The sequence below is a fragment of the Camelus ferus genome, chromosome 7 (genome assembly GCF_009834535.1).
Source record: "Camelus ferus isolate YT-003-E chromosome 7, BCGSAC_Cfer_1.0, whole genome shotgun sequence".
Lineage (NCBI taxonomy): Eukaryota > Metazoa > Chordata > Mammalia > Artiodactyla > Camelidae > Camelus > Camelus ferus.
Genome location: NC_045702.1, coordinates 2788303 through 3941735, shown reverse-complemented (window position 1 = coordinate 3941735; position 1153433 = coordinate 2788303). Strand labels below are relative to the sequence as shown.

At 49.4% G+C, this 1153433-nt stretch overlaps 2 protein-coding genes, 5 long non-coding RNA genes and 1 pseudogene across 13 annotated transcripts; 4 read left to right on the top strand and 4 right to left on the bottom strand.

The window, feature by feature from the left end:
* Positions 1-10259: 10259 nt before the first annotated feature.
* LOC102524105 lies at positions 10260-10812 on the top strand (annotated as a pseudogene).
* Positions 10813-212511: 201699 nt separating this feature from the next.
* On the top strand, positions 212512-1058552 carry DPP6 (dipeptidyl peptidase like 6). 5 transcript variants are annotated; one of them, XM_032483043.1, is made up of 26 exons: positions 212512-213170; positions 758682-758796; positions 776130-776228; positions 824806-824900; positions 834507-834581; positions 891261-891313; positions 913601-913682; positions 943506-943626; positions 970321-970475; positions 972119-972216; positions 989338-989461; positions 990989-991027; positions 995367-995474; positions 997430-997521; positions 998352-998399; positions 1000050-1000168; positions 1025032-1025079; positions 1037674-1037772; positions 1041664-1041733; positions 1043491-1043685; positions 1050828-1050882; positions 1053689-1053800; positions 1055556-1055614; positions 1056590-1056662; positions 1056751-1056824; positions 1057609-1058552. In XM_032483043.1, exons 1-26 carry the CDS (start codon positions 213111-213113, stop codon positions 1057753-1057755), a joined length of 2415 nt encoding a protein of 804 aa, XP_032338934.1. In that variant the 5' UTR covers positions 212512-213110; the 3' UTR covers positions 1057756-1058552. The 5 variants fall into 5 exon arrangements, with proteins under 5 accessions (XP_032338934.1, XP_032338936.1, XP_032338937.1 ...); XM_032483045.1 differs by lacking the exon at positions 212512-213170 and adding an exon at positions 291076-291393; XM_032483041.1 differs by lacking the exon at positions 212512-213170 and adding an exon at positions 430516-431166.
* On the top strand, positions 252978-258240 carry LOC116664771. Its single transcript, XR_004321190.1, has 3 exons — positions 252978-252988; positions 254675-254680; positions 257604-258240. It is a non-coding gene; the product is annotated as an uncharacterized LOC116664771 (long non-coding RNA).
* On the bottom strand, positions 333421-341472 carry LOC116664768. The gene is made up of 3 exons (XR_004321187.1): positions 340856-341472; positions 338146-338149; positions 333421-333432 (listed from the first exon to the last, which is right to left on the bottom strand). It is a non-coding gene; the product is annotated as an uncharacterized LOC116664768 (long non-coding RNA).
* On the top strand, positions 415697-430145 carry LOC116664770. Its single transcript, XR_004321189.1, has 3 exons — positions 415697-415707; positions 421088-421096; positions 429051-430145. It is a non-coding gene; the product is annotated as an uncharacterized LOC116664770 (long non-coding RNA).
* Positions 721006-738187, bottom strand: LOC116664769. The gene is made up of 3 exons (XR_004321188.1): positions 738112-738187; positions 721792-721795; positions 721006-721016 (listed from the first exon to the last, which is right to left on the bottom strand). It is a non-coding gene; the product is annotated as an uncharacterized LOC116664769 (long non-coding RNA).
* On the bottom strand, positions 1007011-1024118 carry LOC116664772. The gene is made up of 3 exons (XR_004321191.1): positions 1024040-1024118; positions 1023683-1023687; positions 1007011-1007022 (listed from the first exon to the last, which is right to left on the bottom strand). It is a non-coding gene; the product is annotated as an uncharacterized LOC116664772 (long non-coding RNA).
* A 25364-nt stretch (positions 1058553-1083916) lies between the features above and the next one.
* On the bottom strand, positions 1083917-1129754 carry PAXIP1 (PAX interacting protein 1). Of its 3 annotated transcripts, XM_032483039.1 has the most exons (21): positions 1129558-1129752; positions 1126725-1126859; positions 1122581-1122624; positions 1120478-1120541; positions 1113708-1113821; positions 1110774-1111409; positions 1105147-1105600; positions 1104570-1104664; positions 1101129-1101224; positions 1100098-1100235; positions 1099468-1099589; positions 1098511-1098695; positions 1097230-1097273; positions 1096011-1096081; positions 1094699-1094801; positions 1093545-1093713; positions 1086388-1086488; positions 1085156-1085290; positions 1084994-1085069; positions 1084858-1084918; positions 1083917-1084323 (listed from the first exon to the last, which is right to left on the bottom strand). In XM_032483039.1, the coding sequence occupies exons 1-21, from the start codon at positions 1129636-1129638 to the stop codon at positions 1084308-1084310; spliced, it is 2940 nt and encodes a 979-aa protein (XP_032338930.1). In that variant the 5' UTR covers positions 1129639-1129752; the 3' UTR covers positions 1083917-1084307. The 3 variants fall into 3 exon arrangements, 2 of the variants coding, with proteins under 2 accessions (XP_032338930.1, XP_032338931.1); XR_004321186.1 differs by lacking the exons at positions 1083917-1084323; positions 1084858-1084918; positions 1084994-1085069 and having other exon boundaries at positions 1085154-1085290; positions 1086106-1086488; positions 1129558-1129753; XM_032483040.1 differs by lacking the exons at positions 1083917-1084323; positions 1084858-1084918; positions 1084994-1085069; positions 1085156-1085290; positions 1086388-1086488 and having other exon boundaries at positions 1093646-1093745; positions 1129558-1129754.
* Positions 1129755-1153433: the final 23679 nt, after the last annotated feature.

Here is a 1153433-nt window from a genome sequence, read left to right as displayed (position 1 = left end):
AATCTAGTGTTACTTTTATTTATTTTATTTTTTTATGTCTGGAGTTGTTCTAACTTTGCCCATTGGGAGACCTTTCAGGTTGACTCTGTTCCTTTTCTATATGTATGCTTTTTTTTTGTTCAGCACTTTCTTATTTTCCAACTCTGCAAGATGCCCCAGGCTCATCTGGTATTTTCTTTGTTTCAGTCCTGGAATCAACCTCTTTACTAAGGAGCCTCAGTTCTGTTGACTGGAAAAAAAAAAAGCACAGCCTGAAACTTGAGAATTATGTTTCATTTGGGGACAGCACTGAGGACAACATAGCCTGGGATGCAGCCTCTCAAACACCTCTGAGGAACTGTTCCCAAAAAGTAAAGGAGGAGCCAGGATATACAGGCATTTTTACTGAAAAAAAAAAATGTAATTGTACATCAAAAGATTACTGCTACTCACAAAAAACAGACACCTCAAGTTAATGATTTTAGTGCTCTTCCAGGTATGGGAAGACGCAAGGGTCTGGGGTTATTGAAATCGTCCCGTTGAAATGCATCTTCACTGTCCAGGGCTAGCAGTCCTAGTTTTCTCCATCATGAATTCCCCTGGGTGTTGGGGGGGGGTGTTGGTGGGTGGCTGCAGTGGCTGATGGCCTAGTGGCAGGCATAATTTATTGCTTACTGGAACGGCAGGCAACATTCTTTGTTTGCTGAAATGACAGGCAACATGTTTTGTCCACAGTTCATTTTTTTGTTTGTTTTGTTTGGGTTTTGTCTTGCTTTGCTTGTTGAGAATGGTATTTAGAAACCAAGTCGTGGGTGATCATCGTGCTCATTGATACTGAGGTGTCACTGCTTCTAGCCGTCCTCCGTGGGTACAGCTGAGGGTGCGTGGACTCACGTATCAGTGCACACACACACCTGTGTTTATGTCTTTGTTTATTTTCAGTACATGTATTAAAAGAAATTCATCAGCCCATATTGATACCTCCAACCCCAATCCAGCACCAGAGAATGTTTTTCTAGACTTTTCCTTTTTCTTACTTGTAAATTCTTTCTCTGGCAGTGAGACACGCAGTTCTCATTATCTGCAATGTGTTTATTTGTTCCACACTAGAGCACAAAGCAAAGTAGTTTCAGAATTCTTAACCCACAGGGAATTTCCTTTACAACCCACAAAGATATTCTTTAGCTTTTCTAAATCTATTTCTTTCTTTGCTTCTTTCTGTCTCTGTGAAGGTTATTTTCAAGTTATAATCTCCAAATGTTGATCATTTATTTCTGCATCTTTTTTTTTTTTAACATGTCCTGCTTTCCTGTGTGCCTCGCTGTGTCTCAATCTTGCCATATTTAGGGATGCTTCTAATAAATGCGTTCACTTTGTCTCTGGGGTGTGTGGAGTTCTTTGTTCATTCCTGTGGACATTGCTTCTTGGAAATTACTTTGTTGTATTTTTCTAGTCATAACTCATTTCTTCTCCCCCGCCCCGAACCCCCAAACTAAGTTCCTTGTTTCTTATCCAGGCTTCTCCCTGCATGTGTCCTATTTTCTTTTCAAGATGAAGTGTGATGAAAATAAAGGGCTTGTTTCAAAGCCCATAATGATGTTTCTAAGAGGCTTTGTGCACTCTTATGCCCTTTAAAATTATGTCTTTAATTCAAATGACCTTGGGAATTTTTAGTACAATATAAATCTAAAGGAATTTGTGCTGATTTAGCATGGGGGAAAAATACGTTTATAATTTCTCCTGCTTTCCCGTCTATGGGAAAATGTCATTTTGGGTTATTCATGTAGGAAGAGGGGCTCTCAATAATCAAAAGTCATTCTGGAGGAAATAATAAACTTCAGGAATATCAAAGTATTTTATGTTTCTTGTTTTATTGTAAATTCCAGAGGGTAATGGCATAAACACCCACACCCATGCCTGCATTGTATACGTACATTAATTAGCATGGTAGCCACAATAATAAAACAGGATTAAAAGAAACATCATTGGGAAGTACAGTATGAACTTGACTTGTTAGTATTTAGAAAATAACCAGTGTTCACTAAAAGCCAATACTGGCAGTCAATTTTTAAAATTTAAAGTCAAAATGGAAAACCATTTAGGCTGTTTCCAAGTGTGGGAATTGGGACCTTCCCGCGCTGACCTGTGGAAGACCCGCATTTACCGAGCTCGCCACCTTGCTGTCCCCCCCCCCCCCCGGTGGGCTGTGTGCTCCTTGTTTTGCCGTCTGGGAGCAGCCTGTCCCCGCGGCTGAGAACTCAGACACTCTTGTAGGGCGCGCTTTCTCCTGAGGCATAAGGGTTTCACGTTTAATTATCAGTCTGTCACTTACCCACCCAGTGACTCTGCTTTGTTTTCGTTTGGGGTTTTGTTCAGCCTAATTATGATCTTTGAGGGGCTCTCTCCACCCGCGGTGTTTGCCTCTGCGGTGCTTATCGATGGACACCTCTGCTGGGGAATTTTCATGCCACCCCGGGGCCCTGTCATGCCTCTCTGGGTTAGTAGTGAGCGCGGAGGCAGGCAAGTTAGAGGAGCCTTGGCGTTTGTGACGCGCAGCTCACCCGCTCCCTCTCCCCCACGTGGGGAACGGGGCAAGCTGTGGCTGACTGCCCACTGCTCTCTCGGGGGCGGTAGCTCGTCTTTGCCTTTCCTCTAGCGGCTGTGAAATATTTATTATCCCTGCAATCTGCATGCCACTCGGTATCCCCTGGAAAGAGACTGTGTATTCCGTTGAGGGACAACGTCAGTGAACGGAAACCTTGAGCTCCTTGGGCGGGCAGGATAGTCATCACGCAGGCTCACCTGCTCAGAAGCCCATGAAAAATAAATGATCCCGAAAGTCTTCAGTTGACTGAGGGTGAGACGTGTACTTTAGCACCGGCACGTTCATCTGCCTTATCACACAGAGCCTCTCAAGCCTTCACCAGTCACTTATTAAGTCTCACTTTATTTTTAAAATTTTTTCAAATGGAGGTACTGGGGATCGAACCCAGGACCTTGTGCATGCTAAGCATGTACTCTACCACTGAGCTAGTCCCACCCCGTTAGTCTCACTTTAGAAACAATTTTAACAAACTTCCTTATTTGGGTTCACAATCTGAATCAGGGATGAGATGAGGAATTGAGGGAACACACTCTCTCAGCTTCATCACTGAGAGCCCGTGTGGATCTGACCCTACAAACCCGTCAGACTGGACTTGGGCCTCTGCTCTCCAAGGGGAGGCTTGGGTTAGGTGACTGCTGGGACCCTCCGGGTCACACATGCTGTTTTTCTGAATGTTGTGAATGCTCTCAGGGCCTAGCCCAGTGCTGGGCTCAGTGGGCCACTTGGTGAGCACTGGTTAGACCCGCTCGAGAGAGTCACTCAACAGTGATCAAAAGAAGCACTTAGTCTTGCTGAGAAAGCTTTCATCAAGGACGGGTTCTGGGCCAATTCTGGTGAAGTAATAGTACAAATCCGAGAACAAGGCTTTGCTCAGAAATTTCAGGAGAGACAAGTCCAAGCCAGGCAGTCAACAGTAGATCCCCACCCTGGGGCTCTTCAAAGGCAAGTTCCAGGATCCAGCACTGACCGTGAAAAGCTGGGTGGGGGGAGGATGGGTGGGGAGCGGACAGGTGACCGAGGCTGACAGCACCAGTGATGAGGGATAGCGTGGCCTCCAGGGTGATGTCCAGAGGTATCTCTGGGCTGTTTTTCCCAGTGACAGGGAACCCCAACCCCATCACAAAGGACACCGGAGAAGCCAGCTGCCGCCTTGCCTTTTTGACTGGGCTTATGACTGAGCTCAACCCCGGTGTGTCAGAGGGCGCAGCACGGTCTCTGAGAATAGCCGGCTATAGGAAATACACGTTTTCATGAAAAACGGTCTTAGACGTGGAGACGCTCCCGACTTTCTCTTCCGAAGCTGACCTTTCTGTTAGCCGGTGACCACACCGGCGACCACACCAAGAGCCTTTGGAAAATGCCCCCAGAGGGATCCGGGGGGACTTTGGTTCTGCTCCAGTGTCACAGAGCTTCATGGCTTTTCTTTACTTACTTCAAAGACTCAGTCTACTTGGAGACTAAATTATTCACATCCACTGCAGAACCCGTCCCCGCGGCCACTGCCGGGGTGTCTGGGGTCGCGGTGAGTCTTGGCTGTTCTTTGTATCCCCTTTGCCTCTCCTCTCCCACGTGCTCTAGGACCCCCGGTGGCTCAGCAGGTGCACAAGCGCCCTTGTCTGTTAGTTGTGAAGGATCACACCGCTTGCTCAGAGCCTAAAGAAAGCAGTGCAGCCAAGTTTCCTGGAGTTCTGTGGGGACAGTGAACAGACAAAACCGTGCTCGAGGAACATAAGGCAGAGCCTGCCTGGAAGCAGTGAGGCAGGCAACTTGAAGAACAAGTGGTCACTGCTGGCCGGTGTGGTCAGAAAGGCTTACAGGGCAGCGGGCCTCACCTGGTCTTGGGGGGTTGGTGGAGCAGAGGGTGCTCCAGGGAAAGGGACAGACCTTAGGCTGGGGCACCCTTTACCCTCTGAGGGCAGCACACCCCTGGAGCGGCCTGGAGGGAGGGATTCTCCCTGGAAGGAAGCTCAGACGGGTAGGTAGGGACCTCTCGCGCCTGAGTAAAGACTTTGGTTTTAATTTACAGATAATAGAGTCTCAGAGATTATTTTTAGGAGGGATCATGCAGTCATAAGGATGGATACACGTCGGAGCCAGGAGAAGTAGAAGTGAAGACGCGAGGACTGTGAGTGTTTCAGACCAGATTTAACTGGTGACAACGGCAACGGGGTGGAAAGGAAAGTCAGAAATGTCACGGTGAAAGCTTGGATGAGACAGATTCACTGAGCCTGGAGAGAAGAATGAACAGCAAGACCTACACCAGCAAGGCGATGGGTAAAGCTGACACACGGGACTGGACATCAGGAGACCAGTGCTGACAGGTAAGGCTTTTCTCCAGTGACCCTAGGAAGTCAAGCTGACTTCTCTGGGCCACCATTCAATCCTGGATGACAGAAGCAATCACAACAGCTTTTTTTTGAGGGGGGGATGCCCAATTTATTTTATTTTTTTAACATTTTTTATTGAGTTATAGTCATTTTACAATGTTGTGTCAAATCCCAGTGTAGAGGAAAATTGTGCAGTTTTACAGGAACATACACATATTCACTGTCACAGTGTTTTCTCGCTGTGAGCCACCACAAGATCTTGTATATATTTCCCTGTGCAATCACAGTATCTTGAGGGGGAAATAAGACTTGAGAAGAAAACATGGTGAAAAGTCAGAACGATCATGCAAATCAGTATTGCCATTAAAATCCCTGTGCAACTGGGATCCTCGTGGCTCATTAATTTTGCAAGCCGTGCCCAGATTAAGGGATCTGGGGGAGGTATGGTTCGCTAGCATATGTGCACTCCTGGAGGGAGATCAGAAGACTGCTCGGCTTCGCTGCAGGAAGGGAGTTTCGTATTTTCAGGCAAAACAATAAAAAAGAGCAATCTCTCCCCAAGAGCTTGTCTCCAAAAGACATGCTTCTCATAAAAATCGTAATTGAGGCGGAACCATATGTGGTACAGGAGCGCTAGCCGCGGCTCCCCCGCTGGGGGAGGAAGCTTCCACCGGCCACGACAAGCAGAAACGCCGGACAAAGTCACAGCCTGTGCGACTCCCCGGCCAAGCACTCTGCTGCCGCCACTGGGTGTTCAGGCACCTACATCCACTGTCATTTCCAAGCCCCAAACCGGTGCTGAGGCAACTGGTACCCACCCCGACCCCGTGGCTCTCAATCGGGCAGACCTGTTAGCCTGTGGGGTTCCATCCGCCTTGCGGCTGCGTGGGCTGCGTGGTCCTGCGACCCTTGCCAGCAGGAGATGTGGGACTGGAGGCTGGAGAGGAGGGCGGAGCAGGCGCTCACTGTAGCCCTGGGGATGATCCACCTTTAAATGACAGATAAGTTCAAAACCCATCAAGTGTTGTGCAGATCCCGGGGTGACCAGTGCTGCCATTCTGCTAGCTCAGCATCAGTCCGAGGAGGTGATGAGAGCTTAGCACGTGTCAGTGGTGGGCGCTACGCCGCTCGCTCCGTGGTGAATGTTTCTTATAAATTACTTTGTTTGATCTCCGCCAGCGCCTTCTGCTGCATGTAGGCGCTCTTATAATCCATACCAAACGCTGCATGGATGGGAAAGCTCAGGCTTGGAGAAGGTAAACACCTTGAACAAAGTCACACAACTAATAAGTGACAGTCCCAGCATCACACCAAAGCCAACACCAAGCCCAGAACTTCACTAACTTTGTCAGCTCTCTGCCATCCTGGGCGTAAAACGCTCTGCCCTCCAGTTCCACCCCTGTGCTTGGCACAAGCCAGCACTCAGTAAGTATTTCCGGATCGATCACAAATGAAACGAGGGTGAAAGTGTGGCATCTGCAGCCCAGCATGAGAAGGAAATTAGCTGGACCAGGTCCTCAGAGATCACGGGGGCCCTGGAGCTGCCGTGGTGAGAGGAAACAGGGACTTGGAAGCAACCAAGAACTAAAGAGACGAGAAAGGGGGAGAAGGTGGCAAGAGGTGAATCAGCGCTAAGAAAGTAGAGACGAAGGGCAGAGGGAACTAACAGAAGCGGATGCTAGGTACTAGAAAAGACCGTACGACCTCACTTACGTGTGGGGTCTGAAAAACCAAGCTCGTGGAAACAGAGTGAAATGGAGGTTCCCGGGGCTGGGGGGGGGGGGCTTAACTTGCAATTAATTACTAGATAAGTAAGTCCTGGAGAGCCAGCGCGCAGTCTAGTGAGTATGAACAAAGAGACAGCATTATTGTATTGTAGTCCTTAAACTTGCTAAGAGACTAGCTCTTTGTTTGCAGCCTAGTTGATTCACGACGTTGGGCGAGCTGCAGGTGTGCAGCAGAGCGGTTCAGTCCTACATACGTGCGTGTGCACGTTCTTCTTCAGATTCTCTTTCATTATAGGTTGTTAGAAGATGTTGAATGTGGCTCCCTGTGCTCCGCAGCAGGCCTCTGTTGTTTATCTACTTTAGATACAGTAGTGTGCATCTATTAATCCCAAACCCTCTCCCCTTTGGTAACCGTAAGTTTGCTTTCTATGCCTGAGAGTCATTTTCTGCTTTGTGAATAAGTCCATTTGTGTCATTTATTTAGATTCCACATATAAGTGATGTCATGTGATATTTGTCTTTCTCTTTCTGGCTTACTTCTATAAGTATGTGATGATCTCCAGGGCCATCCATGTTGCTGCAAATGGCATTATTTCATTCTTTTTTAGGCTGAGTAGTGTTCCATTGTATAAATAGACCAACTGCAACTTCTTTATCCAGTCATCTGTCGATGGAAATTTCAGTTGCTTCCAGGTCTTGGCTATTGTAAATAGTGCTGCTGTGAACATTGGGGTGCAGGTATCTTTTTGAATTAAGGTTCCCTCTGGATACATGCCCAGGAGTGGGATTGCTGGATCACATGGTAAGTCTACTTTCAGTTTGTTGAGGAATCTCCACACTGTTTTCCACGATGGCTGCAGAGACTAGCTTTTAATTAACTCCACCACAAAAAACGAGATGACGACTCTGGGGCAGAGGTGCCAGTGAAGGCTAACACGCCAACCACATTACAACATATACATGGATCAGATCAACACCTTGTGCATCTTAAACGAATCCAATGTCAGAGGTCAAATATACTCCAAAAAAGAAGGAAAAAGAGAAAAGTGGGCTTCATGTAATCATCTTAAGACAGGTAATGGCTTTCTTACATACTCATTTTGAAGGATAGAAAAGGGTCGGTGTAGGTGGTTTGGAATTAGATGTACGCGCTGCAAATCAGAGTCCCACAGCTCTCCCTGAGCAGGCCTCTGGGCACACAGGCTGTCTTTTCAGTTTCATCAGCCCGTGCGTTGATGTCTTTGGCCTTTCCTCGGGGAAAGGAAGTGGCGCTGTGCCGGGGAGGCGCCTGCTTCCTGCAGGCGTCCCTCCTGCGTTAAATGTCTCCCGCGGGTGCGCCGGCCGTTGGTTCTCAGAGGGCTTCCTCAGCCGCTCGCCTTTATTTTATTTATCCCAAAGCTCCCCGGGGGCAGGCTTTGGTCTCCTTCCTCTAACTTATTCCTTCCAGCCACTGTCTCTCACTTTTGGCCCATTACGGAATAACATTCGATATTTTACTGCCCTAGAGCGAGCTCACTACTTTTGTTTCAAACTGTAGAAATTCTTAGAAAAAGACAATAAATAAAAAGCGTTACCTACATCTGCGGAACAATTCTCCGTCCTTTCCCACTGAGGCCTTGTAGTGAAACCCAAAGGGACACACAGGATCCTTGAGACCCAGAGAATATTTCACAGGCAGTTTAATTTTCAGTAAGAGATGTTCCCCACATTTCAGGGGAAAACAAGCCATATTTCACTCAAAAGTCGGAAGGGAAAGGAGGAGACTGGAAATGCAAATGGGGAGAGCAGGAGCAGGGGCTCCTGGGGTTTCAGCCTTTATTCAGCGGTGCGTGTACAGGCGAAGGCTACCACTGTGCAAGCCTTTTCCATGCACATCTACCTCCCCACTCCCAGATCTTCACCCACGTCAGAGTCCCCGGGGGTCTCCTTTTGTCCTTCCCTGCCTCAACTCTGCCGGCTCCAACCCAGAGGCGGGTGGTGACTCAGCGACCTTGTCCTGCAGAGGAAGAGCATGGGAATCTTGGCCAGAGAGGGAGTCGTCAAATCAGCTGTGATCCTCCTGGGTTTGTGTTTCCTGTCCACGGGCTTACAGACCCAGCATCCTGACGGTAGAGAGGAGGGAGCAGGTGGAATAAAGTGTGTTCCCAAGAATAAACTGCTGCACTAGGAAAGGAATTCCTGAGACACCATCCCTTTAGAAGCTTGGGATTGTCTTTGAGCTGATCGCTAAATCATTTCCCCTTCTTTTTGGGCTAGAACATATTTCCGTGTCTCTCCTGCAGTTGTGTGTGTCAAATCACAGGTTTCTGTCAGGTAGGTGTGAGCGCAGGTCAGGAGCAGCACTCCCCAGGCCCCGTCCTCCGTGCTCGCCTGCCTCCGGGCCTGATTCGAAGAGCAGCATCCGTGTTCACAGCTTCAGTTGAACACGGCTGCTTCCCACATGGAAGAGCCTTGGGTTTCCTTCTAGAGAAGGAAAGCTGCCTCAGGGCCAGAACACGCACACGAGTTTCACACGAGCGTGGAATAAATCTAAAAACAAGGAATAGCGCAGCAAAGGGATTTGTTACAGCAACAAATGGAGTTGAGAGAGAGCTCTGTCCCTCAGAAACCATCCTTCCATGGAAATACTGGATTCAGATTAGAAGGAAAAAGTAACACGTTCTGGGGCAGGCCAGATTTCAGAAGGGAAAAAAAAAACATTAGTTTATTCCATAGCAAAAAGTTATTGAGTAGGCAATTATTTATTTTGGAAGCTTGCAAGCAAAGGTGATGTTCTTTTAGAAAAACAGACATAACCCTGTCCTCCTGGGGCTGACAGTCCTGTCGGGAGGCAGACTTACGATAGATAGATTGTTAGTGTGATTTTAATACACTAGAATTATTTAGTGGGGGATGTGCTCTGAGCCAATGAGCAGGGCGGCCCATTCAACCTTTGGATCTCAGAAAGGACTCTCTGGCTGCACAGCTTAAAGTTATTATATATATAAGTTATGTTCTGCCTTAGCATCTGGCTGAGGCAGTAGCCTGTGCAAAGGTCCTGACTCAGAAGAGATCTTTGCTGGACCTGAAAGACTGGTATCACTACAGCATAGTGAGCCAGGGCAGGTGGGGTGTGGACCAGATCACGCAGGGTCTCTTAGACCTTGGTAAGGATTCCGTAGGATATCCTGTTTGTGAATGTAAACCACTGTAAGTTTGGAACAGGAAGAGATACACAAATAAGACTTTGTCGGCTCTGTGTAGAATGGAATAGAATGGATCAGAAATGGATATCCATTGGGAGCCTACAGTTTTAGCTCAGGTGAAAGGTTAGGGCTGCCCCCAACAGGAGCTGGTGGTGAAGATGGCGATAAACTGACCGAGTTCAGACCCACACGGGTGGATCTGGAAGTGACAAGACCTGGTGATGGTGTGAAGGTGAGTGATGGTAAGAATACAAAGGTGAGCCCCAGGTCTTGGGTTTGAGCTTCTGTTTGTAGAGACGATGAAGACGAGAGGACGACCATGTGAGTAAACTGGTGTGAATTCTAGCCCAGGTAATTCACCCTCCTTAGATGAACACAAAACCTGGAATGCGGTTGACTAGCAATTCTATTTGAAAGATAGAACCAAATGGAAAATATGTGGGAGCTACTGAGAATGAGAACTTTAGATGATGATGTATTCATGCCCTCGTATTAAAAAATGTCTTAGAAAACAAAAATCTGGGGCCCTCTTTGTTTTGTCAAAGATAGTTTAGGTCTTTAGTAAAGCTAAGGAAATAATGGTATTTTCTCTAACAAATCTTTAGGAGTTACCGGTGGACGTTTGCATTCCCACGGCTTCTCAGAATTCAGAATATGGGAAAGACAGCATCAAAAAAGGCTAAAATGCAAAATCAATTGTCTCTCCAAACAGTGGTTCATGACTCTAAAAGGAGAAAGAACTATTTCTCAGCTAGAAAACTTCTTTTGATACCTTGTACCCTTGGCAGATGCAATTTTCAGAAATGGTGTTGTGTGCTCTAACGTGGAAGAAAGAAACACAAGGGAAAACATAAAGCACATGGTAACGCTCCTCGCAAGTTTTCACGCTTCGGGCCATGCTGCCTGCTGTAAGTGTCCACAACATGGAAGAATTTAAGCCTTTGAAGGAGAATAGATCTATCAGACTGAAAAGCCTGTTATTTGCTTGAATACCATTCTCAAGCTATACATTTTGTACTTCACAGAGTTTCTTAACCTGTTACATACTGATTCTTGTTTTCATATAAAGAGCATTATTAGATTCGAAAAACCTAGGAGTTTAAAGGGGACTCCCAATCATTTTGCCCTACGAATAAATGAGTTTAATCAGCAATTTTTGTTCCTAGGTGCCACTGAGATCTGCTTGAGAGTGAGCAGAGGAAATATGATGGAAGATGTTGGTAACAGACTCACTGGGTAGTCAGAGGAGAGTCAGCAAAGTCAGTCTGGGCAGAGGGGGAAAAGAATAAAATAAGAGGTTTTTTAAAAATCAGTGAGAATGTCTCCCTTCTACATTGTGAGCCCTGGGAGGGGAAGGTCACGGTCCTCATCTTGGCATCCACACAGAGGACAGCACAGTGCATCCCTGTGTGTAGGAAGTAGTCATTGAATGTAGAATGTAGAAGAGGCCCAAGGAAATACTTTGCCTATTTTAATCCTAATATTGGCCCTAAATTACAGAGACCCAGACCAGTGGACACCTGTGCCGCTCTTTCCATGGCTCCTCCAAACAGTCCGGAAGTTCCTTGAGGCCACTGAAGGCAACATTTTATAAAGGATGGGCATTGACGGAGCCTCACTGAGAAAGACGAGCCTGGTGAAATGACCATGAGATCTGATGACATAGAATTGACCTTGATGAAGGTGATTTTGGTTCTATTGCGGCAATAACAATCTAGCTGGAGTAGTTTCCAAGGATAATGACGGGAAACGATGTGGATTTGTAACTAAGAAGGACCCTGCTGTCATTGGTGACCATCTGACATCTGCAGTGGTGCTTGTCACTGCCTAACTGTATAACAGCTTAAAGGGATTTGTTATGCTCTTGCCACGGTTAGGCTGGAGAGGAGAGAGGCTTGGGTGGTCCGCCCAACGCCCTCATGCTGTGTGCAGGGATCATGCTCAGTGCCCTGCTCTTGCCCCCAATGTCCTCCTCTTGCCCCTGACACCTCAGAAATGGCAGCTCGGTGTTTTGTGCATCTTGTTGTTCATAACTTCCCCCAGTGGCACATGTCTGCAGTTGTTTTTGACCCCTTGTGGTTTCCTTGTATCCTGTTGTTTGAGCTGCAGGCCTCAGTCCGCGCAGGCAGTCCCAGGCCTCAGCCTGCTTAAAAGGCTAAAAGCATTTATCAACCTGACTTTAAACTGCACAAGTTTCTCTCTAGAGCTCTTTTCCATGGAGCCCCTTCCTATGCCTCCTTTGTTCTAGGTATAAGAATATTGAGAGATTCCCAAAGCCAGAGGTGAACTTCATACCCAGCAGAGGGAAGGGGACCACTGCATCTGCAAAACAGGAAAACTTTACAACTTGTTACCCTGTGTGCAATCTCTATGGAAACTAGCTCCACCCCTTGAACTATTGAACTTTTACTGTAAAACTGCTGCTTTCTCTCTCCAGCAGGCTCACAGTCCTAGAGGCATTAGCCCACCGTGACCTCCTTTGCCTGGCAAAGAAATAAAGCTGCCTTTTCTACTTCATCCAAAACTCTGTCCTCAAGTCTCAACTTGGTAAGCAGGTACAGAGGCCATGTTTTGGCAATAGAGTCAGAGATTGTAGGCTCTCTTTGATGAGTCTTGATGTAAAACAAACTGGACAAGTGGAGAAGCCAGAGACACATGTGAGTTCAAGGGAGTTTCTTTTCTTACCATTTTTAAAGATGAGAGCATCTTTGTATGATTAGGGAAACAATCCACAGAAAGGGAAATTTATGACATGAGAGAGGACAGAAAATGGCCCAGTGATATCTTTGAGTAGACTAGAGGGGACTGAATTCAGGACACAAGTGGAGGTGGCTGTGTAATAGGGAAGAACCCAATCTGACTCCATATTAGATCTGTTCCTTTATCTCTAACCCTGTGCTGTTTCCTGCACTGAGTCATGCTGGTTCCCCACCTTTTGTAAAAGAATGTTGCCTACAACCTGAAATATACAGGAGAGCCCATTCTCAAGGCTCTAACCTTTAAGGATACAACACTTTTCCATTCATATACAGATAACAAGTTGCAGAATAGAGAATAACATTCATCTTGTTGGAGGTTTATAGGAACATTGTGAGCCGACCTACATGGACAGCTGCGAGAACAAAGGATTCTGACACCAAGAAGTTTGCAACAATCTGCCACACCCCTTCCCCTTTTTAGTATAAAAGGAGACTGAATTCTGGTTTGGGGAAGATGGTTCTCCAGGACATTAGTCCCCTATCTTCTTGGTCTGCTGGCTTTCTAAATAAAGTCATTATTCCTTGCCCCTCTTCTCCCAATTTACTGGCCTGTCGTGTGGTGAGCAGAATGAATTTGGACTCAGTCACAGTTGTACTTACATTCAGGCAAACAGATCAAAACAATGATCTTTAAGAGAAGAGGGGACTGACCTAGTGGTCCACAGATCACTCTCACAATGACAGGTAGCTAATGATGTTGGCTAACGGCAAGGGTTTCCAAGAACCAGGTTTATTTCATGAGTAAGGAGGGATGCTGGTCTGGAAGCCACAGTGAAGAGTGGGAAACACCTGCTTCACATCCCAGCCCACCTGTTCAAGGGATTTGAAAGAACAGGCTGAAGGGCACGCAGAGTCCTCACTACTGTCAGCCAGGTTCAGCTACGGGAAACAGCGAAGGGAATGTTCAGAGAAGAGGTTGAAATAGAGAAGGTTCTGCTGATGACCTTGAGTTCTGGAAGGATTTCACCTCTAAGGAGGCAGGCGGGCTCAGAGATGTACAAAGCTAAAAGGGGTGAGTTTCCAGCTAATAAGGGATGACTTGTGACGGGCGTGCAAACAGTGAAGTGTATGGTCGGGCTATTTTGTAAACTGTGGTGATGAGGCTATGCACACTGAGAGTACGGAGGAGAAAATTTCTCCGTAAGTAAGCAGGGCTCTGTGTGTCTCCAGCCCCATCATTCTGATGGTGGTATGGAGGCTGGTGGACGGCCAGTGGGATGCAGATCCCGGTGGACATTCCCTGGCAGCTTTGCAGGACATGGCTTCCTCATACAGTCATGCCTGTTGTACACTGCACAACTCCAGGGGGAGCTGTTTACATTTGTTCCATGTGAATAGTACACTGTCCATGGCAGCTCTTTCCTCAGACATCAGTGGCACCAGGAGCACATGGGGCTCATTATTATTTCTCATTTTACTGATGAGGAAACTGAAGAACAGATAAGTTCAGTGACTTTCTCAGTTTCACGTGACTATCTTTAATGGAATCAGATGTTTTTCTAAAATTAAGAGTATTTTTTATACAATTTTTAAATATTACTTCCCATTTACAGTTATTATACAATATTGGCTGCATTCCCTGTGTTGTACAGTACATCGCTGAGCCTCTCTTATACCCAATAATTTGTACCTCCCACTCCCCCACCCCTATATTGCCTCTCCACCCATCTCCCCACTGGTAACCACTCCTTTGTTCTCTATATCTGTGAGTCTGCTTCTTTTTTGTTATATTCACTAATTTGTTGTATTTTTTAGATTCCACATACAAATAATATACAGTATTTGTCTTTCTTTGTCTGACTTACTTTACTTAGCATAGCACAGTGCCCTCCAAGTCCATCCTTGTTGCTGCAAATGGCAAAATGTCATTCTTTTTATGGCTGAGTAGTATTCCCTTGTATACACAGACCACATCTTCTTCATCCAGTCATCTGTTGTTGGACACTTTGGTTGTTTCCACGTCCTGGCTATTGTCAATAATGCTGCTCCGAACATTGGGGTGCATGTATCTTTTTGAATTAGTGTTTTTGTTTTTTCTCAGATATTTGCCCAGGAGTGGGACTGCTGGGTCATTTGGTAGCTCTATTTTTAGTTTTTGGAGCAACTTGCACACTGTTTTCCACAGCAGCTGCACTAATTTACATTAACGGAATCAGATTTGATTCCGGCATTTGCATGCACTCTTAAGCTTAATGCTGCCTCTTGAATGCCAAGATTCTTTTGTCCCTCTGAGGCTGCTGTTAACCGCCAGAGCCAAACAAACATTAAAATGCACTTGAAGGGAAGAGAGTCAATCTATATAAGAGAAAACTTTAAAACGAAAGCTGTCTTTAATGTTGCAGGCTGGCCTCAATTTTCTGGTGCTCTCTTGCTTTCTGTTTTTATTTAAGGGTGAGGGACAAAGGAGGTTGGAAACCGTGTGTGCAGGGTTGAAGCTTGCTGAATGGTAGGATTCCATGCAGGGTTCCTGGGCGGGGACCTGGCCGTTCTGTTGGAGGGACTCTAAAGTACCAGCATTTGTGGGTCTTTATCTTGTGCTAGACTGTCTCTCTTGGGAAGATCCTCTGGTCTCCAGTCTGAGGGTTTAAACACAGCCATGGGTTTCCTGAGACCAAGCAAAGGAGGTGGGCTGGAGAAGTCTCTGTCCAGTGTTTGGGTTTTTAATGAAAGCTGTTGTTTGCAGCCCCTTGCTAAAACCTTCCAATAAAGATTATACTGTATAGCACAGGGAAACATATACAAGATCTCGTGGTAGCTCACAGCGAAAAAAATGTGACCATGAATATATGTCTGTTCGTGTATAACTGAAAAATAGTGCTCTACACTGGAATCTGACACAACACTGTAAAATGACTATAACTCAATAAAAAATGTTAAAAAAAAATCAAGAAACCATTTGAAGAAACAAACAAACAAAAATACCTTCCACCACGCCGGCCACTCCCAAGCCCAGAGCCTCCAGCTCGCAATGGTGTTTGGGACAGTTGTGAACCACGTAACATCCTCCCCGTGGACCTTTACTCCCTTTGCTGCTGCGGAGAGAAACTTCACACAGGGGTGACCAGTCCCACGCAGGTTCACGCTGCCAGCACCTGGCCAGCAACTCTCCATTCTGCCCCTGGGCTGCCCAGGTGCCTTGGAGGGGAAACTCAGTAGGTATCACATGTGTGCAGCCCAGGGGGGTGGGGAAAAGGATGCCACAGCTCACAGTAGGTGGAGGCGATGGAGACGAACTCTGCCCATCCCTTCCCCAGGGCAGGGGGTTCCGGGAGCAGGTTCACAAGCCTTCTCAGAAATCCTGGTGAGATGGAACAACTAGTCACCCACGGTCTGGTCCAGAGAACAATGCACCTGCTCGAGCCTCTCCCTCCTCCTCTTTTTGCTTCTGCTGTCCCTTGGTTCCCGCTTCTTGGGATCAGATTCCTAAATAAACTATTTCCGTGCAAGCCCGTCTCAGCTCTGCCTCTGGGGACAAATATGCAGAGGAGTGTGTTTGTGTCCTTGCGTGGGTGGTGGAGGGTGAGCGGGCCAACTGGCCGAGTGAGGGGCCAGAGGGACCTGGGCCCTAAGGTTCCTTCACAAGCCTCCCGCGGCCCCTGGGCGCGGCCCCGGCGGCCCCCCGGCGCCCCCCCCCCCCTCCCGCGCGCAGTGGTGGCCGCTGCCTGCCCCTCCCTGCCCTTCTCCCTGCTGGGGATTAGGTTGCAGCGCTCTCCACTCCGATATATTATTCATCACCTCGGCAGCTGCTCTGCCTCTTCTAGAATTTTGCTGGCGTCTCTCCGCTGGGACCGGCGCCTCGGGCCGGTCCTCCGCGGCCTTGCGGGCTCCTCCCGTCACGTCCGGCGTTGGCTGTCCTTCCCGCGGGGCGTCCCGAGGGACGGCGGGAGAGAAGACACGCGAGTCCCGGGCCACAGCCGCACGCGGCCCGCGCTTCCCCGCCGCCGGGGGGACATCAGGACAGGCCCCGGGCTCTGCGTCCTGCGAGCCCCGGCTGCCTCCCCTTGAAATCCGCGGCGCGGACCCGTCTCTACGGCCCCCCAGCTCTGAGGGGCGATCCTCAGCTCGGCCGCTGGCCCTCGGGGAGACCCAGAGGCCGCCGGGGCTGCAGGGCTGGGGGCAGAGCTGGGGGCCGCTCCGGGCTCGGGGGCCGCGCTTGCCCTGCGCTCGCCCCCCCCGGGAGCGGCCGCCCTGTGGGCGCCCACCCTCCCGGCCCGGAGCCAGCCTGGACTGACCCCGCGGCGCGCCCCCCGAGCCGTGTCTCTGGGCTCGGTCGCCGTTGTCTCCCCGCTGGGCCTTTGGGGAGCCCCAAAGGACGTCGCCTTCAGTTACACGGGGGTCCTGGGCCCCGTGTTCACGTTTTCCTTCCTTTTCCTAAAGTTACCTGTGCGTTCTGGAATTGATTTGGATAGAGGGGCCAATGAATGGACTATAAACCGATGGCCTGTGTGTGTGTGTGTGTAGGTGGGCGCACACGGCGGGATGTGGATGCTTTCCTTGCCTGAAAGTCCTCCTTCCCACGTGCCAGTGAGGCGGGCGTGCGCGAGGTGGCGGGTAGAGCTGCTCTCTGGCTTCTCTGTTCGGACCCACCCTCATTATTCCTGCCCCCCTGTACTTTCCCACACACGGTTTGACAGGCACTGTGCGTCAGGCTCTGGAAACCATTTCTTCTAGTTCTAGGGACCTCGAGCTGTCACAGAGAGACGTACCGGCGGTGTCAAGGCTGGAGCAGCGCCGCGTCTCCGCTCAGAGCCCGGTATCTGCCACTCGGCCTGCAGACCCGCCCACACGGCGCTTCCTCTGCAAAGACCCTCCGGACCGACCCAGACGAGCTCAGACGCGCCCTCCTTTGTCTGCTCCCCGATTACCTTATGATTCAACCGCAATATAAGCATGTTTCCACTAGAATAAATATCACCTTGAATCACAATTATATTGAGAAACAAGATATTAAAGTGAGATTCTCGTCGGTTTGGGCGGAGGCCCGGAAGGCTAAAAGCGCACAGAGCATCGCTGCGCCTTAGAGAGCTGGGTGGCTGAGGAGCTGCTCGGGAGTGAGCGGAGGCTGGGTCGCCAGTGTCGTTGACTGTCTACCTCCAGCTTCCCCCAGAAGAGATGCGGTTGAAGAGGACGAGGGAGGAAACCCCTTGGGGGAGGGTTGTCAGAGCGGCGGGCGTTCCCCTCCACTCCGGAACTTCACCGCCCCCGTGGGGGTGGGGGGTGGGGTGTTTCCATCAAGAAACCCACAAGGAAACTGTGCCTGGACGCGCGGAACACGCAGCTGGGGGCTGCTATCCCTTAGATGCTTAGAGGCGGGAGGACGTGGCTGGAGCTCCTGACGGAAGGCACAGCCACACATTTCCTGAACGCTCCCCTCCGTGGGAGATGCCCAGGGCTGTCTTATAACAGGTCCATTCCAAGGGGACCACTGGGACGAGGGGGATCCCGAGAGAGAGGTGGTCTACGGAAGCTCAGGGGTCAGGGGAGACTTGTAAGGGGTCCAACTTGAAAAGAGGCATCGCTCTGTTGAAAGAAGAGGGCAGTTGGAGCGCCCAGATGAAGAATCTTGAGGAAGGCACAAAACACAGGCACACACACACACACACACAGGTGTATTTTAGTTGCTTATGCAACCCAGCAGTACCAATGCCGAGTGGTCCACTGCACCTGCCGCGTGGGTGTAAAATCACCTTTGCCCCTGAAGCTCCTTCCCCTACATCCAGTCTTGGAAGGGTCAGAGGTCAGAGCTGGTGTGTTGGGGATGAAATGCTTGGAGAAACAACAAGAGCTGACCAAGCTTTCCTCTCTGGTGTCACTTTGCCTGGTGACATTGCAGCAAGGACCCCTCAGCTCTGCCCTCTCCTTTCCCCAGCCTCCACCCAGACTGCCTCTGTCTCTCCCTTACCATGATCACCCCCAACCTGAACTCCACTCAAGCGCACATCTAAGGTAAATCTTTCCGTGGACAGTTTCCATCTCTGGGATTCCTCATGTACAGTGACTCCTGGCACATCTAGGGATGAGACACCAGGCACTGTGGTCCCAGTAGCACACTGGGCAGAAGAAGGGGTACTTAGGGGAGGGTATGTCTCAGTGGTAGAGTGTGTGCTTAGCATGTATGAGGCCCTGGGTTCAAGCCCCAGTACCTCCATTAAAAAATAAATGAATAAATAAACCTAATTACCTGCCCTCCCCCTTTTTTTTAAAGAAGAGGATGCTTGTGGATGCTGGACAGCGGGGTCTACCTGGTGGGAAGGGCAAACAGTCAAATAGCACGAGCAGTTCTATTTGATCTGGACTGTCATTAGTAGCAGAATGCCCCAGTGAAGGTTGCAGGGTTCTGGTCCAGATCAGGGAATCTGGGAATGAGGAATCTTCAGTGAGGCTGTCTGCTGGGGCCCCACCACCACACAGATGGTCCTGCTGGATGATGGCTGGGATTCAGAAGCAGAGCCCGGTGCCTGAGGAGAGACTCCTGTGCACTGGAATATGACGCTGACTTCTTCATCCATATAGTTTAGTTTCACGTTACCAACTTCAGTGTGGCAGACTTGATTCTAGACAGGTGTTTTCAAACATTGAGCGTGAACAGGGGGGGCTTATGAAAGCGCACATATTCCAGGGGTTGCTCTCATTGTGATCAGAGATTTTGGGGTGAGTCCTGGGAATATGCAGAGTAGTAAGTTTCCCAGATGATACAACACATGGTTCCCCAGACCACTAGGCATGTGACTGCATGCTGACCATTTTATTACAAGACCAACGCAGGCTTCATTTTGCCTTTTCTGTGTTTCTCCCTCCAAGTGTTATGTAATTAAAGCCGAGCCCGTGGGTGAGCAATTCAGGAGGGGCTGGGGGACTAAGGCTGCAATTAGATTTTTCTGCAGCAGCATGACAACGGATTATTTAAGACTGCGGAGAGGCAGGTGGGGACCAATTGTAACAATGTGTAAAATGATCTGTGAGTCACCCTCCCGTCTTGCTGAGAGTTTGCCCACACGGAAGATTTTTTCCATCACTCGGTAATGATGCTAAGAAATTGTGCTTCCTCCTTGGAACTGCCCACTGAGTAATTTATAGGACCTGGAGGATGAGGAGAGTAATTAGGTTTTGTGTTTTGTTATTGCTGGGTGATTCAAATGCTGCTGTTCCCTTGTCAGTCCTGATTTCTGAGAAGCCACATTCACATGTAGAAGCCGGAGGAGGTTGACGGTTTCCCTGCAAAACAATGTCTTCAGAGCTGGTTTCCTTTCTGCACACTGCCTGCTTAAAAATAGAAACCCTGGGTCCCAGAGGGAGGTGGGAGCAGAGTCTCTGGGTGCTGAACAGCTTTGGTAGCTTAGGAAAAACATTCCTTGTTTTCAGTAGAGGAGACACTGCTTCCAACAGGTGGAAGCTGGGTGGGCGGGGTGGGGGGAAACTGTTGTAATTATGTTTCTTACTGGTACAAATTATTCCTAGGACACTCTTTGACTGGATGAGGTGAATGCCAAATTTGCACGTGAAGAAGATGCTCTCAAGGAGATGCTAATGTGGTTTGTGTCGTGTTTTTCAACAAGGAGAGTTTCGAGATGGCCTGGAATGTGTTTTTCTTTCCCTTGGAGATAACAATACTCCTGTGAGCTACAGCCTCAAGAACAGAACAAAGCAGACCAGCCTGGTGTGGGACTGGAATTACGCATTTGGCTGCCTGAGCGCTGTGGCGAGGTGGCCTCATTCATTCCGCGTGCATTTACAAGGAGCTCCGTGCCAGCTACTCTCTCAGCACCGGGCACGCACCGGGGACGGAGCAGCCCACATTCTGCAGCTTACATTCAGATGAGGGGAGAGCTTGACTCCCTGGCCCTTACCCTGCTGGTTTAGGCAGGACTTTGGACAAGCTGATGAAACTCTCTGACTGTGACTTTCCTCACTGTCAAGTGACTTCCCTGCGCTGACTGCACGTCCCCAGTCTTCCCGGGTATCCGAGTCACAGGAATGACTGACAAGCACGAGCCCCTCCCCGTGGACTCTGATTTCAGCATTTCTGGACCAGCCTTGGGCAGCAGAATGTACCTGAGCCACTCGGGGAATTTCAAATGCTCTAGCAGCCGCATTAAAAAAAAGGCATAAAGAAATAAGTCAAATTCTAATCTTTTATTTGATCCCGTATATTCAAAATTATGTCATTTCAAGAAGTAATCAATGTAAAATAGTAATGAGGAGCTTTGTGTTCTTTCTCGGTGCAAAGTCTGCAAAATCTGGTGTGTATTTTACTCTGACACTGCCACTCAATTCGGAATAGCCACGTTTCCAAGTGCTCAGTAGCCACCTGTGGCTGGTGGCCACCATCGGGGACAGCCCAGGCCCACCCCGAGCTTTGGAATCTGGACCTTTGATAAGCGGTTCCGAAGGTTCTTATGGCGGAGCAAGTGTGGACAGACTAGAGCAGACGCTCTCCAAGGGCGCTCCCAAGTCTCATATTCTGTTAGGATGTCAGCGGAGGGGAGGGGTGACATCGGAGCATCTGCCACACAACTGTCACTGTTTCATGTTTTCAGAACATCAGTTTCGTAACTTACTTAGTCTCCTCTGCCTTCCCCTCCCCTCCTCTGTGTGGTTCAGCTGCGAGTCAGGGCTTCTTGGGAATGACACGAGGACGCCAGAGACGCTCCGAAGAGGAAAGCTTGAGATGATCAAGGGGATGAGGAGGCTGACTTGGGAGGACAAACTAAAAAGAACAAAACTCTTCAAGCTAGAAAAAGACAGCTGAAAAGTCAGGGAGATCAAAGTCTGTAAAGTCACGAAGTAAAAGCAAGGCTGAATAGATGCGTTCTGAAATCCCCAATCAGCAGAACAAAGGGGCCGACTGGGCAGCCTGAAATCGTGACCCTTAAGACAGATAATGAGGAAAAAAGTACTTCTTTAGGCAGCAGATTGTAGAATTTAGAAAATTCATTCCCGGGAGCACAGCAAAGGATGTAAAATGAATAGATTCAAGTGATATTTTGGCTTGAGCTATAACCTCTTACAATATCCTAAAACATGCCCTATCTCCTTGGTAAGTAGTTAGGTTTGGTTTTAAGCTTTTTGCAGGGGAGGAGAGATGGGTAATTAAGTTTATTTATTTTATTTCTTTAATGGAGGTACTGGGGCTTGAACCCAGGACCTCATGCAGCTAAGCATATGCTCTACCACTGAGCTATTACTTGCCCTCACAGGTTTGGTTTTATTTAGAACACTTTCCATCTGTCTATCCATCCACCCACGCATACATCTGTTTGTTACACTTTGTAAGGATCTATTCTGTGAAATGGGTTTTGTTAGAGGTTTTAATATGTAGAAGTTCATTGAACATACGTAACAATCCTGCAAGGAAGATACTGCTGTATCTGTTTCACAGATGGCGTAGCGGGCTCAGAGAGGTTACGTGACTTGTCCAAATCCATTTGGCTGACAAGTCGTGTTAGTTCTTGGTTTAAAACTCCAAGCACTTTAGCAAAGTCCAGTGGTCTTTGCAAAGGACAGGAGGTGGGGCCAGATGTCTACGACTAACCCAGAGCGCTCTCATGAGCAGACTGGGAAGGGCCTCCCCTCTCAGAGGGTCTGTCACCAAGGCTGAGTTCAGCACACCTGCCAGGACCTCACAAGACCCAGCCAGCACCCCCGTGCCCCACCCTGCACAGGGTTGTGGACCCCGCTTCTGAGTTGCTATCACATGGTTGTAGATGTGTTCCATCGGTTTGGTTTGTTGAGCTTTCTTGGGGTAACACAGTACGACAAACTTTAGGAGATAGGAACTTTCAGCATCACAATAGTACATAGTATGGCAACCAGCAAAAAGCATTAAGAGCTTCTTCTCCAACCTCCTGCTCACAGTGCCGGCCCTGCTGCTGTGTGTTAGCGGCCTTGGCCAGGGCTGGGGTTCGAACCGACATCCGTACTCCCCATCCAGAGCTCCTTCCGGGCTGGTGAGCTCTGTAAGCCAGGCCCTTTCACTGCTCTCCAGCTTGCAGAGTGACTCGGAATTTGACACTGCTTTTCTTAACATTTGATGGAGATGCATGAAGTATGTCATATTGGACTGAAAATCATTAGGACCAATAACATGGAAGAATGATTTACAGCTGGTAATTGAAGAGTTAGTGTTGGTGAAAGTTATTCTGGGGGCTTCGGAGCAGAGGCTGAAAAGTCTTTCCCGGGCCTTGCTGTCCCTGGTTAGAGCGCCTTGCATGCGCTGTTTTCTCCAACATCCGGAACGCCCTCCTCACTTGCCTCCCTGTTTGGGCCACGTTCCGGACACCTGTTCACAGGACGCAGCAGGAAGGCAGGTGAGAATCTCGGGACTGGAGATGCACGGACCGGCAGCCAGTGATTCACAAGCCACGCAGGTTTACTGGGGCCACTCAGAACACCACACAGGCTTGTCAAAGTCAGGCAGAGGGGGGCGATGATCACTGCAAGGAGATGCCTGGGCGGGAGGCGTCTCAGGCTCAGTAGCAGGTCGCCGACCTGCATGAGTGGGAAGTTGCCGTCTGCTCCCACACAGCCTCCGTCTGCCCGCGTCTCTCTGGAGCCGGCTCACCCAGCAAAGAGCCCTCAAGCCGTCCGGCTCCATGGTCTCTGTTGAAGGTGTAACGTTACCCCAGGGGAGGGGTCTTGGCTCTGTCCGTAGGTCCTTTTGTTCTAGCAACGTACACGACCCACCACTCTTCTTACCTAAAGTAGGTTTCTCAGTTTCCCTCTGCAGGACGCCCGCGGTCCTGCGCAGGCATTTGAAAACCCCTAGCATGGAAGTTCCCACTGGCCACCTTGACTCCATTCTGAACTACTTAACACAGCGTCAAGTGTCACACAAGGTGAGGGGGGCTCATAACGCAAATAAGTCACATCCTAACAACACCCAATGCACATAAGTGTTGTCACAAATGGACCCTGAATCTCAAGCCTTTGACTTGCAGAGACCCTGTTCCTCAGTCAAGGCGCCGTCTGGTGAGGGTTGCTGAGGAGTGGCTCTCCTGCAGGTGTCTCCTGCACAGGGAGCTCCCTCATAAGGCTCCCCTGCATCGCTCTGCTTGTGTCTCTCTTACTGACGTGGGTCCTCTCATTGGCAGTGACTCTGGGATGGAAACTGTTCCCAGGTGGCAGCTACGCCACGAGTCCCTTCCTTCTAGGCACACAGAGAGACGGAGTGGGCGGGAATCTTAAAATTACACCTCAGCAAGGTTGTAACCAGGAAAATAAACGCTTTTAGCTCCTAATGACCTTCCTAGGATTTCCTCCGGAGATCGCACCCATTAGCTCTGGCAGCTGATTGATTTGGAGGAAGGACTGTGACTCAGAGGCAGGCGGCCTTGGGCTCATTACCAAAGCCAGGGAGGTGGTGGTCAGAAGGGTGACGCTGACCGTCAGCCGGGCCCCGGGGCGAGGAGGGGGCGTCTCTGTGAGCGGAGGAGTCACACTGGCCTCCTTCTCTCATTCAGGAAAGGCTTTCACTCTATCCTGAAAAGCATCACCCCGAGACACTCACGGAGGGGACACCATGGGCCAGGATGCGTTCTGGGCTCCCCCACTGCTTCATGAGAAAGGCTTGCCCAGTGGTGTGAGGTCTGATGAGGGGGCTCCACAGTGTGGATCCCAGCAAACCGCGAGGCTGGCGTGGATGGAGTAACTGGCCTCAAGGGCAGAAGAAGAGAATTCCATAAACACGGTCACCATCATCGGGAAAAAAGCACAGGAAAACTCAGAGAATGAGCCTCATGAACAGGATTTCAGCTGCTCAGATGTACTGGGGAAAGGCCAGCCTTGTCCCCTCAGGCCTTAGGGGACAGGGATGGCCGACAGATGAAGGAAAGTCTTAGTCTCCAGCAGGCGGGTCACAGAGGAGCTGGCAGAAGCGGGTGCTCTGCGGGGCCTGCGCTCCACGGATAGGATAGAGCGTCAGCGGAGAAGGTATCTGATCGGCATGGAGACGCTGCCCACCTGACTGAAGCCCCGAAGCTGCGGTCCAGGACTCCTGTGTTTCCCCCTCCAAGGACAGGACTGGACCCGGAGCCTGAGGCTGGCGGTTCGACGCCTCCAGCTGCGAAGATGAATCAGCTGGTGGGGCAGGGAGCCCAGGGCCGCCGCGGAGAAAGTTCGCGGTCATTAAGTGATTCCCCTGGGAACTGGTGGGACGGCGCCACCGCCAGGAAGAATGTCATTGATGTGGGCGGGGCGGTTCCCGGGGCCCTCCCGGCCAAGACCTCCCTGCCTTTGGGATTTCAAACCAGCTGCAAAATCCAGGAGGCAGCCTTGCCTCGCGGGCCCCCTGACACCCCCTTTGCAGCCTAGTCAATGTGCCCATGGTCATAACTGGGATACAGGGGCCCAGGTGCAGCCTCCAGCTGGCCAGCACTCTGCCCCGTGACAGGATCAGGGATGCCAGGGGACTCTGTTCTCCTCTGGTCTTCCGCTGCCTGCCCGCCTGCCCCGCTGCCTGCACGCCCCCACCAGAAAGACGGTTCAGGACCAAGGGTGACACCTAAGAGTCGTAGCTCGTTCACTCTTGACTACCACCCTTGACATTTCTTATCCCCAGATAAGACCCTGCAACCAAGGGGTTCGTGACGGGCGGGGGGTCGACAGCCTGGGAAAGGCAGAGCCAGGATGCCAGCCTCAGTAGAACCAGAATGCGTGCTGTCCAGCCCCACCTCGCTAGGGAAGGCGGACAGTGTGCTGGGGTTAACAATGGCGTACGCAAATACCTTACCTGGGACTCGTAATTCAGCACCTCCCACCTGTAGTCAGGGATTTTACGCGGACGAGCAGGAAAGCACGTGGGCACTGGCTTACATCTCTCAGCGTGGGGCATCCGCGCCCGCTCCACGCTGAGCATTGCACATATTGTATTGCTGTTTCATAGCTTTGCAACGTAGTTATTATGAAAGTGGGAACTGAAGCACCGAGGATGCACATAACTTGCCTGAATTTGCACAGCTGGGGTGAGCCTGGATGGAGGCACGTATACCTCCCAGCTTCCCAGGGACAACTGCCGACATCCGTTTGACCTGGCTGTCCCTGTCACCTTCCCAGCCCTCTGTGTCGTATTCCCAGCCCTCCAGGAAGTCATCAATTTGCTAAAAATAGTTTCTGTGGCTGATGGGTTTTTAATGTAGCTGCTGCCTCTGGCCCCTCCCTAGAAGCCTACGAAGTCCAAGAGGGGCTGGGGGTGGCGCTAATCTTAGCAGCCTCCAGGGCTGAGGCTGTGTCTTATTTTTAATGAGGTCAAGGGCAGCCCCTGGGGAAAGGGAGGGGCTGTCTCTCAGGGCGGTGTCTGGGCGCCTGGAGCTCTCTGCTAATCACCCCTGTTTCTTTTGCTTCTCACACAGTCTGGGTCAGAGGCAGAGACATCACTCCCCCAGGTAATTCTTGGGGGTCACGTCTTTCTGACCTGGCTGCCCCCAAATGGGTGGAGTGAGAGAAGAACCTGTGTATCTCTCAGACACCACCTGCCCTTCGAAGCCCTTCCTTCCACGTCCAACAGGCAGCTTCCTCACTGAGCTCCGGCTGGCAGGCTCTTCACAGGCAGAACCAGCAACCTCGACCCTGGGAAGACAGCGCCAGCAGCCAGAGGCTGTTCCTGTATCTCAGGCTGCATGAAAAGCTGGTTCCAGGGGCAGCCCGAGTTTGGACTGACCCCAAGAGAGGGGGTGGGCAGGGCCGCCCCCACGGAGCACGGGATGGTCTGGTGGAGCGGACACCAGCTTAGAGCCTGGTTCAGGCACGAACTCGCTCCTGCGAGAAGCGCTTCGCCTCTGAGGGCCTCGGTGTTCCCGTCTGTGGTGTGGGGCTATCCCCCGTCTCATCCCCCACGTGGGCAGAAAGTCAGTGCGTGGAACTTGGCTCGTGAAGTCACAGTTCAGAGCACTCTTCTCCATCCTCCGCACGGTCAGTCTGCTCAGCCCGGCTCCCGGGCTCCCCCAGCCCCACCTGCGCCCTTTCTTCAGCCGCCTGTGTCCACGCTGCGCGGGCTGCTGGCTCAGCTCTGCGCTTCCCGGTCCACACAGGCGGGCTCGATGCCTCGGCCACAACTTCTGCAAACCCCCCCACAGGGCACTCGTGGCACTGCTCACCTCTGAAGACGGGGAAGGCAGAAGGCGGAGGGCAAAGGTTTTGCACACTTCTGCTCCGTTATCCTTTGGTTAATGTCAAACGTGTGACTTCGCTGTTAGTTGTCTACACGTTACTAATTTTTATGGATTCCTGAGTATTGACCCTTTTTATTATTACCAGCTGTCCCTCTTCGGCTCTAGCAAAATTTCCCCTCTCTGAATCTATTTTATAAGATATTAATACTGTCACTCAAGGTCTTTCACAGTGGCTGGTTGCAGGGAGCAGCTTTTTTCAAACTTCCATGCTCAAGCTGTGTGTCCCTGAATCTGAAGCGCTCCTCCCGTTGACAACATATACTTGCTTCTTGCTCTTTTACCAAGCTCGAGAACCTGCGTCCTTCGATTAGCCTGTGGAGAACACTCACATCCAATGCAGGTGTCAGCGTGGCTGGCTTTCAGTCTCATCCTGCTGTTTGTTTTCTGCAGGTCTTGTTTATTCTTTGTTCCTCTGCTTTTTCTTTGTGTTCGATTTCTTAGTGTGTGATTTTTCTTCTTCTGTTCATTTTTAGGTATATCTTAAACAGTTTTATTGAAGTAAAATTGGTATCTAATAAACTGTGAATGTTAAGGTGTATAACTTGATGAGTTTTGACATGAACACATCCACAAAAGCACCACTGTACCCCAATACTCCCCACCCCTCCCCGCCCATCAACACAAAATAACTGGCCTTATTTCCATCCACATTCATCAGTTTGTATAACTTGGAATTTTATATGAATGGAAACCTACAGTGTATTCATTTTATCTAAATTTACCCGGCACGATTCTTTTAAAAAAATGATAGGTAAATAAAAACAAGAAGAAACATGGTTGTTTGATGATTCATCCAGGTCGCAGTGTCCCGATAGTTTATTACATTAAATGACTAAGTAATAGCCCGTGCTGGACAGAGAGATACGGCTACAGATTTATAAATATATGCTACATTTTGCTTATCTGTTCACATGTCGATGGGCATTTGGGGTATTTCGTTTTAGGCTGTTGTAGATAATGCTGCTGCAAATATTCACGGCCACGGTTTTGAGTAGATGCTTATTTTTATTTCTTTTGGATATAAAGCTAGTAGTGAAATTGCTGGATTGCACGGTAAGTATATTTTTCTAAGATCTAGGATTTGACAATATTTTGTCCCAGTCTGAGGCTTGTTTTTTGTTTTCTTTATGATGCCTTTTGAAGAGCAAAAGTTTTTCATTTTGATGGAATCCAATTAAGCCAATCTTTCTCTTTTATTTATTCACTCATTTTTTAGTCATTGTGTGCTATATCTTTTTCCATTCCTTTATTTTCAATTCTTTGATGATCTCAGCTTTAGTTCTCTGTGTTGTCACAGAGTCCTTTCATCAGTCTATGGTTTCGCATTCTGTTTTGATCCACTGTGACAATGTGCTGTCCTCCACCCTCACGCCTGGCAGTGGTCGGGGCCATCTGCAAAGACTTCATGTTGAATTCCTCGCGGTGCCTCAGCTGCACCAAGCATGCAGAAAGCCCTGAGGAACAGCGGCTGCGTTAGTTGGTGCGTTGCTCATAGGTGCTGTTTGTAACAGGATTAAGCTTTAGAAGTCTCATTCTTCCTTCAGAAAGACAGAAGGTGACATCTGAAATATAGACCCTCTGCAGTATAACTCGAAGGCTCAGTGCCTTTTAGTCAACCAGACTCAGCCTTGACGTCTATCCATCCCTCCAAATTCAGAAGAACCCGCAGACGTGGGCTTGTCGAGAACTTACACACGCTTTTGCTCTATGACCCTTAGATTAGTGTTAGAAGTGGCCGCAGACACACGCCCCCTCCCCCCTGGAATAACAAGAGGTTACTCCTTGTTAGCAAATGCTCTGCTCGGGCCATCCTGTGTGGGGGAGAGGCCTTCTCGTGCCATCGCATGGGGATTGTGTTCTTACCGAGGCCAGGAGAATGTGCCTGGTCCCACCAAACCACCCAGGTTCCAAAGCAGCGGGTGAACAGCGGCAATCTTGAGACGGCCTTCCCTCACGGGTGTCCTGAGCAGCCCTGCCAGCCCACATCTGTGCTAACAGGTGTCGCAGGTCACATGTCTCACGTTTCCTCCTCGGAGCATCAAGGTGAAGGCTGCCTGAGCAAAGGGCTAAGGTACGTGCAAATGCCCCTGCCGGTGGGTGCACGGTGTGGGGTGCTCTGTTATTCTTGGCATGCTTGAAACAATCTGAGCTTTAAAAAATATAAAGTGTGCATTTCCAGTCACTCTGAAGGGGTGGGAAGAGGACAGTTTCTATAAGCGTCTGCTGTGCGTGTCTTGGGAGCCACCTGTCAACCTTCTGTCCCTTTCCAAGCACCTGTTTCTACTGCTCCTCTGCCTCACCTCTGCATTCCCACCACTAATCTAAGCATCGGTCAGCGAGAAGCAGCTTCACCAACACCAGGAACAGGCGTAGAAACGCAGAAAGCTGCGGTGGGGCCCCCTTTGATGTATTTGGGGTGAGATGCGGCCCTTTCCCTGTGACTGGTGCTGCGGGACATGCTGGAAGGCAGAGGAAGGAAGAGGGCTCAGGGCAGAAGCCCCGGAGGTGAAAACCACCACGCTTTGTCCATCTGACACTCCTGTCCTTGGCTAATCATGACCCTGGGCTTTTAGACAATTTTTGATAATGAATATCAAAGGGGAGTAAAGATACTCATTTCTGAAAATCACCCCTGCCCTTGGTTTGCTAGAACTGAGAGGAAATTCACGTGTCTGGGGCCACACTGATCAGCTTTCGGGGCAGGTGATGGGCTGCTGACCTCGGTGGGCAGAGGAGCTGTTAAAAGGCACCAGTGGGGGCTGCCAGGCTTCTGCGACAACCCAGATGACACCCTCATAGGGACATGAGGTGCTCATTTGTGTGACGCCCTCCCAAGAGCAACCATGCTCTATTGTCTTGGTCCAGGTGTTGGGCCCCCTGGCAATCAATCATTTGGATTCAGAACTGTTTGCTGTGGGTCTTTCGTGCCTTCAGCATCACGGGCGAGGAAAGGTAGCCATCACTGGGGGTGGTGGGTGTTTAGGCTGGCAAGACTGATCGTGAGTGGGAACGATGGGGTCCCTCCTCCTGTGGACAAGCGAGTGACCCTGAAGATGGCTGCATCTCAGGGATTGGGCTGAGGGCTGCAGCACTCTACAGGGGCCGAGAAAAGGAGCAACGAGTGATGGCTCCGCCAGACACAACTCCTGAACGTTGCCCTGTAACTGGACCCAGGAGGAGGCATCGAGCAGATCTTCTGTGTATTCAGCTTCTTCATTTGGGAAGAGGGCATGGGTCAGCGAAGTGGGGGCAGGGCTGGCATGCTAGGAATACATTCTCACTTCACCGGGTTTTAAGTGAGTCAAAGGAGGCGGCCTATGCTGTTTAAGAAGCCAGATGCTTCCAAAGCAAGTTCATCTAAGTCAATTGTCATTGCTTCTCCTCAGAAAGCAAAGACTTTCCTGGAAAATCATTATAAAGTTCAAACGTACCAATCTTACACTCTGCAAAAGGTAATCTTTGCATGATATGAACCAAAAGAAAAAGATGCAAATGAACTTATGTACAAAAGAGAAACAGACACACAGACATAGAAAACAAACTTATGGTGACCAGGAGGGAAGTGGGTGGGAAAGGATAAACTGGGAGATTGAGATTTGCAGAGACTAGCTACCACATATAAAATAGATACACAACAAGTTTCCGCTGTGTAGCACAGGGCACTACATTCAGTATCTTGTAGTAGACTATAATGAAAAAGAGTATGAAAAGGAATGTATGTACATGGATGACTGAAGCATCGTGCTGCACACCAGAAATTGACACAACATTGTAAACTGACTTTACTTCAATTAAAAAAAAGGTAAAATTTGAAAAAAAAAAAGTGATCTCCAAACTGAACTCCATTATATGGTCTAGAGTTTTTTCTTATTAATTTTTCAATTGAATCATTGAGGTTATTAAAAAATAAAAGCAAATTTGAGTATTATCTGTCAGGTATGCCTCCAAGTGTTTCAAGCTATTACCATAAAAATGCTATTTAAGTCATGAAAATTGTAGTTTTTTTGCATCAGAAATGCGTATTTACCATATCCCATGAAAGTTTAATCGGTTAAATATTGTGAGCTTTTCATTCAATTATTGTGCAAATGAATCATGTATAGGGAAGTACCTGGTGCTTATTTCTGCATTTACATTAATGGGAAGATCTACATGCAGACAGCGTGGCTGGTGGAGCTGGAGGGCAGAGGCCAGCTGCACTCAACAGAAGGGACCACTTGAAGCCTGAGCTGGAATAACGGAAGAGTTTCAGAAATATGATGAGACTTAAGGACTCTGGTTCCTGACAAACAATACTGGACACTAATAACACATCTAATTCCAGATAATCACATTGCTACAAAGCAATGCTTGTCTCAGTGTGGAACTCAGCTTAGAAACCAGTCTCTCCAGCCAGCCCGTGGTCGCCAGCATCTTGATGTCACAAATGAGACCAAGATGTACAGTCCCTGGCTTAGGGTCCCAGAGCCTCGTGCAGGTTCCCAGGTCCCTCGTCGCTGCGCCCTCTCACCTGGCAGCAACGTGCGGTTAACACCCCCCCCCCCCCGCCCTGGTCCATCTGAAACCTGGCCTCTGGGATCCATCCCGACCACAGCCTGGAGCAGAGTGTCAAGGGATCCTGACCCCAGGCGTTTCCCAGCTGAACTTTGAGTCAGACCTCAAAGTCAGGCCAGGGTCTTCTCTCCGGGGTCCTAATGCTGGATTCTCACCTTGTGTCCAGCTGTGACCCCAGTTCCCAGATGCTAGCCTCAGACACCTGCTTCCCCAAGTCCCCTGGGAGGCCATGGTTCGGGGGGATGGGGCTGGATCACCTGTTCTGCTCCTGCCAGATTCGAGGCTGCGCTGGCCTCCACTCTGCCTGATGTGCCTCCCCCTGCCCCCCCCCTCCCCCCGCACACTCTTTATTGCACTGACTCCCTGGTTTCAGTTCCTGGAAACCTAACTTCACATCCTTGATCCAAAGCCAATGGTCTGGTGTTACTTACTAATGGTCACCGTGCCTCCTGCTGATTGGCCAGCCGTGTTCACGGTTCTGAATCCCCCCGGGGTCTCCTGCCACTAGGTTGATCCCGCCTCGTGAGCTGGACCCTGTTTGCAGGGAAGGCAGCTGCTGGCTTTCATTCTCACCTAAGCTTGGCTCCTCCTCATCTCCATCGGGGTGTCCAGACTCTCCTCTGCTCGCAGCCCGCAGCGTTCCACTCTGCTCCCCACATGCAAGTCCGTCTACGGCTCTGACCGCCACGCTCCCTTTGCTTTCTGTCCTTTTAGACACCGCGGCTCATCCAAGGGGCTCACCTGCCACAAGACCTAAGAGGGGAGCCACGCCGCAGCTGATGGGATAAAGAAATGGGAGCCTTCCCTCTCCGCCCCGACAGCCTTAGCACCCCCCCCTCACAAGACAGCAGTCTAACAGGGACCATCCAGAGAGCGCTCCCTGCTCTCACCTAACCCAGCCAGTCCAGGCACTCCCTGTTTGCTCATCCTTCCTGTCCTCCAGTTTGTAGGACCCTGTGCTCTGAAAACCAGACCTCGGGCTTTTTTGTCAACTGGTCTCCGTCTTTTTTTTTTTTTTTTTAAATTGAAGTCTAGTCAGTTTACAATGTTGTGTCCATTTCTGGTGGACCGGCTAACTGGTCTCCGTCTTGGTTCAGCCAGCGGGAGACTCGTGCAGGGCCCACCCCCGTTTCTCTGCTTCAGGCAGTGTCTATGGAAGTGCTGTTCTCCCAGCAGGTTTCCGTCCCTGCCAGGCAGCCCCTCGGTCTGCAAACCCAGCTCCGGTCCTCGGCTCCCCCTGAGACGCCACCTCCTGAGGAACCGCACAGCTGGGAAACAGGGCGGGGGGCTCGCTACGACCACCTCCTCCCTTTGCGCCTCAGCCAAGGGCGGTGCTGGCTCCGTGGCGTCTGGTCTCTGGGCGGCCGCACGCTGCCCTCCCGGCCCGGGCTGACTTCGCGACTGCCCGCTGCATCATCAGGCGTACAGCAGCCTTCGGGGATGAGTGACGTCACACTCCACTACGCACATAAACTTTAAAATGGTGCAGCTTGTACTGCATACATCAGCTTTAATATGGCAGTTTCAGAAATATTAAAAATGCAAACAGTGGTGTGTTTTAGAACAGCATCTCCAGTGTGACGATGATTTCCTTTTGTGAAGATCGAATATGATCTGTCAATACTTGCGGGAACCCTCAGAACATTTCACGTGTTTAGTGCTATTCCTATTTTGCCTCTGAAAAATTTCCCACTTCTCAAACTTACCAGAGCACAGCTACCTTTTTTTATACCACATCTATTAACAGCCAGTGGAAAGATGCTTCCTGTAGTGCACACTGAGAAATATTAAGTCAACGTACGAAAAACACGGTTCATAGCAGACCTCACATATCCCCTTGTTTCTTTCCTTCTTTCTTTTCCTTCCTGCCAGTCTGAGGCTGAGTTTTAAACCTTCAGTGGAGACCTGTTTCATCTCTGCTTTTCGATGAATGAAAATTCCATTTTTATTTTTTCATGGAACTATGGACCACCAGGCCCGCGGGGAACAGCGGTAGGGAGAGGCCTGAGGCTGCCCCCTAGGGTACACACGCCGTCTCCCACTGACCGAAGCTCTAATCTACGTGTTGTTTTGAAGGGACTTTGCAGATGTAATTAAGATCCCAGGTGGCCTGCAGGGACTGGAGCATCCCCCACTGACACCCAGCAAGGACATGGGACCTCAGTGCTGTGACCGCCAGGAACTGAGTCTTGTCACAACCGTCTGGGCTCCAGACGAGGGTGCAGACCCCTGAGCAGAGAACCTGACCGTGGCCGGCCTGGGCTGTGACCTGCAGGGCTGTGAGCTGATGGGGGATGTAAGGGATCCAGATACTAAACGCCGGGTCCTGCATCCAGGGTGGCTGTTATCATTTAACCTGCGTTGTTTGGAGCTGCTAACTGTGCAGGTGACTAGTTACGTCACAACAGGAAAGTAACGCAGGGACCACGTTTCCCTTTCTGCAGACGGGGAAGCTGAGGCCATGAGAAGCAATGTGGCGGCTCCTGGTCTCTCAGGTAACACCCGCGGCACCGGCCACTCCCCAGACGTGGGGCCAGGTGCCCACACGGGGCTCTCTTATAAGGGACATTTTTTTCTAAAGAAGAGGAAACACCTGGTTTCCCAGCAGATGAGTGGGATAAACTTGCTCGCCTCCACTGCAAACCCCCTGAGGTGCGGAGTGGGGGCGCTCAGCGGAACCGGGAGCAGGGCCAGCCCTTCATGCTTCATTTATTTCATTCCCAACCTAAAAATCAGTGCAGCTGATGTGACTGCTTGCGCGCTGTCCTTGGCCCGAGCCAGGATGTGGCCGCCGTTTGCCCACAATCCGGCTGCAAGGGCATCCAAGCCGCGGTGCTCCCGGCGGGGTGCCCCCTGTGTCTCCGGGACAGCTGGCTCTGCACCGGCGAGGACGCTCCTTCCCGGCTGCTGCAGCTCCAGCTGCTCGTCCTTCCAAACTCCCCCTTCCTGATCTGGCTTCCGACGAGAGGGTGCGGAGAGGATCTGGGCTCTGGGGGTAAACACCCTCTTCTCCTATTTCACTGTTTCCTGGTACCCCGACGCCAAGGTCGGCCTCAGTAACTGGGCACAAGAAGTTAATAACACCATGTGTCAATTCACATGCACAGTCTGACTCTTTATGTCTAGGTCTGCCTACAGACAACTGGTCAACCCGGTATACATCCAGAAAATCACACGGTGAGGTTTAGAGTTTAAAACCACTAACTCTGACTTGGGCTAAGCCAAATATACAGTTCTTCCTACAGGAAATGTTGCACTCCCATCATTGGTACAATGAGCCTTTCTAAGCATCTGTTACTATGCTATCTCGTCTTTGCTAGGTCCTTTAGAAGATGCCAGAGCAGAAAAATAAGGCATAAATCATCAGAGAAATGCAAATCAAGCCACAACAGATATCCCCTTACACCTGTTACACTGACTGTTACTTAAAAAAAACAAAACAAAACAAAACAAAAGATAAGTGTTGGCAAGGATGTGGAGAGAAGTGAGACATTGTCGAGAAGTGGTCCGCTGTCCATGGGAATGCAAATTGGTAAGGCCATTCTGGAAAACAGTATGGAGATGTCTCAAAAAATTAAAAACAGAACTACCATACGATCCAGCAATCCCACTTCTAGGTATTTATCCAAAAGAAACTAAAACAGGATCTCAAAGACTCATCTGCATTCCTGTTTTACTGCAGCATTACTCACAACGGGTAAGACATGAGAACAACCTAAATGTCCGTCAGTGGACGAATGGATAAAGATGATGTGGTACACACACACAGGAGAACATTGTCTAGCCTTAACAAGAGGGAAATCCTACCATTTGCAATAAGATAGATGGACCTGGAGGACATTATGCTAAGTGAGATAAGCCAGACACAGAAAGACAAAGGCTGAATCGTCTCATTGTATGTGGAATCTAAAAGAGTCAAACTCAGAGAAGCAGTGAGTAGAATGGTGGTTGCCAGGGGCTGGGGGAGAGTTTTTTGAGGAGGTATTGATCAAGGGGTGTACAGTTTCAGTTGTGCAAGAAGAAATTCTGGAGATCTAACGTACAGCATGGGGACTCTTGGTAACAATACTGTACTGTATACTTGACATTTGCAAAGAGGGGAGCTCCTAAGTGTTCTCTGCACACACACACAAACACACACACAAGTAACTATGCACGGTGATGGATGTATGAATTAGCTTGATTGTGTTAAGTCTTTCATAATGTTAATTCTTTCATAATGTATACAGTTGCATACCTAAAATATATACAATTAAAAAAGAAAATAAGATATAATTTCTATTTTTAAATATTCTGTAAAGAATATGATCCAGTAATCCCACTCTTGGGCATATATCTGGAGGAAATGCTAATTCAAAAGGATACATTCACCCCAATGTTCACAGCAGCACTATTTATACAAACCAAGACATGGAAACAACCTTCTATAAACAGATGACCAGATAAAGAAGCTGTGGTATATTTATACAATGGAATACTACTCAGCCATTAAAAAGAGAATGAAATAATGCCATTTGCAGCAACATGGATGGATCTGAAGATTGTCATTCTAAGTGAAGTAAGCTGAAAGAGAAAGAAAAATACCACATGATACCACTCATGTGGAATCTAAAAAAAAAGGGAAAAGAAGAAAGACACTAATGAACTTATCTACAAAATAGAAACAGACTCACAGACATAGTAAACAAATCTATAGTTAACCAGTGGAAAGTGGGTGGGAAGGAATAAATTGGGAGTTCAAGAATTGCAAATATTAACTACTATAAATAAAATAGATAAAAAACCAAATTTCTTCTATATAACACAGGGAACTATATTCAGTATCTTGTAGTAATCTATAATGGAAAAAATATGAAAATGAATATTTTTATGTATATGGATGACTGAAACGTTACGCTGTATACCAGAAATTGACACATTATAACTGACTATACTTCAATAAAAAAAGAATAAAATACAGACTAAAGTTAAGTAACATAATTTGAAACATAGATAAAATCTACTACACAATGTCCCAAGCCAGAAGAATCATTGTCCGTTAAATTTGGGTGTTTTTGTTTTGAAGAATTAATATTCAATTCCAAAAGCCTATCTTTATTTAAGGTAGACACGCAGATAAATATATCCATTGGAGAAAATTTGAAAAGAACAGAAAAGTTTTGAGAAGGGAAAATTTCCGCTAACCCTTCCAGCCTTAGACACCAAAATGTAACAACCAGATCAAGCTTGCAAAACTTCTTTTTGCCCATCACCCTAGTTTATTTCTTGTATCTTGACTACAATTTATACTCCATCTGGTACTAAAACAGTTTTGAGACGTCTTAAAAATTAAGCCCAGCATGGAATACAAAACATTTTAAAATTACAATTCTCTTATTGTCCAGTAAAACTTTTTGGCTTGCTGTTAATTGATTTTATTATTCTTAGCTTTCTTGTTACAAAGGCAAAAGCGAAAAGCATTGATTTATATTTCTGCTACTTTCTGACGGCAAACTTTCTGATTTATTTATCAGGCCTTTTCCTGTCACTGCATTCAGATAGGAGTGAGTTATAGAATACTGGGTAACAGGATAGACAATACATTTAAATACAGCTTTTGAAAACGTGCACACATCTTGTACAAATGCAAGACAGCACACCACGAAACTATCTTAGTTGCCTGCAAAATCGGTTTTACTAGGTTATAATACGGTCTGTGCTCACTGCAATCTAACGTTCTGGCTTCATCTAGCAAAAACACACAAAAAAACTATTAGGCTGTTAGCGAACATGAGTATTAGATAACCTTTCTCAGATATCAGACGTCTCAAGTGGGCCTTCGGCTGGCATGGATTTCCATCTACTCAGATCTGAATTTTTTAGCAGGAGCCTGCAGCACAGAAATTCACTGGGGGCTCATTAACATAAGGGAGTCTTCAGTTTCCCACACCAGGCACACATCTCAAAGGGCTGTCACTCTGATGTGTGGAATTCAAAACCAGGTAGAGACCCAGTGCGCTGCAGGACTGGAAAGTTACAGACTCTCCACTTTTTAGATGAAAACACTTTCTTACGCGATGGGCATCAGAAATCTGACCTTCACACGTGTGGGGAGGATGTCTGCGGGAAAGCGCTAATCAGCTTCTCCTTGTTAACTTATTGACTGACTTTAATGATGCAGTTTGAACAAACTTGCTCCTTGGTAGGTTGCAAGAATGGGGAATTTACAAAACCCTTCACCCAGCAGTCTAATAAATTGGCCTGGGAGTGTGACTATTGATCATTGCCCACTTCAGTGTTACAGCACATCCAGCTCTAACGGTTTAATTTTCACTGTATTTGAGGCTGAGCAGCTTAGTTTACCTGAATCGGCTTAGACTTTTAAGATATTAGGCATTGTTCCCAGAATATTGCTCTGAAGGGGAGAGCAGAGCTGTGGCTTTTATGAAAGCGGCCTTACCCCTCTCCTCACTCTGGAACGCAAGGAACAGAGACTGGGCCTGGAGAGTCTCAGCTCTTGGGAGAAGCTGGGGCCCTTTTTGGAGCTAACTCCCCGGCAGTAATGCTGATGGGGGGCGCCCCTCCTCAGTAAGCTGCGCGGCGCTGCTCTGTGGGGCGGGTTCTTCCTCTCTCAGTTGGTTGCAGACCCGAGGAACGAACTGACTGCCAGAGGCCAGGGATGTAGACTGCTAAATGTTAGACCATTCAGCCAGGGTGGTGGTTAGCCACTTAGTATGTCTCTAGGTCCCCTCTGCCCTCGGCCTCCCTGTGGTCTAGGACTCTTGCCTGTCAGATGTTCCTGCAGCAAGTCAACCCCCCCACCGCCGCCACCACCAAGAAGCCTCAGTGCTGAACTTTACCTCGGAGAAAGCAGAAAGGCCTGTCAATAGAGCGACCCTGGAATGGAGAAAAGGGAACCCTCCTACACTGCTGGTGGGAATGTAAATTAGTGCAGCCTCTATGGAAAACAGCAGAGAGGTTTCTCAAAAACTAAAAATAGAGCTACCATAATACCCAGCAATTCCACTCCTGGGCATATATCTGAAAAAAACAGAAACACTAATTGAAAAGATAGATGCACCCCAATGTTCACAGCAGCGTTATGTACAATAGCCAAGCTCTGGAAGCAACCTGTGTCCATTGACATATGGATGGATCAAGAAGATGTGTGATCAAGAAGATCACACACACAATGGAATACTACTCAGCCATTAAAAAAAGAACATTTTGCTCATTACAACAACATGGATGGACTTAGAGGACATTATGCAAAGTGAAATAATTTAGAGACAAATACTGTATGATATCACTTGTATGTAGAATGTAAAAGACCCCAACAAACTCATGAATATAACAAAAAAAAGATGCAGACTCACAGATACAGAGAACAAAGTAGTGGTTACCAGTGGGGAGAGAGAAGGGGCAAGGGGCAGCACAGGGGTGGGGCGTGGCACAAACTATTAGGTATAAAATAAGCTACAAGGATATGTTGTGCAAATGGGGAATATAGCCAACATTTTATACTAACTCTAAATAGAGTATACCCTTTAAAAATTGTGAATCACTGTATTGTACAACTGTGACTTATATAATATTGTACAGCAACTATACTTTGATTTTAAAAAGTGTTTGATAAATAGACTTTACTGTATAGGTAGATACATAAATTAGCTAAATTCCAAAAGCATTTTCAAACATAAAATAATTTTCAAAATTTAAAATGATATATTAATATCATTGAAGCTAAATAAAATTCTTTATATTATTTTAATAAATACTAAAAACTAACAATGGCAGAATTAGTTGGCTTGGAACACAGACATTTCTTCTTTAGGGGCTGCAGCCCCAGTGATCACAGAACAAACCCTGTGAAATGGAGGATATTCTCGGTTCTATTTCTTTTATTTTAAAATAAGCAAAAATATCAAACCAGATATGTTTTCTGGTGCTTTTCATTGCCTCTATTTTTACTAAATTACTAAATTACTACCATTTTTTATTTTCTCAAAAAATAATTTTTACAAGAAAAACCATATAGAATTATTTGGAATATTGTCAAATTTGGATGCTAAAAATCATTGCCCTCCATTTTGTTCTATTCATTTATCTATTCATTTATCTATTCATTTATCAATCAAAAATGTTGAGATATTCCAAAATGCAATGACAAAGTTTCGAATTAAATTTTTCACACTACTGGAGATTTTTTCACTTAATGTATCCAGCCCTTGCTTTTGAAGGGGTACGTTTCAGTGCGTCCTCCCTGAATGCTTTGTTTTCAAGAATTACGATTCACTAAAAGGTGTAAAATCTAAAGTTATTCTTGTCTTATCTGGTGTTGAAAATTTTTGAATAAAAAGGAGTCCACCTGACTTTGAAAAACATGCAGTCAAAATTTAGAGGATTCCTTTAGTCCTAGAACACGAGTGTAATACCATTACTTAGCTTGATTATATTCAGGTACTTCAAAGGCTCACACAATTCTGCAGTAGGACTGATAGCAGCTTCAAAAAAAAAAAAAAAAAAAAAAACCAAAAAACATGCTGCTACGCTAAAGTATTTTAATTATATCCAATGTCAGATTTTTCTCAGAAATTTTTGTAGTTCAGTTCCCTGACCCCTGACACCCCCACACCCAAATAAGTTGCAGTGTTTTACCAGTCAAAATAGAAGCTGTCCAAACTTTATTAATTTATTAATTTAGCAAAATTACTTTTATGATGTCGCTCTGCTCCACCAAAATTTATACTACCACTGCAAAGCCAAATAATTTTATGTTTAGTGTTTACCTTCAAGTTGAATTTGGAATCGCATTCAAAACAGCACCAGCCATTTCCACTCGGACAGGATGAACGCCCCACAGTTTGTCTTTCATTCCCGAACTGGAGGAGAAAAGTTGACCTACCACTGCAGGTGATGGAGCTGTTTCCTTTTGGACGGGGCTGATGACACTAGTACACAACGGTTGTCGTCCCACTGTCTGAAGAGTTCTTGCGCTGCTTAATGGAGTCCCAACATTGATAGTCACGACCTGCGTTCTTACGCACACGGGAAACTTGGACGGGAAAATGGATGTGGCTCACTTAGAAGAACCGTCCTCTGATGAAGTGAAACTGCTTGGCGGAGTGAAAGGAAAATGCACCTTCTGTCCCTGTGAAGCCACCACCTGGGGCCTCAGTCTTCTTAGGATACCTGCCAGGTGCGAGGTAGGAGCTGATTCCGCTTCGGGAGATTTGCCCGTTCTGGTCTCCCCCGGCCAGGGATCTCATTCCAACCCCAAGACTGGGGCTGGATGTTGCCTCTGAACCCAAATCCAGTCCCAGATCTCTGGCACGGACCATTGGTTTGCCTGCTGGAATTTACCCAGATGACTATTCTCCACTCCTGGCCGGAACACCCCCTCTGTCTGGATTTCCCCCCACTTTTCGCCTTCCTGAAACCACCCCACCTCTGGGGCCTTTCTCTGGGATCTCCCTGTAACTCCCTCCGGGCACCATCCGCTCACCGCTCATGGGCTTGTGGATGCTCTGGCCTCCCTCCTTCCCTCAGCCATCGATCGCCACCTAGATTTTGCCTTTTCCCCCCCGATCAGCCTCAGTCACTGCGGTAAACCTCTGATTCCTGCTCACTTAGTGTGTGAAGAGAAGCTAGTTCAATCTGAGGAAATGGTTGGTAGACAAATAGGTTAATAATTAATTTGAAGGGTTTGAGGTTTTTTTTTTTTTTTTTTTTGGACAATGACAGGCCACTTTTAAAATCTGCTGTTCACAAATGCTGACTGAGTTCCAACAAAATCCTGCTTTCAGTGACCCTGAGATGTGCTGCAGGGGCCTGGCGATGGCTGTCCCTAAATAAGATGGGGATCCAGTGAACAGAACTTGGGCTGAAGAGTATTTCAGTTTACAGAGCACGTTCATAAATGTGCAGAAGCACATTCATTAGAAGCAATAAGTAGGTCAAACTGGGAGCCATGCTGTCCAGACCCTGGGCTCTTAGTCCAAGGCTGATGGATGATCGTCTTGCAGACTTGGGGCTGGTGGGAGAACGGCTTGTTGAGATTACCAGAAAGGAAGACCACCCCTAAAGCCATCCACGTCCACTCGATCCTCCTCTACCAAGTGAAAAAGTGGAGAGGGCACTCAGTGAGGCTGAACAAATGGAAAGGCTGGAGTAGGGCAGCAGAGAAAGGGCCGAGTGAGGAGGACGGGGTGACCAAGACCAAGAAAACCCTGAACTGCCCGCAGGGCTTCAGCAAAGCATATTTAGAGGCCAGGGGGGTGTAGGGTAGGGGGTCACAGGGTGCGTGATCAGCTCGTACACAATCCTCTGATTGGCTGATGCTGAGGGAACAGGGTGGTCAGCACCATCAACCCCGAGGTGCCAGAAGGTCTGGGGGCCACATGTTCTCTATCATCAAGTACTTAATGTCTTCCCTTTGGTGGTGGTTTTAAGCATCTGAAAAATTCAGGAAATATGCTTGAGATGCTATGTATGATCTGGGTCCGTCAGAGAGGGGCTGCCGCAGAGGATACGGGGGAGGGAAGGTCCCACGGACTCCTGCTCAGTTACAGTTCTAGCCTGGGATTTATTGTGGGGGACCAGCCAAAGCCAGGTCGCAGAAGGGAGAAACTTTTCTCTAAAGGGCTGGAACCTCCCCACACCCAGACCCCAAGCCCCATACCTGTTATGTTTAGCAGGAAGACTCTGGAGACCCGAGCATCGGGGAGAAGTCTCTGTGGGAACCCGGGGGAGGAGCAAGGGGAGAGGGGAGGAAGGAGGAGGAAGAGGTCCTCCCAGCAGTTATTTGGAGAGTGAGGATGCTGTTTGGGTTCATCTTGGTGGGAGGGATGGGGCACTCCATGTGCGTAGAAGAGGATGCCGGATGTGAGTTCACAAAGAAATATCAGAATCCTGTGTATCCTTCCTACAATAGAAGACACGCACCCCCTAAAGGAAGTGATTCAAGGGAAAACGGCATTCTAGGATTCTAAGTAATTCTCCAAACGGGAAGGTTCACATTGTACGCAGTAGGCCACAAGACTCAGGAGAAGGACCTGCAGACGGAAGGCCTCAGAGAGACGGACGGAGCAACACTCAGACCCCGATTTAGACAGAAAAGAGGTTCCTGCGCCAGGCCCGTGCTAATCACTACGGTGCGAAAGCCGGGCACCGGCACCGCCCCGTTACAGACTAGGGAAGGCTGACGAGTGAGCACATTCACGCGCCGAGTAAACCTCCGTGCCAGAGCCTTCAAGCAGGTAACGAGGTTCCCGTTTTCATCTCCTTCCCACCGTCTCCTGTCCCGTGCGGGGGTGACTAAGCTCCAACTAGTATTCGCCTTCTAAGGGAGTGAGCTCGGTGGCCTAGAGCTGGTGCTCAAGACGGAGACTGAGCGTTTTCAAATACCAGTTCCTCCACTTACCTCCTGGGTGACCTGGCTACCTGGGTCTCCTCATCTATAAAATGGGTACAAGACCCCTCCAGATTGCTAGATGTAGTAGCGAAAAATACAGACTGCCCTGTTACATTTGTGTTTCGGATAAGCTGGGAATCCTTTTTCAGCACAGCTATGTCTCGAATACTGCCTGGGACATAATTAAACGAAGCATTTATTTGTTGCTAACCTGGTATTTAACTGGGTGTCCTGCATTTCAGCTGGCAATCCTAACAAGGTCACATTTATTATCTATATAGTTCTCGTAAAATATTAGCATGTTGTGTGCACGGTGCAAGCATTAAAATATTAATTACCACAATTTTTATTCCATAAAGATTATCTAGTGCAACCCACTTATATAGCGTATCAGGAAGCTGAAGCTTGGGAAGTTTATGCCGTGTACCCAGGAACGTATACACAGTTTTTTATTTCCCTGGAGACAAAACTCATATCTCCAGATGCCCCACGGCTGATTTTTCTCCATCTCACTGGTTACATCAGCTCCAGGGAGACTGTCCCAGAATGAGTGTAAAAATCCACTCATAGTTGCCCTTCATTCCTTCTCTGATCTGAATGTGGGTCTTTGCTCTGCAAAGTGTGGTCAGAGGATGGACAGCATCAGCATCCCCTGGGAGCCTGTTAGAAACACAGAATCCAAGTCTCCTCCTTCATCAGAATCTGCATCTTCAACAAACTCCCCAAGTGCTCTGTTTGCACATTAACATCTCAGAGAGTCTTTCCCAGCTCAGTCCCCTGTGGGCCACGTTTAACCCTCAGAGCCCTGGTTCTCGTTGCTGGCAGGAACTGAGTCACTGGAACAGGTTTTAGGACCCACTGAACTCCGAGCCCTGCTCAGAGGTTTTCACTTTGCCAGCCTGGGGCAGGACTTGGGAACTGGTGGTCCTCCTGCGCAGTCTTGGCTGAAAACGACTGATTTAAGCAGTGTTTTCTCACCCAAGGCAAAAGATACTGGAGGAAATCAATGCCTCCAATGACAGCTCTTTTCATTGAGCGCTGGGAGGTTGAATACACCCATGGGCAAGGCCAAGGCCATCTATAAAATTAGAACTCCCACCCAGACCTCCAGCGGGCAGCCCAGGAATCCAAGCCTGTTTTCCTAGGAAGCCAGCCTACTGTCCACGCGTCAGACTTGCAGGGGGGCAGAACCCTCTCTCTAGTGACCAGGAAGCCCAACAGTCACCTCTACAACGATTGGCCCCAAGTGGCCAGGACTTGATTAGTAACTGCCAGCTTCTCTAAACCAAACAGAGATCCACACATACACCCCCATTAATCACACAGGCGCCCCACCTCTAGCAGGCCTACCTCCAGCTCCCCATGCCCACAGCCTCCATGAGAGCACACCCGGGGCCCCCCTCTCCCACCGTGAAGCTGTCCTGGTCCCCTGCCTGCCTTTGCATCTCTGCTGAGCACAAGTGATGGTGCCTGGCGCCTGTGCTAAAGCAGCCCCTGAACAGAGAGCCTTTGCTGACGCACTTGGTTGGTCTCGCTGCTGGAGATGCGGTGGAAGTGGGATAAGCAAAAGGGACAGAGAGAACCGACTTTGAGCACACTGGGAAGGAGTGCTCCTCCCAAACCTGTCTCACCAACAGCAGGATCAGAATTAGATGGACTGGGTCATGCATCACCTCGAGTTCCAAAGTCCTGCCCCTCATTTCTCCTCTGATCTCTGACCCTCCCCCTTCTGGTCCCTGCTGCTGAGAGTCACTGAGATACAGGACGATGCCCGAGCTCCGCTACAGATTAACTGTGTGATAATTAGTCGCTCTGTGCCTGAGTTCCTGGTCCCATCTCCTGGGGCTGTGGGGAGAATTAACCAAGCCGACAGAGGCAGGGCACTCAGCCCGGGACCTAGGATGCATGAAGCCCGCTGTCACCAGTGTTCTGCAGGCAGCTACTCTTTCCCTCACTTTGCCACTCAAGCAAATGTCAAGCCATTCATTGAATCCAGGGCTCCCATAAAATACCATGAACTGGATGGCTTAAGCAACAGAAATTGATTTTCTCCGGTTCTGGAGGCTAGAAGTCCAAGATCAAGGTTCTGGCTGGTTTAACTTCTGGCGAGACCCCTCTTTTGAGCTTGCAGGCAGCCTATCCTTGCTGTCCTCGTGTGGCCTTTCCCTCAGTGTGTGCACAGCGGGTGGGGGAAGAGCATGCCAGTGTCCCTTCTTATAAGGACACTGATCTCATCAGACCAGAGCCCCACCCCATGACGTCATTTAATCTTAATTACTTCCCTACTCCAAATACAGCCACACTGGGGAGAGCTGTAGCCCGTGACTGTGGTGGAGACACGTACATTCAGTCCAGAGCAGAGGCGAGTTCCAAACAGAGAGCAGAACAACTTAAAAAAAGTTCACATCATGCAGAAAATAAACTTACGGTTTCCGGGGGAAAGAAGGTGGGAAGGGATAAGTTGGGAGTTCGAGATTTGCAGGCACACACTACTATATATAGAAGAGATAAACAACAAGGTCCTGCTGTGTGTACAGCACAGGAACTACATTCAGTATCGTGTAGTAACTTATGGTGAAAAAGAATATGAAAAGAATATATGTCTTTACATGTATGACTGAAACATGATGCTGTGCATCAGAAACTGACACAACATTGTAAACTGACTGAACTCCAATTAAAACAAAACCATCAGGACTTTCTAGGTTTATTAGTCAAGGTCCCACCAGGGAAACAGAAACCACCTATCATTCTTAACCAGAAGGAACATAATAGAGGAAACTGTCTACTTTAGTGAAGAAAAAGCTAAGAAACCAAATGCAGGGCAGTGAGGCACCGCAGAGATTAGCAACAGCCACCTGCTCTGTCTAAATTTCCAGCTCTTAAAATTAAGTTCTTAAATTCAAGAACTTTTGTACTTCGAAGCACGTCATTAATAAAGTGAAAAGATAAGTGACACACTGTAAGAAAATACTTGCAAATCAGTCCTCTAATAAAGGACTGGTGTGCAGTGTGGATGAAAAATACTGCAACATCAGTAAACAAAGGACGCTGTGGCCATCATGTCATCAGCCGCTACTGCCGCCCCGACAGTGAGTGGAGGGAACTCAGGATGGAGACCAGCAGGCAGCCCAGCCTCTGCAGCCGCCCCCAGTGGTGCCCCTGGGGGGACTCAGGATGTGGAAGAAAAGGACGTTGGCCCTAGACAGCTACGGTGCACATCAGAGGAATGATTTCAATGAGTGCAGACCTTTGCACCTTCCCAGACATAGAAAAGCGCTGAATTCCTTAACGTGAGATGTCTGATTTTCTTTAATTAACAGTAATCTTTTGATGTTCCAACTACCCTGTCTTTGTTGCAAAAACTCCCATATGTCTTGGCTTCTCCCTTGCCTGGACAGAGCAGTCTCAGAGTGATCTGAGAGGCTGCCTCCCAGGCTCGAGTCCTCAGAAAGTCCACCAGACAGAACAGAACTCTCAGCTTCTGGTCTGTGCATCTCATTACAGCCCACAGTAGAATACACAAAGAACACTTAGACGTCAGTGATAACCACAAAGAACCCACCTAAAAAGTGGGCCAAAGACTTGAGCAGACATTTTTCCGGAGAAGAAACATGAATGGCTACAGAGCACATAAAAAGTGAATACCACAAATTGTTCGGGAAGTGAAATTAAAACCACTTCCCAGCCACTAAAATTCCCATAAGACTCCTGGGAATTTACTTGAGAGAAATGAACACGTACATCTTCACAAAGACTTCTGGACGTGAATGTTCACAGCATGTTTCTTCACCACAGCCCCAAGCTGGAAACAACCCAAATGTCCATCAACTGGGGATTCAGAGCTTGGTCTAGTAACACAGTGGACTACCGCTCGGCAGTAAAGAGGAACGAACTGCTGGCACAGAGCACAGCGTGGATGGGCCTCAAAACACGCTCGCTGAAAGAAGCCAGGCGTGACTACTCCTTACTGGATGTACATTTATAGAGCCAGAGCACAGGCTGGTCCTTACCGGGATGAGGGCATTGATTGACTGCCAACAGGCTCCTGGGAAGTTCTTAGGGACCACGGAAATGTTCTCCAACTGAATTGTGGTAATGATGGCTTGTCTCTGCAGATTTACTAAACATTATTGGGTTGCACGCTCGCAGTGGTTAAAGCAGAATTAAACCACACCCCAATAAAACTGTTAGAAACTGCGCATCAGTTCTCTCGCTGCAGTGACTTGGACTCAGCTCCTTCTGTCCGCATGATCACATCCTCCTCCCCCCTTGTATCTGTTGCTCTGGAAGATTTCCTACCCATTTCTGGACAGCCTTGCTGTTCAATTTCTGGTTCAGTTTGTAAGTATCCAATGCTTCATTAGAACATTATGTTCCTCATTCTGAAACTGCTTTCCTTCAAGTAATTATTAACCACTCTCGTCCGAGCCCATCTCTCGTGCCAGCTGGCTACACGTCTGAGCACCCTCGGGCCGTTCATCACCAAGGCGACACATCTCTTGTTCCCGGCTGGCTTCACTGCCTTATAAAGTAGGGGTGCCTCAGCGTCCTGTGCCTGCCTCCCAGTGTCTAGCCCTCAGCCCAGGGCTGCTTCCTCAACTCACAGTTGATATAACCCCGACCTTACTCCTCCTTCTGCTGTTTGGAACAGCAGGGGGAAAATGGCAGGGTAGAAGCTTTTAATGGTTTTCAACTTTTCGACAGGATTCTGCACACAGGCTGCTGTAGACTGAATGTTCGTGTTCCCTCAACATGCGTATGTTGAAAAGCTAATACCCACTGTGATGGTTATCTGAAGGTGGGTCCTTTGGGAAATGATTAGGTTGGGAGAGCAGAGCCTCATAGGGAATCAGGGCCCTTATTAAAGAGCCCAAGAAAGTCCTTTTGCCCCTTCCTCCACGTGAGGATCCCCTGAGAAGGCACCGTCTGTGAACCAGGAGGTGGACTCTCCCCAGACACTACATATGCCGGTGCCTTGGACCAGATCCAGCCTCCAGAGCTGTGAGAAATAACTGTCTGTTGTTCAAAGGCCCGCAGTCCGCAGCATTTTGTTACAGCAGCTCGAAGGGACCAGGGTGCACGGCCCACATGTCATCCAGGAGGAAGGCCAGGGCCAGGGAAGAGTCAAAGGGAAAACTGGACAGATTCTATGTCCAGGCTGCTGCGTGGAAGCAGCTTGCCTTTTCCTTCCCTTTCTTTTCCAGGAGAGAAGGAAGCGGACTGTCCTCCCCACACCCGAGTCTATCAGGGTGAGTCTGCTGTCTTTGGTTCTCCATCATTTATTTTTAAATATTTAACCCCAAACCCACCAACCAACAAACAAAAAGAAAAGACACTGATTGCTTTTGCCTCCCACCCACGCCACCCCCAAGAAAGAAAAATGACTGCTGACCTCTCCCAGAAGTGTGGGAAAGACAAAAATTACAGCTCTGACCTGCTACTTTGTGTCCTAAGACAAAATCCCAAAGATTTTTGAAGGAACCTATTCTCATCCAAGAATCTTCTAAGGAAACGTGGTGTGTCTCCTTGGTCATACAGGATTGACATGGAACTCGACTGCAATAATAGACCTCATGGTATGACACGGAAAGAAAGATAATTTTTAAATATTGTGATTAATGTCATAGCCTGCATTCCTTAACCCACTGAAAAGAAACTGAGTGTTGGTACTGAAAACGTGAGCAGAATGATTTGTTCGTTTTTATCATGAACTTAGTACCGTGACACTCAGGAGCCTGCGTGGGCTCAAGTCTGTAGGAGGACTTCACTGAGTAATTTATCATCCGGACCAGAACAAGGGGTGAAGGCAGACACCATCAGTCATTGCTCCGGGGCCCCAGGAGCAAGACACAACTGTCTTGGGAAAACAGGGTCCTTTCGTGACCTTAACCTTAAGGAGCATTTCCGAACGGCTTCATGGCCCTCCCGGAAATCTCTTTGGTCACAGCGGCTTAGAGAATTTCAAGCAGAGTTTGATTTGCTTCCCAAGCAAGCAGCCTGGATGTTAGGAGACTGTGGGCAGCGGAGGGAGGTGACGGCGTGAGAGCTGGGGCAGAGAAATGGGCACAGAGACCCCGGGGAGACCAGCAGGACCCCTGCCCAGCCCCCTCCCCCTCCTGCTGGAGCCGCCTGGGTCAGGGCCGCAGGGGGAGGCGTCTCACAGCTCTGAGGCCGACGTCCCAGACCAGGGTCTCAGCAGAGCCTCCCTCCTTGGCTTGCGGACGGCTGCCTTCTACCTGCGCCCTCCCCGGGTCAGTGCCTCTGTGTGGTCCATGTTCTCATCACCTCCTCTTAGAAGGACATCAGTCACGTTGGATTAGGGGTGCACCCAGAGAGCCTCCTTCCACCGTAATTACTGCCTTAGAGGCTCTATTCCGAATGCAGTCACTTTCTGAGGCCCTGGGGCTCAGGGCTCCAGCATATGACTTTTGAAAGACAGGGTTCAGCCCGTTCCACTCCCTTTTCCACCCACCTGGGACTCATGACGTGGTCCCTTGCCGTCAGAGATCCCTGATCCCCTCGACTTTGTCCTCCTGGGTTTGTTCCCATCCCAGCACGAGCACAGACTCAGCCACCAGAGGACAGTGGTGACAGCAGGAGAGAGGGGACAGGAGGCGGGCAACCGGCCAGCTTCCGGGTCTCAGTGCGAGACATCAGGAGGGCCCGTGCCTTTGAACTGAGCATCGCTCTCTCCACTGGAAGCCTGTTCCTTGTCCCCCTCCCTCCTGCCCAGGGGGACCCAGGGGCTGAGGCCAGTGGGGACGATGTTATTTCCAGCGACTGTGTTTACGTTCCTGCTCCAGTAGCTGATGGGGCATACGGCTGAGGAGGATTTTGCCTGTGAGGGAGACTGTTTATGCCAGTACCCAGGAAACAGGACAGCCTGCGTGCGACAGTGTCCCTGGGGAGCAAGTAAGGGGCCTGTCAGCTGTGTTTACGGGGCATCTGCTGGGGGGACAGTGGTCACTGGAGCCCGATGGAGCCACGAGGGAGGAGGGGCAGGTCCGACCCGGCTCTTGGTGTGTCCGTAGCCCACCAGCAGTCGCACGGAAACATGAGAAGAAAAAGCATGCGAGTGACAGCAAAGCCAGGGAACGTGACGGTGAACAAGAGGACCAAGCCCCCTCGGGTCACTGGGGTCACCGGGGGGGCTCTTCTTTTGCAGATGGTCCCCCTGGTGCCTTCCGATGGGACCCGCCGCTAATCCGACGGAGCCCACCACTCTGAGGGTCAGGTGATGAAACCGCACGAAGGCTGGCCTCGCAGACCTATAGGGACCTGCCACCTCGGGAAGACCACAGACCTCCCTTAGGGCTCCTGCTCCAGGGCGTCCCACAACCTGAGCTTCTCAGGCAGTTTGCATTTTTGCCCCAGCTGTGCGCTGGGGAGGGGGGGGGGCGGGTGCTGCCCGCGTGTCTGTCTCCCGGCCCCTCGGGGCAAATCGGCGAGGACGCGAGGCCTCTGGTTGTGCGGGGTCCCAGGGCACCAGGCCCTGCGGCTTCAGGACGTGTCCTGGGTAGGACACGGCTTCTGTCCAACGAAGCAGCACAGAACATGATGGAATATGTTGTTTTGAGAATTTGCTGGTCCTTCCGTGGGAGCTAAAGCAGCACGGAGCCCAGGCAGAAGCATCGGCTTTAGGCTGCAACCGGCAAACTCCTTTTTCTTTATACCAGTCAGTCTCTGTCCACTGTTTGCCTCCTGGGTGTGGATTTCAGGGGGGAAGATGGGATGGGAAGCGGGAGGTACAGTGAGACCTGCCCACTGTGGACACACTTTGAATGTCCGAGTAATCCCTACTGTTTCACCAGTGGGACACGGAAACCCTCAACCGTGACCGACCCCAGGTCCCGGAAACCCGTGCCTGCCCGTCAGGAGAGCTCACCCCATTCTTCAGAGTCGTTCTTCACCCGCCTGGAGCACCGGGCACCATGCAGAGTTGCAGCCCCACTCCCGTGGGCGCAGACTGTCAGCAGACGGCGGCAGTGGATGTCCTGAGTGTGGGTGTCGGTCACATGCCGGGTGAGATCCAGCCTTGCAATTACAGTGCTAACTCAGGGGAAGCAGGCAGGTCCTTTAACTGCTCTGATTTTTGGTTTCCTTGTTTGTTAAGTCACCTCTAGGATAATGATGGGGATTCAATGAGATGATGCAGATGAACAGTCCAGTTTCCATGGTCTCTGTGGCAACGACCAGCAAGGAGATGCTACCGGCCGTGGACCACCTGAGACTTAGCGCCTTCCCCCAGCACTTCCTATTTGACAGTAGAGGCGAGACAGCGGCTCTGACAGCAGATCCACAGGCAGGAGCTAAACTGGGGAAGGGAGGGGCCACAGTTGGCATCACAGAAACTCCTAAGTCTTTTGGAGGGAGGTAGGGGACACTTTATGTAAAAGGTGACACCAGGTGTGCCTTGAACACACGTGGGCTTGGGGAAGGGAAGCAGGAAGGTTAAGGACTGCTGCAAGAGGAGCAAGTCCCGGAGATCCCAGAAGCGGATGGCAGGGGGTGGGGCGGGGAGGGCGCCTGCTGGGACAGTGAGACAGGAGTGTGGACGGACACTGTGGGGCCTGGTCTCGGAGGCTCTGCGGAGCCAGCAGGCTGGCTGGGTAAACCTGGCTCGCGGGTTGGAGGCCGTCCACGTCCCCATCGCTGGTTTGTTCTGACCGCCCACGTCTCAGCTTGAGGCCTCCTTTTAAGCTTGTTTTGCAAAATGTTGTGCTGATTGCCACCTGCGAGTCCATCTGTGCGCTCACAAAGGCCGGCCGCCCCTGACACCCGGTCCCCATGCTCCTCGCCACTCACAGGTGTGCGGCCGTGGCCGTGCCAAGGGCTGGAGCCTGGAGACCTCCACCTGTGAGCTGTGAGCCGGGCTGCTCTGGGGCCGGTTGTCCTGGTACCCCACCACCGTGATGTCCGCTTGCACCTCACCCTCCGGGCGTGCCCCATCAGGCACGCACTGTGCATGCACCCTACGCAGGGTCATACACGCTGCACACGTGACATGCAACACACACTACACAGGGCCCTTCATCTTACTTTGTCAGAATCCGTTGCCTCCGCTTCCAGACTCAGCACACATCTTTCAGACTTTAGCTGGTCGGTGGTTGAAGGTATTTGAGGAAATAAGTCCTTTAAAATTATTTATGTGCAAGTCCCATCCATTTGCATTTCTATGGAGGCTTTTTTCAATGTTTCAGTCATCCACATACATACATATATTTCTTTTTGTGTTTGTTTTCTTTATATGTTATTGCAAGGTATTGAATACAGTTCCCTGTGCTGTACAGTAGGTCCTTGTTGTTTATCTATTTTATATCTAGTAATGTATACCTGCTAATCCCAAACTCCCAATTTATCCCTTTCCACCCTCTTCTCCTGCTGGGAACCATGTTTGTTCTCTATGTCTGCAAGTCTGTTTCTGTTTGGTAAATAAGTTCACTTCTGTCTTTTTTTTTTTTAAAGATTCCACATATAAGTGATATCATGTGGTATTTTTCTTTCTCTGTCTGACTTACTTCACTTAGAAAGACAATCTCCAGGTCCATCCATGTTGCTGCAAATGGCATGATTTTATTCTTTTTCATGGCTAAGTAGTATTCCACCGTATACATACCACATCTTTATCCAGTCACCTGTCCGTGGACATTTAGGCATTTCCATGTCTTGGCTGTTGTACACAGCGCTGCCATGCACCCTGGGGTGGGGGCTTTCACGCCATCTTAGTCTCCTGGTTTGTCCTCAGCCTGGATCCTGGGACACAGACATTAACCTTCTGGTGGCACAGTGTCACTTGTGACTCTAGTGTCTGTACCACTGGGGAACTGAGAACAGATAATGAAATGCAGCAGGCACAACGCAGGACTCACCAACCACTCCTGCTGCCCCCGCCCCACCCAGCCTCCCTTCCCTCTGTGAAAACCAGTGTGGGCTTTTTACTCATGTGGAGGTCATTTCCAGCCATTGTTTGAGGGGAAAGTATTAATTCATGAGAGCTCGCCAGCTGCTTGGTAAAGTCATTTGAGTTTATGTTGAATCATTTAATTATAATGGAGATGATAATGACTGCTTCTCTGGGAACCCAGCCCTTCCACAAGTCCTCTCATCTCCACACACAGGTCCGCAGACAGGTCCCCAGCCCGCGGCTCCAGCCGGGCTCCCGGGGGTCTGCCTTCCTCCTGTCTTACCCTTAGCGTCAGCATCCCACAGTCAGCTGGGTGAATTCTCCCGTGAGCGCTGCTCTCTCACGGAACGCGGAGTAGGTCCTCTTCTCGATGTTCAGACGTCTTACGGGGAGGCGGTGGGTGGGGAGCAGGCACCGGGGAACGGCAGGCCCGGCAGCTGACATCTCTAAGTAGGACAGTCAGCCGGGCGCTGGGCTGGACCACAGCCCAGTAGTTCTGAACCCCAGGCTCTGCACAGGTGGTGGAGCCAGAGCCTTCTGGAGACCCAGAAATGTGTTGTTTTCAGAAGATCATTGTAAAAGAATGAACAAAGAGGACAATTAATGCTCAAATGTCACCATTTCTTTGTTTTCCCAATGAATTTTTAATACATAGAGTTTGAGGGTTTCTCCAGTTTGATACCAATTTTTGTGCAATTGCTGTGAACGAACCACACCTCATGCAGGCCTAACATGTGGTAGGGATGCAAAGATTGGCTGAATGAATGAATGAAGAATGAATGAATGAATGAATGGCTGGCTGGCTGGTGTTGAGGAACTTAAATGTCTACATTTTTACAACAGCCCTCTTACCAGCCGCTTTAGGAGGGAAATAGCAAGAAGCGGTCAGTGTCAGTTTGTTATTCCTTCTCTCAGAACTACAATCCAAACATTTCAAAACACCAAGGGATGCAATAGCTAACAAGGGAAAAATGCACATTGAGAGATGTCATTTAATGCAAGTAAAAACTACAACGAGGTGCCACCTCACACCAGTCAGAATGGCCATCATTAAAAATTCCACAAATGACGAAAGCTGGAGAGGGTGTGGAGAAAGGGGAACCCTCCTACACTGCTGGTGGGAATGTAGTTTGGTGCAGCTACTGTGGAAAACAGTACGGAGATTCTTTAAAAAACTGAAAATAGACTTACCATATGATCCAACACTCCCACTCCTGGGCATATATCCAGAGAAAACTCAAATTCAAAAAGATACATGCACCCCAATGTTCACAGCAGCACTATTTACAATAGCCAAGACATGGAAGCAACCTACATGTCCATCAACAGATGACTGGATAAAGACGTGGCATATTTATACAATGGAATACTATTCAGCCATAAAAAACAACGAAATAATCCTATTTGGATCAACATAGATGGACCTGGAGATTATCATGCTAAGTGAAGTAAGCCAGAAAGAGAAGAAATAATACACATGATATCACTTATATAGGGAATCTAAAAAAAGAAAAAGACACAAATGAACTTATTTACAAAACAGAAACAGACTCACAGATATAGAAAACAAACTTATGGTTGCTGGGGGGAAGTAGGGGAGGGGTAAATTAGCAGTTTGAGATTAACAGATACACACTACTACATAAAATAGATAAACAACACGTTTCTACTGTATAGCACAGCGAACTATACTCAGTATCTCACAATAAACCATATCGGAAAAGAATATGAAAAAGAACATGTGTATATATGTGTAACTGAATCATTTTGCTGTACATCAGAAACTAACATAATATTGTAAATCAACTATACTTCATTTTAAAAAATCTAGATTTTCAAATTTTAGAATCAAGTTACAGACAAAGCCTAGAAGCCTTAATTATGCATCCTAAAGAGAAAGTAACTATGACCGACCTTGATGATAAATACAAAGATACTGTAGTCAGAAACACACTGATTGTTTTGAGCGCGGGTTCAAAAGATGATGAAGGCTGACAAAAAAAAAAAAAGCTTAAAATGATCTGGAGTCATTGCCTTTTCTGACGCCTTCTGACCACAATACCTAAAGCCCCTTGCTCTGCCTGCGGGGAAGGGCTCTGGGGACGGCTGGGACCCCGTGTGGTGGCAGAACGGCTGAGTTAAGGAGCATTTGCTCGATGCTCCTGACCCTCGACCCTCTTCCCCAGCACTCACCGTCCTCCCTTGAGTCCTGACCCTGGCTCACTTCTCTTCCATTAATTCTGTGCGTCACGCCTCTCTAACCACGCTCCCCCCGGTATTACCCACCTGCGACTGCTGAGAGGAGGACATTTATCAGGGTCCTCTTTCTGAGTAAATAACAAACTGAGAAATACATCACTCCCAGCTGGTTATGAAGTCAGGAGTCATCCATCATCCCTGAATGTGTGCAATTTAGGAATCTCCAAGAGACAGTGTTTCAAGAAAAAGAAAAAAAAAAAAGCGGCTTCTTGGGTAGAAACGGTATCATCTATGCTTCCAAGAACAAGAGTGATGTGGCATCCGTCCCGCACGGCGAGGGTAGGGAACCAGGGTCTCCAAGCATCCATGAGCCTTCAGCCCCCCTGCACCACGTGGAAGTCAGTCGGACCTAGTCACGTGGCCCCGTAAGCGCTTCATTCTCTGCAGACTGGGGGGTCTCTGCCGTGGGCCCACAGATGGAGTGAGGGGGACACGAGCCGTGGGAAACCGGGGCGCCCTCTCGCCTCTCCGGAGCTGCCTGGTCCGGGGCGCACCTCCTGGACTCTCCCCGCAGCCTGGGCTCCTCAGCGACCCGGCGCCTTTGCCGCGGCCAGGGAGGGGGTGTCTTCCTGGGAGCCTTTGTCTCTGCAGGTGCCCCTTCCTGTTTTGAATTGAGGAGCGAAAACCATCTCTGGGCTGTGCTTTTTCAAGTCTTACTTAGGGAAATCTGGATTCCGCTCAGCAGAACTTGGAGGGGTGTGGAGAGGGTGGGTTCCCCCACCTGCCAGGCTCAGGTGTTTCCAAAGGAGACAAAAGGCAGCAGTGGCTTTGAAGGCGCTCCCTCCACGCACCTTCCGCAGGCCCTGCCTCTGCGGACGGGCACTGCCCTCTTTAGTGACCACAACTCTGAACCAGGGTGTGGGGAGGCCACGGCCTGAGCCAGGAACGCATCCAGAGTCTCCAGGCCACCTCTGTGCTGCAGACCGGTGTCCTTCCAGTCACATGGCAGAGCTCAGACTCAGGTAGCAAGGGCTCACCTTCTGGCCTGCCACCTGCTCCAGGTGCCACCTGCTCGAAGTGCCACCCGCTCTAAGTGCGACCTGCTGTAGGTGCCACCCGCTCTAAGTGCCACCTGCTCTAGGTGCCACCTGCTCTAAGTGCGACCTGCTCTAGGTGCCACCCGCTAAGAGACTCCCTCTCTCCACCTTGAATTCCGTACTTATTTCCCAGCTTCTAACGTGGTCCAGCAGAATGCGTTCTAAAGACCGGCTAGCACCAAGGCCTAACACTCACATGTTCTCCTTTCTGGGTGTGTTACCCGTATTGTCCAGACTTCAGGAGCACTTGATGACTAAATCTCAATAGGTTGTCAAGTTATGTAAGTTTTGTCTTCAAGGTTTGTACTGTTCTAAACAGCGTAGAAAGGTAGCGATCCACGGCATCTCTTGATACTATTCTGCTTTTACTAAACTTAGTTACTGAGTCAGCAACCTAAAAAGAGCTCAATCTCTGGTTTAAATTGTTTTGTTTGTTTGGGAGGGGAGGTAATTAGGTTTGTTTACTCATTTATTTAATGGGGGGACTGGGGATTGAACCCAGGACCTTGTGCATGCTAGGCATGTGCCCTACCGCTGAGCTGTACTCTCCCCCAACTGGCTTAAAGTTGAATGGAATATTTGTGGTGCCAATCTTAATGCCCTCCCTCTGTTTTTAAGCCAACTTCCATTAAAAATAATGCTTTCGTCCATTAATTTCTCTGCTTTGTCCTTAATTACAAGTTGTGATTTTATGCTGATTCAAGCTGTGATTTTCAAGTGAAGAGCAACAGTGCAGAAAGAATTCTTTATTTCAGAAAAAAGGCAAGTTAACAGAATCCTTCCTGGTTCTGGCTTATGGTTAATAAACTCATTCATTCACTGAGCATTTATTTACTGGGGGCCAACTCTGCCCAAAGCACTAAACTAGGGGCGAATGAGTAACAAAGATGAATAAAACAAGACCCCACGTCAAAGAGAAAATGTAATTCTTTTAAGGGTGCAGAAAAGGAAGACATCATTTCTAGACAAGGGGCTTGGGAGAGGAGGCGACTGCATTCAGACTCACTTAAATCCCCAGTTGATGTTACCCCAGCCTTAGGGACCCCAGAAAGGTTCGCCTCATTCTACAAGGGAGAAAGGCAGCAAAGAATAACCAGACAGTGGAGGAAATCCTGTAGCCTGGAAAAGAAAGACTGAAGGAGGTAGACTGACCAGCAGAAACAGAGACCATTTAAGGAAATAAAAGAAATATTTAACATCATCCATAAGAAACTGCAGAAAGACTTAAAAACTTCACAATACAAGACAAAAAACATGGTATGAAAAGGTTCAAAGAGAATTAGCTCTTGAAAGTTAAAACAGGACCGTATTATGGGAGGTGTGTTAATTATTCAAGGTAAGAGTTCAAAGCAAAGTCTGAGAAACCATCCAGAACTTAGAGCACAAAAATAGAGTGAGAAAATATGTGAAGAAAGATAAGAGGGCCAGCGTTTTAATCCAGACGTTCTAATATTTAATTAACAGGTTTTACAGAGAGACCAAAAGAAGTAGAAGGAGCTAATCATCAAAAAAATAACACCAAAAGCTCTCCAGGGCTGAGTGAGGCTTGAGGGTTCAGACTGAAAGAGGCCATCAGATATGAAGCAAAACACATATGCAGAATAGACAAACAAGATTGCACTGCGTAGCACAGGGAAATATATACAAGATCTTGTGGTAGCTCACAGCGAAAAAGAATGTGACAATGAATATACGTATGTTCATGTATAACTGGAAAATTGTGCTCTACACTGGAATTTGACACAACATTGTAAAATGACTATAACTCAAAAAAAAGTTAAAAAATAAAATAAAATGAATTACCTAAAAAAAAAAAGATATGAAGCAAAATGAATGAAAAAACAGCCGTGTGCAGATGTGCATTAGGGTGTCTTAGAACGGCAGGCTAAGGCCGAGCTCAGAAAAGCTTTGAGAGAACAAACAAAACCGGGAACCTGAAAAGAACAGAGGCTCCAGCTGGCATGAATGTCTCATCACCAAGAACACGTGGTAGAAAGCAGAGGCGAAGGGACCTCAGAACGTTTCAGGAAAACTTTTCTGAGCTTAGATTCGGTACCAGAAAAACTCTCGGTCGTGTCTAAGAGCAAAATAAAATCACTTTCATCTAAGAGAGAGAAAAAAATTACCTTCTGAAGTCTTGCTGAGTACGTTTCATGAATTCATATTCCAGCAAAACAAAAACAAATCTTAAAGTGAAGAGAAGGGAGGCGGGTTGTCAGACACAGAGAAACCAAAGCACAAGTTTCCTGAAGGCAAATCCCAGGACGACAGTTTTGTTCCAGGCCTGGCGAGCGAGGCGTTCCGACCAGACCAGGGGGCCTGGGTGGAGGACGGGTTCCACAGCGAGCGTCCTTAAGAGAAGTGGGCTCCAGGGCAAAGGACAAGAAGCAGAACATCGTGAAGACAGTATCAGTCCCCTCCTGGTCCCCCAGAATGAAGCCCGTTTGAAACTCCAGGGGAAAGCTGTGCGAGACAAGCGCAGCACAGCCCAGATGCAGCCCGGGGGCCTCGGCCGCCCCCTGAAATGCAGAGGCTGGAGACTCGTCTTTCATGTTGGTCCTGCAGATGTTGGTTTTATGCAACAAGGATCGTGCCATTGGAATTCCAGAAAAGGCAGTGAACACTATTTAGTGTTGATAAGAACATAAATACACTTTTAGCTTTTCAATCCCATTTAAAATCACATCAAAAGCACCCAGGAACAAACGGAACCCTGGGTGTGAAAGATCTATATGCTGAAAACTATAAAACATTCATAAAGGAAATTGAAGATGATTCAAAGAAGTGGGAAGATATCCCATGCTCTTGGATTGGAAGAATTAATATTGTTAAAATGGCCGCACTACCCAGAGCGATCTACAGATTTAATGCACTCTCTATCAAATTATCCATGACATTTTTCACAGAACTAGAACAGGTAATCCTAAAATTTATATGGAATCACAAAGGCAAAGCAATCCGGAGGAAAAAGATTCTGTTAACTCTCTGTGCTTGTGGATCTGGAATCATTTTTAAAAGTTACTTGCTTTTGAAAAGGTTAAAATAATCATTTTTTTGTTGCTGTGGTTTTCCTACAATTATTATTTATCGTAGAAAAAACGATGACTTCTGCTCATGACTGCTCCCTGATGATTCTTCATTTTGCCTTTTCCAAATTCAGACTTAAATTCAGAATTATAAAACTGTTGTGATTTTTTTTATGTCTAAAGCTATCATTGTGTTTGCTACAATGTCCAAGAGATAACATAAAGATTTGTTTCTTTATCTTACAAAAATAAGGATAATAAAAAGAGTTGATTTGACATTCAAAGTTTATTTATGATTGAGCTATTGAGATAACTGTTTTTTTCTTCACCAAATCAAAACTGGGGAAAAAAACTTGACAAATTAAGAGAGGATTTTAGCCTCTTGTTTAACTTTATAGAAATAAGGTCAATATTGTATTTCAATATAGTTCAAAGCCTGGTACAATAATGGTCTATGAAGTGATTTTTAGTTGTAGATTTCAAAGCCCTGTCCAAGCGGATGCAGTCAAAGATGATCACAGTACTCTGTGTGTAGGTTTGTCAGTGTTCTCACTGCCCTTAATGTGTTCTTATTCCCATTGTCCACCTGCTCATGAACTAATCATGTGCTTTACCTCCAGAACGGATTTCACTCTCCCATGCTGAAAACACTGATTAACACAACACATTCATTATCCAGAGCTATTCAGTCTTCGGCAAGGAAATTTCATTCAAATTCTAAAGCTATTTCTGCCACCTGTCCTACCTGTCAAACTCATTGCCCTGGAAAAACCTGTAAAAGTGGACAAAGACAACTAATCTCTCAAGTTACATTTAAATACCTTTCAGTGGATTATATTCTACTGCTTTCCGCCATGAATTTTGACAACATATTGGCTACTGAATGCCCATTTCCGAGAGGGACAGGTCTTTCTTGGAGAAGCAGCCGCTCTGGCAACAGCAAAATGTTTTTCTAGGCTTTGTATTCCTAATCTGGGGTATTCCAGCTTGCCTCTCCAGTGGTGGGAAAAGTCATTTCATAGCAACTCTTTCTAAGCAACTTGGAATCTCTGCCTTTGACTCAGAAGCTCCTCTGTGCCTTTGCACCACAGTCCTCCGGGAAAACACAGGGGCTCCCAGTCCCTCAGGCTGCGGCCTTATTGGGAAATAGTGTGACTGGAGATGAAATTAGTTAACATGAGACCGTTCTGGAGCAGGGGGGGCCCTAAGCCAGGCGGCGTCCTTGTAAGTAGACATCCAGACACACAGACAGGGGGCCACGTGACAGCAGACGCAGCGGCTGGGGCGAGGCAACTGCAAGCCAAGGAGCACCGAGGACATGGCCACCCCCAGGGGCGGGAAGAGGCAGGGTCGGATTCTACCCGGAGTCTCAGGGCAAGCCTCGCCCCGCTGACCCCTCGATTTCAGACTTCCAGCTTCCAGAGCTGTGAGGAAACGCATTTCTGTTGTTGTAAGCCGTCACGTTTGTGGCACTTTATTACAGCAGCCCTGGGAGACGGATGCCTCCTGCTCACTTGAAAATCAAATGGGAAAAAATTAAATAGTGAAGAAAACTGAAATGGCTAAAGTCTCACCATGGAGAAACCGTTGTTCATATTTTGGTGAACATCCACCCAGGTATCTCTCCAGGCTTGTATGTGCTTTTGTTAATGTTTGTGCAGAGGCCTAAAACTGGGTGAAGGAGATGACACTAGAAAACAGAAAACTTTTCATAGACAGAACGTGATACGGCTAAGTATTTCACTGTGTCATTACCAATGGTCATTTCTCTACTTAGACTAGATCACATGGTAGTTCAATTTTTTGCGGAACCTCCACGCTGTTTTCCACAGTGGCTCCACCAATTTTTATTCCCACTTCTCCACATCCTCATCAGCACCTTGTTGTATCTGTCTTGGTTACTAGCCATCCTGTGACAGGTGCGAGGTGATACCTAGTGGTTTTGATTTGCATTTCCCTGATGATTAGTGACACTGAGCACCTTTTCTGTGTCTGTTGGCCATGAGTATGTCTTCTTCGCAATAACTGTCCAGAGTTCACTTTCATAGAAGAAGGAGGAGGAGGAGGAAGAGGAGGAGGAAGAGGAGGAGAAGGAGACAGCCTTTAAATCAAGAAAAGAATCAAACTGATAGACACAGCTTTGCACCATGCAGGTCACAAAGAAGATACTCAGATGGCCAATAAACATGCCATCTCTGTTACTGAGTCCAAATTGGTCCTGCTCTTTGCAAGACAGGACAATAAATGGGGAGACAACATGTGGGGACAAGGAATAATGACTTTATCTGGAAAGCCGGTAGACCAAGAAGATGGGGGACTAATGTCCTAAAGAAGAACCCTCTTACCCAAGGAACGGACCTAATATGGAATCAGATTTGTTCTCCTCTATTACATTTCTACAAAGTACAAAGTCAGGCAGAACTCATCTCACTGTCGGAAGTCAGCACCATGTTACCCAGTGGGCAGCGCGACCGGGAGAGGTCACAAAGGCGGCTCTGTTGGTGATGTTTCCTGATCTGGATGCTGCTTACAAGGATGTGTTAACACACTTACAGTTCATTTACACTTTCTCACGTGTACATTATACTTTAATAAAAAGTTTAAAAGAACAGACAGCACTTTGCACAGCTAAGAGGAGAGGAGACACATAAATTAGAAAGCAGTGGGCTTCCTGCTTATTCTTTGTAAGCCCAAGGGCACAGCTTGTAAGTCAGGGATAAAGGTAAGGAGCCAACACTGTTTGTAAGATGTGAAATAGATGAGCTGCTTTGGAAGATGGGCTCTCGTCACATGGTGAGGCACAGAAATATATTTCTTCTTTGCGGATCTCTGATAATTAACATTTGACCTTGGGGAGGTTTGAGAGTGTGTCTGTGTGTCTGTATGAACCACTGCATGACCATTCAAAACGTTATTAGCTATTGTATATTTTAGAAAGATTATGTTTATGTTCCCAACCAGTGAAGAGATGTGTTCACCCCGTATCTTCGTCAATGTTGAATTTTGTCTTTTTTTTTTTTAGATATCTGCAAATCAAATAGGCCAACTATTGCAATTTTCAGCCTTGCCACTAATAACAGAAACAAGATATGTTTATCCAGCATTTGTAATTCTAGGAAGCATCGCCCATCTGTGCTTTTTGCTCACTTTCTACTTTGAAAATTCATCTTTTACTTCTTAGTTGATTTATATGAAACAGTACAGTGGTTGAGGGGTTAGGGAATGTAAAATAGGTCGGCATTTGTGTTTAACCTTGCTTATTGTAGTTCCTCCTCTACAGAAAGTTAAAACTTCTTTATGCTCAAATGTATTCATTTTATTTAGTAGTTTCTGACTTTCTGTTTTGAGAGGAAGCTGGATTATTCAATTCAGACTCAATTATACAATCAAGATTGTACCTATATCATCAGTTTTCACACTCTGGTTGTATTTATTTTACTTTTTAACATTTGGCCCTCCCTTGCTTTATTTTTATACAGAACAAGGTAGAAACAGAGATTTATATTTCTTTGTCAATGGCTAGCCAGTTTTTAAGCCTATTTATCAATAATCTGTCTTTCTTCACCCCACTACTCAGAAAACTATCTTTGCCACATGCTAAATACTCTCATAGACCAGGGTCAAGCAGACATAAGTTCTAGTGGTTTTTAAGAGATGAGTTTTGAGAGGACTGATGTTTACAGTAATGTTCCACCTAGTTAGGCATTTGAGATGCCACCTCCAAATACCCTTAACTCCCAGCGACTCGTAGCGGGAGGCGAGCAGTCCTGTCCTGCCGCACGTGGATGGTCCAGCGCCCTCTGTGGCGCTCACTGGGTGCCTGCCACGTACTCGGCTCTGCCTTCGGACTGTTGGACATGTCAGCGTCCCCAGCAGGCACCATCCCTGGGCGTGCAGTGCTCACCTTCTCTTTAAGTTTCTTCTACATCAGAGTCTCCTCGGGTCCAACAGCATCCACAGGTGACCTTGAGTCCTGGTTTAACAGTTCCTAGCTTTCTGGTTTATGCTATTTTCCTATTCATGTGGAAATGCTCCTGGGATGTTCCATCAGCTTCAGGGATTAGATGGGAGAGTCAGCACCTCTTGACCACAGCACTGCCTGGGGGGAATGAAAAAGACGAACGTCTTCTCACGGAAGAAGACTGAGTACTTCTCTCTTCGGGACACATTGTGGGGCTGGGATGGATTTCCGCCACTTGGATGCCTTAGTCACATTTTCTGAAAATTCTTTTGAGGCTTTTCTTTTTTTGTTAATTTTCTTCTTATTTTTATTGAAGTACAGTCAGCTACAATGTGTCAATTCCTGGTGCACAGCACAGTGTCCCAGTCATGCATATACATACAGATACTCATTTTCATTATAGTTATTACAAGATATTGAATATAGTTCCCTGTGCTGTACAGAAGAAATTTGTTTTTTGGTTTTTTTTGAGGTTTTTCTTAAAAAAAAAAAGTCAGTGCTCTCCTCTGGGTGGTTTCTATCCTATCTTCACTACGTGTCTGCTTGGAGATTTTGTTGAACTGCAAAATCCTGTGAAGCTTTTAGTAGTTTTACCTGAGAGGGCATTATGCAGATGGCGAGCAATAAATAATGGATTAAAAGTCCTCTCCATTAATATTTATTAACCGAGGTACGCTGAGTATATGTGTTCTTGCCAGACCTAAGCAAATGGAACTGGACAGCTATCCCAGGCCACTGGCTGTCACTGGGTTCCTCATTACTAATAACGTAATTACTGGCCAAGTTTTCCTCAAATGAAAACTTAGCTGCTGGGATGGTCCATGTGAGTAGAAAGTGAATAACTTCTCGGTAAGAAAAGAAGCTGATTTGTTCCATTTACTTGTCTCCACCTCCTCCGGGCTCACCACTACACCCAGCTTATCACACAGTTATCTACTGCCTTGCTTGATCCATCGGCTGTGTGTTAACGCTCCTTCAGGGACAGTTCAGTCTTGCTTTTCGGGCTTTTCACCATTGCCAAAATGCCCCCGAACAACAAGTCCAGCTGTGGAGTGACAGAGGGCCTCAATAATTGGGTGGAAGTGTGTATCAGTATGTATTAGGGACATAAGTCAGCAGGCCAGCTCAGAATCAAGGGATGGGAAAGTGAATGTCCCTGCCTGATCAACGCATCAGAGGGTGTGGCCACAAAGTGGTTGCTTCCGTTTTGTAATCTACGACATGGTGCGGGTATATTTTTGTCAATGAATTAAGATCTATGAATTATATAGTCATCTAAAAGTCATCCCAGTGACCACTTTTGGTATAAGAAATGTTGATAGCAGAAGCGGAGACAGGGGAGGGTCTAGCTCAGTGATAGAGTGCAGGCTTAGCATGCCATGAGGTCATGGGTTCGATCCCCAGTACCTCTGTTAATTAAAAAAAAAAAAATCATAAATAAATAAACCTAGTTACTCCTCCAAAAAAAAAAAAAAAAAAAAAGTGGAGACAACATAGGTCTCCCAGGGGTGCATCTGATAAAAGCAGGCCCCTCTCCTGCCTCTTTCTACATTTTCAAGTGAAGAACTCGTGGAAACAATGCCATCTTCTTAGAAGAATGATTTTTCCAGTCCTAGGAGGGCTGGGACCCAGGGCAATTCTTACTTCAGTCCTAGAGACTGAGCAGGGATGCCTGTGCAGCCAAGGGTCTGTAAAAGCGAGCACCAGTGACTCCCTGTAAGCAGACGGAAACTTGCCTGAGCTGTTCCCATGCCTTCAAACATCATAAAATGTATGTATTCTTAGAGGTTAGTGATATTGTGGGGGGAAAAATTAGAACCAGCAGAATGAGATCTGAACCCTTGAATAGTTGACCGATCCTGAGCTAGCTAATGAATTTCTCCCAGCCTCAGTTTTCTTATATGTAAAATGTGGGGATGACACTGGCGTTATTTTGAAGACAAATTATACAACATGAACTATACCACTGGCACATATGAGGCATCAGTAAATGCCTAGTAACAGCAAATGTTCAAAACAGAAACAGATTCACAGACGTAGTAAACAAACTTACGGTTACTGGAGAGAAAGAGGGTGGGAAGGGATAAATTGGGAGTTCGAGATTTGCAAATACTAACAACTATATATAAAATAGATAAAAAACAAATTTCTTCTGTATAGCCCAGGGAATTATATTCAATATCTTGCAGTAACCTATAATGAAAAAGAATATGGAAACAAATATATGTATGTATATGAATGACTGAAACATTATTCTGTGCACCAGAAATTGACACATTGTAACTGACTATACTTCAGTTAAAAAACACAGTAAATGTTCATTTTCAATCTTTTCTTTATTGACTTGAATTGTATTGTCTTTATCATGATTGTGAAGTTTTCACTTTTAATTTAGCTTAGTGTTCAGGGGCAGGACTAGTGTTCCTTCATTCAACCTTTGAGGCAGGAGGGACCTCAAGGAGTCTCTGTAGCTCTGAACTAGTTCACTTTGGCGTCAGGTTGTCAATCATTCTGAAATACTCTACAGGTTGTCCTGAGCTGGTTTCTCCCCAGGCCTGGTATTTATCATTTGAGAACATCTCAACATCCATTTCTGGAACAGCTAGTTTTTACTAAGAATTTTTCATAGAAACCAGGCATAATCTCACTTTTTTTTTTGTTGTAAAATAGAGAAATACTCCCAGATCTGGGTTATCTGGAGCTTTAATCGGTGGACACTGCAGGGCAGATGGTAATGTTGGTCTCTTTTGGGGTCAGGTATAAACACAGGAGGAGGAAAAGTGACCTTCACAGTGACCTTCACATTATGATTTAAACATTTCCTGAAAAGCCTCATTTTGTCCCAATCCTTCCCTGACTGCCAGTTACTCAACTCAAAAGCACAAGACGCAGCCTTTATACCTGATTTCTCATACCCAAGAGCGAATCCCCACGTCTGTAGTCTCTACCCCCCACCTCATTCTCCAGGTACCAGTGTGTGCGCACCTGACACACACCCACTGAGGGGTCAGCTCTTCACAAGCCAGTCTCCCCACCTGCACTGCACCCCACGTCTCGAGAGGGCCGGCTTTGAGCTCCTTCTTGTTGGACCCTTAGCCCCTGACTCCTGCAGTCCAGTGCCTAGTTCAAAGCAGCTGCTCGAATTATGTCCATAGAAGAAAATGATTACTTGCAGGCATTTTTCATTAAAACACAAATATGTTCATTGATTGAGGAGGGAGTGTTCTAAATCCGTAGGTATTAACATATCATTCCCGTTCCACCTCCTTCAAGGTATTTCTTATTTCAGCTATACGGAATTGAGATAACAGATTGAAAGTTTTCTCTGATACATGAATAATAATCGTGGCCACAAATGATCTTCACGTGGTGCTTATAAATTAAGAGATGTCCACAACATTTTTCACTTTCAATGCTTTTGTGCATTAGGACAGCTTACCAATCAGCTTCTAATATCCACTGGGGCAAGACAAGTTTGCCCACTGTGGGACCAGTTTTGATCTTGGGGGTAGCTCCTGCCCAAATCTGCCAGGAGAGAAGGGACCCAAAGAAAGGTCAGCTTAATTCCGTTTGTAGCTAAATGAGGGCTGAGGCATTTGGATTATAATTTGTATCTTCTCAATTATTTGCTTTCATGTCAGAAATTATTGAGGAACAGGTTGAACTTTTAAAAAGTTAAGTAAACTCTTACCAACACACACACACATACACATACACACACTAAAAACAACTGTCTGGCCCACTATCTGTTTGCTTAGCACTCGTTTATACAATCCACAGGGGCACTAGAAACATGTAATATTAACGAGAAGGCTCCGAGCATAAAGTCAGCTTGGTTGGAGTCTGGTCCCGGCTCTATGGTTCTTTAACTGTGTCATCTTTGGAAAGCCACAGGCTCTCGGCTTGCCCCTCTCTAACTTGCTGGAGCTGTGATGACCAAGGACTCTGGCTCTCCTTGTGGTTTACATTTCTGCATTCTTAGGAGGAGATGATATTAGGGAATAGTTTCAGATGAGCCAACACCAGGGTTAGAGGCATAAAAAGAGTTTCCTCATGGAGTGTGGAGAAAAGGGGCCCCTCCTACACTGTTGCTGGCAATGTAGTTTTGTGCAGCTACTATGGAGGATGATATGGAGATTCCTCTAAAAACTAAGAACAGACTTACCATATGATCCAGCAAACTCACTCCTGGGCATATATCCAGAGAAAACTCTAATACAAAAAGATACATGCACCCCAATGTTCACAGCACACAATAGCCAAGACATGGAAGCAACCTAAATGTCCACTAACAGATGACTGGATAAAGAAGTTGTGGCATATATACACAATGGAATACTACTCAGCCGTAAAAAAGAATGAAATATCATTTGCAGCAATGTGGATGGACCTAGAGATTATTATGCTAAATGAAGTAAGTCAGACAGAGAAAGACAAATACCATATGATATCATTTACATGTTAAATCTTTAAAAAAGATACAAATGAACTTATTTACAAAACAGAAACAGACTCACAGACATAGAAAATAAACTTATGGTTACCAAAGAAGGAAGAGAGGAAGGGTTAAATTAGGAGTCTGGGATTAGCAGATACACACCACTATACACAAAATAGATGGACAACAAGGTCCTACTGTAGAGCACATATGAGGTCCTACTGTATAGTAGGAACTACATTCAATAGCTTATAATAACCTATAATGAAAAAGAATATATCTATGTATAGTATAACTGAATCACTTTGTGGTACACTGGAAACTACCACAACATTGTAAATCAACTACACTTCAATTAAAAAAAAAAACCAACTTCCTCTTAAAGATGCTAGGATTAATCGGGATTGTTCACATAATTGTGGAGAAATAAAGCTTCCCCAGGTTTCTCAGGGCTCCTGTAAAACCTTCATCTCTTGAAACTCTTAAGTCTCCCTGTGAGTCTAACTCCCCCAGTGAGTGAGATTTGTAGCCATTTGTGTAGTTAATTACTCTGATCCTAAAGGTAACAGAACTTCCCTTTTCTCTCCAGGAGAACCAAATGGTTACAGCCCAACTAGGTCCTGGGGTTAAACCCCACATGCCAGGAGTCTGAGGTGTCTACCTCTTAGGTATTTAATCTCACAAGGTACAAAACCCAGACAACTGCAAGTTGGATATTTGCACACCAAAGGGTTGGAATAAGGGCCATGTTTCCAAGGAGGGACCACACTGCAGGAGGGGCAAACAGCTGCTTCTGCCCCTGCATCAGCATAGAAAAATAACATTTGCTCGCCCTTCATCTATTGGGGTCTGACTATTCACGCAGGAAGGATTCCCAGCAGTTCTCACTGAGCAGCCCAGGGCAGGGCAGGGCAGGGCACGGTGGGGGCCGACACAGTTGTTATTTACTGCAAAGTGTTTCATACGAAATCTGAGTTCAGAGCGCCTCGTTTGTGCATTCAGGATAAAATTAATATAAATGAAAGTTAAAAACCAAGCCAGAAGCAAAGGAACCAGCCTGCCAGGCGGAAGGTACCCAGAGCAGTGCTGGCCGCACTTGGAGCCTTGTCAATATCACTTCCCTCCATCCCTGTCTGTTTCGCCTGTCACAGCACTTGGCACGCAGAAGCCGCTCCGGCGGCTGTGCTCATGCTCTGGGCTTGTCCTTCAGGCCCAGGCCACCTAAGAGTGAGTATCTGAACGACCAGAGGGGCCACAGGCAGAGTCAACACCTCCAGAGGCACCGCTTCCTGCCTGTAAAACGTCGTGTATGGCTCTGATTCATACAACTGCACATATTCTACATGCGGACAGGTACCCTGAGCATCACTGGTTGCATCATGGGCTTGGTTCCTAGGGATCCTGAAGACCACAGTGTAGCACACATTTATCATCTTCCAGATTATGTCCAGACGACCTCCTTTGCTGAGTGCACCCCTCCAAACACGTGCGTAGCCCATGGAAGGTGTGGTGGCAACACCTGCAGCAGCACATGAGACACCAAACTTTTCCTGGAACTCATGGAACCCATTCCCTTCTGAGCAGGGGGTCAGAGTGGACCTCTCACAGATGATGCCTGCACAGGCATGGAGAAGTGTCTGTCAGCGCCAGTCAGGAAGCTCCCTGGGGAGATGGGGGTGGCTTACTGCAATCTAAATCATACCGCAATTTAAACCATACTAATCGGCTCTAAACACAGGAATGAACAGGATTTCTATTCTTTTACCAGTGCCCCAGCCTCTGCTTCCAGGTAAAGATGTCTTCCCATCACTTCCCTTAGGGAATTTCCCTCCTTAAAATCCTCTGTAGGCTCTTTGCTCTTATGGTGTCAGGTATTCAGTCATCTTCTTGACTTCGATGCTCCTCCAATTGCCTCCAGCATCCTCCCTGCTCCTCCTGCCCTAGGGAGGGCTCTCCCTGCTCCTTCTCCACTTCCTCGGCAAGCCTCACTTGTCCAGCATGACCCGGCTCAAGTACCATATCTGCCCTTCCCTCACCAGCCCTCTTCAAAACCTCTATGCCTTTCTAATCTGCACTGCAGAATTTAGTATTTAATTATATTGTGATTTAAATTATGTATTGTTGTTACATGCTATTAGTGGCAAGCCGAATCTGATACCACTGTGACCTCCTTATGCCCCCTCTTCCATGATGCTTTACCCGCACTAAGCATTTAATTAATGCATGTGAGTGGATGGTCAATTGATTGATAGTAAACACTTAACAAATCCTTGGCCTGATGTTTTACAAGCCTTAATAGCGTGCATTTTATTTAGACCCCTGTCAGTGCAGTGAGTGGGGCACTGGCTACATTGCCTTTGGAAAGATTGATAAAAACCATGCTTTTCTTGATACCATTATTCTCTCCTACATTTTATGGATGCCAGCATCTATTTTGAAAATTTCAAAGGGATTTTTTATTATGTTTGTGAGACTTCTATCAATTCAGGGCTTTGCACCTAAAACTGGTACCTTCATAAAACGTCAAAGGAAGAATAATTTCAAACCACATGAGATCTTCTTATAAGCTGGGTAAATTGCATATCATTATGACACTTGGGGTTTTAGATCATTTATTTAGAGTTTGTCTAATTTATTTGGGAACAGTTCCTTAGCATATAGTTTCAAATGTTTTTTTGTTGGCGTTATTCTTTTAACAGCCACTCTTCAATTCCATTTATTTCAAATCAGAAAATATTTCTAGGAGTTAGGCACAGAAATCTAAGTGGTCCCCAGGTGTTCACAGTAACAGGGGAGAAATGTCTCTGAGCTTGCACAGCGCACGCTGCAATGCTCTATGGGGCAGGAGCAAGGTGCCGGGGCAGGGGGGACACCAGCTCTGGCAGACGAATCAGCGCTTAGCGGTGCCTTCTCTGTAGGACCCAGGCTTTGCGGCTGGTAGGGCTCTATCCCCAGTTAACTGGCTGTTAAACAGCATTTATGGAAAAAGCACGACAGATAGAGAGCAAGGTGCTTTCCTTTGAAATGTGGGTTCCTGATTAAAATTTGACGTTGATGGTGAGACAGGAGGGAACAGGGCAGGGCATGACCTTTGAAAGAGTGACCCAGCCATTGGCACCAAGATGGCGGAAGAGTCAACTCCCAGTAGACCTTGAACTTCATTATACGCTCATTGTAACACGGTCTCTGCTAAACGGCACTCCCACAGGGGCCAGGACAGTTTCAAGGTTGGCCATGAAAGGTCAGAGGGTGGGTGGTGGCCCAGTTCCTGGGAATCCCGGCCCCCTCCCCAAAGTAGCTGGAAAAGTCCTCCCACGTGTTAGCCCAGGGAGTCACCGAGCCCGTAAGAACTAGCGATCTCGTGGCTGCTCCCCCTTCTGAGTCAGACGGCCCGCACTCTGTCTATGGAGAGTGTCTCTGAGTAAATCTACCCCCACTCCACTATGGCTCACTCTTGAACTCTTCCCTACGTGAAGACAGGGACCCTCACTTGACGGGGTGTGTCCCAGGGATTCGCCCGGGACCTGGGACACAGCCATCCTCTCCCTCCCCATTTTCCTGTATCAGGTGGGAAATGCCTTAAGTAAAACACACAGGCTTGTCACTGCACCAGAAGAGGACTTAAAAGCTCCTAGGGTCTGTCACACTGTGGCCACAATACCTGGGAGGCCATCACACTGGTGCAACACCCACGTAGGCCTGGGAACTCTTCAGCTAGACGTGCGACGGAGCTGTGCAGGGACGCCGCAGCACAAGGGCACCGCGGGGAGGCCTCCTGCCCGTGCGCGCCCCGCACCCACCTGGTACCGCCCAGCTGTGTGCTTGGGCAGGGGGCAGGGTCACGGTTTGAAAAGAGGGAGAACTACACGGCGTGGGAGCCCGTGAGGCCACGGGGAGGAGCAGGCACAGCCGTGGCAACCATCCCTGGTCTCCATCACCTCCTCCAGTCTCTCCGAGTGGAACAGCCAAGCAAAGCAGCTCCCTCTGTGACTCTGTGCCCTGCCCTCCAGCCTACCCTGTCAGCAGGAAAGGATGTGACGGAATCGCTTTAAAGTGAGGCCTGCGGGACCCTCCCAAGGTCAACACGTAACGGGGAAGAACAAAGCTGACTCCATATTGGATGTATTTCTTTTGTATTCTGTTACTTTTGCTGCAAGTTAAGAGTGTTGCCCACAGCCTGAAATATACAGGAGAGCCCATTCTCAAGCCTCTGACCTTTAAGTGTATAATGCTTTTCCATTCATATAGAGGTAACAAGTTGCAGGACAGAGAATAACATTTATCTTGGAGGTTTATAGGAACACCATGACCTGCCCTACTTGGACAGCTGCAAGAACAAAGGATTCCAACACCAAAATGCTGCAACACTGGTTTGCAACAACCAACAACACTCCCTCTCTTTTTAGTATAAAAGAAGCCTGAATTCTAACTCAGGGAAGATGGTTCTTTGGGACACTAGTCTACTATCTGCTCACTCTGCTGGCTTCCTGAATAAAGTCACTATTCCTCGCTCCAACAACTCATCTCTCAATTTATTAGCCTGTCGCATGGCTGGCAGTATGAGCTTGCACTGGGTAACAAACATAGTTCATTTATAAGAGTGAAATAATATTCGCAGGGCATGTGGCAGTCGAGAAATCATTTAACACCTCTTACGTTTTGTTCACCTTCCTTAACACTGAGAACTAGGAGAATCAGCACAGACATGACCTTCCCCATTACACAGAGGGGGACAGTGGGGATGAGATTCTGAGTCACGGACTGCCAGTCACCCAGCTCGGAATGTTCTCACTGTATTGGCTCTGCTCCCATAGCCCCTGGAGACCCTAATGTTGGCATCAGCCCGTGGCGGGAGGCATGAAGGAAAGGGACAGGGTCGCCTGAACTCAGGACCTTCAGTTCACACCTTGGAGGCAGACGGGCTGAGTGGTGGCTCCAAGAAGCCTGTTCTCTGACCTAACAAAGGCCAGTGTCCATTACATTTCCTGCGTGTGGTTCATAATTTGACCATTTGCTGCGCTTCCAGACAAGCAAACAAAATAGCACAACGAAGGAGAACAAGGCAAGGACCAGCCTGCTCTGCGTGGCGCTGGGCCCCCTCCGAGAAGCCTCCTCCCCTCCCCGCCCAGGGAAGCACCCTCGTGCAGACAGGCGGCCTCTACTCGTCAGACACAGGAACCAGGAGATCAGTCCCCGGCTTCCTCCCCGACGATCGTACCTGCGAGTGAACGATTTCGCACTGACCGAGATTCTCTCAGAAACGACATCTACTCGGCGTTCCTGAGAAGCACTTAGCTCTTGTTTTCTTGTTTCTCTTAAACTGCATCATGGATCATAATATTCCTACAAAACTTAGCAAGCAAAATGATCTCTTTAATAACCTTGGCCCATTCTATTTAATAAACAGTGTTTCTTTTGTTGACGAGTTTGTAAAAGGAATAGTACCAGGCATTTCTTTCAGCGCTTTTACTTAAGGGGAAGTATTTGGACCAAGAGAAGAACATGACTCTGGGAAGCCCCAGTGTGGCTTCAGGCCCGTTCGACCCAGCACACGAGCTGAAGGCCCACTGGACGTAAGCGCCGATGCGGGCACAGGAGGAAGATGAGGGTATACGATTCAGAGTGAATCTGGGGGTAAACACAAGCTGTTTGTGTTGGCCGGGAGCCAACCCCTCCTCCCACAGAGAAGGACTTGCATCCAGTGCCAGGCACTGCGGTGAACATTTCTCTCTTTACAGAAATTCTACCACCCAAGGTACCTTGTTCATTTAAGACAGAAGATACATTCCTTTTAGGCTGAAACACACACACACACACACACACACACACACACACACACACACTTTATTACTAGGAGCAAGGCTCTCTTATATTCCAAGGGTGCTCCCTGTGAGACCCAGTTTCCTCCCTCAGAACTCGCTTCCTAAGGTTGTGTCCTGCCGGGGGGCTAAGTCTACACCGGATGTGCAGATACTGCAGGGATGTGGGCCTCCTGGAGGCAAGGCTGCTAGGGGATCAGGGCTCAGTTTCCCAAGCTAGCTTACCTCTCCCCTGATCTTCTCGTGTGGATCAGCTCAAGGCCAGGAACGGTGAACAGAAACCAGCCACAAAGACATGTAGCCAATGCACAAGTATTCGGCTGACTGCATCATCAAGCCAGAGGCTTTTTCTCCCTAAAACTGAGTTCTGCTTTTTGGGTAGAAGCGCTTCATAAAGCGATAAATAGCAGGCACTGAGATAAAGCCAGTAAACCAGCGTCCTTAGATGCCAGGCCACGTCCTGGGCTCAGCCTTCCTGCAGCACAGTCTCGCCTTCCTCAGCCACCGCTGATTCTGGGCAAGAGGGGACTCGTTTAGGGCAGAGTCCAGTGGTCTGAAGGTCCCTGGATTCGGGCTTTGATGTAGTGACACAGAATAGTGGATTCAGACTCTGTAGACAAAAACCTTTCTCCAAAGACTGAATCAACCCAAATGCTCACTTAACCAGAAGGTCCACCTACTCAAGCCCCCAGTTTTTACACAGAGCTGATGCCTTCAGTTCTGAACAATAGGACCATAGCACCTCCAATAACGTCTTGCTGCTAACTGGAAATTATCGTGTCTCACAGGATAGCGCAATAAAGGAAAAAATGGCATTTTATGTTGACATAATTATTGTGGTTTATTTTCAGAGACATAAATTGTAATGATTCAACTGACTAAATTTAACACCACTTAACATCACACGTAGTCACTCGAGACAGTAGCGTAAGCAAGGATTGTCAGAGAAAATGCAATTCTGTCGTGCTTTCAAACTTTTTTCAAATTTTTTCTTTTCTTTTTCCCTTTTTTTTAAGTCCTAGAAGCATTGTTCAAAATAAATCGTATGTAGAACTTTGCTATTGAAACGTAAAAGAAAGCTGTTTTTCTGTGTGCTGCTTCCGAAAGCCTCAGCTGTCTGTGGCCGTGACCCCACTGCTGGCCCCCATGCTCTCTGGGGGTCTGGGGGCACCGGCCCCGCGGCACCGTTGAGCCCACTGGTCTGGCTTTGGGAGGCAGCAGAAACCTCCACTATGAGGCTGCCTTGGTTCATATCTGGTCCTACCACTTGGTTGTGGGACCTCATCCAAATTACCTCCTCTCTCTGTGCCCTCTTGATAGAAAACAAAATTAACTCACAGGGCTACGCGAGCAGTTCATGCAAAGGGCTAGGGCGGTCCCTGTCACAAGGTGGGTGCTCAGCATGTTCAGTTCTCACTGAAAGCAACTCTCCACTGATGCAAAAGCTCCCAACAGCATGGGTCACTGGGTCAAAACTCTACACGAGACAGAGTAAGAACACAATTCGCTTGAGAGTCAGTCCTCTCTGGCAACTGCTAAGTTTAAAAATCTCTAGGTTTGACATTATTTAAAATAGGAAATTATTACACATTAGTGATAGGTAACCTTTAAATGAATTTTCTTAAAAATTTTATGTGTACATTTTAAGGTGACAAATAGATCATCTAGCTGGATGGTTTTCACTCCTTCTCATGAGGTCAATGAGCTAAAGGAAATAAACATGCTTAAGCGAGACGTACAACTAAGGTGACAATTTGGAAGCTTATTTCAAGGAGCCCTTCTGTTTCAGAAGCACTTAGTGAACTGAGTCTTCAGCCCTTCTGCATTGGGTGCGGTTTCTTTTTGAGTTTGTTTTTCTTTTTCTTTCTTTCTTTTTTTTGCATCTTTTTTTTTTTTTTTAATTGAAGTATAGTCAGTTTACAATGTTGTGTCAATTTCTGGTGAGTTTGTTTTTCCTTAAGTGCTTTTGCAGGAGAGCATAACCTAGTAGCCACTGACTCTCGGAGTGAAACCTCAGAGCAGCCCACTGATGTTCCAAAATGTTAATAAAAAATAACACCAAGATTGAGATGCAAGAGTCCGTCCTTCCTTCCTTCCTTCCTTCCTTCCTTCCTTCCTTCTCCTTCCTTCCTTCTTTTCCAGTTGTATTTCTGTTCTACAACAAAAACAAAAACAATGATGTGATAATGTTCACAGCTGTAAGGAGCTGATGGGGAGAAGACCAACCACAGGACTCCGTTCCTCTTCCATCAGGAACCAGCTTGGTGAACTTGGACATCCTGTTGACCGATTAACCCAAGATTCATGTTTCAGTGGCGTCACATGCCTCCGGGGAAATTTCTCAAGCGCCTGTGAGTCTGGCTTTTCTTCCTGACACCTCCTTTCTGTACAGGAAGGCAGCCTCCCTAGTAAAGCCTCCTGCCCAGAGCCCGTGACAGACGGGCTTGTGTCTTGGTCTCGCGATGGGTCTTACCAGCGAAATTCTTTGAGAATCAGAAGTCACCCCAACCCCACTATATCTCCACCATTTGTACCATTCTCTGTCCCCCTTTTCTGCTCTGTTTTTCTCGACAGCCACGTCACCATCTGCTATTACATTCTAACTATTTGTACGTATATTTGCAGTCTTCCCGGAGGAATTGGGGGGGTTTGTTGCGTTTGCCAACGCCTAGGATGCACGTAGGTAACACACACAATGAGCAGTTCTCAGATGCTCCTTCTGCTTTTCATTCAAAGCCTGATTGTAAGCCATTCATATTCAAAGAGGTCTCCTTTTTTCATTTGTCTGTTTGTTGTTGTTTTGCTGAAATCATAGGAAGTGGCCTTGGATGAGCAAAGAGGGTAGGTAGCCTGAGGGCTTAGGGGTTAAACCAGCGATGAAAAGTGGTGTTTTCTCCCACTCACAGTTTCCTCGGTGGAGAGGAGTCTTTGATTCCCAGGGCCACTCGGATGGGAAGCGCCCCTCCGCCCCGGCGGCCTGGTGGATGGCTGCAGCTGGGGTCGGAGCAGAGATCGAAGCCTCGGCTAAACGCTTGCAAAACAAGAAATTAATTTTTGAATTCTAGGGACATTTTTTCCTTTGTGAGAACTGCAGCTGCCACACATTTTAATCTGCATTTGAATGGACAGTTTTTTAAAAAATCCATTACCCTTTTTTATAGTATGTGTGTAAACAGCCATTTATCAAAACTCCCATTAAAGAGAATGGAATTCAAAATGAACATACACACCAAGTCCTAAACTGGCTATTCAAATGGGTAAATACGCTATGACTGTCAAATTCTGGGTTTGTTTATGGCCATATGGAAAGGTGTAGTGTCAATGCCTGGGAGTGTTATCCGGGGTCCCTCCGGGGCTCCTCTGAAGCATTCCCGCCCATCCCCCCACTCCTCTCTGCCTCCCTTTCTGTAAGTCTGTCTCCCGGAATGTCTTCTGGCAGTTCCTGAGGGTGATTGCTGCCTTGAGGGAGGGAATTCTTCCTCTCAGACGAGAGCCAGAGTCACCCATCACCTCCTGTTGGTCAACCGTCTCTCACCTCTGACAGCGCAGACCCCCTCACTGCCGCAAGGCCTGAAGTCAAACCATATTTCCATGATATTGTTGTCATTGGAGACGTAAAACAGGGTCCTGAAGAGATAGAGGAACAAGGAGACAGACAGCGATTGAGGAGGAAGGTCAAGTCCATGGGTCAGTGACATGGGTCCCCGTGTGTGTGATGGAGACGCAGAAATTCTTCACGATGGCGGGGTGAGATGAAGGCCTGCAGGAGGCCTGCGAACAGAGGAGATGGACCGCCCAAAAAGTGAGGGCCACCGAGGACTTCGCTTCACTAGAAGCAATACGAAGGACTACTGGGATCTGAGTGTCTGGGGCTATTCAGCTATGCTCGAAGTAATGGAACAAAATTCTGCCTTCTGTTCGAGTTACTACAGAAATAGTGTGAATGTATTGTTGTTATAGCTCTGCTGCTAATTAGTTCACAACACTGAGGAAGCTACAGAACCACTCGAGTACCTGGTTTGCTTGTCTGTCATAGAAGGGCATTTACATGCCACATTTTAATTTTATTTCATTATTTTATGGGAGTATAGTTGATTGACAATATTGTGTTAGTGTCAGGTGTACAGCAAGTGATTCAGTTACATATATATATATTTAGATTATTTTCCATTATAGTTGATTACAAAATACTGAACATTGTTCCTTTGCTAGACAGTAAATCCTTGTTACTTATTTATCCTACATATAGTCGTGTGTATCTGTTAACGCCTTAATCACAATTTATACTATCTTCCTCCCTTTCCACTTTGGTAACCGTAAGTTTGTGTTCTATGTCTGTGAGTCTATTTCTGTTTTGTACATGGATTCATTCATAACATTTTTTAGATTCCACAAATAAGTGATGTCATATGATATTTGTCTTTCTCTGTCTGACTTACTTCACTTAGTATGATCATCTCTAGGTCCATCCACATTGCTGCAAATGACTATTTCATTCTTTTTTATGGCTGAGTAATATTCCATAGTGTATATATACACCACATCTTCTTAAACCAGTCAGCTATTGACAGACACTTAGGTTGCTTCCAGGCCTTGACTATTACAAACAGTGCTGGTATGAATATTGGGGTGCATGTATTTTTCTGAGTTAGAATTTTCATCTTTTCTGGATATAAGCCCAGGAGTGGGATTGCTGGATCACATGATAGCTCTAGTTTTAGTTTTTTAAGGAATCTCCATACTGTTTTCCATAGTGGCTACACCAGATTACATTCCCACCAACAATGTAGAGGAGTTCCCCTTTCTCCACATTCTCTCCAGCATTCGTTATTTGTAGACTTCCTGATGACAGCCATTCTGACTGGTGTGAGTTGATACCTTGTGGTTTAGATGTGCGTTTCTCTGATGATTAGCGATGTTGAGCATCTTTTCATGTGCCTGTTGGCCATCTGTATGTCTTCTTTGCAGAAATGTCTATTTAGGTCTTTGTTCATTTTTCGATTGGGTTGTTTGTTGCTGTCTTTTTGATATTGAGTTTTATGACCTGTTTGTATATTTTGGAAATTAAGCCCTTGTTGGTTGCATTGTTTGCAAACGTTTTCTCCCATTCTTAAACTAATCATCTGTCGATAGACACTTAAGTTGCTTCCAGGCCTTGGCTGTCTTTTTGTTTTGTTGATGGTTTCGTTTGCTGTGCAAAAGCTTTTAAGTTTAATTAGGTCCCATATGTTATTTTTGCTCCTTTTTCTTTTGCCTTGGGAAACTGATCTAAGAAAATATTGCTACAATTTATGCCCAAGAATGCCTTGCCTATGTTCTTTTCTAGGAATTTTACGGTGTCATGTCTTACATTTAAGTCTTTAAGCCATTTTGAGTTTATTTTTGTGTATGGAGTGAAGGAGTGTTCTAACTTCATTTATTTACATACACCTGTCCAGCTTTCCCAACACCATTTGCTGAAGACACTGTCTTTTCTCCATTGCATATTCTTGCCTTCTCTGTCAAAAATGAATTGAGCATAGTTGTGTGGGTTTATTTCTGGGCTCTCTATTCCGTTCCATGGATCCACACATCTGTTTCTGTGCCAGTACCATGCTGTTTTGATGACTATAGCTCTGTAGTGTTGTCTGAACTCTGGGAGGGTAATGCCTCTAGCTCTGTTCTTTTTCCTCAGAAGTGCTTTGGCAATTCTGAGTCTTTTGTGGTTCCATATAAATTTTAGGATTTTTTTTTCTAGTTCTGTGAAAAACGTTCTGGGTAACTTGATACTGCCCATTTTAACAATATTAATTCTTCCAATCCAAGAGCATGGGATATCTTTCCACTTTTTTTGAATCATTTTCAATTTCCTTTATCAATGTTTTATAATTCTCAGCATATAGGTCTTTTACCTCCATGGTTCAGTTTATTCCTAGGTAGTTTATTTTTTTCATGCAATTTCAGCAGAATTGGTTTTTTTTTTTTTTTTTTACTTTCTATTTCTGATATTTCATTATTAGTGTAAATAAATTCATGATATTAATCTTGTCTTCTGCTACCTTGCTGAATTCATTTATTAGTTCTAATAGTTTTTGTGTGTAGTCTTTTGGGTTTTCTGTCTAGAGTATACATGACACATTTTAGAGGAATCTCCAACTTTCAAACTTCACAGTAGATTGCATGACCTCAGTTCTTCCCGTCCTTGTCCAGTGTCTTTGTAGCTCTTCCCACTCTTGTAAAGGAGCTGATCTCGTGGCTTCCTGTGACCAGAAGAATGTGGAGAAAGTGACAATGTGCTAGGTCCAAACCTAGACCTCAAGGGAAATTGCATGCTTTTGTTTTTTCTCTTGGCAATCTATCCAGCGTTCATGTAGGTCAGCCTGCTGGAGTATGAAAGACACGACTACATCATATCATGTAAGCCACGGCCATTCTAAGGCAATCAGCTGATCCATTCAATTCACCAGCTGATCACAGATGCATGAGAAACCCTGGCTAGATCAGAACACTCCTCCGCCCCAGGTGGCCCCCTAGCCCTTGAGAAATAATGCACAATGTTCCTTAAGTCATTAAGTTTTAGAGCTGATTGTGTAAGAGTACCTAGCTGATACAGATGGCAGCCTGAGATGCATTGGAATGTATTTTGGGTACATTTTCATTTCACAGAGGGACTTTTTTAAACTGTTGTTTTCACTGTATGTAATTGATATTGATCTTTTCCAGATTGGTATATGTCTCAACTCTATTTGTCAAAAGGAAAGCTCGATATATTTTTTTATTCTTCTAATAAGCTATTAGGTAGTTCCTAACCTTAGTTTGAGCATTTTAAGAAATTGGAATAATGGATGTTTGACTTGTAAATCCCATATTTTAGACTTTTAGCTCAGGTATTAGCCCAAATATCCCAGAAAGTTTCTGGGCATGCAGAGCAATTTTTGGAGAATTGCTTGCAATGCTGCCTATTATTATGAGTACTAGGTGAATTTCTTTAACTCTGAATGAATTTGGGTGAATTTACTTCTTGGATGGGAATTGAGCAAAGATTCACATACCCATGGTGACATCAAAGAGTCTGGTGCCAACAATATTATTTGAATGATGACTTTATTGCATGTATAAAAATGATACATGTTCACTATAAAACATTCAAGTAATTCAGATAAGTATAAAGAAGCAATAAATCATCTCGAATCCTCAAAAACACTAGAGTTGTCATTTTGTGACTATCATTTCAGATATTTCTCCACTCAGGTATATAAACAGAAGGATGAGGCAGAAGATACAGAGGTTTTTAAGTATAGTTTCAGACTGTACATATTATTTTAATTTTAAAACTATTACATTTAATAATCCTTGATTTTATCTAGAAAAAAATAGCTAATGAAGAGTTCAAATTCAGATAAATATTAATTCATTCCTTAGGAACTAGCTCCTCAAAGTTTATTCAAGACCTAAAAAAGATTAGAGAATCAGATGCCTTTCATGCACCACTCAGATCTTTCTGGCTTCACCTCCCCCCTGTTGCAACTCTGCATGGACAAGGATCAATTTTATAACGATTAATATGACAGCATCACTATTTATCATGCTGTGCATTTCAGCTCTGTCTGGGAGTTCCCTGTGAATACCACCACAGGATCCTACTCAGCATATACGTGACCCCAAAGGGCAGGGGTATTGACACCCAGGAGAAGAAATTGTTCCTCTTTCTCCATGATCCCTAAACAGGGGAGGGTCTTGAGATGCAGTTTATACACTTCTCGGGGCCGCATTCCTATGAATCAAGCAGTCACACACACTCGGCCAGCGCCCGCCTGATCACACACTGGTCCGTCCCCTCCTCCTGCCTCGCCTGCCTCACTCATCATCTCCGTTACCCTAGCTCTCTGGAACTGTACTTCTTCAAACAGTCACAGCAGGGTTTTTTTTAGTGTTGAATTTACTCTAAGATGCATTACCAGACGTGGTTCAAGATCCTGTTTTGGTATTTTTGAGCCTGTTGATAGCAATCAGGATCCCCATGCTGGTGGCGAGTGGAGTGGTACCCATAGCCCCAGGCTTGCAGGGAACTCACCTGTAGTCATGGGGATAAGGGATAGGCGGACGATGAGGCACTGGGCTGTGTGGGGACTGTAACACACAGTACTAGGGAAATCATTTTATAAGGATTGGGATGTGGTTCAGCTTCATTAATGACACTGGAAGCATCTTAAATAGTAAATAAAATAGGCTCAGGGTGTCAAAATGCTAACTTAAGACACTCCCTGAAAGCCAGAGGACCTTTGTAGCATTAGACTGGGAAGCTGTCACCCGCTACAGTCTTATGAGGGTCTGTTTGAAAATGAGGTCCAGAAGCCCGTTATGAAGACATCAAATGCACAGCCTTGACAAGTCAGGAAAAGACCTGAAATAGACCTGAAACCTAGGATGGGGCCATTTGGATGGATGAGCCTGGGAAACTTTAAGCCCCCAATTTACTTAAATGTTCAGGATGCAAAAGCAGAATCTTCCCTATTGGCGGAGAAGGGCGGCTTCTCCTTGCCTGAGGAGTAAAGCATGGCTTCACCTGAAGCAAGGTGACACTTGTTTTCATAACATGCCATTGCCCATCTTCCTACACTCCAGAGACATATTTGTCCTTCTCAACTTGGGTCATGCTGAGGACTAAATGCAATTATTGGCCTGGAGGTAAACAGATTATATGATAAAACGGATGACAGGAACCGGCTAGTTTTCCCAGCAGAAACTGAGAAATGTGTGTGGGAGTGGACCTTCAGGACGCTGGACCACGGGAGGCAGGATACAGTCTGACTAATGAGGAAGTGATTGACACGGGGACACTTGCGACATCCATGAGCCACGGCTCTGGCAAGGACATCTGTAGGTCATCTCGTATCTGCTGGGATGGATCCGTGAAGTTTGAATGTGATAATATCCTACAGTAAATGAGGTGGAGATGTTAGATTTTCCTTGACTTGATGTTGAAGAAAGAGTTAGAATGTAACAGGAAATAGGAACAGCAGAATGGATTTGTATGTAAGATCTGAGAACCCACTGCCAAGGATGCTCCCTAAGAGGAATGTCTTCACTAAGGGAAAAAGGAATGCATTTCCAGGCGGGCACTTGGATGTTTTAGAAGCTCTTCCACGTGGTTGCTGTCCTTAAGCCAGACCTTGACGCTGGGCAGCGCGGTCATGCAGCTGGGCTCCGTGGAATGAATGAGGGTGACCCCAGAACTGCAGAGACCTAATGGAAGTACTTGCTGTCAGAGGCCCAGGGGACACAGGTGTCATGATAAGTAAGAAGAGTGTCTCGACCTTCCAAGATCTGTTGGGATGGTAATGGATTCAAATGCCAAGGCAGCATACTATTAGACTGAAATTTTAGATCTTAAATTACATTAGGGGGCCTAGAAGGAGGAGGGCTGGAAGTTAGGGGAAAGTAGGTCTGGAGTATATGCATGGACCTGCGGAACAGACGCAAAGTGTGTGGGTCCCTGTGTCTCAAATTAACGCTCACCAGAGAGCACCCCCTGCAAAGAATGTACTAAACAAGGCCCCCACCCTGCTCTGTGTGTGAGTGTCTGCCTTTCATTTCTTTCGGCCATAGTAACTCTAATGATAATGTTTGCTTTCACTTGTTTGCATACTTAATATGAGTCACTCTGTCCAAAACTTTTTTGGGGCTCTGACATGGTGGGCATGGAAACCCCCTGACAATTTCTACCTTAAATTAAACCAGCTCCTCTTTCCCCTCATAGTTCAAAGCCTGACTATGGCTTTCCAGAAACTCTTCTGTGGCCTAAAGGCTCTGGTGCCGGGGCAGCAGCAGCCCTTTAAAGGGGAACTTAGTCGTTCTCTTTCTCAGTCTCTCTCTCCCTGAGACTGACGACGAATCTCTCTTGGAGCAAACTTCAGACAGACTCCTTTGAGCCCTCTGTTTGGCTATGACTCACCCTTGGGCCCTGTTTGCAGCCTGTGTGGCTCAGTGTAGCAAGAACCCTGCTGAATCAGCTTAGTGAGAGCCCCCAGTGCTGACACCTGATGACCCGCGGTACCTGACCGAGGTCGTCAGCCCCATCTGTGATGTCTAAGTCCTTGACCTGCCTTCAGCAAGAATCTTGTTAAGCCAGTTTAGCAAGAAACCCCCTATTTTGGTGTCTCCTTTTAGTCATTTTCCGCCACCAGCTGTCATCCTGCCCCTCGATTATAAATCTCCACTTGTCCTTGCTGAGCTCAGAACTGAGCCCCATCACCCTCCCTACTGCAATAGTCTTGATTAGCGTCCTAATGATTTAGCAAGTGTCAGAGTAATTCTTTCTTTATTGAGATCCATGACACGGACACAGTATTCTGTCATTTATTATTAGTCTGTGCCTACGCCTCCCACTAGAACGTAAGACGCACGGAGGAAGGGGATTTACTGTACGCTTCTGGGACCCAGAATGGTACCTGAGGCCCAGCAGGCACTCACTTAACAGTCACCGGATTCACATACGAACGAGCGGACGGGAGGCCCCGGGTTCCTTTATTTGCCTGAGCGTGTGGTACCCCTCACTCCTTCCGAACTGAGGAACAGTAGACACTCCACGTGAGTAACTTGAAGTGGTGCTTACAGTCGGTCTTTAATAAAGGCTCAACATACAAATAATAGTGGTCAACAGCCTCGCTCTCCCAACTCAAGACAGGGCTCTGTGTGTAAAGTGACTTCCCGGAGGCCTCTCTCTTCCCTTGTAGCTGCCCCCATGGCAGCCAGAAGCTTCCATTTCCCTCTGAGTTTTTAAAGGGCTGCTCCAAATTGTAAGCACCTGGGAGAACGTTTAGGATTTTATTGACTTTAACCTTTTCTCGTTTTCGCTCTTGGAGTGAGGATGGGGGCAAGACGTGGGGCTACATTGAGCCCCAACATAATCAACCTGTTTCTTTTTCTTTTGCTGGCCCCTCCCTGAGGGAGCTTATTCATAGGTTACACGTTGCGCGTTGTGTTGGAGCTCCTTCCTTGTCTGCTTGTGGCTGTTGAATTTCCATCTGGGTCTTTGTTTATTTACCAGGGACGTTTGGGAGGGAGATGACACGATCTGGCCTCATTCTGCCATCTTCCCCTTGTCTTGTGAGGATCCTCCTTACACGCAAGTTATTATTACTTGATTGTCTCCTAGGGACTCACTGCTTTGCAGTAACTCCACGTTATAGCTGACGAGGTATATACTGACCACTCATCCTGCCCCACGCACTGGGGCAGACACTAGACGTACATAGGAGCGTGCGATAACCTGAGTCAGTCTATCTTGAGAGTCACACAAGGTCAGTGAGCTGGACACTGGGCCCAGAGTCAACATCAGGGCAAAGTCTGCTAAAGGCGGCCGGGAGGGAACGGATGAGGGTTCTGTTTGTCCTTGACGCCAAGTTGCTAGACAGTAAGGCAAGGGCTTGGGCTGTTTAACCTCGTGTTGTTACAATGGCTTGTCTGCTAAGATTGAACGCAATCGGCTTGGAGACAAGGACTCAGAAGAGTACAGTCTTAAGTCTTCCTCTCTGTGTGACACAGAGGAGTTCTTTGTCAAAACAGATAATAATTCCTCTTAAAAATCTCAACAACAGTGAGTTAGAAGAGTGATACTACCCAGCGCCGTCAGGACAGGGGAAAGGGACTTTGTGTTTATGCTGCTGGTAGGGATATGAATTATTTTAATGGTTTTGGAAAATAACTTGGCAGAACCTATTAAAGCAAAAATACACTTGCATTTTGACACAGAAAAGCACCTTTTGGGAATCCATCTTCCTGAAATAATACCATCAGCTTATGAGAATATGTGAACAAAGATGTTTACTGAAGCATTATTTATAGTGATGACAAAACAGAGAAGCCGGAATATCAATTGTCAGCGCATGAACACTTGATACATCTTGGTGCTTCCATCTGTAGGACGTTTTGCATCTGTTAAGGAATACGTATGCGATATGTTAATCGAAAAAAGGCAATTGGCTGAGTGATATGAACTGAAGAGAAGTCTTTCTATTTTGAGTGGGGGTGTATATGTATGTGTTCTTCGTGTTTCTGTTTGCTTGTGTGGCCGTGTGCATTTGTGTGAGTATGGATGTAAGGTTTCCACTTTGATTATTTTGGGGGAGGAACTAGGTAGAGGGAGGGGAGATGGGTAAATAGTTGACTTTGACTTTGTGATTCCCTGTGGTGAATCATTGATTTAATTTGTTGCAACAAGAAGCAGGCATTACTTTTGTAGTTTTAATAAAAAGATGTTAATAAAAAATTAAAAATCAAATAAAATGGTGATAGTCTGTGGCTTAGGGGACAAGGATGGAAGAATCAGGGCATAGGAGTCTCTCTATCTGTCTACCTAACTTCCACGTCACAGGTCCAGACCTCATGCATTTCAGGGGTACCAATGGTGTGACAGCTACTGTGTCCCCCGGGGAGAGAGATCTGTCGGCCAGAGTTCTTACACCATCCACCCAGTCGGGGAGACGCATTGCTGTTATCTGCATGTGCATGTTACCTGAGAGTCATTCCGCCTCCTGTGAACCCATCATCCCTCTGTGTCAGCATAACTGTGTGCATCAGAGAAACTGAGGACGGCAGGTGGGGCACCAGAGGTCAGGGGAAGATGAGCAGTTTCATCACAACGAGTCTTCGTGACTGCCGTCACTCGTTTGGCTTGAATGCAGGGCTGCACAAAACCCAGCAAACAATTTCCATTTCTAAAGCACGTGAGTGTGACTCTGTGTGATCCTGGACCACACCTGTCCAGAAGAAGGTGTGTTTGCCCAACAAGTACAAGGCATTAAGTAACGAGTGATACACAACGTTGTCAATCAACTGTACTTCAGTAAAAAAAGACAGGTAATTCTCCTCCCTGTTTAAAAGTCTTGTACCCACAAAAAAGAAAAAAAAAAAAAAAAGGAAAGAAAAAGAAAAAAGTAGATTGTTACAGCAACTCAATTCAACACAATCAATATGATCGATATGTACGGAGAACTTTCTATGGAGAAAAACATCTAGTGCTGTACTAATCAATGTAGAGGAGAATTAAGAAATGAGGGCAAATTCCTTCATTCTCCTTTTTATAGGACTTGTCCTTGACAAGTGCTGTGTCTAAGCTCATTGCCAAATGACTGAATAACCATAGCAAATTTTTTCTCTTGAAAAACAAAAAGAATGCACATGTCTAAATAATTTACAAGGGTCTATTATAAACACTCTTTGAAAATATAAGCACCAGGCATCATTGGTGGCTGACTCGGCGGCGCCAAGCTAGACCTGGGAATACAGTGCTGGTGAAGGGAGTGGGAACCAGTCTGAACTCTGGACTGTTCTGTACACAAGTCTTGACGCTATTTCATTCTACAAGAACCTTTGAAGATCCCTGAGCAAAAATTCTAAGAATCTCCCACAAACCTCCAGGTTTATGGTTTCTGTTTCACACCAGGAAGAATTACAAGGCAAGTGAAGTATCTCCTTCAGGGGGGTCTCAGTTTATGTCATGGTCTGCCCCACTTTAAAAAAATAATTTTTTTGCTCATACATAGTAAAAGGGAAGTAATACAGGTGATGACGTGCTTAAAAAAGGAGAAGCCCTGCCTCTCACCTCCTAATGCAATACACACTTTTGAACAAAGCATAATTTTTTTCTTAAATCTTGATTTATAAAATGAGTATAACAAAGGCATCACTTAAATTGGACATCAAAAAGCTAGGTCTATTTTTTTTAAAGATAATTGATTTAAATGTCTTTAGGAAAAACTATGGTGAGCTTATTAAAGCCATAAAAAAGAATAAAATAATGCCATTTGCAGCAACATGGATGGAACTAGAGATCATCATACTTAGTGAACTAAGCCACAAACAGAAAGAAAAATGCCATATGAGATCACTTACATATGGAATCTAAAAAAAAAAGACACAAATGAACTTATTTACAAAACAGAGACAGACTCACAGACATAGAAGACAAACTTATGGTTGCCGGGGGCGGAAGAGGGTAGGGAGGGTTAAACTGGCTAAATTCATAGACACTAACTATTATATATAAAATAGATAAACAGCAAGGTCCTACTGTACAGCACAGGGAACTCTATTCAATACCTTGTAATGGCCTATAGTGCAAAAGAATATGAAAAAGAATGTATGTATGTGTCACTTAATCACTATGCTGCACGGCAGAAACTAGCACAAGGTTGTAAATCACTAGACTTCAATTTAAAAAAAAAGACTTCTTGTTAAAAATGAGTAAGTAAGTAAACAAATAAAGTGCCCAGAATGACCTAGTCCTTCCCAAGGGCCGCAGCTCAGGCCGCCCTCTCCAGTCTGGAGCTGCACAGCGCTGGGTCTTTGCCCCACACAATTAAGCACTTAATGAAATGCTTTTTCCAAACTTTTCAGACAGGTTCCCGTGTGCAGGTTACGTGGGATGTCACTGGCCTGTGCTTTTGGAATCACAGTACCTCAAGGGTCTCAGGACGTGCTGCAGCGGGTACGCAGTTGCCAGGTCCTTGAAACGACGCCTAAATAGCAAGACTGGGTGGGGCCCCAGTCAGGGCCACCTCGGGGTTCCAACCATCGAGCCGTCCCTCCCAGCAGCAAGGCCGGGAAAAGCCTCCAGGAGGGTCTCAGGCTCGGTTAGTTCTTGAAATGTGTGTAGGGCTCAGAAGTGCGGAGTTCTTAGTGATCAGAGCAGCTTCAGCAAAGGGCCAGGAGCTGGCCGTCCCCCCGCAGACTGACTTCCTGTAACACTTTGGACTGCGAGAGAGAGAACAGCTGGATCTGCCCAGTGAGAAAAGCAAAACGAAGGCACAACAGCCCGTCCGGGCGACGTGACACCTCAGGGACACGTCACCACCGTAATGGCCTGGAAGGGCTGATGCTGGCAATTCAGGCTTGTAGTTGGCCGTCCTGAATCTGGGGTCAGACTTTACGATCAGGGTTGTTGTCGGCAAAGGTGTAGGAAGAATGAAAAGTCCACGGTCTCATGACCTCTTCTGCTGTCTTGAATTTAAATCTCCTCATCTTGAGTCAGGGAGATTTGTTCCCGAAGCGGAATGAAAAAGACACTGGATTTCTGAGCCAAGAGCAAATTGTGTTCCTGGCTCTGACTGGCAAGGCAAACCCTCGCTGTCTGTCTCCTTTCCTCCCAAGTGGGGAGAAAGCCTCCCCTTGACACCGTACAGAGAGGATATGAGGACAGAATGAGATAATAGATGCAAAAAAGCACCTTGAAGGAAATTACAAGGGCCCCAGGTATGAGGTTGTTACAATGCTCTCTGTGCTATGGAAACTGAGCCTTTCCCAGAGTGAAAATTGTGGATGTTCAATCTCATGGGGGATTCAGACTTCACTGGAAAGCATACCATGAAGTTGCGTTCTGGAAACTTCCCTGGAAAATCCGCCAAAGGATCAGTGACTATGCCCGGAGGCCATTGGGCAGGACCTGGGTTCACTGGGGCGACGGTGACATTTCCCTGAGATACGGCATCACCCAGAGTGTCTGCACTTTGCTTTTCTCACTGGGCAGATGTAATTTTTCTCTCTGTTGCAGTCAAGGTGTTAAAGCAAATCAGGTGGACTCTGTAAGCCAGAAAAACTCAAACATAACGTCAAGTCAAGTCGCATAAGCCAACCGGTTTTCTTCAGTTCAAGATGGAGTTAAGCCAATGCAGAGTCTCAAGAAGGTGACAGATCCCAGGAGGAGTTAGCTGGGGGGCTCGGTGTCTCCCAGAAACCTCTCTGACACTGAATCACGCTGTCCTTCCTGGCAGCCATAGGTGAGGGGGACATGAGACTGCCAAGCGAATAGCTAGTTAATAGATTTGCCCAATGGGTGCAATTTTATTTGTCACAAAGTGTTGGCCTTTATCTGAAGAGACATGTAAGAAGATGATTTTGTGCTTTTATGCGTATGGAGCTGAGAAAAAAGCTCGCGTTTTCTATCCCTCTGACTCAGCACTTACCTCACCCCGCAGGGCTGACCTCAGGGTCCCGGGCCGCCTTTGCGCACGTCAGTTTCCCTCTCCGTGTGGAGAAGGTCACCGGTCAGTCTGGGGCATTCTTTTGTGTAAAGGCTCTGTCAGTAACGGTCTGCTCCCTCCCTCTTCCGCAGTGAAAACAACCGCTTTTGTCTCCACATATTACACCCCCGGGAGAGCGGAATCATGCCTGAAGCTCCTCTTGGCTCTTTTGAACTACAGCAAGGCCTCTGGTACCCCCACCCCCACCCCCGGGTCTCTCAGGCCTCAGAGCAAGAGGAAAGCAGCGGCAGGACCACGGCATCCACAGAGATCTCCCGCCTAGTCTCGGGGGGAACGTTCTCAGCCCCACCTTAACGTTTTTGTTCATTTACAAGAGTGTGCGCGTGTTGGTGGGAGGGAGGTTTAGCAGAGCTCTCAAGGACGCTGTGCGTTTTTTCCTTGGGTAACGTTTACTGTTAATATGGAAAAGCGAGCTCGGTTTTAAAGGAGGAAGATAGTTAGTGCTGAGTGTCCACCCTCGTCCCCCGGGGCGCACTGTGCACGGGGAGCTGGGCAGCCCCGAGCAGATGCACCCCTGCTGCGCTGTCCCCGCGGTCGCCGCCCTGATGCCCGTCCCCGCGCCAGCCCGGACGGGGCCTTATTTCATCTTCCTCCGCATCATTCACTTGTTCCGTATCCTTGTGGAACCCGGGGACCCTGCCCGCACCTCTCCGGACGGCTGTAGACGCAGCCCCCTCGGCCCACCGCGCCGGGTTTCCAGGGATTCTTGGGGACCGCGTGACCTCCGCGCACCGGCTTCACTCCGGCGCCGGCGAGGCTCAGGGCACCAGCGGCTTCTCACGGGCGGTACCACCCGCTGATAAGCGCAGACACAGCCTGCGCCGCCAGCTTGTTATCTGCTGTCAGAGTGTCCCATGTCCCCTCCTCCTCCGTGGTCACAGCTCCCTGGGAGTGGTGGCCGCATCGTCCCCCCGCTTGACCTGGGGCTGTCGTCACCCGGCCTCTGACTTCTGCCCGCGCCTGACCGAGGTCCCCCGGGGCCCTACTTGGCTCACTTTTCAGGCTGCTGTCCCTCAGACACCCGGGGCCTCCAAAGGTGGGAGGAAAAGAAGCAGAAGGAAGCCAGAAGCTGGAAAAGAGGCGGGTCTTACACTCTGCAAAGGCAGGGAAACGAATGGACTCTCCTTGGGAGGGCGCGGGGACCCCGGCCCTTCCTCAGTTTATCTTAGGCTTCATTGCAGGGGGAAGGGGGGTCAATGAATATTTGTGGAAGGAAGAAAGGCCAGCAAGCAGGCAGCGGGCCCATGTCCAAACAAGAAACACTATCGACACCTACTAAGACCCTAGCCAGGCGCCCAGAATCACGCAGGCTACAGAGCCCTTCGGGGTTTACAGTTGTCCCCAGCCTGCAAACCCAGAGTCTTCAACACAACAGGAAACCCACGCAGAATATTATGGAAGCCCAGGCTAAACTACGCCTCACAGGAATTCAAAAAAGGGAGCAGCCTGTGTGACAAGGAGCAGGGGAAACACTGTGAAAAAGGAGAGGTTTCGGGTGGAACGCTGAGGGACCATCAAAGCTGGATTGATGGACAAACTCTGCTGGGAGCCAGAAGTAGGAGCAGGATGAGAAGGAAAGAAGGAGGCGTCTTTCTCTCTCTCTCCTGTATCCTGTGTCAGCTCTGCAAGTTTCTGTTCACAGTGCAAGTTTGGAGCCCTGAGAAGTCCTCCCACTGATGAAGTTTAATTCTATCAATGAGAGTCTTCTTATCACTGCCAAGTGGAAAGCTTTCAGCAACAAAAATTAAACCAACATCTGATTTTCCTGCGAGCTCTCCCTTTGCCAGAATTCATGAAAAAGGGCAGGTAAAACTGAGGATTCGATGCAGGGTCAGCTGGGGTTTGTGAACACACCCCTGTGTTTGTTTCCCCATCCTCCAGGTCAGTCCGCCGTAGAAGATAAGTCTAGCTATCATTTTTAAGACACTTTGTTTCTTTCCGGAGTTTTCAAAGATTTATTTTCTTTGTCCCTAACAACTCAGTTGTTAATCATAATAGCACATCTACTAAGCTGCGTGATATCCAACAGGTGTTTTACAAGTATGCGTTGACTAGACTGGCCCCACTACTGAGACAGGAAAGCCTCCACCGCAGGGCGTTTTCATGTGAATGTACAATATTTTGGATCTTTGGCCTCGTCACCTCAGTAATGGAACGTGCTTTGTCGTCTTTCACTTTGGCATGATTGGAATTAAATGTCCTCTCCATCCTTCCTTTATCCCCCAAGCCCTAAGTATTAAATGAGATTAATATATATTAATGTAATATATGGTAGACACTTAATGTGTATTTAATGCGAGTCATGAATAAAAAATACTTGGTCCAGGCCAGTGGCATCGGAACTGTAATTGTCTTCCTCCAGCGGAGACCCATCCTTCCCGTCTCCGTTGTGGGGGGTGGAAGGAATTTCTGAGACCACGTGTGAAGTGGGTGGAGGGCAGTGGGGCCTGCTTTTGATGACAACAGGGTTGGGGGGCTCACTTGGCACTTCCTGTAAAGTCTACCACGGGTCACGTTTGAAACAGAGGCGCTGCATCAGAGGTGCCCTGGACTGGCATCGGCAGTGGACCGTTGTCCGAAGCAGGAGGAGCCAAGTGTGTTCAGAGAGCTTCAGCGCAGACCCGAGGGAGTCAGAGGCTGCACTGCTGAGAACGGGGCTGCATCCCTAGAAAAAAGGAGGGGGGTTATTTTCCCTTACGGCCCTAGAGATGAAGAAGGTTTAAATTGTGAATGGTATGCCCGAAAGAGCCTTTTGGACACACACGGCATGGGACGGCCCTCTCCGTGGGGTAACGGTCGGCCCACAGCTGATGACGTTGCTCCCAGTCTTCCTCCATCTCTCTGGAACCTGAGGGAGAGCGGCGGGCGCTCCCCTGGCTCTACTCCACGTGCCTGGGATCGCGGGAGGTAGTGGCGGCGGTACTGGAGGGGGATACACGTCCAGGAAGAAGACCCCTTCGCAGCAGGCATCTCGTCTCCCCCCGGCAGTCATCGTGCCCAGGAACTCGGCAGCAGATGGCTCAGAACTGGGGGGGGGGCGTGCGGCAGGGCGAGCCCTCCTACTTCCTGCTGGCCTGGGTTGTTTGTAAGCACCCTTTGTTTTTCTTATTCTCTGATCTTCCCAAGCCAGTCTGCATTTGGGAGTGGACAGAATCAGGCATCCTAGACTCCTCCAGACACCAGATTCTTAAAGCAGGAGGGTTATTCCAGGCTTCTGGGGAGGCTTTGAAAAACTGAATTCTGACGAGCCTGCTGTACATGTATTTTCAACCACACCCTACCCATGTTGGACAACTCTGAGCTGAGTCAAGGCAAAAAAAAAAAAAAAAAAAAAAAAAAAAAAGTTTGAATATATTTTCAGGATTCAAATGAACAGCCCAGATAATTCACTCTTTCATATATCAAAACCAATTGCTTACTCCAGCTTTTGTACCAGAATTCAGAAAATTCTTTTGACTTTCTGTCCATGGTCCTTTCTACATCATCTTGGCTGAACCTGATGTCAGCCTCCCTCCTATAAGAGTGATGAATTACGGTGATGAGGACGGTCTTCCTGTCCCCTCAGCCTGACTAAACTCTCCTGGGCTCTTCCCAACTCCTGGCCCCTGCCCTCCCTTTCCTGAGGGCATTTTCTCTAGAAAACTTGTAAGTTCCTTTTGTCTCTTTGAGATGTCAATCCTTCTAAAGGCCTCCTGCCAGTTTCATAACCCAGGGCAGTCTTTCTCCAGCCCTCCCTTTAATGTGCAGTTGTCCAGGGAGATTTCTGGTCCCCGGGGGCAGGAGCCTAACTTTGGTGGATATCTTGGTCCAAGATTTAAAGCTACCTCCAGGTACAAAGACAGAAGAAAGCATGTATTTCCTCTGGGAAAAGCCAATCTGCAGACACAGATGTCCTGTGTTCCCTTCCCCCAGACCAGCTCCTAAAAACTCTCCCACCCTTGGTCAGCAGCGCTGAGTTCATGCCGTTCTGGTCTCCCCATCCTGTGGCAGTAGCCTTGAATAAAGTCTTCCTTGCCTGATGAACTGTGGGCAGTTTTGCTTTGACAATGGTGTAATCAAAAGAAACTAATGTAACACTGTAGGTCAACTACACTTCAATTAAAAATGACAACAGCTGTAACACTGGAGGCTTGTCTCTGTGTTTTCTCCAGATCCCAGTGCCCTATATGTTCCCAGATGAACAAAGTGGCCTAGGATTCTGGAAGCTTTTGAGCACAGCACCCTATATTTTTAGGGGGCTTCTCATTGTAAACCACAGTGTTGTGGCAGTTTCTGGTCTTCAATATTTCAACAAATGCCAGACTTCATGGTGCTTGTATCTTGCAGCTACCTAAGCCGAAGGGAAGTTTCAAGGCTAAGAAACTACATAATAAATACAACTGTAGGAAGGAATGAAAACAAGAATGACAGCTCTGGATTGCCTGCAGCTCCCAACACTTTCATGTCCCTTTTGGGGAAGCTGACCCTTGGACTGGGTGCAGATAAACGATCCCCAAGAACTGGATGAACGTTTCCTCTCCCCGACCCCTGCACAGGTTTCCTGAGGCTCAGGTTTCCTTCAGCAACACGATGGAGGAAGCACTTGGTGGGTAACACCCACCTCCTGCAGCTTCTCCTCCAGCTGGTGTCCTGCTGAGATCACACAAGCTTGCTTGGCTGTTTCACTCTGCCTTGTCATGCTTCTCTCGCTCCCTTTTCCCGAAAGGATGCCTTCAATAAATCACACAGAGAAGAACCCTTGTCTCCAGCCTTGCTCTAGGGAGCCCTTTAGAAAAATTCAACTTGGCCTCGATCCTAGAGAATGAACAGACTTACTAAGGGAAAAAACAAAACAAAAAATAATGGTCATATTCACTGCAGGAGGGAGGACTTGAGGTGGGGAGGTATGGGCTCAGTAGGTGGGAATTTCAATCAAAATTGTATTTATTCCTGTTATTTCCTCCCGCTGGAATGTTCACTTGCCCTGTAAGCTTGTTTCCACATTAGAGTCCAGGAGATAAAGGCATAGAACTCAATGTGAAAACCCTTTAAAAAGGTATGAACTCTCACAATGATCAAACGATAGATCTCTGCTTACTTGTGGATTAATTGGAAACAGCAATAAAAACATTTTTATTTTTATAAAAGTGTAATTTTTTATAAAAACTACGTTATCATATGGCAAGGACACCAGTGTATTATCTAGGTAACACCTTCTGATCTGCTTTTGCTTTGAATGAGCCATTTTGTAAAAGCTGCTTAAAATTAAAGAAATTTAGCCAGGGGAGTCTACATTTTCAATCATAGTGACACTTGTCTTCAAGTTTTTTGCTATTTTCCCTCCTTAATGTAGTTCACCCAACCTCACGTTTCTGGATCTATCAGAGTCCTGTCTCAGCCCTGATGCAAACTCTCCAGTGGGGTCTGGATAATGTACTGCCATTTAACCTCTGGAAAATGACTGGATCTCAGACACTAGGACATGGAGTTCAAGGGTGTGTATTTATCCTTTTGCTTCATCTGAAATGCCTGGTTCTATTCCATAGGACAAATGCCATTCTTATTAAAACAAACAGAAGGAAGAAGAGTGCTTCATTTTAAGAGAGTTTTATAAGGGAACCTTCTTCAAAATATACGAACTTTAAAACAGAAAGATTCAAGTCCTGAAATAGATCTAACGTGTCGGGTTTAATCCCCCACTGTTTTTGGGATCAAAAGCAGTAAACTATCATCATACAAACAAATGAGGCGGTGCACATTTGCTGCTTCTAAAAGGAACACGTTCTTTTGGTGGAGAATGCTTCAAATACACAAAATATGTAAGAGAAAAGAAAAGGTAGGTATCACCTACAATTCTTTCCCCAGGAAATAACCACTCGGTATATGGTTGATTTTATTACAATCTTTGTTTCCCTACATAGCATCTGTACAGCATAGGGAGCTATATTCAATATCTTGTAATAACCTTCAATGAAAAAGAGTATGACAATGAATACATGTGTGTACGTGCATGAGTGGGATGTGACATCGTATACCAGAAATCGACACATTGTAACTGACTGTACTTCAATAACAAACACATTCTAACAGTGAAAAAAAAAAAAGAATTGCAATTACAAAGTGTATATAAGGGGGAAGGATATAGCTCAGTGGTAGAGCACATGCTTAGCATACACAGGGTCCTGGGTTCAATCCCCAGTACCCCCTCTAAAAATAAATAAATAAGTAAATCTAATGACCTCCCCCCAAAAATTAAAAAATAAGTAAACAAAAAGTGTATATAGCTTTACATTAATTTTTAACATGTTATTGTTTAATCAACATTTTAAAAAAGTATTATTTCCTTTCATCCCATAGTGCCATCTTTAAGAGTATTTCCTTCCAGTTTACTGAGATGCAATTGACCTGTATAACTTGAGGGTGGGCAGCATAATGATTTGACTTACATACATCATGAAATGATTCCCATGATACATTTAGTGATGTGAACGAAAAACACTGCAAACCATATCAATAAACAAATGTTGAAGCCATCAAGTCATCAGCGGCTTCCGCCACCCCCCAGTGAAGACAAGCCTGCCACCCGCCCGGCTTCTGCAGCCACTCACAGCGGTGCCCTCTGAGGGGACTCAGAATAAGAAAGGACAGGACATTGGCCCTAGACAGCTAGGTGCTTGTCAAAGGAATGAATTCACTGAGGCCAAATATTTGCTTCTTCCCATACATAGAGAAGCACTAAATCCTTTAACTAGAGATGCCTGGTTTTCTTTAGATAACAAGTAATCTTTTATTGTTCCAATGACCTGTTCCTTTGTTGTAAAGCTCCTGTATATCCTAGCTCCTCCCCTGCCTCTTCAGAGCCATCTGAGAGGCTGTCAGCACGGCTCAAATCCTCCTGGAGAATAAAACAGAACTCTCAACTTCTAGGCTGAGCATTTATTTCAGTCGGCAGTGAACATTCATCATCTCATATAGACAGAAAAGAAAAGAAAAACACTTTTTCTTGCAATGAGCACTCTTAGGATTTACTCGGTTAACGCATTTCACACGTAACAAACAGCAGTGTTGGTGCTATGTGTCATGTTGTACACGAAGTACCTGGTACTTACTTCTCTTCTAACAGGAAGTTTGTACCTGTTGACCATCTTCATCCAGTTCCTCCTCCCTGTACCCTGCTTCCGGTAACCACAAACCTGATCTCTTTTTCCATGAGTTTGTGTGTTTGTTTTGATGTCTAATGGACCTGCAATAGCATGTTAGTTCCTGGTGCACACATAGTGATTCGCTGTTTCTAAACAATTCAAAATGATCACTGCGATAAATCTAGTATCTGTCTACATATAAACATATCACATTATCACTGACTACGTTCCCCACACTGTACCTTTCATACCTGTGACTCATTTATTTGTACCTGTGCATCTCCCTCACCTATTTCTCTTACCCCGGCACCCATCCTCCACGCCTGGCAACCACCACCTCTGTCTGGCCTGACCCTAGGGGATGCTGTGTTCTGTTAACCATGTCCACAGCCCTTTTGGTACCGGGACCCTGACTGTTACTCTTGAGACAGGATGGAAGCGGGCAGGGCACAGCCGTTCAAGGAAGGCCACAGCAATTAACATCAAAATGGTGAAAGGGTCAACCCCCAGGAGGCCTTGAGGCTCAGGAAGATGAGGGATTTAACTTCTAGTAGATCTTGAGCTTCATTGTATGCTTATTGTAATATATTAACATGGTGAATGACACGCCCCCGCAGGCACCATGGCAGTCCCAGGGCTGGTCACAGAAGGTCAAAGGGTGGGAAATGGCCAACTTCCTGGGAATCCCAGCCCCTTCCCGAGGCTGCTTAGACTGGTCCTTCCACTTATTGGCTTATGAAGCCACTGAGCCCATAAAAACCAGCAACACAGCGCCTCGCGGCAGCCCCTCTCTCCCTCTTTGGAGACGGCCCGCACTCTGTCTGTGGAGTGTGTACCTGCTTTTAATCTGAGCACCCAACCCCCACACCTCGTGGCCCTTCTCTTGCCTTCTATTGTATCTATCTGAATAAATCTACCTTTACTCAACTGTGGCTTGTTCTTGAATTCTTTCCTGCGCGAAGCCAAGGAGCCACACTTGGCGGGGCACGTCCCAGGGGCTCGTCCCAGGGGCTCAGCCGAAGCCCAGGACATGGCCCTCCTCACGCCCCCATCTGTTTTCCTGCATCACTCTGACCTTGCTACTCATTAGATCATTGACCCACTTCGCTCCTGATGGCTAAGCACGGTCACCCTGTTCCTATTATTTAGGAATCCTATCATTAAAAATCCCACTAGTGGTTCTAGTTCTATCAAAGCATCTCCCACCAGGAGCTGTGGCTGTCAGGAGACGACCACCACGGGGCTTCTCGGCAGTGCTGGTGTCACCACTGCGCGCCTCGCCACTTGGCCCTTCATGGCACATATCCGCTCTGAAACAGCAGCTCCTCTGAGTCTCTGATCCTTTCTCCCATCCTCTGCCGTGGAAGTCCTGGCACTGGTACCTCGTGTGGGCCACTACTTTATCAAGCTTCCAAGAGCTCTTATTAATACATTAGCACCCACTCTTTGAGGTGCTAACAGGATGCTAAACGGTGCGTCATGGTAGAATCCTGCCTCATAAATAAACCCCCACCATCTAGGACTACGTTCTGGGCTTTGAGTCGGCATTCTCAGGATCCCGCTGGCACTTGCCAGCACCTGCTGACTGATCTCTACAGCTCATTCAGAATATAGTGCCTTTTTTCCTATGCAGATCCAGAACTTCTCACAGGAGGGTACAGCTCAGTGGTAAAGCACATGCTTAGCATGCAAGAGGTTCTGGGTTCAATCCCTGGTACCTCCATTAAAATAAACGTAAATATATAAACCTAATTACCTTCCCCCGCAAAACAAAAACAAAGAGTAAAATAAATAAAATTAAAAAAAAAAAAGATCCAGAACTTCTCCATCCAGGTGATGTTTTGATCTATGCCTCATTGTTGGTCTAGCGGCCAGGAGGTGAAGTGTGCGTCAACCCAGGAGTGGAGGCGGGGTGGTGGACGGGACACAGAGAGCTCGTGCATGTTCACAAGGCAAAATCCTTTAAGCAAATAAAGAACATTAGTCTTAGCCGGGAGGATTTGACTCCATCTATAGACCCAGAGGGTGTAGAAGTCAAGCTTCTCCGTTGCACACCCCCAGATTTCCCCATCCCAAGTCTCAGGGCCCCACACTTCTCAGTCGTGGCCTTGACCTTGGCCATGCATTCCTGCTGGAGCTGAGAATTCACCTTCTCTGGAGCTCCACTTATAACTAAGTTTCGGGCCTAATACACAGATTCATTTTCTATCCTTTGGCTGCAGAAGATGAGAGCATTTTACTACCAAAGAAGCCCTCTGGTTTTCACACTGAGTCTCCAATGGATGATTAATAACCCTCAGCCTTTTATTGCTTTTCTCCCGCACGTCCATCATCTGATTTGATGGTCTCTGTAACCGCTGTCCTTCCCCATCCTCTCCCACAACCGAGAGGCTGCACACAGCACCAGCTGGTGCTCTTCCTCTGGTGTCTCATCCCATTTCATCAGCCATCAAAGTCCTAGCCATTGCATGGCTGCTGCAAAGCACAGCTCCCCGTCCTCCATCTAGCATCAGTGTAATGCTTCTGGCCAGCCCGCCAGCAGGTGAGCAGCTCCCAAGCTTCATTTTAGAGTCTGCTTCCTCAGACCACTCCTGGCATTAAATGTCACAGATCAGGTTATCCTGATCCATGCGACAAACCGTGAGACAGAGGTTGTTATGAAAGAAATTCATTGGGTTGTGCCCCTGAGATCAGCACTCATGGGGGAGTGGCAGATGTAGGAGTGGCAGAGGCCTCATTGTCCTTGGATGTGGCTTGTCCCCAGAGAGAGGCGTGACCTCGGGTGAGGAGAAGACCTTCATCTGAGAGACGTTTCCAGAGAGAGAGAGCCGGGTGAGAGCTGTCATCAGCCAATAGCTTCAGAGTCAGGGTAAGTTAATTCTTCAGTCCCAAAGGGGAGAGGACCTGGGGATTACACCTCCGAATCCAGTGTGGAATTTTAGGGGAAAGGCTTTCAAAGAAGACCAGTGGGTTATAACCAGGTTCTTAACCAGTGGAAGAAGTAAAGGGGCAAAGATTCTAAGGGTTGATTGATTCCAAGTTGGGGAGCTCTGGTTTAAACATTGTGACTCTGACATGAGAGCACATATGAGACCGGGTAGTGCTTCTGCCTCCTGCAGAATAAAAAGTGTTAAAGGAAGTTCTTCAGATGGAAGCAAACTGATGTCAGATGGAGTAGTGGATCTATAAAGAAATGAAGAACACCAGATGCTGTAAATACGCTAGTAAATGACAAAATTTTTTAAACTCTTTTTCTTTTTAAAAGACTTTTTGAAAGATAACTGAATATTTCAAGAAAAATAATAGTGTTTTGTGCAGTTTACACAGAAATAAAATGTATAAAAAAAGTACAAAAGATGGGTGGGAGGAAATTAAAGTATTCTGTTATAAGGTATTTATACTACATGTGAAATGATATATTATTATTTTAAGGTGCACTACGATGAGTGGAAAATGCCTGTTTTAAACTATAGGCCAACCACTAAAAAAAAGAAGTACGGCGAGTGGCAATAAAACAGACTTGTAAAACACATGTAATCCAAGATGAGACAAGAAAAAGAGGAGCAGTGGGAAAATGAACACACAGGTGGCAGCTTCAAATCTAACATCATTTGCATTGCATATGCTTGGCCTCAACACTCCATTTAAAAGGCAAAAGGCAGAGAAGTTAGGTTAATAAAGAAGCATGACCAATAGTAGGTCTTCTACAAGGTATGCTTTCAATACAAAGATACAGATAAGTTAGAAGTCAAAAAAGGTGGAAAATACACCATGCAAACACTAATTATAAGACAGACGGAGTGGTAATAATTATGTCACAGAAAGGAGCCTTCAGAATAAGGGCTGTAACCACGGGGTAAGAGCATCTCATAGCGATATATGGGGCAATCCTTTAAGAAGACATAACAATCCTAAATACATACGAACATAACAGAGCTTCAAAATACACAAAGCGGAAACTGAGAGACGTGAAAACAGAAACATACAAACCTACCCCCGTAGCTGGACATTCCATCACCTGCCTCTCAGTAAGTGACAGAACAGACACACAGAAGATCCCGAAGAGTACAGAACACACACACAACACGGTCACCAAGCTGATCGAAATGACATTTGTGTTAGGTCGATACACCCATCTAACAGAGGCAAAATGCAAGTCATTTCAACTGTACCGGAAATACTCATCAGAAAAGACCCCACTCTAGGGCATAAAACACTTCTCGGTAACCTTTAAATAGATTAAATCAAACAAAAATATAACCTCTGAATCAAATGGAATTAAAATAGACTAAGACTATATTTGGCAAATTCCTCCAATGTTCAGAAATTAAACAAGATACTTTAAAATGACACAAGAAAATAGTTGAGAATGCACCATAGGAAAACTTGGGGATGCAGGTAAAACAGTGTTTATGAAAAAATTTATAATGCATAAGTCGAAAGGTCTAAAAATAAATGGTTGAACATTTCAACTTATAAAAGGTTAAAAAAAAAAAAAAAAGGCAGAAGAGAAGCTTAAGCAAAGGCAAGTGCAACTAAGAAAACAGTAAATGATGCCTGGGCAGCTGAAGACAAGGGAAACAGTCTAGGTCCTCACCGCTCCCCCTCCTCAGTGTTTCTCCAGGTCTAGTGGGCACATCACGAGAGGGGAAAAGTACACAAAAACCGCACTCCCAGCCAAACAGAAAATGCCCAGACTTCAAAAAAGCTACATGAAAAGTGGGAGGATGCTGTGATCTGAGTTCAGCCTCTCACAGTCCTTTCCCACACACTCTGCTGCAGGCTTTGGGAGAAGCAAACAGACCAGCGACACGGGTGGGGCAAGAAAAGAAGGGAGTAGGCCCTGGACCAAGGCTGGCCCACCACCGCTGCCAGAGAGCCTTGCCCCCCGGACCGGGAACTCCCAAAAAGTGTCTGGGTGACCAGAAGGGACCAAATGCACACAACGAAGGGGAAATCTTCAAAATGAATAACCCCTGGGGGAGGGAAGAAAATGCAAAAAAGAGGTGAGATGTGCATTGGTGATGCAGTGGTGGAGGGGAAATTCCAAGATCCTGCACAAAATCGGAAGAAACACAACCCTTCTTCCCTGCTACACACACTCACACCAAAAAATAAACTAAATTAAATTTAAAAATCCACTGGAGCGCCCAAACTTTGCTTTACCAAAAGAAGAAAGCACTGTTAAACTAGGAACTTCGTAACCTTTCCAATCCCACAAAAACAAACAATAAAAGTTCAACATATACCCATTCGTTATCGCCAAAAAACCCACTAAAATTAAAGTCAACATTTATCCCCCACCCTGGCAAATAATCACAAAGGAGAAAACTGTGAGACAGCTGTCCGAGTGGCGTCACATACACCCAAGCAAGCATTTGCACGTGTAAAAAAGAACCTTGATGAGAAATCCAAAAACTGAATAGAAATGAACAAACAAACAAAAATCACCAGCAAGAAACAAAAAGAGAGTTTACTGAGCTTAGGAAAGAAACAAAAGAAAAGACAAAATTATCTCAGATGTTAATAATAAATTCCATGATGTAGACTCAAATGAAAATTAAGTTAAGAATCACTGAAGGAAGGCAAATAATCAAAATAAATTTAAAATGAGGTTAAAAAAATAAAAGAATCAGAAAAAAGTAGTGGAAATGGAAGACAAGCAAAGTAGGAAAAGCATTTGTAGTTTTGGGGTCCCCAAGGAAGAAAACAGAACAATAGGACTAATTTTTAAAACTATAAACCCAAGAAAATCTTCCAGAAAAAAAAGATTCCTTTAACCTGTACCTTGGTAGGACTTACGAGGTGTCTGGGAGCATGAACTCGGAATAATCAACTCTGAGACACAACCTAGGAAAACTTTTAGATTTCAAAGATGAAAAAAATTTCTCAAAGCCTCAAGCCAAGATCAAATAATTTACAAAGATAAAAGAAATTAGACTGCCAACAGCTTCTTCAAAAAGGAGCATAAAGGAAGATAAAAATAAAGCAGCATTTTAAAAAAGCATCAAGACTATTGGAAAACAGTTGTCAACATAGAAGAGGTAAAGGAATTCTGTACCTTTTTCAAGGCCTTTTGAAGAATTTATTACAGAATGAGCTCCAATATCATAGCAACCAAATCCGAAACAATTTGAGGGAGAAAGTAAATAATGATAGTAAAGGGCAAAAAGCTACAGACTGAAACAGGTATCTGTGTTAATATAAATGCAGGGAAAGGGCCGGCTTTTTCTTATCCTGGAATTCTAATTAATACATGGAGAATGATGGAAAAGACAGTCAGTAGCAGACAAACACCACAGCAGAAATTGTTACAGTCAAGAGGGGCGGGTAGATGTCAAAATGAGTACACAAAAGTGCGAGAAGAAACTGCAGAGATTTACTATGGTTACCAGGGGTAAGGGGGTGGGAAGGGACACATTTGAGAGTTTGAGATTTGCAAATGGTAACCACTGTATATAAAAATAGATAAAAAAACAAATGTCTTGTGTACAGCACAGGGAACCATATTCAGTATCTTGTGATAACCTTTAATGAAAAAGAATATGAAAATGAATATATGTATGTACATGCATGACAGGGACGTTGTGCTGTGCACCAGAAGTTGACACATTGTACCTGACTGCACTTCAATTAAAAAAAAAAGAAGTTGTATGCCTTAAATATGTATAACTTTTCATATGTCAGTTACACCTCCAGAAAGTGATATTTTTAAGGTCAAAAGATTTACACAAACACTTCACAAAAGAAGACATATACAGTATTAAATATCATGTGTTATGTATCATATTTTATACGCATGTGGCCAGTGAGCACATCCATAGAAGGGGACGCTGAACGTTATTAGACTTCAGAATAAGGAACATTAAAACCACTAGGATAATCAAAATGTAAAAGGCTGACAGCACCGAGTGGTGACAGAGATGTGGAGCACGTGAGAACAGAGACGTGCGGCAACCAGAGGAGACGGGAATGGTAGATCCACCTTGGAAAACACTTCAGCAGTTTCCTTGACAGCTTCTCTACACTGAAGTGTATGCTGCGTCACCCGGGAATTCCACCCCTGGGCCCTTACCCACATAAATAAAAACACATCTCCACTCAAAGACTTGAGCCATTGCTCTATTCACAGCAACTGAAAATGAGCCACCACCAAACGTCCACAACGTGGGAGATGGTGGACAGACCAGGTTACACCTGCTCAATGGAATATGGAATTCCTGCTCAGCAACAAAAAGAAACGAACTTCTAATGTGTGTACATGACAAAATGAAGGTCCTCAAATCAAAACTGTGATGAAGTATCACCTCACACCAGTCAGAATGGCCATCATTCAGAAGTCCACAAACAATAAATGCTGGAGAGGCTGTGGAGAAAAGGGAACCCTCCTATACTGCTGGTGGGAATGCAGTTTGGTGCAGCCACTGTGGAAAACAGTGTGGAGGTTCCTTAAAAGACAAAAAATAGACTTGCCATATGATCCAGCAATCCCACTCCTGGGCATATATCCAGGGGGAACCTTAATTCAAAAAGATACATGCACCCCAATGTTTACAGCAGCACTATTTACAATAGCCAAGACATGGAAACAATCTAAATGTCCACTGACAGATGACTGCATAAAGAAGCAGTGGTATATTTACACAATGGAATACTACTCAGCCATAAAAAGAATAAAATAATGCCATTTGCAGCAACATGGATGGACCTGGAGATCATCATTCTAAGTGAAGTAAGCTATAAAGAGAAATACCATATAATATCACTCATATGTGGAATATGAAAAAAAAAAGGCAAACAAACTTATTTGCAAAACAGAAACAGACTCTCAGACATAGAGAACAAACTTGTGGCTACTGGGGAGGGGATAAATTGTGAGTTAGAGATTTTCAGATACCAACTGATCTGTGTGTGTATATATATATATATATATATAGAATATATAAACAAGTTTCTACTGTATAGCACAGGGAACTGTATTCAATACCTTGTAATAACCTCTAACGAAAAAGAATATGAAAAGGAATATATGTATGTACATGTATGACTGAAGCATTATGCTGAACACCAGAAATGGACATATTGTAAATTGACTATACTTCAATTAAAAAATACATATCAAAGAAAAAAAAATCATGATGCTGAGAAGAAGAGGGGCTAACACAGAAAAGGACATTGTGCATGATTTAATTTCTTTGAACTTCTAGAAGAGGTGACAGTAACCTGTCGTGACAGGAAGCACGTTGGCTTTTGCCCACTCTGAGACGTGTCGGGGGAGTGACCGTGAAGGGGTCTCAGTGATTCCAGGTCACTTTATTTCAGAAAGGACACCTTGTTTTACTGAACCCTCCTTTGATTCTTAAATGTGTTGAAATGTGATGACCCTGCATTTCCCCTCATTGTGTACACAGTGAAGGTAAATGAGGTCACCAAAATGTCTGGCTTTTCTTCTCGGTTCAACTCCCCACAAAGTGCCCAGTCTAACCCTGAGACTGAGGGTGGGGGGCAGAGAACAGGTGAATGTAGATTTCATGGCCTCAGACAATACCCTCTAAACCAGGAGACGCATAGGGCATTCAAGCAGACGCGAGGGAAACACTTCCATCCAGCTCAAGACCCATCCACTAAACACACCTCGGGAGAATCTCATAGACTAACTTAGGGCAAAAGTCCATCCATAAGGCCCATGACATCCCACATGCCAGTCCTGTACCATCCATAACCCAGTAGCAGGTGTACATTTATTTGCATGTCCTATAGGATATGCAGAAGGCCCGGGGGTGCTGCTGGAATATTAAAGAATTTACATGAGTGATCATGACCATACATCACATGGCATCTACAAACTCCTTACTATGTGCTGGGTACCGCAGTTAGAGCTCAGGTGCACCCCCTCAGAGGGAAAGGGATTAAGTTCAAGGTTACTAAGCTATTAAGCTGCACAGGTGCAGCTGGTTCTAGCTGTGCCCTTAGCATAATCACAGCGGTGTTACAGGAGGGACGTGCAGAGCCTGGGCCTGGCGAGACCACAGTGGCCTGTCTCTCATGGCTGTGCGCTCGTTCTGCTCTTCTCGGAGCGGGGTGCTTATTATCAGACCACCAGCTGATGCTGTGGGTCACTCCTGGTGGATGACAGCTGGCGTGGTGAGCGCCCCCTTCACACCGCTCCTGTCTTGAGACCCGGCCCCTTATCCTGTGTCCCAGGGGATTGCTCAGCTATTCTGAGAAACGCGAGTCAAAGAGAAATGTCCCCAGTGCTCGCTGGTGAGGACTGAGGATGTCTGCTGGCACTGAATCCCTAAACCCTAGCAGCCTGTGCCCCAAAACACAACGTAAAGCGCAGAGAAGCACGTTCCTGCCTCGACCACACGCCGGATTTGAGATTGCCATTACCAAACCATGCAACCAAGCAAAGTAACGCGGATGAAAGGTGCTCGTGCAGAGCGCGAGGCCCGCTGCGGGCGGAAGCTTGCGCCGCGGATTTGCTCACACGGTTCCGCAGCGTTTCCTCTCGTTTCCCTCTGTGTATTGTACAGGTGAGCCTGTGGTCGCTTTGGGTCCTACTAGGTAAGGTGTTCTTCCTCCTTGGACACATTTAAGGCATTGCTTTTTATACAGAGCTCATACAGAGTGGTTATTTTTGTGCAGAGGATGGTACAGAGCTTGCTCCTGCTCGTCATTTAGCGATAAAGACAATGTTGCCATTTTCCTTGCCACTGTCGTCGGCGCCAACTTAACCCCTACCATGACCAGCTCGTCCCATACGTGCGGACGCCCTGAGAAAGCCACCGGTTACCTCTGACACGCTGGTGAGTAAGGACAATCGTTAAGGAACCATGCTTGTGCTCGGCGAGAGCTTTGATTGATTGGCTGAAACAAGGAGTTTCTCGCTGAAGAATAAAAATAAATACTACAAATGGCTTTACCATGTAAGATTCCACAAGAGCCCGAGATGTACACAGGAAGTTGATCAGTATCCAGAGCTCTTTGTTTCAGCCGCGATCGCGTGGAAGCGTCAGTGAACCACAGACCATCCACCCGGGAAGCTCTCACGGACAGCAGACTGGCTCCGTTAAAATTTGCAGACTTTCTTCCCTCGGAAGTTTGCAAGAGCATTCTGTGTTCTCAACATTTTAGAATAGGATGGCTTTTCGATTACTTTATACCTTCTATACTGAATAGTTCTGCGTTTCTTAGCCACAGCCAACATTGCTAAGGTACCGTTTTGCTTCCGACAGCCCTAGGGCTGCTCTGACCGATTGCCTAGGCAACGTGTGAGCAGCAGAAAATTAACCGTCAGGAGCAAAATGAAAGATTAACTTCATTACTCACCAGAGGTGACACACCATCAGCATTTTCTTGATTTAATGTATTTGTCTGGGTCTTCTGCCTACAAATTAAAAAAAAATGAACATACAGTAACATATTACCTGGCCTCATGAAATGAGTTGTTATTAGCAATAATACATTATTTTTTCCTAATTACGAAAATAACCTATAATCATTTTTAAAAGTGGAAAATGCAAAAAAGAACAAATTTGAAAATAAAAATCATCCATAATACTGTACTAATATATAATTCTAGCTACTGAGGCAACAGCCTCTAACCACCCTAATATAAATTGTTTCAGTCTTTTGTTCCCATGCAGGCTACTTTTATGCACATCTGTGCATATAATTTACACAAGTGAAGAGTTACTCTGCATTCTGTTTTACAAGATACTCTGTGATTTAATAAAACCATAATAATTTTTCTATGTCATTCAGTTTTTTCCCTACCTCAAACCTTTTAAGGAATGCATACAATTCTCATCTCTGGAGCTATCCTAACTTATTTAATCAATAACAAATTGTTAAATATTCAGGTTGTTTTCAATTTTAGATTATTTTTAATCATACAATTAAATCTACACGCTGAGCAGTATCTTGGCATATTTGTACACGTGTATCTGATTATTTCTTTGGATAAATTTTTTAAGTAGAATTGCTGTGTTAAAGAGCAAGTGTATTTTAAGTGCTTTAATACTTACTGCAGCATTTCTTTCCAAAAGACTGTACCGACTGACACTCACACTAACAGTGTCATTTCCTCAAGCCCCCTCCAAAGTGAGTTACCTGGCTTACCATGCCTTTCCTGACAAATTATAATGTATCTTTGTGTCTTAATATTAGTTTAATTTCTACTTTTGTTACTCGTGATATGAATTCTATCTATAATGTGTATTCCCTTTGCTTTTAGACCTTTTTGGAGGGAGCCTTCCTAAAAAGTATTGTCTATGTGTTTTTACGTATTTTTGCATAATAAATGACCACAAGCTCAATGGCTTAAAATGCCATGCATTCTTAAACTCAGAGTTTCTGTGGGTCAGGGATTTTGTATGGCTTAGCCAGGTCCTCCACTTCAGAGTGTCTCAAGGTTTGCAGTAAAGGTGTGAGCCAGGGCTGAGGTCTCATCTGGTGGCTCAGCTGGGAAAGGGTCAGCTTCCAACCCATTTACCTGGGTTTTGACAGGATCCAGTTCCTTTCAGGCTGCTGGACTAGAGGCCTCAGTTTCTAGCTGACTGTTACCCAGAGCCCACCCTCAGGTGGCTTTCTCCAGATGACAGCTTGCTTTGCCAGAGTCAGTAAAGGGCAGAGTCTACTAGCAAGATGGATTCCACTGATCACAGGGTGATATCCCCTCAACGTGGACTCACCCTACTGGTTGGAAGAAAGTTATTCTGGGGGAAGAGGCAGCTTAAGGCCATGACTATCAGAGGCCATCTGGTACCATCATAGAATTTACCTTCCACAACACTCTCCTGTTTTCTTGGAGGTCTATATAAAAACATGTGACCTTTATTTGATGACTCATACCTCTACGTCTCAGCTTGCTAATAAGCAAAATAAGGATAAAATATTAATCAACTCATGGAGTTGTTGTGAAGATTAAATGAAATATTTTTTTTTAAATGCTTAGAATAATCTCTGGTACATAGCAAGTACCACATCAGTATCTGTAGTTATCTTCATCTTCTCCATCATCATCATTACATTATCATCATCACCAAAACCATCACATCATCTCATCATCATTAGAACCATCATCATCATCATCATCACATCATCTCATCATCATTACTGTCATCACCATCATTCCGTCATCTCCATTGTGTTATAACACCCTCAAGAACAAAACCTTTTGTAGGGTTGTGAACTTCCTCAGAAATGTGTTAGATGTATGAAATAATGAGTGAAGTGGATATAAACAAACGTCATTGTCATTTGGGATTATCTGGTCAGTCCAATGTTTGTATTTTCTAGTTTTTCAAGATCTTTTCTGCCTTCTGGTCATTTGTCCATGGTAGTCTCTTGGTAGTCAGTCTTGTTTCCCCTACTAGTGATTTCCCTTTCCTCTCTGGGAGACCATCACCTGACTAACTGAGAGGCAAACTACCAAAACTTGGTTATGCAATAATTATAAGGAATTAATTACTTAATTTGGAAGGTTTTCTGAACAAGAAATTAAATTTTGTCTCATTTCCTGCTGCTAGACTCCTCAGAAAATAACCAAGAGTAACTGTTTTCCTTTCTCTTCCTTCTGCTCTCGAGGATACCTATGCCTCTATTCTCAAGGTCTAAACTGTCCTTGTCGCTTAGGAGAAGCTGATGTGTGTGTGTGTGTGTGTGTGTGTGTGTGTGTGTGTGTGTGTGTGTTAGTACTTTATAAAAGAAGTTGCCAAGAGTCTTCACAAACAATATTTAAGGGGTCTTTTAGTAGCAACTTCATAATACATATACAAGAGCAGCTTAAGGGATGAGTAAATCTTGTTGAAAAAGGGAATAAGAGTTTGTCTTATTTCCTGTCTGCAGCTGGCTTTATCTAGGAAGTGCATTATATAGATTGTATATTTACCTGCACTGGCCTTGTTGAGAAGGCTGATGGAAATTATGTGGAGGATAAAGGCTCCTGCAGTCTATGCCTTGGTATCTCCATTTACAGGTACAAACTTGCAGTCAAAAGGATAAATGACATAACCAAGATCACACCACAGGGTTGTGGCCTTGGGGTTTGAAGCAGACCTTCTGCCGTTAAACTCAGGCTGCTTTCCAGGGAATAACACCTGAATGCCACTGGACTAGCCACTGGGAGAGCAGAAAGAGGAGATTCATCATCTCTGAGTTTACGCTAACAATATCCAATAAGGATTTTTACATTCAAGAATTCTCAATTTTTCTGTCATAGAAAGAATTGCTATTTAAGAACCCTCAGTTTTAATTTTGCCATTAATTGGTTCTGTGGGAAAAAAAATTAATTCCTTGCCTAATATCAAATTTTCCCTCATTTTTATTAACAAAACTCTCCTGTTCAGTGACTCTTTCTGGGTTGTTTGTTTTGTTGTGTACGTGTGGGGAAGTATGTGCATGCACACATGTGTGTGTTTGTGTGTGCATGTGTGTGTTTACAGCACCAAATGCATTCAGCTAAAAGATGACATTTCTCAGCCCAGGTTGAACTATGAATGGTCATACGGCTGTTGTGACCAGTGAGATGTTCTTGGCTGGAAATTTGAGAAGGGCTCCTTTGAGACGGGACAGAATTGTCTGAATGTCCTTTTGCTCTTCCATCTTTCAGGTTTTTGCTGCCTGGCAGGTGGATGAGATGCTGCAGTCCCTGCCTGGGGCTCATGGGAGAACCCAGAAAACGGAAGCTGCAAAGAGCCTAGATGATTTTATTGACGTATAGTAGGTTTACAATGTTGTGTTAATTTCTGGTGTACAGCTTAGTGGTTCATTATATATACATATTCCTTTTCATATTCTTTTTCATTATAGCCCATTACGAGGTATTGAATAGAGTTCCCTGTGCTGTACAGTAGGACCTTGCTGTTTATCCAGTTTCACAATGATTTTCTGTGTAGTCCCACTTGTACGAGATCTTCTGCCAGAATTCAGTGGGTGCTCTGTGAGAGATAATCCACACGCTGACGTGTTTCTGATGTGTTTGTGGGAGAGGGTGAGCTCTGCATCCTTCTGTTCCACCATCTTGAAGACTAAGTCTATATTTTTAAGGGGCATGGGACCATAGCACCAGCCTAGACCGCCCACCTTGAATTTATTTTATGTGGGAGAAAATATGTCCTTACATGTCTAAGCCACTGTTAATTGGAGTTTTGCCTTACATGCAGCCAAATCTTAACTAATAAATTGGGTGATCTTGAGAGTAAATTCACATTTCTGTCTCTAAGTTTTCATATCTGCAGAATGGGCTCCTGTGAGAGATGGGGAGTGGAACTTGGCCTTATGATTAGGTGGTTTTAAGGGTTCCTCTAGCCCATTATTAAATGGTTCTTTTTAGGTTTTGGGTATCCTACTATTCTATAGTCTCAGAATGTCGATTCCAAGCCTTTCATTAACCCCCTAAAATTCCAAGTTTTAGTATGAGTCACAACGCTGAAAAAAAAATGAGATGAGAGATGTTCTGCTCCTTCAAAGAATTCTTTTGTTAGGTGTCTGTTCATGGATGTATATGTCGGTGTTTGTGCATATGTGTATGTGTGTGTGTCCTTTTACAATTTATCTTTCTGAGCCAATTTAATTCTCAGCATAATAAAGGCTCATTCAATTAGATTCTACTGGTTAAATTGTGTGATAATTTGGTAAGAGGCTGGACCAAAGATTACTTCAATTTTTTTGTGAGAAAAAAAGACTCTCCAAATAAATGCACACTGTAAATAAGGCAATTTATCTCTGTTTAGGAGAACAAACTGTTTTCACTTACTACAGAAAAAAAATCTATTTACATAAAGATTAATTAATGTACTAAGTAGAAGTCATTCTTACCCAGCTCATTAAATTTTGCTCACTGGCAAAATTTTGCTAGAGCTTCTCCATTTACTGTTGGAACGGAGCTGAAAGCACTATGACTTCCTGACTTTGAAGTGTTGGGGGATTCAGACCTATTGCCCAACTTGTCTAAATCAATGACGTCTGCTGTTGGTTCATTTATACCTCTCCCTGATACAGATGCAGAAAGATTAAATGCCATTCCTTTTTCCTAAATTATTACCATTTCAACGTCTTTATTTTCTACAGGTTAGGACACTCTAAGGGTCTCCTGCAAGATGGTTTGGGGATAAGAAACCAATAGTTATACTAAAAAGATACTAGAGGCCTTGGCTTTTTAAGAGAAATGATTTTCTTTCCCAGTTTCCGCTGCAGCCAGGAGGCTGTAAAAATTGATGGGAAACTGACATGCCAAAGGGCTCACGAGCAACGTAAGTCTCTTCTCAGACACGGGAGTCCACCTGGGACAAGAAACACCAAGGTTTCTCTGTTGCTCACCACCAGTCCCTGGGGTATGCATGGCGCCGAGCATCTCCCCAAGAGTGGAAACAAGCTTCCAATTTACCTGAAAAGCACCACACAAATGTGGGTTATCTTTTGCAGTCAACTCTATAAACTGAATAGATAACATTCAGTAGAAGCTGGTGGGGTGATGGTGGGGCAGTTTGGTGGATCCCTTGGTCCATCTGCGTGTTCTCTGGAGCACACACCCGCTCTGGCCCTGGGCACCCCCACGGGTGCTGCTGCAGAAGTTCTGCCATGAGAGGTTCCCAGGGGCACGGAACCAGAGCCAGGAATGCCCCTTCCCGCCTCAGCTGTGTTCTAGGTCTTTGGGGGAGTAAAGCTTAAAGCCATGTCTCAATTTCTCTCTGTTTCTATTCGCCCATGTACTCTAGCTCCCTGCCCCAGCCCATTCTTACCCTCCTAAGACTTTACGTGATTGGTGACTCCATCCTTGTAGGTCACATGTAGGTTTAACCCTTCTCATCGCCTTTCCTCTCAACAACGCCTTCATCCCTTTGGTGATTGGTGCCTTTTCCCCTCATCACAATTCCCAGTTAGGTCCATCTACCCATCTATGAGGTCGGCATTTTCCACCCCTTATCCAAATTGTCCAGTTCTGTGTCCCACCTATGGAGACAAATGTAACAAATTCTTACTATGACATGAATGGCAGACAAGGCTCTATCTACTTTTCTCAGACAACCCATGAGTATTTTAACAAGACCCTCCAGTGCTTCAGTGGAATGACTGGTTAGGAAATTGTAGGCAGATGGGACAGATGTGTTTCCGTGTGAGAGAGGATGGGGACGCCTCTTTGCTTCTCAGCCCTCAGCTGTCAGATGACTGTCTGCACTTTGTCTGATATTTCCCAGGGCTGATGATAGAGCAAAACTGCCAGCATGAGTTTGGGGCCAATGGGTGTTGGGGTGAACGGTGCCTTTGATCATTTCATCCCACGTTCTCATCCTTGAAGTGAGGCTTGTGGGGGTGGGGTGGAGAGGGCTACTGGTCGCCATGAGCGACGGCCCCGTGAGGACAGCAGCGCCCTGTTCCTTCAGCTCCCCTCTCTTGCCCGTCTTGTGACATTCCTGCCCCACAGAGAAGGCACTGGGGTCACTCTGTTTTAACTTTTTTTTTGCTGCACTGGAAAAAAAATCTATAAACCCAAGGTGGGCCTTGAATATTCAGAAATCTACATACAACCCGTTGTTTCAGGCCCAGTTTTCTGTCTCCCTGCCTCCCAAGCACACTCCCTAATTACTCCAGGCTTCAGTGAACTTAATCTCTCTGGAGCATCTTTGGAATGCATACCATCACCTGCATGTACAAAACAACATAAGAATATAAAGTGCTCAACTAGTCGTTAGTCTGGTCTCGTCAGTCAGATGCTAACCCTCCTGAGGGCAGACTGCTGCATGGTCAGGCCTTCCCGGCTGCGGCTGTGCTGAGCTTGGGGCTGGGCTGCCAAGCGGGGCTCCAGGTGGCACCAGCTGCTGCTCTTCCAGGAGGGAGCCATGCTAAGTACTGAGTTCTCAGAATACGGCTGTCTGTAGTTCTCATTCTTTGACTGGTTATTGGAGTTACTTAGCAGAGAAACAAGGATGCTTTAGGAGCTGCTACAGAAGTTGTGGTATTTTTATACAGTGGAATACTACCCAGTCATAAAAAAGAATAAAATAATGCCATTTGCAGCAACATGGATGGACCTGGAGACTGTCATTCTAAGTGAAGTAAGCCAGAAAGAGAAAGAAAAATACCATATGATATCACTCATATGTGGAATCAAAAAAAAAAAAAAAAAAAGGAAGAAAAGAAAAAAGAGGACACTAATGAACTCATCTACAAAACAGAAACAGACTCACAGACACAGTAAACAATCTTATGGCTACTGGGGGAAAGGGGGTGGGAAGGGATAAATCTGGGAGTTTGAGATTTACAGATATTAACACTATATATAAAAATAGATAAAAAGTCAAATTTTTTTGAATAGCACAGGGAACTATATTCAATATCTTGTAATAACCTTTAATGAAAAAGAATATGAAAACAAATATGTGTATATATATGCATGATTGTACACCAGAAATTGACACACTGTAACTGACCATACTTCAATTAAAAAAGAAAGAAAGAAAAGAACACGTGGCAGAGGAAGGACCCAAGCGGCCTCTGGAGGTGGGGAAGGAGGAAGCCAACGAGCTCCTTCCTCAAGCTCAGCTTTGAGGGCGCGGAGAAGCATTGTGAGCTAGTGCAATTCCAGGGAGCGGGCTGAACAAGTGAAGTGAATCACTGACCATCTGAAATAATTTAAACCACTGGTTCTTAATCTCTATGGAATACTGGGCCCCTTTGAGAATTTGATGGAAGTGACAGACCCTGTCTTGAAATAAACACATAGATGCACACACTTTTGCAAATAAATCCAGGACTTTCAATGGCCCACTGAGTGAACACCCACAGGCGCCAGGCATCAGAAAGAGGCTCATTTTCACCCTTGACAGCATTCCCAGCAGCAGATTTAGAATTAAGCCTCTCAAACCAATGGGCAGAGTTAATGCGTGAATAGACGCACTGATGCAAAGCCTCACGGGCAGTTTCTCACGTGGGAGTGTCCGTGGTCTTTAGTGGAGAGGGTGGTCGGGGGACGTAGCTGGAAATTTCCAGGCTCTGAAGTCCCACAGGGTGGTCTGAATCGGGCACTCCTTTCTCTCAAAGGCTCTAGTAAGTCAAATAAAATAAATTTAAGCCAATTTGGAACCCATTTTTGTGTGTTCATGCCTGGACAGGCTTTACTCCCCCAGAGAATCCACACAAATGATGTGATTTCAGCCACAAAATCCCACATCACCCTCTCCCCTGCATATCTCTGGTTTCTAGCTAACAAAGGAATGAGAGTCTATTTTCTCACCATGGGGAATGAAAAAAGCCCAGAAAACAAGCTCAAGGACATCCCAGGCTTGAGGACTGGGAGAGAGACAGGGACATCCTTCCTGTGGAGTAAATGATCTTCCGACTCCATGGAAGCCTTTAGGGGGATTCCACTTCAGGACCTAGGACAGCGGATGCTACAGCAAGAACTGCCCTCCCACCAGGGCCAGGAAAACCCCTTCTCATCTCTAAAGGCTTTCCCCGAGTGGACCTTGGATGGGAGCGGTTCTTTAACAGGTGCGTTGTGTAAACTCAGCAGCGCTGAAAGTTCCCCGTATGACAATGTATCTTGATCGGAAGCCCTAACTCTTAAAGATGTATTATTGCTGAAATTTAGGAGGCTGTGGATTACCACAGTGAAGGACTGACACTAAACTCTGTCACCAGAGTCCTAGAGATGTGCCTTGTGTCCCCGTGTGAAGCGCAGTTAAAGATGGCTCACGATTTGATGCTGGCTCTCGAAGGTGCTGGGTGTAGCCTCACTGCCCCTCATGTAGCGAGGGCCGGGGTAAATGAAGTTCACGGCGTGTGAACATTAGAGGGTGGATGTTACTAGCAGCAGAGGAAAAGGAAACGGAAAGGCAACCGGGTGCTGAGGTCACGTTCCGTGCGCTTCGTTACTGACAGGCTGCCTTTCAGCTCATCCATCCATTTATCCACTGAAAAATATCAGTCACCTGTTTTGTCCAAGTCACATTAATTTGTACCGGAATTGCCGTCTTTAACAAGAGCGATTTCCTGTTTTATAGACACCACATTCTAGCAGGGGAGAAAGATATTAAGCAATCAATTGCATAGTTACTCTTATCCCGCAGAGATTCTGAATTCTCTCCTCCATAAAAGCATTGAGGAAACTGGCAAAAAGTGTCAGAATCAACTTGTAGAAATTAACCAGAGGCTTGCAGCAAGCCTGGGAGCATTTATTAAGAAAAACAGCCCAATCTCAGTAAAATCAGCAGGTTTTGTGGCATCTTAATACACTCTGTTCCAACTTCCCTGCCTGCAGCTCTGCGGTAGCCTGGGGCACTGCTGGCTGTCATCACGGAGGGAGCTGGCAGGGGTACCTCGGCCGCACCGGGGGCAGGACGGCGCTGCAGTGTGCTCACAGCCTCACGCCCTGAGAACCCTCATTATTTGACGCACTGGGTGGTTTTTTGGAAGACACCACTAGGGTGGCTGCTTTTATTTTACCTCATTCAGAGCCTGCCCTGAGCTCAAAGCCTTTCCCAGGGGCACTTGTCAAAAATATTTAGAGGCCATTGTCCAGCTCTGCGGCTGACTGAGGCTGGACAGGCAAATAAATCATCAGTGGGTAGCAGTCGGGCAAACAGTAGGCTACCAAAATCTCCAGAGGGAAAGCCGGAGAAGAAGGTGTCCAGATTTTGATTCTTAATGTCTTTATTGTGGTGCAGTTCCTATGCAGTGAACTACGCATATTTCAGATGTACAATTTGATGAATTTTGATAGGTCTAGACACCCATGAAACCAGCAGCACAATCAAGGCAGCTAGCAGAAATCTTCCTCAGATTCCCCAGGGATCGTGTTGCTGTTCATGGTTGCTTTCTTTTTATTAATTAATTTATTTTTAAAACTTATTTTGTTGTTTTTTTGGGGGGGTAGGTAATTAGGTTTATTTATTTAATGGAGGCACTGGGGACTGAACCCAGGACCCCCTGCGTGCTAAGCACACACTACCACTGAGCTGTACCCTTCCCCCATAGTTGCTTTGTTGTTTGTTTGCTTGCTTAGTGACTTTTCCCTGAAGTCTGTGTTGTTTTTTGTTTTTCTTTTCAAAATTTATTTATTTATTTATTATTTTTTAATGGCGGTGCTGAGGATTGAAGCCAGGACCTCATGCATGCTAAGCACACACCCTGCCACTGAGCTATCCCTCCCCCCACGTCTGTGTTCTTTTTCGTGGGTAGGCGCTGGAGTCTCTGCTCGGCCATCTAAGGACTGCACAGAGATTTCCTCAAGTGGCTGGAATCAGCAAGACTCCAGGCTCTGCGGAGCGTCTCCGTGTGGGTGCTGCGGCAGCTGACAACTCTGCCTCACCCTTCTCTTCCTGCTGAGAGAGGCCGGCACAAAGACCACGTGTTGTGTGGATCCGTTTACCTGCACGGCCCCGACAGGCAAGTCCCTAGAGACGGGAAGCAGATCCGCGGGGGAGGCACTGTGGGAGGGCTGCTAGCAGGCATCGGGATTCTTTTCATGCTGATGAAAAGGTTCTGGAATTAAATAATGGTAATAGGGAATATACTAACCATTACCTGTGAATGTGCTGAAAACCACTGAATTGTACTTCGTTAAGGGCGAATTTGATGGCTTGTAAAATTATACGTCAGCTTTAAAAAGGCTTTACGGGGTAGCCTGGACTCGGTCAATGAGATGCCTGCGAACGGCCAAGACGGTTGAACAGAGACTGGACTTACCCTCCCGACTAGGAGACTGACAGAAGCCCAGGAGACAGTGGCTTTGCGGCTTGGGGCATCAGGCAGTGGGGGACAGAGACCCCCGAGGCGTGGGAAGTAGACGGGGGCCCTGTCACCCCCGGAGCCCCGCCCTGAGGGAGTGGGCTGCGGCAAACGGCGGACCTCCCGGGCTGGGCGGACGCAGCCGGGAGTTTGGGGGGCGACGGTGCTTACCGTTCGCATGCAGATTACCAGAGACGGCGGAGCTGCACGAGGGAAACCCAGACACCTGACGGGACCCCCCCAAATACTCAGCAAAGACTTAATCAGCGTGTGAGGGAGCCACCAGACCCGGGACTAGAAACCCCACGAAATGACGGGCAGTAGCCACACCCAGTGCTCACACGGGACCCGGCCTCGTTCCTGTTCCCACCAACCAGGCTGGAAAGCTTCAAAATGTGTAGGGTATCGGGTACAGCTCTCAGACGGGTGTCCTCCAGGAGTATGGAATAACTAGCCCTACATCGCGCCTCACAAATTCTCAAAACGAGACCTAAAAAAGATCAGACTGATTCCAAGAAACTTAGCTGTATTCCAGCAAGGAGGGAAGGAAGCTCAAAATACTTATAAGAAGGGTGGGGGTACAGCTCAGTAGTAGAGTGCGTGCTTGGTGTGCACGAGGTCCTGGTTCAATCCCCAGCACCTCTGTTAAGGGGGGGAATATATATATATAAGAATGAATATATAAGAAAATATATATATATATTTATAAGAATACAAAAATATTCACAAAGTCTGGCATCCAGTCAAAGATGACTAATCATAAAAAGAAGCAGAAAATCACAGCCCATAATAGGGATAACAATTAATTGACACTAACCGAGAAAAAACATTAAAGTTAGAATTAGCAGAAATATTAAAATCATTTTTATAATTGTATTCCATGCATTCAAAAAGCTGAACACAGGCATGGAAGTTATATAAGAACACCGAAAACAAATTTCCAGAGTTGAAAACTACAATGTCTAAAATGAAAAATATACGTAATGGCAGATGAGGCACTGCAGAAAAGGATTCAAGAAAATGAGAACAAAGCACCTCCACTCACCCAAAATGAACCTTAGAGAAAGAAAAAACTCGAAAGAGAAAAGTCAACAAGGCTTCAGTGAGCAGGGGGGCACTTTTATGTTGTGTAATATTATGAAATCAGAGTGCCTGGGAGGACGTGGGGGACGATAGAAAAATGCATGAAGAAACCCAGACAGACAGTTTCATGGTGGTCAAGGAGTCAGTCGGCGTAGTCAGCCTGGGGCCGGGCAAGTCCAGGGGCTCGGGGTTTCCCCAGGAGGGGAGCTCAGACTCAACCAGCTTCTGTGCAGAGGCTCCCTTCCCGGGACAGCAGTGGTTCTCTCATCTCTCAGTTGCTGGCTCACAGGGGCTCTGCCCAGCTCCCCCCAGCACCCACCAGCCTCCTGCAGTTTAGCAGTAAAGCACTGAGGGTTTTCCACATTTGCTTTCTTTCTGGGGATGCTTGTCCTTGTGCTGAGTTCTCGGCTTCTGCTCCCTCAGCCTGGTCTGCCCTCGCAAAGGGGCCCCACTCCGCCGAGTTCCAGACCGGCTCCAGACAGCAGACACACCGTCTCCACAGCACTTACTTCCTCCCCCCTCTCCCTCCTCCTTCCGCCAGGCCCTGGGTTGACGGCCTAGTTTTAAGAGAGGTTGCACCTTCCACCCTCCAGCTGCCTTCTCTGCCTCCTCTGGGTCTTACAGCAGGTGCCAGCCAGGTTTCCCCCAGTACCATCCAGCTACACACTGCTCAGGGGATGGACCCTCCAGGGGCTTCCTCAGCCTGAGCCCCTCCCCAGTTCCCTCCCCACCACTCTTAATCCTCACGGATTTGTTCCTGCCAACTGGCTCTCCAGCCTTGGCTTCCATGGGATGATAGTGAAACAGCACATGAAGCATCGATCACCGCTTTTGCTTCCTTAGAATAGGTTGCTGATTAATCAGACATGGGGTTAGTTTACAGACACAGCACTGTGCACACGCAAGATGAGAACCCACATGTCCAGGATGGCCCAGAACTGAGAGTCTTCAGCCTACTGTACTCAAAGAATAAAACTGTTGCCATCAGAGCCCTCTATGAAGCGAGAAGTCCTTCAATAAGGAAAATCTGGCTTCCAGCAGCAAGAGGGGCATATATGGACTTATTTGAGACTAGTCAATCAGCTTCAACATTTGAAATTCCCCTAACCTCTTACATTTCCACCGAACCCTGGGTCTGGGAGACAGATATGAGGCCTGCCTCCTGTCTCCTCGCTGGTCGACCTTGCAATAAAGCTCTTTCTTTTCTCAAAACCTGGTGCCATGGAATTGGCTTCTGTGTGCATCAGTCAGTGGGCCCTTGCTTGGTAACAACTACAGGATAGGACTCACAGCATGCCAGCTCCCACTTTGGTTGCCATTCCCTCTGCTTGGGAACATGGCAGCTCCTCTCCTGAGCACTTGATCAATAGCAGGAATAGATTATCAATAAGTAATCACTCAAGCACAGTTCTGATCTGTGAGAAGAAGGACAAGGTGCAGACAGAGCTTGTAACAGAGAGATCTGACCTCTCCTGAGGGATCACAAAGGTTTCCCAGGGACGTGCTATTGATGATAAAACATCCAGGATTATTGGAATAAGGCAATGACAGGGGGCATTAGGAAAGGGAAAATTTTAGACAGAGGGAATCAAAGAGTGAGAAGCTTGGCTTTCCTGAGGGACTGAAGGAGGCTTGCGTGGCTGGAGGGGAAAGTTAGCGGGGTGATAATGAGAGGTGCAGGCCCCCTACAGTGCAGACCAGAAGGCTTGGATTGTGTCCTAAGATTGGTGAGCTGAACCTTTGAAAAGTTTTAATCAGGGGCATAAAATGGAAAAAAAAAAAAAAAAAGAGGACAAATTTTGAAGCTAATTAGGGTACCATCAACAAGGTGGCCCCACGTTCTTTCACCCTCATGATCGGGAATTTAATTCCACAGGTAAGGACGGAGGACGACTAATGAGATGGGGGAGGCGTGTGAGCACAAGGACCGGGGTTTCGAAGATGAAACTATTTCCAGATTATCCGTCTGTTTGGAATTACTAACACGTGAGGGAAACTGGAGAAACAAAGACCTTTATGGTCACATGTCAAGGTGAAAGGCGCAGACCACGAGTTCCAGAACCTTCATTGCTGGTTGTGAGGAGGCTTCCTGGGAGACCTGAAATTGGCCTTGAGGGAGGGACGTGTTTAGGTCATCTTAGGGAAGTAAGCCCACAGGATTCAGTGTTTTATAGGACTACTGCCTTCATCCAGCCCCAGGAAATCAGTAGAGACAGACGAGTTTCTCATTAAAACAAACATAATGTCTTACGCATGAAGCGTGATTCGACTCTGGAGGTGGGTGAAACCAGAGCCTAATGAAGCAGCAAGTGTTCAAAATCTCAGAAAACAACCACTTCCTCTTTCCTCTTCTTGGGTTCGCTCACCAGGTGGACGCATGATCACCAGGCTCCAGTCAGGGTCCAGAAGTCACAGTAAGCAGGTCTGCACCCCTCCTGCCCCCGGGGCTTTGGGTGGGAATCCGGGAGTCCTTTCCAGGGGTGTGACAGTTTTTCTCACGTAAGCATCATACAATAACAGTAATTACTTTTCCTTTCTTCCCCCCCGTGTAAAATCTGTACATAGAGCTAGGAGGATGGGAAATTAAACTCTCACTCTAAGGGGTCCACTCACCTAACTCTATTTTAGAATATGTGGTCAGTACCCATAACCCCAAAACATCTGTGATGGCTAATTTCATGTCAACTTGACTGGGCCCTGGGGTGCCCCGACATTTGGTCAGATATTAATCTGAGTGTGTCTGGGAGGGCGTGTTTGCATGAGATTAACATTTGAGTTGGTGGACTGGGTACAGCCGATTGCTCTCCTAATGTGGGTGGGCCTTGCCCAATCAGTTCTGAGGCCTGAATAGAACAAAAAGGCTGAAATCTTTTCATCCCCTCTGTGCTGTCAAGTAAGAGAGAATTCCTCCTGCCTGACTGCCTTTGAATGGGGACTCGAGATTTTTCCTGCCTTTAGACAACAAACTGAAACATCTACTCTCCCTGCACCTTGAGTCTATCAGCCTCTGGATCAAAGCTACACCATCTGCAGTCCTGGTCTCCAGCTTGCAGACTCGCCCTGAAGATCTTGAGACTTGTCAGCCTCCATAATCCTTTAAGCTAATTCCTTAAAATATCTATTTCTCTGTCTGTCTGTCTGTCTGTCTGTCTGTCTATCTATCTATCTATCTATCTATCTATCTATCTATCTATCTATCTACCTATCTACCTACCTATCTGTCCGTCCGTCCGTCCATCCATCCATCCATCCATCCTATTAGTTCTCTTTCTCTGGGAAACCCTAACTAATTCAGCATCCTATCTTTGCCTTAAGGATTGCATTGACTAGCTTTTGAAAAGCCAGAAATAGCATTTTCAGCTTTTCTCTCCTTTCTGCTGTTCTATCTTACTTGATAGTTGGACCCTCGGTAAACCCTCCACATCTGCCTTCTCTTCTTATCTTAGTACATGGTCCCCCTCCCACCTTCCAGACTCCCTACACTGCCTCTTGGTGACTTCAAACCCACCAAGAAAACCAAAGCCAACTTTATCTTCCCTCAGCTGACGTTCCCTAGTGATGACTCTGGAATGTATAAGGATGCATTTTCCTCTCCATCTGTTTGTATTACATGTTTTTATTTTTAAAATACTTTTAATTTGTCCTCAAATCACAAAGCCAAGGCAGCTTTCTTCTGGCCCCAGAGTGAGAATAGTCCTGCCTTTAATGAAATAGCCTGATCGAGGGCATAGTCAAGACCGCATACCGTCTACAGCTCAGCACAAGAAACAGAACCCGGGTTGGGGTTCCTCTACTTTAATTGCTCTTTTGCATCTTTCCTTATTTCATTACTCCCCTGGAGAGAGTTTTTGGAGCTGGTGTAGCCTGTGTCCTCTGAGAAACAAGGATTTTATGAAGGGAAGCATGTATAAAAGAAAACGGGGGACTCGCGCTCACGGCTGCCAGACAGCTACTGAAAAGTTACATTCATGAAGATGATTGGATGGACTCAGTACTGCGCTGGAATTGAAAGCATCCAGAGAAATTTGCACACCTGCCTGTTGCACCTCGCTCTTCCTTTCCTCATCCTTCCTTGAAGATGCTGTGTTCTTTCTCACGACCGCCTTCTTTCATGCTGAAGGTTCCACTGGGAATTCACTTCTTTCTCTGTTTGTTCCACGTTGACCACCTCCGCATCTTGGTCGGCCACACGTATGTGGGTCTGTTCCTGGTCTCGGTGTTCTGTTTCATTGATCTGTGTGCTTGCCCTTCACCACCAGGTCTTGACAGCAGATCTCCCTAGTGAGCTGACACATCAGACAGTGTTCTCCAACTTTCTTTTTTTTCTTCAAAATTATTTTAGCTATTCTAGGTCCTTTTATTTCAAAATAAATTTTAGAAAGAGCTTGCCAATTTCTACAAATAAGCCTGCTGGGATTTGGAGTGGAATTGCATTGTATCTATAGATCAGTCTGGCTAGAATCGACGTCTTAACAATGTTGAGTCTTTCAATTCACGAATAGTGTATTTCTCTTCATTAATTCAGGTCTTCTTGAATACTTCTCAGCAGGGTTTTGTAATTTAGATGTACAGATTTTGCACTTCCTTTGTTACATTTATCTCCAGTTATTTCGTGTTTTTAATGCTATTGTAAGTAGCATTTATGTCATCCAATTGTTTGTTATTATAAAAATACCATTGATTTTTGAATATTGACATTGTACTCTACAATCTTAACTAAATGCATCTGTTTGTAAATCCTGAGCTGCAAAGAATGATAATTTTACTTCTTTGTATCCAGCCTGTATGACTTATTTCTTCAGCTGCCCTTAAAAACAAATCATGTAAATGAAAGACTCGTCATTCAAAACTTAAACTTAGAAATATTAGTGGAACTGCTCAGAGTTAGACTACTGGTTGACCACGTCCCTGGCCAGGCCTGATCTCAGATCACGTTTACGTTGGATGCTGCAGGTACCAGGAACAGGGCAGCTGCATCCTGACCTCACTGCAGACATGTCAGGTGGCTGAGATGCGTCTTCATAAATCAGCCCTTATTTTTGCTGCAGTGAGGATATTATTAACTTTTATAAAGTGGGTAGGGGCAGCTTGGCAACGTGATTGGTCAGTAATATTCAGCCTGCAGTGAGAATCGCTATGCGCGCGCAGGCATAAAGCCTATTTGTCGCTTTACGCTCCTTCATACCGCTTCCCACAAAACAGACAGAAAAGGCACTTGGGGAAAAGCTTGAATGCTATTCCTCGAACCTTTTTTCCTCTCCTTTAACTCAATATAAATATACCACAGGCGGTCAGATGCCTATTGGAAAAATAGTTTTAACAGCAAGCGCAACTTCAGGAAAAATGAAGGGCTGTATTTCAGACTTTAATGTCACCATCTCTTTGAAGACAAAATTAGGAAAGGAATTGGTGTCAGGCCAATCTGAAACCTTTAGCTGCAAGAATGGTTCAGAAATAAACAAAAGTTTATTAAGAAGTTAATCTCTTTGAGCAAAAATATCTTTTATGTACATAAAATGATACGGAACTAGCATTGCATTGACTACTGGGGAGAGGGGTGAATAGAGTTATTGCTAAAAAACAGAAGAAGGAGCAGTCTTCCTCAGAAGCTCCCATTCTCTTCAAAGCTCTAATTCTCTCCTGGAAACATTACAGAAACAATGTAAGAGAATAAATGCACAGTTGGTTGTTAGCTGCTGTGTTGTATACGATATAGTAAACAAAACTGAGAGAATTGAGAGATGATTGAAAATCCATCTGAACAAAACTAACCTGGCAGAATTGAGTTTTAGATTAGAGTTTATTCATAAAACAGTAGAATTTAGGTAGATAGGGGGGAAAGAAGCCTGAGATTTACGAGGTAGTTAAAGAGAAAAGACAGAAACAAAACTCTGTCACTTACGAGCTGAGTACCAAGGGGGAAATTACTTTAACATTCTAAGTCTCAGTCTCCTCATCTGTAAAATAAATGGAGGTAATAATATGACGTAGTGATGGAGGGCATTACTTAGGATAGGCAAGAATGCTGCAGAAAAAACCTGAAATTCTCATTGGGTTAAAATGTAGCTTTATTCTTCATTCATGCTGTACCCCTGTTGTGGGTCAGGTGGGGAGACTGCTCATCGTAGTCACTCAGGGACCCGTGGGGAAGGAGCAGCCACCATCTTGAACACTTTCGTCTCTGGACCATGAGGACAAGAGAGTCTTGGAGGAGAATTAGTAATTAAATGGTTCAGCCTGTACTCAAATGTTTCAGTGCTGCCGCCAGAAGTCATTGAGCAGGACATGTCACACCTACAGCAATGGGGTCAGAATAGGATCCTACCATAGGGCTGGAATTTGGGAAAATAAAAACCATCTTAAGAACACTCGTGTTCACAGCAGAGAGGTTCTACGAGGACTGAGGAAAACAATGCACATCGCGGGCTTAGCAGGAGGCCTGAGCCACCCTGGGTCCTCGGTGAATATTAGCTTTGTTTAGGAGCGAGCCCATGACTTTTTCTGGCAAATACTAAATTAGATGTCCTCTAACCGCTGTTCTACCGCGCTGCTCCTAATCCCTGTGGCTCTTAATTGTATTATCACCATATTACAAGTAAGGACCCAGACTGATGGCTCAGGCAACTTTCTTCCTACCATGTGGCTATTAACTGACTCAATGTGGACTGGTACCCAGGTAAGTCGGAGTCCAAATGCTCCTTTCATGATGCAACATTGTGTTTATTAAAGAGCCTTCTCATTACTATGGTTTGTATGAAATGTAAGTGTGAGAGTTCGGCAAACTCCCTTCGTGGAGAAATGCGTACTCACTAAGTACCTGTTCTGCGCTGCTAGGCGTCCTGAGGGGTTCTGAGGATTCAGAGACAAGAGATCTCTGCCCACACGTTATCCAGATATCAATGGAGAAGATAACAAAGTCAGGTGACAGTCACGGGACTATGTGAAAGGTACTAGGCTCTATCGGGAGATGTTATCCGATGCAATGGAAACACAGAGGAGAAACAATCAGCCTGGAATGAAGCTGTGTCGGGGAAAGCTTCCTAGGCTAGATGGGCTGAGTCTGCAAAGTCTAGGAGAAGGTAGCTGTGTTGGAGGCTTATGTTTCAGGGTAAGGAAGCCATGTGTACCAAGGCACAGTAATTCAGAAAGCATGGTACCAACCAGGACTGTGCATGGTTGCCTACAGGCTGTAGTATAGAGGAGGAGGTTGGTGGGGGAAAGATACGATTTAAATCTACATAGACAGACACTGGCTACATCTTGCAGGGCGTTCTATGCTGTGCTGAGAATTGCTGGATTCTGTTCTTAAGGCAAAGGGGAACCATTAAATGATTCCAAACAGAAAGGTGACCTGATTAGACATGCATTTTAGAAAAGATCATTTCAGCAAAAGAGATGAATTTGGATTAGAAGGGGCTGGACCTCGATACAACGAGATGAGCTAGAAGGCTTTTTAGATTAATCTCGGTGAGAGCTGATTGAGGGTTGAACTAAAGCAGTAGAAGCACAGATGGAAGAAAAGGTATGTGTGCGTGTATGTGTGTATGTATGTGTGTTTCTATACATATGACGGGTGAGCTGTAGAGATGAGATGCCTGTTAAGAGATGTCCCAAATAAAGGCAAGCTAGCCAGATCTTGTACCCCTACTTGGACCAGTCACTGGGTGTGGGCTGCGCTCCTGGCAGTACAGTCCCCCGGGGGAGGCAGCTTCCTTCAATCAAGGGCAGTTGCTGAGAGGTTTTAGTTCCTTCACTTTGCAAGCAGTCCTCCTGGCAGCTGAAGGGATGAGGTGGAGGCACTAGGTTCTGTGGAGCACAACGCAGCCACCATCACAGCCACGGAATAATCTAGATCTTGCTTTATATGCATTACATGCAGTGATTCATTTAGTCCTTACAACAGTTCTACGAGGTAGGTACTATGGTTATTCTTACAGATGAAGAAACTGAAGCATCGGGAGTTGACATTACTTGCTCAAAGTTACAGAAGTAGGATGAATAAGAACCAGTACCCACAAGCAGGTACCCCGGCTCCAAAGCCTACATTCTTTCCTCTGTTCTGTCCTGAGACCAAGGATGCAACTCTGTCACGCAACAGTTCATGCAGTAAAGACATTACACGTGTCACAATTTTGAAGCAAGTCTCCCAGATCTTACTATGAATTCTGCTCCTCTTGGGTATCATGCCCCACTTCTAGGTTTTGTATTTAATTCTTCATGGCAGTTCTTATGGCATTTTTCAAAAGGTCTAGTTAATCACGAGTTTGTCATTATAAAACCTTTTCTTCTGAAGAAAACAATTGGGTAATAAAATAACTTAAAATGAAACAACAAAAATTTGAAATTATGGGCACATGTGGAAATGTGGACTTTCTAGACACTGTATTAGTCTGGTAATTGATTCCAGGCATTTTAGAAGGTAAAGGACACACCCACCAGAGTGGCTAAAATAAAAAATCTGACAATACTAAGTGCTGACAAGACTATGGAGCAACTGGAATTCCTAACCACTGTTGGTGAGAACAAAAATGGTATGATCACTTTGAAAAAGTCTGACAGTTTCTCATATATTTAAACATATACCTATCCTAAACACAGAAATCCCTAGGTACTTCCTGAAAAGAGATAAACCTTTTATTTACTAAAAGACTTGTGAAACAATCTTCACAGCATCTTTATTCATATCATCCAGAGCCTGGAAACAGCCCAGCTGTCCATCAGTAGGAGAATAGACAGCAGCCTGAGTGGCAGTCGCATGATGGACCACTGCTGACAAATCAAGGGGGACAGACAGCCGAAACACCAGCCCGATGGAGGAATCCCAGGAACACTGTGCTGAGTGGAAAGAGCCACACACACATAAGAACATACCGTATGACTTCATTTATGTGAAGTCCCGTAACAGAGAAAACTAATATATGATGGGAAAAAAATCAGAATAGTGGTTGCCTCAGATGGAAGGGGCAGACATGACTGGGAGGGACACAAAGGAAATTTATGGGGTGACGGTAACGTGTCACAGTGTATGTATTTTTGGAAACAGAGAGGGCACCGTTAATATGTATACATGTTAGTGTATGTACACTTCTTAATGGGAATACGGAATCCTAGTTAGTAATACGCATGCTAAAGTATTCAGGGGGAAGTTGCTGATGTCTGCACTTTATTTTGAATGCATCAGTAAAATAAGATGAATTGACGGACAGATACAGGTGAGATTGGATAGATGTGTGGCAAGATGAGGAAAACAATACCTTAGTGGCAGAATCTAGGTTATGGGTTAATGTAGAATTCCTTGAACTTTATTCTAAGTTCAATATTTTAATAAGAAAACATTACCATTTGCACCAACATGGATGGACCTAGAGATGATCATACTGAGTGAAGTAAGTCAGAGAAAGATAAATGTCATATGCTATCACTTATATGTGGAATCTAAAAAATGATATAAATGAACTCATTCACAAAACAGAAACAGACTCACAGACGTAGAAAACACACTTATGGTTACCAAAGGGAAGGGAGGGATAAATTAGGAGTTTGGGCTTAGCAGCTACACACTACTATGTATAAAATAGATGAACAACAAGGACCTAATGTACAGCACAGGGAACTATATTCAATATCTTGTAATAATCTATAATGGGGAATAATCTGAAAAAGTATATATATATACATATATATATGCGTGTTTGTGTGTGTGTGTATACACACACATATAAGTGAATCACTATGCTGCACACCTAAAACTAACACAATATTGTAAATCAACTATACTTCAATACAAAAATAAAAAGAAAATATTTCAGAACAGGCATGAAGACACCAATGGCTTAGGTACCTGATATGGAATTTTATAACTTCTTCTGGGTAAAATGTTGTCCCGGAAAAGCCCCCAGCACTACTTGTTAATAATCTGGGTGTGAGAAGAACACAAGCATCCGCCGCGTGCCTTCCAGGTGCTGGGTCTTCAGTCTTGTGTGTAGAACTGAAAATTATGGCCCAAATGGGGCAGGAGTGCCGGCTGTGAGGGGCTTCCTGGCAGGCAGGTCAATGGTGACAAGGAAGGGTCACAGTTTCTGGAAGGGAGGCATGGACTGGGCACTCCAGTGACAAAGAGGACGGCACTGTAACCAAACCCACAAATTTTACTTTAGGGCTGAGGCTGGAAGAATAAAGGAAAGTTAAACTGGATGGGGGAGGAGGCAGGAGGTGATCAGGAAGGAAAAGGCACCCCAGAGGAACAGCAAGCAGGGAGGCATGAATGCGGTAAGGACTGGAAGATCTGGGACAAGTGCTGAGAGATGGGGGTTGGACGGGAGGGAATGACCACACACAGAGAGGCACGTTGTTTCATTTCAGGAGGCTGCAGCCTGATCAACGCCGGGAAAGATCATGTACAGACGCCCTTTAGCTTGAAGGTCGGCACTTATCCGGCAGGGCAAGGTAGATGAGCTCTCTCTTCGATAAACAGCTCAGGAAATTCTTATATTTTGGAAGAGAAAGGTTTTTAAAAGTGAAAAAAATGCCTCCCACACGCGAAATTTATTGTCAAGAATTTCAAAAGAGTGGGTTGCCTTGCACCCCAGGCACAAGGCATCATTCTGAGGTGTGTGTGATGATTCACTGATAGAGAGTCATTGCTTCAAAGATGAAAAATAATAATGAATTGAGCTGTGTTTCTGAAGTCTCATAGATCCAAACCTCCCGTTTGAAAAACAAGAGGTATTTGTTGCATTACGTCCGGGTCAGATTTGCAGAACTGAGCGACCGGACGTTTTCTTTGAATAAACGTTCTGATACAGCACACATGACCAAGCTTAAATAAATCAGAGACAAAGAGAAAACACTTGATACTAAGATTATAGGCACATTTTTTCCTTGATGCATTCTACTCACGAACATCGAAGTCCGTAACGAGACAAGCGATGAACTCGTGTTTTATTTTCCTTTTGTTTCTGTTGTGGTTGGTGCGACAGAGGCACTAAACGACCAGTAAACAGGCTTCCATTTGATAGAACGCCCCGTAAACTAGAGCTCACTGTATTCAGAAAACATGAATAAAAATCACTACCAATGAGTTTTATGTTGGAGAATTTAAATATCTTTTTAACGTTTCTGAGGAAGAGTGAGGTGACGTTAGACACGTCTGCCCTGCCAAGACGCTCTCACTTCTCTAATGCGGGGACAGAAAACATTCTGAAAAATATATGAGCCGATACGGTTTTCTGCATATTTAAGAGGAAATTGCTCAATCCATCACGGTCTTCTCCCCGGGAGAGTCTCCTGGCAGGCCCCGCCCGTGTCTCCTGCTCTTGCCTTTTGAGAAGCCAGCCTGGAACTGTAAACGGACGCTGACTTTGTGAGCCGTCTCTGCAGAAGGGAGCTTTGATCACTCTTCTTCGGGGACGTCCGGTGGCTTGACCTGCCGCCCTGTGCTCTTTCCTCCGCTCGTCTGCTCATCTCGAAGTGTAACCTCACCAGGGCAAAAAGGTTTGCTTGGTGTCCTTCCCCGATCACCCTTCCCTCCTCTTCTGTGAGGCTGTCACCTCGGCATCACTGCCGCTTCAGCAGTGAAACTCTACCGTCAAAGTGACCGCAAGGTGACCCCTGGCAACCTCCCTCCCACCAGCCACCCCATCTTGAGAGGCACCAACTTCCATTCTGAAGGGAAACCTTGAAGGAAGAGACCAGAAGGCTCAAGTGTGGCGCATTTCCATACCCTTCATACCATTCTGTTTGTCACCATCTGAAAATCTCAAAAGAACGCCAGATTCCTCCTACGATGCGGAATTGAGAACCGGAACGCCAGTGTCCATGTGAGATACCAACATTAAAATGTCTGCTAAAAGGTACAGGAGACGCCTGACTGCCCTGTCAAGCCGGAAGGCAAGAGCGGAAAGACACAAAAGGAGCGGTGCCTGCCTGAAGGACCCACAAAGGGCTCCTGAGGTCAAAGCGGAAACAATTTGAGAAACAAAATAAACACTGACAGCATTTGATTATAATGGAAAGTATAAAATAAACGTTGGTGAGTCCATGCTGACACCGATAAGTGACTGACAAACACATGAAGAAGAATGAATGACCGAGTGAATAAACGAGGAAGGAAGGAGAGCTCTTCCCCACGGCAGAATTCCAACTAACCCGGCAGGAAGGAGGGAAGCAGAAAACCGTCACTGGAACAGTAGCATAATGATTACTGCAAGCAAGTTTCCCCGACGGATGCTAAAATTCGTGAGCAGGGTGTCCACACAGTTTTAAAGTAGCTTCCCCCCAAATAATTATTAATTATGAAGGGAAAAATACTGCCTTTCCAGTGGAGTAACATGGAGTCACACATCACCACGTGCTCACCTTAGTCACTTACTTAGTAATAAGGCTTAGTGACATCATGCAGCCCTAATGGGATGCGCGCATTAAGCAGGTCACTATAATGACACTTCACCCTCGTGACATATCCCCCAAAACCTAGAGCCTCAATCTAATCACGAAGCAAATCCGACAAACCCCAATTCAGGGACATTCCACAAATAATGGGCCGTTATTCTTTCGAAGCATCAGGTGCAATGAAAGACAAGACAAGGCTGAGAACTACCACAGATTGGAGGGGATTACGGAGACAGGACAACTAAAGGCAAAGTGAAATCCTGCATTAGAATAAAAACAGTGGAAAAGCTGATTAAACAGAACCAAGTCCCTAGTTTGGTCAATAATACACCAAAGTTAATTTCTTAGTTTTGATAGTTGTACCACGACCATGGCAGACGCTGAACAGAGGAGCTGGGTGAAGGGTACACACGAACGCAGCACAGTCACTGAAACTTTTCTGTAAATTCAGAATTATTTCAAAATAAAAAGTTAAAAAAATATTTAAAGCTCTGCCTAAGATTAGGGTTCTGTTCTTAAGATCCATGTAACATGGGTGGGTCATACTGAGCTTAAAATTAGCCACATCCGCCAGGTGCTTCTCAAATGAACTAAGACCCAGTTCTAGATACATGCAATCGATTTTTTTTTAACTTAAGGTGAAAAGCTTTTATTAATTCTTAATTTGCAAAATATCGCTATTGGTTTAGTCCACTATTTCACGAAATGAGCTCTTTTAAAATTCTAAGTCTCTCCTCCGATATATTTATTATTACTACTAGGATATAAAATAACGGAGATTTCGAATTTCACAACTGAATTTTTATATTATAAACATCATAAATGAATGGATATTATTTGTAATAATACATTATTTATATTATAAATATATTGTATTATAAGCGTCACATTCAGAACTTAAACTCGGTGCTTTGGGCTGCTTTTAGAACATAGCACGAAGGGTTACCTTGTAGCCACCAGGAAGAACCTTGCCATTTGCAGCGTTTTCACACACCCTGTCGTCTGGGATTCACAAGCGCAAGCACACTGCGGAGTCACACATCTCAACACAGAACTGTGATGGCGCGAGAGAAGCAGGACGAAGTCCGGGCTGGGGGGTGATTCACGCGACGACGCTGACCTGAGGCTGTGACGGGGAGCGTGCGCCCCGCTCCGCCTCCTTGCAGGGCCCCACCCGGTCCAGACGTCCCTGCCTTTTCGCCCAGGAACGCCCAAGACGCCACGCAGCCACCAGGGAGCTTTCTGCCTCTGATTTCTAGACACCAGACTACAAACTGGGGGTTGGGGAGGGGCATCAAAGTGGGATGCAAATTCCCAGTCAAGAAAAAACAGAGTCCCCTGCACCGCGTTGCCGGTGGGCAGTCACTTCCATCAGAGCATCTCCCCTCAGGACCGCGCTCTGCTCCAGGAGGGAGGCCGGCCATTGTCGACCTGTCCAGCCACTGACCCAAAATGTGCCTTCCTATCGATATTGCCCAGCAGGTTTAGTTCCCCTGCTGGAGCGCTAGAGTGTGTTACGTTCCTCCTCTGTGTTCAGCCTTTAAAGAGATGAAGACAGTGAAAGACCCAGGCTGCAAAGTGAAAGGTGTCCTGTGGAGTGGGAGGAAGTATGTGCAAACCGTCCACCTGATACGGGGTTAAAATTCAAAATACCCGAGGCTCTCCTGCAACCCAGTGGTCAATAACTGGGCAAAGGACTTGGATGGCTGTTTCTCCAAAGAAGGCATGCAAGTGGCTACCAGGCGCACGAAAAGGTGTCAGCATCGCGGATCACCAGGGAAATGCAGATCAGAACCTCAGTGGGAAACCATTCCCTCCTGTCCGTTACATTGGGTAATACAGAAAATAAATAAATAAATAAATAACAAGTATTGGCGAGGATGTGGAGAAACTGGAACACATACACCATTGGTGGGTGTGCAGAATGGTGCAGTCTATACTGTTTAGAGTTCCCTCAAAAAATTAAAAATAGAACTACCCTATGATCCAGCGATCTCCCGTCTCGGTACATATTCCAAAAGAATTGAAATCAGGATGTCAAAGAGATCTCTGCACTCCCCTGTTCACTGCAGCACTATTCACAACAGCCAAGACACGGAAACCACCTAAGTGTCCACCATCAGATGACTGGATAAAGAAGATGTATGCATACATACAATGGAATAGCATGCAGCCTTAAAAAAGAAAGAAATTCCTGTCATTACAACAGCATGAATGAACCCAGAGGCGTTATGCTCAGTGAAATAAGCCTGTCACAGAGGACAAATACTGCGTGATTCCACTTCTAGGAGAAATCTCACATAATCAGAGCAGCAGAGAGCAGAACGGTGCTTTCCAGGGGCTGGAGAGAGGCGGGAGTGGGGGGTGGTTTGCAACAGCTATGAAGAGTCCATTATGCAAGATAAATATGTTCTAGAGATCTGCTGGGCAACACGGCTCCTCTGGTTAACAACACAGTGCTGAGCACTTTAAAATATGATGAGGCTAGATCTCATGTTAAGTGTCCTTGCCACCCTCGAAAAAGCAAAAAAGCAAGCAAGCAAACAAGCAATCCACAAAGAACTCAAGGAAATGTTCAGAGGTGATGGGTACGTGCAGCGGTCGTGATAGTGTGTGCTCATATGTCCAGGTTAGTCAATATGCATGTGTTAAGTGTGTGCATTTTTTGTATATCAATTATACTTTTAGCTCAAAAATACCCCCAAACACATTTGATTAAAGGGACATCATGTAAAAATTCACTCGAAAACCACTTTTGTTAAATGTTGCAAAAATACCAAGGCAGATGCGGACCAAGTACAAAGTGTAGAAACACATTTCAGATGAGTTTCATTCAGGCTGATCCTGATTCTCAATTTTCTATCAATGCTTTATTCACATTTATATTGTTAGGAGCTTTTCCCTATATCATAACGTATTTGAATTTTAACAATAGTTTGAGAGAACATGGGCTTAACTAAAACTCCCATGTGTGCTATGTGAACTTTTATGTTGTCTTCAGCAATGACTTCACCGCATCTTGAGCGTGTCTGTCTGTATAATGGAGGCAGTGACAATTATTCTACCTAAATATATGTCACCTAATTTTCTCATAAACCCCGTGAAGTAACTTGCACAGTTCCTGGCCCAGAACACATGAACGTCCTTCTCCACAGGCCGTTCCTTTGAGATAGCGGGTCTTCACGGTTCTGGGGTCTTGGATTCCTTTCAGAATTTCACTGAAGGTGCTGGACTTCCTTCCGAAAAATGCATGTATGCACATGCAAAATATTGTGTTGTTTTAGAGAGCTCATGAGCCAAGTTAAATCTGTGCTAGGAAATCCACTGTGTGTGTGTGTGTGTGTGTGTGTGTGTGTGTGTGTGTGTATCACAGTATAATGAGCAGGACCCTATGGGCCTTCCCAGGACAGACCACCTCCCCATACCCTCTGCTGTAGCTCCTCTCTGAAGGACCCAGATCATAGTATCTCATGCCTATTTCCTGAGTTTTTTAGAGGCTAAAACCACCACCAAAGGGAAGAAATTAACTACTTGATAATCATGAGCACGTGGCCCAGAGAACTTCCAGTGCCTAAGGATTGATCACCATCAACCAGTCAGAATTGTGCACAGCTGGTCACAGACCCAGGCCTTTAAAAATGCTCAGCTGAAACCCATTGGGGAGTTCTGGGGTTTTAGGGGCGATGTGGCAGGTCGTTTGTCTGACTCCAATGATTCAAACTTTTTTAAGGCAACCAGGCGCTTTCCCACTGGCACCTCATTTGTGTTTGATCTCTAACTGTTCACTCTACCATTTCAGCTGGAAACCTTAACACAGATGGAAAAGCCACGCGAGAACTGAGAAATTCTGTGTGGATGTCATTCGTCAACATTACAGGATGTCAGGCACATTTCTTTTCTTTGAATTCCAAGCTTTGCCAAATATCCCCCCGTGTTGCCCGCACTGTGTTCACACGTGTCGCTCGGTGCAGGTCCAGGGCTGGGGAGGGGTGGGTGGGGCCGAGGGGTCTCAGGGTCGGGTGAAGTGGGTAGAACAGTGAGCGCAGGGTCGGGGTTGGCTGCCTCCTCACATTACAGTTCTTGTGACCCTTTGATAGTCCTTGGGTTCCATCTTGTAGCTATGTGATCTCATTGGAAAAACACTCAAAAAAGGAGACTGTTAATACCAAAAACCCCTTACTATTTAGCTTTATACACAGAGTCAGTCTCCCAGAGCCAGCATCCCAGACGACAAACAGAGCCTCATAGGCGGTGAGCCCCCCTTTCCCTGGCTTTCAGATCTGAACCCCCCCCCCCAAACCAAGATAACTTGTCAGCATCCCAGAGTGTTCACATGTGTTTATTCAGCCAGTAGGGCCCCCAATGCCCACCTTACACTCCTGCCTTTCACCCCAATCCCGGTCTTCTCTGTCTCAGAAGCTTGAGTGACTCACCGTGGACCCGCTGAGCTGCCCACTCTGTTGAATAGAGTTCCTTGCGCTACACAGGAGGACCTTGTTGTTTACCTATTTTATATATAGTAGTGTGTGTCTGCAAATCTCAGATTCCTAATTTATTCCTCCAACCCATCCTTTCCCTCCTGGTAACTGTAAGTTTCTTTTCTACGTCTGTCTGTTTCTGTTTTGTAAATAAGTTCATTTTCGTCTTTTTTTAAGATTCTACACGTAAGTGATGTCTCACGGTATTTGTCTTTCTCTCTCTGGTTGACGTTGCTACCTCCAGGTCCACCCATAAGCAAGCTATACGTTGAAAAGGCATTGGTCGTATAGGGGAATATTTCTAAGAATGTCCTGAAAACAGTTCTGAGAGCATATGAAGTTTTCACGGATGGAAACTATGAAATTGCAAATTTCAGCAGATGTAAACCAGCAGGTGGTTCCCTCTGAGACCTCGCGCCTTGCCCCACAGATGGTCTTCTCCCTGTGTCTTCCCATGGTCATCCTTCTGTGTGTGTCTGTGTCTGAACATCCTCTTACAGGGACAACAGTCGGATTAGATTACAGCCCACCAGAAAGAAGTCATTTACCTTAATTTCCTCTCTAAACTCCCATCTCCAAAGAGTCACATTCTGAGGTCCTAGGGGTCAGGACTTCAGCCTATGAAGTTGGTGGGGGACATAATTCAGTCCATCACTTATGTAGTTGATTTGTTTGCCTTTGGGTTTTAGGAAACACCAATGCAATGTATTTGTTTTGTTTTTTAAGTATATAACAAAAATTAATTTTTTAAAACTTTACAATATTTGTTATTGTGTTGAGATAAATAGACCCAATATTTCAGACATTCATGGCTTTATCTAAGGATTTTGTAATTCATCAGAACCTAGGAAACAATGAGGGTAGCATGTCATAGGGAAGAACAAATCTGACTCCACAGGAGATTTGTTCCTATAGCTCCAACCCTGTGCTCTGTTTCCTGTGCTGAGTCCTGCTGGTTCTGCACCTTTTGTAAAAGACTGTTGCCCAGAGCCTGAAACAGACAGGACAGCCCATTCTCTAGGCTCTGACCTTTAAGGGTAGAACACTTTTCCATTCATATGGATGTAAGAAGTTACAGAAGAGGGAATAACATTTGTCTAGTCGGAGGTTTACAGGAACAGCATGACCTGACCTATGGTGGACAGCTGCAAGAACAAAGGACTCTGATACCAGGAAGCTTAGAACAACCAACCACAACCCTCTGCCTTTTTAGTATGAGGGGAGCCTGAATTCTGACTTGGCGAAGACGGTTCCCTCGTCCCCCATCTTCTCGTCTGCCGGCTTTCTGAATACAGTCGCTATTCCTAGCCCCAAGGCCTCATCTCCCGATTTATTGGTCTGTTGTGTGGCGAGCAGAATGAGCTTGGACTCAGTAACAGTATTCTTGAGGTCAGCTTTTGTGAGCAGCAGTGACACGAGCTGCAGAACCTCTCCAAAGTGGAGAGTCTGGTGCTAGATCTTGGATGAAGGAGCAGCTCCTTGAGAAAAGGCCACATAAGGTGAGGGGAAGTGTCGGGACAGACTGCTTTCAGCACGCCCCCTGACGCTGGCAGACTCCTCCTGTACACGCTCTGGCAGTTTCTGGGCCATTTTCTTCAATGCTATAAGCGGTGCCCACCACCCTTGCTCCCACCCTCCCTGCCTACAAAATTTTTCAGGGCATTAGTTAAGTTATTAAATCACAAAAGCAAACTAAAAAATTACGTGTTTTTAACAACAAAAGCCAGTGTTTTCAAGAAATCGGGCACGCATCAGAGCATTCCATCCATCTGTGGAGCTCAGTCCTCAGAGACTCATTCCACCCCAGACCACAGTAGCAGGTGGTGCTACAACCAAGGGAGGGAAGCCAGGCCACGGTGGAGTTGAAGCCGACTTTCCAAGGACAACTAGGAAACTGGCCCAGGCATCTGAGAGGAAGCCAGCTGCCTGCCTGGCGCCCAGCATCTGCTTACAGGAGTTGTTCCTCAACACGGGGGCTGGCGATTAGGAGGCACGAAAACAACACAGCTGCAAGGATTCCAAAGGCAACCAGTCATACGGTGTTTCACCCGCCAGTGACTGCCATCCACCCGCCAGTGACTGTGATCCACCCGCCAGTGACTGCGATCCACCCGCCAGTGACTACAATCTACCCACCAGTGACTATGACCCACCTGCCAGTGACTGTGATTAAAGCTCAAAACTGTAGCCATTTTTTTCCTCAATGGCAAATCCAATTTTCAAAAGCAGCACTCCGATGGCTGTTTGAAGGGATTTCCACCATATGCTCACTCTGTACAAGTTCAAATGTCATTAGCTATTCATCCAGCCCTTGACTGGGCATAACACCGTGAACTCCATGGAAAATTCACATAATTTCTGAATCTGACACAACAAATGATGTTAAAAAGTTACGGTTCTATGTATCACAAACTGATGTTATTTCATATGTTTAAGATGTAAATTCAGCACTGAGGGAATTAATTTCCTCCCATATATATATTTAGCCATTCGGACGGGGTTGCAGACATATGGTCACATATATATATATATATATAATATTATAAATATATTTGTTACATATTTAAATTAAGGGATCAACATGTTTAATAAACACTAGTTAGATGGAGAGATATTACGAATGACCACCAATCGAATAATCAGTAGCTGTGTATTTGGAGTCTGCTATGTATTTGCCAGGACACTGTAGATATAATAAGAATGTATAAAATTCTTGATCAAGAAAACGTAAACATCTAGTTCAGGTGGACACACACACAAACACAGATGCACAGAGATACAGAAACACACACACGTAACATACACACAGACACATACACAGAGAGAGGCACATATTGAGGCAAACATATGCAGAAATAACACATACACACACAGACACACATGCAAACACAGATGCACAGAGACACAAAGAGATACACAGAGACATACGCAGTCCCACACCAAACAGGGACACACACAGACACACAGGTAGACACAGAGACACACATCCATTTTTTCTATAATAATCCATTTCTAAAGCATCAGCCAATTAATCAACGAGGTGAATTCTTTAGGGGTTTCAGAAGATATGGGCCATAGCCAGGTGACCCTAAAAGAGAAACTGGATGATGGGACGGGATTCTCTGGGATGCAATTTCAGCCAGAATGATTTTCTGTAGGGAGGGTTTTAATGCGCAGCATTAAAGTGTGGAATTTCTCAAGGAGGAACTGGTTCCCAGCTCTGGGCGTGCTGGCTGGTGTCGACCTCTTCCTTTAACTCTGTCAGGGCAGCCCATTGTTAGATGCAAGAAGTTATTACCTACTGATGGTTTTAAGGAGAAAGTCCTTCAGGAAAGAAATGGAAACCGTTTTCATTATGCTTTGGCCAGAGCCTGAATAGAGTAGTTGGCGTCTGTGGTTAAAAAAGAAAGTGGAGAGAGGATTATGCTGGGGAGGAGAGGAAGGAGGGGGGAAGAAGGGGGGGGGAGGTGGAAGAGGAGAAGGAGAAGAAGAGAAAGGGTGGAGGACTCTCCTTAAAAAGCCACAACGTGGCTCCAGTTTTCTAAACTCCAGTGACCACCTTGTACAGCTTCCAAAATTAGACCCCAGTGCAGCCTGCGGCTGGATTCCTTATTCTTCAGTCTACACAGGTCATAACGGTTAATTAAGCAGGTTTAGGTAAATTAATGAATATCATAAAAGGCAATAAAGTGTCACGGGGGCCGCCCCTTGAGACCAGAACCCCAGTGTTTGTCTCCATCTCTGATCAGAGGACTAAGAACTAACGAAGACAGAGGCGACCATCATTCCTGCGTCTAGAAGCACTGACACCACCTTTCTTCTCATTCATGCAGAGACCTCTCCGGGCCATGGTGTCAGGCTGTGGGAGACCCTTGATGCCGTCACGCCACTGCTACAGTTCCTGCTTCCCGGAGTACTTGTGTTCTGCCCCGAACATCCGGGAGCCTCCCTGCAGGACAGCACCCAAACCCATCTCTTTGGCAGGATCCATTTTTAGGTATCTGCTCCTCCCCCAGCCCCCTGCCACATTACATCTCTGAGAAGCCCAAAGCACACCACTGTCTAGATGCCAAAATGAGGAACTGCATCAAATTAAGTCTTGGGGGACAGAAAGTAAAATTAATATAGTCATTAGAAATTAGAACATTGAATCACAACAACAACAATAGCTGGCTTATTATAAAGTATTTACTAATCTCTTTTCATATATTCGTTATTTAACATTCAGGAAAGGCTGCTTGATGTAGGTGCCATTTTCATTTGCTTCAGACATGAGGCAACTGAGACATAATTAAGTACTGAAGTGAATATTCTCAATCATGTGCTTCAAACACATATCCCCGGGGTCAGAACTCCTCATTAAAGAGACCTGAAGTCAAGAGTTAAATGTAGAAATTGATACATCTTCCTAGAAGGGAATCCTCCTCCTTGTCCCAATCAGGAGTTCCCGGCTAGAAAACTGACCCAGCTGTGAAGGAAGTCACATGAAGACTGCAACGGAGCATGTAAAGTTCAAGTGCAGTGGTTGTCTGTGAAAAGAATGTTGACATAGAGACCACAAGTTACTGTTTCAACATTGAATGACTGATGTGAATTTGAGGGCTTGGACAGATCTTATTTTTAGCAATTTCCATACACTTTTGAATCACACCCCAAACCTCTGCTCACACAGCAACAGCTCTGAAAGCCGGGGTCTGTGACACCACAGAACTCAGAGGGGACGACAGGCACAACTGAATTTGCTTCCAAAGCCTAACACATGAACCCCGTTCCCTCTCTCACCCACCCACGGAGGGGAGCTTTCCAGACATTCCTGCTGGAATAATATTACTCTCCCCTTTCATTAGAGTTGAGAAAGTAGAGCCCACATTGCAAAGAGATGCCAGCCGTCTGCTGCAGAGGCGTAATTTAGGTTTCAAAATAACAATACAACTTTAAGGAGGTCTTGGAAGGAGGCTTTGGCTCCGGTGCAGGCAGTCTGATGACTGGTCAGCTCCCTCAAAGAATATCAATCTCATAATTTGCCTAACTGCAGCATAATTAAATCAAATGACAAAAAATAACAAATGCCAGCGGGCTGCGGCAATAGCCAGGAAGGCTACGTAAGAGCTAGCAGGAACGCATGCTTGTGCACTTAGTGAAAAAACTGGATACACGTGTTCCTGTACGTGGACGAGTTTACAACCGAGACGGAGCAGGACCGCCTGGGCTCGAGTCCTGCTTCCGCCCCGTACTCGTCATACACCTGGGTAGTTCCTTAGCCCAGGTGAGCCTGAGTTGCATCATCTATAAAATGAGAGTGATAATAATAATGACGCTAATCATTGATGTGAGAATTAAATGAGTACGTAATAGTAGTACATAGTATATAAATGACTTTGAGCAGCGGCTGGTGCAGAATGAGCTCTACAGAATTTGAGCAATTACCACAACTTTATTCTATGTAATTATATAACACAGTTACAATTAAGAATGGGTTTTTAACAGTTATAATAATTGCTTTACATATGATGAATTTTAATATATTAATTAATATATCATATATCAAAATTTTTACGATGATTTTTAAAATTCCATCCCACTTCTTCTATGCCAGGCACTGCACAGAATATATATAATACACTTAAATATATAATATATATTTAAATATGTATTAAATATACTTTCTGCCCCCAAGACTTAAATAAATATTTTTAAATAATATATATATTTTATTTATACATATATTTAAATACACATGAAAGCAGAGATTTTTAAAGGATGGATTAAACCTAAATAGAAGTGTAACCTCTATGGTTTTTTTCCAGCACCCCAATGGGTCACTTGTGTGCTCATTAGCAGGTGCCCACTCTAGTCTGGAAACCATGTCTGTATCAGGGACCTGCAGGTGTTTTCCGGAAAGGGCAGGACGGTCACATCTAGGCTTTCCAGGCCACATGGTCTCTGTAGCAAATGCTCCCCCCGCCCTTGCAGCACAAGACCTGCCACGTGCAGTTGGTAAATGAGCGGACTCAGATGTGTGCCAACAACACTTTATTTACAAAAACAGGTTCTGAGCCAAGTTTGGCCCAAGGGCCATGGTTAGCCCATCTCTATCCAGGGAAACGCAGTAGGATGAATATACAAAAATTTCAGGGGCTCAGTTTTCAGCTCATCAAGAACAAGTCTGTCCCAGCATCGTCAGCCCTCTTGTCAAGCAACTTCCCGGCACTGAAATTCCTTAAACAGAAGCTGGAGTCATACCTGCCACAGATGACTTTGGAGGGGCTCTAAGTTCTATAGGTAAAGTTAGACACACAAACTTCTGCAGACCTTTCTAAATCTAGGATTAATCACACTTATTCCAAATAATGGTTGCCTTCTCATAAACCAATGGGACAGAACAGAGAGCCCAGAAATAAATCCAAGCATATACGGTAGAATTGTTTTCCACCAGGGCACCAAGAATACACAAGGAGGGGAAAGATGGTGTCTTCTTCTCAGCGGTGTTGAGAAGACTGGATATGCCGAGGCAAAGGAATCAAATTGGACCCTGACCTGTAATGCACCATAGAAAGTCAACACAAAATAGATCAAGGATTTAAATGTGAGACCTGAAACTGTAGAACTCTTAGAAGAACGCACATCGGGCAAGAGCTCCCGGCCGTGGGCCTTGGCAGTGATTTCTTTTGTTAAGGCTTCAAAAGCTCGGGCAGCAGAAGCAGGTGGACAGGAGGGACCGCATCAAACGCGAAGGCCTCCGCGCAGCCGCGGGCGTGGGCAGCCGAGGCTCGTGAGCGTACGCCTGTCTCCGCCCTTTCCTCAGTGGGCATCTACTGAGGCTGCACGCTCCTATCTGCCTCCCGATCTGTGCTTTTTCTATGAGGGAAAAACTGCCGCATTTCATCGGGGCTTCAGAAACAGCCCTCCCTCTCCCCGCGCGGCCGAGGCGGGCGCAGGCGCCCTGGCGCGGTGTCCACGTTTGCTCTCTTGCCTGTGCCTCTTCTCTCTCCATTCCTCTCTCGGGGCAGGAAGCAGTTCAGTCTCCAAGGATGTAACCATGGCAATAAGACTGCGGGCTTGACGGCTCCGAACCTCGCGAAGCCCTCTCTAATCCTCCGTCTGGCTCTCTGGGGGTCGTTCAGCCTGGTCTGAGGACGTCTGGAGCCGAGTCCACGGAGGCTGGCGACGTCCCGCGTGATGGAGTGGGGTTTTCCGCCGCTATCGGCGCCGGGTGCCTTTCAAGCTACATGTCTCCTCTCCCCAAACCTCCATCTCAGATACAACTATCGACAAAGACCGTGTTCATTTCCCTCGCAGCCTCTAACTGAATGCCTGTGCTGCGAACGTTAAGTTGGCAAACTGTTTGTTCCCCTTCTGATGGTAATTTTCGTATTATCGAGGCAAAGTAAAATGACAACACAGATGTCCTTTGGTAACTATTCACCACCAAAATTCCATTCTTCTCCCACTGAAAACATTATTTGCAATTTATTAACTGCCAAGTGTCTGCCAGACATTCACTGGTTTTTTTTTTTTTTTTTTTCTGCCCAATAATATATTTTTTCGAATGGAGGTACTGGGGATCAAACCCAGGACCTCACACGTGCTAAGCATGTGCTCTACAACTGAGCTATTCCCACCCCTCTGATAATATTTCAAAGAATGTTTGAATCCCTGACTTCCTGACGAGGAAACTGAGGTTTAGGAGATTAAGGTTCCACGGCTGGTAAAGGGAAGAGCTGAATTTTTTTATACCATCATGCCTAAAAGCTGTCTTAGTAAATTTTCAATTCAGAGGGAAGGAAGAAACAGAAAATAGGAAGATGGAAAGCAGGTGGGCAAACGAAATCCATTATCTGTGATGTAGGGGTAAAGGCGCGGTGTTCGGTGTGAGAAATTCTTTTCCTCCTTTATGTCGAGGGCTGGGCGTGTGGCCTTAGACATGTGACATACAGCATCTACCCTCTGATTTAAATGACAATTATAGTACCAATTGTACCGCTAAGAAAATGGGTTTTTAAAGAGATTAATCCAAACTCACAATACTTGTAAATCACAGAGCCAGGATTAGAAACTGATGCTATACACCTAGGTGAGCTCAGTGGGTTTCAACTTGCTTCAATGGTAATAATTCTTCAAAAGACTATGAGTTTAGAGGCCCTGAGCCCTGAAAAGATCGTGACATGCCATCCCCCATCTGTATTAATTAAAAATAAAAATGCTGCTAAAATATAGAGAGACCAGTTAAGTTCTCATCTGACATTCATTTTCTTGAAACATCAGATATTAAATTATTTTTGATCCTTTTTTCTCTGTTTTACTGATTCCTTCAGTTTTTGCATAATCAGTCTCTTCAGAAATTCACTGTATCCCTGAAGTCCTGAAGCAACAGAGCCCATCTCGCCCAGCCTCTCGCTCCTACAGCAGGATGGTCTTGTGGGTGTTTGTACCTGGTGTCCCTCTTTCTGCCTTTGGGAACCCTGACACGCTTTTCAGTCCCTGTAGGTCCCACGTCTGCCTCTTCAAACAAACCTACCAGCCCCTCACACCCCTCTTCCCCATCCTCTCTTCGTGAGAAAAGAAAATTGAATATGTTAATACAGCAACTTGGATTTAGTTTCCAGAATAAACCTTTGTTACCCCTTCCAGGAACTACAACGCCTGAATCCCTCTCATGGGCGAAACACCAGGCAGCACGGCCAGGCTGTGAGGGTGCGCCCCTCGGCGGAGAAGCCCCCAGTCACAGCTTATAACTGGCTTCACCCTTAACGCTTCCTCACGAAGAGTCACCAACCCATGCGCACAGAACACACCGTCAGCATCTGGCAACGGCCAACATGCCACGTGGACAGACACCCCCAAACCCCTGCCGCGTGGGCACAGTCTCCCTCTAACTGGAACCGGAAAGGGAAGAGCAGCATGGCAACACAGAACCCTCTGTTATCATCCGCGTCCCTCCCTCCGCGATCACACCAGCATGTTAGGAAGCCCAGTTCGTAAATACATGGTCTACGAGACGTTAGGGCGGCCAGCGGCAGGACTTTGGCGAAAGACTAATTTGCTCTTTATTTAGACCATTTTGGGGAAAACCGTGTCTTTGACTTGGAGAGAGGACAGAGGTGAAGGCGGTGGTGCCAGGCTATTTTCTTAGCCTTTACATTAAAATAGGTTTTGATACCAGTTACTAATCAGTCTTTGGAGAAAAGACAATGAATTCTGGAAGCCTCATTTCAACAAGCAGTGTGATTTCATGAAGAAAGGGTTATGCTTCACCAGCTTGTTAAGAATTCTTTGAATTTGACTGTCACTTAATCAAAGCAGCGGTGATGAGGGTGCAGACCACATGCAGTGGGGCAGCCAGGCTCTTTGCAACGAAGTTTCTCTGTGTCCAATTAAACTTCAGTCAAAGGATGGAAGCAGGCTGAGTTTGCCAACTGGGGGAAATTTGAATAATGTTGCAAACAGCATGGAGTCATAGAAACAAGAAGCAAATCTTCCCGAATTCCTAATTTGTGAAAGATCTTCAGGACACCATCCCCAGGCCCCTAACTCAATAGTAAAAAAAAAAAAAAAAAAAAAAAATCTAGAAAGTTTGCTTCGAATTCTTAGGACACACAGCCAGGACTAGACAAGGCGCCTAACCCCAAGGGCTCTCCCTACTGCCCGAGGTGTGCTGTCCCTGTTCTAAATAAGAGCCGGTTTCCCCACAGGCTCTGCTGGAAGCTTGGGACAGAAGGTCACCCCAATATTGTTTATGTTAATGAGGAGGATAAAACTGAAAGCAAGATGTGTAGGTTGGTAAATTACACTGAATAGTGTAAACTCAGCAAAGAACGAGAAGGGAAGGGACCCAGAAGCAGTCACTTCAAGGCAGTAGAAGTCATGCAGCAAAGTGATGTGGGGGACAGTTTGCTACCGAACAAAGAAGAAAAATAAAATGCCAAACATGGAAGTGACTTGCAGGATACCCAGAAAAAACACCGCCACTGAGAGCCAGCGCATTTCAGATTCGTTCTTTCTGCAGCACAGAGCTGCTCTGAAAATGGACAATTCTGACAGTTCGTAGGATTTATATATTTATATATTTATATATTTATATATTATATATATATATATTTATATGCATTCAGCAAAGCAATGGACGGTATTTTCACCGAGAGTTCTGTTAGCATGAGACGTCATTTGAAATCCTTTCTGCCTCAAATGTTCAATCACTTTATCTTTCCATTGCAAATCATGGTAAGGACTATGTGATCAAAACCCCTTGTTTTACAGATGACACCTGGGGCCTTGCTGGCTGTGACTCACCCAAGGTCTCATGGATGTTACCAGGTGTGGCTGAGCAGGTCACACATTTAGATTTGACAGGGACGTAAATAAACAGATACAGGACAGACATTTTTGAAAAAGCGCCAGCTTCTCAGGGGCTGGCTTCGATCACTAGCCCCATAAATCTGTCATCTCCTGGGGACTCACTGTTACACCACCCAGTTGACCAGTCTTTATCCAGCCTCAAGCTTGGTGGGTTGTTTTTTTTTTTTTTTTGCATATCAGAAATGCATTTTTATTTGGAAACAACTTAAAATTTTAGACACATGATTTTAGTATATAAATTTGATTTTGTTTTTGTACAGAATATAAAGGTTTCCCTCACTGCTCTTCCATGTGAAGGGAGACACTTTCCGCACACAAGTGTGTACCTTACACGTAGGTATGGGAAACCAGTATGTAGTGCTCCCACACCTAAATCAGGCCCAGTGCCCCGATTGCTTAAACAACATGTACTAACAGGGTTACTCCTGCTATCAGGTCAGACCAGCCCCCTCCAGAAAGAGGGGCGGGATATTATTTTTCTGAAACCCAGCCCCCCAGCCCGGTGGTCTCCCTACCAGGACAAGCTCTCTGAGACCCGGCACCTCCCAATGCCTGCACGGCTTCCCAGGGCTGCCATGACAACAAGCCACAAACGGGGCGGCTTAAACCAACATCAATGCCTTGTCTCTGAAATCGAGGTATCATCTGGCCCCCCCACCCCGAAGCCTGGAAGGGAGGATGCGTCCTGCCTGCTCTAACTTTGGTGTTTGCCAGCCATCCCCTGGCTTTCCTGGATCTGAGATGCATCCCCTGCCTGCCTCCTCCCGTCTCGCGAGTCTCCCCGTTTTAGAAGCACACGGGCTGTACGGGCTGAAGCCCTGCCCTGATCCAGTATGACCCCATCTTAGCCTAACTGATGACACATGCAAGACCCTGTTTCCAAATTAAGCCCCATACCGAGGCATCGGAGGCGAGCACTTCAGCGCATCTCTGGCTGGGGGGACCCCGTTCAACCCATGACAACGCCACACCTCTCCGGGAAGCCCTTCACCCTTGCCTGGGTCTGTCCTCGTGGAACTACTCCACCCCCACGTGTCCCTGTCTCCTTAAGATAGTCCGTTTTCCAGCTCCTCTAACAGCCTTTTTTTGTTATTCCTTTGCAACCCTTTGTCTTGAAAAATTGGTATATTCTGGAAGTATCACCTCAAGAGGGCAGCACAGAGAAGGGTCCAGGCAGTTTCTTAAACACAAACGTGTGCAAATCTGCAACATATCAAACAGTTGCTCTTTTAAGAAATATGTGTATGACTGAAAGGATGCTCTGCACCAGAAACTGACACACTGTAAACTGACTATACTTCAATTTAAAAAAAATTTAAAAAAAAGAAATATGTTCAAGTCTGCTAGTCACATGAGAGAGGGGACAGAGCCACACTTCCTCTGCAGCTGTGGCTGGCCCTGCCCCTCGGTTTCTCCCCACAGTGCAGGGCATGTGCCCAGTGACCCCCTTCACTTCAGCCAAGCATCACTCAGCTTACATTATGGGCCCTGGGACTGTGCCAGGGAGGGGACGTGGAAAGAGAGATTTGACTCAGGGGGTCAGTATCCAGCATCCTTAGGGAGGTCACGGTCTGGAAGAGCAGTTACAGAACCTTACGTGATGTGCTATATTTACACATTACCTGTAGAACAGTGTTTATAAATAATATGCAGTGTGACCCAGACTGTCAAAAGACTAATCCTGCATTCAGGGATAAGGAAGAAAAATAGAGAAATGCCATTGCATCTGGATCCTAAAGGCAGGAGTCCACAGAGGAACGTCCAGTTCTGGCCATGATGGAGAAGCCAGGGTCTGACTGGACGAAATGTGTAAAAGAGTTCTTCTTAGGACCTGGTCAAAACCTGGTGCAGGGCTACAGCTCCTGGAAGTGTCGGCTGAAAAAAAATGTACAACCTAACAGTTGAGAGTTGTTTTACTTGGTGGACTTTCTGAGGACTTAAGCCTGGGATGACAGCCTCTCAGATGGCTCTGGGCGACTGCTCTGAAGAGGTAGGGGAGGAGCCAGTATATATAGGAGGTTTTGAAACAAAGACCAAGTAGTCAGAACAGTAAAAGATAACTGTTATTAAAGATAACCAGATCTCCCAAGTTGAGGAATTTAGTGCTTCACTACGTACAGGAAGATGCAAAGGTCTGGGCTCAGTGAAATCATTCCTTTGATCTGCGTCTTAGCTGTCTAGGGCCAGCACCCTGGGCTTTCCCAGCCTGAGTCCCCTCGGGGGCACCACCACTGAGGGCGGCTGCAGAGGCTGGGCTGCCCGCTTGTCTGCATCCTGAGTTCCCTCTGCTCACTGTTGGGGTGGTAGCGGCTGATGACTTGATGGCCACAGCGTCCTTTGTTTACTGATATGGCTGCAGTATTTTTCACTCACAAAAGGAAGCTCACAAGTTGAGTCCACACTCACTCCAGCTCCCTGGTGTCGGGGAGGAGGGCCTGAGATGGAAAGAATGGTTTCCCTGGGTGGAGGAGGCATCAGGGTTTGAGGCTGCGAAGAGGGCTGGACTAGGCGGAAAGTGCAGTGGCCAGGAGGGAATACTGCAGAGAGGGGACCCCATGCAGCTGCAGACGCGTTCCCTGAGAGCCTTGGTGGTGCTTACGCACAGGGCGACCTGTAGGAAGAACAGCAAGGAACGGCCACATGGAGCTTAAGTGCAGAGCAGAAGGTAGAGGCCACACTACGTGGGGAGAAGCTGGAACTTGGGCTTGTCCGGAGAGCACAGACCTTGGTGAATCACACAACCGTGCCTCTACAAAGGCCACTCCACAGGCGAAAGGGGGAAACTGAATTAAATACGCCTCAACTAAGCCTAAAACTCAACCCTAATGATGGAAAACTGAGCCACTTTTAAGTAATGTAACAGCCTGCCAGAGTCAACTTCAACACTCTTCAGAGGAAGATAACTTCATACAGACACTCTGCAATGCACACCCGCAGATCTCCAGCTGACAGTAAAAAGCTGATGGAAATGATAATAAGCAAGAAAAGCGACTGATTATCAAAATCTGAGTTACTAGCAATAGGCCAAGATTTGGCAGCTTCCACAATTTTTATCAACATGCCTTTGATTTACTGACTTTTCTTCTGCTATTAAACCCATCCATTAATTCGTCATTTCAGATATTTTGCAATTTAATTCTAGGTTTTTACATTTGGTGTAGCAACTCCCTTTTCTTTTTCTTTCTTCCTTTCTTTCTTCCTTTCTTTTTCCTTGTGGAAATATACCATCTTTTTGCCTAATTTGATCATTCTTTCACTGAGTTCTTTAACATTGTTAAATTAGGTATTATAAGTCCTTGTCTGCTAACTCCAGAATCTGGGTCATTTTTGACTCTGCTTCTATTGTGAAGTTTATTCTTTTGATTATGTGTCACATTTTTCTTCTTCTTCATATCAAATCATTATTTTTCATTGTATGCTGGATATTGTGCAAAAAAGATCAGTAGAAAGTGAAGTGGAGAGTATTTTGCCCTAGTAAAGGCTCCCCGTTTGCTCCGTCAGGCAACTAGGGTGATGAGGCGCTGACGAGGGTTGGGGCTGGGCAGTCTCTAATGATTGCCGTTCACCTCCTGTGTCTTGAGAGTGGGGTCAGACATCAGGTGACTCCTTCCATCAGCACTTTTGCATTTGTTGTACATGACGTGGTCGTGAACCCTTTCTCTCTGTTCCAATCCAGCCCCCAGCTCCCTGCATCATGATTTGTTCAGTAAAAACCTCATGTTGTAGCATGATCAAGTCATCATGCTGCTTCTGTGTTGTGACGCCTTCTCATACAGGCCCACTAAGATACAGCCCTAGACAATATTATACTCAGTGAAATAAGTCAGACAGGGAAAGACAAATGCTATATGATGTCACATGTGGAATCTAAAAGATAATGCAAATAAATATACATGCAAAACAGAAGCAGACTTGCAGGCATAGAAAATAAACTTGCGGTTACCAAATGGGAGAGGGGCGGTGGGAGGGACAAATTAGGGGGATGGGATTAACAGACAGAAACTACTTTATTGAAAACAGGCAAGCGATAAGGATATACTGCATAGCACAGGGAATTATACCCATTGCTTACAATGACCTATAATAGAATATAATCTGCAAAAATACTGAATCACTATGCTCTACACCTGAAACTAACACAATGTTGTAAGTCAACTATACTTTAATTTAAAAATTCAGCTACTTTTTCTTTGACCTGCAATATTCCAGTGCCTCCTCAACGCTCCTCTGTTACTGAGTCCAAGCTCTTACTCCTCACTGGATGACGGGCCAATAAATTGAGAGACAAGCTGCTGAGACAAAGAATAGTGACTTTATTCAGAAAGCCAGCAGACTGAGAAGATGGAGGACTAGTGTCCCAAAGTGTCCCATGTTGCCCGAGTTAGAATTCAGGCTTCTTGTATACTAAAAGGGGAGGGAGGAGAGTCAAACATTTCCCCTCTCCGGTCAACCTCTGGAGGGGATGTGTTAATCCCTTCCTGCAGCCACTCACAGGTGGGCCTGGTCACGATGCTTCCTGTGAGCTAAACAAAGGTGTTTAGCTTAATGCTCATAATCTGGGAGGCAGGGTTCCCAGAGATGAGCCATTATGTATAATTTAAGCTTAAAGGCAGCATCCCTTTAGTGATTAACTCGTAGCAAGAGCAACAGAATAGGAAGGTTAATGTAAAAGGAACAGACCCACTACGGAGTCAGGTTTGTTCTTTCCCACTGCACCTCTCAGCTTGTGGAAGGACAATGGGGTGGAGTAGCTACTTGTCTCTGCTCACCGAGCAAAGAAGGCTTTGGTCCTGCCTGGAAGTCAGTGTATTCTGCTTCTGCGCATCCAACACTCACTTATATAAAGCTTGACAGCTTAACGTATGTTTTCTCAATGTTACAACAAGACCTGTGGTCGTTCCTGGCTTCCCACACCTTCGCTGGCTGCCATACTCACCTGGTCATGTCTTAACTCAAGAATGTTCAAGATCATAAAATTTCCTGCAATTTTTAGCAGACACAATGTATCACCTATGGAAAATTAGCTAAAATTGTATTCTCAGAGATGCTCTCCCTTTGTCCTCATTATATGATTAGCAGATTTGGGATTGAATGACTGAACTATATCAGATTTTCTGTTTCTCCCACCCCTGGGACCCCTGCCGCTTGCTTTACCAGTTAACCTGGAGCCACTGTTGCATCACAGAACATGAGCAAATGAAAATCCTCTCCACCCACCATCTTCTGGTGACTGCCCCCAGGGCGGGCTAGGTGACCAGTAAGACAGCTTTCTCCCACTGCCAGCAGCTCTTTACGGGCCCAGAGAGTTCTGCCATGTGAGGCTGACCCACAGTATGCCCGAAGGTCCAGAACAGGGATATGGAATTCCTCAGTGCTGCTGAAATGGTGAGGTTAAGCCACCTGGAAGTACAGGGGAATAAACTCCCATTTAGGAGACTTTCAGGCAACCACAGGGAGCAGGTAATTATACACATTCTCACATCTTCTGATGGACTCTTCCAAAGCCTGGTTTTCCGTGCTCCTTTGATAGACGTGCCAGACTTCTGCGTGAGTCCACCCGCAAAATCACTGGCACGGTCCTGCCAGGAACAGCGGTGAGCATGTCAGTGTCCCACCTACGTGGGTCTCCACCTTTTCTTCCTCACCTCCCCTCTCTTCGATTACTTCTTCAGAGGAAAACTTTTCCAGCTATTTTCCCCTGCAGCTCTGGTTTCTGAGAAGCTGGGTTAAAACAATCTGAATCACACATCTTAAAATCACGCAACAGGAGAGAAGGGAGTAAAAACCAATTGCATTGCTCTGGGTATTGGTGGCAAATGTCTCGTCAAATGAGTGAGGTACAGTTTACCTGCCAAGTGTTGTTTCAACCCATTCATAGATAGCGAGAGAGTGCCTCCCATCTCCAGGAGCATACGCAAACCTTCCATTGCCTGACATCACATTGGTAAGCTTCAGAATCATAACAGTGTGTGAACATCCAAACATTGTACCCCATCAGAGACTAGCACTGGTTTCTTTTACTTTGATTTTTTTTTTTTTTATCCACTGACTTTCTGGATTTCTAGCTTCATCCATCGACAAATTAGCAAAAAGGAACCAGAGCAACATCCTAACAGCTGGCTCCGGAAGAAAGGCTCTGAAGCGTGAAACGGCCGTTGAGTAGCTGTCTTACTGCATGACTTGCATGACCTTCTGAGCCTCAACTTCCTCACCAGATGAAATAAAGATCACATGAGATGAGCACATGAACACCCCTCCTTGCCCAGCGCACCTCCTGCCAACAGCACAGGCAGTCAGCAACGGCGCCCTAATCAGAATCTCCCTGTTTATTTCAAACAAATTGCTTTGCTTTATGTTGCTTTTAGAAGTGTGTCCTCTTGCACCTCTGGATGCGAGCTGCCTTTTCAGATCCCAGGTCTCATTAAGAAGCTCTGCGCATCATCTCGAGCGCCCGTGGTAATTGGGCGCTCAGTCATTGTTATATTCGCTATCCTGACAACGTTTATTAAAATGAAGCAATTAACTATTGTCTGAGATGGAGTTTAGAGGTAAGGCTCATTAGACGGAGGCTCATTACAATTAACGTAAGTGATAAATGCAGAATTATTTTACCCCCGCTCTACCCTGAAGATTGGTTCAACTGTATCCCTCTAGAGCTGGCATTCCTTCCTCACAGAGGAGCGAAACTGGTGAAACTCAATATTCATTAATAGGGTACTATTTTAAAAAATGTAAAGCCCTGAGTTGGCTCACATGGGGTCCTGTCCTGTTAACATCTGAACCCTGCTGTACCTGACTTCCCTGGAGCCACATCATTGGACTCCAGCCTCCCTTAAGTGGAGGTACAGAAGCAGACAGACCAGCTGTCAGCGGCTCAGCCACGTCTCTGCATCAGCTGCACAGCAGGTGAGTTTCCTTTACACGTGGCGGTAAGAATGACAGTGCAGAAGAGAGATCCCTCTTCCCATGAGTTTGCTTCGGGGAACTCAGGGCTGTCAGTGCTAAGTGTTCTCTACTGGGTCAACCAGTCATTGTAGAAAATCGCACCGCCCCTGGGTCTCTTGCCAGACTCCAGGCACTAGGCAGACTCTTGAGGCAATTTCATTCTTTTTGAACAGTCTTGTGAAAAGGGAATAGAAGGAAAGAGGAATCCCATCAGGCTGCATCCAAACCGTCTTCCCCATCCCAAGGCAGCGGATGCATTATTTCTGGAAAGACATCGTTTCAAAGTGGCAACGCGTGGCCTTTATGGGCAGACAGGGCTGTTTTCACTCCTGGCTATACCGATGGTTCCCAGGGTGAGCTTCCACACATTCATAGCGTCACAGAATCTCACCTCGTGCTCTGAAAGCAGGAATGATGTTTAATATTTCCAACTGTGGGGTTAGGTGATTAATGAGCGAAAACCCTTGACATATACAAAGTATGTGTTAATCAGCTGTTTATGTTATTGGTAAGGCTTCCAGCCAACAGCCGGCTATTAGTAATCGCCCTATTGTTAATTAGTAAGTTTTAAGGGAATGAACAGCTGTGTGTGGATTTTTGGCCACACGGGGGCTCGGCGCCCCGGCCCCCGCACTGTCCGAGGGGCAGGTGCATGTTGTTGCGTGGTGCTGGCCTCCGTGCGCCCGCCTCCATCTCTGGCAGTGTTCATTCTCCTTCTGGCTGTTTCTGATGTGGTTTCCTTTCACTTAATAACGGTCTACTGCTTTCTCTAATTTCTTCAGCACATGATACACACTGGATAAATGTTTCTTCCGGCCTTGGCTTCCATGGGCTGTGCCAACCACTTGTTATGGTTCGGAAGATACAATATAGAGGGTGAAACCCTGCTCTAGAGTGCCTGGCATACGTGAATAGTGTTTACAGGGTTCACACTTGCCTTTCTCATTTGGATGGCCATGTGCTCCAGCTTTAGATTCGAACGATAAGGCCTCCTCAGCATGGTCTCTGACACCTCTCTAATAATCAGATGGCAAAGTAAAGCATGTAATAGGACAGTCCTCTCAGTGGCCACGATCTGATTGTGACCTCAGGGAAAGAACCAAGACAAAAGGAGAAACAACGAAGGAAGTTTTGCTTTCCGACAACAAAGCTGAACATGAAACGTGCTGGAGGGACATTGGGAAGTGGGGGGAGAATGTGTCAAGTAACAGAAAACCAGCTAGAAAGTGGCTTCGGGGGTAACGGGAACACTCGGGGACAGGTCAGGTACAAAGCCGTAGGCTTGAAGGACTGTGAGTGTGCTGTGACTCCACAGAGAAACAAAGAACTAAATGCCTAAAGCAAGTACCATTCGACTCCGGATCTGAAACCTTCATCAACATTCAGCTGAGCGTTGCCATGAAAGAGCCACTAACTGAAAGTGGAGGAACAACGTTCTCAAAACGTGAGGCCGGAAGCAGGAAGTACATCCAGAAGCTGGAGTAAGGACCTCTGAAAATCCGCTCCTCCATAAAAGGAGCAAGAACACTGGCAAAAATCGTCAAACTCTGATGGTTGCCTCGCAACAATACAAGCGTTATTCAAGGAAAATGGTGGCATCTCAGTAAGAACAGTGGTGTTTTAACTTGCACTGTCCCATCTCCCCCCACCAGCCCACAATCACAGAAACTGGAAACTAGCAGCTCCTCAAGACGCCAGTTTCTCAAGAATTGTCATTACCTGACCTGACTGGCAGCTCCCTGAATATGCCTGAATGGTGGACTTGTCTTGATTTGACCTGATTCAGAGTTCGCTCAGTACAAAGAATGTTTTCTCTGGGGACGTTTGTTGAAAACAATTACCAGCAATTGTTTTACTATCACAGATGCCAAGGCAGTGATGAGTTAGAACACACAAGAGGCTGACCAAAAACGGAAAGAAAGCTTCAGAGTGAGATGTCCCTGGCAGGCTTTGAAAAGCTCCAGTATACCCTGGGGATCTAGAAGGCCACACGCGTGCCCCAGAAGGGTCTGAGGGACTCTGACCTCTCACTGTTGGCTGACCTTGAGCGTGTGTGCAAGCAGGAAGCGAAGGCAAAGGCAGAGCTGCAAGGGCCTGAGTGCTGTGGGCGTTGAGGTAAAGGTGGGGAGACATACGGGTTCAATATGTTCAAGGACATGTTGGTATTTAGGGAAACCTCTGCCAATCATTAGCTGACCACCACGTTAACAGCAGAGACATCAGTGACCACACAGGACAAAGGCTGCAGATTCTATGGAATTAGTTCAAGAAAGTCACTAAACAAACAAATGGTGGCAGCAGCAGCAACAATGAACAAGGACTACACACCCTTGGATGAGGGAAATATGATCTCCAGAGTCACTATATTACAATGCTTAAATTGGTCAGCATTCAATGAACAATTATGAGAAAGGGGGAAAAAATACAAGAAAGTATGGTCCTTACCAGGGGAAAGAAGCAGACAATAGAAACTGTCCCTGAGGAAGCTCAGACATTGGGCTTCTTGGACAAAAACTTCAACGACCTATTTAAAATTTTTTCAAAGAACTAAAGGAAATCATATCTAAAGAACTAAAGGAAAGTATGACGACAATAACCCACCAGATAATGACATATAGAGATGTATTTCCAAATAGAAATTCTAGAGTAGAAAAGCACAATAACTGTGATGAAAAAGCGACCACAGGGGCTCAGCAGTACACACTGCTGGTGACAATGGAAAATAGCGCAGTTGCTTTTGAAAACAGTCTGGTAGTTCCTCAAAATGTTAAACATGGAGTTACCACATGACCCGGAAATTCTGCTACTAGGTCTACACTTGTTTTGGCCACTGTAACAAACCACCATACACCTAATGGCACAGAACAGTCCAAATGTGTTATCCGTCAGCACTGTAAGTTAGAAGCCCAGTACAGGTCTCAGTGGGCTGCGATCCAGGAGGCATCGGGGCTCTGCTCTCTGGAGGGTCTGGTGGAGAGTCCACTTCTTTGCCTTTTCCACCCGCATTCTTGGGCTCTTGGCACATTTCCTTCATCTTCAAAGTCAGTCGCAGCAGGTCAGTCTGACCTGCTGTTTCCTCCCTCTTCCACTTTTAGAGGTTCTTGTGATTTCATTGCACCTGCACAGATAATCCACAAGAATTCCACTATCTTATGATCAGCTGCTTGCCAACATTAAATCCCCTTTGCCGTGTATCAAAACATATTCCTAGGTTCTGCAGATGTGAGCCTGGATGTTTTTGGTGGGGTGTGTTGTTCTGTCTGCCATAGTACTCAAGAGACTTGGACATATATATTCACACAAAACTCTGTACAAGAACATTCATAGCAGAATTAATCATAATAGCTGAAAATTGGAAACAACCCAAATGTCCATCAACTAAACAAAATGTGGAATATTAGTCAGATATAGAAAGGAATTCAGTACTTACTGGTACTACAGCATGACTCTATCTTGAAAACTAAGAAGTCAGTCATATATTGTATAATTCAAATTATATGAATCGCTCGGAAAAGACAAATCCTTTGAAAGAGGAAGTGTAGTCGTGGTCGTCAGGTATTGAGGAGAAGGCAGCGTTGGGGAGTGACTGTTCATGAATACAGAGTTTCTTTCAGGCTGATGAAAATGTTCTGAAATTAGTCAGTGTTCAGAGAGTTCACTACTCAGTGAATACACTAAAAGGTCCTGAATTGTACTTGTTAAATGAGTCAGTTTCTACCATACATTAATTGTATCTCAATAAAGCTATTATTTAAAAATATGAAATCTTTGTGAGAACTCACAGACTAGATTAAATTCTGAATGAGTTCCCCAGACAGATTTTTGCAGATTAACTGAAAATCCTCATTAAGCATTTGCTTTGCACACGTCCACTGCAATTTGTCATTTGTGACTTGCTTCTTACACTCGAGGCCACACTGCATAGAGTTCGAGAGCATAATGTTTTTTTTTAAGTCAAACAAGCCTTGGTTGACATCCTAGCTCAGCTATCACTGACTCTGTAACTCCAGCAAGTTATTTCACTTTCATATTTTTCCCTCATTGTGAAATCTAAATCACTGCAAAACCTCCTCCACGAAGCTGCTGTGTGGATTACGTAAAAGGGGGTGTTTAGAACATACGTTCTCCATGGAGGTGGCACTGCCCCCAGGGAGTGAAAACTGGTTCTTGGAAGGACAACAAGCATCTCAGATATTACAGTGGTTTTTGCTCCTCTGAGACTCAGCGCCCCCTGGCAAATTTTAACCCCTTAGTAATGTCATGAGGTTGGAAAGGGCAATTCAGGGGGAAGATGTCTAAAAATGCCCCCTTGGTGGATGATTTTTTTAAAGGTTAAAAAACAACTTTAGGGCTTTTATCTCATTATCGGATTGGCTCAATAGAAACTCTCAAAATCCACGAGTATTTTCCCGTAGAGTGGAGTCTTCTCCTGCCGCATTCTTGGGTCGAAACAGACCCCTGTGTCCTAAGTTACAGTTTGCCGAGCCATCTGGAGAATAAAGAGGTTTCTGCCAGCAGGTCAAATCCTCTACTTCCAAGGAAGCGCCATTTGGCTTGAAATATAGAAAAAGAAACCAAGGAAGCAGATGCTGTCCAATGTGTCTGACTCTCCCAGATTTCCACCAGTCAGTGAGCCTGCAGAGGCCTCTGCTGAATGTGCTGATTGTGAAACCTAGACCCACTGCCTGACCCGAGCAAGACGAGAGGAGTGGCTGCAGACGGAACACGGCTCCACTTCATCATAGCCGGAGGCTGGACGTGAGGTGGAGGTGAGCTGGTTGGTGTCCCGATTCCCCCTCCACGCCTTCAGGAGACCCCCTCCTGCTGCCTTCAGGTCCACTCTCGTCTCTGTCCAAGGTCCTGAGGTCCTGCCACTCTCTCACCATCCCACTCAGCTCCCACTCCCAACTCAGCAAAGTTTGTCCTAAAGGTTGTGACCCCTAAAGATGGAAGTATGTACCAAACATAAAGTTAACTATTTTACATTGGATAAAGATACACACACACACACACACACACACACACACACACACACACACACACACAATGGAGTATTACTCAGTCATAGAAAAGAATGAAATAATGCTGTTTGCAGCAACATGGATGGACCTGGTGATGATCATACTAAGTGAAGTAAGTCAGATAGAGAATCTAAAAAAATGATGCAAATGAGTTTATTTAAAAAACAGGAAGAGGCTCACAGACATAGAAAACAAGCTTATGATTACCAAAGGGGAAAGCGGGGGTTGCTGGTGGGGCGAGATAAATTAGGAGTTTGGGATTAACAGATACAAACTACTATATACAAATAGATAAACACCAAGGGCCTACTGTAGAGCACAGGGAATTATATTCAATAGTTTGTAATAACCTATAATGAAAAAGAATATATATATAACTGAATCACAATGTTGTACACCAGAAACTAACACAACATTGTAAATCAACTATACTTCAATTGAAACAAAGATAAAGTTAACTATTTTAACAGGAATTGGTTTGTGCCTCGTAGGCAGTCACATGTACAAAGCTCAATCTACGGATGTTTATAGAGTCAAAATCTTTACTATCCATTGATTATTTCACTTCTTTAACAACTTACCTCCAAGAACCCTAGAGATTTGTTTAAAAAAAATTGAGAGCAGTAAAAGATGCATGCTTTAATGATGTTGTGTTTTATTCAACAAACGTTTATCGAGCCCTAGCTGTGTCCTAGGCACTAGGGTTACAGGGATTACAGGCTTAACGGGACTTACATTCCAGCATGTGTGTGTGGAGGGGAAGGGAGGTCATACAGATGAATAAACAAGTATCACTGTATCATGGCGTCATGACAGAGACTGTGAAGAAAAATAAAACAAGTTAAGGAGACAGAGAATTACCCTGGGCTCTGTTTATCTATGATGTTCATAGAAGGTATCTCTGAAAAGGTAACATTTGAGCAGGGACCTAAAAGCAGCAAGGGGAATACTGAAGGAAGTGGTGTTCCAAGAAGAGAGAAGTAGGTGTAAAATGCCCCTGGGAGGAGCCGTGATGTGCCTGGTGCACCGGCAGAACTTCATGAAGGCCAGTGTGTGGCTACAGCTCAACATGTATGCAAATCACACACACACACACACACACACACACACATCCCACATCACATAATTTCAGCTAATGTGAAATTAACTATTGTATTGCACTGAATGGAGTCTATCACTTGGAGTCTTTTAAACCTCTCCTTCCTTTTTGTGTCTCACGTAGGGATTCTCCCAGACCACTGCAAGGACTCCTTATTCATACATTGGAGATGACATGTAAATTTAATGCCAGGTGATATGTACACATGAATTTCCATCTATCCACTTATAACATACACACCCACCCACTTTTTAAAATCCTGTATTTGTCTTGGGAAATCTCTTTCCCTTCCCTCAATTACTTAGTTACAGAATTTATGATTTTTTCCATTAGCTACCTGGTTCCCCATCTCATTAAAGGTAATCTGATGTGTGATCATAAATACTTATGTGTGAGTACACATATATACCTTAGTTATTCATGTCCCTTCTGGAAAGAGACAGAATATTTTCTGAGATGATAGCAACCCATTATTTTAAATCTGTTATTTTATTAATTAGGATAATAATTCAAATCCTAGGCATATAGTTTTATTATTTATTATTATTACTTTAATGTTTATATATTTTATTACTTACATTACAGTCACCAAAATATTTAACTAACTCACCAGGGTTAAGGACCAAGTAGGTGGCAGTACAGATTGTGAATATCCTCATCTGTTTCCTGTGCACTCTCTGAACTTCCAAAGCATGAAGCCTTCACGAGATATTAAGAAACGAAATGAGGGAAGACAAGCTTCAGATCCACCACCACGCCCACAGCCTCCTCCCACGCCATCAACAGCGGGGGTCTACTTATCTCAGGCATTTTCTCAACAGCTGAGAAAGAACAAGATTTTCCCAGAGAGATGAACGTAGAGGTTGTGCCTGCTGGACCCCAGAAAGGCCAGATGCTCCACGGTGCACACCGTCTGCTTGTACAGCTATGCAAACACATTTTCTTTGACGTTAATTGTGCCTGACAGACAGGAAAAAATACACTTGCTTTTGCTTTCAACAATACTTCAGTGGTATGTGGAGCATGTCTGAACATGGTAGCTTGTTTTGTTTTGTTTGTTTTGTTAAATGACTCTGTCTCACTGCTCTGAAAAGGAAGCTGTTCTCTCTTCTCTCTATATATACCTATCTATATATCTCCTCTCATCATCTCTAAGAGGAGTCGCTTTTTATTATTTTTATTGTGGTGCAATTGAAATACAACAGATACTAGTTAAGTTCAAGAGTTCCACGTGCTTTGCATGTGGCTGTGTAATCCCCGTCAAAACAACATGTGAAACACTCCATCACCCCAGGGAGTTCCTTCATCACCCTTTCCAGTCAATCTTCCTCCACTCCTGGAGCAACTGCTTTCTGATGTCTCTCATCATAAATGGTTTTACTGGTTCTTAGGACTCAGGATCAATAGAATCACGATATTTTGGGTCTGGCTTCCTTGGCTCAGTACAACGTTTCCAAGATTCACCTCTAGTCAACTTTGTTCCTTTTACTTGTTGTGATGTATTTTATTGTATAAAGATTTAACACTTTTTATCCATTTTCCTGTTAATGAGCATTTGACTTGTGTTTGTTTTGTTTTGAGCTCTTGTGACTAAAACTACTATGAGCATTTTTATACAAGTGACATATGAGGATGTATGTTCTTAACAGCTTTATTTAGAAACAATTGACATATAATGAAATGCAGTATTTAAGGTATATAATTAGATTGGTTTTGGACAAAGGAAACCATCACTGCTGCAATCAAAATAATGAACACACCCATCCCCTCAAAAATTCCCTGTGGTCCTTTTTAATTCCAGCTCCTTCTTTTGCTCCATTTACAGGCAACCATTGAATGATTTTCTGCCAATCCTTCTATAGATTAGTTTGAACTTTATAAAAATATAAAGAGAAAATACAAGGGGAATTATAGACTGTTCTTTTATCAGCTTTCTTTGGGCAGAATTATGCTAAAATTCATCAATGTTATTGTATTTATAACCTTGCATTCCTTTTTATCATGAAGTACTATTCCATTTTTGGGATCTAGTGAAAATTGTGCATGTTGATGCACATTTCAGTGTAACCCATTTTTGGCTATTAAAAGTAGAACTTCAATCAATGTTCATGTGTAAGTCTCTGAATGGACATACACTTTAGTGGGGGTTAGTTTCTGCACTTTTTTTGGACATATACTTTTACTTCTTAGGGTAAATACCTAGGGGCCTGTGAATTGGATCATATGGTAGGTTGTTTAACATTATTTTCAAAAACTTATTTATTTATTTTGTTTTTTGGGGGGTGGGGGGTAATTAAGTTTATTTATTAACATTATTTTTTAACAGAGGTACTGGGGATTGAACCCACGACTTGGTGTATGCTAAGCATGTGCTCTACCACTAAGCTATACCCTTTCCCCCTTGTTTAACATTTTTAAAAACTTCTGAATTGTTTTCTAAAGAAGTTGTACCATTTTCCATTTCCACCAGCATTGTATAAAAGCTTTCCAGTTGCCCCATATCCTTATCAACACTTGGTGTGTTGGTCAGTCTTTGCTTTTGGGCATTAATAGGTGTGTAGTGGAGTTTTACTGCAGCTCCAGATCGAATCTCTCCTAGTGGCCAATGACGTTGCACACTTCTCCTGTGCTCAGCAGATACCTCCTTGCTCACAGTGTATCATCTGTGTACCTCTTTTGTTGAGATGCCCTGTTCAAATCTTTTGACTTTTTAAAACAAGTCATTTATTTTCTTGTCATTGACCTTTGTGAGTACCTTATAAATATATTGTAGAAACAAGTGCTTTATCAGATATGTCATTCTCAAATACTTTGCCCAGTCTCAGGCTTGCCTTTTTATTTTCTTAATACTATCTTTCAAAAAGAAGATTTAAAAAAAAATTTTTAATGCGGTCCTATTTATTTGTTATTTTATGGGTTGTGCTTTTGGTGCTGTATTTAAGAAAACTTTGTCTAACCCACAATCACAAAGATGTCACCTATGTTTACTTCTAAGTGTTTTATAGATTTATGCTTCATTTAGAACTACAATACACTTTGAGTTACTTTTGCACGTGGTGAAGGTATGGATTGAAGTCCTTTTCTTTTTCTTTTTTTTTTTTTTTTTTTTGTATTTGGATATTTTGTATTTGGTCCTTTTTAATTCCAATCATTGTTTCCCAGCCATTTATTGAGAACATGGTATCTACTGAATTGCCTTTGTATCTTCATCAAAAATCAATTGATTGTATGTTAGTCAGTCCTAGTTTTTTTACTCTATTTTGTTCCCTTTTTTTCTATTTATCTTTACAATGGTTTTAAAATGTCTTGGCTAGAATAGCTTTATAATAAATCAAGAAACCAGCTAGTCTTAGTCCAAAAACTGCTCTTCTTCAAAGATGTTTTGGATATATTAGGCCATTTTTCATTTCATATTAATTTTGGAAAACAGCTTGTCAATTTCTACAAGCAAAGTTGCACCAGAGCCTTAATTTAGATCACAAAACAATCTGTAGAACAATTTAGGGGAGAATTGACATCTAAACAATACTAAATTTTTAATCCACAAACACGGTGTAACTAATTTAGGTCTTTAACTTCTCTCAGTAAAGATTTGTAGTTGTCAATGCAGTATTTTGTAGCTTCCAGGGAGCTTGAACATATAAGTAGTTCATTTTTTTTTCTGGCATTTTAAATGGTATTTTTAAAATAAATTTTTTAAATCTTAGAATGGCTTTAGATTTACAAAAGGTTGAGAAGTTAGTATATAGAGGGTTCCCATCCACTCCAGCTACCATTATTATTTGCATCTTACATCAGTATGGTGTATTAATGCACCAATGTGAATATATTATTATTAAATAAAGTCCGTATTTCACTTAGATTTTCTATTTTTACCTAATGTCCTTTTTCTGTCCAGGATTCCATCCAGGATAAGACATTACATTTAGTCTTCATGTCTCTTTGGGCTTCTCTTAGCTGTGACAGTTTCTCAACCTTCCCTTGATTTTTGATAACTTTGACAGTATTAAGGAATACTGATTAGGACCATTGTAGATGGTCCTTCAACTGGGATCTGTCTGATATTTTTCTCAGTTTAGAGGAAGATAAAGTGTCATTCTCATCACAGCACATCAAGGATACACGCTTATCCACATGATGTCTCATTGTTGATGGAAGACTTGACCACCTGGCTTGAGACAGTGTTTGTCAGGTTTCCCCATGGCCATCCTTTCCCCCTCTTTTCCATATCTGCAATCTTGGCAAGGAAGTCACTATGTGCAATTCACATAACAGGGGTAGGAGTCACATGCCATCTCCTTGTGGATGGCGTGGCCACAAAACTTACTTAGAATTCTGGTGCATGGTAGATTTTTCTCTTCTTATTTATTATTTATTTATTTATCCAATAATGTACTCACATCCGTGTGGACTCATGGATACTTACTGTACTTGGGGTGATAATCCAATATTACTTTATGTTTGTTGTTGTTGTTGTTGTTCAAATTGTTCCAGCTCTGGCCATTGGGAGCTCTTTTAGTTTGTTCCTGTGTCCCTTTGACATACTCCTGGCACTGTGGAATTACTGTGTTTCCCATTTCCTTACTTTCTGGCACTAAAAGATGCTTCAGTTTCATGTTTATTTCCTACCTCATCTCTCCAAGGGGCCTGCTTTCTCATATTGGAAAATGATATTAGAAACCCAAATCTGGCTGTTCGATGTACTTGCTTGTTGCTACTGGGGAGCAGGGGCTCAGCTAACAGAGCAAGGAGTCTTTTGTATATATATGTGTGTGTATATACGCACGCATCTATGAATACTGCTCTATGTTAAACTAAACATGACATCACACTGACATTTCCAGCTCTAATCAACTGCCACATGGATAATCCCAACTTGGGGAGAGGGCTTTTAAAATGGAACAGCCAGGTTAGCGCTCTCAGGGGCCCAGAGAAATTATTTCTCATGGTTATAGGGCCTGATCAGTCTGCAACACAAATCTCTCAACAGCCAGCATAATATACTTTTTCTAAGTTATACCAGTTTGTCTTGGTTGGGACAGGCTAGGTTTACTGTGTAAAAAAAAATCTAAAAATCTCAATGGCTTCATGCATCAAACATTCATCACTCTTACCACACGCCCAGTGAGGGCCGGGGGAGGGGTCTCGGCAGGGAGGAGACTGCATCTTGACATCTGTTTCCACAATCAGGGAGAAAACATGGCTGTTAGAGCGCTGGGACCTAGGGTGTACACCTAGTGTATCACTAGTGGGTAAGCTGTCACTTCCACTGAGAGATCACTGGCCAAAGCAAAACAAGTAAATGGTCTTGACTAAGTTCAAGGAGAGTTGTGAAGTACAGTCCCACCACGATGCCCAGAAACAGCAAAACCAGAATCTCTGTAAACTGCCTGAATAATTACCAATAAGGGTTAAGGCTCTATCTTTTTTAAAGCCCCACGTCTGATTATTCCAAAGTAGTTACCTTCTCAACCAGCCTAAGAGACTGGACTTCTGTGAATGCCCTGCACATGGGTTAACTGAATCTAGACACGGAGATGTTCAACCTTCTACCGCTGATTTGTCTCAGTAGAAAGAGAAGAGAATGAAGGTTTGCTCTTGCTCTCTTGGTACTTCCTGGCCAAACATTAAAAATGCAAAATGAAGTTGCTAGAGTCAGGTTACTCCCCTACACGTCACTTACGAAATGGATTTTAGAATGAATGAGACAACAGGAGGCATTCATCTCCTGGCAATTGTTTGAAAATGCTTCCTCTCTCCTCCCTCCATCCTCTCCCTAGTCCATGGCATTTGTAGCTTGAGGGGTGCCTCCGACTTTCCTGCTGCATAGCCTCGCTGTGGTCATTCCACCGATGCTTCTCAGGGAGCACGTGGTGTCTTGACACAGCAGGTGGTGAGCAGGGCATGGAGAAGAGGAGCGCAGTGCAGAAGGGATTCATCCTGGAGATGCCCACCTCTACCTCTGTTAAGGTTCCACTCTTCAGCTCCCTCCCCACAGGGCTCAAGGCTCCTCCAACTCACCTGTCAACTAGCCCCTGGTAATCAGTGGTTATCTACTAATGGTCTAGTTCCTACAAGTTTTTGCACATTGAAAGGGAACATCAGGAGAACTGAAACAAAGCAGAATGCCTCTCTGACTTAGTTTCAGACTTCATGAGGAGGGGCACGCACAGTGCAGAGGCGGTACTTGCCACAGCAGCAGAAACACAGAGAGGTGACCTCAGGGTCCCACAGGGCGGAGCATGGGAGTTAGATGAGAACGCAGTGGTGACTGTGGTCCTGGGGATTTTATGACCCCAAATTAAATTTGATAAAATACCCAGAGATCATGGAATTGCAGGTGACTGACCAACACTATGCAAATTCAAAGATGTAGAAAACTCAGAATAATACTTATGACGTTATAACATCTCCAGCAGGCTGGGAGTTCCAGCTTCACAGATTAGGGCGTTGTTCCTTATAGGCAAATCGACATGGAGGACCAACGTGTAACACACCCAGGAGGAATAAAGAGAAGTGTGAGTGGCTGACGTCCTCACTGATATAATAGGGAGGAACCAGTCTGACTCCATGTTAGATCTGTGTCTTTGGCTCCAACCCTGTGCTCTGGTTCCTGTGCTGAGTCATGCTGGTTCTGCACCTTTTGTAAAAGAATGTTGCCTACAGCCCTGAAACAGACAGTCAGGGCTCTGACCCTTAAGGGTACAACACCTTCCCATTCATACAGAGATAAAAAGTTGCAGAATACAAAGCAACACTTGGCTTGTTGGAGGTTTACAGGGATGCCATGCCCTGACCCTCTGGACAGCTGCAAGAACAAAGGGTTCTGACACCAAGAAGCCTGCAGCGACAAACCACACCCTTTTTAGAATAAAGGGAGTCTAAATTCTGACTTGGGGAAGATGGTTCTCTCGGACATCAGCCCCCATCTTCTCGGTCTGCTGGCTTTCCAAATAAAGTTGTTAACCTTGCTCCGACACCTCATCTCCTGATTTATTGGCCTGTCATGCAGTGAGCAGGGGAGTTTGGACTTGGTAACACTGAAGGCTATGCACTATGGTCAGAACTGCTCTTCTGACCTGTGTGCATCAACTGGGGCGTGGTCTGCCCTGGTCAGTGTCCAGCTAGACCCTTGAACGGCTGTCCTAGGACACTTTCGTATTTGTGTAGATGATTCCTACATGACTATAGTTGTTTCTCAAGAAAAAAATGTATTGGTTAAAATAATAATGGTAGTAAATAAGAGACTGTATTTATAAAACATTTATGATATCAGATATTATTCTAAGTGCTTTACGTATATTGACTCATATAATTTTCATAACAACCTTTTGAGGAAACACAAGCACAGAGAACAGAGAACAGAGTGTGACACTCACTACATATCCATCAGACTGTAGTTTGAATCTGGGCCTCGAAGCCTTTGACGGTAACGTTGCACTTTTCTAATTGATTGTAAATTGATTTTCTGGTTGGGCTCCCAGGAGTGATCCTCAGCTTCACGGGAGGTATTTATAGTTGCCATCATATATTCCCAGACCCTGAATGTGGTTTCCGTACTAAAAGAGACTAATTCTAAATTGATTCTGACTTTATTATATAGCAGATTTTTTAGCTTCTAGTCATTTTCTCTCTTTCCTTTTAGCTTTTAGTCTTGATTCTACTTAACCACTGAGGACTTAGCCACTCCTAAATTTCCTCTGCCTGGAAAGAGATCCCAGGAACATTTAACAAAGGGTCTGGAGGCATAGCTGGAGTAATAAAACTGGCTTCCCATAGGACCGAGGAGCAGGGGCTTACTTGAGAATCAAGTCCATAAAAATGTCTCCAAGAAGGATGACCAATTTTCAGGGAAATAAAAGCTCATGCTTCTTTGAGGATGGTTTATAAGCCCCTGTACCACCGCTTAAAGGAGTTTGGAAACTTCCCTTCTGAAAAACTGTGCAAGAGGCCATGCTTATCCTTGTAGGCTGGAAAGCAACTGGGAAAAGACTTGATTTAGGCTGAACTTCCCAGGGTCCATGTGGCAGGGCCATCATGCAGTCGACAGCTGGAGGACAGTGTCTGTCCCAGGTAGAAGTGTCTGCCACGTTGGTCCTGCTGCTTTGTGTATGGTGCTCGCATTGAGAGAGGTGTTTTTTTAACCTTTTCAGGATGATGGATCCCCTGAGAATTTGGTGAAAGTTACAGACTGTACCCTTATAAAATGCTCATGTGCACAGACCTAAAGTCACACATGCACATGGCTCTGCATACAAATCCAGGAGCTGGCACCCCAAGTCATGCTCTGTCTCTTCCTTTTTTTTTTCCCAAGTGCTATTACACATGGTCCTTTTATTCTCTGCAGCAAAAATGATTCCTCCCTCAGAACCAGGTGGGGATATTTTCCTTAGGTTAAGCTCTTACTGTTTCCAGAAACAGGCTTCTAAAACGTAACCCCTGCAATGAGTAATACACAACAGAATTTATATGCACGCCTTTATCAGTGATCAGCAAACCAGGCGCTGCTTGATTCTGATGGAGGGAGTCACTTTTGTGGGGGAAAAGGCCTTCAAGAAAGAAGAAGAGATCACAGGAAAGGAGATGTCAGCCCCACGATGGTCTTTGGTGCGGGGAGAGGTCGTGGCAGATGGTCTTGGGCCGTCAGAGGGGGAGCATCTAAACCACATCCTCTCACTTCACTGTCTGCTGTCTTTCCTACTAACCTTCGAATTCACCGAAGGCAGAAGCTGTGTTTCTGCAGTTCCTAAAACCAGAGTTTGATTCTGTGCCCTAAACACTGATAATCCTTACAACATTTCTGGGAGACATCATTCCCCTTTTACAGGTCAATAAACTGAGGCCCAAAGTTTAAGTGGCTTGTCCAAAGTCACCTAACTAGTAAATTGGGAAGCTGCCATCCAGTCTTGGTCCTTCTTATAACCAGCCTCAGGTGTGCTCTGCAGATCTTCAAGATTCAAGAACTGTTAACATTAGCAAAACCGCCATAACAGAACTGAGTGTAACACACAGGCTACGGAATATACAGACTTAGAGTGGTGACTTTCAGACTGTGATCTCTGACTTCCAGATATGCCTTGAAAAAAAATCTCAAAACTATGTAAATATTATCTTGAATTACCAGTAAAACATATGCAACTCCGGACACTTTATTTTCACATAATGACTAAAAGCTTTTTGTGTATCACCTTATAAGTGAATTGTTAAGGGTTATTGAAATTAACATCCATAAATGAAAATGAGAAAGGGGCAGAGTTCCTGGCATTCCTACCCAGTATTCTGTGAAGAAGTCTGGTTGCCATGAAAGGTCTAGCAATGTTGGCAAAGCTTCTAGAAAACAGGTTCACCAACAGGTAGCGACTTTTTCTTTTCACTGAAGTTTAGTTGCTTTACAACATTGTGTTAGTTTCCGGTATGTAGCACAGTGATTCAGTTATACATGTATAAAAAGAATATATATGTTCTTTTTCAGATTCTTTTCCATTATAGGTTATTACAAGATATTAAATATAGTTCCCTGTGCTGTACAGTAGGACTTTGCTGTTTATCTAATATATATATATAGTAGTTTGTGTCTGATAATCTCAAACTTCTAATTTATCCCTCCCCCTCTTTCCCTTTTGGTAACCATAAGTTTATTTTCTATGTCTGTGCGTCTCTTTCTGTTTTGTAAATAAGTTCACTTGTGTCATATTTTTAGATTCAACATATCTGTCTTTCTGTCTGACTTACTTCACTTAGTGTCACTATTTCCAGGTCCATTCAAGTTGCTGCAAATGGCATTTCATTCTTTTTCATAGCTGAGTAGTATTCCATTGTACATGTATATCACATCTTCTTTTAGATAGTTACATTTTCTCTACTTTCAGGAAGGATTCTGTAACCATCGTAACATCCATGTTGAGTTAATCATGATATTCCACTGCTGTTATGTTCACATTTGAATTACAAAGTTCGATTAGTTTATATTTATGATCAGTTCTGTTGTTTAGGAGTGTTTGATTAACATAAAACGAGTCAAGATAAATATGTGCATTAGTAATATATATGCTTAGGATTTTACCATAAATAGACCTTAAGTGTGTCCACATTATAACTCAAATATTATTCACCATCCCCATATTACCAAAAGTAAAGAATCCACTGAAAAATCAGGTTCAGCGGCTTGTCATTAGGTTTATAATTTGCCTATTTGAAGTTGAATCTGGACTGGTTAGTCAACTGCAAGTTCCTCTTTGCCCCCACTTTACTGTAATTGGACCATAAGTAAAATGTATTTGATAACTATTGCACTACAAAATATAAGACAATGCATGTATGTGTATTACATGTTAGACTAAATGTCTTTGTGGTGATGAGATCAACATGGACCAGATTTGTCTGAGATAGTTTCACTGAGGCAGGAAAATTCAAATTTTACTCTAAATTTGTAAACGGGCTATTGGATTGACAGACTGATGATTGGTTAACTGGCCTGGGCTGGACTTTGCTAGAGGGTTAGATATGACCCAAGTTCAGTGGAGACAAAGCCCCTTCAGCTGAGGCAGTGGCAGGTGCAACGGCTTTGGGTGGAAATGTGAGCTGTCTACAGAACGGTGAGAAGATGACCCCACAGGGGACAGAATGGGGGATGGAGAACGTGCAGGTAACATCAGTTGAGCAGACGCCATGATATAAACAAAGTGTTTCGAAGGCTAGAAGGAGCAATCTGAAAGAGCTGTGGTCACAACCAGACTCCCCTTTAAACAGCACTTTGTGTCATTCCTGGTTCCCTCTCTGGTCCATCAGAGCCCTTCCTGGGGCTGCGTTTATGGAAGGAGCTGCTATCAGCACACTCCGTGTCTCCAGGTACCATGGGTTTGCTTGGGAAGAAGATGATTCTGGATAAAGTGAGCAGGCACATCACAGCTAATCTAAGAACTCAGCAGAAGCTCAGCAGAGTTCCCGGGTGAGAGAGAGCTGACGCTCCAGCTGTCAGTCTGCCACGGTTCTCCCTTCCGGTGTGGAACTCAGTCAGAAAAGAGCCACTCTCCTGGGGAAACTACGGAATTTTCCATCTTCACTGGAATCGGGTTTTGGAAATTACTTTCTCTGTGGATTCCAAATTCCAGAGTGGATTTAATTGTGTCATGTTTAATTAATTAGAATGAACAAATTGCTAATAAGGCTGAGAACCATTTATTTTTATGAGTTACTTTTGAACTTTTTTGGAGGGCAGGAGGTAATTAGATTTATTTATTTTTTATGGAGGTACTGGGGATCAAACCCAGAACCTCATGCATGCTAGGCATGCACTCTACCACTGAGCTCTACCCTCCCCCCATGAACTTTTATAATATAAAAAATATAAGATAATAAAAGGTAAAAAGCTCATGCATAAACCATTGAGCTGAAGAAATGGCCTATTATTCACAAAACCATGGAACAACCATCTGAGCCTCTCTTCAACTGGCACTCTTTCTCCTTCAAAATTAAGCATTATTATAAGTTTCATTGTTATTTTTTCCTTGTTTTTCTTTGTAGTTTTACTAAATATATACATCTCCCCAAAATGCATCAATTAGCTTTGTTTGTTTTGGAGCTTTCAAAATGACTTCATACTATATGATGAAATCATGTTACTTGCTTTTATTCTAAAAAGAATTAATATGCAGGAGAATCACACATGTTAGTACAGATCACTCAAGTGTATCTGCTGTCACTGTTCCACATCGCCCTTTCACATGGATATGACTATAATATGGTATAGTTCTTCATTTTATTGTTGATGGACATTTGGGTTTTTCCAGTTTGGGGGTTTGTGTGTGCGTATGTGTTGAAGTTGCCATTACAGCTCCTGCTGCTTGTCTCCTGGGCAATGGGAGAGTCTTTCTAGGGTAATAACTAAGAATCTCACTGCTCAGGAGAGACCCTGTCGATTTTGTCCTCTTCTGCCAAGAACAATCTCTTAGGCCTCAATGTGAACGAGGGAAACCACTTGAAAGAGCATTGGGAACGCCCAGTGTGAAGTCCTGAAGACCCAAGTTAAAAGGGGTATAGTGGTGACAAGCAGCAGCCTCTCTCCAGAGGCTGAAACAGGAGGCTGTGAGCTGGTGCCAGGCAGCCCCCCTGGCCTCCCATGGAGTCTCATTCTGAAAGGGCCACTCCTCCTTGTTAGCAGCACCTCCTCCATGGCTCCTCCCTGGAGGACAGGAGCCCCTCGCATCTGAGCGGGGTGAGCACTGCACAAGAGACGCCAGGCTAGCAGGAGGAGTTCTGCATCTCAGAAAGGGAGGGAGGGGACAGGGAACAGAAACATGGGGAAAAGGCTTCAGGGTGAAATGCACTTCAGCTAGACTTTAAATAATTAGTAGGAGTTCATTATACAGGATGATTATCATGGGTGGATAGAACCTCACCAGCCAAGACACAGACACACACAAATATTTGAAGCTAGACTGCACGCTGTCAGGAGAGACGCCAATTTTTCAACAATTGCAATGCCTGTGAGTCTGGAACATGAGACTATGGGTCCTCCAACTTTTAGTGGGGATGGGATCACACGGACAAGGAAGAGAAAGAATAGGTTTAGAGTTTGAGGGACGGGGACTGAGAGGAGGGACAAGAAAGGCTGTGATTTACGTCACAGCTGAGATAATATTTTTTCACTATGCAAATGGAAACGATGTCAGATTATTGTACATTCTATGTAGGGTTTCCTGATTTCTGAATAAGAATTACAGATTTAAAAATTCCTGATTCCTACATGTTTTGAGTAACACCTATACGTTGAAGGAAAATGATTCTAAACTTAAGATCTCCAGTTTTCCACGGATGATTCCTTCTCAGCCTTGAGGTCCACCGTGAATGTCTCTTCCTCCTCAAGGTTTCCTCCTCCCACCGCCCGGCCACACTCACTCCCACTCATTCCATCACCCAGCAGACTTCCGCCACAGAACTGCACACGGAAAGTAATTATCCTGTTAAGTTACTACGTCTTTGTGCCTTGTCTCCTTCTGCCTTTGCCTGTTCTCCAGTCGTAGGAATTTTTACTCTGTTGCTGTCTGTTCCATCATGAACACCATCCCCACGTTAGGTACTCAGTAAATATGTGTTGAATAAATGAATAAATTTTAAAATTCTGGCTGCAGGAAGACTCACAGATAAGAGACCTCTATTCTCAAATTATTATTATACTATGTCCTCGGGCAGGAGACCATATCTACTGTATCCCAACTGACCACTGTGGTTTACCCAAAACGTGGAAATCAGATTGCGGAAAAGAGGCGGAAAGTGGGGTTGCTCTTGTTTTCCAGAAAACTGTGGATAGTGGTACAATGCATTACTCTGCGCTGTACTTGGTATTATTTTTAGCCTCAACTTTTATAACATGCAGATAAAGTTGACATTGTAGCAGTGAAGAGAATTTTGTTTTCTTCCAATTCCTCAGGAAGGATTTAGATACTAATGGGGACAAAAGCTGCAAGTAGGTGCCCAGGGTCCACTGCCAAGAGAGGCTCTTCCTAAGGCCATCGGCAGTGTCATTAAGGGAACTGCTGAAATATTGATGTGGTTTCTTATTCTTAACAGAGGCAAAAAGAATCCACAGTCACCAAGACCATTTCCCTTTTTCAATGTGGATAGATTTGTGGGCTTCTGTATCAGAGTAACATAGAATCACCCTTCTCTGATTGTCTTGTTCGTGTAAGGCTCATGTGTATCCATATTTGCCCAGCTTCTAGAAATGACTCTATCGTGTGTGTCCTCGGAACAGCTTGGTTTGGAGACTCTGCCTGGCTCTGACGGGGCCCAGGGACGGATTCTCCCTCGGGCCAGTCTTAGGCGTGAACCATGGGGTGACCACCTCGTGGTCCTAAACAGCGATGTCCCAGATATCGTTCCACCAGACAAGCCTCTTTCCTGACATCTTTGTAGTTTCCACCCTGTGATACAGGATAGGTAACTTCATGATAAAATAATTCCATATACCCATTACAGGTCAATGAATGTAATGTTTAAGGGATGAAAAGGAGATGGAACTAGAGAAGTGGGTTCGGGCAATATTTTGAAGAATTTTAGAAGCTGAACTCCAGAGTTCACATTTCCTCCCTAAGCCACAGTTTCATGGGGGCAAAAATGGTCCTGCCACACGAGAGAAGAGCCCAGAATTTAGCCCATCCATGGAATCACCAAAATCAGGCTAACAGAGAATGAGAAGAACAAACAAACAAAAAAATCACCCTTCACAACTATTTATCTTCCCCAAAGCACTGCTTCCAGTAGCAGCAGTGGAAGTTTCTGACCTCCAGCTCTCCGAGAATAAATTTGGATAAATGATTTGTCTTTTAGCATCTTCTCTCTGTGTTTCCTTCAGAAGAGTTTGATGGGTGAGAATGTGTTGTGCTTCTTGTTTTTAACGTGTCAAAGCAAAATGAGTTATTTTTCATCTGATTCACTTGTCTTTGGCTCAGAATTATGCTCATTCAATGTCGAAAAAAGAAACATTGAAATGAAGAGCAATTGGGTGATATTCGTATGCACTATTCTGTGTTATTATTTCTCACTCTCACTAATTCTACGTAAGGGAATCCTCTGTTTGGCACCAAATCTCAAGCAGCCAAAAATTGACATTAATTTCTCTTTGTAACTTTCCTCCAGTTACTTCCGTTTTCCGGAGAGAGTGAGGTTTTGTGAGATAACGTGCAAGAGCGTTAGCAACTTCATGATGATGATGTTGTTCCATAAAAACTTGAGGCCGAGGTGCCACACCGGAAGGAGTGGGCTTTATTCAATGGCCAGCGAAAGCGCCTGGAGATAAAAGCTCGCGTTGCAGAGTCTGTCCACCGTCTCGTTGGCCAACTATTCATTCAAAGTGGCGGAACGTCCTTTTGGGAGCCGGATCAGGGAGGCGGGCTTCTGGCGGGAAGTGCTCTCACACTGGTTTTTAGCAGGCACCCCAGGAAGACCACAATGGTAAACATACACCAGAACACCATCTTTCATACTCAGGTAGACACATCCTCACACAAGGAGCCAAATAACTATTAAATACTCTGCAAATAGTTGAGCAAATAAAGGAAGGAAAATACAAAGTCTTACCCCCAAATGTCCATAACAGCATAATTGATAACAGACAAAAAGTGGAAACAACCCAAATGTCCATCCACTGATGAATGGATAAAAAAGTGGACTATTCACAACATGGAATATTATCTAGTCATAAAAAGGAATAAAGCCCTGATACATACTACATCATGAATGAGCACCGAAAATGCTACAGTAAGTCTCAAAAAGGCACATATGGTAAGACTCCATTTATATGCAACGTCCAGAACAGGCAAGTCCATAAAGTCAAAAATAAATTTGTGGTTGTCGAGGCCTGGGGGGAGGAGGGACTGGGAGACGACTGCTGATGGGTACAGGATTTCCTCGTGCGCAGGTGGAAATGTTCCAGAGTTAGACAGTGGTGATGGCCGCACAACTCTGTGGATACACCAGATACCACTGAACTGCACACTTGAAAACGATGAATTTGTCCTATATTGATGAAAGGGTTATCACCTGGCCCCGCGTTAGGCACGTTGTTGCTTGGTGACTGGCTCCTGTGCTGAGGGCCTGCGCCTGCTAATCCCAGCCTGCAACCCAGCACCTGGCAAAGCGCCTGCCACACACACACAAGCCCTCGGTACATGTTTGTCAAATGAAGATGAGATTGTTGAAGGTTTAACCCCCTCCAAGAATGCTGCCAGGGGAGCAGGGAGGAAGACCCAGGACTTGGGTCTGATATAGTAAACTCAGTTGGGTCCAATAAGTTGAGCAACATCCTTAGGCAAACTCTCCCTGCAGCTGAGCCAGGCTGTTCTATTTCTCCCCACCTCCGCTCCTCCTAAACTTGCATCTGGAGGAGCTGGGGATGTGCTGGTTATTCCGTGACTCCCCCACTCAAATCCATTCTCCACCCTTTCCCTCGGGCCTGGGCCCGGGGAGGGGGCTGACTGCGCACACCCTTCGCCTGGGCTGCCCTGCGCTCTGGCTTCCGGTTGGGGTTGGCCGGTGGAGGTCACAGGCAGGGGACAGGAGGCTGGGAGAAGTGATAAGTCTGGGTATTTTGCTCCCATCTCCTCCTTGTTCACCTGCGTGGATCTTCTGACAGCAGCTGTGTCTACCTCTTCACTTCTCTGGGGGCAGCCCCTCTCCTACGGGGCGCCCATGACACGGTGTCATCCCCTTACCCCTTCTGGCCTGGGCTTGGGAACCAGTTCCTGCTCTTGTTGCTCTGAGGGTGATTGTGTGTGTGGTTGAACCCCTTCGTGCAGCTCCCCCTCTGAAAGAGCCACAGCTGGAGATTCTCTTCACGTTCCGAGCTTCCTGCACCTTCTGTTTCATCCCGGGCCCCAGAGTGGGGCAAGGAGCCCCCGCGTCTTCACGGCACGAGGGAGTGTGTGTGCCTGGCCCACCTCGTCTCTGAGCATCAGTGTCTGCAGAGCAGCCCCAGGATGCGCCGCTGAACCTCTCCGTCCCCGGCTGTCAGCACGGGCCTCCTCCCTGCTGCTCAGCCTCACTTGGCGCTGCCACCTAGTCACGGCTCCGTCTTCCATCCAACCCCAAGCTGGATGCGGAGCCATCAACCCAGCCCCTCTTGAAGGTCCACAAAATCTCCGAGTCCTCCCCATCTGCTGCCATACAAAATCATATTTTCTTAAACATTTACTTTTTAATTTTTTAATCTTAATGCTTTTTTTGGTTTGTGGGATTTTGGGGGGGACATAATTAAGTTTATCCATCTATCTATCTATTTATTTTAATGGAGGTACTGGGGATTGAACCCAGGACCTTGTGCATGCTAAGCACACACCTGACCACTGAGCTATACCCTCCCCACCCCAGATTTTGTTTTGCTCTGCCCTCTCCCCACTCCTGAATCCTGTGAGTCTGTCTCCTCTCGGGTTCTCAGATGGACAGCTGAGCAAAGGCTCTTCACAGCTGCAGATACTTTTCAATCCTCTGAGTACAGTGTAAGTTTCCAAGTCTTCTGCTGGGTCAGTGAGATCTTGCTTGCTTTCCTGACTGCCTCATCCTCTCGGGGCAGAAAATAAAGGATGTATCCTTCCCGTGCCTACCTGGTCAGGATGGCTCCGGGTCCTACACCTTACTCTGCTTTCCTGAAGCTCCAATCCCACCAGCCTCCTTCCTTTGAGAAATCTTCTCACACAACTGTGTGAGTTGGCACATCTAGAATCTCTAGGGCAGGCTGGAAACTCAGGCCGAGCTTCTTTACTGAAGTCTTGAGAATTCCTTCCTCAGGAAACCTTAGTGTTTGCTTGGAAGGCCGTCTACTGATTGGATGAGGCCCACCCACCTCATGGAGGGTAACCTGCTTTACTCAAAGTCTGCTAACGTTAGTTCAACTAAGCAGAGAAGCAGACACCAAGACGACATTGGGTTTGCAGAGGTGGGGGGGGAGGGTGCAGGAGTCGGGGGAGAGCCGGTCTGACACCTGGTAAGGGGAGGGGGAGAAGGACGTCTGGACCCTACGAGCAAAGCTCCAAGGACTGCTTGGCTAGGCTGACGTCGAGTCCTCCAGCCAAAGGCCCCTAAGGAGAATGCCCATTTTTTGCCCAAACCGGCCTGCCTTTTTACCCCACCGTGCTCAGTAACGGGTGGGACTAGGGTGCGGGAAGTGCGGCTTCAGAGCACGGGGGGGGGGGGGGGGGGGGGGGGGGCAAGAGGGGCACCGCGCGTCCTCAGTCAGTTACGCTCCCCACCGCAGGGGGCGCTGTGCTCTAGGGCGGCCTCTCCTCGCGTTAACACCGCTCCCTCCGGCAGGCTGGCGTCACGTCCGCGCACCCTCCGCGATACACGCGTTAGAGGAATTCCCCACCCAGAGATCGGTCGAGCGTAAGTGGAACCAGAAAATGCCGACCACAATGAGGCTCCACAAAGACTTTTTTAGTTAAGAAGATTTTTTTTTTTTTTTAAGTTGAAAGTCAAAGAGAAAATCACTTCCGAATCGATGCTTGTAGCTGTACGTCTGAGGACATCCCAGCTGTGAAGAAAGACCAAAAGGCAAAAGATTTCACACTGTTGGTGTTCTGTCTTTTTTATTGGTTAAATTTATGTGTGAGATACAGAAAGGAGATGAATATTTTCTTATTCATTTTTTGGAGACGGGTGTTACTTAAGTACACAGATGAAATGAGGAGTTTATTGTCATGGAAGAGGGAGGTGTGTATTTAGATCTAACTCTTCGCCGTGATTTTTCCTCGTCATTGTCTGATCAGCATAACAAAGTTGTGCAGCTGGGTAATGAGAAGAAATGGACTTGTCAGAAAGTATATTGGGTTTATGCAAATAACAAGTAAATATTCCCTTAGAACTCAAGAGATCTTAGTCTGGGAAGCAGTTATGTAATGGATTCTAGGCTGCATACATTCATTTGTGTATACTTTCTGGAGCGTTTATATAGGTTACAAAATGGTCTAGGATTTTATTGTGATCACTCTTCTGATGAGCATTAGAAACTAAAGCATAAAACCTGGAGAGAACATTCAAAATGCCCATATCCTGCCAATATCACAGACATGTAAGAACCATATGTCTTCTGGGGTCAGTTCCACTTTGATTTCCTGACCGCCCTTGAGGGAGAAGATGGGTTTGATTGGGACGTATAAAAGCACTCAGCAACGACTGGAGGCCAAGACATCTGTCAACACCGATGTGCATGTGAACTCATGTGTACACATACGTGTGATGGTGGGGACAAGGGACAGATGGGAGGGGGAGGGCTGGGTATCAGCTCCCCACGGTCTTCGTCAATCACTTCCCTCATTCTTTCACTGTAGACAGTTGACATGCTCTTGGTCTTATGTGAAGTCCCAACAGTACTGATACATCTAAACCCGGGATGTCTTAGGGTCACTTGAGAAGAGGTTTCTCAAACAGATAGACTTAGGTACCCTTGAGATTATGTTGATGTGATCACTAAACTCAATTTTCCAATCTTCAGGTCCCTGAACCCAGTTACTCGGCTGGTACCCAAGATGTCTAGACAATGCTGACATGAGAACCTCGAAAATATATAATCACTGGGAAGTCCAAGCCACATTTGAGTTGCAAACAACAACTGTGACAACAAAGGGGAAACATGTTCTACCCAGATCATGCGAGAAATGAATGACCTCAAGGAATGCACCCCACTTCTCATCAGCTCGCTTTGCCATTTCCACCGGGAAAACTCCCCAGGCGGTTAAATGCCAGCCACCGATGAGACAGCCTAGGGTCCCCTTGCTGTACTTAGATGCACTTTCCCCTCGTGTAGGTGAAAATGTGGATTTCACACAAAACAGAAAAACAGGGAGGATATTCAATTGTGTGTGCTCTGTAATTATGACCAAGATCACTGTGAAACTGCTCATGGTGCTGCCTGCATGACCATTCTTGCGATGACTGTGGGACCTTTTGCTGAACAGATACACCATTCTCACTCAGTTTGGTTACTGGAGAAAATCTACACTGATTTTTAATGACGTCAGCTGACATCGTAAATTTTCTATATTAAATACATAGTCATTAGCATCCATTTATGCTGCGTGTGAAGCCTGTCTGTCGTGGTGCCCCATCTCCCTACACGAGTACTAGTAAGTTCTCATTAATACTGAAGTTAGTAGGAATTTAACAAACAGTAAACGTAAACAGCTTGCTTTTCCATATCGTCTACACCAACTCATGTCTATATTTCTCTGTACTTCTGCAGTCATTACGCTCTTCCGAGAAACACTGAAATAAGTCACATGACTTCAAGACGACTCTTTTTTTAACCTCTTAAATTCATTTTCACCCCCCAGCCCCCACACACGTGCTCTTCCGAGGCTCCCAGAATCCATTTGGCCCCATTTGTCCTCATTGATGAAACATATGCTGTCTCTCCCAACAGCCTCCTGTGTTTCAAAAGAATCTAAGCAACAAATATTAAGCTTATTATTACTGTACTGAAGATTGTTGTTTCTGGAAGAGACCACACTCATCCCGCAGACACTGAGAAGAACAATCCCAGAGGACGCGCGCGGTTTTCTCTCTCGGCTCAGCTCACTGGACAGTTGACGGCACAGGATCCAACACGGGATCCTGAGGCCTCGGAGCCAGGGCGCCACAAGAGCGAGGAGCGTCTCGCTCTCCCACGTTGAGTCGCCCCATGAAGGAACGTCTACACTGGAGTTTGCGTGAACGGGAGACGCACGGTTACTGCACTGAGCCGCTGAGACTTCAGATGGTCGGTCACAGCAGCCATCCTACCCTAATACGTACATTTAAGCCAGGAGGGGGGTTTTGCGGAAGGAAAGCAAGGGAGGAAAGGACAACATCAGAATCTAAAACAACAACTTCACAGTGGGTGCCTGGAGGAAAAGGACTGATGTAGGACACGCTGCACTGGGATGAACGTTTTATTAAAATCGTTGCGCACAGTATCCTCGGAAGCCAGCCGCTGCGGGGTCAGTGGTTGGGAAGGACGAGAGCCTGATGCGTGGGGTTATTACTGGATACATTTATCAGGGTGTTACCAGGGAAGTTTAATTTAGATAATTCTGGGTACAGTTACCTGTTCAAAGAACTGAGTGGAGCAAACAGATCTGGAGTCTAAGTGTGATTGAACCGCAGTGTAAAAGAGACTGAACAGTGAAGGGTTCTGACAGTTAAGCCAGAAAACACACAGCTGCTTCCCCAACTTTGCAGGAGCAGAAAGCAGGGCAAGAAATTACTCAGCATCCTACAAGGTCGTAAGCACTCCTTCCCAGGACTTCAGGCGTGGCCAAGGTAGACAAGGGAGAGGAAAGACCTCTCTGGAGGATAGACAGGAAGCCTGGAGGACGCCGGACAAGGGCTGCTCGGGGAGAGAGTTGGACCAAGGTCTAATCCTGGGGGACTCCCGCCCTCGGGACAGGTGGCCCCAACAGCACTGCCCTCAGTATCCCAGCATCCCTGGACCAGTGTCTGCCCATGAAGAGACTCCTCGTCCATCCACCCCCACTAAAGCCATTAACAATGCCTGAAGACGGCGATATTCAACTCGAAATAAGGAATTATGAAATTTCAGACTCCCTGTGACCCGTGCAAAGGCATCACGTCTCACGTGCTGCACTTACCAATGACCAGATGCTCGCGCCAGGCGGGTCCGCACAGCAGCTCTGCTGCATGCTCATCTCCAAACAAGAGCATCGGATTTGGAAAACGTCCCATCAGAGTCCTGAGAAATTCCCCGAGGAAGGACATTGTGGGGCTGAGGACCTGGAAGAGTAAAGCACAAGTTGTTTGAACAACGAAGGAGAGTCAACACCAGGAGTGTCAGAAAGAAGGGGTAAGATAAAGGGTTTAGGCGTTGGTGTTTCCAGAAGCAATTCTCAATTCGGTCTGACTCCTCCCCTGCCCAGGCCACGCCCGCCTCCCAGGGGAGAACGTGGCCCTCGGCGCAGCCTGTTTCTCTCCTGCTTGGGTGTAGATGACTGTGTGTCTGATGCTGTCCCTAGGCACTCGAGATATGGTTTTAGATTCTGTGTTGTAGTTTGGTTTAAAACATTTCAATATCAACGTATTTGTGGGTACATGTTAGTTCTGATTTACTCCTAGGAGAGCTTCCCCGGCACCTGAAGTCTCTTAATCAGGAACCACCTCTCTGCAGTGCTTTCTCCTGGGCCCTGCAGGCTGCCTTTGGTCTGGAGTAATGGTGCCGGTCACGTTGTCAGGCAGAGGCCCTTGGTATGAAAAAACAGAGCTTTGCAACTCTGAATTATTTGTTTCTCTCTCCACAAAAGCTGGCTTTGAAAACTATTTTCTCAGCTATGAACAAAACAAGTCAGCCCGGAGACTCTCAAATCCCATTCTGAATGTCAGAAGCTGAACACTGTTTCTTTTTCTCTCTCTCTGCATCTGAAATTTCTTTGAGGCAAATGTATTCCCCTGGCCCAGCAGAGGAGGTTTACAAACCGGGCGATGCAGAAGACAAAGTGCACAGATTTCTTCCAACACGTGCTCCCCCTGGTGCACAGCTGCCAGCCAAGCTTTCCTGTCCTCCGCTGCTTCCGGAGTCAAGCTTCTCGAGTTGGTTTTTCTAATTTCTCGACCTCCAGTTCTGTCTTCATCAGGAAATGGCTACCACCAAATGCCACCAGAGGTGACACTGCTCATGGCTAAATCCAGCGTGCACTGTGTCAGTCAGAGTGCGTCCACTTCTGTACAGACAATCCCCAGATCCCAGTGGCTTAAGGCAACGGAAGACCTTTTCGTTTTCTTACAACACAGTCCAGTGGGGGGCAGGGGCTCTGCTCCACCTGCTCAGGGACCCAGGCCCCTTCCGTCTCATGAAGCCACCATCTCCCCTGCTTGCCCTCCAACGCTGTCAACTGAAAAAAAATGCTCAGCATAAAAGTTGAGAGTAATTTTTATTTGGAAGATTTTCTGAGGACTTCAAGCCCAGGAGGCAGGCTCTCAGACAGCTCTGAGGGACTGCCCCGAAGAGGTAAAGGACAAGCCAGGACGTATAGGAGTCTTTGCAGCAAAGATGAAGTAGTCAGAACATCAAAAGATGACTGTTAATTTAAGAAAGCCAGACATCTCAGGCTAAGGAATTTTGCACTTTTCTGTGGGCTCAGTGAAATCCTTCCTTTGATCTGCACCTAGCTGTCTAGGGCCATGTCCTGTGCTTTCCATCCTGAGTCCCCTAAGGGGGCACCGCTGGGGGTGGCGGCAGTGGCTGAGGGCTGGGCAGCAGGCAGCCTGCTGGTCTCCCTCCGGAGTTCCCTCTGCTCACTGTCAGGAGGTGAGTGGCGGCTGGTGGCTGCTGGCCACAGCATCCCCTGTTTGCTGATATGGCTGCAGTAGTTTTCATTAACAAAGGTCGTCCCAGGTTGGGAAGCAGAGAGTGGAGGGTGACTCCTGGGAGAATGGTGCGGGGCCAGGTGTCTCAGAGGGGCGCGTCGCCCAGAGAGCCAGATGGCTACTGTCTAACGCAGCGGGCTGACCCTGCAGCCACAGGGATGGGCCTGGAGGACCGTCCTGCCACATGAAGTGAGCCAGCCAGAGAAAGACACACACCACGTGACATCACTTATATGAGGAATCTAAAAAAATAATGAGACGAATGAACTTATTTACAAAACAGAAATAGACTCACAGACACCTACAATGAAAACGAATATGAAAAAGAATGTATCTGTATCTGTATAACTGAATCACTATGCTGTGGACCAGAAATTAGCACAACATTGTAAACTGACTAGACTTCAATTAAAAATGTTTTAAAAACAAATGCAGCGGGCTGAGAACGCAGTCTGACGAGCCCGGGAGGAAGAGCGGATGGAGCGCAGGTGCTGGGAGCAGCCGCCGCCAGCCCCTCGACCTCGCGCAGTCCCGTCCTCTCACTGGGCTGACCCGGCCGCCGCTCTCTTCTCTTGGATTCAAAGGCTCCGACACTCTTGGCTTCCCCGCCTCACCTCCAGCCCGTTTCTGAGGTTCTTCCTCGTGGTCCAGTACCTGATTGATGCCAGTTCTCCTGTGTTCTCACTCGGTCTCCCTGGGCAACCAGGCCCACTCACAGGGCATCAGTGATCTACAAGGAGTCCTGAATACGACCCCATCTCGGCTCAGGCCCCTTTCAGCGCCCTGGTGGGCATTTCCTCTTCGAGATCCTAGGAGCAGCTCCAAGCTGCCTCCCCCACACTTACACCCCTCACGGCCTTGTCGCTTTTCCTGCCCCGGGGACTGGCCTCGTGGTCTGTGCCAGCCCCCAGTCGTCTTCGATTACTTTTGCCTCCTCTGTTCTGCTTCTGATCACTAAGTCCTGCTGACTCTGCCATCTTTCTGCTTCTCTGATTCATGTATTCATGTTTTAGCCCCATCCTCCAGCATCCTGACTCTCCGCCTTGGCGCTTCAGTTCCTCCCGGGGATCTTGGCTTCGGTCTCCTCCTCCACTCACTCTTCCCCAACGCAGACAGGCCCTCCTGTACTTTGTATTTTAACACAAAAGCAGCCCCTCCCTCGACCCCCAGCCTGTTGTTCTCAGGCTAAAATCCCGCACACTAATCGGGTCTCTGGTATGACTCCGCTTCTGTCTCCGACCTCTGCAGGATTCTCCTGGTGATCTCCGTGCAGCTGAGTGGGACTACACGCGGGCCAGGATATTCCTTCTTTGCCAGATCTTGGCTGTGCTTGAGGCCACAGTGCCCACTGGCCCTCATCCTTGCTCTCAGAGCCTCTCCTTGATTCCTGCTCATACTTCCTGGAGCGCTCCTGACCTCCCAGTGACACAGGAGGGAAGGGGGCAGGACACAGCCACTAAAAGAGTGACCCAGCCATTAGTACCAAGATGGCAGAAGAGTCAGCTCCCAGCGGACCTTGGGCTTCGTTATACGCTCGTTGTAACACAGGTATCTGCTAAACGGCGCTCCCACAGGGGCCAGGAGAGTTTCAAGGCTGACCATCAAAGGTCAGAGGGTGGGTGGTGGCCCAGTTCCTGGGAATCCCGGCTCCCTCCCCAAAGTAGCTGGAGTAATCCTCCCACTTGTTAGCACAGGAAGTTACCGAGCCCCAAAATCTAACAACCCTGCACCTCGGGCTGCTCCCTCCTGAGCGAGACGCCCACACTCCGTCTCTGCTTTTCTTTAAACTCAGCACACAACCCCCACACCTCGTGGCCTTTCCTGGCCTGCTGAGACAGCCTGCAGTCTATGGAGTGTGTATCTCTGTGAATAAATCTGCCTTCATTCAGCTGTGGCTCACTCTTGAATTCTTTCTGGTGTGAAGCCAAGAACTCACACTTCAGCCGAGACCTGGGACAGGGTCTCCCTTCTCCTGTATCACCAGGACTGGGCTCCTTGCCTCCTCTCCCTCCCCAAGGTGCTCACGGAGCGTTGTAATTCTCCTTGTACCTCTCAGAACACTGTCCTGAGGTTACAGGGTCCTCCAGTTACGGCAGGTCCACCGCAGTGCTCACTAACATTTACCTGAATGAACGAACAAATCAGAGCAAAACAGGAAGGAAGGGAATTCAGGTATTTAATAACCTGGGATGCATCCTGGGAGAGCAGAGCCTGCTGATTCTAAAACTCAGCAAAGTGCTGAACTGCAAATCCTCCAGTGGGTAAACTTACAAATAAATTACATGTAATTAGCATTAAAGAGCCTTGTCAAATAGTCATGGGAAAGTTCTTAAAGTGCATCTGAGCTCTAAATTCATTATTTCTGGATTATCTTTAAACGAAGAGACCCTCTAAAACCCGGGAACAAAGCCCCGTAATAATGGCCGCCCCAGACCGGAGCTGAACTCTTCCACTGCAAGCTGCTTTCCTGACACACTGATTATCTGCCTCATTAGCATTTCAACAGCTTCCTTATTTTTTTATCATCGTGGTGGCGCCAGTAAACAAATGTTAGTTTTTTCATCCTAAGAAATGATCTAGAATAAAAACAAATTTAAAGACTCATTTTCTTTTTTCCTTCAAATGAGCTCAGTGGTAACAGTCTGTCTCTTCTGTCGGAACTGACACTGTTCGGTACGCCTGCATCGCTAGAGAAAGGCCAGCGGCACAGGCTGCATGTCCATCACCAAATGCGTCAGAATCGGCAGTCATAGGTTTGAGACTGCTAGATTTTTCTTTCACGCGTAGGTCAGTGGGCACCTGGGACTGTTGCTGGTGAGTGAGACAGTGTCACCTTTACCGTCATCATCGGATCTCACCTGCGGTACAGGTAATGATGGGGCCGAACCCAAGGGGTAGCTGATACTCAGGGTGGGAAGAGGGAAGAGCAGCAGGCACACAGGGAGCCGCTCAGGACGGGAGGGGAATGCCTGCTGCCCGGGACCCGAAGCACACACGGAGCCAGGAGAGGAGACGCCAAGAGACAGGGCGAGTGAGGTGAATACAGAGTCTGGACTCATGGTATAAAGGAGTAACAGCATACAAGTGTGTGTGTGTGCATGTGTGTGTGAGAGAGAGAGAGACAGAGACAGAGACAGAGACAGAGACAGAGAGTTGCAGGACGCCTGTGCTCCTCGTCCTGGGAATCACCCTGCCTGGCTCTGCGACCTGCCCTCTGAAGGCTCTGCCCAAGGTGTGCGTTTGTATCACACGTCACGGGTGCAAGGCTTAGTCTCTTGTAGAATTAACTTGATGCGTTAGCCCTGTGAGTTAGAGGAGTGATTGTTAGCCCATTTTACAGATAAGAAAACTAGGTTAGCCAACTTTACAGATGAGAACTAGGAACAATAGTAGGTGATCGTTAGCCCATTTTACAGATGAGAAAACTAAGAACTAGGAACGATAAAAGTGAGTTATTTACTTGATGAGGCTCACAGTCAAGACTAGAGCCCAGAGATTTGGGCATTTTGCCTGGGGCCTTGCCCTGTTTCCCCTCTAGCACTCCCCTGTGTACAAAGGTGGGGGGCTTCAGCACAGACAGACCCAAGGGTCGTCTCTGGGGTGCAGGGGGACGGAGTGGAGGAAAGACCCCATCACCCACCCAGTAACACCTCCAGCAGCTGAGAACTGTCGTATCAAGTCAAACGAGGACTTCCGACAGTCACCCCTTTCCAGATTTGAGAATGAAGAGGACAGAAGCACAAGATGCTCCTTTATCTTCCTCCTCCTTTCCCAAATGAGTGGCATCATAACAGGGTAGCCCCTGTGCATGGATATATACGCCTGGATGCTATCATTAGATACATGACAAGATGGATGGACGGATGGATGGATGGATGGTGGATGGACGGATGGATGGATGGATGGACAGATACAGATAGGAAGCTGCTGGTGAGGATGTAGCTGGTGCTGCCGGTAGACTGGGTCCTGGACCACTGTGCGTAGCTAACCCGAAGGTCAAAGGCATAACTGACTAAGAAGTGGTTGGGCATCTGAGAGGCCAAGGGCCACGTGAGACACTAGCACTGGGAGCAGCGAAGAGAAGCTAAGTGGGCGCTGAAACGATTTTATCATATTCACATAGAGCTACCCGTGTGCTCTTAAAGAGGCTGATCTAAGTCTGGGGTTCTTTTTCTCCAGGTGTTTCCTTCAAACAAGATTTCAGGGTGGCTGGGATGTCACTGTCATTCTGCGTGTCGGCAGGTGCCGATGAGTTCATCTGTGTTTTGCTGCAGTGGTATCTGTGAAGCTCTATTAGGCTGCAGCGAAAAGCCATTTTTCTTATTGTTTGTTCCTTCCCTTCATGTAATTGACATACTGTATTTTGTTCTGTATTATCCTTCGGTGCTTTATGGCAAAGTGTCCACATTCCTCATTCAGCTCTCCCAAGGTATTTCTTGTGAGCCACAGACAAAGATAATGAATGATCCTCTTATGAAAGGAGAAAAAGTTTCCCCAAGTCTTTCCAAATCTGCCTTCATTACATTATGCCTGGATCACTTGACAGAAGGGGACTTTCAAAGCTGATTGTGATGATGATTTACAAAACTAAGAAGCTGGGAGGACTGGGAACAAATCTTTTCTTACGAAGTTAATAATGGATCTTACCTGGTTGGGGTGCCGATGTGCACTATTTTCACAGAGACTGAAACACCGTGTAACTCAGCAGATTGGGGTTGAAGAAAGACCTATAGAATTAAATGATTTCAAAATCAATTTCAAAATTCGCCTTTTTGAAATTCAGATCTCTTGTCATAAAATCATTGAATCTCCAAGCTACAAGAATCCAAGAAATGTGATCTCATTCATTTTGCTGTCTCCCTCAATACAGCAGTGAATCAGTCAGCCAGCACCTTTCCCTGTGGCTGATGTAAGGGAAGTGTTAAACACAAGTCCTGTCCTGAAACTTGAACCCACAACGAAAGCTTAGGGAAGTAGGACGGGAGACCATAACACAGTGTGTGCACGTGTTGAGGGCTGTGAATGCTGGCTCAACTCAGCAAAGGGAGAGCTCTGTTTGAGCTGGAGGGCTACACGGAAGAAGGGGAATTTGACTTCGGCTGTGAAAATTGCATAACATTTGAAAACGTAGAAAGAATGTGGGTGAGGATTTAAGACCCTGTGGTCTTCCTGAGTGAGCCACGGAGGCAGGAGTAAGTGCAGCTAATGGTCAGAGGGGAATACACGGCAGCCACGTGCAAGATGGTCCTCACTCTTGACTTCAGATTATCTGGTACATGATCATAATAAACATTACTGAACAGCCTAGTATTGGCAAAAGGCTTGATTAAAGAAGGAATCTAAGGGAAATAAAAATTGCCTCTAAGAATTACTCATAAAACATAAGGGACACTCGAGTGACCATGAGTGGCTCCCTGATTTCAAGGAGTTGGCCATACTTGGATTCCCTCTTCTTCCTTCTTTCTGTCCTGATGGCTGGAACTCTGGGTGTGCTTCCCTCAGCAAGTTCACGTATACAAGCAAATGTATTGATGGCTGACAACTTCTTGATCCATAACCATTCCCAGTAGTAGCTGGCGTTTAATTTGGGAGAGCACCTTAGACATTCAGACAGGAGCACAGCGGTGCAGGTCAGGAAGTTTGGAGGCATGAAAGCTACCTCCCCGGCTCTACGGGACATTCACATGAGATGGCCACGCTCTAAGGTGAAGCCCTAGGATGACAGGAAAGAAGCTTTCATTTCTGCACTTCAAACTCTTTATCCTTTTCCGAACAGGGAAGAGCAGCTGCTCCTTTTTTCTCCCCTTGTGCTTCCTTTCCCGAGAAGACTCTCTCTGCATTTGGTTTATACCCACGACCGACATACAGGCACATGAGCTGGTGTCCTTGGTCCATTACCAGTTGCGAGCATAGCTTGGTTTTATGATGGATTTGTCATTAATTTCTATTGTTTTGAAATTTTATATCTGTATATATTTATTTTTTTATATTTTGAAGTTATAGAATTAGGTAGATACACTTTTAAAACTGCTGAATCTTCTTGGTGAAGCAAACCATGAACATATAATTAATATCTTTATTTTTAAGATGTTTTCCACCCTCTTAGAGTATGTATTTCTCTGATGTCAATGTACTTTTACCTGTTGTATATATTATTATTTTATTAGCTTTTCCTAAACAGAAGTAAATTAGTGCTTGGTACAACTTTTCCCCTCCTTTGGCTTCAGGTTTCCTGCATTCTTATGTTTACGGCTTTAACTAGACAGTTTGGTTCAATATTGAGATCACTGAAAGTTTGAATTCATTTTTTCCAAATTGTTTTTTTCTTTTTATTTGTCTTGCTTTTTTCTGCATTTCTCAATTTTCTCCTGTTTTGTTTAATTTGGAGTGATTGAGATCTGTTTTTTGGTGTCTGTATTTCTTCATTCAGTTTTCTCTTCTAGTAGTTTGGATGTTATTTTTTCTATATCTTTCTGTAGCGCGAAGACTTTTAACACGCATACTTACCTTGAAAAGCCTTAAAGGGCAACCAGCATAGTTAGACATCAAGCCAATTATAATGCTTTTGGTCTGATTGCCCATTTGTGACTATTGTCCTGTCAAGTTCCTAACTTCAAAGGTCAGTTTTTTTTTCGAAATATACTTATTGTTCTTTTTAGATTTGGTTATTTGTCTGCCATTTTCTTTCCTGATGATTACTTTTACTTGGTGAACTTTTTTAGATGTTTTTTCTTTTTTCCTGGAGTACATCCTTTGAACACCATCGTTCAACATGTGGTGCACGTGTCAGCACTGGCCTTGAAACAGTTAGTTCACAACCTACAAGAAGCTTGATCCAGAATGCAAATCAGCTACATCACCAAGAACCCCATGCAGGGCAACCAGTGTATTTATCCCAGCAAGATTCCCAGAGGAAGATGCAGTCTGTTGACTTACATCCTGGAGAAAACTCCTTATCTTGTCCCAGACCCACCTGTATTTTAGGAACCCCGCTCGTAAGTTTCTCTTAGTGTAAGTTTTTTGTCGGTTAGTGAGTGTTTTTATTTTGTCCTCATTCTGGAAAAATAGTTCTGTTGTACAAAGAGTTATCAACTGAGAAATTCTCTCTATTGGCTGGTTAAGCTGTTGACAAGTCAGCTGTCAGTCTACTTACTTTTCTTTTGTAGAAAATCTATTTTCTCTCTGCAGGGTGGACTTCTGGTCTACATCGCTCCGCATGCTCGCTGTGGCGTACCGAGTTGTATGTTCCTTCTGCTTATTTCTCCTGCTCAAGGTTTCTTGGGCTTCCTGTTCCTGGAGATTGACCTTCAGTGGTTACAGAGAATTTTCCTCTCTTCCATGATCTCTCCAAATACTGTCTCTTTTCCATATTCCTCATTGTCTCTTTCCAATGCTTTGACGGGGTGAATTTTAGGCCTCTCTGTCCCTTACCCTGGCTGACATTTTGATGCAGCTCTCACAGAACCACGGGGCACTTTCTCTAGATCCAGCTTCAGGGTCAGTAATTCTCTGTTAATATCACTTAGCACCATGCAGTTGTTAAATTCGCAGGTAAACAGATGGGGGCAAGGGAAAGGGAGACTGATTGATTGATTAGTTGATTGGTTGATTCTGAGAGGAAGCAGGTCTCTGGTTGGGAGAACAGTGTTTGTTGTGCACAGAGCCCCTTAACTCAGTTCCCCGTGGTGTAATATGACGGGAGACAGATGGGAGGGGTGCCTTCCAGTTCACTGTATCTCCTTCAGGTACCATATGCTCTAGGAAGCCTTCTGTAAACTTCCTCTTTGCTGCTTTAGCCCTCTGTGCTTATCTCTCTCAAAGCACTCAACACACACTCTTCCAACATACAGATTACTGTTTGCCTATCTCACTGCGCTCTGATCTCACTGAGGGCAGGAGATGACTTCTCCACCTTTGCATCCCTAATGCCTGTTGAAAGCCTGGCACATAGTAATTCCCAGGGTTTCTGCTGCTCTCAACAATCATTGCAATCCAACCTTCTATTTTCCATTATTGTTCTGTAAGATTGTATTAGAATCCTATAATGTTAGATGTGAAGACTACCCGTGCTGCAGGGTTCGTTTGGCTTTGGCTTTACGGACTGGTATTAGTCAGGATACTCTCAGCCCCCCATCCTCTTCACATCAAGGACCAGCACAAGTTTAAGTGCCTATGATCTCATTTCTTGGGAGGAAGGAAAGGTATCTGCCAGGCAGAAAGAGAAGGGAGGAAAATGGCCACCGGGTAAGTGATACACAGGGTTTGTAAATTTATTAGTAATTATGCTCTCCCAGAAATGGCTCAGTCTGGAGAAGGAAAATATTATAGACACTTCTTTATATTTTAAATATTTTCCTTAATGTCCATTCCTGAGTTCCACGAGCTGTGTCTAAACTGAAAGAACAGCAGCGTTCGCTCATCTTGTCAAGCGTCCTGCGATCTGCACAGCTGCGTAACCCGTTAGCATCTCCTCGCTGCTCATTCTGAGCTCGCGCTCTCCTGCTGATTTTTCACTGCAGAGGTGGAAAAGCACTAAATGGCAATTTGTTCCTTTAATTTGCCTGTGCAAACAAAGTCAGGGGACAAAGAAAGATGCATAGTGACTGCAAAAGATCATTATTATTTTATCAACAATAACAATACGATGCTCCATTAGAACAACTCCTTAGTAATAAGTGCACCTAAAAGCAAGAGACTGAGGCAATGCAGAAGACAAATGCCCATGATGCTACACGAATTATTTTGCAAAGGGGCGACTGTAGCCTGCGACTGCCTGACACAATCACTGCAAATTTTACAATTCTGTACCTATCTCACCAGCTTTCAGAATGTGTGCTGGCTACGGGCAAATTGACTAATGCAAATCCAGGCAACTTGCGGGCATAAAGGGACTCTCCAGCACACACTGCTAAGATTTCAGGGACTGCCACAGAAATTTCTTTAAAAAGAACATAAAACCTCCCTTATGATTGAGAGATACAATTTAAATGGTACCTCTCTTTGGGTGATAAGCTGTGTGGGTTTAAACTCACCCTAAGCTTAAATCAGGTATACTTTCTATGGGAAAGAGCAGCCCTGAGAATGCCCAGGAAGCTTCACTGGCGTGGAAAAGGGGGGCCTGTGAAATAATCTGGGGGTAAAATTGCATCTTTATTTCTTCCACCACTAACTGAAATTTAGCATCTCCTTCAGTTGCGAATGCAGGCGACAGCCCTGCTGCAGAAGCAGCTCTGTGACGTCACTACCCTGAGAAGTCACCGATTGTTGACCGTCACGTTGTGGAATATTGACCCCAACATCCTGGAATATTATTTACTCTTAGCATGACTTTGAAAGTATTATCCGCAACTTCGTAATTTAAAAATCATGTTACTGTATCAACATTTCTTTTCTTGAAGTTTTGATAACTGCACCTTCGACAAAGTAACTCCTTTCCTTTGTAACCTCGTGGTTTCCTTCTTCTTTTTGCATTTAAGGACGTCATTCTTAGGAGGGTCTAGAGGCTCTACCAGTGTGTCCAAGGGTCCCAATCTCAACAAGGGGGTAAGAGCCCTGCCTTAAAGATCAAAGAAGAAAGGGGAAAAGCAGGGACTCTGTTGATAAAGTTCTCCAACTTCACAATTTTGCCTTTGGCAAAAAAAAGCAGATGCTCCCTGCTGAATAGACTAATGCACAATTTAAAAATCGATTTCGGGGTAATGATGGAGAACGAACTCCAAACAGCAAGTCCTCATCCAGATTCCAAATCTTAGCAGAGGTGGGGGGCCTGAATCCCGGTACAGGGAAATCCACCTTGTACAGAGCAATAAAAGAACCCCATTTTCTAAGTAGGGAGAATTCTTTTGATTGGCATTGAGACTTGAAAACGAGCACGAAAATGAAGTGGGCAACAGAAGGAGGCAGTGACCCCACCCTCTTCCCCATCTCTTCCCTTTCCTTCCGAGAAAAGCATGCAGGTAAAGACACCTAGGCCTCTGCTTGCAACCCCAGGAAACGGCTCACCATCCTTGTGCCTGAATGTTTTACTCCGCAAACTACTAGGGATCTGGTGCTCTGATCTGGCCACACTCACTTCCAATCAAGCCAAATATAAATAGCACCCCTGGGAGCACCAATTTTGTGCTAGGCACACTGTCGCACACCCGAGTGACTATTTACTGAGCGGATACTACCTGCCAGGTACTTTTGTGTGCCAAGGGCCAGCCAAGTTTTCTCTAAAGGACGAGACAGGATATTTTAGGTTTTGCCAGTCCTGGGACGGTCTCTGTAGCAGCTGAATACAGCACAAAACGCCACGGACAACATGTGAGCAAACGGGTGGCCGCGCTCCAAAGAGCCGGACTCATAAAACCAGACATGGGGCCGTATGGAGCCCACGTGCTGTCGTTGGCTGACTTCTGTTCTCCGGATGAACAAGGGGCCCACAGTCCCCATGGCTTACATTCTGGCAGAGGGAGGCGCACATGAAGCCACTGTTAGGACCACTCAGGTTCGTCCATGTCCTCTGAGCATCACCCACTGAGACAGGATGAAACAGGTAAGAAATGCATTAGGGGAAATGCCCAGGAGAGAAAATGTGGAGGGACTGAGGAGAGGGTGGGCAGGCTCTCAGAGGGGACCCCCTCTCCCTGCCCCTCCTCCAGGGAAAGAAACAGGAGAAAGGAAGGTGAGAGTGTCTTAGGTTGCGGTGAAGCCCTAAGGAGAGTTTGGTGAGGCCAGTGGGGAGTCCTCCAGCCAAAGTCATCCATCAGAGGGGTCCCACGTCTCCAGGAAGGGGCCCGTCTCAGTGTCCCTTCCGTGCTCGCAGGGGCAGCACTGGACGTCACCCCAGCAGAGGGGATCCTGGGGCACTGAAGGGTCCTCAGTCAGAGACCCCAGAGGAGTGCTCTCCCGGCTGCCTCACGCCTCCTCAGCCCCGCCCTCCCCAGGCATCCGGATGCCTTGGAGTTGCTCCGTATCTGAGCCGTTGCTCTTAACCATGCTGACTGACTTCAGCTGCACCCGTGGACGTCGTTTATCCCCTGCCAGGAGCAGCCCGGATGCTGTTCTTTGTGAATCTGGTTCTGTTCCTGGGCAGGGATCTTTGTTCCTCTGTTGGAGTGGGTGATGGGGATCTGTTTCATGCTCTGTCACTACTGATTCCACCGTTTCTACGTTTATCTGCCCTAGAATATTGACAATTTCTTTTTTTAAACTTTATTGAGGTATAACTTATATACAAAAGTTGCACACATTTCATCTATACAACTTGATGAGTTTGGACATACGCACAGCCCTGTGCTGCTATCATTACTACCACGGTGCTGAATATTTCTACCACCTCCCCCAATTTCCTTGTGTTCTTGACTGTGTGTGTGTTCTGTGGTGAGAGCCCTAACATGAGATGTACCCTCTTAACATCTTATTTCTGATGTCTGAACATATGCTCCCACTTCCAAAGGCACATATCTCTGCACATTTCCACCCACAGTGGGACCATGTGTGGCAAGATTATGTCTTGATGTGGTTGAATTTTTTACGCATTACCTTTCTTTCTTTCTCTTACAGGAGCCTCCAGGGCAAATTTTTTTTTTTTTTACCCCACTCCCACCTCCACTCACTCCGAAACAGAAACAAGGACGCAGAAAACTAGGTCCAGTGAAACTCTTGACTCCAGTGTCACGTGAGGAGCAGCAGTGACCTCGTCCCCATACTGAGGAGACTGGTCTAGGCGAGGATGCGAGGGTGCAGGGGAGGTTCCAGGGGACATCAGAGTGAGGCAGAGACGAAGGACTCCCGTCAGAAACCCGGACAAGGACTCGGGGGAGGACCCAGTCGGGGAGAACGTCTGCGGGGATCAAGCACCGAGGGAGAGGCTCGGCCCCCAAGGAGGGGAACTGAACACAACCTGTTGCCTCTTCTCTGGAGCAGCAGAAACCACTGACCCTTCTGTTTCAAAGCATGTGATATCTTTTTGGGTGAGTTCCTACAGTATTCTTTTCCTGGTCAAATAAACTTCATAAAAGCCCAAGATGTACATGTTTTAGAGAACTTGCAACAATTTTGATCAATAAGTAAACTTGAGGTTTACACACACACGCACGAAAGCACACACACACACACACACATGCACATGCCCTTAGTAAGACTGGAGGTTTTGGGGTCCTGGGTAAGTCACACTACAGAGTTGAGACTGCTTCTCTCCTGGGCTGGTCAGCGGTTGCCTCCGATATCCACACCTGCAGGCGGCTTCCCTTGTTTGCCCTGAACTGCCCACCCATGCAGTCATCTCCTCACTGTCCACCTCTGGGGAGACAAGGGACCCCACCCCGGGGTCCCTGCTCTGCCGGGTAGCAGGTGTGCGACCAAGGCTGACAGTCGCCGTTCAGCTGACCAGGTGGGGGTACTGAGCCCAGGTGTTCACAGCGGCCCCCACAGAGGGTCCCTAAGTCTAGACTCAGAGAAGGAAGGTGGGAGCTCTGCCGTGTTCAGGTCAAAGTCCGACTCAGCCTCGAGAAATGGTGTAGGTCAGGTATGGCTGGGCGGCTGTCTGGTTAGTCACAGGCTGAAAACTTTCTGCTGCTTCACACACCCGGGGGAGGGTGGGGAAGGCAAAAGCAAGAAATGCCCACAAAACTCTGGGCAGGTTTCCAGCTGCCCTAGGAAACCTTCACCCCAGCAAGGCGCATCCCCTTCCATTAAACACACGATCTCCGGGGAGTTAGGGCGTGTTTGGGGGCTACGACCTCTGCGGGACTTTTTCTTTTTTCTAGTTGTTTGAAATTTCCCTGAGAGATGATGAAGTGAAACCCAGGTACACACGTATTCTCTAATCATGAGATTTTGTTTAGAGAGTCCTGTGGGCAGTTCGGCTTAGACGTTCCCCTAAGTGTCATTGAAGTCAGTCAAGCTGCAGAGCCCCTTTCCAGCTCGATGCCCTGTTACAGAAAGGCAGGGAAGCTCCTGGAAGAAACCTACACCCTCTGGGAAACAGTCTCATCTCCAAGGACCACAAACATCGCGATGAGTTCCTTATAATGGATGGTGGAATTTATCATCACGTGGGACAGTTTCAATGTTGGACGAAGCTGGAGATGCCACCCCAACCCTCCCCCACCCCCGGTTCTGACGGTCATTCCCAAGGACGTTGCTCTCCTCATGATGGGGTGTCCCCGAGGAAGAGTGACTCCTCTCTCTCCCAGGCCCCACACCCCGCCTGTGTGCTCAAGTCTGTGGGAGGGGACGGCTGACTCTTCATCATGAACGTGCTGGCTCCCTGTAGCTTAGCTGGGACGTTCCTGGTGTGAACCGCAGAGCGGGGACACCAGTGGGGAATATTCAAGCGTGCACTGGCGTGAACTTCAAGCCTGCAAGCTCAGACTTCTGTGGTCCCTACTGACTCCAGATCTAGAGACAAAGATGCTGAGAGAGAAGCTCTGTGCCTGGCGATGCGGCGGCAGCAAGTCAGGGAACGTCGGGCGGTAACTTCCACCTGGCAGGCGCCTGCTTCAGTACACCTGGAGAGGCCCAGGCAACTGCAGGGCATGTTGTTTCAATTATGATTAATAGCCGATCCTGATGGACCATTTGCCTCTAAAAAGTATCAACATATAATTCAGAAAAACAGCACAGCCTTTAAGTAAAACTTTATACTATTTATTACTGCCCCCAAATTACTGATTTCCACTTTTGGAGATTTATACTTGCTATTTGGTACCTTCAAGTTACTTGGTACCAAGGACGAAATCGTGCCCTGACCCCCATTCATTTTTTTTTTAATTGAAGTGTAGTTGATTGACAGTGTTAGTGTCAGGTGTACAGCAAAGCGATTCAGTTATACATATGCATACATGTATATCTTCTTTTCCGATTCTTTTCCATTATAGGTTATGACAAGAAACTGAATACAGTTCCCTGTGCTGCACAGTAGGTCCTTGTTGTTTCTCTCTTTTATACACAGCAGTGTGTATCTGTCTGACCCCCAGGGCAGTGGTATTTGCAGACAGGGCCCTTGAGGGGTAATTCAGGTTAGATGAGCTAATGAGGAGAGAGCCCCGGGGACAGGATTAGTGCTCTTATAAGAAGAGACACCAGAGAGCTTCTTCCTCTTCCTCTCCCAGGTGAGGACACAGCGAGAAAGCGGTCACCTGAAAGACAGGAGGACAGCTCCCACCAGGCAGCTGTGCCGGTCGGCACCTAGATCTTGGACTTGCAGCCCCTGGAAATGCGAGAAGTCTGTTTTTCTGCTGTTTAAGCCACCCGGTCCATGGCATTTCGTTACGGCAACAAACACACTTGGAATAAAAAATGCCCTCTGAGAGTTAACTATAAAATCCGTCTAGAAAGGACCCCAGATGCATTATGCAAAGTCCTGTGGGGAGAAAGGAGACCTCGGGTTACAACAGGACTTGACTGCAATTGGATTCAAGGAATTAATGCAGTAAAAGAAGCCAGAGGCCCTGAGCTCTGCCTGGACCAGAGGAAAACAGTGGAATAAAGTACAAAAGATGTACTTTATTCAGGAGCCCGGGAGGCCAGTCTCGCCTCTGAGTCTAAAAAGCTCTGCCAACTTAGGAAGGAAACTTGAAATTTGATCTTAGAGCTCAAGGAAGTAGAAAACAGCTCGCTGCATTCCTGCAGAAGTGCCGGGTTTGCACATGTCAGACCAGCCAGAGGCGAGCAGCCTGCCCTCCCTGCGCAGAGCCAGGGGCTGGGCGGTCGGTCCACCACCGCCTCCACACCGCGTGGCCAGTTTGCACACCCGCCGTCCCCCGGCTGCCGCCGGCACACGCGGGTCCGCTGGGTGACATTCTGTAAGCAGCACTTGCCTCCACAACAGAAGGGCTCCCTGCCCCCCAGGATCCACAGAATTTTATTTTTTTAATAAGTTTGCTCTTCTATAAACATCACTGCAATTGAGACAGCTGCTCCATCCAGCTATCGCAGGATATGTCCTATTAATAAAAACGATAAACACACAGGCATTGTCTTACCTAAACACAACTCAGAACCCCTTCAGCTCCAGGGCTCACCTTGCTCCTAGGGCTTTATTTTAAAGATACTATTCAATGTCCATAGCAGTTATAATAGAGAGGTGTTTCCGCTGAACTATTACCTTTGAAGATTCCAGATACTGTTTTATGTAAAGCTCTTAAATCACAATAAAATGGATATGAAATGGCAATAACGTAGCAGACTTTTCCCATCAGCTTTAAATCGCGTCATATTGCTCTAAAATATTTCTTATACTAGTGTAAGTCCACTGTCTCCTTACTTCCTTTCTGTAGGGTTTCCGGCACACCTGTTACATGTTCTTCCTGAAATAAACCGCCTCCTTCTGCACCTGTCCAAACCCCAGCCGTTTTCAGCCTCCACATCCTCCAGGCATCCTCTTTGTTTGACCCTGTTGGTCCTCAAAGCAGGGACAGGCCAGTAAATTTCTGTAGCCCTTCTCAGCTCTATTTCAGTATGCTATTCCTTGGAGTTCTGTGTGCATTTGTGCTGTGTTAGAATGCACTTTTCGGAGCCAGGGTGATGAAGACTTCCCATATCCACATTCTCCAAAGGACTTAAGAAAATGTTGAGGCAAAGGAAGAGCTTCAGAAACGCGTGTCGATTAAATAGCCCCTGGCAATTTGGGAGAAGAGTACAGCTCTTTTCTGGAAACACTCACACACGCACGTACACACATGAAGGCAACCAGCTCTTCATGCCAATCTGAAATGCAGATTTTAAACCACTCTAAGAGGTACAGTTAATTCTTACTATTTGTAACAGTTATATTCCATAATGTCTCCATGAACTCTGAATTAGCGAATGCTGAACCATTTTTCCAATGGAAAATACAGGCTAGGTTCCTGTGGGCCTCTGGTCACATTTTTTGCCTTCTATCAATACGTGACCATATTTTCTGCGTGTTTCTGTTTGAAGGAAACTATTTAATATATATTTTGGATGCATGACCACTGAACTCATGGCCAACAGCACCACGAGCCAGCCTGAACGAAGCTCACCCAACACAGGCAGGTGTTTGCTCCATAAGGCACGTCGCTGCTGCCTTGTGCCTAGCAGCACAAGAAACCACCTCATCACTACAGTTAGGGCCCACTTTTAACAACAAAATCACCAACAAAAAGCACAAAAGGCGGAAAACATGTCACTAAATAGACCGTGAGAAGGATGCTTCTTTACAGTGTGAGGGGCGGACACCAGAGGCAGAGGGTCTCCCTGCTCGACCTCAGTGAGGAACTACACCTCCAGCAACTCAGGTTTCTGGGGCTTTGTGTGTGTCTGCAAATGTCCACAAAGGTGCTGGGAGCATTGATTTGGTTATAAGCAAATTTTAGTAAGTAGGTGATTTCGCATATATGGAATCAGCAAATAAGGAAGACTGACTCTGCGAACCTCCCTGTTGGAGGCGGCACGTGGGAGTCAAGGGGGCTCTTCCTTTTGCAACATTTCCCTAAAAACCATCTACACCCTCTGAAGGACACGCAAGGGAAAAACGTGGACTTCAAGCCATGAGACTTCCCTTCCAGCCCAAGCTCCACCAGCGATGCCTCGTCTCAGACAGACGGCAACAGGCACATGAAAAGACGCTCAATATCGCTGATTATCAGGGAAACGCACAGCACAGCTGCAGGGACGTGTCCCCTCACGCCGGTCAGAATGGCCATCCTTCAGAAGCCCACAAAGGATACATGCTGGAGAGGGTGTGGAGAGAAGGGAGCCCTCCTACACTGCTGGTGGGAACGTAGTTTGATGCGGCCGTTGTGAAAACAGTAGGGAGATTTCCCTCCTGCCTGCATCGCAGAAGCCAGGCTCTGTGTGCTCAGAAACCCGAAAGGCCCTGGGGCAGCCGCAGACCGTGCCCTCCACACGGCCTTCCCTGGTGGCAGGTGGGCCCTCGGTCCTTCCCAGGCCTGTCCCATGGCAGCTCAGCTGGCAGGTGCTCTCGCACAGATTTTCCCGTGAATACTTGACACCTGTACTTTTCAATTTGGGGGGCTGGTCTGAAATACCCAAGCAGTCATCTTTCATAAAAACCACGTGATAGATGAAGCCTCTGGAATCATTTCTTTTCCTGGGAGCAACTTTCTATCTCCCTAGGAGCCCCGTTTCCACCCACTGTTGGGAAACCAGCTACCCACATTTTTTCCTGGCCCTTAACGTGTTTATGTATTTTCTATTTGAGTGGAACAGTCAGTGACGTCACGAGATGTGCACACATCGTGATAAGGTGATACCCTTCCTGGAGAATTTTCCTTTAGGCTTGGTCACCTTCCAGACTGCAAAGGAAACATTTCGAATGCAGACGCGTCAGCCAGGGGGGTGAACCATTCAGGAGCAGGGAGCTCCAGGCCTTCACATCTGACCTTCAAGGAAAGTTCTAGCACTGTCTGCTCGTAAGGCTCCCCGCCCACTTCACTTCGGCCACACAGAACTTCCTCCTTCCCACAGACCCCGGGGATGATGCCCACAGGACACGCCTCCACAGCAAAGCCCACTGCCCTGGTGTCCCCTGCCAGAGAGCAACTAATTCACACACCGACGGGTCCACCTAAGTGTCTACTCTCTCCAAGGCAAGCGAAGTGGCAGAGTGGGGTTCGCTGGAAAAATCTCCCATCTTTATAGGTTCCTCCCCCACCACCCAAAAAAAGACAATGGGAAAGAGTGAGAGTCCCAGAACCACTCGGGGACGTGGGGGAGAGACGTGAAGAGGATGCTTCTCGCTTAGACGGAGGAAAGCCAAACGAGGCTGAGAAGCCAGTTTTATGCGCTGGTATTTTAGTGACGGTAACTCACCTGCGGGAGAAAAGTGTTCCTCCGCGTCAGTGCTGAGAACACGATCCAGTTGGATTTAAGATAATCCTAAGTCTAACTGAACCCATATTTAAGAAAATACACATTATATTATGAATTCGTTCCTTAAACCTACTATTCCTTTTTTATTATAAAATTTTTCAGACACAAACCACGATGAATCTTTATGACTTTTCCAGGCTTTTAAACGTCTGACGTAGCATGTAATCTCTGGTGATGTAGAGAAAATCAGCAACAATCAGATTTTTAAAGGGCTGAATATTGTAATGATTCAATGAAATGGGTAAATAGCATTATTATTAAATTAAAACATTCTTACTCTCCCTTTAAAAAATTCGATTCATCAAGAAAATTATTTCATGCCCTCACAGTTTTTAAAATAGAATAAAAAAGCAGTTAAATTTAGTTTTAAAAGCATCGTTAAGAGTAAGACAAAATTTGTTTAAAAATAACAACTTGGCCAAGCTGCCATGGAATAAAGAAATTAGGATAGAAATGTAAAATACATTCGTGTTTATTGTGATTAAATAATGAGAACTAAATCTGGGGGGGAGAGTGAAGGACAGTAGCAGAACTTTGGGCTAGAAATTAGGATAATTTCTTTTTTTGTTTTTTTAAGTTTTTTTTTTTTTATTGGTGTATAGTCCGTTTACAGCGTTGTGTTAATTTCTGGTGTAGAGCAGAGCGTTCAGCTTTATATCTATATCGATATATATTCCTTTTCATATTCTTTTTCATTATAGGCTATTGAAAGTAGTTTGCTGTCTATACAGGAGAACCTTGTTGTTTATCTACTTTATATATAGTAGTTAGTATCCGCAAAGGATATTTCAATTCTTGAACAACGACCAGGTCGTGGTGGACGAGTCTTGTAAATCACTGCTCAGCCAGGAATTGTTACTGAGCACCTACTCCATGCCAGGGGATGTGAGCAGACCTGGGGTGCAGCTGTGCTCACATTCCAGCTGCCCCTCCCCGGTTTACACTTCACAGCTCCATACGTGAGGCTGAGGCTCGCTCCCTAGGTCGTGTCCAGTCTCGCAGCTCCGAGCAGCACCCACGTGAGTGACTGTCTCCAGTTTGTTATCTCCAAGTCTGTCACTCTCCCCTGAAGTGTGCACTTACACATCCCACTGCTTGTTTGTTTAATAGGCATCTCAAACCTGGCCAGACTTTAGATCTACCAGCCCCATCCTGCTCCTCCCATAAGAACCTGGGAGTCATCCTTGATTCCTCTGCCCAGCCCCAGCCTCAGGGTTTCTGGCAGAAAGTCCTTCAGTTCTGAGTTTAAAAGGCTGTGCCTTCAGAATCCACTGATTTCTCCCCACCCCCACCCCTGGGACCCCAAGGGCTTTGCCTGAGTTCTGGAACAGCCTCGTTATAGGTCATAAGGAGACTGCTCTCAAACCCCTACACTGAAATCTCAGCACAGTAGCCAAACGAATTTTTTAAAATGTAAGTAAGATTGAATCACTCTCTGCCCAAAACCTCTGATAACACAGCATCTCATTCAGAGAAAAACCTACTAACTTTGCAGAGGCCTCCATGGCCATATCTAACACACCCAGTCACCTCTCTACCCCACCACTCTCTGCACACCCTCTGTGCCAGCTCCACCATCCCCCTCACTCCTCTAGGACACACAGTGCACAGTGCTGCCTCAGGGCCTTTGCACCTGCTGCCGCCGCTGCCGTGAGCAGCACTCTGCCCACAGACGGCCATGTGGCTCACTCTCCTCTCTCATCCTTCAGGTCTTTGCTCAACTACCATTTTCTCATGAGGCTTCCCCCACCCAACCCCCTTCACACTCCATACGCCTTCTCTGCAAATTTTTTTTTGTCTCAGCATTTATCATGATCTAATATACAAAATATTAGATTTATTTTATTCTCTCTTTCTCTACTAACATAAAACTATATGAAAACAGAGACTTTTTGTCTGTTTTTTCACTGCTGTATCTCTAATGCCTGACACATCGTAAACTCAGTAATTATTTATTGAATTAGCAGGTGACAATGAATGCCTGGAAAAACAACTGGTGTAATTACATACTATCTTCACGTACTGTGAGTCTCTGTGTACCAGACAGAGAGAAATAAAAAGAGAGAGAGGAGGGCTCCGACTTCTGTGCTTTCAAATCACTGAACAGCCAACGTGCATTACTGAACACTTGTTTTGTGCAAGAAAATTTTAGATACTGTGATGATAGAAACAGTTAATAACCAAACAGGAGAGAAAACTGAACAGATCTGTGGTATTGGGTCAGGTGTGGCCGTTCCTAGGAAGCTGGGATGAGTGTGGTCTAGTGTGTCTTCCACGCCTTCGTGGAGGCGAGAATTCACCTGTTTTGGAAGCAAGTATAAAGTTCAGAGACGTGCATGAAGGCAGGCTAGGCAGGGGGACTAAAGGTGCACTGCTGTCTTTAGTTTTATCCTTTGTTGGTGTGCGGTTGATTCACAATGTTGGTTTCAGGTGTACAGCGAAGCAGTTCAGTTATACACAAGCGTACGTATTTTTTCATATCCTTTTCCATTATGGCTCCTTACAAGACATTGAATAGAGTTCCCTGTGCTCTGCACGGGGTCCTTGTTGTTGATCTGTTTTACAGAGAGCAGTGTGTATCTGTTAATCCCAAACTCCTAATTTATCCCTCCCCCATTTCTCAGAGGTGCAGTGTTTTAACCACAGGTCCTCTAGACACGGAATCAATCCATCTGTCAGGGAAGGAGAGTGACTTCAGGAAACAGAGGGGACAACTGGTCAGGTCATTTGGGCCACTCTGTGGAAGACTCTGAAAGCCAAACTAGGTTGTTTGAAAACTGCTGGGCAACTGGATTACCATCTGAATTCTCCAGTCAGGAAAACCTCTTGTCAAAACACGTTATGAGGCCTACATCTGCAGAACAGCTACCCGACCGGCCGCGGCTCTGAGGCCTCATGGAAGCCAGGCTCTTCAGACCAGCTTTGCAAACTGCTGCTGCAGGGGACTGGCCTTTCTGTCCCTCCACGTGGAGGTGACACGTATCTGCAGTCATCCGGAAATCTGGCTAATGCCACGGAGCCGCAGCTGGCCCTGCCTGCACAGCTCTCCCGCGCTGGCAACCAGGAGATAACCTGTTGCCTGACCCTGGGCCTGGCGTGGCCACCTTAAGCGTTCTTCATCCCATCACTCATTCGACAAACACGCCTGGAGATCCGTGCGCCAGGCGCCGTCGCCGTCGCAGGCGGTCTGCGCAGCACAGCACCCAGAGAGGAGGTGACAGAGTTAGCTGCTGCCAAGGAGGCAATGGAGCAGCGTGCCGGAGCTTAACTGGGTTCCTGAGGTTGGCCAGAGGAGGCTCTCTGAGCACATAGCGCTAAGGTGAGGAAGGGCCGGTGAGCGGGAGAGGATCCCAGATGGAGGCTACACGAAGTCCTCATGGGGTGTCACACACGTGCAAGGAACTGAGAGATGGGCCCTGCGCTTGGAGACCATTTAGTCTTTGTCTTTAGACCAGGGGAGGACTTTGCTATTAAACGTGGCAAAGACTGCAAGATGCTGGCATGTCCCAGACGCTTCTGCTTTGCACGTCTGATATGTTCACACCCACACCTGCAGCTACAACTACACACACACACACACACACACACACACACACAGGCTACTTCCAGAGGTACGAGGCTGGAGCTGTTTTTGCCAAATACAGTCTCATACTTCATGGTTTACAGACTCTGTTTCTGTGAATTCACCTGCTTGCTAAAATCCATTTGTAGCCCCCAAATCAATACTCACACCACCTCTGCAGTCCTTCACAAACGTGCGCACGAGGTGGTGACAATTCTGAGTTGCTGTCACGCACGTTCCCAGCCGAGGTCAGACAGGGCCAGGCTCTGCCTCCTTGTTTCAGACCATAAACCAGAGTCCCTTTCACTGTTATTCAGTGCCACGTTTTCACATTTTGTGCTTTTTTCTTGGTGATTTCACTGCTGAAAAAGGCCCCCATGCAGAGTGCAGAAGGGCTGCCCAGGGTTCCTGAGCGCAGCAAGGCGGGGCTGGGCCTCACAGACAGACCACGTGTGTTGGGTGAGCTTTGTTCAGGCGTGAGTTGCCCGGCTGCTGGCCACGAGTTCAATGTGGCTGAATCCACAATACGTATTCAATAAGGCGTCTTTACACAGAAACACACATCAAAGGTTTGTATCGGTTGGGTAACAAAAATGTGGTGACCAGAGGCTTGCAGAAACCAGCCCTGTATTTCCTCCCAGAGCAGTGGTTCCATGTTGGCCAATTCAGTGTTCACGAGACTTTATAGAACGTACCGCCATGAAGGACAAGAGTTGGGCTGGGGGAGAACCGGCCTTGCTGTGAAGAGTGGTGTGCAGCTGGTCAGAGAGAAACAGGCAAGCAGGAAGGGGAGGGGCCTATTTACGTCACTGATTTTCAGATTTCTGTGCCATTTTTCATACTTTCCCAAGATTCGGAAGTAGTCCCTAGATCTGTAGCTAAGGCGAGCTAGGTTCAGTCTCTCTTCAGTGAGCTGACCAGTGACGGTGGTTCTCCGCACACCTGCCCACCCTGCTGGACTGTGACGATCGCAGCCACCAATAAAGACCAGAAAATGAACTACGAACTGTCCTTAGACTTAGGAACAACTCTCCGTGGGACTGGTTGTAAGGAATTTGAGTAATACCATTTTGAACAAACTATCCCTTAAGTTTAAATTTTTCTGTGCAGTTGCTTAAAAATACGATTTCTCATCAAAGACTACCTACTCCCCCTGAAGCCATATTATTACCTTGCTCGTTCAACTGCATTTAAATAAATCAAAACAGCTGATCTAAGACTGTGTGATTTAATCACGGCTTTATTTTATAACTCTACTTAATTGTAAATTATTTCAAACAAATGGAGGGGTTTGCATGACACTGGGCAGCCTACCTGTTTTTCTCCAATGTTAACATTTTGTCATGTTTGCTTCAGTCCTTTTCAGGAGACGCTGTTGTACAGACGAACCTGAACCCCGCCTTCTCCGACTGCTCTGACCTGCCCGCCACCTCCCCCAGGCTCCCAGGTGCACGTCCTCAGGGCGGCGTCCACCTCGCCCCTCTTGCTCTGTACCTTTACTACTTCCGTATGGAAGCATGAAGAACATAGAAGTTTTGCAGGGAAAAAGGAGCTCTGAGATCACCTAAATGAAAATTATTTCACTCTTTCCTTTAGGACTAGCCTAGGTGGCGATGATAAAAATTGCTTGCTCTTTGAGAACTTAATGACGAGCCTATTAGGTTACGAACAATGTCAGTGCGAAACAGCAAATTTTATGGTGTCCTCGCCGCCCAAGCAACATGCTTTAACTTAACGTCTTCCCATTTCTAGGAGCTCTGTTTTCATTCCCACCCCAAGTAAACGCAGGATAACTCAACAATGATTCTTGGTGTCCTGTTAATTTACTTGCGTTTACAAAGCATGCATTTTGTGTTGAAAGATCAAGCTCCTTCAAAAATATTGTATTCAGTGAACGCTCAACTTTATTCTATATGTTTTCATGGGCAGTGTAAGTGGAGCTGATAGCCCACCGTTACAAATCAAAGTGGCGGCGGCAAATCTTCCACGCCACACAGAAAGAGCCTGGGCAGCTCGGGCGACAGGCGTCGCCAAGCCCTATCCTATTAATAATGTTTTATCTCCCTGCCAGGGCCTTCAGCTCCGCCATCACTCACAGGCGCTGTGCCGGTGCTTTCCTGGGCCCTCCTCCTTGACAGAGCACTGCAGAACTCACTGGGCGGTGAGTCTTGGAAAACTCAAGACGGCAACACACAGCCGCTACCTCCTGAGTGACTGCTGAACATAAGAAATGGTGTTGAAGCCGAATCTGCAGATACAAGTGGAGAGTGAAATTGTCTCTGTTGAATCCCAGCAGCACACTCGTCCTTCCCACTAAGAACGCAGGCCTAGCCAGCCACTTTCTGCCTGTTAGCCATGAGGCCAAGTCCAAGCGCAGGAGTCCAGCTTTCAAAGCTCCAACCTGCTTTTTCTCTACAGAACCATTTTGCTGGAATTAGACTGACCTGCCCGGTTTACCAAGAGAGACTGTGAAAATTCCTCCTTCCCACCTTTACTTACATGATGCCCATGGCTCGGGATGACCTGAACCCCTATCTTCTGAAATCCCGCTGCGTCCTCAAGGGGAAAGCCACGCGCTCTTCCTGCACGCAGCCTTCCCTGCGCCCTCCACAGGGCCACTCCCGGTCACCTGCACGGACAGGTCCGAAGGGCCACACCACCTACAGTACAGTGAACGGACGCACTGACATCTAACCCGAACGTGCCATCATCAAGCAGGAGTCTGGACTAAAGATCCCTGCTGCGGGAGCTGTTGCTCACACGCATGGTCGCCTGCCGGCTTCCTGCCTGAGCACACAAAGAATGTGGTTCCCGACTCTCACGCAGGCAGTTAGCACCATGGGGCTGACTCCAGCCGGCGGTCTCGGAACAGAGATGAACATTCCTCTCCAAGGAAGCAAGAGCCCGGGTGCAGCTCTGTTCCCGGCCGTGGGGCCTGCTCGCTGCACTCTGAGAGGACAGCGCAGCACGGTGACAACCGCTGAATGTGAGTCACCGCCCGGCCCACGGGAGACTTCGAGGAAATCAGAACAAAAACCTTGGTTGTGCCACACCGCTCCTTTGGCAATAATCCGTAGCCGTCGCAAAGCTTCAGGATCTGATCCCGCCCCAGCCGGGAGCTGGGGGCAGCGTGGGCGGGTGACCTCTGCAGCCTCCGCTTGGGAACGAGTGTCTGACGACCCCGCAGAGGTCCAGCGTCGGTGTACCCGCCGAGCAGCGTCTCCAGGGCACCCACACACTTCCCCTGTTCACTCTCCTAACAGAGGCCACCGAGCGGGCTCCCAGCCCCCGCCACTGCTAAAAGCGCTGCAGTGAGCACGCATGCAGATTTCCAGGACAGTCTTTACAGCGAGAATGGGGTTTCCACTTGGGGCGATGAAACAGTTCTGGAACTAGATGGTAGCAATGTTTGCACACCGTTGTGAGGGCACTTAACGCCAATGAATTGCATGTTTTAAAAGGGTTAAGACAGCAAATTTTATGTTTTGTGTATTTTCCCACAATAATAAAGGCAACTGATATGGTAAGTTGCTTGAAACATTTGTTTCTCTTAAGGAGCTTGGTTTCGTTTGCGCTATCGATTTGCCTAGTGAACCTCATCACAGAGAATACAGGAGTAAATCAGCCCAGACTGTTGCCAAATTAGTAAGGCTCCAACTACTGAAGCTGTAGACGCAATTCAAAAATCATTAACTGGACGGGGAGCCCAGCCAGATCCACCAATGTCAACAGAAAGGGCCTTGACGACTATTTTTTTCAAAATGGAATAATTCATTTATTTCTCTAAAAAGTACGCATCACCTAGAGCAATTTTTTATGCCTCTGCTCTGAAATATTTCAGTTCTTCCAGTGGGTATAGTGACAACTGCTTGAAGAGATGCAAATTTAAGGTCATAATTGAGCTGTACATGTATCTATGTATCTCTGTGCATATCTATACACACACACACACACCCCATTAATATCATAATTTGATGTAAATTCCTGGGGAATTAATGTATTGGAGTCAATAGAACCGACGGTCCTAAGTGTGCAGGCCCCACTGAGGAACTGAGCATGTGTCCAAGTTTTATGGAAGAGGGGACAGAGAGTGAAACACTGCAACTCAGGAAAGCAAAGGTGTGCGGGGCGGTCAGGAAGAACGCAGGAGTCGGCAGATCTAAGGGCCGGAGAAGGATGGTAGATGATGAAAAACCACTACAGAAAAACAAGGTGGCAACCCTCCACGTCCCTCTGCCAGATTCAACTGGCTTGATGACAGCATCTAATTAAAATAGTAAGACCTAGAGAATGGGCTTTGTCATACGAATATTTTACAAAAGTTCATAGGTAATAATTTGGTACACTGAACTCACTACCCCCAGTCAATTCATAAGGCACCCATTCATTTTCAGTAGTGCCTCCGAATCAGCTCAATAGAAGTGAATTATGATTTGGGATTTATTCATCAGGGAAAGAGGCAGAAGGAGGCGGTTCGCTTAGTCACAATTGCATGGTGTATTTGGGGCAAGGAAGTGGAAGAGATCATTACTCCACAAATTTTCCTAACAGTACGTCACCTCAGCAAATGTCAAAACCGTTCACATGACCTTACTGGCTAGCAGGTGAACCAGTGGCATGTAGTGACTGAGAAGTGACACTGACTCCTTCAACAACGTTAGTCACACCAGCTTCCACAGACATTTGGAGGGCAGTTGTGCACAGGTGAGTGAACGGCTTTCCCCACCCAGGCTCCAGGCTCTGACCTCACATTGTAAGGAATCCACCAATCCTTGGCTCTCTGTGCCCTGGGGTTGCCAGTATTGGTACTGGTGTAGGAGAGCTGCCAATTCAACGTATTTTGTATCAGTTGTGTGGGATGATTCCTCCAGTAACACAGAACGCCCGTCTGTAACACTCAAGTTCACGATAATTATCTGCAGCATCTTCTTGCTATTCCTGCCTGTGCCTCGCCGGAGGGGAACGGGTTCCTCTCCTTCATGTGAAACATGGGTGTTCTGGGCTACATCCCTGCTGAAACCTCTTCTGGTTCTATTACGTGATTTTATAATAAAACTAAACTAAGGCTATGGTTGGGAGGTCGTACTTCCTAATGTGTCTTAGATTGGGGCCCCCTAGAAATAGACTCTAAATCAAGGCTTATCATGCACAAGTAGTTAAATTGGAAGGTGATTCCAGAAACACCACTAGGAGAGTGGGGACGTGGGGTGTATTGGCCCCATTCGTCAAGAAACAGACTCCACGTTGGTAGTAAACACGAAAAACCTTCATTAGGGAAAAGACCGAAGTGAAGGAAAGTGGAGAGGGTGCCCTGGGAGCGACCAGACCACAGCGCAAGTCTGACCCCAGTGCAGGAGTGAGGGAGAGAAGCTTGGGTGCCTTTTAGGGTCTAAGGATGTTCTTGGGGAGCCTTTGAATGAAAGCTGCCCATCAGCAAGGTCCCCCATCTTCCAAGAGATGTGACTACCCCGCCACACTCTATCACTGGCTGGGAGAGGGGGGCTTGACGTCACCAAATGCCCCGATGGGTTCTTCAGCTCCCTGGAGCTGGAGATCGGCCAGGGCTTTCTCGAGGCTCCCACCGCTGTAGGGAGGACGCCACAGGGCTTCGACATGGGCACTGGGAACTCCGGAAGACGGAGTTATCTCATCCTAGCTTGAGGGCTGGGGCATTCATCTGCCACGCCCCACTGTTGAGTGAGTTAGGATTGCCGGCAGGGGCACCGTCCAGCCCACCACACACCAAGCAGAGTGCCAAGAAAGCCCTTGGACAATCAATACAGGCACTGACAATTGGAAGTCGAGCTGTGAGGGACAGAAATGGCCAAGAGGCTACGGGCAGGATGCCCACCAAGCCTGTGTCACTGCTGGGGGAGATCCAGCAGCCCCACCCTGGAGCCCTCCCTTCAGCATCCGGCCACTGCAGAGGACCTTCTAAAGACGGAGCACAGTCAGCACTTGCTACGTGTGGAAGTTTTAGCAAAGCAAAAATACCATGGACTTCACCTCCCCCTAGGTGCTGCTGACTTGTGCAACGAGATCCAGAATTCCTGGGACAGGTGACTTTATTTGCAGCCAAGCAGTGTCTTTAGTCCCATCACCACTCACCACAAGATTTTAATAGCTATCCTTCTTTCTTTATGAAATACACTGAGAGGACTATTTAAAAGTTAAATAATCAGGCTGTCAGGTGGGAAGACCCAAGAGATCTGAAGCAAGGGAACAAGGTGCAGGACAGTTAAGTGTCGAACAAGAACAGAGCCAGCACTGCAACAAGCCCCAGCGAGCCAGCGGAGCCGGAGCCAGCGTGGGACCCACACTAGGGACAGGTAACAGGTAACAGGTATTATGATGTGAGCCTCTCCCTGAAGAACAGACCCTGGAGAAGAGGGCATTTACCATAGACTTCTAACTGGTGGTCACTGTTTGCAAAAAGCAAACTTGGACTAACCCCCAGTTGGCTGGGTTATACAATTGACTGGTTTTTAACAATGGCTGAAAATGGCAAAGCAATCAAGATGGCAAGTTCTCCTGGATTGTTGCTCAAGGAGTCTGCGATGTACCTGCAAACGTGAACAGCCTTCCCAGCTCCTAGGAGGAGAGAGCTTTCACGCTACGTGCCTCGGGCTGCTGGAAATGTTCTCAGTGGGTGACAGAATCTAGGAGCATTCCAGAAGCACCCCAGATGCCCAGGTGACAGCTATGTGCTTGGTACGAGCGAGCTGCAGAGACAGCAGCTCCACAGAGCGCCCTCTGACGCGCGTAGGTATCCAGTAACCACTGATGAACGCTGATGCTAAACTAATCACGGGGCAGTAGGGGTTCGCTATAGGAAAACTCCCTCTATGCTGAGTGTGTTGTTCTCAGTCCTGCTCCTAGACTGGTGAGAAAGAATGACTCCCAGTAAATGCAGTTCTCTCTTCTCTCAGACCCAGCGCTGACGGTGAGACAGCCAGCATGGAGTCACCGTGAGAACTGTCCCTGGCCTTTGCCTCTGCTTGCCTTTGCTGTGAAGGCTGGATGCCAGTTCGCATCGCAGGTGGCTGACCTAAAACTACCCCACTTTTCTGAAAGAGATTATGATGGATAGAGATTTTAATCAATAAAAATGCAAAGCACCAAGTGCGGCTTCAGTTTTGGTTGCTGTTCTGCAGCCTGCTGGCTTAGCACGGCGTGGAGCGTGAACACAGGAAGACGGACTGGTAAACTTCAGCAATCTCACCATCAGAAACATGGAGTGGCCCCCAAAATTCGAAAAGCCTCACAGGGTGGTGGCCTGCCTGTGACATTACAGCTTCTCCCCAGGAGCAAGTCAGCAGAAAGCCACCTTCCAGGCTCTGGTTATCCCTCTTACCTCAGATACTAGACATCAGCGCTTGTCTGTTTTTACATGTCTAATTAGTTAAATTAAAAAGCAAAATGCATTATTGTTAAGCAAGGAAACAGCGGCTGAAGGAGGCCAGAGACGCGAGGCTGTGTTTACCTTTGTAAAGTCTATGTCCTATCTTAATTATTCTGTGTACCGATTCCTTAATTCCTGGTAGGAAGGCCATTAGGAAACGGAGATTAATGGTCCGGATTTTACCTTTGAGAACGCCTCTATGGGTGGTCGGTGTTTGCTCCAACTTGAGGCCACGGAGAAGACGCCTGTGGGTCTTGGGAGGCGGTAAGCACACAGCAGAGTAGCGGGTACCAGCTCCCGGGGCCCGGGAAGGAAGCAGCGGTGGGGGCGGGGCTGGGAAGTGGGCGGCGGCGGGGGAAAGGGAGGCAGTAGGAGACTTCTGCTCAGGCCCCTTCTGTGCTTTTTCAAGCCTGACACAGTGTAACTCCTCTGTGGGGTTTTGCTTATTCAGGACTGGACAAGGGGCCGCTACCGAGCACTACCAGTTCTGTAAGCTCCGCATCTCCCCCTCAGAAAAGGGGACTTACTAGTAAAGCTGGCCACATTGCAGCGACTCTTCCAGCCTTCATACGAATCATTAGAACATAGTGATTGCGTTCTGGAAGGCTGCTGGGAGACAGCTCCCAGGGACCCCGCTGGAGGCACAGTGCCTGTTATGAAGGGGCAGAATGCTCGGCAATAGAGCCGTCTGCACGCATGCTGGGAACAGAAGAGGGTTTCTGATATTCCCTAATAAGCTTGGTTATTTAGCTAAAGGGATTTTTGACTGCTGTGAGTTACCACCGGGGTGTTTCTTGCTGCTCATAGTATCATAGGAGAGAAGAGACATAAATTGAGGTGAGAATTATTAAGCAAAACGAAAACAGGAGACCCCAAAACTAAAAAGGTACAGTCATTGCAGCCCCGACATACAGAGCTCAGAAGCCATCACTCTCACCCTTACAAGAAAAACCTGAAAAACTGAACACTGAGGATGTTTCTCGCACCCAGAGGAGAACGGAGGTGGCAGGGCACCGGGCTTCCCGGCCTCTGCAGAGATGAGTGAATCCAGGGAGTCAGGGCTGAGATCTGCTTCCCGGAGACACAAGGCCGGCGGACGCTGCAGTGGGAATTTTGATGAATTGCTGGCGGCTGAGAGTGGAGCCGTGTGGGGTGAGAAATTTCATGTGGCCACTCTCAGGGCGCCACCCACTTGTGGATTTTACCTCCAGAAAAGAGTGGACTTGAACACCAGGGTAAGTTAGTGTGAGGGGCTTGCAGTCGCTCCAGGCAGTCGGTCACAACGACTCGCCACTCGAAGCACGTCTGCTGCTATGTTAAGCACCTTCCACACATCAGTATCTCGCAGCCAGTTTCTTTGCCTGGAATACAGCACGATGACACCTGCTTCCAAGCCATAAACTAAATGAGAGAAATAATTTGCCCAACGATGTACACTGGGAAGAGCAAAGCCAAGACTCTAACTGACACCCATCTTCACAGCCACACACTGTCCACTGCGTGACTCCAGTGCCCAAAACGCCCCCCCCCCACTTGCACAACAAAAATGTCACGGGTCGCTTTTGAACTTTGTCAGTGGGCAAAAGCAGCCATATATGATTAACTTATTTTACAAGATGGAGACTCTTCCTATTTGATTTTGGGACTGTTAACGCGATAACAACGGACAACAGCAAACACCTGAGAAGATCTTCTCACTCTTCACGGGGCACCATATGCAATGTGCTCTGTCAGCAGCCCAGTGGGCCACGCGGGTTCTCACAGGTGAAGCCAGTTCCTTCCTCCACTTTATAGATGATGAAGCTAAGGATGTGGAGGGATTGGGAAATAGAAACCAAATTATGTGGCTTGATTTTCCATTCAGAATATTCAGACTCAACCATCACTACCTGGATAAATCTAGACCAAACTTAACATCTGGCTCAATAATATGGCTGTGTCCTAGGGGGGCTGCTGGTCCACTGCTCAGACTTGTGATTCTAAAATGTTGCAATGCAGTCTGCATGGAGCGGTTGCTCTGCCTTGATTTGTTTTTTTCTTAGTTCTCAATTTTTCACCTCTATCCGAATGCGGCCTAATTAGATCATGACTTCACAGGCACCAAAAGAAAAAAGGCAGAGAAGAAAAGGAAAAGAAAAAAAGCCTTGGGGGCCTGCCAATACTTCCACTGCAAAAAGTAGAGGCACTCTGCTGCCCTCCCCCAAATACGGCCCCGGTCACGCAGACTGGACCCCGTAGACCGCCCCCCGCCCCCGCAGCGCCGACCCTGGGAGCAGGGTGCCTACATCCTCAGCTGTAGCTGGTGGGGGCGCTGCCAAGAGCCCGGGGACCGTCCCAGCTCCTCCTCCGCCCCCTCCACTTCCTCGCCTTCCCTGTGCAGCGGCGCCTGGCAGAGCCTCGCGTGCCACCTCCCGACCATCCCGGGAAGATTTGGCGACGGGAGCCCGGGCCGGAGCAGCAGGGAGAGCGGGCGCCCGCCCCTCCGAGTTGCCCTTCTCGGTTCACCCCCGAAGAGCGGGCGGGGCGCCTGGTCCGCCGGCGCTGGAGGGTGGGGAGAGGTCGGCGCACGAGCGGAACGCGAGCACGCGCGCCCCGCAGCCGCGCCTCTGCCCGGGGGGCGGAGGGGCGCCGGTTCCCGAGCTGCCGCGGGTTTCCCCACCCCCTGCTCCGGGAAAAGCCTAGCCCTGCAGCCCCCGCCCTCCCCGCACGCGTACCTCCTCGCCCCTCCTCGGAGCTCCTTTTGGATCTGCTCGCGCTTCTGGTCTGGAGAGTCCTGGACTGTTTCCCAGGAAGGCAGCCCTGTGCAGAGCGCCCTCGGAGCCGCCGGCGCCGGCCCGGCTCCCTCTGGGGTCCCAGCAGCTGCTTCTCCTTCCTCGGCTGGGCTGCAGGGCTTAGCGTCCCTGGACGAGGAGCCGCACGGACACCTGCCGCTCGGAGAGACGTCGCCCAGACTTGGCCGGGGAGGGAGCACCCACCTCGCCTCCGGGAGACTCGCACTTCGCCACCTTCCACGCGCTAAGGAAGTTTTGAAGGTAGAAAACCGAGCCCCCCCAACTTCCTCTGGACATGAATCAAACAGCAGGAGCCTCCAATAACGTCAGGTGTCCCCCAGGGAAAAGCCACAAGGTAAGGGACCCGCGACAGAGAGGCTGGTGCGGGACCTGGCGAGCAGGCGGAGGCGGCAGTTTGCGGGCAAGTGGACCTTGCTGGTTCGTGGATTCCGAGACGCCGGCCCCTCCACGGCGGGTGGAGGGGGTCCCTGAGTCCAGACGGTTAATGGGGCGCTGGGGTTTGTGAGAATAGGTGGTGTTCAGTAGCCGGAGAGCCAACGGCAGGCTCTGCAGTGCACTCGCTCTGGGCCACTCGGGGCTCGGCCGGCTCGCGGGCAGGTGCGGCGGTTCCCCGGATTGCTGAGCTTCCGGGGAGGGGGAGAGGTCCGCGGTGGGAGGCAGGGCCCCTTGGAATCAGAACGCGACCCCTGGGTCAAAGCGTGCAGAAGGGTCTTACCGGGAAGCATTCTAGGCTCTGCCAGGGCGCACGCTCTTGTCAGTGTCGTGGACACGTGCTTAATTAACTTTAATGGGCCCCATGCGTGCCTGGGATGATTTCCAGGAAATTACTGGTGTTCGGAGAAAAGAGTGGGGGCAGCGGCCTGAGGAGCCGGCCCAGAACCTCTCTAGTGGCCCAGAGTGAGGGGGGCGAGCCTAGGGGAGCGTCTTTTCCCGCGCGCTGAGCAGCGGACTCCACGGAGGTCTGGGTTCCCCGGCGATCACCTGCGCGCACAGCCGTGCTTGGCCCTGGCCAGTCGGCTTCTGTGCCCGCGGGTCTGTGCTCGCCTTAGGCTGTGTTTTGTTTACAAGGAATTTCCTTACCTGGGTTACACAGGGAAGCTGTACAGCCGTGTACGCATCAGTGTACTTTAAAAATATTTCAGAGTATTTTAATTTTTTTTAACTGAAAGAAGGCGGGGATTTTTGGGTCTTAGCTTTGATGTGTATCCTGAATCTGTGCTCTAAGCTTTTGCGTTGTGCTTGCTAAACTTATTTTTGCCTCTACGTTTTTATATGCAGAGGCATGTGTGTTGATGAGTATGTTATTGGAAGACTGTTGCCTCTAATATCTATTTGCTGGGGGTTGGACACGTTTGGAGTTGGAGTTAATAATGATATTGAATTCATTTGGTGGATCAAGCAACTCCTGGTCTGTTGAGTTATGTAAGATTAGGATTTAGGATGGAATATTTTTATTTCGATTAAATGATATCCAGCATTATCTGCTTCAGTCAGATCTGGGTGAGATAGTTGAATCAGCAAATCATATCTTGATCTCTGTTCTGATTAACTATGATTCGAGCAGTTACACTTTTCACGTATACTTTATTTAATATCCATAGGAAATGTCTAGTATGTAGTACCTGAATTATAAGACTTTAAATTAAAAATAAGAAAGTTGCTCTCACCAGTGAGTATATAGTGGAGGCAGGCGTTCAGAAGACCGTTCAGTAATTTCTTTTAAAAAATGCCTTCGGTTCCAATGGTAAAGTGACTTCTTGGCAATACTGCAGCGTATTGATACCAACAAAACTTTCCGGGAAGACTTCAAACACACAGCAAGCACTTAGAAGGTCCTAGAGAACCTTTGGTCATGAGTTAGGGATCACCCTGTGCCGGTGGCAGGTGTCCAACTCATGCTTAGACCACTGAATCGTAATAATCCAATAAGCCGTCATCACCAATCATGCATATCAATCAGAGCAAACACTGTGAACTCCTAAGTTCCAAGAACCCAAATGCAAGTTTAGAGGTTGCCTTCACTCTCTGGAACACAGCTCTAGTCACACCTGCCCTTCATGCTTTAAAATCCTGGATGGTCCCCGTGGCCTAACATGAGATTATGATTAGCCATCTGCTGGAAGAAAAAATAAAAATCCAACCCCTTTCCTCAAGGAAGAACCCAGGCACGTTGTAGTGCGTCCTTGCGGTCTGTAGACTATCTTCGGTGGTTTGCCGCGGCGGCGGCTGCGGCGAGGTGGCAGTGCCGGCAGGGAGTCTCAGTGGATGTTCTGGAGAGAACGAGGGGCAGGTCAGTCTGCCCTGGAAAGCTCTGGACACACCACATGATACCTAGGTTTCCATAGTCTTAATGAAACATAAACTCAGTAACATCAGTTTATTTTACTAGAAGTTTGAAAAAGGTGTGTTTCTATTTTGCATGATGTTCTAAGGGTTCATCTCGGGGGATTTCTGGAAAATGCTTCAGTTGGACCTACTGTTGTGTTACCTGGTTCACTCCCTGGTTACTGTTAGAGATTTCTGTTGGCAGCTTCCTGTGGTTTGTTCTCATGCAGACCTTCCTTGGGAGACACTGATTGTCTTTCCCTTTTAGGGGGCTACTCAGTGGTTGAGTTCAGCCATCTTTAGATGTGTTCTTTACCCCTGCATCACTCTCAAACATGGAACCCCAGAATTAGGAAAAGAAAGTTCCTTTTTGTAGCTCCCTTGCTCCTGACTGTGGAGGTAACTGACCATCTGCTAACAGCTACCAAGGACCACAGAGGGTACCAGCCCCACGGTCATCCCCAGGTCTGGGCAGGAGCCACTGGTCTGAGAAGATCGCTCCAGGAGGGACAGTCCCCTGGGACTGGGAGGGTGAAATGTCCCCCTGGGACCATGCAGCCTTACCTGCCCCATGTTGGTCTGGCGCTGGGCACAGTGAACGGGACTCATCAGGTGCTGGTCAAGCACTAGTCGACAGCCAGGGCTGTTCTACCATAGTTGTGGGAGGTCTGACCAACAGTTGGGTGCAGCCTACCTGGGGCAGCCCCACAGGGGTGGGCTCTGCATCCACAGGGCTCGCCAACCTCTGCCAGCTCTGGGATGATAACCCTCTAGAAACTCATTAAGCGTCTTTTCTTTCTTTTTTAAAAAGATACAAAATGCTACACACTTTATGATACCAATTTCACAGAAATAGACATGTGAAGAAAATAGACAAAAAGACAGTCAGAAAATACACCAAACTATTAACTCTGCTGAGCTCAGAATCAGGAGACAGGTGTCTACATTTTCACTGTATTTTCCACTTAAGTCTTCCATAGTTGTAACGGGTCGTGGGTTTTTTCTTTTTGAGTGCTTAGTGAATATATTAGGCAAGGATATTACTAAAAAATATAAAAGTTTAAAATTTTGGGTATGAAACTTCCATACCATTGTACAAGGACTTTTTCAAAATCCAATATAACCTTTATGGAAAGATGAGCCGGCAGTTTTATTATTTACACAAAATGTGTGCATTTCTTTGTCATCCTCTAAAAGATACACAAGTCTTCCGGGGTGAAAGGTGTGGGTTACTGATGCTTCTCAGTATTGCGAAAGGGATGACTTAAACTTCAATATGCAGTCATTCAAATGTATTTCAAAATTATTCTTTAATGTATTGTCTTTAAATTTTTTTTGCTTAAAATTTTTTCCATAGTTGTCAGTTTCTTACTTCACCAGCACTAATTCCTAATCCTTGTCTTCACTGCTTTTTTAAACCTGGGAGTCATTGCACATGGAAGTGACTGCCACTGATGTGGGACGAGCATCTTCAGGTCTGCGGGACAGGCTCTCATTCTGTTTTTGACCTTCTGGCTGGAGAATTAAATTTCCAGTGTCATGCATATTTAGAGGAAAATAACCTTTCTATCTAAAATATTTTGTTTACCGAGAAACTAGATGCAATACGGTATTTCAAGCTCATTTTGATTGTTTTCTCAATCAAACAGTTTCCACCTGATTATTTGATCAACATTTCAAGTGGCTTCTGTGCTGTGTGCTGTGCTAAGTGGCTTGTCTATTTAATTTAGGCCTGAATTGGTGGATGGAGATAAAATCATTTCATAAGGAAGGCAGTTGGCTCAGACAAATTGGGCCAGCGCTTTTCAAACTTCAGTGTGGACATGAATCTCCCGTAGATGTTAAAACGCGGACCTGAATCTGTCGGTCTGAAGCGGAGCTTCAGATACGGCTTCAAATCAAACGCTGGGCATTTTTTTCGTTGGTGGAGGTCATCCAGAGGACGTGACAGCTGGTTGACCTGTGAGCTGGACCCAGGCAATCGGCAGCTCTTCCCCACCCCGAGTCCTTGGGAGGTACATCTGCGCACGATGGGAGCCGTTCCAAGCGCACAGCCTTGGGAGAGGAGGGTGCTGTTGAGACCCTCTGGACAGAATAGGCGACTGAACCCAGTTAGGTCTTCTCTACGAACTTAAAGATGCTCAGGCAGGTGCGAAGATGTAAGTTCCCCTGCCTGTTAAAACTGCTGCCTGACGATCTGGGTGGATCTGCCTCTTTCTTTGATCTCTCCTGGCCCTGCTTATATGGGGACAGGTTTCAGATTACGCCCCCCGAGGTCCTGAACCAACAGTAACCCACGTGTTATGAGTTCTTTCCGGATGAACTTAGCCTCTTACTTCCTGCTCATTTCTACTTTCTGTTTCTCCCGCTTATGTCACAAGGACAGAGATGGCAAAGACATGCCAGTGGGTTCAGTTAGGCAAGGTCTCTGTCGTTTTCCCTTTAAAGCATTGGGGAAAAAAAAAAAAAAAAAGACCTGTCAACTGAAACCATTTAGGTTAATTGGGAATGCATTTTGCAAAACAGTGTTGGCTAGACCCACCTGCATTTTCACTCTGCCTTTATTCTTAGAGGCATTTTTTCCTTTAATGGAATTCCGGGTTGACAAGATGGTTTCTCTTTCAGCATTCCACTGAATTCTGGTCTCCATTTTTCCCACTGAGACGCGAAGAGTCTTTTGACTCATTGGTCCCTGTATGCTATGTGCCATTTCTCTCTGTCTGATCTCAAGCTTTCCTCTTTGTCTTTGGTTTTCAGTATCTGAGAGTCACCAGCCTGGGCGTGGACCCCTTCCTGTGTGTCTGCTGGGGCTTCGTAGAACATCTTGAATCTTTAAATTCACTGCTTTGGGGAATTTTACGGCCATTATCTCTTCCAGGTTTTTTTCCCTGTCCCATTCTTAATTTGTTGAGATGACAGTTGTTCATATGCTGGGCACTTTATGCCCCTGCAGGTCTCTGACTCTGTTCACTTTTTCTCTCTTTCCTTCAGATACCATCCTTGCTGTCACTCAGTTTTTGCGTTCGATACTCCTCTCCCTCACTGTCCCCATGTTCCTGTCCACACGTCAGCGGTTTACTTCCAATGCTGCTCCTTAGTTCTGGAATTCCCGCTTTGTCCTGTTTCCCCTGCTCAGGCTGTAGGCAGCTGTCCTTCCATTCGCTGTGGGAGTCCCGTTTTCCTGTCATCGTTGTCACAGCCACGTAGACCCTCCCCTCCTGACGCCGGGGTCATCTGGGACTGGTCCATGTTGCTCGTGCTCCTTTTCTGAGGATGGGTCGCATTTTCCTGTTCCGCTGTTTGCTGACTAATTTTGAATTTTATCCTTGACCTTGTGAACGTTGAGTGAGGACCCTGGCTTCTGTCATGACTGTCACTAAAGTGGGCAAGCAAGTGGTGGGGCAGCTGACATGCAGCTGTGCTCTTCCATCCTTACCTAGCCCACCTCGATCCTCGCCCGTGTGTGCGCGAGCCCTCAGGGCCTTGGGCAGCTTTTATACACAGATTTTGAAGCCCCGCTACTGGTTTTCTTCATTCTAGAATTCCCTCTCACTTTCTAGCTGTGGCAGTTGCCTCGAACTCTGTCCTCTGCAAAGTCTGCTAGCTTTGGGCTGCTTTCCAGCGCCCTCACACTGTCTGTTCTGTGTTTTGCAGGGAGATGGCTGTGTGTGTGGAGCTGGCTTGTGGTGACCTTCACTCAGCCCTTGTTGGGACTGGGACGCTCCCTGTCTTTCTCACCAATAAATTCAATGCCCAGACTCGAGAATCAGGGTTTTGGGGGAACCTCCCCTACTGGGGCCCTCAAATTAGTGACGTCACGTTTCTATGGTAACTCAGCAGCTCGCTAGACTTACTCCAACTTTATTTTTCTAAATCTTCAGTACGAAACGTAATGTTCCTTTGCACTTTGAGGTCAAAGCATGGTCAGCTGATGTCATTCCTCCCAATGTGACTTTACTCTCCCATCTTCTCCTCACCAAGACTGTTTAATTCTTTGGGAGCCTTCTTGTTGCTTCTCATCCTTTTTCATCTCCTCTTCTGTTAGTTTTTCCTTGCCTCTCTTATTTTCCCAATGTGTTTTGTTCTCCAAAATTCACATTTTGATAAATTACAGCTGCTGAATCAAAAGGCTCTCATGGGTTCCTTTTTTTCCCCTTTCATAAGAGACAAAGCGCGATGTCACGACTGCGCCTCTCCAGGAGAGCCCCTCTTTCCCCACACTTTCCTGCCCTCTCCCGTTGAGATCTGCAGAGCCTCCCCCTCCTTTCACCCACTTTCCAAGCTGTCCCCCCGTCTCCACTTCTTTGGGCTTGAGCAGCCTCTCCTCCTTTTCATGGGTAAAAGGTTGTCCCTCCTGGATTTGGGGACACAGCAGCATCACTGACTTCCTCTGTAGGCAGCCGTAACGATGACCAGGGCAGCCGTGGCTCACAGGCCAGTACGGGTGGAGCGAGGCCTGAGAGGCTTGTGAATTGCAGTTTACCGCTGTCACCACAAGGTTCACGTCCTATCTGGCTCCTTCCTCACGTCTTCCGCTTCACGGCCGGCATCCCTGCGGCGGGCGTGAGCACAGCGCGGGGCCAGAGTGCAGCTGCGAGGGTGCCCGGCGTGACTCTGGCTGCAGGCCTCTCTCCAGCTTGCCTTTGGCTTGAATTTCCGACCTTTCTGCCTGTTCTCATCCCTGTGCCTACCGGTCTTCAGCCTCTGCCTCTGACAGAGTCTGGACCTCCCTGCTCCAGACCACTGACCTCTGTCCTCTTTGTGGCTAGTGCCTGGGTCCTCCTCTCATAGAGAATCCTCTGTTCCGAATCTGGAGTGTTTTAAAAGCCAGTATTTTGTAATCACGTAAATGGAGTGTAACCTTTAAAAACTATATCAAAAAATTAAAGAAACAGGATCAAGTTTCACAGATAATTATTCTCAATCCCTTCATTTCATAAAAACTGAAGTGCAGCAAAATACAAGTAGTTAATGAGGGAGCCAGACCCAAGCTCTCACTGCCAGGTTCCCAGGTCTCGGCACGTGCCGCTGTTTCTCATATCTTGTCCGTGTGAGCACAAAGTCGGGGGTCACGTGCTATGCACGTCTGCATCATGCAGGTTAGTGCATTCGCCTAAGGATGCTGCGCTGGTGCCCAGAGTCCCCAAGGGCATGTCCTGGTCAGAGCTTGTCCAGCCTCTCATAGCCTTCCATGCTAAACAAGAGGCTTCCTTCTGTGGCTGGTAATTTCAGAACGAAGTAGGAAAGGAAACCCATATAAATTAAAAGAAAAAATAAATTCTTTTTACTACCCAGAATCTAAATCATCCTGAAGAATTTTAGAAAGTTTAATGTAATGCATAAAACATAAATTGCTTTAATGACTTCCAGGAAATCAGTGAAAATCTATTTGTGTAATTTTGGTTTTACATTTTATTGATTTTTAAACTTTTAATTGTCATCGTCTTCTCAGTAAAATGCATAAACCAAACATAAGCTCATGCATAAGTTAAATTTCCAGGAATAGAAGGTGGTAAATGAGCAGTAATTGTTTTCCTGGTTTCACATGTTGGATTGTTTTATGTAAGTCAAAAGCTGTACCTCAAGTGCAGTATTTTATTTTTTTAAATTTAAAAATTTTTTCATTGAAGTATAGTTGATTAATACTGTGTTAGTTTTAGGTGTATAGCAAAGACTAGAGTTTTATAGACCCCAAACCTGACATTATTTTCCACAAAGAGCCTGGAAATCTGAGTTTAGTCACAGAGGTGGAGGCAAGTTATCTGATTCCTCCCTCATCCTCTCCCCATATTTTTAGGGCCTTAGAAAATTTGCCTTATTTTCATGCAGCAAGGTTACAATGCTCTTTGAGTCTCTGTCTTCCTTTTTTTAAATGAAATTTTCAAATGCAATATTCAGAGGTCATGAGAAATTTAGACATGGTGAGGTAATTAAATAAATATATCTGGCAAAATGTGGACCCAACAGAACAGGTTCATAATTTTTTATTTTATTTTTCATAAAATAAGAGAGGAAGATACCCTGGGCCTTGTTAAAGTAATCTTACATGTGCGAGTTCAGGGGTGGAAAAACTCATTCAGTGGAGGATTTCTTACGGAGGAAAAGTGGACAAAAGGGGAAAGGAGGCAGGAGGCTAGGTCTCAGAGTGAACTGAGCTGTGCCTCCTGTTTGGACTGAGTCTCAGGGAGGTGGCTGCCATCCTCTGGAATTTTTTTTCTTTTCTTTTCATTATTTGAAAACCAAGGAAATCAGCTAGGCTTCAGAACCTCTTCAAGCTCTTGCTTGCTGATATTCCAACCCTAGAAAGAGCCATAGGGAGGTGATTACCATTATTAAGCCATCTTTGGGCACAGGTAGCAAAGGCGTCTGTAGTAAAGTATACTCAGTGGAAACTCTGAGCCAGCGGGAGTCCTTCACACTTAAGTATAAAAACAAACACAGACTTCGCATATCTGACATCAACTTGAGGCCTGAAGATGGGAAGGTCTTGAATGAAATGAAGATGTGAGGAGCGGTCTGAGATGCCTTTTTCCATCCTCCACTTTGCATAACTTTTTCCTGAATGTTCTCTTACTTCATCTGCATAATAGTCACTAAGGTAGATACCAGAGTTTTTATTTCTTCTTTTATCTTTTACCTGAGGAAACTGAGTGCCATGATTATATGCAAGTCACCATGGTCACAGGGCTAGTAAAATCAGTTTTCAAGCTGAAAATGTAGAAAGAGGGGATAGTATTGAATTTTTTATTCCATCATCTTCAATCTGTGCTTCTTTCAATCGATAATGCTACCGAGCCCAAGCTCATACTGCTCGCCACATGACAGGCCAATAAATCAGGAGAGAAGCTGTTGGGACGAGGAATAGCAACTTTACTCAGAAAGCCAGCAGACTGAGAAGTTGGAGGACTAGTGTCCCAAAGAACCACCTTCCCTGAGTTAGAATTCCAGCTTCTTGTATACTAAAAGGGGAGGGAGGAGAGTCAAACACTTCCTGGCTCCTGTTGGCCTCTGGAGGGGATGTGTTCATTCCTTCCTGGTCGTTCATGGGGGGCCCTGGTCAGGATATTTGCTGTGAGTTAAATAAAGGTGCTTTAGCTTAACACTCATTACCTGGGAGGCAGGGTTCCCAGAGATGGGTGATTCTGTATAATTTAAGCTTATAGGCAGCATCCCTTTAGGGGTTAACTTGTAGCAAAGCAGTAGAATAGAAACATTGCAGTAAGAGAAACAGACCCAGAAGGGAGTCAGGTTCGCTCTTCCCGATGACTATAGTAAGTCCGTCTGTTAAGCTCCTCAGTGCTGGGGAGGGTGATGTATCTCACAGGCATGGGACTGCTCGCTTACTGTTCTTTAAAAAAAGAAAAAGAAGCTGCTACTTTTATTAGTGAGCCAGGATCATTCCAGATGAGACAGGAAACAATAGAATAAAACACCCAGGTGTGTTAAAAAGGAATACAGCCCACACGCAGGTTGCAGCTGGTCAGGGAAAAGGGCGGTCAGTAGAGTTTAGCCGGGGAAGGGCTCACCATGCACCCTGCGGTCGTAGGAAGAGCACGCAGACTAAAGGCTTGGTGTAGTGAGCTTTTCCTGCTTCCCCACTTGGTGGCGGTCGTCTTTGGCAAGTAAGGGGCCCACAGAGTGTTAATAGGCAGTCATTATGTAGCTTGTCTTTTTTGTATTTGCTTCTGGCGCTTTTTATTTGTGCCCCCCAGGAATAGCTTCTCACCCCTCCCAGCGTAGGAACCCTGCAGGTTAGTTTCCTCTGTATGACAGTGAGAAGCCTGAGAAGTCAGGACGAGGGATGTGGCGTGAAAAAAGACAAACGGTAAAGCAACATGTGCCACCTCCCCCACCGTATCGGCAGTGGGGCCACGCTTCTTTCCTAATTCACCCATCAACTGCCAGCTGGGCATCTGGGTAACAGACCTGCTATTCATTGCCTGGTGGGCGCTTGTCTTCCGTTGAGAGTAGAAGCCTGCTCGGGGTTCTCAAGGATGCAAGACTCGGCCTCTTCCTGGATGCAGCTGGTTAGACCAGGGCTGGCCACATGCTCCCAGGGGCGTAAATCCACAGGGTGAGCTGAGCCAATCCAACACTGTTGGAAATTGGAGCTCAGAGATCCAGAGATGCCCATCGGAGGACAGAGGGCTCTATGCGTAAGATCCTGTAGACTCTGACAGCCGTGTATGGCCCTGGGAGGCTGAGAAATGACTGCTGGGGGAAAGGGAAGCTGAGGTGACGGTGACAGAAATGTGGCCCCAGAGACTCAGAAGATGTGGCCTCCCTTTCAGAGCTTCTGGTTGTGGTTCACGTGAAGCCTGCCTCTACTCCGCCGTCTTTCCTTTCAGGCTCCTGGATTCTGAGATGTACCGCGATGTAAAATGGATAGGAACTAAAGAAAAAGCTTTTATGACTAGCAAGGTTTCCTGTGTGCACTCGCTCTCCACACTATTACCAAACAGAACTGTTTGTGTTGAACAGACCTTCGGGTAAGCTTCCTAGCGCACTGGCTGTGAGTCTGAAGAGGCACAAGCGAGGGGGAAGAAGAAGTCGCCGCCTGGCTTTCTAAGCAGGAGTGGGAGTGATGGCTACGCTCCAGGTTCTTACTGGACAGAGCTCGCCAGAGCTGAATTTATCAGAAAATAGAGGGCATCCGTGAGGCTTTTGTGGCAGGAGATAAAAGGGAAGAAGACAAAAAGTGATGGCGTTGCTGGCAGCCAGGAGATGTGCTTTGGGGAACAGAATAGAAATGTGTGTTGTATCTCGCTCTTCAGAGAAGTGTCAGTAAAACCTTGGGGCTCGCTGATGTGCTATTTGGCAAGACTTGGGTTTTCTGCGGCAAATGGAGTTCGGTTGTTGGACGTAACATGGAATCTAGGTTCAAGATGGGGGTGGGACAAGGTCCACACTGTCCAAAGGGGCCCAGAAAAATCTGGATTACATCCACAATACATTTGTTTGTTATTGGGCTTTTTTTTTTTTTGAGCTACTTTTTTTGGATTTCCTTTTTTTTTTTGCCATCAAATGGACTCTAATAAAAGTATGTGTAAGGCACCCGGAGGCTTCAATAAGCATTAGTCACGATCTCCTTCTTCAGTGAGTTCCCAGTGTAGACTCATGGGGCCATCATGAAACAGCCTTATTTTTTTTTCCAGCTGTGCCTTTGAGATCTTTTGCTAGCTTGTACCCAGATTTGTGAAGCTTGTTTACTTTTTCTAGTCCTTTTTCCTGACAAATAGTGTGATTCCAGGAGTGAAAAATGCCCTTTCCAGTCCAATATGAGAAGATTAGCTCCAAAATGCATGCAGAATTCTGGCTTCTCTCTCCCAGCCTGGTCCTGCTGCAGGTCTGGAAGCCTGCATCAGTGGGGAAGGCGGGGGGTGGAGCTTCTCCTGGCACTTTTTTTTTTTAATTAAAAAAATTTTTTTGGAGGGCGGAGGTAATTAGGTTATTTAATTACTTTTTTGATGGAGGTACTGGGGATTGAACCCAGGACCTGGTGCGTGCTAAGCACGCACTCTGCCACTGAGCTCTGCCTCCTCAGCCCCTGGCACGTTTCTCACTCCACCTCTGCACCCGCCAGTCTCCATTTCTCAATTCTCCAATGCTGGGTTCAGGCAGAGAAGAAATGAGGGGAAAGGTGGAGAGAATATGTCACTTTGGATGCAGCAAATGCATAAAATGGACCTTTTTCTCCTGGGGAGCTTTCAGGGAGTTTTCTGTAGATGCCCTCACACGGGGGGTTGACCGCTGACTGCAGCATCTTCCCAGCGGTGATGCCGTCCCTTGCCTTCAAGCTGCCTGGTGTCACCCTCTGCTCGGTACTCTGCCCTGCTGGGTGGGGCTCCTGGCTTCCTTCTCCCCCGTGATCCGTTTCTGGTTTTCATGTGCTTTTCCATTATAGGTTATTACAAGATATTGAATATCCTTTCCTGTGCTGTACAGTAGGTCCTTGTTGTTTACACAGAGTAATATGTATCTGCTAATCCTAAACTCCCAATTTATCCCTCCCCTACTTTCCCCCTGGTAACCATAAGTTTGTTTTCTATGTCTGTGAGTCTGTTTCTGTTTTGTATGTAAGTTCATTTGTATCACTTTTTTTAGATTCCACATATAAGTGATATTAACAGTATTTTTCTTTGTCTTTCTGGCTTACTTCACTTTGACAATCTCCAGGTCTATCCATGTTTTTGCAAATGGCATCACTTCTTTCTTTTTTATGGCTGAGTAGTATTCCATTATATATATACAAACACACACACATACACACACACACACACACCACATCTTCTTTATCCAGTCGTCTGTCGATGAACATTTAGATTGCTTCCATGTCTTGGCTATTGTAAATAATGCTTTTATGAGCATTGGGGAGCACACTTCTTTTCAAATTGGAGTTTTCCTGGGATATGTGCCCTGGAGTGGGATTGCTGGATCATATGATAAGTCTGTTTTTATTTTTTTAAGGAATCTCCATACTGTCCTCCACAGTGGCTGCACCAGGTTACGTTCCCACAAGCAGTGTGGGAGGGTTCCCTTTTCTCCACACCCTCTCCAGCATTTATTGTTTGTGGACTTTTTCATGATGGCCATTCTGACCAGTGTGAGGTGATACCTCATTGTAGTTTTGATTTGCATTTCTCTAATAATATCAGCTTCTCTATTTAAAATTTTCCCAGATGGGGTCTAGATACCACCACACATGTTTCCAGGGCCCCCATTTCAGGGAGCACTGTGACCTCCCCCACCTCGCTTGGTCCATGCTGAGGAGCCCCCTGCATCTTTCTCTTCCTCGTCTTGTTGTCCTTCCTCCTCCACTGGGAAGATGGAGCTTCCAGAGAATTCCACCACCTCTCTGTGTTGGAAGCGTCCTCATAGGTGGGTGACCACTGTTGTGTGCTGCTGATTTCAAACCCTTGTGTCAACTCCCTTTTTCATGCTCTAGCAGACCCCAGGCTGTGGGGACGGCGGCGGCTGTCCTTACGGTCCCTAACTCCTGGTGCCTTGGTTTTCCCTCTAGGTGGGTGATCGTACGCCTTTAAGAACACTGGGCAGCTGGTGACTTGTGTGAATAGTGAGCACCGCCTAGCTCGGTGTGTGTACTGGGAGAATGGGTCTTAGCTTACGTGGGTTGAAAAGGATTCACGGAAGTGCTGGGTTTCTGCTGGCAGTAGAGGACACAGCACTTTACTGGAGACGGTGCCTGACTGAAAGCACACAGGCAGCCTCGCCCAGGTGGGAAGTCTCCGTTGTCTTGCACATTATGTGTCACGTGTCCCAGGGAAAGCGGGAGCTCTTGGCTGACTCCCTCGGCTGCCACGCTGAAATCCCCTGTGTCTTCTCAACCTTGGCTGTGCATACCAGTCACCCAGGAGTTCTTGTTAGAACATATTCTGATTGAGTAGTTCTGGGGTAGAGCCCAGAATTCTAGGGGCTCCTTTCTATTAATGGAGGTGCTGGAGGCTGAACCCAGGACCTCGTGCATGCTAAGCACGTGCTCTACCACTGAGCTGTGCCCGCCCCCAAGATTCTGCATTTCTTAAAAAGTTCCCCGTGATGCTATTGCTGCTTGTCCTCGGAGCAGACTTTGAGCAGCAAGGCCCATTGCTTTCCTGAGTAACAGAGAGCAGAGCACACAATGCATTTTGTTATATGATTGACAAATCACTGGACGCCTTTCATTTGTGGAAATGGTCTTAGCTGTCGTTTGCACATAATGGTCCTCGTTCCTTTGATCTGTGATTAGACGTTTTGGTGCCACTCACTTGGAAAGGAGGAGTGAAATGGGAGAGAAGAGACTGGGCTTCCCGTTGTCAGCTGTGCTGTCCGCCGGCTTTGTGGCCATTTGCAAGGGGCCCGCATCTCCGGAGTGTAGCCATGTTTATTCGAGTTTATTGTGTTGGGTGTTCTCCAGGGGTCTAGCAAACCCTAATACTGTATTTCCATAGGTATTTCATGCTTATCTACTCAACTGCATTGTTTAAAAAAAAACTTCGTAGCCAACTCTGCAATTTGACGTGTATTTTTGTTCCTGGAGCCGGAGCTGGAACCGTGCTCTTGGTTCATCCTTACTAGACACTTGTGAGTGATGTTGATGTAGGTGCAGGAGAGCTGTGGTGGTTTGAGAGTGGATCCAAGTCGTGAGGAATCCACCAGCATTTCCAAAGTGTCTTTAGCAAGTCTTGATTGCTGAACAATGTTGACTTCCTAAAGTGAAAGTACTAAATTCAGTTGCGTTCATATGCAGAGTCTCTCATCTGACTTGGACCAGAGGCAACCCTCCCAGAATCCAGTAGGATCAGTAGAGCAGAAGAGTTATAAACTTTTTCATTATAAAAACAATAAAGTTTTTTGAAGGAACAGGCAAAGAAATGTAGGCAAAGAAGACGTGTGCTCCCTTGCTCCCACATTTTAGTGGTCTACATCCATGAAGCTTCCTGTTCATAACTTTCTGTTATGGTTCACAGGGACGTTATCAAAGTCACTGAATCTCTCCAGATAGTTCCTACAGTTTAACTTCTTAAAGTATCTGCTTAATTCTATCCACAGCGGAAGCCACTTAATAAAACTTGCAGAGTCCTTGGACGGGCTCTGAGAGGTCACTTCACGTGCCCTCCTCAGCTGTAGAGACTTAAATTGAAGAGAGTCAAGAAAAAGGTGGATGAAAAAGGCAAACTGACCCAGTCGCTGTCTTTAAATGATGTGTTATTACAAACAAGGAAATGTCACTATGACACTTCCCAGCTGGAAGAGAGGAAGGGGGCAGGGAGGAGGAGTTGTAAGCAGGCTTCTGACATCCAGAAACCCCTCCTTGATCCATCCGAGGGCTGCGGTGAGCGAGGCAAATGCTTCCGTTTATTGAGGAGAGCAGGGAAATACCCAGTTGTCATCTGCCCGGTGAATTACGGCTTTTATCTTAAGGGGTAGATTGAGTAAATGGCTGTACTGAGGGTAACTTTGAGGCTGAAACATTCCAATGTAAAAAGTTTGTCTCCCTCAGCTTTCAAAAAAGTGAGAAAAGCTCTACATAAAGGTGTCAGGTACCACAGGGGCTGCGAAGGCGTGTGCTGGACAGCTCAGTCAGCCGCGACGGGGGCTCACGTTGCTCCCCTCCGGCCGGAGTCCCGCTGCCATGCTGCCGTATGGGTGCTCTCCGTGTGTCCACTTCTGTTGTGTTTTTTTGTGAGATGGGTACTGGAAGCAGCTGTGGCTCGGAGGGATGGAAAGGCAGCTCCTGTGGGGTCAAGAGTGTGGGGTGAGTAAAAATTGAGGCAGCATGAGACCTTTTAACATCATCTAAATATTTTTTCAATATCTGAAGTAGAAGATTCAAAGTTAGAAAATTGGCGGAGAAGGTATGTCTCAGTGGCAGAGCACGTGCTTAACATGCACGAGGTCCTGGGTTCAATCCCCAGTGCCGCCATTAAAAAAATTAAAATAAATGAACCTAATTACCTTCCCCTCCCAAAACAAAACAAAATACTAAAAAAAAAAAAAAAAAAAAGAAAAAGAAAAAGAAAATTGGCAATGGAATTAGGGTTGCAGGAGAAAAACAATTATTTGGATCTGGGTATGTTCTTAGGGGAAATCAACTAGAAAGTTAATACAGGGTCAGCAAGGCAGGATCTAGACCGCGGTGAACATCAGTTTGAGATAAGTGATGTCCACTTATTGTGGAACGGGAATTTTTAACTTCCTTCAGTAAAGCGCAGCTGTCTGGAAGAGGAGGAAGTGTTCCTTGTGATTAGGCAGTGACTAGGGCAGAGAAAGAAGATGGTTTCTCTGTGGATTAAAGGATTAAAGGTTTGTGTGCCAGGAGGCTGTTCCTTGCACTTACCCCCGTGGTGGTCCCTCGAGTTCCTCTTGTAAAGAGGACTCAGAGATGTTATGTAACTTGCCTGTGGTCCAATGTGCATTAAGATGCAGCTCTGGGCTTCAGAGCTAGACTCAGAATCTCACTGCTTAATTCTAAACCCCGTACTGGGCAGTCCATGGTGGAAAGGAGGTAAACTTACCAAAGTCGTCATTTAGCAATTTGGTCATTAGTCAAATTGGACATCAAATACATAAGGTGCTTTTACATTAGAAGAACATCACCGTTCAGCAGCAGCGCCCTGAGACTGTAGACACGATGGGCTCTAATTTATCTGCTGAAGAAGCGTTTATTTTCACAACCTGATCTTGTATCCATTAATCTCACAACTCTCTCATTAGTTCTGATAATGAGTTTTTGTTGATTCTGTATATTTGAGCATACTTTCCACAAATAATGGCATCTGTATCTCTTCCTTTCCATCCCTTATTGTTCCTATTTATTTACCTTTTCTTAGGTTCTTGGTCGGGACCTCTGTTCCTGTTAAACGGTATTGTTTCTAGTGAGAATTGCTCAATATTCTAGCACGACTGGGGTGTGTAACGGTGTAATGTACAGAGATGGGGAAGAATGAGAGAGAAACAGTTTGGAGGCAAATAAAATTCTCCCTGTGGCATATCCAAGTCTCCATTCATGTCTCTTGCTTTGGAAAGAGGTGATTTTAGGAGAGTTAGAGTTGAGTGTCATCAGCTCACAGGTATTAATTTAAACTGTGAGATGACTTTCTGTCTTCTGCTCGGGGATGTTAAGAGCTGGAGAGAGCATGATGCCACCGTTACAACAAGACAAAAGTCAGCCAGTGTGTAGGGTCATCCCTCAGAGAGATGAGAGTTCAGGACAGGCAACCAATCCAGCTCTAGGGAGGGATGGGAGGCTGGGGGCAAGGCAGGCTGTGAGCACTCGCTCACTTGATTCATACACCTCAACCGGTGGGAGGGACTCAGCTGGAAGAGCTGGTGCCTTGGTGGAGGTTAGGTGCTGGCAGGCGGGAGCAGGCGGGAGCAGGCGGGAGCAGGCGGGGGCAGGCGGGAGCAGGTGCGGGCAGGTGGGGGGCAGGCGGGGGCAGGCGGGGCAAGGCGGGAGCAGGTGCGGGCAGGCGGGGGCAGGAGGGAGCAGGTGCGGGCAGGTGGGGGCGAGGCGGGGGGCAGGCGGGGGCAGGCTGCGGCAAGGCAGGGGCAGGCGCGGGCAGGCGGGGGCAGGCGGCAGGCGGGGGCAGGCGGGGGCAGGTGCGGGCAGGCGGGGGCAGGCGGGGGCAGGTGCGGGCAGGTGGGGGCAGGCGGGGGCAGGTGCGGGCAGGCGGGGGCAGGCGGGAGCAGGTGCAGGCAGGTGCGGGCAGGTGGGAGCAATGAAGCCCCTGGGGCTGCTTATTGGGGGAGGGGGTGGTTCACACTCCTGAACAGGAGGAGGTTATCTCATGAGTGGTAACTCACACAACTTGGGGTCCAACATTGGCTCCTGGAACGGAAGGAGGCCCTTCAGGGAAGAGCTGAGGAAATCCAGCGCTTTTTAGTTTCGTGAAGAGTCACTTCCTGACTTTGCTGTGTGGCCTGGTGTCGGACAGATGACACTGGGGGACACAGGTCTCCTATGTTTGCAGCTTTTTAAACAAGACTAAAATGATTTAAAAGTGAAGTTTTAAAGACAGGACAAGAAGGATTACAGGGAGAGGGGTATGCAGAAAGGTGTGAAACTGGGCTGGTGGATCTTCCTGAAACTAACAGCATACAAGCGCACACTCATGAGTTTGAGAAAGGCTTCACTACGCAACTCTCTTTATTAAAAGACAAATTCAATGTTTCCCCAAATTCTGTAGCTATTAGGATGTTTTTATTTGCCAATAGCCCTTTGATACCAACTTCATGAAGTCAGGAATGCGGTCCACTTGGGGCCAGTTATACAAACACAATTCGCAGCACATAATGGCATTTATTCATTAAAGGAGTATTTATCACACACCCGCTAACATCCCTTAGATCTTGGGTTCTGAGGACTCCACTTGGGCAAAGCTCAAAAGGACACAAGAGTGACCAGAAGGTAATGGCCTTGGGGCAAGTGAGAGTGAGATTGTGGGGGCAGAGAAATAGGGACAGCTCTCTCCCAACCTGCTGCTAGGAGGGCTGAGGTGAGAATCTGGCTTGGAGGCAAAGCCAGGATAGGATCTTAAGGCTGATTAATTCTGCCTGCTGGTCCTCGGGGTTTCCGTTTGGATTTTGATACAAAGAGGTGGACTTTCAACAGAGATGTTTCCCCAGGGGATGGATCATGCCCTGATGTCTCCTCATGCTCTGGGATTTGGAGGAAAGGAGATAAATACGGTTCCTAAGGCCAGAGGAGGATCCCAGAGAGCAGAATGAGCAACGATCACCAGGATAAACCTCCCTGTCGTTTTATCTCTGTTCTCTCTGGAGACACATGGGAGGGAGTCACTGCGAGGCCTGGACCGTTTTCTGCACTTAGATGCACTCTCTGCATTGTGTCAGGAGAGGGCGTTTTCAGTGCGGATGAATGCATTCCCTGTGCAGGTGAGGACAGTGACGCACCGTGACCATTTGGGCCCATTTCTCAGCTTGTCCGTGCAGACGCGTCTTCCCCGGGCTCTTGAGCGCCCGTTGCTGGAGTCCTGAGGCTTCAGTCCAGGATCAGAAAGAGCCCAGCAACCAGCCTGGGTCCCTTGTGAATCCCGAGCCCCAAGCCCCCAGGGCTGCGGGCAGGCGGGCTGCTCAGGCAGAGCAGAGGCACACGTGGGTGGTAGGTGGTCTGATTGGGGCTCAGGGCCTGCCCGCCACCGGCTGACCGCTGGGGATGGGAGGGAGGACGTGGTCCCTGCGCGCGGCTCCCAGCACTGCCCCTCCTTCTAGTCCGACCGCTGGAGGAAGTCAGGCCCTGCAGCCTCTCCCGCCTCCCTGGGCATCTCTCAGGGAAGGAGGGAGAAGGCAGGTTCCACCGGGCTTCATGGGAGAGTCGCCCTTGGGTCAGTGTGGGAGGGGATTTGAGGCCCCAGGTGAGGCCGTGCAGGTGTAGGTCCCTCCCCCTGAGGTCTGCCTCTGCGAAGACAGAGATGACACTCGTTGAAGGTACCTGAGCTAACTCGGTTGTCTTAGGGCTGTTTGAATTTTAGCCTAACATACAAGACGTTATTGGTGTTTTTTTTCATGTATCAAGGTACCTAACTGGGTGATAAGGCAGTAATCCTTAACTATCTCAGGGCCGCAAACTACTCTAATAGTCTGAGGAAAGCGATGTACCCTCGACGTACCCCAGAGACGTGCACGTGTACGTTTCACACACATCTCACGTCAAGCGCCGGCTCTGCAGTCGAGGAGGAACCTTCAGGACCACTGTGGCCGACGCCAGTTTTCTCCCCAGTGTCTGTGCCACCCTTCCTTTTTCCTGGACACTGTGCTGTTTGGGGGGGTTCAGTCCATCCCCACTTATTGGGTGGACCAGGATCCATCTAAACCAGCAAGAACAACCCTCAGTCACCCCAGAGTGACCAGCTCCTGCGACTCAGGCGCAGCCACCCAGCCCGTGACACTGCCCGCCCGAGGCAGGTGGCCGTGGTCCCGCCGTCCCAGCTGGAAGGACTTCGGGGGAGTCTAACACAGCGCCGCGGTCTGCTGGGCAGGGCAGGCGGGGGACCGGGAATAACTCAACCCACGTTGCTACCACAGAGGAAGGCGCCAGGCACCAGGGGATAAGGCGCCAGCCCCAGGCAGGCAGAAGAAGAGCGTCGCAGGGAGACAAAACGGCAGCCTTGAGCACAACGTGGAGAAGCTCACCGCTCGGGGGATTCCAGCCGCTGGCTGAGGGCGCACGCTCCCTTTAGTATTTACCCTCCCCCTTTTCTGTGTGTTTTTTTTTATTGCCGTACAGTCAGTTTACAGCGCTGTGCCAGTTTCTGGTGTGCAGCATAATGCTTCAGTCACTCATGAACATACATATATGCATTTTTATATTCTTTCCACCATAAGTCACTACAAGATACTGAATGTAGTTCCTGTGCTCTACAGTATGAACTTGTTGTTTATCTATTATATATATATTAGTATCTGCAAATCTCAAACTCCCAATTTGTCTCTTCCCACCCCCTTCCCCCTGGTAACCGTAAGTTTGTTTTCTGTCTGGGAGTCTGTTTCTGCTTTTAGTTGTGTGTACTGTTATTGGCAAAATGAGTTCTAAATGATGCAGTCATCCAGTGCTGGTCTTCAAGTTCAAGAGTGCTGGAGAGGGAGGGTGGGTGGGGAAGCCAGGATGGCTCAGGAAGGAGAGGGTTCTTGTATCTTTCTAGCATAACACCCTCCTTGTGCGAAGGCGGAGCCATTCACCTGTGCCGCTGGTGTGTGAGCACAGGCAGAGTCCTCGCTGGCCATGTGCGTTTCTCCGCCCAGTCTGTCTCTAACCTTGGTCCGTGGTCCTGGCCATCAGGTCAAGGTCCTAAGACAGAGAAGAGAGAAATAACACCTGGAGGAGGGAACTGAGCCTGGCATCTTCAACACCACGTAGACGCCTGTGTAGACAGCCCCACCGAAACAAAAATATGCAGTTCTATATTTAGCATTAATTTAATTGTAGAAGATGATGGTTCTGAATTTGAAATGACATGATCATAGAAATGATAAAGATTATTTTTTTTGATTCTGAGGATTGAGTCTACCTTATTGATTGATATTTAGCTAGCATTCATCCTGTAATCTTTTATATCATTGAGAAGAACCAAATTGTTTCAGAGGTAGATATTTGATAATCCTGAATGTTTTAGTTCTTCTTGTTTTTGAAGAGAATGAGTTTGGGGATGATATATTGTGATAAGAATACTTAATTTCAGGTGAAGATATGCCTTATGACTTCCAGTTAAATCTTGAACACCCACAGAGTTAAACTGCAGTGAAGCTCATAAAAATCCCTGACAATAATTGATGGGACCTTGGAGTGCTAATGATGTGCTTCGGGAGTCTGAGAGGAGCCGGCGGTCCATTATTAATTAGGGCCCCCCAAAACGTCTGTGCTTTTAGCCCTGAAATTCTGAATTTCACAGGGAATAGGCAGATGCAGAATAGTGGAAAGGTGATACATGTTACACTTATATTTTTAGTAGATTTGAATAAAATAATTGAAAGTTAACCCCTAAAATACCAGACCAAAATTGAAGGCTGAATAAGCATCCTTAATTACTGAAAGATAAAATCTTTTGCAGCATTTGGCTAATTCTCAGTCACCCAGAGGACTGGGAGGAGAATGCAGCTATCACTGCCTCTAATTCAGGTACTCCAGAGAGCTAAGTAATAAACCCCCACAATAGTCAAAAGTAGAATTTAGGGCTTTCTGGTCACCTCCTGACGCCACTGTTGCTCTTGGTTTTTGTTCGTTTTTTTTAACTTGTGGTAATTGGAATGAGTTTAGACCCCCAGGAGGGGGAGAGGGAGGCTTGGTGAAGAGGAAAGAGCTGGTTTTCATGGGTTATCGCAGCCCCGCTTCTCTCTGTAGGGGTCTGTCTGTACCTTCTCAGCTCCTTCGTCTGTCCGATCTAACACTGTTAGCACACGGCGTGGTCGGCTGCTAGACTGTACGCTCCGTGAGGGCGGCGCTCTGATCATTGCCTAGAGCAGGGTCTGGCTTATGGAGATTCAGTGTATACTTGTTGACTGAATTGATTATACACAATTTTAGTACTTTGTATGGACAGTTTTCCCCCCATTTCCCATCTTTTCTATTTATTAATCTTTTCCAATCATTCACCAGGTGTCTTCCCATTTTTTTTTTCATTTTTCCCAAATTTGCTATGCTACATTTAAAAATTTTTTTGAAAAAAATTTTTTTCACAGTTATGGTGGTTGTGCCCTGCAGATTGATCTGTAATTCCAATGCTTTTCTGATTTTGAGTTTTCTCATTGAGAAATGGGTGCTGTATCTCTTGAATTCAAAGTGCTTTTTCAATCTTTAGTAGAATTTGATTGTTCTCTTCATGAAGGAATAAAAAATAAATACGTAGGATTAAGTGTCTAAATATTTATTATTTGTCATGTAAACTTGTATCCATTTCACGTTCTAACTGAATGTATCTGCTAAGACCACACTGACTTGTGTACATGTATTTTGTTATCCGCCGTCTCCTGGACCTTGACTTGTGAGTTTCCAGTTGGTCCACTTGAATGTTCTTGCTGGACATTTATGATTTGTACTTCTTCTTTTGCAAAATTCATACTTGTCTTTTTATATTAACTCCTTCTTTGGTAGTATTAATGGCATGTGACTAGAAATACCAGTTGGAAGTATTCATCTAAGTGTATGAGCAATTACACATCAGTGTAAATGTGAACACAGTGAAAATATGTGAATAATGTTACCAGTTCACAAAATAACATTTCAGATAACAAAAGCACCTCAGAGACCTCCGCATCTCTGGTACTTAAAATATATGTAAATTGAAATGAGACTGCTGTTTTGGCCTATGGGCTTGAGAAGATCATCCTTTTAAATCCACACCAGTGTTCTTTTCAGCCGAGGAATAGAGTCTCACCACTGCTTGGGGAAGTAAAAATGGGCATAAACACGCTTGATATGAATTTGGCACTATATGTTAAAAAAAAAACTCGGTAGGGGGGATGTTTCCTTTTAGAAGTGTGTCTTGAAAGAATAATGGGAGAAAAACACAAAAATATTTGTAAAGAGCTGTTCGTTATAATAGGAAAAAACCCAAATAGTATAATACCCAAACCCGCTCAGCCCCCCTCCAGAGACGGCCCCCTTTATACAGGCAGCCTAGTCAGTTGAGAAAAGTGTTCCATTTCTGTTTTCAAAACACTTTACATTAATTTGTACAAATTTCATCAGAAAAAAGTCTGTTCACTGTGGTTGTATTTAGACACTGAGGTTGGGGGTGGTTTACACTTTCTGTTTTCCTATGTGCTTCTCAGTTTTGTCTCATTTTCTGTGAGGATGATGTGAGTTGTAAAGGTGTTCCTTCCGGGAACCTGCAGCCCACATCTCAGAGGCAGAGCAGGGAGAAAAGAAAAATATTATTGACAGTTGATGGCTCAGTGCTGGTCCTCCGCACGCTGGCTGGACTCAAGCAGCAGCCCAAGCCTACCTTCATCAGATTGTCTTTCATGGCAGGAAAAAGAAATGCTAAATTCTTTAAGACTTAATTTCATAAAATCAATTTCATAGGCACTAAATCTGAAAACCACGGAACTGTGTTACTATATTAAAGCCCGAGAGTGTGGTTCGGGGGAGTGTTTCCCTTTTGCAGTGTGGCTCCGTGAGCCTCTTGGCAGCATTACGGGAGCTCTGTTCTGTAGCTGCTGACGAACGGCCTGTTCAGAATCAGGACTGGGTAGCCTTTTCACCCGGCGTGGTGGTCTGTGGACTTTCCTGCGCCAGTTATTTGTAAGGGCAACGGTGGAGAGAGAGCCGAGTGAGACGGACCCGGCAGCTGGGCGATTCTGCAAGCTGCCCGCCTCCACGCCTGCGTCCTACCCTCACCCCGTGCCTCCCAGCTTAACATCCCGCAGTCACGTGTCCTTTGCGGCCACGGCGTCTCACAGCCAGCGTGGCCCGAGTGACAAGTCATCACTGCCTGCACGTGTATGCACCTGGCCAGGGGAGTTCCGGCTTCATACCTTTGTGTTCTGTGGGTTGTCGTAGCTACCTGTCTTGGGTTCAGTTCACATCAAAAATTCCTTCCTGTCATTTCCTGAAAATCTTCAGTTGACACCTCAGCTAAGAAAGTGCCAGTGTTGTTACAGGTGCTGAGAAGAAAATCTAGCTCTCAGTAGTGGAGAAATCTCTCACGAAATACTGATCATTAATGCTCTGATGCTGTGGGAGACGCCAGTCTGTCTAAAACCGCGGGTAATGATGAGGCATTGTGTCACAGTGCACCTGCACTGTGTTTACTGTGTTAACAAGAAATAATGTAGCGTCTCACAGACACTGGTGTCTGAGTCAATCTAACACGGAACATATTTTGTGATGTCCCCCTTACTACCCTGAAATAGAATTCATAGACAGTGAAGCTACCTACATACATAATTTTCAAAAATCAATATAATCATCCATCTCCAATGTGACAGACAAATAAAAGGATATTAACAGGTATTCTCTAAGAGAATGATTTTGCACAGCCGTCCCCGAGTACATGATGGAGTAGCCGGGTGTCTGTATCTACCTGTGATGGATGACTCTGGATTTGAGAGAAATGAGACAATCAAAAGCTAGTCTTTACAAGAAGCAGTTGAAAATAAAGTGCCTGGGTCCAGATGAACGCTGGAGTGAAAAGTGATGCCACAGCAAACAGAACAAGTGAGCGTTATTTGTACTAAGGAGACAAAGAAGAGAATAACCTTAATTGAGGTGGAGATAATGCATCTTAGAAAATTATAAACTGCTGACGTGGGAATAACGAGGAAGAGTTTTCACAAAGAGCTGGGACTTACAAGCGTAACGTCAACATAATTGCCTTTGCTATGACGTGGAGGGGACAGTGACAACCATCACTGAAAGTATATTTACTGGTAAGAAATTCCTCTAAAAGTCCAGGTGTGCATTCAGTGGTCTGGCACTTAACAAGGCTGGGAGACAATATACAGCATTCCTCAGAGGTCAACCGGGAAAAATTATGATACAGGCACCTGCAGGGAATGTGTGTGTAGACCTCTGGGGATATTTAACAGCTCATCCCAAAGCAAATACATCCTTTCGGTGGCTAATTTTCATAAAATAAGTTTATATCCTTGTGCTGTATAATTTTAAGATGTGTAAGTTGGCAATAAAATGAAATATTTTAAAAAATCACGTTTGTTAATTCAGTGAGATCCCTGCCTTCCATGTGACTTCATTGATGTCATTGTATTTGATTTCAAGTCTCCCAGAAAGAGTGCCAACTCTCCTCTATTCCATCATTACAACTGGGTCCATATGCTTTTATATAGCATTTGAAATTACACTTTTCTCCTAAATATGACATTGAAAATTTTACAATACATCGAGTAGATGTATGAATGAATAAATTATCCCATTGCTCCAGACAGTATCTTTAATCCATTTAAGCATCACTCGCCACTAATATTCTCTCAAATGTTTGTACTTTTACGTAACTTCTTATAAAACATCTCCATGTTAACTGTGCTCTCATCTCAGTGTATTCAGGCTGCTATAGCCAGAATGCCACAGGCTGGGTGCATTTAAGCAACAGAAATTTATTTCTCACAGTCTGGAAGCTGGGAAGCACAAGATCAAGACCACAGGAGGCCAGGTGTCTGGTGAGGACCGCTTCCTGGCTCATAGAAGCCTGCTTAGCACTGTGTCCTCGCGTGGGGGGAAGGGAAGGGGACCCTCTCTGGAGTCTCCTTTGTAAGGGCACGAATCCCACCCATGAGGGCTCCACCCTCCTGACCTGACCACCTCCCAGAGGCTCTACCTCCAAATACCATCACCCTGGGGGTTGGGTTTCAGCATGTGAATTTGGGGGGACACGAACATTCGGTTCACAGCGGTACTAAGGTATTGGCAGGATACTACCCACCGTAGATTTTATCAACTGGGGCATTTGCATTTGAAATTCACAAGGGATGTGGGACAACTTTGTTTTGTAGAATTGACCTGTGTATGGAGGAATAGTTAGCATAATTCTCACCCATTTATTCAAAGCCAGTAGCATCCCTAATCAAAAACACTCACAGATTTTCAGGACACTCCAGCTGAGGGGAGGTTATGGCCCCCATGGAGACACCCTGCAGCCACTAACTTGGGGAGCACAGAGCAGGAGGTGGGAACCCGGGACTCTGCTCCCCAGTCCACACGTGCTACCACCTGGGGTACTGCTGGGTGTCACTTGAGCGTATTTCAATGGGGGAGGAGATGGCGACCCAGGATGGACCTTTCGGTTAATTAAGTAGTGAAGCTTAGTAGATTGGAAACCAAAACAAACCTTGAACCCAGGACCTCCCTCGCTATAAATTACGACCTGCAGCTTTATCAGAGACTTAAGTTGGTCCCAAATGGCGTGCTGCTCTTCCTGGGAAATCTGGACAAAATGTGAAGGGACACACCGCACAGCCTTCTCGCTGTACCTGGAGAATGTCCCTTGGGATCAGCAGGTGGAAGTGGCTTCTCATTATTTTGAAACTGCAGCATTTTAATCAGACCAGGACTGCACAGCCGAGTTTGTGTGATTTGTTTTGGATGGAAACACAGCCAAGTACCCGCTAATCCCAACAGGCAGAATGAGGGACTGTTCCCAGGAATAGCCAATGTTTCCTTAGATAGAACAAGGACTCATGGAAACACACACACACAATGGACACAGTGCATGAGGGTCTCCTGTAACCTGCCCCGAAAGAATGTGAGTCAAATACAAACAGATGGGAAACAGACACAGAGGGAAGGTTCTAGAAGTCTCACTTTTAGCCTTATCAGAACTAACACAAAAATGATTCATTGCTAAAGTAAAACCAAGAGCACTGTGTTAAAGCTCCTTTTTTAAATGGAAATAAATTTGAAACACTAGCATTATTAGGAAAAATTTATAATACAAATATACACGGTTGAATTTATCTAATTTAGCTACTGTTAGATTTAGGCATGCTTCATTTGTTTTACAGAGAAAGCAAGCGTTCTTCAGTAAGTGATGTTGGAACAGTTAGCTTTCTGGAAGAAAATTTAAAAGCTGTGTAGCAAAAACATATAGTATTAAATTCCAGATATATTAGGAAAAAAAAGTCATACAAAATTATAATGAAAATAGTGGATGGGAAATATATCCAAGGCTTGAGAGGAAAGAAAAATATCTCAAAGAACACTGAAAGCTTTGACTTTATGTATTTTTTTTAATTCATGAGAATGGAAGACAAAGTATGAAAACTATTTAGAGAAAATACAACGAATTTCATCAAACTAATAACTGAAGAAATGAAATTTTAATTGATACCTGTTTAACAAAAATCTTTGGAATTATATCCGCCATTTGGCAGCACTGCGCACATATATAATATATATATTGAGTACACGTACACACGGAGTATACATATATAATATATATGTGTGTGTCTTATATATACATATATGGCAAAATCTTAAATGAGAGTATATTCAATGAACAAAAGACTGAAATAGTGTATATTGTGATATATGTAGTGTATATATATTTCACATACATGTGACGAAATTGTGAATAATCTCCTCCACGTCCATTTTCATTCTTCTTAAGGCATCAGACGCACATGGTAACATCGGCACCTCAGTCAGTGAGTGGCAGTCTCCTCTAGAGAACTCTAGCATGAGCAAGATAGGTGGGAATATTCTGCAAAGACACTTGACATCACTGCATTCGTAAGGATGCCTGTGAAGGCGTTCTCCTCTGCATGTACCTATTCATGGTGATGAGAACATGACAAGAGCTCAGAAATATTTGTAATTATCTATGTATTTCTCAACTTTACTTGATGTACTTGCAATATTGGTGCTTAATCTAATCTTACTTGAGATCTTACTTTAGCTTAATACTTTGGACCCGGTTTTCACCTTTTTTTTTATCCTTGTGCTCTCCTCAAAGTGAAGAGCAGTGGTGGCCGTCTAGTTACAATGTGTCCATTTATCATGGCTTTTGGAAGATGACCTTCCTCACTGTCACACTGGGAAACAGTTCTGGGCTGGCAGCGGGGTATTCTGCCGCACTCTGTTCTGTTTCTCACTTCCCCTGAAGCTTGAGACCTGTGATCTAAATCCGTGTTCTCACACCAGCGGGAAAGTGAAATGTGAGTGCTGTTAGGTTTTCTTCATAAACATCCTGGAGAACCTCAGGAAACCTCAGGGCAACCAACGTTTATGCCCACTGTTGGCTGTTTCTGTGGTGAGATACCTCAGCAGGGGACTTCCCTCAGGCCTTCCCAGAGCTTTCTACTCTTGGGGAGAAAAGACAGACAGGAATCAGTGGGCGAAACATTCAACGGAACGTCTAGTCAGTGAGCAGGAGAGGATGGAAAACATGACCTGTTGTGTAAATTTTTATAAAAGGCAGGTCCATGAACAGAAAAATGTCTAGTAAATTCAGAGAACCCTTGAGTCAGCTTCTGTCCTCGGGCTGGCCATGAAGGTTATCCAACTTTTTTTCCCAAGACTTTTTTTTTTTCTCTTACTTTCTAAGGTTTTCACACATCTAGCATGTTGCTTTATTTAAAAAAAAAAAATCTGGTAGGAAGGAAGGGCAGATATTGATCTCATCTCTAAAACAGAGGGAGAAATGCATGGAAAATCTAAGCGACTTGCCTGAGGTCAAACAGTTTTGAGGCAGCAACACCAAGATGTTGAATTACTCACTGAGCTGGAGTTCCAGAAGCTTCCATCTGCAGCAGGCGACTTGGTGGCCCCAGAGTCCAGGGTCGGAACTGGGGAGGCCTGAATCCGAATGCACTTCTGCTCAAACCCAAGCCAGCGGCACCTCACCTGTGGCCGGTGGGGTGGTGGGGGGAGAACCCCCAGCACAGAGGCCCCAGCCAGCGTTCAGGGAGGTCAAAGTTACAACGGAAACTCCAGGCCCACGTTCAGGGCCCCCTGTGCCTCCTGCTGGACAATTCTTCAGGGAATGAGTCACCTTGGGCTTCATTTAGGGGTTCCACTGTTGAAATGCCAACATGGTGCTGACACTCTGATACAGTTAGTGTTTCCACAGAAGAATTCTGTCAGATGCTGAGAAAGAAAAGGCAGACAAACAAAAATATTGACTTCTGGCCGATCTGTGAAATCAGCTCCTACACTGGCCTAAAGCTTGACCCCTGGTTCTGCCTCTTTCAGCACAAGTGACCGCCTGCCTTCACTCAATTATTGATGCTTTAAAACGCACTACAATTTTCTCTCTGTGATGGTGCTGCCTGTAAATTCCCTGCCTGCTCAGAAAATGCATAGGGGAAGGAAATTTTAATTCCGATTTCTGAAGATGAAGTTAGATTCTTTTTTAAGTTTAGTCAGTTTACATGCTGTGTTAATTTCTGGTGTACAGCATAATGTTTCAGTTGTACATATATATTCCTTTCCATACTCTTTTTCATTATAGGCTATTTCTAGGTATTGAACACAATGGGACCTTGCTGTTTATCTGGTTTTGTGAAGATTTTCCTTGTTGCCCCAATTGTACAACATCTTCTGCTGAAGTTCAGTAGGTGTCCTGTGAGGATGTCCACGTATATTCTTGATGTGGTCATGGGAGAGGGTGAACTTTGCATCCTTCTGTTCTGCCATCTTGAAGCCCCTCCCCCTGAAATTAGGTTTCAAAGTTTGAAAACTGCTAATCATTGAATAAGAAGCCCCGCCATTTTTATTCTGTATAATTGGAAAGAAGTATTTCAGTGGGTTGGGAAATCCTACTGGCTCTACGTTCAAAATGCATCCAGAATGGGACCCCTTCTCATCACCACAGCTGCCATCAGTCCAGCTCTGGGCCAGCACCACTCACCCCGTAACTGCAGCCATCACCACAGCTGCCGTCGTCCAGCTCTGGGCCAGCACCGCTCGCCCCATCACTGCAGCACCTTGTCACTGGCCTGCTTCTCTCTCTGTCCCTCCAACACACTCAGCACAGCAGGCAGAGCAGTCCTGGAAAGACGTAAGTTGGATCCTATCACTGCTTGGCTCAAAGTCCTACAAGGACAAGGGACAGGGTCTCAGTAAAGCCAATCCCAACCGCAGCGTCCGAGCCCTCCTGGCCACCTCGGCCTTCATCTCTCCTCACTGGCTTGTCCGTTCCGGATACATCGGCCTGTGATGCTCCTCCCCTGCCCAGGGCCTCGTCCTGGGGTATCTGTCCCCTGGTTCCCGCCACAGGCAAACTCTTCATTGAGAAGTCTGCGTGCCTTCCTCCCCAGCAAGTTCAAGTCTTTGCTCAGATGTTAGCTTCCCGAGGAAGCCTCCCCCCTCCTCTCGACTGAAAACGCCCTCCGCTCCCTCCCTCCCTGGTCGCTTTTACCTGGCCCTGTTTGTTCTGGTTCCCAGAGTACCATAGTTCAGCATGTCTGGTGCGGGGATCACGCCACACGGTGCGATAGCTCCAAAGCTGGGGTGCGTCTTCACCATCTCCAGTGTCAGGGAAAGGCAGTGACGCTGTGGCCATTTCTTACCCACATACAGCAAAACTTAGAGCACAGGTGTCACAGGCTTTTAAGAAAGTCCCGTCAAGGGCAGTGAGACACTAAAAATGGCCCAGAGGATGGTATGGTTCAGGGGAAAACGATATCAATTTGACTTGCATTGAAAAGTGATTCAGAACAGTAAATCCTGAATGTGAAGACGTTTTAGAAATGTCTTAACCGATTTAGTTCATTTTTTTTTACTGAAGTTTATTTGATTCACAATGTTGTGCTAATTTCAGGTGTACAGCACAGTGATTCAGTTATAACATATGTATGTTCTTTTTCTAATTCTTTTCCACTATAAGTCATTATAAGGTAATGAACGTAGTTCCCAGTCCTATACAGTAGGTCCTTGTTGTTTATCTGTTTTATATATAGTAGTGTGTGTCTGTTATACCCTACTCCTAATTTATCCCTCCCCCTCCCTTCCCCTTTGGTAACCATAAATTTGTTTTCTATGTCTCTGAGTCTATTTCTGTTTTGTAAATAAGTTCAGTTGTATCATATTTTTTAGATTCCACATATACGATATCATATGATATTTGTCTTTCTCTGTCTGACTTACTTCACTTAGTATGATCATCTCGAGGTCCATCCACGTTGCTGCAGATGGCATGATTCCATTCTTTTTTATGGCTGAGTAGTATTCCATTGTATAAATATATCACATCTTCTTTATCCCATCATCTGTTGATGGACATTTAGGTTGCTTCTATGTCTTGGCTATTGTACATAGTGCCACTGTCCATATAAGGGTGCATGCATCTTTTCAAATTAGAGTTTTAATCTTTTCCAGATATATGCCTAGGAGAGGGACTTCTGGATCATATGGTAACTCTATTTTTAGTCTTTTAAAGGAACCTCCATACTGTTCTCCATGATGGCTGCACCAATTTGCATTCCCACTAACAATGCAGGAGGGTTCCCTTTTCTCTACACCATCTCCAACATGTATTATTTGTAGACTTTTTGATGATGGCCATTTTGACCAGTGTGAAGTGATACCTTATTCTTGTTTTGATTTACATTTCTCTAATAATTAGCAATGTTGAGCATCTTTCCATGTGCCTGTTGGCCATCTGTATGTCTTCTTTGGAAAAACATCTGTTACATTATTTCATTCTTAATTATTGGCAAGAATGATATATGATAAATAATAATACCTAAATCAATCTACAGTATTATTTTAATAAAGACAAATGAAAATTAGTGTTTCAGATTTTACATCTCAAAATGGTGTTTCTCGGTGGTATATAAAGTAATGGTCCATCTCATAATCAATGACATTTTTGACTTGATAAAATATAGTATATAATTGCCTTATATTCTTGTTTATAATCTATCACCTGTATTCATTTTTAGGTTTTAGTTTTAGAGTCTCTTGTATCATTACGTATTTTTTCATTGAGAAGTAGACATATAACATTGTATTAGTTTTGGGTGGACAACATAATGATTCATTGTAGACATTGCAAAATGATCACCACAGTAAGTTTAGTTACTATCCATCACCGCACATAGTTACAAGTTTTTTTTTCATGAGATGAGAATGTTTAAGACCACCTCTCTCAGCAACTTTCCAGTATACACTACAGTATCATTAACTGTAGTTGCCATGGTGCGCATCACATCCCCAGGGCTTATTTACCTCATAACTAGGAAGTTTGCATCTTTTGACCCCTTCACTCACTTTGCTCCCGGCCCCACACCCCCGCCTGCCTCTGGCGGCAACAACCTATCTGTTCTATGTATCTATGAACTTTTTTTCTTTTAAATCTTCTTTTCCTTATAAAATATGCTTTCTAGTTCTGGTCTTTTTTTGTACTGCTCTGGGTTTTACTCTTATGGTCCTTTAAGAACTTATGGTCCTTTAAGAATGACCATTTCTCTTTGTTATAGTGGTGTTCTGTGGGCAGGAACTGACCTAGCCTCAGGGTGAAGATGGGAGAAGCAAGAAAATGAATAAACAGAAATGGGAGATAGTTTTCTTTGAATATAAGTAAATACTACGATGGAATTCTCAAAATGTGCTAGAAATGAGACTTACGATTATTAAATATGATTTGACTGATGACCCCTACACAGCCTTTTTATTTCCATCTTTTATACTAGAAATCTCTGTAAAATCACTAGAATCCTTTTTCTCCTGTCTCGGTAAGCAAGAATTGATATGTCACAGGTTACATTTATAAAATTCTTTTAGAAGTTAGAATGTACCAACATCCCTCACCTTAAGAGACAATGGAAATAGAGTTGAAAGGTGCAGGAGATTAGATGTCCACTCTAGGAACATGCACTGATGGATGCAGGAAGACAGTGCCTGATTTAAGTCCTAAAACCAGCTTGCTTTCTGGAGATTTGCCACTTTTTCCTGAAAGTCTACCACCGAGGAAACGTTACTGATTTGCGGTTTTAGCTGTGTGTAGGTGGAAAGCATGTGATGAATTATTCCTTAAATGCGCCGAGCCTGAGCCGGCCTGCTAATCTGGACGCCGCAGGCTCAGCAGCAGGAGGAAGGGAAATTCGCACGCCGACCGCTAGCTGAGCACCTCAGCGCCCGGCCGCTCCGCATTTCCAAATACCTGCATCGATTCCTTCCAGGACTGAGATCGATCCTGCTGCTGGACGGCTGCCTCTGCCTGGGAGCTGTGGGGGAAGGACAAAGCGTGAGAGAAAAATCCGTTCCCTGGGACAGCAGGCAGGTGGCCTGAAACAGGAGAAACACACCCCACGTAGGAAGCCAGCTCCAGCAGGCAGCTGCACAGGGAGCAGGTGTGTTCTGAGCAGCAGCCGCTTGCCCCCTCTTCCCTTTGGTGGGATCTCTCTGCTTTCTAGGGGCTCCAAGGCTGGGTCCCCACCCCACCACGTGTGAGCGTTCACTTGGATCTCTGTCATGTCCGTGTACCCCTGTCACCTCGCGGACAGCCCAGCATGGAGCAGAGGTTCAGAGAGTGGTGATGAACCGGTGGGTAGATGAGTGTGACCTGATGCTGGTGCCTCCTCTGGTCCACAGTCCTGTGGCCTCTCGGTGGTCTCCCTCCCCTCCCGCCCCTTTTCCACTGGCTCCTGCTTGGAGCGTCCGAGCTGAAAGATCCTCCAGTCCCTCACTGGACAAGGGGACGGCAGGGAGCCTTCCTGCTCAGGGGATTATAGTTCCTGGTGACGGCGTGATAACTAACCTACGATGAGAGCAGGGACAACCCCAGAGGACCTCCGTGCCGGTCTCGGGTCCGTTTCCCGCGGGGCATGCGTTCTTTGCCGAGTCGGGTCATCTCTCTGAGCTGCACTGTCTCCTCTCCTGCGGGTGGCTGCTGGTCTCCCCTCTGTCCTCTCCTCACTGTCCTTGTAGGAGTCAGATGAGTTCGTTGATGTGAGAGCTTTCAGGTACAGCCCTCGGGCTCTGTCCACGTGTTCGCGATTAGAATTACTCGCGTCTTCTCTCCCAGGGAACATGTTCGCATCCTAGTAGACCTGCAGGGCCTTCCAGGAGTCGCTGATAGAAGGAATCCCACTGGACTGATGAGGGAAATGCCTGGGTGTCCCGGGGGGTCCCAGGTCACCTCTTCGGCCACCTCATGCTGAAGTTTTAAGGCAAAGTTCACTGACTTGAGGCCCTAAAAGCAGTTCTGCATCATGTCAGCTAGACATGTGCCACACTTGTCACCTCATGGCTGCGACGCTGCATCTGCACTGTACTTTTATTTCAGCAAACACTTGAAACCTCACTGTTGTTCGCAGCAGCCCGCTTCTGGTGTGACGGGTGACTCAGGATTTCAGAGCTGGAAGAGGAATCCGAGATGGAAAGACTATGGGGAGGGGAGTAGGACTAACCAGTTAGTAGGACTAACCACCGGTGGGCCAGGCAGTTTTAATAAATCAGGTACAATTCTAGATGGAATAAATGCATTTTTGTGTACTTACTTTGTTTCAGCGCTAACAATGGTTCTGCTACACAGCAGAGAAAAAGGGCCAAAACGATGCCATTGGAGCAAGAGGTGAGAAGAGCAAAGAGCGGGACGTGCACACCGTTACTCACTGTGCTGTCGGAGGGGGGTGGAGCCATTGTTCTAACTAGTGCTCATCCCAGAAACATTCAGTGGACATTCGAGTGGAATTATCTGCCTTTTTCTCAGAATCCTTTTTCTTCTACCTGTTTTTCTCCACAACAATCCAGATGTCTGCCCCTCCCTCTTTGCAAGCCCGGGGACACCTCTCCTGCAGCACGTTCTTGGTCTTCTGACTTAGATATTAAGTCCCCAGTCCCAGCAACTCTCATCTTTATTCCATTGAGAGTTTAAAAAACAATTAAGTGATAATGAGAGCATGGCGGGGAGGGGGAGGAACTGGCCTGGTGGTCCAGGACAGATCGCACAATGCAGACAGGCCGAGGGTGTTGGATGAGGTCCCCACCCAAGTCCCAGCCTGCCTGGGGAGGCTTTCCCAGACCGGCAGGGGCTTCTCGGACGCCAGCGGGTGTCTGAGAGTTCAGCTCAATTCTGACACTGTCTACCCAGAGGTGGGCTCAGACTCCACAGGTGAAGGGCTCAGTCCCACGAGACCGCCCTCTGCTTCAAAGTCCCGTCACCTGCCCAGGTCGTCACCTGTGCTTCTGACTAGCTGGTCCCATGACCACCTCCTCGAGTTCGATGAATTTGCTGAATGGTTCGCAGAACTCGGGAAAACCTGTTTGCTCACGAGATCACCAATTGATTTTATAAGGATGTTAAAGGGTGCAAATCAATGGCCAGATGGAGAGATACACAGGGCAGGGTGTGGGGGAGGGATGCAGAACGTCCATGCTCTCTCTGAATTTCCTCCACCTGTTCACTGCCCCCGAAGCTCTCTGAACCCTGTCCTTTGGGAGTTCGTGGAGACTTCATCACACAGGCATAACTGGTCAACTTGTTGGCCGTTGGCAGTGGAGTCAACCCCCAGGCCCTCCCCCACCCCAGGTCAGAGGATGGGATTGAAAGTTCCAGCCCTCTAGTCCTGTGTTTGGGTCTTCTGGCCATCAGCCCCCACCCTTGAGTGGAATCCAAAAGTCACCTTCCCTGAAGCGTTTTCAGGGTCTACACCAAGAGACCAAATATTATTCCATCACTCTTACTGCTCAGGAAATTCTAAGGTTTGAGAAGCTGTGAGCCAAAAGCTGGAAGAGGACCAAATATGTATTTTTCCTATAAATCACAATATTGCAAATATCCGAGATGCTCTTCTTTTGATGAACTGTTCTGTTAGAACATGATTTAAACACACAGCCAATCTGCACCTTAACCAGCAGTGGACTGTAATACGCGGCTCCAAATAGGAGTCTTATTTAACCCGGTAGCAGGGAGACAGGAATCCAGAGCTGAAAAGATCCCCAAGCGCAAACAGCTTCTGCTGACGAGTCAGGATGCTGGGCAGTGAAACGTCTCGAACAGTAAACAGTTACCACAAGAACGAAGCAGATTGCCGGTACCCGACCTGACCCACCTGAAAGGCTTGAGTTAAAAGATGCGCAACCATCTCCTCAGAAAGTGACATTTCACTCTGAACAGTGACATCTTACCAGGTTGAGCTTGGCCCTCTCAAATGCCCTGTTTAAAATACAAAAATATACGTGGATGCCACGTGTGAAGCGGCTTACGTGGGCAGAGGCATTCTTTCCTGAGTCGGAGAGCCCGGACGCCCCAGGAGTCAGGTGTCTGGGAGAACGCAGCGTGGGAGTGGGGAGCAGAGAGGTGGGCAGGCACAGCTGGCGGCCGGGCACCTGCTTCATGCTTTTCCACGTGGGCTTCCTGGTCATTCCTTCCAGGTCCCTCTGCTGCCGGGAGGCGGCGTGTCCATCCTTTGGGGGAGGCTGTCTGCTGAGCGATGGAAGGAAATGGGACCACAGAGGCGTGGATGTTTGAAGTCGGAGGAACCTTTGAGACGATTTGTCTGAGTCCCTCAGTTCACAGGTGCAGATGTGAGAGCTCTTCCCTTAAAACCACAGACCTGTTTTGTAAATTTCATCATGTCTATTGACAAACGTAAAAGGCCATTTTGATGCCAGCATAACTGCTGTGTGTTTGCTGGACCGTCTTCCCAGTTCCAGCCTCAGATTGTTCACGTGTGTTCTTGAATTTCCTGAGTGAGGACAGACTGCAGCATCCATTGGGGCTGGGTTCTCTTCGGCTTGTGTCTGTCGTTGTTTTGAGTGAGTGTGCTCACTGCGGGAAGTACATGACCTCCAGAAGCAGCCAAGGGCAGAGGGACACTGAACGCACAGCCACGTGGATGCAACCCTGCCTTGGTGGGGTCTCTCCTACCCCCGGATGCACAGCCGCACCCCAGTGCATTGACATCATTCGTCCCGCCTCTTCGTCCCTGGACTCTCCACCGACACCTTCTCCTCTCCCTGTACATCTCCTCCTCCTACCGAGCAAAACGCTGGTAAAAGAGCAACGCCTGTATTGATTCTCTTTGTCTCCCGGAAGGAACTGTCTGGTTAGTCCCAATTCTCTTCGATTTTCCAGCCAGGTCGATTCGTCCCAGGGCTGGTTCACCTTGTAGATCTGTAGGTTCGAACTACTGTATATAAAACAGGTAAACAGCAAGGTCCTGCTGTGCAGCACAGGGAACTCTATTCAGTGCCTTGTAGTGACCTGTAATGGAGAGAAGGTGAAACAAATGTCTGTATGTCCATGTACGACTGAAGCATTATGCTGTCCACCAGAAATTGACACAACATTGTAAACTGACTATATTCCAATTGAAAAAAAAGAAATTAGGCCAAGGAGGGAAGAGGATCCTAAAATACTCTACCCAGTCCCCTGTCTGAGGAAGTTAGACAGGTTTTTGTAGGTTTGGTTAGTGCTGCTTCCATCCCAGCCGCTCAGCCAGCCAACTCACTAACCCTGGGCTCCAGCCGGGCGGTGGGCACGTGTCTGGCACCCGCAGACGGTCCTCCATGGACACTGGCCGTGGCTGAGCTGCTAACCCCCAGAAGCAGTCTGGGACAGAGGAGTCCCCCGAGCGCTGACTTAGGGAACGCGTAAGCCCCAAGCTCTGAAACGAGCCAGGAGAGCCCCTGGAAAAACTGTTTCTCAGAATGAACGAGCCGCAGCTCGGTTATTCTTTTCTGGAAGCCAGACCGAGAAGCCCAACTCCACAGGGAAAGTGATGGGTCAAGACTGGGAGGACTGGTGTGGGATCGGGACGTGTGGCATCAGGTGGCCTCAGCTTTCAGGGAGCTGACGCACTGCAGAAACCCCTTGGATTCTGTGACTCCTCCTGGACCAACAAAGCACCCTATGTCATCAGCCGGCAGCGAGCTCCAGGAAAGCCGTGTGCACATGGAAACACTCAATGCACTGCAACAAAGACCAAGATTTTTAAAAAAGAGAAAAAAGCAGGGAAGACACCTTCACTGGCATCAGTGACTGTTAATGGTGATGAAGACGAGTCATCGGAGGTTATAGGATACAGAACCCTAAGTCAGAACGCCTAGTGAAGATGTGTTTTAAATCAACATTACTGCTGTCACTACCACGGGTGGCCGTGCTGCCATAAGAATCCCACAGCATCCTAGTGACATGGCACTTCGGCAGAAGAGGCTGCCAAAATTCCCGGTAAGTTAATTTTCAGTCAAAACAAGGGAAAGGTGAGGTTACGTGGCGAGCTTTCCCAGGGCAAAGCAGGCCAGTCAGAACTCGTGTTTAAACTTGCAAATCTGTCATCTCTCTGGATTTCAGGTGTAACTAGAGTTCATCTTCACAAACGGGCATTCTAAATTATTACTTGTTATTCTACATGTTTTATTAACAAATATTTATGGAAAGAAATTAATATTCATTAAGAGAACATCACAAATTTAGTGGAGTAAGGAATGGCCCATTTTTTCAAGGACCTAGCGAACTTCCTCAATGTCACTTATTATATAAAGCAATATTCTCACCACATATCATCCCCCAGACTTAATTCCAGCTAGGTGTAAGTAGCTAAATATAAAAACAGAAGGAAGGATAATATTGCACCATAAAAACTAAGAAAAATGGGGATAATGACTTATTACCTCAATAAAGAACAACGTTCTCAGAATAAAAGCAATAGAGTGATCACAAGGAGAAAATAATCTTACATTTTAATTATCTAATAAACAAGTTATATGTACAAATATTATACATTTAAAGTATACAGCAGAAATAAGAGGAAACCCAAAATCTGGTAAGATATTTACAACAAGTTTCATACATAATATATTTAATACAATAAGAGCTCAGATACATTCATTAGAAAAATTGTGCAAAATACATGGTCAAGATGTTCTGGAAAATGGAAGAAAGTTCGAACTCATTAGTAATGATTGCTGTGTCATTTATAATCCTGGAAAATTGAGAATGAGCATTTCTCCCATGAAGAAACAGTGGTGACAGCACCAAATTATGACACAGTCACATAATATTTAAGGTTCTGTTTCAAGAGGGTGGACTCAGCTTGTATAATTACGTGCCCTCTCTTCCCTCAAAGCTTGATGTAAGAGGAGAGAAATGCAAAAGGGACGACGGTTATAAGACACTGAAAAGGCCAGAGGGAAGCAGGTTAGGATCTTGAGAAATTCCTGTGAGACAGAAGGAAGGTGGGACCCTGATACATCCTGGTAGAGGAAGTCATGGTCGGAGCACCTGCAGGGAAACTTTCAGCCCCCGAGACCCGATTATTAGGGATGCTCTAGTCCCTCGCTTCCTGGCGGTGGAGCAGCTGCAGAGAGAAAGAGCAGATGAATGAAGTGACCGATTTGTGGAAGGGACACAAGGCAATTGCTATCAAGCCCGCTCTCCTGTCTTCCACCTGTAGAGCTGAGGATGTCGCCTCCGTCTGAGACAGTGGCCCTGCAGACCACGGGAGAGAAGGAACCAGTGTGGATACCAAGATCAAAAAATGGACAGAAGACCTAGACAGACATTTCTCCAATGAAGACATACAGATGGTCACTAGGCATATGAAAAGTGCTCAATATTGCTAATTTTCAGAGAAATGCAAATCAAAACTACAATGAGGTATCACCTCACACCAGTCAGAATGGCCATCATTCAAAAGTCCACAAATGACAAATGCTGGAGAGGCTGTGGAGAAAAGGGAGCCCTCCCGCACTGCTGGTGGGTGTGTAAATTGGTGCAGCCACTACGGAAAACAGTATGGAGATTCCTTAAAAAAACTGAAAATAGACTTATCTTGTGATCCTGCAATCCCACTCCTGGGCATATGTGTCATGAAACAACCTAAATGTCCATTGACAGATGACTGGATAAAGGAGATGTAGTATATTTATACAATGGAATACTTCTCAGCCATAAAAAGGATTAAGTAATGCCATTTGCAGCAACATGGATGCACCTGGAGATCATCATTCTAAGTGAGGTAAACCAGAAAGAGAAAGAGAACTAGCACATGATATAACTTATATCTGGAATCTAAAAAAAAAAAAAAAAAAAAGAAGACACCAATGAATTCATTTACAAAACAGAAAAAGACTCAGACACAGAAAACGAACTTACGGTTACCAAAGGGGATGAGGGGTGAATTAGGAGCCGTGTGTAACAGAGACTAACTACTACATATAAAACAGGTAAGCAACAGGTTTCTGCTGTACAGCGCAGGGGACTACATGCAATATCTTGCAGTAACCTGTAATGAAGAAGAACATAAAAATGAATACCTGTATGTACATGAATGACGGAAACATTATGCTGTGCACTAGAAACTCGCACAACATTGTAAACTGACTATACGTCAATTAAAAAAGAGATACATACACCCAAGGTCCTAGGTTTTTATCCCAGATACATTGCTCATTAAGTACACGACCCTGTGTAGGTCACCTTACCAGTGCCTCAGGTTCTCATTTGCCACATAATGTGTGTGTTTTCAGTGCCTACAACCTGAACATTCCCGTGCAGCCACACTTGTGCTGCTGGTGGATGTAAAGGCAGACTCAGGGCCGCAAAGCCCTGTCCACCTTTGGGGATGAGGTGCCTGCAAGATGAGGAAAGCCTTTCTGTAACTCAGCTAGACACTGTTTCCTGTGACTTTCATCAGTTGGCCTTGTTTATGTAGCTGGAGGGTCTGCAGAGCCGCCTCGACAGGGGAGCACCCTGCTGTCCTCTGACTAGTCCTGATTCACTGTCCCTGCGCCTTTCTGCTGCTTCCTCTTTCCAGGTTGGTTTATGACCCACCTTGTGCACTTACAATATTCCACGTCATTTGTCCTCAAACCCCCATCTTCTGCTCAGTTATTTGGCTAGGTAAACTGTTTGTAGGGCGAAATGAGAGAAAAAGAATCTTGTTTCTTTCGTTGCAAAGAAATCTCAGGTGTGATACAGCACCCCTGCGAAGGGCCGGATGTTTATGTTAATTTGCTGGCATCCTGGCCTCCATGTGATGACCTCAGGGTGTGAGCCTTTGGGGGTTAATTAGGTCTCAGAGGTACAGTCCTGATGATGGGAATCTTGTCCTTACAAAAGGGACCCTTGAGAGCTCGCTTCCCCTTTCCCTGCCACCTGGGGACACAGTGGAAAGTCCTCAGTCTGCAGCCTCCCCAGAACCCAGCTGTGTGGTCACCCTGACTGCTGAACCCCAGCCTCCCAGGACTGAGAAATACGTCTGTGTCATGGATAAGCCACCCAATCTGCGGTACTGGGTTTTCCAGCCCAGACCAAGACAGCTCCTTTCCACACCCCTGAACACACCTCAGTTCCCCGTTTTTATATCAAAGTGGGTGGCGCCTTGCCTATTTCTAAATATTAATCAGCTAATATGTAGAAAGCATTCTGGAAATAAAATCAGTATGTAAATACTCAGTGTCATGAGGACAATTAAATGATCCTCATTTAATGTTTCCTTGTTTGGGTGCACTTAGCTGATCCGACAAGAATATGTTTGTAAGATCGCAGCCAGAAATATTCCTAGTAATGAAATATAAATCCTTTCTGGATTACCTCCTTTTTCCCCTTTCTTAACATTTCAAAAAAAATTACCTGTTACGTATAACTTAAATAATAGCAGACTTTCTAAGAAGCTTACCACACTCTTAGCAGCACTGAGTGAAAATATATGTTTGACTTCAAAATTTTTCTGGTCTTTAGGAAAGCTTCACCCAAGTGCTTTTTCAAAGGCTTTTGAAAATGAAATATTCCGAGAGGGCCTCATGCATTGCTGCTGAATTTAGTAATTCTGAAGCAATCACACTAAAATCCATCCTCTTTGGAGTCCACCTCCTTTCCTGCACATCTATCATGTAACAACCCTCTTCCTCAAAGCCTGCTTATCACCTTTGCGAAAATGGCAACTCAGATTTCAGTGAGTGTGCATAGACTTAATTTGCTGACCCTGTGGTCTCTGCTGTGCTCCGTGGAATTCTTGGTGGAGGTGAGAAACCAAATTGGTAGCCTTCAGAAGTCCTGCCTGATGACTAAGGTGGTTTATGTCTCCCCCTATAACTTGCCCAGGCTCCACCCCTCCCCCATCCCTCCACAGTGGACCTTGGAGTTGCACCAGCTTCCGGTTGAGTTAGGCCAGTGGAAGTCACTGATGGGAGCCAGAGGGAAGGGATGAGGGAGGTGGGGGTCCCCAGGTAGGGAACGTCGACCTTCCTGTGCCTGATGCGCCCATCAGGCCGGGCTGTCCTGCAGCTGCAGGGAAATTTACACACAGCAAAATCCCCTGCCCCGGTCCTGGCAACCACGGATTTATTTCTTCTTAACAGTTTGTCTCTTCCAGAATGTCCTGCAGTGGGGTCACAGAGAACATACCCATCAGTGGGGTCGGAAGAGGGCTGGCTGCAGAGGAGCATGAGGGAAATTTGAGGAGTGACATCTTTTTTTTTGTTTTTTTATTGAACTACAGTTGGTTTACAATGTGCTAGTTTTAGGTGTACAGCACAGAGATTCAGTTGTGTGTGTATATACATATATATATATATTTAAACTCTTTAAACTGTACCCTTTAAAGGGTGAATCTTATTGAATGTAAATGATGCTTCTAAAAAAGCCAACTTTGAAAAGTGAGAAATGACTTAAGTAATAATGATGTCTTTTGTCACCGCAATAAATTCCCCTCCTACAACAGAGGGACTTTCAGAAGATGCTTCCATACCGCTACCATATCATGCAGTTTTGTGACAGCTATTCATATTTATAGGCCGAATAACTTAACCCTTCTTTATTTTGATTAGTCAAGGAGATATGAGCACAAAACGTGCTCAGGGAGAAACTCACGTCCATGTTTTGCCATGACATCATCCAGTCTCTGGGCAGTTCTTCCTTCCCGAGGTTCCTCTTCAGTCACATCTGAGGCAGGGGTTGGGGTTTGTGTCCTCCTTTGGTGCTGGAGAGCTTTCAGGACCACATTCCTGCTCATTCTTTGTTCTAAGGCTCAAGAAGTCAAAGGCTTGCAATTTCCTTGTCAACAGAATTCCTCAAAACTGTGGCAGACGTCTGCCCTGTTGGTTTGCTGTCAGTTCTGGTCACCAGGATCCACACCCAAGTCTGTCTCCATGTTCTCCAGCCCCCTTCATTTCATTCCTTGGTCATCCCCTGGTATTCTCCCCATCGATGGCAGTGGGGTTGAGATGCTTTAGAACGAGAAGTGGGGAGACAGCCCCTCACATCAGACCTTTGGCTTAAGTGCTGGTGTTCACTGAGCAGCCTCTGGGCCTTTGCAGTGTGAGGCCTTTAAAGACCCCGCCTCTTCCTGTTGGGCTCCGGACCTCAGGGCCCCCAGTTTCTTAATACTCTTGTCTTCTTTGCATGTTGTTTGCATGCTGTCCAGCTCTTTCCTGCACTCGTCTGTGTCTTGTATTAATTTGCACTGCTTTGTGTTGGAAAAATGAGCCCACATTTTCGCATTAAGGGGACCCTTTTAAGGACACTGTTCATGTCTTACGTCAGAAGGCTCCACCGTAGACGCAAAGGCTGCCGCCTCCTCCGTCCGGCTCGCGTCCTCTGCCGTGTCCCCTCTGGTCCCTCCCACGTGCTCAGGAAGCGCAGCGGGTGAGCTCATTAGTGCAGAATCTGCACACAAATCACCGCATTGGACAAAATCGGCTTTCCTCCCTCGATTCTGCCAGACAACACCCCTTAGGAACTCACATGTTTATCCTGTTCTATCCCCTTGTGTCTAATTTACTGTCAGGACCACAGCAGGCACCCAGGCAATGTCTGTTGAATGATAGTGTCTTCATTTTTTTAAAAAAAGACTGCCGACGTGTGTGAGTTGTTAGGCGTGCGCGCCTAGCTCTGTGAGCACGCACCGCGCGGCCTCGCCAGTCTTGCCGCGAAGCTGTGCGCCTGCAAAGGCGGCCCGTGGAAGACGGGGCACCTGCAGGGCTGCGGCGTGCGCGTTGGGCCGCGCACCTGGAGGTGGGGAAGTGGAACCGCGAGGGCATCTTCAGCAAGGGGCAAAGCCTCAGGACGTGTACCGGATGTGAGGAGGTGGGGGTTTGGATGCACAGCGCTTCCAGCTGAAGTTAACACCAGAGAGAAGCCAGCTTTGGGAATGAGTCTGGCAGGCTGGGGTGACACGGCAAGCTGCCCAGCCGGAGTGGATGTGCACTTGCCATAGGATTTAGTTACTGAATGGCTCTGGGGTTTTCTAGGACGGAGAACACGGCTCTCTCTTCTGCATGGCCCCGATTCCAGCTGAAACTACGCCCATGGACGCATGATCTCTCTCTCTGATTGTGGGCTTCTCCTGTTTGCTCAGTTTGGTCTCACACTTCTTATCGCCTGCATCGAGGTTCTGGAAAACTGCACTGCTGTCAGTGATTTAGATATAAAAGATTTCCACTCATTTACTTTACCTGCTATGAAATTAATTTGTTTTTATTTTTCTGGAAAGGGTCTAAGTATTATGACCTTCATTAAAAATTCATCTAAAAGCTCCTGTGTATCTATTCTGCATATAAAAGCATCAATTTGGCTTCTGTATGCCACATAAAATGGGAGGGAAAAACAGATTAAGAAATCCATTATGTTAATTATAGGCATGCAATTTATGATCTCTGTTGATCTGTGTTTAAAAATTACACTTAGCATGTATAAGTATATAATATCTATATGCATACACGTAGTAACTACAAAATGTGAACTTTGACATCTATGTATGTTAAAATGAGAATGTAATTCATCAGTTGTTCAAGTATGTAAATTATAGGTATTTGAATAAATAAATAGAATACTAAAAACAGAATTAAAATCACCAACTCTTATGATGTTTACCAGGAAATTTATGACCGCCAAGTGCTGAAGACCAAGTCTGAACATAAAAAAACAGGAGGCATAAACGGAAAAGTTAAAATCATTAACAGGTAAAATGCTATGAGGAAATTTCCAAGATACTGACAGGATCTAAGCGTGGCAACTTTCTTATCTCTTAGGAAAAAAACCCAGAAGTTATGTCGATTTGTAATTTTAACAGTTTTCAGAAGAACATTCAACTGTCTATGAAAATATCCAAGGTTCCAGAGAGAAACATACACACACAATGAAAAGAATTTAAAACTGTGTTTCATACTTTGGACCTCTGCTCTGGGAAGGATGGAGTAGACGTACTTTTCTGTATTCCTCCACTAAGTCCAGCTAAAACCCTGGACATTTATGTGAAATGAACATAAGGAGACTGAAGTGAGGAGAGAAGGCAGCAGACCCGCCAGGGGCCTTGAGACCCGGGAACAACCCAGTGTGAGTTCCCTGGTCTTCTTTTTCCTCCTGTCTCCAAGACCAGGTCATGGAGAGGTTGGCCACCTGGAGACAAACCAAAATTGTCCCACGGAAAGCCTGCTCTCTCTAGCAGGGCAAGGAAAGGGGCGGCCTGGCCGGGCAGAACCCTTCTAGACGGGGACCACTCTCCTCCAACACCACTCCACAAGTGAAGCCAGAGGAGCGAGTGAAGGAGAGCCATGCCAAGCTGTCCCACGCCCTCTGTGGCGCTGTCAGAGGAGCCCGTGGGGAACCAGGCCCCTCCCGCTACCCAGGCAGTAAGGGGCTCCCCTGCCATGGTGCCCATGGAGACCACCTGGAGGTCTGGACGTCCACCTTCACCTGCTGTAGCGAGGTGTCCTCTCACTCCCCACCAGAGGGTCAGGACTCTCGCCAGTGCCCAGCGAGAAGGCGGACACCACCCCAGAGTGTCAGGCCGCATGGGGAGCAGTAGGGAGGTGCCCCCCACCCAGGGTGTCGCGGTGGAGAGCCTGGATTCCCACATCTGCCCCTGGTGTCCGCGGAGGCCCAGTGCAGAGCCTGGACTCCCACTCCCACCAGAGCCCTCACGTCCTCTGCCCGCAAAACACAACATCAAATAAGACCCAGAGTCTTGGAACCTAATTCCCAGGGGTTAGGGATGGTCGGGGGGAGGGTCTGACTACACAGGTGCAGCAGGAGGCAGGTGGAGGTGTCTGTATCTTGATCACAGTGCTGGTTACAGAAATCTACCCATGGGCTAAAAGGGCGTAGAAGAGTGCACACACCTTGCCCAGGTGACAAGTTCCAGATTTGGACAGTGTGCTGTAGTTATTTAAGAGGTGTTATTGGGAGAAACTGAGTGAAGGGTATGTGGACTTCTCTGGGCTGCATTATGATTTCCTGTAACTCTAGTTATTTTAAAACAAAATTTTTTTAAAAATTTAAGGCATATGCCACATATAAATAAATAAATAGAAAACGCAACCAGAGATAGCGTATTATCTTTACCTCTTTTATGTCACTTAATGTGACCAGGATAAAGATTTCCAATTAGGAAAGGAATTCCTGTATATCCACTTTGAGAATACAGTCACGTGCAAGAAGATTATAGGAGTACATGTTTGTGTATGTGTGGGGAATTCTGGAAGGATACGCAGAAACTCTGGGTGGTGGGGTTGACAGCTGGGGAAAAGGCTGGGAATTTGCTTTTCATTCCTGCCTTTCTGTTTGCAGATTTTTCTGTGTGAACTTATCACTTTGGTAACGGTATCACCTAAAGGCTATAAAGAAAGAAATGATTCTGCAAACATAGAATATTTAAAAGACCTGGTTTGAAATCATATTAAAGTCAAGTTGAATTAAGACCATAGAAATCTGCATTCGGGGGCAATTCTGATGCAAGTTCTCTAGAGCAGTTAAGTACAGTTTTTCCAAAATGTATGGTTTCTTGGACTTCTTCCGGGTCGCCCACAGTGTGCGGTGCAGTTGTGTGGACTTGTCGTGACTGTGCATTTGTCTTCTTGTTATCTCCATGACGACGTGATTAGTTCTGCAAAAATGCAGGACTGTGAGCAGTAATATGAATAACATTTTGCAACTTGGGAGCCAGGAGAACCTCAAGCAAAGTGTTGTAACGACTCAAAGCCACATTCCGAGACTTTGCTCAATATAATAGCTTCTCCTCTTTGTTTATTGCCTTCTCTTCCCAATGTCCTCCTTCCTTCCTTTGAAACTTGATATGTCCACACTTCTGTCCCCATTCATTCTACTACACATGCGGCCCACCAAGCATTTAAGGACTGTCCACCCGTGACAGGTAGTGTTCTGGGCACTGAGAACACCACTTCGGGGTAACCAGCATCACTACTAGGGGGAGTGCACTCACCTGTGCTGCAAACTGGGCTTTGTGGGTGCCCCTTCCCATGTCACCAGACCTCGTTGTCATGGACTCAGCATGTGTGGAGAAGGGAGCAGGAACTGGGTAAATCAAACACGTTGACTAATTGCTCAGGGCTGTCTTTACGTGCAGCCTTAAATATGGACAGTGGAAAGACCTTCTTACAGTTTCCAAGAGCACATGTCCCTTGTCCAGTGTGGTCACCTGCTACTCAGCCATCCTGTGCGCTCTGCCATCAGGCGTCCACAGGCGGGGAAGCAAGTGCTTCATCTTGGAAAGGAATTTGGACCAGATTTGTGTCTTGGAACCTGCACTCCATTTCATTATGTGTTTACAGGAAGCTGAAGTAGAACAAGGGAAAGTAGATCTGGGCTCAGTGATAATCCACTTGTCTTCTGGTTACAGCTGTAATCGTCTATTAAATTGTAGAAGTCCTTTCCAATTGTGTTAATGTCACTCCCCATCCATGGCAGTGGGTTGACATCAGAAACCAGCTGTCAGCCAGGAGCCCCCAGTGCAGTCAACAAGTTAGAAAGAAATATCTAACCCTTCTCTGAGGTGAGCTTGGAAGGATTTCAAAGTTTCAGCTGGACTTTTGCTTCTAACCACAGCCACACCTGCTAAAAACAATCTCATATTTTTCTCTCTCCTAAAACTAATCAGCGTGCACAACATTTAAAAAAAAAAGAAAGAAAAAGAAACAGTGATTGGCTTGCACCGACGCTGGACTTTGATCAATGTTCTTGAGAATTTCACAAGTTTTCTTGAATTTCCAAGAGCAGTTAGACCCCTAAAAGCCAGCCTTTGGAAGACTGTTTGCCCTGGCAAATCTTCCATCAGAAGTTGGGAAGAAGGCAACTGAGAGGAAGAATTAGCTCAGAAGTGCAGGACCAAGGGTGGGGGCAGCATCTCGTCTCTCCGAGTTGATTTCCAACTTGGCCACCCCCGGTTGTGCTGTGCGTATCTTGGGGACAATGGTTTGGAGGATCTGGAATGTGTTGTATTAAACGTGTCCATCAGAGGTAGCTTTTCATCTCATTCTGAATTTAATATCCTTATGACTTAGGAAATAGTTCTGCACTAGGAAAGAACAATAGCTCAGGATACAGTTCACATATTTTGGCCAAAGAGAAAATACGTCATTTTATTAAATATGGACTGTTCTACCTCCATGAAATAAAGGGTTGATTCGTGTCTTTGAAGCAAGCTGTTCTGCGTTTATTTGATTCACTTAGTGTCCATAAATACAACGAAATTAGATTTAACATTCTTTCTACATTTTTGCAGACCTCGTTAGAGAAAAAGGAAATTGTCATGGAATGAATTAACTTAAACTAAAAATCAGCTCAACATAGAAACGTTATCATGGAGCAGGGCCCAGGGACACAGAAGTCAGTCGTGAATGAGTAACTGTGAGTGAAATATTAAATGTGACCGATGGGGATACCCAAGAAATGTCTGGCCAGGTGTTGCAGTGTCCCAGATTGAGCATGATTGACTGTTTTCTGTAAACTGTTTATAGAATGGTAACATACACTTAAGCATAAATGACTTAATTTCAATTTACAGCCTTTTTGAATAACTTTTACTCTTCCATTTCCAAGAGACATGTTGTATTGGGAGAGGGGGACAGTTACAATCCCAAAGCTCGTCCGGCTCATGGCAGATGTGCGATGGAATTAGGGGAGAAATTTGCTCCCAACGTGGCATGGCCAGGGAGTGTTTAACTTTCCCTCGCCTTGTATGGAAAGCTGAGAGCTCTTCGTCAATGCTTGGACAGAGGTTCGGGCTAGAGGGTTTCTCTGGCGAAAGCCTGGTGGCTCTCAAGGCCACATTAGAAGTGGGATTAACGATCTCCTAAAGCACTCATCTCTCACAGACGCTCTAGTGGACGTGCATGCATGTTGCCGAAGGGATTCCCCAGAAATCAGCAGAGCGGCTGATGGAAATCGCCTCCTCACTGGAGCCCTGTCTCCAGTCCCTCGTCAGCCGACTCTCCCCACGTCAATTACACACGGTCTAGAATTGAGCTTCCTTCTGTACAGGCTTGAGCGCAACTTACCTGAGCTCAAGATGTTGGCTGGAATGCATCTGATGGGGAGAGGGGGGTGAGACGCACTGGTCTGGCTTTGGAATCTCTCTGTGTCTCACGCTTGGGTTCGCTCTGCCTTATACACAGTGGTCCTTCGTCATAAGAAGATGGAAGTACTCCACTCCGGAAGTCCCACTCACTTTAGAACATGCCTGCGGCCTTCCCGTCCCATGTCTTGCTCATGTGTTTCCCGCCCATCGGACCACAGGGACGTAGCCCTCTTTCCTTTCTGCCTCCTTGAGTCCCCGTGGACCCCTTCCGACCTCAGCGATTTCTAAGCCACACCTTGTCTTAGGACACCTAGTGCACTTGGTCTTGTATTTTAAACTCAGTTTGTTGCTTAAGAATATGGGTATGTCCCATCTCCTGGGGCAGAGTGAAAGGGCATGGAGGAAGGGGTGGTCAGTTAACTCCTCTCCAAGGTGACAGCATTAACAGCGCCGCAGGTCTTCAGCCGCATGCTTAATCCTTCCGGGGCTCACGTTCCGGAGCAAACAGTCCCTGAGTCACGGTTTCTTTGTACGTAAAGTGAGGATGTCCACTTTACCTGGTTATTCTAAAGATTAAATCATAAAATAAAGAGCCTACAGCCTGTCTCGCCTAAGGACGGACTGTGGTCACCCATCTCCTTTCAGTTCACAGAGCATTTTACCAATGTTATCTCGTCAGAGTCTTGAGACGGTATTATGGGATGGCTGGAACAGGCATTTTTATCTCCACTTGTCAGATGAGTAAACTGAAGTTGAGGGTGATTTTTAGAGTGACCTGTTAGCAAGCTGGATCTGCTGACACTTTGGAATGTTCACCACGCGTTGGCTCCTTGGCCTGTTGAGTAATTGTTGAATAAGTAAACAGCGGGAGGCAAGAGGGAGGAGTGTGTCTTTTCGTGCAGAGGTGACGTGGTAAACAAGTGAACATCAGTCCAGTTAGGGTCAGTAGCTACATTTTAATACAGGAATTTCAGTTTTGGTTGTTTAGGTGAGTGAAGGCAGAACGTTTGTATTTTCATCCTGCAGCGTCATTAGCACGCGCTCAGCAGCCCAGCGCAGCGCTACGCCCGACACGGCCCCGCTGGCAGGGACGTGCGGGTCAGGAGACGCTGATAGAGCAAGAACTTGCTTCCCTTGGCTGAAGGGACTTGAAGGTGCCCCCCATCCTTATTCTATACGCGGAAAACAGACTAAATAGGTGTGATGTTAACGCGTCCAGAGGGAAACTAATGGAAGAAAACTGAATTTATTTCTAACGTATTGTTCCTTGTCAGTTTCCTTCCTTTGTAATATAATTTTTAGCGGAACGCCTGACAAGTAATTTAGTGACGGGTGTGATTCATGCTGCTGTGGCTTCTGAGGTGTGCGAACAGTTACAGGAAACACTGTTTTGGGCATGAGCTGTCTTCCTGGTGGAGTACAGAGACTTAGAAAACTGAAAGACTAAGCTTGCCCTCTGCTGGAATTCACAGTTCCACCACTGGCAGTTCTGTGAGTGCGGGGAAGGAAAGAGCTCTTTATTTTTTGGCTTCGTCCATTTAAACTTCCATCCTCCTTTTACCAAAATGGTTAATCCACTTTAGTGTCTGCTCTAAACATAGATCCAATTACATGAACCAAATGCTCTCACGGTGGAACTTCCCAGTTCCCGTGGGAGACGGCATCGGACAGCAAGCGATCAGGCGGTCTGCAAAGCAAACACAGCGGTGCTTCCTGTTCTCTTATTCATTTTGCAACATAGGAGCAATCAACTAACAGACAGCTGGGAGGCCTGCTTGGTGTGCCGTGGTGTCGGGTATTCAACATAAGCCCAGGAATAAAGTCATGCCGGAGTCTAAAATGCCATCAATCAAGTGCAGACCTGAGAGTTGGGGGAAAGGTGGTGTGAGGGGCAGGGTGCTGGCCACTGGCCGTTGGGAGAAACTGTTCTCCCAGCTCACTGGCTCTGAGCATCACCAGGACGGTCGTCCAGGTCGTGATGTTATCGTAGCACCTGCTGCTGGACCGCTCCATGACGTGAGGGCTGCAGCCTGGGAGACTCGGGGTGGATGCAGGTAAAGGTAAAACATACGGCTCAGCTGGGAGGTAAGACGCTGACTGCTGACTTGAGGCACAGGAAAGTGCAGTCCTGATCTGTCCTCTCCTTCCAGCTAAACGTGGTTTCGTCCTCTTCCTGACGTGACCTCCAGCATCCGCCAGCTGCTGCCTGTCTTGTGCTATAATGTGAGCATTTATATCTGCACACTCAGTAGTGCGCAGACTTCAGAATCCGGAAAACAGGAAGTTTTCCAGGCCAAAAGCTAATGCAAATCAACAAATCAAATCGCTGCCTAGGTCTTCGGGCTCAAGTCTTTCTCAGCTTTTATTGCATTTGGCCAAAGGTTCAGCAAGAAAATAGTGTCGTGTTATGTATCAGAGCTAGAAGAGTAAGCATTTGAGGGACGAACACAGAGCAGCACCTCCCAGACCTGCACCTCACCTTGGTTTTTAGGCTTTAGTGTCTGAAATAGCAGTTTGCTCTGATTTCAGAGGAGCCAGGGTGAAGTGGGTCTGAAAGTTCCATTTGCCACCATGGAGGACATTATGCAACGTGACTTTCCTGGTTTTAAGAGTGGAAACTGGCCCGTGTTCTCCAGACCACGGCGTTCTACTACAAATACGGGATAATGGCACTTCCCCTGTTGACAGAAAATAGTCAGGGGATTACAGGTTGTAGATTTTTCGAGTCTTTCTCTCAATACTTTTCATAAAACTTCGGTGCCTCCCGGGACTCACCCTCACCGAAAGGGAACCTGTTGGTCTGGATGAGGCGTGATGCATGTTTAGATGGAGATATTTTTAAGTTTAATGCATCTTGGTGTTTTGTAGCCAGGTCGTGAAGTCCTGAGCCCTTCCGGGGGAACAAATCTCAGATTCACTCTGAATGCCAGTTAAAATTATTCTCAAGGTTCAGATAGATTGTGAAAATAAAAGATGTCTGGGCTGTGCTCTTTCTGGGTGCCCCTAAGACAGAGGCTGCTGGGTAGCCTCGGGTCCACCCAGAGGTCCAGCAGCTCCTGTTCCGGGCACGGCCACACCTGCACACCCGGCAGAGACACGGTGTGGCTGTTGCATGGTAACTCTGGACCTCCAGGGGTCTGCTGATGATCAGTGAGGTCACTGGGCAAGAGTCCACAGGGCTTCTCTTGGAGCATCATCACTTCTCAGCACCGGGAGGTTACACGGGATTCTGGCTCAAGGAAAATGGGAATGTGTGAGTAATTTTCTTTTCCCGAATATGGAAGCTGTCAGTTCTAATAGAATGTTGTGCAATTTTAAATCTACCAAAAAGGAGGGTGGTTGTTCTTCATCTGGTATTCACAGGAACAGCTGTGAGTTGCTGGCTGTCAGCCCCGTGCCCCTCGTGTTACAGAGGGTGATTAAGTGTTGCTGCAAACCTGCACAGCAGATACTGCTACCTCGAGGGTTACTTTTAAAAAAGATGGAGGCTCGGCCAACTTAAAGTGTGTCACCCAATTCGCCCAGCTGGAAAATAGCCGAGGCAGGGTCGGGGCTCGGATTTGTCTGGGACTGAAGCTCACATTGTGCCCCGTCACCGCTCCAGGAAGCGTGCTAATTAAAAAACCCTTTATCTTCGCAGAATAAATGCATTTTGGCACCAACACAGAACCAGTTTTCTACCGTCTGACTGAACATGTAAAGAGCCGGTGATCGCCTTTCCAAAGATCGTGCACTTTTACAGCTCTTTGCAGCTCTTGTCAGAGGCCACTGTGTGCATCGCAGGGGAGTGTTAAGGAAGGGAGCTTTGGGGGCAGCTACGTGGGAGGGGAAGCACGAGTAATCCTGGGTGAAGTAAGTGGGACCAGTATGCGCGTTCCCAAGCAGCGGGAGGCACGTGCGTTCACATTACGCTGCAGTCCTCACACGGTCATCCTAGAGACAAAAAAGGGACTTCGGGCAGAACGGGACCAGGCATCTCACCGGGCCCGGGGTTCTCCCGACACCGCGGTCCAGGCCCCAGACTGACTGCTGAGTCAGCGTCCCGGAGATCCGAGCCTGCACTCCCTCACCCGGCGCAGAACTCCGCCTGCGGGCAGGGCGGCTTTCTCTCAGCCCTGTGCGGCCTCGGCTCTGCGTTTCAGTGACTCCGGACCTCAGATGTTGGTGGAAGTTACCAAGCACTGACAAAGCTGGAGGTTAACTCTGCCCCGACTGAGTCAGGTAGAAAGACACGAGGACTGTGTTATTAGATCACTGCTGCTGAAAGGAGAGAGGGAGAAAATAAAGAGAAACAAAGATGAAGGGGAGGACAGGACGGGGTGCTGAGCAGCCGGGAACGCCGGGGAGTTGCTGAGAGGATGCGCTGACTGAAATGACGGAGACCAAGCTCAGGGCAAAGAGCTCACATCGAGTGCCACATGTCACCTGTCGCAGCTCCAGTTCTTGGTGTAGGAAGTGGGAGACCTTCCTCACACTCGAACAAGAAAGCAGCCAGTGTGACCTCAAACACGGAAGTACCTTTTGCCTGAAGCTGATGTAGCTGGAAGATGGCGTTTGCTTTCGCTTAAACTAAAACAATGCAATAATATCTCTCTGATGGTTTGAGTTGTAACTGAAATTCTTCCCCATTAAAAACTGAGAAGTTAGGAGCACCGTAGCTTTTGGGTAACATTCAGTGCTCAAAACCAGTGGTCCTCAACTTGCCACCGGAATCACCCGCGGGGCTTGTTCAACCAGATTGTCGGCCCCTCCCCCGGAGTTTCTGACTCCAGGGATCGGGGCAGAGCCCAGGAATTCGTGTTTCTAACAAGTTCCCAGGTGGTGGTGTTGCTGCTGGTCCGAGGTCCACACTGGGGAACCCTGCTCCACGGCGATGCCTTAAAAGCCGTGATGAACTTGCCTTGCAACATACTCTTCTGTTTTTAAGTCCCTTTGGAGAAGATGATCTAAGACAAAGAGCTGTACTTCAATTAAAAAAAAAAAGCTATGAATTCTTATAGTGGTCCCACTGAATAGAAGAAAACAAAGGGTAATCTGCCATCATATTTCATCTGGCAGGTTAAACCCAACATAAATACACAGGCAGCGGGACACGACTCACCTCTCGGGGCTCCTCAGGTGTACATGTTGTCTCTTTGCTGAGGCCTCGAGGGCTTGACTCCCAGGCAGAGGTTTCGCAGTGGGACGACGAGGAGGTAGGACGCTCAGGTGAGTCTGGGGGCCTGGAGACCTGCACCTTGGGAGGCGACTTGGCCCACGCCAAGCTCTGCAGCCCCTCCCGGGCAGGTTCACCCCATCGCAGAAGATCACAGCAGAGGGACACTTCCTCCGGTATAGGCCCTTTCTCCCCTTTCAGGTCACAGCTGCGTATGCAGAGTTCCCTCCTTCACTTACCCCCAGGGGGGAGACACATTTTCACAGTGGACACAACTGAAATCTTCCCAGGTGATTGCATCCAGATACCTGCTAGTGAGGGGAGGATGGAGCCGTGGTTCTCAACCCGAAGCACCAAGATGACTTGGGGGCTGACTCATTAGTGAGCAGATTGCTGGGACCCCACCCCGAGCTTCTGACTCAAGTCTGGCCCTGGTGCTGGGGCTCTGAGATCTGCGCTTCTGATTTCTGAGTGAGGGGGTTGCCGCTGGTCTGTACTTTGAGAACCAGGGCCTGGATCAAACACACGTGGAAAAATTCGACACTGACCAAGTGAAGATGATTATTCAGAGCAGCACAGACACGTGCCTTGTGGCGTCCAGCAGTGACATCTTCCATCACCGTCAGGTCCCTGCGTCTGTGCGAGAAAGAAAATTTTACCGTATGTTTCAGTTTGCTCCTTTGATGTTGTACAAGGGCAAAATTTAAGATGCTGGTTTTAATGAAGACCACCTCTAACATATAGAATAGTACGCCATTCCAGCTTGATTGGTCCAATTTGTTGGAGACACAGGGGATTGTCGAAATTTTGATTACTGCTCTGAGTTACGAAGTGCATAAGAATCCCAGAGAAAAAGGACACACTGCCCGGGTATTCCCAGTTCAGGAAAGAGTGCGTGCACGTGAAGACTCTTCATGTGGCTTCCAGTGTTAGATCATAGACATTGCAGTACTGAGTTTAAATTTATTTAATCCTCTAGTAACAGTTCTTACCCTTTTCTTAAAGCGACTCATGCATTTTACCCTGTAATTTGATTGTATTACTTGCATTAATTTGATATTATGTAGGAAATTTCCTGGGGACAGGATAAAATTTAAAAAGAATTCTCCTAATGTTTAGGTATTTAGCCAGAGCCTCACACATAATGGGTAGTTAACACTTAACTCATTAAATCAAAGTTTTAGCCCCAGTCTCTTAGTATGGGAAAGTGACTTGGAAATGAACAACCAGAGCTGGAAATGAGAGGCTCTGTGAGATGCAGTGCAAAGGAGACTAGGGGGGAGAGGACATCGAGCAGGGTCTGCTGCAAAAGCATCTCACGTCCCAAACAGAAGGGATTCCGAAGGAGACTGCATCTTTGTACCCAAACAGTTCATGGGCAAAGACAGCAGATGTTTCTGCCTGGGATTCAGTAAGTGGCATCAAGGGCCCTTGATGCGGGTGGTGTTTCCTCCAGCAGTAACAGTCCCTGCCCCTGCGTCCTCACTTCGTGGACTGAGGAGTTCAAGAGAACTTTTCTTACTGAGCTGAGCCGATGAACCGAGAGGCAGAGGTGTGTCCGAGAAACAGAGAACTCTGCAGAGCCCTGATCCATCCCGGAAGTGACGCCCAGTGAGAAATCAGGTGGAAAACTCTTCCTCTCGTAAGAGAGACAAGTAAGGACTAGAAGGAGAGCAGCAGCCCGCCCACAGCACCTCCTCCGCAGGCCACCGTCTGCACCGCAAAGAGGACAGAAGACCCCTGCAATACAGTGAAATTAACACCAGCCGAACTCACCAGCAGATCACCAGTAACCCAAACGTCTTCATCAATATTGCAGAATGATGGAGGCTACTTAAGCAGGGTGGGACATATTTTGGAGAAAATGAATTCCCAGTCTTGAAACACTTTTGATTTTATTGCTTATAGACAGAGATGCTCCTGTGACTCTGAAAGTCAGAGTATCACTTATTTTATCACCTAAGTCCATAACCTCCAGCATGTGTCGTGGTGGAAGCCTCAGTTCATGTAGGACGAGTGATGGGAAGACCGGAGCCACCTTGTCTTGTTCACTTCCCACTCCGCACTCCCCCTGCCCCATTTCAAGTGCTAAGTTCAGCCTGCTCCAGCATATTTTTCTTGCGCTGAATGAGGCATCGCATTAAATTTTCTAAATACAAGTTAAAGAGGATCTCTGTATTACCGGGAAGATTTGTGTCTTGTTAAACAATATAGTGGTTTGAGTCCAGTGAGTCTGCAAGAAATGCTCCAACCAAATTGGTTTTGCCTATATTTTAAAATCCTTTTGCATTTTGCTTGTGCATTCCACACAAATGCATAAATCTTAAAGCAACTAGAGTCAGCTGAAAAAAGAAATGAGCTAAGCATTTACCATGAATAAAAGATATCTGAGGAAACAGGCCGAGGAGCATTGGGAAGAGACTCAGATGAGTAGCAGTAACTGATGAGCTGATATAACATTTCAAGAAAAGAGAAGTTTGGGATTAACAGATACACACTACTGTATATAAAATAGATAAACAACAAGGACCTACTGTACAGCACAGGGAACTATATTCAATACCTTGTAATAACATAATGGAAAGAGTCTGAAAAAAGTATGTATCTGTATAACGGAATTGCTTGGCTGTACACCTGAAACTAACATCATAAATCAACTGTACTTCAATAAAAAACAAAATTTAAAAAGTAAAAGTACTGGAAAAAAGAAACGAGGAGTCTGGCAGTCACTGCACATCGTGTTTTTCCTTTCTATGTAAAATACTTATCTTCCCAAAGAAACTTCCAAATACAAAGGAACTGTCAGTGTATGTTTTTAAGTGTTACACTGCTCCTGTACGATTCACTAATTGAATGTGAGTCTGTGTTCTTGGCTTCTCCTTGACGGCCAAATGGAAATGAAGAACAAATGATTCTGAGGTGGAGGGAGTTACCGTGAAACATAAATAGATGAAAACAAGAGCTTTTGGTACTAACAGGTGTTTCCCGTAACTGAACGTCAAGTGCGCACATGTAAGCCTTCCGATCACTACTGCGAATATGCCCTCCAGAAAGGTCACACAAGTTTGCAGTCCGAGGAGCAGCAGACAGAGGTGCTACCAAACTTGCCCCACGAGAAGCCAGCTTAGGGTTACATGGAGAAGTATCTCAGCGCTGGCTTAATTTGCATTATTTTCATTGTATGCTGTCAGTTGTGTTTCTTCTTTCTAACTTACTGTTCTTACTCTTTGCCAATCATTTTGACTAAGATATTTGATCAATAATTAATATATCAGCTCCTCTAAATCAATATTCTTGTGGTTAGTATTTTTATTATTTGCCTTTTAGTTTTCTCCCTTTTTTGAAATATTTTATCTTTGTATTTTGCATTCCATCTTCTCCTTTATGGTTTCTGCCTATTCATATTTAGAACTGCTTCTCTCTTCCAATATTGTATAAATTTTTCTCTTAATTTTCTTGTAGTCCTTTTATGAAGGAGAGTTATTCTCTTATTTATGGGCAATGTAATTTGAATTGTGTGTAATTTTCACAAAAATATTAATTTCCACAAAAAAGAAAATACTCTTCTTCTGTTTTTTTCCCCAACAATTCAAAGACGTAAACAACAATCTTATCTCACAGGCTATACTTGGAGCTCTGAAGTTTGCTCTGTAGTCTGATCCCCTCTCGGGATGCCAGGCAGGGCAGTGAGCGCAGCCTCCAGGCAGCTCCGCGATCACGAGGGGAAACCACGATGCTCTGACCACCGTTCCAGACCCAGACAGACGTGCTGCTTTCCACTGTCAGTACAGCATCCAGTAAATTCCACGAGATGCTCAACCCTTATTATAGAATAGGCTTTGTGCTAGAGGGTTTTGCCCACCTGTAGGCTAATGGGAGAGTTCTGAGCACAGGTAAGGTGGGCTGGGCTAAGCTGTGATGTGCGGTTGGGGAGGTGTAGTAAATGCATTTTTCACTTAGGATATTTTCAGTTCAACAGTGGGCTTATGGGGAAGTAACTCCACTGTAAGTCAGGAGAGATCTGTACTTTGTTTAAATTATTATCATTCACTTATTTACTCTTTTCTTTCTCTTGAATAAGTACATATGAGTGGGATCCTTCCTCACAGGACGGGGGCATGTTTCACTCTATAACGCACCACCTAGAGGCTTTGCAGATTCATTGCCTGTAGTTTCTCCCCCCAGCCCAGTGATGTAGGAGCCTTTCAGGGGCTTCACATCCACCTCAGCACTTGGTCAGTTTTATTTCAGCCATTCTAATTCATTTTTAATTTTTTTCCCTGATAATGTAAAATATTGAACAACTTCCGTTTTCCCTGTGCTTATGGGCTTCTGAAATTGATTCTCTTTTTGTGCAGATCCTTTTACACCTTGTTACTGGGTGGTTTATCTTTCTGCTGTTGATTTGTAGGGACTCTTTATATATTCTGGATACAAGTCTTTTGTCAGATGTATGCATGCAAGTGTATTCTCCTAGTCTACCTTTCATTCTCCTAATGGTGTCTTTTGATGAGTAAAAGCTGTTCGTATTGATGAAGTCCAGTTTATCCGTGTGTGTGTGTGTGTGTGTGTGTGTGTGTGTGTGTTAACTTCTTTATGTGTCTTTTCTGAAAAACATATTTAGACCTGTTTTAGGGTCCAGCGTGTGCGCTCCCTCAGTGGAAGTTCACATGTCTCAGCCATCTCTCCTCTCCCTCCGGAGCTCCAGTTATACATGTGTTTGACCACGTGATGTCTCGGACTTCAACCAGGCTCTGTTCTCTTTGTTTAATCTTTTCTTTTCTCCTCTCTGTTCTTCAGATTGGACAAAAACTGTTAATCTAATAAAAAAGACTATTTCTCCAGCCATCTCCAATCTGGTGCTAAGAACATCCAGTGATTTTTTAAAACTTCAGGTATTTTTTCAGTTCTCCGATCCCCACTTATTTTTCATACTGCACATTTCTCTGCTGGGACTGCTCATCTCTTCACTCCTTAGGACAATTTTTCCCTTTAAGCCCTTGGACTTACTCATAATAGCTGTGCTTGATTTACTGTCTGAGCATCCCAGGATGGTGATGCTCTCTTGGACTCTGTCCTCCCGAGGATGCCCAGTGCTGGCTGTCCCTGCGCTCATCTAGCCTTCCAGCCGCTGCTTTCCCCTGGCTGCTTGGTGTCTTCCATATGCACCTGTGCATAACGTCACAAGTCAGTTAACATTTGTGGGACTTTTATAGGCAGACCTTGGCCCCCTCCCACTGTGGCTCCTTCATTTCTGAGATTTCCCACCTCAGTGTCCAGCCGTGCTGGCTGCCTCGAGCTCTCTCCTCTGCACCTGCAGCCCATAAGCCTGGGGCTTTCTGCTTTCTTTCTAATCACGCTGCACCCACAACCCGGAGAGGCTCATTAGGGGAAGGATGGGTCTAACTTAGCGAAGTTCTCTCCTTTCAAGGGCTCAGCTTATCCCTGCTTTTAGGAAATCTCTAGAAGTTGTGTTACTGTAAAAAATTTTCCCCAGAGTTTACAAGGTTAGTCTGAGACACACTACTTAACCACGACTAAAGTCACAACTATTCACATCCGTGTTTTAGCCTGTGAGCACCTTCTCTCGGGCTGTGTGTTAGATGCTGTCTACCTGTCCTTTAACAGTCTTTGTGTTTGTACTTTTATTTCTATACGTTCTCTGAATATTTTTCTAATTCGGCCTGTTACTTTTGAGTCTCTTGTTCGGTTGTCAAGCTTTCATGGCTTCTTTAAACACATTAAGCCTACGCATTGTATTTGCTGGCTTCTGTATCTTGGGGTCTGACGTAGAGGGAGAGGCTTTTTTCTTTTCATTTTGATTTACGATGGCTTATTTTTTCACATTTATTTGAGCTGGTTTTTATTGTAAGCTTTTCCCCCTTTGGAACTTCCGCTGGAGGAGTTCTTTGAGCGTGGACATGACAGTGCGTTCCTGCAGACAAGAATTTGTTGTCTTTTCTTCAGTCAAAATGTGGAGGACGTTTCCAAAGTTGGATTGCCTTAAACTCATGTTTTGGCTTGATCTTTCCTGGGCCACAGAACTCATGTGAATCTGGAAGTGGTCGGGAATAATTTTTTTTTCTTTTTTTGAATGTTCCATGGAGAATTAAGGCTGCACCAGGTGATTTTTCCCTCAGGACCCCTGCAGAGGTATGCTTTCTCTGTCACCACCAGTGTCACCCTGAGACACTGTAACTCAGGCTCCAGCCTTCCACCCCATTCCCGGGCTGCTTGGGACCAGAACTTGTCTCCTTTCCTGATGCCCCATAAAAACCATAAATATTCTCCCACTTTGACTCCTATTAAACCACACATTAAAAAAAAAGAAAGAAAGAACAATTTAACATTTTAGCCATCATTTCTTTTGGAATGCCTTGAAAGCCGTCTTTTCCAAAGGTCTACTTAGCAATTTTGCTGGAAATGGAAGTTCTCCTATCAGCTTTTGCTTCAGTGTATTTCAAAGCTGCACCTTTAATACATAAAGGCTCCTGACTGGTTTTGATGTTGTTGGAGAATTTTCTCCAAGAACCGTCCCTCCTTGCACGTCCCACTGACCCTGCCTTTGTGTTCTGTTTTGTCTCATGCAAGCATCACCACACCTCTCTTTGTCAGCATTTGCTTGGTATTTTCTTTATAAATCTTTATTTTTTTTCCCGTTTTTATTTAGTGCCTTATACTGAGTGAAAAATCAAAATTAACTTGCCCTCTGTTTGCAAGAACACCCCTGCTATTTAACAGATAAATGTGGTCTCACTGGTAATTACTGGGAGTGTGAACATTTTGGGTCATATTCCTGCTGGATTACTCGGTGCCTTCTTCTCTTAATGCTCTCCAGCCTCTTCTCTTTTCCCTGCATGTATTATTATCTATCACTGTATGCAAGTGTCACCGAGCTCAAGAGCTTAAACAACACACATTTACTGTCTCAGTGCCCCTGGCTCAGGCGTTGGGACACAGCCTACTGGTTCCTCTGCTCACGTCTCACAAGCCTGCAGCCCAGAGGTCCACTGTGGCCGCAGTCTCATCTGAGGCTTCCCAGGAGAAGGGCCCACTTCCTATTCACGTGGGCAGGGGCCGCATTCAGCTCCTGGGGGGTGGCTGGAGGGAGGGGCTGCGTTGCTTGCTGGTTGCCGGCAGGACGCCACCGTCCTTGCCAATGCGGAACTCACAGCAGGGCAGGCGGCGTCTTCAAAGCCAGCAGGGAGCGGACCTGCCCGGAGGGCGAGCGGGCGGGCCCGCGGAGTTGGCCGCGTTCCCCGGTTGGACGGCGATCCCGGGCCCCCGGGCCCCCGCCCCCCCCCACCGCACCGCGCCCAAGGAGGGGCGGCCGCGCAGGCGCATGGACGGGGGGGGGGGGGGCCGGGCGGCCCCGAGGGGGGTCTGTCCGCCGCGCCGCGCAGGCTCGTTCTGCATCGAGGGCATTTTCTTCGTTGCTTTTTTTAATGCTTTCGGTTATTTATATTTTAACCTTCCTGCACAGCCACACGTCCTCAACTGCATCTTGAGTTGATCAGAGTATATATTCTTCACCAAATATTTAATTCATCATACTATGTATTAAAAATATTAGTGCAAATTGGATATGATCACTAGGAGAGCGAACCCTAAGCATAATTACGATTTAGGAGGAATTCCTCACTCTGGACACATGTGCGATGCTACACTCGGGCCACGTACGGTGCTTTTGCCACTCACCTCTGAGCCCAGGGTGTAAACACGCCTGCCCTGGGTCTCATTTTCAAGGGACCTCTGTTTGCTAGCTTATTAGAATAATGAATGTAGCTTCAAGTGTTAATCACTAATAATGTCCTTTTATGTAATCATCCAAATCACATTTTCAAGATAACCAAGGCGTGTGTGCCTTAATCCAAGGGAGCGGGCAGCGTGGGGACCGTGGCCTCTGGGAGAGGATCAGTCACACACGCGCGCTCTGGCAGGACAGTCAGCCCGGACAAGTCAAGGGCACGCGTGGAGTCTGAACGTCCTTCTACATCAGTGTGTACCTCTGGCATTTGAAAATGCCAGAACGCAACTCTATTTAAAACATCCAAATAGTGTTAGACTTCCTGTCACCTAATTCACTCACTCTCTTTACTTTGCAAGTAGAGAAAATATTGATGGAAATTAAAATATGTGCTCCAAGTTAATTCCTTTTCTGTTATGGAGAAGATTTTAAAAATAGAAATAATGTGTTTCCTTACAAGACCACATTTTAGGTCACAAAGTAGACTAAAGCATTCATCTCAAATTTTTTTATCATTTCCCTTTTTTTTCACATATTAAGGGCAAAATCCTTAGTAGTTATTTAGAAAAGATTGGACTTCAGTCCAATGTATGCTTATTAGTATGTGCGTCCTTAGGACTCAGACATTCTGTGTGTGTGTATAAAATTGCTGGCGTGAGTTGCTGTAGTCAGTATTTAAAGTGCTAAGCTCAACACAAAATCTAAAAGTCTATCAGAAAGGAGCTATTTCTACTGCTTGAAAAATGTCCTCTCTCCCCAGCCCCTGCTCGCAGCTTTCTGGCTGTGACTTTGGAACAAAGCCATGATTCTGCCCCTGGAGAATGTTTGGGGATAGACTTTGAATATTAAGTCATTTGGGGATGATGTTTTTTCATTTGATGCTAGCATCCACTGCTCATGCAGCGTTAAGACATCAGTTGAACTAAAGAGAATGCAGAATTGATCTTGCGCTTAGACCGGTTACGATGCTTAGCATACACGCCCGCGTCCAGAGTGCCGTCTGACCCAGGCGTGGCTGTGGGGGCTTTGGTGATGTTCGGTTTGCCTGGTAGGACTCAGATCACTTCTGCAGAATCCTAAAGCCTCACTGAGACAACGCCACGTGGTTGAAATCTGTGATAATTTGGATGTGGTCAAGGTCGGCTGTCCTTTGTATCTGTGAGGAACAAATTCACAAAGTAAATTAAATTGTATAAAAATATCATAAGCTGCGTTCTCGGTTGACTCCAGGTTTCTCTCTGGCTCTAAACTGGGGGTGGTGTGACTGTCCTCAAGCCCCATCTACACACCGATGTGTGGCTCCCTCTCATTCTAATTAGTCGTTAACATACGTCCACCCCTAAGGATGGTGTGGGGCGCTCCCTCCCTCAGCCTGGTTCGAGTTGTGGGTTCTTCACTTTTCGTTGTTTCTTCTTCCCCTTCCGCTTCTTGCTTGAAAACAAGGTAATCTCTACGCGATCAGCTGGAAGAGGGACTCACTGGAATCAGTGAACGGACGCCCTGTAGATGCGTCGTTACAATAATTGTGAGAAGGACACGGCACAGGTGAATGTAGCCACCAGGAACAAGGTTCTTCTTCCGGGGTTTGGGACAGTCACCCCAGGATTGGTCCTGCTGCGGGGACGTGATGGGAACAGTTCTCAGTGTCGAGGGAGGCAGGGGTGCTGGTAGGACCATAAGCATGGTTTTCTCCAGGGAAGGTCTGGCCTGGCCAGGACCAGATGCTTGCTCTCTGTCCCCCTCCCTCCACATATTCCTCTATGACGCCGCCTCCCACCCCTGCCTCCCCCATCACAGAAAAGGCTCCAGGTAATTGCGTAATTCACGTGTCAGTATTTCTGAGAATCGTTTACTTCCTTTGAAAGCTTATCAGCTGCCACGTGTCCAGCTTGCTGTGTGGAGTTAAATCCACTGCCCTGGTCCCCAGTCTCTCCCGACGCAGCTTCGGGGACGTTCTTTGTTCCCTTCAGCTTTACACAGCAATGTTTCATGAAGATGAGAGTTTTATTTCCGTTTCCACGTGCAGGAGTTGCTGAATGGGAGGGGGAGAGCCCATGGCTGGGTTTGGTGGAGTTAAGGGAGACTGTAGGTGATTATTTTTATCTGGAACGATTGAGGCAGCACCAGGCTACGCGGTGACAGTGTATTGTGGTGTGTGGTGTGTGATGACATGACAAAGTGAGGTCTATACCCTCTCGCCACCTGCTCTGCCATTCAGACACTCCCGACTATCCAGGGCGACCTGCGGGTTGAGCATGTGTCTTCGGCCTTTCCTCGGTGGGCTGGATCTTTAAACTGGGAACACAGCCCACAGATGAGAATAAATGCATAGAACTGATCACAAAATAACAAGCTGTGCTACTACAAGCAGCATCCCTGTGCCACGGGAGCGTTAGAGCCTCTCAGTACAGGGTCTGAGGCTGTTGTGGGAGGCGGGTCAGACACACTGAGGCCGGGCCGGGAAGAGATGAGATGACCATCTCCAGGTCCATCCATGTTGCTGCAAGTGGCATGATTTCATTCTTTTTTATGGATGAGTAGTATTCCACTGTGTGTGTATGTGTGTGTGTGTGTTTACGTACACATCTTCTTTATCCAGTCACCTATGATAGACGTGTAGGTTGTTTCCAGGTCTCGGCTATTGTAAACAGTGCTGCTGTGAACATTGGGGTGCACGTATCTTTTCGAATTAGAGTTTCCTCTGGATATATGCCCTAGATCTTAAAAAGTGGACCACTATTTCAGCCTCAAGGAATGACTCACAGAGAATTAAGTTTCAAGTTCTCTGGCACCTGGGGGGATCTCCACCGTGTTGGGGGACGAGGCTCTACAAGGCACCTCCGACCCTCCAGGTGCCCCATCACCCTTCTCCACCTTCTCAGTGCCGTGGGGACCTCATCCTTGCTCCATGGCTTCTGATTGGGTTGGGCCAGAGGGAGGCACTGGCAGGAGGCTCAGGGCAGGCCAAAGGGAGCAACTTAGACATTTCTTCCCCAACTCTCTCCCCACCGATTCCCAGCCTCTGCATGCACCTACTCTTCCTGGGGTCTAGCCCCCACCTCCTGCCTCCAGTCCCTTCAAGCCTAGGGTGGGGGGTGGCTCCCCAGTTCCTAGCCCCAGGTACTGCACTACCTGGGGTTGGCTTCCCCCAATCTTGCCGACCGCTTAAAATAGCCCTTTGTCACACCGCCCTCCATTCCCGGTGTGAGTGTGCCCTGTGCCTCCTGCCGTGGGCACGCCTGCTGCCCTTTAAACCACAGCCTTCCCATGTTTCCATGGCTTCTGAGCCATTTAGAGAATGTTCCCCCGCATTTCCTTTTATCATCACTTGAAACAGCTGACATTTTGACCTTTGGCCTAGAGATGCTCACAGGCCCGTCTGATGTGCCAGCAAAGCCGGGAAGAGGTAAATGAGCGCTCCTCGCCTGCATATTCCTGTTTTAATTATGGAGAATATGGTAATTCTTAAAAGCCTTACCGAGATGCTTAGCAAAGTAGCAGGTGTTACAGAATTGCATTTTTATTATCCTTCCCCGTATCAGATGTGGAAATCATGGTGTCTCCAGCTATTTTACCACTTGCTAAGTGTTCCTAGTCAGTTATCACAGATAACGCTTCTTTTTACATCATATGTAGGCAATTAGAGACTTTCAGGTTAATTAATTTTCTATATTGGAAGACAAGACTTTCTAGAAATTTAAGACAGCAGGATTAATAACAATAATAGTGATCATAAACTGTGAACTTGTTATAATTTATGTGTATGAAAATGGAGTCCCTGCTGGAAAAATATTTAAAATTGTAGTTAAAATGTAGAGTCTCAAAATGCAAACTCTCTGCGTACCTGTGCTTGCTACGTAGGACGTACCTGGCCAAGGACTTAACGTAAAGCAATGGTCGTTGATTGTCCCACACGTACCATTTTCTCTAATGCATCTTTCTATCCAGAAGGTGCAAATCATCCCCAAAATGGCACTGCCAATGAGATGAGGAAGGCAGGTGGGGTGAAGGGTAAACCGGAGGTGGAAAACTAAGAAGCCAGGAGTTGGGCTTGAAGATAAAGCGTGTGCCCTGGAACTTCTACCATGAGCTGTGCACCCAACCCAGCGGAGAGAAAAGCCATGAGCTGTGTGCCGCGCACACTGTCCCCAGGACACACCACCCAGTCAGGTGGGGCTAATCTTGTTCTAGCATCACGAAGAAGAGAAGTTTACTCATTGAAAGGGACATTGTGGCAGCGGGAGGGCAGTTCTCTTGTTGACATCACTGGACTGGTTTCACGGGACTACTTCTCAATGAATTCTTCACTCTAGACAGATAACATAGCCCAAAGGACAACTTGGTGGTAGCAGTTCTTCAGGGTAAAAGCCCTAAAAGGAAATACCGTTTTCCTTCTCTGTGCACGAGCACTTCTGATGCCACATGTGCGGGGGTTTTCCCACACCAGTCACTCCTCCAAGTCTCCAGACGCCGACTGCACGGCGCCGTCTCTCTGGGCTTAGCACACACCGCACGGGTTAAGGACTCAGTCCACAAGACTGCCGCCAATTCAGATGCCAACCACAGGTAGTGGGTCCCCAGATTACCCACCTTCTGTCCAACTTGATTACAAATTAGGGGTCCGTGAACCCCTTTTCGGATTCAATAATTTGATATAATGTCTCACTGAACTCAGAGAACCACACTGCTTACATTCACTTGTTTCCTATGAAGGGTGTGATGAAGGAGACGGACGGATCACCAGATGAAGAGGTGCTTAGGGCGAGGTCTGGGGAAGGGGCTCAGAGCTTCCATGCCTTCCCCGGGCTTGCCTCCTCCCCGGAACTCCCTGTGTTCATCAGCCCAGAAGCTCTCTGAACCCCTTTGCATAGAGATTTTTATGGAGACTACACTATGCAGGCGTGATTGATTTCGACCTCGTCCCCTCTACTCTCCCCAGAGGGTGGGCAGATGGAACTGAAAGTTCTCATCTGATTTGGGCTTTCTGGTGACCAGCCCCCATCTCAAGCTACCCAGGAATCCACCCAGAGTCGACATTAGAACAAAAGACTCTCCTATCACCCAGGACATCCTCAGGGATTTAGAAGCCCTGAGTCAGGAACGGGGGTCAAAGAACAAATACTGGAGCAAAAGATGCTCCTAGTACCCCTTCACTTAGGAACCTACAAGGGTTTAGGAGCCCAGTGTCAGGAGCTGGGGGCAGAGGCCCAATATCTGCTTCTTATTACGCCAAAGACCCAGAATGGCACATCGAGGAAGAACCATCTGATGATGGCTTCATCACAGCTGTCAGTCCATTCATCTTCCCAAAGTTCCGCTCTGGTATCAGAGATCTCCTAGGAGAGTCACAGGGACAAAAACAACAAGCAGCTGGCGGGAATTTACAAGTGAAACAGGTGAGGGGAGAAGTGCGGACCTGCTTCCAGGCGGGACTTGCTTCACCTCCATCCCCCCAGACCCTGTCACCAAGCTAGAGCGAGGCTTCAGCAACCAGCCACCCAGTCTGGACTCGAGAAAGACAGAGGAGGGGAAAGATGAGAAGAGGCAGAACAAGTGTCAAATAACCAGGATGGAGTTATAGACGCAGTTGGAAGGGAAGAAGTTAAGATTTGAAAAAGAGAAAGGAGAGAAAGAAACGAAAAGCAGTCACCGGCGGTGACTGAAGTACAAGGCACAGCCTGCAAGCTGAGAGCTGCTTTACTGTGGGGGCATTTCCGAGGACGTAAGACTGACGCCTGGGGGAACCCGCTCAGGCAGCTCTGAGGGACTGCGCTGAAGGGCAGGGGAGGGGCCAGGATATGATACTAGGAGTTTTTACAACCAAGACCAGGGGGTAGGAACCTTACCAGATGACTGTTAATTAAAGAAAACCAGGCATCTCAAGTTAAGGAATTCAGCGCTCTTCTATGCAGGGGAAGGTACAAAGGTCTGGGCTCGCTCGAATCATTCCTCTGATAAACACCTTAGCTCTCTAGGGCCAGTGTCCTGCTCATCCCCACCCTGAGCCCCCCCAGGGGGCACCGCCGGGGTGGCCGCAGAGGCCGGGCTGCCTGCTGATCTGCACCCTGAGTTCCCCTAGTCATTGTGGGTGGGATGGGGACGGCGGGGGGGCGGTAGCAGCTGGTGACTTGATGGCCACAGCACCTTTATTTACTGCTCTGGCTGCAATGTTTTTCGTTTACGCCTGTAATGACTCCTGCTGAGGCCCCAGAGCTCTGCCAATGCCAAGGGCTCGATCCTTTGCTCCCAGACCTTGGCCCGCCAGCGTCAGAGTCAGACCTGATCCGGGTCCTACTTCAGCATCTCAGATCTACGTTCTGAATTAAGTGCCTTTCAGCTTTGACAACACTACTGCCAAGTGAACTGGCCCCTTCAGTTGACTCTGAGTGGGCTGATCTCACAAAGCAACCCCAACTAATTCCTAGCTTTAACTCCGGGGTTTTGTTCTGTTTTTAGAAGTGGTACCTAAAGAGTGTCTAAAATGTTTTCTCCTAGCAGACAGGTTTTTTTTTCCCCCTAAGTGAAATTACAGTGGCCAAGGGGAAACAAGCTGGATTTGGTGGCATCAGTTCTGTTTTTTTATATTTTAGTTTTCTCCAAACATCTTAACAATCTTAATGCATTCAAAATATTGGAAATGTATTTACAAAAATTATACACTTAAGGAGGTTTAGAGCTGGACAACAAATGGGTAACATGTTACTTAAAATACATATCATGAAAGGTCAATTTTCTTAATGCAAAAAAAGTCATACAGGTCAACTTGAGGAAAAATAAATAGCCCAACAGGGAAAAATAGGCAAATATAATCAAACAATTTATAGGGGAAAAAAACATATAAGGAGATGGGTTTATCTTAAATATAGTATTTTAAATGGTATTATCTTAAATAATATTAAACAGTAAGTAAGATTTATCTAAAATGTTTTATTTCTTCTTAAAGAAATACACCTGTTAACCCATCTCTTGACATGCTTGGCATTTCATGTTTCCTTTATTAATTAACTATGCCTGTGACGCATTGCCTTTTATTTCCAATTTTAGTTTCTTTAAAATTTAAAAATCTTCTAAGTGCAGAATCCTTCTAGGGTTTTCCTTTTTCCCTCTCACTGTCTTTTTAAAAAGCTTTATAGAGATAAATTTTTCATACAGAAAATTTCACCCATTCAGAGTGTACCTCAAATAACTTTTAGTATGTTCATAGAGTTGCGCAGCCATCAACTTCATCTAATTTTAGACTAAAAAGAATCCTTATACCCATTTGCCGTCTTTCCTGGTCTACACTCATCACAAACTCCGCTCCTTCCATCCCAGCCCTCTCCCCTGTGTCCAGCTGTAGGCAACCACAGCCATCTGTCTGCAGATTTCCCTGTTCTGGACATTTCATGCAGATGGAACCACAGACAATACGTAGTCTTCCGTGACCGGTTTCTTTCACGCAGCATGAAATGTTTATAAGGTCCCTCTGTGTTGTAACATAAACCAGCACCTCATTCCTTTTATGGCTGAATAATATTCCATTGTGAGTGTACATCCCACTTTGTTTAGCCATTCATCGATTGTGGACATTTGGGTTATTTCCCCCTCTTGCCTATTACAAATCCTGCTGCTGTGAACTTTTGTATACAGGTTTTTGGTGGGCACATGTTTTCAGTTCTCTTGAGAATGTGCCCAGGATTGTAACTGCTGGGTCAGATGGTAACCTTACACCAGACATTTGGAGGAACAGCCAGAGAGTTTTTTGTTAATTTTGCTTTTTTATAGACGTGTAGTTGATTTACAGTGTTAGTTTCAGGTGTATAGCAAAGTGATTCAGTTATACATATACTTTCTTTTTTTTTCAGATTCTTTTCCATTATATTTTATTACAAGACATTGAATATAGTTCCCTGTGCTCTACAATAGGACCTTGTTGTTTATCTCTTTTATAGACAGTAATGTGTGTCTGTTATTCCCAAACGCCTAATTTATCCCTCCGCTGCACTTTCCCCTTCGGTAACCACAGTTTGTTTTCTATGTCTGTGCGGCCAGACTGTTTTATAGCAGCTGCACCATTTTACGCTCCCACCAGCAACGTACAACGGTTCCAGTTTCTCGGCACCGTCACCAACAGGTGTTATCATCCGACACTTTTGTTACAGCAGTTTTAGTGGCTGTGAAATGATGACCTGTTGTGCCTTTGAGTTTATATTACTTTCGTAGAGAAAGAGAAGAGTCAAAGTTTTATTTTTAAAAATGTGTGCCCCTGACCTTTTGAGCAGGCAAGAAACAACGTGGCGTGTGTGTGAGCTTCAGCCATAGACTTGGGGTGGGCAAAAGCCCCAGGACTGATTCTCCTTGATCACTGAGACAGATGACAGTGTCCTGACAACTGTTCGGATTTTCCTTCCTTTCTGGACATTTAGAATCTCAGGCTCAGAGAAAAGAACTCTGGCAAAAGTCAAGAGATCTGCATGTTCCCTGCTCGCTGCGCAAACTGAATGCATAATCTTAGAAGCAAATTAAAATCCCTCTTTTTACCTCCAGACATTTTCTTTGTCCATCACGCTCAGTCTGTAAGTGTTGGGCTATTTCTCTTCTACAGAAGATTCCATGGGAACCCTCAAATGTGTATTCTGCTCTCCTGGTTCTGTTAAATAGATGTTATCTACAGGAAGTTTACATCGCCGATGAGAATAGGATTCTCCTACCCTCAACAGCTTAGATTTTCAAATAATTTGCTTATTTACGAAGCTTCTTTATACAGCAATCCTTAATGTATACAGAGCTGTCAATAGGTAATGCTCCTTATAATTCATTAAGAAAGTGTTTAATACCAACAAAATTCTGCAGGGTTCAGGAGATCTTTGTTGGGATAAGGAGGCAGAGTTAGCTGAGGGGGGGAAATAGCCGTGGATTTAGCCTGGAATGTTACAGAAGTGTGGTTTGGCCAGAGATACGTGACCCAGGCTCCTCAGCCCTTCGTTCGTCCACTTGTGACCTGGGTTATGGAGTGGAATACACTCATTATGGTTCAGAGACACATGTGAGGAGAGAAGAGAAACCCTGACCCACAGGTGTTAGGGTCCACAGAAGCCTGTTACCCGAAATGGAAGACCACTCCGGCCAATCTAATGTGGAGAACTGGGTCAGAATCACCTCATTCCTGAGAACTTCATGATTTCAGTGGATCAAGAAAAATAACCCTGTTAAACTGAACGAGGCCAGAGGCAGAGATTAACTTAAACAGTTTCATTGACTCTTGGTCTGCTCTCCCACAGGAAAACACGGCCCAAGATAAAGTTCTTCTGATTACATCTGGGAGGTCCTTTACGTATACCCTTGGGGTTTCCCTGACACATTTTATCAGTCCAGCAATGTAGGTTTAAAAAGAGATTTATCAAAAAACTGTATGATGTCAATTCTTGCTTGAGCGGCACAAATGTCCCTTCACCCATTGTTTCTTCTGTTCGGGAAACTCATATCGAACACCTGCTGTTTATCAGTCACAGTTTGAGAGCTCGAGGACCTGAAGAGAAGCAGGGTGGCACACGCCACCCATCTGGTACAGAGGAGCCCACGTGTGAATAAATACGTGTGATCAGTTCTGACGAGAGCTCTTCCAGCAGAAGAAAGATGAGTGCTTAAGTGACCAACACAGCACTTTTAATGTTACATTATCACCGAGGTGACGCTACGTTTAGTCTCCACCTCTTGGTACTGTGCGGGATGCGCAGCTGTGAAGGAGCAGTTGAGAAATGTGTCAGCTGTGAGCAGAGGTGACATTGGTCTTACGCGTTTTACACCATTGATTCATAAATGACTCTCATCCATCCTCCCTACCACCATGTCTGTGTCCTGGGTGTTCCTGCTCAGGACTCGTGCAGGGGCTTCCCCATGGCCTGGCCTCTTTGCCTTTGGAGAGCAGCTTAGGAGAAGGCATTCATTTTTAAAACACGAATCTGAGTGTGTCATTCTCTCCTCGGGGACCACGGGCCACCCTCACTCCATTTCCCATAGGAGACGGCTCACAGAGCTGTCACTGCGGATCTCAGTGTGTCCTTCTGCCCTCATCTCCATCACCCACCCCTGCGTCTGTGTGTTAGCGGTCTGGACCAGTCATGAAATTCCTCTGCTGGCCCTCCCTTCCCCCAGCTCCATGATTCCCTAGTTGCTAAATTTATGTTGATCCTTTGAGATGTGTTTCAGCTGTCACCAGCTTTCTCTGATATTGGCCCTGAACTCTCTACAAGCCTTATTTATTTTTCCACATCATGTTTGTTTTCTTAATATTGTTGTTGTCGGTACTGTCCATTTTGATGTCTCCCCCAAGACCCTGTGAAATCCTTGAAGATGAAGACTCTTTCCCAGAAAAAAATCCCTGTGTTGGGTGTATTAGTAGTGTTGCTACATACTTTAATTTGTTTAATTCCTAAAGGTTTTCTCTAAACCATTGTTATCATACCTGTGCCAATTTTAAAATAAATACTGACAGATTACATTTTTTTTCTCAGAAGATATCTTCCTGAAAAATTTATGGGTAAATCAAATTACATAGGATGAATGATGTTGTCAGTGCAATAAGAAAGCTCACATTTTAAAGAATGTCAATAATGAACTGATCTGTGAGTACAAGAATAGTTGGTGATGAGAAAAATCACTCTCTTTTCCCATGCACTGTGATGGTTAGTTTTGAGTCAAGTTGAGTGGGCCACAGGGTGCCCAGATACGTGCTCACACACTTTTCTGGGTGTTTCTGTGAGGGTGTTTTTTGGCTGAGATAAACATTTGAATCAGTAGACTGAGTAAAGCAGATGGTCCTCCTTAATGTGGTGGGCCTCGTCTAATAAGTTGAAGGCATGAATAGAACAAAAAGGCTGAGTACAGGGGAACCCCTACCTGACTGCTTTGAGCTGGGAAACATCAGTTTTTCCTGCCTTCAGACTGAAACTGAAATGTTTTAATTTTTCTTGGGTCTTGAGTCTGTTAACTTTTGGACTGAAACTTACAGACTGGCTCTCCCCTGGGTCTATATATATATCTTCTGTTTCCTGGAGAACCCTAATAAAGCCCACTTTGACTTCCACTTTTATAAGTTAGGAATCTCCCGTGTTGCATTTCCTTAGACAGTGGCGTTCACCTAGGTGAAGTTAAACTTTTCGTAGTAAGTAACAAGAAAAGAACGCTGATGAAATGACATGATGAATCTATTCTTCTGTTGTAAACATTCCCTGAGGTCAAATGTGAAACTGAACATACTGCCAAAAGTCTTAACTTAAATCAAAGTCACTTGAGTCAAAGCAGTCGCTAATGCCAACGACACAGAAATTAAGGATGGAGCAGAAGGAGGGACAAAACCATGTCTCTGTTACAGCAGGTTTGGAGAGAGCCCATCGGAGTTAAAGAATGTCCATGAGGCCACACTGAGCAAAGGCAGGTGGGATAGAGGTGCCTCAAAGCATGGCAGGTCCTATCTGCTCAAACCTCACAGAAATGCAATGATGAAAACCATGGGATAAGCATGCTCTTCTTGTAGGGAAAAAAGAAAGCTGGACATACAACTAGAGAGATGAGCCAACACTTATTGCTAAATATAGGACCACATTTGCATCCCATGTTCATAAATGCAGCACAGGCAAAAAAAAAAAAGCATTTTGAGCATGGGAGTGAGGAGAGGGGATCTGATGTCTGTGCCGTCTTACAATATTTCCTAATCTAATTTTCTCATAAAATGTAATATTCAAAAATAATATGGCACGTGAGTCTTCTTATTTTAAGCATTTCCTCCCAGACTCTGGGCATCTTTCTTTCCCCTGGACCCTTCTTTTTCTGTCCCCATTCTTTTTCTCCCCACAATGCCCCAAGTCAATGGCTGAACGCAGATAAGGTGCAAAGACTGAAAGGTTAGGACTGGATATTCAGAGTTGCTTTGCTCTTTTTTTTCTATGCAATGTTCCCACTTTATGCCAGCTTTTAGTCTTATCTTTCCTGTAGGACTTTTTGCCAGAGGCCAGGCAGGAATAGGTCCCAGGAGTGCCAGGCAGTTTTGGCTGATAGCTGTCCTGTAAGTGTTGGGAAAAACATTGTCTCCTGGCAGAATTATTTACTTATTAATTAATGTAAAGTTTAATCCGTAGCATTCTGCTTTTCACTTCTAGAGATAATTAAAAGGAAACTATCAAAATGACAGGTTAAAAAAATTTTGTCCTATATCTAGGAATACATTTAACCCAGGAGGTGAAACACTTATACACTGAAAACTATAAGACATTAATAAAAGAAACTGAAGGCACAAATAGATGGAAAGATATTCCTGTCCAAGGGTTAGAAGAATTCATACTGTTAAAATGTCCATACTACCCAAAGCAAGCTATAGATCTGGTGCAATCACTGTCAAAATTCCAATGATACTTTTTACTGAAATGGAGCCATCTTAAAATTTGTATGGAACCAAAAAAGGCCCTGAATAGCCGAAACAATCGTGAGAAAGAAGAACAAAGCTGGAGGCTTCATAGCCTCTGATTTCAAACTGTATTACCAAGTTATAGTAATTAAAACAATATAGTATTGGATTCAAAACAGACACCTAGATCAATGGAACAGAACGGCCAGCCCAGTCTCTTCAATAAATCATGGTGGGAAAACTGGACTGCCACACACAAAAGAATGAAAGTGGACCACTATCGTATACCATATGTAACAACTCAAAATGGATTAAAGACTTGAATGTAAAACCTGAAACCATAAAACTCCTACAAGAAAACACAGGGGGTCAGCTCTTTGGCATTGGTCTTGACAATGGTTTTTTGGATTTAACACCAAAAACAAAGGCAACAAAAATAAAAATAAACAAGTGGGATTACATCAGACTAAAAAGCTTCTGCACAGCAAGGGAAACAATCAACAAAATGAAAAGGCAGCCTACCTAATGGGGAGAAATATTTCCAAATCATATATCTGATAAAGGGTTAATATCCAAAATATGTAAAGAACTCATACAGCTCAATAGCAAAAAAACAAACAAACAAACAAAAAACAACAGTCTGATTTAATATGGGCAGAGGATCTAGATATTTTCCTGAAGAATACATACAGATGGCCAACAGGTACACGGAAGGATGCTCAACATTACTGATCATCAGGTAAATGCAAATCAAAATCACATTGTGGGAGGGGAGTGCAGGGTATAGTTCAGTGGTAGAACACATGCTTAGCATGAATGAGGTCCTGGGTTCAATCCCCAGTACCTCCACTAAAAATAAACAACAAACCTAATTACCCCCCCCAAAAGAACCTCACAGTGAGCCATCCCTTCACCTGTTAGAATGGCTATTATGGAAAAGATAAGGAAAAACAAATATTGGTGTGGATGTGGAGAAAAGGGAACCTTGTGCACTATTGCTGGGAATGGAAATTGGTGTGGCAACTATGGAAAACAGTATGGAGGTTTCTCAAAAAATTAACTACCATATGATCCAGCAATTTCACTTCTGGGTATTTGTTCAAAGAAAATGAAAATACTAACTTGAAAAGATATATGCACCCTCATGTTCATTGCAGCATTATTTACAATAGTCAAGATACGGAAACAACATAAGTGTTGGTTGATGGATCGATATACACAGAATGGAATATTATTCAGCCATTAAAAAGAATGAAATCTTGCTATTTTTGATGACATATATGGACCTTGAGGGCATTATACTAACTGAAATAAGTCAGACAAAAAAACAAATACCATATGCACTCACTTATAGGTGGAATTTAAACAAAACAAAAACCAAGCTCAGAAAACAGATTGATTGCAGGGGCAGAGGTGCAGGGAGAAATGGGTTGAAGGTGGTCAAAAAGTACAAATTTCCAATTATAAGATAAATAAGTCATGGGAATGTAATATATAGCATGGTGACAGTGGTAAATAATAGTGTATTGCATATTTGAAAGTTGCTAAGAGAGTAGATCTTAAAAGTTCTCATCACAAGAAAAAAAATTTTTAATTACATATGGTGACAGATGCTAACTAGACTTACTGTGATGGTGATCATTTCTCAGTGTTTACAAATATGGAATCATGTTGTACACCTGAAACTAACATAATGTTATATGTCAACTACACCTCCATTAAAAATATTTTTGTCATGTTTCCTCAGTTTTTCCTCATTACTCCATCATGTGGGATGGGCGAAGCCAGGTTTGTGAGAGAGCAGTTCCAACTGGCCCATTTTGGTGGGAAAGAGGGAAGAGCCCCAGTGAATTAATGCCCCTTAAGATAAAGAAGAGAAAGAATCACCTTAATGCTGCTTAAAAACAGAATTTAGATTGGCAATCTTTTTTGTCCACATCAAGCTGGGTTTAGTGTAGAAGCCAACAGTACACGGATGATCTGTGCCTGTATTCATTTCTAGAGAAAAGCTGTCATTAAAACTCACATAGGAAAGTGCTTCTTAAACCTAAAGGAACGAATAGTGTTACACCTACCACTTTCTGGGCAAATCCTAATCCACGTTCCTTTAAAAGCTGCTTTTCTTTTTTTTTAAATTGAAGTATAGTCAATTACAATCTGTCAGTCTCTGGTGTACAGCACAATGTCCCAGTCATGCATATAATGCATATATTCGTTTTCATATTAAAAGCTGCTTTTCAATTCAGCTTTGGTTTACCTGTTTCTTCCACTTACCTCTTAAACCAAATCACTAGTTACAAGTATTTTTCACCTGTAACCCAAATGCTTGCATGAGCTTATATATACATATTATATATGCACGTGTAATGCTTATATACAATGTTTAATATATGCGGGCATTGTGGGTAATTTACATAGAATTGTAATTGCTCAGAATTTTCTGCTTGAGTGTGGGCTGGAAACTGACCTCTTACTCATTCTTGCAGGCGATTTTTTTGTGAATGCAAAAAAAAACAAATCCCTCCCAGCCTCATTCCCGCCACTGCCCCACAGGCGAGAACGCGCGCGCGCGCACACACACACACACACACACACACACACAGGACAGTGAGTTCGACCCTGTGATGTCGATTTAGGTCGGTTGAAATAGCTCCAGTCCCGATTTTGCCGCGGCCTGGTCCTTGGTGGAGGAAAGCCTCGGCGTGGGGAGACAGCCTCCCGGCCCTCTTCCCAGCGGCTTGGGCTGGGCAGCATTTGAATTTGACCACCCTCTGCGTGCGCGCTCTCGGGTGCGCAAGTCTGTGTGTGGCCGGGGGAGCTACCTCGTGCGTGTGAAAGATTCATCCGCCCAAGAGCGCCCAGGGGTCGTGATGAGCGAACCCAGTGCGCCGTCAATGGGCAGCCCGCCCCTGGGGGTGGCGGTTGGGTGGAGGAGCGGAGCTGGGGTTTGGGCTCCGGGGCCAGACAGACCCCTTGGCGCGGCGATGGGCAGTAGGAAGCAGTAAGGATCAGGTCCAAAGAAACAAAGACGCCGGAGGGGCCATGGCTGGGGCGGAGGCCGGAGGGCGGAAGCGGCGCCTGGGCAGCCAGGTGTGCGGACAGGGGAGCCGGCGACGAGAGCTGCCGCTGCCCAGCAAGGTGCCCCGCGCCGTGGACCTGCCGCGGTGGCAGATTCGGCTGCAGACCCGGAGTGCAACCATGGAGACGCAACGTGTGTCCCATGGTAACCCGAAACAACGTTATTTATGAGCCCTCTGCTTACCCCTCCTTTGCTTCGCCACACTTGCAGCCGGCGTGCAAGGCGGCGCCCGCTCTGCCCGGCCTCTCCCTCCCCTCCCGGGGCCGCAGCCACGAGGTAGCCGCAGCCGAGCCAGGGTTAACGCCGGGCGGGAGGCGGCGGCTCCACCCGCGGAAATCGCGGTAGTGCCTGTTTGTAAAAACCACGCGTGCGTGCGCCGCACGCACACCCGGCCGGCGGGGAGGGAGGGGGCGTCTACCCCAGGAGGGGATGCTTGGAGGGGCTCCCAGTTCTACCGAGACAGTTCGGCTCGCTTAACCTTGGTGCAGCCCGAGACTCCCTGGTCCAGTGGGGTTCAGGGAGAGCAGCCGGTGTGTGTACGCGCGCGCGCGCGCGTACACACACAGATACACACACACACACACACACACACACACACACACGCCCGCCCGCTCCTGTCGTCGCCGCCGCCCTGCCAGGGTCCCTGCCTTTGGGGACAAGTGGGGCGCCAGCGGCACCCCACACTGCCTGCCGAGCAGCCCCCGAGCCGGCCGCGCCGCCCGGTGTCCCCGCGTGCGCCCCGCGCGTCGGCGCCGCTGTCGCTGGCAGAGCGCTGCCCGCCCGCCCGCCCGCCGGACACGCACGCTGTCGGAGCTGGCCCCGCGGCTCGCAGCCTCTTCTCCGCGCCCCTGCTCCCTGCTCTCGGCTTTTGTTTAAAGCAGCAGCAACCCCACGCCGTCCTCTCCGGCTTATTTTTCTTTCTCCGCGGCGGCCAAAAAGAGTTGATTGTCATTGTGACCCGCCGGAGACAGGAGAGGGACAGGGGTGGCAGAGGGAGAAACCGAAGAGCCGACAGAATTTTTTTTTTCTTCAAAAGCCAACTCCACCCAGTCTTAGTTCGGTCCAGTCTCTACTTTGATCATCACAAGACAATGGATTAAGTTACTCTTCTCTGGGCCAGAAGTCGGGTTCAGACTTGGGAAACATGAAGGAAAAGGCGATGATTAAGACCGCTAAAATGCAAGGGAACGTGATGGTGAGTGCTGGCGGGCGAGGCGCGCGCGGGGGCCGGGGAACCCGCAGTGAGGAGCGGCGATGAGGGCAGAGTCCCGACCCCCAACCCCACCCCCACCCCGGGAGTGACCGCGACCCCCGGGCGGAGCGCAGCGGCGCCTCCATCACTTGGCACTTGGCACCCTACCCCCCACCCCCAACCAAGCAGCGGCCGCCGCCGGTGTGCGGCGGGCCAGAGGTGTATTTGCAAATTGCAACTTTGCGGCTCAGCAGCCCCTCTCCTTTGGGTGGGTGGCTTGGTGTCTTGGGCTAGGGGTGGGTTGCGCGAGGTGAGGACGGGGCCGCGGACCAGCCCCCGCCGGCCGCAGCGTCTGCCCGAGTTTGCAGCGGCCCCCCGAGTGGCGGTACCGGGGGACCCGCGCAGAGCGAGGTTGCCGAGGCCAAGGGAGGGCCGCTGGGCCCGATGCCCGCGCCGGCCTCGGGGCTGCGAGTCCCCGCGCTCGAGACCTGTTGGCGTCCGCCGAGCCTGCGGTTCACTCGGAGCGGACACCAGGCGCTCTGCTCCGGCTGCTGCCACCGCGGCCGCCAGCCAGGCGGAGCCCTGCTCTCGGGTGTGACCACGATGACTCCCCGGAAAGGGTGACTGTGCCAGCGAGCGTAATCATGGCACATGGTCCCCAGAGGAGGACCGTGCGCCGGGGACACCTCCGATCGGTGGGAGCTCCGGGGCTGCAGGCCAGGGGAGCAGCTTCCCCTCGGTAACTTTGCTAACTCGAGGACCCCGGCGTCCCGCCTCCCGCGCCGACCCTCGCCTGCTCCCGGGGACCGCGCCGCCCTCTGCGCCGCTGCTGTCGGCTTCCTGGAGCGCGGGCAGGGGGTCGAGGGGTCAGGGCGCTGGCACCTCCCGGGGAGGACGAGGAGGTTGCCATCTTGTTCTCTGGAAACGGCGCGCCTGTGAGTGTTTATTTGGCTGATGTTTTAACCCTTTAGGGGTTGGTGTGAGACGCTTGGGAAGAGGGGCTCTGCTCTCACACTACTCGCCCTCCCCCGTACTTGGATATGGGGGAGGGACCGCGAGGTGGGGACTGCCCTGTTACTTTGAAGGGACAGAAGGAAATGCAGGAATTCCTTCAGGTGCAAGGCCTAGAGTCGCTTACGAGGTGGGGGCGGGTGGGGGAGCGGAGGTGTGTTTGAAAGAACCAGGTCAGTGGTCCATCTTGAGGTCTTACTTTCAACAAAAAGAAACAAGAAATTAAAAAATGTATTAAAATTGGACAAATACCCAGAAGGCTTAACCACACCCACAGCAGGACACCTGTTGCCTGGCGGAGGAGGGAGCATCAGCTTTGTGGCAGTTGACCCCTGGCCCGAGGTGTGCATGGGCCCTTAAGAGCACAGTGTCTGTATCCAAGGGGCTATTTTGTAGAACCACCCCCCTCCACCCCCCACCCCCTCCGGCGACAGGCCCCTCATTCAGGGGCCTTCATAGTCTGGTTTTCTGGCTAGCTGACCTAGTTGTTTGTGAAAATACATGTGTCCCTAATTTTCCCACACCCTTTTTAGCCATTGTGTTGTTCAGCATCATTTCTTGTATAAACAGGGCAGAAACGTGCGTGGCCTCATGTTTTCCCATTAAGTTCCCACCCACATCTGTATTTCCTCTTTTATATTCTGCTCCAGTGCACTAGCAAAACCTGCCTAGTTAGGACTGAGGCAAAGAGAGGCTTCACTTTAGTTCTGTGGATAATAATGATGATGCTTTATTGATTCCTCACCTAAATCTGTTGTCCAAGGAGTGTTTCTCCTCATCATGTGGATGGTAATTGTGACATAGCGACATCTTTCTATTACATCCTTGTTAAAAACTTTTAAGGTCTTCCCTCCCACTCCCCCCTCTCTGCAGTGACTTCGGAAGATAAAGACTGAGAGGAATATGAATCTCATTTTCGCTCCAGCTCTGAGTCAGGCAGTTCCAGGGGTGCACACTCAGGCCGCTCGTAAGTGCAGTCAGGGCAGGCTGAACTGCTCCTAGGAAAGTCCACAGCAGCAGCCATGTCTTTAGGACCATCCGTTTGTCCGCCTCAGAGAAAAATGAGACACAAGTCGCACTCAACTTTTAAAGGTTCTGTCAGTCCTTAAATTGATCATTCTGACTCTGCAGTCTGCTTTGTCCCTCTTTTGAAATGTCATGTTCCAAACTAAATCCACGCAGCTTTAAGCGAGTGATCACGCTGCCCCCAAGTCATCGCTCTGAGACTTAGTGATCCCCGATTTTCCATCAGTTGTTTTGGAAGACTGGCTAATCACAGCCTCCCTTCGGTTAGATGACTGGCAGATTCTGCGCGCTTGCAGCTTGATTGGAACTGAGGTGGTATCTTGCATCCCCGATGAGGATGGGGTGATTTACTGCCATTGCTGACAGCCGCGTTGCTGCACATCTGAGCGCTGTGAAAGCGGCAGAGGCTGCCACGTTGTGCAGTGCTGGTGCGTGGACACGCACCCGGAGGTGCGGGCACAGACTCCGTCTCCGCGCAGGGCACTCAGGGCTGACGGAGCTGTCTGGACCACGCCTGAGGTTTGCTAAGTTAAAGGAAGCACTTGATGCCGCCAGAGCCATCAGAGAGGGCCACATCCCTGCACAGCCGGCGATGGACATGCTCCTGATCCCGGTGTCTTCTCACGCCCGTTCCCACGTGCAGCCGTCCTGGATCTGTGGTCTGTGGTCCCCAAGAACTGCCATGCCATCGTCCTTAATAGAAAGTCTGTTTTTTATATAAAATCTTAGCGAACGTTTTATTCCTCACACGTTGGTGTAGAAGTTTAGCACGGGTGACAGACGATTAAGAGAAAGCAAACTTCCTAGCATAGTATCTCGTCTCGCTTTGGGTGAATAAATGAGTAAAAGAAATAACATGGGCGGAACCACTCACAACTCCTATTTTAATTCCTGAGAAGAGTCTCTTTCACAAAATTTATTTCTAACATTGCGAGAAGGGAGCCTGCCACATGCCATCTGCAATTTAATACACCCAGAAAGAGACTGAGGTTTTTCCACTCTCTCCAAGCAAAAATTATTTTTTAAAATAACTGTTTTCATAAAATGCACATTTGAGAATTCATGGGGGGGGGGTGACTGGCATGTTTTCTCGGCCCTCTTTCCTCGATGTCCTGCTCGCTGAGCTGCTGTTTGCGTTGAGTGGCCATTCGTGACAGGCGCATCCTCTAGCAGGAGGCTCTAGGGTCAAGGGAAACTTTATTATGCAGAGGATGTTACTTCATGCTGAATTCCCTTACTCTGCCCGTAACAGCTTTTCCCAGACGTCGAGTTGCTTACTGGAGACTGAGTAAAGGTTGGTTCGAACGTAAAAGTCCCCAGGACTGCCCTCTGCCCTTTGGGGACAGTCTCCCCCTTCCTTGGTGTGTGCTGTTGACTCTGCAAGTAGATGGCGGGCGAGTGAGGTTGGGCAGGCCCGTGGTGACCAGAGGAGGTTCAGAAAAAGGCGGTAAGGGTCAAAGGCCTGTGAGCCACAGGGCTGCCTGAGAGTGTCATGGGTGCTTGGTGCTGGTTTTAAGCGAAAGTTGCAGTTCGGGAATGAAGTTCTTGTGTCAGGAAAGCTGACGTTTGTCCAAGGGCCGCTGGAGCTGGTGGCGGGGCTCTGGTCCCTGAGTGGATGCGTCTGTGGTATCTTCCCAGGTCCTGCCTTCCCATCCTCTGTTGGATAGAAGCCCCCAGCCCAACCGCCCTCTGTGAGAGCTGCTGCCTCCCAGGCCGTTTGGGTGCTGCACTGATTCAGTTCCATGAAACAGGATGACCTTCCGCGTTGATGCCCAGTGAGCAGAGGAAGGGCTTTGAGGTTTATCGATGAGTTATGGGAAGACATAGACCCCCACTGTCAACCCTACATGGGACCAGTGACACTTGTGGGATGGCTTCTAGGGGCGCCGCCCTTAGAGGTGCGGTAGTCCCCCCGTCTGAGGCACCACTCCTGCTCCCCCGTGTAGGGGTGGGCACGCTGGCGACAAAAAAGGCGTGGGGCTGGTTCTAACTGTGAGCTTGGTCGCTTGTATATTGGGCAGAATTTGCCTTCTTGAAATGGGTCCCCAAATTACTTCTGAGGTCCCCAGCTTTTGAGAGTTTATCCCTGGGCTTCCCAGTGGTACGATATCTACCTAGATATTTCTCTGCTTCCTGGTTGTTCAGTGTCTGTTCATGGAATCGTCAACCTCATAACCAGACTCCTCCCAAAATATTGATTAATTCCACCTGGGCAGAAAAAAGAAAGCACGAAGCGGGTGTCATTTCACACGCCTCTCTGAGAAGGTTTGCAGGGCTGGGGAGACTTCCAACACTAACTTCCAACAACAGATGCACAGAGGTGCTGAGATCTCCGGGAAGAAGTTCCTGTTATAGGGGTGGTCAGTTCAGGATGCTTGGTAAATTGTCTTGAGTAGAACCGTCACCCGTAGGTCGGGCTGTCCTGCTTTTACAGAGCCCCATGCAGGTCCTTCCTTCGCGGGTCGCTGAGTGTTCACGTTGGGATGTAAAGTTCCCCTTCCCTGTGCCGCAGTTACTGCCCTCCTTTCTCTGATGTGTCCTGGCTGCTGATTGTATTACTCCAGACGTGTTCATCACTTGGACTTTGAACTCCCTGTGTTGTTGCTAAGACGTGTGGTGTGTTTCCAGAACATCAGCATCTTTGTTCACCCGTGGTCAGGTGCCGTGCAGGGGATTCCCCAAGTGGATGTGTGAATGGACAGGTGTGGATTTCCACACTCAGCGTAAATGGCTTTGGTGGGAAGGGTCCATGGTTCCACTCGTACTTTTCTTTCTTTTATTTAAAGAACTTCTTCAAATCCTAAAGCGTCAGATCACAGGAGAGATTAATCCGACACCCGGTGTATGTTCCACTTACAGCTACAATGAACTTGAAACTTTTGCTCACTTGAGGGGTCACCATGTGTGGTTTTTTTCTAGCACCACCAGGCAATTCTTCAACACCAGCTGGATGTCCTGTAATGCAACTCAGTTCCAACACGGTCCGTCTGGAGATAGCGTCAGATCCCACAGGTTAGGGGCTCAGCCGCAAAAGACTGTCCCCACTGTAGACGCCAAGCTCAAGTCCAGGTGCTTCTGACAAGGGCTGGAGGTCACAGGTCCCCAGGACCCCTGCTCAGCTTCCATTAACGCTAGAGTGACTCACCGAACTCAGGAAGTCAGTTTTCTTGCTAGATTGCTGGTTTATGACTAAGGATATTAAAACACAAATGAGCAGCCATGTGAAGAGATTCAGAGGGTCTTGGAGGGTCGCAAACACAGGAGCTTCTGTCCCTGGGGAGTTTGGGGTGTGTGTCACCTTTGATGGTTCTGGCTCACCAACCTGGAAGCTCTACAAACCCCGTCTTTTTGGGGTTTTTTTGGAGGCTCCATTACACAGGCAGCAATGATCAAATCACTGGCCACTGACCACTGATTCAACCTCTAGCTTCTGTCCCCTCCGCGGCGGTCAGAGGGTGGGACGGAGGGTGCCAGCGCTCTAATCATGGTTGGTTCTCCTGGAAGCCAGCCCCCATCCTTCGGGGATTCCCTGCGGGCACCTTGTTCACCAAAACCCTGTTCTTGTTGAAAGGGGCTTATTATGAACAACACGACTCTCATTTCACGTTAAGGCTCTGAAGCAGTTTCAGGGACTGAGACAAAAGACCAAACGTGATGACGGAAGACGTCCCCATGGCTCTTAACGCTCAGGAGAGGAGAGTCAAAGGCTCTGGAAGCTGGGAATGTGGCTGCAGACCAAACTACGCAACATCACAGTTCAGTAACTGCTCCCTCAGTATACCGCTTCTATGTGGGGAGGGAAATCAGTCTACCCCAGACCATTGCTTTCTTTTCCCTTCATTAATTCAAAAATAAATTCAATGAGGAGTGTTTTGTGAGCTCTTTTGTTCCCGGGAGCCAGTTCTGCTTGGCTAGCAGGGCCACATTGCAGACCTCAGGAAGGGGCACGTCCCAGACCGTGGAGGACACACGCACCGGCTGAGCCCGGAGTCGGGAGCTGGGCAGACCTGGTCAGAACTCCCCTTCGTCCTGTGCTTCCTGCGACGTGGGAACAGGTTCCATTCAAGACGTGGAGGGTCTGCAAGTCCATCCCGGGCAGTGAGGCTCAGCAGTGGCTGGATGCCACCGTCATCAGGGAGGTTTTGGAGAGTCCAGAGGCTTCCGGTGACCCTGTGAGCAGGCGGAGGTGAGAATGCTTGGTTGAGGACAGAGGTTCCCAGCCTTGCTGCCTGTTGAAATCACCAGAGGAACTTTCTTGAGGGTCACTTCAGGCTAGCCACACCATACCCCCAACACTCACACACACATGCACACACACACAGCCAACATACACCCTCCAACACACACACACATATACACATGCGTGCACACACCCAGCACACACATGCACATCCCCAATAACTACACATACACGCCCCTCAACACACATGCACATCCAACACACACTCCTTCAACACACATATATACACACATGCATACACACACCCAACACACACATGCTGCACACGCGCAGACACCCTCCAATACCCACACACGCATGCACCTCAACACACACACGCATCCACACACACCGAACATCCACACACACAGTCACCATCACACGTGTACACAGCACCCACAGACCCACATGCACACACAGTCAACATACACACCTCTCACACACACACACACAGGCATACACACACCAGCACACAGATGCCACATGTACTCTGCAATACCCACCCATGCACGCACCTCAACACACACATGCATCCACATACACACACACAGCCCCCATCACACACATGCACCTGCACACACATGCACACACGAGCGCGCAGCGCTCTGCCGTGGCTCCGCGTTGCAGCCGGGGCGTTAGCATGCCTAATAGTGCTTCTGTTGGCAGCCGAGATGGAGAACCCCTGGCTTAGAGGCGACTTCTTAAACAAACATCATCATCAGAGCCTCCAGAAATCACACTGTCGTTTATCAGAAGCCCCCTCGGTTAGTGGAAATCGCAGTCAAGGCTGGTTTCCCGGGTGGTGGAGGAAGCAAATGTCCGGAAAGCTGGGAAGAGATCCCAGGAGAGAGAAGAGGAGTCCTGGGGAGAGCTGAGCTCTGTGCCTCTGGTGCAAGGCTCTCGCCTTGTCCTGGGCTGGGGAGGGGACACCGGCATGTGGGCAGTCAGCTACCCTCTTCTTCTTCTTCACGCCCAGAGGTGAGCGATCCTTCTGACTGCAGGACACTCTAGTACTTGTCTGTGACCCACTTGAAAATTTATTTCAAACCAGTGGGGCAAGTGGAACAGGGCGGGTCAAACAGAGACTGTAGCTTCTGGAGCAGCAGGAGAGATTCTGGAAGTTGCCGTCAGCTCTGGGAGTGGCCTCTGCAGGCAGCCCCCAGGACCGCTGCTTCCTCCTGGGGCCACCAGGGAGTTCAAAAGCGGGTTCCTCCCCAGGGATCTTTCAGCTCTACCCCCTCCCCAGCCCCCCGGCCGCCGTAGCCTTGCCTCCTCGGTGCTGACCTCGGACATGCTGGAGAAGGTGCGACCTTCGTGCGGAACGAATATTCTGTGGGCGTGACAGGTCCCTGTGCGCTGACTTACACTGGGCGCCATCGCTTTGGTCGCTTGGCTTTCTTAGCTCTTAAGGGAAAGCAACCAGGCTGCACTAGCAGCGCTGCCAAGGGTGCTCCGGTGTCCAGTCTGGCATTCCTCCCCTGAGACAACAGAAAGGAGCCGCTGGCCAGCCAGTCCAGCCACCAGACCTGGCTGTCAGCGCACCAGCTGTGGGTGGGCTGGGGCTGGGGCTGGCCAGGGGAAGAAGCCGAGGGCTGACCCCTTTTCTCCATGATAAAGGTGTTTGAAGAATGAGGTCTTCCTCTGTTTTTCCCAGCCTGCCAGACCAACGCCCCTCTTCGGCAACATTTAGCTTTGCTTCAAACAATTCTCCTTGTGTGATTTTGGTTATGTACACGCGAGTAGGAAATCCTCTCCTAGTAGGAGCCCAGCTACGAGCTTCAACTTCCCATGCCTTCTAATTCTCCAGTTTTTGCAAAATGAGACTTAACGATCTTCAAGCCAAAATTCTCTCTTGCTTACAAAAGGATTCCATCAGGGACTAGCCTCTCTATGCTCAGGCCAAAAACGAATTCACACATTGGATGGAAACTATAATTATTTGTAACAGAAAACCGAGGATTTCCTGGTTAAATACTAGTTTCCCAGAAATATCTGTTTATTAGACCAAACCAAACCCTGGTCAACTTCCCATAATAGAAATCTGGGGGCTGCTCTTCGTCCTGTGACTCTGTAAGTCGTGCACATACTTTTAAGATCCCCCACTCCTTCACTTCAAACCGAATTATACTAGTAAATTCCTGTTCGCACAGCACCTGTGGAGATTATGAAGCAACGTTGCATCCACGCCGTGTGATGCGAGAACAGCCCGTTGTGGTGACGGGGCAAGAAGCATTTCTTTTTAATGGTTGAAGGAGCTGAGACCGGGGCGGGGGTTGTTCAGCGGGACGGTCGAGCTCAGCTGCCACACTCCGGGGCCAGGGCCTTTGCAGCCCACGAAGTACTCTTCCAGAAATCCCCCCCTTTCCAGCCACGGCTGGAATGAAGCAGAGCCCGAGCGTGGGAAGGGAGTCTCAGGTCGCCTGGACCAAGGTCTCGCCTGACCCTCGCCCTCGTCGGACTTCTGGCCTTCCGTGCAGCCGGTGCCGGGAACTCTGCCGCTGGTGGCAGGTTCTCTCCCGTTCGCGTGAACCCTGCCTGCAGTGAACTTCCCGCGGTCCCAGCTCTCAGCCTCTGACCTGCGGAAAGTTAGTCCCATCCCTGCTGTAAGTGGCAGTCTGACCTGTCGTGGACGGCCGTCACGTGTCGTCTTTGCGGTCTCTTTCCCAGGAGAAGCGTCTCTGTGTCCTGCAGTCTCTGTACATTTGATGGGAGTGACTGTGCGTTTAACGACTAGGGGCACCTCCCTCCCATCCAGCCGTTGCCCTTCTTCAGCGTCTCCGCTTCCCCAAGTTTCTTCCCATTTTATTGTTGTTGTTGTTGGTTTTTCGCCTGTTTAAAACCAACTTCCAGAGCCAGGACTCAGTTCGGGTGGACCCAGCCCAGGCCATGTTTTAGGAAAGGGCCTCGTCTTTTATGAAGCTCTCCGCAGAGGGTGAGGCTGAGACGTGGGGACGGAGAGTCACGACGTGCACAGCTGGCTGAGGTTTGCTTACAGAAACGGTAGAAGCAGCCCCGCCAAACCTTCAGCCGCGAGGCGCCTTCTGCAAAGCAGGGGTTGTTTCAGCCTGGCTGACCGAAGGTGACTCTGCCTCAGGTCTCTCTTGCTGTTTGCTGTGTGTGAAGCAGTTCAGCCTCACCTGCAAACGGGAAACTCCAGTAATTTAAAATGAACCTTCCTGTCCCCTTGAAAGACACACAGTCCCCTGCCGGGAGCTCTCTGCCCTCCTAGTGAGCGGAGGAAGGCCCAGGAGGCATCAGCGCAACCTCAGGAGGGGGCAGGCACGGGCGCTGGATAATGCCGCCCGCAGACACGCCCGGCTGCCCGAGGAACCTGCAGTTCAGCCCTCACCCGACGCCGCCGGTGTCAGCTCTCCATCTGTGGGGCGACGCTTCTCTTTAAGTGCCCCCAGCACCTCAGCTGCATGAGCTTAACCAGGGCAAGGCGATGAAAATAACAGCGAGAAGACACCCGGCAAAAAGTCGAATTTTCCCCCAAGATTTGTAATACTAGGTTTTGGCAAAGATATGGAGCAGTGGGAACCCTAATCGCAGGTCGAAGGCGCAGCTGAAACTTTGCAAAGGATTTCACATTAGCTGCTCACGTTGGTGATGTACACAGCCCTGTGCCTCCCTGTCTCACTCCTGGGTTGTACCCACGAGAAGCTCCTGCAGGTGTGCACCAGGGACAGGTACGAGAATGCTTATGGCAGAAGTGCTTGTAATAGCCTCAAACTGGAAGCCAGTCACATCCTTGTCTCCAGGGGGATGCATGACTGTTAGTGTGTGATGCAGTGGAGTCCCAGATGGGGCATCAGCAGAGTACCGGGGGGGCATCCGTGGGGTACCAGGCGGGGCGTCAGTGGAGTACCAGGCGGGGCATTGATTGAGTACCAGACAGGGTGCGAGTGAGGAGCGCGTGCTCAGAAACACGGGCTTTCTCACCCAGTGCTGAGCAAAAGAAGTCGAGTCTGAAGGAATACGTGCTGTGTGGTTACGTTTATATAAAGGTCACAACAGGTGAAGCTAAATGCCCTGTTAAGGGACGCTGACGTGGAATCCCTGACAGATGTGGTAACAGTTTTAGAAAAATTAGGGGAATTATTTTTCTTTTTAAATTTTTTTATGATTATCTTTTTTCATGTCTTATTTGCCTTTTTTTTAAACATTTTTTATTGAGTTACAGTCTGTTCACAATGTTGTGTTAATTTCTGGTGCACAGCATCATGTTTCGGTCACACAGGTGCACACATATATTCGTCTTCGTATTTTTTAGCATAGGTCACGACAAGTAATTGAATAGAGTTCCCTGCGCTACACAGTAGGACCTTGTTGTTTACCTATTTTATATAGAGTAGTTAGTATCTGCAAACCTCCAACTCCCTAAAATCAGGGGAATCCTGACCATGCAAATCACAGAACCGTTGCCTGTGGCGGGGGTGACGGTGGCTCGGAGGACGCAGGGGACTGTTATTGACATGTTGGAGGTGCTGAGGCTTAAGCAGGGCTCACGCAGTCTGCTTCTTACTAACTCCTGTCTGTGCAGTGACGTTGGGTGTGTTTTTCTCTGCCTGTGCTGTGTTTTATGATGTGAAGAGACAGATCTTAAAATGTGTTTGGCATCCCCTGGGTGAATGGGCAGTCCCCACGTGCGGGACATAGACCCCCTTTACCTGCAGATGAAAACCATAGCCCTTAGAGGTCGAAGTGGCCGTGGGGTTCAGCGTCCCTTCATCTGGGAGGCATGGTGAGGCCCAGAGGCCAAGGGAGGTCTCAGTGCTGCTCTGTGGGGGGCCCCAGTCTGGGATAGAAACCAGCCATGTGGAGGGAGATGGGAATGGTCTCCAGACACCGGGTGGACCAGGGACAATGCGAAGGAAGAAGCCCGGGTAACCCCTGGAGGGGAAGACGTCAGGACTAGCAGATAGAAGGATCTATCAGGAGAGTTGAGATGGGCTGGAAGATACTGAGAGACCTCGGGGGCTGCTTACCTCTGACCCTGGGAACTGTCCCCAGTTGTGGGGATCGGAGGTTTTCCAACAAGAGCAGTGTGGATGGGCAGACGGGAGAAAACACAAATGGTGAACACCACCCGTGTCCACTGGAACCCAAGGCCTTGCCTGCCGCGCCTGCCGTCTGAGTCTGCGCGGCCCCTTGGACGGTGACCAGACCTCGTGCTGGCTGACTCGTATGAGCACTGTACTCTGCTGTGCTCCCTCCAGCTGCGTCCTGAGCAGTGGGCTCTGTGCAGTCTTGCTGATGATCCCCTCCTGGAGAAGAAAGGAGACAGAAACAAGGCAGGGCTTCCATTCCGGTAACAGCCGCGCGGGCGATCGGAGGCGAAGGGGCGGACACGCCCTCTCCCACTGCCGCTGCTGCTTTCAGCACTTCCCTGGACCAAACTTATACCCTCCCCCGAGGTTGTGACGCACCATCTCGTTTCTCCCGTGGGACGTGCACGCCCAGCTCCTAGGCTGGGATGGTTTCCCCAGCCCCACCAGTCTGCCGTGATCTCAGCCTAAAAGAAAGAATTCCTTGACACTAAAGACAGTCTGGTTGGCTGACCAAGGAATGGGGAGAGTCTTTTCTCTCATCCCCTTTTGTTTCTGTGTTTGTTTGTTCTGTTTTCTCCTGAATTATGTTTCCCTCTGAAAGTACAAGTCTGGGTTAACAAGCCTGCTGAAGAAGGGGTGACCAGGGACTTACCGGTTTCTGGAAGGAAGAGGAGGCTGAGTTGGTCAGTTTGCCCAGACCAGGTGGCAAATGCTGTTTGTTTTTTTGTTTGTTTTTTAATGTAGACTCACTTGAAAAATTGATCCACTTTCGTCTTGGGTTTTGACTATCATTTAAGTTCTCCAGGAAACTACAAGTAGCTACTCTGCAAAACACAGCAGTTTAACATCATTTGATCTCTCAGCTGCTGCCCTGCTCCTGAGAAGGGTGTTAATGTCAGAGCGCACAAGCAGCCATGCAAACCCAGCCATGATTTCAGTGCACACTGATTCTGCTTGAGTTGTGTGCACGTAGGTGTGAGAGTGTGTGCACGGGCAGGCGCCTGTGTGCTCACACATATACAAACATAGGAAGCTGAACTTTGCATCCTTCTCATGATGATACTTTAAGACCGTCCATTATAACCTAACATGAATGAGGGAATTAACCCAATGTAGACGCCATGTTGGCTTCTGTAGGTGAACCAGTCATCCCCACTGTCGACTTGGGGGAAAACACTCAACATGGGAGGTGCGAGTTTAAGTCTTATTCAGGAACTCACTGAGGACAGTGGTGGGGAGACAGCCTCTCAGTAGCTCTGAGAAAACTGTTCCAAAGTGAAACAGGAACCAGTTGATGGATGGTTTTTGGCTAGGAACTACATGCAGTCAAGCACACATCTTATAAAAGATTCATCACAAAGAACAGACATCTCAAGTGAATGATGTGAGTGCTTTTCTATGTGTGGGAAGGTACAGGAATCTGGGGTTGTTGAAATTCTTCCTGAGTTTCGCCTCTCACTCTCCGAGGACCTGCGTGTCCACAGCACTTGGTGCCTCGTCCTGTTCTCTCCTGAATTCCTCCCAGGTACCTGTTGGTCAGCACGTAGTGGGTGAGAACTTAACCCTTTAGAGTTGGGTGCTAAGCACTGCACTTTGTTCTTTGTTCACACTGTTCGGAAGTACATTCTGGAGAGTGGTTCTTAAAGTGTGGGGCCTGGACCAGTGTTACCTGGGAACTCTTGAAATGCAAGTTCTCATGCTCACCCAGATCAACCCAAAGGGAAGCTCGGAGGGTGGACACCTCATGAGTACTTTAACCGGTGATGCTGGTGCACACTAAAATTTAGTTCTGAAGTTACTAGTTCTCAAACTTTCTGTGGTGAAGGGCCCTTGACTTTCTTCTTCTTCTTCTTCTTCTTCTTCTTCTTCTTCTTCTTTTTTTTTTTTAATTTCCATTCCATCATGGAGCAGTACTTTTGTAAACACAGTAAAAATGAAAAAAAGTTAAATAAATGATATGTAAAGTACAAACCCAAAGTTGGTTTTATTAGATCTGAAGACATAAAATTGCTGTCAAATCACTCTGAACTTTTCTGAAAGGCAGGCTATCAATTTCTGTACTTGTTTCTTAGAGAACCAGGGACAAGGGTTGCCCTCGGGCTCTGGCCTGCAGACCACACTCAGCGTGGCCATTGCTGGTGGGGCTTGGAAAGCCTTCCTCCCCGATTGGTAGCCTGGCTTGTTACATGTCCAGGCCCCTGGTGGGAAATACGATTAAAAACAAAATCTCCTCCCAACACAGAAAATGTCTGCACAAATTCAGAAGAGAAAGAAGCCAGTCTGATTATCGCATAAGGATTGACCAGTACTGCAAAGGCAGGCAGAAACCTCGCTTTCCTCAAGCCAAGGGGCTCTCAGCAGTTATGTCAGGCAGTTTTGCAACGTGGAGTCTGGAGACAAGTCCGGCCCATCTCTCCCCATGAACCTGGGAGGTGAGGCTTTCTCTGCTGTGGTGATTACTTTTTACAGATGGCTCCTGGGTCCTTGAGAAAACAATTCAGAGTCATGAGACTGGCCAGAGGTTTAGTTAACTATTGAAAAGATTTCCATACAAACAAGATGTGAAAAGAACAGAGGAAGAGGTTATGAAAAAAAGTGGGGAAGGGTCAGTGTGTCTTCCCTGATTTGCAACAGGGAGAATTAAGCCACTTATTAAATTTATATTTGTATTTACCCTTATATCCCCAAATTCTGAGGGTGTCATGTCTTTTTTTTTTTTTTTTTTTTTTTTTACTTTCAGCCTTATCAGTGGCATGTGTTTTGGTAGCGAGCAGGTCTGTGAGTTATGAACCCCAAACTACCTTCTTAGTGTGACCATTTCATTTTGAGACTCATTTATGGTGAGGGGCTGACATGGGACAAGCAGGGTCGGAAAGATGGCTTTCATTTTTTGAGTTTTGTTCTCAAGGAAGAATTGGGTTTTTCCTACTTGTCTCTAGAGTTTATTTTTGGCTGTGACTATTTTAATTGATTCATTTTTTTAGACATCTAGGTAATGTTAATTACTGCGGGTAAGACTCTATTCTGAAGCCTACCACGAAGGCTTTTTTTCCTTCTTCTTCAATACATAGAATGGGGAGCCTTTGAAAATGCTCTTATGCAAATTTGAAAATTCCCTGTTACATTAACAATGTTAATGACAGCTAATGCATTCCCGAAGCTTCTGTGTGGTCCACAGCACTCAGAGTGCTTAGAAATGCTCCGGGACACCCAGCAAGTATCAGAGAACTGGAATTTTTCATGGAGATCAGTTCCTTGAAAAATGGATTCAGTGCGAATTTCAAGGGCTGAGAAGAGCTGCAAGGCCAGTCTCCATGGACCCTCTTTTCCCAGATCACGGTGGCGGCTTGGCTGACGAATCTGGGAGGAAGGGTCACTGCAGGAGAGTTAGAAGTGAGGGTGCCCTTCACGCGGCAAAGTAGAGGAAGGGAAGGAAAGGGCTGTCACAGGTGCGAGGAAAGGACGAAACCAAACGGAGATCAAGTGCTAACAAAGAACTCATCTTGCTACAGAAACGACAGGCCAGCCAAGAAACAAGCACCACTTGGAGGGTTGGAGTACTCAGATGTATTACGCCGGCGGGCTCAGAGGGGCTTCTGCTCCAAAGCTCTGAGCACCTTCAAGATGTGCACATGAGGTTTTATAGGGTAAAGTACAAGCTTAGGGTATTCGGCCAATAGGCATGGAACAACTTTAGCAGCATTATCATCACAAAAGTGGAGGCAGGGAGGCAGCAAACCAACATTCCAAAGCCAGATATGTATCTTTGAAAATCCAGTTGGCTAGCAAAAAAACATAAACAGCAATCCAACACTAATTAACTTAGATTTACAAGTTAGTCCAGCAGAACTCAGATCAGTATTCTAATACTTAGATTTGTGAGTTATCTTGTTAGACCAGCCCAGCCTCTCCTTCACATTCCTAGACTTGTGAGTTATCTTGTTAGACCAGCCCAGCTTTTCCTTCACAGCCTCCTGAGAATAACGTCACATCCCGTTTCTGCTGGGACAAACTGGAGTGATGGCAGCAAGGACATTGTCCGTTTGGGTTGTGCTTTCAGCCCCAATAAGGGAAGACAGGCCCCTGTCGTGTCTCTGCTGACCCAGCGAGTTCTCCCTGCAGTGGTGGAGAGGAGAGATTCAGACTCTTTGCCCATCGCTCTCCTTAGCTTGACTCTGGTTGCCGCAGGTTCTTGGCATAAATGAATCTTATTCTAGAAGATTTTCTCACTGCCTCAACCCATTCGCCTTCCCTCCTTTCTTCCCGAGACTCCTTAGTATTAACCGCAAGTGAGGAGAGGTGGTTGGAACTTGCACCACAGCGAAGTAGCAGGAGCCACGCTCGTGTGCCTCCTGGAAGCTCCCAGGTGGAATCCCGCGAGGAGAGCCTTTTGGGGAAATATCATTGAAAACAAAGTCTCCCAACCCAGAAATCCTCTCCACCAGGTAGGAGAGAAAGAAAACACTCTTAGTCTTTAAGCAAGCGTTCAGCCAAACGTGATGCACATCGCAGGCGATCCACCAAGGAAAATGCAAACCGGAAGGGAACTCACCCCTTAGATCGCCAAGGCCCCTTCCATACTTTTCCTTTTTATTGAAGTAGAGTCGATTTACAATGTTGTGGTAATTTCTGGTGTACAGCATAGTGATTTAGTTTTATATGTGTGTGTGTAGAGATATATGTATCTACACACACACATATATATATATTCCTTTTCATATTCTTTTCATTATAGGCTGTTACAAGGTATTGAATACAGTTCCCTGTGCTCTATAGCAGGTCCTTGTTGTTTGTCTATTTTATATACAGTAGCATCTACAAATCCCAAAGTCCCAATTTATCCCTCCCCTCCCCCTTTGCCCCCTGGTAACCATAAGTTTGTTTCCAATGTCTGTAAGTCTGGACCTGGAGATCATCATTCTAAGTGAAGTAAACCAGAAAGAGAAAGAGAAATTCCATATGATGTCACTTACGTGTGGAATCTAAAGAAGGATACGAATGAACTTATTTACAAAACAGACGCAGGCACCATACGTGTTTTTCTGCTAAGCAGTGACTAGTCCTCAGGTGAAACGCCTTGCGGCACCACTGGTGGACATAGCTCACCCCAGTGTCACCTGGGCATCGGGCGACCATCCGTGTCAGCTAATTGGCTGCATCCAGAGGGCAAGCAAACTCGTGTCTTTATGACAGGAAGCTTTGCATATCGGACGGAGCAAGGGGTCCACCAGTTAATGTGCAGCTCCCGCCCCTTCGGGAACTGGGAGATGGGGGCGCCCTACCCCCCTCCGATGCTGGCATTTTACAGAGATGGCTCCCAGGTCCTGGGAAAGGCGTCCTGGGAATAAGCTGACGAAAGGCCTCTCTAGTCTTCAAAAGGGCACATTGCAAAGAGAAGAGAAAGTGCTTACAGTGACAAGTTCTCTAAGATAAACGCTTTAAGAAAAAGGAGAGGAGGGACTTTTTCCCCCCTTATTTTTAACCAGGAGAATCAGCCTCTCATTTGTCATTTGTATTTGTCTTTGGAGTCAAAACATTCCAGTGTGAAACCTGGACAGCAGCCAGCAAAGCCCCAGACCCCACCGGCAGTGAGCGGACGGGGGCTGAGCGCCGGAGATGTCAGTGCAATTTTAGGCAAAAGTGGGGCTCCAGTGACTGCCAGGGAGCCCAGTGCCTGATGGAACCATCCCCTCTTCCAAGAATTTAGGAGCAAGAAACACGCGCAGCCGTGGACCTGGAGCAGGGTCCTGCCTGCTGTGGGCTGGCAGCGGCAGGGTCTTGGTGCCGTGGGTGGGGGCGCTCCCTGCCTGGGGTTCAGGCAAGGGAGGCTGCCGAGGTGCACCAGCCTTACTTCTGAAAGCACTTGTTTTTTCAGTGCTTGGCACGTGGTCAGCAGTGAGGTAGGCACCTTGCAGGCGTCGTGCCACCAAACTCTCCAAACGGCCCTCCATTTATCAAATGAGCCTCAGAGATGTTCACTCGGAAATTTGCCTGCGGTCCCCTGGGTACAAGGGAGAAATCCAGGCTCATCCAACTCAGAGGGTGGGGCTCACTCCGGAGTCTTCAGAGAAGGGATCAAGCTTTCCCAGGCAAAGAGGAAACTCAGTAACACAAAATACTAATTAATTAATATAAAATGAATTTAAAAATTCACTCAGTGAGGCCACATGAAGGGCGTTTGGAAGTTTATCCAGCAATTCAGTTTGTTGGCTTCAACGAGACCTTGACTTTTCATTTTATCTTCTTACTTTCATTACATCATCATTTGCTGATTTACTTGTTCAGTTTAGGTTCCACGATGAAGGGTGTGTGTGACTGTGAATTACGCCCGGTACGTGCGTGATGCTCTTCCTGGATCACGGGAGTTCGCCTGCTGTGCCCCGCCTGCTGCTTAGGCCGGGGAGAGCTTTGGTTAGCGGGGCTTCCTGCTGTTTTTAGAAGTTGTCTGTCACCGGATCCATGACAAGCGAAGGGTTCCCGGTGTACAAAGGCAGGTGGGCAGAAATCTTGCTAAGCAGGGAACAAAAATGCTGTTACTCCTGGACCTTGTTTCTCTTCTGCCTTCTTTCAGTTCCTTACCCTTGGGGTCATCTGCCTATTCCCAGCATCCTCCTCAGTGTAGAGTAGGGCAGGGGAGGGGGTAAAATCGACCTCCTCCGATGCTAATGAGCTCATTAGGAGGCTGGCGGTGCAGCAGCGGGATGTGGTGGCGGCAGTGTGCCTGCGGATCTCACTGACCCTGATCACCGCTCGCACGCTTGGTGGGTAACGGGCACATGCTCGCATCTAGTGAGCGTCTCCTAGGCAGGCGTCATGCGGGTTACCAAGGGGATCCTTCAGTGAAAAATACAGTCCTGCCTTTCCCTCTTAGGGCTTCCATTCTAGTGGCCGAAGTAACATGTAACTGAGTACACAGCTAACGATCTAATTACAAGTCTGATGCATTCTGCCAAAAATGTAGATTGACGTTCCTTTCTTTCCTATATATGTAAAAAACTCAATCACTATGCTGTACACCAGAAACTAACACAACATTGTAAACCAACTACACTTCAGTTAGAAAAAAAAAGGAAAAAAAAAGGAAATTGAGATTCTTAATGTTCCAGCATAGGCATTGTAGCCCAGGTTTGGATGATTTTACAAATAAGAAAGGGGTTTTGAAGCTGGTATCTGTGTGAGAGGTATGCTAGATGAGAAAGATGGTTCTCCCAAATTGCCAATCCAAGGCAAAATTAAAATGTTGTAATTACAAATATTTCCTAAAGGGGATTAAATGACTGTTTCATGGCAATTTGTTGTTACAGCGAGGAGCTTAGAAAGAGAAGAAGTTGGGTGCCTGTATTTGTGAGCGTAGTGAGCGAACTCTAAGGTACGCAGCTGAGGAGAGGCGTGGAGACTCATTTGACGCGGTGCACAGACGGGCTTCTAAGCTGTCAGGAAACAGGGAAGAACCTGCAAGGAGTGACACATGGGCAGAACCAGTTTGGAAAAGTGAAGGTTGAATTGCGATATGATCCTGGAACCAAATGCCAGAGCACTCAGTGGGATAATAGTGACTCTGTGGAAAGAAAAGCTGTAGTGAGGCTTGGGTGGGGACCTCACCATTCACAAAGCTGAGACAAAAAATAAACGGAGAAGATGAATAGAAGGGTTATACACGTATTTTTGTTTATAAATGGGATACGTTTTAAGAGCATTAAAGGACCCTCAAACCCAACTTTTATGAAGAAATACGCATCCAAGTAGAAGAAAAAGACTGCATGCTTCTCTTAAATGAATATCAAATCTCATGAGCTAATGTTTATGAGCTAAGCATTCTGATGCCTTCTATGCTGATTGAATCACAGCTGGATTTTCAGTTTGGAGTACTTAGATAAAGATGAACAAAGTGCACACATCCAGAAGAGACCCATCACGATCATGACAGGTGAGACGTCATGTTGGCAAAAGAAAGTTAAAGTGAATGGTGTTTAACCTGGATGTGATGATTAATTTTATGTGCCAACTTGACTGAGTCACTGTGCCCAGTATTTGGGCAGACATTATTCTGGATGTTTCTGTGAGGGTGATTTTGGATGAAATCAATATTTAAGTTAGTGGACTTTGAGGAGGGCAGACTGCCCTCCATAATGCAGGTGAGCCTCACACAATCAGTTGAAGGCCTTGACAGAACAGAAGGCACACCTCCCCTGAGCAGGAGGAATTTTGCAGCAGACAGCCATTAGACTTGAACCCCAACATGGGCCCCTTCTTGGGTCTCCTTCCTTCTGACCCACCCTGGAGATTTTGGACCTGCCAGCCTCCATAATTGAGTGACCAATTAAAAAAATCTCTTTCTATATATGTGCACATCTGTTGGGTCTGTTTTTTTCCAGAATGCTGACTGATTGCCTAGGAGAGCAGAGATACGGGGTGAGGGGCATGACAGCTGTTCATACATTTCTGGAGGGCTTTCAGGGAAATAGGTTCAGATTTATTTTGTGTGATTTTTGAGATTCAGACCCTAGGGTTGAAATTAGAGGCTGGCAATGTTTAACTTAATAGAAGGAAGACAACAAAAATTGACACATTGATCTAAAAATTTTTTTGAATATGCATTGACATGTCAGGTGGCATCATTGAGAACATTCTGCTGTTTATAAAGTTAGGGGATAACCAGCTGCACAAGGTATTGTAGAAAGGACTAAGTGTCCATTAGGAGTTGGAATTGTAAAGGATGCTGAAGTTGCCAGTCCAACAGTCTGCATTTCTGGTAACACACATTGGGAGGTGCTGAGAAACATTTGTTGGCTCCAGAAAGGATGACACGGCGGAGTGGGGTGGGGGAAGGGTATAGCTCAGTGGTAAAGTGCATGCTTAGCATGCATGAGATCCTGGGTTCAGTCCCCAGTGCTTCCATTAAAAGATAAAATACATAAAATAAATAAACCCAATTGCCTAACCCCTACCCCCCCCCCCAAAAAAAAGGAGAAAAAAGAAAAAAGGTCAAAGAAAATTTTTAAGGGATGAAACAATAGACACTAAAAAGCTGAAGTGTATAGTTATGGATTTTAAATGGAAAATTCAGACCACTATATTGTGTGAAATTGTTAAGCACAGCTAGGTAAGAGCAAAATGGTGGAAATAGTGACAGGTTCAGGTTCCAGTTATTTTAACACTACTGACTATAGATATGGATAGAAAGATGCGGATGGCGCAGTGTCAGTAAAGGTCTGTTTCCTTTACAGGGAGTGGGAATCAGACACAATTTTTGTGTGACTGCAGTTACACAGTGAGGGAGCGGAGCTTACTACTGAGAGACCCCATTGATACAGCTCTTTTTCTAAGAACGTTGTGTGTGTTTTTTAAAGCAATTCAACACATTTCAAATGAACTGAAAAACAGCCCATCTTCAAGGATTTGAGTATAAGATTCCATCTGCCTACTGTCGTAAAATAAATGGTTAAGTTGTCCACATTTTTTTTTTTTTTTTTTGCCCATGAAAATAGGAATGGTCACATATTGAATTTACTCTAAAAGGATTATATATGCGCTGGTGAAAAGCATAAAGAAATGCATTGTTTTCATTCATTGGGGACTGGCATTTGGTAGGAGTGTTGCTTTGTTTTTCTTCCCGAGTGGTTTATGGACACATCTTAGATGGTCACAGGTCTTGAAAGGACCTGGTGAGGTTCTGCCTCTGGGTAGGAGAACAGGTGCTCAGTGACCTCTGAGAGCTCCTGCAGGAAGTCAGGTCCGTGGTCGTTCTGGGGTAGCCTCCGTGCCAAGGAGGGGGTCCCTGTGGTCATGAAGGGGTGCCACTCCCCATCCACCCATCCTCTCTGCTGAATTGTTCCCATCAGGGGGACAGACATGCTCTTTTATTTTTCTGTCTTAAAGACCAAAACAGCTTGAAACCATGGACCCTCCAGCGATCAGTCCTTCCCTGGCAGGACTTAGTAATGATACCCAAACGTGGCTATTTCCACTCCTCTCACTCCCTCTCAGAATCTTCTCTGGTCAGGCTTCGGTCCTTGTTGCTCCGGAGAAGTCTTGCCTGTCAGCATCACAAGTGACCTTCCTGCAGCCAGACCCAAAGGTCAGGTCCCGCTCAGGTTCGCCCTGGGCAGCTCCCTACCCCCCAGGATGGGGTCCTCCTTTTTTTAACATATTATATATATTCTTTTTCATTATGGGTTATTGCAAGATATTGAATGTAGTTCCCTGGGCTGTACAGTAGGACCTTGTTGTTTATCTATTTTACATATAGTAGTGTGTATCTGTTAATCCCAAACTCCTAATTTATGCCTCCCTCTCTCCCCCTTTCCCCTTTGGATGCAGCAAAAGCCGTCCTAAGAGGAGAATTCATGGTGCCTCCTTTTTGACCCTTTTCTTATCTTGGCTTCTGGGTCGCGGCTCCCTCCATCTCAGACCTGCTCATGTTTATCTCCTGGCCTGACCATGCGCCCCTCCACCCCCGAGCTCAGGTATCTGTCTTCTGCCCTTTCTAGGTGACCTCATCCAGGTCACATGGATTTATGTTCTGAAGGTTCCCAGATTTATGTCTCAGCCTCCAAGCTCCGTTCTCTGTAGCGGACTCCTTCTCCCGTACTTAGTGGGCTTATGAAAACCAGCATAGCCAAAACAGAGCTCCTGACTCTCTCCTTCCAAACCTCCCTTTCCCTTAGGCTCCCTGAGCCTGGCGGGATGATGGAAGCATCACTCACTCAGAGGTTCCAGCTCGAACACTCGGAATCACCCTTGGTTCCCCGCTGCCTTCACGCGTCACAGCTAGTTACTCCATCAATCCACCGCTCGGCCTTCGGATGCCTCCTGAGTCTGACAGCTTCTCTTCTCAAGGACTCTCCTCAGGCACCGCCACCATCCTCTCTTTCCTGGGCCAGAAATAGCATCCTGCCTGGCCTCCCTGCCTCCGCTTTGGTTCAGGCACAGATTGTTTTCTTTATAGCCTCCAGAGTGATCTTTTTAGACACAGGTCAGGTTGCTTCCCTTAATAGCTTCTCACTCAGCTGGGATAAACCCATCTTCTCACCCCGGCACTGCCTGTTCACTTCCGATCCCTGCTGCCTCGTCTGCTCCCTGCACCTCCTTGACGCCGCTCTAACCAGCTGGCCTCACTGGGGCACCTGCAGCACGTCAGCCTTCTTCAGCCTCGGTTCCCTTCACTGCTCTCCCTCCACTTGGGGTCTCTGCCCGAGATGTTGGCTCCCTCTTTCTGGGATGTCTCTTCCTCTAGGCCTTCACACTAAAATCATTCTCCACTCTCCACCCCCGGCCCGATGTCATGACTCCTGAGTAGGCCGTCACTAGCCAGGACCGGTGCTTTTCTTGAAACCATATTGTCTAGGTACTGGCTGGATCGACTGCGGTGTTGTCACCACTGGGCTGGAGGCTCCCCGAGGAGGGTCTTGGCCTTGTTCACGTTCTGCATCCCCAGAGCCTGGCGTGTAGCTGAATGGGAGGCATTCATGTTTAGTCTGAACATGATCATTTGAAAAAGCGTTTGGGTCTCTTTCTCTCTAGAGTTTGCAATTGAAAGGAGTTTAAGGCAAAAAAAACCCCAAACAAACAAACAAAAAAAAAACAAGACAAACTGGTAATGAATTTGAACTGAGGGAGGGGAGAGCAGGCAGCAGGGTTGTTGGAAAGTCCTGTGGGGATTGTCACGGTGTAAACAAAATGATTCCTGTGTCAGTCCCTGCTCGCAGTGGCAACACTGTAACGTGCAGAGGCATAAATTGAGGTCAAAAGAAGTTTCTTCTGCATGCGCGGGGTACAGAGAGAGAGATGCACGTCCTGTCACTCTCCTGTCACCAGTGCAGGGTCGATGCTGCCGTAGCTGGTGCTGAGCAGTCTTCCTGCTGTGGCTCCTCTTTGGCTCGAGCACCACCGAGCACACTCAGCGCGTCTGTTAGGCACGTATTAGGGCGACAGCGCCCGCTCAGGGCTGGGCAGCTGATACTGGGGCGAGTCCACAACCACCGGTCTGAGAACCTGGGGTTCAGTCAGGATTCAGAACTTTTCAGAGTTTTAGAAACTAACCCAGCACTTTTATTTTATATTAGGTGACACCCTCAGTGGTATCTGGGGCACCACCCTGTGAATGAAATGATGACAATTTCTGCAAAAAAAAAAAAAAAATATATATATGTATCTCCACACAAAATGGGATAAATACAATGATCAATTACTTCATAGTGGTTCTGGTAAATTTTGCCACTGAATGGGTTCAAGTCAGATAAGATTTTGGGGCCAACTGAGTTTTAGAGAGCTTGATGGATTTTGAAACTGTGGCCTGTATAAGGGGAAATCATTGCAAAGTCGAGATACACACACACTCAAGTGAAATGAATAGTGTCAGGGCGTCGGACGCAGGTGGGAGGTGGCTGGTGCCACTTGGAGGGGGGGCCGTGAGGACCCAGGGAGCGAGGGCTTCAGGAGGGAGGTGTCCCTGCAGCTGCCCCCACGCCCAGGGCTCCCACAAACAGCCGGGTCCTCCCGGCCGGGGCCCGCACTCCCTTTCCGGTCTCACTTCGGCTGCCAAAATAGCTCTTTGACTTCGGCGCTTAGAAGGATTTAGAGCTGCTAAAAATGGCAGCATTTCCTACAGAGCTGTTTGTAAGAAGAAAGCAACGGAGGTAGAGAAGCGGGTTGTTGAAAAGATTAGGGTGAACTTGAAAAAAATGAGGATTAAAATGAGGGCGAGCTTCCTCATACTGAAATTTCTCAAACTCTGTATTCACCACGCTGTTTTTCTTTCATTTTTCTTAAGGGGTAGAAAATTAACTTAAAATTATATGTATATAAACACTCATATATATAAATATACTTATATATAATATATAAATGCATGTTAATTTATTAAATATAAATGCACTTATATATAATATATAAATACATTTTATATAATATACAAAATACATTTATATAGAATGTATACACCTACATGTATATACAATTTATATGTTATATGTATATTATATACATGTAAATTTTACGGGAAAGGACAGGTGAGCTGTTGAACTGTTAGCGTTCCGTCCCCCAGGCCACCTCTGTGGCTTCTGCATTAAGACTCTAGTCAGGCCCTTTATGCTTATTCTACCTTGAGAAAAACAGTAAACCTGTGGTGTAGCCCAAAAAAGGTGAGTGTAAGCATCTCCAGTCTAGCTTTCGAACATCATGGTGTCTGTTGAAACCCAGCTGTTCTGTTCCCTGGGAACCAGGGACTGGGGTCTCCTTCCCAGCAGTAACTTGGTTCATAAACATTTTCTATGCGGAACTCTGGGAGTCGTAGTCCAATTTCTCATCTGCAAATAGGGTTTCATTTAAACCCTCAGGTTCTTCCCAGTTCTTAACATACCGGTTCTTTGATTTTATCTGGAATTTGTCAAAGTAACTCTTAGATCAGAGCCATTGTTTCTTCACATCTCTGTAAGCTGCCTTTCAGCGTCATAGCCTCAAAACTGAGATGCCTGCCAGGCAGAGGGTATCTGATGTTGCTTCCCTGGACTATGAAAATACTTCTGTTGACCTTAATTCCTTTTCTTTTTTTCTTGTTTATGGAGTTTGAGATTTGCAAATGTTGACCTCAGTTTCTACCTGCCTGTAACTTCCGACTCACTTGGAGGAGAGCTGTGGTTTGGACCCACACCACGAGGTCTCAGCCGTGCTCATTCGGTGCATATTCAGTACCTGGGGAACCTATCGCGTCTCCCTTCTGCATCCTTTTTGCAAAGTGCAAGGCTGTGCAATGGATCCTGGGGGCCACTGTTACGTTTCCTAGACCTTGGAAACACTTTAAACCTTTGCAGGGGAGCCCTTCATTATTGCCCGCCTGGGCGTTAGTGCTCCAAACTGCAGAACACAGTGAGTATTGCGGGTGGGGCCCTGTCTGAGGAACAAACGGAAGAGCGTTCAGCCAGTTCTGGAGGCTCCTTGTTTGCAATGCGTGACCACAAAGTTCACATTTGAGAGGCATATACTAGAAATATGGGGTTTGTCATGAATGCCAAGGATCTGACCGCATATCTTATTTTCTGGACTAGCCAGAGGGAAAGCCTGCTTTCAGCGGTCACTGACAACGGACCGACTTACTAGCTAAGCCAGCCCCTGAGCCCAGGTACCCCCATGCCCTTCCCCTCACCTGCCAGCTGGATGGGTACTAGGGTTGTTCCAGCAGGACGGGGCCCTCTCAAGTTTCAGGAGTACCTTCGACCACAGGAAGAATTTTTCTGAAGAGCTCTGTTGAGTTATAATTTGCACAGCATATTTCATTGTCCAAGTCAGTGAATTTAGTCCATGTGCAGACTTACCCTGCCATCCTCAAATCGAATTTATAATGTTTTCTTGACTCTAAAGGAAGCCTTATCTCATTTCACAGGCTTGTTGTGTGGATCTTGGCAAAGCCACTCATTCCTGCTCAGTGCAGATGAAGATGTGAAGGCTCAGGAGCCACCTTTGTTCTCAGGGCACAGGCTCAGCAGGGGCGACGTTTGGGAAAGCTCTGCCGGTTCACTGTCAGGCAGAAAGCACCGTGCGACTGCGGAGTTATTATTAGGTTACTTTCTCCGTGCTTGGCCCTCTCGCTTCTCCCCCCCGGCTCGTCAGTAATGGGGCCTGAACTCTTGCTTTTTTATTTATAAGTGAAAGTTTCACATTGTTTTTGATAGTGTCTAGGTAAAATTGCTAACACTCCTTTTTCGTTTTTTTTCCCCTAGAGTTTATGTAACTCTGACTATATACTCCTATGTTATCTCCTTTTTAAAAACTTATTTTTTAATTGAAGGACAGTGGGTTTAAAATGTTGTGTTAATTTCTAGGGTACAGCATAGTGATTCAGATAGATAGATATGTATATTCCTTTTCCTATTCTTTTTCATTACAGGCTGTTACAAGGTATTCAGTATGGTTCCCTGTGCTGTGCAGTAGGACCCTGTTGTTTATCTATTTTTATATAGTATTTAGTATCTTCAAATCCCAAACTCCCAATTTATGCCTCTCCCAGACTGATGACCATAAGTTTGTTTTCTGTGCCTGTGAGTCTGTTTCTATTTTGTAAATAAGTTCATTTGTCTCATTTTTTTAGATTCTATCTATAAGTGAAATCATATGGTGTGTGCAGCAACATGGGTGGACCTGGAGGTTGTCACACTAACTGCAGTAAGCCAGGCAGAGGGAGAAAAATAACTTTTAGTTTTAATTAGTCAAGTGATTGACCTGTCCAACAGCAGAACCTCTTCTGTTTTACATACGTGCTCTCTTGGAGGGGTGGCATTTGTTCTTTACCCTTCCTGGTAAATGTATTGAGGGAAAGCACAAAAATTGGGCTCAAAGCTTAAGTCGAGACCCCAGAATTTCAGTTCCACAGAATGCAGAAACCCACCTTCCCAGGTGTAATAGGAACCTGCCACGCGTACTCCAGGCGTGTCCAGATAATTCCGTTGTGTAAGAGATTGGAGAAAGAAGTCAAGTTTGTGGCTGATTTTCTGGCATCCTTAGGGATGTCCAGGAACAGGGCCCCCCATGTGATGCCCCATCCCCCTTCCTGGCACTGAATGACTCTCCCACCTGTCTCACCTGTTGGACATCAGCACAGCTGGACTCTCCTGGCAGCTGTTCGATTATGTGGCATCCTACTCTTCTTTGATTGGCCAATAGTTTTAGCAAGATTTTTTTTTTAAAGAAATCCACTTCTTTCTAACACCAAAGTTAGGTATGTGGAAACTGTGGGAAGGGATAAATTGGAAGTTGAGGTTTGCAGATACTAATTACTATCTATAAGATAGATAATCAGCAAGGTACTACTGTAGAGCACAGGGAGCTACATTCAATGTCTTGTAGTGACCTATAATGAGAAAGAACATGAAAAGGAACATATGTCTGTATGTGTATGACTGAAACATTGTTCTGTACACCAGAAATTGACACATAGTAACTGACTATACTTTAATAATAATAATAATAAAAGAATCAATCTTGAAGGTAGAGATACAGTCTGTCTGGAGCACTTGGAAGAGGGTCAGTCCACAAGGGTAAAACTTAGGCGTGGGCTGAACACAGATGAGCAAGGTCCCTGGGCACCGGTGCCAGGGACACAGCTGCGGGGTGTAGAGAACTGCTTCCAGCCGCCCGGAGCTGCTGATTCCTGTGCTGCGTGGTGTGTGGGGGTCCCTGTGCTGCTTTCTGTATTTTTGGTAAAAAGACAGTAAGTAACAGTGTTTAAAATGACAAGACAATAATATCCTGAGACATGTCTTTAAAGGATTAATACATCAGAATTTGAAAAAGCAAAATTAGTAAACATGAGTCGGCCCCTTCCCTGGGCCGGGAGCTGTCACTCTCAGATAAATGGTTCCTCTCTTTATGGTTAAAAAAGAAACATGTTCTTGGAGCAAGTGGGGCCCGAGCAGTCTGCCTCATTCTCTTGCCTTGTACCTCTTCTCCGGTATTTTCAAATATTCATCAGGGTTAGGAGGCAGCCTTCCGCTCACAGTGGCGCTTACTTTCAAGGCAGTACAAAGGAACCAACGTATCTGCCTTTTATTCCATCAACATTATTACCACGTGAGCATGCACGTGTGTGAGTGTGTCTGTTTGTGTGTGAAAGGCAAATTTCTGGGGACGTTATACCCTTTGCGGTCTCCAGTGGCATGTTGTGCCATGACTCTTGTCTCTAAAGGAATTCACGGACGTGGCATTGCTGACTCTGCCCCAGCTGAGCCAGTGGTTCTGTTTTCAAACCGGAATATGCATCTGGATCATCTGAAAATCCTGCCAAAATGTGGATTCTGTTCAGTTGGCCTGGCGTGGGGCCTGGGTGTCTGCATTTCTCACAAACCCAAGAGCAAGGCTGTGGTGGCGTCTTTGAGCCGTGCTGGGAGTCGGGAGGTCTCCTAGGGTGGGGGCGGGGGCGGTGAACCAGCAGGACCAGTGAAAGAATGCAAGTCTCCCCCAAACTTGTGCACCTCGGAGCCCGCAGATCAGGGCACCTGCCCGTCGGCGCTGGGTCGGGGGGAGTATACTCTGGGAGGAAGGACCTGCTTGGATAAAAGATGCTCTCGTCCTGCGGTTACTGATGTTTAGGTCGATTCAGTGTGTGATTGCACGTATGCTGAGGAGTCTCTGCAGGACGTGTAAAGCCCTGGGTATCTTACAGATCGGGGGCTGCTGGGCAGTGCTTTTCCCGCCCGCAGCTCCCGGGCACTGACAGTTGCTGGACTCCAGAGGCGTGGGCGCCGTCAGGAAGTGGCTGCCACGTCTCCCTCCCACATACCCGGGCTCCCTCCAGGTGCCTAAAGGCGCTGAGGAAGTAGGAATTAAGCACAGCCATTCAAAAAAAAAAAAAAAAAGAAAAGCTTATGAAACCTTCTTGCAGACTCAGCACCCTCCTGTGGCTTATATGTGGCTGTTCCGGGCCAGTGTGCTAAGAGCCAGCTGAGCCTCCCATTTAAAACCAGGACTTTTATTTTCACCTCTGCTATTTCCATCATTTCAAGTTGCATCAGGGTCAGGTCTCAGGGAGCACAGCCATTGCTTTAATTGTCTCCTGATGGGAAAATAAAATACAAATTTCCAAGACCTTCCATAATGACTTGCTCTCCTCAATTGCAGGGTCCTTCGTCCCACTATTCAGAATACGGCACGTTTCTCTATGAACAGCTTAGTTGATTGCGCGTGATGTTTTCTGTCGTCCTGGGAGAGCTGCTGAAGGCTGCAGGGTGTGCGTCTGATGTACTGGTCGCTAGTTTTGAGCCACTGAGAACTCGCTGTCTCCGGCCCCCTGGACCTTGTAAACTGACCCATTGCATCAGATACCACGTTGTGTTCACTCCCCGTGTGGCTGTGGCTGATACCGTTTCCTGGAAGTAGCGTGATCATGAATTATAGGGACTTGCTGGTCTCCACAGCCTGATCCCAGGGCACTCCGACTGCTGTGGAGACCGACACCTAGAGTGAAATATAACTTTAAATTGCTTGTTTTAAGATTTCTTCATTATTCCTTGTGATAAAACTGGGAAGATAATCTATCAGTAAAGACACCTTTCAGCTGCATTATCTCTTGCTGCCTTAAAACTGATCACATTAGTGGGTCATTTCTACCAAGGCAGAAGGAAGAGGTGACTTTTTAAACACTGTGCAGTGATGTCATCTCTCTATAACCAAGCAAAGCATTGCAGGTCATTATCTTCTCCAAGAAGTTTTGAGGGATGAAGTCAGGACGTGTGTGTGTCCCTGGGGATGGGCTCATGCTGCCCCCACCGTGGGGCAGCTGCAGAATTCATGGACGGACAGTACATTCTGGACCACGGGTGGGTTTCCTTGGCCTTAAGCCACGAGCTGTGTGTAATCGTGAGGAGCTGTGGGCCTGATGTCGGGGAAGTTGCCGCACCGTCCGTGGGCCGCGTGATCTGGTCTCATGTCTCTCTTCCATCCGTGGAGGGTTGGGCCACGCGTTTCCCCAGCAGCTCCTCGCGCGGTCTCTAGGGGAACCCCGGGCAACCGTTTGCAGGATGCCCGGCTGGGATGAAGAGACGAGAGAGCGTTCGCGCCGGCCGGCCCCAGGAGGAGCCCCAGACGCGTTCCTGGCCGCCACGCGGATTCTTAACTGCCCTTTTCTGTGTGTTCAGTTCCATGTAAACGCTTGCCTCCTCTTAAGCTGTGCGGTCTCTCTTTTGATGAAAAAACATGTGTCTAATGTAAGGTTTTCTGATTTAGCAAGTTATGAGTGATAATTGTCAGAGGATCGGAACGGTGAAGTCTACTTTAATGAAGGAAATACAAACTCAGGTGGATGGGCTGTAAAAGCCACCAGCCCGACTCCTTTCACTTCCGGGAGGGAACGTCTGTTCCCGGTGCACGAGTCAGGGCTCTGCGGAGCAGCAGGACCGGGAGGGTGTGGGGGGGGACGTGCGGCAGCAGCAGGGGATTCATGAGCGGCTGTTGGGCGTGTTTCAGGTCGGAGGAGTCACACGGGGGCATCGACGCTGCAGCAGTCTTTATTTGTGGGTCACTTCTTCGTGCAGGTGACTGTAAAGCTGGCCAGAAAAGGGACAGGCTTTCTAAGCTCTGGATACGTCGGTGCAGAAGATAATCTGGCTGGCAGAGGAGACAGTCCCTCATAGTAACAGTATCTGGAGGGAACATGGTCTTATACATGGTTATTGACTGTTGTCTGAGGCAGAACTGCCCACAAAATGCCTCACGGAAGTAATGACTCAGATGGATCTCACGGGGAGTCAGGTGAGGTCACACGAAGAAGAGAAATCTGCAATCTTTGCTGCCGTGGGTGGAGCCCCGTTCCCCACCAGGTGTACAGCCAGTAAGCCGTTCTGTTATGGCCGATAATTAGCTTCTCTGAAGGAGGCTGAGGAGGATGAGGGACTGCAGACACATCACTGGGTTGACAGTTTCTGTTGTCATTGTTGCTGTTGTTTTTAAACCTCCTTTGAAACAAAGTTCTTTCACACGTGGGGCCTTCACACTATTGGCTGAGGGAGCGGGGATGCAGTCATGGACTTGCTCCTCTGAGTGCTGAGGAAGGTCCGGTGCCCCTTGGGGATAATCCTGTCGTCGTCCAGTTCCTAGCAGAACTGATTTAAAAGGAAGAAAGAAGGGAAAGATGGAGGAAGAGCGAGAAGAAAAGGAGGAGAGAGAAGGGAGGAGATCAGGAAGGGAGGAGGAGGGAGGGGAGGGGGACGACCTGTGTTCTGGGCAGCGGGCTGTGCTTCCCAGGTCCTGACTCGCCGAGGGCAGGCCCTCCTCAGCCCGCATTCACGTTGTCAGTCCTTCTTAGCCGTTACTAATAGTGTGACAAATGGTATCACCAATTTCGTGACTAAATGAAATGGACTAAGAAAAGTCTCATCATAGATTGGAAAATTGAGGTTTCAGAGGCTTAAATAAAGGTGCTTACTCCCGGGATCTTGAAGGAGCAGTGGTAGCTGCCTTTGTCCTGTACACTGACTTGGTTCTTTGCTCCGTGGATTTGGCAACGCGGCTTCTATCAGCCAAGGAAACATAGGAGAAGGCGGTGGCTTCACTTCCCATGAGGCGTGTTCAGAACCTGCCCCGGTCCCTGTGTCTCTCTTCTCCCAGGAGACCAGCCTGTGCTTGGGGTGGGGGCTGTGCGGTCAGCCTGCGTCCCAGGGTAGACATAACATGGAGCAGAGTCACTGCTGGCCTGTGGTGGGCATGTAGCAGGAGTGAGAAGCAGACCTCGTCCCATGAGCCTCTGGGGGCTGGAGCTGTTTGTTACTGCAGCATAACCCAGCTGATCCTGACTGATACCAGACACCTTATGCACTAACATTATGGGATCTCAACTTTATGTAAACATGTATAGTGTCCCATTGTTCCAAAAATTAAATGCAGCTTAAAAAACATACCCAACCCAATGGAATTAAAATGCATCAATCACTTAACACACACATTTATTTGAGTAAAAGAAATGAGGGCAGAAAAGTAAATTAAGGGCGAGCGCGACCCCATTTGACGGAACGTGAGCTTTGAGGCGTCTACCCAAGGCGAACAGCGTGCAGCTTGCCTCCTTCTGGGAGTCACCGTGGAGAAGGAGCTTCAGGACACCAGTTGATTTCATCTCAGGTGAGCTGTGCACGCCATGAGCCATAGCAGAGTGGGGATTAAGGTGTGTCACTTTGTTAATAGCTGAGCAGGTGCAGCCGGTGACATCGAGTGCTGGCTTCCGGCCCGTCACACAGGTCCGCGCGCTCGGGAGACCCTCCTGGCTCCCTCTGGTCCTTCCCGGCTCCCAACTCTCAGTCTTGATGCCAGCAGCGCCGGCATACCTGCCTGGGGCGAAGGACACGTGAGGATCAGGCTTGGCCACGCTTGCACACCCAGCTGTGTCCCCAGGGAGTGGACATGAAAAAGCAAAGTCGTGTCAGGACCTGCCAAGGGCTCTGCTCACACTTTGAGCAGAGGCTGGGAGGTGGTGCCGGTGGCTCTGCCTTCTGGTCCAGCCATGCGGGAACCATTAATCTGGGGCAAGTAATATCCTGGTTTCCGGCAGGAATCCAGAGGTGGGAGCACGAAGCATAAGGTCATTACTTACCCTGATGAGTAAGGCGCTTCCGACCCCCACGCAAACTGCAGACCCAGGTGGGCTGACGTCTCTTGGTTGAAAATAAAAGCAGCCGTCCCGGCCACATGTCACTGATTTCATACCGTAGCTCTTCAAGTCTAAGATGCAAATTATTAACCTGTTTTTATATCTTTAATTTCTTTTATATCTTTAATGGCGTGTCTCAGAATAATGATATGTCCTATTTTAATTGGGAGTAATTTTTCTTTCTAAGTGATCCAAAAAATGACATCCACATGACAGAGCACATTCAACCAGTGATCTCTGAGATTGGATGAAATGTGTCAAAAGGACATTTGTCATAGCAGAAATATCACGTCGTGTCAGAGAAGAAAGGATTCTGCAGGGTTTGAGCGGGGGGTGGGCTTCACAGGACCAGACGCTCCTGGTGCCGGGTGTCCTGCCTTTGGAGGACAGCCAGGAGCAGGAGGTCCACAGCTGGTGCCCTGCAAATGAGGCCCAGAATTCCACAGTCCTGACATCAGTGATTCCAAAGGGTTTGGGACTAGAAGGCTCCCTCTCAGAATGGCCAAAGCCACTTACTTGTAGGAGCTGTTGCTACAAATGGTCCTTGAATGGACCCCAGCAAGCAACGAAGGAATGAAGGATGAACTCGGATGCTGCCAACCAGGCAGGGAAGTCAGGGCATCCCCAGTAGCAAGGGGCCATAAATGGACTTGAGATTACCAGGCAATCTAGGGGACCAGTGCTCAGAAGCCTGAGACTTCTCTCTCGTTTTTTGTATTTTATGTGTTTTTTGTATTTCTTTTATGTGTGTGTGTGTGTGTGTGTGTGTGTGTGTGTGTGTGTATGTTTTATTGAAGGACAGTCAGTTTACAATGTTGTGTCAATTTCTGGTGTACAGCACAATACTTCAGTCATACGTGAACATACATATCTTTGTTTTCATATACTTTTGCACCGTAAGTTCCTACAAGATATGGAATATAGTTCCCTGTGCTATACAGTATGAACTTGTTATTGATCTATTTTATATACATTAGTTAGTATCTGAAAATCTTGAACTCCCAATTTATCCTTTCCCACCTGCTTCCCCCTCAGGATCCCAAGATCTCTTGATGGTGAAAATCATTGCCTGTTAGAAAGACTTGCCTCCTAAGACAAAGGGCCAGGGGAAGTAACACCCTGAAACCTCAGAATGGCAAATGCCACTTCCGTTATGGGTGCCTGAGTGTATGTTTGATCTTGCATGCTGAGCATTTGAAATATAACTTGAAGACAACCGCATGAGGCTGAGGGTTAACACTTTGTTTGGAAGTGCAGAAGCCTCGGGGTGGGCATGTTCACGAACAGAGGTCTCCTTCACCTCCACCAGCGGGGAGGGAGCTGAGCAACTAACCAGTGTGTCTCCCTCTTCCAATGCTCATAGAATCATCCGTGACTCTAAGATCTCCAGAGCGGAAGGCATGGGGTGCAGAAGGGTAGAGCTTGAACAGAAGCACTAAGTTGATCATGCCATGGTTTAAAGATCACCAGACTCGTTGGGTCTGTGAATAGGGTTGTACGCAGTTATTTGCTAGCTGGACAACCTGGGCTGGTTAGTTAATTTCTCTGTGCTTTAGTTTTCTCATGTGTAACATGCAGTATTAATTGTATCACCATTTAGGTTTTTGAGGAGGTTTTAATGAATATTTTATGTATAATATGTGTGTGTGTGTATTCACTGGTGCAGATTAAAGTTGTTCTGAGTCTAAAAGCATATTAAGCTGTCTCTCTCCCTGTAGCCAACTTTTCCTCCTTGGAGACCTTATTTAAACTCTCAGCTCTCTGGGCCCTTTTTATTTTATTTTATTTTGGTTTATTTATTTATTTTACTTTTTAATTGAAGTATAGTCAGTTTACAATGTTGTATTAATTTCTGGTGTACAGCATGGTGATTCATTTATGCATATATATGTATATTCCTTTCCATATTTTTTTCATTATAGGCTATTACAAGCTATTGAATATAGCTCCCTGTGCTGTACAGTAGGACCTTGTTGTTTATCTATTTTATATATAGTAGTGTGTGTCTGCTAATCCCAAACTCCCAGGTTATCCGTCCACCCACCTTTACCACCTGGTAACCATAAATTTGTTTTCTATATCTGTGAGTCTGACTCAGTTTTATAAATTAGCTCATTAGTGTCATCTTTTTCTCTTTTTTAGATTCCAGATATAAGTGATATCCTATGGTATTTTTCCTTCTCTTTCTGACTTACTTCACTTAGTACAACAATCTTCAGGTCCATCCATGTTGCTGTAAATGGCATGATTCCATTCTTTTTTTATGGCTGAGTAGTATTCCATTGTATAAATATACCACAGCTTCTTTATCCATCCATCTGTTGATGGACATTTAGGTTGTTTCCATGTCTTGGCTGTTGTAAATAGTGCTGCTGTGGACTTTGGGGTGCATGTGTCTTGTCGAATTGGTCTCTGGGCCCCTTTTAGGGCTTTCCTCCTCTTTAGAGATCACTGCATCAGACACGTGGTCCTGATTCTGAATTTGTGCTTGGAGAAGTGAGAGAACTACTGTTGCCATGACTACTTGGTCACAGACTGATGAGCAGGGCACCGCCCGCCTGGCTGTTGGTCTAAGCTGTCAAGGGCTGGATGCAGGGAGCCCAGGGCCCTGTGGTGGGTGTTCCAGGGAACTCTGTGCACCTATGAGCAGGTTGCATGCAAAGACAGAACTGCAGAGTGTGCCGAGTGTCCTCTGTCTGCTGAGGGAGCACCGAGGGATCCTTTGGGAGCTCAGGATCCTGGTGGGGTGGTTTCCACTAGCTTGTGGCAAGGCAGTCAAGAAAGATTGGGGCTTGAAGACATGACCATAATTTTCACCCGCTTAGCTCCACTTGGTCTGATCCTTGGCACTGCACTTCCAGGGCTGTGGGTCTTCCAGGGGTCGCACGGAGCCTGCTGGCCGGTCCGCAGGTGGATGGTGGAACCTGCAGGGCAGGGCTGTGGTGCGGAGTGGAGCCTATCAGCTCAGAGAGAGCTTGGAGCCCCTGACCCAGCTGGCCCAAGACCCACTGGATTAAAGCCTAGGTTCTCATTAAGGGTGGCTGTCCAGCGTGGTGAAGACGTGTGACCTGGCAGTGTGACCTAAGGCAGGTTCCTTAACCCTTCTGAGCTCTGTTCCTCCAAACTCTAAAATGTCTCCTTGTGAGGATTAACTGAATAGTTACATCTGCTCCATGGTGTAAGTGTCTGGTATATTTCCTGGTACATCATAGGTGTTCCCAGTGTGATGTGAGGGAGGGTGACAGTGATGGAATTCCTAAACAGCCCACTGCTGACCGCAGCAGGTACCTGAAATCACTGCGACGTCTCAGGGGTAAACGCTGGACACCCGTGCCAGACATTCACTACTGAATCCACCTCCTTGTAGTCTCTCTGGTTGAACTCGGTAATTCGTTCACTCAACAAAAAAGTGATCGAGCCCCTGGGAGGCACCAGCCACGCTTGTAAGGTGTTTGGCATCCACAGTCCTGATTCAGAGCTGCTCTGTCCCTGCGTGATCTGTCCCTGATCACGTTCACGCCTTTATCCGTGAGCCTCTCCTGCTCATGTGTACAAATAAATCACAGCGGAGCAAGAATCAACCATTTTGTGAGATTCTATTACAAATTACTCGAAATCACATTTGTATCCAAATAGGAAAGGAAAAGAGAGAGAGAAAAACACCTGGTGCTTGATTTCTATGTAGGAAAATTGGTGTATTAAGAGGGGAAGTGTGCTATGAATTCAGCAGGAGGAGAATGCGGACCCTACCTGCCTTTATGCCCTGAGGGCTGGGTTTTTCTCCATCATGTTAGTGGACAGTGTTTTTGGAAGATGGGTGTGTTTTATTTAGGTGGTTCAGATGTCTGAAGTGGGGAGGTTTGATGAAAGTTGACAAGTTATTGTTACTGGATCAAAGGGCAAACAAAGTGTAAAAAGATAGCTACACAGTTTCCTCTTCTGTCTGTTCCTTTCCTGTGGTGCACAGAACCTCAGAGTCTGCCTTTGTTACAGGAATTGGTGGTTTATCTGGACAGGGATTGGAGAAATGATTTGCTGTTTAGAATTTCTCCTTATATAGCATTCAACCAAAATAAACAGATAGTTGTTCCGAGGTCCACTGGAAAAATACAGACTAAAAATAAAATATTTGTTATAAAAACGTTTCCTGGCTATGCGTTTTTATTTTATAAGAAAAATTCGTGTTTTACCTACAGCTCTTATTGCAAACAATGGATACATTCCTGTGCTCATTGTAGGAGATTCCAAAGTAAAAATTTACCCGGAATTCTGTCTTGCGGATGGACACCACGTTTACTATTTCGGTGGCCAACTTCATCTCTGTTACACATACATGTAAATAGTGTGGAATTCTGCTTATCATGAATGAGATCGTGAATTCTTTAATTGTATTCTTTATAACATCTGCTGAGAATCTCAGGTGCCCAAAGGGCACGGTTGAGAGACAGGCCAGCCTAGGGTGTGAGTCCATGCAGGGGGACCCTGCGCAGGAAGGTGCCTGTTGGATTGAAGGTCAGCGAGGGGAGAGGTGGGGATTCTGGAGATGCCGGGAGGGGAGGTCAGAGAAAGTCTGAAGGGCCGGATCACTAGGGCCTGGCACCCTGTAAAGACCGGCTTTTCCTCTCATGAGCTGGGGTGGTGGGAAGGCTTTCAGCAGGAAAGTGAGGTGATCTGACACCTTGTGCAGGATCACACTGTCTGCTGTTTTGGGAAGAGACTGCGGAGGTGAGAATGGAAACAGGGGATGTCTCAGGAGGCTGCTTCTGTAATTCAGAATTGAATGGTGGCCAAGAAATGATGGTGGCCCAGACTAGGAAGATTCTTAGGTATGGAAAATAGGATTTGGGGTCACATGAGATAAGGGGCATAAGATACCAAGAGGGCCCAAGGATGACACTGAGATTGGGGCTGGAATGATTTACAGGAGCCAAGTCATGGAAGCAACCCACGCCCATCGGCAGACGAATGGATAAGAAGATGCAATATGTACACACGGTGGAATACTACTCAGCCACAAAAAAGAATGAAGTCTTGCCATTTGTGACATGAATGGACTTTGAGGGAATCATGCTAAGTAAAATAAGTCAGACACAGAAAGACCAATACAAAGATTTCATCCATATGAGGAACATAAAAACCAAAAGAAAAATAAATGAACAAATCAAACAAAAGCAAACACATATACCCCCCTCAGGAGCCATCAGCCCATGGACGATGATACAGCCTTGAGATGGATGAGCCGATGGAAGGACTGGGTGTGGGTAAAGAAGAGAAAGGCCTTAGAGAAAAGAGGAAGACTTGTCAGGTTATTGGTGATGTTTGTAAGTGGTTTTCAGGAACCAAGGTGCTTGCCCGCCAGCAGCAGGTGGGGCTGATCACCTCACAACATCCTGGTCTGGTCTCTCTGTGACTAATTTTTCAATCCTGACCAATTTGAAAGACCCTTTTTTTTTTCTTGCTGAATTACTGCTTGTATTGTAATGTATTGGATGGTCAGATGGGGTGAATTTCCACAGATGTATGAGTCATTTCCATTGCTTATTCTGAAGTGAATTATCTGTTCATTTCCCGTCATGCTACGTCAAGGAGACTGTGTCTTATTCTGTCACCGTGGAAACCACTGAACCTGGGTACGAGCACAGCAGGCTGAGGGCGGCTCTTTGGGAACGTTCACAGGGGAGTGCCTGTCCCGGCACCTTCCCGGATACCTCACCGGTGAGTGATTCAGAGTCCAGAGCTTCAGCGTTTTTGAGAAGTTTGGAGAACCTGGTTTTGGAGAACTGCGCCAGCTGTGAGGGAGTCCGCTGTCTGTCAGCGGGACGAAGCCCGACAGCTCTTCGTGGGCCCCACAGTGGGCCGGCCGCTTGGGGTCACCTGTCAGCTCTGAAGTCCAGGCATGAGGGCGGGAGAAGGAGCCCCCGGCTCCCTACGTGCCTTGTTCTGGGAGCCGGCCGCCCTCTCGGCCCCCTGCCGTGGCACAGCAGGGGGTGCGGCTCCGTTCACCTGCAGCTGGCGCCGCAGGCAGTCAGGGCAGCCCCCTAGGGGTCGCTGTTCTGCGGTCCCGGCGGACTTCAGAAGCCTGAACCGGGGTGGGCCTCCCTGCCGCCTCTCGCCGAACCCAGTGATGCGATCGGCTCGGAAGCCGTGCGGCGGGCAGCCCGTCGGGGGGGAGGGGGGCTCCCGCTCGTGGGATCGTCTTTAGAGCCAGGGCTACATTCTAGGGGTGCGTTCTGTTGAAGGTCTTGATTCTGCAAAAAACAACCAACCTGAGGATCATTCAGGAGTGGCCGTTGGGGCGAGTCTGACTCGGGGAAAGGTTTACTACACTTGGCTTCGAAGAAGCAGCAGGGGCTCCCAGCTTCCCAGGCACAGCTGGTTTTAGAACAGCATGACTAGCTTTCCGAAAGGAATTCCAAAACTATTGTGAACAGAGGCAGCGTTTCGAGGAGGAGCTGTGCTGCACCCCAAGGTGACTCTTCCCCGGGAGATCGTGCTCACTCGCGTGTGCGGGCCTTGGTCGGCCTTAAAAACCAGCCTCGTGAGGTTGTAGGTCACACCTGGGGGCCTAGGGCATCCCTAGTGAGTTGGCAACACTGACAAATTACCCGGAACTGCGTTTGAAACCACCGTGGTAAGAGTCCCCGTGAACTACAGGCTTGTGTTAACCACTTTCTAAGCGAAGGTGGAATTCAGCACTTAAGATCACAAGGGAGGTGCTTGGGAGATTTTCCATTTTAAGGGAGAAAGTCTCCCTTTCATCAAAGCACGCGGCAGGAAGAGGCAGTAGCATTAATCCAGCTCAGTGCCTGCAGAAGTTCCCACAGTCTTTCTATGATGCTGAATGAGGCAGGTATGGCCGTCATTTCAGGCTGGTGGCAATAACTGTAGCTTTTCTTTCTTGGGGTGAATGTCCTAGGAAGAAAAATATTGTTCTTTGCTGAACAAACTAGTTAACGGGTTTCATGAGGAAGGAAAAAAAAAAACCAATTTGAATCCATTATTCTGTCAGCTTTGGCTGAGGTCCTCTGAGGCCGTCAGCATCAACCTTTTCTCCTAGCCCTGATTTCTCTCACACCCTGAGTACACAAGTTCTTTTCACAAATGATTTTTCTTCAGACGACAGTTGAATTTTAATACGTTAACCTTGAACTTGCTTTATGGCTCGTGGCCTTAGCATCGTATTTTAGCAACATTCCAGATGGATGTGGGAAATCAAGGAGCCACCTATCCCGTGATTTTTCAGCCTTTTGTGCCTCAGTTTGCGTCACCCATCGGCTGGTCTTCTGCCAAAAGCAGCCTTCCTGTGCTGGGTTTATGGCGCGCTGGAGTTGCTGATCTCCCCGGAGGTGTAGGACAGCCGTCCCTTCTCCTTTGTTTTCCGCACAGAACCGCAGAAGGAAGCCTGTGGGTCATTTACAGATGGCAAGGTTGGGAGCTGGAAGAGGCGAGAGGACATCTTCTGTTTCTTCTGTTTTCCTTTCCTTTTGTGCCGTTTGCCTGTGATTGATCATTTTGTTCATATAAATCATAGGCCACCAGCATCCACAAAGTGGACACGTGTCCCAGCAGAGACAGCTTTCTTCCCTTCCTCAAAAGACCACTCAGAGAGAAGGACCTCAGGCTGCGCGGTGTCCCCAGCTCTCCTGCAGGATGAGGACAAGCGAGGTGGAATCTGGCTGCAGGGAGTCATAGTCTTTCTCCAAAAGTGAGGAGAGGTGACTCACCCCATCATTCTGCGCGGGCTCGAGATTGTTGTGGTTGGAGGAACGCTGGGCGGGACCCCAGGAGCCTGGCGTCCACCCGGGGCCGCCATCGCTGTCCTCGTCCCCTGACGACGGTCCGCCTGTGGACGCCCCCGTTTCCTCACCTGGAAGTGAGAACACACGTTTCTGACCCGGTGACCTGCACAACCCCACCTAGATGCAGTGTTCCTCTTCAGCTCCGTGACTGTCGCTGCTTCTCAGTTTGCCATGCAGTGTGCTCAGCATCTCGCCCTGCTTCTGCCTGGAGCCGGGGCGCCCCCTCCCCCGGTGCTGCTGAGAAGGGGAGCCTGCCCGGCTCCCGCCCTGGCTGATTCGGATAAACCTTTGTCTGGGCTGAAAAGATAGTTACCTTTCTCCTAGCGAGGAGGAAAGCAGTGCATGGATCCGTGCTGTGTTTATCAACACCAGGGACACTTCTACCTGCTTACGTAAGGTAATTTCTTCCGATGCTTCACTGAGTCCCTGGCTTGGCACCAGCCGCGCGGCGGCAGGTTAATAGGCAAAGAGGAAATGAGGATATGGTTCCTCTGATTATGCAGACGAGTCTTTGTCTCCACCCTGTTCTTTCCCTTTTGTTGGGGTGTTTCTGTTACCCCACATTCTCTGTCTCTCTGTCTCTGTCTCTCTCTCTCACGTGCGCGCACACACACATACACACACACAGTCTCACAGACCCTGGTTTGCTGCAAACCCCTCTGTTAATAAGGAAGCCAGCACATCCCAGGTGCTTTAGGGAGGCAGGGAGGCAGGGTGGACACTGGTTAGCAGGCCAGGTGGCCGGTGCGTGGTGACAGCGCCCAGGTACCTGGAGGAAGATGAGAACAGGCCCAGGAAGTTCTGCTGTCCTGGCCGAGGTGCGTGGCTGAGAGGAGGCAGCTGGGCCATCCCGGGAGCAGCGGGGATGGTGGGTGGGTGGGTTGCTCCGCCGCCAAGCCAGCCCTGCAGGGTGGAGCCCCGCCTTAAAAAACATCTTGTCTCAAATTCTAGAGCCACTGTTAGGACAGACGGAGGAGTCTAGAAGGTCCCCAGGCTCTTGGCTACCCCCCAGTGAGGGGATGGGGGATGAGGGCCTCTTGCCAACACGGCTGCCTGAACGATGACACTGACCGCAGAGAAGCGGCCCAGCCCCGCCTGGTGATCCCTGAGCCTGAGGGGTGGCGCCACCCTCTTCTCCAGGGCGCCTCCTTTCTCCAGTGTGCTCTTTTATGTCTTCTTCTTCCTTCAGCGTCCCCCTGGATGCTCGTTTTGGCTCAATCCATCCTGATGTAGGAGGAGCTGGGGCCGGGGGGCATTCCTGGGGAAGAGGCCTGAGCTGCGCTTGGAGCAGCAACGCACACCCTTTGCTTAAGACGCATGAGGCTGCACAAGCTGAGTCCACGCCACTTAGGAAAGCGGGCGTGTGTTCAAAAGGCTGTGCCGGGGCGGCAAGGGCCATCCTGGTTCTCGTGTCTGGAATGAGAGCTTGCGTGTTCCACCCAGGCCGCCCCCCTCTCTGAAGAGGGTGGTGGGGCGGCCTTTCCCCGATTCTCACCTCCCTGGCTGGGGGCGTATGTGGACCCTGAGTGTCTGGTGCCTGCGAGCGCACCCTTCCCCACCTTCTCTGAGCTTCCTTCTGCTCGTGCGTTGGCCTCAGACGGGCAGGGGAGCTTCCCAGATCCGGGGCCCAGGGACTGGCCGTCTCGTGCTGCAGCCTGCGTGTGGGTTGGCGTGAGGAGGCAGGCAGACTGACCACCCAGGAGTCAGAGCAGGCGTTCAGACCCTTTTGGGAGAAATGAGGGTTTCTGGGGTAGAGAACCAAGCCTCTACGTCTCAAGAGGGCAAAGCAGGGAGAAGGACGTGTGATCTCTCAGAAAACCGTGAAGCGGCGCTGCTTGCGGGGGCCCAGGTGCTGGGAAGAGTCTGACGGATGAGCTGAGAGGAAACAGCCCGAGTCCACATCGTCCACCGCAGGGCAGCACGCAGCTGTGGTCGTCCCACGCGCGCGGCGCACGCTCTGCTTTCTGAGGGTGCTGACGTTCAGCCCTGTGAGCCCAGCGCTGTCCCCGCAGAGGGCGACACCCCACACCGCCCCCCCCTTCACTGCAACTTCACTCGTTTGTTTTCAATTCTTCAAGTCCTATCGCTCGGAGTAGGAAAGCAAAGAATGGCGGAGAAAAGTCTGTAAACCCCAAGACGACGGTTTTTAAGCACAGGGCGCTCTGCTGGGTCGTCTGACTTGTCACACTGCCGCGCGCACGGGGTGCCTCGCTGAGCCCCATCCGTGTGATGCTGCTCGGTTAGAGATGCTCGGTTTGCCCATCCAGGTCCTTTAATTAAAACCTCGCAGGCTGTGGACCCCAAAGCACTTTTCAGTGCACATCAGTGCCAGCGTGGAAGGAGGCTTTAATCCATTGGTGTGCTCTTATAATAGAAAAGCTTCCCCTCCTTTTCCTAAGTAAAATGCTTTTTTTCCCTAGGCCAGGACTGTAATTCGCTCCCATCAGAATAAAAATACCCAGTAAGAGGTAGAATGATGTCATTTTTGATAATATTTTTATTTTTCGGTGCCCAGAAAAGGGTACAGGAGGCCCATCAGCCACTGAATTAGAAGCGGTGCTCCTACTCACACACTTTATATAGAGTACAAACGCATCGCTGTGGGTTAACACTGACTCAGCACTAGGTGTGCCGGGTTCCACTCAGAGCGTACGGGACCGCGCTATGTCGTAGCAGCGCACGCCTCTCCTCTGACGGCCAAGAATTGGTCTCTTATTTATTCAACAAATATTTATTAAGTGCCTGCTCAGTGCCACAGCTGAGAGCCAGACAGATACAGGGCTTGGAGAGCGTGCAAGTTCGCAGTCCAGCAAGGAAGACAGATATTCCACAGTCATTACACTTACAACAGCCAAGACATGGAAACACCCTAAATGTCCATTGACAGATGACTGGATAAAGAAGACGTGGTACATTTATGCAATGGAATACCATTCAACCATAAAAAAGAGTAAAATAATGCCATTTGCAGCAACATGAATGGACCTGGAGATCATCAGATCATCATTCTAAGTGCAGTAAGCCAGAAAGAGAAAGAAAAAAACCATATGATGTCACGCATATGTGGAATCTAAAAAAAAAAAAGACAAATGAACTTATTTACAAAACAAAAATAGACTCACAGACATAGGAAACAAACTTGCGGTTACCGGCGGGGAGGGGTGGGGAGGGGTAAACTGGGAGTTTGAGATTTGCAGATGCACACTACTAATATAAAATAGAGAAACAGGTTTATACTGTAGGGCACAGGGAACCATATTCAATATCTTGTAGTGACCTTTAATAAAAAAGAATATGAAGATGAATATATGTGTGTACATGTATGACTGAAGCACTACGCTGCACACCAGAAATTGACACGACATTGTAAACTGACTTGACTTCAATAAAAAAATGAACGAAGTCATCGAAATCAGTCTTGCTATAATAGTTGTGACGGGATCTCAAAGAGGAGTGTCGGTGCTGAAGAGACAGTGACGAGGGGCTGAGCTCAGGCTGTGGTTAGGAATCTAATCCAAGGACCGGTTTCTTTGAACGACTTCATTCTTTCCTTGGCATTTATGTGCCTGCGATAAGCCTTGTACTAGATTCAGGGAGAGAAAAAGATGAAAAAGGAGAAGTTAATTCTTATTCTCAGGGAGCTCCACGCCCCGGGAAGGAGGACATACGTAATAAACGCGTAAGCGCCCGGACTTCTGTGTCGCCACTTGAACATGCTGTTCCGAAAGGCGGCTTCCGGCGCTCCCCTCCGGGAAGCGGCACCGAGTGACGGCTGCACAAAGGGCGAGGGAAAGCGGTGGGTCTCGGAGGGCGAGCGGGCGGTGCGGTGGGGCAGCATGAAGCCTTCGCTCACAAAGATACAGGAAGATTCCTGATCCTCCTGAAACGAGGGGCGTCAGCGAAGCAGCGGGAAGTGGAGAAGGCTGATCAGGACGAGCCCCTGCTGGCGGCGTGACGAGGACGAGACATGGAACGTCTCCCCACCAAGGAAACCATGCTTCCAGGGAGTAACGGCCCCCCGCTTCTTCCTGCTTCTGTTGGCTCGGTTTCCGGGGAAGAGGTGTGGCCAGCTCCCGCAGGGAGAAAGCAGAAAGCACGCAGAACGGGGGAAACCCATTCAGGGTCACCGCTGAAAAGCTGACACCAACCTGTCCCCCACACCAGCGTCAGAGTATTGGCAGAGGACCGAGGATGTGAAATCCCCTCATCAGACCCCTTTCTTGTGGCTTCGGTAGGACTGAAACAAACTACATGGACAGGAACTCAAGCATCCAGGACTAGCAGCCGATGAATTGAGTTGTTTTGCACTAAAATCGCCTTTATGAGATTATACTAGAAGACCCAGTTTACAGCTGGGGACACTAGGGTCCCAGAGAGGTGAAGTGGCTTATTCCATATTTAATTTGTCAGAACAGGGATGATGGCCCCGGTCCACTCACTCCCACTGCAGCATCTGCTGTACTGCACCCACTTCCTCCGACGCCCCCCAAAACGGCTCTGCTGATTAGTGTTGAGACATCTGTGAGTGCCCTGGGTGACCCCAACCCTCACGAGAGGAGAGAGCCCACGTGGCGCGAGTGGGTCGCCACCCCATTGCCGCTGGGGACAGTGTGCATCTCTGCCCCAGCACCCCCCCAGTCCATGGATGATCTCAGGAAAAGCCAGGTCTCTTCTACACATGTTGCTTCAGGACAAGTCATCTCGCCTCTTCTTTCAACCAGATCACTGCCCCTAAATCTGCCCCCACAGAGAAACCCTGGAACTTCCGTAGTCATTGCCGGGCAGGAGTTCTGCACGTGGAAGGGACGTCCGGAGGGCCCTGAGCAGTATCGTCTGTTTCCCCGAGTGACCAAGATGCCTCGAGAACCTTCCCGTGGCGGCCCAGGAGATTAACCGCGGGCGGAGTAGCTGTCCTGCGCGGATTCCATCCAGGGAGGCCTTGCGCAGTCTCAGAAGAGCGCCCTGTGCAACAGGTGTCTTATGAAGGCGAAATGAGCTAGTGCGTGTTAGGCGTGAAACACACACACCAGTGGCGACACGGAATAAGCCCGTGAGGCGTAAGGGCACGTGACCATCGTGGACCAGCTGCTCTCGGTGCCAGGTGGGGTCAGCTGCCGAAGTACCCGTGACCTGTGGGTGCAGGTGAACACATCCAGACGGCAGAGCTGTTTTCTTTAAAGCAGGTGCATCCGCCCGTCGGCTCCTGGACCTTCCACGTCTGGGTGGGGGGAAGGGATGGCGGGCAGAGATTTCCAGGCTCCTCTGAGGCGGGGGGTTGAGTATCTCTCTCCATCACCGAGGTCACAGACGTGGAATGAGCCCCGGGCTGGACGCAGCTGGACAGAGCCCCGACCAAGAGTCACTTGGGTGACTTTTTGCATAAAATAAAAGAAGAAAGGAGGCAATTGTGAATCTGCCACCTTCACCTGCAGCGGTCTGAGTGCATCTCCCAGCGTCTGTTGTCCACACTGGCAGTGCTGCGTCTTTTCCAGAAACGTGGATTCAAAGGGTAAGGTTTACACGTATCACTGGCCGTGGTGCTAAAGAAGCATGAGGCACAGAAGGCAAGACGAGAAACACAGTCCTGTTCAGAAAGGATGCACTTTTGTCCCTGAAGCTTCTGCATGAAACATCAGAGGAGTTTCCAGAATGTGCTAAATAAGAATCTGTCTCTGTCCCTTTTTCTGTTTCTCTCCTCACCTCCAACTCTTTTGGAGGAAAGTTCAATTTCTGCAAGAACTTGGAGCTGAGCATGTCGCCCTCGGCCGAGGAGGAAGGGGAGTGTGGGAACCCAGAACCTCTCAAGACGGTCCTGGAGGGAAGACATCGGGCAGAGGGGACACTGTGTTAGTGGTTTCAGTGTCAAACGATGCCTGAGGGGCTGCCCATCCCCCAGCCTCCACCCAATTTGGTGCCACCAAGGTGCACGTTTCTGTTGAGAAGGGGACTGGACGGCTGCCCTCTGGTCCACCCCCAGACACCCCTTTATTAAATGTCTTCGAGGAGCTGGATCTGGCCCCATCTTCTGACCTCCTTAAACCTCAGTCCCTCCAGGTTGCATTTTGCATTTTCTGGCTCTAGAACTTTCAGAAATTCTCTCTGGACCCCAGGGCTGCTGATGCTTCACTGAGAGCTGCGTGATTTAGGAGTGAGCATAAAGGGACACAGCCGCCCAGGGCGAGAGGGGGATGCTGGGGCCCCCAGAGTCAGTGTGCCAATGCCGCCTGTGTGATAGGAGGTGGCCCTGCTCTAAAGCCCTCAGACGGGCAGCCTGCTGGACTCGGGGACCCCTCCTCATGGGGCACCTGAAGGAGGGATCCCCGGGCATCCCTGTACCTCGGGGGCCCAGCTCTGGTCACCCACCCCTGCATGTCCTCCCTCCCAGCGCACAGAGCTGCACCTTTTACCCGCTCGTTTAGGCTCCGTGTCCGGTCATCACAGAGAACAGGGTGGATGAACTCCATGTGGCTGTCGAAAGGCCACCTCGCTCAGAGCTGAGCTTTCTAAGCAGCCAGCAAGGACTCCGCTCAGAGGCAGGGCTGTTCTGATGCTGACTGTGAACCAGCCTGCATGAGACTGTGGCCCTGCTTCACCCCTACTTTCTCATATTTGCCGCCCTGGACCCTTACCGATGATTCTGATTTTTTAAGAGCCTTGTCCGTTGTTCGGTATCCCCAATAAAGTTTTATTCAAAAGGGCCCAAAGGTAATTGCTTTGTTAATTAGGGCACTCCTAAATACTGAAATCTAAAGATCCAAAGGAATGAATCTCTAATGGCCAACACCTGTGAACTCGGGACATAAGTTGTGGCAAAGAGACCATCCTTTGTCTCTCAAATTCTATACATACACGTCTGCTGATTTTGTGAGTATGATCTGTTCAAAAGAATGACAAACCATGGGCATTTCAGACATTGGGTTTAGACCTGTGTCGGGGACCTTGAGGGGCTATCAACCCAGCCCCCTCCATCCCGCCCGGCCCCCTCCTTTCCGCAGCCCTGGATGGAGCTTGGGGGCCGGACTGGAGCATCCTCAGGGTTCCTGGGGGCGCACGAGCTCTGGTTCCAGATCTTCATTTGCTTTCTAATGACTTGCTCTGTTCTCATTCCCTTCCTGGTGTCGATCTCAACGGCAAACAGCCCCAGGAGGCCTCGCACTCGCTCCATTCAGCTCCCGCCGTGGTGTGAATGAACAAGGAGCCCAGGGGAGTTTTTCATAGATTATCGCCAGCAAAAAAATGCCTGCCAGCTTCCGTGTTTATAAAACGCAAGTCTGCTTCCCGCAAAGCCAGCAGTGTTTATTAAACATGTAATAGAGAATTTATACTTAATACTGAGCACCTCTCTACCTCTCATCTGACTGAGGCTCTGCTGCATTTGCTGAGAACGAGAATTTGGGAGAATAATGGGCCCCAGCACCAGCCTGAAACAGCGGCCGTTCCAGCAGGGGCTGCAGCTCCCACTCCTCCCCCTCCCTCCTCCCCTCTCCTTCCCCTCCTCCCTCCCCCCTCCCTCCTTCCTCTGACAGCAGCTCCCACTTAGGCAAATGAGCATCTGCTGTTTATGTAGAAGATGGTCCAAGGGAAGTAAGGAGGATGCTGCTCCTGGCATGTGAAATAATCCCTCGAATTATCAACTGAAATAATATCACATAAGAAGCCCTGGTTACTGCATTGATTCCCCAGCACCCAGGCTCTGATCTGTCTCGCCTGGCCGTTCACCTGGCAGTGAGCCCTGCTCCTGCCCGCCGGTGAATGTGTGTGTGCGTGCTCGCATGCGTGCGTGCTCGCGTGCCTCTGCTCCCTCACCACTGGAGTGAGACCTTTTCCAGCCACTGGTTTGAGCCTAGACATGCGTCTGGATCTGTCGGCAGAGGAATGTTGAAGTTGACATGGCCCCTGCCCAGCTCCTGAGATGTGGAGGCTGAGTGACAAGCAGAGAGATGGAGGGGGGCTGTTCCGGGCAGAGAGGGAAGAGCATGTGTGGTTGGGGGAGGGGGTCGCTGTCCTAAGAAGGTCTGTGGGCATCTCGGAGGAGCAGAGGGGAGGCTGGTGCAGACATAGGCAGAAATCAGCAGCAGTGCAGAGCTGTGGGTGGGAGGCCCCACACTGCGTGGGTCTTGAAAACCATGACTGTCAGTTTCTCGTTTTTGGAAGATGACATCCCATGAGGCTGCAGACCCAGGTCCTGAACAAACCAAGGTGTTTCCCGCCTCAGGTCCCTTGTGCTGGCTCTGCCTGCTGCCCCGGGCAAGACCCTCACCCTGCTCTGCCCGGGACCAGTCCTGACTTCCAGGTGTCAGCCTCAGGGCTTCTCCCACAGTCTCCAAGGGGCATCCCACTGCGTTCACAGGACAGCTCGTCCCCGCCCGTGACAGCCGAGCATCGCTCTCTGCTGGGCTTCTTTCAGAATCCCGCGAAGCTGCCATCACTGCCTTCCTCCATCCACTTGTGTGTCGCGGGCCCATCTCTTTCCTTATTCTGCCCCTTCTGCGCGAGGACAGGCGTCTTCCTAGTCGTCCCCTCCCTCCGTACCCGGCCTGACACAGAGCGTCCATCAATAGACGTAGGTATCTTTTATAGTTCTTATTTTTTATTGAAGTGTAGTTGATTTACAATGTTAGTTTCAGGTGTACAGCAAAGCGATTCAGTTGTACATATACATACGTACGTGTTTTATTGAGTTATGGTCTGTTTACAATGTGCCAATTTCTGGTGTACAGCACAGTTTTTCATTCATACGTGAATGCACATGTATTCGTTTTCATATTCTTTTTCACTGTGAGCTACTACGAGATCTTGAATGTACATATATATTTTTCAGTCTCTTTTCCATTATGGCTCATTACAAGAAATTAAATACAGTTCCCTGTGCTGTACAGTAGGTCCTTGCTGTTTATCTATTTTATGTATACTAATGTGTATCTGTTAATCCCAAACTCCTCATCTATCCCTCCCCCCCTTCTTCCTTGGTAACCGTAAGTTTGTTTTCTATGTTTGTGAATCTATTTCTGGTTTGTAAATAAGATATGTATCCTTTTTTCATAGATTCCACATATAAGCGACATCATGTGGTGTTTGTCTTTCTCTGCCTGACTTACTTCACTTATGTGATTGTCTCTAGGCCCATCCCTGTTGCTGCAGATACACTATTTCTTTCTTTTTCATGGCTGAGTAATACCCACACACACACACACACACACACACACACACACACACACACACACACACACACATCCTCTTCATCCAGTCATCTGTCGATGAACAGTTAGGTTGTAGGCACACTGAATGAACGATGTGAGCCAGAGCTGGGAGTCTGACTGGAAGGCACTCGAGTGCCACAGGTGTATGGCAGTGGCTCAGGCTACAGCAGAGGTGGTGGAAGTGGGGTGAGAATGGACCTGTTCTGAGGGACAAGAGGAGGTGCTGGCGATGCAGTGTTTGTGTCCCCAACATTCACCTGTTGAGGTCCACACCCCTTGTGTGACGGTGTTGGGAGGGGGTCCTTTGGGAGATGCCCAGGTCATGAGGGTGGATCCTCAGGGATATAAAGAGACCCAGGAGAGCCCCCTCGCCCCTTCCGCCAAGTGAGGGCTGCAGGAAGGTGGGCCCACCCTCACCAGACCCGGACCACATGGCACCTGATCACGGACGTCCAGCCTCTGCAACTGTAAGAAATAAAGGTCTGCAGTTTAAGTCGCCCAGGACTTCGTTACAGCAGCTCAAACGGACTCAGATGCCTTGTGAAATAGGGACTTAGAAACATAGAGTGATGGAGGAAGGGATCTTGAGATCTCCTTGTCTGATACAAGAGGTGCTGGACTCGGGGCGCAGAAACCCATGGGGGTGCCAGCCGGACTCCCTTTCTGCTTTTTTCTTATTCGTTGTAACCCTCCTCTGAGGATGCGTTTGAGGGTATCAGTCCTGCTGCTGAAATCGCCAAACCAAAGTGGCTTCTGAAGAGCGGCTTTAGCGTCCCTAAGCGGGAAGGAAGCAGCCTGAGTACCCGGGGGAGGCTGGAGAGTCTGCCGCTGGGAAGGTACGCTGTCCTGTGTTCCTCCCACCTGCGCGTCCTGTGGGCCAAGCATTGCATTTTTCTCGAATCCTTGTTTTTATTGAAGTGTAAAAGTATTGATTTTTAATCAGCTCACCAAATTCCCCAGTGGAGCACAGGTGGGTGTACACGGTCGACTTCTGAGGGCCCATGAGAGAGATTTCCACATCCAAGACCAGGTTTTTGCCTCCAGAGAGCCAGCGGCCTCACGCGAGGGGACACGGACGTGGGTGAGCAGCTCGGAGCCGCGGCCGGCGTGTGAGCAGAGTGCAGTGACGTATCGTAGGAGTGAGCACGCGCGGGAGGTGATTGATAAGGGAGCACCCGTGCGGGGAAGCTTCTGGAAGGGGGCAGTAACTCAGGGTGGTTAAGACTTGGCAACCACAAGGAGCAAGGGGGAATTTTAGGCAGAGAAGTGAGCAATTTGGGTGGTCTGGAGGGGACCTCGGAGCAAAATGCCAGGTTCCAAACACAGGACCGGTGAAAAGCAAAGCCAGCCAGGCCAGTTCCGCCCTGAGTGTGTTTCGGGCCGTCCCTGCTGGAGGCGGGGTCTCTCTCCAGGTCGGGGTAGCTCACATGACACGCGGTGATTCTCTTTCCCAGAAGCTGCTTTAAAATCTAATCTCTCTCTAGCTTCCTTTTAGCTGAAGGAAGCCTAGGGAGTCCCTGACTGCCTCGACTTGATGTAGAAATGTGTCGTTGGTAGGTTGTGCCTTCCAGACCCAGATCCCTCACTGTGCTGATCCCTCACGAGAGCCCCCTCACAGAGCAACCCCAGGCCGGGCGGCTTGAACAACGTAAGGCCTCACAGGTCCAGAGCCCAGAAGTCTGGATGGAAGGCAGCGGCGGGGATCCCCAGGGCGGGAGGGAGGGACCCGGGCCAGCCTGTGTCCTGGGCCCGTGAGGTCTGCCTTCATGCCCACACGGCGTCCTCCGTCCACGCATGTCTCTGAGTCCAGATCTGCCTTCTGGATCAGGACACAGGTTACAGTGCAGACCGCAACACCTCTCTCAAGACCCTGCCTCCGCATTCTGAGGTTCTGGTGTTCAGAGCGCACCGTGTGAACTGGGGAGACACAGTTTAGCCCATAAAACTCACCACGATTTTTTTTCAAATAAGCTGCTATTTAACACGAGAACAGACCAGCCCCCATCCAGCGACTCTGCTGTTTCCTGTCCCCAGCAGGAGCACCTCTGTAGTCTACAGGTGACAAAGGAGAAGGATTAAGGGCAGGATGTGGTTTCTTCTTGTTTTATTTGGAAACTGAGGTAGTATGTTGGTGCCTGTTTGAGAGAGGGCGGGAAAGAGTGCGTGTGCTTGTGTGTGTGTGTGCACATATGTGTGTGCGTGTGTGCGTGCGTGTGTATGTGTGGAAGGGGACTAGAGTTTGGCAGTAAGCATGACAGGGCGTGATGATGCATGAATATTTTTGCCATGAATTTTGGACATATTACAAGAAAACCAGCAGACCTAGAGCAGTTGTTGTTTGTAAATCAGAAATCACTTTGGGGGCTGAGCTTGGCCTGATCAATAACTCGCTTCATGGCTTTAAAAAGCCACTTTGAAACTCAGAGAACTAACTATATCCAATAGCTTGTAATAAACTATAATGAAAAAGAATATATATGTATATATAACTGAATCAGAATGCTGTACACTAGAAACCAACACAGCATTGTAAATGAACTGTCCTTCAGTTATATAAATAAATAAATATGTGCCGCTTTTAATATATTCCAAAAAAGCCACTTTGAAATATGAAGATTAAAATTGTGGTGGATAGATGTGGCCTAGAGAGATTTTTCTATTCTGCCTTCCTTACTGGGCTTTTTAAGGGTAAAATATGCAAACTTATTAAAGAATATATAAAGTGTAATGTGAGTTAAAAGACTGTCCCCTGTGGTGTGGGGCCACCCCCCACCCCCCGGCCACAAGCCCTCCCCGAGAGCGGTGACTGGCCTCACCTGGGAGCGGGCGGCTTCCCACTCAAGCAGGAGTCCAGACTGTCCCATGTGAGACGTTAAACAGGGTTCAATAAAGACAGCTGAAGAAGTTAAATTTGATTCCCATCTAGGACGTGTCCTTACGTCGGGAGAGACTATGAAAGAGGAAGCACGTGTGGTCCCTGCTCTCAGAAAGCTCGCTGTTAAATCTGCCTTGGTTTTAAAGACACATTGAAAACGTGCAGCATGGACTGGTGTGTGACTGGGTGTGATCCGGAAGCAGCAGCCGAGGCTCCGTGGTGCCCTGATGCGGTCCTGGGAGGCTGGTGCTCGGCTTCAGGGGTGCTGTTCCGATGCCCGGTCCCCAGGCACCTGGCGCCGTCTGAGCCCCGCGTGCTTGCACGAGGAGCGCCCGGCAGGGACGGGCTCAGACACCCTGCCTTCCTTGCGCACATTGATGGGAAATGTAGCTGTGAAGTGTCCCTGCAGAGGTTTAATACATCCGACCCCACTTGGGAGGGGGAGATGCATTCCAAGACCCCCCATAGACACCTGAAACCACAGACCGTTCCGAACGCTATATTCTGTTTTTTCCTATGTATGTATGTACCTGTGATAAAGTTTAATGTATAAATTAGGCGCGGTAAGGGATTAACGACAATAACTGAGTATAAAGTAGAACAATTGTTACAATGTACTGTAATAAAAGGGACATAAATGCGGTCTCTCTTCTCAGAATACCTCACTGGATGCACTTCATGCCTTTTGCATCTTAACTAAGCCCTTATCACCAGCTGTGGCTGTAAATGTCGCAGTTTGAGGAAGCAAAACTGGTCCAGGTTTCTTTTTCCTTCTTCGCAATGTCACAGACAGAAGATCCGTTCTTACCTCAGACCTTAGCAGCCTCGGCGTAGTTTTCCTTTCCTTGTTAAGTCAGCAGCTTTGACCTTCTCACTTAAAGGAAGCACCTTTCCTTGGCAGATCCGAACTGCCAGCATCTCTCGTCTTGCACTTTGGGGCCACTGTTAAGGAAAATAAGGGTCACTTGCACCCAGGCTCTGCGGTCCCCAGTCCCCCACAGTCAGTCTGATCATCCAGGGGGCTGCTGAGTGATGAAGGGGCACGGCATGGTGGCCAAAGGGGTGAGTCATATCCCGGAAGATGGAGCCTTATGGCAGGAGATTTCATCATTGTTACTCAGAACAGCACAGATTTAAAAGTTACGGATTCTTTATTTCTGAAATTTTCCATTTAGCATTTTCAGACCGAGATTGACTGTGGGGAACTGACACCTTGGATAAGGGGCCGGGGGCAGGCTGCTGTGCAACAGCCCGGGACCCTGTACCCTGAGGGAGGGGCGGGGCAGTGATGCCTCCAGGCACGGATCCTGTACCCCGTTTCCCGAAGCTGCTGCTGCCACAGACCCGGGAACGCTGTTCTCACGGCTCTGCCAAGGGCTCGCATGATGCCAGCTCTTCTTCCACGCGGGCTCGAGAGAGGTGCTGCCGAGACCCCTGGGCTAGCGTCCCATCCCTCATGTGAGAGAACGCGCCTCAGTGAGGACGCCTGCAGGTTGTGAACGTGGGGGAGGAGGACTCTGTCAAGGGAGTCATGAAACGGGTCTGTGTCTTTTCTACACAAAGGGCGAGTTGATCCCCACTCACCTGCTGGGGAGAGAGTTCTCCTTTTGTAAGTTAAGCTCTGGACTTAAAACACCCCAAACTCTGTATGTACCTTATAAACCTTATTCTCTTCTAATCATTTGGGAGAAGAACTCAGCTCCTTCTGTGTAATCCTAGGAGGGAACAGACACGCTTGTGTGGAGGGTGGCCCCCTCCTCCTGCACGAAGCTGACGCTGTCTGAACACAGGGGCCGCTGGGGAGAGGAAACTAAGCGTGACTTGAAAGGCTCCCACGGGGTTTGGAGGACGAGTAGCAGAAACCCTGGCCCTGGGAGAGGCTAACCTGAGACTGTCCAGTGAGTAAGTCCTTTGTGTCCCCTCCCTTGGCCGGCGCTGGGGAACCTCTGGTTACCAGGAGTGAAAGGGGGCTTGGAGTCCTGAGGGGACACAGACAGGGAAGTGGTAATCAGTCTAAAATTCACCATAAAGAGTGATAATCAGGCTGAGGCTCAGGGTGGGCCAGGTGCCTACTAGAAAGAGCATCTGACTTTACCTGGAGCAGGACAGGTGAGGTTTGATGACTGAGAGAGAATTTAAGAGGTTGAAATTAAGAAATTGTGAGGCAGGGTATAGCTCAGTGGTAGAGTGTGTGCTTAGCATGCATGAGGTCCTGGGTTCAAACCCCTGTACCTCCATTAAATAAATAAATAAGTAAAACAAATTACCTCCCCACAAAAAAAAGCAAAAAAAAAAAAAAGAAGAAGAAGAAGAAGTTAAGAAAAGGAAAAGATGAGGCTGAAAGCTGCTAGGAGCAGTTGGGGAGATGTGGTGGGGAGGAGTTTAAGGCAGAGGCGACAGCCTGCATGGAGACAGGAAGCCCACGGGGGCCACCTAGGCTTCACTGGCTGGACGTAAACGTGTCGGCCAGCGGGCAGCTTGGAGCTGACCTGGAGTCAGACACCTGGTGATGAAGACCCACCTGCATCACACAGAGGGACTGCATAGGTGGTGGGGAGCTGTGAATTGGCCCAAGGGAGCAGGTACCACGATCGCACCTGCTTGTCGGGATGGTGCTGAGGATGGAGAGAAGGAAGCTGGGGAAAGAGGCTGCTGGAGGCCAGGAAAGCACGTCTGGGGTGGAAATGGACGAGGGGACAGAACAGTACTTTCGTGGTAGAATTAGACCTAATAGGACTTTATAATCCGTACAGACAGAGGGATCTTGGGGGATTCTGGGTACTTTGACAGTGGGCTGGGCACTGGCCTCGTTCACCGAGAGTGGTGATGGAGAAGAGGCAGGGGACCTAGAAGGAAAATTCACAGAGGAGGCTGAAAGGAACACGTTCGTGGCATAGCATCCACAGAGTGCCCCGTTAGATGGCAGGTCTGGAACCTGCATAGAGGCTGGACCTGCAGGTCAAGTTGGGGTTACCGACGTGTCTGTGATGACGAGGCTGCGGGCACACTGGTGACTTTGCCTGGAGAGTGGGGAGGACTTTGCAAGGGGACACAGGACACAGCCAGCCTTCGGGAGGTGAGCAGATGAACGGGCTCCACTCAAACCCCTGGCAGGAGGCAGCAGGGAAAGAAATGGGAAGACATGAAAATTCAAGGAGGAGGGAAAGATCAAAAATGCCAAAGGTCAAGGAGAGAGCAAAGAAGATGCCCGTTGTCTGTCTGGAGCCGTTCTGAGGACCAGTGAGGATGGACAGACACAGGACTTTGGGTTGCAGAGTGAACAGGAGGCCAGAAAAGGCTGAGATCCTGAGTGTAGATGACTTCACCTATAAAGACAGCTCCTGATTTCAGCTCCAAGTATATTTATATATTACATATAGAAGTATATACATATATAACAATATATAAAAGCAAGGTGGATAATGGGAGTTGTTTTTTCTTCATAATCAAGAGGGATCTGAAAATACTCCTATTTGAAGACACGATGCTAATGAACTAGAAGAGCTTTGAGAGGGACGCGGTGGGCGAGGCAGAGATGCGGGACACGGCGAGGCGGGGCCGTGGGTCTCAGGAGAGCTGCTTCTCTCACCTACAGAATGTGGCTCGTCTCAGGGTTCCCTGATGGGCTGTCCCCTCTCTGCATCTCGACTGGCTGACCCAGGCTGCAGGCAATTGCTTTGCTTCGTCCAGATCCCTTCCCTTGTCGACCATCACTCAAGATGTGATGTTGTTAAAAGAATGTACAGATAATTGCCACTGAGGCACTGACAGTCAGGTGGATGAGACTTACTTTACTTTATTTGGGGGAGACATTCTCCTCCCTCTTCGAGCACCAAACATAAGAAATGTGCACTTGTATGTTTTCCCCTGGAAAACAATGCGATCAAAAAACCTTCCCGAATTCCTCTCATGTCCAGGTGAGCCGTCCTGTGCTTTTGGGAGGTCTGTGTGGATGGACTATGGTGGCGTCATGCATCCGAAATGCAAGCCCTGTTGCTGACTGTTCTTTGTATTGAGACGGATGCTCTGATGGTTCACACAGTATGTTACATGCCCATTCACGGGAAATAAACTTTTCTACCATTGGCATTATTTCTTTGTAGCTACCATTCATGAGTAACTGGCAACCACGTTGTGAAAGAGACCTTATCATCCGCACCTTCCAGGGGATTACACTGGGGCCCAGAAAGATTAAGCAACGGTTTCCATGTAATATGGGCAGTTGGTGTATCATTGGGTGAATCTGGTTGAGATTCAAATCCAGATTCTAATCCTCTAAAGTATATGGAATTCAAATAAGTTGTTTAATTCATTGTTTTTCCTTAAGAGGATTCCATCTAGAAGGGCAGTTTGGTTTTGCCAGGTACGGACTGTGACGTGCTCTGAGTTTATTACAGAGGTGCCACCCTCAGAAGGACTGAGATGTGGGGAACCAGGGTTTGTGTCCATCTGAGGACGGGTGCATCTTGACCTTTCTGGGGAAGAAAGCACGTCTTGAAAGGCATATTTATTCCTTTACTATACTCCGTACTTATTTTATTAATAGTTTATGAGTCTCAGCTAAATCCCCAGGGCATGATAAATGACACGCTTCACCAGGAGAACTTGAGAGGAAAACAGGCACTCAGTTACAACAATTTATGGCAAATGCTTAAAATTAGTAGACCCCACCATCTTTCAAGGTCTTGTCAAGTGCAGAAGTCTGTCGGATACAATTTAAAAGGGCTTACCATAGAAAGCTCTAAATCTTTGCACTGTCTGTCCAGTGTATCTTAATACGGGAGAAAATTATTTTTGTAAATCTTTCTCTAGAAGAAATTTCACGTCCTCTTCTATAATCTCATGCGGTGGCGAGGTGAGGGAAAGACAGAAGCCCGTGTTTATCTCCAGCCTGCAGCAGGGAAATGAAATCGTTCAGAAAGTATTCCTTGAAGGAGCACTGAGAATAAATATGAATACGACCATTATCTTTTTTTTTTTTTTATTTGGTAGTCTCACCCACTTCTCAAAACATCTTTTATCTTCCTTTAAATGTCCAGAGTGCCCTCAAGTCTGTATTTCATTTTATCCTCAAACCCACAAAAATTAAATCCGGGTTTGTATTATCACTGCCACTTTACAGATAAGGAGACTGGAGATGAGGAATTGGGGATAATCTCCGAAGGTCACACAGCCGATTAGAAACAGAACCAGAGCCATGATCCAGATCTTCCCCCATTTTTTTTCTAAGTAAAAAAATGCCTAATGTCTTCTATACTTACCCTCAAAATACTGTGTGTTTTCACTGAAGCTTTCAGGGGACTCTGTGGTTCAGGAGACAGATGATGTCTGGGAGGCGAGTCACGAGCGACCTCACCCTCCACCTCCGCTCACTCGCTGCATCTTCCGGGCAAGTCTTTGCCTTTCCAGTGTCCCGCTTTCCTCCTCTGTGAAATGATGGAGCTGGGAAAGGAGTGGCTGCCTGATCACCTGGACTAGACTCTGGGATTTGAGGGGTTTTGTTATGTTGTTCTATCTACACATCCAGAAAAGAAATTTAACTTTTGTTAGTTTTACAATTCGATTTTCAAGAAAGGAAATTCTTTCTTGAGAAGAAAGATTTATTTCAAGGAGCTGGCTCACACTGCTGTGGGACCAGGAGGTCTGAAATCTGTAGGTCAAGCTGGTAGGCCGGACACTCAGGAATGACTTCAGTGTTACAGTCTTGAGACCGAATTTCTTTTTCCCCTGGAAACACGCGTTTTTGCGCTTGAGGCCTTCGGCTAACAGGATGAGGCTCATTCACACCACAGAGAGTGATCTCCTTTACTTGAAAGTCAGTTGATTGTAGACGTTAATCTCGTCTCTACGTTCGTAACCTGTAGGCTCTCTCGGATACAGCCATTAAATCTGAGGACAACGTAAAGAAGGAAGAAGTCGCAAAAATAAAAATTAAAAAATGTTTAAAAAAGAAGGACGGAGTCGTGATTGTGTGGATGACAGATTCCATCCTTCACTGCATCCTGCCCGGATTCCTGGCGCTTGTGGTCCTCAGGGTGGCCGTGAGGCCAGCAGGTGCCCCGTCCTCCCGGGGCCTCAGGTCACAGTGGCAGAAGTGCAGTGTGAGATGGATGCCGACCGAGAGTGTTGCTCCCAAACCAGGGTCGACCCAGCAGGACCTGGACCGGGGAGCCCAGGGAGTGAAGCCTCCTCGTCCGGGAGCCGGGCGGCCTGGGCGGGGGCTCCCTCGTTTCCCTGCTGCTCAGACCCCCGCCGTGGTGGTCAGTACAGAATACAGGTCGGGGGCGGGGGGAGCTGGACTGCTCAAGAGAAGGGCTTCGGGGAGGGTGGAGCGGAAGCCTTGTGAAAACAGCCATGTCAGTCTCCTTCCCTCCGGACCGCAGATCTGGGAGACGGAGAGCCGGGCGGACTTCCTCCTTCACAGGAGGCGGACCCCGGTTTGCAGGGGAAGAGGGAGGCCTGCGTCAGGGCGATGCCCTGGCCCCTCCCCTGCTGTGAAGGTCCCTCGTCAGCTCTAATCTGCTGGGTCTCCTCCGACTCCCTGTGTTTTCTGGTGTTTGGCAATAAAAAGTTCTGACCCACCTCCCTCTGTGCCTGTTTCGTCTGGTGAAGTGGGTTAATTTCCTCCCTCACCAAGGTCATGTGCTCCTGGGTGAATGACTGAGGACTGGCTCTAGGACGCTCTGTGGTTAATTAAGGCAGGCAAACTGCAGTAGCAAAACAACAAAACAAAACAAACAAACAAACAAAACACACACACAAAGCAAAACAAAAGCAGAAAACAAAAAACCCAAAAAAACTCAGAATAAATAAAGGCTTGAGCACAGGCAACGTCTGTTTTGTGCCAGTGTAATAAGCTAGTGGGGCGGGAGCAGGGCGCTGAGTGGGCTCAGCCTTCCCTGCTGTTTCGTCCGAGGTAGGGGGCAGGGAGGACCCCACGTGGAGGCACTGACGGTCCCCACGGGCACCCCATTCTGCTGGGCTGATGTCAGTGAGGTGACCAGGCCCAGCTGCAAGGCAGGCTGGGAAGTGCAGGCGAGGTGGGTGAGCAGAGAAGGAAGGGGCAGCCTGACTTGCCGCAGACACACCTGCAGTCGGGCCGGGAGCCCAGGTTTCGCATTGTGCTGGGTCTGTTTCTTTTGAGTCTGACTCTTTTTAAACCACAGGATTGTCAGAGGGGACTTGCATCCTCGGCCTGGTCCGCTTTCTCTCTCCCGGGTGCACAGGGCTCCTCCCCTCCCCGGCCTCGGCCCCATCTCTGGGGTGGGAGTGGGCAGGGGGAGGAGCGGGCACAGGTAACAGCTGAAATCAGCTCTCGGGGCTCTGCCCCCGCAAAAGCCCGTGGCCAATTCTGCCTGCACATCTGGCTCCCAACCTGACGTGTGGAGGGAGAGGCCCTCTGTTCCTTCAGGGCCTCCGCCCAGCTCCTGGGAACATGGACAAACTGCAAAAATAAAACCCCAAACCGCTTTCCAAGCTCTCGGGCGCCAAGCTGCTCCGTCCGCACCTGCCCCTCCCTCGGCCTGGGGTCCTGCTTCCCTGCCTGGCGGAGAAGACACTGAGGGTCGCAGGGGTCCGCGTCCTGCGATGAATTCAGAGATTCTCCAGTGAAAGGCATTTGGTGGCAGAAATTAGTGATGGCATATTTCAAAGGCAAGCCAAGAACCTGGCCTCCTCTCCGCTCTGCTCGGGGGCAGTGCTGGTCACTCAGGTAAGAGAGGGACGTTCGCAATAAGCCGTGGCTTTTTTCCCTGGAGTATGAATAGCAGGTGTCTGACATCGGCTGCACGGTCCCGTGCGCTCGGGGCCACCCGGGACCCAGCTGTCCTGGTGCTCAGCACAGTGTGGGATGTGGAGTCAGATTCGGGGGGACTCAACTTGTTGCCTTTTTTTTTTTTTTTCACTGCTACCTCCTGAGGGAAAGGGTGCAATTCGTTGAGACAGTGAAAACACACACATTACCTGCAGGCACTTGAGGTGGAAAGCCAAATTGTTCACTTTTTTCCCTAATTAATTCCCACTCTGAAAGAATTACCTGGAGTTCATTTTCAGCTCTGTTTTGGTGTCAGGAGAGCTGATTGCAGTGAGATTTATGCCAACTCCTGTGACAAGTCACACTTCTGGGCGTAATTACTATGCGACGGGGGCTTATTCCTCTACTGTCTTCTTTTTCCTTGCCATCCTCTATTTTACTTCCCCCTCCCTCCCCCTCCTCCCCTCCCTCCCTCTCTCTCTCTCTCTCTCTCTCTCTCTCTCTCTCTCTATCTCGGCAGGTGTTTGTGGTCTCACATTCCTGTGTGGCTCAGTCACCCGCTGGCTCCGCTGGTGTTGGATGAGTTACAGGAGTGCCTGGCGAGAAGGTTGTGGGGGGCCCAGATCACACGGGAATAGACTGGACCCCCTTTGGGGTGGCTTGTGTCCCTGAGTCCTCTGTGCTGGACTCCAGGGTGTGTCTGTGTGTGCAGGAGGCTGGATATGTGCACAGTGGACAGATGTAGTTCTGTATACTTTAAATTTAAATTCAAAATGACAAATCATATTTCAAATTTTAAAATATAATCACTCCCTGATGTTTAGACTCACTGTATTTGGCCGTGGTGTCTCAGTGCCTCCTGCAGGGGTGGGCGTCAAACTGTGCGACACGTGGCCACTCTTGGTACAGTCTTATTTCTAGCTCCTCACAGGTGCCATGACTTGAGTTTAACTGTACAAGACACATACTCATGCGTTGTCCTGATAACATGTTAGCAAATCACACGTAAATCTCACATCTGCTCTCGTCATCCCCACAGCCTTTAACCCGAGAATTCCCCGGAGGAGTTGCTGTCATTACTTCGATACGGAAACGTCTCATCTTTATGTACAATGATTATGTAATATTAATATAACATTGGAATACACATTAATGTTAAGTAATACCAATATATTTAAATAACTTTTTATGTATAAAGTATAAAATGTGTATCTGTATGTCCATAAATACTCATACACATACACACACACATATATGTTCCTATTACATGTGTAGGCACATTGGGATACTTGAATATATAGATATAATTTTATATTTTTTTTACATAAATAGCATTACACTGAGGTTTTTTCCCTCACCTTATGCATCAACATCCGTTTATCTACTTAGATATTTTTTAATGGTTTTTGGGGGGGGGCAGTAGATAATTAGGTTTATTTATTTATTTATTTTTAGAGGAGGTTCTGGGGGTTGAACCCACGACCTCGGGCGTGCTAAGCATGTGCTGTACCGCTGAGCTACAGCCTCCCTCCCTTATCTGCTTAGATTTGAACGTACTCACGCACATCATTCACACAAGCCTCTGCAGGACAGGCTGTGCTGTGGGGACACCGCAGCCTCTAAAACTGTGCCCTTATTAAGCGTTACAAACTATTATGTACGAAATAAACTACAAGGATGCACTGTACAACACAGGGGATGTAACCAATATTTTATTATAACTGTAAGTGGAGCATAACCTTTAAAAATTGTGAATCACTACACTGCACACCTGTAACTTATATTTACAGCAACTATACTTAAGTTAAAAAAAACCTCTTCCCCTGCTGCAGGCGTGCAGTGCTTTCCGCATTTTTGCTGAGCAGTGAGCGCACAGTGCCCGGCTGCTGTACTCCTCCTGCGCAGGCGCGTTGGCGCCGCTCCCGCGGACTGTACTGAGAAACGCAGCAGCTGGGGTGTAAGTTACGCATATTTTAAATTTAAGTTGAAAATGACGATCAGATTCCCAAGTGGCGGCACCAGCTTATAGCTCCGCCATCAGTGTATGAAAATGCGTTATTTTCCCCTGCCTTCTCTGATAGAATAAAATTGCATAGGTTCTTCTTTTAATTTACTTTTTTTAATGGAGGTAGTGGGGATTGAACCCAGGACCTCAAGCTTGCTGAGCACACGCTAAGCACCACTGAACTCTATCCACCTCCCCCCAGCCCGCCCCCGACAGAATAACATTTTGAAGCACAAAATGTGTTCAGGTGGAATCCGGGAAGACGCGTCCGCAGTCGTGCTTTTTCCGGCTTTCTCTTTTTTTGAGTCCGTATACGCTCCTCTGTAACGTCACAGAGGTGAGACGACACAGTGATGACACGGACTTGCGTCTGTCAAGTTTACCGTAAACGACGGTCCGCGTGCGCACTGCTCCCTGGGCGAGTGGCGCCGTGCGGTCACCGTGTGTGCACACTGGTACGTCTTCTCTGGGGTTCTTTGACAAACTCTCTTGAATCTCTTCAGCAGCTGGGGGCTGGGGGCAGCAGCGGACCCCTGGAGGACAGTTGCTAGGTTTTGAACACAGGCAAAAGCCATCTGGAGCCACGTCTGGCAAATGAGTTTTGTGATGCAGACCTAGTGGTTTGTGCAAAGCCAGGCTGGCTTCCCCGGCAGACATAGTCCTGTCACAGGAATAATTTTAGTTTGTCAGAACCGATGGCCGCATGCTTTATAGCCACATGCCATCTGGGTCAGGAAAAGTCCTTGTGGGGAGAAGCTGTGGCATGTGCTCTTCATGTTATTGTGAACGATCCGTGGTGGCTGACCTCAGGGGAAGTGGAAACGGACGCGTGTGAGCAAATACCAAATTTCATTTGGTCACAGGGAAAAAATGAGTGTTTTCCTTCACTGAGCTTGCTGATCATTTGCTGGTACTTGAAGCGAATGCCACACAGACCAGCCTGCTCAGAACTTTGAGTTTTCATCTCTAGGGGAGGGACGTGCCCTCTCTCCAGGTGCCAGGCTGCCAGGTGGGGGTCCCCAGGCCGATTACCTACCTCCAGTGTGTCACTGGGTGATCTGAGGGCGCATCCTTGCCTGAGGACCCTTCGGGGAAAAGGCCAGCCTTTGATGGGTACTTACTTTCCAGGGGCGATCTGTTCCAAAGCTTCCCGCCAGGTCGGTGTGTCGGGAGCCTTCCTGTGCCTCCCCTCCCGGCATGTTAATGAGGTCGCTGGAAAATCCTGCTGTGCTTTGAGTTTCCACAGACGTGATTATTTTGAACATTCCTTTAATGACGATTAGTCTTTGAAAATTGTTCCGAGCTATTTTTAAGGCAGCGCAGAATAAAAAGCTTCTCCAGGAAGGTGAGAGAAGCAGGCGCCCCATGGCTGCTGAGAATGATGATCTCTGGTATTTATCCAGGCCCCTCTGTCCTCCCGAGTTTGGGCATCCACTCAGCAAACTGGGCTAAATCTGCGTAATCTGCATCGGGAATCCAAAAGCTGTGAGTTTAAACCTCATCTCATTGGCTTATCTTCTCAGGAGAGTCCGTAGATGGCCAACTCCCCTTCTCCTCGCCATTTGTCCTCCAGGGCACCAGGGCTGGTTTACCGAGAGCCCCACTGGCTGCAGCACAACCAGCGTGGCTCCAGGATGAAGGAGACTGTGCCTTCCAGAGGGGGTGATGCTCACGGTTGTCTGAGTCTGCCCCCCCTGTGCTCAGAGCACCCGGCAGCCACCCTGCCGCCTACCTCGGGCTGGTCAGCGTTCCGCAGCAGCGCCAGTTATACGGAAGAGATGTGCGCAGCTGGGGAGAGAAAAGTAGATGCCGTGCTCTGTCTCCGGGAAAGCCTTCTGTCCTGGCAGCTGGACTCCAAAGGCAGCTCAGCTGGGTCTTCAGTTAAGAGCCCGAATGGATGACTGTTTCGGAAGGGGCAGTGGGTGCCCTGAGAATAAACATGTTTTCCACATGATGATGGTGGATGTAGTGGATAGCCGTGTGCAAGTGTTTTTTTGTTTGTTTGTTTGTTTTTTAATCCAATGGTTTACTTTAAATCCTTATCCTATCTGGTTTTTTCCTACAGAATTGGACACCAGTGACCTTGTGTGTCTCTGAGGTGTGGTTGTCCCTTTGTTCCCGTGATGACATGCCCTCTTGCCTTTTCTGAGAATGGTTACAGTTCTCTTTTTTTGTACCCCTCTGTGTTCCTGAACTTTAAACACTGGTGCTCCTGGCCTTCCTGTCCTCAGTCCTATTAACTGTATAATGCCATACAGTCCCCGGGACTCAATCTGCTCCTTTGGTCACAAGTGCCACGGTCATGCCGTGAGTTCAGCCCCGGCCCCTTCTGTGAGCTCGGTTTTCACTTGGGAACTTCCTAACAAACGTTTCTAAATGGAAGCCCCACGGATCCCTCGTGCTCCACACGTCACGAGGGAAACTCATCATCTCCCCTTTGACACTTTCTCTCCTTCCTGTAATTTCCTATCTTGGTGAATGAACAATCTAGAAACCTAAGAATCATCTTCACACACCACCTTCTCAACCCGCAAATACTCTGCATTTAAGCAACTTGAGACTACCCGCCACGTCTTGAGTTTAACATGACGTTTCTCATCCCCATGCCTTTGTGCAGGTGCTTTCTTCTTGGGATGCTCTTCCTTCATTCCTGTGCTTCACAGACTCCTACTCATCCTTCAAGACCCCATTCCAACATGCTTTCACTTTTGGAGACTTTAGGCCCTCCTACCCACAGTGAATGACACTGCCCTTTCATTCATTTTCTCTGAAGGGTTTGCACTATTTTCATCACACTTCTTGAAGGCTCTCAGGGGCTGTCATTATTTTAAGGAATACACCATACTGAAGAATGGAGAGTGAGAGGAAAAGGGGTGTGAGGCTAAGAAAGAAGTGAGAAGGGCTGGGTAAAAAGAAAGAATGCAGTGAGTTTGTAGACGAGCGAGGAAGCACCGGCGTGGAGGGCGGGGAGCAGCCCGGTTCGCGCGTGGGGCTCAGGGTCTGAGCTGGAGGATGCTCCAGAAGGCCACTTCCTGGGACACGGGCCACCTTGCTCCTTCATCAGTGCTCTCTGAAAGCGCAGAAGGGGCACAGCCCTCGCTGAGCCCACACAGCGCAGCCGCTGACGGGAGGTTACTGCTTGTGAACCTGAGCTAATTTTCAGATTCCCCAACAGAAGATCCGCGTGGTCTGGAGGTGCTGAAATGTGACGAGGTTGTTCTGCAAAGTGCCCGCTGCGCTCCTCCGTTACTGGCATTTCTGAAACATGGCAGGAGGCACTGGAGAGAACCCGGCCCAGGGTCACCGAGCAGCCCAGCTCCCCACCCGGCACGCGAGGCTCTGGGAACTGTGTGCCCTGGACGCTGGTGATTCCACCGGGACCTGGGAGGCCAGGTCCCAGAACCCGAGCCTGGACCCGCTCCCTCCAGACTTTGGGGGCCCCCGCTCTCACGCGCGGGGACCAGGTGGGCTTCCAGCTCCAACATTTGGTGGCTTTTTCCTCCTTCAAGGACATCATTTCCGTGAGGTGCCTGGCCAGGCAGGCTGTGTGAGGGCTGCCTTTGCTCTGAAAACGCCTCCTCGTTCTTCTTTTCTCTGTGTTTATTTTTTTGGAAAGAGTTAGCATTTGGGTTAATCGCCCAGTGTGCTAACAGCTCCTGCTCCGTTTGCTTCCTGGTAGGACAGGGCTCTGCGTGTCGGCCAGGGCTGTCTTAGCCCGCAACCACGGGCCTGATCCAGTGCATCTCATAGTATTTCTTTTCTAAAATAATCTGGGGCATGCGCTCAGGCGACGCTTTCGTCAGCTTGCACTTTAGGACTCGCTGCCAGTTTTTAATCTTGGCAATGGTGTGGTGTCTCCGTGTCTACACCTCTCAGCTGTTTAACGTTTGGTTATTTCTCTGGTTTTCCCCCTTAGCTTTTGCTGACCTGGTTCAGTCCACACCACACAGCCGCTCAGACGGAAGCCCTGGTTCCTGTGGGAACGTCCTCTGTGGGCAAAGGTGGAAATAGCTTACTTTCATCGGTCTGTGGAAAACCAAGCCAGTGCCCTGCTTCTGTGTTACTGTTATAGAACCTTCAGCTGCGGTTTCACCTGGGTACACGCATGTTTTTGCACAAAAGGGTTCGCCCCCTTTCCTATTGAGCTGGTGTTAATTTGATTTTTCCTGTGATGCAGACTTGACGAGCGTTCAGTTTCCCACGGAGCAACATCAGACCAGAGAGATGTATGAACGTCCAGCCCCTGGGGCTCGGATGGGCCTGTAAAGACGAGGTGGACGTGCGAGAGGCTTTGTGAAAGGAGCCTCCCGGCGTGGTGCCAGGCGAGGTGACATAGGAACGAAAGCAGAATCAAAGGAGCATCATAAAGCCTCCTCTCTGGGGCTGGCGGAAAGCTGCTCGGGTTTTGGAAAAAATCTGTGTTGTGAGGTGATGAGATGGAAAATACACACGTATGCAGGTCTCTGGCATAAACCGCATTCAGGCTTATGCACAGTCGGTTCCCGTGTGTGTGTGAAGGGGTCTGGTGCTTACGATGCGGTCAGTTTTCCTGCGAGATTCTGTAGAGAAAACGCCTCCAGCCGCCCTCCCCAGCCCCCACGGCCTCCATCCTCCCCTCTCGCCTCGGCCCCGTCGCCCCGCCCGTGGCCCCTCATTCGTCTCCCCATCCCGACCCACGCTGGCCTCCGCATCTTAGCGCCCTCCTGTTCCGGGGAAGGACAGTCATGAAGCGGATGGTTCAGAACAGACGTCTTAGGGATGTGGGGCTTCCGTGAAGTCCAGCTTCTCGTAGCAGAGGCACCAGACAGCACGAGGCAAACCTCCTTCATCTCAAAGCAGGCGACACCTGGGTCAGGAGCGGACTTGAGGGAGGTCCCGTCCTCCCAGGCGAGGGGAGGAGTCAGCCACCCGCATGACCTGGCCCGTCTCGCGCTGGCTGAGGATGCTCCTGGCTTAGGGTTGAGCGTTCCAGACCCCACGCACTTCTCCTTCCCCGAGAAACACAGCATGTGATGTGCTTTAGCTCTCAGTGTCCCTTAGGGAGGTTTCCTGGCATTTTGAATCAGGACATTACTAGGAACCCACAAGAGGCCTGAGCGCTGACGAGGAGCATGTGATCTCGGCTGGACCAGCCCACAGCCACAGCGCAGTGGTCATCGCGAGCCCCTGGGGGCCTCCTGGAGTTCCTTGCAGCAGTGGGCCAGTGCAGGGGAGTGGAGGACACAGGGAGGAGGGCAGGGGCGGGGGCACCGGGGGTGAGGTGGGTGCCCCCTGCACACCTCCACAGCGGGAACGTTTCTGGGGCGGGTTGAATGCAGCACTGTCCTTCCGCGGAGCATCAGTCACGTGCACCCTGGCCCCCAGCTCCCTCCCGGATGGATTTCCCACCGCAAAGCCGGGGGCGCCTCTGTGGTACTTTTTGGGGATGTCAGTGTGTGGAGAGAGTTTTAATTCTCTAACAAACTACACGTGGATGCAACTCCAGGGTTGTTGAAGCTCGGGAAGGGGAATCAGAGGAGGAATAGTTAACTGAGTTACAGAAATAGAGGATGGAGGATAAATGGCCATGTTAGTGAGTCCACCCATGGTCAGGGGCCCCTGTCATTGAGGGGAGATCGGCCCCTTGAAGCCAAGCGCCTGGTCCTCAGAGAGAACAGCAGTGAGTTTTGTTCGGGCTCTGATGATTGATGATCGATGATCGATGATCTCCAGGAATCTTGTGGGGTCCCAGCCAGGGGGACTGGCCTGGTGGTACAGTCTGCCCCGGGTCCCACAGCTCCGGGCGCCCCGGCGCCTCCAGATGTGTGTTCACAGCCTGAACCTAAACCTGCCCGGGGGAGCTCACGTGAAAGCAAGTCTTCATGTTATGTTTTTCATTTTAAACACCTAGTGCAGAACTCTGACTTAATTCTGATCAAGAATCAAGGTGTGGGCAAGGCCCCCTTCGTCCCCCGTCCTGGTCTCCTTTTCCCCCAAAGCGTTCTTTCTGATGTTTTTTACTGTGTGTCCTTTTCCTTAAATAGGTTACTATAAGAATATATTCCATTGAACTTACGAGGATACTTATTTTAATGATGAGGTTTTTATTGATCTGTAATTCACAAACCATAAAATTGACACCTTTAAATTGTCCTATTAAACTGGTTTTTAGTATATTCTGAGTTATGCAACCCACACCGTGATCTAAGTTTAGAATGTTTTCTCGTCTGGAGGAAGAAACCTGGTACCTGCTGGTTAGAAGTCATTCATCACCCCCCGCTGCGCCCAGCCCCTGGCCACCATGAGTCTTTCGGTTTCCAACAATTTGCTTATTCTGGACATTTCCTGTAAATGGAATCATACAGTGCATGGTCTTTTGTGACCAGCTCTTCTCATCGGGTGTCACGCTCCCTGGGTTCATCCGGGCTGCATTTTGGATCAGAACCACGTGCTTTTTCATGAGTGAATAGCACCCCAGTGGGTGGACCTGCCACATTTGAGTATCCATGCACCGGTCGTGGACTTTGGGGTTCTCTCCACTTCGTGGCTCTTACAAGTAACTGTCTGTGTGCAGGCTTCGCATGGGTATGCGTCTTCCTTTCTCTGGAGTATGTAGCTAGGAGTAGGGTAGCTGGGCGATCTGGTACCTGTGTAGACCCTGCCTGCCTGGAGGGCGTACGGTCACAGGACAAGTTACGATGACACAACACCCTCTGTCCTTACAGAGATTCAACCATTTTCCTTGAATGAACAGGAGTTGTTTAGTTTGTTCATTGTTGGTTAATTTCCAGAGCTCTGAAGAAGCGGGTTTTGAGAATTTTTCCTGTTCCCCTTGATTTGGGGGAAGAGCAGCTCCTTTCCACCAGGCCCACCAGGTCAGGATGATGGGGACGAAGCTCAGTGAGTTAGGCACTGCACCATGGCTCCTGCTCCTGGTCCTTATTTTTCCTTCATTTCTTTGCTTTTGAGCTCCACTAGTGTCACTTTTTGAATTTTGCATCCAACTGATGCATAACATTCCAGAGATGAACTCGTTAAATTCCGTGATGCTCCCCAGCTCTGACAGAAGGATGCCCTCGCCAGGGCACTGCAGTGAAGAGGGGTTCCCACTCAAGCACTCTCCCTTTGCTGTGCAGTCAGCTCACACTCCACTCCTTTTTTGTTTTCTTTCATTCGCTTTTTTTGGGCCGTCTTTATTGAGGCAAAATCTGCATTTGTTAAACTTTCCCAGTTTTAGAATATGATTTGGTGGCTTTTGAAAAATGTATCAAATCAGGTAAGCATCATCACAATCATGGAAAGCAGCTCCCAGCGGTGGAGGGTAGAGCTCAGCGGTAGAGCACGTGCTTAGCATACACGAGGTCCTGGGTTCAATCCCCAGCACCTCCATCAAATAAATAAATAAACAAATAAATACACATAAATAAACCTAATTACCTCCCTCCAAGCCAACCAACCAACCAATAACCAACCAAAAAAGCCAAAGCAGCTCCCTTTTGCTCCTTCACAGCCAGTTCCTTTCCCTACCCTGGACCTTGAAATCACCAGTCTGCTCTCTGTCACAACAGGTGGGTCTTTTCTAGAATTTCATGTGAACGGAGCCATGGTTATGTGTCCTTTCGTGTCTGGGCGCTTTCTCTTAGGAAAAAGATTCTGAGATCCAGCAGTGCTGTTGAATGTGTCAGTAGTTCCTTCCTTTTTATTCTTATGTGGAACTCTGCTGTGTGGACGTAGCTCTGTTTATATTTCCTGCTCAGGGCTACTTTGAATACAGCTGTAGATATTTGCGTACAGGTAAATTTGTGAACATAAGTTTTCATTTCTTTGGGGAAAATACCTAGTAATAGAACTGCTGGTCATTCCATAAGTGCATGTTTGACTTTATGAGAATCTGGCACGTGGTGATGAGTGATTTTGTGAATTTATCTGCCATCTGTAACTTCCTTGGCAAAGGGACTGTGCAGATCCTTTGCTAATTTGTTATTAGGCTGTTTGCTTTCATGTTATTGAATTGTAAGATTTTTAAATATGTATCTTTAAATAAACATTTCACAGATTGTTTCTTCCAGCATGTGGCCTGGTTTAATTTCCTTAACAGCCTTAGTGGTGTCTTTTGAAGAGCAAAGTCTTTTAATTTTGGTGATGTCTAACTTGTCAACTTTTTAGAACTGAATTTGCTTGACATGCCCTATGTAGGAAACTTTTGTCTCGTTCAAGATCAGTAAGTTTATTTCTTATATCTGTTTCTGGAAATTTTTAGTTTTCTTAGATGTCTTCCATCCTGTAATCCAGTTCATGTTAAATTTTATAAATGGTGTGAAGTTCTAGGATTTTTTTTTTTTTTGGTGTATGGATATCCAGTTGTTTTAACGCAATATATTGAAGTGATGATCATTTCCCCATCAAGCTGCCTTTACCTGCACGTTTGTTGAAGAGCAATAGGCTGTACGTATGCAGGTCTATGTTTAGACTCGATTCTGCTCTGTTGGTCTGTTTGACGACCTTCTCACCATTATTGCAATCTTAATTACTGTAGCTTTCGTAAAAAGTCTTGAAATCAGGTAGTTGAAGCCCTTGGAGGATTCTCCTCCAATTCTTTCCTAGAATTGTTTCGGCTATTCTAGGTTCTTTGCATTTCAATGTGCATTTTAGAATGAGGTTTTCAATTTGTATAGAAAATCCATCTGGATATTGACTGGGATTTCACTGCCTCTGCTGGTCAGTTTTGGGAGAATCGTCATGTTAGTAATGGCGAGTCTATTAATGCACATGCACATACATCTCTCCCCTAATTTTGGCCTTTTAAATTCCTCTCTACCGTGTTTATAGCTTTCAGTTTAAAAGCATTACACATTTTTAAAGTTTATTCCTTTATTTATATTTTTAGCAATATTGAATTTGTTTTAATTTTTAAAATTAAATTTCAGTTCCAATTGTTCACCATTATTATATAGAAATATAATTTATTTTTGTACATTGACCTTTTATCAAACAACTTTGCTAAAGTGACTCACTAATTTTAGTAGCTTTTCCATATTGTTTTGTTTTGTTTTGTTAGGATTTTTCTGCATAGATGGCCATGTCATCTACAGATAAAGCCTCTTTGACTCCGACTTTCCAATTTGTATGGCTTTTGTTTCTTTTTCCTGCCTTATTACAGTGGCTAGCATTGCCAGTGAAATGGTGAATAAAAATGTGAGACATGAAATCCTTGCTTGGTTCTTGATCGTAGGGGGGACAGTGTTCAGTCTTTAACTATTAAGTGTAAGGTTACCTGTAGACTTTTCATAGATTTTTTTTATCAGGTTATGGAAATTCCCAGATTATGGGAGATGCCATAAGTCTCCTCTTAGCACTTCTTTACCTGCGCTCCCTATATCTTGATATGTGATATGTGTTCAGTTCCTGCTCACACCTGGAAGCAGATAAACATTGAGCTACCAGCTCCAGGGGACACAGCCGCAGGCCTCCAGGGTCTCATCTCACTCCTCCCTCTGTAGCCTTCTGCTCCCAAAGTCCCAGCTCCACGCACCTCCTGGAGCTCCAGACTCTGTGTCCTCAGCTCATGAAACGGCCAGGTTTTATGTCAGCCTGCCTTCTTATGTGATGGCCTGGGAGCTTTTCCCAGGCAGCGATCTGGGGCGTTTTAAGTTCATCTGTTTGTTCCCCGTCTTTCAGGGGTTAGTCTCTTCTACTGCCTATTGTCTGAAGTCTAAAAACACATGATTTCTTGTGCTTCTCCAATTTTATAGCTGTAGGATGGACAGTGAATCCAGTCCTTGTTTCTCCATTATGGTCAGAAGCAGTCATCTATAAGCTTGCTTGTGACACCCCTAACATCTGGGTCTGATCTTGAGTCTGTGATTTCAAGTAGGAAGCCTGAGTGAGACAGAAACGTGCAGAGGAAGACTTTCTCTAAAAGATGTAGAGAACAGAAATGGCAGGCGCGTTTGTGGTGTTCACTTTGTCGCTGTGGTCCCGGACCAAACCCGCAACACCTCTGAGGTCTGCCTGTAAGGTGGGCAGCATGATATGGAAATGCATGACCCTTAATATCTTCTGGTTGTTGCAATGACTCCATGGAGCTGGGGGGCAGTAGGGACTGACCTCAGCCTGCGATGCAGATGCTCACTCTGGAGCATCCCTGAGTATGTGCTGGATGTGGTCAGGATCGTGGACCAGCACCCCGCGATCTCACCCTGGATGATGAAGGCACTCAGTTGCTACTTTGTAAACGGCGACTGGCCTCTTGTATGAATTTGATCAGGACGTTTAATATCTCTGATCCTCAGTACTGTTGCAATATTTCCATGTATAAAATGATCTACTTTTGTTATCCATCAAGATTTAATGAAGCTTAGATAAAATAAATGCTCCAGATCTCTGCCTCAAGTGAAAGCATTTAGGAATTGAGTTTTTGCAGAAAAGGGAGGAAACTACAAATCTATTTAATATGTTATATATTTTTAATAAAGGATTATAATTTATTGCAAAAAGGGAGAGATGTCATGGTGCCTTCAGAAATTAGGCCTTGCACAAATTTCAAAAACAATTTTACTGAAAAAGCTGTAAAGAAAAACAGTGGACAGTAAGATGGGTAGGCTTTTCTGCTTTACAGTTATATGCGTTTCATTCCTTCAGTCCTTTCTGTGGGGCTGAATCTCCTTGGCTTTTCCCCTTCAATCAGATAAAAAGCAATATTAGTCACATGCAGAACGACATTCTGCAGTGGGATTCTGTCGTGTGGCCGGAGATATTTACAGCTCACGGAGAGCTGAGAAAGATTAAGCCATTGCTCTGACCTGCATCAGGCAATCCTTTTTAGACATTCAATAAAATGTGGCCGAGGAGACGTCACCTGCAGTGAACTGTATGAGTCCCATGGGCATGAATGGGAGGAAACGCGCACGCAGCCCCTGTCATTTTCAGTTTCTTGTTATATTACAGGGAAGTTACCGACTGCGAGGAGCGATGTGTCCTGACGGTCCATCCCCAGTCATGGACTGGGCCGCAGACCTGCAAGTCCTGGAGGAAGTCGAGCACTTGTCACAGTGTCATCAGGATGGCTCCAGGGGGAGGGGGAGGCGGGCCTCAGGCCCTGACGGGTCACCCAGACAAGTCCCAGGGCTGGCAGCTGTGCTGCGGTTGTGTGTGTGCGTGTTTGCATTGCACACGTGTGTCGACGTGTGTGCGCACGTGCACAGCGGCAGGGCGGGCCGATCCCTCCTCTTAGTGTCCAGATGGAGTGACAGTGCTCGTCCGCGTTCTCTGAGACTCCGTCCTGGTGGTTCACGTCAGCACACAGGCTGTGAAGCATTTATTGTCTCCGTGAAAAATTGCGGCTTGAACTCGGGGCCATGTTCGTTTGTTACTCGTCAGCTTTACAGCTGGTCTTGCTCTGCATGTGGTCCTAGAGGACAGGGCTGGCCGGGCAGAAGCTGGTGTGTCTTCATTTCGGTAACTGTGACAGCTTCATCCCTCTGGGCCCCTTCCCGCCCAGGTAGCCCTGCCCGAGACCATCAGGTGAGGGTCCCAGGCACAAAGTCCTCGGAGGGCGGGTTTGCCTGTGCTGGTTCAACAGTCTGGAAAGGATGGGGCTCACCTGAGCTTGATCTGCCTGGGGACAGTCGGCCTGCCTTCCAGCAATGCCACGGGCTTTTCTCTTCAGGGCCAAGGGCCAGGCCCTGGCTGGACCGTCAGCCGCAGCGTCACCTGGGTGTCCCAGGTGAGTCACCGCACCTTTCATAATAGGCGTCCTCATGAGAGCGGTTAATTCAAGGTGGAAGCTGACGGCAGGAGTGTTCACATCGCACTGCGGCGGCTCCCCGGTTTGCTCATGCTCACGCAGGAGCGTAGGGCTGAGTACTTTCAGTGATTCAGTTTCCAGCAGAGGAAGTAAATTAACCTGCCTGTTTCCTCCTTGGTGACCCCCCCACACCCCAAAATAAAAGAGAAGGATCAGATGGCTTCTGAGACCCCCTCCAGCTTTCAGAGTTGACAGAACATTTCCTGGTTCAGAACCCTAAGTGCGTGGGAGTGTGGAAATGTGTAAGAGGAAGAGAGGCCCAGAACACACACACACACACATACACACACATGCACGCACGCACGTGCGCACACGATCATTCCACTGTGTGGAAGCAAGAAAGTACTCCTCCATGCCTCCTCTCTTGTCTTCCTTCCTGTCTCCAGGGCTCACTAACCCAGGCCTGTGCCCTGAGGGTTGGTTGCAAAGAGCCTGAACATCCTGGTTCTTTGTTTTACATCTGGTCTCACTTAGTGGCTGTTTGTTGACGCTTGAAGGCAAGGCCCAGGTGGTCAGAGAGGCTGTGGTCTGAAGCACAGGCTGTGGCCCCGCCCCGTTCAGCAGAGAGAGCGGCGTGCTCGGAGCCGCAGCGCGGCCCAGAGCCCTCGGCAGGGCTCGCCAGGTGTCCCTCTCAGCGTCTTTACTGCTGAGGTGAGCTAACCCTTCCTCAGGCCCCGTCAGCCACGTGCACTGCGGGCGCACACTTGGATTAATACATCTGAATCGTATTTCCGGGAATTTAATTCAATTAGTCCAATGCTCCTTTTGATTTAGCAAATGCCTACTGTATGCCAGACACAGAGGAGGCACGGGGTGACCCGGGGCGCCGCCCCCAGGTCCTCAGTGAGAAGAGTAAACACGCCAGGACTCGGGAATTCAGGTGCGCGTCCAAGTGAAGAACGCGGAGCAGAAGAAACAGCAAATGTGGAAAAGCAAGGATTCTTAGATTTACAGAAGAATTATTTCACTTATGAGAGGAGTCACCCGTGAGACCACCCTTAGGCAGGAATTTGGAGGACAGATCATTGGAAATAGGACCCGAAAAAGCCCCACAAAGCGCCTGGGGACTTCAGCCGGTGGAGAAGTTGTAAACCCTCTGTTAGAGAAATTTCACCAATAGGTTGTCTTTCAGGGAAATCGGGCTCATTTTACCCAGAGGCCTTGCAAGTTTCAGAGCAAAGTCTCCTTGTTACAGGTCTGCAGGGAATTAAGGCAGCTTGAACTGAAGGAGGAAATACAGTACATTTTCTAAAGAATGCCATGATGACAGTTCTATTTCTTTACTTGGCAAAGTAAGTCATACTTAAAATTTCCCTCTGAGGCCTCGGTTACAATAAGAGTTTTTTTTTTTTAATTTATAACTTTGTCTCAACATCAGAATGGTGAGAGCAAGACACAGAAGCGAAGGTAATAGTATTCTTTAAATCTTCATCGTGTATCCTTTTAAAGTGATGTAAGCAGTACAGGCGTAGAAATGAATAAGAACAGAAATGAAGTCAGAATTCCCAAAGTCAAGTAATGGCTCTGCCGCTCACTTAGATGTCTGATCTGGGGCAATTAACCAGCCGCTCTTAGCCTCAGTTTTCTCATCTATAAAATGGGGACATAGTAGAATCTACTTCAATAAGATGTATGAGAATTAAGTGAGTTAATATTTGAAAAGCTCTGAGTACCCAGTGCATAGAAGATTTTCAGTAAATCTCCATGACTGCTATTCTTGATTTTATTATTGTTATGACAACCTACAACGTGCAGGGTGTTGGGAGGTGCTTGGACGTGGAGTGGAGCCCTGGGGGCAGGTGTGCTACAGACATGAACAAACCAAGACCCGGAGCCAATCTTCACCAAGGTCAGAGAAGTCCAGATCCTGAGGTTGAGGAGAAGCGTGTAGGAGAGGAAGGATGCTCAGGGCTGCAGGTTCTCAAGTCCTAGATATTAAGGTACTTGAACCAGCCATGTTCATCTTCTAAAAGACAATAATGAGGAAATCTAATCTCACCAACAGCAACATCAAAAATTTCCTTCCACTTTGCCGACAGCCAACCATGGTTTAAACGAGGTCTCCTGTGTTGTTCAAGTCTCATCATCCCCTCTGGGATTCAGGAGGAATCACGAAGACCCTTCGGTAAAAGTGCACCAATACATTTCAACACTAATAGTGGGAAATATAATTCATTAGAAACAGCAAGAACTTCAAGTTCAATCAGGATATATCTTAGAAATCATTTCATAGTGAAAGTAGAAGATCTGATGTTTACCCAGGTTGGGAGGGCAAGAAACGATTTTCATAGAAAACGAAAAAACAGAAACAAAAACAAAAACAAAAACATTGGTACCATTTTCAAAAGCTCAGCTGCCTGGAAAGAAAACATGACGATGCACGAGGAGCATCGTCCGCCGGGGAGAAGTGTTCTACAGCCGGAGGGTGTCCATGACGGCTCTGCTGCTGCTGCACCGAGGAGGGGAGTGTCAGGTGAGATGTGCTCGCAGCATCACAAGGCGATGGAAGGGGCTTCCAGCCGTTCACCTCCCCTGCATTCCTGCCCAGCCTGGGTGGCTTCTGGTTCTTTTCCATGCCACCAGTGTGCCTTCAGTACAGAAATCTTCCAGCTTCCTTTCTTTGTCCTCGCTGCCGCCTGTCCTGCCCAAGCCCGAAGCCCAAGTGGTAGCACCACATGCTCCCCAGGCAGCCCCCCGCTCTCGGCCAGGCTGGGCCTCGGGCACGCCTGTGCGCAGGGTCTGCTGGGGAACACAGTCCTGTGCTGGGAAGGAGCAGACTCTGTAGGGACGAGGAGACCATCACTTGAGGTTGACAGCCAGCCATCTCTGCCACGACGGGGCTGTCCTTTCCTCTGACCTGTGTTATAACAGCTCCTGTGCGCCTCCATCTCTAGGTTATCAGCTCCTTGAGACACATGCTATTGCTTGTTTATCTTTGCTTTTCCAGCATCGTTTCTTGCACATGTATTTTATACACACACACACACACACACACACACACACACACACACGGAGTTTACAGATGAAATTTTGGGCAAGACATTCGATCCCTCTGAGCATCATTTTGCACGGCAGGTTTATGGCTGTGCCGGGATTAAAACCTGGGTCTCCTCATTCTTAGGTCAGAGCCATTTCTTCTTCTGTCTGGGGTTACCATCTGATCTATAGAGTCATTTAAGAGTTCAAGAAATTATATAGTGATTTAAGAATTCAAGAAATCTTTATAACAAACTGCTTCTTTCTACATTTTCAAAGGAGAGCTTAGGGAAAAGTCTACAACCACATTCTAGGTAGTTGCAGCAGAAGTCAAACCGAAAAGGCAAGGCAGGTGGGAGCACAGGGAGGGAGGTGGCCCTGAGCTCTGTGGTGCTGCCCCTGCAAGCCCCGAGCCCCTGAGAAGCGGTCTGCACTCTGGGCGCAGGCGGCCTCTGGGCAGGGGCAGCTGCGGGGAAACCGTCCTCCTCTTCTTTCTGCTGCAGCGAAGTGAACATTCTGGAAATACAGACTGCGGTTCCACTGACGTCCACATTTGCATCCCGAATCAGGAAAGGCTCTGACGGGCAGGAGTGCAGCGTACCAACACATCCACTGTATCTGTCTTGTTCTTTCTTCCATGAGTCTCCCCGTGAGGACTTCAAAAAACATTCAGGCTTTCTTAACATAAACTTGTTAGCTGTATCTGTGAGTTCTGATCTTATTTTTGGCTTCTGTGACACTCTACCCTGAAGAGCAAAGTTGTGATGGGTGGTGAGGGAGTCTGAGTGGTTACTGATACAAATGAACTTCTGTATAAAACAGAAAGAGACTCACAGACAGAGAAAAAACCTTACTGTTCTCATAGGGGAAACGGAGGTGGGGAGGGAAGGATAAATTAGGAGATTGGGATTAACAGGTACACAGTACTATGTGTAAAATGATAAACAAGGACCTACTGTATAGCACAGGGAACTGTATTCAATATCTCGTGGTGACCTTTGATGGAAAAGAATCTGAAAAAGAATACATATATGTAGAACCGAATCACTGTGCTGTATACCAGAGACCTACACAACATTGTAAATCAACTATACTTCCGTTTAAAAAGAAGTTTGAGCGGTACGTCTCCGAGACTCCTTTCTGCCATCGATTCTGGCAGCTGCGAGGACTGAACACTTGAAGTGCGCACTCGGAGCCATGGGAAGATTTTCATCAGTTTAAAGTGATTTCTGGTCTGCGTTCATTCTGTGGACCTTTACGGAACACCCACTTCCTGCCACTCACGTATCACGTGCGGGAGGACTCGGGGACCCCTCCACAGCCGTGGCTGGAGTGCTCTCGGCGCCCCTTCCCTCCAGGAGGGTGGAAACCCCACGTTCAGAGCCCAAGATACCTTCCCCGGGGGACCTCGCGCTTGGGCTGGAGCCTTGAAGGGAACAACGTGGACCCGAGGAGGGAGTGGGACTGTGAGGGGCCGGCCCGGGTGTGAGTGTGGTGGCCTCCCCGCCTCGGTCTCCGGCTCCCACTCCCGGGGAAGCGGGAGCCAGCAGCCTCAGCTTCCCCCTTTTCAGCTTTACACCTGGTGTGGCTTGTCTGTCCCACTGGGTGGGAAGGGACTAAAGCCACTGCTCCCCCTGGGGCCCAGGGTGTCCCTGAACTGAACACATGACTAATGGCTGCGGCGACATCCGTGTTCACAACTGTCCAGCCCCACTGCTCCAGCCACAGAGGGAGTGACGTTGCTTTTATCCTGGGCTGGAGCTGGGCTGAGGACAGGAGTGGCTGGGGTCACAGCACACTGGTTTTTTATTTACTTCTGCACTCAGGAGATGATTCTGAGTCCCAAAAGCCAGTGGGAGAACTGAACGTTCTGGATTCCAGTAGAGATGGAATAATTGAGCAGAACAGCAGAGGAAAAAAGAAAAGAGACAGTATAACTTTTCAGAGAATAAATTAAATTTCATCGAGGTGGCTTTTGACAATTTGGGGTGGATGGAAAAGGAATTTTCTGTATTGCTCTGATGTGGGTGAGATTGGGATTCTGGAACAATATATATCATTGCAGGTATTTGTGAAAATTCTTTATTTCAAGTCAATAACTGTTTTTTGAGGAAAAATCTTCAGAGAAGGGGGAAAAAAAAAGACCTTGGTGCAGCCACTATCGGCAACAGTATGGAGATTCCTCAGAAAACTAAAGGTAGACTTACCCTATGGTCCAGCAATCCCGCTTCTGGGCATATATCCCAAGGGGACTCTAATTTGAAAAGATACCTGCACCCCAGTGTTCATAGTAGCACTATATACAACAGCCAAGACATGAAACAAGCTAAATGTCCATTGACAGATGACTGGATAAAGAAGTTGTGGTATATTTTACAATGGAATACTACTCAGCCATAAAAAAGAATAAAGTAATGCCATTTGCAACAACATGGATGGACCTGGAGATAATCATTCTAAGTGAAGCAAGCCAGAAAGAGAAAGAAAAATAACATATGCTATCACTCATATGTGGAATCTAAAAAAAGAGAGAGACAAATAAACTTGCAAAACAGACTCACAGACATAGAAAACAAATTTGTGGTTATTGGGGGGGAAGGGGGTGGGAAGGGATAAATTGAGGGTTTGAGATTTGCAGACACTAACTACTATATATAAAATAGATGAACAACAAGTTTATACTGTACAGCACAGGGAACTATATTCAATATCTTATAGTAGCCTATAATGAAAAAGAATATGAAAATGAGTATATGAATGTATATGCATGACTGAAACTTCATGCTGTGCACCAGAAATTGACACAGCATTGGAAATTGACTATACTTCAGCTAAAAAAAAAAAAAAAGGACCTTAACAACAACCTAAACTAACTTTCTCTTACTTCTAGGCATCTGATTAAGCACAAAGGTAAATACTAACTTCTCTTTCAAAACAAAGAGCACCTTGTTTAGAAACTCTCCAGAGAGAGAGAAGGAGGGAGAAAGATTCCCGGCCCCACCGGAGGCCCGTTCTGGTGTCTGACAGCAGCCTATCTGCTGAAACTCAAATTGAGCTCTTTTCTTTCTCATTCCCCACTGGAAACGGGAAATGCATAGCCATTTGTCACTCTTTAAAGATGTCTTCATGTAGAAATATTGCTTTTAAACTGATTCCATGCAATTGTGTCTTCCTCAGGAATTCTCAGTGCCTTTGGTCTATTTGTCTAAGTAGAGAAATAAGTAATTTTACTGATTTCTTATGGCTTCCTCTGAACTCCTTCCAAGATCTGTTCATCTTACTTCTGCAGACCCCAAGCTGGACATGACATTTTTAATTAAGATGTGGTCCAGCCAGGCATTTGCTTAGATCTTGCAGATCTGAAAAAGTGCCCTTAAGAAAAGACTGGGCAGAAAGAAAGAATTTAACCCCCTGGTCTCAGTCCACACTTGAAAGGACTCATTAGATGGACAGCCAGAGCCAGGAGTGGAGAAACATAGAAATCAGACCAGAATTGACTGTCATCTTTGTCCAGGTGAATTCAGCGTTCAGCAAGAATCACTGGTGAGCTGTCCTTTAAATCCTGCAAGTTCTTGATTTTTCAGGCATAGATAAATTTATACTAAAAATGTCATGGATGATTTAAATTTCGGCAAGAAACACCATTGATTTCTTACAAGGAAAACTGGTCGGGTGGTTTGTTAAGTTTTGGGGACACGTGGCATTCATGGCTCATTTTTCTCTTTAGGCTATAAAACACCTGGCACAGGGATGGGCTCCTAAAAGTGGGTGTTCAAAAAGTTTAAATTGAATCATTTAATTTGGCTAAAACTTTAGAAAAAAGAAGGAAAGAAAAAAGACTTATACATTTGTAGTAAAGTCACATTGTCCCCAGAGTAAGGTTGGTTTGGTTTGGTTTGGTTAATATTTAGGCAGGCAAGTTTATTTTAAAAATAAGCATATTTTTAGATTTGTTTAGATGTCATTTATTGATGAACACTGTGATGCACTGAGATGGGAGATTTCATACCTTGGAGTCTCGTGGCATCTTCCCTGCCAATTCATTCATGACAGAAAACTCTCAGAGACAAGCAGCCGATTGTAATAATCGTTGCTGTTTTCAAAAGCTTTCCATTAATGCATCGCTCAACCCGAGAAGACTCCTGGTCTAGACACTGTGGCTTAACGGCCTTTTCCTTACGTTGAATCGCTAGCTACTGGTCTCCCTTTGTGAACTGAGCAGATTTAAAAAATCATCCCAAACTCGGTGTGTTAGAACAAACTCCTCTTGGAAGTGTACTCCACCTGGGGGAGGAGACGAGGAAGGAGTCCCAGTCCAGAATGCAGAGAAGTATCTTCTTGGTAATTGCCACGTATAATTAACGGACATGAGAAGGAATGAAGTCAGACCATCTTTTTTCTTTTTTTTTTTTAACCCTTGGAAAACTAAACTAGATGTCTGTCACATTCCATCTCCGTTGGACCTCATAGCGTAATCTCCTGACCCCAGGACAGTGCAGCTGGTCCAGGAGCACCGGCTCAGTGGAGTGGTGCCTGGTTCTGAGCACTGACCTTCCTTCCAGGGGTGAGTTGTTGTCCCAGCGCTGGCGCTGAGTCCTGAAGCTCTGCCTGGGGAGGGCAGGCAGGGCTTCCTTCATCTGCCTCCCCTCCGTACTATTGATTTGTTGTCTGATTTAAATATAGAGTTCAATATGCAGGTGTGTAAGTGCAGCATAAATAAAACAGCATCCTGCTCCAGAACCAAGGGGCTTCCGTCTGGGGAGCTGGAATGATTTACGAGGACAGAGGCAGCGGCATGTACATGTGGGGAGCTTTGTCACTGGCCAGTAGGGAATTCTCAGAGGGATGAGTTTCGAGGGGAGTAGAGGGAGGGAGGAGATTGGATGCCAGACAGAACTAAACTGGGGGCACGGGGATATGAACCCTGGAAGCCAATCTCAAAACACATGGAGAGACGCACCACAACGTCTTCCTAACGACCCTTTGTCCCAGAAGAACCCCATACAGCGTGGGTGGGATTTTCTTAGTGAACGTCATCTTAGGTGGGTGTTTTTCTTCCCCCTTCTTGTCCCTTAATGGAGGCGGGAGGGAGGCATGGAAGGGTGATGTATCAAGCCAGGGGTGACAAGAAGCTGGCGGCTTTGCTCCACTCAGCGGCCAGGAGGCTGACGGTGCTGGATGCTGGATGGGGCTCATAGGGGCAGCCCCTGGGGTCGGGATGCTGGCGAGGTGAGCGGATGGGCATGGTCACCATGTCCCCTCTGATCGCAACCCATCAGAAAGTGGATACCACTGTGTCCTCCGGGCTCCCTGGCGTGCTGGTAAGGGAAGGGGTGTGTCTGTGGCTGTGTGTGCATGAGTGCTTGTGTGTGAGGAGAAGAGATGGACAGTTTTACCTTTGCTCAGTTGGAATGAGGATTGACGTTTACACTTTTTGCTGTCTTCCAAATTCTCATCTCAGCCACCCTTTCTCCAAACTCAGTGTCACCTGGACTGCTGAGAAAGCGGAGAGGGAGAGAGGTCAGGCACGGAGATCGTCCCCCCCTGCCCTGCAAGGCGGGCGCAGGGATGCCCCCGGCCAGGAAGCCCAGGGTGGCCGGGGAGGCGGGGGAGCTGGGAGTGCGTGGCCTGATCACTCGCTTGTAGGGACATGCAGGCGCGGAGGCCTGAATTACGGAGATGCCAGCAATAAGTCGGAGGAATAAATGAATCCCGGAAATGCAGTTTCTGTGAACTCAAAATTACTGTGGAGATTGCATTGCTTTCCCGAGACATAAAAACGAGGAGTCAGCGGAAGGTGTGGAGAGTGTGCGGCGAGGCGGCAGAGCGGGTGGGCTGCGGGCGGCGTGGCGGGGATGGATTACTCAATCCATTAAACAGGGGTTTCTTTGCGCAGAAAACCGAAATCAGCGTTTTAAGCTGGTGAGGGAATTGATGTGTGTTTCCCGCGATAACCCCGCTTCCCTTGCGCAGACAGCGCCCCCTGCAGGGTTACCGCGGCCCAGGGGCGGGAAGCGGCGCCGAGCTGCGGGGCGAGCACGGGGTGCTCCGGGGCCCAGCGCTGTGTGAGCGTGTGTGTGTGTGGGGGGGGTGCGTGAGAGTGTGCTTATAAGTGGGGGGGGGGGTGAGAGCACATGCTAGAGAAGTCTGAGCAAGTGTGCATGTGGGAGAGGGAGTCTGAGTGTGTAAGTGTGAGAGCTCGTGTGGGCGTATGTGTGTGCGCGCAGGGCCCCGTGGGCATTTGAGGCGGTGGGATGCAGAAGCCCCCGGCCTCGCGCCTCTCCGCAGGGAGCAGGGTCGGGTCAGCATGGTCTTCCCCTGGCCCAGGGTGCGGGAGGAGGGGCGGGGCGAGGATCAGCAGGCAAGGGGGCTCACAGCTAGGGCCCCTCCCATTGCCCCCCACAGCCCCACCCACAGAGAGCCCCGCCCATGTAAGTCCCCGCCCACCTGCACCTCCCTCCCTGTCACCCCTGCCCACTGTCCCCTCCCTCCCTATCAGCCCTGCCCATCGCCCGGCCAGCGGCACCAGCCCACGTTGCCCCCGACTGCATGGGTGACCCCTCCACCCCCGAGGAGGTATCCTTCCCAAAGGAGTCACGAGAGCTAAGAGAAGAGGAACGATTTAAACTCTGAAAAGGACGTTTCCTTCTTCTTTTTCCTTTGCCCAGAGAATTGCAGTCTCTTCCAGTACGCAGTTGAAAAAGCGGGAGGCATTTCGTGTGAGGCAGTGTGTGGGGGCAGAGGGCTCAAACTGGCGTGGCATTCTTTTGTTTCTAGTACCACTTCTTATTGCTTAGGAAACGTGGGGTGACTTTCAGGAACAGGCCGCATTCTCCACCTGGCTTTGCGCGGCCTCTCCGGGAGCGGAGCCGCCCACCAGCTCAAAGACAGGAAAATTCCCGCTGTCTTAAATCACGCGGGGTCGCAGGTGGGGGCCTCTCCCTCCAGTGACTGGCTCTGGTGGGTGCCTTAGAGTCACAGCACTGGAGCCTCAGAGGGGAGTGGGCAACATTTAACACAGACGTTATTTTATTTATTTTCGAGGGGAAATCTTCTGTTTTCTTTTTTCCAGCTTTATTGAGATGCAACTGACAACACTGCGTAAGTTTAAGGTGTACAGCGTGATGATTAGACATGCTTGTTTAGTGCCGAATGACTGCCACGGGAGGGTTGATTAAGACCCCCATCACAGCACGTAATTGCCATTTCTTGTTCCCCACATAATTTAAAGCTCACCGAGGCAAAGAGGAAGGAGCGGCTTCCAAGTGTATTAAGCTCTGGAAAGATGGTGTCTGGGTCCCACTTTAGGCTTTCCATTGTTTGCTGGAGGTAAATTCAAACTTTATGTCCCCTCTGGGTTGTTAAATGTGGAGAATGTCTAGGGGCCAACGTATCAGGCTTCTAAGCCCGCAGAGAATATGTGACAGTCCTTACCGGGACAGGAAAACGTGGTCCCTGGGACTCTGGAGAAGGAGGCAGGAAGGGAAGTGTAAAAGCAGGGCGACTGTGCTCAGCACCAGGGGGAGTGGACGGCGGGAGGGAAGAAAGTGCACATGTGGATGCCGGGGGAGGGATGCAGCCCATGGCTTTTTGAGGAGGGCATTGTGATAGCTCATATCTGTCTCTTCCATCGGGGAGTCACATATTTTAAAATAGCTGTGTTGATTTTGGGGTGGTCTTTTTGGTGTTGTTTTAGTCCTTAAAAGGGAATCTAGGGAGGGAACCTTCACGTTCCTACTTGTGTTCTGAATTCGATAGCTTGCATTTTTAAAGGAAAATAAACATTCAGGGAAAGCTACCAAAAATTCCTCTGTTAAGTTTTTAGTAGCCATTCTGATAAAAAAAAATAATTTATTTGCAATTAAAATGAATGTCAAATGCTTTTTTTTTTTTTTTTTTTTTTTTTAAGAGATTTGGTTTTCTGCAGCAGTGATATTTACAGCCTTCTTTCCTGGTTGAAGCTAATGTACATGTAGAGCCTTGAGCTCAGGCTGCACCTGCCTTTGCCTCATTATTTCACCCAAGCCTGTAAGTGCTCATTCAGTGCCCAAGGGACCTATTTTGAGGGCACAGCCCCACTGAGTCATCCGTTGCCCATCAGACAGCAGTCTGTGCAGGACACGCTGACTCCACCAACTCCTGCTGCAGGTGCTACACCTCCCAGTCTGAGAGCGCCAGCATTCTGCCCTCAGGCCATCTCCTTCCAGCTCGCTCTCCCTCTTTCATTTCATGCATGTGTATGTGGGAAGGGTTTCAAAGGTGTTGATTCAATGGATGGATGAATCAATGTTTGCTGAAAGGAGGGATGTAGTGCCAGGGTTGCACCTGTCATCTTCCAGACACACCTTTAGGCTGTCTTTCTTTGACTTCTTCAAGGCCAACACCAATATTTATTTAAATTTTATGTCACCCGAATAGAAAATAGTCTGGGAGTGATCTGCGCAGAGCCCAGTGCACCTTAGAAAACTCTGCCTGGAAGATTCTTAGGCTTCTGTTCCTGATTAATGTATCTTTTGTGCTGTAGCAGCTTGGCGGCACATCACAGCCAAGCACAGCTGGTAACTGTGTAGCCCCACACTGTAACTCCGAAGAGTGTGTGTGCGCGTGCTCCTCTTCCCCCGCCGCCCCCCGCCCCCCATGCCCCTCACTTCGTTCTAGTGCGTGTGGAGGTGGCAGGACAAGTGCGGCTGGAAAAAAATTGTGTGTGTGAGAGTTCTGGCCCGAGAGTCACATCACCTCAGTGATCTCATTCATCCATTGCGTTCTTCTCCCCTTGCTTGAGTAGGGCTGGTCTTTTTTTTTTTTTTTTTTTTTTTTTTTTTTTAAGTTTTAAGTTTTTCCTCTTGTTGGGGGAGGTAATTAGGTTTACTTACTTTTTAATGGAAGCACTGGGGATTGAACCCAGGGCCTCACACGTACTGAGCACATGCTCTACCACTGAGCTGCTATTTCCCCATGGTTGAGCTTTTTCTTTTTCTTTTTTAATTTCCCCAGGATCCCTTTGGGGCAGGTCCTAAACCACACTGAAAAATAGACAGCAGTCAGTACCCCAGCTTTCTCAGTCACCCAGGGCATCTCCTGCCTGTGCTCAGGGAAGCACCTCTAGGTCCCAGTTCCAGCCAGTCTTTGCTAAGGGACTAACTGCAGCCATCAGCAGCTAGTGGGTGGGTGCGACGCCCAGGTCCTTTTAGGGGATTCTTGAAGAAACTTCTGCCAGAGCTGGTGGCTCAGTGATCTAACATTCTAGATTTCCACTCTACCAGTTAGATCTGGAAAGAGATCTTTCTTCTTATAGGTGAAGGGAGACCCCCGCTTTTGGTTGAGTGATATGAATTGTAATCCAGACAGTGTCACTCCCCCAGGTCAGCGTGCGTCACTACCGCGTGCCGCCTCTTCCCTAAAAGACTCACAGGAGCAAAGTTATAAGGAGGGAATAAAAAGCATGGCGGCTGTTTTGGGGGAGCTAGTCCTTCTCTCAGATCAGACCATGTAATAGCGACTTCTCCGTCTAGCCATGGCGCCAGCCCCATCGATTTTCAGTAAAACTTCAGCGGTAATAGTCAGGGGAAATGGGGTGTGTGAGTGCACTGGGCGGCTACTTCAGAGCTCATTTTTAAGTCACTTTTGTTCCCACAGTAAATTTTCAGTTAGCTGTTCTGGGGGTCTATAAGATAACTTCTGTACCCTGTTGACTGGAGTCTAGAGTGAACCATCCATCTGGTCAAGAATGACCATAAATTTAGACGTGGAAACGCAGAGCTTGGGCGATGTGACTGCACCTTTAGTGATTCCCAAACATCTGGTGGAAGTCACCCATAAACGCATTTTTCTGGGCTTATGTTCCTTTTCATTTAAAGCTCTCTCTGAAAATTCTAATTTCATGTGAGGAAGTAATTTTTTTTTTCCTAATTGAAATACAAGTCAAAAGAAATACTAACTTCAGGTATGAATTAAATTTCACTTCCTGTCATGCCCATGACAAAATACAATTGTCCTGTTCACAAAATGTGCCTGCAGAGAAGTTCCAGTTGACCGTTTTTAGAAGACGCTTAGAGGCATTTAATTTGTCCTAAGCAGGTACCTGGCATCCCTCAGGGAGGTGCAAGCCGGCATCAGATCTCTCTGTTTACTTGGAATCTGCCTTTTCTCTATGAGATTTTCAGAAGCTTCAAAAAGACAGCATCCTTTAAATTAGCAAGTAAATAATGGCAGGAATGCACTGAAGGGAGCATAGGACTCAGAAGCCAGCAGTCTGTTTCAGAGCAGTTGCCGGATGTGAGGCGTGGCTGGAACGCTCGACTTTCTCACCGCGTCCGCAGGGAGGGGAGCAGGGATGCTGCGTCCACAGAACTCCCCCGTGGGAGCAAACTGGCCGCCCACCAGGCATTTCCTGCTCATGAAACCCAAGGGTGAGGTCTCTCCAGGCTTCTCTTCAGAAGGGATGAAGGCAGATGGCGTGTGGCACAGCGATTTAGTGGACGACATGGTTGGTAACATCCCTCAAAAAGAAATTTCATACAGAGGTCCTAGAACATGCCGTCAGCACGTATTGGCTCACGGCGGTTCAGTGTAACTCAGAAAAGGCCGTTCTAAGAGGAAACTAAAGTGCCAGATAGAAGGTGTGGTCCTGCTCACCTTCAAGATCCAGGTAAAGCATCATTTCCTCCAAGAAACCCTCCTTGAGGGACTCAGGCCGCCGTAACCGCTGTTCTTCCAAGCCTCCGTGGCGTTCGTTAGCGGTGCCCTTCCCTTGAGGGCCAGAAGGAGCTTTGACCAGAGCCTCCAGGGCTGTGTGTCTGTGAGGCGCTCTTCCTCGAGGGCTGGGGGTGTGTCATGTGCTGTTGTGAAGCCAACATCGAGTGCGTTTCCGGGCACACAGTAGGCCCTCGGTTTTGCTGCCGTTGGTAACACACACTCCAGGCCCAGGGTGGCTTTGGGGGCGAGTGTCAGGGTTCAGGAGACGCCCTGGCTGTGACTACGTGGCATGAAGACAGGGGAAACAGGCCGACTGCAAAGTAGCAAATGTCTATTTTCATCCTGTTTGGTATTGGTTTGAAGAGATAAGTTATTTGAGATAAAAATAGTGTTCTGTGATTAATTTTTTTTTAATTACTATTTTAAAATATTTTCATTAGCTAAACAATTCCTCCTGTCTTAAAAAGAGAAGGAGAGAAAACGTGAAAGTTCATCCTTACCCTTCAAGGCTCCACCTCACAGTCTTTTTCTCAAGAAAACCTCCGGCCGTTGCGGTGCAGACATGGCTCCCCCGGCCCCCCACATTTGGCCTCAGCCACTTAGGATTAAGTGAAATAAGCCGTCGTCTTGCGTATCAATGTTTACAGCTACAATGTATTGTGAACTGTTTGTGGGGCAATGAAACAGAACAGAAGAATGCACACCAGAATGTGTCCTTTCCTTCAAACGCGTTACTTCGTGTAGCTGTCCTGGGAATTTTCCTTCCAAGCTTTTTGAATAACTTTTAGGTTTTCAATTTTCTGAAATCTTCCCCAATGGATAATTTTTGCAAACAATAAAAAATAAAAACCCAATCCGATGCCAAGAATAATAAATAAAACAGATACTCAGAATGGATGACAGGTTTGGTTTCCCAAAAAAATAGTTGTCCTAAAAGTACGGGAACTGATCGCGTCTATGTATGTTTCACAAACGTCGAGTCCCTCTTGGAATTACCTACATCCCTCAGCCATGGCAGAGTCACTGGAGTAAAAGACAAGGCAACTTGGGGGGACACAATACTCCCTTTGAATTAAAGATACATATATGTGCCCATCTCTCTCTCATGCCTGTAATCACACCAGGTTCTCCTTTCAGCTGCGCTGATGACCCCTTCAGGGTGCCCGGCTGGCACACTTCGGTATACGTTACATTGCAACCCGCAGGGCAGTGCAGGCCAGCAGCCCTTGTAGTGGACATCATGGCTTGGTCCTCCACGGCTGAGCTGGAGGGAAGCCTTGCGCTGGGTGCTGCAGCTGCAGGAAGGGTGGGACCGCCCACTCTGGAGAGTCACCTTCCCCTTGGGGTGCTCCCTAAGCGCCCCTCTCCCACCTGGCTGGTTTGGGATTGCCGCCCCCTCTCTGACTTTCCTGCCCAGGTGTTGATCCCAGATGTGCTGACCTGACCACCTCAGGGCTGAGACCAAGCTGGGAACCTTGCTGCTCTTCTGTATTTAAACACCCATTTCTCACGCTCTCTTAATCTGGTGTGTGAGTGCGTAATGTGTCATTTATAAGTCAGTTTCCTTCAACACGTGTTTATTGCATGCACTATTGCTCTAAGCTGGGCATTCACGGGGCCATCACTGAAGGCTTGTTTCCAGGCTCCCCGCGTGCTTACCTAAGGTAGAGGCCGTCTTCTGCACACACGCACGCCCGCACTCACACGTGCCAGTTTTATATTCAAATGAGCTGACCATGCTTATTTAAATACAACACTTCCCTCGCTTTTGATGCGATCAGAATTCAGATAGCTGACAATCAGGTCAGGCAAATGCATTTATCAAACATTCAGCAGGTGCTCACGGGGCATTCACAGCACACAGCGCTGTTCAGGCGTGGGGAGGTGCCCGCGTACCAAAGACACGACTCTGCATTCAGGCCACTGGCATTTTAATGAGAGAAAACAGAGGAAAGAAACACTTGTCAAGTAGTGACGGGTGCTAAGCAGAAAAATAAAGAAGGGACAGGGAGTGTTGGGGAAGGTCTATTTCAGAAAGAAAGGTCATGGAAGGTGAGAGAGAACTGGGCCGGGGGAGGGTATCCCCGGGAACACAGCAGCCTCCCGTGTCCGGCTCCCGCAGGCTTCTCCCCTGCCCTCGGGTCACAGCAGGTGAGGGTTGGCGGGACTGTCAGTGTTGTCCACTCCAGCATCCTTCATCTTACAGTTTAGCAAAGTGAGACCAAGGAAAGGTTACAGTTCCAAGCTGAGCCTCACAAAGGCATACTGCTCGTTAGGAGGGGGAAAAAGAGAGAAAGAAAATGTCAAACGTTGACAATGCAGAGACTCCGCCAAAACACGTAACGCAGGGTGCAAGGAACCAGCTGAAGATCAGCTCCTGAAGGTTCGATCAGATACTTTCGTATTGGTTCTTCCCTGTTACAAGTTGTCTTCATTCACGAAACAAAGGTAATAATACTTTACTCATAAGGTTGTTGTGAAAAGTAGACAGCAAATGAGTGTAATAAAATACCTGGTTCAATAAATAATAGTGAGATTCTCTGTACATATAATTTCAACAATAATTTTCTTTCATGACCTAATGAAATGTTTTACATGCAAAAAACCCCACAAATATTCTATATTTGATTTCGTACTATAAGAATGCAGTGGTATGGTAAATATTTGCTCTGAGTTCTCAGCGACCATGGTCATTATTTTATAAAGTTAGATAATGTGTTGGTCCATATCCTATCCTTAGGCTGTAAAAAAAAAAAAAAAAAAAAAAAAAAAAAGTCACTGGAAATAGCATCCCAAACCCTTCAATGCAATTAGTGCCCTGGTACTAAGACTCAGAAATTGTTGGATGTCTGGTTCTACCACCTATTCTAGACCTTAGTGTCCTGGGAGACTGTCAGAGGAGTTGTGGTCGTGGGTCTGAGAGAGTGTCACAGAAAACCAACGAACAAACTAGCTGCTTGCAGGGGGACAGGAGGTGACCACGTAAACCTCCTTAGGAGAACTTGTGGTATTGAAGACCCTCTCGAGCTCATTTCCCGACTAGTAAAATGTTCCCACTGACTTCCATCTTCCTATCAAACCTTTCAGAACATTTGGTGTTTGTAGAATTGTCCGTCCTGTCTCTGAGACTCTTAGCTCCGTGAAGACTGCAGTCAGGACAGAAACGTGACAGGCAGGACACTGCTGACTCCCCCAGGAAGCGTGTTTCTAGTACCTTGTTCACTCGTTCTGCCTTCTCCCACCAAATCCACAAAGCCTGGCTTCACCTCACGGGTGCTCACTGACTCCCGGCTTCTCTGAATCCATTTAGCATTTACTGTTTAAACCTTGAAGTTGATTCTTTTTTTAAAATTAAAATATAGTTGATTTACAATGTGTTAATTTCTGGTGTGCAGCACAGTGATTCAGTTACACATACATACATTTCTTGTCATATTCTTTTTCACTACAGGCTATTACAAGGCATTGAATACAGCTCCCTGTGCTGTACAGTAGGACCTTGTTGTTTATCTGTTTTATATGTAGTAGTTTGCATCTGCAAATCCTGAGCTCCCAATTTATCCCTCCCCACATGTCCTGTGTGTGTCCTGTGTTCCATGTAACGGAAATAGAGGCGCCATCAAGGGCAGTCAGCTCCTTGAAATGGCCATTTTTAATAGTCAGTTTCTGTCCTACATAATATCATTCTGTAATTTCAGTTTGGCTGGAGAAACACAATTAAATTACATTCTTCAAGAGACTCCTCAAAGGTGAAAAATTTATATTCAAAGATTTGGGAAAGTAAGTCTAAGGAACTTTGCCGGGTAATGTTTACAGCGCGTCGTGCGTTCAGCGTCGGTACCTCACAGTGATGGGACGTGAATGGGTTCCGGGCGTCGTGCTGCTTCCGTTGGCTTCCCAGAGCCAGTGGGGAGGATCACTAAAGCACCAAAACATTGTTTCACCAGAGCGAAATATTTTGACATTTTCACTTCAGATCAAGAGGCTGGAATACGACTCCCCTGAAGACCATGAAACGTGGTGCAGGCACCAGCAAGTAGATGGAATTCCAATTCCTCGTTAGCTTCCTGCTGACTGTGGGCATCTAGAGAGGCCGTGCTTTCCTGTCTGCTGGTGGAAGGAGAAGTCAGTGGCCCTGCGCCCCGGACTCGGCTTTGCTCATGCAGAGATGTCTGGCTGGCAGCCCCGCCCGGGGCCCCCTGTGCTCCGAAGCAGGGAAAGGACGCCCTTCCTGTGTGCCCAGGGCCTGGGACCTGGCCTCTGGCTTTGCACCAGAAGGGCTTGGCGCCAAGGTTCTGGCCTTTCCATCAGAAGAGCTGAGTTTCCTGACCTTGGGAAGCTGTTTTGGCATCAGTATTTTCATCTTTAAAAAGAAAGGCTTGGAATAAGAGATAAAAAACAAACATCAACAGCAGTTAACATTGCCTGGGTACTTAGAATCTTCTGCGTGTTTTAGTTCATCCAGTGCAAACAGCTCTGTGACCAGGTATATTACTGCCACCTCCCTTCCCTAGAGGGGAGCCTGAGTGACTCATCAGGTCACACAGCTGGGGGCCCAGGCGCTGACCTCTCCAGCCGTACCCCGCTCATGCTGTCTGTGACCTCTGGCCCAGCCCTGCGGATGAGGAGACGCAGAGAAAAGAGAGGACAGGCAGGTTACAGGGAGGAGACAGCGTTCCCGAAGGCACTTCTGTTGGCCTGCCTCCTCCTTCATCTCTGCCTTCTTTTCCCTCACTCATCCCTCAGAGACCAGCCCCGCCCTGAGACACAGCCTAGCATTGGGTATCCTGCCAACAAATCATCAGGGAAGCTCTGAAGCATTGCACACTGCATCTCAGAGGCCCCCGTCCATCAGGATGGTGAGGAGGTGCCACGCCCCTGCTTGGAGATGTTTCTCAATACAGCACAGATCTCAGGGCCTCCGTTAATCAGAAAGCCATCAATTACAGTCATCGCTGCCCCTTGCTGAGATTCTGTGGGGAGGGTAGGACTCAGTGATGTTCCACTGCTAAGCTCTTCCTTCCGACAGAGCCAGTAAGGCCGCGTGGCATAGAGAACGATCCTGGTGAGCCGGCGGTGGCTGGTGGAGGTACAGATGGATTCTGAAGCTACGTCCCCGCTCTGCCTCGCCAGCTCCAGGCACCTCTGTGGTGCCCAAGGGCTCCCTGGACGGCAGAACTTACAGAGTGTTTCACAGTCACTGGGCTACATGACCTCCAAGGCTTTGCCACCTCTAAACCCTGCTTTACTCTCTTCTTCCTGCTGATGAAGAGACAGTCAGACATTCCTGCAGGGGAGGCTTCACCATGAAATGTTATTATTATAGAGCATTAACATGCAAAATGCTGTGTTTAAAATTTCAAGATGAAATGAGGGAAGGCAAAAAAATGAAAAATAGACTTACCATATGATCTAGCAATCCCACTCCTGGGCATATATACAGAGGGAACTCTAATTCAAATAGATACACACACCCCAATGTTCGTAGCAGCACTGTTTACTATAGCCAAGACATAGCAACAACCTAAATGTCCATCAACAGATGACTGGATAAAGAAGCTGTGGTATATTTATATAATGGAATACTACTCAGCCATAAAAAAGAATGGAATAATGCATTTGCTGCAACATGGGTGGACCTGGAGATCGTCATTCTAAGTGGAGTAAGCCAGAAAGAGAAAGACAAATACCATATATGACTTCTATGTAGAATCTTTTTAAAAAAGGACACAAATGAACTTATTTATGAAACAGAGACAGACTCACAGACATATAAAATAAGCTTAAGGTTACCAGGGGAGAAAGGGGCTGGGAAGAGATAAATTGGGAGTTTGAGGTTTGCAGATACTAACTAATATATATAAAATAGATAAACAACAAAGTCCTGTACAGCACAGGGAACTGTATTCAATAACTTGTAATGGCTTATAGTGAAAAAGAATATGAAAAGGAATATATACATATATAAATGAAGAAAATGTGCAATGAGAGAAGGGAATCTGTCTGATTTCCTTTCACCCCTCCAGGGGAGTAAAGACACTGAGACACCGGGAGGCCACACTTCCCAGGGAGTGGCAGGGACAGCCTGGTGTGCGCGGCGGGGACAGCCCGGCGCCCGCCGGGCTCTGCAGGCGTTGCCACCGGAGCCCTGGGTTTTCCCAACTCCCGCAGGTTTTGTCGTCTGTGCTGCTCTTTGTGTTGTATTGTTTCCCAGGTGTATGATTTCAACGTTGCAGCTTTACCAACTTCTTCATATATTTAAAAGTTAAAAAAAAACACTTTAACATACACCGTACTATACATAAAATAGATAAACAACAAGGTCCTACTGTGCAGCACAGGGAACTATGTTCAATATCTTGTAATAACCTCTAATGAAAAAGAATAGAAAAAGGAATATATATGTGTATGTGTAACTGAATCACTGTGCTGTACACCAGAAACTAACGTAGCATTGTAAACTGACTAGACTTCAACAGAAAAAAACACTTTAAGCTAAAAAGGGCAGTTTAGATACAAAGTTTAGCTGTGCGACAGAGCAGAAGCAGGTAAATGGGTCCCACGGGACTTGGGTGACCAGCCAGCCAGCCCAGGTCGTGGCTGTTTGTATATTCTGGGAAGAATGAGTCTTGGCTGACTTTTCATACCTCTGACCACCTCACTCCCAGTAGTCGGTGCCTGCCATTGTAATAGGATTTGTGGATCACTAAAAGCAAGACTTGCCCCAAGTATTTCTTTTATAGACCCGCAACAGTGCCAGAAAGGTCTGCATGGCTCAGCCTGACGCCTCACGGCTAAAGGCTTCCTAAAACACAGGAAGACTTGGCTGTGTCTCATTCATCATTGTACGGCTAGTTCCACATTTCCGGGGATATAGTAGGTGTCCTGAAGCTACTGGATAACCTCTAATCGTTCAGTGCACTCACACGGGAGTAGGGGTGTGGATGGATCTGGATGAACAGAGTTGGCTGGTGTAATGATGGGAACTGTGTTGAGAAGGATTCTGAGGATGCATCCATTGGCTCCAGAGGAAGGTCTGTCGTGGGTGAATGAGGGAGGAACGGCGCCACATGTGTCTCAAGCCCTTGTCTTGGCTTTAGAAATTACAACAGGCAGCAGAAGGCGGCCTGAGCCCAGAGCAGAGAACCAGGAGGTGGGTCTGACTGAGAGATCTGGTGGCAACTGGGGCAGTGCTGCCTCAGTCCGCCCCTGTCTTTCTGTTCTACAGATGTCAGGATGGCTACTGTCATGGCATTTCAGAGCTGTGAGTTCAGAGTAAAACAGGAGATTTCGAGGGGAAGGAATAAAGGAAATGGGGAAAAAAAAGAATAAAGAATGACTTAAGGAAAAGAGAAAAGGGCTTTGGCTCATTTCTGAGGCGTCCAGAAGGTTCGGTCGTAACCACAGGGAGAAGGGCAGTTGCTGCTGATTTTACAGGATCTGTTTAGCTCTGTCGGACACCGAGAGCAGGCGTCTTCTGGGGTGTGGAGGAACCACAGAAGCCCTCACGAAGCCGTCCAATGGCTGTGGGGTAGCCTCCGAAATGCGCCACTCGGAGCTTACCATCCTGTGCTCGTGTGTCCCAGGGAACAAGATTGAAAGGAAAAAATTAAACATTTACGGTGCTTGGGGGATATGAGTGTTGAACAATGACAAGTGCTTTCAGAGACAAGTCAGCCCTCCACTGGCTCATTCTTGCCCCAAATCCACAGCCACTCCGTAAGAGCTGCGTGTGCCGGACACTGTCCTGACACAGGACTTTCTGGTTCTGGTGGGCAGGGATGCCTTTGCGGGGTGTATCAGCGAGCTGCTGGTATTGAAGCACCCCAAACTCAGCGGGCTTAACACATCAGTCACTGAGTTGCTAGCATCAGGCGTCGGGCTTGGCTGACCTTGGCTGACCTTGGCTGTGCTCTGTTGTCTGCTGCTTGGCCGGCTGTTTCGTGCTGACGCTGCATCCTCATCTCCAGCCCCAGTCTGTGGGGTGTCCTGGCCAGGCAGCCCTGCTGCAGGGGTCTCTCCTCCTCCTCCTGCACAAGGGGGTATGGTCTCCACATGGCCGCAGCAGAAATGCAAGAAAGCAAGTGGACACAGGCAAGATCTCTGGAGGCAGAGGCTCAGAGCAGGTGCCCTGTCGTGGCCCCCTCATTCTATTGCTCCACACAAGTCCACGGCCAAGGGACAGGGAAGCACATCCCACCCCTTTTGCAGAAGGCACTGCAGGGTATGTGGACTCTGGGCCCAGAAAGGGCAGAGGATGAGGCCGTTAGTGCAGCTGACCACCTGAGAGCCAGCTGATACCCTAATGACCACTCCATGCAGTTTGGGGCAGCCGCTGTGGCAGACAGTATGGAGATTCCTTTAAAAAACTAAAAACAGACTTGCCCTATGATCCAACAGTCCCACCCCTGGGCATATATGCAGAGAAAACTAATTCAGAAAGCTACATGCACCCCAGTGTTCACAGCAGCACTATTTACAACGGCCAAGACATGGAAGCAACCTAAATGTCCATTGACAGATGACTGGATAAAGAAGCTGTGGTGTATTTATACAATGGAATACTACTCAGCCATAAAAAGGATGAAATAATGCCATTTGCAGCAACATGGATGGACCTGGAGATCGTCATTCTAAGTGAAGTTAGCCAGAAAGAGAAATAAAAATCACATACGTGATACCACTTCTATGTGAAATCTTTAGAAAGAAAAGACACAAATGAACTTATTTACAAAACAGAGTCAGACTCACAGACATAGAAGACAAACGTATGGTTACCAAAGGGGAAATAGTGGGGTGGAGGGATAAATGGGGAGTTCTGGATTTGCAGATACTAACTGCTAAATATAAAATAGGTAAACATCAAGGTCCTACTGTACAGCACAGGGAACTATATTCAATACCTTGTAATGGCCTATAGTGAAAAAGAATATGAAAAAGAATATATGTGTGTGTTTATATGACTGAATCACTATGCTATACACCAGAAACTAACACAACATTGGAAATCGACCATACTTCAATTAAAAAAATGACCGTTCCAGACCCTGAACGTGTCCAGGCAGCCCCGGGGAGACCGCGGGAAGCACGTGGGTGGGTGGTCATGACGGACGCTCACCCTTGGGTTCCATATTGCTTTTTGTGGACGTGCTGAGTTTTAGATCCCTGAACTGGTACAGAAGTTTGGTTCTTGGATTTCTTTTCCTTCATCAGCTCATGAATCAACCGCATTTACCAGGTAGCTGCTAGATGAGATATCTCTGCAAAGTCCCGGTTCATGGAGCCAGAGGGGGAGAAGGGCTAACGTTTACTGGGTAACCACCTCACATCAGGAGCTGCGGTACGAACTGTGTCATCTCCAGATTAAGTGGGACACGCGTTTTGGTGGGGGGACACTACAGGCTTTCCTTTGTTCAGGCATGTTTCCGAGGTCGAGCACTCTTGGAGACATTGCTGCTGAGTTTCCAGGGTTTGAGCTCGAATGCAGAAAATAAAAATCTGTGAGGGATAATTTCCTGTGGCTTCGGAGATGGCTGTATTTGTGATACCTAGGAAACAGTGATAAACAGAAGCCCTCCCAACTCTGAATTGATGTTTAAAGGATATCTGTGGGCACAGTTTGAAGCCACAAAGATTCCCCTCAGAGCAGGAGCAAACATTTCCTCTGCGTCTCTGAAGATTTTCTGGAATTTTGCCAGCAGCTTCGCAGGGCTTATGCTGTTTATATGGAGAATTGTGTACAACTTTTGACTTGTTCAAGATATTATAATTTTGCTTCTTATTGGATATACCTATATAACTACTGCCTCAATGCAGTGCCTTGCCCTTCCTGTGGGCTCTCTGCACATTTGCCTCCTGTTACGGTTGTCAGGTTTTAAAGACGGTCATTATGGTTGGTTAGGTCAAAAGATATCATTTCCTTCTGCTCTTTTCTGTGTTTTCATCTTTTTCAAAATAGGGGTACAATCAGACCTGAAAAAAATAACTTTATTTGATGACCTACCAAAAGCCCCGTTAGGCTTGATACGAATTCTTATTCTCCAAGTGTCTGCGTTGGCAAACAATGCGAAGGAGTTGAGATTGTAAGAAAAGGACTGCTTTTCAGATTGCAGTTGGAGATCTTTAATCCTAATTCTTTGTTTTAATTGAAGTCCAGTCTAATTACAATGTTGTGTTAGTTTCTGGTGTGCAGCATAGTGATTCAGTCATATATAAATATATAGTCTTTTTCAGATTCTTTTTCATCATAGGTTATTACAAACTATCGACTATAGTTCCCTGTGCCGTGCAGGGGGACCTTGTTGTTTATATTTTCTGTATATAGTAGTTTGTATCTGCTAATCCCAAACTCTTCATTCATGCCTCCTCCTCCTTCCCCCTTTGGTAACCATACGTTTGTTTTCTGTGTCTGTGAGTCTGACTCTGTTTTGTAAATAAATTCACTTGTGTCGTTTTTTCAAGATTCCATGTATAAGTGATACTTATCTGACTTTCTCTGTCTGACTTCACTCAGTATGATCATCTCTAGGTCCATCCATGTTGCTGCAAATGGCTTGATTTCATTTCTTTTTACGGCTGAGTAGTGTTCCATTGTATGTATACGCCGTGTCTCCTTTACCCAGTCATCTGCTGACGGACGTTTAGATCACTTCCAGGTCTTGGCTGTTGTAAATAGTGCTGCTGTGAACAGTGGGGTGCAGGTATGTTTTCCCAGTGGTGTTTTCTCATATGCCCAGGAGTGGGACTGCTGGATCATATAGTAACTGCATTTTTAGTTTTTAAGGACTCTCCATACTGTTTTTAATCACAATTCTTACCCCTAGAAGACACCCAGTCTGACTAGACTCTGGTAGAGCTCTGCTCTGCCCTGTGGGATCATCTGAAGCAGCCACCCGGGCCATCAGGGGAGCAGGCCAGCTCTGCCCGGGGCCCCGGCCCTGCCTGGGTCTGCACGGGCAGGGATGGGGCTCACTCTGGCTGGCTCTGCTTGTTCCCACGGGTGCACAGCAGCTGAGAGGCAGGAGGGTTAGTGGTTGGTCTTGTGGTCAGGGCCTGGGATCCGACCTTTGATTCTTTTCATTCAAAGTTAATTTTCTGGGAAGGAGGTATATGACGCAATCAACATTACTAAGTAGAATCCGGCTTGGGGCCTGGGAGATGCTGGAAACAGGCCTGAAGACTGGGACTTAGGAGAGAAAGCTCGGTGGGGGGGAGCCGCAGGGGGCGGGGTGGTGGGGGAGCCCCGCTGGGGCAGCTGTCACCCAGGAGGCCAGGCCTGCAGCGGGGCTCATTTCGGGCGAGGTGTGGCCTGCCGCTTCCCCAGAGGGGAGGACAAGAGGGGACAAGGGTGAAGATTTCCTTCCACTCCCACTTGACCTTCATGTTGAACAGCAGTGCGGTGTGTTTTCCAAGAGGGGCGGAGTTCCCTCTGCCACCTTGGCAATGTGGCTGGTGTGTGCATTTGTCCAGCATTGCATGGGTACCCGGCTCGAGGGAGACTGTATCTCAGCGAAGTGGGCAGGTCTGGAGGCTCCGGGGCCCGGGGCAGGGCTGGTCCTGGGGGGACATGAGCAGCTGCAGGGCTGGGGGAAGCCAGACCTCAGCGACCCGTCCAAGGAGTTAGTGCCAAGGGGTCCAGCCAGTGGGTGAGGTTCAATGATGGGGACACGGCGTGCAGGAGGGCGGAGGGTCTGTACCGTCCTTGTTCTGTAATAACACACACATTGTTGAGGACAAACCATCATCAGTAGTGGGCTCACACCTCAGGTGTTTCCCCTCGATGCCGGGTAGCCCCCGGGATGCTGGAGGCTCAAGGTTGCTCATTCTGTCTGGTCAGAGTCAGAATCTGTCCTGTCTGCAGCCCTCAGGATGGCCTTTGTTGTAGCAAGAGATGGCATTAAAGGGCCAGAGGCAGAAATAGGTTTTCTTCCAGGTTCTGTTATCTGCGCCTCTGGTTTCTTGCTGAATGTCCACAGGTGTGCACAAATGCTAAATTCAGCTGCCTTTGAAGTCACAAGAAAGGTGCCTCCAGTGGTGCCCGCTCCCACCAGCCAAGCCGAGGATTGTGTAAGTCAGCCCTGCAGCCTCGAGGCCTGAGTGGGACGTCCAGTTCCACCACGACCCGCTGGCGGGACGTTGCCGAGTTAATTGCCTCTCTGTGCTTCAGTCCCTCACCGGAATTAGTGACATCGAGCATCTTTTCATGTACCTACTGGCCATCTGCATGTCTTCATTGGAGAAATGTCTGTTCAGGTCTTCTGCCCATTTTCTTATTGGGTTGTGTTGTGTGTTGTTGTGGTTGTTATCGAGTTGTACGACTCATCCATAAAAAAAAAAAAAAGAAATCATGCCATTTGCAGCAACATGATGGACCTGGAGATCATCACACTAAGTGAAGTAAGCCAGAAAGAGAAAGAAAAATACCACATGAGATCATTTGTCTGTGGAATCTAAAAAAAAAAAAAAATGACACAAGTGAACTTCTTTACCAAACAGAAACACTTACAGACATAGAAAACAAACTTACGGTTACCAGGAAGGAAAGGGGAGAGGGAAGGGATAAACTGGGAGTTTGGGATTTACTATATATAAAATAGATAAACAACAGGGTCCTGATGCATAGCACAGGGAACTATGTTCAATATGTTGTAACAACCTATAATGAAAGAGAATATGAAAAGGAATATACATATGTGAATCACTGTGCTGTACGCCAAAAACTTACATAACATTGTAAACCTACTATACTTCGAAAAAGCCCCACAAATAACAAATATTGGCAAGGATGTGGAGAAACAGGAACCCTCCCACACTGTTGGTGGGAATGTAAATTGGTGCAGCCACTGTGGAAAATAGTATGGAAGTTTCTCAAAAAACTAAAAATAGAACTACCATATGATCAAGCAGTTCCACACCTGGTTATTTATCTGAAAAAAAATGAAAGCACTTACTCAAAAATATACATCTACCCAAATGTTCACAGCAGCGTTATTTACAACTGCCAAGACATGGAAGCAACCTAAGTGTCCATCAACAGATGACTGGATAAGGAAGATATGATGTGTGTGTATGTATATATACATACATACATACACACACACACACATATATACACAATGGAATACTACTCAGCCATAAAAAGAATGCTATTTTGCCATTTGCAGCAACATGAATGGGCTTGGAGGGTATTAGGCTAAGTGAAATAAGTCAGAGAAAGACAAATATTGTATGATATCACTTATATGTGGAATCTAAAAAAATACAACAAACTAGTGAATATAACAGAGAAGAAACAGACTCATAGATACAGGGAACAAACTAGTGGTGACGAGTGGGGAGAGGGAAGCAGGGGGGGCCAGTAAAGTGGCAGAGGGTTAAGAGGTACAGACTACTACGTATAAAATAAATATGCTGCAAGGATATTTGTACAGCACAGGGAAATTAGCCAGTATTTTATAATAACTATAAATGGAATATAATCTCTAAAAACTATGAATTTCGGCTTTGTACACCTGAAACTTACATCATATTGCACATCAGCTATGCCTCTGTTTAAAAGCTCCCCAGATGAGCAGTCAGGGGTAATAGCTTCTGACTGATTCTCTTGCTTTCACCCTCATGACAGCCCTGAGAGAACTGGACAGGGGTCATTGTGCCCGTTCTATAGATGAGGAAGGCAGCACCTGGCAGGTAAGATGTGCGTAAGGTCCCATGACGAGTCGGTGTGTTGCTCGGGATAATCACAGCTCAGTTCATTAGGGGGCGCTGCCTAGATCTCAGCGGCTTAGCCCAGGGAACAGCACTGTAACCGCCAGTGGGTGGCTCCCTGGGTCGCCCTCTGATGAGGGTCTGGGGTCCTCCTTCCATCCAAGCCCGTTTCCTCCCCTCTGCGGTCGCCCAACTCAGGGCCCCTCACTCCCAGGTGTGTGGGCGGAAGGTAGAGCTTGGTGGTGCTCACGGCCAGCCTGGCGCTGACGACCAAGCCCTCAGCCCGCGTTGCACTGGCCCACCTGGACCCAGGGCGTTCTGGGAGGTGGAGTCTCCCTGTGCGTTTGGGAGAACCAGTCCACTCTGGGGCACATGGAGTAGTTTCCACCGCGGCTAACGACCTGAAGGAGATGAAATCTAAGTAGTGGGGTCTTCTTTGAGTCTGTGTTCCCACCGACATTTTCTTTCATCAGCACGACAATCCAAAGAGGTCGTTATCATCTCCCCACTTCTAAAGGATGAAAAACAGATTCGAGAAACCTCAGCGACTTGGAGAAGGCCTCACTCAAGGAAGCAGGGAGTCAGGCAGCTCGCGGTCACCACCGCCTCTAAGTCCAGGGCGGCTCTGACTGCGGGCTCGGGCTGACACAAGTCTGCACTGACTAGGAGGGGAAACAAAGACAACGTAAGTAAAACTTTCTGGAGTGTTTCCCTGTTTCCAAGTGGAAATGTGGAATTTTTCTGCCTCCTTAAACCTGTTCCTACCTCTCCTGGGGGCCTTCTCTCTGAAAGCCTCACGGAAGATACCGTCTTTCCTGGGTCAGCAGCTGCAGGACGTGCAGTAATTAGGAGTGTTATTTGTAACGCCCAGAGGACTGCTGCACAGTATAAACCATCATTAGCATGTCAGCTGCCTTCCAGAGGAAACACCCTCCACAGCTGGTTTCTGCTCCACAGACACCAGGTCTGTTTCCAAGCAAGAAGTTTCTTGAAAGCCAGTGGCCTGAGAAGAGTGTCTACGTTGCCTTTCTCCTCACTTTAGCTGCCTCTCCCCAGTGGTCATGTTTGCTGGAGTCCAGCTGAAGCCAGTTCCTCAGGGAGCCCAGAGCCCCCAGCCAGCTCAGGGAGCCGCCACCTGTCCGCAGCATATGGTCTGAGGGCGTCTCAGCGCCAGCCTGCCCAGCCGGCCCAGGGCTTCCGACTGTGAGCTCATCCTCTTTGGAAGACAGATCGGGCTTGGCCAGCGCCGGGCCCGGTGACCTTCGAGCACTAAGGCTCTGGGAGGACTCAGCAGGCTTCCAGGCCCCTGTGAGTCACCCCTGACCCTTGGCCCTGGCTCCGTGGGAGGGACCCAGAGCCCCTCCTGGCTGGCTCCTGCTGAGACGGACAGCAGGCGTCATGACCACTCCGCATCCTTCACAAGGGTCTCCTCTCTCCTCCCAGCCTCAGTTCACGGTCAGGGGTTCCAGGCCAACACCCTCATACACCTTCTGTGCTTTCCGATGGGCAGGGACCCTGCGGGTCTTTCCTGCTCTGCTGGCCCTGAGCCCTCGTGGCATCAGGTGCCCCTCCTGCCTCACCCCAGAGGTGGCTGCCACTGTCTCGCCCCAGAATTGACTCCTCAGCCATGAAAAGATTTAAGGATGCAGCTAGATTGCACAGTGTGAGCATGAAGACCCCTCAGCCGTGTTCTCAGGCATTTGTAGAAAACCAGAACTTAGTCCTTAGGCCCTTGCATCCAGCTCACCTGTCTTACAGCAGGAAATTGACATCTCATGTGCCGAAGGTCAAGAGGTAATTAAAGACAGACGTCCTGGGACCAGAGGAATCTCCACTGCTGTCACTCCCAGCGAGGAGGGACGTCGTGGCAGAGGGACGAAGGTCATCTCCTTTCCTTCCAAGGTGGTTCAGCATGTGGCTCTTCCTGTCCCAGGACTGCTGGCCGCTGACATCAGATGCAATTTGGCTGTGCATCCAACCAGCGCTGGACTTTTGCCTTCAGTCACATGCCTCTCAACAAAGAATATAAATCAGCTTCATGCCTTCTCCTGTGTTGCTGCATCCACCGTTCAGAAAAAGAGCACAGCAAATCCGCCTCAGCAAACACACACGCGCCACTGTCATCTGCGCCATCGGGAGGGCCATTTATAGACAGTTACTGACGGGTGCTCAAAGGGCCTGGCAGGTGCAACCTCGGGGTCCCAGAGAACTCACATCAGACAGTCCACAGTGGAGACCACTCCTCAGGGGTCCCAGGATGATGGAAGTCAGAGCTGAGCTCATCAATTAAACCAGAGTTGCTTATTTATCATAGTCTCTGCTGCCTGCTGCCGGGATGATTTCTCAGGAATTAATGAGCCTCTGTACTTGCATATCGATATCTTGTTTGATTTCAAACCAGAAAATGAAACGCAGGCCTGGGTTTTGTTCTCGGTGTCTGTTTTTTTATGTTATCGATCCGGATTGAACCACAGGATGGATTCTCTCTCCAATTCATTTTTTCAAAAGAGCTTTGATTTTCATCTGCGACGAATGAAAGGGAGTTGGGCCTCCGGAGGTGCAGCCTGAAGCCACTGAAGTGGCCCAGGCTTCGGAAACCCTGTGAACCCTGACTGTGCCACTGGATTGACGTTGTGCTGAGACCGCGCCCTCCTGCCAGACTCGTGCCCAAGTCCATTTGGTCCCTGGCACGCAGCCCTTGAGCGATGGTGTTTGGTCTTGTTGCCTTGGCATTTCAAATGCTGCTGCATCTGGCTCCCATCCGGGTCCGAGGGAGTCAGGACTGGACGTGGGCGGCACTTCAGCAAAGTGGAGTCGTAGGAGGGGCAGCGTGTAGAGCGCTCCCCGCTGTGCATCAAGGATGAGGCTGAGCGCCAGGTGACCCCGCCTGCAGCTCGTCTGTGTCCCCTCACATCGCCTGGTCGGCCAACACAATCCCCTTCCCCAGGGCCACAGATTGCCCCTCCAGCCCCCAGAGAGGAAAGGGTGGACCCTTCCTTGATTCAACACAAGTCCCCAGGGCTTGCAAGCTGCATCACAGAACTTCCACGTGGGAGGCGGAGTCAGGGTGGGTATGACGCCCGCCCTACTTTCAAGCAATGAGAAATGGACGCACGGAGCCTCACGTCCTGATGGGAACGAGAACTCGCCTCTTCAGCTGGTGTTTCCGTCAGGAGACCCCACTGCTTGATTTGTGGTGTTTGGGACTCACACTCTGGGTTCTGTCTTTGGATCATTCCGCAGCTCAGCAGGCAGCTGAACTCTAAGCTAATCTCAATAGGGAGGCAAAAAAAAAAAAAAAAAAAAAAAAAGAATTGTTTGTTTTTACATGGGCTGCGAGACTTATAAAGTAAACTTAGTTCATGAAAAAGAAATGAGAAAGATTGTATTTGTCTTCTCTCTATGAAAATAATGTCCAAGGCAAGAGATACTGCTGCTCCGTATTGTTATTTCTACCTAGAGCATTCTTTCTTCCCTAAGGCAACTGTTTCTTTGAAAGTAGTAGTTGGTGCCAGGTCGCCAAGCCCATCAAACAGAAAAGCAGTTTTTCTAACAAAATGTAATTCCCTGAGGGTGCTTTTAAAGAATTTTCCAAATGCGTTCTTGAGATCAGTAACAGGAAGTTTAGTGCTGGGAAGGACCTGAGTGATGACCTTACTCACCTTCCCATGAGGAAACTGAGGTTACAGAGAGTCAAACACTATGTCACAAATCTAGGAAATTGGAACGCTCGTCTTCAGACCCATGAACAGCTATTGTCACATGAACGTCCTTGTGATGAAACTGTACAGCATGAGGGAAAGGGGGATAATGGTGGCCAGACCAGCTACAGACCAGGTAGGTGCCATTAATCTCTGTTTTCCCTGATGGTAAAACTCAAAGACGTTAAATAACCCACCTGGGGTCACAAAGAGAAGAATGTCAGACCTGGATTTAGCACCTGGGCTGGACTAACCGGAGAGCTAATTCCTTTGTTTATTTTCTTCCCATTATAGGAGAGTGATTTTTGGTTATCTTTTTTTTAGGCAGAAAATTTCCTTCCAAAGAAACTAACTATCAAAGACGTATGTGTAAAAGAGCTAAAACTATTAAACTCTTAGAAGAAAACATAGGCACCATCTACTGTAAAATAAAACCAAATAGAAATTCTAGAACTGAAAAATACAGTGTCTGGAAAGGAAAAAAAATCATTAAATGTGACCTTGGATTAAGCGATGGTTTCTAAGATGTGACACCAAAAGCATAAACAACAAAGAAAAAAATAGATGAATTGGAATTGATCAAAATTAAACATTTTTGTGCATCCATGAAGACTGTCAAGGACGTGGGCAGACAGTTCACAGGAGAGGAGACGATTTTTGCACATCCTGCATCTGACAAGAGGTTTGTATCTAGAGCATATAAAGACTATAGTTCAATAGTAAAAAGGCAAATGACCCAGTGACAAAGGCGCACACATTACGCTTCCCTTTTTCAGTCATTGAGCAGTTGACGACAACTGCTGCAAAGTTCCTGCGCCGTCCTTCCGTCCCTAGTCCCTTAGTCCATTCCTACGGGATTCTTACCTCTGGTTACGGGCCAGCTTCCTGGTCCTCTGCGGGTCCGATAACTTTTCACTGAATGTAGTGCAAGGTGGGTTCTATGCAGTTGAGGATCTGCATTTTTTGAAATTTCTCTGAAGAGTTTGAGTTTTGTTCCTGGAGGTGGTTGGTTTCCGGGCTGGTCAGAGCAGGTCTAGTCAGAGGTCTGGCCACGGCCCCCACATGCCAGCTGCTTCAGCAGACTCGGTCCCCGGTCCCTGCTTCCTCCCCCAGTGCGGCCACTGCCCCCCCAGGGTGCCCGCTTCTCTGCGCGGAAGGGTGGCCGTGACGCTCAGCGCCCGCCTGTGCTCGCCCCGCTCACGGGCGCCGCCCTGGCGCTGTCTGCTTGCCAGCGCCCAAAAGCGTTTGCTTTACATATTGTGTCCAGTTTTATAATTGCTTAGAGTGGGAAGGCGAGTCCGATCTCTCATGCCTCTATCACAACCTGGCCCACCGGTCCCTCCTACCTGATTTTTAATCATTCCTTTGTAGATACATTTAAGTGGTTTGCCATGTTTAAAGTCTCTTAGGTAGAGAGAAGTTCAAGATAAATAATGAAATCAACAGAACTTTCAGTGCACTGTGTATTCCTTAGAGAAATCTCAGGTTTAGTGAAACAGTCTTTACATTTTTTTTAGATGTTAAAAATTAAGTAAAACCACATGTGTTCAACAAGGGATATATATTTTGAGTTCACCTCACAGCAGTCTACTAAATCAGATGGTAATGTTCAGAAAAATACTGTAAAAATGCTGTAAACATTTGGAGGCAGCCCCCATGGGTGACAGGGTCGCACAGGGACATGGTTCAGAGCACATCGTACCGTCTTTATTTCTCACCTCTGGACGCACTAGTCTGTATTCTGGTGTCAGTTTCCCACCCTGATTGGCTTGTAATTTGCCTGCTTCCTCATACTTCCATTCTTCTAGAAAATTTACTGGGGCCATAAAAGGGACAGGGTATAAGCTCTTTTCAAGTCCCTTGCAAGTAACCGCACCATCCTTTGGCTTCAAACAAGGGAAGTCTTCGTCTGGTCCTAGTCAAACTGGGAGGGAAAAGAGATTTAGGGCCGCCTGTTCACATCCTTTTCTGAGCTCCCTTTGCCATCAGTCTCTCACCATCATTATTCTCAGGTTCACTCTGGCCTATGCATCTCCACTCAGGTTCTAGAACGAATCAACACATTCCAGGAAGGCGTTAATGACTGAAGTTAATCATCTCACTGCCTCGTTGTTCTTGTCAAAGAACTAGCTCTTATGCTTCCATTGTCTAATTCCCCACATCCTCTTCCTGTCCATCCCTCAATAAACTAAAAATGAACCCTCCCTTCTGATGTCTCATGCATCTCCGAAGGAAAATGAAGCAGGGTAAGTACCAGGATGCAGTGCCAGGGTGGGATCACTAAGGATGCCATCGAAGGTCAAACCCCCCAGTTCATAATCTCATGATACCTGCATGATAACAATGGGTATTTATTACACTCATTCTGTAGAGGGCTCAGAATATGCTTTTGGAATGACCCAGTTTTTCATTCAGACACTTGAACTTTACTAAATGAAATTTTGGAGAAATGGCTTCCCTGTTGCTTACTTGCCTCAGTGGAGTGAGAAATGGAGTGGTCATTCTTCTCAAACCCAACACGTTCCAGGGTTCAGAGCGATCCGCAGTCTTCTCTGCCCTCGGCATCTTTTCTGCCTTCGTTTCATTCTCCTTCCAGCAATGTCTGACCTCCGTCTTGAAACCCTCTCCTGCGATTCCCGCTTTTATGGCGCTGGCCACTCCTTTCCGATTTCCTTGGCTGGTTTCTCTCCTCTGCTTAATGTGGACAGACCCTAGAGCCCAAGTGTGGTCTGTCTTCTCTTTTCTGATGTGTCTGACTCGTGGATGAGCTCAGCCAAGTCTGGTCTTAGACACTGTACCATCGTTTCCCATCTCAGCAAGGGGGCCCAGCAACCACCCAGTTGCTCAGATCAAAACCCTTAGAGCTATAATTCATTCTTCTTTTTTTGCTCCTGACCATTTGACAACTCCTGCCAATCCCAGCTTCAAAACATATCCCCAATCAATTCGTTCTGCCACGGCCACCGTACCATCCTAGGCACCATCAGCTCTGCCTGCATCACTGAGGTCACTCCCGGAAGGTCCCCCACTCCCTCTTCTAACCCAGTCTCTGTAAGGAAGCCAGAGTGACCCTGTTAACATGGAAATCAGACCAGATCACTCTCCTGCACATGTTAACACGAATCTCCTCACCAGGACCCAGGGGTGCACACTTCCTGCTTGCCTGGCCCTGCAGGACCCCCGTCTCTGCATCTCCATGCTCCAGCCATGCTGGCCCACTTCCTCGTCCTCAAACAGCCACGTTCTTTGTGCACTAGAGCCTTTGTCTCTGCTGTGTGCTCCACCTGCAGTGTCCTGTCACAGACGGCTACGTGGCCGCCTCCTCGTCATTCAAGTCAACCCAATGCCACCTCACAGAGGCTTTGAACCCACCCCTCCACCTAAAACCTTTCCCCCACCCCTCAGTCACACTGTTTCCAAATTCGGTTTTATTTTCTCCTAGGCATGTATCACTACTGAGACATTAAGCAGAGACATAATTACAGATGATCCTTTCAGTTTCCCTGTTAAACTAGGGAAGGATCTTGTCTGTTCCCTTTTTTGCTCTATTTCCCATGTGCTCAATAGATATTTGTTTTTGTGTGTAAGTGTTTTTAATTTTTTTAAACATTTTTAAAATTGAACGTTTAAAGTTTATTTATTTTTATTTTTATTTTTTTATTCTGGGGGGAGGTAATTCGGTTTTTATTTATTTATTTTAATAGAGGCGCTGGGGGCTGACCCCAGGACCTCATGAATGCTCAGCACACGCCCTGCCACTGAGCTGTGCCCTCCCCACTGCTCAGTAAGTATTTGTGAAGTCAACACGTATAAATTATAAATTTGAAACATTCAGCTTTAAAAGTGAGTTTGTTTTTCTCACTGATGCCACGGAACTGGTGTGCATAGTGATACAACATCTGAATTCAGAACCAGGGGCCTTGGAAGCCAGCCCAAGCGTTGACGTTCCCTGGGGTGACCCTGAGCTCGTCTGCTCGGTTCTCCAGGACCTGCCCCGTCTTCTCCAAAGGGAAGTGCGAAGACAGGATGAAACAGGGCATCGGCAAATACCAGCACGGAGAGAATCACAAAGCGCCACGGAAGTGTCAGGTGTTGGTCTGTGTCACGTCGAAGCAGCTGCACAGTGCCCTCTGGCCTCCTGTGGAACAGGGAGGGATTCGCACGATCAGGCTGCGCTCGGGGCACATCAGGCCCCGCGGCCTCACCCCCGCGGGCCGGCGGGGCGCCTGGGCTGCAGGTGGCGCCATCCAGACGCCACCACCGAGGTGCCCCCCACCCCCACCCCCGTCGCCCCCGTCCCACCAGAGGCGGCGACCTTGTGCGCTGACCGTGGCGCCTGCGTCGTCCACCAGGGGCCCCGCGCGGCGCCGGCTCAGGCTGGGGGCTCAGCGGGGGCAGCTCCCCGAGGGAGGGGCGGTGGTGCTGGGGCAGGAAACGGCAGGGGGCGCGGACGGGGACCGAGGGCCGCCACCCGAGGCCTTTCTGCCCAGTGGGCAGTGCTTCCTTCGCTCCGCGACTGGTCTCAAAGGTCCAGTTTGACCTTCCTGCAGGCGAGCGGAAGCCAGCGCTCCGCGGACCCGGGGAACAGGCGCCTGTCCCTGTGCTTGGGGGAGAAGGGGCAGCTCCCCGCGTTCCCAGCTCCCGGTGGGCTTGTTCGGGCTTTTCCGTGGAGCGGTTGCCGTGACGTTCCGTAACTCGGGCACTTCCCACGCCAAGGGCACAAGGTGACGGTGGAGTGGAAACAAGGACCTGTTGCTCTGTATCCGCAGAGGGCAGCAGGGTGAAGCCACGCCCACTAAACGCAGGCTGAGCACTTTTACACCAGCAGAAGGCGAGTCACCTGCGGCTTCTCACCTGCGGGACCGGCAGAGCCCCGCCGCCGCCTGCTTGTTCTTCCTGAAAGCGGAACCTTTGAGGACCAAAAAAGGGGTCACCGTGGCATTTCTGCCACCATTTTGCAGCCTCTCCGGTGTCCTCAGGTGACGCACCTTCCCCAGTCTCCCCAGAGCTTCACACACAGCCTTCAAGCAACTTTGAAGGGAGGAGTTGGGCAAAATGCAAACCAAATGCTGTCAACAGAGAACACAATTTTAAAAGATTCCAACAGATGAATAATGCAAACCTCCATCATGTTTGTTATGGAAACAAACATGCAATATTAATCATTTGCAAAGAAAGTGGCCGTCACCAGCGGGGAACAACGCTAGTGTCTTCTGGCTAGAAACCTAACCTGCCCCATCTTATTATGAGTTTCTTATCTTTCTTAAAAATTTAATTTTGTGAATACTGTAATGTTTATCAGAGGAAAACAAATATCCTGTCTCAAGCCAGACTTTCTTCATCCCCTCCCACTGCAGCAAATATCTATCTGCCTCTGGCATTTTCTCTTCTTTTTTTTTTTTTTTAACTTAATTTTCAACACGAGGCTACATATTTAATATACACAGTGTAACTCTCTTCAGTAGCTGACCGTTCGCCCTCCAGAGATGTTTATTACAAGACAAGGAGCATGCAAAGCCGGGGCACTGTTTTGCAAATTCCCTCTTCAGTGAACATGGTCATGAAAGAATTGTATCAAGAAGAAACACTCGTATCATGTGGCTGTCACCACGTTCTGCGGATGGTGTTCATACTGACTTAGTAGCTGACAAATAATGACCCTTCTGAGCTTTGGGTTACCCCTTTCACCACTGCCAAGCATAGCAGGTGATGCTCTATTCCATTCAGCTTCTGGGTCCCAGGGGGCTCCCACAAGAGTCCAGGGATGCTTTGGTTCCTGCAGGAACCACTTTCATTGTGGACTTTGGGTCATCACGGGCCATCCCACCCAGTCCGTCCGTCCATAGAATGCGTGAATTGTCCGTCTTTGTGTCTCTTGTTGACCTGGTCACGTAGTGGAACTGACACCCCCAGGTTCCAAATGAGGCTTCGTGACCTTTTACACATGCACACACATGCAAACACATACAAATCTGTGCGCACACGCACACAGATCTGTGCACACACAGACACACACTGTACTCTCATGCACCAGCTCTGCTGCCTCAGATGTCAACGTGCAGGGTCTGCTTTCTTTATATTCTGAATTCTGTGTCCATGTATGTTTGTTTGGGGGAGAGGTAATTGGGTTTTTTAATTAGTTTTTTAATGGACGTATGGGGATCGAACCCAGGACCTCGTGCATGCTAAGCACGCGTCCTACCAGCCCTACCACTGAGCTACACCCTCCCCGCCTTGTGTCCGTATGTTTTGAATTGTTTCCTTCAGGCAAAAATACAGCGAAGCTTCTCCGCAAACAGTGTGAGAACCCGCACTGCTGACTGTGGCTCAGGGCGAGGGAACGGGCCGGGAGGAGGAACGTGCAGGGGAAGGGGCAGGAAGGCCGGAGAGGAGAAACAGGTGGGGACACTCACCGGGGGCGGAGCCAGCCCTGCGCATCACGAGGTCTGCGCCTCCCGTTTGGATCGGAGTCTCGGGATCATGAAGTAATACGCCTGGAATTGTTCTGGTAGACGGTCAGAGTTGGGGCAGGTCTTGTCCGTTCTTTTTTTTTTTACATATATGAAATTTTTTTTCAGATTCTTTTCCGTTACAGCTCATTACAAGAACTTGCTGTTTGGTTCAACAGAATTGGGACATTTGAAGGGCCGCCTTAATGGTTCTTAAATAACAGGGTGTGGTACCACCCGAAACAGCTCCACTTCTCCAGAAATACTTCAAAGGGCTTTGTTAAAGTACTCGGAAGCCGGGAAAATTATTATCAAAGATTCGTCTGCCCCTGTTAAAATTACATCCAAATGGTCGTTAGAAGTGAGGGCTGTCAAAACATCCCACCTCTAGGAACTTTCAGTGGAGTTTCTGTTACTTTCCAGTGCTTCCCTGTGACCTTTGATGCTCTGATTGTTCTGGGACTCGTGGTGCTTGTATTCACTCAATCTGCCAAGAGAGGAAAGTTATACTACCAGGCTGCATAATTTCCTTCTCAGCTGTAAAATATTTCTTTTAAAAAAGTGTGGAGGAGAAGGAATTATGGGAGCAAATATAGTATTTATCATTGGAATTAAAAGACGAGACCAGGCAAATAGTCCAGCCATCCATCCTCAAATAGTGTCTGTTGTTTGGGGCCCGATTCAGAGAATCTGATTAGCTGATGTATTTATATGGGAGCATCACAGGCATCAACACCACTTTCCCATGTATTATTTTTCTTGTCATCCACAAATCATGTTGTGGAGAGATTGATGGTAATTGAATAAATCGCTGTGTGTAGTTAAAGACCGGGCTTGTTGGAGGCGGTGCAGATTTATTCGATGATCAGTTTCACTTTTTCTCTGACGCCAGTGCTCATCGGAGCACGTCTCTCCAAGCACGGGGAACTAGCACAGACAGACGGAGCTTCTCAGACTTTTACCTATGTGGGCGTGAACTGGGGTCTCCAGGGTCAAATCGCCACCTAGGAGCTCTTTGTGGGGATTTTGAGGAACCTTTAAACCACATTGTCTAAAACTATCACCCACAGGCTACCAGATTCCAAAGGTGATGATCTGGGGGGCAGGGGGGCAGACATTAAAGCAGCGTTACTCCTAGGACACCTCCGTTAAATATTAACACCCCCAACTTTTTTTTAATTAAAAAGATATGAATACCCAAGAGCAGTAACTATTGATGTATGGTCTTTAAGTTTGTGCTAATCGGGTCTTCTGACCTGTATTTGCTCCATTGAGAACGGATATGAGAAGTGAAAATCTTGAGGCGTGGACCGCATTTATACGGTTTAGCCACATCTCTCATCCTGCGGCGCCATTTCATCTATGCAGCAACCTTCCCGTCAGCTGTCACAACTCACTGTCTCCAGTCCCACCCGGTGTGAATGTGGTTGCCTTTTCTTAAAATAACGGCTTTGGGCTCCTTAGCACGTAGGCAATTTCAGTTCCCTTGCACATTCTTTTTTTTTTTTTAAATGTAAGTTACAATACATTAGGAGGTCGTGAAATGATTTAGTGGGTCGTGATCAGCTTAGAAAGATAAAATGCAATTAAAACAAACAATACCCAGTGCATCGTAGGTAGGAGAGTGAACTATTGTGGAATTTTCTGGGTTATGGATGGATTTAGTACATGTTTACTGTGTTGCAATACACAGACCTCATAATAGACGTTAGTCTCAAAAGTTTGAAAAGCTCAGAACCCTTTTTTTTTTAAACAGCAGACATTTATTTCTGTTAGTTCCAGAAGCTGGGAAGTCCAAGATCGAGGTGCCTGGTGAGATTCTATGTGTCCTCATGGGGAAGGGGGAGAGAAGGAGTGAGTGAGCAAGCTCTGGTCTTCCTTCCTCTTACAAGGACATCAGTTCCATCACCGAGGTGCTCCCTCAGGTCTTCATCTAAATCTAATTACCTCGCAAAGGCCCCATCTTGGAGGTTAGGGGAACCCTTTTTTTTGGACCATGGAAAAGAAGAGGGATGCTGAGCAGGGAAGGGTTAACCTATGTCGACGTAAGTAAAACGCACGACCTGAAAGCTAAGAGTTATGTTGTTTTTGGAAGACTCTCTGAGGACTCGGACCCGGGAGGTGGCTTCTAAGATCGCTCAAAGAGACTATTGCACCGAGGCCAAGGAGGGGCCGGGATATATAAGGGATTTTGCAACAAAGACCGCATAGTTGAAACATCAAAAGAGGACTGTCAATTAAAGAAAGCAAGATCTCTCAGGTTAAGGAATTTAGTGCCTCCTCTGTCTGGAAAAGTGTAGAGGTCTGGGCTCATTGAAATCATTCCTTTGATCGGCACCGTGGCTGTCTAGGGCCAGGGTCATGTGCTTCCACGTCCTGAGTCCCTCAAGGGGCATCACTGGGGGCGGCTGCAGAAGCCGGGCTGCCTGCTTGTCTGCATCCTGGGTCCCCTCCGCTCACTGTCTAGGGTGGTGGTAGCAGCTGAAGACTTAATGGCCGCAGCATCCTCTGTTTACTGATATGGCCGCAGTATTTTTCATTCACACCTGGGACTGAGCAAACACTGCGCATTCCCTAGAAAGGCCTGTCTTCAGGCCTGGCCCTTGGCTGCTCTGGGGAAGGTAGTTCCCAGTCCTCCCCGACATTCTGCCCCCACCCGTGAGAGAGCAGTTGTAGGCCTGAGGCCTGGGCCACGTGGTGCCAGCAGTGTGATTATGGTGAAGCCTGACTCGGCCCTGAGGCACGCTGAGTGGCTGAAGCCAGTTACGTGGCTGGTACTTAGGTGCCTACGTGACCAACCCTTAAAAAAGCCCTGGCACCAAGCCTGGGGCGCTTCCTTGGTTAGTAACACAGTTCTGGGGGAATTAAGTCTGTCCGTGCGATCCCATTCGCAAAGGGCATCGTGAGCTTGCACCGGGCTCCTCCTGGATTCAGCCTCAGGTACCTTTTTAAAAATTTTTTTTATTGAAGTGTAGTTGATTTACAATGTTAGTTTCAGGTGTACAGCAAAGTGATTCAGTTTTACGTATACATACATATATAGTTTTTCTTTTCAGATTCTTTTCCATTATGTTATTATAAGAAATTGAATACAGTTCCCTGTGCTGTACAGTAGGTCCTTGTTGTTTATCTATTTTATATACAGTAATGTGTGTCTGTTAATCCCCAGCCCCTAATTTATCCCTCCCCACCCTTTCCACTTTGGTAACCATAGTTCGTTTTCTATGTCTGTGAGTCTATTTTTGGTTTGTAAATAGAATTTGTATCATTTTTTAAAGATTCCACATATAAGTGATATCGTATGATATTTGTCTTTCTCTGTCTGATTTACTTCACTCAATATGATCATCTCTAGGTCTATCCATGTTGCTGCATTAGTTGGCATTAGTTCATTCCTTTTTGTGGCTGTGTAGTATTCCATTATATATATACGTGTGTGTGTGTGTGTGTGTGTGTGTGTGTATGTATCTACTACATCAGGTACCTTTTCCTCTTTTTGATTTTAACCTGTGTCCTTTTGCTGTAATAAATTATAGCTGAATAGGCCAGTTATTCTGAGTCCTGTGAATCCTAGTGAATCATTGAGCTTTGGGCTGGTCTGGGAACCCCTAACCCAGAGGCAGGCATCAGACTACTGAGACTTGGAGGAGTTGAGGAATCTGTCTGTAAACACCAAATCTGAGCCTGGACTATGGCTAGACTGAGGGCTTTCAGACTCCAGTAGAGGGCCACAGTAAATGATTCCTTTTGTGGTGAGGTGGTGGGAAGGCCATTTGTAACAACAGTGGTTCCTGGACACTCCTTGTTCAAGTGTCACTGGGTGGGTTTCCTTACTGAGAGCAATAGGGAATACAGACCAGGAACATTTTACCCCCGTCTCTGTGGAGGGCGTGACCTGGTACAGACACCAGGGCTCATCTCCAGCTTATCGCCAAAGGTAGCTCCAGCTTTTCTGAGATCTGCCCTCTGGACCTATTCTGCCGTTTAAGTAATGACCTCAGTGATATTTGGTTTTTAAAATTATGTTTAATTACAGTATATTGCAAGCCAATGAGCTATCTCTGCAGAGTCCACGTGAATTAAAATCAGTATAAAATTCGAACCCAAGGCTCCAAGAGGAAGTTAGCAACGGCAGCTCCGTTCTCCAATTCTCAGTCGGGCTTACTCTTGTGTTCCCCTTTTGTGTCAGAGAAAATAACACGAAGAGATTAGTAGTAAAATCTTTGAGATCTAATTATGATCAGGGAGTTCCAAAGGAAATTAAACATAGCATGATTACTTTTTTAAAATATAAATGTAATAGAGCATCTGAGCAAATAATCCTTCCCATATGGCTAGCTCATTTCCCATCAGGAGGTAGAAAAGAATTTTTGAGAACTCTTATTAATGAATAATAGTGTCTGAATTTTTATGACACTTTTTCTAAACATTTTCTTGCGTCGTTAACTTGCTTGATGCTCCCAGGTTTCACTAGTCATGGCAGTCATTTTCAAACAAAGCATAGTTTAAACCACTGTGCACCCTGATCTTCTGCATCCTGAGAGCCCTGGGTTTTTGGTGAAGGATTCTGGCTGAGATGGCTCTGAGGGGAGGAAGACAGGAGAGACATCAGATGGTCAAGGCTGTGTTCCCCTCCCTCCTGCAATGACCAGAGTAGCCAGGAGATCCCATAGCACGAATGTGGGAGACCATGGCTGGGGGAGAGGGAGGGCCCAGATGGACATTTCTGGGCCTCAGTTCTCCAAGGGACACTCTTGCTCCCAGAAAACCTCTCCTGCTCGCAGACGGCTTTGGCGTTTCTCCTTCTCACTGGACTTTTCACTGTTTTTCATGCCAATGGGATGTTCTTGTCTTCTGCACGCCATGCTAAATTCCTTGGCCTTTGATTGATTTGTTTTGGCTCTCACCACAGCACAATCAGAAAAGACAGCGCCTCCCTCTGGGTGTCCTCATGCTCTGGTCTTTCTTGGCTATAACTCTTGTTAACTCCGCTCGCCCACTTCCCTCCTCTAAACCGACATTCCACCCAGTTTACTTTCCGATTGGAATGAGTGCATCTCCATCCTGCATTCTTATGGGCTGAAATCTCAGTATTTGGTCTCCATAGGTCACTTTTTATCCATTCTCCACCCCTCATTAAATTTCTTCCCCAGCACACCCTTCCTGTTGGAAAGCTCTATGCCTTTTTTTAAATTGAAGTATGGTTGATTTACAGTATTTCAGGCGTACAGCACAGTGATTCAGTGATACATATATATGCTCTTTTTCAGGTTTTCCATTATAGGTTATGGAAAGATATTGAATACAGTTCCCTGTGCTATACAGCAGGACCTTGTTGTTTATCTCTTTTATACACAGTAGTGTGTATCTGCTCATCCCAAACTCCTAATACATCCCTCCCCTCCATTTCCCCTTTGGTAACCATCAGCTTCTTTCCCATGTCTGGGAGTCTGTTTCTGAAAGCTGTTTACTTTTAAATGATCACGTCATCACTTATTCAGAGTACAAAGGATTTTCTACATGCCATCTTTCACCCTCCCAACCAGATACCTTTCAATCTGAGGACAAAACACTTGTGTATTTCACTTGTTCAACACAAATCCCTTCCGTGTTGACCCTGCCTTCCTGTCCTAAGTGTCCTGACCTGCTGCTCAGCACGCTTCCTCTTTCCTGTCAGGCTCTGCCTCCAGTTCGGAGATCACATCAGGTCTCTGGTCTCCCCAGAGTCCGTGGGTGATAGTATTTCGTAGCTCCCTGCCTTCTGTGCCGCTTACGCCCTCGCTTCTGGTTCAGCTGGGCTCCGCTTTCTGGCGGCGTTGTTTAACCCTCTGAGGACTCCCACTTTCCCGTTTTGTCTTCCTGTCCTCTCCTTTTCTGCTCGGAGGCCCTCGCTTCTCTCTGCTGCCCTCCCTCCTCCGCCTGGGGTTGCATCCGTCTGCTGGTCTCTTACTTTCTCTCCCCTCTGGTTCTCCCGGGCCTGGGAGGTGGCTTCCCCCTGCTTTCTTTAAATCACAATTCTCAGTTCCACTCCATCCCCCTCCTCCGGAAACTCCCGCTCTCAGCCTCCTGCTCCCTCTAGCTCTAGGACATCAGGCTGCATTTTTTGGACTGATGATGCTGCTCAAGCCTTCTTCCCGCATCCTTGGACCCCAGAGCAGGGGGAGCCGCTGTCTCAGGTGTCCCGCTCTCTTGATGATGCATGACCTTTGATTCTGCCAGGTGGGGCAGACTGTGTGTGTGGTCATCGTGCCTCCTCGCCCACACCCAGGGCTCCCTGTGCTGTGCCCACGTGCCCTTGCATCCACTCCTCCCCAGGTCAGCCAGGACACTTGTTTGTTTGTAATACATTGAATGAGAAGCTCCCAATACATCACATTCACCTCCTTCCCTCCAGTAGAATTCAGCTGCGTCACAGTTCACCCCTAAACCCTGACATGTTTGCCTCCTTCACTGAAACTCTCAATTTACTACTTTTGGTGTCTCGGCAAGGTCCCACTCCATTCCATTGGCCATTTGACTCCAGAGTGTATGGGACTGGCTCCTCCTGGCCCTCTCGGGGCTCCCAGCCCTCTTGCAAGTGATGCTCTTTCTCAGAGTAACTCCAGTGTTTCTGCTCTGTGAGGTGCACATCCAGCCCCTCATTTCCTGGGCTGGGAATATGCAGCTGTACCCCCCCTCCACACACACACACATATGGACGGCTCGTCCATTACACCTTTCCCCTGCGCCCCCCTCCTGCAGTTCACCATCCGGGGCGCCGCCACATGTGCTCATCTGCAGTGGACCCTCAGGACAGACCTCCCCTCCTCTCACCCCTGCATCTTCCTCTGACTCTCTCTTGAGGAAGGAGATGGGGAAGCAGGCACAGGTTCCCGAGTCTCTGCCCCTCCTGAGCGCATCTTCCACTCCGTCCCCCCAACCCCACACACACATACGTGCAGACAATCAACACATGCACACACATGTGCGCACTTATCACACATGCACACACACCGCCTCCATCCCCCAGTCCCACCCATTCTGAAGCCCAGTGTGTGTCTAGGGGAGGGTCTGGCTCAGGGCGTGCACGGCGGTGCCCATGCTAACCTCAGAGCTTGTCTCTAAAATACCCCAAGTATCGTTTTCCACCACATTTTCTAAGTAAAATTTAACTGAGAAGCATGACCATTTTTATTTGACTTCATGTCCGTCTCTTCCTTGGGGACAATGCACTGGTGAATTAGAAACTGTCTCCATCAAAAAATAGCAATTTGGGCCCCCGGCTATTTCTCTGCTCCACAACCAGTTCCTCTGAAATGTTACTGACACCTTCCCAACCAAATCAACCAAAATGTCAGAAATCTCTCATTTTGTGTCCTTCATCACACAGAGCCCTGACGGACAGCGGGACCGGGCCTTTGTAGGGGGAGGGGCTGCGGGAGCGCCAGCGAGTCGGGGGGAGCCGACCGGAGCCTGGTCCTGGAGGCCCAGTCACGATGCTGATGCCGAGGGGTCCCTCTGGGGGCGGTGCAGGCTGACACACTTGGGGACACGCCCCAGGAAGGCCTGGGCGGAGCCAAGATTTCGAAAGCTGTTTCCATTGTGCAGAGGTTCCGTCACCTGCCGCCTCTGGACTCACGCGGGTTGGGGGTCTCGGTCCCTGCGCTGCCCTGCACACCGCACGCAGGTCTTTGCGGTGTTCAGGCTCCTTCTCAGGGTCCCTCTGGGTCTGGTTCTCCCTCCCCAGGACGCAGCCTCGCCTGAATGCCCGGGAGACTGTCTACATCAGCGTCCCCTCCGCCGCTCCTCTCCCGGGAAGCTGCCCTCCAGGGGCCCCTGTGACCGTCCACCCACCGCCTCCTCTGTTCACGTTTCCTCTCTGATGGCAGTTGTCACTGTTTCCAACTTGCCCCCTTGGAGATGTTTCAGAGGGTCTCAGTGTCCACGAGCTGTTTATACACAAGCAGCTGAACTCAAGCCCCCTCCCCGCTGGCCTCCCCAGGGGGCTCCGACTGTCCACTAGAAGCCCCCCCACACCCGACTCAGCCTACTGCCCCCTCCCAGCCTTGGCGGCAATCTTGCGGAGAGCGAATCTCTTTTATTTTTCTAGGGCAACCACTAAAAAAATGTTTTTTTAATAAATACAATTGATATCCTAAGGGAGGAGAGAAGATGGAATCATGTAAAATGCTCAGTTAAAACCAAAAAGGGCAGAAAAAGTGGAACACAAGAGTCAAAGAACAAAGGGAATGAATAGGGAAGAGTTACAAATATGGTAGAAATTAATCCAACTGTAAAAGTAACCTCTGTAAATGTGAACAGTCTTGATACCAGCCTTTTGTTAAGTGTAAAATCATGTCAAGGCTCACCATTTTATATATATATGGGAGATTCTCTGTTCACCCCCAAGGCACCACCAGCTCAAGGACAATGTGTGCACTAGGTTTTACCAACTGAAATTTTAAAGAAAAATTTTTGGTAGAAAAATCGTAACTTGAGTCCCGGGCGTCTCTGTTGCAGAGTTTCTGGGTCTCCCTCATCCCGGAAAAGCCTTCTCTCAAACCTTAGACCCAGACCTCTCCTCATCTCAGACTCTAAAACACGATTTCTTAGCCTTGGGTTTCAGGGGTCCATGAACTTGGGATGAAAGAAGAAACGGTCATAATTACTTTTACCAACGTCTGCCTGAAACAGAGCTTCCCTTTAATCTGTCTGTTTTCAAAAAACCACAGTAGTTTTGACGGTATCTGTGATCAGTAGAAACCACAGCATTTTCATATCACGACAGTTGAAGGTATCTCAAAATATATAGTCTACTCTCGCCATTAATTGAAAATCGGAGTCACTTCAGCCCTGCCCCCACGTCCTAGGCTCTGGGACCGCAGGCGGGTTCTCCGGGGGCAGCTCTGGGCAGGCGCGGAGACGCCTGGGGCAGCCGTCTTGCTGCCGTGAAACCTCCAGCCGCCTGCTCCCACGACTGGCATTTAATTCAGGAGCCTTTGGAGAACCTAGTGTTTCTGGAGACCAGAATATCTTTTCCTTATAAAGCAAGTTATGAAAAGTTTCATTCTATTTATGATCGTATCTCTTGGCAAAAATAAAATATAAAAGTTCCATTCCTGTGATCATCAAAACGAGTAAGAACGGTGTCTCCAAGTTGATGGGGATGTTTCCTTGTCAGAGACGTCCCACGGTTAAGTGCTATTAATGTATCTCAGCCAAAACAGCTGTTATGCTAATTTAGTGGGTCGTTAAAAACAAAAATTTACTTTAACTGCCTGTTTTAGTTGTATTATACGGCGAATCGTCAATAAATCAGAGTAAATATGGTTTTTTTTTTATATTTTTGAAACAGAATCTCAAAATAATGGGTTTTCTTTGTCATTTGATATATTCTGTTTTATGTATTTAAATACAAGATTCTGAGAAAAGAAACACAGGCTCCATGAGACTGCCCCAGGGGCTCGGTTTTTGGTCTCATTTATGTTTCAAGAGACAAAAAGATCTAGAATCTCTGTGCAGAAGAGGCAAGTTCCTTATCTTCTCTCTTCACTAAATGTTAGGGCTTCAATCCCTTTTGTCTTCAAAATTTACGCCCACCCTCTTCCCTGAAGGTTACTTTGTTACATAGGACAATTCACTCTTCTTTGCCTCGTGGGCTCCTGTGTCTCTGAGGCTGTCCCAGGCGAACCAGTAACACTGCTCATCACTGCTCACTTGGCAAGGGGCCTGTGTGGGAAGTGACTTGCCTTTACTACCTTCATGAAGTCGTGAAGTCATTTGCCCAAGACCCTGCAAGTGAGGGAGACAGAATCTGGATCTCGAGCTTCTGCCCTAGGACTCGGGGGAGTTTGAGTCTGACCACTGTATTATGTGCAGCGGACTCGTTAAAATACCTTTCAGAGTAGACACACCTAGCACACTTGTCTTCCTTCTGCTTTGTCGCTAGGGCATACATGCACCTGCAGTTAAGAAAGAAGAAAGTGTTTGTTCTCTCTTTGTCACTGTCTCTCTTTTCTCTTTCTTGTTTTTGTTATTTTTATTTTTATTTCGTTGGTCCCTGTGCGATGAGATTTGACTCTGCAGAGAAGTCTCTCTCATTCGGAGGCTGTTTCCTGGGCTCCAAACGAAGAAGGTCCAACTGAGTCCTCTCCAAAGCGTCTCCCAGCATCAACGTTCCTATTTAAGTTCAGCGTGAGAAAGAACCCCGGGCGGCGGGGGCCTCACAGGCTGGCTGAGGACGCTCATTCTTTATATCGACCACAGGGCCAGGGGTGTCCTGCAAGGCCCCCAGCGCCTCCCAGGAGGAGGTGACCTTGTGTCTGCGTTCCCTTCATTTCCACGTGGCTTTGGTGCAGTTGCATGTGTCACCTCGAGTGACTCCAGAAGCTGAACCAGCAGTTGCCTGTATTTCTTGGTTGATTAATTTTCTAGGGGAAAAAAAAAAAAAAGAGCCCATTGAAGATCATGCTTCATTTTGGAAAACAACAGGGTAGCATGTATCCTGCACTGTGTTCCAAACGCCTTTTCTTACGTGGCGCCCATTCCCATACAAACAAGAGCAAGCAATATTTATCACAAATGGCTGCTTTTTCAGTTTCCTCTAGTATGACATGGTTTCTAGACCCCTTTGCCATGTAGCTTATTAATCAGAGCTCATTGATAGGCATCAGACATCACATGTTTATAGACACACAGTGGACTGTTTCTGCCCCTGGCAATGTTGGTAGAAAGGTCACTGAGATGATTTGAAGGACCTGAAGGATGAAGGATGTGAACGCTGCAATTCTCGTGGTAGTATTTACAGTTGTACCGAATTATGACTTAGGAAGTGTGGGGCCAACTAAGTCCACCACTTTTTTCTATAGTGTTGTTGGCAAGCTGCATTTGTTCCTTCCCAGAAACAATGCAAACAATTTCGTGTAAAAACAGATGCACCTGGTCAGATCCTTTCAAAGCAAAAATAGATAAAATAGACGAACAACAAGGACCTACTGTATAACAGAGGGAACTATATTCAATGTCTGGTAATAAGCTGTAATGAAAAAGAATGTATATGTATATCCGAATCACTTTGCTGTGCACCTGAAATATAGTAAATCAACTATACTTCAATTAAAAAAAGAAAGGAGTTTCTGTTGCTGGATAGTGTGGTCTGTAAAGCTTACAGCAGGAAAGAACCTCAGGCAGGCCCTTGTTCCAACCCTTTGAATTAATAGTCGAGGCAGCTGAGATTCAGGGAAAGACAGGAGACTTGTCTGAGGTCATGCTGAGGAGTGACATGCGTCACTCAGCTGTCCAGCGCTTCCCTTCCCGTTTTACTAGTGCGGGCTATCCATCCATTCTCCCACCGACCGTCAGGACACAGGGCGCTCTCTTCAGACGGTCGATGGCGTGAAAGCAGCCCAGGACGGATAAGTCGTCCTTGCAGGTGTCTGGGCGTCGCTCGCGTCTCCCTTCACGCATCTGGGCACGCGGGATTCATCTCAGTTTCACTTTTGTTTTTATTCTCCTTTTCCTTCTGTCATTGACTTACCTGAAGGCTGCTTTTGTCTCATAGAGGCTCAACCAGTAGAAAACTGAGAAGGTTACTCCGTCAGTCTCTTTGATCAGTCCTCGTCACTGGCTGCATTCAGAGCCCCACGCCCACCCAATCCAAACTGAGAGAACCGACCTTTTCTGAGGCTAAAACATATACAAAGTGTCCAGAGCCCACAGCTTCATCTTGACCTGTTCCTACGTCTTGGTTTCTTGCTGGGGCATCCTTCCCACCCAATCCTGCGTTCCCCGGGACCAGCAAACTCTTTGTGCTATAAGATTTTCAGTCTTAAGGGTCCTTCCTGGGGTTTACATTTGCACAGTCTATACCCTTTCTTTGTGGAAAACCCCTCAGTAGTTGGTTGTCAGGCTTCAATGGACAAAATACTTTCTACACCATCTCTGAATGACAGAATGAAAAGGCCCCAGGAGAGAAGATTTATGGTCAAGTAATGGACTTACTTTAAGATTTGAAAATAAGCAAGTAAAGTGAACAAGTTAAACTCTAGGACTCATTGCCTTTCACACATAAGTGATGATACAATAATACAATAATCACGTGTTAAATTATGTGACTCATTTCATTTACTACAGATAACGAACCAGAAACGCAAGTCTGAATGATGTCTCCCTTACACTGCTAATTTATTTCCTTTCTGCCCCTCATCAGAGTACCAAAAAAAAAAAAAAAAAGCCACCCATTTTATTTTCCTTGCAGGAATGACTTGGGATGGTGGTCGTAGTACTAGGGCGTTGAGACGTCCAGCTTCTGATGTACAGATTCCGTCTGTACGTTCTGATATTCCAGCATTATGCTTCTATCCAGAGAGCCGTTTGTCAACTTAAACACACCTAGGAAGACTATATGGAAGACGTAAAAGCATCAAGAAGCTTAAAATTATAGCAGAGGCACAGACTGAGTGTTTTTTCATCTTGTCTCCTCCACAGATATCTGCAAAGATTATTCCCACAGATCATTTTGGCACCATTTGCCCTTTTTTATGTGTTTGGTACAATGTATTTATTAACTATATTGATGAAAATAGGAGAGCAACTGTCCTTGCTGTTGGAGACCTTGACAAAAATAAAGTCTTTAAAAAGTGAACAGACTGTCTTATAAATGTGAACTCACTGGCTGAACCACCCAGTGAAAAGCTAGAATGGTGTAGAGCCAGGAAGACTTCATCATGAAAAGCCTACAGATGTGTTTGTGTGTGTGTGTGTGTGTGTGTGTGTGCGCGCTAAAATCAATGTTGTATAACAAATTTATTTAATCTATTTAACAATCCTTTGAAAGCGCGTTAATCTCCACTTTCTCCAGGGAGACACCTGCAGGAACTGAGTTTCATTATTCAAAACTATAATATGGTCTTGCTGCGTCTTGCTTAGCCTCCCGGTTCAAGGCTGCTGCAGACCTGTGCGTCTTGATGCAGACATTTGGAAGTCCCTGGGCTCACTGGGAAATCATGTTAATTGCCGTGTCAGGGCATCCTGGGTCCAAGCACTTTGAGCTCGGTAGGAAGACGGATTTCACAGGCACCAGAGAGGAGACGGGTAGTTGACTGTGATCAGCTTTGACCCTGGCAGGTACCTCAGAGGAAGGATTTCAGTCTGTTTACATTCTGTGAATTCATTTTCCCTGCTAGTGTGCTGAGTGTTCACTGAGACAGAATCATTGTTTGAAACCGACAGTACAGGTCTCCCAGGGCCACCCAGCAGGCTTGTGGCTCTGGCCTGGCGCCATATGTATTTTTCCAAGGTTCACAGGTAGCCCTTGAAGCAAATGTTTATAGAGGTGTTTTTTTTTTTTTTTAAAGAATCACTGTTGCTATAATTAACAACACTGACTCAGTAGATGAATAAATATGTGAAGAACTAATTTAAGTATTCGACACAACTAGTATATGTAAGAAATCAATTTCATAACCTGGAACTATTACATTGGCTTCTTCTCAATGGCATTAATTTCATTTTGGATAGATAAGTCACACCGGGGGGATTTAATATCTATTCTACATAGCATTGTGCAATAGTAGGTTCTCTGGGGTGCACTTTTATTAGCTTCTTGGAGATAAACGGCCATGTCACTAAAACAAAATAAAAATCTCAACTGAAAGCCCTTTCCGTTTTCACCCAGTTAAGCCTCCTCTGGATGGAAGATCTGCTCTTTCCTGAGGGATACTGGGAGGTAAACTGGGGCTCAGTGGCCGCCCAGCCCCTGGAGCACCAAGTGCATTTCCTCTGTGAACTATGACAAAACCCGTCTTGATAACGCCTGTACCCAGAAGTTTTGTTTGCATACCATAAAACTGTTTGTCTTTCTATACTTGGCTTGGGAGTCTAGGATGTTAGAGGGCAATAAATCCTGCCCCCCCCCCCCATGCATATTGGTAAACTCGGGGAAAGGGTTTCTAAACTTGCATCAGTGAGTCTCTGAGATGATACGCAACCAAGACTCGCCTACCATGATTTTCTTGTTGTTGTTGTTTCAGCCTCATTTTATTCACTTGACAAATTATTTCTTGCTCACGTCCAAGGTCCCAGGCACTGTGATAGACACGGGTATGAACAGTGGAAGAGATGGAAGCAGTCCCGCCTCTCAGGGAGCTTGCACTCTGGGGGAGGAGACCCAAGGGAGGCGTCCAGCACTGGGAGGAGCCCCATGTGCGTGTAGGAGGAATACACACACAGCGCAGCAGGGTCTTCAAATTCTTCTTTCAAATCATACACTAATTTCATCACTAACATGGTTGACCAATGGGTTATGGCCCTTAGTTTCTGAAAGGCGCTCTTGTGAACGACACGGCACCTTCACCATTAGAGCACCTCCCGACAGACGCCAACATGGTACCTTGGAGCAGTCCACCTCTGCGAAGACTGTGTGTAGATAAGTGGGGCTTAAATGAACTTTCCTCTAACTCGAGCACCTTCTCTGTATACCCCAGAGTTCCTCGCATGAGCCTTAGTCAGACGTGTATTTTCTTCTTAAGGAACAGTCTGATAGGGGGAGCTAAGACAGGAATGGCCATATTAACGCCCAGTCATGAGCGTTGCTTGAGTACACGAACGAACAGCACAGGACAGAGAGTGGTGTGTTTTATGAGGCAGGTACTTAGGGACATTTTGAGGATTCAGCAAGACAATTACTGACTTCTAAAAAAAGTCGTGGAAGACCTCTCAGATGGAGTGGCTTGTGAGCTGGGCTTTGGAGTGGCTTGTGAGCTGGGCTTTGAAGTAAGGCTAGGATTGTGCCATCTGGAAATACAGTTTCACGACTTCCTGAGATGTGCTCTAGTGCATGACTCATCAAAATGACACAAGTAAGTGGACGGAAGTCTAGCAGGATGTTCTTGGATAACGTGGCACTGGGACAGACTAGGGTTAAAATCCAGCTCTGTGATTCCTACACCACAGGGCTTCTGACATTGCTAAATACAGTGATGTGTGTAACACATATGACTGTGAAGCCCCCTTCAGTGGAATCTATTAGTGTTCGTCAACAAAGCCCTTCATGGGCTGAAAGTTGGCAAATAAATTCAGAGCTCATTGGTGGGTGTCAGCGGACTTACTGACGTCCTAGCTTCCAAGATCCCTTGTGAGTTTGTATGAAAACATGCATGTTTTAAAATCTGACTGAAAATAGATTGTAAAGCTATGTTTTCCAAATTAACAAGTAACTTTTCACAGATCCTACAATTCACACTCTCCCAGACTTGTGCAGACATGACCCTTGTAAGTTCTCCAAGGTCCTCCATCTATTTCATTTTTTTTGGGGGGGGGGGAATGAGTGTCAGCTATCATTGCATAGACTCCTCTCTATGGATTTCTTTTTATCTGGAAGAAGGAAGGGGGAGGAGGAGGAGGAGCAGGAAGAGGAGAGGAGAGAAGAAGAAAGTGGTAGGTGGAATGAGCCAGTCTAGTTCAAACAGCGCCTGGTTACAATCCAGCCCATCACCCCCTCTCAATAGCTCCCTGGCTGGCCTCCCACGCCATTAATGCCAATTCTGTATCCCATACACTGAGGGCCCAGTGGATAAAAAAGACCAAAGATGATCCAGGATCCCTTGTGAACCATGAAATCCTTGGCACACAATCCCATCTAGGTCACATGCCTGTCCTCCATGATAGATGGGAATTTAGCTCATTATTGTGCACCCCTCACCCCCACTCCAGAATATCTGAATCTTCAACAAATGAGAAAACAGAGTTATGGGTCATTTTGACTTTAGTTTTCTGGGAGTGTCTTTCAAACATTGAAAGCACGAGCATAAGACAGCAGTCTTCCTTTTCACAGGAAACAAAAGTCTTCCTAAAGGCTGCCTCACTTCCCATGCGATCAGTTGAATGCAAAAATGGTGTGATCAGAATGAAGAGCTGCCCTTTGTCGCCGGGGCTGAGCCAAGCTGGCACTTCCGCACTCCCACAGCACCCCCGAGTGGCCGCGTCGTGCTCCGAGCTGCTCTCCGCGTGCCCAAAACCAGCATGTTCACAGGACTGTTGGTTTTGTCTCGTGTTGTCTTTTCTGTTGCTTGTTGTGTTGCTTTCGTTTGGCAGGTAATTGAATTCACCCAAGGGTTGTCCAAATAAAAAGCTGTATGCAAATAGGATCTGCCACGTTGTTGTGGGGTGGCAGGGGTGCCAGCCCAAGGGCGCCGCTGGTGCAGAATGACGGGGACAGGGAAGCAGTAAGAAGAAGTGAGCATAAAGGAGCCCTGAGACCCTAAGGAATGCATGTGTCTGTTTTCCTCGTGTTCTTTCCTTCCCCTGAATCGAGACAAAGAACCAACAGCACACGAGGTCCGGACAAGCAAAGCAAGCTGCAAGACAAAGGGAGCGCACTATGAGCCTATTTTTCTTGCTTGCTTCTCTCAACTCCAAGTTCTGTAAAAATAAAATAAAATAAAATAATCTGCCTTTGCCTTTGATAGACAGGAGGCTCGTAAACATGGAGCAAAATTCATATTCAACCAACGTTCAGGGAGCACCCCCACTGCCGCCTGGATTCATAAGGCGCAGAGGGGACGCCCCTCCGGTTCCAAAGGGCAGCTCCGGAGCTCAGTGCTGCAGGGACACATGCATAAAGGCGTGCTGACAGCAAGGTTCTTCCCAGGTCTTCTTGTTTTTTTTTTTTTTTTTTTACTTGTTAATGCACGTTTGAGGTTTTGGTTTTTGTTTTTTCTGTTCTGTGCTATGACAGACAAAGCTGCTGGGAGCGTCTGTGTGCTGGAGAGGACGTGGCGGGCATCCCCCTGGAGAACGCAGATGATGGGGAGGTGGGCGCGTACTGGTCCTGCGCTCTTCCCAGGTGCTCTGAGCGCACAGTTCGATGAGTTCATCAGAGCTGGGATACACTGACGTGCACTTGCCACCCTTACTCTGATTCTGGTGCCCTGGACACGCGCCCAGCCTGCGGCTACACAGCCTGCCCTGCTCCGCCTGGGGGCTGGAGGATTCCAGGCCTGTCACCCCGCAGCTCAGAGCAGCCCTGGTTGAGTGGGTTCCAAACTGGCTCTTCTGACACCAAATCAAGGTGTATCTTCTTCGGAGCCTCCCTGAGGCGGTGAGATGGCGTATTTGACAACACTTTCCATATAAAGTGCTGGGCGACGTTAGAGTTTCGGTACTATTATTTAACTTGGTAAAGCCCTGACTCCCCCTTTCCCCTACCCCTCCCTGTTTTGGACCCACACTGCTTCCCTGCGGCTTTATCAGCCCTGGAGAGAGACTAGCTCACAGAGCATATGTCTTCACGTCGCATGTATAATGAGGCTTTCCAGAGTTGACATACATTGTCCTCCAAATACTCCAGTTGGAAGAATGTGTCGAAATCAACAAGAAGTCCAAATGCAGAATCGGAGACAAGGACAAGGAAGAATCAGGTGGAAAACTTAGTGTGCGTTTTGTAGCACATTAGCTGGAGGCAGCCCCAGTTTTCCCCAAGGTTAGGTCTATATATGAACTTTGGTTTCCCTGTAATAACAACACACTGGAAGCTCTCAGGAGCCCTGTGTTGTAGGTAAAGCTGATGGGAAAGACCTCTCTTGACATCTTCGTGTTGTAGATGAGAAAACTGATGCTTCGTGACTTCTCCCCGTGCAAAGAGCTCACTGAGGAAGAGCCAGGGGTCATGCTGTGTCTGTTGGGAGCACTTTGGGCTACGTAACTATTCCTAACGGAAAGGGGCTAAAACAGGGGTTCCTACCTGGGAGGATGCTCTGAGTTTAGTTACTGGCTCTGAGCTGTCTGGGTTCTGGGGTTACATCAGTGCAAGCGTTTGCCCCTTCTTCTTGTGGTCACAGAAAGGCTGCAGTGGCTCCGTGCTCTCGTGTCCTCACACAACTTTGCTCAGAGATAGAAGATCGGAGGGGAAATGCTGGGGAAGAGAGAAGAGGTCCCTCCTCTTACTACTGCCTTGTATCCGGAAGGAGAAACTCTTTCCAATGGCACCCAGAAGACCTTCTACATTTCTTTAGCCAAGCAGACATCTTTAACTTGAGGGCAGAAATTCTATATTGATGAGCAGAAATTAAGAAGGAATAGGTGCATAATTTTTGGTAACCAAGGAGCAATCAGTCACATGGGTGATTTCTCGCCACTGAGGATAAAGAACGTGTGTGTTGGAAGACGCCCACAGAAAAATTTCATGTAATTTCCTCTGGAAAACAAACTAAAAAAAACTTTGGCTTTCTCCAAAGCACTAATTCAATGCCTAATATCCAGCTTTCCCCAGTGTGAAGTGTAGTACAAATCTAGGGGTTTTTTTAAGTCAGTGAACAATAGTGAACAGTATCTTTGTAGAAGTCTTCCATCGTGTCCTGAGCAGTTAAATCTGACCAACACCATACAGGGAGATGATGAGAAGATGTGGTCCAGGAGCTAAAAGTCACAGAATCGGGGAATACGTGAGGGTTTCTCCAACCTCCTTCCCAAAAGGATTTTTGAAAAATCCAGAATTGTGTTAATCTTGATGACGATGGTTTTTTCTCAGAGATCACGGGTATCGAGGGGAGATGGAAGAGTCTGCGGATCACTTGCTTGCATTCTCTTCCTGTAGCTGTGCGGGCTGGTCCAGGAAATCCCCCTTATCCCACTTGATCCAGAGTCGAGACCAAGGGCTGGGGGGCTTAGCCCCTGAGATGTTCTGTGTCTGAGATACCATCACTTCAAGGGGAAGTTTTTCATTGGGTGGATAAATCCAAGAGGACAGCCGGCTTCGCCCAGGAACCAGTGGCAATCTTAGCTCAGGTCCTGAAGTTCAGGTTATTTGACTGGAAGACAGTGAAACACAGATGTTACCAGTGGGTGTGACGTTAGACTAGTACCTATTCCAAGGTTTTCCGTGACAGTGCCCGTCATGGTGCAGGGATTCCGCTGAGGGTCTGGGGTCCGCGGGCAGCTTCTGTGAAGTTGTATGCTCTGTCTTAGCACAGTCATGAATTTTGTATTCTAATCCATGGTAGGTTTGGGTTTAATCATTGTAAATTATTTTTCTTTGAGTAAATTAGATACTCAAGAAAGATATTTATCTAATGACTTTGAATATCTCAATTTGGAAACTCAGCATTCATTTCAATCACAGCTAACCATTTACATCTCATTTGCAGTTGAGTTGAGGTTGTGTGCAATCCGGGAGCTCAGAGAGAAAGAAAGGAAGGGACCCCGAAACCCAGATGGAAACAGATTCCTCTACTGCTGCTGCTTTTATCATAGGATGCCTAAGAAATCCTTCCACGTCCTTTGAAAGCATTAATTTATCCATTCTTCCTCATGAAGACTGGAAAGGTCCCGGGTACATAATGCAATCTGGGGGTTGTTGGGTTAGAAATGAAGAAACAGTGGTGATTACGGGTCGTCGGGGATGAGGTGAGGGAACCTGTCAGGGGCTCCAAGCGCGATCTGAGGAGCGAATGGGCCCCGCCTCATCCTATTATAGCAGCGAGCCAATTTTGTTTTTGCTGTGAGTGAGGAAAAACTCTGTTCAAATTGCAGGCTTATGTGACTAATGGATTTCTTTAGCCAACGGGCAATTTCTGTTTACCTGTCAAGCAAAATATAAATACAAGCAATTGTTTGGAGAATTACTCTTTTGAGTTCCAGATTACAGTGATTGGAAATGCAGTTAGGAGGATAGACAAACCTGTTTTTTCCCCTTTATGAGAAGGAAATTGTTCAGAGACGGGTCCAGGGGAGCTGATGGAGTTACAGTGCACAGTGAATTGAGTTACCCGCGTGAAGCAAATGAGAAGCTTCGTTTCCATTTCATTGCCCCTAATATAATCTGTTTTCATTAACGAGAACCCTCTGCATCTCATATCTGACATACCCATACACGCATGGGCCAGGGTTTTGCGTTGACGTCTGTTGTACTTGCTTGAGGCAGTGTGAAGGAACAGAGTCAGGCTTGCAGTTTATTTTCTTTCTCAAGGTTATGTCTTGCACTTGACAGTCAGGATCTATTGTGTATATACACTGGTAGTTACCCGTAACTATTAACCCCCTGCATGTGGTTCAGAGAATGTGTTAAATTCAAGAAAACCACTGAGCCACTGAAAGTATCAGTGGCCCATTTTTAAATTCACAGGTTTTTTTCCATGGAGGTCTGGAGAAGATCTGAAGTGATTGTGGAAAAAAAAAAAAAAAAAAGGGATTTTATCTGAAACATTTTAAGGTGCCTTAAAGAAGTAGATTCAGGAAAATTAAGTCCATAAAAGTTGGTTTTCAACTCGAATATGTTTATTAACTTCATTGATTTTTAATTCATGACAAGATTTTTTTTCTTGCGTTAAAAAAGCAATGAGTCTAAACCAGAGGCACTGGGGGTTTTAAAGAAATCAATTTCTGAAAGTAAGATTTATTTTTCTTGCAGTTCTCCAGAGCTCATCTGCCAAGTTGCATCTGTTCTGGCAAGATGGGAGAGGCTCTCTGCTAAGGTGCAAAATCAAAGATTTTCTGAGATAAGCCCCAGCAGGAGTGGTCCCTTAGCTTTGACCATATCTTTGATGTCTGCTTTGTTAATTCCTTTTGGCCTCTACCTTCCTGCTGAGATGAGCCTTAAACATCTCAGTTTAAGGGTGAAACAGCATTCTGAAAGTGCCCCCCAAAAGACCACCTGGCCTCCATTCTATTTTGACTTTGAGTGAACTGCTAAGGTAACCCCCATTTAAATGAGGCAGACTGGCCTTTGCACATTCTGGAAAAATCCCTACCCTCTGGACAGTCCTTGTTAACTATGCTAAACAGGTAAGCTGTTTCCCGGGAATGAGCTAACGTTCTGGGAGTCTTCCAGCTCGCCTTGGTGCCATTCAGAAGTATGCTGTAGTGGTTATTCTAGTGCAGCGTTTGCTTCTTAAACTTGAGTGTCCATCAGACTCACCGGATGCCGGGCCTGTCCCCGAGTTTCTGACTCAGTAGGTTTGGGATGGGGCCCAGAATCTTCACTCTAACAAATTCCTAGGTGACCCTTACGCTCCTGGTCCAGAGACAACCCTTGGAGAGCCACTGCGCTTTCGGGTTGAAAAGGCTCTTTTGTGCTCCTGTAATAAACAACCAGGATGTTATTCTGAACACGTTTGTGATCTGGTGGTTTCTAATGGTCTCTTTCTAATAGAACTAGCAGGGCTGGCTGGGGATGTACCCAATGAGTAAGAAATTGAGAAAACCACATCTATTCCTAAAAGGAAGGCCTTATCAGTTTATAGCACCAGTCCTGAGTCACTGAGAGGAGGCCTGACTGCAGTCTGTATGAAAGCAAGGACTGTGCTCATTTCAGTTACCTGTGTCGTCCCTCGAACGCAGCTAGAACAGAACAATGACTGGTACAATATTTACTGAATAAACAAGTGAAATGCTTCAATTTGATTTTATGCATAGATTTCATGCATACAATTAGATTTATTGTCTAAAAATCTATTTTCCTAGGTTCTAGGCATGTATTTGATTTTAGTTTTAGCGAGCTAGATCCCGATTCATAGCATGACGCAAGCGTGCTATGTAACGAATCGTCCCAAGTGCAATGGCTTTAACTCAGGATTCACGTTGCTGCTGGTCTAATGTGACACAGCTGGTCTGCATGGGCTCAGTTGGGTGCTTATGCCTTGTGTCCCCTGATCTCTGGGTTAAATCCAAGTTATGGGTTGGGTTCAAGTCTCCCCGAGTGTGTTCTCATACGAGAGCCGTGTTCCTGAGGCCATGCTCGCACAGGATGCGTTGTCTGAGTGCAGGAGGCCCGCCAGGCTCTGCTGGTACCTGGAGGGCCTCTGCCTGCATCATGTCCATTCATCCTCTGTTGGTCAGAGCGAGCCGTTTGGTCCTGCTGGAAGTTGAGCTGAAAGGCAGGTGGGCGAGTGCGGATTGGCCGAACAAAACTCCAGCCCATCACAGTTATGAATATGGAAATAATGACTCACCTCAAAGGTGAACTAGAAGCCCCTGGTGTGGACTGCGTTGTGCTCTTGGAAGAGGAGGCAGGGACCCAGACTGCCTCTCCCCTGGGGAGGGTGGCTTGTCCCTGTGGTACTCGTGCCATCGAGGGTGGCTGTTTGCTTTTCTTCTCACTCGGGCCTTGGCTGTTCGCTGTTTTTCACTGGTGCTATTTCGGACAGTGCCTTAACTCGAAGGAATGGTGTTGGTTCTGGCAACGGTTGACACTGGGTGAGATAGGGTGGGAAACGGCATTTTAAGAGACTTTTCCGAATTCCACCCAGGAGCTGTCCAGGAAGCAGGTGGCCCTTCTCCCTGCCTGGCCTGCCTCAGGGTGGCGTCTGGCCCTGCCTGTCTAAGGCATCTCATCCTCAGCCAGATTCAGCAATGCATCCTGCCTGGGCATCCCAGCGCGGGACACGTGGTGCCTGGCCCCAGGGGCCAATTCGCTGGGCTTAGCTCATCTTCTTGTGCTATTTCTGGCTGCTGATGAAATCAGCCTTGCACCTGGCCTTCCCTGAATGTCAGTCCTGCCGGACATCATGCCCTCGGCCCTTCTGTACGACTGGATTGGTTTCCAGTGGAGCCGGGTTTTTCACTTTCTGTGGCAATTTCCCTTGGCCTGCAGTGGAGCAGAATTTACATGGAGAAGCCAATGAACCAGCGCTAGCTCTGTTTCCTACTGTCTAAAGAAGACCCTGCATTCGAGTGACCCCGATTCTGTCTGTCCTTTTCTGTTTCATTGCTCCTTTCCAGTGAACGCCTAGGAACCCCTCTGGGTGACGTGATTGAAAAAAAAAAAACCCAGTCTGAGGCCTGCGCCGCGGAGCCTGCTTCCCGTTGTGTCACAGCCAGCCAGACTCGGCCCTTCAAATGCCCACCGTCCGTCACAGGAGAGAGCGGATAAGAGCTTTCTCTTCTTCCAGAACACAGCCACCACCTCTGCTGGTTAGAAAAGTGAAGCCCGGAATTGCAGAGGCTCATTAATGTCACTGCAACATTAAAGGGAAGCAGATTCAACTTAATTCACTGGACTTGGGAAGCGCGTGGTTTGAAAGGCAAGGAGCTCTGGGGGCGTTTCGGAGCGGAAGTCGCTTCCCTTTTAATCTAATAATGCGTGATGTATGAATTAAGACATCTTGGACGACAACTTGGTTGTGCTCAAACGATCACCAGGGACAGACAGAAACAACAGACTCTCTTCTGTATCTCACATTCTAGAAATCTTAGGAGCCTTGGAAAGCACTGTGGAAGCTGTCACTGAATAATCGGAACACGTGAAAAGACAGAGGTCGATGCCTCCTCTAGGAGGTAAAGTGACTATTTAGATAATTTCTGAGGCCATGATGGTAGTGAAAGGCGAGGCTTTGTAAGTATTCAGAGAGCAGCAAGACATTTTTAGAGGAAAAAATTAGATAATTGACTGCTGTTGCTCCAGAGCAAGGGGGGATGGAAGACAAGAAAGAGGAAGGGGAGGAAGGAGGGTGCCAAGTGGGAGCAGAGAGGAAGCAAGTCACGGTCCAGTGTCCACGGGCAGAGGTCACGTGTGTTCGGGGCCCCGCGGGGAAGGAAGAGCGGGTTACCGCCGCCCACCGGGCTGAGAACAAGAGTATGTGCCCTGGGCTTGGCTGAATCCGTGGTTGCTTTACTCACTCGGCCATCAGCTTTACCACGTGTGTTGATAACCACGTCCGCGTGCACGGGTGCTGCTGGGACGGGCAGTTGTGCGCATGTTTCAAACTGTGTGTAAGAGCCAGGCAGAGGCACGGTGTCACGACTAACAGGCAGGGAAGTGCTGGGAAATAAACATCGAACTGTCTTAATTCTAGCAGAAGCCTTTTTGCTGGGTTAAAATCAATGTTCTTCTTTAAAACATGTTAATCTTTTAAGTATGAATTTGAAAAGCTCAAAGTTAACTTAGTTGCTACTTTCACCTTGCGTTAAAGCCAGGATTTAGCAATTCCTTTTTCTTGTGCTGGATGTTTCCTATTTGTAAAGGTTTTAAAGATGTCGTACCAGCCAGACCCACATTGGTAGTCATCTTGCAAAAAAAACATTCTAAAGAAAGAGAGGAGAGGAGTTGGTGCCTACTATTTATGTACTTATACTGTATTCTCTCAAGCTACTGAAATACTTGTTTATTTCTCCCCATTTATACGAGTACTGTGTAATGATTTTTTAAAACACTGATGCTCAGGTTTTTAGGGAAGTCTTCTGTCAAAGTATGTCCGTTCATTGCTCCAAATATCAGTGTTGGAAAAGAATAAAAGTCTTAAACAGGGATCTGCCCTCTTCCTTCTCCTCAAAGAGAAAGGGGAAGAGAACTACAGGATATAATTCTCTCCTAGAAATAAGAAAACCTCTTAGGTAATAAAAAATCATGCTTAGGCTGCTGATCTCAGTATAGTTTTGGGATTTTTACAATGCTTAGCTTGCATGTAGACCAAAAAGTTCCCTTACTGTCATTATAAAAAATGACTATCCACTGTATTTTGCAACAGCCGCCTAATTCCAATGACTTATCATATGTATTCTGCAAATTGGTACCAGGAAAAATGAACACACACTCACTTTTATGTAATAAAGAAGGAAGAAATAATCACATGAAACTAGACAGAAAAACGGGTCTGTGAACAGGATTTTAAGCAATATTGAGGAATTAAAATCTTGACGTGAAACAATTCACCAAGTATTTTCAAAAGTGGTTTCCCAGGCTTAGCTGATAAGCAGGATTGGAAGCCTACTTCAGCAGAGCGCATTTGAGGTGTTTGGGAATTCAAGGTTGAGTGGAGGCAGTGATTGACAAGCTTCCTGTGGAAACGCTCCACCTCAATTTTCATGCCCGCTGGGAGGTTCTGCTACTTTTCATAATCTTTCTCCTTGTTTAGAGGATGGAGTTGGGAAAGGGTTACTGAAGGCAATAAGTGAATTAATTATGCACCACAAAGTGCCACAGCTTGCTAGTCTCTGCAGTTGCATCACTTCATTCATCATAAAATATTAGCAGTTTCCTCTTTGCATGAGGGACTTCCGAGTCCTGACAATATATCCTAAGAGACACTGCAATATATGTATCAGTGTTCAAGGCAAATTTGGATGTGTGAGTGCACATATGCTCACAAACATGCACGCACAGACTCAACGCTCCAAGTCCAGATCATTCTTTAAAATGAGTTGTGTTCCATGTGCAAGGGGAGAAAAGCAGCCAAATCCTTCTTAAGTTAGCTGATGAGCCCTGGGTCTAGGTGGTACCTGAGAAACTGCACCATGTGCAGGTCATGCGTTTACTAGTGTTCTGCCTCCGTCCCTCCACACTGGCCCCTGGGGGGCTCCTGACCCTCCCCATTTGTATCCTGTTTACTTTTCAGACATGCCTCTTTAAACAGTTTTGTGCCTCAACTGTGCCCCCAATTGTTTATGAGATTTATAGCTTTTTTTCATTTTACAGATAATGTTAAATCAAACCTGCTTATCCTATTGTCTGAATCAGTTAGGATTTTTAACTTTGACCAAATTGTAATTTGAAGCCCTACCAGCTCCCTTGGGGGTATGATTTTAAAAGTGAGGGACCTGTGTGCCTTCCTCATCTCCCTGTCAATCTCTTCTTGTTGACTGGCACCCGTCTATGAAGTATGGTGTATGAGATCTAAACTGTGTCCATGTAAGTACTGTATTTGGTATGTATTGTTTTAGGGCAGGAAATATTTGTCATGCTTCTTGTTACGATTTCAAGTTTCATATATATGTGTGTATGTATATTACATAAGTAAGACCCTCACAGCTTCTGTATTTAGCGAAATGTCAGCTCCATATGCTGCAGGGAGCAGCGAGGAGCGTTCCTTTTAAGTCGGTTTGGAAAGGCAGCTTCAAGGATCTAAAGCACAGCTGGGCGGGGGAGGGGGATGAGAGCAAGGTTTCCTAGTTATCTAAATGTGATGACTTTTAAAGTTTAGCTTTATGGCTCTGGTAATTGTTGCCTCTGTCTTCAAAGTCAAATGGGGCAGAAATACTCCGGCACCCCCAGATCTGTGGGCAGGATATCTGCCCCTGCAACATCCTTTTGGTGGTACAGGGAGCCTCCCAGCTACCTGGGATACTGGTTTTACTTGCTTTTGTAGTTTCTGTAAAGGGAATGTGTTTTCCAACTACCTTAAGATTGCACTTTTCTTTTTAGTGGAGGGAAACCACAGTGGATGCATGTGTTATAAATTTTATTTAAAACAAGACTACCTGCTAGGTTGAGAGCTTGAGAAGAAGGGAAGAAGGATGGGAAGGGGTCCTCTCCCAGGAGACTTACTCACCTGCATTCGGCTCCCCCACCCACCCACCCAAGTTAAAGACACAGAGGGAGGAGGCAATTTCAGGACCAGGAACCAGGGTCTGTCTTTCCCTCTGGGATTTCTGGACTTGAGCCGTGGTGCCAGGAGATGGCCTTGGACTCAGATCCAACAAAGGCTGGCGAGCCTGCAGGAGGGCCTGCTGAGTGGCCGAGGCCTCACCTGTTTTTCTGAAAACCTAAGTGGAGATGTTCACGGAAACCATAGGGGAGCAGGCAGCACCGCCGGAAGGTGAAGGTGAAGCTGCCCTCTTGGACCTGGAGTGGAAGGCGCAGCAAAGTGTCTGCGCAGGTGCGAGCTCTCCACCCGCCTCCTCCCTCCGGAGCCTGGGGTCCTGGTCCGCTCAGGGTGGGACGGATCATCCTAGCTGGAAGGGCCGCAAACAAGAGGAAGAGGGTTGCGCAAGGAGGGCTGTTCCAGGCCTGAAGGAAGAGCGCCTAGACCCTCCAGGAAGACGATGGAGCGGATTCCAGCAGGAGAGAGAGGATCCCGGAGGCCAGGAAGGAGGAATCCACCCCGGGAAAGGGAGGGGGAGAAACCAGACAGCCTGCGGTCTGGAGTCGGAGCCCAGCACCGAGGCACAGTTTGTGTCTTTCCACACAGGGGCGCTGGAGCACGTTTTAATGCAGCAAGAGTTACTGCGCACCCTGACCCTGGCACCCTCTTTGGGGTCGTTTTTCCCCTCCCACTTCCTCTCAGTGGGGGGCTGGGGGGGGGCGCAGCGAGCTTTGGAAAAGTTACCGGCATCACAGATGCTTCAGCCTCCGCTTGTGTTCATTGAAATCGAAAATGGAGTTCGCGAAACGCACAAATAAGTGGGGTGTGCGGGGAGGAACGTTTAACCGAGTTGCTCTAAAGGCTTCCAGCGGGCACCCCTCGCTTGCCTCCCGTGACCTTTTCCTTTCTTTTTTGAAACCCGACGAAGGAAAAGGGATCTGGATTTGAAGAGCTTGGCTTGGTTAGGAAAGGGACTCGAGACAGCGCCCCCTGAGTCTCCTCCCAGCCCCGCAGTTCGCTCTTCCACACACCCGCATTCGCACCCCCAGGCCCGGGGGTCTCTGCTGGTGTTGTTTCAAGTTAGGCAAGAAAAGCTGGGAGGAAAACACGAGGGGGAGCGCCTTGTTGGGCGCCGGGGCTGCAGCTGCGAGCAATGCGAGCGCGTGGACGCGGAGCGCAGACCCGCGCCGAGCCGAGGACGGGCGTCTCGGGGTGCCGCCCCCTCCCTCCGTGCCCCCGACGCCCCCTCCCCAGCGCCCGCCTCTTCTCCCGCGCGCTCTCCCTGTGAGCCTCCCGGGGGCGCGGAGCCCCAGAGCCCCCCGCGCGACCCCGCCTCTCGCCCCCGCACCCACGACCTACGCGCCCCTGCCGCCTCCTGGCTGCCAGCCCCCGGCCACCCGGCGCCATCAACGGCGGGTGGAGGGCCGCGTGGGGAGGGCGAGGGGAGGAGGAGCCGCGCGGGGGGCCTGGGGCGGGGGAGCGCGGAGATTCGCTCTGGATGCTCGCCCGTCTCTAGGTGGTGCCAAATTCCGGGGCCTAGGCATTTTCCCTCCCTTTACGTGTTTTTTTTTTCTTCTTCTTCTTCTTCAATGGCTTTGATTAGGCCGTACGTGGCCGTGGCAAGGAGTTAAAAAAAAAAAAACAGAAAAGAGAACACACCCCCAGACCCCCGCTTCGCCGAGCCGCCAGGGGAGGGAGCGGAGGAGGCTGAGCCAGGCAGTCGCCCAGCGGCGACTTGAGAGTGGAGCGCGGGAGGAGCGGCCGCGCTGCCGCCGTCCTTTCTTCTCCTTCTTCTTCCCCTTTTCCCCCTGGAGGGGGTGGGGAGCGGGAGCCCGAGAGGGAGAAAGCCGAGATAAAAACACCCCGAAGACAGCCAGCCAGGGCGCGCAGAGACCGATGGCTTCGCTGTACCAGAGGTTCACAGGCAAGATCAACACCTCGCGGTCCTTCCCGGCGCCCCCGGAGGCGAGCCACCTCCTGGGCGGCCAGGGGCCGGAGGAAGACGGCACGGGGCCCAAGCCCCTCGGAGCCCAGGCGCCGGCGGCGGCGCCCCGGGAGCGCGGCGGCGGCGCGGGCGGCCGGCCCCGGTTCCAGTACCAGGCGCGGAGCGACTGTGACGACGAGGACGTAAGAGCACTTTGGTGGGTGGGGGGCGGTGCGGGGCTCGGGCCGAGAGCAGGGGACACGCGCCCGCGCCGCGTCTGCGATGGTCTTGGGGCGCCCTCATCCCTCCCCTCCCCCACCTCTCTCGGGAGCGCCCACAAATACACTCCTTGCGCGGATCTCGGTCACCGCCGTCCTGGAGCCGGTCCCTGTCTGCAGCGGCGGCCAGGAGTTGGTGGCTTTGAGGGAGCAGCGTTGGCCGAGCTGCGCTGCTGGGATGTGGAATCGGCTGGATGTCTGTGTGGATGTCTGTTGTTAATTGCATGGTGCTATGGATCTTAAGGAAAGAATTCGATCTGTCTGTGTTTACAAGTTGGTTTCTCTTTGCTTTTGCTTTTTCTTTGTTTCCTTTCGGTCTCCTTTAAGACTCGGGGAAGATACTGTTCCAGGCTCTTTTTCTCCCCCTCCTACCTGTCCCTGGAATCTACATTGTGGCCGCCTGAGGGGTCCCTTCACTCACGTGCCTCCACTCCTCACTTCTCCAGCGCTCCCCACCAGCGCTGGGAGTGGTGGTGGTGGTGATTTACTTTTCAGAAAAATAAAATAAAATAAACGCACTAGCATCCGAGGCCCAATCCCCTGTCCCAGGGCCCAGCACAGTTTTTGCTGATGGGGGTCAGGCCCCGCTTCCCCCACACCTAGCCTTGGACTGGCAACAACATTAGACAGCCTTGGCTGAAAACTTCTCCTGGAGCATGTTTCCTACTCTTCTCAGGGCTGGAAGCCTGGGTTTCAAAGGTTGGCTTTGCATATCACCTTAGTAACCAATGACTCAAGCAGGAGGGGGGCGGGCTGCTTGGATGGATGAGGTCAGCCACCTGTGTTGATCCCTTTCAGCTATTCAGAGGGCCAGGGAGGACCAGGAGGAGAGGAAACTGATGTGACTGAAACCTTCTCTTCCCAGAAAAAAAAGAGAAAAATTCCAGACAGGCTCTCAGACAGGCAGGCAGGGCCTGCCCCTGGAGTTATGTTGGCTGTGTTGGGTTGTAGAGCTCACTGCGTGTACCTTTGAGAGTTTCCCACCTGGGGACACCTGGGCACAGGTATTTACACGGCCTCTCAGATAGTCTACCTTGATGTACTTAAGGCTGTACATGTCCCTGCACCGAGCAGAAGGTCGTGGTTATTCAATATGTCCTGCATGTACTGCACCGAGCAGAAAGTCATGGTTATTCAGCATGTCCTGCCTTGGGTTTTGTTTTGTTGTATTGATGCAGGGTGTGGAGACTGTGACAAAGATGACAAAAGTTTGTGAGAGATGTAGTTTGTGTGTGCATGTGTGTGTGTGAGCTCGCGTGCGCGCACACACACACACACACACACACACCCTGTTAATCAGATCTTGTGTGAGATTTTCTTCTTTTGGATTATTTCCAGACTCCTCTGGTTACACGGAGAAATATCAGAGAGATGTCCCTCACTGCAGTGGGTCAGGTCCTGAGGGAAAGGCATGAATTCTCAGGCTCAAGAAATTAGAATCTTTGAGGAGGGGTTTCATTGGGACTGCTGAAAAATTCTTGAGAATTGAAACTACTGAGAATCTCAGGGAGGACAATTGAGCTGCAGTGCAGACAGAAATGATGCACTTTTTGCCTTAAATCTGACTTAAAACCGTTGGATTGTGTTATGCTTGGAGAGAGAACAATAAGCAGTTTCTTCTTAACAGGCTCTAGGTGTCGCTAGGAGAAAGGAAAGGAAAGGCGAGAGTTCCTGAATTTTGTTTCAGATGATCTCCACCCATCTTTTTTGTTTTTATTTTTTTCATCTTAAGCTTAGAGCATATTTTCCTTCTTTTCAGTTTGACATACATCTGAACTGTTTCTCAGATAAGCAAAAGGATTGTACTGAGAAACGAATTGTGAATTTAACATTTGCAAATGATTTCTGTTGAAATGACTCTGAACAGTTTATCTATCTTAAATTCGTAAACTCTTGACATCAATGTTTTTTTCCCAGAAAATACAGAAAATGTGTGTGTGTATAGGTATAAATATAGTGTATATGTCCATAGTACCCTTATGAAAAAAAATATATATATATTTAAAATGTATGATTAAACCAATGAGACAGGGCTAAATACAGCATCAGTTTCTTGAAAACTTTTGCTTCTCTCAGAAAAAATATTCAACATTGAAAAAGTTATAACCAAAAATTTACTAAAAGATAGATGTATGTATTAAACAGATTACTTTTCCTCCCAGAGCAGGGGCTACAATTTGCTTAAGATAGGAGTTTAGTACTAGCTCAAGAAAGTAGATATGAAAACTGCTTTTCTGATACCAGTCCTTGTCAAGATTAAAGAATTCCGCTACCCGAATTTAAACCCGAAGATATACAACTAATTAGAACACACTGCATATTATTCTAATTGCATATTATTCTGTGTACCTTGGTGCAACCAGGTAAGCACTTACTTAAACAGTTGGACGTCCCCTGGGCACAGCGGGAGCTGTCCGAGGTCCTGAAGTGTCTTCTGCAGTAGCACACAGGAAATCTCCAGCACTTCTTTCTAGAGTTCCAACACTAAGGTTGGTGGTGTTATGGCTCTTCTGTGGCTTGTCGGTCAGGGAAAGCTGCTCCATGGAACAGAAGAAGCTTTCCCACCTTAGTCACTGAGATGATGGTAAGGAGCATACCTTTAAAATCCAGTGAGCTTTGTGCCTCGTCCTTCCGTCTGGAAAGGGGGAAGTAAAGTGTTGTTCTTGACCGCTGTATGTGTGTACACACACATGCCTGAATGTGACCGAGAATGGGTAGTTCTTCACAACGCAAAACTGAAAGTAGTCACCAGGTCTAGAAGAGACGAGTCAAATGCCGAGGTTGCGTGGCGGGTGACAGGGAATACATTGCCTGTCTGCACCAAAGGCACGTGTAAGGACCTCTCTGCTGTGTAGCACCACAGAAAAGCCTATTTGGGGTGGGTCAATTTTAAGATGTGAAGTTTAACTTTGAAATAGAAATAAAGCCAGAGTGCTTTTTCTATTGAAATTTTCTCATCAATCTTAGATTTATTAAAATATAACGTCGATGACTTGGAAAACCCCTCTGAGGAATCAATAGCCATTCTGATTTAAAATTCACTGTGTAGGTTTAAAAATAAGTTGACTCTTAAAGAAAGCTTTGCTGGAAGCGACTTTTAATGGAATTTAGTAACTTCCAATAGGAATTAACTTCCACTAATTTTAAAATATTGAACTTCGTCATGCCCCTGCTGGAGCGTTTCCTTTTGATTTCTTGAAGGACTTCGGAGGCCTTGGATAACTGCCAGGGCAGTTGTCTTGTTGGGGCCATGTCAGCATGTTCCTATATTCTTCATTTTTGGTGACACATGATTTCCTAACAATGCAAATGTGATGACAACAGGATTTTGAAACAGCAAAATTAACCAAAACAGGGTTAGAGCCAAAAAGCACTGCCTGTGATGTCTGTCAGCTTATGAAGTATTTCATCTTCCTGTAGGTCTGCAGCAACCAGCCTTTCTACTTTCTCTCCACCTTGATATTTCACTGGTATGATGTCAGCATTCTGTTAATTCCTCCTGGAAATTTACCAACTTTAATCTTTTTTTAAGTTTTTTAATCTTTACTTTCTTCTGCTCCAATTTTAAATGCTTCTTAAAGTATTTAATATCACTTTCTCTTCCTAATATAGGAAAAAAAATCTACAACTTTCAACTGTCGTCTTGATGCCATTGCTCTCAGGACTAATTTGATGCTGGTCAGTGTAACTCACCTACAGAGGAGCTATGGGGTGTCACGGGGTCGTTCAGAGCTTTCAGCTTCTCAGTCAAGTCGTCTAAAACTGATTCCACCAACTTGTTACAACGAACCCCTTTTCCTTATTCAGCTTGGTAGCAAATGTGCATTCCTACTGTCTTCACTGCAGACGCCGCGCACACAGTGTCATCAGCGTCCTCTTAATTACTCAGTATAAAGTGTCTGGTTCCTCTTTAGTCTTTGTTGTCTTAGCTTTCACTCTTGATGGCTACTGCCCTGCCCGTCACACCTTGGCAGCGCGTGTCTTTCATGCTGCCACGTGAATTCGCGCCCTGTCTCTCTCTGACCTTGGCCTTTGAATCCTTTGGTAAATCATTTTTCCTTCCCCCTTTCAATGCAGGAGGCTGGGAGAACCTACACTCGCAAGGTTTGGGTCTCTACTGTTCTATTCTTTCCCTTTCGTGCTCTCCTCCTAAGATAAATTAGAGATTGGATACATTAGAATGAAGATAAAGGAGGCTGGGTGTATTTTGCAGCGTCTGTATTTGAAGATGGCTAACGTAGCTTTATTACTCTGATATACATCTCCCAGCATTGCTTCTGAAGATCGTTTCCTTTTCTATTTTATAGAATTAGAAAGTTGTAGAACTGGAAGGACCCTGGCGATCACCACCGTGATCTCTCTTCCCAGCTCTTGTTCCACATGCCAAGCATCTGGGCACTAGGTCATTGCTGGGGTGGTGACAAGATATTCACATGGAATATATCCCTAACTTTCCCCTTCTCTTCACATCTGCTTATTCTAGATAACTTTCTCCCAAATCTCCTTGTATCTACTTCTAGGATTGCTGTTTCTTCCATCCCCTAGCACTGCATACAGTATGTGAGCACGTACTGTTACATTTTCTCAGTATCTTGTAACGTTTCACTAGATAAGCTTTGAGGTATCCTTATGGGTGTACTGCCCTATAAGACTGTATCATCGTTCCCTGCTGGGTACAATGTCTTCCTCCTGAAAAGTTTATTTTCTGCACTTCAGAACATGTGTTAAACACGTAAGAACTGTTTACCATCTAAAAGTCACTCTCTCAGTGTTTTCGTAAAGTATTGTTAACAGAATGATACAAAATGTTGCTTACTGTCTCAGCACAGAGCATGGAGTCATCATTGGGAAGCTGTCTATGTCACAAGGAAGTAAGGCTGGTGACATAAACAAAGATTCAGTGCTAGCTGACTGATGGGTGGAGCCAAATACAGCATCAGAAAGACCTTGTCCGTGCCTTGCACCTGTATCTTTTTAAAGCACCACTACACGTATCCCATGTCACCTTCATGGTGACCTTGGCTAGGGAGGAAACCCATAACAAAGAGCTACTCTGTTGGCTTGAAAAATTAACAAGGGGAAGCCTAATTTTTTTCATTTGGATGAGTCAGCTGTCAACTGTGAATCATAGCAAACAAACGTCAATGTGTTAACAAGCCTCCATTCTCTAGAGTCAGCCCCAAAAGGACATGTTTGCTTAAAGCCAAATTTGTTTGTGGAAGGTGACTATTATGCCTGCTCAGTGGATTTGCGTGCTGGGTGGCCGTAAGACATTTTGAAGTGGGAATGACAGCCTACTTTATATGGCACGCTTTTTTTAATTCCTGCCAGTGTACACTTTCAAATAATTTACTTGTGTATGTTACCTGTAGATTTAAGGAGGTCTGAAGCATTAGGATAACATAGTATCCATTTATATTTTTGACAATGGAATCAACTCAGTTTTCCCACGGGAGATTAATATTCTAGTATCACTAGGTCTACAGGAATTTCTCTAGATGTTGACTTTGGACATTTTTTTCTTCATAAAATAGAGCTTTTTATATCATACCCCAGGCTTTTTCTCCTTTAGAGTCAGAATGATTAATGAGTTTAATTTTTGCAAGCAACTGGCAGGACTTGCTGAGTAAGATGTAGATGCTGATTGTATACAACCCTGTTCCTTTTAATCACTCTGATGATAACAGTGCATTTATCGAGTGCATACGGAATGCTTCTGTGCAGTATACCATATTGATCTCTTTCCTAGAGGATTGCCTATAAAAAATAATGCGTACAGTAATCCTTTTAAAATTAAATTCTGTCTAATAAATTTAGTGTTAAGGGCATTGAGTGCCCATGTGCCATCTTATGATTTGCTTCTATTTTAAGCACATTGGTTTGATTTTATGTACATGTTAAAAAAAAAAAAACACTCAGCCTTTCTGGTTAATGACTTTGGAACATTTATCTTCAGAATGATCTAGCACTGTGAAATTATCTGAAATAGAACATTTAAAAATTCGATAGCATCTAATTTTACAAATGAGAAGGCTACAAGGCATTACGTGAATAATATTCGGCAAATCACCGGTGTTCTCTGTACCTCAGAGAAACTCAGCCTTCTCTTCTGTCCTGTGTTCTTCTCAGTATACACTGTGGTACAGTTATTAACTGGAGGAATTAATTATATCACAGAATTTTAAAAGTATGAACATTATGAAGTAAAACAGTCTAAATTATTCTGGGTTCTAAATGGCTTTGCTAATTGCCAAGGGGAAGAACAGACGATTCTGCCCTGTGTTGGTTTCCCTGATAGTTTTACTTCTCTTTCTTCTATATATGTATTTTTTTCTGTATTTTCCACCGGCATTCAGATCCATGAGAAGCACAGGAAATGTTCAGTTTTGTCCCATGATTGAGGAACAGATATGGCTAATTTTGCAGAAAGCCTAGAAGCCAGTAAGGCCCACAAGGTCCAGATGGTAGAATTCCAGGTGGTGAACGCCCTGCTTCCTAGACCCTGCTTCGTACCCCATTCCTGTTCCCCTTCTGCTCACCCTGCTTCAGTTGACAGCAGTAGGCATGGGGGATGGACGCTGTAGATGAGCCCCTGGTGGGGACTGGGATCTGGTAGCAATGCAGGGAAGAGAGAGACTCCTGTGGCTACAAAGAGAATGGTTCTCTTCTTTATCCAGTCATCTGTCAGTGGACATTCAGGTTGTTTCCATGTCTTGGTCGTTGTAAACAGTGCTGCTGTGAACCTTGGGGTGCTTGTATCTTTTAATTAGAGTTCTCTCTGGGTATATGCCCAGGATTGGGATTGCTGGATCATATGGTAACTCTTTTTTAGTTTTTACAAGGAATCTCCATCCTGTTTTCCACAGTGGCTGCACCAAACTGCATTCCCACCGGCAGTGTAGAAGGGTCCCCTTTGCTCCACACCCTGTCCACCATTTACTATGTGCAGACTTTTCAATGATGGCTGTCCTGACTGGTGTGAGGTCATTATATGCTATATATTGTGCACCGAATATATTTTAAGGCGGCGTCAGCCGGAAGGGGAGCAGGAATGGAGTACAGGAGCACTGAAGATCTAGGAATAAAACAAGTTGTACAAGGGGAGAGGGGGGAGGATAAAGCAGAAATTAGAGGTGGAAGAATGCAAGCGAGAGCTGTGGGCCCCCAGTTCCCCTAATCATTTTCTCCAAAACGTTTTAATTTCTAAACTATATTCAGATCTTTCCTATGCCTCATGCAGAACGCCATCCAATAATTTCAAAATGTAAAACAAAAATGAGAAACCTCTTAAAAAGTCCTGAGAGGTGAAGTTATCTCATCTCTTTTTGAAAACTTTTTGAGTTTCGTGACGTTTACAACCACGAGAGGTCGCCGACCCCAGTGTGCAGGGCTCTACGCAGCAGAGATGCGCTGCCTGTTCTGGGCTTTTTGTAGCTTCTGCGTGTCCATCCTCAGCTCTGCTTGGCTTCTGAGGAGATCAGCTCAAGACCTGAAGAGGATGGGTCATGTGGTCCCTTGCCCCTTTCTTTGTATTCCTCGTGCTGCCTCCAGGGTTAGACTGGCTCCCCACCCACCTTCACAGGTCTTCCCGGGAGTGTTCCTGGGGGGAATCGACCATGCTTTCAGGACACTTGCTCTGTAGTGGGACACACAGCTGCTTTCCCAGGTGAAATGTTAGGTCTCCTCCATCGTGTTCATTCTGTCTTTTCCAACTTGCAAATGTGTGTTCCCACGCCAGGCTTGAGGGACGTGTACTGCAGGTGAATTGCTGAGTTCAGAGTGAACCATCTGTTAGCAGCTCCGTGCTCCCGTCCCCTCGCTGCAGCGTGCGCTGCTGGCGAGAACAGCCCTTCGGAAGGAATAGAGCCTCAGCTGAAACTTCCATGAGGACGGTGGTTGGGTGGGTGGGTGGGGGGTGCCTGGGGGCCACCGACCCACCAGTGCAAGCAGAGCAACGGAACAGGGCGTCAGGGTGGCTCAGAGCTCTCACGACGGACCTCGGACTGACTGATCGCGTGGGTCTGTGTGGGTCGTTGGTGCCACTTTGAGCATCTTGTGGGCATCTCTCCCTTAGAGTTCCACGTGGCCTTGCCATTGACTTTGGCTGGTGGGGTGGAGTGGAACTGAGGGTAGCTCTCCTGAAATGAAGCTTTGCGTGCGTGCATGCGTGTGTGTGTGTGTGGCTTTATTATTTAAGGAAATTTTTCCATTACACGGACAGTTGTAAATCATTTACAAATATATGTAAAGATCATGTAATCTTTTTTTAACCAATTTTTAACCTTTTTTTAATTGAAGTCCAGTCAGTTCACAATGATGTGTCAATTTCTGGTGCACAGCACCATGTTTCAGCCATCCATATACAGACATACATTCCTTTTCATATTCTTTTTCATCATAGGTTACTACAAGGCATTGAGTCCAGCTCCCTGTGCTGGACAGTAGGACCTTGTGGTTAAGATGCCGTAAGGGCCGGCACATGAGCTGCTGTTCTCTCTTTCCTTTTGCCATGGAAACTGGCAACAGTTCAGGTGGCCAGTGTTCAATGGCCAAGGTGTAAGCTTAGATTGTAAACCGCTGAGACTATGCCGTGACAGCATCGCCAAGCCTGAGCTGTGGGATGCAGTTCACGTGGGTGAGTCACCGTTCATTGTCTTGGGGCCTCAATTGCATCATCATCTCTGGGCAAAATCAGCATTTTCTAAACGGCTGTGGGAAGTTTCATTCTGCCTCCCTGCATCTCACTTAAAACTTCTCTGGTTCTCAAAAAGGCTGACCCAGAAATTCCCCTGGGAGGGCAACAGATGTTGGAGCACGTGAGCCTTATCAGTTCCGTCTCTCCCGTCTTTGGGGAGCGTGTGTGTTGGGTAACTGGAAAGGTTAAGATGGGACCCACTTCCCGAAAGACAAGTGCGTGCTCATGGTGGGGGCGGGCGGAGGGAGGGGCTGGGCGGTAGGAGGAGTGGACAGATGGATAGTAACGACGGAATGATGGAAGCCAACGTGGCGGCCTTCCGAGCGTTAAGGGTCGGCCTTAGAGACGGGCTTTCTGGGCTTCTGACTGGAGACCTTACAAGTCAGAAAAGTAGAGCGTCAGAGGGTCGCACGGGGGAAAAGCTCAGGTCCTGAGTCTGTGTCCTGAGTGTACACCCTGCTCTTGTTTCACGTGGATGCAGGACCCTCCTTCCGCGTGGAATCTGCCTGCACGGGGGTGTGGGACTGAAGAGTCCGTGTCCCCGTCCCAATCACAGGGAGGGTCGGGAGCACCCGCTGTGGCCCCGAACTCTCTCCCTCCGGCAGCGTCCGGCCCACAACCGGCTCATCTCCGCTGCGTATGTGGAAGGGTGTCTCGGATTTTTTCTTCTGTTTTCCCGGATTTTTACTTGCTCTGAATGGACAGAAAATCCAGCCTGCGTGGCTGCTTGTCTGTTCCGGGGGAGGGGGCGCCACTGTTTCTGCAGGAACCGGAGCCGACTGTGCCGGGAGGGGCGTCTGGTCCCCGGTCAGGTGCCGCCTCGGGGGCGCGCCTTCATCCGTGCGCTTCCTCCGCTGTCCTGCGGCTCCGCCGAGGTCCTGTCCTGCGGAGGCTCTCCTCTCCGCAGGTGCGGGGGGCGGGCTGGCGCAGAATCCTAGAGTCCTGGGTAGCCTCCCGTGATCTGTAAACCTGCTGCCTCCGCGCCAGCGGGTCCTTCATTCCATCGCAATGGCAGGGAAAGCTCCGTCTCGCCTTCACCGCTCTCGGGGTTAATCGCAGCGTCTCTGAAGCAGAAGAGGACTTGGATGGCCCTTTTCTGGCCGCTGGCGCCTACCACGTCCTCGTACAGACACCTGAGACGCGTTCTCCTGCTCTGACAGACACCCGGGAACAGTTGCCGCCATTGTCCTCTTGCCCCGTCCAATCTGTCCTGTTGTAAGGCCAGTCCAGTGTCCTTGTGTTCTGACCTCACTACTGCCAGTGGCTCTCCAAGGTGTCCCTGCCCCAGGTCAGGGCCCCCTGGGCTACTCCTACGCAGGGAACTGTGCGAGGGCCCCTCTCTTCCCTTGGAAAACGCCGGGGTTCCTGTAATGACCTGAAGGCCCTGCACAAACTGCCTTTGCATTGGCTGTTCCCTCTGCCCAAACACCCTTCCCTCATGCCCTTCGAGTCTTTGCGCTATCTCAGTGTTCCACCTGCCCACCCTGTTCAGAGTTGCAGTTTACCCCACCCATCATCCCGATGTTCCCTGCCCTGCTCTGCTCTCTCTCTTACCACGACCTTCATCACTTCCAGTATATTGTACAGTTTTCTGATTATGCTTGTTTCATATTTGTCCCTCCCTTAGCATATCCGCTGACTAGTGTCAGGATCTTTGGCTGATTGGCGCTCTGACGTACGCAGGTGCCCAGTACAGTGCCTGAAGCAGCCAAGGTGCTTAATAAGGACTTGTTGAAGGAAAGGGCGAAAGATTGGTGTCCCCCCCAAAAAATCTCTGCTCGCCTCTATCTGAACAATCACAGTGTCCTTAACTCAGCTCTCCGGACTTGCTTTTTAAAATGGAAAGAGCTCTGAAATCAGAACTCTGACACTTGCAAGTGTCTGCGTTGGAGTCTTTTCTTTTCAGGATTTCGTTTATTGTTTGATTCTGAGCAGGCCCTTCCTGATGGTCTAATGTGAGTCCACAGCTGAGAAGAAAAGCTAGTTATTAGGGAAACAGTGGAATTTACTTTTGCAGGACCTGCTTCAAATGTGGAATATTTAGCATTTATAATATTTTATCTGAGTTAGGACATAAATCTGACTTGAATTTTCTGTGTATGACTGTTTCCGCTGACTTGTGTGTGTGTGTGTGTGTCTGTGTGTGTGTGTGTGTGTGTGTGTGTTTATCGGCGAAAGCAATCCCATTAGGGAAAATACAAATGTGTGAGAAGATGCGGTTTCTGTAAACACAGCAATAGGTTTAAGTTGTGTGGGATTAGTTGCATTACGTGATTCTCAATTTAAATGGAAGGAGAAGGTCACAGCTTCGTTCTCCACGGTACTGCGGTCATCGTATTATCTGCCAGGTAGAAAGTCATCAGAGTGTTTTTGATCATTAGAGGAAAACTAAAGTTCTCAGACCAAAGTGCACAGATTCTGATGGGGGAAAAAGGGTCCTGGACTCTGTAATCCACCTGAAGCTGCCCGCGGCCCCGGAGCTCCCTCCGGCAGACATTTTTCTGCTGCCACAGTCAGAGCTGTCTGGTGCTGAGGATGGTGCTGGCCCGGGAGGCGGCACCTCTGGGTGGGATCCCGACGTACCTGTCTCTGCGCATCTGCGACACGGCCCGGCCACGCTCCCCCCCGGAGGCTGTCTCAAGGCTGGAATAAGGCTTTGATTCAAGACTCCTTAAATAAATTATGCAAAATAAATACTTGCCGTTCTGTCCTCTGTGGCCAGCCGGAGTTGGAGTGCAGACGTGTGTTGTGGGCCCTCTTACACCCGCACCAGACCTGTTTGACAAGGCTGGAGGAGACGCGCCAGACCCTCCCTTTTGGATGTGGTCCGTGTCACGGGCAGCACTTGGAACGGGTCATCAGGGACCCGCAGCAGGCTCCATCCTTCATCTGAAGGCTTGCTAATGAGCATGTGTAGTTCCAGATCTGTCGAATTATGCCAGAGTGCATGCAATTAGATAAAGATAATGCGACAGATAATAGGGAGGTGCGTAGCCCTGGACTGTCCGCTTTCTGACCACTGGATTTAAAGAGCGAAGTGCATCAGAACCCTTAAGGCCCGGAGACTCACAAAAGCCTATTTTCTGCTGTCATTACATACAGAGTATCAATGTATTAGTGTTGCAGAGTTTCAAAGCTCAGCACCCTGGTTCAAGTCCAGGGGTAGAGAGGTGGATGGTGCACCATGAAAGCCGGCTCACACATACTGCACCTGGCTCCCAGCACTGGAGGGGACCCAGTGAGCCCCAGACCCCTGCAGAGCTACCCGCAGAGCAGCCTGGGCCCCCTTGGGTCCGCCACCCTCCCTTTCTGTCTCTGAGCATCAGGCCGTGAGATTGCAGGGCACAGGGATGGTCCCAGAGCCATCACATCAGCCTCTCACCATCGGGGCATGGTCACATGCTGATGGTCCAGGACACACAGACGGCCCGAGGAGGAGGAAGGAGGCCATGGGGTATGTGGGCAGGGGTCCAGAGAGCAAAAGCGCAGAGAAGACAGCAGAGCTCAGCCCAGCATGCGGAAACGGGTTCTGGGAGCTTGCGGTGAACGGGATCCAGCCAGGAAAGTCAGACGTCTCCGTGGGAGAGCATGACTTCAGTCCCCTGTCAGCCGGAGCATCCACTTTAACTGGCTCCTGGGAACCAGGCCCCAGGCCTTAGGTGGGATTTCTTGTGATTTTCAAACTCTGCTTCTCTGAGTTGTGTGTTCCTGATCGGGGCCACCAAGGGTGGGGGTGGGGCGGGGCCACAGAACTGGGGTCCCCTCCCTAAAGCAACTGTGCCTTTAGAATATTTCACTTGTATGTGCAACTTCACGTGAAAAGGGGATGCAGGTGTAACTGAGCCCTTGGGTAACGGCCTAATTATTCGATAAGCTCAAGCACGATTTCGTAATGACTGGCGTCCACCCAGCGTCATTGTCACAGGATGCAGGCCTGGGCCTCTGTCTGACGGGCCCGCTGTGGGCAGGGCGTCATGGTGGGCGGTGTGCCGGCCGCGGGCTCAGACCACCTGAGCTCGAAAACTGACTCTGCTTACTGTTCACTCCTCGTCTGGCCTTGAAAAGTTACTGAGCTCTTTTGGGGCCTGTTTCCTCGTTTGTAAAATTAGGGGGGAAATTACGATGTTGCTGTCATTGGTTTATTGGGAAGATGGAGTTAACACCGTGCAGCACTTAGACAGGGCCCCACACGCCCTGAAGTGGTGCAGTCTTGTCATAAAGTCCTTGTTACAAGATCTCACTGTTCTTGGAAGGAAGGGGGGCTCCCGTGGGCCCTTAGGCAAAGCGTCTTGGGGCTGGAACTGGGGAAGGGGAGGTGGTAAACCCCCCGCGATCACGTAGGCACTGACATTCAGTCATAATCCCACGTGCTGGTAACTTAACGGCCATCCCGATCCGCGGGTTAGATTGAGTGCTCGGTGATGAGCCCGCTGCACGGACGGGGTCCCCGGCTTTAGGAGGTCCCCGGAGTTAATCCAGATTCCTCGGGAGGGCCTTGTGCCCCGTCAATCCCTGCTCCGGCTTTCCTGCAGCGAACGTGGAGGCTTGGCGCAGTCGGTTCTGGGCCACGGTCCCCTCCTGAGAGGAAGACAAACGAGGACGTGCAGTCTGATCTGAGATGAATTCCTGGGACCCTGTCATCGCGACAAGAGCAGACACCCACCACCGTGGCTCGGGGGACACCCTGGGACTTGACGCCTTAACGTGAAACTAGGAAACAGTGGTTGAAAAACTGCTTCTCTTGGAGTCCATTTTATGGTTGAGAACTTGAAATGTGACGCACGGTAAGGGATCCGTAAATAATGTCTCCCCGGCAGTGGGCAGAGCAGGTCCGACTAGAAGCCTGTGGAGGTGATCCTGGGGAGCTGGGTGCTAGGGAGGGGACAGAGACACAGGGGCGCTGACTTGAGGATTGTTCATAAAGGGACACACGAGCGAGCGCTGCCGTGTGAAACTCGGAGTGGGATCGGTGGAACCATTTAGGACAACGTGGGAAATTGACCAGACACGGATTTGACTGCGGTCATTAAGATCAAAAAGCCTTCTCACTGTAAACAGAAGGGTGGACCCCACTTCTCATGCTTCTCGTACAGGTTCACTGTAAAGGCCCGGACTTCTCATTTCTTACCTCTCTATTAGCAATTACGTTGGCAGATTTTCTTCTCGCTGAAAACGTTCCAGAAGCCTCTTCAGGCGGGCTCAGGACAGGTGGATGGGGACTGGGGTGTATGATGGCGTTAAGGCAGGTGTGCCTGTGAAGTGGTTTCTGTAGCTTTATGAGGTCGGAGAAGTCTCTCCGTCACCCCCAGCAAGGGAGGTGTCGTGAAGGTCCGCAGTGAGAAGGGTGTTTCACGATTCGGAGGCTCTGTGGTGACGCTGCTTCTCGCAGAACGAGCCAAGGAAGCCAGTGTATTTCTGCTTCTTCCGCTCACTGGGCTCATCTAGTCGGTTTCAGGTTGCCCGTCTCCCTCCCTCCCTCCCTCTCTCTCTCACACACACTCACAGACACACACACTCACAGACACACACACACTCACAGACACACACACTCACAGACACACACACACACTCACAGACACAGCAAGCACACAGACAGGCATATCCAGCCCAACAACTAGCCCAAAGCAACAGATGCGCCCCCTCCCTTGAACCCAGGGCCTGTCAAGGCCTTCCTCTGAGATGGTCTTCTCAGAGGCAGGAAGGCTGTTCAGGCTCCTGGACTCTGGCTGGTCCCTGCTGTAGCCTAGCGCTCACCATGCCTGCGGGATTTTCCAGGACCCAACCTGTGATGTGAAGGCGGGGCATGGGCTGAATGTCAGGGCGCTGAACCTCCCTCTGACGTGGGCAGCCGTCCCCTGAGTGCGCTCTGTAATCTCAGCTCGCCAGGTCATGCGCCAGAGTCTGCAACACCAGCCTGGACAGAGAGAGAGAGGATGTGTAAGCTTTCCCAAAATGAAACAGAGCCAGCATTGTATTGAAGGAGTCCTCGGAGAGTTTTCAACATACCCAAGACCCTTCAGGATCTAAATACTCCAGATTACACTCGTGAACCAGCGAGAGCCATGGAAAGTGTCCTGTATCCTGAAGCACCAGCGGTCCACCCTTTTGCCTCAAACATCTTGAGGTTGGCTTGTGGGCATCAGTGGTTCCAAGTCTGCCTGCTTGACCGCTCACCTCCCCGGGGTCCACACGCGGGGGAGGTGTGACTTAGTGTGTCGGGAAGACCCCGTCACAGCTCTGGGCCCCTGACCTGCTGTCTGAGTCAGTGTCACTCAGAGCTCAGTGCCTTCCACGCGCTGGTGTTTACAAAGCAGGGCCTTCAAAGGAGGCAGACATCAAAATACTTCGAGAGCAGAAATGCACCTAGGGAAATGCTGCAGGAAGATCTCCAGCGGGCCCAGCGCAGCCGAGAGGCCAGAGGTAAATCTCAGCGAAGCCAGGCCACGTGAGAAGGGGAAAGCTGTGTGCGATTTTGGAGAAGCTCCCAGGAGCTCTGAAAGCCGTGTTCTTCACAATGAGCTTACCCCACATTTCCTTTTATGGCCTGATTCTAGTTCAGTGTTGAAAAGTTGGAGCATGCCTGAGTGTTTGGAATAATCAGCAGCTCCTGGCATTTTTCCTGGTCTTTATGGCTCCAGGACTGGCCTGGTCTCACGTTCATCAAGTTCAAATGACATCTGTTGACTAGTAAGATGTAAAATTTCACTTAAAAATGCAATGATGAAGAATCTAATTTAACCTAATTCTTTTAACATCGGTAAGTGTGTATATATTTACCTGTCAGCTTTGCAGTTCCTTTGAAATAAGATTGGGTCCTTGTTAACACAGATGAAGGGGAAGCCATGCAGGAGCTTTTTTCCAAGCTGTCTTTTTTAAAATGTCTCCTTGTGCAGGAAAGGAGTTCTTGGTCAAAAGGTTTGGGAAACACTGAATTCTTTTTTTTCTTAATTGAAGTCTAGTTGATTTACAATATTGTGTTAGTTTCTGGTGTACAGCACAGTGATTCAGTTATACATACATATGTATGTATCTTCTTTTTCAGATTCTTTTCCATTATGGGTTATTATAAGATGTTGAATATAGTCCTATACAGTAGGATCTTACAGTATATTTTATATATAGTAGTGTTAATCCCAAACTCCTAATTTATCAGCCCTCGCCCCGGCTTTCCCCTTTGGTAGCCATAGTTTGTTTTCTATGTCTTTGAGTCTGTTTCTGTTTTGTAAATAAGTTCACTTGTATCATTTTTTTAGATTCTGCAGATAAGTGATGTCATGTGATATTTATCTTTCTCTTTCTGACTTACTTCACTTAGTATGACAACCTCCAGGTTCATCCATGGTGCTGTAAATGGCACTATTTCATTCTTTTTTTATGGCTGAGTAGTATTCCATTGTAGAAATAGACCACACCTTCTTTATCCAGTCATCTGTTGATGGACATTTAGGTTGTTTCCATGTCTTGGCTGTTGTAAATAGTGCTGCTATGAACATTGGGGGTTCATGTATCTTTTCAAATTATAGTTTCCTCCAGGTATATGCCCAGGAGTGGGATTGCTGGATCGTATGGTAACTCTATTTTTAGTTCTTTAAGGAACCTCCATAGTGGCTGCACCAAATTACATTCCTAGTAATATGTGGGTTCCCTTTTCTCCACACCCTCTCTGGCCATTATTTGTAGACTTTTTTGATGATGGCCATTCTGACCGGTGTGAGGTGATACCTCATTGTAGTTTTGATGTGCATTTCTCTGATGATTAGTGTTGCTGAGCATCTTTTCGTGTGCCTGCTGGCCGTCTGTAAAACACTGAATTCTTAAAGGTCGTCTTAGTCTTATTTGCTGTAAATAAGGGCTTCACAGTGAACGTGAGCACAGTAAGTAGATGTATTTATGAAGATTCCTCCTTGTTTCGGTCAGTCTGTGGAACTGCAGGATTCTGGGGGCAGACCATGCGTCTCCCTCCCTCTTCAGCAGGAGGAGGAACCTTTTCTGCTTACTTTACATCACATCCAGGTTGCAAGGGCAGCTTTTCTCTGACTCTGTTCCTTTTCCCGGGGCCACCACAAACCACCGGGTGGCTTAGACCAGCAGAGACTTATTGAATCGGTCTGGAGGCCTGAAGTCCAAGATCAGGGTGTCGGTAGGGGCTCCCTCCTCTGAAACCTGTAGGGGAAGATCCTTCCTCGCCTCTTCCAGCTTCTGGGGGCCCCGGGCGTCCTGGCTGTGGCTGCTCCTCTTTAATCTCTGCATCCTTGTCACATGACTGTCTTGTCTCTGTGTCCCTTTCTTTCTTCTAAGGACGTCAGTCATACTGGATCTAGGGCCGCTCCACCCCAGCGCAGCTTCGCCTTGACTAATCACATCTGTGACAAACCTAGTTTTAAATGGGGCCACAGTGTGAAATCCTGGCGGTTAGCACAGTGTGTTTTTTGTGGGGAAAAACCAATTCAATTCATAACACTGACGTACGTGATATTTTTCTCAAAGCCGGTATCTTTTTGGTTATTTTAAACTATTTGGAGGGTTACTGCCTGTCTTGTTGGATTTTAAGGAACAGTGTATTTGTCACTCAGTCTGACTCGTCTGCTCTGGGTCGTGGATCCACTGTTCGATCATTATTGCCGGTTTACTGGTGCTTACTGTTTGGGGTGACTCTTCCTTTGGGGGAAGCAATTGAGGGAGGAAGAGAGGAAGCTGACTTTGATGTGAATAGTCTGGGAAGCTGAAATGATAAGACGCTGAAGGGTCGTGCACTGTGCTTTGGGGGATGTATGGTCAAGCAGGGTCACACGACAGCTGGATGCATTAAATGGGAAAGGGGTTCATCTCGGGTTGGTTAGTGCCACCGGACTCCAGAGAATGGCGGCAGGACACTCCAAACCCAGAGGTGCCTAAACTGTTCTCTTTTCTGCGGATGACAGCTCACTTCACTCCACAAATCCACAAGGATTTATTTCCCTTTTTAGTGTAGTACAGTTGATTTACAGCGCCGTGTTAGTTTCTGGGGTGCAGCACAGTGATGCAGTTATATAAAGACTTCTGATCGGGCCTGCCCTAGGATGCTGCATGCCCTCTTTGTCTGGGAGCCAAGGCACGGCTACTTCTGTGACCGCGAAACCCCAGGACATACACAACTGTGTCTGTCATCCTGTTCCAAGAGCCGGCCAGCAAGCCTCGGGCAGGGTCACTGCTGGCGGAAGACACTTGGGTTTATTTGTATTCCTTATTTCTTTCTTCCTGCCCAGAATAGATTGCAAACATGAGTAGTGGGGAAAGTAGACAATAAAAGGTGAGAGTCAGCAGACTGCAAGTCGAAAACCCTGTGTGTTCTGTGCTGTCAGAACACGGTGTCTGGAGCCGGATGCTCTGAGGCGTCCTGAGACCTCATAGATGCTGAGAACCAGGGTTGACGTCCTTGGGGACCATGTTGTTGGCCTCGTGATTTCTCCTCCTGCACCTCCAGCCTCGGGCACGGGCTCCCGGGAGGCAGAGGAGGGCAGGGCAGGTGGGTGCTGACCACTCATGTGAGCGGTGGAGGTCCCTAGGAAGCCATTCCTAACCTACCTGGTCCAAACCTGCATTCGGAGGAGTGGCGGGTGATGTCAGACGCTACCCCTGGTTTAGCCCGGATGCAGCGCTGAAGCAGGGGGGACTCCGGTGAGGACCACCATGAGAGGAGGCTCTCGGAGCTGCAGGGAGATGCTGTGTCTGCTCCCACCGGCCCGCGCACGCCCCCTCCATGGCCCTGCCCCTGTGTCACTGCCGTCCTGTGCCAGCAATGGCAGTGTCCCTGTCAGCGTTCTCAGCGCGGCAGATACACAGTTGCAGGGAGTTTTGCTGAACTACGCTTTGCTCTCTTCCCTTGCGTCCTGGGTGGCAGCTCAGACCGCAGTTTCGGCAGAATCTTTAGGGAAGGGAACCTCATTGTACAGCCCCTCCCCTTCAAAGCCGCCCTAATCCCCACCTGGGGTTAGCGTCACGGTGACAGGCTCCCAGAAGACACAGCTGTGGGAGCCCTTATCACACCCCAGGGGAAACTGCCAGTTTTTCTCTCTTTTCTATGGGAATCCATGCTTCTGGAGGTCAGGGGCCCAGCCTCGAGCCCCAGGCCTCTTCGGGGCCCAGCCCTGTGCCGGTGATGTGGTCGTGACTCAGGATTCGTGTTCCCTGCCCTGCCTGTCATGCTGTGTATCGATTAGTGCACCAGCAAAGAGTCCGGGATGGGCAAGGAGGACCTAAAGGACGGATTCCCGAGGCCGGACATGAGGAAGAGGCAGGAAGCCCTCCAGCAGCCTCTTCCACAGGCGCCCCGCCGTGGAGATTCCTCCATTATTTATAATTTCCTTCCCAGTCCCCCCAGCATGCTGTGCCCACTTGAAAAGAAATGGTTATTTTTCAGATGTGTCCTTTGCAGAAGCAGCTGCCTCACCTCCCTCGGGGTTTCCGGTTCCTTCCCGGGCAGTGGGTAGGATCCCTGTTTGAGACGGATGATCCCAGGGGAGGGTTCAGCTGGGAAGGAAGGAAACGCAAATGTCACAAGCCGCTCAGAGCGGCGCTGCCTCTGCAATCCGTCAAGCGACTTAGTGCCCACTCAAGGGACGTTTCGCTGCCACAAGCCTGCTTTCCAAGACAACTTATTTCTGCCCTTGGTGGCACCTCGAGTTGCATCTCTGTGCCCTGGCTCAGAGTTGGCACCCTTCCCAGGCAGCCCCCTGCCCGACACCTCCTTCTCTGGGCTCTGCATCTCTCCTGCCTGACCCCTGACCCTTCCTCCCACAACCCGTGCTCTGTCCTGTCTCCATGCCTCGGTACTCAGGTTCACGCACCGTCCCTCTGCTCCTTCCATTTTCTGGAAGATGCCAGGTCATCCTTTGAAGTCAGCTCAAGTGTCACACTCTGTGGAGGTGGGGGTAGGACCATCTGAGGTTCCCTCCTCTCTGCCCCGAGGACACCGCTCCATACAAAAGCACAGAACAGCAAGTATCCTCACCTGGGTGATTTCTTCACACATCCAGCACTGCTACTAGGTCAGAGCACTCTTTTTTATGGCTGAGTAGTATTCCATTATATATATATATATACCACAACTTCTTTGTCCAGTCATCTGTTGGTGGACATTTAGGTTGCTTCCATATCTTGGCTGTTGTAAACAGTGCTGCTGTGAACACTGCGGTGCGTGTATCTTTTTCAATTAGAGCTTCCTCTGGGTTTATGGCCAAGAGTGGGATTGCTGGGGCATAGAGTAAGTCTTTTTTTAGTTTTTTTTAAGGAACCTCCATACTGTTTTCCATAGTGGTTGCACCAAATTACACTGGGACTGGCAAACCTTTTATAGAAGAGCCAGATGATACTTTTGGCTTTATGGGCCATTTGGTCTCTACCACAACTGCTCAGCTCGACACAGCGGGAAAGCAGCCACAGACAACACGTAGACAGACAGACATGACTGTGTGCCAATAAAACTTTATGGACAAAAACAGTCAAGGGCCAGGGTTTATCCCTTGGAAGTAGTTTGCAGACTCCTCACTTAGAGGAATGAGAACTGTGAAATGGGGGACCAACACAGAAGTGGGGGGACATCTGTCTATAGACCAAAGATGAGTTTTGAGGTGGCTCCCGGGTCAGACTGGTGACCCGGACAGTAAAGAAGCTCACAGGGATGGATGTGTAATAGCCGGAGGCCGATCGGCCCGGACGCTGCTTTGCCGGGGGCTGCAGGAGGGGCGGTGTCCCTTTCTTGTCACGTGAGCAGGACGCCAGCGTGAAGCCGCAACACGGAACATGCGGGGAGCAGTTGAGTCAGGGGGCAAAAGCACCCTGTCCAGGGGAGACCCCGGCTCGGATCCCAGAGCCAGAGTGTCCAGGAGGAAAGAGAAGGACCTAGAGGAAACAGAAGACCCGGGGAGAGGGGCTCTGTTTCAGAAAAAACTCCAAACTTTGTCATGACCAGCCGCTCGTCGGAGCCTGGGCTTGAGCTGACGAGGTGGTCCCAGCAGAATAAACAGACTGTGTTCTGTACACTGGAGCTCAGTCTTATGGAAATCAGAGTTTTGTTTTATTTCTGTCGCTCATGTGTGGCATCAACTTTAAGAGACGGGGAAGGGGGAGATTTGCCACTGAGGGCGTTGCTTTTCCAAGGGCGTGTTAATCCAGTGCTAATAAGGCGACTGTCACGCCTGTTTCAGTAACGAACCAGGAATGTTCCCTCTGGGCTACGTTCAAAAGCTCTGTGAAGACAGACACGCAGAGGCGTGGCTGGGTGTCCCAGGGCTTGCCGGGCCATGCCGCCAGGTTGAAGACCAGGCGCGTTTTCCATCATCTCTGCTTTAGAGTCTCCCTGGCCTGTCACAGGCCAGCTTGTGTCTTCCTCCCTCTGGGGCCTCCCTGAGTTTCATCTGGCCTTCTGTTGCGACAAGGACGTTTGAAGGCTGCGGTGCACCGAGGTCTTAGTTTTCACGTGGCAGGGTTCCACCTCCCCTGGCTCTGCGTGGTTAGCGCCTGCATCTCAAATCCTGTCGACCTCTCTGTGCCTGGACCAGGGCGGGGCCCCTCGCTAACGCTCTGGGGTGCACTCGTGGAGCCGGGTGACGGTGGAGCTGAGGGAGCACTGTCTTTGGGGGCCGGTGATCCAGTCTGGCCCCCTGGGTGACTGCTGCTGCCACCCGCCCCGTTCAGAGGCCCCGCGTGCCCCTCCCGTGGTGGGGGGCTCCTAGCCCGGCCGTGCGTGTCTCCCGCAGCCGTCTCCCCTACCCGCTGCATGTTCTCATCGCAGCACCCCTGTTTCACCTCCGGTGACCCCTTAGCAAGCTGGGCCGCATGAAGGCCCCCGAGCCCACAACGTCTCTTCCTGCCTGTGTCACGCGCTCTTTTGTTCATCGCCCTGTGGGCTCACTCCCGTTCAGTTGTGAGGGGCAGACGCAGCCCAGAGCGACCCACACCGACCAGCAACAAGCTGTGCGGCAGGCCGCCAGCACCGCTGCCGCGCAGGCAGCCTGGTGCTGCTTCAGAGCCCAGGACCAGGGGGTCACGACTCCGGCCATGCCTGGAGCCAGGGGTTCCCAGGGCTCAATCTCCCAGCTCACAGGCCTGCTCCCCCCTGTGTCAGCGTTCACCCGGGGCTGACGGCGGAGGTTTAGTTCATAATAGGAGAGGCGGTCAGAGGCGCGCTCTCTCCTGGTGACTACCTGTGAGGTCCCTGCACGGGTTCCGGTGGACGGAGCCCTGGTCACGGGCCCCAGGAGCTGGGACTGGGTCACGCTGTAGACAGCAGGGGGCCTGGCCGGGGTGGACCTCCTTCAGGACAAACGGTTCTCCAGAACGTCTTGCCTCCATGGATGCCGTTTCATTACAATGTCTTGCTCTCAAAATCCCCCATCCTCTCAGGTCCCGCTCTAGAGCTGTCGGCTCCACGCAGATGATCCACTGGCCTGTCTTGAGTCCCGAATATGTGATGGTTCCTGTGTCTGGGTCCCCCCAGCTCCGTGAGGACCGGGTCACACTCACTCTCCTACCATTTTGCCTCCAGCCGCAGCTCCTGTGTGAGGTGTCGGCTGTGAGGGCGGTCACCACTGCCACTTAACAACAAACTCCAGCGAAGGCGGTGATGAATTAGAAGAAAGAACGGGAGAAAGGCTGAGAGGGCACTGGGTTGGGGGGGCTCATGTCCCCGTCATAGTACAGAGTGAAAGCGAAATACAGAGTCCCCAGAGACCCATCCCCGTGACATTCCCTGAGTGAGGAGAAGCCAGGAATGGCCCGCGGGGAACATAGCCGGCAGTAAGGTGCGGCCCCTCGCGAGCCCTCCACGGCCCTCGCTGCCGCGGGAAGCCCAGGGTGGGCCCCGCTGTGCACCAGGAATCAGGACGGCCGCGCTCCGGCCCCAGCACCCTCTCCAGACTCAGCTCCGCAAGCGTGTCAGCGTTGGAGGCGGGAGGAGAAAGGGTGTGAATTAGGACCAGGTCAGCGGGGCAAACAGAGTAAGCCTGCCTGGCACCCTCAGCCCCTGCCCTGCTGCCCCGGGGACATCAGGTGGGGCTGAGTCCCAGGTGGGGCCGGTCCCGCTCAGGGCGCGGCAGGAGCCGGGCGCTGAGGCCCTCTCCTGAGCCGCTTCCCGTGACGCCTGTGCAGGTGCTTCGGAGCGGGGCTGTGCGTCCTCCTCCTGCGCAGCCCTCCCGTGTCCCGCGGGAACGCTGGGGCCCTCATCCTCTTCTGAACCTCATCTTAGTGTTTCCCTAGTTACTGAGACGTGTGTCAGCCATAAGGGGGCCCCCGTGTCCTGGCCTCAGCCTCGGAGCAGAGCCCTCTGCTAGTCTGTTCTGGGGCCAGGGTGCACGTTCGTGTCTGATGCCCTGCCGGGCGCTGACCCGGCCCAGGATCGCTGGACTCTCAGCTGGAAAGAGGCGGCGGCAGCTCAGGAGACGGGGTGGGGGTCCTTGAGCGAGTCCCTGGAGGATGTTAGAGCTGGCCTCTGCAGAGGCAAGGGTGGGAGCAAAGAAAGTGAGCGTTGTGTGCCCAGGGTGCGGAAACCTGCCCGAGCTGGGCAGGTAATAAATGCACAGCAGAAATTGTGCGGGAGAGAGTCCATCTATTCATGTAACGGACTTTCACTGAATACGGCTGCAGCCCAGCGCGGGGCTGATGCCCTGGGATGCGCACGTGCGTGGGCGCCTTGTTCTGGTGGACCTGCTGGCGGGTCGGGACACCCCCCCCCCCGGGCAGCCTCAAGCAGCACCTTCCCGTGGCGCGTGCTGTGTTGGTGGAAGTCGTGTACACCTGTGCTGCCCAGGCCAGGAGCCGGTGGCCCCTGGCCGCGAGCTCGTGCCCCTGGATTTTACATTTTATGTAATTGTTAACACATTTAAGTTTCAATAGCACAGTGGCTGGTGGCCACCCTGTTGGGCAGCGCAGGTCCGTGGGGTCAGGACCGAGAAATTTGCATTCAGGTGAACGACAGGGAGATGTGCTGGTGTGTTCACTTGCTTGGAAACCCCCATGTTCATCTCTTTACAAGTAGAAGGAACTCAGAACATGGCACTCTCGCAGGAAAACGGTCCTCGCTGTCAAGCAGAACACGTCACCTTACCTTATAATTATCTGATGGAGTATGCGAAGACCCTACGGGGGCAAGAGGAGAGACACTTAACTCCCTCTCAAGGGTCTCGGGGAGAGTTTCCTGGGAGACACGAGTGCTTATGATGGTTCTTGATGGATTAATAAGAGATCACCCCGGGGAGAAGGAGGAAGATATTTCAGGCTGAGGGAACACCCCCTTCAAAGCCCGGCGACACGCAGGGAGCTCCCAGCATTCAAGTGCCTAGGGGAGCCTGTAGCATCGTGTCTGTGGGACAAAGACCAGCACAGAGATGGGTGGGGTGTCATGGGGTCCTGCCTGGAGCTCAGAGCTTAGATGATCTTTTTCAAGGTGATAGGAAGTCATGGGAAATTTTGAAGTAGACACATGGCCAAGTCCTCTTCGGGTTTTTTTGTTTGTTTTAATTATTCTTAGTTCAGCCTGGAGAATGGACCAGGGATGTTTGGTTGAGGGAGAGAGGACGTTTGGGGAGAAACAGCCACGAGATCTGGCCAAGGTGGCTGCAGCTGCCTCCTGCAGAGGTGACGGAGCCGAGCGGCAGTGGGGGGAGGGACACATGCAGGTTGCCTCTGGTTGTGACATTGCATGGGTTTCTATTTTTCCATTTCCATTTCAGTATTTTCCAAATAGCAGAAGGGACACTGGAAAGATGGGGGAAAAGTGTAAGAGATTTTTAAGAGACAAAGTGCAACTGCCAGGACTTGGTGATGGATCAGGTGTGAAAGGTGAGGTTGGTCAGCGTTATGGACTGAATGTTTGGGTCCCCCCCAGATCTATGGGCTGGAGCCCTACCCCCTCCCATGTGATGGCATTTGGAGATGGGCCATTGGGGGGTAGTCAGGGTTAGATGAGGCCATGAGGGTGGGGCCCTCATGACGAGATTAGTGCCCTGATAGGAAGAGACACCAGAGAGCAGTGGTTGTGCCCTCTGTGCCTCTCGAGGGCACTGGAAGGAGGAGGCGGTCTGCAACCCAGGAGGAGGGTTCCCACCAGACCCCAACCCTGCTGGTACCCTGATCTTGGACTTCCAGCCTCCAGAACTGTGAGGAAGTTCTGTTCAAGCCGCTCGGCCTGTGCCGTTTTGTGGCAGCAGCGTCAGCGCACTGAGACCGTCAGGGAAAGGGAGACGGTAGAGTGGCTTCCGGGTGTGGCCTCTGTGTGCTGGAGCAGGGGTTGTGCGGGCAGAGCCAGAGGAGAGACGAGGGTAGCTGGCTTGGGGTATGAAGAGCCCGAGGTGCTGAAAGACCTGGGCCGGAGAGGTCTGATGTTGGAGACATTGGTCTGCTGGTGACACCTGAAGCTTTGGGGACTAAGGAGATGGCCCAGGAGAATGGGTGCGGAAGACAGCTGGTGAGCAAACTCAGATGCTGGAAGGGTTCAGAGGCGCCAGGCTGCTGGGCGGAAGCAGCCTGGGGAGGAGGAAAGGAAGGAGAATGTTGTCACGGAACCCAGGTGGAAGATAGCCTCTTAAATCAGCAGGCAGCTCCATCAAAACAGGAAATGCCCAGTGAATTCAGGCACGTGGGCATCATTGGTGTCCACAGCCAGACTGGTTTTAGGAGCACAGGTGTGGGGACGTCACCATGACTCAAACAAGGAGGCGACATCACTACCTGGAAAATAAAGGCGTTTAATAAAACCCCAAGGCATGGGGGGAGCCGAACTGGGGAGACAGGAGTGCGCTCTGGAGTTTCTTGGGACATCCTGGGAGGGACAAGGAGCAGCTCCTGCGAGAGTCTGTGGATGCAGGGAGTGAGGAGACTGGAAGGGGGAGATGCCTTTAATAAAGGGATGTGTTCAAATCCGGGGCACAGACGAGTCGTCCAAGGGGGCACTCTGGGTCCAAACTGTTGACTGTTGGAAATTTAGTAAATTAGTCCCCTGGGGACTGAATTCACTGCTTTACAGTCTCTTAGTTGGAAATTAACCAATGAGAATTGTAAAGTCCTAGAGAATCTGGGGCTCCGCTGCACTTACACAAGCGAGCACCGTGCGCGTGTATGTGCGCACAGCCCTCTTTTAAGGGATGGAACAAAAATGAGTCAGAGAAAACACGCAGAGCCTAAGCATCTCGTCCTCTAAGTAAGCCCTGTGCCGCCGTCCACGTGCTGGGGAGGATCGAGAATTAGGCCTCGGGATGGTGAAGGTAGGGGCTGCGTGTAACAGACGGTTACCTCACGTCGGATTCCAGAGCATTTCCGTAGTCTGCCCTGCAGACATGGTTCACTTCTGACATCTCTCGAAATAGAAATAAAGCTATAAAAACAGAGAACTCAGTGAAGGTGGCTAACTTACTTGGGTTTTCCTGTCTTATGACACTTTTTTAAGGGTTAGTATCTAGACCCCGGGGTCTGAGCAAAAAAGCACAATTTTTGGAAATATTCCAGTGATATTTGTGAAAGTATCTGGCCCATTGTTTATATTTTAATAGTTGCTGGGAACTCAGGGTAATATTTTTTTTTAAAAAAATTTAAACCAGGTTAACAGCTGGATTGTCACAGACCACTGGTTGTTTTCTTTTAATAATACTTGATTTAGTAATAAACAAATGTTCCTGGGTTTAATAGCGTCAGATGAATTAATCACTTCAGCATTGGCTTTATTCCTCCTTAAAGAGGACTTAAAAAAAAAAATAGAAATGTAGCTTTGCCAAATGCCCAATAATTTGGAGGACTTAAAAAAAAATCTGGTTTTCTCACATGTAGTGCATCTGTAGATTCTCATAATACTTCAGCTAAGCTGATATCAGGAATTTAGGTGAAGTGGCAAAAAAAAAAGTCCCCAGCATCCGTTGCCAAGGGAACAGGTGACGATTACCTGCCTGTGATTCATTGTGCTTCTCTGCAGGTCGGCAGGTGAGGCGGGAAAAGAGCTGCTCAGACAGTTCCAGTCCCAGGTTCAGATCCTGGCTCTACCACAGACTTATTATAGGGAAGAAAATCTTTCAGCCTCACTTCACTTCTCTCGTTATAAAATGAGACCAATTACTATGTGTATTCCTCAGAGGAAAGTTGGGATCTATCTATTAACTTATGAAATTTCTATTAACTTATGAAAAGGTCCTGGAAAACTTCCGGTTGTTTCACGAGTGATCCGGCTGTATGCCATGCCCGTGAGTAGATGTCTTAGCTCTAACGCACGTGCCCGCAGCTTCCCCTTCAACGTTTGCACTTGCTTTTCTAAGACTGATTTTTCCTGAGTGGCATATTTAATCATGGAGGCCCTGCAAAATTCTTCAAGAAAATAACCAAGTCAGTTTTCTTCATTAAAATCCATTTTGAACAAGAATGGCTCCCTGCTTAACAGAAAATGAAACCTGGAAGCACCGAGCATCCTTCAGATAGTTTGGTTAATTGACGTCACGGGAAACTGTGTTCGTAACGTTCACTCAAATCATATCCATGGACCAATCTCTGAAAATTGGCAAATGAAGTGCAGTTTATTAAGGTAATGTCATGGTATTAATCAATGGCCGTTATTCTTTCATCCTACCTTGAAACCGTCCTCTCTGAGATAACAGAGGCTGGAGATAAATGCATGGTATCAAATAAGTATGCTTTAATGTCAAGCTAATCAAGAACAGCGCGGTATAAAACAGCAGCTCGTCTTCTCCATGCGTGTGTGTGCACACTTGTCGCTTTTTGCTGACATAGGTTCAGCGATCATATGATGAATTGCAACTCGAGAGGCTGTAATAGAGCTAACTGTCCCAATCAGGGTTCACAAGGGTGACCCCTAACGAGTGAGTTACGTATACAGATTGTATTTACAGACCACTGAGATTTCCCTGGGGAGGGGGCGGTGCTGGCAGGAGAAAGGAAAAGACCTGTCATTTGCCTACTGTGGGCCTGCACTTTATTAGTAATTTTTAACTTTTTAAAATTAAAGTTACAATGTGTCAATTTCTGGTGTGCAGCATAATGTCCCAGTTATGCATATACATATATGTAGTCCTTTTCATATTCTTTTTCATTAAAGGTTATTACAAGACACTGAGCATAGGTCCCTGTTCTATACAGAAGAAATTTGGTTTTTTATCTGTTCATATATATATAAAACTCCCAAATTTACCCCTTCCCATCCTGTTTCCCCCAGTAACCATAAGATGTTTATTATGTCTGTGAGTCTGTTTCTGTTTTGTAGATGAATTCATTAATGTGCTCTTTTTTCTTTTTTCTTTTTTGATTCCACATATGAGTGATCTCATATGGTATTTTTCTATCTCTTTCTGGCTTACTTCACTTAGAATGGTGATCTCCAGGGACATTTGTGTTGCTGCAAATGGAGTTATTTCATTCCTTTTTTATAGCTGAGTAGTATTCCACTGTATAAATATACCACTAAGCTATACCCTCCCTCTGCCCACATCTTAATACATTCTCTTCCTCTGGCCTCATCATAAACCTGTGGGTAGGGCTTCTTACTCTCATTTTACAAACATGGAAACTGAGTCTTAGACTGTGACCTGCCCAAGGCCTCGCAGTTAGCTCGAGGCAGAAGCACAGTGAGAACGCAGAGCTTTCTGACATTAAAACCTGTGTTTCTCCCCCTCCCCTGGTTCCCCTGTCAGGACGCTGTGTTTCTGTCCTTCAGTTCCAGCTGCTCAGTCTTCATCAAAGTAAGATGTGGACACTAAATTTATGGAAATTTACCAACATAGATAAAGTAGAGGGACTTAGATAATAAACTCGTTACATTATTTTCCAGCTTTATGTGGTTATCAGCACTTGGTCAGTCTCCCTTCAAACATTTCACTATCACTGGTATCTTGAGACAAATCCAAGATATCATGTAGTTTCCACTAAAAATATTTCATGACTCGATGTCCCTGGTCCCGTATGTGTCCCGTTTTATGCTAGTAGGTTCTAGAACATCTTCACGGGAGAGTGTAAAACGGTCCCTCCCTCTTGTTAATGAAAAACAGATTATTGGGGAAAGGGGTGGGAGATGTTCTTCTTTCTTCAACTTCCCTAGGTATTGCAAGGAAAAACCCAGCCAAGGAAATTAGCCGGGAAGTCTCAATCCCTCAAAAACAGAAAAATCAGCAGTTTTAAGGAGACCCGTATAATTCTCTTGGTAGGTTAAAGTTTGCATCCACACACCCAACAGAGATGCATGCTAATTTTAGAGGGGAAAAAAAAAAAGGATTATGTACTTTTGAAGTGTGGACAGCAGAGGGCAGAGTTTACTGATTGGATTCTGTTTTCCGGCAATGAGGCTTGGGGAAGAAAAGCTGCCGTGCACCTGAAATTCTTGCTCAGGCCAATCGAGAGAAATGATTACGTAAAGGAAAACTGGCGAGGTGGCCGGGCCTACATCAGGTTCCAGTGCTGCTGGTTCCCATAAATTCTGTTCATCGTTTCAGGATTTTCCTGGGAGGGGCTCTGCTTTGGAGAATCAAATGCTTCTCACTGATGTTTGTTTATTTCGTGATAAATAAAATCCCATCCAGAGGCCTGGCCCCCACGACCCCCACAGCATCCGTGGAGCAGGTGGGATGCTCCACTGAGCTGAGCGAAATATTCTGGGAAACCTCCTGGGCTTCACTGCAAACCTGCAGAACAGTCACAAACAACAGGCCGTGAGAGAGCTCCCTGGCTGTGCATTTGCAGTGTGCGGGTCTGCCCTGGCTCCGGGCTTCCGGCGCAGAGTTGTGTCGTTACTGCCAACACCCTTCCTGCAGCACGGCGGGAAGAGGGCGGGTAGGTGCCCGCCTCCCTGTTACTGGTTCTCACAGGCTCTTGCTGGTAAGTGTAGTTCTTCCCACTATCCTCCAGGGGTTAGGCGGTCCTGAGTCCAAGGTGGGGAAGAATAGCCTGGAACCCGCACTCTCTCACCTGGGGACTTGTCCAGCGCCAGGACTCATGAGCTCAGAAGCATGGGTTTGATGCACAGGTGGGCTGATCAGTGCGGCATGGACGGACACGTCCGTCAGAAGCTGGATGAGCCCTGACTCTGGTCATGTGAACCTAGGCTTGGAGGGGACAGACCTGGACCCCCAACCTCTGTCCATACAGGCCCCGCCTGTCAGAGCTGGTGATCGCGAGGAGCACATGGGGTGTCCATCACCCTTCCTGACCATCCTCCCGCCTCCCACTTGTCACCATCTCTGGCCCATGTCTGCTGACCCTGGGACCATGGTGTGGCCGCCCCTCGGCTTCCTCCTGTCTGCCACGTCCCTCAGTTCCAGAGAAGGGAGATCTCGGACCTGCACGTGCTGAGTACGGCCAGCTGGTCCTTCCTGGCCCGGGCGCTCAGCACCCCCTGGCTCATGCCTCTGTTCTGGTACCTTCCACGGCCCCCTGTCCCTCTGCCTGTGGCCTCTTCCCTCTGCCCAGGATGTCCTCCCTTTGAGGAGCTCCTGCTGGTCCACCTCCTCCTTCCCTAAGTCTGGGTCCCGTGGGAGGAATTCTCAGAGCCTCCGCTTCTCCTGTCGCCCCACGGTCTCTGGGTTATTTCCTGATGACCTGTATTGTTTGTGTGGAGAGTGATTTTCTTAAATATCAGTCATGCCCACCAGCCCTTGAGAATCTCAAGGAGTAAGACTGTCTCACATTTGTTGTTGCACAAAACCTTGTGAAGAATAGCTGAGTGGATGCAGTAAAAGCCCTAACACGTGGAGGGCAGTGTGAGGAAGAAGGCCTTTAGTTCTCGGCTTCAGATTCCCCAGCATCCGTTAGATCTGAGCTCCTGGCACTAGATGAGGATTCTAAGGAGACACCGGTATTCATGGATGGGAGAATTTGTCAGTATTTAATTCATTAAGAATGTTATTATTTTTAAAATAATGCCAGTTTTATACCAATTGGATCAATTCAAATTTTCTCCATAAAAATTTCAATTGGTATTTTTTCTCTCATGAAACTTAAGCTGATTCTAAATCAACGTAGCAAGTCCCAGAAAAAAAAAAATTACATGAGTAAACAACAACAACAAAAAAGGCACATACGTGCCTGTATTTTGGAAAAGAATGCACATAAATAGACCGGGGGCAAATGTGCCCAACGGCAACCAGTGGTAGGTGGTCTTCAGGGAAACAGAATGGGAAGGAGGAAGATTGTATTTAGTTATGATCTGTGCTGTGTGAGTTGTGGCTTTTTGCGCATTAATGATGAAACAGAGTGAGCACAAACACTGTGGAAGCACAGAAGACCCAGACTGACCACACAGGCAGGAGCACGCTTCCGTCTGACTAGGAGCCGGGGCCTTGGCGGTTGTGCCTACGGGGCCCAGGGTGCGGGGCGGGCGCTGCGGGCCGCGGGCAGCGACGGCTCTTTCTTACTGCGGGCTGGGCGCGTTTCAGACAGTTTTCAAACATAAATTCACCGAATCCTTACAGCCACCCTTGAATGCTTTAGGAGAACTAGGGAAAGAAAGGTTAAAAGGCCAACTTATGTGTGAGTAACAGGCCTAGAAGAGTAGTTGTCACAATCGGTGGGAACGCTTTACTATTTAGTAAATATAAATTGTTTACCAATATAGAAAAGTATATAATTGGTTTTCTTCTTCCTTCTATGCTAAAAAATAATCCATAGGAATTAAAGACTATTTTTTTTTAATTTTTAGGAGAAAATACGGAACATCTTTATAGAAACTGGGGCATGGAATGATTTCTCAGACAACACAAATGTGCAAGTGACAAAGGAAAAAAAATGAATATTTTTCTGTATGACAGGAGACAGGAGATCGACAAACCACAGACCAGATGAACATACAGCTGCACATATAACTGATCCAGAATTAGCATCCATCACGTATAAATTCTTAGGAATCAGTAATTAATAGATAAACAACCGAATCGGGATGCTGTCAATGGGCACAGATTTGGAAACCAGAGTGGCTAATAAACTTCTCAAAAGAGCCCCAGTCTCACTGGCAGTCAGAAAAGTGCAAATAAAAATAATGAGGCACAGACTAGGTTTCAAAGATGTAAAACATCTAAAATTTTGATGATATGGTGGAAAATGAATTCATACATGGTGTTGGCAGTAGGAGAAGCTGGCACAACTACTCCTGAAGGCAGTTCCCAGTTCTCGCTGACGGGAGCTCTGTCTAATGAGGAGTGGGGTTGTTCACGTGCCACACCCAGCACTTCTCCCTCCAGGCAGACTCCTGGAGTGAAGCGACAGGCTCAGGCAGGAATCACGGCAGAGAAATATTTATTCGTAATCACAGAAGACAAAACAATTCAACGCTTGTAAATAGGGAATGCGTACATCAGGGTATTCACAAAATGGAATACCATGCAACGATCAAGTGCAGGCACCGGATGTTTTGGTTCACCATGGATAAATCTCAGAAACAACCCTCTGCATAATGATAAAGATGACGTACATGGTATGACACCATCTAGGTCAAAACTGAGTCACACGAAGCAGTTACTGTTCATTGGTGCCGACGTACGAAGGGAAATGAGCACAGGATGCGATGATGTGCTCCAACTGCAGGCCACGGGGTATTTGGGGAGGGAGAGGGGATGAGCAGTAGTGACCTATAGTGGGCTTTCAGCTGTTTCATAAGGTCTTATTTAAACAGTATTATTGTAAATACAACCAGGTGGCGGCATGTTAACCCGTGAGTGTGAGTTGTATTGCTCTGCGTAGGAAATACAATTTCCTATTTCACAAGTTTAAAAGAGTGAGGGCGAGTTTTAAAAGAAATGCAGTAACTGTCATGTCAGATACCACTGGTTTCAGTGAGGAGAGGGAAGGTCCCGCCTCCAGAGCGGTGCATGCAGAGGGCTGGGCGGGGCGTGAGGGGGTGCCTTGGCCAGAAAGGGCCCCCCCGAAGCAGCCTTGGTACTGGAGACACTGACCAGACACCCCCGGCTCCGTCAGCCCTGCCAGGACATCATTTTCCCCTTCAGGTTACTGGGGACCACCTTGCTGTGAGTTTCGGGGCCTATGCAGTGGCTCCTCCGAGGGCCTGATGCTGAAAAGAAACCAGCCAAGCAGGAGGGGAGGGTCGAGGACTCAGGACTGGGGCTGGCTCGCCCGCCTCCTATAATTAGAGGGTTGCTCTGAGTAAATAGATCTACTTTCTTGAAAAGAAATACAAGCCGGGAGAGATGCATGTGTTGGAGTGGACAGCCATGTCTGAGCCTACAGTCCCCTTACTGTGGCAGATGATTTTAATGCCCCTTTCCTAACTTAGGTCCACAGAGAGTAAAATTATGTCCATATACCATTTTTTCAAAAATTCAATATAAGTGAAATCAAATAAAAATTCAATAATAACCCGTGCTTCGGCATCTAAGCGTTCAGGCCCCGAGTGCCGGCGGTGCCCTGCTGCAGCGCGACGGCTGTGCTGGGGAGTCAGGGCTCGTTCCTGCGTGTGAAGAATACACCTGGTAGAAGAGAAAGAGGGAGACTGGAAATCATGAGAAATTGGGAAAAGGAAAGACCAGATAATATAGGTGAACCCTGGGGTAAAAGGGTGTTAGGGTAAGTGAGGATAGACTTGTTTTGTGTGCAAAAGGGAAGAGATGCGGTGAGGGCTGCACCCCCAGACAGGGCGCAGGTCGCCAGGTGGAGAAAGTGGGGGCGGGGGAGACTCTGGCTGATGAGTCAGGTCCTGTTTTCCAGTGTGATGTCAAACCAGTGTCTCCTGTGCCTGTGAGATGGCGGGTTGAGGAGCCGCCTCCCGGCGATCCCACCACCTGTCAAGGCGTACATCCTGTCTCTGTACTTAATAAGGCCTTGGAGATGGCATCCTGGGTGCGCAGTGCGGGAAAGAACCAGAAATAACAGAGAAGCTGTGTGGTAGGCCCCAAGGACCCTGTCAGAGAAAGACTGAGAAGCGAGACGACCCGCCCGCCCCAAGAATTAATTTCAGTGCGTAATTGTTACAACGTAGATTTACCGTTGTGCTACAGTTTTTAGATATATAGGAAACACTAGGAAATACTTTTGAACAACCTTCCTGACAAAATTTATGGACACCTCTACGTTTCGTGTGCTTCCGTTGAAAATAATATTTGGTTCTAAGGATGCGCACGTGCAACCAAGGTGATTTAAAATCCCTTTGGGCTGTCCCGCTGTGTGGTAACTGGGCCTCTGAGCCAAAAGCCCCCACTTTGTAGTTGGAACTGCCACGAAGCCCTCACTAGACAGAACGTGTAGGAGGAAGAAACCAGTTCCGTCTCTGTAACTAGCTTGTTCCGTCCCTGGGCCCTTCGTTTGTTACCCTGTAAGACCCCTCAGGGTCATCATACACCGCGGGACCCCTGGCGGGCCTTCTGCGGGCTGAGCCGGCCTGCCGGGCCCCACGCAGCCGCCACGCGGCCTCCCCCCTTGCGGGACGGGGCCTCGGCCACTCCTCGGCGCCCCGGCGGACTCCTGCCCTCCTTGTGATGACTTTGCTCTTCATCCCAAAAATGCCTTTTCGTTTGCTGAGCACTTTCTAATTTTCTCCCAAGAGCTGCTTTTATTCATCACCTGGGCAGTAACCACATGAGAGTGAAGGCCGTGTGATGTATTTCCTTTAAAAGCACCTGGTGAACAGGTAGCAGGTGTGCAGAAAACATTTGCTGCGGAGGTCTGCTGCCCCCACCGCGAGCCCCGAATCGACCACAGCTCTCGTCCTCCTTTTCCTCCACGGCCTGGCAGTGACCGCGTCCTCCCTCAGTCCTCTGCTCTTCCTGCGACGTCCGTACCCACGGGCCCCTGACCTTGCTGTGTAGCTCATCTCTCTATGTTGCGAACATATATTTTGATTCACTTTTCCCAGCCGGATATTAACTGTGCCAAAGACACGAGATGATGTCACCTGCTTCTCTTGAATCCTTTAGAGATTCTAGCATCGCACTGAGAATAGGATAAATGCTCTGAAAAACAGTATGTAAGTAGATTGATTAAAAATGAAGTCTTTCTTCCTTAATTTATGTTGCAGTTCTTTGAAAACTGAAGTGGATATGTGGATACACACACACACACACACTCTCTCTCTCTCTCCCCACACCTTTTAGGCTTCATTAAACCTACATACATCTTCCACCCTAAGGACAGAGCAAGACTCTAAAATATAAGAAAGATTTAAAATTCTCTTAGATGATGAGAAATATAGAGGAAAAGTCAAGCTGCTGAATTATTCCCCAAAGCACATTTAGTGACAAAGCTGTGGGTTGGTTAGGCTTGTTAAAGCTGCGGCCAAGTGCTTAGTTAAGGAACTGTAAAAATTAGAAACCGGTGTGGGGTATAAATTAAGACTATCTGGAGGCTAGAAAGATTGGGGTGTGTGTGTGTGTGTGTGTGTGTGGTTAACACATCCAGCCAAGTCCTGAAAAATAATGAGTGGTTGCCATGGCAACCGTGCTTTCACATGACACACGGAAGAACATGAAAAGGGTTGGAATCAAAGGCAGCCACCTGGTTTTAGACTTCAATTTTGGAGAAAGAAATTCGCCCCAAATGATTTCTAAAACAAATTCAATTTTGTTTTCCTTTCAGAATTCTTATAGGTGGGAAAAATGATTTTCTTTCTCTTTTAAAATTCAAAACACTGGCTGGAATTCCGAAGGAAATGAAAACAATTTCTCTCCATGTCAAAGGGCCCTGCTCTCCCTCCGCACCCTCATTTGCATCCCCACACAGCGGCTCTGGAAGCCGTCTTGAGGGTAGCTGTCCTTAAATGGCCACCAATAGATTTTCACTGAGCGCCTGTTCCCTCTTCAGTGATTCCTTTTAAAGGAGATGCAGCACGTGACCTTGCTCTCGGGGGTTACTGTCCAGTTGGCTGAACAGCTCTTAGGAGCCCTTGGACAAAATGTAAAGGCACCAGATGGAGAGAGCAGGAGCTGCTGAAGGAGAGAGAGAGCCTCAGAAAAGGAGGCTCAAGATGAGCAGCCGGGTGGCGCCTGGATTCCCCACTGACAGGAGCCTGGAGAAGGAGGAGTGGGTGATTCCGGGATGGGGATGGGGCTGCCCAGTGAAATATACAAGCATGGTCCGTGCGAGGTGGGCTGGGAGCCCTGCACGGCGGGGGTGCAGAGTGAGGACTGGGAAATGTGGGCAAGAGACAGAAGGGAAGGTCGGGGGCGGGAGTGACTTCAGGGTCCGGGGACTGGCACTGGGATCAGTGACAGCGGCAGCTTCTCGGAGGACGGGGTCCAGAGCCTCCTTGCCCCTCCGAGCTGTCTCCTGTTGCCCCGATTGGTCCCTCAGTGCTGCCCCACCCCTGTGCTCCCACTGCACCCTTCTCTGGACCACACGGCCTCATCCAACACCGCTCAGTGCAGTTTGGTTGCTGGGAGTTAACCGAGCCGGAACACTTCTCCACCTTTCTTAGCTTTCACGACCTTTACATTTTTGAGTTGTTCTGTACGGTGCCTGTTGACACGATTTGTCTGATGTTTCTTCATAATTAGAATTTCGGCCAGGTAGTCCAAGGCGTGCTGGGAAGATGGGGACTGAGGTTCTCTCTGGGGTGTGTGTTCTGCACGGGTCCCCCTCCGTGCGCAGCTCCTGCCGTCTCCTCCTGTCTTCTCATCACTCAGCTTCTGCTGAAACCAGATGCTTAGCAGGCTGGCTGGAGGGTCTGCAGACAGCGGTGGCTTGTTCTGTCTTTTTTTAAAAAATATTTTATTTATTTATTATTGTATTGTTTAATTATTTTGGTGGAGGGCGGAGCCATTAGGTTTCTTTACTTTTAGAGGAGGCCCTGGGGAGTGAACCCAGCACCTCGTTCACGCTGAGCACGCGCTCTGCCACTTGGGCTACAGCCTCCCTGGTTTGTTCGGTCTTGGTGCTACTGTGGATCCCGCTTCTTAGCTTCGCAAAAGCTCAGCTTCGCCTTCCACTCCTGGCAGCTCTCCCCGCAGTGCACGTGGGGCTTCCCGCTTGATTTCTCAGGAGCCGCTCTTCTCTTTCTGTCCCTTCCAAATACCTGTAGTGTCTTCAGGCTACACGCTCAGGACCAGCCAACAGGGTGGCTCTCTTTTGCTGAGGACACCCCCAGAGGCTAATTCTGGACAGCCTTCCTGTTTCTGGTGCTCCAGAGCCCACCTGACGCCCCCTGTTCTCTCTCTCTCTCTCTCCCCTTGGGCCCCTTGGATTGGCAGCAGAGTGTGAATGCATTCAGAGAGATTGTTCCCCATTCTGGTCCTGCTGTGGGCGGCCCCCAGGCCAGGCGGTTGCTGGGGCAAAGGAGAGGGGATGTATGTGGAACAGGGGAGGGGGTTGCCCTTGCAACGTCAGCCACAGACTGAGGTTTCTCTTAGGACACAGGTGATACCTCTTCTCTGCATTTCACAAGGACCCCGGCAGAGCTGCTCTCATCATCATCACCACCACCAACTTCATGAGATTCACAGCTTGCTGACCTAAAGTGAACAGACTGCCAGTTACTTCTCCAGCAAAGACGGGTCTATTTGGGATCAGCAGAGTTGCAACTCAGGGTCTGCAACCGTGGCGAGTCACACGCTCGTCCCCACAGGTCCGGGGAAGGAGGATGCTTTTATAAAGGGGAAGTGGAAGTGGGGAGGGCGCAGGAAACAAAGTCCATGGCTTTTCATTGGCTGAGTCCTGCCTGGAGAGAAGAGGCTGCGCTACCTTCGCGGGTGTGAGAGCTCCCCCTGCTGGCCGCCAGCTCCATTTCCTTCAGGTTTCGGTGGACTAGTCCCCCCCCCCACCATCTGAGTGTTTCAAGGATTGTTCTGTCATAGACTTTAATGACAATCCTATGAATTAGCTACAACTCTCTACATTTTACAGATGGAGAAACTGAGGTGCAGACTGACATTTAATCTCCTTTATTTTAGAGACAAGGAAATTTAGCTCAGGTTGTTTATGTCATTTGCCAAGGTTCACACAGCTGGGTAGTGTGAGACCCTGCCAACCTAGCTCAGTTTTTCCCATCTCACTGTGTTTCATATCAAAGTGCCCTTCGTGCTTTGGCAAAGGTCATTTCCTTTCATCCCTCTTGGTGTGAAAGAATGAGTATTTCCCAAGCGATTTCTAAGTCTGGAAAGCGTGATTCTGGGGGCGAGGATGTAGAAAAGACAGAATAATTACATACATGCATATATATAGTATCTGCATACTGTGCCATGTAAGCGTGTGTGCTTTATGTATCTGCACCTCGTCCCCTCAGAGGGGTCTCCGTGAGGACTGAGCCATCTGCATTATAACAGGTGCCGGATCATTCTCATGCCTGTTAGTGGGCAGCTTCCTGAGATGCTCTGAATGCAAATCCATAAATGTTGATTAAAGACGGGGGTGTCCCTAACAACACGCAGCCCCGCCGGACGGCCGCCACGCAGGCAGGTGACTCCCACGGCGGAGGTGTCGCCCAGCTGAGTTTTCTGCTCGGACGGGACTTCTCCGGACTTACTGTGTGTCGCAGTCAGTGGGGCTCAGTTCAGTTCTCCGAAAACCTGAGTGTTTCTGCTCACGCTCTCTGGAAAGAGGATTTGGGCTCCATGTTGTGAGTGATTTATGTAAGGATGTCAGGGATGTGGATGAGGTGGGAGGCGGAAAGGACTTGGCAGAGCTGGGTGGGGTGCGGGATTCTGCTGCCGTCCCTCCTCTTCGGGGGAGCAGACAAACTGGTGGATCTCTGTCCAGGTCATCTTCTGGGGTCGGCAGTGTCCCTGTGTGTTCACAGGTGAGGGAGCCATGGCCTTCTTGTGAGGGGCTCCTGGTTGAGGGTGAGATGGTGGCAGGACCCATGACTGACGCTCCCACGGCCTCACCCACAGGGACCTTCTCTGTTCCATGGGGTGGCCTTTCCCCCTCACGCCTCACTCGTCACTTCTCTCGACCTGTCTGAATCTGCCCGGACTTCAGGGTCAGCTCCCTTCCGATATCCTCTCTGAAGGAAGCTCGGCTCCAGGGAGACGGAGCTGGCACAGGACCGCACTGGCCTCTGTCCGTCATCACCATGTGTGGGGAACAGATCTGGCGTGTCAGGTGTCAGGCGTGGCACAAAGTGATTTAGACACTCATTCACGTCTCCAAGGCTATGAGACCGCTCCCAGGATCCAAATCTGGGGGTGAGGAAACCAAGACGCGCAATGCTTAAATCAGACCTCCAAGACCAGGGTGAGGAAGGGGGCTTCCGGGTCTAAAGTCCACGCCTTCCCAAGGTATGGGAAACGCCTTAGCTACCTGAGCGTACGGCAGAATGTAGGCTGCCCCATCCACGAGAAGCCTTTCTGGTAACATCTCGCCGGGAGTGAGGGCGCAGCCCAGACTGAAACGTGTCCTGAGTGAGGGAGGCTGGCCCGTCTTTTCAGTCTGGACTCTCCACTTGGAGACTCAAAACAGAGAACAACCTCTTTGCCCTTAAGTAGTGTTTTCCCCTAAGTGCTAGGCGATCCTTATTAAATAATAGCACAGAAAAGTGGTAGGAAGGGGACCCTGGGCACCCAGATGGTCACCTGTCCTCTGAAGAAGCCCCCAGCTTGACAAGAGCCAAAGCAAGAGACACTATTTTGAGGGGAAATCTAGAGTTCCTCACAGGCTTTGCCTGGAAGGCAGTCCTCGCATGTCCCCGAGCCTCTCCGATGAGGCACAGCTCTGATGCTGTGTTTGGTGCCATCCAGTTGAGGGTGGTCTGTGTTCAGCAGCATAGAAGAGAGCTGGTTGGAGAGCAGCACGTGGAAGCAGATATACCGGGAGGATGGAGCGTCAGTGAGTGATTCACCCCAGGTGCATGCAGGCAGGTGGAACCCCAGACCAAGGATGCTGCGTGTAGCTGCCCTTGCTGGCTACGGCTGGAGTTGTCCTGAAGTCAGAGGTGACAGTTAAGCCTCCTCAAAGACCTTTAATGACTTGTGGATTCATCAGAACAAGGAGGCAGGGATGTGGTGGAAAGAGGAGGGGATTTGAGTCAAGTCCTTTCTGTACCATTTTATGTGCACAGAAACGTATACACCATGATATCAATTCAGTGTACATATTTGAGTGAAAAGTTATAATTTCATACCCCCTTTTACAGAAAAGGAAAATCCCCAGAGACCTGAATGACTTGATAAAGTTCTCTAATTATCGACCCAGTACTTGCGGTTCTAGAAAACAAGACTTGAATACCAACACTGGGTGTTTATGTAAGAGTATCTGTGTGTCAGCGAAGCAAGTTGACCAAATGAAATCACTGATGTGGGTGAGATACTGGGAGGCTGTCTTTGTGCTTGTTGGATTTCAAAGTAAAATATTGTAACTCTTGGTGTTTGCACTGTGTCGAAACAATAAAATATTATGTCATCTTTAGAATCACATTCTGGAAGAATTTTTCATTATAGAAGAAAATCTCTCTATTACAACAGTAAGCGAAAACTGTGGGAAAATAAAACCTGAGACTAGATTCAGAGTGCAAATATTGTAAAACTGCTGGGAAAAAATAACACAGTAGGTCTATGACGCTGGCTCTCTCTGAGGATGAGATGGGGATTAAATAGCTTCTGTTTCATTCTGTGCTCGTCCAGATATTTTATAATTAGCATTCAATTACATTTAGAACCCCACCCCCCAGAAAAACACACAACATCCCTAATTTTTAAAAAAAGAATAAACAAGTATTTAGTATTTGTGGTTACGTGGCAAGACTGGCTTGGGAAGCAGGTCAGCTCAGAGAGGAGAGAGTGACGGGGAGTGAGGGTTTTACCGTGTGCTGCTCTCGTTAGGCGGAAATGATGGGATGGGCTCAGATTGCTTTTTGGTTCTTTTATTGGCACTTATTTTATTTTCTTTTTCATTTTTTTAATTGATGCTAGCGGTGACATTGATGCTAAGCTTCCCTCTAGCAACTGTGCTCTTTTCTCTTTTAATTGACGTGTAGTTGATTTATGATGTTGCGTTAATTTCTGCTGTGCAGCATGGTGGCTCACTTATACTACATGTATATTCCTTTTCATCTTCATTTTCATTAGAGACCCTCCCAAGGTATCGCATGCAGTTGCCTGTGCCGTACAGCAGTTTATGGTGCTGCCACAGCTGCCGGCCTCTGTGCCCGTGGCTCGCTCTGGGGAACACCAGGCCTGCCCCTTAGGCTCTTAGGAGTCTTGTCGGTTTCCACTCCCCTCCGTGGCTCCAGGCCTGCTCACCGCACTTCCCGCCTGCTGGGGCCCAGGTGCGCCTGGACCGGCCAGCCATCCCCACTTCCTCACAGCTGCTGAGGCTCCTTGCAGACCTGCCGTCTCCTCCTGCCACTCAGACACCTGCGGAGGCGGGCGCACTCTGCTGTCCCGCGGGAGAAGAGGCGGTGTCTGACGACAGCAAGAGGAAAGCAGCAGCAGCTGAGTCGCTTGTCCAGAAACCCCTGTGAGTGAGGCCCGTCTCCAGCCTCCCGCTCTGTTGTAAGAGCTGTGAGGACAGGACCACGGGCAAGTCAGCCCTGTAGGTCCTGGGTGCCTAGCACGAGGCTTCCGACGCAGGCTGCACTCAGTAAACTTTGAAATATAAACCTTCATCTGTTGCAGCCAATTCCTCCGTAAACTGGATGATTGTGCTTAGCAGAATCATTGTATCTTTAAAACATGGCATTATCCCTATCTGAAGATTGAGTTGGGCATTTATGGATCTGGAACCAATGGCCCCAATACGTAGTTACTTAAAGGAGCAAGCATTCATTGTTTCACAATATCTGGAGAACAGGAATTTGAAAGTGTTTAGCTGGGAGGTCTGGCTCAGGTGTCTCGGGACTGAACAGCCTGGACGCTGGGGGGGGCTGCGTGATCTGAAGGCCCGACTGGGGTGCCAGGACCCGCTTGTAAGCCCACCCACGTGGCTGTTGTCAGGGGCCTCGTTTGGGGTCACGTGAGCCCTGCCTCAAGGCGTGGCGTCTGGCTTCTCCCAGAAGAGGTGAGAGAGGAGGGGGAGGGGAGAGGCTGGCCAAGCTGGAGGTGCGGTGCCTCTTTGTGATCTCGTCCCCAAAGCTGCACTCGGCCACTTCTCTTTGCTTGTTAGAAGCAAGTCACAAAGTCCAGCCCACACACATCACCACCTCTTTTTTTTTTTTTTTTTTCAGTTGAGAAAATATTAGAGTTTTATTTAAGTCACTTACTCTCTCTGGGTCTTGGCTGCTTCTTTTGTAGAATGCCAAGGGTGGCTGGACCGAATGACCTTGAAGTCCCCTTCAGCTATTAAAATTATGCCATTTTGGGGGACTCTAAAGTTGAACAAAGACAAATACAAATTAGTCTGGGATTGTACATGTACCATCTTCCTGTGTTCACGCATATGATCAAGAGTTGACACTATAGATTTTCTTTTTAATGACATATTAGATCACCACTGTGATTCCAAAATTCAAAATTGTTTTGCTGTCCTAGAATTTTGATGCATAGATAAATGCATGCAGATTTAGACATGACGCAAGCTGACGTCTAGTCTCTCTGTGTTGAATTAATAAGGGAAGTATTCTGAGCAGAGTAAGAGGGAGAGGTCTCAGAGAGTTTGTGGTCAGACCTTTAAAATCGCCAGAAAGTTTCAGGAGGTTCAGTTAAGCGGGACTGAAGTTCGGGTGGGTCATCAGAGGTGCCGGCGTCCGGGGGGGTGGGGGGGCTCTGAGGGGTAGCAGAGACGTGGCCGTGCTGCTGTGCTGCGGTCTGCAGGCAGACCCCTGGGGGCCCTCCTGCCTCTTGCCCAGGGCGCTCAGCTCCAGAGTGGGTGGCTCAGCTTGCCCCGCAGGAGGGCAGCGGGTGTCTGGGTTCACCTGCATCTCACCACCCAGCTCGAGAAGGTCGCTCCTGTTACGGGGACCACCCTTATTGCTGCTCATCGGGCGGAGATACTTAGTTCCTCAGGCTTTCCTTGCAGGGAACTGGCAACAGCACTTGGACCCGTAAACTCCCGTTTCTGAACACATGTGTCGACAAGCCTCTGAACTCTTAACGCTGAACTCTAACATTCCTGTCCTCCGAAAGTGAGTCCTGCCGGGCTGGCTCTGCACACGGGAATTGTGAACAGCCCTTAGGTTTGCTTTGTGAACAGTCGCGTCAGCACTTGTTCTGAGGGACGGATGCGAGCGAAAGGTTTACGATCATTAGGGAGGACGGCAAAGCAGAAGCACGTGGTTTGCACGGAGTAAAACTGAATCCAATGAAATACAATGTAAGTGTGCTGCAGTTCAGGGAGGGGCTCATGTGCCTCAGAGGCGAGTGGAAGGTAATCTAGCCCGTCCCCTGCCTCTCTGTGAATTATAGCAACACCAGCTTATTTGGGAATAAAATAAGCCGTTCATTCATCAGTAAATACTGGGCACCAAATATGCACCAGGGTCCAGACACTGTGGTAACCACTTTGGGTCCAGCAGTGACCACAAAAATCCTTGTCTTCATTGGGTTTATATTCTAACAGGTAGAAACCAGAAACACAAACAAAAGAGAATCAGTAAAAATTATTGCATATTATCTGGTGATGAATTCTAAGGAAAAAATAAGGAAAGAATATAGAGAGTTTGGGGGAATGGCTTACCAGGATAGAAAGTGTGGCCAAGGAAGTCACACTGAGACATTGACGTTTGCTCAAATAGCTGCATAAAGTAAGGGAGGGAACCATGGGCTGTCTGAGGAAAGATCACTGCAAGAACAGAGCAGAGCAAGTGCAAAGGTCCTGGGGCAGGTGGTGCCCATTGTGCTACAGGGACATCAGGCCACTGTGGTGTGAAGAAGATCCCGGACACAAAGAGGACTGATCAGGTCATGCCTTGTTAGCTGTTATTTAAGGAATTTGGCTTTAACCAGAGTGAGTTGGACACCTGCTGGCGGGCTGGAGGAAAGAGGCATCTAACCTGACAAATGTTGACTAGGCTCCCTCTGGTACCCTGGGAGAAGAGTGATGGTTAGGAATCCAGGCAAGACTTGGTGGTGACTTTACCAGGATTTTGGCATTGGACATATTGAGGATACATTCTATAACTTGCCAAGATCTGATGCCAGACTCCATGTGGGATACAAGGGAAGACAAACGTCAAGTTTTTGGCTGGGGCCCTGGAAGTAGGGAACTGCCACTTTTTAGAGGGGCACTGGGAGGACCAGGCGTGGGGTTAGGTTTTGGATCGTAACGTTTGAGATACTACTGAGTATTCACGTGAATGGATGAGTCTGCATTTCAGGAGAACCTTGAACTAAATTAGACTGGCCTTTCAGTGGTTTCTCCTTGGGGATGAATGGCCTTCACATGCCCTAGAGTGGCTTAGTGGCCCTTCTCTCTGCTCCCAGCATCCCTTCACAGCCTCACCACCCACCACCCCCAGCGGTTAACCGGTGAGCGCTCAGTGGGATTCCAAGGCAGCATAGACAAGACCAGCCTTTGTTTCTCTGCTAATGACCATCTGCCTTCTCTGAAGTGGACTTACCCTCCCGTCTCCACTCACTGGTTGACAGAAAGCCTGCTGGGTCTTCAAGACACATTGCCTCTGTTCTGTGAAGCTCACCGCAGACGGCCCTGATTACCGTCCCGCCTCATGCTCGACCCCATCAGGCCCACGGCGAGTTCACCCATGTGTGGTTGTGCAGCCTGGTGGCCATCCTTGTGGCAGCGTGCCTGGCTGTGTTGTGGCTGGTTGTCTGCTCACCTCACTGCCCTGCTCACCTTCAGCCGTCTCTGGTTGCTGGGTCTCTGTGTCCTCCGACTGCTTGGCTGAATCCCCCCCACCCTTCCCCCAGCACTGGGACCCCCTGCCCATCATTCAGGTCTTAGCCTGAATGTCCTTGCTGCAAACCTTCCTCCGGCGCCTCAGATTCGGACTAGTTCTTCATTCCCGAGTGCTCCAGTAGCACCTGTGCCGGTTTCTATGGCAGCACATCAGTCTGTATCCAGAAGTGTCTGCACAGTGTTCTGTGTGGTCCAGAAGGATCAAAAGAGAATGGTCTGCCTTACTGACGTTTTTGTGCCTAGCTGGATCTCAGTAAGAATTTGTGATTCCGTTCTCTCTCCTTCTCTCCCTTTCTCCGTTCCTTCCTTCTTTCCTTTTCCTTGCTTTGGACACGCACGTGTTTGATCCCAAAGATGGAAGGAGAGGAGTTACGCAAAGCAGGATGTCTAGAAGGGAGGACGTGAGAGGAAGAGCAGGCGATCGGAGCAGGTGAGACAGGGCTCAGCGATGCTCCCCGCGCAGCGAAGGCCGGAAGTGCGTGGTCAGAGCATGCCGCTAGATTTTGTAATGAGGACACGGCCTGGGAGCTTGTGTAAGGAATATTTTTTTCAATTGGAGCGTAGTCGGTTTACAGTGCTGTGTGAACTTCTGGTGCACAGCGTGGCGACTCAGTTACACACATGCATATTCCTTCTCATGTTCTTCTTCATCAGAGGCTGTTACAAGGTATCGGATGTAGTTGCCCGTGCTGCACAGCAGGCCCTTGCTGTTTAGCTGTTTTATGTGTAGTAGTTGTGTCTGCAAATCTCAAACTGCCAGTTTATCCCTCCACCCCCACTTCCCCCAGAAACCACTACTTTGTTCACTATGTCTGTGAGTCTGTTTCGTTTTGTAGATAAGTCCTTGCGTCTCATCTGTTTTAGGATCCGCACATAAGTGACATCACTTGCTGTTGCCACCCTACACCTCCCCGTTCATCCATTCCTTCACTGCACGAGGGCCTGGCTGACCAGGTGAGGGACAGCAGCTGTGGTCCCCAGGGTCTGGGCACCTTGCACCACTTTCTTGGGCTTGCAGGGCCCCTGGCAGCCGGACTCCTTCGCCTCCGACTTTCAGAGGGTTGATTGCCCTGCCTCCAGACCCTCTGGTTTGCACCCCCCATTGGCACGCACACAACCGCGTGACCTTGGGGATCACTTAGGGCCTTGCTTTCCTCAGTCACCTCCTCCTCATGCTGGGTCTGCCCTCGGCCTGGAGATGCCCCCGTGGCAGCTGATGGGTGACCGTTAGGAAAGGCACCCGGCTGGAAGGGCAGGGGCTGGTGCTTCCTTGATGTTTTTTTGGCTAGACCTTGAGAAATGTTGCTTCCTGGACAATTTCGTCATATTTTATGAAGATCATTTGTCAGTGGCTAGAAAACTGGGCACGCGTGATGTGCGGCTGGGCAGGACTAACGAGCTCTTCCTGCTTCACTCTGTCAAAGTCAGGCGTGGTGCCCGGAGTGGGACGCGCTTTGGTGACGTCAGTGAGGGTGTTCTGATGACCAGGAAGGCACACGTTCCTGCTCCAAAGCTCCTGTGACTTCGGAAAACAGGCCGCAGCCTCGGATTGATTTGGTGGTGTGGACGTGAGACACATTTGGGATGTTCCTCAGGGATCTTTCGGCCTTCCCACACCTCTGGGTCCCTGCTGCACATCTCTCTGCTCCTACGTGTGGTAGCTCTTAGCAGGTGAATAATTCATTCCAAACATAACCAAGAATAGGGAGAAACACTCAAAGTGAGAGCGAATTCCAGTCCACCTGCTTCTGCGACAGATGCTCCAAGGAGGCAGGAGTGCTTGTGGCAGAGAAGGCAGGCGGGAGGGGCCAGGCCGGCGGTGGCTCCCGGCCGCCCGTGTTTGATGGGTGACGTGGAGAGAGCTGGCTGCTGGGAAATCCAAAGTGAGAAGCGGTCAATCCAAGAGCTGGTCACAGGAGCACCTGGCCCTGAGCTTCCGGGCCGGCCAGCCCCTGGGTTCCTCTACCCCTGATTCTGTGCGACAGAGGTGTGGCCACGACCGTTGCCCAGCCCTTCTTCCTAACAACCCGGCGAGCGCCATGTCCACATTTGAGGTCTTCTGAGCTCATAGCCCCTGGCTCTTCAGGGTCCGTCCTCCTTGCTTATCACACCTCAGTGGCTCCTCCCTCTTTCCAGTCCTCCCTCCACTCCTTTCCCACGTGCATCTTAAGATCCAGCCGCAACCCGTCGGTTGCAGAAGCCCCCGAACCTCCCGAGCTCCTGTAGGTCTGGGCCTTTGCATGGCCTGTTCCTGCTGCCCCGTGAGGCAGGAGAAGAGAGTGTCTCACCCCGTGGCTGCCCATCCTCGGGGCTCACTCAGAGATCACTTCAGAAAACATAGTGGGCTCCCCAGGCTCAGTGGGTCACCTGCTTCTTTGCTCCCAGAGCATCACCTTTTAAAGACTGTCTCTATTGTAAAAGCCACGTTTTTGTGTAGGTCTGTTTTCCCTGCTGGGGGCTTGGTCCCTTCAGAATAGGAACGGGAAGACAGAGTCGGCTCTCTGTCTCCAGCCGCTCCCAAATACCATTAAACATACGTTAAAAATTGTAGTAATTTTAACCAAGGGAAAGACGAAAACCCAGAATCGTGAACACGTGCTCTGGCTGCCCCATCGCACCGGTCACGAGGGTCACACCAGTCGTGAGGGTCACACCAGGTCATGAGGGTCACGCCGGTCATGAGGGTCACGCCCTGAGCGACATCTTCGTCCTCTGCCGAGCCCTCTCCTTGGAGCACTTACACGGTGGGTAGGTGGGGACAGGTTCCCTGTGCGTCCTGTCCTGGGCTGGGTGCTGACGACTCCATAGCCATCCCTGCAGTTTGTGTTCTGGGGCGGGAAGAGGCGATGGGTACGTGAGAAGCAGGTAACAGCCAAGTGATGGTGACTTCGGGGGGTGCGTGAGGGGTGTCGGGTCAGGGAGCCCAGAGAGTCTGTGAGCAGCACGCAGACTGAACACGGAAGCAGGGGAGCCCTGGAACTGGACCAACAATACAAGTGGGGGTGGGGCTGGGGGCAGTGACCTTTACAGTGTGTGTGAGGGAGTGGGGGCTGTGGCTCTCTCGGGGACATTCGACCTGGGGGCGGGCAGCCTGACCTCGTGCTGGGCCGTGGTTCGGAGACGCTCTGGGTCTGGGTCTCGGAGACACTGATGCCGACCGGGGTCGTCCGTGCCTGGTGACGTCCAGGTTCGGCCCCAGAAGCCCCACTGTAAGGTCCTTCACAAAAGCAGCCCGCGTGTCTGTCCCTGGAGCTCCGAGGGATCATTAGATTTCATTTGAACTCCAGCAGTTTTCATTGTCTTTGAAATCTCATTCCGTTGAATCTAATAACAAATAAATAATGCATGAGGGCTGGGAAATGAAAGGAAAAGGGAAGTAAAGAGACGTATTCAGCCAGACGTACAGGGGGCACCTTGCGCCCCAGCCCCACCTCTGGGCTCCGCTGCCCGCTTGCTTCGGGGCAGATTCACAAGACCACAGGGAGGTGCCTGCACCCTTTCAGGGCACTGGGGCCACTCAGGACAGACATCACAGGACTCCCCTGGGCCCGGGACGGAGCCAGGTGGGCCAGTTCCCCCCAGCACCAGCACCCCAGCCTGCCCCCTGCCTTTCCTGCTCTCCTCCCCCAGTTCTCCAAGTCATCCTGTAATCCCCGCTGAGCCCGTGTTTCCTCGCATGTAAAATGCAGGCGCCTTTACTGAAGCAGCTGATTTAGACAAATGTCCCTTCTGGATGTAAAAGCGATTAGATCAGGGCATTTACGTGGAGCTGAAGCATCACTCCAGGAGTCACATGCTGGTTGCAAGGGGAGAAAGGTGCCTTTATACTGGAGGGGGCTGGAGGCCACCACCTTACCCCGGTCATCAGTCCCCACATTCCCAGCAGCAGGACTACACGTTCCGCGGCGCTGTGCGAGGCGGCCAGCGCCACGCGCAGAGCCATGGCAGAGGTCAAGCTGAGGGCAGTCAGGCTGCCAGGTCTCACTTTCAGCTCCTGGGAGCAACCGGGCGCACCGGGAGGGCGCCGCCAGGAAAGTCCGCAGGTGCGATGAGACACCGGCCCATTGGTTAAGTCCTTACCGATACGAACCACCCACAAGCCATTCTCCAACAGCTAGGGAAGGTCTTGGATGAGAGTTAGACGATGCTCAGAAACTATATTCTTTTTTTTCCAAGTGTGAGATGTTTTGCATTTGTTCTATAGGAAAATACCCAGGGCTTGGGGTCTTCATTCTTAAGAGTTGCCCAACACAGACTTCTTTTTTTTTTTAAGATGCATACTAAATTGTTTACAGGCAAGATGTCTTAATGTTTGTATTCACTTGAAATAATTGTTTTTAAAGTAGGTGAAGAGTGAGTGTGGAAGATGCGTAGCAATTGTCAGGATCTGGGTGAAGGCAATGGGGCAGTGATTCTGTTCATCGACACTGGCTGCTTTTCTAAATGTTTTTAACTAACATGATTCTTTTGAAGTTGCCTGCAAAGATCTATTGTGGTATGTGCATTTTATCTCTGGTAGAACATTGTTCTTCACAGAGGGTAAACATGGCAGGAATTAATTGATTTGATTAATGATCCGTTACCCACCCACCATCACCGTCAGGACAGTGGACCCCTGGAGGAGCAGGGCCCTGACGGGGGTGTTTTGATGGCAGAACCAGGAGCGGGGACCCTTCAGAGCTGAGGGTCGTCATGGGGGTGGCACGTCTGTAAGACCAGTAACCCAGATCCCTGGAGGGTCTACACCAAGGGAAGGCGAGAAAGTGAGTTGAAACTGAGAGAGGGAGGAGAAGGGGGCCTGGAAAATGTAAACTCAGCACTTAATACTCTGACTGCCTATTCGTTGCTACTTTAAAAAAAATGACCAGAGGGTTTCACAGGGCTCTGAAGAGAAGCGTGGGTAATCAGGTAAGTCCAGGCAGGGGGAGGCTGTGCTTTGCTGGCCTCCTGACGCGGCGCGCTCAGCAAGCGTGGCTTTCGGGCCACGGGGGGTGGGGAGTTGTGTGTGGGAGGGGTCCAGGCTCGCCTCCTCTTGCTTGCCCGTTGGCGTTGCTCGCCCACTGGGCTTTCCAATGCAGAGACATTCATTTCGGTGAGTTGTTCAGTTCAGTCCAACTCAAGCGTTTGTGATGTTGGACACCAACTCAGCTCGTCTCAGTGGGGCTGTGGGAAGCGTGGAGGCGTGGTACCTGTGTCGCGTGTCACTGAGGGGCCTGAGTCACGTGGAGCAGACGACTCCGTGGGTGAATCTCTCCGCTCTGATTGGGCGGTCGGGGAAGGACCTGCTGGCCCTTGAATCTGGCTCTTACTCCAAAGTGGATGTGCCGTGACAGCCAGACACTGGCAAGTGGACAAGGACAGAAAGGGGAGGGAAAACCACAGAGGGGGTCAGGCCCTCGTGGCAGACGTGCACGACCTGATGGAAGAGATGCCGTCCACGTCCATCGTATCCAAGAGGGCCAAGAGCGGCGGGGGCTGCCACCGGGACAGCCGGCCGTGGCCTGCAGGCAAGGGGTTCTTAGAGGGTTCAGCTTGAAAATCCCATCCCACCGAGAGGGGACGGGCAGGGATGGCTCCATGGTCTAGAGACTGTAGAGCAGACAGACCTTGACCCCAGGATCTGGAGACTGCTGTTCTGTTCAGAGTGGGAAAACCTTTCAGGGTCTGGGGAACCCGACAGTCGGGACAGATCGGTGTGGGCCAGAGGGCTGGGCGTGAGCGGTCTGGGGATAAAGGAGAGATGAGTGGGGGGGGGGGGGGAAAGGAGGGGCCGTTTGAGGGAGCTGTTGTCTGGGGACTAGAAGGAGGTCCAGCCTGTTCAGAACGGGGGTTCCAAGTTCACGTATAGAAACAGAACTGGGATGGGCAGAGAAGAAGGGGCGGCAAGCACCGTGCACGAGGTGCGGCTGGAGGGGCAGGCGCTTCCTCCTGTTGTGATTTGTGATTATTTTCAGCTCCATCACCGCTGGAGTGGAGCATGATTTTGAGGGCAGGGCTCTCCCGTCAGACGGGCAGGGTCCTGGGGTAGCGGAGAGCCGACCCTCCGCAGCACAGCTGAGCTGAGTTGCTAGGAGACCTCACTGCGTCACCCTGCTGTGTCTCCGCGCCCGCACCCGTGACGCCGGGCCCCGGGTGCGTCTGCCGCGTGAGGACGTGCTGAGCCTCACACAGGGACACCTGTGCCAAGCGCTCCTAACCGTGCCTGGCGCACGGCAGGCACTCAGTACACACTAGCCAGCATTGTTATCACCAGTGCTTCTACCTGTCGGGGCCCCTGTCAGAGTGAATCATGATTCCTGCCGGCAGCTGACGAGAAGATACTGATTTCAGTTACTTTCTTGTCTGGGTAGTGCCAGAGGGGTACAATAAAAATGAAAACAAGCAGGTATTTTTTTTTCTTTGTTTGCAAGCATGGTTTAGTTGATGAAATTAGATGTCTCTTCTGATCTATTCTTTGGCTTACGCTGCACCATAAAATCTCCTCGAAACAGAACTAAAGGAAACCCCTGTGCCGCGTCGCCGTGGGAGCACGAGGCTCGCCCCAGACGGACACTGCTGCTGGGAGGCAGGTTGGATCATTAAGGGTAATTTTCTCGCATCATTAAAATACTTTAAGGCATGAGTCAGGGCCCTTTTCATTAGCAAAAAAAAAAAAAAAAAAAAAAAAATGGTGGAACGTACGTATTTCTAAAATTTTTTAAACATCTAAATTTTATTTAGGCCAAAATAGGCAGGTACTGCGTGAAAGAATCATGTTTTCCAATCTACCCGCCTCTGCTCCCAAGTCTCCTTGCGTGTCGGTCGTCATGCATCGTGGACGCTGGGAAGGCTGCTCAAAGACGGAGTCATTAGACATGTCCAGCATCCTGGAACTCGGGTGCACTCGGTCGGGTGACGTGACGGTACATCTCCGTCAAGTGTGACGGTGAAACTGCCGCCAACCTTTAGTCGCAGTTCCCCTCAGACACCAGGGAACGTGCCGTGGAAGAGAGACCACCCAGCTGGTGAATTTAAATCAAGGATTACACTGTCAACAAAGGAGAAGTGAAGAAATCCATGAAGCTTTCCAGCAAGGGGTGCGCTGACAATAAATAAAAGGAATCCTTTAATAAGGGTTGGGGGAATTTGCCACGAACTTCCTGATCTCCACAGAATACTTCGTAAGAGTACCTTGCGAGACGTGCACTCCTGGAAGGGGAGCTCAGATCACTTCTCTCTGGCTGGTAAGAAGGTTCTCCTACCAGCCCTGGGCTCACTGCCAGGTCTCAGCAAATGCCAGACCATTTCCAGCTCCATGGCAAAGTCTCAGCCCTGGCAGAGCCGTCCCTTTCAGATGCTCGTGACCCTGTCCAGTACTTGCTGAGTTAACCTGAGTGAGTTACTTAAGCTTTCAGAGTCTCAGTTTTGTCATCTGCACAATGGGGCTAATGATGCCCCAGGCGTACTTGGAAGATCAAATGAGATCGTGGGCCTGACACATGATGATAAAAGTTACCTTTTATTCAGTTACTGAGGAAGAGGAAGGAGAAGAAAGAGGAGGGCCGCAGCACAGCGGTTATTTTCCAGTGGGCGTCACAAGCTCCCCACGAGTTTTATCTTCCTAAGAAGGAGGCCCTGAAGTGCACGGCCTCACGCCCTCTGCAGTGGCCCCAGCGCCGCGTCAGACTCCCAGGCCCCACAGCAGATCGGGGAGTCACGTCAGGGACAGTGCTTTCCGTGTTAATGATGCAATTCATCTTTCATCTCGGTGCACCCGTCTCATGGCGTTTCCCCTTTCTAAACGTCCCCACCTGTGCCCGGGAGGCTGCTGCTGTCTTCCCCGCTGCCGGAGTGTCTGCCCTGATGTCCTCAAACTTTCTGGGACACCGAGTGTTGAAGTTTGTGCTGAACGCTAGGCCACAGCCTCAGGTCTGATTCTGACACGGGCTTGCCTGGAAATACAAGGGCTGAGGCGGGAGTGGTTGGCGGGGAGAGAAGTTAAGAAATGACCCACCGGTCCTGGTCCTCCTCTGCTGGCTGCCTCCACCCCGCTCATTGGCATGCTGGAGTCACGAGCATGAGGTGCAAACCAGGATTCGGGTCCTCCAGGCAAAGGTTACCTTACTGGAGAGTTCAAGTTCTAATCGGAAGAAAAGGGTCTCCCTCCAGTTACTAACAACTTAGTTAGAAAGTCAAATATAAAGCTGGACGTGTGTTCATGTGACAAATGGTCAAATTCTTACCCTTTACAAAACAGTGGTCATAATTCCTTTGCATGCCCGCTCTACGGGCATGTGCTGTGCACGCTAGCGGAGACGGGCACACTCTAGTTAGTTTCTCAAGCAGATTATGAGCTTGTAAAACCTGGGAGTGTCTTTTGCTTCGTTTAAATTTTCTCCTGCAGAAAAGGGAAGCCTCCCACACCGTCGGCAGGAAGATAAATTGGTGAAGCCACTGTGGAAAACAGTATGGAAGTTCCTTAAGAAGCAAAAAATAGAGTTGCCTTATGATCCAGCAATCCCACTCCTGGGCATGTATCCAGAAAAGACAAAAGCACTACTTGGAAAAGATACATGCACCCCAGTGTTCACAGCAGCACTATTTACAATAGCCGAGACATGGAAGTGACCTACATGTCCATCAACAACAGATGAGTGGATTTAAAGAAGATGTGATACACACACACACACACACACACACATATATATATATATACACACAATGGAATATTACTCAGCCATAAAAAAGAATGGAATAATGCCATTTTCTGCAACATGGATGGACCTAAAGATGGTCCTACTAAGTGAAGTAAGTCAGACAGAGAAGGACAAATATTATAGGATATCACTTATATGTGGAATCTAAAAAATAATATAAATCTATTTATTTGCAAAACAGAAACAGACTCACAGACATAGAAAACAAACTTGTGGTTACTGAAGGGGAAAGAGGAGGGGGGCGGGGTAAATTAGGAATTTGAGATTAACAGGTACATACTGCTATACATGAAACAGGTAAACAACAACGATTCACTAGCACGAGGAACTATATTCAGTATCTTGTAATAACCTATCATGGAAAGGAATCTGAAGCTGTACATTTGAAACTAATGCATTATTTTAATCAATTATAGTTAAATTTAAAAATTTCTCCTCCAAATAACTCAGTAAATAATGGTTGAATGAATGGATGCATGGATGTATGGATGGCTGGCTGGATGGATATTTGCTCTCTTGAATACAACCTTTATATTCAACTTTGTTTTGCAAAAGGATACATGAAAAACTTGATTCAAACTACTTATTTCTGATTGGCCTTTAGAAATCAGGGTCTCTCCTGAATATTCTGCTGTTGAGGGGACAGGACGCATCCAGGTTCTGGCCTCTACTGCTCCACCGAGGCCTCCCAGTAAATTAATTTATGGTTAGATTTGCTAATTCTCCCAGAAGTCACTGAGAAGCATTAAATTGTACTTTTCCCGATAAAACAAAACGTATGGCATTTTTTTCTTCAGCAGATGTCTGGGAATCATCTTCTCAGTGTCTGAGATTCAAGCGTTCCTTCATCTCAATCTCCCTTGAACTGTGTGATCAATCCACAATTTATAAAGCAGTGGTTTCTTCTTGCATCGTTTCTGATCCACCTCTCTTGACTTTTTCTTTATGTACTTATTAATCCTGTCAAACTTTGGTGTAACCAGACATCACCATTATTCAAGACATGTCTTTTTTCTTAGAAGGTGAACTTGGAGAACAATGCTATGAAAATAAGATAATCTGATTTTAAAAAAGAAAAAAATAACCAAATTCCAAGCTCTGAGCCCAGAGCAAATTCAGTTCTCAGATTTCTTCAGCTCCATCCAAGATGGCACAGTGGCTGCCTTAGAATGGGGACCTCAAGGCTCCCCAAGATCCTCAGGCATCAAAAAGACCTCTCTTGAAATGCAAATCAAAAGTACAACGAGGTATCACCTCACATCAGTCAGAATGGCCATCATTAAAAAGTCCACAAACAATAAGTGCTGGAGAGGCTGTGGAGAAAAGGAAACCCTCCTACACTGCTGGTGGGAATGCAGTTTGGTGCAGCCACTGTGGAAAACAGTATGGAGATTCCTCAAAAAACTAAAAATAAGTTTACCATATAATCCAGTAAACCCACTCCTGGGCATATACCTAGAGGGAACTCTAATTTGAAAAGAAACCTGCACCACAATGTTCATAGGATTACTATCTACAATAGCCAAGACATGGAAACAGCCTACATGTCCATCAACAGATGGCTGGATAAAGAAGCTGTGGTATATTTATACAACGGAGTACTACTCAGCCATAAAAAAGAATAAAATAATGCCATTTGCAGCAATGGATGGACCTAGAGATCCTCATTCCAAGTGAAGTAAGCCAGAAAGAGAAAGAAGGGTGCCATGTGATATCACTTTTATGTGGAATTTGGAGAAGGAAAAAAAAGGACACTAACGTACTCATCTGGAGGAGACTGAGCTTGCCACAGATAATGGGACTAAACAGGAGATGCTCGCATCTAGATGCTGGGGGTGTTGTATGGATGCTGAGAGTCAGGAGGAGAAGAAGACCCGTGAATGACTAGAAGGCGAGTGAGTCTGGTGTCACCCGTGTCACATACACACAGCTCTTCTTAGAGACTTGGCAAGTTCAGAATAAGCAACAAGAAAACACAAGTAGTTTGTTCAGGCAGCTGTAAATCTCGCCCTTCCTCACCTGTGATACAGCGTATCCATGAAATGTCTTCAACTTCACATCTGAGACGGCAGGAAGATGACAAGGCATTGATTTCTGGCAGAGAATGGAAAGTCTCAGCCAAGAGACGCTGTGAAATCTGGGTGTCTTGTTTCTGGGGGTTCACTGGCAGTTTTGTAAAACATGAAGACCTTCCGGAAGGTTAGTGGTCCACAGGTAATAGGGAGGGGCCTGTGGAGGTCACAAACTTTTCTTAGAGGGGGTCACGTGCCTTTTGACAGTTTCATAGGCACGTGGACACAGTGCTGCATACAGTGGGGGCCCCAGTAACACCTGCCCTGGGTGAAGGCAGGTACCTCCGTCACGGGGCAGTCACGGCCAGTAGTGGCCAGCCAGCCGAGGCTTGGTCCCCTCCGACGATGGTCATGCAGACCAGACCAAACGTGTGAGTCACTGATGGGGACTGGTGGAAGTGCGGTGGGTGGGGCTTCCGTAGGCTAGCGAGGAAGACAAAACCCTTGCAAGGTGTGTTCCACACGTGCTTCGGAGAGAAACCCCACATCAGGCAGGAAGCCTTCATGGCGCCCTCCGAGGGAAGGCAGGTCTGCTCCAGTTCCTCGTCTGATCCCGGAACACATCCATCAGAACGTGCACACTGGTTCTGATCTAGCTTCTCTAGGATAAATACCGACAGTAAGCACTTACAGTTTGATATCATCTCGTGCGACACCGCAAAGGTATGGAGGGGGTGGTATCAGTCACCCTCTGCACGGGGGGGAGCTCAGAAAGACCAGGCAGTCCCCCTGCGCTGACTGCTCCAGCGGCAGCCTGTGACGTGGAGGCGCCCCGCTCCCCCTCCCGGCACACGTGGGTCTGGCTCAGAGTTGGCGGGAAGTGGAGCTGGAAGAGCTTGGGAGACAGAGTGAAGCAGCGGTTAGAGGCGGGGGGCAGACGCGGAGCTTCCAGGCGGCTCCAGTCTGCCTGCTCTGCGCGGCCCCAAGCCCGGTTCTCTTTTTAAACCGCCAGCCCCGCTGACCAACACTGACCGCCGCGCCCCCACCACAGACCCTGACCTCCCCCCCTCTGCCCGCTTCCACAGTGTGGATGGTCCAATTCCTATGGTGGTGTTGCTCCAGGTACTCAGAGCCCTGCTCCCAGACGTGAGCTCCGACACGTTTCCCAGGGCCAGCCAGGTGACAGGTGCCACATTCTCTGCTGCATACACTTTTGACCTGTACCTTCTGTCACTGCATTCTATTGTGTTAAGACTTCTCCTTTCTTCAGCGTCCTCCCTACATTATACGTATTCATCTATAAAGGAGTTTCCCTAAGACTTAGTGCCTTGAACTCATCATGGACGAGCTTGCAATGGTGGAAATGCAGCATCTATAGAAAGCCGTGGGCTTCAAACGAATGACAGAAATGGTTCCTTATCAGATTACTTTCTAAAGACTAGTGTACCGTTGATTACAATCAGTACGCATGAGAAACACTGACTTGATGGCGAGCTGCATGGAGTTGTCCTGGAATTAAAAATTCACCCTGAATAACTCATAGTGGACAGTCTAGCTAAAGGCCTGTCAACTTTGGATTTTCAGAGAACCGCCTTTTGATTGCATGAAGTTACAGTTCTGCTCTTCTCTGTCTCACTTATTCTCTGTTCTTCACGTGCTCACTTCCGACCGCGTGGGGTTTACTTCGCTCCTCCTCGGTGAGCTTCTCAAGGTGGCTTGCTCGGTTGTTGGTTTGAGATGCTTTTTCTTACTAGAGGTTACAGCTGTAATTTTCCTTCTAAGCACTGTGTTCACTGCATCCCACGGGTTTTGGTAAGTTGCGTTTTCATTTTCGTTCAGCTTGAGGTGTTTCTTACTTTCCCTTGTGGCTTCTCCTTTCATATATTGGTTGTTTACGAGCGTGCTGCTTAATTCCCACATTCTGTGGGAATTTTCCAGTCTTCCATCTGTCGTTGAATTCTAGGCTCCTTCCATTGTGATCAGAAAAGATACTTTGTCTGCTTTTAATCTTTCGGATTTTATTTTAAGACTTGTTTTGTGGCCTAACGTGTGGTCTGTCCTGGATAACGTTCCACGGGCCCTTGAGGGGAATGTGTAGTCTGTCGCTGTGGGGAGGAGAGCTCTGTAGAAGTTCGTTCGTAATTCATAGAGGGCCTCAGTTTCTACCACAGGCATTCCAGCCCAGACATGCCTGTGCTGTGTCAGCCCAACTCAGCACACACGCACACACGCGCACACACACGCACACACACACACGCACACACACACACGCACACACTTCAAAATTCAGTTCTTCTTTTTCTGTCTCTAAAGCCACACTGTAGATTCCAAATTCAAATATAAACATGCATTATTTTGCCTGTCTGCTGTTTCAAGTGGCCTGTCATCCCAGAGACCACTCAGCTGACTGTGTTCCTCACAATTCTAATAATTCCTGAAAATGACCTGCATATGACTGTTCTCAACTGAAATAGCGTTTTATCTTCTTTTCCATTTAACTCATTTTCGAACTTGGCACATAGAGCTAAGGACAGACGCAGCCTCAGAACCCCGGGCCCGCTTCTCTCAGGGCATCAGAAGCGCTCGCCGTCTGGGAGCCCCGAGGCGCAGCGCCATGACTAGGATGGTGGCCCTCACCGCAGAGCCCGTCGCCGCGGCCCTCGGGTGCCGGTGGCTGGTCACACGCGCGTTTGCTCGCTGCCCTGAGGCAGCGTGGCGGGGAGGACGGGGCGCGTCGCGGGAACAGCGTTCCGCGAACTTAGGACCCAGAGCCTCTCTGCAAACTGCAGTGGAAACCACGTACCACCATAGCCAACAAATCCAGAGGCGGCCGACACACTTACGCCGCGATCCCGAAACGGCCCCTCTCGCCACACACGCCTGCCGCGTCCCGCAGCTTGTTGGGAGGGGGTGCGGGGTTAAAGCGCCGATCGCTTTATGTCTCCTACACTCTGCGCGCCTTCGTGTCTTCGTGCGTGCGCGGGGCTGATGGCAACGCCCGCTTCAGCCGTTTGCTGCAGTCATGGCAGCAGTGTCTTAAAGCACGCTTATTGTGCTGGCACGTGGTGCTCCTTTAGCACAGAGCGGTGTCGTCACCGCTGTTAAACGTTTGTCTTTTAGGTTGCGGTACTTACTCATGAACTTTGGGCCCCGACTCTCAGACCCTCCTCCCTCTGCCCGTCACACCCTCCTTGCTCCCCCCGACTGCCACCAGCAGCCATCGAGTGGGTCTAAATAAGCAAGCAGCCCACCGCACTCAGGGACGGATCCTTGGGTGCTGCTTTTCTGTCCAATCAGCACTGCATCCAAGTGCTTGAATCCTGAGCTGATAAGACACGTGGGTTACTGCTAACGAGGAAAAAGGATTCTCACGGGAAACCAACTGTAACAAAGAACAGGAAGTCCCACTGACCGCCCTGCCTTCCGCCAGCCCCGGCGCCGCCTGCGTGTGCCCACGTCAAGTAGCCGCGTGAGCAGTGACCGTCTGCCCCTGGTGCTTCTGCGCCCCCCCCCCCCCCCCCGCCACAGCCAGACTGCCTTCTTCCTTCAAAGTGAATTTCGGGGCTTTCTTTGAGGCAGTCCTGTGCATCTGTCATATTTAGTCTCAATTCAACAGAAGCTCGATCTGACAGCTCTTCCTTATGCATTTAATCCACATTTACACGGAGGCATTCGCTCTCAGGATCGTTAGGGACAGAGCTGATTCTTCCCCAGCAAGAACGGCTGGCATTTTACACCACAGGGGGGCGGTCCGTCCCCCCTCCTCTCTGAGAGTTGCCTTGTTTCAGACCCGACGCTCTGCTTCCCTTACGGCCCACGGCCCCGGGCAGCGCTGGGCGCCTCGGGGTCGGAGTGCAGAGTGACCTTCCCCAGCAGACGCTGCTGGGCGCCGCCCGCGTGCTGGGCCTGGAGCTCGGGGCCTGGCCTCGCCGGCGCAGCCTCTCGCTCGCTGGCTTGTTGCTGTTTGTCTGTGGAGATGTAACTGTGCAGGGATGAGCTGGGAGAGAGGCTCTCTCGCAGGGTCAGTGGGGAAGACGCCTCTTGGGCTGGTGCTTCCACTGAGATTTCAGGATGGGAAGGAACCTGCCCTTGTGGGGAGCGGGGCACAGGACGGGGGAGAGAGTGACAGATGAGAGGGAGGCTGAGCCTCCAGGAGAGAGGCATCGCCAAGGGGCCTGAGGAGGCTGGTTAGGCGACACCTGAGAGGGACAGCGTGGCTGCAACAGAAGGAGTGATGGACGGCGACACATCGTCCCTGGAAGGCCAGGCAGGTCCAAAGCAGGGCAAGGAGTTGGCATTTGATCCTGAATGGGAAGCTGTGTTTGAAGCAGGGTGCTGGCAGTGCGGGCAGGAAGAGTAAATGGTTCCAAAACATGCTCGCAGCCAGCAAAAATAAATACAGAATTCGCTGATGGATTTGATTCGCAGGCAGGGTGGTAGGAAAAAAATGTATGGTGATGCCTGTGCTTTCTGCCTCTTGAGCCATCAGTTTAATACAGACATTGGACTCGCTGGAGAAAGAGCTATTTTGTAATATAGATAAATACTTGGTGTCCGGGTCCTTGAACTTGAGGGTGAGTCATTAAGTCGATCAATTAGAACTTTGCAACATCTCTGAAATTCTCTTTGGCTCCAGGAAAGGTAGCAAATCCGGAAACTGTCCATTTACAGACACACACTGTAAACAGAATCTGCATTTTAGTTGACTGTGCAACAGGGAAATAGAGTTAAGCTGAATTGGTGTAAGGGGAAACTGACCTACAGGTCAGGTGACCATACCGTGAATCATCCAAACGGGGTGGCTCAGAGAGGAGGAAGGGGAGCTCTGAGTATTCGCGTCAAGACAGCCGACATCCACTTGGTCGGCGCTGGATGTATTGTCGCCCTGCAGAGGGTTCTCATTTTCCGGGAACGTTCTGGTCGTAGACGTCCCTGGCGTGAAAGAGGAGAGACCAGGAGATGGTCCACCTGGCAGACCAGCTGAACATGCTCTTGGAGTTTTGTCCCCCAGACCGTCACCAGTGCAGTTTTCAGGAGCTTGCTTTGCAACTTCATGCACAAATTTTAAGACGTTCTGCTGTTTCTTTTCACCACTCCTGTTGCTACGTGCTCCAGCATCTGCCTGACGTTATACCTGGAAATGTGGCTGAAATAAAGTGGTTCAGAACTATATTTCAAAGCTGGCTAAAAAAAATTGAAGATACGTTTTTAAAAAAGAGTTGATATGCCCTAGCTTGTGAGCCACCTCCGCTTTGCCTTCTGAACACACGGATTTTGCTATCGTTGAAGACTTTCCTCATCTGAACTTTTAAAAATCCCTATTTTGATTCTCTACTCATACTCATTTTCTTCACGTTGAAACCCCACGCTGCCTGAAATGATTTTCCCCAGAGTCCTTTGCTCTTCCCGCCCTTCCACCAGCTCCCTGGGGGATCCCAAGACCAAGATCATGGACTTAGATTTACAATAATTTCCCCTTGTCGGTTGTGGCCCTTTCCTATTTCCCCTTGCGATCTCACTACTTTTTAAAAGAAAAATGCTTTCTATGTTGCTGAAAAATCACAGATAATTTTTACATCAGGTCAGCTATAATTAATACGATTTGGGCATTTGGTACGAACTGAGTTATGTTGTTTTAAAGCAACTCAGTTAATATCTCAAAGCCAAAACCAGAAGCTAATTCCAGTGATCACTGTGGACATTTTAGGAAAACCCTCACTGAGAGAAAAGATCTCAAATACAGCAATTTTTTCCTTAGGTCAGAAATGTGTTACATTTATTTCAGGTACAGATCCAAAAAAAAAAAAAAAAAAAAAAAAGAATTACAGTCTTTGATGAGGAACCTGCACCCTGAAAAGGGGCTTTACTTCTCCCGGGCGGAGCCCCAGCGCATTGCTGCGCACCAGGGCGGGGACCGGCGACCCCTGGCGGCCAAGCTGTGTCCCGGGCCGGCTGCTCACAGCTGCTGCTGGCCGCACTGATGGCGGGGGCGCAGGCGGGGGAGGAGAGTGGGGCAGATGGGGCCACGTCCCAAGGAATGTCTGTTTCTGAGAGTAGGGAGACGTCGTTCCTTCCATTGGCACGGTCGCCCACCGAGGGGTAGACTGGGATCTACTTGTCCAAGAACAGAGATGGACATTCCCTTCTGAGGCTGTTCTGCATTGAACCCTCACTCTCCAAGGGGCTCTTGCTCTGGTCTCTGGACATCCGAGCAGTGTCTTGTGGCCGGGCCCCAGCTCAGTTCTACTTCATAGGAAGAGGCTGAAGACTTTGTTCCTATTAACACAAAGGTAACGGCTCAGAAGTGTGCATGATGGAGTGAGGAGCGGAGAGAGGTGGGGAGAGAGGGGGGCAGCCGAGATGGTGGAGGAACGGGGCCAGAGAGCTGATCCCGAGAGGCACATGGGCAGTGGGTGGGCAGAGCCACTGGGGCACCTTGCAGCGTGTTTGTCTTCACTGCCCCTGGTCCCCTGGCCAGCTGACATACTCCATGCCTGATTCACTGCGTCCCTGAAATTTGTCTTAAGCGGTGAGCTTTGCCTCCTGGAAGAGGCTCTGCAGCTGTGTCCTCAGTGACCTGTCAACCATGTGTCCTGTAGGCTGTGGCTGCTGGAGGGAACTGGAACTCTAATACGAAAAGACACAGGCACCCAGTGTTCACAGCAGCACTATTTACAATAGCTGAGACATGGAAGCAATCTAAATGTCCATTGACAGATGACTGGATAAAGAAGTTGTAGTACATTTATACAGTGGAATACTACTCAGCCAGAAAAAAGAGTAAAATAATGCCATGTGCAGAAACATGGATGGACCTAGAGATTGTCCTACTAAGTGAAGTAGGTCAGACAGAGAAAGATAAATACAATATCACTTATTTGTGCTACCTAAAACAATGATACTAATAAACTTATTTACAAAACAGAGACAGACTCACAGACATAGAAACAAACTGATGGTTCCAGGGTGGGGGAAGGGAGTGGGAGGGATAAGTTGGGAGTTCGGGATTTGCAGATACACACTGCTATATATAAAACAGATAAACAACAAGGACCTACTGTACAGCACAGGGAACTGTATTCAAAACCTTATAATGGCCTATAATGAAAAAGAATATGAAAGGGAATATGTATATATTTACATATATATACATATAGCTAACTGAATCACTTATGTCATACAGCAGAAATGAACACAACATTGTAAAGCAACTATACTGCAATTTAAAAGAGAAAGCAAAAATGAGAAAAAGAATACAAAATAAAGTGAGTTGGTACACCTGACGGCAGTCGTGCCTCCAGGCATTTAGCCAAAGGCAACCCTAGCGGGGGCCCAAATCAGGTTATCACCGCCTGGTCTCCCTGAGCCTGGGACGCGTACCTGCAGAATTGTTCATGCCGTGCTCAGCCGTTTGCCAGATGATAACCTCCTAGCGCGCCGGCTTTAGCTGAGGGACCCAGGACGCAGCGTATTCCTTTCAGGGGGTGGTGAGCACGGCAGTTGGGTTCTGCTGCTTCTCCGCCTTGCTGAAAACATCGTGTCTTCATCACAGGTCTTTAAACCTCCCCCTGTTACCCCCATCCCCCCACAACCCGGAGGGTGCCTCCTCCCAACGTGCTGTCTTTAGACACTCGGGCTTGGCGAGTGGTGGCCATGTCACCTGGGACACACCTGAGACAAGAAAGAGTGTAGAAGCTTGAGGGCTCTGAGTCAGCATTTCCTCCATTCTGTTCACTGGAGGTGCAGTAACTAAGATGCCCCACAGGATGGTGACGTCAACAGGAAGACATCCCTGGCCAGCCACAGCCAGGTCCGCGTGTCACCTGAGAGCTGTTCCTAGTCCTGCTTAGCTGTTCTCAGTGGTTCCTCCCATATAAGCCGGGATGGTTACTGCCCAAATTCTGGACTAGACTTCCGGTGTGTTTCAGTTGCTTGTTTGCTTTGAGGCCAAAACCGGGATCTAGAGTTCTTTTCTGAAGACAGGGCTGCCAGACCAAAAGTGACAGATGGCCAAACCTCGGCCCTCCCGTCCTCGCTCCTTCTCCCTCTCCACTACCCTGAAATCAGAGCAGTGTTCAAGGACGGCGTCGTCTGGACGCCCACGGGAGACACAGGCAGACCACGTTCCATCGCACTGTGCTTAGTTGAGCTTTGCAGATGCCGTGTTTCTTTACCAGCTGAAGGTCTGTGGCAACCCTGCCTCGAGCAAGTCTGCTGGCGCCTCTCCTCCAGGAGCAGTTGCTCACGTCATGTCTCTGTGTCACGTTTTGTTAATCCTCACGGTCGTTCCCCTTTTTCATTACTATCCTAGTCTCGGTGGTCGGTGATCGGTGATCCTTTGACGTTACTGCTACCACTTGCTGAAGGAGTAGGTGAAGGTTAACATTTTTCACCAATTAAGTATTTTTTAATTCAAAGCGTGTGCTGTGTTTTCCTAGACAATGCTGTTGCACACTTGCTAGGCACATAACTTTTATCTGCCCCGGGAAACCAAAATATTCGCCTGACTTGCTTTATGGCTGTGTTCACTTTATTGCGGTGGTCTGGAACCGAACCCACGGTACCGCCGAGGTGTTCCTGTAGGAGTACAAATACGACCTCACAGTACTAATGAGGTGGGGCAAGAATTGTCTCCAGAGATGTGGCAGAGACAGCTACCGTGGGAGGTGCCCGGGACAGAGGTTCTCGAGTCTTCCTGGAACCCTCTGCCAGTGGGGGAGCGGTGCGTCTCATCAAGTGTGGCGCTGGTCAGCGTGAACGTAAATGAGGCCGCGTGTTTTTAATAGACGAATGAGCTGGGAGGCGGCGGGTAGCAGGTTCAGAACCGGGAGCCAGAGCCGTGACTGAGGGAACGTGGGCCAACACCTGACTTCCTGGGTCTTGGCTTTAAGCTGGGAGGAAGCTGGTGGATTAGATCTCAATTTACTATCTGACCAAAGGATGGTCAACAGTTTTATGAGGGGAACAGATGATCAAATAAGTTTGAGGAATGTATTTATTTCTGGTGAGACTTAGAACCTACTTTAAGCCGACATGAAGCACAAAGCTTCCAGGAGGAAGAGCGGTGAGCAGCAGGCGAACTTACGCGGCCACAACACCTTTTCCTCAAGGAGGATCCATCGTGACCCACGGTCTGCTGGACCCAGTGGGGACACTGAGCAGGTGATCTGAAAGGCTCCTCCCTTCTGCTGCTCTCTGGCATGGCCTCACGGAGGAGGCGAACATGACAGGTGGTGTCAGAGGTCCTGAGCGCCCCCTCAAGGAGAAGCTCCGGGCGGTTGGTAGAGCCCACGTGGAAACAGGTGGCCTCCTTCTGCTGCCGCCTGCCCCGCTCTGCAGTACAGTGTGCGCCAGGGGGCGACCACAGCCCTATTCGGGGAATACTGGGTTGGCAGGTGTTTGATTAAATCAGTCGCTGGGATGGGAAGGGACTTGGCCCACACTAATTCCAGTCTAGAACTAAGGCCGTCTGTGGGGGTAAAATGTGAAGCTTGGTTCCTTAAGTAAATGAAGCTAACTTAAGGGAAAAAAAATTTTTGAAAATGTAGGTGTCCTTCGGATTCTGGCTTAGATATGTCTGATGTGGGGGTGCTCAAGGAGAAGTAATAAATAGTCTCTTGAAACTTTACTGTGAGTTCTAATTATAATAGAAATGAGTTCACTTCGTAAATTGTGTACTCCTCTGAAAAGAAAAGTTAAATATTAGCCTGAAAATGGAAAAATAAATTGGATCTTTCATTCCTACCTACACACACTTTTTTTTTTGGTTCCAATAAATAAAACATACTATCCTTGAAGGGAAAAGACGGCAAGCTCGAAGTGCTTTGCGGATTGCTCACTTCTTCCCACATTTAAGCTGGACGGGAGGCATCTTCGCAGTTTGTCTACGCTGAACTCAGTCTCGGCGACCTGCTGGTCACAGTGCGCAGTGAGACAGAGACCACTGCCCTCAAGCCTCCGGCAGCCGCATTGTCGGACGCGGGCTGAGGAGCTGATGGAGCTGCTGGTCCGCCAGCTGCTCGTCACTGATCTGACTAAGTGCTCCCCTCGGCTGGCTGAGTAGATTCCGTCCACATCAAGCCAGGTTTTTGGTGTCTTAAAAGGGAATGAGACTGTGGATGCTGCCAGAGAGCCAGCGCTCAACTCGGCTTCACCCACTGACGAGACACGGAGGCCACCACCCTCCCCACGCCTCAAACCACCCGCTGCAGGTGCACTTCTCACCCCCCTACCCGGCCCCCATCGCAGGGCTCCACCGGCCCCTCACCCCCGCCCCTCCTGGTTCCCCCAGCCTGCCCCGGCCTGCTCGCCTCTGTGGCCGCGCTCCTGCCACAGCTCTCACTTCCTTTCCGGCGTCTCGTTAAGAGGTCTCTTTCCACTCCTTCTGCCAGTGAGGTTTGTATTTTGTAGCAAAAAAGGGTTTTCCATGTCTTCAGTGGATTTCCATTGCCTTAATGAGAAAGACTGCACTCCTCAGTCAAGAGCAGGGAGGGGTTCGTCGCCTCCCACTGTGCCCCCGTGCCACCTGTGCTCAGGACGCACGAACTCCACGTGACACCGCTCGCCACTCCGGGCATGCACCGTGCGGCTGCGCGCATCTGCCCTTCGCTGCACGTTGTCCTCCTTCCCCACGGTGATTTTCCCACGCTTCTCTGTCAGCACCGTTCACGTCCAGCCCACGTCCGCTCCTCCAGATGCTGTCCTGCTCCGTGTGCAGCGATTGTCCCGTCTTCTGTGACCCACGCCCTACTGTGTGCAGCACTAGGCACTGGACCCCGGCATCTTCTGTCTTCCCCTGGTTTATGAACCCTGGGGAGAGAGACAGACAGAGACAGAGAATAGTCATTAATCATAGTGAGTTTCTTATCAGTGATATAAATATACCAAAAAAAAAAAAGAAAAACGTAACTCTAGGCCAGAACTGTATTGGGTGCCTTAAAAATGGTGTCTTATTTCATCTTTAAAATATGTCCCTGGGGGAGGGTGTAGATCAGTAGTAGGGTGCGTGCCTAGCATGCATGAGGTCCTGGGTTCAATCCCCAGTCCCTCCACTGAAATCAATAAATAAACAACCTAATCCTCCGCCCCCCCCAAAAGGAAGTCTGCCCATTTAGGGGGAGGGTATAGCTCAGTGGAAGATGTGTGCTTGGCATGCGTGAGGTCGTGGGTTCAAGCCCTAGTACCTCCGTAAAAAAAGTAAATGAATAAATAAAACCTAATTACCCCCCCCCAAAAGCATTAAAAAATAGACTATGTCATTTTATCACACCTCACAGATACGGAAGTGGATTCGGGGAGGGGAACCTCGCCCCCGGCTCCCACGGGGTCAGCGCGAGCTCTGGGCCCCCCTCCTCGGGGTCGCTCCTTCCCCGGGGCGCCCTGCCCGAGCCCGTGCGTCCTCGCAGGCACTGGCCCGCGCGCTTCGTGGCTCCAAAAGTGTTTCTGACGAGAGCTGAGGAGCTTCCTGCCGGGAGAAGGGTCGGTCAGGAGGGGGAAGGACACGCCAGGGAGGGAGCCGAGGGGATGCCGGTCCCCACGGGCTCGCGCGCCGGGAGAGGAGCTGAGGGGGAAGGTCCTCCCAGGAGACAGAGGACGCCAGGCAGGCGGGAGGCCAACGTGGCGGGAAAGCGCAGAAGCGTCCTCCTCCAGCTGCCTGGCGCCATCGTTTTTATACAGTTTGGAGTCGAAGAACAGATCAAGTGAGAAGAATGTGGGTCTTCAAGGGGAAAAACGACAGGGCGGGGCTGTGCTAAACCCGGGGTGGCGGGTTTCCCTCCGTATCTGCACGGAGCCCGTTGTACCGTCAGAGGTGGCGCTGGAATCTGCGGGGCACGCTTGGCCTCTCAGTCGCGGAAGCTCGGCGACGCGCCCTCCCGGCCTCTTCCCCCCGGAGGCAGCGAGCCCGTCTGCGGGGCCCAGGTCCGGACGAGCCCGCCACGGGCTCCCTCCGCCCCGGCCCTGCTCGTGAGGTCCCCGCCCCGCTCAGCGGGCGGCGGGGGACGAGACGCACCCCACCCGGAAGAGCTGCCGGAGCCACAGGGATGGGGGCGCACGCCTGCAGGTCCCAGAAGCCTAATTCAGTCTCCCACCGGGCAGTGTCGCAGCTCAGTCGGATCTTTGTATTTAGAACATGTCCTCCCTCCCTGGGCAGTGGGGCTGTGACGCAGTGGACGTGTAGTTCCCAGAGGGCGCCCGGGGGACACCCGGGGTGCAACGAAACAGGCTGATTCTTCCCTGGCTGCTTGTACTCTGGACACTCTCTCCCCCGGGGCTGAGAGTAGCCTTTCTGGCCTAGAAGCCCAGGGAGGAATCAGAATTTGGGAGATAAGTCTGGGACTGTGGCCGCGTGCCCACTCCCTTGCCCCCGTTATAGTGACGTTATTAGATCTGTGCGTGGATCCTGTCGCGGAGACGGGGTCGAGCCGGCAGAGCCTCAGCGTGGGGTCTGGGAGATGGGGAGGTGCTGCCAGGAGGTGGACAGATTCCCAGACGAGCTCCCCCGTCCCGGCGCTGCCCTCCTGGTGGCCTGATGCCACGCACTCCCGGGTCCCACTGGCTCCTCCCTGCCCACACTCTCCTGCTCAGTTGTCTGTAGGGCCCGCGTGGCATCTGGACCTGGTCCTGCTTCTCTTCTTCAGTCCTCTTGTGTCATCGGGTCCCTGCCTGTATCGCCAGTTTCCGCCTCCTGCGACCAGGTGTACATTTCACTTCCTGTGCACACACTTCCTGTGAGCATGCACTTCCTCTGTGCGCATCCACTTCTTGTGTGCAGTCTCACCTCGCACTCACCCCCGACACACAGGGCTCCTTACCACCCAGAACCTGGGACGTGCTGCATTCTCAGACATGTGTCTCTCCAGTACCCTCCAAGCTCCAGTCCATCCTTCACGCCTCTCCTTAAATACCGTTGCTCTCCCCGTGGTGTGCTTGTGTTGAGACCTGCCTTTTTTTCTTTTTCTTTGTGACGTTTATTTAGAAGGATCATTATTTAATGACAGCTGATGTCTGCCTGCCAACCCCAGACAGTGAGTTCCAAGGTGGCAGGAAGAAGTCGGCCTTGCTCTTTGCAGCACCTCCAGGGTCAGCCTTCCCTGATGCTCACCAAAGGTTTCCTGGCTGCGTGGATGTATCACAGCCGGGGGTTTCTCCCCTTAGGAGACATAATTACATGTAAATTATGGGGTTGGGTATTTTTAGTCTGCATCTTATACAAGTGAGATTTGTGTAAAGACATATGACCCATCGATTTCTCTGCAGTCTGACCTGCTTCTAAGCACGTTATGGAATCTTCAGTCCAGCTTTTTGGGAAGGTGGAGAGTAGGTTTCATGGAGTTTCATTTAGACCAGTAGCAAGCAGTATTTTGTACCCTTTTGTCAGCACATTTTCAGACACACATCACTTGCGAATCTCCTAGATCCTTTCAGAGTGCGCTCACAGGCTCTTAAACACGCTGCTCTTCCTCTGTTGCCCAGACCTTTCAGACCCAGAGGACTGCTTTTGGAAATCTTGACTCATAATTCCTCAAAGGTAAAGTACAGTAAGATGTTGTTACTGGAACCCTGGAACCTTATGCAAAGAAGATAGTAATTTAGGCAGACCCCTGAAAAACAGTGACTCACTAATACGCCCAATAGCAGAAGATTTGCAGAAATGACAGCAAACATAACGTTATTCCAGCTGGGGAGCGTGGTCCATAGAAATCTGCTCCCTAACAATTAGACCACAGTCCAACTGCAGACCTGTGATCACTGAAAACGCAGTTTGCCTGTGGACAGAGGTGGCGAGCTGCTCTGCCTTGGCCGAGAGTCCATCCATTCAAGTCATTGCAGGGACCCTCGGAGACAAGCTGCAGAACCCCAAGTGTCTCCTTACGCCCTCCTGAGGAGAGTCCTCTAAGTTGTCTCTGTGCCCTTGAGCACTGCTTCCTTAGCCTGCTTTCCTGGGGACCCTTTGAACTCAGATGCACCTGCCTCTGGCCTGTCCAGTCTGGGGGCTCCCTCATCCCGTCTCCCTGAGTAACCCTTCGATGAGTGAAGTCCCTGCAGGAAATCAGCCCCCTTCCCGCTGCCACACAGCTCTCCCTCTCCAAGCCTGTGCGGTCTTCCTCTTTAAAATGCAGCCATGCCACCCGCGTCTCCGGCTCTCAGGCTCTCTGCCACACAAAAGCAGAGCCGTAGAAGGCTGTGATCTTGGAATTTGGAGGGGTCTTAGTGATGTGTGAGTCCAGTCAATGCCTCCTCCCCAAACTCCATTCCAGTGATGAAATATGGTATTTCTGCAGACGACTGAAATCTCTGAAGGACGAGGTTACAGTGAGAAATTCATCCATCACAGAGCAGGGCAGAGCCAGTCGGCTGGTGTCGGATTTGTTGCCAAGGGTCCGTGGTGCCTTTGACGCAGGGGGAACGGTGTGGAGGGAGGGGACGCAGCAGGGGCGGTCCGTGGGTAGAATGTGATCATCCGTACTGGAAAGGGCCCAAGCCCCTGGACTAGCACGTCCCTTCCCTGTTGAATGGGGTGCTCAGGGGGTGATCATGGCCACTGGCGGTGTGATCTCCATTTCTCCTTTCACGGGGCACTGAGCCAACACACACCACGTGCAATGTGGTCAGTGAGTTAAATTGAAAGTGACTGGTCTGCAGGGGTGATCAAGGTAGCTTCCTTTTCCAAACGTACTGGCCCTTTTTTTTTGCCTCCTTGCCTCAACTTAGAAGGCACTGTGGTTCTGATGTAATTCTGGGATCTGAGGTTAGTCTATCCAAGTTTAGGGCCCTCTGAAGAAGAGAAATAGACCGATTTTCATAAGTCCCCAAGCTGGCTTCTGCTCCCTGTCCGTTCCCTTTGAATCCGTACCTCTCCTTTGCAAATGTGGTGTTTTATGCACAGAAAACACGTGGACTTGACAGCTTCACCTTCTCCCTCAGAAGTTCCTTAAAAGCTCGCATACCCACCAATCAAGGCTTTTTTATGAGACACAACCGAGATGTTTCATGTGTATGATGCCAATGAACACACTTCTCCAGAAGGAACCAGTCCTGTTTATGTAAAGACATTTCATTTGAGTGAATGGAAATAGCAAATTAGGGAACACGCGATGGTGGCACTGAAGGTGCTTTTTGGAATGAAGATACTATTTGGAAAACCTCAAGATGCTCAGGGCTTGAGGAAAGCCTGCATCTGGCAGGTAACTCCCTGTAACAGACACGGATGGAGACCCTCGTTCTGCGCCACACGGCTCAGCTGGAGTGCAGATCCGCAGGAGGGAGGCCAAGCCCATCCCTTTAACCTGTTGACCGTGAACCATGACTGTTTAGCTGGGCCCTTCCGTCGTGGGGTCGTTGCCGATCCTCCTCCGGCACCAGCTCATCGGACCGGCCACGAAGCCAGTGTTGTCGCAGCCGGGACCCGTGACTGCGAGGAGAAATAACAAAGGCTGGAAAGAGACAAACGTCACCATGAGTTTGGTTGGGAGGACGGGGTATCTGCTGCCAAGCAATGTGTGTGAGCAATGATTTTTCTAAACTCATTTTTTTTTTTTTTTTTTACTATTAATTGAACAAGGCCACCATGGATGTGAACCCAGTTCAACACGAAGAGCGTCAGGCCTGTCGAGAGACTGAAGCAAATGGACAGCACCACTTAGCAAATAAATGCCGTCCCAGCTTGGGGCTGACAAGGAAACGTGTCAGTTACCCGAGAAACACCTGGACCCGAACGCCTCCTGTCACAGCCGTGGCAGCCAGATTACGGTGACCCCATCTCCGGGCGCCCTCCTCGTGTAACAGAAGGAGCCTCTCCGTCCCCCTAAGAGCAGAGGACGCGGGCCTGGCCAGGCTCAGATGAGAGTCTCGGGCCGTGGGACCGCGTGGGAGGGAGCACCCCGTGCTTCCATGTGTCCCGCGTATCCGGAGGAGTCCAGGGAGAGGCAGCGGGCCCGTCGACTGTCCGTCTGCCTGCTGTTTGCCCGTTTTATGTCCGTCGTTCCAGCTGCAGTTTCGTCTGGACCACAGCCACTAAGAAGTCTGCTTTTCATTCCCTTCTTCCCTCCAACAATACATCACCCTCCGTGCAGGTCCCACGGCCAGTCGGCTTGAGGGACAGAGAGATAGCATCATTGCGTGTGGGTAAAAAGGAGACAGAGGGGGAGGCGCCTTGGCTCACACACGTGACCTCCCAGCCACAGCCCCGTCTCAGCCTGCAGACCAAGGGCACTCGGTATGTCTACACCAGTCCCCAGTCCTGCTTCTGGCCCCAGTCGTCCCTGAGTTCTGGGAGTGTGCAGTGACACAGAGCCCTCCGAAGTGCAGGGAGCAAGAGGGCCGTGGGAAGAGACCGTCGGGTTCCCCGACACGTGCAGGGGCTCCGATGGGAGTGGCCCGGCGCTGGCCGCCACGCCTGGCTTCTTACCCTCGACGGCCCTCTCCTCTGATCTTCAGTGCACCCCCGAGCAGCTCACGCCGAGGCTGAGGCCTGTGCGTCCACCTTCTCTACCCAACTAGAGATCTCTTTGTCGATACTCCAATTTTTAAGAGAAGGGCCAGCTTAATTCTGCTAGCACACATGAACCCACATGTCACAAGAGAGGCCAGCCAGCCCACGGTAATTAATTTTATTCACCCCACATCTGCGCTGCAGGATTACATAGGGTAATCTCATAACCGCTACTCAGTGCAGTCTCTCAGGCTCCGCGCCCCGTGCAAACGCAGGGAGCTGATCTTAGGAATCCTGTGAAATACCGGGAGGGCTCAGATTCTTAGTGGCTTTCAGAATGCCGGCCTGGACACAGTAACCTGAATTACTGACCTCGCGCTTTCTAAAACCGTGGAATTTTAGAAACGTAATTTAAAAGGAAAGGCTCACTTCTAATAATAACACAGCGATTGACCACAGCGCTTGGAGAATCGCCTCGAAACCTTTTTGGAAGAGCGTGTAAATCAGCTAGTACATAAATAAGACGCCCAGAGCGTGGGGACCTTGTGGCCCCGGGTTTCTGTACGTCAGATGAGAGACTGAGCACTGAGTTCGCTCTAAGGCCCCTTTGATGCAGAAGTGATGAATTTTCCGTAAACTCCATGTTCAGCTGGAGGCCATTTGGCTTTTGCCTTTGGTGATAGTCTTTGGTAAAAGTGGAGCCCACTTTCCCGCCAAGTTCATGCCCCAGCCTCAGAGGGCTCTGGGGTCGTCTGCAGACAAGCCCTCAGATCTGGGGGGTTAGGAGGTGGGGGCTCAGCACCTGCGCCCTGAGACCAAGATGCTCAATTTTAGAAAAGCCATAATGAATCCTTTATTTTCTTCCTCTACTGAAGAGGTGAGCTTGGTGCCTCCTGGCAAATTGGAATTTCAGGAAATGCGTCTGTGCAGGAAGTGCTGCCCGTCGTAAAAGCGCCAAATGTGCTTCATGACCCTTCCTTCCTCCCGAGCCCCCGTGGCGAGCCCCTCGTTCTGCAGATGGAGACACTGAGGGTCCTGCCCTGCTGACCTGGGTTCCTGGAAACATCAGGGAATTATGACCTTGCACTGTGCCTTGGCACGCGGTAGCTACTCAGCAGATAGTCTTTAAATGAATGAACGAGTCAATGAACACAAACGGGGTGCCTGTTCCGAAACCGCTCTGGGCCCCATCTGTGTTTCACAGCATTTGCGCTGCTTCTGTTCCGGGAGCCTTTATAACCTGAGGGCCAAGGCCGCCTGCACGGCACTTGCGTTTGCACCAAATTAGCCTTTCTGCCCAGGCTCATGTAAAGAAGGCAGATTATCCCTCATGTCGTGGAAAGAAATCCTCATTATATTTCTCAGTGGTCCTAGAATAAACAGTAAATGGAATGCCCCACATCCATGGCGGTCGGGAAAAAGGAGAAGCCGGAGATGAGGAGGGATGGAGACTTAGTGACCGTGGATTTAACGTCTCAATGGGCTCGTGCTGGACATGGATGCGGATGTCAGGGGCTGTCCTGCAGGCAATGCCGACTGCTTGCTTGCATCGGAGCAAATCAAAATGCTTCACCTGATGCAGAGAGAGATGTCAGCTGAAGTCTACGCCATTAATTCAGTATCAGCTACTCAGAATACTCTTTTTTAAATTGAAGTACAGTCAGTTACAATGTGTCACTGTCTGCTGTACAGAGTCATGTCCCAGTCATGCATATCCATACATATACTCATTTTCATACTTTTTCATTAAAGGTTATTACAAGATACTGACTATAGTTCCCTGTGCTCTACAGAAGAAATTTGGCTTTTATCTATTTTTATATATAGCGGTTAACATTTGTGGCTTAGAATTGAAAGATACCGTACTCCCAAGAAAGGTGCAAAGATGACAAGATAAATTGGTAGCGACCTCTTCCATAGTTCATTCTCTACATACTCAGCTGAGTGGCTTAAACACGTGACAGAGGCTGTCATTTACAGGTGTGTCAGGAGAGGAATATTTGAATTTAAGTGAGATTAACACAATGTGCTTAACGATGGGAAAGAAACTGCTGTTGGGTTGGCATGAGATAATTCACTTGGTTTCAGATGTGGGTTTCTCAACTGAGTATAGAAATAAATGGGCAGAGAAAACAGTGAACACAAATGCAAAGACAGCCCTCTGTTCATTGTTTATAACATTCCCCCAAATACGTACAAAAGTGGAATGTGAAAACATTAAAATAATAAGTTTCTATGTTATGAGATTAGGGGGTGGTTCTGAAAGCTACAGAGTATTTAAAAGCTCCCTCATTCCATCTCATCTTCAAGGTGAAATATTCATCAGTTTTGTAGTATTGTAGTGCTGTAAATCGTAGTGTTGTACTATTGTATTTGTAGTATTGTAGAATGTATTGTAATATTTACACATGATTTAGTTTGGTTCTTTTCCTCCTCAAATGAGCATACAGTCAACTAAATTTGGTTGGACCTCCTTTGTGATCCACCGCTTGAGCAATATTCATGTAATAGAGAAAACTATGCAAATTCAGTTAATGTGATCTGTGGCTTCTAATTATTGGAGTCACTGCTATTATTTTGCATTTTCCTAGTCCTTTTTTTTTTTTTTTAAAAAGAGCAAAATGTGAAAATAAACCTCCCACACTTACGTGGGGCGGGGGAAGGAACCCAGAGACGTTGCTGAAACGGACCTGCTGTCAGGCATACAGCATCACAGCAAATGCTCATTTGTCAGCAGTGAACACAGTTCCGAGTGTGACCCTTAGACAGCCTTCCACATGTCAGCACGTGAAGCTCAATGAGCAGACTGTTCCGAGGTCGAATGAACCCTGCAGAATGGATTCTTTTCTAGCATCTTTTGCTGAATAGCAGTCGTGAGACAGCGGAAGGTGTAAGAAGCTGTGGACAGTGGCCCAGGACTGTGGCCCCTGTGGCGTGGTGCCTGTCGGCGGTTAGGATCACAGGGCATTCTGACGCCGGCTCCCTGTGTGGAGAGCTCCGTGTGCAGGGGCCTGGGGCCAGAAGAGGCAGAACCTGCTGCATCCAGAAGTAAACAGGCAGCCAGAGCAGAACGGGTTGTGGGAGTCGGGTGCCTCTCCCCCACTGACTGATCACGGTTCCTTGTTTTAAAATTTAAAGTCTAGTCGATTTACAGCGCTGTGTCAGTTTCTGGTGTGCAGCTCAGTGATCCAGTTACACACACACGTGTATTCCTTTTCATAATCTTTCTCACCATAGGCTATTACGAGGTATTGAACATAGTTCCCTGGGCTGTGCAGTAGGATCCTGTGGTTTCTGGTCACAGTTCTTGAAAGTTCTAAATCGAGACTCCTCGGTATTGAGTCTCTGAGGCGATGGAACACTCGCAACCAGTCACGAATGGCGGTGCTGTCGGTGGCTTCAGAGTCCGAGCGACGGGACCAGGGACTGCAAGTTTAGCTCTCCGATAAGCTTCAAGTCAGGTCACATTTTGTTTTTGAATAAGCAATCGAAGTTTCAGGAAGACAAACTGAAAAGCAGATAATCAAGTAAATGGAAAACAAGCAGAGAAAGAAATGCAGAAGTGGACCCGTAGTCTCATCAGTCAAAGGGAATCACCGTGAACAGTTCAGCAGACGCTGCTCCCGTGGCTTCCTGGGTGTCTGTGGTTCTGTTTAGATCCACGTCTGTCTGTGCTACATCTGTGTATGCATGTAAGTGCGTTTACTTGACAAAAATGGTGTCCCTTTGTTCTGTGACCTGTCTTCTTGCATAGAAACTAGTAAGGGGCAGGTTTCCGTGCCACTGGCCACTCCTTGTCCTTTCAGTGGCCACCTGCCATCCCTTTCCTGGGCTGCCCCTTGGACGACGTAAGCACTGGGCAGGGCTCGCCTCGCTGCTGCTGCGGCACGGCCAGCCTTCCGGTAACACACCTCTGCGCGTTTGTTAAATCCTTCCCTTGGGAAGAGATTTTCAGGAATAGAATTGCCAGGTCAGAGCTATGTTTTTCATGCATTTGATACGCGGTGGAAGTTTTTCTTCTAGAAAAGTTCTGTTGATTTATATTCTCACAGCTGCATAGAGAAGAGCCTTTCTAATCAGGCACTTCTCAGCACGAGGTGTTACCATTCTTTTTCATTGTTGCCAGCCTGATAGGTGGCGGCTGTTAATTGGCATTTTGTTGACTAATAAGTAAGGCTGAGTTTTTTCATGTTTATTGTGTTTATCGGCCATTGTCTTTCTGCGCCCGTTCACGTGCACTGTTCCTCCGCTCGACGTGGTTTCCTGTCACCCCTGCAGGTGGCTTGTTTGTAAGCTTGCTCATCTGCTTGGCACATCACTTTTTTTTATAGATGTTGCTGTCACATCCCACCCCGCCTTCAGTTTATTATATGTCTTCTAGTTTGATTTATATTTTGTGATGTACAGAAACCTAATTTTTATGTAGCCGAATTTACTGATCTTTCCCATTATGATTATAGTTGTGGGCATCGTGTTAGAATTCCACTTGCCGCAATTGGAAACTGCATTGTTGTGTGGAACTCAGCTTCACCTTCCTCCTCAAATAATTCAATTCTGCAAATCAAAAGGCTATCCCCATATTTCACAGGCTCTCACTGCAAATGACATCGTCATGGCTTCAGGAGGGGCGAAGTCTAACCCACTGCCGTAACTGAGCTCGAGTATCCTGGTTAACCAAGTGAACTCAGAGATTTCCAAATATTTAATGAAGATCTGGTGCCTGGTGAGAGTCTCTGCAGGGTTTGCAGAAGGTCCTTCTGCCCCTCTGTGTCCTCACTCGGCAGAGAGAGGGTGCACTGGTCTCTCCTTCTTCTTATAAGGGCACTAATCCTGTGGTGGGGGCCCCACCCTCATGGCCTCATCTTAACCTGATCATTCCCCAAAGGCCCGTCTCCAGATACTTTCCCTTTAGGGGTTAGGGCTCTGATGTACGTATCTTATGGGGACACAAGCATTCAGTCCACAACAGGCTGCCTGTTGGGGCTGTCCCATCTCTGGCCACCAGCAGTGACCTACGAACTAAGACTGGACCAAGTGACTCAGTTCTGACTCACTGTTGACCTCTGCTGACCAGTGCTCCCAGCTGGTGTCCTGGGCCTGGGGTGGGGGGTGGGGGCTGTCCTTGGGGGAATGTATGTGAGGAAATAGTGACCTGGTTGTAAGCACGGGGTTCTGGACCAGGCTCTGCTCCCTACTGGACACATGATTTGTCCTCAGTCAGTCTTGTCTCAGCTGGAAAATGCAGTCATATTAGCAACCACAGGAAGTCTGTGAATCCAATGAGTTAAGACAGTAAGAGCTCCCACGTGCCGGCTCCCACAGCAAGTGCTGTGCGGCCTCACTGTATCAGTCACTGATGATGCTAAGTGCTTGTTCATTACTGTGACAGCTCTAATTTTTTGAAGCAATGATATTTAATTTCTTTTGAAATTTCAAATCTCATTAAAGGAGACATGCTATTTTTAGGGCGTGCATTTAAAATGCCTCCAAAACACCTCACCCCCCTCCTCCTCACTGAGACCACGTGGTTCCAATGACTTTCTGAAGCTCCGTGGTGGGACGTGCCCTGGGACACGATCAGGAAGTCAGTCGTGGCTCTGTCTGTGATGCCTGGGCACGCACCGTTATCCCAGCCTCCGTGCGTGTGCACGTGGACATCCTGTGACTGTGAGGAAACAGGAGCTGGCCACAAGATGGAGGATTTAGCTAGAAAGAAAGAGGCATTGTGGAGTGAGTTTGGAAAGTGAGTTACAGAGGAAATGGTGCAGCTTCTCCAGCGGAATTCCAGCCGGCAGGAATGCCACGGGGCTGTCCAACGGCAGGTCAGTGGCCTGGTGGCCCTCCCTGTGTCCCACTGGCCTCCAGCCCCTCCCATGGCCAACGCCTGCAGCCTCTACACCCCCAGAGCAGCAGCCCTGTATCAGTGGAACATCCGTTGTGCCTTTTGCAATACGGCAACATTAATCCTGCTGTCAGCTCTGTCTAGAACCCTGCACGTCCCAGCTCAGCCGGCAGCTCCCCGGTGCCCCTGGCCCAGGGCAGTGAGGAGTTCCGAGGGCTCCTGGAAATCCAGCAGAGGCCTGCCAGGCAGCTTGGCTCTCTGCCCGGCCTTTCGAGCCTCGCCTGCCTCCTGGCTGCTCGATGGGCAATTGCAGCGAGATTCTTGCCTGCAAAGCGCTGTCCGCTGAAACATCCGGAGCTGGTCCTCCAGCTCCAGGGCCACGTGGTGGAGTGACTGATGACGGTGGCATCCAGGAGGGCTGACCTGTTTGCAAGCAGACGGCGGGTCGTCCGCGCTCCAGCAGTTCCCAGCTGCTCCTCCCCAAAGCCCCACAGAGAGCATTTCAGCCCCACGCGGAGCTGGGTTATAAGAAAAGCTTATTTAAGTCTTGATCATGCCTCAGGCATTCGGAAGGAAATGTAGGGGGAGCAGAAACAGAAAAGATTATAGAGAAATGGAAAACTGGTTTTTTAGCTGCTGGGCCGGTTATCCCAAGTGTTATGGGGAAGAGAGGACAGAGTGAGAGTCCCACTGAGCCAGTGATGTAGGGGACACCAGGGGAGGTGGCATTCCGGGTCCCTGAACTTCTAGGCAGGCAGATACCCCTGCTCTCCCCAAGAACAAGTCGGGGAGCTTTGATTTGTATTGTTACAATTATTAACAAAGGAAAACTAGTAAACATTTGGGGGAAAAATGCTGCCATTTACACCAACACGGATGGACCTGGAGATCATCATTCTAAGTGAAGTAAGCCAGAAAGAGAAAGAAAAATGCCACATGAGATCACTCATATGTGGAATCTAAAAAAAAAAAAAAAAAAAAAAAAAGACGACACAAATGAACTTATTTACAAAACAGAGACAGACTCACAGACATGGAAAACAAACTTATGGTTACCAGGATGGAAGGGGTGGGAGGGGGAGGGAAAAACTGGGAGTTCAGGATTTGAGATATTAACTGCTATATATAAAATAGATGAACAGCGAGGTCCTGCTGCACAGCGCTGGGAAATATATTCAATGCCTTGCAATGGCCTATAATGAAAAAGAACATGGAAAAGAATATATATGTGTAACCGAGTCACTGTGCTGTGCACCAGCAATTAACACAACACGCAAACCACCTAGACTTCAATACAACAAAACACAGCAGCGTGCTGCATTGGGGGGCGGCGGAGCTCTGTTTGGGAGCTGATCTTTATGTGGCTCCGCGTTGTTTTTACAGGTGGCAGAGAACAAGTCAGCTTTGTAATTCTGGGAGAAGAATTTAATTTGAGGTATACTTTCATTGGGGTAATTAAGTCTTGATATGTGTGGTTCTTTCTTTTCCTCAGGTAGAAGAAGGTCTATTTTAGGCATTCACATTTTGGTTACTCTGAACATTTTTACTTAATAACACACAGAGTTGCAAGACTTCAGGGCGTACGTATTTTTGCATATGTATGAAATAGCCTTATCTGAATTTCCTGAGCCAGAAGACCAGAAGGGTTCGGGTAATGCCACCTCAGTGGTTTGCTCTGTCAGTCTCCCCGCCCGGCTTGTGTGGGAACGTGTGGAGGAGTTTAAAGCCAGTCGCCCTGCGCGGAGGGAGCTCCTCACCCAGCTCCCGCTTCTACAAAGCCTGAGAGACCTGCAAACCTCCGAGAAGGGAGGCTCTCCGAGTGGGGAGTGATTGTCTTCTGCCTTGTGTTTGTTTTGCTTTTAAAACCAGTTTTTGTTTTTCTCTTTTTCAAAGTAATGTACGCACGGAGTTGGCACAACTCTGTAGTTCCTCGAGGCTCATGTTGACTAAAAGAAGAGTTCTGCCCCCAGCCCCCCTCACCCCAAGTCTTGTCCCCAAAGACTAACATTTTCAGTTCTTTTCTGCTATTTTTTCCAGCATCTACTTTACTGTTTCTCAATAATGTACTTAATTTTTTTTTATTCATTTAGACACTATCTATGACTCCTCTGTGCTAATAGATGAAGATGAACCCTTCTGTTTTACTTTGCCCAATTTCGCCATCCTCCACACTCCCATTTAGGTATCTCACTGTCGTGCTTAAACCATACGTGACGATTGCTTTGTTGCTAAATAAGAGGTGTCATATTTCTACGTTTCCTTTTTTTTAAGTTTTTATTTATTTCTTACTGAAATACAGTCAGCTACAATGTGTCAACCTCTGGTGTACAGCAGCAATATCCTAAGGTTGCATATACGTACATATATTTGTTTTCATATTTTTTTCCATTAAAGATTATTACAAGATATTGAGCATAGTTCCCTATGCTCTACAAAAAAGACTTTTTTAACATCTATTTTTATATACAGTGGTTGACATACGTCTCCTTTTTACATAACTCCCCTCCCCGCACGAGCGGTCTTCCGGCGGCTCAGCTCTCCTCCTGCATCGAGCCCCCTGCAGCCTCCGTCCCCAGCTCCAGGCGGTCCGGCGCCCTGTGAGCAGGAGGACAGCTCTGGCTGGGGATCACCGGGCCATCGCCTCTCTCCCGTGTCAGAAACAAAACCCAGAACGTTGACGTGGCCGGCTTTCATCCGTTCTGCCTTTTCAGATCAAATGAGTAAGATGACTTAAAAGGCAATATTTGTGAAATACTGAGACCTACCCTCCCCCCAAAAATAATAGAGTAAAATCTCTACTCCTTTCCTTACTCAGTCTACTTGACAAACATGAACTTGGTCACAAAGAAGCCAGGGAGAGACTGTGCGCATCACAACCTCTTCAACAGCTCTACCTGATCTCAAGAACGGGTGAAGTCCACGAGCAGTGGGCTCTCTGTACACACGGTTTGTGCTGATTGTCAGCCCTGGCCTCGGTCGGTCGTATCGCGCGGCGGACGGCACACGGAGCGGTTAAGCGGCCCCGCGGTCCGGAGGTCTACGCAGCACAGAGGGACTTGAGCCCGGGTTCCTCACTCCGGGTTCAGTGTTCTTTACTCGGTCCTGAGCCACGAGTCGGCTGACCACCCGTAAATGATGCCACGCCCCTCAGAGACACATTAACTTCTTTGAGGCTGTTCTGTGTTATTTGGTGTCTTATTTTGCTTGGAAAGGTAGCCTGTTTCTGCAACCCCTTCCCCACCTTAGACTCAGTGAAGAGTCATGGATTTTTCTCTGACAAACTGTCTTTAAAGGAGCGAGGAGTTCCCACCTGGCCTGAGCTGTCATGGGAAGGTCACTGTACAGGTGCCTTGGTTTATCTGGGGTATAAATAGTCAGGGCAGAACTTAGTAAAGGCCTCCTAGGCACTGCATCCATCCCCTGGCTGGCTGTCACTGACGGACGGTGGTAGAGAATAGGGGTGCATTTACGGAGGCCGTTCCCCAGATCCAGCGGGCCCCACACCTGGGTGTGGACCCAGGCGCTGGCATTTCTGACATGAGTGAGTTAGACTCATTCCCAGGAGGGAGAGAGAGAGAGATGATTTGGAAAATAGCTTAAAGGTAGACAGTGAATTAATCGTAAACCCACCTCTTTATCATCTTGGCAATGAAACGACTCTCCTAATGCAGTCCAGCCGAGGATGGGCTAATGCTTAGCCCCGCAAGTGGTGGCGGGGGAATGCCACCAATGTGGGAGTCGTCTGGCCTCGGGAAGTTCCTGTTCTTTTGCAAGTGATCGTAAATAGTTAAGTGCCTGCAGTTCCCCAAATTAAAAAACTCCTTGCTCTAAAACCAGTGGAGGCCAGTCTGCCAGGGGCCGGTGAAGAGCCAGCTAAAAATGCCACGGCCCCGCCCTGCCCCTCATCTGTCAGTGGACCGTTGTTCCCTGCTGGTTCTTCTGTGTGGCCTTCTTGAGATCAGAGCTGCCATGATGCTCCTTTAACTCTAGTTGTCCTTTCTGTCCAGGCCTTGGTGGCCTTGCTCTTTACGAAATACGCGACCTTCTTTTTCTAGAAGATGCCTTTGTTCCTGTGTGAGACCCTGGAACCCAGGGCACCCCCTTTCCCGGTCCCAGGCCGTCCTGGGTGCACGGTGATCTGTGAGTACCTGGGGGAGGAGACCAACTGGGGGTTTACTGAGTCTCCACGCCCGCCTTTCCCCCAGTGGTATCAGTTAGGAGCCAAGGATAAGTCACAGAGGGTGTGTCCCTGGGAGGTGGAGCCTAGACGAGGCGCTCGTGTCCCCAGCACGGAGGGAGGCCACGCCACTGTGTCCTGCAGTACAGCGTCCCGGGGGCGGCTGTGGCTCTGGTGTGGGCGCCTGCGCGGGGCCGGTCTTGGCCTCAGGGCCTTACGTCAATGAGCAGGGTTCCTTGGCCCCACCTCCTTCACCTCCCTTCTGAAAGCAGATGAAATGCTCTAACTGCCCGCAGCGTGGCTTCCTGGGAACACCGAAGGGCATGTTTTTATTCACAAAAAGACAGGGAGTATTTGATGGCTCTTCTGGAACAAACGCTGCACAGCAAACGCAGAGCTGTCTTCCCTGAGTGGGAATCGGGCACCATTGCAATCACCTGTGAGTGGGTCTGTGGTGACGGTGACGTGTGATGGTGAGCGCAGGACGAGGCGGATGACACCTAGCACCAACCAAAATCCCGGCCTTCTTGAGTTTTCCTCTGAAAGAATTTTTTTTTTTTTATTACAAGAGACACATTCTAAACATTCAGAGGAGATGAACAAAAGCAGTAGCTAAAGCCACATCCCTGCTGGGTTTATTCCGTTGCTTTAGCGTTGGGCGAAGATCGCCGCTGCTATAAGAACACAATGTGCTTGTGGAGCAGGTGCGCCCAGCCCCCGCGCGCACCCCCGGCCCGGCCCCCCCGCACATCCCCGGCCCGGCCCTGAGGGTTTGGAGAGGGGCCCCTCCTCCCCCACGGGACACCGAGGAAGTGGAGGCTCAGAAGCTCCAGGCACACATTTTGCTCCTGGAGACGGATAATTAGGTGGGACATCTTTAGGCTTCAGACTTTTTTTTTTTTTTTAAGGAGAGGGACATTTTACTTGATGCTCTAGGTCAAAGGCCAGAGCCAGAGTTGATGTAAACCTTCCCAGAGAAGTCATCTGGTGGGGAAGTTGTCTGTCCTCTTGGTCCCCTCTGAAAAGCTCAGGAAGAGAGTGTTAGAGAGTATGGACTGGTCCATATGAAGAAAGAGAACTGAACAGATCCATTTAAATCTCAGTTGAGTTAATCTGCTCAAGGGACAAAATAATCTGAAAATTTAAAATATATGATTTTCTCTCTAAACACTTATCCTGAGCATTAGCAAACATACTCTGGTTTAAAATATATTCTAAAGAAGGTTTCATTTCATATTAACGAATTATAAAAAATATAATTTTTTCTCTGTCTCTTCAAAAAATACACAGGGGTTAACCTCCAAACTCGGAGCCAGTGTAGTCATGGCACAGAAGGGGAGAGACCTGGGTGGGCGTTCGGTCTTGCTGGCGTAAAGTGAAGCTTTGCTCAAGGCCTGAGGTTCACCGGATCCGGTCCTCCGTCTGCTTGTGGACTGTGGGTGACCTGGCGGTGGGAGACTCACCCAAAGAGGGGGTCCCGCCCTGTGGTTCTTACGGAATGAATGACCTACAACTCCATAGGGGTTTATTTCTGTATACACTTGAGGGTTACAAAGTGAGTTATTAGAGGCGATTGAACTCGTGAACACGGGGGCTAACGTGAGCGTGCCGCTGCTGCGTGCGAGGGCCACCTCCGGCCGCCGCCGCGTCTCCCCGCTGAGTGCTGGCCGCGCCCCAGCGGCGCAGGTGCGGGCCGGGCCACAAGCTCGACAGCTGGGCTCCCGGGGCTGCCAGCCTTTTGAGTTGGTCATGGCTTTTTTGTTGCAGTTATTTTTGGTTTTAATCTTTGTTTCCTTTCAGTTTAAAATCACCCTTTCTTTCTTTGGCTTCACCAAATCATCCTGAATGATGTATTTGAGATACAGATCTGTTCCAAAAAATACTTTGCATCTCAAGTCTTCCCTAAACTACTTCATCGGATTTGTGTGCACTGTCCTTCAGATGTAAATCTTGAATGTTTCCTTTGGTAAAGCAGACGTATTTCTGAAGTCTCCAAATGAGCTAGCACAGTGAGCCTTTCTGATCACAGTATTTTGGTTTTTTTTTTTTTTCTGATGGGATTGGTTGCTAGGTTATTTGTCCTGTGAGAGCATCAGTGTCCGCTGTGGGCAGAGAGGTCACCGGAAGAGATCTGTGGATTTCAAACGGCTCCATGGAGCTGCAGGAAGTGCAGGCGGGAGGCGTCTGGTCCACAGAAGTGCAGAGAGGAGGGCAGTACGCTGGCTCCCTCCTGCTTTCGCCAGCGCTGGCTTCTCCCTCCTGCACCAGGGTCCATCTCCTGCCAGCGGTCCTCAGAGACAGGCGTCTCCCCTGGGCTTCAGCCTGGGGCTGGGAGGTGACCCTTACACCTGGACTTCCAGGTGGGAGGACTTCCCAGTGAGAGTAGCCCCAGGGTGCCTCATCACGTTCCCGATCCACCTGCCGGCCTGGCTCCCACCTCTGAGCATCCTGTTCTGTCTGGCTGAACCAAACCCCTCCCGGCACCCGTGGTCTGGCCTCTGTCACCACCCAGACTGGCAGGCTGACCGGTCCTGGACCATCCACGGAGTTCCCTTTCCAATGCAGGTTATAGGTACCTGGGTTTTCCTGACTGTCTTCTAATATAAGGCCTTTAATAGTTTCTATCTCTCCCTCCCCCTTTCTCTTTTCCTCCAGGAATTAAAACCTTGAACGTTTTATCTCACATCCATGACTTTTCTCTGCCAGGAAACCAACAAATCACCATGTAGCTCCCTCCGCAGCCCTGTTTACAGCATTGCCTTTGCGTCTGTCGCAGTCTGGCACTTCGAACTGACCGTTACACTTGTTTCACGGCTTCACTGAGGTATAACTGGCGTGCCGTAAAACCCACCCTTTTAGAGAGAACAATTCAGTGGGTGTTAGCGTGTGCACAGGATTGTGCAGTAGTCGCCGTAATCTAATTTTAGTGCAACTTCATCACCCACAAAACAACCCCTGTGTCCATTAGCAGTCATGTCTCACTCATCCCTGACCCAGCCTCCAGCAACTCTAATTTGGTTTTTTTTTTTTTTTTGGTCTCTATTTGCCTGTTCCGGTCATGTCATATCAGTGGAATTATGTAACATGTGCCCTGATGTAAATGGCCTGTTTCACTTAAGATGATGTTTTATAAAGATTTATCCGTGTTTAGCACGATCAGAACTTCATTGTTCCTTATGGTGTGGACTTAACACTGCATCTATCCATGCGTCATTTGGTGAGTGTCTGGGTGATTCCTGTGTGTTACCTGTTATGAATAAGGCTGCCATGATCAGGCGTGGACAAGTCTTTGCGAGGACATGACCATCACATTTTACAATGGGAGGTCTGCAGACCCAGAGCTCAAGAAGACTTGGCGAGAGAGTTAAGCACGTAGCTTACACTTACAGGAGCGTTCTCTCTACTCAAGAGGCTGTGAAACATCCTGTTTCTTCAGTGTCTTCTTTCTCCCTGTCCAATTCCTCCATTAAATAAACAGTGAGCACTATTTTCCAGGCACTCTGCTGGGTCCCAGTGATCTTCGACTAAACTTTTGAAATTATAAAAGTAAATTGTTTGGGAGTTTGAGACTTGCAGATATTAGCCACTATATATAACAATGGATGAAAAGAAAACAAATTTCTTCTGTATAGCACAGGGAGCTGTATTTGGTAGCTTTTAAAAAACTTTAATGAAAAAGAATCTGAATGTGAATATATGTATGTATATGCATGATGGGGACACTGTGCTGTGCACCAGAGATCGACACATTGTAGCTGACTATATTTCAGTTTTTTTAGAAAGTATATTGTGTTTGAAAATATTGGAGCCTCCTCCTCCAGGCATCAAACACTCAATTAAAAAAAGCAGGTTCAAAGGGGGAGGGTACAGCTCAGTGGTAGAGCGAGTGCTTAGCATGTACGAGGTTCTGGGTCCAACCGCACGTCCCTCCATTAAACAAACAAACAAACAGACAGACAAACCTAATTACCTCTCATCCCCCGCAAATAAAATAAAAAATGGACTTTGATCCATACACCACATCAAAAAAAAAAGGAAAGAAAAGAAGTTTTTTAAAAAGCAATTTCAAGATTTTTGGTTTTTCTCTAACCGATGCCTTTCCTCTAGATTTTTTCTTTTTTGGTCAGTTTATTTTTTTGTGTCTTAAAATTTCTCCTGCCCTTGGCATCCCCAGAGCAAGATATTCTGATATATTTTAAAGCTTTGTTTCCTAGCTGAGGTTTGGCCCCTTCTTCCCGCCTTGATCGCAGTTTAAGCCCACAGCCGTGTTACACTCCTCCAGCCGGAGATTCCTTTCATTCTAGACTTTGGATTGTCAGCTGAGGAGCTCTCCTAAGCAGCGGCCCTGTGCTGGGAGCTGAGGGAAACGCAAAGCCGGGTGCGAATCACTGCATCGCAGCTCACATCCTCCCCAAGAGCTGCGTGTGCTTGGGGAGGGAGGCTGTGCTGAGGTCCCCTTGGAGGGGCTGCCCCTGGATCTCATCACAGGGGGGTCAGCGGAGCAGGGGCGAAGCAAGTGGAGTGGAAGTGCAGGAGCTGGAAGGGAACATTCAGGCATCCTCGGGGAAAAGAGAAGCAGTTCCACGGGGCAGGTGGCCGGGAGTTCTGGTATACGAGGAGTGGCCTGTGGCACCAGGCATCACCCGAAGCACTCTTGAGAGTGCAGCCCCAGGACCCCTTCCCTGACCTGCCGAGTCCACGGCCCCCGGGGTGCGTCACAGGATGTGTGTTTGTAAGAAGCTTCACAGGTTGCCAGGTTTGGTTGGGGGCGTCGTTTCTTGAGCGCGGGAGCTGTTCGGGATTGTGAGTCTGAGGGGTAAGCGTCTACCATTTACAAAAGCCCTGGACACCCGTCCCCACCCGAGCCCCCAGCTCGACGTCAGAAGTGAGGCTCTGTGTGAGAAAGGAGAGTGCTTCGGCAGTGAGCAGCCGCCCCACACTGCACGCAGCCTCGCTGGCGGGGAAGAGCGTAAACCAGTTAGAGACACAAGGCTCTGCGTGGGGAGTGTCAAAGGACAGGGCGGACATTCAGTTCTGCAGGTGGCTGTAGGACGGAGAGGGCTGTCTGGAGATCCAGCCGTCAGGAAGGCTTGGTGCGGGAGGCTGGCTGTGAGCTTGCTCTTAAAGGATTGCTCTCTGTAATGAAGATTCTGCGCACCATCCTCTTTCTTCTCCGTTTTCCTCTTCCATGTCCTGCTCATTCATTCATTCACTCAGCAAGTCAGCATCCATGGACCACTGCCTGTGTGCCAGGCCCTGGACTCGGTCCCAGCGGTACGTGATCCCTTCAGGGCTCCCACAGCCTGATGAGGGGGCAGGAATAAGTGTCCTATTCCTTGTTTACTTGGCTGTCACAGACGTCACCACAAGGAGCTGTGTGTGCGTGAAGGAAGGGTCCTCTGCCGGCTTCTCCAGGGAAGGTTTATATTTTCAGTGTGAATTTGAACAACGGGCGAAGGCTTTCAGACCACCAGGGGCCTTGCCTTTCCGATTTTTCTCTTTATTCCCCTTTCCATTGCATGCTCTGCTTTGAGGCTCGCTTCCTGGTCCCGTCTAGGTCTTTCCATTTGTCAGCCAGTATCCGTCCTGTATGTCTCTCCTCTTCTCTTCCGTGTTTGTCAGTGTAACTTGGAGTGGGACTAGCCAGGAATGATTTCAAAAGAACAGATGCAAGCATGGAGTGATCTGTGGGTTGTTGCACTTGGAGAGAGAGGAAACCGGAAGGCGCTCCGCGGGCAAACATGTGACTCTGGCCCCTGTCAAGGCAGTGAAGTGGTCTCCAGCATCTTTCCTTCTCTGCCTCACTTCTTCCCCTGCCAAGACCCAGTGACACCTGAGATTCTCTCTCATTAAGTATTTTTTAGGGAGGAGATAATTAGGTTTATTTATTTATTAAATGGAGGTACTGACAGTTGAACCCAGGACCTCGTGCCTGCTAAGCACGTGCTCCAGCACTGAGCTACAGCCTCCCTCTGGAGGTTCTATCTCAGACACCAGGAACATCACCAGGTTATTTGGCCGTAGACTCTGACACGTTGGCCTTATGGGGAAGAACACTGGGGTCCTGGAAGAATTATAGTCCCTTGGAGGTTCTAGGATTTTTCTCAGGATTCACTCCCACTGGTTCAGCTGGGCAGCGCACACATGCAGGTGCAAACACGTGAAAAATGTTTTCTCCTTTCAAGTCCCCAATTTGCATTACATAAAATAAATACTTCTTTATTTCCTAACTGAAGGTAATTACTCACCCGTCTGTCTTTGAAGGCAGCCTTGCCTGTTCCTACACTCGTCAGCAAGGGTCTGTTACCTGTTCAGAGTCCAGCCCTTTTCTGGATGTTTGGGGCATGGAAGCAAAGGGGGAGGTATCTTCCACCCAAGAGTAAAAAGGTAAATTGCAAGCCTGTGTGTGCCATGTGCACATTTTTGTGGGGGTCATCTCTTTCAGCGCACCCCTGTGTCTGTCCACACGGTGGGCGTGGTCTTCAGTAAAACCATGGACTAGGAGACCACCCTTTGCCCACAGCTGGTCCTGGCGTCCGCCCTGCCTTCACCTCGGGTGGTGAGCAACCAGAAGCCACCACTGTCCTTCTGAGGGTCAGGAATGGCATACAAGGCGTTGAGGGGAGAGCGAGCAGATGAATAAAAAGTAAGCACCGTAAAGGAGATCACCCCCAGACTTCAGAGCCTAGTGCGTGGCGCTTTCTAGGGAGCCCCGCAAATTAGTACCAAGCTCCCGCGGGAAGGCGGGGCTGCAGGTGCCCGGTGAGTTCTGAGCAAAGCCCCGTTCAGGCTGTTTTCAGCTGATGTTTCCATTTCTCAGCAAGGGCTTACTTGCTGAGGTCATGCATTTTGCCTAAGGCAAGTGATCACTTGGAAATGCTTTCATATTTTAAGCCACATCTTGAGATTTGAGGAGCTAAACTCTTTGCATAAGCATTTTGCAGCTTCTGAAAGTAACTGTGGTCCAGAGAGGTCTCACCGGCTGCTGGCGCCTGGTGCCTCCCCGGACAGCCTTTTTACTGAGGGGAGATCCCGGTAAACACAGACCCTTTCTGGGGCTGTGCCCCGAGGAGCGCTTGGTGGCTGTGTTCAAGGGGCATTTGAGCTCCACACTCAGGCCCTACAGCATTAGCTCTGTGCTGACTTAGCAAGAATCCAGATTTTTGTCCGTTCGGTGCCTCTGTCACGTTTCTTGGCGCCCCTCGTGTGTAAACTGCTCAGCGCACAGCGCTTCCTTTTCCCTCTACAAAATGCCCACAAGGCAGTTATTATTAGCCCTGTTTGTCAGGAGAGTAAACTGAGGCTCGGGTGGGATGAGCTGTGCGCTGGAAGCCAGAGGAGCCCGGAACGCGGAGCGCAGACTTCGTGCCGCATGCCGCCGCCTTGCCTCTCCGAAGCTGCCGGCCTCGGGCCTGGAGGCGCAGGGTCTGCTTGGAGCGGCTGCTGCTGCGGTTCGCGGGGCAGGCTGGCCCGTCTCACACCTGTCAGGCGGCTCTCCTCTCGATGCCTGCCTTCTGTTTCTGGGCCCCCGTCCAAGCTCATTTGGAGCCTTTATCCGTGAGCGAATCTGTTTCTTCCTATTAGATTCAACTGAGACAGAGGCAGACACTGGAGACAGATGGATGGCTGCGGATAACACCAGGGAAGGCAGCCTCCGAGGAGGGGTCAGAGTCACTGCAGTGAAAACTTTCGCTCTCCCTGGAGGTTGTGGGGTCAACAGAAAATCAGCCCAGGGTCCCGAGACTCCGAGACTGACAGCCCAGACAGAGGGGAGGCGGGAGCAGCCCAGGAGGCCCTGTTATCCCTGCTCCAGGTGGTGACCCAGGATCGATAAAATAAATGAGCTGTTTCATCCAGGCCAGCCTTTCTGATCCAGGGACCCAGAGACAGACACATAAACACGCTTGAGCAATTACTGCAGTAAAACCTGCTGGTCGACCCTCCGTGGACAATGCGGGCAGTAAAGAGAACACGCTGTATGTAGTTGCGGGCCATCATTCCCCACCTTCCTCCGAGGAAGCGCCACGTGCACTGTGATCCGACCTTCAGAACAAAGGCAGAGGCAGTGACTGGAACCAAGGCTGGTGTGTCATCAGCAAACGGTGGGTCTCCAGGCAAGGCTGTGCCTTCGTCGGCCAACAGAGATGCTGACGCGGGCCTGCGTGCAGGTCGTGAGAGTCCATAGTCTCTCTTTTTTTTTTATCGAAGTGTAGTTGATTTACAATGTTGTGTTATTTCTGGTGTACAGCACAGGGATTCAGTGTTACACATATGTATATTCTTTTCCGTGATAGGTTATTCCAAGACATTGAATGTAGTTCCCTGTGCTCTACAGTAGGTCCTTGTTATTCATCTCTCTTATACATAGTAGTTTGTATCTGCAAATTCCAAACTCACAATTTATCCCTCCCCCCCTTTCCCCTTTGGTAACCATAAGCTTGTTTTCTGTGTCTGTGAGTCCGTCTCTGTTTTGCAAATAAGTTCATTTGTGTCTTTTTTTAGATTCCACGTGTAAGTGACACTATATGGTGTTTGTCTTTCTCTTTCTGGCTTCACTCAGTGTGATCATCTCTAGGTCCAGCTATGTTGATGCAAATGGCATGATTTCATTCTTTTTTTTTTTTATGGCTGCGTTTAGAGTCAGTAGTCTCTTAATCATTGAATCTGACTTTTCGCATGTCCCCCCGACACCAGGACTGGTCAGATGTTAGGGGTTCATGGTGACAGGGAGAGGGACGTGAGTGTATTTCTCTAATAATACAGACAGTAGTGGTGGGAAGCCTCACTGAGCCCACACCACGGACCAGGAACCACCAAGCACTCTCTACACATTAGCTATTAAAACCTCACCCCTACCCAATGATGTCAGCGTTACTGTCCCCATGTTTAGGTGAGGAAATTAACATTTAGATGCGGGAGTGGAGGGGTGTTTCTGTAGCTAGTGATGACTCACAACTGGAGGGAAGGCAAACGCTGTGGACTGGAGAGGGGGCAGGCTGGACGGGGTGGCTGGTCAGGGACTCGGGTGCAGCCAAGACCCCCCCAATCACTCTCCTGCTCCTTCCGCTGGCTGCTCCCTTAGGGAGTGAGAGGAGATGACCACCTGCTATTCTGGAATCACTTCCTCAGGTCTCTTTGTAAAGAGGGAAGGAGGCTTCTCTTCTCTACTCCAATTTGGAGAATCTCAGGCAAGAATCCTGCTGGCCTGGCATCCCCCACCCACCCCTTAAAACAGTCCTGTGGTAGGTAGGTGAAGTCCTCCGATGAGTCCAGGTGGCGGACCGCCCTCTGGCAGGGGTGCGACGGGGTGGAATCCTTCACCAGGAGAGAGAAGGCCGGACACGTGAGCACCGAGGGAGCTGGTACGGGTCATGCGGTCACTCGGGTCTCCACTTCTACAGGAGACAGAACCGGGTAGTTGCTAAGCCTGATTCGGGGCACTGAGTTCCACTCCCGGCACCAATGCCCATTAGCTATTTGACTGTAGAAAGACGGCATTTTTCTCTCTGTGCCCCAATCTCCTTAACTTTAAGATGGTGATGGCGCCTACCACATGGGATCATTGGGTGGATTAATGAATGAGTGCACTGGAGCAGTGCTGAGCACAAAGCAGCTCTTCATTAATGTCAGCTAATACCATCGTCATCGGCACTGGCACTGTGAGGAGCTGAATGCCTTGTCCACGGTCCCTCCAACAGCTAATGAGGAAACGTTAGAGCCGGGATTTTTATCCGGGTTAAGAGGGGCATGCTGTCCCGTGGTCTCCTCCTCCTCAGAATGCCCTTGGCCCTTAATTCCCACAGCCCTCCACTTCGTAGGGGGCACTCACATGCTCAGTGCAGCCACACTCAGCGGCTGTCATCGGAGGCTCTGCTCAAAGCCGTCTTTGTCCCAGCTGAGCCGCTCCGCCCAGGCCACGGCAGGGCCGGAGCCCAGCCCGAAAGCGTCCACCTCTGTGAGCCGTTGCCCGACTCCCAAGTCTTGTCTGTTGTCCTTTACCCCGGGCTCTGCATCCTGGCTTCCCCCTCTGCCCGTGCCCTGGGCAGGGTGTTTTAGGCTGGCCCTGGCTTCTGGAGCGCAGCTCTTCTATGCTTCCGTTGTGCTCTGTGCGTGAAGATTTTGTCCATTAACTTGATCAGGCTCTTGCTCATCGCAGGGTTCGGACGTGGCCTTTGTCCCCAGGGAGAGGTCCTCATTGATTGGAATTTATTACCCCAGGCCTCTTCCAAGGTGTTTGACGAGACCCGGATGCCCATGGCCGGCCTTTGCCTGAAACCTCTCCATTTCCACGATGGCCGACACCAACAAAGTGACCTTGGTCCAGGAAGGGAACGTGCAAATGAGCGAGCCACAGATCTAGAGCCCACCGAAACGTGTCCTCCTCAGCTGGACTCTGGCGCTGGCTGAGCACCTTTCTTTCCCAGCGACTGGATTCCCATGGCCAAAAGCCTCTTTCTACTTGGAGAACTGACTTAGCAACGTGGCAGCACTGTAACAGCCCGTCAGTGGTGGTTTTAGGCCCAGTGGGAATGGTAGCACCTTTGGAGTCCAGCGCGGCCCTCTCGGCACCTCCTTCCCTCCCTGCTGCTGGCTGGTGTGTGTGCAGAAAGCAGCTCCGTGTGTTTACCGGCCTGAAGCGAGAGCCGCCTGCCCTGAGTTTGCTGGTGAGTTTCTAACTGAGCCTTTGTCCTTGTGACCTGGGTTCTGTGACCTGGGGCTCGTTGCCCGGAACCTTTGGGCTTCTGATTCTCTACGGTCAAATAAAGGGTTGGACTAGATGGTCTTTCATGGCACAAGCATCCAGTACGCTCTGAGACAACTCTGCTGCCAAATGCACATCCCGACACAGCTCAGCACTTTGCATGATTTCCTGTCTTTGGAAACTCTGAGAGCAGGGCCGGTCCTCCCTTGGGCACTGCTGCACCTCCATTGTCCATCCCAGCACCTGGCACATGGCGGTATTTAATACACATATATTGGATGACTGTAGAGCCATGACCCTCCACGCCCTGAGCCAACAGAGTAAGCTACCTACAGTCAGAGCTCAGGAAACACCCAGAGAGAACCGGCTTTTGTGCTCTGTGTATCTCAGGGCTGCTTCTTCCATGAGACCCTGCTCGATGCGGAGGGGGCTAGCTGAGTTTGAGGTTCCACAACTCATCTATGTATCAGTTTCAAGAACTCATATACAAATCAGGCCTCTGGCTGAAGCCCATGACCATCTTCCCAGGGCTAAGAGGCACATAAGATACCAGCAGAGCAAAGGCAGGCCTTAGCTGAGAACTGTGTGATGGTCCAGATCCAAGGGGAGGGGGCGCTGGAATATTCTCCAGCCTCTCTGTTCACCTTTATAATCCCCCAAAGAGCCCACGAGTCCCCACCAAACCCTGTGACAGCCCCCGTACTCCCTGTTCCCCTCGCCTGCCCCGGCTGCGTGTGTGTGGTGGAGACAGAGGTGGTCCCCGCCAGCTTAAAGCACAGCGCCTCTAGGATGCTGACTTTCCTCTTGCACTGGTGAATTATTTTCTATTTTCCTCACTAATATAATGAATGAAACAGGGCCAGCTCTCTTACTCTCGTCTGACAGAGGCACACAGTGTAATTCAGAGAGGTTTTATGACCCAAAGAGAGCCCAAGGTCAGGTCTCCTTTGGCTTTTGTCTCCCATTAAAAAGGATGTGCCTCCCTCCAAATGAGCCATGTTCCAGTATTTTGTGCAGACATCCACCTTCCTTGCCTCCTTCCCTCCCTCCTCTTCTTCATTTGTTTATGCCACCGACATTTAATGAGCACCAACTATGTGCCAGGGACTGTGGAGGGTTTGGAAGTGATGCGAGGAAAGAGCAAATAAACAAATATGTAAATAAGAAAATACCAAGGAATGCTAGGAATTCCAATTTTAAAAAAACGTTGACGATGCTGTTGCAAATGACCTCATGAGCGAGAGGTGAAGAAAGTAGGTGTGATTTGAGCGGCTCACTGTGTGAAGAAACAGATACAGAACATTCCAGGGAGAGGAACTGTGCCGTTTGAGTCTTTGCATGTCATTACCAGCTTCACAGATCTGCACATGAGGGTGTCTAACTGTACTTGCACCCTTGACCGCCTTGCCGTGGATAAAGGGTGTCTCTGAGTCTCGGACCGCAGCCTAGGATATCAGCATAGGCCCCTGTGATTGGCTCCGCCGAAGTCTGAGACTGCTGTGGTCGGAGGCTTTAACAGAAGACGTTATTTGCAAGTGTGCCTTCATCAAGAAATCTATTTTGTTTGTTAAAAATCCATACTGGGAGAGGAACTGTAGCAAAGAACGGGCTATTTTTACATTAAAACCAGTGTCTGGAGTAAATAGATTTCCTGGTGGGTGATGTGAGAATGATCCTAACTACTTCAACTGCTTTCAGAGGGATTTTGGCAGAGTTTGCTTCTTGGCCTAATTGATGTCCTGGTTAATTTACCCCAACAGCGATGGCATTACCAGTATTTGTAGAACAAAAATTGCTTCCGACTGTGCCCGCATGGATGAAAAAGTCATCATAATTTGTTTGAAAGAATGGAGATTTAGAAGAATGAGTAAAAAATGATAAATGAAGTACCCACACAGGACTTTTGTTCTTAGTTCTTGAGCTTCACTTACATCTAGGTGATTGAGGGAACAGAAACGGAATTCACATTTTAGTGAATAGAGGCTCGCCCCTTCCTTCGGCTCCCTGAGGACCACCCCCACCCCCCAGGTCGAGGGGGCTGCTTCAGAGTGGCTGGGAAAAGCTGCTCATCTTGTGCAGATCTAATTTTAAACCTCAGGTGTACATCCGTTTCGATGAAGACCTCTTACTCTGTCTTTCTAGAGACAGGGGTTTGTTGCCTAAAACGCCGTTTCCTACACGTGTGGATTGCTTTTTAAATACACTTTTATATTCCTTTCTCACTTAATTTTTTTCCGAGTGGGAGAAGAGTAAAGTGGTTACAGCCAAGGGCCTTGAATCCCACTGTGTTGGGTTTTTTTGTTTATTTGTTTTGTTGAAGTATAGTCAGTGTCAACTTCCGGTGTACAGCATAATGTCCCAGTCATGCATATATATATATACATACATGTATTTGTTTTCATATTCTTTTTCATTTAAGGTTATTATAAGACACTGAATACAGTTCCCTGTGCTGTACAGAAGAAATTTGGTTTTTATCTATTTTTTTATACATAGTGGTTAACATTTGTAAATCTCAAACTCCCAAATTTATCCCTTCCCACCCCACTGCCCCTGATAACCTTACGTTTGTTTACTGTGTCTGTGAGTCTGTTTCTGTTTTGTAGGTGAGTTCATTAGTGTCCTCTGTCTTCCTTTTTCTCTATTTTTAGATTCCACATATGAGTGATCTCATATGACATTTTTCTTTCTCTTTCTGGCTTGCTTCACCTAGAATGACGATCTCCGGGTCCATCCATGTTGCTGCAAATGGCATTAATTTATTCTTTTTTTTTTTTTTTTAATCACTGAGTAGTATCCCCCTTTATAAACATACCACAGCTTCTTTTTGTTTTGAGTGCCAGCTCCACCACCCACAGGCTGCATGAGTTTGGACAAGTCTCTTACTTTCTTTAAGTTTTAGTTTCCCAACTGGAAAAAAAGGAAATAATGAGATTGATTACCAGCCTTACACAGTTGGGGAGAATTAGATGAGTGAATCCGTTTGTAGTGAATGGTACATTTTTTTTTAAATTGTGGTAAAATAAACACGACATAAAATTAACCATCTTAAGCATTGTACGTGTACTGTCTGGTGGTGTTGAGTATACTCACACCGCTGTGAAACAGATCTCCAGTGTGTGGCACATTTTTCTAGTGGGAAGACCTATGTTAGAAATTCATCTTTGGTACTGAAACATGTTGAGGAACAGTCTCATCACTAACTGTGAAACTGAGACCAAAAGACTTGTTAGCATCTAAGAGTGAGCCTGCTCATGTTCACAGACCTCCCTGGAAATGTTTCGTTTTGCTTAGAATTTTTTTTATCATTTCTCCACTGCTATAAACCTGGCTCTTTGCAGATGAATCAGTATCTCCAAGGTCAGGTAACTTATTTTTGTATGTTTCACTGGAGATTTTGGTCTCTGTGATGAGTACAAGTTGTTAATTTGCAGCTTCCCAAGACCTGTCTTCCACTTCCCTCCCTTCCCTGCTTCTCTCACCGCTCCCCTCTCCTCCCATCTTCGTTATCTCATCGTAACTTCTTCCCTTGACTTCTTTTGTGTAATTTTTCTTCTCCCTCCTCCGTGCTCCTCTCACTTCTTCTAGCAACCCTTCTTCAACCCCCTGCTCCACGTTTAATTCAATGAGGCTGAAACTGATGGTGATTTGGCGAGTCGGACATGCCCAGGGGGATGCTCAGCCGTGGGAGCTGAGAAGCAAAGGAAGCTGCCAGGCGTGGCGCAGGTGTGCCTTTGTCTACACAGCTACATCTCTGAGCCTCCTTTTGCCAAAATCAACTGCAGAAATAAATTATTCAAGAAAGTTTCAGAGGATTCTTGCTGGCTCCCAACCTCTGAAACTATAACCAAACAGTATGTTTGAGTCATTTATTTGCCTGTGGAAAGACTTCTGGATGACGTGATGTTCAATAGGGCAAAACCTTATCAATTTAATTTTTATTTATTTTGAATATTGCATAACCTGGAGTCATTTTCTGGTTAAAATTTCCTATGCTTTAATTATACCCCCTTAATATTTAATACTGCCTTCCATACAACAGATGATGCTACTGACTCACTGTCGTAGGCAGAACCTTGGCCCCCATCATCCCTGTCCCCTGGTGTCACGCCTATGGTTGTGTTACCTGCAGTGCATGCCAAGAGGGACCTTGCGGATGGAATTGTTCACTAACCAGTGGACCTTAAGACATGGAGGTGATCACGGATTCTCTGGGTGGGCACAGTGCAGTCAGACGAGCCCTTAAAGGCAAAGCAGGACCCTGCCAGCAGGGTGAGCTTGGAAGTGCACTTTTCCCCAGAGCCTCCAAAAGAAATGTCCTGCTGATATTTTAATTTCCAACTTGTCAAACCCTAAACAGAAGACCCAGCCACGCTGCTGGACTCCTGCCCTGCAGAGCCATGTGGTGATAGATGAGTGTTGCTTTAAGCCACTAAGTTTGTGCCAGCTTGTTACAGCAGCAACAGAAGACTGATACACACAGCGTTCCCTGGCAGGTCGCCAGCTCTCCCTTCTGCCCGTTTTCCCTTGTGGAGGGTGGCTTGTGCTGACCTCACCACAGCTCTCGGCCTCAGCCTCTTTCTGACCAACACCACCCATGGACAGGGCCCCAGCCCAGGTGAATGTGTGTTCTGCTTCCATGGAACAGGATGAAGTGAACTGACACTTCAGAAATATGTGACACTGTGCCTCCTTAGAATTATGCTCTGACCAGAGAACTGAGTGGAAGTGTAGGTTCTGCTAGCTACTGTGTATAAAATGGATAAACAACAAGTTCGTCCTGGGCAGCACAGGGAACTGTATTCACTGTCTTGTAGTAACTTTTGGTGAAAAAGAACATGAAAACGAATATACGTGTGTCCACATATGACTGCGGCATTGTGCTGCACACCAGAAACTGACACACTGTAAGCTGAGTACGATTCAATTATGTGTGTATGTATATAATTATATATATGACAGTGCAGGCTCTGATTCAGTACGTAAACCAAAGGACTACCTGGAAGCCAATTGCAATCCCTGTGAAGGAAGGTCAAAGAGCAGAATTTGGTGGATCACCTCACATTTCCTGACTCAGAATCTCCCGAGGCTTGGGCAGGGAATGTGCAGGTTGGGGGGGCTCTTTTGGTGTTCTGGTGGATTTTCAGGGGAAAGGTCAGTTTTGAAGAGCACTCCAGCAATTCTTCTGTTACCAACAGCTGAAAACCAGAGCTGTGCTCTGTGATCTGAGTAGCTGGCTGAGACTCCATGGGTCATGAGATCAGTGTAGTGCGACCACATTTTTTAAAAAATAGACATGAATGGAAAAGAAAAGACGGTATCAGAATGCCTTGCAGAGTGATATGTATGTTCGGTGAAACCTTTGTTTCTGTGCGTGTGTTTGAGCATGTGTCCGTGTGCACACGTGTGTGTACAGGGTCACCGTGGAAAAGGATCACCAAGATGACAAACATTTGAGAAACGCTGCTCTAATCGGATCCTGTGGACCCTAGACCTTTGTCTGGTCCTCTCGCGTTGACTGGGGCTCCTCACTGATACCCAATGCCTGCTCGCCTGGCCTGCCTGTTCCAGGCTGTTCTGTGAAGAACTTTGCAGGCAGGCCTGGAAGGGACTTTCTCAGCTGCTGTAGAGGCCCTCGGGGACACACTTCTTTCCATTCGGGGACCTGCTGAACATGTCAGTGGGAAATACTTCCTGTGTTCAGTGGAGAGTTAAGATTCTTTGAGCACTTCCCAGAGATGCAGCCACATGAAGCGTAGGCAGCTGGCTGGCTGTGGACACGCAGAAGCGGGGCCTTCCTTCTAGGATAAGCTGCTGACGAATGCAGAGCAACAAACCCTGTAAGCAACGAAGTCCCTCCAAAGCGGGCCTCGGCGCAGGGCGTGCTGACGGGGGCGGCTTCGTCAGCGGAGGCGACGTGAGCTGCTACTGCACGTGCAGGTTTCAGAGAAAGATGGTCATAAAAGCCAACACGCCTGCTTAGTTCTTAAGAAAATGGAAGGAGTGAGAAAGTGATAGAATGGATGAAAGGATGCTAAGGAAAGGCGCGGAGGGGTCAAGCTGAAGGCCGTTCGCAGGCGCACCTAAGCCCCTCCCCGGGGCCCTGCGTCCCGGCGAGCACACTGGAATCACTGGGATACATGTGCTAACGGCTGTCCCCGGAAAATGGGACATTTGTTTATTTATACTTTTTAAAAAGACTCTTGTCTGGTAGGAATAATTTCGATTGATTCTGAAGTGAGGAGCCTCACCTTGCCCAGCTTGACCTGCAGCCCCAGCCGTGGTGGGAGTAACAATGGTGCTCAAGTACTGGGGAGGGTACTTAGAGTGCCCAGCGTAACCCACGGACAATACGGAACATGTTACCTTTGCCGTTTGGCCGTGGAGGAGAGTGAGGCTCGGAGAGGTCAGGTTAGCGCATCGTAACCCTGCCCGTCAGAGCCGAGGCAGGAGCATGGAAGCCCCGAGTCCCAGGCTGCCTGTGTCCGAGCGCCCCGTGCCTCTGGCCAACCCTGGCACTCTGCAGAGCACTGAGGGGTAAACACGGCCCCGGCCCAGATCCTGAGAGTCAATTTTAAGTCTTGGTGATACTTAATCCCTGCAGAAGGCGGAATTTGCTCATTTCTGTTCAATGAGCTTTGAAGAACGAAAGGTCATTGCTAATTTGAAGATAAAACCTCTACAGAGACAACATCCTGCCATTACTACGGAGAGGTTAGCCTCCACCACGCGGTCAGGAAGCAGAGAAGTCACTGTTGAGCAAACTCTGAAATACCCGAGGCCTCAAGGATCCCCACGCCTCTTTTAAAGTGCTTTCATGCTGACCAGCAGTATTATTTTTTTTCTTTGGCTCATAGCTTCAGTCCCTGACCACAAAGCCAAAAGCCACAGGAAGGCAGAAAAGTACAATAAGTGGGCTTTCTCCACCTGTCCCTAGCAGACACATCGTAGTTTTAATAAGTCATGGGCACTTGCAGAAAGGAACAGTAACTCCAGGTGAAGGCCCTGCCTTGGAGGAGGCACGGCGAGGAAGCGGTGCCTTGCTGGGTGCAGGACCTCATGGGCAGACCTCTGTAGGCTTGGAGGGAGCCACCAGCTATGGCTCTATCCCGAAATACACAGCTAACGTTCATGTAGATTTCCGCAGTTTGAAAAGATCCCTGTCTTATTCTGTGACAGCCCTTTTCAGTTTGTGTCCGGGGTTCCAGATTGGGAGGGGAGGTTGGAGAGCCTTTGGAAGCAATAAGGGAAGAAGTCGCCCCAGACCAGCAAGATGGTGGCATGACCGCCTGGAGCAGGTCTTTGCTGCTTCAAGATGGAACCTGAGAGAAGAGGCAGGACCCCAAGGGAGGGCTTCATGGAGGCTGTGTCCTGGGATACTTGGCTCCCAGCCCCTCCAAAGGGTCTTGTGTCCCAAGGCAGCACAAAAGTGGCGGGACTGCCACACCTGGAGGAACGATGCAGATGAAATTAGCGTCCCGTCACCAGTGACGAGTGGTCACGCGGCCCCTCCCCGGCTTTGGCGCTGCACAAACCCGCAGACCTGGACCAGCCCCTGGGGACGCCCCGCTGGTGGCCGACACTGAGCTGCCTGACATCCTGCCAGGCAGAACGTCGGACATTGTAAAGGCACTGAGGGAATGCGATCTTCTCGTGGACCTGCATTTGTAGATTACATACAGAACAAAGAGGACAAAATCAGAGTCCAAGATGGCAGCTCAGTGTGTTTACATAAAGTCTCGGCAAAGAGTGTCTCAGTGGCCACTGGAGTCAGATTCGAAACTGTGAGTCTTGAAATGGTTAACTTACATGAGAAGCCACTGGGCCGGGTGTCGATATTCCGGAGCTGAATTCTTGACCACCTGAAGGTCAGCTCTTATAAACTTGTGGTTGTTACTTCATGGATGCCGTCCCTGGAAGTCAAATAATAAATTATCTGTAGTTACCTGTCACTCGGGGGCCTACGGAGCTTTTAACCATGACCTGCCGCCTCCCTCCCACCAAACCAGCACCAGTAGTGGCTGCTGCTTCCCTTCCCGTAAATCGGAGCCTGGTTTCGCTGTAAGGCGCTGCGTCTTGCTTGTGCTGGGAGCCCCTAACTCGGCTGGGAAGCTGGCCCGACTTGGTGTCACTTCCATCTCTGTAAAGCACGAAGCTGCACTCATGGTTGTTAATTCTCTGTATGCACTTTCATCCCGTGCTGTTTCGTCGCACTTTGCGGTCGCGTTCAGGATATTCACTTTATGCCATTTTAATAAGGCAAAAATTTAAGTGAAGGCAAACATTTACTTTAAAAAATCAATAAATCATTAATGTTATGTTTGACAAGATTTATGCTAAAAGTGACATTGAAATTCTTGGTTTGCCACCCATGTCATAAGGATTTGGAATCTCACAGGATTGTGATTTGAAACATTGAAAAAACCTTTTTATATAGAAATGTAAGGGAGTGCAAGGTATAATTAGAAATATGGCTTATTAACAAAATACTTGAGTTCATGTCAGCTTTTTAAAAACCTCAACTGTCCCTTTTACTCCAAATCCTGAGGTCCATGAATACCTTTTTATAAAAGTGACACGGATAACAAAGTTACAAGTGACTTGAAAAATATACGATAAACATGACAGAATCTAATTTTTTGAAGCTTTGCGTAGTGAAGACGTGTCGGAACCCTACGTTTTCTTACCCATAGTTTTCAGGGATTAAACGTTTTTCTGATGCTAAGGTTCTCCACGGTCTGTTTCCAGAGTTAACAAATCCATCATACCTACCTTTCCAACATCATATACATTCAAGTTCACATTATTTTATCAGCCATGAATTAAATATTGATAAGCTTTTCTTGGTCCTTAGTCCACAGATCTTACTTAAAAGATTCTTTAAAGGGGAAACATGAGAAGTCCCACCAGGTCAGCTCCCCTGGCTTGGGATAATTTTGCCAGCATCACTGACCCTGTAGCTAAGTGTGATGCTCAATTTACGGCTTCCTTTGAGTGGGAAGTCGAAGAGCCCTCAGTGTGGACTTGCTCCGTTTCCATGTTGACGTGATCTGTAGACAAACAGACCTCCTGCACTGCAGTTCCCAGACAGAGGCAGACAGCCCTTGACAATGGCTCGTGAGAGGTTCTGAATTCCGGTAAACCTTTAAGCTCATAAGATTATGACCATGTCTTTGCCTTGGTTTTCCATCCGAATAAAATAACGTACTGCTGCCTTTCAGATCGGGAGGGACTGCCGCCTTCCAGGCGGCGGTGACTTGGCACAATCTGAGAGGCACTGGAAGTGCCCCCACCCCACCCCAGCCCTCCGGTAACTCTTGGCACTCGCCCACTGTGGTGCCGGAAACTTCCCCGTGTGGGTGCTGAGCGAGGGGCATCACCGTTCAAATGTGAATGGTCTGGATAGTGAGAGCCCACCGGCAGCAGCCGACAGTGCAGATTCTGAGTGCTCCGTCCTGTCCCCTCAAAGGTTCGGGGCCGCCGAGCTCACCAAACCTAGGCGTTCCTGTACATCCACCGCAGACACTGCACAGCGTGTCTGTGGCTCTGTTTGGTATGTAAGGTGCTGGAGTGTTAGTGTAGAAGCACTCACTTGGACCCCTTGCATCCGTATGTGGACTTAAATCATGCCTTTTGCCGTTTTAAGAACATTGAAGTGTGGGGAGTTCATGAACATGTACTTTCTGATGGTCTCTGGACTCAGCCACGTGGCTGTCAGTCTAGCTGTTGACGTGTGACCCCGCCTGGCTTTAGGAGGATGAACAAGCCCATCTTCTCACTTCAAAAAGTGTGAAACACCATCCCCCACTTAACCCTTAAAAGTTCATTTTGGGGTAGTTGCTGATTGCTTCGGGACAAGACCAACTAAGGAAATAACTTGCGAGTTGTAGTGGGCAGGAGAGGCTAAGTTCTGCCCAGCAACACGCACAGCCCAGAGCGCCGAGGCTCCAAGGAGAAAGGGCTCTCACTCCCGCCGCGTGTCCGTCGCCGGCCCCGCCTCCTCGCGCCCTCGCCATGCCGGCCTGCGGGAGAGCCCTGGGGGAGCTCTGCAGCGGCAGTTGGAGGTGCTGATGCCGAAGTGCCACGTTGCTTCTTTCCAGAACTCCTCGAACAGAGCTGTCACATGGTTCCTTCCAATCCCAAGGGGGCAGGGATGAGCACAGAACGTGTGCCCAGAGGTGGTGAGCCAAAAGGATTCTGGCAACCAGCACCTCTCCCACACAATGGACATCACATCATTTCGTGGGAAAAACAAGCCTTCAGCCACCTTCCAGGAGCGAGGCCTCCGGGTCGTGCTCTGTGATGACAGGGAGGTTTCACGCTGTGTCTCTCTGTGCCCCTGGCCCAGTGGATTTCCCTGGCTATCAGCAAAATCCTGCCTCCCCATGAAGAGAAAACGCACAGCCGGGTGCTTCGGGACGAAGAGGAAGAACCCAGACGGAGGAAGCGCTGGCTTTCTCCTGCCCTTGCAGCCTGGCCCCTGGGTGTTCCCTCAGAACCAGACCCCGCATTCTCATTTGGCCTTCTCCAGAGTCTTCCTTCCTCACTTCTCTTTCTTTCTTTCTTCTTTATTGAAGTCTAGTTGATTTACAATATTGTGTTAGTTTCTGGTGTACAGCACAGTGATTCAGTCATACATATATGTGTGTTTTCTTTTTCATATTCTTTTTCATTATAGGTTATTATAAGGTATTGAATAGAGCTCCCTGTGCTGTACAGTAGGACCTTGTGTATCTATTTTATATATAATAGTGTGTGTCTGCTAATCTTGAACTCCCAGTTTATCCCTCCCCACTCCCCCGGTAACCGTAAGTTTGTTTCCTATGTCTGTGAATCTGTTTGTGTTTTGTAAACAAGTTCATTTGTGTCATTTTTTTAGATTGCACATATAAGTGATGTCATATGATATTTGTCTTTCTCTGTCTGACTTACTTCACTTAGTATGATTGTCTTAGGTCCATCCATGTTGCTGCAAATGGCATGATTCCATTCTTCCTGTGGCTGCATAGTGTGCCGTTGTATTAATAGACCACAGCTTCTTTATCCAGTCGTCTGTCGATGGACATGTAGGTTGCTTCCATGTCTTGCCTACTGTAAATAGTGCTGCCTGTGAACATTGGGGTGCGTGTATTTTTTTTTTTTTTAATTAGAGTTTTCTCCAGATAAGTGCCCAGGAGTGGGATTGCTGGATCATATGGTAACTGTAGTTTTAGTTTTTTAAGGAATCTCCATACTGTTTTCCTTAGTGGCTTAAAGCCTTAAACATAAGCCAGGACAACGTAAGCCTCCTAGAAGGGAACACAGGCAAGACATTCTCTGACGTACATCGCAGCCATGTTCTCCTAGGACCGTCTCCCAAGGCGGTAGAAATGAAAGCAAAAATAAACAAATGGGACCTAATTAAACTTAGAACCTTTTGCACAGCAAAGGAAACCATCAACAAAATGAAAAGACAACCTGCTGAATGGGAGAAGATATTTGTCGACAATGTGCCTGATGAGGTAAACAGCTCATACAGCTCAGTAACAAAAATACAAACAAGCTAACTTAAAAATGGGCCGAAGACCTACGCAGACATTTCCCAGTTCTCTTTCCTTCTGTGCCGAGAGCGCCTTCCTTGAGCTCAGAGGTGGTGTTCCTCCTGGTGACTGCTTCTGGGGGTGGAGATGAGGCTGGCTAAACGGCGAGCGCCACCAGTGACTGAGTCCCCTCCCAGGCACAAGCCTGATAGCTGTGTCCGTATTCTTCCCTTCGCCCGTTTGAGTCCCAACACCCTGGCTCCCCTGCTCCTTTTCGGCTTTCTCCTCCTCCTCCCTTTCTTGCTCTTATTTGTTTCTTTAGGCTGATTTTCTCAAGCTCTTTGGTTTGTTCCTTCTACCCCTGCCTCCAAACCACCTCTCGAGTGCATTACGTCCTCGATGCTGAAATAGCCTGTAACAAGAAAGTCCCCGAAGCTGGGTGTTCGTTCACTGCTTCTGTGTGACGATCACGTCCCCTCAGTGCTGACCTGCCTTTGTCCTCGTCTACCAGGTAAAGCGAGGTGTGTAGGGGATCGAAGGAGCTGTCTACAGGCAGCTCCTCATCTCATCAGTGTCTGAGTGTGAATGACCTCAATGTGTTCAGTCCTTCCGGCTACATTTCTGTAAAAGTCACCTGGGAGGAGTCGCTCTGCCAGGTGGGTGATGGGAGCACCTGAGCGCAGCCTCACGGTTCAGCAATGTACGTCTCCTCCCTCCCCAGCGCCCTCCCCTCCTCACTCCCCGAGAGGCTGCGAGGTCCGCATGCTGTACTGGGCACTGGGGCGGGTACTAAGGGCCTGCAGACCAGCCTCTGCCCTCGAGAAGCTCCTGGTCTCGGTGGTGAGGTGGTCTGTTCAGGGGAGAGGTCACCACCGCTCGGGGCCGTGAGCATCACACGCACATGCTTTCAGACCCAGGACCTGCGCAGAGGAGGGGTCAGAACACACGCCGTGAGTGAGTCTTTTCCAGGACCACGGTGGCAGTGAGGGCGATGAGCCCAGGGTCTGTCCGTCTGCACATTGCTTTCCTCCGACAGGGGCACTGAGATGTCTGGGGAGGCATCTGGGGATGTAATTAATCCTCAGGGTCCTGAACATTGCTTAATGCCACTCAGCATAAGATTAAGTGGATAGTGGCCAAGTCTATTTCTCTGAGATGCAGCCAAGCTTACCAGTCGTCATGTACCCTTTATTAGGAATCCCGGATGGAAAGCCCTGTCCCCCGGTGTTCCACACGCCTGCCCGTGGTCAGAACCCAAAACAAGAAGCGAGGACCAGCCAGACACAGGGGGGACCCTCAGCCTTAGACAGGCTGATCATTTTGAGCCGAGACAAACAAGAGTGTCTGTCTTTCTCAGAGCAGAATAACATCTTTGATGGAGCCCCTGTGAAGTAGGAAGAGGCAAACAGGATCCTTTGGAAAACACCTCGGTTTTCAGCAGGGAGGCTGCTTTGGGGGCACCTGTCTTGCCTCTGCACACCCCCCACCGCCGTCAGTGGTTTGCTGTGGGGCCTCTCGGCTCCCCTCGGCTCCCCAGAGGCTGAGAACGTCGTGTGTAGCTATTGGTTGCTTTGTGCTGCGCGGCGAACTCTGTGGTTGTTGGAAAGAAGCGTTAAAAGCCAGGGAGTGTCTCTGATCGCAAGAGGCCCCAGGCATCAGCCTTTGCTCTCCTTCCGATCCGCCCGTGGGGGGTCCCACCGACTTCCTGGCACCTCCAAAGGATCCGCTTGCAACCTGCGACTGGCAGGGATGAACGCTTCCAGACTGCCCGGAGTGAGCAGATTAAAACAGTTCTGGAGGGTGAGTAAAAAGACACAAATCAGAAAAGTTTAATTTCTGGGGGGAGAAAAAAAAGCTAACCCTCTGTGGGAGATGTGCTGTGAGAGACTTGCGTTGCCCTACAGAACTCACGCTGCGAGATTCAGCTGTGCCTGTTTGATGTCTCGCCAGAGGTTTAGAATTTAATTTTAACTAATCTGCAGCAGATAGAATCAGAGCCCGTTCGGCTGTGGGGATTTACTCACAGCAGAAGTTTTCTAGAAAAGGCAGCCTAGCGTCTGAGCCGCGGTGCGGTTGTTGAGTGCATTCACTGCCACCTGTGTGTCAACCAGCATCTTCTGATCTTCGCCTCTGGGAATAGCATTGAGTGTGATGGTGGACAGACAAAAGCCTGAAAATAGGGTCTCTGTGCGTTTCCCTTTGGACTGCAGAGCCTGTTGGAAGCCCTGGGTGACTAGAAAGAGAAAAGCTGAGACAGTTTCAAGCTTTGCATTGTGCTATTAAACCATTAGAAGGCAAAAGGCAGCTGTAGTCACAAATCAGTCAAACGTGTGATGCGCACTGTGCACGGCGACCGGATGCCCCTCTGCGATGAGGAGGTCAGTGCCAAGCCGCCGTCACAGCAGGCGGCTTCTGGAATGTCCAGTTTTGCCTCTCCTCCCAGAATGATATAACACCTATGGAAATCATTGCCTTTTTTTTCAGTTGTCAGAATCTGGATTCAGAACAGCAGGTAAAGAATTCTGTCCTGAATGTTACGTGGGATTCAGGGAGATGGGAAATGTTCACGGCTCAAGTCCATCCGTCAAAACTCTTGAGTGTTTAGCACCTAGGAAGGGACAAATGACCCTGATGGTGATTTTCAGCGACCCCTTAATACAAAAGGCAGAGCTGGAGTGAAATTGTAAGTTTCCGTCTTACTCGAGCGTTATTTGATTCTGTGATTTATGTGTGTATGTGCTGGTACCAGTGCCCTGCTCATCAGCAGTTGCTTCCTTAGACGAGTAAATGACAGGTAATTAGTGCATCAAATGCGTCTCTGACGGAGGTGAGGTGCTTTTTGTTCTGTGGATACTCTGAGTCATTTAAGAAGGGCCTGGGGTTATGGATGTGCTTGGTCCGTTAGACTCATGGTATCTCTTTATTTGAACTTGTAAAATGATCAGATAACATGAGTTGCCGGTCATCGTGAGATGACTTCTTAAGCAAGGATCTGTATTCACCTGGGCGGAACCGAAACAATGACCCCCCACTGGAATCCTGTGTATTGTACGTATATATGTGTGTATTTGATCTGAGTAAACAAGAGCATGTTAAACACTTTTAAATGATGAAACCACAGAAGCACCGTGTGCAGCTGGCAGCGCCCTGGGTTGAAGGTCCAATGACCAACTTGTCTTTTCTGAGATTAGTCTCTTGATCTTGGACAAAACTGCTTAAGGCCTTTCACGGTCCGTCTGCAGAGAGAGGGGTTCCTCCAGCTCTGGGATATAATCTGAGCACGTGGAAAACAGATTACTCTGTGCTCCAGATTCCCCAAATATCTGTCTCGATTGTGTCTGAGAGAGTCTGATTGGATCTGCTGAGTATCATTTACTCTTTCACAGACTAGAAACAGACACATACAAGCACCCCAAAGCTCCAGATGTACCCCTCGACGAGCGGGGTCTGGAAAGGGGACTGCCTGGCCCCTCGGCATCCTCTGTATGAAGCACACAGACTCCGAAACTAACAGCACGATGCTGGCCCTGGTCCCTGGAAGGGGGCTCGGATCAGTATAAAGAGACAGCAGAATGTCACTAACCGACAGCCCAGTCCGCACAGGGAAGCACATTCTAAATAATCTAAGGACTTCCTTCATTATTCAGGGATGGGAGTGTAAGTGGGTGTTGTCATTACTCTGTAGTCTCAATTCTGAATTATTCATTCCCTTTTTCATGGTGGTTTTATGCCAATAACTCCAGACTCTTGTTAATAAAATTTTTAAAGATCAGAGGTAGACAACAGTTTCAGAGAAAGGATTTAGAAGCCCCTTCGTGGAGGAGGGACTTTGCAACATCCCGTGCAAACAGCAAAGCCAGCTGGCCAGTGTCTTCCCCACGTCTGCCTGACTCTCTTCGCGAGTCGGCTCCCTCTCAGGCCACCAGCTGGATGGAGCCCCGAGTCCTGTCACTTGCTCCCGAAAACTCCTGCAGGCGATCAGGGCGGCTTTGAAGGAGGTGCGCCTGCGTAGCCTGCCGGCAGTGGCAGTGGCAGTGGCAGTGGCCGTCTTCCCATGATTGTGGTCGCTTCTGACGTTTGTATTTTGTTACTGGCAGCAAATGGAAATAAGAGAGCGGTTGTGTCAACAAACCCAGGGCGGGTCCGCCTGTGGTCGTCGGCAGCAGAGAGTTTTGGAATCGCTGCTTTAAATGGCCTGCTGTCTGGACTGCATGCATATGACAGTCACAGGACTATTTGGTTTTGCCAGAAAAATCTGTAAATCCAGTTATTGGGTGCTGAGTGAAGTCACTGCATTCAACAGAAGTTTGATGATAGAAATCTTTGTTCCAGAAAGGCTGGTCCAAGTGTCCTAGAGGAGGGTGCTTGTTTTTCCCCCAGTGGCCTTTCTACTGCTGACCACAGTGACATGCAGCCCCCCGAATGTGACACTGCGGAGTAGCCGACTCGGGAAGGGCAGTGTGACGTCGCAGAGCAACGAGCAGCGCGCAGCAGGCCCCGCTGCAGCTCCGGGCTCCCCGCGGTGCTGACCCGCGGGGTCGCTTTCTCCCTGTGTGTTGGTTTCTCTCCTGTGAAACTGGGGAGGCGGCTGTGGATCCAGTTCTGTGGTTCTGTATCCAGGCAGCGTAATAAAACCCCCCAGGAAGTTGTTGTTTTTTTTTTTAACTGTCTGTACCCAGGCTCTGCCCCACCCCAGGTAAGTCAGTCACACTGGGTGGGTCCCTGATGTTACCATATTTCTTTTACAGCTCTCGGGTCATTCTAATGGGCAGCCAGAATCCAGACCAGTTCGACCATCTAAAGGCCCTTCCAGCACTCACATTCTACTTACTAGGATTCTAATGGTTTTTGTCAAGGTGAGAGCACTGCACCGTGGTTGTGGTGGTTCTCCTTAATATTCTGGTCGTTTCGAGAGATGAGGCATTGAAGCGCAGAGCAAAGGAGCCAAAGGACTTCGCTCCTCCAAAGTGGCTTTTCGGGCTCAAGGCTTTGAATATCCTTGGTGTGGACAGAGCATCTAATGACCACCTGAATTTTTAATTCCCTAATGGGATATTTTGGGTCCTAAGAGCAGAGAATTCTAGTTTCAAGGAAATAAAAACAGAGAAAATCATATTTTCCCCCAAGAAGTTGTCACTGAGGTCTAATCAGGTGTTAGGTATGCAGAGGTTAAGAAGACAGCCCTTGCTTTAATTAGTTTATGATCCAGTGGAGATGAGAGAACAAGAAATAGTGCTGTGTGGTTTGGAGGCATCTAACCCTGACGTTGTTTGGCTGTGCAATCTCCCGGTCTCGAAACCTTTATGAAGGCATTCAGAGCTAGAAGGAAGACCCCCCACCCCTATCATTTGCCTGTTTTAAGGTGGTTGAGTTTGAGGGTAAACATAGTTTTCATTCTGTTTCTCTGGGACACAAAGGTACACATGCCCAGATACTTGAAAGCACGAAGTATTTATACTGATGTTCAACAAACATATTTATGCATTACAGTACACAAACCTAGGTGGGGACGGTATAGCTCAGTGGTAGAGTGCAAGCTTAGCATGCATGAGGTCCTGGGTTCAATCCCCAGCACCTTCATTAAAAAAATAAATAAGACTCACAGACTTAGTAAACAAACATACGGTTACCTGGGGGGAGTGGGTGGGAAAACTGAGAGTTTGAGATTTGCAGATATTAACTACTGTATATAAAATAGATAAGTTTCTTCTGTCCAGCACAGGGAATTACATTCAATACCTTGTAGTGACCTATAATGAAAAAGAACATGAAAACGAATATACGTATGTACATGTATGACTGAAACGTTATGCTGTGCACCAGAAACTGACACGTGGTAACTGACTAGACTTCAAATAAATAAATAAATAAATACCTAATTATCTCCTGCCCCCCCCCCAAAATTAAAATACAATTTTTCAAGAAAGGAGTTCGTAACTCTTAAAATACGCAAACCTACACATATGCATTTCAGTAGAAGAAGAAAATGCAGTGGGGTATTTCGTGAGTGATGACACAAGGAGGAAAAGCAATGGAAAACGCCTGCTAACGTTTAGGTTGTTTCCCTGAACAGTTCAAGGCAGCTCCCGTGTCACGATCGTGCCTCCCTGCCCAGGGCTGGCTTGGTGACTGCTCCCAGTCGGGCTTTCCCCGGGCCTCAGAGGGGCGTCTGCGTACGTGGGGTCCAGCCGCCGCTCTGCGCCCAGGAGCTGGTGAAGCAGGAGAAGCCACCTGCTCTCTGCGGACCTCTGTGTCTTACCGGCGCTGGGACAGGTTGGACGGGACCCCGTGGGTCTTTCCCTGATGTCCTGTGGTTCTTCCTCAACCATTTTCTTCAGGTTGTCAGGAGGTGGGAAAGACTATTTTGAAGCTGTTAATCCAGAGAGTAAGACGGGATAGAGATTCCTTCTGAAGGGACGGCCCACCCCACTGACCCCCCCAGTGTGACTTAGTGGAAAAGGCGTCAGCACTGCAGACAGATCGGAATCGGAGTTTGGGTTCTTCCACAACCCATCAGGTTTCCACCTGTCAGAGCCCAGGTTTCCTCCTCTGGAAGATGGAGCTGGTGATACTGGTAGCATGCCCTTAGCGGGTGGAGATCTGTCCAGCATCTGTGGAGACACTGGCGCATCGTGGGTGCTCAGTGCGGGACGTCCCGGGCACGGCTCACTGACTGGCGAGGGAGGCTGGGTGCACGCATCTCACTTGGCAGGATGTCTGTTCCTCCGACTTGGAGTCTCTGCTTAGTGGCTCCGTGATGTGGGAGAGGCCCTAGGGCTGCAGGGGTGCCTTTGGGGAAGGAAAACACTACAGCCTGGCAAGACAGTGGAGTAAATGACATGGTTACATAGGTCTCCATCAGCCAGCCCCCCTCTCCGCCTCCTCCCGCCCCTCCCTGGGCTGAGACCAGTGAGGCTGCCCTTGTGTTTGAATTTCTCTGTGTGGTCTTGCCACACAGACCAGATCAACTGCTTTCAGCTCTTGGAGGAAAACAAAATAGAATACATTTGAACAATTCTGTGTCTCAGTCTCTCTGGTTCAAATAACCAATGCTGTCTCGCAGCCAGGCATCTTGGTGTCAGGTGGGCCCAGGCATGGCTTTGGCCTTGAATACTGTCCCTTTGGAGAAAGTCCTTAGTTTCTTTTTAACCAACACTCAAAAATTATTAATTTGGCTCTTTATTCGTGAACATTAAAAGCTGAAAGTTAATAAATATTTTACGATCCCAGAGCTAAAATGCATATCTGATTGACATTGAGGAGCGAAGAATTGAGGGCAGGGGAAAGGCCTCCTCTTTCCAGAATCGCAAAATCGATGCAAAGCGGGCTTTTGCTCACCTGCCGAGTGTGCAACAAACATTGGCTGGAGCAGGAGGGCTCTGGTGGGACGGGCTGCCTGGAAATCCTGGCCTCGCCCCTGGGTGGTCTCCAGCTAGTTAGACCATCACACCTCTTCCTGCTTTTCCGGGTGAAATTGGCTGGAATTCCCAGGGGAGGAAAGTAGAGTTGACAGTAACACCATCAGTTCATCAAATAATGTCAAGACTTTCAAAGAAATACAGAGCAGCTCTTCCTTCTCAAAATGTGATGGGTTCCTGGGCTCAAATGTATCTTTGAAAATCAGGTGTCAATCTTGAAATAATGAGCAGGCACTTCTTTCTGTCTTGTGGTCGTTGCCAGTACGAAAAGGGCTTAAGTATACACTTAGCTCATACTGTGTAATTTTTTCTGCAAATACGTTCAGGAACTCAGCCGCAGTGTTGGTTTTCTTTTAAAGATTTTTCTCCCTCCCCTAGTGAACCGGAACAGATTATTCGGGCTTGCTATCGATTAAACAGATGGATGCGCCTTTCTGATGAGCTAGAAGAACGGAACTGGGATAAATAGGGCCAGTTTTTCCCAAAGGTTTAAAAAGCACGTGAATTCACCTTGTGTGCTGGCAGGAGCTGTTACTTCTTAAAGAAGCAAAGAGCACCCAATAGGGTTTTCAAGGGATGGTCTTTCAAAGAACTGTTCCTGAGCAGTGTAATCTTTAAGAAGTCTGCACTGCCGTGTGCTCATGTAGGAACCGAGAAAATCTTTATTATCAGGTATTTTGAAAGAAGATATGCTGAATATTTATAAGGAGGAGAATTCGTACATGAAATGTGAACTGTCAGATAATTTGCTTGATAGCTAATAACCAAAAAGCAACTGATTTGGTGGCAAAGAAACCCAGTGAACAAACTTGGCGACTGGGGAGTCTGCTGTTTTTTTCATTATTAGGGAGTAGTTTACTAACTGGAGATTCTCTGCCTTGATTGTTGGTGCCATTTTCTGTAAATGTTGCTTGAGTCAAGTCACTGATTAGAAAGACGAGTATGTTAAAGACAAACATACTTGCAAGACTGTAAAGTGTTACCATTTGAACCTGGTTACTAGCATCTTCAGGAAGAAAAGACTGAGAATTATCCTTGACAATGAGTATGCGCAGAGCCCACTTCTGTAGGCAGATGGGTTTACTAGGGTCAATTGAGTGGTTCTTTAATCACCTCATCTCAGTCGTCTTATCTGTGAATTAGGGATAAGTTACTTATCCTGGAAGAGTTTGTGAGAAATGAAAGTGATCACAGTCGTAAACGGGCAAGTATCAGGCCTGTCCCTCATCAACGGGTGCCCTCTCCTCCCGTGGGCAAGAGCCCACATTTCACCCATAGCTGCAGCTTGTAGGCTGAGGGTGTGTGTACCACTTACGCCTTGAATGGAGGGATGGATGGAGGGAGGGATGGATGCATGGATGGATGGGTGGAGGGAGGAAGCCAGCTCACATCCACTTTACGTCTACATCAAAATTTATGATTGACTATGAATGACTTAGTAATTCACCAAGCCTATTTTTAATCAATTTGCATGAACTTCAGCCTCACTGCTGATAGTAACATTACCATGTTATCTGAAAACATCAGAAAAGATTCCTTTCCTCTGTTGTTCTTCTTGTAGCCTAGCCCTCTGGGAATCTTGACATTAGTAGGTGATTTGGCTGTTAGCCCTTATATGTAGACAATATCCATGCATTGTTTAACGTTCACCTTTGAATCTGGGATAGCCTTTGGTTTAGGAAGTAGAGTTTTTCTACTCTACATTTATCAGTTAGGAAAAGATGTCAGAAAAAAAAATCCAGCTGTTTAACTGAAGCCTTTTTAGGGGCAAATGTTGATGGATTTCTGTCTCTTGATGCTTGAGTATCTTATTCTGTCTTAAGCTTAAGGGATGTGGAGAGTGAGGTAAAGACAGACTTAAAGGGGCCGCCTTCCAGCTCATGATACCTTGTCTTTCCAAAGATTTCAAAAACAAAATCTCCATCTGAGTAGACAGAGATCATTGAGTTTCTTTTTTTTTTTCCTCCTTTCCATTGAGCTGGTCGGCAGCATCATCTGTTTGTTTACTAAAACTCTTGGTTCTTATTTGATGTCCCTGCCTACAAACACACTTCTCTGACCTCTAAAACAGCCAACTTTGATTCCTGCAAAAGTTAGCTAATATCGACTTACCCATTAATTGGATAGACATTTCCAGTCCCAGACTGTTTCTAGGTAGCCGGCTCCGTACAGGCCTGTGGGGCAGATTCGGGCAGGGGCGGGAATGAAGGCAGGGGAATTTAGCGTAAGGAATTTAGCACAGGGTGTGACCTGCCATAGAGACCAGGAGGAAGGGCCCTTAAAGTGCCCAAACAGGGCGATTCATTTTGTCTAGAAGGCGGGGGCTTGGAGGAAGACCCCCAAGAGAAGACATTTCAATTAGATGTTTAAAAATAGGTAAACAAGTATGACTGAAACATGATGCTGTGTGCCGGAAACTGACACGGCATTGTAAACTGACTGTACTTCAATTTAAAAAAATAAATAAAGATGGAAAACAAAGAAAAAAGAACTGAACAGGGAAACAAATTTAAAAAAAGTAATAGTAAACGCTGTCTTTGGATTGGAACCAAAAAAAAAAAATTAGTATGTGACAGTGAATGTACGTATGTTCATGTATAACTGAAAAATTGTGCTCTACACTGGAATTTGACACAACATTGTAAAATGACTATAACTCAATTAAAAAAGTTTAAAAAAAATTAGTAAAGAAAAATTCTCACATGGACTAACGAGTCCAAGCAGAGAAGACAGTGTGATCTAAGGCATCAAAACACAAACTTTTCTAGAAACTCACGCAAATAAAACTGTTCTGCTCCAGCTGCTGAGGTGGGTGTCCGGGGTGGGAGCTGGACCTGGGGGTTGAGGGGTGGCCGAGATGACCTGAGGCCAGGTGGTCACACATCCGTATCTGGGAGCTGGAGGAAGTCCAGAGTCACTGACCTGAGGCACAGGAATTATCTCCAGTAGTAAAGCTAGAAGCGCATGGCTTTTCTGTTCAGGGTGTTCAGGAAATACCACCTGGAGAGAATTTTTCCTCTAGTTTACATACATTTAGGGGAGCAAACTAGAGATTCTTGGGCATTTTTACCTTTCGTTGCCATGGAAAGCCTAACCAACTACACGGATGGCTTGCAGAAGTTGTCGTTTGTGGCTATTTGCATGCAAATTTCAATACCAGATTGAAAATGTTGGAATGATCTTGCTATAAATAAAAAGCCTATTAGACTTTTAGATTCCCCTCAGGCCTGCTACTGAGCATTACCTGTGTGTGCAGACATGTGCTAGAGATCTTGAGGGTGAGGGAAGAAATGGGAAGAAGCAGCATTCCCATGTGCGATGAGCAGATTCCCATTTTGCGTACCGTTTTTTATATATTTGCCATTTGATATTATGCTCTTTTGTATTTTTTTCACAAAGAGGCAAGAGTTGGATATTTGTTGGAACCCTATTTGGGTAAAATTTAAATAGAGGGGCTAAGTTTTGATTGAAGCCCTGAATGATGGGTAACATTTTTTAACACTTTTATTGTGGTTTGATTCCTACACAGTAAACTACACACGTTTCAGATGTACCGTTTGATGAATTCTGGTAGATGTAGACACCCATGAAACCACCACCACAATCAGGATGGCTAACATTTCCATCCCTCCCCAGGAGGTGCATATTTCAAAATCCTGATTTAACAAACAGGGGAGTTGGGTTGAGGGGATGCGAGGACACAGACGGGAATGCGTAGCTCTGGGAATGAGCAACAGAAGCAGAGGCTGGAGGTTACACATCAGTAAAAAGGGGCAACACATTTGAAATGGACTGGGACATGAGTATGGGGGTCGGGAAATCCTTTCTTCTTCTCAGCGGGGCTCTCGCGTATTTGATGTCTCCCTTTCCGTGGGAGGCGAGCCTCCATCACTGGCGATAACTAGGCTCTGGGAAAGAAGGGGGCAAGAAATACTTGACTGCAGTCACATTCTCAAGTTCAGGCAGAAATATTCAAATAGGAGGAGAGGAAAGTGATTCTTCCCCCTGCCGGGCAGGTGATGAGAAATCCGGCACCCCTAACACACACTGCTGTGTGCGGATGAACCACAGGGGTACGGACTGACCTCAGGGCAACAGCCAAAGCGGGAGCCTTCTAGCCTCTGAAGTGTGAGTGTTGTAAATACGCAAACTCACAGCTTTTCTCTGGAGGAAGACTGTGCCTAATTTGAGCTGGCGGTGATGAGGTCTAAAGATTCCTCATCAGAGAGGATGCTTCACTTCAGAGAAAAGCTGTCTGTATCCCCAGTTTTTCTGTTTACCTTTGTGGAAGAAGAATGTTGCCTGCAGTACCAGTCAGCAAAGGACGTTGCAGCTGCAGCCGCAGCCGCTGCCGCCATCTCCCAGCGGCGCCCTCCAGGGGACTCAGGATGACAAAGCCCAGGACACCGGCCCTGGATGGCCAGGTGCCTGTCAGAGAGGAAGGATCTCACTGAGCCCAGACTCTTGCGTCTTCCTGTACACAGAAAAGCTCTAAATTCCTTAACTTGAGATGTCTGATTTTCTTTAATTAATAGTAATCTTTTTTTCTAAGTTGAAGTGTAGTCAGTGACAGTGTGTCAGTTTCTGGTGTACAGCATGAAACAGTAATCTTTTGATGTTCCAACTACCTGGTCTCTGTTGCAAAGACACCTGCATGTCCTGGCCCCTCCCTTACCTCTTTGGAGCAGTCCCGCAGAGCAATCTGAGATCAGACTGTCTCCCAGGCTTGAAGTCCTCAGAAAATCCACTAAATAAAACATAATTCTCAACTTTTAGGTTGTGCTTTTTTTTTTTTTTTCAGACAACACCTTGCTGAGATTCTTTTTTTTTTTCCTTAAATGTTTTTCATTATGAAACTAAGAAATGCATCCTATTTCCAGGTGGATCGCTGCTGGTGCTGTTTGAAAAATCAATGTCATGTTCTATGATAAAGGCAGCTTATGTATTTTTGTAGGTACAAGGTAAGTGACAGGGAAACCAAGACGACAGTAGAATACAATGAGAGGGTGAAATAGAAGGGAATTATCATAAAAGTCAAGATGAAAGGAAGGGATTGTATCCACATAATTCCGATTATCTTTTTGAACAGCTTTATTGACATAAAGGAGATTCAACACGCTTCACACATCTAAAGTGTACAATTTGATAAGCTTTGGCCTAGGTGTACAGCCTGGAACCAACCCCACAATCAAGATAGGCAGTGAATAGGTCGTCACCCCAAGGGAAGCCTCGTGTTCCTCATTCTTGTTCCTTTAATGGAGCAGTAAATGAAGTTGGCCAATTTTTGTGTTATTCATACTCATCTGAATTTCTTGGAATGCCTTTATTTCTCTTTTGAATGTTGATTTTTATGAAGATAATTACCTTTCAGCTGTGGAGAGTTTCACCCTGTCTGCTTTCAGGGAGCATCTGGGCCCTGTGGCCAAGAGCCAGACCCCCCAAAGGCCTCTGACTTAGATTAACCTGAAGACGTTGCTTTCAGGACACCTCTGCCCCGCAGAAAGCTGCAGGGTACCTCACTCTGGCAGGGGTCCAGGCCCACGTCCCCGCAGGCTCTGGAAGTCCCCCTAACCGGGGGTCTCCAGCCCCATTCCCGCTGAATCTGCTCCTCCCTGTGGGTTACAGCACCTCATTGAGATCCAGCTGCTCCCCAGATAACTCTGTAGATGCCCCCTCCATGACTTGAGGGTGATTATTTATTCGAAGAAATAACAGAATCCCCAGGGAGTAACCAGATCACAGCCTCCTTTTGGACAAGAAGCCTTCATGCACGTTTGTGTGCGGCCTCTTCCGCCCCAAGCCCCTGCCCCAGCCCGGCTCAGTCTTAAATGCCCCCGGCGGGTGCAGTGGAAATGGCTGCAGAAAAGCCTTCCTCCTCATTGGTATTCTGGTGGAAGCCTTCCCTCCGAATTCTCCATCATCAGAGGACAGTCCTGCTCTGTGCGTTTGCAAGCAGGAGGTAGCCCAGATGGGAAAGGAAATGAAGCATTCCCTGAAATCTGCCCCTTTTCCTCCACGTTTGACTCTGTGTTGTCTTATGAAAAAGAGAGTTGGAGGCGGTTCCCCCCCTGACCCTACTCCATCAGCTGTATCCTGTGGACGCCGAGGCGCTATAATGCAGCCTTATGACATATCAGGACGCCCGGGCCAAGGTGCCCGTTTGTTCTGAATAAGAATCAGTAATGTTCAATTAATAGAGACTGTGTCACCAAGCAGTTCATTTAGAATGTCATTGCTCTGCACTTCATATCCTGACCTAACTGAGCCCTAATTACGTCCTCACAGAGGACCGCACCACTAGGATGCAAGAGGGCAGAGGACCTAGCCTTTCCTTCTCCCAGACCTAGCATTTTATTCCAGCAGGAGGGGCATGCCCACCGTGTGGCCTCCCTCCCCCCCCGGCAGAAGAGAGATGAACGCCTCTCCTTGAGGACATCATTGGCACCCCGGGCAGGGGGCAGAGCCACTTGGGGTTTTACAGCTGGCATCAGCGCTCACACCGTGGGCTTCTAACATGGACCAGGCAGCTATAGGTGTTCGACATTAGGAACATCCAGAGCGTGAGTCCCGGTGTGAGGTGTGGTGCATCGTGTCTCCGTGTTGCACTGTGGGTCTTTCTGAGCGCCTTCCTTTTCTTTACATACAGACAGGGTGTTTCTGTGGTCTAATGTCATCTTTGCCTGTTCTCTCTTACTCATGAAGAAGGCGGGAGAGTGGGCAGAAGGGTTCTTTGTGTAATTTCCACTGCCTTATTTTAAAATTAATTATGAAGTATTTTTAAATTACTCCAGCATTTATACAAGTTTGATTATATAACAGAGATAATTCTGCATCCAAATGGTTACAGATCTTAAGGCCATCATTCGTGGTTATGCAGATGTCAGAGGCCTGCCTGTATTAGGGTTCTCCAGAGGGAAGGGACCAATAGGACACGTATTTATACATATTCATTATAAGGAGTTGGCCCACATGTTTGTGGAGACGGATAGGTCCCAGGTAGGTTGGCAGGCTGCAGACTCTGGAGAGCTGAGAGGTAGCTCCAGTCTGAATTTCAATCTGAAGGCCTGAGAACCAGGAGCACTGATGGTATAAGTTCTCATCCAAAGGCCCAAAAAGACTGATGTCCCAGCTGAAAGCAGTCAGGCAGGAGGGGTCTCCTCTTACCTGTGGGACAGTCAGCTTTTTTATTCTACCCAGGCCTTCAACTGATTGGATGAGGCCCACCCACATTAGGAAGGGCAATCTGCTGTACTCAGAGTACCAACTCCAGTGCTAACCTCATCCAGAAACACCTTCACAGACACACCCAGAATAATGTTTGTTTGCTTGTTTGTTTGTTTTTATTGAAGTATAGTTGATTGACAATGTTGTATGGGTTTCAGGTATACAGCACAGTGATTCAGTTATACATAGATATTCCTTTTCATATTCTTTTCTGTTATAGGTTATTACAAAATATTGAATACAGTTCCCTGTGCTCTACAGTGGGACCTTGTAATAATAAACAAAGAAGATTTTAAAACAAGTAGAACCTAGTGGTTTCTGTCTCCTGTAAGAACTCTTAAGAGAAACTTATTAGCTCTCCTGGGTTAGGTTGCAAGAAGTATCATTTATTCTTTCACTTGAGTTTTCTTTGGAAGAATGATGAGAGATTAAAAGAAAGACAAAATAGTGCTATTATTATTTAGTATCTGGAAAATGCAAGGTTGCAAAATGTTTATCACTTGGAACATTAGTCCCACCTTGACACAGGCTGTGAAGCTCTGTGTTAACTGAACAAACGCTGTCCAACGTACAAACCGTCCTAATCTCCTTTGGACCATCCTGATATAGGACATTTGCAGGATCTTCTTAGAATTGGCTTCTTTTGTAAGTTTTATGACTTTCCCTTCCCCCAGCAGAGGGCAGCCCTTTGAGATTCCTGAAGGATGCCCAGACAGGGCCCCACAGTTCCAGCTGCATCTTCTGATGTATTCGGATTTCCTAATCAGCAGTAGAAAGAAAAACTTGAGTCATAGTTGCAGGTGGTGGGGAGAGGACTTCAGTTTTAAGAACGCGTGTTTCCAGGCACTCGAAGTCTGTTGAATGTGGGTCTAGGCTGATGCCTACCTAGAACGTCCATTGAGACCAGGGCCCCATCCACATTAGATTCTGAAAACCCTTCAGATACTTTTCTGGGACCCTCATATAATCAGGAAGGCACTGGGACAGCAGGTCACAAGAGGGAACTTTGAGGCTGGCTCCATGCAGCAATTATTAATGATTTCTATCCTCTCCAGACTCCGTGCAAGACACGGCTGTAGGTGAGTCCACTGCTTATGGTGGCTCCAGGAATGGCACTTAGCAAATTCATGCATCACGGTTCTAGTGAAGAGGGAAAGTTGAAACAACGTAAGTGAAAGGACACACAATGGAAAAGAGCTTTTTTTAAAAATTTTTTTCACTTTTTTATTGAAGTATAATTGAGTTGCAGTGTTTCAGGTGTACAGCAAAGTGATTCAGATATAGATATAGACATAGATACATGATCTTTTTTAGATTCTTTTCCATAGATTACAAGGTATTACAAGGTACTGAATATAGCTCCATGGGCTGTGCAGTAGGTCCCTGTTGTTTATCTGTTGTATGTACAGTAGTGTGTATCTGTCAGTCCCAAACTCCTAATTTATCCCTCCCAGCCTTTCCCCTTTGTTTTCTATGTCTGTGAGTCTGTTTCTGTTTTGTAAATAAGTTCATTTGTGTCACTTTTTAAGATTCCACAGATAAGTGATATCATGTGATACTTGTCATTCTCTGTCTGACTTACTTCCCTTGGTCTGATCATCTCTAGGTGTGTCTGTGTTGCTGCAAACGCCATTATGAAAAGAGCTTTTAAAATGAGAAAAAACTCACATCCTAAAGCCATCACTGAACTTTGAGATCTTAATCTAGTTACTTACACTTTTGGGGTCTATGTTTTTCTTTAAGTAGTTGTAATAATACTTCCCTCACAGAGCTGCTGTCAAAATTATATAGCAACCCATAGCAAACACGTGGTAAGTACCAGGTTCTTAAAAATCAGAGCGTTTTCCCTTTGCTGTAGCTGCTATTATGTGAAAGGGGGGGTTAGATAGTTCTCTTGGAGCGAGTTTGGAAGATTTAAGTAGGTTAATGTTTTGATAGAAGCTTGGACGTTCTAAAGCACCCTATAAAATGTTCACGCATCCCTCAGATGGTCAGGGGTGAGTGCTGTGCCCCAGCCCGCTGAGGTCTCCCGGGAATGGGCAGGGCACTGCTCCCAACCTCAGAGAGTGTGCATTCAGCTGAGGACAGCAGAGTCAGAAATGGATTGATTGAAACAGAGAACGCTGCAGTCCAAGCACAAAGAACGTGATGTCACACTGTGTTGTGTGCTTGGGAGCCGCGGGAGAGGAGGTCTTCAGTGGTCTCAGACGTACGCACAGTGGTGCCTGTCGGAGGTGACACTGTGTCGACTGATCTTGTGAAATCACCTCGCCATCTATACGTGTATCAGATCATCACACACACCTTAACCTTCCACAGTGTCATAGGTCAATTATATCTCAATAGCCTTAGAAAAAATATTAAATCAAGTGATGATGCAGGATGTAGAAGAAAACAACCGCCTGTGAGCCTCATGGGAACAGTGAGCGTTGACACGTTCGCGTATTTCCGTGTGTTTGGCAAGCGTTTTAATTTCATTATGCTCAGTGACAATGGTGCCCCTCCCCCACTTCCTGCCACCCTGCACTCAAACCTCGCCCCACATCTACGCCCTCTCATTGCCCTGTTCTGGACACCTTTTGTGCTGGTCCCTCCAGGACGCCCTGACCTCTGTTCCATCTCCGCATGGACTCCCACGTTGCCCCCATGCCCCCTCCCTCTGTTCCCTGGAATCTCCCTCCATCAGAGACCCCTCCCGCAGAAGGGCTCGGCTGTTTGTTTGTTCACCAATACCGGCTAGCACACATACACACAGACACACAAACCAGTTTCTTTCTTTCTTGCTCTGGACACAGGGCAGGGTTGTAACTCTAGCAGCAGACCATGAAGACTGGGAATAGGACACTAAAGTCAGATAAACCTGGGTTGAGGTTCTGATGTTACCATTTACTTGCTGACAAACTTGACTAAATTGCTAAAATGTTGATATGTTTCCTTCTTCTTGAAAATAGAAATAATAATAGTGTGTTCACAATAGAGTTACTGAGAGCATTAAATATAGAAATGAGATCAAATTAGCTCAGGCTGAATGTGTGAAATTTGCAGTTAGCATTTAGAGTATATGTTTTTGCTGCTGTGCGGGTCCTGGAGTCGCCCAAACACGAGTAGACAGTGGAGCCTGGAGATGGTTATTGCGATAACGGAGCGCATGCCCCATCACACTTTCCTCTGCGCACCACGGGCGGGACCGCTGCCCAAAGCTGAGGCTGTTTTCAGGTGGCATGGTGTGGCCTGGCCATTTCCTGACCCCAGGTCAGAAGTACACGTGTCCTGGGCTCTGTGTGGCCGTCACAACACCATCCCTGTCTGCAAGGATTTGCAGGTGTCCCAGCAGGGACGCGGCGTGAGGAGGACCGGGGCATCTGGGTGAGTAATGGACGAGAAAATCCACGTCGGCAGGTGCCGGGGTGCCGGGCGCAGAGGGGACCAGGAGGAAGGACCTAAGAAGTAGTGAGGTGATGATGACCTGATCTGTGAGGCCCCTGCCACGGGGGCAGCCCCTGCCCGGAGACAGGTCCAGCGGCCTGTGCCCCGTGCTCCCGCGCAGAGTCCGGCGGGGAAGTAGGGGCGGCCGCAGCCCCCTCAGCGCGCCCTGACGAAAGCAACGCGGGATCCGCGAAAGGCCTGTTGTTGCCGCGGAACCGGCCTCTGTACCCCGAAGACCGGGCCGAGACTCGGGGGCGGAGTTTTTGGGGAATTCTGGAGAGAACAGCTTTGTTGCTTTGCCTGGCAGAGGGGAGTCGCCGCGGGCTAACGCCTCAGGGACTCTGAATCTGTCTCGGGCTTGCGGTCTTGAGGTTTTGTAGGAAAACTGGATGGAACAGAAAAGGTGAAACAATCAGGGCGTTTTACAGGGTGTTACGTTCCTCTTAACCTCGGTGAGTTTTCCTGGCCGCAGGGAGGGAACTGCAGAGGGTCTGTCCATTCCTCTGAGATTATCAGCCCTCACCTCCTTCCTGGAGCACGGCCTCTGGGTTAAGCTGTTGACTGTCAGGGGAACGTCAGCTAGAAGTGCTGAGTAAAAAGTTGCTCTGACTTTGAGTTAGCTGCTGTTGGAGGAGCAGTTAATATGCCCGAGGGACGTGGTCCCTTCTAGAGCCTAGATCCCGAAAATGAGCCCTGAAACGATGCTCATGTGCCTCAATGAGCCTCTCGCCTCCCCAGCTGCAGAGCTGTGGGCCCTCGTGTGTTATCACCTGTCTGACGGCCCCGCGGGCCCTACCACCGGGGCCTGCAGAGCCCTTCCATAGCCCCTTCCACGGAGATCGCTTTAAACGGGCCAGCCAGGCGTTACCCAGGAACTACGCGGCCTCAACAGGGCACGCCCCTCCGTGGTGCGACCTGCGGGAGGGTCCTGGGAGCTTTTACCCTGTTTCTCACACAAGAGCCTGGCTTCTCTGTCCAGCCTGTAACAGTGGGGAGCCTCTCGTCCTGCCCAGAATGAGGCTGAGGGCTGATTACTCACTGACCTCCAGGGGCTGTTAATGTAAGGAGAGCTGATTATCGCCATTAGCGTCCCCTCCCCAGATGTGAACGTGAGAGAAACCCTGATGAGTCTTATTTGAAAGGATGCTGTTCACACGTGCCGGCCCTGATTTCCTTGGACAGACACAAGTCACAGTGGTTGTCAGCACCCTTGGGGCAGGTCATCGTCAGGGTTAAGTTGGGGAAGGTGCATCTCTCGTCTGCGGCGTGACTGACTGTGTAGGAGAGCTTTGTCTGGAAGCAGCGGTAACCCAGGGCTGTGCCGTTCCTTTCTTCTTTTTAACTGAAGCATAGTCGACTTACCATGTTGTTCGCTTCTGCTCTATTTCTGTTAGTAACAGGCTTAGTGACCTTGTGCACATGCGTGTGTGGAGGTGCGTCTGTGCAGGTTTGATATGTACATGTTCATTCCCTGGAGTTCTTTATGTACATATAAAGAATGCATATATATATATAAAATATATAAAGGGCATGTGTATTTAAACAATTTAATCACAAGTTGCATTTGAGCAACTCTCTCCTGCGCCGAACTCCACATTCCCTGTCACAGGCGTTCAGTGATGGCTCGGATCAGGTGCCTGTTCTAATACTTATTTTAATGAGCACACTTCTGCAGTGCCGCCTTGAGACAGCACACGGTCCTCCACTAATCATTACTGACACTTTTTTCTCCAAGAGTTTGCTCTTCCTTTATTAAGAACGATCTCGATGTTTTTGTCCCTTTGCTTTAATTAAGCTTTTTATTTTGAGATAATTGTAGATTCTCATGCACATGTACGAAATAATGGGAAAGATCTCCAGTACCATTTGGCCGGTCCCCCCAGGGGTGCCATCCTGCAGAATCAGAGCACGTCACAACCAGGACGTTGATGCTGATGAGACACGATACAGGGCTTTCCATCCCCACAAGGGCCACTCAGAGCGCCCGTTCACGGCCACTCCCACACCCTCCCGCCCCGCCCCTCCCTAACCCTGGCATCCACTTATCTGCTCTCCAGCTCTGTGATTTTTTTTTCATTTCCAGAATGTTATATAAATGAAATCACACAGTACCTAACCTTTGGGATTGGCTTTTTCCACTCAGCATATTTCTCTGAAGATTATTTATGTATACTCATGTGGTTTCATCTTGAAAGCCTCTCGAGTCTCTGAAATCCTAGAGTCAGAATCTGAGGACATGCCCCTCCCTGGGTGACAGAAGCTCAGAGAGAGGTCTTCTGTCTTGGATGGACTGCTTACAGCTGAGCACAAACCTCTAATTTTGCCAAAGCTAGAATTGTAAGAAGAGGCATGCAGATTCCCTGTTACTGCCCCCCCCAGGGGATTCCAGGCCACCCCACCTTCCGGGTCAGCAGCACGGTTGTGTCTCTGTTGCACAACCTGCAGGAGCTGGTGCTGGCGTCACCTGGGCCATCCTCGGCCTCCTCTCCCTCGCTGGATGATTGCAGTCAAAAGAAATGCATGTCCTCTATTGCTTTGTCAAGTTTGATTTGTAAACATTTTGGAACGAAGGTCCTTAAAGAGGCAGAAAAGGGCACGACATTCCACAGAAAGTAAACCTTCGTCCTTGCCTGTTCTCCGGCTAAAGCCTAGTCCGCCCCCAGCGGGGGGGTATTCTCTTCTTTCCTAAGAACTCCCTCCCCGCAGGGCTCTCATGCCTCTGTTCCTTGACCCTTTCAGACCAAGACCACGAAGGACCTCTCTCCACCCCACCTCTCTCTCCACTCCGTTCTCTGAGTACCCTAGGGCTTTCCGCAGCCCTCCTGGAGCCCCTCGGCCTCCTTGACCCCCGCCCCCTGTCTGGTAGCACAGAGCGGCACAGAGGGGAGCTCTGCCAGGCCGTGAGGAAGGGAGAAGCCCGAAATACGGATCCTTGCCTATACTCTTGTCCCAGATGCGTTGCTAATCTGGGGTCTTGGCAGCTTACAGAGCTACCCTTTAATATATATTAGAAACTTCCCACACGTGTTTGAACTAACAGGACCCAGTCAGCTGACCTCTGTCCTGACTGAGCTCCTCACGCACCCCACGGCCCCAGCAATCCATCCGAACACGACGGGGAGACTACACAGCTCACCGTCACTCCAGTTCATTCTGTGCTCATCCATGTATCAGGAACCACTGGGATGTCCTAGGAAAATGTATGTGATAAGGGTTTTATTTTAGCGTGACAGACATATTTCACAAAATGGGGTGGTGGTGCGCAACGTTGTGCACGTGCTAAACGCCACTGAGTCATTTACTCTAAAATGGTTAATTTCACGTTATGTGGATTCCACTTGAGTAAATTATTCTTCTAAATGTGTCGGATGTCACTTCAAAGGAGAAGCACCCAGTCTTCTCTCAGTAGACAGTCCTGTTATCTGCCGGGGTGTAGATAGAGCGTCCTTGAATATATTCAGGCAAAAGCCTGCGGGAGCCACAGAGTGAGAAAAAGGGACCAAAGATGCTCTTCTTCTCCTTAAGGCGTGTCAGCTCCTTCAAATAGCATATCATTAAAGACTCAAAGATGGGGGCTTTGTAGATTCAGATTGGAAGAAGTTTGTGGAGGAAGTATCAAGATGAAAATGTGAAATATATTGTTGGCAAAGCAACATTAACACACCCACGTGGTACATATGTAACAGTTGCCAAGGACTAGCTCATACTTTAAAATCCAGGCCTTAATACCAGCAACTCCAGTTAATCATTGTAACTGTGAAAACCTAATCACAGGCATTTCCTGACATTTTGAATTTGCAAGTGTAATGTCATTTGTTTCTATGTAGGAAAACAGTTGCAGAGTTTAGAAGGATGTACATTTTACTTTAAGATTTTATATGGTGTATTTATCAATTTGCATGATTTTGAAAAGACAATATAAAACATTAGCACCAAATGTATACAAATGTTGTATTTATGTCAATGTGGCTAAATCAGACAGTTTCCCTGCCCCCTTCCCCACAGCCTGTTCATAGTTAAATCCAGACACATGAGGATAAAAGGCCATCTCCAAGGAACAGAGCCCCGAAACTCTGGATCACAGTGATTTGCAATTTGCAGGTAATCGGGTTTGCCTGGAGTAAGATGGCTTTCAGTCTAACTACAAAACAAGTTTGCTTTTAAACAAACCTGGAGCCATGTGCAAAGTAAGACCAGAGTAGACCCTCTCTCATTTGATAAATGACGAAACAGAACCCAGAGAATCTCTTTTTTTTTTTTTTTGGGTAGGAATTTTGAAAACAAGATACTTTTTTAAAGTAGCATCTATTTTTAGAGCATTTGTAAGCTGATTTTTACACTTAACTGAATTCTCCTAATCACACATCACTGTTTTGTTTTGCCAGTGGTCTGACACAGAGAACCGGCATTGGTTAATAGCTCCTCATTATTTGAAAATGAGGAGAAAATAAATCATCAGCCTCTCTAAGTGGTTCCTAACATGTCCAACAAAGCCTCCATTTCTGGTGGTTACGTAGGGAGAAAAGAGGCCTCACAATAGCAAAAACTCGCACTAGAGGAGCTCCCCGCAGTGTTTGCAGGGACCTGGAAATGGAGGCTGAAAAACTGACGAGGAGGTAAGAATTGGCTGGAGAAAGTGAAGCATTGCCTTGGACAAAAATAGAGCTGAACTCTGCTTATTACAGTCAGCAGCATCTCACTGCATATTTATGTCCCCTCAGTATTTGAAGAGCCCCGGATAACCAAAGATACCCTGCACTTTGCAGAATCCACACAGCCCCGGCTGATTCATCCCATCTGGAACGTGTGACGTGCTGTTTATCACTACTCTAGTCATATTCCACTCTGCCCAGCATAATAAATATCAAGCAAGTGCTGTGTCCTTATATAATTTGCAGGATTGATCGGCTGACTTAAAAGCTTGATTCCCTAACAAAAGAAAATGGAGTGCTTTGTGCAAAGGTTAAATGCACAGTTTAATTGGCAATTGTGCATTAGAAACCTATTGTAAAACGATTACAGTTTGAGGGGACAGTCCAGATAGCACAGTCAGGGAAATAAGTTTTCGTTTTTGGCCATTAAAACATCAGGTTCTGAAACTGAAGTGAAAAAAAAAATAAATGGGACAGCCTCAGTCTGGATAACTGCCTCACCAGAATGTCATTTTCTTCCTCCTCCACTCTGCCTCCTGACTCACAATTTAGAACATGTTCAATATGCAGATTATAAAGGTTCTTTCTTTGCCTAAATAATTTATTCAAGTCTAGGAAATTGTTAATTTCAGAGAAATACACACATCTCACACACACACACACACACACACACACACACACTATCTTGGTTATGTTGGGTATCTACCATTTAACTTGAAGGAAATTTGGAAATCTAACAAAGTCCCCTGAAACTAATTTGGAGTAAGAGTATTTTACAGCAGTGATTTCCCAAAAATATTAAAAGAATGCTTAGCCGGAAGTTAAGTCTTTCACAGCCCCTCCAATGGACAGAGGGTGAAGTGCCCTGCCTGTGCTCCAGTTGAGACAGCAGAGAAGGGGTAAAAGAATGACACAGCCATTGAGGGTAGGTTAACTGGTTAGAACCAACTAAGTCCAAGATGGCAGCAGATTCAACTTCCAGTGGACTTTGAGCCTCGTTCTAGGCTCATGGCCGTACATTAGCTGCTGAATGACACACCCACAGGTGCCATGACGGCTCCCACGCTGACCATCAAAGGCCTAAAGTGGGTGCAGCTCGGGTCCTGGGAATCCCTCCCCCTCCCCCCAAACACTTGGGATAGTGCTTTTACTTGTTAGCGGCTAAAACTACCCAGCGCATAGAAACCAGCCACCCTACACCCTGGGGCCACCTCCCTCGCCCTCTGAGATGACCCGCACTCTGTCTGTGGAGTGTGCATCTCCCGGAATAAACCTAGCTTCACTCTGCTCTGGCTCACTCTTCACTTGAGACCAAAACCTGTTCTCCAGCAACACAGTGAGGAAGTGCATGGTGAGCTCCGGGCAGTGGGTGGGAGTCACAGATAAATCTGGCTCCCAAAGAGCACTGTCAGGTTTCAGAGGCGCACTGCCAGGGCACCGCCCACTGGAGTGTTTACCCTCCTTGTCTTTCCGTCAGGCACCTGTCTTTACAGAAGGCTGCCCAAGGGTCTAAGACACTTCTGATCTGCGGGCGTCAGCCTCAGTGGGTGTGTCTTTCTGAGGCTTTCCTTTCTGCTTCTGACCATCACCGGCCAGTTACAGAAGGAGTAGTGGTGCCTGGTGGGAAATTCAGATCCCCCAGTAATTCCCAGGTATTGTGAGCACATGCAAGTTGAAACCTAAAAACCCTTCTCCAGATCTGATTGAAAAGGATCCAGGGGTCCAAACTGTACCGAGTTTTCTATTCACATGAAACAGTGTTATAAACATAGAGCAGCCACCGGGCTTATGACCGTTGCTTCTAACTGTGAGTTCAGAAAGGGCCCTTTGCCTCTTGTCTGCCATGCAGGCCCGCTCAGGACTCCGCACTGTGCCCCAGGCGTCATCGTGATGGTGCTGGGATGGGGACATTCAGATTGGACTTCTCACTTCTGTCTTGTCAGAGGGAGGAGCTGGACAGTCAGACGGCAGGACCTTTGGCCATTGACTGACAGCATTAAAAGGATGTGCGTTTTGACCTCAGGGCACAGACCTCTGATGCAGCCAGACTCCAGGAGGCTGGGGAGCACTGCCCAGGAAACCGCCACGGCTTCAGGCTTGAGCTCTGGTTTAACTGAGAAAACCTCACAGCAAGGAACCAGATGATGGTGAAGAGGAATTGAAGAGATCGATAATCACATTCAATTAGCTCTCTCTTTCCCTGTAAACTTCCATCTCCCCAATTGGTGGAACAGAGGCCATCATACCACGGCAACAGACCTGGAGGCTCTATGACGATGAACACCTCGTTGGTCCGCCTGATGCTCGGTTGCTCAGAAGTCTGTCCTCCCTTCAGTCTTGCACGTCCGCACTGTCATCAGGACGGGGCGTGCAGGTGACGGCAGGGGACATTGCGTCCAGGGTCTTCTCTGAGCAAATCCGCCTGCTGGTGGCCTGCCGTGGTGCCTGAAGGCCTGTAGCCCTCACCACGCTGGCGAGCAACCTGAGCCCTGGGCGAGGCTGCAGAGCTGCCTTCTGATTTTACTTATTCTTTCGAATTGTATTTCTTTTCTTTTATTATTATTGAAGCATAGTGGATTTACGTGTTGCGTTAATTTCTGCTGTACTGGCTTTACCTCTTAGTCGCCCCGTGAGTGATTTAGAGGAAAATGTAAAATGATGACCATGATGGTACCCACCTGTGCAGCGTGGGGAGGACGGCAGGAGTTCAGTGCTGGTAAACAGCGCCGAGTAGCGCCTGGCATGTTCCAAGCACGCAGTGAAATCAGTTACTTCTATGACGTGACCTCAGTGCCGTCTGACATCGGGAAGACTCGGAAAAACAAAAACATAACAACAAAAAAAAACAACTCACAGGAGTTAGTTACTTATGCTTCCTTCAGACACCTGGACTGTGGGTGTGGGGAGAGGCATTTTGGGAGAAGAAGGGGTAAGAGAGGCCTGAAGGCTGTCGACAACAACAACAAAAATCAGTTGATCTAAGAAAAAAATGGAAAATTTTTACTCGAGCCAAATTTGAGGATGATAACCCCTGGAAGAGCACCTCAGAAATCTCTGGGAGCCGTTCTGCCTGTTAGAAACCAAGGCACAGTTTTATAAGGTTTTTGAGCCAGAGGGCTGGACATCCAATGACGTGTCACTGACAGTTTACGTCATCCGGATCTAAGCGTCATCCTGGGGCGCCGTGTGACCCCTTGCAAGGTCAAGGAAGGATGGTGTCTTTTAAGGAGCTGTCTTGTTGATGCTTAGACAGTGTTGCTCTTTGCGGTGGAGCAGGTGTTCCTGCCGGTGGGGGAGGCTTGGTCGATGCAGGACGCAGACACACAGTGCCCAGTGCGGGGAGAGAGGACGCAGAAGGGCCCCCCAGCGCCTAGAAAGAGCAGGACCGGCAGCGAGGGAGAAGGGGGCCGTTGCCGACGTGATTGTGCGGACGGGGGGCCATAAGGCCTAGGTGCCTCAGCTCTAACCTCAAACACTCCATGAGGGGGATCCTAATATGCTCCCTTGACAGGTAAAGAATCAGGCCGAGAGTGTGTCACTGCCTGACAGTGATGGCTCTGGGATCTGAACCAGGTTACTGCCCAAGCCTGGATTCACTCACATTTCCACTGAGTCCCCCTGAGGGGCAGGGGGGGCACAGCACCCTGGGCCCCCCAGACGCTCCAGCTAGTGCCTCTTCTCCTGGGAACCCAGGTTGTCCTAGGGAAGCAGGGTCCCAGGGAAGCCAGCTCCCCTCTCCTGGTGCAGAACCAGCATTAGACTCACTGGGAGGGGCAGTCAGTACGTGCAGAGGTGGCCGGGGTGGGATGGCAGGGGAGCAGGTGTGTGAAGAGAAAGGCTGCCCCTCGGCTTTCCCGCCTGAGTCGGGGAAGCATCGGACTTCTGATGGGAGGGTCCTCACATCCACCTCTGAGCCTCTCTTCTGACCCCTGCTCGGGAGGTGAGGACAGGGAAGGGTCACCCCTGGTGGAGTTTCTGCAGTTCCAGGGTCAGCCAGAGTGAAAACCCAGGTCTTGGGGTAAGGGGGCAGGAAGAGAGGGGCTGGGAGTTTGAGATTTGCAGATACACACAGATATGTGAAACAATAAACAGCAGCTTTCTTCTGTATAGCACAGGGGACTTTATTCAGTACCTTGTAATGTTTACATGACTGGATAAAGAAGCTGTGGTATATTTATACAATGGAATACTACTCAGCCATAAAAAATAAAATAATGCCATTTGCAGCAACATGGATGGACCTGGAGATTGTCATTCTAAGTGAAGTAAGCCAGATAAATACCATATGGTATCACTTATATGAGGAATATAAAAAAAAAAAACACACAAAGGAACTTATTTATTTGCAAAGCAGGAACAGACTCACAGACATAGAGAACAAACTTGTGGTTACCACAAGGAGGTGGGAAGGGATAAACTGGGAGTCCAAGATTGGCAGATCCTAACTACTAGATATAACATAGATACACAAGGTCCTACTGTACAGCACAGGGAACCTCTGTTCAGTACCTTGCAGTGACCTGTAATGTAAAATATGGAGATGAATGTGTGTATGTGTGTGTGGCCGAAGTGTGATGCTGTGCACCAGAAACAGACACAACATTGTGAACTGACTACACTTCAACATAAGGAAAAAAATGTAAAGACAAAAGCAAACGAGCAAAAGGCCCGCTGTGAGCTGTGCGGCTTTTGCTGACCTCTTCCCCCCGCGGGGAGGAAAAGCAGGTGCGTGGTCTCCTTTCAGACTCTCAGCTGGATCGTCCCAGGGCCCGACTTTCTCCTCTCCCGCCTCCGGAAGCAGGAGGGCTTGGCGGCTGTCGCCTTTATCCAAGGGCCTGGGACTCTCTGTGATGACCACGGTCACCAAAGCCCTTCCAGAGCTGTAGCCGCCCTCCATCTCCTCTGTGTTTGTTCTGAAACCTTCCTCAGGATCTGCTCTGGGGGCCGAGGCGGCCTTGTACGAGGCCCCCCCCATCTATGAACTTGCGTGGGGTTAACGGGAAGGCGCAGTATTGGTGGAGCCCCTCCCGGGGGCTCCGCACAGCACTCTGCCCCCTTCGTGCACCGCCCGGGTGGGGAGGTCCTTCTTCATCTTACACGTGGAGAAGCAGGTGCAGACAGTCACGTGGCCTGCACAGTGGTGGGCCTCCTAGGCTCCAACTGCCACTAATCCTTTTCTTCACAGAGAGAACTTCAATTTAAGAAAACTTTAATGAGACTTGCATTCCCACAGACACGTTTTTCAGAGGACACTGGTTCCCATTTCAGGACAGTTTCCCCAGGCTTTTCATTTATATTTTGTAATATTAGTTTGTAAGACTTCAGAAGAAATGCCGAGGGCAAGCCCAGCACCACTGCAGCATCCCCAAGAAAGCCATAACATCTAACTCGTGGGGATTCTGGGGCGCAGCCTGCAGTCTCAGGCCCGGGGCATCAGTCACCCAGCAGGTGTTTCTCGAGCACCTAGGTGTGTAGAGGTGTTCGATTCATTCATTCACTGGGAGGATTATTTGTCGAGGATGTGCCCTGTGCCATCCTGAGTCATTACTCAGGATAAAATCCTGGTCCTTGGAAATCACAGCCAACTGGGAGAAGGCCCGTGAGAGTGGCCGTCACGTACAAAGGCGGGTGCAGAGATGGGGGAGGAGGGAAGGTGCGCAGAGCACAAGGGGAGGGGTGCTCCCGCGGGCCGCTGGTGGGGCGCCAGAGGACGTCCTCCAGGAGGGCTCCCTGAACCAGCTTCCCAAGGACACACCAGCCCCGGGACAGGAAGGAGATTTGAGAAGGCATTCTACAAACATGCAGAGTGAACAGAGGGACTGGGGCGCGTCACCTTGGAAGGCAAGCTAGCCTCCTTCCTTAGAAGGAGTCCCCACAACTCTTCAGGAGTGGGCCCTCCCTCACAGGTGAGAGGCTGGACCACTCTCTGACCATCAAAGTGTGGCTCCAGGAACAGAGCTTTGCTTCGTCCGGGCTCCCATCTGAAGCTGCGTATTATTTCACAGCCCAGACCAGCAGGTGTGAGAGAAACCCCTCTGTTAGAGGCAGAGAATCCAATTCTCATATTCCAGAGTGACCAAGTGGAAACGGTTCAACATGCAGATGATCTTACATCACAGACTTGCCGTAGGTGTGTCAGGTCATGATGGCTGCAGACTGTTGCTTCTCTGCCCTGGACCCAAGGCGGGTGTTTCCCTGTCCACGCCCATCCTTTCATTTCCTACCACCGCAGTGAGAGCTCAGCGAGGCGTTTCTGCAGGAAGGGGCGAGCCAGGCGCACGGGGGATGTGAGAGAGCCCAGCAACTCCGCACCCCCCCCCCCCCGTCCCGGGCAGTGTGCAGGCAAGCTCTCCACACGCAGGGCCGAAAGGGACCCTCGCGGTCTGGCTGCCGGAGTACACACGCCCCATGCCACATGCCTGAGGTCAGGACCCCTTTCCCACTCATGAGATGCTCCTATCTCTCCGTCACGACTGAGAGCAGAGGGGAATAAGGACACTGCCACCAGCCTCCAGTCACAGGGACAGCTGCCAAGACTTCACGGAGGCCGGCTGTGGCTCTCCGGCTGCCCTGCCCAGCAGAAGCCGGGCGTTCTGTGAGTCTGCATCGCTGTGTGTTCCGTGTGGCCCTGTCAGAAGTTAGGAACGGAACATCTCCGCCTGGCTGATTCCCGTGCCTCCCCGCTAGTCCCATGAACCTGTGAAGGTCACTGGCGTGGCTGCCGGCGTCCCTTCAGGCCCTCTGAGGACGCTGATGCCGTCAGTGCTGGACGACGCCATGAGCACGGGCCGGGGGGGAGGCCCTTGGGAAAAGCAGAGAGACAGACAGAGGCCTCAGCTTCCCAGCGAGCAGGCTGCAATTCCGGGCGGAAGCGGACCTTCCCGCTCGCAGGTCGAACACCGGGAGTGGGCACAGTGGCGGATGGTCGTGAGGGTGGCTGACACCCTCATCTTCCTGGAACTGAAATGTGTCTCAAAGTGGCAGTTAGTGGCACACTGAAGCCCCCGAGCACAGGCCACGGCAAACCCTCAAAGCTTCGCGGGCACGGGCAGCTAATGAGGAACCAAGTCTCTATTTATTTGAAATGGTGTCACGGCCCCCGGAAGCTATCGGCACACTTAACACATTTCAAATATGTGTTTAGGTTCTAAATGACAGGGATTTCAAGACCAAAGGCTTTCGGAAAAATTCCAGCACCCAATTTATCCAGCAAAGCATTAAGCCAGCATCTATTTTACATCAGACTGTTTGAAATGGAGATTTGAGAAATGTGCTCTCGGCGCAGGGCCCCCGAGAAGGACTTCACATGCTCGCTGAGTCTCACGGTCTCTGAGGCCTCTTCTGTAGAGTATTAACCCGCCCTCACGCGGTGCCTGGGACGTCGGGGCACTCAGCAGGTACTGTGAATGGGAAATAATGAGTAATGGAATGAACAAATGGCCACTTGGATGCTTGAATGTGCAGAGGAAAGAGGGCAGGCTTTTGAGTCAGATTCTCGGGTGCCACGTCTTCCTCCGACTTCGCTAGCAAATTCCCTACAGGCTGAGCCTGTCTCCTTGTCTGGGAGCTGGGGTGAAGCCTGTATCTCGCCGTGCTGTTGAAGGCTCCAGGGAGCTATTTCCGGGTATACAGAGCAGTTCAATCAACGTTAGCCCCAGCGGTGGCCTTGACATTTGAAGGGGCCCAGGAGGCGTGGGTGATTTCGGGGAGACCCGCAGAAATGAGAGAGTGTGGCTCATGGACGCGCCTCGAGGTGAAAGGAAAGAAGCAGTGGTATCCGGAACCCCTTTCCTGAAGCCAGTCGAGGTCTGTTCTTCACTGTCGAGGCCTGTCTCCCCCAGGAGGCTGGTCAGGGCTGGAGGGCAGGGGCCCCGCCTGCTTTGCCAGCAGCCTTGTTCCTCACAGGTGTGGTCTGTGGACCAGCGTCTCGGCGCCGCCCGAGAGCCTTCTAGAAGCGCAGCAGCGCGGCCCGAGCCCTGGCAGGCTGAGCGGGAACCTGCGCTTAACGAGACCCCGGGTGACTCACGTGCACTTAGAAAGGGGCCGCTGGCCGGTGCCTCCAGCCCTCTCGGGTTCCTGGGCTCCGAGACGGATTCCGCCTCTGCAGCTGAGGGATGCGGGGGGCGGGCACCTGCAGAAGTTTCCTGCCTATTAGACTGAATTGCTCAACCTGCCAGTAAAACAGCGGGGCCGATGCATCTCCTACTCGTGTCCCTGCTGTCCCAGGGTCCAGGGAGATGATGCGTTTTCTGGGTCCCTTTGTTCCTCCTCCTGTTACCAAACTCCAGCTGCTCGCCGCTCAGAAAGTCAATACTCAAGAGAGGCAACTGTTGGCAGAAAGGAAAGTTGCTTTTAATCAAAATGCCAGCAATCTGGGGAGAAGGTGGACTCATGTCCCCAGAAATCAACTCCGAAGATTCCGCTCGGCCATGAACGTTTTAAAGGGAACAGGGGAAGTCACCTCAGGTAATCCTTGAGATGGGGTCAGCGTGTGGCCACCCCCACTGTGTGAGGGCTTGCCGGCGTCTCGTGATCGTTTCTTTGCATCCTGTCTTGTTCACACGGTTTGCTCGCGAGGTTACTGAAGGATTACATGGGGGAAGCTATCTGGTCGTCTGTCACTTACTTACTCTTCGTTCCTACCTCTTTGATCTATGGAAAGAACCGACAGGTTAGGCAAGGTAGTGTGTGATCACAGGTCTGAAAGGTGTGCTTGGATAGGGGGCGTGCGTGGGGGCGCCTGGTTTAAGGTTAGTGACGAGACTGAACGGTCCTGTGGAGGCCCCTCCCCTGCCCGACGCTGCTTACCTCCTGCCGGAAGTGACCGCAGTGTTGCGGTCCCGTAAGGACACGCCCACTGGCAGCCCCCTCGTCTCCAAGCATCTGGTGGGCAGAACATGACGTTACTTGGCACCAGGGGTGCAGCTAACTGAGTGAGGAGGGGCACGGAAATGTGGAAGCTCTGGGGCGTAAGGGAGAGGGCGAGCCCGCAGGACTCCTTCCCCACACATGCCACCCGACCGTCTCTGCCCACAGCTCTTGGCAGCCGCACGTCCTCCTGTAGAGTTCCCCCAAACCCCTTTCCAGAAAAGCAAGGGACGGTGACGCTTCTACGAGAATGTGGAGGAGTCAAGCTTGTTGCATGTGAAGGTCATGAGATTGTGTTTGGGAAGGTCTGAGGTATTCAGAAGAGCCAGTTTCCAAGGACAAAGGTCACACACAGGACAAAGGACAAAGGGAAGGGGCTGCAGACGTGCCTGGCTTTGGGGAGGGTTGAAGGGGAGAACGTGTGTCAACGCCCAGAGATTCTTACAAATCCATTTTCATCCAGAGGAAGGAGGAAGGGTTTGTGGTGACCTTTCTAAGAAGGTAGGTGCTTTTCCAGAACAGCTGGGAGTGGTTTTTTCTCTCATTACCAGTAAAGCAGCACCAGGTCCCCACGGGCGCGGCTCCCGGAGCGAGACGTGTCCGCGTTCTCATGAAGCTGCCCTCGGGCCGCGCCATCCTGTCCCCGGCAGCGTGGCTGGGACGACGTTTCAGCCAAGGTCACGTTTTTGTGTGACTGTTCTTTTCGGCACGTGACAGACGTCACCTGTGTTAAGGCTTCGCACTGCAGCTCAGCTCAGTCTGACTTAGCGATTTAACCACGGAAGCGGAGCCCCGTTAGGAAGGGAGACAGGACAGAGGCCCGAGGAGGCGTCTGCGCGCAGAGGAGCCCCGCACGGCGCCGGTCCGGGTCCCGTGTTTGGGCAGATCCTCTTCCCACAAATGGGAATAAAAATGCTCACCTGGTAAAGATGTAAACACCAGTCCACCCTAAGGAAAATGAATGAAAACAAACAAACTCTCAAACTGCCTTTTGGTAAATACTCCAGCTTTTTTATTTTTCCTCTTGGCCAGAGCACAACGTAAACAGCTAGAGGAGGGCAGTGGTCCCCAGGCCTAACAGGTGGCTGGGGGGTGAGTGCCTGTTCCCATTGGCCTGTCTTCCCAGTTACCTCATCCAGCAAACACTTTGTCAGCACCCTTAGGTGAGACTGGTCCTGGGAGCTCCCGCACGTCCCGGACTTTCAAGGGGCCTGGGTTCCCACCTCGTCCCTTCCGTCCTCGGACCGGGAGTCGGTGAAGTCCTGCATCGTCTCCCGCCCAGGAGACACGCTAGGAAGCACCGATGGGACCGCAGAGGAAGGGGACGGGGCGGGACACAGGCCGCCCGCAGGCTGCCCGCTGGGAAGCCCGGCTCGGAGCTGGGGGCTGGCGAACCGCAGACCCTGGGCTGCAAGGGCGTCTGGAGAGGCCGGGCGGGAGGGGGCCGGTGGCGCTTCGTTACATGTTCACGCCCTGCTGCAGCTTCCTGGGTACTACAGTTGATTTCTCTGAGCGCTCGGAATGTAATTAATAGGAAAAAAGAAGCAGCAGCAAAATAAATCAAGGCATGAGGAAGCACTTCACATTTAAAATCCATCCGACGTCGGTTTTTCCTGCTTTATCAACAGAAAACAAATTACCCTGGGCCGCGTGCGGAGATGGAGTTACACTTCTGCTGCCTTTGGGTGGAAGGCCCGCTGGTTCCCCGGCAGGCCAGCCACTTGCTCTTATCAAAGGGAGCAGGAGAGACGCAGGTGACTTAGGGAACTGGGGCCCTAGGTGATCCCTTTATCACGGGGCCCTAGTCCCCTAACTCACATCCTCCCCGCCCACCCCACCCAAGTCAAACAGCCTCACAGCACTGTCAGTCGCCCTGAGCTGCCCAGGCTTACAGATCCCCTTCAGAGAGAGGTGAGGGCAACTTTATCTTCCAAGGTAACTGAAATAGCATGTTAATATCAAATCAGGGCGCTTCAGCTAACTCATTCGTTTCCTTCCCAGTTGAGGCCACCGCGTGGTATCCACCTTTCGGTGGCCTGCGTGCACGGCAACGTGGATTACTCCTGGGTTTTCTCTGGGTTACGGGAAGCTTAGCCTTCATGTCCAGATGTGCCTGGCGGGCTGCTTGTGTACGATCGCATTACTTGGGCATGGCTGGGAGTAAGTTTTAAATGATATAGTCTGCAGTTTTGCACTAAGAGATCGTGGAAGATGATTCATCATCCCCCTTGTCTTCCTGTTTACATGCGGGCATATAATTCACGCTCAGAAACCATCTTTCAACTCATCTGGAAGCGCTCCACTGCGCCACACGGAGTCCGTCTCTGCCATCCGGCGATATAAATCACTTTTCTATTAAACAGCAGGGCCAAGAAATGCAAACATACGTACTTTAAATGTGTGTGGCCATCTCTAATTCCCAGCAGGTGAGCCAGAATTAAAGGGTTGTCCAAAAAAAGAAAGTGCTAGGACTGAATGAGTGAATGCTTTGACTTTAGGGCATCAGAAATTGGCATCTCCGTACACACAGCAAAGAGATGGCCGTGTACGGATTCCCCAGATGGGTCTGTACGTGGGGACCGGATCTGCAGGATTCTTGGTGTACTCAATCTTTATTGTTCTGAAATTTTACTTCATAGGGTTTTTTGCTGTTGGAACACAGTTGACAGGCAGGAAGATAAACGATCTGCTGAAACTCTGAGCTCAGTGTGCTGTGCAGCCAGCTGTTCCCCACATCCCCACCTGCACCCCCGGACCAGGAAGGTGAAGCCGTCAGATGATGGCCCCGTATATATATTTTTCATATATATATATTTTTTATTGAAGTACAGTCAGTTTACAACACTGTGTCAGTCTCTGGTGTGCAGCACACTGCTTCAGTCATACACGAACATATATATTTGTTTTCAAATTCTTTTTCGCCATACGTTACTCCAAGATATTGAATACATTTCCCTGTGCTCTACAGTACAAACTTGCTGTTTATCTACTTTATATATATTAGTATCTGCAAGTCTCGAACTCCCATTTTATCCCTTCCCACCCACCTTCCCCACCCCCTGTAACTGTAAGTTTGTTTTCTATGTCTGTGAGTCTGTTTCTGTTTTGTAAATAAATTCACTTGTGTCATTTTTTAAAGATTCCATGTATAAGTGATACGTTATTTCTCTTTCTCTGTCTGACTTCACTTCGTATGACGATCTCCAGGTCCATCCATGTTGCTGCAAATGGCATTATTTTATTCTCTTTTTATGGCCGAGTAGTATTCTATTGTATAAATACGCCACATCTTCTTTATCCAGTGCTCAGTCGGTGGCCATTTAGGCTGTTCCCATGTCTTGGCCCTCTGGTGCCACCGGCTCTCGATGAGGCCGTGGACAACACGCAGACTCGCTCGTACGCACACGGACACTCCCTTCATCTGGCGTCCCCGGGAGGGGAAGCGTCCCGGTTCACGGGTGCTCACCCACTTACAGGGTTTTTGTTCCTGTTGTTCAGTGTCACCACTGTTTTATTGAAGTCTTTTGAAACTATATTGTTTGCTTGCCTATTTTCTTAAGCAAAGGGCACCCAACACAGTGCAGTCTCATTCTTTAGTTCTGCTGGGAACCGTTACAACTGCGTGGGTCTCACTGTAGACGGTCAGGTGCCTGCATCAAAGCTTGTATGTGGGTCTTGCATGGGTGCATGGGATATGTTCCAAGAGCTGGTTTGCCCGGCTTGTTTTATAAATTAAGAGCTGGTAAGTCCTGAGGAAATGCCTGAGTCCCTTCCTGCAGAGTCAAGGGTGAAGGCTTCCATGAATAAGTCTTGCCTTGGCTCCTTGAGAGCAGAGGCTTCTTTTTTGGGTTGAGTAGGTGCCTCCGTCCTTACTCATGGTTGGTCTTGAATTCATGATCTCCGGGTCGGTAGGGTCTTAGCTTATGTGTGGACAGCACGTGCAGGTCTCAGCTGAGACTTGATTTTGCAGCGCATTGACCAGACGCCCAGCACAGACATGAGAGTCCCTGCTAGCTCCCAGGCTCCCGCCCCAGCCCAGCCAGCCGTCCTCTCTTTCTTCCTTATTTCTCTTGTTAAACAGCCTGTTCTCTGACCTTTTCAAGCCTCTGACTCAGTGGCTTAGTTTCTTTTTAACAATAGATCACCAAAAGGTGGCTTAACTATTGAAAATTTTATTAAAATCATTATCATAATGACTTCATTACTCTCTGAGATTTCCACATCTTCTGTTCATTCCAGGGAAGCCGGCCATGCGAAGGCATCTGTGAATTGCTATTAACCTCTGCTGAATTAAAATAGAGGTGGATGAACAGTCTTGGAGGCAGGCCAAGCCCTTTTCAGAGATAATGGTTGTATTATAGCATCCCCAGTTTAAATGTAACTCTTTTGCATTATTAAGAAAGGCATGTGAATTCACAGTAAACTGAGAATTTAATTCAATTTTCCCTAAATCAGTTAGAAGAAAATGAAGAATCTTTACTAGGCTTAATTCGGTGACCACAGGGACAGAAAATCTTTGCAGGAAAGTCTCTGCGACAAGTCACATGGCCCCCTCATCCTCCCTAGACGCCCAGATCTGTTTTCTCCGTCTTCTCGGTGAATCCATCCACGCTGCTCAGCCTTTTCTCCGACCCGCCTTCGTTCTCTACACATTTTCCTCTAAGGCTTCGCCCCTGATCTGTCACCGTTGACCCTCCACTTCCTCCCACAGACCAAACTGGGCACATTTCCAGAGCCCAGCTCAAACCCCACCTTCTCCGTGTTTCTCCAGCTCAACGGGCCATCATCCAGCTTGCTTCCCGGGGGTCTCCGGCTCTTCACAGCCGAGTTGGGGATGGAAGGGCTGAGAGCCCTGAAATAAAATAGAACCACGTACCCTGCAACAGAGGGGAGTCCTTCAATAGAGTTCCCGCGCTCAGGAAGACCACTTCCTGCCTTTTTTTAATCTGCCACGTACTCAGCTGCCTCACTTACTCTGGGTCTCTGTGGCCCAGCTCTGGGCTGGGGTCACGGGCACGAGGGCCGAGCTGGGGGCCTTTGACGCTCGGCTGGCGGGAGCTCCGCCGCTCCGCCCTTGACAGGTCTCAGGAAGGCTTTTGTTTGCTGCTGGTCACCGTCTCGGGTTTTACGCCCCTTCCATAAATACTGTATTATGTAATTATGCATCAAACGGTAATCCTTGAGAAAACCGGAGGCAACCCAGTGAGGCTGTGGAGCCCGGGGGGAAAGCTGTGGAGCTTGGGTTGAGTGCTCATGAGAACAGTCTTCACTTCTACTCGGATAGGCTGTGCACGCATTTGCATAATCCAAGCCCGCTCCTCCCATGACAGACCCCTGACCTCCAGCTAACGATGCTTAAAGCGATGCTTCTCTTGGTCAACGAGAGGGGATGACCGAGGACAGGCAGAGCACGCACTGACCTTCTCCACTCGCAGAAGATGCTTCATCACGACTCACTGGGTGTAGCCGGCAAACAGGTGTGCTTTCTACCCCTTCCTTCAGCCAGGCCTACATTTTACAAATACGTCTTGAGCATCCACTTGGGCTGAGAACCGGGGTTCGGTGGTGAGCACACACAGAGCTAATGAGGTAGAGTCAGAGAGACAGAGCGTCAAACATGACTGCGCCAACAAATGTGAAACTACAGCTGTGACCGGTGTCCCGAGAGTGACGAGATGCCGGGAAGCTGGTCACAGATTTCAGCTGACCTTCCCGAGGAGCCGAGCTGAAACTGACACCTGAGGGGCGAGTGACAGAGGAGCGCAAAGGGTGAGAAGAACGGTGCAGGCAGAAGGAAGGGGCGGAGCCCCATGCTGGGTGGGATCCGGTTGAGTGTTGCCGGGGGAGAGAAGACGGGAGGGCCTGGGAGGGGCCCCGGGAGCCATGTTACAGAGCCTGACATTATCCTAAGAGGAGTGGAGACCCGTGACAAGAGCTTCGGAGGTCAGAGTAGGGTAGGGATGATGTCACTTCTGCAAATAGAAAAAAATAACACCCTTTCTCTTGGGAGTGGAGAATAGTTGGGAGGGAAGCCTGCGTGGAGGCAATGGAACCACTCAGAGGTCACTTCAGTACCCAGGCCAGGAACCCAGACAGCCTGGACCACGAAGGGGATGGCTGAGGTGGAGAGAAACAGACAGGGCTAGGAGATGCTGCGTTGTAAAATTCATGGGAGGAGGTGTTGGGGGTTAGAAAAAGGAAGGTTTCCAGGATGACTATGCCCCAAGGTAACAATATAACCAAACTCTGATGAAACTGTACACTTGAAATGGTTTTGAATTGGTCCCCAGGCAACTCCGATTGCCTGCAGACCTTCACCTTTCATAAACATGACATGAAATTAAGACCTAACTAACTTTTAAAATTTGCCTTGTACATTGAACAATGTAATAAGCAATCTGAAAATGAACATTTCCAGATTTCTTGTTTAACTATGACAACCAACTTCAATAGTTTTCTTTTTCAAAATGGAAATCACATCTCTCCCCGATGCACAGGGTTGATTTCCCAATTTACTGAAATTAATCAACTACAAAAAAGATTCCTAGGAGCAGCCAGAGGAAATGAACATGAGCAGCACAATTTGATGACATAAGAGGCCTTTTGCAGTGTCTGATCAGTTCCGTACTTATTAGCATTTTTTAAAGATTTTAATTTCAGAGTAAGTGTATCATGAACAAGAAATGACTCAAAACTTTCATCCTCTTTTTGGTGTTTAGAAAAATGTGTTCATATGTGCAGTGTTCTGAAAATAGTCTGCAAAGAAATGAAGAAAATCAGCGTTTCTTTCCAGAGAATATCTACATTATACATATATTAATGTTTCTTTCATATATATGCGTATATACTAGGTACACAGTTTTGAGCAAATCACATTACTTTTCTAGACCTCATTTGCTTTCATAACGGAGTACTTGGATTGTCTGTTATCTAAGTTTTCTTCAGCTTTCCAGATTTTTTAAAATTTTATTTTTTATTAAAGTGTCGTTGATTTATAATGTTAGTTTCAGGTGTACAGCAAAGCAATTCAGTTGTACATATACAAACATATATATTTTTTCTTTTCAGATTTTTTAATTCTGCTGTTTTAGCATTGCCACTTCTACCCAGCAATAAGATAAGTGACCTGTTTTTGTATTTATCTTTTTTTATTGAAGTACAGCCAGCTACAGTGTGTTAATTTCTGGTGTACAGCATCATGTCCCAGTCATACATATATACCTATGTTTATTTTCATTAAAAGTTATTACAAGATACTGAGTTTAGTTCCCTGTGCTATATGGAAGAAATCTGTTTTTTATCTATTTTTATATATAGTAGTTAATATTTGCAAATCTCAAATGCCCAAATTTATCCCTTCCCACATTTCTTCCCCCTGGTAACCATAATACTGTTTATTATGTCTGCCAGTCTGTTTCTATTTTGTAAATGAGTTCACTAGTGTCTTCTTTTTTCTTTTTTTAGATTCTGTATATGAGTGATATCATATTGTATTTTTCTTTCTCTTTCTAGCTTACTTCACTTAGAATGATGATCTCCAGGTCCATCCATATTGCTGCAAATGGCATTATTTTATCATTTTTTTGGCTGAGTAGTATTCCACTGTATAAATATACCACAACTTCTTTATCCAGCATCTGTTGATGGACATTAAGGTTGTTTCCGTATCTTGGCTATTGTAAATATTGCTGCTATGAACATTGAGGTGCATGTATCTTTTCAAATTAGAGTTCCCTCTGGATATATGCCCAGGAGTGGGATTACTGGATCATATGGTAAATCTATTTTTAGTTTTTTGAGGACTCTCCAGACTGTTCTCCATAATGGCTGCGCCAAACTGCATTCCCACCAGCAGTGTAGGAGGGTTCCCCTTTCTCCACAGCCTCTCCAGCATTTGTCATTTGTGGACTTTTGAATGATGGCCATTCTGACTGGTGTGAGGTGATACCTTGCTGTAGTTTTGATTTGCATTTCTCTGATAATTAGTGATATTGGGCATTTTTTCATGTGCTTATTGGCTATTTGTAAGTCTTCAATGGAGAATTGCTTGCTTAGGTCTTCTGCCCATTTTTGGATTGGGTTGTTTGTTTCTTGTTATTAAGTTGTATGAGCTATTTATATATTCTGGAAATTAAACATTTGTTAGTTGCATCATTTGCAAATATTTTCTCCCATTCCGTAGATGGTCTTTTTGTCTTGCTTATGGTTTCCTTTGCTGTGCAAAAGCTTGTAAGTTTAATTAGGTCCAATTTATTTATTTTTGCTTAAAATAAAAGAATATTGATTGATGTTTTTATTTATAAGCAATATTAGGGAGAAAAAGAAAAATCTTATTGGTTTGAGAATCACTGTGTGACAGACTGCGTGTGTGTGTGTATAAAATCTCATTAGCAATCACAGCACCAGGAGCATCTGTGTGTGGAAGGGTTCATTTTGCCCAGCCTGTGAATAAAGAAACTGATAGTGAAGAAACAAAGCTATTTATTCTCTAATGTTACTGGAGGCAGAATTGAAACATAGGATTGTCTGGCTTCAAAGACAGACTCTCTCCCCAGGCCACGAGCACCCCTCATTTCCCAGGAGCCCCCCCACACCAGTGGAGACGGGAACACTTCAACTTTGACTGGCAAATAGTGTTGTAAAGCAACCTCACAATTTTGGCCCCAGTAAACCTGGAAGACAGTGGTTATCACCCACTTCTCATGAATGAGCAAATGCGATGATCCCGCAGCAGCTGCTGAGGGACAGACACAGCAGGAGTCCTGTCGCGTGTCCCAGCTGCACAGTGGACACCTGAGATCCTCAGGAGATGGTCCCCAGGGGTGGCAAGATGGGGACCTGGGGAGGAGAGACGGGCGCCGGAGGCTGACGGAATCTGGGGCTGGAGAGAGGCGAGAGGGAAGACAAGAGCCTTTCACCAAACTGCGTTATGTGTCGCAAGATACTCTTCAAGGAGCTCTCAGAAGATCCGAAGGTATCTTGCCAGTGAAACTGGAAATCACTTGAAATATTGAATCTGGGGAAATTCTGTCTTGTGTAGAACATGAGTTGATGAATATAAAATGACAATTCAAGGATTAAACATCACAGTTGCAGACGCAGAAGAACAGGGAGAAGGGAGGACCGTGTCAGTTCACAGACAAAGACACAGCGGGGGACGGGCACTGGTGCTCATCCCTGCTAGTGACCTGCTCAGAGACACAGTGATTCGGCTGGAAGACCTTTCTTATGTCTTCACATTTGTGGAAAATTTAGATAAAAACCACATTCCTTCTGTATAGCACAGGGAACTATATTCAGTATCTTGTAATAACCTTTAATGAAAAAGAATATGAAAACGAAGGTATGTATGTATATACGCACAGCTGAGACATTGTGCTGCGCACCAGAAATGGATACACTGTAACTGACTATACTTAAATTTAAAAAAAGAAAGAAAATTGAAGCATCTCTTTTTGGACCTCACTCTCATTGGCATAGGAACTTGGCGAAGTTCCTATGTGACAGAAAATATAGGTTCCTATTTTAAATTATGGCAGGATTGACCCCACATGGACTTCCTCATTAGTCTCTGCTACCAAAAATCCATAATTAATGTTGTCTTGACATATATCAAGGTGCATGTAGCAACTTGTTGAGAGGAATTATAGTTGGACTCCTTTTGTTTATTCTTGGTGGTGTGTGATCTCTAGGGCCAAAGAATGGTAAGTCTTGGGTTTAGTTGTCATCTGTCCATAATTTGCCCTTGACTTTCAGAAGGTCACTTAATCTCCCTGAATCTCTCTTTTGCACCCAAAGGATGGGGTTTTGATAAAGCCCTTCAACCGATTTTAGGGAACCAGTAAGATAACAGATGAAAAAGCAAACACTTGGGCACCTGTTGGTGAAAATGTACATTTTCATTTGCAGCTGCAGTGGAAACCAATATAGAGGTTCCTTAAAAAAATAAAAAATAGAACTACCATATGACTCACCAATTCTACTTGTCTGAGTATTTATCCAAAAGAATTAAAAACAGGATTGCAAAGAGATATTTACCCACTCATGCTCACAGCAGCCTTACTCACAATGACCAAGAGGTGGAAGCGATCCAGGTGTCCCTTGATGGGTGATGGATAAAGAAAATGTGGTCCATCCGTGCAGTGGAATGTGATTCAGCCTTAAAAAGGAAGGAAATTCTGACACCTGCTATAATACGGATGAACCAGGAGAACATTATGCTCAGCGAAATAACCCGGTCACAGGACAAGCTTTTGTGATTGTCCATTTATATGAGAAATCTCAGAGTCAAATTCATAGAATTAGAAAATATTCTGGTGGTTGCCAGGGGCTGGAGGCGGGGAAAATGAGGCGTGGCCCTTTAGTGGGTATAAGGTTTCAGTTAGGCGAGATGAGTAACTTTTAGGGATCGGTTGTCCGCCACTGTGCATGTAGCTCACAGTTCTGTACTGAACACTTGGAATTTTGTTGAAGGGGTAGATCTGTTATCTGATTTTACCATGATAAAAATTAAAGTTTAAGGCGCCATTCCCTATGCATTCCAGATGTCCCTGAGAGGTGTCCTTCCTCCCCAGTGTTACTCAGCATCCTCCAGAACTCTTCATCAGGCGGGTGGGGCTGTGTGGCTGAGTGTGGGTGGGGCTGTCATTCAGAACCGCATCAGGAGGACTTGCCAGGCACTGTCATCCTTGTGATCAGGTGGCGGAAACCGCTGTCATTTACTGAACCGACCATCAGGCAAAACAAAGAAGTTCTGAGTATCGTTTGACGTCTGTCTCTTGTCATGTTCTCTACCGTCTCTCCTTCACTATAGCTATGGTTTATTTAACCTGCTGAGAAATTTCAAGGAGGAAGCTAAGTGGATGAGACATCAGTAAAAATGAACGCTCTCCATTCGGAAATAGCATTATTTTCCCTTATCCCGCGAGTAACAGCAAGGGTAAAAGGGTGGTGTCACTATCAACTCCAGAGCCCAAGCTTGATAGAATTAATAATCAAATGGGGTCTTCAGATCAATAATTCTCAAACTGTTTTGTGTAGCCCAGTAATTCCCAGTGAATACTTCAAACTGAATCTGACAGTGTTATTTTAAAAACAAGTTGGAGTGACTTTTATGCCCATGGAAGATGCCAAATTGGTAGTGTAAAAAATTGATAGTTTCAACCCAGCCCTGAAGAGCAGTGTGTACTCGGTCAGATGGTTGGTTCTTTTTCTGCGTTTCACGGGGGTCCTTGACTCATCAGACCACTTTGAAGTCCTTATTTTATGTCCACTACAGAGGAGACCTGTAAAAAGCTGCTGTGGCTTCCATTCTCAGTTGGGAACAAACGTAGTAGACACAACTTTTGTTTCAAGTAAGTCATTGTTCTGTTTTGATGTTTAAACCAAGGAAGCATCTAAATAGAATCAGAAGGTAGAGAGTTCGGCAGGCTGAGAAAAATTAAGAGAAAAATGGAAATTGCAAAGGAACCTTTTTCCCTTAATTTTAGTAAGACCTTCAAGATACGGTCCTAGGGTCACAAGGGAGAGAAGAATTTGAATCAGCTTTAACAATGACTTTTTAAAATAACGTATATTGCTTTGGAAGAGTGCTTTATATTTTTTAAAAGATGTTTTAGCATTATAAAGAGATTGGAGTAAAGAGATTTCTGGTTTGGGGAATTGAAGGGCATAAAGGAAGGTTTAAGAGTGACAAGATCTGAATGGAAACCCGAGAAGCCTTTCAACTGCGAGCATCCCCTGCCTCCCCACCTCTCCCTTCTCCTCCCCCTCCCGCACGTGCTCGCGCGTGTGCATACACACACACACACACACACACACACACACACACACACACATTAAGCTGGCATCACGCACTAAACACATGCAAGAGGGATGAGAGACACGGTCCCCACCTTAGTAAGTTATCCCAGGTGAAGGTTTACTTGTGAAGAATGTCAATCAACAACGTGTGCCCCACATTTACAAAGACAGAGCGGGGAACAAGGGCCTTGATTAGATGAGGCCGGTGGACACTGGAGATGGTTTTCTCTTACCACTTTTCTCCCCACGGCTGTGACCTCCTCTTCCTTGAAGGGGTTCAAGCACCTCTTTCCCACCTGGGTCCTGTTCCTTCAGATCCTAGTGGAAAGTTCTTCCCGAGCTGTGCTTGGGAAAAATGTCTATTCAAGCCCCTTGCCCACTTTTAAATCTGGTTATTAGCTTGCTTCTTGTCTTGTTCCGTTTCCTGTTGAGTTGTTGGAGCAGCTCGTGGACTTCGGATGTGAAGCCCCTGTTAGAGTCACGGGCTCCCGTCCTGTCGGCTGTCCCTTCACTCTTGACTGTTTCCTTAACTTGCGTTCCTGGAATAAACCTCTCCCGGTCATGGTGTGCTACCCTTCTCATACGGCATGGGGTTCAACCTGCAAATCGTTTATTTACAATTTCTGCATGTTCTTGAAAGTTAATAGCTTGTATTTTTCTTTCCTTGTAGCTTTTTTTGTCAGATTTTGGTGTGAGGGTAAATCTGACCTCATAACACAATTTGCACAAACTGGGGCCTGCAGCGCAGCAACAGGCCTTGAATGTCTTCGGTCCGACCACCTCATGGTACAGCTGAGGCGTCTGAGGCTCTGGCTGATACAGGGACTTGCCCGGCCTCTGTCTCGGAGTTAGATGCACAGATTGGGAACATCCCAGAAGTGCCTCTCAGTCGTCTCTCGGTTCCTAGTTCTCCTCTGTCTCCTCCCCAGAACACGAAGACCATGGGCTGCGGTTTTCCAAAGACTCAGTGCGAGGTCCTGGTAGACTTCTGGTTTGTACCACCTTTGCCACGCCGTAACACGTATGGAGTGAGTGCTGAGTGTCCACACCGTGCTGGTCTCTAGAACTCAGCCTCAGAGGTTGAGTTCCAGCCAGATCGTCCACGCAGGGACTCGGGTCCAGGAGGACGAAGGGAGGCAGAGGCAGGCTGAGCAGCAGCACTGATGCAAGGACGTGGCCAGAGGCTGGACCGGCACCCCGGGGCCTCTCTGACCCGCTCAGGGGTGCACCTAGAGATGGGGCTGCACTCGGAGGCCAGGGGCCTCAGCGCAGGGGAGAGCAGGTCGCAGAGGCCGGAGCAAGCAGGGCTCGCCCCCGATGATACCCCAGGCTGGTGGAGACCTTGAAACGAGATTGTGCCTGTGGAAATAATCCGTAGAATTCTTCTCATTTGCGGAAGTCGCTGCTACTGTGGCATTGTAGGGTCCCGCGAGTTTCCCAAACTGGGTATGTCCGTGGCTCGCTGAAGAGCGCGAAGGGCAGGACGGAGGTCACTAGTGGGTTCAGTTAACACCAAGTAGCATGCGTCCAGGGGTCTGCCTCACACCGGCAGGCTACACAGGTTAGCCTTGCGGTGACAGAGGGTCTTCTTCGGGGCTCTCTCTGTGGTGGGGCCGTGCTGTTCTGTGGGGGATGGGGAGGCCGGGAGGGCATCCAGCTCGTCCTGGGTCACCCAGATTAGCTCGGCCACCTCCGGCCACCTCAGCAGCACCAAACTACCAGCACCCCAGGTGGCCCCGAACTTGTCTGTAACAAGCACTCACTGGGCGCTTTCTGTGCACGATTCTCCTCAAGCCTCACAGTAGCACCTGGAGGATGCCCATCTGACAGATGAGGAAGCTGAGGCTCAGGGAAATCACCAAGGTCCGAACACTAAGGTGAGGGATGCAGACACCCCCTGGTTCCGTTCCCACTGGTCCACTGGTCCTCCCCGAGCTCCTGCCTCTTCCCTCCCCCGGCTCCTCCCACTCCATCCCTTCTGTCCCATGAAGCCCCCTCACCTCCCACCCACCCGCAGGCCCCTTTCCACGTGAAGCCTCCCCCAGGGCAGGGGCCTTGCTCTCGGTGTTCCAGGGGTATGTCGTTGCCCTGGTGCACATGCAGCCGGATTAAAAGTTCATGTTGTGCCTCACGCTTATAGACAATAACGTGGCGCGACTGTTTCCTGAATATCACGCCCACTGATGGGTTGGCCTTGGCTTCTCTGAGTTGTGAACTTACGGTGCACAGAAAAGTCTACATGAGCCACTCGTGACCTTGAAAGAGGTGACTTCAGCCTCCATGCAAAAGGAGGACCCAGCCTGAGGGAGGAGGCTGGCGGTCTGAGATCGGCTGGGGGAGGGGCAGGGAGCTGGACAGACTCCATGAGCGCGAGCATCCTTACAGCAGGTGCGGGGCGGGGCCGGGGCGGATGCCGACATGCACTGAGCGATGCTGGTGGCTCTCTCACTTGGGTTGCCTCCTTGCCTCCTGTCCCTGACGTGACAAGCCTCTGCTCCCGACCCCAGTGAGACTTCTGGTCCTCCCTCGTCTCGCTCCGGCCCCGGGCCCCTTCTGTGCGTCCCCGTTCCCCTCTCTCCTTTACTTTTGCCAGACCACCTGGTCTCCTTTCGTCTAGATCATTTTCCAGCCCCTGACGGGAGATGGTGTTTCAGTGACTAACCACAACCCAAAAGGCACCGACAGTCACCCTCACTGAGGGCTGTCCATGTGTCTGCCCCTGATAGGCCGTCAATAGCTAGTTTACAAGCTTGGAATATTTGAGCACATTCATGGTCTCCGAGGTCAGTGACATCCTTGAAGGTGGCCGTCCTCCCGTTCCGCCCGCCAGCGAGGAGCACAGCATTGCCCCAGCGTCACAGTTTCCGTTTTTCTTACAGAGACAGATGAAGCTACAGGTGTGCACTGAAAGACCTAAACAGTGTGGTCTTTCAGTGGGGTCTTTTCACCCCAGGGGCAGACACCTATCTCAGCACCAGTGGAAGGAGATCAGGACCTGAGCGGGTAGGACAGGATGGTGGGGTGGGCAGGGTCAGGTGAGGTGGGGAGGGCCAGGTACCAAAACAAACTCTCTAACAAGCGTGCTCTTCAGTGGGTCAGATGATATCCAGTCAGGTGCAGGCAAAGAACCAGCAATCAGTGGTCACTGGCAGCAGATGCCAGAGCCCAGAAACAGGACCTGAGGCTAGACACACCCGGGCATTCAGGCAGGTAGTCTCCTGATGTGGAACCCGGTGACAGCAAAACCCCAGACACCCAGCAGGGGTCAGGGCCCCAGGCCCCGGGAAGAAGGTGAGCACGTCAGATCTAGAACGTTATGTCCAGACTGGACCAGTGCTGAGTGACTGGATGATGGTCCCTGCTTTGTGTCTTTCATATTTAGTAAAATCCCTTTGTGCGGTCGCGTAGCGGTCTTCACACGGCATCCCTGCACAGCTCAGAGCAGGATATTTATGTCCGTTTCTCCAGCTATGTCTGTGTTTGTATCTCGGTGCTGCCACGCGAGCGGGAGGCAGGCAGAAGCCAGGCGTCAGCAGAAAACAGCTCAGATGCACTACGCAGAACGCGGGAGGAGGGCAGATGGAGAGAGATGGCTTACGCGTTTGAGAAGCAAGGCCCCGCGATGTGCTAAAATCTGCGGGGGGCTCCCAGACTCATCTCACGATTTATGTTGCCGACTAAGATGTTTCCTGCTGGTGTCACAAATAAGTAACTGCTGGTTTGCGTGTTCTGGAGTTGATTGAATGCTAATTTATTCATCACTGCGGTGACAGGAAATATTTTTAAATCTTTTTAATGGGGGGAGGTAATTTCAGGTTTATTTATTGGTTTTTTTTTTTTAAACAGAGGTACTGGGTATTGAACCCAGGACCTTGTGCATGCTAGGCATGCACTCTACCACTGAGCTACACCCTCCTCCTGATAAAAAATATTTAGATAACACAGCGCCTGTGGTGAAGGAACTCCTCTGACCCTAATGACATGCCGAGCCAGCTTGTTATGGTTGAGCTGCATCCGCCCCAGATCCATGTGTTGAAGTCCTAACTGCTACACCTCAGAGTGTGGCCTTGTTGGGAAAGAGGGTCATTAGCGGATGTAACTAGTTAAGACGGGGTCTCGCCGGAGCAGGTGGGCCTTTAATCCGACATGACTGGTGTCCTTGTGAAAAGGGGACATTTGAGCCCAGGCCCCCAGGGGGCAGCGGCACGTGAAGGCGAGGGCAGAGGGCAGGCTGGTGTGTGACAAGCGCAGCTTCATCGGAGATTTCCAGGAAACCACCGGAAGCCTGGAGAGAGGCCGGGACGGCTTCTCTCTCGCAGCCGCAGAGGGAACCAACCCTGTTGCCACTTTGATTTGAGACTTTTGGTCTCCAGGGTGAAGAAAATGACTTTCTGTTGTCTCAAGCACCCAGTTTGTTACAGCACCTCCAAAAAGCTAATGCAGTACTTGAGAAAAATGAAAAAGCAAGGCAGAGTAGAACTTGTGCATTGAACAAATATTAGGATATTCATAAATATAAAGAGTAGGAAAGGCTAAGGGTTGGCATGACTCTGGAAAAGCCTGAGAAAAACTGAGCAGAATTTGTAAGGGAGAATGGGGTGGGTCTGGGAAGGTAATGGCGAGAAACAGAGAATCAATTCTCTTAGGACTTACTTCGGGTGGCGGGGGCGCCACGTGCCCTCCTAGGTGATGGGACCGCGATCCAATTTTGCACAACACAGAAATGTAGCCTTTCGCCAGGAGGGGATTGAGGATTTGGAAACAAGCCCCCTCTGAAGGGGGTTCCAGCGAGGAGGTCACCTGACTGCTCCGGCCAGCGGTTCGATAGGGTCTCTTGGCAGCCAGCTCCCCGCGGTATTTCTCGTCTCGGGTGTGGGAGGGGGTCAGATCTCTGTGACTGTAAAACTGCCATCATGTGAAAACAAATCCAGCCCTGAGCCGGGTGCTCGGCAGAGAACCCCACCCACACCTGCTCACCTGGGGCAGCTTCCGTGCCTTTAACCTCCCGAGCACGCGCCCCAGCACAGCCGGGACCGCGTTTCCTCCGGGCCCATCTTTCTCTCCGGAGATGCCCCCCGACCCGCTGTCCTGCGTCCTGACCCACCCCCCGGCGTGCTCCAGAGGGGCTTACGTGTTATGACTTAGACGGACAAGCCATCCAGTTCCACCCCGGGTCCCACGAGTGAAAAGAGCCAGTTCCCTGGAGACTTACCTTCCCAGGGGGCATCACCTCAACTCCTTGATTTCCTACAGGATGGAATTATAAACAATTTATTGAAAGGATCATTTCAGAAGCCTGATAGAGTCAAACAAAATGACACATTTAAGCCTAGAGAACCAGTAATTTGGAACCACACAGCACTTTGGAGAATACCTAATTCATCACTGAGCTGCCCTGGGTCAGGGGGTCCCCACGGGTCAGCTGATCTTCCCTGGGTCAGGAGGTCCCCATGGGTCAGTTGAGCTGCCTGGGGTCAGGAAGGGGTGTGTGGAAGGAGTGGATCACAGGGAACAGATCACTTTTTAAATTAGACAAACCTGGGTTGGGATCCTGTTTCCTAAACTAACTGATTGGGAAAAAAAAAATCTAACTTTTTAAAATTTCAATTTCCTCATTTATGAAATGAGACTACTGAGAGCTGCCATGAGATTCAAACGCTGTGTCCACACGGGGTGTGAGTGACTGTCCTCCAGGCCTGTCCCCGGGCCCCCTGGCCTCTGCCCTCCCACCCCACCGCCTCGTTGCACCAGGAGCAGGCCTGGCCCGCGGAAGCCCGGGTGTCCCAGGGCCTCTGTCACCTCCTGCGCCGGAACCTCGACAGGAGACGGGGGAAGGGCAGTCTCGGGCCACCACTAGGTGGTTCGGCGATGTTTTGTTTCTGCTTTGCTCTGGTAACACCTTTATTGAAATATAGTTTACATGTCAGACAACTCAACCTTTAAAAAAAAAAAAAAGAGCTCAGATTTAGGTCCAGACAAGCTGGTTCACATCCTGGCCTTGCTACTTCATTGCATCATTTGGGGCAAATGACTCACCCTCAGCTCACTTTCTTCACTCCGCCTCGGTTTCCTCGGCCGTAAACGGGCACCATCCTGGGGTACCTACCTTGCGGGGTGGTCGTGAGGACGGCAGGAGACTGTTCAGGTAAAAGGCTTAGGGAACTATTTGCGATACAGCTGTTATCCATTGTGATTGTGAAGGATGTTACTTGCAGATGATGGAAGACTCTGGCCAAGAAGTTTACTAAACAGGTGGTGGTGGGGCTCCCAGAAAGAGAGGAGCCAAGTGTGTAACGCGGTGCCTTTCAGCACGTGCCGACTGTGCAGCCACCACCACCATCCGCTTTAGAGCACCTTCATCACCCCCCAAAGACTCTGCCCATTAATAGCCACTCTCCAGCCCCTGGCAACCACTCACCTCCTCTCTGTCTCTGCAGACTTGCCAGTTCCGGGCACCTCATGTAAACTGAGTCATACAGCACGGCCTCCGTGTCTGCTCCTCTCGCTCAGCGAGAGGTTTCCAGGGCTCACCCACGTCCCAGCCCACGCGGTGCTTCCTTCCTCGCTGCTGCTGAGGGACAACACAAGGTTTTAAACTCCCCTTTCCATGCGGTTACTTCCCCCAGTGTGCTTTGCCCTGGTTGCTGGGCCAAGAGCTAGGAAATTCTTTTCCTGCTTTTTTTTTCTTTGCTTCACATGGAGACCAACCCTAAGTGGGGACTCTGGAGCCAGGCTGCCTGGGTTTGCATTTGCTGCTTACAGGGCGCACGACTGGGTGACTGCTGTCTCCTCCTCTCAGTCTTCTTATCTTTAAAATGGGTTCAGGGGGTTGGGTAGTAGCTCCTTTTAAGGGATGAGAAGGACCTGGAGGGAGAGACGGCCTTTCTTCTCGCTGAGCCATCGCGCTGGCCAGCGGGGTCGCGCACAATCAGCCTGCGTGTTCTCCGCGCCCATCCTTCCTGTGGGTTCAGGAGGGACTCGGCGTGTCCCCGGAGGAGGGAGACTTCCGGCCGTGGGCGTCTCCCTGACGTCCGTGCTGGTGGACGGTACTGGTGTGGTTGGCATCGCTGATTTCCACAAAGGCCTCACAGCCGAGAAGATGGAAGGAGCTCGGCCTTCAAGAGAGGAAGCCAGCACAGGGCCACGCTCCTCCAGGACGGAGAGCTCCTCGGCCCCGCCCCAGCCCAGAGTGGGGTCCCCACTGCTCAGACCCCAGTGCTCCCGATACCTGCCCGGCCTCATCCATTTACAGACCTCCAGATTCGTTCCCACTGAGGTTCAGATGACTGGCGATGACTTAAAATATTACAGCTGGGCGGGAGTGGGGGGCGGCAGGGCTGTCCCTGACACAAAGCTACGTGTGACACTGGGGCAGAATTTCAGGTGGCAGCTGGGAGTTGGGAGGGGTCTGGCTTGGAGGCAGGTTTCTCCCTGCAGCCCTTGTCACCTGCCCTTCACACAGTTGGCTTTTAGAGTGCACCCCTGTGTTGACTGGAAAAAAAAAGCACAACCTGAAAGTTGAGAATTGTGCTTTATTTGGCAGATTTTCTGAGGACTTAGTTAGGCCTGGGAGGCAGTGTCTCAGATCGCTCTGAGCGACTGCTCCGAAGAGGCAGGGGAGGAGCCAGGATATATAGGCGCTTTTGCAACAGAGACCAGGTAGTCGAAACATCAAAAGATGACTGTTAACTAACGAAAACCAGACATCTCAGGTTAAGGAATTTAGCGCTTTCCTGTGTACGGGGAGATGCCAAAACCTGGGCTCATTGAAATCACTCCTTTGATCTGCACCTAGCTGTCTAGGGCCATGTCCTGTGCTTTCCATCCTGAGTCCCCTTCGGGGGTGCCACTGGGTGGCTGCAGTGGCTGAGGGCTGGGCAATGGCAGCCCGTTTGTCTGCATCCTGAGTTCCCTCTGGCTCACCGTCGGGAGCGGCTGCAGTGGGATGACTTGATGGTTGCGACATCCTTTGTTTACCGATAGGACAGGCAGTGTTTTTCATTCACACCCGGGAGTTGTCAGGACATCTTGAACGCTTCCCTGCTCCGTGTCTTAGTTTACATGGTGGAACACAGACAGGTTCATCGGGAGTAGAATGAAGGGGAAAATTAACCAAACCACCTCAAGGTAACATCGTTGACAGTTTTCAGTGGCCAGTTCAACTCTTGATAGAAAAAGCCCTTGACACGAAATCCCAGATATGGGGAAGGAGGGTGTGCCTTCACCCTTTGTGTCTGTCTCCTTGGCATCAGATTTGTGCTGCAAGTGGTCCATCCTGGCTCTGCTGGGCTTGGAAAGGGGCCGCGTTAGTGACGGCAGATCTACAGCCAGGCACCCAGTCACTTTCTGACCTGAACTTGGACCCAATTTACTGCCCTGTCTGGACTCAGCCTCTCCTGCCCCTTCATCACCCAGGAGTCAGACAGGTCATAGTTCTCCTAAAACCCCCATCTTCATTCTTCTTTTCTCTGTTCTCTCTTCTCCTTGTGGCCAAGTGGCTGTGGTCAAACTTCACATCGTACAATAGGGGTCAGTGTGGTCCTGGCCCAGCAGACACCTCAGGGCTCCGTCCTCCCACGAGGGAATCACAAGAGAAATAAAAGCCCTGGGTTGAGCGGAAAGGGGACAGTGGAGGGATAAAGTAGGAGTTTGGGATTTGTAGATACAACACTACTGTATATAAAAGAGATAAACAACACAGTCCTACTGTACAGCACAGGGAACCCTATTCAATACCTTGAAATGACCTATAATGAAAAAGAATATGAAAAGGAATATATATACATAGATATTTACATATATATATGCACAGCCTGAAAGTTGAGAATGATTTTATATATATATAGCTAAGTCACTGTGCTGTGCACCAGAAATTGACACAACATTGTAAATCAACTATACTTCAGGTGAAGCAAAGGCATTGGGTTGGTGGCAGAGGACCCTCACTATGCACTGAAATGGTGCCTTGTAGCAAAGCAGCCGGATCCATGCTTAGGGAAGCCCCTGGGAGCCCACAGGCTCAGTGAAGGGCAGGGAGGCTGGTCAGAGATGTAACTGTTAAAACAGAGGGGACAGGGGCTTGTCTGAGGGGTCTTCTAGTGCAGGGTAGATGGTGAGCAGCCACCACCCTCGGAAGCTCCTGTCTGAAAATCCCAGGGACACTCTCGATGGCCTTTCCACTCTAAGTGGGAGCTAAACCTTCACACGGACACGAATGCTGTCTGCAAGATCCATTTTCTCACCAAGAGATGTGTGACTTGGTGATTTTAATAGCACCATCTGTCAGGGAGGGAGAGTGCTGAGTTACCATATTGATCTTGGCACTTTGGGGAACAGTTTGATATTTGGGATTATAAATAACATTTTTCATTTGCTCTGTTACTGCATTCAGGTTGTGCATGACGGCTCAGCCCCAGAATATCATTTCATGTCAAGTGTGAAAATGTGTACTTTTCCTGAGGTCTGAGTCCTGAATTCTGAAATACTATTGACACATATTAAAGAGTATAATTTACTCTGAAACCATAACAATTCAAAGGAGGTGTAAAAAATGTCTCTTTCTGAATGAAGCGGAGGGAAATAGGAATTGACAATAGCAAAACTGGGTGACATTTATGAAGCCCTACCTTTATGTCAGGTTAGAGCATCTGATTTAAGCCTCATGGCAGCCCAGTAAGGAAGCACCACTATTGTCACCTGAACACTGCCAAAGCAAAGCAAGGAGCCTGCTGCCCTGTGACTGCTGAAAGCAGAGCTGGGGCTTGAACCCAGGCACACTGGCTCGAGAACCCATACTGTGAGCCACTGCTCTCTGTTTACACCTAACATGTATATGGACATTATTATGCTTTCAGTATCTTCAGTATTTCATTTCACATTTGCTTTTTTTTTTCCATCTCCCTTGATTTTTACAAAAATCCTTTGAAATGCACAGGGTAAATATTATCCTCATCTTCCAAGTTAAAAACCTGCGGCCCAGAGATAGCAAAGGAGATAGTAAAGGATTTTTCCAATGCCGTATTGTAGTTAACAGCAGACTGGGATGCCAATGTAGATTATGTCACTCGAATTCATGTATCTCTTTGATCTGAGCAATGCAAGATGGTTGCCATTATTGCCATTCCTGGAAGTGATGAGGGTTGCATTTCAAAGATATGTTGTGCATTTCTCTGGATGATGGGGCTGCTGGGGGAAATAAGTATGGGAGGTCTTTGCTCACAAGCTCTGGATGAGCGTGTTAATTGAGCTCCTTTTGGGGGGGCAGGGGGAGGGGGTGTGGGCAGGGTAACTGAAGCCCCTTCACCTGCCTCTTCCCAAGCATGATGCTCAGACTCACCACCTCGTGGGACTGAGCCTGAGGTCTGTTCCCTGGACCAACTGTTTTCCCCTGGGGAGTATCTCGTTCCACACAGTGGAATCGAGGCTCTGTGTTTTCAAGAGAAACCACAAAGCCACCCCACACACTTGCCTTTCTGGTGTCATGGTGCCTCATCTCTTCTTCATATATGCATTTTTGTTGTGGTGCCAAATATTCCAAAACTCCATTTAGTGTTCATTTATCTCATAGATTTTAAAAGAGGAAAGATCAGCGCTGGTATTTTCATCCCTATATTTAGCTGAGTTTATGTCCAATGATGTAATTCTAGTAATATTTTAAGACCTGCCCTGCAAAGATGCTCGTTGTCATCACTGAACGCCACTCTTTAGAAGGCGTTTGTTCCATACATCAAGCAGCGAGGATGAAATAATCTGCGCTTTCTTTAGCTGGGCAGGCCTGCTAGCTATGCATGCTGGTTTCATCTTGTCAACTGAAATAAAATGCACAGCCTAAAAGTTGAGAGTTATGTTTTAGTCAGCAGACATTTCTGAGGACTCAAGCCCGGGACGACAGCCTCGCAGATCACTCTGAGGGATGGCGCCAAAGAGGTAGGGGAGGGGCCAGGACATAGAGGAGTTTTTACAACAAAAACCAGGTAGTCAGAACATCAAAAGATTGCTGTCAGTGAAAGAAAACCAGATAGCTCAAGCTGAGGAATTTAGAACTTTCCTATGTTTGGGAAGGTGCAAAGGTCTGGGCTCACTGAAGTCATTCCTTTGATGTGCACCTTAACTCTCCAGGGCCAGTGTCCTGTTCTCTCCCATCCTGAGTCCCCTCAGGGGGCACCACTGGGGTGGCAGCAGAGGCTAGGCTGCCTGCTTGTCTCCATCCTGAGGTCACCCCTGCTCACTGTCGGGAGCTAGCGGCTGATGACTTACTGGCCGCAGCATTCTTTGTTTACTGATACGGCTGCGGTACTTTCCGTTCACAATCTGAATACAATCCACAGGCATTTACGTGTAGTGAGTTTTCCTTCTGCATTAAGAACAGGAACAGAAAATGACCAATAAGATCTCCAGCTTCCAACCTGTGCTTCCCCCAAGGCAAGATGGCGTAGAGTGAAATATTTGCTAGAATATTAGAAAATTCTGTCTCCTGTAAAATCATTCAGTGTTGAAGCGTAAGCTAGAGGTGTTCACATCCTGTGTCCCTCATGTTGACTGTGGATACTGTTTGGTATGAGCGTTCCCTCTGTGTCCTGAGTCTCAGGTGACAGCCACGTGGGGTGAGGATCCAACCTGATATTCATGTTCAATTTTCCACCTGATTTCTTTAGGGACTAATTCTATTTCCTCAAGTGCTGCTAATTTGTGTAATGATTATTCCAATATTTTCTCACTAGCAAATCAACAATGACAGTTGTTTAATTGCTGTCAGTGGATTTTATGCATGATGGACAGTGAGTTCCAACCATTCAATTAATTTGAAATGGGCAATATTTCCATCTTGGAAAGATGTCACATAGTTGGTATTTCCACATTGTACTGGGCCTTGACCAATATATCTTTGGGTAAAAGGCTGTGACTTGAACAAATTCTGCCTAAGAACCACAGGCCAGCTCATTCTCAGGTCATTACTGAAATTGTTGGTAGTGTACTGGGAAGTTTCATAGATAAAGATGTGAATTAAAATTTCCTTTTTTATAGTTTAAGCACATACTGCTTTGCACCACTGGTGGGACACAAAGAGAACATATTACAACAGGGCAGGTAATTCAATGAGCTTATTTATATATACAAGTTGTCTTTGTGTCCATTGGAGAAAACATTCATATTCATAATTCTATTTTCTTTTAAAATGTGATTAATACATGTGCCTCCCTGCCTTTCCCTATTTTATCACAAACATCTGTGTTTTTAAGTATCCCAAAAAAGCCTTCCCATTCATCCTTATCCATTAATTCATTCCTCCTCAACATTCTATTACTTTTAACTCAATATTACATTCCTGGCACGTGATTATCACATATTCTACTTTATTTTCCTCAGGAGGAAACATTATGTTCGACCTGCTTCTAATGCTAGGTTTCAAGTTAAAAAAAAATCTGATGACTGAAAAAGTCTGTCTCAAAACTACAGAAAGGAGCCCTTTGTCCCATTTCTCTATAACATAACATTGGACCCTCCGTGCATTCCTGCCGCACACACGTTCGACACTATTTATCTTCCAGAATTTACAGAGAACTGGGTTTCTGATAGATATTCATTAAATTCTTTTTGCTTGATCTCTTGCTTTTTTAACCTTGAAAAGGGGAAGACAGTCAGCTGAACAAAGGAAGCCGCTCTTCTGAGGCTCAGAAGTCTCTCTTCACTCTTCAGTCTTTGTACTTCATCCCTTAGAACCTGCTACCTTTTCCCTCTTTGAGAAGTTCTCTGAATCACCGAAGGGGCGCATCATTTCGGCACCCCCTCCAGACTGAAACCTTTGAGATATGATCCAGCCCTGTCACCTGCTCTGTCTGACTTGGATGACAGGGCCATGTAAGCACCCTGGAGCACGCGTCTTGACTTCACTCAGGTTTTGTGAAGTTCCCAGTACATCCATAGAGCCACGAATAACAAATAGTGTGACACGGAGACCGAGCTGAGTGCTGACTTTGTAGCATCTAGTCTCTGGTGACACTAGCTTTAAGAAGCATGTGTGCCTATGCCTGTTCACTTGGGCTAGCGCATAAAAGCAGCCAGTGATCCTTCCTTCTAGCTGCGATAGGGCAACTTGCATCTAACATTCTTTGCTGGCATAAATGACTATAAAACCAGTAAAATGTGTAAGGCAGCTGTTCTAAGGAACTGAACCACAGGCGGCACAGAGCCAAGACCCTTGAGGGAAAGGAAGCATAAGGGGTGAGCCTCACGGCTGCCCTAGCTCGCTGCCCGGAGCACCTTCCTGCAGAGGCACAGGAAGGTGGGCCTCCAGCAGAACTGCGGCCTCACTGCCCTGAGAAGGAGAAGGAGATTGGGCTTCCTGCCCGAGAAGCAGCTGGAATTTGTGGAGCAGGGTAACAGAGAGGAGGAAGCTGTGCAGAGGGTTTGCCAGAAGTCTTGGTGAGGACTCACCACGGGCTCTTGGCTGAAGGCTGGGATGCCTATACCCGTGGCCTGGCCGTGATCACCTGCTGCAAGTTTGGGAACGAGTGAAGGTATAAGAGGTCATGATTGTGGCAGACATTTGACCTCCAGCCCAGCCAGAATGAGGAGACCTCACTGAGCATCACAGGCTTTGGTGGAAAGCTCAGAAAGTCCACACCTGAAAAGTAAAAATCATAGCTTAGAATAAGGGCCTCACCATGGACTACGTTCTTGTCTAACAAAGAAAATATGAAACCTGCTAGGACCAAAATAACCCACTGGTAGTTCTCCTGCTGCCTGCACAAAGCTCAACACACTTGTAAGTTAAGATGACGCGACTTAGAGTCCCTGAGACATTTCATCCATAGTATCCAGCATAGAAATTTTAGAACAATTAGCAGAGTTGTAAAGAACTACAAATAGCTGACTCATGAGCACGGAAAACAGCTGTCAATAGAAACAAACCCTGAGAGGACCTCGATGTTGGAATTTTCAGACAAGGACTTTAAAATAGGTGTTACAAATATATTCAAGAAGTTAAAGGAAAACATGGTCATAATGGGTGACAAATCTTCAAAGCATCATTATATGTAGGGACATAATGATCCGATTAACAGTTAATTTCTTTTCAGAAGATGATATAATAACATTTGAGAGTGTTGAAAGGAAAAAAACAAACAAAAACCTTCTTAACCCTAAATTCTATCTCAAGCAAAAATATCCTTCGACACTGAGTGTAAACTAGAAATGAAAACAGAGAGCTGGGAGCCAACAGACTCACACTACGTGGTATATCACAGGAAGTTTTCAGGTTCACGGAAAGTGAGGTCAGAAAACTATTTGCAGGATGAAGCGAAGACATCAAAAATAGTAAATATGTGAGAAAATGTACAACATAATATGTGGTTTGTCTCTTGATTTCCTCAAAAGGTAACTGACTATAAAATGTATGGCAATTATAGCATAAAGGATATGGAATTGAATGGAGTTAAATTGTTAAAAAAGAATTATAATGTGAATTGGTGTAATATTGACTTTATACAGACTGGTAAAATGAGGATGCACATCATAATCCCTAAAGGAACAAACAAAAAATAATACGAAGAGGTATGCCCACAAAGCCAACAGGGCGTTAGAAATGGAATACCAGAAACATGTGATCAACTCCAAAGAAAGCAGAAAAGAAGGAACAGAGAAACAAACAGTAAACAGAACACAGGGATATATCCAGATGGTAAACTTACAACTAAACTTACCAAAAATTACATTAAATGCAGATGCATTAAACACCCCAATGGAAAGAGATATTATCATATTGGATTTTTAAAAAATCAAGACCTAATGATACACTGTCAACAAGGGATTCACTTTGAACAGGGAAGAATGGCAAAAGATACGCCTTGAAAACAGTAAACATAAAAAAGTGGCTGTGTCTTTATTAATATCAGACAAGGTCGAGTTCAGGACAAAGAATATTACCGAAGACCAAGACAGATATTTGATAATAATAAAACTGTTACTTAACAGAAAGGCATAAGAATAATAAACATGCATGTATCTAGCAACAAAGTTTTAAAATACATGAAGTAAAGAGCTGATAGAATTAAAAGGATCAGTGGATAAATCCACAAATTGTTGGAGATTTTAACATCCCTTCTTCAGTAGTGGATAGAATAATTAGGCATACTTTAAGTAAATATATAGATTTAAAGTACATTATTAGTTACCTAGCTCTAATTGGCATTTATAGAACATAGCCCAACAACCACAGAATAAACATTCTTTTAAAGTACAAGTAGAATTCACATTGTGTGGAGCCATCATATGTCTTTAAAGAAATCAAAAGATTAAATCTTCCAGAGCATATTCTTTGACCGCAAGACAATTAAATTAGAAATCAAAACCAATAAGATTTCTTAAAAGTGCAAAATGTTTAGAAAATAAATAATACTCTCTTAACCCATGGGTCAAAGAAAGTACAGGGTTAAGTTATTAAATATTTTAAGCTAAATGACAGTAAAAACATATATATCAAAGCTTTAGGTATGTAGCTAAAGTAGTGCTTGGTGGGAAATTTATAGCTTTAAAGGTTTATATTAGAAAAAATGTTGATAAAATCAATCATCTAAATCTCCTTCAAGAAATCAGAAAAAGTGCAAATGAACCTCAAGTAAGTAGAAAGATGGAAATAATACATTAAAAAATAATAAAATAGAAAACTGACAAATAATAGGGACAACTTTACATAAATGAGAAGAATCAATAATGCTAAAATGTCAGTTATCCCAGACTGATTCATGGATTTAACAAAAGCTCAATGAAAATTTCAACCAGAGAGTAGAAGCTGACAAGTGTAGGCATTCCAAGGACCTAGAATAGCTGAGACAAGTGGGAAAAAGAAGTACATATTTTAAAAATTCCTATTAGCTGTTTTCAAGATTAGCTTAGAGTTACAGCAATAGAGTGTGGTGTTAGCGCAAAGAAAGTGGAACTTATCTGTGGAGAATCCAAGATTAGACACGTGCGTGTACAACCAGTTATGACCAAAGGTGGCTTTAACCCCTACGTCTCATCACAAACAGCAGTCAGTTCTAGGTGTGCCATATGCCTAACCGTGAAAGTTAAAATGACGATGAGTATAGAATCACGGGAAACGCCGTAACTTTGGAGGTAGTAAAGCCTTCAGAGGTAGGAATAAAAAAAAAAAAAAAACCCATAAAAATCAATCAATTGGATTTCATCAAAATAAAAATTTCTGCTCAGCAAAGACATTGTTAAGAAAGAGAGCAGTCCAGTAACAGACTGGGAAAGTGGTGTTCAGTGCCGTGTGTCTGGCAAAGGGTGTGCCTCTGCAGTGTATAAAAATGCCTACAAATCAATCATTAAAAGTGGACAGGAGATTTGCATAGGCACTTTACAAAAGAAGGGACATGAATGGTTAATAAGCACATGGAATGATGTTCATTATCATTAGTTATTAAGAAGTGGCTGTTAAAACCATGTTGAGATACCATTTCACTACCCACTGGAGTTCCCATAATCATGAGTGACGACAGCAGAAGTTAGCAATACGTGAAGTGACGCAGACTCTGGTGCATTGTTGGTGGAAGTATACAAATGGTGTGGCTTCTTGGGGACCAGTCTGCGAGTTTCTTGTAAAGCGAAGTGTGTAGCTCCCACCTGCAGTCTGCAGCACTCCTAGGTGTTGACCCAGCAGCACTGAAAACACAGGTCCTTCAAAAGACTTGTATGGGAATGTCTAGAGCAGTCTTATTCATAGTACCCTCCAACTGGAAAGAACTCACATATCTTTCCAGAAGATAGTGGAAGCATAAATTGTGCTGTATTCATACAATGAACTATTTGTGAACAATATTCAAGATTGCGCATCCAGTGCATACTGCAGTGAGGGTGAGCATCAGAAATGAATCTCATGTCTGACATGCATGAAGCCACACAAAAAGGTATATGCCCCTAATTCAGTGTCTGTGAAGGCCAAGAACAGTGAGAGACAGCCTAAATGTCCATTGACAGATGACTGGATAAAGAAGATGTGGTGTATTTATACAGTGAAATATTACTCAGCCATTAAAAAGAGAATGAAATCATGCCATTTGCAGCAACATGGATGGACCTAGAGATGATCATGCTAAGTGAAGTAAGTCAGATAGAGAAAGACAAATATATGATATCACTTATATGTGGAATCTAAAAAAATGATACAAATGAACTTATTTACAAAACAGAAACAGACTCACTCACAGACATAGAAAACAAACCTGGTTACCAAAGGGGAAAGGGGGCAGGAAGGGATAAATTGGGAGTTGGGGATTAATAGATACACACTACTATACATAAAATAGATAAACAACAAGGCCCTACTGTACAGCACAGGGAGCTATATTCAGTATCTTGTAATAGCCTATAAGGAAAAAGTATATAACTGAGTAACTGAATCACTGTGTACAGCTGAATCACTCTGCTATACACCAGAAATGAACACACCGTTGTAAGAGAGTTAGCGTGGAACTGACTTGGCAGGAGAAACAAAAGAAATTTGGGGGATGATGAAAATGTCCTACGTTTTGATTCGATTGTATACATTGGACTATATATACCCAAATAAATTATACATTTGTCAAAACTCAATGACATGTGTACTTAAGAGCTGTGCGTTTTGCTGTATCTAACTTTCATCTCAGTGGAAAACAGGGGGCATGTCTTGATTTGAGCCTTCACTCTGTGAGCACATTAATGACAAAGCTGGGTCACTCCGATGCTAGAGCAGAACCACGCAGGCACCTTTGCTGAAGAATCCATTCACATCTTTCACTGTCTTGTGACTGGGTTGTCTGCAATTGGGTCGTTTCTTTTTGTTTGTGTTTGAGTCCAGGAAAATTCAACACCTTCCACACTGACTTCGTTTTGTTGCTTTGAGATGTGTCCCCTCCATCGTTCATTGTCGTCAAAGACACTCTGATTCAACGATGGGCATCTGGGGTCCCCAAGGGTGCTGAAAACCCGTGGTGAAGGCCGTAAGGATGGTAAGCTGTGGTCTGTTACTCTCTCGGATTATAACGTTCATCCAGAACAGAGCGTGAGCACAGAAATGAGACTTTCTCTCCTCAGCCCTGTCAGAAGGGGCCATTTTCTGGTTTGGGGCATCAAAGACAAGCACACTGTTCATTTTTGGAAACCAAAGCAAACTTTTCTGTAGGAAAGCAGCCTAGAGACTGGAAAATAGCAATTAACCTATTAATTAGCCCAGAGAGACTGTTAGCCAGGGAGATCATCAGGTTGCTCTTCCAAAGATTACCCGACAACGGAGAAGCTGCACAAGTAATTGCTTCTGCCAGCACCCGGGGCGCCTCCCTCCCTCTGAGACAGTTGAGAAAATTTAAGTATCAGAGAATCCTGATTCCTTCCTGAGTATCTTCTTCAGCTTGTATAAGATCCTATGTCTGTGGTCCAAGGGTTTGCTTTGTGTCTGCCTTAGCAGAGGAGGAGGAGCTTCCGTGTGACCCAGGCCTGGGTCCGTTCTTCCAGACCCATGGGAGATGCGTCGCAGCTACTGGAGAATCTCAGGAATGCCAAGGCACTGTCCACAGATGCTTTCTGAGCACACGCGCACACACGGAAGTCTGCATGTGGTTTCAGAAAGTTTGTGGACCCCCAGAATTTTACCTGGTGTCCTCCAGGGGGCAGTCTGGAGTAAGAGCCCTAGTTCTCGTGTCTCGGGCGATCGCCTCTAAAGAAACCGAGCCAGCTGCTGTGTTGACGGCTGGAGCCTGGGTCGCGATGGGGAGGGCATGGGCTGTGCTTGCTGGCTCAGGGCAGGCTAACGGGGTTGCCCGGAGAGTGTATATCACAGGCTTTTGACAAGGGCTCTGTTGGCTTCCTTCTCTGCCTGTGAATTCAGGTTGGAGACAAATGGATCTCTTCCCTCTTTCCGATCCTGTGTGGGAGCTCCAGAAAAACGGCCGTTTCTCCCCAGTTAGAAAGAAATGCCTTTCCCGAAGATGAACTCAGACAGCTTTATTTAATGGAAAACACGTCTGTCTCTAACTGCAGTCTTCCCTGGTGGCTTCCACCCTGCAGAAAGGAAAAATGAGTCTCTTGACTGGAAGAGGTCTTTGCCAAGACGAAGGAAGGGACAGGAGGTGAAGGAGGGAAAAGGCAGGGAGAGGCAGCGTGAAAGAGGGTGAGGGCGGCGGCGGGCGGTGAGCGCCTGAGGTCCGCCAGCCAGCACATCCGTCCTGCAGCTCTGAAGCCTGGACGCTGGAAGAACTGCTCCAGGAGCCTCTGTGACCCAGCAGGACCCCGGGGGGCCTCCCGGGACAGCCCCCCCCCACCACGTCCTCTGCTGCAGCTCCTCTCTGAGGGACCCAGGTCATAGTATCTCGTGTATATTTCCTAGGTGTTTCAGACGCTGAAAACCACCAGTAAAGGGAAAAAATTAACTACTTGATGATCCCAGAGCACGTGGCCCCAGACCTTCTGGCTCCTCAGGGTTGATGGTGTCCAACCCCCTGTTCCCTCAACATCAACCAACCAGAGGTTGTGCACGAGCTGATCACGTACCTGACACCCCCTCCCTTACCTGGCCTCTAAATCCGCTTTGCGGAAGCCCCTCGGGGTTTTCTTGGGCAAGAGCCATCCTGTCCTCCTTGCTTGGCCCCAAAATAAACCTTCCTCTGCTCCAAACTCTGACGTCTCAGTTCCTTTGGCCTCACACTGTGTCAGTCACACGAACTTGCCCTGATAGCACATGGAGAGGCAGCTTTGGGGGTGCTCAGACTCCGACCAGGCTCACAGAGTGGGTGGACTGAAGGACGTGCGTTACCAGTCTGAGCCTCCGTCTCTCCGTTTGTCGGTGGGCATAATTACACGAGGTGTTTTTCGGAGTAAGTGAGAGTAACTTGTGAGAACCTGCCTTTCTGCAGAAAGGCTGCAACTACTTGTCTGTCCCTCTTCCCTTCGTCTAAAGTTGAGCTGCAGGAAGCCTGCCGGCAGCAAAGGAGGAAGACCTAGAGAGCGGGAGAGGTTTCTGCCCAGATTATCAGGCAGATGTTTCACAAGAGCTGTTTATTTCATAGGGAAACCTACAGATGGTTCGGGAGGTGGTGCTCTGGGGGTGATGGAGGAAGGGGCGGGTGAAGGAAGAGCCAGGCTCCAGGCAGTTCCGAGATGACCCCTGATCAGGCTGGGAGCTCGGCAGGGCTCCCGGACACAGGAGGTGGAGATCGTGTGGTTCCAGTAAGAACGAGAATGCTTGTGATGTAAAATGTACATAAGCCGCTGCTTCCAGTGTCCAGCCTGGCATTGGCCCATCGCTCCAGGGGGGCTTATTCCTGGGTAAAAGTGGATTAAAAAAAACTGGGCATTAGTGGCAGCTAACAGGTTTTATTGGATTTGGTCCGTACCAGGGCGAGCAGATTTATCTACCCCAGTTAAATTGAAAGTCAAGGTCCTTGTATTTCACAGTCTCGTGTGTGTGTGTGTGTGTGTGTGTGTTGGGAATGGAGTAAGGATGTCCGAGATGAAGTTACGCTTTGGTAAAATTCCTTCCATCTGGTGGTGAAGCAGGCCTGGGGATAGAGGGGAGCAGCCTGCCCAGACGGAGAGGGGCATTTGAGCCCTCCTGTTGCTTAGAATTGCTGGTCTGCGGTCTGTGCAAGTCCCACCAACCCTTCGTCGGGTCTGTTATGCTTGAACTTCTCTATAGACAACGTCCGTTCCTATTTCCCACTCCCAGAGAGTCCTCTTCCCACAAACCCCATTCTGCCAACAACCCCCCAACACACACACACCCCGCCGTCCTGTCCGTGGCGTGTGAACAGACTTCACTGAAACCACTCCTGGCCCATTGTTGCCATCTCGTCAAAGCAGGAGACTTTTTCTTCTTCTTCTTTTTAGCATTGAGGAGTTATAACAGATTTTTTTTAAAAACTGCATGAAAGGAAGACTTAGATGCATGCCCTGAGACTATCCAAGCCAGTTGGAGAGGTAAGGGTCCCCCACCTGGAACCAATCCCACTTGCCAAGCCAGCTCCGCGTCCAGCTGGGCAGAGGCACTGCAGCCCCCATCAGAGCTGCTCTTGAAGCCCGCCTGTCCGCAGACGTAATTATAAAAGCCTCAGCTCCTGGGGAAAGGCCACCTGAAAGCTCATTGAAAACCCTTTCCATTTTGGGCAGGTTTTAATCTGCCAGAATCAAAATAACCTGGCAATATGATAAAAATTTAGGAAATCTCTAGCAGGAAGCCGGATTGAAAGCTGATGTGGGAGTAACTGGAAGAGGATGGGGTGAGGGGTCTTTCGGGAGAAACTGGTGAGATAGCCTCAAACATTCTGTGCAGAGTGAGCCCATGCATGTGCCATAAGCTCCAGGGACGGCGGGAGTGACGAGGCAGGACCAGCGGGTTTCCAGAGCAACCATTTTCTGCCAAGAAAAAAAAGTAATAGTTGCATTTTTCTTTGCAGATGAGTTAGTTGACTGTGAAAAGAAAGGGAAGCGGTTTTTCAGGGCTTCCTGGGAGAGACTGCTCTGAGGGCGGGATGTCACTGATGTAACGCTTCATGCTTCCTCTCTGATAAATAACTGGCTGGGAGGAAACACACACACAGGCGAGGGGAGACGGTATGGCGCAGCCACCCAGCACCCCCCTCCCACCGCCACCTGCAGGGGAGGGCAAGTAAAGGAAGTCCCAGAAGCAGGAAGGGGATGCAAACTAACCAGGTGAGACTCCATGCCGGCTACCAACACACTAGCCTAAAACGGCGATAAACCTCGCCTTGGCACACTCTTCTAGAGTTAGAAATGATTTGATGTTTATCATTATTTGAAAAGATTTTTGCCCCTTTCTAGAAATGTATACGACTCGAATACCCATTTGTAAGCCATGCTGATAATAAAAATCGATGCCATTGATGGCACGATGACAACAGTGTTGACTGCACAGAGAACGCAGAGAACGACGCCCCAGGTGTGTTCGTCTCTCATCGCCGTCATTCCTTACAACAGCCCTTCCCAGCAGCTCTCACGATCCCCATTCTACGGGGAGAAACGGGGTTGGGGAGGTTGAGGAACCTGCCCAGGTGACAGAGCTTTGCCCGTGGCTGAGTCATCTCAGCATCGCGCCGTGGAGGCTGTATCTGTGCCCTGACCTCAGCTGGGGCTGAAGAGTCCTTTTAAATTTTGGTTTGCTTTTTTTTATTTTTGCTGTCACAAGGCCAAATGTGTGTGTGGTAGGTGTAATGAGAGGTGGGTTTAATCAGAGGCTTAGTTTATCCTTTGAAACCTACAAAGTGATGGCAAGTGTCAGCGCCTGTCCTGAATGAAGCCAACAGTGGCTGCACTCAGGTTCTAAGAAAAATCAAAGAGGGGAAAATGACGTGGAACTAATTACATAAGATGCTGCCTTTGGCTGTGTTGTCAGGGATGGGGTAGATTCTTAGTTTAACAAGTGAGTCCGAGGACGGACGCAGGGCTTGCCTGATGTGTGTGTTAGTGCTGACGGCCCGCTTAGGAGACCTAAGAACAGGGAGGAGAGGGGAAATGGTCACATTTTCACTGGATTAGGAATTAAAACAAACAACAAAAGCTTCAAGGAGTGAGGGAACATAACTCGCACATTTCATCGAGTGTGGGCTGGAGTGCGTCTGAGGCCAGGTTCTGCAGAAAGATTCAAAGGCAGGAGAGTGGGGATGCTGAAAGCAAAAGGGAGCGGGGAGTGCGGGGGAGGAATGCATCATTAAGGAAAAGGAAACTGGTCCCTGCAAATCTATAGACAAGGAGAATGATTCAGAGAACGATGTGGACCGAAAAACGATGGATGCATGACAATTCCTGACGATGCCAGCACAGGAAGGAAGATCTGTACTCGCGGTTCGCTCCCGACAACGCGTCTGTGCCAGTGGCGGAGTGAGAGGCGTGTGGGGTGCCAGGCGCAGGAGGGGCTGCCGGATGGACCAGGTGGTGCCGCTGGTGCCTGAGTGACCTCCCGCCTCCGAGTCACAAAGGAGGAGCTGAGGTCAGATTCTGGAAGCTGAAGTCCATCTTCCCGGGGCCGTGTGAAATGCGCTGAGGTCTTATGATTACACCAGAGAAGAGAGTCAGACAGTTAGAACTATTTGAAGGTTGACTTAGATGAAATATCCCAAGGTGGGGAAAGAAAGAGCCAGTGAAATGTGAGTTTCGGGAGGTGGAGCCACTCCCCAGACCTGCAGGAAGTAGGGAGAGGACAGGGCAGCTGTCTGAGCGCTGGGACAGGCCTGCATCCCGCGTCCGCTGGGGCTGGGGACACCTCATCTCCCACCTTCCACGTCCTCTGGGAAGAAAGCTGGCCTCTCACCCTTTCCTTTCTTTTTATCTCCCCCCTGCCCTCCCTGACTAGAGCGTGCCTGTTCCATCCCGCCACAGAGCAAAAACCAGATGTTTCCAGAATTTGTGCAGCACGGTACTTGAACATTCTGTCTCCTGATGCTTTCACTTAAGAGACAACATGATAGGGTTTTTTTTACACTTACAATAATACCCAAAAAATAGATCATCACATGAATCAGAACACCTGGTTTCTCTCCCTGACAAAAGCTTGCGGGATGATGCTACTCCTCTTAACTTCTCCGTGTTTGCTTCACCACCTGCAAAATCGGGATGGTCTTATCAGCTCTCTTTACCAGTTTCCCTGAGGAGCACGTGACATAAATACATGAAAGCATATCGTGGAAAGCACCAAATGCTTTATGACCTACCGTGTTATCTTGTAAGGCTCCAGCAAACCTGTCATTGTGCCTGAGATCTAAGAATTGATAAAGGAAAGACATATTCTGCCCTGGACTCCAACATAGTGTAATTAAAGTCTGACTACAGGAAGAGAAATCACTTCCTGATGAATTACGAGGCCCAATTTATGGAGTAAATGATCGGACTAGTTTTTAAAAAGTCCAAGAGTGGTAATAATTTATCTTGATTAGCAGGAAGCTTTCATTACCTTCCTGTATGTATGTACAACATCGATCCTCTCCGCAAGGGCGCCGGGCCACGCGCTGGCACAAGCCGGGCATCCTTGGCTCAGCGGAGGGCGACTCCGCGCTGGGTGTGTTACATCGCGGCCGTGGGGCAGGCGGGCGCTGGGCGCTGGGCGCTGTGATGGGAAATGACCAGTCTGCCTGCCTGGTGCAGGGGTGGCGACCTTGAGGACACGTTTCCTCCCAAGGTCTTGAACCCGAGCTCACCCACGTATCTTCATGCCAGACTCCGAAGGAGTCCGTGCAGAGTTGGGGTTCGGCCCTGTGGCTTTGCCTCCCCTTCGCTCCTGCATTTACTTTTTCTATCAGCTCAGATGACAGACATGTAAAGAAACAGAACGACAGAAAGAGTGAGGCTGTGGCTCCGTGGTAAACCCCGTTAGAGTCATCGGGGTGGAGAGGAGAGAAATTAGAAGCGGGATTCTCAGTGGTTTTCCCCTAATGAGTACTTGCTACCCCCCAGTCAGCCACTCCATGTAGCAAGGTTTTGTGAGGTTCTGGTGGGACGTTAGGGTGGGTTCCAGCCCAGAATTGCCACCATGTTTCCTTTCCGGCCTCACTTGAGGGAGGCCAGGTGTATTTAGGAAACGCCAGGCTTTACAGTGAGGCATGAAATGTTCCTATGTTCCTCTTATTTCTTCAACAGAATATACCTGAAGATACTCTCACACCTGCTGATGAGTCTTCTCTATTGGCACCTGGCCAGGCCCCCAGCCACGCCCCTCCCCTGGCCACACCCCTCCCTCCGGCCACACCCCTCCCCTCCAGCATCATGTCCTCCGCCCAAGGTGGCATGCACTCACCCTGTCTGTCCTCACAAAGCACATCTCCCGTTCGGAACACTCACAGTCAACGCCTAGCACAAATGGGGAAGGCGGCGAGTCAGGTACGAGGTGGTAATTCCCGCCACTCGAGTAAGGAAGTCGAGCATGGCTGGATGGCTCTTGTAGTTTAGCGGTGTAAATGGCAAAGCGGTAGTGACCTTGTTTGGTTGCCCTTGGTTTGCAGAGATCCTCAACAGCAACCCGATCCATTTGTTTTCTTGAGTCTTAGCTTTTTCTCTCCTTTGTTCCCAAGAACAAATATTAAAGGGCAAACCCCTTGACAACATGTCTCACTGTGGCTGGCTTTATTCCTTTGATAACTACATAAATTTAAAAAGCTAAAGCTCCAAACTGTTCTTAGAAACAATGAACGGTACATGTATGTAAACTTTTTTAAATGCACAGTATATTGCATATAGGCATCTATTCTTTATTGTATGTATGTGTTATTCCTAATGCAGCTGTTTTAAAGGCTGAGAAGCCAAGACATCGCTGGAAATTACACATGTGACTGGGCAAAAGTGGAACTCAGAACAACGGGGGGTTGGAAAGGGGTTAAGGGCCGAGACAGACCGTGGTCGGGGACTGGCCCCTCTAGCCAGGCCACTCCTCCAGCTTCCATGTAAGCGCAGATCATGTTGCGGGGAAACGCAGTGAAATGATCAATTCGATGTTCAATCGCTGTAATATAAATCCTGTTTTATTTTCCCAACGATGCAGTCTCCGTCTTTAACACGCCCGCTCAAGAAAGGGGGGAACAGAGACTGAGCAAGGGGTAGGCCACCCACCCAAATCGCAAAGCTGGGCCGTCCCAGAGCCTGAGTGCAGCCGAGGCCCAGCAGCGGGCGGGCAGCTCAGGGGGCAGGCTTGGATGCGGGGACATGGGCGTGCTGCCTATTATTTCAAAGGTTTTTTGTATCATGCGTTGCAAGAAATAGCAAAGGCCACAGATGCGTGGTACGGGACAGTGTGAGTGAACAGAATCACCTCCGAGTGTGTTTTTGACCTAAACTAGTAAGTGTTCAGTCACAAGTGTCTGATGATGCTCTTTCCCTCAAAGCACAGGGGACGCGAGTACGTGGTCAAGAAATGCGCAGACGTTGCACCCTAACAAATAATGCGCATCCCTAAACGTCAGCGCATTATGCAAAACCCACAATAAAAGCCCCATGGTTTATGGGGCAAACGGGGTTGTGGACAGAGCGCTCAAATGCCCCGCTGGTGACATGTAAGGAAAGGACAGGAGCCCGGCGAAGGCGGCAGCACAGGTGACGCGTGTGCCATGGTGAAGGGCTGCCGACACACCGGGACCCACGGTACTGCGCCCCGGGGAGGAGCTGGAGCTGGTCTGGGGACGTGGGCGCTGGAAGGGTGGTAGTTTGTGCGTCATGGTGGAGGTGTGGAAGGGGCGTTATCTGAAGTCAGAGGGACAGCTGGACACAAGTTACGGGTGGGAGGGCCTCCCGGCCCATGACCGGCAGTAGATGGGGCAATGGCGCCGTTCGAGGGCGGGTGTGGGCGTTTTGTGTGCCCTGCAGCCTCGATTCAGCCGCGTGCTGTCCTCGCCGCTCACCCAGTGCTGCTCATAGACGAGTCACACGTAAGCAGACGTGAAATCAGCATTAGGGTCCGATGGTTCCCTGACACATCAATTACACGGAAACAAAGTCACATTTTCCAAACAAGCATCTTAACAGAACTGATCGCACGTGGGTGCTCCGTCTGAGGAGTTTACAGTCTCCTTCAGAATGAAATATGGGTAAAGAAGAAATCCTGAATTACCAAGTACCAAACTGAATGCGTGGGTGCTCACCGGGGAGGGGGGGCGGACAGGGAGGTCAGTCCGGGAAGTTTTCTTGCAGGAGGCGGTTCTGGAAGAAATGCTGTAAGCAAAGTGACAGGAGTGGTGGCCCGTGCGGTTGGGAAGAGGAGGAAGGACGGAAGAGGGAGCCTCCCTGGGGACAAATAGGAAATGAGGTCGAACAGGTCGATTTGAGCAGAGCTGGAGTGCCCACTGGTAGCACTGAGGGGCGTCACAGTAGAGGAGGGTGTTCAGAAGTGTGGGCATCTATGGAGTCTGCACCCCAGGGGTGTGTATTTCCAGACTTCATGCCATCACGCTGTCTCTTCCAGCCCATCCTGTCCGTGTCCCATTCAACAGGATGTATTGAGTTCCTGCTGAGTGCCAGACACTGTCCACAGCTGAGGACGTGGCCATGAACATGGAGGGCAAAGTGCCCACCCTGAGGAGTTGATATCTTGGCAGAGGAAACAGACAACCACAAAGCAAGGAAATAAACCACGTAACTTCAAGTGGGAATACAGGGCGCGTCAACAGGAAAGAGGAAGCAGAGTGAGGGGGGACGGAAGCGTGGCTGGTGGGGGAAGGGGCTCTTTTGGAGCTGGCGGCCGGGGACCCTTCTCTACGGAACCAACATTCGAATGTGATGTGGCCCACGTGGAGTGGGGAACAGGTCTGGGAACTGGTCCAGGCCGAGGAAGCATCAAATGTGAAGATTCTGGGATGTCTGGGGGCAGCCCAAAGGTCTGTGAAGTGGAGTGGAGCAGAGGAGGGGAGACTGTGTGAGGCGACGTGGACGAGCAGGGGCCGCACCTCGCGGGGGCCGGGGTGCATGGTGAGCGTCGGGGTTTCAGTCTAAGTGCCACCGGGTCGTTCTGAGCCAGGGTTTGTCATGATCTGATTCATGTTTAAAAAGGCCGTTTTGCTTGTGTGTGGAGAGCAGTCTACAGGCGGCGACCAGGGAGGGGCGCGGTGATGGCGGCTTGGACCACGTGGTAGATGTGAGCGAGGTTAAAGGGGGCACGGAGCGAAGGAAGGAGAGGGAGCCGGACTCAGGACATGTTTTGACATAGGAGGCTGCAGAATGTACTCGCAGGTTGGGTGTGAAATGTGAAGAGAGTGTAAATCCAGGGTGGCTAGGCTTCCCCTGCAGCCAGCAGCTAAGTGGATGGAGCCCCAGTTTTCCTCCATGTGGATGGCTGTGAGAGAAATGGTGGTGTGGGCTCAATTGTGTCCCTCAGCCTGTGGCTGTAATCTGAGATAGGGCCTGTAAAGGGGGGACTACATTCAAATCAGGCCATTAAATTGGGCCATGATCCAATGGGGCGATGTCCTTACAGAAGAAGAAATTAGACAGCCAGTGGGACGCTGGCAGCGCTAGGACCACGTGAGGACACAGCGAGAAGGTGGCCGCCTGCAAGCCAGGGAGGGGGCCCTCGGGGGGACGCAGGCCTGCTGACGCCTGGACCTTGGGCTCCAGCGCCCAGAGCTGTGAGAAGGTAAACTTCCGCCCCGCCTGTGGTATGTTGTTATGTACGGCAGCTCCCGCAAACTGATACGACTAGTTTGGGGCCATGAAGAGGGAAAGCCAATGCTCTGTTTAAAATATGTTAAAAAGATAACAAGTGAAGCTCAAGAAGACAACAACAAAAAAACCCTACAGGTTAAGCTGACACAGGGCCCAGTCAGAGAAGTCGCTTTCCTGGGGTCCAACGCCACGGTTGCAGGTGGTGATGCCGTCTTTCTGATTTTGGACTAAATATCTTCAGTTGCTTTCCTGGAGCCCTGCTTATGTTCTCAGCATGTCCTTGTGGTTTAACTACTTTTCATCCATTCACACGGCTAAGGTCTGGGGAGCAACGGGGAAATAGTCATTTATGAGAGTTTCTGTTTGGCTCGGTTACAACAGTGGGAAACCCCACCTTGACTCGCCGGGCCCAGCAGCCTGCTTGCGCGGCGGGAGGCACCGCCAGGAGCCCTGCAGCGCGGCCCGCAGCACGGCTCTTCCAGAAGCTCCTTCCAGCCGGGGAAGGAGTCAGGCAGACACAGGAAGCAGCTTACAGAAAGGTGTCATGATGTTGGTTGGTCTAGAAGCAACCGGCCCCTGCGCCTTCCTAGTGGCTGCTGTCTGTTGCAGGAGGAAGGCTACTGGAAAGGCAAGGGTGCCTGGAACAGAGGCTGTCACGTGACAGAGCGGGTCGACTGGAGGGAAAGGGGTCGGTCCGCTCATAAGTAAAGCAGCGTGTTTTCCTCTTACCAGGATGACATCCTCACCTTCAAGGTCATGAGGAGGAAGCCGATCAGAGCAGGTTTAATTCTTTTTATATACGAGCAATTTCTCCTTCCATAGCTGTTTGGGGGGGAAAAATCTGAGTAATCATCCCCTCAAAGACAGAAGCTGGATCATCCTCCCACGAGCTTGCAGCTTTGGAAGATCGGATGGTAGGAAACATAGTGAGACGTGAGCCCACGTGGCAGTGGGGCTGATCGGTTTCCAGTGCACGTGGGTGTGTCATTAATTCCTGACGGCACATCTATTTCTGCACCCCTCCCACAGCCCCGCCCCGTGCCAGCCGCAGGCCTAGTGCTTGTGACTCTCCACACAAGCCGTGACACTCTGATTTTGGAGGTCTGTGGGGACTGTTAGGAAGGCACGTGCTGTAAGAATAAAGAAAACAACTTGCATGACCAGCTAGAGGCCCTGCTCTTTGACATAATTAAGGCTTATTAAAGTTATGTTGTGCTGAAAACTGTTTTTTTTCCGAGGAGGCTGAGCTTGTTATTAACAGGCAGACCTCAAGAGATACCATGTTTTCAGTTCCATCTCAATAAAAAGTCAGCAGAAAAACTAGTCACACCAACTCCATGGCTTCTCAGTGCACACAGAAGTGATGTTTGCCCTAGACTGTCACCTGCTGAGCATCAACAGCATTGTATCTAAAAAATACTTACTTTAATTTAAGATACTTTATTGCTGAAAAATGCTAACCATCACCTGAGCCTTCAGTGAGTTGTGGTCGTTACATCAGAGATCACTGATTACAGGTCACTGTAACACGTATAGTAGTAATGAAAAAGTTAGAAATACTACAAGAATTACCAAAATGTGACACAGAGACATGAAATGAGTGAATGCTGTTGGAAAAATGGCTCCAACAGACGTGCTCGATGCAAGATTGCCACAGACTTTTCATTTGTTAAAAATGCAACATCTGCAAAGTGCAAGAAAGCAAACCAAGCTCTGTCTGTGGGTGTATTTGCACTGAGTTCAAGCATCCCCAAGTCTCATTATGTATGATGCATTTACTAATGAAGAAACCCAAACATGCCCTGCAGAAAAGCCACAGTTTTCAAACTCTAGAGTCTTACTTTGTGGTAGGACAGAGAAGCCCCCTTTAAGCCAGAACACTGTTCTCTGGTGTCACATGGTGGTTAAGAACATCAGCTTCAAAGTCACAAAGATCTGGGTTTAATCCTTGTTCAACCTCTAATTAGCTGTTACTTTGGGCAAGTTAACTACCTCCTTAAGCCTATTTCCATTAGAAAATCAGAAAAAACAAAATTTGTCTAGTAGGGTTATTGTGAAGATGCAAATTGTATTATCCAAAGTTTACCATGCTGCCTGGCATAGAGTGAAGAGGGCCCGAGTTGGTTTCTGTGATGGTGGTGGTGACGATGGTGATCATGATGAAGATGACAGTGGTGATGGTGGTGAAGATGGTGAAGATGATGGGGGTGATGGTGAAGATGATGTGATGGTGGTGCTGTGATGTTGGCTGTGCTGATACGATGATGGCAGTGGTGGGGATCACTGGTTATGACGATGATGTGATGTTGGTGATAGGGTGATGTCTAACTGAACAGACCTTCTCTGACACGAAACTGCTCTAAAAGATACTTTGTATGACTTATCGATACAATTCTCAAAAACACCCTCTAAGGTAACACTGTGATCCTCGTTCTACAAATAGGGAAAGTGAAGATAAGAGAATTAAATAATGGCTAAAACCACACAATCAGTGAGTGGTGAGGACAGCATTTCAAGCCAAGCTGTCTGATGCCAAAGCTTGTGACTTTTTTTTCCCTACGCTGCAGTCATTTCAATGAGCGCCTTTTAGAGTTCCTGGGATAACTGAATAAAGCAAAGCTTGCCAAGTGCCCAGCACAACACTGGGCACATAGTAGGTGCTCATCGGTCTTAGTTCCCCTTGCCCTGCCCGCCTCCTGGGTCTCACCACTTTGTAGAATCACATTGTGTCATCCGAGTAGGTTTAGCCACGTGGAACCCAAGAAAACAATTCATCACGTCGGTTCCTACTGCCTCGTAATGTTTATGCACATTCACTGATTAATTTGCAGTTATGGTGTTGCTTTTAACCATCCTGCAGTCAGGGGCAGCTTCCTCAATTTCTCTGGGCTTTGATTTTCTTTTCTGTAAAAGTATGCATTTGGACAAATTTACCTTAAGATCTATACAGACCTGTACAATCTATCCAAATCTCTGTGGTACTATTGCTCAATTTTTTAAAAATAAATAGATAGTAGTTCCCAGAAATAATAGACTCTTAGTATTTGAATGCATTCCCCAAATCCCAGTGGTGAAAACTGGAAACTTGCGCTGCAGTTAGGGAAATGGGTGTTATTCATGCAGTAAGAGCTATGGTCTCTCACAATCCCCAGGCATCTGATAAAAACATTTGATGCTGTAAAAACGACTTTCTTCTTCCAGTGTCAAACCCTGAACAATGAGAAATAATCCAAGGGAAGTACGTTCCCAGTTAGTCAGGAGAGGAATGACTGTTCTCAGCCGTTACTCGGGGATGTTATAAACTGCGAGGTCACCACAAAGGGTTTCATTTCATGCATCTTTTCATGATGATCTAATTCTCATTTTTCCTTCAAATTAAAGAGGGAAGATTAAATTCCACATGTTGAAAGAGGAAGACGGTTTTGGTCTGACATTATTAGCTTTCCACATTCCCTGTGTTACGTAACCATTCTGTGTATTTAATCGAGTTGTTACCGGGCTAACGGCAGAGTGCTATTGTCCAGTTTTGCAGCCTGAGCTATTGCCGTGAGTCTGATCACGCCAGGTTGCCGTGCAGGACGATATCGTACGTCAGCTTAGAAAGTCTGATCACTACTGTTTACGAACTGGTGATTCAGGAAAAACCACTGTGAATGGATGGAAGGGAAAAAAATCACTTTCTTTAAAAAAAAAAAAAAAGTGAAATACACTAAGTGTAGGCTGTGGGGTAAGAACTCAGAAGCCTGGACTCTAGAAGCTGGTGAGGCCTGACAACCGTCCTCCACAGGTCTTCCAAGTACCAGGAGGCTGACGGCTTGTCCAGTCGCCCAGCCCCCGGAGCTGCTCGCGCTAGACCGAAACGTCCAGTACGTTCAGGGCCGGAGGCACATGAGGCTTTTGCCGGAGAGAAGAAAGAGGCTGAGACCAGCCTGGATGTGGGGAAGTTTGCACTGAGACACAAAAAGGGAAGTCAGGGCCAAGGCGTGGGGATGCAGCCCAGGGGACGGTTTTGCGGCGTGTAAACAAGGATGCTGGTGTCGCCACTCCAAGTGTGCCCATCGAGGAATTCCCGCCCGGGCTTCGGAGCCCAGCCCAGCCCCGAGGCACGGCCCGGGAGAAGGGGTCTCTGCACCCTTCAGCACGTGGGTCTCCTTTGCCCTCGACACTGCCCTGCGGCCGTGCGGCCGTGTGGCCCAGCTCTCCTTTACTGGAAACCTCCATTTCCAAAACAAAGGGGGGTTATTAAATTAAGTGGACAGGATGCACTGCAGTGATCATGAGCTGTGATTAAGGACTGGGTTCAAGTTCTGCCTTACAAGCCCTTCCGTGGGAAGTTTCCAGGGTCCCAGGATGTCTGTTTTTGTTACCCCAGCTTGGAAGGTGCATCTTCGCTGATCAGAGGGAAGACAGACAGCTCAAAGCTTTGAGCCCCAGTCTATGTAAATTGCCTGTCGTCAGTTTATTTCGGGTCTGTTGAGTTTAAGGATTCAACACCACCCCTCTTACTTGTCAGTCCAGTGGGACAGGTGCTGGGGCAGCCTCTCTCTGGGGTGGCAAATGGGAGGGGGGAAAGTGGTACCCCGGTCGTGGCAGGCAGGAAACGTGTTGAAACTGGACTGGGCTGGGGTTGTTGGATGGGGTTCCCTTTAGTCAGGATACAGAACAAGGTAGGAGGGCGAGAAGCAGGGCACATGGAGCCAGCGGTGGTCAGGAGGCCTCGAGAGGAGGACGGGGGACAGGGGACCCGGGACCCTCATGGTTTCAACTGCCCAGCTCCCGCCACTTACCCTGGGTGCTGGAGACCAGTCAGGGAGGCCGACTGCCCCTGCTCAGCGGGGCCCCATGTTCTGCGGCCACCACTGAGACAGGGCATCCTCCTTCCTGAGGGTCTCAGTGGTCGGCACAGGACGTCAGGCTCAGTTCCCGTAAAATGACACAAAACCGTCTCGAACGTTGGATCTGAAAGTCAAGTCGGCATCTCCGAAGGAGAAGAACCACATGAAGGAGCAGGAGTGACCCAGCGACACCTGGTCGCTGACACAGACCTGCCTTCCGGAAAGGCTGGCTCATTAACGCGATGCTTTGGGTGAAGTCTGGACCAAAACCCGCAGGGACATCAAAGGACCACTGCAGAAGCCCCGGTCCGTCCGGCATCTTGATGTGTCTTCTCATCTGTCTCCCTGGACAGACGCTTCCTGAGAACGAGCAGCCGGGTTCATTGAGCTGCGAACCCCCAGCCGCCAGCGCAGAGCCTTGAACTGGACGGCACGACAGCACAAGTGTCCCATATCTTCCTGCTAAAACAGGCCTGCATGCACCATCATTTTGACAGGGCTCTCTCCTAATGTTTACTTGTAATTAAATGAGGCGTTCATCAAAGTGGAGAAGCATGCTTCGCTTAGCACATTACCTCGGACGGCAGAGAGCCCACCCCCCTTGCTTCCTGTGGCCCCTTTGGGACAGGGGTCTCGCTTCACAGGCTTCATCAGTATCACTGAAACGGGCACTAACCCAAAGGGAAGAACTTTGTCCACTGCCTGGGCCAAATTACATGAAGGCGTCTTATCAGCAGTGCGCTGGCTGCTTAAACTTCACCCCAAGGTTCATTCACGGCTGAGCACGCAGCCAGATTCCCCTTTTCTTGTTTGGAATTGGATTTCGGGAATTTGGGGATCTCCAGAATTTCACTGACGGTTATTTCAAGACTGTCACTGTGGGCAAGCAGTGCGGGGGTCGGGGCGTGTCACTGAAGGGAAACATACACGGGCGTTTACAGGCTTGGTGGGGGGAGGGCGGGGAAGCGGCCGCGGAGGAGAGGCGGCCACGCCAGTGCCCACCCCTGGGCCCACGTCCGTGACGGGGCGGGGAGCTGGCGGGTGTTCCCACAGGGGCCCCTGCTGCCCCCACGCCCGGCCCTGGAACCCCCCGCGCTCATGAGCCTCTGCTGTGCGAGACCCTCTCTCCAAACCAGAAACTCAGATCATGTTTCACTCTGTTACCACCAGGTATTCTCCTACCTTCTTCCCCACGAAGGACCTCGGGTACATTTAACCTCACTTATCCCCCACTTCCTGTGTCCCTGGGGTCTTTTTTTTTTCCTTTTCTTTTCTTTCTTTTTTTTTTTTAAGGGGGAGATAATTAGGTTTATGTATTTATTTTTAATGGAGGGTCTGGGGACTGAACCCAGGACCTCAAGCATGCTAAGCATGTGCTCTGCCCCTGAGCTATACCCCCCCTTGTCCCCAGGGTCTTTTGACCTGTATCATTCTGAGTCCAATCGACTTGAAATTCCCGGGTCTGGAGGGTCCCCCCCTTTGTTCAGCTCAGCCTCTCTGCCGTGAGCAGGGCGATGTGCAACAACACAGTGAGGGAAGCAGAACGGAGAAAGGGGGGCTCCTCCAGACGTGCGGGGGAGGGCTTGGGGGTGAGGACCAGGGCAGAGGCGCCACCCCCCCCCTGGAGACGGCAGAAGATAATGACAAGGCGCGGCTGGTGTCCCAGCCAGCTCTGCCAGGGAGCGTCCAGGCTGTGCAGCGAGGCAGGTGTTTCTCTCGCCTTTGCGACGGCCGTTAGCGTCACAAGTGTCACGTGGCCACCACCCATACTTGGGACAGTGCACTTTCCATACTGAAGCAGAACACAGTCTTATAGAGGGTAACTGCCTGTGTAACAGCGCACCTCATCCTGTAAGATTACAAAAGGAGAGAGGACAAATGTCCTCACGTTCTGTGGGCTCTTAGATTACATCCACTTTCCTAGCAAGCAGCGTATCTTAGACGACAGCCTGAAAGCACTGTGTGAACTCTGGGCTTTTCTATGTGGACGAGATCGGGGAGGGGGGTGGCTTGTTCTGCAGAGTGATTTCTCTGAAGACGTAGCCAGGACGGCACAGTGCAGCTGTCACCAGTGGAAAGACGCAGTCACACCAGCACCGACAACGGGGAGAAAACTGCACCCCCTGTGGAGCAGCGCTGGGTGTTTCTCTGTAAATGTCCGTCCCCGCCTTTGCTGCCCCTTTCAGAGTCCGGGCAGTGAAGCAGCAAGGGAGTCTGGCTCGCTGGTGTCGGAAGCCCTGCGAACTCGGGGTCCTCAGGCAGGAAACGTACAAGCTGGTGTTGCCTCCGCTCCCAGGACCTTTCAGGCTGTGGGATCCTGTGGTCCTGGCTCAGTCCCTTCCCTCCATCCACAGCTCCTCATTGTTGCATGGAAACCTTAATGCCAGGTTCCTAAGTTCCGGTCAGCATTTCGATGGGATTCCACGGTTCCCGGGTCACAACACTCTTCCCAGGTCCTGGTAACACCAGTAAGACTGACTGACACGCGCAGTCCCGGCGGCTGGTTCCCCACAGCAGGGGTGCGGGAGCTGGTCCATGTGCGGGAGGTCCGTCCACTCACCCCCTGGCCGTCCGCACGGCCGCTGACAACCCCAGCCTGCTGACGAGGGGCCGCTTGGTCCCGGGGCACCTGAGCATATGCTGAACTGGGGTTCTCCCGTACCCGGGAGGGGAGGGTCTAATTCTTCAGTAAGTTAAATGCGAGTGGAGGGGGTAGGTAGAGCTCAGTGGTAGAGTGTGTGCTTAGCGTGCATGAGGCCCTGGGTTCAATCCCCAGTCCCTCCATTAAAAAAAAACAATAATAACTTCAATGCAGACACAAGGACTAAAACTTTGTTTTCACGTCCTCAGACACTAGTTACCAAAATCTGCCAGTCGGTCTTGATTTTTAACTTAACATCATTGTCCAAGAATCTCAGTGCCTATGTGTGCATTGGACTCCGAACTTAGCTTGGGGAAATCATGACTGTCATTTTAACTGTAATGAGTTCTGAAGTCATACATGAAGATACATATATTCGTTTTCATGTTCTTTTTCACCATAAGTTACTACAAGATACCGAATATAGTTTCCTGTGCTGTACAGTATAAACTTGTTTCTCTATTTTATATTTACCAGCCAGTATCTACAAATCTTGAACTCCCAGTTTATCCCTTCCAACCCCTTCCCCTCTGGCAACCATCAGTTTGTTTTCTGTGTCTATGAGTCTGTTTCTGTTTAATGTATAAGTTCATTTTTTTATTAAGATTCCACATATGAGTCACATGGTATTTTTTTTTTCTCTTTCTGGCTTACTTCACTTAGAATGACATTCTCCAGGGACATCCGTGTTGGTGCAAATGACATTATTTTATTCTTTTTTGTGGCTGACTAGTATTCAATTGTATAAATATACCACAGCTTCCTTATCCAGTCATCTGTCGATGGACATCACCTCACACCAGTCAGAATGGCCATCATTCAAAACTCCACAAACAATAAATGCTGGTGAGGCTGTGGAGAAAAGGGAACCCTTCCTACACTGCTGGTGAGAATGTAGTTTAATGCAGCCATTATGGAAAACAGTGTGGAAATTCCTCAAAAGACTAGGAATAGACTTACCATATGACCCAGGAATCCCACTCCTGGGCTTATATCCAGAAGGAACCTTAATTCAAAAAGACACCTGCACCCCAATGTTCACAGCAGCACTACTTACAATAGCCAGGACATGTAAGCCAAGAAACAGCTTAAATGTCCATCAAAACTCCTTTAGTTTTAAATACACAACTCTGTCTCCATCGCTGTGACCATGCTCCAGATAATCCCAGATGCCGAGGCACGTTTCTGGCAGGCATGGGTATCCGAGGATTGTGGGAGCCGGACGTCGACCACGCTCTCCCCCCGGGCCTCCGGTTCCCTTGATGGCCGCTCGGTGCACCTGCCCCAGGTGCACGTTCGCACGAGGGCCAGCAGCTGTGTCTCCAGAAGTGAGACCTCAGAGGACACAGTCTGCTGTGGTTCCCACACAGATAAATCTCCTGAATTTTTTTTTTTTTTGTAGAAAGTGTGTTGATTTGGACCTTTCTTCCCTGACACACGTGTTTGGAAATCGTTGCATCGTAACTAAATTAATTGCTCATTCACAGTCAGTGGTAAAATTTTAAGAAGGCTCAGACCAGGGAGGCTGCTGCACACCCTCCTCGGCGTGACTCGGGCTGGGGTCCTGGTCCTCCCACCTTCCCGTCTCACCGCCCCAGTCCTGCCTGCTCCAGGCCTGGTGGCTCTGAATTCAGAATGCAGGTGGAAATCCACGTCTTCTCCTGTCGCTCTCACACCTGGATCTGCACGCCCTCGCTGGTGTCCGGGAGGTCTCACCCAGAAGGGGGGTCGACACGGAGATGTGGGAGGAACTCCCCCAGGATGACCTGTTGTTGGTAACTTTCCCCCCAACTTGGGGATGTTTTCCTAGAAATACAGACCGAAATCCCCAGGGCCGTTTGTTGTGATTCCCTTTTTATTTTTATTTTTATTTTTATTTTTATTTCATGGAACTTTATTGTATTTTATTTTTAACACCTTTTTTGTGGTATGATCCCTGTTCAGTACATTACACGTATTTTGGAGGTAAAATTTGATGAGTTTTGATAGACACAGACAACAGTAAAGCCGCCACTACAACCAAGGTAGCGAGCGTTTCCGTGTGACACCCATTTTAGAAACAAGGCGGCTTTGAGTCCGAATTGCTAACTGATTGTTCCCAGGGTCACCCAGATAATTCAAATTTGGGTCTCCCTGAGAGTAATGTCCCCTGGCGTGCCGTCCCCGTTCTCAGTAATGACGTGTCGCAGTGAGGACGGGCAGGTGAGGGAGAGGAAAGGAGGGTCCCTTTGCACAGCCGGACGAGTGCTGGTCAGGCGGTGGCGCTGATGAGGTCAGTAATTAAACCGGACACGGCGGTGCGGCCCTGACCTCCGGGGCGGAGAGCGCCGGCGTGCCGCGGGGCCTCCGCCCAGCTCTGGGTGCGCAGGGGCAGAGCCACAGGGCGGTGACCGAGGCCTGGGGACAGTCTTTTCCTGCAGCGAGCGGTACTTCTCCACAGCCGTCAAGAACGCAGAACCCTTGCTCGTAGTGGAAGCAGGCCTAGGTTCCTGTGACCCTTGGTCACAACATCTTCATCAGCTGAACAACACGTAACCTTCTCTTATGTGTGTTTCTGTGTAAAGACACCTTACTGAACGTCTCTTGTTCACTGGGTGACGTTGACCTCAGCTCGCGGCCAGCGGCGCCGTGACGCGCGCCTGAGTGAAGCTCAGCGGACACAGGACGCTCTGGTCCTTGCTCTCGGCAGCACCAGGGAGCTCTTCAGGGTGATGCTTAGGGCCCATTTTCAGCAGCGAAATCGTCCCCCAAAGCACACAAACGTGGGGGGTGGGGCCCTCAGCGGGCCGCAGGGCAGCGCCCTCCTTTCAGCAGGAGCTGGCGCAGAAGGCAGCGTGCGGTCTTGTCGGACCTCGGCTGGGAACGCACGCATCGGGCAGCAGACTTGCTTCCACCCCGTGCCTGTCCGCCCATGACTGCAGGGGTGCCGCGGCTGTGACTGGGGTCACAGATGGATGTCAGGGCAGGTGGATTGCCAGTAAGCGGGCTGAGTGATGAGGATCAACCGGTTACATCAGCACGTTGTCCATCCTGCGGACCCTCAGAACCCGGAACCATAAAGAAATCAGTCTATAAAAAAGACCTCTAACTCGGGATACTTTGAGAAACAGTTCTCACACTCCAGAAAATTCTAAATGGCTTTCGTTTGCTGGTGGACGGGGTGCCCTCCTTGAGGAATCTGCTTACCGCCTTGTTTCCACAAGCAGCGTGGGGGGAGCTCAGGCAGGACAGCGGGATGGAACTGCTGCCACCGCCTGCGTCTGCACTGACGTGAGCGCGCGGTCAGGCGTGGCCCTGTCGGGAAGGGAGCACGGTTCGCCTGTGTCCTCGTGTGAAACGTAAGGACGAGGAGACGCTGGGCTGGGAGGTGACGGGACCTCGGAGCAGTCGCTGTGGCACTTACTACAGCAGGTAAGTGCTTCCGCCTTCAGACGGCCCGCGAGCTGAGGGCCCGTGAGCTGAGGGCCCTGGTGCTGCGAACGCATCTGCGTCTGAACATCTTCATCACGTCTTTTGAAAATGTTTAATGATACTAAATCACAGTCCTTTAAGGAAAGAAATGTGTGTGCCTCTTTGTGTGTGTGTATATTGTGTGTGTGTTTATGGTGTGTGTATGTGTGTGTATATTGTGTGTGATGTGTATATTGTGTGTTTATGGTGTATGTATATGGGTGTGTATATTGTGTGTGTGTATGTATGTGGTGTGTTGTGTGATGTGTACATCGTGTGTGTGTGTTTGTGGAGATCTAATCACTGTGAGGCAGGCATGGAGAATACCATGGTTGATCAATCTAGATAGTTTTGTCTAAGTTTAAAAAATGATTTTAAAATGTCGTGATTGATTTTCATTTGTGGTCCCCAAACTGACCCTGGTCAGCATGTCCCTAGGTTGCCCTCAGCAAAGGATCGTGGGGGTGAGACTCTGGCTGTCTGAGGTGGCAGCGTTGTCCCTTATTGGGACACAGATAAGTAAATACAGCTAGATTTAGAGTCATGCTCTGTGCGTCCATGTGGGTTTAAAATTGTGTCTTTTTTTTTATTATAGTCTGCTTACAGTGTTGTGTTACTTTCTGGTGTACAGCACAGTGATTCAGTTATGCCCACATATATATTCCTTTTCATGTTCTTTTTCTCTATAGGCTATTACAAGATAGTGAATACAGTTCCCTGTGCTGTACAGTAGGACCTTGTTGTCTATCTATTTTATAGTAGTTTGTATCTGCTAATCCCAAACTCCAAATTTATCCCTCCCCCACCACCATTCTCCTTTAGTGACCATAAGTTTGTTTCCTATGTCTGTGAGTCTGTTTCTCTTTTGTAAATAAGTTCATTTGTGTCCTTTTTTAAGATTCCACAGATAAGTGATATCACATTTTTCCTTTCTCTGTCTGACTTACTTCACTTAGCATGATCATCTCCAGGTCCATCCATGTTGCTGCAAATGGCATTATTTCATTCTTTTTTATGGCTGAGTAGTGTTCCGGTGTGTGTGTGTGTGTGTGTGTGTGTGTGTGTGTGTGTGTGTGTACACCACATCTTCTTTATCCAGTCATCTAAAATACAGCCATGTTGACTCAAGCCTTTCTCACTGTGGTCCTGGTGATAATTGTGTTCAGATTGCAGGGTCTCATTAGATTTTTAAATTCAGATAAACTCCTAGAAAATGATATCAGCGTATCCCTGGGCGGCGAGAAGGTGCTGAATGAAACGTGACCTTGAATCACGCTGGGGGTGGGACACGCCATGTTTTAAGGGTCTTCCTTGTTGAAGAAAGTCCATGTTGGCAAGTCCGAGGTTTGCTCTGGTTCTTAGACCATTTGTCCTCAGAAGGATTTAGCTTTAAATAAAAAACCCACTTGCAGTAACTTCACTGGGGAGGATCCTTTGGAAAAACAGTTCTAAAAAGCTCTGGAAAGGATCCTGTTTCTTCCTTTGGGGGTAATAAGCAGATTAGGCCTTGTTTTGAATAATGATGCTTATGTCCTATTCAAAGCCTAGAACATTTTTATGACTTTCAATAGATGTTAAGAATAGTCAGCAGGATATTTTGAAATAAAAGCTCCATTTAGCATAGATAAAACTAAAATAACTGTTTATCTCTAGAGCTGCATGCGGATGGGCCAACAGCGGGAGAAATCACTCTGCAATCCAGGGGCGCGCAGCTGGCCTGTCATTCCAGCGACCCAGTGCTCGCCCTTCCTCTTCTCTTAGTATTAGTGGGGTTTTTAAAGTTTCCGTCACAGAACGCTTGAGGGTTAGACTGAATGCCGATGCAAACTGTGAATTTATTCCTTGGAGCCTCACAAGTGGGAGCTGAGGACCCAAGAAGTGAATCTTTCAGGGAAGCATCTCTTAAAACTCACCCCACTTCCGAGGCTGGAGTACAGGCTCGCGGGCGGGGTGAGCGCAGGTGGCCCCCAGCTGCAGGGACAGCGGGCCCTGGGCTGGAGCTGCCCTCCGCTTGCTGTCTCTGGCCTGAGACACGTCACGTCCCCACTGAGCCTCGGTCCCTTTGTGCGGACACCGTGCCAGCACCTGGGCAGCGCTGCCGTGGGGACTGGAGGCAGCGCACCCCACGCTGGGCGCCGTCTCCTATAGCTGCTCGGTGCACAATGGCTGCGATACGCCTACTGATAATTAGCTACTAATTCATTTACGTTGGGATTTGATTAATAATACTAATGAGTAGGTTCCTTACCACTCCAAAAACAACGTACCTGCAGGCTGGGAATCATTCCTGGGAAAATCACGGCGTGGACACTGTTCTGTTTGCTTGCATCTCCTTGTTCCGGTCACGCAGTGTGAGGCCGGCAGGAGTTGGTAACTCGCTCGTGTCGAGCCCTGTGTTAAGCCCTTTCTGTGTATTAATGTGCGTCCTCACAGTCACCCTGTGAGGTTAGGACGGTTACCGTCTCGCCTTTACAGGTGAGGAGACTGAGGCGGTTCAGACACTCGACCAAGGCACACGGCTTGGAAGTGGTGCTTGTGTAACTGTTATGTGATGAGCATAGTCTTAAACACCAGGATTTATGCTGGAAACGAGATGACGAGAGCTGGTACAGGACCAGGCACGGGGCAGCCTCCCCCTCCGCTGGGGCCCTTCTGCCCTGGGAACTGGGTTCAGAATCATCTATGAGTCACCCTTGAATCTCTTGTCCTCCTCGACGTAACTGAGTGACAGACCCCAAGAGAATTACACAACTTAACACAAGCGTTGTCTGTTGTCAAGATGCATAACTCGTGGTAATTTGTTAAAAGTCAAAGTAGCCACAAGTCCAAAGATGAGCCACCGTGTGTCCTTAGGAGAATGTTCTAGGAGATGTCAGGATATCATGCTGTGTGGGGTTTCAGATGCATCTTGTGTCTGGGTGTAAGGTCTCTGGAATAAGTGTGCCGTTCGGACAGGACCTTCTTGAAATTGGCGCACAGGTGGATTTTAGCGCCAGAACGTGTTTCTGTCAGTGGCCCCTCTTTTATAGTCATACCACGTATTGGGGAACTTGAACTTTCTCTGATGCTGTGGCCTTGGCCTGCATCCTGCCACCTGAGAAAAACGCGAACCACCCTCATCCTGCCTGAGAGCATCCCCAGGTCCTCGGGGCCGGGCGCCACAAAGACGGAGAGATACAGGGTTTGGAGTCAAAAACCGGTTTGAGACGTGGGTCTCTGTGACTTTGTCTCAATGACATAACCTTTCTACAACTGGTTTCCTCACTGTCAGAGGAGCAGTCAGCCCACCCAAGAGAGGACTCATCGAGGACACTGTGTAGCCAGAGTGTCGGCACAGGCTTGGACGAGGTCTGGTGGATTCCAAGCAGGCCGATGACCGCCTTGTCCCTCCGTGTCCCACTCTGCCTGTGGCCCCATCAGCCAGGCGCGGGTACGTAGCGTGCATTTGATGGTGCTGCTTCGCCAGGTGATCTTGCGTGTCCACTGCAGCTGACCTTAGGGTTCTCCCACCTGTGCAGGTACCCGCAGCGGTGCCCACGTCTTCAAACAGCACGTGGGCAACAAGGCAGAGGCTGCAGCCCTCAGGTAAAGGTTGGCTTCCCCCGTGGGTAATTTTTACGCCGTCTCCTGCTCCTGGGCCTTCCCTCCTCTGTGTTCCCCACACCCCTCGGGAGGGGAAGGTGCAGGCTGTGAAGAGTGTGCCCCTCCCTGGGGGCACAGCTCTGGCTTCAGACTCAAACTGGAACTGGGGGAGCAGCCGTGTGCTGCGGAGGAAGACTGCGCCTTGCCTTCTCTTAGGGGCGGCTTCCTTGGAGTTGTTACCAAGTTGAACGCTCACTGGGAAGAACTCACACGCAATGGCTTGTTTATAGTCGCTAGACATGCAGACACTTCTCCCGCCTTTCACGAGAAAACAGAACCAAACAAACAGAAGACTCTCCCGTGTGCTTGGGCAGGTGACTGTGGGTGGTTTCTACGGGGGTTGGAAGCTATCATAATTGATCCTTGTAGAACAGGAGGTTAAATGGTGACTCTGAAGCCACGCCCAAAGGCCAGAGCATCCCCAGACATCTGCCCAGGCCAGAGTCGGAGCACCGGACACCTTGCTCTGGTCCCAGGGGCAATACCCGTCCACATCTGAAGGGTCAGCACGCACAGCCTGTCTCCAGTTCCCACCCCGTCAGGATGCGGGCGGTGGGGTCCACCGTAAGCCCTCTTTGAGCTGGGACCGGACTCACCTCCGCCCACCCCGGGGGCCCCCCCAGCGTGGCCTGCTTGGCTGCTGAGTCCTAGAAGCCCTCCCGCGCCGCCCGAGACCTCTCACCTGAGAGGAGACTAGCGTCGACATTCCAGCCGGCTCGGAATCCTGGACTTGACAACGATTGTGTCATCTGGAACAAGTGGTGTCAACTCTCTCTGCCTGGGCTTCCCCGTCTGTGAGATGAGGATGGAAATTGCCTACATTGTGCGGTTCAAGAATATCTGAGCTCAATGGAATACCACTCAGCCATAAAAATAATAAAATAATGCCATTTGCAGCAACATGGACGCTCCTGGAGATGGTCATTCTAAGTGAAGTAGGCCAGAAAGAGAAAGAAAAATACCATATGAGATCGCTCATATGTGGAATCTAAAAGAAAAAAAACAGACACAAATGAACTTATTTACAACACAGAAACGGACTCATAGACACAGGAAACAAACCTATGGTTACCAGTGGGGAGAGGGGATGGGAAGAGATAAATTGAGAGTTTGAGATTTGCAGATACAAACTACTGTATATAAAATCGATAAACAACAAGTTTCTACTGAATAGCACAGGGAGCTATATTCAATATCTTGTAGTGACCTATAATGAAAAAGAGTATGTACGTATATGTATGACTGAACTGTCATGCTGTACACCAGAAACTGACACAACGTTGTAAACTGATTATACTTAAAAATTTTTTAAAAAGGATTAAAATTTTTTTTAAATTAAAAAAAGAAGAGTTAATACACAGGAACTGTACGTATGCTTGGAACTTGGTGTTTGTCAGTAAACATCAGCCCTGATCATCACCTTCATCATCATCTTCGTCATCGCCTTCATCACCACCGTCGTCACCACTATCGGCAGCAGCATCGCCAGCAGGAACGTAGTGAGCGTTTGTAAAGGCGAAGCAGCACGCGGGGTTCCCTGGAGCACACACAGCGGGCAAGGTGTTCTTCAAGGAACTTACTCTCCATTCGAGGCCAACAACAATAACAATAACAGCAAAGCACAAACAGTCGTTCTGTGAAGCTCACGTAGCACAGGTCACTGTGGGAATGCCAAGCACAAAGAGGATGCCTGGGGGGCAGGCCTGTGTAGACAGACCTTGAGCACCCTTGACGATCCTGGGATCTTCCCAGACAGAAGCTTGGAGGGTCAAGCAGGACTCCGAGTGCGCCCCATGCAACCCCAGGCATGAGAGCACACGATGAGCAGACGTCAGCCTGCCACCCACCCAGGGTGCACCGGACAGTGTGCTGTCCCAGAGATATTGGCGGCTGGCTTGTTCTTCTGACACAGGGAGGTCAAGGGAACAGGTGCTTCTGGACCCAGATCATTCCAGTCATCTTTGCAGATGCACAAAAACAGCTGTTTCCAAATTTGAAAGTAATACATTGTGCTAATATAGAGCTTTTTTGCCTTTCAACGTTTTCCCAAACATTGGCTCATTTGATCCTCCTGACTTTCACATTAGATACGCAAGGCAGTTAGTATCTGCTCTGTTTGACAATTGAGGAAGTGGAGTCACTAGAAGACACCTGATCATGCTCATCAGAGAGTGGGGGAGTGAGTCCCGGATCCCCCTCCGGTCAGCTTGTGGACTGAGAGGTGCCTGTTGTAGGTGGGTCTTAGCTGACTTATAGACCAATGGGGTCATTGTTACCAGATTCTGCCAGGACTTTGAGACGATTTGCAGAACGTAAGAAATGGGGAAGTCATGCAAATTTCAACCAACTGATTGTGTTTCTGAAATATAAACAGCCAAAGTCCCCCACAGTACTGAACACAGGGGCGTGGATACTGAGGACTCAGTGCCCCGGTAATGAGGAGGCAGCATTCGTTCAGCCTTATTCACAGCAGCCAAGAGGCAGAAACAACCCAAGTGTCCATCAGCTGCTGAATAGATACATAAAGTGTGGTCTGTACATGCCATGGAGTGTCACGCAGACATAAAAGAGTGAAGGTCTGATGTGTCCTACAGCATGGATAAGCTTGAAAAAATTATACTCAGTGAACAGACAGTAAGGACAGACATTGTGTGATTCCACCTACATGAAATATCTGGAATAGGCAAATCCATCGAGGGAGAGAGTCGTCAGAGGTCACCACGGGCTGAGGAGAGGAAAGGGGACTTACTGCTTCGTGGTTACGGAGTCTCACTTTGAAGTGATGGAAAACTTCTGGCTGTAGATAGTAGCGATGGTTGCACAACCTTGTGAGTATACTTAACTGCTACTGATTATAGACTGAAAGCTGGTTAACTGGCAAATTTCATTATATATAGCACACCTCATTTTATTGCACTTTGCTTTATTGTACTTCACAGACATTGCTTTTTTTTTTTTTTTAACAAACTGAAGGCTTGTGGCAACTCTGCATTGAGCAAGTCTATTGGCACCATTTTTCCAACAGCATTTGCTCACTTAGTGTCTCTGTGTCACATTTTGGTAAATGTGTCAGACCCTCTACTAGCAAAAAGATTTCAGTTCATTGAAGGCTCAGTTGATGGTTAATCCAAATCCATAAAATCATAAATGAAAAAGAAGTGACAACTGACACCAGAGAAATACAACGGATCATAAGAGACTACTATGAACAACTATGTGCCAACAAAATGGACATCCTAGAAGAAATGGACAAATTCTTAGAATGGTACAATCTCCCAAGACTGAATGAGGAAGAAACAGAAAATATGAACCAAACAATTACCAGTCATGAAACTGAATCAGCAATTTAAAAACTCCCTACAAACAAAAGGCCAGGACCAGATGGCTTCATGGGTGAATTCTATCAAACATGTAGAGAAGAGTTAACATCCATCCTTCTCAAACTATTCCAAAAATTTTCAGAGGAAAGAACACTTCTAAACTCACTCTATGAGGCCAGCATCAGCCTGATACCCAAACCAGACGAAGATATCACAGTAAAAGAAAATTAAGGGCCCGTATCACTGATGAACATAGATGCAAAAACCCTCAACAAAACATTAGCAAACTGAATCCAACAACACATTAGAAAGATCATACACCATGATCAAATGGGATTTATCCCAGGGGTGCAGAAATTTTTCAATATCCACAAATCAATGTGATACATCACATTGACAATCTGAAGAATAAAAACTATATGATCATCTCAATAGATGCAGAAAAAACTTTTGATATTCAACATCCATTTATGATAAAAACTCTCCAGAAAGTGGGCATAGAGGGAACATAACTCAACATGACAAAGGCCATTTATGACAAACCCACAGCTAACATCACACTCAATGGTGAAAAGCTGAAAGCATTTTCTCCAAGATCAGGAACAAGACAAGGATGCCCACTCTCACCATTTTTATTGAACATAATATGGGAAGTCCTAGCCACAGCAATCAGACAAGAAAAAGAAATAAAAGGAATCCAAATGGGAAAGGGAGAAGTAAAACTGTCACTGTTTGCAGATGATGTAATACTGCACATAGAAAATCCTCAAGATGCCACCAGAAAAGTAGCAATAAAGTATTTTTAAGTTAAGGTATGTATCTTGTTGTTTTTAGGCATAACACTATTGCACTCTTAATAGACAACAGTAGGGTGTAAACATAACTTTTACATGCGCTGGGAAACCAAAGGTTGCGTGTGATTTGCTTTATTGCAATGCTCTCTTTATTGTAGAGGTCTGAAACTAAACCCACAGTGTCTCAAAGGTATGCTTCTGTGTGTGTGTGTGTGTGTGTTTAAAAACACAGCTATACTAAGTTTCTGTGAGGAAGTATTTTTAAAAAGTGAAGAGATGGTGACATAATGAATATTATAATTTTTGAGAAGCGTGGTAGGTTCTTATATTTCCCATGAGAAAAAGCATTACTGTCCCAACGCAGAGGTGATCTCCATTTCACCTGAGGACGGATGGTCACTGCTGTGCATTTTATGAAATATATGCCGAGCACTGTGTGTTTAGAAAATAGAAAAGGCAAAGTCTGTGAAGAGATAACAGTTTAACTTTTTGCAAGAAAACTTGGGTGTATTTTTCATTCTGACAAACGGACAACAAGCAAGATGAGGGTCTACTTTGTAAACCTGTTTCACCTTACATTCTCAAGAACCATTTGTCGTCTGTCTTCCCCAATCGTGCTGAAATATACCTCCAAGAAAATACAGCTAATTCCTCAATACCGTTTTTTTTTTTTTAATATGTGTGCTCTGGATGTGTGTGCTAAATATTTCAGAGTTTGTATGCCCTATGTGGGAAAAGAATCAATTCAGTTTTCCAAAACCGCGGAACTGAAAAGAGCGCCTACGTTTTACAGAAAGGGCAGGAGGAGTCGCTGAGGCGGGAGATGGTTTTGTGCAATGACGGGGATAAGAGGACGTGGTCCCCCACCCAGGCCCTGAGTCAGCCTCCATCACCGACAGCCCTGGGCAATTTCATCCTCCTTTTTTTTTCAGTTGAAGCGTAGTTGATCTGCAGTGTTGCGCTGGCTTCCAGGGGAGGAAGACAGAGATCATACGTGTCACTTACATGTGAAATCTGCAACAGGGCGGTTCATCATCTTCACGCGCCCGAAGCAGCAGGAGTGACTGTGATGCTTAACCTCCAGCTGCGTGTTCAGGGCAGACACTGAGCCTCGGGGTCCTTGGGGCCATGCAGGTCACAGGTGCCTCGGGCCATCGTGGGAAGTGGACCAGACAGGGCAGTGGTGCTCCCTTAGATAAAGGCAGCAGGGCCGTGTGTCCATCTGACGGCCCGGCAAGGAGACAGCTTCCCCTGTGGAGTGACTGTGAGGAGCACGTTCTCCTCCAGGCAAGGGGATTATGGACAAGATTTTCATTTTGAGGCACAGCTCCCCGAATGTCCAGAGTCAGTGGCCAGCTGGCCTTCAAGCGCAGACCTCACGCGGCCCTGTCCCTGTCCTGAGCCGTCTGTGTCTTCCCAGTGGAGCTTCTCTGTGGCCTTGGGGACCATCTCCATGGTGCCGAGGAAACAGCTCTCCTGCCCTGATGCTCCCTGGCCCCCGAGGCCGCTGCCTCGTCGTCCACACCCCCGACCAGCTCCGCTCCGGGGATGTCCGTGCTTCAGGGAGGCTTGTCTCCTGAGGGCGCTGGAGGCTCACGGGGGGAGGGAGGACAGAAATCCACCTTCCCAGACACTTGGGGGTGTTCGGTTTCAGCGCGGCTGATCTTGCGTCTGTAAATGGAGGGGGGGGGGTCCCTCCTCCTGGTGGGGTTGGCTGTCTCAGGTTTGGACAAATCCTACTTGGTGCAAAAAAATAACCTCCCAAGTTAGTGTTGGCTGTCATCTGGTTTAGGTAAGTGTCATGCCATCATGCAGCTGGACAAACCTCATGTGGACGTACCCTCTGCCATTGCCATCATTTCCCAAGAACCCTGTCCTCAAGAGAAGAAGAGAGAATTAATAGCAGAGCTGCCGTGTAGACAGGAGCTGGGAGCAGCAGAGGGACAGGGCGCATGGCCGGCCTCCCGCCAGGCCCATCTGCGTGGCAGGCCGACGCCGGCAAGCTCAGTCACGCTTCTGGAACTAGACTCCCCGCAGGGCCGGCAGAAGGGGCTCTTGTCACTTTCCACCTTCCCTCATTAAACAGCAGCGTCTGGTAGAGCAGGAGGTGGCGGTGGGGGGCTGCCCGGAGAAGGTCCTGCTATTTTTGTCCCTGAATCACTGAGGGTATAAAAGGTGAGGGGGCAGCGTCCATCTTGAAGGTGACTGCGTCATTTTAGAGGATTTGGCCATCACCCCAGGACAGACCTTCTTCTACAGAAAATGAGGCTGATAAAAATGGGCTGAGGCCACTGCCACCCAGGGGAGTGTGAGGGCTTCCCCCGATGCCCCAGCCCCCGGGCATCTCAAACCTGGCCCCCCGATGCCCCAGCCCCCGGGCATCTCAAACCTGGCCCAACGATGCCCCGGCCCCTGGGCATCTCAAACCTGGCCCCCCGATGCCCCGGCCCCCGGGCATCTCAAACCTGGCCCAACGATGCCCCGGCCCCCGGGCATCTCAAACCTGGCCCCCCGATGCCCCGGCCCCCGGGCATCTCAAACCTGGCCCCCCGATGCCCCGGCCCCCGGGCATCTCAAATCTGGCCCCCTGATGCCCCGGCCCCTGGGCATCTCAAACCTGGCCCCCCGATGCCCCGGCCACACCCCTCCCTGAGCTCGGGATCTCTGGAGTCATGAGAGCCTTCCTCTGACTTCTGGAGTCTGCTTGTCTGAGACTTACCGAGGGCTGTGATGGTGGCGGGTGGCGGGGGAGGGGACTCACTCGTCATTGATGTGACACGATGCAGTCCCGCAGCCGAGCCTGGGGAGCTCTGCTGGGCGAACCTCCTGCCCAGAGATGGGGGAGGGGTGTGAGGAGAGGGGGCGGCAGGGCAGGGGTGAGACCTTGGAAGTCACGACACACAAGGCAGGACTGATAGGTGAAGGACTGGAACTGGACGTGGGACCGGGGAGCCACGGTGCCCACATGGCAGAGTGAAGCCACCACTGACCCCACATCACCCCTCCACACATGAGGAGGACGTGTGAGAGCAGGACAGGGTCCCCCGGATGCACCCCTTACTGGTTTCCTATTGTAGGGCCGGCAGCCACGTCCAGGGGACTCGGGGTGAGAGGACTGGGCCGCCTGCACTCCGCGGCCGACTCGCTGAGGGACCCCAGACCGGTAGCACACCTGCCGTCTGCAACAACTATTCCTCTCTCGAGAGGGGAGACAATGTATGCCTTGCCCGCTTTTTAAGGCAGGCTTGAATAATATGACATCATATGTAAGGGCGCAGGTTGTCCTCCCCGTAGAAGCCATGACTCACATAAAGCAGTTTCATCCCCGAGATGACTCCCTCTGAGCTTTGCTCCCTGCAAGTGGCAGAGGAAGAAGCCGGTGTGACCGTGAATGCTTCAGCCATTATCTATCAAGCACCTGCTCCACGCCGGGCGCTGGTTTAAGGCCTTGTAATGTGCTGATGAATAAAGCAGATTGTAAATTTCTGCCCCTGGGACTTGGTATCCTCATGGACACTTGAAGAAACCTGATTCTAGTTAAAGTGAATGCACAGAGGCAGTTACATGCAGAACGTGACAATCATGGGTGACACAAAAATAAATTTCAGGAGAGATTGATTTTGAAATTAGTGTAGTGCTCGCAGGCTCTGCCACTCCGAGACTGACAGCCTGTCACCTGTCTGTCTGTACTTGGGAAGTGCAATGAGTAATGTGTGTCAGGAGTGAGGACCGGGTTGAACAAAGAGGAAGGCTTGCAGTGGCAGAAAAAGGCGGTTCCGGGCAGAAGAGGATGCCGATGAAAGAAGAGAAAAGCCGGCCATGAGAGTTAGTGGAGTCTCAAAGGAGAGGAGAGAGAGAAACGGGTGGCAGGAGGCACATCCAGGTAAGAAACAAGAAGCCACCCTCAGCCGAGGCAGAGAAGCATTTGAGACTCAGTAAATGACCCAGACGCCGCTCTCCACTCTCAGCGGCAGGACCAAGCTCTCCGTGCGGCACAGCAAATGCAGGCCAACGGCCACCAAGCCCACGACCGAGAGTCCTTCCTGTCTGAGTCCCGTCGCTGGACCAGTGGCTTGCGGGGCACTGGTGGCACCTGATTCAGAGTCAGAGTCACCGGCACTGTGCCCCATTGGGCTGGTTCAATCCTCTCATTTCCACAATGGACACCCTCATTTAGGGAGCACCTACTGTGTGCAAAGCACGAGGTGGGCGGGGCACAAATGAGCAAGGCTGGCAGGCACCTGCCCCAGCAGGACCCCGGCTGGGTAACAAAACCAGAGGGGGCGGTGACCTGCTCCGAGTCACACAGCCTGTGTGTGTGGCAGATCCTGCGCTGACACCAGGGAGCACACCTTCCTCCTCCAGGGGGCAGGACTGACATCACATTTGTGTGGACTTACTTTTGCTCAGCGAGCCCCCTCCAGAGTCCAGGGAACAAACACCAAGTGAACTGGGAGCCGGATGTGGACAGCGTGCAGGGTGTCAGTCTGCTGGGGAGTCTACAACAAAATGCTGTAGCCGGGGGCGGGGGGTGCTTGTAAGTAACTGACATTTATTTCTCATTGTTCTGGAAGCTGGAGCCCAAGATCAAGGCGCCGGCAAGTTCAGTGGCTGGTGGGGTTGTTCTTGGTTCATGTCTTCTCACCGTGTCCTCACGTGGCGGGAGGCACGAGGCAGCCCTCAGGGCCTCCTTCCCCAGGACACTGATCCCACTCGTGAGGCTCTGCCCGCAGGACCTGGTCACCTCCTGGTCGTCCCATCTCCAAATACCATCACACGGGAGTTTGGTTTTAACATATGAATTCGGGATGGGGGTGGGGCGGACGCGAATATTTATTCTAAAGCCAGCACTGAAGCTAAACGTCCTGAACCCGGAGTTACTCTTGCCCCATGAGCCACACGGACCAGATTAATCAAAATAAGGAACCCAGAGCCCTCGGGTTGAAATACAATAGTTGGAGGGACCAGAACGCTTGGCAGAACAGTCGATGGAGAGGCTGTTGAAAAGAAATGGGGTGTGATCAGTACGGTGTATCCCCACCGTCACAGAATTGCTGGGCAGTGAGTTCCATGTGGGCCCAGCGAGCGCCAGGGAAAGAGGACGAGTGAAAGGCGGAAGTGAGGGACACGTGTCTGACGTTGACAGCCCCTCGCTCCGGGCTTTCCAGGGGGTTATCTGTGTACTGCAGCTAAATTTAGCCAAAGAAAATGGATCCACTCTTAATTGGTCAACAGGTTCTTTGAGGTCAACCCAGATACGCACTTTTAATTTTTCTTTTTTATCCGTCCGCACTGTTTCACTGCGGGCACTTCCTATTTCTCGCTTGGACGACTCCCGAAACTTTCTAAGCTGGTATCTGCCCTGGTTCATTCTCCACCCGCTGAAAAGAGACCTTCCTAAATGGCAGATCTGCTCATATGCCAGTTTATTGCCTACATCATCTCATCTGTTGTCTGCAGGGTAGAGTTTGTTCCGTTAACAAACAGGACGCCTCATAATCTGAACTTGGCCAGCTCCACACCCCCCCCCCCCGCCCACTGTGCGCCCCAGCACCCGAGATGCCCTGCAGCCCCTCAAAGGGCCTTCCTGGCCATCGCCACCCTTCCTCTGTACCCGATGTCCCACTGCCCAGTCCTCTCTGCACTAGTCACCCTGGCCCTGTGACTCCACTGGGACTTCTTACAACAGCCGTCAAGAACCACGGGTCCGTTGATCTTGCTCAGAACACACTTGCCTTCGCGTTTATCTAGAGATACTGTCTGTCTGTCTGCCTTCCCACTAGACTGGGAGCCCTTCAAAGCCAAGGTTGATTTTTTTAAATAGAATTCATTTTTTGGTGGGGAGGGGTGGTTAGATTTATTTGTTTGTTTACTTATTTATTTATTATTTCTTTAATTAAAGTATAGTCAGCTTATAATGCTGTGTCAATTTCTGGTGTGCAGGCTAACTTCAGTCGTACGTGTGTATACATTCCTTTTCATACTCTTTTTCATTAGAGGTCACTGCAAGATACTGAACAGAGTGCCCTGTGCCCTAGAGAAGAGCCCTGTTGTTTGTCTGTTTTGCGTCTAGCGGCGTGTGTCTGCGCATCTCGACCTCCCTAGGAACTGACCACACGGACCGCGCTCTTTCCCGCCGGGCGTCCTGCTCAGGACGGGCTTTGAGAACCTGTCAGTCATCCCGGTTTCCATCTCGCGTCCTTCTGAGGCGCGGCTCAAGCACGGCTGCCGTCCTGGGCTCCGCGCTCAGCACAGGCCAGTCTTTCCGTCCCAGCGCGGCCGGGCGTCTTGGTGAGAGACGCGGTCGGTCACGAGCCCTCGTCCGCTTCAGGCGCGCTCTCCCCGCCGCGGCGGGGCCCTCGGTCGGCCTGGCACGGCGGCCTGCGGGTGTGTTGGAAAGGGGGCCTTGCTGGGTGCTGGAGGCTGAGGCTCCCGCGTCGGCGTCTGAAAGCGTCCAGGAGCAGCTGTGGGGCCGGGGCGCCCTCAGAAAGGGCGAGAAAGGCCTGGAATGAACAGGAGCCCTAGGCCCACGGGCAGGCGCAGTGGCCCCCCCCCAGAACCTGGAGAAGAGCTTTCTCGTCTGTCACACGTGCCCCCACTTCCCCAAAGCTTCGCAAAACCACACCCTTGCTGAGAGCTGTGTCCGCTTCTATTTTCTGTTTTATTCTGCTTTCTCTCCTTTAATGCTGGTTGGCACTGATAAATGGCAGAATCAACTTCATGACATGAACCTTGTTTTTCTTAATTTTCCTGGGAGGGTCGTTGTCTTCCCCGGTTGCCCCTGAGCTCTGCCCCCCGGGGGGCCGGGGGGGCCTCCCACTCAACACTCAAGAGCAGACACACGCTCTCTTTTCGTTGTGATTGGACAGGCCGGGCTCTGGTTCTTAAGGATTTTAACCTAGTTCTCATTTCAGCCAAAGATGCACTGAGGGGCTCGGAACCTTCCATGCTTGTCTGACGAGGTGAAGACCCGTCCCTTCCTCGTGCGGGTGTCATCTCTGATTTCTGAAGTGTTCGAAGTGTTCCCCCTCGGTGGGCATTGTTCATCCTCTCTTCTTTCTTCCTTTGAGAAGCCGTCTCGGGTGGGGAGCCGGGTGTACCCGAAGGGGGCAGATGCTGAGGCGCGGGTGGGGTGGTGTGGACGGGGTCCCAAGTTCCAGGCAAGCCCCGTCTCCCACCCTTGTCCTCTTGGCGGCGTGAGGGACAGTCCCTGCAGCACGGTTTGAAAGCATCTGGCTGGGCCAGTCCAGCCTTCGTCCTCTGGACGCTGTCCCGCCCTCCCAGGGCGACCTACATGCTGGCTTCCACCTCGCAGCCCCTGTGACCATCCTGCGCTGCGCAGCTCCGCGTGGGATGTCGCGTGTTGTGAGTCTGCCTGGATTTATTTTCTGGTCCTGAGTTCCTGCAGTGAACAGTCTGGTGTTCCCTCTCCTGGAGCATCGTGAGGAGGGAGGCAACTTCCTCCTAATTTCTGTCGAGGCAACACTCACGTTTTCCAAAAGTTCTCTCCCGAACACATCCATTTTTCTGTTGTTTTCTGTGTACTAAGCACAGGAGATACAAAGAGGAAGACGTGGCCTTAAGGTGATGTCAGTCCAGCAGTGGGAAGCACCACTGAGCATCCCCAATTCACCCAGTGGGTCTGATTTTGCTCTGACGACATTCTACGAGCCGTCTGCTGCTGCGGGGGTTTAGCAGTGGAAGTCTGGACGTGGTGGCTTACACGTGGCCAGCACGTGAACGGACCTGGGGTGTGCAAATAAGAAATTATTAAAACTCATTCCTTTGACTGACAGGCAACGCATCATTTTATGTGGGCCTTGCCCTGGAAAAACCCACAGTGGGGCTAGGAGGCCAGGCAGGGAAGTGGGCCACGATGCTGTGATGTGACAAGGACTTCACATAAGTATGGGACATAAAAAGTGTGATGGGAGAACAATGAGGCAAGGGATGAAGTCTAGGGGCCAGAGGAGGTGATATTTGAACTGGGCATTGAAGGACGAATAGGAGCTCATGAGCGAGGAGGGGCTGGGGCGAAGCCAGTGCTAGTGCTTTGATGTTTTCTTTGACGCTCCTTTGTCAGTGCCCTTGCTTTGTTGTTACCTCCCAAGAGGAAACACCAGGTGTCTTAGATTGACGCTGTTTATATGTGTCTCCAATATAAGGGGACCGTTTACTCTGTCATTTACACTCATCCCCAAAGCCAAATCAGATGTGTTTTGCAAAGTTGGATGAGAGTGACTTCATTAGCTGCTCCTTCTCTGGGAATGTCCCGCACGAAGCTGCTTATTTACTGATTCAGTGTTGAAAACGAAGCAGGAGAACTTAAAGGCTTGGTGGGACCTGTCACGTAAGACGTGTTCCCACGGGGGTGTGAAAACTCTACCGGACCCCGATCTGCTTGCTACACAGCCCCGCCCCGACAAGAAGGCAGGAGGTGAGCAGAGGTTCTGGGAAACCAGACAGGATGCAAAACACAAGCCAGGAGGGTGACCCGGGGGCTCCTTTGAGGACATCTGCCCTGAAACACCATTGATGACAGTGTGACAGCAGGAGTGTCTGAGTTCCCCACTGCGCCGAGAGTTACCCAAATAACAGGAGAGCTTGTGCACAGCTGGCCTCGTGAACAGCCCCAGAAACTTCAGCTGGGGCCACTGGAGACCATAAACAAGGCATCTGCCGAGCGGCTGCTGCCAAGGTCACCCTGGCGGTGTGAGGCGCCCGTGGGGGAGCGGGCGTTGCCAGCCGTCACCCATGAGTGGCCAGCTCGGGAGTCCCCCTGCCTGGGTGCCAGGGTGCCCTTTCTCTTTGCCTGGGTTTAAAGGTACGAGATGGGTCAGGCGGAGACAGCAAAGGCAAAGCGATGTGAATGGAATCAAGCTGCTTCGGATGAAACATGAAACATCTGCAACAAGGTTTTCAAAATGTCACACTGTTAGCCTTGCGTCTGGTCCCCCTGCCAGCTGAACAGGGGCTGCCGTCCACCAGCCAGGGCATGAACAGAGCTGGGAGATGGTTTAAGAGGTTTTTGCATAATGGCAGTTTTGAGAAATTTGATTATCATCCTTGGAACGTCTACCTGGACTCACAAAACAGACCTTTCCAGCTGGAAGGCATTTGGGGAACTTGCTGCTTCTGCGCAGAGAGCGGAGAGCTGGCCTTAGATGTGGATTCACGCCAGGCCCGTCAATCAGAGCACCCTCCGTGTGACCTTGGGCAAATGATCCGGTCTCTCGAAGCCTCCGTTGCCTCATCTGTAAATTAAGAATTGAACAGCTATTGCCGGCATTGTTGTGAAGATTAAGTAAGATGGTGCAAATGACAGTGCAGGGCTCCGTACGCTTTATTTTGACTTTCTCCACCGTTACTGACAGAGGTGCAGTTTACATCACGCTGGCACCAGGGGTCCAAGCAAAGCCCACGCCTGCCTTCCTCCTCCCCTTTGTCCTGGGCGCCCTCCCTGCCTGTCGTCCTCCCTCCCCCCGTCCTTCTCCTTACTCAGCTCATAATCTATTCCCTTTTCATCAGCACTTGTTATGTTTGGTGGGTAGCTTCGTGTTTGCATGTGCTTTAGCAAAACACATATTTTATATGAATGCATTTTTATTTGTTAAATGGTTTGGGTTTATGTATACATGCATATATGTGATTCATGTAAATATATATTTACACATATATACATATGTTTAAATATGTCTATATTTCTCTCTTTTTTTGCCCTAAGCACTGTGTTTATAATCTATCCATGCTGCTCTGTGTACACATTAACTTGCTTTTTGTCACTGCTTAGCTCTGCATGGTGTGTATCCAGAGCATTCTGCACATCCCTGCTCAAGGATGGGTACCCAGGTTGATTCCAAAGCCCCTCCCCACCGCCACCATCACATCTTTCTCCCTGGACTTCCTAAGGCATTTACGTGTTACAAGCTTCCCTCTCCTGTTAGACTGTGGCTGTGGGAGCACATTTTCTGACTTATGTACAGAGTACATAATAGTTTCTCAGTAAACATGGGGCCATTGGCTTCTTGGGCAGCTGGCACACTGGCTTACAAGCCTCCTGTGGCCTCTTCGCCAGGAAGAGTGGTTAGTACCACCTTACCTTGTAAAAGTTTCTTATGAGCAACGGAAGCATCTTTTAGAAAAAGATGAAAATCATTCAAATGTGACTTGTAATTGAATTCCTCTGAATAAACCACATTATTCATTTCTCCAAACAAAGAATTATGAACACTTACTCTAAGTGATGGAGGCATGGATTCTGCAAACCATTTGAATGCTCTCAGGATTCCCAAATCCATGGGAGGTTCCTGCTTCCCGGGCACTGAACCCCATTCCATGGAACCGGTGTGGCACTGGGAGAGGATGCGCAGTGGAGGGTGTGTGGAGGCTCCGGGGTCGAGCCCCAGGCTCCCAACAGGAAGTGAGACACTCTGACAGCAGTGGGGGGGTGGGGGGACCGCCGCCAGGAGAGGAGACAGTTGCGTTCCTGTGGGATGTGTCTTCTAGGCTGTTGGTAGGAAGCGCTAGGCCTTCTCCCTGTGGTCTTCCCATTTGGAGGGTGGGAGGGATGGTCGGCCCTGAAACAAGGTTTGTTTCTGTTGAATGCGTGACTCTGAGCGAGCCGATGTAACTTTGATGGCTGTGTAACCAGGTCACTCTCGACCTGGGGTCTGCAAACCTTCCCTGTAAAGGACCAGAGGGAAAACATTTTACACTTCACAGGTCACGTGGTCTTTGCTTCAGCGTATACTCTGCCCTCGTAGCACAGGAGCTGCCCCTGGACCGCACGTGAATGGACAGGCTCAGCCGTGTCCCCGCAAAACTGCGTTTGAAATGACAAGCAGTGGGCTGGCTCTGGCCCGGGGCCCAGTGCGTGCAACCCGAGCTGGAAGCTCACACGTTTGCTGCATCTAGAGATCCACACACGTTTAGCAGGTCTCCTAAGACAGACTGGCTCCCGCGTCTTCCTGACTTGATTGGCTATAGTTTCAGGGGACAGTTTTTTTAATTGAAGTATAGTCGATTGACAATGTTGTGTTAATGGCTGGTGTGCAGCAGAGTGATTCCTTTTCAGATTCTTTTTCATCATAGGCCATTACAAGGTATTGAATAGTGTTCCCTGTGCTATCCAGCAGGACCTTGCTGTTTATCTATTTGTATATAGTGGTGTGTATCTGCTAGTCCCAAACTCCTCATTTATCCCTCCCCACCCACCTTCCCCTTCGGTAACCGTAAGTTTGTTCTCTATGACTGTGAGTCTATCTCTGTTTTGTAAATAAATTCATTTGTGTCTTTTTGTTTTAGATTCCACATACGTGTGATATATGATATTTTTCTCTCTCTCTCTCTGGCTTACTTCACTTAATATGATGATCTCTATGTCCTTCCATGTTGCTGCAAATGGCATTATTCCTTTTTATGGCTGAGTAGTATGTATATTTATATACACCACAGCTTCTTCATCCAGTCATCTGTCACTGGACATTTAGGTTGCTTCCATGTCTTAGCTGTTCTAAACAGTGCTGCTGTGAACATTGGGGTGCCTGTATCTTTTCTAATTAGAGTTCCCTCCAGATACATGCCCAGGAGTGGGATTGCTGTATCACATGGTAAGTCTATTTTTAGTTTTTTGAGGAATCTCCATACTGTGTTCTGTAACGGCTGCACCAATTTACATTCCCCCCAGCAGTGTAGGAGGGCTCCCTTTTCTCCACACCCTCTCCGGCATTTATTGTTTGTGGACTTTTTAGAGATGGACATTCTGACTGGTGTGAGGTGATACCTCATTGTAGTTGTGATTTGCATCTCTCTGATAATTAGCAATACTGAGCATCTCTCATGTGTCTGTTGGCCATTTGTATGTCTTCAATGGAGAAATGTTTGTTTAGGTCTTCTGCCCATTTTTGGACTGGGTTTTTTGTTTTTCTGTTATTGTATTGAGCTGTTTGTATATTCTGGAAACTAAGCCCTGGTCAGTTGCATCATCTGCAAATATTCTCCCCCATTCTGTAGGTTGTCTTTTCATTTTATTTATGGTTTCCTTTGCTGTGCAAAAGCTTGTAAGTTTAATTAGGTTCCACTTGTTTACTTTTGCTTTTATTTCGATCGCCTGGGTAGACTGCCCTAGGAGAGCACTGCTGAGATTTATGTCAGGGAACGTTTTGCCTGTGTTTTCTTCTAGGAGGTTCATGGTGTCTTATCTTATGTTTAAGTCTTTAAGCCACTTTGAGTTGGTTTTTGTGTGTGGTGTGAGGGAGTGTTCTAACTTCTTTGATTTACAGGCATGGGGGGTAGAACATTCAACAACACTGTTAGCAGTAACATGAAGAGAAGACAGAGAGGAACTTGTACTGTATTAATTTGAGCCCAGGTAAGAGAGAAGTTTCTTTCTCTCTTTTGTGTATAGAATTTGGAGTTTAGCAGCCCAAGAATGTGACAGCTACTTCTTCTCACAAGACCCTTCTGTTTTCTCCCATGAATGGTCTTGATTTCATGGTTTAAGATGGTAGCAAGCATTCGAGGTAGAAAGATGGGAAAAGGTAGGGGTGGTGGGGGAGGGGCAGTGGAGAAGAAGAGTAAGTTAAGAACATTCACCCTGACAGATGCATTACTAGTCATTTCTACTCATCACCTGTCATAGCTATTTTTATGTGTCAGTGTGGTCAAACAGGATGTTGCTGTGGAGGATTTGGGCTTTTTAATGTGATTAACCTTAAATCAGTAGACTTTTCAGTAAAGCAGATTACCCTCCGTGATGTGGTGGGCTTTGTCCAATCAGTTGAAGGATTTAAGAGGAAAGAGACTGATCACTCCAAGAAAGGAAATTCTGCTGCCAGAGGGCCTTTTCCCTGGGTTTCCAGCCTTCTGGTCTACCCTACCCTGTAGATTTCAGATTTGCAAGCACGCACAATGGAGTGAGCTAATTCCTTAAATTCTTTAAACTAAACCAATCTCTCTCTCTCTCTCTCTCTCTCTCTTTCTCTCTCTCTCTCTCGGTTCTGTTTCCCTAGAGAAACCCAGTCTTCAGGACACATCCATGTTCTCCTCCCCCCTGGTCATTTTCAGCATGTGTATATATATAAACTCTTTTTTTTTTAAATTTGCTTCTTTGGATCCTGGCCTGACTCTCCAGGGAATCTTACCTAGCTACCCATATTTGCTTTTGTTTTCAGGAAACTGTAAGCTAGAATAGGCTTCTTGCAGATGGTTCATGCTTAAAAAAAAAAACTTCCCGTATCTCACTCTAAGGGCCTTCTGATCCAACCTTACAGCAGCAAGGCAGCCAGCGTAGGTGGTTTCTTGTAGGTGGCTTCGCTGTCTGCACCTAGTAGCTGCTTGATGAAGACTCGCTGATGGAGAGATTCTTGCAGCAAAGCTGTTTAGCTGATTGGCTATTCAGGGCCAGGTGAGTGGAAATCAGAGGGGTGAGAAATTGTGTGGAGCTGCAGAGGGATCCAGGCCTCCCTGTCCCCAAATAAACCTAATGAGCTGAACCTGTGCCAGCCGCCCTTGTCAGACATGCCTTGGGGGGAGAGACAGGATGGAGGCCGGCTCGTGGCCATGGGACAAGCCCCTGTCCAGGTGCCCCTGCCCCAGACTGCTGTGCCTCGGGTCCACGCAAGGGAGCTGATGGCCGGACCTGAGAGGTTTCTAGTAGAGCTGGGCAACGGTGCCAGCTGCGATGGGAGGTGAGTAACATGGCAAGACAGGCAGCTGGTGGCGTCTTCCTTGGCAGGCGGGCTGCCGCGCTCTGCCAGGCTCAGCTGCCTGTGTCCGGCAAATGCAGGGAAGAGCGGGCGGGGCCGAGAAGCGGGCTTCGGTGGAGAGCCCGCTCGGTGCTCCAGGAAGGTGCTCAGCTACAGGATGAAGCTGCTTGGCTTGCACTAGCTTCTCTCCCACCCCCTTGGCACAGGGAGCCACTCACCGGGGAAGGGCTGAGTCCCTCCTGCGCTCCTTCAAATGCGCTCCTTCCTAGGTCCACACAGGGACTTGCCCGGAGGGAGGACTTGGCAGGACACTTTAAGCTGCCTGCCACCTTGCAGGAGCTGAGGGGTCGGGACCCCTACTGTCCTTTGGAGAATCCAGGGAACGGGTTCCTGCCCAGGCGCTTGGCCAGGGTCTAAAGGGAGCCTGCATGTGCGCCTGTCGGGTAGCAAGGGTTCTGACAGAGCAGAACAGGACCTAAATGCCGGCTCTGCCATTTCCTACTGACTGTGTGACTTTGGAGGAGCTACTTAATCATTTTAAGCCTCAATTTTCTCATTAGTAAAGTGAGGCTAACATGTGTTAGGGGCTGAATTGTGCCCCCCACCATTTATTTATATATTTATTTTGAAGTATAGTCAGTTTACTATGTTTTGTCAATTTCTGGTGGACAGTGTAATGCCTCAGTCACACATGTACATACATGTATTCCTTTTCAGATTCTTTTTCATTATAGGCCATTACAAGGTATTCAGTATAGTTCCCTGTTCTAAACAGTAGGCCCTTGTTGTTTATCTATGTTATATATAGTAGTGTGTGTGTGCAATTCCAAGCTCCCAATTTATCCCTCCCCACCCCGTTTCCCCACTCCTGGTAACTGTAAGTTTGTTTTCTATGTATGTGAGTCTGTTTCTGTTTTACAAATAAGTTCATTTGTGTCTTTTCTTTTTTTTTTTAGATTCCACCTATAAGTGATATCATATGGTATTTTTCTCTCTTTCTGGCTTACTTTACTTAGAATGACCATCTCCAGGTCCATCTATGTTGCTGCAAATGGCATTATTTTATTCTTTTTTTATGTCTGAGTAGTATTCCATTGTATAAATATACCACACCTTTATCCAGCTGTCTGTCGGTGGACATTTAGATTACTTCCATGTCTTGGCTATTGTAAATAGTGCTGCTATGAATATTGGGGTGAATGTATTTTTTCAAATTAGAGTTCCCTCCAGATATATGCTCAGGAGTAGCATTGCTGGATCACATGGTTAAGTCTATTTTTAGTTTTTTGAGGAATCTCCTTGTTATGGCAAACTGCTGCACCAAACTACATTCCCACCAACAGGGTAGGAGGGTTCTGTTCATTTATTTCTGCTTGTTTGTTATACTCCGCATATGACTGAAATCATATTTGTTTTCCTGTCTGACTTATTTCACATAACAGATTTATAAATGTCCAATGCAGTGTTGTTAACTAGAGAGCCGTGTTTGAAGCAAAGCTCTAGAACTTTCTCATCTGGCATAACAGAAATTTTATACACGTAGAACAGCCAGCCACTCCCCATGCCCCCTTCCCCCTCTGCCAGCCCCTGGCAGAGCCATTCTGTTCTCTGCTTCCTTCCGTGAGTGTGACTGTTTTAGATTTGTCATGTAAGTGGAATCACGCAGTATTTGTCCTTCTGTGACTGGCTTACTTCACTCCCTGTAATGTCCTCTGGGTTCATCCTTGTTGTCTGATTTGGCAGGAAGTCCTACCTTTTCTCTTTGAAAAGCAGTCAAAGTCAAAATATGCAGTAAAGTTGGCTACTGGGCACCTGGTGCCAGAAAGACCCACAGAAAGGTTCCGAGTGGCACAACCTGGCCTCCATCAACCCACCATTCGAGAGCCTTTCCACCGGATATAGTTGAAGGAGGGGTGTGAGACCTGGGAGGGGCTGGGCCAGGCAAGTGCCCCGAGAGATCTGCTGATCTGAAGCCAGCAGGAGACTCCTTTGAAGTATCAGGTATAATCTTGCAAATGTGCATAAACTTTGCATTCTACCCATATTCATTTTCGATGTAGAGTAACACTTAAGGTCTTTACTGAGAAGTCAAATAGAAGTGCCCGAAGGGTTTCAGATCACTCCCCACCGGACACAGCTGAGCACCCTGGGGCCCCGCCGACTTGGTTGGACCCAGGGAGCCAGCTGAGCAGGCGGGTCCTGTTTCCCTTTGCTTCTCTCCCTTTCCCGCTGGTGTCTTTGCCCTTGGGTATCAGTCCTGGGCGGTGTTCATGGACCCCGTGAGTTAGCAGTGGGTCCTTCCGGAGATGTTAACAGATGTTAAAATGGGTTTTAATTGAAGAGGGAACTCTGAAGGACAGACCAGTTCTAGGTGCTCAGGAATGAATCATTTTGCTGCAGGGGCTACTGGTCTTACCCATCACCAAAGTCCCCGGGGGCTGCTGTGGTCCAGGTGTACCAGGGGAGGGGTGCTGCTCATCTCACTGCCCAGGTCTCCTTTCTGAGTCTTTGCTGCGGGGGCCTGGATGGCAGCTTTGCTTGGGGACCTCTTGCTGCAGTGGCTGCATCTTTCCCTCAGGAGCAACACTGCACAGCGACTCCCCTGGGGGTCTGTGTGGCCTGGCGCACTCAGTCCAGCCCACCCAGGTGGTAACCCTTGCTTTAGACTCTCCCGTAGCAGGCCACAGATGCAGGGAGCCACCCCGGAAACTCCCCACCCAGCGGGGAAGTCTGAATACCAGGCGGACGCAGCAGGAGCCAGAGCCTGAGCCGGTGGCGGGGATTTCGCACGGGTTTTTTGTTTTTGTTTTTGGTTTTTTTTTTTTTTTCTGCACTCTCGGCCAAGCCAGGCAGGCTCCCAGATGCCCGTCCTGAGCTTTGGGAATCTGCGCCAGATAGATACTTAGAATTTGGTTCAGGCTGCCGTCAAGGTGACCAGGCAACACTGTCTGGACTCAACTGTCAACGCCAGGAAGGGACACGATGCCTTGGCTTTTGCTGGTGTGTGTTTGTTCTTGTAAGATGACGGGGGTCGGGGGGGCCCTGGGAAGGAGCGGAACAAAGGGAAGTCTTCTGTTAAACACTGGTAACTGGAAGCGTATCTCCTCTGCCTCCTCTCCACGAGGAAGTGCACTGGCAACGCAGAGGGGCCGCAGAAGGCCTCTGCGCCCGGAGCGCCCCGGGTTCTGGAAGGCACAGGTGTTCCCACCTGCAAGCTACCAGCTGGTCAAGCCGGACGCAGTCTCCACACTGCGTTTCTCCTCCGCCTATAACTCGTGTCCAGCCAGGGGCAGCGGCAGGGCGGGAGCAGCGGTGCTCGGGTCCCAGCAAGGCAGCAGGGACATCCGGCAGGGAGGGCAGGAGGCCACCTCTGTCCCTGCGTTCTCCTTGTGCCCAGGACTCGGCGGGAGCCCTTGAGTTCCTGTAAGGTCAGTCCATGGGCTTCTCTCTCTCTTTCTCTTTTTTTTCTCTTAACCAACAGACACCCTTGAGGTCCTGGTTGATTTTCAAAAAGAAAAAGAAGCTTCTTTGAGTGAAAGGATGGAACATAATAAGTTCTCTCAATTTATTTAAAATAAAGGCCAAGGTTTCGATGGCTAGCGTTCCTGCAAACCCCGCACCCCGGGCAAACAGAAGGGAAGCCATTCTTTGGTGCGCATGGAGCACCTTCCTCCTCAAACGCCGCCGGGCACTTGGCAGAGGAGAGGAACAAAGCCCCTCGCCCTGTGGCCCCCGTAGCGGCCCCCTGCCCGGGCGCGCCTGCTGGCAGCACTGCTGCGGGGGCGCAGCTCCGGCCCCCTGCGCAGGTTGGCGTCCGGTTCCCGGGGCTGTAGCCACGCCCCGCCCGCGTCCCCGCCGCTCCCGGCGCCCCCTCCCGCCGGCGCCCCCTCCCCAGTCCCCTCCCCTGCCCGCCGGCCGAGCATGCGCCGTGCGCCGCGGGAGGCGGGCGGGAGCGGCGCGCATCGCTCGGGTCCCCTTCCTGCACCGCGCCGCCACTTGCAGGTTGCTAAGCAGTTATCATTGTTTCTGTGGCGATTGCAGAGGCCGTTGCTAATTGGAGAAGCCCCGCTGAGCCGCAGCATCTCCCCTCTTCGGATCCGCGCTCCGCTCTTTGCATTGAAAGAGAAAACTAGGCTGGCCTCCCCCGCGCCCTCCCCCATCCTCCCCCAGTAGCCGTGTGATTTCGGAAGTATGGACTAAATCCTAGTCCTCCCGCCGACTAGACCCTGGTGGCCCCAAACTGCCCGGCAGATCGCACCGGCCCCCGGGCCGCTGTGCACCCCGGACAGGAGATCATGACTACAGCCAAGGAGCCAAATGCTTCAGGGAAATCCGTGCAGCAGCAGGAGCAGGTAATGCTGCTTTAGGGAGTGTTCCCGGGTCTCGGTGTGCGTGTGTGTGCGTGCGCGCCCGCGGGTGTGTGTGTGTGTGTGTGTTGAGTGATTTAGTATTCGCATGACTGTGGCCACCTGAGCCACGGAGCTGGCCCGAGAAATGAAGTGCTGAGTGTGTGCTGGGGTCTGCCTTTGTCCTCTCCCCCACTTCTATTTTTGAAAGACCCTTGGTCCATCAGTAATGCACAGCCACAGGGAGCATCTGCCGAGGTGAACTTGAAGTAAAGGGACCTCCGGACAAAGGCCTCTCTCAGAGCTGCAGAATTCAGCCCGTCTGCTGTGGAGGTTTCAACTACTTTGTAATTTGGGGGAGGGGGATGGAGGAGGTGGCTAAACCCCACCCCCCAAAATGTTCCATTTAATATTCCGTTTATTCTGACTTTCCAGCAGGACTTTGCTCTGGTCCTAACACAAGTCGAAAGAAGACTTATGAGCTGTGCTGAAAGGACTTTTTTTGGATACCTGTGTCCCTTTTCCTCCTTTTAAAACTATTTCTGAAGGTATTACCAGGTCGCTGCTGTTCATCCTGGCATTTGGAGAGTACACACTCTCCCAGCTAGAAAAGCCAGAGGAGGCACCGTGGGGACCCAGTGGGGCCCCAGCTGAGCAGTAGCAGGCCTTGGAGGTCTGGCAAGGGTGGCAAGGATTGCATTGGTGTCCCCATATGACAGCAGGTGGCCTGAAGGGCCCAGTGTCTGCAGACTCGGGAGTTGAGGGAAACCAGCAGGCTGTTATACTGTAATTCCCTTCTCAGAAGATCTTGAGGGTTCTTATCTTTTTTAATCGCTGCTTAGTTCTCCTCGGCAGATCATTAAAATAGACCCTGGGAGACACCAGTGGATTCACAGAGCAGCCTCCTCAGGCCTCGTGAATCAGCAGCGGGGGCTGACCTTCCCTGCTTATTTTAGGGGTGTTGTGAGCAGTCCCTTGCTGGGATTGGGGCAAAGATAGGGGGCCCCTCTAGAGTTCAGGAAGGCAGAGAGCCTCTCTAGGGACATTGCGTGACATCCCATCCTCAACTATTCAGAGACCTTATGAAGACAACTTTGGATCTGTTTTTCTTGCAAGCTGCCTTTTTGGGGTCATTTCCTTGAAGTCCATTTTCCCATTAAAAAATGAGACCATCTTATTAGCTGTATCATCATCATTTAAAGAACTTAGATACAGTTTCACGTCTTCTGGGAAGAAGATTCTGTAAATGTGGAAATGCAGGGGTTCTTCTGTGCAGTGGGCAGGCTCGTGTGAGGGCTCATGCTCTGGGCAGCATGAACACGGGGGTTCTCGGTGGGCAAGGCAAGCCCTCCTCCTTTAAAATATTCTACAGGATATTTGTTCACGAAAGCAAAGTGTCCATGCCGAGTTAGCATCCTGTAACTGCCTGGGCTTCCTTGTAATACAGATCTCCTCCTCACTAGCTAGGAAATAGACCTGCCCTGGGCTTCCAGGCTCCGGCGAGGACTCAGGTGGCAGTTCCGACCATGGGACAGGAGCAGTGACTGGGGAGAGAGCACAGTGCTAAGCCCAAGGGCAGGCACGCAGAAGCCGGGTCTGTGTTACGTGGAAGGAGGTCCGTGGCTCTGCTCAGCTTGCTCTCATTTTGCCTGATACCCTCACCTGCCAGGAGAGTGGAAATGGTTAACCAGGGTGTGGGTTTGGGAGGACGTATACAGGCTCTCATTTGATTTTATACCTTTTGATCATGGGAAGCGCCTTACGCTTGAACCTGCTGAAATCGTGGAAGACTTCAGCTGGCCTGACACTGAAGACCAGGGGTGCGTGGTCTCAGGGAGCAGGTGGGACGTCCAGAAGCCGCTGTCCCGTCCCATGCAGCTGGGAGGGCCCTTTCCCCTGCTCCCAGAGGGACGTGAGAATTGCGGTCCCTGGCAGAGGGCCTCAGAGCCTGCCCTGTGACGTCCAGCAAAGAGGAGGCCAGCAGCAGGGCCGGGAGCAGAGGCAGAGTGGGACGGAGGTCGGAGACGGCACATCTAAAGCCGACACGCCTGTAGGGGGCGCTGGCCGTGGTCTTAGCAAACTGCTCCAAGCACAGAGCGGCGGGTAACACAGCTCATGTAGACTGCTTCTTCCTCCTCCCTTATCGGTCAGTTTTCAAGAGACACAAACTCTCTCTGTGCGTAGGCTGCTGAGCTCTGAACACATCCTCCAATTCTACACATATTGCTCCCTTGTTTCTAATGAAGCTTTGGGGATGGCCCCTTTCCTAGGCTGGTAGCAACATGCTTCCTTTTTTTTCTTTTTTTTTTTTTTTTAACGAGAGAGAAAGAGACACATGCTGGTTTGTGGTTTGCTTTGGTTTTTAAGTTGGGGATCATTTGATTGTGCTAATAACTTAATGGCTGCCGCCAACTCACCAGACCTTGTTCCTTGGTTGAAACTCTTAGCATTACCGAGGATTTCCATTTAATGTAGCCTGAGACTTGTTTTGAACAGTCTTTAAAATTCTTTGGTTCCTGCAGACTACCCCTTAGTTCTTAGCAAGCTAACACAGGCGTAGTACAGTTTCTTACCTGCCTTGGTAGTTGGGAACCAGGCACGTGGGTGGTGGCTGGAAATAACTTTTACATGCTGAGGATTACTGCAGATTAATGAAAAAAAATCAAACGATTTTTACCTATGAATTAGAGATTGCCAAGTTTTTCCAATTTGTTTTCTAAAATATGTACTAAAAATAGATGACTCTGTAGAAAGAATTTTTTTAAATGATACTGTATGAACATTGAAATAAAATGGAGAAGAGACATCTAAAGGCCTTACTCCCTCTCTTTGGAGATGCTAAGAATTATTTTTAAATGAAATATGAAAACTCAAAGATGTTTGGACACAGTATCTCTTTTAAGCGGAATGAATTAAATCCCTCCTTTGGCTCTGAGGCCCATCAGATGTTACAGAGGCTTGTCGGTCGTGGAGTCCACACTGGCCTGCCCCCAGCTTCGCCATGTGCCCAGAGGTCAGCCTGTGAGGTGAAGTTGAAAAGGCTGAGGCCAATTTGGTTTAAATTTAGTGTATTCTCACAAACAAACTAGATCTTTCCTTAGAGAAACAAAGGAAGGGATTTTTTTTTCCCCCTGAAAATACATTAAAGCATAAATTTATTTTAAAATATACTGTCCTCGTTTCAAATGCCAAAATGGAAAAGTGGTGATCAGGGATGCCGTGGGGAGTAAGAGGAGACAGAAAGCATTCTCCTTGCTTCTGTCAGCCGTGACCATTTTTTTCCTCAAATATTGAGCAGGGAGGAGTTTTTAGTGGCAGATTCTGTATCTGTATGTGTTGGTGGGGGGTTTGTTCACACACACACAGACACACACAGAGGCAGACCCCATGCATCAAAATCATGGTTGGAAAAGACTTCGTAAGTGCATCACGTGACCTAGTCCACCCTCTTTGGCTGGGGGATCTCGCAGTTAAATAAGAATATGCCTTTTCTTAAAAGGTCTTCAAAAAAGCCTCTTCCCATTCAGAAATATTCTGTGTTCTGTGGGCCGACTTGGGTCTTCTGCTGAATGTCAAGTTCACCGCCTCTATGACTTCCTAGATCTGAATGCCAGTGGGTCTGACGGTCCTTCTATATGTAACAATTACTTTTTGTTGCTTCTCTGTTTTCTCCAAGCTACACAAGTCCTAATACATAAGGACTTAAGATTGCCCCAGTGTGTCTATTCTCCTGTTAAATTATGGGCCCCAGGACCTGCTGCTGACTGGTAGGTTGGATTATTTACCTGGACCTTTGTAATAACCATGCCTTTGCAGAAGAGTTTTCTGAAGTGAATAAAATTTTATAAACAGCTATGAAGTGAACATTAAAACGCATGGAGCTTAGAATTTGGAACGAGGGTAGGATACAAAGGTGATGACTGCTGACTTTCCCAGGCCAGTCCTCTTTGCGTTAGACCGTGTTGCTTCTTTCAGTGGTAAAATTACATATTGAGGCAGAGGATCTGGCTTTGATCATCATGGGAGTTAAATTTTTTATGTAACCGCGTCAAAGGAAAAGGCAATGAGAGGTACCTGCGGTGGAGGCAGCGGTGGTGTTAAGAAGAGAAGGGGGGCTGAGAGGAGGAGGAAGGGGAAGAAGAAGAACCAGAAGACAAATTCAGTGTTAGGAAGCGCAAACATGACGTCTTCATGAGCCTTTCAGCAGGAGCCGTGGTCCTTTCATGACTCAGAAAGTCTCACGATGTGCTGCGTTAGTTCCCACGATGGATGCAGAAATTGTCCGGGTGTAAATTAAATCATGTTCTGCCCACGGGCTGACTTAGCCAAGACTCTGGATAAAAAGGAGACTCGAAGGAACTGGGCGAAGAAGAGGGATGATGGCTTCTTAAGATTGTCTTGAAATTCATCTCGGACTCCTCGACTTCCAGAGCAGGGAGAGGGAGAGAAGCTCCTTGCCTGCAGAAGGGGTTGGTGTGCGAAGGGTCTGAGGGGAGATCTGTCCTGTAGAGGGAGCAGGTTCAGAGCCAGAGCTCAGTGCCTGGAGCTGCCGGGTGGAGCCGGCAGCTGAGGGGCGCGGGGGAGAGCTGTGCGACGTCTTTGAGGAGAGGAAGGAGGGGGCTGGCGTGATGCTTTTCTTAGATGAGGCTGTGTAGCCTCGTCACCAGAGAGAACAGCACAGCCATGAAGCAGACACTGGCCTGAAGCCATCATCTGTGTGCTCGGGTGTCCACAGGTAGTTCCCACTCTTCTGGGATGCAAGTCACGGGATGTGTTAAAAGCAGTCAGTTAGCAAGTGTCACTTGACGAAACAAAAACCCAGACAACCCCAGACTGGCTGTATACACAGCCCAAATTCGAAACAAGTGGAAAGCAGCTGAGTTTTCTTCCTGAAAGATGCCTTCTCTGTGCATTGAACATGTTTTGTTGTGTTGCATCAACATTCCACTGAATTTCATCCAGCCCTTCATTTCTAGGACTTGGAGTTACCGTAGAAGGCTTAGCCAGGACCTTCAAATGCTCCGCAGAGGAAACCCGGGGGACCTAGAGGGTTGGAGAATGCTTTCTATTAACCATCACCAAAACACCTTCAGCTCCAGCATGTCTGTGGGGGAGGCTCAGATGCTGAGCACTTGCAGGGATGAGCAGTCCCCGTGTTCCCGCCTTATTGGCAGTTGTAGCTTTGTTATCTTTTATGGAAATGAGCCATGCCGGCATTTGGCATTAACTGATTTGGTTTTGCCGTAGACATTTTTCACCCTCTCTCGTTGAGAGAGAGAGAAGACAGAATGAGTCTGTCGATCGAGTTCTAAAAATCGAGGAAAAGAGTATAACTTGGGGAAGAAGCGATTCTCTGTAAGCTTTTAGAGATCAGTGCTGGGTGGAGGTCCTTGCTTTGAAAATACCAGATGAGTGGAGGTTGTGCGTTCTTGATTCGAACATTGTTTGGAAAGGCAGGATGAGCTAAAAGGTTTTTATTTCACATGTGGGTTTGGTTACTTTGTGGCCTTAAAGCGTGGGAGTGGATAACCATGTAATTGAGTGGAATTTCAGCCTAAATCCTGTTTGTTGTAATTCTTCATGAGAGACATTCCCGGGTCCTTCCTGACTTGGGCATCCTGTGTTCCTTGAAGTGGGGAAATGAATGAAAGAGGGGAGGGGTGGAAAGGAATTTTTAAAATAGCCCAGATAAAGTGATCAGTCCAGAAAGTTTGTTCTCAGTCCTTCCCCCATCTGCCGTTTACTCTCCAGAACTCTTTACCGCCATGTCCCTAATGGGCCTTTTTTAAAAAATTCAGAATATGGGGTCATTTATCCTTTTTTAAAATTAAAAATTTTTTCCCTTTTTTCATTGAAATATAATCAGTTTACAATGTTGTGTCAATTCCTGGTGTACAGCGTAATAGTTCAGTCATATGTATATATACGTATATTCATTTTCATAGTCTTCTTCATTATAGGTTACTACAAGATATGAAATGCAGTACCCTGAGCTATACACTATAAACTTGTTTATCTATTCTATATGTAGTAGTTTGTATCTGCAAATCTCAAACTCCCAGTTTATCCCTTCCCAGCCCATTTCCCCCTGGTAACCATAAGTTTGTTTTCTATGCCTGTGAGTCTGTTTCTGTTTTGTAAATAAGTTCATTTGTATCTTTTTTTTTTTAGATTCCACATATAAATGATATCATGTGGTATTTTTCTTTCTCTTTCTGGCTTACTTCACTTAGAAAGACGATCTCCAGGTGCATCCATGTTGTAGCAAATGGCCTTCTTTTATTTTTGTTTTATGGCTGAGTAGTGTTCCCTTGCATAAACATACCACAACTCCTTTATCCAGTCATCTGTCAATCCCGATTGGCCTTTAGTTGTCACTGGTACCTATAAGGTACCAATATTTGTCCATAGTTGACTTTTTATCAAACCTTCTCAATGTGATTCCACCTGGCCTTGCTCAATGACTGAGACAAATCCAACCACTGAAAAATGTATAAAGTCAGTGTAATGCATCACTTTCCTTGAGAGCATCTGCAATTTTAACAACAGCAGTTGGTGATGAGACCCAGTGGAATTACTAATGGTTGAAATTTCTGGCACAAACTTCCGACAGAGTTGATCAAAGAAAAAAAACCTGTGGTGTTTAGTCACAATCATGAATGGAAACTTAAGGAGCGGTCACAGTGAGCACAGTCATGGCACCCCTTAAACCACTGCTGGTTCGTGGTATCTGGTCAGTTCTGTGAATTCTGCATTTACATGGAGCAGGTCCTGCGACTGGCGAGGACCAGAGAGCAGCTGCTGTTCTGTGTTCAGCTTCCAGTCCCAGGAGGATTTAGTGGTGATGGAATTGAAGCTTGCAGCAGTCCCCTCCTAGGAAGCGTTGCCTCGGCACAGGCGTTGAGCCAGTGCCGTGGGCCCTCGTCCACAGTGCTGCCTGTCTATTTTTAGCAGTGGTGGCTGGGATGCCCTTGGATTTGGGATGCAGTCCTCTGCTAGCGACTTTACGAAACACCTTAGTGATATAATAAAGTCTTGATAAGAGAATTTTCTGTTATTTTGTGTTATTGTGTTATTCCCTTACTAGGATCTGGTCAATTGTTAGAGAGATTTAGTTTCTCCTGCCAGAACTAGAAACTGCTTTCCCATCAGAAAGCACATGAGACTCGGAGCATCATCTCAGGCTGTTCCATTGTTAATCTGGAACACAGGCTTCTGAAAAATGTCAGCGTGCACGCCTGTGTGTGGAGGTGGGAGACGGGACCGCGAGGCCCCCGCATGGTCTGCTGATTGAAATGGGAAACCATGGTGGGTGGGGCTCTTTCAGAATGTTTTCAAAGTTCAGAGTCTGTCTTCCGACCTACTCCTGTGGTTCCTCTTGACAGTGATGGGAGTCTGTGTCCTTGGAAGGTTAGACTCAACCCAGACTGACATGAGCATCAGACCAAAGAATTTGAAATCTATCCCCTTTGTTTTCTTTTCTTTTTTTTGTATATGTGTATTTTTATTGCAGTACAATCAGTTTACCATGTTGTGTCAATTCCGGGCGTACAGCACATTGCTTCAGTCATACATGAACATACGTATATTCATTTTCATATTCTTTTTCACTATAAGTTACTGTAAGGTATTGAATTTAGTTCCCTGTGCTATATAGTGGGACCTTGTCGTTCACCTATTTTATGTATATTAGTTAGTATCTGCAAATATCAAATTCCCAATTTATCCCTTCCCACCCTTTTCCCCCCTCGGTAGCCATAAGTTTGTTTTCTATGTCTGTGAGTCTGCTTCTGTTTTGTAAATAAGTTCATTTGTCTTTCTTTTTTTTCAGATTCCACATATACATGATATCATATGGCATTTTTCTTTCTCTTCCTGGCTTACTTCACTTAAAGTGATGGTCTCCAGGTCCATCCATGTTGCTGCAAATGGCATTATTTCATTCTTTTTTATGACCGAGTAGTATTCCATTGTATAAATCTACCACAGCTTCTTTATCCAGTCATCTGTCGATGCACATTTAGGTTGTTTCCATGTCTTGGCTATTATAAGTAGTGCTGCTATGAGCATTGCAGTGCATGTATCTTTTTGAATTAGGGTTCCTTCTGGATATGTCCCCAGGAGTGGGATTGCTGGATGGTAAGTCTATTTTTAGTCTTTTGAGGAATCTCCATACTGTTTTCTATAACAGCTACACCAAAGTACATCCCCACTAGCAGTGCAGGAGGGCTGCCTTTTCTCCACACCCCTTCCAGCATTTATCGTTTGTGGACTTTTGAATAATGGCCATCCATTTCGTTTCTCTTGTAGAAATAGACAACAGAGATGTCCTTGAATGATGGTGATGTCTGTTTTAAAATTAATGAGAGAAATTTTACTTCTCTGTTTTTGAAGAGGCGATTTTTATTCTTCTTGTTAGAATATTTGAGGTTGTTACTGTGTTCACTCAGGGAACTCTTAGAATTATAGCACGTACTTTGTATCTTAAATTGGATCCCTGGATAGGAGAGGCAAGTAAACATATTTTTAAATTTTAATAGCTACCTAATACCCCCTGTGCTTTGTGGACAGATGCTGGCTCAGAGGAAGGTTTCTCTTTGATTAGCAGGCGCACTGTCAGGGGAGAGGCATCGCCGGCGAGGAGGGCTGGGTGGAGCAGCTGGAGGTGGGGAGACCTTCCCAGCTGTGCCATCCAGACCTGGGGGTCGGCTGAGCGCTCTGTGCTGGGAGGCGACTTGGGGAAACCGGGCGTGCTGACACGGTGGCGTGGGAAGGGTTGCAGGGGGAAGCAGAGCAGGGTCAGGCCAATTCTCGAAGAAAGGGAGGAAAACGGAACTTCACAGAATGGAATCCTGCTCAGTAGAAGGGGGTTTGGGGAGGAATGTGTGCAACTGGGAGAATGACTTGGACATCAGGATAACACTTTGTGGGGGGAGGGATTCTGTCATCCAGGCGTGTCTGATGGGCTGGAAAGGGCGCTGCGAGCTAAAGGGGTTTGTGATGTCCCCAGTAAAGTTCAAGTTTACTTAGAAGCAACAAAATATTTTAGGGCTTAATGGTTACACTCACACACGCACACACACACAAATATGTGTGTACATAGATAGATAGATATAGATAGATAGATAGATAGATAGATAGATAGATGTAGAGATACGTACATGCACTATTTCTTGAAATAGCCTGAGATATTTTTAAGACTCAGGACAATTGGAATTTTTGGCTATGATTTTGAAAAGCAGAATAAACACTGGCTTCCACCAGTACCAGGTCACATGGTACACAGGTAGAGAATGAGATTAACCAGTAAGAGAACTTCGGCAGGTAAGCGCTGTTTTATTATTAAAAATCCTAGCGCCTTAATGCCTCAGAGCTCCCTTAATGCATTCCATTAATTTGACCTGCTCATTACAAAGGCAGGGTGGGGCAAGGGGTGGGGTATTCTGCCTTGACCTCGCCAGTCGCTCTTTTTCCCGGGGGTTGGAAGAGCACACGTGGGCGTGGGCATGGATGCCTCTGACTTCTGATCCCAGGTCCCCGCTCCTAGCTGAGGGACCTTGGGCCAATCTGGTCTGTGTCCACATCTGGAGAGAATGCCCATTACACTGTATTTGTGAAGCACAGAACACTGTTCCTAGCGTGGAGATTTCAAACTGCTGTCGAGTGAGCACTTCCTTTGTGTGCTGGCATGGCGTTGACATGTGAACGGCTCTTGTTGCTTTCAGCATTTGGCGGAGGCTTGTGTGTCCATTCTAACAGTGGCTGTTTTATGAAATCATAGAATGTTGGACTTTTAAGGCGTTTCATAGACCATCCTGCCCAGAGATTTTTGGACTTTTGTTTTCTTAACAGAAACCTATTCCCCAAATTAAATAAGCCAAACCCAACATGTGAAAGAGGTGACAGCACTTCCTTAGGGACACCCAGGGACATCCCAGCAGAGCCCCAGAGCAGCTGGGAGCACGGCTTTCAAACCAGACATCTAATTCAGCAGTAGAATGTTACACAGGAGGCAGTAAGGCTCAGAGAGGTTAAGTAAATTACCAAAATCACACAGCAGACAAACTGCAGATTCAGGACTGCAAACCCCCCCCCTTTTTTTTTTTTGCTCCAAAGCAAGCAATCCCAGGTGAGATGTGGTAAAAGTTATATACTGAAGAGATTAACACAAAAACTGACATTAACTGGAAATGGCACAGGAAATAAAAGAAATAAGTATTATATATGCACTGAAAAACTCTTGTCTGCAGATCAGCTGACAAAGGTACAGGCTTGGGGCAGTGAGGGGTTGACCGCTGTTCTCTGTCTTCACATCGTGCAGGAGTTGTAGCTCTTTCTTCGTTTGGTGGCACCATCCCAGGAGGCATTTGGTTTTTCATAGCAACTTTTCTTATTTAATTAGTTATTTAATGAGTTGCTTTGGAAACAAGAGAAAAAAATGAAGATATAATAAATGTTTTTCTCCACCATTTTTTCCAAGTAAGCAACAATGAATAAATTCTGCTTGCGCTGGAAGTGTGCAGTGGGTAATTTCCATCTCCTCTTACCCTTAAATAGCTTCAAAGGTGGTAGTTACACAACAGGTGTGGGGAGATGAGTGTGAAAGAGGAGGAGCCCCAGCCTAACGCCTGTGCGTGCGGGGACTTGGACCCGCAGGCGTTCGGACGTTGAAACATTTGGAAATTTCATTAGTTCACGAGCTTAAAGTGAACCGACAGTGTCGATCACTACCCTTGGATTTCAGATCCGTCTTTTTTTCTGTGATTTTTTTTTAATTGAAGTATAGTTGATTTACAGTGTTGTGTTAGCTTCTGGTGTACAACGTAATGATTCAGTTATGTATGTGTGTGTATACATATATATATGTGTGTTCTCTTTCCAGTTCTTTTCCATTATAGGTTATCACAAAATATTGAATGTAGTTCCCTGTGCTGTATGGTAAATCCTTGTTGTATATCTGTTTTATATATAGTAATATTAATCTGCAAATCCTAAACTTCTAATTTATCCCTTTCCCCCTTTCCCTCTTTTTAACCATAGTTTGTTTTCTATGTCTGTGAGTCTCTTTCTGGTTTATAATAAGTTCATTCATGTCATTTTTTAGATTCCACATATAAGTGATATCATGATACTTGTCTCTGTCTGACTTACTTCACTTAGCATGATAATCTCCAGGTCCATCCCTGTTACAGCCAATGGCATTATTTCATTCTTTTTTCATGGCTGAGTAGTATTCCGTTGTATATAGGTACCACAACTTCTTCATCCAGTTGCACAGACCCCTTCTGAGGGTCTGATGAAAGCCGTGGAGCGGCTCACCAGGAAAAATCCGACCGTCTCTTGATCACGTGAGGCTCACAGAAGCCCCCGGGTTTGCAAGTAGACTGCAGGTTGCGTGTCTGTCCCTTTAATGGGGTCTTGCAGAAACCAGCAGGGTCTGAAGATCATTGGCAGATACGATGCTCACTGCTCAGTCCTTGTGCAGATACTGACTGAGTAGCGGTCCCGTCTGGGTGCAGTCAAAGCGCTCACTGCATAGGGGAGGGGCTGGGGTGGGGCTGGGCGTGGAGGGTCAGGGAAAAATGGGTCTGGTACCCCAGAAGTGGTGGCTGAAGGGTCTGTGAGCCATGTCGGGTGAGGAAAGTGGAAAGGGAAGTTGAAGGAAGTGTGTCTTTCATTTGAGGAACTGTCAAATATTAGGAGAAGTGGTAGGATTTCGATCTTTTCATTTTCTGGGCTACTCTAGAAGGCAAAACTAGGGGGTGTGGACCGAGGTCCCTCGACAGCAGCTCTAGCTGAGAGCCAGCCCGCACGCCTCGGGGCAGGGGTCGCTTCTCGCCCCCAGAGCTGCCCCGGGCCCAGCGGGATGACCCCGGGCCTGTGCTCGTCCCCCATTGGGGCAGGCTCGACTCAGGCTCCTTCCACGTGAGGATCTCGGGACTTCAGCGTGGAGCCTTTTGGAGTTTCCCTGACACGCAGCACGGGCCTGCGCCTTGCGTGTCTCCCGCACCGAGCGCGGCGCCCGCGTGGGCCTGTGTGCGGAGTGAGGCGGTGAAGGAAGGGCGCGCGCCCTCCCCGCCAGCCTCCTCCCGGGAGCGAGCCCCAGGTCGGGGGTCCGTGGTTTTATTCACTCAGCAAGTGCATTTCCTAGAGGAAAGTAAACCCCAGTCCCCTGGACGAACACGTCACCCTCCTTCCCTGACGCTCCGAGTCTCGTTACTGCTTTTCCTTTCCCCAAATTCCACCCCACCTGACCTGCCTGGACCCATTTCTCAGCCTCAGAAGCGGCGTCCCTGCCGCGGCTGCGGGTCACGCGCGGGCGTCCTGTCTTGCCGTGGCTCCTCCGCGCAGTGAGTGAACAGCCTGCATTTACCAGCTGGGTCGGTAAACAGGAAGGCCAGCTGGTGAGAGACTGGGGCCCGGCTGGAGAGGGGCCTGTGCGCGGCACCGCGGGCCCTTCTTGCTGAGTCAGAAGCACCGAGCCTCTTTCAACCACAGAAGCGACTTGCTGTGATGAAAAGACGGTAAGATCCCAATTGCGCCCCTTCCCCCGGATGCAGGGGAAGTGGACTCGGACCTTTGAGCTGCAGCTCTGAGACTCAGGTGGGAGAAGTGCTTTCAGGAAACAAGGAAGAAGGTGGATCAACCAATCGCAAAGTGGGCGGAAGACGTGAGGAGACGTTTCTCCAAAGAAGACATCCAGACGGCCAGCAGGCACGTGGAGAGATGCTCAGTGTTGCTGATTACAAGGGAAATGCAATTAAAGCCATAGTGAGGCATCGCCTCACACCGGTCAAAATAGCCATCATTAAAATGGCCATAAAGAGTAAATGCTGCAGAGGGTGTGGAGAGAAGGGGACCCTCCTACACGCTTGGTGGGAGTGTAATTTGGTGCAGCCGTTATGGAAAACTGGAGATTCCTTAAAAAACTGAGAATAGAGTTACTATATGATCCAGCAACCCTACTCCTGGGCATCTGTCTGGAGTGAAGTAAGTCAGAGAAAGACACATACCATATAACATCACTCATGGTTGGAATCTAAAAACAATGACACAAATGAAATTATTTACAAAACAGAAAGAGACTCACAGACACAGATAACAAACTCACAGTCATCAAAGAGGGAAGGAGGGGAGGGGTAAATTAGGAGTTCGGGATTAGCAGCTGCAAACTGCTATATACAAAATGGATAAACAACAAGCTCCTCCCGTACAGCACAGGGAACTGCATTCAGTACCTTGTGACAACCTACAATGGAAAGGAATATATGTGTGTAACTGAATCGCTGAGGCTAGCACAGTACTGTGTGTAGATCAACCACACTTCAGTAAGAAAAGGGCCCGTGCATCACGGTCCGCAGGCCGGGAGGCCTGGGCAGGGCGCGCACCTGCCAGCCTCGTTGCCCCTGGGGCCGTGCAGGGTTGAGGGTGATTTCCAGTGCGGGGACAGGATGCAGCACCTCTGAAGAAGACACGATGAAGCTGTGAACCTTTGGTTTATGGAGCCAAGGAGGTTGTGGGGAGGGGGCTTAGGGGAAGGAGCCTTGGATTCCTGTAGGCCTGAGCTTAAAGTGCAGCCCTGGCACTCACCCGCAGGCGGCTTGGACCCTTTGGGCGACCTCAGTTCCCGCACTGACCGAGTGTCTGACAGATGACAGATGTGAATATTGCTGCTGTGTGGTTGTGGTACGTGCCACGTAGAGGGGTGGAGACATGATGCAGTCATGAGAGTTGGGTCCACGTTTTCATGGTCTCCGCGGCCCCGGAACAGGCCAGCTGGAGGGGAGAAGCCGCCGAATGGATGCAGAGGTTTACATCCTGTGAGGTGTGTTTGCTGCGTTGAGTGAAGTGCTTTACTTTTCCTTACCTGCTGTTGTGCTTGAAGTTGCATAGCTAATAAGATGCATTGCAAGCAGTTAGTCTGCAGTTTCTGACACTGTCAAATTCACGCGGGCGTGTGGCTTGAATAGTTACATTAAGGTGCTTGACGCTAAGTTGTGGTTTATTAGTTGTCAGACATGTGCTTGCAGCTCGGATGCTTATCCAGCTTAGTTCCCTGGTGACACTGCCATGAACGTGAATGTGATAGCAACTCATGGGTGCAATTTTACCTGCAAAGTAGACTCTGCTTTAAAGTTACTAAAATCTTGCAGTGTCGCCAGGTTTTAAGATGACTGAACTTGGTTTCTGAAGAATTACGGTCCTTGTAATGAGTGGATATATGATTTGAATTTTTTTTATTAGTTTACTTCTGTGGTGAAATATCCCTGTTGAAACTTTTAGATTTGTATAATTGTGTTGTCATTGCTTGAACGAGGAGGAAATTATACTTAAAGTAACAGACAGTAATTGAATTTAAGAAAAACACTGCAGAAAATAAAGATCACTGCACGAAAGGCTGGCCTGTGCTTTTTCTGCAGACTGCACAAGATGTTCTCATCAAAGGAGTACCAACGAAAGGAAATACTAAACTTGTGTGTGTTTTTCACTGAGATCTTAATGTCGTGAAAGAAACTTCCAATTCTTTTTTTTTTTTCAAATTGAAGTCTCGCTGGTTTACAGTGTTGTGTTAATTTCTCGTGCACAGAATAGTGATTCAGTTACACATACATCCCCTCTCATGTTCTTTGGGTGGAGGGACACATTGGAAGTTCGGGACTTAGCAATACTTTTTAATTCTGGAGGAGTTTCCGAGCTAATCCGGTGTCTTGAATTTTAGGAGAAAAATTGTATGAATTCTCCTTTGTTAGAGAGCCCTTACTTCTAGCCACAAATCACCCGTTAACTGGATTTGAAAACATTCCCAGACTGTAATTATGTAGTTTTATTTAGAAACATGTGAAGAGTTTTTAATAATATGGGACTCAGTATTTATCCTTGTTTTGCACGCCCTTTCCATGTATAGGAATGTCAATTGATTTTCTTATATTACCCTATAAAAAGGTGCAGTGAATTTAAGAATAATGAGAGAGATTTGGGGGAAAATTATTAAGCCGCAAATCAATTAGATACTTTTTAACCACACTCTTTCCTGGACTCCTTATGTCTCCCCGCCCCCCTAGACCTCCTGGCCACCAGACCAGAAAGCTAGGGGTCACGTCCCTGGAGGCCCGTGGACAAAGTTTGTTCACTTACTGGAAGAATAAATCCCTTGACTGATTTTTGTTGGGTGGGTGGAAGCACCCCAGTTAAGACTGATTGCGGCAGAACTGGAAATCACCCACGGACGGTAAGTTATAACCTGCAAGTTGGGGGAGGAGAGATGTGGTTCTGGCCCCTCGTTCATCAGGGGCTATTATTTCCTTTCTTTGGGGGCTGATTAAGTTAACAATCTGCTATCACTTTTTCCTAGCCAGACGCATGGGCTTATATGTTGGAGAGAAGAGAGAAGGCTTGCGTGCAGTGGACTGTCTCAGAGACGTGGGGTCTCTTCTCTGTTGACAGCTGCAGTCACTGCTGTGGGAGACGCGAGCATATGCACGCACGTCAGTCCTGCCACCCCCAAGCTGCCCCCGCTGCCCCCGCCCCTTCGGTTGGGATGGATGCTGGTTGGTGCTGTGGGCTGATCTGTGCTTGGTTCCTAAGCCTTGCAGCCAGGCAGGGAGGCTAGTCGTGTCAGAGGAAAGTAATCAAGTATAAACAGCCCAGAATCGCCCGGGTGCAGTCTCTCTGGAGCACTTGTCATCATGAATTCCCTCAACAAGCTCCCTGATTCCTTTTTAAAAACAAAAATTATAGCTGATGATTGTTTCATGTAAAAAGACAAAGCCTATTTTGAGGTAAGGATTAAAATAAAGCACTTTTTTGCCCTCAAATTGTTTTTGCTCTCAGTCAGGTGGAATTTTTATTTCCAAAGACAAAGATAAAACTCCTACTTTCCCTCTGTATGTTGTAATGTCTGGAATAGAGTAATAATTCTCCTGTGTATTCGTGCAACAGGCAAACACCAGTGCTTTAATAAGGAGGCAGTGCAAGCCATGTGTACAATTTAAAAAAAATTTAGTAGCCACATACGATTACAAGAAATAGATGGAATTAATTTTATAGTATGTTTTATTTAACCCAGCATTTTATTATTCCAACATGAAACCAACAGACAAAATTATTAACGAAAAATCTTTTACATTTTTTGTTCATACCAACTCTTTGAAGTTGGGTGTGTGTTTTACACCGACAGCACATGTCCGTTTGGACTGGCCACGTTTAAGTGCCAAAGCTCCATCTGTGGCTCGTGTCTGGCGTTTGGGCAGCAGCTCTGTACGGCACTTGCTTTCTGTAAATTGCCCCATATCCTCTAATATCTTTAATTCTACAGTAAAATGAAAGGATTCACCCCCAAGTAACAAACTGTATCTAAGGTCCATATCGTGAAGAGAAACGTTGGCTCATTGTGTTTGCGTTTCGCACTTACATTGGCAGATGTGGTCATTTTCTAAAGCTTCAGGAAAAGTGATGTTCTCCCTGTATCAGTATTTACGGAGGACTAGCAGAAAAGAAGTAGTGCTCACCCAGCGTGTGCACCTGCTGGGCGTCCGCTAGGTGTCAGGCTCACTTCCGGACACAGCGGACCAAGAGGAAGTATAAGAACATTGAATTCAGCAAGTTCTGATCGTGTGCTAGGCATTGTTCTCTGCGTTGAGAGAATTTACAACTTGCAGCCTGAATTAACTTTCACCAAAAAACAGCGTTACGATTGCACAGAACCCTGCTTTCTACCCTCCTTAAGATGAGCCCTGGCCCCGGGGTAAGGCGCAGCCTCAGTCAGTTGAGGAGGGGTTGAGAGAGGGAGTTGGGCAGGTGAAGGTCTTGTTTTGTTTTGTTCTTCCATTGCTTCATTATCGCTGCTCACCAGGCACTGTTGAAGGTTGCAAGTGGGAGATGTCCGTGTGCAGGGGGTTTAGTCATCGTTCTTGCCTCCTCTGCAGACGGCAGCCTGTGGACCTTGTTTGCTTTAAGCAGAAGTGAAGTTTATTGGAAAGCTCCCAGGGTTGATGATACGGGGATGCAGAGGGTGAGGAATCAGCAGCTGCTCTTCTGTAGACCCTCTTGCCCCTCATCTGCCGACAGTTTCCCCCACCGCACCTCCTGGCTCAGCCCCTAGGAGAGAGCTGTCCCCTCCCCATCGTCCCCAGCCAGGGAGGTGCATGGAAGGTCTCCGCCTGGCCTGGCTAACGCCACATGTCCATCTGCAGACCTGTCCCCTTGTCTTGGGACAGAGGTGCTGGGGTCCCGCACCCTCAACTGTGATACAGAACTGTCAGCACGTGGACGTCAGACGCTCCCGTACATTAGGGTGCAGTGCGTCTGTGTGTCAATTGAAGGACAAGCATTTGAGGTGCGGAGGAGCCGAACAGCTGGTCCCCTCCTCCTGCCAGTTCTTCTTTGGGCAGAATAAGCACGATCTGATAAATCTCTATTTCTGTCCCCACCCCCTCCCTGTTCTGACACGTTAACAAGACACCTACAAAGCAGAAGGGCCCGCAACAGAAGGAAAGCGATTTTCATTTGTTCTGAAACTTTGTACCTGTTATGTTCTGTGTCTTGAAGAGAATCTCGCTTAATAATTCATTTTCCAGCTGTGACAGGCGACGTGGCAGAGTCCAAACCGTGGGAAGCCTAGGCCCCGCCTGCAGGAGGGTAGCAGTTTCCTGCGGCAGGGGAATCAAAGTAGAGTCACGAAGCCACAGCAGCACAGGGTGGAACAGAGACTTCCTAGTCCGGGGGCGCCCAGGGCGGGGGCGGCGTTCACTGGGTATCTGCTGTGAGGAGGGAAGTGCAGAGAGGGGTTTTCATAGGCAATAAACATCACACACACGGTGGCTTAATATGCTTACTTCAAATGCCTGTCCTTAACGTCACACGACTGTGACGTTAGCAGCCTGGTTTCAGAGCCATGCAAAAATCCAGTCAGGTGACATGTGGAAACGTTCATTCCACACAAACCAAGATGGTGTCACTGTGATCAGAGCTCCTGGTGTGTAGCTCATCGTGGAAGCCAGCCTGCTTGCGGGGAAGAATGAGGCCGTTAGCCCTGTTTGGGGAAAAGGAATAATGAAGAAGATGCCATTCCAGACACATCTTGAAAAAGCTGATGAAGTAGCTTAAGCGTGGGGCTTGCTGTGAGCATGGCAGTAAACCCAAAGGGTGTTGTTTCCTTTCCAGGATTCCCTTTCTCAAGATGACTCTGCTGCGAACGTCTCTCTTGGAGTGTTGTGGACTGTTCTTTAAACTGGCACAGTTAGCCTAAAGCTAAAACTCCGTAGTTTGTATTAAAAAGGAAGGAAGGGAAGGAAGCTATTTTGCACAAAAGGCTGTAGAAATGAGGGCTTGGTAAAAAGAGTGTTCGGCTGGATGATGGCGTGTGGCGGGTCCAGCTGCCACCAGGCTTTTGACCCGTGTCTGTGGCGCGCTCCGAGCTTGGTGACGGATGCTTTTGTCAAGCTCTACACAAAAGGTACATGTCCGTTTTCATCATCATCTGATTTCTGCCGAGCCCTCGCTGCCTTTGGTCCCCCAGCCGCGCAGGCCTGCTGGCCCGTTTGCCGTCCCTCGTGGAGGTGGGCGGCTCCTCTCTCCCTCCGGGTGGAGGGCGCCCGGAGTGATGCGACGCGTGTCCCCGAGCTCCTGCGCCCGCGTGCTCACAGGGGTGAGCGTCCGCATCGTCGTCTGTGAGCCATAGGCCGCTGGGAGGAGGGCGAAGGCCGCTGTCTCTAGTGTTGCTGTTATTTCCGTGACAGTTCTGGGCTTCCCTCTTAGCTGGCACCTGCGGGCTAGTGATGTTTGGGTGATCTGAGCGAGGTGAAGCTGGGAACAGATAAAGCCGGTTTGATTTCATTGTGTCGGAGGTTTGATGGGTTTGCTGCGGGTGAAGGCTATTGAGAGGTACGAGCGAGGTACTTACCGGTTAAAACTTCACACAAACCGTGTATAACAAATGCACAGAAGCTGTATACACACGTCCTCGTATTTTCCACTTACAGTTAAGAGGACAGTGAGGGCAGGAGGACAGAATAAATACACTGTGTCATTTCTTCAGTCAGTTCAGAGCCTTGAACGGAGGGTTAAGTGGGCCGGGCTCCATGAAAGAAATGGGACATGTTCTCTCCCATTTGGAAACGTCCTAGGGGTTGGTTAAGGCAGGCTTTGCTGCAACACGTCCTGCGTCCCTTCTCATTCACAGGCACCTTCCACCTACGTAGCCGGTGGCTTGGGGATCTGTCTGTCCCTACGCTAGACATTGCAATCCCTCTTTGCTTGGTTAACTACGTTTCAAATATGTTATAAAAATTGTGTTTGCTATTGTGTGTGTGTGTGTATACTGTTGTGTGCGTGTGTACACACAGACACACACACACAATATATACCACCTCTTTACCCAGTCATCCGTTGACAGGCGCTCAGGTTGCTTCCATGTCTTGGCTATTGTGCATAATGCTGCTGTGAACACTGGGGCACGTGTGTCTTTTCACATTCGTGTTTTTGTTTTCTTCAGATACACACCCAGGAGTGGAATTATTGGATCAGACAGTGGTTCTATTTTTAGTTTTTTGAGGAGCTTCCATACAGTTTTCCAAAGTGGTTGCACTAAATTGCATCCCTGCCAACAGTGTGCAAAGGCTCTCTTTTCCACGCATCCTCGCCAACACTGGCTATTTGTGATCTTTTTGCTGATCGCCGCTCTGACAGGTGTGCGTGGCACCTCATGTTGGATTTGATGTGCGTTTCTCTGATGATTAGTGATGTTGAGCATCTTTTCCTGTGCCTGTTGACCCTCTGTATGTCTTCTTTGGAAAAAATGTCTATTCAGATCTGCCGATTTTTTAATAAGGGTTTTTTTTTATATTAACTTGTAGGAGCTGCTAATATATTTTAGATATTAACCCCTATATCGGTCTCATCATTTGCAAACATTTTCTCTCATTCAGTGGGTTGTCTTTTCATTTTGTTGATGGTTTCCTTTGCCTTGGAAAAGCTTTTAAGTTTAATTAGTTTCCATTTGTTTATTTTTACTTTTGTTTCCTTTGCCTTAGGAGACAGATCCAAAAAAATACTGCTACAATTTATGTCAAAGTGTTCTGCCTGTGTTTTCTGCTGGGAGTTTTATGATTTCTGGTCTTACATTTAGGTCTTTAATCAGTTTGGAGTTTATTTTTGTACATGGTGTGAGAAAATGGTCTATTTTCATGGAATACTACTCAGCCATAAAAAGGAATGAAATTCTGCCATTTGCAACAACATGGATAGACCTGGAGGGTATTAGGCTCAGTGAAATAAGTCAGACAGAGAAAGATAAATACCATATGTTACCACTTATATGTAGAATCTAAAAAATAAATGAATGAACATAACAAAACATAAACAGAGTCACAAATGTAGAGAACAAACTAGTGGTGACCAGTGGGGAGAGGGAAGGTGGGGGCAAGACAGGGATAGAGGATTAAGAGGTACAAACTACTGTGTATAAAATAAATAAACTACAAGGATATATTGTGCAGAATCGAGAATATAGTCAACATTTTATAATAACTTTAAATGAAGTATAATCTAAAAATTTTGAATGACTATGTTGTACACCTGAAACTAACATGATACTGTGCATCAGCGGTCCCTCAGTTAGAAAAACTTACGTTTCCCAATGAGTTCTTCTCCCCTTTTGCCCCGTCAGTGCAGGCTCAGCTTAATGCTGGCGTACTTCTGTGTGCCTTTCCCTTTGCTTTTCACTGTCTCTGTCAGAACTAAGCTGCAGCTTTGTCATCCCCTCTGACCATGGGTATCCCAGGGTGTGCCCTTCCCTTCCAGGTTCTTCCGAATAGAACCCGTCTGTCTCCCATCTCTCCCTGCGTCATGGTCGTTACCCCAGGCTCCGGACTCCGTAGCAGCCGTGTGAGTGTTTTCTGGCCCAGCAGGCCCTTTTCTCAGCCAGGCAGGAGGTTGTGTCTTCGATGAATGTTCTGAGTTTTAACAGATGTGGACACCATGCTGCTAAGTGACGTTGTGGGGAACCTTTTAGGGTCACTCAGCTCTCACAGGCGGCTGGTCCTCCCAGGCTCCTGGGATGGCATCTGCTGTCTCCATTTTCCACAAGAGGAAATGCAAGCGCAGTGAGAGGATGTGCCCGAGACCACGCGGCTGGCGCGCGGGGGAGGCGGGGCTGCGGCCCGGCCCCCTCTGTCCACGTCCATCCCATGGAGGAGGGACTTAGGGTCTATCTAGCAGATGACATCTTCCAGGGAACCTCTTTGCAGCAAAAAGAAAGCCATGCCTGGCCTTGATGACCGTGAGCCCCCAAGCTCAGTGTTGCACCTGGGACTCACTGTTCAGCTTTATTTCAGATACAAACTGCGTTCTCATTGCTCACAGTTGATGTCTGCACGTTGCCCTGGGGGTCACTTTTAAAATCGACGTTAAGTCTAGCTGGAGCCTCTCTTCTGTGATGGAAATTCCCTTCCCAAAGAGAGAGAGCAGTGTTTCTTAATTAGGTATTTACTCTAATGACTCAGAAACAGAGTCAGTTGGTCCTGTTTGCTTTGTTTTCATTATAAACTAAAGAGTTGGATTTTGTGATTTATTCAGAACTGCACCAAGATGGTTGGTATTCAGTAAATATTAACAATCAGAGGAGAGATGCTTAATTTTCTGTCATACACACATCTCTAAATGTTTAGGCCAGGGGCACGTTTTTAATGGATTCAAATAACAAATATAAATTGTGCCTGAATATCTGCTACCTGGACATCTTACCTGTCTGGAGGCTCCGTTGCCGGGAACTGCCAAATTACTTGCATGCGTCACTTTAATTGAACCTTCAACCTGACACTTTTATTGAAAAAAAAAAAAAAAGGATTCCAAGTTACTTTTCATACGTAAAGGCTGCTAAACCCATGCTTCATCGGTGAAGTCTCTGTCAGATATGGATGACCGCACCACCACGTTTCAAGGGAAAAAATGAAACCTCGCTATCTCATATGCTTGAGATTTGGTAAAGAGTGATCATTTAACTCTGCAAAGATCTGTAATTAAAGGACTGCAGGGAATGAAACAAACTGAATTATGTTCAGTTCAGCTCATGAAAATGTCATCTTTGGGCCAGAGACGTCTCTGGCATTTAAGCTTTGGGTTCTATTCGTGGTGACGGTGTAACCCTTGTGTGGCTCTGCTCCCTGTCCAGAAACATGCTGTGGTCATACCTTCGATGGTCCCCAATTCAGGGGAGACTACTGTTTCCTATTCTTAAGTCATCCCTGGAGAGCACAAGTCAGAGTTCAAAATGTATATTTCATTCAAACAAGGGTGCAGATGTAATTGTGATAAAACTGACCCCGTGACCCAGAAACCTGAATTAAAAGGTCTGAAAACTCTACCTGACACCAGTGAATGCACTGGTATTCCCTTGTCGTCATAACAGACTTGGTCCAGATCTGGAGAGGCTCCTGTGTGCTCAGTGTCCCGTGTTTATCCAGAGGGCATAGCTCTGGCATTCTCTTGTCTTGCTGACTTCGGCCTGTGAGTGTGGACATGCTGTGCAGTGGGTGCAGGCTGCTGCGACCTTCGTCCTGTCATTAGTGCGTTTGCTGCATAGAAATAATACCACTTTGTTTTCCCGCCATGATCTTCTCTAGAGAGCCAGTTGTGCAGCGCTGGATGGCTCTTATATCTCTTCCTGCGGTGGATGGCAAATGAAATAGTCCGACTTCCCACGAGGACGGAGTGAGGACAGGGAGGTGCTTGGTGCCCCTGGTCTGCAGACAGTATCCAGGGGTCCTGGGAGGGCAGGCACAGCTAAGGGTCCAGAAGAATGGTCATGACGGAGTTGCTGCTCCAAGTTCACAGTATTTTTAGAGAGATAAGAAATACACAGCTTTGGTTTGATCTTAATGTTTTGTTCGAGGTTGGGTTACCGCACATCACTGTTGGGGTCTGTATGGAGACGGATGATTCTGGAAAAAAAGTTTAGGTTTCTAGGCAAAGCTGAGAATTAAGAGCAGAAACTTGGAATGGGTATCAGGAGAAAATGGAAGAATTCATACTTATGAGCATTATGAGGATAAAAAGCAGTTTATAGGTTTTTAAAAAGCGCTCTATAGGTAGGGTGACCAGATACCCAGTTTGCTTAGGCCAGCCCTGGTTTATGCCAATGTCATGGCTTACCACCCCCTTTTACTCCTAGTGGTGTCCTTGTCTGGGCCATAAGCGTGTGGTCAACACAGGCATCGGTGAGGAATTGGTATCTGGAAGCAGCAGCAGGTTGGAAGGGAAGACGTTGGTGAAACTGATTTTGCGGCCGCCTTTCACTGCACCGCTGTTTGATATTTGTGTCTCCTTCTATTTTATTTCATTTTTAAAAAATTACTTGTTTATTTTACTGTTTTTTAAATATATATGTTATATATGTATTTTTTTAATTTGAAGAGTCGTGTTGACTTCATTGCTTAGAAGAAAAGTGAAGGTAAGAAAAGTTAACAGAACTTTGTTCCAGCTGTTGTGAAGTCCTCTTTCCACGGTGGAGCTGGAACCTGGGGCTCAGAGGCTTCATTGCCCGCACTAGCTTCCACCCTCTGTGGTGGAGAAAATAGAAGAGAGCAAGGAAATAACAGGGTATGAAATGTATGCCCTGCCCCCCTCTGTTACGAGTGCGCCGCGCCACTACCACTGTCTGTGCTGGTTGCGTGACTTGGTTAGCCAGGACAGAGAAGACAAAACACAGATGTCGTAAGACCTGTGATAATTTGCAGAAGAAATCTCATTTGTCTGGGCTGTTACGTTTCTGTTCCGCCTTCAGTGGAAATGTGCATTACGGTGAGTAACGCCCGACATGAGCGCCTTTAAAGCAGGAGAGCCTTCTGGGTTTGTTCCCTGGGACTCCGCTGAGGGAGTGGTGATTATGCACACTTGCTGGAACAGGCTTCGTGAGGTCCAGTGGCGCAGGGAGGTCACGGTCTCAGACCCACAGCGCCGGCTGTCAGAGACTGGAAGAAAAGGGAACAACGATCAGGTCTCAGATCTCCACGTGCCCCTGCCCTCACGCAGGCTTCACGTGGTCAAGGTCCGGGAGCGGTCTGCCGGAGCGGGTGTAGCCTTCGGGGGGTGAGAGCTGATGGGGCCACAGGCGGTGAGAAGAGGCAGGACCAAAACAGTAACAGGCACAGGAAGAGCTGGGACCTGGAGTCATCATGATGCTCCCCCCCAGGGTGGAGGGAAGCTCTCACCGCAGCGAAGGGCATGGGAGGGATCCCCATTCACTTGGCGAACTGTTGTCGCTGAAGTGTTTGCCTGAGGATGGATTTCACTGATGATGTCGGATGAAGGGAGAAGCAGGGATAGGAAGCAATTTGATACGAATGTGGCCCTGAAAATGCTTTTTGCTGACCCACCTGGAATGGTCTACACTAGCAGGGGAAGCCTTGGGGATCCTTCCCGTTTAGCACCAGGAAACCACAGACTGAAAGCAGAAGGAAGCCTAGGAGATCATTGCGTTTGTTCTGAAATGAGAGGAAGTCAAGCCCAGAGAAGTAAAGGGTTTATGTAGCTCCCAAGGTTATGTGCTGATTAGTGGTGGGACCCAGGTTTACAGCACACCCATGCCCTGCCCGACGTCAGCCCCCACTTTTCCGGAGAGCAGAAGGGGACCCTGTGGTCCCACAGTGACGGAGACGCAGCGTGGGCAAGGCCAGACCCGAAACCCTGGAGGGAGTCTCACGGACACAGGTGCCAAGTCTGCGAGCGTCCGTTACGCTGTTTCCCTAGTTCTCATCAGCGAGGTTTCCTAACTTCTGTGGCAGCACAGCCGGGGTTACTTAGAAACTCGGAGAGTAAGTATTTCCAAATGTGGGCAGCCCTGAGAGTATGGCCTTGCGTCTTTCTAACGCCTGTTACAGCTTTTTCTAGCAACAATTTCGAATGAGAAGTTGAAGCCACTGGCTCTAAGCTTCGGCATTTCTAAGAGAAGCAGGGACGGTAGGACACAGCTTTGTTTCTGGATTTACTCGGGTGCCCCCCGCTAACGCTTTGCTGTGCACTTTTTTGTTCTTCATTTCAACACATCTTCACTGTGCACCAGACAGTCTTTTCCAGAGCAGTGTGGCGCAGTGGCACTTCGTGTGATGACAGAGCTGTTGTGTGTCCGCCTCGTCCAGTATGGTGGCCACTAGGGCACGTTGCTGTTGAGTCCTTGAAGTGCGGTTAGTGTGACTGAGGAACAGAAGTTTTAATTTCAGTTAGTCCTACTTATGTGGAATTGAAATAACCCTGTAGCTGGGGGCTATCGTATTGTGTAGCACAGGTCTGGACACTGGGATCCTAGTTCTAGACAAGGCGACGGCGGAGGGGACAGAGGGGTAAGCGAACGCTCTTCCCTGGAGAGAGATCGGTGTCCCGTACGTGTTGGAATGAGGTCCTGTGGGAGCACAGAAGAGAGAGCAGGGCTCTTCCCTGGGGTGGGGAGCACTAGGGCTGCTTCGACAAGGAATGGATATTCGAATCTGGATGGATAACCTGGGTCTGTCTGTTCCGTCCATCCGACATGAATGAGAGAGGAAGGAAGTGTCCACAGTGGGGGAAATGTGTCCAAACTCACAGTGGCATGAGGAGCAGAGGCACCCGGAGCGAAGCTGAGAGTTTTGGGCGCCTGTCCTCTCACGCCCCTCTGAATTGTGCGTGCCTTCCCCATTGTTGCAGATTCCTTCTCAACATATAAACGCAGAGGTGCAGCAGCAGGTGGCTCAGTGAGAAGGCAGCCTGCAGTGTTCTGCACGGTTTAGCCCCGTGACCACAGACAGATCAGTCTGCCACCTGGCCCTGAGACTCCTCTTCCGGAAGCGAGGAGCTCCCACTCCAAGCCCGAGTCGGAGCCGGGGATGCAGCGGTTTGGTGACTCCGTCCCACTTTGCAGCAATGATTAGCTTCAGGGTAACTGGCTGTAAGTGGCTCCTCGTCCACAGGCTCCTGCGACGGTCTCCCCTCGAGACCACAGAAACCCCCTGTGTCGTCTCTGACGCTGGTCGGTGTTCCCGGAGGACCCCGGAGACGCCCGAGAGGTGCACGCTCTGGCCCCATCGTTGGTGCTGGCTGACCTCTTCCAGCGAACATAACAGTTTCATGCTTTGAATGCATGTCTTGTAGCTGCGTTTTTCCTCCCGTTTCAGGTACTGGATCCCACAGACAAATGCTTTCTCTGCAGCTTAGTGTGACGAGCGGGTGGCCTTTGGAACTGGCAGCTGGGGGGGTGACTTGGGGAAGCGTTCATCTGTCATCACCTCAGTGGCTGTACTCAGTGTGCGGGGGCTGCCTGCGTGGCTTTTTTTCTGAGATGCATAGAAGATTTATTTTTTTCCATGACTTACCTGCAGGCAAGGTACAAAAGGCCTCTGCCAATCCCTGAGCAGTCTCACTTGAGCTGCAGTGCAGGCGGACGGCTGACTGGTGGGCCCACAGAGCCTCCACGAGAAGAAAGGACTCACTTTTGTAAATGAACCTCTCAGGCTTTTGATTTCAAGGCCCTTGAATTCTCTCTTTATCCACGAGGGTCTCGCTCACCTGCAGGGAAGCCAGTTTTACAACAAATGGAACAGGAGGGCGTTGCTGTGGGCTGGGGAGGACCCAGCTTTGGAAGATGTCCGTGGGGGAGAGGACCCACTCGTCTGCCATTCTCGTGGGCTCGCCCCATCGGCGGCACACCCAGAGCGCTCCGTACCTGTATCCCGCCAGGTGGGCAGAGTGTCCCACGCGATGGACCCTTAACTCAGCAGGTGCGGGTGAAATATAGAGATCTCGTGTGAAACGAATAGCCTCCTGAGAACAGGGCTCCTTTCTCAGGGTCCATAAAGGCACACTCTGAATTTCCCCAAATAGAGTTACTACACATGTGCCTGGAAAGTCCGGGGTTTTGTTTTTATTACGGCGTGTGCATCTGCGCTCACACTTAACACGTGTTTATTTGGGAGTGGGCTAAACATATCATACCTTTCTGAGTTTCACCTGTTTGTGTGTGATGGAGTCTGTGGCCAAGGAGCACAGAAAGTGCCCAGTGCAGGGATCCAAACTGTGCCCTCCACTACGTCTGAACCCAGTGTGCTTCAAGCTTTCACGGCAAGCAGATCACCTGGAGAGTGTGTCTAAATGCAGATTATGATTCAGTGGGTTTGACACAGGTCCTGAGATGCTGTGTTTCTGACAAACTCGCCTGTGCTGAGCCTGCTTCTGGCCCGTGGCTAAGCCTTTGGGTCTCTGTGTGTGTGTCCACTGTGAAGAGATTGAATCTAGATGGGAGCCCCTTCGAGTCTGAAGCTCTAGGACCCATGGAATCTGAGAAATAAGATCCAGGTGTTTTTTTAGTTGAAGTGCAGTCAGTCACAATGTGTCAGTTTCTGGTGCACAGCACAGTGTCCCCGTCATGCATATACACACATACATTCGTTTTCATATTCTTTCCCATTATAGGTTATTACAAGATATTGAACATAGTTCCCTGCTATACAGAAGAAATTTGTTCTTTATCTATTTTTATATATAGCGGTTAACATTTTCAAATCTTAAACTCCCAGATTTATCCCTTCTCACCCCATTTCCCCTGGTAACCATAAAATCATTTACTGTGTCTGAGTCTGTTTCTGTTTTGTAGACGAGTTCATTAGTGTCCTCTTTCTTCTTTTTTTATTTATTTTTATTTAGATTCCGCATATGAGTGACATCATATGGAATTTTTCTTTCTCTTTCTGGCTTACTTCACTTAGAATGACACAGATCCAGGTTTTGAGAGTGTGCACACATTTTGCGATTCTGAGGTTTTCCCCAAAGGGAAGCAAAATGAAGCCTTCCGTGATCAAGTTCTATAAATAATTCGTTTATCTCAAATGCATTTTTGAGGATGCATTTGGCCCTTTCGCACTGAAGTTGCCTTCCTGATGTCCCTGTCGGCACAGTGGCCGCACCGTCATTGGAAATAGTGGAAAACTCTGGCCTTGGAGGTGAGATGCTTGTCTGGGTCTGGGGGGCTGGAGAGCTGCTGGAGCGGCTGGAGGCTAGCTGTGCATCCCAGGAACAGCTGCTCTGTTTCTGCAGGAGGAAATGCCGCCATCACGAAGCTCATGACGGACGCTGTTACCCCACCCGCTGTCTCCTTAGAGCAGAGAGCTTTATGCCTTCGCGTAACAATCACAAACATTCGCTTTTGGCTGTTTTAATAGTTCTGCTTCCAGCATATTTGTTTTTCCTTATTTTCTAGTGTCTTTGGGGAAACTCTAATTCTGTATAACCCAGTTTGGAAGAGAGATGACATGCTGGACTCTGTAAGGAAATATACATATTTCTCAGGTTTTTTTTTAATTGAGACTTTGATGTTTGACTTCTAGGCAGTCTTTAGTGTGAAAGACAAACACACTTATTTTCTATCATTCCTGGAAAACATTCCCAGTTTGAAAACCTCCAGAACATCCTTGTCTGCAGCACTGTGGCAGGTGCTCCTACGTATTTCTAGGGCTTAGCTCCGCCAGTCTTACAGAGTAATGCTTTGTGGACAGTGCCCAGGCTGAGCTCCCGTGCCACACTGACATGGGTTAAACATCAACTTCTCTCTGACAGCTCATGGTGTTGGATGCCCCAAGTGGGGGAAGGTTGGTTGATCCCTATAGCGCATAAATACTGGTGAAGCTCATAGTTTTCCTTTATTATAAGATTCACCATGGATATGAAGAGTGCTTTAAATCATTGTGAACATTGCAATCAGAAAAAAACAAACTTCCTCATGATACTCAAGAATTATGGGTCCAAAACAACATTCAGTTTGATATTTGGCCACCCAATCAACATGTGACTTCATATAATTTTAGTTAGTGAGGTCTGTCATTAGATTTAGAATATATTTTATAATGATGTCTATCAAGTTTTTTTTAAAAATGTTTAATCTTGTGGATAAACTTATAGAATGGAGGAGGAAGTAAGAATTCAAATTCCTTAACACCATTCTTTGTAGTTAGAAATGAGATTTTAGTAGATTGCACCCATGATACATCCCCAGATCACTTCTGTAACTTACTAAGGTAGGTGCAAGCTGACTGCAGCGGGCGGCGCGGCATCGGCTTGCCGTCGTGTTAGTGTTCCTTCATGCTGTTCTGGTCCCAGGCGTAGTATCCACACATCCCCTTCAGAGAGAGTTGTACAGATGCACTGACCGAATTTGTGTAGAGTTTGTGTTTTGTTCCTTATTTTAAAAAGGGGGATGGAGGAGGAGAAAACCCTTCTCAAAGACTCTCTTATGAGGGCCAGCTCTTCCCGAGCCTTGGTACCCTGATTCCTCTTGCGGGGTGTGTCCCTCACACTGTGCCCTCTAGGACGGAAAGTTTGGGAGGGAAGAAGTGGGTGCAAAGGTGAGAGGAAATGTGATGTCAGCGCCCAGAATAGCTGACACTGTTCCTGTCATTGTGATGCAGGGACGAGCACACCTCGTACCAGACGCTGCCACTTCTGGAAGTCCCCAGGGCCACCCTCCCTGCTGCATCACCTGCGGGCTCAGGGCTCCCCTCGGGCTCCATAATTCAGTAGAAGGACTCACAGGTCTCAGAAAGCCTTACACCCACGGCTGTGGTGTATTACAGCGAGACGACATAGAGTCAAATCGGCCAAGAAAGAGACACATGGACAGAGTCCAGGAGGGTTCTTGGCGTGGGGCTGCCAGCTGCCTCGTCCCAGTGAGGTGGTGGGCAGTGCCAGCTGCTCCCGGCAACAAACACGGAGAGAGTGTTGCCAGCCGGGGAAGCTCGCCGGAGCCTCGGTGTCAGAGTTTTTATCGGGCGTGGTCGTGTAGACCTGGTTGACCACCTGCCTGCCGACCTTGGTCTCTGGACCCTCCAGAGGGCAAACTGATACCACGTGACCTGAAGGCCCACCCTCGATGGCGTTGTTAACGTAGACAGTCTGGCAGCCCAGCATCGCCAGATAAACAGCGATGTTCTTACCAGGCGGGACATCCCGGGGGCTTGAAGACTATCCCGGGAGCCGAGGCAGACACCAGACTTCTCTTTGGGCAGGTGGCAGATGAGATGGGGGCATGATTGGGAAGTCTGAGAAGCAGGACCTGTCAGAGCTGAGAGCAGGTTCCCTCGTCACAGGCGTGAGGAAGGTGACGCCCCCCAGTGAGGGACCCATGACGCAGGCACCTCCTTAGAGGCAGCCCTGCAGTCAGGCCGAGTGGAAGATCTACAGATAATCCAGAGTATTATCAAGATAACCCCGCATTCAGGTGCAGATGCCAGGTTGTTTAACAAGAGCAGCAGAGATGGCGTCTTCACTCTCTCCCGCGCTCTTTCCGCCTCTAAACTGGAAGTCACAGAAATGTTTGATGGTTGTTTGGTCTTTGATAAAGGCTTTGATTCAAGCTTTATTTTCAGGGACTCTATAATTTAAATTGCTGAAATTGCTTACTGGCTAACAAATGCTTTTCAGCCCATCTTCGTAAGCCTGGAGTAAAATATTACAAAACTGGGGAGCCTTCTCTAAATCTTCCTCATAGCTGTTCTTCCATAATGGTGATGGTGGGCCTTGCTGGGGGACTCTGTATCTGCCAAAAAAAGTCCACTGAAGTCGATCCAGAACCTCGCTGTGCACCGTGGACTTCTCATCCACCATGCTAATGTTAAGATTCCACTGACCAGCAATTCCATTTCTAGTCATCTAAGCTTTGGGAATAATCACACGTGTGCCAAATTTTAGACACAAGCAAGCGTGTTCATCACAGCATCATTTATATGTACAAGGACCCTATAGAAAGGGCAGCGTTCTACCTGTGTTTGAGAAACGTGAACATCCCTGGTGGACGTTACATTTATGTTTAAGAATTAGACACGATTAAGCTAATCATGTGCAGCCGTGAAAAATTATGTCCAAAAAAGTACTTAGGGAAATATGGAAATGCTGCTTCTATATTTAGGAAATATTACAGCCCAAGTGTAGACAGCTTTGTGCAAATTGTGTGTGCACGTGTGGGTACGTCATGGGCTGAAAAGTAATATTAGAAATTAAACTCTTGTTCCAGACGTCTGCTGGGGTTAGGTTTGTAGAGTGGAGCAGAGAAGGAAATACAGTGGCTTCATTCTTCCTGGTTCTCACTTTTTCTGTGGGGTGGGGGCTGCTGAGCTGGTGCCCCTGTGCTGGTTAAGGGTAAGCCCCAAAGCGTGGAAACGCAAGGTGGGCTGCGAGCCGAGGAGTTTCGGGAGCTACATTTCTTTTGACAATAAGGTGAAGAGAGTTGAGTTTCTTGGAGCCTCCAAAAGGAGGGGTCCAAAGATGAGAGGGGCAGTGACTAGATGCTGAGTGCATGAGGGGCCAGAGAATGAAGATGAGGAGCAGGAAAGACAGGCCAGGGAAAGCTCTGCTGAGCAGACAGCCAAGGACGTTGCTTTTTTATTGTGGTTGATACACAGTGTCATGTTAGCGTCCGGTATAGAGCAAAGTGATTCAGTTACACACACACACACACATATGTATTCTTTTTTATTTTCTTTTTCATTATAGAGTATTACAAGACACTGGGTATAGTTCCCTGTGCTCTACAGTAGGACCTTGTTGTTTACTTTATTTATAGCAGTTAGTATCTGCTAGTCCCGAACTCCTGATTTATCCCTCCCCCTGCCCACTTTCCCCTTTGGTAACTATAGTTTGTTTTCTACATCTATCAGTCTCTTTCTGTTTTGTATATAAGTTCGTATGTATCATTTTTTTAGATTCCACATGTAAGTGATATATGATATTTGTTTTTCTCTTTCTGGCTTACTTCACTTACTATGATAATCTCTAGGTCCATCCATGTTCCTGCAAATGGCATTATTTCATTCTTTTTTATGGCTGAGTAGTATTCCATTGTATAAATAAATATACCACAGCTTCTTTATCCAGTCATCTGTCAATGGATATTTGGGTTGTTTCCATGTCTTGGCTGTTGTTAATAGTGCTGCTGTGAACACTGAGGCGCGTGTATCTTTTCAAATTACTTTTAAGTGGAGGCCGACTGACGTTGAATTTTAAGTTTGTGTCTTCAGGATAAACTTTTCTAAGGACTCAGCCTTCGGTGACGTGCTCTCTCCCCATTAACCTTGTTGAGAAATTTCGGGGGCGTCAAGGAGAGAGCAGCATTCTGCCTCATGTTTGAAGGAAGTGACCATCCATGCTCAATGAGTTGTGGGGACATGGGCACTGAGCCTGAAGGGGCCCCGAAAAACTGGGAATTTGGCTGTAAGCGTGTCAGACTTCCTGCGGAGCTGGGCCAGGTGGCAAACTCCTGCTTTACATCTGAGAAGGGAGGGTGGCCTCACCTAGTATGTAGGTAATACAATTAACGTAACACATGCACACAGCACCTCTGAAAAAGACTCGAGCGATATATCCATTTTTGTCAGTGTCTGTCTCTCAGTGTTAAAAGAAGCAGTGTTTAATTGTTTTCCTGTGACTTTTCCTTCCTTTTGAAATTGGGGGGGCGGCCACCTCAGGGCTCTTTCTCCAGGTGGTGGAGGCTTTTCACTGAGGCCTTCCTCATGTTATGCAGACGACTTCTGTTCCTGGGTTTATAGACTTGAATAGAGCATTTGCAGATCCAGGATCTTACAAATTTGCAACAGCTCAGTTCCCCTTTGCTGACACACGCTGTGCACACAGCATCCTCTCTCACAATTCAGTGGAAAGGGGGGGCGGTGAACGCAGGAAAGAGGGGCGGAGGCTGTGTTCGATGCTCCTCTGATGTGGTTCTGGAAATCTCATCGGAGCCTGGGTGGGGGGCATGCGCTACTGTTGATAACTTCGCTCAGATGAAACTGGAATCGCTCGTGGCAGTTCGGGGACAGAAGAGAACAACTCCAGTGTCACTCAGCAAACCTCAAGCCAAAGCAGACAGTTTCCTTACCTTAGAGACTGGAGATGTGAGGAAGTAGGTGACATCTCGGAGGAAAAAAGAACAAGCTTCGTCGGTATCTAGGTAGGAGAAACCGTCCATCAGACTGGACCACAAACAGCTGCCCAGCGTGTGTCCGAACACACTGCTGGGGGGCCATCCAGACGGCATTATTCCTGCCTCCTCGTATGGCCCCGGGCTCTGCTCTGGCTCTCAATGTCCCCGGGCTTCCTGCATCCGCACACGCATCCCTGTCTGCTCTCATCGCCTGTCTGCTCTGCGCCCTTCCTGCTGGACCAGAAGTGATGTCGGGGTGAAGGGCGCCTGGCCGCCCGTAATCCATAGCACGTCTCACAGTAGGGTTCACAGAAGAGCGCCAGCCAGTGCACCTGTGAGGAGGAATGGCTGAAGCCACGTACATTAAGTGGCCAAGTGAAGAATGTTTTGTTTTCACGTATCATGGGGCGAGGGAGAGCAGAGCCCAGTGGAGACAGAAGCCGTAGCTAATTCTCCACCCCTTTGACTTGGGAAATATTCGGGGGAGGCGAGATTTATGAGCTTATGCTGAGGTCTGGAGGATAGCGGAGTTACCCTTTCTGTAGCTTTTTGGAGGATGGATGTTTTCATCAGAGATACTAATTCAGGCCCCTTGGTCCCAGATGGAAACCTTGTGTCTGTCGTTTGAAATATAGTCTCATCAAATATACTCTCATGTATATACACTCATGTATATATTCTCATGAAATGCACTCTCATCAAAGTGAATAATGGAAAGCCCCTAGACCTAGATTCTGACCGTGATTCAGCCCCCAGCTTGGATGCTCACCAGCTGAGGGAGGAGCTGAGATGTCTGGAGCACAGTAGCTGCTCAGGAAATGCCCATAGAAATAGCTCGCACCATGCGGGGACATTGTGCAGAATCACAGAGTTATATATGGTCCTACGTTCACTCCAAGCTTATTTCTGCCCCTAATTGTTTCTTTAAACTTGTGTTTGTTACTTCAGGTTTCCCATGCTAGGAAATCCTATTCTTGAAGTTGAATGATTATTTCATCTTTTTTTCAATACTTAAACATAGAAAATATGCAGGAATCTGTGATGCAGAAAGGAGGTGTGAGAACTGCACGAGGGGACAGTGGTGGCACCAGGGACGACGCCACGCACGGGCTGTGGAGCACGGCCACGCTCAGCGCCTGGGGGAGATGCTCTAGGTGTTGGTTGTGACGCTTCTGTTCCGGCGTCTCCCCGCAGAGGCGGGTGCAAGACACGTGCTCCTCCCGCCAGTGCGGGGAGATCCTACACTGCGGCTCAGCGTATCAAATGAGAGTGTCCCTTAGGGAAAAAATCTCCCAGCGCCACCCACCTGACTGTGACTGGTTATCATTTCACCCAGCAGACAGCGATACTTTGCCACTTACGGGGTGTATAAATGACCACTGAGATGGTTTGTGGGACACAGCACGTGTCGTTAACCTGTCAACAGTGTGTGGATACAGGGTGTGAACCATGACACTCAGAATCCACGCAGCACCCGCGGTGGGAAATGTTCCACGTCTTAGATAAACAATTACTGTAGTCGATTAAGGATCCAAAGTCAATCCAGGAGGCTGCGGAGCTGGAATTAGGTCCCGTAACCCAAGTGCAGCATGCTGACACTTGCAGTAGACTAGGCACTCCGGCCACACTGCAGCTTGAAGGTTGCAGGCTACCCTGAAAGCGGTCTGTGTTTTGTATTCTGATTGGCAATTTTGTAAGTATTTGTGGAAAAGGACCAATCAGCCTGTTAATGAGATGCATGCAGTTTATGGTGCTGATGGCTCTTAGTTAGGTGCTGTGTGGGGTGTAATAAAACATAACGTGGGACTTTTTCCCCTCAGATGGCTTAGACAGAGAGCTCATACGTGTGTGTCCATGTAAGGGAGCCAGTGGTACAAAACGGCAGTAGTGTCGGGCCTCGGAGTCCCCTCCGGCCCAGCCCCGTCCGTGGTAGGAGTCAGAGTGGCACCTGGCAGATGAGAAGTGTCTTGAGATGACAGAGCAGCAGAGCTGGGCTGGGAGCCTTTCTGGTTCTGCCCCTGTAGCTTTGGCGTCAAGTGTGGGGAGTGGGGAGAGCACCAGACCCACCGCCGCCCAGGGGCAGGAGCGCCGCTGAGGGCGCTGGCCGTCTGGGCTCCTCGGCGCAGCGTGGGGTCCCCTGCCCAGAAACACAGGCTCATGGGGGTGACAGGGATCTCCGAGGGCTGCTGAGCGCAGCGCCCACCCCACCCTTTGGAGTACAGTTCAAGATGGAGTGTATAGTTAATTCCAACTTGTGTGTGAGTCGAAGTGGATGCCACGTTCGTCAGAGGGCTGGAAAACACAGGAGAGTCAGGGACTGTGGCCCCAGAGAGCCCGGAGAGGATTCTGAGAGGTGGAAAGGAGGTGGGAGGCTGGTGACTGAAGATGCAGGTGCTGTCGGAGGCAGCAGGCAGGACCACCCTGCAGAGGGCCAGGCGCTTTCTGCCCACCGGGTCTGACCTCCTTTAGGGAAGTCGCAGCTGGAAGGGGTACCGGAAGGCGGGGAGTGCCCGGCGGGCACCCGGCGGTGTTAACTGGGGAGTCGGGACCAGAGGAACCAGGGTAGAGGAGCAGCAGCACTGAAGTGTGAGTGCCTCAAATGTCTTTTCCCAACGTCCTAGGTGTAAACAGATCGATCACTCCTGATCCCTGGTTCCTCAACTGTCCTTGTTTCAAAGTCGAACCTGAGCGACCTCTCGCAGGGGCAGAGGAGGGGCAGTTGGCTGTCAGTGATGTCAGACTGTGCAGCCGAGTCCCTGATTCTAGCCTCCCATCAATGGGATCCTGGTTCATGCAGATTGGACTCACACAGGTCTGCACATCCTTCCTCAGTCCTCTCCCAAAGCATTCCTGCTCTTTTTGCAAACATAAGGTAAACCCAGACGTTTTCATGTCAAACCATTGAGGTGTTTTCAGTATTGTAAGAAGAGGAAAAACAAGTGTCAACTCTTTAATGATGATGGCATGTGTCCCAAATCTGAGCTTTTAGAAAGAATCGTCTGGAATCTAGACTTGTTGCTGGGGTGCTGGCCACACAGCAGCCCAGTCTCAGGGGCTTATGATGACATAGATCGGGATCTGGCTCTGCCTGGGGCTGGGGGTGCCCTCTCTGTACCTCCTACCCACGAAGACACCCAGGACCCACCAGATTTCTTCCCAGGCAGGGCTCATCAAAACCTGCGCTCAGGAAGGGATCCAATGAAACCATCCCCCCAAAAGCTAAAAGATGGAGGAAGCCCCCTTTCAGCAGCGCTAGCATTTCCGTGGGGACAGAGGCAACGCCCGGGGAGGAAGGAGGTGCGTGTAGTGTTAAGCACCAGCGGCAAGGTGGCTCTCTGGGAGCCCTGGCAGGATCTGCTGTCTGGGGACTCTCGTCTGGGACCCCTGAGATGGCGCCCCAGTGAACCCAGACCCCTCGCTCTGGACCAGGAGTCAGGCTGGCCGCGGTGGGGGAGTCTGGGCGGCTCTTCATTGACAAATTTCTAAGTGCATGTTTGTCTTGCTTTCTGCAAGATATTTTCCAAGTGGCATTTTGCTTCTTTTTAGCCTGGACTCAAATTATCTTCTTCAGCAGATGAGATTGTTTGCCAAGATGTCACAGAGAGAGGCGGATGACAAGCTAGAGGTCACTTAGATTTTCTCAAAGGGCTCTAGAAGCGCCGTTCCTTCAGACGGAACTAGCACCCCAAACCTGGCTCCCCAGCAGGCGGGAGAAGCTGGTTTCTGAGAACCCTGACGTCCCCGCGCCCCTCTGATGCGTTACCTGACCCTGGCCTGTCTCAAACACGCGGAGGATGCCGTGGTCCGAGAGGCGGCTTCTTGTTACGAAGGCGAATCTCTGTGGGATAAAGAAAACTCTGCGAAGCACCAGGGAAGAAGAAGTGGACTCAGAACAGCCTGCATGCGACTCATGCTTCTGAGAAGTGAACTTCTGAACGAACACAGCGCACTGAAAGTGGCAACCCCCTACAGCAGCTCCGGGCGGAAGAGAAAAGGCGTGAGGGACCGGGCTGAGTGCAAGAGGCGGGGGCCCCGCGGGGCCAGGGCGGCGCCGTGCCGCGTGCGAGGACGCCGTCTGGAGCGCGTGCGCCCGGCCCCGCCGCGTGGCTTCCCGCTCGGCGTCAGACCGGGGCCCGCGGGGCCCCTGCGGCCGCCCCTGCGCCCTCACCCCCCTCCCCCGCCCCCGGCGCCCGAGCCCTTCGGGAGCCGCCGCGCCCCGCACCGCGTCCTCCTTCACGCCCTTCGTCCGGCCTCGCGCCTGAACGTGATCTGAAAGCAGACGCTCGGGCCTGTCCGGCCGCAGCAGCGCGCCGGCGCCGCCTCCCGGGCTTGCCGCTTCCTCCCCGAGCGCCGCCGCGCTGCCCCCGCGAAGGGCCGCGCCGGCTCGCCCCGCCCCGCCCAGGTCACCGGGCGTCAGCGCGCCGTTAAAACCCCGGGGCCCTAACCTTGCCCCGCCTGGGCGCGGACGGGCGCCTGCTGGTCGCGCGGCGGGGTCGGCGCTCGGCGGCCCCTGCCCACGGGGTGGGAAAACGCGATTCGGTCACACAGGCTGCCGCCTCTTCTCCTTCGACACGTGTCCAGCAGCACGCGTTGCGCACTGAAGATGCTCTGAATTCAGGATTTACAGGGAAAGAAGGGACGGTCGGGCGACACAGATGGCAGGCACCTGGGGCAGTAGGGCAGGGGTGCCGGCTGATTTATTTTAATACAGTGGTTTGGTTGGTGGGAACGCGGAGTGGGGAAGGTGATGGCTGCCTGCCTGTCCCGTGGGGCGGGGGCTTTGCAGCTCTGCGTGGGACTGATGTTTACTGAGTGGCTTCTCACAGAGCTCCCACAGGCTAGAAAAACCTCACTTCCCAAGTTCCCAAGAAGCTTCTTGCAGTCAGTGGGCATGTTCTGCATAACAGTCCATTTGAATTCAGCAACAGTTTGTTAAGAAATTAATATGAATAGATCATTGAAAACTCAGTCCCCGTCCAATGAATGGTTGCTTAGACACACCTTTCTTTGGGTGTATTTTTCACCGCAGTAGGATTAGGACCTTTGCATCTGGTGAGTGACAATGGAGTAGCCGATCGTGTACAAAGGAGGTGTGCTTTAGTTCCTTGGATGCACCTGGTCCAACTGCCCAACCTGAATGTGGTCAGCGACTTAATGTGGTTGCCTGAGGTTGGGAAGCACCACGTCAGAGTTAATTTAGAACACAACCTTGTGGCTGCCAAGGGGTGGGGGGTGTGAAGGGATAGACTGGGAGCTCAAAATGTGTAGTGCTCTACACTGGAATCTGACACAACATTGTAAAATGACTATAACCCAATTAAAAAAAAGATTGATATGCAGAGATCCCATGCTACGTCTGGCATTTTTAAAAGGACGTACTATAGATTTTAATTCATCGGTTTTAAATAGAGAGTTGCAAAAGGAAAGCCTTAAAGCCTTGATGAGACAGCACTGATACTCCGTAATCACTAACGTTATTTGTATACTGTGAACGATTGCAGTGAGCAGTTGAACAAGGAAATGAATCAGGAACCCCCAACACTTCCCAGCCAGCTCCGCCCGCAGATGCCTGCTTGGCCACTTCAGTTCTCTCCTTCTCTGGCTCCTGACATGCTGTCATAGAGCCAGCTTGCAGAGATGTCCTCAGTTCTCTCGACCTTCCTCCAGGTCTCCTGGCTGTGATGAAAAATTTGTCCCTCTGACTTTAATGCAGTATATTTTCTGGTATTTTAAACATTGGAGATCCAAACTGCTGATCGTGGAATCTCTTTGTTTAAAACTGTGTTTAAAAAATATTTCCTTTGATGGTCCTGGTGTATCACATAGCAGATGCCGGCTAGTTCACAAAGTGTTCTACCTGCATCATCTCAGTGAATCCCACAACCATCTTCATCACTGTGATCACACCCACTTCACCATGGAGAATAGTGGTGCTTAAGCAGTTTACATTTCTTGCTCGGGGTGGCAGACGTGGTACCGAAACCTCCCCTGCAGAGGTGGTTCTGCTCTGCGTAGCTGAGGGCACGTGGCTAACTTTTTGAAGAACACTTTCCTTGAGGCCTCCTCTCCTTCTGATGTTTGGACTCCTCTCAACGTCTTCTTACATGAACATGCCGGTCTCATTCTCTGATGAACTAATCTATGGCTGTCAGCCTAGACACTCATGTTTTAAGCAATGTTATTACTCATAATAAATGACACTAAAATATCATTCAGTCCAATGCTAGTACATTACTCCATCTTCCTTTTGGTATTTAGAAGACACACAAAAAGCATGTTTATAAAATACATTTAAGTCTTTAAGCCATTTTGAGTTTGTTTTTGTGTCTGGTGTGAGGCAGTGTTGCAGCCTCACTGATTTACATGCACCTGGCAGCCTTCCCAACACCACACGCTGAAGAGACTGTCTTTTCTCCGCTGTATATTCTTGCCTCCTCTGTCGAAGAATAATTGACTGTAAGGCTCTCTATTCTGTTCCATTGAATCATGTCTGTTTTTGTGCCAATACCTCACTGTTTTGATGACTGTAGCTCCGTAGCATTGTCTGAAGTCTGGGAGGGTTATTCCTCCAGCTTCATTCTTTTTCTTCAGTAATGCTTTGGCAATTCTGAGTCTTTTGTGATTCCATATAAATTTTGGGTTTATTTGTTCTAGTTCTGTGAGAAATGTCCTGGGTAATTTGATAGGGATCACACTGAATCTGTAGATTGCTTTGGGTGGTGTGGCCATTTTAACAGTATTAATTCTTCCAATCCAAGAACATGGGATGTCGTTCCATTTCTTTGAATCACCTTTAATTTCCTTAATCAGTGTTTTATAGTTCTCTGCATGTAAGTCTTTCCCCTCCTTGATTGGGTTTATTCTTGAGTATTTTTTTTTGATGTGATTTTAAAAGGGATTGCTTTTTTACTTTCCTCTTCTGATATTTCATTGTTAGTGTAACAAAACACAACAGATTTCTGTCTGTTCGTCTTGTATCCAGCTACCTTGCCGAATTTGTCAGGGCTCGTAGTTTTAAGGTGGAGCCTTTAGGGTTTTCTATATATAGTCATCTGCATATTTGTCATATAGAGGTTTTAAATGATGGGCTTACACAGTGAAGGTGTTCAAGAGTCTTTACCCAGCTTTCGTTGGAGGCCGGACGCCCCCATCAGTTCAGAGGATGGTCTCTGGCTCTGTCCAGAGACCTTGTGGGTGGCTGCGGTCCAGACGGAGGAGGGAGTGATCTAGGACGCAGGGGAATGAACCGTTGTGAGCTTCCATTTCTTTAGGTTTTAGAAATGAAACCCATAATTGAAAGTGCCTTGCTGACACTCTCTTTCAAAGATCTGATGGGAAAAGCCAGAGGCAAGTAGACTAGAAAGAAGCCATTCACCCCGGGGCCAGGATTCACTTCTTGCCTTCTGCCAAAAAAAAAAAAAGAAAGAAAGAAAGAAACGACTGATGTGAGTTCTCTGTTCTTTCCTGGAAACAGTGTTGTCCCTTTGAAGTAGCAAAAAGTCCTATGTCTTATTCCATTTCTTGTACCTTATGTTTAGTCTTGAAGCGTGTATGTTTGACTTTTCCCCTCAATGACACGTAATTGCCTTCATTTCCATCTTCCAGGTGTGGCTGCTCCTCGGTTGCCTTCTCCTACAGTCTAAATGTATGAGAACAGTTTTGAATTAAAAAGGCAATGACTTTAGAACCAATTACAGAAAACATTTCGGTACAACGAGCCGCACTTACTCGAGTCCCTGGGAGCAGAGTTTGTTGCATGGGAAATGGGGGGCGGGGGCTGCTCACCTACATTGGGGGTGTGCCTTGGGTCCTTTGGGGTTGGAGTCGTATCAGAACCTGAATCCTCTGCATTCTTGTTAGCATCTAGAAACACAGAGTTAAGAATTGGTTCATCCTTAGAAATGATGAAGAAAGACATTACAGCGGGATGGGCGGAGGCAGGTTCTTCACGTGGGGAATGGCCCGGGTCCGGCACCAGGACCAGGTGGCTGGTCAGCAGAGCCTGAGAGGCAGCTTGGTCAGCAACCCCAGAAGATCCAAAGGACCTGGACAGTATCAAGAGAAGGTGTGGAGAGGGAGGCCCCTGAGTCCACGCCCGCGCGAGCCTGTGATTAGGAGGAGGAGGGCGGGCCCCAGGGTTGCTTCGGGGCTGGGATGGGGCCAGATGGAGGGGCAGCACTGAGGTCCTCACGCTTCCAGAGGATCTAGGAGGGAGGACGTGATGTCGGTGGATTCTCCAAGCCTGCCTGTCTCAGGGCAGAGCAGCCGGTTTGCAAAAGCAGCATCAGAAGGTCCTCCTGAGACTTGGCCTTGTCTGCCCTGAGGTGGCTCTGACCCTCGGTGGATCCCCCACCACAGACACAGGAAGGGCTTTAGGAACAGCCGGAAGATTCATCACTCTAAGGACTGTTTTCCTGGAGGCAAGTCAGTCGATCTGGCATTGACAGAACAGTCGATGTCTCTTAGAGGAAGTGATGTGGACGCCCGACGGCTTCTGTTCCTTTCAGTCGAGGGCCACGTGCTGAGCGCTTTGACTGGAGGGGACGTACAGGAGTGAGTCACTTCTTTCCTTCCGATGTGAGACCAAGAGGACAGCAGAGCCACCATCCACTTCTTAAGCGTTGAAGGCTTTAGTGTTGCTGCTGGTGCAGAAATGGCAACCGATCATTGCTGGAGTCTCAGGCAAGCTGGGCACTGGAATGACCACTGTGCTGGTAATAGGGCAGCAGCGATTCATTGGTGATGGGGCAGAGGGCGCTGAGCGGCAGCGCAGGAGGGCTGTACTTGGGGTGTTCAGAACGCCCCTTGCTGCCGAGACACACTGGATGGCGGGCTTTGCTGAAAGAGACTTAAGGCACGTTTGCATCGGGGTGAAGGGAATGTCAGTTGTCCAAGTGAAACAGGCGGGATGCCCTGGCGGGAGGAAGGGGCCTCCTGCTCCAGTGCTGCCTGAGCGCGAGGCCTCGTGTCCCGGCTCTGTTAGGGCATCACCACCCACGCACTTGCAGCGCAGACGGCGCGTGCAGGTTCCCCGAGGGCTCGGAGCCCATCTCCCGGCACAGGCATCTTCAGGGGCGTCTTCCGTCCACGGCCCTGAAACTGACAGCCGATCGTGCGTTGCTTTTGAGACAATGCGAGTCTCAACCAGCTCTGTCACTCACTGTCAAGTCTGAGTCACACCAACGTACGTGTGAGGTTGTCTCCCGTGCCGGTGGACCTGACCCCGCTGGGAAAGGGTTGATAAATGAGTCACCCGGCTTCACTTTTCTAACGTCTTTGAAGGCATCATGATGTGGGAGGAGACGAGACTGATGGCAGGCAGGCGGGAGGGACACTGCTCTGTCCGTGGCCCCATCGGCCCTTCTTCGTTAACGCCAGTTACACGAAGGCGCCTTCCCTTGCAAACTAGGCTTCTCCAGCCACGGCCCCGCGTCAGTTTTCTGACGTCCACCTTTGATGTGCTTTGTCTCAACAACACACGGAGTTCATAAATGCCTCAGGTTCATCTCCTGGGAGTGAAAGGTTTTGAGAGGAGCGCTGCTACCGGCTAGACTGTGTGGCATACGGGTCAAGGATTCTTGAGAGAATCATCTGCGGTCACACCCAGCTTGGGGACCGAGTGTCTGCATGCCTTTGCCTGATTATTGGCACCTCTGTATCGCTTTTTCCTCTTTGTAAAAGATGAGTAATAACCCCAAAGGGCTCTTGTAGGGATTCAAGGAGAGAATGTGGTTCAAGTGCTTAGTAATAATCTTGGCCCCTCCAGAAACGTGTGGGAGAAATCCTGTAAGGGAGCCACTGGGCCGATGGTGCGTTTCGGATTTCGCCACTTCAGTGGCGCCTGGGGGAGGCCCCCCCAGCATGTCCTGGGAACTGTCACCATTTCCCCAGCCTGCTCGGGTTTGCTGTTACTCCTTCCCCGTGGAGGTGTTTTCTTGTCCCTTCTGCCCCGTGTGGACTCCACAGTGTGCATCCACAGAAGCTCATCTGTGATCCCTCAGTCAGGGGTTCAGTGTGTCCTGCCCCGGCTTCCTTTTCCCGCTGTTTCTTTCTTTTCTTTTCTTTTTCTAATTGAAGTACAGTCAGTTACAGTGTGTTGATTTCTGGTGCACAGCACCATGTCCCAGCCATGCATGTACATATGTATATTCTTTTTCATTAAAGGTTATAACAAGATATTGAATATAGTTCCCTGTGCTGTACAGAAGAAACTTGTTTATCTATTTTTATATACAGTGGCTAACATTTGCAAATCTCAAACTCCCAGATTTATCCCTTCCCATCCGCTTGCCCCCAGTAACCATAAGATTGTTCACTATGTCCGCAAGTCTGTTTCTGTTCTTTAGAATGAGTTCATTAGTGTCCTCTTTTTCCTTTCCTTTTCTTTTTTGAATCTACATATGAGTGGTGTCATATGGTATTTTTCTTTTTCTTCCTGGCTGACTTAGAATGATGATCTCCAGGTCCATCCGTGTTGCTGCAGTAGTATTTTATGGCTGAGTAGGATTCCATTGTATAAACCCACCACAACTTCTTTATCCAGTCGTCTGCTGATGGACACTTAGATTGCTTCCATGTCTTGGCTATCGTATGTAGTTCTGCTGTGAACATCGGGGTGCATGTATCTTTTCAAATTAGAGTTCCCTCTGCATATATGGCCAGGAGCAGGGCTGCTGGCTATGTGGTGAGTCCATTTTCATGCTGTTTCTGACTGCTGAAGGAGGCGGTACGCTCTGGTCCTCTGGTCGCCAGAATAAGTCCTACCCCCTGCCCCTCTGTACGTCATTTCTTTGTACGCAAAGTACCTTCTCAACGTCATGAGAAACTTCTTTAAGTTGAAACAGTCGTACTCTTTGATGGTGATAGAAGTACTCTGACCAGGAGCGGGCAGGACCCCTTTCCGCTGTCTGCCGCCAGGGCGGACCTTCTCAGCTGAAAGCACCCCCCCCCCCCCACCGGCTTTCCTGTGCGTCGGAAAGTGCGCTGCGCTCGAGAATCAGGATTCCAGTCATTTCCTACTTAACAGCCGCTGTGAGTTTCCTAATGGTGGAACTGTTTGCATGTAGAGCCTACCTCCTTCCCAGACAGGGGCTCAGATGCCCAGGATGAAGGAGGGACCACTCGGCACCTACATACACTGAGTGGAGACCAAACGAAGGACTTTTCTAGCATCTCAAAGCCACTCTGCGTGTGTTCTGCTCACTCATTTCTAACTGGAACCCCCCCCCCGTGTCCCGCGGGACCCCGAGTGGCATCAGAGCTGAGGTGCTTTGTCATGAATCACGTCACCTGGAGCATTGAGTTCACGCTCAGGTTTACAGAAAGTCACTGTTAAGGCCTGGAATGCACCACTGTGCCTCGTGGTCATTTTTTAAAATGCAAAACAGCGCATATCTTGGGACTACATTAAAGCAGCGGCGTGTTCCGTGTTGCCTCTGGAGTTTCCAGTAACTGAAAATCCAGGCATGTCAGTGAACTTTCACCTGCAGTAAGATGTTTTCCACTCCTTCCCCTTCCCTGGAGCTCTTCTCTTGAGATTGATACAAAAGAGATAAAGCAAGAAGCACCCTTCACTTAAGCAAAGCCACTTAAAGCGCAATGCGCATCATTTATACACTCAGGAACACTCGCAGCATGACCTTTGGTCAATTTGTTGCCTTTGACCAAACCCAGTGGATTTGAATGATTGCTCCAGTTCAAGTTATAGCAAACAGAAGCCTTACTCTGTGAGGTTAACATTATCCTTCCAGACTTAACTTGGGTTGAGGACACATTCACGGAGACTGTAAACTCTTGATCTGGGGTTTTCAAAATCTGCATGGTTGTGTATTAAATGAAAAAGATCTGAAAGATAATTCTAGCCTTGGATAAAACTGTTTGTTTAAAGAGTGAAGTTTTAGGCAGAAATTAGTTTTCGGAACATTAAAAGATTCCAGTGATAATATTTGCAAATCCTTTCATTTGCATGAAAAATTAGCAACTAAATCTGGCCATTAAATGCATAATCTTTATTTGACCAAAGCATGATAGACAAATGGAATAAACTGTAATTTATCTTGGCTGACAGCTAATTACCTGGAAGTCTGATTAAAGAGAAAGCTAAATTTACTTAATTAGTGTTTTGGTGTTTAGTCTGTATACATATAAATATGCCCAGCTCCTCTTCCACAGGAACATTGCTAGAAATAAATTACCATTTGTATTTTGTCCCATTCAAATGTTGCCAAACCGAGAACAACATAGGAAGAATGGGTGTTTTACTGACAATGGTAACAGGTGTTCGTAGACTATGAGCCTAACAGGGGAGCGCCTGTTAGCAGGAGAATAGGGTGTTGATGACGAAGTCGTTTCTTTCTGTTCTCAACGGCTTGTCCTTCAGTTGTCAGCCGGAGGACGGCCAACTCGTGGGGGAGCCACCCAGCCAATAAATCCTGGTCCAGGGTGGAGATGGCTGCATACGGCACAGCCGCTGCAGTAGACGGGCTCCCTCAGCCTCTGAGATTCCTTTGGGACCCTCAGAATCACATGCTCATTGTTAGGCATGTATTTGGGGGTGTCGCCTTTTTGGGGTTTGAGGAACCGTGCGGTAAGTACAGCCAGAGACAGAGAACGTGTGTCTCAGTTCTCACCCGTGTGTTCCGATGCCGCCGAGTTCCCCCGCCAGGTGCACTTCAAACAGGAGGCATAAGTAACCACCGAAGGCGGTGTCATGAGACCGTCGTCCTCTGTGAGCTGCTGGAAGTGAAAGGAGTTGGCAGTAATTTTTGAAAGCAATCAGTAAGCCATGCAATGCTCTTCATGAGCCAGAGAGGTTTTCCTTATTTGAAGGGCAGACCTACCAATAGTTCAGTTATAGGCATATAAGTCACTGTGCCAAAAGGTTATTCTAAAAAAGCATTGCGGGTTTTAATCAAAAGCCCTAAAGAAATGAAAGTCTTAATTAAATCGGAAAACTCTGCTTCCCAGGCCTCCGGTTGCTAATGCTGTTTTTCGTCCTCGCTGAACATCCTCTACGATTACCGTGGACTCTGAGTGGTGAGCCGGCCGGCTGGGGAAAGGGCAGCATCACTGAAACAAACCCAGAGAAAATGAGAAGTCACTTCTGACTCCGGGCCCCTGGAAGATGAAAGAGGCTCCATTCCCGAGGACCTCGGCGCCACCGTCGCCTGCGTTCGTTACGCTCGGCCTTCTCCTTTGAGAATCGCCTGGCATAATTGGATGTGCACCAAATAACTACTTCTGACAATGGTTCTAAAACTTGCCAAGTGGAGCTTTAAAAAGAAAAAAATGCTCTGACTGGCCCGCTGGAGACTGCGATGGCGGCTCCTGGAGGCACGCCCTCTGCCCGCTGCTCCGTTGTCTCCCTCTGCTCTCTGGCAGTTGACACAGTCACCCTCTGGAACCCTCGGTCTTGATTATTTCACCATGGATTGCAGGGCCCTAAGGTCACTCGGAGGAAAGGGGATGCTTTAAAGTTCACAAATGCAACTTACGATGCCATGGGCAACACAGGTTACCTGGTCTCTGCCAGACCGTTTCAGGGTTTTAGGAAAATGTCATTGTCCAGTGGATGTTAGGGACGGTGGTGAGAGTGTTAGTGGTTTCGATCAGGTATTCAGTACAAGAGTAGCTACCTCGTGGATCCCATCCTCTAAGTCCGCAAGGGATGGGAGAACCGAGGGGCTAGAAGTCGGTGGAAGTATCTGGAAACCTGCTGTGAAACCCAGGCCACAGGGGAGGAGATGACTTGTGGTTTCTATGTGTGTAACTTTTTTTTTAATTGAAATACAGTCAGTTACAGCGTGTTGATTTCTGATGCACAGCACGTCTCAGCCATGCATATACATATATATATTCATTTCATATTCTTTTTCATTCACGGTTATTACAAGATATTGAACATAGTTCCCTGTGCTGTACAGAAGATGTTTGTTTTTTGTCTATTTTTATATATAGTGGTTAACATTTTCAAATCTCAAACTCCCAAATTTTTCCCTTCCCATCCCCTTTCACCCGGTAACCATAAGATTGTTTACTGTGTCTGTGAGTCTGTTTCTGTTTTGTAGATGAGTTCATTAGTGTCCTCTTTTTCCTTTCCTTCTTTCTTTCCCTCTTTCTTTCTTTCTTTCTTCCTTCCTTCCTTCCTAGCTTCCTTCCTTCTTTCTTTCCTTCCTTCCTTTCTTTTTATTCTTTGCAACTTTTTTGGTGTCAGGTAAAAAGAGGCTGCAGTTTTCAGGTAAACCCACAAACTGTTGATTCATGGATGCACTTGTCTCAGTAGGGCTCTGTATGCTAGGCTGTGTGAGTTGTCAGTGCCGTGGTAAAAATGGAGTCATGTTTACGGATTGTCTCCAGGACTTCAGGACTGTCGTGAAAGATACGGTTTGTAGGAAGTGATAAACTTCTCATAATATGTCCAGCATGTGTGACAGCAGCTGTGTTGGGGACAGTCACTGCGCCCGTCCGTGGAAGTGGTACCTTCTGTGGCTTTACTGCTTCAGAGGCCTCTGCAGAGTTTCCTTCCTCTCCCAGTGCAAGTGCTGAAAAAACATGTGTATTAGGAAAGGTCAGAATTACAATTTCAGCCATTTATTCTGAAGTAGAGTAGAGCAAAATGTTTGAAGGCTGCTTTATGGATTTTTCACAGCCCTTTGAGTCAGGGAGCTGGCGAGAACTGCACTGGTTCCTCTTGCCACGCAGGCACTGAATACTTGCCGTGAGTAAGACGCTGTTGCAAGGATGCCGGGGTCAGCAGGACATCACCTCTGCCGTTGGCAGGTGTACAGGCAGACCTGCAGGGTAAATGGTGGGTAAAATGCGAGGCAGACAGACGAACCCTGTGACACAGCTGATCAGCAGGGCTGCAGGGTACAGATGAGACCCCCAGCCCGGGACTTCCCGTAGAGAGTGTGGAGCAGGCTTCCCCAAGTAAGTCAGAGTTGCGGGGGTCCCTGCTCTGCCGTCCAAGGGGCCAGGCCTGAGCAGGCGCAGTCCGGCAGAGAGCAGGCTTGGACCTTATACCTTCTTCCTGGACCTGCATCTCCATGCCTTCTTCCACCCCAGACCCTCCCTGGGGAAGTCTGCTCCAGGGGCCGGCCCTGCCTTTAGAAGGGGCTACTGAAGTTATTAGCAAGTCTTTTCAAGAAGAATTGGGGCTCACTGGCAGACCCCTCTTCTCGGGGGCGCCTGGCCTCCAGTTCAGAGCCTTGGAGAAGCACCCTGTTTATTAGCACCTGGGGGTGAATTTTCATCCACAGATCCCTGCCAATAGCAGGAAAACAGAGGCTCTTTATAATTTGTAACAATTATTAATATCAATATAATTTATATAATATTATGCAATACATTCTTATATAATAATTCATATATTACTGTATTGTAGTATATAATTATATATTTATTAATACATTGTATTATATAAATTATACATTCATTAATGTAATCATATTATATTTATTAATTATATTAATTACAAACAATACAATATAAATGATATATTTATCCATATAATTTATATAATAATATTAATAACAGAATTGATCGTAATCAGCCTGCCCCACCCTGTCCAGGCCAGTCCCGTCCCGCACCGGAGGGCCGGTGCCCGCCCGCTCGCACCCAGGACAGTGGCAGTGTGCGGGCAGACGAGCCCTGGGCCTGTGCCGTCCGTGCTCAGCCGGCCTGTGAGGCTACCACGTTATTGCGGCCGCCACAAGGCTGGGAGGGCTCAGTAAGGAGGCGCGCTTTCGCCCCCACGGGTGCTGAAGTGGCAGCGTTGGGGTTGGAACCCACTGGGGCTGCAGCGCCTGCTGTAGCCCCGGGCGCACCGTCTTTGCTCAAGCTGAGCGCGGCTGTCCGAGCAGGGAGGGTGCCCGGAGCCTGGCAGGGTGCCCTGGTCCGCGGCGGCCTGGGCCACACCTGCTGGCGAGGCCGGTGGTGATGCCTCAGCGCATGCGCACCTGCCGACCACCTGCTTCCCGCACCCCCCCCCCCCGCCCCCGGATCCCGCAGGGCTGCTCTGGGGGCCTGACCGGGTTGACCGCAGGAGGAGGGAAAATAAGCATTTATGGAGCAGCTGCTGCGAGCTGCCTTCATTTGTTCTTAAAAATGTGGACGTTTATGGTCTGATGTAGGGGGTTAACTATCGGCAGTGCTTTTGTTTGTGTTTCAAGAACCAGAGGACTGAACAGCCTCCTTCTGTCTCTGAGAATTTTCTCTTTAAAATTAGAAACTGCAAGCATGCGTCAGCGGCACGAGGCCCGGAAGACGCGCTCAGACTTGTGCCCCGAGCCCTGGTCCCCGGACCAGGACCAGCAAGCCTGGCTGGGCCTCGGAACTTCAGGCCTGGGCGCCTCCGCCCCTCCCCCACGCCCACCGAGTGAGTCAGAATCTGCATCTCACAGGGTCCCACACATTAGGTTTGGAGACACATTAAGTCTGAGGAGCACTGTTTAAAGAAAACAGGAGCGGATTTGCCTAATAGTCTATTTGGTGGACCTTTCAGTATAATTTCTTTCTGGGTGAATGGTATTTATATTCTTGTAACAAGAGTTTGGACTAGACTTATTCTGAATTTTTTAAATTGCTGTAGAAAGGAAGATACACCTGCATTCGAGTGGGTGTACCAGTGTTTCAGGAGCAGGGCAATGCTGCTCTGGGAAACGGAAGGGCATTTCGAGGCTGTGTACACGCTGAGTTCAGCTCCCACATAGGGGAGGTGGCAGCCAGGTCTCCTAGTCTGATTCAGGAATTCTCCGTGACAATTGAGTGATGGAGTAATTTTAGATTTTTCCTGTGTGTTTCTTCTGGCAGGTGGACAGGCCTTTTGATGAACCCTAGATCTGATTACAAGGTCTTTAATGTAAAAGACAAAAGCATCCCAGACATCTAACCTATTAGAATTGAGCTCTAGTCAAATAAGAGATGATTCTCTCCTGCAGCAAATTCAGTGCACCTGCAAACGGAAGACATCTCTGATTCACACTGATTTAGGGGCAGGAAGCCTGCAATTAAAATTAAGCTGGAGGACTGCTGGCTTTACATGAAAATGACAGGCAAATCCCTGTGGTTCATGGAACAAACGTAATGCAGTCCCGTCGCAAGGCCCTTCCAAAGGAAAAACTTTCTCTGGAAAATAAATTCCATTGCCACGTTTTCCTTCCCATTCTGTTATGCCCGTTGGTGTCCACGGGGAATTTCCACCAAAGTCCGTGACGATGGGGGTTATTTTACTCATCGTATATTTGTTAAGTCTTACCAGAAATTGACATATTGTAAACTGACTATACATCAATTAAAAAAAAAAAAGTCTTAGGCATGCGTCCAGCACTGTGGGAGGCAGAGGGCATTAGAAGCAGTGAGTGAGTCCCCGTCATGCGTCTCTGTTCACCAGCCCTGGCTCAGTGAGGTCAACAGAGCAGGAGCAACTCCCCTGGACCAAGTTCCCGCCTGTCGAAGTTTCATCCCCTCCGTACCCTGCAGGCAGCGCCCCAGCTGTCTTCCGCATCCAGTCTCTCTGAACGTCCACTTTTCCATCAAAACCTCTTCCCTGGTTGCTCTTCCCTTTTCATTTCCACAGTTCCCAGTCTAATAATCATTGTAACAGCTGACACTTCTTGACGATGTCATGGGACAGGTGCTGTAGGTGTTTCATGTGTATTTTGCCGTTTAATCCCACAGCCCTGGGATGTTTAATCCGCAGTGCTGTCCTTGCCCCCATCCAGACGCTCCTCATCCTGGGCCACTGCAACTGCTTGAGAACTTACCCTCCGAGTCCCAAGGTGCCCCGTCCAGTGCGCCCTGCAGGCCGCCTCTCTGGGAATATCCCTAAGTCAGGATTTCACTGGTGTCTCCTCTTCTCCCAAAGACAAACGCCATTCTGACGTCTTTCACGATCCATGTGTTTTGCTTGCTTTTGATGCTTCTATGAACGAGACTGTGCAGCGCATGTTCTTTTGTGTCAGATTTAATTTGCTCATACTCATGGCCGAGAGGATCCTCTGGCGCATGGCAGAAGGCCCCTCTTGCATTTCTGTAAAGCATCCCATTGTATGAGCACAGCACCATCTCTTCTTTTGTGGATGGGCACTCGTGTTGTTCCCCGACTTGGTGCTTTTGCCGGTGCTGACAATGTCATTGTGTGTTTTCAGTGCATAAATGAAATCGAGGATTGTAAGCTGTGGATATAATCCTGCCAGAGCTGTCCAAAGTGGACGTTCTATCTTATACTCCCATCAGCAGCATGGAGACCACCTTCTCTCCTCACCACTCTCAGAGTGGCTCAGGTTGTGTTTGTGGCGGTGACTGTTTTTGACATATTGGTGAGTGTGCAGTGGGATCTCATTGCCCTTTTAATCTCCATTTCTCTGATGGCTAATGAGCTGGAGCACCTGTTCATGTGCTTATTGTCTATTTTGGATAGCTTTCCTCTAGTGCCTATTCAAGACTTTTGTCTTTTTTTTTATTACATTGGGTTACCTGACTCCCCCCTCCCACTTGTTGATTTGTAAAAGCTTTTTATATATTCTGGATATGAGACCATATTATAGATATCTTCTCTCTATTCATAGCTTGCCTTCTCACACAGTGGCTTTCACAGTAGTGCCTTCTGAAGAACGCTATTTTAAATTTTTGGTGAAGCCTAATATGTTCACTTTTGCTTTTTGTTTCCCCCTTTTTAAAAATCATGTAACGAAATGTTTGCCCTGTTCAAGGACATGGAATGTTTTCCTTTGTTACTGTCTGGAAGCTTTATTATTTTATCTTCAGTGTTTAAGTCTTATGATTGATCCAGGATGGGTTTTTTGAATATGGTGTGAGGTAGGGATCATAATTCATTATTTCCATATGGATATTGAATTACTTCATCATGATGTTTTAAAAACATCATCCTTTCTCCACAGTAGAGCTGTGTCACCTTTATTAAAAAGTAGATGACATGTGGATCTATTCCTGGATGGCTTATGCTCCACTGGTTTATTTATCCTTACATTGAAATCACATTGTTTAAATTCCTCTACCTTTAAATAAGTCTTGTTAACTGGTGGTTTAAGTGCTTCAGATAGCAAGATCGTCTTTACTATTCTCTACCCTGTACATTTTCATAAAACTTTCAGAATCAGCTTGTCAAATTACACACATGGACATGTGTGCATGGGCACACACACAGCAGCTGGGATTTTTGATTGAGATTGCTTTCTGTCTCCAGAAGATGAAATTGATGAGAATTTACGTATTTACAGTATGAAATATTCCAATCCATGAATGTGGTATACCTCTCCATTTATTTAGATCTGAAATTTCTCTTAATAACATCCTAAAGTTTTCTGTGTAGAGATCTTGCACATTTTTATGAGATTGATCCCTAAGTATTTGGGGGTTGTTGATGCTAATATAAATCCTTTTATTTCCTTATTCTTTTCTGTTTTTTCTGTTTCATTTCTATTCTACTCACTGCTTATAAGTTTATCTTAGTAAAATGGAAATACAGTTAAGACTGATATACTGACCCTGCACTTCTTGGTCCTCATTTAAAACAATGTTTTGCTTTATATGGTTTTGTAATTTTACTTTTCACTGGGGTAAGAGAACACTTTGGATTTTTTTAGGCCTTGTTCTCACAGTGCTTAGCTGAATATTGACCAAATAAATGCTGCACCCGTTGTTGACTTGCCAATTGATGATTTGTGAAGGAACTTTGGTATTTTCTTGTTACTCTAAAAGTGATAACTCATTGGACCAGTTCTTCAATGGTCAGACTATTTTGGCTAAATCTAAGAAGGTAAATGTAACTAAATTCCACAGGCATTTCAATCATCTTGTAAATTACAATTTTTAAAACAAATCACCTCCTCTAAAGTTCAGATGTGCACATGCTCCTGCAGGTGCGGTTGTACTGTATCTCGTCTCGCTAAAGGTCATTTTGGTTGAATTAATGTAAAACTGAGAGTGCATAAAATAAAGAATAAAATAATGAAAAATATAAAGGATACAAAACTGGAAGATGATTAACAAATTTTCTTGAAATTTGATGCTACTACATAAGCAATGCAAATTTCATGAAGCACCAAGTCTCACCATCTAAACAGTATTACCTTGTATTTGAAGAGTTAAAAAGGAAAAGCTTATTGGACAAAAGTTTCATTCAAAACTATCATTTAATGGAAAAGTCGTTGTTAAAATGAAAGAATTCTAAATACTGCATTTTACCATCCTCATGATATGTTTTAAATGAACAATGAACAATGAACATCTGACCTTAATACGTGAAGCAAGAGATTCAAGTAAAAAGACATTCATCTAAAATGAAACTTAAAAAGCCACACAGTTTTCTCTGATCTTATACCAAACAAGCACAGTGCCTCTTTCATTAATGCATTATCTTTAGAAAATAGTCCAGGTTTGTCGGAACTGAAATAAGATTCATTTAATCAGCTCTCGCAGCTCATCTGTTAAATTACAGCACTTTGCTCTCCATTTGTAAAATAATCTTCAAACTAATGAAGTAAGGTCAATTGCATACAGTTTTATTCTAGCCAAATTGCTATTAATTGCATCAAAGGCTTCCATAAGGTCAGTAAATGTTGCCTTTTTATATCCTCTCTTGAAAATGGTAGAAAATCAACTCCTTTTCTCTGTGATGCATTCAGGCTTGGGGAGAGCTCACGGCAGGCGGACTCTTACCTGATCAGGACTCTCAGTACCTGATTGGAAAGTGTTCCATTTCCATTTGGAGTTACCAGAGCAGCTTTAGAAAGGACACTTTCGTCACAAGTTCTCCGTGTTATTTTGTAATGGCAGTGGTGCCTCTCAAATAGACAGGCTTCTCTTGAACACCTTAATACAGATTATGGACTTTGACTTCTTTTAATGAGTCAGTCTGGACCATGGCACCCCTTTTCGCTTAACTTCCCTTGCAACAAACAGTAAATGTTGGCAACTGCTCCACCGCCTTCACAGTGTGAGGTGTGCAAGCTGGCTAGCTTGGTGAGCCCGGCAGCCTGAGCCATGTGATCAAAGGAAAGGGACCTGGACCCCACGGGGGAGCAGGGTTCCCCTGGTCTCATTGGTTCTGAAGACCTGCTGTAAAGTGCTTAGGGACTTGAATAAAACTTTAGTAAGGGTTAGCCCTCAAAGTGTGTATTTTTCTAGCTGGCTCATTGGTAAGTCAGCACTGGGTGGGTATTGGTGTGTCTGGAACTGTGGAGACACGTGATGTGAGGCACGTGGCAGGGAAAGTCAGAAAACTACAAGGATGGCAAGTCAAAGATGCAATGGAAGGGGGCACAATAGTGGTGTTACCCAGTCCAAGCTTGTTCTGCTCGCCACACCACAAGCCAGTAAATCAGGAGATGAGGTGTTGGGGCAAGGAGTGATGACTTTATTGGGAAAGCCTGCAGACCGAGAAGATGGGGGACTCATGTCCTGGAGAACCATCTTCCCCAAGTCAGAATTCAGGCTCCTTTTATACTAAAAGGAGAAAAGATGTGGTTGGTTGTTGCAAACTTCCTGGTGTCGGAATCCTTTGTTCTTGCAACTGTCCACATAGGTCAGATCATGGCGTCTCTGTAAACCTCCAACAAAATAAATGTTATTCTCTGTTCTGCAACTTTTTACCTTTATATGAATCAGAAAGTGTTATACCCTTAAAGGTCAGAGCCTTGAGAATGGGCTGTCCTGTCTGTTTCAGGCTGTAGGCAACATCCTTTTACAAAAGGTGCAGAACCAGCAGGACTCAGCACAGGAACCAGAGCACAGGGTTGGAGCCAAAGACACAGATCTGATATGGAGTCAGATATGTTCTTTCCCACGACAGCAGGGGTGGGAGGGTGTGACACCGGCCATGCCCGGCACTTGCCTGGGGCTCCTTGACGAATGGCACTTTCTCTTATGTGCCTCCACTTGAGGCCACAATTACTATTAGTCTATGTTTGACATACTGGTGACTAACATTGATGCTACTCCGGTTCAAGAAACAGTGTATTTTTTAGCACAGAGCTGAGCAGGAAGGCCTTCGGTAGCCAGCTGAACTCACGAATGTGCTGCACATCCTGGTAGATGTGACCAGCAAAACCGTGGACCACGCGGGAGGCAGGCAGTGGGGGAGGGGCAGGAGGGAGAGTCGGTGCTTTCGTGGAGGAGCCTTGGAGCAGCGCTGGGCGCTGTAGGTGTCTGTCTCCATGTGTGACATAAACAGTGTCAACCCCTAAACAAGGCGTTCATCCTTAACACATCCTGTTTGCTGAGCCCGTGGGCCCTGCACTCGGTGCTGGTGACATGGAGAGAGGCCACTGTTGGTGCCCCGAGGGCTCACAGCCTAGTGAGAGTGGCAGGCGAGGGGAAGCCGCATGTGGCGGCGAGCGCTCACCCCTTCGGGACTTTGCTCACGTGTTTCTTCCCCAGGAGCCCCGCCCGACCTCCACTTACTGCTGTTTTTACAGGAGGCAATTTCATGTACCCGCTGCACCATGAGGCCAGACCAACCAGAATGTTGGCGTTCGGAGCAGAGAAAGGTGTATTGCAGGGCCAAGCAAGGAGGACGGGGTGACTCATGCCCGAGAAAACCCCAAACTCCTCAAAGGGCTTCAGCAAAGCAATTTAAAGTCCAGGTGAGGTGGGGCGTTGCAGGGTTCATGATCAGCTCGTGCACAATCCTTTGATTGGCTGATGATGAGGGACAAGGTGGTCAACACCATCAACCTCGAGGTGCCAGAAAGTCTGGGGGTCACGCACTCTCGAATCATCAAGTAGTTAATTTCTTCCCTTTGGTGGTGGTTTTAGCATCTGAAACACTCAGGAAATAGGCATGAGATACTACGGTCTGGCCCTTCAGAGAGGGGCTGCAGCAGCGGGTGTGGGAAAGGCCTGTCCTGGGAAGGCCCCCAGGGTCCTGCTGGGTTGCTAGGTGTCCTCCCTTCCTCCTGCTCCCCAGCCTCCTCCTCCCCCCACCCCTCACTGCCTCTAACTTACGTGTGAGGGTGGCGTGCACAGTCTGTCTCCCTCTCCAACCCACAAGCTCCTGAGCAGGGAGTTTTGTCTTTTCCTGTCTCCTGTTTCCAAGGAAGTATTTCAGGAACCTAGAACAGTACCTGGATGCTAAGCCCTCCAAAGTGTCTGCTGAGGGGATGAGCAAATCCATGAACGAACACGCACGTGAGGTCCTGAAGGTGTAGGTGCAGACAGAGCTCTGTGGGAGGCACTTCCCCAAACACGGGGTTGCGGAGGGGCATGCTGGGGTAAGTTCAAAGAAAGGTTCCTACACATGGTAATGCTGGGTAATCGTGCATGCATGGGTGAGTAAAACGTGGTGCAGACGGTGCCTCTGCAGGCATGGATCAATCAGCAGGGGCACGTGCACCTCCTGCACACTTACATCCCACGTTCTTAAAATGATGGACTGTTTCTTGAAATCAACAAAAGATTTGTTTGCAAACATAGATTCTACTTTGGTTATTGGTCATCATAATGGCGGGTAACATTTAGCGAGCACTTATTTTTAGGAACCGTCTTACAGAGTATCAATCAGTACCTAGTAAGTGGTAGAGCCTGGACTTGACCCTGGGAAATCTGGTGTCGGAGCCGGCATCCCCACCTTGACAAACGAATCCACCCAAATGTAACCAAAATAAATAAATAGGCCCTACAGCGCCTGTGGGAGCCAGGTGTTCCGGTTAATCAGGGAGGCCCTCCTGGAGGACGTACACGTTGGCCTTAAACCTGGGAAGTCTGGAAAGCTGCAGGGAGGTACAGGGTGGGAGTGCTTCCTGTGAGCAGGTGGAAATGACATAGTGGCCGATTTAGGACTGAGCACAGAGGAAGATGGTTTTCTTCTGAATGGCACTTGGCGCTGAGATGTAAGATTTAGATGCTGGACGCTTCCTGGCTCATTTTACTATGCCATGATGATCTTCTTTTTCTTATTTCATTAAGAAATGAAGCTGGCATGAGTCTCCTTTCGAGCTGCCATTTAGTGGTTGAAACTCTTGAAATATTATCTGAGTGCCCTGGATGCCAGCCTGAATAGGCAGCTTTCGGGGGCTGCTGTCTATGGGATTCTTAGGGCAATTGGCTGTCTCCAGACCCCTGGCTCCACGCCCTCTTTGTCTCCTCTACACTTTGATCCAAAATCCTAAGTGACTTCCCTTAGTTTCTTCTTGTTACAGCGCCAGGGTCAGGCCCAGGATTTCTCTCTTTCTGCGATCCACGGCCCCAAACCAGTATAAGATGACCTTTCAAAGACAGAGACTCGTAAGACGTGAAAACTAACCTAGGACGGACCTAACTGTGCGCTCAACGTGTGAAGACCTCCGCAAGCGCCTGCGTTCGGCGCTTCGCAGCGGAAGTCTTCACGTGACCTGTCACTCGGTTCAGGTATAAAAAGAAGCTGAAAGCACAGTGGAAAACGATTGCCTCGTTTAGAGTTAGCTCGGCACAAGCCTGGCAGCTAGTGAGCTGTCTGGGTGGCCAGCCTGCGTGATGGTGACTGTACTCCAGAAAAATTAAGTGATGTGACATCAGTAAGTAGGGAGTCAGTACGGGGCTTCAGGACACCAGGAAGCAGGACAGTTACTGTCCCCGCCCGTGTGGGCTCAGCACGGATGGCCTGCGCGGGTTCTGCCTTCTGTTTGGGTGGGATGTATTGAGCTGGTGGCTCACTGAGGCCCTTGGACAGTGCGTCTGGTACGGAGTTATCTGATGGGCTCCACGTTGCCACGGAGGAGCTGATGTTTACTGTTAATAATGATAACCTGCTAACGGTGCACTGCCGTTCCGTGCGCTTCAAGGCACCACATGAAGTGTCTTAGTTCCTCACTGTTTCCGGAGGGGCTCTGCCTGAAGGTCACGGTGAGAGGAAGGGCTTTTCAGGTTTCTTCCCGCTTGTGTTTGGGAGGACGCGACGAAACTAGGTTGCTCGTCTTGTATAATAACTTGCATGTGGGGTGGAGATCAGAATCAACAGGGTAAAACCTACCAGGGTTAATGGTCATCTTCCAGGTAGGTTTAAAAAGAAAGCAATTCGGACACTGCCGGAGCAGAGAGCTGTCGAGGGTGCATGCGAGCAGAACAACACAGGATGCCTGGAGTCTGGCTTGGCCTCCTGCCTCACGTGGGCCCATCTGGAGACGTTGCTGCAGAAGCTGCCATAAATAAGTATTTTACTTAGCTGCCTGAAATTAATGAATATTAATTAATATTTGCTTAACTAGCTGATATTAAATTATGGCTAATTGAGCACCTGCGTGGCGGGCCCTGGATGTGTGCGTCCGGCGCTGACTCAGTGACTCCACACACAGTCCTGTGAAGCAGCTGCTCTTGGGACGCACCAGCCTCGCGGATGAGAAAACTGAGCGCAAGGCATCCGGTGGCGCGCCCCGTCCTGCAATGTGGGACTTTGAACCGAGTTCACCTCTGGGGTCCCCCGCCTTGCTGTCCTCTGCAGTGACTGCCCCACACCTGGAACGTGGGGCCCGCCTTGGCAGCCACTTTGTTCATGGGGAGCACTGGCCACCTGGAACCCACTGGGTCCACCCCGGCTCCGACAGCCAGGGTCGAAGAGCAGAGTCACAGAGGTGGCCGGGTGGCCTTCCAAAAGCACGGAAACAGACTCAACGGCGTCCTTCCTCGCTTCCGTGGCAAGACCTCACGGAATGGCTGGTCCTGAGCAGAGTGATCTCAACTGGAGAAACGTGGGCTGTGAGACCTCGGAACAGCACCTGAGGCTTAACTCGGGGAGGAGCCAGGCCACACCGGCAGGAACCCGGGGGCGGGGGGCTCCATGCGGGACATGCCCTCCCTGGACCTCCCTCCCCGCTCCCTCCCCCGAGCGCGGTCACGGCAGGCCAGCTGCAGTTCCCTGCTTCTGGAAGGACGGGCGGACGAGGCAGCACCACAGGCCTTCTTCTATCACGTTCCCCCGAGCGAGGCGTCCTCACTCCGGGGCCGTGTGCTGGGACTGCCTGTGCCGTCCGCTCACGAGGATGGAAACAGGGACGTTCTGACCGTGAGTGTGTGACACCAAACCACGGTGTTGCCTGAACAAGTGAACGGCCTGCTCGTCTGGCCCAGTGTCAGCCTGAGACAGAGCAACTGGGCTCACCGTTCTTGCAGGAAACGGATTCCCCAGGACTTAATGACGCCCTAGACCCCTGTTGAACCACGTGGATTAGAGGGTGTGCCAGTCCCCGAGCATTACTGGGTTTTGCCAGCTAGAGAGCCAGGTGCTCCCAGAAACAAAAACAGGAACAAGACAAAAATAAACTTTGTGGGGCCAGAACCGATGTGAAAGAACGGAATCATGACTCAGAGGTTTGGCAGAGAATATAAAATTCACGGGGCAAAGTGTGAGCCGCAGGCGTTTGATCGAAGCTAAGAGACAAAGAGCCTCGAGGCCTCCCCTCCTGTGGCCTGTTTTCTGGGGAGATAAACCCCCTTTGCGTGGACCTGGGTCCGGGAGAAGGGGACGTGCAGCTGTGAGGCTCACATCGAGGGGAGCGGAGCCTGGCCCTCTCACCCTCCGCGTCTCTGACTGGATCAGAGTTCACAGCACAGACCCCCCCCCATTGCCGTGCCCAGCCCCGCTGTTCACGTCACTGCCCCCCCGAGGTGGGGGCGGGGCCGCTTCTCTGCCTTCGGGGAGGCCTGTCCCCCAGGCGCCCGGCGGCTGTTGTAGACTCCTGTCCCAGCACCCGGGGCGGCCGTCCTGTCTCAGGACCTGGCTCTGAGCGGCGCTGCTGAGACTGGAGGAGAGTGGTGCTGCTGCGCAGGCCGGGAGTGTGTCCTCGCCGAGGGGACCTCGGAGCAGGAAGAGAAGGGAAGGGAGCTGGTGGTGCGAGGGGTCTTGACCAGCTAGTGGCCCGTCTGTGCAAGTGAACAGGATCTGGGGACGCCAGAGAGCTCTCTGCACCTCTGGCCATGCACCCCTCCCACCACCTCCCCGCTGGGAGAACTCTTTCTACAGATGGAGGCTGACGCGGTGCCTTAGCTTTTCTGCTAGAATCTCTTACATCGGGGGCGGGGGTGGGGGTGGGGATGGCCGCATCAGGGGCAGTGCAAAAGGCTGTTGCCTTTGCATGCACAGCAAAGCCCTGGAGAGAGCTTTTGAAATGCAGGCTCCCGTCGTAAAGATTCGTACCCAGTTGGTCTGGGCAGGATGCGCGCACTGGTCGTTTAAACACTCCGCCAGGTGCTTCTGCTGTGCAGCCAGCGTGGGGGCCAGTCTTAGGTGAGTGACCGCATCAGAATTTTTTAAGCCAGCAGGTTTCATGAGTGTGAGATTGAGGGGCTGGGTGGGGGAGAATGCACTAAGAATAATGAAAAGGGTAAAAAAAAAATCAAAATTGAAAGAACTAAGGCAGATATTTCTTCCTAATCATCAAAATACCCAGTTTGTCCAAGTCGTAATGTAATTTACTCCCTGTGAAGCCTGAAAAATGTCTCAGAACTGTCTTTAGTAACAGAGTTGTCTGATGAGATTGTCAGATTAATTGACAAGGAGAGAGGGCACGCGTGAGCAACTTTCCAATTCTGTTATTTTTGCCTTTGAGACACGTTTCTGTGTAACGTGAGGACACGTGACAGCAATACTGTCCTGTTCCAAGGGTGGACGCTTCCTGTCCTGCGGAGGACACGGGGGAGGACCCGAGAGGGAGCGGTTCCCCGAGGTCCATGGGAGTAACTGACGGAGTCAACGACCATTTCACACCCAGGAGCCCATCAGCGGCTCCCCAGGGTTCCTGCCAAGGGGACGGACAGTGGCAGAGGTGGACGGGGACCTGGACAGCTCCTCACTGGTGGGGGGGACCCGCGCACATCTCGTGACCCCAGCGTCAGCCACGGCTCCACGGTGGCTCAGTCTTTATTGCCCCAGTGTTGAACCACATCATGCTGAAAAGAGAAAGCACACTGTGTCGGTGGTTAGTGCCACGTGGGAGACCATAACATACTCAGTTGGAAAAACCCTCCTTTCTTATTTCAGGTCTACCAGTCGGTCTTTCTCAAGTGGCTCTGACAAATTGCCTCTGCAGTCTCACATTCCTGGCATTTCTAATTTGACTGTTTCCGACAACTTGAAAAGCCATGAACTTGTAAAAAGCAGGACCAACCGCTGTTGCGTACTCATATGCTTCTTGAACATTAATTTCCTGTTGGGCCTGAGCCACAGGTGTGTTATTTTTACAATATAGTTTTGTTTTCTTGACTTTTTCCCAAAATTATTGCCAGCATCCCAAGAAAATGAAAGTCAAAGAGGAGCGTGTCTGACGTTTCCTTTTAATGAAATTGAGTAGAAATGGAAGCAATTAGAAAATAGCAGAGCACAGAGCGGGAGTGAGGGTGAACATTGTCTCCTGAAACCTTTGTTTCTCCTTTTTCCTTCCATCTTTTAAATTGGAGTACAGTCAGCTTTCAGTGTTGTGTCAATTTTCAGCATGGAGCGTGAAAAACAATTGTATTAAAAAGCTACTGGGTGATGGTATTGGCTGCAGTAATCTCCCTGCCCAGACCACAGACAGCGGGTCGGTAGACGCTCTCCTATCTTCTGGTAAACACGGGTGTCCCGTCTGACTCCGTGTTGAGGGGCTGGACCACTGGTTCTCAAAGTGCAGTCCCTGGACCAGAAGCATCAGCGTCACTGGCAACTTGTTGGAGAAGCCGGATCTCAGGGGGCCCGTCCTGTGTGTGCTGCATCGGAAGCTCCGGGTGTGGGGCGCAGCAGACTTTCGTAACACGCGGTGCAGGTGATGCTCTTCTGATGAGCGGCTGCGCTGGGAACATCTGGCCAGCCAGGTGCGCGTTTGGCACCTCGAGCCCTGACAAAGGACCCGTGTCTACACAACGTCACTCAGCTCCGTGGGCATTTGAGTCTATGAAGTAATCTATTGGTGGATTTTTTTTTTCTTTTTTGTAGCTAACATTTGTCATTGCTTTTTGTCCTCACCGTTCCTTGAGATGGCCCTTGACAACATTGGAACGTTCTGAGCGGCCGATGGTGCCCCCGTCCTCCTGCTGGCCGGTCGGCCTCTGCTCTCAGCCCAGCACTGAGCCTCCAGAGGAGGCCCTCTGCCTCTCATAGACTCTTCACTCTGCCTGACTTTCCTGGCCTAATTTCAGGAGCCACATCTCCTGGCTCCCCTGACTCCCCAGGTGCTCCCCGAGGTGCTGAACTGCTGTGGTCCGGTACGCACACCCCCGGCAGGGCTTTAATGAGGGGGCAGGTGCCTGCGGTCTCGGGGTCTTTCATGCCGGAAGGCGCACGCCAGCAACATCAGACACGCGGGCAGGCGACCAGGAGGTCCCCGGCTTCCTCGTAGGGGTGGGGAGCTGAAGGGGGGTGCGAGATGGTCCCGCCAATGCATTCGTGGAAGTGGCCAACGTTTCCTTTATGGAGAAGAGCCCAAAGGGGGTGAATTTGCACTTGACCGCAGAGTCACGTGGAGCTGCTTTCTCACTCATGGGGCGCCGTGGGGCCTCTGGCAGCGTCAGGCGCTTCGCTGGACACGTGCAGGGCGGGGCTGCCGGCTGCGGACTAGAGCAGATGGTGGTCGTTACTGGTGCCAACGTGCGGCCACGCCTAATTGCACTGGAGGGCCGGAGGCTGTTGATAGCTGTTCTGTATTTAGGCGCTACTTAAAAAATACTTTTAGCAGAAAATGATTAAATATACAAAACAGCACTAACCTATACAGTGTTGGACGGTCAATAAATGCCATTTCACCACCCCCGTATTTTAACAACCATTTCTGGTACTTAGAAATACATAATCTCCTGTTAGTCATCAGGCCGTTAAAAGTGAAATGGGTTATCCTTCTCGGTGGATAAACACGCAACATTATGAGACTTAAAATTTTGCAACTCTGCTAAAACTGCATGGAGCCAGGCCCGTGAATACGTGAGGCACGTGAGAAATACTTTGCATCCTGTAGAAGAGGCCTCAGTCAGCTCTGTGCGCGTGCACTGAGCCCTTGGGGTCAACTGGCTCACAGCAGGTGCTTTCAGGGACGCAGGCCGTCCGGCTCCAGCCTCATGCCTCTCACTGGAGCTGGTCTGTCTGCCCGCCAGCCCGAAAAACTAATCTCTGTGGTTAATAACTTGCAGCGTGGACCTCATTAATTCAAGGATTCATGCTCTAATCCTCTGTATTTGGATGTTGTAATTTGGCCCTTAACCGGAGGATTTTCTTCCCTTACTGTGTGGCACACTTGGAACAGCGTTGTTTTTCTGCATTGTGCTTTTTGAGAAAGGCAGTAATTCAGTGTACGTGTTCCTCACCTCGGGGCGGAGGGCTCCCCAGTTGTTCTGGGGAGTCTTACTGTGTCTTCTACCAAATCTTTCTTTTTAACAAAGAAGTCCAGTTAATATGGATACTCATAATCATCATTATAAGAACAACTAATAGTAGCTGAACACGTATTATGTAGCAAGGACATTTGTAAGCAGACTTACTGCATTAACTCACAGTTCTCCTAACCAGCTTATGGGACAGGTGTCCTTACCCGCTTTATGCATTTGAAGAACTGAGGTCCTGAGTCATTAAGTTTCATTCAAACAGTGAGTGACTGAGCTGAGACAAAGCCCAGGCATTCTGACTGAGAGTCCAGACTCTTAACTACTCTGCGGTGTAACTTCTAGAACATACGTTTGAGCGAGCTACTTGTATCCCTAACCATCCAAGCCGCTTGGGCACCTGCACTGGATTTCCAGGTGAGCCAGAGGAGCCGTGAAAGTCTGGCGCAGATGCCAGCCCTGCTGTTGGGTGGTGTGAAAGGGGAGCTTCATCTTCCCTTTAGGTCGAGATCTTAGAGGCATATCTTCTGGACATAAAAGAAGTGCCCCTTAATAATTTTAAGTAAATTATTAGTGTGTAGGAATAGGTCGTGGTAAGGTCTCTCTGAGGGTAGAAACTGTGTCTGTGTCATTTTCCTTCCTGGGATGCAGCAAAATGATGAGGCCACTCAAGTATTTTTGAGTGAATGTTAGCCTTCATTTCTAAGCTGCAGGATTTTATACATCTTTTCCCACCAATCACCACACGTTTCTCTCCATATATTTTATTCAGCCTGCAAAGGCAGCAAAGTAGAATTGCCTGCTGTATCATCTCAGAGGGGTAAGTAAGGAAATTGGAGGTCGTTATGCAAAAATGGATGGGCTATCAAATTACTATCAAAAAGTAAGAGACGGATTTAAGGCTCTAGTGAAAACCATGCTGGTGTTGACAGCCTGGTTCCAAGCCGCGCCCAGTCAGCGGCTCTGCAGACCAGCAGAGCAGAGAGCTCCCTGGATGGCAACCAGGAATTTTTAGGTCTAAAATTTTGCTTTAAGGGTTTACCTTAAAAATGTGGATATTGTAAAGAGAATGAAAAGCTCTCTCTCTCAGAAGAATGTTTTCTAATAAATAGAGAAAACATTAAGGATTTAGACAATTAGGATTTTGTAGTTCCCAGTATCATAATTGATCCAGGCAGAAGTCGTGAATGAATGTTGACATCATTAAGTGACATGTTGTTGGGGAATAAGGTAGCCACAAAACCTTCGAGTATCAACCCGCAGATCCTTGCTCACTAAAAATGGAAAAATGAAACTCCCTTTCTGATGGAGAGATCTGATGAACACCAGTTAACCACATGGTCAAACTCAGTCTTGCCAACGTTGGAACAAAATATGTGCTTCTTAATGTGATGCGACCAGCAGCTCACAGCTTTCCTGACGGAATATTCCTGCCAAAAATTTTCCCGTGAACCTGATCATGAGAAAATAATCAGATGAATCCAGATTGCAGGACTTTCAAGAAGACGACTAGCCAGGATCCATGAAAACAAAACAAAGCAAAACAAAAAGCAATGTCACCATGAAAAAACAAAACAAACAAGCTGAAAAGCAGTGAGACAGAGGGGGAGGACATATTAAATTAAAGGAGATAAAATTGAAATAACAACAAATGCAAAACATTAACCTTGACTGGTTCCTTGATAAAAAGAAATAGATATAAAAGATGTTTTGGAAAAATTAGGGAATCTGATTAGGGCTCTATATTTTTTCTGCCTTTTTAAATTGAAGTATCATTGATTTACAGTGTGGTGTTAATTTCTGGTGCACAGCATAGTGATTCAGTTACACACATATATATTCCTTCTCATATTCTTTTTCATTGTAGGCCATTAGAAGGTACTGAATATAGCTCCCTGTGCCAGACCTTGTTTATCTGTTTTGTATGTAGTAGCTAGTATCTGCAAAACCTGAACTCCCGATTTATACCTTCACCCCCTTTCCCCCCAGTAACCGTAAGTTTGTTTTCTATGTCTGTGAGTCTGTCTCTGTTTTGTAAATAAGTTCATTTAAGTCTTCTTTTTTTTTTGATTCCATATATAAGTGATATCACATGGTATTTGTCTCTCTCTGACTTACTTCACTTAGTGTGGCAAGCTCCATCTGGGTCCATCTATGTTGCTGCAGATGACATTATTTCGTTCTCTTTTATGACTTGAGTTGTACTCCATTGTGTGTATACATATATATCTATGCCACGTCTTCTTTATCCAGTCAGCTATCCATAGACATTTAGGTTGCTTCTGTGTCTGGGCTATTGTATACAGTGCTGCTATGAACATTGAGGTGCATGTATCTTTTCAAATTATAGTTTCCTCCAGGTATATGCCCAGGAGTGGGACTGCTGGGTCATAAGGTTTATTTTTAGTCTTTTAAGGAACCTCCATACTGTTTTCCATAATGGCGGCTCCAAACTGCACTCCCCCTAGCAGGGTAGGAGGGCTCCCTTTTCTCCACACCTTCTCCAGCATTTATTGTTCATGGACTTTTGAATGATGGCCATTCTGACTGGTGTGAGGTGATACCTCATTGTAGTTTTGATTCTCGTTTCTCTGATAATTAGTGATATTGAGCATCTTTCCATGTGCCTGTTGGCCATCTGTATGTCTTCACTGGAGAAATGTTTCTGTAGGTCTTCTGCCATTTTTTGACTGGGTTGTTTGGTTGTTTGTTACTGAGTTACATGAGCTGCTTGAATATTCTGGAAATTACGCCCTTGTCGGTCACATTGTTTGCAAGTATCTTCTCCCCTTCCCTAGGTCGTCTGTTCATTTTACTTATGGTTTCCTTTGCTGTGAAAAACCGTCTAAGTTTCATTAGGTCCCATTTGTTTACTGTTGCTTTTATTTCTGGTGCCTCAGCGTACTGTAGGGGTCTGTATTATGGTTAAAAACGTAGGTGTATGACACAGGGATGTCGGTGTGGGTTGTGGTAGTGTAGGGTGACGCCCTCCGTAGGAAATTCATGCTGAAGTACCCGGCGGTGTTGTTAGTAAGTGACTTTCGAATGGTTTAGCAGGGGGAGTTGGTATGTGGGTATGTACCCACGCATGTGTACAGATGTGTGTGTGTGTGTGTGTGTGTGTTTGTGTGGAGAGAGAGCAGGGGCATACACACAGACACATGGCGACAGGTGGTGATGTCTCTGTGAGGATATCCTGGGTTCACTGTACCATTTGCTCACCTTTCCCCTAGCTTTGTGATTCTTTAAAATAAGAAGGGTCTGGCAGGTGGGAGGAGATGACGTCTGTGCACAGCAGGAGAGGCCGACTGAGGCGAGGCCGGGTCCTGGTAAGATCACCTGTCTCCTCTAAAACACCCTTTTCTCCAGTGATGGATGTATTTTGCTGCTTTGGGGGGGATGCCGAGGGAGCATCCGTTTGTGATTTTTCTTTTCTCAGAACCATAGATCTCCAGTTGGCGGAGGAGGGGTTTGGCGGGGCAGGGAGCGCATTTTGTGTAACTTCCTCTTGCATCCTGCGTGGGGCGCGTGCCTGGGGCTGTTGCCCTGGGTCAGTCCTGCCCGGTGCCGGCATCTCTAACTGCCGGGCACACCTGGCCCTGGGTTTTCTCGGAAAGCCCGTTTTACCTTCGCCTCCTCCCTGGGTGAGTGGGCGGGGCAGGTATGGCGGCCGCACATTTCAGAGGTGGGCGTGGGTGGAGGGGGTGAAGGCGCCCAGAAATCACACGGCCGTGCAGGGTCTGCAGCAGAGGGTTCTCCACCCGCTCATCCCGGGGTCCAGCCCCCCATCGCAGTGGTGGAGCCGCTGTGCCTGTGAGGGACATCGGAGAGGAGCACTGCGGGTGCGTCACAGGTGACGTGTTCAAGGTGGGCGCGGCCACCAACGTGAGTGTTTCTGGAGGCGTTTGCACCTTACATCTTATGTTCCGATCCAGTGTTTCCACTCTCTTGGTGTTAAATGCTGCTCAGCAAACCTGAGAACCCTTCCTCCCCAGCAGCATCCGGCATCCTGTCCGCCGCCCACCTCTCCTCCTGGTGCCTCCCTGCCTTTAAAGGAGGGAGGGAGCTAACAGTTAGTGTTGTTGGTGTCTCAGAATTTTGACAGTGACCTGCATCACAGATATGTTCTTGTCTAACAACCGTGCATGTGTGTGGGTTTGTGTGTGTGTATGTGCATGTATCTGTGTGCAGGGGCCGTAGCTGGGTGTGTGTCAGTGCGTGTGTATCACTACATGTAAAGCATGTGACACAAAAGCTTCATCAGACAAGCCTTGCCCTTATTCTTCCATGTTTATTAATCTGATCCATTCTTCAAAGAGATGTGGCTGGTTGAGGCCTCACTGATTTCACAACCTACAGTTTGAAAAATGGATTCAGTAACAGGGATAACACAAAAAACCTAACAAACAGTGGAACAGGTGTCTGAAGCCAATCCTGCCTGCACAGTGTGTGTGTGTCCCTCTATGGGTGCACTCACAGTCTTTGCACGTGTTCACGCGCATGTGTACACGCAGGCTCGGGTGTGTGCGTCCATGGGCACTCGCAGTGAATGCAGAGCAGCCGCTGGCCCCCGCCCTTGCGACCTGTCTCTCTCCTCCTCTGGGGTGAAGCCCTGCGAAAGCTGTGGGTGAACTCGTCCGCGGGGCCTGGGCTGCTGTTTGCTCCCTAATATGACTTCCCGGAGCGGCCTGTGCTTCACCCTAGATGGGCAGCTGTGCACTGAGCCGGGAAGGGGATCTGGAGGGCACTCGCGTCCCAGAGAAATGACAAGCGAAGCAGGTTTTACATCCTCCTGAGGGCTCTTTCCGTGGCGAAGCCCCCTTGGCCAGGCCCTGATGTTTGCTGAAACAGCAGCGCTGGGTGCATGTTTAAAGTGCGCCCGGACCGCAGATCGCTCACAGGTGGGCCCCTCTGCAGAGCGTGGGGGCTGCGGCCAGCGCCCGGGGCTCGGGAGATGCGCTCCGGGTCTGCGTCTGCGTCTGGGTCTGCGTCTGGTCCTGGTGCCGCACTGCGTCCTCAGGCAAAGGATGGCCGACTTGTGTTTCGTTTCTTACTTTGAGCTGAGGGTAAGTGCCTGGTGATGTGGGAAGTTCAGAGTGCCACGCTCTAGGTGTCGGCGGAACTTTGAGTAGCTATGGAGGCCGCGCAGCAGACATGCCCGCTTTGGGAGGAATTTTCATCCCCCAAGTGCATGGTCTCCTTCCCGTCAGCAGGATGACAGTAGCCGCGGTGCTAACAGCCAACAGGCTCCTGCTGTGAGCCCAGCTCGCGTGCTGGGTGTGCGTTTCCACCACTGCTCGGTGGTGGAGAGTAAACCCCGCAGCCACCTGCTTTCCATCATTTCCCCTTCCTTTTCCACACAAGGTTGGTGGCAGGTATTTCAATATTCCTCTTGAAAACCTCCTACCTGCCAAACCACCAAGGAGGGAGAACGATTAGCTCATCGGATTCGGTGTATCAAAGTGAACTCGGTGACAAATGGAACATAGCTCACAGACTACAGCGGTCATTAACGTGTGACGGCTTCTGGCAAAGGCCGGAGTGAACAATCGGGAAACCGTTAATCCGTTCTCGGGCTGAAGCTGGAAAGGTAAATGAGCAAACACTTGGAATCCGCGTGCTGCTTCTCCGCACCGTTCCGTCGCCTGTCTGAACTGAATACTCACAGACTCATAAAATACCCTCATTTCCCACCTTTCACTTTGCAGCCTCATTTTTTTTGATTCTCCGGTTAATAGAAACATTCACGTTTTTATTTGTGTCTACTTTTAAAGCATTATTAGATACGGAAGTATGTCCTTGGGATTGGTAATCAGGACATGCTGATTTATCTCCATGTGCAAAACAGAGTGACTGCTAATCAGCGTTTATATATGGAAGTTACGTGCACTGTTGATAATTACTTAAAAAATACAGTAGAGTGTTTTGCCTCCAGCTGGTTTGTGACTCGACAGTTTAAAAAACCTCAGTGAATTATTTAAAATAATGCCCATGTCTTAGATCAGCAAGAGGATTCTTAACCCTCCGTGCTGAGGGCCTAGGTGCCCCCAGCATCCCTGGCCCGCGGACCTCCGGCCAGTCTCAGCCCACACGCGTTGAGCGGATGTTTCACAGAGACTTTCACCTTGGGGCTTGTGTATGTAAGTCATTTAACCCTCGCGGTGTCATAATTGTCTCAAATGTTGCAGTTTAGGCCAGAGAACTGAATAAAGGTGCGTGTTACGGGGGGTCAAGTCCAGTCCCTGTGGAGGCAAGGCCTGTGCCCTCTGGCGACGAAGAGGTGGCACCCCCTGCTCTACGGGAAGATTCTCAGTTATGGCAGGGAACGAGGCATGAAGACCCGAGCAGGAGAGGCAATCTGAGGCATTCTAATATTAAACCGCCGTGTGTGACCCTCGGTGGAGAAGGAGGAGGTCCCTGGGATCTGCAAGCATTCAAAACAGACCTGCAGAGAAACGTGAACTTGGGCAGACACCTGAAGGCCGGGAAGGATCGGGGAGAGCTGGGGGTCCTGAATGTGGAGGTGAGGGAGGGAGCGGTGGTGCCCGGAGGAGGACACCAGCTCACAGGGCCAGTGAGAACGAGACGCAGAATCTTCTCAGGCTCTGGTTGGCCCTTGAACAACGCGGCTTTGAACTGTGTGGGTCCATTTATATTTGGGTGTTTTTGATGGAAGAGATCACAGCAGTACATGGTCGGTAGTTGGTTAAATTTGAGGATTTGGAGGAAAGACAGATACAGGGGGTTGACTCTAAATTATACTTGGATTACCCCCCCCCCCAGCTTTTTCAAGGGTCAGCTGTGTATCACTCTCTTGCTCTAAATTGTCATCCACTTTTAGGGAAAACTGGAATCAGGTGAGCATGTTAATTGAATTTTATTTCTAAGAAATAAGGTTGATACTTTTTTTTTAATTGACGTAGAATCAGTTTACATTTTGTCAATTTCTGTTACACAGACAATGTTTCAGTCATACACATAAATACAAATATTCCTTTTCGTATTGCTTTTCATTATAGGTCACTAGACGACATTGAACATAGCTCCCTGTGCTCTACAGTAGGACCTTGTTGTTTATCTGTTTTATATATGGTATTTAGTATCTGCAAATCTCAAACTCCCAATTTATCCCTTCTCACTCTTTTCCCCCCCGGTAGCCATAAGGGTCATTACTTTTTCAACCAGGCATTTTCCATCAAACCCTGAACTCCATGCCTTCTACGGTGAAGACCCCACCCAACACATGTGTGGCCTGCCCACCCCCCACGTTCCCAGCCCCCTCAGGGAGAGGAGGCCACATGCACAGGACTTGAGTTCCAGATGGAATTCGACCACCCATTGTTGCCTGTTTGAGAAAGTCATTTAATCTCGGAGACAGAATTCCCTCCTCTGTCAGTTGGGATGTAAGTATGACATCACGGGTTGGTGTGCAGTTGGGATGAGACGCTGGCTGGCTCAGGCAGAGACGCGCCCAGAATTGTAACTCTTCCCAGCTAGGATTAATCAGCAGCGGTTCCCTCCCCGCCAATGGCACCGCTGTACAGATGGATTCTTCGGGAACAATAACAGAATCTTACGTATACATTGGTGTCAGGGAGCATTCCCAGAGGAAGCTGAAAGGATGGTGTGTGGGGCGGGCCCTGGTGGCGAGGCTGGCAGAGGGGTCCCTGGGCCATGTGCTGCTCTGTTTATATTCTCAGGATAGCTCTTTGGAGACTTATTTTAATCATATTTTTTATTGAAGTGTAATTGGTTTACAGTGTCAGTTTCAGGTGTGCAGCAAAGCGATTCAGTTATATATATACATACACATATTTTTTTTCAGATTCTTTTCCATTATATGTTATTACAAGGAATTGAATGTAGTTCCCTGTGCTGTACAGTAGGTCCTTGTTGTTTATCTGTTTTATATACAGTAATGTGTATTTTTAAAGACAATGGTAATCTTCAGAGGCAATTGTTTCCAAACTGAGATGATCATCCGATTCCTGGGAGCACTTAAATGTGTCTGGACCTCCCCCAAGACACCTGGAGTTACTACTTCTGGAGGTGGGACCCAGGGTGGGTTATTTTTTTCCCCTCAACAGAGGCACTGGGGATCGAACCCAGGACCTCGTGCACGCCAAGCACGTGCTCCACCACAGAGCTATTCCCTCCCACCCTCAGGGGGTTTCATTTTTGACTCAGATGCTAACCCAGGCTGAGTCTACCTTCCCATTTTACAAGGGAGAGAGTAGGTCAGGAGGCAGAAGACACGTCTGCCCTCCCTGCCAGGTGCTGTCTGAGGAGGCCTCCCCCACAGCAGCCCGGTCACCCCTCTGCAAACTGGTCCAGGTCTAACACAAGCCTGGAGCGAGCAGTCGCCCCAACAGGTGACTTGGGGTGGAGTTCTGAATAGGCTCTTGAGGGAAACGCAGGCTCGTGACTAGTGACGGTAGCAGGAAGTTGACTCCAGGGGAAGAAAGCGCGCATGTGGTGCTGTTTAAGCCGAGCTGGGGTCACAGGACCAACGATCTACTGTAGTTTTCCGCTTGTCGAGGGCGTACGTCTCACTTCTTGGTGGTGCGCTTGCTTCTCAAACATGCCTCCTGCTGCGCTGACGTCCTCAGAGCCCGTTTTGGCCCCGGGGTGCTTGACCCCCCAGGCAGTGAGCCCGCTGTCCTCTGAGTGGTGTGAAAAACCGCCATTTCGGTGGATGGGTTTTCATCCCTTTTGTGAGCACGCAGCCTCCAGAGTTCACAGCACCCTCACCTGAAGTACCTCATTTATGCACAAACGGCGATGCCTTACTCAGGAGGGCGTTCTTGCTGACTTGGGCAATTCCAGAGCAGCTGGGGGAGAACAGGGGAGGACTTTGAAAGTCGTGGGCGATGCTGGCTACTCACCTGTTACCCGGGACCTCACACAGCGGTCAGACAGGGAGGTTAGGTGGGTGAGTCACCTGCTCACATGGTGATCATGCCGTGGAATTTAGCTGTTTCAGTGTAAACAGTAGGCTAGAAATTAATAAAACGGAGATGATTTCACCTACTCAAGATGGGCTTATGATTTCAAGAAACTTTAAATTCTCTTTCACTGAGGAGATCAGTGTTCTAAGAATTTAATGAAGCAGCTGTAATTTCCCTGTGCCTTTGCAGTGGACGGTTAGCCTTCTGTGTCCTGGAATTAGTGTCAAGCAGCAATATATTTCACGGTGCTTGTAGGATGGTTTATTTCAGTGCCTAACTATTTAGAAAACTAAGTCAGAAAATGAGGGGGGTTTTATTTTCAATGTTTTGAGCTAGATAGTATCTTGAAGGTGCATGACATAACGTATTGATTTTTCCTTGCATTCTCACGTCCCCCAAAATATAACGGGCAGGTTTATTCTTAGACAAAATCCATTTCATCAAAATTCTCATGGTAGCTTTCATATGTGGCAAATGAACTTTTTCTGAAAGGATTAAATATCTAAGCTTTTGAAGCCAGAAGGGTGATTATTACAAAAGCTAGATTAATGCAATTTGACCTAATTTCAAGACAGTGACATTGTAAGCAGCCTTATAAGAATGGCTTGTATTGCAAATATATGTGTTTAAGTGCATGATTCTGAAATAGTTTTTTTTTTACTGTATACTGGAAGATACATTCAGATAAATGCATACCCTCTGTGAGAACTTTTATCTTTAGTCAAATGATGTCATTGTGGAAAGAAGTTGGAGTCTTTGATTTCTTTATTCATCTGTTTATTAATTCAGATAATTTGATGAGCAGCTGCTGTGCACCAGTTACCCTATAGTTGCTTCGGTCCAGTGTGGGTTCTTAAAAACGGTGAGGGTGGAGCTGGGTGCTGCAGAGGGCAGGCTGGTGCCTGGATTTGGGGGTTCTCTGAATGAAATCTGCATTTAACATCACCCCCCAGCAGAGGCCACCTTGGTATGACCGGGGTCTTAGTGGCCAGTGTTCGAGGAGGAGCCAGCAGTGTCTCCCCCTCGTGACCGCGGGCCTGGTATGGTTGTTTTCACAGGAGAAGGAAGACTGGGTTTCTGTTACAGCAGTTGAGATGCTGTCTCAAAAAAAAAAATGTACTTTTTCAATAGATATTCAGCTAAGAAGTAGACGTGTGTGAGTAATTTAACTAAGCAGAAACCTCCATTGATTAACTTCTTCTTTCCTTTGTTAAGTTCGCTTCTAAGAAGAAGCGAGGGGACAGTAAGCCGCCCTGCGAGCTGTTTTGCGCGGCCGGGGGTGGCTTCGCGGCTGGCCCTCACGCCTTTTCCGGCTCGGCGCCACGTGGTCTTGGGCTCCGGGGAGGCGGGGTTCTTCAGCCATCCAAGATGGGTTTTTATTTGACTTCGCTAAGGTCAAGGTTGGGCTAATATTCCACAGGGAAGCTTTCAACGGAGAGTTGAAATTAAACAGTGTTTCTTGTCAGTCCTCAGTTAGGAAATTCAATGAACCCTCATTCCCAGCGCTGTCTGGGGAATTGATGTTTTCCTGTGTTGGGGTTAGAGACCCCGAGGCGCAGGGGTTATGACTGTGGAGAATCCGAGAACGGACAGCAGCAGGAACTGCAGATGGCTTGCAGAATCCCCAGTGTGTGACACAGGGGTTGCTCTGTGAGGATTTGGGGCCGAGCCTGAGTCCTCAGGGGACTCCAGCTGGGGATCAGGAGCCATCTGAAGAAGTCAGAAGGTGAGAGTGTGGTCCTCCACTCTGCACCAGGAGAAAAGAAGTCTACACTGCAAACCCTAAATTAGAGTCGTTTCCACACTTTTAATTTGCATGTAAAATTTAACATTTGTATTCCCTCAGATGCCTGTCATTTCCTTTAGCCTCCCCATATGTGGACCAGACTTATTTATAAATAAAAGCGGAGGGCAGTCTAGACTCTTGAGGGGCCAGAAATCTAAATAGCCGAGGGATTCGGTGGGACATTTTCGGTCTTAAGATAAAGTTTTAACTGTCCCAATGGGAGAACTTTCTCAGGAAACAGACTGCAGTCTGGGTAATTCTGGCTGATGCTTCAAGCCATCAGTGGGAACAGTTAGAGTTTGTGTCCTGGCCCAGCGTTGGAAGGCTCTGGTTCCAGCTGTGGCTGGTGCATGGACTGGGCCCTGCTGATGGCCCACTAAAACCACATGCAGGCTTCTGATTGTCATCCAGCCTCTCATATCCTCGCCTGTGGGACTTGGGCCCGGGGAGGGAGCAGGGCCATGGGGACGTGGCCGGCACCCAAGAAACTTGCATTTTTGTTTCTCCTTTTGACCCCAATCACTTTAGCTTTTACACTGATGGCTTTTTGAAAGGTTCTCATAACTTTTAGGTGAGAATATACTTTGCTGATTTTTTTAATTGACCGATTAACTCTCCGGGCACTGAAACAACCACAGTGATAATGGCTGCGGTCGTGCGCGCTGGCTGTGTGCACGGCGCTCTGCTGGACCATCGTCTGCATCAGATTCCCGGTACTCAGAGCACCTTCTGGGTGGGAGTTATCACCACCCCTGCTACCCTCAGAGGCTCAGGTCTGATAACATGCTCGAGGTGGCACCCAGCAAGGGCAGGTGGGATTGAAAGTCTGTCCTTCTAACCTCCAGCCCGTGCGTGACTGCCGGGCTAGGACTGTGGGAGAGACCCTGATCCAGAAGCTCCAGGGTGGTTCTGCGCCGTGGGGCTGGGGCGGGGGTGGGCGGGGAGGAAAGAATGAGAACAGGTGATGCCGTCACTGTGTCGGCTCTCAGTGCACGCTGGTGTCGCCCTCTTCCCCCGGTGCTGTCGGGGAGAAAGCGCTCCAGCCCGTGCCTCCCTGGGCACAAAGGGGTGCTTGTCTGACGCTCACATTAGAACAGGGACAACAGTGCAGCCCTCAACGGATGGTAGTGACGATTAACCGACAACATGTGCACCGAAGAGCCTGGAGCCTAAACAACCCTGATTTCCCGGATGTTCACAACACAGCTTCCGCTTGGCAGTAGGGGCAGGACATTATAATAAATGACTAAATGCGCAGGAAATACAGATGAAATGGGACCTGCTTTTAGAATCATCTAATCATTTCAGAACAAAATGAAGGTGCTTCTGATGATTTTTTTCCACGACTGTCTAGCAATAAGCGTCAACTGAACAGTGGTCCAGTGGTCCCCAGAATGACGAAAAATGCACATGCTGGTTGGGTGTAGCCTGCATCTTATGAAGATGGTAACGGAGAGGACAGTCTGCTGAGGAAGGAATAAAAGAAGCATATTTTAATTCCTCATTTGTAACCTTCATTAGAGAAGGAGAGAGGATTCTAGAATCAGCAAACTAACGAAAAACGATGTTTTCTCCCCCCCCCCCAAAATTAACGTCTTTGTCATGAAGCTGCACCTGCATTATTGAGTAAAACATCGCCCGTGTTGTATGCGGTGTGATTTCCGTGGGAGAAATTATAAGCGGATGACCCCTGATAAATCATACGCCGCGGCTGCAGGCTGCGCACACCGAGATTAATTGTCTTCTGCGGGGGAGGCTGCGCGCTGTGTGATGGAAATCTGCAGCAGCTGGGTTGGGGATGAGTTCTAATATATGTGTTTACTTTTAAACACTCCTGAGCTGCAGGTGGAAAAGCTGATCAGCAGGTGCACAGTATGTGCATTCGTTTTGTGCTGTCTTTTGTTGGGAGGAGGGTGATGAAGGCATCTTTGCTAGTGAACGATCTGCTTTCTCTGTCTGGGTCCCTGAACATTTCTGGGTCTGGTGCCTGGGGCTTTAGAGCCAGTCTTTGAAAGAGAACCGTTCGTGGAGGGTGGAGGGTAGAGGGTAGGTGCGCATCCATTTCGACTTAGTCTTCGCCTGAATGTGCATTTCTAGATTTGTGCCCAGCAGCCGTGATGCTACAGACATCTGGTGATCCTGGCGTGGCAGAATTGCTGGTAGTGGTCAGCGCCCTCTCCGCGGGTGTGCGTAGCGTGCAAGGGCGAGAGTTGAGGGTGACGATGACCGTGTATTGAGACGCTGTGCTGAACGCCTGTGTGCACGTCACATGTGTAACTTACTCATCTTCCCAGTACCTCCATGAAGTATTCGTTATTAACCCCAGTTTACAAGCTGAGGAAACTGAGGTGCACACCATTTACACAGTTTGCCTAAGATCGTTTGACTCGTTAGTAACGGAACCTGGATTCCGTCCCAGGAGAGCTTAACTCGCATTTAGCACGCTGCGCCATCACCCCTCCAAACTTCGCTTGTAGATGCGTTTGTAAGTTGATACAGTGATGGGATCGCCTGTTTTCATTTGCCCTCATGACCCATCCAAACACCCTTGTCTGTCGGCACCAAAGTGATCATAGGGACAAAGTATCTCAGGTCATCCTGTTTCTTTTTCCACCTTATGATCATAATTTTTTCTCCCTCCCGAGTGAGTGGGCAACCTTCGCTTCTCTCATTCTTTTGCATCCATTTTGCAAAGTGAAACGCCCACAGGAGGCGGAGAATCAGGTGCATCTGTGCGACCACGTCACTCATCCACCGGGAGAGCAGACAGAGGCGTCATTTCCTTGGGGGGAAAATTGCATCTTGCAGACCTTACTCATTTCTCACTTCTGTGTCAGAAGTTCCTTTCCTAAAAACAGCAAGTCTCGGGCATACGAAGGTCATTTTTACATGGCCCACTGATTGCTTAGGAAAACAAAATTTAAATGCACTCTCTTAAGAAGGAAAGATACTGTTTCTCCAGGGTAAGGATTTTCAACAAGATTCTGGGGAAATCTTGTCTCTAAACAACCCTGGGCTGATGTGGGCTGTGCAGCGTGGCTTTGTTAATTGGATTGTAGCTGCTTGGATAATTAACAGGGGACAGAATATTTGAACTGCAACCCAACGAGGGTCCTCTCAGGTTTGCACCAGGTGGTGGGTGAGGGCCAAGGCGATGGGGATAATGAAACTTTGGGTTCTGGAAATTCAAGAGAAGCCGTACAATGTCATCTTTCTGTTTTTGTTGAAGAAGGAGGAGGAGGAATCCTCCCTCCTAAGGAAAGCTGACTTGCCAGGCACTCGTGCCCACTGTGACTGCGTCACGTGGATTTGGCTTAAACCCGGCACTCATTTCAGACACAGCCGTGCGGCAAAACGTTCCAGGATCCGACATCTCGGTTCCTGCTGTAGCGCTTCCCTTGTTTCTATAGTTACGCTGAACAAGTCATGGAGGTTTTCAAGGCTCCGTGATCATTTCTGTAAAATGGGGATAATCAGATCTTCCCCGCTAACTTCCCAGAACTGTCGGAAAGATGAAACAAAGCGGTACCCATATCGGAACGTGGAACCCCCAGACTCAGTCCCGGGTGTCAGTCTGTTTACACTTTGGCTGCAGTCGAAATACTGAGTGAGTGTTTTGAGCGTTTCTATTGAGGGCTTCCTCTCGGCAGACAACTATGTTCATCTGGTCATAGAAAATGAGTCTGTCTTTGCACACAAACAGCCTGGTAGGATGTGACAGGTGCTGGCGGGGGTGAGGGGGCTGACACTCTGGGAGGCTCAGGGGATGCAGGAAGGAGGCCATCAGGTGCTTCTGTCCCGCCAAGCTTTGGGGTGTGCACTTCCTTAAAGAAGAGAATGACTTCTATCCCAGTGGAGGGTGGGAGAGCTTCACGGAGGAGACTGAACTTTAACTCAACCTTGGGGGAGAGATGCTATTTAATGTTACTGCGTGTGCACCATATGGTATATAATGTCTGTGTGCTATAATGTGTAATTAATATGATAAGATATAATGTGTATGACATCTGGTCATCATGTGATAAGACTGCATACAACACATGACTGTGCAGGGAGTGGTCCGCCCATGCTACACTTCTGGAAAAACCAAAGCCCAGCGTCCTCACTGGGGGAAACGCCATCTGGTTCTCCCTGGCTCTCCCCCGCCGAGGCAGAGAGGAAGGTTTGATGAAGAGAAGTATCAGAGACACAGCTCTGATGTCTGGAACTCTTCCTGGAGGTGACAGAGAAGTGTCTTGAGAGAGGGCATGGCTCCGAGCATAAGCAAGGCAGCCACTTCAAAGGGATGCTGGGGGGAAAACTCAGGCTTTGGGAGTGTGTTTGGGATGAACTTGGAGTGTGTCTGGGCCAGAGAGTCTTGTTATGTAATTGCTGCAGTGATGAGCCTGAATGAGATCACGCAGGAAAAGAATTTGAAAGAGAAGAAGGGCTGAAAACAGACGGTCAGAGCCAGCAAGGGAAGGGGGGAAGGTCCAGCCAACCCACTCCCGGGCAGGTGAGAGTTTCAGCCGCACGGTGGGCAAGGGGAGTGAGGAGGGGAAAGCTGCCCAGCTTTCACGTAGGCGCCGTGGGCTTCCATCGATGGAGATGCATTTGCACCGATCTTAGTGCAATTTTGATCCCTCCGTTTCATCGAACTTGATTTCTCTCCTTCTGAGCATATCTTCATTGCAAAAAGCTCCCTGACCTCTTGGCTCCTACATACTGATAGAACTCTGCTGGAGAGAGGTGCCCTCGGGCTGCTGAGCAGCTGCGTGGGGCGGACGCAGAGGTTGATGGAACGGGGGTGGGAGGGCCCCTGCTGATGCCGCGGCTGCTGGCCCTCGGAGGGTGTGCTCCCCGCGGGCCCCGGCAGCCGCGGGGCCAGGGAGCCAAGACCAGCGCTGGGTAAGTGGTAGAAGAGAGGGGCTCTTTACTTTGTTTATTGATTGATCTGAGTGGGCAAATAAATATTCATTTTGCCTCCTGTTGACTCTGTTTTACAAAATCAGAGTAGAAAAGAGAGGCTTCTCTAAAGGAGCACACTCCGTGCGGGCCTGCCTGTGAGTCTTCCGGGCGCACGTCCCTGAGAGAATGTCTTCCCATCACCACGTTCCACAGGAAGACGGGGTTGCCTTAATCACCAGTATCTGCAGAAAGCAGGTCTCATCGACTCGCAGGCTGTTGGAACGGGGGAGGGTTTTCCCCGTCGTCTGGCACGTTTGTTCGGTTTAAAGATCGGAAGCAGGCTCAGAGAGGGGCGGGGGCTGCCAGCCCTGCGTCTCCCGGGGAGACACGTGTGCTGAAGGGAGGATGCAGTGCCTCCCGGGGGAAGGAGGGGACGAGATGGAAGCCTCACGTGCCTGAGACACACAGCTCCCAGCACTGCCTGAGAGTCGTCCTTTATGTTCCATAATAATTACCTGCTCACCCCCAAGGACACCGCATAAGCAGCCTGGTAATTACGGCGCCCGGTTAGTATTCACCGCTGAGGAGGCGGATTAAACTGGAACGTTAAAGAAACGCACCACTAACTCCCAACGCTAACCACTTACGGAAACAACCGCCAGCCAACACACGAAACTCAAATCTTTATGAGATTAAAAATGAGTGCTGGGCAATTCACGTCGGCACGTGGTGGGACTTTGTCATGACTGAACTTTGCCAATTTGTTTGATTAAAGTAGCCAGTCGTGTCTGAGGGTCTTCGCGAGGCACTTCGTCCCTAATTGCCCTTGACTGATGACTTGAAATCTAAAGCATACTGTTTTCCCAGAGAAGACACTTCTAAACTGGAAATCTCTGCTTGGTCAGATTCTGGAAACATTAGCCCCCGTGTATTTGTTGTCCGTTACTGCCTAACGGGTTACCCTGAAGCTCAGCAACTTGGAAGGACACACGTGCGCCTCCCACCCATGAGGGTCACGTGTTCAGGCTCATTCATAAGGTTGGCTTCCCTCAGAGGGAATATCCGCCTAGAACAGAAGCCGCAGTCTTATCATTTAATCTTGAAGTTGGTCTACCGTCTTGTGTTGGTCACACAAGCCAGTGTCACAGGTACCCTACGGGGAGCACTGCAGGTGCGAATGCCAGCGGCGGGGGGACTGGGGACATCTTCAAAGCTGCTCGCCACACCCCTTGTCTGACTACATTGCTCTTTTCCTTGGAGCCGTCCGAAGAATCATTGTATCCAATTTAAGTCTTCCATTAGTAAGTATCATGGGTTCTATTTAGAATAAAAATCCAACTCTCAGCCAGATGGACGAGCAGGGAATCACACGCACTACACAAAACACATCTTCAGAGAGACAGATGTACGGGTGCAGTTAATAGTTTTGAAGTAAAAACTTTCTATTTTGTGCATTTTTATTTTTAATAGTATGATGTTTTAGGTAGGAAAGAACCGTGAATTTCACTTGCTGTTGATTCAGCCCTTTTCCTAAACTTGCCATTATTATTCTAGTTAAAAATATTCATTAAACATTGAATATTGTGTGAAATGTATTGCAGAACCAATTCCAAGGTGGTGCCAGTCGCCCCCTTAAAAACAGTAGACTAAATTATAGTATGTATGATTCTAAGGGGAGGAAATTTGAGGATGCCTTCAAGAAGAAAAGGAAACATTTAAAAATAATTACAGTTTGAGGGGAGGGTGTAGCTCAGTGGTAGAGCACATGCTTAGCATGCATGAGGTCCTGGGTTCAATCCCCAGTGCCTCCATTAATAAACAAACAAATAAATAAATAAAAATTTCAAAAATAATGAAAATAAAATAAAATAATTGCAGCTTTGGAAACTAATGTCCAGGGTTGCGCTGCTTAGCTCCGTTCACTGCACGCCAGCATTATGGATGATGAGTCTTTTCCATCTTGAGAAGCTGCAGACACAGCGTCCTTACCCTGTTTTGCCCATCCTGGAGGCAGGGGTCCTGTCTGTTGAATCAGTACTTGTCCTTTAAAATCTGAGATTAAAAAGACAGAATCCAAGGTACCGTCACTGGGAAGGGAACAGACTGGATGGAAGGAAAGAGCCTTCAGGAGAAGCAGGTAAGATTTCCATGTGACCCAAGTGAAAAGGGTAGAAACTTAAAGGCACGTGCGGCTTATTCAGATAACAGCTCTGGTTCTTCTGCTGCAAAGGTCGAGGCGTCGCCCGCGGCTACAAAGTTCCTGAGTTTTCTTTGTCTGAAGCAGTGATGCTGACGGTTACCTCTCAGGGCGTATGGGGTTGAGTCAGATGCCCTCCTGAATGTGCCGTGTGCTGTCCGTGCGCAGAGCAAGAGTGCCCTGAAAGTGGCCTTCCCTGTCCTCACCGTCACAGCAGTGCTGGCTCTGCGTGACTCAGGTCACCTGCCCTGCTTTTCCAGATGAACATGCAAATGTTTTCCCTTTACCTACTGGAGAAATTCTGGAAAGTAAAGTGGAAGTTTTGTTTGGTGGTTGGACTCATCTTCCTGGACGCAGAGGAACTCAGTGGATGAAGGAAGCCGCTGGTGAAGACTGCAACACAGAAGGAAGAAACCTTTGAAATATGATGCATGATGTGAAGATAACTTAGCTACTGGTACCTTGAGTTTTCTAAGAAATGGGTGCAAGTAAATCTTACATTAATAGTGACTAGTGGGAAACCAGGAGGCGGGCTGTGGAGTCTGTGCAACACACACAGACGCCCTCGGAGAAGATGCTTGCTGAATGTCACACGTCGTTAGTCTGGGCGTCCTCACTCTTCTGAGAAAGGAAACCAGAAGCTCTCCAGTCAGCCTTCACATTTACATTTTGAAAAGACAAGTCCACAGTGGAATTTCCACATCGTCCGAAAGGCAGAGAAACATTTTCTTTTATTAAACACACTTCACAGTTTTGTTTGTGGCCAATCTTTTCTTCAATTACTTCAGTTTCACAAGCTCTGAGAACTGGCTCTCAGGACCCTGGTGGGGAAGATGAAGAGTAGATGGACAGTGGAGACACACACAGACACACACAGACATAAACACACATAGGCACAGACACACACACACACACACACACACACACACACACACACACACTCTTTGCCTTGACATTGAACACCAGCTCTTAAACCAGGCAGTCCCACCCATGGGGTCACACGTCAGCAGCAGACCTCCAGGCCAGTGGTTCCCGAAGTGTGGGCTTCAGACCAGCACCATCAGCATCACTTGGGATCTTGTTAGGAAGGTGGCCTCTCAGGTCCCATCCCAGATCTGCTGGGTCAGCATAGGTCATCCCTGAGTCTCTTTGAGCTCCCAGCAGTCAGAGAAAGAGCAAGATGGACTTCAGGATCGAGTGACTATGAGTGAGTATTGGGCAATTCGTGTCGGCATATGGTGAGACTTGATCACGCTGACTGAGTGTCTAGAACAACTGGTACGGCTTCTTCAGGCCTGGGCAGTGTGTCTGTTCCTGGGAGAAAGAAGGGACTGTGCAAACATAATGCATCCATGCACGCCTAGTTAGTGTCACGTGATCACCCACTAACAGCTCAGGTAATTAGGTTTATTTATTATTTTTTTTGATGGAGGGACTGGGGATTGAACCCAGGACCTCGCAGCACGCTAAGCACACGCTCTACCACTGAGCTCTGTCCTGCCCCCGCACTGAGTCTTCCTCTGATATCATATGTCCCACTAACCTTCTCCACGCGCTCACCCAGGCAGGTGGCAGACTCTGTAGAGCAGACACCATTTCAGGCCTCTGATATTTATGGTTTTGCTGCCAACCTTTTCCTCCAACCAGAATTCCTACCCACAGCTAAATTTCCAATATAAGTTAAGATCCTTTGAGATTTCTCCAAGGGTTCCTGTTTCCAAATGGCATATAACTCTTTTCTATGGCATTTCTTTGGTCCCTCACTTGTCATTTTAAAAAAATCACTCTGTGCACATTATATTGTGACTGCCTCAGTCCGACTGAAGAAAGTTCGGAGAGGAAGACTCACATCTGACATTTCTTTGTATCATTCCAGTGTCCAAGCAGGTCCCTACACATCATCATTCACGCTGTTCAGTTAGATGCCCTTTAGGTAAATAGAGCTTTCCCTACCATGGACGTGCCCGGGTGTGCTTAGGGACACTCACTCTTGGTCCCTCTCCACCGTCTGCGTTTCCGTGGCGGTGCTGCTCTCACCAGCGGCCGCAGGTGGGTGGTGGCTCATGGGGGGTGTTTTGGTTTGGTTGTCCTGCGTGGTTGGCTTTCCTTTTGAACCTCAATTTAAAACTTGGGAAACTTCATGTACAAAGTAAAACTCATGGCTTCCTCTGAGATAAAAGGAGACGTAGAGCCTGCATCCGCATTCCCACAGGAGGCGATGTGGGGTCATGCCCCTTGAGGAGGGTGTGGATTCCAGGGCGCCACCGCGCCCAGCACCCCCTCCTGAACTGGGTCCAGTTCACCACCACATGATGTGAAACCTCAAGCGTGTTAGTCGTCCCAGCGCCGTGACTGTCTCAGGTTGGAGACAGTCCTCTGTGAGGAACGCCTGGTTCCAGCTGTTGGCTCTGCCGCTTACCAGCTGTATCTAAGCACTCTTGTACGAGACATTTTCCCTCTGTCTCTCTTTGCCTTCTGTAAACCGGGGATAGTGATGGTACCTAACTCGAAGGTCATGAGGGTTGAGTGAGCTAATGTCTACGCAGAGCTCAGAACGAACCTGGCACACACTCAGTGCTCGGGCAGTGTCTGCTCTCACTGTTCTCAGGGCCAGCAGTCCTAGCAGCATTTACCACTGTTTCTCTTCTAAGCAGAAAAGCAAAAGATGGGCTGAGAAAGTCATGTTCTTTGTCCCACCTTTCAGTAAAAATCGGACAAAGCACATTTCTTTTTAAAAGCAAAGGATTTTCCTGAACAGTTAATGTGAGCTTTAGTGTTTTGGTGTAAAGGAGGCTATAAACCAATTTCACCAATTACCTGCTTGGGCCTTTGTTAGATTAAGGTCCAAAACGCAGGTTGGTTTTGCATTTTCCCAAGTCAAATTCTAGTACTGGGTTTGTGTGGTTTGGAGTTTGAGCTTTTTAATGCAATCTTTTTTATTTGGGGATGATTTTAGGTTTTCAGAAAAGTTGTGAAGATAGTACAGAGAGTTCTTGTATACCCCTCCCCCAACATCCACGTTGTTAACATTACTTCTCCATACACACTAGTCAGCACCAAGGAGCTGAGACTGGTGAATTACTATTAATTAAACTCTAGATTTTACTTGGGTTTCACCAGCTTTCCTACTGATGGACTCTTTCTGTTCCAGGGTCTGGTCCTGAACCACATTGCATTCATTTGGTTGTGATGTCTCCCCAGTGTTCTCTGATTTGTGACAGTTTCTCAGTCTTCCCTTGTTTTTCCTGACCTTGAGTCATTTATTTATACTAGGAATGTTAGAGGCTGAGTTGCGCCTCCCCAGGTTAATAGGTTGGGATCCTAAACTCATATACTCCAGAATGTGACTGTATTTGGAGACAGGGTCCTTACAGAGGACCTTAAGTTAAAATGAGCTCTCTCGGGTTGGTTCCTGTGTCCCTTTGATACGTCCCGTACATCTGGTATTTGAATTTTCCTTACCCTGGCCCTAGAATTGGCCATTTCTCCAAAGAATGCAGATCCCTTTTATTTGAAAATGGCATTTAGAAACCAAGGTCTATGGTACCAGGTTTTGGTTCTTGACCCGTGGCACCAGCTGGTTCTGTAACGGTATCGTCTAACAGCCTTACTCCTGCCTGTCAAACCGTTTCTCCCTGTTGGAAGCCTGTCGCTGTCCATGGTACTGATGGTGAAAGGCTTTTCTTATGCTGGGAAGAGAGAAAAATATATGAGAGTATCACATTTCAACACACAGTTACAGTCATTCTCTGCTCACATTTGTGATGCTAATAAAGGGAGAAAGCTATATCACTTGACTGAAGTAAATTCAGAATTTTAGAATTTAATGAGAATACCTGTCTCTTTGTGAATTCATCCCTTGAAGAAGACAAGAGAGCCTCTTTAAAGAGAAAACATGATAAGACACTGTCCAAAATGGTATGTGTGAACAAAGATCACACAGTTTTAGATTTGCCTAACACCATGTCTTAGTGATGACAGTTCAAGTGGACACGTGCTTAAGCTGTGGCTGGAAGGGTTCAGTTTAGATGTGTGCATTTCCTGACAGGTAAGATTAGTGGATTTTGGAGAAAGCAGTAAGGAGGTTTACAGAATTTTCTTCTAAGTCTGCTAATAAACAGGTGCAGACTGCCTTCAATGTCTACTTGGTTTAAAATGTTTCAGATTCAATATTTCATTGGATATAAATGATCCCCCCTGCCAACCATGATTGAAGCATACGAAACCCTGAGGTTCTTCCTGTTCTGTGCACGTGTGTTGGAGGGTAAACAGACTTGTGACATACTATACTTTTTTTTCTTACATCTTCCTAATATGTTGATCTCCGGAGATAGAGGTTAAGAGGCAGTGCTGGTTATAATTAAATAACCAAACATTACTTTTCACTTAAGGGTCTTTAATCAATGCATGTTAAGTGCAAATATATTCTGCATTATTACTGCAGTGGATTTTTTATTTTACTGCTAATAAGCATTAAAGTCCCAGAGTGTGAGATATTTTGTCTCTTTCCTTTTAAAAATTTACATTTGGTGTTTTCTCTTAGAGCCTGATTTTTAAAAGCATTTAAAAACATTGTTTAACACATGGGAAAACACACTGCCACAATTCTTTCTTTATATGAAGAAATAAGTGCACATTTGGTTCCCTGAGAAAATAAGAACTTTTAGAGTTAACTGTTAGGAATTAAAACATGTGTCTACAAGATTTGCCTGAAGTAGTTTGGACCTGAGGCTGTCTTCTGCCTCAGCCCTGTGAAAGATTCCCACCAAATCAGATACTTCTAGGACTAGGAGTAGGTCCTTGAACGGTCAGAGAAGACACCCCTCTCTACCTTTGGTGGAAACCAGCCCTGGATAACCTTTATAAAGAGGACACTCGCTGATATTCAGCAGAAATGTCACAGAGACAGACTGCAATGCCATCCTGAAAGTCCCTGTTTTTAAAGACAGTCACACTGGGAGTTAGGGCTTCAACATGAATTTTGGGGGACACAATTCAGCCATATTCATGGATTTTGAGTCATTTGAGTAAAAGCTTTATCTGTCAATTTCCAGCAGCTCCAGAGAAAGAGGAGCAACATTTTTTTTTAACCTAAGAAATCTTCTGAAAGCTCTGCATTTCTGTGCTCCACTTTCTCAGCGCTGCCTAGTCGGAATGGCTTCATCTCTCCACCTCGTGGCTTTACCTAGCTCTTCCCTAGCTCCTGCGCTGCCCGGGGTACTGGTCTGAGCAGGTGCTGCCTCCCACGTGCTCTCAGGTGTAGCTGCTCAGTGTTCCTGCTCTGCTTTCTGCCCTGAAACCCTACAGAACTTGATCCCGAACTTGGCCTCACGGATTCCCCCTCATTATAAACACTGTCTGAGTAACCAGGTTGGAACATTCGGAGTGGGTGTAAGAAGCATTGGTATCACCTGGGAGCTTGTTTGAGCTACAGGCTCTCCAGCCCCACCCAGATCTCCTGAATATTGATATTCCTCATGAATATTAGAGTTTGAGAAGTAGTGCTCTAGGTGTAGGTCAGAAGCAGCCGCCACCCCATCCTCCAGCCACCGAGCCGTCACCCAGTCCCCCTTGGGTCTCTACGTGTTTAAGTAAACCTAGTCATACCAGCTTCTCCTCAGGGGACTCACTTTCCTAAACAATGTGTCGGTGCCTACTAGCTTTTTACTCAGTTATTCAGAGATCACAGATCCGTTTCTGTGGAGCCTGTTACGTATTGTAGGACTCTTTTTGATAGGAAGGTGATCATGAGATGGAAGACAGATACATATATATATATACATATATATACCATTTTGATTTTCTAGAGAAAAAAATAGGGGATATTATTTGAATCCATTTACCCAAAGCCAATTGTAAGTATTTTTAGTTCTACACGTTTGTTTTGTATTATATACACAAAAGGCTTTCTAAATAAGGGATTCAAATAGTAATCCCTTTTCTATTTAAATTTTTTCGTTGTTTATCATTGGACTTTAGATGTATGAGTAAGGTTAAGTGAGTCAAATGCTTTCCTTGCAACTGCTTGAAAAATTCAATAACCAATTATTTTAAATAATTGAAAATTAAGTGAAAATCAACATGAGTATAAAGCAAGATTTCTTTTTTCACCACTAGTAATGCTTGCTAGTGAGCCAAATAAAAATCACCTGCTTTCTCATGAAAAGTAATGACCTGACAATCACAAAGTGCTTTGCAGAAAGTGTCCTTTCAGCATGACTATAGTATAGAGTTTTTTAAAAAAGAGGCCAATGAGAATAAATGAAACACACAATTGTAAATTGCCTAGGTTTTTAAGCCATTGTGTCCGTTATTTTCATTGAGAGGAAAAGGTTCTGATATTTCTGCTTGACATCTTCAAACTCTGTAGTGTTATAGCATCTCACAACTTGCTAAAGAACCACTTTAAAGCTTTGCCCTTTGATTTTCCATCATTAATAGTGGCTTCCATTTTTTTAAGTGGATAATTCAGGCTAATACGAACTTAGCTTAGGAATGTTACTACTCAGACTGATAAAACTCAGGTATACCTGAAAAAAATAGAAGTAAGAGCTTTTCTATCAGAAAGAAATTATTTTCAACCTATGAGTTTCCTCTGCCATGTTGGTTATGCGGTATAACTTAATTAAAAATAAAAAGGAAATGTTTCCTTGTAAGGTATGTAATTTGGATCAGTCTTCTCAAAGCCCTCCCTGAATTAATCACCGTTATAAACCCTTTAATGGTTCTCAGTTTCCTGTGAGGTGAAACAGAAATTTCCTGTCTTGATTTTCAAGGCACCTTCAGCTGAATTTCGTTTCCCCTACATTTCTTTCCACCATTTTTCTCTGCAAATACTCTGTTCCTACATAACCTCCGTGGTCTATACCAAGCCCTACTGTGTCGTTCCTCGGAGCCTGCTTTAGTTAGTTATCTGTTGCTGTAGGACAGATCACCCCTAAACTCAGTGGCTTAAGACAGTATTAGTCCTGGGGGGACGAGGTGTAGCCTAGGGGTGAAGTGTGTGCCTAGCATGCACGAGGTCCTGGGTTCAGTCCCCAGACCTCCATTTAAATAAATACATACATACATACATACCTAATTACCCCCCAAAATAACAATAACAATAACAATAATAATAATAAAACATTAGTCCTTTATTATCTCTCGTATTTTCTGTGGGTCCAAAAATGGGGAATAGCTTGGCTACTTGGTCTGACTTGACCTCTCTCTCTCTGAGGTTGCAGGCAGATGTTGGCTGGGGCTGCAGTCACATCTGAGGGCTGGGCTGGGGCTGGAGGCTGTACCCTCAGCTCCTTTACGTGACTGGCAAATGAGTACTGGCTGTTGGCTGCTTGGGGGTCCTTCCGCTCAAGTTATGATGCATCCAAATCACTGGAAGCTTATCTAAGTGACCTGTTATATGGGTGTCTTCAGAATGGAGGCCAAGGGTGTGATGGAGCAAGGCCACCGTTTCCAGACTCTTGGACTTAAGGATGATCTCAGAGAGCCCCTCCCCCCCAGTCATCTTCCAGACTGGCTCAGTGACACCTGAAATTCCTGAAGTAGAATTTTTTTCTGCCTTTGTGGTTCTTTTCCTTTTCCAATTTTTGTCTGCTTATCACTCACCTGGAGATCTTAAAATGTAGATTCTGTTTCCGTAGATCTGGGGTGAAGGCCCCAGATACTGCTTGTCCAGACCGAGACGTGGAGGCATTAGAGTGACTAAACCTCTCGGAAGATAACACCTGACCCATTGCTGATTGAAAATCGTATCTGCAGCACAGGCCGTTCCCACAGGCTGCTCCCAGGGAACTGCCCCAGGCATCTTGAGTTTGAGGTGCTTCCACCTGAACTGATGATTTCCTTCTCTGGTTGGTTCCCCTGCACAAAAAAAAAAAAAAAAGAAGAAGGGAAAGGTGGGTTCCCCCTTCTTTGCTCCCTGTCCTGGGCAGCGGCCCCTCCCACGTGAGAGATTGCACCGTTCCACTCACTTCCTCTCCTGCCCGTGCCCGCGGCCCTGTGACGACAGCTGTTGGGCGTCCCCCCCCCCCCGCGCCTCCTCCCGTCTTCAGGTCCACTCCGGGCACCCTCCTCACCTCTTGCCTAAGCTCTTTAAACCAGAGCAAAAGCCATCTGTTTGGTTTTCTCCTTCACGCTTCACCCTCCGCCTAGGGTGTTACTAATGCGTCCGTGGAACAGTATCACTTAGGCGCCTTCAGCGGTCCCCGCGGCCCAGAGCCGGGCTCACGAGGTCGGTGTGATGACCGGTGACCGCCGCCGTCCCAGTCTGTGCTCCCGCTACGCCAGGACACATGCTCTCCAGTAAACGGCGTACTTTCCAGCCAGTAACGATCCTCCCCTGCAGCGTGGCGTGGCGGAGCCTGCAGAAACCTGCTCACCTTCCAGGCTCGGGTCAAGTTCCCGCTTTCTGCAGGACGCCTTCCCCAAGCCCGCCACCCGTGGAGGTGCAGGTGCAGGTCAGAAGAGCCCGCCCCGCCTCGCCTGCCCTGACGTCCTGCTTTTGTAGCGTCTTCTGCTTCTGTTAGTGTCGTTCTTTTGGTTCTTCTTACTGCGTCGTGAGTTTCAGATGACAAAGGCTGGGGTTTATTCATCTTTTTGTCTCTTAAATCAGCCGGCACAGAAGCCTGTTTACAATAGGTGTTTAATGGATGTTTAGTCCGTTGATCAATTCAATGAATGTTTCTTGGACTCTTCTGAAAGGAGATTTTGTGGAAGGAGAGAGGAGAAGATGAAAGGACACTACGTACCGAGAGAATGAGTGGCTGGAGAGAGGGAGGGAGGGAGGCATGATGTCAAACGTGCCTGAAGCCCAGCCTCATCCCGGAGCGCTGAGGGCGTTAGGGAATGACCCCGCCGCGCCGCTCCCTGCTCCTTCCTTCTCGTGCTCTGCCACCAGCTTATTTCTCTTCTGCCTCTCTTGGGAAACTGTATAGTCAGTGTTATTTTATATTCAATTTTTGTTGTTTTTTGGGAGGGAGTTATTCGGTTTATTTATTTATTTATTTATTTTTATTTAAGGGAGGTACTGGGGATTGAACCCACGACGTCGGGTGTGCTAAGCATGCGCTCTACCACTGAGCTGTCCCCTCCCTCCTATTTTTCTGTGATTTTTGATCACCTTTATACCTGAGAGACGACTCCCGTAGGAACGTGAGGTTGAGAATCTGCGAGACAAGCAGCTGGGCCATCAGTGTATTAGCAAGCAAGCCCTAGAAACGTGAGGGGCTAATGTTTGCGGCCAGGGGTGTGCAGACGCCTCCAGCCAGGAAGGTGAGTCGTGGCGGAACCTGTGGGTCTCCCGCCCCGGGGTCTGCCGTGTCCGAGCGTCAGCTGGGTTTCACGCTCCCTGTGGATTCATGGACACAGTGTCAGGGACCGCAGGCTACCACCAGCATGTCATCTGTAGCGCGGCTGCAACAGTGGCGGCTAGAATGGAATGTAAGAACTAGAGTTGCAAAGAATAATAGCCTTCAGGAAAATATGGCTCTGTCCACAGACTTTCATCACGATTGTTTCAAAGAAAAACAGTTGAGATGCAATACTGTGTCCTTGCATGGACGCTGGGCTTGTGGACATCCACAGACGGGAAGGTGAGATGCCGGCTCACCGTGTGTGAGAATGGCCACGTGCTGGGAGTAAACAAAGAGCCCAGGCTTGTGTTTCCGACACAGTGCGTGTCCTCTGCTTACAGACATGTTATCCCGCCAGGAGTTACACTCAGGCTTGAGTCACGTTAAAAAATGCGTGTGGCTCCTAGGTTAGTTCTGATGTGTTTGCATTACTTTCCACACCTCTCTTGGCTTCTTGGTAGCCAGGTGGCCTTGAGGGAGACCAAGTCCTGGAGAAGACGTTCTCCCTGCTCTCGGAGCTGTGTGAAGGGTCTCAGGTGGGGGGGGGGGTGCTGCTGCTGGGCGCCCCTCCCACAGCCCTGGCTCCGCTCTGGGCTCATCTGCCTTTTCTCTTCTTCTCTTGGAAGTGGTAGAACCAGAGCTAAGAGGAAGCTATGGTCTGGAAAATGGGCACATGTTGCCCTGGTATTGAGGGAAGAGGCGAAAACCAGGATCTGAAGAATGATCTTACTGGTGACTTAGTGTGTGACGTCCGGCACCTTACTTAGCGACTCTCATCCTCAGTTCCCACAGTGAAGTGGGCATAACAGTGTCTCGTTTCCAGCCTGGCTGTAAGAATTGCAGGCGCTCCATTTAAATCTGTACCCTCTTCCGGAACCTGTGTCAAAGATAAACAGAAGCAGACACTAGATGAAGAGGTAAGGGCAGGTTTGAATCAGCAATAGCTGTTGCAGCAGGAAGAGGGACCAGTGCGAGCCGGTCTCAGCTCCGATGTGTGCAGGTGTGACTGGGCGTTTCAGAGGGAGGGGGAGCGGGGAGGAGGAGCCGGGACGATGTGGGGGGCGAGGCCTTAGAAGACTCAGGAAGTGAGAAATTACAAGGGGAGGGGGTCAGCGCCAATGCCTTGAGGCCAGCTGTGTCTGCAGCTGGAGACCGTAGCAGTTGGGCACTGGGAGACGGGGGCTGGGCACAAACAGTACATTCTTTGTGGCGGCCTCGAATTTCCTTAGCGGACACCTGGGGGGGCGGGGCCAGGGCCAGCCTAAAGATGCAGCCGTGAGCTGTCAGAAGCTCTGGTTGGGTGGGTCCCAGGGCTGACACACTGAGGATGAGGATTACTGGGGGAGGGGCTCAGAGCCCGGTGGGGGATGGGTGGGGAGCGGTCCTTGTCACAGGTGCTGCTAGCCTGGGAAAGCACTTGGCCATCTCTGAGCTCCTGAGTAGGGAGTGTGGAAAAACAAACACAACAAAACTGTGTTGTCAGTGGACGATTTTATTGGCAAAATGCATCTCAGTGATGATTGATGAAATGGAAAGTTGCGAGCTGCCTCCGTTAGTCACTCTTGCAAGTTAGTTGCATTTCACACCACAGCAAGGCTTCTGATTACATTGTATAACGCCAGGAATGGAGAGAACTATTGAGTGTGAGTTTATTTGCTCTTCAGGCAGCAAATTAGGCAGGTTATTCAGAGGTGCTGATGAAAGCTGCCAAACTTCACACACATACCTTCACTGATAGAAAAAAAAAAAAGCTGTGTTTTGACAGAGCGAAGAAATGTAGAGAGTGATCTCCCCCGGCTGCCGGAGACTCTTCACGGACTTGGTTCTGTGGTCTTTTGTTTTCAGTTTTCTTTTTATGGAGAGAAGACAGGGCCACACTTCCCAGCGATGTGGACACGTGTATGAGTATCTTCAGACTTCTCTCGACCAGCCTGTAAAGATGCTGATGTCCTCCACCGTGACCTCCCGTCATTGCACTCCCGTGGGGAGACATTGCACTCCCGTGGGGAGACATTGCACTCCCAGGGGCCTAGAGAGCCCTCCACCCTAGAGCTGGGGGTTTATCTCGGCTCATGCACGCAGGTGCCGTCCCCAGGGCAGACCTGTGGTCCATTCAAAGAGGAAATTGTCCAAAGAAAACAAGGCACGATGCATCAGCTTCCTATTGCTCCTCTGACAAGTTACCACAAATTTAGTGGCTTAAAATAACGCAGATTTATGATCTTACACCCTGAAGCTCAGAAGTCTGGAGTGGGTTTCGTTTGGCTCAAATCGTGGCGTGGGCAGGGAGGGCAGGGTTCCCTCCAGAGGCTCCAGGGAGCATCCATTTCCTTGCCTTCTTCAGCTTTGAGAGGCCACATTCCTCGGCTCCTGGCCCCTTCCGCTCCCCCAGCAACGGCCAATGGGGAGGCTTTCTAACATCACATCACTCGACACCAGCTCTTCCCCCGCCCTCTTCCGCACTGAAGGACCCCTGTGATCACACTGGGCCCCCATGAATAATCCAGGATAATCGCACAGTTTCAGGTCAGTTGACTGGGAACATTAATTCCGTCTGCTGCCCTAACTCCCTTTGGTTGTATAACCTATTCACAGGTCCTGGGCATAAGAGGTAGACGTCTTTGGGAAGCCAGCATTCTGCCTCCTAAAGGGGAAAACGTCGATTACAGTGAAGTACGTTTCAGCCAGTGCAGTTCCGCGCTGGCCGAGGGAGGCACGCATCTCCCACGGTGCCCTGCTCTGCCATCGCGATACGTGATAGTGAGTGCTTCTCAGCGACCACAGAACTGGATGAGGGGTCAGGATGGATTCCAGGTCCATCAGGTGCCACTTGACAGCTGTGCGCCCTCAGGGAAATCTGGCTCTTCAGCAGACATGTCGGCCCTTGGTCTTCTCGCCTGGGAAATGAAGGGTCTGCGTTAGGCTCTCCGTAATCTCCTCCAGAGCCCCCCAGGTGTGGAGGAACCCTCCTGGTCTGAGGTGAAGGTCGTGAGCACTCGTTTGCTTTCAAGTGGTTATTGTGTTCTTGATGTATTTTTATCTCAGATGCTCATAAAGTTTTCTGCACATTTAAAGATAATGATTTCCTCGTGGTGCAGTTAAGGTAGATGAATCCAGCTTAACGTGTCGGATGGACAGTTTATTCCTTCCTTAGGAAGATGAACGGACTAATTCAGTGGTTTTATACATCGTTCCAGCCCTTCCCTTCTCGGTGACCAAGTTCCCTTTCTTGGTCCGTCTGGAAACCAGTCACTGAGTTTTCTCAGCGTTGACACATGGTCTTACCAGAGGGTCAGGCGTGGGCTTTAAAGGATTGCAGTGAGGATTGCAATCTGGGTGCCTTCCAGAAATAGACTGAAAACAGTTCTTATTTTTCATGTTGTAAACCCCTTGGAGACAACACTGAAGAGAAACTCGTCAGTGGATTTGAACTGGTAAAAATAGCTGGGAGGGTCAAGACGTAACCATTTCAGGCTTCGTGTCTTCTGTGTGTGGGCAGGTGGTGTGGCCCTGACTTACGTCCCTTGTGAGGCTCGGCCACGCACCTGGCGACACTGCCCCGGTCTGGATCGGACAAGAGATGGGTTGAAGAAACGTTAGCTTTGTCCCGAGGTGGTCTTCCTAGCCACCTGCGGGAGCGTGGTGGCCTCGGCGTGGCTGGGACCTCTTTCTCCCCTTTATTTCCAGGTTTGCTTGGAAACAGTGGTGTGTATTTGTAGGCACTGATCGACCATAAGTTTGGATGTTACAGAGCTGAGACACCAGATGAGATGTTACTACAAACAAATTCAGATGTTGTTTTAGAATTAGATTCAACCTCCTTGTCACGGAAGAACATGGAGGGCTGGATTCTCAGGAGAGATTGGGTTTTTCAAGTCATTGTTCTAAGATGGTCATGAGCATTGTCTTGTTACTTCAGCTCTTCGCCCAGAATCAAGTTCACCGGGAGAAGACTATTCAAGCCAGAGTCTTGGCCAATAAAACCTATGTAAGAATTGCACATACTGTGTGTTTATTGTAGTATTGAGCAGGAGATGGAAAATTGGCCAGTTGTAGGACTACTGGCGTCTACATTCAAAAGAAAATGTTACAGCACAAACTTAGTTATGTGTTTGATGGAGAGCCTATTCAATGCACATGATTTTGTGGGAATTGGGTGAGTTATGGCGATGACATGATGTGGCCTCGGAGGAGTTCACAGTTCTGTGGTGGAGACAGACGTGTACAAAACCCTGTGAGTCTGAGTCCACGTTGGCCATGGTGCTTTTGATGGGTGCATACCTCAGCCCTTTGGAAGATGATGACAAGGACGTATGGTTGGAAGGTTTCGGCAAGGTAGGGTCCCTAGACAGCCTTCACTCTCCTGGTCGAGAGGCACACAGAGGAAGCGTGTCATAGGATTAAGGACTTGCTGCTCTGGCTTCTTGGTCACTGAGAGGAGAGGTGTTGGAATGACCTGTAAAACCACTGACAGATGATGACTTTGGAAAGACATCAGCCAAGTGGGTTATTTGATATTTTTTGGAAAAATAGAGCCATAAATACTCCAAAAATGTTTGTACAACTAGATCATTGAACACAAAATTCCAAGAGAATCATTTGTTTCCTATACAAGGAGCTGAATATGTTTGTGAAGAGTAACAGGTGGGATTTTCTAACCCAAAAAACGTCACTTCCTCTGGGAGTGCTGTTTATTCATGGTTCAACAGGAGGTGGTTTATTTTCACCAGAAATTATTCTGGTAAAGGTCTCTATGCACATAAAAATAGCAACCAATATCATGACTATTTTAATGGTGAAAGCAGTTTTATTTTATAATCCCATTTTCATCACTTTTTTTCTCTCCCCACCTCCCCTAAGTGGATTGTGTAGAGATAGACGTTATTGCCTTTGCTATTAATGTCCTAAAATTAGGGGTAAGTGCATTCTTGTCTTGTTTTGTATTCATGAAGTCGTTTTGAAAAAATTTGAGATTAAGTGAAAATCACATGGTTTTGACTGTAGTTTTGGGGAGATCTCTTGGTTTGTGTGTAGTTGACATTCATGTATGTATTCATGTATGTATCCTCTGTATTCTTTATTGCTCACCAGTCCAGTGATTGGAAAACTAAGCTTGGTGGAAACACGCTGACATGTTAACAAGACGTTGCATGTTAATCTTAGTGGAAGTGTTGTAAACGTCTAAGTATTTTTGGTTGGGACTTAGACATTGTCTTCCACCAGTGACAGAAGAGACACAAAGTCTGCTCTTCCTCTTTATCTCACATTAACGTCAGGGCTGGATTTACCTCTTGTGTCTTCTGGGGGGTTCTGCGTGTATATGTCTTGTGTCTTCAATTGCCTAAGCTGCTCCAGGAAGGAAGCCACCTGTCTGTTGCTTCTGTAGCCACTGCAGGACGTTACACAGCAACCTGCAGGCCTCCAGGCGTTCATTCAGCATTGAATAAATGGGACACCCAGGGGCAGCTCATTCTTTCAGTTCAAATATTAGTTTCCGGTACAACACAGGCAATATCATTCCACATTATGCACCACGCAAAGTTCTCACGATCATATTGACTCTGTTCCCTAAGCTGTTCATTGCGTCCTTGTGACTTACTAATTTTATAACTGGAAGTCTGTGCCTCTTAATCCACTTCACCTGTTTGCCCATCCCCTCACCCCCTGCCCCTCCAGCAACCACTCGTTTGTGTCCTATATCCGTGAGTCTGTTTCTGCTTACTTGTTCGTTTTGAAGTTAACTCCTAAAAAGTTGATTTTGTTGCCTTGCCCAAGGTCAAACCAGGAGAATATTTGTTTATAAAACAAGCCATTGGCGTGAGTGGTATGGAAGCTGTAGATCAGTAGCCGTGCCTTTTAATCCAAATCATCAGCATTTTGTAGTTTATATTAATACTGCAGCCAAGTGGCTTCATTTCAAAGAAATGTGTAGCTCGATAAATGTATAGCTCTGTGTTTCACAGTTTGAATAAGATGAGAGTGATGTGGTAGATGGAAGAGGTGGCTGAGAGTTTGGCATAACCTCGGTAGAGCGGTTTTGGTTGAAAATCGAGAGTTATGGGTTCTTCAGAGATTTTGTAAAAAACTTCAGTATTGCGAAGAAACTTTGAAAAGCTGAAAACCAGCTGCCACTAGTGGAGAAAGAAAAATTGGCCTAAGGTTTTATTTTTTCTGAATGTTTGCTTTTTAGCACAGCACTCCTAAAACAAACAAGACATTTCACTAATGTGGAGTATTCAGAGGACAAATGCATTTTAAAGCTGGAAAGAATTCTCCTGGGTGTCCAGCCTGTGTGCCTGGATGATGTAGTCAAATCACGTCTAATTTCGAATCTGAAGACCTGGCTTCAGGGCCCATTCTGCTACTTCACATCTGTGTGGCCTCGCCAGCTGGGGCCCGCCCCTGGCTCCCGCAAGTGGAGCATGTGGCAAGGCACCACTCTTTGGAGAAGGTCTGTGTTTCTCTCTGGTGAGGCAGGCAGCCCGCGGGTCAGCACCTGCTGTGAACAGTTCAGCTGGCGTTGTGCATGCGACCGCAGACCTGGCCTGTATGTCTGTCCCCGCCAGCACAGAAGGGACTCTGGGGCGCTGCTGTCTGCCTGGTTCCTGGAATGCAGGCCGTCCGCCCTGACAGTTCTGAAGCGGAGGGTCCGCAGGCCTGCCGCACGTCACCGGAGTCAGAGACAAGTTTCCAGCCACCTTCCCAGTAGTCCGGGGGCTGGAAGTTTCTTCTCTTTTCCTGGGGCTGCTGCCTCCCCTCTCCCCCAGGCCGGGCCCCTCTGAGGGCCCGAGACCCTCACACAGGCTGCTGCCTCTTGTCTCGGGAGGGACGTGTTTCTCGTGAGCGGCCAGCACCCTGGCCCGGGCTGGCTTCACACTGCAGGTCACCCAGGAAGCCCCAGGGCTGTGGCAATGCCATTTGGATGTTCAGTCTCACCTCCAGGACGGTACCACGGCAGCGCGGGAGTATGATTTTCACGGGGTAACAAATACCAACAGGCGCTGCCCGTTGCGCCTGCTCTGTGCCAAGTTTCTCCTGGATTCTCAACACGTACCTGTCACCTTCACTTCAGTGTTTCAAGGTCTGTGATGTCCCCAAACTCAGAGGAAAACACACAGCATCACTTCAATGCATGGTCACTGGCAGGGCTGGCTGTTTGGGGCGCTGAAACCTCACCCCCATGGTGACGGCATTTGGAGGTGGGGCCTCTAGGCGGAATGTGCCCTCGTAAGGAGAGGCCAGGGTGCTGGCTGGCTCCCTTCCCGCTGCGTGAGGACACAGCCGCCTGTGCTGTCTGCAAGCAGGAGGAGGGCCCTGACCTAGGACCCGACCACGTGGCCCCCTGCTCTGGGACTCCCAGCCCCCAACTGTGAGACGTACGTGTCTGTTGTTGAAGCGGGTATTTTGTTACAGCAGCTCAAACAGACTGAGACAGTCAGTTAGGAAGCCGAGTGGGAGGGAAGGCCAGCTGAGTCTGGGCGTCCCAGGCGCTGGGGCCTTTGACTGCATCCTTCCCCACGTGGAGTTAACGCTTTGCCATTGAGCAAACCAGCCTTGTGCGTCAGACATCAGCGTTCCTAGGCCCCGATCCTCTGATGATGGGTTGCGATGAGGACCTGCCCCCAAGGTGCTCCCTGCTAGGAGGGCTCCGTGGAGACAAGACGGCAACCACGTGGGAGATGAACCGAAGATGAGGTGCTGATGAAGTCCTGCAAGAGGCGAGAGGCGAGAAGGATGGCGTCAGACCAGGGACGGGGACGGGTGGGCTGGGGAGGGCCAGGGAGGTCTGGACCGCGCTGGGGAGAGTCAGTGGGACTTGGCCCCACGGCGATGTGCAAGAGGTTTGGAGGAGGGCGGGGGCAGGATCGGTGCTGAGAAGAGCGTGGGGCTCTGAGAACAGCGTCCGGGAGGTATGCAAGGCGACACGGGCAGTCAGGCAGGAGGTGCTCTGAAGATGCACTGGTGCCCCCTGCACAGATGGTGCAGGGATGACAGGGGGCCCGAGGTTTCACTGGGGTCTGCTGCACGAGCCTGAGCCCCCAGCTGCCCTCCTCCCTCTTCAAGGGCCCGCAGGCAGCAGCCCTGTCCTGCCCCTCAAGGCCACCAGCTCCAGCCTTCGTCTCTAGTCAGCTCGTGATGCCAGGCTCTGTTTTTTTCTCCTTTTTTAGACCCGACTCCTTGGAATTGATGTTTGGGTCTTCCCACTTCTCCCAGAGCCTCCCCAGTGGTCCAGGGCAGCCCCAGCGCCCCTCAGCCCTGCCCTGCAGGTGCAGGCTGGGCCCCCCACCTCCACGGCCTGGTCTCAGTCAGGGCTGGAGATCGGATCTCATCCGGTCCAGACCCTTGGCCTGGCCACCCCTCCACCTCCCTGGGCAGGAAAACGGAGGTGGTGATGGCAGGTGCTCTCCATGAGGTAGTTTCAGAGACGCGAATGGCTGAAATGACAGTCAAGTCGTTCATCTTCCTTCGGCTAATCTGTAATTGTGTGAAATAAGGCTAGTTTAAGTAGTCAGGTGCTAATGAACCCATGTACCAAGCTGACCTGGTTTTGTGGTAGGCGTTATTTTGATGATTGTCTTGAAAATTGGGCTGTAGTCACGGGAGGAAGCCACCCCCACCAGGCAACCTGGGCGGAGCAGGGAGAGCTCAGGTAGCCAGTCCCCGGACCTCTCTTCATCCTGGACGTCCCCCACCGGTCCTTCCTGTTGGCCAGTCTGCAGCCACCAGAGATGATGAGCAGAGGCTGCAGCTCGTAGGGTCAGAGGCCAGCCTCCGGGGACACACAGCAGGGTGGAGAAGGGGCAGGATGAAGTTGGGAAGGACCCCCCAGTGCAGGCACCTTTGTACTCTCCCTTTGGAGGACGAGAAGGATAGTGTCCCCAGTCCAGTGGGATTGGGGGTTGGGGACCCCGTATGGAACATTCAGCTCCAGTCCCTGCCTCATGGCAGCCGCAGTCTTGCTCTGTTGGCCCGAACATTCCATTCTTAACCCTGTTTTGAGAGAATTTGCTAAACCGATTTACCTGGGCACAGGTGAGAGAGCCGATTTACCTGAGCACAGGTACACGCTGAGAGGTCCCTCTGGATAGCGGGCCCCATGCTTTCATCATTACGAACATCACCTGCGGGCATTGGGATATGAACAGTCTCTGCTCCAACCCCCAGAGGCTTTGGTTCAAGGCAGTTTCAGAGCAGGGGCCCAGGAATCTGCATTTAACATCGCACCCAGGGGTGCTGTGCAATTCTGTAGCAGCATTTTGAGAAATACACTAGGTTATTTCAAATATTCTTCCTCGCCATGTCAGTTTCTCTCCTAGGGACGAGATGATTATGATTTCTTTTGTCCAAAAATCGTTGGATGGCTATATTTGGAGACAGCAAGTTCTGGTCTGGGCTGTTTTTCTTCAGATAAGTAGACTAATTGCATTGACATTTCCTTGTAGATCCAATTTTCCAACAAAATGTTCACAATTTGCTTTCCTTTGAGCTCCCCGCAAGTTATGTTTGTTACATAATATCCAAAGTGAAACAAATGCTTCTGTTTTTCCTTTCATGCTGTACATGTGACGGTTAGACCCACGCCTCCCATCCCCTGAATACATCAGAAACTGCGGTTATTTTTTTTTACAAATCAGTTTTACCCGTAATGACAGTAATGATGTCCTTAAGTTTAACCACAATATTTAAAAACACTGCATCATGAAATAGAGGCTTAAACTGGACTGACAACACTGAGGTGAAAACTCACCCGCCTGAACTCAGTTGGGAGCTCACCTGGCCTGTTCCTGGCAGGTGCCACTTGCAGCTGCCTGAAATCTTGCCACTTGAAGAGCAGAATTTGTTTTAATGGTTTCAGGTAGAAATTACAAATGTGCCACGTAAGCTGCTGCTATAAAAACAACAACAACAAAAACACACCATAGCCTGCATTTTCCCTTTTCTTACTAATGCAGAGACATAATTCTGCACGCAGACGCAGCAGGACCTGCAGGTCCGTGGATGTGCTGGCTCTTTGCGCCCCACCCCCGAGGATCCGGACTGGGGCCCCTCCAGCTGGTTCTCCCTGTCTTTGGCGTCAGCAGGTGCTTCTCGCCCTCCCGTGTCTGATGTTCTCTTCCGTTTTCCCCTTAGTGCACTTTGAATTCTTTTCTTCGTATTTCTTGTCTCCTCCTTTTGTTCTGAGCTGCCCCCTGTGCCGTGCTGGGTGTTATTTAGATCATTAGCGCTTTCTTACCGGGTGCTTTAGCTTCTTCTTTTTTTAACTGACTTACAACGTGTCAGTCTCTGGTGCACAGCCTCATGTCCCCGTCATGCACATACATACATATATTCCTTTCCATGTGCTTTTTCATTAAAGGTTATGACAAGATACTGAATATCGTTCCCGTGCTGTACGGAAGGAATCTGCTTTTTGTCTATTTCTACATGTTGTGGGTAACCTTTGCGAATCTTGCAGTCGGTGGGAGGGGGTGCGTGAGGATGCGTCACCTTCTGGTCTGCAGGACGGACTGAGCTCCTCTCTGACTCTTTGCGTCTCTTCAGTGCATTTGATCTGTGCTTCTCAGACTCTGAAACTTCTGGTTTGTTGTTGTTGCTTTTGTGCTCATGGCTGTTCCAAAGGGGAAGGGGTTTCACTGAAATCCCAGATTCAGGGGGCACTGACTGTGTGTGCGCGGGAGTGGTAGAGGGGCCCGGGGGCAGAGAGGAGGGGTCCTGCCAGTCCTGTGAGCGGTCCTGTGACTCACCCCCGCCCGCTGTGCCGGGCAGCCCCGTCCCGCTAATGTCCCCAGTGGGGATTGGCCCCATTGCCATCCCCATGACGTGGGGACCACGCAGAGTCGTGCTTTCTGCTTTGGTCCACTCAGGTTCCTTGGACAATTACTGACCAATTACTATCTTTGTTGTGCGTTTAGCCCCTTTATGAAAGATAAGAGCCACCAGTAACAAAGATTAAATAAATGAGCCAGTGAAACAGAACTGGGGCTGTGCATCCAACAGGCCGACGCTATGGATGGATGGACATGTGTCCGTGGCTAAATGATATTTAAAACCTGTTCTTGTCGTCTCAGAGGCATGTGTTGTCCTCCTGAACAGGGAAATGCGATGATCAGGAAGCCGCCTTGCTGGCCTGAGGTCCGCACACCGTTGGTTTTGTAATTTGTTGCTACTTCTACTTACAGTCAATGGTCCGTGACACATAAAAGAAATTCATGTCAGTGCTTTTCATGGCGAATAAATATTAGAAAGGAAATATATTTAGACAATAGACCGGGGCCGTGGAATGCAAGATCCTGTGGTCAAGTTTGCGTGGTTTATTTTCTCTCAATAATTTTAATAGTTGCTGTGTGAATATTTCACTTTGCAGGTGTTTGATTCCACCTTGGCCTGATATTTGACGCATTTTAAGGTTCAGTGGGAGAGGTAACCAGTCCTGGTCCTTCTCTGTGTGCTTTTTCTGCTGTTGGTAAACAAACTGACTGGTTAATTAATGCCCGCCGCCTTCTAGACGTTATTACAAGCAGCTTGCAGCATCCTTCACTGGCTTCACATTGCATTTTGGGTTAAACACAAAATACATGGCATTGTCTACAAAACTGGCCTGGTTTTATTTTTTATTTTTATTTTTTTTAACATTTTTTATTGATTTATAATCATTTTACAATGTTGTGTCAAATTCCAGTGTTCAGCACAATTTTTCAGTTATTCATGGACATATACACACTCATTGTCACATTTTTTTCTCTGTGAGTTATCATAACATTTTGTGTATATTTCCCTGTGTTATACAGTGTAGTCTATTCTACAATTTTGAAATCCCAGTCTATCCCTTCCCACCCTCCACCCCCCTGGTAACCACAAGTCTGTATTCTCTGTCTGTGAGTCTATTTCTGTCCTTTATTTACGCTTTGTTTTTGTTTGTTTGTTTGTTTTTGTTTTTGTTTTTTAGATTCCACATATGAGCGATCTCATATGGTATTTTTCTTTCTCTTTCTGGCTTACTTCACTTAGAATGACATTCTCCGGGAGCATCCATGTTGCTGCAAATGGCATTATGTTGTCGGTTTTTATGGCTGAGTAGTATTCCATTGTATAAATATACCACAGCTTCTTTATCCAGTCATCTGTTGATGGACATTTAGGCTGTTTCCATGTTTTGGCTATTGTAAATAGTGCTGCTATGAACATTGGGGTGCAGGTGTCATCCTGAAGTAGATTTCCTTCTGGATACAAGCCCAGGAGTGGGATTCCTGGGTCATATGGTAAGTCTATTCCTAGTCTTTTGAGGAATCTCCACACTGTTTTCCATAGTGGCTGCACCAAACTGCATTCCCACCAGCAGTGCAGGAGGGTTCCCTTTCTCCACAGCCTCTCCAGCATTTGTCATTTGTGGATTTTTGAATGACGGCCATTCTGACTGGTGTGAGGTGATACCTCATTGTAGTTTTGATTTGCATTTCTCTGATAATTAGTGATATTGAGCATTTTTTCATGTGCTTTTTGATCATTTGTATGTCTTCCTTGGAGAATTGCTTGTTTAGGTCTTCTGCCCATTTTTGGATTGGGTTGTTTAATTTTTTCTCACTGAGTCGTATGAGCTGCTTATATATTCTGGAGATCAAGCCTTTGTCGGTTTCACTTGCAAAAATTTTCTCCCATTCCATAGGTTTTCTTCTTGTTTTACTTCTGGTTTCCTTTGCTGTGCAGAAGCTAAAACTGGCCTGGTTTTATCTGTGCCCTCCCTCCGGCTCCATCCTGCAAGGCTGTGCACTGGATCAGGGGGCCACACTGAGCACTGGGCTCTGTGCTCTGAGTCCTCTACGGGAACATCCCAGCTGATCATGCGACTGGTTCCTGCACATCCGTCAACTTTCAAATTGCCTCAGGGAGCCCTTGCCTGCCCCCGGGCACCCTCCCACCCTCAGACACCCTCATCGCGCCTTGCCTCTCTGTCCATCACACTTTGCTCGTGGTGTCACTTCCTCGGCTTGATGCTTCGTCCCACCAGGAGTGAGCGCAGCGAAGCAGCTCCTCACTCGTGGCCAGTGCTTCTGTCCCAGAGCCATTACACACCACACACGCTCACCCTTTGCACTGTGAGATATGCCAGCTGAACAAGTGGGTGTGGCCTGAAACAGCCCTGTAACCTCCATCCGGGTCAGGAAGGGGTCCTGCCACCACCCCCAGACCCCCCACACCTTGTCTACCCTCCTCCAGCTGCAAGTCCTCTCTCCCCGCTAAGTTACACAGCATCCTGAATTTTATGGAAGTTCCTTTCTTGCCTGTCTTTGCAGACTCGTGTGAGCTCTGTGCTCGTGGAGGTTTGCCCAGGGTTGAACTTCGTGTGCGTGGAATTATTTAGCGCCTGTTCTGTCGCATCTGACCCATTTCCCTTAGAACTGAGTCTGTGACCTTCACCCGCGCCGGGCGTGTCGTAGGCTGGTTCTTTCTGTTGATGTGTAACGTTTCGTTCCGTGGACTCCACCACCGTGGCTGGCAAGATAAGGACCTCACCCCACCCCGAAGGTGTCCATGTCCCAGACTCACGAGCCCGTGAACATGTTCGGTCGCGCAGCAAAGGGGATGAGGGTGCCGGTGGAGTTAAGGTGTCCGTCAGTTGCATCCCCGTGGCTGGTAGTTTCTCGGACGCTGTAGGTCGTTCTATTAGACTGAGCTGTATGCAGACGCGGCTAGTAGACCACTGATTGTAGAATAGCCGTTCAGTGTGGCCCTACTGAGCAGAGCCGCTCCCGGCACCTGGGGCGCAGGGACGCTAGAGCCTCCTCAGAGTGGCTGGGGTCTAAGACGGTGACCGCCTCCGGAACATCCCACCCTCGCAAGGCCCTCGTGGGCGCTCCGTGGTGCCAGTGGTCTTGGCTGGCGTTTGCTCTAGCTTGAATCAGCCCCGTCCGGTGCCAGAGGGGGCTATACTCCAGCTTAAAAATAAAATACTCAAATTAAATAGTATGATTTAATTTGCTGGCTGCTGAATCCTGAATCCTCTTAAGTTAAAAAAAAAAGTTATTAACTGTGAATGTTAATGAATTTTACCCTTCCAGAAAGCATGAATCTGTAGAAAAATAACGATACCTAATTATGGAAACTCTTCCTTTCAAAGAAAATTATCCATCAAATTAGCAAATTAATTACTTTGGAATTATAAACCAAGCACATCGTTAAACTTTTCAGCTTGTTGTCAAGTGTAGATTTGGGCATAATAGGCCACAAACAGTGGAGCGTGTAACTTCATTCTTGGACACGGGGTGCCTCCTGGAAGTGAGGTGCCCGTGGGGTACCGGGCACGGGGTGCCTCCTGGAAGTGGGGTGCCCGTGGGGTACCGGGCACGGGGTGCCTCCTGGAAGTGGGGTGCCCTGGGGTACCGGGCACGGGGTGCCTCCTGGAAGTGGGGTGCCCATGGGGTACTGGGCTACTGGGCTGGGTGTCCTTAAGTGGCATGTGTTCTGCTTCTTTGTTCTCAAGTTTCAGAAATCAGCTCACACTAGTTTGAGTAAAATGGGAAATAAAATATTTCATGAAGAAAGAGGGGTGTGCTGTTACATCTGAGGGAAAAATTTATTCAGGCCTCAGGAGAAAAGTTAGGTCACGAAATGGAAAGCCAGCAGGGACGCTTTTCTCTCTCTGCTTCTTGTCTCTCTGGGTCTCCATCTAATTCGTTCCTCATATTCCGGAAGCCTGCTCTGCTTCCTTCTGAATCCGTGTGCCGTAGGAAGGGGACACTCCCCGCCACCTGCCTCCTTCCTTCTCGTGTTCATGGCAGTAGGCGAGAATACACTGGAATATTTTAACCGCACACCTAAAACCCTGGAGCCGACGTCTGCCCCAGGCTGAGCCAGTCGCCCGAGGCAGAGGTGGGGGGCGGTCGGGCACCCGCGGCTGAGGGGAGCGCACTTGGGACCGTTTGTCAAGAGGTGTCTGTGTTCCATGACACAAGAGTGTATCAGGGTGGCAAGCCCTTTGGGAAAACTGAGCTGCATGATTTTAGTCTCTGTCCTTAAATGGCTGGTGATTCTTGCCTTTGAGACTTGTTTGTTTGTTACCTAATATTTATTGAGCACCTGCGGGGGGTTTTGACATCGGGAAGTGACGCGATGAGCTTGCTAAATGGCTGCCCAGTAAACTGGTCTCAGAATTGCCTGTGGGTTTCCGTGAGGCAAGGCAAAGATGGCCGTTATCTAAAGATGCTTTTAAGATGTCATTATCTTGCACAGCAATGTGAGAACAAATGCTCAACTTAAAATTCTGCAGCTCACTTTCATAGCCATATTGTTACTGAAAGGGATTTCTCTTGGGCATGGTATATTGTGAAATTTCTCCTGACCATGGTCAGGTCACAGTGCCTTTGCTTTTGTGATTTATGGAAACACATGATACCTTCAAACCATCACATCAAAATAGATCCAAGTTTATGCATGACTGGGACATTGTGCTGTACGCCAGAAATTGATACATTGTAACCGTTAAAAAATAAATTGAAAAAAAAACTAAGATCGAACAAACACAAAAATAGATCCATGTTAGGCAGAACTGCGAAGGTAAGAATAACTTACGTTTTGAATTAATTTCATAAAGAAGCTATCAGACACGGTCAGTTACACTGAAGCACCTAACGGTTTCAGTGCTGGCGTTGAGCTTGCAGGTAAACAATAATGAAGAAGACATTTTAGAAGATGGAAAATTGCAGTCAATATTTTGCCCCTTTGGTTTTTTCTTCTTCTTTTTCTAGAAGAGCTGACAGAGCAGGAGCTCACTTTCCAGGCAGGTTTGTGACCTGCAGGCAGAGGGCGGCTGCCGCCGTAGTCATGGCGGCGGGAGTGGTTTCAGAGCTGGACGCTCAGGCGGTAACAGGAAGTCCTGTATGTAACAGTCAGCTTCAGAAGTTTCCAGATGCATAGGAGGAAAGGAGAGTGGATCCCAGATCAGTCCATAAGGCACAGAACGGGTGGTGGAGGGCCCAGGACAAGCTGAGGAGTGGGACATCTTGCAAACCTGGAGGAACATGGTGGGACATGCCCGGGGAAGAGGGGCCCCCTGAGCCTGGCTCTGCTAGCACGGGGCGTCTCTGCGCCTCTCTGTCACCGAGACAGGCCTGTCAACTGATGTTAATTTCTTTTTGTTCTGTTTTGTTTTTGCTTTTATCTTTTATTTTTTAACATTTTTTACTGAGTTATAGTCATTTTACAATGTTGTGTCAAATTCCACTGTAGAGCACAGTTTTTCAGTTATCCATGAACACACGTATATTCATTGTCACTTTTTTTTCACTGTGAGCTACCACAACATCTTGTATATATTTCCCTGTGCTACACAGTATATAATCTTGTTTATCTATTCTGCATACACCTGTCAGTATCTACAAATTTCAAACTCTCAGTCTGTCCCTTCCCACCTCCTGCCCCTTTGGCAACCACAAGTTTGTATTCTGTGTCTATGAGTCTATTTCTGTTTTGTATTTATGGTTTTTTTTAGATTCCACATATGAGCTATCTCATATGGTATTTTTCTTTCTCTTTCTGGCTTACTGCACTTAGAATGACATTCTCCAGGAACATCCATGTTGCTGCAAATGGTGTTATGTTGTTGGTTTTAATGGCTGAATAGTATTCCATTGTATAAATATACCACATCTTCTTTATCCAGTCATCTGTTGGGCATTTAGGCTGTCTCCATGTCTTGGCTGTTGTAAATAGTGCTGCTATGGACACTGGGGTGCAGGTGTCATTTTGAAGTAGGCTTCCTTCTGGATATATGCCCAGGAGCGGGATTCCTGGGTCATATGGTAAGTCTATTCCTAGTCTTTTGAGGAATCTCCATACTGTCCTCCACAGTGGCTGCACCAAACTGCCTTCCCACCAGCAGTGCAGGAGGTTCCCTTTTCTCCACAGCCTCTGCAGCATTTGTCATTTGTAGACTTTTGAATGAAGGCCATTCTGACTGGTGTGAGGTGATACCTCATTGTAGTTTTGATTTGCATTTCTCTGATAATTAGTGACACTGAGCATTTTTTCATGTGCCTATTGGTCATTTGTATGTCTTCCTTGGAGAATGGCTTGTTTAGGTCTTCTGCCCATTTTTGGATTGGGTTGTTTGTGATTAGTGGAATCAGCAGAAGCTTTCAAAGGGTAAGACTTCGCCCTCCAGCCCCAGCATCAGTTGCTTCCATCTTTCAGGGGTGCTGTCTGGCCCAGACCAGCCCTGCAGTCAGTTACAGAGTCCTTGACACGGAGTCAGCATGAGTGAGTGTCCTGTGGCCACAGCTCTCGTCTGTCCCTCACACTCACCACCGGCAAAAGCACCCACAGCACTTAGAAGACACAGAACAGCAGTCGCGGGAGAGCCTCAGGGGGCCTCCTGCTTTCTCTCGGACAGCAGTGAGGAAAGTTCCGTCCTCTCAGGGGCACTGGCTCCTGTCTACACTTCCAGCCTAAACTGCGAAGCTGTGGGTTCACAGTTATCCCCTGCAAATATTTTAAACTCTCAATGACCTAAACTTGGCTCCAATTATATCTCCGAGAAGGCCTCTCTCAATTTTGAGAGCCAGAAACAGTCTTCTGGTCTTAATATCCTTCCAAACGCTGCCTGAGAGAAGAGGAGACTGATTGGCTCAAAGAAGGATTATTGTGAGAACAATAATTGAATTCACTTCCTCCTTCCCTAGTGAGTGGGCCATCTGGTTGACCCCTCTGCCTTCAGTGAAGGGAAATAAAATGCGAAATTGCCAGCTGTCCCCATCACGACTGGCAGGGCCTGGACCTTGGCCGTCAGGGCAGGCCCCCGCCCCTCCCACCACCCGCGTTCCTCCTGCACACGCGGCTCCCCGGGCTCCCATCCCCTAGGACGGGCAGCTTCGTAGGGGGAGGCCTTAGTGCACTGCAAAGATCGTCCTCCATCCTCGCTTCTGCCGCCCGCTGGCCCCCTAGCGACGTGAGGCTGTGCGTGCAGCGCGCTGAGCCAGCGGGCCCGTGATGCGCGCCGGGAACACTCAAGGCCGCTGTTCGCTATCTGACGATGCACCGCTTTATTGTGGAGTCTCCCAGCGGCAGCTCGCATCACCCGACTTCGAGGACCCAACAAGAGTTAAAATCTGATTTCCCCTCGTTAGGGTTTAGGGTGCAATGCGAGTGGGCAAAAGGAGTGCGATGTCTGTATTCTTTCCTTTCTCTGTCAAGGACAGGAAGTTTAATGTGCTCTTGGGTTTCCCCTTACGGTATGTCAGATGGCGCTGAGACGTGGCTTGCCAGTGACAGCAGTGAACAGGAAAGCGTTGTTTATTTAGGCTTCTAGAAATCTTGCAAGTTATTGTCGGCTTGCACACACATTCGCATTTATCCAATGATACCCACGCTGTGGACTCCTCTTGCCTCCCAGCCTCTTTCCTCCACCTTTGCAGCCTCAGTTTCTCTAATTTTTAAAATAAGTGACCCCGGATTTTCATTTAAATCTCCACTCTACATTGCAAGGCACAAGGCGGGATCAAGCTGGCAGGGAAGGCCTGTAGAGAGCTGAAGCCCAGGTCATGACAAGATGCGTCAGATTTTTGCACAGAGAGAAGAGGGCCTGGATGCAGGACTGAAGTAAGTGCAGGGGTGGTGCTTGCGGGAAGGCCACGTGCAAGGAAGTCGTGCTGCTGCCTTTTTTTTTTAATGGAGGGACGGGGGGTGGAACCCAGGACCTCGTGCATGCTGAGCGCGCGCTCTACCGCCGAGCTCCTTCCCTCTCCCCCACCTCGGGAGTCATTCTGGAATCAGTTCACAGGACATCACGGGGTCTGTAATTACTGTTCTAGTCTGTATTCCTTCCCTTTCAGTTGTAAAATTGACACAAAAACTATCAAGTTCTAATCACAGGTGGCTAAGATGGTAGCGGTTTAAAAAAGTTAATTTTGCATTTAAAACCAGCAAACAACCTAGGAAAGGGTTCAGTTTGGTTTTAGTTCCTTGTTTGTTTTCTTTCTGCCTGAGCTAAAAATAAGTATGAGCAACAATTACGTCACCCGGACGAGGGGCTTGCCAGCTACAGATGTCGGTTTGCATTATGTCTTTTAGGACCCATCGGGATTCATGGCGCAGTTAATGCAATTGGGCTCGTATTAACGCTTTACTTTCTGCATCAGTCAACAATTGCTTCACAGACAGATGTGCCGGCACGTAACAAAGTTCCTTCTTATAACAGCATCCACAGATTCATCCGTCCATTCAGCACACAGTCCCTGGACGCTGTGGGGTCCCAGGCTTCGTGTTAGGCACTGGGAACAGGAACGTATGGAGGCAACTGCCTTAAGTAGCTTGACACAAGCACTAGATACATGATTTAATAGTGCAGTACTGTCACAGAAAAGCGTTTACAAAGTGTTACAATTGTGTCCAGATGGAAGAATAATGAATTCTACCTGTGCAACCAGGCAAGGCTTCGTAAAGTGTCAGAAATGATATTTTAGCTGACAACTAAAGAATGGGAAAGGATTTGCCCGTTGAAATGAAGCCGGAGAGGATTGCAAGGAAACAGAAATAATATATGCAGAGTTGTGGGGGCGTGGGGACATGGGAGGGAAGGGCTTCCTCCAGGAGCAGTAAGCTGTGGGCAGGGATTGGGGAGAATTTAGGATTGGCTCAGAGGTAGACGGAAGAGGGTAGACTGGCTTTGTAGTGATGTGCAAAGCACTTTTTTCTTTTCTTTATTTTTTTGAAAAAGCAATTTGGTTGTTTATGATTACAAAAATAATGCAGATGTATTATGTAAAATTTATTTTTTATTGAAGTTTAGTTGATTTACAATGTGGTGTTAGTTTCTGGTGTACAGCGTAATGTTTAAGTTATATGTGTGTATATATATATATATATATTCTTTTTCAGATTCTTTTCCATTATAGGTTATTACAAGCTATAGAATGTAGTTCCTTGTGCTCTACAGTATCACCTTATCGTTTATTTTATATATACTAGTGTGTATCTGCTAATCCCAAACTCCTAATTTATCCCTCTCCTTGCTTCCCCCTTTGGTGTAACCATAAGTTTTCTATGTTTGTGAATCTTTCTGTTTTGTAAATGAGTTCATTTGTATCACTTTTCATGTTCCACATATAAGTAACATCACATGATATTTGTCTTTCTCTGTCTGACTTTCTAGTATGATGATCTCTAGGTCCATTCATGTGGCTGCAAATGGCATTATTTCATTCTTTTTTATGGCTGAATAATATTCTATCATAAATATATACCACAGCTTCTTTACCCCGTCATCTGTCGATGGACATGTGGGTTGCTCCCATGTCTTGGCTGTTGTAAATAGTGCTGCTGTGAACACTGGGTGCATGTATCTTCTCAAATTATAGTTTTCTCTGGATATATGCCCAGGAGTGGGTTGCTGGATCATAGGGTAAGTTTATTTTCCGTTTTTTAAGGAACCTCCATACTGTTTTCCATCACGGCTATACCAAACTGCATTCCCACCAGCAGTGTAGGAGGGCTCCCTTTTCTCCACAGCCTCTCCAGCATTTGTCATTTGTGGACTTTTGAATGACGGCCATTCTGACTGGTGTGAGGTGATACCTCATCGTAGTTTTGATTTGCTTTTCTCTGATAATTAGCAACGCTGAGCATTCTTCCATGTGCCTGTTGGTGATCTGTATGTCTTCTTTGGAGAACTGTCTCTTTGGTCTCCTGCCCATCTATGGATTGGGGCGTTTGTTTTCCTGTTACTAAAAATTAAGCCCTTTTGTCAGTCACATCATTTGTAAATATTTTCTCCCATTTGCTAGGTTGTCTCTTCATTTTGTTTATGGTTTCCTTCACTGTGCAGAAGCTTATGTTTCATTAGGTCCTATTTGTTTATTTTTGCTTTTATTCTGTTACCTCGGGAGACTGCCCAAGGAGAGCATCGCTGAGATTTATGTCACAGAATGTTTTGCCTGTGTTTTCTTCTAGAAGGTTGGTGTCTAGATGGTGTCTTGTCTTATATTTAATTCTTCAAGCCATTTTGAGTTTATTTTTGTGTATGGAGGGAGGGAGTGTTCCAACTTCATGGATTTACATGCACCTGTCCAGCTTTCCCAGCACCACTTGCTGAAGAGACTGTCTTTTCTCTATTGAATAGTCTTGCCTCCTTTGTTGAAGAGTAATTGGCTGTAGGTGTATGGGTTCATTTCTGGGCTCTCTGTTCTGTTCTGTTGATCCATATGTCTGTTTTTGTGCCAACACCACGCTGTTTTGATGACTGTAGCAAAGTGCTTTTTCCTTGAGAACAGAGCCAAGAGCCTCAGAGAGGGCTCTAAGTGAGGAAGGGACGCCTGAACGTGTCCTGACCCCGAGGTGTGCACGCTCTGCTCTGAACAGCACTGCTGACTGACACCTTCTGTCACATGCCCAGAACCCACCCCTTCTCACCAGCTCCACTGCTACCACCTGGTACAGAGCTCCGTCCCTCTGGCCTCCTAGTGGGTCCCTCCGGTTCCCACCTTTGCTTCCCTATTTTTCACTCTCATTTTAGCAGCTCCCCTGATGGTCTTTCTAAATGGGAATCTGGTCCATGCACGGTGGTGCTCACACACCTTGCACTCAGAGGAAAAGCCACAACCGGCACTGTGACCTCCAGGCCCTGCTCTCCCGAGTCCCCCACTCCCACCCTCCTTGCTCAGCGTGGTCGCCTCACTCACACCCCTGGGGCCACGCTGGCCCCTGTCCCTCTGCTGTCCTCCACACCTGAGCACACGCCGTCTCACAGCGTCCCTGCCTCTCCCTCCCCCTGGACTGTTTGCCCTCAGACACTGGCTGCTGCCCTGCTCGGCCTGGGGCTTCTGTAACAGCACCACAGGCTAGACGTTGTCATCTCACACTTACTTCTCACAGTTCTGGACACTGCAGGTCCAAGATGGAGGTGCCGCTGTGCTGTCTGGTGAGGGCTCTCTCCTTAGGCGCACACGGCCGCCTTCTCTGTCCTTACACCGTGTTTCCTACACGTGTGCAGATGGAGAGAGAGAGGGCAGGCAAGCTTTCTGGGGTCTCTTCTTGTAAGGGCACTAACCCAATCACAAGGGCCCCACCCTCATGACCTCATCTAATCCCAGTTACCTCCCAAGGGCCCCACCTTCATAAACCACCACTGTGAGGGTCAGGGGGTCAGCATGTGCACCTGAGGGGGCCCAGGCCTGTCCCAGCAGCCTGGTTTGCTTCTTCCCAGCTGCACTTCTTTTGGTTTCTGTTCAAATGCCACATTATTAGGAAATCTCTCTGTGCTCATTATGTAAACCTCCTTGTCCCACTTGTTTCTTCTCCTCTCAGTGTCATGTGTCCTCTGTCCCTGCACTAGAACACGAGGAAGGTATATGCAAAAAATGAAAGCCACTGGACTTACCAGGTTGATAACAGGATCATTGATTTTTCACAGCTGTACCCGGGGTTCTCACAGCAGGGCCTGGCAGAGTAAGCCCTGGATGAATATCCGATGGACGGATGGATGGTGGGTGGATGGATGGATGATGGATGGTGGATGGTGGGTGGTGGATGGTGGGTGGATGGTGGATGGATGGATGGTGGGTGGATGGTGGATAGATGGATGGACAAATAGATGGGAGAGTTGTCACCTTCTTAAGCCAGTGTTTAATTGTCAACATGCTTTTCCATTTTACTGGATCTCCAAGGTATTCATGTGGCACCAAACAGAACAGAGAATATCTTACAGCCTTGTTCTCATCATTCTAGGTAAAAATATACAATTCTATTGAGAAATGCACTGTGGAAGCTCAACATTTCAGGGGATAATTTATTAACTCCTCTTGGCCTTCAAGGGAAGCAGAAACAGGTCTACTCAAGTATTTGATAATTCAAGTCCTGCAAGATAAGATGAGGAAGCCTAAATCTGGGATGCCAAATGAGATGTTCAAGTTAGATGTTCCCTGATAACCTGCATTCTAACTCAAAACCCTTACCTCTGTCCTGGTTACACCTGTGTAGAAATTAAATATGCATGTAGACCAGGGCGGGAGAGGAAGACGGAAAAATGAAAGCTTCTGTTTTCTTGGGTTAGCAAGATTGTTCATGGTTTTTTTCTTTTTTCTCTTTGTGTCCTATTATTATTGTAACAATATTGTGTAGTTAAAAAAATTACCTACACTCTGAAAATGAAATTTGACAAATGAAAATGGACTTAATAAAGACTGTCTGCTTTTCTGTGGGTGAAATTACCTTGCTTTTTACATGTGCGACGTTGCCCGGAAGACAGCCTGGCGCGTCTGTGCTTAGGAAGTGGCAGCAGTCATCCGAGGTCACCTCGCTTAAGTGGGCTCTGCTGTCAGCACCTGCTTAGTTATCTTACTGTGCGTTCTGCCACCAGCAGTATATACTGAATTGGTCTTCCATGCAAAGTCTTTTCTTAGGCCAGTGAGCAGGAGGAAGCAGTCTTTGTCCCCTTTCTGAACTGCCCTGGTTTCCTGCACTCCCCGCCTTCCGTGGCGGTGCCACAGCCCTGCATCTTTCTTTCCACGCCCCATGTGTCCGTGGAACGTGCCCTGTGTTAGGCACCACTGAGATCCCTGACTTCCACCTTCCTCCTCAGCAAGAGCTGATCACTTCCTGTCATTAGCCGGCGATTTCCCTGCACAGAAAACCCTTTCCCAAAGGGAACGAGGTTGGCTCAGTGCAACTTTTTGTCATGATTTCAGGCTTATGTTTAGTCTTATTTTTAAGTGCTGAAAAGCCACTTTTAATAGACAAATTAAGTCCTGGATGGCACATAAGAATACTGGCAGAAATTTCTAAAAACTGTAGACCCCCTTCCTGCTAAGGCTATAACGGTCCTCAGAATTTTTCTTAATTTAATAACCAATTAACCAACTAGATAGCCAATATTAATCGTTTAGAGTCAAGTTTTCCTCATTTGTATAACCTAGATGGCCAGCGTGAACTGTCTGGATGTCAGATGGTAATGACTTGCCGTCCTGTGACTGAGTATTGCCTTACTTTGCAACAATCTGATACGTTCTCGCGAGCCTGCAGCCTTGGGTACACATGCGTTTGTGTGTTGCGTTACCTGCTTTTGGAGGCCGACTCCATTCTGTTGCATTTTGACTTGGAGTTGATATGAGTTGCAGTTGTGGGCACGATAAGAATATGTTGTGATCTGTGTATGGGCAGAAGGGATGGTAGGCCGTTTGCGGTGTGACCATACGCTTTTATTTGCCCTGGAGAGTCCCAGTTGCTCTTGTACAATTAGTAATCATTAATAGTAGTATATATAACCATTATATTTATGACTTAATTGTTCATATTATCCCCTTTGTCTCTCAAAAGATCCTAGTTTGGACTGTAAATTATATGATCATCCTAATTTGAAAGGAACTGAAAGTTTGGTCTCAGCCCGATTAATTTTCTAGACTTATTCAACGTTTAGCATTCTTTAGCGATGTCTCCAGGTCCCCCCCTCACACCCCCAACACCTGCTGTAATGCAAATACGGTTCCCGGAGGGGACTGAAACCTAGAACCGCGATAGGTGTGTTCGCAGTGAAGAGAGATCTGGGAAGCCTTGAAGCTTCGTGTGAGCAGCTATGGAAGGAAGAAGAGGCTCCAGACGGTGGGAAGTGGGCAGACGTTGACTGAAACTGGCACATAGTATGTGCTAAACAAAACTTGGATTTAATAGCCTGCAATAGAAATTAATGGTGTGGATGTCGAAGAAGAGGCAGATTAAAGAGTTCTTGGGGCTGGAAAATTCATCATCCTTGAGTCTGACTTGATGAGACTTAATAGGTTGGCTGTAACGAGAAACTCCACAATCACCCTATGCTGGAGAAGCACTAAGTTACAGAAAAGCGGTAAACGTATGATAGTATCAGCTTCTTTCCTGAGATAAGGCCTTGCCGTGGGGCAGAGAGGAGAGCCTGGGGCTCTCGGACACCGAGGCAGAGGGCAGAGAAAGGAGTTCCTCGTAGCTTCCAGGATGGGACTACGCCTGGGCTCTTGATTTAAATGAAGTGTGTCTACTCGGCTTATTTTAGTTCTTTATTTTGCTCACAGAGTTCCTCTCTTCTGCTGTTCTTTTAGGAGCTGGTGGGGAGTAACCCTCCACAAAGAAACTGGAAGGGAATAGCGATCGCACTGCTGGTCATCCTGGTCATCTGCTCCTTGATCGTCACCTCGGTGATCCTGCTGACTCCAGGTACTTACATTTATTCTTGGGAAAGCAAGTCGCTGTAAGGGAGGAAGAGCACACTTTTACCTGCCAGGTTTTTCTAAGTAACTACCTGTTATGTAATTTATTTTTCCCAGGTTCTGAGTCTCATGGCGCCATATGGTAAAATGAAGTAATATGCTTTCAGTGAAAAAGATCCATTTTATATGCTTTGAATTTATTTAGACCATTGTTGACTGGGTGGAAATGCTTGGCATATGTTAAAATTCACAGGTACTTCCTTATGCGTGATGAGCTTAAAGGTGGTGTTGTTATAAATATAATAACTTTATACATCTCATGGCATTCCTGGGTGTTATATCAAGGGTGAATTAAGGAAATTATTAAAGCAACATGTATTGATTGTGAACTAGGGATAAAGTCTTATGAGATACTACTGATGAAGTAAAAGAATATAAATCAAATCTTTCAGAGAAGAAAACACACACAAACGTTATCATTTATAGATGTGGACTGTTGAATGTTTTAAAAATAAATTCTCTAGAAGCTTAGAGGAGAGAGAGGGAGTGATCCTTTATGAGAAAGTTCGTGGAGAAGGCAGCGTGTGAAGTGGGCTTTCGTGGAGCAGTAAGGATTTAGTCGCCAGAGAGTGATGAGATTGGGGAGGAAAGAAAGCCTTTGCCTGTAGTAGATGTCAATTTTGTTTGGACAAAAAAAAAAAAAAAAAAAAAAGAATTCCTAGCCTCAATAAATGGACTACACGGATATTAATTAGATCTTAAGATGGAAAAAAATGCATTGTAAAAATTTTTTGTTAGGTACAAAAAGTGCAGGCAGATTTTGAGGTCTATTTAAACTAAAATCACAAAATTTAAAAGAAAAAAGGGTGATCTGGACCATGAAACCAAAAGCCAATAAAGATATCACAAGAAAAAAAAAAAAACTACAGACCAACATTTCCTATGAATATAGATGCAGAAATCTCAACAAAAACCCAGCAAACTGAACCAAAATACCAGCAACATGTAAGAAGGACTGTGCACTGCAACCAAACGGGACTCATCCCAGGACGGAAAATTGGATTTAACTTATGACAAATCAGTGTAACACATCCGTGTTAATATACTAGAGGGGGGATGATCATCTCAATAGACACAGAATAAGCATTTGACAAAATTCAGAACAGGTGGTTTTAAATTTAAATGAGTAGATTAGATTCGAGAGAGTTGGAGCAGGGAATTGGTAAAGACCAGTGCCCTTCTGTCTCACCGTTTTGCTCATGTTTTTATTAATTTAAAATTAACTCATAAGCGCTGGGGACTTTGGCAACCACATGTTTTTAGTGAGTGGAAGGGAAAGCGGGTCCCCCCGGGACGTGGGGAGCACGCGCTCCTACCTTGGCTTTGCTCTGAGCAACGCCGTGCTCTGTGTGAGAGGTGGTTGGAGATGTGCCACGCGGTTGTCCAGCACCCACGCTGGGACCTAGGGAGCAAGGGTGTTTGGGGTAGTTTGCAGTCGCCCCCCCACAAGGTACGTGAGCGTTGGTGTCACCGGAACCGAGGGCTCCTGCAGTCGGCACTCCGGGGGTAGAATGGCTGCCCCAGGCTCCTCCCAGCGAAGTGCGGGGCAGCACGCAGGGTGGGAGACGTCTGGGCCGAGTGGCTTGAGGCTAAGAACCAGTCTGGGACCTTTCCTTCCACGTGCGCAGCACGGCGCTGGGCAGCGCGCCGTCCCGGCTCTTCCCGGCTGGGCAGCGAAACCTGTCAACCCCTGTCCTCTCAAATGCAGCCGCCGGTCCTGAGTGTTTGGCATTCGGTTCCTGCGCAGCGGGGCGGCCACGGCAGCATCCCCGCTGCAACAAGCAGAGAGCGCCGTCACCGCAACCCGCTGTGTCTCCGGATGCAGGTGGCCGGTTGTCAGGGGCGACCGCGAGGAGGCTGAGGCTCCGGTGAACCCCTCGGTTCCAGAAAAGGCTTTGAAGAGCGGAATTTCTTCTATTCTTCTGCTAAAATAAACATGTGGCTGCACCTGCCTGTCTCTGGCTCTGTCGGGCTTCCGTCACCGGTGCTCCTTCCTCCGGGTGGTGCTGCTCCGCTCCGGGGCTGTGTGTCCCGGGTTTAGGACGGACAGACAAGCCGGTTCAGCGCTGAATGCCTCCCATCACGGGCTTTCTGCATCCACTCTCCTGGGACACAGCAGCGGCTTCTGTTCCAGATTCGAAAATCTGCCAGACAGAAGAGGATGTCGAATCATTCAGAGCTTTCTCGAATTCACCAACACACAGGGCGTCCTCACACCAACCACTGGTGCATCTGCACTCATCAAACATTAATGATCCCTGTGGGTGGGGGACTGAGGGCCTTGAACTGAGTCCTGGGCAAGATGTCAGAAAAGAAGACGCATGTGTTCTCCACGAGAGCTTAGAGCCCATCTAGAAACAGAACGTGCGCAGGGGGCATCTCACAGCAGGGTCACCACGAAGCAGAAGTAAAACGGGTCACAGCGGAGCTCGGCTCAGCGCCTGCTGGGTAGCGCAGAGCTGCCTCGCTGACGTGACACGCGGCGAGCACAGGCCGGAGGGCATCCGCTGCACGAGGGAGGAGGGTTAGTCTCGAAGAGCAGAGGGTCCTGGGAGCAACAGCGCCCTGGACAGAGGTGCACCGTCCTGGCTGCGTCCCCACCAGCCTTGCTTCTGTTTGACAGGCCGACTTTGAACCCAAAGCGTGTGCTTTTTAAAAAACGATCTTTTCAAGTGCTACCTGTTTCCAGTCTTGTATTCTGGTTTGTGGAAACTCAGATTGCAGTATCTGCTTTCTGCTTACCCCCAAACCCCATTCTGAGCTCACTGGATTCAGTCGTTGGGTGAAAATGCTTCCGAGTACATGTGGGCCCCTTTCCAGCCTGGGAGGGAGAGATGTGATGGGTGTCCTCTTGATGCCCCAGGATCTCGAAGGGCCCCCTGGTAACCCTTCTGAGCGACATGTTCCTTTGTTCGTAGTGCAGCCTAATTATCACCAGTTACGCACAATTTATGTTTTGGAAATCACATTAAAAGCGTTTAAGGCAATCTTCGTTCCAAAGGGATTAGCCCAGTGAGAATGTGTCCTTTTCGATTTTGTCATTCATTTCTCCCTTGCTGGTCTGTGCTCTTTTCTAAATTTCTTGTTGGAATAATAGACTCAAAGTTACCTTTTTTATTTTCAGATATTAACTATGTGGCTGAGTAGGTCCCACGCAGCGCACGCCTCTCTGTGGGGCAGCTGCAGTCTGACATCCTCCGGTGCCACAGCCATTGACGGGGGCTGCAGCGTCCAGTAGCGTCACATTTGCATGAAAACATCCGTGACATTTGACTCTTACGGATTTTCACTTCAGAGAAGCTGGACAGTGGTTTGGGATGGAAAACTCTAGGACACATTCAGGTGGTACATGAATGGAAAGCCTTGGGCATTTCAAAGTCACACTGAAGGTCGTAGACTTTGGGTTAAAGCAAGCAGAGCTTATCAGAATTCGACTCATTAACGTCTCGGGAGGGAACACAACACAGAGATTACCCTTACGGAACTGGAATCCCCTGACTGTTGGGTTAGGGTCTCATGTCTGTACCTGCATGGCCGGTACTCAGCTCATCTTCTTCCTGTTGGACTCAACAGGCTTTGATGAAAGGGAGAGAAATCCAGCGAATTGACAGTTACAGCTCATAAATCGGATTCTCTTACAGGAGACGGCAAGCGCGTGCAAGTCAGAAAGTCAGTCAGGTGTTCTGAATTTACACCAGAGTCGAAATAAAATGAAAGGGGCTTACGTGGGGAGAAGCTATATACTGAAACTACAGTTGAGAGAATCCTTCCACTTAAAAGTTGTTACGAAGGAAGATCTGTAGTAAGATTTCCGTGGAGATTTTAGTAGACTTGACCTTTTTAGAGCAACAACATTGAGAGGAAGGTCAGTTTCCCCAGTACCCCCGCTGGAAATGCGTGGCATCCCCGTCATTTCCATCCCTCACCGGATGCTACTTTGTGACAGTTCATGAACCTAGGCTGATACGTCATTATCGCTCGAAAGCCCGCGGTTTACATTAGGGTTCACTCTGGGTCTCGTACAGTCTGTGGACTTGGACAAATTTATAACGGCCCGTATCCCTACCTTTGCAGAATCTTACGGAGTTGTCTCGCTGTCCTGAAAATCCTCTGTGCCCATAACGTGTGGCAAACAATGATTCTTCTTTCATTGTCGCCATAGTTGGACATTTCCCCGAATGCCACCTGCAGCCTTTTCGGATTGGCTTCTTTCGCTTACCAACAAGCAGTGAGGGCGCCTCTTTGTCTTTTCATGGTTTGGTAGTTTATTTCCTTTTGACACTAAATAAAATGCCATTGTCTGGACACACCACAGTTTATTTATCCGTTTACCTACTAAAGAACATCTTGGTTGCTTCCAAGTTTTAGAAGTTATGAGTAAAGCTGCTATAAACATTCATGGAAAGGATTTTGTAAGAAATAAAGTTTCAACTCCTTTGGTAAATGCCAAGGAGCATGACTGCTGAATTGTAGCATAAGAGTATGTTTAGTTTTTAAGAAACCACCAAACTGTCTGCAAAAGTGGCTGCAGCATTTTTCGCTCCCCTGTGTCCCCAGCAGTGAATGACAGTTCCTGTTACTCCCCGTCCTCACCAGCATTTGGGGGTGTGGGTGTCCCCGATGTTTTCACTGGTCGTTCTAATAGGTGTGTCACGGTATCGTAGTGTTTTCAGCTTATCTTTTAAAAATTCTGGAACAAATAATTTTTAAAACATTGTATATAAATATATATATATAGGCATTTTATATAAATATATATAGGCATTTTATATATATATATTATATATATATATATAGCTAAGTGAAAGAAGCCAGTCTGAAAAGGCTACGTATATATATAATATTATATTGTCTGATTAATTTTCAAACTGAACAAACTACGTAGTCTGTACCCAGATCAAAAAAAAAAAAAAAAAAAACCAAAAAAAACCCAGAATGCGCCAGGACCCCAAAACCACCCCGCATGCCCTTTTTCATATTTAATCTCCCCAAGGGCAACCTAATATGTAACATCATAGATTTTTAAAAGGGCACCTGTGCACTCATGAGAATTTGGATATGTTTCAAGAAGCTCACGGACCCGGTCAGCCTACCTGTTGACCATCTTGGGGATCAGCTTGAGCATTTATCCAAGCCCAGATGTGACAATTTAACTAAAATACTATTTTACTAAAATACTTCCACCCATAGCTCTAGACCCAGCCAGTCCCAGGATGATTCAGTGGCTTGAGGACCATCTTTCTCTGCCACCATCATCATCGTGTTGGCAAAGTGGCTGCAGGGGCTTCACACATCTCATCTCACACCCTCCCAGGAAGGGAGGGAAAATCAGAACTCGCCTCAGGTATTTCTGTCTTTCCCTGAAACCAGCCAGGAGTTGGTTTATTTGCTGTAACTCTGTTGCATGGTCACCCTTCCCTGTGAGGGCTGAGAAGCAAGTATTTCTGCTGAGCTGGAAGTGTGCGAGGCCCTTGGGGAGGCAGTGTGGTGCCTGCCACAGTAAGCGAGACCCCCTGAGTTATGAAATCCTTGAGGCACGAGGTCTACATCCCTTGAACTTCAGCGGTGAGTTCGCACCATTCTTTAAATTGAAACAAACCTGGAAGAGGAAGTTCTGACAGATTCTCATAAAAGGAAGAATGAATTGACACTGCTCCTAACCTCGGAGTTAGTCGCAGACTTCCAAGTACTGAGAAGTGGGTCCCTGGGAGAAGCTTGACAGCCTCTCTGTAGACGTTTCATCATTAGCCCTAGAAGGGGTGTTTGGCGCATCCTGCGTATTTATTGAATCCTCCCGCTAAAGAGCCGTTTTATCTAAAGGGTGGTGGTGGCTCATTATTCATGCTTGCGTTAAGGCGCTAAGTTACGGCAAATGTGCCTGCATATTTATCCATAAAGAAGCCCTTTTCAAAGCACTGTTACATTAGCGTCCTATTTTAAAGGCAGAGGTGTATATAAACCATGAAAAGGAGTACTTCTAAGCCTGTCCCTCTGGTTTTTTCTGGAGTCTATTGCCTGGTTTAGATGCGAGCCTGTTGGTAAACGTCAGGTGGGATTGGGGAGCCTTTGGGAGCGTAAGTTACAAGCAGCCGGCTGACCCAGGGGTTGCTATTTTCGGGAAGACTCAAGCCAGTCGGGACCCACAGGCAGCCATTCGGAAGTCTGAGCTGAGTTACCAGGTCTAGGTCACAAAGACAGCAGTGGGTGATACAATAAGATCAGGGAACTAGAGAGAAATTGTCCACAGCGAACTCGACAGGTCAGGGGGCTGAAACAGATCAAGGTCCAGGCTTACGCCACCTGCCTTCTCTTGGAGGCAGAACTCTCTCCTGAAACGCTGGCTGAAGAACCATGTATCACTTCAGCAGAAACAACATGGCTTCACTTTCTCAGATTGTTATTTCATATTCCTGAAATCCCACCTTACTGCACAGTTAACTCTGCGCTTTTCTGTGAGGCACTTGAATCACCAGAAATTAAGTTAGGTGATAACAGAACCCAGATTTAATCAGTCTTTCTTCCTCCTAGCTCTTCCCTTATCTAGATTCTTTTTAAAAAAATGTCTCTTTAAAAAAAAGAGCAGTGTAAGTGTATGATTATTGCATTTTCAGAGGATGCCTTCTGAAGTGGCTCGGTGCTTGGAAACGGGAGGAAAGGCTTTGAGGGATGTGGTGGGCAAAAAAGGGGTTCCCCCAAAGATGTGCATGTCCCAGTCCCTGGAACCTGTCATTCTAGCTGTGGGATCTTGAGATGGAGGGGCTGCCTGCGTTGTCCAGTGGGTCCTAAATGCAAATCACATGCGTCTCTATAAAAGGAGGCAGAGGGCGATGTGCAGAGACAGGAGGGAAGGCAACGTGAGAAGGGAGGCAGAGATGGGAGTGATGCAGTCACAAGCCAAGGAGCGCCCGGAGCACCAGAAGAGGAAAGAGGCAAAGAAGAGATTCTCCCGTGGGGCAGCCAAAGAACCCGGCTGACACCTGGATTTCGGGCCATCGAAACTGACCTCGACTTCTGGCCTCCAGAACCATGAGAGAGTACGTTTCTGTTTTAAGCAACCACGTTTGTGTCAGTTTGTTGCAGCATCCCCCAGGAAACTGGTGCTTCGTGAAGACACACACTCGCCTGACACTAAATGCAGCTGTGAATATTTGCTTATGCTCAGAACGTGACTTTAGCAATAATTTGCTGCCTGAGTAACATGTAAAAAGAGAAAAAATAGTGAAGATATTAAATGAACAATCAAAATCAAAATAGTAATAATACTTTTCTCATATGATCCATTCTGCAACCAGTCCCTACATACCATTACTTTGGACCATTTCTTTTTTTTCCTTTTTAAATTTTATTTATGTATTTATTTTCCAATATCATGTTTTTAAAATTGAAGTACAGTTGATGTGCAATGTTACATGTTACAGGTATGTAAGATAGCGATTCACAGTTTGTAAGGGTTATACTCCGTTTACAGCTGTTACAAAGCACTGGCCACGTTCCCCGTGCTGCGCAGCACGTCCGTGCAGCTTATTTTACCTGAGAGTTTGCACCTCTTACTACCCCCCCGCCTTGCCCCTCCCCCTCCCCTCTCCCCGCTGGTACCACGGGTTCCTTCTCTGCCTCTGTGAGCCGGTTTCTTTTCTGCTATATTCGCTAGTTTGTTGTATTATTTCAGATTCCACACGTAAGTGGTATCTTACAGTATTTGTCTTTCTCTGTCTGACTTATTTCACTCGGCATGATGCCCTCCAAGTCCATCCATGCTGCACATCAGAAACTCGTACAACATTGTAAGCCAACTGTACTTCAGTTTAAAAGCAAACAACCCATTTAAAATAGGGCAGAAGAACTGAACAGACGTTCTTCCAAGAGAGGAAATGCAGATGCCAACAGGAGCATGAAAAGTTGCTCAACGTCACCAATATCAGGGAAATGCAGATCAAAACCACAATGGGACACCATCTCACACCTGTCAGAACGGCCAGCATCAAAAAGAACAAAAGAACAAGTCTTGGCAAGGATGGTGGAGAAAAGGGAACCCCGTGCACTGCTGGTGGGGGTGCCAACCTGTGCAGCCACCGTGGAAAACAGCATGGAGGTGGACCATTTCTGACTTTAGTTCTTCCGTTATTTATTCCTGTAATTCTTAATGTTACGCTCATGTGTCAATATTTACAGACCACCTCCCATCACAGTACAACATCTAGCTCATTTATGTTTCTTCTCACTTCCCTTCCTTAATTCTGGGTTATAGAAACTGTCGAATTATTTTTAATTCCTCTGTAGATCTTTTATAAATTCATATGAAAATGTCTTTATTATACATTTCTTGTTCCACTGACCTTAAATGATGTGTCCTGGCTTCTCACTGGAGAAGAGGGAGAAGCTGGCATGTCTGGCCTCAGTCCCAGCACGGTACCTGCGGCTCTTCCTTGCAGCTTTGGGTAGCATCTGCAGCCACTGACTTAATACAGTCCCCCACTCAGTAATAACAGGATAATTTTAAAGTGGAAAATTCATTTAGAACATTCACAATTTTTTGCTTAGACATATATTTCTCCTGCAAAGTCTGACAGTGTGGACACGGCCACAGAGAGAGAGAGCGACTGTAGTCCTATGGCACCGAGCAATTTGCCTGGAGGCACTCAGGGCAAGTAGACTCGTTTCCTAAAATCCATCAGTAGCCACAACTAGTTTGCTGTTATCTGGACCTTGACTTTTCTTTTCAATTCTTCCTGAAGTGTGGCTGATTTGCAGTGTTGGTTTCAGGGGTGCAGCACAATGATCCAGTTATGCATACACGTACACACGTATCTTTTCTTTTCAGATTCTTTTCCGTTATGTTATTAAAAGAAATTGAATACAGCTCCCTGTGCAGACCTTGACTTTCTTAAACCAGTTTTCCTATCGACTCTGACGGATTGTTTCTATTTAAAATGAATAAAGAGGAGCTGCCCTGATTGCAGGCAAGATGAACACATAGTAGGCTCAGAAAGGCCACGGAATGCGAGGTCTAGGTCCAGTAGTCACGGTGTTTGTGAGGACTAGCGGCGGGCGTTTGGAAGTCGGAAACTTGAAACCGCCAGTTGTGTCATTCTGCCTGGGCTGGCCCGGCAAAGCCCCACGCAGGCTGACACAGCAGCGTTTGTCTGGTCGCAGCTCCCGAGTCTTCAAGCCCAAGACCAAGCGCCAGCAGGCTTGGTGCCTAGTGGGGCCTCTCTTCCTGGCTTGCAGGCGGCACCTTCGCACTACGCCTCCCGTTACTTTTTCTCTATTCCTCTCTTTTTACAAGAGCCCTAATCCAGTCCACTTCTGGGGCCTGATTTAACTGTCTTCTGTAAGGTTCTGTCTCCAAATATTTTCATGTTGGGGACTTAAGGCTTCAACGTCTGAATTGAGGAGGGAGGAGACAGGACCTGTGGACGTCTTTGGTGGGCGTTATTGTGCCTGCACAGTCTGACCTCTGGCCCCCAGAGATTTACACCCATCCCGCATACGAAGGACATCCGCTCCATCCGAAGGCCCCCGGAAGTCTCAGACTGTCACAGGATCATTTCAAAGTACAAAACCTCATCAGCTCAGACATCTCAAGTACATCATCTAAACCATCTGAGTGAGTTAGGGGTAAGACTCCGGGCATGCCCCGTCCTGGGGCACAGTTCATCCTGGGTGAACTGGACCTGCGATGCTGAAGAGACAAGTGTCACTCCTGAATGCAGTGGTGAGACAGGCATAGGAGAACCCATACAGGCGTTTCTGTTCAAAGGAGGAGGAAACTGAAGGAAAAAAGGAATTGCCAGTTGCAAACAACTTCTAAAGCCAACTGGGCAAACTCCTTTAGGGTGAAGCCTGGGAGCAGTTCCCTGTGGCTTTCCTCTCTGCTCTCTGGGGCCACCTGCTTCTTCATGAAGGGTAGCATGAGTCTGCAGATGAGTGGTCTTATCAGCATGTTTCCTGTCTGGGATTTTGGAAATCCGACAGCCTTCTCTTATTTCATCTTCTCTTTGTCCTTTTTGGCCCAAGCTGGCAGTGCTCCTGCAGAGGTAAAATTCTTAAGAACCTGTGGGTCTCCTGTGTGTGTCACGGGGACTCATTCCATGAGACAAGAGGCTTCTCCACAGGATGCGCCTAGAAGCTCCCATCTCTGTGCTCGGCTTCTGCCAAGATGTCAGGGGGATCGGGGTTACACACTTGGGTCTTCCAGGAGCCTTTTGTGCGACTGCATCCTCTGCGCTTTGCATCTTTCAGACGCTTTGGCAAAAGTTTGTTGAGTTGCATCTCTGACTTTTTCTCTCCTGAGAGTGAATTTCTGAATTGTAGCAGGCTGGGTGAGGGGAGACATTTCTCCAAAGAAGATAGAGAAATAGCCAAGAAGCATATGAAAGGACACTCAACACCATTAGCTTTGGGATCTCATTCATCCGTAAAAAGGGATGAAGTACTGACAACGCAGTATTACATACTGTCACTGAACGGACCTTGCAAACGTTTTGCAGAGTGAGATATGCCAGCCACAAAAGACCAAGATAGTGTATGATTCTCTATGAAATACCCAAGCTAATCAAATGTGTACAGACAGAAAATGCATTTTTCGTTGCTTAGGACTGGGAAGAGAGGGGTGGGAATGGGAGTGACCACTAATGGTTGCAGAGTTTGTGGGGAGGGGGGTAATGAAAACGTTCTAAACTTGGATCGTGGTGATAACTGCACAGCTCTGCTGACATGTTATAACCATTGAGCTGTGTACTTTCCATGGGTGAGTTTTACGGTAGGTGCATTTTATTTGAATAAAAATGTCCAAAAGAAGGAGAAAATTAGGAAGATAAACATATCGACCTGCGTGCATATTATTATGTGAGGTCACAGGTACCCAATGGTTATCGCTCACTAAAGGAAACAGGCGGATAAATAGCTTTTAAGGTTTCCAATTTATTTTCTAGATCTAAAAATATAGGGTAGGGGCATAAAGAAGAGATGGATACCTTTGATATTTTTTACTGAGAAATTCTTTTTAAAAAGCACAGTTTGTCGAACGTCTTAGTTTACGGGGTGTGTTGAATGATGCTGATGACTTAGTCTCCCACGTTAGCGTGAACTGTACAACGTGACGAGCTTTGATATTTCGCTGCTAGTTTCCTCAGGTGGTTCTGAAGGCAATTGAACTTGTAAGAAAGAGCCTTTAAGATGAGTCAATATCCGTGGGACTCTTTGTAGGCTTAAATTTGGGTTATAATCATAAATAATGTATTTCAATAATGAAAAGATTTTATTACAAAAAATGAGCAAGAAGTTAAAGCAAAGATGTAGATTTTTTAAACGCTCGTTCAACAGAAATTGGTTGAATGTGAATGTGCGGCAGCCTCCTTCCAGAGCTGAAGTCACAATTCCCGTCTTAAAAAGAAAAAGGGAAAGCTAATGTGGAAAACAGACTTGAAACAAATAATCAATTCTGTGCTGACTTCTGGTAGCAGGAAGGGAAGCGTGACCAGTTTTGTTTGGACGAGTCAGAAAGAAGCAGATCCCCGTGTGGCCTGCAGCCCTGACTGTAGAGGGAGGGAGGGAGGGAGAAAGGACAGAGAAGGAAGGGAGAAAGAGAGAGAGGCAGGGAGGGAAGAGGAAAGGGAAAAAGAAATCTAGGCAGAGGGTAGAGCTCAGGGGTAGAGCACAGGCTTGGCATGCATGATGTCCCGTGGGGAGGGGGGTAATGATCCCTAGTACATTCTCTAAAAATAAATAAACCTAATTACCTCCGCTCCCCACCAAAATAAAATAGTTAAATAAATAAAGTATTAAAAAGTAAGATGTGAAGAAAAGAAAACGATAAAGGTAACTGGAAGCGTTGGACCCAGCCTCTGACGTGCTGGCAGAGTAAAGGGAAGAGCTTCCGGTGTGTTCACTGAGTGCCTTCCTTTTAGCCCTCTGCCTTAGGAAAGTCACTAGTGGAACAGGACGCAGTGATCTGCTTTTAAGCAAACGCTGTGTCATTGGAACTTGTGAATTAACGGTGCCGACGCTGAGAAATGAAAAATTGATTTCCACGTGTTCTTCTGAATGCTGGTAGGGAAACAAGCAAATATTATCCCCTTCTCTAGAAATACCATACGCATGTGCCCCGTGACTTACTCTAAAGAGAAGAGTCCTTTTACTCGACTCGGAGCCTCAGGTTGGGGACCGGCTCTCTGTGAAGCCGCATCTGACTCACCGCCCACAGTCTTCGTCAGATTTTGTGGGACTGCGTCTTGAAGGCACTTGGCACTCGCGTGGGCCACGTGGCCCCGCGGGGCACCCCCCGCTGGTCTGGCTTGGAGGCTACGTTTTCTCTAATCAAGGAAATGTGTGCATTAAAAGGTGTTTTTCAACCTTTTCTCATTTACGGAAAACTTTTTTTACCTGGAGAGCGTAGTGTTTTACCAGGATCAACATTAGCATTACCTGCGTTTTGTGACTTTGTTAGCATCCCAGTTGTGGAATAGGCTGTGAACACGCCGGGTTCCGCGGCTAACGCCGGTATTTCGGTTCTCCTGCAAGTGCGGTTGGTGTTAGCTGTGACCTTCCTGCCTGTCTCTGGAGAAGCCACTTACCCTCTTGGGAGCTCAGGTTTACTTTCCATAAAATGGCTTTCCTTCCTTGTCCTTCCTGTAGGACCAAGAGGTAATTACTGTCAGAGTCTTCCGAAGACCGCAAAGCTTTGTAGAGTCGTCTGTCATTCCAGTGTCTAGCAAAGCAGGACTTACGCGAGACTTCTGACTAATCTGGAAGGGGTTCTCTGTTACCAGATTGGGGTTGCCAGTAGCCAACCCTCTCTGGCAGTGACCAAACCCCTCAGAAGGGTATGCTGCAGAAGAACCCATTGTGGAGCCATGGGATTTATTTCTGATTTAAAAAACCTCTGGAGAAGTGGTTCCAGCATGTTCCCCAGGAGTTGTGCTACTTAGCAGCACGACTATTTCACAAGCATCAGGAAAGGAGCGGAGTCTTAGCCGCTTGCATTCTACCGTGACCCACACGAAGCATAACGACATCACTGCAGGTTGCAGCACACCTTTGCATCTCATGAACTTAACCAGGATGCCAAGTTCATTACAAGCGCCCTGTGGTTACCCAGCTAAAGGGCTGAAGGAAACCTTACTTTTCACTCCTCATCCCCGAATGACCTTCAGGATAAAGTCCAAACTCTTAAGAGCCACTGGCCACTTCTTCTGTCTCCATCTGGATGTTGACTTTCAGTTTAAGGTGACAGACTGAGCACAGACAGTTTTCCTTTTGGTTCCAAGCATGTAGAAAGGAGAGGAAATATATAATAAAAACACAGCTGCATCCAAAAACAAGGACGGGGGCTCTTCCTCGACCTGCCATGGAATGATGCCTTGAAAGAAGGACCAGGTAAAAATCTACCGCAGCAGGTGAGGCCAAGTCCCTGCCACCCTCAAGGGACCAAGAGTGAAGTCAGACCCAGCAGGAGGGGCTGGGATCTTGCCGTCCATGAGAGAGCAGAGGCTGGACGGGTGACCCCTGCCTTTAAACAGGGTTCTTGTTCAGAGGTTCTTGAGTGATATCACCCATGAAGGGCAAAGAACTCCAGCCCGAATGGCCACACAAGGCCTGGTGAGAGCTATTTCCCAGAGGGACCCTCAAGCTGCCCTGGACAGTCTTGTGCCCAGACCCCCAGGAGTCACTTAGGACCCAGAGCTCTTGTCTCTCATGTCCCAGGACCTTTCAGGAGCAAAGCTTACAACCAAGAGTCACAAGGACCCACAGAAACCATCCCCTCAGAGCAGGACACCAGCTTAACACATATGAGAACTTAACTCCAAAGAAACAGAAATCGATTGGAGAAAGCAGAAAATGACACTTTAGGGTTTTTAAAAAATTTTAAATTATCAGTATAATAAAGGAGCTTGAATTGTAAGAAGAGATGATCTTGAAAAGGAGCTAGTTGGGAATATGAGAAATTAAAATATAATTATTTGAAGTTGTAAAACTCAGTGGCAGAATGAGAGAGCTGTCTAGACACGCTAAAGGAGAAATGGAGAAAGTGGAAGACTGGGCTGCAGAAATGATGCCAATGCTCCCGAGGACATAAAAACGTGGGAGACATGAGAGAGAAAGCTAATTGTGAGGGTTGGACCCAGGGGTTGGACCCAGAGGCTCCCGTGCGGGTCCAGCTGGTGATCTGGAAGGAGGGCACAGAACAATGGAGAAGCAGTGTTGAATGAGACAGTTACTGGTAAAATTCCTGATTCAGAGAAAGATAGTATCACTGGAAATATCACTGACTGGTAAGCAGCACGTTTAAGGAAAACCCACAAGTGGACATTTTCTGCTGGAATTCCCGAGCTGCAGATATAATGAGAGAACCCACCTTCATCTCTAGACACATTTTTAGCTCACGCTTCCCGCTGCGCCAGCGCCAATGCGCTCACAGGTCCCTGCAAATTCTGCCTTCATGCCCTTGCAGTCCTCTTAGCCTGGGTGTTCTTCTTTTATGTCTTCTGTCTTGGCAGCAGGTTCTTTTCTCAAGGAATTCTTTCTGGAATTCCTTCTCCTTTTTTTATTCTGCAGCCTCCTTAAGTATTAGCGTGCTGCCCTCAGTCCTGTCACCGTGGCCATGTGGTTGTCCTTTCGGCTTTGGCTCCATCGCTGTGTGAGCTCCTTTGGGTCAGTTGGAAGGTCTTTCAGTTGTGATTCTTCAGGGCTCAGCATGGCTCCTGAATGTGTGAGTCACTCATGCTTGTCACCATCTCCAAGGATTTTTGGAACGCATCAAACTGTAAGTCAGTAAGTTAGTTAGAGAGCACTTGACCATGTGAGTGAGCCCTCGAGCTTCAGAGAGGCCAGCAGAGAGTGCCTTAAGGAGGCAGAGCTGATTATTGACAGAATCAAATGTCCTGGCTCGAACAGAGAGCACTGCTTATAGTGCAGGTCATGACGCCTTCCCCACAAGCCGTCCCTACTGAAGTCATACATTTTCAAAAAATGTTTTGAAAACAAAGGAGGTAATCATTTATTTAAAAATGAAGCTGACTTTGGGATGAAAAGAACAGTCATTTGTGAAAAGAAAAATTTCCAGAAAGTGAATAAACTGGCTTTTCATATTTTACCCAAAGTTTGTTTAAATAGCAGCCTTTCACTCTTTTCTTATTAGACACATGGGTACCAAAATGTGGGTCTACAATCATCCCTGATGAATGAGGTTTTCTTAGATAAAATTTAAGTTTTAATATGATTATTTTCTGGCCGTGTACTTGAGTATCTCTGAAATTTTTATTCTTTGTTTTTGCATTATTTTATTTATTGTATTTTTAATTGAAATATATTTGGTATATAACATTGTGTAAGTTTAAGATGTACAACATGTTGACTTGATACATTTATACATTGCAATATGGTTGCCTTTGTAGGGTTAGCTAACACTGCTATAAGGTTACTTAATTATCTTTTTTTGGTGGGAATAATTAAGGTCTGCCTCTTAGCAAGTTTGATTTTTATAATATAATATTGTTGTCTGTAATTACTATACTGTGCATTAGATCTCCAGAACTTATTTCTCAACTACTTGCAAGTATACATACTTCTTAATTACCAGATCACAGTATAACTTTATTAGATCAATGTCTAGAAATCTTTAAATTTTTCATTTACTGTCTGTTTTCCATACTGAAATGCACTGTGTTTGAAGCTGTGGGTCTTGCGGGGGCTACTTCAGTTGCACACAGAAAGATCCCAGAGGGAAGAACTTAGTTTGGTTTTAACATGTTTTGATCAGCACCTGGGAGAGGTCCACATACACTCGGGTCTAAAAGGAAGGCCACATTGAACGTCATTCTGTAAATTTCAACAGACTTTTACACACTTTAATCTTATTTGATATTCAAGAAATCAATCAGTGCACTAAGTTTTTGAGAACTTCAGTAACCTGTAATGTCCAGAGAGGCCAAAAGAAAGAAACCACAGGAGATGTGGCAAAAGCTACACACCAGAATCCTAGAAGAAGCCGTGGGGGTTTCATTCAGAGATTATTTGTTCTTATTTCATTAAGTAGTATAACAGAAATTCTTCTTGTCTTCCGAACCTGCCACAGATTTTGAAACAGGAAATTAAAAGAGGCAAAGAGTATTGTTGAGGGCAAACACCATGACAGCCCAAGAAGTACAGGCTGATCAACAGTCAGAAACTGAAAAGAGAAACAAACATAAAAAGTAAGGACACACGGATCTGAAGCCACCGACATAGGATGCACACAGACATACGCACCTTAATTAGCGCGAGGATGCCCCCCCACAGCAGCACAGCACAAAACAGACGAGAAGAGGACTGGGATTTTCGGGAAAAGTGCAGCAACCAGTTGGCATCTTTCATTTAAGAGGATGGGGTGGCGAACAAGCATTCTAGATAAGGATGCACTGCAGACATGGCTCAGACAGAGTTTCCTATTGGTACAACAGAGGTGAAGGTGATTTGATGTTCTGCCCTGGGTGGTGCATCTGCTGCGGCTCACAGGTCAGAGGCCAGGACAGCCCTTTGTCTTTTCAAAGTAGATGAATGGATTTTTGTGCCTCTAATGGAAGGAGCCTCTGTGGATGCAGATCTAAAACCCCAGAAGCTTCATCCTCAAGAAAGAGGATAAAAGCTGCCAGATTCCTGAAGTCTCCCCACCGGTGCCATTAACTAAACATCTCCTCTTGGGATGGATGTTTAGTGCCTTCAAGTCCCATCCCAGGTGCTTACTCTGAAGCATGGTGAGGTGAGCAGGGCAGAACCTGAGCGTTTGCACACAGACTAGGGGCATAAGTCTATCTGAAGAGCTAATCCCCCACCTGAAGGCGGCCAGGGGCAAGGGAGGCACCTGGAGAATAAATACGTAAAGAATGCGTTAGTTGTCTTTGAATTTCTAGCACCCAACACGGTGTCTGCGTTTGGCACGATAAATGTTTAATGAATGACTGATAATGTTATATAGCTGAGATCCATTCTGAGCATGTGTTCCTTCCTTTCTGGACTATTCCACCTTATTGCTCACAAGTCACTCTTGAAACAGTCATTTATGTTTATACCTAAGAAATATGATCGTTTAATGATGCCATTTCACCAAATCGTGACTCCCCGTACCGTAGTTTCTGGTAGTTCAATAACAAACGAAAAGCGTGACTGGCTTTTGTCCAGCATTTATTTGTAGACGTCATGTTTACCGTATATACTGTTTCTGAAAGGCAGTCACAGTGTTTAGTGGTCCTCCCTTCTTATCAAAAGATAAAATTTTTGACTATTTGCCTCATTCTTTTCCAGCGGAAGATAACAGTTTGTCTCAAAAGAAGAAGGTCACCGTGGAAGATCTCTTCAGTGAAGATTTCAAAATTCATGACCCCGAGGCGAAGTGGATAAGTGGTGAGTCCTGAGTCCTGTGCACGTGAGAAGCCGCTTTCCCATTCCCTGCCACTTTTTGAGAGTTTGGGTTTTATACGTTTGCCTGTCACATCCTCTTGCTGGCTCTGGGAGCGGCTCCCCAGAACTCTCGCTGTCATCCTCATCCTCTCACCATTCCAAGAAAGTGTGTGAAAATCAGGCTGCTCCTTCGTGAGAGACGGGTCGTCTGTGTCACCTCCCTGAGCCATTATCTCTCAGACGGAGATGTGAGATGTTGCTAAGCAACGGAACAGTGAGAGACACAGCCGAGCCTTCCTCCCGTGTCCACGTTCCTCATTCCCTTCGGTACTTCTCTTGCTTTCATTCCCAGCTGGATACAGGGGCCAAAAGGAACTGAAAGGATTCTTCTAGAATGCTGTCTAATGAAGGAAACAGCCCAGGGCACTGATGCTGATCAATTAATTTTCCTCTTGAAGTTGGATCTGGATGAAACTTTGTTTTCTTGTTGGGGGGATTTTTTTAAACAACAAAGCAAAATAGAACCGGAGGCAAAAGGCAGTATGTTCACAATATTTTTTTTTTTTTTTTTGGTTCGGAACGTCATCTGTTTCCTTTAGTTGGGTCAGAAATGATGCTGGAGTGCAGTCGTGGGAGGAAAGATGTGCATGACCACACTCCCATCCTCTGCAGGCTTCGCTGCATCCCTCCTGCGTCGTTTGGTCCTCGAACGTCTCCTGTGATCTCCAGGGATATTGCTTGCGTTTAGTCTTAGCCTCAGTGGGATGCACCTGAGACTTAGCCCCCAGGTCAGAGAACCTTACAGTGGAAGGTGGAGGTCTGGTTCCCGTCCTGGCTTTTATAGTGAGTGAGGCCCAGCGAGGGCAGGCGACTTTCCTGAGGGCACAGGGCTGAGCAGTGGCAGCGGTGGCTGGAAGCCGCCTCCTGACCTCCCAGTTGGTGCTCTCTCCCCTGCTGGTTTGTTGAGTGACGCCGTGTCGTCATGTCTTCTTGCCGTCAGATCCTCTGCACTGCTTGTCACGCGCCACAGGCTCAAAAATCACCCGTGACTCGCCGCGCTCAGTCTCCTGCCAGCGCGGCGGCTTCCCCGCCGCCCTCTGCCGTGGCTTCGGTGTTCATTTCTGATCTTTAGATGAGCTAATTTAGAAATAAGAGAGGTAGCTGGATCTCGGAGGGGATGTATTTTGTCAAGGGAGTTGGGTAGGAGTGAGAGCGGGGCAGCGTGGACAGCAGTGGGGCACACGGAAGCCCACGGCGCAGATAGGGCCCAGGCCTCTGTTGTTTGAGGAAGGAATTTTACCTTTTGTTTTGAGGGGGCTTAGCATTTGCCTCCTATTGTGTTTACCCACCGCAGAGGGAGGATGCAAGCGCTGCTCGTGTGCTCTGGGCCTGATCTTGGGAGTAAAAGATGATTACTGTCTCCTTAAGGAGCACAGAGTCCTTGTTCTGGAGACAAATCAGGGAGCGACGGACGGACGGCGATCATAACACAGAGCGCACGGAGGAAGACACGGCCTTCTCCTTCCTCCTGAGAAGCAGTTTCAAAGGCATGCATAAACTTGGTTTCAAAGGTATAGGGTTCAGAGTAGGTCAGCGGAGGCCCGGCAAAGACTCCACGAGATGCTAATACAGTGAAATGTTTATATTAGGGCGCCCCTGGTTTCAGACTTGGCCTAAATCAGCATCCCTAATTTAAAAAGTACAAGCCGAGCTCTGGGGTCCAAGAGCACCACATGTCTGCAGGAAGCCGTGTTGGTTGCTATCGTAACATGTTTGTATCACATGAACTAATGTGTGCGGCAGACGTGTGGTCCTGAGATGTGCCAGCTTTCTGGCCAGAGGACAAGAGCCAGAATTTCCTTATATCCACAGAGTTGGGCAGTTGAGGGGCGGCCTTGCACCCAACAGAAAGGGCCCAGCCCGCCTGTTCCAGGAGGTCAACTCTATTCACAAACACACCTGCGGTTCAAACAAACAGGCTTTGGTTTCCAGGAGTTTCCTTAAGAGGATTTGTCCTTTGTAAATGTACACAGTGTGAAGTTTTGCTGCCAAGTAGGCAGGTGGTCAGGTCTCCCCAAAGACCAGGCACCATCAGGAATGCAGGGAACAGCACTGCTCTCCCCCGCACGCTGCAGGGAGCGGCACTGCTCCCCCGCCCGCTGCTTTGAGCTGCCTTCCCACTTTCCCTTACTCCTCTGCCTGGCCACCCCCTTCCTCCCGGCTCCCTAAAGACGCACTAGCTTACAGTGAATGAAATAACTGCAGTGATCAACTGTGCATTTGTAATTGATTTTTATAAATACCATAAAGAATTCATTCATTTTTTACCTTACAAGTCTAAATGTTAAGACCCAGGGAAAGATTATACTCATGGGATTCCACAAGTTGTCAAATGCTGAGATGAGCTTTAGAAATTATCAGAACATTAATTCATTCAATTAGTGTTTCTTGAGTGTCTGCAATGTAGCAGGCAAGCTGCTGGGCCCAGAAAAGGCACGCAGTCTTCCCATGGAAGAGTTTCCCTGTGGTAGGCTGGGAGTCACCCCCACCACCATCGTCACTACCACAGCCCCCTCCTTCCCCTCTTCCTCCTCCTTTCTCCTGCCCATGCCTCTTCTTATCATCATTGTCATCACCATCATCATCACAACCACCACCAGCCCCATCACCATCATTATCACCATCTCCATCCCCATCATCACCATCATCATCATCACATCACCACCGTCACCACTGCCACCACCGCCACGTACTGGAGGTCTCCCACATCTTAAGCTCTAGGCCAAGTGCTTTACATTTAATTCTCACAACTATCATCATTCACATTTTACAGATGAGGGAACTGAGCTTGGGGTATTTAAATGACTGGATCAATATCACACAGTTAATAAGCAGCAGAATTCAGACTTGAACCTAGGTCTCTCTGGTTTCTATAAGCTGCTACATTGGATAGAATGTCTCCAGCCCTGGATAGAATGTCTTGCCTGTCTCCAGCCAGTTTCTTTCAGAACCGTTCTGGCTACTCTGTGTGTTTTAAACAAGACTACACAGGCTGTGACTATTTCAGAATGACTGCTATTTCTTAAATTCTGTATTCTAGTATCCTCTTTTCCCATGGGGCTATGTTAAACTAACACAATACCCAAGTGATCAAGAAAAATGGGGTAATTCCCCACAGACAAAGAGACTGACTCTCGTAAGTGCACATTAAACACTGAAGTTAACAAATATATCTTGGGTTTAATATAGGAGTTAATCATCTAGAGCTAATACACTTTATCAGGAGGAAATGGGTTGGTGGGAGTTCAATTTCTCCTCATCCATTTTTATACTAGAGATGACTTTTTAATCTACCCTTTTCTGAAATTGATTGGTAAAACAGTTTTCAAATAGTCAAACAGTCTTCAAATAGACTTCCCGTGTTTGTTGACGCCGTGGGGGCAAGCCAGACGGGGCGTGCAGAGCAACAGCGCTGATAGCATCTGAACTCACCCTGAGCTCTCTGATAAAGGAGGAGGCACGTGCCTCCTGAAATTGGCCAGGGCGTAGTGTCTCCATGCATTTGCTTAGTCAGGTAAATTCTTACGTGATTTATAGAACCCACACTGCACTTTTCAACCTTTTGGGTCCCATCGTGTGCTGTGCTGGGACTGCATGACAGGAGGTGGCCACTGTGATGAGGTCTTCTGGTTGCTTCAGACCTTTAAGTCTGTTTATGTCCATGGACCACTCTTCCTGAGCTTTCCTTGTCTATTCACTCTTTCAGACTCCTAGATGATGGATAATTACAAACCTTCTCTCTCCACATCTTCTTCCCAGCCTACGTCTCATCTAAACCTACTGGAAGAAAGCTTGAGAATACTCTCGCCCTCACATCTCCTTACCTACCAGCGTCGACACCCGCCCCGCGCTCTGCCCCTCCCCCACGCCTGTAACCACAGATGTCCTGTCTGTGCTCAATCTACCCACATCAGAGGCCAACTTGCCTCACTTACTTGAGCAATAATGGCAGCAAATATCGCCTTTCTTCTCTAATTGTTAATTTTTTGGTCTCTGTGGCAGGTGATTCCCATCAGCAAACAGATACGCTCTTACTTCTCACACCGAAACACACACACACAAAACTTAGCTTGACTCCACGTTCCCCGCCAGGCACTGCCCACTTTCTCGCTCCTCTTCGCATTTGCAAACGGTTGTCCCTCTGTGACGTCTCCAGTTCCTCTTCTCCTGTTGTCTCCAAACGCACTCCCTGACACTCCTCCTTGTCAAGGTCCCCAGTATCTCCAGGTTGCTAAATTCCACGGGCACATCACAGACCTCATCTGAGTCTGCCGATCGGCAGCATTTGGCACAACTGAGTACCCACTCTGCCTGCACAAACTTTCTACTTGACTGTAGGTTCTCCTGGTTTTATTTCTGCCTCATGGGCAGCTCCTTCTGGGGCGCCTGTGCTGGTGCTCGCTCTGTTCTCTGACGTGTAACGTTGGGGTCCTGGGGCTCTGTCCTTGTCCCCCTTTCGATATCTTCACGCACTCCCTCGGTGTTCTCCCCTAGTCTCATGACGTAAAGTAGTCCCCACTGCCTGATGATGGCTAACTTACTCTCCAGACCAGACCTCGCTTCTGAAGTCCTGAGATGTCTTACAGACATCACGACCCGAACTTCAGCATCTCCAAATCTGACTTCCTGACCTACACCCTCCCACCCTCTCAAAAAATTTAAAAATCCACCAAAACACAAAACACTGCCCCATCCACAGCCTCTCCCAATTCAGTTGATGAGAGGTTCGTTCTTTTGGCAGAACAGGCTGAAGCCCTCGAGGCCGCGCTTTGCTCTGCTCGCTCTTGTACCTCGTACCTAACACGTCAAGCCCTCCTGCCAGCTCTGCCTTCAGCGCGCTCAGCGCCCAGCTTAGACTCGGGCTGCGGCTCCTAACTGCGGGCACAGCTGCCAGCAGTCCAGCTAAAGGGTGAGGGACTGGAGACTGGGAGCAGGACCAGGAGCAGCGCTCAGGAGGAGGGATCATGACGTGGCCGGAGGGAGCTTTATGTCTCCAGCCTCTAGGTGGCCGCGGTCCTCAGGCCTCTGGGTACTCCCCGTAGAAGGAACCATTCCCTCCACAACTTTAATCACAGTCTCTGTGCCGCTGAGGTTCAGTTCTGTGTCTGCTGCTCAAGTGCCCTCCTGAGTGCGCTGCGTCCACCTGCACAGGTTGCCCGATGCCATAGCACCTGGTGGGACTCCTGGGCCGCACACGTGTCAGGAAGCTTATTTGCTTTTGCAGATTCCCTCTCAGGAAGGCAGCTGAAACTTGGCAATGGTCTGATGAGTCCCTTGCCCTGTGCTCCGAGCAGGCCAGGGCCACCAGCACCCTTCAGGGACCAGTTCTCCCCTCCTGCTATCTTTAGGATGCAGGTGGGCCCAGGGCTGGCGTAGGAGCTGCACAAAGGGCTGGATTAGCTTGTCTGCCAGCTCGAGGCAACGCCTGGCCTCACAGCCTGCTCCTCCTCAACGGCTGTGGGACGCGGGAGGGACCACTGCGGCTGGCTGGCTCCAGAATCTCTCCACTGTGTTTGTTTACACTCATTCCCATTAATCCAGCCTCTTGTGCGCGGAGCCCTTTCTGTCTCTCAGATGCAACACTAGAGAGAGACTGTAAAATTGGGGAAAATTGCTTCTTTCGACTGTAGGAAAATATCAGCTGGCTGGCTGATCCTGGGAAAGTATATGTTTTAGGAGATAAAATTGGAGATAGAGCGCAGGGCTCCAGCAGCTTGATTTCCATATTTGTTGTATCTTTTCTCTATTGTTATTCTGTAAAACCAGATGGATTTTTTTTTTTTTTTTATGAAGCTCAGGGGGTTGGATAGAGGGGGAATTCAAGTTTAAAAAGGTTTGGGTATTCCTCCTGCTTTTTGAAGGCCGCATTTTTCAATCAGAGCCATTAAGTCTTAGAATTGCAGAGAGTGAACAGTTCCCTGGGGGTCCTCTGGTGCAGCCTGTACCCACAGGCCAGAGTCACTTCAGGAGAATGCCCAGAAGGACATTTTGAAGACTGAAGATCTTCCTCCGCGGCTCGGTGTGCCGATGGAGATAATAACAGTAATCATTTGAAGTCATTACCTAAAATGCACGTTGAGAAGCATCATTGTGCCTTATTAAAGCCCTTGAGAAGCAGATGAAATTAGAGTCCACGTTTGGGGAAACCACCAGTTTATCTTCTCTTTTGAGGTAGTTCTCGAGACTCCCTCTTCCTCGGGAGAAGAGGCGCCCGGTTGTCTGGCGCTCGGCCGAGAACGCCGTGGGCTGCCTCAGCGCGGCGGGGCCTGGCCGTCTCCCACGGCGCTCCCGCGAGCTCAGACCAAGGCCGAGTGGCCAGCCAGCCACCTGTCTGCACTGTTCCAGCTCCTTCTTAATGCATCTCCCACATTCCCAGTATCTGAGCTAAAACTACGACCTGCTAACTGTCCCTCCGAAGTTTCCCCTCAGAGTCACCCGCGGGAAACGTTCAAAGACAGGAGCCCTCGGTGCCGGTGGCCGCGGAAGCAGTAATAGCGACGTAGCAGAAACAGTGCCGGTAGCTGCTCGAGACAGCCTGGTGCCCTGGCCTCCGTTCTGTGTGTGAGACGCTTCTGTTCAGCTCGTCTCTGCTTCAGAAACTCACCTTCCTTCTTGAGCCAAAATACAGTATCTCTGGTTTTGCCCGAGTAGAATGAGTGGCTCACTTCCCCAGGTTTCCACAGAACCCCGTGCAGCCTCCAGCAGGGCATCATCGCAGGGTCCCCAGGCGCGGGGACGCCGCCCGCTCTGCAAGGCGGGACCGGGGCAGCCGCCAACGGAGGAGGGCCTGGCGCAGAGGCGGCGGCCGCCGCTTCCCCTTTCGAGGGCACAGAGCTCCCTGCGCCACGCGCGGTGCCACCCGTTTCCTCGCTGGGCTCTTGGGCCCGTAAATGACTGCGGGACCCAGGGCCCTGCTGCTGCTGTCAATCCGCACGCGTGTCAGGGAGCCGCATCTCTGCGGGCGCAGCCGGGCGGCGCTGCCCCCCGCGAAGCGAGGCGCGTCCCGAGTCTCGGACACTTCACAGGCGGCAAGCGCGCCTCCCTGGGAAATTTAGGTTCAGCCTCCGTCTCTGGGGACCCAAACGCAGGCCTCTGGCGAGAGCGCGGAGTGAGAGCCTGTCTCAGCTGTGTCTGCAGGACAAAGGGGAGGCTTTTGGGGGCGGGGGGATCTCTTCTTGAGAGAAGGGATGTCAAGTGAGACGTACACACTGTGTTCCGTCCTCAGGGAGGCGGCCGGACGTTCTCCGGAGCGCACGTGGCCGCCTCGGGCTCGGGGCTGCCCGGGGCTTTGGCGAGGCCGCCGCCGCACCCGGAGCCGGAGCAGGACGCGTTCCTGCGGCAGGTCCGCCCTCCAGACTAGACGAGGCGCGGGCAGGGGGTCGCCGACAGTGGGCACAGTGGGACGCCGACGAGACTCTCACCCCAACAGGCCACAGACCAGGGCGCACGGGTCTTGCTTTATTTTACCTTCCTCCAAATTAAGGGAGCCTGTGAAGGTGCAGACGTCCAGATTTACTGCAGCCTGGGGGGTGGGGAGAGATTCCTCTGTGTCTAGAATGGTCTTTTTAAAGCAAATCAGGAGGTGCTGTTCATTAGAGACCCGGCAGCCTTGATCGCAGTGACCCTCCTGCCAGCACTGACATTTCCATTTAGTTTCCTTCAAATCATCCCACCGCGTCCTTAGCCACGGCGGCCTGCTGCAGGCTAATTAATTATCATCGGCATCTTCTCCAGCATGGATCACCTTCTTAATTAATAAAAAATGAATCACTTGATCTCCTCCATAATTGAGCGTAGTCCCCGACGACCCTTCGGTCCTGTGCCCAGAGCGCGTCTAACTTTGCGCTCAGGTGTTTGTTTACACCTCTGCCGTGCCCTTGATGGCGGGCTCCTTGGGGCTGTGAGTCTGTTGTAGTGACGCTCTAGTTCCCTGATGGGAACAGCGTGTCTGGCATGTAATAAAGTTTCTGTAAATATTACTTGGCTGAATGACTCAGCAAATCGAGTGTCATGGGAAAGGACTCTGGGTAAGTGAGTTTCTGGTTGATTGAAGGATAACCAGGTTCTTTACCTGCTGTAAGTCTTGGCATTGTAAAAAATCGTACTTATGTGTGTAAGGGAAAAGATGTATCCGATTCTATTTTCCTGCTTTCATGGGGAGAGCCTACTAGACGGGGTACCGGGCTCCTGAGACGAGCCCTGCCCCCCCTCCCCCGTGATTATTTCACTTGCCATTGATGGATTCTATGCAAAGTGCAGCGGATGCTGGGCTCCGTCCTCTAATGCACAGTTTCCAAGAATCACTCAAAGCCACCCCGGGAGGGACGTGGGATGTCATGATCTCCACATGACCCAAGTACCCACAGATCTCTCACTGCCTGGGGTCACCCCTCAGCATAAGCATGAACCCAGGTCCCACGGAAAGCCTGGTGGCCTTCTCAATGCTTTATGTTTCCTGAGCTCTTCTCAGACTGACCCCCACCGCCCGCTCTGTCCTGTGCACCAGGGTGGCTCCCGTGCAGACAGTCCTCTCTCCTCTCTGCTTTGTCCCTTGCACCCCTCTCTTCTCCCAAATTCAGTGACATGAAACTACTTAAGTACAGACTTCTATGCAGGGTTAAGAGTCAGAGAACACTTACACACCCAGAGATGGAGCGACTGAGAGATGACTGTCACACGCCCCTCTTCTGACCGCCCCTGGGCATTCCTGCCTCAGAGAATCTTCGCTGGCTCTCCCTGCCTCTTGGTTGCTTCCTTAGGCGTCTTCCCCAAGCCGAGGGGCCTCGCTTTGCTGCTGCTGCTTCCGTCACAGAACCTCTGACCTTGACCTCACGCCCCGCACCGATGCCGACGGGGACGGGGTCCGGGCAGAGGGATGCGACGTGAACCAGAGTCGCCTGCAAACTTAGCATGAATTTCATGTTCACCTTTTAAATGTTTCAGGGGCCTTCGGGGCGAACCAAATAGCCAGTGCCCTGTGGTCTTTTTGCAAGTGGGAATCTTCCAGAAGGAGGCGTCCTGAGTACCAGGGTGGATCCTTCATAAATGGTCGATATGGAATTCACCTTTTTGTGTGTCTCGCCTCTGTCTTCCTGGAGCAGAAGGAGGGGAAGGCTACAGGCCTAGACATGCTGGTGTCTGGACTTTTTGGATGCTGAGCAGCTCTGGGCTTTTCTGAAGATGCAGATTCCCAACTTAAGGGCCAACCTCACACCTGCTGCTTCTGGATCAGCACCCTCCCGTCCCAGCGGGGACTGTCTCTCGGGTCACAGTCTTCTCTGCCCAGACCTTTACTTCTCTGAATATTCTGGGCTCCTACACAATCTCCTACTCCAGAGGGGGGAAAAAAACAGGAGGCAGCTCATTTAAGCAGCTTCACTATGCAGATGACTTTAGCTTGGCAACCCTCCCTCTGAGCTTCTGCCTTGGGTGCCACTCAGACCTTCTCAACAACAACCAAAAAGCCAAATTAAGGAGTTTTTCCAATCGACAAGCCACTTCATTTTGTTCACTTCTCCCAGGTCGGATCCTTAGACGGGGTGTCAGCCGAGTGGGCTGAAGAGGGGTTCCAGGAGGTGAGCTACCCAACCGGAAACGCGCGGGGAGCCGACCTGGAGCGGAACAGCAAGGTGGCGCGCGGCGCGGCGCACCCATCCTGCCCGCACATGCGCAGTGTGCGTGTCTTTGTTCGCGGGGCTGACATAACACCACTGACGCACGCGTACTTCTGCTTTCTTGGTTCCAAGGCTTATATAACTGGCGCATGCGTACACTTACTGTTTACCTCAAATACAGGCGAGTTGTTGTGACCTTTGCCCTGGGTCCCAGCCTTCTCGGTCAAGGCCGCCGACACAGGGCTTTCATCCCACCAAAAGCAAGGGGGAAACAGAGCAAACCTCAGAAACCACAGAGTAGCAGAGTGCTTCCCAGTGACACCGGCTGTGCACACGCGGGCACCTAGAATCAGAGAGGCTGAGTGACCTGCCCTGGGCCACCCAGCGAGCAAGTGGAGGAGCGCGCTCATTTTCTAAGGGTCCCATCTGACTTAACACTGAAAGTACCTTCGAAGGGCTCCGAGAACCTGCCCAGGGTTCGCGGCAAGTTTATGCTGACTGAATACAGGGGCATTAACCGAGTTATTGTGAAGTTGGCCCCTCATTGCTGCGGGAATCTGGACGTGTCTGGGAAGGACAAGACAGTGTCCCCGGGCAGTATCTTCTCCCCTCGTGGTCTCTAAGGATCACGCAGCTCCTTAGGTGGCCCGTGACCTCGTCCAGTGCACATCACCCCCCCCCCTCACCGCTGGTCTCACGTCCTGGCACCCCAGGGGTCACGGCAGAAGTGTGGTCCCACGCGCCCCCCGAGGCTCCACAGGGCAGCCAGGTGAAGTGTGAGCTTTGCTTCCTCCACCGGAAGTTAGTTACTTTTTGCTGTTTGACTCGTGTTTTCTGTTAGCCCCTCACCCCGTCTCCACCACCTCTGGGCACCAAGTACTTCCCTTCACACAGTTGTGATCTGCAAATACACATGCCTAAGAACTACAGGGATCGACCTGAAAGGAGACTGCTGCCGGATGATTACTTTTAGGACTTCAGTGAGTTTGTTTTCTGTTTGCAGTCTGACACTCTGCTGGCAGATTGGCAGTAAATGCGGACTAGCTCCCAGGGGGGTTGATGCGTCCAAGTCAGGAATTCTAACGGGCAGAACGGTACAGACCCTGCCTGACGGCTGCCGAGTTCTCACCTCCGGTGGTGTGGGTGGTAGATCCACAACCAGAGAGCGGGGCTGCACCTTGGAATTCACTTCAGCTCTGTGATACGTGTTCACGTTGCCTCAGAGACCAGAGCCAGCATTTTATCGTTTGTGGACTTTTTAATGATGGCCGTTCTGACTGGTGTGAGGTCACCATGCTGGACACTGGAAATTAACACATTGTAAACCGACTCGACTTCAATTAAAAAAGAAAAGAAATGAGACACATCTTACTACACGTACTATAAACCCCTGCATGCAGTCTGCCTGTGAATGAGCACAGGGAATATGTGAGAGAGAGGACGGATGTGCTGCGGTCAGCGAGTGAGAGGGCACCTTTTGGGCTGAAATCAGAGGGGTAAGTGGCAACGTAATGTGATTCCAACCTTTCACGGGATGTTTTCTTTTCCTACTTTCTTCTCCACGACTCCTCTCGTTGAGATAGGTTTCGTACTGAACACAAGATGCCGAGGTTGAGTGCTCACCCGTAAGCTGAATTGCTGGATTTCTCAAACTGAATTTGGGGATCAGATCTCCAAGGAAGTTGAGTGAAACAAGCAAATGGGTTGCACATAAGAGTCTGTTAATTACCAGCTGATGGACGTGAGAAACAACGACCACAGCAGCGCCCCTAATGTGTCTCCATGGCTTCTTTCTGGGTAGTAACTTCATGTCTTGAAGTTACTAGCTCGCACTAGCTCGGGGACGCCATTCCGGCACCAAAGCAAGACTGAGTCTCTGGGGATCAAGCTACGTAAACAACGTAAACAAGTCAAGCAGTGTCCCTGGAGCGTCACCGTGAATGAAGTGTCTGCCGGATCCAGGAGCGCTGCTCAGGTGGCTGAGTTGGGTCATAAAGAAAAGCTGTGGTTTGTCCCTTGTGTGTAGAATGTAAGGCGTATTGTACATGTGAACTCTTAAAGCATCGGTGGTTTTTATTTGCTTGCCCTCCGACACCTGGTGCAGTGCCCAGGAAGTGTTAGGGAAATGAACGCATAGAGGGAAGTAGCTGAACTCACGCCGCTTTGTTCCGGAAAGGATTCGGAGGAGGCCAGTGCGCTCATCAGGTAGCAGTGGAGGAGCCCGATGAGAGGGCAATCCTGGGGAGGAAGAGATCGCTGTGTGTCGGCTTCCTAGGAATTTCTAAGGAATAAGAGAACTCTGTGGCCTGGGGACCCCCAGGGGGCCTCTCCTTCTTGCCTCCACCTCTGCCCTCATTCTCGTCCTGGCCCTTCTCCTCCCCTGTGCCTGCACCGTGTGTTATATGCACATGAGCTCATCTGATATTCACAGCAGTCCTTTGTGGATGGTGGTGTCTCCACCTTACATGTGAGGACACTGAGGCTTGGAGAGTTATTAATAAATCATCTGGGTCCCAGGGTTAGTGTCACAGCAGAGGAGAGGCCACTTTTGACGGTTTGTCTCCAAACACTACGGCGTGGACCCCACGCCGCACTCCAGGGGTGGTCCTCTAAGCTGGGTGAGGGTCATGTCCCCATTTTTCCTTTTCCTTCTGCATCCGAGGCTTTGTTCACAAGACCAGCTGTAAAACCCCACTTGGGGTCGAGGCTCATTTGAGGCTGTCCCATAAGATGTGGCCCAGAGTAGGGAAGTGGCCTTTCACCAGTCAGTTAAAATCCATGCAGCGTGCATGTCTGTCCGCTTAGCCACGGCCCAGTGACCTCAGTTTGCAGGTTAACCTGAGGTTCCTTTAGAAGACGGTGCTTCTTGTGTCCCTGGGATGAGAGGGAGCCGTCAGTGCCGTTTAACGTGGGTCTTTCAGAGAAGTCATCCTACATGCGGACGATGACCCCAGGACTGCGGCGGGGGCCAGCTCTGAGCTAGAACCAGGTCCTTCTGAGGCTCAGCTTGAATAGCTTTCTCAAGCCTTTAAGGTGCTTTTGGGTCAAGTGCGACTTCAGTGAGTGAACTACAGTTGGGTGAGGTCATCGTACAGGGGGACAAAATGACGACATCCGTCTAGTTCTCAGTCCACTCTTGTGCCATCTGTCAGCCCAGACGTGGGACTTCCCACACCTCGGGGACCTGGGCCCCCGGCGCAGGCCCACCCACCCAGGGTCTCCGCAGAGACTTGATCCAGCTTGCCATGAAAGAGCCGAGGCCTGGTGCCCACAGCTTCACTGAAGGGTGTAGAAGGCAGGACTGACGTACTCGGGTTTTGCAGAGTCCGTCTGCAGTGGAGTCCCTTTATCTTTTGGATGCCGAGAGAGATTAAGATAGTTATAATAAGATGGCAGTCATCCTACAGAAATGAGAATTCTGTTAATGATACGGAATCTTACAAGTTGTGAGAGACAAAAGGCCTGGGGTAGTTCACTGACACTATTGGCTTTCTTGAGCTGGGTGGTGATTTTCAGTGTTTAGGAGAATTCAGGATGTGAAGTCCTGTTTCTGGAACTGCACATGGGTCAGACGGTGATGGCCGAGGCCTCTGCGTAGATGCAGGCAAGGAGCTGCTCTATGTGCGGGCAGGACACCTCCTGGCTCTGTGAAAACCATCCCTCGCTTTGTAGGTCCCTTCCAATGTGGACCTGCTAGTCTTCGCCAAGAAACTGTAGGCTCTGAGACGAGGGAAGAAACAGGAGCACCGTCTGACAGGGCGCCTACATCCTGAAATGGGAAGAGCGGAGCCCACGGAGGCCGGGTAATTTACCCAAGCTTGTGCACCTGGCCTCCTGGGTCCCATCCGCTGTCTTTCCATCGTTTCACCTCCGTCAAGTCAGGCGGTTTTACTCCATCTGTTCCTTCATTTGGTCAGTAACCGAAAAAGTGGCATAAAGAGAAATGAGACGGAGTCCTTGCCCTCAGGCAGGTTGGGGGAAATTGAGATGGACAGTTAAATGACACAGGTGCCTCCCGAGGCGCAGACAGTGGAGTGAGGGGTGTAGAAAGTGCAGAGAGGGGGGGACATTGGGGCTTCTTGTCACGGGGGCTCAGAGTCCCCCGGGGGTGACACTTGGACCAAAGGGACATTTGAACATACCTGGGACCTTGTCAAGGAAGAATGCTTGATAGTAGTAAAAGGGGAGGAGGGAGTTTTGTTAACATCACAAAGGATGGGAGGATGAGACTGGCACGTGGGGAACTGATCCGGGAACGCTGGGGAGGCTGGTGGGCGCTGAGGCGTAAGCGGGGGTCGGGGTCAGACCGTGGGGGCCTCTCCGCTCCTGCTCCTATGAGCAGAGGGACCCGTGCTGGTCTCTGAGTGGTGACACCTGCCCCGTCTCAGAGTGTGGATGCAGGCTAGGAAAGGATGTGTATGTGTGTTTCTGTGAATCACTGTCCTCATTCAGAGTCCTGGACGATGGAGGGGGGTGGCCTAATCACAGCCGCCCCCTTTAATAAGCTCAGAATCCAGGCGGCGATGGCGGGTCACATATGTAAGCAGCTGCGCGCGCACCTGGATGCAGGGAGAGGAAGACGAGATAGGAGTCCCTGGGCGCCAGGCCGACGGTTCATTAAGCGAGCATCACGGGAGCTGTGTCCTGCAGACCCTTGTTCGTGACCAGAGGACCAATTTCTGCTGGCGCGAAGCACCCCTTGCCCGCCGCGGCTCAGCAGTAGGGAATACCCCGTCCCGAGTGCGTGTCTGCAACAGACAACGTGCCAGGCAAAGGCGTAACTTTTCATAAGGGCGAGTCTCTTAAGATTTGTGGATTTCACACATACTGTGTATCTTGATTTTTAATGCTACGCCCGTGATGTGTTTAAAATTTTTTTTTCTCCCAGAACAAACACTGGCAAACAATTTATTTCAGGAGAAATACAAATGTAAGTGGACCTCTTGAATGCATTAAAGAGAATCCTTTTTCTCAGAGTCTGAGCCGACAAATTTCCTGTCTAGAAGGAATGAATTCATTTCTGAAGAGCAGCATGAAGATGTTATGAACATTAAAGCTATGAGAATTCACTTAATATAATTAACTTGACCCAAAAGGGGAATACGGGAGCCCAGAGATTCAAGGTTTTTACTAGATGAGAATATCCCATTACCAGGTGTCATCTATTTATCCCATAATTTTCAACGTCTTTACCGGCAAGTGTCAAAGCCCCTGAGCCCCGAGAAGGAAACGCACACGCGGAGAGGCCAGGAGAGCCAGGCTCCCTGTGTCCTCGGCAGGAGCGGAACTTTGACTCTGCTCTCCGCCTTGTGAGGGGGCCTCTCTCACAGAAAGGGGGGGCGGTTAGACCTGTGTCCAGCAGGGCCGCTGAGCCGGCCGGGCCTCCCTCCTGCTCTTATGGGAACTTGGAGGGCACGCTGGGAAGGGGCTAGAAGTCCGCCTCGGTGTCCCTTCAAAAACCAGGAGTGTACACCTGACACCTTGTTTTCTTTCTTTTTTTGTTTTAAGTTGAAGTCTAGTCAGTTTACAACATTGGATCAATCTCTGGTGCGCAGCATCATGTTTTAGTCATACATGTACATGCGTATATTCCTTTCCATATTCTTTTAAAAAATTTTTTTTAATTTTTTAAATCTACCTAATTTTCTTTCAATGCCCAAGGTAGGTTATCCCTCCACGATCGTAAAGAATTCTGGATTTGCTTTCGCTGTTAAGTCTGTGTTGTTTTTAAAGAAAGCGCATCCCCGCCTTCGAGGCAGCTGCCTTCTGGTTCATTCGGTCGTTGATCACTCGACCCACACCGTGTGGAGGACCTACGACGTGTCAGGCACGACGCTGGGCGCCAGAGGGGGCGGTGAAGCCAGCTGCCCCGCCGCGGGCTTACCTGGCAGGTCCGCGCCGTGGCGCCTCTCAGCGCTCCAGGCCTCGGTCATCTCGTGGTCCAGCCTGTCCTCTCACAGATTAAGCAGCCGGAGGCGCCGGGCTGGCCCGCCCGGTCGGCGCGCCTTCCGCCTGGAGCGGTCCCTCCCGGGGCACTTTCCGAAGCTGGAGCTGCGGCCGAGGGCGGGCGGGCTCCGGCCTGCCGAGCGGGGAGGGCCGGGAGCCGCCCAGATCAGGCCCCACCGCGGAGAGACGGCCCCCCCCGCGGCGCTGAACGAAGAAAGCGGAAACTGGCATAAAACGGGCCCTTCTTCCTTACAAGGGATGTGCATTCTCTGCGCGTACTTAGCGGAGCAGCTCTGGAGGAGCGCGCAGCACAGCGCGGCGGCGCCCCCTCCGGCCTCGGGCTCGTGCGCGCCCCCTCCTGCTGCCTCCGCGGGTCGTCCCGGCCGCCGGCCCCCGTCCTGCCTCCCGCCCCGACGGCTAGTCCGCCCCACGGGACCGCAGCAGGCCTTCCCGCGCGCTGGGCGGGGAGGAGCGGGGGCTGTGGCGCCCTCGTGGGGACGATGAGGAGACAGGCAGCGCTCTGGAAGGAGCTCTGAGGCCAGGGAACGGTGTGACAGGAACGTGGAAGAGAACAGTGGCACAGGGAACCATTCTCAGTCCGCCTCCGTCTTCCGACTCGGAGCTGCCCAGCCTTTCCCTCCGGGCTTTGAACGGCAGAGGCCCTGCGGGGATTGCTAGAGGAACGCGAGTCAATTAGGGAGCCAGAACCGATGGGTCTGAAAGCCGCCGGGCGACCGGGGAGGACCCAGAGCTTGAGCGGGCGGGACACCAGTCGCACACGGGCATGAACATGCCGCAGTGGCCACAGGCGAGGAGGCCCCGCGCTTCTCTCCTAGGGACGTGGGAACCCGTCTCTGACGGTAGATCGTTAGCCCGACGTACTTTCCTAACTGCATACCCTTAGACAGCGTATCGGGCTTTGCCGTGCCTCAGTGTTCCCATCTGAGAAAAGATGGGGACGTGCCTGACACCTGGGGAGCACCCAAGGCCATCCGAGCACGGCTGAGGACCAGGACTTTGCAGCAGGAAAGGGAACGGGGCAAACGCAGATGGAGGCGCAGGCTCGCGTAGCGTTGTCATTAACATCTTTGGAGTTTGCAGGGCGCTGAGGCTTCAGGGCTCGTAACTGGAAACCTGGACTTGTCTCCTGAGGTTTCTGTCTGGTCAACCGCACAGTGACGGTCACCATGGGTTATTCCACGCCCAGGGGACTCCAGACTCCCCGAGAACTCCACTCATCCTCTGTTTCTTCTCTCCCAGGGAAGACGGAGAGTCAGGCGGTGGAGCTGCAGGTGCACTTCTCGGTCCTGTGCCGTCTGTAATCGCAGCCTTCCCCGGCCAGGCCGGCAGAGCCCCAGGCTTACCCGTGTGGGTGTCTGCCTGGTACGCGTTTATGTGTTCAGCAGACGGTCACCGAGCCTCTCTGCAGGCCGGGCCGCTCGGTCACCGAGCCTCTCTGCAGGCCGGGCCGCTCGGTCTACCGAGCCTCTTCTGCAGGCTGGGCCGCTCGGTGAGGCGGGAACAGCCCCACCGTGAACTACAAACGCCTGGAGACCGCAGCGCGGGCTCACACTCGGCTCCCCCGCCTCCCGTCACCAGTTTCCCCGCCTGTTGTTAGCTGTGCCTTCAGTCACGCTTCTCTCAGGTCTCCGTGTCGTGAACACACGGCCTTGGCCGCCGTTCTCAGCGATGATAAAGGAGCGCGGCTCTTGCGTTGGAGTCTCACGTGACTTCGATTCCAGCTAACTCGGTCAAACCCCACGACAGAAACTTCTCAGTAAGGGAGCGTCTCGAGAACCCGGTGAGGCCAACAGCCACACCGCTGAAGACCAGAGCCACGCACCTTGTGAAGATATTCCAGACGTGCTATGAAGCTTCCACAAACGTCTGGTCTGGGAGAAGGACACTAAGGCTGACGGATTTCTGAGACTTGCTGAGCGTTCGCATCTGTCCCCGGGTGGGCGGGGACTAAAGCCCCACGCTCCTGACAAATGTGGACAAAATAATACGAACAATAACGTATTCGTTTTTTCTGAATTATCCCTGTTTACCAACGTGGATAGATCCAGAAATAATGTCTTCTTTCCACCTATATTCAGTTATTTTTAATTAGCTCTAAAAGCCAAACAGTGCTTAGCGCGGTTTATGAAACAGTGCCCCCCGGTGGCTGAGAACACACATGACAGCCATAATGACGGCGCTATTTTTAGCCTCGCTAGAGCACTGCCTGCAAGGCTGGCATTTAAGGAGATTTATGATCTCGCTGCAGATGTGTAGCAAACAAGCATGAAGACAGATGCTATCTGGCTTGTTAACTGGGTGTATGGTTTCTTGATGACTGACCTATTAATTCTCTTATTAATATATAATGTTACCTTGAGTGTAAATTTAGCTGCCTGTCATTTATAATAACATTAGCGATGTGACAGATGATCATTTGAACGAGAGCACTGCTTTCTGCCAAAGCCAAGAGCCTCAATAATTATTTTCTTAAATGTAGTTAGGTGTGATTTGGAAGAGTTCTGAGTCCAGGAATACGTAAGTCAATGGATCAGCATTTGGGACTTAATTTTTGTGAAATATTACCCTTGTCTCATCTTTCTTTCTCTGCCCAACAGATCATTACAACCCAAAGGCTCGGTGCCATATTTCTGAGAATGAAAATTAAATACTGCCTCTAAAAATAGCCTTTCTGAACTAAAAATAGCCTTTTAAAACTGAAAATACCCAAGTTTCTGTAGGCAGCTTTCAGTTAGACAAAATAGGAAATGGCAAATATACAGTATCAGTTTCTTTTTTGGGCTGTGGAACTTTATTAAAATCAGATGAAATTTTGCAACTTAGTTTGTGGTTTTAAATCCTCAATCACACGTCACCTGGGACATGGGACGTGCATTTCTGGGACCATGTAGAATTAGCATACTGAAGGGGACTTTGTAGTTTGGGGAACTAAGGGCCAGAAAGAAATGTTTGGTAAATTGAAAACTTGCTCTTTGCTGGGTTAGAACCAGAGGACTTTTTCTGACCAACTGGGAATGTGTTCTTTTCACTGCGTTCTGGTTGTAGCCTCTGAAAAGTCTAAACGTCCAAGTCAAATATTTTAAGGAATATTTGTCAGGCCTCTTGTGTGATGTTTTTAACGACAGTTTTTCTGTTTTTTCTATCACTAGACTGGGGGCATAGGGTTTTGAGAGGGAGAGCGCAGGAGTTAAGCACTGTTCTTACTACTCCCCCTCGGGGGGCCGTGCCGTCAGCAGGATACGTGCCTGTCGACGGTCCCCTCCAGCACCTGACTGAGGCCGTGGCCGTCAGGTGTCTGTAAAGGTCCCCTTTCCCCAGTGCTTTTTGGAAGGGGTCTCTATGCACAGGAATGGAAGGCATGTTTGCCTTACTGACAGCGGAGCATCTGTGTGAATTATTTAGAATTCTTCCACGCGACAGATCTGTCTATTCTCTGCCATTTATTTATTTATTGGACCATTTAATTATATTAATATCAACTCATAGGTATTTATTTTATCCTTTGTGTTGTAATTCAGTGCGGCTTTTTCTCAAGTGGTTCTCGCTTTGACCATTGGATGCTCTTTCCAGTAGACTCACATGCATCTCACCATCGTGGCGGTTCTCTTTCCCTTTCTTTTCCTCCCTCCCTCCCTTCCTTACTTTTTTTCTTTCTTTCTTACTTTCTAATACTACAAGATGCTCCCAACGTACCTCACATTTTCCCTTCCAGACCCTAGAATTAGCCATTTCTCCAAGGAGCCCTGGTTCCTTCTGCTGAGTAATGGTGTTAGAAACCAAGATCTGTGGTCATTGCTTCAAGGACGTCATTGCTTCCAGAGTGAGTAAATACATGTGTACATGCTAACCTGCGTACATCCACAAGTCTCCCTGTATCTGTGTATCCAGCCATCCGTCATCGCCATCTATGTCTGTATTAAGCTAAACATAGTTCATACAGATGTCTCTACGCGGAATGTTCTAGTTGTCACTTGTTGCTTCTCGGTCATTTCCCTCATTCACAGTAAAACACTTGACCTCCGCCATCTGCCGTTGGTGAGCCGATCTGTTCAGCCCCTGCAGGCACGTGCAGGACCTTCAGAGCGGTCCAGCCGTGCCCGCAGGAGGACAGCACTCACCACCCTGAGTACCGTGTTCACGTGCAGTTTCTTTCTCATTAGCCTTCCCTCTAACTTTCACTTTTTATTTTTAAAAGCTCATATTTTAAAATTTCTCCCCGATGTTTTTGCCCTTTTAAAAGTGAGTTGTTGTTGTTTTCTTTACAAGACACTTTTGTATTGTGGTAAGATACACGTAATAGAAGTTCACCATCCTGGCTGCTTTTAACGTTCAGGTCAATGGTATTAAGTATTTTCAGAGTGCTGTGTAGCCATCACCCTTTTTTTCAATCACCCCAAACAGAAAGTCTGTCCCCATTAAAATACTAACCCCCAGGTGCCCCTGCCCTAGCCTCTCTATTTTCCACTCTCTGTTTGTTGACTATTTTAGGCGCCTTATGTAAGTGGAACTGAGCAGTGTCTGTCCTTTTGTGTCTGGCTTGTTTAACTTAACACACTGTTCTCAGGATTCGTCCGTGTTGTAGCACATATCAGAATTTCACTCTTCTTATGGCTAAGTGTTATTCTGTTATGTGCATACTGCATTTTGTTTATCCATCCTCAGCTGATGGACATTTTGGTGGCTTCCACGTGTTGGCCACTGTGAATAAAAAACTGCCATAACCATTGGTGTACAAGCCTGTGTTTGAGTAATGTGTTTAAATATATAAATCAGTGGAGTTTAGTATATTCATATCATCTACAACAAGAAGTTCCTCTCCAGTCTGGCTTCCTTTCATTTCTTTTCTTGTCTGCTTGCCCTGGCGAGCACCTCCAGCGCGGTGCTGAGCGGGTGAGAGGGTGCGCACCCCTGCCTTGCTCCTGATCCTAGGGCAAGAGCTGCCACCCCTTCAGCATTATTGATGACGCTAGCCATGGGGTTCCCACAGACGCCCTTTCTGAGGCTGAAGAAATTCCCTGTTGTTCCCGGTGTGTTCAGTGTCACGGTGTCGCATAGGGGACGGACTTTGTCGGCGGCCGTCTCTGCGCATGCTGAAATGGTCACGCGGCCTTCGTCCCCTGTCTCTGTCACTGCGTGCGTCACATGGGCTGGTTTCCTGTGTTGAGCCAGTTGCATTTTGGGGATAAATCCCGCTCTGTCGTGGCGTATGATGTCCTTTATGTTGCTAGGTTTGGTTTGCCATTTGTGGCAAGTTTTGCGTCTGTGTTCATGAGAGAGCGGTCTGCAGGTTTCTTGGGATCTCGTTGTTTTTATTGTTTCAAGGTATTACTGGCCTCACAGAATGAGCTGAGAAGTGTTCCCTTCTCTTCTATGTTTTTGCCATTATTTCCTAAAATACTATTTCTGCTCCTTTCTCTTTCACATCTCCTTTTATTTTATTTATTTTATTTTATTTTATTTTTCATTGAGTTACAGTCAGTTTACAATGTTGTGTCTGTTTCTGGTGTGCAGCACAATTTTTCAGTCATACATGAATGTACATAGATACATTTTCATATTCTTTTTCACCATGAGCTATCACAAGGCCTTGTATATATTTCCCTGTGCTACACAGTGTGAACTTCTGTATCTATTCTATATCTACCTGTCAGTGTGTACAAATCTCGACTCCCAGTCAGTCCCTTCCCACCCCTCTCCCCCCTTGGCAACCACAAGTCTGTATTCTGTGTCTGTGAGTCTGTTTTATATTTAAGTTCATTTGTCTTCTTCTTTTTTTTTTTAAGATTCCACATATGAGTGACATCATATGGCATTTTTCTTTATCTCAACACAATCACATCTCTTTTTAGACTCCCATTAAGCATATGATGTCCCACAGGTCTCTGAAACTCTGTTGATTTTTCTTCATTCTTTTTTTCTTTTCTGTTCCTCAGACTAGATGATCTCAGTTATCATCAAGTTCACTGCTTCTTTCTTCTGTCAGATCAAATGTTACTTCACACCCTTCTAGTGAATTTTATTATTTCAGTCATTGTACTTGTCAATTCCAGAATTTCTAGCTAGTTCATTTTAGATAATTTCTATCTCTTTATTTATAGTCTCTGTTTATGAGACATAGTTCTCATCCTTTTCCAGAGTTCCTTAGACACGGTTCCCTTCAGCTCTTTGAACATACTTATAATAGCTAATTAAATAGTTTTTTAAGTACGTCTAAAGTCTGGTCCTCCTCAGGGACAGTTTTTATTAGCTGCTGTTCTCCCTGTGTATGTGCCATACTTTCCTGTTTCTCCATGTCTCGTGATTTTTTTGTTCTATAGTGGACATAATAAATAATAGAGTGTAGCAACTCTGGAAGGCAAACCACCCTTCTCCCGGGTCTTACTGATACTTGTGGTTGTTGATGTTTATATGTTTAGTGGCTTTCAGTGAAGCCTGCATTCAGTTTCACATGTGGCCGCTGAAGTCTCTGCTGGGTTGGCTTGGTGTTCACACGATGACTGGACAGAGATTTCCCTAAACATCTTAAACCATGAATCTCCCGGGTTTTACCAGCAAGCTCCGTGTGTGCTGGGGCACAGCTTCCGTACTCAGGCAGGCAGCTTACACCCTGCCAGTCTCGGGGCTCAGGGTCGCCAGAGGTGAGAGGCTGGGGCACTCTTAGCCATTTCCTGGGCGTGCCTATGGTCCTGCGCATGGACGTAGCCTTCTAGGTTCCCAGCAGTGTGTTGGAGGTTTTCAAAGCCCTCATGGACATCTCACCCCTAGCTTTTCCTTTTAGGTTTTATCGGTCAGCTTCTTCCTTTACTCCAGCTGGTATCATGACCTCAGGCAGCTGCCATTGCTTAATAGTTGTCACTGAGTGTTTCTGATAAATGCCCCAAGAGAAAGGCTTTTGCAGTGAGCAAGTCTGAGTCAGATCAAATGAAGACAAACCCTGTGAGTGCAGGTTTCCAAGAACCAGCTAGGCAGATGAAATAATGACCGTCCTCTAGGAATGGGGATTTTGAAGAGCTGTAAAGCTGTGCCTCCCCCTCCAGCAGCTTCTAAGCTGATGATTTTAATGGCAACTCTGATCATGAAGCTGTTGGGTTTCAAGACTACCATGCAGATGGGGAGAAGAAGATGGGAACAGAGCAAGTTAAAAGGCCACAAAGATCAGTATTCTGACAAGATTTCAGCCCTTTTACTTGAATAAATGCATCTCAGACTGTTGACAGCCACTGGTTAATTGCCAGAGTTTTGGAAAACTGATTTTGACAATGTTTGCGATCTCACTGCTTTTATAAAGGAGGAGCTCTTCAGAGGTCCTTACTCCTCGGTTCTGTAAGTGGCTCCTCCTTCTAAAGGATTTTGCATGTAATCCTTTCTTCTTTGTATTCAGAATGGCCTGATTCATCTCTGACACATGTAACGTATTGGATAATACTCAAAAGGATACTTGTTCCCTATCAATGCTTTCAAGAGTTTTCAAGAAAGACTTTAAAATATTCACAATTTTCTATGCTACCAGGAGCAGTGTGTTTCTGTGGGGATGAGAGTTGAGTAGATTGAAACCCATATTTGCTGACATTTTTAGTGTTTAAGAATATACGTTATAACAATACAATTATCTGAAAAAGATTCCCATTGGCATATTTACTCTGAAGTGCTCAAATAGCTAATGCTTTGAGAGGGAACATCCTTTGAATAATAAAAAATACATACTGTCTTGTTTTCTTATTTAATGCGATACTCAGTATTTAGCTAAACTCTTCCAAATAACGTATTTAAAAGCGATTTTTCTTTCATTCTTCTCTGTATAGAAGGCTAAAAGCATGTAACAGCTGATGACCCATAACACCTGAAAGAGATAAATGTTTTTCTTTTCTCTCTTGAAATTGAGATCCGTATTTAGGATAAAAGAAGTTCCCTGCCTCGCCCAGCCTCCCGTGCTGCTTGGTGTGGTCACAGGATTAGCAAGAAGCATTACCAGACACCTCTTTCTGTGCTCTCAGTGAGGAAGAGAATTACTGTGTACTCACACATGTTCCCTTTCTGATAGTAATTGGTTAACAGGGATCAGGACAGTTTTCCTAAAAATTGCTCTCACAGCCTGAAAGTTTTATACCACACTTCCCAGGCCTGCCTAGACCACTCTGGGTTTGCCAAAGTCTCCAGCAGATACAGAAACTGGCTTTCAAGTGAATGAAATATATTATCTAATTTCCTAAGGCACTTTTTCCTTTGATGACCATTCAGTGTATTAAGTACCAACTGTATGCCCTTTATAATCAAAAGCACTTTTGGTTGTGTTATTAAAGGCCCTTAGTACTTATGGAATTACGGGGAAATTTAAAAACAAAATGAACCTTTGTGCATCTGGGGAATATTTAGAATGTGTAATCAAGTTAAGAGGTTTGCAAGAAAAATACATTTAAGCCCACAGTGAAGATGGTGCGTGCAGAGAAGTGCTCATCTTCAGAGGCTCTGTAGAGGAGGTGATTCTTAAGTCAAATCTTAACGGAATGCGGGAGCATGGGATTTAGCAGGGGTCTTCGGGCATTCTGAACCTAGACCCTGCTGTGGGCATCAGTCACCTGTGCAGAGGGCCAGCAGGCAGAAGCAGGACTGGAAGGGGTTTAGTTTCATGTCAACAACCCGGACAGCAAAGGAATCTCTGCAACCCCTGGTCCGCGCTCAGCCAGCCCGGGTCTGAACCTGTCCGTTCAGCACAGCTCAGTGCTCCTACTGGGGAAGCCAGCGGCGGTTGGCACGTGCCTCTCCATGGTATTGATCTAAGACTCCTCCCTAGAATTGTCTGTCCTTAGCTCTGATTAGTTCTCTTGCAGCAACTCAGAATCAATCTAGTTTTTTTGACAGATCCTGGCATCTGCCCCCGCCCACCCCCCGCCTGCCTCGGCTTGATTGAATGAGCCTCAGGTGCCCAGTCAGGAGAGCGCGCCGCCGCGGCCCTGCTGTTTGCTAGCTTTGTAAGGAAAGGCCCTGTCTGAGCAGCTGCTCTTTATGCTAAGTGCCCATCTGCCTCTGCTCCCTCCCTGCCCAGGACTCGGGTCCGGGAAAAGCACCTCTAACTCTCGCTCTGCAGCTTGGGGTGTTTCTCAGGCCCCCGCGCTCTGGGCCTCGCTGCCATCTCAGGAGTCCGCTTCCATCTGATGCCTCCTTGTACCTGAACTGCCCTTCTCTGCCTCGGCACTTTGGTAGTTTGCACGGTTTTATTTCTCCCTCACGCTGCAGTTAATGTGGGTTGGGCTGGCCCTGAGGGTCACTCCATGCCACTTTTCAGGGACCAAGGCGCCTTCCTGTCAGTGGCCATGGTGTCTGTAAGAGCACAGATTCCTCCATGGGATACTCTGTGTCTCGGTGACAGACTCAGGAAGACGATGGGAAGTTTCTCACAGGGGTTTCAGGGGCTGGGCCTGCAGAAGGCCTACGCCGCCCCTTCCTGTAGTCCTCATCGGTCGGGAGTCAGCCACGCGGCCCCGTCCAGCTGCCGCAGAGGCTGAGAAGTTCAGTCGGGTTGGGTGACTGGGGAGGAAAAGGCCAAACCTAGGAGCGGTGTGCACCACTTCCGCCTCGACTTGTGCTGGAGGTCGGGCATGCCGCCCCAGCCCACCTCGCTTCAGACGACTCTGGGAGCTGCAGGCTGACTGAAGGTGCAGGAGAAAAAGGCGGCAATTGTGCTTTCCAAGCCTGTCAACCTCAGAGCGGGCTGATCGCCTCAGTGTTCTGTTACGGAGTAAAACTGCATAACCTCACACCTGTGAAAATGCTCAAGCTATGACAAAAAGCAGCATGAAAATGAGAGGTAACATCTTTTTAACAAATGGTCCTGGGACAAGTAGACGGCACTATACAAAAGAATGATACTGGACCCTTACCTCACACCGTATACAAAAACTATCTCAAAATGGATCAAAGACTGTTAAATAAACCACAGAGTCCTGCTGTACAGCACAGGGAACCATGTTCAATGCCTTATAATAACCTATAGTGAAAAAATATGAAAAAGAACAGATGTATGACTGAATCACTGTGCTGTACACCAGAAACTAACACAGCATTGTAAATCAAAAATACTTCAATAAAAAAGAAAAAAATTAAATTATAAACTGGGTCAAAGACGTAAATATAAGAGCTAAAACTATTAAACTCAGGAGAAAACAGGGGTAAATCTTCATGGCACTGGATTTGGCAAAGGATTCTTAAATGTGGCACCAAAGTATGAGCAACCAAAGAAAAAAATAGATAAATTAGATTTCATCAAAATTAAAAGCTTTTGTGCTTCAAAGGACACCATCAGGAAAGTGAAAAGGCAGCCCACAGAATGAGAGAAAATGTTTGCAAATCATACATTTGATAATGAACTTGTCTGCAGAGTATACAGGAACTGTTGCAATGGCCAGTGAAGGAGGTAAAAAGGCTGAGTAACTTACTGAGTATCACACGTACAGCCGGGTTCACAGCCAGTTTAAAAACACCATTTCTGGTTCTGGAGGCCAAGCAGAGGGGCCGTCCATGTGTCTGAGGATTCAGAGGTAAAGGAGCCTCAAGCTTGCATTTCTGATGCTTTGTTCAGAGTTAAATATGCTTTTCCTAACTCACACTAACCAGCTTGCCAAGGAAATTGCAGAATCATGGTCAGTAACCTGCAAGACGGTGCGGGCAAATGAGGGAGGAGCTGAAAGACTGGAGCGGGGTGGGACCCAGAAATGATTGTATTAATTTTCAAAAAAGGTAAAATTTAGCACAATTCTAGAACAGATTGGTAAACATATGATGTATCCTATAAAGTATATTGTATCCTGATGTAACTTGTAGGCCATACAAATATTCCAGTTTCCTAACTTTTATAGCGAATATATTATAATCCTTTGGTGGTGGTGTTTTAATAGCTTTTATATTTTCAAATAAAGTTGATTTAATCAAACGTTAGTGATGTAATTCTCTTCATGCTGTGAGTGATCTTAATGGAATTTGTTAAAACATTTAAATAATTATGCAACGCCGCCCTCTGGATGTGTGCTAGACCAACACCTGCCATAAACTGTCGCATAAACAGTTCTGCAATTTTTGATAGAACTGGAATCCACTTGCACAAAATTCGTCCAGTGATTAATGGCAAAAGTTAAAAGTCACTGAGGTCATTGACAGAAAGCTGTTTTTTTTTTAAATTTAAAATCATGGCACCCATTTCATAAACATTATACATTTTTTCTTTAAATGGTGTACACTTTTAAACATAATCGTGTTTTAACTTTGCCCAGTTAATATGAAAAAGCTTTAAATCTCTGAGACAGATTCTTCATAATCGCATTGTGAGCTCGGTATTGGCTTACAGATAATCCTGTCACAGAAGTGACTATTTTTTTCCTCTCTTCCTGGTAACCAAAGTGTCCCCATGTATTTCTATTTGGGGACTGTTCTATAAAGTGCTTTAAAGGTGTTATGTTATTTTTTTCGTGACAGAACCATTGATAATTCTAATGGTAATTTCTCCTTCAAACTTACCAAGCATGGTGCCACATCCCTGAAGCTTTGAATGTTAAAGCACCTGGCTTTCAGGTGAAGAAAAGAGGATTGTGAGCAAAAAAGTAACATTTCATTCTCTTCTCGTTTACATTGCAATGAGTAACTCCCATTTGTGGAAGAGAATCGTCTTTGTGGAGAAGATGATGGGTGTAAGGGTAGCTCTTTCTACAGAAGATGGTCACCATCGAACTTCAGTGCCCAGGCACCCTGCCTTACAGATAAAATCTCTGACCCTGTGTTACAAAACGGAGATCATGTGTGATGGGACGGGGGTGAGGTCATCTTCCCTGGCAATGACACATTCTCGCTGACAGTGAGTGACTTGCGCTGAGCACTCCGTGCTTGGCCAACTGCTGGCTGAACACCGTCTCGTCTGGTGATTGATAGATTTTGTGAGGATAGAAACAGTCGTGGACCGAGATGCCAGTCACTGGATTTTACACAGGGCGGTGGACTTTAATGGCCGTGTGAGACTCCAGAACACGGGATGAATTCATGACCTGAAGGAGCAGGAACAAGCACTCTCTGCTCGGAAGGCTGGGGTGGGCTGGACCCAAACAGCTAGCACAAAAATACGATGAGTTGTATGAAAAATATCCTCAGGGTGTCCTTCCAGCACCCTAAACGTGTGGACCCCCACGACAGAGCATAAAGAAATGATCGCTCATCATTTGCTTTCTCTTGGGCCTGAACACCCTAAATCCATCCAATTACAGAATTCCTTTAAGTGTCCTCTGGAGCCACGTCTGCTGTAAATAGAGTGATTTTCTCTGTGTTCTAGTCATGCTTCTGAACTTTTGTTTCATTCACACTTAATGCTCCCTGTTAATAATTCATGCCAGAGTCGCCTTGGTGCCCCGCAGTCAAGTCTGCCCCCCGGCAGTGCTGCCCCCAGTCCGGTTCCAGGTGGTGAGGCTGTGGGGTGGAGGGGACGGGGCTGGAGTGTCTCCTCGTGGTGTCAGGAGACCCCCGCCCCGCACCTGGGGCAAGCCAGCCCGTGCACGCTCTTCACAAGTGGAGTCCGGGCTCCCGCTGCCCTGCCCTGAGTCCCAGTGGTCCTCCAGCCAGCCGAGGGGGCTTGTCTCCCCAGCAGAGGATCCCAGGACTGGGATGTCCAGTCTGTGGCTTGAACCACTCGCTCCCCAGAGCAGATCTTCCCCCAGATAAGCTCCCTTTCCTGCCGAGTCTCTTCCCAGGGGCACAGGCCTCAGCCTGAAAGCTTCTCCTCCCTTCCTGCCCAGTTACCTGTGCGTCTTTCTAACAACCTTGGTTGTACAGGAGTCCTCCTGCCAGTTTCCAGTTAGTTTTCAGTGAGAATTGCTCCACGTGTAGATGCATCTTTGATGTGTTCGTGGTGGGAGGTGAGCTCCACCATCTTGGTTGGTCCTCGACAGTTTCCTTTCTGTCTGCCCCTCAGAGTCATCCAGGAACAAGCGACGGGTCCAGGCATGTGGCACCCAGCAGTGACTCAGAGCAGCACGCTGGAGAGAGGTGGTGTAGGGGTCAAATAAATGCTTCCCTGACCCACAGATCTTTCCTACATTCGCATAAGTAATTGCATGCTGATTTTTTTTTTCAGAACCCATGATTTCCAAAGCCACAAACTTGGAACTGAATGAAAGTAAAAAGAGGTTAATATACAGCTGTACACTTTCTCCGACCCTCTTTCTTTTCCCCATATTCTACATTAAACCCATTTTCCTGTCCCAGCAATTCTTTTTTTTCAATTGTTGTAAAGTGTATATAATGTAAAATTTACCGTTTTAACCATCTTACGTGCACAGTTTAGCAGCATTTAGTCCTTCTGCTACTGATTCAGGTTCTTGGACTCTGTCACCAGTGGAAGTTGGTCAGAGGCTAACTGAGAAACTCAGACGAGGCTCTGCTGGGTCTCTTGCTGCAGCAGGATGGAGTGAAACAAGTAATAGGTTCTCTGGCTCACTCCCTGAGGGAGGACGAACTGGTCACTGAAACGGGGTAAGAGTAGGGGTGGATCCATGCGTGGGGCCGGAGGGGCGGTGTAGGTGGTCTGCCCGCCCCCTTGGTGGTGCTGTGTGCAGGGAACGTGCACAGGGCTCTGCTTTTGCTCCAGACACCTCAGAAGTGGCAGTTGGGTTTTTGGTCTTTTTGTATCTTGTTCATGACTTGCTCCAGCTGCATGTGTGTGCAGTTATTTTCAGTCCCTTCTAGTTTCTTTGTACTCTGTTGCTCAAGGAGACGTTTGTCTAGGTGTGAGCACTGCAGCAAAGGGTCCCAGGTCCCAGCCTGTCTCACATGCACACTGTTGTGCAGCCATCCCCACCGTCCATCTCCAGAAATTTTTCATCTTCCCAACCTGAAACTCCATCCCCATTAAACATTGACTCTCCACCCGCCTCCCCTCAGACCCTGGCACCCACCATCCTACTTTCCTTCTCTATGAATTTGACTACTCCGGGTGCCACATATAAGTGGAACCACACAGTCAGTATTTTTCCTTTTGCATCTGGCCTATTGCACTGAGCATCATGTCCTCAGGGTTCATCCATGTTGTAGCAGGTGTCAGAGTTTCCTTCCCTTTTAAGGCTGGATCATACTCCAGTGTGTGTGTGTGTCTGTGTGTGTGTGTGTGTCTGTGTGTGTGTGTGTCTGTGTGTGTGTGTGTGTCTGTGTGTGTGTGTCTGTCTGGCCTGCATTTTGGTTAGCCATGCACCTCTTGATAGAAACTGGGTTGCTCTCACCTTTTGGCTATTGTGAGTGTATTGAGTGTCCTGCTGTGAATACGAGTGTACAGTTGTGTGTGAGCCCTTTCTTTCGCTTCTTTTGTGTATATTCCCAGAAATGGAATTGCTGGAACATGTGGTAATTCTGTTTAGTGTTTTACGGTATTGCCACGTGCACCTCAGTAATTCTTAATGTTTCCAGAAATCACCCCAAATAGCAGGCGACCTAAGGACACGATGCTGTTTTAGTGCCATTTTGACAACCCCACCCAGGAAATCAGGCCTAAACTAAAAAATACTCTTTATGTTTGAATCAACAAATCATGCCCAATTATCCTTCTTCAATTCAAATAGAATGTTTCTCTTTGTCAATCTGTCACTACATTATGTAAAAGTGGCCGCAGAGGTGGTCTGGCTTAGAAAGTCTTTTTAGGCTGGTCCAATATAAAATTTACTTTTTGCAGTCTTGTGTGGCACTTTCAAGAGGTTGGCTGCTACCCCCCCAGAATACCACATGATTGAAGGTTTGTGTTCCACTTCCTCATTGAATAATTCCGTCTTGTCCTCCTTTTTCACATTCCACAACCATCAGGCCACAGAAGGAAAGTGAGAGGCAAGACGATTCAGAAGCAGAATGACTAGACCCTATTCCTTAAATAAATAAACTGAACATGTGGAGAGAGCACCACCGTTTCTTCCGGCTCTAACATTCCGCGGTGCAGATTTCCCCGCAACACAGTGAATTTTACCAGCCTTGGTCCCTGGTACACATTAGACCTACTAGCTTTTCCACTTTCCTTTCTCTTTTTTCTGTAGAAATAGTGACTCTTTCTTGGGTCTGGCGATGCTGCAGTGAACTTTGGACTGCGTCTCAAGAGATTTTTGTCCAAGCTCTCTTGCGTCACCAGCTTTGTTTAATTTATGCCATAAGACTTTTCCAAAAGTACTTCTTCAACACCTGCACAAAGCTCTGGTGGTTGTTGGTTCAGACAGACACACGAGAGCATCCAAGATGCATGGAATCCAAAAGACTAGAGGTGAAGGCTGTGCTTATCAGTCTGAGAAGGCACTGAGAAAATGGCGCCAAAAGGAAAACAATGAATTAGAGTTAAGAGCCAGGGAGGGCACTGATGGTCTGGGAGAAACGGACCATGGAAACCGATTCAAGAAAATGACTCACAGTCATGAAGGGTTTGTGTGGTGAATGCTATGGCCGATTTCCATAAGAAGGAGCAGCAACCAGGCGAATCTCTTTGGGGAAGAACAATTATTTATTCACTTGACAAGACCCTGTACTATTTTTTTAGAGTCGATAAATGTTTATTGAGCACTTGCTGTGATCCAAGTAAGTTCACAGATTATTTATTACTCAGAGTAATCCTTTATCACTTATTACAAGAAACTGAATACAGCTCCCTGTGCTGTACAGTAGGTCCTCGTTGTTTATCTATTTTATATACAGTAATGTGTGTCTGTTAATCCCCAGCCCCTAATTTATCCCTCCCCACCCTTTCCACTTTGGTAACCATAGTTCGTTTTCTATGTCTGTGAGTCTATTTCTGGTTTGTAAATACAATTTGTATCTATTTTTAGATTCCTCATATAAGTGATAGCATATGATATTTAAGACCCAATACTTTGATGTGGCACATGGAGTAATGATTAAAACTGGGACTATTATAGGAAATAGAACATGCATGAAATTCAAAAATGAAAATAAAATTGAAGTATTTATTTGCTGATGGTTTAAGTAGATAGCAGAATAGGCTAGAAACATGAGCAGAAATCAAATTGTCAAACTTGCAGAATCTGCTCTCCTATCTGAGCGACAGTTGCTGGCATTGCTAAAAGGGCACAGGGCTCAGCTGTGTCTTTGGTGTAGCTCACTGGAGCACTTTGGTGGGTTTTTGTTATGACAAGAGGTCTTCAGTTGTTCCAGAGCACCAAAACGCCATACATAATTTTCCAGTTTCACTCAGAGGCTTCCAGTCTTTTCTCTACCATGCTTTTAAATTTTGTTTTCTTTTAAAATACCCATTATGTGTTGACTGTATGAAAACACATCAAAATGTACCATAACATGGCCTCTCCCTTCGGAGGAGAATGACAGATGAAGCAGCAACAGGGAAGGAGAAGCCTGAACCAAGCAAGGGGCGGGCAATGGGGGAGAAGGTGCTGAGCTGGGCCAATGGCGTGCCGCGGCTTCCCTAGCAACACCCAGCTCAAGGGAGCTCCCGCGTGGTCAAGGATTATTTGATGTTCTAAGTTGGAATTAGAGTGTGGTTCCGCTAAAGGGAGAGGAGAATGAATCATGTCCCGTGTCTAGCAGGCACCCTAGAGTGTCTTCTTGAGTCTGGCGGTGGGCACGTTCACCCATGCTGCTGGGGGTGGGGGCGAGCACACAGTAAGAGATTAGCATGTGTGCAGGGTCCAGCACAGAGAGCACCTCTGGAATACTTGGTGGATGAAATGAATTGAAAAAGTCCACCCCGGACAGGAATTTGGAAGGCTAGTCCACTGCTCATAAACTCAGATACATTGGCCCTAGTTGGGTTGATGTGGGTGTGGGTGTGTGTGTGTGCCCACAGGAAAGTTACTGATGTTCATCTAGTTGACCTTATTTCATTCTGTAGAATAAATAAGGTGTAAAATATCGTTTGTGGGAGGAAATTTTGCTTTGTTATTCCATGCTGTTGATAGTAGAGGGAAGGAAACGTTGCCTTTTCAGTCGTGCCGAGGAGATTGTGGCACCACGCCTGTTATTAATACATGACAGTGCACATGTGTAAATCACAGCTGCTGCACATGCTGAAAACAAAAACAAACAGAAACAGGAAAAAAAAAAGGAAAGCAATAGAACTTGGGCACTTAAAAAAAATCCATTCCCTAATAGAGTAAACAGCTATTCTGCTGCAGGTTACAACTTCAATATCGTTTACCCTGTACCTCCACTGTTTAGAAAGGCAGCTCTAATAAATGAGATGCAGTCATGACCTTTGTCTGCTCTACCAATAGCTATAAATTGAGCCGAACGCTCCCATCGGCTAAGAGGACAGAACTCATTACTACCCAAAGATTGCGACGTTGTCTTTGACTGCGATGTGTACCATTAAAATGAGTGCTACTTCACCACGCATAAAAACAATGTCTTTCACTGCCAACTTGAAACGCCATTCATTGATTTTGTGGATGACAAGACACTGTAACCGAAAGATTAGCTGAGCCTTATTCTGTGTTTGTTAAATTACAGTGCAGTCAGTTTTCTGAGCAAGTTGTTCTGTTGCTTTTTCAATTGGAGCCTTTATCAATGGCACACATGGAATGTAATTGTCAGATTTATAGTCCTGATGATTCCAGTTTAATTATCCTCTTATTGCAAATGCATCAGAGTGAAACTTATATCCATTAAATTAAGTCAGGATTTTTAATTTTGAAAATTTTGGGTAAATATGAAAATTTATTTCTGCCAATGCTAGCTGTATTAATTCGTAAACAACACCTGAACTCTGCTGAACTGGGGAATAAACCAGTGTTCATACAACTCGGACATCCAGGTCACGTCACTTGCCCTGATGTGATTATTAAAGCACCTCCCACATGCACTTTTAGGTATCCTGGTTGAGACGATAGAACACACAGTCCTGCTGGGCACGCATGAAGTAGAAGGACTACACAGCAATGCTTGACCCTCAGGTTACAATCATTTCAGGTCCCACATGGACAGCATTCCTGTGAAGTCCTGTGAACGCCCATAGCACTACCCAGGTGTTGACTGTCTGCTGCTAACAGCATTCGTAGGACTTAATACTTCGTAGTACTCAATAGCTGGATGTAGACGTTATCTAATGTCATATAAGAGAGATGTCAGTCATGTCCGCATTGTTTCTCGGATGGGAACACTGAGGCACAGCAAAGTCCGAAACCCTGTCTAAGGGTACGCAGTTAGGAAAGGGGGGGATTTTCTAGTATGTCGGGTTAATGATCTACCGTCAGAGACGGGTTCCCACGTCCCTAGGAGAGAAGCGCGGGGCCTCCTCGCCTGTGGCCACTGCGGCATGTTCATGCCCGTGTGCGACTGGTGTCCCGCCCGCTCAAGCTCTGGGTCCTCCCCGGTCGCCCGGCGGCTTTCAGACCCATCGGTTCTGGCTCCCTAATTGACTCGCGTTCCTCTAGCAATCCCCGCAGGGCCTCTGCCGTTCAAAGCCCGGAGGGAAAGGCTGGGCAGCGCCGAGTCAGAAGACAGGGGACGGATTTAGAATAGTGACGTCATTTGGTAATCTTCCAAAGCCCGTCCCCTGGAGGGGGGGCTGGGCAGGTGGGCGTAATTCGGAGGGCTGCGCCTGCTTTATAGGACCGCCCCCAGACAGACAGGACCGCCCCCAGACAGACAGGACCTCCCTCAGACAGACAGGACCTCCCTCAGACAGGACCGCCCCCCAGACAGACAGGACCGCCCCCCAGACAGACAGGACCTCTCCCAGACAGACAGGACCGCCCCCAGACAGACAGAACCTCCCCCTAGACCGTGCAATCAGGCTTCACCTTCTACTGAGCAGACAGACCCAGGCAGCCACTTACCGTGGCACTGACGTCTCATACGTGTTACACAAGACAGATCGTCTCCGAAAGAAACAGCCCGCCGGTGTCCACTATATAATCAGGCACTTGGAGGCTTGACAGTCGCAACTGAGCAGGTCTGCAGGAGTGAATGTTTCCTCCAAAGGGTACCAGCCCATTTCCCCCGGGACAGTGGAAGAACCTCTAATCATCTGTTTTTCTGCTTTTCCACCCCAATGAATAGACAGGATGGCTTCGTGTAATGATTGTCTTCATTCTGTGTGGGACATCAGCCTGCCTCCTCCTTACATTTTGAATTATTTTGTCTGCTTTTAAGTCAGAAGGACGAGAATTGTGCAGAGGTGGGCTTTTTCTCCCCCCAAAGATTCTATCCCAAATTCTTCTGCAACATGGTTCATAATATTTCTTTCCTTTACAAATAAAATAATAGGTGAATGGTTAGTAGAAAGTCATAACTGTTCTCTGCAGAGATCTGAGTGTTGCAGGTGGTGATAGCAGCTTAGATTTATACAAATTATTCTTTCTTTCTTTTTTCTTTCTTTCAAAATGCCTCCATATGGCTGAACTCACCAGTTACCTTTTCTGAAAAATAAGGCCTTTTAGTAGTACTGAAAATGAAAGATTGAGAGAGGAGGTAACCTGAGTCAGGATAACACCACCGTGGGATTAGAACTCATCTTCTGACTCCAAACCCAAGATTAGATCTGATCTCTTTCTTAGGATTCGATTCATCTCTGACCAACATAAAAATGAAAACAATACTGGTTTAAACAAGACAGAAATGTATTTGTCAAATTTACTTCTCTCTCACATCAAAGTCAAGAGGTAGGACCAATGCTTTATTTGGCTCTTAGATTCCATTTCCAAGATCACCAAAAGGCCCAAGATGGCTGCTCTAGCTCCAACCATCATAAAAGCATTCCTGCTGGCAGGTATGAAAAACGAAAGGAGAATAGCATGCTGTGTCCCTTAAGGACACTGCTTCAAGTTTGACTGCATGCTTCCAGTATATCCTGTCTGTGGCAGAGACTGAAATAGAAGCCTGGTTCCCAGACTCCTTTACCAAGCTTTTCCCAACAGGCCGTCTACTACCTTTGGCACTTTTCATCAGAGTTCTTTTTGAAGGAAAACACTGTCAAATTTCTATCTTTCAGCCCATTTATTAGTCTTTGTCAGCAGAAAGTGGTTTCTTTCACAGAAGCCTGAAGTAAGGTGATTTGACCTCTAGGTACCTGTATTTGCTAATTTGTTCCATAATAATCATTTAGGGTGAACAATATGGACATAAAATTTGAGATAACTTTCTGCAGTAGTCTGCTGCCTTACCATAATGCCTGCTGACAGTGAGGTTATTTTAAGAATATGTCTTCTGCACTTGTAGTGGAAATACCTGTTGGCATCAAACCCCTGTTGATGAAAGTATGCAGAGAGGTTAGCATTCATTCAGCTCTTAGCACTGTGATTAAAATGATAGCCCACAAAACCGTGAATGATATTGGAGGGGATGGGGTTTGAGAAGTAATTACTGATTTACTAATAAGTTATGGTGCTGGAATGATGTGAGCAACATTTTTCACTGACCAGTAAATTTCAGAGTCCACTAATGGTTCAGGACATTTGAAGAATAACTGATTTTGATAAAAATTGGTATTCTAAAAAATAGTAGGTTTTATTTGTAAGTTGATTCATTATTAAACAAATTGTTAGCCAAATTTACATTTCAAGTGGTTTAGCGATGTTTTTCGTAGCCCATCTGTGAAATTTTGTCCGTATCTTGCACGTAATGAACTTGTGTTGAAGAAGAATTCTTTGAAGGTAAGAATCACGAGGCTCAAGACATTACGTTCGTATGAAATTAACGTATGTCAAAGGTTATATTTAGCTCATGAATTAAGGAGAGAACCAGTGAGATCTGAAGAGAAGGGAGAGAAAGCATACACATACGTGGGCGATCAGAAATGCGGAAGTGAATTTGCTGGAAAGTTGGCTTTTTCCATGGCGGTGCTGTCGGGCCGAGGGCTCAGTTGCATCTCCACCAGGCAAAATCCATCTGCAGCTCATCAGCAAGAATCCTGTGCACCACTGCCAGCTTTCTACAACTTTCAGACTCATAAAATGCACCAGGACAAGGACAGGAGTGGACGTCTGAAGAACCAAGGAGCCCAGAAGGGTCCAGCGTACAATGGCTCATAGTCTGAGGACAGGCTACCCAGGGGTCTTTTGGCCCATCTCACGGTCTTTTGAAATTTTGCGCGCCTTCATAATACTTGATTTGTTCTAAGTCAGGTTTACTAAATAATAGAACCATTATGGTATAACCACTTTAAAGTCCCTTCAAGGACTCAGATTTTTATACCAACTAATCATAAATATTTTTAAAAATACATTATTAACAAAGGACTTTTTCCCTGATCTTTCTTTTTTTTCACTCCCCTCAATCTTTTTATTTGAAAGCCTCCTTACCTGTGTATTTTCTTTCATGATCATGTCAGATGAAAAAATAAGTTGAAAAAACAAATCCCAATTCTGCTGGCAAATTGTTTTTCCTTTCTTTAGCCACATAAGCGTATGTTTGACAGTGTTTAATACAGGAAGAAGCGTTTTGTTGCTTTTTGGTGGGGTTTTGGTAGAATAAGCTATTTAGAAATCTAAGCAGGGCTCTGTTGTGGCACATAAAAGTTGTTCCCTATAGGAAGAATGGAAATTTAAAAGATTTTAAAAGCGATTTGGGCAGTCCATTAATCAAAGGTGCAATCGGGCAGTCTCAGATCCCGTGATGAAAACTAAGTGAAATTTAAAGCCACTCATGTCATCTTTGAAATGTAGCTACTCTCCGAGTGATTTCCAGGCTGAGGCCATTATTTGTTGGGAAGTACTTGTCGATGTAATTACCCAAGTTGTAAAAGTGGATATTGTGGTGTCATTTTATCATAATTTGAAGCCCACGGAATTTAATCACCCACTGCCCTCCATCTGTGCACACGCACTTACGCATCTCAGCCCCAGACCATCCAGCTCTTTGTTGCCAAGAATTTAGATTTTCCCAGAGCAGATCCGTCTTCATTGCCTCAGACTTAAAGAACACAGTAACCCTGGTTGCGTTCATGAAAGGGGGAAGGGATTGCTTGCCATGTTTGTAATTTATTCTCATTCTCAAGATTCTGCAGGAAAGTGAGACATATTTGACGTCCCAGTCAGACTGTCCTGCCACAGACGTAGAGTCGCTGGCACAAGTGTGAACCAAGAGTCCGTGAGAGGCCCTCGAGCCGGAGGGAGCGAATGACCCAGATGATGGTGCCTGCGTCTGCTTCTCGCTCGGTGGTGCTGGTGGAGTGAAGCTGGGAGCCCCGAGGTCTCAGGATCTCGTCTGGGAATCTTGGTTCCATGTGGGCTAGTGGGGCCAGGCAGTGACTTAGCACTTAAGGAGTGTAATTAGAAAAGCTTGCTCTTTGAAAGGCATTTTTGAGCCAACATCGCCTCCCTCTGACATTTTTGTGATACCAAAAAGAAAACCCAGAGTACAAAAATTTTTTTTTTTTTTTAATTTTGGAACCCTTTGGCTACTTCAGACCTTAACACACATGTTCAACTGCAGCCTTGCTCCAGAGTTGCTGGACATCGGACCCAGAACCCACCAAAGCATCTCCATCTTTCAAAATCAGCACGCGAGGGCTGCGCCGCGTGGCCTTCCGCGCGGGCGTCTCCCTTGTCCTGCCCGCACGCTCAGAGCCTCTGCTTGCGTCCCACTTTCTGCCTAAAAGCATCTCAGTTCATGCTCCATAGGGAAGAGCACTTATGTCCGCCTGACCCTGCTGTGTGTTCCTAGGAATCGGGGGCCATGTTGTTTTATTTTCTGCCTCCTTTTCTACCGTTTTTATTGAAGTATAGCTGATGCACAATGCTGTATTATGGGTGCGCAGCACAGGGAGTCAGTTGTAAAGGTCATACTCCATTTACAGTTGTTATAAACTACGGGCCCCGCTCCCTGTGCCGTGCAGGGCGCCCTCGTAGCTTGTTTCACACGTAGCGGTTTGCACCTCTGACCCCTCTGCCCCTTCTTAGCCCTTCCCCACCCTCTCCCCACTCGTCTCCACGAGTTTGTTCTCTGTATCTGTGCGTCTGATTCTTTTTTTGTTATATTCGCTAGTTTTGGTTTTTTAGATGCCACATGTAAGTGCCATCATACAGTATTTTTCTTTCTCTGACTTATTTCTCTGAGCATAATACCCTCCAAGTCCATCCACGTTGCTGCAAGCGGCCAAATTTCCTTCTTTTTATGGCTGAGTCGTACTCCAGTGTGTACAGGCTGCACCTTCTTTATCCAGTCCTCCCTCTGCTGGTGGACACTTACGTTGCCCCCATGTCTGGGCAGTTGTGAGTAACGCGGCTGTGACATGAGGGTGCAGTGTCTTTTCTACTTAGTGTTCAGTTTGGGGGGCGCATGCCCAGGAGTGGGATTGCTGCATCATGTGGTCTGCTTCCTTTTTTATGAAACATTTTTCCCTTAGAGGGGAGTAGACAGACAGTGCTGTGAACACCCATAAAACCAGTTAATTTCAGCACTTTTATCATTTTAACACTTTTATCACTCTATCATTTTTTTTGCTGAAAATATTTAAACATGAATTGTAATGTCATTTTCTTCCACCCTTGAAGACTGAAGCATGTATCTCCAAAAGCATGTCCTCCCACAGACCGGCAACGTTATCAGCTGTAAGAAAAAATGATAATAAATCCCTAAGATCACCAGATTCCCAGGCCATATTCAGTTTTCCTCATTCCTTCTCAAAATATCTTCTGTGGCTTTTTTCTCCCAGTTTGGATCAAATTAAGGAGGTGTTAAGTCTCCTTGATTATGCCTCTAAAGTTCTGTTACTGCAAGGCAAGTCCTCTTTCTTCTCTGATGTGGTGTTTCCCCATCAGGCCGGCGTGCAGTGGAACCTCCCACGTCCTGGGTTTGCCTGATTCTTTCCTCACAGAGTAATTTCACGTGTTTGTCTCCACTGCTGTTTGCCCCACTGTTAGGGACCCTGAGGTTGATTCGTGGGAGGGTGGTGACCACCAAGCCCCTCCACGATGAGTCTGAGTTTTCCCCGTTGACACCGGCGTGTTTCCTCTGGGGTAACATTTTGGCACCACCAGGAGAACCTCCCATCGCCTCTTCTCTGAGTGCGTGTAGCGCCTGCTGAGGGTCCTCACCTGAATCAGGCGTTTCACCAGGGGCTGCGAAGTGGAGATTTTCTAAATTCATCATTTCTTCTGAAAATGGTGATTTTCTAAGTTCGTCCTTCCTTTTTTACTTAAGAGTGGGTAGTTTTCTGGGAGGAGGCGCTCTCCCTCATGAACGGGCTGTTTGGGTCCCCAAACTACTGAAAAAGCAGGATTCACCCTAGTTATTGACTTTTAATGACCAGTTTTCAGAGTAAGGAGTTGGTGTAATAGTTACCTCCAGCTGTGGAAAGTACCATTATGTGAGGAGCATTGAGGACTTGTGAGTTTTTTTCATATATTCAAACCAGAAATAGACTCACAGACGTAGAAAACTGTGGTTACCGGGGGGAAAGGGGGGGAGGTGTAAACTAGGAGCGTGGGATACACAGACGCACATTACTGCACATAAAATAGATAAACAGCAAGGACCTACTGTAGAGCACAGGGAACTACATTCAGTTTCTTGTAATGAGCTGTAATGGGAAAGAAACTGAAAAAATACATATATTTATATTTGTATGTGTATGGATAACTGAATCTCTTTGCTGTACACCTGAAACTAACATTGTAAACCAACTACACTTCAATAAAAAATAAGAATAAAAAAATTTTATATTAGTAAGACTACGTGGCTAGTGGCCATAGTTCTAGATTATAAATGTGGTCCAACTGAAAATATTTGCATTCGGCTTATGTTTCCTAAAGTAAGGTAAATCCTAGTACCAGCTTTCTAATTACTGTCGTCTCTTCCTATGACTCTCCACCCAAGCCTTGCTGTTTGGAAGCTGAAGGAGCAGTCGCCCGTGGCCGGAGGCTGTGGGTCTGCGTCGGGGCTGAAGGGCACCACTGGTTACGGCGCATTCTCCCTGGCCCCTGACCTCGGAGGGAGAGAGTGCAGAACTTTTATTCTATGGCCTAGTGGGCACTGGAGAAACATGATGAAAACACAACCACGAGCTGCCTGCAACCAAAACATCACATGAGTTTTTGTTAACTACAAATTTCTGCCAACGCCCAAGAAAGGACAAAATGTGGGAATGAGCCAGCGTAGCTTTAGTCTCGTGATAGCTGCATGATCGTTTTTAACTACTTGAAGTTTAGAATCAATTTTAACTTTTAATTATAGAGGCATTTAAACTTAAACAAAAGGAAAAAGAATAGTAAGTAAACTCCTGTGTGCCCACAGCGCACCTTCGGCCGTATCTCCTGTTGGCCAGGCCCCTCCCTGCTGTGTGCTGCCCTCCTGTCCCCCCACGCCTGTCAGCCAGAAGCAGATCCCCGACGCCGTTTCATTTCATCCTCCGCGTCGCACCACGGACAGCTCTCAAAGATACGAACTTGTTACCTTATAGAAGAACATAAAGGACCGTGTCACACCAAGAGAAAAAATAAACCCCAACCAAAAGCAATAGTTTCTCATCAGCATTAATTATCCTACTAATTGTGTTAATAACATTAGTAATCTTACTAGTGGTTACATTTCCCATTGTCATATAAGTGTCATTACGATTTGAAGAAACCAGGTCATTTTCCCTGTAGTTTCTCAGAGTCTCCTGCTCGTGTCCTTGTGGCAGTGGTCAGAATGCTCCTCTGTCCCCTGCTTCCTGTGAGCTCCAGTTGGGTCTAGCAGCTTGACTGGATTTGCGGGGTTCTGTTCTGGTTTTGGTAGCGCGTGATCAGCAGTGTCGCCTTCTTCCTTCAGGAGGCAGTGGATGCTAATTGTCCCTCCTTCTGTGGTGCAGCAGCCCTGCTGGTCGGAACCTTAAAGCGTTAGACGCTGCAGTATGGCGATGTTCTAGTGCCATCAGTCTTTCCCACTGGTAACTGGAATACTCCCACAGGGTGGCACTTGCCCTTGTCTGTGACTGGGTTACCCAAGGATACAGTCTGTATGGGAAAGAAGGGAAATCTTGATGCTTTTCTGTTTCTTTACCACTTTTTAAACAGCATGCTAATGTATGAGTGTTCTGTGATGATGGTGAATCGAGCTGGTTGTCTCTCTGTCATCATTCTAAGTTCTTGAATTTATCCATCGCTCATGAGTTTTAATCCACTGCAGCTATCCTTACTGATGCTTCAGACATCCAGTCTTTGGCAGGTGGGAGCCTCCTCCAGGTGGCTCCTGAGTCATTGTGACCTGGTCCTAATAGACTTGGATAGTTTCCTTGGTCTTCCGTGTCGTTCCTGTCCAGACTTGGAATCAACTGTTCACAGAAGGAACCCTAACTTCATTCGAGGGGCAGTGGTATCTCTAGACTGTAGTGGGGGTGTTTGGGGTTTATATTTTATAACCATCATATGGGTATTGACTGTCTTAGGAAATACATGCTCTTACATTTTTTAGGAAATACATGCTCTGTGTTATCAGAACATATATAAATACAGATAAATTATATCAGAAAAATAAAGTAAGCAGTAAATGGGAAGAACATTGTTTCTATTGGCAGCTATTTATAATTAAAAGAAGACAGCCAAGGGGAAAATCAAATCTACTGCATTGACCATGTGCACTATTTGTTTCAGAAATTAAAATCTATTTCTGCACATCGATTCTTTGTAACATTTACGTAACCAAGGACTAATATGCTCTTCAAAGCCAACCAGCATATACAGATTATACTTGGCAATGAGAACTAGATCATGTCAATTTTTACGAAATCTTGTAGTGCCATGAAATAGCATTCATTTTTAAAATTTTCACGGTGGGTAAGACTTTTGGAAGCTGTCTGAAAAATACATTATTGTTCAGCAAAAATAAGCAAAACATAAAGTGAGCTGATATGGTCCTCAGAGTAAATGACTGGAATTTTATCTTCTTTTTCGGAAGAGTAAGCATAATAGTTTGTTGCGTTGCTGTGTATTGTTGTGTCACAACTTGGGGAAACAAAATGCAAAGAAAAGAAATCACACTCTTTGTGCGACCAAGGCAACCTGTTCCTCTTCCTTTAACTTTCTGAGCTTTGAAGAATTACTATAGTATACAGAACAATTAAGTTAATGATATATTTTAAATGCAGAGCCCTGGCTACTTGATGTATGAAAAACAACTAGCCAATGGGTGTGCAGGCATTTCTTTGGGCAGCTCTTGCTGAGAACCTCACTCTCTCTGTTCCCTAGAATCCCCACTGAGCTCCCTCCCTGGCCTCAGCACTCAGGGGCGCTCCCCTGTGACACCTTTGGCACCGCGGTGACGGGGATAAAAAAACAGCTATAACAGACTCTCACACGGAGGCGCAAAAGGTGCAATCTGAGAAAACCGCCGCGTTCCTCCCGACGTCCTTTCACGTCGCCTCTGATGGGACCCCCTTTGGCAGAGCGCCCGCGCTTTCCAAGGAGCTCTGCCTGTTGTTTCTCAAGGAGGTGGGATATTTGGTGAATCAGACTCAGGAGAGTATGAATTGGTTAATTCATTTTTTAAAAGATAATCTTTATTCTAAAAAAAATTGGGGGGTATGTTCATTCATCATACATCATTTTAGCACCTACGTACGTATCAGTCATTTTGCTAAGTGTTAGGAAATCAAAGAGCAGTGGCCTCCTCCCTTGGGAATCGTGACTCTGGTGGGAGAGACAGACAGAGAGTTGTAGTGACAAGTGACCAGCCCCCTGTGGTGGCATGAAGCAGGATGAATGAACACCCGGCGTCAGCAGAGAGGGGTTGATTCCACCTGGCAGGGGCGTGAAAACCTTCACAGAGGAGAGCCCTTTTATGCTGAGCCCAGGAAGATTTCACCTGGTGGGAGTGGGGAGTGGGCATCGCAGGGAAGGGCGGTGGCAGGAGGCTTCGGGGAGGCAGGAGAGGCTGCCGTTGTTGGGGTGCTCGGTGGGGGAGGACAGATTAACAGGGGAGAAAAGCCCCGGCCAGAGCATGCCAGGCCTTGGGTATCAGACTAAGGAGTCTGGCCCATGTGGTCTCTGCCAAGGAGGCAGAAAAAAACTTTTTTTAAAGAAGTGTGGCTTAGAGGATGGGACAGAGTCCCACTGGGAGGCCCTGGAGCGGTGAGGGCGAGGGTGACGGCACGAACACTGGACATGAGCAGTAAGCGATGGTTCGAGAAGTCTTCCAGAGGAAGGATGAGCAGGCGAGGGTCAGATGCGGGAGATGGGAGACAGAAGGGAGGCAGGGGTGAGTCCAGCTCCTCTGCTGGGTGGTGACGGCAGCGCGGTGAGCCCTGGAGCCGGGACGGTTGTGGGCACGTCATGTGTCTCAGGAATATCACCTCCTTGACTTTCCACGTGGGCAAGATGAGGCTGTATATACTATTATTTCACCTGTTCTGCAAAAGACTTGTCCTTTTTTAAAAAGCATTACGAGAGAGAGAAAATGTAGTTAGAAAAGTTGCAAAACTCCAGGAAGAGAGGAAAATTCTACACTTGCATTAATCTAACAAAATAGTCACAAAATATGTGAAACAAAATGTGGGAGCTCTCCAGGAGAGAGTCACTCAAAACATCATTATCCTAGAAATTTTCCATCCAACGGTCTTACTTAATGAAAGGTCAGACACACAAAATAGTAGCTAAGTGAGAGTCAGTGTGAAGCTACAGCTGACCTGGTTACTTCACGTGCCACACGGGGAGCTCAGTTTACAATTAGAGGACACACATTCTCTCAAGAAACCTTTGCAAAAATAGACACCCTCAGGCCGTAAACCAGTCTCGGCAAATCTCAAAGAATTAATACTGCAGACTTTTCTGGCTGCATGTAGGCAATCACAAGTCAGTAACAAAATGATAGTAGATGAGAATGTTTCCCACACATTTGCAAACTGGAACTTCTAGATAACTCACAGGTTGAAGAGGAGATTATGAGACACCAAAAATGCACAGAACTAAGCAGTACTGAAAACACCACCCATTAAAACTTATGGACTCAAATAAAGAGGTCATTAAGAAAATTTACAGCACCAGCTGAGATTGTATTAGAAAAGAAGAAATGCTGAAATTGATAAGCTAAGTGTCAAACTTAAAAGTTAAGGAACGGGGGATGATGAGCTAAGGTAGAACAGGAATTAATAAAACTGAAAGGTGCAGCAGTATCTGACTGACCGTGAACCAAACCTCCGTGACGAGAACCCCAGCAGTTCATCCAGATACACTATCTGAGCTGATGGTGCAGACGCTGCCCAGAAAGACAGAGGTGGCCATCCAGGCCTAGCAAAAAAAAATGGCCTGCTATCGCAAAGCAGTGGAGGATACTAACAAAACCTAGAATGTCTGGAAGGTAACCCATAACGTCTAGAATATACTGTGAAATTACCTTATGTACAAAGAATTCTTTTTTAAGAATGGAACATACTCTCAACGTAAAAAAAAATTAATTGAGTCTGACTCTGAAATGAAACAGATTTTGGAACTGACAGACGAGGATTTTAAAAGAACTATTGTAAATATCCTCGGTGAGTTAACACGAGCATGAGTTCCACAGAGGAAACGCTCAGCAGAGAAATCTCAGCAGAAAAACAGAAACGAGGAAAAGAACCAAGTGGAAATTCCTAAACAGAAGAATACCGATTCTGAAGTTTAAGAAAATCACTGTGTGTATTTGTTAGTCAAAGAGTCATGACAAAGGAAGGGCAAAGTGGCTTGGAAGGCAGTCAACAGAAATGACTCAGGGTCAAAAGAGAGAAATCCGTTTTTAATGAACAGAGCCTCAGAGACTTAGATGACGTCAGGCTGCCCAATCCATGGGAAACGGGAATCCCAGGAAGCGAGGAGACAGATGAAGGAGGACAAAAGGTATTTGGCAAATTAATGGCTGAAGGTTTGATGAAGACATAAGTCTGCAGATACTAGATGCTCAGCAAACATCAAAGAGACAGAAGAAGCCCCTCCTGAATTGCACTGCAGTCAGACTGCTGCAAACCAAAGACAGCAAGTAACTCTTGGAAGCAGCAAAAGAAAAATGCACAGAAACGACATGCAGGGAAATAATTGAATTAATAGCTGGCTTCTCGTTAGAAGCCATGGTGACCGGACGAGAGTGAAACAGAACCTCAAAATGCTAAGAGGAAAACGAAAACAGATTAACCTAGAAATCTATATTAAGAGAAATAGCTCTCAAGAATGAAGATTAAGTAAAAAGACTTTCAGATAAAACAAAGTTAGAAGAGTTGGTTGTCAGCCAATTCATATAATCAGAAACCCTAAAGGAAGTTCTTCAAGGAGGAAAATGCAAGCCCATGGGACACATATTTCTGATAAAGAATTAAAAAGCATCAGAAATGGTAAATCGTGGATAGTAGTGCAAAAGGCAATTTTTGTCTTGACTTTTTCTTCTTAATTTCTTTGTAAATAATAATATTGTTATAAAGAATAATTATAGTGTTGTGGAATACATACAGGCTGTCACTGTAATGCACAGCACTGCTATCCCAGCATGGGCCTGGGTGTGGACCCGAAAACTTGACAGGTCTCCGTATTTCATGAGAAGTGGTACATTAGTAACTCTCTGTGGATGCTGAAAGTATACAGTGAATGTATGTTATAATCCCTGAGACAGCCACTAAAAGGCAGGCAAAGAACACAGCTGAGAATAGGGAAATCAAAATGCTAAAAAACACTCCAACACAACATGGAAGTCAAGAGACAAGAAAGAAGGAAGTAGGAAGTAGAGGAGGAAAGTAGAAACAAACTAAAAATAAAAACAGGAAAAGATGATAAACCAAACGCATCCGTATCAATAATGTCACTGAATGTGCGTCCAGAGCTTTACCAGGACAGACCACACTGTGGGCCACAAAGTGTCTTAGTGAGTTTTAAGAGACTGAAACCATGTACAGGGTATTCTTTAATCTAGCGAATTTGAATTGAAGATCAGTAAAAATAAGAGGGCCAGAATAACTTTACATATTTGGAAATTGAACATGTTTCTGAATAGTCATTGGGCCAAGCAGACTTCACAAGGAAAATCAGAAATAACTTGAACTGAAAAATACCATGATCCGGCCCATCAGGATCTGTGAGACGCAGCCAACACCATCCACAGAGGGACGTTTTTGGCTTTAATAGTTCTAGTAAAAAGGTGGAGAGTCAAACCAAAGGTCTGAATTTTCACCTTAACAAACTAGAAAGAGAAAATCAAAGCCAAAGCAAGTAGAAGAAAGAAAGAAAACAGAAACGAATGTAATTCTGTGAAGAAGATTAAAGACAGAAGAGGAGTGTTCTAGCTTCATTGCTTTACATGCTGCTGTCCAGTTTTCCCAGCACCATTTGCTGAAGAGACTGTCTTTATTCCATTGTATATTCTTGCCTCCTTTGTCGAAGATGAGTTGACCAAAAGTTTGTGGCTTCATTTCTGGGCTCTCTATTCTGTTCCACTGGTCCATATGTCTGTTTTTGTACCAATACCATGCTGTCTTGATGACTGTAGCTCTATAGTATTGTCTGAAGTCTGGGAGAGTTATTCCTCCAGCCTCTTTCTTTCTCTTCAGTAATGCTTTGGCAATTCTAGGTCTTTGATGGTTCCATATAAATTTTATTATGATTTGTTCTAGTTCTGTGAAATATGTCCTGGGTAATTTGATAGGGATTGCATTAAATCTGTAGACTGCCTTGGGCTGTGTGACCATTTTAACAATATTGATTCTTCCAATCCAAGAGCATGGGATATCTTTCCATTTCTTAACGTCTTCTTTAATTTCCTTCATCAGTGGGTTATAGTTTTCAGTGTATAATTCTTTCACCTCCTTGGTTAGATTTATTCCTAGGTATTTTATCACTTCGGGTCCTATTTTAAAAGGGATTGTTTCTTTACTTTCTTTTTCTGTTGATTCATTGTTAGTGTAAAGAAATGCAACTGATTTTTGAATGTTGGTCTTGTAACCTGCTACCTTGCTGAATTCTTCAATCAGCTCTAGAAGTTTTTATGTGGACCTTTCAAGGTTTTCTATATATAGTAACATGTCATCGGCATAAAGTGACACTTTAACCTCTTCTTTTTGTGCTCTACACTGGAATTTGACACAACATTGTAAAATGATTATAAATCAATAAAAAATGTTAAAAAAAAAAAAAAGAGGAGGAATGATGATACCATTAGAATCAATCCAGTCTGCACAGTGTTTTTCACTGATCGACTGATTATAGTGAGAAATGCCTTTACCTTCACACTGGCTCAATGTTACCACCTTCACTCAGAAAGGTAGTATTTTTTCTCCTCCCTATTGTGTGCCCTGCCTCCCCACCTACAGTCCTTTCAGAGAGTTTACCCTTTGGCTTGTAGGAAGTGTACACACTACACACGCACACACACACACACACATGCACGCACACACACACACGCGCGCACACACACACACAGACATGCCTCCATGCCTGTACACGCGTGCCGTTCAGTGGAAGCGCTCCATTAACTTTCCACGGGGATCTTTGACATCTCAGTTGATTAAACAAAGGACCTGTGTCACTGAGGATATGAGGTACTGATTCAAAGACATGCATGACAGCAAAACTGCCAGTTCCTCTGGGATTAGCAAAGGACACTGGGGACAGAGTGACAACGGTTCTGCAGGATGCGGGTGTAGGTTTCTGTGTGTGTACTTACCCAGAGTTTCAGATGCAGCAAATCAGGCCCTTTAGTACCAACCGTCTTCTACCCCTGTGGTAGCAGGTTTCTTACTCTGCTCTGTGAGCCCACTCTGCGTGTCCCACTCAAGGACATTCTAGAATGTTCCAAACTTTTATGTGTGTGCTTGTGCGTGACGTGTCGCTGTGTAGAGGAGAAGAGGTTCAGAGAGAAGCTTCCCATGACGTTAAATTGAAAGGCGCTGAATCTATTTCACCGTATTTAAAGGACCCTTGGATGAAACACGGGGTACATTTCTGTTGGAACTAGTCAGTTCTTTTCACATAAGTGTCCATCCAAAGCCAGTGAGCTCCTTGATATTTCATGTTTCTCTTTTATTTCCTCTCTTGTAGATAAAGAATTCATCTACAGAGAACAGAAGGGAAATGTGATACTGCGGAATGTTGAAACAAATATTTCTACAGTGTTAATAGAAGGCAAAAAAATTGTAAGTACTCTCTTTAATGACCGGGGTAATTTCATTTTTCCCTCCTGCAAGTCAATAAAGCAGAAAATGACTTTAGGTTTCAACTTTTAGTATAGCCAAGCAGAAGCAATAAACTGGTAATTCTAAAGGCTGAGCGGCTAAAGATAATGTGAAATTGAAGCCCCACTAATTTAAGAAGATGAAAGCACAGTTTCTCTGAGTATACGGGAAATTTCTCTGCAGGTGTTGGGAGCGAGTGTTGCATATCATACATAATTGAAAGATGAAGTCCTAAGGCTTTGCACATTTACAGCACAATTGCAGTAATGCAGAGAATACTTCAGGAGGATGTGTTCCATCTCATTAAAAAAAAAAAACTCATCTTCTCATGCACAGGGAGTATTGATCTGGGTACCGACTGCACTTACTCTGATGACAGTAAGTGATGTTTATGCTTAGAGCAGGTACCAGTCGATGTGAATGCTACTGCTTTATAACCTGGGAAAACCTGTTTTCCCAAAGATAATGACACTAAGATTTGGAGTTCACATGCAATTAAAGATCTTTATTAAAGAACTGACTGAATTTACATACCAAAAATCAATTTAAAGAGAATTGACTCTTTTCTCATATGGTCATGCTCATCCTTAGAAAGAATAAACCTTCAGCTTTCCGGAGTTGAACATTTTCTTGTCCAATGCTCTGAGGGAATCAAAGGAGAGCGGTAGGGCCAAGTCTGTGTTACAGGCGAGAATTGAAATGGGCCATAAATTCTAAATCAGATCAGTCAGGATGAGCTTCTGGTGAGAGGCAGAAACACAGGAATCCTAGAATCCTACGCTCTGGGGTTTAGAGGAGACCAGAGGAAACATTAGCTGGCTGGTGTTACAGATACGGACCCTGTGCCGGTCAGTGAGCGAGGGGCTCAGAGTCCCCTGGGTGAGGACTCGGGCAGGTCCCAGGAGCCTCTGTCCCAGGGACAAGAGAGATGTCTCCATCTTTGCCACCCCCTCCCCTGACCGGTGCACATGCCATCTGGTCCCCTCTCGCCTCAAGAACATGTAACCTGCTGTTTAAATTCTCTTCATTTCTTTTTGGTGTAACGATACCTTTTTCTTTAAAAAATAAACATTTTATTGAGCTTTAGTGTGGAATAGATCCCACCGTTTACAGAGACTGTTTGCTGAGGTAAGGGAGGCCGAGCTAGGCTGTAGGATGCTGCGGTTCCCAAAATGACAAGTTTATTGAATTAAATAGTATTCTGCAAAATAGGACCCGATCCGGAAAGAACGGACGCGCCTGCATTTTTGCATTAAAAACCATCTTTGGTAGAATTACTCCCCTAAGAAAATCTGATTCAACCCACTTAAAAATACTGAAGATGCAGAAAAGGTTTTCTAATATTAATCGAGGGGAGAAAATGTGCAGACTGTTGCTGAGGAGAAGTACATTTTAATGTCAGAACCATTGGTGTTTCCCGGGAGGATGTCCGTTCAGGGAAAGCGGGTGCTTTGCGTACGGACGGCTGCACCTCAAGGAAACACAGGGACAGGAGCGGACTTCTCCTTCCCAGACCAGCAGCTCATGACGGCTCGTGTATCTCAACTGAAGCTGTTTCAGCCAAGTAGTAAGGCGACTTCAGAAACCACCTTCGGTAACGAAAAATGCAAGAATTCCTCTTGAAGATCGGAAGGCTTCTTCCATACAATGAGGTTTCTTCTTAAAATGCCACGTCTTCACTCACAGTACAGACATTTGTTGAGCCTCCAGTGTGTACGGCCTGAGGGATACCGTTCACGGTCGTGCCGGGTTATTCTTGTCTCAAAGCTCCGTGTCAATGCGCCTTTAAGTAAACAGACCTCGGATGCAGGGAAGAGGAGAAGTCACCGCAGGGCGGCGCCGCCGTTTGGAACACGGAGCCCCGGGCTTGCGTCTGTGCGCCGGTTAAGCTGCTTGGGCTTCGGTTCCGCCGAGGTCCAGCTGCTGCCTCCTCCGCCCGCCCGCCCGCAGTGCCCCAGCCGCGGGGGCTGCCCCCTCTCTGCGGCCCGGCGCGCAGCACCGTGCGTCAGTCATGCACATGCACGTGCCCAGGGCCAGCAGCGCCCCTGCTCGGGGAGGGCGCGGGAGCTGGGGCAGCGGGCGGCCCGGGCGGGGAGCGGCTCTGGTCCGTCCGTCTGTCCTCCGGCCTTTCCAGGGACGGCTCCCCCGCTGTTCTCTTCTGGTTGGAAACCCAGACGCTTTGAGATTATTTAAATGATAGGAGGAAGCTGAGGAAGAGAGCGGGGCGACGTCTGAGCAACGATCTGAGACTAGAGAAGCGGCCCTGAAGCAGTGAATGCCCACGTCCGCGGGAGTTTAAGGTCCCAACCCACAACCTGATCTCAACCCTGTTCCCTCTCCCCTGCCGCCGCCGAGAGGGGCCCTTCACCCGCAAGGCCACGTCAGGGCGTCCCAGCCAGCCTTGCCGTGACCCTCCTCTGGCTCCGTGACTTCCCTGACCGGCTCTTTCCCCGATGGAAAGGGATGCAAGTGAATGCGCACACTAGCCGTCGGGCCCTTCAGGTAGTTCATGAATATGCAAATATGCAAATGCGAGCGGCGCTGTGCTGGGCTCCTTGCAGGTGTCTCACCTGCCCCTGAACAGGTTCCTCCGACCAGAAGGCGTCCCCTCTTGCACCTCCAAATGGTAGAAATCAAATCATGACCAATTTCAGAATACCGCAGACCTTTACATTGTGAGCTCCCCGATACACTTAGCATTCCATGGTGGTTGTCACCCGGTTCACACCTTTACTTGCATTCTTTTGGAGTTTTTTTTCTTTTCATCATTGTTGAAGTCTAGCCAGTTTTCAGTGCTGTGTCATTTCTGGCACACAGCATCATGTTTCAGTCATACACGTACATATATTCCTTTTCATGTTCTTTTTCGTTATAGATCACTACAAGGTATTAATGTAGTTTCCTCTGCTACGCAGTGGAAACTTGTTTATCTACTTCATATGCAGTAGTTAGTGTCTGCAGATCTCAGATCTTTTGGTTTTTATATTGGTCTTTTTGGTAGTGAGATATTTTCTGTGCACCCTGGGCTGCTCCCATGTAAGATGGTGACCTTAATTGATAAATGTTGTGTGTGTTCGGACTGCTTCACCAACCAGCCGCCTCCCCGTCTCTCTCCCTTCCCATGGGCCTCCCTGGTCCCTGAAACACAACAGAACTAAGTTAGGCCGGTGAGTACCCCTACAACGACCTCTGAGTGTTCAAGGGAAAGGAAGCATCACATGTCTCTCAGTTTAAATCAAAAGCTAGAAGTGATTCTTGTGGTGGCTCACAGAGAAAAAGATGCGACAATGAACATACGTATGTTCATGTATAACTGAGAAATCGTGCTCTACACTGGAAGCTGACACAACATTGTAAACTGACTACAACTCAATAAAAAAAATGTTAAAAAAAAAAAAAAGCTAGAAGTGATGAAACTGAGTGAGGAAGGTTTGTCAAAAGCTGAGAGAGGCTGAAAGGTAGGTCTCGTGCCAAACAGTCAGCCAAGTTGTGAATGCCAAGGAGAAGCTCCTGAAGGAATTAGAAGTGCTGCTGCAGTGAACACACAAACGACAAGGAAGAGAAGCGCCTTACGGCTGACACGGGAAGCAGTTAGCGGTCTGGGTGGAAGCTCAGTCCAGCCTCAGCCTTCCCTTTAGCCAGAGCCTCATCCAGAGCAAGGCCCTCACTCTCCTCAGTTCTGTGAGGGCTGGGGGAGGCGAGGAAGCTGCAGGAAAAAGGATCCGAGCAGCAGAAGCTGCTTGATGAGGTTTAAGGGGAAAAGCCATCTTCATAACATCCAAGTGCAGGGGAAGCAGCAGGTGATGCGGAAGCTGCAGCGAGTTCTCCAGAAGATCCAGCTCAGATCATTCACGTGGGTGGCTGTGCTGAACTGCGGATTTTGAATACAGATGAAACAGCCCTCCATTGGCAGAAGCTGCCGTCTAGGACTTTCATAGCTGGAGAGGAGAAGTCAATGCCTGGCTTCAAAGCTTTGAAGGACAGGCTGATTCTTGCTCGGGGCTAATGCAGCCAGTGATTTTCAGTTGAAGCCAACACTGATTTGTCTTTCCTAAAATCCTTTAAAACAATGCTAAGTCTTCTCTGCCTGTGCTCTGTAAATGGAACAACGTCCTGCGTGACAGCATACCTGTTTACAACATGGTTTACTTAATATTTTAAACCCACTATTGAGACCCACTGCTGAGAAAAAAATGATTCCTTTCAAAATATGGCTGCTCGTTGGCAGTGCACGTGGTCACCCAGGAGCTCTGGTGGAGATGGACAACGGGATTCACGTCGTTTTCATGCCTAAGAACACAACTATCAGTCTGCAGCCCATGAATCAAGGAGTAATTTTGACTTTCAAGAATTATTATTTAAGAAATACATTTCATAAGGCTGTAGCTACCATAGACTGATTCCTCGGATGGGTCTGGGAGAAGGAACTGAAAGCCTTCTGGAAGGGATTCACCATTCCAGATGCAATTAAGAACACTCAAGACTCATGAGACGAGGGCAAAGCATCGACACTAACAGGAGTCGGGAGAAGTGGACTCTAACCCTCGCGGACTTCGGGGGGTTCAAGACCTCAGTGCAGGGAGGAACTGCGGACGTGGTGGAAACAGCGGCAGAACTGGGATTAGACGTGGGGCCTGAAGCTGGGGCTGAACTGCTGCAGCCTCACGGTAAACGTGCACGGAAAAGGGTGAGCAGAGCAGGTGGTTTCCTGAGACGGAATCCTCTCCTGGTGAAGGCGCTGTGACGGTGTCCTGATGACAATGAAGCGTTTAGGGTGTGACACAACCTTAGCTGATAGGGCAGCGGCAAGGTCCGAGAGGATTGAGTCCAATTCTGAAAAGTTCTACTGTGGCTGAAAGGCTGTCACACAGCACTGCCTGCTACAGAGAAGTTGTTCCCAAAAGGAAGAGTCTATTAATGCGGCAAACTTCATGGTGTCTTACTTTAAGAAATTGCCACAGCCACCCAGCCTTCAGCAACCGCCACCCTGATCAGTCAGCAGCCATCAACACTGAGGCGAGGCTCTCGCCAGCACAAAGACGCCACCTCACTGAAGGCTCAGACGATGGTTAGCGTTTTTAGCAATAAAGTATTATTTAATTAAGATATGCACATTGTTTTTTAGACATGGTGATATTGCACACTTAAAATACTACAGTACAGTGTAAACATAACTTTTACCTTTATTTTAAAAATAGTTTGGGGGCAGGGTATAGCTCAGTGGTAGAACACATGCTTAGCATACATGAGGTCCTGGGTTCAATCACCAGTACTTCTATTTAAAAAATAAATAAAATGAAAAACAATACTTTAAATATCAAATTTAGTGTATCTTTATGCCCCTCTAAGACTCTTTTTGTCAACAAGTTAAAAAAATATAAAAAGGCCTTTGTTATATTATGTATCTCATTTTTTCCCTGAAAAATGAGACATGAAATATATCTGATGGCCCAAACTGGATCTTTGGATATTAAGACAATAGGTGTCTGGTTCCTGAAGAATCTCATGGATCTTTTTTCTACTGAGTACACACTGACTTCTTCCTTCTGTCTCTCTCTGTCACTCTCTTCAGTAGAAGTGCACTTAAAATGGACTTAATACATTTTGTTGAGCTTAATGACATAGATTTCCCAGGATCTGTAATTCTTATAGAAACTTAGCATCGTCTCTCCAATTCCTCTAAAACATCATAGAGCAAAAGTTCTCAGAAGGGTGAAGTGTTAGTCTTTGCTTGAGACTTAGATATTTAAAGCTGGAGTAGTCTTTGCAGATTACGTCATTCAAACCCTTCTGTTCTTAGAGGAGGAAACCAAGACGTCCCATAAGCAACTGCGGCTTGACCTCCACTTTGCGTGCTTTTGACCCACAGGGGCCCTCCAGCACACCCATCGTGTTACCTGTAACACGCATCCTTTTTACACCCTCTTTACTGATAATACCAGCAGTCACCAGGGGTGGTGCAAAGGATACGGTCATTCACTGTATTATTTAAATTGTTCCAGGTGCTTGGGAAACCAACTTGGCAGTACATTCAAGATGAATAAAAATACTTATGCATTTTGACTCATTCCAGGGAATTTTGCATAAGGAAATAATCTGAAAACTTCAAAAAGTAGTGAAAATACCTGAAAGTACAGAAATGAGATAAGTAATAAAAATAAAATATGATGTAGCAGTTAAAATAATAGTTATGAAGGCTGTAGAGTAACATGAAGAATATTTATGATGCTGTGTTAAGGAAGCACAGACTAACACACCATCACACACTTCAGTTAACAGCTGTCAGCATCGTCCACGTGCACTGAGAAGGCTGGGAGGCCAGCAGGAGGTCTGACAACAGCTCGCCTTGTCGGGTGGGGAAATTCTGTACATCATTTTCCAGTGTGGTGATTTACATAATTGCTGTCTCGGTGCCATTTATTCAATAATTTTAATCAGATTTCTAAAAATTCAGCCTCACATTTCAAAGACATTAGACTTCCGCCACTGATGAATATGTAAGAGCTATCGATGGTTCCTGGAAATACTTAGAAGGAAAAACAATGTAAAAACATTTTTTTTTGTTGTTATGTTTACGTCAGGATTTCTCACTTTTTATGTCTTTACTTGCTGATTAATCTCCTTGTGTTAATTACTTACTTAAATTACAAAATTAACGTTTGAATAAAAAGCCTTTTTGTTTCTCTATTTCCCTTTGATTTTATGTAATTGCTAGTCTGTAGAATCTGAATTTTCATCTCGCTCTCCAGCAGTTAATGAATTCTGACCCCTCGCAGAGTGGGACGTACTTACAGGTACTATCAGAGCCACTGCAGGATCCGGGGAGAAACAGCAGGGGAACTCCAGAATGTGGCTGAGATTAGAACGTGAGACGACTTTTTTTTTTTTTTTTTTCCACTTCCTCCAGTAAGTTTGACTTCCCACGTGGTAAATTTTCACTCCCTCCTATTGCACTTAATTTCCATCAAGCGCTTCACGCCTGCGGGTTCTCAGCCCTGGAGAAGCAGGAAGCCCCCCTCCCGGCTGGGCTCCCCAGAGGCGCATGCGCGATGGCTCCGCACAGCGGCTCCCTCTGCAGGTGCCCCCAACGCGTCCCGCCCACCAGGTGGGAAAGAGCCCAGGCCCCAACCTGAAAAATAACGGGAAAATACTTACGATTATATCTCAGGATGCTGTAAGGGCATCTGATGAAGTTTCTCAACCACTTCTAATAAAAATTCCACATAAGAATAAAAACTACTTAAATATGATAGGCTGTTTACCATGAACCAACTAGCAGTGAAAACCATTCTAAGTGGCAAACAATAAAGGCATCTGCATTGTAGACAGGAACGGTCGACATCGCCGTGAATATTTAATGTGCTCCTGGAGGTAGTGGGAAGTGCAGTGTGCAAGCCAACTGGATGACTGGGAAAGGAACCAGGGAAAAACTCTCTTTTCCTGATAACGTAATTCTACCTTAGAAAGCCTAAAAGGAATTAGTTCTAAAACTACTATAGTAAATAAGAATATTTATTAATATGGCTGAATATAGAAATACATAAATAAATCAATAGCTTCTCTCTTCATTAACAGTGTGTAGAGGTGGAAATGGAGAAAATCTTCCATTTACAACAAGAATAAAGACAATAAAAGGACCTAGAATAAATCTAAGGACGACATAAGAGTTAGAATAAAGCAAACTATAAAATCTTGTTGAAGATCTGAAAAAAAATACAATGTAACCGTAGGCAAGACTGTAATGCGAAGTGAACAGGGTCTTGTGGGGGAAGGCAGCGACCAGCTGTGCTGAGTTGAGAGCTGAGAAATTATCACGACACTTAGGAGGTGAGTCTCTGGTAACCTGGAGAAGAGTTTTGGTTGAGTTGGGGTGAAAACGTGATGGAAGTGAGCTTAAGAAAGAACCGGAGAAAAATCAAGGCAGAGAATGTATATTCAAGAAGATAAGGCTAGACAGTTCTCCAAAGATGAAACCCACCCAGCGAGTGGTGCCTCAAACCCACCCAACTGGGTTCAGATGTACCCATGGGCAGGGAAGTGTGATCAGTGAGGCACTACTTTCTCCCATCAGGGGGTCAAAACGGAAGAAAACAGGGTAACTTACCGCTGCCAAGGAGGGGAAGAAAGGATGCTCTCCTGTGTTGGTAGTGGGGTGTCAATTCCAAAAACATTTTTGAAAAGAAATTGGAAGCTATCTTTTTAAATGCTTTAAAAACTTGTAAAGCGTTGATCCTACCCTTAGAAATCTATTCTGTAAAATGCTTAAAACCACCGCACACCCACCAGTAAAGATGCATGGAGGTGGGTCCTTAGCACATTATGCGTAAAAGCCGGAGACTGGAGACACATCACAGTCTACCTGCGTCTTTCACAGCTTCCGAGTCTGCAGATTCGCCTTGTGCTAAAGTTTATTTGTCAACAATATAGATCCCATACGATGTCTTCAAAAAGAAACACACCTGCGACAAGGTTATGTGCTGACTGGTTGACAGTAATGCTGTGACCAGAGACTCACAGGAACCTAACCCTGAGGTTCCCCTAAGAACAGTGTTTATGGAGACTTCCTGGAACATAAGTACCGTGAATGACAGTACTCTCCTGTGAGGACTCAGTGAGTGGGGGCTGACTGAGCAAATTAAGATATATCCACAGCATAGAAGAGTATGGAAGCTGCAAAGATCACCAGTTCAGGCTAAGCCAATTGCTGTAGAGTCATTTCCTTAAATTATCGTTGCATGAAAAAACCAAGGGAGAGTTGTGTAAGGTGACGTCATTTTTAGCTGTGGTTATACAGCTGTATGTTTGCACGTTGTTGTACCAACATTTAGAGAGTGATGCCCACCAAGGTGACAACATAGGGCTCTTTTGAGTGGGTCGGAGGGTCTGCACAGCAGTGTGAGTGCATCAGAGAAGACGGGGTAAGCGGAAGGGAAACTTAGCAATTTTTTTTAATTGAAGTGCGGTCAGTTACAGTGTGTCCCTTTCTGGCGTACAGCACAATGTCCCAGGCATGCGTATATGAAACACAGCATTTTTGATGGTTTCGTTTGTGTAAAATTACCTGTGTACTATGAAGAAATTTGAGAGAAAAAAATGCTAGTTAGCCCTCTGTACACTGACTGACCTGGGAGTCAGTAGCCACCACCGATGGTGAAAAAGCAAGTTGCAAACATATGTGCAGAATGTGATTCTATTTTAGGAACAGATCTGCTTAATAAAAGCTTCTAAGTATAGGGATGAGCAATGGAAAGTATATTTAAAGATACAGAGAGTTTGGGAGTCTTGTGGGAAAAGGTTACTTGTTTTTATGTTTATGTATTGATTTGTTTCAGTAAATACTGTATGTTTTGACTTGTTGAAATTGGAGAAAAATACAAATAAATGTAAAGTAGCATTAATTAGCTGAACATTATTCAGTTAACAAGAAAAGAACATTACTATGTTTAAGAGACTGTAGCAAGTTTGCTACATACTAACTTCATTAGCAAATTTTGAACATTTTGCTTCAAGATGTTGAGTTATATTATGTAATACTTAAAAAATCCTTTGTTCTTTTTTTTCTTTTAGGAATCATTAAGAGCCATCAGATATGAAATATCTCCAGATAAAGAGTATGCTCTTTTTTCATATAATGTGGAACCAGTAAGTACTACTCTTTTCTGTTTATTAAAAAAAAATCGCTTTATTCTGGTGCCTTATTAAGTATTTTCCCTTGAATCTTCATTCTTCATGATCTTTGAATCCTGGAGTAGTTGATGGCTCCTGGGGTGGTTTCTTTTTATCCCACACTGCCACCTAGGAGAGCGGAAAGGCATGGAAACCTTTTTGGCAGAGAAAAAAAAATCATCACTACTTTTAGGGCCTATTTCACAGGATTTTGTTGGTGAGATGGTGAGAAGTTGTCTTTTTGTAGAGATTTATTTTACCTTTTTGTGCCATTATTTTTCCGGCCATTTTCTCAATCACGCCATAAACTTTATCCTGAGAACAAAAAGCAACTGCCAGGTTCTCCCTAAATTAAAACCAGGTGTAAATTCCCTTCCTCCCAGCCATCACAATATTCTAGAGAAGAGTCAAATTATCGCTTTCATTATGTGCGTTCCTGTTTTTAGCATTTCAGATATGCGTCTCATAAAATTTCACCAGAATTTTCTATAAAATCTCACCCTGGGCTTTAGTGGCAGCCTTAAAAAAAAAAAAAAAAAGTGGGTCTTTATTTTTTTGCCTTTAACATCCTCGTGTTGTGGAGCTCATAGTGGCTGTTCAGGGCAGGAAGGTGAGATGTCTTTGTGTAAGTGAAACAGATGTTCAGCTTGTAAGAGATTAGCAACTTTCTCAATGTGCATCGGCGGAACTTTCTTCCCTGGCAAATAAAATACAGAATTCCACTGCCTTTCTAGTTCTTTTGAGACGATTCTAATTAGAGTTTCGTGCGGCTTCTGTGAGAGATAATGGCACCTGCATCATAATTCAGGTCTGAATAGCTTCTTGGTGAGTCTGAGAGAATGTTTCGTGCCGCGAGGCACGCGAGCTGGTGGAGTTACAGCCCCCCCGGGAAGCTGGGCTGTATGTGGAAATGCAACTCCAACTGCAGAATTGTTAGAACTTCTCTTAAAAGTTACGCGATGACCATGTAATTTATTGGCGATTCCAGTTTCAACTCACATTTCCGTTGGAGGTTCACTCCTCCAAGTGTAAATCTTTTTAAGTTCTCTGTCTTCGATTTTCTGTTTACTAGTTTTTTTTTTCTTTGAATGTGCTTTATATAGACATTTTCATTTTGTCCATCCAAATCCTTGGAACACCTGGTCATGTTTCTCTTTTGGATGGGGGCACAACAGTGAACTTGACCTACTGAAAGGTGGCTTTAGCCTTGGGACTCTGCGTGTCCGACACCCGGCCCTGTACGTGCCTCTAAGCTTCCGGCACGTGAGCGCGGTGTCCTTGGTCAGAGCATTTCAGGTCCTTTCACGACGCTTGGAAACGACCACAAGTGTAACCTCAACACCTGAACGAGGGGAAATGCCGGCAGGTACTTGAAGGGCTTTCATAGGATGGGAAATGGGTCAGTTCTCGTTGCTCTGGGAGACACGACCAACACCTGAGTGGGGAGAACGTGAAAAGGCAGGTTTCAGGTCATCTTATCAGACAATCTTGGAACGACGGGGGCACCCCAGTGGCGGGAGGGGTTACCTCGTTCAGTAAGGAGCTCCCTGCGCCTAGAAGCCTTCCAGACACGGTTTTATATTTGTCCTTCAGAACCGTTTAGGAGAGATTCTCACATCTGCTCACTCGGGCTCCTTGGCCCTGGGGCTCTGTGCCTGGCAGGCTTAACCACCGTCCTCCTCTCGCCAGTGCTCCTCGTCAGACAGTGCCTGGCATCCCAGTGCCACTCATGGCCGTTTTGGTAAAGAATATTTTGCTAAATCTGAGCCTTCACCTTGTAAAGCACTGGCTATAAACAGGAACCTTGAACTAACCCTTTCTCCCTCCGCAGCCTCCTGGCCTTTGGAGTAGAACTGTGTTTAGTTTATTTTCTCAACAGAGGGAAAATGTTAAAAAAAAAAAAAAGGAGTAAATTTAGCTAAAAATGACTAAAAATATTGAAAATGCATGCTTTATAAACAATTTATAGAAATGGATACTTTTTTTCTCTTGAGAGAGGTAATTTGGTTTGTTTGTTTGTTTTTTAATGGAGGCACTGGGGGTTGAACCCAGGACCTCGTGCATTCTAAGCACACCCTCTACCACTGAGCTGTGCCCACCGCCCAGAAATGGATACTTTTAACTTAAGCCAAAAGAGTAATCCTTCATAGTTTTCAAGTACTGAGCAGTGACTGCACGCATGATGGTCCAAGCCAGTAGTCTGTTCCTTTGGAGGAAAGATGAGAAGGGAAAGAGCCTAGGATTCTGCGGGAGAACTTGGAGTGAGGCAGACATTAGGAAGAACTTCCTAACTAGATAAACTAAGATGTGGATACTTTTAGAGTGTCCCTCTTCAAGGGAGGAATCTAGGTCTGTAGTTCTGGAAGGAGTGGAATAAAGCAGGACTTCCCAGGCTCTCTTTCGCGTCAGCGCAATTATCCTTGGTACTCTTTGAGAAAAGTTCCATCCTCAGATAAATTTGAGAACTATGGTTAAACAAGTTGAGTAAGCTGCTGTCCTGCAGGGTTTGGTTTTGAAGCCTTTTTATAGCCTCGTAAGGGCTTTAGGTTTTTCCGAATGGGTTTTGCAACATGTGATTCTATCTAATTGTGAGGAGACTGGAATTATTTCCTTGGATCCGTGCCTGTCACGTCCTTACCTATATGTCCCCAAGGCATCTAGGAGATCTTATTTATATGAACTAACTCAACTTTTCATTAAAAAGACTGTCATAAAATATTTTTATATAAACCAACTGTCCAGTTACTGGGCACCTCTCATTTATTAGAATAAATGTTTCATGTGCAATAAAATTTTAGTGTATCGGGCTACAAATCTACACCAAAGACTCCAGATATGCCACGTTGCATCAGGATAATTTCCACCCTCCCAGCCCCTGCCTCTCTGCTGCCCAAAGGCAGTGGACTTTGCTGTCAAATGGGGCTCAAGTTCTTACCAGTATCATTGACTTGAGCATGAGCAGTTAGTCGACTCTTCTGAGCCAGGATTCCCGTCTTTAAAAAGAGGTCAGCGTGCATGAAGCCGTGATTCTGCAAAGACTGAAGGCACACGTAAAGCACTTAGCACAGCGCCTGGCAACCCGCAGACGCTCAGTGATCCTGGTCCCTGTTTCTTCCCAGGCTTCCTCTCCAAGACACAGATGCAGGGCTCACTCCCCAGGAAGATGTCAAGCGTATTCTAGGCCACAGCGATATCTCCGTTTATTCCTTTGTTCGAAAACATTTTTAGGCACTGATTTGCGCCAACGAGATACCTCACCTTACCTCGCGGATGTACAGTAAATCAAAGAAGTGCGACCGAGCAGGAGAGCCAAGCGCCTGGAACAGGGGCCTGGCGCAGCTTGGTAAATCCGGGGCTCTGAGGAAGTGAATCAGCAGCTGGGATCTGCCAGTCCTTCTGGCAGGAGTGTGCACGGTGCCTAGGCTGTAGAGAGAAATCCAGCCTTACAGAGAGGAGGGGACGCCCATCAGGAGGGGCCTGAGGGGTCTTGAGTTGTTCATGGGTTTGGTTTTGGAATTGCTGAGTTCCAGGCAACTCTGCGACATTTAACAGGAGATTCCAAGTAAGAAGCTGGAAAGGTGGTTGTGACTCTCCCGAGCAATGCCTGGAAAGGAGAAAATCTTAATTGTCTTAAAGGCGGAAAGTAAAGCTATGGGTGGAGATGAAGTCACCTGCGGTGAGAGTTATACAAATGATTTGAGAAGTGAAGAAGGCATGAGACTGAGTCTTGAGGGAAAGTGATGTGTTATAAAGGTGCTAAAGGGAAAATCTTCTGAAGAGTAAGAAAAGGGAGGCTCAACAGATCAGAGAAAACCCAATAAAGCACCTTATTATGTATAAAAAGGAGAGGAAAGGCTCCTAAGGGAGGACGCGGCCCCGAGGTTGGAGCGCCCAGGCTCAGCCCTTCAGTCTGTTTTCAATCTCACTTTCTCTCCAGGTCATCTTTTATCTTTCTTGTTGCTTGAAATACCATCATATGATGTTGAAGTCCTAGTCTGTTTTCCTGTCTGAGGCCCTTCCTCTGAGCTCCAGGGCGGACATGCAGGGTGTGCTGTTGGGCTGGTCACATCACGGCTGGCTTGCTCTGGATGCTTCGTGGACCTGCTGTCGAGGCGTTTACACCCCAGAGCTCTGTGCCCAGCGACTAAGAGAGGAGCTCTGATGCCTTGGCTTCTGTCCTGCGCTGGTGAAGGTGGCCTCGCCGAGCCCCGTACTTCTAGGTTGTCTCCGTTCGAGCACAGAGTGGCTCTGTGGACGTGCCCGGGGCCAGGTGTAGGGCCCGGTCCAGGCGCCCCGGCATGACGCTGGCTGAAGCCCGCGTGACGTCGCCCACCTCAGCGGTGGCTTGAGAAGCAGTGGTGTTTAGGGCTGTCTGTGCTGAATGGGCGGTGATAGCGTCCGTGGACAAGGGCAGGAAGGTGAGGACTCTGGGTACAAACAGTAAGGCAACACCTTGAGGACAGCAGGGGCTGAAAGAGAGATTTTTAAGTGTAATTTCTGTAACACGTATTGGGTATTTCTGCCTCTCGTTTATTCAGGATGGTTGCGGTGTTGCAGTATTCCCCAGTTGTTTGACATTAACTGGTTTTATTTGTGCATTTTCACATTGTCAGCTGCTCAAAGAGAAGGGAGATCTATCTCCTGTCCACCCCCACCCCTCGGGACCTAGCCCAGGACCCTCTGTGCATCTTTTGATGCTGAAGACATATCTTTGTGGCACTCTTTTCTCTCTGAACTTCATAGCTTTGGATCAAGATTCAAAGTGACATTATTTGAAAGTCACTCAAATTTGAAATTTTAGCAAATCCACAAAAACATAAAATTATGTCACGGAAGGAGGAGACCCCGTTTGTGAAACATCTTGGTAACATTCCGTGTTTATTCTGAAAGTGTGGGTCCGTGCTAATTAGCATACATTTTTCCTACTAAACTCTTCTAATATTAAGAAACCTGTAACTTAGCTAGTGTCCCTGAACATCCTCAGATTATCCTCACTTTTATTTGTTTTTTATTAAGTTATAGTCAGTTTACAACGTTGTGTCAATTTCTGGTTTACAGCACAATTTTTCATTCATACGTGAATATACGTGTATTCATTTTCCTATTCTTTTTCACCAAGATTAGCTCATTTTAACGGTGTCAGCCCTATGTTTTCTTAATGATCTCAAAAGTACCCTTTTATAAAAGGGGTAAAAAGGTATCAATTAGATTTGAGAAAGGATGAACCCAAGCACTGGTTTCCATTTTTGCAGCCGTTGGTACCTGTACGTCCAGAAGTGTTGTGTCTGGAATTGGAAAATAATAAACAATGTCGTGTTTTGTTTGTCTGGTACCTGTTGTTGGTAAAACGTGCTTATTTACGTCATCTCATTCCTCGCAAGAGAGCATTCCTGCCCCCGGGAGTGTTCCTGAGTGTTACTTTGTTTGTTTTGTGTGACGAACTTCGTAACATTTCTTGGTGTACAGCTTCTGAAGGGCTCTCTTGAAGCTAAGCCAAACAGTGGGAGGAGATAGTAATTTTTTATTTTTAATTTGGAAACTAGGTTAACTATACTAACTAAACTGTACTAATGGAGGTGAATTTCCTTGAAAATTATCTAATGAGAGCAGCTATGTTCCTTCATATTGAGTCCTATTTAGCAAATATGAAAAGTGTCCTGAATTCTTTATAAAGGAGGGAAAAAATGGAAACTGTGATGTCTTAGATCATTTAAAAACATTCATATATTTTGTGACTTTCAAAGAGGAAGGAGAAACTGTGTCTGGAAAATGCTCCTCCTGAGAGATTGTTTTCTGAAAGAACCAGTGTGTGTTTGTGAAGTACCTCATCTCGGAGTTTAGAGGAGTTAATTGGGTGGCTGTTCTTCGAGCCAGGGGAACGTTGTTCCGCTCCAGATAAAATCTTGTCCAAAACCTGGTGTAAACAAAGCCCCAGCCGGGCCCACAGCCGTGGCGTGAGCATGCTGAGCTCATGTATACCCGCTTACCTGCTTTGGTTATCTGTTGCTGCACAGCAAACCACCCCAAAACATAGCGGCTTACAGCAAGCAGCACTAGCCGTCTCACGGCTTCTGTGGGTCAGGAATCTGGGCTCAGTTAACTGGACCTCTGGAGGCCGGGTCTTTCACAGGCCGGAACCCCGGTGCCACCTGCACTGCGGTCTCACCTCGAGGCCGGCTGGGGACGAGCCTGCTGCCCTGCTTCCCCCGTGCGGTCACCGACGGGCTCCGTTCCTCGAGGCTGTGGGGTTTCTCCCTGGCTGTTGGCTGGAGCCCGTCCCCAGGCCTTTGTACCCCGGGGCTCGCCTGGGGGACTGCACCACACATGGCAGTTTGATGTCTTCAGAGCGGCGAAGAAGAGCCCAGACAGTGTCAGCAGGGTGGAGTTCTCAGTGTTTGTGCCCTCATGTCCCCTCACTGTCACCAGAGTCCATTGTGAGAAACAAGCCTCTAGGTCTAACTCACATGTAAGGGGAGGGGTCACGGGAGAGTGAGCGCCAGGCAGGGGGACAGTCGTTTCAGAGGCTCCCATGACACCACCAGTGCCGGATGAGGAAGTATGCTTCCTCGGATTTATACGGCCCTTAGCGAGCCTGCAGTCTGCTGACAGGACCGAGTGTGTCTGCTTCCTTCCTCCCTTCCGTGTTCCCCAGGGTGCCAAGAAGTCAGAGGCCAGGAGGTGTGCTTGGTTATAGCAAGTCCCTAGGGAGGCCTGTGTTGGGGGCAGGAAAGCCACGTTCTCATCAGTCCCCTGTAGGTGACTTGCTGAAGACCCTGGGTGACCCAAACGTCTGCAGTTCTCCCGTCTGCGAAAGGCAGGTGCTGTGTTGTTCATTAGGGACTTAGGGATACCGTGAAGCCAGTGTGGACGGCCACTTAGCTGTCTGGCACCTGTGTTCGTTAAATTCACGGTATAAGAAGATGCCTAACTCAGATCTTGAGTATAGTGGGTTCTTTTTATGTAATTTCTTGTTATTATTTTATTTTTCATTATAATATTTTAAGCTTGGTAAAATAAAGATGCTATATAAATCCAGGGGGCTGCAGATTGCAACGATCTCTTAGGAATCCAAGTAGAAACTTACTCTTTTTTTGTTACACTGACTACTAGAACCTCAAATTTAGCGGTAAAATTAGAATACAGTGAGAAAGCATTAGGCCACTCACTGTGGATCTGTTTCTCCTGGTTTACTGGTACGTATCCTAAAGGGATTTTGTAAGTTTTGTACTGAAAAGGGAAAGTGTACAAAGAAATGTTGTTCTTTGTCTGCTAAGGATTGCGTATTAGTAGTGAACAGTAATACCGCTTACTAGTGGGGAGGTTAACCGAAGCATTTGCTATTCTAAGTGCAGAAGGTGGTTCCTCACGGTGACGTTCGAATTTACATCCAGGTGTCACTGTGAAGTTTTGTGGACCATGCCTGTGGTCCATGGCTCCCAGGCTCTGGAAATCCATGTGTGGGGCTTGACCAGACTTGGGCATTTTTTTTAAATTGAAGCGCCGTCAGTTACAGCGGGTCAGTGTCTGGCGCACAGCACAACGTCCCAGTCTTGCATTTGCACACGTACATTCATTTTCATATTCTTTTTCATTCAAGATTATTATAAGATATTGAATGTAGTTCCCTGTGCTCTACAGAAGACTTTTTTAAAACCTGTTTTATATATAGTGGCTAAATCCTGCCTACCGAGGCAGAGGGTGGCGTTTCCCTTGGGTCTCTCGCACTTAAAATGTTTAACCAAGTCACAGACCTGCTCTGTCTGTGTTTCTCTCAGAGGCGGAGGGCAGCTGCTGGGCACACAGAAGGGGTGGTCCCCTGCCCCCAGCGGCTGTCTTCCCGGGGAGCGGCGGGGAGCGCGTGGCCCCCGGTGCCGAGTCCCGTCCCCGCCCCGACACAGCGTCCCGCTCATACCTGACAGGACGTGACTTGATGCTGCGCTCGTCGTGGGAGGAGTGCAAGCAGGTTTCACATCCAAAAAACTGCCCTCCTTTCCTGCCCTCGTGAGTTGACGCAGCCCATTTTGCCAAGTGAGGGGCTGTGAACTTTATATAATTCATGCAAAGCTTGAAAAATGGCCAAACACAGGTAGGCCTGGTCAAGCTTGTTTGGTCGGTGACTCTCGGCAGAATTCCAGAACCTCCAAGGCAGCTGTCAGTCACTTTGCCCCGTCGTGTCTAAGGGAAATGAGTTTCTTAATTCTTCAGCTGTTGAACTTGATCTTTCTGCACTGTCTGCTGAGCATCCTGGGCCCGCCTCCAGGAACCATCCGGTGCCAGTGGTTCTGGTTCTGGCTCTGGCTGGCGGGAACCCTGGCACACCTCCCCGTAGCAGTGCCGACGTCAGCATTGCAGGCGGGTCTCCGTCTCTGTCTGCAGCCCCTCAGGTCAGGCTCTGAAGAGCGGGGGCTCGGTCACGGGCATTTCTGCAGCTGGTTGCTGCTGTTCCTGAAGCTGTCCTGATGCGAGGAGGCAGGATTCCTGGTCCTCAGTGTGGAAACCATCCCAGGACTGCCCGGAATTGCGCCGCCCACGCCGCCCACATTTCTCAGAAGCCCCTTTGTTGTGGTTGAACCTCCTGCAGCAGGACTTAGAAGAGAAGGTGCTCACGCAGACTCCTCGGCCCCTCCGGGTTTTGCTCCTTGACTCGTTAGGGCCCGGCTGTCTGTGACTCTTCCTTGATTCGATTGTTGAAAACTGGCATTTGACTTTTGAAGTGTGAGTTCTCCCAGCGCTCGTGACGTGCCGTCCGTGGCTGCACAAGGCTGTGAGAGGCCAGCACGTGGTCAGGGTTCTGGGGACGCTGTGACAGGCGGGCCGTGCGGGGGCGGCGTGGCCCCTGCTCCCAGCGGGCACTCTGCCCCAGTCAGGGGAGGTTTGGGGGTGCTGGGGGTTGGGGGTTCGTTTTTGAAAGTGTAGCTTCCCAGCAATTTGGGGTTTGGTGTTTGTTGTTGTTGTGTTAACACAAAACTGGTTCAAAACTCCCACGCACAGCACTTTGGTTTTGTGTGTTGCTGTGGTTTGTTTTCATGGGTCTTTTTCTCTTCAGGTTTGAGAGAGAAATTCAACAGCATGAAACCGGATGTAGGGAAAATGTGGCCCAAACAACGGTTCTTTTCTCAATGAAATGCAGACTGTTGTTAAAATAATTGTGTGTGTGTGTGTAGTGCTGCTCTGGCAAGAGGAGAGAACTAGAGAACTGGACTGGCCCAAGCACTGCAGGGATCCGGAAGCGCAGTGATTAATATTTTGAAGTCCCTTTTCTGCAAGTGCTTGAAATATTTATGTGTGTCCCGGAGTGTTGCCAAGAGAGGCTTCTGGGGCGTACCTGCCGCAGGAGGAGGGTCCTAACGAGGCTGGGCTCGCAGGACTGTGACTGCAGGTTGAGTGTCTGTCACGAGCAATAGCCTGTGTGCTGTGACCTGAGGCCTGCCCTCTGACCTGAGGCCTGCCCTCTGACCTATGGCGTGTTCTCTGACCTGTGGCCTGTCAGACCAGCCCTCTGACCTGGCACGCTTCCCCGGTAGCCTCTCACCTGGCCTCTACTGCCCCTCTCTCCTGCTCCCCGGCTCCCTCCCCAGGGTGGCCAGGCGACCTCACAGACATGTAGTAAGACCACGTGGGTCTCCTCTCCCCATGGCCTCGGGAACAGACCGGTGGCCTGCAGCTTCTCGTGGAGGCCCCGAGCCCCACGCCACACATGCCCCCACCTGCTCTCCAGCCACGGTCGCCTGCTCTGTGGCTCCATCCTGCCAGGCCCTGTCTGACCTCAGGGCCTTTGCACTCCCCCTGCCTCTCTGGACCGTTCCGACACCGGGAAGGGATGCTTCCTCTGGGCGGAGAAAGGAGGAGATACTCTGTCGTAGGCAGAGTGGAGGAAGGACTGTTGAGTTTCTTTTGATGCATTCCTTTACTTTGCCCCACGGCTGATGAGACAGGGCACTTGCTGAGAGTGACGACAGGGGAGAGGGAGCCTGAAGAGGGGAAAGGTAGGAGCCAGCGTCTCAGCCGCTGGAAAGGCGGCTCCCCTGTGCCCCTGGGCAGTGAGCAGGCTCGCTGGGGTTTGTGCTGAGGGGGGTGCATGGAAGGCAGCCAGCCGGGTGGTGCTTGTCCCCAGTCCCCAGTCCAGTGTTTGATGGCATCCGGGGCTGGAATTGGGCAGGTGAGTAAAATCAGGAGTTAGGGCCCTTTCAGAGGACTGATTATTGTGAGGGGCTGTGGCATCTCAGCTGGTCATGGAGGGAAGTGAAGCTGGGGGGGGGGTGCCTGTAGGTGGAGCGTGTCCAGAATCTGAGGCCTGGCGTCAGTACAGACAGGAGGTGGAAGGCACAGCTCAGGAAGACACGGCGAGCCAGTGGCATGGGTTTCGGAGGAGGTCTGAGAAGCGGGGGACAGGGAGGGGGCCGCTCAGACAAGCGGATGCTGACCTGTGAAGAGACGACGTGGACCAGGGGATGCCGCAGCCTCTGGGCGGCGGAGACGGTGTCACACTGGTAATTCTTAAAGACCACCGGCTTGAGGAGGGTCTCGGAGTAATCGAAATTAGCCAGGGAAGTGGTGTCATTGGCAATGAAAGGGAGAAACGGCAGTGAGAGGACACACTTGCAGAGTGACATGGCCAGGTCTGAAACAGAGAACACGTAATTGCTTTTGTTATGAATGGTCATCACTGTCACGTAGTGAGGGGAAAAAACGACTCCAGTTCTCATGAAAGATCTGTTCCTCAGCTCCAGTCTAGCAGGGTCAGCTGCTGTGGGGAGCCCAGGGGCGCTCACCTGCAGAGACTCACCGCTGCGGAGCACGGACCCGGCTGCCCGGCCTTCTGAACGGCAGTCAGGGCACAGAGACTTCCCGGATCATCATCTCTGCTGGGCTGTCAGAGCATCTGTACTAAAAACTTGAAGGAATTAATCATGGCTGTACGTTAGGACCAGTTCCATTTGTGACTTTCCGCTCCGACCGCCGTCGAAGAAAATGATTGAACAAAATGTCATGAAGACGCCGTCCAGAGTGTCACCGGAGTCACACGATGCCCCACCTGGTGCAGCAGTAAAACGAGACACTGCGCTTCTCGGAGCAGTTAGGACAGGCTTTTGCTGCTCTTCTGGGCAACTGGGCTTATTTTTTATGATAACAGAGAGACGTCCTTGGATATAATTTTCAAGAGTTTATTGTGTTCCCACTTCTTTTTTCCATAGTGTCTCCCACAATACGTAAGCTGTCTCATTGGGAAAACCCCATGCTGAGCTCTGTGCGTGATCCAGCAAGTGCCTTGGAAATGTGCGGTTTTGTTAAACACATGGTATTAATATTCTACAGTCTTGTTACGGAATAAGTCTCGGAGGGTCTCGGAGGGTCTCGGAGTAATCGAAATTAACCACTGGAACAAGTCTTGTTCCATAACAAGGCTGAAGAATATTAAATAAATATTAACTATAGAAAATTAATTTCTACGAATATAGGATATTTGTTGTAACAAAAAGCCTGAAAATGAGGGAGGAAGGCTCCAGGGTTGCTCTGTCGTGTGACAAGGCACAGGGACCTCCAGACTCGGGTTTTACTGGTGCCTCTGCCTTGGCGGGACTTCCAGCCAAGTCAGTAACCACGGTTTTTGAAGCTGCAGAAATTAACGAGCAGGAGCGGTGGGCGGCTGAATGACCCCTACGCTGGGCGCTGCCCTGGGCTTTTCCGTGGCTTGCCCCTCCTGGACAGTGGTTCCAGCTTAACAGACGGAAAGTGTCTGCGTTTGCAGGACTGCCGTGTGTGTGCACACGTGCGCACTTGTGCGTGCGTGCGTGTGAAGGGCAGTAAATAGTTCCCGCTGGAGGTGAGAGAGGAGAGGGGACAGCGCGGCGTTCCTCTCCCAACGGCACAGCTGCTGTATGAGGGAGAAGTTACAAACCAGAAAGAGGGCCATCCTTGAAGCAGAAGGGTGTGAGCTAGGCATCCTTGTTCCGTAATCTGATCTCCACGTGACCCCCGCACCCTGAGCTTCCAGAGGTTCCGAGGGTTTTCTTTTTTTGGCTTCCATAAAGCCACCAGAGATGATTAACTATCAAAAGGCGGGAAACCTGTTCATTTGTTAACACTGCGATGAAGAAATGTGAAGCGACTGAGATTCACGAGGCGATTTGGTACTTAGCTCTGACTGCGTGGTTTCTTGGATGAGGATATGAGAGGACTGGTGAAGGCGCCCAACAGTCTGAGCCACACAATGTCACAGTGATCGTTTTTACTTGATTGCCCGTGGCCTGAATTAACCAGTAGTTTTGACAACCTCAGAGGCCGCAGGGTGTTCCTAAAGGCCAGGTAAGAGGATGCTGCTGGCAAACGTGCCTTCGAGTTGGTGTGACTTAAGCGCCAGTCACAGGAGCCCAAGGAGGACGAGGCGTGTGGTCCAGCCTGACCAGAGGCCCAGACGGGAGCCGAGAGGAAGGAAGGAGATGGGTCCTCGGTGCCAGTCCATTTATTCACAAGTATTCAGCTGCGCATTCCCTCTGGACCCCTGAGGAAAAAGAGATCTTGACTGAAAACTCAGAAAAGGTTAGGAAGGCAAGAATGTGAGAACCGCTTCTAAACCACAAGTGTCCCTCTGGGCCCAGCGGCGGGAGGAGAGTCATCGCCGTGACCCTGGGGTACCCAGGGGACAAGGAGGATAAGCTCCCTGTGTCTCCTGGCACAAAATTCTCAGACGAGAGAACGCATTCCCAGGGACGAGCCCCGCTGCAGATGCCAAGGTTCTCCAACCAGCGGGGCCCTTGATTCTCCCTGTAGGAGAAGGTTCCAGCCTGTGCACTGAAGGGGGTGGAGCCGGGCGGTGGGTGGGGTTTGTAGGGCCCCAAATCGAGTCTGTGAGTCTGGCAGTTGCTCTGTCTCTCTCTCACACACACTCACACACTCAAGAACTGTTCATTCATTGCACTTAGTGTATGTATTTAGTATATTTCCTCTCCAGCTTTAACCATTGATAGATTTCTTCCTTCTTAAGCAAAGACTTGGGGCACCCCAGTTGGACAGAGTTCATGGTGGTGCGTCCATGTCTTCGTGAATGATGAAGAGAGAAATGGAGACTGCAGTCACCCACTTGTTAGCAATTCTGAGGGGCAAGCATTATGGCCTGAAAGTGTCTCCACCTCCCCCGACGGGTCAGCCTCCCGTCCACGGTGCACTCCTGCCATCTTTTTGCTCTTCTGGGTTTTCAGCTAGAGGGTGAGGGTCCGGGGGGTGTGGTCTGCCAAACAAGGCCCATGAGTGACCAGTGTGGGATCAAACGCCTTCTTCTATTTGACCTGCGCTAGGCTTTTAAGTGTCTAGGAGCCAGGTTGGGAGGGAGCGAAAGCACACAAAGAAAATGAAGAACAAAACCTGCACAGCTGAGACCCTGAGGGTCGAAGGCAGGGTGTGCAGCAGAAACACAGCCGAGGAGGCCTGGATGGAAACAACGGGGCGGCGGGAAGGAGCGTCAGGAAGTCATGGCTGGTTCAGTTCTGACCATTGCATTTGGAGGAAGATGGGGGATCGGGGCAGTGAGGAGATGGAACTGCCTGGAAGACGAGGTTGGGAAGCCACGAGGAAGAGGGGACACGCGGGGGCAGAGGGGAACACCAGGCGGGTCGGTGCCCACCTCGCCCGCCGGGCTCCCCGTCCTGTGCACCTGCCGCCCCAGCGCGTCGGCCCTCAGCCCTCGGGTGCCCGGGGACAGGCGAAGGAGGAGCCAGGCTTCACAGGAGGAGCCAGGGAGGGCCCAGGTCGCCAGGGGCCCTCGTGGATCCCCGACCTTCCCCCAGGGCCCGACGCGGAGGGCGGGAGCGCGTTGGCTCCAGCGCGCACTGCCGGCAGCTCTCCGAGCCTCTCCAGCCCTTTGGAAACGGCGTGTCTTCTCAGCGGCCAGCGTTTATCAGAGTGAAGCCGACAGTGAGGACAGCCTGTCACCAGACAGTGCAGGAAGGACTCAACTGACACCAGCTCAGAGATGGCTGCTCCACGGGGAGGCTGGCTGCTCGCATCCTGTGGCCAGAAACGGCACCTCCTTTGAGAATCGCCTGGATCCCGGAACGTGCCTGAGCAGACTGCGGCCGCCAAGGCCCCCCTGCCGGCTGCCTTTCCGAGCTCTGTCAGAAACCCGGCTCTGGGACGGTGTCTTCCCTGGGTGCCCGGGCACACCTGACACCAGGTAGGATCGGGTGCCCGCGCCTACTGCCCCGGAGGCAGACGGGTGGGCCCAGGGGCTGCCACGGCCTTGCCTTCCTCCAGGACGGCTGCCCGCTCGGGGTCTCCTTCCTCTGGACAAGCACAGTGTGCAGGCTTGTTCCTCCTCCTCCCCCGTCTTGCTCAGCCCCTCCTCGCCACTGTGCTTGGACCTCAGGCTCCTGCATCTTCACCTTCTCCATCTCAGCTGCCGCCACGCAGGCAGCACTCACGCTTCCTCAGCTCTTTCCTGTCTCAAAACGAAACAAAGATGAAAAAAATCCCTGCCAGTCCGCATCTGCCTCCTCCTCTTCCTTCCCTTCTTAGCCAAACTGCTACGAGAGAAGCGTCCGATCACCCTCTCTGCTCGCTCTCCTGGCACAGTGCCGTCCTCCATCACCCGACAGCTAGGGAAGGCACTCGGCTCCCCGGGTCCAGCTTGGGGAGCTGGGGCTCGGGGAGCCTGCACGGTGTCTCCACAAGGTCTCTGCCGTAGGGGCGCTGCGACTGACTCCGTCTCCGCTCTGCGAGGCACCTGCTCTAACTCTGTGCTCTGGGCCCGAGCCCATCTCTGAAGTCACCCCCCCCACCCCCACCGCCGCCCTGCACCTGAGCGCTCACCATGTCACCAGAGTCGCCTTCTTGCCGTCACTGAACCCGGTGCCCACCTGTGTCAGCCCGGGCTGCCCTAACAAGATCCCGGGCGGGGTGGCTTAACAGCAGAAATGTGTTGTCTGGTAGTTCTGGAAGCCGGAAGTCCAAGACCAGGGTTCCAGCCCATTCTGTTTCTGGTGAGACCGCCCCCCTGGCTTGTAGACAGCCACCTTCCTCTGTGTGCTCACATGCCTTTCCTGGGCGCACGTGTGCCCAGAGACAGAGAGAGAGAGACAGGGAGACAGAGACAGAGAGGGTTCTGATGTCTCTTCGTGTCACCAGGGACCACCCTTAGGACCTCACTTAACCTGAATTACTTCCTTCCAGGCCCTTCTCCAAATGCAGTCACAGTTGGATCAGGGCTTCACTGTATGAATTTTGAGGGAACACAGTTTATTCCATCTCATTCTACCCTCGACCCCTCAAAATTCATGTTCATCTCATGTGCAAAATCCATTCACCCCATGCAAACAGCCCCCAAAATCTTAACGCATTCCAGCATCAGCTGTAAGTCTGGGTCTGAAGTCTCACGTAAACACCGCCTCAATCAGACGTGGGTGAGGCTCCCAGTGTGACTCACCCCGAGGCAGAACTCCCCTCCAGCTGCGAGCTTGTACAAACCAGACAAGTTACGTGTTTCCAAAACACAGCAGTGGGACAGACGTAGGACAACATTTCCATTCTAGCCGAGAGGAGCCAGGAGGCAGAGAGGGGCCCCCGGCTCTGCCAACACCCAGAACCGGCAGGTTCCTTTGTGTCTCAAGGCTCGAGAGCAATGGCTCCAAGCCCCTCCCCCTGGGCCCAGTGGGGTGGCAGTGTCACCCCCACAGCTCTCAGTAAGGGGGCCCAGCCTCTGAGGGCATCCAGGCCACCCCCACTGGAGAGGTGGGCCCAGCCCTGAAGATCTCAGAATTGCCTTCAGGGTCTTTCTTCCGCTTTCCTGAGGGGTGGAGCGCGTTTGCAGCCGGATGGCTCTGCGGTCCCGTCCTGTAGGGTCTAAGCCTGGCATTCCCTCGCATTCTGGCCCCATTTTTTCTGTCCCTTTAGTGTTTCTACTGGGTCGGCCCACCTCTGTTTTTACCCACCATTGAAGTGGCTGATTCATCCGTGGTCCACACCCACACCAGCCTCCTTGTCAGTGGTCCTTCAGAACAAGCCTGCCTCACTTTTCAAAATGTGGACCGGCTGGGAATTTTCCAGATCTTTCCATCTGGTCCCTTTTTGCTCAACCGTTCCTTCTTCAGTTCACCGGTCCTCTCACATTTTCCTAAGAGCGTCAGGAGGACCTAGGCCACACCGTCCACATTCTGCTTAGAAATCTCCTCAGCAGAATATCCAATTTCATGGCTCACAAGCTCTGTCTTCCACAAAAGACCAGCACAACAGCTCAGCCCCAAGTCCTGGCCACTTTGTAACAAGAGTTGCTTTTCTTCCAGGTTCCAGCAGCATCTGAGGCCGCATCAGAAGGGCCTTTAAGTCCACGTTTCGACCAACAGTCCCCTCCCTGCTGTCCAAGCTCCTCCCAGCCCGCACCTCAGACCTCCTGCAGCCTCCACCCCTCGCCCAGTCCCAGAGCTGCGTCCACATTTAGGGGGTTTGTTACAGTGGGCCTGCTTCACGGGACCAAAATCTGGCCCGGTCAGCCCGGGCTGCGATGACCGAATACCACAGACTGGTGGCTCAAACGTCAGAAGCGTGTTTCCTGTCAGCTGGGGGTGCTGGAGGGTCCGGGCTGCTCTGGTTTCTGGCGAGAGCTCTCTTCCCGGCACGAAGGCGGCCACCATCCTGCCCTGTCCTCACGCGCCTGGTGTGAGCGTGGGGGGTGAGGGCAGGGACCGAGGGGGAGCTCTCGGGTGCCCCTCCCTAGGGGAGCACCAGGCCTATCAAATCAAGGGCCACCCCTACGCCCCCGTTTACCCTTTTTTACGTCCTGGGAGATCCGTCTCTAAGTGCAGTCACATTGGGGGTTAGGGCATCGGCGTTTTAACTTGCTGGGGACACAAGACTTTCAGTCTAAAACACCCCTCCTCCGGCCTCACCTCCTCCTCGGGCCTCACCTGGCTGGCCCTCTGGGCAGAACTTGACTTTGCTCCGCACGCCCTCTTCCTTCGACTTTCTTGGTCCCAAATCCCCAGAGGCTCTGTGGGTTTTCTCCCTCGCCTGCCCAGCGAGGGTTTGCCCAGTGCCCAGGTGTAACTGGTTTTCCTCTGAGTCCCGACCTGGGTGGTCCTTCTTACTCACGTGACTTTCTCTCCCTGGGCAACTTCATCTTTGCAATTCCTGTGCAGGCCGTTGCCACCCCCCAGAATGTGACCCACTGAGTGGCCCCAGAAGTGTCACCAGGAGGCTTGCCAGACAGCCTGAAGCGCAGGCCACTGCCCAGACCTTGGTGAACCGGAGCCTCTGAGCAGGTCCGGACGCGGCTGGTGCGTGCGTGGGAGCTTGAGGTGTGCTCTTCTAGGCGACGGTGACCCCCTGGCACATGTGTGGTCCAGACCTCTCACCTGGGCTCCGGGCCGTGGGCTCTCCTGCCTCCTGGGGCCCCTGGGGACTCAGACGCGGCACGTGCAAGCTGAACTCATCACCTTCTCCCCAGGGTGGTCGCACTGTCTGTGCCCCACACGTCAGCGTGTTAAGATAAGGACCACCATCCACCCCGTATTTCCAGGGCCCTGGGCGTCTCCCCCCCCGCCCCCCCCCACACACACCAGGCATCATCGCCACGCCTTTCGCCCTTGAATGTACCCACCTCACTCTTCTCCCATGGCCACCATCCTGGGGCCGCTCACCTCCACTTACTTCCTAAGAACCACACTCGCCTCCCAAAGGGGCTCTTTGCGCCGGCCTCCCTCCCCACCGCACACAGCTCTAACCTGTCCCCCCCCTTGCCTTCAGGTGACCTCTCTAACGTGCCAGTCGGGTCACCCGTTCCCCGGCTCACAGCCCTTGGGCTCCTCTCTCATCTTCCTGCCAGCACCCTTCATAGCGCCTTCAGGAAGCCGTCCTTCCTGGTCTGACACGTCTCCATCTGTGGTGCCCAGGCCTGTGTCAGCCCCTTACACAGACCTCTCTTGCCTTTGGGCCTTTGCTCCTGGAGCTCTCTCTGCCAGCGGCACTGCCTCCGCCATCACCTCTGCGTCCTTCCACGCCCTCCAGATCTCTTCCGTAGGAACGGCGCGCAAGAGTCAGGCAGTGACCCCTCGCAGACCACAGGGTCCACAGCCCTTTACAGTTCTCCAGGCCCGGGCTGATCAATCCCCACCCCCACTGGATGGTAAGGGCCTCAGAGACAGCCTTGCGCGCTGGCCGTCCCATAGCGGGTCCCCCATTCATGCTCAGTTCACAAAGGGAAGGGCCCGCCCTCCACCTCCACGTGGTTGCTCGTGACGAGCCTTCCGGGGCTGTGAGCCCTGGTGTGGATGGGCCGTCCGCCCACGTCACACCAGCGAGCAATTTCAGCTTCCACGATTTCAGTTTCGGATGAAATGCACTGTAGTTAAGCCGAGCATGCCCGAGGGGTGTTCTCCTGGAACACCTCTTAAAGCCTTTCCTCCTCAGGAGGCTCTGACGGCATGAGTATTTAAGGATGCTTTGCAGCCCGTCTCTGTGATTGTTCAGCTCAGAGCGCGTGCGGCCGCCGTCGGTGGGCTCGGGTCACGCTGTTCCTCCACCCATCCTGAGTGTCTCCCCTGATTCCCGTTTATATGTAACGGGATGAAAACTTGAATTTTTCCTTCCCATTATTTCTGTGTATGGCTCTTAGGGGTGGGGGTGTGCAGCCCTGTGAGGTTTTAAACCTGCGTAGACTTGCTGTCACCATCGGCACGAATCAGGACCCTGAACAGCCCCGCCCCCCCCACCCCCTTCCTGCTGCCGCCCCTCTGGGGTCAGGCCCTCCTCCTGCCCCACCCCTGGCAACCACCGATCTGTTTTCTGTCCCTGTGGTTTGACCTTTTCTAGAATGTCATATAAGTGGCGACAAATGGCATGTAGCCTCTCGAGAGTAGATTTAAAGAGGAGAGTGTTTTATTTATGTCCAAATGTGGACAAAATCTGAGGCTTCTTGGGACATTACTGCTTTCCGCGTCCCAGGTGCGTGGAGTGTTTTTGCTGGAACTTACTTGCTGTTCTGGTGAATCACGTGGTGCCAAGTTACGGAGCATGGGGTCACCGCATCCTTAACTTTGCCTTAAAAAATTCAACAGACCTTAATAGGCTGCACCGTCTGCTCGGTGGTGGGGTCTCTGCCTGCAGAACGTCTGATGAGAGTGAGAAAAAGAACCAGAGAGAGTGAACAAGACGGGGCCGAGGGCAGAGGACCGTGTCTCTGAGCAGTGATTCTGGGGGTGGAGGGGGCAGTGGGGGTTCTGCCGGGAGCTGAGGCGGGTGGGGGACTGGAGCAGGGGTCTGACTTCAGCTGTCGGGTACAGAAAGGGGAGGAGGATGAGGCATTCCAGAGGGGAGGACCCCGCGAGCAGAGGATCAGGGTGGGATGTGCTCAGCGGGCACGGGAGTGAGATTTGTCCCCATCGCCCGCCGGGAGCAGCCAGTGGTGAGGGAGTCTTTGGAGCTGGGTCATTTAAGGCAGCAGGTTACGGCCGGACTGACCTGCCTGGGCCGATCCTTTGTGCTGCCATCTTGGAGCGAGGACCACCACGTGGTCCCTAAGTGGGGGAACCAGGGGAAGTCACGGGGAACTTTGGGAGATGAACCCTTTCTGTAATGTCAGGCACGTGGACAAGCGAAGACCAGGCCCGGGGGAAGATGTCAGAACAAGTGCAACGCCCGGGGCCCGGGCGGCACCAGTCCATCCGATGCCGTCGGCCGTCGTCGTCCAGGCTCATTATGCCAGAAAAATGAACTGCTGGTCTGAGCCGCTCCCTGCAGGGTTCTGTCACTTGCAGTTGAATGAGCCCCACGTGACCACACGTCCTAACCCCCCTCTGGACCTCCTTCTTGGCCTTGTCCCGCTGGTGACCTCTTCTGTGCAGAAACTGAACTTCCTTGTGGGTGCGTCCGCAGTGCCCCGGCATCGCGTGAAACTCAGTGAACAGTTTGAGACACCTGTCTCCCCGCCCCAGAGCTGCGCGCTCCCCCGGGGCGTGGACCACGGGCGGGTTCCCTTGGCACCTGGCAGCTAGTGAAGGATCAGCAAGTTTGGGTTGATGAAATGGAAGAATGAACAAATGCCCCAGGGTCAAGGAAGGGGGAGATGGGGAACGGACGGTCCTGTGAGCTCTTGAGAAATCATGGTCCGTGTTCCGTCCTCCATAAAGGCCGGGAGGTTGGTTGAGAATTTGACTCTGACAACTGGTGGTGACGCTTGTGTTTATTATCAGGGCAGGCACCACTCACCCCCGCAGAGTCAGCGAGCACGTCACGTCCTGACTGATGTCCGTTCTGCCTCGTCTGATGGCCTCTCCCTGTAAATCATAGGCCATCTGCTCACATGGTCCTGCCTGACCAACGGGTCACGTGGTCTCTTTGTGCCTGAAACGAATTGAATTGCATGACTGGCCCTGTGACTTGAACCCCTGTTTCTCTCCCTCCATTTCCAGGGCTGTTGCCCTTTCTAGAGTCCTGTTACCTCCGGCCGAGACCAGTGCCACAACCCCACCACAGTGTACCCCCGCAGGCTGTTGGGGACACTGCCCTACCTGGCTCTAATCATGACCCTCATCCACACAGAATGTCACGCCTGTGCCTAAACGCCCAGGAGGGAGGGGACACTCAGCGTGGGGAGGGCGCTGGTTTTATGTCTCCATCACCAGCCTCCCATCCCCTTAGCCAGACTAGCGTCGTAGAGTCATGGAGCTGAAATGGACTTTTCTAAGACGGGCCGGCCATTCCCCAGGAGAGGAGGTTTCACAGGAGAAGGGAGTGCCGTCTGCACCCCTGAAGGCGCCTCGCCCCAAGTCCTGGGACTCAGTGGGGTGAAGTCAGACCGTGACCCATCTGTCCACCCCGGCCGTTGTTTCCTCTCCGTCTCTGTGTCCCTCCCTCTTCGCTGCTTCGTGTGCACCCCGTCTCAGCAGCCGGCAGAGACTGCCCACTGGCACGTGCACAGGCTGACCTGTTTCAGATACTCCGCGCAAGGAAGCGGCTGGAGGCCTGAAGCAGAGTCCAAGGGGCAGAACTGCGGGCAGCATCAGCTGCCACCCACCGGGCAGCGCTCGTCGGCCGTGCTGTGTGTGCAGGAGGGACGCGGCTCTGGTCAGGAATTTTCCCAGCCCCGTCAGTGTCCCCAGATGATGACAGCTGCAGACGGATCTCAGGCCGCGGAAGCTCAGAGCCAGACCCCCTGCAGCCTCCTCTCCCGCGCTGGCTCCCTCCTTAGACACGGCTGGAGAGGGGTCGCCCCCGTGGAGCTCAGACACGCGGCTTCTCTTTACCCGACCCCTGGTCGCTGTTGTCCCCGGAACGGTCCCACCCAGGAAGGAGGCATCCTTCACTGCTTAAAATGGAAATGTTAGCCACTTATATAAAAATAGAGTTTAAAAACTCAAATTTTTTTTTTACAGCACAGAGAACTATATTCAATATCTTGTAATAACCTTTAATGAAAAAGAATATGGAAATGAATATATATATGTACATGCATGACGGGGACACTGTGCTGTGCACCAGAAACTGACACATTGTAAATGACTGTACATTGATTGAAAAAAAAAAAGGAATGTAAAAAAGTGGCTTCTCTGAAAGATGCTGGCGGCAGAGCTCCTGTGACTGTTCCCATTCGAAATCAGAGGCTGGTTCTCCTGGATTCCTTCGTGATTCCTCCGAGGGGCAGGGGATGTCAGTTTACCGCGTCTTCCTTCAGAGTATGATGTACACCTTGGGTCTCCACGGCCCTCAGATGAACTTTTTCCTCCGCGAGTGCAGTGAGAAGTCCTTCTCACCCTGGGTTTCTCGTTCCTGAGACTCTTCTGGCCTCCTTATTAGCTTGTGACCTGTTCTGGGACAGCAGCCCGACAGGCTCCGCCTAACTGTCTACCTCAGACTCAGACCGTTCAGCTCAATAAAACAGCTAGCTTTTCTGTTGAAACCGAATATCCCGGCACCTCACCGAATTAGTAACGCACGTATTCCTAGAACAAAAGGGCTTTATAAATTAAATCAAATTGTCATTGTAATTTAAAAATCATAGTTCGGACCTGTCTTTGTGTTTGCAGCTGTCATCACCCCTGATTTATTGTCCCCTGGGCCCTGACACACGCTCAGGTACCTGGTCGCTTGGTGGACAAACGCCTTCTCCATTCAGGAGCCGGCGGCTTGTTAAACGGTGATGCATCAGTCTCTCCTCTCAGAGCCGTTTATCGACGGAAACAGACGCTGGATGCAAACAGCTGCCGGCGGTGTCCCCTTCCTCCCGCCTTCCTCTGGCGCCACCGGGGCACTCTTGCTCCTGGGTCGATTGGTTATTGTGGCTGCATTTTCATTCGACGTTCGTTGAGCGGTGCGAGTGGGTGGGATCAAGACAGCAGCTTTGGTCGCTGTTTGGGAACTCGTTTCAGAGCTTTGCCTGGTCCCAGGACGTCTTCTACTTGGATTAGGATGATCAACTGATGCCTATTAAGCAGCCGCCTTCTAACTGTCCCTTCCTTGCCTTTCTCAGCATGAATGTGTCCTGCTGCTGTGCTGATTTTAACATATTCTAGGTTCACAGAATCACAGGATTTTTTAATTGAAGTATAGTTGATGTACAGTATCATATAAGCTACGTAAGGTGTACGCTATAGCAATTCACAATTTTTAAAGGTTATACTCCAGTTATAGTTACTATAAAATATTGGCCTCATTCCCTGTGTTGTACAGCACATCTCTGCGGCTTATCTTGTGCAGAACAGTTTGTACCTCTTAATCCCCGACCTGTTTTGCCCCCCCCCCACACTGGTCACCACTAGTTTGTTCTCTACATCTGTGCCTGTTTCTTTTCTTGTTATATTCACTCGTTCGTTGTATTTTTTTAGATTCTACATATAAGTGATATTGCACAGAATTCATCTTTCTCTGACTTATTTCACTGAGCATAATATCCTCCAAGTCCATCCTCGTTGTTGCAAATGGCAGATTCCCTCTTTCTCACGGCTGGACAGCACGCCATTGCACGTACGGCGCGTCTTCGTCATCCAGTCAGCCTCTCATAGACGCTTAAGCTGCTTCCATGCCTTGGCAACTGTGAGTGATGCTGCTGTGAACACTGGGGCGCAGGTGTCTTTTCGAATTGTTTTTGCTTCCTTCGGATAATCCCAGGGGTGGAATTGCTGGGACATGGGGCCGTTCTGTTTTCAGTTTTCTGAGGACCCTTCATACCGTTCTCCACAACGGCTGCACCAATTTACGCTCCTACCCACAGTGCAGGAGGCTCCCTTCCTCTGTGTCCTCCCCAGTGTTTGCTATTTGTGTTCTTTTTGGTGACAGCCATTCTGACAGGCGTGAGGTGGTATCTCGTGGGTTTGGCTTGCATTTCCCTGATAATTAGTGATGTTGAACATTCCTTCACGTGCTTGTTGGCCATCTGCATGGCCTCCTTGGAAAAATGTCTGTTCAGGTCTTCTGCCCATTTTTTAATTGGGTTGTATGGAATTTTTTGATATTGAGTTGTATGAGCTGTTTGTATTTTGGAGATCAGTCATACCATTTGCAAATATTTTCTCCCATCCAAGGTTGTCTTTTCATTTTGCTGATGGTTCCCTTTGCTGTGCAAAAGCTTTTAAGTTTAATTAGGTCACATTTGTTTGTTTTTGCTTTGGTTTCCTTCGCCTTAGGAGACAGATCCGAAACATATGGCTACCATTACGTCCCAGAGTGCTCTGCCTGCAGTTCCCTCTAGGAGTCTTATGGTTTTGAGACTGAAGGGACGTTGTCAGGTGTCGGAGTCACTGTCTAGTACAGATTCTCTGCAAGGGAACTTTCTTATCTCTCGTTACTTAGTTCTTTCCTTATAGGCCCCCCTCTCCTCGGGCTGGACAGTTCTGATTTTTGCAAAGTTGTTTCATAGAGGATTTAAGTCTCCTTTGTAGAATTTCCCATCTGCTGAATCTTGTTCCACCTTTAACACAGCAGTGGCCAGGAGCACTTTCCCAGTGATAGAAATGAGCTGTATTTGCACTATCCAAGATGGTAGCCGCTGCCCGCACATGGCCGTGGAGCACATGAAATGTGGCTGGTGTGACCGAGGAGCTCAATTCGTGATTTTATTTAACTGTAATTACCAGTTGGCCACATGTACTTAGGTGCTACCATCAGACAGTCCAGTTTCAGAGCAACACTGAATACAGTTTCTTCTCCGTCATCACTAGATGACCCTCAGACATTTGAAGACGGCTCTCAAACATCCTTCAACCTTCCCTTGGCCAGCTGAGCGAGTGTCCAGACTCCTAGCAGCTCAGTCATCCTTGATCCGCCTTACTAAGCATCCAAATTAACGACTGCAGTCACTCACTAGTGAGTGAGCGACCATACGAGCGAGCTTTCATCCTGGCTTAAGTCTCATCCTACCCGGTCGTCTTGTCATCTCATGTAAACTGAGGCCCGAGGGTGGGAGGGTGTGCAGAGGAGGAGGGCAGGACCGAGGAGGGTCATGCTTCCTGCAGCTTCCCCTGCCCCACGATTGGGATAAACACAGCCTTTTCGGCTCTCAGGTGCCATGGGCTTGTGAAAGTAAGATGTGCAAAGCAGTGCAGTTGGTCCCCAGTGACAGCTGGGGCTGCCACTTGTTTGGCAGGACGGTTCACATTGTGCAGTGGTGTCCCAGCAACCAGGCCGCTTCCAAGAAAGCGCATGGGGTAGAGACGTGGCGAAGCCGACATGAAGCAAACCTTCCCGCAAGGAGCACGTTCCCTGGGAACAGAATACCAGGTTCAGTTCTGTTTTTATTGATCAAACATTACATCTTTATCATTTTCTAAGGCCGCGCGCGCGCGTGTGTGTGTGTGTGTGTGTGTGTGTGTGTTTGCACCTAATGCAAGTTTGAACATCATTCAAGTTCCTTTTTAGAACCTACGGGTAACGCAACATTCAAATGTATGGTAAACAAAGGGTATATTTCATGGTATGTTTTCATCTAAAACGGAAAAGCCAAGTTTGGCAAGTAGGCCTTTATTTACTAATGAGGCAGACACTTTTTTTTTTTAACTCAAACCAAAAATTCCATTCTGTTAGTAAGTATTTATCGACTGCCTGCCACGTCCCAGGCCGACACGACAGCTTCCACACGGAGGATAACCATAGTCAGTGTCACTCGTCACACAACAGTGACAGGTGCAGGACCCAAGAAATGAGCACAAAACAAAGCAAACACAGGCACGGTAATGCACACACAGCTGCCTCCCCACCTGTCTTCACCCCACCAACCACCCTGAACACAGTTTCAGGGGCAGGGGCTGCTCCTGGCTTCCCGGTCGGTGCCCCCCAGACAGGCTGACGGGCAGGCGCTGAAATAAGAGACGAAAGGCACCCCTCACCCTCAGGGGTGTTCTTCAGGCTCCAGCAAAGAGTCGAGCGGGGAGGGCGGGCGAGGGCGCTGCAGACGCAATTAGCTTTTCCAGTGCTCTGAGCCGATTGCGTGACACTGTGTCAGCGGGGTGGTGACTGCGGGGCGCCTGACTGCAGAGTAACCCCCGTTCCTCTGCCCGCGGCTGCGTTTCCCTCCGGCGCGAGCGTGGGGTCCCGCGCTCTGTGGGCCTTGCGGGCGGTAGCTCGGTCCGGCTAGGTCCTGCTTTGCGTGGCAGAGCGGCGCTCGTCCTGGCTGACCGATGGTGCGTTCGGCATTGTCGTCACTCCTGCTGCAGGAAGGCTGCCTTCCTGAGGTCACGGGGCGTATTGTCTTTGCTCTGAACCCTTGAAAAGCCAAACGTATGAGACTTCACTTTAAAAATTAGGTTGTGCGCATTCACTGTGCTGCTAGAATTGTGAATCGACCTCACTTAGATGCTGGATGAGCGACTGTCAGCTTTGGCAAGCTGTTTGTTCAGAATCTTAGGACATGACATTTTAAAAAAAAGTCACACAACCCCTCTTGGACCCTGGTGGCCGCAGATATACGTCTAAATGGAAAACAAACAAAAAATGGACCCCTTGCTCGGAAGAAGGGGCTTTTGCCTCCGAGCCCCAGGCTTTGCGCCTGCTCTGGAGTTGGAGGGGTGCTCCTGGCTGCACCTCAGGTGTCAGTCAACCAGAGCTCGAGCGCCCTCCCGGTGTGCAGCTCTGCCCTCGGTCCTGGGGGGCCGGGGGCCTCAAGCAGAGGAAGAGCAACCCCCTCACCGTCATTTGATCATGGACTCAAGCCCCACACACCCTGACTGAGCCAGCGAGTTAGCGGCAGTGTTCACAGCCGTATTGTGCTCTGGAATTGTGGTGAGAACAGTTCAGTGGCTGCTAACACCCTGATTGTATGATGTGTGTGTGAGCTGCACCTTAAAGCAGCCTCCACGCAGGCAGGAGGGCCGTGAGGAGCTCTCAGCAAGGAAACGTGCCCTGTACGAAGTCAGGCACCTCGGGGAAGCGCAGGATGGAGACGGAGCCCCAGCCTTCCAAGGCAAAGGATTCCGATCCTCTGTTTAACCGAAGGATTACTCCAGGAGTCACGTTATTCCCGTGGCTCCCCTAGTCTAGGTGGTCCTTTTGCGTGGGAAGCGCATACATCAGGAAGGACAGCTCGGTGGATTATGGGTGGAGATTTTCCATGCTGTGACAGCATTGGACCAGAGCTCAGCCGTCACGTGTCACGTGCCCACATACGCATCTGTTTCTAGAGCTGCATGACTGATTACTCGTGTGTCTGTGCGTCTGTCTGTCTGTACCCCCTGCTAGACTCAGGCTGAAGGTAGGCAGTGTGTCTTACTCACCGTGTGTCCTTGGTCTCCTGCCCCGCCGTGTCCGCCGTGTAAACACTGAATGAATGGATGACCGGAAGCCGGTCAGTTCCCTTGAGGCAGCAGCCGTTTCCTGCTCACCCGGGGCATCTCTGGCTGATGCTGCTTGTGACGCTGGCTTCCCACAGCGTCTGCTGCCTCTGACTCTTTGACATGTTACTGATACCCACCCTTTTTTAATTTTACTATATCAGAGTATGGGTTTATTGCTTGAAAATTCACTGTATGAAACAGTCAACATTCTGATTGTCTTGGCCAGGTCCCCCTGTTCACTTATGGCCGACTTTTTTTATGATACCCACTCCTGCATTTTATTTCCTTAATTTGCATATCTGGTTCCTCATTTGAAGTATCCTAAAGGAGCAAAATGTATCGTCGTGGCTACCCGCCCTGCCTTCACCCCACGGCACCTACCACAGTACGGAACGTAGAGGGAACTAGCAATGGGGGGTCTCAGACTAAGAAAACGGGGCGAGGTGGCTCTGTGGATTTCACGTGGGATTCCACGTCTGACCTAGACCAGGTCGGCACCCTGCCCGGACGTCAGATCGTTCCCCTCTCTCTGAATAGGCGTCGTGGCATAGAGGCCCCACGCCCTGTGGGTGCTCAGACTGGGCTCCCAGACATGCTTGTAAGAGAACGGTGTTCATGCTTTCAACCCCCAGTGGTGTAACTGATGCCTTGTGGCATGGTGTTCAAGCTTTGGCTTGGTGTTGATGACTCGTAAAACAGATGTGTAATCGGGGACGTTGCTCCCACGCAGGTGAGCGCAGGGTGCTGGGCGGGGTCGCGCCCTCCTTGGCTCTCTGCTCGCCCCTGCCCGCCCCACCCTCTCGCTCAGCTTCACTTCTTTCCCTGCTGCCTCTTCCTTCCTCCTCCGCACTCCGCTCTGCCCCGTCTTCTTTTGCTTCCTCCTGGCATTCCCCACCCCCACCTGTGCTATAAGGACAGTCCTGGACCTGAAACCCAGTGTCCCCCCACCAAACACTGTTACTTTTGACTTTGGGAGATTGCTGGAACTCTCCCTCCCTGATCCACCTGTATAGAGAGGAATTAGATCGTTTATTAAAGACCGCCCAGTCTAGGATTCTCAACCATACCCGACTTCTATAAAGTTAATCATAATGATTGTGATGCTGGCTGAAGAGACCCTCTGCCCGCCGCTGCGGCGAGGCGGCGCTCTCCGGGATGGCGCAGAGGAGACGGGCGGCAGCTCCTCTCACTTGCTGAGCGAGAAAGCTCTCGTCTCCCCCGGGTCCCTCAGCAGAGGGAGCGCGAGGCAGGCAGGGGCAAGGATGGCCTGTATCTCCCGTTCAGAATGACCGGACTTACTTCTCCCAGGATCAGGTATCCACTTAAGTCACGAAAAGGAAAAGGGCATTTGACCCAAATTACAAAAAGCCTTGAAGTAAAACTGCTCCAATCTTTTTCATGCCATCAGTGAAAAACACCTCGAGTCTCTCCTCCGCGCTGAGCGCTGCGCAGGGCGCTCTGAAGAGCAATGGGGGAGGGGGGCAGTCCTGCGCGCGGAGGGTGTGCATTCCAGCCGGCGGCCTGGGCCCTGTGCGCCTGGCCCCGGCACTGACTGGAAATTGTAGCAACGTGCAGGCACCGTGCAGGGACCTCGAAGGAGGCCCACGGTGCCTGTGGCCACAGCGTATAAAGGTATTAAGGAAGTGGAAGGCAAGAGAAGGCCTGGCATGGTGTAGATTAGTATGGGAGAAACTTCTGGAAAGACAATGGATATTGAGGTGGTCCTTGAAAGGAAGAGTTGGGGAGACACAGGCCGGCGCCCAAGCAGGAGAACACTGAACACAGCATCAATACTGGGGGTTCGCTGCCTTGTGAGAGAGCCCATGAGCACCCCCCGGTGAGTCTGCACAACAGACAAGGCAGGAGGGGGCAGAGCTCGGGGTGGAGCACTGTGCTCAGCATGCACGGGGTCCTGGGCCCAATCCCCGGTGCCGCCGTTACACAGATGAATAAATAAACCTAATCACACCCTCCTCAAAAAAAAAAAATTTAAAGAAATAGCAAAAAATTTTAAAAACCAAACAGACAAGAAGGCAAACCTGGAGAACGTCAGGAACTTAGCAGCATCCAGCTTTATTTAAGATGAAATCCATTTCTTCAGATTTTTGAAAGCGCAAGAGATTATTTTATTGGTCCATCTCTCACTTTAGGATAGCTAAAAATATGAGGTAGGAAAAAAGCTATGAATAAAGTTCTTAGCTGGTAATTGGATCGTGTTTCTAGGAGGTGCTGATGCAATGCACTTGGTCACTACACTAAATTCTAAAAGAGGTGAAGAAGCAGCTGAGAACTTGGAGTACTACTCAGCCATAAAAAAGAATGAAATAATGCCATCTGCAGCAACATGGGTGGACCTGGAGATCATCAAACTAAGTGAAGTAAGCCAGAAAGAGAAAGACAAACACTATATGCTCTCACTCATACGTGGAATCTTTAAAAAAAAAAAAAAAAGGACAGAAATGAGCTTGTTTATAAAACCAAGACAGACTCACAGATATAAAAAACAAACTTATGGTTACCAGGAGGGGAAAGAGGGAAGAGGATGGGGTGCAATAAATTAGGAATTAGCAGATACACACTTCTGTATATAAAATAGACAAACAACAAGGTCCTACTGTATAACATAGGATGCTATGCTCAATGTCTTGTAATAACCTATACTGGAAGAGAATATGAAAAGGAATATATGTGTGTGCGTGTGTAGAACTGAATCGCTCTGCTGTACGCCAGAAACTAACACAACGTTGTAAACAGACTGGGCCACGGTAAGTGAACAAGTAAATAACGGTCGTAAAGAAGCGGCAAGAACTTCGGGGCACTGGCGGCAGAGGGAAGAGACTGTGCGGAGGCCGGGAGGCAGCGCAGGCCCGCGCTCGGCGGCGAGGCGGGGAGGCAGCAGAGAGGGGGTGCGCCTCCCACGGGCTCTCCTGGGAGAGGCCGGGCCCGGCTGGGGCGTTCGCTGACCTGGGCCGCCGTAACGGAGCACCGCAGCCCAGGGGCCCCAGCGGCAGAAACGCACGGCCCGCCCCGGGAGGCTGGAGGTCCCAGGTCACGGGTCGGCAGGGCTGGCTCCCGAGGAGGGCTGTCGGGGGGGCTGCTCCAGGCTCTCCCTAGCTCTGGGGCTTTGCTGGCATCTCTGGTATTCTTTGGCTCCCAGAAGCCTCAGCTAGTCTCTGCCTTCCTCTTCACATGACCTTTCCCCGGTGTCCCGAATCTCTGTGTCCAAGTCCGCCTTTTTTGTAAGGACACCAGTCGCGTTGTATCAGGGCCCGCCCTACCGGCCTCGTTTTAACTCGCACTTCTGTGGGCTCCTTGTCTCCAGGTAAAGTCCCACTCCGCGGTACTGGGGCCAGGACTCTGACGTACAGGTTTTTTTGGCGGGGACACAATTCAACCTGTAGCCTGTGGTGGAGGAAAAACAGCCATATCGGTAATTGTCTTCTGTTTGGAATTCTATTAAAACAGGGGGATGTTTGTTTACCAAAATCAGGACCAAATTACAGGCCAACAGTGTTGCTGGGCAATTTCACAACTTCACTTAAATTTCAAGTCCTGAATTTTATACCAAGAAACACAGCTGAGTCAACGCTTCATAGGGTGAAAACCACTTCATGAGGTGAAAAAGGAAATGCTCTGATTGAGACCGTCTAACGTCAAACTTGTAGCCACGTGCTCTGCGGAGCTCACACCCCTCGGTCACGACGCAGCCTGAGCGCAGCGGCACGGGCACCCGAATCACCACCCCGTTTCCCACTGGCCACCCGAGTGCGACCGGGTGTTTCTGGTGTCGCAGATTCCAGCCGCGAAACGCTGGTGCGTGAAATTAACAGCTTTATAAAGAGATTATGGCAGCTCTGACAGACGCAAGGCTGAAGTTGTCCCGGGAAACAATCGAACACAACTGCAGTAAAGCCTGGCCAACCCCCCTGTGTAATTCGGGAGAGGAACCTGACAACAGATCGGATGATGCCTGCTCCCGCTTTAATGCTCTGGAACTCAGCTCCGTGCTGTCACTGGCAGGAGGCTGGCAGGATCTGTGTGCGTCTCTAAGTGACAAGGATGCGCGGAGAATTCCAGAGCGCGTCCTTGTGCTCCCTAATTTTATAGAGTGCTCTTGGGCGTGGCAGCGCTCCGGCGTCGCACCGTGAGCCCAGCGCGTGGTGCTCGCAGCTAGCATCCCCGTGGACCCCGGACCGGAGGCGCTCAGGGCTGTAGACGCCCTGGGGACAGCTCATTCTGCGTGAGAAGAGACCCTGTGGACAGGCTCCCCGAGAGGCAGGGCTGCGACAGCTGCTCCTTACGCAAGGGGCGGTACCGTCCCCGCAAAGCTGCGCGGAGCTCATCTTGCTGCTGACGTGTGTTTGTAGCCCTGCGCGCTTGCACAGAGGTGCGAGTGAGATGGCTTGTAGGGAACTCAGCTGTCGGCACGCTCTGTGCTGCAGGATCAGGGGAACGAAGCCCCCCCCACCGGGTGTATGGAGGGCAGGCCCACAGGTCCCTCTAAGGACTGTCCTTCTGTTTGGAAGTTACAGTGTTTTCATATTGTTTATCTCTTTTATGTCACAAAAAACTCACATGAGGTCGACAAGGTTGAAGATATCCTCATTTTATGTGTGAAGAGAGTGGGGGTCCATCTGGACCATGGAATATTTTGGAACCTTAGAAAGAAATGAGCCATTGAGCCTGTGAGAAGACATGGAGGGAATTCAGGGGCACGTGACTGAGTGGGAGAAGCTGACCCAAAAGGCTCCGTGCTGGGTGCTCCCAGCTGCACAACATTCTGAAGCAGGCAAAGCTGTGGCACCAACAGAAGGATGGTGGTTCCCGGGGCAATAGGGGAGGGAGGGATGAAGAGGCGGAACACAGGATTTTTAGGGCAGTGAAACTAATCTGTTTGGTACTGTAATGGTGGACCCATGTCATTATAAATCCATCCAAATCCACAGACTGTAAGAGTGAATCACAAGGTTAGCTGTGGGCTCTGGGTGACAAAACGTGTCAGTGTGGGGTCACCAGTTGTAGCAAATGTGCCAGTGCTGGTGGCGGATGCTGATAAGGGGGGAGGCTGTGCCTGTGGGGCGGGGGCAGCAGGTACATGGGAGATCTCTGTGCTTTCCACTCAATTTTGCTATGAATCTAAGATTGCTCTAAAAAATAAAGTAAATCTATTTTTAAAAAGAAGATGTGGTATATTTATACAATGGAATACTACTCAGTCATAAAAACCAACAACATAATGCCATTTGCAGCAACAAGGATGCTCCTGGAGAATGTCATCCTAAGTGAAGTAAGCCAGAAAGAGATAGAAAAATACCATATGAGATCGCTCATATGTGGAATCTAAAAAAAAAAAAAAGCATAAATACAGAAGAGAAATAGACTTATAGACATAGAATACAAACTTGTGGTTGCCAAGGGGGCAGAGGGTGGGAAGGGATAGACAGGATTTCAAAATTGTAGAATAGATAAACAAGATTATACTGTATAGCACAGGGAAATATATACAAGATCTTATGGTAGCTCACAGAGAAAGGAATGTGACAATGAATATATATATGTTCATGTATAACTGAAAAATTGTGCTCTACACTGGAATTTGACACAACATTGTAAAATGATTATAAATCAATAAAAAATGTTTAAAAAAAAAAAAGAAAGAAAGGAAGAAAGAAAGAAAAAGGAAATGTGCTCGGGTGGTTAAGTAAACCCTCGTGCTGAGCTGGGGCAAGAGTCCAGCCGTTCCCTCCCCTCAGCAGGGACCCCCGCTGGACCCCAGTGCTTCCACCTCACGGCACATCCATGCAGCGTGAAAGGCTTCAATCCAGGCTCAACATGTTCCCTTCCGTCCCCAGCTCTGGCAGCATTTCAGTCCTGCCCTTTTCCATTTTCTTTGCAAAATTGTGTCATGGTTCATTAGTGTCCTCTTTTTTCCTTTCTTTCTATTTTTTAATTCCACATATGAGTGATATCACATGGTATTTTTCTTTCTCTTTCTGGCTTACTACTTACTTCACTTAGAATGACTGTCTCCAGGTCCATCCATGTTGCTGCAGATGGCGTTATTTTATTGGTGTTTATGGCTGAATAGTATTCCATTGTATAAATACACCACAACTTGTTTATCCAGTCCTTTGTCGGTGGACACTTTGGTTGCTTCCATGTCTTGGCTGTTGTAAATAGTGCTCCTACCAGAAACTGACACATTGTAACCGACTATACTTCAATTAAAAAAAACAAAAAACTGTTTTTTTGACCCAATGGAAGCTGTCCTGTGGCTCACGACCAACTCTGATCTGCCAGCTCTCTGGGGAAATGTGAACTTTGGTGACTCATATCCCCTTTGGCTTAATTTTTCATCCTGTCCCAAAGACTATTTCATAAACTAATAATTAGTGTTTTCAAGTGCTTAATGTGTCCCAGGCACTGTGTTAAAACTTTATAGACACGATCATCATTTCATCTTCACAAGAAATCCACGTGGTAGCTCTTACAATTTATCCCCTTTTCGAGATGAGGCAGGCAAGGTAAGAGAAAGTCTGTGAAATGTCCAGGCTCCTCAGCCGGTCACTTGGGAGACCAAGTCACTGACCCAGGTCTCTCCATTTCCAAACCTTGTTTGTTGTCGTTTAATCATGAAACATTTCAAAGGGACGGAAAAGCAGGCAGTGTTGCTGATCAACACCCACACCCAGAACCCTCAGATGCAGCAGCGACGGGCGGTTGTGGTTGTTTCCCTGTCTTGTGCTGGGCTCTTGAGGAAGATGTGTCCCACTGCTGTTGGTGGCCTGTGGGAAGTGTGTCTGTCTTTATGAAATACCAGACTTTTCACTTGCCGTAGCTTGATGATCAGCCTTTGTACCTGGTGTGGCCTAATTCTTTCTAATTCTTCTCTTTAAAAATTGCTTTGGCGTTACTTGCTTATTGCTCTTTTCTGTGATCAGGAATTCATTCAGAACTCTTCCATATGAACTACAGATCAGCTTGGAAATTTCCATCAGAATCCCTACTGGTATTTTTATTGAAATCATACTGAACTGAGATACTAATTCGGAGAGAACGGACAACATACAATGTTGAATTATATCCCATCCTGGAAAGTGGCATCGAGCAGCACAGGCGGGTCTTCCTTGTGTCTTCCAATACGTGTTTATCATATTCACCAAAAACGCCTTAAAGGTTTTGCAGAATAATTATTTGTATATAATTTTTAAATTATGGAAGTTAGTTTTCTTTTTAATCATGCTTTGCACTGATTGTTACCAATGAATAGAAATGTTAATGACTCTTTAATGTGGAGCTTGCATGTAGTCACGTGACCCATTTTATTAAGTCCAGTTTGTTGGGTTCTCGTGGATAATTCTGTACAGACTTCTGCAGACAGTGACAAGGCTGGTTCTCTCCTCACGCACGTTCTTTGTTTGCTGTTTGCCTTGCTGCGTGGGCCACGCCTTCCAGTCCAGTGTTCGTCTAGAAACCATGAGGGCAGACTGCAGTCTTCTTAACTTAGAGTGAATAGTTCTGTCTTCTCAAGTATAAGTGTGATTGCCGTGTGCCTTTGGTAGCTGCCCTCTGGACGATTAACAAACTCTCTTCCATCCCTAGTTTTAATTTCTTTATTTTTTATTAAGAATTAGGTGTTGGGTTTTCAAAGGAGTTAAGATTTTATACATAGAGATGTGATCCCATTTCTTTCTTTTCGTTTAACCTGTCACTAAATAAAGTTCCCAATGGTAAACTAGCCAGTATCGCCTTCCTGACACACCTTGTTTGGATATGAAGTATTTTTAAAATATTCACTGCTCGTTATGCTTTGAGGGGCTCGCTCTCTCTTTATTTTATTTTTCATCAGTTATAGAAGCGAGAGGGTGTTTATCGCATCCGGCTGATGCTGTCAGGGGTCATTAATTCCTTTGAAACTAGTGTTTCAGTTCCTTTAATGGCTGCTTTTTTCAGGTACGTTTTTTTCTTGACTCGACTCTACTATTTGTTTAGAAAATCACCAGTTACCTCTAAGTTTTCAAGATTACTGTAATAAAGTTGTCCATGTCTTTTCATCTGCTCTTCCTCTGATGCAGCGATGCGTGTGTTTCCTGCCGAGTATTGTTCGCCCCTCTTCTGCTTTGGTCCCGATGGACTGGGACACAATTTTGCATATTTGTGTCGTTCTCAAAGCCTCGTGACTTGGTTTTTATTTTTCTCTTTTCAGCTTTGTTTTCTCTCTCATTAATTTCTGCTCCTGCTGCGCTGTTTATTCCTCTCCTCTACCTTTGCACTTACGCTGTGCTGAAAGTTTCTGAGATGGAACCTTGGCCCTGATTTCGGTCTTCCCTCCTTCTATGGGAGAGCAGGTGTGAGCTTCCCTCTGTTGTTTCAGGGGCATCCGCAAGCCCTGATGCGGAATGTTTATTGCCATTCCATTCTAAATATTTCACATTTTACAGTATAACTTTTTTTACTCATGCATTATTTAGTTTCCAAATCTGTGCTTGTTTTACCCTTAGCTTTTGTGACCAGGTCCGAAGTTCCTGCAACACAGAGTGTGCTCTGCTTGAGATGAATTTCAGGAATAAGCACTCAAGACTTCGTGGGTCTGCTCCTCCATCGAGCTTCCCAACCGTGAAGCATTTCTGACGGTTGAGACTGGGCTCTAGAATCGTTCCCCCGCTCGCTTACCTGAGCCTGATAAATGCTGACGGTTCCTGAAACCGCGTGTTTCCCTACGTGCCGTGCTTTTTCTTTGTTTCCCTCTTTGCCCTTCACTACGTTTTTTTACGGTCGCCAGTGCCCATCACCCTGCTTCCACGTCACGTTATTGCCACCTCGTGTTCAATCGCACCTGTGTAACCTCCTCCAGGAGCCGGAACCGTCACCACCGATTATTTCCACAGCCCACTCGGCTTGACCTGCGAGTTGCGCGCCTTCTGCTCACCGCCGACGGCAGCGCCCGCCCTCCTTCCCGGGTCAGGCTCCCCGCACCGGCATTGCGGTGAACATCCCTGGCTGATAACCTGCTTCGGTGGTTTGTCTGGCCATCACATAAGTGATAATTTAGCTAAAATTTTAGGTTGGTGTTCTCTTCCATTATTGAAAATGATAATCCATCTTCTTCCAGCCCCTGTGTTGCTGGTGGTGAATCTGGGTACAACCCACCTGCGTTCTTCTGCAGGAAACCTTTCCCCCCGGTTGCTTGGCCATCCATCCTGCATCCTCACCGTGATCTGTGTACTTGGGGATTTATTTTTATTTATCCTGCTCCTGACTGGTTGTGTTTCTCCACGTTGAGGAACCATGCTTTAAGTCTCAACAAACTCTCACTACATTCTTTATATTCAAAGAAAATGCCTTTCTTGACTCCTTTCTTTCTTTCTAGAATGGCTTCTGTGTGTATTGAACCTTCTTACTTTATCTTTTCATGTTTCTGGCTGTCTCATTATCTCTCTCTGCTGTATTGTGCATGCTTTGCTTTAATCTATATTCCAGTTCATTAATTTTGTCTCAATTATGTTTAATCTGTTGCCTAATAGGTCCATTAAGTTTTTTTTTTTCAGTGGTTGTATGTTTTGTAATATCTTGAAATACTGCTGGTTCTTTAAAAACTTTTTAGGTGGAGGGTACAGATTCCTTCATTTACTCTGCTCTCCTTCAGGGCGGTATTTTTATGATTTATAATTTTTTATCGCAAGCTCTTCTTAAGGGAGAATGTGTGACTGTGTGGTCCTCATTGTCAAGGTGACCCTGTAGCAGTGATGCACCTGTCACTTTGCTGGTGCTACAAGCATTTTAATGTTCTTGGACTGAGTTTATGTTCATTTCTCCCTGGAGATTTCCTGACAACCAGATGGTGCAAATATGGACTGCATCCATGCACAGGGCAAAGGCTTATGGTTTCCGATTCTCATAGGGAAACCCGCAGCCCTCCCCGTCCCATCCCACCCAGAGCCCTGGCTTAACAGAGTCTTGGCAGCGCCGGTAGATAGAATTTTCTAGTCCTGCTTTCAGGGAAGGTTAATCCAGGTGCAGGTACTAGCTTTATTAAGGGGTCTGCAGTTTCAGCTCATGGCCACATCAAGGCCCAGAACCCTCAGACCCCAGCCCTTAGCCTGACACCCCCGTCAGCTGAACAGGCCGAAGCTAGAACTCGGTGTTCTCATCGCGAATTCTATCTTCACTTCTGGCAGCTAGAAATTTCCCTTATTTCAAGCCGTATGTATTTTCAGAAAATTTCCTGCTGTGGATCTCTGTGTGCTTATTTAATGGGGGCTGTTCCCTGTCCGCGGGGTCCTCCGCACGGCCGGACCCCAGAGCCATCTTCCTTCTCTGAGCTGTCCCTGCAGCCAGCCCCCCACAGTGACTCTCCTGTCCCTGTAACCAGCCCCCGACGTGACTCTCCTGTCCCTGCAGCCAGCCCCCCCACGTGACTCTCCTGTCCCTGTAGCCAGCCCCCCCACGTGACTCTCCTGTCCCTGTAGCCAGCCCCCCGACATGACTCTCCTGTCCCTGTAGCCAGCCCCCCCACGTGACTCTCCTGTCCCTGTAGCCAGCCCCCCACGTGACTCTCCTGTCCCTGTAGCCAGCCCCCCACGTGACTCTCCTGTCCCTGCAGCCAGCCCCCCCACGTGACTCTCCTGTCCCTGCAGCCAGCCCCCCACGTGACTCTCCTGTCCCTGTAACCAGTCCCCCCAACTTCAGACAATGAACCTGTCATTTCTTGCAGCAAATGTCTCCCATTTAACTGAGAGTCTCTTTTTTGGATCCTGCGAAGGCGTACTGCTTCCGTAGCCAACACATACTCTTAGACGTTAAGGTCTCACATCAGCGTTGCATTAAGTTTTATATTGAAACCCAGGTCAAATCTATTCCAGATTTATCTGTTTCACATTGTTGGCACGTGTGTTAGTGTGCTGGCGTGATGTGTGTGCTTCCAGAAAATTTCCCCCCCGAGGTCACTCTTACTCAGTCTCATTCACCGTCTGACACGGCCTTCCTTAGCCTGACGCCCGCAGCTCTCACGCGCGGAGCTGTTTCTCACTGGTGTAATTTTACCTCCCAGCCTCTCACCTCTGTAAGAAGCTGACGCTGAAGCATCTTCTCTTCAATTCTTTCACACTCTGAATCCAAATGCGATTTTAAACCCTTGCTGGCTGCAGGGTAAACCCAGACCCTGTGCTCCAGCCTATTTGGTAAGTTGCCTGAGGTGAATTTGCATTCATCGTTCTGTTGTAGACGGTTTCAGGCAGTTACTTGTGCAGAGGCCTAAGGACAACTGTGGTGGCCGAAACTGTTACTCCCTGACTTCTGACTCACACGTGTCGGGTAAATGTTGTTACAATGAACCGTTCTTCCTCCGCCGTGGCTTGATAAAGTAGCATCTTGATAGAAGACCTGTGTTAGCTCAGATAAATGATGCTGCCTTTTACACACAGACACACACACACACACACACACACACACACACACACGGCTCTTTTCTAACCATGGTCAAACTCTGTCTAGAACCCTCTATTCCTGCCTCGTTGCTTTGTGTTATTCCTATAAAATTAAGTTCCTAATAATAAAATCTACAATTCCTAAAATTGTAAACACTGGGCAGCCCCCCCCCCAAACTTTCTACCATAATCTAATGTCAGTGTGTGCTGAGACTGAGGCTGTCCATTAGCAGAGGGAAGGGAGCAGGAGGCCAGTCACCCCGCATGCAGGCTCCAGGCACAGGGGCTTTGGGGGGAGACCATTTCTGCTCTCTACACACCCTTTCTTTTAATGCGGACTCTTCAAAGTCACTGTCCAGCTGCACGTACCCTCTCTGCCTCCCTCTCCACCCCGCTGCCCATCCCTCACTTCTCCATCCCCCGCTCATCCCCCCCCTGCCTCCCTCCCTGCCCATCCCCCTCTGCCTCCCTCCCTGCCCATCCCCCACCTCTACATCCTCACTGCTTTCCTCCTCTTCTGTTCTCTCTCTGCCTACCACCTCTCCTGTCTGCTGGTTCCCCTTCCTCGTCCACATGGTCCCTCCATCTTCACGCTCCTCCCTCGTTCCTCCCCCTTCTTTCCTCAGATAAATAGGCTGACCTGAGGTTGGCTTGTACCTCAGGTGGGAGTGAGACACGCTTATACTCAGGACAGGTGACTGTGCCTTGTTCTGAATGCTTTGTTGGGTTTCATGGCTCTGTTTTCTTTTCTCTGACGCAGTTGCCCTACCTTCCCTTGAAAACCCTGTTGTTCTGAACTATCTGGGGCTCCTTTATTGAGTGCACGTAAGTTAGTGTCAGCAGCAAAGCCATCAGCAGAAACCTCGAGTTAAATTCTCCTGCGAGGGAACATAAAATGTTACTGTTTCACTTAATTGAAGCGTCCTGGGGTATCAGCATTAACCGTCGAGAGCACTTTTATTGGCCAGCAGGCCCAGGAAGCGCAGGCGGGAGAGGGCCCGGAGGACAGTGAGCCATTTCTGTGAGATGTTTACTGGGGACTCGCCCTTGACCAAAAGTCACAAGATGCGTGGCGCGTCCAGCGTTCCTGCCTCCCAGTTCCCATTTCCATGAGCAAACTTTTGCAAGTCACACCCCTTGGGAGCCGGCGCCCTCCTCTGTGACGTGGAGGTGGTCACTGACCCCCCTCCGGGGCTGTTGTGCAGCTCACCGGGGCAGGCGCGGGGGCGCCTGCGGGGGCAGGGCTCGGGCACCGCGGCCAGCTGGGGGCCCCGAGTGGACGGGGGGGTCGCGGGTCACAGTTGAAAGTGTGCATTTCCCCGGGGCCTTTGGGTCTCCTGTGCAGGAGGGGTTGGAGAGGGACTCTCACCAAGGGCACCAGAGTCACTTCCTCCAAACACAAGACGGTTCTTTGATCTAGAAGTAGGCTCACCTACGTACACAGAGTAAATTCAAATTGGAGAAAATAAGCTGACAGACAGAAGCTAGCCCCTCCCTACCCGAGGAGCAGTCCCTGTTCACCTTGCAGTAACCGCGGTGTCAGAGCACATTCTGGAATGGACACTACACTGGGATCCCATCTGGTTAGACGGAGGCAAACCCACAAATTCTCCAATTTTATCTTCTTAAGAATATTATTTCATCAAGGTAAAAAATCTGTGTCTTTTAGCAAAGAAGACGCCCAGCTGCAAGTTGGAGGTCACGGGGTGGTTGGTCTTCCAGACGTACCTCCCAGTGGCTTCTGACGCCAGCCCGTCGGTCCCGACACCAGACGCGTGCTCTCTCTCTGCCGTGCACTGGTGTGCCTCTGACAGCACGTGTCTGGTCTGGTTTCTGAGACGCCCTCTGACCTGGCGCCGCCACGAAGCGCGCACTTACCCAGTGGGGGCGGGCTGGGGGTGGCCCCGAGGACCCAGCCTTTGTACTTGGAACAGAGAGCAAAGCCAGTGTGAGGACGGGAGGGGCAGGGGCCGGGGCTTTATCACTCTGTGGGGACCTCAGTCCCACGGCGCACGTGGGAGCAGAGGTGTTTCCTTGGGGAACACGCGGGGTCTCATTGGAAGTTGTTGCCTGTGTGGCCGAGGAGCCTAGAATCGTGTCGTCTGTTCTGACCCTGCAACATCTACTTCTGATGAATAGCGAGGAGCCTTAGGGTCACACGATCTTGTTACCCCAAAAGGGGAAGGGAACAGATCCCAGTTCTTGTCATAAGATTTCAGGCGGGAGACAGAGTGTTGTGTAGTGAAAAATCTTAAAGGATTTATCAGCAAAGGGGAAGTGCACCTCCAGGAGCGGGAGGCGGGCTGATCCGGGCCGGGGAGCGTGGTCTCTGTCTGCCCCTCCTCTTACCCGCGCTGAGAGGTGCTCTCGTGGATGATGGCGGCTCTTGATGGCGGAGCGCTCAGTCAGGCTCATCCCCTTTGCACATGTCCTCACCCATGATGCACACAGAAGACTCCATGGAGGTGGGGTGCTTAAACCGCAAAGCGATTACATTACAGTGAGCCCTGGGTCATGTCTGGTTAGGTCCTCGTTGCTCGCGCTCCGTCGCGGCCATCAGGTTCTGAACGGTTTCTTGCCAGCATCATTTAGAGGAAGTAGAGCCCCTTTATGCTGGGGGCGGGCATAATGCCATCTTCCGGACCATCCTCCCTCTCCTCCACCGTCTGCCCCGTGCCCCCGCCTACCTAACTACCTAACAGGCCGACTGTGGAACGTGTTGTATCGGGGGTCAGGGGCGGCAGGTGCCCTCAGGTGAGGCTCGCTGATCTGCACTGAACCCCGTCTCCGGGCTCTGTTTTCTCTCCGCCCGTCTGTGCTGGTCTCAGTGGCCTCCAGCACCCCCACACCTCCTGCCTGCCGTATCGCAGACAAATAACTGGGCAAACACGAGGAGTTTGGCTTCTTGTATATTTATGAGCGTGTGGAGAAGTGAGGGCCCTCCCCACAGCCTTCCTCTCGGGAGCCCGTGAGCTGTTCTCAGTCACGAGACCAAGGAGTCCGGAGTCCAGGCTAGCGGGAGACGGTCTGAGGGAGGAGAGAAAGTTTGGGAGTGCTTGAAAACGAGGCGGCCAAAGGCTTTTCTGTCTAATTGGCACCTGTCATGCTTTTTAAGCAAACTTGACCCAAGAGGCCTAAGTACGGAAGGGGGAGGGACGGGCATCCTGACCGTGGGTCGGGGCTGCAGACCCAGGGCCCAGGGGGCAGGGCTGGCTTCTTTCCATGTCTGGGCCTGGCGCCAGCGTGCTCTCAGCTCTTCCCCGCGTGTGGCTGCAGGACGGCAGCTGGAAGGTTCCAGGGCTGGATCGTTCTGGACCCGCACCCCGCGGGAAACGGCACAGTCACTCTTCCTGCAGATTCAGAAGGCCAGCACTGCTCATTTGGCCCCTCCAGGCTTTCCCAGGGCTGGTGCCCTTTCCCTGAGGGCGCTCGGCAGAGGTTCTTTGGGATGAGAAGCGGCTTCGCTGAGGGAGGGGCTGAATGCAGGCGTTGGGGCCAAGGCCTCAGGGAGACCAGCCCCCTGGCAGGGACCTGCATCCTGCGGACGCATAACGTTTCCTTCTCATGTGTGGTTCTCCCCTTTATGTGGTTGCCCCACCGATACCTTTAGAGTTTCAAAGTCACAGTGCAGAAAGGGACTTTAGACATCACATTAGTTTGGTTCTCATATTTTTACAGAACGTCTATATTTTGCTGATGTGGAAAACAAAACCCAAAATTTACGTGTGCTCAGAGCCACGCTGTCACTTAAAGGCAAGGCTCCAGCCCAGCCTCCAGGCTCCCCGATGGGGCAATGTCCACCGCTGACCTTACGTGTACTGAGAACCCACCCCAGCCCTGCTCCTTAATACGTCTTCCTATCTGCTCTCTCATTTTCTAGTGCACTTCAGTCATGTAAGTGCTGTTGGCATCCCCATTTCATAGATGAGGAAACTGAGGCTCAGAGCACGTTTATAACTCCTCCAAGTTTGCACAACCGTGAGTGACACGGCTGAGCAGCTAACCTTTGTCATCGCCCCAGTGTTTCTCACACCCGGGGCATTGACTCCGTGGTCACGATCTGGAACGTATCATCCACCACCTGCTCACTGGCATCTCCAAGTCAGCCTAAGCCTAACACTGTCACCCTGGGCTGCTCTGTCCTACACGGTAGGTTCCGTGAAACCCAGGTTCCAGGCACTACGTTTATCCTTTGACAAGGTATTGAGTTAGGATAATGGAAAGGATGTTTGCTCAGCACCTCACTTGCCACCAGTGACGCGTGCACTGGAAGCCCTGACCTACGCTGGCTGGGACAGCAGATTCGTTTCGTGGTTGATGAGGGGCTGAGGAGTCCATAGCCTGTGGGTGGAAACTCTTGAAAGAGCCTTAGTAACCTTCAGGAGTGAAATTGCCAGCAGCAAGCCCACGTGGACCGAGGCGCACCCTTTGTCGGGGGTGTGTGTGTGGATGTGTAGACGTGCGACGACGTGGACAGGTGTACGTGGGAGAATGGGCCACACCTCCCAGTCCCCTGACAGCAACCTAGTAAGTCAGAGTCCCTGCTGCTGGGGCCTGAGCCTCAGCACCTCTTCAGAGGCCCAGGCAGCTCTGCGTGGGGCCAGGCTTGCCAGCCAGGCACCTTGGACAGAAGCTCTCAGCCGGCGCTGTGCCCGCCTGGGACCGCCGCTTAGTCTCTGTACGGTTTGGTCAAAATGCAGATTCAAAGGCCCACCGACTGATGCAGTGAATCTGGGGTGGACGCGGGAATCTGCACTTTTAGCGAGCACACTGGAGGATTCTGGTGCAAGTAAGTGGTCTGTGGACCACAGCTCGCAAAGCCCTGCCCCAGCACCGAGCTCGGAGGACGGCCTTGAGTTGCCATCTGGCAAGTCCTGAACAGCCTGCAAACTAATTAGCATCAGTATTTTTAGCTCAGGGAGCAGCTATACAGAACTCAGCAACCCGGCCCAAATATGGAAGGAGTCTTCCTTAGCTGCTCATTAGAGGCCCTTAAACATATGGCAGACGTATCGTCAGCATCAACGGATCACTTTTTGATGTCAGTTTCATCATACTCGTGTGGGGTCTGAACACTGTGCACCTTTCCTCCTAACCCTGATTTAAAACTCGTACCAAAGGCAAAATATCCTGTGATTCCTCAGATGTTTTTGGAATTGTCAAACCAGGAGATACGTCTAGAGCCCTCTTGTGTGGAGTGCAAAATTTCACTACACACAGAACTGCCGTTTAGGAGGGGCGGTGCAGAATGAGCGTCACGACCCAGGTGGGCTGCAGTTTTTCCCTCCAAACTACCAGGACGCGTTCACTCCGGATGAGTTTTTCTTCTTGTGACGCTGCCCACAGGATCTGCTACGAGCCATTGTCCTTGGCCTTCAGCGTCAGAGAGAGCACTGCCCTCCCTCTCAGTCCCCTGCCCTCGGGGCACAGCTTTGTCCTCGCGAGCAGACAGTACTTTCCCGTATCATTTTGGTGGATTTCTCTTCATCCACGGTGACAGACAACTCACGTTGAATCAAAGACATGCCGTTTAAGATCACCTGTACTTTTCTTTGGGACGCCTACCTACACTTTGAAGTCTTTTAAGACTGAGAAATATAGGGACATTCAGAGGTGACAATAATATCTACCCTTAGAACCGAAAATTGAAACCCCACCCCTCCTATTACCCACATGTTTTCAAGAGAAATTTTTTTCCCAAAGGTAGTCAACTCTGGACCTTTTTTTTTTTTTTTTTTTGCTGTTTCCATCTACTTTCCCTCCTAATCTGGGGTGCTGTATATTTGATCTTTTTAGCTTCTCCTAGCAAGCATGGTCTGGGGAGCTGCTGAGAATGTGCTACAATGTGTTTATGGTGTGTATTGACCCTCCAAGGTGGTTAAAACTTGGTGTAACCCTGCGTGTACATAGCCAGGTGATTATAGGGGCTTTTCAACATTGTTTCAATATGCACTTTCTAAACCTTTATTTTTCCTCTTCTGACTCAATGACAAATGGTCCTTCCAGCCTCTTGTCCCCAAGTTTTCTTCTCCTGCCCTGTGTTCACTGTTCATCTCTCAGCACCTTCGGGCTCAGCCCCAGTGCTCTCTCCCCTCCCCTCAAGCTGGACGCGTAACACCTGCCCCTAGACGGTGGCCTCGGCTCTGGCACGCGCGTCCACCTCGAGGCGTGGAAAAGGCGCGCGCCCTGCGGGGAAGGAGCGGACCTGCGCACCTTCAGGTGCCCCGTGAGCCCTTCCTGGAGCCCGGCTCAGCACAGCCCCCTCCCTGTGCTCATTTTGTCTGTTTTTAGACCCATTTGCCAGTTCCTTGTTGAATTTCTTTTAATAACTGCCTGCTTCTAGTTAAACTGAGAAAATAATTTCTTATTCTGCCAGCAGTAAGGCCACTCACACAGCAGCAGTGATGAGGAAAACAGTATATCCTGGTTTGTCTGGAACAGGTGGTGTCCAGACGAACAATTTATGCCTGTCTTTCCAGCACAATTAGTGGTCACTCCACTTTCTCTGTGTCTGTTTGGGTGGCCAATTATATCGTTAACAATGGCATTATATTTGGTTACTCCAGCTCAAGAAGACATCAGAGAGGCTGGTTATGGTGATAAGCATGCATGACAGATTTCACTTTTCTGGAAACATAGTGGGGACCCTGGTGGCACCTGATGACCCCCGTTTACCTGTATGGCATCTGGGTGAATGAGACCCACTAAGTTCTCTGCAGTTACTCCGGGTGTGGGATACAGGTGCCAGCCTGTTGCTCTCCCAGGTCGATTCTTCCAGAAGGAGGGAGCCCGCGGGGATGGAAAGCAAGCTGGAATCGAGAGGCTAGGAGAACTGGCGGAGTTCACGTGAAGGTGGAAGGAAGTGATGTATGAGGGTGTGCAGGACAGACGGCAACGTATTAGGAGGTTCCTGAGAGACAGGGGTCTGTGCTGGATTCAGGGAGGAGAGGGGATGGGAAGAAGAGAGAACGGTGACCGAGTGACCAGTGGTGAGTGATCCACCCCGGGACCAAGCCTCACGCCTCCACGTGACCGAGGAGAGTTCCTGCTGCACAGAAACGGGCAAGTGGGGAGAAGGCAGAGGGCAGACAGGTGCTGACCTTAGATGCAGATAAATGGGGCACGTATCCACGTGGGGATGTTGAGCAGGCGATGAAAAATGAAGACTTGGAAATGGAATCTGAAGGTTGGTGGAGTGGAACCAGCCCAGAAACCAACCGGCCAGCTGTTTCACATCATAAAGACACACACAGAAATACGGAGACTGGTTTTAACCCTTACTTTTTATTGAAGTGTAGTCGATTTACAACGTCAGTTTTAGGGGCACAGCGGAGTGACTCAGTCATGCGTACACATGCATGCATTGTTTTCAGATTCTTTTCTGTTGCAGCTCATTACAAGACATTGAACATAGTTCCCTGTGCTGTATGGTAGGTCTTACCCACGTACAGAGATTCAAAGAATAAAACAGAAGCAGGAGGAGGAGGAAGAAGAAAGAGGAGGAGGGAGGACGGGCTGGCTTCTCATCACTGGCCTTGGTGGAGACCCGGCTGAGAGCCCCGGGGCCCCTGGAGGCATGTAGGAGTTTCCAGCTTGTGACAGAGGATCTTGCAGGTGTTCGTCTTTATGTGATGGTAATTGTCATCCCCTCCATGCCCGTCTACCGGAGAAGAGGGCCAGAGGTTCACACACGTCCTCCTCACCTGTCCTTGGAAGCGAGTCCAGTGCACTTGACCGTCAGTGTCCTGGGAGACCACGGGTCAGGATGAAATGTACTCGGAGAGGCTGCAGAGAGGCCGGGAGCTGCCCCGCCTGCCGCTGGTGCAGACGGCTCAGCCCTGGGCTTGCTGAAGGGTGAGCGCACCACCTCCCTGCTGGGCCCCTCCGTCTGGCCTGGGTCCTCCTGCCCCTCCTGTCTCACTCTGCACCCCCAGGACCGCGTGGACCCTGGGCCGTTCTCTGAGGCCGACAGCCGGTCTCATGCAGTGTGCGAGCTAGCTGTGGCTCCAGTGTTACTCTCCTCAGAGGCACTTTCTTCTTAGCATTGTTCTCTTGAAACGGATCTGTCCTTTCTGGCTGGGAAGGAAAGGGGGGTTTAGGGTGGGAGAAGCTTTCTCGCCAGCGAGTTAGAGTGGAAGCAACTTCAAGCCACACATTCAAAGACATTCTCTTCTCTTCCTTCGGTGCTATGTGACCTTGGAGCGATGGGTTTGCATCTCTGAGCCTCAGTTTCTTAATGTAAAAGACAAAGGGAGAAGAAAGCACACTCCAGCCGCAGGAGCAGGTGTTATGAGGGTCAAGTTAAAGGATGGAGAAAAATGGGGTGTGAAGTCTAAAGATGTAAGGAAGGCTTATTTATTTTTGTCTGCATCTCCACAAGGCTGGTCCTATGGGCAGTACATGCAGTGAGAAGAGACAGTAAACAGAGCAAGAAAAGAGAAGTGTTCTCCAGCAAAATCAGGAAAGCTTCAGCAGAAAGGCTGGCAGGACAACAGAACAGCGGAGGCAGTGAAGGAGGGCTTGGCTGCCAGGGCAAGTGGAAACTGGGCATCACTTCCTAGTGCCTGGACCCGCGGAGGACAGGGAGTGACGGAGCCCGGAGGACATCAGGGCACGCTGGTGTGTGTCCTCGAAAATCAGTTAGGAAGGAAGTCCGCATGGATCGCTTCCTTCGAATTTATTCCCAGCAGCGCTATGACTGATTTCATTTGTTTCCGGGAGATGAGCCTATGACACATGGGCGTGCTGCTTGAATTGAAATGTCCAAGTGGAGACTGCAGGAAATGATTTAAAAAAAAAAAAAAACCTTACTCGGCTGTGTCTGGATGTCAGACATGCTCCTGAAATGGATATTTGGAAACATGATCCAAATCACAGCTGGAGAGTTTTACTGTTCGCCTCTGGAATACAGTATTGACTCAGATGCCTCCTCGTTTTTAATCATATCGTTTTTATACCATGTTCTCACAGTCACTGATTGTCTGGGGGCTTTATGTGTGAAGGACACAGAGGAGGAAAGAAACTTGCTCTATTAGTAAGTTAGATGAATGGGTCACAAAAGGCTGGATTAGGGTGTATCAGGGGTGAGCCCGGGATGGAGAGCAGAAGTAGACATTTGAAGAGAATATTGGTTCAGAGGAAGTCACCGTCCCTACTCTCGCAAATTTAGGAAGTTTGGTGGAAGACCGGTTCTTCCGGGAGGAAACGAGGTGAAATACAGGTACTAAATCTTAAGGGTTTTAGTTACTTTTTGAAACTGACAGCTGTGTGTCTGCTGTGTTTCACTCACGCTGGGTTCTTACGCTGAGCTGTGCACTCCGTATGGCAGGGAAGGGAAGGTGTGTGCAGCCGGGGAAAGCACAGGACCCTGTGTTTATATGGAGTCGTTCCCTGACATCTGTCCTACATCACTGCGGCAGAACGTCTCTTTTTTTTAACTAAATATTTCCATTTGTTTCTAGTTATTTGGGGGCCTCTAGAAAATTTTTCTTTATAAATCATTACAGCAAGAAGTTTAACTTCATGCAGTGACATAAAATAAATCGGCAGAGTGTGAGGAGATGTGTACCACATGCAGTCATTAGAACAGAGGGGTCATTTCATCCTTTTCTATGGCTGAAAAGTATTCCATTGTGTATATTTGTATGTGTGTGTATATATATATGTCTCACATCTACTTTATCTAATGTCTATTGATGGACCTCGAGATGATCATACTAAGTGAAGTAAGTTAGACAGAGAAAGACAAATATCCCATGATATCACTTAATATATGGAATCTAAAAAAAATGAGAACTTATTTACAAAACAAAAACTCACAGACATAAAAAACAAACTTGTGGTTACCAAAGGGGAGAGGAGGGAGGGGTAAATTAGGAGTTCGGGATCAGCAGATACACACTACTGTATATGAAAGAGATAAACAACGATGACCTACTGTAGAGCACAGGGAACTACATTCAATGTCTTGTCATAACCTATGATGAAAAATAATATGAAAATGAATATATATGTATGACTGAATCACTGTGTCATACACCAGAAACTAACACAACATTGTAAGTCAAGTAAATTTCAATTAAAAAAAACACACACAAGGTGATCATGACCTTCTGTTTGACAGAGGGATGGAAGGAGCAGCTTCTCTGGAAGGACTGATGCCTTCAGGAGACTTTCCATCACCCTCAACTCCAACATCAGGACTTGAAACTCACAGAGACCAGGCAGGAGGTCGGATACGCTGGCACGATGCTGGGTCACAGGGTGTCCAATGAAAGACGTGAACTAAACAGGAGATTAAAAACCAAATAGAGGGGAGGAGAGTATAGCTCAGTGGTAGAGTTACCTTAAAAAAAAGAAAACAAATAGACTGACTTTGCCATAAGATGGGATTTCTGCAGAACCCTGGAAGGGACGGAAACAACCGTCACAGTCAGCAGCTTGTCAGGTGTGACATGCTAAGGCTTGAACTCATAGATCCAGGCTCCGGCGGGTACTGCCCACAGCGCGGGGGAGGGCGGGGCGGCGGCCGCGCGGGGGCGGGCACGGCCGTGGACCGTGATAATGGATGGAATCAATTACGGAAACGGGGATGCAGGGTTTTCAGAAGGATGTGTCAGGGTTCACCGTGTCAGCGCGGCGATTCCAGAGCTGTTTTCGGAGCAACGGAGGGGGTGCTTCCTCGCCTCCCTTCTCCCCACAGCGACTGAGAGAGGGGGCACCGGGGCTTCAGGCTTGATTGTTCGACCTTCACCGCCTGCCTGAAAGGCTGTCAGGGAAGCAGGGGACTCGGGGAGGTGATGGGTACGTCTGCCACCTTGTTGGGGGCAATGCCGCCGCGGGTGTCTGCGTACGTCCAAACTCGTCAGATTGTACACACAAAATATGTGCCGTTCTTTGAATATCAGTTATTCCTGCATAAAGCTTTTTTTGGAAAGATTCTTGGGGAACAAAAGGCGCATTTCAGCGCATTACTCCCGTGAGGTGTCCGTCGTGGCCCACGGCGCGCGTGCTTGGGTTGGGAGGCAGACTGTTTGCTGCCTCCTGGGGGGCGGGCTGTTGTGTTGATCCGCCCTAGAACTGAGTGTGGCCGCGCCAGCTGGAACCTACCAGAGTTTTCTTCTCTTTTGGTAATAAACCCTTCAAAATTGTGAGGAGATGGACCCTAAGGGTAAACGCTTAATTTTCTCCAGTTTGAAAGCCAAGAAATCTCACATTTTCCAGCTTCTTTTTAGAGTTTTTATTTTTTCCCTTCAGGTTTTTTTTCTTCTGTCACTTACGCAGACGATTTTTCTTCTTTTTTTTTTTTTTTTGCCACCCAGTTTCCAGATGCATTTCCCCCCTGCCCAAACTGTCTTTTTCCTGCTACTCTTTCCCTGTAACTCTTCACATCACATAACTGTATCTTATTTCTTTAACCACGTGTTCCATCCATGGTGCCCTGATGCAGCTCTGGAGAATCTTACTGTGAGCTCACCTTTAGCCTCTTCTATGTTTAATTTCCTCTGTAAATAGAACACAGGATCAAACAAGAAAGGGGTAGTGATGTCCAGCGGAGCAATCTGCTTGGCTGTGCACACACCCATTCTTCAGTACCCCTCGCACTGCCCCAGCTCTGCTTGAATTCCACCTGTGCTGGGGAGCTCACCACTCCATTATTGGAACGCTAATGAATGGAGTAAGTGTGCGCCCAGTCCCCAGGGCAGCCGTCTCCGCTGTTTCCTCACCTCTCCCGTCTCATGAACTAGAACATTGCACTTCTCAGTGGGATTCCCGTTTTCTTACAGCTCAAAAGAGTAGAGAAAAAAAGAGTGTGGCGGATTCTGTGCAATGCTCGTAGCTAGATCATTTAATTCTCCTTAAACTTTAGGCAAGAGCATTCTTTATTCCTTTCTCGTGGTTTAAATTTCCTGCGTGCAATACTCACAGCTCTGACCTCTCTGAGGCTCAGAGGCTCAGCCATTTGCCTGACTTCCTTCATCAGGTGATTAGCAGGCTGAGAACTGAACCTGTGTCTCGCTCTAAAGCTGTGTCACAGCGGTCGTGGCTACACAGGGGTGGCTGCGTCCCACTACAAACCTGTTCCAAGCCGTCCCCACCGCCCCGTCCCCAGCCGCGCTGCTCCGGACTGGGGCGTTGGTGAGAAATGAGCTCTCCGGGCAGTGGGAGCGCGGGGGGGAAAGCTGGCAGGCCCGCTGGAGGGTCGTTGCAGTTACTCAGGTCTCCCAAACGAGGGCAGTGTTCCTGGGGTATGAATGTGGTGTAAAGGCGAGGGGCCAGCCACAGTTACAAAGTCTAGTGAGACTTGAAACCAACTGCACATGGACAGTAAGGAAAGTAAGGAAAAGGAGTGGCTGAAGCTAATTCCAGTAAATGGAAGAACAGAACGTAGAAGAGAACTCTTTAGTAGGAAAAGAATTTGTTCGGTTTTCAAAATATTGAATTTGGTGTAAGAGTTTTGGGTAAAAACATCTATGCAGAAAGGCCCAATAGGAGCTTAAAAATGAGTCTGTAACTCAAGAGAAGAGATCCAGCAGAAAAGCATGAATTCAGTAGGAAGCCGCATAAGAAAGCAGAAGTGAGTGAATGGGATCTTCCAGACCAAGGGTGTCAGACCAACAAGGGGGAACCCCCAAGGGCGGCAGGCTGCTGCGTCCCTTCCCAGGGTCTGCAGCAGCAGCCAGGAAGGACACAAGCTGGAAGGAGGAAGGAAGGAAGGAAGAGAAGGAAGGCAGGGACCTGTCATGGAACGAGGAAGGGAAAAGGACCCCTAACTGCTTTATCACCGCAGAGGCTGAGCACACTGGAAGTTACAAAGGCGCCATTGTGTGTGGCGGCGGGACAGCCACTTGGAGGCCTCAGTTGGAGAACCCTCGGGGTGTAACGCAGTGGGTTCAAAGTGACAGGAAGTGAAGCAGTGTAGACTGTCCTATGCAGTGCCATCACGGTTCAAGAGAAGGAGAAATGCAGCAGGAATATGACCAGGGATTTTTTTTTTTTTAATGTAGGAGATTTGAATTACAGTCTACAAATTTTTGAGAAGGAACAATGGAGAGGGAGTGGTGAAAAAATACAAGACAAGGTATTTCATGGCAGAGGAGTTGATAGAATTCAACAGGCAGCAAAAGGAATGGGGTCAAGATCTCAGAGGTTAGTCTCAGAAAAGAACATGGCAGCTTCCGTCTGTGGGAAAGGAAGGATGGAGGGAGGTAGGTCTGAAGTAAGGCAGTTGGCCATGAGGATGAGGAGTGGGTGATGGATTTGGGAAGGGCTTAAGAAGTTAATTTGGTGCAACTGGGGCATAGACTGAATTGAGCCAGACAAGGAAGGAGGCAAAGAATGGAGTCAAGAAGAACCAGGTTTTCAGGTCAGTTTACTGAATGGATGAGGGAGCCACTGGCTGAGATAAGAAGTGTCAAAGGACAGCTAGGTTTTGAAGTTTGCTGAAGAGTTTATTTTGGAGAATATTGAGTTTTTCTGATGCCTGTGAGGCAGAAGATGGAGATGTCTGGGTGGAAATCTGGTACCTCGGTCTAGAGTTGAGGAGACAGAGCTGTGAAGTTACCAATATTTAGGTAATGACTGTTTAAATCTACAAGAGTGGGTGATTTCATAGAAGAAGATCTAAAGTGAGTCTGCATCCGTGTGCGTGGTGGGGCTGCGGCAGGGAAGACCACAGAGAACTCAAAAGTACAGCTTGGGGGGTGAGGGAGGAGAGAGGGCGAGAAAGAAAGCCACAGGGCAGAGGGATGTTTCAGAAGTATAAGAAGTAGACCAAACATGCAGTCACCCCAAGACTTGTTAATTGACTGGTTATTTTTTCCCAATTAGTGAACGCCACCATCAACTCTTTTGCATGGTCTGTTAAAAATAATATACTGAAATTGTTTTCCCATCTTGTGAATGGTGTTTTGGGTAACAAGGTTTCATGCATTCATTTGCCAAGAGACATTCGATGGCGCAGAGAGAAACCAAAGTAACATATTCACGAACTCACGGCGCACTCACCGGAAAGTAACTGGACGCACTCTTACTGACTTCCAGCTCTTTGTGCTTTTTCCCGTGATGGGAAGTCTTTAGAATCTGTTTTAAAGAAGGAAACATAAGTACAATAAAGAAATAGAGACCACAGGAAAAGAAAAAACAAATAAACAAAAAGGTTTTCTCTGGAATAGATTCTTTCAGTGAGATACTGTTTTTTAATGCCTTTGGAGGTAAGGCCTGGTGCAAATGAGAACTCTTGGAGTGTGTGCTCTTTCCGAGTTGTCTGCCTTGTGCCTGTGGTTCTTTTGGCTCCGGGCTGTGGGGCTGCCTCGTGGAAGAGAATGGCATGTGATCGCTTCATCCTGGAGCAGTGAGAGGACCGCGCCGTCTTCCTCCCGCTCCCCCGTCTTCTGAGAGGAGCACCTGAGTCACAACTGCACCTTCACCTCTGAGGCCTTCCATTTGCGTTCGCCGTTCACCCTGGAACGCTGCTTTCTCTGCTGCCCTCGGCAGATCCAGCGTCTCCAGTCTTCTCGGTCTCCCCTTGACCCTCTCCCCTTTTGTTTGAATCTTTCTAATTAGCGATTCAGTTTTCCAGATGCTCTGTTGCAGTTCCCACCCGCACACGCTCTTGCTTTCCTGGTTGCCTGACGGTGCGGACGCAGGGTTGTGCGTGGGTGGCTCTTCCGTCATCTTCTTCTTCCCATCGCTCTTAGAAGGTGATTTTAACTTGGTTCTCCCTTTGCTCATCGGTTCCACTCAGAAGGTGTCCACAGAGCTGCTTCTGAGGGCCATTTACGGGAGTATGTAAAGAGGTGTGCAAAGGTGTGAGTCTCCGTGTCTGTTTGGAATGTCACAGCTTGGGAATGAACCGAAATCACCGCTTCCAGGTGGAGTAAAGAAATAAACCTTCAACCGGGAGAGACAGCACGGGTCCTTACTGTGTATATTTGTTATATCTGTTGGTATCCTGGGCTTTTCAGGGGACCGCAGTCAACCTGGACTTGTAAGACTTGAGCATTAAGAGCCGGCCCCTTTGTTGAGGCAGTTTCCAATGTGTGTTTAGAGAGAAATAGACCTCGGATCAAGTCTTGCTTGGGTTTGACTCACTTTTCCTCTCTTAAAAATGGAGTAGTAATAAATGCCTCACGGAGATTGAATGAAATCATGCCTGGAGTTCCCAAAATGCTGGCCAGTCTCACCCCCCACCCCCCAGTGCTGTGGACTCTTCTCTGTGGTGATTTCAAAGGCTTCCTCCAAGTATTGTGGTTTCTAATGTCTCTCCCTGCCCCCACCTCTTATGCACTGAAACTCAATTTTTTTTAATTGAAGCATACTTGCTGTGCAATATTATATAAGTCACAGATGTACAATATGGCGGTTCACATGTTTAAAGGTTATGCTCCACTTACAGCTGCTACAAAACACTGGCCGTGTGCCCCGTGCTGTACAGCACGTCCGTGTAGCTCATTTTATACCTGAGAGGTTGGACTCCTACTCACCCCCCACTGCGCTGCCCTCCCACCACACTCTCCCACTGGTGACCACTAGTCTGCTCTCTGTATCTGTGAGTCTGCTCCTTTTTTGTTATATTCGTTAGTTTGTTATATTTTTTAGATTCCACATGTAAGTGACATCTTACAGTATTTGTCTTTCTCTGACTTACTTCACATAGCATAATGCCCTCCAAGTCCATCCATGCTGCTCAGGTGGAAAATTTCATTCTTTTTCTGGCTGAATAGTATTCCATTCCACTCCACCACATCTTATTTACCCAGTCATCTCTTGATGGACACTCAGGTTGCTTCCACATCTTGGCTTCTGTAAATAATGCTACTGTGAGCATTGGGGTGCATGTGTCTTGTTGAATTAGTTTTCTCTAGACATGTACTCAGGGGTGGAATTGCTGGGTCATGTGGTTGTTCTGTTTTAGTTTGGGGGGTTTTTCGAGAAACCTCCATACTGTTTTCCATGGTGGCTGCAGCAATTTACATTCCCATCAGCAGTGCAGGGGGGTTCCTTTTTCTCCACATCCTCACCAACATCTGTCATTTGTGTTCTTTTTGGTGATAGCCATTCCGACAGGTGTGAGGTGATGTCTCATGATGTGTCCTGACAGTCTCTTGATAAGGAATTGTCTGTCTGTTAGTTTTAGAAGTTGCTGCAAGTTTATAGGGAGGGAACCCAGCAACTCATAAATCTACCCACATCTGCCTTAATAATTATCTTTTTTCTTTGGATTTAAACTAGATATATTATTTACCTATTGCCTTGTAAGAAGCTCCCCAATGCTTAGTAACTGTCCCCTGGTCACTGCGGGTCAGGCATTCAGGACCGTCCTGTCCACGTGGCCGTGACCTGCGTTCTCTCATGGGGCTGCCGTCCTGTCCATGTGGCTATGACCCACATTCTCTCATGGGGCTGCTGTCAGGTGTCCCCAGGGCTGCTTCATCTGAAGGCTGACTTGGGGTGAAGACTCCACTTCCAGGCTGCCCAGTTCCTTGCTGGCTCTGGGTGATCTAATGGCCCCTTGCCACATGGACCTGTCCTGTCTGTGGGGCTGCTGGAGCGTCCTCACAACATGGCGGCCGTGCTCCCCCAGAGCCAGTGATCCGAAAGGCAGCAAGAAGGTGACCGCAGGGCCTTTTACAGCCTGGCCTCAGAGCCTGACACCGTCACCGCTGCCACATTCTACTTGTGTGAGTCACTGAGTCCGCCGATACTGAAGGATACAGAACAAGGCTCCACCCACCCTCTCTCCTCTCCGCCCGCTTCGTGGTGCCCCCTCCCTCCCCTCCCCTCTCCCTCCCCCCATCCTCCTCTGCCCTTGCTGGACCTGGTTTTCCCATCTTAATGAGCAGCGGTAGTCTTCTGCCTTCCCGGGGCTCCTATGAAAACAGAGTGAGGTAAACCCTACGGAAAGTCCCTTCTGGAGGGGGAGTTGGAGGCGCTCCCACCCAGCACCGTGTGCCGCAGCTGGAGAAGTAAGACGGTTCACCCAGCGTCTGCGCTGGCACCCGGGGCAGTGTCCAGCTCCCAGGGGCACCGTCCGGTCAGAGCACGGGGTCTTCTGCGGGGCTCTCTCTGAGCGGCCACCTGCGTGGGTCGTGGGAGCTGGACACAGGCCCCTCTCCTCCTGGGGAAGCAGCTGCAGGCCTCACGCGGGGACAGCAGCGAGGCTCCGGTGCTCCTGGGTGGTCGCTGTGGCTGCCCTGCCGGGCTCTTCGTCACGGTCTTGTTCCTTAGAGGCTGTTTCTGCAAAACCAAAGCAGTGCTCAGACTAATTTCCCGTCAGACGCCCGTCTAACGCCCCCAGCAGGCCGCCCCGGCCCCGCGTGTCCGGTGCAGGAGTCTCAGGGTCACTGGCAGCAAAAGATCATTGGGCCTGAAGTGCTGTCAACTCATTTCCATGTCTGAGTCCTTTTTCTCCCCAAAACTTTGATCCACTGTGATTTCCTAGAAGGCAATTTGGGGGCCCAGGGAGGTGAGGAGTCAGGGGTGTCGGCAGATCCTACCCGCTTCCTCCTGCAGGCTCACCTCCACCATCGGGCCCACGCGCGTCCCGGGTTGCCCACGCTCTGCGACAGCTCTGCCTTCCTCGGCCTGCATGTCCCTCAGCTGCCACCTTTACAAAGGTGCTTTTCAAGTGCTAGTCACTGGACAGTTGCCCACACAGGGTGCCGACTCGCAGAGGTTCCACAGGTGGAGGAAAAGGAAGTGAGATGTGGGCTCCCCTCGACCTGCAGGGTGACCCAGTCCCTGGGAGGGTCTCTATCCAGAAAGCTTGAGAGGATGGGGGACATGTTACCCTTCTTTTGGCTTATCCTTTGCACTCCAGTCATCGAGTTTATATAGTTGGGGAGTAATCTCCTGGCTCAAGAGTTTAAGGGGGACGTCTGAGATTCGGGGGTTACAGGAGTTTGGAAATACTGTTTTTGTTGTTACTTTAGTTTTGAAAGCTCCCCTTGCAGTGAGTTCTTAGTTTATTGACCACTCCCTGAAGCTAAAACATGCACATCAAATTGTACAGGGGGACGGGGTTTGCCCCAGGAAGCCTATCGTGGCAGTCAGTATCGCACCTCACCGGGGATACACAGTGGACTCTGCCCTGGTTTACAGGGACCCCCATAGCACGTGGGTCTTACCGTCTCGGGGCCAGCCGGCTGTCTCACAGCCCCCGCGACCAGTGTCCTCGCTGGTCTGTGCTGCATGTAGTTGAGCTGGAAATCTGCGGCCCTGATTTAATCACCGACCAGGTCGCCATAGAGATGACATCAAGCCTCTGGCTGCCAGTAAACCACCCACAAATGATGAAAATAAAATAAACGACATATGCAAGTTAACGTCCTAAGTAAATAAAAGACTTTGCCTCCAGGTCTCCTGATTAACTGCTTTTGGTCTGGTGATGTTTATTAAGATTCACAGTGATTTGAAAAAATATCACAATCACAACCTTTGTCTCAATGATTTTTCTTCTTTTTTTTTTTTGTCTGTTTCAGATCTATCAGCACTCCTATACTGGATATTACGTCCTGAGCAAAATTCCTCATGGGTAAGAGTCTTCATTCATGTTCTTTTCATGAGAAATCTACGGAACAGAACGCAGGGTGGAGCACTGAGTGGTTGCTTAATTCTTAAGGCAGGAAACGGGGCGCCTTCACTTTTGACAGCAAAGTGTCCTGATCTTGTGGGACCTCTGTGATGCCTCCCTAGGTGACCATGCCTCGGGTCGAGGGGGCCCCTTGAGTCCAGTTACGTGCCCATCTGTGACGCCTCCTTCCTGAACAGCTCCACCACCCCCTGCTCTGGTTTCCGGGCTTACGCTCCAGGTCCTGCACAGCAAGATGTGTCCCGTGCTTCGTAATCAGCTGTGCCCCATCCAGGGGCCAGTGCATCAGCCCCAGGACACCCCTAAGCTCATCTAGTCCCTCAAAACTGCATGATTTGGGACCCAGAAGTATGAGTGGGAAGGAAAGACATGAGCGCGAGCGTGATTTTGTGGCGTTTTCAGTTCCACGTGGCCCGAGTCCCACACAACACGGGGTGTGTTATTGGGAGTGCATCTTTGGCGTGCAGAGGTGTTCAGATTCGGTTCGAGTTTGGTGGAGCCATGTGTTGAGTCACCACACGGAATACATTTGTGGAGCAAGGAGTGCGAGGCAGGGATGGCGTTTTGTTGCTTTCGTTTCTGTTCTTTCTTTCTCTCCCCTCATCCTTCTTCCTCTGTCTTCCTCCTCTCCCACTCCCCCCAGCTCTTCTTGTCCCACCTCCTCCTTCTCCTTCATACCCTCTCTGGTTTCTCTCACTTTTTTTTTTTTTTAAAGATGAGCTGTTCGGGAAACGTACGAAGAAATTGGGTTGTGCTGCTGGCGATGTGTGGATTTCTGTGAATATTTAGGGCGAAGCATCCTCATGTTCCCAGGCAAATTTAAACAAGCGGCAGGAGCTGCTACAAAACATGGTTCTGCAGGAGCGTGTTCGTCACAGCGCGGCGTGTACGGCTGCTGCTGTCTGTTTGCTGCTCTGTGTATGTAGAATATGGGCGCATCCTTGGAAGACAAACATGGAGAAAATAACTTCATTTGGACTTAAGATAAATCAAAGATGCATGGAAATATGCAGCAAAATGTGATTAATCGTTTCTGTTAGACTATTAGAAAAATCAAGCCCCGAGAAACTGAAGATGACCCACTGTAGTAAAAACGAAGTATCCATAGGCATTGTTCATTTCAAGCATATTTCAGATAGAAACTCCCCTGTTTTTCACCAGGGAGAAATGACTATTATTTTTCAAGCAGATAATGCATCGTCCAAGGTCTCGGCAGGCAGGAGTATAATTATGCCTTGAGATTTGTCTACCCCTTCTGGGAACAATGGAATTTTTTGTAGATGATGGATATTTCATTACATCTTATAGAAATTTGTAAAGCATTTTGTGCTTGACACATGGTGTTAATATTTTACTGCATCAGTTAGAATTCGGGAAAAATGGGTTCTGAAAACCTGGCACGAGAGTTTGCCAGACCAGCTTCGAATCTAAGGATGAGGTGGTCTGTGCCGTGGGCTTGGTTTCAGGGCTCATGATGAGGCTGTTCCCCCCACCCCACCCCCCTGCAGTGGATGCTGACATCGAGTGAGCTGCTTTCAGTATTTTTAAAGTAACCATAGTAATAATCATTGCCATTATCTATTGAGTTTCATGCGCATTTACCCCGGCACAACAGCCCTGCAAGTAAAGCGTCCTTCTCCCCCATTCACGGTGAGAACTCCAAGAGGTAGAGGAACTCTCCATCTTCTCACAGCTGGTGTCCAGAAGAGCTGGAATCCAGCTTGGCCTGGTTCCGTCTCAACCCCATGCTCTCAAAACAGCTCCCTTGGGTTACATTGTAACCGTAAATACCAGATTTTTAGTGGGGCTAATGTCTTTCTGTTCTAAGGACTCATACGAATGAAAGATGTAGCAGAGTACTCATCACACTTACGGGACACAACCTCTGGTGGATGAGGATGTCTGTGGCCCATCTCATCACCCTGGAAACTGACAGCAGCTCCAAAAATGGCATTGCTCAACCACCCAAACTCTTCCTCTTTGTCATAAGACCGTTTATGGAAAATAAATGAAGTAGTTAGTTTCAAATATTGTCAAAATCTTATATGTATTAAGGAGAGGGCAGATTTCCATACTGGATGGGCCTTTAGGCCTCCAGCCTTTGCAACTTCAACCGCCTGAATTAGGGGCTGGTGGAGCCCTCCGTCAGTTGTGTACGTGTTCCACCAGGTGGCAGGAGGACACAGCCCCGGAGGTGGGTTTGGGGCAGAGAGGGAAGCACAGCTGTCTTTTTAAAACAAAAGTATCTCTATTAAAATATTTAAATTTATGTGACTCAAAGGACCAAAAACCTGAAAGCCTGTCTTGATAATTCTGGAGACATCGAGATCTGTACCTTTTCCTCAAATGCTCACCTCGCCTTTCCTCCCTCACTCCCCACTATTCTTCACTGCAAGCCAGAGACCATTTGGTCTCTGCAGGATGGGATTTTTGTCCTTTATAACATGGGTTTTTTTTTTTTTTTTCCCCATTAGCTTCAGTCTTTCCAACAAGTCACAGAGAAGGATTGGATTCATTTTTCAGTGCCTGATAAATTCTGGTTTCCTTCCTTTTTGCCAAGGGAGGAAGAATCTTGTGGGGGGGGGGCTCCTTTCCGTCTCTTTCACGAGCCAGAAAGTGACCTCCCGGTCCCGTGCTCAGCCTCCTCCTCCTCCAGCTGTGACCTCCCAGCTGGAGCCTGGAAGGACCCCGTGTGCATGTATCCCAGGCCAACTGAGTTTTCATCTGTTTAAAGATGGAGACGCTCAGGGCAGACCTGCTTGATGGTCGCATACTAAATTTTCAAAAATTGTATTCTTAAAGGACATGTGTCTTTTACACAGATTTGTTTACTAAGCCAAAATTGAAGCTAGTTATTTTTAACATAAAGTGTTCCACTGAATATATCGAATTTCAACAAAATAAGGCGATCTTTCATAATCGCGATCAGAGCCAGCTGAACGTTCCCTGGCGGGGGTCCGCGCTGCGTGTCCGTGGCGTTTCTGGTCGACCTGGCTGGGTCTTGACACCTTCCTGACATGACTCCTTCTTCTTGGGTTAGTTTTCCTTTTGGCTTGAGTGCTTTTTAAAATATACTTATTTCTGTATAATTATGATTTCTCGCATGTATTAGGGTCATTCTGAAAATCTTATGGACCAGAGAAAAATCAGTCCTTCCGTAACGGAAATCAATTTTTTAAAAATTGGGCAGAGTCCTCGGGTAGGTAGCACTGGCATTTTGGGCTTTGGCAGACTGGAGCAACATAGGGCAGAAACGGGGACGTCGTTGACGGTATTTTTGTTTATGTGTCAGGCCCCCTTCTGTGGGTATTGTCGCCCGAGCCTTGCTTGTTCACCTGTGCCCAGCAGGCAGACTTGTACAAAAGCTGCTTTCCTCTGGAATTCTGGTTGGCTTGTGAAGTCACATTCTATGTCTGTGAAAATAATCAACTGAGACGTGGTTTCCTTCCCCCCAGGATTCCTCTCTAACTTTACAGACTGAGACACAGAAGAACGTTCCTTTTATCTAGAAAATAGGTGTGTAGGTTGAGCACATATCACAGTGCCCCACACCGGCCTAACATCGTGACGCAGGAGTTAAGAACTGAAGCCCCGCAGGCACATAGACCTGAATGTGGATCCCAGCCTGCAGCTGACTCTTGGCCGTGTGATCGCGAGAGTTATTGTGCTTCCACAGATCTTAGTCTCCATATTTTAAGAAAGATGCTAATAAGAGCTCGAACCTTGCAGGCACATTATAAGAATTAAAGGGACTGATATTTGCAAAATGCACAGCAGAGCATTTTGCTTCTAGTGACTGCCTGGGAATGCGATTTCTTAACACTGTACTACGTCCCCAATATGTATTTGTAGTCTCATAATTGAATGCTACCAGACTTTACTTTCTAGCTAGCTCAGATCCTTTCTGTTACAAGGAGAGGAATGACATACCCCGACAGTAATAGAACTCCCTTTAATAATTTTTCAAAGCTAGGACTTGTTCCGTGACACTCAGGTAATTACAGTGCCCATGTGATTTTAATTTCTCTCTTTAAAAAGATGTCTGTGGCCTCGACTATCTACAATTCTCAACGCCCAGTGAGTTCTGCTTTAATCTCATCTCTATTTGACTTACTACAGTTCATTTTTAAGACATTCTTTTTTTCCCTCCAGTGGAAGCAGAAAAGACAATATATGTCAACAAATGTTTATTGAATTGAGCAACAAAAAGCACGGTTGTGAGCCTTACAAAGTTCAAAATCTTGTTGAAAAGGAAAGACACAGACTTTTATAACAATATTAAGTGCCTCAAATGGGTATTTTAAAGACTGAACACAGAAGAAGAGAAGGCTGTAGGCATCGGGGATCTCGTAAAGGATCTCACAGGGGAAGTCTGGCTTGAGCTGAGCCTTACAGTTGAGTAAGTTTTGATTTGTTCCATTTAATAGGTGGAGACAGAGAGGAGATATTCCATGTCAGATAAATCATTAAACAGGCTTGACCTTTGCAATGAGCCAGGCATCTTCCTGGAATTAGTGGGGTGCCAGGCCAGGCCAGAGGAGGGCTGTTCTCATGGGACTCTGCATGGGGAGAGATAGGCTTGGGTGGGTTTAGGAGGAGCCTGGAGTGAGGAAGACCTAAACTAAACCCCACCCCAGCGAGATGGGTCTTCACAATAAGAACACATTGAACACCGAGCAGAGGGAGACATGGAGAAGAAGGCAGACTTAGATTAGTTTTATGCGTGTTTGTAGAGGGAAGGAAAGGGATGGTTAGGAGCCTGGATTCAATTAGGAGGTCTAGCGGGGGAGCACTGAGGCGTGGATGGGGGAGCGTTCAGTGTGGAGACCACACTGATGTGATTAGGGTGTCTGGTGCTCTCTTGGAAAATGAAGACAGATTTCAAGGGTTTATATGCCATGTCCCTCTAATTAAATCTGTGGCTGTTGCAAGTTGAGCCTGGTGTGTGAGAAGATTCAAGGCAGCCAGTTCATGAGGGCAGCGGTGAGAATTCCCGGCACAGTGGCAGTGCCTCCACATTTCCTTCCCAGCCGTTTCTTTCCACCTGAACCCCCGGGACCCTGCTGCTGGACCTTTCGCTCAGACCTACTTTGCTCTGCAGATCTGCCGAAAGTTGCAGGAACAGAGCTATTTGCATACATCAAGGAAGTGCCAACTTGAAGCCAAAATATAGGAGAAAGAGAGTTCTTAGAATGGCACCTTCCATGTCTCTGCCGTGGCATCAGGCAGGGAGAAGCCTACATTACTGGCTTTCACAACATTTCAGGACTATGGACAGCTCTGAGATCTCCTGTAGGACTCGGTCTCAGCTGCTTCCCCCTCCCGCTCCCTTCCACTCCAGCCTCTTTCCTTCCCTCCCTCCCTCCCCTGAAGTCCAGACTCTTAGCAAGCATTACCAAAAGAACATGAACTTTAAAGTCAAATCGATCTGGGACTGCATCCCCAGTCAGCCTCTCTACTGTGTAATCATGGAAAAGTTAACTTTGCTTCCCTGGGCACAATTACTCCCTATATATATTGGAAATAAAATGCCTGACTCATAGGGTTCATGTAACGGTTTTATGAAATACTGCAGAATAAGGAGATGGTGCATTTAAGTGCCTACTTTGGTGTGCAGAATGCACTACAGGCTCTCTTCATGGTGGAACCAAGAGCTTTCATTATGCAGCCAAATCTAATTCATCACCCTCCCCACAATTTCCCTACATTTGGACAGAAAATAAATTTCATACTCAATGCTAGCTCTGATCAATTCTAACAGCTTCCTGCAGCTCTGGGTTTAAAGGCAGTCTAGAGCTATGCCTGGGCTCTGTGGGGAAGAATGCCGTGATCGATGGGTCTTGCCTGCAGTTAGAGGGAGAAAGACACATGTAATGCCCCCTACGTGCCAGACCTGCTTCCATGAAAGACCACATCGGTGATGAGTGCAATCACCGCTCCCAACAGAAGGTGCGTCCCTCCTCTGCTCACCCCATCCTCTGCCCCACCCCACACACAGACGCCAGGGACTTCCTGCTGTGGTGCATCTTGTGTCCACATCCTTCTGATGCTTCAAGTCCCAACGTCAAAATCCCCTCCAGCTCTGAGCTCCTCGAGTGAGCTTGCTTCTCATTTTACACTGTGATGTATCCTTGCATTAAATTGCTACCTTGTTGTGTAGATAGATGATTTTTTCTGAACAGCAGATTTAGATCCTATTGTAAGATGAATTTACTGCCTGACACTGTTCTCTCCTGAATTCTAAGGTGTCAGAAAGAGGGGTTTTGCTGGAAGGAGCTTGGCCTGTGTCAGTGGCCCCAGAGGCTGTTGCCCAGGACGGGAGCAGGGCTGCCCAAGAATAGCACAGGGGAGGCTGCACCTGCAGATCTGAGCTACCAGGCTCCCTCAGCCACGTGCAAAGGGCGTCTGTTTCAACCATTCTTTCCCATTGAATCATTTGCTGTTCTCAATAACTCGCCTGCCACATCTAAAGATTTTCAAGCAAACAAACCCACTTGGAAATGAGGTGAAAACACGCATGGTGCATCATTTTGTCAGGTGCCTTGTGGACCCGAGCGTTCATATCCTCGAATTGTTCCCCACACAGGAGGGAGTCCATAGATGTTGGCTGACAGTTGGAGGAAATGGGTTCATTAATAAAGCAGTATTATCTAGTAAGAAGATACAAGCGTGGGCCCCCACATCCATTAGACCAGCGACTCGGAGGATGAGACCTCAGGAGGGTTTTTGAAGTTACTCAGGTGTCTCTGGGTTGGATCTGGGGTCAACCGGCCCTGCCCCTCTTCACTTGCTGCCGTCACTAAGTGACCCTCCGGGATTATATCTGGAACTGAGAAATAACGCTTCTGGCTCTGGGAACACGTGACGGAAGTTTCCCCTGAAACGGTCATTTCCTTGTCATCTTGACAGATGCAGAGAAGTAGCGGCAGGTCTTAGATGAGCACGTGTTTGATGATACTCAGTAAACGCACTGTGCACTGAAGTCTGCACCACGGCGGTGAGATGGGGCCTGCGGTTCTGTTTTCTGAATTTGTCCCCAGAAAGGGGCAGTGATGCGTCCGCTCAGCCAGCGTCTGGGCTGGGGCTTGACAGGAGCGCCACCTAGTGGGCTCAGCGGGGAAGTTGCCTCTTTGGATTCCTGCATTTTGGAGCTGGGCTATGCGCAGTATGCACACGGCCTTGGACTTCCCGAGGAACTTCGGGGCCAATCCCAAGCCACGCAGAGTTAGAGGCATGTAGGCCGAACCCTTTCAACGGGGCCTGAGAGTCAGTCACCTGAGAAGGATCTGCCCACATCCCTGAGGTCAGCTCTGTTGTCGTTCACAGACCTTTTCCTAAAGAGAGACGCCGGGTGCCTCTGGCTGACTCCCCAGGGTGGCTGAGCCGGCCAGACGTTTGCAGCATGTGCTGTGCACCTGCGGGACCATGCTGGTCACGGGTTGGTCAGTGGAAAGGCACACTTCTCCCCTGCTGTCTCGTCTGGTCGGTTCTGTTTTTACATCACCTTCCTCTCTTCTCTGTGCTCCAGACTGTCCCTCCAGGGCGCTGGACGTTGGTGACCCCAGCGTAGATGAAACATCATGGCAGCCTAGACCAGGAAAGCAGCACTCAAGGGCCGCAGGAGGGGTGGTCATCTGGACCTTAGAAAGACAAGCCTGCCCTGGTCACATCTGTGTGATCACAGCCTCATTGCAGCATGACTTACTTACAGTGAAACTCACACTTTTTAAATGACAAGTTTTCATTAGGTTTTGCCCAACGGGAGCAATCACAGAAACACCTGCGCAACAAGCTAGGGCGCGTCCCCATCCCCCCGAAACAGTCCCCCGTGCCCATCCCCTGCCCCCTGTGGTTGCCCCTGGCATCCATCTCTATAGTGCTGCCTTCTCTAGAGTGTCTTCTGTACGGAGCCATACACGGGGACCTGCGTGCCTGGCCTCTTCGTCAGCATCGTTGCTTCCGGGATTCACCCACGTCATTGCCAGCGTCCGTGGGTCATATGTTCTGTTGCCGAGAAGTGGTCCAGTACATGGATAGCCCGTAATTAGTCTGTGCCTTCACCATGTGACATTTGAGTAGTTTCCAACCCGGGGCTATTACGAGTAAAGCTGCTGGGAACGCCTGCATACAGAACGTCTCACAGGCTCATGCTTTCTCTTTTCTTGGGTAAACAGCTAGGAGGGAAATCGCTGGGTCGTACAGATGTATGTGTTAGCTGGTAAGAAGCTACCACATTGTTATCCAAGGTGGCTCTGCTGTTTAGACCCCTCTCTTTTAGATTCACTACCCTGTAGGGCTGGGGGTTTTGACCCCCATCCTCCATCTGGTGCCCGAGGGAGGCGCCACCGTGCCTGCCTGGTTTCCCTCCCAGGGCAGAGCCTGTGCCCAGTGCCTCTCCTATCCTGACGCAGGCACTCGGGGAGCCCTTCCAACCTGGTCCCCACAGCTGTTCCCTTTGGAGTGCTCTGTAGGTGGCAGGGCAGTGGGGAAGTAGGCATCTGGCAGGACAGGAAGTGAGCGGGGGTGGGGGCAGGTTGGAAACTTCCGAAGAGGCTGTTCACACGCAGCCCCCGGCACAAGCCTCAGGGCCGGTTGAGGGGCTCCGGCCTGAGCATCGCTCACTTTCTGGGCAGATTTGGGGGAAGGGATATTTTTTTTTTTTTTTTTTGAGAACCTCCCCTCTTGGAGGTGAGACCAGATCCAAACAGGTGCACATCCCAGTGACATGTCCTGACTGTCCTGCGTGTCCTGGGTGTGTCTGCTCCTTGGCAGCTGAAAGGAAGAGGCCCCACACCTGGACCTCCAGCGTCTGTGCAGCAGCATCCTGCCTTCTGCCCCGGGGCTGCCTGTCTAGGCGGTCAGAAGGGGAGGGTGCGGTGGGCTTTTGTGACTTTGGTCTCCATTTTTCTGTTGAACCCTGATGACAGCACCATGAAGACACCAGGCAGGCAGTGCTGCCCCCCCCCCCGGGAGGGGGGGGCGATTGGTTTGCAAAGTACAGCCAACCATGCTGTGTGTTGGACTAGTAAGTATTTATGGAGCTGCTAACAATGGACAGAAGAATGTGAGCTGGGGCATTTCCCCGCTGAGGATGCTGCTTCCCAGGCCTGGGAAGCACAGAAATTTAGAGGCGCATTTAGGAGCCAACTGGATGTAGTTTTTAAGCTGCTGTGTCCACCAGCTGAGCATCTGCTCAGCTTTCGTCCAGTTGAAGTTCACTCCCAGTCCAACACCACGTCTCACGACGTCCTGCCATGGACTAAGCTCGTCCCCGCCGGGCTGGCTGCTGACGGACGGACGGCGGAGCACAGCTCGCCAGCCGGGGCCAGTCGAGCGCAAAACTCAGGGCGGCACCGCGCGGGCCTCAGGGCGCCAGGCGCCGCCCCGACGGCCTGGCCGTGCGCAGGCTGCTGGGCTCCTGTCCAGGGCCGAGCCTTCTCTCCGAAAGCGCAGCGGCACGACCCGTGTCAGCGCGCCCGGCCCTCACGGTCTGCAGACGGGCAGCTCAGGGGGGCGGGCGGGGGGCGCAGCAGGCCGAGCGTCTCGGGCCGGGACTGCCTCGGACCACGAGGAGCCTTGAAGGAGCCCCCGGCTTGGCTCTGCGCCTGCCGGAAGCCCCGGGGCCGGACGAGTGTCTGAGGCGGAAACCGCTTCCCAGAGCCTCGTCACGCAAGACGCGACTTTGAGCAACGAGAGTGTTTCAGGCCTGGTTCTGTAAAGACCCCCGCGGGTGAGCTGAAAGGTCCGCCATGCCTTCGGCCTTGGGAGGGGTGACAGGCAGGCCTGCGGTCGGCGGAAGCGGGCGAGGAGCGGCGCGCGGGGCGGCCCTGGAGCCAGCAGCGCGTCTGCGGGGCAGAGAGCGGTTTCTGCAGGCCTCCCGCCCGGGCTGGGCTCTCCACCCGGGACCGGGGGCCCGGGGGGCCGGGGGGGCCGAGGCGCTGGGGCCTGTCGCCCTCGCCTTGCTGTTAGCTGATCGGAATCGTTTCCGCTCCGAAGATAATTTCCCGTCTGTGCTGGTCCGCGCTTTGTGCCTCCTGGTTTATTGCTTTTCATTCCCTGCCGGAGCTGTTGGGGGTTTGATATTGGCTGGCTTCTCGCGGTTGTGCTCTTATGGTTATTGTTACTATTTATTATTATTTCATAATAAATAGAAAACATATTAAATGTTTTAACATTTTTAAATATTTAAAAAATATTTTAAATATAAAATAAAATATTAAAATAAAATAAAAATATATAAAATATTTTATGTATTTTATTTAAATATATTAAGTATAAAAATAAAATAAAAACAAAAGATATTTTATATATTTTATTAAAAATATATTAAAGATAAAAATATATAAAATATTCCTTTTTATTTTTATTTTTATCAATATACACAGTTAAATTGGTTTAAAATAATTCCGTGAAGGGCTTTATCAGTGTCTTCAGGTAACAGACCCAGCTGTCAGACAGAAGGAGCAGGGATCATCAGGTCCGCAGGGCACAGAGCCCGGGAGCCCCGCCCCTCCATGCATGTAGAACGTGTGTGGTCAGGTCCTCGGGGCTGCATGGAGGTGCTGTGACCTCCCAGCCTTCCCGGGTGTTCATTCCAAGAGCCACGAGCAGCCCACATCATCAGAGTGCAATTCATTGAGATGCAGATGCTGGGTATTTAGCTGGACCGGTTCTCAAGCTTTGGTTTATTTTGAAAACATCTGGAGAGCTTACCAAAAAATGCATGTTTCTAGGATATATCCAGAACAAAGTATATTAGATATGATTCAGTTAGGTTGGGGGGGACAGAAAACCCAATATAACAAAGGCTTTTACGGGGAAGAACGTGCTCTCTTGTGTGGGAAAGTGCAGAGAGGAATGCCCAGCTGGTGCCCACAGAGTCAGGCACCCAGGCCACCGTGTTGCTTCCCCACCCGGCAGCCTCCACCTCGCGCCCCTCGGTGGCTGCTGCAGGCCCAGCCATCACACAGAATTCTCAGCTAGCAGGAGACGACAAAGCGAAGAAGGGCACACCTCCTCCATGATCGGGCACTTCCTAGCAGTGAATTTAGAGCAAGGTCTCACCCACCTTTAAGGGAGGTTGTGGAACAGAGTCCTTGTGCCAGGAGAAGGGCAGCTACTAGGGGCCCAGGAGGGGTGTTTTGGAGAACAGAAAAGGGGAAAGCGTGACAGCCCACTCTCTTTAGTACACCGGGGGTGGAGACCAGGAATCTGCCTCTTTTAAGCAGCTCGCTCAGTAATCGTGAAGCGTGTGGTCTCTGGACTAGTCAGAGAAGCCCCAGCCGGCTCGCCCCGCACCTGTGGCTCGTTCCCACATGCCAGCCATCAGCCGTGTGGCTGAACAAAACGCTGACCTCACATGAGCCATCCAGTTTATCCTCAGCGCCACCCGAGAGGGCCATTTTATCGTCCCCGCTCCAAATGATTCCAACACCTTCTCCCAAATACTTGACAGTGCAGATATCAGCGCCCAACATGTAGGGAGAGAAGGTAAGAAAAAGTGAAAAGAGGGGCTTACAGACAGTGTGAGGCGGGTGCAGGAGAGGGGGAGAGAAACACACGGGGGGGAGCAGTGAAGGGCCGGGACGGGAGAGGCGCCGTTTGAGAGCGTCGGTGGGCGCCCCCCCCCCCCACCGCGGGAGGCTGCTGCCGTCCCACCTCCCGAGCAGGACACTGGCTCATCCGTGTGGGGAGAGAAGCTTGGGGTGTGGGGGGCTCCTGCCTTTCCTAACCGTCTCTGCCTGTGGAGAAGGGCTGGCGGGGCCAGTGGGACTGTGGAGAACGCGGGGAGGGGCTCTCCTTTTGTATACGTAACTAAGACATCTGCGCCTCCGATGACACCGTGAAGATCCCCTTGTCCCAACTGCCTCGCACCAGCCCCCAGTGTTCTCTTCTTCTTTTCCACGTACTCGGGCCGGATGTTCCAGCTACTTGACTGGATGTCAAACTACCCCAAAACTGGGTGGCTCACATCTCACATTTCGTTTGTTCATCAGTTTGCCATTTGCATGGGGCTCACGGGGACAGCGCGTCTCTGCTCCAGACGGTGTCAGCGGGGGCCGCCCGGGGCCGGGGGCGGGACTCATCATAAGGCTGCCCCTGCGCGAGCCGGGCGGTTGACGGCTGTCAGCTGAGCTCTCAGCAGCTCTGTTGGCTGCGATACCTGTGTGCAGTCTCTCCACGTGGCCTGGGCCCCCAGGAAAGAGGACCCAGGTGCGCGCTGCTACCTTTGGGTCTCATCGGAGCAGTATCACAGCGGCTCTTCCGCCGCCTTCTGGTCATCGATGCAGTCAAAGCCCTGCCAGGTTTCCTGGAAATAAACTCTGTCTTTGGATGGAAAGCACCAAGGTTTTGAAAAAGCATTTTGGGACCTGAAATAGTGTTGTGGCCATGCTTGGAAAACCCCATTTACCGCACAGGCCAGAAAGATTTTGCTGAGTTTTCTCTGTAATTTGCATTTTGAATATAATAGGTATACACAATATGCAGTTTTTAACTAGACCCACACCCTTTGTTATAAGATGCGGATGTGGACTTTCTTGAAGACCGTGGGCAGATGTATTACCTGGGAGAGCCCTGCTTCCACTGTATGGAGGGCAGCCTTCCTTACCCCAGCTCTCTGCAGGCTTAGATGGTGAAATAGTCAGGGTTCCTTCTTAGTAAGTAAGGCTCGCAGCCTCCCGTCCAGATATGTGTGGTCTGGACTTAAAGAGTGTGATTTCTTACTGCTAAACCCTTCATGGCAAATCTCCAAACCGTCTACCATTTCTGCTGCATATCCCATCTCCTTGGAAGAGATGATGGAAGAGAAGGGCAGGTGGGCCCCTCAGTCCAGCAGACTTTCTCCACTTGCGTCCAGAGGGAGGAGTGGGAGCTCAGGCTGGCTGCCTGCCACTGTCGCCCTTGAGACTGTCCACCCTGGACAGGTGGGAAGCGTGGGAATCCCGATTCAGGGAGCACGTCCTGAGGAAGCGTTGAGAGCATGAAGGCGTGCCACTAGGTCATTAGCAGAACAGAAATAACCTTGAACCCAGGGTCTGCCGGTGAGGCTTAATGCCCGGCACGGCCCCAGGGAGTGCTGCTCTCCTCCCCTCCCCTCCCCTCCCCCTCCTCCTTCTCCCCCCCCTTCCTGTTCTTCCCTGTTCCTCCTCCTCCTCCCCTTCTCTCACCTCCACCCATCCTGTCCCAGCTTTATTGAGATGTAACTCACACACCATGCAATTCATCCATTGCAATTGTGCAGTTCAGTGGTATCTCGTGTTTCCCAGAGCTGTGTGGCCATCACCTCCTTCGACTGTGGAGCGTTCATCACCCCCAGAATACGCTTCACCACTCAGCTGAGGCTCCAGACCTTCCCCGCCCCTCCCTCGTGTCCTCCTTTACAGGGTTGATTGAGCACAGTCTAGACATTGCCACAGAGCAACACATGAGGCATGAGTCCCCTTTTGTTTAAAAAATCTCTCCACGTGACTCTATTTAGTACTTACATTTATGATCACGCATGTAAAGTGTCCCTGTAGGTTGGGTTGGGGATACATGGTAAATATCTCAGAATGAGCCTCCCCCAGCCACTCAGCGAGCAGAGCATCTCTGCCCCAAAACGTCACCGTCCAGATCTTCCACGAGGAAAGGAGCGCCTGGTACACCGTAGGTGCAGGACCCCCCTTAAAATAAATAGTAATGCATGCACTGTGCGGGCCCCTCCGGAAGGATTTGTGCCTGGGAGAATCCCTGCCTGCAAGGACGTAGCTGTGTGATGTGAGGCACGCGTGAGAAACGGGGACGCCAACCTGTAAGTGGTGCCTCGCTCTCAGGTGCCACGAGCCTGGTCATCAGCGACAGTGACTGCATCCTGTTCGGCCACCCATCCACCCGTTTACTCCCTCTTCTGTGAACGCACGTGGGTGTCTGCGACGTGTCAGGTGCTGTTCTGGGGCCAGGCATGTACCTTGCATCTTTATGTTACCCGCTGTGCAAAGCACGGGGGAAGACTCAGAGAACACTCATCATTCAACATTAAAAACGCTGTTTTTGGCGCCTCTCACCGTGGTGGCTTAAGGAGCCAGAAGAGCAGGTTGGCTGTTCTCCTCCAAGTGCTGTTTTGTGGGGAAGCTTTTCAGTCCCCTGAACTAGCTCAGGAAGATAAATGGGTAAACTCTGCTGCACTGAGTTCCTCGTCAGAACCCCACATGATTTATGCCCTGTTTTGTTTATTGCTCCAATAAGCAAAATCAGAATGGATTGCATGACCATTCTGAGACAGAGTAAGTCCAGATAATTTTATTCTTCTTTCGTCATTTTTTCTTCCCGATCCGTCTCCACCCAGGAGATGATTCATCACAGGGCCTACCGCGGATTCTTTAAAATAAATGAGTGAATAAAAAGAAAGACAGAAAAATGGGGGGGGGCACAACCCACCCACAAATAAATACATACGTACCTTTATGCATTTTCTCTCTCTCTCTCTCTCTCACACGCACACCCTTCAGAGTCATCCGGTCCCTGATGGAGGATCATGTGATGACAGTGACCCCGGTCTGGGGCCTCGGGCAGACAGCTCTGCGTGGTCCTCCATGGTGACTGGGCATCCAGGCCCCTCTGCTGAAGGACCTTGCTCCCCAGGAAGCAGCGCGGAAGCGCAGGGAGGGTCAGCAGATGCAGCTCCCCCGGGCTGGTGTCTGGCCTTCTCTCTGACGGCCTTTCTCCTCTGTTCCGCAGTCAGTTGGAGATTTTTTTTTTCTCTTTGACCAAAGCAGGAGATTAATCTTCAAACAAAAGTCAGCTGTGTGTCCTTGACCCAGTCACTTGCCCTCGGGGCTTCAGATAATCTCAGTACAAAGGATGTACCAGTTTCCTGATGTTACAGTAGCGATCACCACAAACCCAGCGGCTTCAAACAGCAGAAGTGGGTTCCCTCCTAGTTCTGGACACCAGAGTCCGAAACTGAGACGCCAGTGGGGTCGTGCTTCCCTGACACCTGCGGGGGCACGCCTTCTCGCCTCATCCCGTTTCTGGGGGATGCGGTCAGTCCTCGGGGCCCCTTGGCTGGTGGTGCGGCCCTCCCACCTCTGCCTCCGTCACCCCTGGGTCTTCTCCTCTGTGTCTGGCCTGTGTGTCCTACCCTCTCTGGCATAGACTCCGGATCCTGGATTCCGATCAGCCTCCCCTCCTTTTCGAGAATGACTTTATCTTAATATGATGGCATCTGCAAGAGCCTGTTGGCAAATACAGTCGCACTCAGGTGGCAGGGCTGGGACTCACCGTATCTGCGGGCACAGTCTGACCCACAGCACGTAGCTTCGGCTCCTTGATCTCTAAGACGCCTGCAGCCTGTTCCTAGCTTGCATGGCTGGGCGGACTGTGGTGCCGCCACCAGGGTAAAGGGACAGAGGACTCTGTTGCTCTCATGTCAGGGATGAGGACTCCTGGGATGTCCACGTGGAGATGCCCTGTACGCCGTCCGAAGTCTGGGGAGAGGCCCGGGCTGGGGTGTGGGGACGGTGCTCCTCGGAGTAGGAACAGAGGTTAACTGTGAGTGAAGGAATCCCCTGGGGGGAGGACCAGGTGCTGGCGGTGGGAGCCCCAGACACTCACGTTTAAAGAGAAGGCAGAGGTGGAAGAGCCCACAGAAGGAGAACTTGGTGATTCACTCGAGCCGTTTCAGCTTCACGTGGGATGGAAGCCACGTTCCATTAGGTTGAGGATGGGTTGGAAGGTCAGACAATGACCCCTGCATGTGACCTACTTACCTAAGTCCGGGTGAGAAGTCAAGTAGGGGTGGGTCATAAAGGGTGGGGATGCTACGTCAGATGAGGTGTGTTTTGTTCATTTCCTCGTTACGCTTGTTTTGTACGTAGATGGGAACGTCCCCCCGTGGAAAGGAGTAAGAACCAGGAGAGAGGTTGAAGGTAGAAAGAGCAGACGGGGCAGGTCCTGGGGGGCCGGAGCTGCGCGGCAGTCACCCCTCGCAGGTGCGCGGAGGAACCTGAAGCGCGCATCGCTGAGTGAAAGAAGGCCGTCTGGGAGGCCTGCACTCTGCGGTTCCAGTTCTGCGACGTTCGGGGCAAGGCCTAACTATGGAGACAGTGAAAAGATCAGTGGTTTCCAGGGATTTGGGGGCTGGACGGGTGGCGCACAGGGGATTTGTAGAGCAGTGAAGCTCTTCCGTATTGTGGACACATGACACTGCATACCTGTCCAACCCCACAGAGCGGGCAAGGCTAAGTGAACCCTGATGTAAACTGTAGAATTTAGTGAGTAGTAATGTATCCATCTTGGTTCGTCGGTTGTGGTTGTCACAAATGTGTCACACCAGTGCAAGAGGTTCATAATTCGGGAAACTGGAGGCAGGAGACACCAGGTATCTGGGAACTCTAGTTTCTGCTCAGGTTTTCTGCCCTGGAAAATAAATATTATTTAATTTTTTAAAATAACTAATAAAGGTTTCCCAGAAATGTGAGTGCAAAGGAAAGGATTTGATGGTTCTAGGCTGGAATGGAGAAGGGGGTACAAAGAGGGAGCCGGCTTCGACAGGAAAGGGGAGGCCTCATCCTCTGAGGCTGAGGGGAGGACAGATGGGTACCCATGTGTGTGGATGGAGGGAGCACACCTGTCGTCTGTAGCAGGGAGCCAGGTGCCACCTGAGCCTTCCTGGAAGCAGACTAAACATGCAGGTTTATTGAGAATAATGCCTGTGAAAGACCAGTGGGACAGCAGGCAGGATTGGGAGGGAAAGGCTTCAGGCCACAAGGACAAAGTGGCAGCTGCAAGGCTGGGAACAGGATAGGAAGCAGGGTTCGGCCTCAAACGCATGCAGATCTTGTTACGGGACCAAGCTTGGTCCGCTCGCCCGCGTGCAGTAAAGCCAGTCTACTGACCCCGGGTGGCGGTGAAGGAAAGTGCAGCGTTTATTGCAGGAGCCAAGCAGGGAGTCCAGGCAGCTGGTGCTTAAGAGACCTGACCTCCCCGAAGGCTTTCAGGGAAAGGTTTTTAAAGACCAGGTGGGGAGGGGGGCTGTGGGTGTGTGATCAGCTCGTGGACGTTCCTCTGATCGGCTGGTGGGGAGGTCACCGGGAGTCAACATCAGCAGCCTTCTGGTTCCAGCCTGTCTGGGGTCCACGTGCTGGGGGGCAGCAGGCAGTTAACTTCTCCCACCCGGTGGGGGTTTCAGTGTCTGCAAAACAGCTCAAAGGACGCGGCTCAGAATGTGCTCTGTAATATGATCTGAGGAGGAGCTAAAGTTCCTTGACGTCGTGTGATGGCTGAACTATTATCATTTCGTCTTGCTTGACTGTTTCCCTTCTTTCTGCATTTTCTCACTTCTCTGATTGAATGCAATCTTTCAAACTCAGGGAAGCCCTAGGAGACTAAAGGTTTTCTACAGACAAGAGGCAGGAGGAGGACGTGGGTGGGGGTGGGGTGCTCTGTTCCCAGATGTCCCCGTGGGGTCCTGCTCGGTTATAGTGTGACCACCTGGGACAACCCAACGGGGAGCTCAGAGCAAAGATGGCCCATTGAGGACACCGCACTGGGTGGAAACGCCCCAGGTCCCCTGCGGCAATCAGTTACCGCCAGGGGCTGCCCGAGCAGAGCGGGACCTGGCTTGAAAGCTGTCGCCGCCTCTGGTGATGTGAGCAGCGGGGGCCCAGCCCACCTTGCAGGGAGCAGCAAGTCTCCCAGGAGGGTGATCAGAACTGGGCCCCCTCCTGTCTGTCCCGCAGGTGGGCCTCTGCTTGGAAGAAGGGGGCAGCAGGTAAAAGGGGATGTGAAGGTACCAGGGAAGACTGGAGCCGTCGTCGGGGAGAACGTGAGTTGTGCTGACTGGAAGGGTCAGTGCCCAGCGAGGCTGGGGACCGCAGCTGGCTTGTGCCCTTCTCTGGGGGCTCCAGGGGTCTGGGCGTTTCTGTGAAGGAGGCGGGTTGAGCATGAAACCAAGTTGGGTGTCTGCTAGGCTCGTGGGAGTGAAGCCATCAGCAGGAGATGGAAGCAGAGGATGAACCATAAGAGGGGAAGCTGGAAGAGAGGACGCTGAAGTCCACTTTTAACTCTTTTAAAAGGTCACTTTTGAAGGTCACCAGTCAGGTATTTTGCTTTGAACCTCAATTTGGGTTTGAAGTTTTCTCATGATTGAAGTGTAGGGGGTGCATTTTTGGCAAAAATACTGTTGCTGCCCCACCCGAGTTGGTCCGCACAGGGGTCCTCCTGCCAAGGGGGCGAGCGGGGCTCAGAGGCAAAGGAAAGCTTTGTTCTTTGATCAGCGCTCAGAGCAGCGGGCGGTCCCGAGCGCGCGCCCCTCCCCCCACAGGCCGTGGGCGGGGCGGCTGCGCGGGGACTGGTCCGCGGGAGGGGGCGGGGCGGGCCGGGCCGCTGTGCTGCGCCCGCTGCAGATGGCGGTGCACACGGCCCGCCGCCACCGTCCGGGACTGAGTGTCGTGTGCAGCACTTCTGCACGCGGCCCGCCCAGTGCAGGCGTCCGCACCGCCACTGCACACCAGGAACTCTGGTCTGAGGTGCTGGGTGCGAGGCCCCTTGTGGGCAAGCGGAGCTAGACTAAGCACGAAGGAAAAGGAAAGGTTAGACCGTATTTAATTATCCAGATTGCACATTTGTTCCCCGGGAGCTGCAGTGGGCTTTGTGGGCGACGAGAGCAGGTATAGGATGTTCTGCTTTCCTCGGCGCCCTTACTGAAGGCTCGGGGTGCTCTGTTTCCTTCTGCCGACGCCGCCCCGGTCTCCCGGCTGCCTTGCTGTCTGCAGGGTTCCTCCCGGGGAAGTCGGTATTCTCCCCTTTGTGGTGGGTCAGTGTCTCGGGGGACATGCTTGGACACATGCGAATCCTGTTTCTCTACAAACTTTCGCCCCCTCATTTTAGGACCCGCCAGGGACCTCGTCTGCAACGCTCAGTACTGGTGTTCATTCAGGGCTGGCACTCCTACCTTCTTTCCTTTTACGTTTATTAATTGGAATTCTGTTGTGAGAAAGAGCTGCAACCACAAGGGCCTGCTGCCGAGCTCGGGGAACTGTGCTCAGTGTCTTGCAATAGCCTATAATGAAAAAGGGCACGGAAAGGAGTGTAGGTATGTTCACGTAGGGCTGAAGCGTTGTACTGCACACCAGGAACTGACACGTTGTAAACTGACTATACTTCAGTAAAAAATACACAAATAAAAATAAAGAGCGACTTTCCTCCCCCGTTTAGTTATTTATTTGATCATCTATTTGTATCAGTGTAGGTTCATGGATATTTATTTCAGTCTATGGGTTAACCCAGGATTATCATTTGTTATTTTGTTGCTCATATCATTCCAACTTTGGCCATGAGAAATTCCTTTAGGTTAGCTTCTGCCTTCTATTAACAAAACTATCTTTTTCAAGTATTTCCTTACTTTCTGGCCCATAAAGTGTTCCAGATTCATCCTGCCTTTTCCCTTTTCCAGCCTGGATGCAGTTACTTCTCTGGGGAGCCCTGCATTTTTTAAATTGGAAGACGGTGCTTAGAGAGCAAGATCTGGGCTCTGGGGGTGCTCATTGTTACCGGGGCTCATTGGCTCTGGGTCTCTCCATGAGCAGAGTAAGGACTTACATGCGCATATGCTAACCCGTGGACACACACCTATCTGTATTTCGGAGCTACATATATCACCATTGGTTTATACCAATACCTCTGCTTCCAGTCCAACATCACACAGTTTATTTTAGCTTCACCCTTTCCTTGTAACATTTGTCTCCAACAGTGAGAAGTCTGGTCTTCATTATCTCCATTATGTTTATGTGTTTGCAGAGCAGTTTATTTCTGGTGCCTACATTAAGTAGTTTCAGAGTTGCCGCCCACACCCTGTGAGAAATACGTTTACTCACCAGGTGACAGCAGTTCTTCTTTGCCTTCAGGTGTATGCCCTCAGGATCCTGCTTCCCAAAGTTACTTATGTGGGTCCTTTGCTTCCCAGCCCCCTCAGTGTAGTTTTGTGCTTCATTTGTAAAAGGGGGCTGTTCTGTTGTTAGTGTTTCTCTTCCATCCTGGGCTCCCCCACATCCTGGCTGTTTTTAGTTGTTTTATTTTTGGAGCAGGTGAAGAGACGTGAAACCCTACTGTGGCCCAAGACAGGGCATGATACCACAAAATACACCCAGAGGAGTGTCTCTCCTCTCTCGTCCCAGCAACCCGGCCCGGTCCCCCCACCTTCCCGCCCATCCTGCGCGTAACCCAGCTCTGGTTTCTGGCTTGTGCTCACCGCATTTCTTTTTTTCACAAACAAGGAGACACCGTGTATTCTCTTAGATCCCTTTCTTATAGGGTGGATTGCACACTGCAGATATTCTGCTGGGCTTTGCCTGAAATAACCCTGTCGTGGAAATCACTCCGTATCGGTCGATAGACACTGTCCTTCTTCACAGCTGTACCGTGTTCCATTGTGTGTATGTGCCCTAGTTTATTCAAACACATACTGTTTACAACGTCTTGTAATTACAAAGCTGCGATGGATGTTGGCTTCTGCATATGTACTTTTATGTTGGGGGGTTGTGCCTGTTTGCATCCTCACCAGCAAAGTGTGAGAAACCTGTTTCCTCGCCGCCTCACCGGCACAATGTGTCTTGCTTTCCTTTGTTTCTCTTTTTTTTTGGAGGCGGGAGCAGTTTTATAGGTGAGAAATGATAACAGTATAGTTTCCATTTGTATTTTTCTAATTTTTCACCTATTTGCATACTTTTTAATACATTTGAGGACCATTTTTCTATATTTTTGTGAATTATCTGGCTGAGTCTTTTTCTCGTATTTCTTTTTTTTTTTTTGGTCTTTTATAACCTTACTAGAGTTCTTTATGTAAAAGAATATTAGTCATTTCTCCGTGATATTTGATAAAATACTTTTTCCCGGTTTCCCAGTTATCTTTTGTTTGTGATTTTTTTTTGATCATGCAAAATTTTTTAGTTTTTATGTAATTTATCGCTGTTTTATTTGATCACTTTTGGATTTTGAGTCACCCTTAGGAGGCCTTTCTACATAAGGTTAGAGAGGAAATCACCCGTGTTTGTAAAAATATTTTGAAATATTAGAAACATAGAAATGGTAAGACTTGTTAAAATTCATTAGGAACCTAGACAGTTAAGACCCCCACTTTCCTCTTCTAACTGCCTGGGCGCCGGGCGTCGGCCTTCCCAGCGGATGCCTGTCGCCTGTGCCGTCCCTTCCTTGGCACGCACCACCTGTCTTCAGGTCCCCCTGGTTTCTCCACACCCACCCCCACGCCGCCTAGAGCTGCCTGGGTGCGCTGCAGGCCATCCCGACCTCCCCAGCACTTTTCACTCTGAAATGTCTTCTGTTTGGTCTTAAAGGTTTATTAAGCATTGACTTTAGAATTTTCTACTGACCCAAGCCCTGAGTCAGCACACCCCTCCCTGTTTCACCTCCCTTCCCTTCTTGCCTCATCTCCTTGCTTCAAGCAACTTCTAAAATTCAACATCGTTCTTTGCCGAAGACCATATGAATGAGCAAATTCATGGCTACGTCTCCTGCCCCGGAAACGGTGCCGCCCGGTGACGGGCTGGCCTGCTCCTCAGAGCATGGGGGTAATTCTCCTGGGGAGCCCCACCATCCGAAAGAAACAGGAAAACCAGCCTTTTCCACGTGTGTAGACAGTGGCAGCTACAAAACTGACTGAAAGGTTTAACGTCTATAGAGCTGGTAGGTGGTTTTTTTGGTTACGACTTCCGTTCATTATGATCTTTATTTAAGTGCATAGATGGGGCTTTTTGCATGGTATTTTGCAGATCAATAAGTTAAGAATGAAAAGTGAGGGATGTGTAAAAGCAAAGAAGTCCTTCTCTCAGGCTGCCCCTCCTGCTCTCCTCAGTGTCTCTGTCTTTGTCTCTCTCGCTCTCCCTCCCATCAAAAACCAAAGGGTGGACCCTGTCCTGAGACCACTGGTTTTGGAAGGTCAGAATGCCCTGGCATTATGCTTAGTTTGGCTCCAGGAAAGCCAAAGATGGGATCTGTTACTATCTGGGTTGGGCACTGGTGGACCTGTTTCAGCTTCGTGTAAATCATGTGCACATATACACACACTACCATCTGAAGGAATCTAATGGGCGCTGAACGAGATGGATCGTCTGATAACACGAGCCCCTGAAAGTGGTACCGTGGAAGAGAAATGGGCGAGCTACCGCTGAAGGGAACTATCACAGCGTCGCAGATTCTTGTTTCCCACCGTTTGCTTTGTTTCTTTCCTCTCAGGGATCCGCAAAGTCTAGACCCCCCGGAAGTCAGCGACGCGAAGCTTCAGTACGCGGGGTGGGGCCCGAAGGGTCAACAGCTGGTAAGCACGTTGCGTTCGGTGGCCAAGTGTCCATGCTGATGACGTTTACGTTTTATAGACTGAATCTATCGCGCTGTACTGAGAATCTGTGTTGGTGTGACTTAAATTTTGGAAAAGTGCACCAGAACACCTGCCTAGGGAAAATTCCCTTTCCTTTTGTTGGACGTTCCCCTTGGAATTGGAATCGCGTGTGCCTTGGTTCTGGTACCGACAGCCTTAAAGCCGTCCCCGACTGTAAGTGCATGTTTGGACTGTAGACTTACCGTGAGTCAGAGCTCATCAAAGGACTGCGTACGGGAACCATCGGGGCGTGGCGTCATGGAGGTTTCTTGTGTTTTGCTCTCGGACCTCTGGCTGTTTCCTTGGGAGGCTTTTATGCAGAAGGTGGATCGCAGGCCCTCGTGGAGTCGGGCCCCCGACCCAAGTGTCTGCCTGCAGAGTGCCCCCAGCGAGGGCGCCCTGTCTGTTCACCCCCGATGTCTTCATGGATTCCCACTCAAATTGGCAAAACTAAGATGTTTTGAGAAACTGAATGGCCAGGCTGGTGTCTTGAAAGGGGCTCTGAGCTGATGGTTAAAGACAGGGGCTCCAGTCCTGGGTGTTCGTGGACCGGCTGCCAGGCTGCCATCGGCCAGCCCGCTAGTGAGTGGAAGGTCTGGGCCAGGTGACCTCCAGGGTGGTTCGAGTCCCAGGGTTCCCTCTGTCCAAAACCGGACGAGACCCCTCTAGCAACAGAGCTGGGCGTCAGCTTCTCTGAGAGCGCTGCCCTGACACCCCTGCCCGCACTGCGGGGTCCCCTCCCCTGGCGCCACGTCCCGCTGCACAGGCTCCTGTCACACGCATCTCCTGTCGGTACGTCTCTCCCCGGCCAGGCGGCCTTTAGTGTCAGTATCCAGCATTTGTCACATGTGTGGGTTTTTTTTAATTTTTAATTACATATTTTTATTTTAATACTCATCTAAGGATGGTTAAAAGCATCTTTGAGTCATCTCAAAGACCATATTACAACCAAGTGCCATCACGTGCTTTCAGTGGCCCTGTTCACTTTGTATCTGTCATCACACTGGGGCCACATTAAACAGCATTGTCACCTGTGTGTTCTGAGTGCCTGGCCCAGCACCTGGCGCTCAGGAAAGATCTGCCGAGGTCAGAAGCGATGCGCGAACAGAGTGATTATCCTCAGCGGTGTGTCCCCGTGGTCCTCAGGCCCTGAACGTAGAACTACTGGACGGAGGCAAATGGCCAGAACCGACGTAGTTGTTCAGGACGTTGCCATCCGTTAGTGCGGTTCAGCCTCTTTTCTGCTCCGAGGAAGTGGAGGTTCGGTGAAGCGGTCAGCGCTGACGTTTGGGCTGACTGCCAGGCGCACTGAGGTGCTCGTGGAAATTTGGGTTTTAAGCTTTCTAACTTCGCTGCTCTTGTTCTGCGGTCCCTGTGCGGAGTGCAGCAGGCAGCGCAGATGACTGCTGACAGAGCGCCCTGTGTGCGGGGGCGGGAGTCAGCAGACTCGTGCCGTAAGGGGCCCGGCAGTGCGCGTTGTCGGGGTCACGTGCCCTCTCGGCCGTCCTCCCCTGGGGACTCCTGAGTCCCGGGGCCAGCAACCCACCGAGAGGCGCCCCCAGCGCACAGTCTTGGCAAGGAAAATTCAAACCCACAGGCAGGCCTTGCAAACACTAACAAATCTCTCATTGCCATTTTATTTTAAAAAGTAAATATTGCTCCCCAAAGGAAAGCCACTCTAATTACAATGAGTCAGACTGAAATGAGTAAGTCTCCTTTGGGAGCAGAGAGCGCAGCTGCACCCCAAGTTCACCCAGCGCTCTCCCAGCAGTGGCCCCGCAGCGGCCCCTCCTTGTGTGGGGAGGTCGCAGTGATGCATGCGGGCGGGAACCCCGTCGTCACAGGAAGGCGACACCAGGCACCAGGACGGCCTTAAAGGCACTTTCTCCAAAGCCGCTACATGGCCCTCAGTTAGTAAGCTGTGTTGGGCCTTCAGATCGCGTCGTAGCTGGTGAGTACTGCCCGGTTGGCCCCCGCATTGTTAGAGGAGACGGACAACCTTGACCTTAGGGACGCCGCCATTCTGCTAGAAATTAGTGCCTGAAACGGTGCTCCCAAGATGTGTTCCCCAACCCTTCTCCGTCCTCTCTAGGTGTGGCATCCTGTCCGCAGTGGGGGCTGCGGGAGATGGGTACCTGCCCAGGTCTCTTGGGTCCTCCAGTCTGGATGAAATGTTTCCTCTGGAACAGAGCCCGCCCAGCAGGCAGGCCTCGTGGACCGCTCCCTGCTTGCTCGGCTGTGACCCTCGGCCAGGACCTGGAGCCTGGGCCTCCTTCCAGGGATGACCTAGGTCACCTGCTGGCACTGCGGGCTCCCCAGGCCTGTGTGTCCACCAGGCCTTCCTTCCTGGGTTCCAGCAGCCTTTCCTCCAGGAGACCTTTGCACCTGCATTCTCTGCGGCCCCTGGAGGGCTGCCTGTGCAGAGCCCTGGGCCGGCCTCTGCCCTGGTGGCAGTCACACGTCTTAGGCCTGGGACGTGACCGCCGTGGCTCTGGAGGACTGCATCCATTCTAAGGAAGCTAAGCTATGAAAATCCACTCCGTGTGACGCCTTTGGTCCCGGTGCTGCGTTCTCACCTGCTTCACTCTGTTTTGTCAGAGGAGGTTATTCTTCTTGTTAACACGTCAACAGCAACAACAAAGGCGAGGGTCTTACCTCACCCGTCCACTAGCGCTGGCTCACGCTGCCTCCTCCCCAGACAGCATCTTAACACGTTTCTGTGAGTCGGTGAAGGATTCAGAAAAATCTGAGCTGAAGGCGTCTGCACTCACTCTGGGTCACTTCAGAGCCTTGGAGTTAACGCGTTAGAGAAAACAAGGTTTTTAAAAATAGCTCATTAACATTGTAAAAATTCACGCTACCAAAGTGTCAGTAATTCAGCATAAGATGCTAGATGAAGAGGTTGTTCTTGAAAGCCCAGAACACTGTCAGATGGGGTGAGGGGCAGGGCGGTAAAGAGGGAGGCTGGAGAGTGTCTGCTTCGTGCAGCTCCAGGTGTGGACGTCTGCAGAAGGCCTGGCACCGTGGGGAGGACCCTCAGCTCTCGGCAGGACAGACAAGTACAGAGAGAAGGGCCCAGTGGGTGGCGCTCACCTTGCAACACTGAGCTCAAAGGCTGGGAGGTGGAGCCAGGACACCTGCCGCCACACCCCGAGCGAGACAGTGGGAACCCGGGAGCCAGCCCAGATGTGAACCCGGGAGCCCCATCTGGCATCCCAACCACCTCATCCGTCTCAGAGTCTGCGGGTCCTCATCTTAAGCCTTCGAAGAAGGAAGCTGTATCTAGTTTGTTCTGGCTACCAAGGGCCGTTTATAACAGAAGCTCTGGAGTCAAGGGGGCACACTCTGATCTTGCTTCTGGCACCTCCTGAAGGCGTGATCTTGATTAAGATGACCTCTCGAAGCCTCAGTTTCCTCATCTGTAGACGGGAGGTAACAGCGCGTGTCTTGTGGGGAGCCGCTGTGAGGATCAGGTCAGTCTGCTCACGCCTGGTGAGAAGGAAGCTCTGATGAAGGGCGGCTACGACTCCACCACGATGCGGAGAATGAGAAGAGAGTAAGGATTCCATGAAATGAGGGCCCGAATGTGTGGGAAGGCGAGCGAGGCTGGGCTTGCCGGAGCGGGGAGATGCCGGATGTCACCGAGGGGCTGGGTGGTGTCCGAGGGCCGCCTCCCCTGCGACCCGCAGGGCAGGGAGGCTGCTCAGGAGATGCACCGTCGCCTTCTGAGGCTTTCGCTCCATGTAGGTTTTCAAGCAGCTGTCTCCTTGGAAAGACTGTCATCAGGCGACATTTCCCCTGCCCTGGCGCTGCCCCAGGTCGTCCCCGGGGCAGAGAGAATGCTCTCTGTGTAAGACGCCTGGGCGCTGGCCCCGGAACTTACCCTGCCCCTGCCTGGGAGCTCCTGCCTGTGACCGGCACCTCCCCGCCCTCCCCCGGCCACCCTGCGGCCCTGGCGACCACCGTCCAGCTCTCGGTTTCCGTGAGTTCGGGTTTTTTAGGTTCCACACGTCAGCAAGATCATACAGTGTTTGTCTTCCTGTCTGACTGATGAAATGGTAACTAAGTGGCTGGACGGAGGTGTTAGCCGGCGCTGTGATGGCAGGCGTTTTGCAGCAGAGACGTGTAACAGATCAACACTCTCCTCACCTTAAACTTACTCCTTGTGTGTCAGTTACCATCTCAATGCAGTGGGAGGCGGGGGCAGACCCTTAAAAGCAAAGGCCGGTAGGACCTCCTGCCTCCTTCTCCCTCCTGTAAACCGCATCCCTCAGCCCTGGGCGCTCTCGCTGCTCAGCTGCTTTCTCTCCTTTCCGGCAGCGCCCCCCCAACCCCGGGAACTGAGCAGAAACAGGTGAGCTGCCTCCCCCAGGTCACAGCCCCAAGGGCATTACCGCTCGCCCAGTTCTGAGTAAGAAAGCCAGCAGGGAGCGTTCCATCGACGTTGACAAGTCCAACGAGGGGAGGAAGATTGATCTTTCCAGCAAGAGGAGATTATTTAATGAAACGTCGTAGGCACAGGAAGGACTGGACCGGAGTGACATCCCATTAATAACTTATAAAAGCCTCTAATCAGTTTGGGTTAATTTGGTATTCATTGTAAAAACATTGATCATGGGCCCTGAAGTCCATGACAGTAGCCAAGAAATTAATTCACCGGGATGGAAATCGCCTCATGTGTCCTCAAATAATGGATGGGGATGCTTGGTGAGTGATTTACTAGCCCCACCAAGGGTGCCCTTCGAAGTCAACGCCGTACGTTATCACTTCCTGGCTCCGTGGGACTCAATCACTTTAATATTCTCTTGCACTCAAGTAAATAAGCTCAGTTCTCAGCCATTAACCTGAATGGATGGGACAGAGCAACGGACGTACCACTGACCACGGCGGAGACCTGGGCAAGTAGGAAGTGCTTGCCAGGGCTTCCCCTTTGACCAGAAGGTTCTCTGCAGATACTGGGATTTCAGAACACAAAGGCGGCTTCAGAAAAGCAGAAACAAAAGCTTTCTTCCGTGTGGGATTAAAGAGGGAGTGACAAAAACTGTGTCATTAGTGAATTGTGGTTCGGTGGAGATTTTTGTCTACCTTCTGCCGTATGAATGTAGGGAGGGGCACAAGGGAAATTCATTCTCAGAACAGCATGAAAATACGTGGTGAGAGTCATAAAGACATTCCAGCACTTCGGCAGAGAAGCTCCTCAAAGAGAAGCCAAAAGCCATGTAAACAAAGACATTCGTAATTCTGTTATCTGTAATGATGGTTTTAAAGCCAAAGTGTTTACAGGAGAGCAGTTTGGTGACGTATGGTACGTTGACAGGATAAGCTGTTACACAGCCATCAAAAGAACGTAGGTAGACGGTATGTGAGCGTGGAAAACACACCAGCTGTTACCTAAGATCAGGACTGACAGTGAGCTGTTTGGTGTGACTTTGCCTGTGGGGAAGGGTGACTGTGTGGCGCTGGCCATATTATGAGCATGTTACCCACTTCTAAAATTTTCTCGGATAAGTAGCATTTTATATTTATTAAAAATTGAGAAGAAAATGTATCGTCAAATACAAGGTTTAAGAATTCCACTCAACAGACGTGTCCCAGCCGAGAGAAGGGTGACGTGTGGTGTTTTTCATGGAGGTGCAAATGTGAATAAACTGGTCCCTAGGGTGACGGTGCCTTCATTCCCGCTGGTTTCAAAGCACCAGGCTTGTGCCCTTTGCCTGGCTCTCCTGCAAACCTGCAGGAGAGGTTTTCCAGAATTTACTTGTAAGCCAAAGCAATTAAGAAAAAGGTGGATTTGGGGTTGAAAGCTGGGCCTGACCTAGTGGTGCACGTAGGTCTATGAAGGTAAACCATGTTCTCTTCCTCATCAGAGTTTCCCTAATGCAATTGTGATGGAAGCAATGCACTATCTTTTATAAAAAATCTAATTTAGAAGGGCGCCCACATCTGCCTTGGGAATATTAGGTTAGAGAATTTCAGGACCAGGGTTCTGCATTAAGAAAGAGTGCATTCAATGATGGATTCCTTAGATAATGCAACAAGGCAATAAAATAATAAATAAAAGTAACCTTTTTAGACATTAGGATGTGGGGGCTGAGACCACGGGTGCATCTGCAGCCACAGGCAAACCCATCTGCCCCCATTCTGTGGATGGAGCAGGTTCTGGGCATCTGGGGGTGTTTCCAGGAGCCTCTGGGGTGACCCACACTGTCTGTGCCGCTCGGAATGGGCTTTTACGGGCTGTTCTGTGGGCTTCTCCCATTAGGGTGGAGGGAACACCTCTCTATCATAATTCCTGAAAGGTTTCACAGCTGGGAAAGGTCAACGTAATGGTCCCGTCTCCTCCTCTCCGTGGAGTGACCCTGGCTTTCTCCCTCTGAACTGCTGTAATACTGTCATTCCCGCTTACTGTGGCCGCTCATCAGCTCCCTCGTTTTATTATTCAACTATTTCACTTTTGAGTAACTTCCCTTCCCCGTCCAAATGGAAGCTCTTCAAGGACTAAGAATGTTTTTCTTACGTTTTCATCTCCCCCGCCCCGATGCTCCACTGAGCGGAGTCCGGCTTCTCAGCAAACTCTTACCTGTTAGATGAGCAGTTCCCAGACGGGAAAGCAAAATTAAATGTCAAATTTATGGATACAAGGTTCAACATCCATGGAAATTAGAAAAACTTGATGTTACAAACTAAAAATCTGAGGGTTTAACAACTCGTCTGATGCTTAATTAACGCAGTGGTTCAGACCCTGAGCTACATAGAAGGATTTCTGGATTTTTTAGTCAGACTTTTTTTTTCTTAAAATGTTTATTATGCTGTGAAGGGTCTCAAAACAAGGATGTGAGTTTCCATTATTTAAAACTTGTCAAAAAGAGCAGGCTGGACTGAGTGTTCTGCCCGGAGGGCCGGAACCCCCTGGCTTTCCCCAGGAATTTCGGAGTACGAGGCCCCCTCCTTCCCCCACCAGGACACGGTGGTTTTGCTCCGATGCCGGAGGGCGCAGTCAGACCTCACTGGCGTGTGTCCTCACTCATCCCCCTGGGGCTCCGTCCGGACTGGCGGAGTCCACGGAGACGGGCGGGGCGCCGGACCCAACATGCGTGGCTCACGTGATGCGAGATGCTTCCACGAACGTCCGGAGACGTCAGCAGCATGAGCAGCGTCTCGGTCAGCTGTGTGCGAGTTATTCTTCCTGCCTCTTCTTCATAACAGGCTTCCCGGGACCCTCCTTTACAGCACTGTACCAGCCCTTATGGATTATTGGAAATCAGCTGTAAGTGCTGGAAAGCCATATTGCTTCACTTTGGAAAAGAACCGCTCTGGACACCAGCGTCTTCTGTCTGCCCTTCGACGTGGTTCCTCCCGCAGCCCCCAAGGTTTCGTTTCACTTGCCTGACTCCTGGGGACTGCGGGTACCTCCTCACGAGACAACAGAGATCCAAGCGAGCGTAATGAGTCAGTTTAAAACAAACAGACCCCATTTTATTTATTTTACACCGTGTTTCTGTTACGTATATCACGGCTAAAATCTAGTTCAACTCAGCTATTTCCACTTATAAAAACAATTAGCAAATTTGTGAATTGATTTTTCTCTTTGTGCTTCAATTTGGAAACCTCTTCGTTTGTCTGAACAGTTATAGTTTTTACCGTAATGACTTGAAGGCCATTAAGAGCTGGAATTACGTTTTAATTTCCGCAGTTGGCCCTGGTTTAATTAGTGTAAATCACGCGTGTTAGTAAGCCCCGCCCAGGCCAACACTTCTGTTTGAAGTTTCCGCCCTGGGTGTGCCCCGATCTCCTGGGTCCGTTCTGAGCTGCACCCAAGCATCTCAGTGGACCCGGACTCAGCCGGAGCTCGCCATTGTTTCTGCCAAGCCTCCTGCAGGGAGGCTCCTCTGGCGGTGCCCGCTTCTCACTGGAGGGGCCACCACCTCCTCCACTGCCCAGGGCAGAAACCTGGCGTCCATGACTCCCGCCGACCTCACCCTCGAGCTGACCATCAACAAGTCCTGTGAAGTCTGCTTTCTCGGTACAATTAGAACCCATCCTCTCCTCTCCTCTACACTCCACCGTCACCTCACACTGGATTCCTGTTACAGCTGCCGGCTCTGCCCGCCTCCCCAGATCTAGCCTGTTCCAGAATGTTCTCCTTTCTGTAACTGAGCGAGCTTGTCTCTCTGCTGCATAAAATCCTCCCCTGCTGCACTGCCTTTACGGTCAAGCCCAGACTCCTTGACCCCCGAGGTGCTCCCCTGATGCTGGCCTACCCCTCCCAGACCGAGGGCCGGCCATAACGAACGCTGTCCAGCTCCCCAGACGTCCCGGACCCTGTTGCCTCTGCACCTGTGTCGGTCCAGAACACACCCATAATCCCACCCCCTGCCCCGACCCCAACCTTCCTTCCTGGTTAAAGACACCTTCTGCCCCCAGGAAACTCTCCCAGATCCTCACCCACAGCCATGCCTGGGCGAGGGACCACCGCCAGTAACGCCATCCCCGCGCTTCACTCGGGGGTCCGAGCCGGCAATGAGCTCCTTCAGGGTAAAGTAGGCACCTTCTCCTGTGCGCTAACGTCTTCTCAGCCCTGAGGGACAGGCTGGCTGTTAGTGAGCGCTGACTCAGGGTCCAGAGGCTGAAGGAGGGACTTAATCAATGAAGGCATGTTATTTACCCAACGTGGAAATCAATTATCTTTTCAGATTTAAGCGTAAACCCAACAAGCATTGGTCAAAAAATTTCCCTGTATTTTCACCTGCTGCAGCTGGCCTCCATCCGAGGCCGTGACTTATGCCCTGCCTCCCTTAAATCTTAGCCTTTTCAGCCTCCAGATGTGTTGTAACCACCCACGATGTGACATCAGGCTCAGTTAAGTTCCAGTAAACTTCCAGATTAAAAAAAAATGATAATTGCATGTACCTATCTTTATTTAATTAAACTACTTTTCTCCGTGGCCATGCAAGCTCGTATGTTTTAAGTTAGCCAAGAAGTGTGAATCTTTGATGGAACTTGAGTCACTGAAATGTGCTCTGAAGTCACTGCGCTCTGTTCCCTGTGAACCCAACCACCCCGTGCCAAGGTTCATGCTGGACTTGCTTAGTGAATTCTGTCTTTCAAATTTCCTGTGTCACTGCCCTCCAAGATTAGCGGACTCCAAAAATCTTCCTGTCAAAAAGGCACAGAATGAATAAAAGCATGAGTTAATCAGTTGGCGGGGAAGCAAACGGTCGACTCCAGGCTGACGGAACCTAACGGCGCGGCGCTGTTAGCACATCTCTCTGTCCCGTGGCCCCAGCCTCCTCCCCACACCCCTGCTGAGTCGTGTCTGAACGGTGAGTCAGTGTCACCACAAAGCCGGCCTGTCAGGCAGCCGGTGGGCCTGCCTTTCCCCTCCTGTGTCACAAGGAGACTTGCCAGCGTTTCTGTAATCTCCCAGCGAGGTGGCAGAGCCTGTAAATCCTGTCTTCCCACAGCTCTAAAATTTTATTGGCCAAGGGTCCAACGGCCTGGTGCGCATTCAGTGAAGACAAAGGCTGTGGCGGGAGGCGATTGTTTGGGCTAGCGGTTCATGACCCAGCTACGCTTGGACTTGCCTAAAGCGCGTGTCTGGGCCCTGAGCCCGGGATCCCGGTGTGTTTGCTCCAGGCGGGGCGCGGGCACCGCCGCGTGTGAAAGGTCCTGGGAACTTCTCTTGTGCGGTCAGACCTCAGTGTCATGAGTTTAGATGCTGGAAGGCAGGGTGGGAACGGCACGGCCTCTTCAATAAACGCCGAAGCCTCACGGACACCGTCTACAACTTTATGAAGAAACAAAGAAACTGTGAGATTATGCTTTTAATCACCAGGCCTATAGCAAAGGGTGCGTTACACATAAAATTCCCGGTGACACTGTCCCTTCCGAAAGGCGTCGTACCCCGTTAGGTCAGCAGACACCTCCGGGCAGATGCTGACCGCACTGCATTTGACCGTGGTCCCGGCCGATTCAAAGTTAAGACCAGGATGTTACAAAATTCTTGTGTTTTCTTTTCTTTCTAACCCCGGGCGAGGAGTCATTGCCCACATTGATGGATGTCTTATACAGTATTAATTTCTTGTGATTTTTTCTGATCAAATCTGTAAGTGAAAAGGCAGCCGTAAATAACAAAAGCCGGACTTCAGACAGCAGGTGGCCACTGCGCGCCTGCTTGGCTTGGGACATAATCTCTGATAACACAGCGATGCTTTGCTCGGGGCGCCCCACACGCTGGGCACAGCGCTTCCCCCACGCTGGGCGTCTCACACGTACCGCCTTCTGTGCTCATCATGTCTCAGGTCAGCAGTGAGGACGTGGAGGGTCAGAAAACGAGAGGCGCTTGTCCAAGAGCACAAACTCATGGTGGGATCAGATGACGTCCCCGCTTCCTTCTCTGCACCGAACGGCGCATCAGGGCTCAGTGTCTTCATCCAGGGTGACTTATCTCCAGACCGAATGAGTTCGTGTCTATGAAGAGTCTTTGAAAAGTCTCGTAAATGCCCTGCAGATGCGAAGTGCTGTTATGACCGTGAACGCTGTATTCGCATTCAGGGCTGCCCATAAGAACTGTTTTGCGATATCAAGAAGCTGGCTGTCTCCTGATTCAGCCTCCGGTGTAATTAATCTGACACCCTTATCTTTCTCCCTCCTCACACGCTACGAGGAGATGAAACACGGACGTCACCGTGGTATTTCCACCTGAAATCTCCGCGGCTTCTGAAAATGAGCTGCCAGAGCCCCCAAGCGGACCCCGAGCCCCAGCCGGAATGAAGTGTTCCTCCCGTAAGAGTGGGTTGTTGGTCCCGGGGCAGTGTGCTCACTCCTGGGACACACAGAACCTTTTTAGAGGATTAAACAGAAGGACCTCTGGATGTTCCCTCCCTAGGGCGTGGCCTAAACTTTTTTTTAGTTTTCTACATGTAACTCTTTTTTGTTTCAGACGCATTTTTGTGTGTTAATGAAATACTTTATAAAGACAGAATATGTGTGAAGTGTGAAGAATAATGAAACAGTCACTCACAGACCCTCCACTCAGCATGAAGCGTGGAACTTGTCTCTCCCCTCCCCCACCAGACCACCAGAGTCTGAATTTTCCTTATGCTTCCCTGTGGTTTTTTCAAAAGTTTGACCACATACTGATGAATCCCTAAACCACATATTGGTTATGGTTTTAACTTTAAGTAACAGTTACCATACCTTGTATATACTTGTATACACTCCTGTTCCTTGATTTCTGCACTCAACACCATGATCATTGTGAATACTGGTACACGTAGCTGTAACTGAACCTTTTTCAGTGCTGTATGGTAGTCCATTGTACTAATATGTTCCAGTGAGTATATCTGGCCTCCTGTCCATGGATATGCAGGCTATTTTTAGTTAGTTTAAAATGTCTTTAGTGTTGTTCAGTACATTTTGCTCATGTTTCCTGGGTCTCACGTGCCAAAGCTTCTGTGGGTTTTAATTTGCATATGCTTGATCAAGGCAGAGCATTTTTCATAGGCATATTTACCATTCATGTTACGTCTTCTGTGAAATGCTTGTTCAGGACTTACCTGTTTTTCTTTTGGGTAGTTTGTCCCTTTCTCGTTGATACGTACAATTTCTTTATATATTCTGAATTCTAATTGTTTGTCCATTTTATTATGGCCCCTATTTTCTTGTGATTTATAGTTTATCCTTTCCCTCTTGTTTTGATATTTTTGGATAGGAAAAGATGTTAATTTCACTGAAATCAAATTTATGCATTTATGGTTTGCATTTATGTCTTTTTAAAAGAGATTCTTGCCTAACCTGGGAGCAAAAAGACATTCTCCTAAATACCTTCTCCCATCTTTGTAACTTCGTCTTTCCCCCGTAGGTCTTTACTCCACCTGAAATGGACTTTGGGGTGGGCTGTGGAGCAGACTCGCAATTGTTTTTCCATGGGAATGATCATTGTCCCAGAGCCATTTATTGAAAAGCAACTTCCTCTTCTCACTGATCTTCAGGGCTGCCTCTGCCATTTGTCGTCTTCCGTGTGTGCAGGGGTTTGGTTTCAGACTCTGCGCTGACCCGCTGGCCTCTTGTTTGCTGATGGGACGGAACCACACGTCCCGAGTGAGGGTAGCTTCGTGGTAGGTGTGACGCATCCTGTCATCAGTCGGGGTCGCTGTGTCTGTTGCACCAGGAGTGCCTGCTGAGCTCCAGGCGCGTCCTGGCCATCATCTTTGGTACTTCGTGTGTGTGTGTGTGTTCTCTTAGGATCTCTTTGGGGAGAGACATTGGAGCTGCGCTACATCCATACACGGTTGTGGGAGAATTTATAACCTTCAGCTCCTGACCCTTCCAGTACCTGGTATAGCTGCCTATTTACTTTTTCAAAAAGTGTCTTTCACTAAAGTCTTTTAATTTTCCCCATAAATTTCTTGTGCGTATTTGACTTACGTTTATTCCTAGGTATTAGAGTATTTTTGGAACTACTGCATTTATTTCATTTTTTAAAATGAAATTTTTTGAATTTATATTTGCTGGTGAATAGAATCGTAGTTGCCTTTTTATATGATTTCATACCCATCAGACTTGCTAACCTCATTTAATTCCAATAGTTCATCTGTGGTTTCTCTGGACTGTGGATTTAGGTGATCGTAGCCTCTCCAAACAGGGACACATTTGTTTCTTCCTTCCCACCCTGCTCTCTCTTCCTCTCTCTCTGCCTCGCCGTGCTGTGCTCAGACCACCAGCACTATGTGGAGTAGGATGGTGGTGGTAGGAATCCAGTCCTTGTCTTCTGTCTGATCGTGAAGGAAACGCTTCCACCGTTTACTGTGAAGCTGCTGCAAGCTTACGTGGTAGACGGCCCTGGACCAGTTCCAGGAGGGTCATTTCTATTTCTAGTTTGTGCTGAAGTTTTGCTCTTTGTTTTGTTTTTGTTTTTGCTGTTGTGGTTTGTGTTCAATTATTCATTATCTTGAATGGATTTTGAATTTTGAAGTGTGTTTTCTGTGTCTGTTGAGATGACCCACACAGCTTTTCTTCTTTAATCTCTCTGTGTAATATTTTATTGATCAACAGAGACCCAGCCACGTTACTAGGATAAATCCAACTAGACAAATCCGACTTTCTTAAAGACATACACATTTTGCTGGATTTTTTCAAACTAATACTGTCTTTAGGACTTTTGCATCTATGTTCATGAATAAAATTGATCTACTAATATGAATAAATACATTACTGAAGTAGATTTACATCACTTTATTAAAATGGTACTTAAACAGGGACCAACACAAAACCAGGTGTAGACCTACATAACTGATAAAGCCAAGTGTAATTTACCAGTTAACTTCTACAAACCTATAAAACCAACAAACCGAAAAGCTGCAGTCAGCTTCCAGCGCTGGTGCTGCGCGGAGCCCGGCTTGAGGCTGAAGTGTGATTATGATGCCGGCCGTTCCGGGCGCGACCTTCTCTGCTCCTTGCCTGCCTCACCCTGCACCGCGCTGCGACCCAGGTCCCCGGGCCTTCTCCTCACTCGACTGCTGAGGGACCATCTTTGGAACAAAACAGCACCAAATTATGGTTGCTTTGCTTGGCAGAAATCTACTACTTACACGCCACTGTCTCGCCGGCCCAGGGCAGCTGGAGTCGTGTTGTTGGCGGTCACGTGCTTGTGAACGTAACCGCGCAAGTAACTAGGTGATTGGACTTGTTTGCTGGACGGTCGTCCAGGTGGCCTAGAACGTGCCGCGTTAATTTTACTAAGCTTTTCATCAACGTGAACAGATGAAACCTTAGCATCCTTTGAAAGAATGTGTGTGCTCAGACGCCTAGGTTACCATCGGTCAGTGTGAGGGCATCTGGAGGACATCCACGCAGAGTTTTGTTTCCTTTCCCAGAAGGAGCCGTCAGTAAGGCTCATGAGGCTGCCTTCAGGGCAGTGTCAGCCTTCCGTCGGGAGCGGCACCAATGACAAACACGCAGTAGAACCGTGGGGACAGTGAGCAGGGTTTAGGTGAGTCCTGGAGCTCGGGGGGGCTCGTCCAGGACTCGGCACGTGGGCAGCACAGCTTGTCACACTGTCAGTAACCTGTCCGTCCCAACGACGAAGAAAAGTGATCTGTGTCCGCTCCTGGCCAGTGGAGCTGTCTTCCCTGTGGAGCCGTCGCAGCCTAAGGGAGGGGGAGGAATGGTGCCACCAGCCGGGACGGGCAACCTGCAGCCGGGACCACAAGGCGCCAGAAGAGGGGCTGGCTTCCTCCCCCGCCACCCTCTGCGCAGACCTCGCACCCAGGCCCAGGGTCATTCCCCTCTGCAGCTGCCTTTATTCTCATTTCAGCCTGATTGGAGTGAGTGGAAGTGTGGAGGACAGGAAGGAAGCCTGGCTCCACTTGCTCTCATCTCTGCCCCCTGGTGACACTGGCCATAATGAGCCCGGCTCATTCAGTGGTCTTTGCGCACCTTCTGCATACAAGGCAGCCCACTGCCTTAAGGACCTGCGATCGCGTGCTCCCCGTGGCGCCACCCTCCTGTTGTGCCAGGTGGATAAAGCAAGGCTGGTGAGGCCAGGAACACTTCCCAGGGTTTTGTTTCGCGATGCACCATCCTATCCTGGCTGCGCAGAAACCACCTGTGAGCAGCAACGTCACAGTGTTTTGATGCTACCCAAACACTTCCTTAAGCCGGTTTCTCTCCACACCCCCCAGATGGGGGCCCTTAATCTTACAGAACAAAGTGAGGAGCACTGGGTGGATGGTCTGGACGTGAGTTTAGGTTCTACATGAGGAAGCGTTGAGGAGGGTTGAAGCACACAGTGAGGAAGTCATTCCGTGTTCAGTTCTCTTTCAAACGTCAGCTTTTAGTCCAGGAGAAGGACCCAGACAGCCCCCAGGGCCCACTGGTCTCCTTTTAAGCAGAGAGATGGGGGAGGGGACACAGCTCAGTGGTAGAGCGTGTGCTTGGCCTGCACGAGGCCCTGGGTTCATCCCTGGTACCTCCATCAAAATAAATAAATAAATAAGCCTAACTACCCCCCTGCCCCAACCCCCAAAATCGCAAAGAGCGCTAAGCCTCAGGCCCGGCCCTGGAGGCCTGGGCAGGTTTAGAAAGAGTGTCTTGTTTTGTTGCTGTTTATTTATGCCGACCACCCCTTCTCTGCTGAGAACACTGGTGTTCCGTACGCCACTGAGACAAAGTGTCCCTTACAAGTGCAACTCGCTTACATTGAAAGAGAGAAACGACTGGGGAAAATAGCGTGTGCAACAGCGCCAGCAGCGCCGGTGGCTCTCAGAGCACACCCAGACACGCGTTGGGTGGGTGGCGCTCAACCAGACCTTGGGACGCGCTCCTGCGGTGAAGGGAACAGTCAAGGTCAGCAGCTGCCGGGCTTCCATCCAGCCCGGCCCTGCCGCTCACGGGGCCGTGTGATTTCAAGGACCCCTCGGAGCCTTGGTCTCCTGCCCTGTAAGGGGTAGAGGACCCCCGGGGTGCTGGGAGGGCTGCCGGAGCCTCGCGTGGTGTAGTGGATGTTAGCTTTCTCCCTTGGCCGCTGATGCGGAAGGAGAAACCCGAGAGTGTCTTGAATCTGAGCCAAAGATAGAATTCTGGCTCAAAGGATGAGAAAATTTCAAAACAGAAGGACACAGACTTCGGAGCCAAGTGACCCTCTTACTTTTCTGACCTTGAACCTTCTGAGTCAGTTTCCTTGTCCACAAAACGAGGATGATTAAGATGCCTGCTTTGCGTGATTACTGGGAGAGCCCGGGGGAGTGCGTGCACTCGCACCACGCGGTGGCGATGACGCACCGGACGCAGCAGGCGCTTGGAAACACGGCTCTTCGCTGTGGTCCAGATCAGCCGATGAGCACGATTTCCCTTCCTCACTTGGTGACCAGCTTTTTCTTTCAGGTTGTGTCCTCATGTGCACAGGACACTCTCCGGTGCTGGAGGGAAATCCTTTATGAGTGTCTGGGCTCAGGAAGCACCAGCGTGGCCAGGGGTCGCCCTCCAGGGGTTCTCAGTTGCCACTCCCGTGACGCGGGCATCGCTGCAGGTTCTGAGCAGAGACGCACCCACCGCGTTAGTGAGAGGTTCAGGGCGTTGGACGCACAGCTCACCGCCCTCCTCCCCCTGCGCCACTTCTGTTTGAGAACTGTTACCTCTCCTTACTTTTCCACTGCCTTTTCAGGATTAAAGGGTGGTGACTGGGTGCCTCTAACAGGAATTTGTGTGAGGTGACAGCCTCTACACTTAATGTGGATTGTAGCACCGATCTTCCTTGGCTTCCAGTGGGGTTACGGCCCAATAAACCCATCGTAAACTGAAAAACTCCTAAGTCAAAATGCATTTACTGCCCCTGCCCCTGCCCCACCGCACAGCACAGCTTAGCCCGGCCCACCTTACACGTGCTCAGGACGCTCCCGTTAGCCTACAGGTGGGCAGAACCCTCCAGCACAAAGCCTGGTCTACAGTGAGGGTTGAGCGTCTCGTGTTGTTTACTGGATGCTGTACTGATGGTGGAAAACAGCATGTCTGTCTGGGTCCGGGATGGAGGTCAGAGCATCGTGGTTTCTCCTCGTGATCACGGGGCTGCCTGGGGGCTGCGCTCACTACCCCGCCCAGCATCCTGAGACGGGATCGGACCACAGAGCAAACTTCAGAGCCCCAAGTACAGCTTCTGCTGAATGCGTGTGGCTTTCCCACCACCATAAAACTAAAAAGTCGTAAGTGGGACCATCGTGCATGGGGAGCCGTCTGTGTCGCTGTCACCCCGCAGTGACGATGGCAGGCTAGTTCTCAGCAGGGGAGGAAGACCCTGAGGCAGCCCCGAAGGAAGCCCCTCACTGATGGAGGTCCCATTAATTCTCCTCCAAGTCACATCTCCATGACGCAAGTGATCTTATGCGGCTTAAATGTCTCCTGAAATTACAAGGAGTCTGAAATTTTGCCTTACTAATTTGCATTTTCATTTTGCTAAAAATCTGGAGTGCACTGATTTTCCAGAAGTGCTAATTACCAAGCTCACAGCAGAAGATTGGCTGCATATTAAAATATTTCACCACATGCTCCCTGCTGAGCTCAAAGCCTGAGCCAGGCGCCCAGATGGGTGGCGGGGAGGCCCCTGGCAGGGGCGGCCTCTTCTGAAACAGGCAGGCGGGGCTCCTTAGGCTGTGCCTCGAAGGCAGTCACTGCCACGGCTGTCTTTAAGAGAAGTGTGTCCTTCAGTGCAAGGCCGGATGTGTGACATCAGACGACCAGGCCTTCTCTGGCCACCCTCCTCCCCCAGCTCCAGCCACGGTTCCTGTCGTGTGACGTGTCACAGTCCTGTGGCTCCTTGTGAGTCTAGGAGGACCTGGAACGCTCCGGCTAAGCCTGAGCAAAAGCAGCCCTCCTCTGAAGGACCGTCCCAGGTGCCATCACAGCAGGCGCACCTGTGCGGGCGTGTGGGCGTGAGCGTCCGCACAAGGAGGTGCGGGAAGCGGGACTTACATCCGTGGTTTTCCTCACTGATCATCCCGGGGGTTTTCCACCCACGACACAAATAGTGAAGATCAGCTGAGCCCTCCCAGCCATTTATGGGTCACCCGAACCCAGGGTGACAGGCCCTCCCAGTTTTTCTGGAATGTCCAGTGCTAACGCCAGGCAGTCCCGGACAGGCGGGGTACCTGCTCACCTGCTGACAACCCCTAAGGGGCACCGATACCACCTTGGGCATTTCAGAAGGCATCTTCTGTTTTGTCATTAACAGGCACCCTGGGTCTGTGGCTGGCGAGTTGAAGAGAAGTGGGGGTGACATGGTGGGAGCTGGAGGGGCAGGTCCCAGACACTGCCCCCTCTCTCCATGTGACCCCGAGATGCTGGTGTCACGTTGGGGCAGCAGGTGAGGCTGCGTGAGGCCCCCAGTAGCTCAGCTGCGGCCGGAGCTGGAAGGGCTGGTGGGGGTGGGGGGCGCCAGGCTGGGGACGAAGAACTCAGACGGCTCAGGCTGATACCCAGCCTGTGTTTGCCCCGACCTGTGTCAGCGCTTGTGCAAGATAAAGGAAAAATCGAGGACATGACCGTGGCCTAAAGGAGATTAATATTTGGACGAGACATATGGACATGACATAATCTAGGGAAGTTATTACAGAATTGTAGAAACTAGAGTCTTAACCCCCCTGTGTTTTGAGACAGGGAATTGTGCTTAGTGATTGCTACAGTTCCAAGATTAAGATTCACTTCATCGCATAGTAGTGACTGGTGTCCGTGAGTTAGAGGAAGGTAGTCATGGAAGGCTTCCTGAAGGAGGTGGAACAGACATGGGCTTTGCAGAGCAGGATGGGAAGGCATTGCTATGGACCGAATGTTTGCATCCCTCCAAATTCACACGTGGAAACCTTTATCCCCAGGGTGATGTCTTAGACGGGGAGCCTTGGGGGTGATTAGGTCGTGAGGATGGTGCCCTCATGAGTGGAACTGGTGCAGAGACACAAGAGAGGGGATTCCTCTCTTCTCCACACGAGAACACAGCAAGAAGGTGCAGTCTGTGAACCAGGAGGAAGGTCCTCACCAGAACTCACCCATGCTGGCACCCTGACCTCGGACTTCCAGCCTGCAGAGTGTGAGCTATAAATGTTTGCTGGTCCATGGTGTTCTGTTACGGCAGCCCCGGCCAATGAGAGGCGTTAATGAGACCTGGAGGCAGGGTGTGAGCGGTGTTGCGCCGAGAGGTGAGCGTCTCCAGGCATTGCGAGGTCGCCGGCCTGGCTCTCAGTGACTGGCCAAGATGCGTGGCCCTGGAGAATGCATTCGTCCCAACATTTCTTTAGCACTAGTTTCAGAGGGTACCCCTGAGTATCAGACGGAGCAGCCTGGTCCAGAGGCCAGAGCAGATCCTGGAGCTAAGAGCTTGGGCCAAACCCCAGCTGAGCCGCTGGGCCAATCGCTCCACCTCTCTGCATTCCATTTGCCTTGAACCTGGGGATCAAAGCAGCGCCCGTTCAGGGGCTCGTACGAGGCTGTAATTTTAAACACTCGTGAGGCCACGTCAGTGTGTGTTTAATGAAAGGCTGTGGCCAGTGCTGTGGTGTGAGCGGCCGGGGACCCCCGCCAGGCAGATCTCAGAAGAATGGCCGGGGCCCACCCCAGGGCGGCTCTGCGAGTCACAGTCGTGTTTGCGCATCAGACGGGAGGGAGGCCTGCCGTGGGCAGGGGTCATCAGGACGGCAGAGCCCTGCCCGAGGGAGTGCAGGGAACAGGACGCTGGGTTCCAGAAGGTTCCTGACTCCTGCTCTGGTCACTGGGCCCCACAACATGATGCTGCGATAATTAGCAGCTCCTCTCAGGGCTCGGATCCAGGCGCTGAGGAACTGGAGTGGAATGAGTGTGGAGCAGGTGTCCACCCTGCACTGAGATCTGCCCACGTGCTCTGCACCGGCGCACAAGGGCACCTGGCGGCCGAGAGAGCTAGTCTCAGGGATGTCTGGCGGGCCACCCCAGGCTGTGTTGGGTGGGCAGTGGAGCTGCTCTGAGTCCAGGCTGCCCCTCTCAGGAGATCGAAGTGACCCTGCCTCATGCCCCAGACGCCACCTCATACCCACCAGGAGCTGCTGTGTCTCTCCTGGGCCCTCGCTGCACCTTCCCTCTGCTGGGTGCTTCCAGAGTCGTCTGTGCCATCTGACGTCAGAGTCTGGACAGGAAGGGCTCCGCTGCTCCCACCGCAGCGTGCGCGTGAGAGGCAGGGCGGGGCTGCCGGCTCGGCTCCAGGGGGCCCCGTCTGGTCCCTCCCACCCCAGCGCTGGGTGGTGGAGGACCGGCCGCTGCCCCGCGGATGCTGTCCTGCCAGCCCAGACGGTGGGAAGATGCTGTTTTGGCAGCAGCAACGCAGGTGCCCAGTTAGGTCTGGTCCTGGGGGAGCAGAGCCCCGGCGCCGCGGGGCTGGAGACGCCCACCGTGTCTTCACTCGTCTCCGAAACTGTCGATTGCTCTCGATATGAATGATCCATTGACGCAGGGACCAGTTTCAGACAGAGGCAACAGTGAAAGAAGCAGTGAGTGCTGGGGTGAACGGGGTGGTGTCGGACGTGAAAGCACCCCCCCCCGAGGTTCCCCGGCCAGGCGGCGCTCCCCACCCCTGCGCTGGCTCTGCTGCCCCACCCCGCGTGACCCGCAGGGTTTAGGATGGCGGCTGTTCGTTATTTTATCCCCCGTTCCCAGTGCTGGTGCCAGGTTCATTTTAGGTAGTTGGTTAATTTTTTTTATTTGTTGATTTTCGCGTCGTAAAAGTAATCCAGAACAGAAAGTAGAAGATACAGGAAGTAGCGGGGAAATTTTCTTACAATTGGGACCAGTAGACCCAGGATCCACAGACAGTCACTACTGATATTTTAGTTTATTCCCTTAGTCTTGTTTCCAAGAGCAGACACACTTAGTTATAATAACAACTATAGTTGTAATTATTTTATAGTTACAGTAATTAGTTTTGTATCACAACACTTTGCCCACTGTGATTCAGTTTGCATTTCATACAATTAAATGCTTGTTCTAAACATAATTTTTAAATAGTTACATAATATTTCATTGAGTGGGTTTACAAAAATTTAACCATTTTTCTTTTGGGCATCTATACTATTTACAAAATTCAGTTTTACAATCGATGCAGTGAAATAACTCTGGGCCTGAAATATTCCTGATGAGGAATTACTGAGTCAAAAAACAGGAATACACTTTTTTTTTTGCCCATTGATTTCTTTTTTAATTGAAGTATTGAATACTTTTTTAAGGTAAATAATACATATTTTCAAATTGTTTTATGTGTGCTTCATCAGTCACATACTGCATAAGGCAGCAGGCTTTATCATTTAAAATTTTACTGATTCTGTAATTTTTCAAAACTCTTTGCTGATATAATTCAATTACATAGCTGTTTAAATTGGCATGTATTTAATTGTATCCCTTAGTTGATTAAATAAATGTGTATTTAATAGTAAGGTGATTATTTTCCATAAATTAATACCCGTGGCATCTTTGTCGTGAATTTTCTGGTTTTATTCTGGGTTCCCTTTATCTTTTATTGTCTTGGTGTATGACTAATAGAAAAGATCGCTGATGGGGAGCTCAAAAGGTAGCAGAAATCGTCCTCGAGCGCCTCACGGCGTGGCCCGGAGCCGGTCCCAGCAGAGCCGTGGCAACCATCTCCCAAGCACAGATGCTGGAGATGGTGAGCTTCTGCGCTGGACTCGCTCTGGCTCCCTCGCGCACGGTCTGGGGAGGCGCTGATGAGCAGCGACCAGCTGAGGGGTGAAGAGCCAGAGGAGACGGGAGCTTCAAAGACCCGGGGTCAGGCACAGACTGGATGATGAGCCCCGAGCGGCTGGAGGCAAGGCTGGCGGTTTGTCGCAGCGCCCTGAGAAGAGCAGCGTTCTGAGACCCGTCACCCCGGCAACGTCGGAGGGGGTGTCTGAGAGGGAAGAGCTGGTGGCGTGTGCGGGACGGTGTAGTGGGTCCGCGTCCCCTCGGAGCCAGCGCTGCTACACGTGAGATGCCTGGTGCGACACAGGCGGCTCAGCCAGGAGGGCCTGGGTAGCGTTCCCGTGGGCACAGAGCCCCTCGTGTTTGGACTGTACCCAGAAAGGCCCAGAAACTCCCCGAGAGAGGAATGGAATTTTCCGTCCCTGCAGAAGATACTGGGAGATTGATTCACTTCTTCAGAGTCAGAAGACAGTGTTTGGCAACTGATGAGGCTTGAATTTAGGTGCGATATAGAAAGATCGAGAGAGTGCTCAGACTGCTTCCTCCCAGTCAGCAAATCTCCCCGCTCTCTCCACGTCCTTAGAGAGCTTTTGGTCCTCAGTCTGTGTTTTCACTCAGACCCCCTCCCGTGAAGACCCGGCGGTCCAGCCATTCCCACCGGACAGGTGCTCGGAAGCGTTTGTGATCAGTGGCAGAGGGAGCGGGTCTCAGCGTGCGTCAGTCCCCAGGGGGCTCGCCGGGACCCCGCAGGTCTGGGGACGTCCTGAGAACTAGCCTTTCTGCGGGTTCCCGGGTGCTGCTGCGCCGCTGGCCCCGGGCCGTCGTTGGAGAATCCCGGGCTTAGGGGCCAAGCAGCTCGTTTCTGATTCTGTCACTTACTAGCCCTGTGACCTTGCCTTAAAGCTTAACTTCCCTGAGCCTGAGTCTTGTTTCTATAAAACAGGACTAACGTCTTCCTTTCCAGGGTGTCCAGACAGCGAGAGGCCACGGATCACGGGCTCTGGAGCGCGCTCCCTGGGTCCACACCCTGGCGTCTCCCTCTTGGGCGAGCGTGGCCTTTCTGAGCCCGGTGTCCCTGCCCCTCTGAGAGCGTCTCTAGTGCCCGGCACCGCGGTGCGCCCTCAGCACTGGTATGACGCCGCTAACCAACAAATATCCAGCCCCAAGTGCCTTGTGTGCGAGGCTCTGATGTGGGCGTAAAAGCCAACACAAGCTCAGGTCTCCGTTTTCTTGGAGATTATAACTTTGTAGGGAGACAACCTAAAGAGAATTTAGTAACTGGGAGTTTTGATAAGTGCTCCACACACAGCTCAGAAAGCAATGGGGCAGCATCGCTTTGCGGAAGGAGAGCCCGTGCAGGGGAATGACAAGAGAAGGTGTCCGGGCCGTTAGACTCCAGCTGAGCCAAGAGTCCTTGAGGCCAAGAGGAGAAAGTGGACACTCAGGGGCTCCCTGTGGTCCTGAGTGAGTGGCCTGGGCTGATGCTGGCTTATTCAGAGGCCAGTTCCAAAATACATTGTCAGTTCTTGAAGTGAAGCCTCCAGGAGACTGTTCCGCGTTAGCAGGAAGATGCGCTACCCCCCAAGTGGGGACTGCCGCTGAGCGCTCAGCCAGCCAGCCAGGCATAAAACAGAAGCACATAGTCTCCTGGGTCGGGTAACCCGGTAAACCCCACCGTCCTTGGGCTGGTGGGACGAGAGTTGCGCAGACTGGCTGTAACTGGTGATCGCAGCACGTCTGATGGCTGCTTTCCGCTCGGCAGAGGAGACAGCCTCCCACCGAGAGGGGTGGGGGTCCCTCTCCAGGAGTTTGCCACGCTGCCTAAAAGCCCCTGTTAGAGGCCCCCTGTGTGTCTTTGAAGTGTCCTTTCCACGCTGAATCCTTTAAAGAGAAGCAGTTTGTTCGGTAGTTGATGCTAATACCAGACGGTGAATTATTCCATGGCATCTCCCAGTGACACAAGATGAGGCACTAGGGCAGGAGGGAGCGGGTGCCTGAGGAACGGCACGGCCCCCGTCCAGGTGCCGCCAGGGACAGCGCCGGGCCTCGGGCGGGGGCTGCGGTGCCGGCTGAAGACAGAAGGGGGAAGGAGCAGGTGACATGATGACTGGGGCTTTACTGACATGTAGAGTCTGTTTCCCCCCCGACTGCAGCACGCTGGGGTCACTGTGAGCGCCGAATTTCGCCTTCATGCTAAGTGGGTCTCCTTTCGAATACAAGTGTGGTGATACCTCCACTAGTCAATTTCCTAAGCGTCCTTTCCTGATCTCAGACACCCGTGAGCCTTTGGATTCCAGTGGCAAGTGTGGAGGGAACCTCAGGGTCATCCCGTCAGCCTCGTGCTTTACAGGGAAGGACGTGAGATTGAGCGGGGTTAAGGGGCCCGGTCAAAGCTGGATGACTCGTGGGCTCAGCGAAAACTGAGGTTTCTGCTTCAAGCCCAGCATTCCCTCTGCTTCACCTTCCAGCCGAGCTGAGCTGCTGCCAGCTCAGTCAGGTGCTGAGCCATTCCGTTCAGTTCCCTTTGGACCTTGATTTTCCACAACTAGAGGCTGAGTTGTGCCCAGTGATGGTGGTGATCCCCTTCCTGGGTCCTGAGATAACTGGTCCCTTCACTGGGCCCGTGTGGCTCTGAGCTTTATTGTAAACACCCTGCGAACATGAGGGTGGGCACTTCTACTGTCATCAACTTTGAAAGCGGTTAGGGTTATCGAGGGTACAGCACACTTACACACGCACGCGCGCACACACACGCACGCACACGCATGCACACGGACACTGACTTCTTCTCGGTGAGGCACCTGACGCTGTGTTCTAGATTCCCAGAAAAGTCAGGTAAAGCCTCAGCTAGCCAAACCCCACTAACGCCTATACTAAAGATTGGGGTGGGTTCCCCCTACTGTTTACATGGGAGGGTAATAATAACAGCGTCAAGGAAAAGAGCTTCAGGAGCAGAAGAGATTTAATCCAGTCCCTTTTTTAACACCGTAATTCTGGGCAATGAAAACGTGTTTATACTGATGATCTTAGGCTGTATAAAACCCTTAGGCACCTGATGATTCCACGTTGTGCACCTTGTCCTATTTAATAAACCAGAAAGTAGAAAACACAGAGGTATTTCCCCAGTAAGGAGACTGAAACTGAAAGCTCTTCTTAATTAGAAAATTCACCAAGAGAATCTGTTTCGCCGAAAGCTCCCCTTCCTCCGGAGAATCCCCGCCGATGGCACTTGAGCGTGTGAACCGTGTGTGGTCAAAAGTGCTCAGTGTGGAAAATCAAACTGATAAAAATGTGATTCATTTTGTAAGAACAGCGAAATACACTTTGCTCCACATTTCCAGTCCACTTGGTTTGAATTACAAGAAATCTCTATTTAGATTCGGGGCGAGGTCCCGCGCGAGGGGCGCGCCGGGGCTGCTGGACGTGGGCGCGGCTCCCGCCATCCAGCGCAAGGACAGCCGAAGCACTGCAGGTGCCTGGAGATGAGGGAAGGCGTTGGCCTTGGTGAATCACGATGAAGTCGCGGCAAGTCCTGTGAAACTTGGACATCCGACAGCTGGTTGTTTGAAAACCAGCACACTTGCTGCTCACGGAGCCCCTCCGTGTACATGGTCCTGTTGAGGATGCAGAGGGGAAAAGCAAGGGTTAGGAGACGCATTCCCGCCTGCTTGTTGCCAAAAAATGGCCTCTGTGCCCGCAGCCAAAATAGAAATGGACACAGAGTTTTGGGAGGACAGAAAAGAAACAGCTTCACTGCTCTGCCAGCCAAAGGGAGTCGCAGCAGGCCCATGCCTTAGAGACCGAGCTCCCCTGGGAGGGGCCGTCAGGGAGTCGCACAGGAAGAGTCCGGAGACCAACCAAGGCTTCTGATCGGGTCCTGTGTGCGCAGGGGCCGTGCTCCTCTCCTCCAGACGGTACCTCGCTGGACTGATGTCCCCGAGTCCGGTGATGGCACCTTCTGCTCCTAGAGGTGATGAGCGGGGCCCTCCGACATCTTGGTGCTGGGACGACAGGTGCCCAAGGGGGAGGGCGAGTGCTCTAAGGGGGGAGAGAAAAAATAACGTGCAGTTTAAAATCAGGCCACAGCGTGCTTCCGTGTGAGGGAAGCCAGTCTAGGTCGCTGTAACGCAGTGACAGATACTGTGCGGCTACACACTCCAGAGGGAGCTGTGGAGAGACACGTGCAGGTGCTGGAGAGGGGGAATCTGCGGCAGCAAAGACTCCACGGAGCACAGGGAAAGAAAGTGCTGAGGACGCTTGGGGATGGCGAGGGCAGGGACGCTGCAGCCACCGGGGGCCCTGAGGAGGAAGGGTTGTCCAGGCTGAGAGGAAGCTGCGGGCTCGTTTGGGAGACAGAAGAGAGCTGAGCCTGGCGAGAGGAAATCTGCAATGGGGAGTGACTTGGAGGGTGGTGATGGCTTTGAATCCTGAGCAGAGGGCTTCGGAGCTTAATCCTGGCGGCTCGGAAAAAGAGGAAAACCTGCGGTGACTTCTGAAAGGAAAGAAGAGTTACTCTTGCTCAACGGGTATGTGTTGAATTTTAACACAGTTCTCCGACAAGGAGGAACGCTGCGCTAGGACAATTTCCCGGCGTTTTCATTGGTGCAGCTGCCAACATGATGCAGGTGGAGCAGGGTGACGATGAAGGACTTGAGCTGGGAGGCAGCTCTGCACTCAGTAGCCCCTCCAGACGGCCCCCTGTGGCCTGTCGCACGCGGAGAGCTTCAGTATGGACGGTGCCATCAAACGAGACCTCGGAGGGCCCTTCCCATCGTCCCCAGGCTGCCCGCGGCCCTCTGAGGGGGTTCCGACTTCCTCTGCTTTGGGACCTCCTACCTCTTTGCCCTTCAGCCACATCCAGAAAACTTTTCACCACAACCTCCTCCAAAGTCACTCTTCCTGTGTTTTCTAACATCTCTGGGCTTACTAGATTCCATCCCTTTGAGCTTTCAAAAATTCCAGAAATTCTGCTTTCCAGGAGTTTCCCTTCTTGGTCGTGCCTTAGGGAGCGTGGCCTCGGGCTTGCTCTCCACACTGAATAAAGCCGCACGGCCGCGTGGGCAGCAGCAGGGGCACTGGCCGCAGCCCGGCCTCCCGCGCCTCCGGGTTGCTGGGTCGCGCCCCCGCCTTCTGGAGCCACGGGGCTCCACTGGCATCAGGGGCTGCAGGGAGGGCAGTCCGGGCCAGCAAACCATGACCCCTTCCATCGCCCGTGTTCCGGTGAAGTTGATGGACATTTCTTTCATCGAAAAAGTGTATGTGTCTAGTTCTGCAAAGAGGTGACGTGGCCACAGGAGGGGAGGGGGGAGAGGCCAGAAAGCAGAGGACATGGGGTCTATCATACTGGAATCTGGTCGCTGAGAAGACAGAATGAACCCCAAGGAGAAACTTGGGGTGCCAGATTCCCTATTTCTGATCAGGTCGTGGGCACAGGGGGGAAGGTGAATGTCGATAATCCCGTGGGAGGATCTGCCACTGCCAGGGACCAGCTGGTTTGCACACCGCGGACCCACACTCACCGCCCGCCTTCCCGGCCCTGGCGGGGCGCGGTCTGCAGACATCGGGCGTCTTGATAAAGGAGCGAGCCTCCTCCTTCGCGGCTCCCAGAAGGCTCTGAGGGGACCTCTGCTTGGGCCGGGGCCCGGTGGATGCGGTTTCCTGGCCCCGCAGGCCCAGCAGGCGCTGCTGCATCTCTGCCGGCCCCTCGCCCGGGGCCCAGGCCGACTTCTGGGCAGGAAAAGGGAAACGGACTCTCCCAAGTCTGCGCTGATTTTTGTCGCTTCCGGAGCCCTCACCTGTGCTCTGAGTGAACTCTGCAGCTTTCCCCTGGAAGGCCCTGCAGGTGGGCGAGGGGCTGGGCCATCAGCACAGATCAGACGGCGCCTGCCACCCCGGGGAAGGCGAAGCTCCCCCCCTGCCCCGGAACCAGAGCCTGACGTGACGGGTGTGCGCTGAGCCACCGGTGCACGGCAGTGGGCGAGGAGAGGAGGCCCCAGCGCTCACCCAGTGTCTCGTCTTACCGAGACCCAGCACCCTGGGGTTTCCCACCCTCCCCGTGCCCGGTGTGGTGTCACCACGGATGAAACCGAGCGCCTTTCTTACCCTTTACTCCCATGTCTTCGCCGGGATGTCAAAGGGAAACAGAAAACATCTTCAAAGCAAAGCGCAGTCTTCCATCCTACGTGTTTCCTTTTGTTTTTCTTCCACTAAAAATAAAGCCAGGGTGAAAAGGGATTAAATATCTCTCATGGCAAATTTTATTTATTCCAATTATTAATCGGCTACGGTCTGATTTGACTCAGAAGATTTATCGTAGGCTTCAAACGTGTAAAAGAAGTTAAAATTCAGTCATGCGTCTCACCCTTGGGCAAGCCTGTGAGAACGGGTGCTGAAATTAAATTCGGATGTGTGCTCGTGTCCGGAAGCTTCCCAGCCCATTTCTGGCTGAAGCGAATGCTTTGAGAGGCAGGAGGCCTGAGCAGAAAGCTAACACTTAATCCAGCTGCGTCCTTCCTTGAGAATGGTCCGTGGGAACTGCCATTCCTGCGTCTCCCATTTAAAAGGTCAATATTTACTCTTTTTCCTATGCTTGCAAAACACCCCCCTCACTGCTCTCTTGCATGACACTGACAATTTTTTTTAGAATTTCTTTTTTAAAAAAAACTGAAATTCAGTCTTGTTCTTGGTCTTTATAGCTTGGTTTCCATAAACATTGAGTATTTGCATCATGTTCTGAAGCGCTCTGGGGAAGCAGGCAGAGGATTTAGATGCAGAAAACACAGGGCAGAATTAACGGTGCCTCAAGAACAGGCTGGTTTATGCTGTGAGAGCTTCGGGAGGTGGTAGATTTTCCCCGGGCCACTGCTTCATAAACGTGGTTGCACAGTGGAGTAGCCTAGGGTGTGTCTTTAAAATGCTGACCCCAGGACCCCACCCTAGATTCTGGCCACTGGACTGGGCTCTTGGACCTGGCGGGAGGATTTTCAAAAACTCCTCAGATCAGCCTAATACGCGTCAGAATTCCAGCCCTGACCAGACCACCCACCTCCCCTCCCCAGAGGCTGACGGTTGACACACGTCTTCCAGTGCACCCAGCACTGTGGACGGGCCACCAGCTGACCCAGAGAACAGCTCGAGAACCGCTTTGCTTCCTCCCGCGTCACTCTCCCAGGTCAGGGCGTCCTCCCAGCTGTCTCCCAGCTGGTTCACTCCATCCACCTCCGTGGAGGTGACAGGCTGGCTCCTGCTGGTCTTCCTCACCCACACGGCCTCGGGCACCTGGAGAAGACTCGTATTTACCCGTGCTGCTCCCTCCTCTCGCCTCCGCCCAGGGCTTCCACCGCTCCGGGACCCCTCAGCCTGGAGCAGAGACCTTTGGGAGCTGGCACCCGCCGCCCCGGCTTCCTCACCTGCTCCTCCCCCTCCCGCCCAGCAGGACCCGGCACGGGGGACCCTGGACCCGTTCCTCCAACTCCCCAGGCCCACGCTTGCCTCTGGGTTTCTCTCAAGCCGTTTCCTCCGTGTGACGTAACTTCTCAGTCCCCTTTCTTCATCCTGCTCCTCACTCAGGTCTCAACCTAAAAATACTTTCTCAAAATCCTGACACCTGCTGCAGCACAGATGGACCAGGGGGACGCTCTGCTCGGTGGGGCAAGCCAGTCACAGCAGGACAGTGCTGTGCTGTCCTGCCCACGTGAGGTCCCTAGGGGAGTCAGGCTCGGAGAGACAGAAAGTTGATTGCTGGGTTCTGGGGACAGGAGACAGGAATGGGGAGTCAGTGTTTAATGGGGATGGGTTCTAATTTTGCAAGACGCAAAGAGTTCTGGTGGTGACGGTTGCACAACACTGTGAACGCACTTCACGCCACGGAACCATACCCTTAGAAATGGTTAAGGTGGAAAATTTTGTCGTGTGTGTTTTATTCCAGTTTAAAAAAATTACTTTCAGTCAGTTTTTCAGGGAATCCTCACCTGTCCTTCGGCCTGAGTTAGCAGTACTGCTACATGCTCCCAGAGCTCCACCTATCCCATCAGGGCATTTCTCTGTCAAAGCCTGACTTCTTTACCAGATTGTAAGTGGAAATAAAAGCACATAATATAATCCAGCCCACCTCACTTCTCACTGTGCTCTCCCAAGACAGGCCCAGAGCAGGTGCCCACTAAATCATTTTCAATAAATGTTGAGTGAAGAAATCTCAGATTTCAGGGTTCCCAGCCCACCCGTCATAGTTGCCAGGAAAAGCACAATTGCTCAGGTGGCCGATGCAGTTTGATGATGCAGTTTGATGTTAACGTACCCAAGAGTATCAGACAAGCTGCACAGTCGTGGCAGACAGTGATGCTGGGTGAGCCGTGTGGAGTCTGTGTCTCGGGCTGGCCTTAAATGTGGGTGACACTGGAGGGGGCTGCACCCCAAGTGATCCTGAGACCACCCTTGTTCTACCAAATAAACGCAGCTGGAAAGCGCAGACCGCAGCGCTGGTTTGGGGCGTTTTCAGAGCACTCTGTTCGTAAGCACCGCCTTGACTAACACTGTTTCCTTCTCTTTCCAAATCAGATATTTATCTTTGAAAACAACATCTACTATTGTGCGCACGTCGGGAAGCAGGCCATCCGCGTGGTCTCGACGGGGCGGGAAGGCGTCATCTACAACGGCCTCAGCGACTGGCTGTACGAAGGTAGGGCCCGCGGCGCGGCCGGCGGGGTGCTCCCGGGGTCGCTGCTGCCGACTTGGGGTGGGCGGCGGCCATGTCTCCTCTGACTCCAGCTGTGAGTTCAGCTCCCGTTTCTGGAGGGTCTGCTAAATGCCGAGGATCCTGCGGAGCCCCGGGAGCAGCAGGCGGCCCGCGGGGGCCTGCGTGTGGGCGCGCCTGGCGCGGGCGTGGGGCCTTCCCGCGGCCCGGCCCCACCCCCGGAGGGCGGGGGGCGCGGCCGGGCAGCTTCCTTGTGCCCAGGGTGACTCCAGGAGCGGCCCGGGTCGCAGGCAGGCGGGTCTGCCGCTCCCCGTCTGAGGGGCTGAGGGCCCGGTTCTGGTCCTGCCGGGGGAGGGAGAGCGGGAAAGGAAAGAAGAGGCCAGAGCTTCGGAAGGAGGGCGGGGCGGCAGAGTGCCTTGCTGCCAAGCGCACCGCCGCGGTGGGGTGGGCGTCTGCTGCCTCTGGCCTTCCTCTGGCGCCGGGGAGCCCGGCGGCTCGCAGGAGGAGACAGCTACGGATCTGCGCGAGCGGCTCTCTTGTCAAACGCTTATAGTCCGTCTCCCTGCTCATGAGAACCTGGCTGTCCCAGTAACTGCCGCGTGTTGACCGCGGGTGGTGCAGGCGCCACGCCAAGCCCTCGGGTGTCTGTTACCTCATCCGCCCCCCCTTAGTCCCTTAGTAAGCTGGTACTGCGATCACCACCACCGCGCGGCCTGGTCAGCACCGGGTCTCCTGGTCCCGGGGGCTGGGAAGTCCGGATCAGGGCTCCAGCAGGTCTGGTGTCCGCAAGGGCTCTCCTCCTGGCCTGCAGACAGCCACCTTCCCCCCGTGTCCGTGATGGAGAGAGACAGGGAGACAGAGACAGGGAGGAAGCTCTGGCCTCTCCATCCTCCTAGAAGGGCACGAACCCCATCTTGGGGGTTTTGGCTTCAAGGTGAATTCTGTGGGGCCACAAACATCGGGTCCACAGCGCCCCTGTGGCAGGACCCTGACATGAGTGCTGTTCTGGACACTTCACAGAGGAGGCATGGTGACGGTGAGTCAGCTTCCCAAGGTCACACAAGGTCAGAGGAGACGAGTGGGGGAATGTCCCTGTCCAAGTCCAGGACAGTTCCCTTTCCAGAACTGCGGACGTGAGCCAGGAGGCTGGCACCGCCAGCCCCGGGCTGATAAACAGCATGTCCTTCTCAGCCTACCCGCCTGAGACCGCCTGGTCACGGCAAGAGCTCTCCGTGCTGGGCCAGGGCAGAGGTCAGGGGATACTTAGGACGTGGTCAACCCAGAAAGTTCCATCTCCCCTCGTGGGGTGCATCCCTCAGGCTGGGGTGCTGCCTGTACGATGACACGTGAAGCAGACGGGTCAGCTCCGTCTCACTTCTCTTCACAGTTTCACTGAAGTCGCTGAGGCACAGAGTTCTGTGACGTGATTTCCTTTGTTTTAATTGAGACGTAAGTTGTATACAATAAAATGTGCAGCTGTGGGGACACAGTGTGATGCTTTTGACAAACATATGCACCGTGTAGCCCCGTCAAGACATGGAACATTCTGTCTTCTCAGAAAATTCCCTTTCCAGTCAACTCTCTCCCCAACCCTAGACTCCCTTCCAGAGGCCACCAGCGTCCTGAGTTCTGTGCAGCTGGTTTTTTAATAGAATGCGGGACCTCAGGACCGACCAGAGTGGTCCTCCTCGGTGTGGTCACCCTGGCCCCCCTGTTTATTCCAACATAGCGTCCACTACTCAGAGCACCCACGACCCCGGGTTCTGAGCTGCCGTCTGGGCCCCGGGGGAATTGACCTTGCGGTTTGACTGAGCTCACATGAGGATGTCACGGGAGTGAAATGGACACTGTCCAGCGTCCACTGTGCTCACCAGCTCTGTGCACAAATAGCCCGCTGAGCGGCAGGCCCCCAGTTCCAGAGGTCAGTGCGGTAACAGCCCAATGGCCCCCAAAGAGAGAGGGCCCTGGAGTCCTGCTGGCAGGGCCTTGACCTGCTCAAGGAGTAATCTCCTTAAAACATCCATCAGCAGGACATTTGGAATATCTTTTTTAGCATCTTCCTAAGAAAATAAGAAGCTCATTGCCTTGCAGTTCAAGGTGTTAGCTTTTGCTTTAGCAAATCCACTGAAAGGAAATTTTTCTTCAAGGCATTTACAGGAAATTGCGTCGGTGTGATAACAAGGCCCCAGATATTTTATATCAGTCACAGCGGATGTGGCGGCTTAATCTGCTCAGTGCTGCTCCCTGGAAGGTTGCAGACCCTGATGCCTGGACTTCTGAAGCTGGGAGCCTGGGAGCCCTGGGGAATCTTGGCTCCTTTTTTCATAATAGGAAGGTAGACTTTGAAGATTGCCTTTTTCTGATCTGTGGCTTAACTGTTTCACTTCCAGATGACCCTTGAAAAAAAAAAAAAAGGAAAAAAGAGTAGGAGGAAAAATACCCTGAAAGCTTTTGCAGGGGCTGGATGTGCCTGGAGGTGCTGGTTCTGAGAAGCTAAGCTATGTAAATTCTAAACAACCCTGCAGTCCGTGTGCTTGTTGGCAGCCAAAGGCCATATTGATTTGTTTTGTTTTCTGAAAAAGGATCTTAAATGTATTGAACCTTTCCAGAACTTTGAGGGCTGAGGGAGAGAAGAGGTAGGAGACATGGGGGCTGCCAGGAATGTCCGTCCCCCGCTCACAGGTCTACACCACCACCCCCTCCAGTGGGAAACGCCCCCCCATCACCGGAAGCAACCCCCGCAGGCAGAAGTGCCCCCTGACGGCTCGGGCGTGTGTCTCAGTGACTCTACAGACTCCCTGCCTCGTGGTGGCTACAGGCTGGTTCTATAAGCAAAGTGCGTGTCTTTACATTATACTTCTGGGCCAATGTCCTGCAGTTACACAGAATTTTGATTTTAATGTGAGATTAAAGACGACTTAAAAGTGCCCTGCAGCTGTGTAAGGTGTACTGCAGCTGGTTCTCCAGAACTAAAATTTAGATGTTACTAGAGCTATTTGAGAACTTGAAACGAGGGCTCTGTGAAGAATTTGCACCTTCACACAAGCCTTAGCAATATTTGGCAAAGCTCCCTCCACGCAGCCGTTTGGGCAGCGAGCTGGATTGTCCGTGGTTTTACGAGAGGCTCCTGGTCGCCGTGTCAGAGCTGATCATGTTCTCCTGTCGCTGCCGTTCGTTTCTGTTATTTTCAGCTTCATCATTTCATCATGCACACGAGGTTCAGTGGTACAGCACAAAATTTGGGGCCAAAAACTTTTCAGTAATGAAACTTAAAGCCATTACACGTTTCCCCTGAACCGTGAGACATCTGCGCCCCTATTGCCAAAGTGGCCACGTGCATAACCCAAAAGAAACATCTGTGATCTGCCATTGTCATGAAACGGCTAGTTCCCCTGCGGAAAGCTGGAGAGTGTCGGCTCACTGGAGAGCCCCCCACACGTGTGTACAAGCCCCCATCTCCTCAGCTCCTCCGGGGGCTGGTGGAGGAAGGGTAGGGGCGCGAACCTGAGAAGCCTGGCGTCAGGGGAGCTGAGAAATCCCTGAAGGGTGTTATTCAGTGTCTGGTGTGGTGGATGAAACGCGGGGTGGAATTTTAACCTGAACTAGTCCAGAGCTTAACAGGACCTGGAAACATGATCAGACGCGGGGACGCTGTGGGTGGGCGGCCTGGCCGGGTGGGTGTCAGCAGGAGTGAAGCTGAGCACGGCCCGCCCCCCCCGGCTTGTGCTCTGGTGTCAGCCCGTCCGCTCGGCTTTAGGGCCCACGCGGTCAGGCGGCGCCCAGTTGACAGTGACCAGGGGTAAGAAGCGTGAGGCCGGGAAGCGTGTGTCCTTGCCCACTCCCCTCTGTTCTTTCTCCTTTCTCCCTGCCTCCCCTTTCCCGTAGCCCCGGTGCTGCTGAAGGCCCCCTCCCCCCTGGGGGGCCGCCCCCTCCCCCTGGGGGCACGGCCCCCATGATGCTCTGTCCTCTGCGCACCTGCCCGGGAGACCCCCGGGCTCCTCTCCCTGTCCCCGAGCTGGTGCTGGTGTGGAGGGGGTGGGAGACAGTAGGGCCTCTTCCCAGAGCTCTGCAGGGGAGGCATGTGTTGTGCATCCTGAGTTGGAGCTCAGAATGTGCTGGAAGCACTGCTCGCTGGAGTCGGCCTGCGCGCTGGAGTCAGCCCGTGCATGACAGCCGCTAGCGCCTTGCTAATTAAGCTGGAATCGTCAGAGCTGCCCGTCTGACACCCATGCCTAGTCATGTGGTCCTTACCCTTCACGTTCAAACTTCCATCCAGAGGCTGCAAAGCCCGGCAAGGCTGGGGCGAGGCTGGGGCAAGCATGCAGTTCTTCACATGGCCTCCTCAGGCGTCCCTCCCAGAGTCAGCAGCTCCGTGTGCAAGGAGGCGGTGCTCTGAGAGGCCTCAGCCACAGGCCAGGGCCCAGGTGGACGGGCCGAGTCCCTTCCTGAGTGTGTTTTTGGGGTGACCCCACGCCCTATGATCTCGGTTGTCTGAGGAGGCAGGGAGTGGACTGGGGGAACGGCTTTCATGGGAAACATGATTGCGACCTGGAGCGCAGAGGAGATCGGCGGGGTGATCTGAGTCTGTGTGCCCCCACTAGGAAATGTATCCCCATAAAGAAGAATTCCTCCCTGACGACCCCCCAATCTTTCTAAATTCCCAGGCAAAACGAAATCGCTAAGTACTGTCCCCGTGGACCGTGCGCATTGGATCTGAGCTAAACTCGTGCTTTATTAAATGTTTGGTGAGCTGTGTGGGCTGTGTCCTGCGTGGACGGTCAGTGTGTCCGGCCCACTCTGCACATGTCATAAGTGGCCTGAGCCGGTTTGGGACTGCCCACGGCCACAGCCTTCTAGCGCACAGCCCTCGCCGTGGACTGCTAGACGTGGGGTGGGGGGGTACTGCACACCAGATTTTCATCAGTAAGGAGGGGTTTCAATGCCTCTTGTGCTATTTTTAAAACTCCCTGACATACATTTAGATATGATGCTCTGCAGTGCTGACAGAGCCACTCTGGAGTGTAGATTCTTGACTGAGCTCTTCAAGTGCTAACATCTCTGAGGTTCCTGGCTAGGGCACCTCATTGCCAGCGAACTGCATCTGGTGGGGATGCAGGGAGCTGACACCCCCGCCACGCAGTGCTCCGGCTGGCCCGCTGGTTCTAGAGTAAGCAGCACGGCCAGGAGCCCACAGACGTGGAATCACGGTCAGTCCCGTGCGCTGTTGTTCAAACCATGGCTTTGTGCTTCTTCCGACTCAGTGCGGGTTACTTCTCTGATGTGCGTGCTGGGAGTCTTGGTCAGACCGGGAAACCTCTCTCTGAGTTGCCAGAAGCCTGTGATCGGCTTCACAAAGCCCTGTCCTGCGAGGGCGGCAGAGCTGCGGTCAGGAGCAGGGCTCTGTGGCCCCTGTGCCTGCCTCCGAATGTGGCTTCACCCCTTACCAGCCGCGTGGACCTGGATGCGTATGTAACCCTTTGTGTCTCTGTTTTCTCATCTGAAAAGCGAGAGTCACAGCGATCTGTTCCCTGAGGTCTGATGGAAATGAAAGGAGCCCACACGGGGACAGTTCTCAGAACAGTGCCCCCCAGTGTCAGTTCTGAAAACTCTTAAAGTCTATTCACTCCTGAGTTACTGGCTGTGATGTGTTTACAGAGCAAGTGTGTGGCTTCCTACTCAACCTGGAGAGGACACCTGTGCGGAATGAACATCTCTCCGAACCTTCTCTCTGCGTTTAGATTCACCAGGCTGCAGTCACATCCCCCGTTTGTCACCGACACCTGACCGGTCTGTTCTCTGTGAGCACCAAAGGTCTGGTGCCTCGGTCAGAAGGATGCTTCATGATGGCTCGCAGAAATTAAATACTTAAAAATGATGTTCAATTCACCCATGACTTCTGAAGAAGGATAAGAAAGGAAGGTGACAGTGGGAACACCTGCAGGTAATCGGCACCTGGAACTGCCCCCAGACCTGAGAGCTGCTGGCCTGAGCACTGGCTGCACCTGACGGCTGACCTTTCGTGCAGTAACTTAGTGCTTTCGGTCTTTCGTGTAAGTGAAGCGAGCGCTTTTCCTGTGTAGCCCTCGTCTCCAGCTCCAGACAGTGTCAGTGACCTTGACTGGGGCACATGTGCATTTCACCTTGTGGAGAAACACAGAAGAGCCTAAGGCTGCTCAGCGGGGCCCCACTCAGCTCCGGCCCAGGCGTGGAGGGGATGGCCTTCGTCTCCCCTCGTTCCGTCTACAATTTCTCTGACCCAGGGACGGACGTCTTCAGGTTTCTAGGTCCTTGTGCACAAGAACAGTGGTCAAAGGCAGGGACTGAAACCGCCAGGTGCGTGGGGAGGTGATGGCCAGTCTACGCGGTCCAGCTGGCTACCACGGGTCTCCTCGCCCACCGCGCTGGGCCCTCCACTTCCTCTCCTCAGGTCCCATCAGATCATCCCCAGCCCCACTCCTTATTCCTGCAGTAGGTAAGCCGTGACTCCACTGACCACTGACCACCAGAGGTGAACCGTGACTGCCGCTGACCACGTGAGATGTAGACCATAGTCACCAGAGGTGAACTGCGACCCCCTGCTGCCCGCACGTCTCCCAGTCGTGATGGTCCCTCCACATTCTTACCTGTCCTCTGGGTGCTGCCTCAGCTCCAAAATTTGGACACAGGAATCCTAGAAACCCTCCCAAGGAAATCATTTGGGCTCCCTCTTTTCAGTGTCACTGGCATTCATTTCTGCAAACTTCCTTCAGCAAAAGTCACAACCTGGCTATTGAAAAGCCACGGGAACTGTCACCCTTACTGTGATCGTGAGCTTCAGGTTTATCCGCAGGGATAAAGGAAGCAGGGGAGGCAGCAGGGACGGTGGCCATCCCCATCCGAGGCGCCGACGGGGTAGCGTTGCCGCTGACCGGGCTGCATGCCGCCTCCTAATCGTGCGGCTCGCGGTTCATCTGCTGCAGGAACGAGAGCAGGAACCCCCAGCTCTGGCCAAGCCCGTCCCCTGCCGGGCCTGGTGTAGAATAACGTGTCGAACCCTCTGTGGGAAGGGAGCACTGCTGCTCTCCGGCCCCAGCTGTGGAGACTTGGCTCAGCATCGTTAAGTGACTTTCCTGTGGTCGCACAGCCAGTAAGTGGTTCCAGACCTGGCCTCCTAACCACCTGCCCACTGTGTGCACGAAAGCTGCATTCACTTTCCGCAGATAGGCTTGATCGGTGCTCAGATGTGAGTGGACCGTCCATCACCTTGGCACGGCCTGCTGGGCACTCAGCCTTCGACACACCCAGCTCCAGTGAAACGCACCCCTCAGGGCGCAGATTTGAGAGCCCAGCGGCCTGAGTTTGAGTCCCTGCACTGCCGTTTAGGGCCCGCTGACCCTGAGGAAGTCACGTACCTTGTCTGACCTCAGGTTCCTCATCTGAAAAGGCAGAGCTCAGGCACCTTCCCCAGAGAATCACTGTGGGGTCAGACAAGATCATAGCCGTGAGAGCACAGGCGCCGGGAGGCAGCGCCATGTGACCTTGCCGTCCGCGCCATTCCGTGTCAGCGCGTGGAGGTGAGATGTTCTCTGAGGGTAAAGCTCCCGCCTGCCCGCCCTGCTGTCGGACGCGACCGAGTCTCAGGTGGCCGTGTGCCCAGCGCAGAGCGAGCGTCTGCCACGAAGCGGGCAGAGGTGTCTTTACAGGAAGGCTGGACCCGGGCAGCTGCAAGCACGGCATCCCCGGAGCGCGCCCCCAGGTGCGGGCTGAGGGCCACGTGGTGGTCTTGGGTTTCTCCCGAGAGAAACTTGCAGAGATGTCTTGCCCGTAATCGTCCCCTTCGTGGCTCCTTGTTTCCCGTACTTACCATCACCGCCTCCTGACGGCCACGGTGCCCGGGTGCTTTGGTCTTTGGTCAGCATTCTGTCTCACTGCCTCTGCGCCCTGGGCACGCACAGTGAGAGCTGGGGTTTCAGCCACACGATAGACAGGACCGTTCGGTTGTGGGGACTGGGCATCATCCTAGTCGGTCTCCAGATGTCTCTCTGACAGCTCTCCACTGAAGGTGATGCAGCCAAAGCTGGGGCGAGACCGCCGAGCAGGCTGAGGGAGGAACGCGTTCCGCTGTAGAACGCTGGATGGTAGTCTAGGACGTCTGGGGGGCGGCGGGGGCCCTGCCGATGGAAACAGATACTGGAAATTTGACCTGGAATTTCCCGTCAAGTTCAGAGCTAAGGACCGAGCTCGTGACCTTGCTTTGCAGCCCGGCATCCTCCCCCCTGGGCTGAAATCAGCCTGGTCAGAGGAGGCAGGAAGGGCAAGGCACGGTCAGGCTGTGAATAACGCACACAAAGCAAACCAAGCACCACCGAAGGGCTTCAACGCGAGGAGAAGCCACCCCTCCAGGGTCTGCTCCCCGGGGCGGCCCAGGGCCTCAGGCAGGGCCAGCCAGCATGCTGGTGGAGAAGGGGGCGCTCTGTTCTGGGGGACACACGCTGGCCTGGAACTGACGGGGCAGGCTCTCCTGCCCGCAGCTCATCCCCCAGAGCTGGTCACCAGGGCCGGGAAGTGCCGACCCAGCCGCCGTCCAGAGCAGGGGGAACCGGACCTGCCAGGGAAGCAACACTAAAGATGCCGCATCCGGGCGGCAGACCCCAGATCTGGGGTCACAGCAGAAGAGGAGTTTGCTGCTGGTGGGTCCCTCAGAACCGATGGGAAGCTTGAGGGGCAGCCAGAGAGCGGGGGCCACGGAGGGAGCTGGGTGTGGGGGGCCCAGTGAGGCTTCAGTGCTGCCCCCGCCGCCCAGCGCTGGGAGGGGTGGGGCCCGGGTGAGGGCGTGCCGTCGGCGCGGAACACACGTGGTGTCAGGAGCTGCTGCAGATAGAAACGCCACGTGCCCGCGCTGGCCCGTCTGAGAAACAGCTGGGGTCCGAAACTTCCTGTCCTTGCAAGCTCACCTTGTCTCCTGCTTAATGGCTGGGAGTGGGGGGACTCACCCCCATCACCGGCTTGTGGGGCTGCTGCTGCCACGAGAAGGCCGGTCAGTGTCACGTGCTCCCTCCTTCTGGGCATCTCCTCGGAGTCCCTGTGTTAACGGATGTGCTTCCCAGTGAGCAGCCCCCGACTGCAGGGGAGGGACCGCTGGACAGCCAGGCCCACTGCAGCGGCCTCGTGTGACACTGAAACGGCTGGACGGCAGACCCCGGTCCTCGGGGTCCGGAGCAGAATCTGCGTTTGATTTTCCAGTGCGGGCTTGTCAGTGTCTCCGAAAGGTAACTGATGATCTTACTCGTGTGAGGGGAGAGCCTGCCTGGACTTGTGAAATCAGAAATGAGACGTCTGCGGGGAAAACGCTGCCTAAACACGTGCGGAGAGTTCCCACTGGTCCTGAGGAAGGTTTCTCACGATTAACTACCTAGTCCTGAGAGATTCTGATAAATAATACATGATGCTCCGTGGTTATATTTTTAAAGCTTTTAATTATGCATCGATTGTGAGACTAAGACAAACACATCTTCATCTTTTCGTTACAGAGTCTTAATGAACTTTGGGTATTTGTGGCTGACGTCCCAATGCCCTTGGGAACTTCAGTTCCTTTTAGTCTTTTCTGTCTCCTTAAGTCATGTAAGGATGTGAGACCTTTTGCATCGAGAGCTTTGCTAACACTTCTGCTGAAATGAGGCAGCAAACCCTTGGAGGAAAGGGTAGGCTCCGTGCTCGCAGGTGCTCGGAACAGCTCTGCCTGCGGCTCAGAGGCCGGGCCAGCTTCTGCCCTCTCGCCACTGAGCCCGCTTCCTACCCTCTCTGGGCCTCGGTGTCTTCTCCCTGCTCTGGAGACACTGCGGGACGGACCAGGCGAGGCTGCTCTCCCCCCCGGCTGCGCTTCATGCTTAACGTCTGTGCTGGGCCTGCAGCGTGAAGTCTGTATCCGCACAGGGGACTTTGCAGTGAGGCACCTCCCTGTCCTCAGGCTCGTCGGTGGGTGGCGGGAGCCCCGCACCCCGGCAGTAAAGCGGGGGTGGGGCACAGCCCAGGGCAGCCCTGTCTCCTCCCTTCTGCTGCCCACACGGGGCCCTGCGTGCTGGGGAGAGGTGCACCCTGTGCCTCTGGTACGCCTCCTCCCTGCCCCCAGCCTGCCTCTCTTTTTTACCCCCTCTTCTTTCTTCCAATAAAATTTGCCTTTTCGATACGGCTTTTCTCTTTGCGAAAGGCTGCCCTTGGAAAGGGGCGGGGGTGAAGTGACAGCCTGGCTTCTGCATCTCAGAGCCGCCTGGACGACGCACCCTGGGGAAGGCGTGCTCCTGTCTCTGACTCCGTGAACCGGGGCCGGGGCTGGAAGGGCAGCCCGGGGCGTGGGCTGCAGTCCGCCTTGCGTCTTAGCCTCCCTGCTGCAGGAGAGGTGGTCCTGGGAAGGCCAAGCAGAGGGGGTTGGGGTCACTGTGTTGTGTTGTCCTGGAGTGACTCCTGCACCGGGTGGAGGTCAGCACGCAGGCCCAGTGTCCCCACCGCACAACTTGTGACTCTGAGCCCCCGAGTAGCAAGGCCCAGCGTCCCCCAGGAGGCAGGGCACCCGCTCCCTCTGGGCACAGGCCCCTGAGTCAGCCCCTCCGTCTACACTGGGCTTTACTCCAAGGCCAAGGCTCATCCGTTCAATGGGAAACGGCCCCTGAGCCTTGGAACTCCTGGGTGCCAGGCATACCCAAAGAGGAGGTGACCTTGCCGCTCTCGGTGGAAAAACATCCATCCAGCACCTTGTTCTTTTTGCAGGAATTTGTGCATCTGGCACTTGCTTTATTAATAGAAAAACCAAACAGCTGTGTGGCTGCTGAGCCTGGAGCGTGTTGGGATTTTAAGCAGATATTGCTGGGAAGGTGCCCGACCTTCTAGGAGGTTACAGGGTCACTTCTTGAAGGAAGCAGGCTCTGCCCAGCCCTCGGGACAAAACCGCCAGACTGCCGGAGGGTGTGGTTCTGCGCCTCTGCTGGGCAGCCTGAGGTCTGCGGCTCCTTAAAGTGTCCGGCTCAGACTGTCTTCATCATCTCCGACGTCCTCACATCCCCATCGCCCGGTTTCTGCTCACTGTTAATCCTCTCCCCCAACAAATCCCCCGGCCGTGTCTCTACACAGACGTGGGGAGTGTGAGGAACTGCACGTAACAAAATCCTTGATTCTGGACCACGTGCCCAAGGTGGTGCATAACACGCTCTAATTATGTAGTACAGGTCTTCAACACCATTGAGACACTTTGGCAGGACCATCTACTCTGATGTAAGACTGTAGAAACATGAAAGTATGAAAACCAACCAGCCACTAATCCATTAATTCGAAAGCTAATTCCTTAAAAATTTTTTCTAAATTTCTTTCTCATGATATGAACACCACCGGGTTCCCAGTCCTCTTCCAGCTTCCGTCTGTCACTCACTGCACACTTGCAGGTTGAGATCCTGGGGGATGTGACCCAGCAGAGTTAAGCTTGTCCTAATGGGGAGTCTTATGAAATAGCTGGGGAGAAGCTGATGGCTAGAGACTCTGGCTGTCCTGCCACATCATGGCACCACTGGGCATGGGGACCGACACACAGGAGGAGGTCAGGGAATATTCCGGGCCTCCCCTCCTGGCTCTGATGAGCGATGCTGTCCTCCCGTGTGCCGGGCGGGGCCGGCTGCTTCCTCTCAGACAGTCCGCATCCCGCCGCGGCCCTCCGCCCGCCTTCTGGCTCCTGAAGGGTGTTGGGGTCGAGGGAGCCCGGAACTGAGGGACAGAGGCACAGACCTCAGGGCTGGGCGACTCCTCCCCAAACCCCAGTGCCGGAAGCGCCCCGTGTTCCTGGCCCAAACGAAGGTTTCCTTGGACTCTTCAGGGAGCGTAACGTACCACACTCTGACGGCCACGCAGCTTCAGAGAATAAAGGCCAGAGACGAGAAACGGTCGCGCGCGGTTGCGGCTGAGGGCTGCGGGGGGCGGGCGAGGCCGCGGTCTCGCCCCCGCTGTGACTGCTGCGCTGCGCCCCTGGCGCAGGCTGCGCCGTGTCACGTCCGGGACGCTGCGCTGCGGGGCTCCTTCTGTGAGCTGGAGTTTATGCAGTCACTTCAGCAGCACTGAGCTGAGTCTGGGAGAGTCGGCATTAAGGGAACACAGCGCTGAAGGGGGGACGGAAAACTACGTGGTAGAGCCCTTTCAGGCTCCCGGGGAGACGGCCTTCCCGGGGGGACGGGCCTTCCCTGACTCGGACTCAGGTGATGCAGGGGCGGGCGAGAGGAACTGAGTTTCTCTGCTCTGAGACCTGCCGAAGCAGATGATGTTAAAACAGATGACAGTCAGCCAGAGATGGGAGGGGGCTGAGGGAGGGACACAGAGAGAGACAGAGAGGTGGGAGAGACAGAGACACAGAGACAAAGGCAGAGAGAAGGAGAAAGACAGAGAGAAAGGTCGATTCCAGGTAAGCTGCTCAGATACCCGCTTTAACAGAAGTGTGAGGCCTTTGCTTGCGCTCAGCATCACTGTCTCCTTCTGGCATCACTGGGGCCCTAAAACACTGCCCTTCACATAGGAGAACGACCAGGACTGTGGCCGAGTTGCATTTATGCGGCAGATGGGTTTGCAGTGAGTCATCAAAGGTCTTGGGCGCCCCTTGCAAGAGTAGCTTCTTAATTTTTTTTTTTTTGGAAGTAGTCAGTTTACAATGTTGTGTCAATTTCTGGTGCACAGCACGATGTTTCAGTCATACGTGTACAGACATACCTTCCTTTTCATTTTCTTCTTCATTACAGGTCACTGCAAGGTATTGAACAGAGTCCCCTGTGCTGTACAGTAGGACCTTGTTCATCTATTTTGTATATAGTAGCTACTGTCTGCTCATCCCAGACTCCTAATTTATCCCTCTCTCCACCTTTCCCCCTGGTAACCGTAACTTTTGTTTTCTATGTCTGAGTCTGTTTCTATTTTGTAAATAAGCTCATCTGCATAATTGTTTTAGATTCCACATATGGTATTTTTCTTTCTCTTTCTGGCTTACTTCACTTAGAATGACATTCTCCAGGTCCATCCAAGTTGCTGCAAATGGTATTATTTCATTCTTTTTCATGGCTGAGTAGTATTCCACTGTGTATATACACAACTTCCTTATCTAGTCATCTGTCCATGGACATTTAGGTTGTTTCCATGTCTTGACAATTTCCTGCTTAAGTCTCCAGCCACCAGGAGACGCGTTTGTTGTCTTTTCTCCCCCAGTATGAAAAAGGAGATTGAAGGCAGTCTACCTGAGTGTTTGGAGAAGCTACAAATTAGCAGCCAGCAAGGTTATAATGAACATCTGAGCGGTCTCTGCCGTGGAACGGAAAATCAGACTGACTCATTTCTTCCTCCCTGAGGACGGGGGAGGGATGCTGCCCCCTGGCAGCCAGCCTGGGCATGTCGGGCGCTGGTCCCTGTGCCGGGTCCTGATGTGCGGACGTTAGCGGGTGGCTGGGAAGGTGCTAGGAAGCTTGCGGTGAGTAATCCGCACATCCCACGCACAGATGAGCGAGGGAGGCCGCCAGCCAGCGAGGTAAAAACTCCTTTTGCCTCTTGGCTTGACGTTCGCTGATTTCTTTTTTAACTCCCCATTTAATTCTGCTCTCAGCACCTCAGATAAAATATTTAGTGGCAGGAAAAAGGCAGCAGAGGCACGCAGGAATAAATAAGACTTTCTGTATTTAGAATGAGGCCATTTATTTCTGAGTACAGATCCATCAGGCGTCTTATTTATGTCTTCTGCAATTTCCCAGGACCCGGATTTCCCAGGGCACTTTGACTCCCCCAGTATGTATAGCAGTGGGGGGTGTAGGAGACAGGAGCTAATGAACAGCGAGGGCCCACAGGGCCGTTTTGTTTAGAAGTGATCTCATGACTGCATTCTGTTTTGACCTGCGTCCTGCCTCATTAAAAGATGACAGTCTGTAATGCTGGCGTGACCCAGGCAGATGGCATCCTCAAATGCTGGCCCGCAGCCTGAGCCACCAGACTGCGCGGGGTGAGCACCGGACACGGGCCGGAGGCTCGTCCTCTGGCTGGCCAGGCCCCGCCGCGCTGTGGGAAGCTCAGGAGACCAGGATCCGACACCGAGCCAGCCCTGCCTGCTGCTGACCCGTGATCCAGGTGAACAACCCGGTCCCTCCTCACGGAGGTCTCCAGTCTACACTCCTGGGCGCTGGAGTCTGGTCCGGCTCTGGCACTCCCTCCCAGCGAGCTGCCGGTGTCCCTGCGCGTCCTCCTCTGTGAGAAGCAGCCCCGCGGTCACTAGGATACTGTGGGGTGGCCGCAATATCGGGCACAAGGTGGGCGTCCGGTCAGCAGTAGGACGGGGCTGAGAACACCTGCCCTGCCCATCCCACTAGATTGTGGCGAAGCTCAGGGGACACCAGGCCCATTGGTGCCAGAGTCAGGGTGTTGGCTCGCTGTGAATTTAGTCCTTCCTGCAGCATTTGTCAGAGACAGAAGCAGCAGCCGGGTTGGGAGGGGGTGAGCCCAAGCACTCCTGAGCGGGTCTGAGAGCATCCAGAGAGCAGGCTGCAGGCAGGGGTCTGAGCAGGACCAGGGCGGCGTGCTGAGCTGGGTCCTCTCCTCACGGGAAGGCACCTCCCCTCCGAGTTCCAAAGGCACAACTTTGAAAAATCACCTGGAGGCTCTCCACTCTATAGGGTTTGGGGTCCCCCAGAAGCTCCAGGGGGAGCACTTCCTGTTGAGAGTGTCTGGAGACCTTCTCTCTTACACGAGGAGTGCCGTGCGGGCAGGGACGGGAGGGAGCACGGTGGAGACACGGGAAGAGGGCTCTGGGCTGCATCAGCTCCTACAGCTCAATAACAAACACCAGCCTGCCCCGTCCAGACATGGGCAGGAGACCTCAACAGGCGTTTCTCCAGTGAGGACATACAATGGCCAATGGGCACATGAAAAATGCTCAAAATCACTAATTGTCAGAGAAATGCAAATCAAAACTACGATGAGGTATCACCTCACACCAGGCAGAATGGCCATCATTCAAAAGTCCACAAACAATAAATCCTGGAGAGGGTGTGGAGAAAGGGGAACCCTTCTACACTGCTGGGGGGAATGCAAATTGGTGCAGCCACCATGGAAAATAGTATGGAGGTTCTTTAAAAAACTAAAAATAGGCTTACCATATGATCCAGCAATCTCACTCCAGAGCTTATCCAGAAAAGGTAAAAACTAATTCGAAAAAATACATGCACCCCTGTGTTCAAACAGCACTATTTACAATAGCCAAGACTGGAAGCAGCCTAAGTGTCCATCAGCAGACTGGACTGGATAAGAAGATGTGATATACACACACACACACACACACACACACACACACACACACACACACTGTGGAATATTGCTCAGCCATTAAAAAGAATGAAATAATGCCATTTGCAGCAACATGGTTGGACCTGGAGATTATCATACTTAGTGAAATATGATATCACTTATACGTGGAATCTAAAAAAAATGACACAGATGAACTTATTTACAAAACAGAAACAGACTCACAGACACAGGAAACAAAGTTATGGTTACCAAAGGGGAAATGTGGGGGTGGGATAAATTAGGAGTTTGGGTTTAGCAGATGCAAACTGCTATATATAAAATAGAGAAACAGCAAGGTCCTACTGTACAGCACAGGGAGGCAGGGTCTGGTGGCAGGACCCGTCTGCATCTGGAATCCGCACCGCGAATCCGCGCACTGCAAGAGCCTGGCGTGCGGGGCGGCCAGCCTGGCTCCCCGACTTCTCCCTGCAGGGAGCTGAGACGCTCCCTCTTCTGAGGCCCAGGGTTTCTCTAACCGAAGGCTTTGTCTGAGGGGTTCATGGTTAGGAAATGCTGTCAGGAGTCTGGCCCACCTGGGCAAGGCCCCAACACCTCAGACCGGGGGCTTCTGGTGGCCCTGCCGTGGTTCCCCTCCCTCCTGGCCGGCACGCGGGTGGATGAGGGACTCCCGACCGCGCAGAGGCCGGACTCCAGCCGCACCGGGGCGCGCCAGCCTCTCCGTGGGGCAGGTGCTGGGGTGAGGGCAGTGCGACCTGGCTCCTGGTGAACCCTGGGTGAACGTGGCCGTTGGGGAATTTCGGAGCTGTCCCGCCGGCACTGGTGGTCCTCGCACTTGCTGAGCACTTCCTGTTTGCAGGGCGCTTTTGGAGGACGGTGCGCTGTGGGGGCTGCTCCAATCGTGGGCAGTCCGAGGCCTGGAGAGCTGAGGCGTCTGTAGGTCCACGTCAAAGGCAGGGAAAGGCCTGTGGACGGGTGTGGCCCCAGGGGACAGGCCCCCACCTTCGCCCTGATCACCTCATCCATCGAGTCTCGCTGTGCGCCCTGCACCGTGTGGGCGGTTTCCCCTCCAGTCTGGGGTGGGGGGTGTTCTCCATGGATGTGAGCAGCACCGGGGCAGGAGCTGGGAGGCCTCCCCAGAGACGACCTGACTCCCCGCCTCGGTTGGGGCCTCCCCCCCTCCAGTCCTGCCCAGACTCCAAACCGTACGTTACCTCCGAGCGCTGGAGAACTGAAGCTCAACTGTTGGGCTTCTAAAGTCACAAAACAGGAGTCAGTGCGGGCTTTACGGAGCGCATGTCATTGCGCAGTGGCCCGATGTGATGCTGTCCACGGGTGTCCACTGGGTTACTCACCGGAGCGCAGAGGCGGCCCCTGTGCCTGGGTGGCGCCGAGTGGGGGCTGAGACCAGCCGTCATTTGTGGATTTACCAGGGTTGTCCTCGAGTTAAACCCGTGGAGCTCTCCCCCGGGACAGTCCCCGCACCACGCCACCCCCTGCGGCTGTTTTTGAAGGAAGGGGTGGGGCGGGGAGCGTCTCCACAGAGCCACCACCACCACGTCTCGCTCCTCCCTCATCGTCACGAGCACAGCCTGTGTTGGAGAAGGAGCTGTCTACCCAGGCCCGCGGTCTGGGCTGGGAGCAGAGTAAGGCTCTCGTCTCCTTGTCAGTCCAGTGCCCTGAGTGGGTGCAGCTCGAGGCCGCGGCAGCAGTCCCAGAAAGTTCAGGGGGTGCAGGCGGGTGGGGACACGGGTGCTGGTGGAGTGGCTCAGCCCTGAGCTCAGTCCTTCCGTCCCAGAAAGCAGCCTGGCAGCATCCTATGACTGTACCCGTGGCAACCACACCGCCCCAGCCCCTCATCCACACTGAGTTCTCAAGCCGTTTCTCCCTCGTCAGGGAGTATCTGTACAAGTCGAAAGGCAGGCTCTTGTTCTTTGAACAAGAATAATTAATAATTTGCTGCAGTTGGGCATAGAAACTGTTTGGAGTGCTGTTTATAATTTACAATTAATTAACCCTCCTCTTCAAAAAAAAAACCCACAAAAACGTGAGACCTAATTTCCTGATACAAATTATTTTTGATATCCATGAGTTTTAAAATATGTCTTCACTAGTATTAAGAAGTCATTATGCAGAACAGCTCAGGCTGATTAAGGTGACTGCTGCTCTGTTGAAAATGTGCAGTATAATGGGCTTTTCTGCAGTGCTTCCCAAGAGGAAACATTTTCATCTTATAATTGCAAAGCCAAAGCCAACGTATGAAACAAATGTTACGTGTAATTTTGGGACTGCAATTTTGCTTTGTAGTGAGGGGTTCTAACTCTCAGGGGAGGACAACATGCAGTCAGCGCTTTGAGGAAACGCTTCCTAAACACAAACTGTGGCAAATCTCGGCTGGTAGTTTAGTCACCAACCAATTAAAATTCTAACTTCAGAATCTCAATCATGTTTAACTTTCTTGTGAATGTTATTAACAGAAGGACCCACTTTGGCAAAATACCAGGAAGAAAAACATAGCTAAGGACATTAAAAATCATTACAGGGCTGATAATACGTTTTACCTAAGACACTCGACCACTCATGGCTACAGATTCTTCAGTTAATATCAGAGGATTGTGGTGGAAAAGCCTCTTTTTTCTCCATTGAGTGCATCTCAGGAGCCAAATTTACAACCGTTTTGGTCAGTGCCAGGCGCACGTGGCGAGCTCTCTCCCGGGCTGCAGGACGGCCCGGCCTTTGGCTTTGAGGAGAGTAAGCCTGGGCGGGATGATCTAAGGTCTGTGGAAGCCCCCGGCCACCCTCATGTCCCTTCCTCTTCCATGGCACACGCAGGATCTGAACCACAGCGGGGCAGCGGGGCCGGGGGGCAGAGAGGGAAGGAAAGTGGGCTGGAGGTGGGCAGGTGCCAGAGACGGTGCCGTGTCCTTCAGGACTCTCCCCGTCCTCGCTGTGGGATTTGAGCGCCTCATTGAAACTTTTATCCCTTCAGTTTCCTTGAGGGAAAAGTGAAGGTCATAGTGGCACCTACTTGGAGTGGTGGTTCTGAGGAGTGAATGAAAACTTACTGAAACACACACACACGCCTGTGAGCCTTGTGCCCATAAGTTTTGGTGCAAGAAATAAAGAAGAATGATCTGCCCAGGCCTGGGGCTGGAGGAGGGGCTGGGAAGTGTTTCCTGTATCAGGGGCCCTGGATCCAGGCAGGCTCTGCCTTCGTCTCCTTGCCTGGACCCGCCCTGCCTTCCTAGCATCCTGTCCTCACCGAGGCCTTACTACTGAAAAGGAGAGTGGGGAGGACTGGGGCGGGGGCTGTTCCGGGGGCCGTTTTGCTGCAGGCACGGGACAGGTGTCCCCCTTTGTTCCTGGCGAGGCAGCGATTTCCCGCTGGGGCCCTTCGGGGGAGGTGGGAGCCCTGCGCTCTTCCTCTCCCCCAGAGACCAGGACCAGCTAGGGCGATCGAAGGCAGGCTTCCCTGATCGCGAGGTGGTTCTGTTACCAGGCACCCGGGCTCACCAGGCGCGAGGCCAGGCGGCTCGGCAGTGGCCCACGCTTGGCGGCCACGTCCGCCGGATCCAAGCTCGTCTTCCATTTGGGCTGCTTCTGCTCCCTCGGTTGGGACCCTGACTGTCAATCTCCAAAGCCCGCAGGCTGACATGCGGCTCCGTGATAGCAACAGATGTTTTACAGGACTTGCTAGTGTGTTTACGTGTAATCACTAACCTAACTCACGGCAACAACCCAGCCCAGTGAGGCAGATTCTCCTATCATCTCTGATTTATAGAGGAGACAGCTGAGGCACAGAAAGGCTAAGTCACTGGCCTAAGGTCACACAGCCTGTGCGGGCTCTGCCGGGTTGTGAATCTGGGAAGTCTGGCTCCAGGGTCCATTCTCCAGAGCAACACACACCTGGAGGGTAGGATGCTCGTCACGCTGCCCCCGAAAGCCTTCACTCTCTCCCAGGCCCCTCTCCAGGAGGCCGTCCAGGATGGGCGGCATAACCCTCCTGGACCAGCCTCTGCCGGTGGTCAGTACTGTGTGATACCGGACTTAGCACTGCACTATGCTTTGAACATTAAAGCAGAACGGAGGACACGGAGGTCTGCCGCACGGTCAGCACTGTCCTCCCGTCGCCTCCCGTCCATCCGGGGATCAGACGCAGCCTCTCTCCCCTGGCTCCCAGAAAGGGACCGCCCTATGTCGCGTCTGCAGGAGCACTGCCCAGTTCACCTGAGTCCCCTCTTCTCCCCTGCACCCCGCCCTCCCCACCCAGACAGTGCACAACTGTCACTGGGCTGATACGCCCTTAGTTCTTGGGGTCTTGGATGAGTTTTAAACTCACGCAAAGTCATCCTGCAGCAAGAGCCCCTTCTCACCTTGTCCACCTGCCCTGAGGATGTTGGAGGCCAGTGTTCAGGTATCATTTTACTTGATTCATGGTGAGATTTTCCCTTTTGTGTGAGATCCTTATCACAAAAGCCAGTCCCCCACTAGTCTGTTCTGCACTCTGAGCATCTGTCCCAGCACTTGGATGGCTGGTGCTCAGTGTGGTCACCCGGCGGAGGGGATCCTGGGCTGGCGGATGGAAGCACTGACCCTGAACAAGGGCCCGTGACCCCACTCACCAGCACCAGCGTGTCGGGGGCTTTAGAGTTCACTGGAAGCCATGTGTCTGTTGAAGGCGCCCCCAGGTCGTCCGAGGGCAGGACGGAGTGCTGAGCCGCTGATGCCTCCGAGAGGCCAGGAGCCGTCCCCGAGCGCCCTGCGGCCAGACCTACCCTCGGGCTGGTCTACACCCCCGGTTTTCCAGTAAACGCAGCCTCCCGCCGCCTTGGCAAACCTCTGCTCACAGCTGGTGGTTACTGTCAGAGCTCAGGAAGCAGGATGGTGTAGACATTCTAGAATCTGCTCAAAGGAAGCTCCGCCCACGTCTCAGTCAGGGCCCCAAGAAGTCAGGATGGGGAGCCGGCCGGGGCCCTCGTCGGGGCGTCTGTGAGTCCGTGCCACACCTGGACATGCGGATGACCTAGTAAGCTCTATGTCTCCGCACATTTAAATGTTTGTCCGATATGTGCAGGTGCTCTTGTGCTGCATGAAATATAAAGTATTCTATAAGAGACGTTCAGTATTTCACACTGAATTAGAATGTGGTATCTGCAAGTTTTTTCCTGTAAGATGGGGTCCTCCTGTTCAGAAAGCCTGAGTAACAGTGATGTAAGCCAGCCCCTCGTTTCACAACCGAGGGAGAGAGGCCCGGAGAGGCGGGATCCGGGCCGGGTACCGGGTCTCCCCGGGAGAGCGTGAGGCCTCTGGAAGCAGCGGGTGGCACCGTTAACCTGGGCGATGCTATTTGGGGATGGATTTTTCGCCAAAAGTCACTTTTTTTCTGTGGGACAGACCCCAGTTTTGTGGGGTTCCAAAGCTTGTGTGATCGGGGGGATCTCTTTTAGAAAAAGAGCACCGATAATGAACGTGAGGTTGGGCCTGAGAAGGGCCCTGAGTCTTCAGCCTCTTGGCCACCAGGCCCCTGTCTCCGCCGGCTTCATCCTCCACGGCGAGTTCCCCAGCCGCGGCCGCTTCTCCCTGGAAAGCGCGCCTCCTGGCTCAGGGCTCCCTGACCTTCGTGTGTGTTTGATCGTCACTGGATTAGCTTCCTGATGAGGACCCACGTGTGCTCTCAGTGCCTCCTTCATGTCCGCACAGTAATTTAGAGTGAGGGGAGGGAGGGGGAGAGGGGATCGGTGAGGCCTTTTCTACTTGCAAATGAGGCAGCTCCAGAGAGGGGGGCCTCCTTCCAGGAGCGGCTGCCCTCCCGCCCAGCACGATGGAGCAGGTGGCGGCGGGCAGGCAGAGGGGGCCAGGGTCCGACCCCAGGGCCGGGCCACGGGAGCAGGACCAGAGACCAGAGACCGGCTGGCCGGGCCCTCCTCTCCCCGAGCCTCAGGAAGTCTGGCTGTAAGCAGTGCCCCCGGCCTCTTCACGCTTGTCTGAGTCCCAGTCGAGGCCCAGCGGGGACTCCTGCCTTCAACAATAAACGTGAATTCAGGCTGCCAGCGCTGTTCTAAAGTGCCACCTCCGAGTGCGAGTGGGCGAGCGCCGCGTCCTCCGAGCCCGTGTGAGACCGTGAGCCGGCTTCGCCGTGTGTCCCCGTCGGCGTGGCCTGCCTGTTTGCTCCGGGTGAATGGTGGGTGGATGGCTGAATGGATGCATGAATCACGATCAGATGAATGAGAAACAAGAGAACATCTCTGACTGCTGTCCCCCGCCTGGGCGTGCAGCGGGTGCATAGACCAGCGACACAAGTTCTGGAAGCTCCCTCGATGCCCGCGATGGAAACGAAGAGGAGAGAGTAGGGGAACCCAGGAAAGAGGGCCAGGCAAGAATAGGAACCCGTCACGCCAGCTCAGGGCTCCTCTTCCCTTCCCCATCTTTGTGTTCAAGACTTTGCTGAGCTCAAGTTGTTCTCAGTGGCCCAGATACGATGGCTTAAAACAGCGGCACCTGTCAGTCGGGCCAAGCTTGGCAAGCGGAGCTCTCCTCTGCACCAGCCGGGGAGCCAGGGCAGCCGGGAGGCTGGGCTGGAGCCACCTCCCGGGTCCCGCGGCTGACCCTGGCCGCCCGCTGAGCCCTGAGCCGTGCCGACCGGGACGCCCGACACGTGGCCGGGCTTCCCCACGGCATGGCGAGGGTCTTGGGGGAGCAGCCCGGCGAGAGAGCACCCCAGGGGCTCACTGCCTTTTGTGACCCAGCCTTAGAGGCTGCAGGCCGTCACTTCTGCACGTCCTGTCCATTCAGCTGCTTTAGAGGGACCACTGTGGTTCCAGGGGAGGGGACACAGGCCTCACCTCTTCACAATGGGAGAGCGTCAAGGCCCAGAAACGTCAGCCAGGGCCAGGACTCATACTCAGCAAGGTGTCCAGCTCTGTCGAGGAGTTTATACTCAGGTACAGACAACCCCCTGGGGGAACTGAAGAACCTGTTAATAACCAGAATAATGTGAAGAGGCTTTTATGGCTTCGGTTTTTGGAAGATGCTTCTGATGTGTCCGTCTGCTCCAGGCCACTAGGAGCCCTAAGATCATCCCCAAATTCATCCACGGACCAGGTGTGACTCAGAGACCACAGCCTTACTCTCACTGGAGCTTCAGGAGAAACAATAAAAGGTGATTAACTGGTCACGCTCGTGAGACCTGGGGTTCAGAGCGCGTAGGCACAGACGTCCTCCAGCCAGCCTCTTGCTTTAAGTGACGGTCTGGCCACTCCTGCGGCAGTTACGAATTCGGGAGCATCTTACTTTCTGCTCTTGGAGGCAGTCTATGACTTTGCATTGTGTGTCTAAGAAAACACAGGCTACTTCCTGGATACTGCGTTCCAGACAGAAAACCCAGGCAGCAGGGAGTTCACGGCGTGGCGCCAACAATGAGCTGAAGCATCAGATACAGGGGAGACAACAGTGTGGAAATGGCAGGCGATCGATTTAAAATCGGGAGAACGAGGGATCCAAGTTTTGCCAGGCTGGCATCGTGGCGGTCTGTGACCTCTGGCCATTCAGAAACGCAGGGATGAGGGAGGTTTGTGGCCGCGCCCTCCACGCCCCCGAGCTAGACACAGCGCATGGACATGGGCGTGCGTGGTAGGGTTCTGGCTCCCCAGGGTACTCGGAAGCTCCCCCCGTCTCACGTCTGTGGGTCCCTCACCCGCCTTGGGATTTCTTTTCAGCCAGACTCGGTCGCCGCGTCCGGCCTGGTGGTGCAGTCAGGGGACAGCGGGCTCGTTCCAGCTCCCGGTACCCGCTGTGACTCCCCGCCGCCCTCCCGGGTCCACGTGACCCTCTGTCAGACCTGGGGGCCCCTGTTGTCCAGCATTTACATCTGATGCAGAGGCTGCTTCCAGGGTGCAGGTCAGGCCTGAGCTCACGTGCAGCAGTGAGAGTCCCTCCTCCCTTCCCAAAATGTATCTTTCCCGTTTGAGTGGAAGACGGTTCCTGACAGGACAGGGGAGGTGAAGGAAAGATGTGTCTTCCTGCTCAGAAAGGCAGGTCTCTCCTTTTGTTCCAAGGCAAGGCTCACACAGTTCATTTGATAAAATAGATTTTTTTCCCTTAAAGTTCTATCCGTAAACTACATTTGGTTCACAGCGTTTAAGCCAACTGCCTCATTAAGCTGGAGAGCCTGAGGAAAACGTTTGCAGAGCAGGGACATCGTAATTAACACAAAAATGTCACGATTTCATCTGCCTGGTCCTTTTCCCCTTAGTTTCTTACACTTAATTATCTTTTTAATGAGCAACTAACTCACAGAAAAAATAAACACGCCAGGGAACAACGTGTTCAAGGGCATTCAGGGAAAAAAACGGAAGCCACCCTCGTGTACCGCCTGGCCGTGCGCGTGGCAGGATTTCTTTTTCATTTGCGGTCCTCTCACTTTGGGATGGAATTGCAGGAACTAACGTTGAGCAGGTGTCTGCCACCCCGAACTGTATGGTCCCCACCAGCCAGCACATTTGTAGTCTGGAGCTGGGGTCCTTTTTCTTTTTTTTCTTTTTTCTTTTTTTTTTTTTTTTTTTTTTTTTTTTTGAGCAGCGAATGGAACTCAGGGCAAATACTCTGGCATCTGCTGATGGAAGTGACAGAAACAGTGCTTCTCAGCCCAGCATTGGGCCCACCTTCCCCCATGTTTCCTCCCTCTCGTCCCTGCACGTGCGACTCCCTGCCCTGGACCAAAGCAGCAGTGTTTCCTTTCCGTCTGAGGGCAAGTCTAGAAAGGAGGCGGACACACCACGGGTGGACGAGGAGGGGGCTGCACTGCCCGAGCAGCGAAGGTGGCAGGACCCCCCCCAGCCTGCTGCCCAGCCGTGCTCCCCCACGAGGTCGCTCAGGGTTAAAGGGAAGCCACAGATGAGTTGTGTCTGCAGGGCTGTGTTGTCTGCTGGTTTCTGTGCAGCGCACGTTCTAGAAGACTTTGTTGCCACCTCCGTTTTCCTGCTGGGACTTTCCAGGGCTGGCCGTGAACCCATATGCCCTGAGCACCGCAGCCAGGCTCGCAGGCCGATTTCGGGTGGATGGCGCCTCCTTCCCCTTCTGCCCCCGGAGCCCTGCTCCCCCCGAGCCTGCAGCACAGAAGCGATTGAGCAGAATCAGCTGCAAATTGCATTGCAAACGGTGCCTATTCTTTCCAGCAGACCGTCTGCTGGAGTCTATTACTCACCCGACCACGCGCGCCGGCCAGACAAGCCAGGTGCTTCTGTAGAAAGTCGTTTCCGAATCACCTCATTCCAAGCTCGCACCTGAAAGTCACTTTGCCGGCTGCTGACGACACTGGAAAATTACAAGCCCTGGATGGAGAGTTGGCTTTCTTCCTTTTTTTTTTTTTTTTTTTTTTTTTGGTTTTTTTGGGTTTCGTTTTGTTTTGCCTCAGCAGAACTTTGGGTCCTTATCGGCTCTGGAAAAGCTTCTGAGTCATTTCCCTGGGGTGCCACAGGTCACCGAGCACGGGCAGGAGGACGTGTGAGAGGCGGCCTCGGCGCCCCTTGGCTGACGGCTGGGGGCTGGAGCGGGACCTCTTCTACGCTGTAGGTGGCAGAACCAGGGCAGAAGCCAGGGCCCTGGGCGCCTTCAGCACCTCTCCCCGATGAGCTGTGCCGCGGTCCGGGGGGCGGGGTGTCAGGTGCGCGGGGCGTCCTGGTGGTTGCACTCCGCTGTCCGGTGCTGGTCCTGGGCGGGCGTCTGCAGGCTGCTGGCAGGCGGAGGCAAGCGCTCAGAGCGCAGGGAAGACTTACTTAGAGGGAGGATGGCACTTTTTGGAGGCATAACTCCCAGCATTGCTGCTGCAGGCCCCACGAGACGTCAGGGCTCCTCCCACTAAGAAACCAGGCGGGGGAGCCGGTGATGGAGGGACAGACGGCACCACCAGCCCCCTTCCCCGCCGGAGGGCCCCACTCGCAGTCCCTGCACCTGGCTGTGGGATGCCTTCGGAGCCACTGCAGCAGGGCCCTGACCCCCACCCCTCCATGTCCTGTCACCATCCTGCAGCCATCGGCCCCCCCCCCCCCACAGCGCCAGGCCAGGCCGGCAAGGCCGGTCCAGCTCCTGCTCCCTCTGTGACCCTCTCCTCCCACGGCCGCATCCCTTGGCTTTGTTCTGATTCACGTCTTTCTCCACGTGCTTGACGCACTCGTGTTGTTTCCTCGGGGTGGTCTCGGGTTCTCAGGTGTGACTTTGTCCCCACGGGCTCGCAGAGCCAGTGTCTCACCTGACGGTGACGGGGCAGTGGGACTCACGTGTGCGATTGTAGATGCACTGATCACTACTCTGAAAACTAAGCTGGGGGAACTGCAATACGTATAGATCAGGCACAAGGAAGGATCCCGCGACCTCGGCGCTGCTGAGCACCAAGATGCTCCTCTGGCCCAGTTCTCTGACGTCTCACACCTGGGAAGTGTCTTGTCTTGGCTTGTTAAAGAAACAGAGCAGAACCATCGTTTCCGGAATAGACAGTCAGACCCTGCAGAACTCATCCACAGTCAGAACTCCACGTAGCCTAGATGTTTTGGGACGGGAAGTAGAAATGGCTGCTTCTGGCGGAAACCTAAGAGAACGGCTGTCTCCATTTCAGTCTCATTGAGGACGGGGCCGTTCTGTGCTTCTGCCACATGGGATGAAACTGCGTTCTTCCTTTACGAGCGAGGAGCAGGCTCACCTTTGACCTTCTCCTTCTGCAGGGCTGTGTATGAGGGGGTCCGCGTGCAGGCACGGACCCCAGGCGTCTCCTGCGAGTTAATCTGGGATTTTCTAGGATTCACCCTCCAGCAGTTTACCTTCTCACTTTGGTTCCCTGCTTCAGGGTGAACTGACTCTTTTTCTGATCGTCTTACAGTAATAACCCACAGCAGAACAATGAGGAGTCAGCTCAAAAAGCACTTGTTAGAAACAAGGCCCCCTGGACAGCACAGGGAACTGTATTTAGTGTCTTGTAACAGCCGATAATGAAAATGAATGTGAAAGCGAATACATATGTGTACGACTGAGGCACTGTGCTGTACACCAGGAGCTAACCCACTGTAGATCAACTATACTTCAATTTTTTAAAAAAAATGTTTTTAATTTTAAAAAGCACTTTTTGAACTCATATTGCTCAAATTTGTGCCAAAAAAAAAACCCCCGTTTTCAGACAAATAGGCCCTGTTCGTTTGGGCTGACTGGTTGGGGCTTACGGCGCTGGGGTCTGGAGGTCAGCACCCAGCCTCTCTTGAATGAAGGTGTATCCAGGGCACAGTGAAGCCTCAAAGTTGTAGAGGGACTCGCGACTCCCAGGCCAGCAGCCCTCGTGAGGGAGCAGCTCCGGCCCCACCCCACCCCTGTCCGTGCCCGCCCACAATTCTCTGCTTTGTCTGTTTCCCTTAGAGGAGATTTTGAAGACCCACATCGCCCACTGGTGGTCCCCGGACGGCACGCGGCTGGCCTACGCTGCCATCAATGACTCCCGTGTGCCGGTCATGGAGCTCCCCACCTACACCGGCTCGGCCTACCCCGCCTCCAAGCCCTACCGCTACCCCAAGGTGAGCGCTCCGGGCCTGGGGCGGGGACACTCGGACTGCGGGGGGCAGTGCAGCAAACACGGGGGGGGGGGGGGCAACTGTTTCACATTCCATTGCATTGAAGGCCCGTCTTCAGGGAGTCAGATCTGTCCGCGGGTTTACTTTATTTGGAATAACGGGACTGCCGTTAATGATTTGTCTAAGCTTCATCAGAACTCAAATACGTGAGCTCCCTTGTGACTGATTCAGTGGCGACAGATACTCACACTGCCCCCTCCCGGGCACGCTCTCCTCAAACTCCTTTTTTAGAATTTGGCTTCTGGGAGGCCGGAGGGACCCCTGTCTGCCCCTGGTCCCCTGGGTCTGGGCTGGGCTGTCTGGGGCTTGGTCACGTTCTGACCCATACATACTGTGTCTAACTGTGTCCCAGGCCGACTTGGTGGCACAAGAAGCCAGCAGAACGGCAAGGCTGCAGGAGGGGGGGGTGGGGGCGGTGGACAGACAGACCTGGCTTTGTCAGCAGATCACAGCATCCTGGCTTGAAGGGAGGCCTGACGCCTCTCCCGCCCACTCCACTGGGGACAGGCTGGTGTCCAGAGGGTGGACGCAGTCCGCCAGCACCTCTGGGTGACAGTCCTCCCTTGCGCCCGCGGCTACTGGAAGGGCGCCTCCAGCCTCTGCCAGTGAGCCCTGAGCCTCGACTTCAAGCCACAGGGGGCCCTGGGATGACGCCACATGCCCTGCACACCAGATACGGGCCTGCCAGCCGTTTGCAGGAAGAGGGGCCGTTATGTCCAAGCAAGGCCAGTGAGGTTCCCCGAGTCCCGGGCCTGAGAAAGGGAACACCTGGGCTGTCAGGCGCTCGGCTCTAACAAGCAGCACACGCTGTGCGGCTTACACAGCACAGTTACCCCTCACAGTCCTGGAGGCTGGGAGCCAGAGACCACCCAGACACGGAATGGCTTCCCTGGGGGGCCGTGTGATGGGAGTTCCTCGGATCAAGGAGTGAAGTAACGAGATCCAGAACAGTACGGCCCTGACCAGACAGTGAGCTCTGGGGCAGATGGCTCAGGATTTGGGCTTCAGGTTTTGGTAGAAAGCCAACATACTCTGGCCAATGGAATTTGGTCTCCGCCCCAGACCCCTCCCCTTCCAAGTCAGAGCCCGTGAGCTGGTGGCCCGGCTGACTCCTGCCCTGAGTGGGGCTGGCTTCCACTGTCACCCCAGCACCTCCCTCTGCAGGGGGAGCGGACGAGGGCGTCAGACCCAGCAGCCACGGCTCCCCCGCCCCGGTCAGGCTGGCACCACCCCCCCGGGAAGAGGCAGCAGAGGTGAGCGGGGAGCAGGGAAGAGCAGGGCTCCACCCTCCCCACGCTGGGCCGGCCCGCCCTCCTGGCACCGCATCCAGGACTCTCTGCTCCTGGGCCAGCTTCTTTCCCCTCCTGCACTCAGGCAAGGGGCATGGTGCTCGCTGGGCGTTGACAGACGGGGGTTGGAGGAATGAGGAGGGAGGGGCGCAGTCGCCCCCTGTCCTGACGCCTGTGCTGGAAGGAGCTGCCCCTGCCTGCAGGGCTCCGGGCCCTGGGGGCCGGCCTGTGGCTCTCCTGGGGACTCGGCGCCCGGCCCCGCCAGGCCACTTACGCCTGTCCCCCTTTACTTCCTAGGCTGGATGTGAAAACCCCAGCATCTCCCTGCATGTCATCGGCCTCAATGGACCCACCCACGACCTGGAGATGACGCCGCCTGATGATCCGCGAATGAGGTTTGCGTCCTTCCCCTTGTGCTAAATAATGGTCAGATGGATGCCCATTGCACGGTCAGGTTTACTCAGATGCTAATTGAAAAATCCAAGGAGAAGGTACATTTGCTTAGGTTTTCCTTACTGCTTTGTGGTTTGGTTTTCTGGGAAAGGAACACCAGTCAACCAAGTGCCACTATTTCCTACCTGATGTCAGGCCCAAATTCTCCTCCCTGGAGGCTGGGTTTCTGGGGGTGTTGGGGGGTGTCTGGTTAACCACACGTGTCCAGCAGGGGCACACTGCCCGGCGCAGGCCGACATCGAAGGGCATCCGTTGGGGGAACAGTCTCTCCAGGACAATCAACGTGGTCACACCTTCTGTACGAGGCACCCCATTCTGAGAGCGTTGTTTACAACATCACCACCCTTTGCCAGCTCCAGGAGCGAGTGGTGGGTCCTGTTCCAAGAAGCGGGGCTCCCAGTTGGTAAGGTAACAACCTTGTCATTGGTGGGACATGTGGACAGAGGTGACTGTCTCGTTACTAATGACTGATTTAGGTGGATTTCATTTTCTGCTCAAAACAACTGGGTGAGATCCATCCAAGTGAAGTGGTCTGCGTGTCAGCTTCATTTCATCCCAAAGTTCAGGCAGCCTGGGGGCCGATCCTCCCTCCAGAGCCCACTTTTATGATCATTAAGCCTCTCTCTGCGGAGAGAACTGGCGGGAGACTCGGAGAAGAGGAGGGAATTGAGATCCTGCGCATCTACAAGAGGGTTAAGGCAGGAGCGGTCCGTCCTGAGTCTCAGCAAATACCCAGCGCACGTTTTGCCACAGCTGGAGCCCGAGTCTTCCCTATTCAGTTACAGAACCCCGCCTTGTTCGTAGCTTCCGGAAGCTCCCAGAAGGGCAGGAGCCGTGGGCTCAGCCAGTCTGGCCCCTCCACGGGCCCAGTGCCGGGACACACACACGGGCACTTGGTCCCACTGGTCTGCGATGGCGCGGTCTTCCCTGTGGCGCCTCTGCTGCCGCCCCGGGTGGGACCCGCCGCCCGCAGCCCGGAAGCCGGGGCCTCCGCAGATGCCGAGAGGGGCTTTCAGCTCTCCCCCCCGCACCCCCGGTGACGTGTGAAGTGCTGTAGTGTCCTGAGGGGACAGAGCAGGCCCGGCGCCCCCCGGAGTGGCCCCCACTCACTCATGTGGCTGGTCCCGAGGCCTGAGTCCCCTGCGGCCCCTCTGTGGGGAGCGGCCCCCAGTCTGTGCTGGTCGGGGGGTCTGCTCAGTTTGGCCGGTGGCGTTTTGCTTCTGACGCTGGCTTTGTCTTCTCTCCTGAAGACCCACGCGTTTCATTGTTTCCTTCCAGCCCTGTCCCCGCCAAGCCTCCTGGGGCCTGGTCCAGCCAGCTCTCTGAATTAATGTGGAAAAGTCACCTGGAAAATTTAAGCCATCTGTTTGAGTTAATTGAAAATCTCGTTTAGTCAATTTGGTGATGCTGTTTCTGCAGGCTTGATTAGCTGCAAGGACAGTGAGAAATCAGCCTCGGTCGGGCCTCGCTGTTCAGACGCGGCCCCGGGTTTTCTGCTCGCCCCGGTTTTCTGGGCTAAAGGTGGCGACGCTTTTCTGATGCAGTGGAGACCCGCCATCTGATCTGTCACACTTTCTCACCGCCTTCTCCACCCGCAGCCTCGAGATCTCTCAGTGCGCGCAGGTCTCTCCGAAATCACACACTAAATGTGAGCGTGTGTTTATTGAGCACTTATTATTTGCATCCATTAGACAGAGAATTTAGCATGAATGAAGCGTGGTGGTTCCAATGCAGAGGAGAGCTAGACCTTGAGCAGACTGCTACGAACGAGTGAAGGACTGCAGGCGGGAGACGGGCGGCGGGCGTGGGGCGGGGTCTGCAGGTCCCCACGCGCGGCACCGCCGACACCTGGGGCCCGTGCTTCCTGCCTGGGGGGCTGCCCTGCGCGTTGCAGAGAATGCAGCAGCCTCCCTGCCTCCGCCCAGGGGATGTGGCTGCCAGCGTGACAGGCAGAGGTGCTCCTAGACTGAGAACCGCTGGTTTAGATTGAAGATGCACCTGCAGGCTGCCTGGGTTCAGAGCCCGGGGCCGTAACCTTGAGCAGGTCACTCTTCCCCCGAGTCAGTCAGGTTCCTCGTCTGCAAAAGGAGAGAAACAGTAGTGATAAGAAGGTCTGCTCTTATGGGTGGTCGTGGACATTAAATGAGCTACTGCGTGTGGCACAGGGCTGCCGGCACTCCCCGTGGCTGACCGCGCTCACCTTTGGAACCCCACCCAGCCCTTGCTCAAAACTTCAGGGCCGTTTCCAGCCACCCGCTCCACATCTCCCTTAAACTGTCAGACTGCGGTTCTCAGGCAAAGTGAATGAGCGTGTGTCGGGGGCTTTATTCTAACAAGAGCACCAGTGAGGTGTGAGAACCAGCCCAAAGGCGCTGGAGGAGCTCGGTATATGCAGACAGTCTGACAAGGATGTAAGCATAAGTTTGGGGCTTACCAGTCTCCGCCAGGGCCCTAACCTTAACCCTGGGGGGTCTGGCCCACCAGACAAAATCCACGTGAGACGCCCACCCCCATGGTCACCCAGGCCTGCACGGGAGGAGTGCCCGGCTGTGCTGATAAAAGAAACGCCCTTGTGTGCTGGTTTCCGCGGGCCTTGGCGGAGCTGTGGAGCTGGGAGGGGAGTTAAGATGTGGCAGGTGCCCGGCAAGGTCCTTCTGAGGACGGGTCATGCTGCACGGGCATGTGTCTTTATTCTCCTCCAAACACCGGGTTAACATGTCACCCAGCCGTGGCCCGGGCGCTCGTCCTGACTGTTGGTGGCATCGGGGCACAAGGGGGTTACTGAGCCTGAGGACGGAAGCTGGTGCTGCTGCGTCCCCAGCGCTCCTGGGCCGGGACAGCTCTTGCCGCCCACCGCCCCTTCCATGACCTGTCAGAGGCCAAAGTCAAAAAAGGCCACTTTTCCTTCATTTGATGTCAGTGAGTTCACGTGACTCGCCAGTACCGAGACCCAGGTCTGCCCGGCTCCTGCGCACCATCCTTCCCGGTCAGCACGAGCGTTCTCAGTCCATTTGCTCTTTTTTAACCTAATCCCCCAGCTCCCCCGCCCCATCAGTAGGCACCTATTTAAGATGTATTTGAGTACCTTTTCCCCGTCAGTGTTTGTAAAACATACTGTTGTGTGTGTGTCCCTACTTCACACACAGGGCATTGTGATGCAGATGCAGTTACATAAAGGTGTGTGCAGCGTGTGCACGGGTAGATCTGTCTCCTCTCCTCCGCTCTGCGATATGCGGGGACCTCGCGTGTGTCCGTGTGGCTCACTGCTTCTAACTGCGCAGCAACTCGGTTTCTGCAAATTCCCAGGAAGCTTTCATTCCCGGGGGCCCTCTGCCTCCAGGCTCCTCCTCCACGTGCACTGCCCGTGACACCCCTGCTTTCTGAGCCCGAGAGGAAACCCAGCTTCTTTCTGCCCAGTCTATACAAAGTATGGGCTCGCTGGGAGACTGGTATATTGAATCCAGTCAGGGTTTTATTCAGGATTAAGGGGAAGACAGAGGTATTCAGAGCGGTGGAAACATCACAGAAAAACAGGGTCCCCGTCCTAGTGACCTGAGCATCCCCCATCAAAGTCTCACCATCACCACCTCCACTGCCACCGCCACCACCTCCACTGCCACTGTCACCTCCACTGCCACCACCTCCACCGTCACTGCCACCACCTCCACTGTCTGCCACCACCATCCCACCACTGCCACCATCACTGCCACCACCACCTGGCCTGCCCATCGTGCACTTTTAATTAGGGATGGAACCAAGACTTGAACACAAGACCCTGACTCCTAACCCACTGCTCATGTCATTGTCCACGAGTTGTCACGCCTACCGCGTTTCACTCTGTGCTTAAACTTTCAGGTGCACAACGATACACCAGAAGGCAATTTCAATAAATCTCTCCCTCCTGGTTTCCTTCTTCGGGGGTGTGGCCTGGGTTTGGGTGTTTTTTAAGGCTCCCCAGGTGATTCCTAACTGCGGACCAAGGCGCAAAGCCCTTCTCGGCAGCTGTGGTTCACCTGGGAGGGACGGTCTGTCTCATTTTCGGATTAAAGAACATGCCCGCAGCTCCGGCCCTGACTCTGCCGTCCTGCTGACGTACTTCTAGTCTTTTGTCTTTAGGTTAATGACTGTAGGGAAGGTACTTGTTTTATCTGGATGTGACTTCCAAATTTATTTGAATTACCTGGAAATGTTCTGGGTATGAATTGCATAAATCACCTCGAATGCCCTCGGAGCTAGACCTGGCTCTGTTTTACCTCCTGTGTTAAAGTAATGACCTGGTAACAAAATATTCAAATGAGGTAATCTTAGGGAGCAGCTCGAGGGGACTGGCCCAGCCCGACAGCCCTTGTGTTTGCGATATCAGACCAGGCTGTGCTCTTTGTTACCCAAGGCGGCAAGAAGCTCTTCGCGGGGCGCGCAGGAGTGTAGAAGCTCCCGGCTGGAGCAGTGACAGGTCTTTATTCTGTTGATGCATTGGAGAGGGAGTTCTCAATGTCACTATTGATCACAAGAATCAATTTTAAAAAATGTCCAGTGCTTTAGAAGCTTGGAAATCTGAGTCTTGGATGTCCAGATAAATAAATTTCTGGTGAAGAACGCATGTTTTACTTTGCCATGGTCCGTGTTTGGGATAGAAGCCGGATCGCTCTGAAGACACCGTAAGTCGATTTGCAAGCAGTGATCAGTGTTCAGCAGACGTGCAGACCAGGAGACGTCAGAAAAGTAAAACGGGACTCTGCCTTCCTGTCCCCATAAGTAAGACGCCTCTGTTGGTCCACAAGCTCCTTCAGCCAGCAAAACAGTGTTGACACTTGAAGAGGTCAGCGACACACCGGGCAAGGGCTTCCCCGGCCGCGTCACAGGCCGGGTGAGCGGGTGACAGCAAACGCAGAGGGCTTAGTGAGAGATCTCCCTCATGGATGGTGGCGAATCCGGAGCGTGGACCTGACGGCGTCTGCCGGAGAACGGGACTTGGCAGCCTCCACCGGCCCTCACGTGACACCCGTCCAGCGTGCAACTAAGGCTGGCGGGCGGGCGTCCCAGGTACCACCAGCGGGCAGCTCAGCCTCCCCCCACCTAAGGGCCTCCTGTCTCCTGGGCCCCCGTTGCTGGAAGTGCTCCGAAAATTCCTCTTACCTGTCTCCCCTGCATTTCCTCCACAACGTACGGGAGGCAGGTGACTTGTTCAGAATCACAGCTGACTGACTCCGCGCCAGGCCTGGCATCCAGGTGTCCGAGTCTGGTGTCCCGTTCGCTTCTGTGCTGTCGGCTCAAAGTGCCGAGCTCTCGAGGTCTCTATAGGCAGACCCTTTCCCACCACCCGCCCTGTGCACCTGCTTCTCATCATCGGGGCCAGTATCTGAGAGCCTGCTCTGAGCCGGGCCCCCTCCCCAGAGGCACTGCTGAGGGGACGGACAGCCGTGTCCTACACCCTCGGCAGGTGGGGTTCCTGAGGACCGAGCTCTTCCCGTCCTTCCCGCCGGCGTTCGCACAAGTCTCTTCTCCCCTGTCCCTGGGGTGTGACTACACGTCAGAGGAAGCTACGTTCCTGCGTCTTTTGAGCTGAGTTACAAACGCTCTCCGGCCTGTGAGGCTGCCCGTAGGGGCCCTCACACACAGAAGGCGGCCGTCCCCGGGATGTCCTTGGAGGGACAAAGCCCACGTGCTGCCCTAAGTATTGCCCATTGGGGTTACTCCTCAGGACTGACGGCCTTTTCCCTGGGAGAGCCCACACACTGAAGGGTGATTATGTCAGGAGAAAAACACCTAGACTTTGATAGGGAGAGACTTTACCTTGAAAGAAAGATGATCGCACGGGCAGGACACACTGCCTCAGAAATCCATCTCACAGTCGCCCAGAAACGGGGCAAAGGAGGTTCACGGGGTGGGCGGGGTCTGCGGAGGGAGGCCGGGCCGGCGGGGTGGCCCCGTGGTCAGCTGGTTCCGGGAGAAGCTGGGCCCGCAGCGGTCAGGGGCCTGCAGGGAGGGGTGGCCTGACTCGCCTGGTCAAGAGAGGGCGGTGGGCGAGCGAGGGCCCTTGGTCGGCTGTGACACAGCATAACTCGAGGGGGATTTGGAGGAGGGGACAGCAGAGGTTTAGGATAAGGTGCCTGTCCCACCACCAGGACGGGGCGAGGGTGGGGGCGCCAGGGGCTGGGGGGCGGAACCAGGGCCGGAAACTCAGGCTGCTGGGCGGGGCGTGCCCGCGGGAGAAAGGACCAGAGCGGGTCTTGCCAGGGCCGTGCCTCCAGGTCTGGCAGAGCTCGGTGCGGCCAAGATGATGGGGACCTGTCTGTCAGCACAGCATGCGGCCCTGCTCAGGCCCATGAGGAAGTGGACACGGTGCCGGGCAGGGGCAGCCTGGCCCTGCAGAGGGCTGGGTGCTGCTCTGCCCTCCCCGAGCCCAGAGGCGCCCTTCAGACTCCCCCCCTGCCTGAGGCAGGAGCCGGGTCTGTGGGCGTCTCAGGGCCTTCCCGGCTCGGGGTCCATCAGGGCTCCGAGCGCTACCCTGTCTGGGAGCCTCTGTGGTGGCCTCACCCTCAGGGTCTGGGGAAAGGGCAGCTGTGGGCAGGGGCTCTCGTGGCCCCTCTGTGTTCTGTCTGTGTCCTCGTAGATGACAGAGTGATGCCAATGGTGTTTAGACAAAGCTCCGCTCAGAACGGTGGGGAGGAAGCCCACCAGGCTGGTGACGCTGGGTCCCTGTCACCGTCCCAGGCCTGAAGGGGCAAGGGGAGGAGCCGCACCAGAGCCGGGGGACAGAGAGCCACGTGGAGCAGGTCACCAGCAGGGCTGGAACCTGAGTCAGCAGCAGGGCTGTGGGGGTACATGGAAATGGATACCCACCCGCCCTTTCGCCTTCTCCTCCTGGTGCTTCCAGGGGGCAACAACCAGAGCCCCCGATGCCCTCTGTCCAGGTGAGCCCACCCTCCCCCAGCACAGGGGCTGGAAAAGATAGGGGGGCACAGAGGCACATGGGAGACACCCAGCGGGTCCTCACGCAGCACCAGGGGCGCAGTGCCAGGGTGGCTGGGTTTATATTATGAGTGGACAGGTCAGGTGTGTGGGTGGAGGATGGATGAGGGACGGAGGGACAGATGGACAGACTGATGGACAGAGGGATGGATGGGTGCTGGGTGCGTGACAGTGCAGGGCTAGAGAAGGGGTGGCGTGAGATTTGCCCCCACCCGTCCTGATCCCTTACTGTTCAAAGCGTGTAGACTGTTGAACGAGGAGGTCCCCGAGGTGACGCCGCCCCACCATTGTGGGCAGCCCCCCAGCCGGGAGGGAGAGGCAGCGGGGTCCGCTCCTGCACTGCAAGTGGCATGACGGAGCCACAGCTAACAGCGGTTTGTCTCACAGAGGCATCACTCTTGTCTTTCGCAAAGTGCAGCCGCCTGCAGATACTCTGGTGCAGTTATGTGGCTGCTTCGGGGCATCTCAGGACGGGGAACTGGACGCGTCGTCGCACGCAGCGCTTGGCGCTTGGTGTCATTTCAATCCGCTCAACGATGCCTTCTACTAAAGCACATAAGGTTTTTAAAAAAATTTGTTCCTCAAAGTATTTTTTGGCTCCAGCTTAAACCAGGGAGTCAACATCCCTGGGAGACGCGCGTCGATCACGGGCTCTGTTTCGCCAGCGAGGCAGGCCTTGCGTTCCCTGGCCCTCTGCTGCCACACGGCTGCAGAACCTCGGCCGGAACTCGGAGAACCAGGAAGTGACATGGCGCATTAATCCCTGTGAGAGAGACCGTGCTCTATTCATATTTTATGGCAAACAAATGGACTAATAAAAAATTCATATACTGCTCAGCAGGAGGAGTCACTGTATTTTGATTTGAAGGCACGTTTGGCTGCAGATTTGCAAGATGGTCGTAGTATTTTCTCAGCCAAGCCGTGCTTTTCAACAAGGGCTGTTCCCTGCGTGCCCCCCCTTCCTGTGCGGGTGGTCCTCACCCGGGGCCGAGGTTCGTGGTTCCCGTGTCTGGCCCCCCCCACACACTGTGAGCTCCCCTGAGGCGAGGCTTCGGGCCTCTGCGTCGCCGGCACCTGGACCCATGTCTGCTGCACGCTGAGCCCCGGCTACGCGCTCTTCGGGCGAGCACATGCACCGATGGGCAGGTGAAGGGCTTTGTAATAGAAAACTGGTGGCACTTCTTCCGGAAATCTTGGCTTCCTGTTGATGGTTTGGCAGCGTGTTCTTTTTTAAAGTGCAGCTTCTACGATTCTCAAAATAGATGCTTTATTTTCTGTGACCATCAGAATGCTTCTGTGTCTCCCTTCATCTCAACGTCGGATCAGCCCTTGTGTCTTTCAAAGCCCGGCTCCACCTCGTCTTAAATTATTCTGCTTCAGACCCCATTTTCTCCTTTCCTTTACCTGCGACCACGTTTCTCTTTATTCTAAAGCACTGAATCTGCCTACCAGCACGCTAGTCACTCAGAGCGTCGCGCGAGGGCAGGGGTGGGGAGAGATGCACGGCCACGTGGAGCGCCGTGGGCTGCTCACCAGGCACCACCTTGCTTGGTGGTCCTCAAACCAGGGCAGCAGTGGCCTCGCCTGGGCCCTTGTTAAACCGTTCAGTGGGTCTGGGGTGAGGCCCGAGAGCTAGGATGTCCAGCACTTCCCGGGGCTGCTGGTCTGGGGACCCCACCCATGGGCCACCGGTTGGGTGCAGAGACCGTTTCCCCACCATGTGCGCTTTGGGGGATTTTTCAGAAATGTGGTTTCTGCTCTGATCCTTTCTCTTGGGACAGGCCCCACCCCACCAAGTGCGGTGACAACCGGGGATGCCCTGTTCCTAGACGTACCCAGGCGGTGCCCAGGGCCCGCGGAGACGGCTCCCCCTCCCCCATCTCTGTCCCTGCTTCTTCCAGGCTGGAGTCAACACCTCAAGGTCCCCAAAGCAGCTCAGAGCTTGATCACTGTTGAGAATATGTGTGAAGCCCTCGCCTGTCCCAGGTGTGTCGGGGGAGCCACCTTGGGCAACACCGACGGCAGGCCCCGGCTCTGGCCACACTCCCCTCGTGACCATGTCCCTGGACAAAAAAGAGCAAGACTAGTTTACTGCCAAAGCATCGCACTCACAGCATCTTCTCCCCCAGCTCAGACCGCGTATCCCCTGGCCGCCCATCCAGCCTGGTCTCACCACCTTTACATAGATGTGGTTTTCGTTGACTCATCAAATTACTGGGTGGGGGTTAAGTCGTTGTGTGCTGTTGCCCATCTACCCTCTCCTGCCCCTTGTCTCGTCATGTCAATACACTTCTTGAGGAGCTTGAGAAAAATGTCTCGTTCTTGTGAGCTCAGCCCGGCCAGGAGCACCCAGAGCGGCCCTGTCCCTGCAGCGTCCGGAGGGCAGACGCCTCCCCTGCAGCCCCGCAGGCGCCCGCCTGGGCTCCGCCTTGTCCGCAGCTCCGTTCATTTATTGTTTGTCAGTTTTTATTTACTTGTAACTTTGTATTTTCTTTTTATCAATGTACTACATATTAATGCTTAAAAGTAAAATCACACAACAGGGGTTACAGGAAAAGCAGCAATTCCTTCCTTACCCCCCACCCCCATCCCAGGACAGAGATGGTGTTTAACTGTTTTCACTCTTTATCTTGGTTGCAACCATCATATTGCTAAGTGACCTGCTTGTTTCACTGTTTTTAAATTAATGTATGCGTTCTTTTCTTTGTCTTTTTCTTATGATAGACAAGAAATTGTCACATTTACCTCAACACCCCTCCCAGCTTCTCCATATATGCATTTTATTCCCTCCATTAGTTACCTTTATAAACTTAAATAATACTCTTGCAAGTTTGTCTCACAGCACATTAACTGCAGACAAGAATTTGTAACTCCCCAGTTTGTAAGATGGACCTAGAAGTCCTGCCCTTTCTGACAGGTTCCTTCTCTGTCCCACCACCTGGAAACTCTGTCATCTTTTTTTTTTTCTTCCATTTTTATATCATTGAGGTTGATGGCATTTGGATTCTGTCCTGAAACTGTAACTTAATTTTCCTTATTTATCTATAGGTTGATTCTAAAAGACTAGAATCAACAGCTAGCATTGACTTTAATATAAGTAATTGTCTTTCATGGTAGAGCTAAGCAGTAACCTGTGACTCTGTCTCTTTTGGTTCAGCCTTTTGTTTTTCCTGGAGTTTTTAATTGTTTTTAGTTTTTACTTGAACCATTTGATTTTTATCATACTTTCACATTTTTTCCCCAAACTCTATCAAGTATTCTTTTCATTGCCTTTTCCCCCAGATCCGTCTCTCCAAGTAGACTCCCCTGCCCCACTCCAGTTGGGACTGGTTGTTCTGTATAACATCTGCACTGATGCCATCCTGGGATGTCCCCTCACTCCTCTCCCAGGTTGGAGCCACTGTTTCTTAGATCCATGTCATCTTCTTTCTTGCTTTACTTCCACTTTTGTCTGAAGTATATCCTGCAGATGCTTTCCTAGGAAAGAACTGTGGGAAGTAAACTTTCTTGAGTTCTTGAATGTTTAAAAATATCTCTTTTTTCTCACACTCTCTGAAAATGTTATCTGTATGCAGAATGGTTATTGAAAAGCATTGTCCCTCCAATTTGGGGGTACAGTTTCATCTAGCATTCAGTGTTGCTGATGATAAGTCTGATGTTAATCTGACACTCATTCCTCTGTGGGTCATGTGCTTTTTCCCTCCTGAAAGATTTTTGAATGAAATGACATATCTAAATGTGGGTGGGGCTTCTTTGTTTTTTTCATTCCTCATCTGTCTCATCTGGAGACTCTCAGATGACAGTGCTGTCCAGCCACATTTCTCAGTCCTGTACTGTATTGCACCTAGACCACCAAGTCCCCAGGATTCCTCTCTGGGGGATAATTCTGTCAGTATTTTCGGCCACTGCTTTTTCAGCTAGACTCACCCTCATTACTCTTCTGTCTACTTCCTGTCTTCTGGAAATGTGGCGAAACCTTTCCTGCCATCTTTACAAGTGTGGGTATATATTTATTTTATTCCTTCATTATCATCCAAATTACATTTCTGGAGGGAGAAGACATAAATAAATAAATGCGATAAACCCACCAACTTAAATTGGAAACTCCCAATGTATCCTTAATAACCTTTTTCTTATTTAACAAGTTCATCTCTGCATTGTAGAAATAATCCCTTGCCATTCCTCTGCCCTGAGGTAACTATTATGAGCATTTTGATAGGTTTTCCTTTGAGATTTTTGTTTTGGAGAAGCATACATGTTCTTTGTTGGCTTGATTGTTTTTTTTAATACTTAAGTCATTTTCCTCAGCACTATTTGTTGTGTTAAGTCTTCCTTCCCCCACTGATTTGGGATAACACTGGTATTAAATATTAAATTCTTCTATAAACTATTCTGTTCTGATGTAAACCATTGCGATTTGAGGCTATACATTACTTGTAGACCTCCTGACTGTGATGCAGCAAAAAGTCTGCAGCTACACAATACATGATTTCACTAACAACTCCTGGTATAAATCCACTCTCTCCATCTTCCCTTTTAAGACCATCTTGGCCATGTTTATCCTTTTCTTCTTATATGTGAACTTTAGAATTGTTTTGTTAGCCGCCCACCCCCCATCTCAGAAAAAAAACGCTTTGGTCTTTCTGTTAGAATTAAATTCTTTCCTTAAAGAAATACTAAGTATTCACCACGTGTGGAGCACTATGTAAAATACTACAGGAGTAGAAGGAAATAGGGTGGTGTGGTCCTGCCCTCATGAAGCTTAAATCTAATCAGTTCGAGTCTCCGCAAGCTGACTGCTGTCTGGAAGTTTCTCCTGTTTAGTCTCCCGCCCCAGGACTCTGGCGCGTTCGCGTTCCTGCAGCTTAGCTGTAGTCTCTGTTTCGTCACCTGTGACGTGTGCTTCCTTTGTTTTTAATCTTCCTTAAAAGATTTACTACGTGTTTACAATTCTATGAAATATTCACCCAATGTTTCTTTTATTTTATTATTTTTATCCCTTAATCATTACTGTTGACATTTGCATTCAAATCTGTTATCAAATTGATGGTAGTTTGGGACCAGCCGTGGGTGAGCTGGCTTTCGAGACCATCTTCTTGCATGTTAAGCTTTTAAGTTTGAGCCTTTAATTTTGAATTGCCTTTAGTGCAGGGTACGTTCAAGTGGAAGATCTGCTTTAAATAAGAACATATTGGTTGTTAAAAACACATTGAAGGATTAAATATCATTAGACCTAGAACAGTGGGGAAACTTGATATCAGCCTAAATTGTTACCCTTTCTCAAAACTTGTTTCCTTATTCCTGGGTGGCTGTGGCATTTCTTTTTGGTAGATCTCTAAGTTTCTCTCAGAGCATTTTTAGGTGTTTTACTAATTTTCCTGGAATGTGGAAAACGCTTTAATCTGCGTATCCCCGTCTCTCCTGTGTCTTTGATGATTGCTTCTCTCCCCATCACTCCGGTTCCTCCGTGAGAAGCACCTGCATCCCCAGCGCAGAGGACCGTCCACCCTCCTCCGTCTCTCTCGGTGACCCCTGCCTCCGCTGTCCGGGGAAGCTTCCCAGAATTTCCTTGATTCCTCTGAATCCAGTTTCTCTAATTGTCCATTTCAGTTCCTTACAGGCCCCTCGTCCACTTCTTTCATCTCACCCCGTATTTCTACAGTTAACATCCTCCTTCTGTGTTTTCAGTATGTGTGGTTCTCCTGACCTTCCTAATTCTCTACCCCAGGAAGGAGGGCTCCCCCCACACCGGATACCTGGCAGCGGACAGGACGCGAGGGTCACGTTGGATGCCTTTCCCTGGGCTTTCGGGTGATGGGGGCCCCTGCTCGGGTGATGGGGACCCCTGCTCGGGTGATGAGGACCCCTGCTCTGGGTGATGGGGACCCCTGCTCAGGTGATGGGGGTCCCCTGCTCGGGTGATGGGGACCCCTGCTCGGGTGAATTCGGGGAGGCGTGCTCTAACCCGAATCCATCTGGGTGGCTCTGCTGGGCTGAGTTGAGCTTTTCCTCTGCCTTCTTTAGAATATTTTTTGACATTCTAAGTCCTTGGGTGTCCATGAAAAATTGTGATCTCTGTAACACCGAGGTGGTAGAGGTTTGGGTCCCCAGATCTCGGCCCTGCGGGCCTAGTGCCTGAGGATAAGACAAAGCAGGGAGGAAGTTGTCTCCTTGTACTCCCCGCTGGCTGGTTCACACGGTGACAGAGACTCAGGCAGCCGGATTTCTCCCTGCCTCCATCCGTGTGACAGCCAGAGACTCAACGTCCTGTTTTAGTGAGACAGTGACTCTTCCCCTCGTGTGTGTATTTGTAGGCACATGGCCACAGAGACAGGCAAGGGAAAGGCTGCCTCCGGTCTGCTGAGCAGCCTGGCCGTGTGCTGGACCTCCACGGTCTCCTGGAGTCCACACTCACTGTCCACGTGTTTGTGTCCTGTGGGACAGCCAAACAGACCCCCCCAAATGGTCAGCAGCAACCGGACACAGGCCTGGCCGGGCCCTTGATGCCGGCCTGACAACCAGAGTCTACGCCACTGTCCCGCGTTGAACCACTGGTCTAACAGCCACGAAGTAAGAAAAGTGGGCGATCTCGCAGGTGCCAGGGGAGCGGTTCGCGTTCTCGGCAAGGCCTTCTGCTTAGGGACAGCGTCGCTACGTGGGTACACGTTTTATTTTCCTTTCCAGTAACGTGCGGGGTGACTACAAAACCTGACACAAAGGACGTCATTCTGCCCAAAGGGTCACCTTGGGGTGGTGGCCTCACCGGTCTGCTGCTGGTGCGCCTTCAAGGTCAGCTGCCCGGCGGGAACCCTTCCTCCCTGCGAGCTGACCTGATTTTTAAAATAAGCAAAACTAATTTGGAACCAAGTCTAGACATTGATGCAAGTCGTGGGATAGGAAACATTGATTCGAAACGAGATGTTACTCCCCGGATGGTGAGACCTGGGTGACTGTGACGTTCTGAGAGTGACTCAGGTGAAAGGTCCCCGAGCCGCGTGGCACAGTGACGCGGTGGGACGGCGGGGCCACTGCCCGAGGTGAGGAGGCACACTTGCCTCCGAGAGGTTGTTACAGTATCTTTACAGAGTCCTTAATGATTTTGATTGTTTCAAGGGCTTTAAAAATACTTCTTGTTATATTTCATCACCATAAAATCTCTAAAGACTCCATCAGATTTTTGGGGGGAAAAAAACAGCTGAAGGAACTGAGGGTGCAGGTTCTAGATAAATTAGCTGCAGGACCAAATCTCCCCAGCCCCCGCGGGAGCCGTGCCCTGCTCCTCCTGCAGGTGACCTGCCCAGCCCAGGCCGGGTCCCTGGGTACTAGGCAAAGTGGGCCCACCCTTCACCGTCCTAATTTGCAGTACGATTGTTTCTTTCCCTTTGTAAAACATGTCTCATATCACAAATTTGGAAAGTTAAAAGAGACTGTAGCACCCGCTCTGCCTGGACACGTGGCCACCCTCCTGCAGCAAACCTTGCAGTCACGGCCCGGCTGCCCCGGCGCCACGAGGCGGCTTGCCCGGCGCCTCCGTGCCTCCTGCCAATGACTCCGACGCGAGCGACAAACTTGCCAGTCGGCCCCGGAGCGCCCTTACCCCGCCGCCCCCGCCTTGCGCACGCACAGCGCGGGGATGCTCCCCCTGCGTCACTGCGTGCTAATTACCAGAGAGAGGAGGTTTGCGCTCTTCTGTTTCCAGTTACAATGCTTCTTCCACCAGATTAGGACGTGGAAGCGTTGAGAACAGTGTCCGGCTCCTCTGAATCCTACCCCCGTCCGGCCTCGACATCCCCACACCCGTGTGTTTGCATCCCCCGGTCGTAGCCAGGATCCCCCTGTGTCTGGCCACCTTTCTTAGCACCCCCCCGCCCCCCCCCCAGGTGACGTCCGGTCACCAGGCCGCCTGCAGCAAGAACCCCGTTCGGTCAGGTTAACCAGAACCCCGCCTCCCTCGTGCTCCCTGGCGGGAATCCTCCGCCCAGACCCCGCCCCGCTCCGCGGCTGGTAGCTCCCGTTTTCCTGTGTTGTCTCCCTCCCGCCGCGAACCCCCGCTGCTCGCGCCCCCAGCAACAGCCCCAACGGCACTGAACAAAGTGGCCTTAAGAAGTGTCAGGGTAACTTTTCCTTCATATTTGGCCCAAATGAAGATTGTGCAAAAGAGCACCATGAAAACCAGGAGGCAGAGAACAAAGGAGTGTGTCCAGCGAACGGAGATAGGCCCCCCGGGCAGCGTGGGGGCCGAGGAGAGGACACTCGTCCTAGGAGGTGTGACTCTGACCTCCTCGGTTTCATCCAGGTGGAAATATGTTAAATGCAACGTGTCGCTGTGACCTCCCACACCCCTGGACAGGGACGTCTGCCTCCAACAGGCCCCCGTCCAAAACGGGATAAGCTCAGGTCCATCCCCCAGACCCTTCAATGTCCGTCCAGCAGGGACCAGACACAACTTATGACATAATTGAAAATAAGAAGTGTTACATGTGCAGCACGGGCTGGGCCCAGACCTGAGTTATTTTTAAGAAGCAAAGCTACATACGTGTCTCATGACTGCAAACCTCAGGCGGCTGGTCATACCCGTGGTTGTCAGCATGGCTCCAAGCCTCCAGGCGGGGAAACGGTGGCAAAGCGGGAGCCACAGAGAAGCCGCTAAAAGTCACCCCTCAGAGCTGCCTCCACAAGAGGACGAGGTGGGAAACGGGCTGGAAACACGCCAGCCCAGTGCCCTGGAGCCTGTGCGCCTGCGGAGCAGACAGTATGAACAGAAACAGCTGCGTTTCAGAAAATCACAGAAACCGAGAAGGCTGAGAAGCATTAAAGCTGGATCGCGCTCGGGACCCGCCACCTGTGTCCTCAGTGAATTTGCAGAGGCTGTGACACCAGGTTCCAGGGCTGCTGTCCCTGCCACGCGGAGCTGACGGCTGGGGTCAGAGGCCTTCCCACCGTGTGTACCGCGTGCCCTTGACGTCAGGTGAAATTAACAAGAACTTTGAGTAACAAGTAGGTTTGAGAAATGGGGACACTGATTTCCTCTCCTGGTTAGTGGGGCTCAGAGCACCTTGTTACTTAGGCCTCTTGGCTGACGGTGGTTACTGCATGTCCTGGGTCTCTTTCCAGCCTGCGGGGCTGCCCAGCGGCGGCAGGGGCTCTTGTCAGGCCCCGAGGTCACCGCTCTGAAGGCTGGATCTCATCACAGACGGCGGGCGGGCGGGCGGCGGGGCCCGCATCCCCGGGCCTCTGGAACGGCCTTGGGGGTCCCCTGAGGGTGTGATTTTTGCACAGTTATTTCCTTGACATTTCCTTCTTCCTCTTAAATGTACGTTTTCCCCCTAAAAATCCCATTTTTGGAGGGCTCCGGGTGGTTGAATTAGTCACCAGAAGCCCCAGTGCTCCCGCGGCTGCGTATAGGGTGGCACAGAACACTGCTGGATTTTCAGGTTTGGGTAACAGCAGGTGTGTGACATCCAGGCTGCCAGACCAAGTCCACCGGACGCCCAGAGCCATGAACCAGGCTTCCTCACTTGCTCGAGATCGTCCCTGGGTTCTTGACTTGACAGAAACGAGAAGGAGCACAGGGGCTTCCTCAGCTTGACCCAGGGCGGGGTGGGGGTGGTCACAGCGTCTAACCCGCTCTGCGCGCCCTTCATCCAAGCCCGTCCTGGCTCTGGCTCTGCGTGAGACCTCCTCGCTGCTTCCAGTAATGTGGGGTTGTGCGTCTGCCTGGACTGTGGCATGAGAGCCATGTCAGCAGCCAGCGTGGCCCAGCATGATGGACAAAAGCCGAGGGCACCACGCGGGGGCAGGCAGGATGGCTGGGTGTTGGCCGGGCACACCTGCCCACAGCTTCTGGGGCAGCTCCAAGAGAGCCGCCCCCTCGCCGGCTCATCCGAGCACAGGCCAGGTGCTGGCCAGGCGCACCTGCCCACAGGCTACGGCCGGGCTGCTCGTGGACTTCACCCCCAGCGCACTTTTCTGAGAACCCTGTTTCAAGACCCCCCCACCAGGCACCAGCGTTGGCCCCAGCGTCCTGGGCTGGGCTCTCCTGGTCCCCGTGGGTCCCGCGTCCCTGCTCACTGTGCGTTTCGTGCTTTCAGGGAGTACTACATCACCATGGTGAAGTGGGCCACCAGCACCAAGGTCGCCGTGAACTGGCTGAGCCGGGCGCAGAACGTGTCCATCCTCACCCTCTGCGACGCCACCACGGGCGTCTGCACCAAGGTACGGGGAGGGGTGGCAGGAGCACCCGCGGGCACCAAGGTCGTCTTTGAGCTGCACACGCGCACGCTCACACACACTCCCCTCCTGGCTGGTCCAGGCCCAGCCTGCCTCCAGGTCTCTGTTTTGGTGCCACCTTGTGGGTGAGTTGGGAACTGCCGCAGACTCAGACTCAGGGCTCCTGCACTCGCCCCCCCCCCCCACGGGTGTGTCACTTCCCTTTCTCCTCGCTGCTGTGTCACACAGGAGCCTCTCCTCACTTTCTAGCTGACACTTGGAGAGGGGAAAGGACTGGCCTGAGGCCCCGGACCCGGCACTGCAGCCTGGCCTGCCCGTTCCAGCGGCTCTGCCGGGGCGGTCGGCACCGTGTCTGACAGGCACCGGTGTGGCCGGCATGTCCCCAGGGCCGCAGGCTGACTTACGGGGCAGTCAGAGGAGGTGAAGGAAAGGGCGAGAAGGGAGAATGAGAATCTGAAGAGAGGCCTGGCGACCCTGAGAAGCAAGGGAGTGACCCACCGCAGCCTCGGCCCCGCAGCGGGCTGCGCCTCGGCCAGGGGCTGCGTCTTCCACACCCCGAGCCCCAAGGGCAGGTCCCCTCGTGTTGGGTAAAGAAATATCAACTCAAATCAGTGGAAAAACTCAGGCCGATCTTTCTGAAGCCCTATTCTGTCCCCAAGTTTTTAGTTTCTCATCTGAGTAGGAAAAAGGCTTACAAAGCAGCCGTGCTGTGGCTGGGAGAGGTGAGTCGAGGCCAGCGCGCTGTCACCGCGGCCCGTGTCCTCACGCGAGCCAGGGAGGTACTTCATCTTCCCGTACGGCTGAGAGCAGGTTCCAGGCTATTCTGCCGGGCTTGCTTGAGGGGAGGGAAGGAAGGAGTGGGCGCTCAGCCAGGCAGCCGGGGGTTGCTCGGGACCCACGTCTCCTCACGTCTGTGCCCTGGTCTTGTGAGCGTGAGCAGTGACACCCGTCTTGTGTGTAGTCCGTGGAGAAGAGAACAGACCCGCGCCACGAGCAGGGCCACGGCGCCGCGGGGGGATGTCGTGTGGCCGAGTAGGTGCTCTCTGTGGTCTGGTTTGATCTTCACTGTGTGTCTTCCCACACTTCCCTGAGGGTTGCTTTTCACACACGTTTTAAGTCCTTTTAACGTCTTGGTCCACCAGAGCTGTGAACTAGAATTTCACACACACACACACACACACACACACACGATTCCCTAGAACAATGCGGCACCTGAGGTTTGCCTTTAAATGGGCGAGGGCCTGGTCAGCGGTGACCATCTAGTGGCCGATGGACACCACCTTCCAGAGGGTTCTCTCCCACCATGGGCTTGTCCTCATTGCCGGGAGAGTCACATTTTTCTAGTTCAGGGACACATGGGTTCAGCTCCGAGTAGGTCGGCCCCTCCCCGAGCGGCCGGGCACGTCTGTGCCGCTGCAGCCGCCGTGCAGGAAATCAGATCTTCCCCGCTGCTCGTCACAGACACAATACGTGGGGGAAAATCCTTTCTCTAACGCTCTTCTTTCATTTCAGAAACACGAGGATGAAAGCGAGGCCTGGCTCCACAGACAGGTAACTGTTCTCTGCGCGACTCCCACATTCTCCGCCTGCATCAGCCACCAGGCCTCCTGGTGTTCACAACATGTCCCATGCGACAGCACCCCCAAGTAGATGCACACCAGGCGCGGCTGTGGCAGGTGGCGTGGCCGCTCAGCCCCACCTCGCCCACACCTCGTGGCCCCTGGAGGAGCCCAGGCCTCTGCCAAGTGGGGCTTGAAAATCCCTGCTCTTGGGAACATGTGATGTTTTTTAAGATCTCAGTGCTTCAGGTTGGCGAGATCCTTTTGGCGAATTGAAGGGGTGAGTCCAAAGAAGTCGTCTGGATTTAACCTACTTATAGAAAGATGAAGTGGCAGACGTTTCTGCTTTTCTCTGCATGGTTTCATGGTTGTCTCCTTGGAGATGGACTCCGCTGTGGCTCAGCTTAAGTCTTCCAGGGACCTGACATCAGAGCCTTCCCACCCCCGACTCGGACAAGAGATGCACGTCAAACAGGCTTCAGGAACTGGAGGATGGAGATGGGCACAGGCCTCCAGCAAAAAAATTACACATCCACCAGAAATAAAACCCTCAGCACTGGTATTTCTGCCATCAGTTCTGTTTTTCTCACCGCACACCCTGAGGGTAGAAAGCACAGGTGGAAACTTTTGGAAGCTAACTTCCTTCTCATCCCACCTAATGGGATGCAAATTGTTTGAAAGTCCTGTGGGAAAACCCTAATCGGATCTGAGTCTCAGAACGACGCTGGGGAGGGCGCAGGCGTCTCCTTTATCGACAGGATAGATTCCACGAATGGCCGCGCTAACTCTGGGCAAAGCAGGCGTCGGCAGTGGCCCCCCGGGAACATTCCAGCAGCTGTGTGCACTTCAGCTCTTCATGGAACGAGCAGCTAGCACAGCCTCGTTGGCTGTGTCGGGGCGGCGGCCTTGTGAATGGACCTGCTGCCTCCAAATACACCTTTCCCTGCGCTTTGCCAGCCTGAGACGGGGAGGGACGGCCGCCTGGGGCCACGTGTCTTCCCTCGTCCAAGCATGGGTGCCAAGCCCATGCTAAGAAATAGCAGGAGTGAGAGGGTGCCTGGCATCTGGAAGCACCGAGCGGGGCCTGTGCCTGAGTCACGCTGAGGAGTTCGTTATCACCCGGACCGGTGATGGGAACACAGCTGTCAGAAGTAACGTCGTGACCTTCCTCTCATCACCAGACAGAACGCCGGAGAGACTGAAACAAAAGGATCAGAAGAAACAGCCATTCTCTGCAGAGGCATCTGTTCAGCTGACACGGTGGATCGTTCCAGGCGCCGTGGCTGGTGGATTTCCCAAACACGAGCCCACCGCCTCCGCTGAGCACATGTCACAGCGTGTCAGCGGCTTCAAGGCTGAACAGGGCTCCCCGGTGTGGACACGGCGTGTGTTCATCCGTGGGTGACCTTGCGTCACTCCTCGCCAGCTCCGCAGACTGGCCGCAGGACACTCATCGCCCACGTGAGAAGCCCGGCCTGGCGCAGGGTGACGGCCTGCATTTGGGAAACCAGATCTTTCCAAGCAAAATCAAGTCAGCACTACAAAGTAGCATAAAGTAAAAGTATCATTCTTACACTTTGAAAATGTAACCTTTAAAGCGCTCACTAGGCAACAGCTGACGTTTTCACAACAGCCGCTGACAGACCTTTCACGCTGCCTGGAGCCTCAGACGCGATGTCTGGAAGAGGAGCCGTGTCCTCGAGGGCGGTGCTTTCCCTGCCCAGGTTCGGCCAGCGACCCCCACCCCCGCCAGGTGGGCACGGCCCCAGCCGGGGCCGTGCGGAGCCTGCACCTCTGTGCACCACTCAGCTCGTCTCTGCCTGTCCCTGCGGGTGCCGTGGGCAGCAGGAAATCCAATTTCAAACAGTTCCTCATGACATTCCTTTTGAAGAGGCTTTTCATAAAGGGATCTGTGGGCCCTATTTCTCAATAATAATTGGTATTGTTTCCACCTCCTCCAAGACACCACGAGGTCCTGGAGGGCGAGTTGGGAATTTATTTAAGGCCACTCACTACCTGGCTCCAGAGAAACTGCTGACAGCTTCATGAGGCTCGTCCACCACTGAGGGGTCACGGAGGCTCACGCCAGCCGCCCAGGGCAGTGTCGTCGGAGCAGCAGCCTGGAGTGTGTAAAGTTCTGTCACCCTCAGGGAGACCCAGTCCACAAAGACCTTTGGGTCTGCTGACCACTTGTGGCCAGGGGAACGGGGTGGGCGAGGGCAATCCGGGGGCCGTCGTCTGAGCCTCCACCACCCCCGTCTTTCCCGAGGCCTCAGCGTGGATCCCCTCAAAAGATTCGCCTTGAGCCAACGTGAAGAGGGTTCCGGCATATGAAGACCCACCAAGTTCCCTCTCCTCTAGGAACGTTCCGGAGAAATAGGCTGCCCCTCCACACACTTACCATCACTGCTGTGTGAGCTTCGAAGTCGTCCTGGGGCAGACCTGCTAGGAGCCCTGCGGGCCCTTGGCCAGGAGGGGGAGGACCCAGGACCTGCCTTCGTGTTTGGAGAGTCATCCCTCAGGTCAATTTCTGACACTCCTTCTTTAACCAAAATTTTGTTTTTGTGATTTCGAAATTCAGGCAGGGAGACTGGGCAACATGAATGTACCCGAGCTGTGGGAAGAATTGGCAGAAAGGCTACAAATCGCTCACGAAGAATCTCTCACCAATAAAAACGGACTCATTCTTCACAGATCTGCTCTGATGGAGGTGGAAACCAGGCATCGCGTGTGATAAATGCTCTGGTCCCCAGGAGATCAAAAATGTTTCCCCTCAAATCCAGGAGAGTCAGAACCAGGATTAAAATCCAGCTTTCCTAGTCAAAAAACACTGCACTTCTTTGCTAAAAATACACTGACTGCACGAAAAACCAAGTCTCAGAGAGGTTCAAAGGCTGGTCCCTCACACCTGCCTTGGGCTGTTCCCAGGATCACTGTAAAGACAGCATTGCAATACCTGAGGCCTTCTCGGTGTAAAAATAATGCTTCTGGCTAGAATTAATTATTTATTACATTTATTCAGAGTATTTTTCTCTGCCCAAAGCGCAAACATTTCCCCAGAAAACTGAAGCAATACTGTGGTATCCATCCTGCGGTTAGCAAATAAAAATCCATTTAAAAAGCCAGGTTTACTGCTGGTTTTTCCATTTCCTCTGTTTTTAAATACCATGCTTCCAACTCTAAATAGAAAAATAAATATTTGCAGATTAAAGGTTTCATTTTCCTGCAGATATTCATGAAGATTAAATGTCACTTTAATCACATGTTGGTTTATTTCTCTGGGCATAGCATATTTGCATGTACTCACTCCCTGCAGGGAAATGAGTTTTCCTTGTGCCAGCTGGGGTTTATTTACCATTTGTTCCCATCCGCGTTAGCGTGGAGCTCCTTGAGTCAGAAAATGTAGATCTCAGCCAACTAATTGGTGTTCACGGATGGAAACGTTCAAGCTGAAGCTTCAGAGAGGCTGAGATGCCACCAAAGCAAAATCCCTTTTTGGTCCATCAAGGCGACAGGCAACCCGCAGGGGGCTGGCTGGGGGCCGAGCAGCGGCTTCTCAGCTTTTGGGGGGCCGGGCGAGATGGCAACACGCTCAGGGGCCAACTGTGAATCCAGCCTGGAGTTCTCTCCCCCAGGGAAAACTGGGGGTGCCGGTGTTGTTTCCCGGGGAAACTGACCTTACATCCAAGCCCGCCTGCACCTCCGGTGCCCGTGTGGTAACCACGCAGTAAGCCCCGCGCGGACCCAGGAGGGCAGTGAGCTGCCACCCATGTCTCAGAAGGTGCGGGGCCCGCCCTTGTTGGCTGGAGCTTTTTTCTTTCCTCTCATCTCCTCGGTGGGCTGTTTAGTATGAGGTGGATTTTATTAAGTAGAAGAACAAAAGACAGGACTGAAAGAATAGAATTCTTTCTTAGGACCGGGTTTGGGGGTATCCGGCATTCTGTTCTTTATGGGAGAGAACACACTGCCCTGGAGAATCTTCCGCGCGCCCTGGATTTGAGCGGCCGTGGTGAAGCGGGAGCCCTGGCCCGCGCTGTCCGCGCGCCGGGTCCCTGGTCAGCCATGGGCCTGGTGCTCTGTAAACCCGGAGGCCTGTCCACCTGCCTCTGCTTAGACTGTTGCCTCTGAATTCCTCATTTTCTCGTAGAAAACTGGGGTTTGACTCAGGATTCCCAAGGAGAGGGAAGGCCCCATGCAGCGTTCACCCTCTCAGCCGCGTCTCTCGCTGGAAATGACACAAAGTGTATCTCAGAATGTATTTTAGCCCGGCCCAACATCCTCAAAACCGAATGAAGCATCTTATAGACTCACTCATTGGCTTTCGTCCACAGAACGAAGAGCCCGTGTTCTCCAAGGACGGCCGGAAGTTCTTCTTCGTCAGAGCCATCCCGCAGGGAGGTCAGGGGAAGTTTTACCACATCACCGTGTCCTCGTCCCAGGTGCGTCCCGCTAGTTCCCAGCTCTGCTCTGCTGCCCTGGTGACAGTCCCCAGTGGCCGAGCGCTGGGTGTACTTGTCATCTTTGAGGTCCCCAAAGTGAAGCCGGCACTGAAACTAGGAGGAGGGGCCGCACAGGGCACTCGTGAGACAGCTGTCCTGACCGGGGCTCAAAAACACGAGTGATGCTTCTGATAACTTCAGAGGGGACTCAGGGCCACTGTTGGGTCTGAGCCCCAGGATGGAGGTAGACAACTTTGCCCGTCCTGTCCTGTCGGCCTTTCCTTTGTCCGCTGGGTGCTCGGGGCCCGGCCCAGGGCACTCACGGCCCCTCGTGGTCCAGCTCCAGGGCATCCCACCTGCACGGTTAGCCAGCCAGACGCAGCGCCCTGCTCTCTGCTGCAGCCATGGGTGGGCCCTTCTGGCGGGATGAGGGCAGGGAGTGTTGAGCTGCACACCTGGGAATTAGAGAAAGCACACAGCCCGGGGAACGCGCCTCCTGCAGAGCACGCGCCCCGGGCAGCCTGCGCACCTCCCCGCCGGGTGGTCCCGGGGGCTGTGCCTCCGGGGAGCCCTGCCCTTGGGAGGAAGGTGGAGGGGCCGTGGCCCTCCCGTCAGCACCACCCTCGTCCTCGGTGTGGGTTCCACGTCGAAGCAGTCAAAGGCTTTTTGGGATCAGGGCATGTGAATACAATTTTACTTTTAAGAAGTTATCAAAAATATTCTGTGGATATAAAGTAGAAGATTCATATTCAAAATATGACCCACAAGACAGTTTCAAAAGGAAAATTCCCTGAATGGCCCACATAGAATGGCTTTGATGGAGCACGAACAGAAACTCGGCCCTGGCTCGGTCAGTGACCGGGGTCACTAGGACTCAGAGGCTCAGATGCGGATATTTCAGCTTTCAGTCCACTGAGCCACGTGACTTGGAGAATGTTTGCAGACCGGCTGCCATTGGTCCCCGTTCTGCAGCCGGCACGCTGGCCCCAGATTTCTGTGTTCTCTTATTTGGGATCACGTCAATCAGAATTTAAAGTGTTTAGATGTTTTCATTCGGCCCACCTCAGACTCATCCACGTGCCCGGCATTTGCTAAGTGCCCCTTAGATGCCCAGCAGGGAAGCAGGCCCCACCCACCCGGAAGGCCCCTCTCCGCAGGAGCCCCTTGGACCCCCGCTGTCCTCCAGGATCCCCCATGCACCCAGCTTATCCCGCCTGGTCCCAGTCCGGCTCCCCACAGGCCCTCCCTTCTCCTGAGTCCCCCGATTCTGGGGTCACCCCCCCACAGCGTGTGTCTCAGGCCCTTTGCCTGATTGGACACCATCCATCTCGCACCTGCTCCTGGAGCAGCTGCACTCAGAACCGCCTTGGCGCCTCCACCCCTCTCAGATCACACCGCTCCTGCCAAAGACGGTGGGCTTTCCTCCTCCTGTTATGACTTATTGTCGTAGTTGCTCTACTCCGGGAGGCATGTAGGGAGACACAGTGTGTGCAGACGTGCAGCGCTCAGTAAAGTGTTTCCAGACCTCCTTGCGAATAACAGCAGAGTGGCCGAGAGCCCAGATGTGCACCCAGCCCCCTCCCTCCCCCTTTCCTTCCTTCACTCTCTCTATTCCTGTTTCATCCACTCCCCCGCAGTCCTCTCCTCCCTCCCTCCCTGCCCCCTACAGTAACGACCACTGATTAGACTTACAGATTGTAAAGGAGCCATCTCAGCGGCGTGCCAGGCGCTGACTCCTGGGACCCAGGGCTCCAAGTGGGACTCTCTGGGCACAGAGAAGGGGGCTGCGGCCTGGGGGTGGTCAGATGGAGGCCAGCTCGGAGGACAGGATAAGGCGGGGCGGGGGGTGGGGGCAGGCACCCACCCTCTCCCCCACACTTAATATCGGAGGCCCCGGGGCTGAGCAGCCAGGCTGGGGTCCAGTCCTCCCTCTCCGTGTCCTGTGTGTGTTTCAGCCCAACAGCAGCAATGACAACATTCAGTCCATCACGTCCGGGGACTGGGACGTGACCAGGATCCTGTCCTACGATGAGACGCGGAATAAGATGTGAGTGAGCCCGCCCTGTCCCAGACCCCCGCTGAGTGGCCCCACCTCCTGTGCTCGCAGGGCAAGCCCAGGGCCTCGCCTTTCCCTCTCAGCCTAGGTCACGTCGTCCCGGTTCCTCCATGAAAACCTGTGTTAGGTTCCTGCCCGCCAGCCCCACGTCCAGAGCCGCAGGTCCTAATGGCCACGTGGGGCCACGCGGACCCCCGGGCCTTCGCAGGTCCCCGCAGGAGCTTCGTGGTGAGCGCTGCCTCGTTCACAGCGGCTCCCTGATCCAGGGTCATGACTTCCCCACTTCAGAGGCAAATAAGCCAAGACAGACCAACAGTTAAGTGTTCGGTCAGTAACAGGAGGCTCTGGGATTCAACTCAGGCGGTGGGAGTCCAGGCAGGGCGCTGTTCAGCCCCGGTCACGGACCAGAGCCAGGGCTCCGCACACAGGGTCCGGGGTGGGAGTCAGCCCACCCGAGTTGTGGAATCGGGCTGTGTGTCTGGACCTGTAGCGAGAGTTCTCGGGTCCTCACCCGCCAGAAGGTTAATCCTATACAGAAACCCAGGCCTCCGAGCCCAAGTGTACACACCCCACCCCACAGCAGGGCCCCGCCGGCGACGCAGGCTCACCTGGGGCCGGGGGAGGTCTGCAGCGGCGTGTCCCTCGGCCCGTGAATGTGTGGCCATCCCCAGTCCGGCCCGCCCACGTGAAGCTGGCCCCGGGGAGGGGGCGTTGCTCATTGTGGGCCCAGGGAACAGCGCACGTCCCTGGAAAGGTCAGTGTGTAAAATGAAAACCTGCCCTGAAGCCACCTGACTGCTGTGCACCTGCTGGTCTCTGCAGCTACTTCCTCAGCACGGAGGACCTGCCGAGGAGGCGCCAGCTCTACAGGTACGCCCGCTGGCCTCCCACGGAGGGCTCGGCGCTGCAGCCGCCCCGCGGCAGTACCGGGGCGGGGGGGGGGGCGCAGGGAAGACCCCCACCTCGACAGGTGTCTCCGCGGCCTGGAGGGAAAGGCCAAACGTGCTGAGGCCACCGCGTCTAAGGCTGTATTGTATTTCTCCGCTTTTGTCAAATTGAGTTCTCCCCGTCGCTTGCTTTCTTCTCATGGTAGCAGGTGGGGCTCTAACAGGCTTCCACCTTCAGTCAGACTGACGTGGGGGGTTACCCCCAGTGGGGTTTTTCTCAGAGGGGAGTCGAGTTCGGGCACATGCCGGCAGGCTGGGGTGCAGGCCGGCCTGAACCCAGGCTGACGTGATGTGGGACGTTGGTCGGATTCCCAGATCTCGAGGTGGCGGAGGGGTGACCTCTGCGTCATGGAGAAGGACTAGGCGCGTCCAGGGTCTGTCCCTCCTCGGAGTCAGTGCTGTCGCCTGCCCTGTCTCCCCAGTCGCTCTGCTCGTGAGAGAAGGTTTGGGGTCTGCAGTGCGCTTCTCCCCGGGAGCTTTCTGCTGGTGGGCCGGCTGGACAGGGGGCGGCCTGTTATCTCCGATGCCTTCTGGACGGGAAGGAGGTGGCGGCTGGTTACTGCGCACACGCACACGGGCCACCTGAGAGGCCTCTGTTCTGCGTGGGCCTCGCGGTCTGGGCTGGGCCCACGCCCGGTCTCCCCTCCCCCCACTGCCGGGAGGTGGGCGGAGGCCTGTCAGGTGCACGACTGCCCCCCCGCCCCCGCCGGTCCCTGTGCTGAGTCAGGAGAAGCCCAGCAAATCCACGTGGTTGTAGCTTTGCTTCTCCCTGTGGGCTGTCCGTCACTGCTCGTCCACCAGGATGACCCCATCAGTCCCATCACCACGTTAGTAGGAGACTGAGGCAGACCACGCTGACGCGTACTCTGAGGGGGCCGAGCTCTCCCCCCGGAACGTCTTCACTCTCGTGGGCAGTTTTCACGTTAGAATTCTTCCCACGCCAAGTGCTCGGACAAGGGCTGCTTCCAGGTTTATTGAAAGATACCTCGGTCTCTCTTAACTTTCAGAAACACATGTTAGGCCTCCTTGACGTGAAGTCATGGTTGCTCAGAGTGGCCCGGGTGGCAGCTTCAAGTAGGCCCCTCCTGCTCTTGGCCACTGAGTGAGAACCTCCTCTCACCATGACTCTGGCTTTGGAAGCAGCCGGAGCCCAGCTCAGCTGGTGTTTCCCTGCCTGTCCTCCCCTGGCAGCCGGCCCTCGGAGGGGGGTCAGAGGCCCAGACACACAGCTACTGTCCCCAGAGTGCTAACTGCTGGCTCAGGTCCTAGAACATGCTAGAAGTAATGCCGCACACACTCTCTCCCCAACCAGGCCCAGGCTGGGGCTAGAACACCTCCCGTGAAGCGGGTGCTCAGGGGCTCCTGCCCGTGGGGGGACTGGGGCTCAGGACGGCTCGGGGGGAGGGGACAACAGAGCCAGGCGCTTCCGGTGGTCCGCAGGGAGACGGGGGAGCCCGGGGAGCCCATGGGAAGGGTGCCCCAGGACAGCTTTGCAGGGGAGCGGCCAGTGGCTGGAAACACAGAGCTGGGAGACACGGGTCTGGCCACGGTGACCGTCCCCCCGTCCCTGCAGCGCCAACACCGTGGGCAACTTCAACCGGCAGTGCCTCTCCTGCGACCTGGTGGACAACTGCACCTACTTCAACGCCGCCTTCAGCCCCGGCGCCGACTTCTTCCTGCTCACATGCGAAGGTGAGTGCCTGGCCGGGCCTCAGCCTCCCCTTGGGCCGCCGCTGCCGGGCCCGGCGGCCCGTGCTGCTGGGGGGGCGCTGTCAGGGGCGCTGCTGGGGGGCACTGGCGGGGGCACCCCCACCCAGGGCAGGTGAGGGGTCGGCTCCCGGGAGCCGCGTCTGCCGTGGGGCGCGTTACTGATACTTCACTTCTTATAAAGGTGTACAGCTTCCTGTGGGTCAAGCCATTTAATCCCGGTGTTTGCCTCCATTTTCCTTTTAAAACAATGTACCTTACATGGTGATGAACGTAGGCCGTCTCTAAAGGTAAGAAAACAATGTCAAGGATCCTTAAGCATATTAAAGAATTGCGATTGTGTAAAAGAAGACTCAGGGGGAAAATTATTTCCCCATGGCCCCAGGCATGGATAATTTATCCCAAACTTCAGAACGTCCTGGACCACGCCATGGGCGTATGCAGAACAGTAGGCCACGCCCCGTAATGGACACAAGGAGATGTCGTTGCGTCTTGTCGTATCTTGAAAAGATAAGACGGGAACCCTCGGAAAGGTAAAAATAATAAATATGGTTGTAACGAAATATGTCTCAAAGAAGGGCTTGATCTGCTGAGATCACCTCAAGGAATGAAACCATGCCGCAGGCGGAGACGGACGGACACCAGGAGCAGTTCCGTCCTCCGAGTCTCGGGCAAGGAGCAAGCCCATCGGAGCTGCGTCTCTGGTAACCATTCAGGAGCTCCAGACCCCATCCTGCTGTCACCAGCAATGTCAGCTAGAATCCTGAACAGTCGCAGGACGGGAAGGCGCAGCCCGCTTGGCGCCACGCTCAGTCCCGGACACTCTCCTGTAACGGATAGGGGGGCGGGCATGTGTTGGGGGCCGGCGGCGTCTGACATGCAGCCTTAGCCCCACCCCCTCGGACACAGCTTTTCTTACCAGACTCCTCTTCTGCCGGTGAGACCTGCTGCCCCCCGGGGACCTTCCTGAAGTGACAGCTTAGGAAGATGCAGAGATTTCTGGGGCACAGAGACTGGGAAAACGTGGCCAGAGACCACAGTCTGACAGGAGCAGCGTAACCAGAGGTCTGAAGTCTGACCTCCAGAAGGAGGAAGTGGCTTTAAAACGTGCAAGGTCGTGATAAGCAACAGAAGGGAAAATCGAAGAATGGCTAACTGGGAGCGCGGACGTGGGCACCCTTTGGAAGGTCTGTCAAAGAGGGCAGATGTCAAGTTCCAGAAGTGGGTTTAAACACGAGGCAGAGAGTGAGCGGGGGCTTCAAGGCCACACTGTCACCGGTCGAGGAGGTGACGACTGAATCTGGTTCTTGGGTTCTCACTGACCCTCACTAGCACATGCTCCGTGTGGCCCTCTGTCACAAATCCAGCATCTTGTCTGTGACAAGCCCCTCCCCCGCCTCCTGAGGCAGCCAGAAGGTCCCTGTGAGTCCAGCCGGGGCTTCTCGCTCTGGATGTGGTCAGAATGGCCTCGTTCCGAGGACAGCGGCCCCCTGTGCCCAGTTTCCACAGAGCTCTGGCCCTGGGCCGACGCTGAAAGGCTGGATTCAGGCAAGGAAGCACCTGTGTCCCGTGCGCTGAACACAAACACGGCTCCCTCGTCGGGAGGCCACGTGGATGGTGTGTCTGGAGAACACTGCACGGACTTCCCGTCCTGGTGTCCGTCCGTCCTGAGGCGGGAGTAACATTTCTTTTCATGTTTATGCCCCAGCCAGTCCGGGGACGTTTTCTATCCGTAAAGCTGCTTGTGCTGTGGTCTGCGAACACTGCATGTGAAGAGACCAGTCCTCGGTGGTCACTGTGAAGGAGAACGAAGCAAAGAACGGGTACAGACAGCCTGGGTCACCTGCACAGCTGAGGACACCACAATCTCCGCCTCAGGAGGGAGGGATGCCCCCAAGCATACCTCGCCCCCCCATAACGGAGCAGACCCGCAGAGCTCAGGGTGGGAAGGTCTGAGTCTCCAGCCCCTGCTTCGTCTTATCAAGAAACGTGAGCCTTAACCCATGGTGCTGTCACCTCGGGATTTTCCGAATCGTTCAAAACCTGTTTAGGTATTCAGCCTGCTGCCTCACACGTGAGCACAGACCAGCCCTCCTCCCGGCAGAGCTGCTCTTTGAAAAATCTTTCATTGTAACCTGTTTTCTGGCTAATGTAACTTGAATGTCAAAATCCACCTCCTCCCCAAAAACCTAATCAAAACCCCATTTTAAAAAAGGGATCGTCTAGAAAGACATAAACTTACAAAGACAACAAAGTGGATGAAATGAGAGCAGCTGCCCCCCTTGACAGCTTCCAGCTTGTCACTTGGACACAGTTCCAGCGATGAGTGCCTTAGTCCCCCCGGAAGTCAGATCCTGATGCCGCAGACCCCCGTTCCCCCCACAGGCACTGGCGGCAGCAGCCATCAGGGACGGCAAAGGGGGCTGAACGACAGTTCAGAAACAGCAATGATTCCGCCCGGCTGGACTGCTGGCTGCACTTGCCCCTGCCAGGGTCGGCGCCCCCCCCCCCCAGCAGCTCTGCGTCCCCGCACTCAGCCACGCGGACAACCGCAGCAGCGAGGGCAGGAGCCCTTCCTTTTTAGGCCGAGGGGAATGTGAGAGCAGTTTGACGGTGCTCTTTGGTGAGTTAGGGAGAGGAGGTCTGAACGCTCCCACATTTAAGATTGTTTGGACGTCAGGGAGGGAAGTGGGCGTACTCAGTGTGGGCAGAGCCGGGGTTCCCGTCCAGGGATCCAGTAACCCGGACAAGGTGGACGCCGAGTAGCGGGAATGGCCAATCAGAGCAGACAAGCCGTCGCATCATGTTAGTACTTACTTTTTCCCCCAAATCTTTGATTTAATAAAATAACTTAACTTTAAAAAAAAGACTATTGGCACATAATTCATACATAATCTTAAAATAAGAGGGAGACATAATCTCAGGATAAGAACGCATCACTTAAACTGAATGCACTTAACCTGATTTTTTTTCGTTTTTATTAGGTACTGTTACAGTTTGACTGCACATATACAGTATGTTGCATGTAAATACATAGTATACTGCGCATATAATTTACATATATGTTCTGTTCACTGTTTCTAAGAATGTTTAGACCTTTAGCTTTTTAAACTTAGTTATCAATGGAGTAAAGCTAACCACAATATAAGAATTAATTCAAAAAGATACACGCACCCTGCTACTAACAGCAACATTATTTATAATTGCCAAGATGTGGAAACACCCTAAGCGCATCGCGTTAGTCCTCAAGGGCTGGGATAAGGGCTGGGATCATGGCAGCTGGGAATGGTGACAGCCCCGTCCAAACCTGCTCATCTTCTTGCTTTCTGTGGACCTTCCATTTTGGTGGTTTCTGGTAAGTTCCTCTGATCCAGCCCGTCCCCTTAGCTGACAGCGCTGTGCCCAGCGCTGGACCCCTGTCCCGGCTGACGATGGCAGGTCAACTGCCTGCAGTCGGTCCTTCTGTTTGATCAGTTCTTTGCCGTATGGTCCTCCTCCTCCTGCCCAGCTGTTCTGCCGCGGTGTATGTTGTCCATCTCCACCGCGGGAGAGTGTCATTTAGTCTCAGCACCAGGTCCTTTCTCCGCTAATCTGTCATGAGCATTTCTTCTGCGGTTCCTCAAAGTTTGCCACTTTTGCATTTCTCTATAATTCTTAACTTCTTAATTTTGATTACATACAAAACCACTTAAAGTTACATAAAATTGACTTTGCTGTTCATATGTCAGAGCCTACTCTGAGTGAGAGTTACAGAATTTATATGCAGGTGTCATTTTTAAGAATTTAAGTTATTTTTGCAAAAAAAAAAAAACTTCCGTTGTGATTTTAACAAGTTAAAAACAGCACATGCGCGTGGTTAGAAAATGTCGTTATTAAAGAATGGCCTTTGCTGGGGAGGGTGTGGCGCAGTGGTGAGGCCTGCTCGGCGTGCTCAAGGTCCTGGGTTCCGCGTCCGGTACCTCCATTAAAAAAATAAATAATAAACCTAATTACCTACCCCCCCAAAAAGAAAAAAAAAAAGAATGGTCTTTGCCTCTCCACTACCGTGTCCCAGTGGAAGCTACTGTTAACTTGTTTGAAAAATACACTTAAAAATACATAAATTATTTTTGCACACTGTTATATTAAAAACAGACTAAAACAGCATCTAGGTAAGTAAAGACCCGGAGATGTGTGCGCTGCTCGCACCCACCCCTGTGAAGCTGGGGCCCCTCCCTCCGTGTCAGGGGTTCGTATCTGGAAGGCGCGGGTTGTGGACGATCACTGGGGACTTGATTGGGGGCACGTGTGAACCGCAGTCAGTAGGGCCTCGTGGAAACTCATTTAACACATTTAATGCAGAGGTTTCAGTTCCTTTCCAGATCTCTAGGGGCTGGCAGCGAAGCCAGCTGCCCCCAGAAGACTGCAGTGCGATGCGACCTTTCATAACAAAATCATGTACATCCCAGGATTCACCAGGGGCTTTTGGTTTGCCTGCTGCTTCCTTGGTCTTCTCGGCAAAGCCATGAGCACCTGATGTTTGTCCAGCTTCTTACAGCCTGAAAAGCACATTCTTGTGACACTGGGTGCCGGAGTCGCACTTCCGACTGCCTGCACTCCGTGCTTCCCACAGGTAGGCCCTCATGGCGTCCCTGACCTCAGCTGTGCTTCACACGGCAGTGCTGCTGTCTCTGACTGCCTGACGATCTCCATACTTCCTCCAAAGTTGCTCCTCAGCCAGGGAACGAGGGTCCCGGTCCCCTCCCAGGAGGTTGCCCGGGCGGCGTGGACATGGCTGTGGGTTCACTCGGACCCATGTCTGCGATGGGCACTCAGCCGTCCGGGGTCGCCCACAGCGGACGCCTGCCTCCTCACCCCCGCACCTGTGACCCCGCCAGCCAATCCTGGATACACCCAATCTCGCCTTTAAAGAGAGAGGCACTCACCTTCAGCACGTTTCCTGGGGCTGCCACAGCAGACGCCTGCAAAGCAGGGGGCCTGGCGCCGCGGAAGTGTGATCTCTGCAGTCCTGGGGGCCGGAGTCCGAAAGCAGGCAGGGCGGGGTGCCCACGTGCCACGTGTCTGTCACACTGGGTGCCGTCCCCTCAAAGAAACCGATTCCTCCCTCATGATGAGGTTGAAATGTCAGGTATCCGGGCTTTGAGACCACCCTGAACTCCCCTTGTCCTGCAGGAGGAAGTAAAGCGGATTTTCTTACAGGGAGCTAACGTGCTAAAGCCTTGTGGTCAGGGGAGATGGAAGGGACAGCATGTCGTTTCAGAGAACGGAAATGTGCCCTCAGGAAGGAACATTCGTGAGACCCTGTTACTGGAAGGAGCAGAAACAGCTACCATCCTGGCACCACAGGACTTCTCCTGGGGGAAGGCTGTTGCCCAAAACTCCTGTTTGAAGGACAGCTCTGTCTGTCCTGAATCTTTTGGACTGGGGGACAGAAAGACGCACGTCCCTCCAGAGTGGCCCGGGGGTGACGCTGGTTCACCCTGGCTCCTACGGCGCACATCTGAGTAGGTGCACCTGTATCCTGGCCCAGTGTAGGAATTACACGTTCTGCCTCTGTTCAGTTTATTTCAAATAGCTGATATACCCAATGGTAAGTGAGGAGCCCCAAAGACAGAAAAATAGTAGTAATTATTAATTATGATTATAAAGAATATAATCATTAAATAATATCAGTAATCAGCCACCTGCATCACTGAGGAAATCCATGCGGTGGTACCAGTTCTCAGCAGCAGGGTCTGGAAGGGGAAACACACGGTCTGGTCCTGCAAGCTGCCTAATCCTCCAGACGTCTCTTCATCCAAGTTGCCAAGGCATTAACCCGGGCAGCCCTTTTAATTGTGAGTTTGTCCAGGTGAACGTTTGGAACCAGGCTTGACACTCCTTGGAGCCTCACTTGTGTGTCCATGAGCAAGAACAGCTGTTCAGCCTCTCGGACACTCAGAGCTGTTCCCTTGGAGGTTGCGGGTTCCACGACTGAGGAGAGACCGCATCACGAGCGTAGCCGCGCAGATGCTCTGGAGATGCTATGCTCATCGGAAAACGTGGCCAGCTCCCGAGCTGACCCTCCGTGGGAGCCCTGCTGCTCCCTGGCAACAGCCAGTCCGCTGGGAAGGGACTTAGCGCTTGCCTGGTTAACACCGCCCCGTCACCAGCAGGTGTTGAGCTGTGCTGGTGCCTGGAGCCAGCGTACCCCTCTGCAGGATGAGGGCTCATGTCCTGACAGTGCGCTCCCTGAAATGCCCATTAGAAATAAATCATGTTATTCTGTGCCATAGACAGTGCTCCGAACCCCAGCTCCTTTACCGCTGTCGCCCTGACTCCAGGTGATAGGAGCCTTAAGTCCTCCGTCTGCCTTCAGGGCCTCCCTCTGACCAGCCCTCTCTGCTCCTGGCCACCCAACCATATTCCCTAAAGATTGTTTCTCTGCCAGATGTCTTCCTGGGCACATGCATTTCTCCCTTTTCTAAGTAAAATGGGAGAAGAAGCATAAAAGTAAAAACTGAATGCACCTCTGGGCCACTGAGATGGAGACCATCAATGGAACAGCATGGATGGATTTTTGAAAAGTTCATGTAAGTGGATCACGTTGGCGGTGAAAGCTAGGTATCTGGGGACATAACGTGATTGGTGAAAAGCGTGATGACCAAGAAAATTAAAATAGCGTCCAAGGCTGCCCACAGTCTGGCCGCATGGACCCTACCTGGCCCGTAGGGCCCCACCCCCGGGTCAGAGCGGCACGACCAGTTTCCAAGTGAAATGTTAGAGGAGCTGACACAGAGCAGATAAAAACAATGTCTTACTAGCATTGAAAGTTCACAGCTGTAGCATGTGCTCTTCAGCTCAATCCAAGAAGGCACTGAGGCTGTTTCCATGGATACCAGATGAGCATACTATAGATTGGGGAGCGTAGATGAAGGTCACAGCCCTTTGTTAATCACCTTCGACATCCATGAACTTCAAACCAGACCTCCAGAACCACCGCTGCCCTTCCCTTGAGGGCCAGAGCTGGGAGAAACGGCTACAGCTTTCCACTGTTACTTCAGTGCCTAGAAAGCTCTTTGCTGACCCTACTAGACCTGTGAAGTATCTCACACGGCCTCCAAGATCCAACCTGTGGGCTTTCTCTAATCACACCGTCTCCTTCCTCCCTGGGGCCCTGAAAGCATTTTTTGCCTCTTTTATCTGTTGTACAAGATACAAAACTTTCCCTTCCAGGCGCTAAGCGCCCCGCAGAGGCAGGACACGTGTGACTGGCTTCTGCACGGCAGCCTGCTAGTGCCTGAGTATCTGTCGAGTCGATGCACTAAGAGAAGTAAGTCAGACAGAGAAAGACAAGTATCACACGATACCACTTACACGTGGACTCTAAAGCAGCGGCGCACTGAGCCCCAGCAACGTGAGGGGACAGTGGCAGGTATTCAGGCAGCACGGAGACCCAGCCCAGCCCCGAGGGGTCACTGCGTCACGCGTCAGAGTCTGCTTATGAGATGTCAAAATATGAACATTTAATATTTTTAAAACAGAAATGTTGCAAACGAAGAAACGGGATCAAAAGCAATCAAAATAAAGCAATGTGTCATTTTATTTTTGTTTTTTTTTTAATTGAAGTATAGTCGGTTTGCGATGTTGTGTTAACGTCTGGTGTACAGCATAGTGATTCAGTGACACATGTAATTTTTTCACATTCTTCTTCACTATCAGTTATTACAAGATACTGAATATAGTTTCCTGTGCGCTGCAGTAGGGCCTTGTTGTTTATCTATGTTACATGTAGCAGTTAGTATCTGAAAGTACTCCCAGTTTGTCCCTCCACCCTGCTCCCTCGTAACCGTAAGTTTGTTTTCTATGTCCGTGAGTCTCTGTTTTGTAAGTAAGTTCATTTGTGTCCATCCATGTTGCTGCGAGTGGCATTGTTTTATTCTTTCTTGGCTGAGTAGTATCCCATTGTATAAATATACCACCTCTTCTTTGACCAGTCGTCTGTCGATGGACATGTAGGTCGCTTCCATGCCTTGGCTATTATAAATAGTGCTGCTATGAACATTGGGGTGCGTGTATCTTTCTGAATTAGAGTTTTCTCCATATATATACATATGGCCAGGAATGCAATTGCTAGATCATATGATGGGTCTGTTTTAGTTTTTTGAAGCATCTCATGCTGTTTTCCATAGCGGCTGCTCCAAACTGCATTCCCAGCAACAGAGCAGGAGGGTTCCCTTGTCTCCACACCCTCTCCAGACTCTCCAGTGGTTTCCATGGATACCTTCAAGCTTTCTCCCGTCGCTGGTTGACATCAGTGCCTTGGAGCTATGGAATAAACCCTCTGTAATCCATGTGCCCATGATTTAGAGTTACTGAGAACTTAGGCAGAGCTGAATAGAAATTTTGAAAGAAAAAAGTTTTTCTTTGAAAAAACAAAACAATAAGAAAAGACTGCTGTAGGGATGTTGGTTCTGTTAACCAATAGTGAGACCCCTAATTAGGATGCCCCTCAAAGTGTGGGTCCTCGCCTGCTGCCTGGAAAGAATTCACAGCCGAGGCAGAGGATAGAGCAAAGCTGCTTTTATTTCTCAGAAGAGGAAATGGAAGAAAAGTGCTGGAACAGGGAACTGTAAGCTGAGACGGGAGGGAGGGACGACTCCTGCCCGTGTCGGGCCACGTGGGCTTCTGTGGGCGGCTTCTGCCATCTCGGCCTCCTGCCGGGTGTGATGGGGCCACTCAGCCCTTGCACCGGCTTTTCTGTCCTTGTATGGGCTTTTTTGGTGGTTGTCATGGTGATTGTCAGCTGTCATGGTGGGTGGGTCTCTTAGCAGCTAATATATGACGATGATCGTATAATGAGGCTCAAGGTCCACTGGAGGTCCCATCCTCCACCACCCTGGACTCCGTCAGTTCTAACCAGTTCTTGTTTCTTCTCTGCTGCTGCCTCCGGGGACTTAGATAAGAGTAACTGGTTTCTAGGGAGGGGCAGGGGTATGATCCTGGGGCAAAGCCTTGGTGACAAAAAGGAAAGTTGCTTTTAGCTAGAATGGCTGCAATCTGGTGGACCCAGCATCCCCCCCAGAAAACCATCTCCCAAGGTTCTGTTCAGCCATGAAAGTTTGAAAGAGAAAAGGGGGAGTGACCTCAGTTAGTCGCTGAGACAGGTGGTCAGAGCCCTCGCCGTCCCCCAGCGCCTGCAGGCTGGTCCTCATCAGCTGCTGGAGCTGCTCTTCTGAGACCCGGGGAGGCAGGGAGACGTCAGCTTTTCTATGAACGAGAGGTGGGGGGTTGGGGGCGCAGGGTCCTGTTGCCTTTCAGTTCCACGTTCGCGCACCATCTCTGGTTTCCGTGCTAGTTTCTGTGTGATCTGTGGTCTCAATTTAGCAGATAGCAATCGCTTAGAAAGTTGCAAAACATTGTTTCTTTTTTAAAAAATCTCTTTAAATCTGATTCCTCACAAACTCAGTTTAGACTTTTCCACTTAGTCTGAATGGCTGTATTTTTGTTAAGTTTTAATCAGTTTTCCTTTTAACAACAAGAAAGCGTGTAGAGAGCTGGGAGCCGCCTGGTCACTGCAGCTCCTTGAACTGCATGTCCAGACCTACATCTGAGTCCCCGCTCCGACCGCGACCTTCGGGGAGCTGGTCTCTGTCTTCTCAGTTCAAGAGCATCAAAGGAGGTGGGTGTAGCTCAGTAGTAGAGCACACGCTTAGCATGCACAGGGTCCTGGATTCAATCCCCAGTACGGCCATTAAAAAGTAAATTAAAAGTTTGGGAAAAAAAAACAGAGCATCAGGGAACTTAGCTGTGTGTGTAAAGTAAGCCACTAGCAAGAGATGTTGACATTTCTTTACCAAAAATACAAAAGCAGTGTCTTATCACAAATTTAACAGATGTGAGTAACTTATCATGAGGCTTTGCAAAGTAGGATGCAGTCCATCTCACTGAAAAAGCGAAAACCTGCCCGGTTCACCTCTCAGCAGTGACTGCCCCTTCACCCCTGCACTTCCCTGGGGCGGTTCTGACCGACACCCCGCTCATCCGGTCAGCTCAGTTATGAGCAGCTACTAGGGACACAGAGTATGAGAGGGTTCCTGCCTGCGGGGTCGTGTTTGCAGGGAGGACACGTAACAGGCGTGTGGCTTCATGGGGTCAGAGCTGCCCTACGATGTGTGCAGGGGACAGGGAGAAGCCGGGGAGCGCCCCAGCTCTGTGCCCGCCCTTGACCTCGGGGAAGTCACAGACACAGGAGGCTCTCCCTAACAAAACCGCTGCTCTGAAAGTCAGCCCTTCACCCCCTCTCCCCTCCGGCAAAGCCACCACCCACTTTACAGATGAGAATATTCACTCTCCATTCATCACGTGGCTAGTTAGGGCAGGGCCAGGACTAGAACCAGTGTTTCATCGCTACAGGTGCCCATGACACCACTTTTGCTCTGGGAAAACAAACTTTTTTGCTGATGGCTCTCCTCAGACATCTGCTCCCCAGACCTGAGCGTCCTGAGCCCCAGTGAGGCCCCAGACACAAGAGGGCACTGCAGCCCCAAGTATCTGCCCCTCGTCCTCCAGGCGTGGGGGCTGAGTTACCAGTGGTCTCCCAGTGCCTGGTGCCTCCTCCAGTTTGAGAAGTCTGCCTTTGATGCCCACGAGGTGCCAGGTGCGGGGCTGTGTGTGGGTGTGCAAACGTGAGCAGGAGGGAGAGGCCTGCCCCCAGTAGCCCAAAGTCTGCACGATTGACAGCTGGTCAAGGGAGCGGACGAGCACAGGAGGGGAGCGGGGTTGCCAAGCGTCTCTGCTGGAGACGGGCTCCCTCACCCACAGGATGGGCACGGACAGGTCAGAGCATGAAGCTGCAGGTCCCTGTGCTTCTGGAACTTACGTCAAGGATGTACAACCAACGGAGAGTTATAAAAGGCAGAATTTGGCAAATTGGGAAGCACTGTAAGTGCTGCAGTTGCCCAGAAAGGGGATGGTTGGTAACTGGTAACAAAGGAGGGCCTTCATCAAGAAGGAAGCAAGAGGAGGTGACCTCTTGTGCCTTGGCTGCCCCATCTGTAAAACTAGGATAATGGTTGATGTTGTTGATGTTGATGAAGGTGGTGTTGTCTTTGCTGTTGATGGTGGTGTTGATGATGGTGATGGTGGTGTTGGTGGTGGTGTTGATGATGGTGGTGGTGGTGGTGGTGATGGTGGTGCTGTTGATGGTGCTGTTAATGATGGTGGTGCTGATGGTGTGGTTGGTGGTGGTGACGGTGCTGATGATGGAACTGTCTGTTGCAGACAACATTTATGTCAGTGAGGATAGTGTGGTCAGTGATGCTGATGATGACATTTCTGTTGTTGCTGTTGTTCTCTCAGCTGTGACCTCATACCTCAGAGGTGGGGCCTTCTGTCGTTCTCACCTGTTCCCTGTAGTGAGGGGAAATTTCCCCTCTGGTTTCTGATGACTGGCAACATAAATTCATGTAGCAGTCAGTTAATAATGGCTATTAATTTTCCAATCTGTGCAAAAATAGGCTAAAATGACCAAAGTTTATCTCTGAATATATCTGTGGAAAAAGAATTTATTTACTTTCTGGGTACAAGAAACAGTGAATGGTGGCCTCAGGACTAGACGAAGTGGATGTTGAAGGTCTGGGTTGCACGTTTGTTAAGTGGGAAGGCTCAGTTTGAGCTTGAGTTTATGCTCTTAACCAACCCTGTCTGCACTGCTGTGGGATCATGATGTCAGGGCTAGGGAGGAAAGCTGAGTGTGTTCATTGCAGGAATTGTCATCACTCGTGGGCCTGGAACCTGGACAGCCCCCTCTTCATTCTCTGGTCTGCTTTGGAGACTTTGTCTGCAGTGTGAACAAGATTCTAAAGGGATGTGTCCTGGGCACCCAGCGACAGGCACAACCACCCAGGGAGGGATGACAGGGCCCCACTTCGGGCTGTATTTCCTTGGCCCAGAGGTGTCTTGAAATTTGGCCCCAGTAAGATATATATGGGAGGGTGTCCTTGGGGGGAGGGAGGATGGCACTGGCTTCCACAAACAGGGTCAGCCTGGATCGTAAGTGGCTTTTCTGACAAAGGTCTGCCTCTAGGTCCCTGTTGTGGATTGAACTGTGTCTCCCCAAATATGCTGAAGTCCTAACTCCCCTGTACTTCAGATTGTAACTTTGGAAATAAGATCGCTGCTTGTAATGTAATGAAATAAGATGAGGTCATTCTGGAGTAGGGCAGGCTCTTAATCCCGCATGACTGGTGTCCTTACAAGAAGAGGAAAAGAGTCACACACACACATGAGGCAGCAGATGCCTCGTGACAACAGAGGCAGAGCTTAGCATGACGCGTCTGCAGACCAGGAGCCCCAAGGGTTGATGGCCCCCTGGAAGCCGGAGGAGATGAGGAAGGGCCCTCCCCCACAGGCCCTGCCTGCGCCTGATCCCAGCCTCCAGCCTCCAGGTCTCTGAGACCAGTCTTAGAATCAATGAAAAACAGTGAATATAACATTTATCCAACATGCCTGTTAATCCTGTCGTGCTACGAAAGCTACAGCTGAAGGGGGAAATCATTTTAAGGTAGTTTGTGTCCCGGCCGTGGGGAGAGGGTATCACGCCCTGGGACCTTCAGGGATCTCCATCTTTCCCTCCACTTTTGATGCACTGAAGCCAGCAGGGCCTGAGCTCTGGCCGCACTTGTGTTTAACTGCTGTGAGCTTCATTTCTGTGCCTCCAGGGCCTTTCAGAAGGCTGTCTGGCCTTGAAGCATTACCTCCAAGATGTGCCCCCCACCCCGACTCAGAGAGCGGCCCACCCGAGGGTGATAAAGCATTTGGTTGACTCGGTTCAACTGTCTCCCCGAAGTGGTCCCCCCACCCTGGCTCACCAGGCCCAGCCCACTTGGGTATCTCAGCCTTCGGATGAAAATGGCTCTCGGCCAGGAGGCTGGTGTTGCAGAGGGACGCCCGTCCTGTCCCACTTTAGCCACACGGCGGCCGAGGCAGGAGAAAGAAAGTTAATTAAGAGCATCACTCGCGTGGCTCCTCAAATTATATTTCTACTCCTTCACAGGGCGTTCAAGTGTGTTATAAAATAGTTCACTGTGGTGTGGATATGTCCTTAATTTTGTTTAAATTATTCTATGTTGCTCACTGACAGGGTAAAAAAAAATGAGGAAATTAGGGGAAGAGATTTTATTTTAACAGGAGGAAATTTTGAAAAGGTGAGTTTTGGGGGTTTTCTTTGAGGTTTTTTTTCTTTTGGTGGTTGTGTTGTGTGAGTTCTTGGTCGCTTTTGGACATGAACCCCTTTTCAGATGCGTTGTTTGCAAGTATCTTCTCCCACCCAGTAGGCTGCCTTTTTGTTGGTTTTGTGAGGGGTGGGGGGAAGAGATTAGGGTTAGTTGGTTAGTTGGTTAGTTAGTTAATGGAGGTCCTGGGGATGGAACCCAGGAGCTCGGGCATGCCAAGCACGCGCTCTACCACTGAGCTACCCTCCCCCCTGAAAGGATGAGTTTCTACAAGGAGTCCTGGGCTGGCGTGGGCACGTCTGCGGACAACACGCACACACTGATGCACACATACACGCGCGTGGCCCCACACAGGAGGTAAACAGGCCCAACCACAGCGGCCCGCACAGCCGCACACGAAACTCGCTGTGTTTGTGTCGTTGTCCACGTCTTGCCCGTCTCTCCCCACTGCTGAAGTTTCCTAGAACAGTGCCTACCCAGCTTCTAACATCTGTGCTCATTTACTTTTTTTTTCACTTCTGTTTCCACCATTTCCACCCCAAAGCAAAGAAAGTCAAACCTCTATATCCACGCACCCGCCACGACCCCTAGGAGATGCTACACTGTTTGAATTTGTTCAGTTATTTTTTTAAATCAGGGTCCTCCGTTTGCAGGAGACTCTGGGGGCCCAGCGGGCCTTGCCGCCCGCCCTCGCCCCCCAGGTCCTGGGGTGCAGCCGGCTGAGATGACGCGTTTTCGTGAGAGCAACAGCACCAGAAGGAAGCAGAGGGGTAATGGGAGCAGCGGAGCAAGTGCTGAGTAGTTCAGGGAACTGAGGGCCCCCAGCGGGGCTGTCGGGGCTGCTTTTAGACTCGTGGACTGTTAGGGCACAAGGGAGCTTAAGGATCCTCTGACCCAGACGCTTTCCAGTGTCTTGTCAGTCATGGCGCCTCTTCTCTGAAAGGGAACTGACTGGGGCGCCCAGTGTGGAGGTGGCCGCCCTCAAGAAGCTCCCAGCTGTCCCTGTGGAAGCCTCCCGCCCAATTCTGTCAGCTCGCGCTGCAGGTTAAAGGAATGGGGGCAGAAGGGGTTAAGTCATAAGGGAAGTCTGCTCCACGGAAATGAAAAGCAGTTGTGCCAAGGGCCTCCGTGTAGCCTCAGGGAGTGTGGGTGGCTCATTGAGCAGCTGTTCTGGGAAGTTTCTCTGCCAGGTGCGCACAGTGTTGTCCAGCCTCGGATGCTCGGTGATCCAGGTGCAGGGATGAGACAGAGACTGCAGGCGGGGAACTCAGGATGGCAGCCCTCGGGGGTGCGGGGGGAATGCAGCTCCAGGGAGGGGCCCTCGTGCCACCCTAAAGGACCAGCAGGTCTGGAGAGAGACGCTCCGGGTGCGTGTGGAGGACAGGGGTGCCTCCTCGTGCCTGGCCCACCTGGCTGGGCTGTGCGGATGTAAACAGCTCACAGAATGTGGAGCCATTCTGAAGACAGTGGCCCTCAGCCCTCAGCCGGGAGCTCTGGGGACGAGGGAACAGGGGTGTCGGGGCTGTGATGGTGCAGGGCACGTTGACCAAGCTCAAGCTTGTCATCATGTGTAGGATTCCTGCAGAAGCCTCCTGTGGCGCGGGGGCTCTGGGCGGTCATTCCCTAACCCCTCCCCCCTGTCTTTGCCATGTGACCATCAGGTGAATGGATGTTAATAGCCCTTTGACTGTATGGTAGTAATGATCTAAAAGTAACAATCACAGGCACATGTCTGTGCGAGGCACAGTGTGTGTGTGTCATTTAGTCCTCAGAACTACTCTTTCAGGTGAAAAAACTCAGGACCAGCTGGTCAGAGTAACTCGCCAAGGGCGCTCAGCTGACCAGTGGTGCCGCTGAGATGAGCAGGCAGGGTCGCTGCGCTTTATCATAAAGGTGTGTGCGTGCCGGCGACCACACGGGTAGAGTGTGCCTGGAGTCGGTCCCAGCAGTGCCACAGACAAACCTGTGCCTCAGTTTACTCCTCTGTGAAATGGGGGTGCAGGACCTATTTCCGAGGGCTGCTGTGAAGACGGATGAGTTGTTATGTGTAGAACACTTAGAACAGTGCGGCCCGTTATGATCAAGGCATAATCATGAACTGCTGCTGCTGTTTTTATTTTTGTTGGTTTTGTCACAGTGGTGTGACAAAGGAAGGGACAGTCAGAGAAAGCACCACCGCAGGGAATACGTGAGAACTGAGGCTCGAAGACGATGCAGGGGCTTGGAGGAGCCCAGGAGGGCGGGGCGCGGGGGAGGAGGGAGGGCGTGCACGAACCTGTGCAGCGGCCCAGCTCCTCTCTGAGGGAACGCGGGGTTCGGGCGGTGTGTGCTGGGAGGCCCAGGGTGAGGTCTGAATGGTCTTGTTTCGTGCCAAGGGTCCCGGCGTTATCCTGCGGGCAATGGAGAACGACTCAATGGTGTTCATCGGAAGAGTGCCCAGGTCAGAACTGGGTGGGGACCCTGGGCAGAGAGGTGAGGAGGGCAGCACTGAGGATGTTACCATGGCGACAGGAGGTGGCACGACCGAGGGTGTCTATCGGGGAGTCGGATGTGGTGCTTCGAGAGAGCAGAGTGTGGAACCACTTCCCTTTGAATGATGTGACCTCCTTCTTCTATATCCCTGAGTCCCCAGGAGAAAAGCAGGAAGCTTGGACCTCGAGTACTGCCTGCCAAGTGCCAGGAGCGTTAGTGGGTCAGCTCGTAGTCACCCCGTTACCCTGAAGGCAGGTAGCGTCATCCCTGCCTCACAGACACTACTGAGAACTGAGGTCCCTGCCGTCGGGGACACACCTGGCATCTGGCGAGTCTCCTGCTTCAATTCAGGGGACCGACCGTGAGGGCGTGAGGGGGAAGGAGGCGGGCAGCCCGGGCAGGGAGGCAGGAGCAGGCAGGCGGACAGACCTCGTGAGGTCCCCACTCGCCAGAGCCCCCAGTCCTGGGTCGAGATACAATCAAGTTCAAAAGGAAGGACGACCTACAATGCAGCCCAGCCTCACTGTGTTCATAAAAAGGAGCCTGTTTTGCAGGCTGTAACGCGTGCATCCAGACAAGCACCGCTCTTCTCAGGTTGCAGAGCAACTTCTTCCAATGAGAGGATGCAGCTCGGAAGGGTTTGGGGTACCCCTTGTCATGTGATCATCATGTAACGGGCTCCCGAGGAATCCAAGGCTCCTCGCTTTGTAACAGGCTGACTGTTGACAGTTGCTGTAAACATCAAACTTAAAGTACCTTCATTACAAATTTAGCTCTAAATGATCTTTTGCACTTTTTAGAAATACAAGCTAACCTGTAAAACAGGTAACAGGCAGCTCTGAGGTTGTTCACGAGAACATGCCCCAGCCTTGGGCCTGGCTGCGCCCACCTCACACTTTCCCAAGGCGTGTGTCCTGTCAGTGAAGCCTTTGTCCTTCATTTAAGCAGCAAATATCAGTTGGCCACTTCCTAGGAGTCAGACACTGTACCTTTCCCCATGTGGGAGGCAAAGCTGTATGAAGTAGGTTCTCAAGGTCCATGTACAGTTGAAAAGGTGAGACATAATCGTACTGCAACTCAAAGCAGAACTCAGAATTCATCACGGGACTACTGCGTCACGATTCAGGCAGACGGTGAGACGTGCTATCACAAGTCGGAGAGGCGCGTTAGTTCCAGGAGCTGCGGGAAGCAGACTCGGGAAAGCCCGGACCCCCCCACCGGTGCAGATCCCAGCTCCACCACGCAAGGGACAGATGAGACCACCAGTGTATGTTTCATCGTCTCTCCTGTAGTTTGCCTAATCCCACAAAACTAATAAAACCGAGCTCCTCTTTTCATGCTCTGTATTCTGTGAATTCTGCGAAACAGCTGAAAGCTGCCCCCAGGCTGATGCATACGGGGCGCGAAGGTGCTGCTGCGGCTTAACCGCAGCTGGTTCCCACAGCCTAGCGCTTCTGCGAATCAGCCGCCAAAGACGCTAGCTGACTCCGGGGAGCATGCCGGGGGCCCCTCGCTTTTTTCTGATTGGGATGGTTTCTCTTGCCAAACATGCCTGCGTGTCACTCGTCATTTCTAGAGCAGTGGGTTTCATGTGACTGTAAAGGGCAAAGTGACACTCTCCCCGTTGTTAGTGAGGGTGCAGAACAGCCCGGCACTCTCTGCGACCCCCGCCGCGTGATGTCACTCACCCGCGTGCGTAGGAAACACGCTCGCTTTCCAGTCCGCTGGACACACGAATTGGACTGAAGCAAGACTCAGTGCTGTGGGGTGTGGCAGGGGGACCCCCAAATCCCAGGCTTGCTGTCAGTGACGGCAAGGCTTCGAAATCAAACAGCAGCCAAGTCTGCAGGGCTGACTAGGGAGGCGTGTCTGCGGAGCAGGTATGTTAGTTGTCGGCAGCAGGTGTAGCAGCTCGGCCGGCCCCGCTTGTCAGTGTGACAGCATCGCCCAGCGTGGAAGCCTTGTGCACCAGGCGCACATAATTCACGAGCCGGCGGACAAGGAGATGCGGGTGCCCTGCCCCGCGGGGCAGCGGGCCGTGGTCTCCGCTGGCCAGAGCCTCCCTCGCATCCGCCCCACCGGCCGCTGGTCCTTGAAACCATTCATTGGTGCTAAGAGAGATTCAGGGGGCAGGGGGTGGCCAGACCTCCAGAGTCTCCGTGGCTGACCTACTGTGAGTCTCGCTTCTGGTGGAAATCGCCTGTCACAGAGACGCCCTCTGAGGACGCAGCGGGAGGAGCGAGGGCAGCGCCGTCTCTGCAGATTTTCTTTTATGCTGGTGCCTGTTTTGCGTTCCAGTTCCACGTCCTTTTTAAGCACCTCGCTTTCATCTTTGGTTGTCACCTGTCTCCGTCCAGTCACGCAGGTGTAAATTAATCTTCTGAAATGAACGGGACTGGAAACCAGAGACACAAAAATAAATATTTTCTGTTTGCAGGTCTGCAACTCAGCGCTTCCCTTTCTGTAACTGGCATTTCTCCCCGCCCGGCAGCAGGGTCTTTGTTGACCAAAACTACCTCATGTGTTGGTTGTGGATTCACTTGCTTCAATTTATTTTCCCCCTTGGGAACAATAAAAACTGGGAAGTCAGATTTTTAACTTGAGCCAAAATAGTCTCTGTCGCTAACCGAGTGCTGTTCTCATGGCGGTCACCTCTCTGTGAGCAAAGGCTCAGCAAGTGTCACTGTTCTGCGTCGGTGAGCGCACGGCTCTGCACTTCAGGCTGAGCGTTAGCTCTCTTGGGTGTGCTCCGGGGTGCCCCAGCCATGAGACAGGCTTGCCTACCACGGGCTTAAGAAGTATTAGGGCGGGGCAGAGAGAACCATGATGCACGTGTTTCTGTCTGCGCACGTGCGTTCACGCGTGCTTCCCCACGTGAGTAGAGAAGCGTGTGCATCAGGGTGTCAGTAGGCGTAACAGCGAGACCCAGATATTTACTAGATGATGGGGATGTGCAGAGAAATACAACTGTGTGCTTTCATAAGGCAGCTCCTCTAGCCTAAGGCTCGCCAAAAACATGCCTGGAAGGGCGGCCGAGAAGGAGCCAGAATATCGGCCCTGCTTCTCCGTCCACACTTTCCTCCTGTCCATCCTCATGCCCACTGCCGGCTGACGCGCCTTCGTCTCGGGGCGGGGCCTCCGAGCGCAGCGTTCTCGTCTCCGGAAGAGCCCGCGTCCGTCCCCCGGGAGCTGGGGAGATGAGCCGGCGTCTCCCTGCGCCCAGGCGGCGGCTGTTCCCGCTTGCCCCGCAGCCTCTGCCACCCTCACTCAGAACAGGCCTCAGCAGCCCTGTGTCCTCCAGGTGCGACTCGGGGAAGAAGAGTCGCTGGGTGGGAACCACCAGAGCGCCGGCGGCAGAGCTGGAGCCAGGACAGGTCTCCTGAGGGCGCCCTTGCTCACAGGGCGGGCAGACTTCCGAGCCGTGCCCCTGCCTCTGGTGGCTGTCGGCAAAGCGCGGCTGGGCTCCTGTCCGAGACTCTGAGCTCCTTGGTGGCAAATGCTTGGTCTGCCTCTGCCGCTGTCCCCTGCACCTGGCGCTGTGCCTTGCCCGTGGTAGAGTCTCAGTGTCTGTCAGGCTGAATGACACGCAGAGCAGAAGGAAAGCGCGGAGAGGACGTGTGAGAGGAGGGGCAGCCCGCAGCGCGCCGCCGCCTCCCGGCGCCTCTGCAGCGACCGCGCCGTGTCCCGGGCTGGGGCCACGACAGCCTGTGCCCAGACACGGAGGAGGAGGGACTTTGGGGAGCAGTGCCACACGGCAAGGGCTTCCGCTGCACAGAGCAGCGCGGCCAGGCAGGCAGCTGTTGGCTGGACGCACCTAAGATCACTTGGAAGAAGAAGTGAAGAAACCGCCCTAAACCCTCCGCAGTGAAGCCCCTCCGGGGGCCCGTCAGCACAGCAGGCTTAACGGTTTCAGTGAGTCGGGAGGGCACCCCCCCGAGGCTCGGGTGCCGCTCCCGTAGTTAGCGTGTTTCCTGTTTCCTCACGGACGCCCTGGAGGAGCAGCACTCGGGTCGGAGCATCACCAAGTCCGAGTGTTTTCCTCTCAGCTGGGAATCTGCTGCTGCTACTTCATTTCTTATAAGGAAGTTTGTTTTCAGTGTTTTCCTCAGTTTTCAGGAACCTACGCGCCACAGCAATCTCAAAACGAGGGGGTAACTTTAAAATTCACACGGGGCAGTGGGCCGGGACCACCCGGGCCAGAGAAGCCCGCGTGATGGCAGTGTGAGGGGGAGAACGCAGCTCCTGGACCGCTGATGGCTGTGGATGGAGGGCACCCCCTCCCAGAGGACGGCCTGACCTTCAGACAGCGTCTGGCTCGTTGGATGGGGTGAGGTTACAATCAACAGGTTTAAACTACACACAAGGCTGCTTTGTCACTTTAGTTCTGTGTCCTCTTCAGTTAAATGTAGTTTTTATTCATACTGTTTCTGTTCGGCTATCCTAAAGAATAGTCTATGTTAAAATGACAGGATGACACGCTTGTGATGCAGCTCTCAAAAAAGAGTGTAATCCAGATCCTGTCAGTGGAGACGGCTGCCCCGGGAGCTTAGAGGAACGGGCGGGGTGCGGCGTGTCTCAGGGAGACAGCAGCCCGAACCGCAGCACAGGGACACGGGGGTGGACTCGATGGTCCTCCTCGAGCTGCAGTTAAATTTGCTGCCTTGATACGTGACGGCCAAGTACACGCTTAGGAACCTTCCTCCCTTCGCGGTTGATCGTTCAGCACACGTTTTGTCTGTGGCACTGGCTCCCGGTTCAGATTAGGCCCCGGGTGACGCGCACCCCCGGCACAGGGATCCCGGCATGCGTGTGTCTGTCTGTCTGTCTGGGGTGGGGTGGACGCTTGGTAAGAGCAGTTGTGTCTTTAAAAGTGAACTTTAGTGTGACAGTTGCTGCCAGGGGTACTTGCAGCACTTTTCAGGCGACAAGTTAGAAAGAACACAGGAGAGAAACCTGCAGCAGTAAAGAGTGGGCCCTAACTGGCGTGAGAGCAGGTGACAGTGCGATTTAAGGGGACAAAGCAGGGAGGGGCAGTTTGCAGTCACACACACACACACGCGCGTGCCAAACACAGAAAGCTGTCTGACTCCACTCAAAATTTGAAGATTGTAAGTTAAAGCAATACCAAGATGTAATATTTGCCCATTAGAATAGTTAACAAAAAAACCCATACTTCTTTTTTTTAAGTTGTAACATAGCCCTCCATACACCGTTAGTTGGAGGCTGACGAGACAGTGTTTGTTGGAGTCCTGGGGTCTGTGCCTGGCGTGGTACCTGCCCTCGTCCCCATGCCCACCCTCCCGGGACCACCCTCCCTCCCATCGCATTGGCAAAGGCACTGGAGCGGATATGAACTTCAACCCAGGACGTCCCAGGAGCCGCTGTGCCTCTGCAAGCTCCCTTCCCGTGTCCCGTGGCAGCAAGTGATGTCCGCCCCAGATAAAGGCTGCCCTTTCAGAGAATGAGGACATTGCCTGCAGGAGACCAGCCCGGCTTCCGCCGACCTGGTCATCAGGATGCAACGTTAGCAAGGAAGAAACTTCCCTTGTGTTAAAGCCCTGAGATTTGGGGGTGTTGTGTTCAAAACCACAGCTTATTCAGTGAAAACTGACCAGAAAAACCTTTTCAACACGGCAGTTACAGTGCTAGTAACCGGCTTAACCAGCACATTCTCTCCTGTGGGCGAAGACGCGTGTTAGAGGGATTTCTGCAGCACTGTTTATGGTAAAGAAGAAACAAGGAAACAGCCCAAACATCCATCCGCAGGGCATGGATCAGAGAATTGCGGTGTATCCGTGTCATGGACCATGGTGCATCTGTTAAAGACGAGGTTTCACGGCTTGCTGGAAGTCTGTATACAACTGTGCATTACAGTGGGTACCATCCTGCGGCTTGATGCTGTCACGCAGCACAGTGCTTCTCACGCTTGCCCAGGGCTCGTGTGCTCTGCGGCCCTCCGCTGGCTGAAGAGACTGCACCTGGGTCGCCCCTCTCCTGCTCATGGCCAGCTGGGCAGCTGCAGCTCAGACACAGTCGCCGTGAAGGACAGTCCACCACGTGGGCCCCTGTGTCCGCGTGCAGGGCTCTCTCTGAGACGTGGTCCAGGAGTAGACGGTCTGGTCAGGTGTCAAGGATCTTTGGGTTTCAGAGCCATCGCTAAATGGTCCTCCGCGGTGGCTGTGCCGTTGGCCCCGTCAGTCTGGATATCGAGGCCATGTGTGTCACAGCACATGAGATATGCTGTATGTTATACTGCATGTTATTATGAGTACATCCCATGTGGCAAAAGTGTCTTCTAAATATGCCAGGAAATGACAACTACTAACTTCAAGGCAGCAGTTACCTCTGGAAACGGAGCTGGCAGGTCAGGGAAGGGCGCACCGGCGACCTCAGATCTGTGGATTATGTTTTATGTTGTTAAAACAGAGGCGGTGCGGCACACCGGAAATTGACGCAACATTGTACACTGAGCTATACTTCAGTTAAAAAAACAGAAAACCACACATGCAAAAGACATCACCTAAAAATGAAAGACAAACGCAATGACAGGTGACTTCACAATCAACACAATAGACACCAAAAAAGCAAGCCTAGGGCAATGTGATGTAACCTTAAGATTTGCTGAAGCTGAGATTTACATGCAAGTGTCTTTTGGGTGGTTTATCTGTGCGTTTGAATATTTGCGTATGTGTGAATACGACCACATATTTGCAGAGAAACACTTTGGGCCATTTTTAAAAACCATTTAAGTTACTGCTGGACAGTGATGGTAAGAAGGGTCTTTAACTTGTCACTTATTCTTTTCTTTAGTGTTTGAATTTAAAAAAAAAACAAAACATGTAGCAAGTTCACTAATTTAGAAACGAGAAGGGACTAATGCAGGCGCAGAAACCTCCCTGTTGTGTGGACGAGAGGAGGACACAAAGCTCTCGAAACCTGTGTTTTCTCATCTGAAAAGTATGGTTCGAAGCGTCTGCTTTGCTGAGCTGCTGTGAGGATTAGAAATTGTTCACGCTGAACTCCCAGCAGAGCGCCTTCTCCGTAGTAGGCACTAAATAGATAATGGTTGTTTGTGTTATTAATGAGGATGTGGGAGCCGCTCTGTTTGCAAATTGACTCGCCCTAAACTGTGCAGAGCCGTCAGGAGCTGATCTGGTCTCCCCCACGCGCTCCCCAGGGGGAGGTGGGTCTTGGAGCCGGAAAACTTAGTTTGGCTGGATGATTGAAACCCACAGCCAGTGTTTAGGTCTCTTTCAGTGAGTGCTGTCCCTTCAGGTTAAACGCGCGGTGTCCCACGTCACTGCTGCCCCCTCCCTGTCCCTCGGTCGAGGGCATCAGAGTTAGCAAATCAAACGTCAGGACGCCCAGTAACATTGGATTTCACGTGAACAACAAATTTTTGTAGCAAGTCCCAGCGCTGCATGGGACATATATATACTAAAATACATACACATAGTTTATCTGAAATTCAAATATAGCTGGCTGGCCTGCACTTTTGTAGACAGTGCGAGCTGTGGGAGAGTGGAGAAGGGGCACACGGTGGGGGATTGGACCCCTAGACCCTGGATGGGCACTGGATGGTGTCTGGGCCCCAGCCTGGGCGGTGGGCAGGCCGCGAGGTCCATGGCTGGTGTGACCCACGGGGCATCTCACCCCTTAGCGGCACCTCAGACCCATTGCTTTCCTGCCACACCCTCTCTGGGCCCTGGGCTAGGATGTCCAGCCCGCAGCCCCCTGGCTTTCAGCTCCCTTGTTGCACGGCCCGTGAAGCGGCAGGAAGCCTGATGATTCCAGGGAAGCCACTGAGTAGCACGTCTCCTCCAGCTCAAAGCACCACCTCGTGGGCTCACAGCGCCCCGGAGCCCCCGGCCTGAAGCCGAGGAACAGCCCTGGAGCCTGGGTGGCCCCAGGACGGATCTGGCTCGCTCTGCCCACCGGCTTCCCGCCTACCTTCTCTCCCCTCTCTCCCCTCATCCTCCCGAGTCCCTGGGGCCCAAGGGCAGCCCTCCCCTGTCGGGTTTCTGGTCATTCATTCAGCGTCCACTCCACAAAGGTGTAATCCAGCCCCAGCTGCGCGCTGAACACTGTTCTAGACGCTGGAAAGAGCGGCAGTGAACCAGACAGGTTTTCAGAGTTTCTTCCTACATGTTCCAGTGCAGTTGAAAGGGACAGCGTGCAAATAGCCTGCAGATCCATGCCGCGGGGGTTTTCTGGTGTCTCGGTCCGTGCGGAGCTCAGTGAAGAGCCGGGCCCGGGTGGAGGCTGGTGGGACGGGCGTGCAGGGGTCCTTTTCCACTGGGTGGTTGGGGGAAGCCTTGAGCAGAGACTTAATGAAGATGGAGACGAGCCACGTCAGTGTCTGGGGACAGAGACCCAGACAGAGTGACAGACAGAGGTGTCCTTCGGGCCCTGCAGGAAGGCCAGCCCCCAGGGCCGAGATGCCGTCAGAGACACCACCACGCCTGCCTCTGAATATATGTTCAAAGTATTGGAAAAAGGGTTTAGAAAGGCCTCCTTTCCCTCCTGGACTCTCCTTTTGCTACAGAGAAGAGCGAGGTCGACCTGTAGACCGGACTCCAGCTGCCCAGGCTGCTGGGCCTGGGCTGTGGTTGCCTGACCCCCTCAGGGCCATCCACCTTGGGACGGCCTCGGGGCTGGAAGCCGAAACACAACTGAATGTTTGCAGCATAATCCTGTTACCCTGGAAAGTTCTTACCACGTGTCACAGGAGCCCAGTGGAGGGGATGGCTTCCTCCAGGAGCAGCCAGCAAAGCGGCTTGGAAGGTGGCTTGGGACCGAGGCTGGAGTGACCACCCCCTGTTCCTGTCAACGACGGCCACATGGGGCTGTGTCTGGAGAGTCAAAATTAGGTTGCTGGGGTCTAGACCAAATGGACTGCCTTGTAAAACGATGCTGCATGTCCTTAGAATGATCTAAAAGCACACGCTTCTAACTGGGCGCATTGAAGCACAGAGTTAGGAAGACGCGCCCTGACCCCAGGGGCCTGGCCTCTGCTGTCCGTCCTTGATGGCTCTCCTGCGGAGCCATGTGTGCAGGGTCCCCACGAGCAAATGTCATGAAGACTTGGTTCTCTTTTGTTTTCAGCCAAACTAACCTGTCCTTTCTGTTTCTCCTCTGGTCTCTCTTCTCTACCCGACACAGGTCCTGGGGTCCCCACGGTGACTGTACACAACACCACAGACAAGAAAAGTAAGTGCTTTTTGGTCTTTTCTGAAATCTTGCTGCGACTCGGGAGGAAAGAAGCAAGAGAGCTGTGTGAGCTCACCCAGGCACACAGTCTGTTTGGAGACAGGGAAGGGCCATATCCTGGTGGCTCAGAGTCAACCCCGCCACCACCCACGCTGGTCAATATGATGGAAGTGGAGGTCCGAGTCACCCAGCCAGGAGGTCCCCGACCCCACCAGTGCCAAGGCCTCGTCTACGACGCTGAGCCGGGCACACAGCCCCGTGACCAGAGCGGCCAGCGTGGGCTCCCGAGGCCAGCCCTGCCCACATCCTCCCTCCTCTGGACCCTCCCACTGGGGCAGGGCCCCTGGGTGCTCTGAGCGCATGTCTCTGTGGGTCTGGGGGCATCGTCATGGCACCGATGTGAGGCGGGGGCTTCACATCCATGCCGCTGCAGGAAACCTTCCAGGGGCTCTTGAAGGCCCCACGCACTCTGGGGTTGACGTGTGTATGTGTGTATTTACGCAAAAAAATGGAAACGATGTTGCAGTCCCAGGCAGACCCTCTGTCAGGCTGCGAAGTAGAGAGCTTGACCTGGTCCCTTTCTCAGCCTTACTCTGCCCGAGTGCCCGAGGAATCCTGAGCCTTTACTTTCCCTGGTCCCCCACTCCTTCCCACAGTGCCACCCCCTCGGGTACCGCCGTCCCTGGCAGACACTGCTCGGTGTCCCCCCTCCGCACAGGGAGTCGGGCCCCAGGGCGGCCTATGCAGTCCCCGCGGGAAGCCATCTGCCTCTTGTCTCGGTGGAGGGTTTCAGGGGTTCCCCGAGGAGAGCCGGTTAGAGGAGAGTCTTGAAAAGGAGAGCTCCAGAAGCATTCAGACATGAGTTAAAAAATGGTTAAAGTGTCCAAAAGTGGATAAAACAGATTTATTTAAAGAGGTGGTATTTAGAAATATTCCCGGGTAATGCTAATATTCTGCAAAACTGTCAGATCATGGCTGGACGCCCGGAACTAAAGGTAAGCAGTGATACAGTCAAAAGTAAATAAATAATTTAAATGCAAAGAAAAAAAGGCCCACCAAAACGGACGCCAGGATGGGTATGAAGGCCGCTCAGAGTCCTCGTGTGACACCCAGGGGTACACAGGTGGGGGGCTGGCAGGAAGCATCCTTCTAGCGTCCTCCCCGGGCTCGGGGGCAAGTTCTCTAGGTCAGGAGAGGCGCCCAGCCTCTGGCCTCTGCTCCAGCACAGCTGGGACCGTCCTGGGGGCTGTGAGATTTGGGGGTCTGGCCATATGTCCGAGAGAGGCAGGGACCCCCAGGGCTGGAGAGCAATGGTCTGTGCTGCTCACCCGTGGGCGGAGGGCGTGGAGAGCCCACGCGGAGGCCGGCCCGCCAGGGCGGGTGGACCCCCAAACAGGGCACAGCCCGGAGGGGTTGCAGACACCCCCCAGCGCAATAGGGCTCTTTTAAAGTTCTTCATCTTAGCTGTAGTTTTCACTTTAAAAAGAGAAATCTTTCATACACCGTCAACTAGGGAAATTTCTTTTCTTTAAAGATGTGTATTATTCATTTTGAATATTTGTTAAAACTTAAGAATACGTAGATAATTTCCTAATATTTTATGAAGTTTTTCCCTTCTTAAAAACATGTAGCCTGATGAAAACTGGGTGAGATGTATGGTTCCTGCATTGCACCAAGGTCAGTGTCCTGTCTACATACTGTACTAGAGCGATCACACTACAGTCATCGCACCGCAGTCATCGCACTGCAGCCGTCACACCACAGTCAGCACACTGCAGTCATCACACTGCAGTGGTCACGCTACAGTCATCACACTACAGTGACTACACCACAGTCATCACACCTCAGTCATCGCACCGCAGCTGTCACAGTACAGTCATCACACTACAGTGACTACACCACAGTCATCGCATCGCAGCCATCACACTGCAGCCGTTGCACTACGGTGACTACAGTCATCGTCATACCACAATTATTGTGCCGTGGCTGTCACACCGCTGTCACTGCAGTACAGTAATCACACGACAGTGACTACACTACAGCGATCACACTGCGGTGATCACACTACAGGCTGCATGTGGGAACAGAGGGAGGGGGTGGAGGCTCGTGGGACATTTTCCTGCTCTTGGGCCTCAGAATCCTTAACCGTGATCACATCCAGGCCCGAATGTGGCTGAAAGGCAAACTGCATTCTTAAAAGGTAGGCACGGTGTGACCCCATGACTTGGACAGAGTAACAGGACCCTCCAAAGAAGTAAAAGTATTTAAGTGATGGCTTTCTTGAGAGTCACATCTAGTTTTTAAATTACCAATTCATAGGAAGTTTCCAAAACAGTGCACTGAGCTCTGTGCTACCCCAGCAGTGACCTCCCCCTGTTCCCACATGCTGGATAAAGTCACCGTCATTCTCCTAAGGCCCACGTGTGAGTGAAAATGAAAAAGGTGTGTATCTCAGACATGTCTGAACACACCAGTACAATATTTCATCTGTTCTGTTTATAAGGTAAAGAAACGCACGGGGTCCGTGCGGCGCTCTGAGAGAGCTCAGGAGAGCGTTTGCCAGGGCCCTCCCGCGGGGCAGGGCTTGCCGCCCCCGAGCCTGAGGTGCTGCCCAGCTCTCCTGGGCAGCCGAGCGTCCGCCTCCTCCCCCCGTTGGCGGGAGCTGCGGGAGCCAGGCAGCCCGGGCCGTGCCGGTCGGTCGTGGGCTGTCGGCCGTAGCCTGCGGCGCCGCTCCCGACAGCGGTGTTTTGAAGAAGCGTCTGACCGTCTGCAGGTGGCCCGCCCTCCCGTGCTGCACTCCCGGCAGCAAAGGGACGGGACCAGGGGGACGGGAGGTGAGCAGCAGTAGCTCCCGGGAGGAGGCTGCCTTGCACGGGGAGTCCCGTTCCTCTCCGTGACATGTCCCCTGCAGGGGACACCCTGGTGCTTCCTCTCAGCTGAGCGCTGGCTGACAGGACAGGACAGCACTCGCGTCCCGTGACAGCGTGTGGCGTTCTCTCCCGTCACCTTTGCTTTCCAAGCCTCCGCGTACGTTAGAGTCGAGCTCCGGAGCCTAGTTCAGCCTCGGGAGGCGCTTCCTCCTGGCTTCGCCTGTTTCTGCGTTTATAGTTCTCAGTGCAGAACAGGATGTCAGAATTGTTTGGACGTTTGACGTAAGCCACCAAATTAAGTTGGAAGGTGAGTGATGACTGCGGCTGTGCTGCTGTGGTACCCACCGCCCCAGAGGACACGGGTGTTTGTGTTTGGGGTCTGACTGAGTTCAGACGCGGTGGCTTGAGCGGCGCCAGGAAGACGCTCCCCGCCCATCCCCCCCCCACCCAGCAGGTGCCGGAAATAGCCTCGCAGAGCCATCCCCACGGGCCAGGACGGCACACCTGCACGAAGGCTTCTTTTAAAATATGGAAATCTCTTACATCCATTGGGTTTGCATTTAGGCAAGTGTGACAGGAAACTCCAGGTAGCAGCTGTTCAAACTGGGCGGAAGGCACTTCCCTCCATGTGCCGCTCAGGGCTGCAGTGGCCACTTCGTAATTGTCACCCCGCCACCTGCCCCGCCCAGCGCATGTCAGCGTGTAGCTGTCACCCTCTGGGGTGCTTCGTAGTGCAGAGTGGCCCTCGCACCTGCACTCTAGGCTGGAAGACAGGAGGAAGGGTCATGCATGAGGGTGACTCCGGTGATGGGGGCAGTCCCTCCGCTGTCTTCCTGAGGAGCCGCCAACACTTCTGCTTCCATCTTCCTGGTTATGACTCAGCCGCGCGTCCAGGCCTGGCTGCCAGGAGCGCTGGGCAGTGTCTTTGATCCGGGCTTCCTGCCACCTCAAAGTCAGGAGGCCATCACTGAGTGATGACAGCTGCCCTGACCACCACCGCGATCTCAGCGGCTCTGTGTTTGGCTTCTGGGGGCTGTGGGAGCCCACACAGGGCTTACACAGGTGAAGTGTGCTGTGCCCAGTTCTGAGGCGTGGGTCGCAGCTCACGGGGTCCGCAGGGGTCTTCCTTCTGAGGCTAGTGGGAGAAGCTGTCCCAGCCCTCCCAGCGACTGCGGGCTGGCTGGCCGCCTTTGGCGTCCTTGGCTTAGGAGACATTGCCCGGTCTCTCCGTCTTCTCCGTGTGTGCAGGTCTGTGTCCACATCGACCCTTTTCACGAGGACACCAGTCACATTAGATCAGGGCCCATCCATGGCCTCAGTCTAACTTGACTTGCTCTGCAAAGACCCCATTTCCAGATGAGGCCACCCTCCCAGGTCCTGAGGGCCGGGGCTTCAGCGTCTTTTGTGGGGACACGATTCCAGCCAACACGCAGCAGAGCACGGGCTCCGTTCTGCCCGCGCAGAGTGCAGGCGGGTGCTCCTGGCTGCCCGCCTGGCCTGGGACTGCAGGTTCCTTCCAGAGTGTGGCCCCAGCCTGTCCAAGGGCCGGGCTTGTGGCCCTGTGGATGGGAAGGGGGAAAATGGGAGGACTTTGTGGGGTTTTTGTGTCGAGACCTAAAGTGACACAGCCCATCTGCCCGACCTTCCTCACGTGGGCCCCCGACGGCACGAGGGCCCGCGTGCCTGGGAAGGAGGGGAGACTGACGGGGTCAAGGGGAAGGAGGCCGAATCCAGGAGGCAAGTCCCTGAGAGGAGTGATCTTGTGGGTAATTACTGGCCGTTTTCGTGTTGGCTCCTTTGCTCTGAGCGAGCTTGTGAGAGAGTTCCCGTGTACTGGACCATGAAGGCCCAGGACTAAGACAGGTCCCCAAAAGGGGGGACCCCACCAACAAAGATTCTCTGACTGGCTGCGAGCACCAGGGCCAGCAGGAGCCAGTAGGAGGGGGGACCACACAGGGGAGGGGGTCTCGTGTGGACGCCTAAGATCTGACACCTGAACCTGCACTTAAAGGGCTTAGAACCACTTAGAACATAAAAGACACGAAGACACAGGACAGAAAGTGCAGCGATTCACGCGGATGTCCAGGAGAAGCCATAGAGACTTACGCGTTAATTAGTGACGGCTCTGAGTTCTGGGCCCTTGCCAAACCCAGGGACGCGGTCCCAGCCGACCTGCAGGAAGAGACCGACCTGGACCTAAGGCTTCAGAGAAGATTGTCGGGGTCCTTCAGATGTGGCAGGGATTTGAGGTGCAGGTTACCTTGGGTTGTTTTTTTTAAATTATCATCTTCATTTTCCCTGTACTGCTGTGGAAAACAGCTGCTTCTCTGAGACATCTCTGTGGAAAGTATCATGTCAGAGAAATAGGTTTCCTGCTGCCCATCGTGGCCCAGCCCCAAATGCAGAAACACAAGGTTTGCAGCTGGCTGGAGCTGAAGTGATGGGGGGCCCACCGCTGTCCTCTCACCCAGCAAGGCTGTGGGGCGCTCCCCCGCCCTCCCCTCACCAGTTTCACACAAACCTCGCCCTCCGTCTGCTTTCCGCTGCCCCTCTGGGGCTGTGTCCCACACTTCTTCTTCACTGCTCCTTTGTCCCAAGTCTGTCTTCAGCTGCAGACCAGCGCATGCTGCCCTGACCCTGGTTGGTGGGCTCCGCCTCTTCCCGAGCACCCCTGGCGGGTGCGCTCACACCCCTCTGCTGCCCGAGCGAGCATCTGGTAATCGAGTGTCTCCCAGACCTGAACAATAAGCAGACACTGTCTCAAGGAAAAGCAACTGAGGCTGATTGCACGTCTGTGGACCCCAGTTTAAGAACACGGGCTTAACCCCACGTCCTAGTTCCTAGAAAATGTATTTCAATCCCAAATGGGCACAGCAAAAGAGAAGCTTTATACTTTTGGTCAGGAGAATTGAACTTTTGCTTATCATTAAAATGACCAAAAAATAATTTGATTCTCAGTAACAGGTGCCCATTTTTGGAACGATGGGCGGATGCCTGCCCAGTGGTGACTTACTAGTTGATGACACTGGGAGTGTGGGATGCTGTGCACCCCAGGGCTCAGGGCAGAAAACAAAAGACCCATTTTGTTCTGGGAATCAGAGATTTTAGAGTAAATTGATGTCAGGCAACAAATCAAGCCTCTTTGTTTTAAAGACTGGAAACCGGCGCCCCCGGGGCTGCGGTCTCTGCTCCACGTCACACAGTTCACGGGGCGAGGCCTGTTCTTTCTCCCAGTTCATCGTCTTCTGCAAAGACTATGTAGGTCGGTCCTGCCTGGTTGTCAGCCCTCAGCGGAGCGCCCCCCGGCTCCCCTATCTGGGAATAACCTGAAATCCCCACCCTCTGTGTGTGTGGCAGGTGCCAGACCCCAAGGCCTTGGCACCCCACTTCCAGGGGTTACGATCACCATGGTTACAGTCAGCTGGTGCGTGACGAAGCCCGTTCACCTCCGTCCTCGCCCCCCGCCCGTGACCCCGCGAGGAAGCACATGCAGCCTCAGCCCCGTCCCCAGGAAAGAGAATCGAGGTTCAAGTGGTGAGAGTACTGACCGCTCAGACTGCTGCTTCTGGAATTCTGACTGTTCAGGAGCAGATGATCTCAACAAGAGGAGAAAGCAGGAAGAAGCGGGAAGAGGAAGAGGGAGGAAGGGAGAGACGGAAAACAGCGAGAAGTCGGTCGCACAGGGGATGCTCCAGTGAGCTCAGGGGTTTAAAAGTCTAACTAGAATGTTCATTCTTCAGTCATTCAGCCTGGCCGTGGACCGCATGCCGGGCAGGTGCCAGTCACCAGGCTGGGTCTCAAGGAGACTCTGACTTGCACACAGTGGTCTGAGCGGCAGACCCCACCCTGGACCCCAAGCCTGAGCCACCTGGGAAATTAGAGCTGGAAGTTGCAGGTCCTGATAGCAAGTCAAACCCAGAGCTGAGCCAGCCTCTGGGCATCGGCGCTGGGAAGCCTGCGGGGGTTTCCTTTGTGTGTTTAACTTCTGACCCGTCTGATTTTGGCCCACGGGGCCTCCTGGCCTGTCTCGTCCCCAGCTTCATCCCCCCCGGAACAGAATGCCCTCAGGTTTTGGTTTGTCTGTCAGACTGGGTGGGCCCCTCTCGGGTGAGGGGTGCTGTCAGCGCCCAGGGCCCGGGCCTGGCTGAGGTGCGATGGGCCCATCGAAGCCTCCTGGCGCCTCTGCCCGCATCGGATCAGGGTGCGTCGCCTGCAGGACCAGATGGCTCTCAGACCAGCCTTCGGGCCTCAGGTGTATGCACACTGGCTCTGCTCTTCATGGGTGAAAAGTCACGCTCAGGCCTGGCTGGCCACGGGGCCCCGCTGGAAAAATTCCAGGAGCGTCATGTAGGCAGATGGTGTTCGTCCCCACCTGCACGGACGGCCCTGCCTGTGGTCCTGTGAGGTCCGGGCCCCACCAGGCCCACGTGTGCTGGTCCTACATGGGGCTGCGTCCTGAATATCTCAGGGAGACAAGACTGGTTGGGGGCCCGGAGGAAGACTGGAGGCCTGGGGAGTGATGGTGGCAGCAGCAGTGAGCGCGGCCGCACCACAGAGCCCTGGTCGTGGCTGTGCGGCTGTAGATTCTCCGTGTCTGATCTCATGTCCCCTCGTCACAGCCTGTGAGGCAGGAGCTCGGCCTTGCGCCCAGCCTGGGCAGCAGAGGAGGGACACCGAACTCTGAAACAGTCATTTCAAATTTCAGAGCAGGGCAGACTTCAGCCCCCTGACCCAGAGCCGCCCCCGGAATACTTGACTTCTTTCCCTTTAGAAAATCTTGTCTACAGCCAGAGCCTGCGGGGGTCATAGACGTGCCTCGGAATTATTTAGAAGCCGCCGCCTCAAGAACGTAATTATGGTTGGGACCAAAGCATTCAGACAGCTCAGGTGACGGGGTCGAGAAACAACACACCCACGTTAATAGTTGCTGGCTTTGAGGTGAGTGTGGAAGGGGCGTGACCTCGGGGGTGCGGACACAGTTCCAGGTGGGGCTGTGAGCCCCCGACTCCCCCCTCCAGTGCCGCCTGCAGGACAAAGTGGCCGGGGTGGGGCGGTGCGGGGGCGTATGGACGGCGCCCATAGCGCCCGGCAGCTGCTCGTGGGCCGCCCGGGGCGGCTGCTGCCCCGGAACTCCAGCCCAGGCCTCTGTCTGCTACCTTCTTCAGCTGGGGGACCGCCTCTCACGGCCGGGTGGAGCCACAGCGGTTCTTTTTTGAGATGACGCCAGGCGCGGGCTGGGTGCGCCCGGCCCCTTCTCACACGGCTCTCTGCCTGGGAGCCACCCCTGCCCCTCCCCGTCTTCCTCCGAGTGACACGCCCCCCTGAGGTGCATCACCTGTCCCGTCAGGCTCCTGAGGACAGGTAGGAGGGACGACAGGCCGGGAGATGCCAGGAGGTGTCGGCAGGTGTGTGGCTGGTTCGCCAAGCCCTCAGTGCCCGTGTGTCTGAAGAGTCTCCTGGGTCCTGAGGCCCCGCACACAGGCAGCCCTTCTGAAGGAACTGAGTGATGATCAGGTTTACAGACGGCTCCTTCTCAGCCAAAACACAGGCGGTTCGGGGCAAGCTGGCATTTGACTAACGTAGAGTGTGGAGAGAACGAAGCACACGGCACTTTTCGCCCCTCGGGGGCGCCTCCCTCAGCCCCCGCCGTCTCCTGGGACTCGGCAGGGCTGCCGGCAGGTCCGCGGCTCAGTGCCACTGCTGCCCCTTCCTGAGTGGGAACAGAGGTGACGGGGCAGGGGCCGCGTCCGTCCACGCTGCACACAGCCCCTCTGCACGACCCCTGCTTGCCTGCCCATACGGCCAATACCACAAAGGACCAGAGTGAATGCACTTACATCACCCTGCCTCCACGCTGCCTAGAATCCACCTGGAGAGAAAGATGGACACAGCGAAAAGAACAGTTATTACCCAAACCGTATGACTCTGACTCTGACAGTTGGGAGTTCGGAGAAGGGCGGTCTCCAGCTGAGGGGGGCATCTGGAAAGCCTGGATCCAATCTGAGCCGCGCAGCCCTGGGGCGGTGTCAGGGATGTCACAGTCCCTGAACTGGGAGGACAGGGTCCTGGCACCGCGGGGACAGGCGCACAAAAGGAAGCTGTCTGAAATACAACCAGAGAGGACTGGAGCACGAGAGGCACCGGAAACCCAGGCGGGCGGGCTGACCCAGGCGGCAGGGCAGGGCTGCCCAGCCCACGTGTCCCTGTGCAGGTTCAGTCCCACCTCCCACCTCCTGCAGAAACGGGAGAAAGGGCGCAGACAGAAGTGCTTTCCTTTGGGTCAGCTGCCTCTTGGCTTCTCATCACTAATTCCCCAAAATTCAGCCCAGTGGCCATTCCACCGATGACTGGAACCAGCAATGTCTCAGAACAGCCACGCAGCGTCCGCCCACCGGGGCACAGCCAGGAAGGCGGCCCCCGTGAGCCTGCAGCCTCACTGTGTCCGGATCTGATAATAGCTAATTCCACCAAATATTAGAGGGGCTCACATTTAATTAAGGAGTGGCCCTTTGTATGCTCCAGACTGGAGGTCCCCACGGCCCCAAAGTCAAAAGAAGAACCCTAGGGGAACAAGCCAGTCTTTTCTTATTTCCTCTGCCGAGCTGCTCCCCTCCTGGAATGCAATTATGGGAACAAATAAAATGGCTTAACTCGACTCCCCTGTGGGGCAGCCAGCTCTCTGCTGATAAAACCAGTTGTGTGGGCAATCATTCAATGAGAAATCTAATATTTAACTAAATTTAATAGTCTGCTGCCTTGGTGCCATTCTGCGGAGGGTGGAATATCAGTGCAGAGGGACTCGCTATTCAGACGCTGTCTGTGGAGGCCACGTGCGATTAGGGCGTGATGTGCGCTCCTGCCCGAAGCCGCGGCTCCAAGGTCCGGGAAGTGGCCAAGCCGTGTTTGGTGGCAAGTCTGCGTTAACTCCAGGCCTGCCCGGCTCGCAGGGCGCGGCAGAGCACAGCGGCCGCAGCGTGGAGTCTCTCCTGCAGGACCAGCAGGCGAGATCACCGCTGTCAGAAACAGCGAGTCCCAAGGCCATGCGGGGAGAGAAGAGCGAGTCGTGGCCAACCTCAAGAGGCTGTTCTTTCCTCTTTCACTGAAGTGCGGGCATTGGGCCGGCCCACCTGGAGCCCTGCCCGGCCCCCGGAAGCAGAGGCTCAGCGCCGCCTCCCCGACGGCACAGGCCCTGCCCTTGGCAGTGAAGACGTTCCTCCGGTGCTTCTGCTGACCCCTCATCCTGGCAGATTTCCTTTTCTCTACTCGGACCCATGGCCGCGCACCCTGGGCCCCTTACCTGTCTCTACCCGGCTTACCTCGTAGGCAGGCAGAGAGGCAGGGCCAGACCGCAGCCTGGGGGGCTGAGGCTTCCTGAAGCCCCATAAGATCCATCCTCTGGCTCCTGCGATACACCTGCGTTTGGGTAGCATCAGTGCATTTCCTCAGTTCCCGGAATTAACTGAATCGTAACTTGGTGTCTCATTAGTCCTTCCAGCACTGGAAACTTTTCTCTCAACTTAGTGAATATGTATTTTGGTTTCATTTTGGTTTGCCTTCTGCGGGAAGCACTGGTTCATAATCAGCCCTCAGTTGCTTCAACTCTTACCCACCAAGAGGTCCAACACCGGGACCCTCTGAGAGCCTCAGGCTTCCTGAAACACCCAGGAGGGCCTCTCAGTCTTTTCTAGGTTCTTCTCCATCAGAGACCTTCTTGGGGCTGTGAAGGAGGGGGCATGTGGAAACAGGAAAGACGGGGCAAAACCCAACCTCAACCACTGTGAAGATGAGTCATTTCCAAGATATGAATCAGATTTCCATAAACAGATCTACGCATGTTCCTGGAAACTAGCACATTTTGTCCCTGGGATGGGACTGAATGCCTGTGCCTTGGATGGGCGCTGGAGGGGAGGCAGCTAGCCAAATGACCAAATCGCTTGGAGTTGTTAAGTGTACCTGGGGAGGGGTACTTCAGGTGGGTGGTCAGGGCTTCCTTTTGAGGAGGTGACTTTGACTTGATGGAGGAGAGGGAGCCAGCAACATACATAGGACAGCAAGTGCAAGGGCCCTGAGGTAGCGAAGAGCTTGAAAAATGCTATTCTTTTCATTATCTTGTGCAGCTCCCTTCTAATCTTCCCACCCCATAAATATGAATGGAACATGGAGAATAAACAGTCACTATTTCATAAGCCAACTTCTCTTCACTACTGTGTGTGCCTGGAATGCTGTGTTAAAGGTGGAGGGCATTTGGACTCAGGGAAGCGTGTGCTGTCTCTGCTCGTTAGGCGTGCCGGCAGGCAGAGGGGCGTGCACACCACGCTGGGGTCGGGCGTCCCCTCCCTGACACACATGTGACCGCCAGGCAGAGGGTGCCGTCTCTGGGCCGCGTCTCCTGGTCTCGGAGTTGAGGTCCAGTCTGCTTGGACCTCATGCACGTCCCTTGCAGGCGCAGCTGTCCTTTCCAGCTTGGTACAAAGGACACCACTTCTTGTGTGATGTGGGGGGGGGGGGTCCAACTTCAGATTTTTAAAACTCTGCCCACGTGAAAGCTAGTTTCACCATTTCTCCCCTCACGTGTTCATCAAAGCGATACATCCAAAGCCGTGTCCAGCAACTTGTAAAACATTCTCTGTTTTGTTTATTTGCTTGTCCCAAGCCCTGGGGACTTTCACCTGACTCTGGTCCTGCTCAGAAGCCGTCCCCGAGTCCTTGAGCCATGTTGGTAGGGCAGGTGGCCTGACAGGTAAAACCCTGAGTGGTGACTCACCGGCAGGGCCTCAAGGCGCACACACCTCACAGCACCCGTTCCTAAAGGCACTTCTCATGGGGGATGGTTGTGAGATTCATTTATTCTTTAAAATGTTGGGGAATGTTTCAGAGTGACTTGTCCAGCCAAAGGTCGAGCCCCTTGAAGACAGAATTTCCTTTCAAACGAACCACAAGTTGTCCCCACAGGTAGGGTGGCGGTGAGAAAGGAGAAGCCGAACAGGTCCTGTTCCGTGTTGGACGGTGGAGCAAGGCGGGGGGCCATCTCCGCAGGAGAGCAGTGGCGTGGGCTGATGCGGGGAGAGGGACACTGGGGGCCTTTGTGCGTTATTACAGCCTCAGGAGCGAAGAGCCAGTGCGTCTAAGGTGCAGATCAGGATGGAGCCGCCTGTCTGACTCGGAGCGAGAAGGGCCAGGGCCCCCGCTCTGCAGACGCGGCTCCTGGGGCCCACTGTCAGCTCCAGCGACCGTCCACACCCAGGTCTCCAAAGCCAGACCACCTTACGGTTAGGACAGAGATCTGAATCCGTCCACTTTCCCAGAAGGTGTCACCAGGTCCCACTCCAGCTTCTGCTGTCTTTTCCATGCTGGTGTTGTGGCCGCTCTGTTTGGAAAGCCCCTTGGTCTGACAGATACGTGAAGCTCGCTTCCCCAAACCAGCAGTCTGGAGATCAGACATGCCCAAACCGACCCGTGTCCGTGGGAAAGGCCATGGGTAAGGCCGTGGGTGGCGAACATCGCTGGGGGCAGGCGCGCCGGCCACCCGCCTGATCTGCACTGTCTCTCCCCTCGTCCCGTGACCCAGCACGCCATCTCGGCTCTGCCTTCCTTGGTTCCTGCAGGGGAAGAAGCATGTGTCCCCTGCAGGGCCGAGGCGGGCGTGAGTGACAGGCGGCACTCGAGCACTCGGGGCTTCAGTAAGTGGTTGCTGATGCTAGATGTGTCATTTTTTTTCTTTCAGAAATGTTTGACCTAGAAACAAACGAACATGTGCAGAAAGCCGTGAACGACCGCCAGATGCCTAGAGTAGAATACAAGAAAATCGAGATTGACGATTACAGTAAGTGCCACGCTCCCTCCTCTGAACGGAGAACGGCCCGGCCCTGACGGCTGTGCTCCAGGGGCCCCCGGCCCCAGCGCAGGCTGCGTCCTCTGCAGGGCAGCGAGCGGGGGGCTCGGGGCTGACAGCTCGGCTCTGGGGACCCCAGAGCGCTGGCTGGAATCGGGCTCCCGTCTCCAGAGGGAGGCAGAGCCCTGGAGGCCTCCTCCTCTGCCCCCCCCCAGCCCACCCTGGTGCCTCCCTGCCCACCAGACATCTGCTCGTGCAAACCCCAAATGCAGAACGCCCCAAACCCATCTCCCACCTTCCCCTGTGCTGGGTCTCCCTCCACACTGCCCTTCTGTTTGTTGACTGGTTTCAAATAACTTAGATTTCAAACCGCAAAGTCATCTTTGAGTCGTCCGCTCAGGAACCATCTACCCTTCGTCCCTGCGGCTGGTAAACAGGCTTCCGCCTCTGAGCTGAGTCAGCAGGTCCCCAGGGATGGACGGGACAGCGCTGAGACTGACGAGGGCTTAGTGGCCTGAGCCCGTGTTTGCCGCCCCAGACCATCCCTGGGAGCTCTTTGTCTACCCGTCCCTTCAGCCGGACACCGGCTCACCACGCGGGACCGTGGGCCCTGGAGCACTATCCACACTCCTTGTTGGAGAAGACAGCCACACAACAGACTGTGAGTCCCTGGGGCAGGAACCTAGGCTCGCCACGTGGAACAAAATCAGACCCCGTCCACACAGGAGGTGTACGGCCCAGGAGCGCAGTGGCGAGCGGGAGCGGGGCCTGGGGTCCCGGGGAGCTTCCCAGGGAGGAGGGACCTGGTGGGCTTCCCGGCGTCGCTTTCAGTTGGCCTAGGAGCCTCTGGGGAGTCGGTCCGGAGGAGGGAGAGCAGGGTCAGTGCGGGAGGGGCGAGCGTCGTTCGTTGTGGGGTGTCGGGGGGCTGACACTGCTCCAGCCTCGGGATTGTCCCCGTCCAGCCGGAACCGGGGCCCCACAGTCCAGGACCGTCACCGGGCCCTGTAGCTGGGCCGCGTGGAGTCACTGTGTTGGGCCGTCTCTAAACATCGCTGGGGACGTGGGCAGGGTTATGTGCTCCCCTCCGACAGTCAGAAATGTCAGGAAACAGGATGTGCTGGAAATCCCCCTCTCCCGGCCCCACAGATGCAGGGACTTTCTCTTAAAATGGTCCACGTGTGGTCACTCGGATGAAGGGGGTGTTGTGGGAAATGAATACGGAAGGGTCCGAAGGCAGGAGAAGAAGTAAACTCCGGGAAAGCAGGAGTGGAGGCCGTGACGAGAAATGTGGTCATGCCCAGAGGGGCCTCAGCCCCACCGTCTCTCCGGGGTTTGGGTTTCTCTCGACTTCCGTGGGATGCACTCAGATCCCGCAGGACACACTGGAACCACAGGCAGCGTCGAGTGTCCAGGGAGCAGAACCCCGCTCGACTGACTTGCAGCACGTCAATCACGATCAAAAGAGAAGCTATAGATTAAGAAGAGCAAGACAGAAACTGGGACGTCTGCAGACGCCCGTCCTCAGGGCCCGGGGGGAACCACGGAACAGAAGGTGAGGGGCAGGAGGGACGCGGGTTCAGGCAGAAAATGAGGGCTCACGGGGCCCTCAGGAGCCCCAGCTCGACGGAATGAGAAGGAGAGGGCAACGCCTCCAGGAAGACGTGGCGAGCGGCCCCGTCGGAGCCCGCGCCGGGTTTCACTGGGGCAGAAACCAGCAACCCTGAGTCAGCCAGGCCTGAAACCCGCTCCCGCAGGCGGGGAGGGGACGCCTCTGCTGTGGACGATGCTGGCCTCTGATGGATGCAGCTGAACAACAGCTTGTTCACCTGAAGTGCCACCCGCTTCCCTGTGGGGCCGTTTCCTGCAAGGAGAGCTGCTCTGGCGGCCCAGGGGTATCCTGCTATGGGGAGCCCGATCGCTGAGACGGCACGTTCCAAGGAAATAGGTCCAGGCTGGGCTGCCCGCACGTATGGCGTCCGTGACTGGGACAAACTGCCGCACGAAACTTGGAACCCTGTGACTCAGACAGAGCCAGACGCACGAGAGCCTCAGGTCAACTGGATACTCGTCTTTGTGCCTTCCATTTACAAGGAAGAACCAAGAGGCAGGAGAACAAGATGACTTTGGATGGACAGTGGGTGGAGGGAGGGAGGGAGGGAAGGAGGGGGGAGGGGTGAACAGGCAAGCAAGCAACTCCCCCGTGCCCCCCCCCCGCCTTTGTCTCTGTCTGCAGACCTCACGAGGCTCTGTGACGTGCAGGGTCCCAGCGAAATGAAAAAGGGGGGCTTAGCACGCGGCAGAGCTTCACGCCCAGCCGGGGGCCCTTGCACAGGCCCCCATGCTGCACAGGTCGCGCTCCGGGAAGCCAGCGACCTCCCTGGTCAGATGCCCTCTCCCCGCCCTGCCCCGCCCCCACCAGCCCGTCTCTCTGCACCCTCCCTCCTCATTTTCTTCCACAGCCTTTGAGGCCAACTATGGTTCCTTTACAAGATCCCTTCCCACCCCCCAGCCCAGGGCCCCTCCTCCAATCCACTCAGCACCCCAGCTCACTCCGTGCAGGTTCCCAAATCCTGAAGCACTATGGGGTGCATGTCTCCCCCCTCCCCCAAAAAACGCAGGAAAGACCTTTAGAAACAAGTGACCCACTCCCCCCCACCCCTCCTGGCCACCGGAGTTTCCTTCCCATCGAGAGGTTTACTTGGCAGGTAGACGGGGCTGAAGGTGCAGCTGTGCGCAGGGCTGAGTCTGCACATCGCACTGCTGTGTCCCCGAGAAGCTGATGGATGTTGCACCACCGACCTGTTTTTGTTTTGTTATGCTTTGTTTTTCATTTAATGCTACCAGAGGCCCCGGCTTTCCGTAGGGCAGCAGTCCATCTCCAGGAACCTCTCTGAATGTATTCAGCCTGCTGGCGGCCAAGGTCTGCCCGTGGGCTCATCAGTGGCAGAAAGCCCAGACCATGTTTTATGGATATTTCAGTGATAAAGTCTCCTGTCCCTGGGCTATTGATCTAATTTGCAAGCCATTAACATTCATCCAGAATCAGTAATGAGACCCTGGTCAGCGCTGTCTGCTAAGCCATCCCCCAGCCTGGGGTGTATCTGTAGTAATTGCACGGAAAAAAGCCACTAATTCCAATTTAATTGCTAATCTGGGCTGTGGTTAATGTCAATAAACAATTTCTAACTTGGCCAGAAGGCTTGTTTGGGGAGGCACAGAAGAAAGCGGTGAGGGAAGCGCCCTCCTCCCTACCCGAGGAGACGCAGGTTGCCAACGGCCAGATCTGAAGGCCCTGGGGTGCCCGCCCCGCTTCAGCCCACACGCAGTGAGGCCCTCCTGCCCCGGCTCTGCACGGAGGGTCCCCACAGCTCTCAGCCTGTCCCTCTGGGCTGCTGCCCCCGCCTCACCCTGCCCCCTGCCCGCAGTCTTTTCCTCTCCCCGTCCCCACAGCCCCCAGCAGCCCTCCCCACTCACTCAGTGTGGCAGCAGTGCCCCCCTACGCCCCCCCCCCGCCACCTCGCAGAGAGAGCCGCACGCTGCCCTGGGGGCTGCTTTTCTCCTTGCCTGGAGTGCTGTCCTCAGCAGGCGCTCAGGGTGGCCCTCGCGTTTCTGTTTGTCAACGCACACCTGTTTGCAAGACTGCATTTAAGCTGCAGATGGAGAAACTAAGCCTTGAAGAGATGAGGTGCTTTGTCCAAGTGCAGCCTGAGCCTGAGTCACTCTGTCTGGAGGGGAGGCCCAGCCGCGCCCCCTCCAGAGCGCCTGTCTCCCAGGCCCCGGGCCCTCCCCGGGAAGGGCCCCCCACGGCCAGCGCCCTCCTGCCCCCTCCTTCCTGGCCGACCTGCCCCCCTAACGTGTGGCCTGTGTTCTCTCTCCACCTAGACTTGCCGGTTCAGATCCTCAAGCCAGCGGTCTTCTCCGACACCGCGCACTACCCCTTGCTGCTGGTGGTGTGAGTATCTCAGCGGGAAAGGCTCAGGCTCAGAAGGTGACGAGCGGGAGTGTGGTCTTCTTGCCGCAAGCGCAAAGCTCAAAACAGTTTAGCTCGTCCTTTCTATGACTGCCCGTGGCCCCAGACGTTAGAGGAAGGCAGGGCTGTGTCCCCCTCACCCCAGTCGCCCTCAGGGGCTTTGCAGCAGCCAAAGCAGGTCTGTAGTCAGATTCTGCGGGTCGTGCTGCGGTGGCCGGTCAGCGGGCCTGGGGACAGGCGTCAGACCTCACCCAGCGGGGCAGACGCCCGCAGAGGCTTGCGGCGGGCCCGGGGCCCCCAGGAAATGGAGTTGGGCGTGGCGGGCGTCTGGCCTCGGGCCCCCATCCGTCACCGACACAGCGATCTCATATTGGCCTCCTGCTGATTAATAGCCTTGGATTTGGATTTCGATACCCACTTTTAAGAGCTTACTAAGCACCTCTGTCGGTGTCCTGATGAGGGCTTGTGTGAGTGTGTGTGTGAGTGTGCGAGTGTGTGGGCATGTGTGTATATGATTGTGAGTGTGTGTGTGAGCGTGTGTGTATGTGATTGTAAGTGACTGTGAGAGAGTGTGTGTGAGCGTGTGCTCTCCCGGGCAGTTCACACCCGACCCCCGCCCTGAGCGCTATGGGAGGTCAACGGGCATGGCGGGCACGGGGAAGCGGGCTCAGCGGTGACGCCCTGCAGACACAGATGTTTGAGCTCGTGGGCCTTCCGTCCGTCTGTCCTTTCAGGGCCGGGGAGGTGGAGCCGGCGCTTGGCCTCTGGGGGCGCATCCCCGTATCTACCTGCAAGGGGGGCAGGAGAGAGCAGAGGCCATACTGGGGTTGCTTCAGGGACGCAGCGACATCACTCACCCGAGTAAATGTCCTGTGTGACCCGCCCGGTGCCCGGTGTCCCTCAGGAACAGAGCGCTGAGACCCCGGTCTCCCACCCCCATCCTGTGCCCAACCCTCTGTCCTCACTGCCTGGAGGTCGCTAAGCATTCACTGGCACCACTGGGCCAGGGGGAGGCTTCTGAACGTGCTCCTTTGGTGGGGATGGGACATCTCTGTTTACAAGGGCCCTGTCCGCAGCGCTGGCCGACTTCCACGTGTGACTGTAGCTGACAGAGTCATGTATGTGCCCAGAGGGCGAGCAGGGAAGACAGGGGACCAACAGAAGCCACTCAGCTGGGAGCTTGGCTGATACTCTGCCTGTGGCAGGGGGAGTGTCGTGCAGGCTGCCTCCTCTTCGAGGAGATGCGACAGAAAGCCAGCCAGATCCGCTGTGCGCTCTGCTTCTGAGCTGACCAGAGAGAATTCCTTCAGACCAAGGGCACTGCTAAAAGGAGCAGGATACCTGGTCACTCACGTGATAGGGACCGAGGAGCAGCCAAGCCTAGGAGAACCCAGGAAGGGTGGGAGGAGCCGGGCCATGTGGTGAGGGACACCGAGAGGAGATGTGGGAGCACTTGTTGGAGTGTCTCCCACCGAGAAGATGCCCTTCAGTGACTGTCCCCGTGCCCTTGTGCCCGGCGTGGCCCTCGGAACACTCACTTTCCCCATCACCCCCTGGTGTGTGGGTGATGCTGGTGATGAGATGGGCCATGGGGGCGGGCGTGGCAGCCCAGGGTCCCGGCACCCTCCAGGAGGCGGGGGCAAGTCCCTCCGGGGGTGGGGAGACTCCTCAGGACCCGGTGTCTGCTGGGCCAGCCGCTGCCCCGCACAGCGTGCCCAGGCCTGGCCTGTCTGTTGCAGGGACGGCACCCCGGGGAGCCAGAGCGTGTCCGAGCGGTTTGAGGTGACCTGGGAGACGGTGATGGTGAGCAGTCACGGGGCCGTGGTGGTCAAGTGTGACGGCCGGGGCAGCGGCTTCCAAGGGACCAAGCTCCTGCATGAAGTGCGGCGGAGGCTGGGCACCCTGGAGGAGAAGGACCAGCTGGAGGCTGTGCGGTGAGGCCCCGCCCGGGGAGGGGACAGGGGGCAGAGAAGCGAGAAAGGCGGGGTGGGCGTGCTTCCTAAGTGGGGGGCGCGTTTCTTGTCCGTGTGCACATTTTGCCTGCGACTCGCTCGGACTTACAGCGTTCTCTGGGCCGCTCCGGAGTGAGCTCCCGCTGGTGCCGCTCCTGCGGAGTTTTCACGCCAGCGTGCACAGAGCCTCGAGGCTTGTCCATTTACTGCCTGAAACAGGTGCAGAGACCGCGAGGTGGGCCTTCGCGGCTCCTCAGTTGCTTGGACAGACCTTGGCCGGCGTCCGCACATCTTTGCCCGTTGCCCACTGGGTGAGAGGGAGGAGGGAGGGGGGACGGAAGGAAGAACAAGGACGAGAGTGGGGCTGGAGCCCTGCAGGGGTTGCCGTCCCTGAGAAGGGGACCCTCCGCCCTTGCAGGCGGCAGGTGGGGGATGGGCACGTTTTGACCCACGGTTTCTTCACAGCCTCATCCCTGAGGCAGCAGGACCAGGAGAGAGTCCCCGAGAACAGAAAGTCTTAGTGCAAGGGGCGGATGCTCACAATTAATATTGAATTTCATTGTTGCCCTGGAAAGAAAGACACTGAGAACCTGTCTCAGGCCAGCTGGCCTGCGGACACCTTAGTCAAAATGCAGTTTTCACAGTTTACAGTACAGGGATTGTAGGGCCACACGTGCCTTTTCCCGGGAGAGCGCAGACTCGTTCTTGGAGGGGCAGGTGGGGCAGAAAACACGACTGCCATCTTCATCGTGGATAGGGTGCGCGACGCTGGACCCCAGGCCCTGGCGGAGGACACGGCGTCCTCCGGGCAACCTGCAGGCGGCTGGCCGCCGCTGGCTGCCCCCCTCTGAGCTGGGGGCCGAGAGGGCGCCAGGCTGTCTCACACTCGCTGTGTTTCTAAAAATAAGGGATTGGCCAGCCATCTGTTCAGAAACAGGGCAGGACCTGTTCCAGAAAAACAGTAAATAATGTCACCTTTCAAGCCACTGAGGCCTCCAGGAGCAAGAGTGCAAGCCGGCAGTGAAGGCGCAGACCTCCTCGGGGGGCCGGGACCCAGACGTCTCGGGCGGCAGGAAACTCTCCTTGATTCAGGATCTGGTGTTACCGCGTGCAAGCTGGTACTGCTCGCCGCACGACAGGCCAATAAATCGAGAGACGGGGTGTTGGGGCAAGGAGGAAGGACTTTATTCAGAAAGCCAGCAGACTGAGAAGATGGGGGACTGCCCCGTGTGTGGTTCTCCCAACTCCCCCTCCTGCTTCTGGCCCAGAGCCCACTTCCATCACAGCTGACCCGAGCACAGCCCCTCCCAGGCCCAGCGCCGTGCAAAAGAAGAGACAGTCATGTGAACGGATGGACTGGACACAGGAAACGCTACACTAGCACTTGGAGCACAGGCTGCAGCTGCAAACAGTCCTGCCTGGGGGGCTTCTGGGAGGAGGTGGCTTTTGGCAAAGACCTCGCCACAGAGGATTAACAGGGATTTGCCAGCAGAAAATGAGAGGTGTATGGAAAAAACATTGTGAGCAAAGGCGGAGGTAATGTAAAGACACAGCCTGTGCAAAGCACACCGACAAGGCAGCCTGTGTGGCATGGAGGGGCAGGGCAGGGCCAGATCAGGAGGCATTCCCACACCGTCCGAAGCAGCTGCTGCTTGCCCTGTAAGCGGCAGAGTCCCAGCACAGGACTTTTAGCAAGGAGGTGGCAAGGTCACCTTTATTTTCAAAACCGTACTCCTGGTGGCAGTATGGCAAGTTTTGTGGGCCCGGGTCCTGGCAGGAGACATTCACACCGGATGCTTTAGGGAGAGATGGATGACGTGCGTGTCTACAGAGGCGTGGCAGGGCAGGGTCCCCTGGGCGGCGGCGGCCCCAGCTGTGGGAGTCTGAGCGTGAGAGGCAGCGCCACGCCCCGGAGGAGGAGTTTCTGCGGCAGAGCCAGCAAGGTTTGTGAGTGAGTGAATGCGAGGTTGGACCAGTCGAGCCGGAGGTGTGTTCTGTGACCCTCACAACCCCGTGCCCGCCCACCGCCCGGAGCAGGACAGACTTACCGACCACGTGTCTCCCCCAGCCACTCCTTCTTGCCACATGAAGTCCTCGGCTGTGAGCCTCCCGGCTCTGATGGCACTGAGAGCAGCCGTGTGGTCTGGGACACCTGCGTCAGTGTGGGTCTCCAGGACTCGGTGCCAAGACGCAGGTACATGTGCAGAAGGCGTGTTTGTGCAGACTGCGGGGGCCGGAGCACAGCAGCGGCAGAACCATCAGGCCGCAGGGCCATCTGACCTTGGCAGGAGGGCCTCTGACAGCAGCTGGGCTCTGAGCGTCTCTGTCAGGACGACGGAAAGCCCAGAGCCCAGGGGCCAGTGGAGGACCCCATGCCAGTCACTGCCGGGTCAGCTTGAGCCACCCTGGAAGGTGGGAAGGCATGACCACCGGTGCCCATCAGCCAACAGCAGGCCGGGCTCTCCTGAAGAAAGGAAGGAGGGCTCACCCCTGCCCTCTGTCCGAAGGCTCCACGTGGGCCCACAAGACCCCCTTCTCCTCCAGGGTCTTCTCGCAGACCCCCACCCACAAGGCTTCTAACATCCTCTCCAGCTCAAGGCCCTGCCACTGGTCCCCTCGGGGCTGTGTCCCAGCTCCCTCCCCTGAGCACACATGTCACACCACGTGATCAGCACAGCCGCGTCCGGGTGTCAGCCCACCTGCCCAGGGACTCGGTGCTCGGCCGGGGCCTCCCCAGTCCTCGCTCTGGGCCTCCGCACGCCCCGGCACGGAGCTGCGCTCAGCACGGGCTCCATCCAGGAGGACACCCTGGTTGACTCAGCCCCGCCGTCTGCTGTGCCTCGGGCCATCAGGCAGGAATCCGCTCTCCTTCATCTGGCGGCTACACTGTTCACCAGGAAACAGTCGTCACATGGGAACCGCCGGCTGATGAGTGGGAACACAGCAACAAGATGATAAAAATGCCTGACATTGGGGAAAACAGCTTTCCCGAGAGGACTCCAGAGCTTTTTACAACGAGGACCATTGCTGCAACGAACGGGCTGTGGATCAGGAAATGAGTCACCAGGGAATTAGATGAAGGGTCCCCAAGCACTGGAAGCTGCCTGCTGAGAATAAAACCCGTGATGTGTCCCCAGCGGGGACGGAGCCCGAGACCCGGCTCTGCCCTCTGAGTGCCCGTGGCTCACCCCCCCGCCGTGCTCTCCGCAGACTGCCGCACGGATCCCAGCTGTTGGGGTCAGGTGGGCCAGCCACCCCGGACCACTCCACCAGGTGCCCCCAGGTGCACGTCTGCACATCAGGGATTTGGCCCCTGCGGAGAAACGTGCTCAGTGGTGCCACGTGTGTGCGCAGGCCGACTGTTCTGAGGGCCAGCCTCGTTGGGGGCAGTGGCGGGGTGTGTGTGTGCGTGCACCTCGGACTCCTAAATCCGGCAGACGCGACTGGAAGTCCTCCGGGCTCTCCTGTGATACCTGCCCCGTGTTTTTAAAGAGCAGACGTGTTCAAGGTTGTGTTAGTTTCCTTGGGCCAGAACACCAAAGTCAAGGTGCGGGCAGAGCTGCACTCTCTCTGAAACCTGGAGGGAGGCCCTGTCCTGGCCTCCGCCCGCTCCCGGGGGCTGCGCCCCTCGGCTTGCGGGCGCGTCCCTCTGTCCCACATCTTCACGTGGCCGTCTGCTCCCTTGTCTCCAGTCTCCTCCGCGTGTAGGACACCAGGCCTGCTGGATTAGGGGCCCACGCTCCTCTGCTGTGACCTCACCCAACTTCTGAATTACGTCTGCTGTGGGCCCTCCTGACGAGTACAGGCACACTGCGGTTCGGGGGTTAGAGCTCCAGCGTATTTTTCGGAATTCAACCCGTGGTAACTGCGCACGTCAGCGACACAAAGCCCCTCGCCCTGCACCGCCCACCCGCCCGTCCTGCTTCCCGGATGCGACCTCTCTCAACCCCGCCGTCTCCTTCATCACGCGTCCGCCTCCCCGATTCTGAATAGTCAGGACCACAGCAGGATTCCTCACCACGGGACTCCTTGTGGGCAGCCGCCTGGTCGGGTGGACAGTCAGAGGGGCAGCGCCCTCGCCCGGTGCCCCTCGCGGAGCCAGGGGCCGCTCAGCCCTGCTTCTCTCGGCGTCACTGAGCTGCCCCTGCAAGTGCTGTTGGCCTCTCACCTGGGTCACTCTCCGTGGGCCTGTTGTCATCTTGCCTCCCGGGACCGCCAGCGCCCTTCCCAGTCGCTCAGACGCACCGGCGCTCTGCCCACCTCAGTGCTCCTCTCTGAGCCATGGCCGCTTCCTTCTGCTCCACCTGGACCCCGTGTCTGGAGCATCACCTCGAGGCCCTCTCACAACTTTCTAGGCTGGGCCACGTGCCAGAGAACAGCAGATGAATGTCACCCTTTTTATTTACTTTTCCCTTCAGATGTCTAGAAAACTTCTCAAAATGTCTCCATTCCAGCCCCGCAGTTGAGGTTGCTGTTTTCCTGGGTGTGAAATCTGCACAGAAAATCATTCCCATCTAGAAGGGCCTGGTATCGCCCCCCGGCCGGTGCTGCTGGTGAGCAAAACCGCGTCACTCTGTCTGCTGACCGGCCCCGGTGCGTGGCCTGCCTCCCACCCCCTGTCTGCAATTTCAGCCCTTGGGCCTGGCCTTTTCCCTCCGGGGGACCGTTGTTCTCTGGCCTTAGAACATTTTGACTATAACACGTTGAGAATTTCTCTTTTCTCTGTTCTTTCTTGTTGGAACTTTTATGATACTGATTCTGGTGCTTCCGGGTTTATTCTGGACAAAACTTTTCTCTCCTGTTTTCAGCCTTTCTGGTGAATGTTTATTCTCAGGTGTGACAACGCAAAACCCTAGCCTTCTTTCTGCGCCCGAGAGCATACTGTCCTTGGCTTCCTGGCTCAGTGTCTGTCCTCCCAGATGCATTAGTGATGGCTTTGCACCTGTTTCCTCTGGTCGCTGCATTATCTCTGTCCCCTCTGGATTCCTGGGTTTTTCTGTTTTGTTGTTGTTGTTTGAGTTTTGGTCTGGACTCTCATCTGGAAGGTCCCTTACGGTTCTGATGAAGCTCGGCCGCCTCTTCACCTGTAAGGGAGGCCCGAGTGCGGGGCCGGGTCTGTGTGCAGAGGGCTGCCTGCTGGCACGTAGGCTTTGCTGTGGAGCGGGGCAGGGACCCAGCACTTTCGGGGGGAGGCGCAGCGCTCCACCTGTTGCGAAGCCTCGGGCCCAGGGCCGTCGGCTCTGCAGCCCCGGCAGCGCTCTCCCAGGTGCCTGCATCTGGGAAGGCCGAGGGAGGCACCGGGAGGATGCAGGTTCCCAGTCAGTTTGCTGGTTGTGATCCCACACCTAACCCCCTGCTGAGCCCTGGTGTCGGAGTGCGTTCGAATTGTCCACAGAACCGAGACCTGGGAAGTTCAAGTGACAAGTCTGAAGGCCCCACAGCCCCTTAGAAGCTGCATGGGGGTGGACACAGGACATGCTGCCCGCTGCGGTGAGAACGGGAGCTGGTGAAGACAGGGCCCGTGCGTCCGTGAGCACTGGTCCCTGAGAGGCGCGTGGAGCCTGACAGGGACACACACTCCATGGGCGTGACGAGGACGGTGACCGAGGGCCTGTAGGGATTCTCAGACGGACTCAAACTTAGGTCAGTCCACAGAGTTAACACACGTGAGTCGTCAGTTTTCGACAAATGACCTGGGAAACTGGTTATATTAAAATGAACAGTAATACGCAGTTGTCGCTCGGTATCCACGGGGACAGGTTCTGGGACCCACTCGGATTCCCAAATGCTAGGTGCTCGAGCCCCTTCTGCAGAGCGGGCAGTGTTCGCGCACAGCCACCGCCGTCCTCCCAGGAGCTTGCAGACACGCGTCCCTCCGTCCCTGCCACCTCCTGTGTAAGTGCCGTGTCAGCAGCCGTGATTGCGGCGTGGGCGCCATGTGCGGCAATTCAAATGTCGCCCTTTGGAACTTTTTGGATTTTTTTCCCCAAGTATTTTCAGTCCGTGGTTGGTTGAATCTGTGGATATAGAACCTGGGGATACAGAGGACCGACTGTAATGGAGGCATAAAAGTCACCTGAATTTTTATCCTCATGAGAAGTCAGGGAAACTGCTGCTCCACGCGGGGCCTTCCCGCTTCCATGAACAGGCGTCCATTCACTTCGGACATTGGCAGTTAAAGTTCTGTTCTAACCAGGAGGGGCTGGCCAGGTCCCGGGATGTAGGGGTCCTTGAGGAGTTGGCAGGAGTAGGACAGGGCAGTCTCAGGCCCCAGGACGCGGAGGTCTGCAATCCCCTGGACAGAGAAGGCAGTTAGAAGTGACGGCTGGCGCCAGCCAGCAGACACCAGAAAGAAATCAGCAGGCAGCACCTAGGGCGGGAGTCACAAGGAGGGCTCGGCGGCGGGGACAGCTGGCAGGTGGGTGCAGACAGCAGCCTGTCATCCGCCAGCAGGTGGCAGGACTTCCGCGGCTGAATGAGATTTCGGAAAGCAGAAAGATTCCAGTCACTTTGTGGGGAAACCAGGGACCACGGGGGAAAGCTGGCGAGATGCCAGCAGGGATAAGGCAGAGTCTGGACCATGTCAGGCCTCAGCTGGTGGCATCCAAGGCGGAGCCCTGGCAGGAATGGTTCTGCCACCAAATAGGTCCAAGGCAGGGACGCCCTCCCAGGAGTTGGGGACAGAGGACACTGCAGGTGGAGGGGAGCCCCATGCCCTGACTCAGAGCCCTGTAGCTCCCGGAGCGCCTGTTCTCCCAGCTGACCCCAGAGGACCCTCCCAGAGCCTGGGGCGCTGGGCATCACGTGGACCAAGTCGAGGGTGCACCCTGCAGGCCTGGAAGTCTCCAGAGCAGCCCCTGGTCTCTGCACCAGGGGTTCTCGGCCCGCGAGCTCTGCAGGCCTGGGTGTCCCAGTTACTGCAAGGGCGCTCTGGGTTTTTAACGAGGGCATATGATGCACCAAGTAAGTAAAAGCAGTGAACACTCGTATTAGAATTCCAGTAGTTCCTTCGGCTTAAGTCGGGGTTTTCATCCTCGGCACCGCTGGGACGCACGGCCCTAGGCCACGGGGCTGCAGGACCTGAGTGCAGCGCGCCCTAACCCCTCTCCCTGTTGCCCTTGCAGGCTGATGCTGAAGGAGCCGTACGTCGACAAGACGCGGGTGGCCGTGTTCGGGAAGGTAGGCCGTGCTGACCTGGGTCTGAGCGCCCCTGCTCGGGCGCTGACCTGCGCCGTTGCCAGGGCCTGACCTGATTTACTGGGAGTGTCTCTGGACAGCTGCGTGCGAGCAATTATTTTTTAAGAGAGTTTGGGTGTTCCGTGATTCCAGCAAAGGGAGCCTCTGACTAGCTCACGTGTCACTGCTTCTTTTCACATTATCTGGAAGGAAAGGCAGAAAAGAGGTCAGGTTCTTATGAGGATGCTCTGTTAGGCTCCTAACTGCTTTTCGGACACAGGCCTGCCGTGGTTCCCGGGCTGGTACCCCAAGAAGGATGGGGAGGCGAGAGTTTCTGTGTGTCTTTACGGCAGGAGTCATGTTAGCTCACTGGGTTCACTCGCGTGGATGGGAGTCCGGGAGGTTCACACGGAACCAGAGAAGCTCCCATGGTGGGGGCCCGTCTGAAGGCCATAGGGGGAGTGGTGGCACTGTGGCTGGGAGTCAGGTCTGTGGAGGGCCACGCCCTGCTGCCCTGGCACACAGCCTCCCGCCGTCAGACGGCCCGGACCCGTGGCCTGTCGATCTCGAGAAGGCAGGAGCACAGATGGCAGACATGGACTCGTCTTCCCTCTGGGGAGCACCTCCCAGCACAGGCCCTGAGAGGGGCCTCGGGGGCCTGGCTGCAGGTGGAGGTTCGGACAGGTAACCAGAGCAACACCTCTGCGGCATCACCTCCGAGCCCAGCGACCGGGGGGACTGGGTGCATGTGAGACGCAGCACCGCCCTGCAGGGGTCCCACACCCCGAGGGAAGACGGGAAAGGGGGGACCCAGAGGACAGACCGGAGCCTGGATGCAGAGTCCTGGGGCTCATTCTGTGCTGGCGATGACCCACTGCCTGCCTGTGCAGAGTCGGAGCCAGTGGGATCATTCATGGAGTAACTTTGGGCGTCAACACATCACTTGTCCCCACGGCAAAGGTACTGGCTCCAGGCGGGGCGCCCAGGCCCAGGTCAGCCTCCATCCAGGCTTTGCTCTTCCCCGAACACGCCGTCCCCTCCCAGGAGCGTGGTGTCCCTTCTCAGGCCCCATTCCAGGGCTGGCGCCTAAACCCCTCCCCACTGCCTAGGGCCTCTCAGAAGTCACTCGGGACACAGGAATAAGAGTCCTCAGCAGGGAAGAGGCTTTCTTGACAAGTGGCTGCTTCCGCTGCGTGGGCACCGTGTGCTGCGTGGACCAGGGCCCACCTGCCCTTAGAACGCAGCCCTCAGGCACCGAGACAGGTGGCGCTGTGTGTGCCGTGCTTGATGCTGGGCACCCGCCCACAGGGTCCCCCTGCCTCTTTGAGTGGTGCCTTAGATAGAGGTTCGCGGACTCCGTGATTGCATTTCTCCTGGGAGGGAAGCAGCCATCGGTTCTTTTCAGCGTGTGGGTTCGCAGGCTCTCCTCACATCCACCTGGAGGAGTCCGTGTCCGCCCCCAGCATGAAGCACAGGGCCTCCTGGAGCAGCAGGGTGCAGGGAGCTGTCCTGGAGGGGCGAGGGCTAGGCCGGACGGCTCTCACTGAGACCCGAGAAGGCCATGATGTTCTCTAGGAAAATGTGTTCAACACTTTTTTTTTCAAACGACCTTATTTGTTTAGAGCAGTTTTAGGTTCATAGCGAATTTGAGAGAATTTCCCCTCCCCAACAACACACACAGCCTCCCCGACCTTCAACTTGCCCCCCAGGTGACACCTTTGTTCCCGTGATGGACCTGCACTGAATCCGAATCACCCAGGACCCCCGGGTCACAGCAGCCTCCGCTCTTGGTGTCGTACACGCTGTGGGTTTGGACAGATGTGTAATGACGTGTATCCATCACAGGATCGTACGGAAGGGTCCCACTGCCCTCAGAACCCTCTTCCCCCCCAGTTCACCCCTCCCCCTCCCCCAGCAGCCGCTCTTCTTTTTACTGCCAGCAGTTCTACGTTTCCCAGAACGTCACAGAGCTGGAATCACTCAGTGTGCAGCCTCTTCAGACTGGCTTCTCTGACTTAGCAACACACATTTAAGGTTGTCCTTTCATGTCCTTTCGTGGCTCGACAGCTCATTGCTTTTTAGTACCGGACAACCCAGGGTCCAGATGTGCCCACTGAAAGGCACCTTGGTTACTTCCAAGTTCCGGCAGGTACACATAAAGCTGCTGTAATCGTCCCCGTGCGGGTTTCTGTGTGGATATAAGCTTCCGGCTTCTTAGGGGGAACAGCAAGGAACACGGTCCCTGCTTCGTATGGTGAGGGCGTTCAGTTTAGTAAGGAACCACTAACCCGTCCTCCGTCGCGGCCGTACCCGCTTGCATCCCCCCGTGTGGACACCTGTCCCGTGCAGGCCCCAGAGCTGAGCACCACGGCAGACCTCTGGCAGTGACTCCTCGTTGGCCCACCCTCAGAATCAAACAAAATGGACTGACTCTGCCGTAGACGGGGAAGGCAGCGAGAAACGCTGCGTGAAGGCGCTGGGTTGGAAGGGTTGACCGTCGCCCTGCACTCAGCAGCGTTTCAGGTCCACGGTCGCCCCCACCCCTCTGCCACATCTCACCCTCGAGTCGCTGGAACACCAGGCCCCAAGGAGGGGGACACGCACATCACATATTTCATTGGAACAGCATTTGCTTTTCATCTTTTTTACCTCCCTTAAAAAATGTTAACGTTAAAACATTTCTAACGAAAGAACCACAGGGAAATGGTTGCTGGCGTCACTGGCCTCGTTGGGTCTGAGGCTGTTTTCACGAGGGAATCACTGACTTTTCCTCCCACTCGCCCGCCTCTCTGTCTTCGCTCCTTCCCAGGATTACGGCGGGTACCTGAGCACGCACCTCCTCCCCGCGAAGGGTGAGGGTCAGGGTCAAGTTTTCGCCTGTGGCGCAGCTCTCTCTCCAATAACAGACTTCAGACTCTACGGTAAGGGGCTTGGTAGACACAGAGTCGGCCCCACACGCCCCGTCCCCGCCATCCCTGCAGCCCCGACTCCTGCCGGCCTCCCCTGCTCAGTCACCCACAGTCGGCTACCCGGCTAACCCGTGGGGGCGAAGCACCGCAGCAGAGCCTGAGGAGGGGAGGGGAGGGCAGAGGGAGTTCCCGGCCACTTGTTCTGAAAGAAGGTGGTTAACCCCCTAAGATGCCCCTGAACCGCATTCCCAACACACAAGACCGGGAGCTGAAACACGACCAGACCAGCGTCTGCGCCTGCGGTGGCAGGAGCTGTGTGGCAAGGGGAGGAGGCGCCCAGCCGTCACCCGCGATCCCTGCCGCCCTTCCTCTTTGACCCCGGAGTCGGGCAGGGCCCAGCACTGGGGCTCTGTCCCGGCGTAGGGGTGTTTGGAGGGGGCTGGGAGAGTGGCTGCTGCTGGTCCTGGGTGGCTCCACTCTGCTCCCTGCCCACCCTCCTCCCTGGCAATGCCCACAGCCCTTCCCAGAATCAGACCCCCAGGGGTGGGAACCAGACCTCTGCCTGCACAATCATGGCTCTGTGGTCCCTGTTTTGGGGTCCGAGGCTCCCTCGTGTCTCCTCCCTCTGGTCAGCCAGCCTCTTTTCTCTGCCTGTGAATGGCTTTGTGACATGACCCTGTTTGGAAACATGCAGAGAGGTCTTCCCTGTGGGCTCTGTGAGCTGGCATTTGGGTCAGGATGCAGGGAGGCTCGGCTGGTAGCCCCGACCGCCGCCCTGAGCATCACTGATGGGAAATCCCGAGGGCTCCTGGTTGCTGGTCTGTGGAGCTGCTGGGGCCTCAGATTCCCCTTGGGTCCAAGGAACAAGCACCTCCCCCATGGCTGCCCCTCCCTGTGTGCCCCATCTCAGCACCCACGGGCCCCACAGAGCGGTCCGGGGACGACGGTGGAGTCGGGCCCCCCACGGGGTCCTGCAGCTGAAAGGCTCGCAGCAGATGCCCTGATCTGTGCAAACAGCTATGCCGCCAATTTCAACCTAAAACTGTGCAAGAACTCTCCTGATTCAACACGTCATGGTTTTCCCTGGGGATACGTGTAGCGCAGCCCACGCTCCTCGCAGCCACTGAGGCAGCCCCAGTGGCTTTAGTCACGCTCCTTCACGTCTGCCTGACTTGCGCACCCATGAAGGCCGCCACCCATGCCCTGACCTGTCCCCGTGCCCAGGGCGAGGAGGGCCTCCACGCCGTCCCTTTGACTTAGCTAAGGGTGTCCCTGCACCCGTGGGAGCAGTTTGGCGCTCTTGCCTCCCTGACTTCCTGCCGGGGTCCCCAGGTCCTCACCCAGGACCCCGACCTGAGCCAGGGAGCGGGTAGAGCAGAGGCCGGCTGAGACTTGTGAGAAATAAGTAAATGCTGCTGGGAATTTGCCCTTACTATTTGTTCCCTCTCCTGTATGTGGCAATGGTGTGTGTGTGCGGAGGGCAGCTATCCTGTTTACTTAGGGTTCAGGTCAATTTGGTTTCGCTCAGTGGCATTCTCGCTGGACGGCTGTAACCCAGCCACCAACACTAACATATATACACGTCGCCCGCTGCTGTCTGACTGCCCTTGTGAAGACCCGAGAGGTTGAGCTGGTTTTCAAAAGCAAATCGCCACGCAGGTGGCAGCAGGTCCACCCCAGGCCCCCTACCCGTCCCCCAGGGCGTCCCCCAGAGTCCGACAGGCCCCAGGGCCAAGGGGTAATGCTGTCCCCTCTGCTTCTGTCCAGCGTCTGCCTTTTCCGAGAGGTACCTGGGCCTCCATGGACTTGACAACAGAGCATATGAGGTATGTTTGGGCGCAGTCCCGGCTTGGCAGAACTGGGACTCTGATGAAATCGGCCAGCCTCTTCTCTGAATCACTCCCTCCCTCCCCTCCAGCCCCAGCCCTCCCCTTAACTCCTTCTGGGCCTGTGTCCTCTCCTTGCCCACCGTGAGAAACCCTCTGGGCCCTCCCTCCACCACCTGGTGAACTGCCCATCCTGGACTTGGAGGGCAAGGAGGAACGCTGGGAAGGCTCTGAGTGGAGGAGGCTGTCCCAGGTCCCTAGACGTTGGGTGTAGATGTCCCGATGGGTGTAGGTGTCTGCTGACCCCCTTTGTCCCCGGGTCCCTAGACGATGGGTGTAGGTGTCCACTGGCCCCTGTGTCCCCAGGTCCCTAGACGATGGGTGTAGGTGTCTGCTGACCCCCTTTGTCCCCGGGTCCCTAGATGTTGGGTGTAGATGTCCGCTGGCCCCTGTATCCCCGGGTCCCTAGACGTTGGGTGTAGATGTCTGCTGACCCCTGTGTCCCCGGCTGCTTCTGCTTTGGGAGCATAAGCCCTTGATTGGGAACAGAAAGCCCCTGGACAGCACGTCCTGTCACAGGCGCTCAGTTGGCTCAGTGCGCCACCAGCGCGGCGGGTCCTCCTCTACTGCAGGCAGGGCTGCGGCTTCAGAGCGGAAGTGGGTGCGTGGCCCACCGGACTGTGGGCCAGGGTGTCCCACCAGTGGCATCAGGTGACATGACGGCCCAGGCTACCTGCAGTGGGAGAAACTTCTGCCTGCTCCCTTCTCCTCCTCCCCCTTCCTCTTCCTGAGAGGTGCTGAGGTCAGGGAAGGCCGCCCTCGTGAGACCTGCTGGGCGTGGTGTGGCGGGTGGGGGTGTGCCCAGGGTCTCCAGGAACTTTGTTTCCATCGGGGCCGGGCCTCTCGGTCGGGTGTCCAGTCCAGCCCTGCTGCCCGCCGGGCGGCGCTCACTCTCTGCTCTTGCCCCGCGCGCAGATGGCCAAGGCGGCACCCCGGGTGTCGGCGCTGGAGGAGCAGCAGCTCCTGATCATCCACGCCACCGCCGACGGTGAGCACCATGCGCGGGGCCCCACGCTTCCGCCTCGGTGCTGTCACGGGTTTTGACAAACACTTTCTTCTTTTTTTCTTTTCAACAGAAAAAATCCACTTCCAGCACACAGCAGAACTCATCACCCAGCTAATTAAGGGAAAGGCTAATTACAGCTTACAGGTACAGTCTGCGCGCACCTGCTCGGGTCCACACTTGGAGATGCGGTCCTTTCCACGGAGGAGGAGCCGATGGGCACCCAGTGCATCCCATTTCCACTCGCTCTCGGGTGTCCTGGTTGTCCGAGATGGGCGCGGCACCGCAGATCAGACAAATGGGCAGGGCTTGCTTTTTCTGCTAATTAGGTTAGCTCAGTTCTGCACTCAGGCTGCGTTGAAGCCCCTGTAGGACTCCACCACCTCCCCGCCCCCCGTCCAGCCCTGCGGTGAGCAGCAGGCCAGCACCCACACCCCCACAGTGTGATGAGGGTGGGGCTCTTGTCCCACGTGGGGTGGCGGGTCCTGAGCCTTCTCCCACCAGCCTCCCCCTGGCTGGGTGCTCTGGGACTGTGTGGGGGCGGCAGCAGTCAGAGAGCACCGCCCTTCCCGAGGACCAGACTCATGGCCTTGACCTCAGTGGCACTGGTGCTAATCCACCAGCTCCAGCCTGCGTGCTTACCAGCAATGCACGATGCTGCTTCTGGAAACTTCTTCCATCTCCTTCCTGCCCTCTGGTTGTTGGGTGAAACGGGTATGACCCCAATGGTCTTTTCAGGTCCAGAGATAAACGAGAAACTTCCTCAGGCGGGCACCCACTCCTCAGAGAGCAGCAGCCCTGGCGCCGGCCACTTCCTGCCTCTGTCCCCCCGGCCTGGCCTGGCCTGTAGGGCCGGTGTGGGCTGTGGGGCCCCACGTCTCGCACGCACCGCGGTGGCCCCTGGTGGTGACTTCTCCTGCCTTCCTTGCAGATATACCCGGACGAAAGCCATTACTTTAACAGCGCCTCCCTGAAACAGCACCTCTACCGCTCCATCATCAGCTTCTTCGTGGAGTGCTTCCGGATTCAGGACAAGGTCCCGACAGTCACAGCAAAGGAGGAGGAGGAGGAGGACTGAGCACAGGAGCCCGAGGCTCAGCGTGGCTCTTCCTAGAACCGCGGACCCCCGGGAACCCCCGCCCCTCCCCACAGAGGCCGGTGGGGGGCAGGGAGTGTTACCTTCATAGCATGTGTGTCTCTGGTTCTGAAGGCAGTTGTACTTCAGAAACAAGCTCCTTCCCGGGTGGAGATGCGTCGTCACTCACGAGGGCGTCCCCGGAGCCCGGAACCACCGCTGCTCCCCCCCCCCCCCAGAGTGACCGGTGCATCCCGCAACCCCTCCCCAAGGAACAAGGCAAAGGACGAACGGCAGTGAGGAAGCTGGCCCTGGACTCCCCACTCGCAAGCAGAGCAGTGAGACCCAGCCTCCGCCGGGCACCACGGCCCCCCCGAGCGTCACACGCTGTCTGACGCCCCCGCGCCGGGAGCACCCAGAGCGCAGCTGCGCTGACAGCGCCTGCTCGTAGCTTGGCTTGCTCAGCGCCCTCGCGGGCCGTGCAGAGTGTTCCCGTAGCTATGCTAATGGTCAGCTTCCGGAATTAATTCGTATTTTTCTATGGTTTTTACCTGACGCTGTCTCTGGTCACGGGGTGGTTTTGCTGTGCTTTTTTGTTTTGTATTGTTTGGCTTTGTTTTGTTCGGTCAATGTGTAGGCTTTGCGCTTGTGTGGAGAAGGAAACGGATCAGAAGTAACTAACTACTCTCTCCTCGAGGTCATCTTTAGACTTTGTGGAAGCGTTTCAAAACGCTGACGGGAACAAGCATCCAATACTATTCACTAAAAATTCATAAATAAAACCTCTCTCCCACCAGGCCGCATTAGGATTTGGCTTAGAGTCGCATTGTCCATTTACATATATTTTTAACCCCATCCTTTTCCTCCTTGGTAAGTTGTCGAGTCTTCATATGCATTTGGTTAAAGAGACAAAGTGTTGACCCCACCTCCAGGTCCATCTCATGTGCTGGGGTGACAGAGGCCCTCGAGGAAGGTGGGGGCTGGTGTTGGTGTCACCCCCACCCTGGGGGGTGGCCCTGTCCCTCGTGCCGCATGCCAGCAGCCACATCGATGCTCTGTGCTAGCCTTGTAAGATAGCCTCTGACCATGCGTACGTATGGCCAGCACCCTGTGCACATTTCCTGGTGGTGTATATAAAGGCAGGATGCTGGTCAGACGTGGCGCCGCGTCCCCTGCCCGCCACCCCAGTTCTCAGCGTGTTTGGCTCGCATGCCCACGCTCGGGCCGACCTGGCTCTCGAGAAATACTAGTGTCAACAGACCGTGGCCTCGGGAGCCCTCGACAACCCTGAATGTTGGTTCTGATTTCTCCAGCTTCTGGTCCTGCTGAGGGTCCACAACACCTTGTCGGCAGAGGAGACACGTCCACGTCGCTTTGGGGGCGGGGGTTTCACTTACACGCGCTTTGAACGTCAGCTGCGGTTAGCTGGATTAGAAGAGCTCCGTCACGGGTTTTTCAAGGTGAAGCATCACCCTTTGGGATGAGGATGAATGGGCTGACCACCCTCCGCACACTCTGGCCGTGCTCTGCCACTTCACGGGCTCGACTACTGCCAGGCCAGTCGGTCCGAAAGGGCGCGCCGGCCCCGGCCACGAGGTCTGGCGGGAGGGCAGCGGGAGTGCGGCGTGGTAGTGTTTGCTCATCTGTGGAATAAAACAGCATTTTCTTTTGCTCTTGGAGAGCTCCTTTCTTGTTTACCCTCCACCATCTCACCTTCGAAAGTGTGCGGATGCTTAGGAAGACTTTAAGGGGCTCCTTGTGCCCCAACCAAGTCCGACGCGTGTCCTCAAGACCCCGTGTGCAGCAAGTAAAGCCCACGTCCGTGGTAGCGGCGAACATCGAAGGCTCAAATCCGCCCGAGGGGAACTTGCATTTTGTCGTGAAAGTTTAGGGTGAAGACTCAAGATATGCCCCAACACTCAGAGTAACGGTTGCCCTCAGGTGAGGCCATAGAATTGCCTGCCAGAAATTTTTAGAAAAGTCTTCATCTTTTGGAAAATTGTTCATTCATTTGTTTTTGTTGTTGTTATTTCAATAAGTCTGGTGTAGCCCGGCCTGAAAGACTGATTTAATAAATCCTTCCAAACCAGTGAGCAGAGGCTCCCTCAGAGAGAAAGGTGATCAGTCCAGTCACCCCTGCTGAATCCTGTCCCCCTTCTTGACCAAGAATCAGGAAGCAGAGGAGAGAAAACAAAAAAGCCAGAAGCAGCAGACGTCACGCCAGCCCAGTGTGCCCGCCCTCCCCGCCGCGGTCACCGTGGGCATCCTCAGCCTCTCCCAGCTCCACCGGAAGGAGGCTGCTTCCTCGCCACCTCCCTCTGCTGAGTCTGCTTCTCCTGGGCCGGCTTCACTTGTGGGTGGGAGTTAAGGGTTTCACGAGATTGCTTATTTCCCCCTTCTGGAAACACTGGCTACGGGATGACAAGCTAAGACCTTGGCCCCCTCCGTTAGCACACAGGTGTCAGCTCTTGGGACAATCACAAGGGGAAAGAATAGCTGTTACAGACCAGTGTGCAAACTGAGAATGTGCAGTCCATGTATGAAGTCAGAACTCTGCCCCGCAGCCTGCAGCAACTGCCCCCAAACAGCCAGGCCTTGGTCAACATCTGACAGCTTCCCAAATTTCTGCCCCCACTTCCAACTGAGCACCAACTGAGGAGAGCCTAGTACACTCCCTCAGCAGCCACGTGGGCTCCCTTCTTCTAGTTAGCTGCCTCAGCTGCCCACACCCACAGCCTCCCTCAGGGCACCCCAAGACCCTTCTCCCACGATGAGGCTGCCCCATCCCCCGGCCCACCTTCATGTCTCCACCAAGTGCAAGTGATGGCTGACTCCTGGGCTCCAGCCGGCTCTGAGTATGCAGCCTCTGCCTGCTCTCACTTGGGTGTATTAGTCAGCTCTGCTGCATAACAAAACACCAGACTGGGCAGCTTAAACAACAGGAATTTATTTCTCACAGTTCTGGAGGCTGGAAGCCCAAAAACAAGATGCTGGCAAATTTAGTTCCGGGTGAGAACCACTTCCTGGTTTATAGACAGCCTCCTCTCTGGGTCCTCACCCAGCAGAGAGAGAGGGAGGACACTGTTCGTACAAGGGTGCTAATCCCACCGTGGGGGCCTCACCGTCACAGCCTCACCTAAACCTATTCACCTCCCAAAGGCCCGTCTCCAGAAGCCATCCCGTCAGAGGTTAGAGCGTCAACACGTGAATCTGGGGCAGGAGGGAGACGCACCTTCAGGCCGTGACACATGGTCCTTCTCTTCACGCTGCGGAGGGGCAGGTGGGGAGCCCGGCAGGAGGGCGGCGGAGGACTTGGGCTCGGGGACACTGCTTGTGGGTGGGGCTTCTTCGGGGGTCTGGATGGGCAGGTCTCTGGATGCTGGTTCTGAGAGCCCTGGGCTCCCTTCTGCAGGCCACAGCCTCCAGACAGCCATTCACCGTCCAAATCCTGGGCCCCCCGCACACACACGGGATCAGCAGGCGCCAGGTCACACGGGCAGGCGGCCCGACGCACTTGCCCCTTGGATCGTCTTCCTCCACGAGAAGCTCTGAAGCCCAGGCCTCCCTCCCAGGTCTGGCGCCTTCCCCGGGGGCTCTCCCCTCCCTGGCACGGGGCCCCCAGCACAGCCCCAGGCCCACACGGAGCCTCGCTTGGCGGAAACGGGTGGGGGGGTTCAAGCTCTGGGTAATGAGCAAATGACAGCTCTACGGGTGCATCCAATCCTGCTCAGTGCGGGCCTCCTCCCAGGAAATCTCACTGGGCCGGCTCACCAGTCACCCTGTGACGCGGCTGAAGCTGTGTCTGTGTGGTTTCCCAGACTTGGATCTGAAGTGACTACAAGTAAGGGAGTGACACTGGGAAAAAGATCGGTGGCCCTCAAACTCAGGTGCCCCTCAGAATCCATCTGGCACCTGGTAAGAGAGCCCCTGAGCCCAGGATGGTGGGGGCACATGAGTGTGCACGCGCACACACACACACACACACACACACACACGTTTGACAGCAGTGTGCTGAGTGACCTGGCCCCACAGAGCCTGAGCAGGCATCCCCCTGGCGTAGACTTTGCCCCACAAATATTCAGATTCCTGGATGAGACTCTCTGATTGTGGAAAAGGCCCGGAGCAGCCAGCACGTCAGGCCATAATCCTCTGTCCCGCTCAGGCTCTGACGAGCCTCCGGCTGCTCTTTCCGCCCCCATCCCTCCTCCCTCCCTTCACTTCCTCCTTCACGTTAGGACGCCCGGTTCTCTCTTTACGGGATGAGAAATGTTGCCAGGACCAACCATGCCTCAGAGCCTTCTGTCTCCTGTAAGCCGGTGTCCACAGCCCTTGCCTGTGCTCGCCACACCTCCAGTGCCCCCACTTCGTCACTGCAAACTCGTTTCCTGTTACTGCCCTGGACACACCGTCCTGCCTGGTGCCCGCGCCCCGGACTCACCTGCCGCCCCTGCACTCGGCGATGCCTTCGCTGACACAACCGTGCCTCAGCTGCCCTGGCACTTCGGGCCGGGGCCGCCTTGCTGTGGGCTGCCCTGTGCGCCGGAGGTGCCAGGGGAGTTGCTGTGCTCTGTTTACCAGACGCCAGCAGCATCCAACCCCCACCCCTGACGATGTCTCCAGACATTGTTGCATGTCCCTGAGGTTGAGGATCAGGTCTGACTACACAGACCATGTTCAAGGGCTCGACCCTGAGAGGGGGCGTCTCCTTGGATCTCCTGCCCCCGGGGCCTTCTCTACAAGGCCTTCCCTGGCTTCTAACTGGAAGGCTGAGAGCATGGTGTGGAGTATTTATTTTGATTCATTAAACACCCAGTTGCTAGATTTGAAGCCCTCTGTCTCTGCTGGTGACCCTGCCCCGGGCAGCCCCTCCTGTGTGGAAGGAGGCCTGACCTCTGTGACACGGAGTCCGGCAGAGGTGACCCTGCACCTTCCCGGGCAAGGCCTTTGGAGGTCCTGCAGCCTGTACCTTGTCTCCTGGACAAGACGCTCATTCCGGGGGGGGGGGGGGCACCAGCAGCCCTTTGTGAGGACTCTCGAGCAGCCAAAGGAGAGGCTGACATGGGGGGATCTGAGGCCTCCCACCCACAGCCACGTGGGGGGCCACCTTGGAAGTGAATCCTCCAGCCGTGTCAGTCCTGCCAAGGCCTGTGGCCAGAGGCGGTCCTGAGGCCACACTCAAACCCCATTCCCTAGAAAGCATGAGAGATAATAAAGGAGTAATTGTGTTCGAGCCACCAAGTTTGGGGGGGTCCACTACATAGCATTCGGTGACTGTTCACCACCCCGACCGTCCCCCTTCCTCCCGGTTCCACCGGGACCTGCACGGCTGCCCCTGCATGACACCCCTCCTGTCAGACAGGGAAGAAGTTAGGGACATGTGACCCTCAAGAGTAGAGAGCCTCCTCCCTGGCTGCCTCCCCAACCGGTTCCCAGCCCCAGGCACCAAGTCCCTGCTCGGTCAGGAAAGGTCAACAAGGGGCAAGGAGAGCAATGGGGGAGCGACTCCCGCCAGACGTCCCGGCGCCCACCCACCTCCTGGCCCCTCCTCCTGGGGAGTGGAACCCTGCTGTTGCTGGGCTGGGCCCGCATCACCCAGAAGGGCGGCTCTCAGTCCCCTTTGCAGTTTGAAGGGTCCACAAGACAGCTCTGGCCACTTGGCAGCTCGCACAAACATTCTTGCGGGGCCCCGTCTGCCTTCTCCCCCCCTCCCCTCTGGTCCCTGAAGGTCACAAGATGGGTGCTCCAGGCTGAGGGCGGGCAGAAGGAGGAAGCGCCTGGGCTCCTGGAGTGTGGCTGCCCGCCCGCCCCGGCGCCCCCGGCTCACCTTGGGCTTGTCCACGCCCTGCAGCCACATGCAGGCCCAGGTCCCGTGTCCCTGAGGCCTGGCGCCCGCAGGCCCACCCCGCGCTGGACCCCCAGGTGCACTTCTCAGAAGGCAGGCGTCCTAAATTAAGACAGTGGTGGGTTATTTCCACTCACAAGACCCCATTTTGACCCAAATTCTGATGGGCCCCGTTGGTTCCAGCAGATTTCACTGCCAGGATTCTTTGTGAGTGAGAGGGTATTGTAAAAGACATACATTTGGTGCATTCATATGTACAAACACGGCAGATTCATCACCTGGGGAGGACCTGGGCTCCATGATGCCTCCACCTCCTGCTTTTGAGCACCTTGTTCCACAGCGTGACACGTCGTAGCCAGACTGTCGGACTGTCCGGCTCAGATTGCATCAGCAGATTTCTGGTTTCTAAGCAACCACTTCTACGGAAATCTTAAATCTTTTCTCAGAGTCAGAACAGCCATTCACTGAATGAGGTGCTCATGCTTTGAAGGACGAGGCCCCTCTGAGCTGGACTCGGAGGACGTCTTGGGGGGGTGTAGACTGTGTCTCTGAAAGCAAGCTCTTACAGCGATGCCCTCCGCTGCGGCCAGCTTCACACGACCCACCCGACGTCCCTAAGAACAGAGTTGGGGAGTGAGGTGCAAAATTCTGTCTCACAACACTTTCATTTAGAGCTGGTGAGAGTCTGGTGGAGACCATTCACGGGGCTTCAGGTGGGAACTCAATGGGACGGGGCTTCTAGAATGGCCGGGGGAGCTAGCTAGCACAGGGAGGCTTTCTGGGTGGTTAACAAAACCACACTCTCCATCCTGGCCCTGGGGGATCTTCCCCGAATAGAACTAGAATTCCACTTCCACCCACTGATGGAGGACGAGCCCCTGGGGCAGGGAAAGCCTGTATTTCTTCTGGATCCTAGTCTCCTCTCCCTCCACGGGGCCCAGCTGTGAGCAGCAGGATGGGGGGTGGGCATCCGAGGAGCCTGCCCAAGTTGTGGGGGGAAGTATTGCTCCAGGAGGCAGGCCCACCGCTTGCTTTCCCATCCCACAGGCGGACCCCTGCCGCAGGGTGGGGGTGGGGTGGGGGTGGAGGCAGGAGGGGGAGCACTTCGAGGGGCTGGAGTGCCTCTGGAGTTTTACCGAGTTCACTCACTGGCCACAGGCTGTCTGGGAGCCCGTGCCAAGGCCAAGGCAGTGAGCGGTGGATGGGGCCTCCGGCTCTGGGGTAACAGCCTCATGTGTAATTCACCAGGCTTCAGAAACAGGAGCACACACACCTCCGGTGCTTCGGCCCAAGCCCGGCAAGTGCGCCTTCAGTGACTCATCACTGGGCTCAGGGAACTTGTCAACCGGTTCAAAGTTCTGTTTTTCTAAAGAATCAGTTACAGAAGAGTTCCAGGGCGGAGCTCCTCTGCTTGGAGAAGTAAGATTCTCCCTCTCCCCCAGGGTGGGGTTGTGGGGAGCTCGGAGGGGGCCAGCGGGCTGGAATGCGGAGGGAGGGGGGCGGACGAGGCCTGCAGGTGGGGAGGCAGCGGGTGGAGGGGTGCGGGCAGCGCGGCAGGAGAGCACGGGCCCCCCGCGCCCTGGCTGTGGGACCCAGGCCCTTGCTTGTCTTTCTGAACTTCCATCGCATCATTTGTAAACTGAGCCCTGCAGGTCTCCTGGGCGCTGGGGCTGCCGTAACAAAGCGCAGCAGACTGGGCCCCTTAAGCACAGAAATGTCTGCCCTCGCAGTTCTAAACGCCAGAAGTCCGGGATCGAGGTGTCAGCAGTGTGGGACTCCCTCTGAAGGCCTCCTCCCAACGCCTGGTGGTCCCTTGGTTTGGGGCAGCTGAACCCCGTCCTTGCATGCCTGTCTGTGTCCACGTGTCCCCTTTTTATGCGGACACCCCAAACGCTGTATTGGGACCCACCCTAACGACCTCATTGTCATTTGATCATCTGTGATGAGGAGGTAAAGATCTCCAAACCAGGCCCCAGTCGGAAGTGAGGGGGTGAGTTAGGACTGGGGTGGGCGGTGCTGTGACCCAATTCAGCACATAAGAGCAGGGTTTCCCACCAGGGAAAAACTGGGGTGTGTGGGAGGGAAAGAAATCACAGGGGCTGGAGGGACAGTCACAAAGACAGAGGAGCCCCCCCAGGACTGCAGGAGCCTGTGGTTCTGTGAGTCTGCCCTGCCCCTCCCACCCTGTCCCCCTCCAGGGGGAGCAGCTCCAGGGACCAGGGTGGCGAGCAGACAAGAGCTGGGCTCTGTGCTCCTGGGAAGGGTGCAGCTGCTGCACCCACCCCCCGACTCTGCGGGGCTCCGCCCCTCCTGACTGTCTGCCTGGCTACACGCTGGACCCCTGGGGTCAGCCCCAGGCATCTGCAGCACTTGACCCCAGGCTTATTAACCACACCCCACGGGAGCAATCTGGTTACAGAGAGAAAACAAAAATAATGTCCCCCATTTGGGGTTGTGAATGGGTGTGTTTTTTTAAGTATAGTTGATTTACAATGTTGTGTTAGTTTCTGGTGTACAGCACAGTGATTCAGTTATACATCTGTATTTTTTCTTTTCCATTATAAGTTATTTATTGCACACTATTGAATAATTTCCAGTGCCATACAGTAGGTCCTTGTTGTTTATCTATTTTATATATAGTAGTTTGTATCTGCTAATCCCAGAAGGCTAATTTATCCCTCCCTGTTCCCCTTTCCCCTTTGGTAACCAGAGTTTGTTTTCTTTGTAAGTATGTCTCTGTTTTACAGATAAATACGTTTGTGTGTCGGTAGGTTTTAGACAAAATGTGTTGTAAACTGTAAACTTCTACATTGGATCATGGGGTCCAAAGTTGTGGAGTGAGGAACCCCCGCTCAAGAGCTGGGAACGGGGCCAAAGCAGACTCAGAGCAAGGGAGCTGGGGTTGGCGGGTGGAGTGCAGCGGCTCAGGAAGCTGTGCTTCCCTCACCGGGACCACCTGCCCACCCACAGCCCACCATGGCACCTGGCGACCATGTCCCTCAGGTCCCGGAAGATCCCAGATTTCCCCTCTGGGGAAATTCTGCCCTGTTCTGTCCCTGGTCCCGTTCAGGCCATGACCCTGGCTCTCCAAAGTGGCCACCGGCTGATCTGATTTATTTTTGTGCACATGCTCAGGGCCTGAGAGCAGCTGCTGAGCATGCCCACTTTGCATTCCAGCTGTGGAAGGAAGGACAATTCAAAGTGAACAGGTCTATGAAGTTAACATCCTGTGTCGACTTGGCTGGGCCATAGTCCCCGGACAGTTAGTCAAACACTGTCCTAGATGTTCTGTGAAGGTGTATTTTAGATGAGGTTAAACTTAAACCAGTGGACTTTGAGTAAAACGGATTGCCCTCCAAATGTGGGTGGGCCTCGCCCAATCAGTTGAAGGTCTTAAGAGAAAAGGGCTGAAGTCCCCTGAGGAAGGGTGGTTCTGTCAGCAAACGGCCATCAGTCGCGGGCAGCAGCATCAGCTTTTCCCTGGATTTCCAGCCCTGCTGACTTCAGAATCCTCAGCCCCATGATCCCATGACCTAATCCTTAAACTCTCTTGAGGGCACGGTTCCCTAACACGGGCACAACTGATATTTGGGGCTGGGTAATACCTCGTTGCTGGGGCTGTCCCGTGCTCTGTGGGGAGTCAGGACATGTGCAGAAGCGAGGGCAGGGGCGTCGCCTCTACACCGTCACAGCTAGAGATTTGGATGTGGGTTTTCTGTATGGCCACCATCAGAAAAGGCCTGTTGCAGGCGGATGGAGACAGCCCCCAAAGGTGGGAAATGAGAGGCCACCCTCGGACGGAGATGGAGTGAGCTGAGCCCAACGCCTGTCCCCAGGAAGCCCAGTGGGGGAGCAGATGGACAAAAAACAAGGTACATTTGTTTTATTAGAAGACGAGAGGCCCAGAGGGAGAGCAGAGTGGGAGAAGTGGGTGGGCACGCCGAAGGGGGGTGTCCATTTTAACAGACGGGTCCAGGAAAGCCCCGTTGTGGGCTACCATTTCCACAGAGGCCTGGAGGAGGGGAGGGACAGGGTGCTCAGGGCAGGACCCCTGGTTCAGGGGCCAGGGGCCACATGAGTGAACCTGGAAGCAGATTCCCCAGCTCTCTGGTGACTGCAGCCTGGCAGGGCTTGACTGCAAATTCACAAGGTTCCCCAGCCAGAACCAGCCAGCTAAGTGGCAGCCGGTTACCTGAACCTCGGAAACCAGATAGCTGTTGGAGGTTTTAAGCTGCTAAGTGCTGAGGTTACTGACTGCACAGCAGTGTTATGTACCACAGCCCCAGACACTAGCCGTCTGAGCCCAGACTCACAAGGAAGCCACTGAACGGCCCCCGCTGGTCCTCAGACACGTGGCCTCCGGCTAAGCGCGAACTCCTCCAGCCCAGAGAGCCGCGCCCAGAAGCAGGAACCAGAAACCAGAAGCAGGAACGTTGCACGCCTTTGGGAGGCAGGGACTAACCAAGAGGGGATGACGACGGGGCCGTGGGCGGGAGCTCCTGGAGTCCTGCACGGCCTGCAGTAGTCAGTAAACTGAGGCTAATATTTAAGAACGCACAGGATTCTTTTTAAACCAAAGAGCTGGAAGGATGCCTGACAATTTGCATTTCAACTTTCTTAAACTACAACCTGAAAAATCTTTGGGAAAACAGGTTTCCAGGCACTGGAAGTGAACCTGCTTCAGTCCGTGGGAACGTGACTTGGGGGCCAAAGCGCCCCAGGGCAGCGGGTGGCCGTGAGGGGCCAGGGTGAGGCCCTCCTGCGCCTGCGCCGTTCGCTCCCGATGCGCCCAGGGCGGCGCAGCACGCGCTCCTGGCGGGGTGGGCGGGCCCTGGCGGCGGCGAAGCGCGGAACCCCGGGGGGCGGGCGGGGCTCCGCCAGCCCCGTCGGAGCCCCAGGGAGCCGCGGGCCGCGCTCACGGTGAGGCTGCGCCCAGGCGCTTCCAGACGCAGGACCAGAAGCAGCGCGCGGCCGCAGGTGGCGCGGGGACCTCAGTGCCTCCAGGGCTGCGCGCTCGGGCGGCCAGCAGGGGGCGCGCAGGACACGCGGAGCCCGCGTCCGGGAGGAGAGGAGGCCTGGCGCGGGGCGGCTGGGAGCCAGGAGCTGCGGGGCTCAGCCCCGGGACGGCGGAGCGACCGAGCTGGGTGAGGACGCGGGCCTGGATCAGAGCTGCGGCCGGCGCGCTAGCGAAGGGAGCCAGGGGCCCGGGGGCCTTGCAGGAAGCGCAGGGCACTTCGCTGCCACCCGAGGGCTGCACCCGCCCAGCTTTACGGCTCAGTCCGCCTCGTGCCCCCCTCCTCGTGCTCTGGAGCTGAAGCTGCAACCGGAAGCATACCAAAGACAAGGAGCCCCACTGCAAGGAGCCCCCACCCAGGTCCTGGGTGAGCTGCTCAGGGACCCGGCACGCGCTGGTCAGCCCTTGTTGAGTCCCTATCATAGGCCAGCTTGGGGTGAGGAAGCAGCTGGGGACTAAGGAAAACCCTGGATCACATCAGGGCACATTTGCCCTCTACCGCAGGCCATGTCCCCTACTGCAGCACATTTCCCTACCCGCTGGTGAGCCCCCAAGGCCCCAGAGAACCCCTGGGGTACCAGCGGCAGGCCCCGGCCTTGTGTGGAGAGTGATGCCCAGAACACCTGATGACCACACACCCTCCAGCGGAACCCCTGGAAGCTCAGACAGCTGAGGACTGTGAGGCTGTGGGTACTTAGTCAAATCCACGTCACCTGCCTTCACTTCTCAAGCTCGTTTTAAGACTCAGCACATCCTCCACGCAGCACGTGGCCTAAACAAGATGTTTTCTGGAGTTTTCTAGGAACTTGAAGTCAGCTGCATCTGGTTCCAGCTGAGCTGGTTGAGACTGGATGGGACCACCGATCTTCCAACTGGGCCTGCGCGAGCATCAGCAGGGCCCTTGTGACCGTGGGGAGGCTTGCAGCCCAGTTACGCCTGCGCAGAACAGCGGTTCGGCACCTGTTTCCCATAACTTTTCCTCGCGCTTCGCACGCCGGCCCGCCCCAGCCTGCCCTCCTCCTTGTTGTCTGTCCGACACAAACCCCAGCCCCTTGCCCTCGTGGAGGCAGATCTGAGATTCTTCCCCCGTCTTCCTGCTTGGCCGCCTTGTAACAGACCCCCGCGTCTGGGCGCTCGGCTGGCTGTGCACCAGGCAGAGGGAACCTGCTGGGTAGCAAGCTCCGCACCTCCGCCAGGACGCCGCAGCCCAGGGCCGCGGACGCCCGGCTACGTCCGCCGCTTTGCCGTTTTGGAGACATCAGGTAATGTCAGCTTCAGGCAGACTGTCCTTCTTTGGGGTGTCTCTGTGAGTAAAACGTGCATGGCCCGAGTCCGGGGCGCTCAGTCGGGCCCCCACGGCCCTTGGCGGCGGCTGTACCCTCGCCCGGCCTCACTGGTTTCCAGCCGTTCATTGAAGCTGAGAGTCTGTCATCCTGCGGTGTGCCTGGTTCTTTCTGGAATAAGCAGTGTCCGTACAGGGGCTTCTCCTGGGGCCAGGGGTCGGAGGCAGTGCAGGGGGTGGGGGAGGAGGGGGAAGAGGGGGGCAAGTGGGGAGGTGGTCTAATGAGGGCTGATAACTGAGCAGCTGATGAGCAACTGTGAGTTCGGCAGTAGGTGCTGAAACACGGTGAGTGACAGCCTGTGGGTTAGCGGGTAAGCCCTCTCTTCTCTGCATTTTTTAAAGATGTTTTCCCGCAGGGGCTGCTTTTGTTGCCTGTGATTCACTTGTCCCAAAGCAGCAGTGTTGCTGGTTTTCCTGAGCTGTGAAAGCAGGAGTTTGGGGGCCCTATGAGGCATTGCAGTCTAGCTGTGAATTGCGCCCTGGTAACCAGTTCTTAGGCTCTGATACGATTGTGTCCAAACTCAGAAGGTAACTTTGTTCCTTATTATACACAGGCAGGTTTTTAAAAGTTCAAACCTTTCTCTGGGTGAAATAGATGTGTGTGCAAAGGCGGCAGCATGGTGTACTGTCTGCCAGCCCTTCTCTGAATAACCTTCCATGTGAAAAGACATTTTCCTAAGGGAGAGGAGCATGACTGCCCACAGCCCAAGCCTGGGGTCATCTCCCTTCTGTGTCTGATGACACCAGGTGATAATGATGACAACAGTCATACCTAATCTCTATATTAGAAAAAAAATCTGCAAATAGGAATAAGTTGAAAGAAAAAACAACTATTTTACATGAATATGCAAAACAAAGTTTCATGATAAATCCCAACTGAAAATAATCAGGGCAGCTGAGAGTGTTGAAATAGTTCAGGGGAGATGCCCCGTGCCCCGTTCACGTTTCACCTCCGCAGTGTCGGCACTGCACTGAAGCCCTATCCGGGAAAAACAAGAGTGCCGCTCAGGAGAGTCAGCGGAGGGGAGCGCGCAGGCGGCACTTGAACACGTTAGCGGCTGCACGTCTGTCAGTACAAGCCGCCGGCGTCTCTGGGCCCGCTGGCAGCGTGTCCCTCTGGTGGCTGTGGTGGGCGGCCCGGTCGGGGTCATGGTTAATCTGAGGTGCAGCTGACTCTGGAGTTTAGGTCCCAAATCCTGGAAGGTCAGGCCATGACCCTGGGCACACCTGTGCTCCCCTGACCTGAGGATGAGGTGCCTGTTTTGTTGTGGTTCTTAAGGTGGATCTGGGAGTCTTCGGTAAAGATCCCACAAAATGTCAAAGGGGACTGACATTGAGAACTTGTGAAAACCCCACCTGGTCCGCAGATTCCCCCCCAGCCAGGCAGCCATCAGCTGCGCAGTGGGCGGGGGTCAGAGGTCAGGGTGCTCCTCTTTCCCACTCAGCGGCCAAGGCCGACCCTGTGGAGAGGGGGCAGGAGGCTCTGTGTTACTGGGTATCAGAGGGACAGGTTCCTGGGAGACCTGCACCTCCATCCAGGTGAACACTCCGCTGTCATGCAGCACTGTCGTCGCCGTGTAGACGGCTGTGCTGCTGTCACTGAGACCTGCCGATGCAGTGTGACCCCCAGGGTCTCATCGTCTGCCCTCCGGTAGCTTCCGCATGTCCCTGAGGAGAACGGCATGTCCCTCTTGGTCCAGGACGGCAAAGTGGAGCCATGTGATCTTTGCCTGAGGACAGGAGGGAGTCCGGGAGCTGGCGGGATGGTTTCGGGTGGGTGGCAGCCCCTAGGTGCCCACCATATGTCCTGCGGGAATCCACGAGGTCGGTGCCACCCTCGGGGTGGGGTGGTGATGGGTGCTGCGCCGCCAGGCTCGTCGGGCCCGAGGCCATCGCCGACACGTCGCGGGGTGTGCAGCAGCTCCCGCTCGCCTCCTGCCTCCTGCCTCCTGCCTCTGGCCGCACATGCAGCCGCTCGTCCAGCTGAGCCTCCCCCGCAGGGCAGTGTTTCCCGTGCTTTCGCCTCGTGGAGTAAGTGCCACCTCACCTTTCCTTCCTGCACCTTAGAACCCGCTCCGGAGGCTCCGGCTCGTCCCCTCCGCTCTTCCTGGGGCCAGCGGGCCAGTTCCAAACCTCTGGTGCTCCCTTGGAGAGCAAGACGCCCAGCGCGACCCTGGCAGTTACACACGGGGCCGCGGGAGCCGCGCGCCTCGCCCCTAAGTGCGCCTGTCAGGTGGCGGGGTTCTGAGCCCTCCCCTTGGGCGTCTCGGCCTCCTTCGTGCCCCCGCTCCCTCCCAGGCGGCGAGCCTTCCCTCAGCCGGCGACTTGGCGGAGCCACGGGGGGGGGGGGGGTGGCGGCGGCGGCCGCCCGGCCCCCTTCCGGCAGCAGGGCCCCAGCGCGCCCCCCCGCGGCGCCTCTGGCGCCTGAGCCCCAGGCCCCGCGCCGCTGCGCGCACAGGGCCGCCCGGGTTTGCCCGTCGGGGTCTGGGTTCTCGGGGCCTTTTTTACGGAGCCGCAGTCGGAGGTCCTGTCTTTCCCGAAGCGCTTCTCCATCCATTGTTGTCTGTCTGTCACACAATACATGTGGGCTCTTTTCTGGCTCAAAACCCTTTTCAGATGTGATGTAAGCCACAGGAAAATGTGTACACACACGTGCGTGGACACGCTCTGATACGTTTTTTAGAATTTAATTCTACAAGTGAATTTGAGGCTTTGAACCCTTGGTTTTAAGAGAGTTCGGTGACAGCTTTAAAGACAGAAGGTTGATTAATCAATTTGAAAAAAAAAAAAAGGTTGAGCTCAGCATAGACTCTTGCTCCCCACCCCTTAACTGCTCACTGGCTTAACTGTTATCTGTCTCCTTTTCTTGGTTCTTTTTTTTAAATTGTGAAATACACATAAAACTTTCTGGAACAGCCATTCTAAAAAACTGATTCAGTGTTTTTATATATTGTTAGTCATCACGGTAAGTCTAGTTAACATCGATCACCATACATAGTTACCTGAGATACCTTTTTTTGTGTATATATATTTTTCTTGAAGTACAGTCAGTTTACAATGTTGTGTCAGTTTCTGGTGGACAGCATAATGTTTCAGTCATACATCAACATACATATATTCGTTTTCATATTCTTTTTCATTATAGGTCACTACAAGATACTGAATAGAGTTCCCTGTGCTCTACAGTAGGACCTTGCTGTTTATCTATTTTATATACAGTAGTTAGTATCTGCATGTCTCAAATTCCCAATTTATCCCTCCCCATCCCCTTCCCCCATGGTAACCATAAGTTTGTTTTCTGTCTCTGAGTCTTTCTGTTTTGTGAATTTTTTTTTTTTTAAGATTCCACATATAAGCGATATCATATGGTATTTTTCTTTCTCTTTCTGGCTTACTTCACTTAGAATGACAATCTCCAGGTTCAACCGTGTTGCTGCAAATGGCATTATTTTATTCTTTTTTATGGCTGAGTAGTATTCCACTGTATAAATATACCACAACTACTTTATCCAGTCATCTTTCGGTGGACATTTAGGTTGCTTCCATGTCTTGGCTATCGTAAATAGTGCTGCTATGACCACTGGGGTGCATATATCTTTTTGAGTTAAGGTTCCCTCCAGATACATGCCCAGGAGTGAGATTGCTGGATCATATGGCAAGTCTATTTTTAGTCTTTTGAGGAATCTCCATACTGTTTTCCATAATGGCTGCACCAAACTACATCCCACCAGCAGTCTAGGAGGGTTCCCTTTTCTCCACAGCCTCTCCAGCATTTATCGTTTGTGGACTTTTGAACGATGGCCATTCTTACTGGTGTGAGGTGGTACCTCATTGTAGTTTTGACTTGCATTTCTCTAATAATTAGTGATATTGAGCATTTTTTTTTTCATGTGCTTATTGGCCATTTGTATGTCTTCATTGGAGAATTGCTTATTTAGATCTTCTGCCCATTTTTGAATTGGGATTTTTTTTTATTAATTTGAATGAGCTGTTTATATATTCTGGAAATTAAACCCTTGTCAGTCTCCTCTTTTGCAAATATTTTCTTCCATTCCATAGGTGGTCTTTTTGTTTTACTTATGGTTTCCTTTTCTGTGCAAAAGCTTGTAAGTTTAATTAGGTCCAATTTGTTAATTTCTGCTCTTATTTCTATTGCTCGGGTAGACTGTCCTAGGATAACATTGCTGAGATTTATGTTGGATAATGTGTTCTTATGTTTTCTTCTAAGAGGCTTATAGTATCTTGTCTTATGTTTAAGTCTTTAAGCCATTTTCAGTTTATTTTTGTGTCTGGTGTGAGGGAGTGTTCTAACTTTATTGATTTACATGCAGCTGTTCAGTTTTCCCAGCCCCATTTGCTGAAGAGACTGTCTTTACTCCATTGTATGTTCTTACGTCCTTTGTCAAAGATTAATTGACCAAAAGTTTGTAGGTTTATTTCTGGGCTCTCTATTCTGTTCCATTGATCCATATGTCTTTGTATCAATATCATGCTGTTTTGATTACTGTAGCTCTGTAGTATTGTGTGAAGACTGAGAGGGTTATTCCTCCAGCTTCATTCTTTTTCTTCAGTATTGCTTTGGTAAGTCTGGGTATTTTGTGACTCCATGTAAATTTTAGGATTTTTTATTCTAGTTCTGTGAAAAATATCCTAGGTAGTTTGATAGGGATTGCATTAAGTCTGTAGAATGCTTTGGGTGGTGTGGCCATTTTAATAATATAAATTCTTCCAATCCAAGAGCATGGGATGTCTTTACATTTCTTTAAGTCATCTTTAATTTCCTTAGTGTTTTATAGTTCTCTGTGTATGTCTCACATCATTGATCAGGTTTATTCCTAAGTATTCTTTCTTTGATGTGATTTTTAAAGGGCTTTTTTATTTTTTCTTTCCTTTTCTGATATTTCATTGTTAGTGTAAAGAAAGGCCACTGATTTCTGTATGTTGATCTTGTATCCTGCTATGGCGCCAAATTCTTTTATCAGCTCTAGTAGCTTTTCTGTGGAGCCTTTAGGGTTTTCTGTATATAGTATCATGTCATCCACATATAGTGACAATTTTACCTCTTCTCTTCCAATTTGGATCCCTTTCATTTCTTTTTCTTGTCTAACTGCTATGGCTAGGACTTCCAAGACTATGCTGAACAGAAGTGGTGAGAGTGGTCATCCTTGTCTTATTCCAGATTTTAGAGGGAAGGTTTTCAGCTTTTCACTGCTGAGTACTATGCTGGCTGTAGGTTTGTCATATATAGCTTTTATTATGTTGAGATATGTTCCCTCTATACCCACTTTGGTGAGATTTTTTATCATAAATGGGTGATGAATTTTATCAGATGCTTTTTCTGCATCTATTGAGATGATCATGTGGTTTTTGTCCTTTCTCTTGTTGATGTGATGTATTACATTGATTGATTTGCGTATATTAAACCACCCTTGTGTTCCTGGGATGAACCCCATTTGGTCATGATGTATAATCTTTTTTATGTGCTGTTGGATTCTATTTGCTAATATTTTGGTGAGGATTTTTGCATCTATGTTCATCAGTGATATTGGCCTATAATTCTCTTTTATGATGGTGTCTTTGGCTTTGGTATCAGGGTGATGATGGCTTCATAGAATGAGTTTGTGAGCATTCCCTCCTCTTCAGTCATATGGAAGAGTTTGAGAAGGATGATCTGAGCCCGGCTTCGTAGGTTTGACAGAGTTCCCCAGGGCGGCCTTCTGGCCCTGGACTGTTGTTTGCAGGGAGGTTTTTTGTTGCCGGTTATGTTTCACTTCTTGTGATGGGTCTATTCAGTGGTCTGTTTCTTCTTGATTCAGTTTTGGTGGACTGTATGTTTCTAGAAACTTGTCCATTTCTTCTAAGTTGTCCAGTTTATTGCCATAAAGTTGTTCATGGTATTCTCATATTTTGCATTTCTGTGGTGTTGGTTATAATCCCTCCGTTTTCCTTTCTTATCTTGTTTGTGTCCTCTCTCTTTTCTTCTTGGTGAGCCTGGCCAGAGGTTTGTGAATTTCGTTCACTCTTTCAAAAAACCAGCTCTTGGTTTGATTGATTTTTTTTCCTATTGTTTTTTAATCTCTATTTTATTTATTTCCTCTCTGATCTTTATTATTTCTTTCCTTCTGCTGACTTCAGGTTTCGTTTGTTCTTTTTCTGATTCTTTTAGGTAGCAGGTTAGATTGTTTGAGAGTGTTTTTGTCTTTTGAGAAAGACCTGTATCACTGTGAACTTCCCTCTTAGGACTGCTTTTGCTGCATCCCATAGATTTTGTGTGGCTGTGTTTTCATTGTCATTTGTCTCAAGGTATTTTTAATTTCTTCTTTGATTTCATCATTGACCCACTGGTTTTTAGTAGCATGTTGTTTAGTCTCCATGCTGTCATTTTTTCCTCATTTGTTTTTCTGTGGTTGATTTCTAGTTTCATGCCATTGTGATCAGAGAATATACATAAAGTGATTTCTATCTTCTTAAATTTGTTGAGACTTCTTTTGTGCCTGAATATGTGGTCTATCCTAGAGAATGTTCCATAAGCACTTGAAAAGAATGTATATTCTGTTTTGGGGGGATGTAAAGTCCTGAAAATATCGACCAAGTCCAGCTGTTCTATTGTGTCATTTAATATCTCCTTATTATTATCATTGACTTACTGACTTTCTGTCTGGAAGACCTGTCCAGTGATGTGCGTGGATGTTAAAGTCTCCTACTATTACTGTCAATTTCTCCTATTACGTCTGTTAGTATTTGTTTTATCTATTTATGTGCACCTGTATTGGATGCCTGTATGTTAAGGAGTGTAATACCCTCATCTTGTATTGCTCCTTAGATCATTATACAGTGTCCTTCTTTATCTTTCTTTACGGCCTTTGTTTTAAAGTCCGTTTTGTCTGATGTGAGTATTGCTACTCCTGCTTTATTGTCATTTCCATTTGCATGAAATATCTTTTCCATCCTGTCACTTTCAATCTGTGTGTGTCCTTCGCTCTAAAGTGGGACTCTTGTAAGCAGCTTATTGTAGGCTTTTGTTTTATTATCAATCTGCCACTCTATGTCCTTTGATTGGAACATTTAATCCACTGACTAAATAATTAATCTATAGTAATTAATAATTAATTTATAGTAGTTATTGATAGATGTGTTTAGTGCCATTTTGAACTTTGCTTTCCAGTTGATTTGGTATTTCCTGTTTGTTCCTTTCTTTTCCTTTTTGTTTTTCTTTTTGTGGTTTGATAATTTTCTTTTGTATTAGCTTGGTTTCTTTTTGGTTTTTGTGACTTTATTACATGCTTTGGATTTGTGGTTACTCTATTTTTCAAGTGTGTTAACCCCTTACTATATGTTTGCTTTAGACTGGTAATCCTGTAGGCTCAAATACATCCTAAAGAGAATGAAGGAAAAAACAAAGAGAAAAAAAAAGAGGAAAAAAAAATCTGTATTTTCTTGCTCCCGTCTCCCACCTTTTATGATTTTGATATCCCCTTGCCTTTTTTGTTTGTTTGTTTTTACATCTTTATGTTTATTCTCTTGCAACTCATTGTAGTTATCACGTTTCCAATTGTGGTTTTCTTCTTTCTATAGCTTCCTGCTTCTTTTTTATTTAGAGTAGACCTTTCAATATTTCTTTTAGAATACGTTTAGTATTGCTGAATTCTTTTAGTTTTTGCTTGTCTGTGAAATTCTTTCTCTCCCCTTCTATTCTAAAGGATAGCCTTGCTGGATAAAGTATTCCAGGTTGCAGCTTTTTCTCATTCAGGACTTTGAATATATCTTGCCAGTCCTTTCTGGCCAGCAGTGTTGGTGTAGATAAATCAGCTGAAAGCCTTACAAAGTTTCCCTTGAAACTAACTCTTTATTTTTCTCTTGCTGCCTTTAGAATCCGTTATCTTTCACCTTGGCCATCTTAGTTATAATATGTCCTGGTGTCGGTCTGTCTGGGTTCTTCTTGCTGGGGACCCTCTGTGCTTCTTGTATTTGGATATCTGTTTCCTTCTTTAGATTTGGAAAGTTTTCAGTCATAATTTCTTCAAATACCTTTTCAACCCCCTTTTCTCTTTCCTCTTCTGGGGCGCCTATTAAGTGTAGGTTGGCATGCTTTGCATTATCCCATAGGTCCCTTATATTGCTTTCATTGGTTTTTACTTGCTTTTCTGTCTGCTGTTCTGATTGGATGGCTTCTGTTATCCTGTCTTCTAAGTCACTCATTCGCCCCTCTGTATTGCCTACTCTGCTTTTGACTGCCTGTAACTCGGCTCTTGTCTCAGCCATTGAGTCCCCTTTTTATAGTATTCTGCATCTCTATTCATAGTCTCTTTTATTTCCTTCAGTGCTTTTATCACCCCCTTTTTGAAGTCATGATCTAGTAGACTGTCCAGGTTTGTCTCATTGTTCGTTCTCTCAGGGGGCTTCTCTTGTTCTTTTAGTTGGGAGTGGTTCCTCTGCTGCTTCGTTTTACTTGCATTTCTCTGGCTCCGTGGATCTAGGAGCATCAGTTGTCTGCTGTGGCCTTGGAGGGCTGCTTTATTTTGTGTATCTTTATTTACAGTGGGAGCACTCCTGTGCAGACTGTGCGTCTAGCAGTTCTGTTGTGGGGCTGTTCTTAGTGTGCGTGGTCAGCACGTCTCCCTTCTGCGCTGGCTGTTGCCCCTTTGATGGGGCTGTGCTTGGTGCTGTGTGATCGGAGCCTGCCCTCAGTGTTGTTGTTGAGCGAGGCCTCCTTTTTTGTTCTGTGGTTGTCACAGCCTTGCCAGGGGCCAGGTCTGCTCCCCTGTTGCTGGAACAGAGGCTTCTTGACCCGTTTCTGAGCTGCGGTGTGCGGTAGGTGGGGCTGGAGCACTTCAGCTGGGGAGAAGAGCCGCTGAGTGTTCCTCTGTAGGAGATGCCCCCTGGGCAGTGCCTCTGTGGTGGTGTCTGTCACTTGTTATGCGGGCTTGCAAAGTACTCTATTGACACTGCCTTTGTCCCTGCCTTAGCTGCAGGAATGTCGGCCACCTGCTCTGGTGTCTCCCAGGTTCCGGGCCCCAGGAACCACCAGTGCAGATCCGCCAATGTCGGGCGCCAGGACCCGCCAGAGCGAGTGTGACTCCGCGGTGCCCCCGGGGCAGTGCAGCCCCCGGCCCCACGTCCGCATGCAGCAGGGTGTGCCAGCCTGGGGCAGACACCCACACTCCCCCCGCTGGGAGTCAACTCTGCTCAGAGGCCCGGGGCCACAAAGGGGCCAGAGAGAGTAAACCAGCCCTCAGGCCTGCCTGCGAGGTTGCGGGGTGTGGGTTCAGCCGTCAGCCCCGCTCTGCGCAGCAGTGATGGCTGTGACCCGGCCCCCCCAGCTTCTGCGAACACACCAAGGACGGAGCCAAGCAGACAAAGTGGTGTGGCGCAGCTGCACTGCACACCCCCCCACACCAGCAGTGGTGCTTTTTTATGGGGGTCCCAGGCTGCTCTGCCCCGCACACACCCTCCAGTCCCCTGCGGCTGCCTCTGTGCCGTGGGCCCCAGCCCCCTCCCCAGGCTGACCTCCAGCAGCCAGTCCCGCTTGTCCTTGCCGGCTCATGTCTAGGGCCGGGGATCGCAGGGACCCTCCTGCCAGTTTATCTTGGTTCTGGTTGTCAAGCAGCTGCCACTTTCTCCTCCGAGCCTTGGAAGCTCCACCTCTGTCCCCACTGACCTCCCAGCGAGAGGGGGTGTCCCAGCGTGAGGGTGCCTTTCTTCCTACGCCGCTCCCTCCCTGCAGGACCTGTCCTGCACCGGGGTTTTCTTTTTTTTTTTTTTCCCCTCTTACCATTTTTTGAGGAATCCTCCTGTATTTTGAAGCAAGAGACACTGCCAGAGTTCAGTAGGCGCTCTGTGCGATTCAGCGGGTTTGTAGATTTAGTTCTTGGTGTATTTGTGGGAGAGGGCGAGCTGTGAGTCTCTCTACTCCGCCCTCTTGGCACCTCCCCTCCAAAATAGTCATTTTTAAGTGTACAATTAACTGGCATTAGGGACATTCACGTTGTTGTGTGGCCATCACCACCCCCCATCTCCAGAACTTTCCATCATCCCAAACTGAAACTCGTCCCATGAAACACTGACTCTCCACTGTCTTCCCCCACCATCTACTGTCTCTGAATTTGACCACTTGAGGGACCTCATGTAAGTAGAATCATATGGCATTTGCCCTTTTGTGTCTGGCTTATTTCACTTAGCGTTATGTCCCCAAGTTTCATCTGCATTGTGGCGTGTGTCAGAATCTCCTTCCTTTCACAGACTGAGTAGCACTCCGGCGTATGGAGGAGCCACACTTTGTTTATCCATTCACCACTTGGTGTACACTTAGTTTGCTTCCAACTTTTGGTCGTTGTGAATAATGCTACTGCGGACGCAGGTATGTAAATGTCTCACAGAGACCTTGCTTTCAGTCCTTTTGGGTACATCCCCAGAAGCAGAGTTGCTGCATCATGCAGTAATTATATTTAAACAGTTTGAGGAATGGCCACATCGTTTTCCACGTGGCTGCACCATCTTGCATCCCGGCAGTGCACACGGCTTCCACCTCCCCACCTCCTCACCAGCACTTACTGTGCCGTTTGTTTTATTTTCGGAGAGCAGCCTTCCCGCCGAGCGTGAGGTGGGGCCACATGCTGCTCGCGTGCCTCCCGACGGGGAGGGAGGCTGAGCGTCTTCACGTGCTGGTTGGCCATTCACATGTCTTCTTTGGAGAAATGTCTATTCAGGTCCTTAACTCATTTTAAAATGAGGTGGCTTTTTGGGTGAAATGTCGTCGTTCTTTTTATGCCTCGGGTATTAGCCCCTTGTCAGACGCATGGCTGGCAGCTCTCTCACCTGTTCTGTGTGTTGCATTTCACTCTGCTGTGTCCTTTGTTTGATGCACTAAAGTTTGTATTTTCTATGTGGTCCAACGGATCAGTCTTCTCTTTTGCTGCTGGTACTTTGTCACAGCAGTGCAAAGAGACGGCAGGGAGTCACCCCGTGCCTCTGAGGCATCACTGTGTGGGAGGGCGAAGGCTGCGCGGACGAAGCGCCCAAGAAAGCCTGGAAGAGTCGGGAGGAGCTCTGCCCGTCGTAGTGAGCAGGGAAGCTGGCCAGGCCGGCATGGGTGTTAGCTTGTGTGAGGAGCAGCAAGTGAACCTGTGTGGCTGATGGGGTGAGCGGGTCACAGGAGATTAAGACAGATTCCAAACATCACAGTTCGATGTTTCTTTTTAGCCGGGATGTGACAGCCCGGATTCTATTTCAGAAAAAAATTGCTCTTGCCAGAGGATGGCGGACAGCTGGGCAGGGAGGAGACTGAGGCAGGAGGCAACTAGGAGCCCGCTGAGATTCCTGAGGGGGATGGACATGAGTGTGGTGGTGACAGGTTGGGGCGATGTGAGTGCTTCTGTGTCAAGGGAGCGCAGGTGGGAGGCACCGGGAGGGACGATGACACGGTGACACACTCTGAGCTGCAGCAACCGGGGTGGTGGTGGTGGTGGCTCAGCATGGTGGGGACATGCGGATAACTGCAGGGCAGGGGATACACCCCGCCCGGGAGCACTGAGCCCCTGGAAGGGGTGCTGGCGGCAGGACCCCCAGACCTGGGCCTGGATCCGCGCTTAGCTCCGATGCAACGCAGCGAGTGATCCGGGGGACCACAGAGCACTTGGGTTTGGAGGTCAGGGTGCAGCCGTCTCATTGGCCTCGCTCTTTCCAAGCACCAGTACTTAGATGGCGCCGTGCGGCTGCGACTACAGAGCTTTTCTTGAATTACCAGGTACCTGCAGGATTAAGGCGGGTTCAGTATTGCTAGTGAGGCTGTCAGCCTGCAGGGCGAGGACGCTGACTCCTCCCACGCCGCCTCTCCCTGCCGTGCCCTCCAGGGAGCGCACCTCCCGCGACCTTCCCGAGGAGGCAGACGTGAGTGATTCTTCCTGGACTTGCTCGGGTGGAGCAGGTGCTGCCTTCGTGGCACCCATGCTGCTTCTGTCCTCATTTGCAAAGTCCGACAGGATGCTGAGGGCAGCTTCCGCCCCCCAAACACAACCAGCCCCCCGCGGGTCACTGCGCGCCAGAGATGTGCTGGGGGTGGGCGGGGAATCGACCTGTTCCTCTTATTTACCATTCATTTTAACTTAAAAAGCGACACGCTCAGTTGCTGGAGAACACTTAAACTCAGATTAACCTGGGTATGTAAATCTGCTTTTTAAACTGTAGGTGGTATGAAATCTTAAAAAAAAAAAAAGTAAAACTCAATTAGAAAATATTATTTGTAAATAAAACAGTATTTTAGATATATTAAATTTTAGAAACTAAAATCAAAAAGCTTTTTTTTTTCACTGTGGCTACTTGAAACTTTAAAATTACTAGTGGTTTGTATTATTTCTATTAACTCTGAGCCAGACAAGAGCAGGATTAAGTGAAAGACTTCCTTTCTTATGAGAAATAATTTTTCTAGCTGAATCAACTTTTCTAACCTAATCAGCTTCTCAAAATTGATTTACTTTTTATTTTTAAATGTTCGTATGTAACTTCCTCTGAGCCTCCAAACCAGAGCTTAGCAGCTGTGCCAACCAGTTGGCTGTCGACAGCTCCTGGAGTTTTTAAGGATTATTTCTTGGCAGCTTTGGAAAAAGCCACAAATCGAAAGGTTAATCAGATCAGTCATACCTGCATGTTGCTTAAGCACACACCCCGTCTCCACTGAAGACTGAGCAGGTGCACGCAGTCACCCAGAGGGCACTCACTCCACCATCACCTTCACTTTCCTTGGCGGGTGTACAAGTAGGCAGTTTTCTGAACACGGTGCCGTCAAGATTTTGTTCCGACTTACCAAAGTCTTCTGTTTCTGGGACTTTGCAGACTGTAAATTATTCCACAGCAGCAGTAATTCCACTCATGGTATGTGAGGAGAAAAGGGTGATTCTCCGTCGACCATCTCTGTTTGCTTACATACCAAGGTATGAGCGTACGAAGCCCACACGCTGCGATGCCGCTTGTTAGCATCGCAGGCAGGCGCCAGCACGTGGGGTGTCTGGAGGACAGTGCTGCTCGGGTGCATTTTGAAGAGCTGGACAGAGGAATGTCTCCAGCAGACAGTAAGTGTCACCCAGTCGCGGTGAGGGAGGCTGAAGGCGCGCCCGCGCGGCAACAGGTGGGTCCGCGGAGCTCAGCAAGGTCAGGGCACTCGAGAGGGAACGGGCAGTGCTTTGAAGACAGGAGCCTCACTTTGAAACTTTGAAATCGTGTGAGTTTCTTTCCATTTGTAGGAATAACTCCACGTGCTCCTGCATGAGTTGGGAGAAACAGCTGAAGTGATCATGTCTTGAATGTGTGTGACCAGCGGCAGAGCCTTACAGGAGCACTGAAGTTCCTGTGACGTGGAATTCGCGCCGTTAACACTGTATAACGTGCGCTCCACCTCAGCCGTGTTCAAGAGCCACGCTGTAGAGACTGTGCAGTTAGAGGGCGCACCGCGAGCAGTCACGGACGTCTCTAGGAGGGCATCTCAGAATCGCGAGGAGGCAAACTCCTCGCTTCAGGTTCAGGAACACACCTGATGGGCAGGGACGGGAGGGCGGCGCTGCGCCGGTGACAGCGTCCGTCTTGACACACCAGTAAATGCCAGTGCATTACACCTTCTGTGTTAGGGCTGCTGGTAAGCTGATGGTCTCTTACTATGTTTCTGCTCCTACGGTCCAGCAGGACGTGTGTCAGAACCAGATCTGGAGTAGGAACAGTGCAGACAGGGCTCCTGCGGAATTAGTGACTCTGACCGGTGGGCGCTTGTGTCGTGGTAATTGCTAGACGTTCTGAATATGCCTCTGCTAAGACATTTTATTGCCTTGACAGAAAACGGCTGCCTTCCAGAAATATATTGCTTCAGGAGAAAATTTTACTAGAAAATATTTTGTCTTAAAATTACTTAAAATGTGATCCACTTTGATGCAAACGATAAACACAAAAAATGGGTAATAACAAAGGATCACTCAATTCTAAGTAAAGTTCAAAAGTACATTTATTTAAAATGTGGCAAGGTATCAATATAAAAGAAAAGAGTATAAGAAATACAAATAAAAGTACAAAACATTTCAGATCTAATATCCATAATTTAGAGTGAGGTCTTTATTTACACCATTTTATTTGTAGCTGAAATTCCAGTAACAGTGCTGTGAAAACATTTAAAAACCCGGCAAATGAATCATAAAACCTAATGTGGGCCCTTAAAGTCGTATAATACAAAACATAATTTATGTTTCTTCAGGATAAAATCGCACACCTTAATAAGATGCAGTATATTATGCTTGTCTTCCTGCTTTAAAACGCTCGGCACGGGGAGAAAGTAGCTGGAAGACAAGGGCGTCTGAGCTCCGGTCAGCAGTGCAGGTGCCTCAGTTAAACTTATACGTGGGCCCGTTGAGGAAAACAGCCTCCAGACAGCAAGAGGGGGACGCCCGAGACCCGCAGGCCTGGTCAGTGAGCGCCCTTCTCTCGGCCGCTTCAGCCGGGCAGTCGGGCTGCTCGCCCAGCCCCAGGGCGGCGAGGCCCCAGCCCCAGGCTCCTGGGCGAGCCCCCCCCCCCCCGGGGTCCTTTCCACCCCCGAGCCCTGCAGAGTGGGAAGGCTGACACCCCTGACCCCCACCATGGAAAGCCACCCCCTACCTGCATCTTCTGGGCCCCGGCCAACCCCGGCAACTGTCAGCCACCCACCTGGGGCAAAACACAGGCTACTCTCAGGCCACAGACATGAGAAAAGGCTCCAAGAGTAACGGGAGCACAGAAAGGGTGCGCGCGGGTGAACGTGGCCGGTGGGGAAAGCCGGAGAGGGAGGAACACAGCTTCCAGCGCGCGACCGCCACCACCGCGGGCGGTGGCCTTCTCGCGCGGCGCGCTCGGGCAGCGCAGTGCGGGGCTCTGCCCCGTGCACCCCTCAAAGGATATGATTCGTAGTCCAGCGTCTGCGTCAGCACTCCGGTGAGGACGAACTCGGCGTTGTGGACGTCTGAAAGGCACGGGGCGGGAGTTAGGGCGCGCAGCGCGGCCGCGGGGACGGGCGGGCGGGCGGGGCGCTACGTACCGATGCCTCGGGCGAAGTACTCTCGACACAAGTGGAGGTCATTTTCACAGGATATTAAAATTATTTCTGACAAACTCTACGGAAAAGAAAACGAGCAGCCGTGACTAAGCCGTGAATCTCGTCCGCGCGGAGGCGGGCTCGGCGGCGCGTCTCCCCCGTCACCTTGTTCTGCTTGTGCTCCATGAGCCTCCGGAAGGACGGCTGCCGGGACAGCACCCTGCCCCCCGCGCACTCCACGATGGCCTTCATGGTCGCCAGGCTCGGGCAGATGCCGGGTGTGATGTAAAAGTACTTCGCCTGAAAGTACAATGAGCAGGTGAGCGCTGCGCTGTAAACGCTCTTCGGCTTCAGAGCACGCGGCTCCTCCAAGCCTGCTCGGCGCTTTCTGACGGAACTTCTCGTTTCACGGCGCTACACAGCGCGCGCCCCTCCTGGTCCGCAGCCTGAAGGGCGCGGAGGGGTCCGCGCGTGAGACGCAGTTCAGGCACTTCCACAGGTTAGTGCCGTCTGTGACTAAAAGCACCCAGAACCTACTGTGTTCCTAAAAGACAGGCAGTAGGGACACTTCTGTGATAAAAGCAAGAATGACAAGAACATCTCACAATTTCTATAAATTCTACATTGTATTCACGTTTACTTGTTGGAGAGACTGGCAAAGCACCTGTATTCCTTTCTTTATGATTTGGGCTCAAATAGAGCAGGAAATGATGTCAATGGTTAAGATGTAATTTTCTAACACCCTTGCTTGTAACTGTACCAAATAATACTATTTTGTTTTAAATTGCTCATAGGAAAAAAGTTAAAAACTCAGATATTTAGAAAAACCGGACTTTAGGTAACATGCTCGTAGCTTATTTTGCAAATCATTTCTGATTACTAAGTTGGCTCAAGAGGGTAAAAAAGCCTTTTTTAACTTGGCCACTGACACACACACACAAATTTCCAAACTGTTCTATCTTACCTAACAAGTATTTAAATATTTCAGTCTTGAATTATTAGGCACCCATTCAGTTAATATTTTTCCAAGAATGTTACCCACTCTCCAGCTGAATATACGTTTAAAGAAAACAGTACTAAGTAACAAAGCAGAAAAATCAATTTAAATGTCTTACAATTAAGTTTTTCATAAGCACACTCTCCGAGCCCGGGTCTGTAACACATCTCTCTCACAGATCTGTTCACCTTTCTCAGCCCGACGAGACGCGGTGCGGAGCAGCACTCGGAGGCCCTGGGCTTCTCTGGTGGGGGCCCCCAGCAGCACAGCCCAGGAGGACCAGCGCGAGAAGGATGCGGGGAGAAGCCCGCGCCTCGGACGAGCCTGCCGCTGTGCCCCGTCCCCGCAGCCGTGCTGCCTGGAGCGTCTAGGTGGCCTATGACTTCCCTTCCAGCTGTACCTTAAAGAGCGGAGAGACGTGTGCCCTCCTCAAGGACTCTTCCAAACTGAAGGAGAACAACACCTCAGCCTCGGCGTCTCGGAGGAGGTAGTTCTGCTCATCTGGAAAACAGCAGCACACACTTGGAAAAGCGGCCGGCGCCCGGGACGCACGTGTGTGGCCTGCTCTGGGGCTCCCGGCTGGCAGGCGTTTCCCTGTGAAACCTTTGAACACGTAAGTCTCACCTATTACATTTCACTTTCCGCCTGAAAACAAGCAGGCCAAGGGAAGACATTCCTCCTCCTAGGTCAGTGTTTCTTAGCTTCTTGGAAAAGATGTACTGAGAGCTGTGGCCCCACCACCCCGCCCCCGGCCCCCTCACCGTTTTAGGGAGTTTCCACGCTCTCCAAGCCCACAGGCCCCAGGTTAAGACCCCAGTCCCAGAGGGACAAGCTGAAAGCTGTTGTCACACCCAGGGTGTGATGTAAGGACACAGTGACTTAGAGACATTAGACTCAATCATCTGAGAATCAATTAAATTTTATAGATTTACTAAAAACATTGCTTTTTAAGTATGTGAATGTGCAGGGCAGTTTATAAAGGATGGTCTTGCCAAGTTTTGAAGGTTTCTGAATTAGTCAAAAGATGGCAATGTGTTTTCGTCTTCTCATGAGTATGTCTCATGTTCTGTAAACAACCAAGAAGTGTAATGCGAAGGGTTCAAGACAGGGGGCGTCTTGGGCGGGGGGCTGGCCAGGTGACACCTGCCGCAGGACTTACAGGCCACATACTGTTTCCGTTACATGCCCTTTAAAAAAAAATGCTTTAAAAACGTAAAGACCGTTCTTAGTTCACTTCTGAGCAGAGCAATCGTTATCACTAAGGAGACGCTGAAAGGAGACGCTGAGGTCTGTTTCACAACTGCCAGACATACGGGGTCATCCAGCAGGTGAGTAAGGCTGCGGCACCGTGTCGGGTGGAGGAAGAATCACCAAGAAGCGATGAATTAGAAAACAAAGTGCTGTCACACATGAAACATTTGAAATGTCAACTTCTTGGGCAAAAGTACAGGTGGCAGGCCTTCTGAAGAACCGTGAGCATCACCAAGGAGTCAGTACTTGTTCTCTCATCATAAATGACACTGAGTAACAGCAGTAAACCAGTCCTGTCCCAGCTGCGGCTGGCATTCTGCTCTTTGAAAAGGAACAGGTGAGTTACACCGACTTGACGGAGTGGTCCTTTGAGGGCTGTGTCACGACCAGCCACAAGAACGTCCCCGTTCGTAGGAAACAGGCTCAGGCGTCAGGGGTAATGGTACTGCAATTTGGCAACGTGCTCCTGGTCCAGCAGTCGCACTGCTTGGTTCGTAGCCAGAGGAGCTGAAAACTTACATCCACCCACAAGCCGCACACAGGACGCAGCTGCATCTGTGAAACCAGAAGCTCGGGAGCAGCGTGATGCCCTTCAGTTGGGGAATGCCACGTCCAGACTACGGAACAGGACTTGGGGCTAAACAGAAATGAGCTGTGAAGCCAGAGGGACACGGACGGCGCTTAAATGTGTGTCCCTAAGTGAAAGAAGACAGTCTGAACAGGATGCATCTTACATGATTCCGCCTCTAGGACATTCTGGAAAAGGCAATTACTATAAACTAGAAAAGTTCTCTTAAGAAATCCTGAAACTTGAAGGATCAGATATGAAACGTTTGGCTCATTAGTGTTGCATGTGAAATGGTTACAGCGTGACTGAACCACCTCAGGACCCTCAGATCGACACAACAAGCATTAATGCCATAAAGAAATGAAAGTCAACCAAAAACCTCTCATCAAATAAGAAATGTTATAAAGCTTATAAGCAGATAAAAAATGTTTTTACAAACTGGTAAGCTTGATAATTAAGCCCCTCACATTTCATTTAAAGAACAGACTCTCACTGTGAATGTTAAAACTTACACAGGACTGAGCGCTGACACCCACACTGACGGAAGCTGTCCCTGCGTCTCCCTTCTGCCTGCCCTGTTCCCAGGGCTCAGGGCCTTCGGGTCACTCGTGGACAGGCGTGGGGCCCCCGCCGGGCGCACGGTCCAGCTCACTGTCCTGCTCGTGGCATGTTTAGCGCCACTCTCTCCACAGTCCTGTGCATCTGTCGGTGGCCCTGCGTCGTGCTGTCCAGCCCCGAGGGCCAGAGGCTGTCTGGCCTCGCAGAGCAGTGTGACCTCGTTCAGGCGGAGTCCAGCATGATGGCTGGGAGTTCAGTGTTAACAAATCGAGGAGACAGAGACCCCTGAATGACACGGGGTCTGGGGTGCCAACCCGCTGCCTCGTAGTCAAAAATCTTCTTATAACTTTACAGTTGGCCCTCCGTGTCCTCGGATTCAACCAACTGTGGGTCGTGAGGTCTGTACACATTTATTGAAAAAAATCTGCGTATCAGTGGACCGTGCAGTTCAAATCTGTGTTCAGGGATGAACTGTGTATGCAGTAAGGCGTCATAAACCACACACATGCAACAAAGTTTTACTGACACAGACAAGGTGATGTACCACCAGCTGAGGACAAGGTGACTGAGGCTCACAGGAACCCACCCCTCGGGAGCCACGGGTCAACGTGCACTAATTCCATCATCACTGTAGCCACTTTAGAGAACACGGCACCGTAACAAGAATCAACTATTACTGCAGGTGTAGTTTTTAATTTATGTATTTATCTTACAATGTATTTTTAAAATTGAAGTACAGTTGATGTGCAATGTTACATGTTACAGGTATATAAGATAGCGATTCACAGTTTGTAAGGGTTATACTCCGTTTACAGCTGTTACAAAGCACTGGCCACGTTCCCCGTGCTGCACAGCACGTCCGTGCAGCTTATTTTACCTGAGAGTTTGCACCTCTTACTACCCCCCCGCCTTGCCCCTCCCCCTCCCCGCTGGTACCACGAGTTCCTTCTCTGCCTCTGTGAGCTGGTTTCTTTTCTGCTATATTCGCTAGTTTGTTGTATTATTTCAGATTCCACACGTAAGTGGTATCTTACAGTATTTGTCTTTCTCTGTCTTATTTCACTCGGCATGATGCCCTCCAAGTCCATCCATGCTGCACCCCAGAAACTAACACAACATTTTATATCAACTGTACTTCAATTTAAAAGCAAACAACCCATTAAAAACAGGGCAGAAGAACTGAACATTTTTCCGAAAGAGGAAATGCAGATGCCCACAGGAACATGAGAAGTCGCTCAACATCTCCAGTATCACAGAACTGCAAATAAAAACCACGAGGCATCGTCCCACAGCTGCCAGAGTGGCCATTGTCAAGAACACAAGTAACAAATGTTGCCAAGGGTCTGGAGAAAAGGGAACCCTGGACACTGCTGGTGGGAATGTAAACTGGTGCAGCCACCATGGAAAACAAAATGGAGGTTTCCCCAAAACCTAAGACTAGAATATGACCCAGCAATTCCACTCCCAGGAACATATCCGAGAAGAACAAAAACATTAATTCAGAAAGATGCATACACCCTGCTGTTAAAAGCAGCACTATTTACAATTGCCAAGACATGGAAGCATCCCAAGTGCACATCAACAGACGACTGGATAAAGCTGTTGCTCACATATGCGATGGAACACACCGCACCCACATAAAAGAAGGGTATCTTGCCACTTGTGGCTCTTCACTTTTTTTGTGTGCTTCAAAAACCAGAATTTTGTAACTGGCATAAACATTTCCATGGCATCAAAAACAATAAAACACCAGAAATAAACTTAACAGAGGAGGTTACCTATACTCAGAAAATTAAAACATCGATGAAGGAAATTGAAGATACAAAGCAATGGAGAGATACCTTGTGCTCTTGGATGGGAAGAATCCACACTATCAAAACGGCCACACTGCCCAAAGCAACCCACAGATCCAGCGCAACCCGTCAAAATATTCGCAGAACTAGAACAAGCAATTCCAAAATTTATAAGGAACCGCAAAAGACCCCAAATGGCCAAAGCAATATTTTGTAGGTCTGCTTTTTCTTTCTTCTTTTTGTTCTCTTTTCCTGTAGTTTGATGACTAGAGAAGGTCCTTTAACATTTGTTGTAAAGCTGGTTTGGTGCTGAAATCATTCAGCTTTTGTTTATCTGTGAAGCTTTTGATTTCTCCCTCAAATCTGAACGAGAGCCTTGCTGGGTAGAGTATTCTTGGTTCTAAGTTTTTCCCTTTTATCACTTTATATCATCATGGCACTCCCTTCTGGCCTGAAGGGCTTCTGCTGAGAAATCAGCTGATCACCTATGGGAGCTCCCTTGTATGTTTCTTTCTTTCCTCTTGCTGATTTTAATATTTTCTCCTTGTCCTTAATTGTTGTCAATTTGATGACTGTGTGCCTTCGTGTGCCCCTCTTTGGGTGGATCCTCTGTGATTTTGGGTGGAACTCTCTGCACTTCCTGGACTTGGGTGACTGTTTCCTTTCCCAAGTTGGAGATGTTTTCAGTGATTCTCTCTCCAAAAATTTTCTCAGGTCCTCTCTCTCTCTCTTCTCTTTCTGGGACCCCTATGATGCGAATATCAGTGCACTTCATGTTGTTCCAGAGTTCTCTTAAACTACCCTCATTTTTTTTTCTTCTGTTCTGCAGTAGTGATTTCCACTCATCTGTCTTCTAACTCACTGATCCTTTCTGCCTCATTCAGTCTCTTCTTGGTTCATTCTAGTGTGTTAACTCATTTCAGTGATTTTATTCTTCAACTCTGCGTATTCTTTATATTTTCCAGTTCTTTCTTTGCTATAACCTCGCTCTGTGCATCTGTACTCCTCGAGTTCTCTGAATATCATCTTCGCCATCGTTACTCAACTCTTTCTTGGGTAAACTGCCTATCGCCTCACCACTTATTTCTTCTGGGATTCTGTCTTGTGCCTTGGCCTGGGACACACTCCGCTGCTGCCCCACGTCGTCTATCCATGTAGTTTTCGGTAGGTTAGTTTCTTTCTCGCCCTTGGCGAGGTGGCCCTCTGTGGGCAGCGCACTCCTCTTGTCCCCCAAGGGCCAGGGTCCTGTTGGTCCCAGTGTGGAGTCTGGCCTGTGTGTGTGGACTTCTTCCACAGGCTTTGGGATTATTGTTTTCTCATTTCTGGTACCTGCCCTGGTGGATGAGGCTGGACTAGAGGCTTATGTAGGCTTCTTGGCAGGAGGAGCCGGTGCCTCTCCCCTGCTGGGTGGAGCTTGGTCCTGGACCTCTGGTGGGTAGGGCCGTGTCTAGAGGCCTCTGTGGCTCAGGAGGTCTGCTGCTGGGTGTGGCTGTGCTTCCACCCTGTGTGTTGTCTGGCCTGAGGCCTCCCTACCGGCTGTTGGGTGGGGCTCGGTCTTGGTGCTAAAGATCCAGTCAAGATGTCAGCCTCCAGGAAAGCTCAAGTAGATGAACACTCCTGGAATGTCCATCACCAGCTTTTATGTCCCCTGGGTGAGCCGCAGCCATCCCCCACATCCCCAGGAGACCCTCCAGATCCAGCAGGCAGGCCTGGCCCAGGTTCCTATGAAATCACGACCTCTGCCCTTGGACCTGGTGCACACAAGAGTCTGTGTGCACTTCCCAAGGGAGTGAAGTCTGTTTCCCCCAGTCCCTGGGGCTCCTGGAGCTGAGCCCTGCTGGCCTTCAAAACCAGATGTCCTGCGGTCTCCTCCTCCTCCCAGTGCCGGAACCCGGGCTGGGGAGCCTGACGTGGGGCTCAGAACTCTCCCTCCTGTGGAAGGGCCTCTGCGACTAAACTGTTCTTCAGCTTGTGGGTCGCCCCCTGGGCTGAACGGGCCTGAGCATACTGTGGGCACGCCCCTCGTGCTGTCCTGCTGTGGTTCCCCCTCTCATGTCTCCAGCTGAAGAGCTTTTTTGCTAGGTTTCTCTTTTTTTCCAATGGCTGCTTAGCATGCAGTTGTGGTGTGGTGGTTGTCGTGGGGAGAGGTGAGCTCATGGTCCTACCACTCTGCCATCTTGACTGGAAGTCCTCGGATTTAGTTTTTTTCGTATTGATTTTCATATTGATGATTTATTCTTTCCTAGGTTTTACTATCAGGGAATTTTAAGTTTGGTTCTAACTTTGCTACAAATAGTAAACTTCAAAATCTTTTTCTCAGTCTTAATTCCTCATTTGTAAGATTAGACTACATGACCTTTGAACTTTAAAATGTGTACTTTTATTAACACTAAAGATACCAAAGGCCAAGAAGACACGGATGTAAAATATGTTAACTCACCCATGCCTTGTCCTCACGAGTAGTGAGGGGTTAGTTCAGTCAGAAGCGCACAGGGCCCATGGGGACAGGGTGTGCCCCTGACGTCTCTGCGGGTCCCCTGACCATGCCGCCTGCCTGTCCTTGGGCAGCTGTGTTCATTCCACTACCTAAAGGGTGGGCTGTGAGAAGGTGCGAGCAGAGCACAGGGCCAAGCACGGCAGCACAGCTAGGGGTGTGCGCCCTGTGCCGTGACGGGGGTGGGGGGTGGTGGTGGTTAGGGTGCAGTGCCCTCTGACTGGGGTGTAAATACCCAAAACGAGAAACAACACTGGGACTGCAGTGAAGCTCGTTACCGGGCCAAGCGCCTCTTCTGCTCCAGCCAGACGGGGGCTGAGGACGTGGGGTGGGCTTAGGGGTTCTGTCCCGACGGCACCCGCGCCTGCACGTCGAGGAAGCCCCCGCTGCTGCCCGAGCCGACGGGGCTGCAAGTCCGTCCCACTGGAGCGCCTCCGCGGGGAGAGAAGCCTCTGGATTTACACTCGGCGCTGCTTCACTAGCGAGGCTCCAGGAACACTCCGTACCAAGTGTGAGTGCCAGCAAAGGGGGTTCACGTCCGGTGCTCTGCGCAGCGGGGGTCACACCCTGTCCCCCCACCTGATGTTCACAGGACACTCCTGGCCTCCCCTCACTTTCCTGTCTGCTGTACTGCAGGTGGAACCTCATTCAACAGCCACGTTTCCAAAGTACAGTGATCAGGACACGACAAAGCAGGGGCCCAGAGCTTACTTTCCTACGGACACCATCCAAACCACCACAGCCAGTACGCAGAGCTACCCAGCCACTGTCTCACTGGGACATGGGATAAACTTATAAATTTAAATGGACACCCGTGAGTTAAGAAACGAGCTAGATGTTTGCTGGGATGAAGGTGGAGATAAACTCGCTGAGGGCCCGCTGCTGCGACTCACCAATGAACTTCTGGCACCGGAAGCACTCCTCCAGCCACTCCGGAGTCACGATGTGCTTCACCACGGACACGGCCGTCAGGAACTTCACCGTGCGTGTCACCTTGCTGGCGATGAGGTGGGTGCACTTCTGCGCAGACTCGGCGACCTCCCCGCCAAGGATGTAGAGCTTCTGGAGGTCATGGACACAGGTGAGAGCTAAGTCTGCAGAGCCAGAGGCGTGGCTCAGAGGAAGCTAAGGTTACGGAGCATTCCCAGCCGTGGAAAGTGGTGCAGCTGGTAAGGCCAGACCAAGCCTCCGCCACCGTAGGAGAGGAGTAGAAACTAGAACTTCCAGTGTGTGTTTCTACGATTGGTGCCCTGCAACAACTCAAGGTTAAAGGCTGAACTCACTGTTGGACACCACTCAGGCCTTCCTGTGAGTAAGTAAACTGCCCCGAGGACGGCGCAGCGCACATTGCAGGGGACAAACGTGCCCAGACTTCAAGCTGAAATGAGTGTCAGTGAGGCACATTAAGATAGTCTCTAGTTTAAAAAAGTGACATAAAAATTGACTAAGACGACTATAAAGGATGGTCTCAATAACTACTCAATTTTAAAGGTAAAGAAATTGTACTAAATTCAAAAGCGTTTATAATTGTTTTTCTTTAAAAAAAAAAAAAGTAAAATGTATGAATCCAACGTGCTACAGGTCAATTTATACTCTTAATCAACAACCTCCCCTCCCCAAAATAACAAAACAAAATCCCATAAGCCCTCATACTATTATTGCAAGAAGTGTATTATCTAAATACACAAATCCAGCTCTCTGGCACTGGCCTGTCCTTCTCAAGAAAACCAACCCCGAGAAGACCGCGGACTCGGAACCCGAAGCCGCGGCTGCTGCGTGCATGTGTGTATGAGAATAATGTTGCTGCAGCCTTGCAGACGCTCACACGATTATAAAAATGCTCTTGGTCTACTCACCTGAACCCCTTTTCTACTAAAAGTGGGAAGTCACTGATTTAATGACTTTAAACACTGTTACAAGCAGTTTATAAATAACACATTGTAAACACTGGTGTAAGTTATTCCTGATTAAATGTTGGTTTCATAAAACTGCTGGCCGAAAGCAAATGTAAGCAGAAATCATCATGCTAAATAAAGTAAAATGTTACCTTAATATACTGCTGAACTTGAACAGGCTCAAATCCAGTGAAAAGCACAAAAGGGGTCAATTCTGGCGTTAACTTTTTGGTGGGTGGTGGTATATCTTCAATTCTATAAAATAAAAATACACAGAATGGTGATTTCATTGTAAGAGTAAAAGTGTTCTTTAGAAGATAGGGACTTAACCAGCTTTAACAGCTTTCAGTGTGTGTGGTTTCTTTCCTTCAAGGGCTGTGACTTGCCTGCCCTTTCCACCATTTTCCCACCGTCACCCCTGAAGGACTGTGGCGCCTCCAAGGGAAGCAGCCCCTCACCTAATGGTTGAGATGCAGAGTCCCCACTTCCTCGCCGGTCCCCGCCCCAGGCCTCTAGCTCATGGTTCTAACGCCAGAGTCCACCTCTTCCTGCTCCCAGCCTGTCTTCTGCCCGCCCTGTCTTCTGCCAGGAAGCACGGACTCATCCACACGTTTTAAATTGAACCTCTCAGTCTTTTTATATTTCCTTAAATTTCAAATCCAAGGATCAAGGATTTCCTTGAATTTCAAATATAAGCTGTCTTAGCTTATATTTGAGACAGTCTATTAAAAAATTTTTGTTTGTGGCACTTTGATGGCAGTCTTTAAAATATATAATCACATAATTGGGCTTTTACTAAAATATCCAGTAATTCATAGGGAAGAAAAAAGGTATAAACACTGGCAGCTGCAGCAGACGATGCTCCCCAGCACCAGGGCTGCCCGGGCCACGCCCTCCTAAATAGCCCGCCAGCCTGTCTCTACCAACTGAGACCGGGACAGTCTGTGCGTCCATGCCCACCCCAGGGGCCTGCGGAGGGGTCTCCGCCCCTCCCACCTGGTCCTGCTGTGTCCCCCTCCCGTCAGGGGTCAGGACACAGACTCCAAGGGCACAATGAAGTTGCAGTCCGAGGGGGCATTCCACACAGCAGCTCGTGTCTTGCACACTGGGGGTGCTGGTGCAGCTTTGGGCAAAGACAACTTTTATTTTGAGGGGGGAGATCATTGGGTTTATTGGTTCATTTATTTAATGGAGGTACTGGGAATTGAACCCAGGACCTCACGCATGCTAAGCATGTGCTCTACCACTGAGCTATGCCCACCCCCCTCGGGGAAGAAAAACACTATTCCCCATTTATCTCTGGCAGCGAAATGAGACGTCACAATAGAGGGCTGATGTGATCAGCAAATCTTTCCAAACCTACTAATGTGAAAATTACAGACACTCTCCCAACTGCTACCATTTTCTAAAACAAATCTGGAAAAGGCCACCAACCACAGAAGACAGTAAGGTGCTGCTTCCTACCTGGCTCTTTTGGAAGAAGGCTGGATGTTAGTTACTTCATTCTGTTTCAGTTTGGGAGGCAGCCTTACGCCCTGTAATTAAGATATTATTTCCTTTAATCCATCTCCCAGGTAACACGGTGGCATCGAGACAGGCACATGCCAGTATCGACCTTGCGTAAAGCAGCTCTCCACATCAACACCAGCGTCTGCCTGGGCAGCCCTCCGGGCGGGAGCCGGGCGCCAAGGCCGCCTTCCAGGGCAGCCCTCCAGGCAGTGGTGCCCTCTGCTCTTCCCAGAGCCAGCAGTTCTTAAAATTCTTCGACCCTCCCCCTCTCAGTTCTTGTTACAGATTCTATCCTCAACCCTGAACTTTTCAGAACACTTTTCACTTCAATGATTTCATCTTTTGAGTCCCAAGTTGGAACTTGGAAAACATACTCATTTATATCCCCTAAAAAAAAAAAAAAGGCTATTCCTTATACGAAATTTCACCTGTGAGGGTTAAGGGCAATCAGGTCACGGCGCCACGGAGGGCAGGGTGTTGGGGGCCACTCGGTCCCCCAGATGCGGCGCCCACGTTCCCGGGACCAGCGGGAGCCCCCCGGAGGCCTCCCTCGGCCAGCCTCTCTGCGCAGCTGCTGCTCCCCACTCCCCCACATCCTGACCATGGACTGTCCACACACAGGGCTTTACTTTCTGAAGCAACGCCCTCTCAGCCGGAGAGGGGACTGCATCCTCACCCCTACCCCATTGAAAAGCAGCCCTGCTCCGGAAGCACCTCTAGCCCTGGAACGTCCAGAAGGGCCCGTCCCGAAAGTGTCACATCAGAGCCCTCAGCCCACACGGAGCAGCCGCACCCAGGGCGTGAGGCAGCAGCGGGCCGCGCCTCCCTGGGAGGAGATGTAGGTGCAGCCCTCCTGAGGCACCAGAGCCTCCAGCCCTGCCTCTAACCCTGTGACGACAGATGTCTTATTTTGTTCTCTTCTCCAGTTCTGTCAGCAGTCACAGAGTTCTCTGAAGCAAATAATGTTCCTACCACATATAAATATGAAGATCTGACAGCATCAGTTAAGAGAGAACAAGACATGGGGTGCATACAGATACCTCAGTGAGAAGATAAAGCCTTAATCTGTTATGACGGCAAATCACTGGAAGAGTCTCTAATTCACAGACGCGGGCACAGCCCTGCTGCACTTTAACGGCGCACTAACAGCCCGGGTAAGGCTAGCTTGACGTACCGTCAGCAGCTCTGGTGACACCTTCAATGGCACTCTCCAAGCATCTAGAGAGAAACAGGTTATTTTTCAGACATACTGGGTACACGGAGAAGCCCTGCAACAGAAGCCTTGTCAGGAGTGGGTACCCCCAGATGCACAGGCGGTGTGGCTGACAGCATCTGGTAAGGAGAAAGGTAAGGGCTATCACCGAGTTCAAAGGAGAGCCTGGGCACACAGGAGGGGAGCGGTGGCCCTGGAGGGCCCCGGGCCCAGTGCCCCGTACGAGGCAGAACTGACCCAAGCCCAAGCCGCAGCACGTGGCCCAGCAGAGGCACCGCCCACCCCGCACGTGCTGTCCCGTTAGCCGGCTCTGGGAGCTCCCAGGGTTACAACGTGGCGGCTGACACAGGGTCGCAGCACGGGGGACAGCTGCGGGGACCAACTCGTCCCTCACGTGGCATCCACGCTGAGTCCTGAAGAGCGTGTGGACGAGGGAAGACAGCAGCCTGCGTGGCGGCTTCAGAGCTGGAGTCAGACCAGCAGACACACCGCAGAGAAGCAAGCAGATTATGGCTCAAGATAAGGTGCTTTCTCGGGATTAAAGCCATTCAAAAGCGGGACATAACAGGCTTGAAGAGAGAGCGTGTTAAACCGAGTCTGAAAGACCATTTTCTGGAGTAATGGTCAACTCGAAAAAACGTAGTGAAATGAAGTCCTGTAATGTATACACTCAGGGTAGTGCTCCTTGCAGACGCTCAGTGCAGCTGCGAGGGGAGGAGCAGGCCCACACCTGAGGGAGGGCAGGCCACATCCATGGGCCACGAGACAAACGGGAGCTGGCTCCAGAGCAAAACCCAGAAGGCACGAATGCTCCTTCCACCTCTAGGGTCCGTTAGAAAAAGCAAACAAAAACACCAAACCAATAAAACCACAAGGTCCGACTGTGTAGCCCACGGAACTATATTCAGTAGCTTATAATAACCTATAAAGAACATGAAAAGGAACATACGTATGTATAACTGAATCACTGCTGTACAACCAGAAACTGACACAGCATTATAAATCAACTATGCTTCAATTTAAAAAAAGCAAAAAAAAAAAACCCCAGAACAAACCCGCAAACCAACAAGCACTCCTGAGCAGCGGGCACGGAAGGAGAAATTGTGGAGAGGACACAGAAAAGGAAACAAGCCCTGAGGAGGAAGCTGAAGCCGAGGCCAGTGGCTGGCGCACGCGCGGTGGCGGGGGCACGGGGCGGGGCACGGGCAGGTGCGCGAGCTGACCCGCGGGGAGCCCCCTCACCTAGCAGGTTCAACACCAGGTGCGGCGTCGGGGCAAAGGGGTCCTGCAGGTTGAAGGCCGTGTAGCGGCCGTACTGGATCTGCCGCAGGGCCTCGAAGTTCCCGAGGAGGATGTCTCCCAGCCACTGGGCGTTCACACACGGGATCCTCCACTCTCTGGCTTTCTCATACTTTAAACCGGTGGGTCTTTTGAGGAGGTGGGGTGGGGTGAGGTGGGAAGAAAACACACTTATTAAATGTTAAAGCTGTCCACATTCAAATTTCTATTTATTTTCAACAAGTCAACCCACGTTTTTCTCACACTAGAAATGGTGGGGGCGTTTCTGCAAAGCTGACAGCGCCCCCGGCTGGTCATTAAGTGCGCCTGGAAGGTACGGGTGGGCTATGAGACCGATGCCTCGTCGCTGTTACTAATTTAACTTAAATTCCATCAGCTCTGTATCTGTTCACCCCAAATTCCTAATTTATCCCTTCCCCCACTTTCCCCTTTATAACCTTGGTTTTTTCCTATGTCTGTGTCTCTCTGTTTCATAAGTCATTTGTGTCATTTTTCTAGGTTCCACATATGTGGTATCACAGTCTCTATCTTTGACTGACTTCAGTCAGTACGATCATCTCTAGGTCTATCTGTGTTGCTGCAAATGGCATGGCTTCTTCATTTTTAACTGAGTAGTATTACACTGTACAGATATACCACAGTTTATTTATCCATTCACTTGCTGACAGACCTTTGTATCATTTTCAGTTTTGGGCAAACAATCTAATTCCTTTCAAATGCTGTACAGGTAATTCTGGCCACATCATCACGAACATCACTGTCATTCTCTCAGCAGACTTTGATTCTGATGCTCAAATTTCCACCACAAAACCGTGATATATGAAGAAATACATAACTGCCGAAGCGGCCACTACACTGTGTGCAGACTTAAGATGAAACGTGGTTTCCAACCGTGCTTACTCCTTGCAGATGAGGACCGTGTTGCTGCGACACAGGTAGCCTGTGTACCTGGCGCCGGCTAGGTAGGCCATTAACTTGAGGTCATCCCTGTCGCTGTCGACAAACCCAGTTACGGAGATAATCTAAGAGAAAGAGCACAAAGGTCAGAGCGCAGCAGTGCGACCCGGTTAACGCAACTCCCTCCTCTCCATTCTGGCGGTTTCGCAGACACGTGCTTTCCCACCCTTCTCTGGTATTACAAGAGATCTGGTCACAGCATTCCTAAGAATGTCAAAGCCAGAGTTTTGTTAACGGTTAAAAATGTTACATACTCAGTATCAAGGGTGGGGGGACCTTTTTTGTGTTAATATGACACTATTCAGAAAATGTTAAGTCATTTTATTAAGCATGTAAATATTAGTCACTTCCCCTTCTCTTTGCTGATGCCAGTTTGGTGCTCATCTGGGTGGGAGAACCTGTAACCAAGTGAGAAGGTCTGTCTGGTAGTGGCCACTGCTGGTGTAAGACGCTGATTGATTTTAGGAATCTGAATAGTGTCAAGGACTCTGGAGAATGAATTAAACATCTGCCCTGTGCAGGAAGCTGTGATGCTACAGGAGCCCGAGAGGAGCAGGCAGGGATGTGCCTTACGTGCTGGGAGCAGGGCTTCCCGCCCGGGGGGAAGGCCACCGGGAAGTGCAGCGCCCGGTGCGGCGGCACCATCTGCTTCTTCTTGAGGACAGCGTTCAGCCAGTGCGCCGTGACGCACCGCCGCCGCTCCTTCATCGCCTGCGGATGGGACAGGACAGAGCAGGACGGGCTTGTCGCCTGGGGTCTCAGCCGCAGGCTACGCGTGCAAGTGCGAGGCTCACTGGAAGCCCCATCGATCGGGGGGTTTCACGGGCTCAGCACCCAGTTTACTGAAGTAACAGACTACCGCCATGCAGCAGGGGACTTACTGCAGCCCAGGCTGTGACTGCCCACAGGGAGCAGGGCCCTCCAGGCGGAGGGAGGCACCACCTCGGACAGCTACCCTGGAAATGACCTTCGTCACGGAAGGAGATGACGTTTATGGTCATCAAAATCACCACACAGACACAACGAGTAATGAAAAACTAACCGCCCACCTGAAATCAGCCTCGAGGGGGACCAACCTCTTTTAAGTGTTCCGCATTTTTAGTTGGAGGTGGAACCAGTGAACCTTTAGGAAGAGCTTCTTAGAGGCCCTTTGTCACACACACACACACAAAGTGCCGGTTTGCCCACAGATAAGCACGTTTCTAAGAAATGGGGAGAAATGGACCTGGAGGGATGGGAGGAGGTGACGCTGGGGAGGAAGCTGTAGGCCTGTGAGGCCACGCCCAGCCAGACCTGCGACAAGTCCCCCGCCAGCCGAGGAGCCCTGCATCCCCACTGGGCGCTCAGTGTGACCTGGGGTTTGAGGGGAAGGGTGTCCACCCTCTCCTTCCTGTCCCTGTTCCTCAAAGACAGAGAAGCCTGAGGGCCACAGAGCTACCCATCCCACCAAAGATCCATGGAAACTGGAACCAAGCAACTCGCCTATTTCCAGCGGTGGAAACAAACCCTTTCCAAACATGTCATCACTGGAGTTACCGAGCCCCACGTGGTCCCTAGAAAGGGACATTCAGACCTGTCCCAGCCCCAGCTGAGCCCCCACTCACCTGTGCGAACAGCCCGCTGACCTGGCTCTCACAGAGGAGGTGCGTGCAGCGGCTGGAGAGCGTGGGGTCCACAGTGCCGCCGTGCGCCCGGATTATCTAGACACACAAGACCCAGATCGTCAGAGTCCGCACCCAGGAGACAAGAACTCACTTCAGGTACGACGGATATTACAGTGTCTGCTGTGTGTTCACACCGTACACTTCCCCCAAGTGTGAAAGGTACGTGTTGGTTCCGTGTGCGGACCTATCACTATAAAACAGAAGTGGACAACACTTGTCTCATCTCCATTTCCAGAGGGAAAGAAGAAAAGTGGAAGGTGTCTTTCCAGAACAGGGTCTCTGGGCTGGCACCACTGACGTTTTGGAGCAGCTGGTTCTGAGTGAGGGGCTGTCCCGCACACCCTGGGAGGCTGGCAGTGCCCCAACTCCAACCACTCTATGCGACAGCGCTCCCCCAGCTGTGACAACTAGAGCCGTTCCACACACTGCCGGACATCCCCTGGGGGGGGGGGGCACCAAAGTCCCTGCTTTTAAGCAACACTATTCCAAAAGGAAGAAAAGCAAATCTGAATGAAGTCGGTGAGCATCAAAAATTTATTTTAAAAAACATTCAGTTTTTTGGGATGAGGGGACTACTCAGTGCCTCGACTGTTGTGGTTACGTGGTTACACGGCACTAGTGGCACGTGTCAAATTCATAACCCTGTACACCAAAAAAGTGAGAATTTTATCATATGTTAAAGGCCTGCCCCACAGAATGACTCCACTTCATTCACAACTTTTTAAAATTAATTTTTATGTTTCACACAGTGATTCATAAACACAGTTGGACAAGGCCCAGGACAGAACCAGCAGCCTCCTGTCCCACTCATGTCCTCGCCCTGAAGGCCACCACACTGGCTCGTGACCTGTTTCTTCCAGTCGTCACTGACAGACCCTAACTAGCACGTCATGCTCTTCCTGTTTTCTGGTTTTAGGTGTTACCCACCAGCCTCCTACTGTGGAGCCAGGGTCCCCCAAGTAACACACACACGCGCGCGCGCGCACACGAGCCTTCTGACTAGGTTCTATCACGATTCCTGTTTAAATCAGTCTCTGGGATTTAAAGCATGTGGCTCAGCCACCTGCTTTCCTAAGGCATACCAGGACAGGTACCAGCTCCCTTCTGGTACAAACTTTTGCTTTCCCTGGTGCTAATAAATGTCTTATTCCTCTCCTTCTCACCTGTCTTGGTCTTAGTTTTCTAGGCACCTGTCACTGTTTCATTTCCAGACTCTTCAAAGAAACATAACATGCTGCCTCGTAAGTGTGTGGACAAGTCCCCTGTCACTCCTCCCGGAGCCAGAGCTGGACTCGGCCTGGAGCATGGGCCGGGCTGACAGACCACAGACAGACCACGGCGCATGTCTCCAGACAAAGCTGGGAAAGACAATGCTGCGCCCTCCCTGTCACAGGTCAGACACCTGGGGAGCCAGCGCCACACTGAGGGGGCCGAGCCACCACCACTGCTAAGCCACTTCGGGTTTTCCCACCTGGGAAGAAATCACAAGACAGTGAACGTCTGTAGTTTAGGTCCCTAAACTTTGGGAGCATGTGTCACAGCACTGGACAGCTGAGGCAGCATCGTCTGTGTTATGGCTCGCTGGTCACCTGCCACCTTTCCCACATGCCGTCTCTGCTGGACCCTGGCCCCCCTCCACCTCCAGCCTGCTTCCACGTCCATCTGGATTCCCTTCCCCCTCACCCTGCGAGTCCCTTCCTTCTGGGGGCCAGAGCCCCACCCTGGGTGCCCACACCCCTCTCTGCCCGTGCAGTGGCTTCCTAAGAGCGGGCACGTGGGCAGTACGCGTTTTCATGGTGCAAGCCTGAAAACAGCTTGACGTAGTCTCATTCAACTGGCAGGCTGGCTACAGGAGTCTAGGCTGGAGATTCCTTTCCCTCAGAATCTTGAAGACATAAGTCAACTGTCTTCCAGCTGCTGGGCTGTGCCTGAGAAGCCAGACACCCCAGCTCGTGATGGTCACCCCTCAGCTCCTGCGCTCTTCCAGCTGCACTCAGGCTCCCCGCAAGCTCCCCGCGGCCCAGCTCCCCTGGAGGAGCGCCCTTTGGTCCCTCGGTTGTAGGCGATTTCCTTTCAACTTCCTTGCCTTCGTCTCCTGTCTCCAAACCTGTGTTATTTAATGTTGGGCCTCTTGGACTAACCCTTTACCTTAAGCAAAATCAAAACCCCCACAAACCAAAGGCATACCTTTTCTAATCTTTGAGTTTTGTTCTAGTTTTTTAAGGACGGTTTCTAAACATTACCTCCTACACTTCCATGATTAAAAAAAAAAAATTGCTGCTGTGATTCTCAGACAGGCCTCCCTCCCTGGCCCAGCCACTGCCCCTGTCCAGGTCATCACCGTGTCTCCACCAGCCCACGGCGTGGCCATCCCCCAGTCTTCCTTATTCTACACTCACGATTAAAATGTGCATCTCCCCCCTTTCTGTATGCTTTAAAAACCACGGGGATGAACCCCAATTTCCATAACACGGCACATAATAAGGTCTGGGACGGGACGGCCTCCCTGCCCCCAGGCCCGCCCACCCCCAGCAGTGTGGGTTTCCTGCCGCCCCGTCCCCCTCTGCAGCCAAGTGTCTCTGCCTGTGCCACGCTATCTGGGACGTCTTCCCCTGAACTCTGACTCCTACGTGTCCTTCAAGACTCGGTCCAGGAACCACTCCTCCTGCAGACCCCTCTCAACGAGCACCCCGATGGGCTAATGAGTGTACTTTCTCAGGGCCCCCCGCACCCACCACACCGTCATCTGCGCGTGTGGCTGCTTCCCCAGCTGGCTTACAGCTCCCCGAGCCTTGTGTGGTCACCAGCGCTCCCAAGCCCTGCAGCGGGCCAGGCACACCGCAGGGCCCAGCGCCGAGAGAGCTGGCCGGGAAGCACATTCAACATGTAGCTGACATGCTCACACTCTTTTTTTTTTTTTTAAACATTTTGACTCAATTTTGATGCAGTGGTGGCATTGCAAGAAGAAGCGTTTACTTTTTCTTTTCTTTAAAGGCCACCATGCAAAGTAATTAATTAATTAAACCGATATTTCAAAATACAGTTCCACACCCGGGCTAGAAGACTGAGGCCCCTTCTAACCTGGAGACCAGGGTTTTTTCCTGCTAGCCTTTGGAGCACAGAAATGACTAAGGCATGTACAAGTTGATGTCCTACTCAAGGTCACTAAAATCAGATCTTCCGGCAGCCCCAGTTACACATAAGTAATTCATGACCCTTAGAATGTCAGGACTGAAAAGAATTTTAAGAATGAGAAAGTCCAACATTTTCCCCTCACAGTGAAGAAAACTGCAGCCCAGAAAAGTGATCTGCCCAAGGTGACAGAGTGTTAATAAAGTGCCCATAAAGACTCAGAGCACATGTGTGTCCCGGGAACCTCACCCTTTTCCAGGTGGCCAGCAGCTGTCTGTCAGACATCTGCTCTGGGTAGTCTGCAACTGCAAACACGCAGCCCAGTAAGAAGCCTTCTTCTGGAACTGGAATAGAATTATACAAGAAAAGCCAAGTCAAAAGCCCAACCCCATGAATGTGTGTGCAAAAAATAAAAAAGCTCATTCTGCAGAGTTCCATATGAATTCACGAAGTTAATTAATGACTCTCGGCCGTGATGTCCCCACCAGCGGTCTGAGCACACTCGGAATACTACCACCAACAGAGCTGCCTGTTTATACAAAATGATTTAAAAAGTGAAACCAACAGAGCTCATGCCTAGGCACTGAAGGCTCTAAGTTGGGCCGGGGCGGCCTGATGTCCTACGGACACACAGGGACTGCGGGCGCAGTGCCCCAGAGAGCCGAGGAAACCCAGCGGCCCCAGGCTGCAGCCATGTGCCTTGTTAGGCAGCGAGGCCCACGCTCCCGCCTGGTGAGAGGTGCTCTGATACGGCCCCCCTGCACCCCACCGGAGTGCTTCTGTACACACAGGACTTTAGGAGAAAAAAGGAAACCCCATCACTGACTGTCCACTGCCGGGTCGTGTCCAAACAGCTGGGGCTGCACGTGCGGGGGCTGCGGTGGGGGCTGCGGCGGGGGCGCCGGGCCCTGCAGGGGCGGCGGCGGCGGCTGGTGCAGGCGCTGGAGTTGCTGCTGGTGCAGCTGGGCCAGCTGGTGCTGCTGCAGCTGGTGCAGCTGCTGCTGCAGGGCCGGTGGCGGCGGCCGGGGCGGCGGTGGCTGCGGGAACAGGTGTGGCGGCGGCGGGGGATAAGGCTGCGGGGCCGCATGCGGCGGCGGCGGCTGCAGCTGCACGATCTGCTGGGGCGGCAGGTGCAGCACCGGGTGCGGCTGCGGCGGTGGCACGTGCGGCTCAGGAGTCGCCTTCACCTGCCCTAACAGCACCGCGCTCGCGTGGCCCTGCTGGCTGTGGTTCACCTGCGGCTCCAAGGTTTTCGTAGGTGCTGAGAGGGACTGCAAGATCTGGAAGACAAAGAGAAGGCCAAGTCAGCATCAAGAGTCGCTGAAAGGCACTCACGTCCCCTTAGTCCAGAGAGTGACAGCCCAGCCCCCATGGTCCCCACCGCCCACCACGGGGACACTCAGAACCGTGCTCCAGTTCTCAGCTGTGTTTACTGAGCGCTGCCAAGTTCAAGGAAGTAAACAAATTTATATTCTGAGACCACCAACATTTGAAACCGAGTAAGGAAAATGGAACAAGCCCATGAATTAAAGTTGACAGACACAAAAACCCCTACAGCTGATGCGTTTTAGGGCTGAGTGACATGGTGGCAAAAAACTGATGCTCCTTTCCAAACACCGACTTCCAGCCCACCCCTGCGGACAACCACTGGTAGTAGTTTCTTGTGGGTCTGCTGGGAATTTTCCATGTCCTGGTTATCAACTGGTATTGAAAAGGGAGGAGTTCTGTCCCTTTGACTTCTTAGGCCTTGGGGCGTCGGAGTCCTGCACCGCCTGGCACGCGGAGTCCCTCTCCCGTCCACACCAAAAGCCTTCTCTGAGCCCAGCGACACTCGGGGAGTGACGAGCCAGGAAGGCCTGACCTTGGCCTCCCCTCCATGGCTGGTGCAGTAGAGGAGGCCAGGAAGAACCCTCCAGAGTGAAGGCGTGGGACATGAGCAACCCCCAACGGCATTCACCAGGCCCCCATCTGTGGTGGCCCCACCCTGCATGCCAGCACATGCACGAGGGACAGAGGAGACGCCAACGTTCCCCCACCTGAGGGCATCAGCACAGCTGGGAAGCTGGCCTTCCTCAGAAGTGACTCGGGCTCTCTACACAGGACAAAGGGCCTCAGGCTGGAGGAAACCCTGACACCAGCAGCCGTCCCCTTTTGTGCCCCCTGCTTCCCAGTGACGGGAGTCAGCTGAGAGCAGTACCAGCCGCACTGGGAGCCAGGGGACACCGCCAGGCCAGGCGAGCCTCACACAGCAGGTCACCCACCGCCTCGCGCAGTGCGGGACAGAACAAAACAAACATGTCAGACTGTGAGTCTCCCCCGTGTTGCTCAAATAACAAAGGCTGGAAGTCAGCTTCTTGCGGTCAGGGAAACCAGTAACCATCTTACTGCACTCAACCAACACAACTTACCCCTATTAAAGCACCCTTGTCATTTAAATGCAACCCCAGAAATTCAACTTTCACATAAATCAAAGCTACATGAAAATCTCACACATGTTTTTAACATGAATCTTACACTTAAATACTGACTCTAAAACATAAAGGTTATATCATTTGCAATAGTAATAGACTGGATTTAGTGATGAAACAAATGAGTTTAAAACTGAAATAAGTCAAACTCAAGGGCTCGGGTACATCTGTGCAGTCCTCGTACAGGTAAGACAGCTTCCTAAGGGGACTTTCAGCACGTCATTCAAAACTCCTCTGTGGAGCTCTAAACAGGAAAAGAAGTCTTTAATCTGTAAACAACAGGACAACTATTTCTTCTCTGTGCAAGTATTAAAAAATACCCAGTAAAGTGGATGGAGAATTAACCCCGCCAGAGCCCTGCCCAAGTGCAGAACAGCATCTGGGATGCTGCCGTTTCCACGAGAAAGCTTGTGGGCGGGGGCACGCCTGCCCGTGTGCCTGCCGGCAGCCCCGGCAGCAGCCAGCGGGCGTCGGGGCGAGGGCGGCGAGAGCCACTTTGGAGCCTTCGGCACCTTCTGAACTTTTAAAATCTTGCACATGTATTACTCTTTCACCCTCCGAAATGAGCAACCTTTATAAATTTGAAAGTTAATCAGGAGGAAATAAACGCCTGTCTGCCACGTGCTGCTCCTGGACCCTGGGTCGGGGGGAATCTCACGTGAGGAGGGCCACCCCCCTCAGCCCTCACTTCTCAGACTGGCCAGGCCTGGGCTGGACTTGCCCTCTGTCCAGGTGACCACCATCTGAGGGGCAGAGGTGGCTGGGAGGCTACAGGAGAGCAACTGGAGACCGGAGCCCAGCCGGGAACGACGGTGGACGCTGGTCTGGGAAGGCCAGCCCGGCGGGCCTGGCTGGGGAGTGGGCACTGGGATGCCTCTAAGCACACCTTCCTTCCCCTTTCAACCCCGAGGTACCTCTGGCTGAAAACCTATGTTAATCCTGAAGAATCAAAGGAAAAACTCTTAATTGCTTGAGCACATAATTTGCCATACTGTAAACAACTTTTAATGAATGTCAAGTATGACTTTTCCCCTTACAGCTGTCAAGTCCTTGTTTAAATTACTTAATACCTAGTGCCACAACACAAAAAGCAGCATGACACCACCACAGGGCTGCTGACCACCCAAATCGGTGATTGAAAGAGGATTTTGATGGTTGCTTTGCTTCCTCAACCCCCGACCTAATTTTAATCTAAATCTTTTATTCATAACATTTCAAAGATTCGTTTTCTTCATCTCTAGCAGCAAAATGTCCTAACGTTCTGACATTGCCAAAAAACTCGTAGGAAACTTCTTCATAGCTGTTCTCACTGGTGATCAACCCCGCTCCCTCACTCAAAGTGGACTGAGTGCCCCGGCCGCTCCGCACACACAGCACAGTGGGCAAGTTCACCCTTGAAGGATGTCGCACCTGCAGGACACCTTCCAAAGTAGAGATGTGCCCAGGGCCCCCGGGGAGTCATCACTGCCATTTCACACGAGATTATTTTCTCTACTTCCAAACACAAGTTCAGGGAACTTGGGATTTAAACCAAGCACAGAACGCAGTAGAGGTGCCCGTACCCGATCTGCAGCGCTTTCTGCCTGCAGGTGAATGCAGAGCAGAGCACACTCCGTTCTGTGTGAAACAGCTGGCGCCCATCCCTAGCTCCTCAGCTGAGGGAAGCTGGAGGGTAACACTTCCCAGCCGCCAGCGGCTTTGCACATCGGCTCAGTAATCCTCGCACCAACGCCGCGGGACAGACCTTCCTGGGGGTGCACGTGCAGGTCTCCGCCTGCCAGCAGGGCCAGTCCCCCCGGGACAGTCAGGTCGTCTCTCCAGACCAGCTCCCCGGCAGCCTCCCCCACCTCTAATGTCTAGTTTCTCTCCCTCTTTGCCTCTGGCCTGGCATCCCCACCCGCCCTTCTGGCCTCCCCGGCCTCCCCAAGGCCCGGCTTGGCTGGGACTCTGCTCCCGGCCTTGCTTTACCCGCCGCCGCCCTTGCTGGGGGCCGATGCCCATGGGCCCTGGGCTCCCCCTCTCCCCTGCGCCCCAGTGACCCCATCTGACGAGGCCTGGCCCTGCTGTCCTCTGTCCACCTCATCTCAGGGAGCCCCTCCTCCTTCCCTCAGACACTCGATGCCAATCACCCTCCAGACTGTAGTCTGCTGCAAACTAAAATTCACCTCCAGGACCCGGCAGGTAACACTGGTGTGACGGGGCAGAGCTAAGCAAGGACAGGGTGTGGGCAGTGAGCACACGGACGGAGCCTCACTTCACAGAGGGCAGCTGCTGCTCAGCCAAAGGACCATTCAGACTCCCAAACCCAGCTCCGCGTTACACTGCATGCCCCACTTCTCGAGACTGGCCAAAGGGCCATCTTCATGGAGAATCTCCCAACTTAGGCAAAGAAGTCAAATTTAAATTATTTGGACAAAACTAAATGTGTTGAGCAGAATGTGACCCATCAGTCTCCGTCTCGTCATCCAAGGCCAGTGCATCCCCAAACCCACTAATCCACACACGCCAAGCTCCTACCACACCGGCCCCTCCCTCGGGGCTGCCAGCTACCCCCACCACCCGGCCCCGTCACCATCATCACCTGTCACCGCGGAGGCAGGCGGCTCTCCTGCGCCGGCCCCCCACCTCCCCTGGCCAGAGTCAGACCCGCTGCACTCACTCCTGCTAACATCCTGAGCGCGGGGCGGGGGCGGGGGGGGCGCCAGCTCACACGGGCTCCTGACCAGCTCCGGCAACGCCGCCTTCCCAGACGCCAGTGTCAATACCTGGAAACCTCACTCCCGAACATCCCTGACCCTCTCTTCCTGCCCTGCTCACACGTCTCCCGTCTTCCTTCTAACATCTCAAGTGTGCGCTTTCTTCAGCCTTTCTCTGGCTCCACCCACTCCCAGCACCTCAAGACCAGGTATTATCAATTAGCTATTGCTTAACCCAAGGGAGGGCAGGAAGGAAGAAAAAAATCAGTTTTTATACATCTTTACTCAACAGAGGCTTTTTACAGCCGCCACCACCATCAGACTCAATCGTGGTGTTGCCATTCAAAGTAAGAAATACCTATTTGGCCACCCTTCAGGCAAGACGTGGGGCCTGTGCGCCAAGGCCCCTTCTCGGTGTCCCTAATACACCCAATGTGCCTTGCCTTCAAGTCTCACTTTCTTTTCTTAGAACACAGCAAACTCACGCCTACTTTTGGGTCTTCACAGCGCTGTTCCCGTCCCCTGGCGCTTCCCAGGGCCTCCTTGAGTTAAGCTGCTCCCTCCACGAGGCGCTCCCCAGCATTTAACTTACAGCAGCCTCCTCCCCCAACTGCTATTATGTGACGCCTTGTTACTGTCTTCAAAACACCTGTACCAGTCAGAAGCCCTTCAGGTTTATCTGGTTACTATCTGTCTTTCCCACTTAAAACGAGGTCTTTCTGATTTACCATTTTGTCTCCAAGGCCCACAAAAATGCAAACGGGCCAAAACACCACCTCAACTACCTTCTTTCTGCCTTAAATTGAAAACAATTTACTGAAACTTTTCAAGTCCATGCTGAACCAACAAGCTCCAATCATAAACCTGTGAGCTCGTGTTAAGGCTTCTTCAACGAGTGAGTGAGCTTCTGCTGTGTTACTATCACAAGTGAACAAGGGACAGCCGGGAAACCTTGCGCTTCGCTCTGTCCCCAGAGCCAGCTGGCCTGGGTGAGAGTGGAGGTCACGCTCCCAGGGAGAGCACTCGTCCCCAGGGTCCTGACGCCACCTCCGCAGCTGAGGGCTCCCCCTAGGTGCGCACGGTCAGGCCACCTCCCATGACAGAATTTATGACACTGAAGTACGTGTGTATGTGTATGTATATAAAAGGCCATAAACTAACTTCCCATGCAAATAAACACTGCTGGTAACTTGACTGTTCTAAAGAGGCAGAAAACAATAAATGAAAATATAATATAAAGACCGTAAAATCCAGTACTTAAAGTTCTGTTTTTTTAAAGAGTGACTTACGTGTGCTACGTTGGACGGTCGGTTAATCTGCTGAATGTCAGCATTATTAGTGATATTTCTCAGTGTCCGCACAGCTGGACTCCAAGAAGCCATCATCTCTGATCTTTCAGAACTTTGGAGGTTCTGTCCCGAGGCCATGAGGTTACCGCGCACCTCGGGAGGCAGGATGCTCCCCGGAACGGGCGGCACGTTGGCGCACAAGTTAATCAAGCCGGGCTCCTTGCCAGGAGGCAGCCTGCGCTTCACTGCCGCTAACTGGGGTACTTCGGCCGGCGTCCAGTTTAAATTTCTCTCCTGTTTTTCAGGTGATGAATCTGATGAATCGTCAAACATCAGTTCCCCTTTGGACTTGTCAGTGTTTGATTTGGGTGAGAACTGTCGGTCCCCAGGAGGAGAGCCTTCCTGGGAACTGGGAGGGCTCGACTTCTCATCTGTGCTGCCCTCGTTCTGGGAATCCTGCTCCTCATTTTCTGCCTCCTCCTCCTCCTCTTCCTCCTCTTCTTCCTCTTCATAAATAATGAGCCGGGGGTGATAAAGTGCTTCGTCCTTTTTGGTCTTCTCAGATATGCAGTCCAGGACCCAGTCGGGGGTCACGATCTTAATACCTGCTCTCTTTAAAGCACATTCATATTTCTCCTGTGGGGGAAACATAAACACACAGAAACAGAGCTGCAGGTCTGGCCAGACGCCCTGGAGCTGAGCATCACAGACAGCACTTCAGGAGAGGGACGCGGCACCTGTCACTGCCACTTCACACACAAGAAATGGGTACGCCCTCAGCCAGGGGACACAGGACACAACGGACCACGTATCAGTGGCCACAGGACGTCTGGCGCCCGCCGGCAAGGGTCGTAAAAGATTTTGTTTCAAAATAGCTTTTATAAAGGACATTTTAGACACAATGCGTAGCGCTTGGAACCCCACAAAAAACTCTCTTTGGGATGAAACGTGACGGCCATCAGCTCTGGCTACCACAGACCAACGCTCGACACAAAGTGTAACTGTGGGCAGAGCATCCTCAGGACTTGAGGCACCATCACAGGAGTGTGGGAACTTCCTCAGTCAGGTGTTTATTCTACATAAGACACCTGGAGATGATCATTCTACATGAAGTAACCCAGAAGAAGAAAAATACTGTATGACATCACTCATATGTGGAATACAAAAAAAAAAAATAGACACAAGAGGGGAGGGTATAGTTCAAGTGACAGAGCACATGCTTGGCATGCACGAGGGCCTGGGTTTGACCCCCAGTATCCCCTCCAAATATAAATAAATTAATAAACCCATTTATCTCCCCCTAATTAAAAAAAAAAAAGGACACAAGTGAACTTACCTACAAAACAGAGACAGACTCACAGACATGGAGAACAAACTTCTGGTTACCAAGGGGGAAAGGGGGCAGGAAGGAGTTAAGTCAGCAGTTGGAGACCTGCATCTCCTGGGGAGGGACGGCAATGCTAGCTGTCTTGATTGTGGTGCTGGTTTCTATCAAAATTCATCAAACTGTTCATCGGAAATATGTGTAGTTCACTGTACACGAACCACACCACAGTAAAGGTGTTGAAAGGGAAAAAAAAGACAGGACACAACAGCCCTCTGACCGAGCGAGGCTTCCATCTTACAGCTGAAGAGAAATAAACACGCAGAGAACACAGCAGGGAACAGTGCTAGTCACGCGGGCAGGGACGGGGGTTCCGCGGGTGTGGACCGCAGCCCCGGCATCAGCAGGCAGGAGAAGGCACGCCGGGCAGGGGCGCCCCACCGGGCAGGGGCAAAAGGGAACATGTGGAAGGGGAGGGAGACAAGCGGCAAACGTCACCCAAGAGCCATGTGACAGAGTGGCTCTAGAGCAGCAAGTCTGGGACGCGGCTCAGCCAGCTGACAGACCCCCAGCCTGCTCTAGCGGCTGACAAAACAAACCCACTTCCTGTGGGGGGGGGTCTCTTCCCAGCTCAGCCTTCAGCAGAGGTGCGAACATTCACACTCGGAAACCAGCTGCCACCCCCAACACTACTCAGCACACTTTGTTTTTCTGTAGATTTTGTTATTAAATAAATTCCTCCATTCTTCTCAATTTAAACTTTTTAAAAAATTCAGGAATACAAAAGATAGTTTCGTCATGCCATGCCGATTCAGACTGAAGGCAATAAAAAAGGAGGTAATGACTGATATGTGGAAACATTAACTAGTCAAAAAAGACCTTCCTACTATGCATACACTATACTTCTCAAAGTTACAAATAATTGTTCATAGGAGGGGAAAAGTTTGATTTACCAAAGGTCAGTGTTCAGCAGAACTCTTGGGGGTGGCCAGGGGGTTGAGGGTCACAGATTCCTGGGCTCCCCGTCCTGGCAGGTTCTGACTGACGGGGCCTGGAGCAGGTAATTCTAACAGGTCCCAGGGGAGGCTGGTGCTACTGACCTGGGGACACCACTTGAAGGACCAAAATCCCTACGGCCCCACCAGTGCTTTAGAGATAAGAACCCTGAGCTTAAGGAGATAAACACAATTTTAAATATTTGAGGTTATTAAGAAGGATATGTTGAGAACCTTACCAAATGCATGTTTATAATTATGTTCAGCACAAGCTTTTTAAAAAACTGTGAAGAGGATTAAAAATACGTATTTTCACAAATAAAAATGAAGTTCTATTGGATGTGAAAGAAAACTCCAGAGATTCAAAAAACCATCCTATTTTCTCCATGAAATAATCCCAGATTTCTTTGTACTTAAACATCACATCTGGCTCAAAATAAAACTTATAAATCATCTCACATCCTTTGTGGAATGAAGTCACATATAAATAATATAAACTCATAATAATCAGCTTCTGTAAATGGAATCAAGTGACTAATTTAAAAGTCAGAAGAAGACATCTGATTCCTGGAGACACCTGAACGGCACTCAGGAGGATGTACGTGGGGCGCTTACCCCCTTCGGCTCGGGAACGACCAAGTGTGTGCACTTCCTGTTGAGGTTCAGCTGGCAGCCCCCGCCATGGAAAGTGAGCATCGCCCATAGCGCGCTTCTGTCTTCAGGTGACACCTGGCAGGACCAGAAATCAAGCTTTCATCACGAGCCTCCATCTCTGCTTACCTACTTGCTCCATGATCAAAATGCACTGTGACATCGTAACACTTTTGCTTTGTCAACTTTCTCCCTTATTAAATGAAATCCACCTAAAATAGGTAAGCTTTTAGCTCTTTGCTTGTAATAATAATAATAGAAGCTTTTATTCCTATCATAACAGTTTTATAAACATCACTTTATTTGCTTTGTCACCAAATAAAAAAACTTATATTCACACTCCAGAGACTGAATGGAGGATTATTTCACTCCATACCACAAACGACAGGGAAGAAAGAAGAGAAAGCTGCTCGTCTCCCCGTCAGGCCACTCGTGGGAATGTGTAAACACAACGGTATCGAAATCATGTTGGAGGACTCCTTAATAATTAACAGGTAACAAGTAAACACTAAGTATGAAATGGATGAAATAACAAGATAAAGACAGTGGTGTGTAAGCTCGGGGGGAAATGTGAATCTCAGACACACAAAAATCAGGCAAGCATAGAAGGGGTCACTCTCATGCTTGCGTAAGAGACGAGGCCGACCCCAGGCGCGATGGCTGAGGCTGTGAATCAGGCTTTCACGACAAGCCAGGACGGCTACCATTTACTGCCTGCCTCCTAAGTGCCAGGACCTGTGCCAGGTGCCTCACACCTACCCCCAGTCTGTGTGACCCGGGGCAGGTAGGGATCGTTAGCCCCAACCCGTACGGAACTCGCGGAAATTACAGCTAATAATTGGAAAAGCTGGCTTTTAAAACCCAGGTCTGCCTAAACTCAGGCCTAACTCCAAACTGTATTTTACCACTGTTTGTTACTACTTCTCTAAGGGCAGTTACTGCCAAAAATAATCTCTAAAAAATAAAATTTTAGAATCTGAAAGACAAAAGAAACATTCAAGAAAAACATAGGTGAGTGTTAATTCTAAGATAATCATTTAAGTTGATTTTTTTCTAGATAACCTTTTATAAATTGAGAATTATGGTTAAGGATCCTGAACTTTGTCTCAAGTTAATTTTTTAAAGCAGTGATAAACAGCATGTTTTTCCTTTTTAACTGCCATTACTCAGCTTGCCAAAAACTAACATTCTACAGCTGCCTTCATCCATCTTACAAAAATTTCTAGAAATTACTTTGCATTCCACACTACTCTGTGAATAATAACAAGAGCATATTAATTTTATGAAATCACCTTAAAATCATTTTGTTTAATCTCTTTAATTTAGTTAGGTCAGTGTCACATGTCAGAAGACTGGATCAGAAGATTGCTGTTTTTATTAGAGACTTTCACAAAAACACTTATGTCCTGCAGCGTTTGGGGAGGTGAGATTTAATTACATGATAATACAGATTACTCCAATGAATCACTGTATAATCTTTATTAAAAGTGAAATAGCATACTCTAGATATGCCTTTATTACAAAGATGTGGCTACGCGTCTGGGTCTCACGTTTATCTCACGGACTGCAGAGACCCAGTCCCGTGCCTTGCCCGCCTGCATCTGGCGGGGCGCAGTGTCGCTGTGGAAAGCCCACTGGGCAGGGAGGAAGCAAGGCCTGGAACAGCTCCCAGAGGAGCTTCTAGCAACTTGGGAAACTTCCTTGAGTCAGATTCTCAATCGACATACATTTGGTTAATGACTGAATGCCCACAGCAGCTCATGTAATGAATCTGTATCAGCACATAAAGCAAGCTTTTCCACACCAAAATGTTAAGTTACCTAGAGGTGACAAGATTATGGACATTTTTATTTTCATTTTTATACTTTTCTGTATTTTCCAAATTTTCAAGAGCATTAATTTTATAACTGGGGAACACTGCTTTTCTTTTTTTAAAAAAGCCACTTTCCCGAACTACAACTCTGGTCTCAGCTAAGAGAGTCTGATGTTCCAACACCTTAAGGCTCAGACTCCAGGCGGTGCCTGAGGCCCTGCTCACCTGTCCCTCGCTGCTTGCCGCTCCGGCAGTGCACCCTCCCAGAGCGGCCCTCCTCCCGCTGCCACCCCTACCCTGCCTCCCGCCCCCCAGGCCCTGGCCCTGCACTCCCAAGGCAAGCTGCCCGAACCTGAACGCGGACCACTCCCTGAGCGCCCCTGCACGTCCCTCCCGCACTGCCCTCTGGGGGCTTGGAGCAGAGGGCTGCAACTCCCCCGCACTCCCACCTCCGGACCCCAGGAGCGCCCTCCTCCTCCGGGCCTCCCCCAGTCAGATGCTCCTGGGCTAGAGCTCCCGTAAACTCCTCTCTGTCCAGTCTTGACTAGGGACCAGCATCCTGCATCTCAGAGACTGGAGTCTTCTGAATGAATTACGTCTTAACCGTCTTTGGAACCTTTGATAGTACCTAGCACAGTGCAAGGCACATGGGCAGGCAGTCAAGAAATATTTGTTGATTGAAATACAGAATGGAAAGGGCTTCCAGATTTAAATCACGACCCTGGCCAGGCTCTCCATCACTCGGAACCTACCCCAGAAACCTACCCAGCACATTACAACAGAGGCCTCAGCCTGCATCAGTACGGGGTCAGGAGAAGGCAGCTGATGTCTGTGCTTCCCGACTTCTGCCAGCACAAGCTCCCTTCCCTCCCTCTCCCTGGGAGAGCTCTGGAAGACTCCAACAAAGAGCTCCAGCTTGTATCAACACCCTGACGGGGAAAAGACAGAAGGTCACTGACAACCACCAAGCAAACAGTCCTCTCGTGATGGTTGGGTCCTGCCCGGCGTGTGCACTTGCAGGCATCCCAGAGTCCTCTGGGTGCGGAGGGAGCACCGTGACCACCCCTCCTGGTACTGTTCCCACATCCTGACCCACTTCATCTTTGCAAACGTTACAACAGACTGTATTTGTTCACGTGCTGTCTCCCCTTCTAGAATGTACCTTACCCGAGGGGAAAGATTCACGGTACTTTATCTGCACCCCCGGGCACTGTCCCCATCACAGAGTATCACCACGTATCTGTTGAACCAAAGTCCCTTAGATGCACATCAAACATGTATCTTACAACTGAAGTAACATTTTTTAGCAACCACAAAATATTGGTGTCCCCATGCACTTTTCTTAACCAGGCTTTCTTCGTAAGTACTATCCAGGAAAGCCTTCCCCATTTTTATCTAAACACTCTTTATTCAAATAAAGCAAAGCTTCTGTATTTATTACACATCGGGGATTTCAATTCACCAGCATGAGTGATGAGCTGTAAATGTAAGCGCAGGACACTGATTCTGGGTTCTCATTTTTACTCCTAATTTGCTTAAGAGGATATAAAGCTTGGGAAAGTTCTTGCTACATTCACTTTAAAAAAAACTTCACATCTTTGTTTTTATTTATTTTTTATTTTAGGGGGAAGGTAATTAGGTTATTTATTTATTTATTTTTAATGGAGGGCCTGGGGATCGAACCCAGGACCCTGTGCATGCTAGATACACACTCTACCACTGAGCTGTAGCCCCCTACAGTCACCTTTCTGTCCACCATGGCTCCAGCCACCCCCCATGGTGAGCTCTGCACCTGGATAAACGCCTGCTAAAAATAAAACCCTGCTCCTCCAATGTCATCTCTCTTTATGTTCAACTTTCCTTTTTTTCCAAATCTCCTAAACTGTGCCCGTCACTCAAGGCTCTGTTCCCGATTTTCTGCTCTCTCTCCCTCCTCTGCAGAACGAGTCATTCTCAGCCCTTCACACCACATCCCCAAGTCCCAGCATCTGGATAGCTGATCCAGACTCAAGGTGTTCCAATCTAACTTCACTATCTTCCCTCAAAAATCAGGCTCCCCTGTTTCCCATCTGCAGCAATGCTCCTAATCTCAAACGAGGAACTCCTCAGACCTGTGCCCTCAGTGTGGAGCACCCACCACAGGGTCCGCATGCAGAGGCCCACTGGGAGCGCTGGCTCCTCCTCCTTTACCCCACAGCATTCCCAAGGCACCAAGAGCCATGATTCCCAGCTGCTCCTAGGGTCCGTGTTGTCTTCATTTACACAGTGCTCACCTGAATCCAGATCTTCATCAAGTCTAAAAGACGTGACTTTCCCTCCCATCAGCCCCCACTCTCCGCCCTGTGTCATGCTTAGAGCTCCCAGACCAGCTTTATCCACAGGACTGCAAATTATTTTAATCTGTTTGCTTTTCTCTATGTTTTCCAAATGCTCTAATGTAAACACTTGCAATCCAAGGTTACATATATAAGGAAGAAAAGGTGAAGAGGCACCCTGCCGGCTACTTTATCAAGCTCAAACTCATACATCCACCAGCTTCCATGCTTTTCCGTATTTCCTGCCCCCACCCACCCACTTGTCCTTCTCCTCTGCGCCCAATCACACACCTTGTCAAGGTCCATCTCCTCACACCTGGGCTTCCCACCCCCTCCACCTCGCTTCATTTAGAACGCCCTCTCCCGGCCCCCAGTCCTACCCAGCTCCCAGTCCTACCGGCTCCGCCAGTTCTTTGCGACAGCCTCCATCAGGGCTTCCTAACCTGCCGTCCACACTTGCACACTCACACCCGGGCCACGACTGAGCACATCACACCTGTGCACTGCGCACACTGGGACCTTCCATGCTGAATGTATAAAATCTATGATGTAGATCATGACCTCCGCTGAGTGTAACCATGACTGAAAGGGTGCTCTAGTGCTAGACTCATAGTCAATACTTAACAATGTCTAATCATCTAACTTAAAACCCTGTACTCATCTCATATTCACATACTCCTGATTTTCTTACTCATTTCGCCAAGTCAGGTCTCCCAAATACCATGTCACTGTGACCCTGACTGCAGGAAATACCCACAGGACTCCACACCCCCGCCTCTTCTCTCGGGATAGCGAGCTCTGACTCTCTGAACCCAGAGATCCAATGAACACAAATTCACATTTTAGCCAAGTACATTGTGTTTATGCATAAGGAGTAATAATAAAATGTTTTCATTCAAAAACCTTTTCCAATGTTTCTTATAAGTTTGGAACAGACAGAGAAGTATAAAGACACCAATAAAAGTGACATGTAACCACTATACACATCATTCAAAGGTCTCACGCTAGTTACCTGTAAAGATCATCACATCAGTACACATTCAGGGCAAAAATGTGACAAACACTGAATACAAATACCAACAGGATTCCTGAGCTTAAGGAAAAAAGCCAATTTTTCAAGGATCTCTATTAAATCAATGTAGCAAAAACAAAAGGAGGATTTTATCATTTAAAGAACTTCCAGAATTTACAGGAGACACAAAAGCGTAATAACCATAATTAATCTTCCTTATTGCGTGGACAGAGAAGGGCTCAAACTCAGACCACGTGCACGAACAGCTGAGTCTGGCCGGTGATCTGACAGCCCTAGCCCACCAGCCGGTTCCACGCCCCTCTGTGACCAAGGCGTGAGGAAACGGGCACAACTGTGCTCAAATTCCTGTCCGACTGCCCTCGCATCCTGGATGCGCGGCCTGCTCAAACTGAGACGAGGACTCAGCAGGCCCTCAAAACAGCCCCGAAGGAGCAACCGGGAGGTCGGGGAAGACAGGTGGCACACACTCTAAACTGGCCTTTTTCCTGCCCAACGGCTGCTCATTTTAAACAAATTATTCCATGTAACTTAAAAAATGAGTTTAAACAACACCAACCTGATTTTTTACTATAATGTTTAATAGTCGGAACCCTTCTCACCAGGAGTTCAGGGGAGAGAAAACAAGAGAAGAACGCTGAACGGTCACTTCTCTCACTACCCAGAACTCCCCACCGTTAACGCTCTGGGCCTCCTTTAGGTACTTCTCACAGACCTTACTTGCTTCCGTAATACTGCACGTAACTATGTTATATCCTGGGTTTTCTTCCCACATCTTACACTTACTCACAAAACAAAGCCCCAGGCCGGAGCCGGAGCTAGACTGCTGCGTTAAGGTACAGGTTTCCTAAACATCTCCAAATACTGGACAATCTGACTGTCTCCAACTTTGCCCTCTTACAAATGCTGCTGCACTGCACACCTTATGCATCCACCTGCCCTTACTTCTATCAACCTGGGACAAATCTCTGAACACAGAGAGCTGCAGACGAAACAAGTATTTTAAGGCTCTGACATGGCTCAGCTTTTCTAGAAAAGCTGCACTCCTGCCGGCAGGGACGGGAAGCTGGTCTGCACTGAATACACTGTTACAAACTTGATAAGGAGAAATTCTTATCTCGGGGCTACTAAAATGTTCATCTCTTTGTTTACAAAGTGTATCGAACATTTTGTTATACTTACTTCCAACTCCTCCTTATAAGAAGTCGTAAGTCCATTTTTCTGCCTTATCCACGGAGGCCTTCGTTTCTCATGTTGATCCATGAGCCCCTTATTTACTAAAAAAATTCTGAATTTCTGAATTTCATTGTCATCTTTCCATCTCACTCTTGCTATTTTTTCATATTCAAGTTTTAAATCTATGTAACTTTTTAGATTAGAAAGACCATTTTCACCCATTAAAACTTTAAATCTTGAAACCAAGTATGAAACTCAAATAAGTGTGTCATAAGATCATACTGAATACACAATTTAGTACACAGCATCTCTAAAACTGGTTTACAAATAGGTCATAAATCCAATCTATAAAAACTCACGACCGTCACACATAAATAAGACTAATCGTAAACATGCTTACCTGAGAGAGGCAGGCAGTGATTCCAAAAAAAATCTGACACGACTCTGGAGAAAAACCATTCACTCTGTTTTACAGTTATTAAGATTCCAATGAAATGAGATTAGTGCCACCTGTATTTCACAGACACATCCTGTTCTACTGGCCCATTTGGACCCTGGCCACCCACTCCTTCCCACTCAACCCACTCAGGAAAAGAGGCAGACTCAAGATGACCCAAGAAATGTGCAGGGCAGGCTGGGAAAAAGAGAGGCTGATAGCACAGAAACTGAGGGGTCTTCTGCAAAATGCATCTTCAAATCCAGTCTCTCCCCTTATATCATCAAGAGAATGGGTATCATATTCACAGGGGAAAACATCAGACCTCTGAGAGCTAGCCAACTACATACACCTATATAAACACACAGGCACACGCACAGCATAGCCATTATTTTAAAAGCACACTGGAAGTCCTAAGTCCATTTTTTAGAATGAAATATAAGCACAGGAGAATCTTTCATAAAAGAACTGAGTTCTAGGTTTATTACATCATAGGTCCTTGTGAACTTGGGCAAGGCAACTCTGAGCGTCAGCTTCCCATTTGCTAAAAATAGTTAGCATATACAATTCTCCAGATCTTCCCAGTTCGAAAGCTCTGACTTTTAAAATCCACAGACATATCTACCGAGAGCTTGCAGTGTGCGAGACACCGGCAGAGGGCCCCTCGAGGTGCCTGCACTTTACAGTCTATTCAAAAGCAAATGTGACAACTTTTTAAAGACTTTGGAGTGTCTAGAATTCAAAATGGGTTCAAGCATTGCTTCCTCTCTCCAGGAGAAAAGTACACCTATCAAGGTAGGTGAACTAAGGAAAAAAGATCAGACTGAACGTCCCACCGCAGTATGGAAGTCTCCCGCACAGGCCCACCGCGAAACCGCGTGGAGACGCGAGCCTGCCTGCCACTGCGCTCTGCAGGCCCCAGCACCGTGCCTTCAGCCCGTTATCCAAGATGTTTCCCACCTCCTACCTCAGTTTGGGGATTTCCTACTTCCAGAGACTTGGGGAAACATGAGCAAAGGCAAATTACGAATGTGTTGTCTAACCAAGTCTGGGAGTTTCCTTTCTGTCCCTTTAATCTTCTCGGGAGCGGCCAGCAGGAGCTCAAACAAGATGACAGCTTCTCAGGGCATCTTGCGTGGAGAGCACTGGACCCAGTGGAGGAAGGGAACAAGCCTCCTATCTTCAAAAACGTCACCCCTGCTCCCACTCTCCCACCTGTGCTGATAAAGAAGTCAAACCACAGACCTCAAACCCCTAACTAACCAAAGCCAGAAACTAACCAGGAGCCAATTTTCTGTAACTCTTCGTACTGTGGAAGAGAAATCTTAGAATTTTTGAGACAGAGTTGCTACAAGTTGTGCACATTCTCCAAGAACTGCTTATGAAGGGGTATTTTCTCCATCTGAGGCCCCCGTAAGTATTTAATGTAGGAAGCGTCCCTCTATCTGGCAGACGGTGGTCTATTCAGTAACAAACGCACTTGCAGGATCGGCCTGGCACGGCTGCAAAACAAAGCAGTGTGAACGACTCCGTCTCTGCCCAGGTCTACACTGGGGCGTCGTAACTGTATGGGAGCAGAACTCTCAACAGAGGTGATTTCCAAAATCAGATTACGCTCTCCGATGACGTGCATACTTTAGGGTGCATGCTATAAAGTTAAAAATGTTCTGACGTTCTTTTCCCCAATCCATTCTTCAAATAATTCATGATTTGGTTCACATAGACTTAGAATTTTGAACTATTCCATCTAACTAGACAGCACAAAAACTGTTACAAAGACCAGAAAACGGAGGTCCAGACTGCCCAAGACCAGAAAGCCAAGTCGTAGGAGAACCAGAATTTGTCCCTCTGTGCCCAGCCTGGAGCTACCTCCGCACAGCTGGTCCCCTTTCCCGTGGGGAATGACAAGGACAAGGTACACAGAAGTTGATGCGGGATGAAAAAGAGCAGGGACACAGTGCACACAACACAGTCTGTCCTCACTGACGATCGTTTCAGTAAGTGATGCTCATTTCTGTCTCAAACCCAGAGTTAGCCCTCCCCTCCCCGCTTCCCCAAAAAGGATACGGCAGGAGAGCTCCACACTGAACGGACAAAATCACCCAAGAAGGCTGAAAAAGAAAACATTAAAGCAAATCAAAAACAGTTCTAGTTCATAATCAAAACAGCATTACGTTACTGGTTTTGCTTCTAGAAATTAAAGGCTCTGTTATAACCAACTATAAAGCACCAGGTGACAACCATAAGTATTCAAGTTGTGCAAATCCCAGAGTCCAAGATTAGTTATTGGTGCCCAAGATAAAGAGCCCAATTATAGAATAAAACACCACAGATCTTAAAAAAAATTATGTCTAGACATTTAAATTCCTGGTTTACACACTTATTACTGCTTAAGCTTCTAGACTGGCTAGAAACTGTCCTCAAAGCTGGTGGGACGGGGAGCTGAATGCCCTCCCTGCCCCCGTCCAAGGTACAGACTGCCCCTCCTAAGTTCCCTTCTGGAGTCCTGAGTCCAGTCAAGTCTACATTTATGAGTTTTTTCAGTGAAGCCAAGCAGACACAGTGTTTGTAAATCGTAAGTATTTCTGTCTGGTAATCTTTCTATGCATTACAAAACTCAGATTAATTATAAAAACTCCTTAATTACTACTTTATTGGGTTATTTATATTTTTGAAAAATTATCTTATACTTCTATATTTACTTTAGAAAAATACATTAATCATTATCCCAATAGCTCTGCTTCAAAAATTACTATAAAAAGTACAGTAATATCCCACTTAGCCAGGTGACTTCCAGAAACTTCAGCCAATTGAAACCTATTCATTTCTCATGCATCATGTACACCTTGAAAGAACTTCAGAAAATAAAGCACCCCCACCATTTCTAAGGTGACATAAGCAATCTTTCAGTGTCAGGCCATGTAAGTACATCTGTGAGCACTGCAGAAACACCAAACGTTTTACAAGATAAAGATGGGTCCTACTTGGGATAATTATTTCATGATGATGTGAGAATTTCACCAAATGTTTTAACTAACATTGGACAAAGTGCACCAAGCTAAAAGAAAGCATTCAGTGTTTCTATCCACACACTTTACCCAGTGAATCTTCACTTTTGACAGTCCTGGGGAAACTCCAGTTAAACCTGAGGAACTGGCCAGCATCAGTGCCCCGTATCAGCTCTGACTCCTATGTTCAGGTCTTCTTCACGTGAGCCAAGCTTAATTCTCAGCAGTAACACCAGAGCCCCTGGGTTCCTCGGCGCCTGGTGAAGCACCAGGGCAGCTTTCTACACCAGTGTTCCCGATCACCCCTCTGCGGGGTGTCCGGGAGGAGGTGCAGAGCCAGGTCAGCGCGCTGGAACGTGACTCGGATGGTACGGGCACGACTCTCCCGGGCACAGTGGAAGAGCGAGCGTGACCTGAGGAGGGACCTCAGGCCGCCTGAGGAAAGGCCATGTAAGGAGGCCGAGAGCCTGGAAGGTGCCCACACAGCACTCGCCCTGGAAGGTGGTCCCCCGGGGCCTTGGGGAGGGTAAGTGCGGGTACCCCAGTTGACTACCGCTGGGCGGGCTGTTACAAAGGCTACACAGAACAGAATCACCCCGGGGTCCGCTTTCAGGTGAGTCTGGGTGAGACAGCGCAGAGTCAGGAGGTGGGACCCACTGCCGGTAACACAGCAGGAGTGGGCAACTGGGAGAGGACAGCAACGAGGAACTTTTACCCGGACGGCAAGCAAGAGCACACACAGGGTAAGCGCACGGCAGCTCAGCGCAGCTGACACGCAACAGCACGTACAGCGGTACACTAAAAATTTAATTAAAAAGTTTTAGTGCCTAAAGAAGCAAGTTCTAAAATCGATAAAATTCAAATATGTGATAAACTGTCCCCAGGCAAAAGGATGCCTTGTTTTTAAAATATATTTGTCATATTTAATATTAAGGTCAAGGCCAAGGAATATGGGCTCAGAGAAGCAGGCCTCTGCCTCGAGCTGGACCCAGACCCCACTGCTGAGAGCAGCCCCAACAGCAAAGGCCAGTTAGGTTCAGACAGGAACCTGAGGGTCTGCCAGTCCTCTCTGGGAGTGGGCGCAGCTGGATCGGTTCTGGGAAACTCTGTCATCCCGTCATGTAACACTGTAATCCTGCACAGCACAGGTGCTGGCACAGATTCAAAGTAGGCTGGATGCTGAAGAGGACGGAAGAACAGCATCCCCGGGGCCCCTGGGAAACACTGCAGCCAAGACGGGGAAAGGAGGGTGGGGGGTACTAAGCCAGGCGACAACACGGGGCTGACAGGGAAGCTGGGAAACAGCGATTTTTATGCAGCATATTAGATGGATTCTTCTGGCAATTCAACTTCTGTTGTTTAGCTCAGAATTTTAGCAAGGGTTGATCACCATTCTGCAAAGTCACCCCGCAGCTGGCGCCTGCAGCTGTGGGACACTGGTTCCACGCCCACCCTGCAGGGGATGGAGTATTACACTGAAATGTGCACTTGTTGTTTGTTTCCCTTTTTCCCTCTCCTTTCCATTTCAGTTTGGGCAATTTATACACAAACAGAGATTTAAGTCTTGTGATGCTACCTTACCTAGGAATTTCATTTCAGGATAATAAAGGGGGTGTTACAAAATATTTGCTACAAAAAGGGCTTGGGGAGGTCACCAGATTTAAGAAGCACTGCTGTAAGTGGTCTGGGAACAATGACCTGGGCACCCAGATCTGTTAACAAGCCACCCTTTTAAGGTTCACTAAGAAATCCCCACAACACCTGTGCCATCACTCGGATGATGAGACAGAAGGCTCCAGGCCCCTGCCTGAGAGGAAGAAAGTCTGCAGACAAGGGACGGGATGAGATACCGTCCCTGCAGCGAAAGAGGAAAGGAAGCACACCACAGACCAGAACAGGGCTCAGGGCGGCTGGGGACACCGCCTCGTGTCCGCGGGGCCGTCTCTCTGGCCGAGCGGCACCAGGTGCGCCAGGCAGGAAACCCGCTGACACTCAGGCTTCACAAGGGACCGCCCGGGGGAGGACGAGCTGGGCTCATGGAGACACGCATTCCCGCGCGGAACGTGACCGCCGCATTTCATCGCTGCCAAGTAAACAGTCATTTTGACGTAAACAGCAGGTTTGTGAGGGTTTGGTTTATGAGAACCTTCTTGTGAGACAGATCCGCTTTCAGGTTTATTTTCAAAAACCAGGTTTCTGAGTTTCCGAGGCAGGGTTTCAGGCCCTGGATGCTGGTGAGGTTTGAGACGCCCCCACCCCACCTCCACCCCGGCAGCAAGCCGGAGTCTCCGCAGCCAGCCTGACTCAACGGCACGCTCTCCCAACTCGAACCTCTTGTGTTACCAAACCACAGCAACTTCCATCCTGATTTTTCTTAAAGTGACACATGAAACAGCATCAAGAAGGGAGAAAAAAACCATAGTAGAACAGAACCTTTCTAAAACAAGTACATAATACAGGAGCTGAGAAAAAAAAGCTGAAGGACCAAAAGTACAAAATTAAGATTAAAAAACCCACATTTAACAGCAATCCATTCAACTACCAGCCGCAACAGAGCTGCACAATACGTACATCAACAAAATCTGACCTATTCACCCACCAGCTGAGGCCCCATTTTCTAGAATAAACTACCCACGGTCAAGCTGGATAGCAGCACAGACGGCCACCAGGGGACAGTGGAAAAGGCGGTCACTGTGACCCTCGCTGGAGAGCAGTGACATGGCCCAGAGGGCGCAGGGCTCCCTCAACTTGTGCACCTGGAAACCAGGACCGCTTGCCTTGGCGGGGAGGGAGGGGCCGGGGCTCAGGAGCTGCCCTTGGCAGGGCTTCACCTGCTTTCGGAATCAAACACACTTTCTCAGGAGGCTTCACCTGCTTCAGCATGTCCACCTCCTTCCTTCCTTGGCTCGGGAGCTTCCAGACAGTGACAAAATGGGGTTGCCCATATCAGGTGCGTAAGCAGAAACCTTGCTACAGTGCGGCTTAGCTTACAGAGCTTACGCTGAGGTCCCGAGGTGCCAGAAGGGCTTTACTCGTCCGGCAGCGTCCCTCCCGGAGCCGGCAGCGGCCCACCCGGAGCCGGCAGCGGCCCACCCGGAACAACACTTGGCAAACACTTTGGAGAAGAGCCGCAATGAAGTATCAATGTTCTGCTTTCAAGGCACGTCATGAAATGCTCACAATAGGTTAGACTTACTACTGACCTTTACGACAGGTAAATCGAAGACTTCCCGAGCTTCTCCCACCTCCGGGTTGTCCCCGTCTTCTGAAATTATGTGTGAGGCCAGCGCATTGTACGACACTTCCTTAGCTTTTCCAGCTTTCAGAAGCTGAATAACCTTTAAAAACCCACACAGATTAGAATGGAAAATACTGCATTTCATTCTCATTTTGTACAAATTATTATAAACAACGAAAATTCTAATAAACACATACCATGTTCTCCACATAGCATTAATAACCTTTACCCTGAGTCATATGCAATGACACATTTGCGGACACTGACAGGTGAGTGTGGAGGTGCTGTGAATCAGGTACTAGCCAGTGTCTGTCCTGAGGACAGAAGGACTGACAGACAAGTAGAACACGACACCAGCAGTGCTGAGACTGAGCTAGCACACAGCACTCCCGTGTCTCAAACATGAGGGCTTGGGGACAGATAGTTCTGATAAAAGGAGAAGTTTCTGGAAGAGGAGCTACATGAGCAGAATCCTTATGAATCTAAAGAAGTTAGCCAGGCAAAACCACACACTTTGTGTGTGTAGGGAGCAGGGTTCAACACACAAGACAGGTGAATATGAATTAGACCATCAGTGGTCTTTCACATACACTAAGCAAAACATTTGTACTTTATGCTGAAATAAGGTACAGAGTGTCTTCTGGAGAGACGTGGAAGGGTGTTACACAGGGACGTGGCGTGATCAGCTCTTACAGGAAGACCACTGTCAGTGTGAGAGGAACGCACTGGGCTGGCTGCAGGACAGGAGCCAGAACACCTGCTAAGGAACAACTGCAGTAACCCAGGTGGAAGGGCAGGTAACTGAACTAAAGGATGTCATTAGGGGTGGGAAGATGACATGAACCAGCAAGACTTGGTGACGGAAACGGACGGAGGTGCAAGAGAAGAGAAGCGCTGGGGGGACAGGAGCACCACTCACCAGGGACCAGTACCAGCAGAGGTGGGGGAACAAGGAAGTCTTTTAGTTTAGGGCGCGTCCTTCTCTGCCAGTGTAAGATCTAGCAAGACATCCAGTGCATCTGGGACAAGACCTGGGTCCCCCGAGTGGAGTCATCAGCATATTAGAGAGACGGGGCCAAAGCTTGGAGAGCGAATGAGACCCCGAGCAGGAAGCAGTAAATGAACGGAGGCCACGAGACCGCAGTGGAGACCTGAGGGGCAGGTGGAGGCCAGGCGAGGGTCGGAGGAGCAGGCTGTGCACTCGGAGCAGGGCATGCACGCCACGTCTGGAGGCGGACTAGATGTTCCACACATGTGAACTCTCTGAATCCACACTTAGAAGATTGACAGAATTGAATATTCTGGCTCTAAACTTTTTAGAAAATAGACTGTTTCAGATCAGAGTGGCTCACCAAGGATAGTTTAAATTTTTAAGCCCTTAGATTTGATTCACAGTTGAGTCAATACAGCTCCAGTTCAGCTTGTTCCAGGTTTTAAGTAACATTTGGTTCAAGTTCCCCTTAAGGGCCAAAATCCTAAAATGAAACGGGAGCAGGAAAGCCAGTGGGGAGAAGACCGGTGGACAGCGAAAAAAAGGAAAACCGACACTGGAAAAAGCCACCACCTTGCGGGCGCTCATTTTCAGCACTCTGGGCTCAGCACCGCTTACCTCTAAATTCAAAGCCTCTTTATCTTACAGTTAAAGTAGGCAAAGAATCCACCTTTGGGGTCCTCCAAAAGAGTTTAGGTACAAACATACCCACACACAAGCCTCTAGAAGGCCAGGACCACTCAGCCTTCCACGTTCCCCGTATGCCAACCAAGACTACTCGTCAGCCTAAGAGTCAGTCCCCACTCATCCAGCCCAGGCCTGAGTTCCGTCCATCAGGCCCCACAGGCCTCTCCTCCAGGCGCAGCACTCACTGCTAAGGAAACACCAAGGCCATATAACTGAATCCATAAACTTCCAGAAAAAGAAAATTGTGAACATTCATCTGAATATTTAACTAAGGTTCATTCCCACCATGGAAGAATAACATTCTGACATTCAAACAGATGCAGTACTCAGAAAAGCTTAGGAAAAGCCACAAAATCCTTTAGCACGAGCCCAAATGGCAAGAAATTAAGTGCTTAGTGTGATGGTGTTACCGGGGTATTTCCCACACTTAACTATATAATTCACTCAATTAGGAAAAGCGAGGAATATGAATTCGCCGGTGAACTCAGGCTGCAGACATGCGACCTCGGGAGGCTGCCACCCGAGGGGCGGCTGACTGTCCCCTCTGCAGCCCGGAACTGGGGTCCCTCCCAGCTCCACCTGCTAGAGTTCCCGCGGCCACCCCGTCACCCCGCCCGGCCTGCAACCGCCGCTGCGGGGGCCCAGGCGGCCGGAGCGGGCAGCAGGAAGGGAGTCCCTGGCTGAATCCCGCTCCAGAAAGGAGCAGAGTGGGAAGCGGACGAGGCTGGCGAGGCGGGCGTGGGGGCTCACGGCCACGCGACAGCACGCCGGTCCCCCACCGCGCGGGGACGGCGACAATCGACGCTGGGCAATTGGCGCGGACCCCCACCCATGTGCCCTCCTCCTCTCGGGTCTGGGCATGTAGTCTTCAAGTCCCCTCCCGGCCGTGAGTCCCGCAGTCCCCTCCCCAGGTCCGCTCCCGGGGTCCCGCCGACCCGCAGACAAGGGTCAGCACCCCTCCCCTCTGGGGCCCGCTGCCGGCCTGCTCGGCGCCAGGAGGCCCGGCCTCCGCGCAGCCAGGCCGGCAGGGACCCGGCGACGAGGCCCCGACGTCCGCGGCCGGGCGCGTGCCCGCGGTGGGAGCGGGAGCCGGGGACGCGGACGGGGGGCGGCGAGGTACCTGCGGGTCGATGTCGCCCACCGCGTAGTACTTGACCTCCCTGAACATCTCCTCGGGAACTTTGGGCGCCTGGTCCGACATGGTCGCGGCGGCCCCCGCCCCGCCCGGCCCGCGGGGCCCGCTCCCCAACGGCGCGGCCCGCGCGGCCCCGGCCCGGTCCTGCGAGTCGGGCCCGCTCCCCCGCCCTCCGTGCCCCCGCCCGCGCCGAGCGGCCCAAGCGCGGGAGCCGCGCGCGCCCTGCGGGACGCACCATCCCGCCCGCCGCTGAGGGGGAGGCTGACGAGGGCAGGGCCTCAGCCGGCGCTGCCCAGCGCCTCGCTGCGGCCCGCGGCCCCGGGGACCTGGCCACTGAGCAGTCCGCTCCGGAGACAGGGGCCCGTGGCCGGCGCTGCCCCCGCGGGAAGCTGCCCCGGGGTCGCTGGGAAACCCGCTCCCCCCTTGGTGGAGCCAGAGTGGGCCGGTCCCGGGAAAGAAGGGAACGCGGAGGCCCCTCCCGTCAACACGCGCGGCCGCTCGGGCGGCGCATGCGCGCGGCGGAGGGGGTGGGCCCGCGGGCCGGGCGGCGGCGGCGGCGGCACCGGGACCGGGAGCGCGTCCTGCGCCCCGGGGCCTGGGGTCGGGGCCTCGGGAGCAGGGGAGCGGAGCGTCGCCAGCTACTGCCTGACGGGACCCGAGGTAACTCCTCAGGCCCGGCTGAAGGGCGGGGGCGCTGGGCCGCGTCGCGGACCGGGCCCCACGGGCTGGCCGAGGCGCCCCATGGGCCTCCCCTCGACCTCCGACCCCGCTCCTGCGGGGACCTTGGCCGTCGGAACGAGGCCCGTTGACCTCCCTCTGGGCACCTGTGACGACACCCGGCCGTGACGTGCGGCCGCGCTCTGACGTCATCCGGCGGCGCCGCGGCGCGAGGGGACTCCGCGCTCTGCACGCACCTGCGCGGCTCGCGGGCGCACCTGCGCGGCCCGGGTCCTCAAGGGAGCCGGGCGGCATGAGGAGCGGGCGAACCAAGAGGAACGCGAGTCGGGTCGTTTCCTCCCCACGGGGCTGAAGGCATCGCCTACTGTTGCTGCTAAACACAAAGCCACTTTAAGTAAATATACCGAAACTGGTTAAAAGAAACCTTTCAGAATTACCGTGGCACCCTAATGTAACATTAAGTCACTTCTGAGGCCTTTGTTTTGTCGCTTTCAGTGTTTGATGATCGGTTCTGAAAGTAAAAGTTGTGATTGGTTCATTGATCAGCACTGGCTCTTTGTGATCAGGTGAATACGGCTTTGACTGTACGCTTGCATGTATGTAATAAATGATTTTGTACACGCAGAAAGTGAGCACTCAGTAAGCCTTTTAAATATACTTATGTTTTATCTTACTGATGTTTTCTGGGTTTTGTCTTTTTCATTTGTCTTCTGAACAGTCTGAAACAGCCCTATTCTAAAGCTAACAAATTTCTTTTACAAATAAAAACAATGAGTACTTGCCTAAATGAATATTTTTCCTTTGAATACCCAAGCATATATTTGGTATTGACCCTTGTAACATTTTACCTTCCCTGTTAACAAAAATGTCTGAGTGATAAATTATTTATAAATACCGAACCAAAATTAGCATGCCCTTTATTGACCTGTGTGAGAGAAGAACTTTTTTTTTTAGCTCTTTTCTTCCCTAAACAGGAACTAAACATGTAATTTTATGTTAAAAGTCTTAAAGCATACCTCAACTGGGTATTTTATTTTGTAAGCTAAAAAAGAACTTGTAACATTGAGCAGGGCAGGTTTACCCTACCGTGACTTTGATAGTCAAGAAGGCGGACTGTGGGACTAAGAAATCTAATTAGAATCCCATCAACCTGTGAGAGGTTGTAAACCATCAGCGTATTGGGCAAGGTCAGTGCTGTACACACGTGTGGGCCTAACAGCACCAGCGTCAGGAAGGCCCTGGTCCAGTGGCCCACAAAACCTTCCGTAGAGTGTATCAAACACTGCTACTTTGCCAGTAATGAAAAACATCTTCAGATGAAACCAAATTTCATGCGGCTAAGGGATGTTCTGGAGAAGTATCAGTTCATTTAACAGAAGCTTTGTATTTCTTTAACTTTGCTACATCAATGACATCTAAATACAACCCTTGAGCATTAATATTTTTACACTTCTCCCAACTGAGTTCAAAGCATGCTCATTTTGATGAACTTCAGAGAATAAATAGCCTGTTTAATACTAATTTGATAAATACGGTAATGCATCTCATTTTCTATTTTGCAAAATGAGATAACTCCAGGCTAGGAAAAAAGTGAAATTAGAAAATGGAAAAGGAAAGTTGGAAATACTAACTCAAAGTGTGCCTACTGGTGGGGGACTCGAGGCAGTTAAGTATTTGCAAATGGCTTTTAAAAAAACATCTCTGTGTGGTAGACAGCAGTCTCAGTCTTGTTCTCGTGTTCAGTTCAGCTCATCACATACTTCTTAAAGTTAGGTGTTATCAGTGTTTAGTCTGGGTTTATAGACTACAACATGTAACCTTTTCATGAAAGGGAGTACTTAAGTTAGAGGCATAAGCAAGCCAGAGTTTTACCACAGGAGAACCTGGAAACCAAAAGGCATGTTTCTTCACCGGAGAGATCCTCCTGAGCCACAGGACACAGTTGCCGCCAGTGGTCATCCAGCTACTCAGTGCACAAAAACTAGAAAACATGAGTAAGGGAAAAATTCAGATGACTTCAGATTCACCCAGAGGCAGCACTGCCCGAACCCTCCCAGACACTCCCATACAAATACATTTTTTTCCCTAAAAATAATTATACTCCACACACTCTTCTGCAGCTTAAAAAAACAAAAACAAGAATGTCCTTCCATGTCAGTAGATAATAGATTACATCATTTAATGAATATATAATGCCCCATTTTAAATTGCCTTAATCAACTGTGTTGTTGCACGTTTGTTGTTTCCAATTTAACACAGACAATACTGCGATGAAGCAGTCATCTTAGAATAAGCACACACGTATAATGTATTACACATTATGCTCCAAGGTCAGAAGGTGCCCACACACTGCTCCCCCTTCACTCTGAGCACAGCGGCTGGCACCCAGTCAGCCTGTTAGTCAAGAGGACTTAGATCAGTGGTTCTTAAGTATGGGCAGTTTTGCCCCCAAGGGGGCATCTGGCAATTCCTGGAAACATTCTCCGTTGTCAAGACTACGGAGGGGGTACAACTGACATCTAGCGGTCGAGGCCAGGAAGCTGCTAAACGCCCCACGATGCACAGGACAGCCCCCACAACAGCTACCCTGTGCAAAATGTCCTTTGCACTGCTGTGGAGAAACCTGGCTTAAGATGATGTAACAAACTAGAGCATTCCATTGGCTGGACACACGGGCACTCAGGGCTTCAGTCATCGTGTGGCTCTGCTCCCTGAGAGCTGCTTGCTTCCAACTCTACAGACGGGAGAAAGCCAGTAGAATATCCCGCAGAGGGTCCTATGGCCAGCCTACAAAGAGGTTTACTCCTTGTCCACCCACTTCCATTGGCCAGAACCTGGTCTTCTGACCTCACCCTAAACTGCAAGGGAGGCTGGGCAATGTAGTCTTGCTGTGTATCCAGGAACAGGAAGTGGGATTGATGGCATTTTGCCAACTTCTGCCATTTTTTTTTAGTTTTCAAAACAAGTCTACAAATTAAGATTACAGAATGCAACACAACATAAAACATAAAATTCGTAATTTTTAAAAAACCATGCTCGTACATAGTGACCCAATAGATACATGCTGAATTGGGGGCTGTTGGCTTTCTATGGAAAGGGTGAACAGTGCTCTATTAGAAAGTGATCAGGTGTCTGCTGCAGGCCTCTAATGGACGTGCTGAGTATCCTACGTTCATCTTTCTCCACCCCCAGATCGACGCTCCATCCTCTACCTTGTTCTCAGTCCAGGATGCTGCCCTCACAGGAGTATCTCAATAGGCTCCCGTGTACTCTGGCTCCCAGTTCAGTCAGCTGAGTGAGGAACCCCAGCAGAGAGCTGAGAGGCGAGGGGAGGGCGAAGCGTGGGATTACACTATTTCCAGGTTCCCTGTCAGGTGTCCTTGAGCTGGCAAAGTAACCTGTTCGAGACACCTCTCTCCTTCCAGGTTCTGGTCATCCTTCCTTCCTCTTACCCCTCTGGACCTGGGTTACGTCACCATCCACACATCCTGCCTGCACCTCTGTAATACTCCTTTTATTAATAAGCTTTCTCAGATGATGCTAATTTGAGTGTGCTACCCCAGGTGTGACCCCAATTATATAGTGAACATGAAAACCTGGTAGGGACATTGAGAACTTTTTTCTTTCAAGTAAGATATTATGTTTGTCCTCAAAAAGCTAACAAACACTTGGATACACAAGTGTAACACTAGTGGGACTATTAATAAATGCAGCAGAGATTCAGAGAAGAGCTCCCTGAGTGCCTGGTGCACCCACTGACAGCTGGGGCAACCTTCTTGGATACAGTGGATGCGGAAGGGGTAATTCTTGGAGCGGAGGAAACCACAGATAAGAGGTGTGAGGTCAGAATGTTGGTACTGAATAAAAAGCTGCGCATTCTAGATATTAAGTAATTGGTTATTTGATACAAGAAAAAAAATGGGAACTAATTCAAAATAAATGCCAAGGATATGCAGATCCTGGGGTCCCAGAGCAGGCTGTTGACTCTGAGGTACAGAATAGTCCTGCAGCCGTGGTACAGGAGGAAAATAGTTCACTAGCTCCTTAAGGTTACACACTTTGTGGCAGGCTGGCTATAGGATTGACAGCTGCTTCGCTTAAGGCCTTCGCAGTGTGTAAAGACACAGTCGTCATCGTGAATTGTGCTGACCATTTGATGTCAAGCACCCAGCAGTATTAACATGCCAAGGAATTAGAACACATAGTAATTTAAATCAATGAATTAAGCATTCAAATTTGGGGGGAGAAATTGTGCTCCGTCAGTGGTTTATAAAGCCTTGCCCGGACTGGCTGCACTTGACTTCTGTCACGGTGCGCAGGCAACAGGTAAGGAAGCACGTACGAAGTACGAGCCTCGGAATCTGGGAGACTGTCTACAAACTGTGGCTACTCACCTCCCTGTAGGTAAGACCAAATGTCTGTCAAGGATCCCTTCGGGTCAAAGTGATCTTTGGTGCTGGCTTTGGGGAATCCATATTAACTTACCACCCAGAGCAGACCCCACCAAAGGGCCTTGACCGCAGTGCTCTGTGCCCTTGACAATTGCTAGCAGAGTCCAAAACCTTCTAGCAGGATCCCTGCTTAGATACGTTTAAGTTTAGAAACACCTTTGCCAACGGCACTAAACACCAACTCTAATCTCCATTCTGCTGTTACTCTGCTCTGAGGCTTTTCTTAGAGGCTGGAAATTACACCCAAAGATGACGGTGGCAGGCATCTCTCTAGCAGCCCAGGGAGAGCTGCGCTTCTTTGAAAACGTAGCTTCCCTCTATACCCACTTTGGCGAGAGTTTTTATCATAAATGGGTGTTGATTTTTATCAAATGCTTTTTCTGCATCGACTGAGATGATCATGTGGTTTTTGTCCTTTCTCTTGTTGATGTGATGTGTTACATTGATTGATTTGCGTATGTTGAACCACCCTTGTGTCCCTGGGATGAACCCCACTTGGTCATGATGTATAATCTTTTTTATGTGCTGTTGGATTCTATTTGCTAATATTTTGGTGAGGATTTTGGTGTCTTATGTTCATCAGTGATATTGGCCTATAATTCTTTTTTGTGGTGTCTTTGTCTGGTTTTGGTATCAGGGTGATGGTGGCTTCATAGAATGAGTTTGGGAGTATTCCCTCCTTTTCAATCTTCTGGAAGAGTTTGAGAGGGACCTGTATGAGTTCTTCTTTGTATGTTTGGTAGAAGTCCCTGGTGAAGCCGTCCGGTCCTGGACTTTTATTTGTAGGGAGGTTTTTAATTGCTATTCCTATTTCCTTTCTAGTGATTGGATTGTTCAAGTGGTCATTTTCTTCTTGATTCAGTCTTTCAAAAATCCACAAATGACAAATGCTGGAGAGGCTGTGGAGAAAGGGGAACCCTCCTACACTGCTGGTGGGAATGCAGTTTGGTGCAGACATTATGGAAAACAGTGTGGAGATTCCTCAAAAGACTAGGAATAGACTTACCATATGACCCAGGAATCCCACTCCTGGGCTTGTATCCAGAAGGAACCCTACTTCTGGATGACACCTGCACCCCAATGTTCATAGCAGCACTATTCACAATAGCCAAAACATGGAAACAGCCTAAATGTGCATCAACAGGTGACTGGATAAAGATGATGTGGTATATTTATACAATGGAATACTACTCAGCCATAAAAACTGACAACATAACGCCATTTGCAGCAACGTGGATGTTCCTGGAGAATGTCATTCTAAGTGAAGTAAACCAGAAAGAGAAAGAAAAATACCATATAAGATTGCTCATATGTGGAATCTAAAAACAAAAACAAACAAACAAACAAACAAAAACAAAGCATAAATACAGGACAGAAATAGACTCATAGACAGAATACAGACTTGTGGTTGTCGGGGGGGCGGAGGGTGGGAAGGGATAGACTGGGATTTCAAAATTGTAGAATAGATAAACAAGATTATACAGTATAGCACAGAAATATACACAAAATGTTATGGTAGCTCACAGAGAAAAAAATGTGACGAGTGTGTATATGTCCATGTATGACTGAAAAATTGTGCTGAACACTGGAATTTGATACAACATTGTAAAATGATTATAAATCAATAAAAAAATGTTAAAAAAATAAAAATTAAAAAAAAAGAAAACGTATCTTTAATTTTATCTCAGATTGTTCAACTAATTACCAAAGATCCTAAGCTGGGACGGTTCTGCGCTGTAACGCACCGATAACGATTTTAACCATCTTTTCCAACTCTAGCTGCCTGATCTGTTCCTCCCACTGAGATGTATTTCCATCTCCAAGACACTGTGAGACGATCTCACTTTTTTTAATACGATACACTGAGGATGAGAAAACTGAGGATCAGAGAATTTAAGTGACTTGCTCGGTTGATGACAGTTACTAGCAGGATTTGGGCTAAATTCATCTTTTTGGGCTTCTTCTAATTCATTCTTTAAAAAACTGAACAAGATTTAATTGTATATTAAATAGAAGTAGGAAAAAAGTAAACTCTAAAAATAACATTTGTGGTATGGGAAGTTTAACTACACAGATTGAAAACAGTCCACTGGTTAATATTTTTGTAGCTAATACCTCTTCCTCTTTTGAGCTGGTGGAGGATGAAGAGATGGCTGTTAGGTCTAAGTTCAGAATTTCCCTATTTGAGTGTCTTGTGTCAGTTTTAATTTTCTGATTTAATTAGCTTCCTAATTAGAAGGGGTTAAATTAATTAACCTCATTATTTACTATATATTTAATGATTTCTCCTCTACAGGGAGTTACTTAATTTTCAGTAAATGGAAAGCCATGACAAGGGGGAATATTGCCAAGTTTTACACTTATTGCTTTATGATCAGTGGCCGGAATGGGACAAATTGAAGGGAATTTTAGGTGAGACGTCAGATACACGCAAAGGCTCCTTCCCACTTGTTCTGAAATGTGGTTCAGGTAAAAACGTGGGTGGGAGTCAACAATCTCTACTGAATTAAAACTCAACGGATGTATCTTTTATGTAAGGTTAAAATATCCTAGAATATAGGATTTTATAAGAAATAGCCCTACTGTATGACCTTAGTTATAGACAAAATTACAAAGCATTGAATAATGCTGCATAATTCTAATAAAAGGGAGACTCTCTGAAATTATCACCCGGTATAATGGCATATCAAAATACTCCATTTCCCCTCAGATTTGTCAACGAGCTAAATGGATAACGTCCCGGGAAGTCTCAGAAGAATCATAAGCCTAGTGTCTGTATGGAAATCAAACAGGCCTTGTTCTTTCACGTTTATATAGGTGTAAATATAAATGATTTGTGAATAACTATTTTAATGTAGTGATATACAGGAAATATTAAATAACTACTTTTTAGAGAACAAAAATGAGGCTGTATCTGCAAAATGGCCGGATGCTTCTTTTTGCCACTCCTGAGGTACCTACGTCGTGGATGGGAGCCATCGGTCCCCTGCAGGGAGAGGCAGGGCACAGACGCTCCGTTACCCCCACTTCTCCATCACCGCTTGTCCAGGGCACCACTGCTCCCCAGCAGAAGCTCAGGTCCACTGAGAGCTGCGTGAGGAAGGCTTGGGCGGTGGTACAATTTTAAACACAAACCTAACGTATTTAGTAAAATGAAGTGGTCTGATTGTAGGAAGTCCACTTCAGTTGAACAAATATCGACTGAGCCCTTAGGTGCACTGCAAATAGGCCTGGCCTAGGAAGCAAGGCTTAGCAAGGTGGGCCCGCGGAATGACTGAGCTCCATTCTGGGAGCGGTGCCGACGTGAGTGGGACAGGGTGATGGGACAAAGCAGGGAGACCCCAGGGGGACTGGGGTGGTTAGGGAGGGCCTCTCTGAGGAGGTGAGTCCTAAGAGGGCTCTGAGGGACCACAGGAGAAGGAGAAGGTGGGGGAGGGGAGGGGGACCAGGAGGAGGCAGAGAGGAGGAGGAGACCAAGGCCCACTTGGAGGAGCAGCCTGAGCAGGGAGCTGGGTCTGATGAGCGTGGGGCAGCAGGGCTGGGAAGAGACCCCCGGCCAGAGGAAGGGGAGTGGTGGAGCCGTGGCCAACACTACAGAGAAGCAGGTTGAAGCCTTCAGGGAAGGCGTGTGTGTGCAGAAACAATAACCGCCCATGTTTCTCATACAGTAGAACCCATCTGTTATAAATCCCTGTCCAAACATTTCTGGGCTGAAATTGAGGCAGTAGAAGCTGGTCTTTTGTTTGGTCCCATTTGGCAAATGTCTGCCCCTGTTCAGCTTAGAGCAGGCAGAGCGGCACCACTAGCCCCCAATACTCAGAAAACTACTAGCTCACTGCTCTTGTCCCAGGCTTCCAGGAGCTTCCCACTGCTAGCAGGGCAAAGTGCAATCCAACTGGCCGCCATCCGTGACCTCCATGACCTCCTATTGCTCTCCACCTGACCTGTAACCCCAGAACCCAAGCGCCCCGCTGACCTCCCGCCACTCCCCTGTATTCCTGCCTCTTCCCACCAAACCGCGCTACCTGGTTGTCCTCAAACATGTCCAGAACGTCGCACCTCCGTGGCTTTGTACAGACCATGCGTCCCTCCACCTGAGACAACCCTGCACTTACCCGCCTGTGCCCTTCAAACCCTTCTGTGTCCAAGCTCAAATGTCCATCTCATCAAACATCTCTGGTGCCTGGAGACAGAATTTCTCAATCAATTTCTTTGGTCCCGTCTATTTATGGTTATAAATACATTACGTGACTGGGGGCTCTTGGGCCTGGATCAAGGATAGCCAAGCCAACCAAGTGTGGGAGAGTTCATCTCAAATCGATGGAACAGCTGGTGTGATGCACCTGTAAACTACCTCAGGGCAAGGAAAACAACCAGGGCAGGGAACCTAAGACGGGGGAGTTTGCCTTCATCGCAATACTCACACTAAAAATGCCAGAAAGACTTGATTTTAAGATAGCTGGCCATCCCACATAGCACCCCCACTCCCACGTGGTCCCTCCACCACTGACTGAAACAGGACTTATTTCTCTTAACAAGTATTCCCCTAACTGTTTAGTTTGTTTGGTGCCTGATGTCACGTGGATGGTGGGTAGATATTTAAAGAGTAGATGGATGCATTTTGCATGAATTCACATCACTGCCAGGGATTTTTCACCTTGGGCTTAAGGTACCTTCGAAGACTGTCATCACTGTGCGAAGCTGAAATCTACCTCCTCTCACGGACGCGGCTGTGTTGCTGATGGCTACGCTCCATCTTACAGATGGAGAGACACGTTCAGAGAGGTCAGGTCGGGGCTCAGCAAACTTCTGCAGCGGGCTAGACAAAATATTTCAGACATTACGGTCCATAAAGTCTCGTTCTGACTTAACTCTGCCACCGCGGTGTGAAAAAAGCCAGAGAGGACACGGGCACCAATGAGCAAGGCTGGCTCCAGTGGAACTCTGTTCACGAGAGCAGGCAGCCAGCCAGACTTAGCCGTGGGCCCTGGCTGGCCAGCTCTGGGCTGGGGCAACCAAGGTCACAAACTTGCACAAACTCATCTGCAAAGACCAACACCAACAGGTGTGAACTACCTCACAGGCCTCTTGCCCCCCAGCTGGCAGTTTCTCTACTTTGCTGTGATAACGCGCTGGCCTCCCGAGGGCTGTCTGAATGCTTGACCGTCAGGAGGACAGGGGAATTAGGGCTAATTAATTAGTCCAGACTTTGAAGTCCAGAGAGAAAAGGGCCTCATATTAAGTGCAAACTATCATCCTAACTAATATATTTGTGGCACTTTCATTAAATTTTCTCTCAAATCTTGAAAAATGTGTATCTCCTGGCTGCCAACATTTTCATCTTTGTATAATTATGAAGCTTCCCCAAATAATCATTTTCCAGTTTGTGATACTCAGTGGGACCCGATGCTAGCTGCTGAGACTTGATGGAGCTGTTTAATTTCAGACTTATTAGCACAGCACAGGTGAAAATGAACAAAGTCTTGGTGAAATTTATTCAGTGTATCAAACAGAGACGCCTACTGTGCAGTGAAGTTTGTGGAAAAAAGAACAGTTCTTGTCCAAAAGCAGTGACAATACTTCAATATCTGTCAAGATAAATACGGAGATTTTAGGAATATTTCCCCAACATATTAATAAAAAGCCATTTTTATTGCAAAAAGCAGACATTTCAATATGAGATAACCATTTTTAGGAACATTTTTTCCCACAAAAAGAAAATGGTCACAAAACCAGTTATGCGGTTCCTTAAATGAGCGAATAGACTTTTTTTTCTTCTATCTCCTAAATGAACAAGAATTTTACACTTAAAGCTTAGAACAGATTTAGGGACTGTGAATTAAAAGATGCTCTCTGTTTATGCACATTCCATTCCCAGGCAACTCTGAAGACAATTTCTTGAGACATTAAAAACCCAGAGACACAGAAGTTCTAACACTGCGCTCTCTCCCCTGACTAGGGTTCACAGAAATTCTTTCCTCCATTGTAAACTGGTCATTTTCCTCATTAAAAACATTCTGCTGGAGATTTCTGGTCAAGATGACAGCAGTAGGACCACGAGCTCACCTCTCCTCGTGACAACAAAACCACAACTGACTGCTAAACCACCATCGAGCAAAAAGCCTGGAGCCCAGCAGAAAGATCTGCTCCAGCTGGAAACATGGAGAGGGAACCACAGCAGGGCAGCAGGAGGGGCATGCCTGTGATATAACTGGGCCCCGTTACCCCCCAGGGGGGCGACCCACGAGCTGAAGAACAGTTTAGTCACAGAGGCCCTTCCACAGGAGGGAGAGTTCTGAGCCCCACGTCAGGCTCCCCAGCCCGGGTTCCGGCACTGGGAGGAGGAGGAGACCGCAGGACATCTGGTTTTGAAGGCCAGCAGGGCTCAGCTCCAGGAGCCCCAGGGACTGGGGGAAACAGACTTCACTCCCTTGGGAAGTGCACACAGACTCTTGTGTGCACCAGGTCCAAGGGCAGAGGTCGTGATTTCATAGGAACCTGGGCCAGGCCTGCCTGCTGGATCTGGAGGGTCTCCTGGGGATGTGGGGGATGGCTGCGGCTCACCCAGGGGACATAAAAGCTGGTGATGGACATTCCAGGAGTGTTCATCTACTTGAGCTTTCCTGGAGGCTGACATCTTGACTGGATCTTTAGCACCAAGACCGAGCCCCACCCAACAGCCGGTAGGGAGGCCTCAGGCCAGACAACACACAGGGTGGAAGCACAGCCACACCCAGCAGCAGACCTCCTGAGCCACAGAGGCCTCTAGACACGGCCCTACCCACCAGAGGTCCAGGACCAAGCTCCACCCAGCAGGGGAGAGGCACCGGCTCCTCCTGCCAAGAAGCCTACATAAGCCTCTAGTCCAGCCTCATCCACCAGGGCAGGTACCAGAAATGAGAAAACAATAATCCCAAAGCCTGTGGAAGAAGTCCACACACACAGGCCAGACTCCACACTGGGACCAACAGGACCCTGGCCCTTGGGGGACAAGAGGAGTGCGCTGCCCACAGAGGGCCACCTCGCCAAGGGCGAGAAAGAAACTAACCTACCGAAAACTACATGGATAGACGACGTGGGGCAGCAGCGGAGTGTGTCCCAGGCCAAGGCACAAGACAGAATCCCAGAAGAAATAAGTGGTGAGGCGATAGGCAGTTTACCCAAGAAAGAGTTGAGTAACGATGGCGAAGATGATATTCAGAGAACTCGAGGAGTACAGATGCACAGAGCGAGGTTATAGCAAAGAAAGAACTGGAAAATATAAAGAATACGCAGAGTTGAAGAATAAAATCACTGAAATGAGTTAACACACTAGAATGAACCAAGAAGAGACTGAATGAGGCAGAAAGGATCAGTGAGCTAGAAGACAGATGAGTGGAAATCACTACTGCAGAACAGAAGAAAAAAAAATGAGGGTAGTTTAAGAGAACTCTGGGACAACATGAAGTGCACTGATATTCGTATCATAGGGGTCCCAGAAAGAGAAGAGAGAGAGAGAGGACCTGAGAAAATTTTTGGAGAGAGAATCACTGAAAACTTCCCCAACCTGGGAAAGGAAACAGTCACCCAAGTCCAGGAAGCGCAGAGAGTTCCACCCAAAATCACAGAGGATCCACCCAAAGAGGGGCACACGAAGGCACACAGTCATCAAATTGACAACAATTAAGGACAAGGAGAAAATATTTAAATCAGCAAGAGGAAAGCAACAAATAACGTACAAGGGAACTCCCATAAGGTTATCAGCTGATTTCTCAGCAGAAACCCTTCAGGCCAGATATATTTAAAGTGATGCAAGGGGGAACTTAGAACCAGGAATACTCTATCCAGCAAGGCTCTCATTCAGATTTGAGGGAGAAATCAAAAGCTTCATAGATAAACAAAAGCTGAATGATTTCAGCACCAAACCAGCTTTACAGCAAATGTTAAAGGACCTTCTCTAGTCATCAAACCACAAGAAAAGAGAACAAAAAGAAGAAAGAGAAACACACAAACAAAAGACCTACAAAAGATTGCTTTGGCAATTCAGTGTCTTTTACGGTTTCATATAAATTTTGGAATTGTTTGTTCTAAAAACAAACAAACAAACAAAAAATATTCTACTCTTTAGGAAACCTTAGAAAAACAAAGTCCACAGTTAGAGGGTCAGTGGCCAGGGAGGAGGAGGATGGGTCAGTAGGAAGTCACAGGAAAGCAGGCGCCAGAGCGCTGTCACTGGGCGTCAGCAACTTGCCGCTATTCCAGTTGTAATATGAGAAAAACGCGCAGGCTGAAGGTAAGGGATGTCGGCGTTGCCCTCGCGTCTGTGTCCCTCATGTACTCACGTGGAAGAGCCTGTGCTGTGCCTGCGCAGAGGAAGAAAAATGAGACTACGGATAGCAAAGAACGACCTCAGTGAACATAAACACAGTGTATTTTTACGGCTTTTTTGTACAACACTTTGCCCGGGGAGTCACTTTGATGATTAAATGATTTAGTAGAGTTCTGGATAATAATACTATGTTTCAAAGTGGGAGAATTTTCTCAATCTATTTGCCTGTGTGTGGCAGCAATGAGAACACTCATTAATGTGTTTTGCAAAGCAGAGTACACGGGTGGGGTTGCGACCCGAGCTCCTTCCCTGCAGGAAGTTTCCAGTGCGTTGGGGGATGTGTACAGAGCAGAACCTTTACATTTTATTTTAGGCTTTGTAGTTTATGTATTTCACTGCATTTACCTACGGTGTGTTCATTAAAATCAGAGAAAGAAGCTTCATTTATCGCTGGAGAGGGTGTAGAGAAAAGGGAACCCTCCTACACTGTTGGTAGGAATGTAACTGGTGCAGCCACTGTGGAGGACAGTGTGGAGGTTCCTTAAGAAACTAAACATACCACATGATCCAGCAATCCCATTCTACTGGGCATGTATCTGGAGGAAACTCGAATTCAAAAAGATACACTTGCCCCAGTGTTCACAGCAGGACTATTTACAATAGCCAAGACATGGAAGCAACCTAAATGTCCATCAACAGATGACTGCTTAAAGAAGTTGTGGTGTACACACACGTACACACACACACACATAGGAATACTACTGAGTCATAAAAAAGAATGAAATAATGCCATCTGAAGCCAACGTGGATGGACCTGGAGATGATCACACTAAGTGAAGTCAGTCAGACAGAGAGAGACACATATATGATACAGCTTATATATGCAATCTTTAAAAAAATGAACAAATAAACTTATTTACAAAACAGAAGGAGACTCACAGACATAGAAAACAAATTTATGGTTACTGGGGTGGGGGAAAGAGGGTGGGAAGGGATAAATTGGGAGTTTGGGATTTGCAGACTAACTACTACATATAAAATAGATAAACAACAAGTTTCTACTGTAGAGCACAGGGAACTATACTCAGTATCTTGTAGTAACTTGTAACGAAGAATATGAAAAGGAAGGCATGTATGTTCATGTATGACTGAAACATGATGCTGCGCACCAGAAATTGACACAACATTGTAAACTGACTATACTTCAGTTTTTAAAAAGTTAAAAACAAAACAAAGACTCACCCCAGATGAGCGTACTAGAAACTCAGTCCCCTGCTGTTTGCCACAGTACATTATTCTAGGCAGCCCTTTCTCGGAACCCATCCTTGGAGCAGTTGCTTTATTGTGAATCAGATATTTTCAGGTATAAAATGATTAATTCCAGCCTTCCTAATGCTTAATGAAGATACAAAATTGCAGAGAGACAGAGAGAGGGGGAGAGAGACAGAGGGACTGTCAGGACCCCGAGCTGGCCCGTCAGCACTCCCCCTCCCTCCATGCTCCTCCCCAGCTCCTTCCGAGGCGCTCTCTCTGACCCTCTCTTGCTTGGCTCGGTATGACTGCTCCTCTTCATATCTTTAGTGCCAAGACGGGAAACCTGGAGAAGGGTAAGCTGTAAAGTAAAACATGCTAAAGGCAGGCTTAAGTGAGGAAAATCGGACGTGGATACACGACTGTTTTCGCCTTGTGTATCACAATATTCATTTGGCTCAGGATAACTAAACACTTGTTAACATTTGTCACTTGTCTGTACTGCCACTTGTCAAGTTCCTGCAGGGGCCTCTGTCACCTCTATTAACTGCATCAAGTTCCCAGACCTGTTTTTCCCGTATTCCATCCAATAATAACCTTGGTCCACATCCCATTGCCTCACGGCCGACTCGCACATCCCTCCTCCTACGACTGCACATCTCCTTCTGGATGGCAGGGGACTGCTGGTACTGCCACCCCTGTGATGAAACCAGTGGAAAGCCAGACAGCCGACAACCAGCCAAGGTGCTCAGCAAGGGCACAGGGGGCGCGGACGGACCAGCAGGAGACAGCAGCAGTCAGCTCCAGCAGTGACCACGAGACGCGCTGCAGAAACAAGCACTGTCACGGGTGCGAGTGTTTCTTCCTTATTTTGACATGAAAATGTTCATGTATACGTTAGCTGACCTTTCCCCTTCTCCCTCCCATCCTCCTTCTATTGAACATAAGATGTGCAGAGTAGTCAGCGTCACATCTCAGGGTCTAGTTTACAGAATATCCAAGGTGAGACGAGACTCAGAAGAGGAACCACCGTCATCTAAAGTTGAACAAGGGTCTCTGTATCCAGTTCTGGAAACAGACTGGAAACAACCGCCCTACCTCGACGGGTTGATCGGCCCCACCGCGGTGTAGGGTCCCACCGCTGTAATAAATCCCTGGCTTATCGCCTGGTTTCTCTTCTCTGATTAGACTAGACTCAGGGTCTGTGACACACAACTTCACCTGCATGTGCAACTTCCTGTTCTCTCGGTTACAACTGAAAACCGCCTTCTGGATCTCTCCAGCTGCGCACCCTTCCCGTCTGCTGACGTCCTCAAGAGGCTCATGGAGCTCTCCTCCTCCCCCGGAGGTGCAGCCTCTCTTTACTGAGTCCTCCAAAAAGCTCTCCAATAAGCTCATGCATTTAAACACTCCCACTTTACAAGGTCCTGGATCCGGAGTGGCCACGAGAGCAGCTCATAGGAGAAACAGCGTGAGTCAGAAAGGGTCATGAGCTGTGGAGACGTCAACTGCGGCCGCAGCCGAGTCTGGCCATAAAGCGCAGGGCTGGAGATGCGAGTGCGGGGGTGGGCCGGAACCGAGCCAGCGCTGGCCAATGGGGAGGATTAACTGAGGACAGTCCGCCGGCGGCAGCCAGCACCCACCCGCTGGGATGGGTGAGACAGCCACTGCTTCCACGATCCCGCCTTCCTCCCAAGATCCCGAGTCCCTGGAGACAGCATCTAACTCACCAGACCTGGGTCGATGCCTGTCCTGTGTGGACCACGGGGGTCAGAGCGTGTGTATGAAAAAGTGAAACTGTCTGCATATATACATACTTGTACAGTGTGTGTGAGTGAAAGCAATGTAACAAAATGTTTACAATTAGCAAGTCCAGGTTAGACACACACATTCTTATTTTATTATTCTTTCAACTTTGCTGAAGCTGAACATTTTTCAAAACAAATTGTGGGAGAAAGGCGGTCTGTCCAGCTGCAAGCGTCTCTCTCATGCCTCTGGGTTTTCCAAGGCTGACATGGGCGGCCCGATTTCTTTGTCCACCACCACACCTGTTTCCCGATGTCCAGCTTCCAGTCTTCCCAGCCCTGATCCGTGCGGTGTCTCAGCCTTGCGTTTTCACCCGTCCTCCAGTGCCACCCATGAGCTAAATTCAAGCCGGTGTCCAGCGCTTAGCATGTCTTCTCTGGTAGCTGAGTCTCTCCTTACGACTTGCTTGGGAGAGCTGGGCAGAGTGGCATCAAGTTCAGGTTAGTTTCTGTGTATAAACTCCAGGGTGGCCAATAGTCCCATTTTGCCCAGAACTGCCTTGGTTTTAGCACTGAAAGTCCTATACCCGAGGAAACCTCTCAGACCAGAGCAAACTGAGATGATTGCTCACCCTAAAACTGCCTACTCAGCCTCTGTTGAAGAGAAGGTTGCTCTAACACTTGTGGAAATGGCAGGGAAGACTTTATTCACGACTACTGTGACGGGAGCGAGCTGGGGCTCAACTCCAAATACAGCAAAGACGGCTGGGTGTGTGCCAACGAGCAGAATGAGGGGTCAGCGGATGGAAATCACTCAGAGGCGGCAGCAAGGATGGGACCCCTGCTGCACTGACCTAACGGGACCCTTCCTGAAGGCAGGCTAAGACTCGGACATCAGAAGTGGGGGATGAGACACTGGGTCAGGTGTCAGTGTGGTCAGGTGTCAAGGTGGGGTGACCTAGCAGGATTCTTGCTGAGACTGGGCAGCTGGGCGGGCCGGAGACAGGGCTGGTCAGAAGGCTCGGAGCAGCGGGACCACAGGTTGGTGAAGGAGACAGTCTCAGTCATCTCCACGTTGCTACAAGGGCAGCCAATCAAAGTTCCCAACTGAAGAGGTGGTCTGAGGGTGGTCACTGTCATCCTCAAGTGAGGTCGTCCCTTCAGGGAGGGACAGACGACTCCCGTGCCAGCAAGACCAGGGCCGGAGGGGCTGCCACTGCTGCCGCCTCTAAGCACGGCTCCAGCTGCGCCGGGGGACAGTTCATTGAAGACTTGCAGCACGGGTGACCACTTTCCTTAAGGCTGGCCATCTGGCCTACCAGGGTTACTGGACAGATGTCACGGAGGGCCCAAACCATTAATTACTCTTCCAAGTGTCCGTGGCCTCCCAGCAGAGCCTGGAAGAGCACCAAGGCCAGCCTTGCGTGAGAGCCACGTGACCTCACAGTCTGGACAGAGTGCTAGGAAGCGGTTTCCACGAACATGTTAATTAAGTGGGCTTCAGACAGACGCCTTGAAAGGAGACATACACGTCTAGGGAAGGGCGGTCCACAGAGAGAGGTTTTACGACATAACGGAAAATACTTAAAAAAGAATTTTTACTTGTAACGTCATTCCGGGCCTCAAAAAATGCTTTTTGCCAGAAGATCTACTTTCTCTTATTTTACCATAAAAGGCTCAGTGGCTATGCTTTTGAAGCTACCTTTGTGGCAGCCAGCTTGAGGTCAGCGTGGCAGGACACAGAGTGGTCCGGTAGACAGGGCCAGACCGACAGCTGTCGCCGGCGGTAACGAGAGGTGGGAACCACAGCGGACTCAGGCTGGATTTACTGATTGGCTGCAAACTCCCTCAGCAGGTAAAGCTCAGTCCGGTGCTGCAGGGAGGGCTGGGGAGCCCAGACTGACGAAAGTGACAAAGGCAGCCGATGTAATTCCAGCACAACACTGGTTCTTGGGTCCTACACAAAAGACGCCGTAATTGTCTACCGAGCACGGACTACGGTTGGCTAGAAGCACTCCTGAGACGATGAATCTGCGCTTCCATCTCCAGCTCTCAGGGAAGATGCCACCTGGCTTCTCTGCAGGATGGACACCCTGCCTGTGAAACTCCAAGGCAGTGCTTCTTTGATGAGCTGGAGACGGGGCACTGCCTCCTGAAGGAGAGGTCACCCTGCCAGGACCACTGTTGGGACCTTAGGGGTTACACTGTTCAGAGTTCCAGAACGGGTCCATGCTGGGTATAGTAAAAGAAGGATTTATAATATAATGTTAAGTTTTTTAAAAAGCCAGAGAAACTGCATGACACAGTGGCAATCATTGCAAGCTGGCTCACCTAACTTCATTCCTGACCCACTCTGCCTTCTCCTTCCTCCACTATACAGAGTGGAGCGTTGATTTAAGAGCTTTCTAGTTACTAAATCTCTTAACTTCTTCTGTAGCAAGCACTGGCCATGGAATAAAACTCTTGCCAATGAAATACAAATAGGATAGAAAAAAATATTTTTATATATTATATATTATATAATTATAGATCATTTATGTTATATATTGCTATATATGTATATATTTATTTAATACATAATTAACATTATAAATATTAGTGTTTATTTGATATTAAGTATTAAATAATATTAACATAAATGTAGAATATAAATATTAATACATAATAAAATATGCAACAAATGTAAATGGAACATAAATAGGAGACTCCCAGAGAGGCACCCTGGGATCTGCACTCTGGGTTTTGGGGAAGGCGGAAGAGCTGCGTTGAGTGTGGCCCTCACCACTCTCCCTCTCTTCCTGTGAATGGATGAGGTGTTCAGACGTGCAGAGCTGATGCACAGCGGCGAGCAGCGAGCCAGCCTGCAGAGGTCAGGGCGCAGAGCAGAGAGGGCTGAGTCCCGAAGACGACACAAGTCACGGCTCTGACCCTAGACCAGCGTCACGGGATGCTTGCACCTCGGAATCACTGCTCACTGGGCACCCTGTTGCCTGTGGCCAACCGCATTCCTGGTTCTCCACGACAGTTTTCAGATGACTGCAAAATAATACGTGAAGCAGCAGGCGGCTGTCATAGGCACACAGCATTCTGATTTTTAAACGTTGTCATTATAATCTCCCGACGTGGGGTAACACTTCATGCTGCTCAGGGGAATACGAAATGTGACATTCTCAATATTTTTAAATAAATGGTTTCATAACAGTCATGAGCGCTCCTTTCTGCTGCAGGTCATGGTGCTGGAGGGGGAGTGATTAATCGGAAAGAGACCACTTTCAACTGGAAGATATTCAGAAGAGCAGTAAGAGCTGCTCTTACTGTTGGCGTTTTCACTGAAGCACAACATAAGGCATTGTGTGTGTGTGTGTGTGTGTGTGTGGTAATGTGCACAAGCCAAACGTGTACGGCTCAGAGGATTTCATGAGGTGGACACACCGTGTAAGCTCCAAGACCTACACACCCTGCCCCCAAAGCATAGCTAGCTATCCTGATGTCTGACACTTTGCAGCCGTTTTCCTGTTATCAAATTTACGTAAGCAGAATCACCTATTTGGTGTCTGTCTGTTGCTCAGTCAGGTCTGCGGGCTCCATCGGTATTACCGCCTGCCGTTACAGGCCCTTCAGCCACGCTGCTGGGCCGTGATCCGCGGAGAACGCGCCGCGGTCTGTGTACCCACGTAACTAGTGTTGGGCATTTAGGCAGTTTTCAGTCTCGCGTCGTTACGAACAGGCTACTACAAGCATTTCCACGCGTGCCCCCGGTGCGCAGCTGCATGCATCTCGGGGCGCACACACACACTCGGGCAGTGGGATGCTGGGGCGCAGGGTGTGCGGATGTGCAGTTTTGAGAGATGCTGTCAGTGTCCCAAAACGGCTGGACCATTTCACTCCTGCTGGTTGTGCTGTCCTTTCCATCCTGGCCGTCCTGGTGGGCGAGCAGTGGTGCTATGCTGCAGTTTTAATCTGCATCTCCTTGATTAGTGACGTTGAGGACTTTGATGTTTATTGGCCGTTTTGGCTGTTTTCACATCTGTTGTATTTTTACTCATGTTTTAAACATTCTCATTCTCTTTCTCTTTTTGTATCTTCATGGCATTGGGGTGGAGCCTGCCTTTCCTTGTGACTAACCCGGCTGTGTCCCTGGGGGTCCTGTTCCGTCCACGGCTGGGAGTGTCCGCAGGCTCCGCCATGCTGGGGAATCCCCGCTGGGACCCACCAGTTCTGGAGCGCCCATGTCCATTTTGGGCCTCCGGGATGTGTGGCCTTAATTATTGAGAAGGAAAACACACCAGCAATTGTTTCAGAACTAGTATCCTCAACACACCATTTCGGTTAAAGTTGTTAAAAGTTAGTTTTAGGTGTACCTGTACTGATTTCTAATCAAATGTAATTTTGCAGAAAATTACACTTTTTATGCAAAGTATTTACCCCCCTTTACAATTAAGTGCAGTGTAAAACTAGTAAGGAAAACAGACCTGTTTGGAGTTTTAAAATTTGAGACATCATGTTCTAAATAGTTATGCCATCTTTTTCATTTATATACATTTCATATTCTGGCTGAAGTACATTAAATTCTTAACTATAAAGGAACTATGGAAACCTCATATGTTTTTCCTGTGAAAAGTGATTTTTGAATGCTAAGGGAGAGAGAAATACATTAGTTTTGTTAACTTTGAATAATCTGAACCTAAACACCTCAAAATTTCATTTCTTAAACATTTTATGGATATTTTCACATGCTATGCATATATGTGAATATATTCAAAACATACACAGAAGAGGGTGGGCAGAGCTCAGTGGTAGAGCGCATGCTTAGCACACAATAGGTCCTGGGTTCAATCCCCAGTACCTCCATTAAAACCTATTTAAAAAGTAAATTTAAAAAAAAAAGTTTAAAAATTTGACAATAATCCTTAAAAAATTAGAAGAAAAAAAAATACAGCATTTGCTTAGCTACGCCAATAGATTCTCTCCCCGAATGACTGAGCTTAACTTTGGAGAAATCTAATAAAAATCATGGATAGAACAGAAGACCTTGACCCATTATCATGGTTTTTGCTTTTTTCCACTCATATGAGCATTAGCCATCAGCCCACGTGCCTCAGAGAACGTGCTCATAGCTCATTTCTTCCTGGAAGAGCTGGAAGGAAAGAATGCGTGAGGACTGTGGTGGAACTCTTGTTCTGAATAGGAGGACGGGAGACTTAGTGAGACCGTGAGAAGGCGGCAGGAGATTAAAAGAAACAAAATTAAGACCAGAACATTCAACAGAGGCTCAACGTTTTTCTTTGGTCCAAGGGGCGGGCACTCACGCATCGCTCGTTTGCTGTGGAAGGGGGCAGGTGCTCACGTTCAGAGGAGGATGGGAAACAGATGCGGACACGAGCCTTCACGCTCGTCAGAGGAGGGCGTGAGCTACACGCAGTTCCACGCTGAGGAACACCGCCCTGGGTGGAAGGCTAGTCAGCCTCTTCCCCGCGTGTGGGCCAAGCCTTGGTGGGAAGAGTTTCGATCACCGCCTGTGGCAGCCGTGACACTGACTGCATTTTTTCGCTGGTTTTAATTAGATTTTCCAGCTAATTAAGGAGAGCGAGCGCTGGCTGGACCTGCATGCGGCAGGTAGAGCAAACATTTGTTTTCGGTGAGGATACTGTCCCCATGGAGATGCTGAGGTCTTCGGTTTTGCAGAGCAGTCCTTCCTAAACTGGTGATGGCTGCCCTAGCTTGCCCCCACACAATCGGATCAGGACTGTGGTTCCCGCCTCTGAGCATGGTAGGGGAATGCTTGGTGCTAACGAGGCCAAGTTAGTGGGCCTGGAGGACTCTGAATCTGGGAGGGACCCAGGAGATTAGCAAAGAAAGAGGTGTTCAGTTATTTTCAAAGCAATACCTTATATAAAACTCCGATTTGGTTCTTTGAGAAAATTATATCACAATTTACTTGATGTCTCCTGTAACACAATCCAGAAAACACTCTTACCAAAAATCTGAACCCAAATCTGACCAAGGCTCCAGATCTGATTAATAATTTGCAAGAAATACATGCGACAGAGGGACATGTTGAATGACACAACTCAAGATGCAATCAGCTAAGCTGAGAACGTGGGGGTTTTCAGCCTTGCTACTTACAATGTGACCAGCAGAGGGAGTGGCAAAGACGGCAGAGGAGGAAGTCCCTGGGCTCACCTCCTCCCAGGCACACCAAAATTACAACTATTTATAGAGCGACTATCAGCTCTGAAGATGAGCAGAAAAGACGCACAACCACAGATACACAAGGAGCGCCAGTGAGGTGGGCAGGAGGGGCGGAGTCATGGCACAGGTGATCCCACCCACCCCGGGTGGGTGACCTACAAACCGGAGAGTAATCACAACTGCAGTTTCTCCCCAAGGAGCACGAAGTCTGAGCCCCACATCGGGCTCCCCAGTCCAGGGGTCCTGCACCGGGAAGATGAGCCCCTAGAACATTTGATTTTGAAGACCAGTGGGGCTTCTTTTGGGAGAGCCACGGGGCTGGGGGAAAGGGACCCCACTCTTAAAGGATGCACGCGTTCCAGGGCCCAGTGAAGAAGCCACGCTTTGAAAGAATCCTGGGTCAGACCCGCCTGCTGATCTTGGCGAGCCTCCCGCAGGGGCAGGAGGCGAGTGGGACTTACCCTGGGGATGTAGCTGCCGGCAGCGGCCGCTTCTGGGAGCTTGTTCTCCATGAGGACACTGATGCTGCAAGCGCCACTTTGGAGTCCCCTTCTAGCTTGTTAGACCAGGACCCAGCCCCCCCACCAGCCAGCCAGCACTAGGGCTAGGACCACCCAGGACGGAAACACTAAAGATCCTGAATAGCCAAAAGAATCTGGAGAAAGAAGAACAGAGCTGAAAGTATCATAATCTCTGATTTCAAAGTATACCACAGAGCTACCGTGGTCAAAACAGCATGGTTCTGGCACGCAGACACACAGATCAACGCAACAGAACAGAGAGCCCAGAAGTGAACTCGCACTTGTGCAGGCAATTAATCCACAACAGAGGAGGCAAGAATATACAATGGGGAAAAGACAGCCTCTTCAACAAGTGGTGTTGGGAGAAAGAAAAGAAAAAGACAAATGAACATACATACAAAACAGAAGCAGACAAATGGACATAGAACACAAACTTGTGGTTGCTGGGGGGGTGGGGGGTGGGAAGGGACAGACTGGGAGTTTGAAACTTGTAGATACTGACAGGCATATATAGAATAAACAAGATTATACTGCGTAGCACAGGGAAATATATACAAGATCTTGTGATGGCTCACAGCGAAAAACAATGTGACAACGAATATATGTATGTTCATGCATAACTGAAAAATTGGAAAAAAAATAACTGGAAATTGACACAACATTGTAAACTGACTATAACTCAGTAAAATAAAATTTTAAAAAATGGTGTTGGGAA

Excerpts from the sequence above, each read along its gene's own strand:
- PAXIP1 (XM_032483039.1), bottom strand. The coding sequence starts at position 1,129,638 with ATGTCGGACCAGGCGCCCAAAGTTCCCGAGGAGATGTTCAGGGAGGTC. Across the intron at positions 1,111,410-1,113,707 it reads TCGTTCCCGAGCCGAAGGGG|GAGAAATATGAATGTGCTTT; the intron begins GTAAGCGCCCCA and ends TTTCCCCCACAG. Across the intron at positions 1,096,082-1,097,229 it reads TGTCACCAGAGCTGCTGACG|GGCGTAAGGCTGCCTCCCAA; the intron begins GTACGTCAAGCT and ends TCTTAATTACAG.
- DPP6 (XM_032483041.1), top strand. The coding sequence starts at position 430,936 with ATGGCTTCGCTGTACCAGAGGTTCACAGGCAAGATCAACACCTCGCGG. Across the intron at positions 776,229-824,805 it reads CGAGGCGAAGTGGATAAGTG|ATAAAGAATTCATCTACAGA; the intron begins GTGAGTCCTGAG and ends CCTCTCTTGTAG. Across the intron at positions 997,522-998,351 it reads GATGAGACGCGGAATAAGAT|CTACTTCCTCAGCACGGAGG; the intron begins GTGAGTGAGCCC and ends TGGTCTCTGCAG.